At 45.0% G+C, this 1,068,300-nt stretch overlaps 20 protein-coding genes and 8 long non-coding RNA genes across 74 annotated transcripts; 11 read left to right on the forward strand and 17 right to left on the reverse strand.

Moving 5' to 3' along the window:
* The first annotated feature begins 27,239 nt into the window (after nt 1-27,239).
* NINJ2 (ninjurin 2) lies at nt 27,240-73,493 on the forward strand. Of its 2 annotated transcripts, none has more exons than XM_068661477.1 (4): nt 27,240-27,418; nt 70,391-70,619; nt 71,351-71,546; nt 72,426-73,493. In XM_068661477.1, exons 1-3 carry the CDS (start codon nt 27,386-27,388, stop codon nt 71,512-71,514), a joined length of 426 nt encoding a protein of 141 aa, XP_068517578.1. In that variant the 5' UTR covers nt 27,240-27,385; the 3' UTR covers nt 71,515-71,546; nt 72,426-73,493. The 2 variants fall into 2 exon arrangements, with proteins under 2 accessions (XP_068517578.1, XP_068517568.1); XM_068661467.1 differs by having other exon boundaries at nt 71,351-71,535.
* LOC137844864 (uncharacterized) lies at nt 65,479-69,650 on the reverse strand. The gene is made up of 3 exons (XR_011090034.1): nt 69,214-69,650; nt 67,505-67,658; nt 65,479-66,881 (listed from the first exon to the last, which is right to left on the reverse strand). It is a non-coding gene; the product is annotated as an uncharacterized lncRNA (long non-coding RNA).
* Nucleotides 73,494-75,041: 1,548 nt separating the features above from the next.
* Nucleotides 75,042-127,796, reverse strand: B4GALNT3 (beta-1,4-N-acetyl-galactosaminyltransferase 3). Of its 3 annotated transcripts, none has more exons than XM_068661335.1 (20): nt 127,520-127,796; nt 98,316-98,419; nt 97,572-97,649; nt 92,385-92,480; nt 91,777-91,867; nt 90,854-90,954; nt 90,436-90,503; nt 89,804-89,882; nt 89,278-89,344; nt 87,680-87,823; nt 87,153-87,262; nt 86,713-86,813; nt 85,315-85,391; nt 83,849-84,854; nt 82,023-82,321; nt 81,620-81,773; nt 80,835-80,907; nt 80,215-80,368; nt 79,572-79,698; nt 75,042-78,817 (listed from the first exon to the last, which is right to left on the reverse strand). In XM_068661335.1, exons 1-20 carry the CDS (start codon nt 127,659-127,661, stop codon nt 78,709-78,711), a joined length of 3,180 nt encoding a protein of 1,059 aa, XP_068517436.1. In that variant the 5' UTR covers nt 127,662-127,796; the 3' UTR covers nt 75,042-78,708. The 3 variants fall into 3 exon arrangements, with proteins under 3 accessions (XP_068517436.1, XP_068517444.1, XP_068517452.1); XM_068661343.1 differs by lacking the exon at nt 127,520-127,796 and adding an exon at nt 102,397-102,424; XM_068661351.1 differs by lacking the exons at nt 89,804-89,882; nt 90,436-90,503.
* A 172-nt stretch (nt 127,797-127,968) lies between these two features.
* Nucleotides 127,969-131,508, forward strand: LOC137844857 (uncharacterized). 2 transcript variants are annotated; one of them, XR_011090033.1, is made up of 3 exons: nt 127,969-128,093; nt 128,174-128,400; nt 129,549-131,508. It is a non-coding gene; the product is annotated as an uncharacterized lncRNA (long non-coding RNA). The 2 variants fall into 2 exon arrangements; XR_011090031.1 differs by having other exon boundaries at nt 127,969-128,400; nt 129,549-129,877.
* A 1,488-nt stretch (nt 131,509-132,996) lies between these two features.
* Nucleotides 132,997-146,055, reverse strand: CCDC77 (coiled-coil domain containing 77). The gene is made up of 11 exons (XM_068661423.1): nt 145,755-146,055; nt 144,186-144,402; nt 142,756-142,898; nt 141,686-141,782; nt 141,034-141,100; nt 140,201-140,295; nt 138,743-138,891; nt 138,157-138,397; nt 137,161-137,286; nt 136,924-137,076; nt 132,997-135,119 (listed from the first exon to the last, which is right to left on the reverse strand). Exons 1-11 carry the CDS (start codon nt 145,799-145,801, stop codon nt 134,973-134,975), a joined length of 1,482 nt encoding a protein of 493 aa, XP_068517524.1. The 5' UTR covers nt 145,802-146,055; the 3' UTR covers nt 132,997-134,972.
* Nucleotides 146,056-148,564: 2,509 nt separating this feature from the next.
* Nucleotides 148,565-196,286, forward strand: KDM5A (lysine demethylase 5A). 2 transcript variants are annotated; one of them, XM_068661230.1, is made up of 28 exons: nt 148,565-149,052; nt 150,819-150,896; nt 151,978-152,100; nt 152,880-153,050; nt 153,900-154,034; nt 159,206-159,311; nt 159,854-159,942; nt 162,964-163,122; nt 164,697-164,816; nt 165,947-166,105; nt 167,639-167,820; nt 169,423-169,585; nt 170,374-170,493; nt 171,686-171,880; nt 171,997-172,178; nt 172,446-172,570; nt 172,821-172,971; nt 176,389-176,503; nt 179,752-180,107; nt 180,620-180,758; nt 181,712-181,891; nt 182,176-182,337; nt 183,555-184,106; nt 184,877-185,020; nt 188,341-188,500; nt 188,801-189,021; nt 191,091-191,501; nt 193,606-196,286. In XM_068661230.1, exons 1-28 carry the CDS (start codon nt 148,885-148,887, stop codon nt 193,816-193,818), a joined length of 5,079 nt encoding a protein of 1,692 aa, XP_068517331.1. In that variant the 5' UTR covers nt 148,565-148,884; the 3' UTR covers nt 193,819-196,286. The 2 variants fall into 2 exon arrangements, with proteins under 2 accessions (XP_068517331.1, XP_068517330.1); XM_068661229.1 differs by having other exon boundaries at nt 148,566-149,052; nt 176,386-176,503.
* Nucleotides 196,287-205,591: 9,305 nt separating this feature from the next.
* Nucleotides 205,592-229,681, forward strand: SLC6A13 (solute carrier family 6 member 13). Of its 6 annotated transcripts, none has more exons than XM_068661366.1 (15): nt 205,592-205,727; nt 206,808-207,023; nt 208,902-209,036; nt 209,780-209,920; nt 210,361-210,445; nt 212,777-212,909; nt 216,195-216,329; nt 223,338-223,441; nt 225,589-225,713; nt 226,005-226,117; nt 226,239-226,376; nt 227,349-227,451; nt 227,995-228,095; nt 228,499-228,669; nt 229,170-229,681. In XM_068661366.1, exons 2-15 carry the CDS (start codon nt 206,813-206,815, stop codon nt 229,287-229,289), a joined length of 1,815 nt encoding a protein of 604 aa, XP_068517467.1. In that variant the 5' UTR covers nt 205,592-205,727; nt 206,808-206,812; the 3' UTR covers nt 229,290-229,681. The 6 variants fall into 6 exon arrangements, 5 of the variants coding, with proteins under 5 accessions (XP_068517467.1, XP_068517486.1, XP_068517496.1 ...); XM_068661385.1 differs by having other exon boundaries at nt 227,370-227,451; XM_068661376.1 differs by lacking the exon at nt 205,592-205,727 and adding an exon at nt 206,639-206,686.
* A 5,604-nt stretch (nt 229,682-235,285) lies between these two features.
* On the forward strand, nt 235,286-267,005 carry SLC6A12 (solute carrier family 6 member 12). Its single transcript, XM_068661535.1, has 15 exons — nt 235,286-235,804; nt 242,495-242,691; nt 246,289-246,423; nt 247,222-247,362; nt 249,035-249,122; nt 249,989-250,121; nt 252,745-252,879; nt 254,357-254,460; nt 255,315-255,439; nt 255,547-255,659; nt 256,332-256,469; nt 257,691-257,793; nt 262,656-262,756; nt 263,819-263,989; nt 265,766-267,005. Exons 2-15 carry the CDS (start codon nt 242,499-242,501, stop codon nt 265,907-265,909), a joined length of 1,824 nt encoding a protein of 607 aa, XP_068517636.1. The 5' UTR covers nt 235,286-235,804; nt 242,495-242,498; the 3' UTR covers nt 265,910-267,005.
* Nucleotides 267,006-270,003: 2,998 nt separating this feature from the next.
* On the reverse strand, nt 270,004-271,996 carry LOC137844885 (E3 ubiquitin-protein ligase SH3RF2-like). Its single transcript, XM_068661560.1, has 2 exons — nt 271,547-271,996; nt 270,004-271,327 (listed from the first exon to the last, which is right to left on the reverse strand). Exon 2 carries the CDS (start codon nt 271,146-271,148, stop codon nt 270,627-270,629), a length of 522 nt encoding a protein of 173 aa, XP_068517661.1. The 5' UTR covers nt 271,149-271,327; nt 271,547-271,996; the 3' UTR covers nt 270,004-270,626.
* A 13,572-nt stretch (nt 271,997-285,568) lies between these two features.
* On the forward strand, nt 285,569-309,005 carry LOC137844878 (sodium- and chloride-dependent GABA transporter 1-like). The gene is made up of 14 exons (XM_068661548.1): nt 285,569-285,821; nt 289,848-289,979; nt 290,637-290,737; nt 293,030-293,139; nt 293,490-293,622; nt 294,785-294,919; nt 295,549-295,652; nt 295,928-296,052; nt 297,103-297,215; nt 300,533-300,664; nt 301,115-301,217; nt 301,639-301,739; nt 302,527-302,694; nt 305,026-309,005. The coding sequence occupies exons 1-14, from the start codon at nt 285,584-285,586 to the stop codon at nt 305,128-305,130; spliced, it is 1,800 nt and encodes a 599-aa protein (XP_068517649.1). The 5' UTR covers nt 285,569-285,583; the 3' UTR covers nt 305,131-309,005.
* A 1,878-nt stretch (nt 309,006-310,883) lies between these two features.
* On the reverse strand, nt 310,884-410,766 carry IQSEC3 (IQ motif and Sec7 domain ArfGEF 3). Of its 5 annotated transcripts, none has more exons than XM_068661582.1 (15): nt 410,060-410,766; nt 368,297-368,377; nt 348,927-349,215; nt 341,631-342,724; nt 337,279-337,440; nt 326,809-326,931; nt 325,989-326,155; nt 323,864-324,003; nt 322,886-323,011; nt 321,711-321,810; nt 319,616-319,777; nt 318,923-319,015; nt 318,243-318,286; nt 318,080-318,159; nt 315,844-315,985 (listed from the first exon to the last, which is right to left on the reverse strand). In XM_068661582.1, exons 1-14 carry the CDS (start codon nt 410,545-410,547, stop codon nt 318,085-318,087), a joined length of 3,144 nt encoding a protein of 1,047 aa, XP_068517683.1. In that variant the 5' UTR covers nt 410,548-410,766; the 3' UTR covers nt 315,844-315,985; nt 318,080-318,084. The 5 variants fall into 5 exon arrangements, with proteins under 5 accessions (XP_068517674.1, XP_068517710.1, XP_068517702.1 ...); XM_068661592.1 differs by having other exon boundaries at nt 315,862-316,002; XM_068661573.1 differs by lacking the exon at nt 318,080-318,159 and having other exon boundaries at nt 310,884-316,002; nt 410,060-410,764.
* Nucleotides 410,341-423,322, forward strand: LOC137844972 (uncharacterized). The gene is made up of 4 exons (XR_011090052.1): nt 410,341-410,505; nt 414,272-414,358; nt 417,723-417,868; nt 420,468-423,322. It is a non-coding gene; the product is annotated as an uncharacterized lncRNA (long non-coding RNA).
* Nucleotides 423,323-429,601: 6,279 nt separating this feature from the next.
* Nucleotides 429,602-466,787, forward strand: WASHC1 (WASH complex subunit 1). Of its 2 annotated transcripts, none has more exons than XM_068661647.1 (11): nt 429,602-429,711; nt 440,685-440,838; nt 459,215-459,326; nt 459,868-460,014; nt 463,051-463,187; nt 463,601-463,736; nt 464,268-464,472; nt 464,777-464,941; nt 465,069-465,227; nt 465,492-465,560; nt 466,026-466,787. In XM_068661647.1, exons 2-11 carry the CDS (start codon nt 440,690-440,692, stop codon nt 466,175-466,177), a joined length of 1,431 nt encoding a protein of 476 aa, XP_068517748.1. In that variant the 5' UTR covers nt 429,602-429,711; nt 440,685-440,689; the 3' UTR covers nt 466,178-466,787. The 2 variants fall into 2 exon arrangements, with proteins under 2 accessions (XP_068517748.1, XP_068517759.1); XM_068661658.1 differs by lacking the exon at nt 429,602-429,711 and adding an exon at nt 429,820-429,843.
* An 857-nt stretch (nt 466,788-467,644) lies between these two features.
* DDX11 (DEAD/H-box helicase 11) lies at nt 467,645-484,534 on the reverse strand. Of its 3 annotated transcripts, XM_068661622.1 has the most exons (26): nt 484,204-484,530; nt 483,632-483,862; nt 483,174-483,260; nt 481,480-481,637; nt 480,166-480,214; nt 479,531-479,638; nt 478,892-478,979; nt 478,236-478,438; nt 477,887-478,039; nt 477,745-477,791; nt 476,717-476,796; nt 475,496-475,540; nt 475,319-475,386; nt 475,010-475,048; nt 474,742-474,865; nt 474,274-474,411; nt 473,845-473,957; nt 472,758-472,830; nt 472,340-472,443; nt 471,721-471,870; nt 469,809-469,877; nt 469,554-469,654; nt 469,048-469,132; nt 468,410-468,485; nt 468,084-468,238; nt 467,645-467,953 (listed from the first exon to the last, which is right to left on the reverse strand). In XM_068661622.1, the coding sequence occupies exons 1-26, from the start codon at nt 484,465-484,467 to the stop codon at nt 467,924-467,926; spliced, it is 2,838 nt and encodes a 945-aa protein (XP_068517723.1). In that variant the 5' UTR covers nt 484,468-484,530; the 3' UTR covers nt 467,645-467,923. The 3 variants fall into 3 exon arrangements, 2 of the variants coding, with proteins under 2 accessions (XP_068517723.1, XP_068517731.1); XM_068661630.1 differs by lacking the exon at nt 468,410-468,485 and having other exon boundaries at nt 484,204-484,534; XR_011090043.1 differs by lacking the exons at nt 467,645-467,953; nt 468,084-468,238; nt 468,410-468,485; nt 469,048-469,132; nt 469,554-469,654 and adding an exon at nt 470,600-470,728 and having other exon boundaries at nt 469,810-469,877; nt 484,204-484,534.
* Nucleotides 484,535-484,819: 285 nt separating this feature from the next.
* On the reverse strand, nt 484,820-494,867 carry LOC137844936 (zinc finger protein 502-like). Of its 8 annotated transcripts, none has more exons than XM_068661712.1 (4): nt 494,373-494,867; nt 493,904-493,986; nt 488,458-488,564; nt 484,820-487,201 (listed from the first exon to the last, which is right to left on the reverse strand). In XM_068661712.1, exon 4 carries the CDS (start codon nt 487,188-487,190, stop codon nt 485,775-485,777), a length of 1,416 nt encoding a protein of 471 aa, XP_068517813.1. In that variant the 5' UTR covers nt 487,191-487,201; nt 488,458-488,564; nt 493,904-493,986; nt 494,373-494,867; the 3' UTR covers nt 484,820-485,774. The 8 variants fall into 8 exon arrangements, with proteins under 8 accessions (XP_068517813.1, XP_068517778.1, XP_068517807.1 ...); XM_068661677.1 differs by having other exon boundaries at nt 484,820-487,204; nt 494,373-494,865; XM_068661706.1 differs by lacking the exon at nt 493,904-493,986.
* A 21,725-nt stretch (nt 494,868-516,592) lies between these two features.
* Nucleotides 516,593-554,476, reverse strand: OVCH1 (ovochymase 1). 7 transcript variants are annotated; one of them, XM_068661756.1, is made up of 35 exons: nt 554,351-554,476; nt 552,818-552,934; nt 551,774-551,892; nt 550,974-551,071; nt 548,233-548,405; nt 546,689-546,784; nt 545,502-545,656; nt 544,797-544,989; nt 543,765-543,885; nt 543,026-543,159; nt 542,040-542,180; nt 541,737-541,867; nt 540,635-540,728; nt 538,809-538,937; nt 538,269-538,337; nt 537,635-537,815; nt 537,168-537,240; nt 536,309-536,504; nt 536,046-536,200; nt 535,057-535,213; nt 533,191-533,298; nt 530,851-531,072; nt 527,843-527,968; nt 527,298-527,436; nt 526,541-526,680; nt 525,459-525,593; nt 524,332-524,367; nt 522,996-523,220; nt 522,022-522,186; nt 521,281-521,313; nt 520,495-520,702; nt 519,574-519,737; nt 518,205-518,306; nt 516,997-517,130; nt 516,593-516,829 (listed from the first exon to the last, which is right to left on the reverse strand). In XM_068661756.1, exons 1-35 carry the CDS (start codon nt 554,400-554,402, stop codon nt 516,659-516,661), a joined length of 4,692 nt encoding a protein of 1,563 aa, XP_068517857.1. In that variant the 5' UTR covers nt 554,403-554,476; the 3' UTR covers nt 516,593-516,658. The 7 variants fall into 7 exon arrangements, with proteins under 7 accessions (XP_068517857.1, XP_068517847.1, XP_068517872.1 ...); XM_068661746.1 differs by having other exon boundaries at nt 526,541-526,683; XM_068661771.1 differs by lacking the exon at nt 522,022-522,186 and having other exon boundaries at nt 526,541-526,683.
* Nucleotides 554,477-556,160: 1,684 nt separating this feature from the next.
* TMTC1 (transmembrane O-mannosyltransferase targeting cadherins 1) lies at nt 556,161-703,807 on the reverse strand. 2 transcript variants are annotated; one of them, XM_068661808.1, is made up of 20 exons: nt 703,321-703,807; nt 691,772-691,949; nt 689,983-690,056; nt 688,864-689,040; nt 686,885-687,091; nt 649,586-649,667; nt 648,172-648,275; nt 635,478-635,667; nt 621,314-621,435; nt 604,073-604,237; nt 595,843-595,956; nt 580,512-580,655; nt 572,576-572,684; nt 566,986-567,088; nt 563,784-563,919; nt 563,204-563,348; nt 562,775-562,912; nt 562,544-562,666; nt 561,516-561,593; nt 556,161-560,762 (listed from the first exon to the last, which is right to left on the reverse strand). In XM_068661808.1, exons 1-20 carry the CDS (start codon nt 703,641-703,643, stop codon nt 560,622-560,624), a joined length of 2,853 nt encoding a protein of 950 aa, XP_068517909.1. In that variant the 5' UTR covers nt 703,644-703,807; the 3' UTR covers nt 556,161-560,621. The 2 variants fall into 2 exon arrangements, with proteins under 2 accessions (XP_068517909.1, XP_068517917.1); XM_068661816.1 differs by lacking the exon at nt 703,321-703,807 and adding an exon at nt 702,475-702,533.
* Nucleotides 703,808-705,138: 1,331 nt separating this feature from the next.
* LOC137845023 (uncharacterized) lies at nt 705,139-715,746 on the reverse strand. Its single transcript, XR_011090070.1, has 3 exons — nt 714,871-715,746; nt 710,891-712,970; nt 705,139-705,662 (listed from the first exon to the last, which is right to left on the reverse strand). It is a non-coding gene; the product is annotated as an uncharacterized lncRNA (long non-coding RNA).
* Nucleotides 715,747-718,073: 2,327 nt separating this feature from the next.
* Nucleotides 718,074-725,693, reverse strand: LOC137845035 (uncharacterized). The gene is made up of 4 exons (XR_011090077.1): nt 725,412-725,693; nt 722,965-723,042; nt 721,443-722,849; nt 718,074-720,908 (listed from the first exon to the last, which is right to left on the reverse strand). It is a non-coding gene; the product is annotated as an uncharacterized lncRNA (long non-coding RNA).
* A 13,554-nt stretch (nt 725,694-739,247) lies between these two features.
* On the reverse strand, nt 739,248-790,652 carry IPO8 (importin 8). Of its 2 annotated transcripts, XR_011090076.1 has the most exons (26): nt 790,404-790,652; nt 782,544-782,625; nt 780,222-780,378; nt 777,852-778,010; nt 777,244-777,400; nt 776,517-776,606; nt 775,585-775,679; nt 774,865-774,949; nt 772,207-772,341; nt 770,445-770,544; nt 768,706-768,782; nt 767,731-767,847; nt 764,426-764,515; nt 763,654-763,819; nt 762,896-763,056; nt 762,355-762,480; nt 760,447-760,513; nt 759,708-759,833; nt 759,119-759,216; nt 757,949-758,044; nt 756,473-756,693; nt 748,726-748,931; nt 747,025-747,258; nt 746,272-746,388; nt 740,556-745,576; nt 739,248-740,513 (listed from the first exon to the last, which is right to left on the reverse strand). XR_011090076.1 is itself a non-coding variant. In XM_068661839.1 (25 exons), the coding sequence occupies exons 1-25, from the start codon at nt 790,485-790,487 to the stop codon at nt 745,479-745,481; spliced, it is 3,144 nt and encodes a 1,047-aa protein (XP_068517940.1). In that variant the 5' UTR covers nt 790,488-790,652; the 3' UTR covers nt 739,248-745,478. The 2 variants fall into 2 exon arrangements, 1 of the variants encoding a protein (XP_068517940.1); XM_068661839.1 differs by having other exon boundaries at nt 739,248-745,576.
* Nucleotides 790,653-798,288: 7,636 nt separating this feature from the next.
* CAPRIN2 (caprin family member 2) lies at nt 798,289-836,011 on the reverse strand. 6 transcript variants are annotated; one of them, XM_068661892.1, is made up of 22 exons: nt 835,874-836,007; nt 834,880-835,142; nt 832,989-833,051; nt 829,274-829,360; nt 827,166-827,404; nt 825,687-825,769; nt 824,467-824,628; nt 823,947-823,990; nt 822,134-822,605; nt 821,772-822,079; nt 820,873-820,914; nt 816,674-816,805; nt 816,411-816,498; nt 815,722-815,777; nt 814,984-815,085; nt 813,236-813,346; nt 812,418-812,570; nt 809,375-809,558; nt 806,945-807,130; nt 805,643-805,743; nt 800,700-800,766; nt 798,289-799,212 (listed from the first exon to the last, which is right to left on the reverse strand). In XM_068661892.1, exons 2-22 carry the CDS (start codon nt 835,126-835,128, stop codon nt 798,644-798,646), a joined length of 3,498 nt encoding a protein of 1,165 aa, XP_068517993.1. In that variant the 5' UTR covers nt 835,129-835,142; nt 835,874-836,007; the 3' UTR covers nt 798,289-798,643. The 6 variants fall into 6 exon arrangements, with proteins under 6 accessions (XP_068517993.1, XP_068517970.1, XP_068517979.1 ...); XM_068661869.1 differs by having other exon boundaries at nt 806,945-807,127; nt 821,772-822,605; XM_068661878.1 differs by having other exon boundaries at nt 806,957-807,130; nt 821,772-822,605.
* A 19,223-nt stretch (nt 836,012-855,234) lies between these two features.
* On the reverse strand, nt 855,235-878,399 carry SINHCAF (SIN3-HDAC complex associated factor). Of its 2 annotated transcripts, none has more exons than XM_068661922.1 (6): nt 878,207-878,399; nt 862,682-862,829; nt 860,812-860,911; nt 859,721-859,847; nt 858,435-858,585; nt 855,235-857,614 (listed from the first exon to the last, which is right to left on the reverse strand). In XM_068661922.1, the coding sequence occupies exons 2-6, from the start codon at nt 862,807-862,809 to the stop codon at nt 857,452-857,454; spliced, it is 669 nt and encodes a 222-aa protein (XP_068518023.1). In that variant the 5' UTR covers nt 862,810-862,829; nt 878,207-878,399; the 3' UTR covers nt 855,235-857,451. The 2 variants fall into 2 exon arrangements, with proteins under 2 accessions (XP_068518023.1, XP_068518016.1); XM_068661915.1 differs by lacking the exon at nt 878,207-878,399 and adding an exon at nt 870,915-871,072.
* Nucleotides 878,400-878,415: 16 nt separating this feature from the next.
* Nucleotides 878,416-880,192, forward strand: LOC137845084 (uncharacterized). Its single transcript, XR_011090090.1, has 2 exons — nt 878,416-879,844; nt 879,954-880,192. It is a non-coding gene; the product is annotated as an uncharacterized lncRNA (long non-coding RNA).
* An 8,146-nt stretch (nt 880,193-888,338) lies between these two features.
* On the reverse strand, nt 888,339-997,484 carry DENND5B (DENN domain containing 5B). Of its 6 annotated transcripts, XM_068661942.1 has the most exons (24): nt 997,229-997,484; nt 953,953-954,018; nt 947,243-947,352; nt 941,817-942,483; nt 930,076-930,263; nt 926,399-926,935; nt 924,798-925,029; nt 923,900-923,986; nt 922,788-922,938; nt 913,404-913,497; nt 912,316-912,426; nt 910,188-910,319; nt 909,222-909,374; nt 908,695-908,773; nt 907,393-907,474; nt 902,552-902,680; nt 901,100-901,221; nt 899,449-899,594; nt 897,597-897,715; nt 896,214-896,401; nt 894,487-894,569; nt 894,209-894,335; nt 893,263-893,437; nt 888,339-892,377 (listed from the first exon to the last, which is right to left on the reverse strand). In XM_068661942.1, the coding sequence occupies exons 1-24, from the start codon at nt 997,338-997,340 to the stop codon at nt 892,194-892,196; spliced, it is 4,074 nt and encodes a 1,357-aa protein (XP_068518043.1). In that variant the 5' UTR covers nt 997,341-997,484; the 3' UTR covers nt 888,339-892,193. The 6 variants fall into 6 exon arrangements, with proteins under 6 accessions (XP_068518043.1, XP_068518053.1, XP_068518062.1 ...); XM_068661952.1 differs by lacking the exon at nt 953,953-954,018 and having other exon boundaries at nt 997,229-997,483; XM_068661961.1 differs by lacking the exon at nt 923,900-923,986 and having other exon boundaries at nt 997,229-997,483.
* Nucleotides 997,485-999,411: 1,927 nt separating this feature from the next.
* On the reverse strand, nt 999,412-1,007,026 carry LOC137845110 (uncharacterized). The gene is made up of 3 exons (XR_011090099.1): nt 1,006,896-1,007,026; nt 1,005,319-1,005,414; nt 999,412-1,000,528 (listed from the first exon to the last, which is right to left on the reverse strand). It is a non-coding gene; the product is annotated as an uncharacterized lncRNA (long non-coding RNA).
* Nucleotides 1,007,024-1,008,409, forward strand: LOC137845112 (uncharacterized). The gene is made up of 2 exons (XR_011090100.1): nt 1,007,024-1,007,582; nt 1,008,085-1,008,409. It is a non-coding gene; the product is annotated as an uncharacterized lncRNA (long non-coding RNA).
* Nucleotides 1,008,410-1,009,721: 1,312 nt separating this feature from the next.
* Nucleotides 1,009,722-1,014,872, forward strand: ETFBKMT (electron transfer flavoprotein subunit beta lysine methyltransferase). Of its 3 annotated transcripts, none has more exons than XM_068662042.1 (4): nt 1,009,722-1,009,990; nt 1,010,913-1,011,333; nt 1,013,117-1,013,247; nt 1,013,948-1,014,872. In XM_068662042.1, the coding sequence occupies exons 2-4, from the start codon at nt 1,011,017-1,011,019 to the stop codon at nt 1,014,313-1,014,315; spliced, it is 816 nt and encodes a 271-aa protein (XP_068518143.1). In that variant the 5' UTR covers nt 1,009,722-1,009,990; nt 1,010,913-1,011,016; the 3' UTR covers nt 1,014,316-1,014,872. The 3 variants fall into 3 exon arrangements, with proteins under 3 accessions (XP_068518143.1, XP_068518151.1, XP_068518135.1); XM_068662050.1 differs by lacking the exon at nt 1,009,722-1,009,990 and adding an exon at nt 1,010,008-1,010,266; XM_068662034.1 differs by lacking the exon at nt 1,009,722-1,009,990 and adding an exon at nt 1,010,292-1,010,555.
* A 521-nt stretch (nt 1,014,873-1,015,393) lies between these two features.
* On the reverse strand, nt 1,015,394-1,037,630 carry AMN1 (antagonist of mitotic exit network 1 homolog). 2 transcript variants are annotated; one of them, XM_068662026.1, is made up of 8 exons: nt 1,037,462-1,037,601; nt 1,033,594-1,033,672; nt 1,032,505-1,032,637; nt 1,028,763-1,028,907; nt 1,025,464-1,025,681; nt 1,021,832-1,021,888; nt 1,019,294-1,019,405; nt 1,015,394-1,018,179 (listed from the first exon to the last, which is right to left on the reverse strand). In XM_068662026.1, exons 2-8 carry the CDS (start codon nt 1,033,629-1,033,631, stop codon nt 1,018,106-1,018,108), a joined length of 777 nt encoding a protein of 258 aa, XP_068518127.1. In that variant the 5' UTR covers nt 1,033,632-1,033,672; nt 1,037,462-1,037,601; the 3' UTR covers nt 1,015,394-1,018,105. The 2 variants fall into 2 exon arrangements, with proteins under 2 accessions (XP_068518127.1, XP_068518117.1); XM_068662016.1 differs by lacking the exon at nt 1,033,594-1,033,672 and having other exon boundaries at nt 1,037,462-1,037,630.
* Nucleotides 1,037,631-1,068,300: the final 30,670 nt, after the last annotated feature.

Below are 1,068,300 nucleotides of genomic sequence, written 5' to 3' on the forward strand. Positions count from 1 at the left end.
ACTGGGAATGTACTGGAGGAGGCGTGAATGATTTGGTACCATGCCTTTTAGGCAACCATAATTTAAAAATACGTCAAGAAATAAAATGTTAGGAAATCTCCCAATGAAAATAATATGTTCCCAGGAGACACTATGGCACTTCAAATACCTTAAAAAAAAAAAAAAAAAAAAAAAAGTTACTTCTAAAACAGCAGTTTAGAGGAAGTTGTGCATTGTGTGGCTGGTGTGAGGCCTGAACTCATCCTGCACAGCACAACACAAACAGCCCCTACAGAGCCCCGCAAGCCCCCAGTCACAAAATACCAACCGAAGCAATTCTCATATGCTTGTACTCCTCACCTAAAAAATGCAGTACTCCACACTAATTGGAAGATTGCTGTTTTCCCTGTATCAGCTACTCTTTGTAACAGGAAACAAAATAATGATACAGTCTTCACAAAGGGGACAAAACGTACTTTGTTGTACAACTCTTCAGCAAAGACTTCTGCACTGTGTAAGCATTCTAGAGCTTGCCTTCACTGCAAAAGCTGATCTGAGTTAGTATATTCTTTGTGCTCCAGTAGAACTGCGTTGGCACAAGTGAGTAGATACTCTCCAAAACAAAGCTGAACTAAACAGCATGATTTGATTAGCAGCAAAGAGTGACCGGATCAAAACTGATTAACTCATAACTCAATCTGCTGTATCTTCACTGCCCTGCCAGTTCCAACAATTGGCCATTAACATCTTTAATATCAAGCAGGGGTCAGGTTCACTCAACACTTGCCTACAGGTATTTGTGTATCTCTTCATCATGGAATGAAGATTTATTTGTAGTGTCAGCAGGCACATCCATGGAAGCTTTGCACTATTAAGGGCAGTGGGGCATAGCAGTGGGACTCCAGCAAGGGTTTGTAGCCAAGGCCCCATTATCCACCCTGGTCCATGCCACCCTATCCTCACTGCTGTTGTTGCCTTCTGGAGCTACATTCAAGCAGAGGTCTGCTTTCCTCCCCTGCCTGCTACGTTTTTGCAAACACTTTGGGTGGGATAAGTGGCAAATTCAGGAGTACACAGCAGACCTCACTCCAGCCTGATGCCTGTTGTAACTTAATGAGCATACACCTAAAATAACACAGTGATAAATCATGCCTTGTGGTGCAAGCCTACAGCTTTCTTAGGTGAATTCCACTTGCAGTATCAGTCATCTTCGGCAGGCAGCTCCCAGGCCTGTGCCCAGCCACATACCTACCGTATGATCCACTGCAAAAGGTGCTTGGGCTGCAGCGGGGGAACCACCTCCCTGCGGTCTACACGAGTGGTTTAAATGTGACCTTGCGTGCAGCCCCTCTCTTACCCAAGTGCTTTTCACCCATTGTTCTTAAATATATTTTCTCTTAGTTAATTAAGCGAAATCTTTGTAGACGAGACCTGAAGCCCTACAGTGCATAGCCACAGGAGGCCTGAGGCAGCCTCCTACCAGAAAATTGTGGTAATTATGCAAAAAAGCACCTCCCCAGTGTCTGATCCAGCACATTCCTTAGTGCTCTTGAAATTCGGTAAGGTTAGGCGTCTGGGCAAAACGTGTTCAGCGAGGTCCCTAACACCCAGCTCTTCTCACTGGCTCCTCTTCTGGGCAGAGATGGGTATAGCAGTCACCCTCGGGCAAAAATTAAAAAAATAAAAAATAAATGGTTGAGCAGCTGACCTGGAGGTGGGAATGATGTATTTTGCCTTCTTTGACTCACAGAACGAAGTGGAATGATTTTGGCAACCAAATTTTATGTGGGTGTTGCTTTAATTTTGTCAACCTAAAAAAAGATGAATATAATAAAGAGCGTGGGGTTCCTTGCCCTTCAATTTTATTTTGTCTTTTTTAGTCTGTAAAAATGTGTTTAGGCTAAATGGAAAATTTCAGTATTGCAGCAAGATTTAATAAAGCATTAAGTAAATTCTATTTGTATTCTATGTTTAGAAACAAGTAATTAAAATAGTTTTAATGCCAGAGGTCCTCAGCCAATTAAAAATGTCCTTTTCTCCTGTTGCTGTAAGAAAAATACACTGAAATAAGGAGTCTGACTGTACTTGAGAAATTACAGGCAAAGAGACTTAAAAGATCTTTTGATTAAATCCAAAGGGCTGACACTTGACATAGTAAAAATATCCTCCTCCTATCAAGCCTCTTTTAGTTACTGTCATCGTGCTTGGATCAGTAATAGTTTAAAATATTACTCCGAACAAAGCGTGATTTTGAAGTTGACTGAATCAGAAACTTTTTTTTTTTCTGTTTTACTTTCTACAGTGAAATTTCATTCACCGTTAGCATTCCCGACCTGCCCATGTGACAAAGTATTAATGTGAAACAGCTATTCTCTATTTTCTCTTATGCAATGCATTATGCAATACCGAAGGCTATGCCATAATTTTGATGCATGTGATTTTATTCCAGAACCTAAGTGCTTTGCAAAGAAAACTGTTCATGTCAGTTTTATTGCAGATTACAACGTTGCAGCTCCAGTGCCATATAACAATAGTGACAAGCCAAATTTTTTGAGCAGTTTCTTCTTTTTTCTTGATGCTTCTGGAATCTAGGCTTATGCCACAGTGTTCATTTGTGCTTCCTGATGCTGGAAGTTAGTGAAACCAAGTGTTTCAGGACTCCATGTTTGAGAAATTAGAGTATTTAACTTTCCAGATAATCTGGTTTGTTTTATTTTCCCCCAGAAAAAGCCAGCTTTAATTGGAAACATTCTAAAACCTTCCATTTCTTTTATTCTTTTATCTTTAATGAAATTTTGTACTTTCAAGTAGCTCTGGAAGTCAGGTCATTGATTATGAAATCATTCATTCTGAACTTTGGAAACATCTCCCTGATCCCTGGGTAGATTTAATTCTTCAGACTCTGTAATAGGTGATTCATCAGATGATGTTGGATGGTGAGTCCTGCCAAAACCTCTGAACGTGGGTAGTCTCTCAACAAGCAGAGAAGATGGGAACTGGAAAAAAGAGCAAGAATTACCAGTCTCATAGGGCTCAGAAATATACATCTCTCCTGAACTCTCCTGGCCTGCAGTCTGCTACTTCTGCAGCAAAGACAAGAACATGCCAGGACCAAGACACCTGGGCAGAGTGAGCTCTAACTAAAGGACCAGTGAAAGAGGCAGCCAGACCGCATAAGAAAGACTCAATTCAGAGATGTTGATTTTATGTGATGTTTCTTATGATTGAGAAAATGTTGACAGCCCTGCCATAAGCCTGGTGTGGAGCATGTTTTTATTCATCAAATGGAAACCTGCATTTCCCTTTCACACCCCTCATCCTAGCTACTAGAACAGAAAGCATATCTCTTTTTATATCCCTTCTTTCACCATTCTCTTGATCTACGTTAACAAATATATTCCAGCCACGTGAGAGTAAATCAGTCAGAGAAACAGTTGACAGATACATTGCTGGTTTGTTATCTGTGTTTTTTAGTGACCAAAGTACAGATTTCAGTTACGTTAGTAACCATTTTTAGTCTGGAGCTCATTGTAGCCTGTGCTGCAGGCTCCCTGTTGTTTATATCTTATCAACTATTGTATATTTTATTAACATATCTATTTGTCTGTGTATGCTCTCTAAACGTAATCCCTTCAGATAAAGTCAAACAACAGGAACATGGTAAAAAGACATTAAAAAAGCCTCAAACATTAAGTTTTACCAGAGGTGAGACTCAGTTATTATACATGCGCTATTTCAAACTGCATCAAGCTGTAATGAAAGGTGCTGTGGCCAAATTTAATGTCATCCATACTGGGGCCAGTGGAAAACGTCTGCACATTTTGTTCTTTATGTCATCTTTGTGGCTATTCTTGCAAAATTTCTTTACATAAAAAGTTTGTTGGGTAGCCTAATAGTGAGTAAGCGTGGAAATGTGGCCATTTGCTGAAATCAGCATTGTGTTCTCCTTTTTTTCTGTCTGTAGTGATGGCTCAGGATGTCTCATTTATCTTTTTCTCTCTGAAGCTTTAGGGAATTCTGTGCTTCACAGCAGTGTCATAACACATCTAAAGCAAGCACGGAAGCAGGGGTACTGCTTTAATGAAGAGGAGCTCTTTGATGAAGGTAAGTGGAGAAAAGTATGAAAAAGATGATGATGCTGTGTTTGCGACTGAATCTGCCCACGATGCTGTGGCGTGGCCAACCTGCCTTGCTTGCTGTTCACCAGCCACAAGCTGATGAAAATCAATCATTCACCCAGCAGGCCTGATCCTGTTCCTCTCTACAACAAAGTACAAAAATCAAACACTACTCATCTCAGTCAAGGGAAGAGCAGGCTAATAGTCTAGCATAAAGAATTTCTTCATGTCCTTCAAACGAATACTCTGGGCCAAATGCAAAGCGTGACCTCTTTCTGTCCTATTTAACCCAGCACTGTAAGGTGCTCAGCATTTCTGAAAGATGTCAAACATTCCTGAAGGATAATGACTGCCCTCCAGCACCACTGATGGCAGAGAACAAGAAGCACTTGGTGCCTCACAGCAGGGCTCAGCACCCTGCAGAATTGAGCCTTGGCTAAGGCAGAAGTCCTACAGAAAAAAAAAGGAACATGATGATTTGACTGAAGAGACCAATATACACCTGGAGTAAACTCCTCAGATGACTTCTCTCCTTGCAAAACAACAGTGTGAAAACACCAGTGTTTTGTGCACATGGCAGCACTCTTTGCACAGCCCTTACCACTCGCAGGCTCACTCAGCTTGCTCCTCTTGCATGCTCTTGGGATCAGGAGTGAAGGCACAGACCTGAAACGTAACGCTGGCAATCTTCAGCCGATGCATGGCCTACTGCAGCTTTTTGTCAGTAGCGAGGGTGGTTATTGGTGATACACCGTGCTGATATTAAATGTGACTTACAACAAAGCCCCTTACCTGTTTGAACTTTGTTACACGTGTAAAGTTTTCAAGCTCATGTAGTTTCAGTGGTGTAATTACATTCTAATGAAAAAATACCCAGTGTAAACAAGCTCTTGGGGACCACTGCCAGATGACACAGGTCAGAGAAGCTCTCATGTTGCTCAAATCTGTGTCCAAGGCTGGGCAGAGAATCAGGGAGCTGCAGCTGACTCGCACACGGTGATGGATTTTTTGCTGCACTTGGTCTTAGCGACATGCTCCAGGGAATCTACCTGGTGTTTATCAAAGATCTTGTGAGGCTGATGGGTGTCTTAAAGCTCCAGGTGAGAATTCTGCTGGAGAGGATATTTGGGTGGATTTGAAAACCAATATAAGCTAGAGAAGTTCTCAGTTTCCTTTGCATCCATGTGATACTACCTTAACACAGACAGCCCTGGCAGAACTGTCACAAATTGCTGATGGATGACTCCGTCACAAAACACCAGCCTCTCCAAGCTAACGATGTACACAAGAACTTAACAAGTAGCCTCAGATGAAGCAGAACTGAACTCCATGGTTTGACCATCTTTGAGATGTGACACGTTTTTAGAAGTGTTTAATGTACATATATATGACATCTATATTTCAATGTTTTTCTCTCCGAAACAACTCGTTCAATTCATCTGCCTCTGATATCAACACAGTGGTTCTGCTGTTTCAGTCCTGAAACCTCAGCCTTTAAAAATATTTTTATTTCATATTTTTTCTTTGAAAACAACTCCTCCTCTCATACACCCCTCCACAAACTATTTACTGCCACCAATAGGTGGAATGCAAAGGTTTTGCCTTGTGGGAATAAAAGCCAACATCACAGTGAAGACCAGACTATGCCTATAGTAAGGGTGATGTTTTTCTGCTCTGATAACTCCTCAACTGCCTTAGGTAGACAGGACAAAGACTCAGGAAACAGGTATCTTTAGACACAGCCTTCAAAACTTCAAAACTTTCAGCTACATAAACATTAAGGAGGCAGGTTGTCCAGAGAAAGGTCTGTATAAAGGGCAAATTATTAAAGCTTTCTGATGAGTCAGGCTCATTTCCTCTAGCTGGTGCCACCCTGCCTGGGATGCAGGGTTTAACTACTCCTGGTGCCTCCAAAGGAACCATGAGTTGTTTATTCCCAGCACCTTCTCCCCCCATCATTACCCCCTCCACTGTGTCTGGAGACAGGATACAAATCTGCAAACACTTCAGCTGGGAAACAGTACTTAGTCCTATGAACAGTCCCATTGACAGTTTACATTGCAAACAACAGTAAGTGTCTGAAGGATCAGGTTCCCAGTGATTATGTGATTACAGGGACAGCAATTAAGATTCAAAACAATGCAGGTCATGGAAATGCAAATCATTCTGATCTCTCCTAAAGTACAAAAAATCTCCAAATCAAACATCAGTACCTAAAATTAGATCCACAATCAAGTGACAGAGATTACACAACATTCATTACGAGGTTTGCCAGGATTTTCAAGCAAAAAGCAACCCAGAAGGAAATATAGATCCACACATTAGGACTCCTAATATCACAGTAAGTAAATTACTTTTTAAAAACATCTTGCATTACAAGGAATATGTAATCTCAGGGGAACCAAACAGTCTCTGAGCAGCTTACACTTTTGGCTGGGGCCCAAGACACCATGAGGCACAAATCACACAAATGTCTCAGTTTGTGTAAATTCTGCACTCAGCATCTGCAAGAGCTTTCTTTTTAACTGTAAAAAATTCCTAGTTGATGCTTTGTTTCTTTGCCCAAAATTCAAACGATATATGTTGTCAGACACAGAAGAATAAGAATTAAGAAGAATAATGGTTATTCCTCAAATATGATTTTTTGTGCCCTCACTGTACCATGTATGTAACATATCTCACACGAGGTATCACGTATTGCCAGTCAGTTCTAACACAAAGCCATCAAAAAGGAGGACAGCTACAGTGCTGTGAAGATTTCTTCTTAATGAAGCCATCATTTACCTCCTTCAAGGGCTTAAAGCTCTGTTAAAATGTAGGTAATTTTAACATACAATTATTCTTGAGGACTTGACATGTGATTATTTGGGCATTATAGCAGTCTATAAATATTTAAAGCATAAAACCACAGAGAGGGTTCATGTAATACAAGAAAGTAATATTAGAACTACCACAGTGAATTGTGGAATGGAAAAATGGAAAAGTTTGAATATGTTTGAATGCGAAATAATCTCGCAGTAAGACAGAGCTGATAGTGCTTTACTTGACATTATTTCGGTGGCAATCCCAAAACAGCATTCAAAATCTCCTGAATTAAAACACATAAAATGACAGACACATTGGAACGTGAAACTGATTATTTCTGCAAACTGAATCCATCATCCTGGTTGTAAGAGTAATAAGTTCATCACTGTCAGTAAGTGGTATAGTTACAAATATTTGCTTAAAACAGCAACAACGAAACATCAGTTTACACTCTGAATACGGACACTTGGTCATCCACCCCTCCTGTTTCAAAGCCAAGATGTACAACCTCTTTAGCACCTGTAAAACTGGTAGCACCTGTGCACTATGCCAACGTATTAAGCTGTTCATATCATTTTATCAATGCTGCTGAGGTCTTTGTGCAGGAGAGAGAAGTAACCACCACTATGGCATGGTTTCTGATCTGCTTGTTACCAGCTCAGCTCACTCAGCTGGATGGTTCAGAGTTTTTAAAAATGCCAGCTGATAACAATATGCTCTAAACTTTGGAGTAAGCAATTGCATAACATATATTTAGCTTAGTGTCTAGATTCCTTTTTCTTTCATGTTTGCTTGTTAAAAATAAAATATCTTGAGGAGAGGAGAGGAGAGGAGAGGAGAGGAGAGGAGAGGAGAGGAGAGGAGAGGAGAGGAGAGGAGAGGAGAGGAGAGGAGAGGAGAGGAGAGGAGAGGAGAGGAGAGGAGAGGAGAGGAGAGGAGAGGAGAGGAGAGGAGAGGAGAGGAGAGGAGAGGAGAGGAGAGGAGAGGAGAGGAGAGGAGAGGAGAGGAGAGGAGAGGAGCTGACCTTAGACAGATGAGCAGCATTTATCTAAATCTGTACTATACAACGCAGGCTCTGCTTGTGCAAAGGACACTCTTAGGCCAGACACATGATGTTGGGAATGCTAGAATCCCAACTACTTTTCATTTGATTCTCTATAAACCCTCCAGAAGTAAACCAGAAGTTATTATATATGGGAATTTTTCTTGTTAAATCCTCTTTTACCACTCAGAAATGTATTATGTGGATTTTGAGAACATTATACTTGCTTGAGGTTTGTCCCATATCCCTAGACAGTTTCCTCCCACCAAACTGGCTCTTGTAACTCCAGGATTTTGAGAAGACCAACATAAAGACCTCCAGAGAGAGGTTCGGTATTCCAGGCGCTATGAATTCAAGAGGAGGATGAAATAATGAGGCAGTAAGTGAAAAGCAAAAGGAAAAGGAAAAAGAAAAAGGAAAAGTGTTATTGAAACCCTCACTAAAGCCTCTGTATTTTTTTCTATTTAGAGAACGTGGTTTTCATAATATGAATAAACATCACCACCTTAATAATGGGTTTGACACTACATGGTAGATGAGATTTCTATCAGAACAGAAGATTGCTGAAGGCAGATCACTGAACACTTACGTGAGAAAGGAACATGAAGAGCTTAGCTGAGCACAAGTAACCCACATTTTCTCCAGCAGTGTCAGCTTAGTAACTTCCAGTCTAAAAACTATGCCTTGTTGTTCTTCACACTTGCCAGCATGAGGTTGCCCTACTAACACATTCAACCTTGTCCCTTCTCTCTGCTTTTCAAGTAGATCACATCTTTGGATGGTTGAGACACACGCTGCCTCTCTGTTAGCCATCTATGGATTGTTTTTCTACCTGGATTCCAGATTGCACAATGGGTACAGTTATTGCTTACCTAATGTTTGTTACAAAATCTGTGACAGCATTTTTTCCTCACTGCTCTGCAAGAGGAAATAGCATTTTGTTTGAAATGCTGTGCTGAGTGTCAACATGAGAGGTGTTTTAAAAGAGCTGGGAAGTATGCTGTCAGGAAAATGTTTTCAGGCCTACCTTCCTCCCACATCCAACTGTGATGAAGTAATCAAATGTTATACCATTCGTACTTGGGAAGAGGATGACTAACAGCAGCTAATTACGGCTCAATCTGTTGCCCTCAGCAGCTATTGGTCTGAATCACACCTGTTAGCATGGAGGGGCACAGTGTGCAGTGTGGTGCTCTGGAGGCAACTTCATTTTCAGGGGCAGTGACTGGGATGAGGACTCCACATGTTAAGAACCCTACAACAGAGGTGGCTAATACCATATCTGATGCAGCAGAAGACCCGATCGCCCTGCCTCTGAACCTCTGCAGGCCAACCATGTCCTGCTGGGGGCCCTGGGCCAGTCCATGTTGTGTTGTGTGGAAAGGAGAAGGTGGTTACTAATTTCTTCCTGCTTTAGCCCCCTCCAGCCCAGGCTGAACCTAGCTCAGTGGTACTGGATATGAGATCCTGCTTTCCTCCCCAGTTTGCTGCTGCAGTAGCAAAGAGTTGGCAGAGGGCCTTCTGTATCATATTTGATCTGTTGACACATGCAGCAGTGCTGGACTCTAACACTGTAGGAGTTTCCGTCTGGAGAAATATGGTAGCCCTTCCTGCCTCCTCATTCCACTCCCTACGGAAAACCTCCCTCTTGTTTTCCCAAATACTGGGCCAAATAAAATATACCAAAATAACACTGGAGACAGAGAAGGAATCTCTTGCCTCAAACTTGGCCTTGGAGCAACACATGCAACCGTGACTCGTCTCACAAGTGAAGTCAGGCGGGTGGAAGCCAGGCAGGGTTTCATCAGCGGGGACTGCAGGTTCACCCTGGCTGCTATGCAAACAGATACCCCCCTTGTTTGTGGTGGCCAGAATGACCACTTTTGTCTGTTTTAATGCTAGGTTGAGTTCATGAGAGTTCACCCATTATACACTTCAGCTGAATAACTTAAAACTTTCTAGGAAAGAAAGGGCCAGTAGGTCTTGAACTGTGGTGGCGTAGCTGCCTGCTGGCCAACATGTGGTGACACTTCACCATTGCACACAGAAGAGGCAGGAAAAGTGATACTTTTATCAGTGTTAGAGATTCTGCCTCACCCTCAAAGCTTTTTATTGCTTCAAGGGCGTTCTCCTGAGTAATCACATAATTCTGCTGCACTTGAATAATGTATTCAACATCTGACATGAGCCAGAGGCTGGATTTCTATAGCACTACCCACCCCTCACAAAGCAACCATTATTACCCTGTCTATGCAGAGCACAGCTCTCTTCTAGGAAGTCCCTTGCATGTGGGGCAGCAAGGCCCCACACAGAGTTACTACAGAGCATCCTTTTTAACGTAGAGCTTCCCAGTATCATTCCAGGCCCAAACCGTTACATCATCTCACCATCAGGGGCTGGGATTTGGCCCAGAGCTGGTGATGTAGTATAGCATTGTTCTTTACTTAGCAGTAAGATAAGCATTATTATCAAGCTTCTGTCATCACTGTCCAACCTGGGACACCTTTAATACATCATACTCCTGCACAGTTAGATCAATGGTGCAGTCCCTTTAAGAGAGCCAGAGGCAGGTTTCTCTAAAATGCAGCTTTTCTGTCAATTTCTGTTAGGATGTGTGAGATGTGTGTTTGAAAAGCATATTAGGAAGTAAAGCCATATTTAATTTACTTTGTCTTATGTGGATTTTCATTTCTGTGTGCAATAAGTGTCAAGACAATATGTCCAGTGATAATGAATGACCACGTACCGTGTGCTGTAACTTCAGCTCTTTTTAGAGAGTTTTAATCTCTTCCTGATTTCCATCTGCCTCCTGTTCTAATGAAGGCCATATGGCTCTTCAGAGCCACCTATGTGCTAGCTAGATTGGATGTGAGTGTTTGAAATATCACTCTTCTTCTGAGGAAATTTCCATTCCAGGTATGAGCTGGCAAGTATGGGCTTACTGACTAGTAGCAGACATTTCTTGGATTTGTGAAATTAAAAGTTGGTGAAAAGGGATCATCACCATAGTCTCACTGGACACCCTATTTAACTTGAGCTGTTCTGTGGGAGAACCTATTCTCCCACATAACATCCCTAACTGGTGAAACCACATTGGAACCGTAGAGGTGTTCAGTATCTAAACAAAGTCCTGAAGATACCATTCTGCAATTTATCTCCATCCCTCGGTGAGTGATATTGTGTTGGCTATGACAGGCAGCAAACTAATTTACACCAGGTGAAGTTCTCAGCCTCCATTTTCTCCTCCTTTCTCTTACTTTCCTGATCTGGTACTGGCCTTACTGTTTTCAGGAGATTCAAGTTGCTTGTAAAAATGTATATATGACATTTGTGTTCTGAGGAAGAAGTTTTTCCGGATGGTTTAACAGCCTTTCAGTGGTAGCATTGTTTGGCAGATGCCCAGGAAAGAACTTCGTGTCACTAGCTAGGTTTTCATACTTGACTCTGTTGTGCTCCCACCTTTATGTGGAAACACTCCAGTGCCAATCACGAGACCCTTCCTTGTGGATCTGGCCGTTACAGCAACCACCACGGCAATTCAGGAAGAGTGCTCTGTTCATCTACAGAGACATCGAGTTGACAATTGCATGAATATACATGTGATCACTGGTGAAGAAACAAGAAGAGTACTGTTAAAAATAAATAAAAAAATAATAATAAAATGTGCAGGGAATCCAGCACAAGTCGACATTTCCTGCTACACAAGCCCTTTTTCACTTACCTAACTTCCTCCCTTGTGAACTCCACGTTTCCTCACCTAATTCCTGACAAACAGCTTTGGCTTTCCTATTCTATGCCCCACATTCTTTGGATTTTTCTTATAGATGTTATGGCTGAGATTTTTCACTTTCTGCTCCTTTTTAATCACACTCTCTCGCTCTTGCACTCAGCTCCTCTGGTCAACTGGTTCGCCACCTCTGCCCACCTTTCCACCTCATGTATCATCATCACCACCTGCCCTCTCCTCTCAGCCTGCAGAGCCTCTGTCAGTGGAGGCCTTTAAGAACAGGTTCGACTCACACTTACCAGAAATAGCATAAGTACAGTTCATTCTGCCTTCAGGCAGGAAACCAATTAAAGGACTTACCGAGGCCCCTTCCAGACCTGCATCTTTCTCATTCTATTATCCTTCGCATTAGTGGGAGAGCAGTAATGGAGCCATACTTCTTGGCACAAGTGTTCCCAAGTGATTGTTATCTTGGACTCTTGGGCTTGCAGCTGGAGCTCCCCTTTCAGCTGCCTGCAGGCTGCAGCTAGTGCCAGCACTCACGCTTGCCATTTCAGCTTCTCTGATGACTTAAACACCCAACCTTCTTCTCTCCGCACAGTTATCGAATTACTTTCATTTTCAGTCATTCTGCATTTTCCAAGCACAACGTCCATAGGTACTTCTCTTATTCTACCAGGGGTCTTTCCCTGGAACTTCCCTGTTAGTCATCAGCGATTCCCTCCCACTCTTATTTCAGGCCTTTGAGGCAACCATCACTTGTGTGCACTAAAACCATGCAGCCCCCGCAGAGATCAGTTGGACTGCAGATATGTAATTGAGAATGGTTTCATTCTTTTTGTTGTGTGGTTTTCTTCTCATTTTCATGCCATTGTCTTTGCCTTTTCTGGTAATTCTGCAGGTAAGCTGGGCAGCACACAGCACTCCGCAACACATCCCGCAGCCGTTTTGATTGTAACTACTCTTCCCATCAGCAGCCAAATTTGCTGTCAGGTAGGCAAAGAGAACATCCCATTCAAGGAATCCAGCCCTTCCAAAATTATTAATTTTCTCTTGCATTAAGTTCCTTGGTAAATAGGCTTATAAAGAGGAAAAAATGGCTTTACTACATGTAAAAATATTTCAGAATAAATACTGCAGTATAGCCATCCAGCTGCAAATTGCTGGTATCTCTTCAGAACAATTAGCCTATTATACGTCCTCTTAAAACCTGATCCCATCCCATAACTTTGGAGCCCAAAGTATGAAGCCATCCACTAGCTTCCTTATACTTTGGATCAGCCCGCAAAAACAGCTTACTGTTCCAGGATCCTTCGCAATAGGGTTGCTCATTATCAGCCCTCAGCTATTGTGCTAACTGTTCCACACCGAGTACAAAAAGCAGCAAAAGGGTTTGCCTGTGGTTTTCTATTATTTTAAGCACTCTGGACTGAACTTACATCAATATTGTTATTGGTGTACTTAAAATAATAGCCAAAAGAATAGATGACTGGAAAAAGGTGAGGTGGTTTGGGGAGGAGGAGGAAATGCCAATGCTGCTGGAAAAACAATTTTTTTTTTAAAAAACAGCGTTTCACCAAGGCAGGTTTTATGACAAGCACCACTGACTTCCATGGAATTGCTCCTAATTTGTATTTTTGTATTAGAACTCAGAGGAGAGTAGAAATTTTAAGAAGGTAGAAAAAAGTTGAAGCATATAAAAAATTGGAAAAAAAAAAAAAAAAAAAAAAAATCTTTGAAACAATCAGTTTCCAGAACCCTCGTACAGAGTCCAAAGCTCATGAGGTTTTTGAGCTTGTGCAGCCCTCTGAAGTAAAGCCATGCAGCTCACTGGGGAGGGAGCTCACAAAAGGCATTTTCAAAATCAGAAGTCTGACTGCTGTATGGTTTCCTTAGAAAACCAAGGTTGTCCCTGTGCCGTTAGTTAGTGTTTATTCACAATACAGTAGAACATGATGGGTACTAGTGGGTCATAATAATTCATTCCTTTGATTTTTGTCTGTTCCATAGCACTACTTCTGGCTAATCTTCAGTCTAAGAGGGAATCCATGAGTGTAAAATATGATTTTTTTCTTCTTCTTTTAGTTGTGCTCTATTTTATTTTTTTTATACTCTTTTTCTGTAGTTCATTTTTCTAACTTTTTATTATTGATTTGATCTCTGTTATGCTGGAATACAGGAGCACCTCAGATGGTCAGGTACATTTAGTCAGGGGTAAAAAACAAAAACCAAAACTGAGACCAAAATTCTGTGATGTGAATGGAATTTCTCTTTTTCTCCCCATCACTTCCTAAGAAAAGCTAGTTGTTGTCACACCCTACTCCACACAGGAGACAGCTCACAGCAGGCTGCCCACACCACGAGGGTCCTCCTCCATGCTTCTGGTAGCACCACTGCTCTCTGGATTCCCTTCACGTCTGCTTTAGGGCAAATGGAAGGCAAAAGGCAACTTCCTCTTTGGGGTGGGGGCTGGCAGAAGGACACACCATCCTTCTCTCCCGGGTGTTGCTCCAAGCAAGGCTTGCTGGCCCTCTGTGAAGCTGGTGGAGCAGCTGGTCCAGCTCTGTAATGAAAAATGCACAGGTGCCAGGAATTTGCCCGAGGGTATGGGTCCCAGATGAGAGATGCAAATTAGGAGGAGTAGATGCCACTTCAGTCAGGGATGGATGGAGAGACCTGTCCAACACAAAGACAGGCCTTCCCCTAGGGTATCCAGCGCTTCTGCTGGGGCTGAAGGAAGACAGGGATTTTTCTTATTTGATGGAAAATCTACTTTCCTTTGATTTATTATGGAAAAAAAAAAAAAAAAAAGGGAAAAAAAACCGCTTAAAATGAGATGCTTTCAGGCAAGTACTTATGCTGTTCATTATCATAGGCTGGCAGGAGGTGAGATGGGCCTGTGACGGTAAAGAGCTGTGCCTTTCCTCTATCAGCTGCACTTCATTCAAACTGCTTGTAAAGCCACTCCACTTTCTTTCCTCCTATTTCTCCTTACCAACTGAGGGATGCATGCTGCCAGCAGCCCCTGGTGAGGAGGGAATGCATCTGGTTGTGGTGTTTGGAATAGGAGAACAGGTACTGAAGGCTCAGAGTCTGTCTGCACAGGTGACCAGGATAAAATACCAGTTTCTAAGTAGGGTGTTTTCATTCAGGGCTGATGCTGCCTGACAGGAAAAAAATCTAAACCTGTTCTCAAGTAAGCAGAATGGCACCTGAAACAGAAGTTTTACTGTTGTGTGTAAATCAGGATGAAGTTTGATACTTAGAAATAGCGGATCTTGGAAGTCCTGTTTCAGGTATTTGTAAGCAAGATGGTTACTTTACCATGCTAACTCATTATCTCCCAAACACTTTGTGTTTGCTATGGATCATATATTGGGTGAGGCTATGATTTTCCTTTGTCTGTAGAGGTCACGGTGCCCTTGTAACTCCTACATGATGGGCAGTCACAGATGCCTTACATAATCAGGTACCATGGCCAGTATTTCCACAAAACTGGTGATGTTTGTGAGAAATGCTTTTGTTATCATATTTCTTGGCTCCTACAGTCCGGTCTTTTTTTGGCAAAAGAAAACAAACAAAAAACAAACAAAGTACCCTTCAAGTTAGTTAATGGGCATGTAAAAAAAAAAATCCTTTGGGAGTAATTTTTTTTCTAGCATAGTGATAGATTTCACTAGGGAAAAAAAAAATGTTTATTCCAAAGTAAACTGTTAGCATTCTAGGCCATTTTTATAGGTTTCTATCTATTATAATCTAATCACAACTATTTTTAGCACACCAGTGAATAATAACATTAGACGGCGCTGATCTCCGTGAGACAATTTGAGGCTCCCAGTTGAGTTTCTGCTGGGGAAGCACATCATAAAAAGCACCATCACAAATTTGCACCTTTGTTACAGAGGCTGGCAGGCAGATCAAGGACTTAGAGGGCCTGCCATCTGAAGTTGCTTCAGCAGGAAGATGTACTGTCAGGGATCAGAACGGAGGGGGCTTTTGTTCTGCTGCTGGAGGAAGTGTTTGTAGATAAAAGGAGGATGCTGTGCCTGGGCCATCAACCTGACAGTTTTCAAGACATGAAATTCACTTAGAAGTAAGCACGGGATGGTGGGCTGGGAAATAAAACGCATGTATTTTTACATTGCTTCCTACCTTAAGTAGCATCCCAAACACCTTATAAATGAATACTGATGCTTAGTTACCTCCTGGACTGGAGGATTCACAGCATCGTGATTAAACAGCTGAAATTGCACAAGCATGGTAGCAGAAGTTTCAGGGCTACATGATAGTCGCTGGGGATGTTTCCATTACCTTCACTGTGTTTCAGTCAAGTTCTCAAGACTCCTAGAGTGCAAACATTTGGCCACCTGTCACAGATCCATATTTACAGACCCATAACACCTTTATAAACCTGAAAACAGGTACAATGTCATCTCTTATTCCTTGAGCAGCCCCTTCAGATCCCAGATGACATATACTGGGTAAGACATTGGAAAGGGGAAAATTTTTAAAGCCTCAGTTCATCTTGTGCTGTGGCTAGAGAGGTGATTTTAGCTTTTGAATATCTTTGATATCTTTTACACATGCAATAGAAAAAGCTTTTTAGATGCACTTTCTTTTGTATCTCTGAAAAACAAAGAGTATGAAAAGAAAGAGAAGAAAGGATGCCTTACAATAAGCCTTCAGCTTCCTTTGTTCAGTTCTCAACACTCCTGGAATTCTCACTTTACTCATCATCCGTAGCCCACCTATACTCCTGCCATATTATATTACACATATTATATCCTCCATCCAAAGATCTCCAAGCACCTAGTGAAATTCAGCAGCTGATTATTTACCATATAGACAAAGAACATTTTGCTCACTGCTGCAATTCAGACACATCTAGGACGGGACTGTTTTAGGCAGAAAGCAAGTATTATTTGAGGCATATAGTGGCAAATAGCATGTTCTCAGTGAAACGAGGGGAGATTTTAGACAGAAATGAATTAATTGCACATCAAGGATGTTACCAGGATAAGAGAGATTTACATTTTGATAAAGTCCAGAAAGCGATACAGGATTTTAACTGACACAATTAGTTAAGTCCATGGTTTTACTTCTGAGCTGCAAGCTGCCACTTTGCAAACCATTCTCCTTGCTAATCCAAATGCTGGAAATTGGCTGAGAGGAAAGCACTGCCAACACAGTTTTCTAATATTTTTTTCAGAGAAGGGTGACTAACTGCACCTATATTTTGAGTGTCTCACAAGAAGAGCCTGTGCCTGGAGAAGCAGACACAATAAATGACCACCCTGATACAATCCCACCCGTAGGTCTCTGCCACAAGGTCTCTGCTTTCTGCCAGAGGATCTGAGTCATTTGTGGATCCCTTGGAAGCAAGGCTGGTGTCAAGGATTTCACCTTTTCCTCCTCTCTTCTATCTTGGCAGGCCCCTGCCTTCACAGCTCAAGCAGGATGGACGTGCTGTCGCTTGGAAATACCAATGCTTTTGTTCATGCCCATGCAGGGAGGGGCTGGGTCTTGTTCCTCTGGCTTCATTTGAATGCAATTTAGTGGGTGCAGCAAAAAGTGGATACTCACTCAAGTAGAGATTCTGGCATCATCTGTACCAGTGCTAATTTAAGGTAAATTTCTGACATCAAGTGATCAACTCCAAATATACTGCAGTATACATGAGAGCAAAACATGCCCTTAAAATACTAAATTTACTGTTGCTGCCTGCGTGACTGTCAGTGCTATAACAAACATTTCAAAACATTTATCATCCCCAAAGGCTAATTAAAGGTAAGCAATGCTTTAGCAACAGCTCGCCCTTACAAACTGAACATTAATTTCTGACAGGATACATGGCAGAATATCACTGTTGATGCTCTCTGGTTGTTGTTTGGTTGGTTGTTTTTTCCATTCATTCTTTTCCCTTACCTGCAGCCTGGTCTTCAGTGACAACAGTGAACAACTTACCTCAAGACGGGAGAAAACAATTCCCTGCAACTTCCATAATCAGCAAAGGTGCCTCAGATCTTTTAAGGAGATAACTTTGTGAGTAGCTAGCTATAGCTTGGCTATCGTGATCAGATCCCACATTCAAGCACGAAATATTACAGGTGATCACACACAGCTGTGGCCTCCCTGCTCACACAGGGCTTGGCTGTGCAGGTTGAGGAGCAGATGGGTGTTCAGTCCCATTACTCATTCACCTAAAGCTCAGCATTTTGCTTAATGCTTTGCTGTTTGAGATTGGAGTGGTCAGCACTCTGCAGATTTGAACCTGCTCTTCCTACCACATCAAAGGGTACTGGGGCAGATCTGGATCTCCCACCAGTTTTAACTGGTATAAACTATGTGATAACAGATATGAACTGTGTTATTTAACAGGTAACTCACTAGTGAGTTATGCCCCACTTAGCCTGTAGTGAAAGAGCAACAAAACCCATAATGGTTTGGAACCAGTAAGTAATATGACTGAAACACTAGAAAAGTGATTGGAAAGCCAGAATTAGTACACACTCTGTGGCCAGCGTTGTATATTTAAGCATCAGTTATTACACAAGCTAATGCTGAGCTTAGCACAATGATCCTGATAAGGAGCTACTGTAACAAAACTCCTTACACTAGGAAGGATTATAACTTCACTTCCCAGCTGTAATCAGAAACAGCCCTGTAGAAATAAATGCATTTATGCTGGTGTAAAAGCTCAGTATTAAGACTACAGGGCAAAAGAAAATCATGCTTTGTTTAGTGAATCCCTGCATCTATTTTTTTTTCTGTATTCCCTCATCTCACAAGCACATCTGGTGTTTTAGGAACATTGTATTCAACAGTGGTAAAAGGACACTAGGGCCAAGAATAACAAATGAAAAATGAAAACACTGGGGCCTCATGCTGATCTCATATGGGTGTAAATCAGAGGGATTCCAGCAAAGCCTTTGGAACCACACCAATGAAATACTTGTGTCTGATTCAGAGTGAAAACTGTAGAGACTAGTGATTTTCATCACGACTCACACTCAGGCCTGAAATTCTCCCATTCCACCAGGAAATGTTACTGCAAAAAGACCTCTTAAAGGGCTGCTCACAAATATCACAAATGCTGTGGAAGTGATGAAGCTAAAGCAAAAACATTTCAGTAGCTCTTGTGTCTGCACCTCGTAACTTAAAATACCTGTCAAACCAGATTAAGCATAAGTTTTTGATTAGCAATTTGCAGCCCAAAAAGGGCGTTTGTCAGCAAATAAATACATATTTTGCACCTAATTACTGCATCAGTGTATGCTTGCTCTTAAGCCCTTTAAAGCCAGAGAAAAGTCTTTCCCCTGACTTCAGGGTGGGTTGGATGGCTCTCCAAACACAGCCTTCAGTAACATGACCTTCCGAATAATATACATTATCGAGCTTTGTATGTGGGGTCTTGACCTGAGGCATTGTCCTAATGGCAGCACTTGGAACACGTGGCAATTTAACTAAATAGACTGTCTTTAAAGTGTCAACAGGTCTCAGCTGTTGTTGATAAAACTGTTTGAAGACAGCAGACATTAAGACCTCTTCATCCCCCATTTGTTGTGGGGGAGATTTTAGGGCAGGGGAATAATGTAATCAAAAATGCCTGTACAGAAATAATCTGTGAGACTAAAAAATCTATTTTCCCCCAGAACCCAGCAGCAAGAAAGCAAAAGGACGTTCAAGACACAGATATGATAGCAGCATTAAGTTTCCTAATCCCACTTTGCACTGTGAAAATCGATTGTTTTATCTTGTTGCAATATACTTCCCGGAGATAAATCATGTCAAATCAGAACCCTTATAAAAACATGGGTCTTCCCAGACACAAGATGCCAAACACTCAGTACGTTTTGTGCAATTGCCAGGTGCTGCTGTTTTAATTCAGTCCCATTGTACCTGTATTTTTACCTCCCTAAATAGCTCCCTTCCTCCATCCTGTTGCAAAAGTAGGTGGAATCTCCCCCTCCCCTGCTCTGTCCCTTCAGGGCTGCTTTAAAACTCGCTGTAGACAAGAGGACTTTTTGTGGATTTAAGGGGGCTTTGTAGGAGGCCTTGGCTTTAGCTATCCTCCACATGTTTTGCTCTTAAAACAGTTCTTCACAAATTATGGCTTTCATTATCTTGCAGTCTTTGCTTTTGGAGTTGTCTGCAGTTCTTCAGTACCTGGAGGCAAAGCAGCCCAACGCTCCAGTTCCCACCGTACAAAATCTCTCCTTATTTTTCCCTGCTGTCCTCCAGGTGCTTTCCTACCTGAGGATGCCCTTTTGAGTCCCTTTTGCTGGGAGTCAGCATGCTGCTTGCTTTGTAAACAGAGGAATAACCTACTTAGGCTTGCCCCTTGTTTGACTTTGTATTCAATGAACATCAAGCCAAACAGCAGCTCAAATACCTGACCTTAGAGACTGAAGTTCAGTAAGAAACACTAAGATCTTGAGACAGAGGGTTTCATATTACTGACTCCTGTGTCTTTCATTGATTAGGGGTTTTACAACTGATAGTGGGTTTCAAGGTTTATTTGGAAACTCTGTCAGGAGGGCAGGGGTGGGGGAAGGGAGAGAGCAAGCAAGACTGAGGGTTGCTTTTATAGTTAGTGTGTGGTGTTAAAATGGGAATAAGCAAGGATGGCAGAAGGGAATGCCTTTAACAAGCCATTTCCTGACCTACCCCTCAGTTTGTCCTTAGGTCAGTTCTCTGTGGGGTCATGGGGTGGAGGGCTGGACACTGGAGGGAGGGAGGCTACAAGAGAGGGAATCTGAGAGGGGCTCGTTGTAGAGGATTGGTTCACTTTCTGCAGAGCGTATTTAGCTCCAGGTGAAGTAAATGGGAGTAATCTGAATATTCTGAACTAGTCGGTATGAGGAAGCCACTGCTGGGTTTGAGTTCCCAATTCTCAGCCCCTGGGAAAATGGCATACAGGTGAAATGCTGTTGCCACACAGGGAACTTTGCAGCATTTGCTCACAGAGTGCAAAATGTGCTGATGGCAAGCTCTGCTGCCAGGGACAGGTTTGGGAAAGACTCCTTTCAAGCAGAGAGGAACACCAGGAAAGGTACAAATATGGAAAGGGGCAAGGAGGGCAAGCATCCTTAGTTTGCCCATTTCCCAAGAGCCGTATTCAGAGAAGAATTCCAGAAGAAAAGCAAAGGAGCATGTACTAGGGAGTTTTAATTAGCTGAACTTTCCAAACTTTACCCTGGAAAATGGCTTCAAAGCTGCCAGGTCCAGCAAGGCTAGGAAACACTGCTGAGGCCCACACGGACAAGTCACATATGGACCAAGGCCATGAGCGCTGAAGTCAGTAGAAAGATCTACAGGGAAATTTAGATAGCAGCGAGTTTTAGGTTCAGAAGTGTCACAGAGGATGTTTAAGTAATTACTGGAGGACTCAGAAAACAAGAACTCATTATGACTCCAGAAGACCACGCAATGTTAGCAATGCTCATGTAACAGGGGTGTGTGCCTCGGTGTGCGCGCACACACACACGTACGTGCCTCCTGACCCGCTGCTGGTGAAGTTTCAGGTATCCATCTGTCCTGAACTAATGAGATGAAAAGAGAGCGTGAAGCAACCTGTAATTTCTGCAGGCTGCTGCTGAGGTGCAGCAGAGAAGGGGTGTAGACTGGAATGCACATAACCCCTTCCTAACCTTTCACGCCTTCCTCTGGAGGAGATAAGGACTGACATGGGATTTCTTTGTCCACCTGAGCTCCCAAAGAGCTCAAGGAAACAACAGTCAGGCTGGAGTTTGACTTGGCTCCCCCTTTTTGGAGTGGTATCTTCTCCTGCCAGGCCTGTGGTTAATTAATGTTCTTAACTCACCTCTGCAGTGGCAGGTGTTTGACTAAGGAAGATAAACGCCAACAGTTCGGCACCTAGGAAACTGTGCTTAGGCTTCAGGAACCTCTCCCTGCATGGGACGTGGTCTCATCACTCCAAAGCAAGTCTGGGCTCCTAGGGTTTCTGGGAATTATCAGTAGCTTCTTAGCTATACGACCTTCAGCTGTTGGACAGGAGGTGACCTTGGGCTCCCTACAGCCTGCTCTACCTTTAATCTATTCTCACTTTCTGATTGTGGCTCACCACAACATTTAAAAAATGTGAAGAGTGTGCTAGAAGAATCTTTCTGGTCTAGCATCTGTCCTGGCTGTCTAGCTGGAAGTGGTGATTTTCTTTCAAGGACAGACAGAAAATTTGCTCTTAGTCAAACCTCACAAAAATTACAGTCTGTGCCCCAGACTCCTATTATCAGTCCAAATCCACAGAAGGTTATTCTGCTATTATTTCTCTCACTTGCACCCCTATGACCATTTTCACCTGTGCTGAATGAATGCAGACTGCCAGCAGTTCAAACCTCTCCAATTATTCAATTGAAAAGAGTTCAGAGAGCAGCAAGAGGGCTCGGAGATCTATGAAATATAACTTATGAGGAAACTGCAAAGGAATTTTTGTTTTCTTAAATATAGAGAAGAGAAGACTGAACAGAGACATGATAACAGTCCTCAAAAATGTAAACGACTTCACTAAAGAGGAAGGAAATAATCTCTTCTCTCCCACGTGGAAAGGATAAGAGTAACAGTCTAAAAATTGCAGCAAGGGTTTGGATTATTTTTTTTGGGGGGGGGGGGGGGGGGAGAGTCAGTATTAACAAAACCATTTCTAGCTGTAAGGGAGGTGATATAGAAGCACTGGGACAGGACCCCTTGGAAATCTCCACAGCTGGAACGATTTTGGAGTAGGCTGGGGCAACATCTGTGCTAATGGGACAGGGACCACTGACCTACTGGTATAGAAAAAGCAATCTGTGACCACTTAAAATCCCTTCCAGCCTTGCTTTCATGTAATTTAGTGATTGATTGGATAAGTATACATCCATTTGTCACCCTTTGGGAGAATTTTAGAAATATGCTTGCACCTTTGGGTTCTTAGTTTCTGGAGCCTTAAAATTATTCCGCTTCCAACTACGCTCTGTGGTTCTCTCCTGCTAAAGGTGAAACTAGGCCTGCCAGCTGGGAGCTAGAACCCTACCACTCATTGATAGACAATGGGACTATTGCTCCTAAATAAGTTGCAAAAAAAAATGGTCCTTTTGGCCAAAGAGTTGCTTGCCTTCACTTTTGCGGTGGCATGCACAATAGCATTGCCGAGTTGTGATCTTCAGAGATGACCACCAGTGAAACACAGGAAATGGGATTTGGGCCCAGAATGGTTAACGGGTCCAGTCTCTGGCTGCCACTGGCAACCACATCGGGTAGTTCTCTTGGTAGGCTGAGCAAACCCCATCTCCAGATGGGTTTGGTTGCTTGTCCTTGCTGCTCGCACTGGCTGGCTTCTCCAACATCTGTACTTTGACAGCTGAGAACCTGCCTCTAATTTCTAACCTTGCGTGTTTTCTTGGCCAGTTTCTTAACTAGTTCCTGTGCTAATGCTGTGTTTCCGCTTCCTTGGTGTTTTCCAGCTTCATGGGTTTGTAAATGACGTCAGTATCCCTCTTGTTTTTCATTCTGTTAAGCTAAATAAACCAAGTTTTTTTTCATATCCTCTCAGAGGCGCAGGTGAATGCACCCATAACAGCAGCACACTCCTTTTCTGATATAATGAAGAGGTGGCCCAAAATTGTAGGGTGGAGAAAGGGTATCTCAAAAACAAAACACAACCACTTTTATAACATAAAATGAAGGCCTGGGAAGGGTTAAGAAGTGAAGTTGCGCTGTTATTTGCTCTGTTAGAAATGTAGTTGTCCTACAGAAACTCTTGTGGTCTTGGTTATGGTTCCCTCTTGAGCACCACAAGAAATCTGAGAGTTGTGGGGAGGAGTAATTCTTGCATCCATCTTTGCACAGCACGGCCCACTTTCTGCTGCTGGCAGTCTCCGCTGGCCAGAGCTGAGGCCTGAGAATTGCAGCTCTTCTTCCCACATCCCCCTTGCAGAGGCCAGCCCCACTGGTGGCACCAGCACTGCAGCGCTGTGGTTTACACATCCAGCAGCAATGCTGCTTGAACCGGCTCGTCCCCACCCTTCTCCACTCCCAGCTGCTTTTTCCATTTCCCGCTGGGCGCCCTTCTACTGCCAGCATAAGTGTTTGTGCAGTTATGTGCAGAACCAGGTCAGGGATCCGATCCCAGCCAAAAAAATAGCCTGGCAATTTTTATTTATTTATTCATTTATTTATTTATTTATTTTCCCCAGCTGGAATAAGTTCTTCTGTCTGGTTTCTTGGGTGGCTGCGCAAGAACTTTGGCTGGCATACGGGAGGGAAGAGGATGGGGGTGGAAATAAGCAACTTTGCCATGCGTGCTCCTCCCAAGTGAACGCGGCTCTTCCACTGAGCCTCCCCTCCACTCTCAGCTAGCGTGGGCTGATCTTGCAAGGGAAATCATGCACTCGCTCTTTGTCATGCCCCAAGAACTCCCCACCCTCCTTTCAAGGAACGCTGCTCTTTCCCCATCCATCTGTAGTACATATTGCCAAAAAAGACTCTCTAACCAAATCAACATCCATTAAAACAGCCGGGTTTTGGAGGTCTCCCGCTTATCTCATTTAATAAAAACAATCTGGAAGAGTCAGTGAGAGTAAATCTCGTGAGCGGTGCCACTCACATCACACAATCCCTTTTAGAAGTTGTGCTGCACTTTCTATGCCTTCATCCTTGGACCACTGTAATAGCGCATTATGGCATCATAACAATTACTAGAAGGACAGTTTGAAAAGTTTAGCTCTTTGCCATCAGATTCAGCACCAAGTAAATCTTAGTTATATCTGTGTTCATTAGGCACCCTTTCTTGGTAAGCTTTTACGATTCAAGTTAAAATAAACCCACTTCATTCTTTTCTTTCATTTTCCAGTTCTGAGCTTTGCTATTAGTGACATACACAAAAAATTTCCAAGAAAAATGTTATTGCTTGAAGTTTTCTCATTCTAATGTGTTTGGCTCCAGACAGTTCAAGGGAGGTTGATACAGCCATTATTGCTAACATGCTTTGCAGAAAAACTCTTTCATGCTGTCTTGGGAGAGCAAATTGGGAACCCAGTTTGACTGAAGTGATGGACACAAGGTTTACTGTAAAGTTTGACTGATTTCTATAGGTATTCTGAGGACATAGTGCAAGACTATTACTCTTTGCAATGCTTCTTTGGAGAGTGTAAGGAAAAAACACCCTATCATAGCATTTAGATATAGTGCTAAGAAAAACTAGTTATAAAAGGGCATATTGTTATAGATCACTCAGTCTTCTCTGAAGATAGTTCACTGGTGATATTTGTTTATCTACCAAATAAAGTGACAGATACTTCATTCCAGTCTGCCTACCAGAAGCTATTTTGGACTTGTTTTTATGCTCATGACATGTGGAGACTCTGAAACTTTGGCCAGACTTCATGGGTCATTCACTGGAGATTTGTCCACAAAGAACCTGCACAACATGAACTCCTTTTGATTCCCAGGAACAGCCTCAACAAACACAGTATATGCAGTATAAATTATCTATTAATAAACCAGACATATTTATTTATTATTTATAAATAGAACAACCATAGATTTATTATTTTTTTTGCATAGACTAATCTAAGAAAAGTATCTTAGAACAGGTAACTTTCTATATGAACGTCTGTGCAACAGTGTACTTTCAAGGAGTTGTTTTTTAACATACAGACTCCCATCAGCACAGCAAGTCAATGGCAGCAGATGCCTGCATTTTGGTTTAAGTGCTCCTTAAAAAAAAATAAAAAATAAAATTAAAAAGTCGTCAGTTGCTGAAAAGTAGCAATGAATAGCCTAACATAACATTCAATCAATCACTTAACTGACAGCAAGACACAGGGATCTTAATTCTCATTCAAGAGTAGAAGCCATGAAGGTGGCTTTCATTGTGATTGTAGAGTCAGCCTCACCTAAACTTGCGTAAGCAGGGCATATCTTTTAAATGAACCAAAATCTTTTTGTCTCATTCTCTTTCAGAAGATGACGATTAATCTGAAAACTGACTGTGTTATAGAAACAAAAGAAAGCAAGAATACAGAAGCCAGTTGCAGTAGCTGCTGCTATACATTTTAGAAGGGAAGTCGTTGGTTTATAGAGTGCATGCCTAGGTGTTGGACAGGGGCCCAGATTTGGCCCAAACGACAATTCTGCCTTATGTTTTCAGCAGAAGAGTTATTGCTTTATCCCTTACTGTAAGTCAGGATTGCCAGGGATGTGGAACATCCATGTGGCCTAAGGAGCTTGAGGGGAAAAGGACCTGAACTATGAACTGCTCCCCAGTGAAAGAAATCTTGACCCACTGCACGGAGACACGTCACGGAGCAAAAGATCTTCTGACAGTAGAAAAAACCTTTCTCCATGCAAACTGTGTGGGTACACCCCTTTCCCTGCCCCAGATAAGCCTGTGGCTGGGTCAGCTCCCAGCTGGTTGGTGTCAGCCCAAGGAGAGGCCAGAGGTGAGGGGTGAGCTGGGCAAGGCTGCAGCATCCCTAACCAAGGTGGGCTTAAGCTGCTGTGGAGCCACAGCCTGGGGGTCAAAAGATCTGTGTCCTAGTCCTGCTTTTCTGCACGGCGTTGGCCACTTACTGGACATATCTCACCTCTTCATCTCATACATCTGTAAGGAAGAAAAAAAAAAGCTGGTAGAGAGGAATTCAGGCAGAGTAAGTTCATCAGCACTTTGAAGCAAACTTGCAGTACTAAGCACTTGGTATTATCACTGCAAACCTAGGCCTTTGCTGGGAAGCATCAGTGTGACACGATCGTCTACTGACAGAGTTGTCAGCACTTTTTATAAAGCTGGACTACTAGGACATGCATTTGGTTAAGCTGTTTAAACAGAATATATTACTTAGCATACATTTTCCATGCTACTGTAACTGCAGAAATTGTCCTTCAAAAAGCCAAACAAGCCTACCTGATCTGCAGGCAGTGCAAAGTAGCAGAATTTATCTGAAATCTAGAGAATTGCACTGATTTTTCTGAGCATTTCACCTAATACTTACTTATTTTTCTACAGTATGACTTGATTCTGGCTGTATAAATTTCCATTCCAGTGTCATTCGTAGTTGTTTTTAACTTCAGCGAAAAGCAGGATTTCATTCCAGCTGAGACCAGCCATATCAAATTCAAGCTGGAAAAAGTGTTGGGGAAGGGAAAGGAAGGGCATTTTGGCTGGGGAGAAAAATGAGAAGAAGTGACTACAAACAGAGTGAAGTGGAAACTTCATCTCGGCTGTAACAATATCTTCCTTGCAGCAGCAGCAGCTAGCTGGCACAACTTTCTGGACCTAATCTCTTTACCCGTTAGTTTTTCATCCGTACTCTCTGCTGCGTGCTGGTGAGGGAGGGCGAGCTGGGTATCGCTGCCGTGGCCGCACAGCCCATGCCAGGAACCTCTTGGTACACCGTCCGCATCACCGCGTCCCAGCCCGAGTGAGCTCATGAGGCTCAGCTGGGCTCGGAGGTAGCGCCGACACGTAAGGAGCACAACTGTCATGGAAAGTCTAAGAGGGACGCTTGTTCCACACGCTGCCTGCACAATGAAGAATCAGCGTGCCACCCCCTCTCAGCCCCCAGCTGATGCCAAGGCGGGCGGCCGGCCGCCGGCAGATGAATAGCAGGTCTGTTCCAGCAGCTGCGCGTCCCGGTCCAGCGAGGAGAGAGGCTGCAGGAGCACGGAGTGCCCCGCTCCTTGCGTGGTCCGCCGAGGAAGGGACTTGGGGGCAGCAGGATGGCCTCAGAAGGGGAGAGCATCAACCTGCAAGTGAGTCCATCTCGGGGAAATACCCGGGGGAAGGGGAAGTGGGAGGGAAGATCCCCGCTTTGGGGGAAATATCCATCCCTCCTACCACTTGCTCCTCATTTTTCGCAGCTAATTTCACTTGAAAACGCAGTGCCGCTTTTTTCCTCTGCTGTCCTTTGAAGAAAAGCCAGTGGCAGGATCTCTTCCCCTTTTCTGGCAGGAGTTATTACGAACCTTTTTTCCAAAAGAGTCCAGGAAAGAAGGGGGATATTACTAAGAAGGGCGGCTTTTGGGGGGAATGAGAGGCAACACGGGCAGAAATTAAGAGTTCAGCTCTCAGAAGGAGGCAGCACATACTTTACAAGCTGCAAAAGTCTGTGCTGTTCCTCATCTTACAAAGCCTTTCTCTGTTTGGCAGAAAGTGCTCCTGATCTGGAGAGGAGGAGAAGAAATAAATACAGAAAATGCTGAGGGAGCGCAGAGGCCAGGGTTTCCTATGCAGGGTTTATAGAAAACAAAACTTCTTGATAAAGCTCTTTCAGTTCTCTGTGTTCCTCTTCTGAGTGTTTGTGTTTTTTAAGAAGGGTGTTTCTTGTGCTCAGCATGTGTTTTAGGAAAGGGCAACTGCCCAAGGCTTTGGAAAAAGAAACTGTTAGAGATGAAATGGAATCAAAAGCCCAGATCACAAACACCTGTCAAACATCAGAACTTCAAGCCCAGATTTGCACTTCAGCCAACTCCAGAGAAGGGGAGACCACGAAGCATTGCCTGGGTCACAGCTTCCAGCCCTGGGAAGGTCAGCAGCAGTGTCCAAATTCTGCAGCCGATTTTTGTCTGTAATGGTCTTAACAGCCTGCAGACTTGAAAGTGGGGAAGTCTGTCTCAGTTTTTAACTCTTTGGCCCACATCACAGAGGCCATAATGTAAGATTAGAAACCTTTGGGAATAACTACATTATCCCAGAGCTAGATAAGTGGTCTAGAAAGAAGGACCAAAGATCTCTGATCCTGCAGAAAATAAGGCTCCCATCCCCTAAGATATGAGGTGCAGAGCAGTTTTTTAAGACCTTCTAGCAGTTAAGTTCAGATAAGAGATACCATAGCTGAGGAAAATATACAGGTGGCTTTGACAATTGTTGGAAATGTATTCTGTGTAGCACTCAGAAAGAGAGAGGTTAGGCTTTCCTAGAACTAGGTGAAAAGGGAAAAAATATAGAAATCAGTAACACAGAAACTGGGAAGAGAGGGCACAGGAAAAAAAAAAAAAAAAGGCTAAATAAAAAGCCAAACTAACTCCTTGGATATTAAATATTTCCGCACAATGGAAAATTTCAGGTCTATATTGGATTTTTATCCCAGGTTTTATAGATGAAAAAATCAGCTTTGCAGATTAAAATGCTCATAAACTATGGAAAAATCTGGACTTGAGATTTTCCTGCCATCAGACTTTTCTCTTTCAACCCATTTTGACATTAAATGAGAGCCAAAAGTGATCTGTGGAACCTTCAGCCAAAAGCAGTCTTTACGATACTCAGAAAAGGTTGGTAAGCCCTAAAGGTCAATGTTCCCTTGAGTTATAATATTGAAAAGAGCATACAGATCTGCTTCTAGAGCAGAAAGATACAGAGTGTTTCTATCTACCTCTAAACAGGATGCCAGAAGAAAAATCACGCTACCGAGATTTTCTTAGTGACACCTTGCAGGGATTTCATGAAGCCACCAGAAAGAACAAAACACACACAAATGCACACAGATTCCTGCGTTCTTAGGACCAGAAAATATGCAGGGCTGGAAGGGGAGGGAAAGAGCATGGCACACAGCTGCACAGCTGGGACAGGCAGAGGGTCCTGGCATGACTTGGCTCAAGAAGTGTGGGATGAGGGGATTGATGGAGGGGGGTGGGGAAGAAGTCTTTCAGTAGAAAGTAAATTTAAAAGTCACTGCCTGCAGAGCAGGTGTTTTCCTGGAAGTTTCCAGCTGTGGGTTTACGAGGAGCCGGTGGCAACGTGTGCTGCACACTCTGGGGCGGTGACGTGTGACTCGCTTCTCCTCTGCTCCTGGCTGGAGTGGCAGGAACAGTTACGAATGTTAACTGTGATACGGTACAGAAATAGGGATTTTTATTTATAGGGTCCCAGAGCAGTTGCACCACAACTACAAGCATTTCTTACACAACATTCACATAGCCAGGCTGGAGAGGTAATGAGAGAATAAAAATCATACGAGCCTCTAGCCTAGCACAGCGGAGAGCTAGAAGAGATCAAGATTTAAGACATTTCTAAGGATGACTGATTGGTCACCCACTTTTTTGCTCATCCTAAAAGAGGAGAACAAGAGCTGATTTAGCAAAACTAGAAGTCTTCCTAACATGAGGCACTCCCTTGCCCAGCGTGTCATCAGCCTGTGGAATTTGCCATCTCCTGGAGCAGGTCAGAAAGACAAATATTGGAGCAACATTGAGAAGAGGTCAGGAAAATGTTATGACCAGTAACAATATTTACAGTTATGCAAGTTAAAAATGGTACCTTCAAATCCCATAATCCAATGGCAGGATAAAAATAAAAACCCTTTTCAGCTCCCTACAGGCAATAGCATGGTTGCTGACCAGACTGCAAGTGGTGTCTTGCATTAGAGCATTAGAGAAGATCTTTGCCAACTGACCAGAAGTGAGACCTGGAACAGGTCTTTACCAGCAAGAGGTATTTCCCATTAATCCACTTTCTCCCTCACAACATTTTTCTTGTCCATCGTGTTTCAAAGGAGTCTCTTTTCCAGTTTTGACTTCTAGGAAGACTAACAGAACCTCAAATTGCACAGAGGCTAAAAGGAAACAAGACTGAAAGGAAAAAAGAGCCACAAGGCTGTACAGCATCCTCGCCAGATCTACGCTAGCCAGACAAAGTGCTAAGACAAAGCTTAAATTAAAATCTTTCATTGGAAAGATTAGCTTACCTGTTAAAAGATAAAACTTTAACACAAATTAATTTCAATAATGGATTTTTCTTACCAGACGTTTTTTTTTGTGGCTTCCAAGCAAAAGTTTCACCTTCCCCTATTTAACATCTGCTATTGACAAGAAACTGAGCAGGCAGACCAATAATGTGATGAGATATAACAGAGTATATTCCAAGATAGCTGGGATCAGAAAAACATGTTTGGGAGAGAAACAAAAGAAAAAAACTTACAAAGTCCTATCACCAATTCTTTTTTGCTTCAGGAAACAAAGGCTTACAAATCAAGATAGTAGTACAGCTTTGACAGTCACACTCTGGCTGATTTATCTGCACCTCTTTATGCTATTATTCCCCCTGACTCTCATCCCCTCCCCTTGCACAGAGATTTGCAGGGGGAGTGAGAAAGAGAGAGCCATACAGGGCCATTCTTTTCAGCAGCAAAAGACCCATTAAATCTGTTTAGCTGTGTACCTCAGCTGCTGCAGCTCATGATTTGGCATCTTAACACAACCCTATTTCATTGGTGATTTAAAGCAATATACTAGGCTTTGAATGGGAGCAACTGCGATGACATCCGTTCGACCACTCCCTCCGCAGTGGCAGTAACCAGGGGAAAGTCTGTGGGCAGCTGAAGTCAGTAACACTCACACGTTATTGCTACAGCTTAGGTTTGTCAAAACCCAGGATGAACACTGCAAAATGAGGCAAAGATTAGTGTTGAATCTAAATGGCTCCGGCATTTTATGAGGTTTGCATTTTTATATTTTCTAATTCATGAATGAGTGTTATGTTCTGCATAAATGAGTGTTTAAAGGATGTGCATCGGATGAATGCCATCCACATTCATATTGCAAAAGAGACCGTGTAGTGTATGTTGCTTCTTTCTTTTTATAGTTTCTTACTCCTTGGTTTAAAAAAATTACAATCCTCTGGGATGAGAAACAGAAATAATACATCACCATTTAGGGAATCATTCATACATCAAAAGTAAAAAGAGTAAACAGATAAAATAATCACTCCGGAAAACAGACCCTATGCTAAAATTTTTGGCAGAAGCTCTGGTGAATGCTTTGAATGCTATGTACATCTGCAGAAATAAAGACAGGTTTATAAGCAACTTGCAAGGGAAGTTTTTTGGTTTTTGTTTTTTTTAAATCATTGGATAATTTATTTCCAGTGCTCAGGTTTTGACCAGGTCAGCAGCAGGAAAATTTTAGACATGCAGATAGATTGAGTTAGCTGTAGGCCTAACAGGAGGGACTTTTCTAAAACGCCCACAAAACAAATGGAAAGTCCCACTTACTGCTCTAAATCCCATCTCCCACATCCCACTTTTGGTCTAGGCCTGATGAGGGAATGCAGTGAGTGTGTTAGACTTTTGGTTTTGCATTTTTTTTTCATGGCTTTAGCTTGTGCCTCAAGGCTGTGACGTACTTACAAGTTCTTGGCTTGGGCACTTATTTGCCTGCTTCTGCAGCAACAGCCAGCTTGTGCTTTCTAGTGCTGTAGGACCTTTACCCTCATTTAGCAATTTCCTAGAATGATGGCAATATAACATCACCAGCCAAGCAGTGTCCCTGCCCCAGTGGACTTCAGTAGTGTTGTTTGGGTTCTGGGACAATCTGTGTGATTTGTGTTTGTATAACACCAGTCTGCAGTGAGAGAGAGAGAAACAAAAATCTTTCAGAAAGAAAATCTCAAGTGCTTCTAAAATAATTATTCCTGTAAAATATATCACTGTAGTGTGTGCAATTCAATCATCAAGAGTTTGTGGAACTTACTCACCATGTTTTTAACAAAACTAGTCCAGTTATTACAGCCCCTCTGGCATGATCCCACTCCCCACTGCCAGGGTGCACTCCTCCTCCTGTGCCATTCATTTGACCATGGTAAAGCTGATTCTCAGGGAGCTAAACTCAGAGAAAACTCATCACTCTTGGTCAGGGTTTCTGGTCTGCTGTGCTGAACTGGTTCCTGGCAGGATCAGACAAGGGCTGACACCCAGGAGAGGTAGGTCTGTGTGGCCAGGAGAGCATGGAGAGGTAGCAGGTTCTCTCCTTCCAGCAGAAGCTGCCTTTCACTTCAGATCAATCAGCTGAAGGTCCAAGTCTGGTTGTAGCCAGGAGTAGGAGCAGGGAAGGTCCAAATGGTAGCAGTGATTGTTTTCACTAGTGCACATCACTCAGAATGCAAGATTTCAGATTGCTGCTCAAGACTAAAGCCTTTATAGGGCATGCTGGAGGTTAAGGTGAAGAATCACCAAGCACTAGTCAGTCGACAGGCAGATATGAAATATGCTATCACACTTAGGAGTGAGAATGATCCTGTGCTCTTCTCCCTCAGTTGCAGTGACCTGCAAAGTCTGTGTAGCATTACCCATGCTGATTCCAGAGACTTGTAACTCCGACACTAGCAGACAGACAGCATGATGACAGGACACTGAGAAGAAGGAGACTTTTTCTTAAGCCTGTACTAATGGGTCCTTTGTTCTCCAGCCAGATGTGGCATTTCTCCTCTACCCTGTACATTCCTCCCACCAGCTCTAACTGGTCCAGACTTCCCACGTAGAGAGCACATTCATTTATGCCCTTCCCAAACAAGGGGATTTTCTCATCTTGAGCAGCTGAACCTCACATTGCAGGGTATATGGGGAAAATGAGGCAAGTGGAGTTGGTCAGATCCTTGAAGTTATCCCACAGAAACCAGTGGCTTTACGCACTGGAGGCTGATCCAGCCCTGGCACTCCACCTTGTTGTGGGGTGGCAAAAGGCAAGTACCAATGTCTTAGTGAGAAAGGGAGTCTGATCCCATGCTAGCAAACCATGTCCACAGTGAAATTCCGGGTGTGAAGGTAGAGAAGGGCAAGGGATGTTGATAGGAAGCATATCAAGTAGTGAATTAGCCCGACTGACCACTCAGTAAATCTGGTCTTACTGAAACAATAGGCATACAGAGGCTTCCTATACAAGAGTATGAGGGACTCTTGTTAGAGAGGGTTCTTACACTGGGTTTAGGGCTAGAATAGGAGTCTGATAGCACTGCAGCAGAAAGAAAAGGCAATGATGTGCCATGAGAATAGCAATTTCCTCTGATGTATCTAAAACATTGCCTGCCAGGACTTGGTGAGAACCTGCCAGCAGTTGAACATAGGCCCACAGCAATATTACATGCCAGAGCACCTCTTGGGAGACAGATTCATCTTTGACATGCCTTCTCTGAAGTCACGAGAGGCTCACAGGAAGATACCTAAGTTTTTTATGTCTGTTGTGGCAAGAATTTCAGAGTAACCCAGCTTAAGTGGGCAACCCAGCTTAATTCATATCATAATCCTTGCTAGGGTTGTTGAACACTCATACTGCCTCAGGCCCATACTGAGGTCCCACTGTGCTCTTTGGTGACAGTCCTTGCTCAGAAACGGTTCGGCAGTGGTCAGTGAATAAGAAAACAGGGCACAAAGTAAGGAGACAGAAGAAATATATTACCTGCCTGTACTGCCTGCTGTTGGACAGGGGTACTGCCACTTCCCTGAGGTAGGGGGGGAAAGGACCACGGAGGTCAGTGGTTACAAAAGCATAATACTTATAACAGATTTCTGTGCCTACTCTATAAATATAATACCACTGAAGCAGGGTAGTGGAGAGGGAGCAGGCCTGGGAAGCATGGGTCTTCCGGGGGGGGGCAGGAAGGACATGAAGCAGTTCAGGAAGTGACAAGATGGCGCCTGTGAGTGCCAAAGGCTGAGGGGATGCTCTGAGCTTTGCATGGTGGTGGCCCTGTGCCCTGCCAAGAGAGGCAGTGAGCCATTGCTGCTGCACCCCATTTAGAGGACAAGGTCAGCTGGCAGCTGTACTAAACCAGTCCAGGACAGCCCTTCTGCCACCTCCTGTGCATCAGGACCCCTTCCCCCTCGTCCTGCAACCTTCCCCTCAGCAGCAGTCTTTAACGGCCCCATCTCTTCCCCTTTACCAGTTTTACACACTGAGATACAGACAAGTGTCTCCCACACCTGCACATCACAGATTTGAGGGCACAGGGAGTGGGTTTTCTTTAGTGAGTATTCATGAGCCTGGTTATGGTCATGGTAACATACATTTCTCCTGGCTGGCCAATGTCAAACTCTTCCACTAAGCCATCTTTGAGTGTGGGAGTCCTTTACAATATGAAGCATCTGCTAAACCATGGATAAATTGCGTTTTGTGTCTTTTGTCAAAAAGTTGCCACCTTTGGCTTCATTCCATCCCATGCCTGAGAGCTGAGCCATGCCTCTGCTTCTCTGTTCACCTCCATCTGACAAACAGATACAGTTCCTCCACTCATTTAGCCAGTAAAAAATGAAGCCTTCAGCCCAAGCTACCATTTCTCAGCCCTTTCTGAAAAATACGTATTCATTTGTCATGTCTTTCCTTCTGAGAGCCAGCAACAGGTGATGCTCCATGCATACAATAACCCCCCCACACACACAAAAAAAAGTGCGAACTTCTCTAAGTATGAAAGGACATGTGGGTATTTTCACTGCCATTTCCCCATCCCTGGTTTGTGAGTCAAATGTTTATAAAACTCTCCGAGAGAAGGGAGTACAAGAAAGGAGCTCCAAGAAACTTAACACTACTGTAATCTGGATCGCCCCAGGTATGTAAACACGCAACAGAAACTTCTGAATTGTACACCAGAATGATGGAATAGCCTCAGTGCAGATGCTGCAAGATTCACATCACCAGTTACCATACACCTTGACACACACCTTTGAAGCAGGCAAGTTATAATTCCTTGTCAAATTACATGAATCAGCTGTGTGATTCTATAATTATAGCTGTGAAAACCTTTATACTCAGGATCTTAGAACTTTCTATCCAAAATAACCCTTAGGGAAGAAATTTCTCATGAAGCTTCTTGGGTCAAGGTTCAGCGAGTGCTGGAAATTCTGGGGGAATCCTATCAGCTACTTTAGAGAAATGAGAACAAGAAAATGAGATGTTGTGTTGTTTTGTGGATTGTTTGGGCTCTTTTCTTTTTCTTTAGGTTTTTAATTTTTGTGAATATTTATGCATATTTGCAGGACTCTTCTCTTTGTAGCCACACAAGTCAAAGTAGTATTTTTGGGGAAATGAAAAAATCCCCAAACTCACCACAAACCCCAGTTATGTGAGAAAAATAACTGCCCCAACCATTCTGAAAAGAGTCAAAGGGCAATCAACCATTATTTGTAACCTATGTTTTTCTGAAGGAATGTTTCTGCAGAAATTAAATACACTGAAATAATGCGTACACGAGTCTTTTGTGAGAACCAAGTTCTGTTGTCCTTCATTCTCCAAGCATTTTGTGAATATCAGTGGATTTAATTTCACAGTCCCTACCAGAAGAAAGAAGTGCTTTCCTGCTTATTTTGCAGATGGGTAAGTCAAGGCAGAGGCAGTTAAATGACCACTGATTTATCCAAGAACATACAAACAGAAAACGACAGAAGCAGGAAGGAAAACCAGATCATCTCTGACTGAATACATGAATTGCCATGCAGCAGCGTGGTCTGTGGTTCCATCTGTACTTTTCACTGACTAAAGTCTTAATCTCTACTTTTCCTTTTTTTTTTTTAAAGAAATTGTTAAAAGATTGTTGTATTTAGTCATCAGAGAGCACTCTGTTACTTCACACAATGTAAAGTAAAACATTAATTGAAGAACTGAAGCAAACACAATTCCTACCCTGCTGAATGTAACTTTAACATCAATTGGAAACAAATTTTGTTGACAAGCTTTCAAAAGTACAGGCACACAGCTGCGTTTGCACCTCTTTCTTGGTGGAGCTAGTCATGTTCAACCATGTTGGTGTAGGAAGCAAACCCCAAAGCCAAAGTGAAGCAAGCTAAATTAAATTAAACATAAATTCTGACTCAGAATGATCACACATGCTCTTGATGCCTCTATTCTACTTTAAGTTTGCACCCTTTTTTAGCTGATTCAAGATTAAATGTTCCTCCACATCCCTGTGTGACTTCAGGCTGTGTCTACATATTTTTGCTGACTGGAGCTGAAGCACTGACTGTGGGGAGGTTCATCCTCACCACCACCACCAAAGCAACTGCTCAAATTAATCACTCTATCAAGACTGTCTGGGCTAGGAAACTTCCATTACTGAGTTTCTAAGCTAACCCAGATCATTGTGAAAGAGCTTGTTTAGGGAATGCGCAATTATGTCTTCTTCCAAGGAAGAATTAAGTCCCCTGTCTTCATGAGTCTGGACAGAGACAGAAATGGCAGCTCCTTTAGACAGGCCCTCATCCATCTTATTGCAATGGAATAATTGTTCCCTTTCTTGGATTTTTCTTGGCTGGTCATCTTAGAAAAAGATCTAGTTCTTCTGGGATGATTTGGGAAGATCATAAGATTTACAGTCTGGGTTCTTTCTATCTTAGAAGTAAAGAATAAGGAAAATAGATACAGACAGAAATACAACCCAAACCATTCCTGCATAACACCAGTGCTTGTTTTTCCTTATCTTTAGCCCACGGCAATACCTCAACTGGCAATCCACACTGATCAGAGAGACATCCAGCAAAGAATTAATACACCACAAGAAAATATAATAAGCTGCTGTTTTCCTCTCTTTTAATAGAAACAGATTTGAACTCCATTTTCATCTTCATGTGCTAGATTCTTGGGAGTTGATTCTGGACCAAATCCTTAGCCAGTCCCCATTTCTGGCATGTGGCTGTGAAAAAGTTGCCCAAGGGAGTTGTGTCAAAGGGCTTTTACTTTGCTCTTAATGGCTCCACGTAGGGTCTGAAGGAATCTGAAGTGCTCACGAAATGTGGTTTCCCCTCTGGTGTTTGCTGTTCAGCTTGCTCAGCAGCTCAGTCCTTTAAAACCATTGTGAGTGGATTTAGCACTTGTGAAATAATGCTGGCCTATTCAGATCCAGAGAGGGATGGGCAAAATCCACCAGCACAATAGAAGCCCCTCTTCCCTCCTCCTCAGATGAGAAGTAAGGGTGCAACAGAGTTCAAGGGAGAAAACTACTCATACCCAGGTGCTACACAGATCCTGGGGGAAAGAGATATGGGCCTAACAAAATAAAAACGCTAACACGCGTTCAGAGGAGGTAAAAACCTCATCCTCATAGAAAAACAAACAAACAAACAAAATCCTTACGTATAGAAAGCAAATCATGAAGGAGAGGAAAAAAAAATAGGGATAAGGTGAGTCTTATCCCTGATTAAAGGCCTGTCCCTCCTCCTGCCCTGCAGCCAGGAGAGCAGACCCAGAAGAGGGCTCCAGTGGGGTGTGGTGCTTGGCAGCACAGCAGGAAAAGCTGCAGCTCATCTCGGTTTGAGTTGCATTGGTTGTGCAAGGATATTAATTTTCTTCTTTTGTGCCCGTGATTTAAGAAACGCCAGAATCCCACAAAGCTCACAACATGGCATGATCACGGGAAGAAAGAAGGAAAATCAGCACTCAGAGACCTATTACCTTCCTAGGGACACAGGTAAAAATTCAGCCAAGGCTCAGAGTCCACAAGTGACAGATTATGCCTGCTAGTAAGCAAAATGGGGTGAATAGATAGAGAGGACTGAGAGTCATGGAAGCCTGTCCCCAGAAATCAGAGAAGCTGGAGCCCTCCGCTTCCTCCTGGCCTGAGCTACTAAGTATAGCAAGAGGCATGTTTCAACTCTGAGCCATCTAACACAACTGTTCTGCTGAGAGCTTGGAAAAAAAAAAAAAAAAAGATAACTAATGTCATCTCTGATGTGGACGGCGTGGCAGGCATGCTATAGATCTGTATCTGTATGCAGAGATTTGAACTCAGGACCAGGCTCAGACAGGCAGCTCCAGAGCAGATGGCAACAGTGCTTGGTGGCTACTAATTAGGTTAGCTTTTGGTGAGTGATGTGGAGCTGAGCAGTCCTCTGATTCATTTCCAGCCCCCTCCGTGCTACCTCCAGCCACAAGCCTCCGAGCACAGCTCTGAGTTATTGAGCTGGGTCACTCTCAGGGCAGACACTTTTTGGGCCATGGCGAGATGGCAGTTCTCGAGGAACCCCAGGTGGGGAACAGGCTTGGGACTCGGACACGGGCCAGCGTGGTGGTGGTGGTGAACTCAGGTGTTTACAGCCAGGGTGGGGCAGGGGTTGAGCCCAGTGGGTCCTGTTAAAGCACTTCCTCTTGCCTCACTTGCACAATGTACAAACAGGGACATTATCTCTCCTGTGGGAGCAACTGACTCAGATGCTTGGCCAGCTGCAGGGAAAGGTGTCTCCATAGCTGCCAACAGCAAAGAGTAGTTTAAAAAAAATAAATAAATCCATCACTGTGGCTGCACACGATATCAAAACAGCCCTCTTTTTTTGTGTAATCCAAAAGCATTTTTTTTCTTCCTTTGCTCTCCCCCCTGTTTTTTTCCTATCTAAGAGCCCAATCTGTCTGTTTTTGGTGTGCCTAACATATGTTTTTGGGCACCCCCACATTTTTTTTTTATTTTACATATTATCAAATGACGTATGAAAAGTAAAGTTCAGCCAACTAAACCTCGAGAGAGTTATGCAAGAGCAAGTAGCACTGAGACGTATTTTCAGCTTTACCATGAGCCCTGTACAATTGGCCATGTACGTCCATGGACTTCATACATCTGTTATGAAGCACAGTGTGGGTGCATTGTGCTGCAGATCTGGCTGGAGCAGTTTGAGAGGATGCTGTTTCCCAACGGCATGCTGCTATCCTTCAATCAGAAGACAATGCCTCTAGCCCCATTCTCCTCACCCCCTCTGAGAAATAAGGGGACAGCAACTAGCTGAGTAACTGCTCTGGCTATCTCAGCCGTTTCTACACGCATTCTGTATCACTGCCCAGCACACGATGAGGCGCTTCTTCGTTTGTTATCATCTGCCCAGTGGGCGTAATTGTAAGGCAGATTCAGCAGAAACAAGAGCAACGCTTGTGGGAAGTTTGTCTTAGGACTAGCAAAATAGAGAGACTAAGAGAAGGCTGTGATTTACTGATCACAATCTCTGTATGGGAGGATCTGTGTCTTTTGAAGGGCTGCTTGTCCTCCTGGTGCGTTGTGAAGGGCAGGTAGGCCTCTGTGAATCCTCCTGGTTGCATTATAGATAATATCCCGTGGGCCCAAAACTGTGGGAATATTGTATCTGTTACCAAGCAGCTCTGGGTCTGCCTTTTGCCCAAGGCACCTGTATTACACACACAGTCAACGCTAACATGTTGATACCTGCGAGCAGAGGGAAATTCACATTCTGTGCTTAAATGCCGCAGGAGCTGAGGTGTTAGGATGTATGAAATTAAGGTAGGGAGGGCAGGGAAGGAGAGGAAAGGCTTCGCAACTACAGGCAATGTAATAGGCGTAGCTGAATGAAGGCCTTCAAGATAGAAGAAGTATCCTTTGAGGCAGCCTTTCTGCAGAAGGTAGGTTATGAGGTAAAGCCTTTTCAAAAGGCCCAATGAAAACAAGAATATTTGGTGCCAGGGTCAAGAACCGAGAAGAACAATTGTAATGATTTCCCTAAATATTTATCTTCCTGTCAGGTAAATATAAATTAAGAGTCCCTGGTCATGATAATCATATTAAAAGATGGAGAGGAGTTTCTTCTGCCCATCTTCTCTGGTCATCTCATCATCAGCATCAAACAGGGTATCAGGATGCTCAGACAAGACATAAACTGTGAATAAGCATAAAGGGGCAAACATGCATTTATTTTCAGTTTTGCAGAGAAACTGACCGTAAGAGTGCACAGAAAGGCACCACACAACATCTTCACATAAAGCTGATCTGCTGCAGTGACAGTGAGCTCTGCTGCAGGAGGCAGTAACCAGAAAAGGAGTGTGATCAAAAGAGTGCGATCAAAATTGAACAAACTTTGTGTTGGGTGTGTGTAAATGTCAAAGCACACAACTAAAACTGGGAGCCAGTATGAGCTGCTTCCCTGAGCCCATATCAATTAACAACAACTGCAACAACCATGGGACTCCAAAACACAAGCACCCAGTGCCTAGTCCATCTTATACGGTTCTTTCTTTTTTCCTACTTCTCCCTAATTCTCCTCAACTCTTTGATCCCTCCTCATTCAAGAGTCCATTTGGGCACAGCTTTATGGCTGTGCTCTCATGAGAACCCATCTGCAGTACAAAATGCAGACTGAGTGAACCCAAATGAAGTCCGGGGCATTTGTTCCATATCAGCGGTTCCCACTTATTTTGTCCCTCAGCCATCTTGAAGTGAGAAACGACAGGATAAACACCAGAAGCAGTAACAAAAGAATCATAAGAAACTTGCAGTTCATACAAAGTTTTGTTTCCCACTCTAGGGACCTTTGAGGGTGTTTTGTGGTCGAATGAGAGTGCTTTTCAGAATACAACTATATTTGCAGAATTTGGGCATTAAATTGTCAGAGAAAGGGTTATTCTGCTTTAATCTCCTCCCATTCCTATTCTGGCCCAGAGGCTTTTGCTTCCCCAACATAGTCTCCTAGGAAGCCCTCATTTGCTACACCCCTTCCCAAAGGTCTCTCAAAGCAACATCCACCCAGGAGATCTCTGAAAAACACAATTGTCACTAAGGGGATTTGGGCCTCTCTTTAATTTCTGCTATGCTGTACTTTAGCTCCTCATTATAAAGTTAGCTCTTTAAGGTTCTTTGTCTCTGCAGGGTTGAAAGTTGCTGACTGAATGTCTGGGTCCAATTTTCCACCATTTTTCCTTTAACTGGACATTCACAGCTAAGCAAAATATTTGTATAATGCTATAAGATCCTTCACACTAAACCATATTTTACATTTTGAACCTGTTTTGCAAGGAGTTCATTTAAAAAAAAAAAAAAAAAGCACAAATAAATAAGTCACCAGAAGAAAACGCTAGCCTAATCTTTTAGTATAGAGCCTGAACTGTGTTTTTTTTTTTGTTTTGTTTTTGTTTTGTTTTGTTTTTTTTTTTTTGCCTTTTTTTTCTCTCTTTTCATAGATAGAAGAGGACTGACATTTTTCTAATCTGAGAATTTAATTCCCAGGGACAGTGCATGAGAAAACAGCAGTAATATACAGAACACCCAGGAACAGTTGTTGAAAGATTCTCAGGGTGTTACTTCTGGCAGGACATCAGGTTCCAATAAAAAACACTGAAAACACTAGACTAACAACAGCAATAATAATAATAATATTCTACCACAGATGAAGTGTATTTTATCTGAGGGTCACAAAAGGCTTCTGGAAACAGCAAATGAGCTCCTTCAGGAGGGGTAAATGAAATTAATGCTCTGTGGATGTTTTCATAGGTTCACTTCTGCAGAAGACAGGCTATTTTGTGCAAAGTGTTAGAGGGTGCAGAAAGAAAAGAGTTAACATGTATAGGCAAGCGTGAAGCATTCTTTGTAGTGAACTTGCATAGACATAGTAACCTATTTTTTAATGTTTTCAGTAAATCAACTGCTGACATTCCACACACACAACCTGAGCACCTGTCCACAAACCAGGTAACCAAGGGTTACACTGTGCAAATACACAAAGTACTGGGTGAATTCATGCACATCTATTTGACTCTAATGTGAAACTCTATATGTTATGCTTGCAATTCCTGCTTGGCACCTTTTGTATGTTTTCTGGGACCAGTTTGAGACTTAAAAATATAAAAATATGCACACAAAAGTATGTGAAAAGTTAGGGACTAGAAGTAAAAGTTCAGCATAGATCACTTGCAAACTGCTAGAAGCTTTGGACCCAAACCCACACTTTGCAGCATTAGGCTACCTCTTCTAGGGAACCTTTCCATGGTGCAGCTACTTTTCGCAAAATAAAAGATGCTGCTTCACTCCGGGCTACTGGTGAATCTCAGCCTGCACTTCATATATGATACTGTGAAGATGCTGCTGGTGTTGTTATACTGGCAAAACTCCCAGTGGAAGAACAGCTTTTACCAACTAAAGGAGTTGTTCATCAGTTTCCACAAAGAGAAGACATCGTGACATAAGCAGTCCAGAAAATACATTGCATCAACAACAGCTTTTATAGCTTAACTTGATTGCTTATGACTTTTTAGCACAAACACACAATCAAATATTGCTGCACTGACCTTACCTAGGTGACCGTAAAAGAAAAGGGTATATTGAGATTATTGGCACCTTTCCTCAGGGTCTCTCAGTGCATATTTTCCATCAAGATTACTTCTCGCTCTTTGTAGTCATTTTCATGGTCACCATTGCCCTTATTTCCCAGCCCAGTAGTCTCACCAGACAGCAAAACCTGTTGAGAAGTCACTGGCTGTGCCCCTAACACACAGAAACACAAAAGTTGTAGTCACTGTTTACACGAAGGAAATTATGTGAAACAAGTCATGCTTCCTCTATGTCATCAGGTTAACAACAATAGCAATGAAGGTTTTGTTATGACACCCCCAGTCCAAGGTAATGACTAACAGACAGAAAGTTTGCATATCGGGATGATCTAACAGCCTGCTGCTCCCCAAAAGGGGAGGTCCTGCTCTTTTCTTCAGCCTAGGACCCCTTGCTCCCTCCTTACCTCCTGCTCCCAGACACATCTCTCCTTGCTTTTGTGTGGCATTTGATAGACCTTTCCATCAAACTATTCAGCTTATTAAAGTTGGAGGAAGTGGTATTTTTGTTTTGTTAAATTAGCTTGGCTTAATGAGCTAAGTTGTCTCAGAAGAGCGTCTTATGAAAGCCAGAGTGTAGGAGAGCAGAAGACCCATAGCAGAAGCATTTTCTTTGGACTCTTAGATCAGCACAGCTACAAGGTGCAACCCCCAGAGTTTGGCAAACAATGCTTTCTTGCTGGTAGAATCGTTGAATCACTCAGGTTGGAAAAGCCCTCTAAGATCATCTAGTCCAACCTTTAACCTAGTACTAAAGTCCACCGCATGCTACTAGGTTCTATAAAATCACCACCTTATCACAGTGGTAGCTTCACTTCTTCTACATAGATGACCAGAGCTGCTTTCTGAGAGAATTTGTTCAAGCCAGAAGGGGGATTAGCAGAATAATTGGTATAATTCAGAAGCCACAAATAGAGCTACAAATGGACGCCTCAAGCTGTACCGTGCAATCCCACAAAAGAATGAAGAAAGGCAATTAGAGCTGATGACACGTGACTGGAATAGCCTTCGTGGGTTGAACATACCGTGATGGCAAGACATCACGGCCACTAGGAGCTGTGTAATGCTTTACTCACTATCAGGTATACCCACGTCTTCTCTGTGGTTTGAAACAGTATCTGTGACTATATGACTAAGCTAAAGCGTACAGAAGCTCACCAGCCATCAAAGTGCACTGCAGAATTCAGCCCATTTCCTCTGTCCAGTTTTGCTTGCCCTAGACCTGGAGGGCACCTTGTCAGAATCCTTAAATAAGCTTCAGTGCTACCCCACTTGAGTGTTTTCACCTCCCGACAAATGCATGTGCGTTTGTTCCTTTCAGCACTCAGTTGCTGCACAGAGGTGACAGAAGATGTGGATGTGTAACTGCTATCACTGGACACGGGTTAAAAGTTTATGAATTTGTCACAGCAGCTGTATTTGGAAGCTAAGTTCTGAAAAAAATAAACTGTTGCATCTTTCCAGATTTTGGTTTTGAACAGCTCCATAGTTATGGTCAGAGATTAGAAAGATTTTTGTGGTGTGAGAAGAATGGTTTGGAATTTCTTGTCCAGCCCTCTGCCCTCAAAACTTTGGAGATGACTCACTAGCACTCACCTCCATTTGTTACTGAGCTAAAACTTATCTTCTCGGTTTCATTTAAAGTTCCACTCTGTGCCCTTTCAGAAGCAGAGCCTGTTCCAATATGAAAGAACAAACAGTGTTGGAAGTGAAACTCAGAATTCAAGTTTTCAGAAGCCCTCATGTTAAATTCCGGCTGAGCTAACATGCACGTACGCATAGAGGCATTTGCACACATAAATCATGGCTTGCTTACATCTGGCACACGCAAAGAGCACACTGCTTGGCACACTGTTTAAATGTACCTCAGCTACTGGACTGCATTCAGGTCCGCAGACAATTTTGAAAAAAAGTTCCTTTCTAGACAGGAGACACTACGCCTTACTGAGTATTTAGCTGATATTTGCATGGAACAAAGATGGTTGCTGTTGCTTGCCATTTCCTCATAAAGTCTTTGCAGCCTTGCATCCATGGGATTATTGAGATGGGTGCTTTTTGCTCCTGGGAAGTAGAAGAGCTGTCACCATATCCCAGGTGTTATTTACCCTGCACAATTTAGAAGCAGCATCTACAAGCAGTCATGCTTCTGAAGCTAACTGCAGAGCTTGACCAAGCCCCAATTCCAAGTAAAACTATCTAAAGGAGCAAGTAGCTACACCAACATACCCAGATTAAGTAGTTTATTGCAGTCTCACAGAAACTGCTCACCATTTTGCTTGCACATTGAGCCCCAACTATAGAAGATAAGGCCAGAAAAGTCCAAGCTAAAAATATCAAACTGGTGCCATACCTAGATTGCTTTTACCACCTTGTACCAGATTAAGTGCACGTCAAGTGAATTTTCCAGAGTGGTTTGTGAAAACCCATTAGCCAGTAAAGCATTGATCGCAACTCTTTAAACTACTTTTTTGCTTTTTCCCCTGCAAGTGGGTCAGGTTCCTGTTGTATCCTAAATCTTTGCTTCAGAGAAAGGAGTATTTCTGTTACTCTTAACCTGGAAATCTGCAATCTGCTCAGAACCGCTTTTGAGTTATGCAAGTCCAGATCTGTACTTCTTTCGTAATTGTCTGCCATGGTAACAAGCAGGGCAGTGCCACGGCTGGTCCCTCAAGCTCTGTACTCATGCCAAAGATAACCAGTTATACTAGCATAATTAATTTTGATGCATTAAAAACCCAACAGTTTTTGTCTTCACTGGCCAGTGCATTTGCCAGAAAGAATCAGCAAATGTAATTTTAAAAAGTTCTTTCCTCTGCTGAAAGGGAGAGCAGTCTCTGAGTTTAAAGAACAGGTGAGAGATCCTCATTTAAGGATTAATCATTACTTTATAACTCCTGTGAAACCTACACTCCAGGCTCTAATTTAGTTATACTTGATATCTGTGGCTTGCTAATTAAGAACAAAACAGGTATTAACCTTTTTTTTTAGGCCCTTAAATTGCTGATTTAAAACTCCACTCAGCGTGAGAAGCAGTTCTGAATATCTGAAGTGTGAAATAGCAAGGACAGTAGCATCTTCAGCCAAACCCACAGAGGCTGGAAAGAAAGATATGATTTACATTTAATACCTCAACCTGTAACCTGGAGGACATCTGGAACTCCTCAAAACCAGCCACTGCTCTATAAAGGGGGACTCCTCTCCTGTGGTGCAAAGCAGATTCACCACTTAATGCTATTCGTTGCTGGGGGCTTTAGCCTGAATTTCTCCTATACTTTAATAGTGCTTATGAGTGCTTGGGATCATGGAGTGGAAGCTCATTTAGAGCGACTAAGGCAACATTTCTTCTGATTACATGTTATTAAGAAAGATGTGATTAACTTCATCTTCAGTAATGTGTAGAAAAATGTTGACCTTTCCTATTTATTTGAGCCTGGATTTGATAGCAGTTTTGAATAACAAAAGTTGACGTCCACTCTGGTTCAGTTGCATAAATAGCTTTGACTCTTCTTGCAGAACTTTCAGTTTGTTCAATTCCTTTATGCTACCAGGACTTGGTAATCACTTTGTAGCTGCAGAACTGCTTTCTTAAAAATAAAAGGATTATAAACTCACGAGATCACATGCTGGACCAAATCAGAGTTCTCAACAATACACAGCACCATGGACGAGGATATGAGTAAGAGGAGATGAATGATCACCCTGGAGGTACTGGCAGAATGCAGTGTATGCACAGGAGCACAACAAGAGCAAGGGCAGGGCTGGAGACAAGTAAATTAGACACACGCAACCACGTCTCCATCATGCGGGGACACATGTGACCCTTTTCCTCTTGACTTTAACGAAGGGATGCCATAGGTAGATAGTGAAATCACTTTGGCTGCGACATCTGCAACACACAGTGGAGGTTCGCACTGGACTAGTCTACCCTTAGTTTCCTCAGTGTCAAGACACGATTGAAAGTAGACTGAAAACTCCTTCTAAAGAGGACTGTGGTATATAGGGGCTTGGGGGCAAAGGGTGGTGGGAGAGCATCTACTTTGCTTAGCCCCATGCTGCATTGACAGAGACAATCTGGGGGTCTTTGGAACAGAAGGGAGTGAATGGAACAAACACCATTTGTCCTGGACACCACTGCTAGTTGGCATCGTGACCTTACTGCTTTCCTTGTAAGGGATCCTGGATTCCCAAAGGAAAGTAATTGCCAGCAAGGCCCTTTCTGTGCATTTTCCAGGTAGCTGCAATCCTTTTTGTCATACAGAGTTGTCACTTCCACAGCACTGTGATTTCTCAGTCAGTTCAAGGATATATTCCAGAGGGTACAGACTTGCAAGCTTTCCAGAAACACCAGGTAGTCCAAATGGGCTGCTTGCTCATTTAACTGTCAAATATACAGCTGAGGCAAGCAGTGCTTTCTCTGCTTTCCTCTCCATTTCTAGATGCACTCTGAGGGACTAAATGCGGTTTTAAAGGTGCAAGAGCATTTATGATCTGCCTGTAGCAAGTAGTAGCCATCCCTTGCCCTAGCTGGAAAAGCTCAGACCCACGGCAGTGATTCAGCTAAGATTCCAGCGACCTGACTATTCACAGGCACAGTGTATTTTCGATAACAAGCCCTTAATTCTTCATCCTGCAGGCCCAGCTGGTCCACAGAGGCTGACATCATTTGACCACATACTGTAAGATACTAACCACTTGAGCTTTTGCCAGGGTAAAATTTGATAGCTGAGCACCAATCAAGATCTCTTTTGGAATCAGCATCAACTATATATGGTACTATTCATCAGTGGCATGCATTCAGTGTCTTTATGGAATTGGCCAGTAGTCTTTTTTCCCCCCCCCCCCACGGATACATTTGCCAAGATTAAAAAAAAAAAATGAAAAAACGTAAACAATTTCCAATGTGTTTCCAACTGCTGAATTATGTTTTCTGAACCACATTGTTGAGTAGTGATATAAACTTAATGAATACTCTCATGGGCTGCTATTCAAACAGTGATTCTCCATTTTCTTTTCCGATTATGATCTCTAAGTCACCGAACATTAACATTATCAAATGGGGCTATACACCATCTGGGTTCATTGCAAAGTAAGCACATTCCTCTCTCCAGGTTTAGAAATCTTGTCTGAAACAATTTTGACTGTTTTGGAATGAATAATATTCTAGAAACAAAAACTGTCCGTCTTTCCAAATATGTGCTGGTGTTGCTATTGCCAGTTTGACTCAACTGTGACATATGCATATTTCACAGGAAAGGTTTTCTTTTTTTTTTTTTTTTGTTTCCCTCCAAGCAACTCAGTGTTCTCTAAGTTCTGTAAGACCTGATGATGAAATACTGAACAAGCTTTGTTAACATTTACTTGGGGCATTATAGCAGCTTGCCCAGAAGTTTTAGTCAGAAAAAAAAAATCATGATACAGGATCACTTTCTATTGGAAAAATAGAGTTCTAATAAAACTCTCAAAAGTTATGTTGATTCAACCAAATTTGTGAAAGTTTTCCACCTGAATGTTTCACAATGAAGCATTACATCTTTTCTTCTTGAAATGACTGTCTATTTTGGATTTGATTGTCCTGGTATTTTATGTTACAAAGCATTTAAAATATTCTTGAGATTAATTAGAATGTTTTCTCTTAACATAATATATATATTTAATTTATAAAGTTCTTTTCTCCTCTTAGACTTTTCTTTCCCAGACAATTTTGAAATGCTTAGCCATCATTCTTGATCAGAACAAAATAAACTGAATGTAACCAAGTAATCAGTGCATATTACGCACTCTTTTCTGGGTCTGAGCCACGCAGGACCTGGATAAGTTACAGCTTTTTGCAGAAAAGCTTGGCTCTTTGGCTCAGGCTGCAGGGACCTCCATGCTCAGCTTTGGATGTTGTCTAGTTAAAGATTTCGGCATCAGTGCTGGCTATCGCAGCAGTTATCTGTACTCACTGGATTTGGTAATCCTAGTGCAGTAAAACCCACCGGTTGTGTGGTCTTAGTAAATACAGAGCAAATTCCAAACTGTAGTAAGATATCTTTGTAGCTTTGACAAACACTTTATACTAATAATACACTGATTAATAAAATAGGTGAGTTCAGGTTTTGAGTGTGGCATGGAGAACTGAGATTTTCTGCAAGATGTATGTTTCCTTTTCCTGATCTTGGAAATTTGATGAACAGAAAACTGACAGTTTTCTACTATGTAGTTATTGATTATGTATCTACTGGGTAAAATTCAAGCTTTCTCCAGCTGAATACAACAATCTTAACTAGACTGTGAGAAAGTCATTTACAGTTGTTAGGGCATGTAATTCAGGTTGTTGCAGGCAAACCCTGGAAAGAGTTGGAAACTTACCAGCCCAAACCAGCTAGTGCTCATGCTGTTCCAGCATATACCAAGAATCAACACCTCTTTCTAACCCATTCTCAAAAGGCTAACCTCTTCACACATTGTCTCAGACAGTCAGGATGTAGAAGAGTGAAGAAGAGGAATGTTTGATTCAGCATTTAACTCAGATATCAGCTATGTCTCTGACTGCTGTCTTCTTACATTACTTCCAAATATGCAGATATCTTCGTAGATGTTGGCAATCTATAGTTCAGAAAGCCAGGATTAGCTGCAGCCTAGCAGCCAGACAGATTTTATATGCTAAAGTCTGCCCTCGACAAAGATGTCCCATCACATGTAACAGTATGCTGTGGGCTCCTCAGTAACTATTCAGATCTTCATAATTCATCACTATCTTCAAGTGATCAAGAAATTATTACGTGCACGGAGCCACACACACAGCCCTCTGGTGCTCCCGGTTATTCATACACTTGAAAGATCCTGCACAGAAGGCCACACACTGCTGACACCAAGAGCTGGACAAAACACCTTCACATGCTGTTCTGTGTTGCATGGTGTCAACGTCATCATTACAGAAAAAGTCAAAACAGGAAGATCCTTCAGATGATTCAAGAGCCTGCCAGCTTGTCGTGCAATTGCAGTAGTGTTAGTACAGCTTCACAGCCTTTCTCAAGAGATTTTAGGCCTTGCATAACCCTACTGACCATCTATGGCTCTGGGATTTCATTAAAATCTTGGTGAATCTGTTACATAAAATAAACTTTTGATGTCAAGACATGACCAGATCTGAATGATACACCACCTTCACTGTATTGAACTCTGCAGTTTATTGCCTCTTCAGGTCATGCTAGATTGTTCATAGAGAGGAAGATATACAAATATACTGGAGAGATTTTAGAATGTGTGCTGTTCTCTGGCAGGAAGCTAGGCAAAAGCAGGCAGGAAGTCAGTACAGGGAAACTATAGCTTTTCTTTATTTTTTTTTAAATAATCCAGTACTAGCAGATGTACTTTACCATCATCATGTGGCAAGATCTTTATGAGCACCCCTGTTTTTAGAATCTCAAACTCCCAGTTTTTGGGGTCAATATCCAGATCCCACAGAGCTGCTTGAACAAAGCCCGTTACACACATAACTTGAATAAATACTTGACTAAGTCTTAACTATACCTCCATTGTAATAGATTGATAGAATAACCACAATATTAGCTAGCACCAAAGGTGACTGAAGTTTGCTGGTGTACAAAAATACATTTCAGAAGTTCAAGAAGAGCAACACATACTCATGAGTCTTTAGGGATCATTAAATAATGCAGGGTTGCCTCCTCCGTAAGGCTAATGCTATATTAATTTTCTTCTTCTGCACTGAATCCAGTAACTGGTATTTGGCTAGAGCATATAATATGCCACATCTTCATTTGAAGGTTTCAAGAGGTGGAGATTTTACCTTGTCTCTTGGCAAGTTATATTACTCTCTTCATTTCTAATTTAAACTTACCTAGATTCAGCTTTCTGCTATAGGTTTTTGATGTTTCCTCCAGAAATAACACACAGTTGCTTTAAAGATAGATTCTGCTTCTTAATAAGTCTGAATCAAGATTCTCTTAGTTTCCTAAGATAAAGTTGTTTTTTTTTTTTTGTAGTGTTTTCATAATTTTTATGGCTCTTTGCCTGTGCACGGTCCAGATTTTCTGGATTTCTCAGCTACAAAAAAGCTTATTTCCCAAGTTATTCTGGTATTGAACTAATGAATCTTACAAACGCAGCTCTGCTCCTGTCATGAATGTAGAGCTGCTATGCCCCACATCAAGCTCCTGTTCAGCTCTATTTTCATTAGGACCCTTAAATCCATTTCAGGATTATTGCCTTCCATTTGTGTAGTTCTTAATGCTCATAAACTGTACTTCATTTGTATTGTATCTAGACATTAAAAAAAGACCCAGTTATAGTTATGGATTATAACTGATTATAGTTACCTTTATCTATTATTTTATGACAAATCGATGCAAACTTGCCAGACAAAACTACCTGACATATGACCACATTGATTAGAATCGAGACTTAACCATATTGGATAAACTGAGGCTAGTTTCACCTTGTGGCACACAAAATTAAATGATCTGCTCTTACTTTTGCTACCTCTTCAAATAAAATCAACAGATTTTTGTTAAAAAATAATTTAGTCCTTACATACTCCCTTAGCCACATGCATAGCCTCATGGCCCACCTGCCTTTCATCACAGGCTACCTCTCATATATTCTGTTCTGCAGGCTTGCAATGGTCATTTGTACCTCTATTTTAAGCCAGCTTTGGTCTCAAGAAATGACACAGGCAAAGAACTCTTTCAGCAGCAGTCAACAGGTTGACCCTAACTTGGATAGTTCCAGCTCTAATGCTCAACATCTATGCCAGATCCAGCTATAGCACAAACTAATCCCAGGCAACAGACCATTCTACAGGAGCTAGTAAAGAGCTGTAGATGACAATAAATCTGCTCAAGCAGCATAGCATATAAAGCAATGGATGTTTCTGATTAATATTTTCTGAAATAAAAAAGTCTCACATTATACTAGGCACAATACAGTATATCCTTTTTCCTTCTGTACAAGTTGAACACAATATCAAACTTTCACATGATTTGCCTCTACTATCAAACAAGCTGGATCGCAATTACCCAGGTTATCTTGCCCTACAATTGAGTTAACTCTCCTGTAGACTCAAAGTTCCTTAGTGCACAAACATTTATGACAAGCTAGCAAGAGGAGGACACTCATCTCACAAAACTCTTCTGCATAACTGGTGCTATCTAGGCATGCCTTTTTTAAAAAAAAAAAAAATTCTTTGTGGTTGCTGTTTAACATCTTTCTTAGTTACTTGGGAGGGTTGGAAAGTACTTCTGCATTCCCAGGAGGCATGATTACATCATCTGGCTTGTTTCTAAATGCAATCGAGATCTACTGAATATTTCTGCCTTTCCTGTATCGTTAAGACTTTCACCATCTTCTGCTAGCAAGCAGGCTATGTATTGTTGGGAATTATTTTATTTCTGTTATCCTTTAAAATGCCTTACTGTCCTTAGGCTGAGATAGAGGTTTTATTTTATTTTTTGTTCTTGCTTAAGTCTCTTCTCTTTATGTTTCCCCAATCTCTAATTTACATAATTGTTGCCTCCTTCCTCTTTCTGCTCTTCCCCATCTATTTGATATATTTTTTAATAGCTGCCTTCACTTCCTCACTTAATAAGAAGGTGCCTTTAACCAAAGCAGTCCTTATTCATGATTATGAAATTGGTTTTAGTAAACTTTTCTAGAATAATTTCCACCTTCCATTCATATTTTCCTGTCCAAATCAGTCCAAGTTTCTCTTCCCAGTCACTTTCATTCATCATTTTCCTGGTTGCTTTGAGAAATAAGCCATTCAGAAACACTGAAAACTTGGCTATACAGAGAACTAGTAGAACAGAAATTAAATCTTGTGTCTTTGCTAGATTTTGGGCAGGTATGAATACCATGCATGATGAAAGACTCTTGGTTAAACATCTCAAAGGAAAAAAGATTTTCAATGTCCTTTCAGAATTTGCTGGGGTTCAGTTCTTGTTCTAATTTAGTCTAAGCATTTAGCCATTAGCAGGAGTTGCCAGGCTTGCCCTGGCAGTCTCTTTTCTGGGAATTAACCAACTCTACTCAGCTCAAAAATTATTGGAAATCTGTTAGGCATTATTTCTGGAGAAGTGAAAAGTTAAAGGAAAATTAGATTACAAAGACTAGAAGTTCAAAGATGCAATAAAATACTGAGTACTTAATGAAGAACAAGCTTCTGAAATATGGTTAACAGTAACGATGATTAGATCGTGCTCTTAGTGAACTGTGTTAGACTGACAAGTCCCAGGGGAAAACACTAAAGCATGACATCAGTTTACCAGATTTTTTTCTTTTAAGTACATTGGTGAAGAAAACAAAATGTGTAGCATATCCAGAAAACTAAGAACAGATGAACATAGTTGACTAGTTGATGCTTTTCCTTCCTGTTAAACACTGCTGTTTGAGAAGTATAGGGAAGCAAAGAGCAAGCATTCCTAATGATACTGTAGAAGTTCAACAGGACTGAAACAGCTAATGGTTATGAGATTAGGGTCTTATTCACTACTGAAAATTGATGTAGCATGAATATAAAGCCTATGAACTTTACCCAGCTAATACTTAGTATACTTTCTTTTATTTTATTTGAGGATAAGTGTGATAACACACAGGAGTATTTACCCATGTATATACAGAGCTCCCAAATAGCTTTTCTGTTCTTCGCTTAATTGAAACCTACTGCAATAGCTGGAAGAGAGACTATTGTTCCCAATTGTTCCCCCCTAAAAGACATTATACAAACTTTGCTACAACATCATAGCTACTTACTTGATTTTAGTACTGCTATTCACGAAGAAAACAGAATAAAACAGGAAACTGGTATGAATGGCTGTCAGCAGGAAATATTTAAGTACATGTTGAGGGGAAATCAGGGCTTTGGTGTATGCACAGATCAGGGATCTGTCGGAAGGAAAGTGACAATCCTCATTCTTAAGAAAAGACTGATTCATCCCAGGCACGTCTGCAGTTATAATGCTACTTCAGGCAATATAACTGCTGCGAGGGCTGAGTTTTGTATTTTATATGGAGTGTTACAGGGACAGTAATTCCATTGGAGGAATTAAAAAAAAAAGTGGATATTTCCCCACCACCACCAAGGTAGCCACCTTGTATTAGCTCATTTTTATGTTTATGATTTTGGATAAGAAAAAGATTCAGGAATTTCAGACTTCATTTTTTGCCAGCTAAGTAGACCAGTAACTTAGAGATTAGATTACACTTTTCAGATTCAACTAAAACCCATATTGTCCTATCTCCACTGAAGTCAACTTAGTCATCTTAAGAGCATGATGTTGAAATAACTGAGGAAAAAGTTGCACTGTTATGATGAAACTGAGAAAGTTTTTATCAAAAAATTTGTTTAACTGGGGCAGAGAATGAAGCTAGCTACTAAATATTTTACTACAGAAAGAGATCTGGAACATATACAATTTGGTGCAGCAACGTGTTCATCTTCTATGCTATTGGCAATTCTCTTTAAAAAAATAGGTCACTGTTTTAAGAAATATTTGTAAGGAGCATATGTAGAGATAATACATTGCAGCTTGAAAGCAGTGTGCTTTTTAATGGTATTATTATTTCACATACTATGTAGACTGTTTTTCAACTTAGAAGATTTGTCAAATTGAGTGACTGTACTTAGCCTTATGTTTATATTTCTCTATAGCTGAATGCTGAATTAGAGCCATCATTCTCTGTAACACATTGTTGCTTGACTTTTTTTTTTCCCATCGCTGCTTTACATGTTTCTTCAAGTCACGGGGAATTTTACATGGGATATAAATGGATATGAACTTTTTTTGGTGTGTTTCCCCACCCCACTTCTGGGAAAGGCTCTTCTGAAAAAAAAAAAAAAAAAAACAAGAACAGGTAATGCAGATAACTATATAAAACTTGTTCTCTACCTAGACTAATACAGATTTATCCTTACTTAACCTTTAGTATCCATCTTTAAAACATACCTTTAAAACCTCTAAGGAAAGAAACAGCACTGATGGTGCTCATACATTGCAACAGGTTGCTCAGAGGTTTTGGGCAGTCTGTCCATTTAATACTTTAGTGATATAACCTTCAGCAACCCAATGTAATTTCACAGTTGGCCTAGCTTTGAACAGAGGTTTGGACCAAATGGCCTCCAAAGGCCCTTTCTGTCTTAAGTTATTATCTCCTACTTATGAAAATAAGCAAAAATTTCTTAAAGTGGGGAAAAGAGAATACTTAAGAAGCAAAAGGAAACATTTTAAAGTGGTCTCCTGTTCAACATGTGCATCCTGACACAAGTGTTTCTGTCAGGACCACTTGCTTCTCCAACAGTGGTGAAAGATGACAACTGGCTTTAGTAACAGGAGCAAGAGCATATCATGCTTTGATTTGAGTCCTGTTGGCAAAGGTGAGATGGTGCACTCTCACACTGGTGGTGACTGGAGTGCATCTGGAGCTTGGCAAGGTCAAGACTAACAGCAGAAGTGCAATGAGAGCTCATGTGGAAGGCAATGCTGATGGGCGCTGATGCTGAAAGCGTCAAATATGCATGCTGTTGCGTTGAGTTCTTCCATAAGACTGGCCACAGAGGCGTCTTTCCCCTTGACAGAAATGTTGTTCTTCAGTATGTGAAATAATTATGAGATGAATATGAATTGAGTGCACTTCCTCTTGACCTACTTCCCAGGCAGGGAAGCAGAGCTCAATGCCCTCCTGCTTAGAAAGGTAAAGTTATCTCTCCACGTTCCCTAGGCTCCACATAAGCCTCTACTGCCTGGTACCAACCACATGGCTAATTATCATACCTACTATGCAGTTTCTTCTAATGGTTTCCTTCCATCTCATGTCAACACCCAGGCTGACTAACCAAACTGGTTTCTTCAGAGAGAAGGTGTTTACTCCATCAATAAATGCACTTTTTAACTGTGAAGGTAAACATCCAGAATGATAGCATGAGCTGGCTTTGAGAAAGTAGCAGATCATCCTGGAGTGCTCCAGGACTGTGTGCATGCAAGTCCTGCCTCATGAAGGGAATAGACCCTTCTCTACTCACAGGGTTTCAGGAGGCATCTTTTTTACTTCACCACAAAATCAACTACATGTTCCATTAGTGCTGGGAGTCTGGCTGGGGCCCCAGGCCTTCACGTATGAGTCCCACAACAGCTCTCCAACACCCACACCAGCCAAGGGCTTAGAACAGGGCAGTAATGCCTCTTCTCTGAAGATCTCCTTGCAACAAGGAACATAAGCTCCAGAACTGGTGCTTTTGATATACAGATCTTCCTATCCCTTCAGATGTCTGTGGCTCTCATTCTGGTGAATAAGAAAACAGAGGATGCCCCAGCACAGTTCCTTCTGGTGTTTCAAAGTCACTGACTGTGCTGGCAGACTTGGTTGGGTTTGGTCTTGGGAGCCTTTGGGCTGACAGGCAATTATTGCTGCCCATCTCCTCTTCCTGCAAAGTCAGTCAACAGTTCTTGCATCAAAAGTAACACTTAAAAGGGAGAAGTTACTGGGACTTCCTAATCTGGATAAGCTTCCCACAAAATAAAGGGTGTATTAAAATAAAATACCCATTTGCCAATAGCAGTTTGTGCTTTTCCAGGTAAATGTCATAGCTGACAGTTTGCTGTAGCTGGGCATTACTGCGTCCTGGTTGTGAGAGCAAAGACTGAGAGTATAAGAGAAAAGAAAGCCGAGAAACACAGCAGACAACGTGCTGTGGGGATTCCTAAATGAGCGCCTAGCCAAGTCTGCACAGCCCCACGTACCAATTTGGACCGGAAGCAGCAGAAAGCAGGGTTTGCTAAATGATTGCTTAGTTAATCCATAACCTGAATAACCACCCACAGATAAGTGAGAGCTTATGGCCTGTAAATTGCCAGAGTGTGACCTCGATTCCAACTTCACAGGCAGCAGAGCAAATCAGAGGTCTGCAAGTCACGGAGAAGAAAATTGTGCCAGGGAAGAGTCTGATCACAGGTCCCATCCCCCCTGCCCTGTATGTGACACTGGAGATCATACCTTTTGCTGCAAGCTTCACCCAGGATGAAATGTGAATCAGTGTACATGAATCACCTGCCAAACCCTCGAGTACGTCAGTGATAAGATAATGCAAGATTCAAAAGTGCAAGTACCGTATGAGCAGACAGCACAGCTAGAGACAGTGACCATTCCTGAAGTTCTTCCTGGACACGATTTGTGTTTTTCTTCTCACTCTCCACACTAAGTTACGAGTTCTCTCAGCTTGTCAGCAATGACAATTTCTTTCAGTTTTGAGCATCAGTAGTTGCTACTTTAATATTTGACATTACTAAACTTCCCATAACTACCAGGTTTGTCCAGAGACAAAGTTAAAGTTCTAGTTTTGTTCAACTGCAGTCTTGTTCCATCCAACCCCCATACTGAGACACTCATCCCCAAATGACAGTTCTGTTGTAAGCATGGATATTTAACAGGGAATCTCAGATTTATTCGCAATAAACTGTTTCAAATGCATTGTTTTGGCTGTGAAAGCAGGCACAACTTCAGCTGAATTGGGCTCTGAATTTCTTAATTTCTACAGCCTAATTAAATGCACCTTATCTAATTACTTATACAAGGGAAGATTGCCTCAAATACACATAAACCCCGCCTGACTTGCAGAAGTGCTCAGTATGTGCCAAATTCAAAGCCAATAGGAGCTATTAATCAGTGCCCTTGGACAGAAAACCATGCTCCAGCACTGCTCACTGAGTGCCTGCTCCTGTTTCCCCCAGGGAGGTCAGTGGAAGCTTTCTTCCCCACCACTTTCAATACAAGCACAGCTGGCCATCAAAGCAGGTACATGCCAGACAGGTCTTTCTCTGAAGCTGGCTGCAGCCAAAAGACCATTCCACAGCCATTTGCTTAAATGTTGCTTTGGCTTTCTTGACGCAAAACGCTTTATGCTGATATCTAGAGTGTCACAATGAATCTCAGAGTTTCTAGTAGTCACTTGAAAGAAGGTGGATGAAAATAAAGACCTCAGACGGTATAATTTTCAGATATCAGCATTTTGCTATCCTGTTGCCTGGAACAGCTACCTAAGCCATGTATTGTGGCTGAGCATTTCCCACTGGTTATACTAGAAGTTCCAGCCCTGTTAGGCTCATTAAAAGGTATAGCACTTAGCTGAATGGATAGGAGAGACCACTATTAATTTTGCAGTGGAAGAATCATAAGTCAGTTTTTGCTTTCATGAGCCTGAACCAGAATGCTGGACCAGATGGGCAACAGCAATAAGGTCTGATGTGCTGGGATTGACCCATACAGGACATGTTGGCAGGTACCTGTAAACTGATCTTCCTCCCCATGCATGCCTATCCATAGAGCACTCTCACAAGCACAACTTCAGCCACATGAGCTTTCTCAGCAGCCTGTGAAGGCCAGCACATTTCTATTCAGTCATCTAGAAAGCCCTCACTGCTTTTGGAAGCATAAAACCCCGTTCTCTGGGATGCTTGAACACTCTGTTTTGAGATACTGTTCCCTTAATTTTCCTGTCTCAAATTTTTGTTTACTATATGTTGGGGTAAAAACTAACAGGGTATGTTCCTGCTCTTGCTGGATTTGAGACAGGTAGGCATTCACTATTTAAAACCATGTGGGAACACTTGCTTCAGAGCAGGATTGTTCTGAATCGTAGCTTTGGAAACTAAAAACAGCTGGACGAAGTCTATCATTGCTTGCAGTCTGCACAAGAGTTGCATGGGATTTAGGTCAAGGACAGTTTTATTTCTAAAACATTAGATAATCTGACCTTTAGTGTTGCTTTTACCTAAAGCTGAACAGCAACAGCTGTATGAAGAACTGGGCCCAAAACATTATACTTGTCTCAGTCTACTGCAGCTTCCTTTCTGTGCTGCAGGGAAGAGAAACTGAAGACTCTGGCAGGTTGCTTTTTTCATAGCATTTAGTATTAAAGCAGGGCAGGCAGTTTTACCTGAAGAGAAATATTATTGGGAGAACATGTGCCAGTTAGGTGGTTAATATTAGATATCAAGAAAAAAAATCAGAGGCTACAGCAACCATTAAAAAAATAAATCAAATTTAATAAAATCTAGTTCTACATGCATGACCATCTTCTGAAGTAGCACTTTTTACAGAGCACCCCTTCTGAGCTTTGCTGTACACATTACTACAATCTTCCAGGCGCTTGTGTATTATTTTAATACAACAGAAAAAAAAACACAAAATGAATTCTAAAATAGATGATTGATAGAGGGGAGAAAGAGAGAAACTTTACAGTTGCTACATATTTATTTTTCTATGGATTCCATCTGGCACCATATCTTAAATGAGTTACATGAGGCATCTTTGAAGCCCAAATGATTAGGGCTTTCTTGAATTATTTGCCCTTACTTCAATACCTACATTGCAGCTGGTCAAAGAAGTTTCCAGATTATAAGGTGACATTTCGCAATACCTCCTCACTGAGAGCTCTATCTAGATAGCATATAACCCATTTTAGTCATCATTGTATCCAAGTTCATAATGCACTGGAAAAAAAAATGCGAGCATTGGGTAACTGATGGCACTGCAAAAATCCTTGCTACCATCTTAGCGATGGAGCAACCCTCACGTTTACAAAGGAGCACCACCTGCTGGTTATCTCGGTTCTCGTCTAATTCGTCTCTCTCCTGCCACCCTTTTCCCACTAAGTACTGAAGGCAGATCCCAGCTTTTAGGGAGACTTTGGGAAAAAGGGCTGGCTGCTGTGACACGGGACCTAGAGATTTCAAAGGTGAGCCTCTGAACTCCTCAAGTCCATGCCCAGGAGGAAGCAGCTGTGATGGCACAGCTGGAGCAGACGGGGACGAAAATCCCCCTCCTCACCACCTCACTCCCTGCTCAGTCTCAGTGGCCCGCACTGAACAGCTCCCACGTGAAAAGCAAAGACAGAGGTCACTTCCAGTTCCAGTGGGCCTTTATTCATTTTGAAAAGCTCTTTCCTTATTCCCCTCACTTTGACTTCCCTTTAAACACATGACTTTGCCTTGCTCACGGCAGCACCTGATGGTTGAAATCCAAGATGTTGGGTTTGTGTCAGTTGTGCTGGTGTCCTGGTGATCACCCAAGTAGTTTATTGTTATCTACCTAATGCAGTTTGCCAAGTAGAACAGCCATCGTACTACCTAATATTAAAAAACCTGATCCTGACACTCAGTTTTGCCACTTTGTCTGATCTTACTTCAAGGGGGATACTTTCAGAGCCAAATTGATGGAGAATTTAACTTGAAGTTGTGAAGTTCATCTGAAATGGCCGAAGATAAGCATTTTATTGTTTAACTTTTGATGAACTCAGTGGAAGTTGGATAGGAAAGTCCCAGTACCATTTTTCAGAAGGGGGAGAAGTTACTGGCTGCTGGCTGTTTCAGTTCTGATCTCTGCCCAGCTGCGATTCCCAATTTATGTGTAGTATTACCGATTTACCAATGGCCATTTTTACAGCACACTATATCACTGCCCTGACTTTAGCACAGCCAGCTTTTACAGCACCATCAAGCTGCACTGAAGGATGGAAAGAAAAAGAAAAACAACTCCATCCTATGAATCTTTCTGTCAACATAGCAAGCTATAAACCCAAACAACAGGGTGACCCCACCCTTGAAATTACTCCAGGAAGAGAAGGGTAAGCCAAACTTAATATTTCTAATTAAGGAAAGTCATCTACTCTATTACCTCCTTAAATCCCCTCCCTGGACTTTACTGTTTGTCCTACGCCATAGAGCTGGCCCAGCTCTCAATTAAATTATTAACAATACAGTCAAAGCTTCCCAACTCGGATGCCTCAGGTTGGTAAACCCATATAAAGCAAGATGATATCAGAAGCACTAATCTCAGATTGTCCTTACAAAGCCCTGGGTGCCCAGGAGGAAAATGTGTTGGGTCTTTCCTCTGTTCCTCACAAAGGAAGGGCTCCGGGGTGACCTGGTTAGCTGTGTCCCCACATCCTAGTTCCCAGTGCCCTCTAGTGATAACGCCTTGCCCAGGATGCCAGGTTCTCCATGAGAAGTGAGCCTTTAGAGAGGCTTAATTATAGGGCTTGAACCCTCTGCACAACATCGAGATCCTACTGGATGTATGTAGTTTGTGAAAATCCACTCTAAGAAAAGATCTTAAAACCACTCTTGCAATCTTCTGCCTGCCTCCTGCCCCATCACCCCCTCTCATTGCCAGGGTCAGCCTACTAAGGAGCTGCCTCCAGGGCCCTGCATGGGGCATGAGGATATCCCACAGGGCCCTGCACTGCTGCCTTTCCACAAGAGCACTCATCCTGTGGGTAGATGGGTCTGCACAGGGCCTTTTTTCTCCCCAGAATAAACTTCCAAACGTTAATTGTAGCAGATGGCACAATTGCATGGCTCGGTTTCTTCTGATTTACTGGAAAGAGACTAAGTTGCATACTTCAATAAAAAGGGCATGGCTGGGACACTTCTGCATTTGGGGAAGGTGTGGGAGAAGGGCTGCCGGTTCACCCTGTTCCTGTTCCCTCAGCCACTGGAAGGCTCTAGAAGAGGGAAGGACACCTAGAGCATGCTCCACAGGGCTATGAAGGGAGAAGAGGGTGAGCAACTCAGCAGGAATTGGGGAGAAGGCTCTCCCAGTGATTTCGTGAAGACTGTCAGGTTTATGTACACCAGGAAGTCTGTGGAAATTGCTGGGAGAGGAACCAAGACTGAAGGAGTGGACTCACCCTGCAAAGGCACTTTGCTTTAAACATTAATGTGTCTCACCCAGCAATTCCCCTAATTAAAGAATTACCTGTTTTTAGCTTAATAGACTGCTCTCATAATTCCAGCTTTACAGACTTGAGGCTTTTGATGCAAGGCCATTCCACTTCAGGGATCTGTCTGCTTCAGGTTTCCCTCACACATGGCCAGAGTACAGGTTCTAGCATAAAACTCACATTGAGCCCATCTGGATTTTCCTGGCGGTTCAGATTCACATAACTTTACCTGACATCTATGGATAATAATCACACATGTACAGTCTGCACAAGCTAACTGTCAAATCCATCATGAAGTTTAACTTCAGAACACTTAAAATCTGATAGAATTAGGATAACAGGCTCTGACTGAGAGCAGTCAGACTTGTGGAGTGCCCACAGGGAGACCAGAGCCCCATGGTGTTACTGTACATATGCAGAAGAGGAAGGATTTTCTTGTACCAAAAAGCTCTTAATGTGAGATGTGAAACTTATTTTTACTGAGAATCCAAGACAGATATTGTACAACAGCTCAGGGCCAGGCTGAGGCCTCACGAGCTCCTGGAACTGACTTGACTCACATGATCCCATTTCTCTCCATTTTAGCAACAGCAGCATTGAAACCCTCTAGAATGCAGCTAACTGACTTGCCACAATCAATCCAAGAAGGAGAGCAATAGCCTCAGCTGGACAGCAACCAAGCCACAAGCAGAAATGCTAACGCACTGGCCCCACACAAAGCAACACCAGGCACAAAGCAAACAAGCACGGCAGTTCCTCAGCCAGGCTTGGAGATACAAGCCATGGATGTGCTCCACAGTACGCAGAGGTGCTCCCCCTCACCCCTCAGAGCACCTTTCGAGCACAGCACACTGCGCCTGCCCCAGGTCACCCCAGCCCTGGCAAGGCAGCAGCAGCCTTTCCTGGCACAGCAGGCTCCCAAGCAAGGGGCAGCCCTGCCTGCCAGGGTTTAATGGAAGGGTGTTAACACTAATTGAAGCCGAACAGCCACAGCCATGCATCACTTGGCATTGTCTTACGTTAAAAAGCAACAGCCACTTGGTAGAACACCCCTAATGTGTTTAAAAGTCTTCTCGGAGACAGATGATGTTGTTTCTACGTGTGACATTCCCAAGCAGCCTAGCACAGACTTGAGATGCTGCTCTGCATACTTCACTGCCCATTGCTGACTACAAGCATCTTTCCCTGTAACCCAGCTACTGGCTCACGAGTTTCCACATTCACTACCTAGTTTGGCCAGCCCTGAAGGAAAACAAAACAAAACACATACAAGCAATTAGGATTAAGGGCTTATGGATGCTTAGATTGGCAGCAGCACCTTTATTTTTCCCCTTCCTCCTGGTGGCACGAGGCCTCAGCTGGCACACAACTGAGCGTGCCTGTTCTGAACAAAAATCCATAGATTTAACCCTTTTAGATCGAGAGATTGGTTCAATTTCCTGGCAGAGAAGGAAACTAAACCTGGCAGAATGTGAAGAAAGAACAGCACACACCCAGGTGAGACTAAATCAGCAGGGTATGTTTGGAGCTGCTGGTGCAATAGCAGACAGACACAGACCCACAGGACAAGGCTGTTGTGAGTGTTAGCACGTGAAGCTGGAAAAATGCACTGCAGATAAACTTATAAATAATGGAGGGACCAAAACCCCTGAGTTGCACTCTTTATGGATGATTTCATCAGCTCTGCCTCTCCTGAAACCCTCAGATTCTCCTCTCCTTCCAGCCAGACTGTCACAGCTCCCTTTCCCTGGGGAGCCCTGAGCTCTCAGAGGGTGACCGGGGGCATGTACCTATCAAAACCTGCAGATGAACCTGAACCCCAGAGTGGCTTAAAGGGAGGTTTGTCTGCAAAAAACTTCACTGGCTTACCTGATGAATCCAGCCCATGCGTATTACATACCCAAAGGCACACATCATGCTTCTACACTAATCTGTAGCCATGTCTCTCTCCAGACATGCCCTGTGTGAGCCATCTCATTATTTTATAGACAGGAAAATGAAGATCCAGGGAGAGCATGTAAAATGACTTAAGCCACACAGCAAAGGACAACGCACAAGTCAACCTTGGGCTTCCTCACATGGAAGCCAACATCAGCCCAGGGCTTGGGTAGCTCTGTATTGAGTTGCAGGTCACCAGACCACAAAGGATCCTTGCTATGTGCTTGCCCCATCCTAAGAGTTTTACCTGAGGCATCTGTTACCAGCCACAGTCAGAGGGGAGCTACCACTTTGGTCCGACCCTGCACAGCTCTCACCATCCTCCCACAGTTACAGAAATCAACCTGACCCTCAGCAGCGAATGCAGACACCCTTAGAGTTGAAAGATGTTCTGATTTAGGACCTTGCCCTAGGAGTGTTTTGAATTAAGATGATCAATATAAACTTATCTGCTCTTTGGATCTGGCTGCAGCCTGAGATCAGAACCAGCTTGTCTTAATATTTTGTGCCATAAGCCATCCAGCTTGGGGATTCATCTTAACATGTTTAGCTTTGTAAGCACAATGCAGTGGTTACTGTTGTGCCTCCCGGCTGCTCTTCCATTTTTTATAAACTCATTTTCTCTGCTAACCTACTTTTAATTTTTTCTCCCCCCATAAAGCTGTTTTTAGCCTCCACTTACTGTCTTCTCCCCACCCCCCAAGTCACCAGGATAAGTCTGCTCTGGGTGCTAAACACAAGTGACTTGAACAGGCTCCAGCATCTATATCCTGGCTTTGGAAATAATTGCTCCTGCTAATCCTTTCAAGTGCACTCCCAGCTCTGTGCATTCAAAGAGGTGTCCCCCCTCTGCCACACGCCCACACCCAGTTGCTCCCATTCAGCAGCCAAGGATCACACATAAGCACATCCCAGCTGTTGGTGCCAAGAAATGTGTGCCCCCAAGCTCACTACTTGCTCCTGAGCTGGTGAAGGAGCCTTCATCCACAGTGTCGTTTCCCTTCCTGCCTGTTCCTCAGTCCAGCTTACCTGGAAAAGAAACACTGCCCTCTATTCCAGCTCAGCTCTGCAGCCTGCCAGTCATTTCCTGGATCTCTTCAATTCAGTATCATAAATACACTTAACGAGGGGGTTTAATATAGATTTGGTAAGACAGTTATTTGTGCAATACATAATTTATGCTGCCCTGTAGCACGGGAAGCCGTGCGCAGCATCCGAGAGCGAACAGATTCAAGGAACTTGCCGTAGAGCAGCGCAGTGTGCCAAAGGGAGGGCAGGGCAGGGAGAAAAAGGAGAAGCAACCTGAGTGAAGGAAAAAGCTGAAAAAGCTGAAAAGTATGTGAGAGAAAGGCAAGGAGAGAGGCACAGGGTGAGAAAACCACGGAGAAGACAGGAGGAGGAGGAGAGGAGGAGGCAGATGGGGGCAGAGCAGGTCCTGCAGGATGAGCAGAGCTGGGGAGAGGGAGAAGGGGAGCGCGGCGCACGCATGCCTGATGCGACAAGCAGGTCTCTGCAGGCTGCGAGTGCCGCAGCCAGCCGGGAAGCAGAGCCTGCTGCCGTGTCAGCCGCAGGGCAAGAGCAAAGAGAGGCACTCATCTCATGGGGCTCTGCGGCCTCCTGACTCGCCCCGCTCCTCACCTCTGCTGCCAGCCATGGCCAGGGGACCTCACCACTCACTTCCAGCCCTTTAGCTCTATGTAGGTTTCGCTGTTAGCCTCCTGCATGGCCTCATTTCTGAGCCACAGCGAGAACACAAGGCCAGCCTTTCAGCTGGGTAGATCCAGGAGGTTCTGCTGACAGTCTCATAGCACTTCATGCTCGTCCCTTTACCCATATTAGTGTCCCACCTAGAGACCTGCTGGCTCAAGGGTGAGGTACCAGCACTGTAGGTGCTGCACTGCGGTGACATCTCTGCCCAAGAAAGCTCACTGGGTTTGCACGTGGGTGTGAGATGAGATACAGAAGGTGGATAAAGCGAGTGGAGAGTTCAGTGAGACTGAAGAACATGAACAGTGCTTAGCAAGCAAGCAGGATCTGTGCTGGCCATTTGCCTGGGTTTCCACTTCTGAAGAGGCACTGGCCCTCTGCACTGGTGGCTACTTTTTGGTTGAAGAAAGCTCATCTAAACCACTGGGGTCAGTTTTACACTGAGCAGTGCCCTGTCACAGAAATGTGGGGGCACCTCAGAGAAAGATCAGAAAGGTCTTGATCAGAACCACTCCTGCATAGGGGCAGAGCCTGAGATACAAGGAAAGCATCCCTGACTTATTTTCTGGGGTTCATCCAATGCGAATCGAAGGCAACACAACCATTTGGCTCTGGACAGGACCCCCAGCGAGCAGAACAGATGGCTATATTAACAACAAAAAAAACCCTAAGCACAACTGGACGAGCTGACAGACCCTGCAGAGGCCGAGGAGGGGGACTGGCCCTGAGCGCTCAGCTCTCATTTTGCCTGCAGCAGCCATGGCAGGGTTTGCTCTAACTTCTGCTTGCGGAACACAGCCAGGGTGCTTGCTGCCAGGCTAAATAGGAGATAACCAGTCCTCATCTCACAGGGTCTGCAAGACAGTTGGTATTGACCAGAGTGCTCTCTGCATGTCCCTCCTCTGCAGACAGACATACAAAGGTACAACCTGCTGGGGGGCAGGAGTCTGGCCATCTCTGCTGCTCCCCATGCTGCCACCAACACTGCCAAGTGCCCAGACGTGGCATATATGCCAAAAATATTGAAATTGGCTCCCTTCATCCCAAGCAAAGTGATTTGGAGCTGCAGGAACTGAGCTTGGAAAAGCAGAGCAGCTAATAACCGTGCACACAGAAGCATTGACTTAGAGCAGGGCTTTAGAGCAGGGCTTTCCATCTCTGCCTCCTGCGTGCAGAAGGGAAACAGTGCTCCTCTCCTGCCTCGCAAAATGATGAGTTTCTGTGTGCTTTAACCTTCAGCAGCTGATGTTTACAAAGTACTTCTGCGGCTGCCAACTGGCAAATACTGTGGAAAAACACCCCGGGTTTTCCCTGGTGCCTGATGCCCGGTGCGTGCCTGTGTGTGCTCGCCTGTGTGCGGCTGTTTATCAGCTGCCATCCCCGCAGTGCGAGCCTCCGCACCTACCCCTCTGCGTGCAGGGCCTGCCTTCACGCCTCTGTTTGCTTTGGCACCCTCCAGCATTTCCCTTGGAAAGGACGGCTGGTAATATAGCTGCTCCTCAGACAGCCCCTCTGCCAGAGCGCTCCCACGAAGAGGATTATCATCCACATACTTCTCAACTTCACCCCGTCCCACTGTCTCTTTCAGCCTCTCCTCCCCCAAGGAGAGGGTCACAAAACCCACAGGTTTTGCAATTAGATCTGCTCTGTGTTCCCCTCCTCCTTCCCCTCGAAAAATACAAGAGCAACCACAGGTTTTTGCAGAACTTTTCCAAGCAACTTAAAAAATGTTTCAGCCCCTCACCCCCTGCAGCAGACCTGCAAGCTTTGGGAAAAAAAAAAAAAGTGTAAGTGAACCTTCTCCAAAGGCTTTCATAATAAGGTAGCTATTTCTTAAAGGAAAATAAATAATAAAAAGCAAAGAATTTCCTTGAAAACTAATTTCAGTGGAAAGTTTTCAGGTAGATTTAGTTAGCAAAGCAGCGCCGGGCAGCTGTGTAGGCCAGCATGCCCTCTGGTGCCAGAGCCAGGCTTCACAGGCCCTGCTGCCTGACAGCTCCCCGTGCAAAAAGTGGTAGGCCCCACACACTTGTGGTGATATTCTGCTCCTCCTTTGTAAACCAATTCCTAAAAAAGATAAAAATAAAAGTAGAAGTTGGAAGCTAAGTATTAGCGCACGTGTCTGTAGGGGAGTGCTTGGAGTAAAAATAGAGCCAGTTATAAAACATCGCTGGGTGCCTCACTCAGCCCCTTCAGTGATCTGCGTGACTGTGCCACATTTACACAAGAGAAAGCAAAAATGATTTGCCTGAGGTCAGACTGACGCTTGCCCAGGCTCTGTAGGGGAATACGGCTGTCTCATACAGAAAGCCAAGACATCCAGAAGATACTGCAGTGATCCCCACTCTCAGGAGGGCACACTTTCAGCGTGACTAGAAAGACACCAGCTCTGCCCTGATGACCTAAGTCACATTAATAAGCCTTCAGGTACGTCCTGTGGCTTGCCTTAGGTCTCTGCTTGCCAAAAGGGAATCACAATCTCCCCAGCGATCCCACATAACCCCCTGCAGCTCCCTGGGCAATCCTGCTGCGGGAAACACAAGCTGCTCATGAATCAGCTCCTGGAGCACAGCCATCAGAGGACTGAACTTTGAGGCAAAGCAAGAGCAGCATCGGTCCCATTTCGAGAGCTTTGCACACACAGCAGCAGCCCAGGAATAAAACAGGAGAGGCAGTCACAGCTTTCTTACCCTTGCCCACAGATGCAGTGGTTAGCTGGTGCCAGCTACAGCACTGGCACCCCGTCAATGCCATCCTCCCACAGCGATCAAAACACCAGCTCTCTGAAGACTGCTGCTCTGCTTAAGCCTCATGCTATCAGACACTCCAGGTCTGCATTTGTGGCTGCTGGGCCAGACAGAGCACTCGGTAAGGGCGGAATCCATAAAGGAGCTGGATTGCTCTAACTTTAGCTGCAATCAATAGGACTTCTGCAGTGTAAGCACTTCTGCAGACTGGTTGATTGCTTAGCTGTCTTCACATAAGCCTGGCGCCCAGCTTTCACCATCTAGTAACCTTTTGGCCACCTTTGTTGATCTACCAAGTCAGGGCCAACAGAACCTCATAACAGGAATCACGTGTGTTTTTTTTTTTTTTTTTTTTTTGTTTGTTTGTTTGTTTTTATTTTGTTGTTGTTTTGTTTTGTTTTTTAACTGCTCAGTGCAAGGATTTCCCAGATCCAGCAGCTCCACGTAGGAGAGCAGCAGCTTTTCCTGCCTGCTATATCATCTCCTGAACAGAGGTGCATGCCATTATGCTCACTCATATGAGAAAAGACCACATGAAAACTACTTTCATAGCCTGTTCGTCTGTGACACAGCTCAGCACATTGCAACTCTGCCCCAATTCTCGCTACAGGTAAAGGAGCTGGCAGCTCAGGAGGAGGAAGAGATTTTATTCAAAAAGGACTGACTTGCCTTATTTGTCTCCACATAAGCTGCTGGGAACAGATGTCTCAGCCTCCTTGTGCCAGTCACTCGTTTGACAACAGCTTTGTCTGGTTTGTACAGAGTCCTTGTTCTGGCATCCTTAACTCATCATTACACAGAGATAAATTGTCAATGCCCAGCATTGTAGCGCTGCTGGGCAGAAGGCAGACCTCAGAGATGAGGATGAAAACATGCTAAAAGAGACCGAATCTCAAACCTGGCATTACTGGGTGTGGGCGTCACTCTGTTGTGACAGGCTCATGTACTTGTAAATCAGCTGAGAGCAGGTCATACCTAAATCTAGGATTTTAAGATATTCCCACAGTCAGACCTTTTGCTGGCCTCCTTTTCCCAGACATGATACCTCTTTTCTGTTGCCCTAGACATCAGACAGCAATGTTAAGAAGCCCTGAACCCCTGCTCCCCCACTGCCTTAAAGTTTTTACAGGCTCCCCACTCTTCTACTTTTATCTCCTTCCAGCATCCTTTACCTTCTGCTTTCTACAGCAAGAAATACAGGCTCTGCAAAAGAGCCTCTTAACCACAGCTGCTTCAGGATTAGAAACCACAAGAATTATGTGCTTGAAACTATCAAAAAAATAAATAAATATCCCCAAAAGCACATTCCTACCCCCAAAGCCAGCCCCTTCATAGGTGACCACACTTCATCACTCATTCCAACAGGACACAGCCCTTCCTGCACATCTTTCCTCACACAAGGGCAGTATCTGGCATAGCCACAACCCCCCTCTGAAACCTGGTCCCTATTGCAATGACAAACCCGCACAAGGCTCTCCCAGGTTCGCTGGCTCTGCTCGGCGCAGGAAAAGCCAGCATTGCCCAGGGACACACAAGGAGACCAGAGACAGCAGCATGGAGCACTAGCCATCATTTTTCTCTAGTGCTCTGCCTGGAGGAAAAGATTACATTTTGTGCTTTATCAGAGACAAATGGACCAAAGGAGCACTCACCACTCGACAAAAGCACAGCCCTACTTCCAGTACACGCCTGGAGACATCTCTTCTGCCACTCTGAACAAAAAAGGCCCTTCAGAACCACACCTGGCCCTTTTCTCCAGATTTATAGGGTCGTCCATCAGCACTGAGGGCAAGGCTGCCAACCCTCACTCACTAACAGCTGACAGGAGGCTGATTACCCAGAACTGAAGCCTGTCTGCTACATTGGCACATTGTTGTTATTGATTTTTTTTTAATTTCTTTTTGACAGTGATCATAGCTTGCTGCAGATATATTCAAACCTTTTGTTATTGTTGCCTTTGCTGTTTTTGTTTGTTTGTTTTTGTTTTTTGTTTTTTGTTTTTTTTTTTTTTTATCAGTTGATGGCACTCTGAGTGAGCTGAAAACACTTGTCTCCTCCATCTCGTTGTCCTTTCATCATTTGGGGCAAGGCAGCTGATGGAGGAGCTTACTTAAGGGTGATAGAGAAAAAGTGGATGGCTAAAAGCAGCCAAATGACCTACACCTTGTAATTAGGTTAAAAGCAACCAGATGACCTATCCCTTGTAAATACCTGTTTCTCTCTGCTGACAAGAACCATACCTGAATGGTTAGTTCAGGTTAGGTGTGATGAATCCCACCCCTTGTCTCCAAGCATTTTGGTGCCTGACGTTTTGAAGAAATGGGTTTCAGAAACAGACAAAAAAAAAAACATGGATCGTCACATCTGCTCTAGTATTTTGTCTAAGCTAGTAGCTAGGAACAAGCATTCAGAGAAGATCCAAAGCCCAGCCACTGACAGCCCTTTGAAAACCCGACTGAAAAAGAAGATCTCTCTTTAAGCCCCCTGAAGTTTGAGGCTTGTCTGTGCCCTGAAGGAAGAGAATTTAATATTGCTTGTAAAATCCCTGTCTCTGGGTAATCTATGCTATTTTATCTCTCGACAAGCTTGTTTTCCACACAAATTCCCAGTGTTTTTCTAGCCTTGCTGAGATCTTGATCACTGCTTGTGTTTTGTGCCTATTAACACCATGAGACGACTGTGAGAGAAATTTGGGTGCTCTCACCAGGTTTAAAACATGAAGCTGTAACTTTCCCAGGCTTTCTAGATAAACCCCATGACAAGGCAGAATAGAGGGTCCTGTTGGCTTAGGAATCGCACCAGTTCATGTGGTTTCTCTCTCCTCCCCAGGGCACGAATCCTCACCGGATGAGCGGCCCGATGAACATCAACCACTACGCGACGAAGAAGAGCGTGGCGGAGAGCATGCTGGACGTGGCGCTGTTCATGGCGAACGTCACCCAGCTCAAGGCAGTGCTGGAGCAGGGGGCTTCCTTCCAGTACTACATCACCCTCATCGTGCTCATCAGCATCTCCCTCTTCTTCCAGGTGGTGATCGGGATTCTCCTCATCATCAGCGGTAAGGTGGCTGTCGAGGTGTGCATGCCCTTGCACGGTGCTGCTGGCAAAGGGGTGGGAGGGAGAAGCCCCTTTCCCCAAGCCATTCATTCATTAACTCTTCACTATCCTCACATTTAACCAATCCCACAGTTCTACTGCCACACAGACAGTATGTTAACACCAGTGTTTCAGGTAGGCTTGCCCAGTGCTCCATCTGACATGGGAGTTCTTGCATTTGAGTCTCAAACATGTGCCCACTATTAAAAGTGAGCAGAATGCTACCTTTTCCTGTATATCCTATGTGCTTTCTTATAGGGGATATGGGATCTGAGGCCACAGAAAGTCCTGAGGCCCAACCACGGCAGGATGTTTCCAGCCTTGTCCCCTGTATCACCCAGCCTTACCTTGGCACATCCCATGGCCATGCAGTGGGTGTCTCGTGGCACGTGCCTGGCCAGCATGCAGCAGTGACTCGGCTGCTTTGGGTTGGCCATTGTAGGGCCATGGCATTTACATGGCAAAAAGAGACAGGTGACATAAAAGGAAGATGGTTTTCTCCTGCTGTGTCCTCCTACCTTGTTGTAGGGAAGGCTGTGGCCACTGTAAAGCTCCTAGGACTGTTCCCCCAGCTCTGTGGCTGCTGTGTCCAGGGCCATGACAGACATTTACCAAGCAGGGAAGGTGTGCAGGGGCTGGGGGACTTGAAGTCAAGACACAAATCACGTTTTGTTTTTGCACCAAATCACACAGCTCGCCTGAACCTGAATGACGTTGCAAAGCAACCCCGCCTGAATATACTCAACAATACTGCCACGGCTCTCATCTTCATCACAGTCATCATCAACATCTTCATCACAGCCTTTGGGGTGCAGAAGACAGGCCTCTACCCTACCAGGAATTTTCGACCTTATTAAGTCAAGGGGCAATGGAGCCAGGTAAGAAAGGGGTGAGTCCCCATCACTGCCAGCCCCCGGAGGGGCTCTCAGCCTCAGAAAGCATCATTGCAAGGTGGAGAAGCAGAAGGCAATGCTGCACGGACACACAAAGCCTTTCCAGGGGCATGCTGTTGTCCTGCGGGCACCCAGGGTCATTGAACAATTTCCTTGTTCAATAGAAGGAGAATTTCCTTGCTTGGTCTGTAAAGCGAGAACACCAAACACCCTGACTGATGGGGTTTCTGAAGACTGTGGATCTCATGCTACATACCGATAGCAGTTGTGATCTAGAGCTAAATTTGGGAAAGACAACCGGGCTCATTCTGGGAGGTATCCGAAGATGCAGCATTATCTGAGTAGAAAAAAGGGAAGGCGCCTGGGAGGCAGTGGGGAAACGGACTCTTAACCATGCTCAGTGTGGTTTGGCGGTGACCATTTTAAGAACCTAACTCTTTTTTTCAGGAGAGAGCCTTGTGAATGAGTCCAACCAAACACTTGGGTTCAGAAGTCAGGTCAGATGAAGGAATGGCATCTTCTTAGGTCAAAAGTCCTTTAGGTCAAGAAGCAAAGTTCGAATGTCTTGCTTACTTGTCCTGCCATGTGTAAACACAGCTTAGAAGGAATAAACTGGGGCAACAGCCAGCAAGAAAGCTTGATAGACGCATGACACGATGAGGGAGGAAGCGTTTGGGACTCACCGTGAAGGCCCAAATCCTGCATAAAACACCGCTGCCTTGGGGCCTAGCGGGGTGGGAGCGCTGAGGAGCTGCAGCCCCCACGCACAGCGGTGGCCGTGGTGCCGAGTGACCTGCTCCATCCTGTGTGCCCCCCTGCCTGTGTGGCATGGAGGGGCCTGCCCCGACCTTACGGTGTTTCTGTTTGTCCCGCAGGACCTGAGCCACGTGCCTGGAGGTGGCTGGAAGCTCCCCTCTGTGTTTGCACCACCTCGGCAGGACCCCGTCAATGAATGCAGAGAACCGGGTGAAACTTTCCGAACCTGTCCGCATTTCCTGGCATGGCAGCCCCTTGCTGTGACGTTCACACAGTTCTGCAAGGGTGACAGCTTCCACTGCTATCTGAAACTAGAGCAAACTTTGCAGCGATTTCTAGAGAAAGCTGCAGGAACAGCAGCAGGTACACGATTTCAAAGCGTACTTCTGTAAATCTCGTCTCTTATTTTAGCTGCCTGCTTCACATATCCAGCATTGGCTCATTTTGTAGAGAAGACCGGACAATTTACTTTGTAGGATAAATAAACAGAAAATGTCCAGCTTTTTGGCTCAGGCATAATTTGCTATATTTAAAGCAGTGCTGTCTAATAGTTTACCTCCCAAATGTAGGAACGGATTTCTCAAACTAAAAAAAAAAAAAGGTTCTCATGGGAGGATAGGGAAGTGTGTGTATGTCAGCATGGCTAAAAAGAGTTCAACTATTTTCCTAGTTGTTTAAAAATAAAATTAAATGAGAAACAGTTATGAAAACAATCATATATTTCCAGCATTGGGAAAGTAACAATGACAGAAAATATTATGATCTGATGTCATTGCCAGGGACCCATCAGGAATGCTGTCTGAGCAGCCTGACAATAGGTAGGAGAAAAACATTATACCTAATGAGGCATCCTAGGTTTAATTGCCACGATGGGAAATGACAAATGAATAGTGTATTACTTTATAAATAAATCACCATCATATAAGGTGTTATCGCTAACATATATGTTTTTAAATATCTAATCTTCACATTAACAATATTGGGAACTCTCTTGTACTGCAACATTTTTCCTTATAAAATGTCTTTGAATTACTGATTTTTCAGATTTTTTGTTGAAAGAGTAAAAATGTTGGATCCTAAATTTTGTAATTATGTAATCATGCTAAAATGGATATTTTAGTAGCCTGGCATAATCCTGTTTAAATAATGATATGCTTTTCTGATTATTAAATGATTTTTTTTCCTTCGTATGGCAGAATCAATCTGGCTGTTTCATTTTGCATGCTCTTACCACCACTGGGAAAGAACTGACATGGAAATTTCCACATACCAGTCTTCAGGAGCTACCAGGAGTGACTGACACTTCAAAAATATTATATGATAAGATATTTAAAGATATGGGAAGATTCCATTTATACTCCATATCTGAGTTCACAGAACAAGATTTCTGTTTAGGGGTGGCCCTTCTTTTGCAGGGAGATCATGAGCGACCTTGCCAACAACAGCACCTTGAGTAAGGCTACAGGCAACATCAGGTTGTGGCTGCAAATCACAGGGGCTTTTTTGCAGCTGCAGGGCAGTTGTGTAGAAAGTGCAGGTGGCAAAGAACAATTATGTTACTTTCCAGAATTTTAATTAGCGAAGTTGAGCACCGGCTTGGTCTGTTCTGTGCATCAGGCAAAGACTCGCCCGCCACTTTGTCCCGGGGGTGACAGGTCTGGGGTGGCAGGGAGTTTGCTGCCTGTCTTGGTCCTCAGTCCCTGCTGATACCGACAGCAAATGGGGGTGGGTGTACCTGAGATGCCTCTGTTATCCTGCTCTCCTCCAGAGAGACCCTTCACTCCAGAGACACCCTTCACTGGAGAGGCAGAAATGCTGGAAAACCATCAGCGAAGGGCCACTGCTGGCCAGCTGGGTTGATGAAAGGGCAAAAAATTGTGTACCCTGTCTGCAGATCCCAAATCCTGTGAGTCATTGCTCCAAGCAAAGCAGTTAGCATTGATGAGTGAATGCAACAAAAAGAAAGGCTCATCTGAGAAAGACGCAGCAAGGGGAAATTCATTACCAGACCTTTAACTTCAACATCACGGTCTCAGAGAGCTGCCAAGTCAGGTACGGCGGCGAGCAAGGCTGGCCCGCGTGGAGAGGGATTCCCGATAGCTGGCAGAGGGGAGCAGAGGACTGGCAGCGTGCTGGAACACTTCTCCCCTGTCACCTTGAATTACCATTTCCCATTTTAATGGGATCGGAGTCATTAGCAACCTTGGCTGCCTTTTTCCTTCTCTCTGTCTTACCCCCGTTTGTGCCAAGCTTTTTATACCCACAGGAGGCAGAGCTGAAGTAAAAAGGGGCTGAATTTTAATCCCAGTAAGCAGCTGCCATTAAAGAGCTGGCTGCCCATTGGCACAGGTGGTGCCAAGCACCCAGCTAGGGTCTAGGCTCTCACCTGCAGCCTTCTGCAGGAATTGTCCCCTGCTTGCAGGAGAGACAACTTCATTCTCTGCACAATTGTCCACAGCACTGCTGCTTTGCTGGGGCACTCATTTGTCCCATGTTTCTGCCCTGTTCCATGGGATAAGGAGACAAGACAGGAGAAAATCTGTTTTGTTACCACCCCCTTCTCTAGGGCACCCTGCCTCCAGGGGTCTACAAGAGGTCTTGCTCCTGGCCAGCCTCACTTGCAGCATCTCATTGCCTACAGCCTCAGTGACGTGAGGCCACAGGAGCAACATCTGGTTCCTAACCTCTGCTGTGGGTGATGTGGGTGTGCAAGAAACACGCAGACAGAACTGAGCTCTTGTAGGAAGACCATGTATTTATAAAACGTGGGGGAGAACCGGGACATCCCCCCAGTTCTGACAGACAGGTGGCCCAGGGGTCGTCTTGAAGGCACAGAGCCACTTTAAGGCAGATAATTCCTAGGTACAATCTCGATTTTTAACACAAGACATCGGTATCTAAAAAGTGAACAACATCAGACGTTTTTAGGCAATGAAAAGAGGCGAGATAGATGTTCATACCAGGCAAACATTAAAGACACAACAAGTCACATTACTGCTTTCACACAATGCAGCTCTCAGCCCTTCTTGGTTCCCGTTGCTGAGCCGCAAAACAAACCTCAGGCCCAAACACACCGGGGAACCAAAAAGCCCTGACGGTGGAGCTGGCTCCTGTGGGCACAGCCACCTTGCAGTGCCACCCGCCCTCGTGCCCCCAGCCTGGCCACATCCTGCTGCGGGGAAAGCCTGTTCCTGCAGCGTGCCCCACCATTTCCCCAGCTGCCTACCACAGCAGCTCCCTCCCTGCCTGTGCAGCTGGTACGAAGGACGTGGTGTGCAACCCATTTCCTCCTGCCTCCCAGACAGGACGTGGCCAGGATGCATGCGCCCCATGGAAGCCAGGCTCCCTGTAGCACTGTGGGGGCTGTGCCGATCCCCTCTCTGCAGCAACAGGGAGCCCAACTCTTCATCTCTCCGTTTGGAGGGGAGGAAAAAGCTGCAGGTTGTTTAGGAAGAGGGGCAGCAGCCTGGCACTTCTCCTGCAAGATCACTTGTAGCCCGTCCTCTGCTTGCAACCCGCAGCACTCTCTGAGCTCCTGGGCTGGAGGATGGCTTCTGGCCCCATGGGCTCTCTGCAAGCTCCTCCGCGGGGGCTGCCAAGTAGTGCCAATTAGTATTTATTAATCGTGTTCACCACTGCGATGCTCAAATACCAACAAAGAATGGCCATTGTGCTAAGAACAGAAGAGCAGTTGTGATGGCAGTTTTTACAGTGGGGACACCGACCCTTAGGAAATTGGACCAGACCCCAGTAACTCCTTCCATGTCCACCAAGGAGCCCCTACGAGGTAAGAAATTCTGCTTGCTCCTGGCCTGGGTTACAGGTGTGCAGAACGGAGCAATCACCTGGCCAGCTAAAGCACGGGGACAAAATCCTACAGCTCTGCTGGCTGTGCTGCAGTGAGGGTCGCACCCTGCTTTCTAGTCCCCTCTTTGCTGGTTATCCTCCCTGGTGAGGACGTGGACTTACTCATTATCATATATATTATATATATGACCTTCCCTGCACCTGACGTCAGGGTTGCCACCAAATCCACCATCTCCCCATCTGCAAAACAGGCACAACACCGTTCTCTGCTTCACGGGGCCAAGCTGCTAAGGCCTGGCTGCGTCCCCACTGCTTGCCCCCTCTGCCAGCCTCTCCCCGTGCCGCAGGAGCTGCCTGACAGAGCCAGCCCGGACAAGCTGCGAGCACAGCCTGGGTGTCTGGAGAATATCTCACTTGCGTGCTCACGAGGTTGTGCCTGTGTCTGCGAGTGGAGCGCAGGCTCCGACACGAAAGCGCGACCGACACGGCGTGTTCCAGGCAGAAACAGAGCTTATTGCAACACTACATCCCCGGGCTCTGGCCTCCTAAACTCACATAATGCATTAAAAAAAAAAAAAGTTGATGGCTGTCAGCCTCTTCCCCCTCCACCCAAGGGCAGCATTTTGTTCCTTAGTGTCTCCATAGGAAAAGTACCTTCCCTCATTAAAAAGACTGCTCTGGCTTGCTCAGAAGGCTGAGGCTGCCTCTTCTTAGATATTCAGTGTCTATGTTCTGGCAAAGGCTCCATGGACTGAGAGACAGAGCAGTCTCTCGCATACTTCTCACCATAGCTGCACACTGAAGCTTCCTTAAATCGGGTTGACTCCATCAGTCCCGCAGCCCAGGCTGAGGCAACCAGATGATTTGACAGGATTTACATCTCACGTGCCAGGACTTGCATGTTCAGCTTTCTGCTGCAATAGTGGGACCTGATGGGCTCGCCAAGCACCACGGAATTAATAACAAGTGAACACCGATTCCGAATTGGCATCCACTCCATCAGTCTGAACGCAAACAACTCCAGTGCCGTGTCAGCATCGCTCGTATGCTGCATGCCTCCACTGCTCGCTTTTCAACAGCTCCCTGCAGAGCTGGGAGCCGTCAGCAGCATCCTATGCCACGCTCCCTGCTGAAGGGTGAGATCAGCAGCAGCCTTTTCAGCATCGTGCAGGGACCCTGAAGCTCCGGTGCAGAGCGCTGACTGTGCTGCTGCGGATCTTTGGGTTTCTGCAGTCCTGTAAAATGGTTTTAGGGGTAAAAATCTTGCCTTGCATTAGTGGGAGTTTTAGGGGCTGAGAATTTGCTCTAGCATCAGGCTGGGTCTTCCCACAGCTCTTTTATTGTGCCAGCAAGGGTCTGCCCATCATTTTATTCACTCAGCCCTCTTCTGCCCACACTGTTCCTTGCACCCAGCACAAGTGCCAAGGCCTGAGGCCACCTCCCCTGTAGCAGGACAGGGGAGCAGCCCAGGGCTGCTCCAGAAGTGAAGCTGTGCCAGTTCTTCCACCAATGCAAGCAAGTCTGCTCTTTAGATAAAAGCCAAACTATGCTAAGACCTCACTCTGAGGCCATAACTTATTAAATTAACCTTTAGATGCTGCATAAATGTACAGGATTTAGAGAGCAGAATAATCTGTCTCCTCTTTTTTTTTTCTAACAAAATCACAATATCTCAATTAATAAAATATTGCCACTTCTCCCTGCTAGGGTTTCCCTGATATTGTAAGGACAAACACGCATGTCTGTCAGATAAGGTTGCAAAATTCCTCCTGAGATGCCCTCCTAGCGTCTCTGTATAACCCCTCCACTATCCTCAGGCAGTGGATCAATAATTCAGGGAGAGCTGAAACATCAACCCCTGCCACCTTGCTCAGCTGCAGGCAAATGTGGCTCTCCTGGGAACTGTACTTGCGTCTCAATCCACAGCCCATAATTTACTGAATGAGCACAGTTTCTCATAATGATTGAAGGGAAGAGCACAGAGAAATGTCTAAGCACCAGCAGCCTAAAGTGCCTATCAACTCCTCCTCATCCAGATCTTTTTGGGGTCAGCACACGGGCATGTGGACACAATACAGTTCAGAGAAACTATTTTGGTCCCCTGTCCAAACGTATGGATACCAGAGAGATGGGGCAGGGGTTGAGAGGGAAGGAGAGGGTTTTTTTTCCCATTTTATTTTTTTTTCCCCTTTTTTTTCTTCAAGTATTGAAAGAAAAGCTGCATTCCTGTAAATAAACCATTCCGGGCTTAGCCAAGAGCTTTGTTTGTTTGCTCTGCACCACGCCAGACTGGACAGGAAATATGGCACCTCTCCCGCTGTGCCATCCACCAGGCCGCACGGCAGGGAACACGACTACTTCACTGGGCGACAGCTTCCCCACACGGCTTCCCAGCGAGATGCAGACCCCGTGTTTTGGATGCAGTGGCTCCCAAGAGAAGCTCCTCATGCCTGATTGCCCCTTCTTCAGCTGGGCCGTCCGCCGGAGGGCTCTGGGGGCAGAGGGAGAGTTTGTGCGCTTGGCTGTGTGCCTCGATAAAGTGCACGCCGGGGCGAGATGGTGGACGGTGCTGCCGGGCAGCTTTGGTGTTGAAGGCTACAATGTCTTCAGCTGGCGCCGGTTCCACATGCCCCGCTTCGAGTGGAACCAGTGGAAAAAGTTTCTCAGGGAGAGGCGCTCCACTTCCAGCCCAGCCTGCAAGATCCTGGCGGAAAGGAGAAGGGTAAATGCAGGGAAATCTTGATGACAGTGATACCAGGGGGCTTAGGCATGGGAGATCTCCTTTAAGCAGTCCTGTTGTCAACACACCACAACCAGGGTCTAGAGTCCAGCATAGCTCAGGGTATCTCCTACCCACAATCAGGCATCTAGTGACACTTGATGAGTGTTTATAGACCCCTGAGAGCAGGACTGGTTGGGAACAGGCACAGGCCAGCTGCGTGTGCCAGGTGAGGAGGAAATCCCATCAATCCAACATGGGACTGCTCAGGACGTTAGACTTTTCCTCAGTGAGCTGACAGAAAAGACATGAGAGGTCCTGAAACCTACAAACCCAACCTACAAACCCTGAGGCCTACGATTTGTACAGCACAGGCCCCGCATCATAAACTTCTCAGAAATTGTAACCCTACTTCATGATCCTAAAATGTCTCTCTGACAATCAGTTCAAGAAGACAAAGTCTCCATGATCACCAGTGCCCAATCTGCCCATGGCCAACCAACAGCGTGACTGGAAGACATCAGGAAACAGCTCCTCTCTTATCACCGGCTGTATTTTGGGTACACTCACATGCTGGTTTTGAAGTCAGGACTAACTCAAAGACTCTCCCTCATTGCCCAAGCTGGTGGTGGCATTCTCCACCTCCATCTCCTCAGATCCCCACTCCCTGGTCACTGCTCTTCTGTAATCTAACACGTCTCCCCTCCTGAGCACAAGGCTGATGACAATGAATACTTACCTGTCCAGGAGTTCCCAGTCTTCTCCTCCCCAGCGGTCCCGAAACTCTTTCGTGTTCATCCCTCCGATCTTGTCCAGGTCAGACTTGTATATGCCCAGAAGACCGAACCCATTCACCTCCCAGTAGCCTGAGGACAGCACAAAAGAGGCACAGGCATGTTGGTGCTTTGAACCATCAATGACTCAAGGCTAATTTGCTTCTGTGGGGGCTCAGGATGACCACCTCTGTCTAAGGGAAATCCTATGCCCCGATGATCGATGTCACTTTGCTCCCCATGACTTGGGTTGCTTTCCTTCAACCCAGGGCTAGCAGCTGTCCTCAAGAGGGCAGGCTGCGCCCTCTAAGAGAGAAATTGATGGAAAGGAGTAAAAGAGGGGCTTTGAGGTACTCAAATCCACTGAGAGCTCTAAGAGATGACTAGGAGAAATATATAAAGGGCTCTTTTGGCTCTGGTCTCAAATGTCAAGTACCCAACACAGTTAAACACCATCCTCTGTCTGACGCACTCTCACCTGGTGGCCCTGGTAGGACATTAGGCTCCAGACCTTGACAGCACTGGAGAACCAAATCTAGAGTTTGCAGGCACCCTCCTCCTTCCCCCACTCCCTGAGGTCTGAGTACAAGGGGCTCTGCTCCCTCTTACCATCAGGCCACTGCGGGGAGGTGCCGCAGTGCAGCCTCATGACCATGGGCGCGAAGGCCATCTTGCCTTCCACGCAGTGCTTGCGGACAGAGTCGATAATGCCAGCAGGGAAGTGGATGTGGAGGTCGCAGAGGAAAATGATGCTGTGCGGATCCTGGAACCAACCATGTCAGTTAGGAAAAAGCAGGGTGACTTTAAGCGAGGCTTTCTTGGGGGACAGGAAGACAGAGATATGGGAGTCAACCGAAGAGTCACTCATTGGTAGATCAGAAACTGAAATCCTAGGGGCTGGCAGAACTGCCTCTGGCTGGCTGTTCAATAATAGTATGAGATTTTACAACTATGATCATGCAGAGCCAATATCATGAAGCTGCTACTGATGATTTCCCTCCTGTCTCACGGTCTAAGCAGGTGGGCCAAGTTCTGCATGGACCACAGGGACTGGTCTCCTCAGAGAAAGGAGCGAGGTCCTTACTCCAGAGGGACAGGAAACACACTATGTTTGATCTGTTCTATTGGGCTGTTCCCTAAAAACCAGCATGTTAAGTGTGAAAGGCAAGAGGTAGTGCTGGACACGTACCAGAAACCCACCTCTCCACCCGACAGCTCCCCAGGCTTACCGTCACAAGGTCTATCCCTGCCTGCAGCCCAGCAGAACGCTCGAAATTCCCCGTCAGCTTCAAGTACCGATAGCTGGGGGTCAGACAGGAAAGAGAGGATCAGTGTGTGCAGGTTGATAAGCACAGAAAGCACCGCTAGCAGCAGTACACCATGGGTGCCATGCTGAGGAGCTGTCCCTCACCCCTGTGCACCCTCACGAGGAGGACAGCCTTTGTGCAAGCATGCAAGCTCAGCACTACCCCAGCACCCAGTGTGCCCTGAGGGTCTTCTCACATATCCAGCAAGGATAGGGCAGTTCTTAGCAAAAGTCCTGCCAGCTCTATTTCTTGGGTATCTATGGGACCCCCTAGCACTGGAAAGGACCAACCAAGGCTACTTCAGATCAGAATACAATAAACCACAGAGCTATTCCAGCAAGAGGAGTCCCTGGAAGTCTCCACGCTCATTTCTTACAGCTTTCTTGTCTTCTCTGGCTTCCCTCTCCCCCATCACTGTACAACATGCTCTCTGTCCTCTCTTGCAAACTTGAACAAAACCCTGGAGAAAAGAGATGTACCTGGATGGATGACTGCAACAGGTATTGCCTTAGAGTTTTATAACAATATTATAGCAGCATACATGTAAGCACATTATACAATATAAGCATGTACACATGCAAGGGTATCATCTCCCAGTTTCCAGCTGCAGGAGGCTGTGGATGGCCAATGCACAGAGATTTGCAGATGTGCTGCATTTGCAGGAGTATACTTGTGAGTAGTTTTATGTGATCAGCCAGCACCCTCACCTGTGCAAGCTAGACCTTTTCAGAGCCTTCTCTACATCCATGTCATCGCTGCTGTAGTCCGTGATGATGACGTTGAAGTAAGGATCCTTAGTGACTCGGAACAGCTCTTCCATGTCAGAGATGAACTGCAGCACCCAACGTGCCTGGTTTTTCACTGGTTGTATCGCAAGAGGGGGAGAACCAAAGGGAAACTGATTTCAAAGATGGCATGGCTTTCAACAAGCAAGGCTTCTTGCCTCAAGCCCTGACAACATTGCAGGGATGCTGAAATAGGTCCAGGCTGAAAACTTAGACCAAAGAGCCCAGAAATTTGTATTTTTTTTTATTATTTTTTTTTTCCCCCAAGGTGTGACAGGGATTTTCTCTGAGCCTTTTACATCCCATGAGGGTAGGTTCCTCTTACCTGGCACCACGAAGTGAACCACGGCACGGTGGTTCCAGGAAAAGCCCTGGGGCCAGCACAGCTCTGGCTCTTTGGCCACGGCCATCAGGTGCCGCCGACGACCCCACGCCAGGTTCCTCATGTTCCTCTCCTCCTCCTCGTCACCGCCAACGCCCTGCCAGCCCCGTGCAAAGATGTACTCGGAGAAGCGGACCAGGCGCTCTCCCTGCTCCAGCAGCTCCAGCTCCAGCAGGTAGCGGCTTCCCCGCATGCGGTCCTGGCGTTTCTCCACGTTCACGATCCGCTGCAGCTGGAACCGCCTGCAGGAGACACAGCCAGGGTGAGCACGTCCCCTGTCCACCAGCCCCTCTCCCACCTCCTCCCTGCTCGGCTCATTTGGCTCTGCCAGGCTCTTTCCTCCTGGGTTACAAGTCCCATGGGAAGGCTTAGCACCTGTTTCCTAAATCCACAAGCACATGGGATTAGACCCAGGATCCCGGCCAAGAGAAAATAGTTGGCAAAGGAAATGAAATAAAAGGTGACACAGAAAATAATAAACATGTCTGAATGATTGTAGGGCTGGTAAATAGTGTATTCAACACCTCTTTCAAAGACCTTGGCACAGGAAGCATGGCTGGGTTGGTGAAATTGGCTGATGACAGCTTATCAGCCAATACCATGGACTAAGACTGAGCAATCCTACAGTAAAGACTGGGATGAGCTGCAGGTCCAGAATGGCTGAAATGGAATGAAATGCCAAATCGTGTCCTTTTAGATAATAACATGAATTTCTGCTATAAAATGGATGCTCGTCAGTTAAAAATGCTAAGAAAACCTTGGGAGTACCTATCATTTACACCATGACTGAGACTGATCTGACCCTGAAAAAACAAACACAATTGTAAGAGGTAGCATGAGAGCTATTTCCAGCAGGGATTAAGAACTAATAACTGCATTCTATAAAAAATCCAGAATATTGGCCATTTATGGCCAGGAAAGCTAACCCAGACTGAAACAAGCATGGAAAAGGATAGATAAGAAGATCATGGAAATAGAGGCCAACTCATCAGAAGGGGGAGGAAAGCTGGACGCTTATAGAGGATCACAGGAGGTATGTTTGTCTGCCAGAAAGGCAATCAAAATGATAAGTCTCAGCAAGAAGAAGAACCTTATCAGGGCAATGTAAATACAGAATAGCAGAGAAAGCTGATCTCCAGTGGGTCATCAGAGCAGTGAGAAGCTGGGACATCTTCCCAAATCACTGCTAGGATCTAGAAATCTAACTAGTTCTAAGATGGAGGTACATATGTTCAGATACAGGGTAAGATACTTGGTTGTTTCTGAGGTCAGCGTACTGATCCACAACATCTGACTGCTCCCTTCTGGTCCTATGCCCTAAATTGTGCTGGATTTGCAAACTGAGGGGTGACAGGCATTAAATTACGTGCATAAGAAGCTCCAGTCCTATTTCATATCAGCAGGGTTTCTTAATCCTCAGCTGGTAAAATGCCCCTATGCACTCTCAGTGCCTACACTGTGCAAGGAGGAAGCCAGCAAAGGGTCAGTGATTCCAGCTGGACTGCAATCTTTCACCTTGACAGCCACCAGCTTTTGGAGGGTGATATCCAGCCTCCAGACATGATCTGGTGTCCAACAACTCCAATTTCCCAGCTCAAAGAGGTGTTTAAAGCCCATTTTTTTTACATAGAATCCTTGCCTGAAATTTTAATTTCCAAATCTAGTTTATCTTCCGATTCATTCTAGTTGCTCACATCACAGGTGCTCCCTGTGCAGCATGGTACACAAGCCCCAGGACACTGTCCCTTGGCTTTCACACTGTGCCTTACCCTTTATTCTTTTGGTTGAGCTTCTTGAGGAAGACACGTGTGACTTCCAGAGCCTCCCTCTCTTTGAGCAGCAGGTTTCCTGACGTGTTGCACTTGAGGTCAATCCAGTCGGTGCGCAGCATGTGGAAGTCCAGGTTGCTTGTGCTGAAGGTCTGCTCCCAGTTCACCGCCTGGTCAAACACTGGTACATAATCAAAACCCTCCTCATCCTCCTCCTCTGGCTCCCCATCCACCTCTTCTTCTTCCTCTTCTGCTGCCCTCTCCACAGGCCCTGACTTGCCCTTTGCCAGAGGTGCCACCTGCGCCTCTCTCTCACCCATGTCCTTGCCACCAGCCACCTTCTGCTCAGCCACGTAGGCCTCCACTTGGTTCAGCCACTGTGCCAGCCGTGCCGGCTCCTTGCTGGGGCCAGCAGTGGCCACAGGATGCCTGCCAGCTTTGCCTGGGCCTCCTCGCCCCGTTTGCACGGTGCCTGCAGGCTGCAGCCTGTCCTCCGCAGCGCCGAGGTCTGCTCGAGGTCTCAGCCCTTTGGGAATCCTGAGCCCTGAGTCCCTGGTGTAGCTGAGAGGCTGCTCCCTTTGCGACCTGCTCCTAGGAGGTGGGTTAGGCTTTTTAGCAGGTGCTCTGCCCTGGACAACCCTGGCATGCTGTGGAGGGCTCTTGGAGTTGTCTTTGATGCCGGCTTTTAAGTGGGATCTCTTCATTGCTGGGTTGCTCTCTGTGCCAGCCCGGCTGAGGCTTTGGTTGGCAGCGGCCAGCGGGGCTGTCTTGACACCGGCCCTTTTCATCCCTCTCCTCTGAGGTGCCTCTCCTGTGTCACCCACTGAGAGGAGCCGCCGCCGCTCCCGGAGGGAATAGTCCTCGTAGACATGCTCGCTGCCCACCACGCCGCTGGGAGTGGTGCCTGTCGGCTCTGCCTGCCACGTGCCAGGGGGTGCCGGGGGGCCAGTGCTCTCCACGTCCTGCTCCCCGTACTGCAGGTCGTCCAGGTTCCCCTCCTGGAAGCCTGCAGGAGTAATCGCAGTTACACCTCTGGCATCCTCCTTCCACTTCCCAACCCCACACCCAGCGCTGTTGACCAAAGCTGGGGAGATGTCCGGCTTAGCCTTCAGCTAAAGGTCTGGCCACAGCTTTGTGGGGCAGGTGTGAGCACAGGCTGCCACACTGCACGTTTGGCTCTCTCGTTTCTGCCCACATTTTTGCTGTAATTGCTCCTCAGTTAAGTCACAGGCCTGAGAGCTAGTCACCACGTTGTCCACTAGAGCCCACTGCTTGTTGGCCTCGCAGTCTGCCCTTAAAAGTGAATGTGACAGCAAAAATCTCCTCCCAGCCACCGAGCTCTACCAGGGAAAGGGTGTGACTTGCTCGGCATGGAAAATCATCAGCGTCCTTCAACTGGTGCTGGAGGATCACACACACGCAGTGACAGATAAAAGGATCCTCCTGACGCTAGGGCCGGCCCCTACCTGGCTGGTCTGTCTTTTCTCCAGAGTCCAGGCTCTTCTCTGGACGGTCCATTTTCATGTACTTGTAGAATCCAAATCTGCAAAGGAAAGGACAAAACACCAGTCTGACCAAAGTTGCTTTGCCCTCTCCAAATGAATTCTTGCCACTGCTACACAGCAGATGGCCAATTACTCTGATCACATCCACCCATCCTCTCTAGACTCTCCTTTTGCAGCAAGTCATCGGCTATTATCATCAGCCTCTTTCAGATCTTGGGGCAATCAGATCTTACTCTGTCCTGTCAAAGAAATCAGCTTTTCTTGATTATCATCCCAGTTTTTCAGACGTTTTCTTGAGTGCTGCTCTATGTGCACAAGAGGAAATTCCAACGTAAGTACACTGAAACACTGCTTTAGCCTCCCTTAAACTGCTCCTTAAAGCTCACTTACAATGTAGTACCTAAGGCATTGTGCTGCCGGCCTGGCTCAGGCAGACAACTGCCATGATCTCCCTCTCTCTTTTCTCCCTTTCTCTTTTCACGCTGTCTGTGTGCTGTTCCATCACGTGCCTGTGTTTTGGGCTTTTGGGAGGGGTTTCCCTCCTTGGATTGTTTCCATACCTGCTTGATGCCAAGCAGAATGGGCCCACGCTTCCCAAATTCTGTTATAATACAAACTGTTGGTCAAAGCAAAAAACTTGTGTGGCACCTTCCAGCCCACAGCAGCCACCTTCTCCACCCTTCACAATGAACCCCAGTCCCAGCAGTTCCCTCCCAAGCCTACAATAAAATCTATCTTTCCAGTCCTCAAAACAGACCTGTGGGAAGGAAGATGATCCTGAGCACAAGGAGGCCTCCACCAGATATCTCACTGGAAAAGCAACTCTCTTTATTCTGCTGCCAATTCCTCCTGAAAGCAGGGGAATCCTCACACGAGGTATTTCCCTGTGGCTGGGGAACATGCAAGTGGTGGTTCCCTCGCAGAGCCATCACTGGAGCCAGACCTCGGTGAGGATGAGCTTCATGTTTTTATCCCTCCAGAGAGACAGCTGGTTGTGAGCATGGCTTGGCTTCAGCACAAACAGTGACAGCCATCAGGAGGCTCCAGCTGCTGGCATGCAAGGTTTGCTGGCAAATACGTTCCCTGATGCATTGGAACAAATATGCTCTGACCCAGCTTCCTGGTTAATGGAGCAAGAAAAGTGGCAGCCGTTTCCCTTTGAGACCTAAACATAATTTCATGTAAAGGAAGCACTGGCCATCCAAAGAAACTACAAGTGCTTTAATGTTTTGCAGGACTTCAGCGATCTTTAAGTTGAGTCCTAAAGAACTGAATATGAAATTCCACCTTACTTCCAGCCCTCAAACTGCCTCCTCCCTCCCTGCTAGGAAATGCTGCCTCCCATGTGCAGCATCCTACCTTTCCAAGTAATATGGGTTTTCCTGATAGAAGCATTTGTTGTCTTTCTCCATATGGCTCAGGCGGCTGTAATCATTTGGGTAAACAAAGGATAAATGAACCTGGGAAGAAAGATAAAGCAAAACCCCTGTCAGTGCCAGATACCATTCATAAGGTGACCCAGCCATGGTTGCAAGGTGCCCAGCCCTTTGTGCTTGAGGTCTGAAGGGCTCCGTAGGACACACACACTTGTACCCCAGTGGGACCAGTGAGCAGCACATAGCACCCATCTCCCTTCTCTTGCCATTGCCCTCTGGCACGTACTGGGATGCTGAAGACCTGAAGAGCAGATGGTCAAATCTGTCCAGGAGCTTCAGATGGGTGGCCCATGGTTAGTAGGGTCTCCCTCCTTCCTTATCTCATCCCCCTGGGCAAATACCAGCTCATGGAATAAGACTTACAAACTGGAGGCCCTGGTAGCGCTGCAGAGGAAACCCATTCACCAGGTAGCTGGGCTTGTAGGGGCAGTCTGGCAGGGCTCGGCGCAGGCGGGACTTGCTGAGCAGAGGCACTGAGAAGAAGAAACAGGTTGGCAAGCGTTGCTGGAAGGACCCTGCTGCAGCTGATGCATGAGCATAGATATTTCTGGGCCTGCTTTCTATTTATCCACATGAAATGCTATCAGATACATACAGCGAAGCAGCTAGTACAGTACATTTATTCACATTGCTCTACAGCACTTAGACTAAAATATGCTTGGGGACATTGCGTGAGCTGGACTCTTAAAAAAAAAAAAAAGAGGAGAAGGGTTTACTCTGTGCTTTGTCTCTTAGAGTGGAGGATGTTGCACGCTCCTCCTGACTTCTGTGCTGGGGAGGAAAAGGGGTGGCCTCTGAGAGCCACGGCGTAGGAGGACAGCCTCTGTCAGCTGTTCTGCACGTGCTGGGGCAGGCTGCAGCTCCCTCCTCAAGCCCTCTGCAAGCCTCACCTTTGTAAAGAGTGTCCCGGGGGTCAGGCTTCAACATGTCAGCGGGGTGCGCCTTGCCGCCCGCGCTGTCGGCAGGCCGGCTCGCGTGGCTGGCCAGCGTCTGCGGGATGTGCCCGACCTCGTCCATCTTTAACAGTGTCTCGTCTAGAAGCCAGAGAGAGAACGGAAGGGGGAGGAAGGGCTAACTCGGCCCCTGTCTCCAACAGAGCCCTTCCCCAGAAACCTGAGCAAGGGAGGTTTCTCCTGTGCTGGAAAAGGAGCAAGACCCTGGGGTAAGGCCAAGGAGGTTGATGCTCCAGCAGGGGAACGGATGCCCACAGTAAGCCAGGAGCGATGGGAAGCTTAAGCTCAGCACTGGGCATTGGTTATGTTTTTTTCTTGAGCGCTGCTGCCAAAGGATTACATATCTCTGCTGATCTGGCTCTGAAATGAGCAGAACTGAATAAATATCTTAGAAGGAAAGGCAACATGCTGCCAAGGGCATTGGGGTTACTGTCAGCAGCTTTTGGGTAGAGAGTAACACAGCAAACCCATATGATGTGTGGTACAGCCAAAGGCTGGGGTGGAAGAGGGAGACACTGTATGGGCAGAAGGCACCAAATAAAGATAAGACTGAGACTGGAGCACTGTGCCAGCCATGAGAGGATCTTATGGGCTGTAAGCCACCTCTTCTACAGGGAATTAATAAGTAGAAAAGAACAGAAGAAAAAAGAAAGGGGACAGAAGACATGACTGAAGACCTAGTCCTGGCCAAATGGTGGGTTACAAAAATGCAGCAGCAGGCTGTAATCTAAGACACTGCAAACAGATGTCTGGATTACATCAGGGAGTCTCCCATCGGCAAAAGTGTTAGCATAGGAAAAAAAACACCACCACAGAAATGTTGGAAGGCAACAGTGGTAGATAGGGAAAGGGGGAATGTTGGCAGGGGAAAGTGATGCTGACAAAGCTAGATAAGGGAAGGCAGGACTGAGGAGCTCCTTAACTGATAAAGGCATCACTTGATGTGCTAAAAAGGGTTTTTAAAACAGGAGGGACTGGCCTGATGTTCTTGCTGCAATCCTGCAGCAACTTGAAAAGACTTGAAGGGGGCACAGAAAAAAGCAGCAACGTCTGATACCACTAGATGTATCCCATTGTGTCCCATGTCCTGAGTGAAATTTGCTGGACGTCAGTGAAATCAGCAGCCCCTTTGCCCTAGTCACGTCCAGCTGCCAGAGCAACCCCATTGCTCCCATGCTGTGGGCTCCACATTCTCCTAGCTCTCTGCACAACAGGCAGGCAACCTCCACCCTGTGATCTCTCTCTCACATCTCAGACAGTTTCCTTCACCCTTGCAGACTCTCTTCTCTTTCCTTCCTTCCTGACTCTAGATTTCCCTAAAATAATGCTCCAATCCTTCTTCCAATTCTCCTGTATTTAATAACGAGTCACATATTTATGTCCAGAGGTCTCTCTCCTAACCTGCCTCCACTTCTTTGTAGTGATCTATATACATGGAATTTGGCTGGCAAGACTGTGATTCACGGTGAAACACTGATGATAAGTTTTGGAAGAATGGGGAGGTGCTCAAGGAGACCTGTGGTGAAGATACTTACTAGCAAAAAGGGAGAGGTATTGGGAGTCAATGACTTTGAACTTCACATCTGGGTCATTCAGTCTCCACTGGAACAGAGAAGCACATTGAAACAAGGAGTTTATACATTTAGCCAAGCCTAGACAAAAGGAATAAGCACACGTTTTTTGTTGCTGTTGATGTTTTTTTCACCAGGTGGGCTCACAGCTTTCTCCTTCTTACTATGACAATCTACCCAACAGCAAAAGACTCGCAATGAGCTGAGATCCCCCAGGACTTGTTCAAAGCAGGAAAGGACGAAGAGCTGCAATAGAGACCAGAGGGAGAGCAGAACTGCCCCAGACAAACAGAGAAAATGGTCCTGACACAGCCAGGATTATCCCACATAGAAGCAGGTAAGGACTCTGGAAGGGATTAGATATATATTCCGCAAAGAGGAGCTGGGGCCTAAGAAGGAAGGAAATCATTACAAACTTCATTCCCAAGCTCTGAGGGGATGAACACCCCAGTGCCATTTGCACACAGCGTGGCCATTTTCATAGACTCACTGCTACTTCCACATGGTCTGTTCCTTTGTCATCCTGCTTGTGCAGCACCTCAAAGTAGTACCTGCCTGCAGCTGACAACCTGTGAAGAACAACATGTCTGTCACCAACAGCATTAAGGAACATTTCTTAGCTTGTCAGCAGACAATGAGCGGAGAGCAACCGCGCCCACGAACCAAACTAATTCTCAGGGCGAGCAGGGATGGGGCTGCCAAGAAAATCCAGCTGCCGACAGCTAGATAGGTAACTTCCCTCATGCACCTGGAGCACTTCAGACCCTTCTCGGTAACTCTGAAAAACTCCCTTTCACTCTCATCTGCTGGGTTTTGGCCTCTGGGAAACCTGGCCAGTTCCAAGGCAGGAAGCTTAGGGTACAGATTGTAAAAAGAAGTCTGAATTTGCTGACGGCTGCTACCTCCAGGGAAGAAAAATTCCGTGTTGCCTTTCTGCAGTGAATCAGCAAAGCAACTGGCACAGGTATGGAAGCCTCACTTCAGCTTTGGTGACATCCCAGAGCATTGCCTTTCTCCACATTGCTAAATTCTTCAGAACAAGTCTGTGCTGTTCTCCCCTTTCCTTGTGATTTCCTGGCCATGTGCAAAGGTGGCTGGGAGTGAGGGACTCTGCTCACTCACCTCACCACCTTTGACTGCTGGCTCCGAAATTTTCCAAACTCCCCTGGTGCTGTCCACTCCTTCCCTGTCTGCGAAGAGACAGAAAATGCTGTAATTAAGATGAATTTCTTCCCTGGTTACTGTGATGGAGCAATAAATAGGGAAAATTGAGCTGCTTCTCCTGGTAAGTCGTCTGTGAGATTCACAACCTGTGAACAGATTTAAGGTCTGTAATCATGAACCTGGGGCTGCCAGCTGCAGTGCCAACTGCCTTAGGTTTTGTCACGTTGTATTTGTCTGGCAACTGTGGCAGGGGTGCCTGTAGCAGGGCAGGAAAAGAAAATCGACTAGTCCAAGGTGGCATGTTAGACAGGAAAGCATCCATCCCCACAGAAACATTCGAGCCTTTGTGGAAGCAGCCACGCAGTGTGCACTGTACCTTGCCTACGCTGGCCAGCAGCTGGAGGCCAGAGGTCTTTTCATCCGGACTCAGCCAGAACTCGGCGTTGTCATCCGCAGCAATGGCAAACTGAAACTCCCCTGTCAAGAGATGGAGGGAGTAAGTAGGGCTCTGGGGTAAGGGCTTGTACACAGAATGGAATATGCTCCTCTAAGATGCTGTCCTTACCCTTTTTTTTTCTGGTGATATCAGGCTTAGCCTTTGGACATTAACCTCGCCCCTTTTGACCTTTCTGAATTCTCTAGTTCTGTGATTAAAAACCAAACATCACTTACAGGTGCAGCTGGTCCCTCCTGCGCTGGCTTCACCTGACATCTAACCTGGAAAGCTAAGAAGTCTATGCAAGGTCACCCTTGTCTTTGTTCCCAGAGCAAATGTTTTGTGTGAAAAGCCACATCTGAATGGAGAAACGTGCATGTGGTGCCATGAAGGGAGACAGAGACGTTTGTGTCTGGCTGTCCTGGCCAGGCTACAGGGATGGCAGTCGAGGGCCCGAGGACCAGGAGAAAGGGGCGAGTGTTAGCACGCTGCCCTGGGCAGAAGCACGTAGCTGGGTGACACAGATGCTGTCATACAGCGTTCATGCACCCGGGGAGCAGTAGGAACATGATCAATGTCACGTACAGTCCTGTGCATGTGAGGGAGGGAAGAGAAGCTTACAGGCCACTTGCACCTACGTACACGTCATGGGGCTGTGCACTCACAACGACATCATTTTGTAGCTATCACTTCCAATTTGTTTTCTTATGTGCTACTCCTTTCCACCCTACAATGGAGGCAGACGTGCTTCATCCACTACTGGGCTGCCTGTGTGAGGGGCCTCACGCCCGGTGGGTGAGGGCAGCCCTGTGCAGAGCCAAGCAGGGACACAAGCAGCGGCACAGCAGCCTCAGGGCCCTCACCGTCAGTGAAAGGATGCAGATAGCCAAATATCCGGAGACCGTAGTTGGTCCATTTTGGGGACACTGCCAGTTTCTTCAGTGTAGTTCGTGTCTGAAATGGAAGGCGAAAAAAAAAAATAAATAGGTGCGACAGGAACAAGAGGGGAGAGAAGCGGTGGGGGACAAGAAAAAAGGTGCAATAAGTGGGTGGAGGGAAGTATGAGGTTTCTTTTGGGGGAGGATGGGGGATGGTGTGTGGTGGATGCAACGGGAAAGAGCAGGTGAGATGAGAGAGGAACTGGAGCTCCTCAGGAGAGGGAAGAGCCGCATGGGGGATGCCAGAGAGATGCTGGGAATGGGAGCTGGCATTCATCAGCCACTTGGAGGGAGAGCACCGAATGCAGGGCTCCTTCACACCATGTCCCAGCTCTGGCAGGCCAGCAGGGACAAAACGAGCCTCCCTCCCAAGGGCCACTGAACCTCTGTGAAAGCTTCTCGCTCCCCCAGGGGCAGGAAGAAAGAGGAGGTGATGGAGAAGGATGGGGACAAGATGTGAAGGGAGCGAGGGTGATCCAGATAGGAAGCAGAGCTAGAAACTGTGAGACAGAGGCTGCTGGGGTCTTACTCACGTGGGGGTAGAGGGGGAAGTGGAGGTTCTTCCTGAGCTGCTCGGTGGAGCTGCCACACCAGTCCTCGAACACGTGCAGGTTGGCCTGGCCCTGGAACTGGGGGGCAGAAGCAGGGCACCATGAATTGCCGCGTCCCCATCCCCCTGCATCCTTCCCACCTCCCTCCCCTGCCCTGCCAACCTCAGCCCCTGCCCCAGCACTGGAGGGCTTGTGAAAGAGAAGAAAGCTGCTGCGGGTCTGGGGCTGGGCCAGCTGACAGTCTGAACAGCTCCAGGGAGCTGTGATAATGCCAGGGAGAGCCCAGTTAAATGGCTGGGGCTCAATCTGGAGCCATCACGGAGGTGTTAAAGCAGAGACCAGTGCTGTGAGGTTTGGGATATGCTGTGGCGTGGCAGCAGCCATAATGATCCAAGCAGGGAGACTGTAGGGTCTGACGTTCTCCATGAAGGTATTCTGGGCTCCTGCACCATTTCAGGGCTGTTTTCCCGACCCATGGAAGAGGGGACACCCTCAGGAGGGGATTTAGCAGACCTCCTCGAAGCCTGTCTGCGAGGTGAAGCTCAGGGAGGACAGTGGGGAAAGGCAACTGCTCTGGGAGATGGATGTATGAGCAGGGTAAGGAGCAGCAGCACATGGACAGTGTGGCCTCTGCGTGCCCACAGGGACACAGAAATGCTGACAGGAGCTGGGATTCAGAGAGCAGAGGAGGGTGTGCAGGGGTGGCTGTCCCCGCTACCCCACCAGCCCCACGGGGAGAGGCTTTCTGTGCCTGACGGGGACCTGCACCACAGATCGGCTGGGAAAAGCCTGGTGGCGTGGCTGCTGTGGGATTGCAGCTGCGTGCTCCTCGAGGAACAGGCTTTATTTTGTCACAGCCAACCATAAGGGAAGGGCTGGCTGCCTCCCAGGGCAGCCTGGGCTCTCTGCGTGCAACCAGTGGAGCGGGATGCTGAAACCTTCCTTGCGGGGTTGGCATCCAAAAGCGGAGAATAAATAAGCTGGAGACTGTACAGGCAACCTTAGATGGGGAAATGCTAAAGAAAGGAATAGGTTGCCTTGGGACTGGGGAGGTTTTCAACAGCTGTCTTGCCTATATAAGGAGCTACAGAGCCAGCCAAGGCTGAGCGAGCAGGGCTTGGAAACATCTGAATAGCACCCAAATGTCTACAGATGGCAGCAAATTTCTAGTTTTGGTCAGGGAAGTCTCTCGAGCAGGGCTGCAACAGCGTGGTGGAGGAGGATCTAGCCCCTCCGTGCACTTCTGGCAGAGAAAACATTTCGCAGAGTTATTTCTCCCAGGACAGCAGGTTGGGGTTTGGTTCTGTAATAAACTGGGGCCTGAAGGAAGGACGTGGAGCAGACTTGGCCAGGCCCCAGCTTATGCAGTAATGCTCTTTGTGAGCTGTGGGCTTTAGTCATGCACGTGAAAATCATCTCCGCGTGCCAGGCAAAACACATTCATAACCACTGCTGCTCTCGAGTGGTCTCTTGTCAGCCTGCTCTCGCTGTCGGGGCTTGGCTGATGTCTGGATGTCCCTTTTGTTCCCCACCGCCTCTGCTGACATCCCTCAGCCCACACTCTGCCCATCGGGCAAGAGAAAAAGCAGAGGGACAAAAAGCAGATGTAATTTCCCCAAGTGATGCTGCACAGAATGAGAGAGGAACTGCGCAGAGGGCTCGGGGCAAGGGCTGTAGGCAAGAGAAACTTGGGGCTCTGCAGGGAGCTGCGATCCGAATCAATCACTGCCAGCGTGACACCGACTTGGAACCTAATTGCTGGTCAGTCCCATGCACCCTGGTGAAATCCAGGTTCATACCCAAGGGTCTTACACTGTTTTCTCCCCCAGATCAAATAACAATTGCTGTTTCTTGTGGAACATGAGCTGAGGTGGACAAGCTGGGCTCCCCCAGCTAGTCGCTGCCAGGAATCGAGTCTTGCAGCAGTGGCTCTGTTGCTATCCACAAGAGATGCTGTTTTTTCTTCTGAGAGCACTGTTTGCACACTGCAGATAGCAGCCTCAGATCTCTATCAAATGCAGCACAACACTCCCACACCGTGGACAGGCTGGTGCTGCACTGCCTTCCTGGCAAAGACACCCAGGAGATGCTCCCGAGACTCAGGGCTGTAAGGGAGCTAAGCTGGCTTTGGAAAGGGGTAGCCCAAACACCAAAGCAGGTCTGTACGAGGGAATTCCCAAAAGAGTGCCCGAATCTGCTCCTTTGCAGGGGAAAATTGGACTGGTCCCATCCTAATGCAAAACTTTACTGCAGAGCTTTGGCAGTGGGCAGCCTAGTAAAGGTAAGGCAGACAGACAGCCCTGCACCAAGGGCTCTGTCAGTGCTGTGAGAGATTTTGAGCCCAACATCTCCACCTCCAATATCTTTACAAAGGCACCTAAGAGGAGTTTCTAGCAGGAACTAACGTGATTGCTTCATTTTCCTGTACTCACAACATTTAGAAATAATTAACTGGTAAATAGTAAGCATTTCTTGCACGTATATAATTTTGGAATGGCTCAGGTTAGAAAGGACCTGAAAGATCACCCAGTTCCAACCCTTGCCAGGGGCAGGGATGTAGTTTCAGTCTTTTCTAAAGCGGTTCTTCTCCTATTCTGCAGCAGCCTACTTTACTGTTTCCTCTGAAGGGGAAAAGAAGAATGTTATTGACAGATACATGCTGGCTGCCCAAAATGCTGCTCTGGAAGTGAAAACTGAGCTACGCTTTAATTTTAGGCCCCCAGGAGTCATGAGTGCAGCAGCTGTTTTGAAACCCTATCACCTCTGTGCCTCCAGCTCGCCTCATGGCTGCCCAGTGCAGGCAGCTGAGAAATTCCTCTGTTTGCTATTTGGGTCCCCTCTGGAACAGGCAGAAAATAATCTACTTGGGGTGTTTGCTGCAGTTTGCAGCAATAAATGACACCGTCATTCACCATCCATGCACAAAGCTCCTGAGAAACATCGACGGACTTTTTCTGAGTTTGATTCCCCAGCTTGCATCTGATTTACAGAGGATTTGAAAGTTACAACCCAGTAAATAACAAGTTAAGTTGTCCTTCTCCCCATAACAGCATCTGCTTTGGAAATTTTGGACAGACTTGCTTGGCCAGCACCAAGAATAGAAGCCCAGGGGCTGGGCCATAAACGGGAGCTGGCATTATGTGGTCTGTGCCTTCCCATCCAGAGGCTCCTTCTGCTGCTCGGGTCCCTCCCTTCCAGCCCCACCTCCCCACTGCTTATCTCCACCCTGCTAACACAGCAGCGTTGCAAGAACCCAGCTGGGATCCAAAAGGGCCACGGGTCATGCACCAAGGGCACTGTTGGCACAGCCCATGTGCTCCACGAGCACGTCCCCGGGAGCTGTTCTTCCCCAGGAGGTCTGGGCAGGCCAACTCCCCCTGAGCACGGTGTCATGGGCACGCAGCGAGGAGTGCCAGGAGCCCCGGGGAAGGAGCAGAGGCTGGTGCCATGCTGGGGCAGGATGGGGAAGAGAGGTCTTTCCTAATTTAATCCTGGCCAGCCTTGGCATCTCAGAGGCAAATCAGCTGCGTGCAACCCCAGGAATGCGCAGCGCCGGGGACGATAAATGCGGCACAGAGAGGGCCTGAGCTGGGGAAGAAAGGCGACGTTGTGCTGCGAACCCAAACTCCCAAAGCTGAGTTCATAAGCCTCTTCTGTGTCCGCAGGGTGGCTGCTGCCCCTCCTCCTGCCCGGGTCGGCTCCCCCAGCTGGGGGACGTTCAGCAGCAAGCAGCTGGGCTCTGCTGCGAGCTCTGCAGCCACTTGTGGGAATCCATCAAGATGAGGCAGCGTGTAACACTTTTAGGGGTTCCCTACATGTGCACTTTCCCACCACATTATCCACATCTGAAGATTCAACCCACCCGTTTCATCTCCTGATACCGAAAGAGGAAAACTGAAACCTGCCCTCCTCTGGTCATGCTGGCTGTCAGTGCTCCCTGCGACCCTGTTAATTATTCACGTTTGTCAAGAACATACCTCTGTTCAAACGAAGCCCAGCTCCATGACCTGTGGGAGGCAAACTGCCTGCCCTCGCCCCAGGATCCAGGATGCAATTAAGTGCTTCGAGATGCTGCCAGGAGGGCACAATGGGATCATAGGCCCCAGGTAATTAATTTGGGCAGAGTTACAGGAAAACTTAATCCCTGGGCCAGGAGAAATGTGCGCTTTGCTCCCCAGCCTGCAGCAGCAGCCCTCTACCTGGCAGGGCTCTCCTCCCCAACAGGGAGCAGTGTGGGACCAGGCACGCAGCACCTTCACAGGCACATCCCACCCCAAGTCCTGCCCCTTCCCCTGCATTTCTAACCCACCACAGCTGGCAGATTTCAAGGCTAACAGGCTTTTGAGAAATCACCGGGAGGTGGAAATCAGAGCCAACAGGCTAAGCCTGTGCGAAGCAATGGGGATGCCACGCTGAGCCTGTAGTGCCCGGTGCTGTGGGATGAGGGAGCAGTAAATGCACCACATCAGCCCTGTGTGCTGCAGCAGCCTTGGCCCTAAGTGATTTGTGCAGGTCTCTAATCACCTCGAGGAATTTAGGCAGCTGACTCCATTAGCCAAAGGCCCCCTGGCTGGTGTCCCTCTCATTATCGTCAGGCTGCATTGCTCCCTTATCTGAAGAGGAATGGCGAGATAAGGGGACAGCAGAGGAAAGAATAAATGAGGCGTGAAAGAAACAAAGGGAACATTTGCCCCAATCTTCAAGGGTCACCAGTGAAGGTCTCGGTTCATCAGAAGTGTCAGTGAAGTGGAGAGACCTCTGTGTACAGCGAGCAGGAGTTGGGCAACACGCAAATGCCAGAATATGAGCGTAGCATAGCCTCTGCGTGCCACAGTCAGGTGTTTGCTTGTTGAATACTTGGCCCTGTGCACTCCCAGATCTGAATAAACCTCACCTTTTGGGGACAGCAGACTGCCTGCTCTCAGGGAATTATGGGCAGGTGCTTGATGCCTAGATGGCTGGGAAAGACGCCTAATTATCAGGAATCTGGACGCTCCTGTCTTTCCAGATGATTACTTGGGTCTGTAAGTGTCATTAAGTCAGGAGGGAGCGATAGGGAACGGACTGTTAGCGAAGCAAATGCATTTTCAGGCAGAGGTCCCTCCCTTCCAATCTCACAGGTCTCTAACTACAGCTCCCTTGTGCAAAAGGCTGGAGAAAGGCACAAACCTCTGGCATCCATGGGACGGGGTTGCCCACAGCTGCATAATTCGACTTATTCCTTCCACCTCTTTGGTGCTCCTGGTTCTGAAATACAAGGAGAGGACAATCAAAGTAACCTGACAAGTGACCAGGTACTGACAGCTACACAATAAAGCCTGAGTCTGTTTGCAAGAACATGTGAGACAAGAAGCAATTTCCCATAACTTTTCCAAGGAAGAGGCTGGCCACTGGAGACACGGGGGAATGCTCCTTGGCTTTCTTGACACCAACTTTCCAGAGTTCCCCATTAAAGGGAAGGGATATCAGCACTTCATAATGGCTGCTAGCACAGAGCTAAAACTTAGGTCATTATCCCTTATATTATTTTTTTTTGCCCACCCTCATTTCAAAGGGTCCAAGCAATAGTTCTTCCAAGCAATAGTTCTTCCAACACTTCCTTCAGACAACAGCAACAAGATGTACTTCACAGGAGCACTGCAACTTCTCTCCTGACCTTTTATTTCTGCTTCCATCTCTTCCTGTGCCACATACCCAGCCAGCTTCACATCACCACTGCAGCTGAGCACGTCTAAAATAACTCAATTGACTACAGTGGAGTCTTTGTACACTCGCACTGCTGTGAGCCAGCTCAGATTTTGCTCTCTGGCATGCTCTCTTTTCTTCACGTAGAGAGAGCTGTCTCGTGGGGCCACCATGAGAAAGGAAGGCTTGTCCTCCCAAATGTTCAGAAGATATCCCGAGTCTCCTCACCTGCTGTCCCATCTTCTGACGATAGTTAAACGGGAGGCTTGGGTCCCCACCCGGGACGTTTGTGTCTGCCAGAGCCTTAGCCAGTTCCCTCCAGTCTTCATATCCTGCACAGAGGAAACAAAGAGCTGTCAGAGTACAGGCTAAAAAAAGAAGCTGCAGCAGTAACCAGAATAAAGTGGTTGGTCCCTCTTTCGGCTGAGAGACCTCCAACACTCTTGCATCACCCAGAAGAGACCAGGAGTTTATGTGACATGGAGCTGGCAGGCTGACACAAAGAGAGAAAGAGAAATCACCTTTGTCTTCCTCAAAAGCTCTTCCCTTCTTCCCTTGTTCTTATTAATTTGTTGTATTCAAGATTTGTCATAGTTCTAAAATGTATTTCAGAAATTTCAATAATCATCACAGGACTGGGAACCTTCAAACAATCCCATTGGTCAAACTAAAGATGACCAATTTTTTAAACTAAGAATCCCAAAGAAAAAAAAAAAAAGACAATAACCAGATTCCAGATTCCTAATTAGTTCAACCATCAAAAAATATTATTCTGATTATGCACCTTTTCACATAATAAAAGTTTTCAATCTTCTTTTCTTGAAGGAAATACTGAATGACCACAAAGACCAAACCTGATAGGACATTCAGCTGTAACACCTAAAGTACTAGCACTGATGCTCACTACGTAAGTGAAACCAGCTTTCAGGTTCAACTCAGCTTTACTCCCCTCCCCGTCTGCTTGAGACAGGACGTGGTTTGGGATCCATCTGCAGCTCCATTGGCCTCCTTGCTCTCCCGAAGGACAAAGATGAGCAGATGCAGTGTGTATAACCTTGCAGCTCCCCATAACCACCGTCGGTACCACTAGCAGGAGGTGCTGGTGAGCACAGCTCGTGCCTCCCAGCAGCGTTATGGTGGCTCACGCCATGTGGTTTTTGGAGCTGCTAAACATTTTGGCATTGAGTCAGCAACTAACCAACCTGCCAGCAGCTCAGCGCTGTGCCCACAGCACATCAGAGCTTAACTGCAAAGAGCACAAGTGCCCAAGCTTCCACCAACACTTCTCCCAGGCTGGTAGCAGAGCAGCTCAAAATCCACACACCGCAGAGCAGAGCAGGGTGCATTTACAAGTGACATGATCTCCATCAGCTCAGTTGAGACCAAGGCAAACCCAAAACAACCCCAGGAACTAGAGGTCACAAATGATCCCTTGACAGCTTCCCTGCCCCATCTGTGTTAAGCAATTGGCCTGTTATTGCACCTACAGAGTTGCAAAACACTGGTAGCTTGTTCCTGAAGCTGGGTGCTGCAGTGTCTGACAAAGGTGAGTAGAAAGCAAAGGTGTTGATCCTGTCCCCCATGGTGTGTGGAAAACATGGGGCAATTAATGAAAAGAAAGTGCAAGAATTGTGGAAAATGTGAAAGTAAGTAGTCAGAGATGCCACTGGAGACAAGGCTCAGGGGAAACTCAAGTGCCCTGCTCTTCTGACACAAGTGTTGGTTTAAGTGTTTGGTTTTGATTCAGGCCCTGATAGATGCTGTTCAGCCACAAATTTCTGATCGAGGTCTTCCCACCAGCAGACTCTGAACTTACGGGGTTAGTCAAGGACTAAAAATGTGAATATCAATTTTGATCTTCTGCATATTGTTTTTTGGTCAAATAGTCTGGGAGTCTGGGTGAGTAATCTACTGATTAATGCAGCTAAGCATATCTCATGCTTCAGAGATTGCCTGTCATGGGAAAGGAGATTTCTATGTCTCCACATAAAATAGCATGTGAGAGCTTCCACCTTGTTCCGAGCAATGAGGCAGAAACCCCTGTTTCCAAATGTCCTGCAGTTGGACGTACAGTCCCACTCGCAATGGGGCTGGAACAGTCTTTGGAGCTGACATAAAGTTCAGTGCTCACTGCTTCAAAGGCTCATTTTGCTCTTGGGAGACAGGGGCACACGTTCCTCAGAGGAGAGAGCCAGAAGAGTGGGCCTGGCTGGATCAGACAGGAAATAAATAAAACTCGAAAGAAAAAAAAAAAGTGAATAAAACAGTGAGTTCACTGTTGGAGACTCATTGAGGGAAAAAGACACCAAGAGAAGCAGTTCTTTCTCTTTTGCAGAGGGGAGAGATTATTTAATTTTGTTTTTAAACGCAGAACTTCGCTGATCTATGGAATAAGCTCAACATGAGATGCCAGGAATCAGCCTCTGCTGGAAACAGGATGCTGGCCACCACCGCCTGCCTTTTGGGCTGGTCCTCCACGGTGACTCCTGGGCTCGTCTGCGCTCGAGCTCCTACGCACGACTGGCATGGAGCCCACCTCGGAGCAAACACAGAAGCTTGGCTGGATACGAGTGCCAACAGCTGACATTTCTCTGGCCCTTGGAAAAGAGAAGAAAGGGGGGCAAATCTCTGTGTTGTACAAATATTTACCTAACGCTTACATCAGCCAAACGCAGAAGAGACAAAACAGCTAGAAATTAATCTGGAGGTAGCGTTCTCCTTGCTGGGTAATTTGTACTTTGGCAGGCTAATGCCCCGATGTGGTAGGAAATGAATTTCAGAAAATAATAGCATAAACGCTCCCCTTAGAGAAAGTTCCTGGTGCTGCAGCTCTTCGCTGAAAGGTTGTCTTTTCCACCTGGGGATTTCCATGGAGTATCCCTGGAGGTGAACCTGGCTTTCCTTACTAGGAGGAGGGAGGGAATGATAGGAAGTAGGAGAAGAGACAAAGCTCCTTCAGCATCCTGCAACCAGAAGACCTGCTGAAGCCACCTGCTGCCTGAGGGAACAAAGATGGTCTGCTCGCCAGCTCCCTGAGGAGCAATGACATGTTCTCAGGGGCTCCATGAAAGAGTAGAAGGGTGGATAGGTTCATGGCAGTGATGGAGAGGAGGGAAGCCCTGTTGTAGCCAGGCTGAATGCTTTCGCTCGGCAGCCTCAGGTAGCAGCAGGTCCACGGGGTGGTTTGCTTGGGAGGCTTTTTCCTTCTGATCTGACACCATCCTGCTCCTCTGCTGCTATAGGGACAGGGCCAGAAGGAACCAGCAGGTGTAAGGCAGGGGCTTGTTCTTCATCACCCACACTGTCCAGCAACCCCCCAGCGTGGCATGACACTTTAACCCTCTGTTTGGTGATCCTATTTCTCCTCTCCCCTTCTGGCTGGATTTTTGCAACTTGCTCTCATCCCAAGGGATGTCATTGTGGTTAGAGGTCATTCCTGGTGTTATTCCTGGCTGAACAGGGAGGCAGGGGCAGTGCCCAATACCCCCAAATATTACCATTAGGTGCCTTGAACACTTAGTAGTCCAAACCATATTGGGGAAGTTGCCTGAATGTGACACAGGAGCCGAACTTGAAGCTATCTGCAGTCTCTCACATGCAAATACATCAAGCCTCCTGCCTTGAACACAAACCTCACCTCCACCTCAGTCACTCCCATTTAGCTCAGAGCCTGCTCACAAATGCAGTGCGCTGGGAGTGCTTTCACCCTGCTGCCTGAGGCTGCGGCTTACAGACTGGCAGATCCTGGGGACACGCTGCCACACCGTGCTGTGCATCGCATCCCTGGCAGCATGGTGTCACGGCTGCAGCCTGATAGCAGCCAGCTCCTGGTCACCTGGCCGAGGCAGCGCTGCATCACACTCTGGGGAAGCAACGCCAACCTCCTGGTCTACCGCACACGCGTCTGAGGTCCCCAGACATCAAGGGTATGAAGCACGAAGATGAGGTGTGAACTGACCTCTTGAAACTGAAATGCGGGGGAAGGATGAAGTGAAAAAGCACAGCTGATGGTTTCTGGCCACGGGGTTAAGGGAAGGTTAGGGCAGGTCATGAATCAAGGGCAGGGAGGCAAAGAAACTATTAAAAGAAAAAAAATCATTCAAGCGTACAGCTTGATCAAGAGAGATTCTCTCCGGTTACTTATTTAAGTCAATAAAAGCCATAGGCAGTGAACTCCCTGCCTTCAGATCAAGATCAGAACAGCTCTCCTGGAGTTAAAAGGAGTTAGGAAACCAGTTGTTGCAGAGGGAGCCCGGCAAACCTTCCCATTTCTGGTTATCACAGCACCCCACAAAATACAATTGCTGACCTTCTTCAGGCATAAATCACGAGTCGGAGACAGCTTGTGCAGACAGGAATTACTTCATCCTTCCTCCAGTTACATCTCTTACTCACTGCGTTGCGAAGGTGCATGGCTTTGCTGCCCATCAGTCTGCAAATTCTGAGATCACGCTGCGGAGCATCAGAAGTAGGTGGGGTATGACTAAGGAAAAGGCAGAGTGCTCTGCATGAGAACAAGAGGGAAAATGAGCAGCTGTAACAGCCCAGGGCACTCACGCAGTCTTACCTGCAGATTCACGTGTCACGTAACACCTTGCTGCTGATGCCTTCTAGTTATAGGAGGAGTATTTCATACAGGAAGGAGGGAACTGATAGGCAGTGGCTGGGGCACTAGCTTGTTTTGTGGAGGATAAAATTCACATCTTGCCTCTGCCCCTAAAATTTTCCATTGCTGGAGTTAAATCATGGGATATTCCTGTGCCACAAGATTATCTAGCAAATATTGCTTACCCCCCGTGAGTTCAACAGAAATACATGCATGGAGATGCAATGCTGGATGTGAGTCAGACAGTCCACGTCATCACCACTAGTTGCTCTACCCTTCAAAATTACAGGACCGAGCTCATAGATCGGCTCCAGAAATGCCACACGTTGCAACCTGGTGTATGCTAGAATAAACTGACTCCTACCACGCTGCTTATGAGGGAAGAGATGGAGCGGAGTACTTTGAATTTCAGGGAAAGAATGTGGACCCAGCTGAGAAGAAGAGCACCTACTGCCTTTTTTAGGAACATATGATGGAGACTGTGATTTTGGCACTGCTAACCTCCACAACAACGGGGCAAGAAATCCTTTTTACTCTGCTTCTCTTTGGCAGTAATCCACGGGTCATCTTAACCACTCAAAACACACGCAGACACTTTCAGATAATAAAGTATTTGTTATCAACATTATACCCGTAATAGCCATGCAATTAAAGTCGTAAACTGCTGGCAAGTTCAGAGCACGTGGCAGTTGTCTTGCTGCTACAGCGTGCTTGGCCCCGAGAGGTCATGCTGCTGAGGCTGGCTCTGTGTATGCCTCCTTGTAAGACCTGGCTGTCAAAAGCAAGCAGTCTCTCACTTTTTACATTGTTTGTGCGTCGTGCTCTGCAACAGATTTTTCAAAACAGCCGCAGCTCACGTTAAAAAGAGCAGCTTCCAGTCACATGGAGATTAAAGGCATTTGAGTAATTCACATTACGGTATTGCAATTAGGGAGCCAGGCTTTCACCAGTCATTGTCTTTAAAACGTGGGATTTGCATCAAAAACATCTACTGACAGAGATCAGGAGGCTTGGCTTGCTTGAACTACAATACTTGCAGTGCTTGTAAAAACTGGCAGGTTGACAGAAGGGCACAAAATCAGGTGTCTGCATATAAGTCTAAATTTTTATTTTTATTCCTGCTCTTAAGATCAAAATCATTTTCTACTTTGTGGACTCCATTTCTTGCCTTTTTTTTTTTTTAATGGTAACATCTGACTTTATTTTTGGAACAAAGATACCTTTAATCTTGGAACATCTACATGGGTTTCTACCAATTCACTGCCAGTGACCACATCCTCAGCTGCTGACTCACACTGCAGCTCTACATACAGTCTGGCTTCTTTTACAAACAAAAAATAATAATTAAAAAAAAATCCCTCTCTGGCCCTCGGGGTGACTGGCATGAAAAGCAGATGTTCCACCTGGTTACGATCAGTGCAAGTGGTGTTCTTGGCCCTCTCCCCTTCATCTGCAGGCATCGGTGAGGCCATGCCCTTAGAGACACCAGAGGCAACAAAGGCTGTTTCTGCTGTGGTAACAAGTTAATTAAAGCTAGCGTTTGCCTCCATATATCACCAGCTCAGTGGGGCAAATCATAGGCACTGCACCCAGAGACAGAACTGGGAGGCTTCCTACCCACTTTTATTGCCACGTACAGTGTTGTCATTAGCAGCAGTAAGAACTCCTTGCAAAAAGGAGCACGCTTCTGAATGCTTTCAGCCACCAGCTGATCTGCTCTTTTGATGCTCCTGGTATCTGAATAAACACAATGGAAGCAACATATGTGTGAGGCTTCTCTCCCCTGAGCACCGGGAGGTACCTGCAAAAATAAATAAAGAGACTGGCAATTCTATACTCTGCGATCTTTGCCATCTCGTTTTCTTTTTGCAACATAATTGTGCCCAAGGAAGTTCAGCAAGTCATTCACATAGCTTTCAGAAAGCTTTGAATACATTTTTCTCAACTGATCCAAACACCGCAGCATGCTAACACTGCTCAAAGAGCTTTCCAAGGGTTTTTTAATATAGGAGCTGTCTAGGATGTGAAGCTGAATGCCAACTGTGCCTTTGAATCAACCTTTCTTATTCCTTCACAGAATATAGCTAACCCATTATTTCTTCTATGTTGGGTGAAGATTTTCACAATGACTCAACAGCTTGCCACCGCTTCCATGTAGATGCAGCATTCCCAAAATATCTCCTTGCTGCTTGATTTTCAGTTAAGGTCTGTGGATCTTTGCACTGTAGAAAATGTCTACCACTACTGCCATGAAAATATATATTTATATATATTTCTCTACTGCCATTTATGTTTGCCATTTTACTCAAAATCACCGTTGCCATTTTCTTCCCCTGAATTCATCTCGAAGGCAGTAATTCACTCCAGCTCAAATGTGTTGCTTCTGTGCTCTCTGTGGCCAATGTTATTGTCCTGAACAGCGTGGTTCAGAGGTCACTGCCTCCAGTCACCTTTGGGACAAGACACAAGAGTGAAGGAAGAGAGGAATACAGACAAAGAACAAGCTGGACGAACATCCACCAGGAATGGTGCAGGTAGGGTTGACCTGACTTTAAGAAAAGGAAGCAAGCTCAAGAGGCACTCTTGAAGACAACTCCAGAAATATGATTTATTATCAAAAAATATATTAATATATATATATATATATATATATATATATATGTAAATGTATGATATCAAATGCAGAGATGTCCAAACCAGATACCACTTTGTGTTGGGGAAAGGGAGAGATCTTCACCTCCAGCCCAGGAGAGCAGGGCAACCTGCAACAATAAAGGGAACTAGGAACACAGCTGATGTGGAGCACAAAATGCTTCTCCCATGACTCAGAAAAGCCTGCTATGAACATCACAGCACAGAGACTGGGCCACTGGTGCTCAGGTACACTCCAGGCTCCTTGCAGCCACCCACAGTGGGAGAGCTCAGCTCCCAGTACCAAGCCATCAGACAAAATGGGAACAACTCTACAGAAAAGTTATGAGATGGGAAAAAACAAGAATAGAGTTAGAACATCTGGAAACAGTACAGAGTGAGACTTCTTTTCCTGCAATAAGGACTAGCTTCATCCTCATATTAACAGTAAGCAAATCATCTAAATAACAAAGAGGAATTGATGGTGCAGTGGTTGAGGTATGCTTCGGTACTCATTGGCAGGTACACCAGAATAGAGACTATCTGCAGCTGGAATTTTGAGTCAACTGAAGCCCTTCTTCTAATGTTAATGGGTTTTAAATGAGGCTCTAGGACTACTCCAAAAATTTCAGGAACTTGGATGCAATCCCTGTGGGCAAGCTTACTTCCTCGATTCCAGTGCAAACCTCAGAACTACAGCTTCTGTTCTAGCTTTGCACATGGTCAAGTGCTGTTTAAAGTGGCAGCAAAAAGCAACCAGAATTTCAGGATAATCTTCAGGAATGTCTGAAAATCCTCATCAAAAGGTGGAGAACACCAAAAGCTTCATTTGGCCTTAAACCCTAAATGCCAGCTTTCATCTCTCTTTGTGAAGGATGTGTGTCCTGAACCCACCACCAGCCCTGTTTAGCAAAGGAGCTAAATTTGTAAGACTGTCCTCTTCCCTCTGAGTCATCAAATTCTGCCTACTAGCCAGAGCAGACAGACATGCAAGACGGACTAATGATTTGATGTGTTACGGAAAATCCTAAATATCTATGTGCTATGCCTTAAAAAACCTATTAAGCCTCTGAGTGCTAAGGGGCATACTCAGGCTCCTCCAGGACACAGGCTCATAAATCCCATGGACGAAGCAAGCTGCCAGCCCTCCCTCCCTCTGGGCAAAGACTCAGCATGAAACGGGAAGGGCTGCAGGGCACAGACACTTATTTCTTGGCTGCCTTCATTTACCCAACAAGGGTTGCTATGGGGAAGAGCCGTGGCTGCGTACAGCCTCTTTACAGAGCTCCTACTCAGTGATGTAGCGAATCCAAACCACCAACTCCTGAAAATACCGCTCCTCCTCTTCCTAGGCCAAATCCCACACCGGTGTCAAACCAGCCTGCGCAACATGCCTGATGAAAATCACGAGGAATGCAGGAACCAGGAGGCGTTCAGAGAGATGCTCGGAGTCCCAGCAAGAACAAACCTGGAGCCATTCCCAAGCTGGGACGTGGCTGAAGCTTTTGGAGCACAGGCTGTGGGGCCCCTGCTTTCCACAACAGTTCCCTGCGGCCATCAGGTGGACCTGAGGGCTTCCAGGAGGTGATCCTTCACCTGGAGGGGATGGCTGGGTTAGGGACCTCGGAGCAGGGGCTGCCCACATTACAGAGCTATCCCATTTCAGCGGAATGTTTAACCAGGCGACAGCTTTCTACCAGAGTAATAAAATTGCCCTGCCGGCTGCTTAAGGTGGCTTGCAAGGACCGAGCGCAAAGTCGCGTCTTTCTTTCAAAGGGGTCGGAAATTTCCATAGGACAAGGAAGAGGGGTTCCTACTGCCCTGCCCTAGTCCAGCGAGTTCCTAATGAACTGAAGGACAACCGAAGCCGTAGCAGCTATCCAGTCTGCCTCTTGTGCAGCTCAGCACAGGAAATTCACACAGTAATTCCTGCGCTAGCTCCAGAATAAATATCCAATGAAAACACGGACTGACGTTGGTTATTTACACACTGACCTAAGATTTCATCCAAACTCTGTTCTCAGTCCCTTCACTAAGTTTTACTGACCTTTTCCACAGGCTCTTGGTACGATTCCTGCTGAGCTCCACCGACTCTGGTCGACTCCATTCCAGGACGGGATGAGTGTACCACCTTATACAACTTAACCACATACATGAAAATACCCATTTCTAATGTGTTCTGCCAAACCGAAGGGGAGTGAAAGCAGCTGGCCTCCTTACTGCATTTAGCCCAAGGACTAGTCATTAAATCATTTGTCCTTTGTGTGCCACTGACCCTAGTAACTCACAGAGCTCCAGGTTATGTGCTGGTGGAAGAGCATCGGGCCTCAGCTCCAGTGCCCTGAAAAACTTCAGTATGGTTTATATGCTATGTAATGTTTTATGTGAAAAGTTCCCAATGCTGTATCTCCTGGGATGGAGACGAGGACTGTGTGTGCATCTGGCTTTTTGGTCTTCACAAATAGCCCAGGGCAGTCCATTCTTGATTAGTCTTTTAATCCACTTTTTCCCCTTGCTAATACAGAAACGCAGGATTGCTGAGGTTGGAAGGCATCTCTGGAAGTCATCTAGAACAAACCCCTGCCCACAGCAGTCACCTATAGGGCCACTTCTAGTCAGGTGTTGAATACCTCCAAAGGCAGAGACTTCAAAACCTCCTGTCAGGTATTTGTACACACAGATAAGATCTCCCTGAGCCTTCTCTTCTCCACACTGAACAGCCCCAGCTCTCTCAGCCTCTGCTAGTGAGAGAGGCTCCATTTCTGTAATCATGTTGATGGTCCTTGGCAGGCCTCACTTCAGCATGTCTGTGTCTCTCATCTGGGGAGCCCAGAACTGGACAGAGGGCTAAAAAAGTGTCTCACCAGGACTGAGCAGAGGGGAAGGATCATCTACCTCAGCCAGGCCTAATGAAGCCCGGGAGGCTGTTGGTCTTTGCTGCAAGGGCACATCTCAGACTCACAATCAACTTGGTGTCCACCAGCACCCCATGGTCCTTTCCTGCTCCAGCTGGTCAGTCCCCAGTCTACTGGGGCATGGATTTATTATTCTCAGGGAAGAAGAACTTTGCATGTCCCTTTGTCGAACTGCAGAAGGTTCCTGCCAGCCCATTTCACCAACCTGTTGCAGTCCCTCTGGATGGCAGCACAAGCATCCAGTGTATCAACCACTTCTCCTGGTTTTATACCAACAAATTTGCTGAAGGTGCACTTTGCCCTATTGCCCAGGTCACTAATGAAGATGTTAAACAGTAGTTGCCCCACTGTCACTGCATGGTGTACACAAGAGATTGGCTTCCAGCTGCATTTTGTACCACTACACATTTGTTTTCTTCCAGTCCTCATGGAGCTCCGCCATTCACGACAAACTTTCAGCGATGATCTAGAGGGGCCTTGCAGTGACACAGGCCAGCTTTGTCAGCACTCGTGGGTGCAACACATCAGGTACCAGGGACTTGTGCCTGTCCAGTCAGCTTAAATGTTTCCTAACCTGATCCTCCTCCATCCAGGGTAGATCTTCCTTGTGGTCTTTCCCTCTGGCCTTAGGGGCTTGGCATTCCTGAAGACCAGTTTTTCCAGGCTCACATTTTCCTTTGTCTTCGTTTTTGATACTGATATACCCATAGAAGTCCTTTTTGTTGTCCTTCACACCTCCCTCCAGATTCAGATGTGCTTTGGCTTTCCTAACCCTACCCCTGCACATTCAGACAGCATCCTAGCTGAGCTGACCCTGCTGCCACCTCCTGCACACTTCCTTATTTTGTTTGAGCTTAGTCAGGCATATCCATCCATGAAGACCTTCTGCCACCACTGCTTCTCTTCCTCCATGCTGGGATGGAGGTTTCTTAAGTTTGGAGGAACTGATCCTTAAAAAAACACCCAGTTCTCCTGGATCCCCTGCTCTCCAGGCCTATCTCCCATGAAAATCTTTAAGACAGGTCCCGGGGCATGGCAGTCTGCTCTCCTGAAGTCCAAGGCTATGATCCTGCTTTTTGCCCTGTTCCAAGTTAACTCTGACCTGTTCGCCACATGAGGCAAAAAGCAGCCGTGAAAGCAATTTTAAACCAGTCATCGCAATACATTGATAACTCTGAACTCCAAAAGTTTACAGCTTAACTGCTTTTGCAAGTTCTGCCTGTAAATACCTGGAAAGTAGAAGTCCCAATGGAAAGTACTGGGATTTGAGCCAAGCCACACATGTGCCTTTTTAAAGCCTGTCCTAAAATGGCCATACAATTACCTACTTTAGAGTTTCCAACATCACTGTGAACCTTTCTTTCTCTGCCTTTCTGTGCTCTCAAATACTTCATTGCCCCATTATAAATCCACCTTATCCACAGCAAGTTTCAGATCTGTGATCAAGAGTCTTTGTGATAGGGAAAAATGAGAATAGGAGGACAAAAGAGAATAGATTAAATGATACAAGGAATAATGAAAGGTCTTGCAAGCTAAGTTTAGTACTTATGTTCTCTCAGTATTTATGAGATCCTGATTTTTCATTCAAATAAAGCAACCGCAGAATAATATCGAGGTTACCACATCGGCATTTCACAGGATTTAGAAAACTTGGAGCAGAATGTAAATCCTGTTTGCTGCAGGATATTAGGGCTTTGTCTATTTTATTTTGTAATACACACAACTGCCACTGTTAGACACACTGTTCTACTTGGATGATTAATGCCAAAATGAGGCAATTAGATTCTAAGCAGCCTATTGTCTGGGAGCTTATCCATCCACCCGAAACCTCCCTGTTGTGATGCAACACACTAAACAGGTAAACTGGAAAACCAAAACAAAATTGTTCACCTCTGTCAGGTTAATTTCTTTATTGCTGTGCCTGGATCTCAGTGATATTTGCACCAGGAGGACAATCTGGCTTATTACGTGAAATGAAGTTGGCACAAGTTCTGAACAGCCCAACAAGTCACTCTCAAGCCTTTGTTCTTTTGGCTGACACCATGAATGTATATCATACATATAATTTTTATTTGCTTTTAAGGACATGGTGTACCTCACTGACTGTCCCAGTGCCCGACCACCCTCTGGGTGCAGAACCTTTCCCTGACCCCCAGCCTGACCCTCCCCTGTCCCAGCTCCATGCCGTTCCCTCGGGTCCTGTCGCTGTCCCCAGAGAGCAGAGCTCAGCGCCTGCCCCTCCGCTCCCCTCGTGAGGGAGCTGCAGGTGCCATGAGGCCTCCCCTCAGCCTGCTCTGCTCTGGGCTGGGCAAACCAAGGGACCTCAGCCCCTCCTCATACTTCTTGCCCTCTAGACCTTTCACAATCTTCACAGCTTTCCTTTTCAAGACTTCATCACCTCGCTTTCTAAACCACCAAAAACAGCAAGGATGAAGAGGCTGATGCAGAGGGTCTGTGCACTCAGGTTCACATGGACTTGTTATTGAACTGCTAGTGGTCCTATCAGAAACATCAAGCCCCCTGGCACTCTGATCTTCATTAGAAATAAAAACCAAAAAGCTTTCTAGTGAAACAAAACGGTTTTCATCTAGGGATCTCTGAAGCTAGCAAAGTCTCCCTGGATTTAACTTCAAATGCTTATAACTTTGCATAATTGGGAAATGTCGGAGCAACGTTTTTACGCATCTTCATATACGATCAAAAGCACAGCTGACAGAAAACCAGATGAGACACACAGCATGCCCCAGGACCCTTAGAGAAATCTGGTTGCTAAAGCATTCTGCTGCTGTAGGTGACCCTTGTGTAGGGATGCCCTTGATGAACATCTCTAACTATTTTGCACCATCTCATATGAAAGAGTTTAATTAGTAACTTTATCCCTGTTGCAGATGTTAAGGAACAGTTACAAGAAACACGGAGAGCATGCATAATTTTCCACTGAACTTTACTGAAATTTTTAGGATGCTTCTAAATTTGAGTCCTGTACTTAACCCTAGAAACTCCTAAAGGTCTTCTCCACAAAGACAGAGCCTGCTTGTGCTAGCAATGTAGCAGGGACTCTGTAAAGCTAAGCCCTCATGCAGCAACACTTCAAATGACAGGAAAAACATCCCAGACAAAACACTATCCTAAAATTATTAGGACAGGACAGAGATCACAGAAGAGGAAAAAAATGTGTTTTTTTTTTCTTTCTTTCTACCAACTCTGCAATAAAAAGGTGACTATCCATCTTCTCCCATCCCTTCCTAGTTGGCTCCCCACACTTTCTATTTGATTTCTTCTCCCCTGTCATTCCCTTGCACTCTTAGATACTTCCAGCCTCTCATATTTTTGAGGTAGCACTCAAATGCTCCGATGATCCCCTTGAGACTCCTTCAAGTCCTCTCATGTTTCCCTGAGAGCTCTGTCTCCTCTTTCATCAACTGCTTGCAAGTCCTGTCCTGGTCTTACAGCACTGGAAAGAAATGCAACTCAATAGCATTAATAAAAGATAGCTAGTTCCCCCTCTCCCTTTCATCTCCTCTCCTCTGGCCGCAAGCAATTTGCCTGCCGCGGAGGCAATGAGTGAGTGCCTGCCTGGGCTGGCACTGCCACGTCGAGCTCTGGGACCCACTCCAGGCCAGGTTGCCACCTGAGCAGGATGGTGAGCAAGCCAAGATGTTGCCCCCCTCGGCTGCCCCAGCCTCTTGCCAGCACCTCAGGAGGAGAAGACCCGACAGGGAGGAGCCTCCCTGACACTCCTTGGGGATTGCCTGGGGATATTGCCACCATATTATGGTGGCATACCAAAGGCTCCCACCCAACCAAGCACCCGTATCTCCCCACCCAGCCCAGCATCCCCCTGGGGACACCTCCACTGAGTGGCCTTCCCCAGCAGCCTCCCACACAGTCACAGCTCAAGGCATCTCCAGTTTTCATCTAGAGGCCTCAGACAGCCCATGCCCCTTCAAGAGCCCCTGAGAAACCAAACACCACTCCCTGGTCCTTTCCTGCTCAGTGCCCAAGGCTCTTCTCAGAAAAAAACATCAGGTTTTGTGACTCATACCTCACACACAGGTAAAGCTAAGAAAACAGACAGTGACTAGATAGAGAAAAGAGTAATTAGCTGTCATCTGAGAAAAATTTGTAAGAGATTCTTCCCTCCCAGGACTTTCCCATCTAAGACGTGAGAAAAGCACCAATTACAACCTCCCAGCAGACTCCCAGAGCTGCAGCAAGGGTTGGGTGTGATGGACACTAAGCAGCCCTGCTGTCTATTGGCCTGCTGCAAGGGCAAGGGGGAACTGTTAGTGATAATGTCCTTATGGTGTAGGGTCACATTTGTTACAGCCAAGTCTTTTTCCCTTCCTGATCTGACAGGGATAGCACTGAACAGGAATGGACTGGTGGGAGCAGGACTCAGTACTTATGAACCTGAAACAGAAATTAAAATCCCTGATGGCTTCAACACCACGAGCACAAGAGGAGCTGCAGTGGAGCGCACTTGCTCAGCAACCTGAGGTGCCTGCTTTAATCAGATCCCTTGAGACACCAAAATACAATTACAGTTGAAGAGGTGACACAGGACAGCACCTCAATAGCCCACATTTTATCTCTTTTAGTAGCTTGCTCCAGTTTTTAAATCAAAAGGAAAGTTTCTAACTTACAGTGCAAGCTGAAAAAACAAGCCAGGTTATTTTTTGCTCTTTAAAAAAACAAAAACAAAAACAACTGGGATCTTGCCCAATGGTCAAAGCTGCCCAGCAGCTTGTGTATACAGCTGTATACAATTTGTATGGGGCTGTACAGCTACAGGAGCACAAGGAACAGAGTAAAACCAATTTGCCACAGACAGTTATATTATAAAGAATCTCTTCACCGCTCATCTTCCCAGCAATTAAAGTAGCTTTCTCCCAGTTTTCTCAGCAATTGAACCACCCTGGAAGAATCAACCCCAACATACTTTCAACCCATGCTTTTGTTTACTTAAAGAAGGCCAATTTTTAATTCACTTCTTAAGAGAACTCAGACCAGGGTTGGATCATCAAAGAGCTAGCCTTAGCCAAACCAGGAGGAAAAGAAAAAAAAGCTATGCCCATGTAATGAACTGTTGCTAAACAACATCAAATACATCTGAGGAGAGTTTGATCTGCTCCTGGAAGTTCCACGAACACACACAGAAAGTGAACTAAATATGTTAGGTTATTTGTTGCCGTTTCTTCACTCAGCTCAAAGAGCTTCTGCCAGAAATACAGTTACTGTGCATGGAAGAAAAACCACAGAGGCCCGCCTAGGGCTACTAAGCACGCAGATGTGGTCCAAATTTACTGAATTTTGCTGGTTTCAATTAGGGACTAGAGCTGGTGCTTTAACCCTGTGCTACAAAACTCCCCTCTGAAAACGCATAGCGTGTGCACAGTACCTCACTGTGCATGTAATAAAAGCCTTGCATAGGAATTTAGTAATTAGCAGATCAGATCAGACCATTGGTTCATCCCATCAGATAATCTCACTTTGACCAGTGGCCAACATCTAATGTTTAAAAGGCAGAAGGGAAACAACCTTCAGAAGTACCTTTAGCTGTATTACTTTACGGAAGAGAAAAAAAAAACGTCCTCATGACCTATGCAAACAGGCAGCTTATGCCCCGCAGCACAAATTCTGATTACTCTTCTCTTACCACGCGTAGTTGCAAATATTATTAGTCATAAAATTATCCAACCCTTTAAAAAAAATCCATCCACACCATTTACATCATTGGCTCCCGTAGCACTGAATTAACGATGCTGAAATTACCCTGCACGTACATGATAGATGTTATTTTATAAATAATGCTTTTTAATTTAAGGGAGTAACACCCTTACGCTATGGGGCAGGAGGCAACCAAGAGACCAATTTCATTTTTGGAGCTACTTTGAATTCTGGTGTAGGACTGCCTTTAACTCTTTTCTCCTCGTGGTAAAAGAATTGAAAAAAAAAAATCGTCTCCTGTCACAAGGAAGCCTCTCCTGCCTTGACCATCTTTGTTATTCCTCCCCCGTGGTCCTTTCCAGCCCTGGGCCCTCACCCAAATTTAGTTTCCATCAGCTGCAGGCAGATTTGTTGCTCAGCCAATTTTTACCATGCAGCATTAATGAATAACTCTGGGGTCACTCACCGTCCCCTAGTGCCCCCTACGTGACAACATTTGAGAGGTCTGTTTGGATTTTTCAGGTCCGAGTAAACACTACCTGGTGTCACAGCCTCCTCTCCAGAAAACTCTGGTAACTTGGAGGGATCCAGCCATTCAGATTGAGGAGGCAGTGGTTTGACCATAACACATCTCATACTGGCCTGACTTTAATTAGCTCATTGCGGCCTGGTTTTGACCTCAGCAACACCGTGGTCAATCTGGAACAACTTCCCTCAGGGGCACAGTTTTGAGAGCAGAGTTTGGACCTTGCCATGATATTCAGATCTCCTCTGCACTCCTGTGAGGATAGAGCATCAAGCAGCTGTGAGAACATCTCTGGTCAAAACCAGACCACCAGGGTCCAGCTTTCAAACCCCAGTGCCCAAAACCCAGCAGGTTCAGCCATGCCAAGTGGGGCACTCATTGCAGCCAGCACCTCCCTGCAGCATCCTATGCTCCCCTTCCATACAAACTCCTGGGGACATGACCGGCTTGTCTAATGCCCAGATCCGTGTCTATAACCAGAGAAAACCCAGGGGAAACCATGGCATTTCAGCCCAGCTTGACGACAGTATAGGTTGCTTGGCTGCTGCCATGTCCTTGTGCGCCATAAATAGCCTGGCTGAGGTAAGGCCCTGCTGAAGGCCTGGAAACTACACGAGGTTCTTGGAAGCAGCCGATGGCGTTTGGCCACTCATATAGGAAATACACTTGTACAAACACGCTTGCAGACAGTTCCTCATCAGCTCCCCATCCCAAAAGGGTGCCAGAGGTTAGTTCATCCACCTCAGGGACAGCATTGACCTGCTGTCTCTGACTATCCCCATGCAGCTGCCCCATCTTAGTCTTTTCCATTACCCACCCATCCCGACTGTTCTGGGGTTGTTTCCTTGGATGCTTATCTGTGTCCCTAATCCTAGCTCACGCTCTGGCTATCTGCCATTAAACCCAAGCCTCCCTGTGTCTTGCGGCGCAAGGAGACACAGTTCTTCCAGGAGATGCTGTCCAAGCATGGCAGCCTTCTTCTCAGAGCCTTCCCCATCAACACTGCAAGCAATTTCACTTGTTTGAGATCTCTATTACCTCTATCTTCTCCCATCCCAACTACACAGCTCCAACATCATCCAACATCAATCAACCATCATTGAATCAAGGGTCTCATTCAAAATTGCACTGCTCCCAAGGCAAAGCAGCCCATGCCACCTGATAGATCCAGCACCTGCCCTTGGAGTGAATAAGTGGATAAAAACAACCACGTGTAGGCAGCAGGAAGTGTAGCCAGGCTTCCCTCACACTTCTGGGTCATTCGGAGATAAATGCAGCTCCCAGAGACACAGCAGCCACTCACACTGTGCCTGCCTGGACTCTCCTACCTCCACACCCTGCTGCCATCTGTCCTCAGCCAGCATCGCCCACTTCACTGTTAGCTCCCTTGGCCATGACCCTTCAGCCTCATCTCTGCAGCACCAAACTGAGGTACCACTTTGAAAGGCAGAGAGTGTTTGACATTGTGCTTTTGATTCATGAGCACTCCTGCTTCTTTTTATCGTGGACTTCCAAAGCTAAATTTCTTAGTGTAGGGCCAAGAAGGCCTGTGGGCTAGACCTGGGAGACAGCAGAGAGATGCTCCACAGCACCCCAGGCTTGGAAGTCAGCTCAGCCTTTCCTGGTGAGCAGAGAGACAGCATGTGATGCCTGACACCAGCTCCCCGTACAGACCTCCACATCAAAGCCTTCCTGATGGAGAGCTATTGAGTCTGGCCCTAATGGGCTGTGCCTGGACAGGAAATCTGATAATTGCCGCAGAGCCAGTGGGCTTTCAAGGAGACCCTCTGACTCCTGGCATGAGTTCCCTTAGATGTGGAAAAGGCAGGCCTGGCCCTCTGACATGCATCAGCAAGGCAGAACACAATCCAGTTTTGAAGTTCCTGTTAGAAAAATGTGAGAATACATTACAAGGTTGAAATTTCCAGATCCTCACAGACTGCCTTGGTGCTGTTTGTGTGCTACCTTCACCTTCTAAGCTCAAGGAAGTGACCAGACATCTAGTAATACCTGTTATCTTGGCTACGAGAACACAAGATTCTCAGAGACTAAGAAGGATTTCTCAGAATTTTAGACTTAAAAACAAAAACAAAGCAACATCAACAACAAAAATTTATTTTCACCTTGGTGAGCTACAAGTGAAACCCTTTGGATCTCTGCTTCCTCAGATATAAGGGCTTCTTTGTGCTTCCCTTATGAAGGTGTCCAGCACCTCCAGGTACCTGCACACCTGCCAGCACTGGAAAACTACAGAAACATCCAGGGAGAGGAACAGGAAGGTCTTGTAAATTTGATTAAGTAAAAATGAGATTAAGAAAGTCTCTGTAAAAACTACTGAGGAACCGGATACTAAAATGAATACGGGTACACTCCCCTGATTCTCTCTCCTTTGGGAGAAGGATGCTCCCTCTCCCAGCTCCACTGCTCCAACCCACGTGGCTGATTGCAGCTGAAACACACCGCATGGTGCACAGGGGGAAAGCGAAGGCCAAGAGGGGGGCCTGTGCAGAGGAGGAGGATGAGGTAGGTGCAATAGCAGAGGGGACGGCTCGGCGTGGGGACAGGCTGACAGAGCACTGGGGAGGCTGCTGTTCTCTGCTGCGCGGCATGAAGCAAGCCAGCACGTCACTGGTGTGGGATGGGGTCAGAACTTGAAATGGAAACACACGGTCGCAACCCTAGAAAGGAAAATTACAAGAGCCATGGCCGCAGCATGCCTTATTTATTCCGGGATCTGACCTAGCACCTTCACGGCCATTTCTCTCCACCTTAAGGAAAGCAAGAAGGGAAAAACAATGTAAGAGAGCAAGCTGTGCAGGGGGGAGCTTGGCAGCAGACAGCAAGGCTTTCAAGGTCATGCAAACAGGCAGGGAAACACCAAAAGAGCAGGACATAGCTCTCATAAGGTGAGAGGATAAATGAGAGATTCCCCGTGCTGGATAGGGACAGACACCAGAGGGAAAGCTCACTTACAGTGACCAAAACCACTCGCTCCTTCTGTTGCCCACAGCCTGTGTCACTTGCGGTGTTTTAACACAGCACCCAAGTCTGTGATCCCATAAATCCCAAGCTGGTTTTAACATCAACCCTAGCATGAATACATTAGGGAAGAGCATAATAAAGAGTCTCACACCTTAGCTCTGCACAAAGGAGACTGCCACAGCCCATGAGCCCATTATGCAGGACAGACGCATTGTAAAGCTGGCCTGGAAGACATGCCTCAGGTCTATAAATCAACACACCAGGCACCAGCAGCAGGGAGTTTAAGAGCACACTGCGTGGCTGCTAAAACCCTCACCTTACGTCACCGTCAACCCACAGCCACCTCAGGCTTGGAGGGAGGAGGAAAGGGCTGCGAGCAGCTCATTACAGGGCAGCTCCACACAGGCCACCTTGGGTCAACCCAGCACATGTGAAGTTGTCCAAGCACTAGCCCAGCTCTCTGGCATCCAATTCCCTGGCTGCCCAAAACAAGACAAAGCAGAGTACACGTGCTGCAGCTCTTCTGTCCAGAAATACTACTTAACCTGGAGCAAAGAGGTTTGGTTAGGTGTGCTCAGCAAACAGGAGGAGCACAGCAGCATCGTGACAGAGCCTTGTAAATATCTCCATACGTGATGCAAAATTAGGTTAGGCAGCTGTTTTCTTGGGAGATTCAGCTGCTGCTTTCTGTGCTCTGGGCTGACTTGGTAGTACAAAGCCTGCTCGTAGTGTAAAATACTGTACTTGGAGATGGTTTGAGAACCTGAATGTGCGCACCTGCAGAGCAGTGATGCAAGCATTTCTTTACAAAGCTATGGATCCAGTCAGCGCTATCATATGTACTAAAAAAATACTATCTGGAAGCACCATTCTCCCCAGCCCTCCGTCAGCAAACAATGACTACGAGCAAGGAGGTCCCTTCGTTGTTGCCAGCAAGCACAGGAAAAAGCCACTTCTCCATCACAGAGCAGCCTTCAGCTGGGAGAAGACGAGAGCTGAAGTGATGTGACCGGCTCACAGCCTGGCTCCAGCAGTGCCCATGCCTGCTGGGTTACTCCAGCCTCAGTCCTTGTGTACTTCTGGGTCCAACACAGAGCTGTCCCCTTCCTCCTCCTCCTCCTCCTCAACCCCAGAGCAACAGAGGAGCCACCAGCAGTGAGGTGTCAGTGCGAGGAAGCAATCTTGTGCCAGAGGAGAAGGAAAAGAGGAGGGTGCAACCTCCTTCTCCCCCAGCCTCCCAGCCAAGTCTCCAGCTGGTGGTGCCTTCTTCACCATGCTGGGTTTGGGGCAAATCCTCACCAGCCAAAACAACTGACGGAGCTGGTCTTGACGCAGAGCAATTCATCTTGCAGCTGTCCCAGCCCCATATATTTCACCTTTCTTTACCCATGCTAAAAATACCTCGATGGCCTTCACACGGATGCTCCTCATTCCACCTCTGGCAGGGAATAAGGGAAGTCAGGGACGCACTGAACAGTTTCATTTCTCTTGCTTCACCAGAAGCAGACACAGAGTGGTGCTCACAGAAGGCAGGCACCTGTGCTAGGTTGGATATCAGGAAGAACTTCTTTACTGAGAGGGTTGTGAGGCATTGGAATGGGCTGCCCAGGGAAGTGGTGGAGTCACCATCCCTGGAGGACTTTAGAAGATGTTTTGATGTTGAACTTAGTGATATGGTTTAGTGGAAGACTTGTTAGTGTTAGGTCAGAGGTTGGACTCGATGATCTTGAGGTCTCTTCCAACCTATATAATTCTGTGATTCTGTGATCCTTGGTGCACGCCTGCAGACAGCTGGAGAGGCCACCTGACAAGTTATCTGGTTGAAGGCGTAAGGCACAGCCGTCCCTGCAGCACTCATTTCTCCACTGTTTGTAGGAAAAGGGGAATTTCACCTGCCTTTCAACAAAAAGGGTCAGCAGGCAGCCCATGAACATACCTCCCTAGGTTTTTCCTTCTTGCAGCAGCTGGCCTGGCTTTCCCCATGAGTATCCCTTTAGCTCCTTGCCACTGAGGTGCTGTGGAAAGGGAGTTCCCTGAGGACAGACCTTCCCAGGGCACATCGAGCAGTCCCCATATCTCTACCACGACACCTGGCTCTGCTATGCTCCACCACTTCCACCCTGGCACCCAACCCATCACTGAAAATAAAAACAACAACAAAAAAAAAATTTGATTTAAACCTAGATTATGTTTATTCTGAGCTTTATTTGGGTGTCAGGGGTGCCTGTTGTGTTCCACCACACACTTATGGATCAAGTCCCCATCTCTGCTGCACCCATCCACCTATTTCTTGCCCCAGGTTGTGCAGTTCAGGTGAGTGCAATGAACAGGAAATGTTAAAGGTGGGAAGCTGTGAGGTGAGACGTGCCTGGAGCAGCCAGGCCAGCTGGATCATACCAGCAGGGCTGGCTGGGTCCAGTGTAATGCTCCGCAGTGACACAGCGTGTTTTCCCCTTGCACTGAACTCCACGGGAGCCCAATTCACGCTTTTCCTTCGTGGAGATCAAGTAGATCAGAAGGGTAAGTGCCCACTGCCATCGCAGCTGATGTGCCCAGCAGCATCCCCGTTCCCCCACACCCCGATGCTGCCTGACGCTCCCCATCCCTTCAGCATCCCCCCGATGGGGCACCCCGTGCACCAAGGCACCCAAAAAGCCAGCAGCACGCCGTGTGCTCCACCACGGGGGATTCAGGGCCGCTTTCCTCTGCCCTTTGCCAGTCCCAGCTATGTCAGACGCTGTGTTTGGCAAGAGCAGCGCTCCCTGCTAATTTTAGCCCCCGGCTCTCCACCCAGGCAGCTCGAATGCTGCGGGAAGCCGGGCAGCACCGAGGTGAGGGCTGGGAGATGCCTTCAAACAGCCCGCACGCCACGGCTAAATATAAGCCTGTGGTGGGCGGGGGGCAGGAGCTGGGCCCTCCCCATCAGAGGCCACAGCACAGCTCCCCCGGGGACCTGCTGCCAGGGGCTGCTCCTGCCCAGGGAGATCGCCAGCGATTTGGGCTGCAAATCCCAAATCCCTGAGAGGATCCCATGTGCCACACATCCTTACAGAGTTTCTGGATTAAATGCTACCCGACTACAGACTACAGAAAAGGATAACCATCTTTTTCGTTGATTTTCAACAGAAAAAAAGGGATTTTATATCTCTAGTAAACAAAGAGGGACACGTGAAAGATTCCTGGCTGGGCTGGCAAATCCTTTTTCTGCAAATAAAAAGCTGGCAAAGTGCTGAGCGTTTGCAAGACCCAGGAAGAAACAGGTAACCACGCTCTGCAAGCCATGCAGAGCGGCTGCAGCGCCAAGCACCGTGCTCAGTACAAGGAAACCAGAGGTCTTGGCAGGCACCACCGCAGCAAAAAACCACGGTGGTACCAATTTTCAGGGCACCAAACACCCCTGTGACACCAAACATGTTCTTAACGATCTCAGCGGAGTTGCTTACAGTCCCCAACAGCTTCTGTAATAATCACCCCTGCATTTTCCTCCACCCTTTTTAAAACCCAGGGTCAGTGGTTTACTCGGTGCCTTCCAACTCCTTCCCACATCTCCTCTTTTCAGTCTCTACACCCAATACCTTCCAGACTCTGCTCCACTAAAATCCCAAACGTTTAGGTCTAGACTTTACTTCTGATTTCAGTTCCTTCTGCCTCACAGCTCTGGGGTGGCCAATGGCTTTTTCTGACCACCCTGCTCCAACGCTCATCTCACTGTGCCCCATTTCAGGCTTCTCCTTACTTCGCCACATTATCCCTGCTGCTTCTTTCCTTCTTTACTCTTCTTCCAGTTTCCTTTTCTTTCTTCATGTGCATGAGCTGCAAGAGAAACTGAAACTTTTTTTTCCTCCTCCCCAGCATGCCTATGCGAGATGTCTAATTAAAACAGAGTTACAAGAGCAAGGTGAAAACAGTTGACAAGGAACTGTGGCACATTCAGAGAAATTTTAGGTGCTGAGCACAGCAAAAGGCAGCAGCAGCAGCGCTAGCATCATTAGGGCTTCTTCAGAGTTGTGGTGGGGATGAGGACAAGGACTCAGTGGGAGGGGAAGGTGCACAGAAGGAGAAGGATTTATCAGGATTTATCAGAAGAATTATACACCTTTATAAAGGTGAGCGACTTCTTACCCAGGAGAACAGTGATAGGACAAAGGGGAACGGTTTTAAACTGAAGGAGGGGAGATTTTGATAAGACTTAAGGAAGAAATTATTTCCTAAGAGGGCGGTGAGGCCCTGGCACAGGCTGCCCAGAGAAGCTGTGGCTGCCCCATCCCTGGAGGTGCTCAAGGCCAGGCTGGATGGGGCTTTGGGCAGCCTGGGCTGGTGGGAGGTGTCCCTGCCCAGGGCAGGGGGGTTGCAACTAAATGGTCTTTAAGGTCCCTTCCAACCCAAACCCTTCTGTGATTCTGTGATGAAGAGGATTTTGTCTGCAAGGGCAGAACAATCATTACTCACGTTGGAAGGGAACAATGGCTAATACTAAAGAATTTCTGATGCTTAACATGCTCACAGAGTGGTCTGGCCAACAACTTTGTGCAAACCAAGCATGAACTTGGCAAAAACATTTTCCACAGACTGACGTTTGGGCTGTGTTTGGCCCTGAAACTCTTCCTAGGACCCAGGTGAACTTAGACCCACATGGGTATTTGCTTTGCGTGCAATCCTAGAGGGGCATGACCTGAGGCTCTGGTAGAGCTGGACCTGCTGGCTTGAAGCAAGAGAGTCTGAAAAACCTACATGGTAAATAGAAAAAAAAAACTGAAGGCGAATTGAAAGGAAAAAATATAAATGGTTGAAAAAACGGTCTGCTGAGCATCCTACAGGTAGAGGGCTGAAGTTTCAATCAAGAAACTGCAAACCTAATGAAGAGGACTTAATATTATGAGAACAAGCACCAATCCAGTGATCCAGTGATCCACATCGGTTGCTTTTTACAAGCCCACTGTGCAAACTGAGAGCCTGAGGGCAAGACAGCGACTGCAGACACTCACCAGAGCAGGCAACGGAGATAGAGCAGCGCATTATGCGATGGTCTGCCTCGACTGAAAACAAATTAAAACCTCTCAGCCGGCCTGCCTCCATCAAAACACAGCAGCCAGTGTTGGTGCTGGGGGCGAGCTGCTGCAGCAGGTGACGGAGCCCGCTGGTGCGTGGCAGGACAGGCAGGATGCTCGCGGGATAAACCCTGCGGCGTGGTCTAGATGGGGTTAAGAGCACCCAGCCACGACCGCTGCAGTTTCCCAGAAAACAACGTTATTTAATGTAAATAAAGCTAATTTAGGAAGCGAAGCGTTTGCGAGGAGGGCTGGAGATGGCTCGACCAGGCTCCAACAAACAGCGGGGCTGAGGAAGCCGCCGGAGCTGCCAGCACCACGCACACAGGCCAAGCCAAACAGCCCACACTCATGGCAGGGAAGTGAGCGGCTCCTTGAAGCAAGGCAGAAGCCGACTTATTTAAAATGAACAAATAAATAAAATACCATAGATCATGGATGCAGACAGCGAGAAAACGAGCCACGTGTGAGGCAAAGGCTGGGGACACCCGTTGCGTCTGCCATGGAAAATGGGGGCACGAGAAGCAGGAATAGCACAAGGTGCAGTACTGCAGCCATATAAACGCACCAGATGGGACTATGGCACAGAGGAACAGGACAGCTCCTGCAGATTGTAGAAAGAAAGGAGGTAAGAAGCCATGCTCACCCTTTTTCCCTCAGAATAAAGGAGGGAGTCTCAGACAGGACACAGCTGCAGCAGGCTGGAATACCAAAGCCTTAGGAGATGATAAAAGCAGAATTACCAAACTGGTGAGAGCGGCGCTGATGCTCCAGGGAGACTCACAGGTCTACCCAGCAGTTTTTGGATCGTCTGAAGCAATCCCACATTTTACAGACTGAATCACATTGCCCGGCGTAGGGAATTTAAATCCTTCGTTGTTCTGAGGCATCCTCGGAGAGAGCTGATTTACTTAGCAGCAACGCTCCCCCAGATATAACCCCAGTACCCCAAAGCACAGGGGACTCTCCCCAAACCATACCAAAGCCTGGTGCTGCCCTGGCACGGGGAGGTTTCTCAGGCACCCAGTGGTGCCAGGGAGCTCTGACCAAGACCAGTGGACAGACCTGGTTTTCTTCGCCCTTCTGCTGTGCATACCTGCGCTTTGGATGCTGCTTGTAGTTGTATTTTTTATTTTTTTAAGCTCCCAGAAATCATTCAGAAGTGAGCTTGGAAGCAGAACAAGAGATGAGTTCAGACTGCAAAGGCCCAAAGCTGGAGGTGTATTTTGGCTGGGCTGATTAAAGGCGCCGACTGCGAACGTCTCAGATCATAAAAAGCAGAAGTATGCGAGGACCAGGTTCGCACCTGTTTCAACCCAAGGCATTACGTGGGTCTTTCCTTAGATCTCACACCACATGAAATGAGGCAGCGCATTTCCTCTTCTGGAAAGCCCTCCTCAGCTCTTACTGCAAGCCTGAAAATAGCAACCGAATTGGGAAGTGGCTGGAAAAGGGAAAAACTCTTCCTCCACATCTGCCTCAACTTGCAGGTGAGCGACGTAAGGCAGAGCCTTTGTGCGGCTGTGCCAGATCGCCCGATGCTAACCACATGCAGAAATGCAAAATGCATCTCCAGAAGACAACGTGACTCCTCTGCCAAGCCCCCAGCACGGGGAGATGCTGAGCAGGGCACAGCTCGGTGGTATCCGAGCCATCCCCATGCAGCCTGGCTCACCGAGGGGGAAGGCGTGGTGCAGGAGCGCACGCTGCGCTGGCACACGTCCACGCCAACCTGTCACCGTGACATGTGTGCACACAGGGATGGCTCAAGGGTTTCTCTCTAGTGATGATATATCCTCTGCCTGGCCCCAGAATGTCCCGCACCGTCTGACCACCCTGCCAGGAGACCCGAACCGATCACCTGGAAGCGACGACTCAGCACCCCTCGGAGCTCTTTGCTGAACGAGCAGCTTCAGCTTCCCACCAGCTCCCCTCCTCACACAAAGGCAGCGTCTGCCCATCCAAACCAGGGCTCGGCCAGGTTTTAGGCAACTTGTGCTGCTTCATAACAACCTGCAGATCCGCGTGGCAGAAGCCCAGATAGGAAGATAACACGCTCCCAGTCCTACTTACACACAGCGCAGAAATGCGGAGGAACAGGGGTGGGTTGGAACAGCCAGCGGGAGCGGCTGGAAGCAGGGCCCCCTCGGGTCCCTCGTTCCCACAAGCTGCACCTCCAAGCAATTTCATCTAATCCTGCACACCCTGCTCTTGCCTGGCTCAGTGTCACTCACACCTGCAATAAAGGAAAGCAGTGCAAGCTCCCCAGATACCACGGGCTTTGCAGCAGGAAAAAAAAAAAACACCAACCCAGTCTGCAGAGCAATGGCTGGGAGTGACCTCCCCTCTAAGCCTGCTCAGCGCTTGAGATTCACTTTTATGATGTTGACACAAGGTTTTAAAGCATAGGGGGATTGCTACACATCCTCCCTGCTTGCCAGCAACGCTCCCTGGCACCAGCCTTGCTCCCTCGGAGCCAGCCTGGGGAAGGCGAGGAGCAGAAGGAGGTAGCAGAGGAGGTCCCCGATGCACCAGCTTCATCCAAGCATCGGCCTTATTGGTGCTTTCTTTCTCCCCAGCTCCTTGTTCAGCTACAAATAAACAAATAAATGAATAAACAAACTTTCCTGCTTCCAGCACTCGCTCGCAGGAGCAACGCTTGCTGTGTGGCACTTAGGAAAGAGGAGAAAACACACTCCTGCTGGAGAGCCCACTCCAAAAAGGGTTAGCGCCTGTCGGCAGCGTGCAGGCTGCCCGCAGCTCCCGGGTTTCTTGGCAGGGAGGCAGTGCCCTGTCTGTTACAACTTGTTTTGGATGACAACAAGCCACATTTCAGGGGAGGAGAGCTGTGCCCATCTTCGACTCACATCAGCCTGCTTGTTTTTCCTCCCTCGGCTGTAAACATGTTTGTTTAGGATTCCTATAAATACCTACTGGGCAGCAGACCAGCCACATAGGCTCAATTAAAAAAATAAAAATAATAAAGAAAGAAAGGAAAAGAAATATGCAAGCCTCACAACAATAGAAGCACCCTCCTGCCCATGAGGTATGAGTCCTGCCAGTCGGGTTTCCAGGGAAGAGCCTGTAGGAAAACCTTCACGCATTCACTTTGCAAGGAAAAATGATTTTTTTTTTCCTTTTTGTACCAGCCTGACTGCTCCTTTCAGCAGCACCTTCCTAGGAAAGGTGTGTCCCTCGTGTCACTCACTTTCACCCACCCCTGCCCAATCCATCCCAAGCCAGCAGCCAGGGAAGGGCCTGGATCAACCCAGGAGCTGCACGAGCACAAACCCTGCAGCTCGGCCAGTTCCTCAGCCCTTGAATTTGAGGTGACAGCACAAGGAACCTCCCGGCCACAGCCTCTTCCAGCAGGTGGTGATACTCTAATAAGTGGTACCCACTGGCTTCTGTGGCGCTACATGTTCTGCGAGGCCCTTTATTCTCCTGCAGCCAAGCTTATCTGCATGCTGAGCCTCGCTGCACAGCAGAGCTGCACATACATGAAGGGAGAGCAGCCAGGGACACAGTTTCTGAGCATGGCTTAGGGTAACGTCTATTTGGGATTTGCTTCCCCTGCCCCACAGCGACCCGGTGGGGGAGAGGAGCAAAATGCTGGGGAGGAACGGCCGTGCCTGAAGAAAGAAAAAACCCACTTGCTGCTCCTTTCACAGGCTATCCGGCGGTGCCTTTTTGGGAGGTGAGAAGAAAGCTCAGCTGCAGACACAGGAGATGGAAACAGATCTGCTTTAGCTCCCTTCCAAGCCCAACAGCTTTCTGTCCCCAGAGGAAGGAGCTTCTTAGTCTTATGCCTGGAAAAATTACCGAGCAAACAGCCTTTGTATTCTGCCAGCAGTAACTGGGGAGGCTGTTGCATCAGATGAGTGGGGACGGCAGCCCTTGCTTGGTCCCCAGCTGAGACTTACCGTAGGGTTCCCACCTGGGACACAAGAAGGAAAACAAAAACAAGAGGGAAAAAGGAATTAATTGCTCTGAGAATCACCCCTCAGCTCTGTGGGATCTCCAGAAAGAGCCCCCACGTGGAGCCCCAAATGCAGCCACCCCAGTCCCAGGAGAAGAAAGCGCTGCTTGGCTTAACAGCCAAAAGAAATCAAACGCTGTTTGTTTTTCATTCCAACTTCTGATTTCTCTTAAAACAGGCTTTTGGAGGTATGGGGTAAGAGCGAGGGTGGGGAGGGGCACGGCTTAACCCCCCTCCTGCTGGCACTTTCCAGGATGCTCCCCAGGAGCCCAGGATGCCAAATGCCCGGGGCAGAGCATCAGCTCTGGGTGTGCACAGGCTCTCCCGTGCCATGGAGCCTCCTGCTCAAGGGCTTCACCCCTCCAGCCTCGCCAGCAGCCCCTGCGTGCGGCCACCGGCAACGTCTCTGGTGGCTTTGGGAGCGTCTGGAGCTTTGATTCAACTTCAACGCCGTGCTCGGGCTGGTAGGGACCGCAGCCGTGTCACTGTTTCCAGCCTCAGCCTTGAAACCGGACGATTTCATTTTTTTTTATAACAAAGATGTAAAAATAACTCCTGCCTGGAAGCGGGGAGGAAGGCTCCAGCTCACAGCACCACCCGCGGGCATCCCCTCTGCCCGCTGCTCCCTGTCCCTCTCCCAGTGCAGCTGCACGCACCTGTCTCGGCCCCTCTCCCCCCCATAACCACCGCTTAGATATCCCAGATATTTAAAGCTTAAATACTTTTAAAGCCGTCCCTAGGGATCTCTGGGGTGCAGCAGGGGCCACAGAGGACGTCCCGCCGAGCGGGCTCTGCTCTCCCCTAGCAAAGCAGCCAGCCCCCCGGCGCTGCTGCCCCAATATTCCTGCCTTTAACCTCCAGATCTCGCCCCAGCTGCAGCTGCGGTCCCGCTGAGGACTTTGTGAGCGGGCAGAGGCTGCGGGAGCTCCTTGCCTTGAGCCGGAGCTTTGCAGCCCACGGCCCCGAGCCACCGCCACCGCCGCCGCTCCCCCCCCCCACACACCCCACAAAGCCCCCGGGGCCGCCCCGCTGCCGCTGCCCGGCACCCCCAACCCTCTCCCCGGGGGTCACTCACTGCGGTCCGGGGCCGCCCCCCCGCCGGGGGCTGCCAGCAGCTCCAGGTAGGCGGCCCACAGCCCCAGCGCCAGCGCGCCCAGGGCCAGCAGCAGCCGCAGCAGCCGCCGCCGCCTCAGCCGCGCCAGCAGCCGGCCCCGCATGGCGCCGCTCAGGGCGCCGGGCCCCCGCCGCCACCGGCCATGCTCCCCTCGGCTCCCCTCGCCTCGGCCCGGCCCCGTTCCCCGTCCTCGGGGCGGGCCCAGGTGCGGGGCGGCGCCGCGGCCCCGCTGGGGGCAGCTCCCGGGCTCTGGGCTCGGGCTCGGGCTCGGGCTCCGCCGCCGCCCCCCGCACCTGGGCCCGCCCGCACGGGGTCGGGCCGCGGGCGGAGAAAAGCCGGGCTCGGGGGGCAGCCCCCGGGGGGGGAGGCTGAGGGGCTCGTCCCCGGTGTCCGGGCAGCACCCTGAGAGCCTGCGGGCACCCGAACTGCCCGGGGAGGAGAGCTGTCCTCCTCCTGAGCATCCCACTGAGCTACCTCCCTCCAGCTCCCCGCTGGAAAGATTTCCCTTCATGCCAAAAAAGCCAATTCCAAAAAAGTTTGGTATCTCGTTGTGACCTTTCCTAAGCCAGAAACCAACCCTGTGGTGCCTTAGGCATGTTTCCTCTCTGCCCACAGGCTTCCTCAGCCTCCCCGAGGACCAGGTCCGGCCTGACACTTTCGAGGACACCACGCTGGCGTTCCTCGAGGCTGCACGTGGCCCTGCTCCAAGCCTGAATTTGCCAACACACAGCGAGACTTCCTCGGGGCTGCGAGCACACAGCCACCCCCAGCACCCAGACAACAAAAACACCTCGGAGCTGGGCACCGGGGCAGGCACCGCGAGGCAGAAATCTCCTCCGAAGGTAGGGCAGTCTCCGTTGGCTTTTTCTTTTTCCAGGCACGAGAGATGAAACAAGCTTTTCATATTCATTCAAGAAGAAAATAGTACAAAAATATGTAGTAAATACGCATCTAAGTTAAACTTTATTATTTGAAGATTGAGAATCGAGTGATGTGTGGATTGAATGATAGAGCCACGCTGTAATGAAGATGCTGAAGCTGTCTCTGGAGTAAAAGCTGAGGGAAACAAAGGTGGTGTTGGCGTCTGTCACAATACTGAGGAACTGAATGGACCTGGATGTAGTGTAATGAGGGATCTGTCTAGCCTTACACTGCACTTAAATTATTTCGGACTACTTATTCATCACAGAAAGCACTGATACCCGGGGGGTAAGATCATCACTTCCAGCACTGTCTTAAAAATATCTCTCTTAAAATGTTTTTATCCACAGTCTGCTGGAGTGTCCCAAGGCACACAGACCGTGTCCGCAGACCTCCCCGCCTCTCATCCCAGTGACCAGCCCTAAACATCAGACAGATTGCTGCCTGCTGCGGGATGTAGCTGCTCTACCCTACCCTGAGTGCCCTCTTCAAAGAGGGTATTCAAGCTGATGATTTGCCAAATGAGCCAACTGGAGCATTTTTTTTTTGCTTTGTTTGGGGTTTTGTTTGTTTTCTATTTTGGTTAAGTTTCCTCATGATAAAAGCAGCCTTTGATATGAGTGCTGCACTTAACGACGGCATCTTCTGTTCCTCTCTGGCTACATCCCTGTGCATCCCTGCCTCTTTCTGTTATGCTTGTGCTTCTAGTTATCTAACAACTGTTTCTCTGTTCTCTAAATTACTTTTAGCTCTGTGCCAACATCCTTCCTCTGCAGACTCCCCAAAGGTTCAATTATCTGCCTCTTGCTTCTTCCCTTTTCTTCTTCTTGTGTAATTTTCATCTTCACGCTAATTACGAGCTCCACACCAAATACACCCAACTGTCCCTAGCTGCTGCTAACCCTGGCGACTCCAGAGCCTTCTTCCTGACTTTAGCCATGCTCTCAAGCACAAACAGCGGCTTCATCTCGACATTAATTGCAATGGCTCAAAGGCAGAAGTGCGTCTAACAGGAAAAGGCAGTCTCCAAAAATACCATTGCCCGTTCTTTCCCTTTTTGGCTCCTCAGGACTGGATTCTGAAAAGCGTTACTGGTGGAGCTATCCCCGTACCCACCCACTGATGCTTCCAACACTCGTGTGACCGACCCGAGCCTGCCCTACAGGTTACTGCCCAGGTGATCGCTCCCTCAGCTCAGACTGACAGCAGCAGCATTGTCTTGCCACAACTCGGGTGGAAAATCTCATTCACGCTCCCATCTTTTCACAGCATCACTCCTTTTTCATAGGTCTCCAGCCCTAGCTGTCCAGACAAAATTACACAGAAGTGACCCGTCCTCCCTTTTCAGCTGTAAAGAGGACACGTTTTTCCATGAACTTCACCTGGTACCTCTAGGAGCGCCTCCTTACTGCAGGTCCTGCCCTGGGAATGGGCAGGAATTGCTTTCTGTGCTTCCAAACTCCCTCTCAATATCCACAGCACATTTACACTTCCAGGAAAAAAAAAAAAAAAAAAAAAAGTTTTTAACTAGTTCAAGATGAGATCTTTCAAAGCACCTTTCAGGACATAGTTGTTTGCCACAATGAAAGATATACCTAAATCTGTTATCTTTTTAGAAATCCATATCTTTTTGAATCTGACTAAAATCTTGCCCGAATTTCCCCCTTCTTCTTAAAAGCAGCAGTTCTTGCGTTATATTTCAAGTGATGGCGCTCATCATGCCTATGTTTCAAGTAATTTTATTAGGGATAATACTGAACACAAACTGGAACAGCTTTGCCCATGATGACACCGACCAGACTTTTATCCACCTAAGCTCGCATTGAAGGAAAAAATGTTTAACTGGGCAGTGCAGGAGTGACTCTCTACTGAGCTAAGTGTTTACAGTGAAAGTAAGTCAAGTTGAACCCTAAATCAATACAGGTGAATTCAGCACAACCTGGATATGTTTCACCAGGGTAGATCCAGGTTTTTTATTAATTCATAGTGAACCTATTTCAACAATGAAACCCTTCATGCCTGAGTAATTTAGCATTTTCTTGCTTTGACATTGAAACACTACCGTGTAGAAAGCCTCTCTGGACTTTCTGAATAGAAGCAGGTAACGCATTTTTACTCAGTTGTAATTTGTCCACAATCCAAAAGCACTGCGATTTGTAAAGCACACAGTTTGGTCAGTATAAGTGAATACTCGATCCCATTGAGGGCTCTGTTTATAAAGTTGCGTTTGGAGCTTACTTGAAAGGCAGCCACGCTGACTCATATTCGAAGACACCCATTCTCCAAACAGTTCACTTGGTGCTGCATGGGCAATAGCACAAGTCCACCCCACCATTCTCAAACACTACGGCATGCCAGAAGCATTTCCTTCCAGCAAGTTAAATTCCAGTTACTTCTGATGGCACATTTCAAGGAGAAAACCCTAAACAACTGATGCAACTTCAGAACTGAAACAAACTTCATTCTTTACACTGTGCCTAAATCCTATGAATACAGCAGTCCAAATGAATTGTTGCACTTTCACCTCTCACACCCTTTGAATCTGAATGTTTTGGTATGCAATTCCAGTCCACATGCTAAAAATTTACTGCTACAGCTAGACCCACAAGTATAAGAATACCTGTTTAGGGGGGTTAAAGGGGATATGTCTTACAATTCAAAGCAATTTAGGAATATAAAAGCAAAATGTTGCAAAAAAGTAAAGAAAACTTAAATTGTCCCTTGTATACAAACACGCTATTATAGCGCTTGGAATGGGGACAAAGTGACATCTTTATTAGGCTTCTGAGCAGGCATGAATACATGCCGGTGTAACAGAATTAGATGCATTTGTGAGCTGTAATTAGAAGTCTGAAAGACATAGATTGCCATGAATATGTATAGATCTAACAAAGTACACAGGGATGTTGCCTCTAGCTAGTCTTAAAAAAATGTGGCTCATTATTTATCAAAGAATTACTTCCTGGCCTACGTACACACACAGTTCCAGTTTACGTTGTCCAGAGAGTCCATCCACACTGGCAAAATGTGTGCATTTCTGAACAAACACTTATGCAAGCAATTTGAGCACAGCTCCTGCATACAAGCATCTGTTCCTATTAGTTAGAGCCATTCTAATAGCTGTCAGAACTGTTGTTACAGTTAATTTGCCTAAGCACAGTCACAGCTTCAATTAATTTTGGAATTATTGCAAGTTGTGGTATAGGAAAAACATGAGGTTTTGTGGCGTGTTTCCCCCCTTGTGTAACCTTGCTGTGTAGTTTGAGTCAACACAGTATATATTCCTTCTTCTATTAAGCAGCTGCATGAGTGCCAGAAAACTCTTACTGATATTGCCTATGAAAAAAATCATAGGTTTAAAGGTAAAAGGGACCATTAAATAACTTCCTGTCATTTCACATTGTACTTTATTAAGTTCCAATGCATCAAGCCTAGTAACTTATTAAAAGAAGCTATCTTTTCCAGAGGCGCAATCATTTTTTTTTATTTTAAGATAGAGAAGGAAAATGTTCTCTCTGCTAAGTTTGTTATAATGAGGGAAAAAAAAAAAAAAAAAAAATTCTGATTTAAAATGTATGCTTTTCTTGGTTGTATTTTTTTTCTTTTATTAGGCTCTAGATTTGGGCTACTGGTTTTTGCTCGGCCTCTTTTCGTTTGTGTTGTCGCAATACACGTATATTAATAATACATGTGTGTTAATCAGATCTAATGTAATACAACATGAGCTCTTGCACAACCTTTTCTCCTGCTGAATCATCTGTAGTTCTGTGCCTTGCCCAATATTTCAACATCCTTTCTGAAATGCATGCATTCCTTCCTTGCCTAAATAATGCTATACAATTAGTTTTCCCTTACTCCTCACGTTTCCCCTACACAAGAAACAATTTACCATCCTGTTGCACAATAAGAACGTTTGTCCAGTTCCAACCTTTAATCCTTGCCAGTCTCTGTATTCCAAGAATCAGCCATTTTAGAGAGATGTTACCAATTCCTCGTACCTACGTATATAACATGGCATTTAGTTGTGTTGAAATGACACAAGTCACACATTATTATCTTAAATTAGCTAAAAAGACTCATTCTTTAGACTGAATGACTTTTTTTGTTGTTGTTTTCTTGACAACAATTGTGGAAGAAAATTGACTAATATGGGGTCTTGGCACCTTTTTCAGGAAACCTTTAGAAAATGCCAATGGTGCTTTACTGTCATCTTAACGGCAGTTGTCAGTGGAAGAAAGCACTTGACTTTTTGAAGCAATTCTTGGCTGGAAGGTCCCCGTTTGTTTTGGCAACATGAAAGCAACATTTCACATGATCACGTGATGCCACAGAAAAAGCACGTACAATACCTTGCATTTCCTGCCCTTGGACATATATTCAACCTTCCAAATAAAATGGATTTACAGATCAGCACTACTGTAATTTTCTCCCCTCTTCTAATAGAAAGGGTTCATAACCTAATGACAAATGAAAAATAAAGTTCAAGATGCACTTTGATGTGGAAGCACCAGCAGAGATATTGGGAATGTCACCATTTTATTCTGTTCAGTCTTGCAAGTTATAATAAACATCAGTAAAGAAGACAGGAAATTAAACATTTACATCCTTCTTCCCCCAATACTTCCTCCCAGTCTTACAAATGTGAATGTCCAAGCCTACAGCCTTTGTCCAGACACACTTTGTGGCTTTCAGGTGAGGAAAGTCAAATTTCAACAGCAACTTCTAGCTTGGAAAAGTTGAAAATAAGCAGAAAACCATTTATTTCTACCAATTCAAGAGGCTTTTTTGCTAGCTACCCATCAGCTGAATTTAAGGAATGAGACTAAATGATGGATTGCACAGTTTAATAATTTTCCTCAGCTGTCCACATAGTGTCAGCACCTAAGCTGTTCATCAATCCATCTCTGCACCATTTAGCATTTTCAGCTAAACCTGTCAGCGACAACACTTTCAAACAGCCTCTTGTAGTAGCAGTTGAACATCGAGGTACAGATTGTCAGCCACCTACACCAAAGTCTGTCTGTGATGAATCTGACTTTAAGAATAGATGTGCCCAATGAGAGCCAAAGAACAGGACCATAAGAGACAGCAAGCTTTTCACAGAGAGGTTACACAATTGAAACAAGCCCTGACTTTTCAAAGGAATTTCCCCACTGCATTGTTTTAGCTGGTACTATAAAAACATTTTTTCCCCAAATCTTCACGGCACAGGAAAAGCAGTATATACACCTCTCCCAAATGCTGCGTCAGGATCTCCATAGCCACTACCACGTCCAAAAGAAACTGTCTGTTATTGCACACCAAGTAATTCTCAAATGGGAAGGAACTGCTGGTACCCTGTAAGTATAAACTTCAGAAAATTATTCTGCTTCCGTCACATTTAACAAGTTAGGGAATGTACATTAGGAAATGAAGGCACTGAAATCACTTTTCCAACACAGATATGCTCTCCAAGGTGGACAAGATTTGCTGACGCTACAGTAAAAATACAAATACCCCACATTTATAAAAGTGGACTGAAGCCTCACTGCAGCCCTTTTCACAATTTCATCTGTTTTCAAGAACAGCATTGTCCTGATGATATGAAGATAATCGCTACATAGCTAGAGTTATATTTATCATGTAGCAACTAGGCACTGGCTTTTCCACCCCAGTTTCAGTTACAGTTCAGTGACAGCTGTACCACAAGCTGACCATGACCTGTTGGTGCATGGCCATGGTATAGTTTAAAGCTACAAAGGTAGATAATAGGAGATGCCTTTTATTATGAGCTTCCTCTGTGTGTTAAGATAAACTGGGAGAAAGGGGACAGGAAGATGAAATTAGATAGTGCAGTATTTCCCTCCCCTCCACAAATTCAAAGCAAGAGTGGAGATTGCTTGTTCTTGCAGATGAGTTCTAAAAACAGTTACCTTTTCCCAACATATTAAAATCAGTCAGGTTTGTCCTGGCTGGGTTAGAAATGAACAAAGGGAAGACGTTTTAAAATAGTTGTGATGTCAAGGGTAGAGTCAAATGTAATGCACTTCAGTATGTACTTTCTACACAAGGTCTTTTTCGAGGAAAATTTGCAGTCCCATGTTGAATTGCCTAGGCACCATAACAGTAACCATTTAAAAGTTCCTTCTCACACAGGGTAAGGTGAACCAAGCAAACTGGATTTTGAACTAGATCCTTCAATGATCATTAATAATACATCTGGTTTGTCATCTGCTCCAAATAAAGTTTAAGACCAGTTTACATTGCCCCCTACACCACAGATACGAAGGCAGGAAGTCATAAACATATTCCTAATATAAGTCATCTGGTACTTTCTGTACCAGTCTTATCAGGTGCCATCTCAACTGAACAAGCAACCTAATTTGGCTTGTTAGAAATGGCTCATAGACCACTGATGGATGTTATGACGGTAACTGCAGATTTCCTCAAGCCTTCTGTCACTGGATGCCATTAAAGAGGCAATGTCCCCTTCCTCAAACTATGATCCTCAGCTTCAGCAGACCCGCAGTTCATTCTCTAAGCCATAGATTTTTGCTTTTAAGTTTTTTAGTTCTCCTTGAATTTTACGGGTTAGCCTGTTTCCTTGACGGACCTCACGTAGAACTTCAAGATCCTGGTCTGGCCCAAGAATCAGAGTCACCTAAAAAGGAACAGAGAAACAGATTAATACAAACAACATTGTACAGAACACAGTTTAGAGAGTACAGTGAGTCTGTCTGAAAGAGAACTCTAAAGGAGATGCTTTGTAGCTAGCAAAGAGGATGCTTAAGCTATCATCGCTGGGCTAATACATATCACCAACAGAAAAGTATTCCAGAACCAAAAAAAAACCAACTGATGAAACTTTCAAACATTAGGGTGTTATAGTATTGGTGAGAAAGAAATCTGAACAGAATATTATCAAGTTTACCTATAACCTTTTGGGTTATTTTTACTTCCTGTATTATCTGGAGAGCCACAAAAGAGGTGAGTTAAAATACTTATCAACTTTTATATGGCTCTAAGTTTCTCTTCTGATAGGAAGACAGTTTATCATCTTTTGCTGTTAGAACTAGAAGTGGTCTAACTTCTGTGGCCAACCCACCGCCTTCTGAACTGCATACAATTCAAGAGCACTTCAAGTACAATTCCTAACCTCAGGCCAGGTCATATAGTTGATACTGAGCTGAACAGAAGCTGCCAGGTAATCATAGTTCCTGATGGCAAACTAGGAAGGGCTGCCATTTCCTGTCACCCTGGAACTGGATAGCGTGCTAGCCCAGTCACATTCAACATCACAGCAGCACAGACTTGGAAGCTGCTCTCAAAGCTCTTTTCTCTCGACCCCTCAGGGTGTCTCATTGTCATTGTGTAGTTCTTGGTCAGAGAGTTTAATATACCATTCAGGAAATGTAGTCATCTATAGTTATTTTCACTTAAGAAGTATGGATTTAAGTATCACAAGGGAGACTTCTAACAAGCATTTTATTCTTCTGCCCTCTTGTGGCTGGAAGTGTAAAGAAGTTAAGAATACGATTAAGAACATACCCAGAGTAACACAATACACAGCTCTGAGTAAAGATAATCATAGGCAATTTTTACCCCATCCACATATGGTTGAAGTTTAGTCCTTAAAAAACAAAGTTAAACCCAGAGCCAAACAAAAAAAAATCCAAGCCTTTAGTGAAGACAAATGTATTAATCTAAATGAACTGAGCTGTGTGCCAAAAACACAGAAAACAAGCAAGTCTGTGGCGCTGCCAAATAGACAACTGAAAGAGTCAGTTGGACAAAAACAATGCCTAGTGATCCTCTCAAGCATATATTAGATAAATATCACATTGTAAACTCCAGAAAACATCAAGGCTGTGGCTTAAGGCCCGTCTAAGCTGTTCTGATATTCATCTGCACATCTAGAAGATGCATCTTATCTCAAAGTTACACAGCTTCAGCTTCAACTTCAAGCCATTGTTTCCGCTGTGATTTTTGCAGTTACAAATGAGACATTTAAAAAGGAATAACAGAATATTCACAATACTTAAGTCAGTATTCTACCTCTTACTGGAACAAAACCTAACGCAATGGCCCCCAGGAAAAAAAAAAAATCAACATATTCTTTGCAGAATATTCTTCTACAACAGACTATCGTCCTGTCTTGGAATTTTGAGACAGCTCAGACAGCTGGAGGTATCAGGTAACTTTCAGAGCTGTAGTAAAAAGATATCGCTAATGTATAAACAGGATAGTCCCTGGACAAACTTGATGCTTGACTGATTAACAATGATAAACCATTTTTGCTGAATAAAATACATAAGAGGGCAAACTTTATCAAGCATTAATATCTAAATGGCCATTTAGGAAAGTAATTATTTTCCTTAACTCTAGGGAAATACTGCATTTAAATACTGAGACTACACCTCTATTGGGTAAGGCCATAATGATCTGCTGCAGCAATGAGTTGTTACCTTAAACAGCTGCTTCTCTACATCTTTCAGCTTCTGTCGAAGCTGTTTAATGTCGTTATTAAAGCCTTCCACTTCCAAGTTACGACGTTTTTCCAAAGCCTCATATCGCTGAGTCATCAGCTTCAGGCGCTTCCCCATCTTTTCTGAGCGTTCCTATGGAGATGAAAACTCAGTGGGGTAGTAGAATAGAGGCTGAAAGATCATCACGTAGCTGGCTGATGATTACAGACTAATTACCTTAAAGAGTTCTCTGCCAACATCTCCCTCCTCACGAATCCTAGCCAGCTCACTTTCCAGGGTGATACACTGCTCTCTGTACATGTTTGAGAGCCGCTGCTCCTGCATCAGTTGCTCTTGCATTGACTAAGATGCAGAAGGAACAGAAAGAATTAACTGTAAAGCCAGTGCTCACGACATTTCCCCTGCTCTGGAAAATCAAGTGTGACAGATGGACAGTAAGGTTGGCAAATAATAACTGGAGCCAAAGTTAATGAAATAACTAGGTAAGGACCCCTCCCACAATATTCTAGAGCCCTTTCCATCACCAACACATCTTAATTAGGTGATCAGTTCTTCATGACAGTTCAGAGAACTCTCTCCACTTCCCCTTAAAAATAATAACCAACAATAGTGCTGTAGTTCCTGTTTTCTCAGCTGCTTGCCCAGTACTGCACTTCAGAACAATCTGCATTCAGTGGTAGATGAAAACAATTCCCTATTGTCTGTTTACTTTCTAAGTCCTTATTGCTTATTTACCCGCTTCAGATCTTCTCACTGGCAGCATATTAGAAGTAGAAGAAATCCTGACTGCTGCAGAAGAGCTACGGGACACCAATTGAAAGGAGTTTATTCTCCCCTAACAACAGGGAGGAACAGACACCACATTCTAAGTCCATTAACTGGAAGCATTTATACTTAAACAAGGGCACGTGCAACAAGCAGGTTAAGAACTGTTGGCCCATGTACCATGTGATTTGCACTGGGCATAAGAGAAACCAATAGTGAAACACTACCATCAATATTAGCTATACCTTTTACCTGAAATTTAAAAACACTGCAGCAGGAGAGTTGTGTTGTTTTTTTAAAAAAACACATCAGTGCCAGCAACAATGCAGCTTACAGCAAACGTGTATAGCTTGGCAACAACTAACTACTGCCTATCTCATCAAGATCCAGATGCTTGCAGTTTTCCAAAGACTGTTAGAAAGACCTCTCCCCGTGACAAAAATTTACCTTTATTTCTCTACTGTGGAGTTTCCAAGCTTCATGACCTGTTTGAGGCATCTTCTTGGTATCTCTCTGCTTCTTCTCTTTTTCTGACTCCCTGCTGATAAGTTGATCTGGATCTTTGTCAAGTTTCCTCAACAGACAGTCTTTCTCTGCCATCCATGCTTTCTCATTGGCTCGGGCATCAAACTTGAGCTGGAGAAAGTCACGGGTACTCTCATATAAGAGATTCTGAGTCTTATGGAGTCTGTAAAAAGGGATCCCAGTGGAGTTAATTCACTTTTTTCCTAGTTCCTGTCCTAATTTCCTCAGTCTTCATTGCAAGTTGGAAGAAACATAAAACTTAGGTAGAGGTATTTTCCTAATACATTTAGTTCTTCTAATGGAAGAAGTGATGTTCTTTCTATGTGAAAACATATTTTTGATATGTTGACTACTCTACCTCCTTCCACATACTGCCAAGCAGATGGCTGCATAATTTGCTTTTCTGCCTGCTGCAGCAAGCAACATACTGAAAGCCAACATATTTTTGTTGCTCCCCCTCTTCTCATCTCATGACTACATTACATCATGGTTATTCTCTCACACTCACTTATCTGTTAAAGTTTTAATCTTGTCCTGGTCCCTCTGATGCTGGACCTGGGCTTCCTCCATATGAATCCGCCTGTCCTCTAGTAATGCCTCAAGCTGTTCCTTGGATAATCGCGTCTGTTCTTCTAGCTGAGCTTGCAGGGCCTCCACCTGAATAGGCATGCAGAGACATTACTGAGGAAGTTCTCACAGCAGGCCTGCTCCTGTCCTTGCAAGTCCCTTTTAAATTACAGAATTCAAGTCAAAGACTCTACCCAACAATAATTTCTAGAGTTTGAAATTCTCATTTTTTGTTTTCATTTTAACATTGATTTTCTCAAATAACTAAAACATTTTAAGAAAAATATTCACGCCATAAGCAAGACAGGTATACTATACAGCAGGAAAAAAATAGAAACAACAGACAACAGAAGCAACAGATAGAAGATGATGGCAAGATTTAAACTGCACACAGGATGTAACAAATCCTGTGGAATATGCAAGCAGACTTTTCTCCCTCTGATATCAACTTCCAATGGAATGGTGATAATTAAACCCAAATTCCAGGAAGGCAGCAATTCCTTTCATCTTGAAGAAAAGAAATTGCTCAGCTAGAATGAAGCATTAAATGCACATGAGATGAGTGAAGGAGAGAGATGCAAAGAGTCTTGACCTGGGTCAGGGAGACAAATTGGAACAAGTATTTGAAAAATCTAAGTATGTCCTATTATAAGGCACTATTTGAAAAAAAAACAAAACAAAACAAAACAAACAACTTGACATGAATTTAGATTGCTTATTTTATGACAATTTTCTATGATGTTTTTACTCCAGAGTAAATGTTATTATGACAGGCAACTGCCCACTAGGTCAGTGACTACTGTTCTTGAATGAAAATCTTGATCTGCTGTACAAGTTTGCTATTTGCTTTTCTTGACTCATCCTTCCTCATGCTTTACCTCTATTTTCTGCTACCTTCCCCAGTTCATGATTCTGTACATTTCGTCCTTCACTCTGTCATGCTATCTATACTGTCTAGCACAGGGAACTTTTTTTGCTGTACTAGTGCATTTTATTGTGGAAGACTAATTCCATCTGAGACCCGTTCCTTTTGTCATACTTCCATGAACCACCCAAACCTGCAGATTTTCCATGGATTTAATGTAAATTGATAGCTGATCAAGGAAATTATGAGAGTTAACATCACTTCAAAATTCTGTATTTAAAAGCACCATATTCAAGTTGGCTTTACTGGAACATATGCTTATGTAAAGTTTCCAGAGTCAGACCCAAGCTCTTAAATCTAAACCATTCATCACAAAGAAACAGTCAAGTAAACTGACAGAAAGTGGGAATTGTTAGTAAGATGTGGGACTAATAAATTGGTAGAATCTGTATCTTATGTAGGCAGACAGCACATTTGTCTACCAATTTCCTGGATAGCGAGAAAATATATCCTTCAGTTAGTGAAAGATTTTACCTGAAGTAGGAGTGTTTGGTTGTCCTTCTGATACCTCTCAGGACTTTCTGGTTTCTCTCCTTTTGCTGCTCGTTTTGAAGAGCTCCTCTTGGTGCCTATTTGCAGAAATCAATGAGAAGTGGAAAAGTGTACTCCAGTCTAAGTGCAGTACCTTTCCAAACACGGCGTGCTGTATGCACTGGATGGCCTACAAGAACAGGAAAAAAATTGCAACTGCGACAGTCGCAAAGACTTCCAGAGGGCTATCTGGATGAAAAAAGCTTCAGAGCTTATGGCTCATAAACCTTTATCCCACACTATCACACCTCAATATTTAGGCAACCTACCTAGTGATTTTCTTGGCATATTCAGAAAGTGAACTTCACAGATTTTCTTCAGTAAAGGATGAATAGGCAGACAACACAGCTGCACAAGCATCAAACCTTGAGTGAGTTTTGAGCTCAAAAGAGAAACCCCCTAAGCAGACATACAGACCCAAACTACTGTCTACACTAAAGACAGGCAGAATAGCACATCTTGGAATGGCTTTGGCTAAGAGTGCCCATCCAGTTCGTACTTGCATGGGTCCAGAACAGCCATTCCACAATCATACAAGATGCTTCTTTAGCTGAGCAGATCAAGGACATGAGACTCAGCTCAGGTTATTTTAAAAGATTTTGAAGGGAAGCCTAGAGTACTGAATGCATAAGGATGCATTACTGAATGCACGGATACATTTAGGGAACTTAATGGAAGCATACCAAAGTACTCAAAGTACATAATTATTTTGATAGACTGGACAAACACACGAGTATCAAGAGCTGAGCTGCTGTTAGACCCTTGTGGTACAGTACCTGTTCTAGAAGCATCATATCCTTCATGTGGATCTCTGGATTTATCTGGCCTTTGCAGAACAGTAACCTATAGAAACAAGATCAGATATCTCAACATCTGACTTCTCTAAAGATGCAGTAATCAAGAACAAATCTTAAAGATGAAAACAGATAAAGAAATCCAAGAGAACAGCAGTACCGTACTTCTGTCACAAGAAAAAGAAGATACTCACAAGTTGAATGTACATGCTGAAAAAGTTGCCTTTGTAATGGCTAACTTGCCATTTCTGGCTCTTTTTTTTTCCCCGAAAAAAAAACAAGTGGAAAGTAATCCTGCCCTTGATGATGGCTTTGTTAGGATGAAAAACAGCACCCTTAACAGGAAATAGAGCATTTGGGGACAGACAAAAAGAGAGAAGGTGAAGACGAAAATCTGTGGGTGTTCAGAAGGGAGCTGATGCTAACAAGACCTACCTTCAGTATGCCTGTTCCCATTTAATATCTCAGCAGCTATACTAAATCCTGGTGTTGTTATAGAGCTACAGATCTCTCCCACTTTGGGTTTATTTAGCAACTTTTGACATGTGGGACAGATCTGGTCTCTGGTCAGCCTCTCATGTACAGATCTTCATGTTGCAATTAAAAGCACAGTTCTGTAGAAAAATGAACCTGCCTTATGTGGTGGCTCCTTGTGAAAATACGTTACTTCTCCTTTGTCTGTTCCCACTAAAGCCAGGAGGTGCTGAATTTTTTTCCTATCCTCCAGTTCCCTAGAATTCAAAGAAAGGTATCAGTGCATTACTATTTTTAAACACATCAAGATGTTGTGACACAGTCTTTCTAGTTTGCTCATTAATGTCTCCAAATAATGTTTTCCAAACTGTTCAGCTCTTGAGAACACTTCTTTAAAAAGGAACTCCCAAAGAAATTACTGACGTGGCATATTTACAAAGGAAAATACCAATTCTGTTGGCATTGGGAGGCATTCTTCTTTCCAAACATAACAATACTAGGTCGATAACACATGGTAGCAAAGAATTTGCATTCCAGAGTTATGAACTACCTAAAAACCTTGCAGATACTTCATTCAGTAGATTGTAAGCACGTCGTTTTTTAAAACAAACTAGATTAAGTGCTGTATCACACTTCTGTCACACTCCTGAAAAGTGCCACAACACATCAACACATTTTTTGACTTAAGATCTTAAAACTTTAACAGAAAACTTGGTATCACCCACACAAGTTCTTAAGAAGCTTGGAAACTCCTTTGCCACTGGCAGCCAGTCCCGTAGAGCAGCGTGTACTTCAATTCAACAGCTACATGGCAGTAGAATGGAGCGGCTGCCAGCATGATCCCAGCAAGTCAGGAAAACTATTTGTTTTCATCTGTGTTTTCTACTTGAGTTTAAGTGGAAGACTGAGGGAAGACATTGTGCTAGGCAGGTGCAAGGTCTACTTAAATCAAAACCTCCACTGGCCAGCTTGATTCAAACATGTTCATACGTCCAACTTCTACTCTTTTTTTTTTTTTTTTTCCTGCTACTGGAATAGGAGGTATAAGTGGAAACATATTTAGTAGCCCGACAGATTGTATTCCACCTTCAAGACTGGTATGATTTCATAGAAGCCCTCCTTGGGAAGTGTGGCCTAACTGCTTCTCTGAAAACTCTGTATCTGGGTGAGAACTAGAATGTAATGCACACGTGTGCTACCGCCAGTGACCCAGTCCACAATCAGACACACCTGATTTTCAGCCGGTCGTTCTCTGAGTAAAGGCGGAGGACATGTTCCCTCTCCTGGAAGAGGTAGACTTGCATGTCACTCAAAGCCTTTTGCAACTCCGCAATTTCCTCTTCTCGCTGACGGACTTCCCACTGCAGTTTGTGCTAGGTAAAGAGAATGAAGTATTTGAAATGATGCAGAGCACTGGGCAACCCTCAAAGTACAAACTGCTTGTGCCAGCCCCTGAGCCTGTAACTGGAATGTACCAACCGTCAGAGTAACTTATTGATCTCTTAAAAATTTGACCAGATGAGGGCAGTATTGGAAAAATTTTTAATGGGTTTCAATAGGGAGCTCACAGTCCCTATTGTCATCATGGTCAGTATCCAATACCAGTAAAAAGGCTCATGCTGAGGGCCTCCAATTTTCAATGGTTACACTTCCGCGCTGGCAGCCAGAGTTGCACAGTAAGAGGAGTCTGACTTCAACAAGAAACTAACAAAACCTGTGAAATAGCACCTATTCTTAAAAGAAGTTACTGAAGAATAAACACTGATCTGTATGGCTTAGCAGTAGGAAATTTGTCTAGTTACTATGTTTCATCAATGTTTGTCTACCTGGAGTGGAAAACTGACAAGCCCTACAGAAGACTGTTCCCATAGGACAGAAGGCACTATTTTGGAACTTCAGACCTCTTTTTCCTATATCTTGAATTAAAGAAGTTTGGATGTCTGAAGGCTTTAAGGCTGCTTCAAGCATGGCCAGTAGCCGAGGAAGCACCTCAGTGGCCATTCTGCTCCCAAAGGGTCATTCAGAATTACAAAGATGCCAGCTAGAGAGATGTATGCTCTTAAGGCGTATTAGAACACAAATTAAAGATAGCCTCTAAGATTTTTTTTTCCTCTTTAAATACAAAGATTTTTAAGTTTTGGAATTTATTTTAGGTTTCTACTTATTCGCTGTGTAGTACTCCTGCTACATATAGCCTATGGCCAAGCTTATGAATTCCACTGCAATAAATACTAATTGTATCTGTATATCAAAGCTCATTAAATTTGCACAAAAGCACGCTCGTTCCTCACATTAAGAGGCAAGGAAATTAAACTGGATGCCATCTGAACTGAATATCTAAACTCAGGCTTCAATTTAAAAGTAAAAAGAACAGGAACAACCAGTATGAAAAAAAAAGCAAGCTATAATAAATTAAGAACAGAAGAATATCGTACAAGCGTGTTTCCCTTTGCTGTGACAGAGGGCAGGCAGCTAGATTTCAAAATCAAAGCTTGAGATCCACTTATTTCTTCCTAGCTCAGTACTCCCCTACTACTGGTAACTCTTCAGACCAGGTGTGCTGAGCTCTGAAATGAAGAAAAACATCAACTCTTTGCTAGTCGAGGAGGTTTATGTAACGATACACAGCCTATCAAAAAAAACAAAGATCTTTTCCTAACCTGCTCATCGTACGTTTCTTTGTATCTCTCCAGCCTTTTTACCAAATCCTCATGCTCCTCGTCAAAGTCAGCAATCTTCTTGCGGTAGTATTCCAGCAGCTCCCGGGAAGGGCGGAGGAAGGCCAGGCGCTCGTTGATGGACGGGAGAGGAGTAGAGTCCTCCTGGTTCTGAGGCTGAGAACTAGCGTGTCTGGATGAGACATGGGGTGTTGCCAGCCTGGACAAAAACATTTTCTAATGACATGTGAACCTCAGACAATACAATAAAATGTTAAAAATATATATAAATTAAACCATGAGATTTTTGCTTTTAACACAGACTTGATTTTAAACATTGGCTTGTCTGTGCTCCGGGTATTCACAGGAAATCACAGCATTTAGGAAAACCAAAACGTTCAACAAAAAGAACAGCTGGCAGACTTACTATATTGCGGAGATGGAGCACCTTATGGAAAAGGGAGAAGGACAAAAATGTTAGGGGAGGAAAGTCTGATGGGTTATTTGGGGAGGGTAAACTTGAAAGGAAGAAGAGGCAAGAAAAAGAGGAGAGGAGAGAGCAAAGATCACAAAGTCTTTTGCTTTGGCATTAGCAACAGCAGGCACTATAGGATAAAGAGAAAGACAACCCGTAATAGTTTTTCTGATAACCAGAGAGAAAAACACTTTCTAAAGACTTCTGATTAAAGAGAACAATTTCAGGTTCGCTGATGCACAAGCCCTCATAACTTAACATGTAGGTCTAGGAGTCTATATGCTTTCCCTTACGGCGTTATCCAGAGTTTGTCAACCCTAGACAGTGAAATGGAAAATCCCAAATCACTGAATTTGGTGCTGAGGTAGTAGGAAGAGGCTGTGTTGCTATTACATAAACCACGTTAAGTATATGTATGTGCATTTTAAGCAACAGTGACTGCATACAGACATTTAACGTGCTCAAATGAGCATCACATTTTATTATCCATAGCTGCACACAATTCAAAATTCTCTTGAGAAGTGTTTTTTTTTTTAGTTATGTTGAACTGACACACCATCGTTTTACGATACCATCAGTAACAGAATTAAAGCTAAACAGCCTCTTTAGAAAAGATCTACTTAATACTGTAAGAGCTCTCTCCAGAACCTGGTTCTGGAGCCTGATCTTTGATCAGAGGCCTCTGGCGGGTGACACAGAAGCTGTGGTGACCCTTAGCAAATACCCATCAGGGCTTACAGCAGAACCCAAAAGTGGAACATCCACAGAAACCTTACGTGTGCCAAGCTCCTTAACTCCTGTCATTGTAAGGAAGCGATAATTAAAAGCACCCAGATTATTTTCTGTACGAACTTCCCCAAAAAAGCCGTGTGGAAAAAAAGCTGGACAACAGACACGCTTGAAAAACTACAGCAACAAGGGAAAACAGGTGAATACTTTATTACTGGAGCAAAGGACAGCAGAAGTAGGCAGGCACGAGAGTAGGAAAGCAGAGCAGCGCGGGAGCGGGCACAGCAGCGCCTCGCCTGAGGCAAAGCCCGGTACGGGACACGGAGGGGAAAGGCGGGCGGCAGGGCCCGGGGTAGCGGCCCCTCTACCTTGCGGAGCGCGGCGAGGTGCCGGCACAGCGATCCGCGGCGCTCATGGCGGCCACGCTGAGGGGACGCTGAGGGGACCGGCCGGGAGCCGCCACCGCCTCCCTCACGCGGCCCCAACGGTCGCCTAACGGCCGCCAGCCGCCCTCCGCCGCTTGAACGGCCGGCCACCCGCCGCCTCCTCCAATCACGGGCAGCCTTCCACGCGGCGCCGGTCGGCTCCACCAATCAGCGCTGGCGACACGGACGGCCCGCGCAGGATCCTCTGGGAGTTGTAGTGCGGCGAGGCGAGGGGGGGCAACCCGCGTCGTGGCGGGTGCCGGGCACGAAGGAGTCGCAGGGCACGGTGGTTCAGTTCGTACCTGTGTTTTTTAGATCATCGAGGTGCTTTTTAGCCCCATCCTTCCCCTGTGTGTCTCGCCATAGCCAGCAGCGCTTCTTACAGTTTATGCAAGGCAGCGTTTCCTAACCCAGGTACCATGTCTGCTAGGAAAAACCATGCACATTAACAAGATTTTTTTTTCCTAGGCTTACAAAGCTACAAAATTCTATTTCAAATTTCCCCAGTTATTTCCAGGAAGCTACATTTTGCAGGTGAGAAGAATTTCCTCACGTTTCAGTGAACGCGCAATGCACACAGGTGATGGTCGATAATTTTCTGGGCGAAGTCTCCAGAACGCGGTCTGTTATTAGCCTTGGTTAGCCGAGCTGCTTTCTCCCCTTCACATAAAGCAGTTGGAAATACAATATAAGAGGTTTAAGTCTCCTCTCAGCAGGGGAGTGCTAAATAGTTCCAGATGACCAAGAAGAACAAAGATTGATTTGGGGTCCGCAAGTCACAGCATGCTGCAACGTTTCAGAGGCTAACAGTACCCAAACTGGAGAAAGTAACTGAGAAAACATAATATTTGATCTCAAAAAGGAAATCTGCAGAACTAATAAAATGAAAAAAAAAAAAAAAAAAAAGTGCCCCTTACATGTAATTTAGGACTTTTAATCTTTTTACTCTTAGGGAAACCTGCGCTCTTCCCTGCAGTGCCTTCCAGTACTCTCTGCTAACCAAAACACACAAATGAAACAGCCTTGACTAGCTGAGAAGGAAACCAACAAGGGACTAGTTCTCAAAACAAAGTTTTGCACGGATTAGGTGCTTTCTAGCATGCAGTTTTTCCCCCCATACTATTCCTGGCTAAATCGTTGCTTATCTCAGAAATCAGGTATGTTGGTGATTCAGCTCTTGGGAATAGTGACTATACACATACATGCTCTCAGGAGAATCTGGTACAGCTCGTCAGAAAAAACAGGTACTACCAAAAAAAAAAAAAATGGCAGGAGTATGTAGAAATACAATTTCTAGATGCTGGTGAGGCAACATCTGCACTCCACATGCTTTTGGAGTCATAAAAATACCAGGCATCCATGTCAAGAACCCCTTGCAAAAATATGTAAGGCTTTGCAACAACACAATCTCCACTGGTAAACTCACTCAATGTTTTATAATATCAGTTTGCTGTTCCCTACAACTTTTGCCAAAACTAACCATTTGCATTCAAGCCATTTGTTTCCCATATGCAAAACGCAGGCAACAGGTCTTTAATCTAGCAGAGAAATGATGGAGATAAACGTATTTGTCTGCGTGGAGCACATATTGTGAGCCTCACGGTAACAGGGGGAGGAAATTGCATGTTCTGAGACTGAAACAGTACGCCAGGATCAAGGCTGTGACAAAGCAATAAACAATTGGTTGAGATGTGAGGTGTGGTGAATGCTGAGATCAGCCGTGGTTAAAAAACAAACAGTATGCACTTCTTTTTTTTGAAGAGTGTGTGATAATAGGTAAGTAAAAGCATGCAAGTCCTCAGGTGTGAGTGCTTGACTTGGGAAGGAAAACTCTGCATGGGGTGAGAGTGCAGAGCGCCTACGTGTAACAAGGAGGTTGGGGGTTGTTTGGGGAGTTCTTCACGTAGCCTTGTCGTTTAGAATTATGGAATAATTAAGGTTGGAAGAGACCTCCAGGACCATCTGGTCCAACCGTCCCCCTACCACCAGTGTCACCCACTGGCCATGTCCCCAAGCACCACGTCCAGCCTCTCCTTGCGCACCCCCAGGGACGGTGACTCCACCACCTCCCTGGGCAACCCGTCCCAGTGCCTGGCTGCTCTTCCTGAGGAGAAATCTCCTCATTGCCAGCCTGAACTTAGCACTGATGAGGCTTATGGGGTCTCAATTAAGAAGCACCAGGAGATGCTGCGGGCTGGTGGAGCTGCCAACGGGCACAGGTATGTGTTATGCATACGGACAAACACACAGATACGTGTTACAGATACGTGTTACAGATATGTGTTATGCATGTGGAGGTACGTATTTAAGAGATTTAAGCTCAGGGCTGCCCACACTGGAGCCCCCCTCAGGCCCCAACATGGCGGCCGCCCCCTGCCGCCTCAGGGCGCCCCCTCCCCCCTCACAGCCCCTCCCCCCCCGGCCGCCTGAGGGGGCGTGGCCTGGCGGGCGGGGGCGTGGCCTGCATGCGGGGGGCGTGGCCAGGCCGTTCCCTGCCGCCGTGCCCAGACAATGGGCCGAGCCGGCCCCTCGGCACCGGAAGCGGATGGCCCAGCTCCCCTCACGCATTCCTCCGCGCCGGAAGTCGGCGATAGCGGCCCCCTCCCTGCCTCCTCCCCGCTCCCCGCAGCCGGTTTCGGTTCGGGCTCTCCCCTCCCGCTCCCCCTCCCCGCCCCCTCGGGGAAGCGGCCGAGCCCCGGGAGCTGAGGGGCGGGCGCGGCGGAGGGACTACTTTTCCTCGCGGAAGCCTACTTTTTCCTCTTCCTCCTCCTTCCGGGTGGGAGTGCCGGCGCACTCCGCGTCACTTCCGGCGGGCTGGAAGGCGACCGAGAGGGGCTGCGGCGGGGGGAGGCGGCCCCGGGGGACGGGGCCACGACGCCGCCGCCGCCGCCTTCGCCCGGCAGGAGCCGCCCCCCCGCCCCGCCTCCGCTGCCCCGCCGCCCGGGGATGCGCCCCGGCCCCCCGCACAGCCCCTGAGGGCCGCCCCCGGCCCCAGCCCCAGGCAGCGGCGCTTCCCCTCCCTTCCCTTCCCTTCCCTTATCCCCCCCCCCCCCAGCCCCAGCCCTCAGCGGCCATGTCGGGGCCCGGCGGCGGGGCGCGCTACGCCGCCGAGTTCGTGCCCCCCCCCGAGTGCCCCGTGTTCGAGCCCAGCTGGGAGGAGTTCAGCGACCCCCTGGGCTTCATCGGCCGCATCCGCGGCCTGGCCGAGAAAACCGGCATCTGCAAGATCCGGCCCCCCAAGGTACCGCCCGCCGGGCAAGGGGCAGGGCGCGGGGAGCCCCTCGGGCAGCCCCCCCCCCTCGAGGGGCTTCGTGGCCCTGCCGGGGGGCCTGTGCGGGGCTCCGCTGCCCGGCTCTGTCTGTAGGATGCTTTGGAGGAGGTGGTGGGGGTGTAGGGCACGGGTGTAGGTGCCCTGCGGCTCGGTGCTCTGCTCCCTTTAAAAGGCAAAAAAAAAAAAAAAAAACTGCAGCGGTGCTGGGGGAGGAATGAGGCGTTTGCGCTGGGAGGAGGAGGAGGGTGTTTGGTGTAAATGGGTCATTGTTTATAAACACAGGCTTCGAGCTGTTAGTGGAGGTGCGGCCGGCCCGTGGATGCGCAGGATTTGCATGTTTATGCTTGGTAGCAGAGAAGGTAAAGCTTGGTATCGCCTCTGCCTCGGTGCACAAGCCATTATTTCATGGTGACTTGCCCTGCGAGCCGGTAAAGCGTTTAGGCAAGAACATCAGGCAACACGGGAGAAGGCAGCCAGAGCCCTTCGTAATTAAAGTACAAACAACCCTAAAATATAGCCATAAAACAGGAGATTGAAAACAGCAAAGGAGAGAGAAACAGAACGCTGGAAGAAAGAGCAAAGAACAGCTTGTTATGGGGGCTGCTGATTGGATTTCATGATCCTTCCTCTCCTGCCTTCTCCGTGTTGCTGGAACCCGTTTCGTTGCTTTGATGACACGGTAAAAACTTGACCTCCGAGTCAAGTTTAGAAAGGGGCTGCCCCTTCTAAAATAAGCAGAAAGGCTTAGGTTGGGAGGCCACAAGAAACCGAGCCAGATGCTGTTCATTGAGAATAACTGGAACTTTCCTCGCCGCTGAACGCAGCCGTGCTGCTTCCCCGGGGTTGCCCAGCCATTTGCGCTGCAGCGTCCTGCTGGAGGCGTGCGGCGGGTTGATTTGCGACCTGCAAGGAGGACTAAATCAGCCAGTGTTTACCATCCTGGCTGATTTGTTATTCTTTGCCGTTATTTGGAGCTGTAAATGTTTTACAGTTGTACTTGGGGCCTTTATTTTCTGCAGCAGCGCAGATAATACGTGCTTAGCGTGGCTTGGCCATCTGGATTGTTGTGTCCTTCCTCTTGTTGTATTTATTGCCCGGTGGGCTATCACCATAAATTAAGCTTTCTTAAAAGGGACTAAAGAGCTGAATTGTACTTGTTCTGATGTCAGAGCACAGTTTTGAGAGATGGGGCTGGGAGGCACATGCGATTGAACCAGCGACTGACTGTTCAGAATGGCGTTATTTAGGATTGTGTTTCTGTTAAAACCCTGGACTCCTGACTGGTAGCTATTATCTCTATTGAAATATGACTGGAGACAAAGAGGAAAAAAAGTTAGATGCCTAATAACATCCTTCATTTGGTGTTTGCCGCTGTTGACAGTGAGAATTTCGCGTTGTGTAGGAAATATAAAACTTCATTTCTTTTAAGTAAATAAATGCCAATGAGCAACAGGATCTCTCATACGTGAGCTCAGTATGAGGTAGGTCATACTGAAATGCTTTACGCCTTATTTTCTTTTTAACTTTGTGAGGATCTCTTCCTGCAGAATTTTCGTTAGATGAAAGAACAATATTTTAAAAACATGATAATGGCATAAAAGTAGAAGATGATATTACAAACTGTAGTGAAACTCGTTTACTAGTAGGAGCTTGTTTATTCAAGTGATTACTAGGGCTTTTGTGCGTTTTTTTGGCGAAGTTTCTTTACACATTGAAATGTCTTTCTCTCTTTTTAGGACTGGCAGCCTCCATTTGCCTGTGAAGTACAAAGTTTTCGTTTCACTCCACGAATTCAGCGCCTGAATGAGCTGGAGGTGAGCTTTTCCACTGTTGATACAATTTTGTGTTTGCGCTGAAAGCTGTAGGTCTCTTTGCTCGAGATTTGCATCTTGGCAGGTTTCTGGATGGAGAGACTTTAGAAACCCATAGACCACATCAATGTTTATACTTGGCAGTGGCAGACTTCATATAAAATAACTCTCCATGGCTTTGAGAAATGTCTGGTTTTTATTTTATTACCCAAAATAACCACAAGAGTCTTTCACATTCAACTGCAAATGTCTCAAATGAATGTCAATTACCATGTTGTGTAGTAAGAGCAGCCAGTGTCTAGCCTTCAGTGCTCCACAGGCGATGTTTTATTTATTTTTCTTAAAATGTTTACTGCTGTTGTGAAGCCCCTGGTGTATATTCAACCTTATATTCAACTATCGTGATAATGCCTCTTCAGCATTAAAATTAACTGCTTTGTTTTTATAGGGCTGGTTATGCTTGGTTAATTTTACGTTTCAGAAATGTACGGGAGCTTTTTTGAAAGCAGTGTGAGTCCCGTTCTGTCCTGGTTTTCCTTTTCCCTACAGCATTTCTCAAAGCCTTGCTCTGTTCATATACCAAAACGTCACGTATCATTTGGCTTGTAAATGGGTCTCCTTATGGAAAGTGATTTGAGTACTCCAAAAATACTCAAGGGAGGAGGTCCTTCTGCATGGTGAAGGCATACAGAAAAGCTGTTTCTAACCCCCCTTACCCTCATAGGCTTTATTAATTGCTCTTAGGTTTCTCCCTGGAATGCTGATTTATTTATTTATTTATTTATTTATTTTACAAGTAGGCATTTTGGTTTCAAAATGAGAAATTGTTAGGTAGGAATTTGGCTTATGGGATCTTAAATGCAGAGAACAAAAATGTGTAATTTTATGTTTATAAAGATCCTTCATCTTACTAATATTTTTATTTCTACTTTTTTTTTTTCTTACATATGAAATACTTGGCCTGCCAAGTTGCACTTTGAAAATGTAAACACTATAAAAACTTACGATGTGTTTTCCCAGGACTATAAGGTACTGTCATGCTTGTTTTGGGACACATGCATTTGTCTTCTGTTACTGATTGCAGGCAATGACAAGAGTGAAGCTGGACTTCTTGGATCAGTTAGCAAAATTTTGGGAACTTCAAGGGTCCAATTTAAAAATCCCTGTGGTGGAGAGAAAAATACTGGATCTCTATGGTCTGAGCAAGGTGAGCAAGCAGTTGCTGGATTTGGTCAGACAGACTTTGTTTTCCATTCTAGCTTGGGAAGCCAAGTAACAGGGAGGGCTTGTTTTATGGCATTAATCTCAACGTGAAGATTAAATCTCATTGGGGAAAAAAAAACATAGTGAAAGAAACTTTATAAATCACAAGGTTGTGACAGATGTGTCAAGTATATTTACATCAGCTGTCTTCAGTTGGATTGTATACAGCTCATATTTGCCTTGAACTGTAGTGCTTGAACATCCTGCTGTCGGTCTGCTGTTTGCCTTTGGCCTCTTTCATGTATGGCAGAGCTGCAGGAGCTTGAGGTGGTCTCTGAGAAGGTAGTAGAGATTTTCCACGTGATGTAAATGTGCATCTTTGAGAGTTTGTGTTGTAACTTCTGGAACAATTGTTTTAATCTGTTTCCAGTAAAGCCTATGCTAAAGGCTGGCTAAAAATTTTATGCTGCTATCGTTATGTCTGATATGTTGTTTCTCCAGATTTGCACAAAAATAAAAAGCCTTTGCTGGAGGTGGCCATTGCCCTGGCAAAATGTACGTACTGCTATAAACTTGCCTTCTAGGGAAGGATCATGAATATAAAGAGGTAGATTTCTTTAGCAAGGTGAGGAACTTAGATATGGAAGTTGTAGCATTTCTTTGCTAAAGCACCGGTTTCCATTCCCCTGTCAAGACTTCTTCCTCTTTGATATGCAGAAATGTAAAGATGTGGTTAGAGCAGCTCAAAGCCCTTAACTTTTTTTTTTTTTTTTTATGTTTCAGATTGTTGCCAGCAAAGGAGGCTTTGAAGTAGTCACTAAAGAGAAGAAATGGTCTAAAGTGGCAAGTCGGCTTGGCTACCTGCCAGGAAAAGGCACGGGGTCGTTACTCAAGTCTCATTATGAACGGATCCTGTACCCCTATGAGCTCTTCCAGTCTGGCGTCAGCCTTATGGTGAGGCACTTCTTTTCCAGGGTGTAAAGATGGGATCCAAACTGCCCCTAGAATGCTGTTTGTTACTGCACATGGCCTACATTTTTAGAAGCTGCAGCTCTGTAGACAGACACACAGCTGCCCTCATGCTTACTTGTGACAGAATAGTTCCAGAAATTGTAACGTGACCTTGTGTAGTTATTTTTCTGGTTGCAGTTTCTTTATAAGGCTGGAGCCAACCCCACTGATAAGGAAAATAGGGCAGAAGATGACAACTGATCAGAAAGATGTCTTTACCTCTCTTGATAAACTGGTGGCTGAGATTCAAAAAATCATGGAATGGTTTGCGTTGGAAGGGGCCTAAAGACCCTCCAGTCACACCCCCTCTGCCCTGGGACACCTCCCACCAGCCCAGGTTGCCCAAAGCTGTGTCCAGCCTGGCCTTGGACACTTCCAGGGATGAGGCAGCCACAGCTTCTGTGGGCAGCCTGTTCCAGTGCCTCACCACCTTTATTGGAAATAACTTCTTCTTTTTCTTCTAAATCTTCCCTGTTTTAGTTTAAAATTATTATACCTTGTCCTTAGTACTACACTCCCTGATAGCCTCCCCATCTTTCTTGTAGGTCCCTTTAAGTACTGGAAATCCAATTCCCTGCAGCCTAGTCTTCTGGGCTAAGCAAACCACAACCTTCTCAGCCTTTCTTCATAAGAGAAGGGTGCCTGGACTAATTGCCCCTTGTACAAATGGCACGTGGGATGTGATTTCACAGATTGGCCTGTTTCTAAACAAAGTGAATTGTCACAGCCAGTGGAACGATCAGCGCTGCCTGCTCAATCACCCTGGTGTCCTTTTGTGCTCTGATCCTCTAGGGCATCCAAAAGCCAAACTTGGACCTTAAGGAAAAAGTCGAGGCTGAGGACCTGAGCTCAGATGCCCAGGCTTCCCCAAAGCAAGGCTCAAGAATGAACGTCGTGCTGAAGAGAACCAGGCGTGTCAAGTCCCAGGTACCCCTCTTGCTTGGCTCTTCCAGACAGAATGCTTATTCCTTGCACCAGCAGAGCAGCACTGGAAGTGCATCAACAGGTTGCCTGTGGGAGCCTGCTCAAAAGTGCCATGAAGAAACAGTCTTTGCTTAATAAAAATGCAGTGGAAGATGTCTCTCTGAGGCTGGGTTTTCTTCTGGTAGATGTGCTTTTTACTGAAAAACATCTAAAAGATGCTTTCTGTTTAGTTACAAGTAGGCTATGTACCTTGGTAGTGTGCGTGCAAATGAAGCAGATAAAAAGCCATTTGTGAAATGATGTTGAAGCTTATGCTTGTGCAAAGTTTGACACTTCTTTATTGTTTTCTTAATATGTCCTTTAGCTATCTGACTGTAATTGTGTGTACGTAACTCTGTTAATTGTGGAAATTAACAGTGTGATGCTTGGGACTAACCATTTTTGTGAAGAAATGAACTGGGTGGGAGGGTGGGTGCTCAGTGATGGCATGCAAATTCCACAGGCTTTCTACTGAGAGTTGGTTCCTCTTCATCTGCATTACCAGTATTACAGGAGCATCTGTTAATCCTCTAGGTGATACTAAATCCTGGGAGCACCCCCCAATGTCTCAATTCCAATGAAATGACTGCCACTTTAAATGCTACATGTTTGGAAGCAGTCTTGGAGGCTTATGCTGACAGCTCCATTCCTTTTATTGCACTGTTTAAAGCAGGCCTTCACCTTTTCACAAAGACTGCTGTTGCAGGCAGCATCCGAAGCTTTTTCAGATCAGCTCTAGTGGCTCCCTGCTGGCCAGTTGGTGGAACATGGGTGAAAGGTGGATTTACATGTAACATTCTTACTCCTTGCTTCATGCTGTTCTAGACTTGGTTTAAACACCATGATGTCTTATCAAATGCTGTTTTTACAGATTTATTTTTTCTTGTCACTGAGATTTTTTGAGCGTCCTTTATAAACTTTCATGTTTTTCTCTGACATCATGGCTGACTCAGACAAAATTGTCCCTTTTAGCCTGTTCCATCTACTAACCGACACTGACTTGACCTTATTTATTGCAAACATAAAACAGTGCCTCATGCAAGCAGTCCCAGGCTGTGATCTTACCAGATCTCTCCACTCCTGTATTGTCAGCGAGCCGCCCAGGAAAACAGAATGGTGCAGGAGCTGCAGCAGCCATTCATTAGGTGGAATTTGGCTTTGGATTTGACCCAATCTTCTAGGATAATACCATGTAGGAGGAAAGAGGTCACACTAGCATAAAAGCATTATGAAGTTATTAATGTCCCGTGGGATCTTTTCTCCTGCTGATTTTAGTATAATGATGATACCTCTCATTTCTCATTGGAAAAATCCTTCTGGGGTGATCCTGGTACAGCACATTTCACTTAATGGTGTTGCATTTCAGAAGTGAGAGAGAGGATTTTTACTGGGATGATCTGCAAAAAGTCAGCATATATATATATATATATATATATATATATATATTTAAATGCCTTTTAAAAGGCCATCAGCCACATTATCATTTAAGCATTACAGTTACTAAAATAGGTAGAACGAGTTCTTAAATACAGGAAAAACTCAGCCTACTCATGTAGCTTCCACCACAATCAAGAAATACTTCTTTGGCTATGTATAAATATGTAAAATCAACTCTGGAACTGTATTTAGAAATAGAAATTTGTCCTCAGTTGCCCCAAACCGTAGAGGCGTAGATATCTGGGGAATGCTTAGAAACTGTTCAAGATTTCAGTGTAGCTCACTCTGGGCACTGCTCTTTATGTTGTTTGAAGTGCATACCTGGAATTTTACCAGAGGTTATTTCAATAGTCTTCAGAGCAAAGACTAAAAACAATGTAAAAAAACAACAACAAAAACCACCAACAACCTGGTAAATAAATGCCATTTTATTGCTAACTACACTGAACAGTGCATCTCAGAAGACTTTTTTTTCTCAGAAGACTGTCTTTTTGCATGTGAATTGGAAACGAGTAAGAAAGCATAATCATAGAATATCCCAAGTTGGAAGGGACCCATAAGGATCACCGAGTCCAACTCCCGGCACCACACAGGTCTACCCAAAATTTTAGACCATGTGACTAAGTGCACAGTCCAAACACTTAAACTCCGCCAGGCTTGGTGTAGTGACTACTTCCCTGGGAAGCCTGTTCCAGTGTGCGACCACCCTCTTGGTGAAGAACCTCTTCCTGATGTCCAGCCTAAGCCTCCCCTGCCTCAGCTTGACACCATTCTCATGTGTCCTATTACTATATAAATATCACTTTAATAATAATATTTTATATTACTATAAAGATAGTAACTGGAGATTACTGAAATAAACAGGGATCTTCAGTAGTAGGAGATGGCACATTTTAGAAAAGCAATTTTTTTATTTTTTTAAAGCAAAAAATGAAAATAGGGAATGACAATTCTCCTTTGTGGAAGGAGGCATTTTATTTCCAAAGAGAAAGAGGACAATTTAGGTATGAGGCATTCTGTTCAAAAATAAATGGAATGCTTCATTCTTTTTCTCCTGAAGAAAGCTATTAAATAAAATGTGGAGAAGGGCAACTGAAATACTTATGAAAGGCTTGTAAAGATACAAACAACAAAAATAAAAAGGCAAATTCAGATTGGGACAGGGGAGTATCCTTCAAGATAAGTTAAATTTAAGGGAATCTTACGGGGAAAAAATCTTCACAAGCTATCTTTTAGGATGTATTTTAACTGGCAAGGGATTTGTCTAATGAGGTTACATCATGATGAGTTCTGGTAAGGAAATGCAGTGCTGGAAGAAAAAGATAATTAAGTGCTGTCTGGTCAAATATGATCAATTTGGATAAATAATAAGGATATTAATATCCAAGCAAGTTTGGGAAAAACTAAAAACAATTGTGGATGGTTTTAGAATAACAATAAAGTGAAATTTCTTTTTTTTTTTTTTTAATTTGAGAGATCTATTCAATGGCAATAATTAAGTAAAGCAAAAGAACTCTGGGAGATGCTGACAAATGGGCAAAGCACACACATTTGAATACTTGTTTGCAACTGTTCTCATCATTTTATGTGATTTGCCCTTATACAAGAAAAGCCTTTGTATTGTGTTTTCTGTTGAGAAAGTAAAAGAAAGATATCTTCATCAAGCACCCTTCAGGAAAAAGAATTTCGATTTAATTGAGTTAATTTTGCTTTTCATTTTACAAAAAACACTAATGCAAGAACATGAAGTTTTGTACTATTAATAACGAAAAGATGGCAAGGAATGCAGAATATCTGTTTTTATGTACTCATGGTTTTGAATTGGGTGTTGTTATACTATTGTGAAGGATACCACGGAAAGACTCCTCAATAAGCCTTGTGAATGCTTTTGGTTTTCACAACTTACAATATCAACAGCCTTGCATTATTTGTAAGGTTATACAGGAATCTGTTTTTTAAAAAAATATGCTTATGTTCTAATATATAATCTTTTTTTTTTTTTTAATAGTATAATTTTTTTTGGCCTGAGCATGGATTATATCCACTTAGTTTTAGTGGAATCTACATAAATAATGTCAAAGGTGTTCTGAAAATATTATTTAGGCAATGCATTTTTAATCAAAGCTATAAAACTGAAGAGGATGGTAGAACATCGGTGATTTACTTTTAGTAAATATAATAGTCAAATTATTTTTTGGGTGTCATTGAGAAATTTAAGTCACAATAGCAGAAGGGATATTTTGGAGATTATTAATAAATGTTGCTCAAGTGATGGAAAATCATACTGTGATGAGATGTGTGATGTGGGTTGATTTGGTCAAGTTCTATTCATTGAGAAAACGGACAAAATACAAACAAATTTCAAATGGGAACAAGGAAGTCTCTAGGTTGTAGGCTTTTCCATACAGTAAAAATAAATCTGTGTTTCCTTATGACTTGTTAGCCAAATACTGAAGAGTTTAAGAGGAAAAATTTGCTAGCTGGGGTGCAATTTCAGAGTGGACTTAACAAACAAATAATAAATAAATAAATAAATAAATATATATATATAAAACCTGAAAATAATAGTAACGTTGAATTCATAAATATTCAAAATAAGAATATTAGCGATAATCACTTTGGCAAGATTGAATACACAGTTCAGTGGGAACAGGGCCTCTAAATATCGCTGAAATTTCCCTGGGTAATAATGACTAGGAAAAGAGATTTCTTTCAGTGTGTTCTGGCAACAGAAAACAACAACTGATTAAATGGAAATGGATCTACTTCCAGCTTTTCTAAAAGTACATTTGAATTTCTTATTTTAAGCACTTTCTGAGAGAGGACTTTTTGGTTGTTTTGATTGAAAACTGTGAATGTTTCTCTCCCCATTTGTCATATGGGACAAATAATGTCTCAATTCTGTGAAAAATAACACGAAATAACACGAAATAAAGTAGGTTATGTGAAGATAGCCACTTCAGAATTAGACACCGATCTTCTAAATTGATAGATTTGCTGAGATCTTTTAAGATCAGCTAATTTCAGGAGGAAGATTGTGAATGGTGACAATTTGGTGGCTTCACCAGTCTTAGAAAGGGTTTTCAACATGCAAGGCGACAACATAAATACAAATACCAAGGTGATTGTGTTGTAGATAAAACCAGCAAATTGAGGTTCTTTGTGCTGCTAGGTTAGCAGATGTGATGTGGGAGAATGAGATTGATTGTTAATGGGGGCAGGAAGAAGTTCACTTGAACGGAATGCTTCAGGAATGCTACAGGTCCCTGGAGGTGTGTCATCTAACTTAATAGGTCTTTTCATCTCTGATTTTGAGGTTGCAAAGGTACAGAGAGTAGCTGTGATCTCAGTTATAGCTTGCCATCATGAGTAAACCCAGGAAATAGATTGGAACTTAGTGCCATATGTCTATTCAAGGAAGCATATAAAAACTCTTGTTGAAACATGATTTGTGTTCCCTTCCAAGCACTTCGTGGTATTATGGCAGTCTTGGAGGGATAAAAATGCTGCCTTTTACTCCATCTGCATTCACTCGTTGGCTTTAGGAAAAGAAAATCATGTCTTTTCATGCCTCTGTTGCCTTTTGTTTGAAGAGCTGATGTTGGGTGTTACGAGATTGAAAAATAAGCAAATGACGGGGAGAGCTGGAGGAGAAGCATTGTTAGTTTGTGCTGATGTGGTCTTATTTTTATTTTTAGGCGGAGACAGGAGAGATGAGTAGAAATACTGAACTCAAGAAGCTGCAGATCTTTGGAGCTGGACCCAAGATGATGGGACTGGCGTTGGGAGCAAAGGATAAAGAGGGTAATTAAATATTGGGCTCATTGCTTTGTAAAGTAGTAAGGCTATTAAATCTTTCTGCATGTCTCCAGAGACAACATTAAGAAGTAAGCAAATCATTGTAACTGGAAAAAAAAAGCCACGTATTTTAGATTTTAATTCATGAGAAAGATTTACAGGGTGCTTCATGTAACTTGGCAAAGTTTCATCTCTTTATGTACTACAGAGTAACCATAACAATTAAGCAGCTGTTGCATGAACTGAATGACTGAAAGGGAAAACAGGATTTGATGATTCTGAAACTGATCCCACCAGCTAAGTGCACAAATTATGAGTGTAATTCACTCTGTTTTGTCAGGCAATTGGGATGAACAGGGAGGTTAAGCAAAATATATGTTCCTAATCCCTGTTTAGGTGGTGAGGTTACAGCAAGGCATTTTGTCTTTCTGTGGACCATCGGGTACTTTCTGATCTGAAAGGCAGGACACCCAACTGGACACCTGTGGGTTTTTTTTGCAAGTTGTGTCATGTGGTATTAATAACATTTAACTTTATTTTACTTAAAGATGAGGTGACACGAAGACGCAAGGGAACCAGATCAGAAGCATTTGGAATGCAGATGAGGCAACGCAAAGGAACTCTTTCTGTCAACTTTGTAAGTTTGATTCTATTACTGTGGTTTCAGATAATAAAAAAATCCTCGATTTACTGTTTTTTTCCCCCCTGAAAATGCCTCTCATATAAATAAGTGGATGGACACTGCCACATATGATACAGCTAGTGTGGAAAAAATGAACAGTATTTTGGAAGGTAATTTATGCATAGGTTTTAGTTTTAATCTTCCAGACAGGAAGGGTATTTCAACATGAAGGTACTTGCTGATTACAGGTTTGAAGACTTCCTTTGCTGTGCACTTCTTGCATGTCTTCAGCAGCTCGATTGCAAATTGAGCTCCCCTTTGTGGAGCAATAATACAGCTTCTCTTCCATCAAACATGTGTGATGCGCTCCAGTATTTTGATATTAGCACTTTTAGCTGTTTTTATCTTGTCTTTGCTGTTTTGAGTTTAAACTAGTCATTATATAAGTCGGTGCAGGAGGAAATGAGGAGAGAACCCAAGGGGAAAAATGAAATGTTAAGCTCTCTGATGTTTGACCATGGAAGAGTAGTGTATTGCTGTTCTTAATATTTTTAGTAGCACGATACTTTTCAGTTTTAGTGCAATAATTTAGCATGTCCACACAACAGTGAATGAAGACGTGCTTTTAATGTCTTAAGAAATAAACTCATTCACTAAGAATTTAGCTGTTTTTTTTCTCAGCCCAAAAACACTTACAAAAGTTTATTTTAAGTTAGACCATGGAAGGCCAAGGCAGCCAGAAGTCTCCAGTAATCATATTTTTATATGTGAAAATGCCTTCTGGGGAAGAAAATGTGGGAGAAGTTGGACACTTAAACAGATCATTGTGCCATTGTAACTAAGTTAAGAGACTTGAATTTTCTTTTAAACTGTGTTACTACTGAGTAGATGGTATTCCTAAGCAGTGTAAGTATTGCAACCATTTTGTTAAAGTATGCTTTCATTTAGAAATATTTTATCCAGCATCTGTTTCTGTATAGAAGACTATATTTGTATACGTTCTGTTTATTCCTGTCTAAAAGAGAAAATGGAAATACTGTAGCAACAGAACTGCTATTTTGGAACTGAATTCCTCTAACTAGAGTCTTCTGAAATACTGTGACTTAGTACCATTTGGTTCCATGCCTTTTTTTTTTTTTTTTTAATGTGATGAGAGACCTTCAAGGAAAGCAGTTTTGAAGTGCACAGGTGATACATTAGCCTTATATAACTTGTCTGAAAAATACTGTGCTGCAGTTTTGTTTATACTTCTCCCTCATCCATCTATGCTTTTGTGAGAGGCAATAAATAACATATACCTTTTTTCTTTTTATCCTCTCCTCCCCCCTTCTGAAATCTATAATCATATATCATTATAGTCTTACTGTGTTTTAATTCCATGGCTAGGAGGCTTACTTGTGGTTACTGTGTAACCACAGGTCTGCATTTTGTGAATACGTGTTTCAAGGCAGTCTTTGTGTTTGACAAATCATCACTAGGGTTAACAAAAAGTTACGTTAGTTCATATGAATTTTGAGGGAAGAAGGTGTTAGCAGCAGCAGGTAATGTTCAACTAGTGAATATCTTAGGATAGCCTCCTATTAAAACTGCCATTTTAATGCATTTTTAGTTTTGGGATGAGAACCTGGAAATGTTAGATAGGTTGCTAAGGTACCTTTCTCCCTTTTATATACCTGCAAGGCAAGTAACTAGTTATTTGTTAACTCGTTTAAGATAGATGTGATCTTCCATATTCAGGTGGTCTTTTTTGGTCTTAAAAAGGGGAAAATGCTGAGTTTCTTGATACAGCTGCATTATTTTCTAACATTGTTTCTTAAGATAGTTATTAAGCAATCTTCCCCTAGAGAAGTTTGTTATTGCATAGATAGGAAGTTGCATGCTTAACTAGGCTGGCATAACTCAGATGGGGTTGTTCTCATGTGTTTGACATAACTCTGTGAGTTTAATGACCTGAAAAGCATGTTTTTATGACAGCCTGACCAGAAAGAAAACATGACAAATCCCTCCTAGCCCCCCCCAAACTAAACCCACCCCTTCTGGAGGATTTTTAGCCGTGGGAGGAAAATACACAGAACCTGAGTTGCTCAGTGACTGTGAGAGTAGTAGTGGCAGAACTTGGAATTTAGAGAATTTAGCAGAATTTAGTGTTATTTGTAAAGTTCGTATTATTGTTAGATGCTTATATTGAAGATATTTTTTTAGTTGTGGTAAAGCAATACACAATTTCTACATTTAGATTCCATCACAGATCTTTGGTTCTGTATTAAATGTTTAAATTAAAAGTCATTTGGACAGTGCATGAAGCAATAGCAGAGAAAATTTGAAACTTGATGACGTCCCTGAAACACATCTCCCAGTCAGTGTTGTTCTTGTTGAGAGGTGATCTTGGGCAGACTCCTGCTATTTTTTTCTCTGTTGTGTTGGGTTTAATACTTCTGTCATTTGGAATTTGTATCCTCTATTTTGGAGAAAGCAAGAAAGTGTTTCCTACCTTTATATCAGTTTCCTCCCCTTCCCTTTGGAATTTGATTTAAATGTGTAGGTTAGTTCTTGTGTCCTCTTTTCTTGTCCATTGCAAACATAATCACCGCTCTGTTGCAATTGATGGCATGGATATTTCTGAAACAGCACATGATTAAAGAATATCTCCAAAAACTGTCTGTAGTGATTTCACTTTGAATTGTTCTCAGTGCTTGAAGCTCAAAGAGAGGGAGAGCATGAAGTGTTAAAAAATGTAACCTACTGTTTTGCTACTGTTGTTTTGGGATAACAAGTGAGATGCTACTTTGAATTATCTAAAAAACAATTACCCAACTGAACTGGATAGTTATTTCCAGCAGCTATTTCCAGTTATTCTCCTCCACCCCGACTGAAGCACGATCAATTGTTATCAGTGCTTCTCAACAAACAGAGAAGGTTGTGTTGATGTTTATATTGAACTTCAGTATTACATCTTTTCTTTGTTAGGAAAAGGAAGGCAGGTTCTGGGTGAAAAAACTTTTATAACAACTTTTTTTTTTCTTCTTCTTTACGCAGGTTGACTTGTATGTTTGCTTGTTCTGTGGCAGAGGAAATAATGAAGACAAATTGCTACTATGCGATGGATGTGATGACAGCTATCACACCTTTTGCTTGATTCCTCCTTTACCTGACGTACCTAAAGGTGATTGGAGGTGTCCAAAGTGTGTTGCAGAGGTATGGCTGAAGAACTACGTGAGCTTTTTATGTATGGTTGTGCTCCAGGAAACATCAGAAGAGCTGCAGTTCAGCTCTCATTGTTGTTCCATCTGAGTAGGAGCTGTAGTTTTGTTTGGAACTTTGTCAAGATACAAACTGTGAATCTCCAGCTGTTCTTGGCTGATGAGCTTTAAGGAGAGACAAATATTTCTTCCAGAGCCTGGGTATAACTTCTGTTTATGACATTGCCACATGAAAGCTAAAACTCTAGCCTTTATATTTTAAGAGTTGAAACTCAATTTGATGAGCTGGTAGCAGCGAATTAAGTGAAAATGAGGGTTGTGATAGGTGTTTCAGCACAGTGATGAGAGGTTTTCTAAGCAACAAAGTAATCAAAGCATGTGATTTGGGCATAGCAGGGAGCTTTGATTATTGAGAAGTCATTATGACATTGTTCAGAATAGCATGTTGCAGAAAGTGAAAGAACTAATTTAAAAACTAGCTATTTTAGGTCTTGTTTAGGCTCAGAAAGCAACTCAGAAAACTCCAAAAGTGGAAGCTAGTTTGAATTTCTTTGCTCAAAAAATACCATGTTCAAAGTGACGACTGATCAGCAGCCTAAAGGCAGCAAACATCAGTTTATTGGCTTGGTATTTGCCTTAAGAAAACAAATTTTTCAAGCTCAGAAGATAGATAGCTGTAGAATTCAGATGTAAAAAGCTTGCCATATCTAAAGCTGTAATTTTGTCACTGGCTTTAACTTTTTAAAAAAGACTATGTTTCTAGACCATGTTTTTTCCAGAAAGGGGCAGTAATACGTGCGCACTTATTTATATACTCATTTCCCTGAAGAAAAAGAAAGTGCTGATCTTGAATTCCTCTTTAGTCCGGTTTCATTATGACTAAACACTGACCATTAAGTCACTAACTTTTGTGCCATGTTAGTGCTCAAATACATCTTATATACATAAACACTGTGTGAAAAAAAGGCATTGTAGAAATGGATGGGAACAGGAGCAGAAACGTAAGTTGGTCTTTTTGGACTCTTGGTGTGACAGTGGCAGATTTGAAGATCTTGTCAGATGGACTCTGTGTTGTTAGATGTTACTAGTCAGCTGCTTTGGTACGTGTTGCATTGTTTTGATTTTCTTCTTCCTCCTTCTTACTTCCAATGTGCTAAATCAGCTGATGTTACGCTGTGTAAGACTGAAGCACTGGAAGGATTACTTCCTTTGCAGCTATTCTGCAGGTACTTGAATCCGGTGTGTCTAAGAAATGTCTTCAACACTAAATTCATCTTGTGCACAGTCACACTCTGCTGCTAGCAGAACCGATGATGACACTTAGCTTGGACAGGCAAGCAGGAGTGTATAGTGTTGGGGTTTACCACGTTACATTAGGTTCCGTACAATCAATTCTGCTCTGTTTCCATTGAGGTAGGACTTCCTCAGCTAAGAAGAACTCTCAGAACTGATAGCTTATTGTGTTTGCTAAGGACTCAGATGAACACTAGTGTGTTTTAGAGAAAAACAAGAAGTGTGACGGTCTACCATAATCTTCAGGGGACAATATTTTCATGTTCTGTCTCTTAGGAATGCAACAAACCCCGTGAGGCCTTTGGATTTGAACAAGCTGTCAGGGAATATACTCTCCAGAGCTTTGGTGAAATGGCTGATAACTTCAAGTCTGATTATTTCAACATGCCAGTCCACGTGAGTTTCAACTTTTGTTGTCATTCCTTGTAGGGGAAAAAGAAAAGATGTTTCAGCTGATCCTGAATTTCTGCTGAGGCATCTTAGGTTTGTATAAAGAGACACAGTAAGCTTCAAACATGTAAACAAATGATTTAGCTTTCTGGCATCTGGTCTTGCTTCAACTTCATTTCACCCTTTTCCTGTGATGGATAGATAGCTTTATTGCTTGAAGGGCTATACTCCATTTAATTTTTTTCCCTTTTTGATTATTTAAACCAAGTATAGGACTTTTATAGTTTGTCATAAGGGTCTTTCTCCCACCCTTTCTATGGCTTTTGTCTTGGTTTGGTTTATCAAAGGATTGCTTTTCTCCCTGTTACAGTCTTTCCTTGCAAGCAAGTCAATAAATAGACTGAGTCTGTCAATCCTTTGTGGGTTGTGGTTTGTGTGTTGTTCTGCACCTCAGCAGCATTTCCAAAACTGGCACATCTGTTTTGACACACCTTTGTTATTCCACTGTCACACATACTGCATGAAACACCAAGCTACTTCTTCTCAGCGTTCTTTGGTAATTTATGGGCAGCATTGTCAAAGCTTCCAGCTTTTAAGGACTTTGATTTATTGTATGGCTTTGGGACACTGAAAATAAGCTTTTTTTGTTATTTTGTTCTAACAAACTTCATAACTAAATGCTTACAAGTAGGGGGTTGTAATGAGATATATGAAGACTACACTCTTGAACACATTTATCTGAATTTTCTTGCTGTTATTCAGAGGTTTTGGTTATCCTCTGAAACAGTGTGGAATGCGCATGCTATTTATTCTGTTTGCTGCTTGGCTTCTGCTGGTTGTCTCTTCCCTTTTTGTCTGTCAAGAATTAACCTTTTTTTAGCTGCACCTCTGGTAACCTCATCTTTTTTGTTCATTCCACTCCTCATGGTGTGGCATTCTCTTTCTATTTCATTGCAGCTATTATTAGGGAATACAAACTAAACTGCTAAACTGTATGACACTGTAGAGATGGTGGCGTGAGGGGGAGTGGCCTTGGTATTTGGAGATACGTGGGGGATTCATAACAGTGTATTGCTTAAATAGTAGCTTTTAGGTTGGATCTTGTCTGCACATACCCTAACTTTTTTTGCTTTCAGATGGTTCCCACTGAGCTTGTGGAAAAGGAATTCTGGAGATTGGTGAGCAGCATAGAAGAAGATGTCATTGTAGAATATGGAGCTGATATATCATCCAAGGACTTTGGAAGTGGCTTTCCAGTGAAGGATGGCCGAAGAAAGTTGATGCCAGAGGAAGAGGTGAGGAACAGGAGATACAAACCGACCCCATTCTTTGCGCTACATAAAATTTCACAATAAGAATACAAGTCTGGAATCAATGTGGTTTTTATCATGAAAATTAATAAACTCTTGCTTACGCTTAACATTCTTTTTGAGCAGGGCATTTATCTGACAGTTTAGGTTCTTTTCCAGATGAGGTTGCTGATAGCTAGGCTGTTCGTCATGATTAAAGTCACACCTGTTTTACATCATTTAACAACTTGCGTATCTTTGCCTGTATTATGGGATATCCAAGTGTAAGGAAACTGATAAGATTTTCTTTTCTTGTTCTGAAGAGTTATCTACCGAAACATAATTCTAACCTCCTCAGGAGGTTCATAATAAATAAAACAGACTAATCAGATTTAGCTTGTTTTTCTGGCTGTGCATACTGTAAGAATGAAAAAAAAAAACGTAGCATCCTATTATGGAAAATAAGATAAAGAACATCTGGTAAGTATATTACCGACTTTTCCTGAGACCTTACTGTAGCATATCAATTTTATGGCTGCTTATATGTTTGAATTCTTATAAAATGAGATTAAGGGTGTGTTTTCATGATTACATAGCACCCAAATCAATTCATTGCAATCCCTGGAAAAGGTAATCCTGCTCACTGTTGTCTTCCACCCATGTCTGCACCTTCCTACCTGTGCCTATGGTGGTGCAGTGATTTTGTAACTGCTAGGTGAGTCAGAAGTGCTTGTTGATCTATTTGTATGAAAGTAGTAATTAAAAAAAATACTTTCTAGAGAGATCATTGTACTCACTGCTTTATCTTTAGTGTCAGTGCGAAGGAAACAACATTAACATGTGGCTGAAGTGAGGGTGGGACCATTCCTTTCAGCAATTGTAGGATATGCCTAAGCTGACTGAACATGTGCTAACAGCTTTTGTTAAGGTTAAGAGTAGAATGGTAGCAGCAGTCTGAATTTTCATTTTTTTTTGTACAGACTTGAGCACATTTTGAAGTAAATGTGGAATTGCTTAACTGGTGGTGCTGGTTTCTGTGAAATAAGTTTGGGAATTTCTTCTCTTGAAAACTTGCTGAAATAATTTATGAAGATCAAGATAAACTGCAGCATAGTAAAGCAGGTCTCTCAAAAGCTGAAATAATACCATGAGTTTCATTGTGGTATTAAAAATTATAAGTTACCCTGTTTTATTGAAGACTTCTATCATTTGCTTTTCTGGTAGTGTTGTTGGTATTTTTTTTCCTTCAGAAATGCATGAAACTTGGGGGGAGGATCAAAGTTTAAGTAGATGAGTGTTGATCCAAAAAATAAGGCCAGTCCTAGTATTTCAACATACATAGCCCATAGTCTGATTAAATGCCAACTAAAGAGTTTAAGGACGTATTTCCTAGTTCAGGTGCTTCATTGCTGGAGAATACTGTGCAATGTCTGCTGTAGAAATGGATAAGCTGATCTTTCTTCGTACTTCTCTTTTCTAGAGTTAATGTCCTTATGGTCATCATCTTTGTTGAGAATTTTCTCCTTTTCTTTCTTGCAGGATTATGCACTTTCTGGTTGGAATTTAAATAACATGCCTATTCTGGAACAATCAGTCCTTGCTCATATCAATGCTGACATCTCTGGCATGAAGGTACCTTGGCTGTATGTAGGGATGTGCTTCTCCTCGTTTTGCTGGCATATTGAAGACCACTGGAGCTATTCCATCAACTACCTGCATTGGTATGGGCCCTCCTTTGCACGTCTATCTTACACTTCCTTGTTTGCTTTTAGTGAATTTTTTTTTATAGTTGAAAATACCTATGCTTCCTGATGACTTTTAAACCAAAAGCTATACAGCTATAATGAGCAGTCCCTATTCTTAAATTGAAAGGAGAACACAAATACTGTTTTAAGCACTTTGATATTTGTCATGATCGAATTAAATATTCTTGTGTTGCCAGCAATCTAGTATCACTGCAAAATCATGGTTTAGAGGCTAACATCTTTTCTAAGAAAGTTTTTGGTTTTGAACTGACTTGGAGTTCACTGATGTGGAATATAGCGTGGAATATCGACAGATTAACTCCTTGCATTGCAGTCTTCCCAGTTTATCAGGGGAGTAGGATGAGGGGAGGCTGTAGGAAGCACCCCTTCAGAAAGGAAAGTTTGTCGTTCATCTGGTAAGGATAAGTTGATAGCCTTTAGACTGTGACTGCATGTTTCTGGAGAACTGTTTGCTAGTAAGATCTCATCCACAGGCTGAGGAGGAGGATTCAGTTTGTTTAGAGTTCAGTTACTGTCCTCAACATGCTATCAACTGGATCAGTATGTGAGGAGTTTGTGTCAGCTGGTGAGTTCCAGCAGCCCAGGCAGATATAGAGCAGTACATACTTAGTGGGGCTTGCTAGCTGTGTCCGACCAGCAGATGTCACTGAAGCCTGTAGGAACCAAAGCTAATGCTACACCATTCCTTGTCTAACTTTTGGGAGGATTGGTGATAATAAGGTTAATATTGTTAGATAGCAAGTACTATATAAATTGATTCAGATATTTCAGCAGATGTTGTACTTCTTAATAAAACAAAATTACTAAAACCCCAAAATTTCGATACTGTAGATTCTAGATCATTACAGCTTATTTTGCTTAACACAGGACTGGAAAGACTAGAATGATATGTTCTCAAGTAACTCTGTTTGGTTTTGGCCCCGTGTGTCCTTTCTTCTCTCATATTTAACTAACCCATTTTATTAAGTATCTTCTGTCTTAAGGGTCCAGTGAAACACTGGTTTTTAATAACTGGTTATGTATATTAGAGGGATTGATTATACTTCTTCACACTGATTCATTCCACTTTCTTTATGTGATATTCTTTGCCACTGGTTTCAGACATAAGACTTCTTCAAGACTAATTGAGAGAATGGAGGAATACTGTGATGTTTGTGTTTGTTTGTTTGTTTGTTTTTTTCTATTAAACAGTGGCTGTAATGGCCAAGATTTTGCTTGATGAATTTTCTTTTCTGCTTCCTAAAGGAAAAGGATTGCCCATTTTATACCTTTAGAGCATGGTAAATGGCAGTATCTTCCATCTTAGGTTTGTCATGGCAAATCTGCTCTCAGATGTGTTGATAGTTGTTTTGTAGAGTAATGGTTTTTTCAGATGAAAATTATACATGATGAAAAATGACACACAACATCAAATCGTTTTTGATTAAAGATGATTTTGTGCCTACGTGTAAAATATTTGGTTTGTGTGCACAGTGCTGTTAGAAGTACACTTTGCAGTTGGTTGGCATCATTGCTTCTCTGTAAATAACATGGTGATTATTGTGGTTATTTTATTAGGGGAGAGCCGAAGACGTGGTATGGCGTGCCCTCTCATGCAGCAGAGCAACTGGAGGATGTGATGAAGGAGTTAGCTCCTGAGCTATTTGAATCCCAGCCTGATCTCCTGCATCAGCTGGTCACTATCATGAACCCCAATGTACTGATGGAACATGGTGTACCAGTGAGTAGAACATGAGCGTTTTATCCGCTTACTTTGTCATTCTGTGCCAAATCTCTGTAACAATGGTTTGACATAACTCTGAAGGATTTTTGCAGTGGACATTTACATCCCCAATTCATTAGTTATGGAGTGGTTTTAAAATACATTTTTTAGAATCCTTCTGTATCATCACCATGAAATTTTAATCATCTCACGTCAGAAGAGAGTGCCAAACTTCTTACAAAAAATATCTTACAGAACAAGAGTACATTGTGTTACATTTCATTTTTATTGAAAATAACTCCTGCTATAGCAGCACATTTGTCTGTGAATTGGTTTTAATATTTTTTGACAGTGAAACATTTATGTTTTATAGAAATCTCAGCTTTACAAACTGTTTTGACCAAACACTATTGACAGCAGACCTTTAAGCAGCAGTCACTATCATTTGCTTTTTTGTTAAGATAAATTTCTTCTCTGGCAAATACTGTAGAAAAGCAAACCATAAACTGTTTCCAAACAAAGCTTTTGCACTTTGTGGTTTGATGGATTAAATAATGATAGAGAAACATCCCTTTTGGGATTCATAGAGTTTTTAAACTGTTGAGTTAGATATCTAGCTTTTTTTGAGTAAGGCTATGAACTGAGGATTCAGTTTAAGAAGACAGAAACAATCCTTAACACTTTTGAGGTAGCTATTTTGCTGGTTCATAGGTAGAGAAAGTGTTGTTCAAACACTGCATAATAATGTCTTAACCTCTGTTGCAAATTTCTTTTTATTTTTTCCCTTTTATCCTCACTTGTATTAGGTATACAGGACCAATCAGTGCGCTGGCGAGTTTGTTGTGACCTTTCCTCGTGCCTATCACTCTGGGTTTAACCAGGGATACAACTTTGCTGAAGCTGTGAACTTCTGCACTGCTGACTGGGTCTGTTCTTTTGTATTTGTTTCATATGACTCTGCTAGGTGACCTTTTGCAATGAGAGTGTTAATAGCTTTTATGCTACACAGTATGTTTTATGTTTCTGGTTCCTGGTACAACAGTGAGACTGATGTTAATTTACATTTCAGAAAATGATTTTGAGCACATAATTTTAAACAGCTTCAGACTGAAGCTTCTGCATTTGGTCTTCCTTTTCAACTGTTGGTTTCACAGTACCTTTAGTTAGTATTTCTGTAATGCATCTTGCTGGATTTCATATAGATTAATGTACTGTATTGAATATCTGTTGTCATTTGCATGTTGGAGGTGTAGCTATATAACTGTTTCTTGTTCTCCTTTTGAGCCATCTCATTGTATCTTTTAATTATATTAGTCCACATTATGATAGCCATGGCACAGCATAGTTTATGTGGATTCTCTTTCAATAAGATGTCAATAGTGTGTCCTATTACTATCCAGAGATTACAGGTGGAAGATAAAATCACACCTGTAGTTTATTTATCTCCAACTTCTGTTTTAATACATTTAAAGAGGATTCCTAGTCTTTAACCAGAAACATTTGTTCATTCATCAGAGAAATTGTCTGCAGGATTGTCAGTGGTCCCTTTTTCTGTGCTCATGATGTGGTCTGGGTATAGCCCCTGGGAAAACTTCTAAACTGACATGAGGCATGTGAAACTTACTTTGTTTATGCAAAATGTAACCCAGAAATCTGTAGCAAATTCATCTAGTATTTATTTGTTTATTTATTTATTTATTTTCTTTAAAGGCAACAAAATGAGCGATACCAGTTTTGGTTAACTTTTAGCCCAAGCGTAGTAATTTCCAGAGGGCAGTGTATTTCACCGTAACAGATTCCAGGTGACTTTATTATGGTTCCAGTTCCCTTCACTGAAACTAAAAAGAGCTTAGGAGAGCTCTTAAACTTGTGTCTGGAAGTTAGATTATGGCAGATGCCTGCCTGCCCCCTAACATGCCAATGGATATCTTCTTTATCATCATATGTGATACAATTTAACGCTTTTATATTTGTCATGAAAGATACAATGGTATCTCTGAGTGTCAGTCTTTCCCCAGGTTTTGTGAAAGGGAGGAAAGTTGGGGGTAAGAGATGGTCTTGAAATGTCTTTTCCCAAAATGACAGACATGGGTTTTGCTTCTGTTTTTTTTTTTGTAGCTTCCAATTGGACGTCAGTGTGTGAGTCATTACCGAAGGCTAGGACGTCATTGTGTTTTCTCCCACGAAGAGCTGATCTTCAAGATGGCTGCAGATCCAGAGTGCTTGGATGTTGGGCTGGCTGCCATGGTCTGCAAGGAGATGACATTAATGATAGAGGAAGAAACACGCTTAAGGGAATCTGTTGTACAGATGGTGAGTAAGAAAAGGCAACTCTTTTACTTTGCTTGCAAAAGGACTTTTGCTCCCCCCTTCCCTTCCTGTCTTGCCTGGATTAGAGTTTGTAGCAAGTGTCTTATTTTTTTTGTTAGGGAGTGTTGATGTCTGAAGAAGAGGTGTTTGAACTTGTTCCAGATGATGAGCGTCAGTGCACAGCTTGCAGAACCACGTGCTTCTTGTCAGCTCTTACGTGTTCTTGTAATCCTGAGCGTCTGGTGTGCCTATACCATCCATCTGATTTATGTCCATGTCCCATGCAGAAGAAGTGTTTAAGGTACACAAGCGTGTTTTTTTTAATCTTTTCTTCCAGATCCAATAGTGTAGTGTGCTGGAGGCAGTGGCCAAATATAACATTTGGAGATGCTTTTCTTCCTTTAATTGAAGAGGTTTTTATCCTCTTTGCGTGATTCTTGCATTCAAGGCAGAGGGTATTTTGCATTTGTTTTTCTGGCTTTGTAGCTTGGAGAGCTCAATATAAGCAATATCGTGGGTTTTGTGTGAGCATTAATACTCTAGCTTGATTTTCTTTCTGCATCTCCAGGTACCGGTACCCACTGGAAGACCTTCCTTCCTTGCTGTATGGAGTGAAAGTTAGAGCACAGTCTTATGACACTTGGGTCAGTAGAGTTACAGAAGCTCTGTCTGCCAACCTCAACCACAAGAAAGGTCAGACTTCTGTTGTTCATTGCAGGAGTTTCAGGACGTCCCACTTCCTTTTCCCCTGTGTTCTCATTTTAATGAGAGAAAACACTGTGTATTGTTTAGTGGAAAAAAGAAATGAGCTAAACTGAGAGTATAATACCACTCATCATTGTGTATTTCAAATTGAACTAGCGTGTTGGAATGTTGATTGAAGGCTTTGGAAGCGATCTAAAATGTCTTGTTTCTGCATACAAACTATATGTTATTATTACAGATGTAATTGAGTTGAGAGTGATGTTGGAAGATGCTGAAGACAGAAAATACCCAGAAAATGATCTCTTCCGCAAGCTGAGAGATGCAGTGAAAGAAGCAGAGACCTGTGCTTCAGTAGCACAGCTGCTTCTGAGCAAAAAGCAAAAACACAGGTAGGACAGACTTTTTCCTTAAAGTTTCTAAAGTTGTTATTTGGTTGGACTTGGAAATGTAAGAGCCCTGAGTTTCTCACTTCCTACCAACTTCTCTTGGTGTTTGCCTGTAGTGAGGGGTTGGGGAGACAGATACAGCGACACAAAGGGCCTAAAAGCTCTTGGAGTGTGTCAAACATACTGTTTTCCACTACGTACTGAAACATGAAATCCTTCAGAAAAATTGTTTGATCGCTGATCAGGTATTTTTCTGAATTTCTGGGGACAGAAATTAACCACAGAAAAGTAACTACCTTTCTTGCGCCAAAGTTTGTATGATAAACTTTTCTCAACTTGGATTTCCTATGTTGAATATAAGAGTTGACTCTGTATTTCTGCATGCATAGTTTTTGGTGTAAAATGTAAGGCTTATTTAAGGGAGAGAGGTGAAAAGTGAATATCTTGTGAATTATAATAGCCAGCTTTGCTACACAGGACCTAAAGCATCATCATTGCTTCAATTTGAAAACTGAAATCTTAGAGTTATACCACAGGCCCAATTACATCAGGTATTATACCTTGAAAACTCTTCTTTGGAATAGAGAAGCATTTTTGCTGAATCTGAGCAGGGAAAAGAAAGCCCCTGTGTTTGTTTTTTATTGCTTGTAGGATCCTGCTAGCACAAAGGTATGGTCACTTAGAACTCTGGTCTGGGTGAAGGAAGCAGAGCTACAGCTGTTGTATTGCCCTGTTCCTGGTAAACTTTAATCATTTTGGTAGTTCCCAGATGTTTCGGATCTGTTGCTGCTGCTTCCTCCTCCAGCTGTTGGAGTATGTCAGCCTTCTCTCCAAGGACGTGCCTCCAGTTAATTGGTGCATTTCCAGGCCTTTTGCAACAAGTAGATCCGTTAGAAAGAACCAACAATTTTCAGTGGTGTATCTGACCTAAGATGAATCCCGAGGGTCAAGAGAAGACTTTCATAGCCTAAGGGTGGTTGTATGCTAAATCGCAATGTGATACAAAACTGAGGTTTGAGAAGTTTTCCAAAGCAAATATTTTGAATCTTCCTTAAATGGTGTTAGGAAGTTTAAATACAGAGGTTGCCTTCAGCTTGTTCTTTACCATTTATGCTCATATTTAATACACTGAGGTGGGTCACATTTACACAAAGGATAAGGTTATAAATAAATCAAAAATGAGTGTTGAAACTGAACTACTTGGCAGGGAATAAAGCAGCAATAAAGCCATGATCCAGATGTAGGTAACGATGTAGCATCTGATGATATGTAAAACAGAAAAAAAGGTGACACAAAACAGTGGCGATGGGTTCTATACCCCAATGCTTTTTCTCTCCCCTAATGCTGAAAGTTGTGAGTTTTCATAGGCAGGGGTAGTTGTACCTTTTTGTGCAGCACGCAGTGCTGTGGCAGTCTGTGTCTGGACTAGGGACAGAGCACTAGGGTGCTGTGGAAGGAGAGGGAGCCCTCCTGCAGGGGTGTCTCTTGGAGCTCTGTGCTCCGTTCACTGTCACACACAAGAGTACTGGAGGCGCAGCAGGTCCAGTGCAGCTCCCTCTCCTTCTCACTGTCTGTCATAGCAAATCAAGCCTGCAGTATTTTTTTTTCTCTCTGAGACTTAGATAGCATAATTACATGTGATGATTCATCTAAATTTTATATTTAAGTCCATGGGTTGAAAGACTGAATGTTGTTTTTCTTTAATGTAATAAAATGTAGATTGCTTAGCAGGGAACAGCTCTTCAGTCTTTAAAATCTGTCCTGCTAGCGAGACTGTTGTGCCTGCCAGTGATAATTTATACCAAGTGTTTAATTTGTGCAGTGTCACAACTCTGCTGCATTCATCTGGTTTGTGATACTTGCTTCAAGTGATACTTGATGGAAGTGTCTTTGCAGGACATGTTCTACTCTGTAGCAGTCTTTTCCTGTTGCAAGGCCAGTTTCATCAGTTCTCTGGCAACAAGTGAGACAGCTTTAGAAAATAAGACTTCTTTCCAGAGCTTATTGCTGTTCCATATCCAAGAATTCTTGTCAGTGCCTGTCATGGCAGTCAACTGCTTGAGCAAGTACATACCCCACATGGATCTTGGAAATAGCTCTGTCCCTCAAGCTGACTACAAGAGAGGATCATTGCTGAAATTAGTTCCTTGGAAATGTCTTATGCTATCAACGTAGAGACAGGGAATCAGTGTTACTTCTTTTTCCCTTATTTTTTGGCCCATACGGTTTCCTGCATACCATTTTGCATTTCTCTTGCTCAAAATCTGAATTGATGAGAAAGATTCTGCAGAAGTTGTGGCATCATCACCACTGATGATCTTTAACTCCATGCCCTTCACTTCCAGAAATGTTTTTTACAGTTCCCACAGATTTGTTAACCATAACCTCAACCAGTATCGTTATGGGTAGATACATCCCTTGCTAGAGGTGCCCAGGAGTTGAATTCTGAAGGTGTTCATTTCAAGTATCAAGTGTTCTGAGACTTCTTCCATTTTTTTTTAATTTTTTTTTGAATAGGTTTCAATGCTTGAGTGCTGGGTTTCTTCAGGTTTTGTTTTTTACTATATTCTCTCCCATGTGACACAGAGACCTTTATTACAAAAAAAGCTTCTGCTTTCATCTGGAGGGGTTTTGAATGTGTCCTTGAAGATGTGTAGGTCTTGTGCTTCAGAGCAGTCTTGTTCTTCATTTCTGTTTTCATCAATTCCTGAATTTGTCCTTATCTGCATCTGATCAACCTGAGTAATTTTTGGAGGGGTTCCTCCTTTTCTTTCCCTTTTTGTTTCCTCACATTTGAGGCATCTTGAATTACTTTATATTTGAAGCACCTGGGACTTTATATAGTTCATGTAGCTGCATAATAGATTTGTGTAGTTCGTTCAGTGTTTTTTCCCTTACTTATTTCAACCAGTGGCATTTTGTGTCTAATCCATTGGCTTACAGGAGGAGAGAAAGCAATTCTACCTGCCATTTACTTGCCCTGGTTATCTTATGAAGCTGTGACCAGTATTCTACCAAAAACAGTTTGGGATTTTTGTTCTAATCAGAGTTAAGTAGTTTGGAGAAAAAAACAAAACAAAACAAAACAAAAAAAACAAAAACCACCCACCCAAATTCTATTCATGCTGCTTTTTGGGGCTATGTTCTTTTACTTATTTGGAATAAACACAATTGGAAAGTCATCTAGACACTCCTACTTCAAAGAATTTGGGTAAATTCTCTTGAAGATGGTTAGAGGAATTACATTAAATCTAGTTTTTAAGATACTGGAATTCTTGGGAGGGCTTTTTTTGAGTTTTGAAGTGAAGAATTTTTTTGTAATTTCTCAGTAATCTTGATAGATTTCTGTCAGTGAGAGTAAATCCAGGGATCATCATCCTGTCTCTCATATAATATTCATTTTGTCCATTCACACAGCAGACAGAGCCAAGACAGTGGAAGGACACGAACCAAGCTGACGATGGAGGAGTTGAAGGCATTTGTGCAGCAATTGTTTAGCTTACCCTGTGTTATCAGCCAGGCCCGACAAGTAAAGGTAAGTTTGCATCTCTTCCTTGGATATACTGTAAGTGTGATGTGCCTTTTGCTTTGTTCAGTGTTTTTTTTTAACAGATAACATTGCCTGGTGTAAAGGACGAAAGACTTTACTTTAAGGATTAGTCCTGCGCTGACAGAGATGAATTGAATGGGGTGTTTCATAGCAAGTAGTTGCTTTGTAGTGAAGTTCGTAAAAAAGTAAAAGACTCTGGATACATTTAGCCTGCCTTATTGGGTAATCTTAGTGTTGTTGAAGTTGTGCTGATGACATGTTGCCATCTGTCCATGCTGGAATGGTGATGTGTATTTCCTGCTCATCTGCAAGCATGTCTGCAAGTGGGCAGCCATGGTGTTTGTACTATGCTAGCGTGCTCGTGTAGTCCTAGCAGCTTGATGTGTAGGGTTCAGTTTGGTCACCTAAACCTGGATATCTAGTGGCTCTAAGCTGTTCTGTCTGGCCTCCATTGCCATTCTGGAAGAATACCAGAGATCTTGTGTGGCAGTCTCAGACAGGGGTATCAGGTCTGGTGGCCAGCACTTAGGCAACTGAAACAAAGCATTTTATGTGAACATAGACTTTCAAGGTGCCTGTTGCACCTTGACACAGTCAGATGTGATGGTCTTATAGCTACACCAAGATTAAAAGATCCCTTCTACCTGTAACTGTCCAAGCAGCCCGATTTTATCTCAGTCAGCCAGTTACTCTTATTCCAGCATCTTTAATGCTGCCTATAGTAATGGAATTTCCTATTAAATCATACCCTTCATATGTTCTGAAGGTTATCCTGGTGTGCTCCTTTATGGGAGCAGGGAGGCAGTAGTACATTGGGAATTCTTCACATCACATCCTTCTCAGCTTTTGCTTTTCAGGTTATAGCCCACTTAATCTGTATGCTTGGCCTGCATTTCTTGTCCTTCGTATATATCTGTGCACCTGTCGTTGAGTGAATCTAGACTAATAAGTGATCCAGATCATACTGATACCCCTGGCTGCCATTATCATTTATCACGCTGGCAGTTTTTATCACAGCAAGTGTTTTCAGCAGTAATCTTAATTTGTTTCTGTATCACTGATGAAATGTTAAATACTGTTTGGCCTGCTAACCAGCCTCTAGAAAAAAAACATTCAAGAAACATCCTTTTCTTTTTTTTCTTTCTGATAAACAGTTCTTGATGTATGTCAACCATTTATTAACTCATATGATCTCTGTTGATACAGTTTTAAGAAGAATGTTTTATAGTGCTAAACTGAGGCCCTAAAATTCTAAATATTACCATTTGTGCAGCTACTTCTACATAACCAAGTATCTAGTTTAGAACATAATCGAGTTAGTCTTGTTTGAAAAGATTTGTTTTTCTGTCAAAGTGTTTACTAGTGTTGGTTAAGACCTTCTTCATCCGTGATTCTTTGATGTTGATACGGCAGAGAGACTTAACATTGGACTTGTTTCCTGTCTTGATGATATTGGTGGTGTTGTTGCTGAAAACAGGTACCGTCAGTAAGCTCTGTAGGACTGCAGGATTCTGATTATCCAGGCCTGTTGACTCTAATCTTTATCCTTCAAAGATGTTTCTGAATGTGTTTCCCAGCAGTTAATTGAGTGGAAGGTGTATGATAGGAAGATCTTAGTGCATTTCTTTCCAAATACAAAACAAAATACAAAAAGTGCATTTTCTTGTCTGCCTTGTGAAATTTTATCACCTACTAATGGACCCGTAAGATTGTTAAGAGCCATTTGATTGTAATGTATTTAAAACCTGCTTCTACTTAAGGCATAATCCGTAGATGACAGAGTTGAGGACATCGTTATATTCGTTGCCAGTTTTCTGATTGTCACTTATTATATAGCAGTTCCATGCTGTTGCATCCTTTTTCTGGGTGGTTTATTAAGGCTTTTTATCCGTTTTGTAAACTCTTTTAACAGTTTCAAATTTATATTTTTGTCTAAATATTGTCTCCCAGCTGGTCTCTCTCTAAAGCTGTGGGGTTTTTTTGAGCGTTAGGGAACTAGTTTTGTTGAAGTACTTTGTGCATGTGTGTGTCCTTGAAGCGTCAACAGTCACTAGCTAGTAAAATAGATAAAGATTATCATTTTGTGGGTTAAAAATCATAGTCTTAGTTTTTGAATGAAGTCAGATAATGATCATTTATGCCTAAGCACTCACTAACTTTGAGCATGGCATTTGAATGCAATTATCCATCATAATGAATTGCAAAATAATTATCATGTTGGATGATGAGTATTTTCTAACACAAAAGCCATTATAATTATTAGACTGTAATAATTTACTGTTGTTGCTATGGAACGTTCAGCATATGTTCCCTACATCAAAATCCTTATAATGTGGGTCTTGTTCTTTTTTTCTAAATGTCTTCTGGTTTCCAGACAGTCGTGAAAAGCAGCATCAGACAAAAAGGGCAATAAGCTATGGGATAGGAAATGCAGGTTTTGCTCTTCATTCTGCTACTGAATTGCCATCAGTAATATCTTTCTGTAAGAGTCTCAGGAGTGAATCAATTGAGTGTACTGGTTGAATGTCCTTGAATAAATCTCCCACAGAGATACTTTCCTGTCAGTTTGTTTCTTTGATTTTTTCATTGAAGTTCCAAAACATGAGGATGTGGACAACTGCAGCAGTGCAGTTGGATTTCTGTGAAGTTCTCCTTTCATTAGAGGGTGCTTGTATTTTCATATTTTCCTTTATAAGCTAAAACCCTGACGTATTTAAGTGGTGGGCATACTTTTAAAACCTGACCATTGTTCTTTTAATGATATTTTGGTTTTCATGTCCTTGTACGACTCCAGCTTGTTCTTTTTCCTCAGCACGTTGTGTTTTGTTGTGTGTTACCATCATCAGTGTAATGCCTCCAACACTAAATTGGAAGGATGAGATGTTTGCAGAAGTCCCTCCTCAACCCACTATTTTGAAATTAACATTGACTGGGCAGTCCATAATATTCTGTTTTGTTGGGATCTGTAGTTAGTCGCAGCCATACTATTTTAGGTGCAGAGTTTGATGTAACTAATATGCATAGTGCATGAAATGTTAGGTCAAATGTGTTTAGCTGGTCCCTGACTTATGCCAGACTTGATGGCTGTTGACATTGTTTGTAGAAGCTTTGGCTGATTATATAATGATCCCATACAAATTCACAGCTGACTGATCCTGCAGTCAACTTTCTGTTCTGATTCTGTTTGTTTTTTTTTTTTTTTCCTGATCGCTCTTTACTGTATGTTACTCCAGAATCTGCTTGATGATGTGGAAGAATTTCATGAGCGTGCCCAAGAAGCTATGATGGATGAGATCCCAGACTCTTCCAAGCTGCAAGAGTTGATAGACATGGGCTCTGGCCTTTATGTAGAACTTCCTGAACTGCCAAGGCTGAAGCAGGAACTGCAGCAGGCACGGTGGCTGGATGAGGTGAGGTCCACCCTCTTGGATCCCCAGAGGGTCACCCTAGATGTGATGAAGAAGCTGATTGACTCAGGCGTGGGCTTGGCACCACACCATGCTGTAGAGAAAGCCATGGCTGAGCTGCAGGAGCTGCTGACAGTCTCAGAGAGGTGGGAGGAGAAGGCCAAGGTCTGCCTGCAGGCCAGGTGAGTGTTCCCTTGCAAACTCTTCTTACAGTTCACACACTGCAGGGATTCTCAGCCTCTTTCAAGGAGTGTGGTGAAAAGTAGGGGCTGTGAAGCCGCAGTATATTACTTTGATTGCTCAAAAGTTGGATTTCAGGTTGTTAATGAGTTGCAGAAGAGTTGACTCCCTGTTGAATTGTACGATGGCAGGAGGGTGTGAGTGTTGCTGCTGTTTTTGCTGTTTACCCCTCTGCCCCCCAAATGAAAAAAAAATACCACAGAGTATGCTACACGACAGTTTCCTCAATGTTAAGGAGTTCTGATGCTGTGCCCTTTTGAACTTGATTGTGCAAAGTCCAGCAGCTTTCTGACCTCTGCTGTTACTTGGCAGCCTGTAGCACCCTCCCAGAATAGAGCCATGGTATCCTACACTGCAGTGTAGTGATGAAATTGCATCACCAGCCTGTCAAATTTATGGCTTTAGTTGACTGGCATTTTGAGAGAAGGCTGGAATCGGGTTTTTCTTACTCTAGACCACGCCAAAGTATGATGGCTCTGGAGGGGATCGTGAATGAAGCAAAGAACATCCCTGCTTACCTGCCCAATGTGCTGGCACTGAAAGAAGCCCTGCAGCGGGCTAGAGACTGGACAGCCAAAGTGGAGGCCATTCAGGTAGGGGTGACAGCAGGGACTGGAATCTTCTGCTTGCATCCTTTTATTTAGACATGCTCTTTATTCCTAGCCCCCTTACCCACAAACGTGACCTGAAGGGAAACCTTGCCATAGCTGTTAAATATGCTTACCGTAGATGGTGTGCTTCAATTTCTTTTCTTCTTTTTGTGCTGCTGTTTCCCCGTTGGCTATCCAATTTCTATTTCCTTTTCTTTTGTGTGTTTCATGGGGGATGTAAAAGCTGACAGTTTTGTTATGATACAAATGTAACTCTAGTGGGGCCTTATTTATTATTGAAACTGTTCTACACACTGTCACTGGAAATACTCAGCTGCAGTGGAGGAGATTCTGCTTAAAGGTTTTCAGTTTTGGAGTTGGCTATTAAAACGTTTTTATTTTTCTCCCCTAAATGTGTTTAATACATTTTTGTGGTATAAGATTTAATGGCACTGATGGCTATTTTCTGTCTTGAAATAGATGAAGTTATGGTATCATTAGTTCAGTAGAACACTCCACTTTTCCGTTGTCCTACCCAGATAACTTGGTCCAAAAGAGACATGGTTTCTGTGATATTCCTGTATATTAATCTCTGGACTGCAACTGTTATTCTTGTATCAGGTATTTATTGGGAGCTGAAGCAAGAATCCCAACTGACTTCACGTCAGCCCCTCAGATATTTAATTTATCTTGCTGTGGAGCAGATAGGATTTAAGACTGCCATCTAGAAATGAAATGTCTTATTCCCTAAGCCAGCTGGCCACGTCAGAACAGATGTTAAAATAGAAACTGAGTGAGATGGAGTTTTTAAAGTAACAGTAAGATTGAAACCCCACTCTCCTTTCCATTCTGTTCTTATTTTCGTCAGTGACTAAAATAGTGTATAGCTTGAAATTAAACCGGCCAGTGATAAAATTGGTAGAATCTTTGGATTAGAGAATTTTCTTTTACCCCAGAATGGGAGCAACTATGCCTACCTGGAGCAGCTTGAGAACTTGTCTGCCAAAGGCCGCCCGATCCCGGTGCGTCTGGATGCCTTGCCACAGCTGGAGTCACAGGTAGCTGCTGCACGGGCTTGGAGGGAGCGCACGGGAAGGACGTTCCTGAAGAAGAACTCAAGCTACAGTCTGTTACAGGTAAGCCACAGACAGTTCAGTGTCGGACTTCAGAAATGGATCTTGGTAGTCCCCTGCAGTCTGAATGGGTTGGTTACAAAAGATTCCACCTCCTTTTGATAATACAGTGTAATAAGAAGCTTCAGCTGTACTCAGGTGAAAATGGAAAAGGCAGGAAGCCTGTGTTTCTGTGTTTGGTTGGTCTTGTTTTATGTGTAGACAACTTCAAATGTTCCTTTTGAAGGAACGCATTAAAACTATTAATTGGGACTAACTGACGGTGTAAGTTTTCTTGGTGGTTACAGGTTCTGAGCCCTCGGACTGATATTGGTGTTTATGGGAGCAGTAAGAATAGGAGGAAGAGGGCAAAGGAGCTGATGGAGAAGGAAAAGGAGAAAGATCTTGACTTGGAATCCCTAAGTGAACTGGAGGATGGGCTGGAAGAGGCCAGGGACACTGCAGCTGTGGTAAGGAGCAATGAAAGGTAGCGTCTCCTGATACCTGGGTTTAACTTATCTCTAATCGGTGTAGAAATCTAATGGAAAAACTGATTAATGCACCTTGCTGAAACAAACATCTCATAGTATGTATGGCACAACAATATAGTTCAACTTTAATTGCAGCGAAAGTAAAGGGAAGCACAGTTCGGGGTATAAGTGCAGGTGTGTAATATGAAGCTGGCTACATGGATGGCTTACATGCTCTTGGTTTAAAATGTGTGGCTGTTCATCAAATATTACTAATATTATTTTGACAGGATTTCAATGCATATGGAATGAGCTGTATCTCTCCCTTAAGCCATATCACCACTTATTTGGTTAGTTTTATGCAGTATGCCAAATCGAAGTAAATTCCTTTTCAAGTTGTTTTGGCAGTCATCCCTTTGATTATTACGATTGATATTAGTGGTTTACTGACATGAGTTAAAAAATTTAAAAAGTCAATTCTAAATTTGCTGACCATAGACGGTACCTGCCTTACTGTAGAAAGTCTTTTTACTTCAACATTGTCCTTCCCCATTCTTGTGTAAAAAATGTCAGACAGTTTGTAAGCACTTGGTTCTAGAAACTGCATGGAGAAGAATGTTACATTTAATTCTTCCTTGTTGGGAGGATATTGATGCAGCTTGTCACAATATTTTGTTGTCATTTGTCTGCCCTTCTTCCATGAACAAAGAAAACACATGCAAGCTCATTATTGTGGCTTATGCACAGTCAATTTTACTTTAGTATTCTTCATTATAGTTACTTAAATGGAGATGCTGAGGAAATGCAAGTTACTTCATGAAGATCTGTGGTCACTCAGAAGCTCCTGCTGCTGCCAGCATTAAAACTGTTCTCAGCTGCATAGTCTTCACAGGCAAATAAATGGAACAGATTTCCTGTAGTCAGAATCTGTTCTTCTGGTGTTCTTATGACAGATTTAATTATGAACTTCAGAAACTTTCTGGATATGGTGAATGTGAGCTAATGTTTATCTAGTATCTGTCAGAAGGATTCACGGGCGTAGCGGATAACGGAGGAGGTATTTTAACAAGAGTTTTAACTAGATCACAAAATTCCAAACTTTTGGGCTAGTTTAACTAAGAAGATCTCTTGGTATGGCTTTTTTCTTTTTTCTGTGCTGCTAATAAAACATGAGCTCCTAGCTGTGAAGGTCATGACCTGTTTTTGTCTTCGGACAGGTGGCTGTATTCAAGGAGCGGGAACAGAAGGAGATTGAAGCCATGCATGCTCTCAGGGCAGCTAACCTGGCCAAGATGACTATGGTGGATCGCATCGAAGAAGTCAAATTCTGTATCTGTCGCAAAACAGCTAGTGGATTCATGCTGCAGTGCGAGCTGTGCAAAGACTGGTTTCATAGTGGCTGTGTGCCCCTTCCCAAAACAAGTTCTCAGAAGAAGGGCTCTAGTTGGCAGGCCAAAGAAGTGAAGTTTTTGTGTCCACTTTGTATGCGTTCTCGAAGGCCGCGGCTTGAGACAATACTGTCTCTGCTGGTGTCCCTGCAGAAGCTGCCTGTACGGCTGCCAGAAGGGGAGGCACTGCAGTGCTTGACAGAACGTGCCATGAGTTGGCAGGACCGAGCACGACAGGCTTTGGCCACTGATGAGTTGTCATCTGCTTTGGCCAAGCTTTCTGTGCTCAGCCAGCGAATGGTGGAGCAGGCAGCACGGGAGAAAACAGAGAAAATAATCAGTGCAGAGCTACAGAAAGCAGCAGCCAACCCAGACCTGCAGGTAGGGATGTGAATATCTTGCTCTTTACCATGCTCGGCCTTCTTCAGTGTGTTAAAATCCTTTATCCTTCTTGGAGAACCTTGGAGGATTAGTCTGAGAATTAGAGGTATTCTAGTTCAGTGCTTGGGTTGTGGTTAGCTTGTTAGCAGTCTGTTACAGGCTTTGCCAGGAGCAGGTCTGTTACTCTGAACTCAATGTCAGTGGCAACTGTTGAAGGTGTTTGTAAGGAACAGTGGTTCAAATGTAGCACCCAGCTTGTGGCCTGAAGATCGGTAAAGTAGTGGCTACTTCGATGTCCAAAATTCCATTTTCTTCTGACAGAATCAAAGGTGTCCATATTTATAATTTCTAATGGATTCCATTCTTGGGATTTCGTTACCTTGTTTGGAAATTTCAATGAGTACTCTAGGGAATCACTGGCACATTTTACAGTTGGCTATTCATCTTTGAGACCAGTAATCAATTGTACAAAAGAAATTTGTACAACTGCAGGGTGATGTAATTTGGTAGCACTGAACAACAGTAGCTAGAGCCTTCTCTTCACTATTACTCTAAAACATGGAAATAAAGTGTGAAAGAATCTATTTCCTTGGATATTTCCCATTCTTTCTCCACATCTTTCTGTGAGTGGACTTTTCTTTCACTGTTCAGGCAGTTGTCCTCAGGCCAAAAGAATCACAGTTTTCTTAGTGACTATGATTTCAACTTCTTTTTTTTACAGGTTTTTCTGGAAGCTTTATTGTTTCATTCTCATTTCATTTTTCACCTAGGGACACTTAACTAGTTTCCAGCAGTCAGCCTTTAACAGAGTGATAGGGAGTGTGTCCTCATCCCCACGGCAGACTTTGGATTATGATGATGAAGAGACAGACTCCGATGAAGACATCAGGGAGACATATGGCTATGACATAAAGGTAAGTAATCCAGTGTGGCTTGTCTGCATGGAGTTAGCTCAGAACACCTGTTTTCTATTAATTCAATTTATACAAGAATATTTTAAGCTATTCTTAAGTACATTCTGCCATGGCTTCTGTTGCAGAAGAGGTACTTCTTGGTTTTATCTGGATGTCTTAGTTCTGGCGTATTGGAAAGTTTTGTAGTGTTTTCTTTCAGAATTCCCAAATGTCTTGTGATCAAGTTTCAAAAGGTTCTTTTTAATGCCAAGGAAAAAAACTATGCTTCTCAAGGGATTTGTTTTTATAATACCATTGAGGTTGAACATTGTCTTTATGCCTTTTTCAGAGATATTATGAATCATAAATATGAATAAGTGTCTATGGGGAGAGCTTCATCAGTTTTCACTATAGCAAAAAAAATTGTCTTTGAAAACTTCATGCTGTGTAGAAAGTTTCCTGATGTCAGAGCTTCTTTTCACATTTTCATACCATTCTTTTCTTTCAACTCCCATAGAAAAGGAGATATACCTATTCAACTTCGTGTGTGGGAATATTCAGGACTTGATCTGCATCGTATTGTAAAACTAGTTTAGTTCAGTAATGATAGCAGCAGTTAGATTTTTAAAATATTTTAGCTGGAGAGGAACAGTCATAAGAAAAGGCAGTTACGGAGATGGCCAAGTGTTTTCAGTGTGATGTATGTCATTTCAAAACTTCTGAAATGTCCTTTTGTTATGTGTAGAGGCAGAAGCAACACCACTGTTTCTTTCTGTGCAGTGATTTCTTTTTAGTGATAGTGTCATTTCTAGTTTAAAATATGCTAGTTTAATACTCAGCGTGGTCATGGAAATTCTTCTAAGGCAGATCTTTCAGCTTTCTGGAGTGACAGCAAATTTTTCAGCTATGATCTGCCTCAGTGTCCTGTTTTTAGTATTTTGTCTCCAAGTAGCTTTATGCAATTACATGCATTTGTCTTGGCATTTCACAATGGACAGCAAGAGTGCACTGTAACTGGGTGCTACAACTTTTAATTAAATTAGTTCTTTTTTAATAAAACTGCTAACGGTTCCTTGCGTTGGAAGTAATAATAAGGTATTTCTGATAGATGTGGCACATTCTGAGGCTGTGATAAAAGAAAGCGTATGTCAAGAAAGGTGGCATATGCTTGTTAGGATCTGAAGGTTTTGCAGGAGTGTAATTTAATTTCTGTTCAATGTATTCTGTGATGACTTCAAAATTCATTACTTATCCTTTGGGTTTGGATGTCCATCACTATATGTAAATGTAAAACCTGAAGTAAAAGTATAGCAAAACAAAGCAGGAAGGGACCAGAAATGTCCTTTGTTAGGCCAAGTAATGTGATTGGAAGAGAAGGCAACCACAGGCAACCACTCTCTTCAGCTCTAAACTAGAAGCAGCAGAGTTCAAAGAAAATAGGAAAGTTGCTCAGAATTTAATTGTCTTTATACTGTTGACTTTCAATTTTTTTTTCCAGTTTATGGTCTATAAATGTTTTCCACTAGATTGATGTGTTTACAAAATAACATTTATAGATTATGATGCATTGTGTGTCAATGTGTTGTTAATTTACTGTGGACCCCATAGAAGTAATCCTTGGTTTCCTAAGGGTCCATAGACTGTAGTTTTACGCCTCTGTCTCTGACATCTCAGGTACAACAGTGGTTACAAAAACAAACATGAAAAGGCCTAGTTGGTTATATTGTGCTTCTTCTAATTAAAACATGATTATAGCCAACGAGTACTTTGTTATGAGTGCAATAGCACTCATAAAAAAAAAATCTTCTTTTAAGATTTGTTCCAAATGGACTGATTCAGTCATCAAATTGACTGTAACTTTCCCTCACATTTCATTGCCTTCATTTTTGTGTTGTCTGTAGCCACCAAATATATTTTATTTATTTCCCTGTTGACTGCACTTTCTTTAATCTGTTATAATATAACCAGAAGATCCGGGCGGGGACATGACCTTTACTATGTAGGGAGAAGCATCTTTTATTCATTCTGAACATATATATTCTGCTTTTTCGTCTGGGCAATATAAATCTGAATGTCCCACTTCTAGTTATGAAATCAGTAGAGTGTACTTCACTTCCTTCTAAACATGTAACCGAAACCCAGAGAGAGATTTCCATTCTTAAACTCCCTTTTTATGTTGTGAAATGACAGGGTCTGTGTGGAGCGATGTCCTGAGTTGTCCAGTTTGGACTCACGTAGCTAATCTTCACGTAGATAGTGTCAATAACTCCTCTACAGCCTTTTGATTCTTTTAAATCACCTCCTTGGTTTTTGTTGTTTTCTGAAAGATTTGAGTACTACACAGCATGCTGAGTATGTTTAACCTGTTGGCCAGTTTTATCACAAATGTAGTAGGGTAGGTACATTCTGGAAAGTGCTGTGAAAGTAGATAGCTCGTTGAAGAGATTATCCTTATTAATCTCACCTCCAGGGGTGAGGAAGAATTGAATACTAGTAGACATCAGGGTATCTACTCAAATGGACTTTTCTTCTCTGGATTCTCTGTCTACTATAATACAAAGCCAAAACAAAGCATTTTCCATTTTTAAGGCTTTCCTAATCGCTCTTCTGTTCATGAGTCCACCTGCTGCATGTAAGGCATGTGTAATATTTGTCTCTGTAATTCAGTTAAGAAGTCAAGTAGCCATCCTATACAGTGCGTTGAGCACAAGCCAATGCCATCATTATTCTGTTCCTGAAAATGTTCACAACAATCTTAAGTATTACAGCCCTCTTCCTTTTGGCGTTTGTATCTAAAAATAGTTCAAAATTGCCTAAAAATCCTGATCCCAAGGCAACATTTTATTTTATTGCTATTTAGTGGCCACCTATCTGTTGATGCTTAGTTCCTCTGCTGGACCACACTGTTTTAAATTCACTTGTAGGATCTTCAGTCATTTCTTCTTACGGCAGCCATTATTTACTCTGCAAAACTGTGCCAGTCTTTACGGTCTGGCAGTCAAATTCTTCAAACAAAATTATCTAGGCAAAGTGTAAGACTGTTGTTGCGCTGACTTCTGAAGACCTTACATGAGGGACTGCTTAGTGAAGAAACTCAACCAGTGTTTCTCACACACTGGCTATAAATCTGACTTCACCTGTCTCCACAGTTGCTACATTCTTCTACTGTTTAAGTAGGGGTCTAACTTCTACCTTTTTTTAGTGGTCTTGGTGTCTGTGGTGGAGGTGCTTCCAAGAAGGTGTTTGGGAACAGCAGGACTGGTTGGTCTCTAGCAGAATTTAGTAGGAAATAGGTATTTGCTAGATCCAGATTTTTCATATTTTCTGTGGGTCTTTTTCAGGACAATGCCAGTGTAAAATCTTCTAGCAGCTTGGAGCCCAATTTATTTTGTGACGAGGAAATCCCTATTAAATCAGAGGAAGTGGTGACACACATGTGGACTGCACCCTCGTTCTGTGCCGAGCATGCATATTCATCTGCTTCTAAAAGCTGCTCTCAAGGTATTTGCTTTTCTATGCATTGATAGAAATTAGAAAAGACAGCTGGGATGAGCAGTCAGTAAAGAGGGGAACTGCTCTGTTACCTGTGCTAATTGAAGGAGATGCTGTCTGTAAGAACGATACAGTAACATTAAGTAACATTTAAGTTCTGTTTCCTGATGTCTGATATATAAAGCTATGTCAACATTTATTTTCCTCTGGAATTGTCTCCCTCCTTAATTACGTGCATGAAACGTGTTGTTTCTTTTTTGTTTTCACCCCTTCCTTTTATCCTCTTGCAACTTGCCTCCAATCTGAAAGGTTCTAGCACTCCAAGAAAGCAGCCTCGGAAGAGTCCTCTGGTACCTCGCAGTCTGGAGCCCCCTGTGTTGGAGCTGTCACCTGGAGCAAAGGCTCAGCTGGAAGATCTCATGATGGTAGGAGATCTGCTAGAGGTATCACTGGATGAGACTCAGCACATCTGGCGGATTTTACAGGCTACTCATCCACCCTCTGAGGACAGGTTCCTTCATGTAATGGAGGTATGAACTTGGAGAAATATCTTGGCATAGAAAAAAAAAAAAACAACACAACTTTTGGATATAATCTTGGATACTCGAGTGCTTAGATACTTGACATGGTTGGGTTATAGCCAGGGAATAGGAGATTCCAGAAAATAACAGAATAACAGACCTGGAAATTCAGTCCTTGATCACTCGTGCTGTGCAGCACTACAGTTAACAATATTTGGAACATTTTTTTCAGACAGGCAATTCCAAATGCAAACTTTATTCTAGAAAGGCTAATGAAATTCTGCTCTTGATTATGCTTGGAATCAGAACTGATCTGCCAAAGAGACACAAGTATTTCCTGCAAGATAGACAGCTTATACTTATATAATATTTGTGTATTGCCGAGCTTTTGTTGTTACTGAGCAAAGAACGTTGTTTTTAATAAAACATGATTTGGTAATATAAGTAAAAAGATTCTGGTTCTCCCCAGAATAGCACAGACACTGCATTTTTTTCTTAATATTCTGTGAAGATGTGCTGACCTCTTTGCTCTGCTGACAGCGAACGAGGCAGGTATATGTGCTGATTCTAAGGTCTCATCCAAATTACTTATGCCTCGTTCATGCGGTGGCTAAATGCTTGTGGAAATGAGGGATGTGTGTTAGATGAGAAAGTAAAATCTTGCGTTGAAGCTATATTGGAATCCATCCTTCATCATCTGTCAGTTGAAGACAGGGGTCAGTTTGACCGTGTGTAGTTATGAAGTGTGGGATTGCTTTTTGAGTTACTAAACAGCACAGGAAATACACTGCTTGACCTTCTGGTAGCATACAGTAACATCAGGTGGAAGGTTACATTCTGTGAACAGCGAGGTTACGCTGGCATTATGGTCAATTGTCTCGTTTTTTCTGTGCCCTCCAACACAATGGGTAAGTCGAGATGTTGCCAAGCTGGCACAAGACAGGCCAGAGGTACAAAGCAGAGCCTGCCTCCCAAGAAGTACCGCATTGCCCTGCTTTGACCTACGTACTTCACTTCATAAGCTTAATGCTCTTTTAATGTAATGGTTTGGGCATGGGATTTTTTTGAAGAACAATTTGAATGCCAGCAAGTAGCACTCTATGAATAGCATGCCGCAGTCTTGTATTAATAGTTAAGAACAGCTTTATGGCAGGGGATAGGGTTCAACATTTTCTGGTTAACCCCTGTGAAAGCTTGTGTGGCCAGAACTGCTCGTGTTGAATTGAATGCCTTTTACATCTATTCATATGCAAGATAGGTAGAGTTCTGTAAAATAACTGTCGGAGGATTTGTTTTAGGGTGGTATGTTTTAAGTCATGTACAGTAAACAGATTCTGTCTGTACTGGCTTACAGTATGTCCTTAATCTCTGAATATTGTTACAGTTAATGTATATAGCTGGGTTAACTAAATCGAGTGAGGCTTGTTTGTACAAAGGAGCTATACACGCAGATCTTGCTGATATAAATAGGACTTGTCGCTCTGGATGCGGTGACAGTTTGCCAATTTTAAATGCTATTTGTGATCAGAATCTGCTACTTACGAGCTGTTAATGGCACCAGGATTTTTATAGTGTGTGTCAGTTTGGGAGCTATTCAAATAATGGATCTGCAGCATTCTTCTCTTGCTTGAGCTGATAATACATTTTAAGAATTCAGCAAATGTTCCTTCTTAATCTCCAGGATAGCAATTGCTTTCTCTCAAAAATAATAAACAAGACAGACCTAGGATGAAAAATAAGCAAGAACATCTAACAAATGGTTAATCTTCTTAACTTTTATTGAAAATCAATATGAGAAGGGAGTTGTGGTTACTGCCTATTTTGCCTCCTTACTCTTGCTGATATTTTACTTTTTCCACTGGAGATTTTAAATTCATTAAACTTTGACCACTGAGGGTTTTCTAGTACAGTGAAAATAAAGTTGAGCCTTTTTTTGTTTAGAATTTGTTACAGTATGTTGTTGAGCAAGTTTCTTCCATCATACCAAGGTGTAATGGTGGAGTAAGCACATCTCGAACAAAGTATATGGAAACTTGTGTTTGGACAAAAGTAAATCTCTTCTCACCCTTTCTCTGAAGGATGACAGCATGGATGAGAAACCACTGAAGATGAGAGGGAGAGACTCTTCGGAGAGGAAGCGGAAACGAAAGCTGGAGAGAGCAGAACAGTTTTTTGGAGATATGAAGCAAAAATCTAAAGAGCTGAAAAAACTAGAAAAACCCAAGAAAAAGAAGCTAAAACTGACCATGGATAAGACAAAGGAGCTGAACAAGCTGGCAAAGAAACTGGCTAAGGAAGAAGAGCGAAAGAAGAAACGAGAGAAGGCAGTTGTGGCAAAGGTGGAACTAACAAAGGACAGCACAGAGAAGAAAAGAGAGAAGAAGGTTCTAGATATTCCTTCTAAGTATGACTGGTCAGGAGCTGAGGAGTCGGATGATGAGAATGCTGTGTGTGCTGCACAAAACTGCCAGAGGCCCTGCAAGGACAAGGTGAGTTTTTTGCTTAGTTCTGTCCCAGGCAATTTCATGCAAAGACAAAAACCCCAGTGCATTTTAATAATTAGGCTGAACAGCATGAGCAACAAGAAGAGTGTTACCTGAAATATGAGAGTATTGAGTCGTATTTGGGTAGGTCCATAAATGTAAATAAAACTTTGCAAACCTATCTCATTCTCTTTAGCTGGTTTAAAACATCTGATGATGAAAAAATAGAGTCTGGGAAGAAGCACTCTGCCTTGGTTTGGAAGTTTAACCTCTGCAAACTGGGCTCGGTATTGTTATTTGCTGGTAATGTGAAGCGTGCCTTGTCTGATTCAAAGAATTCATTCTGTGCCTCTGCAAGAAATGGGCAGTATGTAATTGAAGTACATTTCCTGTATTTCTTGCATACTGACTGTGAACAGTAGTGCTGCAAACTGAGGGATCTGCACACTGCAGTGCTTCGGCTTTCTTGGGAGATGAATTAGCAGTGATTTTAGACCCAATCGGATTACGATTTTAGAAAAACAACAACAAAAACACCTTGATCTGCCTCTCTGTGGCAGTGCCTGTCCTGATTGTCAGCTTTTAACACGGACTAATTGATGATCAAACTTCACAAAATATTTTTCAGAATGTTTTTTCTGCTTTAAAGAAAACAATCAAAAACCCTACTGCCAGTAACTGTGGGATTCACCCTAAACAGCACTGGCTTACACAGGAGAGTAGGATCAAATATAAATATCAAAAACTTGGTCTTTTTTGCAGAGTTGAAATGTGGAATTCAAGTGTTCAGATAAGTGTTAGAAGACCATTTCTGAAGTCTTTACCTAAAGCCAAAGTTAGAAATTAGACTGGAAGATAAATTGCTCATAAGATGATAAAATCTTGATACAACTGTTCTCTTTACAGATAATTTGGGTTATGGTAGCACATTTTAAAAAGAATCGAGATTACAAGAGGCAGGAGAGTGCCTTTCAGTTCACCTTATAAAGAGGGTCATACTAGACTCATCAAATTCCCATAAATGAAACCGGATAATATCCTTAGTTATATAACCAAAGCTTTTCTTTGAACACCCGTCTGTCCATAAAGTTGGACATGTTTTTGCACATTCAGTAAGTGAATGCAGTACAAGTGCAAAATGGTAGCTAGGGAAATGTAATGACTGAAGCTGCAGCTGCAGTTGTCTGTTCCTAGTCACTTCAAAAATACGTTCAGGAATAGTTTTCCTACAAACTAAATTTTAGCTATGTTGCCAGTACTGTTGTTTTGCTAATATATTTTCATTTTCACTTTGCCCTGTAAGGCAAAAGCAGAACTCTAGCAGTAACAATCTTGGTAGCTGTAACAGAATGTTAAAGAATCTGTGTTTATTATCCTGCAGGTCTCAGTTTCTGCTCCTTGACTCAAATTAACATGCACTTTTTTACTTGGACAATTACAGAAATCTAGTAATTCATCTTAATTTTTCTCCTTCTTAAAGTTTAATTTACTTTTTATGCCTTTTCCTGATTGCTCTACAGAAAATTCAACCCAGATTGAAATATTTTAGCTTACATTTTCTGTGGCTTTAGAGTTACAGTTATTATGTATCTTGGGTATTCAGAGGCTTGCTGTATGCCCATAGCGTGCAGCTAGTGGAATGACAATAAAGTTGCTAAAGTCAAGTGGCTTTTTTGTGGCCAGCAGCAGTAATCAAGTCCCTTTGTTTTCTGTAATTTTGAAGTTGCAAAAGCCACCACTTGACAATGCAGTCTGAGGGAATACATGCAAGTTAGCCTGCGTATTTGTAGGATTTCACTTACACTGAACTCCTTGAGATGCTCCTACCTAAATGTGTTATGGTGTACCTGTCTTTCATTTTAGGGCAGCTGAGCATCTTCTCCCTCATTAGTAGGAGTCTTGTAGCTGGGCTGGACTAAGGATGCAATAGGGACAAGGTTTGTTGGAAGGGTATTGCTTCCTAAACTGAAGGAGCTCGTTAAAAACAAACTCTGTAGGACATCACTTTGTGCCAAAACCTGTTTGTGTTCTGACTATATCAGGTGGGTTTAACAGAAGGTATTTTCTTCACAGAGCCTGTGCCTAATGCTGCCGATACAATCTCTTGCAGGTGGACTGGGTGCAGTGCGACGGTGGCTGCGATGAGTGGTTTCATCAAGTTTGTGTTGGTGTCTCTCCCGAAATGGCTGAGAACGAGGATTACATCTGTATAAACTGTGCAAAGAAACCCATGCAGGGACCAAGTAGCCCTGCTCACGCGCCACCTCCTCCTTTCTTATTGAGCTACAAACTACCGTTGGAAGATCTTAAGGAGACAAGTTAGCAACTACTCGGTGGCTGGAACTTGCTGGGCAATGGACCACTGAAACCCCTAGAGAAAGAGAGGGTTTGAAGCTGATGTAGCCACTGAGCTTCTCTTCCAAGGATGTACAGACCTGCAGCGGAGTTGGTCCCTTCCTTACAGGTGGCTTCCTTCATTCAGTGGGGACGTCAAGGCACAGTGGTACCGACTCATCTATGCAGACACCGCCTCATTAGGAGCTCCAGCCGGTGTTTTGACTCGAGTATTTCCATCTTTGAGAGCGGCTGCTGCTCTTAAAGACTGAGCAAACCCGAGGCTGTTAGATTAGACGCTTCAGGGTGTTAGAAGTACATGTTGGCAGCGGAGCTGGCCTGGAATTGGTGGGCTCAGGCTGGAGCTTTTAGCCCCACCAGGTTGCCCAGAGGAGGTGACTTTGGAAGTTATCTTTTGCCTCCCCATGCCACCCCAGTGAGAAGGGCAGTGTCTTAGGAGAGTTAAGTTGCCTCCGTATCCAGGCGGCTAACACTACACTATAAGGATGGGAGCAAGTGGATGAATTACTTTTAATTTCTGTTTAGTAGCTAAAGGGCAGAGGAGCTCATGATCTCAGAAATCAGCAAAGGTTCTGTTTACCAAAAAGAAACCCAACGCTACTCCACTAGCAAATGTTTTTCCTTAGTGGGGAACAGCTGATCTTCCTGTCCTGAGGAGGGCCAGAAAACAAATTGATGAAGATGCCTAGCTAGACCAGAGCTTGCGAAAAGCAGAGCGCTTCCCTTTCCCCAGGGGTGCCCTCTCCTGTTCTAGGCTTTGCTTAGAGTTGTGCACTCCTGCGCATTAACGTTGTCTCACGCAGGATGGAGCTGGCAAGGAGGTGCAGCGCCCAGGGCGCCAGCTTCTGTGATCTGTACCAGAGATGGGAAGGAAAGAAGACAGCCCACTTACCTCAGAGGTTACACTGACATGTGCTTCTGTGAAAAGTTTCACTCACAACTATTTCCAGTATCACCAGGCTACGGGCATGGCCTCAAGCGATACCAGCAAGCAGTCTGCAGATCCTGTTCGCAGTGCAAATCCCCCTCCCTGCTGGCTTTGCTGGATGTGTACCAGTGTACAATCAGCAGCAGTTCTTGGCTGAAGTTGCCCCTGGCTTTGCCAGAGGGCTTGGGGTCATCCTGGGTGACAGTTGTTTTAGTAAATCCATTTTTAAAGAAGGACTTGTTTTTACTTTTTTCTAAATGTCTCAGACTACTGACTTGTTCTATAAATAGATTATTTTTCTTTGATTTTTTTATACTTACCACTGTTAACCAGCAGCACAGACAGAGGTTCACAAAGCAAAAACCTGCCCGTGGGCTTGGGTTTTTTTACTCCATTCCTTCCTTGTAGTACAAGGAATTAGCAGTTACCTTCCCCATTCTAGCCTGACCAGCTGCCTGTGTTTAAATAGGTAAATACATTTCATGTGCTACCTTTGTGTTTGGGTTTGTTCCTATTAGTGGGGCATCTGGGCCTTAATGACTCCAGTCAGTGCTGGCTTTGTGTATGTGAATGTCTGAAGCCAGCCGCTGGGCTGTCTTGTCCCCCCCCTCCACTCGCTCCCTATTGTGTTTCCATTCTTCTGCAGTTCTAGGAGTGTTGTAAGTAGTGTCCAGTCTTACTAGGAGCTGGATTGGGATTTAAAAAGAAAAAAAAAAAAAAAACATTGACAAAAACAAAAGTGTTCTGTCTTGACTGTTCTGTGTCCCTTCTCTTGTTCTCTAATATTTGGGAGTTTATTTATCTGGCAGAATTGTCCACCCCTCCAGAAAAACTCAGCTCAGGTAGATGAACTTTATTGGTTTGTTTTATTTGTGCCTGCTACCTGGGAAGAGGAAGTCGTACAAGAGAAAAGAACTAGGACGAAGGGCAGAAGATGCAGGATCTTGGGAGTTATTTGAGTGCAAATTGGGCACAGACTTCTAATTCCTGTTCCGTAAAGACTAATACGGTATTAAAAGCAAGCTGTGGTTAAGCATGTGGCTGAACAGGCACCGTAGAAGACTTAAGAGTATTATTTGTTTACTTATTTATGAAGGAGTATATGCCATAGCTAGACATACCCTCTTTTTTTGCCTCCAGTTATGTTTTTTCTTCTCATTGTACGTTTAGTTTTGGTAAACTGGTTGAAACAGATGTTCTTTTCCTTCAGGCTTTAACTGATGGTACTACATAAATGTTTCCCTATATGGAGTGGATAGACTCTCTGTCACAGATGTTTAATCGTTCCAGAAGTAGACTAGCACAAGATTTCATGAAGAATCCCAGTGTTCTGTATTCTTTCATGACTCCTAGAATTCGTGACACAACAGGGAAAATATGGTCAGCGTATCCTGTTAACCGTTGAGCATATCCTCTTATTCCGTTCTCTGTCGTGATAAAAGTCCTTGTTATATGTAATTTGCCACCAACTGGAAAGAGACCTTTTAGTAAATACGCGTTGAATATTCCTGTTTCTCTGAGTAGAAGGTGTGGTCACAACCAGAAGGAAACAAACAGCTGTACGATGCAGTGGTCGATCGTTCTGCTTGTAGCGGGCATAGGAGAAATGTGCAAATAATGTGCAAATAGCCACATTCTTAGTAGCTGTTTTTCATGTAATCGTATTAGGAGGCTCTTTTTGTCTTTTTCCTACGTTTTCAAAAGGAGGTTGCCACACTTTCTCAGTTAGAGATCTCCCATCTGCTTTCGGGTAAGGTGTTCATAAACTGAAGAGCATTATTAGCTTTACATCTTACTGTTTAAACCTTTATTTTTAAAAGCATAATTCCGCTCAAAGGATTGCTGATAGTATAAACTTTTGAATAAATGTTGACTTTTGGAAAAATCTGTAGAAATGTAGTTAGTGGTTTAAAAAAACTTGAAGTTTCAGCTGTGATATTGTCTCTAGACCTTAGAGTTTTGAATTTTTATAAAAACATGCAAAGAAGCTAAACATCCAAAGTTAAGCTAAGGAAATTATTTTCTTAAATGTTTGCTACAGCTGTAGGAAAAAAATCTCTCATGCTTTGGAGATGAAATTTCAGTTTATATAAAATCTTAGCTCTCGTGTATGTAGAACAGTACATGACTTAATACTATATTCTACAAAGGATATTAACCACTGTTCATGTTGTTTCTCTTGTGTCTGACACAGAAGGTCAAAGAAATGACCGGAGCTGTTGTGAGGAAGAAAAAATGGACTTGAGTTGTGTATCTTATCCAAACCATGTGGTTTGTATCTTTTCAGGAAGAAGCGCCTGGACTGGGGTGGCTTTACTTGCATAGAGATAAAAGTCACTCCTGAGCTTCAGTACCATTGCTTTTAGGATTTATGTTTTCTACAGAGTTTCTGTACCTGAATATGTATGTAGCCTGGACTACTTGATAATGAGGGCTTAAGGTAAAATTGATGATGTTATGAAAACTAACTTGAGTTATTTAGAACACAGTGTCTCACACAGCACAAAGTAGCAGAAACAGATGTCTGTGTCTTCTGTTAGCCACACTGTGAAGCTTGCATTCATATTTTCTGTTCTTAGAATCACTGATTAGTTCAGGTTGGGGAGACTTCAGAAGGTCGTCTGGGTCAACCTCCTGATCAGAGCAAGGCTGATTTTCACAGCAGGTCACATTCTTCAAGGCTGTGCCCAATTAAGTTTTATGTATTTCAAGGGATGGACATTTGACAGTCTCTTACTTCCTGATCCAATTTTGCAGCATCTTTGATGTGATTTTTTTTTTTCTAATGTTCAATCAGACTCACTTGCTGTAGCTTTCCAGTTGCTTCTTCTAATTTTTCTTTTGAGAAAAGTGAGTCTCTTTTCAATAACTATCCAGTACATATTTGAAGACTAAAGGTCCTGCAGCCTTGATCTCCAGGACGAAGAAACGCAGCTCAGCCTCCCTTGAGCCATGTCACATGTTAGTTTTCTAACAGTTTTTTTGGCCCTGTGCCGCTCTCAGGTTTGCTATCATCTGTTTTTGTACAGAGGAGACCAAAACTGGCCATGGTACTTCAGGTCTGTTTTACAAGTGTTGAATACAGGAGGCAAAATCACTTCCTTTACCCTGCTGGCTGTGCCCTTCCTATGCAGCCTGGCATGGGATTGGGCTTCATGGCTGCAAGGGTGCAGGCTGCTGACTCCTGTTCAGTGTGCCCACTGTTACCCCCAGGTCCTTTAGTTTATTGTTTCTCAGGTACAGACCTGATGAACTTAATTTTTGCTGTCAGCCCATCACTCCAGCCAGTTGAGATCCAACTGAATGGAATTTCCTCCCATGTTTCAGATTGTTTTGCTCCCTTCCTCCCCTCGTCATTCAATTTTGTGTCCTCTGTACTCTATCCCATCACTCAGGTGAGTAAGACATTAAACAGTGTTGCTTCCACTACCAACCCCCAGGTATTCCACTCCAGTTCACCACCTTCTAGATATCAGACTGCTTGGTACAGCTCACAGCAGAGCACCCATTTTTTCACCCACCTTGCAGGCTGTCCATCCATAAGTGTTTGGTTTCATTGTAAGGGTGAACAACCACTGCTCCCTGATTATCCCCAGGGCCCTTCAGAGAAGGCAACCAGATAGGGCTAATAGTATAGTGGTGGCTATCACTGGTCACCTTATCCTTCATGGGCCTGGATGTGACTTTTAGGAGGATTTGCTCCATAATCTTCCCAGGAATTGGAGCAAAGCTAGCTGCCCTGCATCCTCCTCACGTTCCCTCTTCACTGAATACGGGCATGATGTGCAGAAGGGTTTGTCAAAACCCATCAGGAAAATGATCCTCTGTACAGACATTTCCTGAGCTCTTCATTCATCATCGTGGCATGTAAGATGAGAAGGAAATAAACGCACTGGAGTTGCAGTTTGTAAGATGCACGGAAACCTTTAAATGGCAGGGCTGAGTTCCTGCCTCAAGTGCTGCTCATACCCAAACTGTGTGGGCTGGTAAGCAGTTACATCAGCCCCACGTATCCAGACACACAGCTCCAAGCTGGTTTGGCTGAGGTCAATGTTACTGATGCATAGCCCTTCACTACACAGCCCTTTGCACTAAAAGAAAGGCATAACATGAGTGAGAATGAATGAGGACAACTAAGCTTTGCTCGAGGAGAAAAGATGAAGCCCACCTCTTCATTCAGCAGTAGGCTGTTTGCTGGGCAGCTGCCCAAGGATAGCTATCACCTTCACTTTGTGTTGTAACAGTTATTAGCAGATTTGTAGCAAGGTGAAGCCAAAACAAGGTGGGTATTCAGCAGTTGCTTACCAGACATGCCTTGCTGTCCTTCCAGAGCCATTGCATGCCTTTGGAAAAATGGTGACTGGCTGAGAACACCCCAGGCATCAGTGGGTGTTTCGTACCCTGGAAATGAAAGGTTTATAAAAGGTGGAAGAAGCTTCTTAAAAGCATTCCCTCTGAAATCAGCCCCTGCCTCTGTAAGAAGCTGAGAGCTATGGGCTTGCTAAAAGCAGGGTTTGAGGCTTTGTCCCATTAGGTGCAAACGGGCAGCAGGGAACTCCAGCTGCAAGCACTAAGAATGTGTTTGGTCAGCCTGCCTGGACCAAACAGGAACTCTGCTTGGAGCGCCAATAGTCATCGGGGAGATGCAATAAATTCAGCCCTTATCAAAATTCTAGCCACGCTGGCTTTGGAGGGGTGATAAATGCGTAGGACAGCTGGGAACTGCACAGCAAGAGATTTAGAGCACTGAGCCTTAGGTAATGAGATGTCTTGGTACAAATGAATGCTAAGTTGCAAGGTAAAGGCATTGAAAGTCGCGAGGCTTTGTATAAAAAAAAAAAAAAAAAGCAGAAATATGTGTAAGGAGACATGCTCTGAATGCATTCAAAACAAAAGCCTTGCTGCAGTGAATAGTTTTAATCCTAGAAGGGGCATAATGTCTAAATCGGAGCTTTTTCAGAAGCCGATTTTTGGCAGTTAGCATATCCCCCCTTACACCTCCGCAAATAAAAAAAAAAAAAAAAAAAAAAAGGAGAAATCCATTAAAGCCAAGTGCCCGAGTAACTGCTGTGGGTATGAGGATCTGAGGAGAGCAGCCGATCACCTTAGCCAGCCCAGCATCAGCTTTTAATGGGCTGGTGCCAGCAGATCAAGCGGTTCCCAAGTTGCTGCAGTCCCAGAGCAGCTCGGTTGCAGGCACCAGGGGCAGCGCTCTCCTCCCTGGGGTAGGAGGGCATTTGCTACTGCTGTTGCTCGATAATACCAATGGAGCCTCCGCAAATCCAAGTGATGAATTTGAGAAACAGCCCAGATTTTGGGGAGACGCGAGGCAAATAGCACAATATTTACTTCTGTCAACTGATAGTTCAACTTTTCCCTTTGTACAGCTGGAAATGTTGTTAGCTGGCTCTTAACACGTGTCCCTGCAATGGCATTATCAGAGCACAACACTGTAGAGATCGGTATCTAGGCGTTATCAGTGCATTGATAGCGTTGCATCCCATTATTTCCTTGCCAGCCTTCCTGATAGTCTCTTGTGCAGGAAAGAGGCAGGAGATGGATGCTGTAACCTTGCCTAGAAGCATTCTTGGGAGCCTGTAGGGAAGGAGACCATGGAGTAGCTTGCCAGAAGGAAATGAGTCTTTGCCACGAGGGGCAGATTCTGGTCTCGGGATAGAATTCCCCAGAAATGGGAATGACTGGGGACGGACTTCCCTGGTAGTGAACGCACACAGGGAGCCTGCTGATGGCAAAGGAGGGAAGAACCTAAACAAATCTGTCGCTGACACCCTGATCTCAGGGAACGTAGGTGCAGAAGAAAGGGGATTGTGGTTCTCAGAAGAAATGGAGGGATTCAGAAGAGTTCTCCCTGTTTATTGTGCTTTAAGTAAAGATGCAATTGAGTGTTTTAAAAGGATCCTGCACGGTTTCTGGACATGCATGTGTGCACAGGGAATCAGAGACGGGAGCACTGATTGCCCCTGGCTTCTGGTAGGGACACGCTTGGAATGGTTTGCTTGCACCCCAGGATCTAGGGGTGTCAGGGAACTAGAAAATACATAAATAAATAATGAAGAGACTACCTGGCAGCAGCAAAGTTCCTAACTTGGAGCATTTTTTTTTTCTCTTACTGAGTAAAAGGCAAATTTAGGAAGCCAGCAGATCAGATTCCGGTTTGGAAGCAATCCCTTCACATGCTTTCTTCCCTCAGGCCTTCCCATTACACCCCGAGAAATCCCAAGGGAGCTGAGGCCAAAGGAAATAGGGCTGCATTCCCTTTGCAGGCGAGCTGTGCTCCTCCCCGGCTGCTTTCCCTCCCTGGTGGGGACAAGCTAACCCCTAACCCCTGGTTAGGGTGTAAATCCACAGCTCCTGCTCTAGCAGTAGGGTGTGTGCTGACACTGCTACACAGTTTGAACTTACAGGGAAAATAGGATCAAAAACCAGCCTTCCTTTCCCTTGTGGATCCCAACTATAGTAAATACCAAGATTCCAGGTTTGGTTGGCTCCATATTTTTAATTATTTTCCACATCTGGGCATGTCATCATGGAGTCTTGCATCTTTTTCTCTGATGGCCCTCCGGCCCTTTGGGGCTGGCAGCATCTGCAGGAGCAGCCAAGAGGCTCAAGCCCCTTCTGAGGGGCAGCAGCACCCTGCAGGGACGCCCTGCACAGCCTCGCGGGGCTGCCTTGCCCAGGCAGTGCTGTCCTGGCTCCCCTCCTGCTGAGGCCGGGGCTGCTCAGGATGTTTTGAAGAGGTAATACCCCCTGGCAGCACGGGGGCCTTCGCAAAATTGGCTGTATTTGATTTTTGGGGCTATTTGACATTTGAGGCTGGGAAAGCTGGGTGAGAGCTTCATTTCCTACTGACCTCTTTGCAACGCCAAGTTTTCTGCTTTGTCATCTCTTGCTTAGAAAACTTATGTCTGAGAATCTTTTCAGAAATTAGTCACTTGTGGACAAAATGAGACAGGTCGCTGGATTTTCTCCCAGAATGGAAACTTTGCATTCTGAGTACTTACCGGTCCTGTACAGCTCTTGAATTAAAAAAATATATATTTTTAAAAAGTATATATATGTGTGGACAGATGATGTGTGAACATTGCTCAAGTGTTGCCTATTTAAAACCAGGTTGTAGGTTTTCTGTGAAAAAATCAGTTAAACAGGTAAGACCATGTCTCACCTCTGAGGAAAGCTTTCCCTTTTCCCCTCAGAGCATCCATCTTCCAGGCAGACAGAGAGCAGGGGCATCTAAACATCCCAGCCCTGTCAATGGCTTTGATTTTGTTCTTACTGCAGTCTGTCAGACTGAAAACCTTCACCTCAGAGGAGTAAGGTATGCAGAGCACAGGGAGAGTGCCTCATCCCCAGACCAACACCCAGCTTCTCTGCCCCCTGACCTACATTGTCAGGGGGCATCTGCTGGTCTTTCATCTCACTTCTGGGCCACTTGCACAACACTGCTATCGTTAGGCTGAAATTATGCTTTCCTTTGGCATATGGTTCGTGATGTGACAGTGCCCTCTAATTAGCTCTCTGGCTGCAGCAGCCAACTGCTGAGCTTTATTTTCCCACGCACAATACCCATTTCCACACCGGGAGGTAGATGGCCGGTCCTCAGGAGGGCCGTGGTTCCTATCCCCTCCCTAATCCCAGCTTGGGCTCTGCTCCTGCAGCCGCTCCGCGGGTGTCTGCTCAGGCTGCCCAGCCTCTGGCAAGCTCCAAGAGACGAGCCCCAAGGAGCTGCTGGAGGTGGCAGCAAGGAAGGAGATGCCAAAATGAATGAAGACTCCAGTCTCAGGAGTCTTTGCTTGCTACTCAGCTCTTGCTGATATTGCATGTTATATTATAAGGACATGCACGGTGCTGTCCTGCCTTCGGGCTGCTCCCTGGGCTCTGCCCCTTTATCTGCTGCCCGCAGAGCCACCTATCTCCGCCACCCCGCAGGTGCCCAGTGCAGACATGGGTTTTCTTGCCCTGAGGCCCTGATCGCTCAGGTTGCTTGTCAGAGCAAGTGTCCTCTGGGGAAGCCGCATTTCTCTGGGGCTGCTGTGGTGTTTTCCCTCACCGAAGGACCCACAGGCTCTTTGTGATGACTTCTGGCTTCTGCCATGGCTATTTCAATCTACACGAACCTTTCTTTGAAGCCGGCTGAAGCAGGAATCAATCCTTTGTGCTTATTTCGGCTTCTTTCTCTGCAGTATCAGCCTCTATTATCCCCATCCTGTGCATACTCGTGCGAGCTGGGCTTTCTATACAGCCCTTTCCACTTCAGCCTCATAACGTTTCCAGGCTGAAGAGGCCGGTGGCCCGGTGGTTATCAGATAGAGGAAAGGCATCGTATTTGCTCTGGCCTTTGGTTCCCAGATAACACAACGGCAAATCGTGTTCCTGGAAGCAGGGGGGTGGCTCTCGAGATTACGGGGTGCTGGGGCGCCGGGCAAAGTGGCCCCACGTGGAGGGGAAGCAGAGGGGGAGGTGGGGCTGGGGGCCCCCGCTTTGGGATCTCGGCTTGTCCATGGGGCCAGCAGCTCCTGCACCTTGGGGACAACTGGGCAGCAGTGGGGCTCCCCTGATGGGCCTTTGGTGGGCTGGGGGCTGGGAGCCGTCTCCCCTCCTCTTGTCCCCTCATCAGTGCTCTGCCGGCTGCAGAATGCATGCACCTCAGCTAGGCCGGTCCCCTCCTCAAAGGCTCACTTCATTCCCTATCTCTTATTCGTTTCTAGCAAATTTCCTAAGCTTTTAATGCTGCTTATCCTAGTTCTTCCACTTTTGGCTTAGATATCTGTATGGGTGCAGAATCTCAGACAGCTAGATGGATTTCATCCTTTGCGTTTTTCCCTTTGGATTTTCATCGCCTCCGACAGGCTGATTAAAGCCCCCCTCCCTCCTCCAGTTTCTCTGCCTTCTGCAATTTTAAAAATGTGTATTGAACTCATCTTTTTCTGTAGTCTTAAACGATCCTTTGTGATATGTGTTGGTCCTCTTCTCATCTTCGGTAAAAAGATACAATTATTTTGTAAGCTCTCAGCTCTCTCAAGTAACATCTCCCACAACCATACAGACTTTTTCCTGTTTCTCTGCAGAAGACTTGTAAAGGGAGATTTTACTTAAATTCACTTTATTCAGGATTTTCTGACTTTCTTTTACACTCGTAGATTTAGCACTTCTGGCTGCTTATGTTTCTGCTGAACACTCGTTTTCTTTTTAAACTTATTGTTGCTTTCAGCGCAGTCCTATCTGACCAGGCAGAAGTTAAATAGTTTCTTACTGATTACACCGTTTCCTATCATAGTCCATTAGTGCCTGCTAATTAGTTTGTTTTCTGTTTGAATTGTTGATAAGAACATTGTCAGTGGTGCACTGTAGTTATCACTGTTATCCAGGGATATTTGTGCAGTGATGCTGGTGCCTACTAGAGGTTTGAGACATGTTCCCTTACTCACTTTCCTCTCTTTTTTATGCAAATCTGTTGCACAAGGCAAGGCATTATTTGGCTTTGCTTTCATTTTTTAATCCACGTAGCCTTACCCTTGCTGTTTAACAGCTATGCTATTGACTGGCAGACGGCTTCCTTTCCATGGATGTTCTCCCATCCTCTCCCTCCAGCATTAACTCCCCTCTGCGGTGTTTTCCCCATTTTCCAGCAACTTCTGGCTTGAGGACTGGAGCTGTTTTTTTATTTGGCCCATCTGCTTAAATCGCTGCAGCAGCAGAGTCCTGTGTGAGTTTGCCTGGTCGCTTTCTGAGCGCTGTGCCTGTGGCAAGGGCCATGGGTACTGCATTTATCCATTATGCAGCGTACGTGTGTTTCTGTGTGGAGAAGTGTGTCCTTTTGTTTTAACTCTGAATTTCATCTGGTGCCGTAAGTTGCTGCGCTATGAGATGTAGTGAGTGATGCATCCACCTCCTCTGCCATGGCCTTGTTTCCTAGACCCCCGTTGCCTCCCTCCCTATCTCATCCTACTCTCCCCGTGATGAGGAGTTGTAGTGATGTGCTCACCCCTTGGCTGGATCCAGTCCTGTTCCTTGTTCCCTTTCCCTGTTTCTTCCCGTGGGAAGTCCAGCAACGTGTGGATGTGGGCCCACCATAGATTAATGTGGTGTGGCTGCACTATTCCTCTCCTTTCCCTAATAACTCTACACGCCTACAGCCCAGGCTCTGCTGCTGCTTTGCAGGCCTGACTGAACCCCAAAAGATGATACTTTTTCCTCTCTTGCCCCAGATATTCAGCAGCAGATGTAATAAAAATATTTTAAAGCCGTGTCTCACTTACATCCTTGGACCATCACAGCTGTAGCATGCCTTCTGTGAACAAAATCCAGCTCTGTTTGCCTTATTTATGGCCCCCAAGCACGGCCGTAATGCCTTCAGATAATGACTGGCAGCAGTACCAAGACCTCCTTCCTGCTGATGTTGCAGCCCTGTGCGCCACCAGGGCTGGTTTTTATCCTCGTGCGTGGTTTTCCAGCTGCTGCTTGGCTCTGGCTGCTGGGGCGATGTGTGGCTGGGCGCTGCCCCCTGCCCACGTCCCCTTCTCCCAGGAGAGACCCCGTTAAATGGGGTTTCGGCTCTTACCTCAGCCCCTGGTTTTGGCTCCCTTGGGTGCTCCCGTGCTTCCGTGGCCAGCGATGAGGAGCAGCACGGCCACGTGTGACCCTGCAGCAGCCAAAAAGCCACCGGCCGGCAGGGAGGACGAGGGACGGGCGGCCCCAGCAAGAGCTGCGGGCAGGCAGGGGGAAAGAGCCCCTTCGCCCTGGCCATGAAATCAGTCATGTGTAGGTTTTTGTCCGGCCCTGGGGGGTGGGGGAAGGAATGTGGGTTGGGCGAAGTCTAGGATTACACCAGGGCTGAATTTTTTCCCTTTCCACGCTTTAAATCGCCAGCACCTTTGGGTCCTGCCTTCGCCTCTCCCGCCAGCTCGCGCCCCGCCGGCCCCGTCCGCCAGGTAACCGCTGCGCGCCCACCCACCCCCCGCGCCCATCCCTGGGCCCGCGCTGGATGAGAGGTCACCGCGCGCTTTCTGCTCGTTTAATCATTTTCCAGCACCCACGGTTCCTCCCGATCCTCCCCAGCCGCTGCTGTCAAACTCCTGCCAGCGCTTCTTGCTCCTCTCCACCTCCCCGAGGGCTTTGCAGGGGGCTGCACAGGGGCAGGGAGGGAGGGGGTCAAAGTGCTGCTTTGCCTGTTTTTCTTTTTTTTCCCCTCCCCGGATGGGGAAGAGTGTCCTTTGCTGCCGGTGCCTTTTCCTGCTCTCCTGGCGAGAATGAATGGCCAAAGTTTCCCACCGTAGGTTGAGCTCGATGGGCTCAAGCTCAGAGGGCGAGGGTCACCACGCAGAGGAAGGCTCCCTCCGGGGCACGAGGGGCTTCGGCGCTCCCAGCTGTGGGATGGGGTTTGGTTGGGTCGCCCTTTGCCCCCAGGGCTCTGCAGGCAGGAGGGCATCCTGCCCGCAAGGAACAGGCCCAAACACCCCCAGCCTCCTAAATGGCAGCCGCAGAGCCGGGGAGATTGCTCCTAACAGCTGCCACCACTGACAGCAAAAGCTTCTTTCCCTCCTATTTCAGTTTGCCCCTTTCCCGTATCTAAGACTTTTGTGTCCTTTCCAGCTTTCACCATACGGTCTGTAACACCAGACCTTAGTAAACAGCAACAGGTGAGAGAAGTGCTTATAAAACATCTCTTTATGTATTTAATCCCTCCTCTCACCCCACTCCAGCCCCAACGCTGTTTCCCGGTGCATGCTGCAGTGGGAGCTTCTGTAGAAGGATGTGCTTCCACAAGTGTTTTGAGATGGGTCAATTAAAAATAATGAAGCTGGCAGTGGCTTTTTAAGGACTGGCACAGCCAAAGCTCACACGTGCCCTTGGTGCCCTCCTTCCAGCAGGAATCATTACAAACAGCCGAGTAAGGGTTCGGCACGTGGGTGCCTGCGTGTGTCCTCTCCCCTCTCTGGCCTTCCATAGCTTGGGTTTTGGCCTCGTTGCATGGCTTGTTGTGAGCGTAACAAAGGAAACTCCTCCTGAAGGTGGGATGGATTACAGAGTCCCTGGCGCCGTTAGCAATGGCGAAACGGTGCCCGCGCGGCCTGGCGTGGAAAAGGAGAAGGAAGAGGAGAAGGACCAGACCCTGGAGCGAGGGCAGTGGAACAACAAGCTGGAGTACGTCCTGTCGGTGGCTGGGGAGATCATCGGCCTGGGAAACGTCTGGCGCTTCCCCTACCTCTGCTACAAGAACGGCGGAGGTGAGTGCGGCCCTGGTGCCACCAGCATCTCCCCGGTGACATCCCTGCCCAGCCCCAGTGCACATTTTCCTTTAGCTTGAGGTAGCCTTTTAGAGGAGAAAAATGAAAGCCCAAAGTTTTTCTCAAGCTCGGTTCGGTGGCAGGTGGGGAGGGAGCTGCTCTCCCCATTTGGTGATTAATTGCTAATTGGGCTCTCCGGAAGGGCAGGGCTGGGGGAAGCAGCACTTGGCTGGGAGCTGGCGGGCACTGGGGACCAGGGCTGAAATCCCCTGGCGTTAGCTGGGGGCAGTCTCATGGGCCTCACTAAACTGCTTTCATCCCGGTGGCATAAAAGAGGATTAGCTGCTGTTTAGCTACTTTCACGCTGTGCTTTGCCTGGTGCGTGTTGCTTTTCACCAGGTGCTTGGGAATTTCATTCCCTTTCGAAAGGCAGCTCGGGACTGCTTGGACAGAAGAGAGGTTTCTCAGCCTTTTTTTTCCCCTCAAAATGGGCCTGAAGCAAAGCCCTGTGAAGTGGCAGAGGCACCGAGGAGTTTGAAGTCTCGGGCAAAGTTTTCATCCTGTGAGGCAGGGGAAGGATGCACGAGACTGGGGCACAGAGGGCAGCAGTTCTTGGGGCAGTGAGGTGAAGCGAGGCCAGGCAGCAGCAGGGGCTCTGCCCTGCCTCCAGAGCCCAGCCCCGTCCTGGCACCAGATCCCTCATAGTGCATCGAGATTGATTTTAAAGGCTGCCAGGTTTTTAAAACCTGGTTTGGTTCTGTGCTCCTTGGGGAAGGCTGGTCTAGCCACTTGCTTCTCTGGTGCTTAAATAAAAGTGAGGGGCCTTTATTTAATTTCCAGTTTCAGGGCAGCTGTGGCCAGCCTGTCACCAGTGTTACCATGCAGCTCCCAGTGACTTTTGCTGGAGTGTTTGCAGGCAGTGGTGATAACTCTCCTCAGCTTGTGCTTCGCTTGGCTCAATGCGCTGGGCTCTCCACAAAAGAGATCTGCAAAATCTGAGTTATGTAAATAGGGGCAGCCTGTCACCTTGTCTTTCTTGAGGGATATTTCCATATAGCAAAGAGTCTTACATATTTAGTACTCAGTGTGAGATACCAAGGTCCTGTATAGTGTTGGGAAAAAAAAAAAAAAAAAAAAAAAAAAACAGTAAAAAAAAAAGTTATTTTCACTCTCGTTCGTGCTTGCTTTCGCCTCCCATGACAGGGTCAGGCCTTCCCTGGGCAGGCTGGCCCGGCTGATTGGGAAATACTGGGGAAGCCTGTCTGGTGGTGCGGCTGCTGGCGCCGCAGGGGAAGGGGAAGGGGCTGGGGTGACACATAGCACACCTCCCACGGGCATTGGGGTCCCTGCCACAACGTCCCACCACGCCCCTCTGGGAAAAAGGCACCGCTTTCATGGCGCTGCCAGGAAGCTCTCTCTGTGCACTTTTTGGGTCACTTTTTTTGCAGAAGGGGAGGGCTGTGGCCCTGGTTGCTGATGGGGTGAGCACAGGGTGGGACTTCTGGCCCCAAAGAGCCTTCTCCATATTCATCCATACCAGCCAAGCTTCTTAATGAAAAATCTTGGATTTTGAGTTTACTTCTGCTCCAGAATTGTTATTTCTCCTGTACTCCCACCAGCCTGACCCAAGAGTCAGTTAATATCTCACTGTCTTGGAAAAGGACTAAGTGAGGGAAAGGCAAGGCTTGAGCAATTTCCATGGGGTATTAATGAACCTGGGATCATCAAGCAGCTCGTGGGGATGTCCCTCAGGCACTGCAGGGCGAAAGCTGTTACTGCACTGAACACTAACCCTGGAGTAACCAAACGCCTGACACATTTTGTCTTGGTGTTGACATCCAGGCCTTATTTCTCTTGTATGCTGCTTGAATCTGCCAGGTGCCTTCTTCATCCCCTACCTCATCTTCCTCTTCACCTGCGGGATCCCCGTCTTCTTCCTGGAGACGGCGCTGGGGCAGTACACCAGCCAGGGAGGGGTGACGGCCTGGCGCAGGATTTGTCCCCTCTTTGAAGGTGAGTGGGGTGAGACTGGGGGGACCCTGGGGACCCATGGGGGCTCTGTGCTCATCTTCTTCCCACCCTTGTGAATCCCAGCCCTTCCCAAAATTAATCCAGAAAAGTTGATCCCAGCTTCCTTCTTCATGTCAGGCTCTGGCCGGGAGCTTTGCACCCAATAAAAATTCCTCTAAGATGTAATGATGAAAATGCTCCTGGCAGTTATGCAGAACCTGAAATATACTGTTATCTTTCTAAGTCGATGCTATGTCATTTCCCTGAGTTTGTGGAGGGCTTAAAACGTTAGTGGTGAAAGGTGTTAGCTGTCATTAACTGTCAGATCCACTTCTACCACTATTTCAGCACAATCATTCACTCTCAAGTCACTTTCCATGATTTCTCAGGATTCTAAAGTCCCAGTTGCCTGAATTCCCTGTACCAAAACCTTGTAGATTAAGGCCCCAGGAGCTGCCCACCAGCCAGTGGTTTTGTGTATTCATCCCACCTCAGCTGCCCTCCAAGCCCATCTGCTGGTGCAGGTTGGGTTAAAGAGCCTGTATAGACAGTGGGATTTTGGGGGTGACTGACACCTCGGGGGGTTGATGTGCTGGTTTTCCTCCAGCAGCACTCACCATGCAGAGCAGAGACGAAGCTCTGAGTGAGCACAGTGGGGGACAGGCCAGGGGGCCAGGTGCTGACCCCTTGGTGAAACCTGGTCCTCAACAAGTGGTTCACCCCCTCTGGGGGCCTCCTCTCCGCAGGAATTGGCTACGCCTCACAGGTCATCGTAGTGCTTCTGAACTTCTACTACATCGTCGTGCTGGCCTGGGCCCTGTTCTATCTCTTCAGCTCCTTCACCATCGACCTCCCCTGGGGCAGCTGCAACCACGAGTGGAACACAGGTGGGTGCGGAGGCCCTGCTGCTCCCCTGGGTCCAAGCACTGCTGAGCCCATGAAACCCCAGCTCGGGTCACACCGCTGCCTGTAGGGGTGGGGAGCCCCCAGTGACCACAGTCCTGATGGTGTTTTTGGGGATGAGGCTGCAGCCACCAAGGGTGTCGTCCTCCTTCCTTCCATCCATCATCCTGTGCTGTGTGTGAGCTACAAACCCAGGGACGGCTTACCATGCCTGCTGGAAGGAAAAATTAAATGTCATCTTCTTAATTGTCCTAGGTTTCTTGCCCTGGAGGGGACTCCTTTGGTGCATCAGTGGGACTGTACAAAATTTGTCTCTGAGTCAATGTCACTGGGTGTTGACCCTGTGGATGGACAGGGAGCGGTTTCCTCCGGTTCTCCAGTCACTGCTACTCACGCCCCCTCTCTCCCCGGGCCTCTCCCGCAGGGAACTGCATGGAGCTCCAGAGGGCGAACTCGACCCTCAACGTGACCCGCGAAAACGCCACCTCGCCGGTCATCGAGTTCTGGGAGTAAGTAAAGCACGGCCTGTACTCCTCTTCCCTCCGAGACCTGCCTCCCCCGGGCAATGAACCACCCGTGCTGGTGGTTCCCATTAATCCGCGCAGGTCAGAAGAGGCCAGGAGAGAGCACGCTGGGCAGTCAGGGCAAAGGCTCTCAGGGGGGCTCATGGTGGTTGTCTGGGGCTGTGCTGGCATGCCTCAGCCAGCTGACTTGTCCTGCCCTTATGCCTTATTGCTATCCCCTGGACTTTTTGGGCTCCTCATTCTCACAGGCCTTGGTGATGGCCAGCTGACTTTGTACAAAACTTTGCCTCACTGTTGCTTTACTTCCTCTGGGCCTTGAAATTTCTTCTTCTCCCTTATTCCTCCTCTGTTTGTGCTGCTTCTCCCTCTGCTTCCTCCCATGTTCCTCAATTCCACCTGTGAACTCCCTTGTACAGATATTTCCTCCTGCAGTGTAGGTGAATTGCTTTGTCTTCCTCATCCCCAAACCACGGATCAGGCTTACCCAGGGTGCAGGCCTCATTAAAATTAGGGTCACTACCTCAGGATATGGTGACCATTGCCCTATGGCTTGGGTATGGTTTATGTGTCTGCTGGGTTATCCACTGCTCTCGTTCTGTCTAGAGCACTCTGTGTGTGCAGCCCTTGACCTGCCTGGTGGCTACATCCACTGTAACCATGCTCAGGACACAAGAACACATCTGTGAGCGTGGTGTGGTCTGTGGTGATCCACCATGAAGCAGCTCTCTGTTGGGTCTTTGTCTGTGTGCTTTGTAAGCTTTAGAGTATTCACCTGTTGAAAAGGAGACCTAAAAACCCTGTGAAGTATTGCAGGAGCCCATGCTGGTGATGCAGTGGGTGATCTCTTTCCTTTGGATCTGTGCTCCTGTGTGGTACCAGCATGTTCCCAGGAGGCTGTGTCATGGTGGATGGTGACTTTTGTATGCAGGCTAATCTTCATCTCAAAAATAGAAAAAGAGGTGATGCTTTTACTTCAGTGACTAATATGATAGCTATACTGAGGGGAGAAGCTCACCGAAATCAAACTTGAGTGCTGGGTTCAGCTCACATCATGGTGATATTTGCTCCCCCCCTTTTCATTGTCTTTTTCCTTTGTGCGTTGGTTAGCCCAAAGCACAGAGTAGCTTGATTTCTGGCACAAAGGCACAGGCTGCAGGCGTGCGATCTCTGATGATGCTCAGCATCTCCTGGGAGAATGGGCACTGCCCAGCTCCGAGTCCTGGCTGACAGACCAAGAAGGCAGCCTCTGCTGCCACCACGAATTTCCCTCGTGAGCTGAGGCTGGCAGAGGGCTCTGCACACCGCGGCATCCCTGGGGCAGCACAGGGCAAAGCTCTGTTCTTGCATCTGCCCGTGAGCAGTGATCATTACAGACTGCAAGGCGCTGGGTACATACACTGCTCCTAATGAGCTTATGGTAATTCCTTCCATAGATGGGATTTTTCTTTTCTCCTACAGTGCACTTGTATTTTTTCTTTCAACCTGCTCGCATGCAGTTAGATGCTGGCCTGCCTCAGACTGCTCCTCCTGAGACAGGCAGCTGGAAAAGTTGGTCTTCTGTGAGCATCCCTGTGTTTCTGGCGAACCAGCACACGGGACTGGAAATTTCCACTGTCTGTCCCTTTTGATGCAGCGTCCGTTCCTGCCCTCCTTGGGCAGGGGTGGAGGAGGCAAGGGTTTCCCTGAGATGCACTGACCTGCCACTGGGGTGATGGCATGCTTCTGGCTGCGGTACAGTGTCCAGTTAGTTATGGTCTGTTAGCATCCTTCCCCAAAGGTTACATAGTCCACATGCTTAGAAGCAGGGAAAGAGCAAGATAACAACAAAATATTCAGAGGAACAGCATGATTTCTTGCGATCCCTTTCTTACCCTCTCAATCCATCTTAGACTGTGGTTCTCCAGGAACGTAGCCTTTATTTTGGGATAGTTTCAGCCTTTTACAGCAGGGCAGGCTTGTGAGCATGCTCCACGTGCAGCTGCTGGGGCTCCAGCATGTCCCTCTCTGCCTGTCTCAGGTTCGGGACTGCACCATGGTATCACTCTCAGATAAAGGGAGTAGAAATGTCTAACCCAACAGGCCAGCGTGGGAGTAAGTGCAGAAGCGGGCTGGTGGTACTGCAGTAGCAGTCTGCGTGTGGGGTGCTGTTTGACTCCTCTGTGGCTTGCAGCTCAGAGCTGGGCCTTGTTTGTAAAACATCCTTCCTCCCCTGAGCTGTCAGGTGCTCTGGTGGTGGGGTGAGTGAGATATGGTGCTGGGAACACTGGTGGCCATCTCCGGTGACACTCAGGTGCTGTTTTCCTTCCCTCTGTGCAGGAGGAGAGTGCTGAAGATTTCCGATGGCATCCAGCATGTGGGCAGCCTGCGCTGGGAGCTGGCTCTGTGTCTGCTGCTGGCGTGGATCATCTGCTACTTCTGCATCTGGAAAGGGGTCAAGTCCACAGGCAAGGTGAGTGCTTGGCTCACATTGAGCTCCTCCTTTGATCACAGCTGGGGTGTTTGACCCACCTGCTTCTTGTGTGTTTAGGCAAGTCCTGGAAATGCTTTTCTGAGGCAGCAGGACCCTGCAGTGCTCACTGTGCAGCACCAGGCTCTGTGCTAGAAAGGATGGGAGTGCTAGACAGAGGCGGGAGGCTTCTCAGAGCATTAACTTCCAAGATTATCTTCCACCTGATCCCTCTCCATCTGAGGCCCAGGAGAACTTGCTGTCTTTCTGCATAGTGGATGGCTGCACTTTCCCTTCCCTTCTGCCACAGCATGAACAAGCCGTGTGGTTTTTGCCTCTGCTGGCAGGTGCAGATGGAAAATCTTCAAATTCATTAGATAGTTACGAAAGTAACAGAGGTGATCTCAAAGCCCTCTCTGCCTCAGCATCATGGGGATCTTCTTTTTGTCTTTTTGTTGGTCCCAACTCTTGCTATACTTGCTCATATTCCCCAGCAAGAGTCTCCTTTTTTCACTCACTCTGGTCACCACAGAGGTATTTCTCCAAATTCTCCTAGGAAGGGTTGGTGTGACGATACAGCTCCATCCCAAGCTTCCCCATCCCTGTCTCCTCTCTGTTGCAGCATGTGCCACGGTTATTTGCACTGACACCATTACTTAGTTCCTACTACTGCCTCCTGACCCATTCCCAGCCAGCAAGAGCAGATGGAAGTGAAAAGGTTTAGTCTGTTATCTACATGGTGTCTTCTCAGTGTGCTTCAAACAACATGGCATGTGTGGTGGGATATAAATCGTAGCCGCATCCATTTCCATCAAGTTGATGGCATGGATGTTAGCAGTTCCTCCTACTCCCAGAATGGTCTGGAACTATGAAACATGAAGGGGAAATCAAGCAGCTTGCAGAGATGATGTTTTCTGGTTTCCATGGAGTAAAATTAGAAGAAAAGAGCAACTGCTTGCTGTGGTGGCCTAGTAAAAGAAAGCAGAGGCAGTATAATAACAGCAAATATGATACTAAGATACAGCAAACATAATGTGGGAAGTGCTGAGAACAAATTCAATCTATTTTAGATACAAGTTCTATGTAAAATGCAGGCACTTCTTAGCTAAAAGGACAAATGATGATGAGATCTTACCACCTGGAAAGCAGAATCCTTCTTCTTATAGTGGAGAATCACTGCCCACTGGTCTATCAGCCCCTGAACTGACATTGCCCTGGACAGAGCAGTCCTGCAGCGGTTTGCATCCTCAGATGCAGGGACTGCCTGTCCCTGGGGAGCGCTCGCAGATGCAGGAGGTTGTCACAGATGGAATCACTTTGCCGAGGCATGTGGATCAGGTTCAAATAAAACCCTGGATGTTGCTGACCAGCATGTGACAGAATGATCACACTGATCCCGGCAAGGTTCCTGGTGATGTAGCTAGTGCTAACAATGCCCGAGAAATAAAAAGATTGGGTCTGAGCCAAGCATTGAGTAATATCTCATTGGATCCAGATGTTTGTGTTGTTAGAAGTTTGGCACTCTCCATCCAAGAAAACATTCTCCAAATTCGGGATGCTGGTCTCTGCAGATGTGAGTGACTGTTGGGTGAAGAGCTTAACACGCAAGTTCTTGCAGGCACACGGGGCATTACCAAGATCTGAACCGTGTACCAGAGAACAACCAGGTTGTGCACAGAGCCCCTGAAACTGTTTTGATGTAGAGATCCATCTGAGAACGTGCAACCTGCCATCCTGGAGGAATATGCACGAAGGTTCAAAGTCAATGGGTTGTCTTTAAGATTTTTGCTTTTAATCTTGCTTTCACAAGCTGAGAAAGATTAGACTTTCATCCTGCCATATCCCAAAGCAATAATTCGGTTGTGTGGCAAGTACAGGGATGACTGTTAAACTCTCAGGACCTGTAGATTTGATTAACTGTCACTGAGAAGCTCTAAATCAGAGTCTTCTTGAAACTTTGAGATTGAAATGAATAACGGCATTTGCTGGTGTTGAAGGATGATGTCCCTGGGCTCCTTCAATGTCCAGGATGCAGATTCAGAAGGACAGGGATGGAGCTGCTCACACAGATGTCTCAGGCAATCATGAGCCCCAGCAAGGAGGTGTTTTTCACCTCTCTCTGTGGCATTCCCCAAGACTGCTCTGATATATGCAGCAAGACACATGAAGTGCATGGAGATATTGGGGCTGTAGGCTGAGGTGATAACCTAGTAGTTTGTTTTTTCAAGGGTGGGATCTCTCAAATCCTTCTGTCCTTCCACATCACAAACCTGAGTCACCAGGTCTGTATCTCAGCTTAGACCCATTGCAGTGTCAGCTGCTTTGGATGCTTTACTCAGATGGAGTACATCAGGGTGGGTCCAGAAGAATCTCTTTTTGATTCACCACTTGGATCCATGAGGATTACCCAGGATAATCCTAATCGTGTTGTCCAGGCAAATCACCCTCCCATTGCTGGCAGTACCTCTGCTGCTGCAGAAACTGCTGTAAGCAGTGACAGACTGCCACCACCACTAAGGGGTGGTGGGCTTTAGGTGGATTTGGGAACGGCTCGCTCTGGATGGATGGGCAGGCATGAGGAACAGATCATTTCACAGCATCACACATTGCAGCTCCTCTAGAGATGTGCTTTAGCTCTTTGGTGCGTAACTGCCAAAGCTGAGAAAAGAGCTGTTGGGTAGCATTAAGGCGAAGGCAAAACCTTGCTCTGCACATCCACACAGGAAAAACCTGAAGGAGCAGCGTTTCTTTGCTGCCCCAGTGTGATACAACAAACTCAACTCGTGTTTGCACGGTGGTCAATCAGTCTTGAAGGTGTGGTGGCCAAGCAGAGGCATTAATGACACTACCCAAATTGCTGGTGAGGCCACACCACACTCAGCTTTGGTTTTAACTGCGTGGGAAGCAGGCCGCAGTGCGGTGTTGTAGCACACTACAGCAATTAGCCTGAATAGTCCTGAAAACACCTCATTTGTCCCCAAATGGGAGGTTATGTTTATGTTCTGTGTGTGTGACTCAGCCCTGTAATCAGGGTGGGGGCGTGCAGGTCCTTTGCAGATGCACACAGGGATTGCTGCTGCCTTCAGTGGAGCTGCTCTGGTGACAGGCTGCTGATAGCCTAGCTCACGTTCTGTGTCTCTCCTAGGACTAGAAAGGTCTTCTCTGGCTCCAGGAGCACCATGCCATGACCCAGGTTTCCTGGGCACATTCAAAAATGTATTTCTTCCCACCGCAGGCTAAAGCAAGGCGCTTGGTGCGCTCACACCTGTCCTCTCGTCCTCCTCCCAGGTGGTGTACTTCACGGCCACGTTCCCGTACCTCATGCTGGTGGTTCTGCTGATCCGGGGAGTTACCCTGCCCGGGGCATCCCAGGGAATCCTCTTTTACCTTTATCCAGACCTCAGTCGCCTCGGGGACCCCCAGGTAAGGACAGCGGGGAGCCAAACGGCTGAGCTGTGCTTGCATGGATGCCTGGGGCTGTCCTCTTCACCTCTTTTTCCTTTTCATGGAATCAATCATTAAGGTTGGAAAAGACCTCCAGGATCATCACAGCCAACCACCAGTGTCACCCACTGACCATGTCCCCAAGCACTATGTCCAACCTTTCTTTGAACACCGCCAGGGACGGTGACTCCACCACCTCCCTGGGCAACCCATTCCAATGCCTAACCAACGCCTTCTCGCTCTCTTTCTTCCAGTTATTCTGTCTGTCTCCTCTTTCACCCTGCTGGGCATAAGGCAGAGCTGAGATATGGGTAGATACTGGGGGGGTCCCCATGCTCCTTCACCCTCAGCCTTCACCTCTCCCCTTCCTGTATTTTCTAGCCTGAGCTGGGTCTGAACTACCCAGGGGCATGGGCAGAGGTGGCAGATTAACCCCTCCGTGAGAGCAATTCCAGCTGAAACCCCCATTTCTTGAGGAGCCCCTGTGCTGCTGCAGCACCGCGGCACGTGGGGAGGAGGAGGAGGAAGAGGAGGAGGATGGCTCTGTGCACCCCTGGGGCCTGGCTGCCCTCCTCGCCTCCCCGTCCCCATCGAGAAATTCCTGCCTGCAGAAACAGAGGGTCGGCACCCGACCGCTGCTGTTAATCTCTTTGGGACAAGTTCTTCCACGTTAAATCCTGGCTCCAGCTGAGCTGCTGTACCAGCCTTTGTGCGAAGGTGTTTCCAAAGGAGATTAAAGGGTGCCTGCCTGGAAAATAGGCCAGCAAAACCCCTCGTAACCCTGTTAACTCTTCCTGCTCTCACCCCGCTGCTGCCTTCGGTGTTAATTTTGCAAGCAGGGGCATCTCCAGCTGACCCTGCCCTGCCTGATGTGAGGAGCACAGGAGGGTCCCTGGGGTGGGGGTGTGCCAGGGCTGCTGGGGACCCCTGGCCTTGCTGGTGCCACTGGTGCGGTGCGGCTCCGGGTGATCCAGCTTGACGTAGGGCGTCCCATCTGGGGAGCTAAGCGCCAGTTTCCGCTTTGCAGCTGAAGGTGGTCTGCTTTGTGTCATTTGTGCAGTGCTCAGAGCTCCTGCTCAGCTTTCTGGCAGTCGCTCTCTGGCCAGCTGTGTGCCTGAGCAGTGGCTGGAAAGCTTAATTTTGCAGTGCTGGCTTCCCTCGTGCTGGCTCCCCTTGCCCGTGGGCAGGAGGTGGGTAGGAGAGCCCTTCCTTTCTGGGAAGGTGCAGCACGGTTGGAAGGGGCTTTTCCAAAACACCCAGGAGCATGAGGACAGGCCAGTGGTAGCACTGTGTGTGTGGCTGTGTGGTATTGATGTTGTATGAGGGCTTTCTGCACCGAGATGCCATTTTCGAGTGGTGCTCCCCAGATTACGCAAAGCCCCGTGGTCTTTGTGGCTGCATCCCCCAGGGGACAGCACTGAACCCCTCCGTGCACGGCACGGTCTGCTGCTGCTCTGTCCCAGTTACAGCCTGACCTTTGGAAGCACGGCTTCCTTCCAGCCTGGAAAACACCGCACGGGTGGATGTGGTTGTGCTGTGATCCCTCAGCACACGAGCTCTGCTCCCCCCTCCCCGACACACCACGGATGCCATCATTCCCTGACCAATGCTTTGCTTCTGGGGAAGAAAAGGTGGAATCAGTAGCAGTGGTTGCCTTCATATACTGTGGTTTATTTGTCTTACCAAGCCAGGTAGCACAGCTTGTGGTTTCTCCTTTGTTCCCCCATCGGGGAGGGAAGGTAAGGGTGAGTGCCCCGCGTGTGCAGCGTGCAAGGGCAGCACGAGCCTGGGCCAAGTCGATGATAATTGATTTGTGGCCACAAGGCAGCAGGCTGTGGTTGTTTACCCGCAGTCCTGGAAAAAGGCAAGGTTCTGCAGTTCCTGGGAAGGGGTGCTGGAGGTGGGAAATAAAAATAAAAATGAGCAAAATAAGCTCTTCGATCTGAGCCTTGTGATAAGGAGTCTTAAGGGGAGGCTTAAGCGAAGGGCAAACGATGCACAAGGGGACAAAAGGGTAACTGCTTAAAAGTATATGAAAGCATATGTCAAAAGAGGGGATGAATTATTTAGCAGGTTCTACTAGGGGAGAAGGAGCTGAGATGTGATGAAGTGTCAGTGTGTGGAAATCATTGCTTATCACCTGCCCAACGACCTTGGACAGAAGTGTGAAATCCTGCACAGGAGAGCTGATTGATAATGGTCTCTGCTGGCCATAAAGTCTGAAACTCCCTAAATCTTCCTGCACCTTCATCTTCTCATTTTATAAAACATTTGTAATTAAAACATCAAATGCAAAATATTTGATGTATAGGAAGAGCAGACTATGCAGAGAACCTGCTAACCAAAAGTTTTGCATATTGGAATCCAATTCTGCTGAAATACAAGCAGATAACAGCAAAACCACCGGAGAGAAAATTGATTTTGAACTGTATGTCCCAAAATTAAAATCTCCCCCTCCCCCCCCCCCAAAAAAAAAGAAAAAAAAAAAAAGCAACCTCATATATATTTGTTGCTAAATGTTGCATAACATTTAGTATTTTTGTGTTAGTACGCTAGCCAATTATTAAGCCCAAATCTTTTTCCCCCTCCTTGACTGCATTTTTGGAGCTCCAGAAACTTCCTACGTTTTTCATAGTTCAGGCTGTGGTTTAACAGAAAGGGGGGGCTTGGGGTTTTTCACCACTTCCACATTTGCTCGCTCTGCCCTTCACAAGGAGCCTTGTGGCAATTTTATCAATTGTTTATTTCAGTGAGATAACACCGGGGACTTCCTGATGTGATTATGGAGGGAGATGCACAGCGTGATCCACTAGCAGGAGGCTGAAATGAGAGGAATTCAGACTAAAAATAAGCGTTAAGTGTGAGAAACTTGTCATTGGAGCAGCTTTTCTCCAGCGCTGGCAGGCTGGCCATCGCTCGATGCTTTTGTACCGTGACCAGACACCGGTGTTATGGACAGGCCTGGGGAGAGAGCTGAAGGGCTTGGTGCAGAAAGTGCCGGCAGTGTGCCTGGGCTTGCTTGAAAGAGAAGAAATATAATGGTCTCGTTTTGCTCTGGTATCAGTCACAAGTGTTTTTGGCTAAATTTCATTGTGTTTGGTGAGTGAGAACGAAGGGGTAAAATTCCCCAGCCCCCGAGCATCTCCCTCCCTGCACAAACAGCGAGTGCTTCTCACAACATGCCCAGGACCTCCCACTCTTGTTTTCCCCCTGCAATTTCCAGAAAACACGCTGTCTTGCTGCGTGTGCTTGTGCTTTACCCCGAGAGCTCCAGAAGGCCTTTGTGTAATGTAATGACGGAGCAATCTTTACAGAGCCACTTCCCCTCTGGCCCCTGGGGCCGGGAGGCAGCGGCAGGGCCAAGGACTGCTTGATCGTGGGCCCCCCAGCCATGGGAAGGGGTCAGAGACCCCAAACCCCTTCCAGTTCAGCCCCCTCCTGCTGCTGCTCCTCTGCCAGCGAGAGCCGCTGCCTCCCAGCAAGAGGGGGGCCTGCTAAATATTATTTGTTCCCCTTATTTGTTTCTTTTCCCAGCAAGCCTTTAACTCAGCTCTGCACGCCCATGCCATGCTGCTGCCGGCCCCCCACGTCCCCTTTCTGAAGGCAGCGTGTTTGTCTTTGGGCAGAGCCACAAAGCGTGGGGGTCAGGAGCATCCCTCGCCCCGTTGCACTCCCCAGGGTGGGCAGCTGTGCTTTTTGGGATGAACCACAACCTGCTGTGTTTTCTTGCAGTGTTTAAAGGAAGCCCAGCACTGGGGAGCTCCCCTGGGTGCAAAAAGTCAGTCGGCAGGGTGGGTGCAGGAGGTCGGGGTGGGCTGGTGGGGTGTCGTGGGGACCCTGAGTGCCCACGTGTCAGTCCTGGAGGACGGAGGAAGGCAATAATCTGGGAAGAAGTGCTCAGTGTGCTGCAGGTGGAGGCTTGCCTGGCTTTGGCCCTGGGTGTGCCCTGTGCTGAGTCCCCGATGGGGGCAGCTTGGCACTGGGCTTCAGCAGGATTTTGCTCTGCAATGGTCTGTGTTATTATCTGTAAGTGTTCTGAGGTCTTCCTGAGGAAGGATCTGTCTCAGTACAGGGGGCTATTAAATTCTAGCACATATAATAAAGCGAATATTGCTGAGAAAATTAAGGGAGGAAGGAAAATGTCCTCTGATAGGCCATAACTACCTTGGATAACTGCAGCTCAGGTGTGAAGGCTTTGCTTAAAAACAGCGAGTAGGAGGTTATTACAGACTGGAGTAAACAACATGTTCAAGGAAATTGAATTATGAATTAAATAAACTGGATGGCTTAGAAAACTGCAGACAGCAACCAAATCAAAATACCCAGGCCGCCTATGTGCTGGTGAAATCTGAACCACGGGGCGAGCTTCTCCAGTTGCTTCAGGAGCAGCGGTCAGAGAACAGCGGCAAGATTTCCTGCAGGGGAAAGAAAGAGCCCCCTGCGACCCCATCAAACCCCTTCAGAGTGGGAATATTAAATTAATGAGAGGATGCTGATCAGCAATGTGGGATGGAGAGGGGGGGTCCTGGAAGGACTGAAATGAGCATTTCTCGGAGTCACAGCAGGGAGGGGACTGAGCACAGCCCGGGGAGGGCAGATTTGGGCTGTTGTTTCCAGGGGTGGCTGCTGTGTATGGCCCCTGTGAGACTGCAGGGCTGGGGGGAGAGATGAGCTTCTCATGGGGAGCTTGAGGAGGGGGCTGGACGAGAGGTGGGCTGGGGGCTCTTCCAACCCCAGGTCCTGGGTGGTGCTGCTCAGCTCCATCACAGGAGGGTCAGGAGCACCCATGGCATCAGTCCTGGTGGAGCCTCTCAGCCCTCAAGGAATTTAGGAACTGCCAAGGGGCTGGGAAGGAGGGAAAGGTGGCTGGTCTTTGGCCCAAGAGCCTCAGTGGCCTCTTAAAATAGGAAATAAAACTGCATGCAGCCTAGGCTGGTGTTCATGGTTATGCTGGTTACTCCACAAGCCACATTTAGCTTTATTTACACTGGTTCATGTGCTGCCTTGCCTCAGGTGGAACAAGTGCTGAGGCAGGCCCCGCACTCCCCACAGATATCCCCTGGGATAGGCACCCCGGGGGTGTTGTGTTGGAAGGAGCAGGCAGAGAGCAGGAGCCTGCAGACCCCAGGCTGGTCTCTGCCGCACGTCAGGGGCATTGCTGGGTGTAGAAAGCAGCCTTTCCGTGAGCCACAGAGCTAATGAAGCTCGCTGTCTTGGTATTTGACTTCTACCGTGTCTGGTAAAGCACCATTTCTTTTCCTGCCCTTGGGATGTTTCTCGTGTCTCTTGCTTGTGTGATTTGTCTGATATTTAACACTGGTTGACTGTTCCTCCCTGCAGATTCCCTCTCAGAGGGGACGCTGAGTTTTTCCCATTCCCTGGTTGCTGTGAAATTCATAGGTAGCTGGTTTCTTTGAGGCTTCTGCCCACTGTTAAATCTGTTTGAAACTGGGCAACTGGGTCCGATGTTGTGGCAAGGACAGGGGGCACTATTTGATGGCAAAAGTCTTGTTAACTCAACAAATGGAACTAAAAGGGCTTCAGAAAAACACAAGAGAGGGGGATTCAAGTTAGAATTTGATGAAAACAAAACAAAACAAAACAAAACACCCCATTTATTCCCAATGCTTTTGAAATGCATTAATGAGCTAGCATTTTGGTCTCTAAACCTGCCTCCCTATTCCACCCCTCTAAAACAAGTAAAATTCACTGAGATCAATGACTTTTTCCAAATCCTCGTGCCCAGAACTAACTGTTCCCGTCCAACCTCATCGTCTGCCTCTTCCCATTCTACAAACCAAAGGCACGATCTGACTCCCTGTGACTGACGAGAAGAAGGTAGGGCTGAACGTTTCCCAAGCTGCTTGCAGGACAGCCAAGGAAAGCGGCTTCCCCAGCCTGCCCTAGCTGCTGGCACTGCTGGCTCACGCACCCCATTGCCCCTCGGGACACGAGGCCGTGGATGGCAAGGTACAGGTGTTACTTGGAGCCACCGAAACCATTGCAGTGCTTTCTGTTGGCTTCTGCTCTCCTCAGGAGACATCTCAGGACCACTGCTGCTCCACCTGGAGACTCTTCGCATTAAGCTTGTCCCCGTAACAACTTCCTTCTGCTCTCCTTTCCTGACTGCCTTCCCTCTTGTCTCTAGAAGGTGGCTGCACTTCAGCATTGACTGAATGATTGCCTTATCTCTATTTTATAAACCCTCTAGGAAGAAAGATGTTAGACAGTGGAGGGGTTAATTAATAATTGTCACTGCTTCATTCCTCGCTGTTGGCTCCTGCTTTTGCTGCTCTCTGCAGAAGACGGTGGCTGTGGCTGCAGCAGTGACTGCACACAGCAGGGCTTTCGAATCAAATTTGGCACTGACAAATGTCAGCCTCCGAGCACCGGGACATGCTGTTGACAGAGAGATCGAAGTGGAGTTCAGAGGGGCTTCATGGCACTAACATCACTCTTGTATTTGCTTTTAGGAGCTGTCTTGGGCAAGCAACTCTGTCTGTTTCTTATACTCCCCTCCTGCCTGGTTAATTTGCTTTTACATTTTGGATCCTTTAAAGTTAGGTCTTGGAGCTACAGGCCACCATCAGCATGTACCTGTACCACCCAGTGGGAGACCAGGCCTACCCAAATCGTGTCCCCTTTCTCTGCTGGCAGTGAGGGCTCGTTCAGCTCAGATTTGTCTGAGGAAGACAGAGATGATGATGAAGAGCTGTATGTGCCGTGGGTTTGCAGGGCTCTGGCTGCATCCCTTCCCCTTGGCACTCTTATCACCCCCAGGGCGCTTCACAGAGCACGGGAACTCTTGGCACTGTGTAGCCTGTTCCTAGCAAAGGCTTGTCCAAAAACCGGGTATTGCTGACCACCCCAGCACTGATCTTCCTGCTGCTCATGGTGGCCCCGGGGGCTCTGCCTCCTCCCATGGGTGCAGTGTCTGCGCTCTGTGCTGGCCTTGTCTTCTCACCTGTGTTTGCATCTCCCTTGCAGGTCTGGATGGATGCAGGCACTCAAATCTTCTTTTCGTATGCAATTTGTCTGGGATGCCTGACAGCTCTGGGCAGCTATAACAAATACCATAACAACTGCTACAGGTAACTGGAGCACGGCTCTGCTGCCTTGAGCCTTCCCCTCCCTCAACATCAGCACAAACAGGCCGGTGAGCCGCTGGAGGCTCCTGGCCTTTTGAAGTATCATGCTTTCCATTTCTACCCAAGGCATAAGGACACTTTTCCCATGTGTTTTTTCCTCAAATCCAGTTCTTTGTGCTTTGTACCCAAGGGGAATGCCAGGAACTTTCTGTCTGTGTCACAGATGACAAATTCCCTCTTCCATACTGCATAAAACCCATCAGAGCCAGATCCTCTTCACTGGCTTTGTGACCCCACACCACCATGTCCCCTATTTACATAGGTGCTGAAGGGGAAGCAGAGCTGTCCGATCAAATGTCTCTAGACTGGAGTCCTTCCACCTTGCAATTTATCCTCCCAAGGTTCATTTGGACCTAGTGTCTTGCACAGTTATCAGTGCTGTGGGTGCCTACATGCTAGCTGTGGTCTGTATATAAACCTGCAGGTGTGACTCCTGTTTCTTGTGTGCTCTGCCCATGCTGAACAGCCCTCCAACAGAGATCAGCCGAGCTGCCAAACTGAATCAGACGTTCAAGTTGAAGTGTTCAGGTGAAAATAAGCTCATTTTGCTCAGATGTACCCAGCATCTGGAGCCATACCTCTAGAGTCAAAAAACTCGTGTGAGAGGAAGAACTCAGAAAACCTGCCTCCCTTCTCACCCTTTCTCATGCTGGCCATATTGCTCTTGGTACTGGGTTCTCCCCATGCCTTTTAAATTCAGATTTGTTGTCCTTGCTGTGGAAGGTCCTGGCAAACCACCATGTGGTCCTAGCTTGGCATCTTTCTCTTCGCCTTAGAAGTTAACACCTGCTGTAGGGAGGTGTTAACCCACACGCTCCAGCAGCAGGGCTGGGACCTCTCTTCCTTTTCATGTCCCTTCTATCAGGTGCAGATCTCAGAGAGAAAGCTGTGGGAAGAGAAAAGAGAACAGATTGACTCTGGCCTGCTGCATGGCCTTGGGCATTGTCCGTGTGCATCTCCAGTACGGATATGTCACATGGAGGGGCTGCTGAGCAGCAAAGTTGTAAAGAGGCTCACAAAGAGGCCATCTCCAAGATGGCATCAAAGAGCAGGGGCTGTTTCTCGTTCTCTGGGATAATAAGGGACATCATCAGATCTCCCCAGCTTCCTTTAGGGTAAAAATCTGGGGTCTTCTTTTTGCTCTGGCCATTTCCCACGTCTCACTCCCCAGCATGATGCCCCTTCCCACCTGCCAGGTGACTGGAGAGCACCTTCCAGCCCATGCTTTTCCAAGGAGGCAATGACCTCATACATACATCTGGGAGAAAGAGGGAAGGAACACTAGGAAGGAAGAAAAAATATGTGAAATAAATGCAAGTTAGTGTAAAATGGTGTTAGGCGATGGGCAGTCCTTGACCATGCAAAGTGCTGTGGTTTGGGAGGAATAATCTGAGCTACACGTGTGGTGTGGGGGTTCTGTGTGAACTCTGCTCTATCTCCAGAAATGTTTGCAGAGCGTGACTAGCTCTAGTTCCTGTGCAGGGAGGAGCGTGAAGCCCCCCAGATGCTAAAGATCTACAGAGTGGCAAAGAAAATCACACTGAATTTGCAGAGTAGCATTTAACAGAGTCAGAGCAGGCCATGAAATGCCGGAAGGGTGCGTTCAGTTTAGTGCAGACTATTTTGGAAAGACGCTGCAAATGTTAGTGTTGTCCCGAGGGCTGCCGCCACAGGAGGCCCGGGGAGACTGGAGCATAAAAAAGAATTGGATAGATAAGCAATGTTTAGTTTAACAAGTAGATGGATGGGAATGAGATGAAACAGAGACAAAAGGGAATAGATCAGAGGAAATAAATTGGATGGCTCTGTTCATCTTTTCCTCATAATGCGAGGACCAGGAGATATCTAGTAGCGCTGAGAGGCCAGAACATTGTAACTGGTCTGAGAAATCTATTAAGGAAAAATAAATGCCCCCCTCTCAGACAGAAATAATCTCTGGCACTCTCCCCCACAGGAGGGATCAGAAGAGAGAGAAGGAAAAAAAAAATTAGGCGTTCAGATGTGCAGCAAGTCTATCTCGTGGGTCAGTGCCCAGGGTGGGGTGTGGGTCACCCCTGGCCCCCCGGCTGATGCTGTGCCCCCTCCTCCAGGGACTGCGTGGCCCTCTGCTTCCTCAACAGCGGCACCAGCTTCGTGGCCGGCTTTGCCATCTTCTCCATCCTGGGCTTCATGGCGGGGGAGCAGGGGGTGCCCATCGCCGAGGTGGCCGAGTCAGGTGAGTGGGGCCGTGGTGGGGTGGTGGGGTCATGGGGGGGCTGCTGGTTGTCCCCGGGGCCAGGTAGTCGCCCCGGGCTGAGTGGTGTTGCGCTGCACGTCCCCATCTTGGTGGCCTCCCAGCCCTCGCAGCAGTGATGTGGCCGTGGCTTGCTGTGCCTCCGTTCCCTTCCTGCCCTCAGGACCTCCTCTGTTCCGTGAGGAGCCTGGGTTTCCCGCATGGCTCGTGGCCGTGTGGGCCTGCACCAGCCGTGCCGTGTCGCTGCCTGCTCTGAAGCCCTTCTCCCCGCAGGGCCTGGCCTGGCATTCATCGCCTACCCTCGGGCTGTGGTCATGCTGCCCTTCTCCCCGCTCTGGGCCTGCTTCTTCTTCCTGATGGTGGTGTTGCTGGGACTGGACAGCCAGGTAAAGGCGCGGGGCCACTGTCCCTTCAGGACGGGATTGAACTTGGCCAGTGGGAGTGCAGGGGGTGCCGGGGAGGAGGTGCGGGATGGGCTGACAGAGGTGGGGTCTCTGCTCTCTGCAGTTCGTCTGCGTGGAGAGCCTCGTCACAGCCCTCGTGGACATGTACCCCACCATCTTCCGCAAGAAGAACCGCCGGGAGACCCTCATCCTGCTGGTCTCCATCCTCTCCTACCTGGTTGGGCTGGTGATGCTCACCGAGGTATTTTGGGCTCAGACCACCCGCATGGTGCTCACTGGGGGCCTGGTGGGTGGTGGGGTCCATGCTGGGGCCAGATACTCATTGGTGAGCCCCATCCTGCTGCCTGGTGCCTGGGGGAGGCTGCCCTGCCCTGCCCTTCCCCACATTTTTGCTTCCAGCCCTCAGCCCTTGTGCCAGTTACAGCCCTGACAGCTCTCCTGCCAGGACTGGTGATTGGAGCTCTGGCCAGCCAATATTTTGGTTACAGATTTATCTCTATATGAGCCAAACCTTTACCACTTCGGCCTGTTGCATGGTTCGGGCAGAGCCTTTGTCCTTCTCTTCCCTCCTGTATAGACCTAGGTGGAAAATGGATGGAAAATCTGGTGTGCCTGAGCATGTCTCGTACCTATTACACTGTTTCCATGTATATTCCTCTTGTGATTATTTGCCTCAGAGTTAAAACTGTTCTGCTCTAAGACCTCTGACTCCTCCTGGCAGTCTGTGTGTCATGGGGTTGGTGCTGCCACGATGCCCTTTACAATTTGCATCTCCTGTGTTCAGAGGACAGCTTTTTCAAAATTTTGCTTGAATAATGTTTCACCTGCAGCTTTGTGCCTGGACAAACCTTCAGGCCCAGTTTGTAGACTGGTTTGTGGCACTGGGTGGTGAAACACCTGTCTTGTCCTAAAATACCCCCGCAGTCTCTGATGGCCACTTCCCCTCTCCTGTCCTGCCCTGGGCTGAAGGGCTGCAGAGGCTCCTGGCAGCAGGGAGCCTCCTAGGGCTGCCACGTCTCCATCAGGCCTTGGGTACAAGGGATGTGGCTTTGCTGTCAGCTCAAACCATGCCCCAGTTAGAGGGAGGTGCCCGCAGCTCTGGGGAAGATGCTGAGTTCGTTTCCTGCTCTGGCTGGAGCTCCTGGCCTGTGCCTGACTCCTTTCCCCTCTCTCCCTCCCCACCTCGCCTCGCTGCCCGCTTGGCCCTTCCCAGGGTGGGATGTATGTCTTCCAGCTCTTTGATTACTATGCTGCCAGTGGCATGTGCCTGCTCTTTGTGGCCATCTTCGAGACTCTCTGCATCGCCTGGGTCTATGGTGAGTATGGACCAGGAGGGCCCCCAGATCCGCTCTCTCAGTCTGCTTTCCCCATCCTCAATGTGCCAGTCCGTAACTCCTCTTGGCAAGTGCTTCGCAGTGCAAGGCAGCCCTCTAAACACGTGCTTTGGTGCCCATGGACTCAGCTGTGGGGGCTTCCTCACAGCAAAGCCCTGGGGGATCTGCTTGGCAGATATCCCCAGCGTGTTCCTACGTGCCCCTGCTTTTGAGGCCCTCCTTCCTTGGGGATGTGGAGCTGGTTGTGAAGTGATTTCCCACCCTGTGCGTACAGGCATCTGAGATCCCCCTGCATTTTTGAGACACCTCTCTCAGCCCTGATATTCACAAGAGATGGCCACACTCCTCCTCAGGGAGCTCCCCAGCAGGGTTTTTGGCTATGCTGAGGTTACTGCCTCATCTTCTGGGGAGCTCCCAAATGGTGGTGAAGCAGGGCCCCCACTCGCCATCCTCCCTGGGACACGCAGATCCTGCTGCCCTTGTTCCTGGTGGCAGTGAGGCATCCATCCTTCCCTTCTTCTACAGGTGCTGAGCGTTTCTACGATAACATTGAAGACATGATTGGCTACCGGCCGTGGCCCATCATCAAATACTGCTGGCTTTTCATCACTCCAGCAGTTTGCATGGTGAGAGCCCACGGGAAGAGGTGTGGGGAGGGAGATGGGCAGAGCCTGGTGCCTCTGAGATATATGTACATATATATGGGGGGGTGTGCAGATATGTAGACAGTTGTGTAGCCTGTTCTTCTGCACATGTGTGAGACATTTGGGGTCGGGTGTGAGGCTAAGCAATGGGCAGAAGGGCCCAGATGAACAGTGACAGATGTGTCTACTGCTGGGACGAGCTCCTTGGGGCTGTGCATGGGGACTGCCCTAGCAAAGGTGTTTTGGCTGGTGTCTCCTCTGTTGCTGTCCCAAGGAGCTCTTTGTTACCATAAAACTGTGCAGGTGTGGAGCCACCAGGAAGACATATTTTCACTAACAGTTAATTTTCTGGCACTTCTCCTCTTGGTTTCTTCCACCCTGCCAGGCAACCTTCTTGTTTTCTCTGATCAAATACACCCCACTGACCTACAACAAGAAGTACGTGTACCCGTGGTGGGGGGACACCCTGGGCTGGCTGCTGGCCCTCTCCTCCATGGTGTGCATCCCTCTCTGGATCGTCTACAAGCTCTCCACCATCAAAGGCTCCCTCAGAGAGGTGAGGCTGATGCTCTGGGATCAGGGCTGTGCTGCCGTGGTGAAGTCCAGCCTTGCAAGGGTTTTTTTTTTGTGTGTGTTGTGGGTTAATTAGTAAGGAGCCTGGAATAAATCAATTGAATGAGTTCATTGCTACAGTGAAACTGTTGGTTTTATTGAGTTCTGCCTGGCTGCAGGGCTGCTCCAAGCTGGCTGTTGCCTCTTGGTGTCCTTACTTTATTGCTTTTGTCTCTCTGCAAGCACCATTAGGAATAAACTCATTAGGTGGTGAGGACAAAGATGGTCTCCAGTGCCTCAACTCAATTTGGAGGCTGCCGTTGACTGCAGCCAGGAGTCTTGCTCCAAGGAAACCCACAACCCTGCCTGTTCTCTGCCTCCTGCATGTGCTCGGGAATGGGTTGTGATAGCTGGCTGAATGAATGATAACCATGACTGGAAGGGGAGGGCCCAGGTCACCTTTTGCCCTTGTGGCCATACTCAATGCTTGCCTTTGCCTTCCAGAGGCTCCGCCAGCTCACCTGCCCACTTGAGGACTTGTCTTCCAGGCCGAGCACGGGACTGCCCCTTCCCTCCACCAGATCAAGCCTCTTGATGCTGACAGAACTGGAATCTCACTGCTAGGACCTGTGCGGCTCTCCCTCCCTCCCCCCAGGACGGTTTCTGTGCAGCCTTTACTACCTGTCGGAAAACACAAGGATTCTTCACCCACCGAGGAGAGAGGGATTTCTGGGTTCTGCTCCCTTCCCTGGAAGATTTGAAGGGCTGAGGGAGAGGCTGCCATGGAGATGGTTTGTGTGGAGTTCGCAATGCACCTTAATCCTCTCCCTAGAGAGGGCTCTGAAGGGGCAGATCAAGCACCGGTGGTGTTCCTGAGCATCCCCAGCCTGCTGGTGGGCAGAAAGGAAGGACTGATCATGGAGTGGAGAGTGCCAGAGAGTCTCAAAGCTGTGGCTCTGGTCTGGACTTTGGGAGCTTCTCCGTTAATTCCATTAAATCCTTGTATTTCCCCTCTAGATACACTCTGTCTCAGTTTTGTCTGACCTGTATCCACTGCTAGGGCACGCCTGGTGGGGTGTTAGTGCAGCTGTGCTGGGCGTCCTGGTCTGCATCTCTGTTGCGCTGTCACGTTTGTACAGCAGCATGGCCAGAGAAGAAGAAGCTTGGTTAGGGTAGGAGGGGAAACGGGGAACATTGATTGGGAGGCCTCTGTAAGCAGCATGCTTGGGGTTCTTCGGTGGAGAGTGTGATGCCACCTTCTGCTGGAGCCACTGCCAGCTCCCAGCCAAAGGAGTCACCTGGCTGGGGAGTCACTGGGGCCTGAGGGAGGTGTGTGGGCTGGCGTTTCTTCACGCAAGTGAAGGACCATGGCAAACTGCCCCTGGCATCTGCAGGTCTAGGCAGTTTCTGTGCTGACTGGTGTCGAGATGCTCTGCAGCCAGTTATTTTGTTTTTGCTGCGTATGGAAAAAGGGCTGCATGGCTGAGACAGGACCTGTATGTTATGTCAACACTGCCGCTAACAGGGCCCCTCATTTCCACAAAAAAAAAAAAAAAAAAAAAAAAACAACAAACAAGCCCACCACGCATCAAAGAGCTGCTGTTTTAGATGGTGTAGCCTCAGCATCTGAGGAGGGCAGCCAGAGGACACGTAGCCCTGGGAAGCTGGATGACTCTCGGGTAACCCTGAGGAAGCCGGAGCCTAGGAAGAGCTGAGTGAGTGAGCAGAGCTCGTCTTTCCAGAGGATCCATGGACACTGGTGGGCACCACAGGTATGGCCCGGTCTTCTGGAGCTGCGTGGAGCACCCATCACGGGGAGAGGAATTAAAACAGTCCACGCAATTAGCCACCAGGTGGCCCCAGGACTTCACCTACTGCTGGCAGCGGAGCAGCGAGGTGCCAGGCTCGGTCCCTCCTCGGGCAGGCTGGTGGCACTAGGAGAGGTGGCCGGGTCTCCACATCACCCACTCTTTGCTGCAGGGAGCTGAGGAAGAGGAGCTGCTCCAGCTTCCTGCCTGATGGGGCTGGGGCCATGGGGCTCCTGGGCAAGCACGAGGTGTAGGTGGTGTATGGGTTTCTGCAGGAAAGGGAGCAGGAAGGGTTGGAGGAGACTCTTCCCTTTGGCACAGTGTCAGCTCTTGCCTTCCACACGCAGCCAACACATAGTTAGTTGTCTGTGGGAGGTAGTGCTGATTCCTGTGCTCCGGGGGATTTCTTCCCTGCCCTTCTGCAAAGATGACGATTGACCACAGCCAGCAATTGGCAAAACCCCCAAATCTGTCTCAGAGACCGGCCTCCAGAGCAGATCAGGAAATCCTCCGAGCTGGGTGGCTCTTGGGCTCCTCCTGCATGGCTGGTGGCAGGCAGTTCACCAGTGGTAGGACCAAGAGGGGATTTTCCCCTGGGCCATGATGATGGGGGCCCTTCAATCCCTGCTGCCTGTCGACATTTTCCAAGCTGATGCTCTGCAGTCAGCTCCCTCCCACAGGGACCACGCTCCTCCCAGCTGTGGCACAGACGGCTTTAGCCTCCTAAGGACCTACAGGTTGGTGCTCATCTGCGAGCTGAGGGTCAGGAATCATTTAGAAACCCAGGAAAAAGCCCTTTTGGAAGAGACCTGCAGTGTGATGGGGGATGGAGCTATTACACTTGCATACGCTGCTGGCTGGTAGAAATGACTGGTAGAAACAAATGAATGGAGTTTAATGCAGAAGATATTTTTTTCTGTTGGCTTTTCTGTGTGAATCATATTAGAAGCTTCAGCAACAGATATTTTTATACGTGTCATTCTAATTTCAAACGAAATTATGCTTTCATTTTCCAGTAACATCCATAAGAGTTTTGTCCCACTGGGAAAGTAAATTAAACCTAACATAAAATTGTCCACAGCTCTCTCCAGAATATAGCTGAGGTAGAAAGCCTGCTCGGCTGCTTTTAGGCAAAGTGGGAGCCTGCTGAAAGGCTTGTGACTTGCTTTGTTTCAAAATAGTTTGGTGTCCAATGAATTGGGCATGTGGTTTATTGATCTGGTTATGTATGAGCCAGGAAACCTCTGAAGCCTGTGTTCCTAAATGACCTAATTGCTGTAAAGCTTTGGATGAGCTAGGCAGGTCAGATAAGCAAGAAAACCAAAGGTTTTGTTGGATATTCTTATTTGTGATAGGAGTTCGGGATGAAATATTGGAACCTGTGATGCCTGGCTTGAAATACGACTCAGTATATTCTGCATTACTCGCTGAGCAGGCTGATGGATTAAATCTGAAATGAGTAGACTTGAAACTTCCAGATACGGTATTTTTCACAGCACTTTTTTAAAGACTCCGTGGTTAGATCACAGCAGCACAACCTACCACTCACCAATTTATGGTGCCTGGAATTTTGGTGAATATGGTGATTCTTGGTGATTTGGAATATAGTGAAAGGAGTTTATGTTGCATTCAGTACACACCCTCTTGCAGTCTGTGGCAAGAGGTTTTGGTTTCAAATGAGAAAGGACAAATGAGAAAGGAGTGCCTGAGATTCTGCCGGGGGTCATTAGTGCTTGGAAAGACTGCCAGGGTCCATCTGGCCATGAAAAGCAGGCTCTGCTTTTCCCACTGCGGTGCTTGTATCAGTGGTGCCTGGGGAAGCATCTCAGCCCCCTGGTCAGGTGGAGAGGTACTGGTGATGCTGCTGTCCTCCATGGACCAGGATGCATCTGATCCCGTGGGAAGCAGCCTGAACCTTAGATCTCCCCAAGGGTTCAAACGGATGCCCTGAGGGATCCTTATCCATTAGCCATGGGCTGTGTATAAGGCAGTTTTTCTGTGGCTACTGAAGAATCGTGCAGTGTGAGTTGTATTGGATACTCAGGTGACAGGTAAGGTGGATGTGTGGGGTGAAGACAGGGCATGGTGTGCACACGGAGAGAGCAGAGTAAGATTAACATCTTAATATGGGAAATACTTAATCCTGTGAAGCAGACATCCCCAGATAATCTGCTAAATGTGGCCTACAGGCCAGTGCAAATGAGCGTATCCCTCGGAGCAGGGTGCTTGGCTGAGCCCTTGTCTGTTAATGTGGTTAGCAGCCTGCTGTGAGGGGATCTGCACGGCGCTGATAAGGCAAGTGCACGGCAGGAGCACGAAGAAGCACAGGGGAAGCTGTTGCCTCTGAGATATTAGCAGCGACTCGGTTGCCCTCTTTCTCCACCTGACCTGTCCAGAGTTACATGCCCTCCTCTGTCCCCACAGCCCGACCGTGTCCTTCGCATCCTTGTGACAATCCGAGGTGTTTGCTGTCACAGTGTGCGCCCAGCACCGGCAGGTTTGGCTGCCTGGAGGAGGCAGGGAGGACAAGCAGGAGCAAGCGAGCCTGCACCTGGGTCCTCTGCCTGAGGTTTTCCGTTGTCCTCCTTGGCCTCTGATCACCAGCAAGCACTGGTGTTAGACTCAGAGAGGCTGCTAGACCATGGACATCACCCTCGCATCTCTAATCCTCCCCACTGCTGTTGCCAACTCTGAGCTCCTGAGCCATTTGCCCTTGCCTTGTCTTCTCCCTTGCCATGGGTGCTGTGGAATAAGGGGATGTCTCTCCCTTCACGTGCTTCCAAAGGCCTTCGAAAACCCTTCTCCTGAGCCCTTGGGAGAGTTCATAGATAGTAGGTGGCACTGAGGAAGGCACAGTGGGGCCCTGTGCTGGGGCGGTGCTGTGGCTGCGGAGCCCATTACGGTTCTGTAGGGCCTCATTAGCACTCGTTACTTTGGTTATGTTCACTTGCGATTAGTTACGCTGGAATTGTTGTAGGAAGTTGCAGGCTTACTTAAGCAGAAATTAACCATAAACATAAAAAATAAATTATAAGAATGCCTAGGGGAAACTCCTCTAAAAATATAGCATTCAGCCGGCAAGGCAAATTCCTGATTAAACAAGCAGCTGCTCTCTGTCCGCGGGGGAGGCGGCGTTTCTTCAGTTTCATTAGCAAAGGTGCCAAAAGGTTGGATCGTTGTGGATGAGCAAGGACAGTGGTGGCTTCTCTGGCTGGAGGCCCAGCGAGGTGGAAGCCAGGTATGCACCACACTTTGTCCTCAAAGGGCAAGAGAAGGGAGGCGAGGGTGCACTGCCAGACAGCCGGCAGTGAGCAGGGTGAGAAGGAGGAGACATTTACTGGGGTGTAGGATGTGTCCTCTGCCCTTGACCATGGTGGAGGAGGAAGATGTGACCTGAAGAGACCCATTTGCTGTGCCAGCTGCCTTTCTTGGGGATTCCAGGTGTGGAGACCCTTCACAGCAGTGCAGCCCAGAGGGCTGGGGCTGGGGCTGCCAGCAAACATGGCAACAGCTCACCAGGGAGCCTATCACCATTCCCTTGTCCTCTCCTGGGCTTGTACCCCCCCAGCCGAGCTGGTCAGAAGGTGATTTCTGCTCTTTGATCTGGGCTGTGACACCAGGGCAAGTCCTCAAGCGGAGGCTGCCATGGCGGGATGAGGTTGCCTCATGTCCATAGCAGGGTTTAAAACACGATGAATTATAGCCTAGGGAGAAACTCCAAGTGTTTGTAACTTCTGGTACTCTCTGGGCTGAGAATTGGAAATAGAAGCTTTTTTTTTTTCCTGATGAAGAATGATTTTCACCCATTGATGGATAATGTTTTCATTTAGGTTGGCTTTCTTCTTCTTTTGCCTGAATGCCGCAGGTCATTCCCATCTACAGCTTGCAAAAAGCTGCGATGTTCTTGTGAAATACTTCAGAGTCATAAATCAGGTTTTCAGGTCAGCTCTGCTTACCTAGGCTTATCTCAATCCCCTCTTCATATCAGGATAACCTCTCCTGCCCCTCTTCCCAGCTGCCCTGGCTGCCGCCAGTGCTCTGTGACAGGACGGGCAGTGGCACCGTCCTTCATCAACAGGGACCAGGGCAGTCCCAACCCACTCAAACAGCCCAAGTGGAAGGTGGAAACCAGGGCTTTGAAACATGACATGTTTGGAAAGTTTAGCCCCAGAGACGGGGGCCATCTTTCTGTGTCTTCATGCGGCTGTCCATGAAGAGGCTCCACATGCCCCAGCAGGACCGTGGCCTCAGGGCTGGGCCTAGGATGTCACCAAGCCCCCAGCCCTGGGGACATCCCGCAGAGCTCACCCTGAGCCCTCCTCGTGCTCCCCAGCAGCAGGGGCTCGGAGACCAGAGCAGAAGGGGAGGTTTTTGCCCCACAGCCCCATTGCAAGGCTGGGCCCTTTGTCCCAAGGATCCTGCCAGGCATGAGGGTGGCTCCCATAGCGCTCCCTGCATGTCTCAGGCACATTATGTCCCTGGGGCAATCCAGTATTGCTCCAATATGACGTGATTCACTGGCTTTTGGCACCTAGGAAGGGTTTTACCGAGAGACAAGATGACACACAACCTCCGTGGAAAAGGCAAGCATGTAACCCTCCTGCCCCCACCCCATGGTGGCGAGGGCTGCTGTCAGCTCTCAGGTGATCAGAGGATATTCATTTGGTGAGTGCTGACACGGGTGAGAAGACCGGATCATGTGGTGGACACGTCCTATCTTCGATCCCGCACGCTGCTCCCATTTGACTGTGTGGGTACACGAGCACGTCAATAGGAATTTGGCAGGCACGTTGGCAGGCAAACCAACAGACAAAACCGAGCTGAACTGTCCTGAGAAAAGCAGCAAACCCAGAGTGCCTGCTGCTGGCACTGCTCACGAGAAGCACTGAGATGGATGCCGAGCCTGGGTCCTGCTGTGGGGTCTGTTGGGGCACAGCGCCCTGCTGCCACCTCTCCAAGGCCCCAGAGCCACCCACGGGTGGCTGCGGCTGAGCTTTGCGAACCTGGGGCCTTTGCCCTGCCCGACTATGGCTGCTTTCTATTCTTGCTTCCCTGTTGGGGCCACAGTTCAAGGGCTGGGGAGGTATGTGGTAAGGGAGCCGGGGAGAAAGTTCTCCCTCCCCGCTGCACCTCCCTTGCTACCGCCCTGCCACCCACCTGCCAGCCGGGTGGCAGTGTGCTGGGGGAGCTGGTGGAAGGGGAGGGACGGGAGGAGGAGAGAGGGGAGTTTTGGCCTTAACTCTTGCTGTATCTCTTTGGCTCCCGCTGGATTCCCTGCCTGGACGCCGGTGGGACAGGACGGGCTTGCCCGGCAGAGCTCGCCGGGTGCAGGTGAGCTGGGTGCAGGTCTGGTGGCTGTGCCGGTGTCTCCTGTCCAACCCTGCCGGGGGAGAGCTTCCAGCACCATGCAGAGGGAGAGAGGGTGAGAAATAACCAGCTTGGAGCGGCACAGGGAAGAGGCACTGGAGGCTGCAGCAGAGCAAGAGGAGTCCTCAGGCTGAGAAGAGAGAGGGGTAGAGATGGGGATGGAGGGCAGCGATGGCTGGGTGCGGGTAAATATGGGAGGAAAGGTGCTAGGGCAAGCAGGAAACAGAGACGCCCTCTCCCCCCATGCTGCCCTGCAGAGGTGCTGGCCCTCTGCTGGCACATGGATTTGGGGCTGTGGTTCCTAGAGGTGTGTTCGGCAGTGAGCTGCTGGTTCTTCCTGCTCAGGGTGTCCCCACATCTGTTCCTGGTTCGGGGTGAAGAAAGGGAGGGCACGGAGAAGGCACAGTCTGTGCATGTGCTAAACTCTGGGCATCGGTGGGTGTGTTTGTGAACAAACCCAGGCAGAGCGCAAGGGGGTTTCGTAACGCCTGACCCACATCTCCTTAAATCAACAGTGCTTTTAAAGTAATCACTGCTAATCAGGGCTTTCATGCAATGTCATTGGAAATGTTATTGCCCCGCTTCTTCCTCTTTGACAGCCGCTGATAGGAGAGGCTGAACTTTGGACCTGACCTCTGCAGCTCTGCAAGAGCCCAGCATTGCTGGACTCACGGGCACAGACGCAGTCCTCGCCGAGGGCTGGCTGATGAATCCCGTGCCTTGTCCCTGCCTGCCAGTGCTCCCAGGCAGGGCACCAAGCCCACAGGAAAGGTGCGGTGCCCTGCGGTGAGGATCAGGCACATCTCCTCTTGCAGGCGCAGGATGCCGTGGCACTGGGTGGGTGGGATGCACATGCACATGCACTGCCGCAGGCACTGCTGGCAGCAGGGCACAGAGTCCTCACAGTCACAGCCAGCAACCTCCTCTCTGCCTGCTCTGATTTTGTGTGTTGTGCCTGTCCTGAGTCTACAAGGCTCAGATTTTAGGTGCTGCAGAGGTTAGGGTCTTCATGCACAACTGCATTTGGGCATGCTCCCCAAATTTTCAGCCCCAGTGAGGTGGCTGCAGGACTCCATTTCCATTGCCGAGGACTGTGTCCTATCCCTGTGGGGTCCCCCCCAGCCTGCACAACAGGTCACTGCCCCCTGTCCCTGATCCTGCTCTGGTTGCATACTATGGGGTCTTGTGCTACAGGGCAGTGGGTACGGTCAAGGTATAAGCTAAGCAAAGGTCTCAGGTGTATTTGATTCAGTGTGAAGGCAGAGAATGGTTTCTGAGCAGGTTTACATCCTATTTATGGACTTCACTGGTTAGTCTTGATTTTTTTCTAGGCTACGTACAAAACAACCTCTATATCTGTCCTCTACAGCAGGGACAGTGAACCATGGACACCAGGAGACTAAGCCAGCAGGGAGAACAACAGTCTATGCTGCAAGGGATGGGATGCAGGCAACAGGTCCAGCCTCTGCTGGGTGCTGGGCAGGCTCTCCTGCTCTGGTAACAGAGGGCCGGGCAGGAGCCATTTTGTGCTTCCCGATCTGGGGCTGTGCTCTGTGAAGGACGATGCTCATACTCCTCGCAGCTTGCATCACGGATGTACGTGTTGTTAGCATACCCGCAGTCGCTCCTCATCTCACTCTTGCCGGTGTCAGTAAGCAGCAAACTCGCCAACTGCAGGAGCGTGGCCCTGGTTTCACACTGGAGGGAATGGAAGCAGGGTCTGAGCCTTGTGGCAGCCTCCCGTGCCCTGTCAACCTTGCTGAACAGATGCTTTGAGAACACCCCATAGCCCACGCAACCTGCAAGTTGATTAAAAGGTGTAAAGAAGGCAGCTAGCTTTCAACAGCTCGAAAAGGAAGGCATTTTAATTCCGACTGCTGTCCTGGAGCTGATCGTTTTTTCTCCTGCTACACCTTTCCTTGCCCTTCTCCTTCTTGCAGCTGCAGTGAGCGGTGCCCCAGCAGTGTTTGGGTTTGGGAGCAGCTGTCCCTATTCATGTCGCTGCTCTCAGACTGTCTGGGAAGCACTTACTGCTAATATTTTCCTGTCCATCTTGCAGATATGACCTACTCCAGCAGCAGCCCTCATGCACTAATCCAGCTGGGTTTGTTCCCTCAGCTGTGCCCTGGCTCTGCTGCTCCTCACAGAGCCCTGACTTTCTGTCCCTGCTCCCTCCTCCTGCCATCAAAATGCGATGCAGGCTTTCAGCTGCTGACCAGCTGCCAGCTCATATCGTGCAACCAGTGAATTTTCTGCGTCCTCCTGCTCCTCCTTGTGTAACACAACCTAGCCTTCCTTCTTTCTGATTCCTCCCTCCCCACCTCAGACTGCAGTTTCTGCGCTTGGCTGCTGCTCGTTCCACAACAAACCCAAGAAGCACAAATGCAATGCAGCTGTCTGCAGCATCACCTGCAATTCCTCCTCCTGCAGCTCAGGCAACCCCTACGAGTGTCCAAAGGTGCTTTAAGTTGTGTGTCATCTGGTAAGCGTTATCTAGTGCTTTTTAGCAAGGTCTCAAATGCTGTTTCATTGTTTGCACATAAGATCTTCCTCCTCTCATTTGCCTTGAGATAAAAGAGCAGAAGAGGTCAAACAGATGGTGTTAGCTACCCAGCGGTAGGAGCTCCTGTGTGATGGCACTAGGCTTGGGGGAAGAAAAGCTTCAGGAGAATCTCTGATGGCTTCTTTCTCCTGCAACAGAAACCCAAGCAGCTTCTTTCTCTTGTTCCTCATCTCATATGAGCAGCCCTCAATAAGCCCTTCTTGCCCTAGGAGTGGTTGAGGTGCCACCACATTTTGCTTTCAAAGGACACTTTCATTCTTCTCTCTTTCCAATTCCTGCCTCCTCCCTTTAATGATAGCCTGCGCCCAAGGGAAGCCAATAAATGTTGATCTCCTGCATCATGCTTTTGGCATGTTGCACTGAACAGGTGAGCATCCACAGTGCTTCAGGTGTGTCTTTGGCCTTGCTTGCCTTGGGTGGCCATACCTGATGGATCCCGTGGTGGTAGGTGTGGGACAACATAGCCCAAAACTCATGACCATGAAGAGACAGGGCTACCTCTGTCAGCTACTGAGGAAGAGACTTGTTTATGACTGCCTGCATGCTGCCTGCCTTTTTTTTCTAGTGCCTGGGGGAATCCAGGTGGGTTCTTATTTTTGCAGCGTTAAGTCTTGTGGAGAAAAAAAATGGGCTGCCTGCATGCACCAAGCCTGTTGCTCTGAGTGGAAGGGAAGCCCTCTCTCCTCTGTGGGAAGAGGACAGGTCATGGCTTCCAGGGGTACTCCAGGCCTGGAAAAAGGCTCCTCAAAGCACTGAGGAATGAAAATAAAGCAAGGCACCTCTGAAAGAAATTGGTGAGGTCTGAGAGAGCTGAAGACAGAAGATGGAGGTGGTGGCTGAAAGGGTCCAGGAGAGGGGCAGGATGGCATTTTAGCCACGGGAAGAGCTTTATAGCAGAGGAAAAAATAGGCTGAGAATTAAGAGGATTTTTCTCCAAATTTTGGTAAAGGGAGAGCAGTAAAATCACAGGCAGGCAGTGAGAGGCAAAGTTTTTTCTCCAAACTTGTGTGTTAAGGACAAGAGAATCGAAAGGGAGATGAAAACGCCTGCGTGTTGGGGAGGATGTAACACGGCGGGTGGCTGGGCTGCTGTGGGAGATTCAGATTGTTCCTAGCTGGAAACAAGAAGTTATTTGAGTCCCCATCTGGCCTGAGAACGTATAGGGCAGGAGCACAGTAGGAGCAGACATTCAGGAAAAGAGGCAGGAGGTGTGTGAATAGGCTTTCTCAGAGAAACAGCGGGCAATGCAGAGGAGGGAGATAATGGAGAGGTGTAATGCTGTGTCCTGCTTTGCCTGGGAGGGGAGAAGCTGGAGCTCATGCCACAAAGAGCCCAGATTTTAGGCTCTGGTTTAATCTACCACCTGTACACGGTTTAAAATAGGAACATAAATCCACCAGCACAGGATCTCCCTCTCCGGTCTGTGTTTTCCCAGCCAATGCCCAAGCTTCTGGCTTTGTGTTGGCCTGGTGTGGAGCCCAGGCTGGGCACAGAGTCCCAGCCCTGCTCCAGACATCCTGAGGCACTCGCTGCCTGGGATGGGTGAGAGGAGGTCTGAGCGTGCTCTCCCGCTGCCCCGTGTGAGACAGGCCTAAGACAAAAACAGGAAAAACACAAATATTAGCAGAAATAGGCTGGCTCTTGGATCCTCCTTGCATTAAAAGAATAAAAGCAGAGAATTAGCTAAGTCCTCTCCTGTCAGCTTCTCATGACACCCTCAATAAGCCCAGACTTAAGCACCATTGTGCTTGATAATGTGCCCTGGACTGCAGCAAATTGGAACGTGCCAAGGACTGTGACAGATCAAACACGTTTCATTAAGTACGAGTTATTTTTTCTCTCCCATTTGACAGCGCGTGGAGCTCTGCTCCTCTCAGAGACGAGGAGGCTGTGCTGCAGCATCTGAATGAACTGATTAGCCAGCTGGCAGGCCGTGCAGCAGGCGGGCTCCTTGCAGGGGCTGAGAAAAGACTGGCAGCAGGACCTGGCCCTTCCACCTCCCCACCCAGCCCGGCAGGAAAGCCGACTGGAGGGGGCAAAGTTTGGGCTGAGAGCACCGCTGTGCTGGGGAGCTGTTGATGCCCCACGAGCTCTGCACCAGGCAGCACTTGGTGTTCATGCCCAGGCCTCTTTAAATGTGGGGCTGGAGGCCAGAGGGCTGACCCAGCATCCCACTCAAGTGCAGATCCACATGTGCTGTAGGACGTGGTGGGATTGGGGCAGTGCAGGCCATACCTGTAGATAGGTGCTTTCTGGTGTATGGACCATAAAGGGCTGGGGAAAGAAGGGAGGTTGCTCCCTTAGCGCCTCGGTGCATCTACGTTTGGCTCTTGAAGAGGTGGTGCCTGCAATAGTAGTGCCCTATATATAACATTTTATTGGAAATAAGTCTAAAAAAAGTCTTTTAGATTTAACAGAGGAACAGAACCTTTTTGTTTCTTTTTTCTTTTTTAGAACATGCACCTTTATAGCCAGGAAAATGGTTTTCATTGACCCCTGGCTGCCCTCCTCCATGCTTTATGCTCCCCTGCTCTTGCCGCAGCTCCTCTTACTGAAGGCAATGTTAATGCCTTGCGTGAAATTCAGCCACCTGTGCTCAGAGCCTATGGAAACGTGCTGCTGCTGTCAAAGGGAATAGGACGGGGTCATCAGCACTAAGGGAGAGGGGGAAACAAAGACCTGGGCACTTAGAGAGCAATTGGTGTATTGCAGTGTGAGGTCTGGTTTCTTTTCTGTGCTTGGATGACAGGCAGGAAGCACACCTTCTGCCAAAAGCTGCTTGCTTTGCTGTGAACATTTACTGAAAGTGGTCTTTTCATGTGCGAGTGTCTTTCTCTGCCCCAGGGCCTGATGTATCCAGCGGGTTAGCATTTAGAAAATCATTCCATTTGCACCCAGCACCTTCCAGACACAAATGAGATGCTGATAACGATGCTGTCTGGTGTGGAGCAAGTGCAAACGTGGCCACTCTGGAGGGAGAGAATGGTGTGCTAGTCCCACCTGAGAGTGCAAAAGGTTGTTGGATAGGTTCAGAGGTCCTATAACGTGGAGGAAGTCAAGCATGGTGAGGTATTGATCATTCAGTCCCTGGGCTGAGCTACCCCTAGACCCATGCCAGGACTTCTCCTGGGACAGAGCTCACTGCAGTGGTCCTGAGGAGACCCAGGGACAGAGGAAGGGTTAAGCAGTGTGAGTGACGCAGATTCTTGTCCCTGCTGCTCCCTGGTAATGGGGATGTCCCCTTAGGACGCACAGAGGAAGCAATAGATGTGCTATTAAAATACCTATCAGACCAACAGCAAGCTAATGTGAAGAGACAAAGCCCTGGTTTCCTTGCACTGGCAGCTGGTGGCAATGGAAGTCTTTAACAGGGATGTTGCTGCTTTGGAGAGATTTATTTCCAGTGTAGCTTCCTAATCCCAACATGGGAACATCTATCCCTTGCTGACAGCAGTCAGCCCTCCAAAGGCTAACTGCTGCTCGGCGATGCCACCAGCCAGAGGCAGCTGCAGTTCGGAGCTCCCTGGCACCGTTCATCATTTATCCTCTTTGGGCTAGGTCTGTGCTTTCCAGCTGGACTCTCGCGTGCATCCTTACATCACGTAGCTCATTAGAGCAAGCTTTTGAGGGGTATTCTTGTAGCTAAGTCAAAGGGAGCTTCCTGTCTTTACACTTCGGCTTCAGCAGATCAATGTAAAATGTTGTCAACAAGAAGTTTTGGTCTGGCCTGAGTGAGTTTTGGCTAGATTTAGATTGACTAGCCACTTTAAAGGACTCTTTATATGATACAAAATTATATCTTGCAACTGGCAACCACTAACTTGCTTAGTTAGGATGATGTGAAGCGTAATTCGTGGTTCAGTATAGGCTGGGGAATGTCTTCCTTGTGCACAGGAAGCACCTCGCAGGCCCAAACACATTCAGTGTGCTCCTCAGACAGAGGATTTGCTCCGTGCTTCCACATCGGGGCTTTTCCCAGTGATAATAGGAACAGATCCATCGTGGTTGCTGGTCCCCTCCCTCTTCCTCCCACCAGCAGGTCCCACAGCAGCTCCCCGCATCCCATGCACTATTTCTCTTTTGTCCCACAGAGCCATGACAAGAGCTGCAGCAAAGGAGGCAGGGCCCAATGGGGCCATTGCAGCTCCCGAAGAGATAAAAAAGGAGCAAATGGAAGAGCGAGGCCAGTGGAGCAGCAAAATGGAGTTTGTGCTGTCTGTGGCCGGGGAGATCATTGGTCTGGGCAACGTGTGGAGGTTCCCCTACCTCTGCTACAAGAACGGCGGTGGTAAGTTCACAGCATGCATCAGTTGTCCTTGGTCTGTGGGCACTGCAAGACACACTCGTGTCCGGATCTATTTCTCCTACACATTTTGTGCCCCCATATGCAATCCCTCAGTGGCTCCTCCAGCAAGTTGGCTCCTGCCAAAGCCAGGAGCTGAGCAGCACTGGGAGGTGAACCCAGCTCCCTGCTGGGTGCTGGCTCTCAAAGCAGCTCTCCCAGCTTTGGATGACAGATTGTTTTTTTAGGAGGGGAGCCCTCCCAGTAACTCTTCAAGGCTCTTGGGCATTTAGACACACAGACTGTCTCCTGAAATGACCAGAAATTTTTGAGGGTTCAGAAAGCCAGCAGCAACCTCCTTCCATATCAGTCCCTTTCCCACCCTGTCTGCCACCCCAACCTCTCTCAGGCCCTTTCTGTGGAGGAAGAAAGGCTCTGGTGGTGCTGGTATACTTGCCAAAGCCTGGTACTGCCTTCCTGGCACCTGGGAGCCTGCTTCCATCTCCAGGGTACTTATCTCCCACCGGCTCCTCTCACTGTGCTGGCTGCCCTGTGGTTATGAGGGAAACACAGCATTTTATTGTGTCAGTGCAACTCAGTTGGCTCCAGAAGCAACGAAGGGGACCAGGTAACCACAGCTGAAGGGAAGGATTTTCGCAGAGGATGGGAAGAAGGACACTAATGCCTCTTCCCAAGGAGCAGCTCTCCTGGTTGTCAAACCACAGAAGGGAAATTTATTCCCAGGAAGAATCTGTTCCTCTTCCCCATTTTTTTTTTCTTTCTTTCTTGTGTCACTACCCCTTTCATAATAACAATGCAATAAAATCATTGTGTGGTTAAACATTATTTTTTCTTGTAACAATAAAATGTAACTGGGAAGTAGGAAGGGAATAACAGACTGTCACCAATTTTTCTTAGCCTGTTCCCCCTCCTTTAAGCATCTTTTCCCTGCAGGCCATGTCACAAAGGCCCTTCTTTCCCAAGGTGCTGTGAACTGTCACCAGTGGATTACTGACTCAGCTGTTGTTCAGCCCAGGACTACCAAATTCCTGTCCCCTGCGCTGTTACTGGAGTTTTTCCAAATCAAGCTGGAGTCAGTACAATGTTTCCTCTGAGCCAAATGGGGGTTGGATAGGAAGATGGTTTAAGAAAATTAAAAAAGTGTTTGCATGAACCTGGGACGTTTTTTAGCAGATCTTCCAGTCTCCCTCTCTGAGGTTTTGATGACAGGCACTGTGGTCAACAAAAGCCAAGTCGGAATGGCACAGGAGAGTAAACACTGGTGTTGCACCTCATTGAACAGCCCATTCTGCAGTGATGCCTTGAGAGAAATGATTTTTGCATGGAAAAGGCTTCCTGGGCTCAGATATCTTTGCGTAGTGTGTGCCTATGGCATCTGGTTCAGTAGTCCTTGCAACTTCTGTTAATTAGTGTGTAAAGGCTACTTTGTTCATATTAGATGTCCATTCAATATATACATATGTATAAATTAAACTATTCTGGAATATTTAATGCTGAGATTCAGAGGTCATCAAGGCTAGGCTTTGGAAAGATTAGGATGGGAGAGTCTTTCCCTCCCAACTCACACACTGCCATTGCAGAAAACAGAAGGTGCATTTCTCTCTCTGGTGCTCCAGAGAACTAGTTGGCCAACAAACTAGTGTGGGATGATACACAGTCTTTCCTATGCCACTCAAAGATATTCTCACCATTGGTAAAGTCCTCCAAGTTGCAAAAAAGGGCATTTGCCATCTATAACTGCTCTACCGCTCCCAAACTGTAGAATGGCGTCCTGTCACCTTTCTCCACCTTCAGGTGCAGTGAAACAGTTATAAAGCTGTAAAGACAGATGCCATAAAAGCAGTTGTGCTACCTTTTTGTTAAGCAACCAAGTGTCTGGTTTCATTTTCAGGTTTGATCTAATTGCTCAGCATTATGGAGTCATAGACTAATAAGGAAAGAAGGCTCATTTCTGGGGGCTTCGGTCAGGGTTGAGCCTCCTCCAGTGGAGCAGAAAGCTGGGGAAGAGATTGCAACCAGAGTTTTAGCTGGTAACAACCCTGGCAAGGTTAAGGGAGACAAGACAGTAGAGGTGTGAGAAGACCCTCGTTGCTCAGAGACTAAAGTGGATCAGGCTCTGAGACACAGTGTGAGAGGAGAGGGTCCGGGACCTGCTGAAGGGCTCATCCATGTGCAGGATAATAAAGCTGTCTTGTAGATTTGGCATGCAGATGCCTTGTAACATCGCAGGAGCAGCTGCCCCTGGTTTATCAAAGGCGGTTCCCACTCCCTGCTCTGCAAACCTGGGTGGAAGCTGTGAGCTGGCCTCCCTGCCTCCAGCCCCAGGTCCCCTGCAGCTACAGCACAGCTGTGTTTAGGGGAAATCTGGATTTTGCTTGTTATTGTAACATTGCTGGCTTAAAAATAAGAGGAAACGTTCCTAATTGCTAATTATCCATCATGGGAAGGAATTTCAGCATGAATGGCTGTGCTGGCAGGGGAGGAGTGGGCCTGGGGACAAAGCCTGGTCCTGCTGAGGAAAGGGCCCTCCTCTCTGCTGCCCACACCAGCGCTGCTCCCCAGGCACTGGGGGTGGGAGAACGATGGGGAGAAAGTCTGAGAGATGACAGAAGGGAGGAAAGCAGAGAGACTGAGATCTCAGGAGCAGTTTTGAGCAGAACAACAAAAGTGCTGGTGGCAGCGTAACCAAAAAGAAGAGGAAAAAGGAAAAAAAAAGTTGAGCATGGCATAATAATAATAATAACAACAATAAATAACAATAATAATAATTATTATTAATTATTGTTATTAATTATCATTATTATTTTATTAATATTATTTTAGTTTGTCTTTTTTTGCTGCAGTGATTTTGTTGGCTTTTGTTTCTGGGAAAACAACTGCTCTCTCTCCCTCTCTGTTACATCAAGAGTTAATCCGAGGGTCATTTCAGGCCAATTTCTCCTGAGCTGTTTCTCTATATTGTAATGAAAAATTTAAGAGAGAAGTTAAACTTTTTCATTTTGAAAATGATGGCAAGATGCTCTTTAGCCATCCCCCTGCTTCCATCCTTTCAGTGCAAGCTACTTGTCAAATTTGATGTGAAATTTGTCTCAAGCAAATCTATACCCCAGCAAATTTATTATTTACCAGGAAATGTCACCATCCCCCAGGTTCGTATCCTCTGGGCAAGTGGGAGTTTTGCTGTGACTCCCGGGACAGGCATAACTAATGTGGTTATGTGAAACGAGGGCTCCTTCTGCTCTACCTGGCTCCTGCTGAAAGCCAGCAGGAGGTGGGCGAGTGACGCCAGGGACAACTCCTCCAGCGTGGTCTTTTCTCTTCCCCTCACCTGGCTACTCCCTACCTCTGGGTTCTGGCCAATACCAAACACCAAAGTACCGTGGTAGCACAAGACAGGTCATTTTTCCAAGAAATGAGGGAGTTAGAGACCTTGCTCTTTTGCACGGGCCACGCAGTTAATTCAGAGAAATATTTGTGTTTATCTAGATGATTCCAACTGTGGCCACAGGTACCTGGCAAGGGGTGTGTGTGGGGTAAGGTTTTACAGAGTTTCCTGAGGCAGCATCTCACCCATCTCTGCAGGAGCCTTCCTCATCCCCTACCTCATCTTCCTCTTCACCTGCGGGATCCCCCTGTTCCTCCTGGAGACGGCGCTGGGGCAGTACACCAGCCAGGGAGGGGTGACTGCCTGGAGGAAGATCTGTCCCATCTTCGAAGGTGAGTCAAGTTACGGGAATTGCTGGCAGCACTTTCTGGCAGGTAGTGACTCAGAGCCTCTTTTGGAAATCTTCTTATTCTGGTTCTTCTTCTCCTTCTTATTTTCCTTTTTTTTTTTTTTTCTCCTTATTTTATTTTTTTTTTCCTCTTTTAATTTATTTTCCCCTTGCATCCTCTCTCTACCAGCCTCATTTTCTCTCCTGGTGCCTGTGCAGGGCAGCAATACCACGACTCCTGTAGGTGACTGAGGGCAAGTGGTGCTGGCTCAGTGCTGACAACCAGTTTTAAACAGACGAATTTGGGCTTCCTGACCCGATGAATTTGGCCTTCCTGACCCAATGAATTTTCTGGTGTCCCAGTGAGTGATAGGCCTAAGTAGGACCCGAGGCCGGAGCTCAGCAGTATCTGCACTTTTGCCCCAACTCCACGCTTTATGCATGGTGCACATCAGCACTATGAACTCTTTTTCCCTGAGTCTTTCCAGAAGGAAGAAACTCACCTGCATTTCTTCACTTTGAAGGCTACAGCTGCTTTTCCTGCAGTAGGTTTTTCCTGTGAGGGTTTTCTCTCTCTGTTCCACCATAGAGCTGTTTTAGAGATACCACCACTGTTTCCTGCCTTCATGAATGGTCATAAAATCCTTTCCATTTCCCAGAGGTAGGTCTGATCCTGTTCTCTAGTGACCCATGTGGTTGGCATTGTGCCCCTCTTACCACAGCACAGACTGTCTTTTCTGGGGCTAAGCTCGACACGTAGCTGGTTGGCATCTGTCTCAAAAGCCTTTGCTTTCCTTCACAGGGCTTGGATATTCTGCACAAGTCATTGAGTCCTATCTGAACATCTACTACATCATCATCCTGTCCTGGGCACTCTTCTACCTCTTCAGCTCCTTCACCTCAGTGCTGCCATGGGCCAGCTGCAATAACCCCTGGAACTCAGGTACACTTCCCTATGGACGGCTTCTGGTGGGAGCAGGTGGAAACTTGCCTTTTGAGCTGACTCCCCTTCCCAATTCCCCCAGATTATCTGGATTTTGTAGAAAATGTTTTTTATTTGTCTAAAAAATGTTTTAGCTGTAGATGAATGTCATGGTTTCTGGCATTGTTTTGTAGTTGTAATATGGGTGTCACAGAGAGGTGCCCAGTGGTCTCATGAGGTGCTCTGTGGCCAGGGCCTCCAGTGAAGGCAGCTGTCGTCATTCACCATGGGCAGCTGCCAGGAGTGACAGGTCCGTCCCTGTGTTTAGCAGTAGGGGACAAAACTGTTTCTGCAGGGAGATATTTTGGTCATTGAGATTTCACTGAAAAACCCACATTTTCTTGAAAGTGAGAGAGGTGGGTCAGGAGGGTTTTTAAGCCAATCTAGTGTCCTCCTCACAATGCAGGAGCATTTCATTAGCTTTGGCACAGCAATTTATCTCACAATTGCCTTATGCTACCCTGCTACTTCAGAGCTACTGGAGCAGCTGCTGTCACATACCAAACTGTTTTCCTTCACACGCTCAGCTTTTGGTTGAGTTGGTCCAGGCCCTCGTGGAGGATTTGCCAGTACAAGTCTCCCAGTGCAGGAACCAGGAAAACAAAACTCCTAAGGCACTCTTCTTCTGGTCTAACCTCATTGTGCTGGCCACAGTTCACAAAACTGTGACCAGCAGTGAAAACCTGGCTTTGGTTTTGTTCAAGGCACTCGGGCTGTGAAGATGGGGTACATGTGAGTCAACCTTCATGGATCAGATGCCCTGATAGGCCTTTTTTTTTTTTTTTTTTTTTAACCAAGTTGAACAGGTTGTTTTGTTTTCAGTGCAAAGCCAAGCTGGAAAGGGCTTTGGCAGCAGTTTAGTTCCCTCCCTTTTTCTCTGGGCTGTGATGGTTCATTTCTGTGATGTGTTAAACTTCCCCGCCCTATGGGCCATTCACTCACAGCTTCCTCTGCCCCTGCATCCCAGCAGAGGTAAGCAGCCTTGTCAATAGAGGATCTGACTCCTTCAGCTCTCCCAGCATGGTTTGGGTGTGAGGAAACCACAGATGTTTGCTTCACGTGCAGAAGCTTCCCAGCCACAGCTGGGCTTCTCCTGTTTTCCTGTGGATTATCTTTTGCTTGCCAAATGCATGACGAGGTGCATTTCTTGGATGCATGGCATGTCCTCTGTTTTTAGCAGTTTTACACTAAGTGACAGAGTTGGAGGTGGGCTAGCAGGACACGAAGGCAGCTGTGGTGCATGTGTGAACATATACCTGTATGTGTGCATAGCAGGTGATGTGTAGTTCAGGAGGTGAATGGGATTTTGTATCCTGGCTACTTGTAGTGGTTATCCCACAATAATCTACATCTTGCAGCCATCTGTTTTCCCTTTGGCTAGGAATTGCTCTCCCCTTCCCTTCTCTCCTTCCTCTCTCTGGCTACTCCTGGACTGGAACTTGCAGCTGGGGAGAGCCAGTCCTTCATGAGATGCTTAATGAGATACAAGGGTTTAATGAGATGCTCAATAGCATGGAGTGAAGAGTCTGTGTGCAGTCAGCATGAGGGTTAGGGTACAGAGGGGAAGGAGCATCCCTCATGGAGGAGCCTTGGAGAATTTCTCTGGCTCATTGGCTTCCTTTTCTTTTGGTAGATCTCTGTGTGGACTTTCTGAATAAATCCAGCTTGGACAACAGGACCATGCCTGCGAACGCCACCTCCCCAGTGGTTGAGTTTTGGGAGTATGTGATCACTTTCCCTTAATTCAGGCTCCACTCTCATCCAAAGGCTGAAGCTGTAGGAATACCCCAGGGTGGGAGGTTTCCAGCAAGGCCAAGTGAGATGCCATGGGTCAGACCCAGGGGAGCACAATGCATGGAGCTGCCAAGGAGGTCATCACAGATCCCAGGGGCATGAGGACTAGACGCAACCCAGAGGCTGCTTGCACTGAGCAGCAACGTGCACACATTCTGGCACTGACGTGCCCAGGTGAAAAAGAAGCCCCAAAAGAGGATGAGGATTTGCTGTAAGGGTGTGCTTGCGTTGGGTGCTGCAGGCTGTCCTTGGCAGGCAAGCACGAGAGGCCAGAGCAGACTGAACAGTGAAACAGAAAGGGACAGAAGTGCCATTTCACTTCTTCTGTCCATGTATTTATTGGTGCCAAAGAGAAGAGGTCCATCAGGCTGCTCAGGGAGGTCTGACTATGTGCCTGGAAGCCATAAAACACCTCTGCATGCCATAATACACCTCTGAAAGAGGGGTCGTGCATCAGGGCAGATAGTGTCCCAGAGGGGCTCCTTGCTGCATCCCAGAGAGGCTGAAATGGCCACAGAACCATGCTGCTGCTTCTCACTGAGCTGAGGAAGGTCTCAGAAGGGAGGGGGTGCCAGAGGCTCAGCCTCAGCAGGGATTTTTTCATCTATGGCCCTTAAAGCACCTCTGAGAGGGGTGAGTGCCCTTAGTCCTTTGCAGCCAGCACAGGGCACAGAGGTGAGGTGTTGTGGACAATCTGCTAAGTCTCTTGATGGGGGTAATGTGGCAGAGGTCTGTATGTATTAATGGGATCTGGGGTGTTAATGTTTCTCTCCCTGTCCCCGGACACCGGCAGGAAGCGAGTCCTGGGGCTCACGGATGGTATTCACAAACTGGGCACTGTGCGCTGGGAGCTGGCTCTGTGTCTCCTGCTGGCGTGGATCATCTGCTACTTCTGCATCTGGAAAGGGGTCAAGTCCACAGGCAAAGTAGGAACAGAGACTGTCCTCCTGGTCCATAAGCCTCCTTGTATCCATCTTACATTTCTTTCCCAATCTCTTTCCCCTTTTCATGAAGTAGAGGCAGGTGACAGCACCGAGGTCAAACCTAAAACTTCATTTTTGACTAGGTCTTCTTCAGCGTTAAGCTTCCTATCCCCGGCAATAATTAAACACTTAAGCAAAATAGACAAGCTTCTGCCTGTAACCATCTCAATGAAGAGATTGTGAATCTCTCCTGCTCCTTCATCCTGCAAAATAATGGGGTGGGAGGGATGTCTTTGTGCTCTCCTTTTATTCTCTCCGGCCCTGTGGGTTTTGGCTCAGCAGGTCACTTTGTGCATACTGCTAGTGAGGCTGGAGCCCTGCTGGTGTTGATCTCATAGGTCAGGTGAACTGGTTGTCCTTTTGGGGTGGATGAGTGTGGTGTGCCTTGGGGTGGGCGTTAGGGATGCTGCTATGGCCTCAACTTGTTTGGGACCTCCTTGCTTCCTGGAGGTGTGGTGGGATGGGTAGGTTATTAACTAAGGGTTTAGTCCTGTGGGTGGCCAGGGGATGTCTCAGGAGCAAAGGGAGGGGAACCAATTTTTTCAGCAGCCTTCTTCCTCCAAATCACTACCCCTAATATTGGCAGATATGCCCTGTAGTACTGAACACCCACGTTTCAGTGTCAAATCCCCCTTCCCACCTTCAAACCACACAAGGCACCTATTTTAACAGGGCAAGAATAGAGCTTGCTCTGCTGGCTAGGTTTCTCCTAGACTGCCAGTGCCTCTTGCTGATGGTGACCTGCTCTCCACCACTTCCGAAGGAGGAGGAGCCAGGTTCCTCATCTGTGGGGCGAGGGGGTGCTCTGCATTAAATCTTAAATCTCTGATGCTCCTTGTAAGCTGGTCTGGAGATGACAGTGCCCTCTTCACAAGAGATACCATTCTGATACTGAGAGGATGGGTCTGAAAGGCTGTTTGATGTGCATGGAAGTGTCATCGAGTTGTCCCAGGTTCCCTTGAGCTCTCAGACCTCTTCCCCCCTAGTCTCTCCTCTGGAGATATGGCCTTGCCCTGTGGGAGAAGGCTGAAGAAGTTCATTTGGGCTGGCTGGGCCAATTGGTTTCAGCAGGCAGCCCAGAAGGTGAGAGGAAACAGTGAGCGCAGTGAGTAGCTGTAATGCTTTTCCTGGGACCACAGGGGACTTTTCCATCACAGGTTTTGGGATACAGGACCTACTTTTTAATAGCTAGATGTTATGGGCATGATGCAGTAACACAGGGTGGGTTTCTCTGTCCTAAGGCATGCCTCAGGCCAGACAGGGTAGTTGTCTCCTCTGCAGGTAGTCATATTGAGATTGCAGGGGCACTGTCAAAAAATTCAGCTCCTTTCTTCCTTTTCCTCACTGACAGCGTAGTAGGATAGGCAGTGGGGAGGTACCAGAAGCTCTATGTCCATAATTTTGTTCACCAGTTGCAGAGTAAACAGGATGCCGTGGTTGACTGCCAGGCTGCACGGATCTGATAACCCTTCCAGACCCTTGTGTCTGTGCTTCTGTGACTTAAGGAGTCTGAGCTTAAAGAAACAATGGTGACCTCTGGAAAATAATTGTGTTCAACTCCACGAAGACTCATTTTCATTAAAAGCCTGTTCCTTTCATGCATTTTGCCCAGCCTTGTACTTTTTCCATATTTCCTTTCCTTATGCATCCAGATGATGTGTATAAATGCCCCGCAGAATTGATTTCTGAAGGTAGATTTTCATACTTGTGCCAAAAGTGCTCATATTCTGCTTCAGTAAGGGAACAGTATGAGTGCCACACACTGTGACTTATTTGACCAACAATCATTAAGCAGCAGCAACTTTGTTTTAAACCCCTCACTACAAATCCATAGAGTAAACAAGCCTGCGTATTACTTGGATGAATTTTAGTAATGAATACCTGTTAGGAAGTTGCAGCTTGCTCGTGGATATTTTGCAAACAAACAAACAAACAAAAATGTCAAGCTAGTCAATGGATTAGAGATGATTAATTCTGATTTAATATTTGTTCACCTCACACGCAAGAAGACGTGAAAGAAAGCTTTACATGAGCAATGGTCCATGTCTCCTTGAAAGGCTTTGAGGTTCTTGGCGCTCCCATTTTTTACCTGTGAGCTCAGAAGTGGTGAGGGAAACACATAAGCATCCTCTGGAAATGAGGTGTCTCAAATTGGACACAAAAAGTTGCTATTTAATTTGGAAAGCCCTTGCTGGGAATGGGATCATTTTAATAACTCCTCATTAAAACTCCGTGACAGGAGGAGACCCAGGTTTCTTTTGCAGCTCTAGAAAGATGAAGAGAACAGCTTGAGAGCAGGGAAATGATGATGGCTGGAAGGAGAAAATAGCAAGAGCAACCAGTGGCACAGCCTTGGGTGAGGAACAAAATGCAGATTAACTAAGCCACTGCTGAGATCTAACCTTGATTAATCCCTTCCCTACCACACGACTACGTTAGCAGTAGCAGCTAAGGCCGATGGCAGAGCCAAGGCTGGTGTGTAGGGTGGGGGCTGCAGATGAGAGGAGCCGATACCTGCACCCCATCCCCGCTGACCATCTCCCCTGTGGTTTCCTCACGTCCACAGGTCGTGTACTTCACCGCCACCTTCCCCTACGTGATGCTGATCATCCTGCTGGTGCGGGGAGTCACGCTGCCGGGTGCTGCCGAGGGGATCATCTTCTACCTGAAGCCGGACATCTCCAGGCTGGCAGACCCGCAGGTGGGTGGGCGCGGGCCCTTGGGGCTGCTGCTGCGTGAGCATCTGGCTGTCTGCCCTGAAGGGAGACCTTCAGACCTCTGCAAGGAGCCGAGAAGGGTCTGCCCCCCATCCAGCACAGCCTTTCTGCTCGGGCGCACAGCACGTGGGTCGTTTCCACTCACGGGCTGGGCGAAAGCAGCACAGCGCATGAAATATTCAGCGCGGAGCAGATGGTCCTGCTGGTTCTTAAAGACAAATAATTAGGGAAAGGTGGGGTGAAAACAATTTACCACTTCTCATTTCTTCTGGTCCTCTTAGAGCGTTGTTTGGCAAGGACAGGGCCCTCCTGAGACCCGTTGCACGCTGACAGTGCATGCTGGAGCCGGGCAGTGGGTTCGCTTCCCCTGTCCCAGCTGGGCAGCACCCTTGGGGGCTGCAGACCCCTCTCCAAGGAGCCCCTGGTGTCTTCTCTCTGCCTCAGCAGGCTGCCTCCCGTTCCCAATGGGCTCAGCAATGCCCCACATGCCTGTGCCATCCCCGGGAGGTGTCAGTGCAGCCCCCCCGCCCTCGAGAAGAGCATTTAAACACCGCCGCTGCTAATTATTCCACCACCAAATTTTCTCATGGCGGCTGCCAAGCAATATGCTTAGCCCACAGTCCCAGCTTACCTCCCGCATCTTCCCAGATGGCCGAAGCCCCAACTGCTCCCAAACCAGCTGCCAAACACACTGTCTTCCCCCAAATGGCTTTCAGATGCAATTATGTGTTGTCAATACAAAATCTGCAGTGCGCCGAGCGCGAGAGCCAGCTGAACATAAATGGCATTTTAATATCAAAATAAATAACAGGGGGGCGACGGGGGCTGAATGTGTTTTATTCATGGCCAGAGCTTATTCAGAGAAAGCCTCCCTGTCTTTTAAAAGCTAACCAAAGCTGACATGGTCTTTCTAGGCTGCTGCAAGGCAGTGCGGCAGGGGTGAGGGATTCTGCTGCTGATTTTAGGCAGAGTGTGAAGTTTGGGTGTAAAGGAGGACGTGCGCGTGTGCCCATGCCTAAAGGGCTCCCATGTATGTGTGTATCTGCTAAAGATTCAAGCGGATTTAAGTGCAAGCGCCCAGGCTGGGATTTTCTGAAGGCTGCCAAATTGCAGCTGCCTGCCTGTTTGCAGCTGGAGGCTGCTTAGAGGGAAAAGAGAGCAAGGGGGAGCGCACAGACAAACAAAGAGGTGGGCTGTTTTCCTTCCTGCCTGCTACCTTGCAGCTCGGGCAGGGCCAGGTTCACCCTGCAATGCACCAGGGCAGCAAGGGACCCTCCACAGGGCAGAGGGCTGGAGCAGAGGTGGACGAGCCCACTCAGTTTTCCCATGCAATGCCAGGGCACCCCTCAAACCTGAAATCTGTTTGTTCTGCCCTGATGGAGGGGTTGTTGCCAGACAGGGCACAGCCACTTGTTTAATTTTGTTGCCAGGTCTGGAGATCACTGCCCTTCTCTGTTCCAGGTCTGGATGGATGCAGGCACTCAGATCCTCTTCTCCTATGCCATTTGCCAGGGGTGCCTCACAGCTCTGGGCAGCTACAACAAATATACCAACAACTGCTACAGGTAAGGGGAGCCTGGGCTTCTGGCAGCCTTCTGGAAATTTGCTGCACCTGAGGAAGGCTCCGTCCACAGGGGAGACCTTGGGTCGTTCTCTTTTGCATGAGGAGGTGCTCGGAGTTTGGAAGCTGCAGACAACACAGCACAGGGATGGAGAGGGGCTATGGGAACACAGAAAACCCAGAAAATTGTTTTAGAAGTGCTCCCTTGCATGAGTCAGCTTGGAAATGGGAGGGATTGGAGGAGGAAGAATGGAAGTGGAGAATGTGTCCAGCCAGCGTGGAGACACCACGGGCTGTTTTGACAGGGTGAGCGAATGGTAGGTTGCGTGGCCAGCTCTGCTGTCACTTGCTGGGCAGGGGAGATGGTACAAAGATGATGATTGCTGGGCCCTCTGTCTCCAGTGCTTTACTAGCAGCAGGGTAATGCACTACCAGTGGCATTTTGATCCTATCAAGGAGATTAATTGAGCCTGTCTGGCCTCCTCCTTGCCCTTGGATTGTTTTCTCCATGGCCTGACATGAAGCTCAGTGAAGCCATCAGGACCATTTCTGACACATCCCCAGAGCTCCAAGGAGCTGGAGCTCTGCTATTCCTTCAAGTATTGCTCCAGCATGGATGGAAAATTTAATAGTACTCTGGATGGAGACATCAATCACCTCTCCTCTTCATCCCTTCCCAAATAGGTGCTGCTGTGGCTGCTGGCAGGCAATTATTACTTCCCCACGGCTCCTCAAAATGTATCTGTCACCAGTGGAGCAGTGTGCTGACACCTTCCTCTAGTATCTTCCTCTAGTATCTCAGGTGCTTTGTGCTTAGGTGCAGAGGGGAACGATGCTCTCTCTGCTCTCCTCCCACAGGGACTGCTTCATGCTCTGCTTCCTGAACAGTGCCACCAGCTTCGTGGCTGGCTTTGCCATTTTCTCCGTGCTGGGCTTCATGGCTCGAGAGCAGGGTGTGCCCATCGCAGAAGTGGCTGAATCAGGTGGGTTTTCCCGGGAGGCTTCAGAGCCTGAGGAGGGCAGTGGGGGCCTTTCTGAAGAGAAAGCCAGCACGGAGGGAGCTCATGGTCATGCTATTGTCTGTTGCCAGGTCCTGGGCTGGCTTTCATAGCATACCCCACAGCAGTAACGATGATGCCCGTGTCTCAGCTCTGGTCCTGCTTGTTCTTCCTCATGTTGATCTTCTTGGGACTGGACAGCCAGGTACAGCAAACAGCTTCTCCATGTCTAACTCCCAAAATACTTGTAACCACACTGAGCACCTCCTGACAGCCATGGAAAAGGACGAGGTGGTGTGTGCTTTGCTAATACCTCACATACATCCCCACACTGGCCACAGCACTTCCACGCTGTGGGTGCTCAGAGCCACGGCCAGTGGCTACATGTGGTGGCATCGTTCTTCTCAAAGGAGAGGTTGTCCCAGCTGCATCCTGAGCTGCAAATGGGAATGGTGCTATTTTCCACTGCCTGCATCTCACTGGAGCAATCCCCTGTGTGCTCCCCTCAGCACTGGGCCCATCTCTTACTTTCCTGTACCCCTGGTACTGCAGGAAGAAACCCTGGTGGGGCCATGTGCAGTCTTTGTGTGCTGGTTGGAGGGGACAGGAGGGTGTCCCAGCATGGCTGCCAGGCAGGACGCTCTGCTCAGGCTCCACTTTGCAGCACCTCAACCCCTGAACATGAAGAATGAGGTCTCACACCTCCATTTCTCATGTGTCCTGGCTCCCTGTGCTTCACAGTGGCAAGGGGAGCTCCCTTCTGTCCCAGCACTTGCTGGTGCCATCTCAGATGCTTCCTCACCCTGCTCAAGGGCTGCATCTGCATGTGCCTGGGGAAGGAGAGACACTGGGCTTTCTGACCTGCCTTCTCCTGCAGTTCGTCTGTGTGGAAAGCATGGTGACAGCTCTCATTGACATGTTCCCGGCCGTGTTTCGGAAGAAGGGGCGTCGGGAGCTGCTGATCCTGACCATTGCGGTCATTTGCTACCTGCTGGGCCTGCTGCTGGTCACTGAGGTAAGAAAGGTGGAGCTGGGTTACAACAAAGCACCAGAAGCCCTGCTAGACTGCTCTGGAGGAGCACTTAGAGGCAGCAGGCTTGTCTTTGATGCTGTTATTTATCCTTAATTTCTGATGCATTAGCTGGTGTCTCTCCCAGCCAGTGTGATGCTCCTACACCGATACAGAGCCACAGAGCCCAGCCTGCCACAGCGACAGTCCTGCAGCCCCGCGAGGCTGCCTGACGCACAGCCCTGTGCAAATACCAGCTTGCTAAAACGAGCACTGTTCACGTGTAGAGGCTGATCAGCAGGCATTTGCTGGCTACTTTCCACAAGGAACAAGGCAGCAGGAGGGAAAGATGGGGTAATGGCTGCATCACCCCCTTCCCTGGGCCAGGAGAGAGCCTGTCATCCTTGGACCAGAGGCAGCAGTGTTGATGCAGTGTTGATACTACAGATGTGGTGTTTGTCCACAAAATGTGGTGCTGTGCTGCGCCTGCACACCACACGCGTGGGCAGGGGGCTCAGCCCTCCTCCGCGCTGCCCCCACCCGCTGCGTGGTGACAGCTAATTCCTGCTAAGCCTCTTAGCCATCGCTGAGCGATCCTCCAACGGGATCCTGGCTCAAGATTTGCTGAAGGCAGCTCCCACTGCGATCAAGAGAGCTTGGACTGTGAAGCTGGGTTCAGGGATCCCACGACTTTTGTGTGCCCCCTCGCACCGAAGTGCCTACGCCCATCGCTGCAGGACATTGGGATGAAGGGTTCGCTCTTCTGCTGCTCTGGCAGTGTCTGGAGTCCTCCAGCACTGTTGGAAACATCTGTTTGATTTCTAACAGAGCAGCTTTCTCTTTGAGAAAACACATGAAAATATGAGGGAGGAGTCCACTGAGCTGCCTCAGAGGTAGCCGACAGCAAGTGAGAAGGCTCAGCCCGTAGGCAGGGGCAGCAGGGGAGGGGTGTGCTTCTGTCATCGTGCTGCTTGGACCTTGAGCAATGCATAAAGATGAATAGAGATAAAATACGGTGTCTGAATATCCTAATCCTCCAGATCCCAATTTCTTAGGTGCAGAGATTTGCACTGTCACATCGTATTTTGGAATGATGCTGGTCGCTTGCTATGTGGTTAATAAACAAACAAACCAAACCAAAATGAAACAAAACCAACAACAAAACGGTTTCCACTCCTATGGGCATAGAAACCTGACACGACTCCCTCTTCTCTCCCTCTTTCGCAGGGCGGGATGTACATCTTCCAGCTCTTTGATTACTACGCTGCCAGTGGCACCTGCCTGCTCTTCGTGGCCATTTTTGAAGTCATCTGTATAGGATGGGTGTACGGTAAGTAGAAGACAAAAGCCTGTGTTGCTCCATCTCAAGGCAAGGACTGGGAGTGAAGAAGTGGAGGTGGATAGAAAAGATCCATCCACTCCCTTAGGGGGCAAAGAAATGCTGCAATGTTCCTCTTTTTTGTCTGTTTTCCAGTGTGTTTCCTTACAACATTTTTTTAGCTGCTCCACATTTGGAGTATGAATTTTCCATCCCTGAAGCTTCCTCATCTTGTGTATCTTTTCTTCTCTCCCCAGCTTTCCTTTGAGTTAGAAAATCAGTTGCAGAAGAGTGATTGCTGCTCTTCAGCCTGTCTCAGTCTCCCTATCCTGGGCCTTTGGTCTAGTCCTGCCGGTTCATTTCACACCAAGTGCTGGCATGCAGACTTGCTATGTGTCACATCTGTGACGATGCTTGTTTCTTGTTTGCATGGGCTGTGATGGCATTCATAGAAACAGGTGGGACTTGGCTCTCAGGGAGCTGTAACTAGACCATGCAGGAGCAGGATTAGTCTGAGCTCCACGAACTATCAGAAGGAAACCAAGGGCAGGCTTCTGCAGGCACAAGCACCATACCATACCTCTTTTGATGGTCAGAAACCTGTGCTTGGAAAAGAGTATAGCCGTGGAGTTTTCCAACAGGAAATGATTCTTTCTGGGAATATTCTTGCAGCTTCTAACAACTACTGCCTAAGGGATTTCTAGAGCCAGAAGTAAAATCTTTCTATTTATTTCACTTCTGTGATTTTTTCCAGTTGGGTCAGACAAGCATTTATCACCCACAAAACCCCATAGCAAGGAGCTCTATGGCTTGGTGTGGTGTTGCATGAGGAGTCACTAACTTTTGCTTGTTTTGAACCTGCCACCTGCTAGTTTTATTTGGTGCCACCTGGATCTTACTTTAGAAGAGACAGTGAACAGTCAGCCCCTCTTTGCACTCTTCACCACCTGCAGCTTTACCGAGGTTGCAGTGGCCATAGTTCAGTAGCTGATGAAGTGGTTCTCGGGTTCTCCAAACACTTTATATACAGCAATAGCCAATTTCTTGTCTGGATGGGCTCCCCTCTAACTGAAATGCGAGCAGGTCCAGCTGCTTGTGCTTGACCTCCCAGGGAAGCAAGAAAGGCAGGTCTGTAAGAAAGGCAGGTCTGTAGGAGAGATTTATTTCAGTGAGATGTCCTACAGGGGAAGCTCACCTGAGGGCTTGCAGTGCCAGATCCTGGCCAGGTTTAAATTTAAAGTCAGTGTCTATACATCCCCCATGGGATTTCCAGGGAGAAGGAGACATTCCTGTCCATGCATGACAGGGCTCCACTATCAGCACACTGAGTTACATGAAGCTTACAGTGCAGTTTGTGCATCCTGCTGCCCCGCTCCTCATGGAAAGTAGCCATTACACAGGCCTGGTTCTGGGCTGAGAAATAGTCGGCAGGCTGAGGTGGGCCATCTTAGTGGAAAAGATGTGCCTAGTGCCAGCCACTGCTTTTTTCCCTGCCTCAGATTTGGCAGGACCGAGCCTCTTGCTTACACTGTGAAGAATTACAGCGTTTCTGCTAACACAAATACGCGCTCTGAGTTTCCCCTCTCCCAGCACATACGCCAGCCACCCACCGCTTGGCAGCTTCCCCCTGCTGCCAGGCAGATGCTCTCACTGAGATCCGAGGCTTTCCTCACGTATCACCCTCTGCCCGGGCAAGGATCTCAGGCATCCCACCTGCAGGGAGGTGCTGGAGGTGGTTTGGTTTCCCCCACACACCTCTGTCCCTTCCGTTTTGGGAGAGACAGCCTTCATACAATCAAGCACACTTTTTGCTCGCTGGGGTTTGCAGCATGATACCATGGAAATGTGATGTGGGGAGGACGTTTTCCAGGCAGTCACAGTGTGCACATTAGGATCAGCAGGAGAAAGGGAGGGCCTCCATCGCTGCAAGAGAGATGGGGCTGAAACCATCAGGACTGTTTACAAAGCTAGAGCAAACTGAGGCTAGCAGGTACCTGTGGGTGGCCCCAGGGTGAATCTGTGCCCTGCTGGCATAAATCTTTCTCTGGCTCTCTTACACACATGCAGTGTGGCTACCAACAGCAGCAGGCTCCTCCTGGCTGGATCCTGCCCATCGGGCTTGCACTCGCAGGGCGTGCTTTATCCTCTCAGGTGCACCTGCTACAGGCAGCCTTACGTGCTTGTTTATGGACAAGGGCTCCTTAAAAGTATCTGTGCCCAAAGAGTGTGTTGTTCCTGCAGTGCCCCAACACCTCTGCTGCTGGCATTGCACACAGGTTTGGTGCAGGGGTGGGCGCTGCAGGTTTGGGACAGCGAGGGAGCAAATACAAGCTTAGCTTTATGGTACGGAGCCAAGGACATCACCTATTGACATCCTGTGCATGAAATTCAATACACATGAATGCAAATAAATGCAGCTTTGGATAAAAGATTTAAAAGGGGGGACTTTTTTTGTATGTTCCAAACTAAAAATTTGAACAGATTGTATTGAGAAATATTTCCCAGAACATATTATTGATCTATGAAACTCAACATTTCTGGATGTGGAAGAAAAAAAAAATCTTAGTCTCTTTCAGTTTGGGTATCAGTTGCAGTTGTTTTAAGCTACTTAAAACGAGAAGGGTTCCACAAGGACAAAATATAAGCATATAAGCAAATCTACAGTTGGGTTAATATGAAATTTATTCCAACAAATTTATGTAGCAAAATAAAATGAGTTGCCAGGAAGACTGCAGCATCTGTGAAAGCATGTAGGACTGGTCAGCACAAAAGAAGTGATACCGGTGTGCACGGACAGCTGCCCTGAGCCTGCACAGCAGCTCCCTTGTCTTGGGATAATGGGGATAACAGCAAACATCTTTGTTCAATCCAGCAGCAGTATCTTTGAGGAGGCTTAAGGATTCTCCTTCTGGAGCTTTATCTAATCCTTCTCATGCGCTGGGAAGGAAGAGGGACTGCACATGGCCTCCAGCTTCTAGTTTGCTCAAAAAGCCAATGCTGAGTAATTGAACTGATGACTTCTTAAGCTTGATTACCTCTTCATGTGCCTGTGAGATGCAGAACACGTAAAACCTCCTGTTCATATACTCTCTGAGGCCATTCTTGTCAGGGCCCTTTGTCTTTCACCACTTCACCTCCTGACTGCCACAGTGGCCGTGGAAACACAGGACCTGATGGCTATACTACAGGGAACAGGGATAAGGATGGGTGGAGGCACGCAGCAGCTAATGGTGTAAGGCTTGTGTTGTTTCCTTGGTGGGGGATGGATGTCTGTGTGTCTTTCTTTTGGTCCGATACCTTGGTGTTTCCTGGATCACTCTGTCTCTTTCACTAGCTCCAAATTTGCAGTGGAACTGACTTCAGCCACCAGTGTAAATGAATTTATCCATCGTGTCTCTGACATCACGGTGTGTTTCTGTGGAAACACTGTGGTATAAGAACTGCACTGTGCTCAGACTGTAAACTGCAAGTCGAATCATTTATCATGCGCTCCTTTTTTTCCACCCTGTGGAAGATTTCAGCTTTTTGGCAGAACACGTGTTTATACCATCTCCCTTTCATCCCCAATATATTTTCAGAAATGCTATCTGAAGCCTCATGGGATTTACCGCTTGGAAGTTTTAGGGTTCTGTTCTCTGATGTAGGCTCTGCTCCCACACGAGCCTGCGCGTCCCCTGATATGCCACAGCTTGTTTTTGCTCGAGGCTACTTGTTAACTTGCCAACTCAAGATGGGAGCCATGAGGTATTCGAAGAATCTGCTCCTCCCCATCCTAAGTACTTCAAAAGGCTGGTTTTAACAGGCCTTTCCTGCAAACATTAGTCATGGGATACAGAAAATTACACAAAGAATTACAGAAAAGAAAAGCATACATAATGTGCTTTTGTAGAACTCACATAAAGGAATCATAATACTGGGGCTTAATTCTAGGACAGAAAACCCCAAATAAAACCCAGCAAACCCTAAGCACCTGCAGGTGTGGCATGTCCTCTGGGCATATTTTTCCCAGTCTTCTGCTGTCAAGATGCAAAGAAGCATGGTCTCACCACACTTGTATGTGGGAAATGTGGCATGGCCTTGATTTCAAACAACCCTAAAGGCCTTTCTTTATCAGCTAAGCACTGTGATAAAACATCAGTAAGATAAATGTTATTTCATCCCAGAGATACTTAAGTGGTAACCCTTTCTCTGGAGAGGTTAGTTTGAGCATTTTGTCCCATATTGTTACCCTATTTAATCTAAGGCTGTCTCACATAGTACTTCTAGTAGTTAGGAAGATGATAGGGCATCTTATGAATGACTTTTTGATTCTTCTTCCTTTTGCTTCTCTTTTTGGCCAATGTAAGGATCTTATGCCTTGAAGATATCCTAGCCTACAAGCTCTGCTGAAACCCATTTGCATTGTGTTTTTTCCTCTGCATACTATTGCATACATATTCAATTTATGCTTTGCGTTGGGAAGAGTTAATGGACAGGGTCTCATCAGCTGAAGGACTTTTAGATGATCTTTAGAGGTACATCCCTCTTTGGTGTATCATAAAGTTCAGTTGGGTGCAGACTATTATGGACAACGTAATCTAGCGAGTGAAGCTAAGGAGAGAAAGAAGAGATCAGACACCACAGTGTAACTCAAAACTTTCCAAAAAGTTATGGCTGAAGTTAAAAACTTCCATCTGCATATAGCCACAGATGGGCTTTCTGAATGCCAGCAAAGCTTGTCAGCTGTTATTTCACTAGGATAGCTATGTGTTTTGCCAGGAAGAGATATTGAGGACAGAGAAGGTTGGGATCTGAAGTGAGTAGTGATCAAAGGGAAGAGCAATGATCTCACCTCCTCACCTCTGACTTTGTCTCCATGCTGGCCGGTGGTGAAGGAGCCAACCGCTTCTACGATAACATTGAGGACATGATTGGTTTCCGGCCATGGCCCTTGATCAAGATATGCTGGCTGGTCATCACCCCGGGCCTGTGCTTGGTGAGTATGTGCAAGTACCACAACACGACATGTTATTCTGGGTCCCTGCATTCTCTGATTTGTTTTCAAGGTGCTGTGTAATTTTATCAAACCACTATGGAGAAGCACAAGCTTATCCATAGCTGAGGTGGCAACTTGTTTCCTTTGTAAAGCTTTATCTTTTGCCTGGAAAATTAATTAAGCCTGAAGAGCCATTTGTTTACTGCGCAGGCAAAAGAAAATGCACACTCAAAGTTTGAAGAGGTTTGGTCAAATTTTGAATAAAAAGCTGGTGAGTATTACCCTATTCTGAAATACTCACTTCAGCCTGTGTTCCTGTGACCTCCAATGACTCAGAAATGTGTTTTTATGGCCATTTGCTTTCCATATTATTAAATATCTTTGAAAACTTCTGTGACAACTGTGTTTTAAAATCAAGGAGACCCTAAGTCAGACAAGTTCTTGCCTGTTTTGAGTATGTCCAGTTTTGCCCCACAGGTGTCTACATGTTTTCTGAGGCAAATTCTGCTCCTGTGCTTGATCTTGCGAGCTGCTTTCTTTGACCTCAGTGGGGACATAGACAAGACGTATACCCACAGTTTAGAAAATATTTCTGGTCCCCTGTCCTTGGACTCCACTAAGACTTGAATATTGGGGGAATCCTCAAAGCAAGTCTGATCCAGCCCAAATAATCTGAGAGCTCTGTGGCTAGAGACCCCCAAGAGGTATCAATCTGGGCTCGCACGGTACTTCTGGAGGGCTTCTGAGAGGGAAAACAACAATTCCTGACCTTGATATGTCTAAAATGCCATCTCAGTGCTCATGGACTCTCAGAGCTGCTGCCAGCCTCGCATAGGTTGCACACAGGGAGCCTGAAGGCTTTGCACTGCTGTGAAGCCTGGACCTGGCTGTGAGCTGACCCCACGTGCAGTCAGCAGGCACCAAGCCCTGCCTTGCTGCAGCAAGCATGTGCCAGGCCATGCAAGGCAGCACACTCATTGCCACCTGGCACTTGTAGGGTGACCAGACTGCCGTCTGGCTCTGTTCCCTGTCCTCTGGCTATGTCTGTTCTCTGCTCCTCAGGCTGTCTTCCTGTTCTCCCTGATCAAGTACACACCCCTGAAGTACAACAACACCTACGTGTACCCAACCTGGGGCTACGTGCTGGGCTGGATGATGGCACTCTCCTCCATGGTCTGCATTCCTTTCTATGCCATCTTCATCCTCCTGCGAACCAAGGGACCTCTGAAGCAGGTACTGAGATGGTGGTTGCTGGGTGAATTGCTGCTGCTTCCCCATGACGGCGCATGGCAAGGGCACCAGGGAAGATAAACTTAGCACATTTCTCCACTGAGAAGGTGGCTTTTCCCCAGAGTGTCCTATAGCTATTGCTGACAACTTGTGGGGCTTGGAGGGTCTCTCTTGGAGACTCACACTAGTGCACACCTGGTACAAAACCAGGATCTGTTTTGCCTTTACTTCTCATCCCTTCCCCTGCTCCCCTTTTAGTGCTGGGTGAGAGCTGTGTTATTTTCTCTGAAGAAATTGCACACGGGTTATTAAAGAGGAGATGCTCACAGGTCTGTAGAGGTCTGCCCTATGCCATGGCCAAGCCTGCTCTCTTTCACTGTAGACCCCTTGGCCTCATGCTAGGAAGACTGTCTAGGAAGTCGTGGCTAGCACCATGTCTGACTCCCCACAGCTCAGAACTTTTACATGTCTGTATAAGAACGTGGAGATGTCTGTGAAGTAATTGCCCAAATGTCCCGCTCGCTAAATAGGTAATATTTCTCACCTGTTGCAAAGTGCTTTGAGCCTTTGGGCTGAAATGCAGCTGTAAGTGGTGCTAATGCTTATGTTACAGCACATCCAAGGAATTGATTTGGCCAATTTCAGACTGAGGGTTTTTCTATTTGCCCTGGTTTGAATTATATTAGCTGTAATTTCCAGGGACTTCTCAGTTACATTATTATGAAGAAACTTTCGAGGATGTGCTTGAGGCATGCAGGAAGGAATCAGCTGCCAAGCTCGGGCTGATTCAGGGGAGAATCAAAGCCAACCGCATGACACCTCCCAGAATATTTGCTCCTGTTTTGTAAACAAGTTTTCTCAAAATATACCTGTTCCATTTTTCCAGTCATGCCCCACAAATGTATTGAATTAATTTCCCGATACAGCTGCTTCCAGGTACGGTGCCTTTTAACTGAATATTGCAAACCTTTCACTGAAAGCAAGCATTTAATTGGTAATTATGATCAGTTGCTGCAACAAACTGATTCCCCTTGTTACACTTGACTGATCAAGAAACACAAATGTTGTTTTTAAATGTGTCTGATTAAGACAGCTCAAGTCCCAAGCACTGAAAACTTGCAATGAGCTGCTGATAGAGTAGCTCCAGGCCAAGGCTGGTTTCATAAATCATGGGGCAAATACTTCTGAATAAATGACTGAAATCCTGAATCCTGGCAGGCACTTCACAGTGAGTGGAAGCACTGAAATTAATCAAATGGGTCATGGATGAGTTGCCTGCTCTGCTTTTGATGTGCTTTGCAAGGAAGGAGCGTACCGTGGCCTGAACAGCTCACGAAGGGACAAGTAGCTGTGGCTGTGGGTACTCAGCAGGGACATCATATCCCAGTCCCCACCAAACTCAAAGGGAAGCAGGGCTACTCGGCATAGGGAAACAGTATTGGGCTTTACTTTTTTTTTTTTTTTTTCCCTGTGGCCATAGAAGAATGTCTGTGGGGTAATAACTAGCGCCTTTCTGCCAACAAGTACATCTGTGAGGCCCTGTATGTCAGGTGTCAGTCCACAGGAAGGGTCTGAGCCCAGGGGTGGAATATTTTTTGCTGCAAGCAGCTAAAGAAAGCCTTCCCTCCTTCCTCTCCCATCCATGGCCATTCAGCAGGAGAGGAGTGGGAGCTGCATGCATTAGCTCTCTGGACGCCTTTGCCCCCAGCAGTGGTTGCAGATCACTGTTTGGTGTCACTTTGTTTATCAGCTCAATTAACAGAGATTTCCCCTCCACAGCGGCTCATGCAGCTGATTTCCCCAGCAGAGGACCTGCCGCAGGTGAAGAAGCACACGGCGTGTCTGCCTGAACCAGAGCGCAAGGAGCAGTCCCCTCCAGTCCAGGAGGTGCTCAGCATCACAGAGAGAGAAACGCACTTCTGAGGCACTGGGGATGTCGGCTTCGTGCTCCGGCTTGATTCGCTCTCTCTCCTTCCTGAAGTAGTTTCTTTTCTCTCCTGGGCTCTTCCCTTCTCTCCTTCACGTCTGAGACACCAGGGACATCTCTCCTTCCAGCTCCAGGACACCCTACGGACAACTCTCCCCGCTGGCAGCTGGACAGGGAGCAACACGCTTTTGTCAGAGGTGTCCTCCAGTACTGACACTGGCTGGGGGGAAAATAAATGTAAAAAAAAGTAATCTGTTAACAAAAAAAAAAAAAAGAAAAAAGGAAAGAAAAGAAAAAAAAAAAAGAAGCAGTGATGTTGGGAGGAGGAAAGGAAACCACAGTGGTGAGAGAGAGCAGAGAATAAAGGTGTGCGGGAGCAAAGTTAGGGATGCAAAGGCACAAAACGATGGGGCGTTAGCACAGGAAATAAGTGAGTGGGCTCAGAAGTACATAAGAAGCGTGAGGATGACAAAGGAAAGTATATTGCTAGGTCACCTACATAGGAGGGAGAGGGAGCCAGTAATGTATCACAGGCAATGATGAAAGGAGGCTGCAGTGTGAGCAGTTACAGCTTCGGCTCTTGCTGAAAGGGACGAGTGACAGGGCGCTGGATGCAACCACAGTTACTGATGATGGATCTTATGGCAGGTGCAGGGTGGGAAAGGGATGAGGGATAGCTATCCACGGGATGTGCTCTCAGTCAAACCCACACGGCCCAGTGAACATGCACCTGAGAGTGAAACAGCTGAGTCTTAGTTCTCTCAGAAAAATCATGGAGCGAAGGCAAAGTCCCAGAGCAGTTTGGTTAAAAATGAGCTGCAGCACAACAGAGAGAAATGAGACCCCAGGGACTGCACGCCCACAAATTTAACTGCACTGCTGGGGCATCTTATAGAGGAATTAATTGAAGGAGTCGATGGGCCTGATTCTGCGCTGCAGAGCAGCTTTGGGGTGAGGGGCAGAGAAGGATTGTGCTGCCTCGGCTCTACTGGTGACCACTCAGGGGAAAAGGCAGGCAAAATTGGGCACAACAGTCATAAACTCAGGCAAGATAAAGGGATAATTAATAAATAAATGGGTTCATTGGCAGCAGATTGCGTTGAATTAACGGTGTCTCATTGCACGGGTGGTCGTGAATGGGAGAGATTTCACAGGGATGCAGCATTCGGTGCGGTGCCATGCAGCCCTGTCCTGCAGAGGCTGGGACATCGCATGCGTGGCCCTAACGCTTAGTGCCAAAGCCCACCTGAATGCCTATCAGGATTTCGCGGTTAAAACCAGAGGAAAAGCCAGCAGCAGGATCTCCCTGGGAACCTTACTGTAACCCAGGGCACGCACGGTCGTGTGGAGCTGCCTTGCAATAGTGCCGTATCGCACCTTGCAGGAGAATTGCCATTAAAGAGAATCACGGGTGCCACAGGCTCCTTTCCCTTGTTCCACCTTCCAAGTAATTGCTTGTCCCCATGCTGTGTGGAGATAAACTGCCAGCACTAAAAGTAAGTGGGAAAATCAGGCCTCATCTGTGCCGCGCAGTACCTTTTCCAATTGCTATGGGAACCTTATCTTTTGCACTCTTCTGTGAGTTTAACTGGTGAATTAGCATAGGCCAATTTTTTCCCCATTTAATTTCCTTTCCTATAAAAAACTAAAAATCATCGGTGAAATGAACGCTGAAAGTCAAGTATCAAATTTTTTACCTCTCTAGGATGTTATCATTTGATTGGAGACGATTTGCTGTAGAAGGTAGAGATAGCTGGCAAACCTCTTTCTTGTTCGCTACAAAGGAGCGCAGTACCACATAAGGCACCATTTACTTTATTTTATTTTTTTAAGAGCTAAATGTCCTGGGAAGAGCTTAAAATCCACAGGCTTGCAGCCATGCCCTACAGTAAGCATTTTGACGTTTTCCCCCTCCCTTCCAGCAGTGCTGCTCACAGTTCGGTGGGGTGAGCCACCCTGCAGCAGGTCCCTACCTGCAGCCGGAGCAAAAACTGGTGGTCGCCACCACTGCAAGCCCAAGGCACATGGTGGTGCCATGGGGGCCCAGCCTGATTGTCTGGCAAAGCCACCAGCCCGATGGGTCTTGAGGGTGTTTGCCCTCCATCCACCACCCAACAGGAGTGTTCACAGGGGTCTGGTTTTGGTGGTAACCACCAGCAACATGTCAGTATTGGTCTTGAGGAAGATATCAGCCTTCTCTTCTTTAAGCAACATAAATTTAAATAGCAGGACTGGGTCTTGCCAACCAGGTTCAGTCTTAGGTATTAACATGGGCTTCTTGTACAACCCTTGGCTCCTCTTGCCATGCCTTTAAGGTGGAAGATAGTGTCTTGCTGCCAGAGAGGTGGTGATGTGTCCACTTTTCTTGAGGTAGCCTGATAATACTGCAATAATCCTAGACAGAAACTAATCACTGTGGTGGTTTTACTCGGGTGGGCAGCCGAGCTCCACCACAACCGCTCTCTCACTCTCCCTCCTCAAAGAGGAACGGGGAGAAAATATGATGGAAAGGGCTCAAGGGTTGAGATAAGGAAGAGGAGATCACACAGTAATTATTATGACGGGCAAAACAGACAGCACAGGGAGATAGTAAGTTTTATTACTTATTACTAACAAACTAGAGAAGCGAGAAGCAAAGGAAAGACACCAAAAGCACCTTCCCCCCCATCCACCTTCTTCCACCTCCTTCCCCCGAGCGGTGCAGGGGAACGGGGGAATGGGGGTCATGGTCAGTCCCATGCTGTGGGGTCCCTCCCATGGGATGCAGTCCTTGCTGAACAGATCCGGCATGTTGTGCCCACAGGCAGCAGCTCTTCCAGAACTGCTCCAGATATGGGTCCGTATCACGGGGTCCATCCCTCAGGAGAAAACTGCTCCAACCTGGGTCCCCTACGGGCAGCAGCTCCTGCCAGGCCCCCTGCTCCTGCGTGGTCTCCTCACCATGGGCTGCAGCTCTGGTCCAGGGGCTCTGGCTCCAGCAGGGGTCCTCCACAGGCCACAGCCTCTGTCAGTGCAGGTCCACCTGCTCCACCGTGGTCTCCTCCATGGGCTGCAGCGTGGAGATCTGCTCCATGTGGGACCCATGGGCTGCAGGGGGACAGCCTGCTTCACCATGGGCCTCTCCACAGGCCGCAGGGGATTGATTTCTGTTCTGGTGCCTGGAGCACCTCTCCCCTTCCTTCTCCACTGACCTTGGCACGTTCACGGCTGTTCCTCACTCCTCTCACTCTCCCAGCTGCTGTGTGGTACAGCGTTTTTTTTTCCCCTTTCTTAAATCTGCTCTCACAGAGGCTCAAACAACATCACTTATTGGCTCAGCTCTGGACAGCAGCGGGGCCCTTAACTAACATGAGGCAGCTTCTAGATCCTTCTCACAGAAACCACCCCTATGGCCCCCTGCTACCAAAACCTTGCCACGTAAACCCACTACACCAGTTCGGACCTGACACCGTGCAGTATACAACTGCTCACCTGAAGAGTTTATTCAGATTGGATACAGTTACATAGCACACTTGGAAGTATCATCGCATTATTGTCCTCTTTTGTAGTTTCAGGTAGGCAGTGATGAAATAGGAAGAACTCCTCTAAGGACTATGAGGAAGGACTATGGGGAGACTGGTCAAGGGTTCGGGAGCACAAGTTGTGTTCTCCTCTATCCCTCCAGTTATAGGAAATAATGAGGGACTGGACATGATGAGCCAGTGGGTTAATAATTGGCTCCGAGCCTGGTGTAACGGGCAGGTTTCTGTTTTTTTTTTTTTTTTTTTTTTTTGACCTTGAGTCAATTTACATGGGACCAAGCCTGCTGACAACAGACAGAAATAGGTCTTTTCACTGGCAGAAAAGGGTTTTAGGATGGCAGTTGGCACGGTTCATCAACAGAGCTTTTAACTAGGTATGGAGGGGGCAGGCGTGGAACTGAGGGCACCAGAAAGGAGCCTGGAGTAACATGCCAGTTCTCGTGGGTGAGGAATGTGCTAGCAAGACCTTGCAGTCTTGTGTCTCGGTGAAGGATGAGGATGACATACCATTGTGCAGGAAGGACACAAGGGTTGGTGGGAGGTTGGTTGCTGTGGAGACACCTGAGTATGGTCAAGAGGGAATTAGGGCTTCTCCCTCCCAAAAGGTGGCCCAGCTGAGGTGCATTTACACTAATGCATGCAGTCTGGGTAACAGGAGGAGCTGGAGGCCACCATGCTCATAGGAAACTGGGAGGTAGTTGTCATCACAGAAACCTGGTGGGATGATTCCCATGACTGGAGTGTGGCTTTTGATGGCTATAAACTGTTCAGAATGGGTAGGTGAGGAAGGAAGGTAGGAGTTACTCTCTGTGTTAGGAAGTAGAGAGACTGTCAAGAGCTGTGCCTGAGAAACAGCAATGAGCCGGTTGAGAGCTTGTGGGTGAAAATCAAGGATTGGTCCAGTAAAGGACATCTAGTGGTTGGGGTCTGCTACAGCGCTATCTGATCAGGGGAGTTTGTTGATGAGGCCTTCTTGCTTCAGCTGCAAGAACTGTCACACTCACAAGCTCTTGTGCTGATGGGGGATTTCAACCACCAGGATATCTGCTGAGGAAGCCGCAGTGTTCACCCCCCCTTCCCCTAACCAATGCAGGAATAAGTGCAGACAGAGGCTTTGTGGGGTGGAAAAGTCAATTTAATACTGCGGTAATTGTGGCTGCCACCCCCAGCCCGTCCCCAGGTGAGGCCCCTCTCAGTCCTCGGGCCTGGCCTGGCGGCCCGCGTGGTCGCCAGACCCCGGTTCCTCCAGCTGGGCCCTTCGAATCCAGCGCATGTCCCCGATGTTGTCGTCCTCCCGGGACCGTAGCATTCCGCGCCCATCGTCCCCCGAGTGCCAGGAAAAGCTTCGGCGAAGTTGTTGTCCCATGGCAGGGCTGCGCTCCCTGCGCCTGGGCGAGACGCTGCGGGACCGATATCTGGAGGGGTTCCTCTGCCGCTGCCGCCGCCTCAGCTCCGCATTGTGCTCCAATCTTCTGCGGAGCCAGCGGGATAATGCGTCACGCAGGGCGGGCGGCACCACGCGCACGATGGCCACGATGCGCCCGCGGCACATTGGGCATCTGAGTCTGTCGGCAGTCCAGACGCGGATGCACTCCCGGCAGAAGGTGTGCCTGCACGGTGCGACACGAGCCGGGTCGGTCATCTGGCCCAGGCAGATGGGGCACGTCTCGTCCCCGGGGGCCTCCTCTTGCTGCTCCTGCTGGGACCAGTTCATGCTGCTTGCAGCCGCCCTGGCGTGGAGACGGTCGTCCCCTGGGATCTCTCCTGGTGCCAGGCGCTTCTCAGCAGCCTGCGGTCCTCAGCACCTGCACTGATGGTCACTGACGGGACCTCAGTGCCTCCACTCGTGTCGCTGGCTGGACCTCGACGTGTCGCGTTCCACCAGCAGGACCACTACAGATAGAACCAGGCAGAAAATATTCTATCAGCAACTATACATTAGCTTGATAGGTTCAAACACGTTGTCTACAGTACTGTAGCAGCGAATATTCTTAGTATGGATTACAAACATTGCTATTGGAGTGGCAAATATGCTCATGATAGGTTATGCTTCACAAGACTACACTTAGGACAGATGAGGTACGTATCCGTATATATATTTGATAACCTTACCGAAGGAGTTCGATGGATCGTGTGCAACAAAAAGGGCTTCGTGTGTGCTTCCAGCAACACCTCCGCCTCTCACCTTCCAGCAATGGGACCTCGAAATCTCGAGTACCAGCAGCCGGACTGGACTCAGGCACCACGCTCGGGGCTCTTATAGCCTGCCACCTTTTGTGAGGTCACAGGGTGACGGTGACTCTGTGGTGGCATCACAAGGGTCTCGGGGTGCCCCTGATGGCAGCACTGACAGAGGGCACCTGCCTGTGGTGAGGAAGTGCTGAGGTGAGATGGCTGCTCCACGCTGACAGGAGCAATGTCTGCCAGGCTGGGGTCCAGGCCAGGAGGGCGGCCCGCGGCCTGGATCTGCCCCTGGGAGCCAGGGACGTCCTGGCATTATCCCCCACATCCCCGGCGCTGTTAATAAAGAATACCTGCTTTCTAATTTGCTACACAATGTTGTTGGTGTGGGGAATTTTTTCTCCTTTTGATGTCAGGCAAGTTTGTGAAGATTTTGATGGTTGTAAAGTGAGAGTATATTGTGATTATTCTCAAATATGCTTTTCACAGAGGTGAGGGGTGGGATTTAGTGGGTTTGAACTGGTTCCTCTGTTGGTTGTGTATAATCTGATAGCAGTGTCCCAGCCCTGTCAGGAGGCAGCGTGCTTTAACAGTCAGGGGAGGAGCTGCTGTTCCCACTGAAGAAATTTCAGAATTCCCAGGACTGGGGCTTCCATCCAGACCCTTTGGATGGGACAGACAGACTCTCAGAAAGTTTAAGGGAAAGCTCAGTGAGCCAAGCACACCCAGATGGGGAAAGGGGAAAATACCACCTGTGGCTATTGATTGCTATAAACCCCCCAGGATACAGACCAAGTAATGGTTTGCTGAACTTGCACAAATGTCTTAGGCATTGCTGCGTGCATGTGATGGAGGTCTTCACCAGCCTCTGGAAGATGCCCACCCTGTGGTCATGGCTGGACTGCTGGGTCTGTCTGAAGGGAAACCACCAGGCTGTATGTATGCCATCAGAAGGGGTGGTACGGGAAGGAGGGAGAGATTTTTTATTTTCCTTCTTGTTGATAGGAGGCCAAGACATAATGCATTTGAAGCTGAAATGCAAAGGAAGTTATAAGATGGCCGTTCTCTGCTGCTCCGCCATACCAGAGGAAAAATACTACATAAAAAAGACAGACAGCTTTCAAGCACCTAGTTCCCATTGTGTGTGTGTGTGTTTTGTTTTTCATTAGAAGGTTATTCCCCCTGCCAACTCCCCCTAGAAAGGAAAATCAGGCAAAATATTTGCTAAAGAGTAAAAGAAGGGCCAGGAGAGGACAGAGAGCAGTAGTGTTTGTGGTATGAGTTACAGGTGCTGTGCAGCAGCTGTGAGGTTCCCCGGGTGTGTGGCAGGAGGGGTTTGGCGACATGTTTTCCTGACCATGAAGGGTCCTGGCCCTTGCCTGGGTAGAAATCAGAGGCAGTAGCCATGTGCCTTGGGTGCACAGCAGCAAGGGCAGGGGAAGAGGAAGGTCTGCATTCACACACGGACAGGGAGCATCTGGCCACCTTGCTGTTCTTTGCTTGATAAGACTGCATGTGTTTACAAACACCTCACCTCTTACTAGTTAGCTAAGTAGGCCTTGAACAGGGCAAGGGGGAAGTAATGGTAATCAAAGGAGAAGAAAATAATATAAGATTTCAGAAAGCAAGGATTAAGACTTGAGACTTGAGAGGCTGGGGAGATGTGTATGCTGCTATCCAGTTGTGCCACGGTTTGCCACGGTGTGGGTAACAGTCTCTGGAGACGGGTGAGTGATGACAGGCAGTCTGGTGCCTCTCACAAGCTCATATTTCAGCAGTCGATGAAACGAGCTTCTTTTTCGCATGGAGCATAAACCCACTCCGAAACAAAAAGCAGCCTTTCACTTCCCCACGTCCTGGAGAAGGGCCATCACTACCTCGTCCAACATGAGCCTCCCTCCCACACACAGGCTTCTCTAGCTTTGTAGTGGGGATGCCCTGGGAGCTGGAGGCAGGTGTTTCTCAGCCAGCATCTCTGGGACCACAGGGCTCTGTGGTTGTCCTGCCCCTGAAACCTCATTGTCTGGGAGCAGCAGTGAAAGGACTCAGCATTTAGAAGTTATTTGGTACATGAATTTTTACATAACTTACCTGTATGAACCAAAGGACCCTCACCGCAGCCTCTTTTGGAGTTCAAGACGGGGAAGTTGGGGTGCGACATTTCCCTGGTATTTGGGGGTGGGATTGCTCATTCCCACTTTGCTGCTTACCTGGGCTCTGTGAAGTCAGAGCTGGGCTTTTTTTGTAATGGGCAGGGGGAGCCTGCTCCAAATGCCTCTCCTTTCCCGTTCATCTTATGGGCCCAGGCAGAGGTGTCAGCAGCGCCTTCAGCTTGTTCTGGCCAGAGTGCCTCGGACAGGCTGACGTACGTATGGCCCATCGAGTGACGGCAAAACAATTTCCCGACGTCCAATTCTATCGATAGTAGCAAGTCCCCCGAGGGGGTGAAATACAATTGCTGCGAACAAGGGCTCGCTTTGTGTGTGTGCATTACGTGGGCAAGCAAAGCCGGAGATGCTTTCCTGAACCCAGACCTGCTCTGCTCCATTTCTCCTGCTTGCGCTTATGCCAGCGTCACCCTGCATATGGGTGCACGTGCCGACCCTTCCCATGCTGCTGTAAACCAGATTTCAACTGTGTGGCACTTTTTGTTATTTTTATTTTTTAATTTGTATGAAGTCCATCATGATCAAGCTTAAGCTAAAATGACGACAGGTTACTTTTCACACTGCTTTTGGATGGATTTAGAAGCGCTGGAGCTAAACCATCACAATCCCTCGTGAGCACAGTTTCACTGATAGAAAGACTTATTTTAACTACATTTATCAAAGCAGCCTACAGACACAGGCATGCTTGCATCAACATGACTATGCCCACCTAAATTGTTTTCAAACTGCTTGCAAAGGGGGCTGCTCTGGATTGATTTAGCCTAGCTGGTTTTGATTTAGACAGGCAACTGTGGTTATTTATGCAAAGACAAGGCCTAAGAGAGCTCCCCGCTCTTTCTGCCCGTGGCTAGGTACCAGTCTTACCCAAAATCCCCTCCCAGCAGAAATCCGACAGCTGGTGTCTGTCCTACCTCTTGCTCCTGGTTCCTGGGGCCTGGTGCCCCTTGCCATTGCACTGGCCAAGAGGAGCACATCACAGAAACTGGAAACCTGGGTCTGGCACTGTGCTTTAGCAGTTAACGGAGCCATAGGCACGTTACCCCTCATGGAGCAGCGTGTTTCTCTTCTCTCCAAAGCTTCCTTATGTACAGACATTTATTTCCATCAAATGGAAAAATTGGTCACATACCTATGTCCCCTGCTGAAACAAACTGCATGTGAAAGCTCTTCATTCAAAGGAATAATAGGGAAAATGCCACTGTGACCTTTCTGAATAAATGGATTTCCTGCTAATGACCTCGTATCCCCCCTCCTCCCATAACACATCTCGGGACCTGTCAGGTTGATCTTCTTCATTTTGTGCTGGAGGATGCTTGGTCCTCCAGGTCCCACCTGCTATCTGAAATCTCAGTGGTTATAAATCTTTAGCAGAGGCAGTTTTTCTCCCAGGTGTTTCTTGACCAAATGAATTAAGGCGGTATGCACAGGAGAAACAAGAAAAAACACTGAGCTTAAAAGAACCTGGCTGTTTCACAGCTGATGAACTCTTACTTGCAGTATCTCCAGCTGACATTATCTTACTAGTTCCCTGTGTCTCCAGAGTATTTGAGGGGGAAAAACAATTTGGCGAGTCCAGAAAAAAAATGTCCTCCAACCTAATTTATTTTGCTTTTGCAGGTCACCCTTAATCTCCGCCAGGGTGGAAATTCCTTTTCCTTTCTTGTATTTTCTTTTTTTTCTTCTTACTGTATTTCTTTGTTGTTTTTGGTTCTTCCACCATGTTCTGCTTTGTTTCTGCTGCTGGCAATGGAAATGATTTAAAAATGCCTGTTTTGAAAGAGGTGATTTCCAAATGAAATCGCTCCCCAGGGCTCCTAGCAGCTGCAGGGGCAAGTGCCATAAATGCAGTTTTAAGACCAGTGGGTGAAGGCAGTTGTAAATAACAGTGCTAGCTGTGTCAAGTATCGAACAGGTTTCCGTGGGAAGGGTTTCCAAGAAGCTGTGCGTCCCGGGAGGCAGCCTGTAAAGAACTATCGATGTCTGAGGCAATCAGATACCCTGTGCCACGGGGCTGACTGGTCACAGCTTGACAGGGAGAGACCACACGAGGTGCCCGAGATCAGGGGGAGCCCAGGTCCTCGAAGCTTTCCTGGGGAGAAGAGGTGCCAGGAATCAGACCAGTGCTGAGCACTGAGCCTCCTCGGGGAGGAAGGAAGGAGTAGAAGCAAGTGTGGCCACAGCACAGGCTGGCAGGACCCCTAAGAGGGCCATGCTTCTGAGTGAGCCCCCAAAAGCAATGCCTGCCAGACCTGCCGTGCTGGCCAGCATCACTTCCCTTGGAGCTGGTGGGCTGCTGGCCTCAGCCAGAGCCAGGCAGCCTAACAGCTCGTAGCAGCTCTTTTCAGGGAGTGCAGCCCTCTTCCTCTTTGCAAATTATCCTCGAGTGATTATACCTCTGCTTATTTTACAATTATTGTGCTAATGATTTTTGCAAATGAATTTTAAACCAGGAGATGGCTAGCCTGATTATCTGGCTGCTTTTACTGCTGTCACTGCATCCAGTATCTGTTATTCAGAAAACACTCTTCGCACTTGTGTTTACTCACCCGGATTATACGGTGGGGTTGGGCTCTTTCTCTGGATAGCTCCCAAGCCACCAAAAGCTTTGGAGGTGGCAGCCCAAACGCTTCAGATGCAAATACTCAAGCCAGCGAATATTTGTCTGAGTATCTGCCAAGCTCCCATTTTCTGTGAACATGCTGGCGAATCAAAATTTAGTCTCATGAATGTTTATGGACAACAACCAAGAGAACAGCTCCAAATCCCATCGTTCCAAGCAAATCCTGCTTCTCCTCTACGGCACGTTCCCAAATTCATTTGGGCTCAACAGTCCGTGTCTCCTTCTAGCCAAGTATGAAATATCTCCAGCCTCTCTTCTTCTCTTGATCCCATTTCCCTTCCTTTTGGGAAAGAAAGGGGTTGCTTGTGTCAGGCTGAAATTCATGCTCCCTGGTGTCTTTGATACTGGCTGCCTGCTTCTGCCTCTAACTTGGACAACTAACCCTTTGCAGAAAATGTGTTGCTTTCAAACTCATTTTTTATCCCTTCGGTGGAAATGGCTGCTTTGCAGCCTGTTTGCTCTCCAGGCCAGTAGTGCATGAGGTGGGGAGATGGTTTATTGTGCTTCCAGGGAAAGGGCTGCATGGCTTTGCCTACGGCACCCGGTGGTTGCAGTTGAGCCACCGCTGCTCTCAGCTGGTCCTCAGCTGGGGCTGTGTGGGAAGCCCTAAAAGCACCTTTGGACTGCGAGGTGGGTAGTGCTATCTGTCTCTGTAGATGGGTTTTCATTCCTTTTTGCAAGTGAAGGCCGGGGCTTTGCTACGGGCTGCCCACTGAATGCCATTTGCAGGTAAGTGCTCTAATTTGGTTTGCTCAGCCAAAGTAAATCCAACCTGGTCACACCCCGTTAGGTTCAGAAAGCTCTTTCCCAGCCTGAGCCTCATGACTGGTACAAAGCAAGCTCAGGCCAGAGCTGAGCCTCCTGCCATGACCAGCACCCTCCCTGCTGTGCCCACACACTGCCCAGGAGATGGGATTCACCAGGGGCTGCCAAGAAGCCTTCTGAAAGACTGAGAGCCTGGGTCACAGGGGCCAAAACACCCCATCCTCCCTGATGGCTTTTGGCACCAGGCCCTTGGCCAGAGCTCCTACCCATGCCCTTGGAGCCTCGTCTTTCCCAGCACCCGGTGTTTTTCCAGTGGCTCCGGGTGCCCCCCCGGCCGCGACATGCTGGGTGTTGATTTGACTGGACGTGAGTGCAAAGCTCATTAAGGGCTCATCAATACGGGCGATGAGGAGCCGTGTGGGGCGAGGCTGATAGCTCCCCTCTGCGCACAGCAGCGGGTCACTACCTGCTTCCCCGGGCTGGTGGCTTCTGGAGAGGCTCTGCGAGGACCTGGTGGGCATCCGGAGGTAGGTGGGACAGCAGGACCTGGGTGTGGGAGTGTGGAGGTTGGGGAAGGGACCATGGCCATGCAGCAGCATCCCTGGGGAAGGGCGGCTGCGGGCACTGAGCTCTGCTCCATACACCTTGGGTCGGACGTGGGGCTGAGGGAGCACTGCCTGGAGGAAGAGAAAGCTGCAGCCTGTCCTCCAGGGGCTCTCCAGCTGGCTGGTGACCATGCTGCAACTCCACCAGCATCTGGTGGACATCTCCAACACGTTTAACTTGGGTTCTCCTCGCTGTATTTCCCTCCCTCCCATAGAAGCTCTACCATAGCTTGAGGAGAATGAGAATAAAGCTGAAGACAGGTAGCTGCACGTGTGTTTTCTTCTTGAAGAACTTAATGGCCACAGGGAACGAATGACCAATGTCCTTACATTGGGACAGAGCTCCCGGGCTGCTATGTCCTGGGGATACAGCAAGTGACCACCGTGCCCGGCCCCTGCAGTCCATGGCTGTGGGGGAACACAACCATATCTCCTGGTATCACAGGCCCTGGGGGAAGAGCTGGTCATTCTGCACCGCTGTATAGCACAAGATGTAGGGAGAGGAGGAGGAAGCTCTGAGTGTTAAAGCGGTAGGAATTATAATGCCCAGCCAGCTGCAGGCTGATCCTAGACAGCAGGGGATGATGGCCTTGCTGGGTTTGTGAGCACGTTTTCTGGGCAGCTTCCAGGAAAAACGCAGTCAAAGGGCTGCCAGCTAGCAGTCCTCATGTGTGGCTCCTGCAGAGAGGGCTGCCTCTGCCATTCTCTGTTTTCCAGCCCCAAAAAGCACATGAGCAAACTGAGCCTCACAGCAGCCTCGGGGCTCTGGGCCGCGATTATCTCTCTGTTTTCATGGGGAAGGAGAACAAAGAGTTTGGCATCTGAAAGTGGGACACAGATTTCCTCTCCAGCGTGGGTGCGCTGCAGCAGGAGAAGGCTGCTGTCCTCTTTGTGAGGGAGGCTCTGCTCTTTCTCAGAGCTGCGTGCTGGACAGTTTCACAGGGGCTACATTTTGAAAGATCCTGGCCTGGATGGGTCTCGTGGAAATGTGATGCAGTGCTTGGCAGCTGCCACGTCTCCTCCTCCCACCCTTGCCTATCTCCCCTCCATGCTCTCAGATGAGTGCTGTAGTGAAGGCTTTTGGGGCAGGGCAGGGTTTTACCTGCTCACCCCTCTCCACAAGCAGTGGGTGCTGTCCTCGTCCCTGCCTCTATGGACAGGCCATGCCCCACTTGGGAGCTTCCCAGCTGATGGGGACATGCAGTGCCAGACCTTTCCTCCTCAGCCACACAAGGAGAGGACAGATTGCTCCCCTGACAGGCTGGAAATGAGGAGGCAGGCTCTGGTCACCCTCACATGTTTCTGCTCTTTGTGTTTCCTTGTCATTTCTTTCTTCTTTATTCATCTTTTCGTTATTAAATTGTGACAATGAAGTCCAGGGTGACCTTTTCAAGTGAAGGTCAATGCTTCCAGTTGCAAGACCAATTTCACCCAGAGCTCTGCTCAGTGACTTCATTAAAAAAGAAAAAAAAAAAAAAAAAAAAAGAATGAAGGAAAGAAAACCAAAAAATAGCATCCCAGCAAATAACCACTGAAATTACCTGAAATGTCTCTGGGGATTTATGAAATCCAGTTCTACGCATATGAAGTTATTATTTCCCCCCCATGCACAGGGCAGCCGTGCCTGTCACAGCAGGTGTGACTCCTGGTGAGATGGGGAAACACCTCTCTGAAGGCTGCAGCTCAGGGTTGGAGCTAAAATCATTGCTCAGAGGCACGGTTTGGGCTGAGGGAGGGGACAGAAGGAGCTATGGATGCTGTGACACCACAGCCCCTCTCTGGGAGAGGGAGGGGGCAGCGGTGGTGGTGTTTGGGCATGGTGCTTGGCTGTCCGGAGACAGGAACAGGAATAGGGCTAAAACTGTCTGAATTGCTCCAAGCAGAGCAAAAAAAAAATAATGTATCAAAACTGTATAAACTTCCAGTTTTGTGAAATTGGCATCCCAGTGCGCCAGCTTGCACTGTGTAAGAAAAGGAAAATGCTTCTTAATTTAATCAGCACATTTTAAATGGGCAGAAATGGGCCTTTAATCTTTTTGATGCCGTAGCTTCGCTGAGGCGGGTGGAGGCAGGGATGCCTTTAAGCCCCTTGTCTCTCTTCCCCAATCTGGAAGCCAGCGGGGGCTGGAGGAGATGCTTGCTGCCTGCTTGGAGGCTGCCACCGTGGCTGTGAGACGTGGCCACCCAGGTTGGGTCCGGATGGCCTGCAGGAGTTGAGGGGTCCCCACAAGGTCCCGGTCCCCAGCAGATACATGCCACTCATCTCCTCTTCACAGCTGGGGCAGATCCTCAAGCAAGGTTGCTAAAACTGCTCGGTGCTGCTAGGGAAAAGTGTGTTGCTTGTGTCATTTGGTTGTCTTTTAAAAATAAGGCACAAAAAAACATCCTTTCCTTAGTGGCACCAGGTAGCCCAAGCCACCCAAGGCGACTGTAGATGGAAGCAAGGGCAGGGATGGGGGATAGGGTCTGACCCTAGAGGAGGTTTAAATTAGCATCCAGAGCTGGGCTGAAGGTTGCAAGAGCTGACCCAGCTCTCCCTGCTTATGTAATGTAAAAATAAAGGTGTCACTTGACAGAGTGACCAGGCAGCGGGCTGGAGCCAAAGCCAGCAGCTCCGTGGTTCTTCACTTGTATTTTCAGGACCATGAGGGACTCCCACTGCTCCCCCAGGCCTGCAGCACAGGGCAGTGAGACATTTTCTGTCTCCCATTGACATCCTGCTTGCTCAGTGGCTCCCAAAACTCAGCCCACGGCCCCATTGCCCCCTCTCCTCTGCTGGAGGGGGTCATGGCATGGTGCCATCCGGGGCTGTCGGGTGTCACTTGGGTCACACACAGCTGCTGGCAGAGCAGGGAGGGTGGGCCACAGCCATGGGGCAGACCTGGACGTCAACAGCCCAAATCTTGTGCAGGAGGGTGGGAAAGAGGCATGGAGGTGGCTTTTTCAGCCTTCTTCGGAAGCAGCAGGCATTGCCAAGTCAGGAGGCACGATATTGAGCAGGGGACATTTTGGAGAATGGTACCAGACACCTCCCCTGCACATCCTGCCTGCTCAAGGGCAGACCTGGGTCCCTGGGGGGCTTTTTTCCAGTCCTGCCAGAGTTTTTGAATATCTCCTAAACCATGCAGCACTCTCCCTTCTCCTTTCTGTCAGATCATTTTTGGGGGCGATGGGAGAGGAGAATTCCTACCCCAAATCCCCAAATTCCTGTGTGATTGCAGCTTTCAGATTTATGCTCCCCAAACCGGTGCTGTTTTTCTCCTCTATTCTCTCTAAAAATGCTTGCCATGCAAATGGTGTTTTTGCTCATAAACCTCAGCATCACCTAACATAAACAGCCTGGCAATCTTGCTGTGAGGATTTTGGCCAAACCCAGTTGCAAAACCTTCACTGCGCTAGCTGTTGGCACTCACCCAGACACAGACTGGTGTTTGACCCCAAAGCCCTGTAGATCCGATGTGCAGATCCGTCCCCGTGCCCCCGGAGCAGCTCAGTCACGCCAGGGCTTTCGGAGATGCAGGAAGCCCAAGCATATGCTGCTGCCGCAGCCAGCCGAAAATCAGCACAGAGCCTGCCGTGGCCTGATCAGCTGGTCACGGCTCCAAACAAGAAGCAAGAGCCTTGGGGCTACTTGGCTGTCATTAAAATGGTGTGGATGGAAGGAAAAGTCTAATTGACTGAACAACAGCCTGTGCCGTGTAATTAAACTAATTGTGGCTCTACCTGCATGGGTCAGAAGTGATTTGTGTGGCTGTTACGGCCCTGACAAATAAGAAGTGGGGCGGTGTGAAGGCATTTTTTTTTTAACACGCGTTTCCACAAGTGGTTATGCTGTCTCATTTCAGGCAATTTTACGCCCTTGAAATTTTGGTTTCTGTCAAATTTGAGGAGACTGTTAATATTTCACACCGAAGCAGGGGAAAGCAGAAAGGTCACCGTTGTTAGCGGTTTCAGGCTGCAGCATTCCGAGCAGAGGTAATATATTTTCAGGGCTATTTTCTTATTTTCTGTGAAACTCCTCAAAAATGAGGTAAAGGACTGTTTCCAGAAGGCGTTGCAGCCTGGCTCTGCATCCACGGAGATCATGCCGTTGTTCCTATTGACCTGACCAGCAGAACACCAGGCCTTCTGTAGGACTCTGAGACTCAGGTCACTGCTTTGCTTCCAGCGATTTATGACCCCAGCTTTTAATGATTATTTTGAAAGCCTTAGCTTCAGTTTATGATGTGTTTGGAAGAAGCTGAATGAGAAACCTGCTGCACAGTCATGTTTTGACCTCAGACTTTTCGACCTTGTTTTCAAGGCCTTGCCGAGCACTGACCACCTCCAGCTGGTAACTCTGCTCTTATTGATTATCATTCTCAGTCCTTCGGGCTTTTTGCTGTGCCCAAAGCACTGTGTGCTTTTCAGAACAAATAATGTGACATGACAGAGAGCCGTTGCACCCACTCTGTTTTCTTCAGGCTGTCAGCACAGGGCAGAGGCTCATACTTGTGCTGGAGGAGACCATGTAGACAAGTGGGCTGATGTATCTTGTCCTGGTAGAACCACTTCTCCAGTGTGTGAGCTCATGTCCCAACACAAGAGTCAAACACTGTGCCTGGGAGCAACCAATACCTGGATTTTTCCTGCTCAGAAGTGCGTGTATGCACAGGAAAGGCATTGCGGGGCCAGGCTGCAGGACACACGTGGACCCTGCCACCATGGCTGTTGGGCAGATCTCAGGGGACACCACAGCTCTGCGGGGCATCAGACTGCTCTTCTCAGCACCTCTCAGTGCTGAACAAGGTTGCTTTTTAAGACTTCTGTGCTTTACTTGAGTATTGATGGTTGGAGAGATTCTGAGACACCTGAGAGCAGACGTATGGGAACCGGAGAGATGGTCATCCACAGCCTGGAGGCTTTCTGGAGATTTCTCAAGAGAGGCAATATCCTATTGCTCACCCCCCTCAATGAGTATTACCTGTGTGCTGTGGAGAGGGATGGGTGGAAAAGGACACGTCCCAAGGCTAAACGTCTCTCTGATGGATGTCTCTGACAGATCTCTCTCTGACAGATGAAAAATCTATCAGACTCGATTAAATCTTAAAGTGCAGGTGCAAAACCTAGCTTGGGAAGCTGGATGCACTGTGAGAAACACCATCTCAAACTTCTCGTGCTCCTGTACACTTTGCCTAATTATCCATCACTATAAGAGGCAGGACAGTAGGTAAGATGGACTGTCAGTGGGTACATTTCACTGTTTTTCTGCTAGGTCTCTTGGCTATGGAGAAACATCTATAAATCTAGTTAGAGTCTGGCAGAATTTATTCTTTCTGAGCTTTTGATGAAGGAAATCACTTCTCAGGTTAGAGGAAACTGCCAGTATGGTCTGCTGCCCCTCTAACATCCTAGCCCCAAGCATATGAAGTATGGATCTAGTTACAATATTGCTCCAGCACTGTGGCAGCAAGAACAGAGTGAAAGAGCACAGGAAGAGCAAGATTTAAGAGATATATATTTATCTCATACATACATATATATATATATATATAAGATAACAACTTACCTACTGCTTTTGTTTTGTCTCAGGAAAAAAAAAAAAAAAAAAAAAGAGTCAAAATGGCTTCTGCTGAGCCTCATTTGTTATGTCTCCAGGCATAGCTAATTATCCTGACTTAGCCCAGCTCTGAATTCTTCCCAGGGGTTTTGGTGCTATTTCTTCTGTTTTGATTTATAAATTGTCTTTATTTTACCTTCCTCCTACATGCTCTGTATAATCTTTGTGCTCCCTGCCTCACTGAGGAGACGGGAGTTGGTGTGACAGTGCTATCACAAAGTGTAGGATGGGAAGAGGATCCATTAACTGAAGCCTTTGTGTCGGGTGTCCAGAAATGCTTTCTTCTGGTATCTGCGTCATGGGCTATTTGAAACTGTCTCTTCTCCCCAGGAGGCTTCTGTGTGCTGTCATTTACTGCTGGGCTTACCTGCAACCATCCTCGGGCTAAAGGAGTTGTGTGGCTCTGGGCTGGCTTTGAAGCTCTGAGGGCTTTGGCTTACAGCCTTTATTCTGCAGCAAGGAGTATTCTGGCTTCTCTGTTGACGTAGCAGAATAAATTATAGTTATTTTCTGGCTCAGCCATACTCTTTGCAATTGGCAGTTTTTCTAACCTCTGTGACAAATTCTGTGGAGGAAGGAAATCCATCTGCTGTAGTCGTGGGGCGTCACTTGTAGTAAGCAGGATCTGATGCTGTTGTTCAGCCTGGCTGGGAGGGTGTCTGTTCAGAAAGCTTTAGAAACACCTGGTAGTGAGTACTCACAAGTATCCTGTGGGGCAAGTGGGTACTCTTTGCTTACTAGATGAGACTGGCAAGTATAAGTAGCTCAAGTAAGGCCAGCTTTGACTACTAGACTATGCCACCGCTTCATAGTATGGTTTTGTTTCCTGATAGACCCACCTGACATTTATTTCTGATCTGTGTATCTGGCAAGGTTTTTGTCAACAGACTTTTTCTGGGAGACTGTAGCACTGGCTACCGTGAATATGTAATATTCACTTTTACGGAAAATGGCCTGGGTGAGAGCCAAGGCCATGCTGGCCCCAGGCCCCATCTTCTGCTCTGGCCAAGGGCAGATGCCGAGGGGAAAGGAAGCAACCAGTGAGAAGTAGGAAGCAACCAAGGAGAAGTACAGAGCAGTGCTTCCCTGGAAGAGCCCCTCAGCCTCCAGCAGCTCGTAGCTCAGGGATTTCTCCAACTGAGGTGGTAGCTCCTCAGTTCTGGTGAAAATCCTGGTGGATTCTACTCATGAGCATCGCCTGATCATCATCTGGTGAGTGCAACATCACACGCGTCAGGGTGTAGAAGAAGGCACTGAACAGACCAGGGATTTCCTTGCCAGGTATTGCATTGATCATGGCTGAGTCGCTGCCACTTTGTGCAGCCCAAAACAGATCCCTCTGCCATGCTCCAAGGAGCTGGGGAGTGTGTAGGTGCTGCAAAGGCTGCTCTCTCCCTCAGCTGGGCATCTCTGCCCTGTCTGGGCCTCAAAAACCTGCATGGCTTCTGATTCGGCATGTAGGCCCTGGGCCCTGCTTGGACACCCTGTTGGGGTGCACAGCACAGCTCCAAGGGCCTGCTTAGATGCCTTCGGGGTACTTCCACAAAGTACTCATGAAAATCCCTCTTTTAGGGCAATGAGTAGCAAAGCAGCACGTGTCCATAGTGGAGGTGTTGTTGCAAAGCTACGTGGTTACAGCTATGCATGGATGGCTGGGCCACACCATCTCAGGTGGCTCTGTGTACTCAGGTTTGGGTCCTGGACATGGGGGATGTGGTACTTCTGGTGTGCCCTTCTGTCCACTGTCTCCTGGACATGCCAGATATACTTCTCTGCCCAGACTGCTCACCCTGCTGGGGTGTCCCCACATGCACACTGGTCCCAGAGCTTTTCACAGAGCAAGTGTTGGGATGAGGAGGAGATGAGAGGCGAGGGGTGTGCTATATGCTGATAACAACCAGGTCTGAGCCCGTTGTTAGCAGTCTGTGTGACCATGGCTCCTCAGTAGAGCAAAATTTCCCTCCTGGTTGCCTCTGGTGAAAGCAGGGAGGCATGGCAAGGCTGTCCTGATGTGCATGAGCCTCACAGGTCCACCTCAGCCCAGTGAGGTTCTCCCTTGAGCCTGACACACTAACAGGGTAATTGTTGTTTTCCTTTCTCATCAGGAGATTTGCCCAGCACTTCCCATTTCATCCGAGCTTGGCCAGGATCAAGGCTGCCCTTTCTGCTCCTCCAGCCCCTGAGCAAGAGCAGCCATACATCTGAATCACCATGGGCAAGATGGACAACACCTCCGTGGAGCTGAGCTCTCCCTCCGAGGTGAAGCAGGCAGCCCTGGAAGAGTCAGAGCCCATCGCCCCCGAAGCTGTGAGCACCAAGAAGAAGAAGGAGATCCCAGACAGGGGTTCCTGGAAGGGGAGATTTGACTTCTTGCTGTCCTGCGTGGGCTATGCCATCGGGCTGGGCAATGTCTGGCGCTTCCCCTATCTCTGCGGCAAGAATGGAGGAGGTGAGAGAAACGCACAGCGCCTGCACTCACCTCTGAGCAGCCTTGTCTCCTGGATGGGCTCTGGCTTGGTGTGGGTCTGTATAAATGGCTGGTGGGCATGTGGAAACAGCAATGGGTTAGAAATCAAGAGAGATGGGAGGTCAGCTCCCTCCTCAGTTACAGACTTTCTCCATGACCTGGATCAAGTCATTAAACACTCGCTTGTGTCTCAGCTTGCCTCTGTAAAATGGTGCTGCTCCTTCAGCCTCAGCATGGAGATGCTTTGGGGGGTGGGAATATGTGCTGCTTTGACATCCATAGAGCAGACAGCCTTTTCTTCTCCTCCCCCATGCCCATCTCTCTCAGTGTTTTTGCCTATTGGTAAAATAACCTTCCCTCCCTCCTTAACATGCTGCTAACCTCCTTGGGCCATTCCTCAGACTTCTCCACAAATCTGAACTCCTCCGCCTCACCTTTCAGGCTGTATGTATAATTATATCATCATGTTAGCCTTCCCGTGTTGGTGTTGCTTCCTTCTTAGCTCTTGGTTGCCCGGAGTCCTCATCCCCAGGGTCATGTTTGTTTGTGCTGCTCTGAGGGTCTCCTCATTTATCTTCTCCTCACCTTTTTTCTTTTCATTTTGCCTCAAATTTTATTTTCAGAACCTGCTTTATCCCTGGTTCTCGTGAATTCTCATGTCTCCAGCCCACCCCTGCTGTTCCTGGCATAGGGGGTGTAGGTGGACCTTCTCCTTCCCTCCTGGGAACCTGCAGTGGTGTGCCTGTGTAACTCCATGGCTTTTAGGGGAATCACGGCCCTTTCTCTGAAGCCTGTGGAGTGAGTCCCAGTGGGAGACCAGGCAGTTTTCCATTTTGAAAAGGTGATCTTGGTTTTGGTGTGTCATTTCATAGGGAGGCACAAGTGAGCGGCTGAGCTGAATGAGGTTTGTGGGCATCAGCCAGATCTATGCAGGGGAGCCATGGTGCAGATTTCCTGTGTTTATCCATCCATGCTCTGGCACGAGGCTGTGGTGCCCACCCTCGTACAATGCTAACCCAGTCTTTGCCCTGTGATGTCTGCATGATCTCAAACACACCATATCTATGCTGCCCATCTCTCTGCATTTAAAGGTTGGGATGGCGATACCTATAATTAGGTGAGAGGTTTCTCTGAGCTAAAATCAATACAATTTATAAAGCCAGCTGAGATCCTACGAGGGATGGTGCAGCAGAGGTGCGGACTGCTGTAATTAGTGCCAGCAAAGTGGGGTAACCTCTGACCTGGCAGCTGCAGGCATGCTGAGGGACCAGCCAGCTGCCAGCAAAAATGCCGTGAAACAGGGGAATCGGTACCTCTGCTCTCATGCCTTGCCTCACCTGCTGGGTTGTGCGGCTGGTGGCAGCCTGTGCTGCCTGTTCCTCCAGCTCCATCCTGCTCTGGCTGTGCCCACAGCTGGCAACAAGGAGCAGCGAGCAGCTGATGCCTGGAAGAGGCAGAAGTGACGCATACAGGCGTCACTGGTCCCCGGTGGGGAGCAGTGAGGAAGGGTCACGCTGCATCTGATGGCAAGCCAGTGGGCAGCACCTGGGCACAGCTCCAGCAGAGCAGACAGAGGGTAGGATGCTAATTGTGGCGTCCTGCATGCGTGCTGTGCAGGGCACAGGCTGCTTCCATCGCACACAGGACAATAGGACTGGATGGAAATGTCATCTTACTGCCATCACGTTGTATCAGCTCGTGGCTGATTTGCTCTGCATTGTAAATGGGAATGTAATTATGGGATATTCACCCTGGGTATGGCAGCCCCATACAAGCCCCATCCTCTGCACGGAGCAGGCTTCATCCAGAGAGATGCCCGGGCTCCCTGCTGGCTCTGCGCGCAGGTGGATGAGCCCAGCGATGACTAATGCTCAGCTCCATGCAGTCCTTCTGATGTCAAAAGGATTTTACTGGACTCTAAATCGACTCTAAATGTGGCTCAGTAGGTACTAAAAATTGTCTATGAGATCCTGAGCTTGAATAACTTGAGAGAGGAACGTTTCTTTAAATAAGCATCATGCACTTCTCATTTACACTTTGAGATGCCAAGAAAAGGCACATAACAGCTTGTAATGCTCAACTTCTGATTCGTGGGCAGTGTTCACTGGCTTAGAGATTAATTGTTATTCCTTGCTGTATGGCATTAGGAGCTGGAGACTGCAGATAGATGTGGGGCTGCATAGTGAGGCACCGGCATGCAGATTTGAGGTAAAAATTTCCAGACTGATTTCCCCTCTGGCCGTACAGCCCCTTGTGGGTGTTATCAGTGCCTGCTGGGGAACCTGGCCCTGCAGAGTAGCACTGTTGCCAACAGCCCTCAGTTCAAGTCTGCAGTCTGGCTTGTAGATTTTCCCCAATTCTAGAGGATTTTTGGTCAAGCCAGGATAACTGACCTGGGTCCAAAAGTTTGTCTGTTTCTGTTTGCTTGGTTGGTTTGTTGGTTTGGTTTATTTTCTCTCTCAGTAGTCTAATAAAACCTTTTACAAATCTTCCTGGCCTGCTGCAGATGAAAAATGCAGGACCAGGCAGTGGCCAGATTTCATCAGCTGCTTGCACAGAAGTGAGCCAGGCACTGTGTCCACTGATAAGCTCAGTCCCCAAGCTCTACAACGGCACCAAGGCAGCATCCACAGACTGGCTTCTTGCAGAGCTCCTGGGGCTGGACCTGTCCCACGGGTAGGATGCTGTGTGGGCAGCGCTCCTCCTGCTGCCATGCTCAGAGCTGTTGGCTCCTCCTCGCCAGGCTGCTGCTGGAGCCGAGAGCCTGTGCTTGCACGCCAGCTTGCAGTTCAGGCTGAGGGACATCGAGCTGCTGGCCTGCAGCGTTTCCTCCCCACCACCCGCTGCCAGCTCTGCTTGCACAGTGGCCCCTGCCGAGTCCCACGCCGGGTGCTGGCACCCGGCTCTCCCAGCTGGGCTCGGCTCCTCGCTTGGCACGCAGGAGTCCTCAGCTGGGTGCCCCCGGGCCAGCGGCCACGAAATCCTCGCTGCTTTGCTGCCCTCGGAGAGCAGCTGAGGGAGCCTGGCTCTGCCAGGTGCAAGCTGGGCTGCAGCTCTGCAGGTGGCTGTGCTGGCTGGCTCCGTGTCTGCTCTCCTGATAACACCTGCAGAAGAAGACATGGGCTGACGGCTCAGCCCTCCAGCTGGTGCAGGCATCAGTGCCACCCTGGAGACAGCCAGCTGCTGCCGTGCTCTGTGTCCTACTGCTATCTTCTGCAAGACTTTGTCCTCCTCAGGGACAATGCACATGCACAAGGAAGCTGGAAAGTGAGTTTCGTGCCAGGTCCTAGAAGTCAGGATGACCTGCACATGTACACCCTTCAAATCACATGGCGAGGCTCACCTATTGTGTTTGCTCTTCTAATATCGGGGTGCAAGTAATATCTCTGTTGGACGGCTGCACTGCCTCCCTTCTAGTGACAAGATGATTTCCAAAAGGATTCGTAGAGAGGAATAATGTTTTCACCAGTGACTTCAAGGGTAAAACCTAGGAGAAGGGTGGTGAGGTATACAGGGCTGATAGAAGAGCAAATACAGGCTTAGCCATAGTTTTCTTAAGAGACTGAAACAGCTGCAAACAAAGAAAACGGTGGTCAATGCCAGATATTCCTGTGCCCTTTTCCTCAAGGCGTAAAATTGTGTGGCACTGCAAGACAGAAAACACCCACAAGAACAAGTCACCAATGTCAGTACCTGGGCATTTGGGTTCATTGTCACATTGGGCTTAGCAACACCCAAAAATCTATCATCTAGGTGAGACAGGCATCATCTAGCTATGATGTATGTATATATGTATACATGAAATACAAATACCCACAGTGGTATGAGTACACAAGCAGAAGGCAGTGGTGCTCTCAGTGGGAGACTTTCCAAACTCACCAACACCTGCTGTTGCCTCTGAGCAAGTTTGCTCATCATCGTGTAGGTGCTGCTGGAGAAACTGCAGCTGGAGGCATTTACTTCTTGGTAAAATGGGGAGCCACCTGATAACACTTCTCCTTCTTTCAGGGGCATTCCTGATTCCCTATTTCCTGACACTGGTGTTTGCTGGGATTCCCCTCTTCCTGCTGGAAACTGCTCTCGGCCAGTATACCTCTGTGGGCGGACTGGGGGTCTGGAAATTAGCACCCATGTTTAAAGGTACTGTACTGTAAGTTTGTGGAGGGGGTGGCACGTGGCTACAGACAAAAAGTCCTCTAATGGCATGGGAAATACATCCCTGGGGAGCTGGGGTGGGATGCCAGGTCAGAAGGGGTTTTTCCATCTGTATTTATCAGGCTGTCCTTGACCCTGAAGCCTGGAGACACTAACATCACCGTGCAGTCAAGCAGTCCTGTGTGGTGACAGAGCTCTTCAAGAGCAGCAAGGACTTGATGGAGGGGCTCTGGCTGCAGAAGACCTGCCCCTACCCTCCCCATGTGGGCTCACTTTAGTTTCCTGAAAAGGCTGTAGATAGAGTTTGTGGACCTGCTGCCATGTCTGGAGTCACAGCCTTCTGGAAGGGAATGACAATTTAGAAATGCCTTGGATGTGGGAAGGAGAGGTTCTGCTGGGGAAGTGGCCAGATCTTGTTTTTGTGGAGCTCTGTCCCTAAAGTATCTCTAGCATACTGAAATTTTCACCCAATGGAAATGAGTGGGTGAGAAATATAAGGGAATAAGCCTCCCTTGCTGACCAGTTCACTTGAAGGCACAGTGTATATTTTTCTGTCTCTGCCACAAAGCTTGTTGTGGTGCCCAGGAGCTCAGCTGGGCACCAGAAACCTGGACTGATGCTGTTCTCTGCCTTCTTTTCCAGGAGTGGGCCTGGCAGCTGTGGTTCTCTCCTTCTGGCTGAACATCTACTACATTGTCATCATCGCCTGGTCTCTCTACTATCTCTTCAACTCTTTCACTGCGGTGAGTCACGGGCATTTCTGTGGTGTGGTGTTGGATGTGCAGTCCTTACTCCCTGTTTTACCAGGAAGAGTTGCTCATGCCATGAAACACACGCTAGCTCCTTGTAGTGTGTGCAAAGAGACTTTCTCAGCATCCTGCTGGACCCTTCATGTAGAGGTTCCTCAGCCTAGAGGCAGCCCTGCAGTGCCTATCACTGATCACTGCCCACCAGAGAGGATGGTCCTCTGGAGGGGATGGTCTTATCCACTCTCTGCAAGCCATTCCCTACTCACATTGGTCTTTAAAACCCACCCTGTGTCTCTGTTGTGTGTCTAGAGCTATGTGAAACCAAGAGCTGCATGTTCCCCAGCTGGGTATTGTTACAACATGTTCTCATTATGTGGGATTTATCTAAGGTCCTGACCTTAATTAGTCCTCATTTACACTTGTCTTGATAAATTAAATCCCCAGAATTTCTTCTGCTTGGAACATGATTCAGAAAGCATTTAGACATGGGGTTGTGACTGTCCCTTAACAGGTACTAGAGCATTGTGGTATGTGGTAGGCTTCTCTCCTGCAGCAGGGTATTTTACTGTGTGAGGTTCCCATGTTAACACCCCATGTTAATTTCTTGGTTTCTGAGTGATTTTTTTCTGGCCTAGCAGCTGGGAAGAACTCCCTTAACTCTGAGCAACCCGCAACCTTAAAGACATCAACTCTATGGCTCAAATGGGATGATTTTCATTTAAACATAAGCCTGAACTGCTGTTATAAAGGTTGTGCAACCACTTGCACTTTTTGTTTGATCAAATGATTTCACATACCTCTTAACACTTTAGCTAAAATGTTCTGTCTGACATTCCCAGCTGTACTTATACCACCTTTACCCACTGTAGGCTGCTGGGTCCTGAACAAAATTGTCAGCAGTGGATGACTGGTACACCCTCATGGGATTCCCAAATGAACAAAATGCTGGGCAGGATGCATCTTAGAATGTGTCCTTGGCTTGTTGAGGTGTCACAGACCTGGCTGGTGACAGTGTCAGTGTCTCCACAGGCAGCTCCAGGTGTCTGCTTTCACCTGAGATGCTTCTCAATATGCCAATTGCAAAGCTAGGCTGATGCATGACCCCTGCCCCTCCTACATTTGACTAGGAGCATTTGGAAGCTGAACAAGGGGCCCAGCTTGCCTTGTGCAGCTTCTGTCCTCTGAGATCCAGAGGAAATAGAGCAGCAAACAAGTGCCCCTGCCCACCCCTCCTGGAAGAGCTGTGCAGCATCTCTGTCATGCAAACCACTTGGCTGAAGGGCTGCTGCGTGGCTCTGCTTACAGGCGCTGGTGCAAGAAAGCACTTGAAACACAGATCATATTTTTTAATGGGGTCTGCATTCATGGATGGATAGGAATGGACACAGACGTATTCCCAACGGCTTTGTTGAGCTAGAGCCTGAGGTCTAATCAACAAAGGGAAATCATCCAGAATAGCCCTTCTGCATCCGTCTACGTGCTGTGGACGTGCCTGCTCTGTGCTGGGGAAATGAGGCTGCTGCACGTGGGGATGTGTCTGAGCTGCTCAAGCCGGGCTCCCTTAGCCACGGCACTACGTGGCAAGGGCACGCTGCCCTGTGTGCTCATACAGCCCGTGCTGTTGCAGCCCCAGAGCTGATTGCATCCAACCTGCAGCGGTGTGCTGCCGTCACGCTGCTGCCCACGGTGTAAACACATCCCGAGAACCCCTCTGCACCACTTGAAATCAGGGGAGGGGACAGCACGAAATAACTACTGCGCTTCACGTTTACTCCCGAGCTTATGCTGCAACAGTTTATTCATACAGACAAGCCCTCAGCCCCCAGTTCTCAATGCCATGTTGCTTTTTACACATTGGAGCCTGGTATAAATAGGAGATAAGGAACAAAACAGAGTTTATCCTTTGTGCAGTAAATTCCAACCTCTTGTTGTGTGAAAATAGCCAAAAGCTGAAGTGATTATAAACACAATATCCACTGGTAGCTATTTTAATTAGTAGCTATTAATTACCAACAGTTAATTGGAAATTGCTTCCTATCCAGGGAATCGCTGCATTTTATTAGAGCTATGACATTGCCCTAATCATGTCTTGATATTATTTCCTGGAAAAGCCGGCGTCACACTTCATTGTTATTCTGGAAAACCATTTAGTGCCTTTGGCTGCACGGCTCCTGCCCATCTGGATGAACCACCCATCCTCTTTGAAATAAATAAATAAATCATTAATAATGGGCTTGCAGTTTGAAAGAAGGCAGATGTGGTGCTAACTGCAGCCGTGCTCCCCAGGACCTGCCGTGGCAGAGCTGCGGGAACGCCTGGAACACCGACCGCTGCTTCTCCAACTACTCCCTGGAGGACACCACCAACCTCACCAGCGCCGTCACCGAGTTCTGGGAGTACGTCCACAGCTGCCTACACCAGGTTTCTCCCCCGCCGTGGCCGTCCTGCCCGCTGGGGCTGCTGCCCTCCCTGTCAAGTCCTGACCCTGGAAAGCCAGCCCTCGGCTGGGGTGGGCATGGACATGGGGTGTGATGCGTAGTCAGATAAATAGGGAGGATAAATGGCCTGCCTGCATCTGTTCTCCTTCCCTTAGTCCCTCACAATGGGCTTCAGGTTCTCCTAGGGGTTTGCAGGCCTTTGAGCACACCTGCACCTGGCCCTTCTCTCTCTAGCCACCTCTGGGATCTCCCACCCCTCTTTCCCCGAGGGCTGAGCCTCCCCTTAATGCAACCTCTCCCGCCCCTAGGAGGAACATGCACCAGATGTCTGCGGGCCTGGGGGAGCCCGGCTCCATCCGCTGGCCCCTGGCCGGCACGCTGGCCCTGGCCTGGCTGCTGGTCTACTTCTCCATCTGGAAGGGCGTGGAGTGGACGGGCAAGGTACGTGTGGTTTGGCACCGTCACAATGTCCTCCAGCCTCAATTTACGCTGAGTGCCTATAACTACGGTTACGGTGTTTCACGGCAGAATCACAGTAGATGCTATTAAATTCTTGACATTTACCTTACACGGCTGTAAAAAATTGCTACCGTGTTCATGGGAACTTTCAGTCTAAGCATAGAGAATAACTGTTCCCTGCAAAGTCACGGGTCTGAGCGCTCAGTCTCTTTGAAGATTTTGGGAAAGAAATTTTCAGAGATGACTTATGCTACCCACCTCAGGACAGTTCAGGAAGGTGAGGTCAATTCTAGGCTCCCCCTTTTTGAAAATCAGGGTCTCTTAAAATGCTGAGGGCTGAAAAACACTCACTGCCTGGTTTGAAAATTTCTCTGCTGCCCTTTAGTTATTGGTGGGAGACTTACAGATGAGAAGCATATGGTTATTCACTGAGCAGCATTTCAGCCCAGCACAGCGGAGAGGTAATTGCTTAGTTTAGTGAAACGGCGATGATGAGATACTGAGGTGTGTTATTTAGAGCACAGCGTGTTGTAAAGGGACGGCATTATGGAAGGAATAATCTAGAGGGAAGATCAGAAAGAAGCACTTCAGGGGTAGGTCACCTCCACTGCTGGCTCCTGTGGGGGTTCTCGGATGGGGTTTTGCTACATGGCCGCAGCAGAGCCTCACTGACTGCTGTTATGTGTTGAGTGATGGCACACGTTTGATGCTCCAAAACACTGCTGAAAAGAAAGCCAAGATGGCTAATGTTTCTTGATGCATTGGACTGGAGGAACACCAGCTTTAGCTCTGCAAAACAAGGATGCAGTGACTTAAAGGGACTACTTCTATGAACTAAATTTATCCCTCTGCAATTCCCTCGACTTTGGGCAATCCATCCAGAATTTTGCCTGCCACTTTTGCAATTAATACATCCTTGTATGTCATTGGCAGAGAGGAACAGACAGAAATGATACTTGCATGGGAGTGGGAGATGGAAAACACAGGGAATCTCTTGGCCGATCTCTTCTCTGGGGGCTGTGCGGGCTGCTCTCCCGTGCACGGGGACCCTGTCCCCCCTCACAGTGGGACGCAGTGGCCGCAAAGCCACCATGGGTAGGAAGAGGAATGGCTGATGGCCTCTCTCCCACTGTGTCTCCCGCAGGTGGTGTATTTCTCAGCCACCTACCCCTACTTCATGCTGTTCATCCTCTTCTTCCGGGGAGTCACACTGCCAGGGGCCAAGGAGGGCATCCTCTTCTACCTCACACCTGACTTCAGAAAGCTCTCCGACTCCGAGGTTGGTAGCCTGGCTGTACGTTGGGAGCTCTGACATCCCAGCTATCTCCCTGTTAGTGTTTCCTGGGATCTTCCTTTGAATAATTTAAGAGAGAATTGAAAACTAAATGGAATTGAAAATGAAATGGAAGAGCTGCCCCATTGAAGTTGTCACAACCCTCACAGGTTGAGGCAAAACTCAGGTCCTTAATGGGTGGAAAATGAGTGCCGCAGATGTGTTGTAATTAAATGATATTTAAGTGAGAAATTACCACAACAAAGGGGCCTCCCCTCTGCACCAGGAGTGCCTCATTTCCCTGATCACCCTGGGATGGTGATTTGGCCCTGCTCTGGTGTTCCCAGGGAGAGGATGCCATGGTGGCACTTGTGTTGGGAGCTCAGAAGTAGCACAAACACAGCAGGGGCACACAACAGCACTTCTTGGAAGTGTTAGATGGCGAGTGATGGCGAGCTGGATGGCCAAGCCACCAACCCTGATGTCTGGAATTGGCCCCCTCGGTGGCCCTGCATGGAGCTGCTTGCAGCATGGAGGCTGGGCCATGCTACCTGGAGGTTGGGTGGTGGTGGGCCTCACACACCCAGCTGGCCACACGGGGCAGGACAGGCTCGAAGCTGGCTCTTCCTCCACAGGTCTGGATGGATGCGGCCACGCAGATCTTCTTCTCCTATGGCCTGGGGCTGGGGTCCCTGATCGCGCTGGGGAGCTACAACACTTTCCACAACAACGTCTACAGGTCTGTTGGGTTCTCCTGTGTCCCCGTGTGGTGGGCGCAGAGAAACATTGCAGCCACCACCACACAGCCACCAAAACCCCTCTGCCCCAAGTGTCTGTGGGGATGGAGGGGTCACAGTGAGTCTGGGAGCCCAACTCCTGTGTCACCACGCAGCTGAGGGGCACGCTGCCACCTCCCCAGGGGAAAGGCTTTGTCTTCTGCTTGCCCGCCCTTTGCTTCTTGCCTCTCTGGTAGGGTCTTGCAGCTGGTTTCTTCTCTTACCTTCTCTTTTGCAGAGACTCCATTATTGTCTGCTGTATAAACTCCACAACAAGCATATTCGCTGGATTTGTTATTTTCTCTATTGTTGGTTTCATGTCGCACATCACGAAGAAGTCGATCTCAGAGCTGGCCTCCTCAGGTAAGCAGACACAGCAGCACTGCCAATAAGGCTCAGGCTGTGTTTCCATCCCTGCTCCTCCAACATCCCCTCTGTGGGCTTGCATTTCTCTGCTTTGATACTCAGGGGGTGTCCTTGAGTGAAAATGGAGAAGAATCAGCTTTTAATGTTTTCCTGGGAAACCTTTATGCATTGTGTATGTACAGAGGGCCGGGTCTTTCTCTGTCATCGGTGTAATGACACCACTTTTATTGGTGCAACCAACACCACTTCACACATGGGATGCTCCTGTCTTGTCCACAAGCCAAGCGTGCAACCCTCTTTGCACGTCCTCCCACCAAGATGGGCCCAAGGCACCTGTGGCTGACATTTATTGCACACCAATTCCTGCTGCCAGGGGCATCCCTGTCGGCTTTTAATGTTCACCTCCTTTCAGTGGTGAAGTTTTATGTGCTTTTGCTACAGTGAAATATTTAGGCTGTTTGCTTTCTGAAACCTTCCTTGGAGAATAGATGGCTCCTCACACATTGCCTGTGTTCTCAGCAGATGTGGTCAAAACTTGGAGTCCCTTTTCCATGTGAAATTTAAAAATTGTAATCTCAGAATATTTTTTTAACCTAGATGGGACTCTGTCTTTTTGCCCAAAGACATATTTTGAAATTGCTGTCTTCTCAGAGAAAGCTTTAATCTCAAGCAACAGCATTTTGTGATGGGAGAGAGAAAAAAAAAATATATCAGGAAAGTTACATCCAGCTCTGAATTTCATTCTGTTTATTTTTTTCTAGCAAAGTACTCCAGCTCCATTTGGTAGCAGTAATTTGATGACTTTCTTTCTGGCAGGAGAAGAAAAGGCAAAGCATTTCTGCAGTCATTGCTGCTTCCCCTTCCCACCACTGTTCACCCCATGGGGTTGGTGTGTCACGGGTGAAGGTTCAGGTTGTTCTAGCTCCTGTCTCAAATTCCCGCACTCCTTGGCTGCCATCACTGACTCTCTCTCACTCTTGCTTGTCACACAGACTTTCTACGGAATGCTTTATAAACATGGGCTCATCTTTCTTTTCACTGCTGCAGGCCCTGGACTGGCTTTCCTCGCCTACCCACAAGTGGTCACACAGCTACCCCTGTCCCCGCTCTGGTCCATCCTCTTCTTCTCTATGTTGATGATGCTGGGCCTGGACAGTCAGGTGAGACAACCCAGGGCCAAAGTGGGGTGAGGTACGAAGATACTTTTGGATGTGGTGGTGGTTTTCTCTTCTGCACCTTGGATCAGTGATGAGTAGCTATTTGATGAATAGTGTCACTGACGCTATTTCATTTTGTGTCCACGCAATAACAGTTTGTGGTTGTTGCCATTCTTGGTATTTAGTGAGAAGCTAATTTTGTGTGCTTTGGATTTCCTTACTGTGTCATGGAGCACCATGACCAAACTGCATTTCTGGTGAGGTACTGCCAAGAAAATGCCACTACTTTGGCTTACTTTTGGTAGTTCAGCATATAAGTAGCTACCCATGCAAAGTAACCCCTTAGGGGTGGGATGTGCACTAAAACCAAAGGCTCCTTCAAAAGAGTGTGTTTGGTCTGCCACATCCTCTCCTGTGCCTGCATGGTCTTTCCTTTGCAGTGCAAACCACTGGCACAAAATGGATGCTGTCCCGGATTACATGTAGCCGTCATAAACCCAAGTCTAGTTCAGAATCAGACATATTCCTGAAATGTCACAACTGGTTTCCAAGAAAATCTGATCAGCCAGACCTAGTTTTCAATTATGGCACACTCCCATAAACACATCATGAAGCTCACAGCTGCATGACCACAGACATTATTTGGCAAATAATTTCAAATAATGACTAAATGTTCCAAAAGAAGCTCCATTTACAGAAAAAAAAAATAAAATTGCTCTCCATGGATTATTCACTCGGCTCTAGTAAATAGTTCGAGACATGACAATAAGCCCTCAAAGCACAGCGTGGAATTTATTTGCTGCATTTGCTTCTCAAATACCACTTGAAATTCTCCAAGTCCCCTCTGCCAGCTGGTCTCAGAGGGCAGGCAGTCTGTGGGGGGCTATCACTGCCTGGAGGAGGAGCAGGGGGGAAAGAAGCATCAAACAGAGAACAGGCTTTTAAAAAAGTACAGATAAATAGATGGGGAGAAGCTTTCCGTGTGCATGCTGGAGCTCTGAGTCGATCAAACGCGCGATTTAGAGAGTGGCAGCCTGTGCATCTAAACCAAATAACATGCACGGGCTTCAATAAGAGCTGCAATCACACATGTATTTTGAAGCATCTATTTAAAAAAAAAAAAAAAAAAAAAAGGTGGGTGGAGGTGTGCCTGTGCCCACGAGCTCAGCAGAGAGCCTTCTGCAGATGCTGCCCAGCTCCAGCTGCCTCCCTGCCGTCGTGCTGCTCTCCTCCGCGGCGCGATGAGCGGAGCCGTGACCTACATCGGGGCACATGCGCATCCCAGCCGTGCCCCCAGTTGCTGCTCGTGGTCCTTCGTGTTCGCTCTGCCTCTGATCTACCCTGGCTCAGCTCTCTTGCATCTTGCATAACATGTTAATGCTTTCTTTTAACCTACCAGTTTCCAGGTCAGGCGTTTTCTCCCCAAGGGAGCTAGCAAGCCTTGTGACTGCACGCCCGAGTCTGTCCCATGTGAGGCCGCCTCTCACAGGTTATCCGTGAGGATTTGCTGCTGAGAGCAGCCAGACCCACGCTCAGGGCTCCCCGCTGCACAGCTGGCAGCTGTGGTTATACCACCCCCAGGCCCTGGTCCTGCCTGGGTCGGGGGACTCCTTCTGGCTGGCGTGGCCGAGGGGGGCTAGCAAGTCTGGGGTTAAGTGTGTGGGCTGGGAGTTTTGGACAGGGAACCAAGGTCTGGTATTTGAGCCTCCTTCAACCCCTGTAGCTGCATCACCTCCCAAGCCTGAGTCAATCTTCAGTGAATGGTATGAAGGTCACTGCCTCTTTTATGCCCAGAAAAAAACAATGTACCACCATTTGGTTCCTCATTTTGTCTAGCTAGCTGGACACCCCTGACATCCACCCTCTCCCCCTGGTCCCAACCTCTCTGCCTTGCCTGGTGCCAGGCTGCCCAGCGCTGGCCATGCAGCAACGTGGAAGTAATAGCTTTCGACAGGGTTGTTTTTGTCACCCTGGCGCTTCACACCGTGGTACAGCTCAGTCCTGACTCTTCCAGACAGCGAGCCGGGTGGGATGGGGATGCAGAGCTGGCTGTCAATGAGTATAAAGGCAGCTAAACCCCTGCCCAAATGGCAAAGGATGCTTTAATAGCACTTGTGTCCAACACAAAAGGCTTAGTTCATTATATTTTTGAGTCAAAGCAATAGAGCTTAGGCTCTCTGGGGTGCAGCCTTCCACGCTACAGCGTGTAGAGATAAAACCCTGGGCAGAAACATTGCTCTTTGCCTCGCTCTGTGCCCCAGAACCAACAGGACGTGAGCTCTTCCACCGTCCATGCCCAGCAGCAGGCATGACTCAGACACTCGGCTTTTCTCCACGGATTTTTTCTAGTGCTATGCTGCTCTTTTTAGGCTGTGCATCTCTACCCCTACCTCCACTGATTATTTTTTTTCTTCTTGTCTCAAATATAAATCTAGATTCTTCCTGTTCAATCTTCCTGATTCAATCTCCCTGATCAAACCTAAATCTAGAAATGCCCCCTTCTTTCTAGAGCACTCTTCCAGAGACAGAGAAGTCCCTGATACCCAAGAGCAATGAAAGCTCTGTCATTGTCACTGGTTTATGCACTTACTGAGGGTTACCGGGGGAATGGTCTCGTAAGCTTCCCAGCATTTTTGCTACAGCTGTGATGTGCTCTCTGAGAGCTGTGCGTTACCAGCAGCTTATGGGGGTGAGATGTAAAAATGAACCTCACAATTTAACAAGGAATAGGAGGGAAGGATGCACGGCCCATATATACAAACTGCCCTCGTGCCATGGGACAGGAAGGTCGCACTCATGGGGCCTTCATCATATGTCACGGTGCAGGCAGCATTAGCACACTGTGCCTGGTACAGCACCACATGAGCCAGACAGGTGCCTTCAGATCTAGAAAGACCATGTGCTGTGAGGACGGTTTTTTAAGTACTGTGTGCTTGCAAAGTGAAATAAAGCCAGCAGCAGACAGACACGCTGCTGTGACAGACAGCCCGGCAGCTCGGGGAGCGGGGCAGTGGTGGGTAGACCTCAAGAGGTCGGGGAGGAAAGAGGAAGCTTTTCACGGGTGGCAGAAGGTGGAGATATATCCCAGCTAATTTTAGGCATTTAAGCTCAGTCCTTTTAATTCCCCTCTCTGTTCAGTGAAGGGGAGAGATGCTTTCAGAAGATGATGAAAATCAACGTTGTGCAGAGCCTTCTCTTCTAGTGTCTAGAGATGACACTCGAGGAAATGAGGCTCTCAGCACTGAGGCTAAATGGAGGTGGGGGTGTTGTCAGGCTCAGATACTCACAGACATGTCCTTGGTGTATATCTTTCACCACAGTTCTGCACCGTGGAGGGGTTCATTACAGCCCTGATGGATGAATATCCTCACGTCCTGAGAGCCAGGAAGAAGGTCTTCATTGCGATAGTCTGCTTCATCTCTTATCTCATTGGATTCTCCAACATCACCCAGGTACAGACAGCTTGTACCTCTGCACTTTTCCAGGCACCTTTGCATATCACGGTAGCATCAAAACCTTTGGGAGAATTGACAGCACTCATAGGAGCCATCCTAGTGCTGAACAAATGGGCTTACCATGACTGTCATGTCTCAGGTGACTAAGGATGCCTCTGTAATTGTCACCACCATCTAAACCAGAGAAAAATAAGAAATCCTAGTGAATCCCCGCTTTTCTCCTCACCACTGGCCATGGCAGAACAAGCTGGCTAATTGTCTGCAAGAGCACATCGGTTTTTCTTCTGGGAACCCGATTCCAGTGGAAACATTGCAGTGCTCACTCTGCTGTCCAAGGAAATTATCATTGAAGCCAGCAGTTGTAAACAGTAGCAATCCAAGCAGCTGGCTGATATTGTCAAGCATAATCTATAACTAAACTCCTTGACCATGGCTTTGTCTCCTCAGGGTGGCATTTATGTCTTCAAGCTCTTTGATTACTACTCAGCCAGCGGCATGTGTCTTCTCTTTCTTGTCTTCTTTGAGACCATCTCAATTTCTTGGTGTTACGGTAAGCACAAAAGAGCATGTTTCTTTCTTGTCTCCACGGGCACACACAGTGAGATTTTTTCAAAAGCGTCCCACGGTGAAGCCAATGAAATATTTGCAACTGAAAACAGCTCAGGCAGATAACTCCAGAAAATCAGGAGCAGGAGGCTGTCATCTCACTTCCCCAGGCCACCAAAAAGACCTCTGCACAAGCTGGCAGATGCCTAGGGTCCTGCCCTCTGGTCCCTCCCGAGGGCACCAGGACCATAAAAGCTGCTAGGATGAATCCGTGTTTGTGTCCTCATGTCCTGACTCCTCCAGATAATGATTCTCATGCATTGTCACCCTCTCCCTGTGGCTGGCCTTTGCTCTGTCATGAGAAGAGGTGATGACCATGACACTGAGGTGGGATGGTTTTCTCCAAGAGTCATTTCTTCTTGTAGGTGTGAACAGATTTTACAGGAACATTGAAGAAATGATTGGCTACAAACCTTGCATCTGGTGGAAAATCTGCTGGGCCTTCTTCACTCCTCTTGTCTGCCTGGTAAGAACAGAAGGAACCTATCTGCAGGACTGGGTCCAGATGGGCCTCTTAGTTTGGATGGGCCATAGGAGAGACACTGTGTTCTCAATCCACTATAGGTCTGTCCATAACTGCAAGGTGTTTGGTAGGCTTATCTGAGATGGGCGACGTAATACAAGACCCTCTTTCACCCTGTCTGCTGGAAATCATGAATAAGAAAAGATCCAGAGTGATTGTTTTAATCTGAATTATGCTATCAGTTCTTCTTTCTGAGATGCCAAGAGATAAGCAAATAATGTACTGTTTTTAGAAGCTGTTACTGGTACTGGAGAAGGTTCTCAGCTGCTGCAGCTTCTGCCTCAGTGCCTAATAGGCTTGTCAGAGCTCAAGACACCAGCAAATACAGTACAGCAGACTGTGGAGCAGTTTTGCCTTTGCTGGTTCCCACATTTCCAGCAGGAGTAGTACAAGGAATGGCATGAGAAGGTCAGTGACAGGGAGCTGAGGCCAGTTAGTAACCAAGTTCCTGACTCGGTTAGGAACTGCTTACGGGGGCACTGCTTATCCGAGCAGTCTGGTGGAGAAGAAAACCAGGGTTATTCCAGTTCCAGCATTTCCCATAGGATAATCAGGGGAGAAATGATATAAAATTAAGAGATGATGGGCTGAAAGCATCTGAAATAGTTTAAGGAGCTGCTGGATTTCTGTAATACCGCTGTGAGCTAAGAGGATGATGAAGGAAAAAGATGAACAGATGACCTCTGATTTTGCACACCCTCACCTGCGATGGCTGGTGCTCTTTTCCCAGGGCGTGTTCTTCTTCAGTGTGGTGGAAATGACCCCTCTGACACTGGGAAAATACGTCTATCCTGCGTGGGGGCAAGGCATTGGCTGGCTCATGGCTCTGTCCTCCATGGTGCTGATTCCAGGATACATGCTGTACTGCTTCTTCACCTCAACAGGGACTCTCCGGCAGGTATGAATGGCTTTGCCCCTCCTCTTCTGCTTTCTGCTTAGAGTTAAGTCTCCTGCTGAACCGACCCAAGGAGAGCCAAGCAGAGACTGCTCTGACAAAGGCTGTTGTGCCAGAGCTTTTTAGTTGGGTGCTGCAGGAGCCCTGAGCATCCCCTCCTCAAGGAGGGCTCGGATCAGCCCCAAGGCATGGACCAGCCTCTGGCTACGTGGGCTGGCTGGAGAGGAGTTCCCAGCACAGCTGGGCACTGGAGCCCTGGAGGAGATTGAAAAAAAAATAAAAACCCTTGAAATTTACTAACCCAGAAAAATCCCAGTTCCCTCCAGTCCCCGGACATGAGCATGGCTACCTGGCACTTCTCAGCAGAGAAATCAGCATCCTCCAAACACAGAGCTTGAAATAACTCAGGGCTAAGACCTGCTAGAACAGAGACATATGTGCTGTGCAAATGGCAGCCAGTGAATGAGGGGACAAGAAGCAAGGCAGACTTTTATACGGGAACTAAAATACCTGCAACTCTTTAATCTTGTTTAAAACTTCTTTGTGTGTGTGTGTGTGATTTGAGCAAGGTTTTTATATAGCGGTGAATCATGAGTCTCTGTATGTCCTACCTAGTGATTGCTGTTAAGATCTCAATTACAGTGTTGACGCTCAGTCTTGCGAGCACCGTGCACCACGTCCCCGGCTCGGTGCACAAGAAATCTCTGCAGGGGTGCTGCTGATTTATGACTTCCACAGCTCAGCGGCAGCAGCCAGCAGACGCCACCTAAACCCCTTGAGTTTACTTCGTGGATGACGTATCTTGAATAATGTTTAAAGTGGAAATGTTTGGGCTGGATTCACTGGGCTGAGGTCAGCCTCAGGCTCCCTACCTCTGAGGTCAGGTGGATTTGATTCTTCTTCCTCTCAGCTCTCTGTTTGGATGGGCTCTGGTGCAGGAACTGCATGGGTTTGATGTCTCAGATCTGCTTTCCATTTCTGGCCTCTCATCTGAGGTCATTTTTTGGTTCTTGCCATTGAGCTTGAACCAAATATAAATGCAGCCTTGAGGTTCCCACAGGACTCGAGCCACTCAGGTGATTTTGGGTCAGTGCAGATCCTTCCTCAGATGTTTAGAGGGCTCCTTACCACCTTGTAATAAGAGCTGAAAAGGGGGGAAAAAGGAAGGGTGCAGATACAGATATGGTTTTAATCCCATTCCCAGCAAGGATGGGGATAACACATCTTGGGGTCTGGGGGAGCCCATGCCAACCTGTGCCCCCCAGGAGTAGCTCCACTTCTGACCACGGGCTTGTGCTCCCCGGTGCCCATAGATCCAGCAATAAGCAGCAGATGGCAGCAGGAAGAAAGCAGGCTTTGGTGTGCGTGCGTGCGTGTGTGTCGGAGAGACAGGGAGAATTTTTGGCCTCTTATATGCGCAGATCCTGGATTAGTTTGTAATAGAGCTGAAGCTGGAGGGAAATTAGATGCCAATGCTGAATAAAGTGGTTATGACAGACAGGGAAGATTACAAGTCATTTTGATCCTACTGAGCATGAATGCGAGGGGGAAAAAAAAGACCATGAATGGCAGAAGCAGCTCAGTGAACATTTCAGGGACTTCACCCAGCAACAGCCTCTTCAGCTGTGTTGGAGAGTAGGAGCTTGTTTCCCTTTGCTGGAAAGAGCCTCTTCCTGACTTAGCAAAGCCTATTCAGGTCAGGCTCAATCCTCCTCTGCCTTCTCTTTGGCAATTTGAAGCATCAGTCCCTCCCTGACAGGCAAAAGTGATTCATTTGCTTTCATCACTCCTGATGCTCAGTCCACACGCCTCCAGTAATGACTTGCCCCTCCGTATCTTCCTGGGTTCTTGCTTCTTTTTACTTTGCTCTGCAGTTTCCATTTGATCAGTTTTAGGGTGACGGGAACCACTGCTGGCGCTGAGGTTTGTGCAGGGGGACGGGTCTGATCTGCATCAGAGGCACGGACCGTGACCTTGTCAGCATGCTGCAGCTACCTAATAATGTTCCATAATAAACCCTAGCTGCAAAAAATAGGGGAACTCGGAAAATGGGTCTGCTCTGAAGTCTGTGACATTACAGCTCTCTCCTGTTCCTGCTTGCAGCGGGTACTGCCTGCTAGCAGTGTGCCCGTGTTGTAAAGCTGCTCCCTGCATTTCAGGTAAAAGCAGGCACTGCTGTGCACTGCACAGCACCAAAGCTGCAGGAGCAACCCCTGCCACACGCACCGTCCCCTCGCGCTGTCACCGGGGCCACCACGAGGCTGGTGATGGGGGTCCCAGCCCTCAGCTGCTGCCGTCTCAGCATCTGATGAGCTCTCTCTGCTTGTTCTGCAGCGTTTGCAGCAGATGACACAGCCCCAGCCCGAGGTGCAGGTGCAGGAGAACGGCCTCCAGCCAAAGACGTCCTTGAACGGGAGGGTCTCGGATGCTGCCGTCTAGGAGGAGAGCTGGAGCTCCTTGCCCTGCCCCGTAGCTGCCCGCGCCACGCCGTCCCTCCAACTCCTCCAGCACAGCCCGCTGTCCCTGGCTTTCTGGTGGCTTCCCAGGAGGAGAAAGGACCTGGCGGAGGAGCCCCTTGCTTCTCTTCCCCCCCTCCTGGCTGCCCACGGCTCTGCGCGAGGTGCCACCAGGGCGCTGTGCGGTGACCGTCCCCATCGTGCAACGTCCTGACCCGCCTGGAGAGAGGCGATGTTCTAGAGAGCTTAGACTGATCGCCCGCCACTTCTCTCTTCTCCATCTTGCCTTTCTGCATGATCCCACACTGAGCATCCCGTAGCACACAGCCGTGCTGCCACCCCAGCAAGCCACCAGGTTCAAATCCCAGATGATCATCAAGTGATGTAGCATAAAGCAACTCTAGCAAACACATTGTTAGAGGGGACATTGCAGGACAAGCAATTCCAGTGAGGGGCCCAGCATGCTGATAGCTATAGGACACCACCCCAAAATTGGAGAAGGAATCAGGAGAGGCTGTGATGCCCACAGGTGCCATATCTCAGCCCTGCATGTCCCTAGGTGTTGCCACCCCATCCATCGGGCTGGCCCCATGAGCCAGAGCTGAGCACAGAGGCAGCCTTTCTCTCCTGGAGTGCCCTGCCCTTTGCAGCTGCATGCAGTGGCCACCTCCTGACCCTAAAATGCAGTTAGGAGGGCTCTTTGCTGGGTGTTTGCCCTGTTTCCTATGCTGACCATGTTCTGCTCTGTGTGGAGGCCAGTGGTCTGCTGGGCCATGGGGAGACCTTTTGGCATGGTGCAGATCTGCCCCCAGGCTGGGACAGGGCGATTCCTGCCAAGCACCCTCCTTGGCTACGTCCCCGGGTGGGAGGCAGAAGATGCAGGGTTGTGCCCATGGGTAGTGTAATCTTCTACCTGTTTGGGGAGGTGACAGCACCAAAACCCCAGGCTGTGGAAGATGGGAGCTCCTGGTAGGATGCAGCCAGCAGTAGGCTCCCCCATGGAGCGGTGCTGACTTCCCCTGGGGAGCGCCTGCACAGGCAGCACACCCAGCACCAGGCTGGGAATTGCTGGAGCTGCTGCAACACCTCGGAGCTCTGGCTCCCCAGGCGAGGCGGTGGGAGCAGCACGCTGAGTGCATGGCCCTCATCAGGCCTTGGGGGAGTTTTATGCAGCCTCCAGCAACACGAGCTGAGAGCAGGCCCCATCCCGCATCTCATCATTAGGGTATTTGTGTCCAAAAAATCACAGCTGAGAGAGAGACACCAGGGAGCTCTGGGTGTACACGCTGGGTCTCATAAAGCTGAAAGCCAAAAACTAGGATTTCATAGTTCAGCACAATTAATCTCAGGTAGTTACAGACATGTCATCTTTCCCTGCCCTGTGATTTCAGGCACTCATGTATCTGACATTTTCTATTCCACTTTCACCTGTCTTTATAAACTGGGTGATGAAGGAGCCCAGAGTCTTCTCAAATCCTTTGAGAGGGGCATCTGTGTTAAGACGTTACTCTCTGATCTTTGCAGCCACGACCTTTACTAGAAACCTGCTTTTCCTTGTGCATCCCCGTCACTCCCTCCCCTTAAACACAGCATGGGGGCTTCCAACTCGGGTAATGGGCAGGAGTCAATGCTTGGGTGAGATCCTAAAACCATGGAAGACCTCGGCTGTACAAGGGCTGTACATCCAGGCTGGTGTGGAAGGAAAGGCCCAGAGAAGAAGGCCAGTTCCCAGTAAGGGCTGCTCCATGCCATCCACCAGCAGCTACTGGTGGCCACCTCCCTGCTCCTTCTGCCCCCAGCAGGTCCTGGGGCAGATCCTGCTCCCCTGCTCCTGCTCCTGCCCGCAGCTCTCCTGCCTCTCCTCTGCCCTGCAGCTCCCCAGCACCTGCCGGCGCCTCCCGCCCGCCGCAGGCGGCCGCTTACCATAATCCGCCGTGAAACCTCTTAATTTTAAGGAGCTATTTAGGGAGCTGTGCTCAAATCCCTTCAAAATCCTCTTTTTCCCGAGGGCTGTGAGAAATAAAAATGAACGCCGTGCCCCCACCCTTTGCTGCAGCAGCGGGAGCTGAGGGGTGATGCAGAAGGCAGGATGGCTCCGATGCTGCCCAAGTGCCACGTCTCCCAGCGACACGGGCGCAATCCTCTCCCCATTAAATAACGAGTTGGGTGCAGTTGTGCTGTGCAGGGAAAAACGAGGCCATTCGGGACGAGCAACCTTCCTGCATCGTTGAAGTGGTGCTTGTGGGCAGCACCTGGGCTCTCCAGCTTGGTTCCCCCCATCCAGAGCAACCCCACAGCTGCTGGCTGTCCCCTCCATGCCCCTAGGGGAGCCCAGGGACAGAGGTAGGAAGGGGGCAGGGGGCAGCGGGTGGCATCGCAGCACCCCCATTGCAGCACTGCCGTGGCAGCACGCCAAGGGCAGTGCTGGCTCCTGCCCAGTCCCTGTCCATCTTCCCCACGATGCCATCAGCCAGGAAGTATCCATGTCTGGAGACGCTCAGGAGAGGTTAGTGCTCCCGCACCGATACCTGCCGGCCGTGACACTGATGGAGATGTCTCCTGACAGCCCGGCCTGCTGCCAAGAAAGCGGCACCGGCCTCACTGGGGCCTCGGGGACCAGCCCCAGACGCTGTGCTCGCTGCCGGCCAGCCACGGGGTGAAACCACAGCACCTCTCAGGTGGTATCTGTCCCCTCCGTGGCCCCTGGGGACCAGCAGCCCTCGTCCCCGCTGTCACAGCCTGGCGTGTGTCACCACCATGTCCCCGGCCCTGTTCCCGGGTCGCCACCTGCCCAGCCTGCAGCACCGACACTTGGATGTGTTCTTGAAGTGGTTTTGGTCCCGCAGGAGGGAGAGAAAGGGAGCTGGCATCTCCGTCCCCTGACTGCGCTTGCTGTCAATGAAGGGATTAGGAATTATAATCCACGATTTGCATTTTAAAGCGGCTTTTCAGCTCTGCATGGGGAACTTCAGCCTGGTGCTGCCGGGGAGCTCGGTGGCAGAGCCCCAGCCGCAGCAGCACAGACCCTGCGGCAGCGTCCCTGGGGCTCCCCATGGCAGGAGCTGCTCCCAGGATGCCAAGTCCCAAATTGCACCATCCCCAAGCATCCTGTGGGCCCTGGGCAGCTCCTACCCCACACCTCTAGCATCCCAAGCCCTTACGAGGCACTGTGTGCTTCCTTTCCTTGTGCTTTCCCCCCTGCTCATTCCTTGCACTGTGTTTGTGGCAGACCTACGTGAAATGTCTTTTTCCCTCGGCGTCTCTGCTGCCTTTCCCTCTGCTAATTACCACAGCAGTGCCTCTTCTAGGGCAAGCTGACAGATGGCCGGGGGTTTATCTTTGAACAAGCTATTTAATAAGAGCTCCTGCTTTTCCCTTGCACATTTCTTTCCTGGCCACATGTCCTGAGCTGCTGGACGGGGTGTGCTTTCCACTGGGGATGCCAGAAGATGTGATGGCCAAGGTCAGAGCCCAGGGGATGTTTTCTTTTTCTTTCCCCTTTAAAGGGAAGATAATCCTGCCTGGGCCTGTGTGGCCCTCCCCCTGCAAAAAGGCAGAGGTGAGAAGTGTCTGAAACACTGGGGCAGGTCCTAGCTGCACAGAAAGCTGATGTGAGTGCTGAAACCAGCACACACTGCCTGCTCATCCTGGCAGAAACTTGGCTGGCAGGGACCAACCCGTGCTCCTGCTTGTGCTGCCGCCACCTGCCCAGCCCCACCTGTGCCCCCCATGCCATCAGGTTCATTGCAAATTTCTGTTTTGCAATGAACTTGTTGCAGTTTGGGAGGATCTGCCCTTCATGAGCAGGAAGGCCCAGGGACACAGGACTCTTGTTTTCAAGAAGTCACCGATGTCTGTGCCATCCTGCCAGAAGGCAAGGCTGGAGCATGGGTGATGCACAAAACCAGACCCTGCTCTGCGTGTTTGAGAATAAGCCCAGCTCATGGATTGTAAGCTTTAAGGCAAAAAAAAAAAAAAACACACAACTCCTCAGCCAGTTTGTAACCTCAGTTGCTCTCATTAGCTGTAGGAAAGATGCTTCAAGACCACCAAATGTTTGGGCTCGTGGTAACCCTGCTGCCACCACACTGCTCCCTCAGGGCTCCACTGTTTGTGTGGGCTTGGGACGAGCACCTCACTCCAAGAACAACAAATTGCATCTCAGGCTTCTCTGCGGAAAAGATTGGCATGTTTTGATCAGCTCTGAATGTACAATCGGTGCATTGTGCATTATCTACACTATAGATATTATGTTGTACAGATGCAATGCGACAGTTGTGGTATATGCTTTCCGGGTTGTAAGCTCTGTATTGGCACTACCTATATGTGCCTACACTGTATCCATCATAAAGGCACCTGCCACCTTCTTAATAATAGTAATAGTGTATGCACATCAGAGCAAGGTAGGAGTATATCACATATAGACAATCTGTTTTTATTGCTTTCATCTTTACAGCCAGGTGTGTGATCTAAACATCAGGCAGAAACTTCTCCGGATAAACTCCTGCTACAAAACATCTTAGAAAATGGATGTGTTTGGGATGGACTGATATATAATATATCCGTGGCACACAAAAACATAAACGGAAGCCTCTGAATTCCTGGGAAATGTCCTGTCTGTGTCCCAGAGGGATTTCTGTCCTCCCAAGTGTCTCACCGTGGGCCTGGGGCTCTAAGGGATTCTTTGAAGCCAGCAAAGAATTTGCAACCTACAGACTGCTTCTTCAGCAGGTGCAGTCTGACCCCGCACGTGTTGGACTCCCAGCTGCAAGAATGTAGGTTGCCTTCCCCCGGCCTTTGCAGAGGAGAGCTTGCTTTGTGTGCACGTGTTTGTCTCGGATCACGCCTCTCATCTTTGCACACAACTTTGCAAAGGTCGGTTTCATTAACCTTGGGGTTATGCTTTGTGTAAATATGCACGTACATCTGATTTGCATGGGAAATGTCATTTTCCTTACGTGTCCCCCATCCAAATGTTAATCAAGCCTGAGCCTACGTAGCTTAGGAAATGTGCTGTGATGGTAAGTGCAGCCAGCACAGCTGTCCCGCTCAGACAGAGGATGGCTGCATATGCCTGACATTTTTGTACGGGCATGTTCGGCTGCGTGGATAGCAGTGGCGCCTACAGATTCTCTGCCATATAGCCTCATATGCTGGCAGATGGTGTGTGCATTAACACACGCTGTGTGCCGATGTCTCTGGGTGCATGAGTTTCTCTGCGGCCAGCTGGCGTACCACACATGCATTGGCACATGCGGCATGGGAAGTTGCTCTCCTCGCCGCAGCGTGCGCGCACGGCAGCACACGCCTCGCACGGGTGCAGAGCTGCACCGCTGTGGGCAAGAGAGGCTGGGGCAGGCTCTGCTGCCCGCCAGCAAGGTGTAAGGAAAGGAGCTGCAGCATGGAAGGGCCTTGCCTCCCCCCCTGCCCTGTTTTTTGTAGTCATAAGCATTATACCTACGGATAACAGGCTCGCTCTGGGGCTGAATTTCACATTGTGTTGCCTTCCCTTGGACAAGATTATTTCATCCCGATTTCCTCGCGATCCGGTCCTCAGAGAGCCTGAGAACTGAGCTAGCTCCTGCTGCAGTCGCTGGGCAGTCAGCAGTCTCGGCAGAGGGCTGCCCCCCAGGCCTTGGGAGCACAGCCTTGGTGTGTCGCCCCTGCGCTTGCGCACACCGACGGAGCCCAGGAACACAGGAGGGGGCTGAGGCAAAGAAGACATTAGCGCACAAGTGACATATCTCAATATAATTTCTAAAACTCTATTAATTGAACAGATAAAATACTTCTGATCTATTTTCGTTGTTTTGTTACAAAATATTCGCCATTTGGACTCTTAGCTAGGTGTGACCACACCACTTTTCCCCGAAGGAAGCTTTTCTTGGTGATATTTACAGCAGAAAACAGGTACAGACAGACAGGTGCTTTCAACAGCCTACACACAGGTAACACTTCTGTTGTTAACTTTGTTTGTTTTTTTTTAAAAAGACACATTCAGATGGGATTGTGACTAGTGCTGAAGAGCTGGGTGACTTCAAAGCTGCTGTCCCAGGCATGGCTGTGAAAGAGCAAGCAGGACAAGGACAGCTCTAGCTCACGAAACACTGCCGGCAGTCCCTGGAGCCTACACTAGCACAGTGAGGCGGCTGGTGGAGCGGGAGATGGGGGAGCTTGCTCAGCAACTCTCATTTCAAAGCAGAGACTCTCCCAAGCAGCAGATTTCTTGATTTAGGGCTCAGATTAGTTTCGGAAACCTCACAAATAGTTGCAAGTTAAGCCTTCTGAAAAACATACAGAAAAAAAAAAACTCAAACTCTTGCAGGTCAGGGGCCCTCAAATGCTTGCAAAACTGGTGGTGCTTTTTTTTTTTTTTTGTGGAGAAGACTGAGTATTGACAAAACTCTACTTGTGGACCACACCCACAACTTTTGTCTACAAGGAGGTGAGACACACAAACAGTGCTTTGAAGGCCTTGCAGAAAGCACTAACAGTTGCTACTAGAGTAGCCCAGTCTTCAGCATTAGAAGTACTACAGAAGTGGACAAACACTGCAGTAAGCCCAGCTTGTTTGCGCTAAGCTTGATCCCTCTGTCAACCTTTTTCACCCCTTTCTAAGTGGTATAAACTAATCAATTTCACTGGACCTGCACCAGCAACCCGGCAGAGCCTGAAGGTCTGTGTACCACAGCTCTGCAGACCGCAGTAACACCTCGCTTCCTCCACCTTCCAGCACAGACACCTTCCTCTTCGGCCACTGAGCACCAGAAACTTACTGCAGAACGCTCTTTATTGGGTTTCTCTTTCCTCCTCCCCTCTTTTTCTTAATACAGAAGGACAGGAATTCCGCAGCCAGCAGCCACAGGTTCCTTAGAGTTGATCTGATCTCTGCCACAGCTCTTCCTGCTCGATCCCACCTCCTGAAGGATTGTGCTGGGTTCACGATTGGAATCACTGCTGTCAAGAGCTGGTGATTTTTCTGTGGCCTGCTCCCTCCAGGAGAGCTGTGGTGTACATTTAGTCCTTCATCTGACCGTCACTGACACGATCTTTCTGGCCTGCTCCCTGCCAACGATTAGGTTGTGTGCACGGGTGTCTACTCACAGTACTACAGCTATACCGAGCCTGTGTCTTCGCTTGCATGTGGGAGGGTTGTGGGAGCAGACAACACAATAGATCAGATGAGATGTAGACGTGCTTTAAAGTGCTTGTCATCCTTCTAGACCAACTTTCAAAGGAAAAAAAAAAAATCTACATTTTGAAGTGAAGTCCGAAGGGCTCAGCTACACAGCAGAATTTAGAGCAACCTGTTCGATAGACCCTGGAACAAAGCGGTTTGGTATCTCTCCGGCCAACCCCAATGGAAGATGCTGCGTCCAGCAGGCTAGAAGATGGCAAGGGTTATCTATGTTTGCTTCTCTGTCCAAAGCTGGAGGCCAGCATTAGCCTTTGCAAGGTCAGGGGACGGGAGCCAACGTGCCCTGAGAGATTGTTGTGCCTCAGGTATTTTGGCACTTCAGGTAATTCGCTTCCATCCTTCACCCAGCGTTATGGAGTCTCACAGAAGGTTCCTTGCTTCTTTTTTTTACATTCTTCTTTGCTTTCCCCATCAATTATTAAAGCAGCAAACCTCTCTGGTAGGAACTTCACAGACATTGCTATAAATATTTCATCCCCCAAAATTATTTCATCAAGTACCTTAAAGTTTTTGTTGTTGTCACTTCGTGTTAAATGTCAAGTAAAGCCTAACTTATTTATTTTAACACACACACGCACACGGCCCCTCCGCGGCTCCCTGCACTCTGGGGGAAGATAAACGAGCAAGTGCTGCCACTGCTCTCAGGCAAGGCAGCGACTGCTGAGGAGGAAGGGGCTGGCGCCTCTCAGATACCTCCTCAGCAGGGAGCACAACGTGGAGCCACACACCACAGGGACCAGAGAGGGGCAGGTGGCACACGTAGGGTTTCCCAGTGAGCTGCAGGCAGGTGGGATGAGGCCGCAGCCTGCTGTGCCATGGTGTGGTGCCACCTCGGATGGACCCAGCAGCAGATCAGGCCAGCCACGTCTCAGGGCTCGCTGCAGGGTGAGGGGCTGAGCCCTAGCTGGGGCCACGGGCCTGTGGAGCGGGCGAGGACCTCTCCTGGGGCTGGCTCTGGAACAGGGGGCGTCCTCATCGCCACTGGGGAGTGGGGAGGAGAAAGCTTCTCTGGTCTGGAGGGAGACTGGGCTTCTACTCAGGGTTTTGATATGATTTTTTCTGTCTTCTGCTTCCACAGGCCTCCCTGAGGCTATGCCTTTGGGTTTGTGGTCAGTACCTCTGCTACTGCATGCAGCAGCAGCAGCCTGTTATCTGGCCCCAGACAGCAAAGCAAACAACTCAGACAGTCCTGTTGGCACAGCTGGGGGTGAGGGTCAGGCTCAGAAACCAGCAGACCCGGAGATCAGCAGGCTCCTGACCTGAAGGACTGGCCAAGCAAAGGGGAGCCTTCACCTCAGCCCCTGCCCACTTCCCTGACCCCATCTGGGCATACACCCGGGTCAAATAAATGAACTCCTTCATCTGAGTGCTTCAGCAGAGCCAGTGGACATCCAAAGAGCACTGAGGGGGGCCAGACCCTGATGCACTGTGTTTTTTGTCACTGGCAACAGCCCCGGAGGTGAGCATCCTGGAGCAATGCTGCTGTGTGGCTTTTTCCACACAAAGTAAAAAATATATATATTTCTTGCATCTGTCTTCGCTGACCCCCTTTCCCTCACATTTTTCACACCCACACCACTGCCAACAACCCTTACCTCTCCTCACCCGATGGCTGTGTCATCAGCACCCTGTGCTCATGCCTCAGCCTCACACAGGAAGGAAGAGCATTTCTTTCTTTCCCTCTTAAAATAAAAATGAAGGCCCTAAAAGGCGTTCTGTCCTATTTTAAAATCCTAAAGTTGATCTTCTTAAGCATCGAAGGGAGATACAGCGAGTGAGCGAGACCAAAGCCTTTAAGCTAATTAATACCTTCCCTTCCCTACTGCTCGAAAATACTTCTTTTCTTCTAAAAATACAGCCATAGCTCATTTTTAATGCTGTCTGCCTTCACATCAATGTCCCCAATAAAGAAGAGGAGCTGAGCTGTCATCTCTATCTCAAAATCTTACCCTCCCCTCACTTTGAAGCTGAGATAGGGAGGAAGAGAGGAGAAAAGGCCTTGGCGAGCAGCTTTCCTAGGGGAAGGGCTGATGGAGGAAAAAGCATAGCCAGGTGGGAGATACAGATGGGAGCTTATGTTGGTGGTCTCCAAAAGGCCCCTTCCCTCTAGCACGGAAGGAAGAGCCCAAGTGAAGGGCTCATCCACCCCAGAAGGTGAATGCAACACTCAGCTTTGCTTTCAGAATATAAAAAAGCAGGTGGGAAGGAAACACAAAGCCAGCTAGAAGGAGAAAAGCAGAGGTGCGTCTGTTTCATGCTAGAGAAGACAATCTTTGTGTGTGTGTACACTGAGGTGGGAGGGCACCTCTTGGTGCCATCTCTTTGGAAAAGTGCTCAACCATCCCAGGAAGATCCCCGGGCTCAATCTCTCATTTCTGCTCCCTCAGAACTGCTTGGTGTTTCCTTTAGTAAGCATGCGCCATACATACTCTACCATACAGGTGTATTTACACGTGATGAGGTCTGCTAGGTCTCAGCAGAGGTCTCTGGTACAATGCTCCAATATAACAGAAACAGTTTTCGTGTTCAGAGTGAGGCGATCTTTGTCTCGTACTGCAGCTTAGGACAGTCTCTCCTCCTCTCGAGCTCTCTGTCACTTGTGCGCTCCCTCGCGTGGAACCGGCTGCTGCAAGGAGATAATATCTGAAGAGCGATGGAGGGGATGCGTGGCAAGTGGTACAAGTTCTCAGCTCCAGCTTAGCAGGCAGCAGCAGTGGAGGCAGGGGGAACTCCACCCCCAGGAGTGCCCCAAGGTCGGTCCTTGGCACGGGTGAGTCCGTTTCTCTCCGAGGCTGGCGAAGTTTTGGAGGGGTACAAACCTATGGCCGGGCAAATGCAAGGCAAGGGAGGAGGTTGAGGAGTAGCAAACGGAAGACACAGTGCCTAGAAAGCAGCAGGTCATCAAGCCTCTCAGGAACAGGGCAACAAAGTGCTACATGGGGACGGTGTGAGCACGGGAGGCCAGCGGGGCTGGCAGGATGTGAGGATGTGTGAGCATGTGGGTTGGCAGTCCCTACAGATGGCTCCTCACAATTAGCATCACCTTGAGGGGAGATGGGATAAGAGTTAGGTCAGTCGGCTTTTTTTTTTTTTATCTTTTCTATTTCTTTTACTAAAAAATAAATCACAAACTAGATCTCTGTAGGCAGAAAGGGTCCCAGGGAGGCGGTGGGGCAGGGAAGCGGGGAAGTCTGTGCTGTTCTGGTGCTGGTGGTGTGGCTACACGAGGCTGCGCGAGCCACTGGAGTACCTGCGCCTCTGAAGCAGGGAGCTGGGGGGGCAATACTGGTGGGGGTGGTTGTAGGGAGGAGGTGGAGGTGGCAGGGGAGGCTGATGGACCAGCTTCATGGGGGTCCCGGGGAGCCCGCTGCCCACACCGCGCCAGGGGGTGGAGGTGCAGGAGTCGGAGGTGACGTAGCGTGTCAGAGTCTGGTTGAGGGCCGGCTCCATCCGAGCGAGGCACGGCTTGTCCAAGACAATGACTTTGACAATCTGCTGGCACTGTACAAGTGTCCCCGCCGAGGCGGGGTGCGAGGGCACCAGTGCTGTCTCCAGCCGCTCCCGTGGCATGTTAAGACGCATGCTGGGCTGCATTCCACTCTCGGGCCCCAGGGCGGAGTTGTGCTGGTACGTTTGAAGCCTGTTGTGAATTGACACCTAGTTTAGAAACAGCCAAAGAAGCATTAAATGTTACAAGACTCTTCCCATCTGCTGCTACTGGCTGCCCTGAACCCCCACCAGCAGCTGGCCTCACATGCATGAAACCCTCCCCTCTTTAACAAAGGGAACAGGCACAACCCCTGGCTGCACCCCTCTCTCCCAATTGCCCCGTCGTCCTATCTAGGCCTTAGTGCCCCTGTCCTTTCCGTCACAGCAAAGGCAGTAGGGCCAGCGTTCCCAAATGCAGAGCGACTTTGGTTGTCCAAACGGCACAGGGAACAAAAATCAACTCTATGAGTGGAGGCGTCCATGAATTCTCATGATGATGAACAAACCTCAGAGGTTATGCCCTTGCCCCCAGCTGCAAAAAGGAAGGGGAAACTAGGTAACAGAGGTTCAGATAATCGAGGCTGTATGTTTCTGCAAAAATGACGGTAGCTGAATCTGAGAGAGAGAGAGAGACAGAGAGACTCAAGCCTTTCGCAGCTCCCTGCCTTTCTGAGTAGGAAGGTACACCACATGACTGGCTAATCTGTTTACAAAGGAAAAAGCAGAAATCTGACACACTCTAGGAAAAGACAGCTCCCTCTGATCCAGTTGATGGTTTGTCAGTGAAAGGAAATGATTTTCAAAAAAAAAAAAAAGAGAGAAAAAAAAGAAAGAAAAAATGTCCGTCTAGCTCATACAATGATAAAAGAAATTTATGATGAAATGGCAGCAGATTAGATAACCTCAAAGAAATGGAAATGCTCCTCTGCTGGCAGAGTATTGCTTGGGCAGTTGGAAGGGGGAAGGGAAGGAGGAGGTCACCAGGGTCCCCACAGAGAGATGCTGATAATAGAGTCACTCAAATAAGAGAGCTCACTGTGTCCAGCTTGAAAAAGGGAGCTGGCTTGGGCTGGAAATCCTCAGTGGGGGAATGCAGCAGCAAAATGGGGCTACCCGGATGGTGAGTGAAGCCACAGTTCCTCCTGGCAAGGACGTGGGTTGATGGAATCCCCAGAGCACAGCTCAAAACTCAGTGTCAGTCAAATGACAAACCCTGGGTAGGAACCTACAGCTCGCAGGTTGTCACGGCACTTCCAGCTAGGCAGAGGTACAGATGGGCAGATGGGGTATTAGGGGTGTCCTGACAGGCTGTATGTTGGGCAGCAGAGCCAGCAATCATGAAGGAGAGGCTGTGGAGTGGCCCAGCTTTCCACCATGCGGGAAGAACGATGAGATGTTTGTCCCTGCCCAAGCATGGAGGTTGCTCGGGCTCACTGCACAGCAGGACATAACACCGTGTCAGTATTTATTCAGGCAGTGGAGCTGCCTCAGAAAAACTGGTTGCTGGCCCGTGAAGTGCTAATGACATTAAGATAAATGGAAGCTATTCTCCACAAAGAAACATTCCTCCCGACAGAAACTGGAAGTAGGCTGGGAGAGGCACCTTGCCCAGAAAAGGGGAGTCTGTAGGGAAATGGGGTGCCCTTCAGGGGAAAGCAGCAGCACCCACACCCCACAGAGAAGCTGAACTCTTCAAGTAAATACGCTATGACAAGAGGGGAAAGAACTACCCCGGAAAAGGGCAAATTCAGGGCAACGGAGATATTCCAGACAGGGAAAGAGTAGGAATTAGTAAATGAGGTTTTCAGCGTGAAGACTGCATTTTCCTGTTTCCTCACAGGCAGTGGGAGTAAGGGTGTCTGTGAAGAAACAGGCAACCCACTGGATGCTAGACATCCCTGCTAAGATAGAAGCACACAGGACAGCCAAGCTCCCTACCTAGGGAGGTGAAGCTCTAGGGAGAGTCTCTGATATGCAAAGGCCATGCTTAGTCCCCTTCAAGGGGGGATGGAGAGACAGAGCTGCAGAGATTGTGCAGGAAAGCTGGGCTGCAGGGGAATTCGCATGTGATGCTGCATGGAGTTAGCATGTCAGGGAAGTCTTTAGTGTGGTTCTCAGTCTCCCCGTAAGCAGTGGGGTGGGTTAGTCTACAGCGTTTGGGAGCTTGGTCCATGAGGGATGTTACAGTTATAAAAACGGATTGAAAATGCTTTGAAGTTTAGTTTGGATTTGAAAGTTGTATTACCCGTCCTAGCAGTAACTTTTAATTGTATCTCTGGAAATTGGTAAAATTGTCAGTCTGGCTGGGGAGGCATTGATTAAAACCTGAGAAAAGAAACAACAGAGAATGTGAGAAGAGCTGAAGTGAGAGAGAATTACTTACCTCAGCTGCTTCGCACTCTACTTACCTCCACTGTGCTGTCTGAGACCTTCTCCCCCAAATCCTTCTTGCCTTTGAAACAAAAGAAAAGATCTCACTCATGGGGTCTGGGCCTCAAGTCAAGAGCTGGCTCTTGACTGTGAACTGGAAAGCCCAAGGGAGAGGTAAAGGGGAGAGTAGGACTCTACTGCAAGATAAATGCAAGCCTTCCTGCAATCCGATAGCTGCTCAGTGGTTTGGGGGGAGGCCCCTGTGGGGTCCTATCTTTAGGTCCTGGTCTTCCGCAGTTCTAATGAGCTCATAGCCACCCACCACTGCACTTGATTTTTGCTGGCACAGAAGCCCAAGAGCCCAATGCAGACAAAGCCTCTGCTACAGAGAAGCTGGTCTTGCAAAAGTGATGGTGAAGCCTCTGGAGGAAGGTGACAGTGCAGTGACTGTGTTGTGTGAGTTCAGGGGAGAAAATGTGGCCATGTTCTCCAGCAGTTATCTTGTACCACTTACTAACCCCTCTTTGCTGGATGTTACAGCTACGGACTGGGTAATGAGCCATAAATGGCTCTTCTAGGTTATTTGAAAAATGCATATCCTATTCAGTGAAGGCTACAGGATACAAAACTGATCACTACTTTTCGCAGTTATTTTTACAGGAGAACACATTGGCAAAGGCAGCACTGCCTGGCCAAGAGAAGCTGGGTGGCCTCTTACCTGTAGGTGAGCTTTGCTTTGACTGTGGTTCCATCTGGGCTCCGTTGGTCCTTAACGAGAGAGTTTTTGCCCCTTGCTGTTTCTCCAGCTCCCCTACAACAGAGATGTGAGGAAGTGAATGAGGAACAGGATGGATGGAAGGGCCATAGCATACTGAAGGAGAAATGTGGGAAGTCAGCAAGGAGAATTAATGCAAGAAAATGACAAGAATGTCAAACAGGAAGGAGAGAAGAATAGCTAAGAGGGAAACTGGAAAGGATGTTACATGTGGAGGAACTTACGTATCTCCACAAGACCTCTGTGTATGACCTGCATTTATACAGAACCGGTTATTGCTGCACAGAAAGTGACCACTGATGCCGAGCTACTTGAGCTCATATGTTTATATAGAATTATTTGCATAGTCAGAGTATGGGATGGAGGAGTCTAAGCTTCACCATTTCAAACCACTATACCTTAAACTCTATTTCATAAGCACCATGAGCAGTTATTCCCTTTCTGCTACTGGTGGGTACTCACAGAACCTGACTGCTTTTTCACCCTGTTGCTGAACACAAGAACAATCCTGTGTAGATTCTGCTACTCATCCTCTTTGTCCTTTTTCCCAAAGAACCCACCGATTTTACCCTTTCTGCCTCGTAGACACATGCAGTATGATGGCATTGGAATCCGAATTGTATTAGAGGCCCTTACATTCAATTCGTATCTGCTCCAGCTCTGTCACTTCTGCTATTGACTCTTTCAGATCTTCCACAAATTTCTGCATTTCCTCAGCACCCAGAGCACAGAAGTGCAGTACCTGTTTCTTCTCTGAGCCCGAAACTGGAGTCACCAGTGTGATGCCATGGGGGTAATCTGTGAAGAAGACGTGTCAACACAATAAAGAGCATTAAACTTTCTTGCTGGAGAAGTTGGCTGCTTTGCTGCCTTTCCAGGACAGAGAATTTCTAACATAAGTCCAGAGGAATAGCACACTTAGAGTCTGTCACACTGCAAACAGCAGGAATTTGCAGCATTGCAGCACTCCAAGGGAACAGAATGGCCAAGCTGCAGTGGCAAGGCAAGTACTACCATAGTGCTGCCATAGCCAAAAAACTCTAGCTGTCAGTTACAGTCAGTGTAACCTTGACTCTGAGAACCTGAGCACAGAGGTGGGACTGTAAAGCCCTCCCGAGTCTGTAGAGGGGCTTATAGGATACACAAGACCAATGCTTTATCCTGTGGGAGTTGCAGCAGGACAGGTTGGCTCCTGGACTCAAAGCCAGAATAACTATTAGCACCCACAGTGGCAGGACCTTTCCCCAGCCTCTACTTCCATCAGCAGGCCCTTAGCAGGGGTGTTAGCACAGCATGGGTGTGGAGCTCATCGTGCTGTGCAGAGTGGGAAGGAGAAGGATGTGGTTTTGCAGGTCTCTGTTTTCAGTCCCCAACAGGCAAAACACACTGTCAGGAATGCAAATGAAAAGAAATGTCCATGAGGCGTGCAGGGAAGTTGCTAAGCTTGTGACTGGACTTTTCTGTCTTTTGGTCATTGGCCAGTGGTTTCAGCTCCTTTTCTCCTTCCCTCTCTCCTTTGTCTACATTTGATTTCTTTCTTCCCCTGTCCTTTTCTCCACTGCTCCTCCATCTGTCTGCCTTCCCCACCCTATGCCTTTAGCAATTTTTACTAAACAAGTTAAAAGATCAACCTGCTATTTTCTGCCAGCCCTCAGCTCCCTCTGCTTGTGTCCCAGGCCCCTTTTCCCACCCTGTGTCTTGTCTCATCTGTTCAGATCACGAGTTCTTTTGGACATCTGCTTTTCTGTCTCTGCAGAGGATACACAAAAGGATTCCTTTGCCAGAAGATCCTTGAGCACCCCCAGGACAGTCACCATACCCCTGAAAGCTGATCCCAGCTCTGATAGTGCCTCCTGGGGATGCTCAGTTATGAATGGCTCTTCTGTACGTACACGGATGTGAAAACCACTGCGTGCTGCAGAGGGTAGGGGGTTGAAATGATGGCTCCCTGTCAATAGGATAGAGCGAGGGTGTAAAGAACTCAGTGAAGACACAGTAGTGCTTCCTGGCAGCATATTCTGCTGGTGCTCACAAAAACCCCAGTGGGCATCAGCCGCGCTTGCCTGGGACCACTGTGCAGCCCCTCTGCCTGTGCCAGCAGGAAGCCTGCCTGTTTCTGGAATCCCTCTGCTACACAACCAGCCTCAATCATGACACATCGTGGCTCTCTTCCCAGACCATCAAGGTCAGGCTGACTAGGGCTGGCCTCCCGCCATGCTTTGGTGGGTGCTGTTCCAAGGGCTCTGCTTCTGTCTCAGGAAGCCTTCAGCACGGCACAGCATATCTCAGTGTGGGGAGGCTGCAGCAGCACCTGAGCTTTTATCAGTGCCAAAAGCAGAGGTGAAAATTGTGACTTTGGGCATGAGCGGAGAGGGGCTAAAGCTGGCAGCAGCAGTTTTGTCAGTGAGGTTCTTCACCCAACCGTTGGCTCCTGAGAGCGATGTGGGGTGTATCTTGGGACTGATTCCCTCATGAATCCGCACTAGTGCCTTCCCTGCCACCGTGACAAGTCAGCCCACTTCAATGAGCTGGAAAGAGGGACCAGAAGCCTCATCCCATGACACTGTACCTCTCCTCAGCACCAAGTCTCGGTTTTGCCTCCCTTCCCATTTTAACCCTCTGGTGGAAATCCCTCTTCTGATGTAAGATCTCACTGGGCAATGCAGTCCCCTCCTTCCTTCTCCTTTTCCATACCAAACCCTTCCAGGCACCCAAGGAGAATCAGACTTACATTCATTCTCAAAGAGATGGAACTGCATCCCCAGCAGGCCAACTGACTTGCAAAACGTGTAGGTTGAGGAGCTTTTCTTCTTGGGGCAAAGCTTGAGGATCTGTTGGAGGAACGGATGCATCATCGGGCAGGGTGTTCATGAACAGCGAGTCAAGAACGATACAAACTACTAAAAGCACATAGGAAAAAGCTTTTTGCAGGCTCTGCTAATTGCACATGGGAGTAACACTTGGTGACGGACAGGCTCTTTGCCCAGAGAGCTGCCTGGCACACTGCACTTGTAACAACACTTGAAATTCTGTATGCATAGCCCTGGGGCCCACTTGGGTTCTGTCCCCCAGATGCTGATTTTTTGATGCCCTTATTTTCGATGTTGCAAGGGTAGTTCTCTTCACTGAGTGCCAAACTGGAAGGCTAAGGGAAACCTGTCAGAAATACCTCAGGTTGGGAAACCAGAGCACACGTGCATGCAATGCTGCCCTTGATCCCTCAGCACTAGTTCTCATGGGTCTGATTTATCGCATGGGATGGAGGGGCAGCAAGGAACAAACCCATTTGTAACATCCACTGTTTTATTTTGCCATTAAACTCAGGCCTTTTCTTCAGGTGCCTAAAGAAAACTTCCTTCTTGTTCTGCGTCCTTCCAGTCTCAGTGAATCTGTGCTCTCCTCCCTTTTGTACCTGTCTGAACTCTGTTGCAAGGTCCCTTGGGCAGGACACTTTAAAAAGTACTATATGTGTTTCAGGCTCCAGTAAGTTGGATATGCCATTCTACAGCCTCTGCAATAGAAGGTAATGGTTTTAAAGTGTCCGGCAGGAGACTTTTAAAGTGCATGGGAGCGCTCTGCCTGCCATAGTACAAACAGACAAACCAATGAACTCCCCTTTCACAAAATGAGTTTCCCTAGTAGCAAAGGGATGAGAGAGAGCGATGACATTACTTGGATGTCTGTGGGATGCAACAGTTTGCTTTTCAAAGGTCAGAGGAGTTTTAGGTTTGGTACATTTTTAACAGGGAAGGATCCAGAGCTGTGTCTTGCAGTGTGGATGGACGAGGAGATGGTCTGTCCCTAGGACCAGGGGGAAATTGATGTTGTGGACTGCTTTTAGATTACTTTACAGACACTGGGGGCTAGTTTTATCACTGCAGTGCCCAAATGCCAAAGCACACTCACCACCAGCAGGTCATTGAAGAGAAAAACTTCCCTCTGGTGAGCTGCCTGCTTCTGCACTTTGTTCACGTCAGTAACTTCATACAAACGACTGCAGCAGACCAGCCGGCGATGGGGCACGGACAGGACCTGCAGAAGATCCACAAGAGCATGTGGGCGTTATGGGAGGTGCCAGGGAGGATCTCCACCACCCTTAGCCCACACAAACCTGTCCAGTCACAGAGGAACAAGCCAGTTCTGCCCAGTTTGCCCACTCAATCATCTCACGACCACTCCTCACCACCACTCATCCTGCCAGCCCAGTAGCAGGGAGCCTTTGTGACTTGGATTAAATCAGAGGAGTAGAACAGGCTATAGGCAAGCCACCTGCTTATACATCCTGTCTTCATGTTCCTCTGACTTCAAGCCCCTGAGCTCATCCTTCCTCAGCGCACTGGACATCTGCATGTTTCCTGGGCACTGAGAAATGATTCTGCTCATTCTGGGTAAACAGAATGTTTCAGATCAGTTTCTGCTAAAGAAGCAGTCTCTGCATTTGGAGGTCTCCTAACCCCGGCAATCCTTGGAGAATTCATTAGGCAGAGGTAGGTGAAATTGTTTCCTATCACTTTGGTTTTCCTATCACTTTGGCTTTCACATCCTACAGGCTCACGAGGCCTGAAAGTTCAGAGCACTGCAGGGCTATCACTGAAGTATTGGCAGTCAGGACCTGCACTGGCAAGCAGGAGCTGCAGTGAGATTTTTGGGCAAACACTTACTGCATTGGATAAAGCAAACTCTGGCCAAGAAGATCCCAAAGAAGTAGGAAAGAAAGAGAAAGCAAATTAAGGTGTTTGGAGAAAAAAAGAACTAATGCATGAAGGCAACCAAGGAAATTATTATGAAAGAAAAGAAACGGAGGAAAAAGGCAGAAAAGAGGGACAGTGAGGGAGGTGGGTGCGAGCAGGGTGAGCGGGTGCCTGCAGGGCTACGGGTGCTCACTGTTTTCATTCCAACTATGGATTTCTCCACTTTGGTAACGTAAGTCACGTGGTCTTCATTGGATTTTAGCTCTTTCTGCTGGATCCTCTCATAGATCCCCACCACCAGTTCCCGTGGGATGTCAGCACCATCGTCCACTCCTGCAAAACAGAGAAAATGTTGGGCAGAATTGGCGGGGAGAAAACAAAAGGGAAGAACTGGTGGTCCCAGATCTCTGCTGTGTGCAATGATGGGAAGGCAGAAAGAAAGAGAAATATTTTGCTTTAAGCTGTCTTCTTTCTTGGTCTAACACACCTAAAGCACCAGGAGCAGCTACTGACATACCTAAGGCCAATGCAGAAGATTTCATCATTCCATTGCTCTGCATGGTGGCTCCTTTCCATTTGTTCCCTAAGGTTTTATGGCTACAATTTCACATTCATATATCTTGGGCCACTCAGCAGCAACCCCTGCATTGATTTCATATAAAATTGCAAGTTCTAAATGTGGAGGAGATCTACAATAGGAACCAGCTGCTCCTCCTGCCAATGCAAGCCTCAGCTCTCCTAAATAGGAGAAACTAAATAGTAAATACTTGGTGGACTCCAACATTTGTTTTCTGTGAAGTCTCCTAGGGTTAATACCTTCCTGATAGTCTGCTTGTAATTTCCCTGTCTGGGGTCTGTCCCTTCCCTCTTTTATGTCTCCTTAAATAATTCTACAAATTTTGCTGTCTAGCCTTTGCAGAGCCTGGCAGAAAAGTTCTCCCTCATCCCTCCCTAAGCCACACACCACAAATTAAATTGCCAGTCTTTCCTCCTGCACTGAATTCCTTCAATCATTTTCCATTGATTTTCTCTGCTTTCTCTCCAGCTCCCTGGTCTGAGGCATACTACACTGATTGATGTCCTGCAAGTGAGGAGGTGTTGAGGAATGGAGAGACATTGTCATCTCCCGACTCCCTAATTCATGCCTTGGAAATATAGCCTGAATACTTTTTTTTTTTTTTAATTTTTGGTTGTGTTTTGGTTTTGGTTTTGTTGCTGTTGTTGCTGGCTTGGTTTGTTGGTTGGTTGGTTGTTTTTTTAAACACAGTGAAGCTCCTGGCCTATGTATAGAGCCAAAGGTGAGTCTGGAATGAACCGTCTCTCCTTGTCCACTACATGATCCTCATGCTGGCTGAATTCCTGTTGTGATGTGAGCTGACAGATTTTCAAGTAACTCTAAGTGAAAGTTAACATTAAAAAAAAAAGAAAAAAGAAAACCTTTTGAGTTAGTTGCTGTGATACTGAAGGGGATGAGGACAAAGAAATAAGTCAAAGGAACTCATAGTAGTCCAGGCTCTAAACTGAGATTTACACTGGGAAAACCTTGAAGAAACTTAAACTGAACTGTAGATGTGCAGTAAGAGACCCTTGGAAAACGGCTGACCTAGGAGCAAACACAGTTTGGAAATTAGAGTTTGTCTCGACATCTTGTCAAAAAGGCTAAACAATACCAAGCTGCATTAGCAGATCTGAAAAGAAGGAGGAGGCAGTGGTTCTAAATATGAGTATGTTGTGACCACATCTGAAGAAATGTTTTTAGCAACCTATTACTGAGATGGGAAGGACCTTGAAAAATAGAAGAAAATTGACTTGGGGAACTGAACTATCAGAAATTGCAAAGAGGTAATGTATGCATGAACCCTGTCAGGCCTGCAGTTACTGCAAGTAATTGCAAGCAATTAAGAAAGGGAAGTTTTAGCCTGAATAGAAGGAAAATGTGTTCATACTTTCAAAGCAACAAGGAGGGCATGGGCTTGTTTAGTGGAATCCAGCAGGGTCTAGGAAGGACGGAGCTGAACAATAGAAAAATGTAATACAGTGGACTCCTTCTAAACAGAGAAATCCATTAAAAAGATGAAACCATCTCTTAAGGAAAAATGGTTTATTTCTGAAAAGGCTGGACAGCTTTCTGTAGAGGACAAAGCAGAGATTTGCTCCTTCCCCGGCAACCTACAGGACGCTTCAAAGCACCCTCCTCCATGATCACAAAAACTAGCAGCAGCCCTGGCGAAAGGCAGCTCCACTAGGTTTTTGCTGCCTTCACCTCAGTAGGATTTAGAGCAGCAAAGAGGGCAAAAAAAGCAAAGTAGGACTCTCACCTCTCAGATTGCGAATGAAGTCCTCCAGCATCATCTTCCTGTCAGGCTTGATGTTGGGGCTGTACATGTCCGTATTGAGGAGGATGATTGCAAAGGCCAAGATGAAGATGGTATCTGGGTTGTGAAACTGCTGGACCACGTCCGGGTTACACATGCAGTACCTCTGGCTGCGGCAGGAGGGATAAACACACTTAACATGGAACATTACTGCAAAGTCTGCTGCTCCAGGGTGGACATGGCCTCAGCACATGTGGATAAAATTCCTCCTTTCACTCCAACTCTCACACGAATGAGAAGGAATTGCCTGCTCTCTGCAGGCCAAATTACCCACCAGTGGCTGAATTTGGCCACTAAAACTTCAGCCTTTTTGTTCTTAGAAGCCAACATAGCAAACGACAGTAGAGAGACCACCCAGTCTAAGAATGTAGTGGTAATGCAGCACAGGTCTACTCGAGCCTGACTTGCTAAATATAAAGGACTCCTCTGGATGCACCAAAGGAACAACCCAGCACCCCTGCAAGTCCCAGGACTGCTCTTCCTGTCAGTCACCAATGAACAGGGAATCCTTTGCTGGAAGACATGTCAGGGCTGGCTTACTCTGGCCCTTTGTGCCCTTCATGTCACTCAACACCCATTAAGGATATCAATATGCAGCAGTGGGACACAAGACTTTGCACTTCAGCAGCCCTTCCACGATCAGCTTCTTTAGGAAGAAGATCTCTGGCCGTTCTTTACATTGCTGCTGCATGTTTTCTGTGCTGGGTGTGCTCTCTGCTTCCAGATAGTTGCAATAGTGGGGCCACAGAGCTCATTTTCTTACCTGAAAGCTTCAATTAGCCGCTCAACCTTCTGCGCCTCCCCCTGCACGCGGATGTGGGCCTGGAATTTCCGCAGTGCCTCATCCAGCTCCATGCCTGAGAAGTCCATCTCATCCACCACGCAGCTGTGGAAAGGGGACACGGCCTTCGTCAGCACCTCCTCCTGGGAAGGATGCCAGGCAGGCTCCTTCATTGCAGTGCCCAGGCTGAGATCCCAAGGGAAATGACATGGGAAAGGCCCTGAGACATCACTACAGATGCCCAGATGGTTCTTAAAAATGGGAAAGGTTTCAGACAAGCCATTCCTGCATTTTACAGCAGGTAGGCAATTCTTGTGCCTAACCACGTACGTATGTGTGTGTGTATATCTATACATTATAGTTTATATATATTATACCATACTCAACATATATACATATGTATACAATATATATAATTCACATATCTGTATTGACATTTCCTGTATCTATATAGATATTTAGGTAGTATATTGATATAGATATTTAGAGACCTAGATATGAACACCAATATCGATACAGATACAGATCCATCTGTCTCTGCATCTCCTGTCATCTGGCAATCCTTCTCACATTGTCCATGCCTCCTTTCCTCCCAGCACAGGCACTTATTCACTGCCCGTTTATCCATTTTTCTCTTTTCTGCATTCACTGCACTCATCTTCTCCTCACCTTCTATTCAGTCAAGCATACATCCTCGTTTGCAATCTATACTTTCTTCTCCACTCTTCACTCCCACCCAAACGCTGCAGCAACAATATTCACTGTGTCTTTAAAGGCCAAAGCTCAGTCAAAGTAAATGTGAAACGGAAGCTCTTGTCTAAAAATAACATGACACCATTAGCTGGCTTGTAATATCAAGGCTGGGTAAAGCTCTGCTCATTTAGTCAGACACCAGGAGTCCCCATCAATTAAGTCTGTCCAAAGCACTATTCATTTTGTACATTTCTATCCGTTCCACACTATCTTTTCCATTTCCTCCATACTTCAGTGCCACAATTCCCTCTTATCACAGGAAATCCTTCACATCTCACACCTGGTATTGCTTTTCCTTCACAGCAGACTGGTAATTCATAGTCAACTTAAATCCTCAAAAAGAGGGATCCCTTCTCCCTTGCATCCCACTAAAGTATTCTCATTTTACAGAAGTCCTACTGCTAGTCTCCAAAATGTACTGCTACAGTTCTTCCTGTTTGTATTAGTTAAATCCTCTAGTTCTTATTCTTACTGCATGAAATTTTGGTCTTCATCTGTAATGGCAACACCTTCCCCATGTGGCTTCAGCACATTTTGTTAGCATGCTCCTGGACCAGTTCTGTCCAGGTCATTCCTGCAAACATTCATCAAAAGACTAGACTCAGAAAACTCTGCTCATAACCTCCCTTAAGCCCAACTTCCCATCTCAGCAGAGCATGTAGGCACTAATGTCTGCATCAGCCAATTCTCTGCCCTGTTTATGATTCCTCTGCTAATATCTTTCTCTTCCACGCTCAACTAAGAATTTCTCACACCACATGCTTTACTGAAGTCTAGAATCATCTTCTGTATGTTCTTTGTCTAGAAAAACATTTTTTTTTATCAACGAAAGACTGAATGAAGAATGAAATCAGAGGATGAATCTACTCTCCACAGGCTTTGGTATGTACCACTTACCTTCTTGTTTGCCATTATTTCTTTCCCATAAATTTAGTCTTAAATCTGACATTCTGATAGACCAAAAAATTAACAGATGCAAAAATCCCATTTCCTTTACACCTTCCTTAAGTATGAAGTTACTAGTATGCTAGCATTCAGTCAAATAGTACCACCTGGACATCACAAACATATTAAAAATTCAATGAATTCATATTTTCTGCCTCCATATCCTCTGGATGCTAATTCTACTTTTCATTCCATTGATCTTATCCTCTACATTGTGTTTGGTTTGCCTTTCTCATGTTGCAAATGATAAACTGACCCCAAATGTAGGGTTAGGAGGCAATTTTCCCGTAGACAGCTTGTCTGGGACTGCGTGAGGAATGTGGAAAATGAGGTAAGTGGAAAATAGAAGGGGAGGGGATTAGCTTTCTTCTGGATCCTTCCAATTCCTAGTGTTTCTGGAAATTTTAACACCTGAACCTTTGCTAATAAAGGTACGTGCTCTAATCAGTTTCTTCTGCTTCCTTGCTGTGATATCCTGGAAATTTTGCTGTTAGTGTTTGCAATCGTTCTGCAGTTTGCTGTAGGCAGTGTTTTGTGAGCTAGGCTGTTGAATACTATGTGCAGCCTTGCTAGAACAAAAAATTGTTGCATGATGTCTCTAATGGGTGAGGGATACGGTTCAAATGCTCCGAGACCTCCTTCTATTCCTGCATTCCCCCAGTGGTTCAAGAGCTGAGATATTGCTAAACCAGAGTAACACCCAGAGAATACCTTACCAAGAGCTCTGGATGAAAGGAGGGTGTTCGGTATCTTCTAAGGCTGGAGTAGTTATAATCTCAACCAAGAAACATGGTCTCTTTCCCCACACAAGTTCCATATAATCAAATGTAGGTGGTCAAGAGCAAGGGCAGAGAATCAACGGGTCTGCTCTCACAGGAAATCTTACACAAAATCTTTTTTTCCCTCTCCAGGAGGTGGGCTGCAGAAGCATTTACAAATCATTTCTGGCAGCAGTGAAAACTTCCTCTACTGTCCCTTTCCTTTGTTATTTTTGTTTTTTTCATACTTGCACTCACTTGTCCCTTGGGTTGCCATCAAGGCATTCCGCTTCTTGGAACTTAGCTTTGATACTAAGAAAAGTTTTTCTCTGGTTAGTTATTATCGTGTTCATAGCTGCAAACACCTCTGCAGTTGGACCTTTGTTATTATTTTGTAATCCTTTCTGATATATGATGTTTCTCAGCATTGACCCCAGTGATTTTGCTATTACTGTCTGCTTCCAGATGCATGAAAGCAAAGTCCTTGCACACACAGTGAGATCTGCTCAGGTCATCCTAGTAAGCCCAATTCACCACCATTAAATCATGTATCTTTTCCTCCTTCCCTCACTGATCAGTCCATCCCCCTCCACGCCGTCTAGTCTAACACACCCTCTGTTTTATGTCTGATCTCAAATAATAAAGTCAACGCTCTTGATACAGAAGGCATCAAACCTCGATGAGGACAAGTAGTGCAAGGCAGCTGCTTATAGCTCTTTTCAAACTCAAGCAGGTATTGCTACATGAGTTATGCACTGCTTCTCCTCTGAGAGTTTCGTGCACAGAGTGAGAGATGGGGGTTTATATTGTAAATTCTAAGCTGAAACTCCTGGGGGCCCCTTATGTTTGCCCCTCAGCCCAAAGAAGGGTGTCCCCTTGTCCTAGTTCCTGAGAGACATTGACCAACCTGAAAGGACAGGTTAGGAAGAAAGTTTGACTTTAGCAAATCTGAGCTTGCATTTGATTTACCTGTCAAAGCCTGTGCCAAAGGCCTGAGAAATAGCTCCTAGAGGAGCCACCTGATATGCTACTTCTTTCTGCTGCTAGACTGACAGTAAAATGAATGGTGGATCATAGTTTCAGATATTTTTTGTGACACAGCGACGTCCATTCAAAGGGCCAGAGAGCCTTGTGCCTTGGGGCTGCCTTGTTTTTGCCCCTGTTCTGGTGGCTACATGTTTTGCTGTCTTGCCTGACCTCAGGTTCCTGTGCCAGCTCCCATTAACTTTCTGAAGGCGCTGTCATGCCCACGCACGAACTCCCCTGAAATGTAATGCAGTTTCTCTATGGGAGGTCTTTTCTTCCCAAAACAGAGACCTTGGAAGCTGACACACAATATATTGGCAAACATACTGCAAAAAGCACATTCATCTCATCAGCCTCCAGGGCTGCGATGTCAAAGGCAGCAGAACCACATGCATGAGGAGGCTGTCTCTCCCCCAAACTGGATTTGCTGTTGTAAAAGACCCAGGATGAGCAGAGATCCCGTCTGCATCCAAGGAATAAACCAGCAGCTTATGTGTATGTGCCAAAACCAGTGCTGAGTTCATTTTTCCACAAACAGCAGCATGCCTGTGAGATGCCTATTCTAGGACCACCAGGAGGCCTGAAGGATAAAAAGCAGGGGTGGAGGAAATGCCTTATAAAATCTCCTCCTGTTTTAGTTCTTTCTCTCCCATGGACTTGCAACAAGCAATGTGAGTTTTGCTCCCAGGATACCCATAGATGTGTTTAGCCCACTACCTGCAGGACAGGACTTTGGACCTTTGATTCATGTTGCTGAAGTGAGGAAGAAAGGTGCTGGCACCTTGCCCCATAAACAACGCGGTGCCGGCTATCCAGGGGGAGCTTGGTCTGTCCCAAGGCACTCAGCAGGCTGGAACCTCGTAACTGCAGAGAATTGCACTCCCAGTGTCAGGTGATGGGACCAAACGGTGGGATCCAGTTGCACCATTTTGCCCTTTAATGTCCATGGTGGCTGTGCTGCCTCCGAGGCTGCAGGGCATGGGTCCCCCCAAAAGTGGGTGGACATGGTGGCATCGGGGCTGTGAGGATTTAGCACAGGGCTAAGCACGGCAAAAAAAAAGCCTTTCGGCAAAAGGATTTAGAGAAGGCAAGAAGCAGCTGTATCGTGTGGGGCTGGGATCTGCTTGCCCAAGCGTGATGACCTATTTTCCAGCTTTTCCACTCAGGTGACAATGCAGCAGGAGCTGGGCTGCAACTAAAAGCGTCCGTACTGAACCTGCAGCCCATGCTCAGGGAGGGGGCAAAGGGGGAGGCAGTCAGGTGGAAAGTTTAAAACCACGAGGCTCGAAGATACTAATAAAAGCCGTCCCTCTTCTCAGCATCCCCACCCCTCTGCTCTTTCTGAAGACAAACCCGGCTTAGGGTGAGCAGCAGAGGAAGAGGTCAGCTCCCTGGGAGAAGGCTGCCCTGCAGGGGTTAACTGGGGCTCACAGTAAGAAAAGTGAGTGGGGCTCACTGACTACACTGACTGGTGTCCCAGTCCTGCCCTCCACGCAGCACCTCTCCCTGCCCTCCTTGTGCTAGGGCAGCCTCTGCAATGGACCCCATGGCCCACACCCTCTGTAGGAGTTGCTGTGCTGCACATACTGCATGCTCCCCTCTGGGGCTGTCGTGCCTACTTGTCCTCCCAGGACTGCTGGTAGCCCACATGGCTACTTACTTGGGCATCCACACCTGCCGAAGTGAGAAATCGATGCCCTGACTTGGGCCAAAGCTGTCTTCCGAAGTGGAAAGCTGCTTCCAGAAATGTTGGCTGTGCAGAGGATTCTGCCCATCTTTCACCTCTCCCTCCAGGGGACATTACGAGCCTCTGTGCAAGGAAAAAAGCAGCATTTCCCTGGGCAGCCAAGCAGGTTCAAGCTGTACCTTCAGCCCTGGCAGCTTGGCATGGGAAAGCTTCTCTTGTTCACAAGCCTGATCTGTGCCTCGGCTCTGCTTGCAGCAGGAGGTCAGAACTGCCTAACATGTTCCTCCCTCTGTTCTCTGTTTCCATTGCATCGTTATCTACGGCTCCACAGCACAAGCGGCAGCCCTGTGCTGCTCAAACCCTCCTGTAACACAAGTCCCCTATTGATCCTCTGTAACATCCTTAGTGAGGAGGGGAAGGTAGGCTAGTTTGGGCCTACCTGTCAAGTTCACTCTGCCAGTCAGAGGAATCTAACGCTTCTTTGAAAAGACAGCCTCTTAGCTGGGTTTCCAGCTCTGAATTTACACTCCTAAGAGCAGTTTTTCTCTCCCTGACTTCCCAGGAGAGAAGGAGAAGACACTACCAGCTTGACAGACACGAGAGCTGCTCACCGGCAAGGAGAGTGTGTCTAACAGCAGCTCAGAGTCTAACAGCAACCAGCCCCGATTCAGCACAGTGCCTCCACTGCCTGAACCCCTGCCCCTTTCCACTCTGACAGCGGATGCACCAGGACAGACACTTCTGCACTTGCAAGTGCCACGACCTGCACACAGACCATCCAACATCACCAGCACAGCCAACTCCATTCATGGCATCACTCCCGTTATCTTGCTCATGAATGAACGATAAATGGAAAAAAATCCTGAGTCAGAAACGTGTAGGGGAGGAATGAACTACAGTGGAAGAAAGGATGAAGGTGAACAAAAGCAACAAACACAGAATGAAGAGTGTGCAAAAAGAAATAAACAAGACATCTGAGCAGCTAATCCAAAAGAAAGAAAGAAAAGATGTAAGGAAGATAGCGTGCCTCATTGAAAAAGCGTTAATGCATTGGCCCTGACTTTTTCAAAGTAACAAAATGATTTTCCCGCAACACGGGGCAGGCAGAGTGGATAAAAACTGCTCAGTACCACAACAGTGCCCTAACAGCCCAGGCTACCTCTCTGCAGCCGTATTCCCTGAGCTGACAGAATCACAGAAAGGCTGACAGATCCTGAAACCCTGGGGTAGGTCCCCAGCGACTCCTCACAGCTGGCTGCAGGGCAGGTTGTGAAAGCAGGTGCTCACAAGCAGAGGCTGGATCTTGCTGTGGGGTGCTTGACCACCGTAAGTGGATCTTTCTGCGGTTGGATGCTTAAAATTGGTTACAGATGGGATTTAGTCCTGTTACATAAAATATTTAAAGCTAGATGTCCAGCCTAAAGTAGCACAAAGAGAAAAACAGCACTCGAGAGGCCTGTGTCTCTCCATTGACTAAAGGAATTCATAAACTGAGAGATGACGCTGAACTTGGTGGTAGTTAACAATAGGTGGGATACATCCTGCTTGTAAAGATTGAAGCCTTGTCTGCAAGGGAAAATTACACACTGCATCTCCCTAAAAAAAAAAAAAAAAAAAAAAGAAAAAAGAAAAAAGAAAAACATACAGCTTAGGGAGATTGAGCAGTTTAGTGTTTTCAAAGGATGTGTGCCAGTTGTAGTTAGATACTCTTGAAAATCCCCTACGCTCTCCCTTGTTCTTCTGGTTAGTGTGTATAATTACCTGTGAGTTATCCAGACACCTTTTCTGGGTTCCAAGAAAATCAATTAAAGTTTGAAAGATAGAGTAGGAGGATGAAAGGGAGAACACAATTTAAGGATGTTTAGGGGTTGGACAGCAGGTGTGGGAAGCCAAAACAGCATACCAAAAGGCTTAAGCCTCTTACTATGTTTATCCCCACTCACCCCCCACCATGCCTATCAGAAGCTTTGCAACCAGCTTGATGCATCTCTGGAGTTTTGCATTTGCTAGGTAGGATCTTCACAGTGCCAAATGCCACTGTGCACTCCTGAGCTCGGTTGCCTGACTCCAGGAGCAGGCAGCAGTTGGCTTGTTTGTCATCCAGCACCGCTCCAATACCCATGGAAGCCAAAATAAGTTTGGAGAGCAGAGACTAATGGCTGGACTTACCGCTGAGTCTGGAGTTTGTAACCCGGGAAGCTCTACCCAGCCTCCAAATGCACAAGGGAGGCTGAGGCTTTTGTAGATGTTTTAAAAGCTGTCCTATTATTTATTCATGCACTTGAGTTAATTCAACCTGGCTGCAATAGAAACAATGCTTACAATACACATTTCTAACACAAGTTTTCGCATCAAGCGAAAGCTAAACTAACACGGCAAGTGGCATCAATAATTGAAATTGCTTTCAGGGGGGGGAGAGGATGGGTCAGAGAGGCTCCAGGGCCAGGCCTGGGATGTGAAGGAGCAGAGATGTGTCCCCCTACACACAGGTTTGCTCCCTGCAAGTGGTTAGTGTCTGTCCAAAGGCTACAGCCCGTCAATGGCCATTGTGCCTGCACATTTGAGCCTGCCCAGCAGTGCCTGTTCTCCTTCTGCCCAAGGGACAGAAGAAGGGTCACTTGCACCACAAAAATGAGAGTGGAATAGGGCAAGTTGTGCAGAAGCTACATTAGGAGCTATCCTGACTGCCAGATGCTCTCAGGGGAATACCACGCATCCTAATAAAGTGGGTAGATGTGGGGACTGCAAGACAAATATTGCAGAGTCCATTCTCCCGATCTGTGCCAGTGCTCCTGAGCTAGTCTGATATGGGAGTTGTTCTTTATTCACACCAGTGAAATGAGAACCAAACTAGGTCTTAGCCAGTTCTAAAATGCCAGAATGTCTTTGAGCTGCCTCGTGCACATGCACAAGCAGCTCAGAAATAGTGACTAGCCCTTGAGCTATAGTGCACTGGAAAATGCCAGCACACTGCACAGCATTCCCAGTCCTCTTCTTCCTCCTGCAAAGACAGCAAAAACATCCAGGGTGATAATCCTGGGTGAGGATTTCCACTGGCAATGCCTTGTTTCCATGAATGCTACACCACTGTGTGTGCAGTCATTGCCCAGACAGCTCTCACAAGCAGCTGATGAAAATTTGCTTGCAAAACCCACCAGCCATTTCTATCCGCAAGCTCAAAGCTAATACACGAGAGAATAAAAGTAACTGCAAACAGCACAGATGCAACTAGCAGAATGCGTTTGGCAATCTTTCTGTCTTTTTTCCCTTCCTGTTGTAGAACATTCTGTGTATATTCTATGTCTACTTTTACCTTTGCCTTTAAGGAAGACAAGTCAGCAATTTATTGTGAAGAGGTTATGGCAGCATGAATTGTTAGTGCAAGAACATTATCTGTTGCTTGGAGAGATCAGATACAGGTCTGAACCCGGAATTCAGACTATTCAAACTCAGTTACTTAAAAACACAACCTCAACAACTTCTTACCTCTAAGCTTTGCTTTCTCCATCTGTAAATAGGACAGCAAGCGCAGTCCTTTATAGTACATTTGGCATGCTACACTGAGAGACACAGTGGAAACTGAGAGTAATGAGGATAATGGAGAAGGGGCACAGTTTAAAATGGCTCTCCTGCAACATCCAGAGACAATACAGACAACTACACAGCAGCACCTGGGCATTGAGGCTGGGAGGCAGACAACAACCTTTGTGAACCTGTTCACAGGAGCTGCTGACACATCTGTAGTCATACGTGAAATAGAAGAACATGATCATTTGCAGGGATCAAATTTAGGACTACAAAGAAGTGCCAGGCCATTGCTATTGCAAGATCTCCCTGTCTGTGCAAAGGCAGGCTTTGGACTTCAGTAGAGTATCTGTCAGGGGAAGCAAGACCATGCATTGCTTGCTGGAAAAAAAAGAAGCAATGAATTTTAATTGTAGCACTCAGCACAATGAGACTGGAGAAAACATGTCTCATTGCTGGCCAAATCAGTACCCATACAGAATATTAAAAATAGTGCTGGACCAAAGGTGAGGTACCCACAGCAATAGGTAGCAGCAATTGCAGCAGGAATGGATTTTGAAATTTGGGCCCAAATTTGGCTGCTGTACTGGCATCCTCCCCACACAGAGCACTGCATTTAGCTCTTGGGCCCCCAACATAAGGACATAGACCTGTCGGAGCAAGTCCAGAGGAGGGCCACGTGTGCTGTGGCTCACAGGGTTAGGCAGAGGCAGTGTACCACAGAGGCAGTGCTTTTTGTCATATAGAGAGCTGTGCTTTCTCCTTCTCCCTCATCTGAATGGCAAGAAGGAGATCAGGACCAAGCAGGAAATGAAGGCTCATCTTGGTTCCCCAGGGCTGTCTGCAGAAAGCATGTCATCTTGGACAATGCTCAGAAAAATGGGTTAAGATACTTTTCTTCCCAACGCTCCTATGCTTCTCCTGTGATGCTCACAGCAGGGGGCTGACAAGTTAGCGATAGTTAGCAACATGGAAGGCAGAGCAATAGGCAGGCACTGAAGTAGCATGTATGGGTCTTAGGTGTTCCCAGGATTTTGCAGCCCAGACTGCAAGGCTTGAAAAAGAAGAGGTGTAGGCTGAGAGATGCAGGGCTTATGTGAGCAGGAGAGGGTCACAGTGAATGAACTGAAGGGAACAATCCAGAAAAGACAGCCACTGAACAGAAGCAGGGAGGAAACCTGACATCTTGTTTGGAATGGGAATGTTCCCCAATGCCCAGTGACTTACAGACTAAACCATTAGTAGCAGTTCTCTTCATTGCCACCAACAGGACCAGTTCCTTTCACATTGAGTGGCTGGAAAAATGGAAAATCCCACCCACTGCAGACCCAGACAGCAAGAGAGCCAGCATTTGCTGTTTATTGCTGGACTCACAGCAAGGAATAAATGTTCTTCATCCTCTGCCTCTCTCAGCACTTTCCAGAAAGCATCAGAGGTGCTTTATCTGGATGGGGTGAGACTCCCGTCACAGAGCTCCCCAGCCACAAAACCTCCCAGCATCACTAGTCTTACCCCTGACGGTGCTGAGCTCCTGCTAGCAGATGGCAGGCCCTCTGGGAAGGAGAAACTGAAATGAAAGACTTGCTGATACAAAGGGGCAAACTCATTGCTTGGAAATGCAATGAGGGGCACCAGACAGGGAGTGGGAATGGTGAAACTCCCACAGAGATGGAGGGGCTTGCTGGTGCAGCCAGGGACAAGGTGGGCTGGTGACTCCTTTATAGGGCAGGGAGGAGAGGAAGAGGCTTCCACACTTACTCCAGGACATCTCTGTTGAACTGTTTCTTGCTGTTGCCCAGGAACTCCCCAATCATCTGGCGGCTGAGGCCCTTCCTCTGGAGCAGGAAGTGTGCCACTCCTATGGGGGTATCCGGGATGAAGCCTCGGGAGATCAGGAACTGGATCCCTTTGTCTGGGTTTCTGAAAAGGAAGGACAGAGACATGGTGAGCTAGCAGGACCTCTTTGAGGCATCATCTCATGACTTACAGCATTGCAGCCCTCAGTGTGTGCAAGGACCAGGGAGGAGAGCTCGGGCACATGTCCCTTCGCTACTGTCTCAAGGAAGCTGGAGTTGCACCTTGTGTAGGGCAGATGAAGGTGAAGGAAAGCCTTAGAAGGCATTGCTGCCATGGGCAAATGAGGTTCAAGACAGAGAGGGTGATAAGCAAAGGGGAGCGTACATTTTCTGTAACAAAAATTCATTCTCTTTTTCATACATTTTTACTGCTCAGCGTTGAGTGACACTTTCTGCTTTCCTCACTTGAAATCCCATGCTCATATTTGCATTATTTCTTCCTCTAGTCTTCCCCACCCTTAGCTGTGTTTTTCTTCCCTTCTCTATTGATTTGCCCCCTCAGGCAGAAATCTGTGCTTGTGTGTAGGTGGATGAGAGCATGCACCTGGAGAACGCCTTGTCAGAGCTGGGAGAGAGCTGTGCACGGCTCTCAGACTGAGGGCTTTTCTCCCTCGCTGGCTGTGGGTGTCCCTCTCAGATCAGGCTGGGTGCTGAGTGGGCCCACCTGCCTGTCTGGGGGAGCTTTTCTGCTTGGTGGAGCGCCGGTGTCTGTGCCTGCCTCTCAGGGTGTAGCATGTCTCTACCAGTAAACACATCCATGTGTGTGCGTGTCCCCTGTACATGTAGATTTCTCTCGTACCATACATGTTCATAGGAGCCTGTTGTGTCCACACATTTTGTCTTTTTCCATGTGTCTCCTATAAGGACATGTGCTTCTGTGCATCCTGGGAGTGTCCGTGAGTCCATGGGGGTGCCTGTCCCACAGCACACACCAGAACGAGTGTAAGGGTGCATCATGCAGGGGGGTTTCTTCCTATACCTCAGTCTGTCCCGCTGAAGGGCCTCAGTCATGGTGCACTTTGGCTGAGGGGAATTAGTGCAATGCCTGGAGGATTTCCACATTCCTTTCATTCTCTGAGCTGGTGAGCAGGGAGAGGTAAGAGGGTAGCACCCTTATGAGATGGAAGAAAGGATGACATACTTCCACCATTAACCCAAATTCAAGGATCTTTGTCAAGGCTCAAGGACTGAGTTTGCTTAGGCAGTTTCCTGGGGTGAGGAAAGGATAGGATGAGATCTCCGAGCACGTGAATGCATGATATGTGCAGGCACAGACTGTGACACTGTCAGGTGGTGAAGGATGTGGGTGAACAACATATGTCTAGCTATAAGGGGATCTGCACTCAGGAGAATGGCCTGCTCCCTACAGGGGCTTCATGGTTATACAAAAAGTAGTTGGGCTTAAAATAGTACTGCTTACTCTGTAATGTCACAAAAAATAATATCCTGCACAGTGTGGCATCCTCAGGAGAAGTGTCTGGGAGAACAAGTCAGCCCATTAAATTTACAAACAGGAGAGCTGCAAGATCCAATGTTGAAAAACCCAGCCCTTCAAGGAAAAGCAGAAGGGTCCCTTCTGTATTGTCATACAGATCTCCTGGTTCACCTCTGAAGAGCACAGGCGAAGTTCTCTGCTAAGTGCAAGGGTTCGATGGACATGGTTGAAGTCAAGCTCAGCAACACAGGTTCATAAAATGGACCTTCAAGTGCATACTTGAGTTTGGCAAGGATCAGTATAGTGTTCAAGGCAAGAGGATGTTCTCAGCTTCACCGGTGTGACTGCAAAGCCACTGGACTGACTTTGGATTCATTCCAGAGGAACCAGGAGCTGACTGTGGCTAGGAAAATGCAGCTCATACGCTGGCATAGATATGAAGATTTCAGAAGGTATGGCATACACAAAGCAAGAGGATGTAAGATAAAACAGTCCAGCTCTGACAGCCCTCCTGCACTCCCCAGACTGTAACTCAAATATACATGAACACACGATTCTTTCACTAACAGCAGCCTTACATCAGCCTTTCTCCAAATTCAAGCTGTTCCCCACAAAATCCTGATAGTGATACAGCACCTCTGCAACTAAACACCTGCAGATGTATCTCACACACTGCAGCATGTGCCTTTTACCAGATGTGAAGCAAATAGCTTCATTTCCCCCCCTCCTGAGCTCCTTGCCATTTCCCTTCGTGTTGCAGGGGTGTTAAGCGCGGCCAGCCAATGCTGCGGGATTCCTCACGTCCTGCTGGCTTTCCCTCTGCCCACGCAGCCAGCTGCCCACACACGCTGAGTTACTGCAGCAGTGCTGCATAACGAGGCACTCTCCCTCCCAGGGAATCCACCCCCTCGCTGTGGAGGGGGCACGGGGAAAGTGCCACAGCAGTGCAGGCTCCCAGGGGCCTGCTCCGAGACAGAGCGCTGCTCACAGGAAACGCCACATGAGGACAGGAATGTGGCAGAGGGATTGGGGTTCACTATAGTGTCACAAAGGGAGCCATATGTCCCTCAGCTTTCCACCCTTTCTCCCTACCCTCCAACGTTTTGTCAGGATAACTGAGCCTCACAGGTTACTGGCACATTATTTCAGCAGCTGGTTTCAAGGCGGCAGGGGAGGCCTGGCCAGAAAGTTGTGTTTTGTAGCTCTGCAGTGTTATTCAGTCTTTCATCCCACAGGGGCCTGCAACATGCAGTGAACCCAGGTCGCTGAATGAAGGAGGACAGCAAAGCCGCTTCCCCAAATGACCTGGTGTTGCTAATCTGTCACATGAATGTGTGCCAGGCAGGCTTCGGGAGGAGGAGTGGCTGGGAAAAGACATTTTCACTCCTGTTTTATCATCACATCAGTGCTCGTGTCAGCTCTGCAGGAACCAAAGAAAAGCACATTGGGTGCAGGAACTCCTGCCAAGCATGGCTGAAAATACTGAAACACATAGTTTGCAGAGATGTGAGCCCCGTGTCCACCTCCAGAAGGACTCTATTCCAACACAAACACCACAACATCTGTGTGGGGCTGCAAATATCTCTATCATAATCAGCCCCCATCTGTCCCCACTGCCTACCTTCTCTCATTCCAGCCTGCCTGCATTGTTTAGGCAAATCTGTGCACGGCCAGAGCCTGACTTTGATATATACACGTGAACCCACCTGTTCACAACCTAATCTCAGAGCTAGTAAAATGTTCTCCTCAGTATTCTCCTGAGCTCTCTGTAAGACCCAAGTCTGTCCTTACACCATTTCAGCTCTGTATGTGCTCTGTGTCCAGCCCTCTCATCCAGATTCCTTCCTCCTGGAGTCCACAGCCTCCATCCTACACATATTTAATCCCTTTATTGCTTCTTGTCTGTACAAAAATTTTGTCTGTAAATGTGTAAACCTCTGTCCTTGCTCTGACAAAAAGGCCCATGGTACTGCGTGATAAAACATTTTGCTTGTATGTATGTGTTACATTCCCAGCACCTTCCTTGGGGGACTCAAATGGAAATGAAGACAGCATGAGATAAGGGTGTGACGATGGGGCAAAAAAAACACTATTTCTCATGGTTTGGTTTGATGAGAAATGTCTCACTGAAAGACAAAGTGCAAATCTAAAGCTCCTTATTGGAGCTCAGCTGCTTTCTGCCAATCTACAATAGGCTATGTGTAACCCTTCGAGTTCACCTCTTCTGAATATACTCTTTGAGCTGTTCTGCTTTTGCTTTCACACCTACAGCCTTTTCATAGGATATCAGACTCAGATGTGTGAGAGACTGAGATGACTAAACCTGGTCTGTCAGGTGAAAAAAATCCACCCAAATATCAGAAGGAAAACAACAGCCAGAGCATTCATGCTGGAATCATTAAGATCAGCTCTTTCTTTTTCCTTGGAAATGCCCCATTTTAAGAAACCGAGGCTGGTTTTACATCCCCAGTTATGCTTGTGGCTTTGCAACAGAATGGAGCAGGATGCCAAATGGACAGCAACTGAAGCAACTGAATGTAGGATGCCAATGGACAGCAACAGAAGGTTCTGAATTCAGGACAGCATGGAGCACTGGGCTTGTTCCCCTGTCGGGCAGAAGATCAGAACAGCACTGGGGAAAATTTAGGGAAAAAGCTACTGGGCAGCCACCATGTGGTCTGCATTGGATGCTGAGAGGGTCATGCCCTTGAATATGAAAGAACTTCCCCAGAGACAGACCTAGCCCAAGAGCCTGACATCATCTATTCTTGTGAAGCATGAAGTAGTCTGGGAAACACAAAAGATGAAGAGTCACTTACATATTGAAGAGATTCAGCCCAATGCGGTAGAGGCGCTTCCTCATGGTGTCTGTGGAAAGCGTGGGGGACTTGCAGCTAGCTGGGTTCTCACAATGGTACCGTGGGAGGCTGAGTATCATGGCTTGCAGTGCTTCTTTTGAGGACACCTCAGAAGCTGATTTTGCTGAAGTGGAGGTGCTACTGCTGCTCAGCTGCTCTGAGTTGTCTGCATTCTCAGACTCGGAGCCTTTGCTTTGCCCTGTCTCGTTGTTAGCATCGAGCTGGAGCTTCTGCACTGCCATCTGCCCAGGCTCTGCACTGCTGTCTCCCGTGCCATTAGTGTTGACATTCACCTCGGTGAAAGTGTGGCTGTTCTGGAGAGTTCTGGACTCAGGTAAGCTCTCTGGGGCAGCCTGTGGTTCACTGGTTTCTCCCTCCCCTTCTCCTGGGCTTTCTTCAGCCTTGGTGGCTTGGGAGAGCCCAGCCTGGGCATTGCTGCTGAGGCAGTTTGCCATGGACACCGAGGTAGACGATGAGACAGAGATATTCTTGTTGTCAATCTGGACCGTGACATCTCGAAAAGCCATCATGAGAGTGCTGCTGCTCTTAGGCAGGGTATCTGGCAGGAGCCCTTCCTCTTTCTCCTTGTCCTGCAGCTCAGCTTCTAAGTCTTGGTTTGGCTGCATTGAGCTGGCGCTGAAGGTCTCTCTTATCTGGTATGAGCCACCATCTTGTAGCGAGCACATGGTCTTCAAGCTCCAAGTGCTAAGGGCATCATCAATAGACTTGGCCAGGGACTGAACTTGTTCCGTGAAGGAGTCCTCCAGCTCAGTCAGCGCCCCGCTGATTGTGGCTGGCAAAGATGGGGACCTCACCAACGGGATGCCCACAAAGTTGTACCCTTCTACGAGGGCTTTCTCAGCAGAGAAGCTCTCGGAGTTCTGGACCCGGACTTTCCTCAGGGATATGCGGCGTGGCATGCGGCTCTCCAGCAGTGAGTTGCGGATCTTCTCAAAGTTCTTGCTGAGCTGGTATTGCCGGAAAGCAGTTTGGATGGTGCAGGCTGCCCTGCGAGACACCAGGTGACCTCCGTATTTGTGCTCTAGCATTTCGATCTGAAAGACACACAAAGGAGAGAGGTTTTTTGTTAGTTGACTTCTGATGGATTTCCATGACCCCACTTGCTACACTGATTTGTCTGTAATGACTGTCAGAGGAACTTCTAGTATTGAACTAGCCTTTTCCTACATTGCTCTGCCCTTGATATCAACAGAAGGCCTCTGTTTAGACATGGCTGTTTCAAGCATCAGCATTGTGAACTTCCTCACAGCTGTACCATGATCATGTCCCCTCCTAGAGCACTACCTATATGAGCTAGAGCCTGGAAGTGCCCTTCCTTTGCATTTCCACTTCTGATGGTCTTTAGGGCAGGCTCATCACTGCAAATACACTATTCCAGCAACGCGTCTTCCTGCTCAACAGTGCTCTGTCAATGTCAAGCATCCCTTGTCTCAGAGTGCTACTATGCTCCTCCCATCCTTAGTCACCTTTGAAAATACTCCCAAAAGAAAGGAGAACCCATTCAGAAAAAAAAAAGGAAAGAAAAGATGAATTCTAAAAGCAGAAAATGTTGGCTTGATCATAGCAGCTAGCAAGAACCTTCAACTTCCACAGAAGTCGGTGGAAGTTGGGTTTGTTCTGTTTCTTTTAGAAGGCCCTCTAAATCCCAGAGTGTCTTCCTTTCTGATCTCTGACTTTTTTAAGTGTTAACCAGAAGTGAAATGGAAACAACACAAGAACAGAAACACTCTCAGTTTTGAAAGGTAAGAAGTTCTGATTTTGAATGTTGAGACATGATACTAAGAACAACTGGTAGGAGGATTTACTCCTTCCAGAGCTGGTAATAACATATGCACATGTAAATACATACAGCTAAGTGGCATCTGAACAGGCTTCAAAAAGCAAGTATATATGGTCATTTTTCTTTCATAGTCTAGTATTTGTACTTCCTGGGAATGCCTTCACTCTTATTTTTCTGCTGGGCCTTCACTAACAACTATAGGAGAATGTTTGCTGTCTTGGTTCCAAAGGAGTGACTGACAGTGGACACGGGTGGCAGTATGAAGATGATGGTGGATGATGAGATTGGAGAAAAAAGAAGGACGAATTCAAATTAACTTCACTGAGGCTTTGTCTGAACTATTAGTTGAACTCTACATTGTCTACACTTCATAGGGCAGGGCACAGGTGCAGACTGTAGTGTATATATGGTTGTGCACGTGTAGAAAAGACTGTAAAAGGAGAAGAGCAGGACTGAGATACTGGCAAACTCTGTCCTGAATTAACAGAGAATTCACTACACAGTTCGTGTGAAGAGTATCCCTATACACAGATACACACTGCTGTCCCTCAAGCTACGCCTTGCTGGCCCAGTATTCACAGGGTGAAGAAGGATTGAGCTCACAGAAGATCTGAGGTAAAGTGCAAACTACTTTTGTAGTCACAGCCAGAGTGAGACATGAGCCCCAGCTCTCAGAGTCATGTCATGTCATCTGCTTCCTTTTTCTTTTTTTTTTTTTTTTTATAACACTATGTAAGTTGCAGATAAAATCACCAGTGAGTGGTCTGGATACAAGTGAGGGCCTGGAATGACAGCTGTGAGAAGTGCAAATCACCCCTGGCATCTTTCCAGTATTAATTCCCCTGCAAGTAGGGGAAGATGATAAGACTTCAGGAGATGACAGCAAGACAGGAATGACATGAGCCCAGCCATTCTGCCCCTGTTCTGGCACCCTGGCTGCTGGAATAAGAATCAAAGTCTTTGCCCATTGGCACCCCATCACCACAGGCAGCAATAGGTCTAGGGATCCTGTTACACTGGATGGGAGGCTGCCATTTCATGGGCAGAGCAAGGGGATAACATCCTTTCATATTTCCTTCTGCAGAAGTGAAGAAGGGCCCCTTTGTTTTGCGCTTCTGTTTTCTGTTTGCCTTCCTTCTGAATTCGTATCTGCCCAAAGGAAGGACCAAAGGCCAGCACTGACAAATACTAGCAATTTGCTTAGCAGTAGGGTCAGTCATGCAGTTGTAGAGGCATCTGGCTCAGATCTCTGCATACCCCTAAATAAAAAAGTATTGGCATAGTATTTGCCCTACTGCCCTCCCAAAACATATCTGCAGAACTGGCTCTAAAAAATCACCTATATGATGATCATGGATTCAGGTTCATTTACTGCAAGACCCATCAGTAAGTTTCTTTGGAAAACCAACATCTCCACTTATCCCCCGTCTGTTTGATGTAGCATGAAAGAGGAATGCAGGGACAAGAACTGATTCTCGGTAGTCAGCAGAAGCGTTTTGCTAAGTACCCTGTCCCTAGTTCCAAAATAACCATCTGAAATCCCACCATCAATCCAGCACTCCTGCCACGCCACTTCAAAGCTGGCCTCCCTGGAATGAAAGTGAGTTATCCCTTGGCCCTTTGTCTCCAGGAGGAAGCTTCATGTAAATAAATGCAAATTAAACCAGTAACCTGCACAGGCCCAACCCAGACAGTTATTGCTGACAACTGACCATGAGCACTTAATATAATGGTCTGGTTAATCAAAATGTAGAGCTAATTGTGTTGGGAGGGAAAGAGGAACAAATGGGAGGGACAGACACAGCTATTTGAGGAACAGAATAATAGTAAGAGACAAAATAAAGCAGAAGCAAGAGCCTTATAATTATCTGAGGTTTCCAAGGAGGTGACAGCCATTCTGAAAACGTGAAATTCATATGCTCTGATCTTATTAGAGGCCAAGACAAGAAGTCACTGCTGATCTGAAGTAAAAGGCCAGTTTCTCTCATGCAAGGACAGTTCCCAAAAAGGCAGATTTTAACAACTAAGAGGAGAGATCCTTCTAAAAATCTAAAGGAAAGGTGCAAGCTGTCAGTGCCTTGACAAAACTATCACAAGTTTTTTTGCAGTCCGTTATCTCAGTCTTCCCAAAGGACTAAGGCATTAAGGATCAGAACAACATGCAAAGTGAGAGGACTCCCAGCCCAGTCTGTTCTCCAGTTCATACCAGGAGTGCAAGGGCAGGTTCTGCATGTGGTGTGCTGCCATCCAGCCCTGGCCAAAGCAAGGGGCATCTTACAGTGTCTTGCAGCTGGCATAACTAAGTCCCAGGGACTGTTCTAAAGGATGCTTGAGATGACTGCCAAAGCCAGAAGCAGCACACCCATAAAGCAGTGCCCTCCTCACCTGTGCTCTGCAGGAATGGGTCTCTGTCTCGCTCCCCTTGATGCAGCCCAGCCATTTCTGGTTCACTGATGTCTGAGACATTCACATTTGCTACCAGGTCTAGCTAACTGACCCTCCAGAGGAATTAAGGATTTCACACAGCTGTTGGTCTGTTTTCCTTCTCTCAAGAGGAAGAAAGGGCATCCATTAGCACACCACAGCAGTCACAGGTAATGGAGATGTATGTCTGGCTTGCTGCAGGAAGCTTCCCTGCCCATTTGAGGGGCGAGAAAGGCCAGACATGATTGGCCTTCTCTCACTCCTAATAAACCCTATGAATCACAAGTAATTGCCTACTTAAAGCTACTCTTCTCTGGGGAATGATCCGACAGCCGGCGCCAAAGGAAGGGAAAAGCAAGAGGGGGGCAGGGGGATTTCAAAGAATAATTAGCTTAATACATTTCTGGGCCTCAACACGAACACTCAGTCTGAGCAATTCAAGCCTTGTGGCTGAATTATAAATGGCTGGGAAATATCCATTGCCACGAGAGATTGCACATGAAGGGAGTTTTAACAAGGTCAGCCTAAGGCAAGCTAAAGTGTCAGGCCTGGATGTGGCCAAACAGTTGAGGTACACACCCCATGGCTTTGCTGCCCATCGGCATAAATGCATAAGTTTGCCAGGAGAGAATGGGCCTGATCTTCCTCTTGGTTAGTATCAGTTTTCCACCCAGGTTGCCACTGAACATGCCTACATGCCTCCATGTTAGCAAGAAGAGAATCAGGCTTAGTGACAGAATCTGAGATGCTTGAGTAAATGCACATACTGTCAAAAAAATAAAAATATCTTGATGATATTTCTCTATCACCCTTTTTTAACACCCCTCCCCCCCCAAACACACACCAACACCAACCTCTCACAATGGAAGGACACTGCTATAAAGGTCATGTGCTAATGGGATGTTTTCCTTCATACATGAGACATCTGTCAGCCCTTCAGCACAGAAAGCTCATCTCTTCTGTGATTTCCATTTTACCAACAAAGCATAAACTTAGGAGAACTCTCAGCCCGCTGGTATAATCCTGGGGGACAATGACTGGTAGATGAACTGCACCTCCAAGCTGTGCAGAGGAGGCTTTATGCTGCCCTCCTTTCTTAGCAGCACTCAGTCCTCTCTCAAGAGCTAAATGTGACTTCAACTACACTGTGAGGCTAAAGATCTTCCACCTGTTTATAATATATTAGTAGTACTTATAGGAAGAAAATTCATGCTGTGACTAGGGAACTACTGTCACTGTGCTGTGAGGGTCTTGTCATCCTTGTTTCTGTTCAAGAGAACTCCTCAACAAGTCAATTGATAGGAATACCTGTGAAAACACATACTACAGACTGCAAGACTGGAGGAATTAATACTTTTCTCTCCTTGGAAATCTCCCCTTCCAGAGCAGGAGGTAATCCATAGAGGACATCCATCAGGCTGGGGAAGCACATGTACTATAATCCCCCTTTGCTATGAGAAAAATGGTTCCACCTATGAGACAGGCAAGGTCCCTGCAAGGTCAGTACTGCGAGGCAATGGAATTTAATGAACAAGCAGCTAACATGTCTCTCTGTCTCACATGCATCCAGGGCAGGTCTGGCCTCTGCGGCAACAACAGTGATGGGACAACGTGACCTTAAAGCTAAAATAACACAGGACACACACTCCCCAGGACAAATCGGAGCATCTCTAGGACATTGAGGAGGCTAAGCCCATATATAGCAGCCAAGATCTGGCCCACCCTGAGGATATGTCACATTAGTTTGTGAAGCCAGTTAATTAGTCTCCCTTGTTTCTTTTCCTGGTGTGAAGCAAAAATTCTGTTTGAGCTGGGTATGCAGTATCTGAGAAGGACAGAGCTAAAGAACCAAGGCCTCTTTTCTGCTCAGGAATTTAGTGAGCCAACGATCTGACATATCTGTTTTGGGACAGCAGCAATGCCTTGAGGGAAATGGCAGAGAGATGTCCCAGAAGCAGCAGTTTCTTCTGTGGGAACCTCATTAGCCAAGACCCTTCATCTGCAATAGAACAGCTCCCACTGAGTTCTCCCACTGAACATAATCTGGACAGTGTTGCTAGCACTTGCTTGTCCACTCCATCTCACATCCTGCAGGGTCTGCATATTAGACAGCCATTAGGCAGCTCTGGTTGAGCTGCCATTCCAGGGAAAAGTCGGAAACAATTCTTTAAGTCTTGTTTTGTACAACAGCTCTCCTGGGCTGTAATCTGCAGAGACAAGGGGTGGCGAGGGCACATTCCACCTCATTGCCTTTGAGTGAAGAGGCCAGCTGCTATTAGCCCCTGTCCCACTATCCCTGGCTGAGAGCCCCATTGGGAAAGGCAGCTAGAGATGGGTTGACTGTGCTCTGGAGCTAGGCTGTAGCCTCAGGCACAGGAGGAGAGGCTTGCAACTTCCAGGACTGAATGATTTTCTCTCAGCCTGGTAAACCTGCCTGTCTCTTCAGCACCCACCACTGGACTGAAGGATGTGAAGTAGCAATACATTAACACTATGGTAGATACTGTGCAGGACACTTAGGAATAAACCACACTCCCCCTAAGAGCTCATGCTTTGCAGAGGCTAACATGGAAGTGCACACGGGGCCTGCCCAGGGTGATCCAAGACAGCAAGATGGCTCTTGGAGACTTCTCCTATGAGGGAGGTTTTTTGAGACAATCATTTGCTGGGAACCCTCCAGGTACCATGCACTTCTGTGCAGGCAGCATCTCTGGATGCCACAAGCCTCGTCTGCCTACAAGTCAACTCTAAACCTACAGTCACACCTGAGTACAATTTCGGACCACAGAACTCCGGCAATGAGGAGCAGAGCCCAGCAGGCTTGGGTGAAAGAAGTGTTGCAGCCAGAGGTGGTGAAGTTACTTCCTCCGTCAGCCCCACGCAGCCAAAGGGCCAGGCCTGCTCAGGCAGGGCAAAAGATCCGAGCGAACAGGAGGCTAAGGAATTTGCAGAAATACGGCACACCACGGTGTGAATGCAGTCCCACCCGCCCCATCCCCTTCTCCCACAGCCTGAGGAGGAAGCCTCTGTACCTGTTTATTCTTTAGGTCAAGGGAGAGCTCATAATCGGAGGCAGCTGCATGGGAACACGAGGCCGTCCCTTTGCTGCGCTGCACTCTCACTGGGGAGCCCGTGTGGTGGAGGCTCGCCTTCTGCACCAGAGGGGAACACCCCGCTGCCTGCTCTTCTTGGAGCTCCGCATGCTGGGCTTTTAGCGTCAAGGTGTCGGACCTGCCTTCCTGGCCACTCTGTCTGCCGGCCTCCTTCGGATCCTCCGTTTCACACCCGGCTTTCTTGCTTGTGGAACCGCTGGGATCGTCACTGTGAACAAAAGGCAATGTATCTCTTTTTTATTTGTTTTTTGATTATTATTTGTATTATTATTACTTGTATTATTCGTGTTATTGTTCGCTATACTCTTTCACTGATCTGCATTTTCAGTGCTTAGGGAGCCTGGGCTGCAAGGGGCATCTTTCAGGGACGGAGCAGGACTGTGCAGCGATTCCTCACTCCCTGAGAGCAAGCACACCAGTTCTGCACACACTGCAGCTGCCTGGCTGCTCAAGGCGCTGCAGTTGAAGGTGAGGGGCCAAAGAGGGTGTCACAGATGAAGGACACCCCTCCTGCTCCCTGGAGCAGCTGACAGTCACCTCTGTGCCCTGCTGCCTACTGCTTGCTATCTCCCTGTGCACCCCAGAGGCTCGTCTGTTACAGAGCCTGGATCCCAAGGATCCAGCTTTCCCCTGGAGCTTCTGTGGGCATGTGAGAAACTGTGTGAGGAGGGCTGAATACTGCAGACTTTCCAGAGAAACTCTGGAGAGCTGAGAGTATAACACTGAAGCAGAGCCAGCCAGCCAGCCCTAAGGTCCTGACTCTTTAAAGCAACTCTGTGACACTGCCATAGCAGGCTGCAGAGCTTCCATAAAAGAAGCCGTTTCTTTCTGAGCCACAGGACAGATTGCTGTGCCACCGAGGTCTTGTGGAGAAAGCCAAACACCCTTTCCTCCTGTCAGCCACGGCAGTAATTGTATGGACCCAGGCTTGACAGCAGTGCACTTTAAGAGGGCTGACATGTTGCTCCGCACAGGACGGGATTAGCATGTACCCCATCCATTCAAGTACTGAGGAAGTCTGTTGTTAACCTCTCTTGCCAAATGTTTTCTGAAATCATCCAATTTCAAACAAGGCTTTGGGGGGCTGCTTGAACTATGGGAGTGTGTGTTTGTTGCTATGTCAGTCTCCTTCCAGTGGCTACAGATGAATAATTTACAATTTCCCAGAGTGGGCAGGCCAGCCCGCATGAACTCTGGACTTTGCTGCACAGTGTACACCAGATACAGCTCCGCTGTTTTCCAAGGGAGCACTTAGTCGATAGCAACATTGAGTTTGGAAATAATTGCTGCAGAGCCAATGCATTTAATTCCATTGAAACCAAAGATGTGTACTGCCTCCCATATTTAAACACAATTACGTTATTCAATTCACTTCTGAATCATATTTCTTTCTCTTGGATTTGCTCCATATACGATCAGTTCTGCTGTCACCTAGATATCAAATCGTTTTATGATTGGTGTTGATGTCAGAGCAAAATTAGATATGATTTTCTGTAGTTCCCAAATTACTTAGAAGCATTTAAGACTCATTTGCAAAAGTGCTGTGAGCTCTTAAGAGCACAAGTCTTCTAAGTAGATTTTACCTCGTAAGCCTAGGAGCACTTCTGAATACTTACTTTAAAATGAAGTTTGTTATCTTCAATGGCAATTTAACAGTCAAATTTAGAAATATTCTACAAGGGCTCTATAAAGTTTCTATAAGGACTCTAAATGTGATGAGTCAAACACAGTACCACAACTTCAGAACTAAGAAGGCAGGATTAAAAACTATAAAGCTTCTCCTTTCATATGCACGCATGTAGTCACCAGTCAGACTTAAAAAATAAATTCAAATAAACCAATCTCTTACATTAATTCTACATAACCAACTTGGTCAAAGAGCATTAAGATGACATAGCTGTGCATTCATCAATCAGGAAATGTCTCCATTAAAATGAAGCACAAAACTGTCCTGTAGGGTTGTATACCTTATATTTTCCTGTTGTACTCCTGATACCATATAATTCAACATGTTTTTTTCTAAACCTGAAGATGTACATGTAAATAACTCCCCATTTCTAACTCCTTCTGTTCTATGTCCAGCCACATTTTAAGAAACATTTATAAACTTTCGCCTTACAGTTCTCACTGTAATACCTTCCTTGGATGCCTCTGTTCTGTCTGCTCTCCTTTTAGCCAGCAGGGCAGAAATTTTTGCCCTCGGCTGGAGGGATGACCAGGTTAACATAGATTTGATCATGTTTTCTTTGAAAAGCATGCCAAAACCCACAGAACTACTCTGGTGGGAACTGGATTGTATCCTACAAAGCAAGTTCAACTAGATTCACAAGCTCTGATTCAGCAAGACACGTACCCCAAATTGCTTTGCTGAGTCAAGGCCACAGTGCAGTGTGCTGTCTTAAGGGCAGGTCAGAGCCTGAGGCAGTGGACTAAAGAGTTAGCTGACTTGTCTGGGAGCATGAATGGACTGTAAATGCCAGCAAATATTCCCTGACATGATAGTCCCTTAAACACTCACATATGTGCTTAACTATATTTTTCTGAGAGCTTCCACTAACTGCTGTAAGACTGCTCATGGTAGAACATGAAGTGTGTGCATAAGATTTTGCAGCATGCAGGCCCATTGCTCTGTGAAGCTGTACATCACCTCTGGTGTCATTGCTTTTGGGGCTGTGTGTCACCTCCAGTGTATGCTGCCTGCTTGGTTTTCTGTCACACACAATTTAGTCTGAGTAACATCCATAGAAACGGGATATCCTATATGCCCAGCTAATATAGAACAAACAGTGAGCTTTATAGAATCACAGAATAATCTGGGCTGGAAGAGACATGAGGTTTCTACTTCACTGTCTGCTCAAAATGGGTCCATTTTCAAAGACATGTGGTTGATCTGGGCCTTCTCCAGTCAACTCTTGAGCACCTCCGGAGAAGAACATTTCCCAGGCTCTTAGGAAAGCCTTGTCAGGGCTCTTAGTGCACTAGCAGACTTTAAAGGCCTGACCAGCCTCACCTGGTCCCCCACCAATATCCCCTGACCCAGGACCCCCTTTCAGCCAGCCCAGGGCCATCAGTCCCTGCACTAGCAGCACCATAAGGGTGCTGGTCTCCAGCCCCACCACAGCTTTCCCCTTTCCACAGCCATGGAACTGCTTGATCTGGACTCTGACCTGGAGGCTGACTCCCTAGCCTGACCTTGGACCTACCTCGTCACTGTGGACCTACCCAGAGATCGCTGACTCTTGATACTTTCACCGACCTGATCCTTACCTTGCCCAACCAGGCAGAGGATGTCAGCCCAATCCAAAATTCTCAGAACCTCTTTAACCCTCTTGGACCTCATTAGACCACCAAGGTATTCCTCAAGACAGAGGAAGGCCCTAAACTGCAACCACCAAGTGCCTGTATTCGGTTAGAAATGCGTGAGAAGCACCACCAACCTCAGTGCTCCCACGTACAATGCATAGCTGAAGCAACCCCCTGAAGACACTTGGCTAAGATAAGAATGTAAGCTAACCACACGTACACATATAACCTTGTCTTCCTCTTCCATGCATGCGCTGAGCCCAGTGAATACACCCATACAGAATGCACTGCACTTATGTGTGGAATTTTCTGAGGGTCAAAACTCGGTCAAATCAAAATCAGATTCCACTGAAGCACTCAAAGGCATTTTTCAGCTAGATATTTTTATGCTAACTATAAACTTTTTAACCCCCTGCTGGTTTGGCTGTTGTGCTGTTCAGAAAGAAATAGCAAATACTCATGCTGAAGTGGGAATACTGTCTACATGCTCTTTTGTGAAAAAAGTGGCTGAACCATTTTTATTTATTGGGGGAAAAAAAAGCTCCAAAGAAACAGACAATCCTACTTCACCTTCAGGTAAGAGACCAAACCTGGGAAATTTCAGCTTGATCTGGGAAACTTCAGTGACTTACAAGAAACGTATTTTGTTTAGCTGCCTGAATGTTAGCATGTTAACAGCAATGGATGAGGCCCCCATATGGGAGAGACAAAACACACTTCTAAAGATCCAAACAAATACTGCAGTGAAATCCAGGCTAAAACCTTAATGATCCTGATTTTTTGACATTGACCTGAGTGACACAGTTGAATTGCATTGGTAGATAAGTTTTTATTAACGAGTAAAGGCTTAGATGCTATTGTAATCATAATAACAACAACAACAAAAATAAGAGTAAGAAACATAAATAACGACAGACACTACAGTATGGAAAAAATGCTATTAAGCAAATTATGGGGATATGGCTGCTTTCCCTTGCCCAGTGAGTAATCAAATGTTCTAGCTGTGTGATGAAGGAGAGGAATGGTCCTATTGCACATTTGGTTTCTTGGATTAGAATTTTTTTCTAACCACTTGTAATAATTAAAAATCCCACACAGAGTCTAAGGTGTGAATCCCAATGTCCTGGCCAAACTCCAACTAGGTTAATTTAGTTCTGTATCCCAGCCTTACCCCTGCAGTTTCAGCTGTAATCAGTGTTTTTTACTTGCTGTCCTAAAGTATCATATACCACTGTCTTCCACATTTTTACAGCTACTCTTGCATGATAAATGAAGCAATTTTCTGTGCATCATGCAATCAGGTAGGGAAGATTTGTAATGTCTTTGAATTCTGTTTGATCAAAAGTGGTAATATTAATGTAAATCACTTGCAATCAGATAAAAAAGGAAGACTAAAATTCAGCTGTTCTCTTCTTCCTGAATGTTCCTCTATGACTTTTGTGACCCACAGCAACTAGCTTAGTCATTATTACAAATAGATTTCATCAGCTGCAGAAAATCTCTCTCATTTGTTTCAGGTATCCCCTCCTCCCTTTACACTGCTGACGTGTATACTCCTGATGCAGACGGAGACCAGTTTTGTTAACAAAGATGGTGACTACAGACAATATGATTCAGGTCTTAAATGAAATGGAACAGCTAGTCTAGCATAAACCACATTTCAAAACAGGGATATCAGAGTTTTGGAATGAATCTTCTTTCAAGAAAACAGGATTGTGAAAAAGCTCTCACCGAGACAATTCAGCTGAGCACCCATACATATTTTTGTCAGTGTCTAGAACAGGTAAATGAAACTACTGGAATTTGGCTTCTAAGTACAGATTTCTCAGAAAAGTTTCCTATAATGAATACACCAAGAGACGAATGTATCATCATAGAGGGATGATAGATGAAAAATCAGTGATACCAGCTCAAATCGGTAATAACAGACTACTAAGCCAGAGATGCCCACCAGCCCATTCCTAGTAGTATCAGCTCCCTGTGTCTGTACAGAGCTGTTGTATCATCCTGTGTCCTGGGAGACATCTGACTGCTTTTCAGTTCTCACAGATCAAGGAGCTGCACTTCCTTGCGTTCTCCTCACCAGCTCCTTGCTGTGGGAAACATATATTTCCAGCTTGGCAAGGATCTGTGTTTCAAACTGTCAGCTTTAGCTGAACCATGGTTATTCATTGGATCCTGACTGCCAGGTTTAAACATTCCCATACTTGAGAAAGAAAATGCAGCCCATTGTCCCCAAATGTTTCAGGACAATTTCAAACTAAATTTCCCGTAAGCAAGAACACAGAATTTGGGTACCCCAGACATTACATTCCTTTGCCCTTGCTGTCAAATATTAGAAAAATTTTTCAGTCTGAGATTAATTTTCAAATTTCTCAGAAATATATTTACAGGTAGCTGAGTGACTAAACAGAACTGTAGGGCAAGGAGAACAACTGTTCTCAAGGACAGTAATGTTAGACCTGTAAGAAATTAAAACTGAACTTTCTCACTGACCATTCACTCCATAGCTACACAGCTCCCATGTGGTCAAGACACAAAAGACATCTCTTTTCTCCTGCTCGCCTACAACAAGAAAAAATATTGCAGATAAATAAGAGCAATAACAGTAACAGAAATAGCAACGGCTCTCCTGGACTTGACTAGAGATGTAAGAAACCAGTCACCCAAGAAGAGGATGCTCAGATGCCCTTTTGACAGGTACAGTGGTGATGAAAGAAGGTCCAGCTAATTGGGTAGGAGGAAGCTGGAGCTGTGAGGTGCTACTAAAGTACTAGAGGGGCTGATCTCAACTCCTCTTTGAGTCTCTCTGGCACTCTGGGAAAAGACTACATTGCTGTTTCACATGTGTAACACCTCCCCCATGGTATTCAGGGTCAGTGTACATCACTGCCCCGTAACTGAGGCAAAGACTAGGGGGACCAGTTGCAAAGGGCCACAACAATTTATGAATCCATTTCACAGAGCCTTTTACAAGATCAGCTGGTTAATGCATATATGCTGCTCCGAGGTGCTGCAATTGATTAGTATTACCATGACACGAGAGCCATATGAGACTTAAGAGTTTCAGAGATACCAGAACAAAAACCTTTAGAAAATATCATATGGAGTATTAGAAAAAGAGGTCATTAACATATGCAGAGAGGAGTCCAGACCCCAAGTCTGCAAGAAATTATTCTCACTCTGTCTTAAGACATTTCAGCATTTCCCCTGTCCTCTCTCCTCTCCCTCCTCAGGAAAAAAAAAAAAAAAAAAAAAAGAAAAACAATTGCTGACTTAGCAGGGTCCAAAGTGCCTTTTCAGTTTATTTCATTCCAGTGTTCCCTGAGGACACCCATAACATATGGTGAATGGGTTGATCAGAATTCAATGAAAAATGGCTGAGACAGGCTTGGTAATATATTATGGGATCTTTTCAAGGTTCAGAGATTTCTGACATGCTGGGTGTCTGAGTGCAGAAGAATTGCTTTTGATTTGCTTTTAAGTTCAGGTTTTAGGGTGACTTGGAGGCAATGCTCTCTGGGAGGATGCTGAAAATGATGGAAGGCAGAAGTGTCTCCTGCCAGAGAGGCAGGGAACTTGGAACTTGATCTTGGCAAATCATCCCCTGCCAGCCGAGCTGCAGCTTTCTCAGACAGTCTCCCCCAACACAGCCCAAAATAGGAACAAGATTCTGATTTTGTCTACATTCACGTAACACCTTGCAAAGCAGTGGCACCAAGCCATCTTCTCACACTAGTTTTACCCAAGAGGAATTAATGATAATTAACCAAGCTCATTACCCATCCCAGAATACATTACTTGTTTCATAAAAAGGCTGGCACACACACCTGTAAAATAGACTTGACAGTACAGTATGCTTAATATATTGGAAATGAATTAAATTTAACATCCTTTAGCACAGACTGAAACTGGCAACATCTTTCCAACATTGCTTGAAGTGGTTTTGGCAAGATGTATATTAAGCAGGTAGAATATGTAATAATACTAACAAACGTATCGAACTTCCACAGGCTCCGATGTGCCAAAATTAAGACCTCCGCTTCAGATTTGGTATTTAAATGTGATACCCATGTACTGGGTAACTTCCATGTTGTTGTGTTGTTCTGTCTATTGCTGCAGGAGTGCAGGACTCAGCCTGGAAAGTTCAGCCCCTTTTCCCCAGCTGCTCACCACACCTTGGTGCTCGACACCCTAGGTGTTGGCTGCAGTGCTATCTCTGCAGGTTGGACTGGGAGAAGGTCCCACAGCCTGTCAGTGCAGAGGGGTTACTTGTGGCTGAGTCAAACAGGGCACCTGTACTTATTACTGAGGTGTGAAAAGCACCAAATGGACACTGAAGGCACAGGAGGCCCCAGCCCTATATGGTTTAATTACTTTTACTTTAACCCCAGACCTCTGTTGCCTCTGCAATGTTTGGTAAACACGACCTTTTAGAGGAGGAAAAAACAGATGGCATCCTGCATTAGTGTAACTGCCCGCTCAGCACCCCGGGAAAGAGAAACTTGGCTTCTCAGCAGCAGTCTTTCTGCCACTTCGACTCAGATCTCTTGGCTCCTCATCCCTGAGGCAGGTTTGAACATCACCAAATTCGCTGACAAAAGCCTGCCGGTGCAATCATGCAGAAGATAGAATTTCACTGCTAAAATGAGATGAATTCAGGGCTGGGAGGCAGCAGAGCCTCTACAAGGGAAGGAAACCTTGCATATCCCCTCAGCCCACTGCTCTCCTGTTCCAGCTACCTGTCAGGTCAGGCACACTGCTCTTGGGATTTATAGACCTAGGCAAGGGCTTCCGTGGTTTTCTTTTTCCACCTGTTGTGACAGACCCCAGGGCTGGACTGCACTTCTGGGTTCTTTCCTAAGGGACTGGGGTCACTGACTACCGAAGGCAGTGAGGGAGACGGTTCACAAGACCTTTGTGTAACCCAGATACATTTTGTGGCTGTTCTCAAATATCTCAGCTTTTTTGCTCTTGTGATCACCACAGCCCAGTAGAAGGCCACTGTTTGTGTTAGACCAACGTGAAGGAAGCCCAGTTGCCCTCCTCAGCCTGAAGACTGACACAGATGCAGACCACCATCCTCCATACAGACACTCAAAACAGTATTCATCAGCTTCAGGAAAGCAGATTTGATCCAGATTTTAACTTTTCCGGTGTGTTCAGATCTGGGATTTGGGGTTGGCTTATAGCTGAAGACCAAGATAAAAACAGCATGCTTAGCAATCCTTCCCCCTTTCCCCAGCCAATGGCTATCATCACAATCTTGTGCAGCAGGCACAAAGCTCCACTTTCCCATACTCCAACCTACCGTGTCACTGCTGCTTCATTCATACCCCGATCCTCTTTATGTGACTTCTCTCTCCTGAGGCCTTAATCCCTTTTCTATCTTTTCTCATTCCTATTTGGAACACAGAATGTCTTAGCAACTTACACATCTGGACATACAAACTCACATTCCTTCAGGGCCTCTTCAACTTTTCTTTCCTCTGAGGAATAAAATGTTTCCCATCTCTATACTTTATACTCCGACTTGAATTTTTTGGGTCAAGATAGTGAAGAAAAACAGGACTTTGTCTTGACAGTCAGTCCTATTGTGTTGAGCAGTACTATGGCTGGTGCTGAATGGTGTTACACCAGAGGACAGCACCCAAGTCAATGGAGGATCTAGCCCTGTATGCTGTATTTTTAAGACAACCTGTAATATGCTTATCAAATCCAGTTGTGCTGTAACAGCACAGCAATAATTTTCACAATGCATCTCTGCATCTTGACCTACCACTCTCGCATTAGTGTATCCTGGGAAATTACAAGCATCTATTATATCTTGCCACTCAACCATGAAGACATATGTGCAGAAGAGTAGCAGCAAAATGTACATACAGCAACCTATCCTCATTTTCCCTCTTTCCCCAACAGCTGGGATGAGAGAGATTGCAGTCAACCCAGATACACAGGCAATAATAACAGCAGCACAACCTATTTATGGGAAAGCAGCAACTTACCATTATGGGACATGAAAAAGGTGACACATAGTTCTTGTCACCAGGCAAATATAGCTCCCTGTGGGAGAGCGTTACAAACTGTATATGGAAAGAACCAAATTACCAACAAGAGACAGTTATAAGTTGTTAGAGTACATTTCCAAACTGAGTGGCCAGAGTCAGGTTCCTCAATCTAGAAAGAAAACAGCCTAATTTGCAGTCATGCAAGCTGGTCTTTAACTTACAACTCACCTCAACGACATTTGTGTGAACTTGACAGCCTTGAAAAGCAGGACCACTAGGTATGGACTAAGTAACCTACATACCCTCTTAGTGACTTCACTTTGGATACCCAGGAGAGTAAATTGAAGTCTCATGGGAAGTGAGACTTAAATCTCTAAAATTAACCCAGAATTGAACAGTACTTCTACTTGCTCTTATATAGCGTATTAGTAGTTCCTAAGGCAGGCTCGCTGCACAAGTAGTGCATGCTTATACAAACAGCTCTGGGAACTGAAAAAGGAAAGGTAAGTCTTGTCCTCCCTAATGTTGTCTCCTCGGTACCCTCATTAGACAGCTAACAAACTTCCCTCTAGCTATTAGTCCTGCCTCTCTCCTCAGCTTCCCCTCTGCACTAACTTCCCATCTAGCCAGTACAACGGCAATTTACCATGTACAGCAATGACAAAAAAGGTTTGAGTAGAAGGCTTTAGGAAATGGGCTAGGCATTTCCATTTTTAGGACATGGGAAGTACTGTTTAGTAGTAGAAGTTTAGTACTGGTGGCAACCAAGAAGCCCCTCTCTTCACACAGAGGCCTGCTTGCTGCTGTCTTTATCCCGTCCTCTGCTCCTTCCACCCTACTAGCAGTATCCTTGCACTACGCTTCACCTTCTAGGCCCCACCCAGATTCTGCACCCACAATCTCTGAATGGGGCACAAGGGGATTAAGCACCCAAATCTCACTCAGTCTCAGCTCCTGATTATGTCTTGATGCTTTTCTTCAGGATGGTCTTTCCTCACAGAAGATGGGGTGGACCCCAGCTCTTCTGCAGTTTTGAGGTGGGACAGTCCCAAAAATCTCCCACCATTTTTAACCCCTCTCCCTCAGCTATCCATTTGCAGAAACCATGAAGAACCCAAAGAACAGCTTGAAACTGCAACAGGGGAGGTTCTGACTAGATATTAGGAAAAGGTTCTTCACCCAGAGGATGGTCAGGCACCAGGATCAGCTCCCCAGGGCAGTGGTCATGGCACCAAGTTTGCTGGAGTTCAAGAAGTACTTGGGCAATGCTCTCAAAAATAGGGTCTGATTTTTGGGTGGTCCAGTGTGGACCCATGAGCTGAACTTGATGATCCTTGTGAGTCCCTTCCAACTCAGGATATTCTATGAAGTGATTGAGCAGTTGTACAGTGTGCTCCTCTTCAGCCTCTCAAACCCCTCCGTTCTTCCTGGAGGATCTGAAAGCCCGCCAGGCAGAAGAAGGACCTCTGGAGCATAGTCATGTGTTCCCAATAGGAGACCTTATTGTATTCAAACACATAACCTACCCCACAATGATGAACGTGCATAGGATCGAGTTAGTATTGTAGAGCACAGAAAAGACAACAGCCCCTTGGTTTGACATCACACTGCAAGAAAATGTGTGATAAAAAGAGCCTCATTCCTGTCACTGCCAAAGAAGGTTGGCATGAACAGAAATATTCTGGTCAAAGGACTTGCTCATTCTTGCTCATTATCTTCTGTTCTTATGTTCTGGTTCCCTCCAATTTCCTGCATTTATGTTGTTGTTTTTTTTTAACTTTCTGCTTTTTCTGCTGCCTTCTCTTCTGTCATTCTCCTCCTCTGTGTAGCATGGCTGCCATCCCTTTTCCTATCAGTCTCACTGCTTTCTTTCTTGAGCTGAGTATGTCTCCCTTTCTTTCTCAGAGGCTCTTTTCTCATCACTTTGCCAGTTTCTCAATGTGTACTTGCCTCACCTCTCTCTCTGCCTTGTAAGCCATGAAGAAGTGTGTAGACAGAGGGTCCACAGAAACAACCTCTTGAATTCAACAGAATGCACCTTAGTGCACGAAAGATCTGAAATGGACCATTTTTAGGGGTGGGGATAAGATCTTGACTGAAGCAGATCAGGTCAATTGATACCAGTAGGGGATTAGAATGAATGGTGTTAGCTCCACCACAGTCCATCTGCTATTACTTTATCAGCCGTCTGCCCATTTTTCAGTGCTAGATACAGGACTATTTCCAAAGCTGTCATTGCTTCTCAAGCAGCTCTGTGGCATGATCACACAGAAAGCACAGGATCCAGAAGGTGTTAATGTTGCATTCCACTGGTACTGAGAAGTTGCCGTGTTATGGACAGGGAATTCTTTGCAACACGGGGGAGAGAACATGAGGTTCATCTGCAAGTCATGAGTAAATCACCCAAAATTAAAGAAACAAACTGATAGCTTAATAGCTCAAACACCACTTAAATAGCTGCTGAAAGTGGCTCCCACAACTGCAGGGTTTGGCTATGCTCAGCTCTCACTGATATTACCACTCTTGTGGACCAAGAAATGGAAAGTGCTGTCACATGCAGGAGAAGAGTACTTAAATACACGTCTGAATTCCTCTAGAGCAGGATCCACACAGACAACAGAATCAACAAGGGCAAAGGAAGGAGTGGAAGGACATGAGGCCAGGAAATGGCTGGATACAGCCTCAGGCTCTCAGCAAACACAGGTGGCTGAATGGTATCTTTGCAGTTTCAAAACAGGATACTTCAGACTGGTTTCCTTTGACCTTTCTCCTGCCGTCTTCTTTCTTCCTTAAGAAAGGTGTCAACAGAGGTCAAATAAAGCAACCAATGTGACAGAAATGCTCCAGCTGCTGTCAGAGATTTTAGTTTTCCTGTTGAAGAGCCCATCTATTCCTCACTTTAACCCCCTCCCCCCCCCATCATGTTCTCCAAATTTGCCTGAAAGTGGTTGCACCAGCTGTTGGAGAGAAGAAGCAGAGAAACATCTGCATGGAAGACAGTGCAAAAATGCTCTGTCCTGGTGAATCTCCTTTGCAGGACTGAGCCACTGCATCTGAAACTCACCTCCTGTTTCTCTGAATGCTTCCAGAAAGAGCCATTCCTCAAAGGTCATGTACCAGAATTGCCAACTATTCTTTCCTGAAAGAGATTCCCAAGGTTGTTGGTAGCTATGATGTTAGGGATGTTCTCTAAAACATTTTTTGCTTATAATTGTGTTTCAACATTTCTCCTAAATCTACATGCACTAAATACCTTTGCAGTTCTGGACCTAGGTTCCTACAAAGCAATTGAAGCTGCTGGTTCTGACTGTACAAAATGCTCAAAAAAGCAAGAATCTATTCACTCTCACACTTAGGAAGAGTTCTGATCTGGGTCCAGACATTACTCCTGGCCCACATCTCTGTGTCAAACTGAAATCAAAACTCAGACAACTGTGAGCCTGGGGAATATTTATGTGAACTTTGCTGACCCATCCCTGCCTGTTCGCAGCATCTCCACAAACTCTAGTTGTAATATCTTGAACAGAGGATTATTAAGTCTACAGGGAGGAAAGAATAAGAAGTAGATGAGCTGTTAAGAAGCAGAAAAAATCCTCTCGTCATGCCTGTGACCTCAATAAGGCACAGAAATGAGAAAAGAAGCACAAACGGGATGTGCTAACAAAGCAGAAATGTTGCTCAAACTTCTCCTGTGCGTTTTCAAAAACGGTGCTGTGGATAGCTTCAGCAGGAATGAAAATCAGGCTGGAGAGTGTTGTATATAAAGTCTCTTGTCCTCGGAGCACACAAGACACAGAGCATGGTTGTGGAGGCTTGCTTTACACTGGCATGTCCAGGTGCTGTAAGCCTGACCTGGAGTGTCCTCCATTACGAATCAGAGGAGAATTCAGCCTCTGTGTTCCACTAATTCTGGGAGCTTGCACTTGGCACTGCAAGCTGGGGGCCAATTAGTCAGAGTTATTGTGCTGTTTTGTGTGGTAAGTTACAGATCTGATTTGATTCAGACTCGAATCATTATCATGCTTCACACCTGGGCCATAGCACTGAGTACCTCTGAGATGAGAGGAAGCACTGACCTCCAGGTTATAAATCCAATATCCTGCCACCAATATCCTGCCAGCAATCCTAAGCCAAAAAGGCCAATTTCCCATTTCATGAACTGGATTTGCTTTCTTTGTGTCAGGCAAGGTCAGTCTTTCACAGGGTCCGTCATAATGTGCAGCTCATCTGTTTTTCTGTAGTGGCTATAGAGTGACAGATACTGGTGGAAAATCATCATTCCCCACCAAACTCAAGTTGTGTTTTGTTTGGTTGGTTGGTTTTGGTTAGTTGGTTTTGTTTTCAAGATGCTTCTGTGGTATCTAAGACAGGTAATTGACTTGGAGAACAGGTCAGTTCCTATCAACTTCACGGGCCTCAGTCTTAGGGGTTACTGCATTCGCAAACCAAATACAATCTTGTGGCTTTCTTTGAGGATTTGACTGGTAGAGCATCTAGCATGACCCGAGGGCAAAGTTAGAGCTATTCTGAGAGGAAAAATGCTCCTGGGCTACAGCAGTGGGGAGTCAAAGAAAGACATGATGCTGTGACGGTGCAGTGGATGATATGCGTGGCTCTTTTGTGCCAATGTCTTGTAGCATGACTTCATAGGGCACAGAACGACTGCACGTTCCCTCTCTGAACAGAATTCAGATAAAGATATATGAAGAGTCAGAGACAGCAGACTTCCAGAAGTAAAGGAAATCAGATTTTGTTTTTAACTGTATGCTCTTTAAGAGGTAGCATACTGCCATGCATGTCAGAGAGCTGAAAAGAAAGGTGTTTGAAGGTTTGATTTCAAAGAACTGTCCAAAATCTGTCCATCCACTTTTCACCCTCCCACATGCAACAGTGGAGCAACAAACACAATTCCTCTTCCACCAAGGACAAGGTTATTCCATTTGAGTACTTTGGTAAGTCAGAAACAGGGCAAAAAGGAGTTTCACCAGAAATGCAGGGAAGGCTGGCTAGGGGACGTAGCCAAAGGCTTACATGTCTCCTTGCTGCTAATGGGTGCTGTGATGCCAGGCAGTAACCAATTTGTGACGGTGACTAATGCAGAAGGCACTTTAGAAATGAGTACACAGCTGTTTGAAGTTTAAACTATATTGAGTTACAACTTAATTGGTCCATAATCATGAAGCAAACACTTGCCAGTTGTACTGATCATATTTCAGCCCTGAACTAAGCAGACTCTCGATACTGGAAAGTTACGTCTCATGAGAAAATATTATGTGCAAATATGAGTAGATCCAGCCCAACTTTTCAATAGACATTTCAGACCCTAGCTCTCCTGCTCAGTCCACATCCAAGCCCTTCCACACGACAGTCCTTAGAACCCTGACCTTTCCCTGGGAGGACTCTTTGTCTTCTTTGCTTTAAAAGCAGGTCAGGTCTTACCTGCTCTTCTTCCAGATAGGAAGGAGCATCTCTCTCACAAATACAAAGGTGAAGCATCATCCCTTCCCAAAGAGTTATCTGAGGTCTGATCCTGCCCTTCACACAATTATACTTGGATCCCATCTATTCTCCTTTGTGACAAGATCATTCAGCACTCCAGTGTCATCCCCATGACCACTGCCAAAGTGGACCTGCCCCAGGTGCTTAATGTTTTATGTAGAACTTTTCTCACCGCAGGAGCAGAGGTGATTTTCTGCTGATTTCCTATTCAGCATCACAGGCGAGCCAGAGGCAGGCTCCGAAAAGCCTCTGAAAGGCAATTGAATGAATATACTGTTCCCTCCAATTGTGACTCCATCATTTCCTCTCATTACTCTAATAGAAACAAATCTTTCTCATCTCAGCCCTATTACCTCACACAAAGGCAAATGGTATGTAATCCTGTTAGAGCTGGGCTGCTGCTGGACACATTTTAAGGTCATTGTTCTGGGATGCCAGTCTCCACTGTGAGACTGGGAGAAGCGGGAAATGCAATTACGAGGCTATTCAAATCCCTAGAATGAAACCCTGCCGTTAGCAGGCAGAAGCCAGCAAGAAAAAGAGCAGTTGCTTTATGAAATTATAGGGTTTGGCTAAATCACGGTCTAATCAGCACCTCAGCAAAGGAGCAGGGTTAGCTCCTACTGCCTTCATGGAGTCTCCTCACTCCACTCAGCCTGATCTTTGGCATCCCCAGTGGAAGCCCAGCCTGAAAGATGGGCTGTGATCGTGAAGCCAGTAGTGTACAGATCCATGGTAGAAAGTGGTGGTTCTTGTCCAGGGCTTGCACTCTACTTGTAAATGGGGAAGCCCTATGCAGAGCTCAGCAGCAGGAACCTGCCTGCTGCTGCCAGCACCACATACTGTATTTTGGCTCTGGGCTTCCTGGGGGCAGAAGATGTTGCATCAAATCTGTCTCCTAAAGCTCCTGGCCAGCAGCACCAGTCTTGCTGACCAGCGGTGCAAGCCAGCACGGCAATCAGGTGGGAAATTCACATTGCTAAACTCATGGGACTGTGACACTCAGCTCCATCCCCATCCCTCAGTAATGAATTCACACACGGGATGGGAGAAGGGAGAAGAGGCAGAGCAATGCTAGTGGCAGTCAGTGAAGCAAAGCTGAACGGTATGGGAGGGAATGATCACAACTGCCTCATCAGGTTGGCTTCTGCTGAGCAGTTAGACACCAATCTGCTCCCAATTATTCCCACCTAGGTGAAGCCAAGGCCTTTTCAGCTGGATGGGTAGCAAAGAAAGATTTAGAAACCTGGCAGGACAAACCATAGGGAAGATTACACAGGAAAAGACAATGACCACCAGAAAACACAAGCTGAACCATTTTTTTTTTCCCCCAGGCTTTTCCCAACAACTGACCTCCTACTGTCTTCTTTCCCTTCTGCCCCACCAAAGCTGTGTGGCTGCTCTCTCTGTGCTGTCCTGCAGTCAGGCGATCGCTCTTCTTACTGCCTTGATTTGATACCCCTCCTTATATTCACCTTCCCTGCTGCCCATGTTCCCTCTGTCGCCCAAGATGAGGCTGGGTTCTCCCTGAAAGCAGGGCTGTTCTGGCAGGTCCCAGAAGGAAGCGATGAGGGCTGAGGCAAGGCTCCTGGCAGAGGAGGAGACAGCAGCCGATCACTGCTGGAGTCTCCAAGTCCCTTGAAGAGCCGAGAGTCACTTCCCTGTTTATGCTCTTTATTAGTCCCTATTCTCTTTAATCGGCTTAGACTGATGAGCCGAGGCAGTGGTAGGGATCAGCCGGGCTGTTTAATTAAAGGATTGCAGCTCAGCCCTGCAGTTTGGGGGTTTGTGTAAATGAGCTGCAAGTACATTATTTAATCTGCTGTGCAGAGAGGAGTTGGGGCATTAATGAAGCAAACTCTAATTAAAACTAGACGGTTGATGGTTATTAGTGGCATCAGTTCTGACAGGATTTATCTCATTTAGGGAAACGCTTGATCATGGAGGGAGAAAAGAAAGAATAAACCCAAGCTGGTTTATCGAATTCACCAAAGCACCACTTGTGACTGGTTGTCCCTTCAGCAGTGCTCAGGAGAGCTGCACAGGGAGCTCCTGCGTCCCAGGCTCTCCCATCGGGAGTCCTGATGAGCTTATTTAGGGATATTCCTGGCTCACCCAGGAACTGATTGCCTATTCAGGCTCTCTGACCCACATATTTCAGTCCTGATTGATTGACTTTTGTTCTGCCTTGGTTCAACAGGGAGCCTGCTCCTGATCTGAGCAGGGTGATGGGCTCTGTAAATGATCTGATGAGCTTCTCTCAGCGGTGCATTGAGTTATTCCAGAGCAGCACAGCTATCAGCTACAGACGTGAGCTCCATGGTGACCCTGTGGTTTTCCTGCTCTGCGTTTCTCTTGCCCTCCTCACTGCACTGTATATGTAACTTCAGAAATGAAAGGTGCCCATGGAAGACTGCAGGACCTAGTGGAGGCTAGGAGGTGGTCCGGCCAACATAAAGCTGACCACTGAGCTCAATAGTCCTGTGTGTTCTCTGCCTTTCCACTGGCACAGTGTGAGAAGCAGGAATATTCTTCTCACCTGACACTATCACATACAGAGATCGCATATAAATGCTGCTCTCTTTCAAAAAGCAAAAGACTTCTTGAATATTTCTTGTCTTCAGATAGCCACAGTGGCTTCAACCATCTCTGTCTCTACACAGAATAGTGTGTCACACACAGACAGGCTCAGACTGCTACAAGGGTCTAGCCTAGGGGCATTAGAAATGGCAAAGAGAAAGCTGTCTAAAGAAAGTAAGGAAAGCAGAGGGCCTGCAGAGTGGGACAAACCACAAAAGACAGTCTAGGTGACATGGAAAGGGCAGCACAGAGCAGTGTGAGAGGGCCCTCAACTGGAAGCCCAGATGCAACATGCTGGGTCAACAGGTCAGTGTCATTCATCTCCGCTTCTGACTTCCTGCATATTTGAATGCAATTTGCCAAGTTGTTAAATTAATGGAATAAATGATTGTTTTCTCTTTGATTTACATGCCGAATCCCAGGTGAGAAATTTGGTGGTTCCCAGTACACAGAGGGCAGGTGAACTGAGGCTCAAGGGATAGGTGGGGTCTTTGGGAGTCACTAGGCTGGAAAAAGAAAATCTGACGCATGAGCATGACAACAATTCACCTAGAGCTTAAGGCACTGTGGAAATGACAGCCTCATAGGATAAGAAAAAGCTACAAACTAAGGGATAGGAAATAAGATAGAGGCTGGGACAGGAATGTGGCAGGGGCAAGGATCAGGGTATGATGACAGATAGCTATGGCAAAATCGAGCCTTGGTTTACACAAAACAGAGAACGTGATCAAAACCCTCTCTCTTGAGAAATGCAAGGGAGAGGTGGCTGTCCCTACCACAGCAACCTCTGTTGTTTCCTTTTCCTTGCCAGCACCTCCCCATCTGCCACGGAGATGCAGCTGCAGACATCCCACAGGGCCGTCACACAAACTTTACCAATCCTTGAGAGCTCTCAGCACAGACATCACAGGGTGCTAACCCTTCCATCCTCATACACAAATGGGAATGAGGGGTCCTGCTCCTTTACCCTGTCTTCAAGTGTGGCCGAAGCCTGTTTTGAACGTACACATGTGCACGTATGGCTATTCTCTTTGTAGTTGTCTAGCACTTCCACTTTTCCTTGGAAGGAAATCAGAAATCACAGCCTGCTCCGGTGAGCAGAACAAGCAAGAGAAATATCATTTCAATAATGATGTAGCCTCACTACTGCAATTCAGCTGCCCCATTCTGCCCAGAGCCCTCCCCGGCAACTTGGGCTTCTTCTACTGATGCCAAATGCCAGATGTAAAAGTCCTGCAGTGTGATGAGGGAAATCTTTAAAGAGAAATCTGTTTACTGTTGACAGAAGGCTGATGAGGCATGGCAAAAAGGAGCAGGTCTGTGAAATGGTGGTATAAGAAGCTGTGAGGGGAGAAGGAGATGGCAAAAATGGAGGAACAAGGCAAGCATGGAAACTATATCCAGTATGTGCATCTCAAGTAATTTTAATGTACTCCTTGGACCCCTTGGTTTTGGCACTGATGTCCTCCACTGATGAAGGACAGCTGTGATAAGTGCTGGTGTGCCCAACCCTACCTGCACTGAATACAAGTTGGTAAAGGTTAATAGCACCAGCCTATAAGTGTAAAACCGTACCCCTCTGCTTCAGGCTGCCTCAGCCCCAGCAGTTGTTGTGAACAAGTGAGATCCCAGCGGGGCATTTCTGAGAGGTCAACTCTCACCCCAGGTGTGCATGGGAGAGACGAAACAGATACCATGTGTGCCACAGTGCTAGGCAGAACTCTGACTTTGTTGGTGACTTTTGCTGGAGGATAAAGGTCTATACCACTGTATGCCCGGGTACCTTATCATGTGGGGTAACTAATTTAATTTTTTTCTGGGGCAGGAAGATCAGTGATGGGTGATGAGAAAGCAGAAGAGGATGAACACGAAAAGACCTCGCTGGCAGCAGTTTCCCACCTTGGAGAGGAGTCTGGAGATGAAGGCTTCTGCTCTGCGTCAGCTGCTGGGCAACAGAACTGGTGTAAAACAGTTTCATTCCTGTAAGAAAAACAAAAACAAAAACAAACAGGTTAGTGTTCAGCTCACTCGGCAGAAAACTCAGGTCTGTTCCAAGAGGATGGTGACATCCAATGATGTTGAAAGAGAAAACTGATTATTAAATGAATATTTTACACTCTGAGATGTTGTTTAGCAGGAGATAAGGGGGCTAGCAATTTTATACCTCTCCTTTACTCTTCCCGCTGCTGATGTGAAACTGTAGAGAACAGTCAAAAGCACACAAACAGGAAGTTGTTTTTTCTGTCAGTATTTGTCTCATGATCCCATACATTTCATGAAAAATAGGTTCACCAGTCTCTAATGTTTATTTAATTTGGGACATGAACATCTCCTTAGATGTGTTTCCTTAGATATGTTTCCTATGCATTTTAATGCAAATAAGTTGATTTTTTTCATGGCAGTGGCTGAATTAACTCTGCAGACATTTCTCCCGAAGCCACTCTTAAGCACAAAAATGGCCCCAGCACATCAGTACTGGGGATTGCCAATAATAGTAGAGAAAAAACTGACATGACAAGCACAAGGGGGTGGGCTGTGATCGTGAGCAGAATAGAAAGTAGGAAGAGATCACAGCAAAGAAAAACAAAAACATAAGTAATGAACCTGAGGAAAATAGGAAAACAAAAAATATTAGATGAGAAAGGCAAAAGAACTCATCCAGAGTAAGAAATGCAAGACTGAGCTTTTCAAAACTGTTCACTAATCTTGGTGACGTGCTCTTGGGTCTCTTGCTGAAAACATTTGTAAGGAGCCTCATATTCAGGGATGCTGGGCACTTACCATAGCACTGGAGCACAGTAAGACCTGCTCAGCACTTCTGAAAATTAGATCCTTTAAAAATAGTTCTTTGTGGACCCTTGAGGAGTCAGAGGCAGCACAAATCAACAGCCAACTTTGAACACCCTGACCTTCATCAATGAAAAGGAGTCACTAAAAAGAGACACAGTGGCAGGCAAAAAAGTAGTAGATGAACGGTATTGAAAAGAAGAAGAGGAGAAGAAAAGCAGGTGACACAAAGCACGCTGACCCCTCAGATGGCACAAATCACCCTGTCTCCAAGTCTGTGGAACAGCACTTAGAGCTCTGTTCTCAGCATACTGCGGAGACCCAGGGCTCAGATGGGGTCATCTCATTTTAAAAATATTTTTGTAGCTTCTAGCCCAGACATAAGCAGTAAAGCTAGGTCTCCTGGCTTCTCATGGGGTCCCTTATTCTTCCAATGCTCGTGCCACACTTTCTGTCACTCTGAAATGTGAATTTTATTGTCTTCGTCTTTCTCCAAATATGACAGAGATTGGCCACTAAGACAGCTAAATTACAGACAACAACGATCCTCCTCACAACCACCACATTTCAACCTCTCAGCTAGTTCAATATAACAAACTGCTCAGTTCTTCTGCTTCCTTGACTCCCAATGCATTGTCAAAAGGCATCTTTCCCTAGAAGCAGCAGGATTAGTAGGAGGAATGCAGCAAGGTGAAGAAGAAAGTGTTAGCTTTACCTCTGTGATCTCTGTCCATGCCCTAGGTACCTGCCTGTGACATGCAGCCTGCTAGAAAAGAAGGGATATGTTTGTGTGACATACCACATTCATCTCCTGATCTTCCATTTCTGTAACTACCCAGCTCACATCCCTTCTCTCCTGCCAGCCTGGTTATTGCTGAGTCTCACTACGTTTTTTTTAAATTCAAACTTATCACGTGGCAAGTATCTGTCTGTCTAGTGTGTACATAAACTACCTGTGTTGTCTTCTTACTGAAGAAGGTGGTAAGGTCACTTTTGAGCCTTACACTCAAGCAGACTTACACGAATACTCAAGCTCCTACATCTTGTCGCTCTGCTTCCAGCTAGAAGTGTTTCAGAAAAAGGAATTTTCTGGTAAAATTTTGTTTTTGCAGAAAACACTGAACCATCACACTAAAACTATCTGGTGACATCTTAGGTTTGACAAAGATCCTTCAAATCAGAGTTTTACCTGGACTTCCCAGCAAGCTGCTGGAAGGTCCATGCCTCCATACCCCAAAGCTCTAGCACAGCCATGCCATACAAGTAGTCCCTTGGACAGGGGCCATCAGGTTTCCAGTCTTCCCATTCACCTGGCTCTTTGTTCTGCCCAGCTCCCAGAGCAGTCTGCACTGTCCTCTGCCTAACATCAGATGCACCACTCAGCTTGCTAATTACACGTAAAGAAAGCAAACAACAGGGAGGGAAAACATAGGGGAAAAGAGGACTGAAAAAGTACAGACAAAAACCTGAGAAACAGAAGCAATTCCTTGTTAGGTAATTATCAGGACAGAAACAAAAAGAAAAGTACTGGGGAAACAGGGACGGGAAGAGTGGCATTAAGTTACAGGACTTTAGGCTCAGTGTTCTGTGGGCATTTTAAGAAAAAACGTCTTACAGGTGCTCTTCAGAGAATCAGGATGCTCTGAGCAGTGCAGCTGCACAGTCAGTTATTGACTCTGGTTCTCATGGTTTCTCATGCGTGTTTCACACTAACCTTGGCAATTTTCTGACCAAACCACAGTCCTCTTGAGCCTCTGAGATCCCAACATCCCTGGAGTAGCCTCACAGCTTACATACCACTACCAGGTATTGATTATGCCCACAGGCAGAAATCCGCCTCCAGGCCATTTGGGATCCATGAGTCCAGGGCCGTGACACCCAAGAAGTGCCCAAGGAGGTGATGAGGAGCAGGCACTGCCCAATAGATACACAGGGTAAATGGATGCTCCAAGAGTGCTGAACTTTCTCTTCCCTGCAGGCAAGGAAGGATATCTTGTTTCTACACGAGTTCCCCAAATACCCAGGTGCAGTTGTGACTTTGGGTCTACTCATATTCTTCTTTTACAACTTGTATCTCTTCCTCTTTTGACCTACTCAGGCATACACCACAGGAAGTGGCTTCCATTTTGGAGCCTATCTCCATTCATTTTCCTCTTTCTTTCCACCTCTTGATCCTGCGTATATCTGATGCTTTGCAAATCTGTGTGAAAAGTGAGCCCCTTGCCTTTACAGCATGGCATGCATAGCCCAGGAAGGAGCTGGGAAAGGAAGAGCTGACAGGCTACAAAAGAAATGGACCTGTTCTCACCCTGAAGAGGCCGTATTAATTGCCATCTGGACAAAGGAGCACTTATCTGGGTGCAAAAGGCAAGTGTCTCAGGGCCCTGCTATCACTTCTGAGGCTCAAGTAAGTGTTCTAGCAAAGCAGCTCTCTTTTTAACTCTGTGAAGTCTTCAGGTAAGATGTTATTTTTGATGCTGTGATTGAAGAGGGCCTGGCAGGATTGTAATGGCTGGTGGCTACCAGGATTTCATTCCCCCGTGGCGTTGTCAACCTTTGCAGCTTTAAAATAAGTCTTGAGATATTTAGTACCTCTCTGAAGTCAGTGTAAGTCTTTTGATGTTTTGTTTTTTTCTTTCTTTCTTTCTTTCTCTGCTTTCTTTTTATTTAGCTTTTAAACAAATCTGACTTCAGAAGTCAGAAATGCTACATAAAATTTGAATGTGCAGCCTCTGAGGAGTTAAACACCAGAAAGCATACGGTTTGTTTTGCCTTTGGAAAACAGGGAGGAAGGCAAAGTGTCGTCAGTCTGGTGGCTGTTGATTCAGACTCATTACTTTGGGGTGCTATCTGTAGTTTCTTTCTTTTTAAATATTTCATAGCTGGTAATTGTTTTTCAGTTAAAAGGGTAGGCCTAGAGCTTGCTTTTTGACTTTCTGTCTTTTCCTCTGTGTCCTCTATATTGCATTCCTCAGGCTTGCAAACCATTGCAGAGACTGTTGCTAAAAAAACAATGTTTTAGGCAGAGCAGGCAGGATATCAGGAAGAGAGATGATTTCTCCTGTCCGTCAGGATACAGTTAAGTGTTGTGTTTGCAATGTATTGCTTTAAAACCAATCAAATGGTCATCGCTTGGCCTGCACCCCGAAGAAAAGCTGGAAGAGAAAAGCCAGCAAGAAGGGAAGGTGTTTTGGGAGAGAGAAGACGAGACGGATGGTACAAAAGAGAAAAAGGCAAATGGAGAGGGGGAGGCATGTTGAAGTGCCTATTGAGGCAAATGCTGCCAGCAGTATGTGAGCGGTGTGTGGAGGAGCAGCACAGTACAAAGGCAAGCAAAGATGCAAGAGGAGGACTGGGAACAGCCTGAGCCTGTCAGTGCCTTGCTCTGTCTAGCTGGGACGCGTGCTCCAGAGGCAAGGATTTGACAGTCCAGACCTATCTTAAATGCAGAGAAAGCTGTATTTGACCCAGTAGCAACCTGCGTTGTCAATTGAAACGTCAGCTTCCTCTCCTCTGAGAGAAAACAACTGACTGACTTTTATTCAGTTGTCTCTAACATTGCTCCTGACAAGAGGTATCCTCCAGCCAGCTGCCTCCAACTTCACTGGGGATATCTGTGGATGAACAGCTTGGCCGCAACAATTTCTGCTCTGTGACAAACTTTAGAGAGGCCTGTGCCAAACCTTCTGGCTAGCATGAGCTGTCTAGTTGGCGCAGGAGTTAGCTCTACCTTTCTGGCTTCTTAGAAAGCTGGATTGTGCTGCAAAGAGATCCTCTGACTCATGTTACCTTGGCCTTTACAGCTGTGGATCCCAAAAAGCCAAGCCTCTTTTCTCTTAAAAACTGGTGTTAGAGAGGGTACAAGTGTTGAGCTCTAACAACTGCAAGTCTCTGTAGCTATCTAGATTGCACACCACAGGTCCAAAGGTGTGCAAACTTTCCTAAAATTGCCATAACGCTGTATCTGCTCTTAAAACAAGCACCTGAGGCTTCACGTTCATTCAGTCTTGTTGACCATCCAAAGCAGCAGTGCTCGCTAGTTTGTCGCTGATGACAGCTGCCCCAAAATAGAGACGAATCTGCTGAGAGCTGTATTAAGGTAAAAAACACTAACCCCTCTTTCATCTTCTCCCACAATGCACAAAAGCAAACCCTCAGCCCAGACAGCATATAGAAATCCGTGGTGCTCCCTGTTCTCCATCAGTCAGCTTCAATTAAATACATATCCAATATGGCCCATTCCCATAGACAATCATCTATGAATTCACCTGAATGAATGATTTTAGACTACAAGAAATGCCAGAGCAAGGCAGAGTGAAAACTGCTCTCACTGTGAGCACACAGAGCATGCTTCTCTCAACATGCTGCATCACCCCGTGTTGATCGTGACTGCTGTCCTCGCCTGTTATGCTGCATAGCTGGCATGTCCCCTGCTGCAAAGACAGTGAAGATCACTGGGTCCCCCAGCTGCCAGTAGGTGCCTAACTTCTGTGGCTTGGTACTTGGGCCCTACAGGCCTGCATATTCAGTAGCCTTGACCTTGGCACAAATACATATCAGCCTAGAAATCTGACAATGTTGAAAGGCAAATAGTGCTCCCTCAAGCAATGTTACATCAGTAAATATGTTGTCCAACTCACATAGCCTTTCTGGTTTCTCTTTAAAACTTCACTTTCTGAAGAAAAGCTAAAGACTGGTAAAAGTAAGCTTTTGTAGTGCTGGATATCTCAACTTTCCTAGAGTCTTTTGCTACTTGTCTTTATCTTGCATTTTTTCGTATAGCTGGCATGAGAACAGATGGAGTCACAGAAAAGCATGGCCTAGAAGGGGAAGATTAAGGCAGAAGGAGTCAAAGGAGAACTCAATTCATCTCAGATGAGGTTTTACTGGCTGTTATCTTTCCTAAGACAAGGGCTGGAGAACAATAAATAGGAACTATTCAGCAGTGGCAAGTTTATGAAAGGTCAGTTGCACAATCTTACTTCTGACTCCCCCAAAACATATAGCTCATTGCTATCCCTACCAACAGAGCTGTGATACAACCCAGCTAAGATTAGCTGTAGGTCTTACTCCTTCTGTCACCTCCCTCCTGTGTTAGAGCTATTTCTGACTTCATTAAACCTGTAACTGCATAGGTGAGATCTGAAAGAGGCTGTGTTTCCAAAAGAAGAGTACCTTTCAGCAACTAGCTGTTTCTTCCCCATCCTACACTTTTCTCTCCAAAATACCCTCCACTAAAAGTTTTTAGCTATCTTATTTTCTGGTCTCATTTGTAGGTCATTAGACTGGTACTTTGGAGGAAGTTTAGTATGGGCAAAATTTACATCACAGAGGAACCATGCATGGTTAAAAAATAAATTGAAGGTAATTTCTGGACTTCAAGCTCTTTAACTCCTTCTAAGCCTGATGGACTCCACTCTACTGTTTTTATGGCTGTAGATTTACTTTGCTCTGCAAGTCATCACTACTTCCACACCTTCATCAGAAACATCTCGTCAAATAGCAGTGGCTACCTTTAGCTCCTTAGCTATCTGGAAGGTCAGTGCTATATTTGTAGAGGGTTTACATTTAACATTCTAGTCTCTGTGGAACCACTTTATACCTGTTCTACACACCTGGCATTGACTCCCTGATCATACTCTTCTAGCATTGCTGTAAATCTGTCTTTCTGGTGCTAGAGGACAGGGTGAAGAAGGGAGTCCCACTGACAGAGTACTTCCTCTTTCTCACCAGAATATGTTGATTTTAGAGACCCCATAAAATATTTTAAGACAAGTTCACCTCAGTAACATAGAATACCATACACATATGCTACATTTGAGAAGTGAAAATTCAATATGACACTCTGACGCAAATATGTTTTTGAGCTATTGTGGGTTCTTTGGAACAGCACAGCTTGTAAGGATAAGCACAAGGCACCGTGCTGAGGAAATGGAATTTCCTGTGTTGAAGGAAGAAGATCTGAGCCAATGCTGGTGTGATCTGATCTTTTTTTGGTTGGGTGGGTGACTATAACAGATATGTCAAATATGCCGTTCACTTATCACCATCTGCTTCTAGGGATGGAGATATTAATGCCATATCTTCCTGAACAGAAGCTTTCTATGGTTACTTTCATCCATATCTGTGGCAGGCATTTCTCCTGGATATAGTCATTCTTACCTTGAAGAAGCTCTTGGGAAAAATGAGGGCATGACTGGCAGATACGGGTAAGGATTTGGGAAAAAAACTGGGTCTTTTGCACCAATTTCAGTGCAAAGAACATGTCTGGCAATGTGTGTTGATATGTACTAAAGGGGTCTGAGCATGAAATGGGAGCGTGAGCTGGTATCTACAAGGCCAGCTGGGGTCAGAGTCAGTAATGTGCCTGGGAGATGGCAAATATGAGCTGTGGCCTCTCGTGTTCTAGCTCAGTGGGGTCTGCTCCTCTGCTGTAGACCGAGACGCTCTCCTTCTCTTTTCTCTGTTGGTGACAGCCTACTTGACAGAAATTTCCTTCCCCAAGGATCTGGGCTCCAGACATCACTAGCAAGAGAGGGGAAGATTGGAAAGATGTCACCTGCAGACTCACTTTATTCAGGGAAAATTGCTGCTGACAAGTCCATTTTGTTACCCTGAAACAGTTGAAGAAAATCTAATCCATTTGTTAAGCCCACAAGGAGTGGCTGGGCTGACTGCCAGGATTTCCCTTATGTGCTAGAAATGGGCAAGAGCAGCAAAAGGGATAAGGAACAGCTGGTATTCATGCAGGCCCCAGGAATCAGATGATGAGGGAGAGTCCAGCCTGGCTTCTGGGTCCAGTTTGTGAAATAGCCTCATTGTCACACCCAGAAGCAAAGCCTGGGGACGGCTTTTGGACCCACTTCCATTATTTCTCCTGGTAAGTGGCGCATTACTCTTTGTGCAGTTTTGTGGCTTTTGGTGCTTCTGCTACAGTCGTATGAAATAATCTACTTAAGGTGAGATAAGAATGATACACTTGCTCTCAATTATCTGTGGACTAACTTCATTATAACCAGAGTCAATCTCGGTGACAGGAATTGTCCAGAGGAAGAACCTTGCGATCAGGCATCTATTGAACAATGAAAGCCTGTTCCTTAAAGCGGCAAACATAATGTATTGCATACACACGCTGTGCTTTTAATAAAAGGCAGCAGTCTGAGGAGATTTGGAAAAAGTAGTCTACTTGAGCTGAACAAAACAGTCTGGTTTGGGACATTTGAATGGCCTGGGAGAAGGCAGGATGCTGGCACTACTGAAAGATCTCTGGACAGGGATACTTTTATCTCTGATGTAGCTATGTTGGTGTCTCTTGCAGAATTATTAACCAAGGAAATACTCTTAGGTTTATGGGGATGATTCTCATGCTCTCATATTTGCTCAGCTGAAGTGATTCACTCAGAAGCTTCCTTCTTGCCATTAATTTATTTCCTAAGGCATAGTAGGAACTAGGATGAGGGAAATGATCGTACTTGCTAAGCAGTACCCAGGAAGAAGTTTCCTGGGTAGAAGTGAGTTTGTCACCAGCTGCCAGAGGGCTTGGGGAGCTGCCTCTCCTGAAGTATCTTTGAAACACACGTCAATGGGGAGTCCATTCACTCCATTTAAATTAGATTTTACTCCTCAAAAGGAACACCAGTCACACAGAGCATGGTTGTCTGCTAATTAGACTGGTGCTCTGCAAGCATTAGGAGGAAGAATGCAAAGCAGCTTTGGTGGGAGGAAATGCTGTATATTGGACTGTGCCAAATGTGCGCTACCAGTCTTGTTTAGATCTCCCACCAGGAGTGGAAATAGTTGATGACTACTGTGATAGACAAGCCACGATACCATTTGCTCTGGCTAACAGGGTGAATAGTGGTATCCGGGAAGAACAGCTACTGTATAAAAGAGCAATCCGATATTCTAAATGTATGTGTGCAGCTAACCACATGGAGGGGATCCTCTAGTGACACATGTAACACTTCCTGGGAGTGAAGAGAGGTTTGATAAGTTGTAGCCAAAACTATACTTCCAATATTGCAAATAGGAAGCTGCTATATAAATCTGAAGCGTATGTGAGGGGGAGGTTATGTAAGTTCCAGAAATCGTTTCAATGAAATAATTACCATAAACAGAAGTTGTATGGATTAATTTCTTAATGGAAATATGGCGTATGCATACAACACTACATTCAAGATAGCATCTGATCTTTTCCAAGACAGTATTCCTCAGTTTCAACTGCCTTTAATACCATTATTTCTTTTAAAGGTTATACATGTGATGAAATAATTACATGCCTGCAAATGCATGCTGGTAGCATCCTTTTGTAGGTTTGAAACATTTTTTCATACCTCTTCTGTTTTGTGCTATACAAAGGCCGTCTCGTCTTTGTTCAAATAATAGACTTATAACCATATAAAATGGAAGTAGCTGGCAAAAGCTCACTTTTAATTACACTGATGAGCATTCTCCAAATCGCCTCCAGTTCTTCATATAGTAATTACAGTTTGTCAGCCTAACACCAATGAGTATGTGGTCCTCCTAAAGAGATCCAGAACTAGCACTCCGCCTGAATGCTCTGCTAGCAGACTAAACACCTTTGTCTCCTCTCCTATTCTGGGCTAATATGTAGGAACACTGCAAAAAAGCTGAGGTTTGTGTTAGTGGAATTGGCAACCCCTTTCATAATTACTGGGACTGCAAGATATAAATGGATTTTAGGTCTCTTCCTCAGTAGGAATAAATTATTTTTACTTTTTGAATAAGTGTCAGAATTGGACTCTGTAAAAGGATTTTTGTTACGACTTAGTATTAGATCTGTTTGTAATCAGGCTTAGACTTTTACTGGCTGCTCTCTCACGCGGCTCATTTTAACCCCTTAGTGCAGGAAGAAGGCCCTGGAATTTTCTAGAGGCTGAAACCAAGCTGCCCCTCAGCACTGGAGAATGACACAAATCTATATGAAAGACTCCTGTCCAATAAGTCAGAATCCCATAAACATGCAAATTGCACACACAGAAATGGCTCACCACTGAGCTCTTGATGCATCTTAGCAACACTGCCTTCTGTAGACTTGCACCAGCCTGGAAGTAAAAATGCATGGACAGATTTGCTTCTTGCAGCACTGCAGTCCTGTGCCCTTGCAGGCTACTCTGATTTCAGTGCTGGATACCAGACTAGGATGGCAATGAATTGCACCAGCAGCACAGTGACTAGGAGATTGTTACTACCACATGGGGCTGATACACTATATTTCCATACTGGTTTTATTCTGCATATTCACCAAAGATTATTAAGGCTGTTCTGTGGGGTACATCCTTCTGCCTACTTCTGAGCTGCTCAGACCCTCCTGTATGTTGAGGCTTGACACAAAACAGTATAACAAGAGGAGTGCAGTTGAATGCAGTGAGAAAGAAGCAAGGCAAGGCTTGGCTTGGCCTTGACTTACAGAAGACTTTTTTAGGCCCTTGTTTTGGGGTCCTGGCTTCGGAAACCCAGTGGCTATTATACCTACAGTTACCTGGGTCTTATCCAGGTTGCACCAATGGCACCTACAGTTTAAGGTGGGGTGGTTTCCTGGCTGAGAAGCACAACAAGGAGAATTAAGAATGCAGAACTGGACATAGGCTGCTTGGTGGCACATGCAAGACTGAATTTTTCTGTTCTACAGATATTGCTTCAAAGCTGAGATGCTTCTGGTGTGGTTAGGGGAAGAGCAGAGGACAGGGCAGAACCAGTTGCACAGCTGACTCTAATGTCTCAGATGCCAGGAATAATAACCATTGCTACAGGGGAAATCTAATTTTCCCATTTCCCTTCCACACAAACACATGAACTTCCATCAGGGTTTTGACATGGAAAACAGGTAGTGCTCAAGACTGTTTGTGGAAACAGCAGCTGGTTGACACCAAGAGCAGCTGAATTTGCCTATGTAGTTGCACTGGAAGGAATGCATCATTTGACACCAATGCAGGTGGGAAGGGGACAGAACTTGTACGCTCAGCACTTGAACATCATGGATCCTTACTTTTGGGTTAACAGGAGAATTCCCAGTTTCTTGAGGCTTTATAAACTACTGACCTTGCCAGGAGAGCAGAAGAGCATGTGGGATTAATGAAGTGTCTTAAGACTTGGAAAAGTTATGAAATAACCTTTCCCCATCTTAACTGCTCAGTAATTCCTAGGCTTTAACACTATTAGGACATGCTGTCGAGTCAATTTATCATGATGATGACAGCTTAGATTGCTCTTAGTTCCAGGAGTTGGATTATTTTATACTCCCCATGTGGTGGGGCAGCATTTGGAAAAATTCACCACAAAAATGGAGAAAACATCACTGTTTCACCTGATGCCTAACATACACTAATTATTCATCCATGCCCTATCTCAGAACGGAGACGCAAATGTCAGCTTACACTCATACACCTGACCAAAAGAACAGTGCTTCAGTCAGTGACGACTGTGGAAACCTATGTAGCCTGCATCTGCAGCCACATGTAGAGCTCATTTTCATGAGCTGATCATGTCTGTCTATACCACTGGATCTCTCTGCAGTGCCTTACTGCAGCTGGCTTGTGCCTTGTGGGGAGTCTTCACTTACAAAAACATCTGACTTACAAATCCATTGCAATTCTCTACATAATACAGCTTTGAGATTCCCACTATGTGCTGGAGTCCTTTTATCTTTCCCTTTATTTGGAAAAAAAATATATATAAGAGTGGTTCTGGAAACATGAAAATAAAAGATTCTCCTGAACTATAGGAGCCTGACTTCCACCAAGATATTCCAGGAAAGCTGCAAAAACAATTACTGGAAATCAGAGCGAGAAGCTGTGGGACTGATTGTTCTCCTGCTCCTAAAACAAGATGTCCGATGCCGACCCTGTTGTGGTACTTACAGCTGTGCAATCTCCTCTAGCAACTGAGATTTAACAAGTTTGCTTCAGTACCCTGGTGCCAACAGGGCGGTAGCATAAGCTGACACCATGTGGCTCAGCATAAGCTGGCAGTGCTATTTGTGCTTTCACACTTCAGCTGTGAAGCTACATCAGTGATGGCTCCAGACCCTATAAGCTAGGAATGTGACAATACTTCCCATCTTGGGGAGAAGCAACAGAAGTGGCAGCATCTGCATCTGTGGTTACTTTAGCATGAGGAGTCGTTGAAATCTTGATTCTGGTGATGAACAGATTCTGCTTAGACTCTGGTTTAGCCTTGGAAGCTGTGTGGTGGGGGAAATTCCACTTTTGGCAGCAACTGTTCTGTATAAAAAACGTGGAGTGCATGAAGAGCTCCCAAAGCTGCAGAAAAGGTGGTGGGAAGAGACAATGCAGTCACTCACAGCAAAAAACAGCCTAGTACACAACAGGTTTTAATCAAATAGTGAGAAGCCCAGAGGTAAGGACAGGTATGAAGGGGGAGAGCAATTATCACACTTTTAGGCTAGGAGGATCAGCCTTGCTTGCAGCTGAAACAAAGCTCCTTGTGTCCAGGGCATAGCTACACACAATAGTTGTTCTCAGGGTGACTTCAGATCAAACAAATTGTGACAGAGATTCATTAGTCACTGCATTATTTCATGGAGATGAAATAGAGTTTGTACAATGTGCCACAGAGACTAAATACCCTCCCTACTGTGCTAGGAAGGGTACTCGGTCCCCACAGTCATTCACTTCTATGCTGTTTGCATGCACCTCTGCTGCTCGACCCCAGTCCAACCCTGCAGGGAGATACGATTCTTCATACTGTGCATCTTTACTCTGGATTGCCACAATTCCTGTCTTCTCATGGCTGCTGCATCCTCTACTAAAGGATTAGTACCTGATTCCCTACACACTTAGCAGAGGCCAGCATGCTCACACAGCAGACGTACTCTTGAAATGTATGAAGAGGCAGGGAAGCAGTCCTGGGCTACTGCCTGTGTGCCTTTGAGAAAGGCAGAATTTGACCACTATGTAGTCTCTACAGGATGTGGCACGTAAGGTCATTTGGACAGTGATCTTGGGACCATCTGTAAAGTGAGAATCTTGCTGGACAGTCAGCAGTCACCTGATAATAAGAATCAAAAGCAATTTATAGTGGAAGGCAAGTAACACTGAATAGCATCCATCCTCACAGCAAGCAAAAGAATTCCTGAATAGAGTGAAGAAGAGGCAATCTCTATTTTTGAGACAAAAGTTGCTCTGCCTCACTTGCAAACCCAACAGGTAAATAGCACTGAGAAGCAAATCTACCTTTTATATATTCACCTTCTATTTTAACTAGAAAACCAACTCCCTAAGACTTTCATTACCTCTGCCTCCTTCCTGGTCGTGGTTACTTTGATACACTGGACAACAGCATGTGCAGATTAGGTGAGAATAGCTCTGTTGATAGTTCCTCAGCTGACCTCTCCATCATATAACAGATCTCCAGCTCAGTAAAAACTTACCTCTCACTCCATTTTACTCCTCTTCTCATTGTACCTCTCCTACCAGTTTTCTCTCTGCTAAAAGTCAGTGCTTACTCATGCCATATAAACTCTGACTGAAGAAATGTCATTGAAAGTATTGGTGTGAGTCCATATGTGGCACAAAGAAATGCATTACAGCCCTGAGATAGAGGCATTTCATATAAAGCTGTATAAAAAAAAATAATAATAATAATCTTGCGAGTCAGATGTTTCTCTCAGTGATGGCATTCTTAAATTCTGCTGCTGCGGAATTCCCTCTCCTGGTGCCAGGCTCCCTTGTTCAAGGGAGCATGGTGGAGTGGGAGGGCTGGGGATAAAGTGGATAAAAAGCTTTAGGCTTGTCTCTTCAAAGAAAGGGCAGATCCTAAAGCCTGTTCTCTTCCCCTTGTAAAATTATCCTCTAGTTAGCTGTGGTATTGACTGCTTTGCTATTTCACTCCATGACTGTCTGTAAAGGGCAACGAGATACTTGGCTTTGTCTCATTTATTGTTTCTGCTTTTCTCCTTTATTTGAAGCATATCTTCCAAATTCCCGAGCTCAGAGTAATTGATGCCACTGTGAATTTGAGGATGTTTTCTTGTGTTTTGCACCCCTGTGCAGAACGATTGAATTCTTCCACCCTTTTAGGCATGTTGAAAACCCCGTGAAGCTCACCACCATCTCTTTTTTTTTTCACAAAGTAAATTAAAGCAATAACTGGAGTTCATTAGACATTTCAAAGACTGCTTCCATGTCCTCAGTTACTGGGTGCTCTAATTCCTTTATGTCTAGGAGCAATGACAGCCTTAGCAATTCTCTTCTAGTGTACTACTTGTCACTGCACTATGCAGTAATCAGACAGTGAAGATCATACTGCCAAAGTTTTCTTCCAGCACAGACAAGGCTCACTGGAAGAGTATGCTGGGGTGTTCCAGGGGGATGCTATTTTGGAACCTGCAGGGTTTTAGCATAGCAAAAAAAAATCATATCTTGCCAAAGGAATGCTCTTCAAATAACTTAACTGGAAGAGGCTGTATTTCTCTCCAGGTCTTATCATGGCAGGACTTGGATTCTATTCCCAATTTTACATCCAAACTGTGACCCATTCTTAGTTGGATAGAGAGAGAATTTTCTATCTAGAAAAACATGTTGCATTATAGATTGAAGGCTCATGGTTAGGTTGCACTTGGAATGGATCACCCTTTTCCAGTACTTATGGAGATTTCACAGTGATTACTGCCATAGGACAGCTTAAGCTTCTTTGCAAAAAGGTGATGAATTGTGTAAGAGGCATCAATGGAGAAAAAACAGTGGGCTTATTTTTCTGCTTCAGCCACTGCGTGTAACTGTATGCCATGATAAAACTGCATGGTTCAGGTACCATTGTTGAGATGCTGTCTGGAGTAGTCAGCTTTCACTATTTACAGAGCTGACAACACTGAGCTGATCTGTGTGATGCTGGATATGAGGCTATTTTAAAAAATCAGTAGTCAAAACCAGTGTAAATTTGTGTTAGTGAAAAATTTCAGGTATCAATGGGAGACTATATTTTGTGGAGAAGAGTCATCTAAAAGGATGCTTTAGGCAAAACAGAACATTACTGCAAATTTATTGGCATCAATAGCATGTACAAATAGCCCACGCACAGATATATCTGGTTTGGAGACTCGTAGTTCCTACCTGATCAACAACTTTAACAGGAATATCAGCTCTTGGTATCAGGAGAAGCAACTCTTGATATCAGAAGCTACTGCTCTTATATATCAGAAGCTACTGTTCTTATACAGTAGCTAGGTAAATGACAATAATTGAGTCATTTTATAATTTGGTTTTTATTCATTCTGTAGCTGAGTGAATGAAGTGAAAATGGATGAATGATGTATTCAATGAGCTTTGTGCTATTCCTCATTCTAGAATCAGTTTGTCCAGCTGTAATTATTAGAAAACCTGATAGGTTTTGTGGCAATGTTCCTACGCAACCTGCTTACCAAGTTCTGAGACAGAATCAGAGATTCCAGCAAAAGGTAACCATATTCCAAGATTCCCCATTAAAAAGAAAAAAAAGAACCAAAACAAACAAACAAACAAGATTCCCTATATAGAAAAATGCTGAAAGGATTCCAGAAGTTCTATAGCTTTCCAGTGATGCACAGGGATACCCCTGTATAGAGTCCAAGGTATGGAAAGGTATGGAACATAATGGGCGAGTTTGGATGCCTGTGTGCAATTTTTACCCTTTTCAGAGGAAACGTCGTAACCGTTATCAGTATACCAGCCAGAAAAGGGTAAACAAAGCTTATTATATCTTTGGCCACTTAGTTGCTTGAGTAAGCTTCAGTTCTGCATCTAATCATCCTTTGTCCCTGAAGTTTTCTCAAGACAGAATGGGTCTGACTGAAATAGACTGCACCCTGGCTATATTCAGCTCTTCAGCATCACACTCTCAGATGCTGAACCTTAGTCTTATTAAAGTGTTAGCACTGCTGGTACAGGGAAGAGAGTCAGAGAATGCCCCAGCACTGGGGTAAGGTGCCACATGAATACTGTTTCCAAACTTTTTAATCTTTCACAGCACATACAAAAGAAGCAGCTGGCCAAGAGTAAGGGTTGAAATGGAATCTAATTGTTATTCATCTGGGATCTCCTCCAACTCTCACTAAAACACTATTTCCACTGAGTTTGTATATGATCTGATTTCAAGTCCCATGCAGTGAATCCTAGCCAATTCAGCTCTTAAGGGTTGTCCTGACTGAAATGCTAACTATCTGCATTCAAATTAAGGCTCTTCCTACTTGTGAACAGATCTTATTCTTGTGTCTGTTGCATGAGAAATGTCATTTATTGCCATTTCAGGCAGGAGAACCGGTGAACAATATGGCTTCTCATGCAGCAGCCTCCCCTAGCTATGTCTGTATTGTCTTCTCTGTCTTCACATCTAATTACATTCAATCCTAAACACTTTCAAATGGGATTATTTTTCTATGGCTAGCAGAATCAGCAGCCTGATCCTAAGAGCCCCTAATGATTCTACGCTGAATGCTTCTTGAGCATGGGTTTAGAGTGAGGATGCGGTTCTGAGGAATCTGTGGCTCACGTATAATCCACAACATATGATCCAGCAAGAGCCACAAAAAGACTGAAGCAACAGCAAGAGAAGTGTGAATTATCCCACTTATCTGTACAGACTGTGTGCCAGCATCACGAAGTTCTACACGACTTACTGTGTCCCCTTAAGTTGATGCTGAGAGCAGGCACAGCCTGCAGTGGAATGAGGTGTGTGCTTCACTTTCAGGGAAAGCAAACAAACAAACAAACAAAAACACCAGCACTTGGCTGCCCTGCCTCCTGAGACCAGTGAACCTCTTTCAGGTGCTAGGCACATCATTTAGAGTGATGTGAAAAAAATGAAAAGCCCTTTGACATCCTTGGGCTGAAGATGCTTTGAAAGAGCAAAGTGGTGGCATGCTGCAAGTATACTACCCTCCTGAGGCACATCCCTTTGGGTGAAGGATGAAGATGATTTGTTGAGGCATTCCATGGAAGCCTGAGCTGCCACAGCCTGTGCTCTGCTCGTTTTCTGAGGTAAACAGGGAACCTCAGACCTCAGTAACGTCAATTCTGAACTTCTCACAAGGGCTAAATCCTGTCTGAAGGGAAAAGAGCAGTAGGAATGATCTCTGTGTTTAGTTATCTCATCTCTTGTCTTACATCCTCCTCTCATGAGTGTGCCAGAAGGCCAAAAGGAGACCTCTGATTGTCTTGTATGACCTGCATAACGGGCTCTCCTGGTTGTTGATACCGTGTGTGGGAGACTGAGTGCACTGCATTCCTGTTCTACCTAATTCACCGTGACTGGAGAGGAAAACCTTTGCTCTGAATCTGCAGGGACTTGAACCTATGTCTCTCTCCCTTCCCAAATGAGCTCTGAATCCAAAAAAACTTACCTGCAAAAATGCTAGGCTGGATCTGAGTTTCAGTCTTCAAATCTTTTTCTTAGTCTTCTCACTGGAAAACTGTACTATTGCATTTGGAATGCCATATCCATCATCAAAATGTATTTAATATAAAACATATTATTAACCTCTGTAAGAGACTAGCAGAACACTCTCACTGCTTTTGTGTTCTTTGAGCTTTCCCAAGTAACTCCTGCCACTTTTCAGGGTCCTTCGCTGCTTAACCTACCCCAGAACACTTGTTGGGATAGGAAACCGCAGCTGAGTGCTGGCCCTGGGGCAGTGCCTGTTGCCCAGGAATGTTCCAGCACGGCTGCCTGACTCAGCCTCTGCTCTAATTTTTGAAGTTGTCGTGTCTTATACATGTCTAAATTAAAATATACTCTTGCATTAAAATGATATATAGAATTCAGCTTCAAAAGCTGTCTCAGAAACTGTCTCCCCTTTGTGACAACAATGCACAGTCCCACTCATTTCTTTGCTCCACAAAGTGCTGTCAAACATGTCCAGTCATCGAGCACTCACTGCAGCAAAACTGTTCATCTTTCAAAGGCAGCAGTCTCAAAGCTCTTTACAAACCCCACTGGCAGACACCTCGTGCTACCCCCTGCAAGGGAAGTGAGTAACACTCCTCTAGTCACACAGGGGGAAGCTGAGGTAAAGTGAGACAATACAATCTCCCCGCTGTCACACAGCAAGCCTGGCTGTAGCACGAAGCTCCTGCCTTGCTAATGCCTCGGTCCTGGTTTCTAAGCAATAGCCCAAGCTTCCTCTCTATTCAGCTGCTCAAATCGCTGCAAGGAATTAAGAAGGTACCAGGAACCAGAAAAATTAATTTCAGAGGGGAGGAAGAAACCGGCACAAAGAATTCAACAGGTTACGGGGCGGTGGGGCGGGGAGTGGGGGGAAACGTGTATACTGATTAAGAGACAGAAACAACCTACGCTTAGCCGCTGAAGCTTGCAGCTGTCAAATCTATCCCTCCCATACTGCTTTCCCCTGCCCGGATTTGTGACAATCTGCAAAGCAAAAAGCCTTTTTAGATGAAGGAGAAACTTTCCAGTGAACAGGGTGCAAGTCACTTCTGCCGTAGCTCGCCCAGCCAGGTGCTCCCCTAAAGGCCACGGTAAGTTCCTTGACTGGGAGGAAGCCCCAAGGAACAGAACTGAGCACTTCTTGAAATGAATGGCATGTTAATTGTTAATCCTGGTGCTCCTCTTATATCCCAAACTGTGGTCCCAAAGCAGTATGTTTGTCCTAGAAGTAGTATGCTGTGCCGATTTGAATTGAGCATCATCCTTGCTCCGGCAGGGCTAAAAAGAAAAAGACAGACAGAAAGACAGAAAGACAGACAGAAAGACAGACAGACAGGAAGAAAGACAGAAAGACAAACAGAAAGAAAGACAGAAAGACAGAAAGAAAGACAGAAAGAAAGGAAAATGGAACTTGAACCTGAGGAACATACATGTAAGCCTGGTTGTTACAGACTAGGCAAACCAAACCTTTACAGAAAATGAAGGCAACAGAAAATGGGAATGGGCTCACATCACTAATAAACAACAGGAACAGGAATGAACCTAACCTGTACTGCCTGGTTGTTACTAGCACGCTAGCTTTACAGGTATTCTAACCACTCTCCTCCCCAAAAGACAACATATATCCTCACTAACACAGCCAGAACCTCCAGTTGTTTGTCAGCACACCACATAAGCACCACCTTTCTGTTGACATCACCTCTAAGGCTCATAAAAGTCTTGCAGCAGCATGCAAATGAGCACAGCAGCACCTGGCTAAACATCTGCTTGTATGTTGAGAGTAGAGAAATGGAGCCCCTGATGTTTTCTTACGGAGAAAGAACCCTCTCTGCTTGAGCTAAAAGAGGATTTCACGAGAATGCATAGGTGTCACTGGAATTATTTCCTCCAGTTTCCAGGACTACTTAAACAAAACATTCTACATCTTCCTACTATAAAGCAAAAAAGCAGATGGCATGTATGCATGAAGAAACTACAGATAAAGGATATGTCTGGAACTTGTATCTATTTCATGGGATCATTAAAAATGGTAACTTTCCCCAAGGCACACATTAACAGTCTACTTGAGTTCTCACACCTCGCCTGCTTCCATTCAGGCAGAAGGTTTATCAGGAGGTGGGAAGTGTGCAGCATAAGCAAGATATTTAATTTGGGTTGATTTAATAAAATAACCAGACTGAAAAGTTGCAACATGCCCTAACGGGCGACAATATATCTCTTTTACTAACCGATTGTCACTAATAGGCACTGCTCTCAAAGGAAAAAGTAAGAAGGAGAGCCAGCAAAATGAGAGTCTTGGCCAGGCAATGGGAACAATTACCAAAAAACTTTCATAAAAGCATTTGAGACACTCTCTCTTTATCAAACCACATAGACAAATAAAATGTAGACCCCACAAAATTGTATTTATCCTCTTCTGTGGCTGATCCTAACACATAGTATGTTGAATTTCCAGTATGATGAAAGAACGCGAGAGCAAACAGCCATAGTACGCATGCAGAGTGGAAAGCAGCCTTTTTCTCCTTCCATGTTGATCTAGCATTACGCCTCAGCTTTGGTTTTAGGTTTGAGAAGGCTGTCAACCTTTACAGATTCCCAGAGGCAGGAGTTCTGCTGAGCCTGCCAGTAGGAAGGCCACCTCGCTATGCTTGTATGGAATAGTTAGGAGTCCTCAGCACCCTGCAACTTGTGTCACCAATCCTCAACACCAATTCACATCACTGCTGTGCAGGCTCCCTCCTTCTGCCGACTAATCTTGCTGCTTGGGAGAGCTTTCAGAGTTGAGAAGTATTGGCACACTTGAAATTTCAGCTAATCCCCTCTCAAAAGGCATTGTTGCTATTCTCGGAATAATGAGTAGGAAGTTTCCTTGCTCTGTTAATGGGTACAATTAGAGGCAAAATTGTTGCGTCATTTTCTGACAGCTAGCTCCAAAGATGCCATGACCAATATCACTTCCGCCTGAAGCCAAAAGAAGTCAAAGCAGTCACAATTTTATCTGAATGACAAGGCATCAAATGACAACTGGTCAGAAATTGCTAGAGTCCAAACATTCTCCTGAAAACAAATGCTTTTTTTTGCCCAGAAGAAATACTTTCAGATTTTTCATGTTGGTCTACTTTTTTAAAGACCTTCCACATGAAATGGAAAATCCTTCCTTTTCCAGTGGAAAATCCAGTAACAAAACCTAGTCTGCTGACTCTTACGCATCAAATTCTGCTGAAAGACATAGGTTCTCGTGAGACCTTATCATATATTGAAAATGTGTGGGTGGTTTCTTTGCCAGTTTTAGTGTTCATATATATTCTCAAATGGTGCCAGAGAAAAATTACAAGAAATCCTTATGCTCGTGCTCAGTGGAAAGGGCTTCTGAATTCTAACTAAGCTGTCTTACTTCTTACAACGGAGGAGCTATTCTCTTGGAGAGTAGCCAACAGGTGCTGTTATTCTGGTAGCACACTTCCATCCTCATGAGCTAAGTGCAGTGTTTTCTCCCTCATTTGGTAGCATCGTCTCTCTCTTTAGGGTGACTGAACTTTATCTGAGAAAACAACCTCCCTGTAAAATGGTGTTGGCACTGCTAAGAACAGCCTGTGAAGACGTGCCCCTGCGCAGACACATGCACACACACCCTTGCACCCCATCCCCTGGCATTATGATGTCTGCTTTCTTGCTGGAGCTGTGATAAAGACATTGCAATGTTTTTATCATTGCAATGAGGGACCCCATGGGAAGCAGGGGCAGGGAGGGACCATGAAGGAGCGGCAGATACAAAGCTTTAAGGACTGACTGCAGTCCCCATTCCCTGCTCCCCTGCACCACTCAGGGGGAGGAGGGAGAAGAGGGTGAGTAGAGTAAGACGTTTTTAGTTTTCTTCTAGTTTCTCACTGCTCTAGTCCGCTAGTGGTAGGCAATAAATATATTAATCTCCCTATGCTGAGTCTGCTTTGCTTGTGATGGTAATTGGTGAGTGATCCCCCTGTCCTTATCTTAACCCGAGCTCTTTTTTTTCATTGTATTTTCTGCCCCCAGCCTTTTGATGATGGGGAGTATGAAAGCAGCATAGTGGAGCTGAGCTATCTACCATTGTGAAACCACCACAAATGTACAGCAGCTGTTCAGAAGAAGAACAATACACAACTTTTTTAACACTTCTATTAATCTTCTAAGTGTTTTATAAGGGGGGTAGGTAAGAGATACAGAGCGAATGCCATTAATTTGTAGCTCTCTCTTAGGTGGGATTTGGCAGTCAGTACACTGCACAGCTGTGTAAGGAGGAGCTCTGAGCCAGGGATATCTAAACAAACCCCCTCTCTAGAAAAATATATTGGAAAATCATATAAGGTTTCAAGTCTGCCTGTGTGATTACAAACAGGGAAGTTACCCCTTCACTTGTGTTTGATAATTTAGCTTTCTCACATCAGTAGAAACTACAGAATGAGAATCCTTTATAGAAGAAAAAAAAATGTGAAAATACTGAGAACAGGTGCACATTGAGGCTCATCTTGTTCAAGACTGGCAGATGGAAATGTTTTAGGAGCAAAACTGGGCATTGCTTGTGCTGCATTCTTGCCACCTGCGAGGGTATGTTTCCCTCCTTTAAAAAGAATCAGAGTGAGATCTTTGTGTTTAGGACAACAAAATTCATAGCAAAATCAGAATCAGGGAGACTCCAAAGGAAACAGACTGTGACAAGTTTTCGTTGCAGTTGCTAGACTTCCTTCACTGAGCTCAAAAAGATTCTGGTTAGCAATGCTCAACGGCCTACAGCTCTGCTTCTTCAGGCTGCACGCATGTCACCTATTATAAGCTAAGTGCGTCAGTCTAGGCACAGAGTTGAAGACTTCCAAGACAAATGGAGGGGTGTGCTGCGGTGGGTGCCACTCCTCCATCTGAGCCTTCACTGAGTCAGTGCCACGGCACAGCGCTCTGAGGTCTAGTGTGCCTAGCAAGATGTACTGCCAAAGTCACTCGAACTCCTCGTACGGCTAAATGGATGCTTTTTCAGCTCCATGCTCGCACGCCTAAACCCGGAGTCTTCTGTCAAATTCCATTTGTTTACCAGAAATCACCGGGGCCATGCTCCTCTGCACCACCTAATGGCCTGGTCTCAGCTGGTTAGCCTGACACCTGCACAGCAGCTTTTGTGCAAGAAATGGCAGTTCTGATCACGGGGGACTGCTGCCTTCTGTCCCACAGGCAGCCGTGTCTCGGTGGCAGGTAATGGTCCGTCTGAGTACTCCGAATGTAGCAGGGTTCTGTAAATGGAAATTAATATTCCTCTGGCTTGGAAACAAAGTACATTGTCCCTCAGGGCAAGAAGGGAATTCCAGTCTGCAGCCATGATTTGATGGAACTGTTTCCAATTACATATCCTCTGAACTCTTTAATTCACAAACTCCTTTTTTCTAAGTGGGGGAAGGCTTCTGAAAAGCCCCATTAAGGTTGTGTATGGAGGGAGACACATTTTTAACTGCTTAAGCTAGTGCTTCAGTGTAAGGTACGAATGCCAAAGATCTCTCTGATAAAGTTCACTGTATGCAACTGCCACAAACTAATGGAAATTTAATTGCACTGCACTGTAAGAGCCCCTGTGAAAAGCACGCCAAAGCCTCTAACAGACCGTGGAACTGGGATTTTAGAGGAGAAGTAGACCCCTCTGGAATGAGCACCTTGAGGGCATGGCTGGACGAGGAGGCCTATGATAGTTGCATCAAACGGATGCTCTGCAGACGATCTGTGGGACTGGTCACTGCGAGGGGCCATGCACAGAAGGGAACTGCATGCCAGACATTCCTCAGGAAAATTAAATAGCAAAGTGACTACAGGATGAGCTAAGGTTTCATATGTGTGTACAGTTCTGCATTACACTGATTCTGGAAATCTGCCCAGAAATCCAACGGTGGCTGGCTGGAATGGGTAAGATAATAGAGCTTGGCAGGATATTCCTCAATATTCTTTACTCAGCAGTTCAGTGTCATAGCCTTGTTTTCCTTCACGAGCCTTAAAATGGGAAAGACAATTATTTGCGTCCTTCCTTATCACCTTCTACTCCATAACCAAAAGCTGAACTCTTTAAGGTCTGAAAGTATGTCTGTAATCAGACTGACTCCTCAACATCTAGAAGCTAAAACACAGCTGAGGGCAGGAGGTGCTAATGAGACACTAGTAAGCAGAGAAGGGGTGATGGTGATTTGAAATACTCTGGGGTTTTTTCTCTTTTACATAGTACCCAAACTTTGGTAGTCTCTATGCAGACATGAAAGATACAGACCATTTTAAACCAACAAAACAGCTTGGTCTTCTCATGTGCCAAGTGCTCTGAACAAAATCATGGAAATGCCTAGAAAAAGACTTATATTCCTTAATCACGGTCCCTGAGGTGTTATGGCTGGGGAGGGAGGAGTTTGATTATGTTCATTTAAGTCTTTGCCGCTGATCTTTTTTTTTTTTTTTTTTTTTTTTTCCTGGAATATTCTAAGCCCAAAGAATTTGTCATATTCTTTCATGCCATCCCTCAGTCTCATTATCTTCCGATCATCCCTCTTTCTAGATGACACCATGGCTTGCTTTCTATGGTCATTGAGTTTTATTTATGACATCTTACTTCTGCAGTAATTAAACTTTGTGTAATATTCTTCATTTCCTCTGCTCTCTTTCTGTGTCATTTTCAAGTTGTGCTTCTTTTGTTCTTTTGCTCTTTTGCTAGAGGCTTCAAGTTTGTTGGAAAGTGTTTTGCTGCCTGCGGTGCAAATAGAATAAAGGTTCTGTGGATTTTTGTGGCTAGATATTGACTGCACAGATGCTTCTGTCTGGAAAAAAAAAAATAGAATCAGTGACTTTGTAGAGGCTGGTACTGAGAGCTCCAAGTATCACGATGAAATCAGGAGGTTCCTGCACTTTGCTCCCTTTCCTCAGCCCTCTTTTGCTTGTAAAGGCACAGGAAGACTGTGGCAGCCTCAGCATCTCACAAAGATCAAGAGGATGGCACTTAAATTTATTGTTTGACCTCAGACAAAATAAAAATTCTCTCTTTCTCACTATGGGATGCTTTTGACCAATGGGAGACTCATAAGAAGAAAAACCTACAAAGAGAAAGACAAAAAAGGAGATGGATGTGGAGCGGCATCATGGGTTTTAGGCATCCCAATTCTGCCTTGGCAGCTCATTAAGTCAGGGCTTTTAAATCAATCCAGGGAGTGCTCCAATGAAAGTAAAGATGAGAAACTGTTAATAATAGAAAGAGATGGAGGATACAGTCTGGAAGAAAGAAAAAAGAGAATTGTACAGACTAATCAAATTGAAATTCAAATGCATCCGGAGGCTGCTCCCAGACGAATCTGCAGACGTCTCCACTGCTGGGCTCCATTACGAAGTACAAGAGGCTGTGAGGTAATTGCAAACCTCCAGGATCAAGCCATGCTAACACATTTGAGAACGGGAAACTTGCCACATCACCCTTAGCTCTCCATGAAGCAGCAACGCTGGCATCTAAGAATAGATTGCTCAACACGCTCCAGCAGTAAGGCCATCTGGCCCAGAAGCAGCAACTTTTGATGTCCAAATGCCATCCTGCAGAAGGCGCCCAGGCTTTGTGACTCCTGGGTGGCACGCACCTCTGAATTGTAGTAAGTCTGATCGGTTGATTAGCTGCTACCTCATGTTCTCTTTCCAGGTGTTTATTATTTTGCTTTATTTGTTTAATTAACCCAGCCTTCTGCAAGAAAGGCCTAGGCAGCAGTCAGGCTTCTGTTTAACTTCCTTCATAAAAACAACTGCTGTCAGGCAGTGTTGGGGCTGGAATGACTGCAAGATCCTTTACAAATTCACCAACATAAATCACCCTCCTGAAACTCATTTGTCTTAACGAGTTCTTCTATCAATGTTCTCCTTATTAGCTCTCCTTGGGAAAGCTTTCAGTCTGTCTCAAGACCCTCAGCCTGTTAAAGAAGGAGGCAAAACGATGGCAAGTGAGTAAGTAGATGAAAAACTATGCACATGTTATAAAAGGCTGACTGTTGCACTCGTGTACCTGTAAATGCTTTCTGGGGAAATGCAAGGCAAAATAACATGTTTTGCTCCTTTAGCATTTATAAATGCTGCCTTCATATGGCACTGAGTTTTAAATTTCAGACCTCCTTCCATCTCACAGTTTTTATTCAGCCTTACCACCCCTCTCTTTTGTGTCAGATCCTTACTGAAAGGAACCTGGTAGGGCTTTTGGTCTTGACAGTGGGTATTAGGGAAGAAGATGTGGATGGGGGATAAAAGTAGGGTAACTTCTGTTCTGTTTTGGAAGGGTTTTGGTGATGATGATTTTTTTTATTTATTCTTATTATTCTTTAAAAAAAAAATAAACCATGGGAGTATGGAACAAAAGCAGCTCTGTCAGTGTTGTCTTCCTGTAATGTTCCAGTTTGTGGGTCTCCAATATCCTGACTGTATTCTCCATCAAAAATGAGTTAATAGGGGAATGAAGACTTCATGCTTTGAGTGTTTGGAAAACAAATATCTGTTGGGCCTAAAAAAGATAAATTAAAAGAAAAAAAAATGTTTCTTGGTATTCCGTTGTCTCACTGGTGATAAACCAGAATGGGTTTGGGAATGAACTTTGAGATATGCAGTAGTGCACAGAACAGCTGCTGTGGCACTGGGACCCATGCCACATCCATTACCACAGTGAATCGTTCTCTTACTGACTACAGGCATTGTTGACTAGACTGCAACCCTTCTTTCTTGTTTGCTTATTCAAGATATTTTTTAGTTAGAATGCAGCCTGTATTTCTACCAGGGCTGAGACAGTCTTCCCTCTTGACTGCTCAATCCAGCTACTAAAAGTTTAATTAAATCTGCATCTGTTGCCTGTGGGCCCTATCGAACTCCAAGGGCCTCTGCTCCCTCCTCACTTACATGTACATCTGCTCATGGCATGGGCTTCCACTGGGCTGCTTTTGTTGCGTTGAAGGGTTACTCTCCATTTACGTCAAAGTAAACAGAACCAGTATTATGCACTGTGTAGGAGACACTGGGAACAAAGTATGTGAGTAATTTTCTTTTTTAGATCTATAGTTAATTCTGTAGAAAATCTGTTTTGAATGCTGCTTGGGAGATGGCTTGATCTGTCTTTTTCTTGAAAACCTATTCTTATGTAATCAATAATTAAAACAACATCAGAAGCCTGATTGGGAAAATTGGTTTGGATTCTTCATAGTCAAATCCCCAAACAGCCAATGAATGCATACGCAGAAAACCTGTGTCAAGGAAATTCAGCATGTATTTCTGCACAGTAGATTTTCAGCTGACTGTGGAATTGCTACCTCTTTCTACCATCATAGTTACGATTTGGTGAGCAACATGGGGCAGCAGAAGCTCTCTGGTGAATAGATTGTGTCAACATGAGTTACACAAAAAGGTGCAAGCATTCCCACTTGTGCACCAGCATTGTGCCACTGGAACAGCATTTCCATCCTGCAAAGCTGGCCAGAAATATCCTCAGTGGAAGGACCTGCTTTTATTAACTAGAATATCTATTAGCAAATGAGGCAATTTCTGTCTTGGTGCTAGTGGAAATCACAATGCTGAAAAGACAAAGACCAGCCCAAACCATTCAGTGAAAAGGAGCTCCCTGAGAGGGAGAACCTTACAAAGCAAGAGAGAACGGGAGGGGTCAGTGGCAAGTAATCAACCTACGCTGGCACTCATCATCATGATGAGCATGATAAAATTGAGATGCTACTTGTCCAGATTCATATCAAGTTCTCTTTTATCTAAGTTCATAAATATGAAGCTAAAGAACCTCTCCTGCTGCATTTGAGGAACCTTTTTTTCATAATTTATACAAGTATCGGTGCTTGGGAAAGTGAAAGATTAATAACAACTGCTTGGTGCCGAGCACAGTGCAGGTGAGGCTTCCCTTGTGCAGCTCTGCAGTTTCTCCTCACTTGCAGGATCTACACCAGCCCAGTCCTGAGCACCTGTGCGACTGCCAGCACAACTGAATCCTGCTAGTCACCAGGACCATTCATCTCAATTCTGACCAGCAACTCCTACCTTGTAAATGAAGTCCTGGTCTTGCGCAGCGACACTGTTGACCAAACTGGAGTTTGCCAGTTGGGGAAATACCTATCCTACAAGGGTTGACATAAGTCATTAAGCTCACTTCAATGAGCAAAGTCAATGTAGCCTCCGGGCATGACACCTACTTCATGAACTTCTTGCCTTCAAAGCTTTCCCCGCCCAGCAGAGGGTAGTGGCAGCAGCCAAAATATTTCAGTTTAAATAAGAGCATCCCCTGCTATGGTGTTGGTATCAACAAAGACACCCATAAAGTTTGTGATGGAACAAAGCTGCAGTTGCTGAGCATCTCACAGCACCTGCCAGACTGCCTACTAAAATGCCTTAGAAATGGGGTGCCGAGGAACATTGAACCATCTTTTAGCTCTATGGCCTGTGGGCTGGCAGTTGATACTGAGAAATGCTACATTTACTTTTAGTAGTATCAGTTCTGATATGCAGCTATGGCTCTTTGTTTCAGCTGATAGGAGGAACTGGGTGATGGGTCAGCATTTCCTTTGCCTCTAGAGCCCACCTGTTTTCTAGTGCACTGCCTGAAGTTCCCAAAGCTCAACTTCCTCTTGCTTAGAAGCCTCCACTTAGTTCTTTCCTTCTTGTAGCATGAATCCCTTTTTGCTTATTCTAAAGCTGTCTCTGAAGCCTTCTCAGTCTCAGGTTCAGAATGTGGTCACTTACTCTTTGAAGCACAAAACACAGGTCGAGAGAGAATTTTTTTCCTGTAGTCATCACCATACCATTAAACAAAACAGTCAAATATAAGCCATTTTTTAAATGATTGGGTAAATCCTTCTTTCAATCTTTCCTTACTGTCGATTTTGTTAATTCACTGGATTCCTGAAACCCACGTAAGTTTTCAGATGTAAAAACAGGACATGAAGTACTTAAGTCTCACCCTCATTCCTTCAGACTTCCCCTCTCTGCACAGAGATGTATGTCTAGAGGGAAGCACAGAAGGAAGATGTATTCTCTTGGGGATTCAGGTGCATCAGCCACGTGCCCCTTCACCCTACTGATTCACTATTCGGGCCCTGCAGACGTGCCATGCTCCCCATCCTCCCACCAACAGCTATCTTGGAAGCCAGCACCAGAAGCCTTCATCACAGCCGTGCTCTCAGCAGTGCTATATTCCTGTGCTGCCTTCATGGTGTAGCTGCTATCTGCACTACTGGCCTCTCGCAGCTGCAGAATGGAGATTCTGTGGGGAAAAAAAAAAGAGGAATTAACTGCCAGGAGAAAGAGGAGCAGGGGCCAGGCAAGTAAGGATGAAAAGGAGGCACTGTCTGGAAGGAGAGTGAAGTTGTGAGAGGGGGGCCATATTCTCTTCCTGAGGGGAAGTTTTATTCTTTCTGGTATCATTTCAAATGCTGCTGTTGCTATCAGAAGCCAAACAGGTCCTAACTTTTCTTCCTAATGTTAATAAAAGGAGTAATAATTGAGAAATGTCATGAGTTGGTCATAGTTTAGCGTTTATTTTTTATTTTTTTGGAGATATCTCCAATTATCCTGCATCCCAAGGGACGGTTACTAATTGTGCCTCCTGCTAGTGTTCACCCCAAGGAATTCAAAACAGCAGCAAATGAAATCAGAATGGAGAAATAACAAATAGAGCTGGAAGATAAAGGAAAGAGAGTGACGTCCTGATTCTCAGGTGCAGAGTCCTTTCAAGTTGAGGAAATTGTTATTCTCCTACAATGCAAGCTGAGAGGAAAAAGCAACCAACATAAATAACTCCTTGCTGGTAAGAGAAAGGAACTCCAGAAAAATCCAAAGCACATTTACATCCTGAAGGTATTCCTGCCCTTGTTCCAGATCTCTCTTGTCATCTCTTTTCATTCCCAAATGAGGCTAGGTCTATACCGAATACATCCCCCGACTGTGGGAAATGGATTCAAGCCGCAGAAAAATTCCCCAAATGTGTACATGCATGACAGCGTGCCAAAGAGCTTCGCCCTTCAGATTTGTGAAGTGGTGGAGTCTGCCCCAATACGTACTGAAAACAAAGGCAGGACGGAGGATTCCTGCCAAAACACCATGTTATAAGACAAGTCCCTGTATAAAGGGACGGTAAGAGAAAACCAGACTGCGCTAATGGAACTTTGTTACCATCAAGCACTGTACCACAAAGCAGAGGGATGGGAGAAGGTGAGTGCTCCTCTTATTACTGGAAACGAGAAGAACCCTCAGCCCAGCATCCATTAAGCTACACATCTCAGTCATGCAAGAGTTCTCCTTGGATGAGGCAGGAAGAATCTGACCAAGCAAGGCTTTGAATCTGTCTGCAGGACTAGCTGTTTGCACGGACTGCTGATTGCATCAGGGGAGGAGGGGACGAAGGCAGCAGACCCCAGGATGGCTCTGTATTTAACAGAAGAGGGGAAGGGAAAATATAGCTGTGGGAAGAAGGAACTGCATCTTGCTAGGCAGTGGTTTCTGGAGAAGGCACTCTGTCAACTTATTCATATGCACAGCTGTGATAATTACTTTCCGCTTCCCTAGCTCACATGCAGTGCCTACCTCTGTGGGAGGCTTTTCCTTTTGCTCCCACGAGAGGAATGATTTTTGGTGTCTTCCACGTGCTTACTGAGCTGTCTCCCATTAACCAGACTGAAACAGCAGAGACTGTACGCTCTCAGACTACCCTTGTAGCACTACCCCCTCCCCGCATCATTCTCTGCAATCTGCAATTGATTGCTGCAAGAAGCAAAACACTCCAGCAAGTTAGACATCACCTTTTGACTCAGCCACACTTTTTTTCTGGACTAGCTGCCTTTGTAAACCTTGCTGGGCTTTCAGGTAATGCACATTCACAGCCCTGTCAACCTGAAACCATGTGTCTTATTTGCTCACGTTCAAGACTCAACCTTACCTCCAGCCTCCACTGCTCACTCTTTCTAATACATATATATTATTAGACTATATATTATATATATTATATTATTTATATTTATTGTTGTCATATATATATATGTCATATATATATATATATGACAACAATCATGAGTGGCTGTTAGGGATTTTTGGCCAAGCTCTAGACTGTTATTTGGGCAAAACTCTTCCTGATATCAAGCTGTCCAGAGAGTGAATCAGATTTCAGCATTTAGGGCAGTGTTATTTATGCCACAGAAGTGACCTCATAACATTTAACACTTCTTGTCCTGTTTGTCTCCTTCTTTCAAGGCACTACAGCCTACTTGACAGATCAGAGCCCTGGGACACAGGTTTTACTCTCAGCTTTGGATAGCTGGGTGAACTCAAGCAAAACATCTTCCATCTCTTCATCCCCTTTTGTAAAATGAGGGCTGCCTTTGTAAGCACTGAAGGGTCTACTGATAAAGAGTGATGCAGAAGAGTCAGTGGTATTATTATTACTTATTCTTGCATGGTCTTTCTATTATTATTCCTGCAGCAAGATCTTGTCATGGGGAGAGATGTACTAGAGGAAAAGCTTAAATACTTTCTACTTGCTGCACCTTTAGATATTGGTAGGGACATACACTGGCAATATCCCACCTGCCAATAAGTGCATTACTTCCCTGAGCAATTTAGAAATTGTAACATTACTGTGTAAATGTGCTCATCTCTGAAATGCAGCTGTTTCTGGTGTTAGATATGAGAGCTGGCCATAGCAGCTTGCAATGAAGCCCTGTTTAAAAAAAAAAAAAAAAAAAGGCAGAAGAATGGCCCTGATTCCTTAGTGTTTTCTAAGTCATATTATCATTTGTGCTTGAGGTACTGGAATGTGAACTGCTCAGTGAGGATTTGCTAGCATTTCAAGCCCCTGTCACAAAAGAAAAAACAACTTCACAGGAGGAAGACAATGAAGAATGGGCCCTGCTGTCAATTAGACAAAATAGTGAGAGGAACACGCTGACAGATTTACACCAGCATGTGGACAGGGATAATGCCCTTGCTCTCTGTGTGCATATCCTATGAAAGGATACGGGCGGCTGTGGTCCCCAACATCTAGTCTGAAAAGCAGGTGCTAATGTCAGGCGGGGGCATCCTGAAAGGGATGCTCCCTCCAGCCACTGTCTCCTCCTAGCACTCCAGATACCTCTTGGAGATCTCCCAGGCAGTGACCAGGCTAAACTGCTTGGTCAAAATGCTTGGTAAATTTCTGCATGAGGTCCAAAAAACTCACATCCCACAGTGATGGGAGCTAGCCACATATACTCTGGGCATACAGTGGCGTGCTCCTTGAGCACAGGAGCTGCAAACTGGGAAGGTAGCTTCAAGCAGTCAGTATCTGTTAAGGGTAATGTTCAGTGTGTGCTGTTTATTAATAATTTCTCCTGTGTAGGAAGCCTCATAAAAATAGAACATAAACCCCTGTCATTCCTTCCCTCCCCCCAGCTACATTAAAGTATCATTACAGTCACACACATAAAAGAACCAGGCATCCAAGCACTTCACAGCCTCTGCAGGGTAAGGTTACTGAGGCTCCTGGTACCCCTGCAGTCTAGTTGCCAGTCTCTCCTTACCCTTTGAACTCCTCTGCATTGTGGTCCACTCCTCTGCTGGCCTGTATCCCCGTGCACAGACAACCTCTGCAGAACCCAGAGGCAGGGTATACCTATTCTGTGACTGCTGAGCAGGCTTTGGAGAGCATGCAGATGCTCACACCCCTGGGATGCAGTCCTGAGGCAATGCCACAGCCATGCTTCCAGGCTTGGGATATGAAGAGCAGATTAATACAGACTTAAAACCCGCCTGAAGGTTGCCCTTAGCAGAGAACAGAGACACACAGTAGATGCCTCTCATCCTCTTCTTCCACTCTTCCCACTACTAATATTTCCTTTCTTCTGCTGACCAGTAAAATGACTTGCTGAAAGCAACTAGAGTTCAGCAGAAGTCTGATCCCTTCCTTATAAAAGGAGTAGATTCTTTCCTCCATATTTGGGAGGGTAAAAACCTCCAGATGTCTGATAATGTGGTGTGGGTCTTTTTTGTTTGTTTGTTTTTGTTTTGTTTTTGGGGGGTGAGGGTTGCCAATGCTTTTCATCCATCAAGGACGCAATCTGGTATTCCCTGTCTTCTTGTCAGCATAAGAGCCATGGTAAATGAGGTGACAGAGGTGATATAATAGTTCCAACCAGAGCATGTCGACTAAGTCAAATATTTATGTATTCAGCTTGACAAACTCTCCTTTCCTGGCAGAAACAAGGGACCAGCAGTGGATATTGCTGCAGCTAACATGGAGATCGGTATTTTCCCAAATGAGTAATAAAGAATTCTTGGGGGAAACATTACAGCAGTTGGCTGTGCCATCCCAAATGAATGGCATGGCAAGCATGCACAGAAGCTGACAGGCTAACAGCTAACTCAAATGAACTAGCTCCAGTGGTGGCACAGAAGTCAGTTCAAGTAGAACTGTTAACGTAGATGATGAGTGTTATCTCACATCCCTTCAAATATGTTAAGTGAGTTCACCCACTTAGTTGCATTTAATTGATAACCGAATCTGGTTCTTAGACTTACCTGGATTTTAAAACAGTGCAAATTACTGATCAGAGCCATGCAGTCTATCTATATTAGGAGTTTGACTTGATATAGATTTATTGGCTCAAAATATTATTGAAGAAAACTGCTTGTAGAGGGGTCTTTGGCATGAAAACCAAGGAATTCTCAGAGAAAAGAGCGATTCCTCAGATTCTTTGCAAGTTCAGATGAAGGTTAGTGGTCCAGTGTGCATGGATATCAGCATGGGGCCTCAGGACAAATCCAGATACTCAGTTACTATGGTGAAGGGGGCCATGTGAGCACCTAGGCAGACACAGGCAATTTACTGGTGTCCTACTGGGAATGGATTTGCAAATTAAAACCCAGCAAATGAAAGACAAGGGCATTTGTGAGGATGCTGAACTGACTGAAGAGATGAAACTTTTCCTGGAGCAGCCCAACGGAGTATTTCTCAAACAGTATTTCTCATGGAGGGGTGAAAGAAAGGAAAGAAAGGTCTGAGCTTGGTTCCATCACTGAAGTAGAAAGAAAGGTAATAACCTCTACAGATCTGGAGAAGTACCTCTCTTTTGCAAAATGTCATCACGTATAGAGTCCACTAAGGACCTCAGTGCCAAAACCACACCTCTCCAGGAGGCAGATCCAAGAATGCTGCACAGAGGCGGTGCCCACGCAGGCACAGCAGCAAGAAGATGCTGGATGCTGAGGCTGAAAGAGGTGCCGTCAGAGCGACTCTCTCACTGGAGCAGAATAGTGTGAACCGCTTTGGAGGACTGCCTGGAAATCGACATGAGAGAGACAAACAGATCGACAGCAAGGTCCTGAATTTTAATAGAATGGTCAGAATTTGAGAAAAACATCCAAAGCACAGAAAATCCCAAGCCTCCTTAAGATCCATAACATTCGAAGTGTCAATTTTCTACTGGTCTTGAGAATGACAGAGATGCTTTAGTGCAAATGTAAATCAACCTCTTTAGTACTAATTGTCTCAGCAGCAGCCCATGACCATGCAAATCCTGGCAGGTGCATTAAGATGATCCACCAACTTCATGTGTGAAGCCAGGAGGAGTAACAGGGAGGATTAATTTGCCAATGGTAAACCTCCACCTAGTGCCCACTGAATTCCTACAGTAATTTCCCAGTTCATTGCAATTTTAATATTCCAAGACTTTTAAAAGGCACACAGAACACTAGCTTCAGGAAAATGTCACAAATTTGGAGTGGACTGCTCAGCCACTTCAAGGTACTGGAGAGATAATTTAAAAAAAAATAATACCTAGGGTCTTTACTGCCTGAATTCCTAAGCAAAATAGGTTTTCTGTGACCATATATTCTTTTCTTTTTTCCTTCTGAGCATGTGTCTCTGTCTTTCTGTGTGTGCATGTGTGCGTATGTGCCTCTGTGTTGGTTCCTACTTTGTAACTAAGCCAAGTTTGAGTGAGTAATCGTGATCTCTGAGAGACTAACCTCTTACAAGTTCCATGAAAATAGCTGGTGGTGTGGAACAGAGAGAACTTTGTAGGTTCTCCACTGAGGGAAAGACTTCAGAGTGAGCTGAACTCATTTCACACAGAAGTCTCCATGTTGGGGAGAGATGTTATAAAAGCCTCAGCACCGGGAGAAGAGTAGATCAGAACTCACATCTTGTCAGGCATTAGAAAATGTCACCATGACACAAATCTTTTGGAAGCCAAGTTTCATTAGCTCTGCAGCTCACAGACCCCCTTGTTTTCACCTAGAAGAGGGCAGGAAGGATAAGGTTTGTCTCTTTTTCTTTCTTATTCAAAATCAGTTCAATTTCCCCAAAATACCCTTTCTCAGATGTGACTAATCATGGAAAATATTGATTCCCTTCTATCCCTGTCAGAAAGTTATAACTTCAGAGCACATGAAAATAACAGCTGATCAATGGACATCATCTCAGCAAAGGCAATAAAAATAATACCTGTGTGAGAAGCAGACTGTGAGTGTACACAAAAAGTAGAGCGCAGAAAAAGAACATTATAAAACAGAACAAATATATATTTATAAGCCTACAGCGGCAAAACGCCTAACTTAAATTAAAATACCGTATGAAAATATTACAAACCTACTAGATGAAGGATCAGAACGCTGTTTAATGGCTTTCTCATTGTTCGGTGTTATCTCTGTGATCAGTCGCTATCTATTGCTATTGTCAACGCTCATTTACACTAGTGGATGCATGTGTATTTGTGTGTGAGGACAGATGCACAAAATCTGGTGCAGATCCTCAGGTGATGTAAATTGCCATGGCTGTATTGACGTCAGTAAAGATACACTGATTTCCTCCAGCTGACAATTTGCTTTTCTGTATGTAAAAGGCACAGAAGCTAGGTGCTGTTGCAACTTTGCTCTTAGACACATACAGTAGGCAAATGCTCATGCAAATACATTCCCTCTCATATGTGCAAATACACATATTGCTTTGCAGCACACATTGCAAGTAACGACAGGAGATTTATACTCCTTCCTATGCTGAAATTTATAAACAGGATTGTTCCTGATCTGTCTGCCCACTCTTATCTGTAACAATATATCCCCACTTGCTTTGCTACAGATCTTAAAAAATACAGAGATGAAAGGGACTGTCCAGCATCAGAAGGCTGTTAAAAATACATTTAGGAAGGATTGAACTTTGATCTTAAGATTGTTAGTCCACTACTCTAACTAAGACCTTTCTGCCTCTTAAACAGAGCCATTGCGCAAAACAAATCCAACTCTCATTTTCTCACCTAGGGCTTAGCTAAATGAAATGACAAATTCCAGAATAGATAAGAATATTATTACTTTGTTTCAGGATACTACTCTTTGGGGGGAAAAAATTATATATACGTATATCTTAAAGGTATGAAAGGAAAGGAAAAAAAGGTCACATTTCAAGCTTTGTCTCCATAAATGACTATTTTCTCGTTTGCTCATTTGTTCCTACATGGTTCCATGGAATGTGGACCAAGCCATGATTACAGGCTACAGGTAATTTATGTCAAATGAAATATTTTCCATCTGTTACACAGAGGAATATTTCTGCCTTTCTATAATGTTTTCCTAAGGGAGAAACAACAAAAGGTTTCATACCAGAGAATGAGGGTGGAAAAAAAGGGAAAAAATAATGGAAAAAAAAATATCATTGAACTAAAAGAAAGGGGGAAAAAGCACCTAGGCGATTATAGGGAAACCAACAGCAAAAGCAGAGGGTCTATAAACCCTAATACAATACGATTGAGGCCATAGCTCTTTTTTACTCTTTCTACTTGCTTTACAACACAGAAGGAAAAAAAATAGAAGTGTAAGATAGGCATATCGCTACAATCTAACACATCCATTTATCTATAGGTACTTATAGATAAGTATACTGCATAACTATTTTTTGTTTTATCAGGCAAACACTTCCTTTGAATGAGTAGAGAGATGCCGAAATTAATCAAAGACCAAACTGCCCGCTAGCAAGCTCTGGTCTGGTATCACCCAAGGACTAGAAAAGCATCCCAAGGCTAGATTTCGCTGGCTTGCCCTGAATAAAAGTGCAAATAATTTTATGTAGGGTGCAGGTGGTACAGTCTGTGCCTCATGTAAGTAGCCACTTGCTGCATGCATAAACTGTATGTACCATGCCCAAACTGTATATTCCCACGTGCACATCTTTTTATGAAGGACCGGGAAGTATCAGTCACTTGTTGCAATCTCAAAGAGATGGGTGTCCTTCCGTGCTCTGTGTGTTGCAAAGAAAGGGACAACCAGCCCAAGAGTCACCTGGCAGAAATTCTCAAAGGTGTCTTTAATACCTTTTCATTTGGGGCATTTTTCCATGTACACAATTTCCAAACAGCTATGCATGAATTCTTCTGATTGCTAACAGTGTTGCCATGCAAGCCCATGGCTCCTGAAGTCCCCTGGTGATCCTTAACCTCGGATCTGCCTCGGAAGTGACACCAAGCGGGCCGATACAAAGCATGTGCAAGAAAGGTACCCTTGCCACCAGAGAAGAGCATCCTGGCTGCAGCAGAGCATACAGCTGAGTGACACAAAAATATCTCCAAGCACAACAGTCAGTACTGCCCATAGACTCCTTCCCGAAGCTCCCAGCCAGCCAGTAAGACTTTCCATAGCAGCATTTTTAGGCTTTGATAGTGTGTTTCTCTGGCCAGGACATTATATAGCACCATATTGCAGTCCTGTCCCCGTGGGGGGAATTCCTCATGCCATCTTCACTATGCAATTTTGTGCCTAGAATTTCATCCTGAACTCCTCCTAAGCTGAGACTTTTTCCTTCTCTTGCCTCATCTGTGATCTCTTATAATATTGTTATGAATCATTAATTCCATATTCCTTTGCCTGGGACTTTATAGGCCCTGATGCAGATATGACGCAGGTGTGTTCGTACCGTAAAGAATGTCTTAGGCTGATTACCATGTGAATGGAACCAGTACAGATGTATCTTAAAATGGGACACAGTTGCAGAGACTCTACTTTTTCTCCTCCCATTGTAATCTTTATTTCATTCTCGTCTGAGCAGGGCTTTGGCATCCATGCAGCTACGCCAATGCAACCCCCTGTCGTTTGAAACCGGCTTACAGCGCTCTACTCCAAGTAACTTTTGATGCTGAAACTGTGCCTTGCTAGCAGGGATTTTCAGAACCAAGGGCAGCCCCAATGCAACTATTTCTGGTGTGTGAAAGCTCAAGGGAGTCAGACTCTGAAATAGGCTGGGGGAAATCTGAATCCAAAAGAGCGAAAGCAGAGGGCATATGTAGCACTGCTTGTGCACCCAAAGTGAACGGGATGGGTATCTGGGGTACATGGGCAATTCAGAGTTGCTCTGGCCTTTTATTTTTTTCCCTTTTTTCTTTTTTTTTTCCTTTTTTTTTTCTTTGTGTGTGCTGGTGCAATGCGCAAATATAGCAAAATATGTTAATAGTAAGCCATAATATTTACAGTTATTGTTAGTACCCATTGAAATCTGTGGGATTTTGTCTAATGCCTTTACCCTGGAGATAATCCATAGAATAGAACATTAATGCATAGTTAAAAAGAGAAATTATGGAAAACAGCACCTCTGCATATGCAATATCTTCATTTCAAAGTTACATAATTGAGCTTTTGAAATTAAACAAAAATACAGCAAACAGCCTCAGACCACAGCACCGACTAGGTGCCTCTACCAATATCTTTTAAAACACGCCTCTTTAATAAGATAAAAAATACTGTCCTAAATTAGTACAAAATAAAATAGAATAGGTTTCAGCCTAATGCAAATCCAAATGAGCTCTAAGACCTCTGGGAAAACGTGATTTTAGCAAATTTCTTCCAAGAGTCCTAAGAGTTTGTTTTGCATGATGAGACGATCTTGCAGAGCAAACAGAGACTAATAATTTAAAGGATCTACTTAGCTTCTGTAAGTCGTGCCAGACAAATACTGCTTCTACACCTGCTTCCAGTGTTGGTGACGTGGTTAAAAGAAGACTTGAATGCTACGCTGAATGTTCGTAAATTGCACCTACGCCTTTCGAAGGAAGAAACAGCAACTGAATGTTAACTATTATTTAATCGTATTAACCAAAGTCAGTTTTCCAGATAATGCACGGGCTCAAGATCTGAAGTCCTTCCATAGGCAGAGCTTCGCTGAGAGACTTTCACTGAAAAAAAAGACGGCAAGATTCAGGCCATTTAGACTTAATGTGCTAAATTCAACCCCGTGGCGTTTCTCTGATACTCAATGAAGGGTACTGAGGACTGGAAGAGAAGGCAGTTTTCTGATAAAGACGGGGAGGAAAATTTATACTCACGGCGTTTGACGATACTTTCGGGTGGTCCCTTAAGACAAGAGGCTGCCTCCTAAGGGTGATCTAAGCCATGCTAATTTAGCAACCTGTATTTTTGAAGCAAAACATTCCATGACGAATGACCTTATTTTTTTGTTTTTAAAGCTGTGAGGCGCTTATGCAATAGATTCCTAAGGTAGAAAGAGACAGATGCCACAGAATAATAATCAGCCTAATTCTTGCTCAGAGTCTCTGCAAAGATCTTTCTCCCTGTCTCTCCTTTCATAGGTAAGCTCAGGGCTACCTTTTCTCAGGCAACAAGAGGCAACAATTACTGTGCCTCTGCAAAACTCAGTAATTCTTCCCTTCTAGAGGAGGCATTGCATTTTTCTTCTCTTTAAAAATGTAATTTTCTTATTAAAAAAAACACGCACACAACAGCAACAAAAATTCTATTAGAGAGCTAACAATGAAAGTAAGACTGAACTTCTCTTAAAAAGATGATTCTGTTGTTTTTTCTTCCCAGCCCCTTGCAGAAGACTGCCCTACTTGACATGAATAGTCACATGTGTCCAAAAGCTCGGCTCTTCACTTCTATCCAGGGCTTGAGGTGAGCTGGGCTGCAAAAAAAACCTCAATCCTAAATCAAATGGAGCAAAATCCCTGGGCTGTCTGAGGTGAGACGGGGCACCCCCAGTACATTTAAACATGCTGCACAGAACCTCCTGTTTTGTGAGAGGCAGAGGAAATCCCATCACCAGGCTGTGATTGCCGGGCACTGCCTGGGTGCTGCTTTAGCCCTTCATTTCAGCCACTGCGTCTTGTCATGCTAAAACATCATTTCTGTTCTGTTTAGAGTGGCCATTTTCTGTAGTGAGCAGCCAGTTCTTACGCTCTTGGCTAAGGGGGAAAAAACAGAGGACACTGAATTTCAGGGTTCATACTACAGGGAAAAACACGTTCAGATTTGCGTAGGAAGGAAGGAAGCGCAGACACCTAATCTGAGTAGGTATTAAAGTACATGTCCCCTGCTGTCACGCAAAAGCCAAAATACAACTCTCAGGTTGGCCAGCTGGATCACAAGGGATACTGGGCATGCTGTCAAAAAGGCGGTGAAAGATCCTCCACATTCGAGTTGCCTTTAAGTTAGGTTTTGCAGTCCCTTTGATTTCCTTCTGACAGTCAGAGATGAGAGAGGATGAAACCCGGTGTACACAATCAGTGGGAAAAAAGGGAACCGGCAGGAGTGGGAACTGTAGACTATTTTGCATCTTTCCTATTTCCCTTTCTATACAAAGACTTCGGTTTGCCTATGCTATAGAAGGAAACAGAAGCAGTCTATTTCAATCTTCGTGAGTGAAGAGCGCTGCAGGGATTGCTCTGTTATCCCCAGCAGCAGCCCTGACTTTCCACAAAAAGGCTACCTCTATGTATCCAGCTCTCTGTTATTTATAGATTGTGGTACGATCTGTCAGCGATCACCTGTGTTCTTAACGCGCTTCTCTTTGTGCCTTTTGATACGAAGAACAGATCCACGATTCTCGTCCCAACCAAACCCCACTAGAAAAAAGCTCGGATAAGGAGGAGGCATTTAGACTTCTGCACCGAAATTGATTCTTCAGTCTGGGCAATGACATATGTTAGAAACTCTGCTCGGAAGGAAGGAAAGCCCTTGCTAATACGACATTTCTAACAGAGCCTTCACTGCAGGGGTTCACTATTTCAAAAACAATGAGGTTGATTATGCATTTTTATACGCATTTCTCACTGTTTTCAACCGAGTGACTCCAACCAAGCCATTCCGGATTTAGAGCAGCATGAGCTCAGGATCTGGCCCCACGTCTTTTTAAAACTTCATCCACTGCATGATGAATAAGGGCCAGATCCTGCAAATGCTTACTACCTGTACCAACACTCTGTGTATTTTAATACACACGCTTCCTTTAAGGTGTGATCGCAAAATTGAATCATTACAGTGCAGTATTTTAGGAGTACGGACCCATCTTTTGGGATTCAAGCATGCCTTGACCGTACGTAGTCCTTTAATAGTATTTCTTTTAATAGTAATTTCTCTACTGGTTTTCACAGAATCGTGTGGTAGATGCCTTGCTGTTGTGAAGTGCTGTAACTCTACTTACACCGGCTGAAAATCCAGCTCCATATCATCGCCACGCTTCTGTGCTCAAAGCCAACACGACTGAGAAGGGGCCCTTTGTTTCAAAAGTGCCAAAAGAGATAAGGAAGACGTCTGGGGCCATCCACTGTCCTGCGTACTTTATTTTGGCATCGCTATCAGCAAAACAATAGGGCCCATTCCGGAAAGGAAGAGCAGCTCTAGTTAGTTGTACTACTTACACTAGCAAATTCCTCACGTTAGAGAAGCCACACCAGAAGCCGAGCACCTTCCCTTCCCAAGTTCTCTAACTGGCTTTGAGCAGACAACATCCCCCTGCTTCCCAAACACCTAAACCAAGGCCAGCACCATGCCCTGTGCAGTTGTCATGACCAGCTGGCGAACTGACGGCATACACGGGGCACAAAACCCAAGCGAATGAGACTCCAGGAGTCGCCTCTTCCACCAGCTCCAGTGCAGGAATGCTCACCCTTGTTTACTACACACGCACGCACACAGACCGCTATCAGCATCCAGCACTAGCAGTCACGCTTTCTGCGCTGCTAAAAAACACTTGGTCCTTTTCAAGAGCTGGTTCAGCATCGGGTACCACTCACCAAAAACAAAAAAAAAACAACAACAAAAAAAAGGCAAGCCACAGCGATACGCATCCTAAATGTCACACAAACGCAGGGCAGCTGTACCCCCGCCAACCCCCCGGCACCATGCGCACCCCCACGCGTCCCCTGGCAGCGGGGAGAGGAGGATCCCAGCTCCCGGGGAGGAGCGGGGATGTTCCCCGGCGGCTCGGGGGCTTTTTGGAGGATGCCGGTGACTTGGGGCGAGCAGGAGGAAAGGCTCCCCGCTGCCACGCCGGGCTGGCGTTTGCTCCACGACTCGGGGATCGGTGCCAGGCGAGGAGGGCGCGATGCTGGGCTCGGGCTGGCCACGGACACCTGCCCCTGGAAGAAAAGCGGTCAGGGGGGAGGCAGCACGGAGCAGGGGGAAGGAGCACGGACCCCCACCCGCCCCTCAGCCCTCACTCACTCCGGTCTCCGGCCGAGGATGCCCTTGCCGATGGGCGGCGGGGTCTTGTGGTGGAGCAGGGCGCTGCAGCACCCCTTCTCCCTGCCCTCCTTCTCGGCGGGGGGCTGCTGCCCGCCCGCCCGGCCGCCCCCGGGGCCGCCCCCCGCCGCCTGCTGCTGGGGCTGGGGGTGCTGGGGGTGCTGGGGGGGCTCGGGCTGGCCCGGCGGAGGCGGCGGAGGGGAAGGCGGCGAAGGCGGCGGCGGCCCCGGGGGGTGCTCGGGCGGCGGTCCCGGGGGGAGCCCAGCCCCGGTGGCGGCAGGGGGCTCGCTGTGGGGCGGCCGCTGGCCGCGCAGGCTGCGGTTCTCGGTGCTGAGCTCGTCCAGCCGCCGCTCCAGCTCGTCGATGCGCTGCCGCTGGGTGTGGATGAGGCTCTGCTGGTTCTGCACGATGGCGGTCAGCTCCTTCAGGTACAGCACGGCGCGCACCGGGTTCTCCAGCAGGCTCTCCATGCCCACCCCCCCCACACCACGCACCCCCCCACCCCCCTCTCCCCTCTCCTTCTCCTTCTCTCTCTCTTCTCCCTGCGCGGACCCCGCGGGCCCCTCTCCGCCCGCCGGCCCGAGCGGCGCCTGGCTGCGGGGAGGGCGGGCGGCGGGCGCGCTCCCGCGGCCGGGCAGGCGGGCGCGCACCCGCCGGAGCGAGCGCGCGCGCGCCTGGGCACGCGCCCGGCCAGCGGCCGCCCGCTGGTGCCGCGGGGGGGGGGGGGGGGGGGGGGCGAAGCCGTTCCTATGGGGGGGGGGCGCCGAGAGCCCGCCCATGGCCCCGCCGCGCAGGCGCCGGGGGATGGAGGGGGGCGGGCGGGAGCTGAGGGGGCGGCTGAGGGAGGGGAGCCTGAGGGAAGGGAGCCTGAGGGGAGCCCCTTCCCCTGTCCCCGTCCCGGTCTGCCTCCCTCCCTCAGTGGCGTTCCTGCGCGGTGCCTTTCTATGTTATGTGTATAAATTCCTGTCATGACTTAGTGGTTTCTTTTATTTTTATTTTTAATTTTTATTGTTTTTTTTTCTGTTGGTTGCGCTTAAGCAAAGCGGTGTAATTCGAGGTGGTGGTGGCTGCCCTGCTGGTAGCGGTGCTGCTTGGTGGTGGCAGCACGCAGCGGGCAAGGAGCTCCCCGGGAAAATGGGGGAACCGGTGGCACCCCCATTAGCTTGCCGCTCCTCCAAATCCTTGGTTCCCCAAAGCCTTGGTCCCCTGAAGCCCTGGTTTCCTTCAGCTTCTTGGGAAGCAAACTGGACAAAGTGCGGAGCTCTGCCTGGGTGTGCAGGTTGCATTTCTGAGCAGGTGATGTCCATGTCTCGCGAAATGCCTTCCCTTGCCCATCCTCGTGCACGTCTCTGAGTTCACAAACTTACAGACCTGGGTCTGAGGAAACAACCCTCGTGCTTTCTGTCATGCTAAGTAGCCCAGGTAAAGGCAGCGCACTTATTGACAGGGACTCTGGTGCAGATCTGTGAAGAGTTTTGGTCACAGAGCAGCAACCTCGGCAATCCGCGTTGGCTCTGAAGGTCCAGGAGGGGCAGCAAGCAGTCACACCTGATTTTAGGCAAGCCCATCACTAGATCTGACTGAGCATCCAAAATGTGCGGGTCCACAGAGTGAAAAGCAACTGTCCTTAAGCAGATCATTTTGGGGGAAGGACTATTTTCATTTAGCCTTTTCAGATCAGCAAAAACCGCACCGCAGCGAGGAGCTCCTGAAGTGAGGGACCGAGAAATGTGAAGGAGAATCTCAGCCTCAGCCGAGCGGAAAGGTGTATTTCCAGTCCTTTCTGTTCACAGATAGCCTTGGGAATGTAAACTGATGCAAACAGGATCACCAGGATTAGAAACCGTTCGCAGATTCCTTCTAAAAAGGAGCTGCTATTCACAGCTCTCTTGCAAGCACTTAGAGGTGGCTTTGGGGGATCGTGAAGCATTGCCGTATGTCCCCTGTGTCAGGGGAAGACCCTGGAGTGAACTCCAAGAGCACTCAAATCCCACACACTTATGATTTTAATGGAAAAAATTTAAGAGAGACCTTTCTCCACCTCACTGCCTGCTGTGCCATTAATGTCTTGTGAGGGGGGGCCGGCTGAACAGGAACCGGTGTTGTGCAGCAAGGTGAGAGATGGTTGTAGGGGAACGTGAAAAGGCATACGCAGAAACACAGGGGAGATGAAAGCACCTAAGATATTTTGGGGTAAGCGTAGAAATGATCATTTAGGAGACTGTGCTGCTATGCTGCCTCCTTTCAAGAGACACTGCTGAGCAGCATCAGCTCAGTCCTATCTCACAGGAATGCAGTCCAGGGAAACCAGAGGAAATAATGTACTTTTGGCATGGGTACACTCTGGGAAGGAACATGGGATGGCTGTGGGTACATTGGTGTACGTACACACACACACACACAAAGATAAGAGAGCTTCCTTGTCCTCATTAGGAGAGACTTTAGGCAGGGATTGTTTCTCTTGCAGGATGGAACAGGCTGTTTCAGCATCAGGGGCTAGCTCTGTGCGCATTTCTATCTTCGTGTTGGACATAAGGTTCCTTTTCTGCCCACCTGGGTAAAAGCAATGACGAAATAAGGGCCATAAACATTGTGCTGGCCTATCCATATACAGTACAACAGGCTGTGGTAGGTATTCCTAAGGTAATAGTAACTAACGAGAAAATGTGTCCTGGTGTGGAAGACCAGGGATGAGGCCATACAGCTTGGAAGTCCTGTGTCATGGTGCTTGAATGCTCATCAGGCAACGTGAATTTTACTGTGTGGAATGGGCTTGACATATTTATTCGCTTTTTTTGCAGCCTTTATTTGCTTGACCAGCCTCATTAGCCCAGTTTCTACTCTTAATTTTTTGTCATAAATAAAACAGACAAGGACCTACAGCCATAGATTGGTAAGTTTAAAATGAATGACTTAAGAGAGTCAGAAAGAAACCAGTTTTCTGTGTGGGTCTAGGGACTGGCAGACAAAAATGGTAAGACCAGCCCTGACCTTCCAGGTTTCTACAGAGAGCATGTGCCAAAGGGAAATGCAGCACAATGCTTTTGTGATGAAAGTCTATGCAGGGATCTACTTACAAAATTTCAAGAGGTAATAGGGTTGCATAATCCTTCGTAATAAGAAAATTCAATGAAGAGAGGGTATTCATTCAAGAGGAATCTGCAAGGATATCAGAAGAAATTGAATGTCTTCTTTTGCTCGGTAAGCAAGAATCCCGCATAGCTAGGAAACGCCTCCTCTTTTATCCAGCCATCATTGTGTCCCTTTGATTACGCTGCCACAGTACCTCGTATATATCATTTGCAAAGCTCTGCACATTAGTGAAGTAAACCTTACTGTTCCGTTGAAGGTGAATGCTAGGATGGCAGCCACCAGAAACAGGGAAATGGTGTCACAGAGTGATTAAATGACTTGGCCAAGGCCACGCGGGAAGCGGGGCAGGGGACAGGGAGGTGGGGGTGATCTCTGATTTTGAGCATCCTTGGCATTTAGCCCAATCTTCAGGTCATTAAATGCTGCTGCTTCTCTGTTTAGGAGAGATGATATCAAGAGGAAAACAATGGTGAAGATGATGAAAAGTATGAATTCTGTTAAAATTATTTTCGCTGTAGATAATTTGTTGGTATTGTGTTTTTCAAAGTCCTGATTCTTTTCAGCCCATTCCAGAAAAAAATAATAATGAATAATAATGGATTAATTATGTTATTATGGAATAAAGTGCTTCCCTTATCCACTTAGCAAGGTGCTCGGGCATTGCACAGAGAATTACAATTAAAGTGCAGCAATAGTAATTAAAATAAGCATGCATTATATAAACAAAGCAAAATGCAAATGAGTCAAGCCCTTGGATTTCATGGAAAGGTCTAATATTACAGGATTGAATTTTATATTTATTTAGATATTTACTTCACTCAGAGTAGAGTGAAGCAATAAATTAGTATATTAATAGGCATACATGACACAGAAGGTAGTAACATCTTCAGGTGTTTCATCTGCAGAAAAAAAATACTGCAGTGTGTTCTTGTAACTTTTTTCTGAGAGGTTCTAATCCCTCTTCAATTTGCAACAGCTCACCGAAACTTGATGCAAGCAAATTGCTCCAGCCTTCTGACCGGTAGGGACTTCACGTGTTTTTCCATTTGAGATTCTGTTCAAGGCATTTCCTTCCTCACAATTACATCTTCTCCTGGACAGGAGCTTCTCACAAGAAACCCAGGCAGTTCTCTCCATTTCTCACATTGATCTCGTTCCCCAGCACGTACCTGGTCCAGGGCTTGCAAGGTAATGACTTTCTACTGGTATTCAATATCCAAAGTATTATCAGTCAGAGAAGCAGGGAACACAGCTTAGGTTCCCAGCTATGATTTTGTGGTCTTATTATCACAAGTTTATGATAGTTTAATGCTTTTTGTTGTTGTTTTTTTTTTTTTTTCATTGGTTGGTTGATTTTTATACATACTTTTATAAGGCATTTATTACTATTGTCTCCGTTTTAGGAGGAGAATTTTGTACAAGGATACCTGAATACAACATAGATTGTTGGTGTTCAAGGTCAAGTCCATGGAGCTCAAGGAATGGCAGATTTAATGTTGGCCAACCCACCTTAGTTAACCTAACGTGTTCTCCCCTTCTTTCTGTTGACCTTAACCTGTGGCAGAATTTTGAGGGAAAGCACTACACCCAGTGGTGTTTCCCACTGTGTCCATCCTCATCCAGTTCTTAAGATAGATAAGAAGAACATCCAGAAGGATGACATACTCTTAAAAAAAAAATGAATTAAAGAGGGAAGGGAAGGGAAGGGAAGGGAAGGGAAGGGAAGGGAAGGGAAGGGAAGGGAAGGGAAGGGAAGGGAAGGGAAGGGAAGGGAAGGGAAGGGAAGGGAAGGGAAGGGAAGGGAAGGGAAGGGAAGGGAAGGGAAGGGAAGGGAAGGGAAGGGAAGGGAAGGGAAGGGAAGGGAAGGGAAGGGAAGGGAAGGGGAATGATCACAGTCTTATGTTGACACCTGTCCATTCTGCTTTCTGGGGGGAAGATGGGTCTTTTCCACCCCCACCTGGAAGTTAGCAGCTGCTTAAGTAGAAAATCTCAAAACTACTTGCAAACAGCCTACAGACCAAAAATTTTCTGAAGGAATTAGATGAATAATTTCAAAATAGAGGATAGAATCAAGACAATCACAATGTACTCATGCATAATTCATGGCTGGGAAAAAAAAAATCTGCATCTCCTAAATGCTTCTTTCACTCAGGCTTCTTTCACTTCAGGCCTCATCCAAAACTATTCAGATCAATGAGAGATGTTTCACCATCCTGAGTCTAAGCCAAGTCTGTATCTGCTTACACCTGTTAAACAGATGGATAAACTGAAGCTAAGACCAAGTCAAGTGTGTTGCCCACGATCACATAGGACACTGCTGTGGGGCTGTAAGCAGAAAGCACAGAGTCGAGAGCAGTGCTCCCTCTACTTCAGATGAGGATTGCCTGAAGGCAGGAGGAGCCCTCTGGCAGCCTGGGTTTGCTTCTGCACCTAAAGGCCAGGCGGTATAGTCGGCACTTTTACCCACGCTCTGTAACCTGAAATCTGTACCAAACGAACCACCTCTCTCATGCTATGGCTGTCAAATTGTTAATTCACACAGGTATCAAAAAATCAGAAGCAAAGGGAAAATATCTTGTTCTATAAATCAAACATAAAGAGCCGAGATGTGATAAGTTCAGTTTCTTTCATTGCTTCTTTTTTTTTTTTCTCTTCAGTGGAGTACAGCTAAGCTGACATATAAATATTTTAAAACAGCTGCTCATCAAGAAAAAGGTACAAATTCGGTATTGTAGCCTTAGCTGAGCATGTGTAGTTTTGACACATTTTAAAATCTTGAGTATATCTGAAATGTGCTATTGCAACCTTGCATTATTTACTGCAACTTAAAAGGAATCAAAGTCCCTCTTAGGAATGCATTTGCCTTTTTAATGTTGCTGAATGTTACATTATCTCCTGTCTTTTTCATGAAGTGAAGCTTTGCCCACTTAATTGATTAATTTTAGAGAGCAAAAGCTATGCAGAGACATTTATTCAGTGTCAGTCAGGTTTTTGTTTGAACTGACAGTTTTTGAGTCTTTTGTAAATACTGCAGTAAAGTGAAAAAGCTGGAATATGAGCATGATTCTCCAAATCCTATCTGACCAGTCCCACTGAATTAAACAGGGATTTTCAGATGAGACAAGTTTGTGTGATCTGACCTTGCATAATATACACGGGGGGGAAAAAATAAAAAAGAATGGAAAAATGTTAAGTCTAAACTCATAGTCCAAGGAGAAGATTTTTCTGCAGGAGCTGAGATCAAATATAGTCAAGAAAATAAAAATTAAAAAATCCATGAACAGAATAAATTTCAGTTAAGGCTACAATATAGCATTTTTCTGATGAGCAGCTGTTTAATATATTTATATGTCAGCTTAGCTGTACTCCACTGAAGAGAAAAAAAAAATGTAATGAAAGAAACCGAAGTATTCATCCTTACCACATCTCAGCATTTTATGTTCGGTTTCTAGAACAAGATATTTTCCCTTTGCTTCTGATTCTGTGATACCCGTGTGAATTAACAATTTGACAGCCATAACATGAGAGAGAAAGTTCACCTTGTTGCAGATTTCAGGTTACAGAGCGTGGTAAGAGTGCCAACTATACCGCCTGGCCTTTAGGTGCAGAAGCAAACCCAGGCTGCCAGAGGGCTCCTCCTGCCTTCAGGCAATCCTCATCTGAAGTAGAGGGAGCACTGCTCTCGACTCTGTGCTTTCTGCTTGCAGCCCCACAGCGGCGTCCTGTTTCACCTTGAAAGAGTGGCTTGTTTGGTCTGTGCTCCTGTTATGTAACAGGGGTAAGCAGATGCTGACTTTTCAGGGAAATTAAGGCCAGGACAAATCAATAAAGCATCTGGCCTGACGCGCTACATGCCATGTAATCCCATGCAGCCATTGAAACTGGAACTTGAGTGTATGAACAATCTATCTCCAGAAATGCCCCTGGTGCAACTATGAGGGTAGTAAAAGGTAAAGAACCTGTCTCATTCCTTGATATTGTGTCCCAGTAGGTAATCCCTGTCAGTATTCACAAGTTGGAATATTTTTATCATTTGAATCTATGCTTTTTACTTTCCTGCCATGAGTATTTACACAATTCTCCTCTAGGATAAAGAGCTCTCTAGTCCTAAAGCTTTTCTCTCCTTGAAGGTGACTGATCAGATCACCTGATGATATTATTTTTAGCAAGCTAAACAGACTGAACTCTTTAAATGATACCATTTTTTAAAAAGTTAAGTCATTCTTTGGGATTTTGAGGTAATTCTTCATATTTGCTGATGCACAGTGTGGTCCACCTAGAGGCAGGTCAAATGTTTGCTGAAGAGGTCTCTGCTCAGATGTGTTCCTGACTTGCTGCTCATTATTTATGGGGTCAGGCTTCTGCTCAGGTTAACCTTGGCCTTCAAATTTGCTTATCAATAGGATCGCTTGTGCTCAGACATGCTGACTTGTGATAAATATTTCTGTGGTGTATTTTAGCGTCCAAAAGAATTTTAAGGAGCAAATGAAGAGCCAAAAGGGAGAACCTGTGACTCAAAACTGAAAGAACTTGTTTCTGACTCTTCTTTTAGGAACATGATGGAATTGCTTCAGACAGCTGCCACCATCCACACTCCTGCAACTGACTCCGTACAGCCCAGCCTCTGACGGCATGGCCTCTGGCAAAGGACACAAGGGACCAATCTGCTTTGGGGGGCCCAGCTGCAGAAGGCAGGAGGTGGGTCCGATAATGGTAGAACACAGCTCTAGCTTTTGTGTAGTGCGCATTAGCTTAACACAAGGAAGGTGTGGTGATTACACACAGGTTCTGGGTGCATGCTACCTGGTCTTGTGAATTTCTTCACAAGTGGTGGGATTCTGGCAGTGGTTGAAGTGAATCTAGTAACAAAGCAAGCTGCTATAACCTTACAATATTTTAATTTGGCCAGAGATAAATTCCCCGCTGATTTGCTGGTTACTATATTTGCCTGTTTCCCCATGTAAAAGCATCCTATCAGACCTTTTCTGAGAGTGGGTGTAACTATTTTCTCAAACAACGCTACACTCATTTTTTAAGGATGGAAGAAAAGAAAAAAAAAAAAAAAAGGAAAAACAAAAGCTCACAGCAGCTCTGCTCCTTATTTCTGTCCCATGCAGAGATGACAGTTGAGTTACTTCTTTGCCCTGCGGCACTCTCTGCAGCACTAATCTTGGGAAGGTGCAGAAAGAAATGGCAAAGGAAGAGGAGTTCTCATCAAAGGACAAGGGAATGAAAATTGATGGGGATTGGGAAACATGATACATAGGGAAACATGCAGAATTGATAGGGTGAGGGATGAATAGCCTGTTAGTCATCGGGGTGAGCAGAACTGAGGCGGGGGGCAGGCTGATGTTTGGTCTGCAGGGCAAGACTGCTGTAGAAGCTGTGAAAGAGAAGTGAATGTTCAGAAGCAGGCAGGGAGGCGTGAGGACAGGAGGTTTCTGAAGTATTTCTCAGTAAACTGGAGAGATTGGCTGAATGTTTGTCATAAAGACGTGCAGTGTGGTTGAAAGGAAGACTCAAAAGAGTTAATAGTTAGGTTGAAATCCACTGTGTAAGACCTTAAGAACATATAAATGACCAGCCAAAAGCAGATACCTAGGAAAGAGACCTACAGTGGGAGCAGCACAAAGTGATACTTTCCCCAGATATGCCTCCAAACAGAATTCCTGAGCCGGAGGTGATACCCATGCACTAGAAAGCCCCTCAGTACATTTCTACCAGCTTGACTGGTCTCCCCTTGAGCCTGTCTGGATTTTTAGCACCCACATCACCCTGTAGCAGGGAGTCTCAGAGTTTTGTTGTACTTACCTGGCATGCTTTCCGTACAGAACTGAGGAGTGATGGCAGCATCACATACCTGAATGAGGGATCGAGGCCACATGTGCAAACAGGACCCTCCCTCCACAAATCTCACAACACAGGAGCCTGTAGGTACCTGGCCCTGGGTCAAAAGACAAAACTAGTCCTTCCACTGACTCTGTCTTAGTTTCAGGTCCGTATCCCAAAATAGCCAGTGTCATTTGCTGATGTCTTAAGTTATGTTTTGTTTAAAAGCTTCCCATCTGCCTAGGTTTGTACTCTGTTTCATACACATTTAAATTACTGCTGGATGGATGTGATACAGCGATGATTTTGGAAACATTCTCATTGTTTTTTAATTTCCTATGTGCTGTGCTTTTTTTTACAGAGATCAGCACAAAAAGGCAAAACACAACCAACTGTGACAGAATATATAAAACAGCATGAGCTGCCTACAGATAAATGAAAACAGTCCAAAATAATAGAGACCGATGTGAATCATGACCAATAAGCCTATTTGTAATAATAAACATGTCATCTATGTCAGATAAACACATCACAAATATTTATTAAGATAACAAACTGATTATTAATAGACAGACATCCCAAATTCAGATCGTGTCTCTCAGTCCTAGTACATATGAATTAGCAGCCGAATCTCCTCAAATAAATCCAGCACTCTCATGCAGGTCATCATACCTAACAGGTTTTTAAGAGAGAGAGAGAGAGAGAGTAGGAAGAAGGAGAGAAGAGACAAACATATTTTCCTTTTCTACCAGTATGACAGTTTAGAGGGATCAGGCTGCATTAGTGCTACTAAAGATGATAGAAATATGATGATCATAAGAAAAAAATGGAGGCAGGGCTGAGGGAGAGGCTTCCCCTGGTATCTGAAACTCTGACCCCAATCCTATAAGCTGCTCCAGGCAAGCAGGCACGTGAGACATCATTTTGAAGTCAGTGGGTTCAGGCCATGCACAAAAGTCTGTCTAACTGGAGCAGCTGCCTGCAGTTGCGTACTTTTATCAGTCTTTCAGATGCAGATACACTCTGTTGATACTCCATGAGCTTTACTCTCTTCAAAAAAAAAAAAAAGGGGGGGGGGAACATAGTAATCTTTCAGCCTGGTGATTGTAGAATGAAGCCAGTGAGGTTAAAAAGTGACATCGAGTATGTTTTCAGGAGGAGCTAAATAAAAAGTTGTTTCTCGTTGCAAACCTGGAACTAATGCATCAGGCAGGTGACGGATATACAGTCCCAAGCTTCTGGAAATGGAGAGGCTGGGCTGTAGCAGCAGCAGGAATTCTTCCATAATGTACACCCTGTGTTTCACAGCATAGATTTCAGGACATAAGCAGTATTATACCAAACTGAACAGAACAGGTGTAGAAAACAAACAAACAAAACAAAACAAAACAAAACAAAAAACCTGCATGTGACTGAACCAATGTTGTTTGGGGCATTAATTTGTTGTATTTCCATCCCTTCCATGCAGGCAATGGTGCACGCTCAAGGCCAAGCAGCCTGGTTGTATTCAGAGAGACCGTAACGCTCTCAGCGTGACAGTCTGCCTGTCCTGGCTGGGGCTCCAAAGAGGAGTAGGAGCAAAAACTACCTCCTCATTGCTCCTGCAGGCTCAGCTAAACTCAAGGAGTTACTGTGATGGGAGCCCACGTGGAGATGAGATTCTGGCAACTGCTGGCATTTTTACCGCCGTGCTAATTAACCCTCTTCCTCCTTGCTGGCACTTCCAGTGGCGTTACTGCTGCTTCAGCCGAACTGGTAGCTAGCTCTGACTGGGACGTGTCCCTGCTTGAACAGCGATGCTGCAGCCATCAGACCGTTCATTCAGCGGGCTCCTGGAAAGTGCAAATGCTCTTTTATGGGAAATGCAGAGCTAAAGGCGACGGTTCGCTACATGACAGTAAAGCCAGAGAGTGAGGCTCTCGTTGACTTTAGCGGGAGCCAAGCTCTCGCCCTGAGTGATGTCTGCGTTGCTTTTCTAGTGGTTCTGAAGTAGCAGTGAGTCAATGTGGAACAATGTGCCACAGTTTGCATGGCTATCGGCGATAATGTCCTAAATAAAATCAGGAGCCGTCAGCTGTAAATACTACTCAGCACAATAAAGAGAAGGGGCTGCCCCTCATCCCTGCTGGAGCCAATGCTCCATAACTGCCAGGTCAGTCTGAATTTTAAGGGATATTCTTGTAGCTGTTTTATATTCTTATTTGCTTTCTGGCAAGTCCTTCTCACTCATTTCAAGCCCAAACAAATTCCTCCTCTTCCTTTGTGATCATCCATTCTCATCCTTTCAGATATTCTTTCCTACTCGCAGCTGTTTTTTTGTTTGTTTGTTTCGAAGGTCCTGAGTCCTTTGCTTCTTTTCCTTACAGGCCAGCTTCTTGCTCCTAATGCTGTTTGACTTGACCTGTCCTGGCCCTCTCTGTGCTTAGCCTACTTCCCTGCCTGCTGGAAAGGTCACGGCTGGAAGGCCCCCTCCCCGTACACCACCACATCCATCACCGCCTGCTTTTAAAGGCAGGACTGCCCCAAGGCTTTTGCAGGCAGAGGAGACCTGTGCGGTCTCGGCAGTCAGAGCAGGATGCAGCTTGTCACTGCAATTCCAGCACAGCATCCCTGCCTGGCAGCAAAATGCTCTGACAAAAACGGATAGTGAGGGCTGCCTGAACAACCTGATTGGATTTTGGGGCTCAGCCTTGATTCTTGGCATCCAGCGGGACATATTCATGATCAGTATGGATTTGAGATCATGTCTTTGGTTTTGATTGAAACTCAGCCTAAACTGAGAGATTCGGAGCTTGGCTGGCATCCTATCTTCCTTCCTGCTGAAAATTCTTTGTTCCTGGCTCATTTTAGTGGATGTGCTCACCCACTACAGAAGGTCACGGTGAAACTGATGTAGTTAATTGTTTGTCATAAATTGTTAATTTGCCAAAATAAGCACTCAGTCAATGCAAAATTATTTGTGAATTTTAAATGCTCTCACTGAACATTATGGACATTTAAAACAATGAGGACAAGATAGGAATGCCAAAATACTTTTTTTTTTTTCTTTTTCCAACAAATTGTTTGGATATCCCAGTTTCACAGATGAAGTCCTAAGGCTGGTAGGAAGAGAGGGGAGAGTCCTGTGCCATCACCCAGGTACAGCCCTTCTGTTTCAGCAGTTCCTGATCAGGATGCTGAGTTGGACCACAACAGAACCATGTCACATACCACAGAGGTGGCACAGATGTAGTGTAATCCACAATGTAGGACACAAATGTAGCCCATTTCTCAGGGAAGAAGCATTAGCACTGGAGCATAAACCCCTTTCCCCCTTTCACAGGCTCCAGTCTGTATGAAACTCTCCAGACTTGTGAGTTTGGAGGGTGTGTTTTTTGCTAAGCCTTCTGTCTTCTCCCAAGAGCAGGGAATAAATAAATACAAGGGGTAGTTATTTATTGATGCTTAACCTTTTTTTTTTTAAATAAAAAAAAAAAAAGAATAAGAAGAATGAGCTACACAGTTTAGCTAGCACATAAAAGCACTGTTAGAAATATTTATTAAATAAATGCACTGATTCTTTTATGGAACAATGACAAGATTCTCACTGTTAAAATGAATGTTGTGTAGCATACAATATTATTTTGGCTTGTTGACATATACCTAAAAGGGAGGAGTGAGGGAGAATTAAAGGCTGAGGTGAGAAATGCATATCCTACTGCTTTGTGAATAAGCAGGAAGGTTATACCTGTAGCTCTTCAAAACAGAGCTAAGAAGGACCTGATGTTATAATGCAGATACAAAATAAATTCGCGTTTCTAGAGAAGAATCTTGTGAGATTAACATGGCACCTTGGCATACAGTTATTGCAGTGCAGTTAATACAGGACCACCAGGATATCTAGCCTGCAGCATAAAGGAATTGTAATAGCCTAATATGGTAGGCTTTGAAATTAAATAACTTCATGTGAATACTTAAGAGCAATGGAAAGGATCTGAAAGGTTGAAATGCAAGAGTAATAACACCACTGGAAATGTTTAATATGTATTTCACTTCTCATTCAGAACTAACGTATTTCACATAAGAATTCCAAGTTGTCACTAGGTCTCCTGTTGGGTAGAAATTGGAAAATCTTCTCTGAAGAAGGTGATGCCTAAGTTCTCCTGTGATTATAGTCCTTTGCTTTGATTACACGCATCTGCAAGACAGTGGGAGAATTATAGTTGGTCCCAAACAAACAGACAACTAACAATTTACCCTAAAGCTGTGTTTGTTTGTTTTTGGTTTACCGAATGCATTGATAAGTTTGTTTGGGGGTTGACTTTGGGTAAAACCAGACTTTAATTTTTAGGTGCAACAACTGCATCAAATAAACAACTATTCACCCAACCCAGCCATTTGAACACCCACTTAAATTCTTAACTAGGAGCTTGCCGCTGAGAGCAAAGAGTTTGGATGAACTTCTTCTCACAGAGGTGAGTCTTATTCCCACAGATTATTGATTTCTTTTATTTAGTTTTTATATTTGAAAAGATGAAAAATTGTTTCCAGCTTGAAACTAACTCTGCAGGAACAAGCTTTTATTAAAGGAATTTTTTAGTGCTTTTTTTTTGCCACATATTACTTTATTTTCTGAAATATGCTTCTGGGAGGCAATGTCAAAAGTACAATTAAATGATGCAGGACTGAGCTCTAAATGGTGGTGACAATAATTAAAATGAATTATTTCATCAAAGCTTACTTTTTTTTTTTTGCTTTTTCTCCCTCCCTTTCTCCCCCTATTCTGTTTGGAACAAAAACAGACTGTCCTATAATGTCCTGCTGTCACTATTTCAACAAACATTTATCAGTAGACTCTTAATATATACTAATATTTTGAGTAGGCTTTTAATGTAACATCTTTCTCTCTCTCCAGTTATATTTAACTATAATCTTTAATGTAGGGTCTTGCATCTCTTTTCATGCTTCTCGTTTTTATTAACTTTCCAGATATATTCAGAAATCCCCTAATTTGCATCCAACAATGACTTATGTCTCGAAGCATTAAAATGTACATTTAAAAACATTGGAGCTAATGCAGGAAGCTGATAAAATGCTATTAAAAGTTCCTGGTTTAAATATACGTGATTTGAAAAATATGAATTTTTAAGAGAGCTATTTAAAAAGAGGAAGAAATGTTCTTGAAAATTCCATTCCTTTTTTTTTTTTTCCTTTAGGAATTGAAAGTCCAGCAGATTAAAAAAAAAAAAAAAAAAAGAGAGAGAGAGAGAAAGAAAAGAAAGGAAAAAAGAGTCAGGTACAAAGCTGTGTGGGGAGAGTGCAGTGAATTTTCCTCAGAATGCTGATGTTTATTTCAGTCTTTCAGAATAGCCAAAAAAAGAAGTTTTTTGGAGTAAGGTCTAATGTTTAGCACCCACATAGCTCTAAAAGACCTTGGTAGAGATGGTCAGAATCCAGAGAAGAATGATGTTAGTGATGGCTTGCTAACACGGTGAATCAGTAGATGTAGCTGGCTCCTTAGTTCTTGGGTTAACCTCTTCTTCAGGTGGCAGGAGGGGATTAGTCAGGTCATGGCAAGTCCTAACTCCGTTATAGCAATGAAGGAGTGGCCCAGCAGTGGGCTTGGGAGCCTGAGCCAATGTTCAGTAAGGTTGGATTGGAAAGAGTTTGTATGGGTGATAAGGTGGAGAAGGGTTGGTGCTTCAGAGCATGTGTAGCTGCTGTCAGTCTCGTGTGTGTTGACTTTAAACACCAAGTCCTTTGCCCCTTTGTGCCTTCTAGGAGCATGGTTATGGGGATGCCTTAGAATACTTGTTGCTTTTCTCTTATGGATGACTGTTCTTAGTATTTCTTGCCCTTTTTTTTTTTTTTTTTTTAAGGCCTGGTATGGGATGTTTGATCTCTTGCCAGGTGGCCTAGCGGGAATACTCTGTTCAGTTATGCAAGAAGCATGGATTTGATCCCTAACTCCTGTTACCACGCTCTTAGGAATACATGGTTACAAAAATAAAAGCATTAGCCTGCAGCCATCCTGCTGTGTGCTGTGCTCTCGTCAGATCTCACATGTTCAGCAAGGTCAGCCCTGCTCAGGACTCACGTGGTTGGGGGGTGCCGTGGGGATGTGGAAAGGAACCACAAAATAAAAGACTGTGCATGAAATGCCCTCCTCTTCTGTGCTCTACCCCAAGGATTTTCTTGTATATTTTTGTTTACCTTCTTCCTCAGATGTACCATTATTTCATAAATGTGTGTTGTTGTTTTTTTTTTCCTATTCTTTTTAAGTGAGCTAAGGCAATTACGGTGAATATGCAAACTGCCACAGCCTGAGCACTGCACACAACACTGCAGCACTTTGTGCCCTGGAGAACCTGCAGTCCAATGGACAGCGCGGGCATGGGGTGCCAGAGGGGCTTTGGCACTTAGGAAGAGTAAGTAGTGTGATGCTGGCAAGTGGTGCTTCAAGCTGTGAGATTGGGGTGAGGAGGAGGAAAGTGAAGTAGAAGCAGAAGTGGATGAGAAGGGGACTATGACAGGCGCGACATCTTATCCCAAATCCACCGCAGTAGGGTAAGGCCACGTGGTTGGGGGGAAATGTGTGGGAGAAGTGTCTCCACAAATCTGAGTCAGAAGAAAGCTTGTGCAGAAGGGTAAGTGGTTGCTCCCTATGTCAGCCCCCTGCAACAAGAACACCTCAGAGGTAACAGAACTGCTGAATGTTATTCCTAGAACCACAGAATCATAGAATCTTTCAGGTTGGAAAAGACCTCCAGGACCATCTGGCCCAACTGTCCCCTACCACCAGTGTCACCCACTGACCATGTCCCCAGGCACCACATCCAGCCTCTCCTTGACCACCCCCAGGGACGGTAACTCCACCACCTCCCTGGGCAACCCGTCCCAGTGCCTGGCTGCTCTTCCTGAGGAGAAATCTCCTCATTGCCAACCTGAACCTCCCTTGACACAACTTGAGGCCATCCCCTCTAGTCCTATCACTAGTTACCTGTGAGCAGAGGCCAACCCCCAGCTCCCAACACCTTCCTTTCAGGTAGTTGCAGAGAGCAATGAGGTCTGCCCTGAGCCTCCTCCTCTCGAGGCTGAACACCCCCAGCTCCCTCAGCCTGTCTGTGGAGAAGAGGTGCTCCAGCCCTCTGATCATCTTTGTGGCCTCCCTTGGACCCACTCCCACAGGTCCCTGTCCTTCTGGTGCTGGGGGCCCCAGAGCTGGACGCAGGGCTCCAGGTGGGGCCTCGCAGAGCAGAGCAGAGGGGCAGAATCACCTCTTTCTCCCTGCTGGCCTCGCTGCTTTTGATGCAGCTCAACAGACAGTTCTCTTTCAGGGCTGCACACATCGCTGGTTCATGTTGAGCTTCTTGTCAACCAACAACTCTAAGTCCTTCCCCTCAGGACTGCTCTCAACCCATTCTCTGCCCAGCCTGTATTTGTGCCTGGGATCCCAGCCCAGAAGCAGGACCTTCATGTATCCTGCCTGCTCTCTAAGGCAATATCACAAAGAAACATTAAGAGTTGAGCCTGAAGCAACACCTGAGCCATAAACACTTCTAAATATTAGGTGAGCTCAATCAGGTGCCCAACTGCATTAGCAAAATCTTTCTCAGATCCAAAAAACTGCAAAACTCCAGGGCAACCTAGAAGACGATCTGATCTGTTTTCTGGCCCTCCACTGACCTTGTGCAGAAGCGACTTAGCCAGCTTTGCTCGAATGTTTGACAAGTGCTATTCAACAGACTACAAGAAATTTCCGGCATCTTCAAAATACAGAGTCACAGCAGCACTCTGTATTCTGCTCACCTTCCCTTTCTACATTTTCCCTTCAGGTTCTGAGTTTTATGTTATTAAGTTCGGGTGTAAAACATTATAATAAATAATAAGTAGCAATATTTTCCATCCTAAAGATATCAAAGGTGGAAAAATATTATTGTTTCCATTTTTCTAGTGAGGAAAGTGAGGCACTAATTGCTTGCCCAAGGTGACTTTGCTCAGTAAAAGATACTGCAGCAAGAGAAAGAGCAAATTAATTTAATGTTTTGAAGGTTGGGTGTTATTTTTTTCTTGAGAAAAAGCACTCTGGTGGAAAAAGGCAGTTTCAGAAAAGTGAAAATGAGTTCAAATATAATGTGAAACTAAAAGAGCTGGCTCTTGCACATAAATTTGTGGCTGTGCTACAACAATAGATGAGTGATCAGTGTCTATTGCAATGAGGCTAGCCTACAGGAAATATGTGCCTTTACTCAAGGGTTCTGGATGTAGTGGAAGAGCTTGAATGTTACTGTGATGGAAAAACTAACAGATAGAATAAGCACCCTAGAGGGAGAAAACAAGTGCCCAGAGCTGCTCTGGATCAGCCCCACTGCTCACAGCGAAGACAGCTAGCACGGACAGCAAAGCTAAGCACGCAAAGCATCTCTGCAGCCTGCAAGAAGAGTGGTAGAAACATCTGCTTTCACTTATTCCAAGGCCGAGGGAAAAAGCAGGTCTGCACTGAGGTTGAGGGAGGGTATGAGCTGCTGCCCTGCCATGGCAGAACAAAGTGCCTGAAAGGATCTCTTTGCAGGAAGCCTGACCAGTATCTCCTGCTGGTATCAGCTTGGGCAGTGACACTGGGAAAGACAAGAGGCATTTTCCAAACCAGCAGTGATTGCATTTCCTAATTGCAAAGCCCATGGGATGCTGTCATGCATGACTTGACACACCACTAGGTGCTTCTTTTTGCACGCTGTGACTGTATCTTACTGACTCGATGAGAAGAAGGACCTCTGTCTAAATCTTCCCTTCCCTGGGCAGCAATGCCTGTGAGCGTTCCTTTTGTTAGTGGAGAAAAACACTGCCCAGTTTTATTGTCATTTGCTGCAACTTGCTGATGCAAAGCAGAGAAAGGGAGAGCGCAGCGGCCGTAGGTGTCAGTCAGCTCCCCGAGGGCAGCACTTGCTTCAGTGCAGGAGCCTGTCCTCGGGAACACTGAAGATCACGCAGCGAAATGTTATGAAATGCAAACATTATTAAGGAGAGAAAAGCAACTGCGCCCATTGTTCCTCTGGCCGGGGATGGCGTCGCTCAGCCTCCAGCAGCCAATTGTGTGGGCTGAGGCGAGCAGTCAGCCGGAGACGTGTCCCCAGCCTGCCTGCGCGGCTGCACGGAGCGTGGCGCAAAGCCGCCGCTCTCCTGATGTGCCTCCAGATTATTTCGGTGCCGTTAACACCTACTCATTCCCAGTCAGTTAGGTCTCGTCTGCACAGCAAAGATGTTTGATATGTGACAGGGTTACGCGGGAGTTCACGACGATTTACAGCACCTCGCCCACTACCAGGGTCTCCCTGGTGGTTTGTCCAGTCCACCACTACCCTGCTGTCACTTCTCGTGTTGTACCCTGCTGCTCTGCTGCTCATCCATCTCTCTGTCTTCCCTTTGTCCACTTCTTTTAGCTCTCTTTCTGCCTTGCACTGAGGGATTTTGCAAACTTGCTGTTTCTTCATCCTCAGCACGGCTGGGAGGGAGGACATGGGAAGGGGCCGCGTCAGCCTGCCATCCCCTCGTGCTTCCTCTCGAATTTTATAAATGCACTGAACAGGATTTTTATCTGAGCAGCAGAAAGCATTTCGAGGGCTTTCCGTCAGCAGCATATAAATAAAAATGGTTCAGAATAGATTGGATTGTTCCTTCTTACATCCGCTTCCCTATTTTGTTTCTGACAGGTCCCGACACCCACACACATGCTCCTTGCTCAGACTCCACCACATCTCCTTTTTTGTCTGCTTTGAGTTTTTGGCAGGATTTCACATTCCCAAGAACCTCCTTCCCTTACGGAGAGTTTTCAAAGCTTTTCACCAGGTTCTTAGCTCCGAGGCCCTGTGCCCTCACGCTTTCCGTGATGATGGGCTTTGCCAGGCTGCTGATCGCCTTCGGAGGTCCGTGTGTCTGACAGCCCCTCCGCCTCAGCCTGCAGCACGCATTGCTGGCTGTGCTTACCCTGCAAAGGAGCGGGACCAAGCCAGCAACCTGCACCAGGTAATTTAAGCAACGGGTTTACCCTTTTTCAAGTTGATTATGCACGAGCGGGTCCTGCTTTCTTCAAACATACCCACTGTTTGAAGAGGCTTACCCATTCTTTTTTCTTTGTGCATTGTTTTTAATGCTATAAATGTTCCCTGGGTGCATTCAGAGTCTGGTATTTGCTATTCAAATGGCGCTAAGTTTCAACTGTTTGAGTAAGTCTCCAAGAAGCGTGGCTGAGCAGGCAAACACCTCCACCACGTGCAGCACACACCCCTTCACACCGTGGTTGGGATATTTACTGCTGCAGGGCTGAAATCCACTTGCCATGAGTTGCCATTCATGCTGCTTGCTTGAATGTTTGCATACAGGGGAGTGAGTATAAAAGGGACACCGGAACAGACTAGGAGAACGTACTTTAAAAAAAGATCTTTATTTTATACAAATCTTTATTTTATACAGTCAAAATGTGAATTGCCCAACGCTAAACGTGAGCGCTGGAGAGACAGCGGGCACAGGGAGGGCGCAGGGGGCCCCCAACATGGCGGCCGCCCCCTCAGGGGTGCCTCGCGCCTCGCGCCCCTCGCCCCACCCGCCCCGCGCGCGCGTGCGCATGCGCACAACCCCTCAGCGACTGAAGGAAATGTCCGGAGCCGGGCGGAAGTGACGCGGGAGTAAGGGCGGAAGCGGGGCAGTGTCGCCGGGGTGTGGCCGGCTGGCGGCAGGTGAGGGGCGCGCCGGGCCCTCCCCCTCCCCCCTTCCCCTCCCTTCAGCGGCGGTGACCGTTAACGGCCGCCCGGTGACCGTTGACGGCCGCCCGGTGACGGCGGGGCTGCTGCTGACAGGAATCGGGCTCGGTCCGTCAGCGCTGGGCTGTGGGGCGGGCTGGGAGCCCTCAGGGGGGGCAGGGCGGGGGGGAGCGGCGCGGTGGCAGCTCTGTGAGGGGCTCCCGGGGTCAGCGCGGAGCTGAGGGGGAAAAAAGCCAAAAAAAAATCGTCCCAGATGCAGGGCTGGAGGGCTCCGGGGTGTGGGTTGAGCGATTCTTGCTCAGAAAGTTAGCTCACGGCTTGGGGATGAGTGGTGGGGGGCTCTGCCTCCTTCCCAGCACCAAATATTTAGGTTTATTAGCTGATTGAACAAAATCCACGGGCTGTATAGAAAAGGCTTCTGGTCCAACAGGGCATCAGCGCGGCTCGCTGCCTGGAGTGCTGCCAAATCTGTTTAACTATGCGTGGCCTTCAAATTGCACGAGGGCAGCCCGCCCCGCTCTCAGCCCGGTAACTGTGGTGATGTAATTATTTGTTAAATAAAGCCGTGTCGTTGCTGCTTGCAAGCGAACCCAAACGCTGCTGTGATAAATGCGCTTACTGTATTAATTTTTCTGTGTTCAAAATAAAGAATGAGTCAGGCAGCGGTAAAAAGACCACGGGGCTGTTAGATGGAGCTGCGCGTACGAAGGAAGGCTGCTGGTGGACGCAAGGAGCATTGTGAATCCACATCCAGCACTGATGAGCGTTGGTATTTATTTTAGTACTGAACAGAAACCCCGTCGTGATGGGGTTTTCCCCGTTTTTTTATGGCCTGGTTTAAACGTGGAGTGGTCGGGCAGCACCTGGATTTTCCTGGAGGCTTCTCACCCCTTCAGGAGAGGAAGCTAATACTTGACCCTGCTCGCTTCCAGTCTGGCTTCCAACGAAGAGTGTGGGATGGTGCCAGCTGTGGCAGTGGCGCTTCACATGGTTCAGGCAAATGTCAGCGAGGAGTTGGCCAGAGTTGACCTATTTCTTTCAGCTGGGTTGCGCAGTGGGTGTTGCTGGCGGTGCTTTGCAGACCTTATTCCTGGAACAGATGAGGCAGAAGCTAAAACTAACCCTATTTCGTGCCAGTTCTCTGAAGAAGAGAGGCTTCCTTGAGCAGTGAAAAGAAACAGAGTGGATGCTGCTGCTCTTGCCAGGGGCAAGGGCTGGAGGCAAGCTGACTTTGGCATGTCCTTGTAGAGGCTTTCTGCGTTTTTGCCTGTCCTGGGAGTCAGAGGTGCTCCAGTCAAGTGTCCACTAGGCTTTCTGCTAGGAAGGTTGGCAGGGGGCTGACAAGCTCTCCTGGTATTTAATTAAGTCTGTCTTGTCTGAGCAGCAAAGCTGGGATGTAAAAGCTGCCCAATACTCTTCTTTATTCCTGAAACGCTTTGGTTGGGGGAAATCACCGTGCCTCCAGAGCCCTCAGGCGGAAAAATGCCTGAAGCATTCCCAGAGCAGCACAGCCTGTTCTACTCTTGTGTCCTTCTTCTATCACTCTGGATATCTAAACTGAGTTTTTAATCTTCATTCCTTCAGATAAAAAGTGCTGTTCTTTTCTCTCAATTCTGGAGTCGGTTGGCAGGAAAACCGACAGCAGATAATCTCTGGGAATTACTCTGCAGCCTGGCTTCTGGGTTTGGTAATACCAGGTAACTGTAATCAACGCGTGCCCAGCCTGAGTGGTGAAAGAGAAGGGCAGAAATTGAGGGCTGGGGTGAAACAGTACCGAGATAAGCCTGGAAGCAAAGCAGATTATTATTATTGTTATTTTTAAGATTAAAGATAGTGTGTAGAGGAAGAGGAAGATTATGTCCGAAATTGTGATATTTCCCATGGCCGTGGTGTACGAGCTTGGAGAGAATCATTTTTATCACTCAAAAAGCAATTTCTGCAACTAATCAGCTCTGCTCAGCCCCCTTCACAAGATAACCTTTGCCAGAAAATAGTCCATCCAGCACTTTGTTTAGCGGGCTATTGATTTTCCAGGTGGTTCTTTTGACCCAGCTTTTTGTCAGCTCTGGTCATCCAGGCCATCCTGTAGGGATATTCCGTCTAGTAAACGAAACCAGGCTTGATTCCTTACTGTGAGTGAGTTCCCCTCCTGCCATCTTGCAATTCCCTTTGCTTCTGAATGTATAAGCCAGGCCGGAACTGGTGTACTGAATTTGCTTTGATTTGGCAGTTGCTTTCAGTAAAAATCTCAGGATCTGTGCTAACACAGTGCGTATGGGTCCTGAGTGCTGTAAAACTCCAGAACTTTTGAGTACTGAAAGTGAAGGAGGGGAAAAAAAAATAATCATAACATCGCTGGTTAGGGTTTGAGGGAGCAAGATATGGTGGTAGTGGTTAGGGCTGCAGCAAAGGTCTCTCTGCAGGTGACTTAAGTTGAGTTTTGTAACAGAATTAGAGGGAAAATTAACAGGAAAGTGCAGTGCTTTTGGAGTTATGTACTTGTTTCCGTGGTCTGATAGTAAAATGGAGTAGCTCTTCATTTTTCTGAACCTGAAGTTTTCTGCAGGAAGCTCTCCAGCAGTGCTTGAGCTAGCCTGCTTGTGGAACACTCCGATATTTTAGAGATCTTACTGCAGGGAAATGGCCCTCAAAGGGACTTTTGGCACAGCCAGCAGTTTAGGAATAACGAAAACGAAGTGCTCCCTTTTAGGAAACTGAATGGAGAGATGCATCAGGATGCCTGGGCTGGGACTCGCAGCCTTTGTTTCAATGTCTGCGCTGTTGGTGTAGCTAAGCTAGCTGCTTAGCCTCCTCTTAGAAAAGGGGAGAAAGAGAAGGCAGGCAATTAGCGAGCGTGGTCCTTCTGGACAATTTTAGGTGGCTGCCTTAGAATAAGAGCAATTATTCATTAGAGCACCTGGTTATCTCCATTAAGGATGAGAGGCAAGGATGACAAGAGCAGAGCAGGTTATCTGACGAGCTATAGCTATCAACGTCTGTCCATCAAAGTGAGCTGTATGAATCTAGCTGAAGGAAGCTGTTTTCAGCCTCAGCGTAGAGGACAGGGCTTCCTCAGCGAGATGACGCAGCCGCCAGCTCGGTGCCTCGTGGCAGTGAGGACCGCTGCCTGCTCCTCTCAGAGCAGAGCCCTGCGCTGCGGGGAGAGGTTGTTGTGAAGGCACCGGTGGCTCAGAGGCCGTCCTCGCTTGTGGAGCTTAGAGGATTGAAGCGCCCCTCTGAATTCTTTAAGTCCTTACTGCTCAGGTTCTATTTACAAAATATTCCTGTATAATAGCGTTTCTGTCTTCTGGAGAGTTAATATCATTTGATTTTATTTTATCCAACTTTAAATGTCAAGTATTTTGCCATTTGCCCAGGAGTTGCCATACGCTATTATAAAGCTGGACTCCGAGATCTCAAATCTCGACTCTTTCTCATTATGCTAAGTGGGATAGGGCAGAGCAGCATGTAGGAAAACAGCAACTATAAGTGTCTCTGAGTAGTTTTTAGGGGAGGAGGGTGTCTGCATTTGAGAATGGTCACCAGGCCTGCTAACGGATAGCTTCAGGCCTGTGGTTGTCCCATCCAAGAGACGATGCTGCTGGTGGGAAACCAAATCCTCCAGTTTATGTGTGTTTAGTTACTCAGCAGTAATGTCTTTACCGTAACGTCACATTGCTCCAAGACTTCATCTGCCTTTTGTAGCTGCAATAGCTCCTGTTGCTTTCAAATCAAAGTTTCTGAACCGAAAGTATTAATGAACTTTGGTTTTTTGAGAAGGAAGCCTTAAGTACTGGGCTCATGCTTTCTGAGTAGGTTTTTGATGGGCTGGTGCTTTTGCTTTGATAGCTGTGAGTGCTCAGGAAGGGCCATGTGCAGATAGCCGTGTATTCCAGGAAGAGCAGAGTGGGACAAACACAGAAGTAGCCACTGGTGTTTGTTGGGCTTTGACATTGCCCGTGGTCCAGGGAGACATTTTCCCGTCACAGAAACCTTGTCAGCAAGCTGCTGTTTTGTTCCAAAGCAGCCTACTTGTTGTGTTCTGCCTCCGGAAAGTGTACAGCTTTGATTTTGGGATGCAAACTTCATACCAGAGGCTCCCTCTCTGCTTGCAGAAGTGCGTATCTTCACAGCATTACCTTAATACCTTTTTCTAGTAACGTGTCAGTGGGCTGAGCAAAGCATGCGCTGCACACTGAATGGATTCAGCTCACAAAAAGGCACCAAGGGCTGTAGTTAAGGCTCAACGTGTTCTTCTGGTGGTGCCTGGATGTGCCAGGTACCACGTGTGTGCTGACTGCCACGTGGATGTGTGGAGCCGTGTGGCTTTTATCACTGGGCCTGGTGGTTAGCAGGGGCCTTGTACCAGTGTGGCAGAAAAAGCTTTTCCTTTTACCACAGCTGCTGCTAGGACAGAATCCCAGAATCATCTAGGTTGGGAGAGACCTCCAAGATCACCTGGGTGAGATTGCTTCAGTGATGGAACCCACTGCTGCCAGTTCCTAGCAGAATAGTGGCCACAAGGCCAGGCTGGAAGTGAGAGGCTGATGATCCTGAGTAAGTGTCTTGCCCTCTAAACCTGGAGCACAGGATTAGATGTGGCTTTCACAGCTGAGTTAGCTTTGTCACACAGATTTGGCCATGATGTCCAGCTCCTCTCAGTGGGAGGGAGACTGAGAACTTCTAAAGCTTCTCAGTTTCTAGCACCACTTGCCAGTCTTTGTGGCTGGGGATCTCTGGCTGGCCACTTGAATTCACTGATGGAGAGCGAGCAGGGTGGGTACAGCTGGAACTGAGAGCTCTCTTGCTCCAGAAATGGCACTGGGAAGTAAAATCCTAATGGGAACCAAGCCCTGCAAAGATGGAGAAACCCCACTCTTCATAGCTTTGTCTAAAATAGCTACTGGAGGTCCTGAGAGCCAAAACAGTCATGTCTGCAGTGGAGTTTGAGGATGCTACTATGAGAGATGTCTAGTAACATGAGCGCCCTGGTGGAGTACAGCCTGCTACGGGGCCTAATTACGGGCTTATTAATGCTTTCTTTCATCACAGCCTTCCAGCCTTCAGCTGGTGATTAGACCTATTTTTAGGGGCAGAGTTCCTTAATATTCAGCACAGTGCACCTCTCACCAATCAAATCAGTACCATCTGCATCTTTGATTGCTGCTTAATAACACTGTAGAACATGTTTAATTAAAAAATATAAATAGACTTTTCATCCTTTTAACTTAACAAAGTGCTTCTCTCCTCCTCCCTTCCCTGCTGTTCCAAACCTTCCCCCCCACAAAAAAAAATAAAAAATAAGTAATGTTGACTTACCACGGGGACTGTGGTGAAACTCTCACCTCACTCCTGGAAGCACCTCCTGCTCTCCTAGCCAGGAGCACTCAGTCATCTGCCCTCCGCTGTGCTGGAGGACCAGATCTCAAGTCCTGCAGTGAATGCCACCACAGGGCAGAACGCTCACTTGCTGCTCAGTAAAAGAGGGCTTGCACCTAGGCTTTTGTGCTACACTTACACCAGAGTGGAGGCAACTTGCAGCTTTTATTTCAGTTGTGTGTTTGTGTCTGTGAGTGCAGTGTACACATCTCCTCATTCTGTCCGTATGCTCTGGAGGAGCAGATGCAATGACACGTTTTTTGTCATATAACAATGACATGTTTTGTTTTTTTTAGGGCGTACTCTAGGCAAGCTTCTGTTACAGCCAAGGTATAGCTTGAATATATCAGCAGCCTTGTTCATGATTTGAAATTCTCTGGGAAGCCTGTAGAGCAAGTAGAAAATGAGGGTGATGTAGTGTTGGAAGTACGCTGCAGTACTACAGTCTGCCACAAAGGAAGAGATCAGTGGTAGAAGTTCGTGATGAGCCATGCAGCAGACACTGTAGCTGCTGAGAGCTTTGTGAGCACTGAAATCTGCGTGGGGTATTGAGAGCCATGAGCTGATGTGTGCAGCGTTAGAGCAGGTGAAGGTAAGAATCACCCTGAACCAAGTCACAGGCATGGCTTTCCTCTGCCAAAGGAGACAGTGATTGTGCTAAGCTCTGCCCAACGCCCGTCTCTGTTCCATCTTTTGGGTGTTTATTAGACAAGTCACAAATAAACTCTGGGTTATTCCCAGCGTGGAGCCATCCCGGTGGTGGTGCAGCAGCACATGGTGGAGGTGTGCCGATGTGTTTCACTGCGTGCTGCTGGTCGCCGGGTCCTTGCAGGCAGTCATTGATCTTTTATTAGCGCCCAACAAAGGAGAGGCATAGGGCTGGAGAGAGCCTCTCAGTTCCTTTCGGAGCTGCTACTGCACGCGGGAATTAAAGGCCGTCGGTTCGTGCCGCCGTTGCAGTGCAGTGACAGAAGCAGCAGCACAGTAATTGCCAAAACTGCTCTCGCATCTTTGAAGAACACACGCTGATTTTTTAGTTTCTTTTTCCAGAGTATTTAAGCGCTATTCTTCCCCTGACCCCTCGGAGCACGTTAAGGAAGCAAGTATTGTTGGTGGCTTGCTTTTATTCTCCCTTTATTTTCACTGTTAAGTATGCATCTGGGGAGTGCTTGTATGTAGCCTTACAGTCTCTGCCAGTGTTGAGGAGAGCCGAATTACTAATACCTGCCTCTGTTTATATTCCCTTGAAAAATTAAGGTTTTATAAGGTTGTGAGGCTTTTTTGTTTGCAGATAATCATCTCAGAGAGCGGTCCTCCACAGAGCATTACTTTCTGAAGAACTTGGAGGAGTTTTCTTTCTTTTACAGGCTCTGTTTGCTCTGTAACAAGTTACCTTGGGCTTAGCCACAGCATACGGAGTTTTCTTCTTGGGTCCAGGGGGAAGTAATGCAAGGGGTTAGCAAAGCAGGGGGGGTGTTTCTCTGCTTAAATTGGATGCTTCCTTCCCTGGCTTCAGAGCAGCAAATCTGTGTGCCACTGGAGTGTTAGATGTGGCTGTGGTGCTTGAACAGAATGACTGGTTGCTGATAGCTGGAAAACCTGGAGTGCTCAGCCCTTCCCTGTCCTGGTGTCAGTTTTCTTGGGGAGGTGAGGCGGTCTGTGGGAGGATGATGTTGTGTTTCCCTTTGCTGGTATGAACACTGGAAGCAGGAAGGAGAGACCAGCTTTGAGCACAGAGGACGGAGCAGCCCTGACAAGCTTTATCCCAGCTTCGTTGAGGTTAAAGGCACGGACAGCTTCAGGCAGAAGTGCAAATGTGAGCAATCCTGAGCTCTAGTTAGAACTTCCAAATCGGGAGCACGTAAGCAGATGGTGCAGTGAGAAAACAACCTCTTTCTCTTCCTTTGCAACTTAATAAGGCAAATGAGGTTATTATATAACACCAGAACACATTTGTCTTGATCATGAAACTTGACATCGGAAAAATAATTGAATAAGAAGTGGCTGGTGCCCCAAGATACTGCAGCTCTTCTCCAGAGCCTCTTTGATCACAGAAAAAAAAGTGCCTTCTTGCTGTTTGTTGTGCTTCGTGTGACCCACAGGTGGTCGTAGCACTAACGATTAAATCTCCTGGGTGATCTGACATCTGCTTTTCTGAACCATGCTCACTTTGGGGTTTTATGTGCCCGTTTCTGACTACAGCATCAGCGTTTCATGTTGTTCTGCCTTCCTAAACCCAGGATGCAGGGCTTTCTGCTAACACACGCTAGCTCCCTCTTTAAGATTCTGGAGTGATACCGAAACCAGCTTTAGGAGATGCTTCCAGGTGTAAGATATGGTGTGTATGTTAAGCAAAGGCTTGGCTTACCTGTTGGGGAGGGTGGAAGTTGAGCTATTTCTAACCTGCAGCACTTTGTTTTTATGTAACCCCTAATTCTGATAACGGAGCGAGGAAATTGGCTGCTTCCTTCTCCCTGCGCTGAAGGCTGAGATAAAGGAAGAGTCAGTCTTGCTGAGTGACACCTGGCCTTTGCTTTCCTTCCTGTCTTCAGCTGGTAATGCTTTGAATCTTTCCCCTTAAATTCTTCCTTGTTCCTGCAAGTTCCTTCTGTTGGAGGAAGCGATCCCACTTTCATTCAGAGCACACGGTCAGTCCTGTACTCCCCGTGCTTGTAAAACTGGCTTGCCTCCCTGCTTGGTTTGATTGTAAACAGCAATAAATAACATCTGTACCACAGGATTTTGCCCTCATTTAGTAGGCTGTTGCTGGTTTTGCTTTTTCTTGCTTTAAATCTCTTAATTTGTTACCCCGCACAGAAAGAATAGTCTCTTGGATCTGACAGCAGTTCCCACAGAGTCTGCCACATCTCTCCAGCGTGTTGGGTTTTTTTAGGAAAGGTGAGAATCTGGAGCTCATGTGAGAGGCTGTGCTGAGAGCCTGTGAAGCTGAAGTTTACTGACAGCCAAAGTGTGACAGGAACACCCTGGGTTTTTCCTGCTTTGCCCCACTCGAGCGTGTTTGTTTCTCTGCAAGGGAGCGCTGGGGCCTGAAGAACAGCCTGTGGCTTCTGAGTGCCCGGAGAGAAACGGCTCGGTAGGGGCCAGGGCACTGCTGCTTCTGAGGAGCTTGGCTTCAGAGCAGTCACTGGAAGACCAAAGATTGGTGAGAATCTGGGCAATGATACTGGGCTGGGTAACCTCATCTGGCCCCAGGGGTGAAAAGCTTGCCCTTGGCATCCTGTGCGGCAGGATGCCACGCTTCTGCTAGTCGAGGAAGTTCAAGAAGTCCCCTTCTTACCCCTGCTTCCCACCCAGCCCGGGGACAGGGCAGTCAGAGCAGTTTATCCAGCTGCAGGAAGCTGGGGCACGGATCCGATCTGCGTTTAAAACAGGCATCCCCAAAATCAGCAGTGTCGGTGCAACGAATGCGTTGTGACCAGTGACAGAATGGATCACAGCCTTGTTTTGCTGCCCAAGCCAAAGTACCTTGTAACTGCACGCTCGCTGATTTAGCCTGCCTCTTTGTTCCACTTGGGCAGTCCCAGAACGGATTTGAAAGCAAAAGGATTCGGGCTTGGTTCTGGTCAGCAGATCAAAAAATGCCATCGCGGAATTAGCTGTCCCCCTTCTCAGATTAACTTGTATGCTTTGCAAATCAAAATAATAATTTCCCGTCTGCTGAATAGGCGCAGTCAGAAGTCTAATCAGCGTGCAAACATTGCTGCTAAAGAGTATGGATTCAGAGCCTGCGATGCGTGAAGGGAAGCAGAATGGGTTTGGGCTTCCTGCAGCAGCACCGGGGCTTTGGCTGGCTGGGCTTCATTCTGCAAATGTTATCTGTGGGAAGGCTCCTAGCCTGCCTCGTCCTTTTCCCCTTCGGATGATTCTTTTGTAATGAAAAACAAACAGAAGTGACCCACACCGCATTTACAGGTGGTCTTTCCTCATCTGCTGTGGTAGGATCAGAAAGGACAAAGCCAGAGGGTGAACGGTGCCGCATAACTGTGCGGGGATGGCTGTGGGCAAGTCTAACCTGATGGCTGTTCCTTTTGTGACAGGGAAATGAAGGAATGTGTGAAGACCCCTGTAATTCTCACCTGTTAAACTGCTGGGTTGTGCTCTAACTCTCTTCAGCCTCTTGTTTTGTGAATTCCTCCAGCATAGCTCATGTTGTGTGTTTCCTAGCCTGCTCTCCATGCCCTCCCTTGGGAAGGGGGAAAGGCTTCCTCTGTCATTATGGGTCTGTTTGCACGCCGCACTGTGCCCTGGACTGGTGCCTTTGAACCTCCAGTGCCACAAGGGGGAATATTTTGCACCATGAGATAGATCTGCCCATTTCTCCTACCTTACTTCTTGCTCTTGCTTTGCTTTGTTTGTATTCAGCTTAACGAGTATTTTCCCGTGCTGATGTACAGCGCCCTGCATGATGAAACCCCATAATGAGCAGCTGTAGACGGTGGCTTTTTTAAGTCTGAGTGAGCAAGACACGCAAAGAAAACAACTTTGAAAGGGTTTGTGCCAGTCTGATGGCAAAGCTTCAGTCAGAAGAACGTATGGGCGCTCTACCCTTTAGATCAGGCTGTCCAAATGTGCGTTTTTGTGAGCGTGTGCTTCCTAATGTGCTCAGAGAAACACGTTTCTTTCCTATGCCCTCCTCTGTGTCCCAGGAACTTGTTATTTTTGTGAAAGAGCATGGGAGGCAGGCTCGGGGGCCACAACTGAGGGAGGTACAAGCAAAGTTTTCATCTTCCGTGAAGATGGAAACATGAGGATGACACGCAGCCTGTTCCTGATGCCTCGTGGAGCAGTGCTCTCGGCCCAGCCACATCAGGGAGCACACATACTGCTCTGGTGTGTGTGTTGAAGGCGACGGAAAGATTTCAGTGCCTCCTTCAGTTTTCTGTGTGAAAGGCTCCAGAAATGAGGAGGCTTCTTTGAAGGTGGTTACAAAAGAACAAGGCGGTCACCAGGAGCAATGAGCTGCTCCTGGGAGCCTCGGCGTGGAAGAAGTCTCATTAACCTACTTGGAGCAAGGGCGTGTGTGCACATGCATGCCCTGTAATTCTTTTAGCTGCTGTTCTTGGAAGGGAGCAGCGGTTGTGTTTCTTGGAGCAGAAGTGTAAAATGAAATACTGCATTTTGCTAATGGGGTTGAATGACCTGAAACATATCCATCGCGAGGGCGAGGAGGGGAGGAGCGGACAGGGCTATTTGTGATGAATCCCATCACCGGCCTGAATTAACTTTGCTCCGCAGCATGGCCTTTGTTTTCAGCATAATACCGAGCAGAGATTTGTTAATTATCACACTAAAAATAAAGCTGTGGCTCCCAAGATCCATTCAGGCAAGCAAAAGACTCCCACTTCTACTGTAGCTGCGTTAGATGTCTAAAAAAAAAAAAATCTAGTATGTCAACCTTACTGTGGGCTTTCCTCTTCAGCTCACCAATCCGCTTGTAAGCACTTTCCTAAAAGAGTTTGGGGAGCAGAGGATGAAGTCCCTGAGTACAGGCTGTGATAAAAAAAATGGCAGTGTGTGTGCTGCAGTGACCCTTCTGCTCTTTCCTGTAGGCACGATGACTGCGGTAGCCCAGAAGCACTACCTGGAAGGACAGACCTACTCCGTGCCCCTGATCCAGCCGGACCTGCGCAGGGAGGAGGCTGTTCAGCAGGTGGCTGATGCGCTTCAGTACCTGCAGAAGGTGTCGGGAGATATTTTCAACAGGTACAGTTCTTTCACACCGGGGTTTGGGGCCCAGCATTCAGTGGTTGAAAGTGGATTCCCATGACAAGGCTGATGCAGTAAAAGGGCATCGCACTGGCATGCAGAGGAATTTCAGAAAAGGGATAAAGAAGAACCAGATGCACTTCAATAAAAGTTTCCATGATTCAGGTGCCTTCAAAGTTGAGCACAATCAAATGGCTGCTGTTTAGAAGTTGTTTGTTGGTAGCTTTTAGTTCAGTTGCAGATTCCCATAAATTACATTGCTGCTTCTGGGGTTATCTTTGATTCCGTCTTGCTCGTGTTTTAAATGGCAGACTTTTATTTAGAGGAGCTTGAATATCTGTCTTTTCAAGTCCTAGTACTTGGAGCAGTGGAGTACAAAATATCCCTGGTCTGATCTCTGGACTTGTAAACTGCTCTCTTTGGGCTCTCCTGGTCTGTGCTTCTGTTTTTGTATTTGGGGAGGGGAGAGTGCATGAGAGTGCCTGTTCTCAACATGGTCTCATAATTACCTAAACTGATCTCTTGAGGGATTCAACCCAGGCTTGCCACTTCCTGCATGCAGTTGTTAGGATTAGATGTATAGGACTACCTATACAGCAGGTCAGAGAGACTTGTGTTTTCTTGCAAATGGTAGTTAAGGCAGTACTTTTTTCATCTGAAACCATTCCTGATGTCTCAGTGCCCTGAGACAGCATGTCAGATCATTGGTATAGAAAAGGAGCTCACCATTTATCTTCTCGTAGACTGATAAGTGAAAGTGCTTGCTTTGGTTTCAGTAGGGATCTCGACTGCCTAGTATGATTTATTGTGGCATGAGCAGGGCCACAATGTTCTTTCTTCTTTTGAGTGTTTTTTTTAAGGGCAGATTGAAGTTCTTCAATTTTTGATAGCAATCGTTTGAAAGACAGCCTCGGGGGAAAGAGTAATCGTGAAAGCAGAGACCAGGTCATCGAGGTAAATAAAGGCTTTTCATCCGAGTGATCTTTGTTTGTACAAGGGCTGAATGGCTCCCGGACAAGGGCCACGTGCAGACTGGACTGAGTTGAACACAAGGCCTCATTCTTTTGTGTGCTTCTCAGTATGGGAGCTCCTCGTGGTGTAAGGATGGGAAAAGGCTTTTCAGAGCTTCCAGAAACACGGGGAAGGCCCCTCTCGAACTTGGGACGGCCTGGCAGTGCTGTCGCTCTCTGTGGGGCACAGCAAGCTCCTGATAAAGCTGGAGTGGTTCTTTCTCCATCCCACCCCCTTTTCTTGTACTCTCTGCTTTGCAATGCAGTCCTCTGTAATTTCCCCAGGGAGGCAAGCCTGCTGTTCTGTATGCAAGTCACTTCTGAGTCCTGAACAGTGACTGTGATGCTGTTCCCTCGCTCTTCGGTGCACTCATGACTTTTAATTACCAATTTTTTCCAACAACAGAGGAGGCTTCATTGGGCTCTTTGTTTGCTTTGCCTTTCCTCCGAGGTCTTGCCTCTCTGATATAATTAATAACGATTTAGTAATTATGCAGGCGTCTGATTAAAAGTTCCGTGACCTCAGTTGTTCTGTGCCAATCAAGGTGCGGAGCTTTCAAGGTGAGAACTTTGCCACTTAGTGAAGAGTGACCTTTTTTCTTCCCTTTCCTGAGATAAGGCAGCTCTGCCTTCCATTTCCAGGAAGGAGCTGCCTTATCTGGGGAAGCCAACCGTTCCGACCTGCCGAGCAGTTCTTGCAGTGTTGACAGAGAGGAAACTTGTTCCTGATGGCAGACTCAGCCGAGTGTGTCAGGCTCATTACCTCAGTACTACAAAGATGCGGGTGTTCTGCGGTTGTTTTGTAGGAACTATCGGGTCGGTGCTGTGCTTTTGAGAGTGGCAAGCCAGTTTGTAATTTGGGGAAGGTGGCGTGAAAGAGTCTCCCTTAGCTCTGAGGAAAGAGGAATGTTTCCACAAACAATTCTTTTTTCTATGATAGGTGATGAAGGCTTCTGCTGTGAGTTGTTGCTGATATGACAATTGAGTGTGAGTTCTTAAAAATGAAACTGTCCATGCATTGTGCAAGGGAGGGGAGCTTTTATTCCGTGTATTTGGAAACCAATTGAGGGCAACTGTGGCATTTTTACGGTTATAGAAATAATATTACCTGGGCTTAGCTGTGGCAAGTTATATGTATGGTGAACGGGGCACTTGGGAGAGTTCATTATTTTGTAGAGACTGAGGGGATGTGCAGAAGCAAAAAAACAAACAAAAAAAAAAAAGCACAGGTAAACTGTGGCTGAGACCCAGAGGAGACCCACTGAAAGAGCCTCGGAGAACAGATCTAGACCCCATAGCAGTTAAACCTCCTCTGTACCTTGCTAGAGGTGCACCTAGGTTGTGGTCTGGAATTGCTAAGAGCGAGCTCTGCATCCCACTGTCGTATCCCTAACCCATGGGAGCAGGGACCCATGCAGCAGGGCACCCCGTGTGCAGAGGGAAAGCCCTGACCTAAGCAGGCTCTTAGTTTCTGGGTGGTACAGGCAGTGACAGAAGACATCAACTGCTAACAGTCTGCTCCTCGTAGGGGCCCTCTTGGTGCTGGTAGCAGTACATGAGGAAATCAGGAGGCTGTGTGTGCTTCCTGGGGCTGCGATTTGGAGGGATGGGAGCTCCAACCTCGTGTATGTTCACTGAATTCGTGTAGGGAAGCTGTGGTGGAAGCTGCACTAAAGACCAGATTCATCACCTGCAGCTATTGAGATTTTAATACATGTCGTTACTGCTTAAAACACAAATATTCGAACAGAGCCAATCTGACATATCTGCATGAGTTTAACTCTTGGACATCCAAGGAGGGCTTTTGACACAGGTTGCGGTAGGCAGGATGACCAATTTAAACGCTCAATTAGCCAGCGCTGTCTCATCCATTTGTTTCTTCATTACCAGCATTTTCTGGGTGAGAGCATGTGTCAAAACCGTGTGCTCTGGGTTTTTTTTTTCCAGAGATGTTGTTGCGATAAGTACCTTACAATATGTGATAGGTTTAGGTTTTCTGAGGTGGCCCCTTGGTTAGCTAGGCCTGCCCTTTAGCATTTCTCAATTTCTGAAGAGTTTTTGTTGCCAGGAGCTGGTGGTAACTGGTAATATGTCGGCTCATTATTGGGACTGTATACTTTTGTATAACAGATCTGTGGAAAATTGCCTGTCCGAGTTATCTCATTTGGTGTGCTAGCAGCAGCAAGAAGATAAATACTTGGGGTTGAATGTTGTTATCAAGGTCATGGTCTCCTTTGCCTATAACCAAACCATAAATTGTCCAGTAGATGGAATTTCTCATGGGCAACAGAGCCTTAGCAGATGTCTGGGACAGGAACAGGGCTGAGATGCAAACAGGGAGTGCTCCGTGAGATCTGTGCCCTGCACAGAGCTTTGACAGTGGTTGCACGTTAGCATGGCCTGAAATTGAAAATGCAGACAAAGCGTCAATCATGAGGTACGTTTGGGTGTCCCCCCACTTCTTTTAAACTTGTTGTGATTAATTCAGGGCATCAGCAGTGGAAATTGATGACTGAATATCTTTGTAAGAATGTATTTGGTGTAAGAGTATTTGAAATGTATTAGTAAAGCAATTGTATAAACTTGCAAAGAAGAGGTTCACTATGAACTGTATTGTCCTTTGCAGCACACCGTGGCTCTGGGATGCATCTTAGCATGGACAGTGCATTGAATTTGTTGCTCTGCTGGCTGTAAGGGTTTGATCTTACAAGCAGAAGACATGCCAAGCAGGCTCCGTTGCAATAGGCCTCCATTCAGATCAGTTTCCACCAGGAGACTGGCTGTAAGGCAAAGAATCATTTTTTCTCCAGTTACTTTGAGTGACAGGACTCTTGTTGAGCAATGTGTCACCTCGTGGTACTTTGGCTTTGTCCAAGAGGCCGTTTGGGAGAGTATGCTAGGTCTTGCTTAGTTTCAGATAACTCTCTTGAGGGGGGCTGTAGGAGCAGGCATTCATTGCTAGGAAGGTTAAGCAGGAGTGGTAATGTAAAGAAGTGGGTGGACGGCCTGCAGATATGGAGATAAAAAGTGTGAGGGAGACAGAGGGAGGAATTTTTTGCCTGCAGGTGTTGATTATTATTGTAGAGGTGTGTCCAAGTAATGTGGATTTTTGTAAAGGTAGCATACTCTTCATAAGAAACTCCGCTCTTGTTTTAGCTCTTGTGGTCCTCTGGAAGCTGAATTTGAAAGCTTGTAAAGGTGGAGCTTGAGAGAGCTGCCAAAACTACTGGGAAAACTTCGAGTTGGTGCACGGGGGTCGGGTCAGCATGCCTGGTGGCAGCTGGCAGTAGCAATCCTCTCACACACTCGAGGAGTGGAGGCATAGAGAATGTTCTGCAGGAGCCCACGTTACAGCTCTTTCCAGATGCTGCTAAAATCCCTAAGTTTAAAATCTTGTGGGGTCTGAGACCCAGCCTTGACAACTCCATGGAGAGCGGGGTGGGGAGCACAGTTACAGCTGTCAAGTCAAAACGAAACTGGACTAGGAGGAAAGAGGAGACTGACTGGTGGGAAGTCATTAGCAGATTATGCCATAACAATGAAACAAACGTGATGGAGAATTAGCAAAACAGGATTTTTGCTCATTTCAGAAAGTGCTGAAAATCTGTGTCTTTGGGACTCTCGGAGATTAAAGGCGTCTCTTTGAAGAACAGAATGCCGAATTTGACTCTGCAAGATGCTTTTTAGGGCATTGTCATTGAAATGTAGTGCTGGTTACTTAAGCCCCTGCTCTAAGTCTACTAACATCAGCCCTTCCACAACAGTTCCTATCGCTAGCAGGCTGTTTATCTTTGAATCCCATTCCCCCAAAGGAGGAAGATCAATCTGTTCTGCCTTAAGAGATTGAAAGGCAGGCTTGAACTTGATAAGAGAGCCGTAGCCTTCTTTATGCTAACGAGGCCTTCAGCATAGTTTAAAATGAGTAATTTAAAGGAATGATTGAAGTGCTTCACCCGCAGTATCTTCCTCTAAGCAGACTTAAGCTTGTCGCACTTAATAGCAAGTCTGCAAATAGAGGTACATTTTAATGAATAACTGAGAGACTTAGCGTTGGCATTAATGCAAAATGTTTCTCAAAGCACGAGATGACTTTGCATTAGCTACAGAAAACATTCTTTGGGGGAAGAGGGGCGCTTAATGCTTGATTCTCCAACTGAAAATAAAATGATGGAATGGTGCATCCAGGCTGCTGAAGTGGCTATCCAGGAGCACAAAAAGAAACGTGCCTTAGCTGTATCCTCAGTCACAGGAAAGAAAATGAGTGGGTTAGGTGCAGTCATGCTAAACTGCCAATATATCAATTGCCTCTAAGTAGTTTGTTGTTTTTTTTGTTTATTTCTTTGTTTTAAAGTAAACTAAAGCAAAATGCAAAAGTTGGAGGAGAAATGTTCGCCCGTTTCTGGAGTTTGCGTCAAGACTGCTTAGAATAAGGAGGCAGGCAGTAATTTCAGCCTCAGTGGAGCTCCTGAGAGGATTCTGTCTGTGCTTACACGGCCCTTCATGGTAGTAGAATGTCTAATGGAAACGTAAAATAATTTGATCAAAACAGATGGCATGTGCAGTACAAAAGGCAAACAGTAAAGAGAAGCTTAAGTAACTTTGGTACATATGGTTTGTTATTTTGCCTTTTTTTTTTTTTTTTTTTTAACCCTGACAGGATGGTCTCTTGTTTGTACTGTGTGCCTCGTTGCAGAAAACTCAATTATGAGCAGCAGTTTTCAAGTTCAGATGAGCTAATTCACTTTCTGATCCTTAAAGACAGGACAAGACAGGCTCCCTGAGAAAGCATGTAGGAGATTCAAAAGCAGAAAGAAGTGTGAGGTACAGCTAACTACAGAAGTGTAACTCGGTAGCTGTAAAAATACCAGGCAGGATATGTATGATTGTGGCTTGCCCATCCTGAGGCCGGAATCTGTTCCTTCCTCTCTTGACAACTCACGTTTTTTCTGACTGTGAGCAGGTCAGATCTTTCCCACTCAGAACTAGGATTTCTTCTCCTGAAAGGGTGAAGGAGCAACACAGAAGGAAAATGGGGGGCAGGCAAGGTTCCTGTTTTAGTAGTCTAAAGCAGAGCTCTGATTTGGTGTTGTTTGGTTTATTTTCTTTGTTCAGGCATGAGCATGGAGAGATACCACCTGAGCTTCTCTAGGGTTAATTAGGACGATGCTAATCATTTGTAAAAGGGATGTTGCTGCCTACAACTGTAGGAGACAGATTTCCTGAAAAGAGGTGTCGCAGAAGTTTGTGATAATCTTCACATGCGCTAAAATTAAAATAAAAAAAGTACTTGATAGCATGGGAACTTCTTGCTCTGAGGGTTCTGTTCATGCAGCAAAACTACATCTTGAAGAAAATGATTAATTGGAAAAATATTCACTCTAATCCCATGCAGATCATACTGGCTTTCTGACTTAATTTCATTTGCTTTTTTATTTTAACAAATTTTTAGGTATCTGTAGGCTAAAATGGATTTACCACCATCTGTAGATTGCTTATGACTCAGCACAATCTTTCTAAATTTTCTTAGGAGATGCGATTTTAACACGGGAGATACCACATGTGGTAGCTACCATTGTTTATTATTCAAAGGGCATCTTACAAAACAGATAAAGCCGATTTCAAAACCATCTATGGAAATGAAGTCTGTGGCAGGAAGAGCAAAGGAAGCAAACATTAAACCCATTTGTGAAGGTGAGAAGTAATTATCTTGATGAGCAATGCTTTCTCGCACCCAATATTATTTAAAGCTCAGCCAGTGTAAGGACAGAGCTGTGGCTAAGTTGAGGGATGGATCACTTCATATACCTCAACTGCTGTAAATAGGATTAAACTTTTATGGACTATCCTGTAACAAAAAGTGCAGAGGTATAATTCCCCTTGTCCTAGCTGCTTTAAGAAATGGAAGCCGAAGAGAAGCTCTCTGCTACTGACAGGATGTAACTTTTTGCTTACTGAACTGTTTCTGGATTAAGCAGGTGGTATGAGAGTAGCCTGGAGTCTAAGCACTAGGAATTCACAGTGGTGCTTGCAGGAGATTTATGGATTTCAGAAATACTGTCAGATTCATTAATGCAACGAGGTTTTAAATGCCTGGAAATTTGAATCTCCTTGAGCATGAGAGTAACGTACCTAGAAATAATAATGGGGATGTTGTATCCATGATGCTCTGAAGTATGTGAGGGAAAAAATCCCCCACAGAACCCTAAAGCAGAAGGCTTTTCTGTGTAGCAGGAGCACTGAGAGCCTTTTGAGAAAGAAGTCAAGAAGTTTATCGGCTCAAGACTTGTTCCAGTAAGTAATGCAAGCCTTTACATTGGGACCAGATTTTCATGTTTGCCTTCTGTTAATTCTGAAGCCAGAGCTGTGTGGCCTTGTTGATGCCTTTTCTGGGCTCATCTCCTCAGAGTTGCTTCAGGGTTTCCATCCAGTTGAGACATGCAAATATATGAGTTACTTGTATGTCTTGTTCCTAAGTGTGAGGAGGTGCCATAAAAGTAGAGCTGGGTTGGAGGGAAATTGCAGGTCAGTGGGAATGAGGGGATGGTGTGGCAGGAGAATGAGTTTTAGAGGGGAAGGAGTGGACGAGTTGTGCTACAGCGTGTCTCTGACTGTGTTTTTGTTAAGATCCATGGTGCTGAAACCTCAGTAGGCCAATGGGATGTGAGAGGGACTGATAAATCTTTTGGGTCTGGACTGTATCTGGGCCTTGAGGGCTGCCCAGAGAGCAGAATTGGGGCTGACATCCCAGCCATGCCTGTGAGAGACAGAGAGAGCTCATGGCTGAGTAGTGTAGGAGTGCTACGTGTGCTTCCTGGTACCTTCCCACAGTTCTTGTGCACTGAGAATTTTTTCCAGGAGTGGCACCAGCAAAGCTTGTGGCTGTGATTTTTCCAGCAGTAGGTCTATGAACTACCAGGGCAAGAAGTTGCTGTTAATTAACAGAGATTTGGGAAAGATCTGATGAACCTCCCCAAGCAGAGAGGCATTCCTTCCCCCCTTCACACCCCAAGAGGCTGTAACTATTACTCTCCTTTGGAAACAACCAAGGAGAAGCAGATCTTAACAACAAACCAGTGCGTGCCTTACAGCAAACCAAATGTTCCCTTGTTTCTTAGCGGGCGGGTGCGGCAATATTGCTGAATTTGCCCCCTCCTGCTCTTCCACAACTGTCATGTTTTGCTTTTCTTACACAAAGCGATAGCTCTACCTTCCGAACCACCTTCAGATGCTGGACTCTCGCTCTGTGTTGGAGTCATTTTCTCCTCCTATGGGTGAGTTTTGTCTACTCAGCCAGCCCTGGAGGAAGAGATGCAAGCAAGTCACTTTGTTTTACAGGCATGACTTCCGTCAGGGATCCAGCGTGGAGGAAACTGTCTGGAAAATAACACTGAGTGCATTGAAATGCGTATTACAGAACCCCTCCTCTGCGTGTGCACTGGGGAGGGAGTTGGGGGAGGAAGCAGGAGTGCCAAAGGTCTGTTCTTCACACTTGGCTGGCGGATTAAATTCGCTCTCCATGGTCCTTCTTTTTGACTAGCTGTGGTGCTGTCACTGGGCTTTATCAGAGTGGGTAGGTTGGAGTTTGGGTGTAAATGCAACTGACAGTTAAGACAGACCAGCACTTTTGCAGACAGGAGATGCTAATGAAGGGTTTCCTATTTTTCCTCCACCTAAATCCTCCAGGTAATCACTTTATTGAGGGGATCTACCATGCTGTGCCATCAGGGAGAGGAGGGGATGAGGAATTTAGACATCAAGTGTGTTAAAGAGAAACCCCGTGTGGGTAATATAGCGTCTTCTGAGCTCAGTGAGCTTAATTTATCCAAGAATACGATACTTACTCTGAATTAATACACACTTTAAAATGGAAATACCTGCTTTTATTTTACTTGTAGGAATTTTAGGTGTACCATCAAAGCTGCATAAGATGATGTGCTTGATGGGCCTAAGAGGCGTGACAGGACATTCCTTGTAGAAGAGAAGGTAAAGCTGTTACACTTGTGCTCTGTGCTAGTGCAGCAATAATTGCCTCTCTGATTATCAGTGACGTGTGTATAATATGGCAGTCACTCAGCACCAAACCCAGCTAGAACATGCTTGTTCTCCCCACCTCAGTTCTTGCTATCACTTCAGCCCAGTTTCTTTGGTTTTGCTTCAACAGCAGCACTTTTGGAAGTGGCATCTTGGATGTTGTTGGTTCTGAATTGGTCCTAGACCAAATCCAGACTTTTCTTTGTGACTTTGAGAGAGGGAAGGTGAAAAGCTCCCAACTCCTGCTGGGCTGCTGGGCACCAGGCAGGGTTTTCTTTGTTCTTTCTAGCATATGGACAATTCAGGAAAAGAAATAAATAACAAGCCACAGCCAAAATCATGCCCTTCATTATGCTTCATGCTTACTTTGTTATCTGGGATGAGAGGATTAACTGCTGCTAAAGGCACTGGGCTGTGCGAATATTTACTGTGTTAGGATTTCACAAATACACATAGGCTATCAGAATGTCTGAATTTCTGGTCCTGGCAGTTTTGTGGTGGGGAGGGAGGTTTGAAAAGGATACAGTACAAATTTGTTCAGGTGTTGCTGTGAAGCCAGTATCTCCCTGCATGCTGACTATTTGCAAGTCAGCACTTAGGGAAATGAGTTTAAAAGGACACTGAGGCAAATGAAGTCACGTATCTGGAACTGTTCTCAAGGTGCTGTCTGATCACTGCTGTGTCACAGGCTGTTGCCTTGAAATGCCAGAGCAGCTGTCAGTCTGAGCAGAGAGGTATCTGCTCTTTGATTCTGTTTGGAGAAGAAAAAAAAATTCTGCCTGGGGCCCAAATTTTTTTTTTTGGAAAAGTAACTCGAATTTTTTTAAGAAGTAAAAGTGCTGTAATCACTCAGGAAGGGTGTCAGATGGATAACGTCAGGAAGAGTTACTCTCATTTGGTGAAGAAGCACTTGCACTCAAATTAGCTTGTTAATGGGCATATCAGAGAAGGTACCTTTTGAGCTTCGAGTGTGAATGCGATTGATTGTAGGAAAATGAAGAAGTAACACTAAACAGCTCCTATTTCTCAAGTGCAAATACCGTGAAATGAAAAGCTCCATTGACAGAAAATGAGGAAAGAAATCTTTCCTTTAGGAGAAGGAGGCCCTTTTTTGAACGAGAGGGGTCTGTTGTGAGAGGAACTTCAAATTGGAAGCATGGGTGAGAAAGGGAAAAGATGCAATTAGCAATGAGGTTTCTTAACTAGCAAAGGGCTAGTAAGTGTTGCTGAGAAAGCCCAACAGCATAAGAAATGCTTGCTTTCTTGGTAGGAAAATTTGGGAAGGATCTTGGGAATCAGTACTGGTCCTCACAGGATGGTGAGGAGGATTATTAATTAGTCACTTGATCATGCTCTTGGGCAAGTACGAGCTCGAAAGCTTTAAGTATCTGTTCTTGAAAGGAAGACCCAAGTGTTCGGCTTGTGGCATGGAGGCAGAAATTTGTGTGATTGCTGTCAGCTCCTGCTAAGTGGGGAGAAGCTTAAGAAGCAAGCTTGAAGGTAAAGGTTTCTGCATTGTCTTTAATGTGGGAACAGGGTTTGGTTTTGATCCAGAAAAGAAATGTTGATGAAGAAAATGGCCAGTCTCTTGCATCAGTGCTTACTGGCTATAGCAAAATGGAAAATTCAGCAGCAACTGAAATACATGTGTGTTAATTCCTGTGAGCTAAAGCAAATATTGTTCAAATTAACGAACGACAAACTGAAATCTGGTCTGCAGGGACTGTACTGTGAATTTCCCCACATTTCCTTTGTCACTGGGAACAAACGATTCCACTCTCGGAGTCACAAGCCACCGAGACTTAATTAACGGATAGAAATTGCTTTGAGATCTTTGGCTGAAAAGCTGTGGAGTTCTAATGATGTTAGATTAAATGCAAAGGGAAGCAGTGCTTGTCTCAGAGAACGGGGAGGGTTTGAATTGCTATCACCAGGAATCGTTTCTCCTCTGGAGGTGGCTGTGTTTCCATCAGCATCCTTGTTCTTGGGGATGAGGGCTTCTGTTGGTAATGGAGGTAACCAGGCTAGGAGCAGTGCGTGTGCTGTCTTGGTGTAAAAAGCCTCCGTCACAATGACCAGGTGGATGCTCAGCTTATCTGGTAGGTTCTGCTGTGGTGGTTTAACACCGATAGGGAGCTGCTACTTCTTGCTACCCCAAGCAGCACAAGGGATCGGGGCCTGGGGGTTGGGGTCGGTTCATAACCGTTCAATACACGTTTTCTGCTCTGGGGGCAGAAAGGAAGATCTCTGTCTGCTCTAAGAAAGGTGCTGTAGTGAGAGAAAGGAGCAAGAGAAACGTAATGTTTGTGTACACAGCTGATTAATTCAAGATTACAAGGTGCCAGAACACCTTCTCAAGCTATTTGCCCAAGATGATGCATAACTTCAAGCTGTGTGGAAACAAAATTTGGTCTTTTACTTTTGACAGTCTCATAAAATTCTGTCCAAACAGGAAGCAACTTTCCTGTCGATAGCAATTCACACAAAGAAACAAAACACTGGAGGCTGTTACTACAAAAGATTGAGCTATGGTGAGTGACCACTCATGAGGAATGTGCAAGGAGGAGTGCAGGCTGTACAGGTAATAAAACAGTTACTGCAGCATAAGGCATCTCCTGCCTGGCATCTCAGAACTCGCCATGGCTGCTGTTCTGGGAAACAGCCCCATAACCTTGTTCAGTATTTGCTTCCACAGTGCCCGTGGGAGAACTCAACAAGTCACCTCTAAAACTCCATCAGTACTGGCAGAAGTATCTTTCTTCTCCCCGTTCCTTCTTTTAGACCATCCTTCCCAAATGTTGGAGAAGAAGTTTGACCGAAAAGTAGCCTGTGTGGTTAAACTAAAAGAACTAATTTTGTGATTTATTTGCAAACACAGTCTTGCAGGTTAGCATACAATTCTTTGAAAGAAAGGACAGGCTGTTTACTTTCACATCAGTCTGTGCTGAGAGGCAAGTATAAAGGCTGGAAGGTTAAAGAAGAACTTGTTTGTAACCTTTTTATTTTTTTTTAAAAAAAAAAGCTTTTCTAGGAGGGAGAACAATGCTGCAGAGGAAGAGGGTAGAGTGGTGATAGGTCAAAATTCAAATCGTTTCCATTTTTATACAAACCTAATTCACGGTAGTGGGAGCACCTTGTGAAGCAAGGGATTAAAACTCAAAATGAAATTATTTTTGTGGGAGAACATGACCTCTGAGGAGCGGTGCATAGCAGATCACGTTGAGGATAACCTGACAACCTTGATCAGCCTCTAATCTGAAAAGCTGTTAGGCATTGCAGGAGTGGGGCAATGCGCGGTGCTGAAACACCTGCAAATCATGCTTAAGGAGCAATCAAAGTGTGATAAACATTAATTAGTATAATACCCAAGCCCATAATGGAGGAAGGAACATTGATTGCGCTGTCTCACTTGGGATTTCTTTCTGTCAGAGATGGTGTGTGATGACAGCTTCTGATTGCACTTACTCAGACATGAAATAAGACTATAAAAAATGCTTAAAGATGAAGGAGAGAGAAGAGCAGAAAGCAAACAAGTTGATCTTTCTTTGAGTGGTTGAATGTATTTGGCTTTTTGTAAAAAGCACGCCTTTTTCCTTTTTGCCTTTCAGACTTCGGAGGTGAACTGGTTTTGAATGCTCCCCTAGCTTGCTGTAAACCGTAAATGGCTCAGCAGCTTTCCTCTGGCGCTCTCCATCTCGATTCTGCGATGTCGCTAGCAGCTGGGTAGAGTCATTGTGTGGGGGCGGTGGGAGGGGAACTCGGACTTCTCACAGCCCATTTGTGACCGCTGGTCACTGCGGTGAGGCAGTTTGGGAAGCACACGCTGGTGCACTCAGAAATTCTAGCCTAGTCTCTGGGCCTGTTTCGGTCTAGTGGCAGAGCATCGAAGCCCTGAGTTATGGGCCCTGGGGGTGATAACATTGATGTTTCCCCACCACTTCAGCAGCCTGAGGAGCCATAAAAGCCCACGGCCTTGTTTCAGCAAGATTCTTACGCAGATTAGAAGTTGAAAAAGTTTGAGATTTTATTATTCTCTGCAGCATACAAATGGAGTAGAACAATGACATGTCTCTGCGTCCCACGAAAGAAGTGGGCCCTGTAGCCTGAGACTGCTTCCATCGCAGCAGTAGTCTCTCCTCGCCTCCCCGCTTCTCCTCTCACTTCTGAAAACCTGCTGGACCTTGTCCTATGGGTCTGATGCTACCTCAAACATCTCTGGTGCTATTGTGCTGGTTTTGCAGTGGTGTGGAAGGAGGAGCAGCAGCCAGCACTGATATCCTTCATCATTGCCCTGCCTCATCACCAGGCTGCTTGTAGAGTCTGGGGATGTAACAAAATGCAAGAACCATAAACACCATCCCTTCTAATTAACACCTCCTGCAGTAAGGGAGGGATTTAATGAAATCACTCTTTGTTAGGAAAAAAAATGTCTTGACTTTTAGGCAAAAAGCCAGGGGTTTATAGAAAAATTTACCCTATGTACCTAGAAGTTTAGAATAACACCAAGCATTTCCCTGCTATCGCTCGGGGCTGGGAGGAGACCAGAAGTCTGGCTGGCTGTGATGTGTACAGTCCTCATTTAAGGGAAAAGTCATTTAATACTTGGGCTGCTTATCCTCCTGTGCAACTTAGTTTCTCATTCTGCTCCGTAATGTTCTTTCTCCTTGGTTGATCACTTACTTTTGTACTTCAGACATGAAATTGAAGTTCTTTGGTATTCCAGAGAGGTTTGCTCCCAGACTCCGCTGCCTTGTCTTTCTCGTTCACCTTGATGTGGAACTCACCTCTTCTCTCTTCCAATTCCCAAGTTTTGTCAGCCCTGTCACTGCGGGGTGATACGTGCGCTCAACGTGGACAGCACAGGCCCCGCTTCTGCTGTGATGCTTCCCTCCAGCTGAATTCTGTCTTTTCCTCAAGCTGCTTTGCTCAGTCACCTTTCTGATAACCTGTCAGCCTACCTTCAAACCTGCTCGGATTTTAAACATTTTTCTGATGCTGTCTGATCCTGAGAAAGTATAGGTGATAAAAATCACATTTTTTTTTTGGCTTTGTGAAGTGCTTGGAGACACTAATAGGAAGATGGGATTATTACCAGTGCTGGCAATTGACAGGCAGAGTCTAGTGTCCTGCATGCCAAATTCCTAATGCTTCATGTCCTTTTCCTGAGAGAGTAAGAGAAAAATTGTTTCTCCCCTCCGAGCTTACACAGATGCAGCTGGGGAGGTCTTTCAGTAGCTGCTGGATGTGAGGATTATCAGAGAAGTTATAAGGAGATAATCGGAAATGATCAGCTCTGCGGCTGCAGATGAGACAGAAGATATGGGGCCAGGAAGGGCAGTGGTGAGGTGGGATAAGTCTTCCTGAGAACCACTGGGGGGGCTTTCAGGGAGTCACCTCTAAAGTGGAGTCGAACACAAGGCAGCAGGGGGAGGACTTGAGGAGAAAGAAGCAACAAGATCGACATCAAGGGCAAGAAGGGGAGCTCAAGTGTAAAAAGACTTGAGAGGGACAGAGAATGTGAAAGCATGAATCTAAGCAGATGAAAGATTGGCTTTAATATCTGCATAGACAAAAATAAAAGTCTGTATGGATTATGAGATAATCTACTAGATAGATTTAATCTGCCGCATGCATTACTTCCCCAAAGAACAGCACTGGGCTGGGAAGGCTGCTTTGGCTCCACGCCCGGGTCCTGAAGGCAGGTGATGCATTCTCCGTGCTTCTGCAGGCTCCCCTTTCGCTCGTCCCAGAGCACGCGTGCTGCCCAAGGCAGGGGGCTGCTGCTGTACGCCTCCTGCTTCTTTGCTGCTCCAGTCGCGTTGAATCTAACCACAGGAGCTTGTGAAGCAGAAAAGAGCACCGAGAGCAAAATCACACAGCAGTGACTAATAGGGTGGGCCCAGGGCAGGTCCAGGTGCTGGTGGGATTCTCTTCCTGAGTGCAGGATTCCGAGGGGCAGCAAATGGAGCATTTTGTTAACACTCCTGCCCATCTTGCCACTACCTTTCAAATAAACACCACTCAGCCACTCGCTCCTTCCTAAAGAGAGGCTGAAGTCCAGCTGCAGCCCTGCCTCAAGCACTTTGCTCTGGAAGCCCTTGGGTTTAGGCTCCTCCAACCCTTCAGGTTTCCTTTCTTTATAAAGACCAATTCAGCACCTGCAAGTAAGCTCAGTTTCCACAGCAGGAGAAATACTGAAGTTGCTGGAGGATGCTTGAGCAGGATTTTTCCAGATCTTTTTTCAGTGCCTGTATGATATATCGTCCCTTATACCCAATGTATGCAACTGGAACTGTACATACATAAGCTATGCGTTTTTAGGAGTCTGTACATTTGATGGATTTGTTGGATTGAGGGGGTTGAGTCGTTGTTTTGATTTGATTTTTGAGTTTCTGTGCTCGGCAACGAATAAATCCCTTCTGCAGAGCGGTGGGTGTTGCTTCTGTGTTGTACGCCTGCATCTGCACCGCCTCAGGTGAAGGTTTCTGGCAGATCTCCTGATGTCAGCGGGTTCAGACTGGCAAATCTTAGCATGGAGATCCCAGGACAAAGCACAAGGAGTAGCCGTAATGGTTTGAAACGCCTGAGCTGGCACTGGACAACTTCCCCAGCTCGTGCTGGGAGCAATCAGTCTGTCTTCTGCTGCCTTTCAGTGGGTGAGGGTAATTCCTGGATTATTTGGGGTTAGGAGGGAAAGGTGAAGCTGTAGATAGAGAAGCTTCTTCCGTTCCCTTCTGGATGCATCATTTGTGTTGCAGCTAGGGCAGTGTTTGCCAGTCATGCCCTGGTTTTAGAGATGCCTTCTTTTTAGGAGAGGTCCCAGCAGACCTGCCATGAGGAGGTGTGCAGCACTGTGGGCTGAGAGGTGCTTGTCTTCCTGGTGCCCTCCTGCACTGCGGGAGGGACGCCGGTACCCAGAAGTGCTTTGGAGCAGGTGATGTGTCTGCTGTGGATGTAAAGGGGGGGGTGGCACCGTTCCTCTGCCACAGCAGGGATCCAACAGGATGAATGGGAAACGTGGACGTGGTTAAGCATGAAAGCTAAGGGTACCTGGGACTCTTCAGCTTGGTTGAATCCTGGAAGAGGACAACAGTAAGCCTCAATAAAACACAAACTAAACAAGCTATTTCCTCATTTCTCTGCATTAAAATGCACAGAAAGTTCTGGGAGTGACTTTCCTAGAAAATGTCATTATGGGCTCTGAGGATTGAGCCCAAGCTAGCAAAATCCTCCTTCAGTTCTCACTTCCCAGGTTGCTGTCCTGAGAATCAGCAGAGTGCTGGCTAAGGCAGTAGAAACCTTGCTTTTATTTAGAGCTTCAGGAAGGCTGTGTTGCTTTCTTCTAGGACAGATGTCTGCTCGCAGGTGAGAGGCAAAATGACATCATTGATTTAAGGGAGAAAGGCAAAGCAGAAATAAATGACCTGTTATTTTTTTCAGTTTTGAAGGAAGTAAAAATAGGCAGGTGGCCCCAGGAGCAGCGTGGGGAATAGAGGCGGTCAATACAATTATGAAACAGCTACAAAAGAGCTGAACTGTGAGGTAGGAAAATTTGCTGGGAAGGCCAGTTAGGGAAGGCTTAGGGCCTTCAGAGGCACTTCACGCTTGAACAAAACGAGGCAATGGGACAACCCCTGTGACATGGGAAATTTGCTGCAGCCAGGTGCTAGGAAATGCGTGCTAAAAGGAGCAACAGAAACTGCTCTGAGAAGCATCCAGGTTATAAACGATGTGGACATCCTCCTCTGAGACTGGGAGGGTGTGGGAAGGAAACCATGAACAGATTTGCTCTGGGTGTTGGTACAAAATACAAGCTGTTAGGCTCTATTTAAAATAAAAGAATGGAGAAGTGGGGAATAATACGGAGAGGCAGAGCCTCGTGAGGTTTGGGTTCGCTCATCTCCCTCTTGAAAAAGAATAAAGTAGGAACTGGCTGTGTGCTCTCCTGGCATATGCACGAGGAAGCATTTTCGTGCCCCCAAAAAGAGGGGTGCATGGTTATAAACGAACAGAAACACTCAGCTGGTTAGAGATGGAAGTAGGGGTCTTTTAGAACAGTACAGGAACAGGCTGCTCGTACTTAGAGGGTTTTTTTCACTTGCTGCAACCAGCAAGGGGCCTTTAGCGGAGTCTGTTTCTGTACTGGAGTGGAAAAGGCGTTGTACCGAGTGAAAGCACTTGAAAAGACAGGTTTGGGACAGTTGGAAAAGGGGAATCATGGATCACTGCTGATGTCAACTTTGTTGCTAAAAGGAATTACACAGACAGGGTGAAAAAAGCATGGAGTTCTCTACATAATTGCAAAGGGGGACTTCGGATGAAATTTAAGGACAATACTGGAGATTGAGCCGATGGAACTCACTGCTGCAAAGCAGCGCCAAAGCGGAGTGCTGTGTCTCCTGCCAGGTTGTACAGCCATAAAAACATTCCCTGCTGGTTTTGTTCAGGGGATGAAGTTTCAGAACAACTGTCAGCTTTTGAGCTTGAAGCTGGGGCACACGTACGAGTTACGCACAGGGAAGGAGAGTCTCTGCTGAGCAGGTGACTCCATAGTTACCTGTTGCTGCTGCCCGGTCCCAGTTCCTCTCCTCTGGCTGAATTGGTGTAGCAGTTCCTCCAGCATGGTAGTGGCAGTGTTGGAGGTTTGTCACACTCCTGGCTACAAGGTGCCCGCTGTAAGCTTTGTGGGAACAGGGATATGTCCACGTGGTGAACGCAGAGGTACCTAACCAGCAGTGCTGTCCCCTGCTGTCACAGAGCGCTTTTCTCCCCGCTCCCAAAACATTGTGATGCTGATCTAGTCATGCAGACATTACACGAGTTAGCAGACATCATTGCTCCAAATGAGGACCTAATGTTGCTTAACTGATGCAGGCACTGAGTCGCAAAGCAGCAAGGAGGAAGTCACGCACCACACTGCTGGTGGAGAGGACAGGATAAGCCTTGCGAGTTCTCAGCTCTGCGCGGCGGCATGTGATGCCTCTTCGTTTTTAAGAAACTATTTTTATTTAAAATATGTTGGCAGGCGATAACTGGCTGTGGCTTTATTAGCAGGCTCTGCAATGAGGTGTTTCTGCAGGCTGCCGTCCTGCAATTCCCCAATTTTCTGCGCTGTGCCTCAACCAGCCAGAGGAATGTTGTGCTGCGAGCTGCAGACCTGACTCTAGTTTCACATTGGACCGAGAGAAGCACTTCTCTCCCAGTACTATTTTGTCCTAGGAAACAACCCAGACACTGCGATTCACATCCTCCCCCTCGGCCTGGGCACTGGCTGTTGCCACAAAATCCCTGCCTTTGGATTCTTACCCTTAAGCACTGTGCTTGCTCCTCAGGATCTCCCAGCGGGTGGAGGCCAGCCGGGCACAACTTCAGGCCATCAGTGAGAGAGTCACCCTCGCACAGGCAAAGATTGAGAAGATAAAGGGCAGCAAGAAGGCTATTAAGGTAGTGAGGCTGCGTGGCCGCCCTTCTTCCTTCTGTTTCTCTTTACCCCAAAGCAAGCCCTGCAGAAGAACAGACGCTTAGCTTCTGCTGCTGCCCATCCACCTCTCTACGCCTTGCTTCTGAGCAGGAGCTGCGCTAAGAATCCTCTTCCTGACGAGGCCAGTTAGTGATTTGTAAGCCCAGAGACCACCCAGTTCCTGGCCTCGTGATGCCTGGATATGTTGTCACCCCAAATACTTCCTGAGAAATCAAAAGGCACATGCCCTCCATTTAATGCAGTTAAATTTTACAGTTCAATTCCCCTTCCTTCCTGCAAGTGGAAGCCTTTCCACCCGTGGCCTCCTGCTGCTAAGTTCCACTTTCAGAATTGATGGTTCATGCATGGTGGGGTCTGCACAGATAGCCCCTAGGAGCCCGTTCACCCCAAGGCTGTCCATTCCCACTGGACACAGATGAAGTGCTTTAATCCACCCCCTGTGTTTCTGTAGTGCAGGACTGCTTCATCGATGGGATTTTTAATTTCCTCCTTGTCTCCCCCCAGGTATTTTCCAGTGCCAAGTACCCTGCCCCTGAGCGGCTGCAGGAGTACAGCTCAATTTTTGCTGGTGCAGAAGACCCAGCTAAACAGAAATGGCCAAGACACAAGATTCAGAGCAAGCACCGAATGCTGGATGAGAAATCTCTGCAGGTAAGGAACAGGAGAAAAGGCCTTGAGAGGAAAACGTAAAGCAAGTGGGAGGCTGTTGGTCTCTTTGATGAAGCAGGGCAGGACTTTAGGGTGTAGGAGAGGAGCAGAATCTCTGTTTGCAGCTGGGGAGAGAGCTCCTGGTTAGCCTGCGGGCCGAGTGGCAGGGAGAGGCTACCTGGGGAGGTCTGAGGAGCGGTGGGTTTGGTGTGAAATGCTGCCGAGGAACTCTCCAGAAATCTGGGTCAACACAGAGCGGGGCTCAGCGTGGCCCCAGCAGCAGCCAGGAGGACAGGGGGGAGAGCCCCTTCTTAGCCACAGCCGAGCAAGGAGCCTGACACGCCTCGCAGTAATGAAATGTGACAGAGGGAAGTCTAATGTTTGCATTTATAGCCTCCTCAATTATTCAGGGCTTTCAGCAGAGGCTCACCGCCTGTTTTCACTTCTAATGAGGGCCTCTTTGCTGGGAGCAGTCACGGTGGCCTTTGCTAACTTCACTCACACACACACACACGCACAAGCCCCACCAGGAAGGCAAGCTCTCCTCGTGTCAGCTTGAGAGTAAGTGGTGGCAGCCTGTGCTGAGCACTTAGGGTTTGTGCTCTGGGGCGAAAGCAGTTCGGTTAGAATTATGTGTGGTTCTGCAGTTTTATTTAAAAAAATGTTTTCCTTCTGGGAAGCTCTCCTTGCCTCTCCACACCCCAAGCAGATGAAAACTCGGCTGTTGAGAGGATGCTTTAGGCTGGTAGAACAGGCAACGGCAGCTACCAGCAGAGGTGGTGTCCTCGTGGTAAGCCTCATGCCCTTGCCTTGCACATGGCCGTGATAGCAGCTAGCGTGGTCAGAGGTGAGCTGGCTCAGCCCCTCGGGCTTCTGAGGTGCTGGGCTCTGCCTTCGAGGTGGGAGCTGTGTCCCAGTGCTGCAGGTGTCCCTCAAGAGGCCAGAAAATGGGGTTTTCCAGTGGAGCATGGGAAATGCAGTCCGTCTGGGGTTGGGAAGCGGTCCCAGTGAAAGTTAGGGGTTACTGGAGTAACCTTGCTGGGCTTTAGCAGTGCCAGTAACTTGGGATGTCCTCGTGAGGTCTGCAGAGTCCATGATGGGCGAGGGGAGGCTGAACCGGCTTTTTGGCACCTCCTAACCTTCAGGTGCCAGCTCGCCTCAGCGTTGGCTATGTCAGGCTGCCGACCCTTTGGCTTGCAGCCTCAGTGTTGCTTTGAGAAAACTCATTTTTAAATGATATCTGAGCTCGCGGAGTTCTCAGCTGCAAGATGTTATTGATGGCTGGTGCCTATTCTAAATTACAAAACAGATCCAGGTATTTTGAGTAAGGCTGGGACTTCGGCAGCATTCAAATTAAAAGGATTTACATCTCAGAGTAATATGCTCAGTGCTTTTATAGCTGCCTTAGCTTAGCCTTAGGAGTAGAAGTAAGGAATGGCTGGCTTCTCGCTCCACCCTTACGGTGATGCACGGTCTTCCAGTGCTAATTGAAATCTACAAAGAGAGACTTAAAAAAGTATATTTGACTTGAGGGCTAAGCGTGTGAACAGTTCTAGCAAAAACATCAGTACTCCCTCATGCTTAAAAAATTAAACATTGGGCAATGAATATTAATAATCAAAAGAACTTACTTTTATTTCTGAATCTCTGCTTCCGTAGTCTCTAAGTAACAAGTTATATGGTTTTGCTTACTTGCTGGTGTAAAAATGCAGGATGTTTATTGCAGGGTCCTTTTCACAAGTTGGAATGCAATATCTGGGGGGAAAATAAAAAATGAAAACCTCCCTGTCTTGTCTTAGAGCATTTTAAAGTCTCAAAGCACCATACAGACTTCCAGTGGATTTGCTGAGCTGTGAGTAAGCCATTCCCAGGTATTTCTGGCTACTGAGCCCAATACCTGAAGTTTCGAGGAGCAGGAACTGCTTGTGTTGCTGAGATGTGCTCTTAGAGTCGAACCAAGAGTGCTCTCCCGTTCCCCCATGCAACTACAACCGGGGAAGAAGGGCTCAGAGCGGGGCAGAGCAGAGCCGCTGGGAGTAGCGAGGCGGCAGGAGGCTGCAGGCAGCGTTTGAAGTGGCGCATTTGGTCATCGGCTGGTGGCAGAAGCAAACCACAAGAGTGGGGCCAACTGTTTAATCTGACAGGCTGTCCTGGTTAGCTCCCTGGTGTCCTCTCGTCTGCAGCTCTATCAGCTCGGATCTGCGAGGCTGCTGCTTGTCCTAGTTTGACTGAGAAGAAGAGGGATTGTGAAGGGGCTGAGGGAAGGTGCGGGGAGGGGACTGGGATGAAGGTTTGTGGTTTCAGAGGCTTTCTGTGGGTTCAGGGACTCGGTGCTTTCATCCCCCTGGTGCAGTGCGTGCAGCAAAGCGCGCTGTGGGCGCTGAACATCATCCCCCAGCGTACCTGGCAGTGGGCGCTGTCATGCTAGCTGAAACGCTGGTCTGATCCGGGGTGGCAATTCCTGTGCTCTATAAAAGTCGAGCAGCTCAGATGTAGTAAGTCCTTTTCTAAAGGGAGCTCTATATATTATGCATGAAGTTTCAGAACCAGGAGAGAGGATATTTCAGTTCATTAGAGTTGAAAACTCCTGCAAATCCCCCAGGCTTTGCAAAACCATCTGGCACGTTCCACCCTGCACACTCCCTTCTGCCTGATCAGCCTAGCGAAGGCACGCGGTTCTTTCCCTAACCTCTTTTTCCTTTGTTTCCCCTGCGTACCCCCCCAGTGGGGTCACACCTCCTAAAACATCAGCTGAAGGCAGCAGAGGGGAGGTAACAGACGTGTTGCGGGGGCTTTGCCTGCATGGAAATGTCTGCTATATCCCGGATGGAGGCACAACAGCAAATGCCTTTTGGATGGAGGTGCTCGATCCCTGCCTCTGGCTACAGCACCCCAGTGGTGGTTTTAGGGGGAGGAGAGGAAGCAGCAGGGTCCCCAGCCCCCGCAGTGGATCCAGCAGCGTGGATGGGGTGGCTGGGCAGAGCTGTTGCAGTGGCTGTGCCTTTAGTGTCTTGCCAACCGGTGTCTGTCCCCTTGCAGGAGAAGCTCAAGTACTTCCCTCTGTGCGTGAGCACCAAAATCCACCAGGAGGACGATGCAGAAGAAGGTCTGGGCAGCCTCCCCAGGAACATCAGCTCCCTCAGCTCCCTGCTGCTCTTCAACACTACAGAGAACCTGTGAGCTGCCTTGCTTTCCTTGCACACCTTCTTTAAGCCTTTCTCGAGCTTTCCACTGCTGGATCTCCTCTTCTTTTTGTTCCCAAGCTGATCACTTTCCTTCTTTGTCATTCCTTCCTGCCCCCCGAGTGACAAGCCACCAGGAGAGGCTGGTGTCCTGCTGGGCGCTGTAGGGCGTTCTCAGGCCAGGAGGTGTGAGGGGAGAGTTGGGGAGTGGCAGCAGTGGGGGGGGGCTGTGCTGGAGGGACGGGGAGCTCATCAGCTCCTGGCTGTGGAGGAGCGAGGCAGGAAAAAGGGGCTGGAAGGAAACTGGGAGCGTGAAGGCTGTTGGGAACTTTTCCTCCCCCTCTTGGTTATGCTGCTTCTCCTGGCTGTGACTCGGCCTCACTGAAAGATTCATCCTCCACCCGCAGGTACAAGAAGTACGTTTTCCTGGATCCTCTGGCTGGAGCGGTGACCAAGACCCATGTGGCTCTGGAAACGGAGACGGAAGAGAAGCTGTTTGATGCTCCTCTCTCCATCACCGAAAGGGGACAGCTGGACCGGCAGGTGAGATGTAGCTGTAGGACTGCAGCCACTTCCCCTGCAAGGGGTTGTACTGAGTTCCCTGAGAGGAAAGGGCTTCTGTAGGGCGGAGAGCAGGTAGGGGAATGCCCCCCACACGGGGCTGCGGGGTATCCTGCTTGTCAGAAGGACCTTGCCTGGTTTTGTGCCTGAAGTCTTGGTGTAGACTTGATGGGTGACACAAAACCCTCAAGCTTGGTAGCCTCTGCTTAAGCATCTGCAGGATGGTGTAACAAGGGTCATCTGATACTGACCGGCCTCGCTGCTACACCTCAGAGCTCTAGAGGAGTTCGGAGGCTCCATCACTCGATCATTCCTCTTGTGCTAACTCCTTGTGCTAACAGAAGGGACTGCCCTGTGTAGGCTTCTTCCCAAGGAAAAGAGCAGAAGGTAGCAGGGCCAGCAGAGGAGCACCTCTGACTGCTGCCCGGGCTATTCCCTGCGGTGCCCCTGCTTGCTGCCAGGGAAAGCGAGTGCCTACTGCTGCCTTACCTTTTTACTCTGGGTTTCTTTTAGGTAGCTGAAAACTATTTCTACGTGCCGGACCTGGGCCAGGTCCCTGAGATCGACGTGCCGTCCTACCTGCCCGACCTGCCCGGCATCGCTGCTGACCTCATGTACAGCGCCGACCTGGGCCCCGGCATCGCGCCCTCCGCGCCCAGCAGTGCCATTCCTGAGCTGCCCACGTTCAACACCGAGTCGGTGGAGCCTTTGCAACCAGGTACATCCAGCCCCTGTTCCCAACCCGGGGAAGGGTGGAGCAGAGCGGGGTGCGCGAGGAGAAAGCGGAGACGAGGAGGAGGTCCCTCGATGGGGATGGAAGGGTGGCCGCAGTGCCCAGGGGGATGGAGCTGGGGAATCTCAGCCCTCGCCTCCCCCATGTGCTGCACAGGCTGCGAGCTCTGCTGCATGCTGCATGCGGCAGGGCTCGAATCTGTTGCCGCTGAGACACGCAGAGCTCTCAGCTGAAGCTCTGAGCCTGGCTCCTCTGGGACTCTCCACACACGGCATCTTTCATCTTCCAGGCCTTCAAGATCCTGGGCTGCTGCCGCCCCCTCCGCCGCCGCCTCCCCCCCCACCTCCCGTAACGCCAACAACCGTGCCTCCCCCCCCACCCCTGCCCCAGCCTGCAGCGCCCTCTGAACCCCCCGGGGCAGCGAGCGAGGAGAGCAGCACGGCCGTGCCCGCAGGTAAGGCTGGGAGGCACCAGCAGAGGCTGACCCCGCTCCAGCAGTTCCCTCCCTGGCTTCCCAGCGGGAAGGGGGAGCTGCTCCCGCCTGCAGGGGCACTGACCCGGAGCCCTTCCCATCCCTGCAGCTGTGGTGCAGGGAGCCCCCAAGGAGGTGGTGAACCCCTCGACCGGGCGCGCCAGCCTCCTCGAGTCCATCCGCCAGGCTGGGGGCATCGGGAAGGCCAACCTGCGCAGCGTCAAGGAGAGGAAGCTGGAGAAGAAGAAGCAGAAGGAACAGGAACAAGGTGCCGGGGCGCTTCTTGCAGGGGGCTCGGGGGTGGAGGGCTGGGGGGAGACCGGCAAGCCAAGAGCACGAGGAGTGCACAGGGGTGGCAGAAGGGGCTGGCATAGCCAGGCTGTGGTGGGAGAGGAGGTTAGGAGCATGACACAAGACTGCAGGGTGTATTTTTTCCCCTCACTCTATAAAGACGATGTTGCAGAACGCATCACCCCTGTACTAGGTTCACACTGACTCCTCTCATCTGACCCCCGGGGTTTTGCTGTTTCAGTGAGAGCTACGGGACAAGGCGGCGATCTGATGTCAGACCTCTTCAACAAACTGGTGCTGAGGCGCAAAGGTACGTCCTGCAGGGTGGCTGCTTCTCCCTCCAAGGAACAGCTCCAGCCGTTTCTGGCTCCTCACTTGTGCCACAGCCCCAGGAACAGGCCTGTGTGCTGCGGCACAGCTGGGGGCAGTTAGAGGGCTGTCAGGGGAACACCCTCACATCCAGCTGGAATTGTGTGATGGGCTGATGGTAGGCTCTGAAAGCTGCCAAGGGGGAGCACTGCAGGGCAAGGGAGGCACAGGGGTACCTTTTGGACTCATCAGTGCCAGGGAGCTGGTCCATTCGCCCACACAGGGCAGAGCTTCAGCTAAATGAGCCCTTGTGGGGAGCTCTTGTGGCATTTAAACATTTGCAGTTGTGCTTGCCTGAGTCACCTGGTGCTACGAGGCACGTTTTTCCCCTCAGCTTCACTAAGCCTGTGTGTTCTCCTTGCCCCCGTGTGCACCCCACTCACCGGTGCTTCTGCTTCCCTCACAGGTATTTCAGGGAAAGGCCCAGGAGCTGCAGGAAATGCCGATGCTCCTGGAAGCCCCGCTGGTGCCTTTGCTCGGATGTCAGACTCCATCCCGCCCCTGCCACCCCCACAGCAGCCCCCGGGCGAGGAGGATGAGGATGACTGGGAGTCGTAGGTGGCAGCAGCTGTGCTTCGGTATGGATCCCAGGACTCCAGAGCTAAGCACCTTTGAGAGACACCAGGAAGTATCTCCCAGAGGGTGGGCTCTTGAAGAGGAGCAGGAGCAGCAGGAGCTAACACTGCTGAATCGTTACCAGTGAGGGTTTTTCTTCTGTTGTCTGCTGTTCTCCACCCCCAGTACTACATTCCATCTCAAACGCCCTGCTGCTCACAGCAGCTCAATAAATCCTGCTGTAGCCGGAGGGCAGTAGGGCAGCTTGTGCTCAGAGGATCAGGACAAGCCCTGCTCCTGATTTAAAGGGCCCCTGCTCTTGCCCAACGTGACTGGTGATGACTGCGAGAGCCTCTCTGGCAGGCACGCAGCCCCTGCTGCATTTGTCTCCGTGCTGCTTGCTTGCTGCAGCTCCTCTTTGTTTGGGTGGTGCTAGCTCTGAGCTCCTGCAGCTGGGTGGTGAAGAGCGGATGAGAGGCTCTCAGCCCCTTCGTGCTGCGCGGGGTCTGGTTACTGGTGCCTCTGTACCTGATTGTTTCTTTCTCTGCCTGGCCTACGGCAATTGTTTGCCTGTTGCTTTCTGAAAAATGGCAATAAAGTTCAAGAAAGCGGGTCCTTGCAGCCAGTGCTCTGTTAAGAGGGAAATGTGCTCAATTAGGGTAGCTGAAAGGAGCCCCCCCACCCCCTCTCAGCTCAGGCCAGGCCAAGCCTTACAGCTCAGTGCCCACACGGGGCAGGAGCCTCAGTCAGGAGGTTCTCAGCAGCAGCTCTGTTGTCCCCGGTGGGGCCAATTAACATAGAGGGAGCAGGGACCAGCTCTGCGTCTAGTTCTAAGTGCTTTCTTCTCTGTGAAGAGCCTTGAGAGGTAGCAGCCAATTGCTGAAAGTGGCAAGGAGGCAAAACAGCTCCTTGAACAGAGTTGGTGACAGAAAGAGCTGAGACTGGCTGTGGGATTACACAGCTGTAGGGTTACACAGCCATCCCTGTTGTTATCGGTGCCCTCCAGCACGGACCCATGATATAGGAAAGAGCCCCAGGAAAGTTGCACCAAAAAGAAAATTCACCATTTTCCACAGAAAGTTGTTTTGAGTTTAAAAAAAAATGCAGTAAAAAGAGCAGAGTAAGCCTATGTCCAAGCATGATGAGAGAAGTACTGTGCTGCATCATGGTCATACCTTCATTCCTCTCAAAAGAATGAACCAGTCCTTGAATCTGTTGCCAACCTGAAGCAAGGTAGAAACTAGAGGATTAAAAAAAAGAAAAATGGCACCCTTACAGACCCTGTGTCTTACCTGTCTCTCTGTGTTGTTCCAACATGACACAAACTAAGAGCCTGTTAGCATAAAGCTAACAGCTACACAATTCCCCAAGAATTGTAAACTTTCTTTGGTCTTCAGGTCTCCTAAGCCTGGTGGTTGATGTGACAAGGCCCATGTGTTTGATCAAAATAACCATAATCCCCATACTTAATTGGGTTAAAAATATTTAATCAATTTAAATAAATCCTAAACATCTGTAAACAACTAGGAGCCTCCTGCTACCTTCCCCAGCCTCAGTCCTACCACCAGTTTCCCTCCTGGTTGTGGCGGTAAAGACCAGGCGCTCATACAGAACAACAAAGAACAACAAACATCCACAGAGGAGACTCCCGAACTACTTCAAACAGAAAGGCAGGAACCTGTGTTGCTTCGGGCGTTCTTCAAAAGGCGCGCATCACAGAGTTGACCTGCAGCCCCTTCTCTGTCTGCATCACAAAGCATCCGATTTCCCTCGATGGAACTAGGAACACATGAAGCCAGAGAGTTTATCCCTGACCTTAGCTCTGAAGGGCCAAACTAAAGGTTTGCAAGAAGTACAAATGAGAACAGCGGGGCAGTTTCCACAACCATGCATAGGAAAATGTGCTGACCTTTCTCAACTCCGCAAAAGCTGCTCCAAAGGCAGGTTTGACCTGGGTTCTCTCCCTGATCCACTGCGGCAGCTTGTTGAAGATGGCAGGGCGGGCGTACCGGTGGTCCAGCAGCAGGATGCTCGCAAAGTCCTTCTGATGGCGAATGGCTCTTCCTGCACAGAACGTGCAACAGCATTAAAGTGGTGCACTTGGCTGTCTGCTCTCAGGCAAGTATGCTCCTGTTTGCATCAGCTGTGATCAGTACTGCTTCCCTTTTCCTGCCCTGCTATTTCAGTGCAGTCACATTTTGTATCCCCCAGCCTGTCCGAGGCAGAACAAATTACCTATTGACTGGTTTACGGCCTTCATGCACAGGTTTTCAATCAGCACTCTGCTAGGTGCGGGGCCAGCAGCTCTTGGCTGGAAAGGAGAAACAGGTTAACACAAGGCAGCTGTTAATCAAACTAGGGAGTCTCAGTGAAAAAGCAAGGTAAGTAAATACTTTTATCCCTGCAGAGTGAGTGGGTGGGTATCCGAGCAGACCCCAAGCTGAGAGTAAGGAGGGACAGAAGAAAGGCTGCAGTTCGAGAAGTATTTTGAGCAGTCACTGAGAGCCGGCCTAAAGCTGCCTTGCAAGCAGAGCACTTGTCCCCAAGCTGCCCAGGAGCAGCACCTCCAGTGGGCAGCGAGCAAGAACAAGTAAGCCAAGAGGAGAAGGGACCCTGGCACGCACCTCCTACACCCCGCCACCTCCTCTGGAACTCACTTCCCACCACCGACCTCTTCACCTGTGCATAAGGCTTTCTGTACATGAGCAGCACACAGAAAGCTGTGCTCTCAGTGCCATGGTCTGGGCAACAAGGGCAAGCTCAAAGAAAAGAAAGTTTTTGAAGGCAGCCCTGGGACTTGCGTGCCAGGAAGGACATATGTACTAGAAGAAATCAGAAGTGAAAGAAGCAGAGGCCTTAAGTGTCTCTGTTACCATTGTTTTGTCAAGCCAAGTCATTTTCTCTTGAAGCTCTGGAGATTTAATGTTGGGGTAAGGCATTCCCACCATAATCACACACCTGCAAGGGGCAAGGGAGGGCTGCATTACTCTTAGCGTCTCATCCTGGAGCACTTTGCCAATAGACTGATAAATTAGAGGTCACTGCACCCCTGAGAGACAGCCAGCCCTGCAAACTGAGGGCGGCAGTAAAGCACAGCAGCCTGACAAGCACATTCTGAACCGAAAGCTGCAGCGGGAATCAGGGAGCCAGAACAAGGAATTACCCAGCACAGCAAGCCTCGCTGCGTTACTCGCCTGAGAAGCGTGCCCCAGAGGTGAGTTTTATACCACCCAGCAGACTTCCCCTCTCACTGGCTTAAGCATCAGCCCAAGCCATGTGATCTCCCCAATTTTCTAGCTACAAGTACTGATGTGTCCATCCTGCTGGAGGCACCGCGCTACAAACCAGGCGCTCACCTGCAAAGCAGCAGCCACCTTACCTTCCCAGGTCATCAGAGAAGTTGATCCCTTCGCTCATTTTGCCTCCCACTACGGAAAGCAGCAGGGCCCCTGTCATCTGGCCTGCGGACTGGCTGCAGCGCTGCAGGAAAGGGACCGGCACCTCAGACCAGGAGGTTTCAGAAACACACCTGGGCTGGCATCCTTTGGCCGTGTTAGAAGCTGCGGCGTCCCCTCTAGCAACACTCCCATACGCAGATGGGTGTCAAATTCCCCCCACCGTCAGCTCTGCTCACCTTTATGCACTTGGCGTACTCCGCCAGCACCTGCTCCACCTGGTTGGCCTTCTTGGGCTCCTGGAAGATCTGTCACAGGCACAGTGCATCAGTGGCAGCAGCAGGAAGCAGACAGTTCAAATCAAACAAATCATTTCACTCTCGTGCTATTACAGAGCGCATGGAACTAAGATCAGGGAAGGGCAAATTTCCCAGGAGGAAAAAAAACTACCAGCTCCTTTCCCCTCCACCCTGGAAGAGCGCTGCATGCCTACTCCAGCACATGTCAGCTGGGTGCTGAAGGGAGCAGCAGCTGCTCCTTTCTAACGTTCCCCTCCAGCTTAGGCAGCTTTGCCTAATGCTGCAGGAAGCTGGAAGTCGTCTGCGAGCTGAAAGGCAGGAAAACGTGTGCCCCTCTTCCACCTGCACATAAAGGCACAGCAGGATGAGCACAACCTCCAGGTGCAAACTCTTAGAGTTTTAAAGTAACAAGTTACTGAAAACCCCTGCAGTGAATTCAGCTGCGTCTTGATAGGTGCTGCACCTTGGCCCAAGTTGTAAGCTGCTTTTCTAGTAAACCAGAAGTGCAATATCTGTTTTTTCTGTGACAATAGAGATCCTAAAGGACGTGTTTCCTCTTGGTTAGCAAGAGCTACTATCAGAATTTACCAGCCAGTATCAGTCTTTCAGTGGACAAGTAACTGGCAATTACAAATATATTCCAAAACTATTTATCGAACAGTAGCTATTCAATCCTCTGATTTAAATTAATTTTCCTGTGTAATTTATATAAAATCTCAGTGTGATCTCACCACAGCCACCTCAGGAAAGACTTTAACCTTCCTCTTCTATGATATGATCTCGCGTGTTGGCAGCTGAGAGTCACACTCGGTGCACTGCTACCGAATTGCTTTGCTAACGCATATCCAATTTGCTGGAAACTGCAAAGGCCAAACAAGAAGAAATCAGAGCTGAAAGGCAGAGCAGGCTGCGTGGTCATGGCAGAAGCCTTGGAGGTGCCGGGCAGAGCACGAGGACCCTGACAGAGCACCCCAGAAAGGCACGCTGAACAACAGCTCCACAAGCACGGGGAGGCTAAAGCATGGGGCTTCCACCCCAAAAACCTCCAGGCAGAGAGCCACAGGCCAGAGCACACCACAGCTGTGAAATACCTGGGACTGTGCTCTGCTGGTCCATGCTTTGGCTTCTGGTAAAAGAGAAATCACAGCCGAGATAGCTGTGGGTCTCTTTTTTTTTCCTTGGTACATAATCCAAGACCCCCACCTCACCCCCCGAGAGGGTCAGACTGCCTGAACTTCACTACCCAACCTTCAAGTACCCATGGCAGTCACTGCAAAAATTTCCTATTTGCAGTGATCTCCCCATTTAATGTTATTGTTCCCTGTTTAATGTTGCTCATTGCTCTTTCAACAGGAGTCACCACGGCTAGCCTTTCAGTTTCCAACTCTGCACTTCTACCAGAAAAATACTGACATCTGTCTTACGAATTTCAGGCTAGTACGATGCTGTCCACCCCTTAGCAGTGCTGGTCCACATTCAAGGGACACACAGCTCAGCCTGGGAAAGGCAAATTCCCCCGAAGAGCTCAACCTGAACAGCCCCTCGGCTACAAGGGGACTGGCTTGCTGGCTGCAGAAAGCGCTGACCGTCTCCCTCCATGGCGCCCGCACAGACGGTGCACTTAAAGAACCTATAGCTGCATTTAATCTAATTCAGATCCCGGCTCAGCGATCGGCCGCCCAGGAAGAATCATTTATTCATTACTAGAGGGATTGGCTAGATAAACATCCGCTCTGCTCCGCTGTGCAGAGTATGAGAGCAACTCAGTGCGAGAGGCCGGTAATGCACGGATAATTGTTTGACTTTGGAAGCTGCCATTTAGAGCAGCGAGTGCCCCTGGCTGCACAATTACCTTCTTCTTCGCTGCCAGGCGGGTGAGCAGCCCCGTCTTCTCCCAGTGCGCGTGCACCTGCTTCTCGTAGTCGTAGGAGGGGAAGAAGCACACCACGCCCCCTGGGACCACGTTGCACAGGTTGCAAAGGATTCGGCCCGTCTCATCCATCTGCGAGAGAGAGGAGAGCAGCTTGCTGCTGACAGGAGCTCAGCGAATGCCGCTCCAGTTCTGTGCCGCTCCCAGATCACACCTCTCCTGTGATATACCCCAGGGGAGGAATAATGGGGGGAATGTGGGAGCTCCAAGCTTTCTGGGGGAGCGGGGAATCACCAAAAAGCTGTTCACTAACCCCAAGTTTCCATTACCACTGTGAAGCAGGGTAAGAAAAGGGAGGGTCTGTCCCAGTGGGTGGGAACTGCCACACTAGCACAGCTGGTGGGGGCTGAGCAGCAGTTACCTGGTGCTGGCTGACCAAAGGAAGGGAAGAAACCACATTCCTCTCTCCCAACTGCTTCGCAACAGACCTGCCCCAAGCCCCCTGCATTTCCCCTCCCACCTGTCAGAGCACAGCGTCCTGTGAAACGCAGGCGAGCGAAGCAACAAAGAGAGGGAGGAAGGGAAGCAAGGCAGCACTGACCATCTGGGGCAGGTCTCTGGTCTGGTAGGTGAACTCCAGCTGCTGGTTGGAGGGCCCGCTGCAGAGGATTATAGGCAAGATGTTTTCGGGAGGGATCACGTGTCCTGGAGACCAGACCAAGCAGAGTGTCAGTGCGCCTGCTGTGCGCAGACACTGCTGGCTGGGCAGCAGCACCTGCACGCACTGCTGCAGGCACACATTTGCCTCGACAAGCCGAGGTGTACGAGTCACCCCACTGCTCTGGCCTCCGGTCCCTGGCCCCTGAGAAGACAGCGAGGCACGCGGCCTGCTGCCACTGCCCAGGGCACTGGGGGAGTCCCGCGGGGGAAGGCCCAAGCACCCTTTTGTGGCCGTGAGTTCCTAGAAGGATGCCAGGCGGCCGGATCATCGCCCCACCCTGCTCCCGCAGCACGCTCACCGCAGGAGAACTCCACGACTCGCGCAGGCTCCACGCCGGCACAGGACAGCAGCTGCTCTCGGAAATCAGCCACCTGCAGAGGGCAAGGCCAAGGGAGGTCAGGCCCCAGGAGGTGCTGCAGCAGCACCGCTCCTTCAGCACCAGCACGGAGGGAGAGCTGAGCTCAGTGCAGAGACAGGCGGAGGAGGTGGGCTTCCTCCAGGATGAGGACATCAGGCCACGGGAGTGCTGAGCATGCAAGGGGTGGGAGGGGTGCAGAGCTCCAACTGCAGACTTCCCCAGGTGCAAAAAATATCACCAGGACTCCCAAACACAGCACAGACCACACCTTGCACTGCAGCAACATCCTCTCTCCGAGGTGCAGTCTGAAGGGTTCAAAGTTGGTATGGGGGCCTTCCGAAAAAGGAGGCCGCTGCCTCACCAAGGCCCTGTGCTTTGCACCCTTCTTCCCTCCCTTTGGGAGAAAAATCTCAATAATTTTCTCAGACAGGGTCTCCTGAACAGCAAAGAGGAGATGCCAGGACATTCCTGCCCAGAAACAGGAATAGAGGAACTGCGTAAGTACAGCTGAGATGTCTGACACACCCCTGTGCCTGCACAGTACAGTCTCTCTGGAACTGTATTCAAAAGCAATGGGCTAAGGATGTTAAGCTGAAGAGATGGATCCTGCCACCATAAAAATACTTAAGTCTTGATTCTTCTGAAAAATCCCCTATGGGCTTTTTTTTTTTAGGGATCCCCATCCCCTTAGAAGGTCAGCTGGTTTTACAACGCCCTCTGACCGCTACCCATGCTAGCTCCAGCCTACCACGAGCTCAGCCTGTTGTTGTCTCGAGGACACGAAAGATTAACAAGGGCAATCCTGCCCCTGCACTTTCAGCATTTTGCATAACCAAAGCGTGACACCTCGTACAGGGAGACTGCATCAAGGAGATAAAAGCGTAGGTGGGAGAGGTCTTTCCCACACACACCGCAGGAGGTGAGAAGAGCATGTCCCAGTGGAGCCAAGCTCTTATTTTTCCATGCCTGCTTGTAGATAGTGCCAGAGATGTCCCAAGAGCCCAGCCCAGCATCCCAATTCCCTCACCGGCTGCATGGTGCCCCCAGCTATGATTACAGCTCGGCATTCTTTCACCACCTTGGCAAAGTGGACAGCTGGATTCAGCAAGAGGAATTTGAGGCTGCTCTGACCAACAGTGCCTGGGGAAAGGAAAAAAAAAAAAAAAAAGAGAGAAATGGGATTGGAAATTATCTGTGACAAACATGGATGTGAGAGATTCTCCCTCCTCCTGCCCTGGGCAGTCTGGCAGATCCCCAGCTCTCAAAACAAGTTGCTGCTACCCTAGCCCCAGTGCCCTTGTTAGGAATTCTGTTGGGTTCACAAGTCCTCTCGCAGACTGAGCCTGCCAGCCTGAATCATGGACTGCACAGATACCCTCTGGTAGGACACCCCAGCCTCCCTCGCTGCCCGTGAAGCATCCTGCTCGTGAGCCATGTCACTGCCCCCGTGCCCTACCTTGCCTGTTGAGAATGACTCGGCCGTCTTCATTTGCGTTCGTGAGGGCCAAGAGAAATCCTTCGATCTGCATCAGCGGGGAGGCTGCTCGGAGCTGCTCATTCTCAGGCTCCACAGGAGGGCTCTGGAGAGTCCGGGCTGGCCAGGAGGGAGAAGGAGAGGCAGGCAGCTTATGCTGTGTTTCTGAAGATAGGACCTGAGCGCTAAATACAGATGGGTCCTTTCTCCAGGAACACAATACCCATGTTGCATCTCATTGCTAAGGAAAAAAATGCAACAAACACCTGGCTTTCCTAGCTGGCACCATTTGCCTAAGCCATCTACTCAGATCCATTAAAAAACACCTGTGCAGTACGGCTTGGGCAGCGTCTCACCCTTCAGTTCTGCCTCTCCCCTTCCCCACGCAGATGTAGGTCCCACATCCTCACTTTGTCCACAATCGCACAAGCAGAGGATGTCTGAACTCACCCTCTTTTTCGGATCCCTGCTGGAGGGTCAGCAGGAAGTTCTGCAAGCCAGCCACCCTCTGGTTCTCCTTGTTCGTCCTCACAGCTGTGGCAGGATTGCCGTATCGCTCCACAAACCCGAAAAGCTGCCAAGCAGAAGCCAGAAAGACTAAGACCACCACCAGCAGCAATCAGATAAGACAAAAAACAGGCTGCTGCGTCTTCTCCTTCAAACACAGCATGTGGAACAGCATTTGAAGGCCGTGGGCCATGAAGCCAGAGGGCAGTACCTTCCTGCTGATGAGGCTCCTCTCACAGTAACGCTGAACCTGTTGGAGGAAGACAGGAAAATGAACTTGCGTCGTTCATTTTCCAACCCTCTCCCATCCCGCTGTCCTCGAGCCTTGTCCAGCAGCTGGTTTTGCTGTGCTCCTGGGGAAGGGCACACAGTTCTTTGTGAGAGCTCCCCCCTAAACACCATTTCAGAGAGCAGGTCCTGCCATGTGGCACCTGACTCTACTTCCAGCTCTCACACAGGCCTCCCGATAACCTTGACCAAGTCACCAGCTATGCCCTACAGGAAACAACGCTTACCCTACCTTGAAGAGGTTGATATTATCAATCTGGCTCTGAAATAGGAAGTCATTGATGGATTTTAGCACTGTCCCTAAAAGAAAAGGGTGAAAGGGAAAAAATATATATATTAGCTGCTGAGCCTGCAGCCCCTCACTGCCCACATCTAAGTCCCTGACTGATGGCGTTCGCTCCAGTCTTACCTGTTTGGGAAACTGCCTGGCAGCTGGGATTTTGGTTCACATTTCCTGTAAAACACAAAACCATTACAGTGGGTCTGTCTTACAATTAAGCAAGAGACTAACAACTGAGCTGAAAGGGGCACAGCACTAGGAAAAAAAAAGAAAAAAGACAAAACAAGAATCAACTTGACATCTGGAAAAGGTACACAGAGAAAACAACAGCTCTCGCTTGCTTTGTCTTTTCCCTGTAGGATAGCCCTACAGTGTAGGACAAGAGTGCTGCTGCATCCTGAGGAACACCACCTACATTCCTTCTGTAGCAAGAGGCAGCAGGTAGGGTGGGTGCATACAAATGCTTGCACACCACGCAGTCCTCGTGCTGCAACGCTGAGGGGACAAGGACTGCAGAGCATCCCTCAGCCCTCCTCCCTGCAGCGCTGGGGAGCTGGCAGGTGATCGGGAAGAGGGGAACACCTGAGGACAGCTCCACACAGACCCTGAGAGCCGTATTAATTACTGCTGCTCGCTGCGCTGCCTGGCCTAGTGTTTAACACCCACCTCACATCTCACTTGGCAGCCTCAATCGGGAAGCTGTGCACAGGCTGCAGTCTCTAATGAAAGCGCTTGGCTACACACAGGGAAGAGGAGACCCTCAGGAGGAGGGGGGAAGAGAAGCACGCAGCTGAGAGAAGGGCAGGGAGCACCTACGGGGCCCTGCACCATAGACCTGCTTTTTCCCTGAGCAAGGAGAAAGTTCTTTGGGAACTTAATGACAGGTTCTCCTCACGGCACACTGATATCTAACAAAAAAAAAGTCATTGAAGGAAAGGATAAAAAAAAAAAAGAACTCATTGTGCAGAGGTACGCCTGCCACAGACAGAGGTCTTGCCACCAGATGACACAGAATTATTCTGAGCCGTTTTTGTCCTGTGCTGATCACTGTCACACATCTGCCATACTCCTCACTTCAGATCTTATCACCTTCCTACTCAAATCAGATATGAGAATCACACAGAAAGAGAGGGGAACTGCTGCTACCCACTTCTGGCATCACCTGCTGCTCCTCAGCTGATCAGAAAGGAGAGGGGTTCGGGCAGACACCGGTCCCCATCCCCATCTTACAAATCTGACAGAAATAACCTAACTGATGCCCAAACCTAACCTGAGCAAGCCTGTGAGGAGGGCAAGGGGGCAGTGCTCTCAGTCCACAAGTACCCACAGGGGCAGGAACGGCTTGCTTACCTCCCAGCATGGCTACAAACCGCTCCAGCAAATACAGGATCTGCTTAATGTACATCAGGTTCTTTGCCTTCAAACGTTTCCTAGGAAAAAAAAAACAGGCAGGCATTAAGCCCCAAAACATCTTCAGGAACTAACTCACACAGCTTCCCAAGCTGCAGAGACAAGCACCTGAACTCCCCTTAATTTGGGGGAGGCAAAAACCAGACAGCAGCAGCAGAGATCTATACGTTGGGGAAGTGTGGAGAAGCTGCTGGAAAGCAGAGCTGGCTGTGAGGTGCTTTCATCTACTTCCAGCTCTCACACAGGCTTCCCGATAACCTTGAACAAGTCACCGGCTACTCCCTAGCAGAAGACAACATTTTGCTCACGTTCCCTGTTTGCAACAGGGCATACACCCCTGAATAACCTATCCCAGATCACCCCAGAGCACTCAGCCCAGGCACTTCACTGTTCCTACAGCCACCTTTCTGCTCACACACTAATTACAGCTTGTTTATTACGATGGCAGTGATGCCCCAAGTCCCTGTTGCGATAATGCTGCGCCAATTCAGTTATTAGCACTGAGCACAATAATCGAGCACTGCAGGGATGACAAGATCCAAGATCTGGGCCAGCGTCAAAAAAACAATCCAGCTTCCTCCTCCTCAGAGCTCACTGCCTCGGCCACAATGCCAGTCAGCACATGAGAGGTTAAGGTACAGGAGAGAGATAAAAGGCTGGAGCTTTTGAAACTCTGCCTCACAAAGCAGGAACGATTAGAGAGAGAGATTGGGAAAGAAACTGAGAGTATAAGGAAAAGGCAGAATCCTCAGGGTACCCCCTTCTCACTGCTTAATACCAGCCCCAGGAGTCTGACTTAGACGGGTTCCAGACAGAGATAATGAAGCAAGTGGCTTTTCATCTGCAGAAGGATTAATGCAAATAGCCTTCCGCTGGGAAAAAAGCAAGAAAGGCCCTGCAGACATGAGACAAGCCACGGCATCCACGCTGCCTGCCACCGCTCGGCCGTTCTCCTCCGAGATCCTCACCTGTATCGCTCCATGTACTGCTGCAGCTGGGAGTGGGCACAGCACAGCTACAAGAACAAAAAGTGGAGCTGGTGTTAGAGGAGAAAGGGTGCTCTGCTGGATGGAGAGCTCATTCGTGGTTAAAGGGCAATCCGTGACTCACCTGAGAGCCACTGACCTCCGCGCTGTGGATACAGGTGATGGTATCTATGAGGTTGTGGGCCTCGTCAATGATCACAACCTGGTCCTTCAGTTTGATCCCAGCAGCGCTCCTGGTTGCCTCGTGCAAGAGCATCTGGTAGGGCAGCACCACCAGCTGCAGGAGAAGCACACATCACCCTGGTTCCAGCTCTCAGCCTTACAAACGCAGAGCACTCACCAACTGCTCAGCAAAGGCTGATTACAAACTGCCTGTTTACAAACTGCTGAAACATTGTGCAGCACACTACCGGCAGGAGCAAGTAATGGGTTTATTTATTGTTAGAGGCCCCTAAGCAGCATGCAGACCTTACCTGAGCAGCAGGAATGGCGTATCGACTCCCATAATACGGGCAGGCTTTGGTCTCCCTTCCCAAAGCCACCAGCTGCTCGATATCCTTCACTTCCACCAGAACTTCATCACGGAGAAACTGCATTTGTTCATAGGAATAAAAAGGGCACGTAGCACGACTCACACGTCTCTTCTTCCCTTCCGTCTCTTCACCAGACTTCTTTTCTGACAGCAGAAATCAAAAGAAAGACATGAGCAACACACTCATATAGTCTTAAACCACTCCTCTGCACCCTTATAGCACTTCCTCCTGGACTTTAAAGCAGGGATAACTTTAATACTCCTGAGTATTTTTGACCCATCATCTATTTAAAGACTATTCAGCAGAGACATTTCCATCCCCTAGTGGATGCTGCTCTTGCTGCTTACTTAGTCACGTGCCATCTCCCCACACCACCAGCAGCAAGTTAGAACAAGCGTGCTCCCATGCACGAGTCCTGACCAATGTTAAGACACTCAGAAAATACAGACCTCAGCATCCTAACCCAGAGGACAAGAGAAGGAAAAGCAGTAAGGAGAGAAAACTCTCTTGCTAGAATTGATTGGCAGAGAGCCTCTCTGCAGACTCTCACAGCAGCTTTATCAGCCGTTGCCTCCCCAGGCTGGAAGTGTTCTTACCATGTTTGTTCTTTTGCATCTCCGTGCAGCGGTCATTGATGAGCTGGAGAGCCCCCAAGCGGCGCACCTCCTCATTCACACACAGGTTCTTAGGCATGCAAAGAGAAGCAGGAGATGGCCATTAAGAACAGTGTGCACCCTTCGCTGTAAAACAGCTGTAAAAGAAGCTTCTGTAAAAGCTTCTTCAAAGCAATCATAGGTCAGATTCCAAAATAGAAAAGTCAGACATTGTGTGTGCTAGCTGCTACAAATATGCTCAAAACCCCTAACTTAGTAAGGAGAAAAAAATGAGAAAAGGTGCCCTCAGATGGCTCACTGCTACACAACAGTTTCTAAAAAGATGCTAGCAGAATTAATAGCAAGAAGGGTGCCTTCTCAGTGACTCAGGCATCTGCAATCTCCCGCATCAGAAGAGGGAAGACAGACTTTTGCATTTGCATCAAAGGGTAAATGGCCAAACAGCTCACAAAAAAAACGTACACCACGCAGATCTGACCCATAACTACTTTATTTTTTCCAGTGGAAGATCCTGTCAGTCCCCAAGGTACCTTCTGAGGTGTCACATCCACACAGCTCTTAGCAAAGCCCTTTATACTAAATTAACACACACCCGGATCCTTTTGTGGACATACCACATACCTGCCTGGATCCCAAAGAGACCAGACGCGTGTCTTTGCCAAAAGGACTTTTTTGCACTTCATGCACAAACTGTGACAGCTGGGAGTGCGTGCGGCTGCAGTAGTAAATCTACAGTGAGGAAGAACACAGTGAAGATGAGAACATGGAAACCAACCTCCTATCTACAACCAATCCTGCAAGGAAGCAGCCAAGCACGTCAACGATGTTAATACTGCTCAAGGCTTCAAAACACAAGGGAAGGCACATGCTTGTGTGTCCGTCACCTTACAACTGTCAAGGCCAAAGCCCTACCTTCGTGCTTTTGTCCTTAATTTCTACTGAATTTTCCAAGGCCCTTATAATAACAGGGACTCACCATTGAAGAGTAATAAAAGAGTAATGAAGAGTAATGAACAAACGTTTCTTGCAGTGCATCTTTAGAGCAAGCCACAACAAAATTTCAGCAACGTTAGCAGAGCAAACTGCTTAGGCAGCCGGCACAGTCCAGAAGGAGATGAGAGCAGCAGAACTGGTTGCTATTATCGACAAACTCGGCAGTTACTGGTTGCCACTTCCCAAATCCCTCTGTACTGCATTGCTGGGTGCAAGGAAGCCGTAACTCTGCTACACTGTTCTGTGAGGTGTCCTCATCTCACCTTCGTCACGTGTTCTTCTTCCAAATCATCATCATCATCTTCCTCCAGCCTAAGAACAGAACAAGTTACAATCAATCAGTGATGCTTTACCACAAGACAGCAGTCTCAAGAGAGGTGCTTGTATCATCAGGAAATAAAAGAAAAATTGACTTAGTTTTTTTCTCAGTAAAAGAAAAATTGACTTAGACACATCGAATAGTTTAAGTGTGAGTGTGCACAATTGAGTCAAGCCTTGCTCTTTAAAAGAAATACGTCTGTAGGGCTGTGACTTTAGCAGCTTCAAGAAGCTTTTTTTTTTCTTTTAAATCTGGTGCTTCTAAGCCCCAGGCATAAGCTAATCAGTGCTATACTATTCTTTGGTGTGCTTATTTATTTATTTTTGTAAAACATTCCCCTTAGAGACAATTTACCACCCTCAAGCTGTTGCATAAAGAAAAGTTTCAGGAAGAAACTGCTATACAATTCCTCAAAGGCAAGAGCAGTTTAATGCTTAATAACTACTTCATTTATATGTAGCTTAAATGCTTTGCAATTTTAAGGCAGGAGGATCTGTCTACATACTAATTAGTAAATTTGTATTTTAGATGTATTTGACTTTTATTACCAAAGTATGGCTTCTGGCTTTCTGCATAAAGCAAAAGAAACAAATGTGTGATAGAGAAAGGAGTGCACATGGTTTCCATGTTGTAGCTTCAACCTTTAGGAATGTGACAGTCTCTCCCTGTAGAGTATCAAAAGATGCTACTGCTAACCAGCAGGACTGGTAGCTTCCTCTGCTGCCCTGAGGGGCATTTTGCTTTTCTAATGCAAGGAACTCGAGTCATTTACCCAGCATCCAGAGGCATTCTCTGGGAACCAGGCATGGATAAAGACAGGAAATTGCCCCACATTTTGAGAAAGATGAACTTTCTTGGAAGACACTCTTAAGTTCCTGTGATCAGCCTCAAACAAGCAAACAAAAAAAATCCCCAACCACCTAAAAACCAAACCCTCCAGAACAACTGCTACCCCAGCTTGAATGGGGGAGAAACTCCAGATCATAACAGAGAGCTACCTTTACACCCAGCATGATAAATACTCCAAGAATCCCAGAGAAATCCCAAGAAAGCAATCACAGTCAAAATCCCTTTAACTAAGGCAATCCTAAAATGATAGAGAAGACATTTCCTTGACAGAATCACCCAATATCCCAAGTTGGAAGGGACCCACAAGGATTGAGTCCAACTCCTGGCTCTGCACAGGTCTACCAAAATATCATAATTCAGACCATATGACTGAGAGCATGACTGGAACCCCCTCAGTCCTTGTCCTTACCCAGATGCCACCTTCTTTTCCTCGTCACTCTCATACTCAGCAAGGATCAGCTCCTCCTCGTTGTTATCCAGCTGCTCCAGAACCTCTGCTCCCGCTCCTTCAGAAAGAGCCTCCTTGCTGAGCTGAAGAAGGCGCTTCGTCTCATCCTCCTCAGATCTCTGAAGCGAGCACATGAGCACGTTATTTCTCACACAGCGAAATGGCACTCGCACCACTTTACGCCATGTAGCACAGAGAACGGCTTGCTGGGTACATCCTCAGCAGGACAAGCAAATGCACCACTGGTGTCTAAAATGATTCAGCCCTGCACAATGCAGATGGCAGCAACAGCCAAAGATTTGACCACACAGACACACATGAAAAGGAAACATAAAAACCTTCTAGGCAAAAGGCCTTCTAAACACCACCTAAAACTTGAAGTGACAACATCCGTGTAATCCCGCATCAGTCACTTCAATTGGCCCATAAAAATGACTGCCTTGGAAAAAATAGTGTGCAAAACAGCAACCCAGCAAACATATAAGGATATAATCAAATAATACATCCACAGTTAACTCAAGACTAAGGTGAACTCAGTAACTGTTTTGAATACAAAGCCCAAGATTTTTCTCTGCTTTTTTTTTCTTCCCCTGTTATGTGGTTCTTATTCTATAACAGGCCTATCCCTCCAAAGAAATTCTATTACAATGTTGAAGAACAGTTTTCTTATTGGTTTTCTGTTCTGATAAAGAAAAGTTCCTTCCAACTTTAATGAGCATTTACTCTGGCATTATGAAGAAAGGCAGTTTACAAGTACTATAGAGTAGATGAATCAGTTGCTCTTCCAGATCTCTATACCTTTTCTCCAATTTGCTTTCTTCCTTTTGCCATGCTCATTATTTCCCATGCTTTTCATTCTCTTGTAAGGAAACAAGTTCTTTGTTCCACTTGTTTTTGATTTGCCGTTCACCTCGGAACCTTTGCTATTTCTGCTGGACCCTTTTGACAGGAGTTGAATAAAACATAACACAGCACTTGAGATGGAGCACGCTAAAAACTAATAGCCTGGCTGCCTTATAAGTCTGTCTCTTTGGGGACGCAAAGTGGGGATTTCTGGGAAGTTTAACCCACACTATCAAAAAGCTTCGGGTCAAGGGTTCTGGGGCCAGTTCACCCATCTAAATGGCAGGCAAATAGATCTGTCAACTTCCTACATGTAGAAAAGGAACACTTTGTAGAAAATACGGCTGTATAGTCCAGAAGGTAAGCAAGTACAATTGTTCCCTAGTGGTGAGCAAAGTATAACCAAGGTCTGATCTGGCTTTTTTTTGGTCTTCTGTTCCCATGCTCTTAAATTGAATCCAAGATCTACGGGTTTTATTCCATACGCACAGTGCTTACAGATGCTCATAAAACAAAGAGCTTCCAAAAAAAAAAAACAAAACCTTTTTTTTTAAAAAAAAAAAAAAAAAAAAACTTTTTTTAAAAAAAAAAAACACCCTTTTTTACCTACACACAAATGCTTTCAGGAAATTCTCTACACACAAAGTGTTTTTCACATCTGTACTTAAAAAAAAATAATCTAACCAAAAATTTCAGAGGGACAATTCCAAAACAGATGGGTCAGAAAATTTAGAGTCATATGACAGGCGTAAGCAAGTACAAACAATATTTGAGATTATGCAGAAACTTCTAATCTCTGCAGGACAACTCACCTTCCTCTTCGCTGCATATTTCAGCTGCACATTATGGCGAATTTTCTCAAGACGTTCTTCTCGCTTTTTCCTCCTGATCTGCTCTTCCTGAAACAAAGGGAGAGCGAGGGAAGGATGAATTGTGTTTAGTCCTAAAAGCCAGGTATAATTACTTTCCTATTCCCTGGGAGTAGTCAAAAACAAAAACAAAAAACTCTGAAATATAATTGCCAGTAGGTTCTTTTCTCCTTGCATGCCTATTATACGTTATTATGTTGACAGTAACATAGTTTCCTGTCCTATGCAACCTGTACAGGAATGCCTCATCCCTCTTAACTGAAAAAGTTAAGAAGTGTTGTGAATGACAACAACTGCCAGGTTTGCATCATCTGCTTTTCCATCCATCACCCATGATATCTCCTATTCTGATCCTCACACCTTGCTGTTTTCCCCTTCCTCTACACATAACATTTCTTAACCTTTAGCTTGTTCACCATGTCCTGTTCTTCTTTCTTCTGCACAAACGCCGTAATCCAGTCTGGCTCCCCAGATGAGCCTTTGCTATCGGGCTGTCCTGGCTCATCAGAAGCCAGTGGCTGCTTCTCCTCCTTGTCCTCGAGTGCCAGAAGCCGTGCCTCCTCCTGCTTCTTCTTCTCCTCAAAGTCTCTGAGCCAGGAGAGGGCCCCGCAGATGAGACTCAGCGACTTTCCCTGGTGAAAACAAACGGGACAGGGCCACACACCTGATACATCGCCGTCCCTGACAGACCACAGAGAGGAGACCCACTTCAGAGTGGGATCAGGCCAAGCTCATGTGTGTGCAGACACAGATGTGGCACTCTGTTATCCCACAGTGCCACTTTATGTGGTGCCTGCTTCTCCCCTGCACCTGCGCAGGGTGCACCAGCACCACAGATGGGGCTGGCACATCTCTGAAACGGGACAGCGGGCTTCACACTTGTGCGGGGACAGCGCCCAGCCTCCCCAAGCACCACCCAGATGGGAACGGCTCCCAGCACCCCCACCCCCCCATTCCCCGTCCCGCTTCTCACCGTGCCCGTGGGGCTCTCGAAGATGCCAACCTGCCCGGCCTGCAGCGCGGCGTACAGCGCGGCCATGAACCGCTCCTGGATGGGGTACGGCCTGTAGGGGAACGGGAACGGTGACGGGGACCGGGGCTCCCCGCCGCCCGCCGCCTCAGGCGAACACCGGCCCCCAGGCTTCGCCCACCGCCCGCCCGCCTCAGCACCAACGGCCGCTGCCTCAGCGCCAACGGTCAGCGCCTCAGCGCCAACGGCCGCCCGCGCGCCCTCCATGGCGCCGCCTTCCCGCCTCCCCGCGCCGCCTCCTGCCCATGGCCGCGGCCGGGCGGGGCCGGGTCCTGAGCCCTCCCCCTGCCCTCAGCGCCTCGCTTCGCCTCAGGGCCGGCCCCCGGAGCCCGGCTGTGGTGCTGGGAATCCGCTGGTGCCGGGGGTCCCGGTTCCTCAGCCCGCTGGCAGGGGTCTCCCCTCAGGATGGGTGTGGGGGCTCGGTGCCGCTCGCTGACAGAAAAAGCAGGGTTGTACGCACGGAGAGCACCAGGGGGGTTATTTGAGGGGGGAAACGCGCACCCCGTGATAAAACACGGCGATATGAAGCGGGTTTGTGGAAAGCACAATCATTAACGTACTGATAAATGTAAATCTGGTGGTTCCTCGCTGTTAACGCTGAGTTGTATGTGTCAATACTTGACAAACAGGGAGGTAAAAGAGTTCTCCAGCATAAAAAAAATAACTTTAAAAATTGCAAACAGTCTCTGGACTGCCCATAGGAACCCATCATGTCTGCTGGATACAGCTCAGACATCTAGAGGAATACTTATTTTTTGGTTAAATGAGGTAAGGCCACGTTTTTGCCCAGGTTTTGTTGCTGTCCCCAGTCGGAAGATGTACCAAACCAGAGGACACATTTTGGGGAAGCTGCCAGAGACAGCAACAGGCGGTGTTACAACAAGAAATGTTTGCACAGCCGCGTTTTCTGGGAGCAGCCGCATTGCTTTTGCTTTGCTCAGGTGTTGTACAAACCAGACTTTGCACATGGAGGTAGCAATTCGTTGTAAGATTGGGAAGAGAAAGCAAAGACAAACAGGCTGAGGTTCAGGTCCCAAGTCTCAGACTGCAAGAATGCAAAGTGCCTTGTCAAACACTGAGTAAACTTACCACAGCCATGGAAAATAAGAAAGTTTCTAAGACTACTGCAGCATCTAACAAGCCAAAGTTTTCAATCAGAGCCAGCATGGAACTTTTAATTTTCATCTTTTATTTAGCAGAAAAGTTCTTTTAAAAGCCTGATTCTTCCATTTGTATTCTACCACGTATTCATAGTCAGCAAATTACCCAGAACTTGATCCCCCTTCCTCGGGCTCTCAGCACTCTTCCTAAATCACCAATATGCAGCTCTTACGACTAGCTCCACGACCTCCTAATCTCCTAATGGTTTTGGTACCACAGGGATTAGGCACCCAGCCCAGATACTAGAGCTGCAGGTAGTCCCCAGTCAGTCTTTTCCCACTGTTTCTCAGCACCCACGCTGTCCATGTGCCCGCAGACACAACCAAATACTGATTTTAGTTCCCGCTCCAGCCCTATGGGAGAAGAGAGCGGGCAGAAAGAGTTCTCCGACCCAGCGTGCATTTATAAGGCTTCTTGGCCACGTGGATTTTCAGATGCACTTTCAGCGTCGAGCTTTTCCGGAAGCGTTTCCCACACTCACCACACTCATAGGGCTTGGCTCCTGCATGGATCCTCAGGTGCGCACCGAGGGCCGAGCTATGCCGGAAGGTTTTCCCGCATTCCTCGCACTTGTAGGGTCTCTCCCCACGGTGGATCCTCAGGTGGACGTTGAGCGCTGAGCTCCGTCGGAAGCTGTCCCCACACTCCACACAGATGTAGGGCCGCTCCTCCGCGTGCGTGGTCTGGTGCTTGACGAGAGCGGGGTGGTCGCTGCACCTCCTGCCGCACTCGGCGCACTGGTAGGGGCTGGGCAAGAGGCCGCCGTGGTACACGGGCACGGCCTTTCCCCCGTGGATGCGGCGATGCGTGGTGAGCGCCGAGCTCTGGCTGAAGCTCTTCCCGCACACGGGGCATTTGTAGGGTTTCTCGCCCGTGTGCGTTCGCATGTGGGTCACCAGCGAGGAGCTCTGGCGGAAGGTTTTGCCACACTCGGTGCACTCGTAGGGTTTCTCTCCAGTGTGGATCCTCTGATGCCGAATGATGGCCGAGCTGTCCCGGAAACGCTTCCCGCACTCCTGGCACTTGTGGGGCTTCTCTCCGGTGTGGACCCTGCGGTGTATGATCAGGGAGGAGCGGTCGCTGAAGCTTTTCTCACAGCGGGGGCAGTGAAACGGTTTCTCGCCCTTGTGGCTCCTCTGGTGGACGATGAGATGGGAGTTCTGGCTGAAGCTCTTCCCGCATTCGTTGCACTGGTAGTGCCTCTCTCCCGTGTGGGTGCGCTGGTGCCTGATCACGTTGGACCTCTGGCTGAAGCTCTTCTCACACTCGTTGCACTGGTAGGGCTTCTCGCCGGTGTGGATCCGCTGGTGTTTGACCAGGTCCGAGTTGCGGTTGAAGCTCTTCCCACATTCGGAGCAGCTGAAGGGTTTCTCTGTCAGGTGGATCCTCTGGTGCTGGCTGAGGTACGAGCTCCGGCTGAAGCTCTTCCCACACTCGGGACACTCGTAGGTTTTCTCCCCCCCCTGCTGAATCCAAACGTTCCCACACACGGCAGGGTCTGGCTTGTCCCCAGCAAGGATAACCTTGCTGATGGGGCTGCCGCCACCGTCCTCGCACTCCCACACTGCCATCACACAGGGAGTTACCGTTCGCTGCCTCTTTCCAAAAGAGGGCTCCACCTTGTTTTCTGTCTCCAGCTCCTGCTTGCAGCCTTGTCTTTCATCAGCGTCCTGCAGGGTATCTCCTGTGAGCCTTCTGGAGGGGAACGGGTGCAGTTCAGCTCTCGCAGGACTTCCCTGACGAAGCTGGCCCTTCTGTGCATCACCCATGGTCCTGCCACCTGCTGGAGTGAACAGAGGAACTAGCAGTGAATAATCCCTGCAGCTTCTCTGAAGGAGAGGACCAAAAGGGGCAACCTGCTGCAGGTCAGCCACCGCTAGCCAACAGCTCAGGAGCCAGCCCCTCGGTTTCTTCTCTGGGCAGAGGGAAGGCACCAAGAGGGAGAAGCACGGGAAGGGAGCGTGACCTGGGAACAGGCGGCCACTGTGGCACAGGTTGCAAAGAGGGTCCTCTGCCATAAAGTCACAGCCCTAACAGATGAGCCCTATCACTTGCTTGTCCTCAAACTTCCCACATCTAGCGACGCTAGGGAAACATCATCACTGCTCTACTCAGCAGCCCCCAAGCACATAATTCTCTTCCCACTTCTCTTCCTGTTGCCTATGAATCATTGCTCTTCTCCAGCATTCCCATGCTTAATCAAGGAAGGAAGCAGACACCACCACAGGAACACCCTCCCCTGCTAAGCAGACTGTTTTTCTTTCCTCTTTCCAGCTGTAGACCTTTTCCTTAAAGAGAAAACCCTACATATTCTGCAGCAAACTACATCTAGGTTTTGTCTACAGAACAGACAGGCAATTGAATGGAACAATCAACTGTTTTGTTAATCAAGCATGGAAACGAGACTGAAACATTTTGAGGCTCCTGGCTTTTTATTAGTTGCACTGGTATGGAGAACACAACTGGGAAATGAATCCTAGCAGATTAGCTGGAAGGCACTGCTTGCAAAGTTAACATCCTCATCTTACGTGTGGGAGGTCAGAATCTGGGAAGAATGCAGCAGGATGAACCCCTCCAGTTTTGATTCAGCTGATCTGCTGATTTTGGAAGACAACACACTGGTTATACCAATTTCCAAAGTTCTTACAACACGCAGGGCTGAGAAGCATTTGCAGTACAAATAAAACAATAGCACTGGCCCAAGGCATGGACCTCAAGACAGCTAATTGACCAACAAAGCATTAAAAATATTGTCAGAGTGAAAGGAATAGAAAGCCACACTGGTTATTTTTGCCTTTTACAATTCTGAGTATAGTCTTTGCTGAAAAATGCACAAGATTTGATTTCATTAAGATTCCCTAGGACTGTGTTTCATCTTTAGCATACCCTGCCTATGAATCTTCCTGAAAGCAGAGTCTATATAATACAGGAGCAAAAGAAACTGGATGAGTGCGAAGTATGCAGCAAAGCACACGCCAAATTTCCAGCATTCGCTTTTTTCTTTCTTTTCCAGACATGCACTATTCAATTTCTCACCTTGTGAGCAATATCTCTGCTGCCTCAGTGTGTAGTTGCTCCTGGCCACAAAGCTGTTTCTCTTCACTCCATCCAGGAGGTCAAAGCAAAGTCAGGGCTGGCAGCTCCTGATCAGAGAAAGAAAACAGATGTAACAAATAACAGACCTAACAGCAGTGTTGTAGGCTGAGATTACAAGCGAGTAAGTATTTAGGAAACAAAAGCAACCTAGGCCGGAGGAAAATGATGCTCAGAAGCATGAGGCAGGGGCCCTGCCTGTTCTGCCACAAACGCCGTGAGGCCGGCGCTCAGGTCTGCTGGCCAGGGAAGCTCACACAACAAAGACAGGGTTAACTGCACGTGCCACAGAGGGCTGCCCGGCAGCTTGATGAGCTTTATAATAAAACAGAGTTGCCTCAAGCCGTTTTCTCTCTGTCACCTTTCCTTCCTGTGAGCTAAATGAGAACACGATGCAGTCCCATCCTGCAGGCAGAGAGAAAACAGCCACGCTGCTTTCTGCATCTGCCCGGAGTCCCCTGCCTTGCTTCACTGGAGGAGGATTTTGCTCGCTCACCCTCGGAGGCTCAGCCAGGCACAAACAGGGCTAGGAAAGAGAAGAGATTTCAGTCTGCTCACACATGATGTGAATTTCCCGTCCTGTGCTCCAGCCAAACGGCAGTTTGCTTGCTTCATTCCTGGCTGAGCTGACAGGGCTGGCGGCAAGCACTGACAACCCGCCACACACACCTGCTCACGCATGAGCAGTGACACAGGCTCGTTTGGACAGCTCTGAGCACCAGCATGCTCTCCCCCTCCTCAAGGACCTCTTTTCGGAGCAGAAGTGTGCTGTGCAGGAGTGGGTGCTGTGGGGTGGCAAACTAGGTCACCTAGATAGCTTTGCACCATGTGCAGCAGCAGAAGACAAAGGCATTTTAAGATGCTGACTTCTGGACGCCTAGAAAGGTACGGGTTAGAGAAAGAAGACGCTTAAAAACTGCAAAGGTGAATACCAGCTCTGTAAAGGCATCGCGCCTCTTTAGCCACGAGGAATCCCACTGATTTTAGGAGGGGAGAGATGTCCTTCTGCTTCAGTCCCTTTCTGCTACCATCCCAGAGCAGCTCCAAGCCGGTGACAGCAAAGGAACTGCCCCGTGAAGGACACGGGCAGCCGAGGACAGTTGAGTCCCCAAGACCACAACCCGTGGTGAGGCAGAAGCGTGGAGAGAGTATTCTGACAGGAACCCAACACGGGGTGGGGGACAACAGAACAAGGAACAGAGGTGTCTGTGACACGGGGAAACCAGAATGTGCTCCCCCAGCTCCGCTGGGACAGGAGGAGGAGGAGGAGGAGTAGGCAACGCCTCTGTCTGCTCGGGGCCGCCTCAGGTAGCGCGCACGGTGCCATGTCAGCCACGTGGGCTTTCCTACTCCTGTCCGGTGAGTAGGAAACATCTCCCCTGCAGGTCAGGGCCTAAGTGAGGATTTCCTTTGGAGATGCTACTTTGTTCATCGAGGAGAGCTGAGGATTGACTGAGGAGCCAAGGGAGGGGGACTCGGAGCTCGACACAGCTGGGCAGAGGCTGGAGATGTGAGACAGGCTGGCACGTAGAGCAGAAACGGGAGCAATGGCAGGGATTTGGGTTTGAACCACCAGCCAGGAAGGGAAGAACCGGCCAGATGAGCAGGTAGAGGAGGCAGGAGAGCTGAGAGAGGGCCTTGGTTAAGGACAAACATGAGCGGGACGAAACGGACTGAAAGGCCTGGCCCATCAGGCCACATCCTAGCAGGAGGCTGTGGCGTGGTCCTGTATTTCCTGGTCTCCTCAGCCCCCACTTTCTGCAGATTTCCACAAAGCCATTTGGCAAAGCGTCTCATTCTCACCTAATGCTGTCTCACAGAGGGCTCGATAACCTCTGTGATCATTTCAAGGCGGAAGACTGCACACTTTGGTGTGATCCTGCTGCATCTACAGGCACACAGATATTAAGAAGATTGCACAGATGTTAACAAGATAGAGGCCATGAGGAAATTTTTAAGTTTGCTTTTACCAAAAAAAAAAAGAAGAAAAAAATAAAAGGGACATGATAGGTTAACAGACTACTCCAGAGAATGCTTAGAGCATGCCTAAATCACATTCAGTTTGCAACTTTAGATGTGTTCCCCCTGTGCATTGACATAGTAATAGCTCTTTAATCCAGCTTCTCTTTTTTCACACGGGTTTTGGCTTCTTTAGACCCAAGATGGCCAACGCCTTTGTAATGAGCAGCTCTTCGTTAAGCTATTCAGTGAAGTTAAGGGTTATGTCACCCTCACTGTTCAGTGTTTGACTGATTTATTTGCTGATCCCATTTGAATGACTCATTTCCTCGTGAACTTTTCATATACTCTATGTTTCAGTGCTTCACAGCTATTAATTGGTTTATAGTGATTTTGTGAATGGCAAAATGAGGGCAGAGAAGGATTAAAGTTAAAAATATCCACTACTTCTAGAATCTCGGTTTGAGATGCCTCAGCCCTGTCTTCTCCGAGCGCACATGCTAATGTAGCACTAACACTCAAAATACAGCACATGCAGATTCCAAAACTGCAAAAGACTTCAGCCTTCCTATAAATGGCAGCCCACAAGGTAATGAAAATGCCATTAATAATGTGCTGAGAAACCTGGTACTTGCCTCGCATCACACGCAAGCCTCTGTGGTGTAGCCAGGAATAAAAACTCCTTCTTGGGAGAGCCTCCACAAAACCACCCCTCCTCTTCCAGCCTTCTTCTTTTTTATACACCTTCCCAACTGGGGGAAGTGAGGCAGGTGTCTCGAATGCAGCATGAGCCTAACCTGGAAAACTCTGATTCCCTGGGCGGGTCCAATCTCTGCAGTGAAGGAACTGGCAGTCCTAAGGAGAGGAGAATAGCTTGCTGCGTACTTAAAAAATGTATAAAAAACATATGCACAAGGAGATGAAACTAAGATTGCACACGGCAGTTTCACTTGGGCACATCTAACTTCCAAATGTTTGATTTCGACAGCTCTCATAATGTTCTGTACAGGGAAGAACTGGCTTTAAGTTTTGCGTATGGGTTCAGTGAATGCTTGGACCATTTCAAGGGCATACACATATCTGTTGGGGCATGCCCCATTAACACCAGGGGTCAGGATACACTGACCCAGAGGAGGAGAACTTGCAGACACAAAAATCTTGAAAGGAAACCATCTCCTTTCTCCAGCCCTGACAGCAGAGCTAAATTTCCAGTTCCAGCCATGACTTCCAAGACCTTTCTCCCAGCTCAGGACCTCAGCCTCCAGAGGTTTTGGTCAAAGCCCTTCAGCCACGTACTCTCTCTTAAGTACTACCCCCGTGTTAGCAGGGGGCTGACAATGTCTAAACCCCAGATCTTGACCCTGTTCCGCCATTTACGATGTTGTTTACCTCCCACCAGCGCTCTCAGGCTGGGGCTGCGCTGCCGGCCCCCAGGGTGTGCAGGCACAGCAGCCAGGAGCGCCGCTCTCCAGCCACGAGTACCGCCGCTTCTTCAGGGCCCTGCGGGTCGCCCACCACGCCACCACCGCCTGCCACCTGCGCGCACTGTACGGCTGCCAGAACCCCCTGGTCCGGAGGCTGGATGAGTATGAAAACCACGGAGTGATCCCCAAAGGTAAAGCCAGCTGTAACTGCCAGGGGCTGTCCTTTGACAGCGAGGTTGCTGCTGGTGGGACCTCAGCACCGGAGTTTATCACCAAGGCTGTGTCTTCGTTTGCCTCTTCGTAGGGCCCGTATGCTCTGAGCTGCCAGGAACTCCTTTCTTCCCCAACTTCTGCGCCTTTGCTTCTTATCGCTGTACTATGAAATGGTACTTCATTAAGGTGAGTTTTTTAGCTATTTCCTGAAGATCCTGGTGTGCTCTGGGCAGTGACAGGTTGAACGGGAGTGTCCTGAAAATGAGGACATGGGAAAGCAGGAGGCCAAAAGACAGGGAAGACAGAAGGGGGCTGTGGGCAGCCCACCTTCCAGGGGCACCCACAGCAGGCTGACCAGCTTGCGCAGATGGCATCTTACACAGATGCAGACAATTGCCAAGGTGGAAGCATTGGGGAAGGTATTCTTGGAGAAAATGAACCTCTGAGGACCATCTCAGCCCTTATGTCCAGCTCTCACCCCCCAACAAGGTGAGATAACCAGGCTACTGCAGGGGAAAGGCTGACTCGTGTTGGCTATAACAGGCAAGGAAAGAGGAAAACTGGGAGTGATAAAAGAGACTTATGGCAAGGGAAGGTGATGGAGGTTTCTCCCCTCCTCGGGCCTGTAAAGAAGCTCACCTTTACAACTCATCTTTGCATGTTCACCTCACAGAACAGGGGTACAGCTGGGGGGCTGCTCCCCAGGTGCACTGCCTCTACAGAGGTACATTTCTCCCCCACAGAGGACTGCATGCCCAGGAGAAGGCAATGCTGAGCTGGGCAGCACAGGAACCTTCAACACGACCATGAGCAGCGATGCAGTGTTGTCTAGTATCTTCCGTTCCCAGCCCATTTTTCCCACCTCTCCTACAAGCGCCCAGCCAGCCGGCTCCAAACGCTACATGGAAGTAGCTGTGGTCTCCAGCTCCTTACCCGAGGGCTCACCAGAGCTGACGAGCATCCAACAGAGCCCTTCTGACCCCCATGCCTCAGAGGTGACAGTCAGTGGCCAGCAGCAGGGGCAGCTGCCCATCAGTGACATCCAGGATCTCCTCCTGAGGCTGCAGGATACCAACGTGCAGAGTTTGATGCAGAAACTGCAGCAGATGATGGCCATGGGGAAGGCGGTGGGGGAGGAGGAGTTGCAGGCTGTCGCCCTAAAGCTGCTGATGGCCCTGAACAACGCAAACGTGTCCTAGGAAGGAGTCCTGAGGCAGCAGCAAAGTTGATGGTGCTTCCCCAGGCCAACAGTATGGGAAGCAAGGAGAAAAGGCGCAAGGGAAAATCCAGGCACCCAAAATGGTATCGCTCAGGATTCAGAGAAAGACATTATCCTCTTGAAAGTAACTGTACTGAATGTATATTGTCCTCTCCCACACAAACTGCTCACCCACCACTGCTCAGTCTAGGAGATCGCTATTCTTGGACAAGGCAAGATGGAAAAAAATTGCTCTTTTCGTACATGTGGCTGTACCACCACCGTCGCTGGGGTTTTTATATCCTTCAATGAATGCCACGGGAGAACACTGGCCTTCCTTCCTCAAGGACAGGTGTTTCTGCTGGGCAGCATTACGGGAAGAGCCTTCTTTGGAAATGTGTGTGAATACCCACACACATACACACGAGGGGTGCTCTACATGCAGAAGGCCTTACCCTGCAGGGGAACTGCTTGTTCTGGTTGTCTATTTCTGCAATAGATTCTGTTAAATGCACAGTAGCCATAGCGAGAAACTCCTGTCTCTCAGAAAATAAGTAACGGAGCCACATTATTAAGCAAAACCCTGTGAAGTTACCTGCTAACAGCAGAGTGGAAACTGAGGGAACCACCTCCGGCTGTCTGCACCTCCACTCGCTCGCAGTTCAGAGCCACCATCCTCTGAGGGCAGTCCTTAGATCTCCTTCCTTTTTTATTTTTTTTTATTTTTTCCCCAATTACCCACCAAAGCAGCCTTAACACCGCAGCCCCGCTTCCCCCTGCCCCCCCATGCGACCCCCGCGAGCATCTCCCCCCACCCCCAGCCGTGACAAAGCCCTCCCCGCTCCCCCGACCCCACAGCCCTCTACCCCCGACCCCCAACCCCACACCCTCGATGGGGTCCCGGGGCCGAGAGCAGGCACCCCCACAGAACTGGGCACCCCCACAGGGCTGAGGCTCCCCCCCAGCAGCGGGAGGGCTCCACGGCGGCTCCCTCAGCCCCGGGGGGAACCGCGCTGCCTCCCGCTCCCTCAGCGCGGCCCCGCGCCCGCTGTGGCGCCACTTACCGCGGGCGGGCGGCGGCCATGGGGCCGGGGCCGTGTGAGGGGCGCCTCAGCCCAGCTCAGCTCAGCTCGGCTCGGCTTGGCTGGGCTCGGCTGGGCTCGGAGCGGTGTGGCCGGGCCCGCTCGCCGCCCTTAGCCCTTGGCTGCGCCGCCGCAGCGGGGACGGGAGGGGGCGTGCGGCCCGCGGGCTGCTAGGGGTTGGTTGTGGGGCTGAGGGGACCCCGGGTCCTGGGGAGGGGTCTGAGCCTCGGGGGTGGGGAGGCGGTTGGGAAATGAGCTGCGTAATTCGGGGGGCTTAATATAAAATAAATACTGGGTAAAGAGCGGGCTGTGTCCTTGTGTCTTACTGCACCACCGAGTGGGCTCATCGGTCTCAGCACCTTTTCCAGAGGGGTTCCTGAGTGCACAGCCCGGGCTCCTGAGGTGCCCGATACACGCAGCTTGAGCAAACCCAGACTTTGCAGCCTCCCTGCTGCTCAGAAAAGGACTTTGCACAGGCAGCACGTTGCCTCTCCTCAGCCCTGCCCCAGCTGCTTTCATCTGGAGATGCTTCTCCCTCCTGGGGCGGGCAGGTGATGTTAATATCGCTGGTAGGGGAAACCTCCCCAGCTGTGCTCAAAGCCCAGCTACCAGAGCACAGCTTCACACAGAGAGGGGCAAAGCCCTCCTCTGCCTTGTACTGTAAAAGATTCCCCTCCAGCATAGCTCTGGTAACAGACCTGAAGGGGCTGGGGAAAAAATCTTGCTTTAACAACATTTTCTATTAAAAGCATATTATGGAAAACTTAAATTATCACTTGCTAATTTGTGCTGATCGGTATTTCACAGTAAGAGCATTGGTGTTATCAGAGCTTGCCATGTGATTTACAAGCCCAAGCCTGGTTATCGCCCATGGCCTCTGCTGAAATCTTCCGCCGTCTGCTTTTCCCCGGTGTGTTGTTTTCTGCCTCCTGAGAGCGTGCCTCAGTGAGCATACCCTGTTTGGCTGCCTTGCATCTTAAGCAGAACTGCCAGCTGAATTTTTTGAAGTAATACCAGGGCATTAGCTAAATGTCCTCGATCAGTTTAAACACTACCCAGAAAACCTCCTATTTCAAACTCAAAATAAGGACCTTATGGTCCTGCATCTTACTGTTCGCCAGAATATTGTCCCGGTGTGCCCTGTGAGCCTGCTATCAATCTAAATAGGCTGCACCCTTCCTTTGGCAGCTGTTAGCTTCAGCAGCCCAGACATTGTCCATACAAATGAAACAACGCAGCAGGCTTACATAAAAGCAGAAATTGTGAAAATGCAACAAGTCATCCCTTCACTAGCCCCACAAAGTTCCACCTCTTTCCCCATAGCTGTTGTCAGCTACAAATGAATGTTAAGATGTGCTGAACTCACTCCATAACCAAGAGATTTCATAGCACGTTTGGGAAGAGGGCATCTCCACACCTTTTCAACACGGTTTCTGACAGCAATCCCACAGAGAGACGTAACCTCAGGACCCACCGGTGTGCAGCCCAACCAAGCAGCTTTCATATCTTCAGCACGCTGCTGCCGGTCCATTCCCTGCACTGGTAACAGCTGGTTACAGCGGGTGGAGATTTTCTTCACCAGGGCATTCAACAGCAGCTACAAAGCAGCCTTCCCGAAGTGCCATGTATGGCACATTAAGCCTTTGCAAAGCTTTATGCATCTCTGCTTTCTGTAACTCCTTCCTCTGCACCGTGAGACACCTGTGGACAAAAAAAAAAAAAAAAAAAAAAAAAAAAAAAGTAGAGTTCGTCATCAGACAACAGAAAATGGCTTTTCTGAGCCATATTACCTCTCATTCCTCCTACCTTTACCACAAATCAAGTCTTACAATATTTTATTCTGAAACTGAGGGCAAGGGCTATTAATTCCAGAGAACAGCGTGTCACACATCACCTTTCACTGATTTTCTCTCTGCCTGAAGGTTAATAGCAACAGTAACTGTATTTCACTGTATAGTAATGGGTGAAAAAGACACTTTAAACATTACAATTTAAATATAAAAGAAACTGAAATTGAGGAAAAAGGCTAACAAGCTTTACTATGCTTCTTCATGACTAGACAGAAATGTCCAGATCAGCCTCCTCAGCCTGTACTTCACAAAGGATCCCCATCACAAGTTCTCACCCCTTATTTGCTTTTTTTTTTTTTTTTTTTTTTTAATATTTCAGCAGTAATAGGGTCACTATTTTCGAGCTTCCTTGATGGATAAGGTCTTTGGCAGTCTCACAGATCTTAAAAACACCTCCCTTCATTTAAGGACTCCAGTCTTTAAAAAAATCTTCTTTTTTAATTATGAGGTAAAAAATGTCCAACAACCCACCATGCATTAGAAGGGAATACCTTACATCGTCTCAGACATGAAAACAGAATCAACAATTCCCAATGCAGTGAACCTGATTTCATTAGCATTTTTTTGCCAATATTCTGAAACTGCTGTTCTTTTTCAAATCAGACTAAAGCTGGGTCAATTATTCCAGCTCCCTGTGAAATGAACAGTTCTGTGTCTGAAGCTGGCTACCTTAAGGCTGAAAGCCTTAATTATTTGTTTGCCCAGTAGGCAGTCTTTCAAAGCAGGCAAGATCTGATTTAGTATTTTATAGGTGTGTTACTTTAGAGATTTTCAGAAAACCAAGAGATATGTAGATGTGTCAACAAGGAACTCTGGTGTCTTTGCAGATAACTTTCAAAGAAAACAGAGCACTAAAACATTCCGAAATACACGGTAAGAAGTCTCTCAGAGCCCTTGCTCTGCTCCTAGAGCAATGCTTTGAGGACTGTGAGAAACAGTCAGGTTTATTTTTCCACAAGCTTAAAAAAACAAAAAACAAAAATCAAACAAACAAACAAAAAACTTGTTTTTCCTAACTTCCACATGCGTAGCTGAGGAGTCCCATTACTTTCACAAGCAATAGAAAAGTAAATCTCTGACTTGTCGATGAGGCATTCAGATTCTGCCTCTCGGTGACCACAAATCTGATTATTCAGGTCTCAGCAGCCAAGTGGCAGCAGTTGCTTATAACAAACACCCAAATGCATGGCATTGAAGGGCTGCAATTGGGAGAAAATGGTGCTGAAGGGCAACCTGTCAGCATGCAAGCAGTAAACCCAATTACTGTGATTTATACTCATAACCTGCAAAACTAATGATAACATCTTCAGTTTTAAGTGAAGGATGAAAATTCATGAGTCCAGGTCTCAAAACCCTCTAGCATGTTGTCTCTAGCAATAGTAGGTAAGGAATATGAGGCAGTTACATGCTGTAAATCTCCTATAGGCATTGCAAAAAACATGAAGTGGAAGATTAGGGCAGGGTAGAGGGAAAAGAGATCATTTCTTTTAGTGTTCACCCCTGTGAGGTGCATCTGCCCTAAGAAAAGCTTACAACCAACCTTCAGCTGGCAGGGAGGGGTTTCTGAGGCCCCAAATGGTTGTGATACACCATACAACATAACCACTCCAAAGAAAGGCAAGAGGAGCCACAAGACAGGACAGGGAGGTTTACACTCCACTGGAGGTCACAAATAACACATCAGAAACCCTATTAATCCCCATATGCTCTGGTACAACACAGTGGCCATGGAGTTCATCTCTCATCAGTATGAAACAAAGGTATTATCCAAGTGTGTTTCCTGGAAATACAGCCTGGTACACATGGACATCACTGCTTTTCTCCCAGATAAATGCCCAAGGCAGTGGGTTGTGAGCATGGTGAAACTCCAGCCAGAGGAATGGGACCTTGCAGTCAGTCAGTCCCACGTCTGCTGGGACGGACACCTGGGAGCTGTTGTCCTCCACTCAGAAGGGCAGGAGCTCTGCCGAGGTGTTGCTTGTGCCAGAGAGCACCACTGGGGATAGAGATGAGTTAGTGAGAATGACACAGGTGGGAAGATACAGGCTTGCAAATGCTTGAAAAGTTACTTTCAGCTGTTCTTTAAATGCTTGAACCACAGTTTAAAAATAAAAATCCCAGACTAAGAGCATCCAACCATCAAAGTTCAAAATGCAATTTCAGTAGGGTTTGCAGCAGGAAAAGTTCATGCAAGTGTATCATACAGCAGGCAAGCAAAGTATAGGTACCAGAACAGGCTTCTTTGCCCCAGGTCCTCTTAAATCCAATCCTCTCACCTTAATCCTCTTAATAATACCTCCATCTTCCTTATTTTGTTGCTGTTGTGTTTGTTTATTTGTCTTCCTGTTATGGTTCTTACGAAAACTAAAAATAAAATGGCATTACCTGCCTTAACAGCATACAAAATGCCTTTCAGGAGCTCCTACTTTTTCTGCCTTTTTTTTTTTTTTTTTTCTTTCTTTCAGACACTACATCTGCAGGTTTCATCTCCATCTTCTTTTTGGCTCCCAAAAGCCCATCCTTCAGGAGCTTGTACTCTGAAGGTGTAAGAAGCAATCTCCTTGGCAGGCAGAGCTCTGTGAGTCCACAAAGCCTCGTTCTGTATGCAGACTGTGTCTCTTTGCATTTAATACCTTTGTTCCCCATGAACTAGTGTGACTCTTGCACAGCTTCATCTGTATTTACAGGCACCCAGATGAGCTATATCTATACTATACCTATACTATTAAGCCTGCTTCTCAACCGCCTCTTCAAATAAAGGGAGATTGACCGTGTTTTAAAGGCATTTTCTTTTAGATCTGGTAGCTTTTTAAAGAAATCTCAAGTATCTTAATTCCATTTTTCCAGTAGACCTTTCCATACACGATATGTGGGACTAGATGTTACAGGGTTGAATCCCCCCTGTCATCCCTTGCAAATGGTTGAAAATCCCGTCCTTTGAGCCATGGCCAGTCATTCAGCCCCTTCCACCACTCCCCATGTGGCAAATGCAGATGCACTGGGCATTACAACATATACTAATGCTAAATTCCCTACAGAACAGCCGCGGGGAAAGGCGAATGGTGATCTGACTCTGCAGTGTAGTCTCTGCCAGCAAAGCAGAGCGTAAATGTATCTACACTTGCTTCAGACCGTGGTTGTTATTTGCCCCGATCTATCAGCACGAGTTCTATTCTTTTCCAGGTCGATATTTTGAACAAACAGCTCATTCTTACAGCTTCCTTTATCTCTGAGTTTTTATGAAGCTGCTACTTGTACATACCTTATGCTTTCCATTTGCATTTTCCATACCCACATGAGCCCGCTGAATTCTCCAAAGAATATCAGATTTCACTGCACTTTGCACTGCTATTGTTACCTCCAAAGACCAGGCCATTCTTCACAGCAAACCCCGGTTTGAATTGGTAATGTGAGCTTGCTGTGTAATTCCCCAACTCCTTTGCAGTGACAACCTTAATGCCTTTTTACAATCTCTCATCTTTTACTTGTGCCTCTGCAAATTTATTCCACATTTTCGAGAGCGAGCAATTCCCTTTTCTCATATTTATATGCATTGTATTTCTGGTTTCCTTTATCTTATATGTCATGTTTTCAAACCTAATATTGGCTCTTTGTTTCCAGCAGCTATAACAAACTAAATATACAACATGGAATATTTGAGCAGGGCAAGTATATATCTGGGCTGGCTTGCTCAGACCTGTTCTCACTGCTCCTCCAAAGGAGGCAATGTCATCTTCTTCACGGCCCACTTATTCTTTTCATCCCTGGCACCAGCAAGAAATTAAAGTGCGGGGATCAGACCTAAGCACTGCAGTGAGAAAGTGAGAACGGAGCGGAGGAGAAGCACTGCCAGAGGACAGGCAAAAATGGAATATTAGAGGGGAAAAAGAAGCCCTGCAGAGGCAGGAAAGGGCAGACCAGGGCTCTGCTGCTGCCCCAGAGAGGTCCCAGCTTGCAGAAGCCCCTTGCAACCGACTTAAGTTCTTGTATAAAATCACAAGATTTTCAGACAGACAACTGAAGGAAAACCTCAGGTCTCACAAGAAAAAAGAATCCCAGAAGACAGAAAGCATTGCCTCTCCACCCCACGCTGCCAGCTGCTTGTAGTAACATCCAGTCCTGCAGCCATTGGCTTTATATAGGGACAAGGTAGGTCACTCTCTAACCCTCTTGGGTCACTCTCTAACCAGTCAGGTCCACACTAACACTGCACTGTACCCACCCTTTGGGGAAGGGAGGTGCTATCTCAAGCTTTGCTTTTCCCAGACCGTTATCCCAAAAACCAGTCATTCTATGTGGTGTTACAGGTCTGCTGTATAATTGACACATGGAGCAGTTGATATCAATACAATTATTTGATGCGTAGGTATTATCACAGCTGGATGCAAGAATAAACTCAGTCTCCTGCTCGTCAGGAAGACCAGCCTAGAAGCACTTACCATCAAGACTTCTGTGAATTCTGTGAACAATTTTCCAAGATCCTCCATGGTATTCTAAATCTGAATTTTATCAAGGTGAATGGTTAAACTAGCAGTTAGGATCTTGCTCCTAAACTACTTAATTAAGTCTCACACATAGCTTAATGACGTTACTTACTTCACTGTCTCGGAACTAATCCATAAGCCTAAGGAGTTTACGGGTATATTTTGTACTACAGCCCCTGTGAATTCTCAAGGACAAAGTGGAATGAACTGCTTAATTTTCTCGTTAACATGTTGGATGTGCTTTTTGTACAGCACCAGGGTTGAACTTGGAACTAGAACTGCCCTGAACACACGGGTAAAGGTTCAAAGGCCACCGTACAGGTCTAAAAATGCAGTCAAAATGTGTAGAGTAACTTGATGTCTGTGATACCAGGAGCCTTGCTGTAGTCTTCAAACTGATATATTCAGTAAGTCCCAGCTTTATAATTAAAAATACTGGTACAGTTTCGTGTTCCTGATATTGCAAGTACACAGACAGATTTTCCTTTTCCATGCCAGCATCAAGTGTGAAATCCAGCTTCTTTCCTTCAGTCTGGTATCTGCGAGGCAGCTTCATGCACGTCCTGCTTGCACGCAGCTCTCAGAGTGCACCACCTCTGCTGCATTTCTAAGGTGAGCTTTGGCATGACTCCTTCTGATTGCTACCAGTCCTGGTCCATTTGTTTTTTGCTTTTGCAAAGCAGAAGACACAGCTGGATGCCAGACTTGCCACAGACCAGATGTATCCCACATTCTGACTGTACTATTCTGAGATCATCTAAAGCAAGACCAATTGCTTACTGAGGGAGTTCCCTTCAACTTTTTCTCTGAGCTGGGACATGAGCTTACTCTGCACTGTCCAAAGGCAGCTTTGGTAGGATTCATGACAAGAACCAAGTCTTTCCCTACATCTGTGAGCTTCTTTGCAATTGATTTTCTGTTTAGAGAAAATTTAAGGTTCATTAGTCTATACCTTCTAAAATTTCCCCAAATCCCCCCCCCCCTTTTTTTTTCATAGAGTAGTCTCCAGTTCAGCGCACTCCAAGGGTGAAATTTCATTTCTATTCACAACATGACCTGTACCCAATGAATGCCTTGTTAGGAGTTTGGGTGTGGTTTACTCCCATTTCATTTAGCTTGATTCAACCCTACTGTTAGTACAGTGATTTGCTCTGCTTTTATTATAGATCTTTTCAAACGTAATAGAGGAATTAAGGTTCCTGTCGGGACCATGCAGTCAGAGGTGCCTTACGTTACTATTAATTCAATTATTGCAATTATTTTAGTACCAGGTTTTATAAGAGCTTTAATAAAGTCCTCCATGTTGCCCCTACAACCAGTGCTGGGAACATTAGGGATTTTATTTCATATGCATAATATGAAATGTTTTTTCTCCACACCTGAAAAGTTTTCTTAGCACATAGCACTGCCATTTTTTTACCATGGTATATTTTCTTTATTATTTGAAGCACAGAAATGACAGGAATGTAAAATTACAGAATTTTCTCAAAGTTATAGGGTGCATCTATAGCCTTTCATGGCAGTATATAATCTTAGACCACAAAAGAGCGACACAGGGACTGAAGCAAAAAATACCATGGCAGGAGTGCAATGTTCTGATTCTTATTTATACATACCAGAGCAATCTCATTTTCTTTTTAGTTATTCAATGGACTATCTACAACGGCTTACTGCCTGCTGGGTAATGGTTCCTTTCTAATCAATTTTAGATTATTTTTCTCCATATTTACTCATATCTTCCTTCACAGCCCTTTTAAACCAAAATCAATTTCATTTTGCCTCAAACTGCCATCCTGGCTGTGCAAGGATAGACTCTTCAAATGCGTTCCTGGAATCCCAATTAGAGCCTGTTCATCCTGGTCTTAGGCAGGGGCGCACACAACACATTCAGCTCCTCTGGGAGCCTGCCCAAGGCACTTCATCACCACCCATGATTAAGTTCACAACTGCGACATCTGCATGGGGATCCCAAACAACTCTGGGGGCTGAGCTTTATGTTTCAGGCATCCCAAGTGTGCTCTCACACCCAGCAGGACGAGCCCATCCCCAGGTGCTCTTCCAGCAGTTCTGTGCCCAGCTACCACATGCACTGCTATGCCAAGCCCAGCTGTATAGCAGTGTCCTGCTGTGGCCAAAATGCACTTATTCCTACCCTGCCTTTGCATTGCACTGAACAAAAACAACATGTAGGTCTGGGAATGGGTTAACATAAGGTGAATGCAGGTCCTCCTCTTGCAGCAGGGACACCCCACGCCTTCTGAAGGTGTCCACGTGTCCATCACTGAAGCCCAGTGAAGAGTGGACTGTCTGAGGTGATAGATCTACACTCATGTAGTCTCTAACTTATTTATGGACTCTCAGTGCTGTGGGATGGAGACGTACATTTGCATGAGTTTCATCCATGCAAGAGCAGTGCTTTTTTTAAGGTGCAATTTTTAAGATGAAACTGGAGAAAAACCCCCAAAAAACTAGGTTCTCCTAAAGATTAGGATCTCCTGGATGTCTCAGTGCTGGACTTCTGTACAAATGAAAGCCACTTTCTTCTCTGTAGTAGAGAAGTTAAAAGAAATAACTGCAGTGTGAGGGAAAACAATGCTGTTGTAAAGAAATATGAAAGAGTCTAGACACCAGCACCAATGCTGAAAGAGATGAGGCAGATTTCACATAATGGATGGGGAGAGATATAGAAAGGGGAAAAAAGCCAAACCTTCAGAGGTCTGAAAAAGGTAGTAGCACAAATATTATTTATGTGTATGCAGGTAAATCCTGTTCTTTTCCTCCATCAGTAATTTATTGTAATAAATTAGGGGAAACTGCTGATAAGGTTTGAAAGTACAGATATCCTCAGTTGTTTTTCCTGGCCAGGCATAAAGCTGACTGCATCCTGAGATAATGGAGGTGAACTGGCTTACAGGTGAGAAAAAATTTAATGTTGACTTTTCATCTGAGCACCTTACCCACCACTGGGCTGGCCTGACAGCCCATGAAGCCTGAGAGCCCCTTTTAGGACTCTGATTTCTGCCATTTGGGCAAGAGAATGGAAGAAGCTCAAAGGCAACCTTAGAGGTCCTTAGATAGCCTCAGAGGTCATGCTGCTTTTGTATGGGTATACCACAAGTAAACTGTGGTTGTGTGTGGATCCCCAAAACCTACCCTGACAGCAGCCAGCCTTAAGAAAATCCCTGTCATCCTTTCAGTCTGGCAGCACTGTGAATGAGCCGATGCCCCCCTGGGATGGTGTTCCCCAAACCATCTAAACACACACCCTCTCTCACCTTCCTTGGTTAATCTGTCTTCAAGTGATATCCTTAAATGTTCACACTGTGATTAGACTTTCAAGATCAGATTCCATGTAATTTGAATATGTCCCTCAACATTACCAAATCAAGCTAATTTCATTTTATTCCTTAGGTTTCAGAGATACTATATTTTTTTTTTTTTTTTTTTTGCCATTGAAGTTTAAAAATTATCTATGTGAAGAGTGCTTTGCAGACAAGAAAGGCATAAGAAAAACTCTTTTCTTAGAAGTATGATGCAGTAATGAATTTGTATGTAAAAAAAAATGGAGAAAGCACCTCTCTAAAGGGCTGTTCTATGCTTGTTTGGACAGTAACTCCTGGGGAAGCCAGCAGGTTTCCATTAAAAAAGAAATATGATGAGAAAAGATAAGCCCAGGTTAGTGGTACTCAGGTAGATGCCTATTTGCTTAAGCATCTTTTCATCTTAGAGATCCTCAGAGAAGAGGAGGAATCATGTTTAAGAATAAGAGCAAGTATCTGAATGTAGTGCCTAGTGTGAGAAAAAAATCTGTATGAAAGCTTAAAATCTGACTTCTCTGCAGGAGTTCTTTTTTGAATGGTTGGATGTCATCTTCCACCTAAGGGAAGGACAATGAAAATAGAAACAAAAGAGAGAGAGAGAATAACAGAAATTAGAGAGGAAAATTGTGAGGATGCAGGAGGCAAAAAAAAAAAATGGGAAAAAAAGACAAAAGTAGTTTAAATAGAAAGCAACTAAAAATGGAGGCAGCAAATAGGCAAAAGAGGAGAAAAGAAGGATCAGCTTCCCGGGACAAGAATGAAGGTGGCCGATATTTTTATGAGGCCACTCTAACAAAAACGTCTATGAGGCCACAACATCAAGTGTCTTGGAGCTCAAGGAGGTTCCTGGTGACTGGAAAAAGACCTGTGTCACACATCTCCAAGAAGGGCAGAATCTCCTGGATCTCGGCAGTGAGATGTCAATGGTGCCTTTCATAACGTATGTTAGTAAACATAGGTCCCTAAATTTGATTTACGCAACGCAGTGCAATTCTTGCCCTGATGAGAATAGTTCTGGATAACTAGAGAGTAAAAAAAGTCTGTTGTAAACTATTGGGCTTCTACACGTGGTTAATAAATCATGTTTTATTGGGTGATTTTTACTGTATATTTGAAAAGCGCCATGCATTTATTATAGCAATGGTTCTCAGAAAGGTTAAATGTGTTGCTGTGAAGAAAATGTATTACAAACCTGATATTGCTGGAGGGGCAAGTGCTCTTTTCCAAGAAACAAAAACAAGCTAAGGTCTTGAAAAATGCCAGGCAGGAGCAGGGCACTCACAGTGAGATGCACATGCTTCGTCCCTTGACAGCAGAAATAAATTTGAGGAGAAACAGAATTACTGCTTCAGATGAGGCTGGGCAGTTCTCAGAACATCACGGCAGTGCTAGCAGCTCAGTGTAAGTATGCCTGAAATTAGGTCTTCAGCTAAATGAAAAGCTGGAAAACTAAGTTGCTACTACTTAGGCAGGCCTCGTTCTTGCATGTCTGTAAATTACGGTTCCATTAGGATAAAAAAAAAAAAAAAAAAAGAAATTTAAACAAGTCCTCAGACACCTTCTTCACTACTTTGCTGCCAGTAATGAAGTTAAAGCTGATGTTGTAAAGCAATTTAACAGCACTTTACAATCTGAGATGCGAGGTATTTTACAACCCACCACACTTTCTGCTGCTTTGACGTGCTAACTGCAGCTCTCACAGAAATGCATACTACAGCCCTGAGGTTGTGACTATGGTGTACTCCCAGAAGGTTTAGGAAACTATTTATAGGAAGTTTTCTAAAGAAAGAGACACTCTGTCTTTTTAAGAAAAGGAACCATCTGAAAGTATCTAAATCCAAGGAACTATCAAGCAAGTTTATGGATGGCTGTTCACTGATGACATTTTCACGGTGACTGAAAGCATTAACCTGTCATGGGGAATCACTTATCAAACAAAAGACTACAAGGGTGGGGTCATTCTTTGTTATTTTTACTGTGAAGAATCACGAAGCACTCGTGCCAAACTGATTGATGTTTGCTGGACTGGAAGAGTTGCACCTCTAAAAACAGAGAAGGGAGAAGAAAGTGTTTGTTGTTCAATTGATGGGAATGGCTTCCTAAGTCCCACACGTGGGAGGCTATTTCCCATGTCTGCACGCATACTTTCTGGAAAAAATATGTAACAAGGAGGTTTCCATCACTCTTCCCAGCAAAGCACCTGGGGATTCCCACAAAACACCAGTCTACAGTTAGTTACACCTTTGGGTCCCTTGGGAAAACAGTGTAATGGAAACACACCGGCTCTATGACTGGAAAGCACTATTTTTCCAGATCTCTTATTTGGGTAAGAAGTAGATAGACTGTGTGGTCATGGCTTTCGTTTAGTCCTCCAGGTATTGCTGTTCCGAATGTTATCATGGTGGCCCATAACTTCCAAGCTAGCCCTGATGGATGAGGTGCTTGGATATAAACTAACCCAAAAGCTTTGTGTAGCATTCAGGCATTTTTCACCACATTATCCAATGGACACCAATACATTGCAACATCCTTTTTACTTCTCTTCCTGCAGACATGTCCAAGCCATTCAACTTCTTGTAGCCATAAGCAGGCCATGAAGAATGGCAGTGCTTTAGAGGTCATTTGCATTGCATACTTACCCAGGACATAAAAAGCCAACAGGTTTGTGACTGCTGCTTACAACCATTCACATTTTATTCCTGTGAGTGAACATCCTACTGGCACCAAGTCACCGCAGTAATTCCAGGCTAGAACTATTTCATTGTTATTTTGGCAAGGTGATGATTGAACTGTATCTCCCAAAACCTCTGAAGAAATTTTAAAAAATACTTAGACTAGTAAGTATTGTGATGGTGAAAATTATGGAGATCCCAAACAATTGTGTTGCCTGGAGGGAGTATTTCTCCTTAGAACACGGGATTCTTTGTGATCTATGAAGGAAGGGTTATTCTTTGACAAACTGCCCCTAGGGGAGAGAAAGATGTGGAGACTTCTAACTGCTCTGTTAAAACAACCATATAAAACACTGCCAAAGATGTTGCAGGGTGTGTTTTCAAAACCATTTTCAGTAAGGGAGTGAATCTGCTGTACAGAAGATTTTAAGAAGTCTCATAGAAAAACACATATTAACCCAACACAGAGGATATTTGTAAGCCTCACAGAAACAACGCTGTGAAAACATCCAGTCTGCCACAAATTAAAAACTTAGAATAAGCTGGGAAGAAAGACGAAGAGCTCTCCTGAGGGCGAAAGGGATGGTTAAAGATGGCTTCTCTCACCACAGGTCTAAAGAGTGCACTAAATCTAAAACACACCTGTTCCAAATAACTCCCATAAAGACCAGGAAAGAGAAAGAAAAACCTATGCATAGAGGCTCCAGTAATCAAAACGACAGCAAAATTTAGCTTTAGTCCAGTATATCTCCCATTATTCCATCGGTAGTTTTTTAGACAATATCTTCTATTACACGTGCTTTTTTACAAGGGTCCTATATTTTTTTAGGGGCTTTGTCAAAAGCATGCTTCCTTTTAAGACAGCGAAAGCTGCTTCTGAGATGGCTGCTCCTAAATTGTCTAAGGCAGAACAGAATATAGCTTTCTTCCATCGGGGGAGGGAGGGGATGAGCAGGTTTAAGAGGATCATATTTCTTTTAATGTAGCTGGACAGGTTTTCTTTCAGCAGAAGTAGATTTAAAAAGTGTTTGTTGCTATATCATCTCATTTCATACTCAGAAATTGCTTTTTAGAAAATATAAACCAGTAGGCAATATAGAAGGGAAAGGCAACACTTAATCTCAGACTCTGGGGCGTAAAAGCATTTAACTCCGGTGCTGCATATTTGCAGCGTTTGCTGTTCGCATCCTCAAAAGCTTCTAGAAGGAACAGAATGACGCAGGTTGTATTCCCATGAACAGTGACTTCTCTAGTCCAAAATAAGTTTTATCAAGGGAACAGATATAATACAGGTTGCAGAGATGGACACATCTAGCACTGGCTGCGGCTTGTTTCCAAGAGAACCAAGCACTGTTATCATGAATGCATTGCATAATGAAATCTCAAGATCTGAGGAAAACAGCCAGTGAAAGAGCTCATCAATATCTCCCACACTAGCTGGGTTGGAAGATTTATCCCTCAGCCAGCTTCCTCTCAGATGGGAAGCCACGGAGCTGTTTGTCGCTCAGCAGGCTCCATCCCTATCACACGGTTCTGTTAAAGCGCCTCATCTCACATACAGAAACCAACAGCAAGCTCATTTTCTTTTTCCTCAATCTGAGCACTACCTGGGACAACACACAGCTTCTAAAATAGATGCAGGATTATTTGTTTGTTTTCCCCTCCAGCTGGAGGCCAATCCATAGCAGTGTCCCCAGGGGCTGACAGTGGGGCTGGTACTGTTTAACATCATCACTAATGACCTGTGTGAGGAGGCATTCAAACCTGGGAGGAGTGGTTGATACACCAGAGGGTTGTGCTGCCATCCAGAAGGACCTCGTCAGGCTGGAGACATGGGCTGACAGGAACCTCAGCAAGGCAAAGTCCTGCACTTGAGGAGGAACAACCCCATGTACCAGTACATACTGGGAGAAAGAAGGATCAACAGGCTCTTATCCATGCATATGAATATCTCATAAGAGGTAGTAAAGAAGGCAGAGCAAGGCACTTCTTGCATTGGAATGATAAAAAAAAATGGGCTGAAAAACAGGAAATTCTGCTTAGAAGAAAGAAAAACTTACTTATTTATTATGAGGGTGGTTGGATACTGGCACAGGCTGACCAGAGGAGTCATGGAGTCTCCATCCTTGGAGATACTCAAACCCAACTAGACACTCCCCTTGGCAACCTGTTCCAGGTGACCCAACTCCGAGCAAGAGCTTGTTCTGGAAACCTCCAGAGATGCTTTCACACCTCAGTGATTCTGCAGCGATCACGGTCAGCCTGACCCCAGGCAGCCCGACCAACCAGGCTCGCTCTCAGGGAGACCTCTGCCTGAGGCAGCAGTCAGCATCGACCTTTTTAGAGCACTTCTGTGCCAGATGCTAGTCCAGAGCTACAATAAAGGTTAGCCCTAGAACAGCAAGTAAACCTCTAGTAGGCTTTCAATGCACCAGTTTTTGATGATCCTAATTCTCAAGATGAGTCAGAGTTGGAAGTTTTGCTGAACTCTAGATTAGGGTGTCTCAGGAGACCAAGAGAAACTTTATGATTTTATTCTGTTGGCCAGTAGAGGGAGGAAAGAGAGAGAAAATGGAAAGAAAGTCATTCGTGATTTTCTGAAGGCTGAATATCAATTCTCTTTCATACTGGCACCAGGACTTGGCAGCCTCAGGGCCAAACCCTTGCTCATCAGAGCTATGATAATAGATAAAACCACAGGAGCTGTAGTCATTCTTCAGGCACTCTCGGCACGTGGAACAACCTGCTATGTGGCTAATATCAAGGAGTGAATCCAGCTGTAATCCTTGCTGACAGCTGACTTATCATTGTCGTAAGTGGACTCAGCACAGGTTTCCCTACACCCAGAATTGCATTTGATGCATTAAAGCCTGCCTCATTAGTTTTTTTCCCCCCTAGCAAGGTTGTGAAGTGATCAAATACAACCCCTCTGTCCATTTACAAGGATGTTCTCTGATAGAAAGTGAGGAGAAAGTTTCCTCCCAGCAACTACCCCTGAACTGTGTCCTGGACCGAATGGGGAGGGCAGCAAGATCCTCCTTGTGCCCTAAAATGCCTGTTGCTTTCAACATCTCTCCACTGTTCTCTTCTCTAGCCTTCTGCTACCCTACTGCAAGGCAAAGTAAGGACTTGCTAAGTGTTTCGTTCACGTTATATATAATACTAAAACAAGTAATTTTAGCCTGGGTCTGCCCACCAATTCTAGCAGCTACATTTATATGCTGTGGTTTGGGATGTTATTTTTCACCCTGGCTACATAGCAACAGCTTATAAGTGATAAATTTAATGATGAGTGTTATTGATGGAAAAAAAAATAGGAAAATTATAATTTGATCTAAAATTAGACCATCCATGTCTGCGTCTGAGTCCAAATACTGTTATTCACTTGGTTCTGGCCCCAGCACAAGTAGGACACAGGCTGCACTGCTGCACCAACACTATTCTAAAGTAAAGCTGTATGAGCTGCACCAGACATGTTCATTAGTCCCTCTTCTCCTCCAGAAGTCCACGCTGGCACTTTTAATAGAGTTCTGGTCACAAGATAACATTTCCAGGAGCACATAAATGGTGTAGAGTCCCAAGTGCAATTTTCAGAACCGAAAGTATGGTGTGTAAAAGCCAGTCAGTCAATCAACCCTCAGCGACAGTTTCTCCTGCATGTAATTGCCTCGTAACTGGCCCTTCGGAAAAATCTTGCTCAGGCTTGAGCCTGGATCCTGATTGAGATGTCTGTGAAACTGCTGCCTGAGATTTGCAACTTGCTCTGCACACTCAGTTACTCAGATAAAAACCTTTTCTAGAGTGTGAAAAGCACATACCCTTTAGAAATCTTCCAATAGAAAAATGATGAAGAGTCTCTCTCGGTCCTTGCTTTGTTGTTTTAACGGGTCAAAAGTTCCTCCCAGCTGCATTTCACAGCAAGTGAAGAAACGTGTGTTGTGTGGCACAGTTCAGAGGTGTGACACAACCAAGGACGGAGCACATCCTTCTCAGAGTTTGATGTGATCTTCAGATGAACACAGAGCCATGTCCACGTGGTGGCAGCAGAGGAGGCAAGTGAGAAAGCAGCCTGGTGAAGGCTAAAGATAAACGCTAGTGGCCTGAGCATTTCTTAGTTAAACACACAGTGGTGTAGGCATCTTCAAAATGAGGTGTGATGTTCCTGGAAATAATACAGTGGGCACCCACCTGCACCTACCCAAATTCACACAGCAGCCTAAGCATCAGCTCATTGACAAGCACCTGTCACTGTCAGCAGGTCAAGCTGTATTGCTATGTATACAGTACCCCATGCAGCCCTAAAAACCCCTTTTCCCTCTCAGCCTCCAGCAGCATCTAGAAATGAGGAGCAGGTTTCACCAGCTGGAAGAGGGCAGCGAGAAGGGGCAGAGTTTCCCTCTGTTCTCTGGAGGCACAGCCACGTAGCTGCATAGAGCCTGCACCCTGTGTGTTATCAATGTGACACCCACCCATAAGGGAAAGTTTGCTGTTGCCCATACCTCTGGGAAATTGAACTAAAAATCTAAGCTTTACAGAAGCCTGCAGCTCACTTGCCTTCACTCAAGCAGCATGGAATAGCTGAGAAAAATAAAAAATTAAGAAATAAAATATGGGTGCTGTTTGGACCCACAGCCTTGTACAGGAACTGCAGGACAAGGGGTAAGCTGTGTTGAACCCACACTGTACAGCGTCCTTCGCTCAACAAGCTGGCCCTACAGTTATTCCCCAGCCCCATGCCATGTGTACGCACACACTCCTCATCTCTCTCCCAGGAAGGCTGTTTCAGCTGTCACAGATCAAGGATAAAGAAAAATGAGCTTAATAAAAACAGAGGCAGACACGAAAAACCCTCAAGCAACTAAATCATGGTTTTCTAGTAGCAGAAATAGATGGTATAATTGAGTCTGTTGCATCCTTTAACAAGTCAGCTCTGCTTCACCTCTTGCAAGCCAGCGGGGTGCATCCTTTCTTCTGCCCCACCACTATGAAAGGCTCCAGTAGCTAAACAAAACACCCAGCACTCCCTAGGCTCCTCTCCAGCAGGACTGTGTGGGTATTTCAATTCAGGTCACCCCTGTTCAGATCTCCAGGGAGCTACAACGTATGCTTTTGCTGATATTAGGGTTTGGGGTAGCTCTTTGTCATGGAGATCTGAAGCCTGGTTTCAACATGATCTGTGCTTGCCATTACCTAGGATTCCTCCTCATAATCAGTGCAAGAAAGGGAGGACTTGGCAGTGGTTAGGGACCCTGGGGCACCTGTAATTGACTGTCTTCACTGATGAACTGCAAGTCTTCACTCAGGATCCATTTCTACTCTCTGATCTAAGTGCTAGGGATTTGCCACCCCAAAATGAGACTTCCACTTCCTCCTCTTCTGCTCCTCTTTGCAAACATAAGCGTGGACACTCATGATTTTAAAGCAGGGCTTGCTCCTGGCATCACACGTTCATGGCTCAGTTCCTGTTCTCTGCTTATAGCACACGCTCCTCAGTTCTAACCTCCAAGATCATCCACCATACCCTGTGATGACCTATCTGTCCCATCCCCCTTTGAGTACTAAATCTCATACACAAAGAGAAGTTATATACAGCTTAGGGGCCACACTAGAAACATTTATCTGAATGCAGTGGGAAGCAGCACATCACTCGCCAGGAGCTGTCCACTACAATTTGTCGTAGCGAGCAGACACCTACCCACAACACACTGATTTCCAAGAGGAAATGTGAAGCACTTAAATCTAGCACAACTCAACCTTGTTAGTCAGAGCTGGCAGCCTAAATATCTCATAAATTACCACAGACTCCCTTATACATCAGTGGGGATGATACAGGGTGACAATGTTTCTACCAGGTACCCGAGACAAGGAAGAGACAAGATCTGGAGCCTTACACCAAGCTTTAAAACCACACAGGAGTACAACAAGGATCAGCATAGCTAAACACAGGATAAGTCGATTAGCCATATCAATACTCACAGCCAATTTCAAAAGGCATTTTGAATACAAGAGAAGCCAGATCCCACACGCTTTGCTGAAGTCCCAGCAGATTTCCCCCTTTTACCATCATCCTTTTCAATAGACTGGTTAGAAGTTAGTATTTATTAAGCCAGAGACCACTATTCTCTCTCAAAGAAATCAAACTATTTATGCTCCCCTTGATACACATGAATTTCAGGATCTGCTAGTCAGCAATAGATTTTTGCTGCTTTTCACAGAAATAGGGCATTTAATGGGTCCATTCAGGAGTAGCAGCCAAGCAACTGTAAGTTCCTCTTGAGCAGGCAGGCCCAGCTAATTTCAAAATGGATTGCTCTGCAAAGGAAGGATAGCACTTCCCAGATCACAGAAATGGTTTACAGGGCCAAGCCTCCCATAAAATAGTCTCTTGGTGAGCGCTAAAGAGTTTTAAAGTGTGTCAGAGAAACCATTAGGCGATAAAAATTCACAGAGCAATTTTGCCAAAGAAAAAGCATAAATAAGAAGTGCATCATTTTTCTCCCAGACTTTCTCACCAGTCAGCTGCGTTCAAAGAGCTATGCCACAGCTAGTCAAACCAAAGGCAATTAAAAGTGGTGGCTGTCTTATGTCAAACTTTCAGCTTGTGCACTTTAATGAGAAAGGCAGCAATTATATAAATGGCTCTACTAAACACAGGGAGAGCAAGGAGTACAGCAAGCATGGATTCAATCCTCTGTGTGTCTTGAGAGGAAAAATAGCAGCTCATCCTTATTTGTGTGTGGGTGCACTCGCTGTGTATCCAAAGAAAACACACACACAGACAGAACTGGCTCTTGCAAGGAAACATACATGCTAAAACAGCTTCCAGACAGTTCAGAGGAAGGAAAAGCAGCATCTCATCTACTTTTCTTCAAGGACACACTGATCTGCTTTTGAGTTTGTAAGTTTTAGCTATGTCAAATGTTACAGATTCTTCCCAGAGGGCTTTCGGCCTGTATACAAATAAGGCATGCTACTTCGAGCATTAAAAGGAAGAAATCTGAGCCCCAACATTAAGCACAAGCTATTCTGAGAGAAAAGTAATCAAAACACTTTTTTCTTTTGAAAAAAACTTCATGCCCCTCATCTTAAACCAGCACTTGCTGAAATGAAAAGAAAATGTTTATTCAATCAGCAGCTTGCAGTTTCATGATGCACTACTTTTAAGGGAAGAGAAAAAACACAAAGCAAGACCGGGAAGCAGCATAATATCTCTGTTGCAATTAAGCAGAGTATGCCTTTTTGATAAGAGAATCAACTTCATTCAGTAACTGCTAATGGTCGAGCAATTCTAGAAACATCAGGCCATGTTGTGTTCATGGCCACTAAAAAAAATTAAGACAACTATTTGAGATTTCACAGTTCTGTTTCTTGTGCCATGAAAAATAGCTAGACATGCTTGAGTGCAATGCCAAGCAGGAGCCTTCCTTCCTTCTTCCTCTAAACCTTGAAATACAAGCCCCAGAGTCCAGAGGAAGCCAGGTTGGCATGAATTGCACTGATGGGCTGTTGGAGGAGAACTTGCCTTCTGATTTTGAACACCTGTGCTGGCAGCATAGTCAAAGCACACAAGTTACAGCTGGTGAGTACACTTATTTTGCCCTGTTTAAATGCAAAAAAAAGTCAGTGTAGAACTAGAGAAAAGAGCTTGCTAGGATCTATGCTTTCAGGAAATTATGCTGTCAGGAAATACTTGTCACTAATTATGCAATTCCACTTTCCCCACCCATGCATCCCTTTCTCTTCAGTATCTCTCTCCTTTCAAAAGGTGCAAGCACAAGTAATTCTTGGTTCTGCAGCTCTCTTTTCCCCCATGAGTAAATTTACAAAATGAGAGTCAGACTTGCTTGTTGAAAGCTGGAGGGAAAACTTCGCTGTAGGCAGTGCTGTACCTCAGTGGACTGGAGACTCCCTCTTCTCTTACCAGATGCCTCTGCATCAAACAGATGGTCCATAAGGAAAGCAAGCAGCAGATCTTGAGGGACAGTGTAAACAGCAGATGCCCTACATGCTCATTTTAATTCTAGCTCCACACTAGAAGCCCACATTTTATATAACAACACTTCCCTTACCAGGTCAGTAATTACCCCTCTTAGTAGTTGGCTGCCCACTTGTAGATCAATAAATAAAAAAATAAATAAAATGAACATTAATTGCCTTTTTTTTTTTCTCCAGCATTACCACAAGTTTTCCTAACACCTTCCTCCCAGGGAAATTTAAGCTACAGATTTCCCCCAAGGCAGACTGGGGGGGATGGTTCCTGCTGCCTCCACGAGTGCACCCCAAAGGCTGGTTTCCTGCTGCGGCTCTGCCCAGCTCCCAGAGGCTGAGCAGCACCATGCCTGGGATGAGGCAGCACATCCTCAGTTTGGATGAGGAACAGTTACTGGCAGGTCAGGAGTCCTGGGAACAGTTTCCCTTCTCTCTACCTGCCTGCCACCAAGAACAGCAGACGACTGACCCATCCTACCCTTGCATCTCTAAAGGTTTCAGTGGGCAGGTTATTCACCCACTGCTGCACGCAGGTTCTCAATACAAAGTCTCTGCAATCGGTGACACAGCACTGAATTACAAGCCCTAAACTGCTCTATTTGCACAGCTGAAAATGCACTGGGGAAATCACATCTTTGAGCCAAAACCCACACCATAGTTACTATCATGGTGGCAGAGCAATTTCTTTTTATATTTTTTTTTAAGTTAGTTATAACACAAGCCAGTCATCAGCAACGACAACCTGACAAATACTGCAATTTACAGCTCCACTAGTTCAGGGGAACTATTATTTCTATAAAAATTGACTGATGTTTTCTGACTTCTGCTAGCGTATCTGAGGTTTCCTTCCAAAAGTATCATGGGACAGGGACTGAAGAGAGAAGGGTTTCTTTAAAGCAACACAGATAGTATTTAAGTCAAAAGGTCATGTGCAACTTTAAATTTATTAAACTATTGTACTTGAATAACACGCGGTATAAGAGTAGGCTGTAGTTCTTTAGCCATTTTGGCAGTAGGTGGTGGCCAAGGTCCCAGCCATGAGGTTGCTTTATCACCAACACCTGCATTCATATTTTCATATTTAAGGAGACTAACATACAGCAGACTGGAACAGAGCATCCTATCCTGTTTAAAGGATAGATTTGGATGTCATGCACAATAGTGCTGAAACCAGAAGAGATTGATGGAGGCAATAGAAGTTTCCTGGCTTGTAATTCAGTGATATATGCTTGTAGGCTTTATTCACAAATACACTTCACTTCCAAGTCTAGTTTTTAAGCTACCAGCTAAAGAATTAGATAAGTCAGCCACCCCTCTTCCTTCCTCAAGAATTTAGTGTTTATCCAAAAGTATAGTTAAAGCCTTCCATTAAAAAAGAAAAAAAGCACCCCAACTCCCCACAAATTGAATTGTGTCAGCATGGCCTTTCCAATATTAGACAAAGCTAAGAGCTTGTCACAGATGAAGCTCTCCAAAGCTTGAAGGTATATTTACAATGGATGAGCCATCATACCAAATTCCAGATTGCTAAAAAGGAAGTGAAGTACCACTGTTGCTAAAGCAGTTCATCTTAGCTATCCACGCTATGGCAATGGCATTTTAGAAATGACTTACCTCTGGTAAATCAGGTTATCTGAGATGATCTGAGATGAGCAGGGGTTACCAATTTTGTTTTGACAGATGAGTACCAGCTGTGTAGAGGACTTGACATTAAGCATGCATCTAACCACTGAAGAAGCATACATTTCCTACGCACCTCTCTGTAACTGAATTCTCAGAGCTATGGCATCACAAGTTGTGCTGCAGTAGAAAGACTTCTAAAACTGAGCACTCAAGGCGGAGCTGTCAAACCAGAAGTTCACAGGAAGGTGACCTGAATCACAAATATTTACCTAATGTACTCTGCAAGCTCTTTATTGAGGAATAACAAATGAACACCTGAAAGCCTCCTGTTCAAGTCAAATTTTTTTGGTTTGTGACTGATGAAATCCAGTCTCTGTAGGCAGAAACCTTGGTGTAGACTGTTGGTGACTCTGGATGGCAATTGTCACTGGCCCAGCTTGCAATACCGACCAGCTTATAATGCCCATGGGTCCCACAGATAAGTGGCCATCCAGAGTCCCCCTGAGAGAAGGAAAAGTAAGGAGAGAATGAAAGCACGGAGTTACCACCCATCAGCAGCATCATAAGCATTCAAAGCCAGTAAGTTCAGGGAGGGCATGGTGTTGAGCCCTGGCCTGGACATGTACATTTGAGTACAGCATAGCACTCCCACCCCTTCAGTTACGTACCATGCAAAAAGCTGCCCCAGCAGATCTTGCACAGATGTTGGTCTCTTCAATATTTTGTCCCCAGTAGCTCACACAGGCCTCATAGGAGAGGAGGGAAACCTCCACTTGTTGTAGCCTGGAACCCTGTTCCTCCTCTGGAAAATGCAATGGTGTCAGGTTGACTACCTAGGTAGGAGTCATGCTGCACCAACTGCCCCAATACCACTCCTGGTATCCATTCAGAGCACTTTTGGGGACAGATCCCAACTTGCAAGTAACATCACCCGATATCACACAGATTTTCATATGTTTCAGAAGAGCATCTCTCTCCCCCCAGTCATCCAGACCCAGCTTGGCTTTTGCCATCAGTGCAGCTCAGAGCCTGGCCTCCTGAAGCTGGTTGACATGCAGCTGCCATGGGGATCAAGCTCATCAGCAAGGAGCTGTAATAGGATGGCAGTCACTGGTGGGAAGCATGCATGGTACAGAAAACCTTACAGGCCCTATACCTCTCCCTTGTCTTCCACAGGGGCCACCAGCAGACCAGAAAGGTTGGCCCAAGCCCCTAAGAGAGAGCAAAGCCAGCACACCACCAGGAACAAAATACTCTTGCAGGGTATGGATGAGCACACCTTCTGGCAGCACCTCCAAGTCCATCATCACCCTGCCAGCTTTCCCAGACTAACCTCCAGCCAGCTGGTAGCTTGCTTCCTTGCTGCTATCTGTGCTAGACTGTGGCTCAGGGCCAGTGGGACAGGATGCAGACAGGCTGCTTCGGCTGTGTTCACTCACATGTTCTCTGCATCTCCTGGTAGATAGGTCAATTGCTATTTGGAACTGGGGGGTGGCACAGCCCTTGTTCAGTCTGAAGATGGAGGAAGCAGTTTTTCCTCCCCTGCCACCAAGCTATCCCCAAGGAGAAAGGAGATGCTGTCACTGGGAGACATCACAGGCCAGAAGCCCCAGGCATCAAGACACCATGGGAGTGATCTCATCTCCCATGAGTTCATTCCCCTTTGCTGAGCCTCCACCTTGGCTTTGCCTTTCCAGAAGTGGCTGCTTTCTGACAGAGAAGGCAGTCCAGCTCCTATCTGGAAACCATTTCACACACTGCAGGCAACATTTGAGGAAGGGATGGTGCAGATCTTGCCTGGCACTGCCCCCAGTCAGCTGTCACTGCCCTCAGCAGGCCATAGGTGCTCTCTCACACCAGACCAAGGCACACTTACCACCACCAGCTCCTCTCTCTCCCCATCCTGCTGTTAAGCATCTTGCATCAGGGCTTACTTCTTCCCCACTGCCTGCTAAGCAAGCCACCGCTGTAGAATCACCTGTGTTGGAAGACAAAGTCTCTGTCAGTGCCAGGAACAGCTCTCTTGCTCTTACCCCTGTCAGTCCCCTGCTTTTCTTGCCTCTTAACTCACTGCTTCGCTCCCCCTCCCCTCCTGTGATACACCACGACGAGACTGCAAAACAGACGAGGCAGGGCTTTAATAATGTATATGTTCCCTCGCTGTACGTGCTGAATGCCTAAGAGCGCTGTTTTAATGAGTCAGATCTGGCCTTCTCCGAGCACCACTGTCTGAGGTCACAGCACAGTCAAACTGAGCATCTTTTGAAGGCAGCTTCTGGAAGGTGAGAGAGGAGACCCTCCAAAACAGCACAGAACCAGGACCTGGGAAGAGGCTTTCCTCAAGCCAGTTTGTCCCAGGATCTCTCTCCCTGAGGGACAAAGCCCCATCATCAGTGCCCACAGGCAGTGTTTGGGGACTGTAGCACTTTGTGTGGATACAGTCACCATGACATACAAAGATCCACACACTTATTTAGCCTCATTCACTGCCCTGGTTTTGTGCACCAGCTCTGTCTAGATCACATTCCCCCACTACTTAACGCTCTCCCCTTTTTCTTTCCCCAGGTCCTGCCCCAAGCTACACATAATATTAACCAGAAAAATAACTTCTCTCAGCTCTACCCAACTATTGCACTTGGTCATATAAAACCTAACAAAATATTCCTCTAACAAGGATCTTCCAGGCATTTTAGGCAAAAGGCATAGGCAAAATATAAGCTTATTCTCCAAATTTCAGCCCCTACCTCAGGTACATTACTTTGCTACTGGCAGAAAGGTGAGTACCATTAGTGCTGTGCATATAAATAGGGGGGAGGAAGGGGAGGGAGTGTGGCACAGCTCCCCTGGGACATGCATGCTTCTTTTTGATTCATTAATTTTAATGGTCACAGTACAGCTGTGATGGGTTGGGAGACAGCTAGAACAGGAGACTAGCAAAGATCACCTAATCACACCTAGCCTACACTCACACCTTAAAGTCACAGGCAACTTTGCTTGGAGGAGCCTGCTTCAAAGCCTGCTGAAGACAGCAGAAGCATTCTTAATTCTCATGCTGTATTTCAGCCAGATAGGAAGCAATTCTCCCCAAAGGCTTGCTGCTCATTTTGCTCTTCGCATCCCTTACTGAACAAGACAAATGCCCTCCCACCCCCCTCCTCACACACACAAAACACTGTGTCCCACGTCAGAGTCTTACTGTAACTATTAACCCCATCACAGTTGGGTGTACTGTGCCCAAGCAGTACCTGGCTTGATGGGTTCCTGCAGCTCCAGGAGTGCCAGGTCATTTGTGGAAGGGAAGCCACTGAAGTTATGGTGTGTGTGCACAGCTTTCACAAGCACAGGGCTGTTACTCTTCACATTTGGCAACACGTGTATTTTTCCCAGGACTACTTCATCCATTTGAACACTGAACAATGAAAAAGAAAAATCAAATATTTTCAGTCTAAGCAACTCCATAGCTCAACTGGAGGAGTCCAAAGTTCATGTGTAACACTTGCTGCCAGCTACACTCATGCTCCAAGACTTACAACTTTACATCACAGGGATTCTTTTGGAAGTCCCAGCTGAGGTACTGCTACTTTCTCTGCTGTACTGACAGAAGTTTGACTTCCATCTACAAAGCCTTGCCCCAGTTACGATTAACAGAGTCCAGAGGTGAGTCAGTCGCTCACCTTCTCAGGAATCAGATCCCAACAGGGACAGAGCCTATACTGAAGCTACAGATCTGGGTTGTATAAATGCTTTGATGAAACATTCGAGACCAACACCACAGGCTTCTACATATAACAAAGATGAAGGTTCATCAGTATCACGTGGCACCTCAGCCTAACCGGGGCTAGTAAATACATAGTGGGGACCACAGGCATAATACAGGTGTCAGCAGTTTTGAGGGCAGATGTCAAGTTCTCCAAGGACTGCACATACAATTAAAGTACGAGGTGCACAAAGCCCAATACTCTGTCTCTACTGCCACCACTGTCTGTGCTAGCAACATGAAGAACAGGGAGATATAAGCTACTGGAGGCCAGCTCAGGTTGTCTGTAAACATGTGGAAAACAATAAGACCATATGTATTTGCCATGAGTGATGAGATAGGTTAGAAATTGACCAGCTCTTCATGCTAATGAGCCTTCAGCATTCTTGGCTGAGAGGATGTTGCCCACCTGAAGTTGCAGCGTGCGGCTGTCAGGACCCATTTTTCATCTATTAGAACTCCTCCACAGAACTGGTGACCTTCATACTGCAGACTGGCCAGCCAGGGCCAGGACAGCAGGGCTACCTCGCGGCTTTCACACACCTTAGGCGTCTCATGGGGCTCCCCCAGTTCTTCTGTACTTGTTGCAGGCCCCAGCACAGTGAATGGATCCATCTCTGGAAAAAAAAAAAAAATTCTCTGGAATTATTTCCTTGTTGGTGAACTGATGAGCTCCAACACCAAGCACACAGACTGGTTCTGGACAGCCATGCCCAAAGGTTCCACAACAGCCCCGTGGTAGGATTGAAGTGTCCATATTGGAGAGTTAGGAACACTTTGCTTCTCAAAAGAGAAGGTATCCACATATGCTATATCAAAATCTATAGACCCTAACTAATACCAGTTGAGCAGGGACTTGGCACCTTGATACCTTAATACCTTGTGTGTGTACAGGCTGGCCAACATGCTGTGGGTAAGTAGTTCTTCACAGGTTTTTCGGGAAGTCACATTTTGCAGGTGAGAAGTACTTCCTGACTTTTTTTTTTTAAAGTCAAAACTGGTATTTATGAAGTGTTTCCTGTACAATAAATCTCCATTTCCCAAAATTAGTTCACTGAAGTGTTCCCAACTGACTCCAGTAACAGCAAATTAAACAGTGCATAAATAAGCTGAATCCCACCACCGCCAGCTTTCACTGATCACGAGAGGTGTTAGCATGAGAAAGGAAAGAAAACCAGAAACGAGTAGTATTTACTTTCTTCGGAAGTTGGTAGCACAGAGGATGAGTCTGGGAGAAAAAAATAACAGAACATGACCATTAAATACTTGCCATTGGCAGAGCTGATTTGGAGAAGCCTATACAGAGCTTTAAGGACTGAGGCACAACATTCCCCTTGTTTCACAGTGGGGCTCTGGATCATGCCATGGAAGCCAAACTTTTTTTAATACATGTAAAAGGCTCCCTTTATCCCTTTTCTTTGCCCCAGGAAAAGGCATAACCCTCTAGTAAGACCAGTGAAGCTCTCAAGCAAACGTTAGCACAGATGGATTAAACTGTTTGGCTTTCTGTTTCTTGTTTACAGTGTCAGGTTCCAGATAGAGGTTATTAATTAATCAGGGATCAGTTACATGGTGAGACTAGTTGTTCTTTCCAATATACATCTAGTTTAAACTAGTTGTTTTTTTTCTTTTTAAGGAAACAGCCATTCCTTGGGAACATTTCTATATTCGTCTCAGTGACAGTGAGAACTGTGGAGATACAAGGACTACCACCTAACACAAAGCACTTGGAGTGAGCACTGAATTAACTTACTGCAGTTTTGGATACATGAGAACACAGAAGAATATCTTGACGCCACCAGGGCAATAGTTTTAGGCAAAGTACCTTTAGCAAAAAATCATTACAAATTTGCCTGTCTGTAACCCTCAGTACTACTTTAGCAACAGGACATTTTTTTTGTGAAGCAGACATGGAAAGACCCAGAACATTACTTACATTGGCTACCATCTTCCAGGTCGCTTTGTGTTGGCTGCAGATACAGCTCTTCAAAAAGGATTTTGAAGCCTCTGTATCCCACAGATTCATCAGTTTTGAAGTGAAGGGTCAGGAAGCTGCTACTAGAAAACACACTAAAAGATTTTCTCTGGCCACATAAGCTAGCTGGGGGAAAGAAAAAAAAATACCATAGTAAAGTGTCAAATTGTACTTGGCAACAACTACAGCACCTACACTTATTCCCGGAGACATATCTTTAATCCAAAACCGTTTGGTACTGGAATAGGTTAGTGATGTCAAGACAGCTCTGAGGGCCTGGGGTCTTTCAAGAGGTACGCCTCCAGTGGTCTATGCAACATCACTCCCTGCTCAAGCAGAACTGAAGCCTAGTGCAACAGCCAAATTGCTCCCATACTCTACATGAATGTGTATCTCATACTTCAGTGAGATTACTTCAGCAACCTGTTCCCTAAATATCTATGTATGTGGGAAGAGAAGGGGAGGAGACAGTGGGAGAACAAGAAAGGCACGAAGCCGTTTCAGTGAGCACTTCTGTATCCAAAAAATCTTGATGCCCATATGGCACAAGGCAGCTTTGGTACTCACAGCAGTACCTGCTCCAGCTTTGTTTGAGAGTAAGATAATTACCAAGATACAAAGAATTAAAGAAAAAGGCTTTATACAAGGAACCGATGTAGTACCATCCCACATATCCATGACACTGGAAGTGGAAGTCAATAAGTAATGAAACCAGGCCACTTATACCTAAAAGGCCCTGGATGACAGAACTGCTCTCAATGGCTCTTGGTAAGCCTGATACCAACTTGACTCAGCTATATAGGCTTCTACTTCAGATACCTAATCAGACAGTGCTGGCCCCTCTCTCTCTCACCTTACAAACGGATGGAACATAGTCACATTAAATAAAAGGGATCAGAAAAGTAAAGCAACAAATAAGGATGAGTTCAACCTACCCAGGAGTCTTGAAGAGAGATGAGGTCCATCATAAATACTCAGACAATCCCAAATGCAGTCCCTTGTATCCTCAGTTACAAAGTCTTTAATTACAGCCTTCAGTTTATTTCCTGAACTGGAATAAACTGTCCAAGTGCAATTCAGCATGTCAGGGTAAACACCAGGGTAACTGGGAGATGTTATTTCAGTGGCTCCAACAGGAATTAGATCAAAGACTGGGCACTCTCCAAAAGAAAACAAAATAAAGAAAAGAATCATATCACTTACCCAAACCTGTTTCTGCATGGTATTTTTTTTTAAGCAGGCCTGTTGATATTGGAGAAAGCCAAGATTGTAATGCCAGGATGCAAGTTCTGTTGGCTGAAATTAGTTTGCATAGCTCCCAAGCACAAGTTCCACATGCAGTTTAAGCATAACTATTCAACCAGGAAAAGGGCGACAGACTTGAGTAAACAGACTTGAATTCTGAAGTGATCTAGAGGCCAGACATCAAGACCCTACATACAAGATCACTCGAAGGAAGCTTTCCAAATGGGCCAAATTCAAACTTAAACACTCACTAGCCACTCTAAGTCGCATGTTTCTCTTTCCTTGCATTTATAGTTGCCACTAAGCCAATCAAAATGAAGTATTCTATGCTGTGGTTGTGTTAACATTTTAATTACATGTTTTTGTGGACAAGTCTGCATTGTTTTCAGGAGTTTCATAAATAAAACACTTCATATCCAATGTCTACCTACTGGCTAACATCGCACCACATTTTATTGTGGTGAAAGGGCAGAAGTCCACCAGGCTTCCTGGGCTGAGAGAAAATATGCTGAACCTGGTAGAAACATAGAAAATATAGAAGCTTGATGAGGCTTTTAAGCTTTCACCTTGAGGGTCTCTATTAGCTCAACATCTAGGGATATGCTTCAGGCAGGCTGGCCAACTGAGCAGAAGTTAAGTGCTCATGCAGAGCAGGGAGATAAGTTCAAGCATCCCAGATCCAATATATTTGAGTTCATTGGAATTAGTGGAGGGTTTTTATTTTGTTATAATACTCTCCAGGTATCTGTTTCACCAAGCATGCATAGCAGCTCTGATAGCAGGAACTGAATATAAATACAGTAAAAGAGGGATACACTGAAAGAACAGAAGACATTTAGTATTAACACAGCTAATGTTGCTTGTGACAGTCTCGTACTCATGTGTTCACACTTACTTGTGACAGAGATTATTGCCTAAGCCAGAAATTCAGAACATACATTAAGAGGCGGGGGCACTTTTTCTTTTAAATAGGCTTTTTCTTTCTTCCCTCTCACCAGCTTTGTAGAAAGTTAAAACCTGTCTTACCTTTGTCAGCATCTGTCATGTTTCCAGGTTCCAGACCTAAAAGGAAAGCACTGCCTTACCAGAGGCACATGAATGCAGAGGATGTAGGAGCATGCTGGGGACTGGAGCCTGAGCCAAGAGCAGCTCATAGCCAGGCTGCAGGGGAGTGGAAAAGGCACCTCCTGGTGTTTGGAGCTGGGGCCTGGACTGCATATTCAAAGCGTGTGCACACGTGAAAGAAGGCAGCCAAGTCTCTGTTGATGGTGCTGTTAAGTCTGACAAACTTAATCTGAGAAATTTAGCAGCAATTTAGTTCTGAAGCCTGACGCACTTACACAATACACAAAGATGTGCTTGTCTGCACAGCAATGAAGGCACAGGTAAGACAGAAGAAAGAGAAGGGGAAATGAGAACAGAAGTGGCGCAGGACACTAGGAATGCAGAACTGTTTGCTTCTGTGAAGGCAAAAGATTTGAACTGGTATCTTTGATCTGAGATATCAAAGTAACTAATATGCTTAATGGTGCCAGGGCAGTGCTATTCACAGAGAAAAATGTCTGCCCGTATCACCGGCTGTTCTCTGGTTTAAGAAGAGAAAGGTGAAAGTGTGACACAGGTTTCCTTCAGCCTTTAAGCTCAGAGCCCAATTAACTGGCTAACTTCCTGGGCATGCAGGAGAGGTGAGGCTTGGAGGGTACAGGGGCATCAGCAGTGCTTGACAGTGGTATTGCCTACAGAAGAGAGGTTATAGAAGTAGCAACAGAGAGTGAGGGAGTTAGGTAGGAGCAGAACGAAAAGGGTGAATGTCTAAGCTAGTAGCTCCTTTCTACAAGTTTATCGTGGGGAATGAGCACAGGAATTAGATTACTACTTATGTCTTTTATCATCAGCACTCAAAGATACTACTCAATCTTATTCTTCATGGTAATTTCTCTCCAGAATAAGTAGATCTGACATACTAAATACTTAAGATATTACTTAACATCCTCAAAAAAAAAAGACACCACGCACCTAAATAGCGGTGAATATTTTTGTTCTAACACTGTGTTTCTACCTTTCTCCACCACATTCTCCTCCCTGCCTTCTTTTTAGTAGGAACCTTACTTTCAGCTTTAGTTCATCCTACCCCAAAACTGCAATAGACTTACTCTGCTCAGGAAATATCATCTGGTAAGCCAAGAGAAAGCCTTTCATAGCTGCCTCAGCCCTGGAAGTGAAGGTCACTGTCATCACCGGGCCTCGGGATTTTACAGGGTAGATTGAAGCATCACCACAGAAGTTTCCTGCAAAATAGGCCAGATTGAGATGAAAGCCTTTTTTCTTGACTTCTGTAAGGCAAAATCTCCCAGAAACATGCTGTTGGAAAAGATTTCCTTTTCTAAGAGGGGAAACAAACAGTAATAAACTCCTGATGCTATTCAGGTTTGAATTCACACACTGGACTATAGCATAAGCCCAGAATATAGCTCACTATACTTGAAACCAGAATGGAGACATTTACAAGGAAATGGTTGAAGATGCCCAGTTATAACTACTACAGACCACTAGGAGCAAGTACCAACTACCAAGACTACTCTGGTCAGGAGAAATCCCTCTCTGACAGGCAGACCAGGCTCTTGTGCCAGACACTATGTCACATCCACAAGACCTCACGGCATCCACAGTCCCTGGAGAATAAGTCACTTTGTGTTTCACATAATCAAGGCACTGAAAAGCCTTGTATCCCTAAATATTTGAGCAGTTTGTTTCCAGCCTATGCTTTCTCCTCCAGATGCTGACTCCACTTCCCCAGCAATACCCTAACAAAGCTGATAGTCCCTCAGTCAGGGCAGGCAGGTACCTCCCCTCATTCAGCACGGCAGTAGGAAAAGTTTCCCTTTTCCTGGCCCCATCACTTTGACCTGCTGCCTCATTGGCACACAGCTGCAGACATACACAGCAAGTTGCCACGCCACACATTCAAGCCTGGGAAAAGCAACCCAGACAGACCCGCATTGTTCTGAGGCACAGCAATGCCACGATTAAGACCTCACATCCAATACATTTGATTGCAACAGCATTCCTAAGAAGGGAAAGATACTGAGCTAGCTGAAGTAGCTCCAAGTATTATCAGAAATCCCTCCTGGAGCATGGAAGTACGCCATGTAAAAAATCCCCATCTGTCTGCTACGAAACTTAGAACAGCTCCTCTGTTTCTCCCACCCCAGCATTAAGGTAAGCGCTTTCTCACCTAGTAACTCTTTGGTTAGTCCAAATCCTTCATACACCATCAGTTGGCCATGACAATTAGACAGATTTCTTTCAGTCCAGAAGTCCAGGACTTCAAGCCTAATAATGGATTTTAATGGGGCTGTAATTCTCCAGTGGCAGCTGCTGCACAAAGCAAAAGAACAAAGTCACAATGCTGGCATATCTTACAATTGGCTCTTTTTTCCTAGGGATAGCTATCAAAATGTGAGCCAAGGCAAAAAGGGATTGTAATGCCCATGTAAAGGAAGAAGTCAAAGATGAGATACTGGTCCAAATCTATTTCAGGCATATTATTCATTACTTCTGAAGTTAAATTTTTTTGAACAGTTCAGAAGTCTGTGCTATTGCCTTGTGAATGGAAAGTTCTCTCTTATCCTACCCAAGCACAATAAGGGAGAAAGAAAAGGAAAACAGATGAACAGATGAAAGTTCCAAAAGGCTTTTAGCAACACAGTTAAGCATTGCCATTTTTAAGCCCTCAGTTGTGCCACGTTCAGGAGCCTGACGTACTTTATGATGAGAGCTTTGTCCACATGCATCAGATTTTGTCTGATGTTTGCTGGAGTGAAGGTACTGGTGTGCCCTCTCCCCCTCCAATTTTCCTGACTACTTTTGAGGTACTTGCCCAGTTATTTTTCTAACAGGAGCTGTAATATCTATAGATTCATTAAAAGCCATCTCATATTTGCAGGCTTTAACGTGGGAGTTCCGAGAGCCAGAAGAACTCAGGTGCTCACCTGGTGGCATTTGTGTATCTCATGGTGTATCCTGGTGATTGGATCTTCCCTTCCCTATCTGTAAGGATGGCATCCTTGCATCGTGACAGCTCTGAGCTCATCTTCTTGGGACTTTCCTGGATATTTCCAGGTTTTTGTCCTAGATGGAGTAAGAATGCAAAGCATGAAATTCAGGTTTATTATTAAATAGACTTCCACCATGGACTAGGACAATTCCTGTATGACATGACACGTCCAATTAGAGGATGAACCAGTTTTGAGAACTACTACATTCCTATACCACTAGGCCAGACCTTGTTCATCATAATACTGTAAAAGTTAAATTAATTTTAGCCATGTTTCAAGCTTCAGCATTTCGCAGTCAGTTTTACCCAGGCTAGAGCTTAGGAGGGCTCTCTTTTATGCATGCTTGGAGAACATCTATATGGAAAGTCTCCATAAACTCCATAAGGGCATCTTGTAAACAAGCTCATTCTTGAAGATTCAGTCAAACAGCTCAGTTCATCATCTTTAGAGGGAAAAGCAGCTGTACTTCTTGACTGTACCTTGGACCGTGAGCATCAGGTACTCGATGCTGAAAGCAGCGGGGCTGACGGAGCGGAACACCACCTTCACCGTGGGCCCAGGGCTCCAGAGGATCACAGGAGAAATCAGGGTACCACACAACAAAGCTAGAAGCAAATCCAAGCACAACACCTTTGTAAGAAGGGACATTTTAGAAGCATCTCTCATATAAGTAAAACTCATACTCTGTGGAAAGGCAGAAAAGCGGGGAACTACTCATGTTTCAGAGATACTCGATGCAAGCAAAGGCAGACTCCAGCTCCTGCCCTTCAAAAAATGCCCCACAGCTGGCCAACAGGGATTTGTGCAGTTCATTGCTCAGTATCAGCTGCCAGAAGTCTACCTACAAGGCTAGACATTTTGTTTGCTGTAACCATCCTGAAAGATTGCTAAACTACTTAATGGTTCATTCTTATATTTAAACTGAGAATGAGATGGGACAGGAAACTGGCATTATTCCACCTCCACTGATAGACACTTTCAGTTGTTAAGCACGCTAAGCTATTCTGGGGTTGTTTTTGGCTCTCTGAATTTCCCAGCCTCTATCTTCCCCATCATACCAGAATTCTAACTCACATCAACATTAAAGCCCAAGTCTATGTTTTAGGTTCCTCAGAAAAAGAGATTTGGTTTAGAGACAGGCACCCACTGACTTCTGTTGCTCACTAGCTCTAGAGAAGGAGTGAAGAAAAAAAGATGCTGTTTCAATATGTTGGCATATAAATAGACATAGAAATCTAGTTTAATATACCCAACCTTGAAAAACTGCCAGCCATAACAAAATACTATTACATAGCAGTGAGTCTGTATGCTGGAGGATGCTCTAGGGAACTATCTATTAGACTCCTATTAAGAGAAAAGTTTGACTGATGGCCCCATTTCTGATAGTATTTTCCTCTGTCCTGCATATAAATAGTTATGATAGTTAAACTGTTATTCAGCTGTAACAGACATACTTGATTTTTTTTGTGTACTTTTATAAATAAGTTCTTGGAGGAAAACAGCTGTGGAACGCTCCAAGAGCTGCTTAGCACATCTTTCCTGTTCTTTCCCTTCCACCTCAGAGTTAGATGACATGCTACATTTCAGCCTTGTTTTTAATCACTGCTGTGACATAAGAGGACAAGAGACTACACAGAATAGCTATTATCTAAAGACTTTCTCCAGAGGCATTACTTAATTTTGGAAATATTTGGAGAACATAAGTTCCATGCCCTGGAAGTCACACAAAGGGCTCCCTAAGGTTGATGGTGGATTTCTCCACCACTCTTCAACTGAATGCTAGCGTGGATGCCTGCCCAGGAGAAATCCTTCTGTATAATTACTTTATAATGTCTACAATATATAAACTTAATTTATAATGAAAGCCAGAATAAAGCAAGGGGAGGAGTGGAGATGGAGGGGAAGAAAAACTCATTGAAGAGCTAGGAGAAGGAACATCTTCTCAGGTCAGCACACCCAATATAAACTCTGCAAGATCTAACCTTCGTGAATTTCCCCCCACCATTTGCTTCTAATTATTTCCCCCTTCACATTTAGTTTTTGGTCTAACGACTTCCAACTAATACTCTGTATGTTGCAATAATTACTAACCTTTCTAAGTCGTTTACAGCAGCCTATGAAGCCAGCACCTTTCTTCTGCATCCCCTTTTTCAGCTTGAGTCTGCTGAGTCTCTCCCAGTGCACAGCCAGACCAACCCCTGGGACCTGTCATGCTCCTCTGTGCTTATACATCCTTTTTGGAATGACTCTGCGATGGTGGGGGAGGAGGAGTAAACCAACTCCCCATATTAAGAAAAATGAAATTGGATTCTCAGGTTTATATAGCAGCAGCATTTTTACTTTTATATCCTTTCAGACATGGGTATCTTGGTTGGCATTTCTCACGGCTAAGAATGTAGAACAGCGACGATTTTTGAATGATAATAGCTAAATAAAGCCCATAATTTGTGTACATGAGTGCAGAGGCATGGATCTCCTCCCTTCTCTCCTAAGACTTCACCACAGTGAAGGCAGGGATTGAATTTCTTTATGTGTATACACAACTGTTTATATATTACACAGCTTGTACTGCAGACAGAGCTAGTATTAGACGTATTATTTCAAACAGATGTAAGAGCAAGCCCTATGTTTCATCTCTTCCACTTTTCCCCCCTCCTCCTCCTATTCCCCTACTCTGCACACAGAGCCTTTGAAACAGGAAACAAAAAGCATTCCCTCCACACATTTTGAAAAGGCCCAGCTCACTGGAGTTACACTGATGTGCTCCTGCTCCCTGCCACACTGCACAGCATACGGTACAAACGCAAACCACACATGCAGACACGCTGGCCTCCAGAAGTGTAAATTTCCTGGTAAGCAGCATTAAAGCTCTCACTTTCATCTTTATTTTCTTATTTTCATTCCGTGGTTTGTCTTTATGTAGACTAGCATCCCAGTGAACAGACTGTACCTCAGCAGGGTCAAAGCAAGAAGACCACAACCCTCCGCATGAAAAATAGCATGTTTTCTGGTGCAACGAAGAGCCACACCCCTGTTCCCCAGACCCTAAAGCTTCAGAGTGATTCATTCCCTCTCCAAGATGCATACAGCACATACTGTCATCACATTCCATTATGTCAGAGATTTTGGGGAGTATGGAGAAAAGGGGATTGACTTTGAGTAAGAAGCTGCCACTATCGCAGGAGTCATAAGTCACTTACGTGGAAAAGAGTTTTCTATACCAATTTACTGAAATATCACTGATTATTGCTATCTAGTCTGTTTTATCACTCTCTAGTGGACTCATAGGGCCGCTCTTCTACTGGGTCAATGCAGCACACATACGGGGATTAAGGGCTTCAGCCAAGTTTACAACCCAGGGTCTTAAATTTAATTAAGTCTACCACACAGAGCCACTCAGTTGGATATGGAAACCCTTTCTGAAAGTGTCCCAAGTGAAAGTGAGAAATTTCTAGTACCAAGCATCCTCAGTTGTATCACTTGTTACCTAGCTCTTTTCTTCCTCCTAGACTCTCTTCGTAAATCCCAAGAAACTCCTCTCGGCAGTTCGGTGATGTTCTTATTGACAGATGCTTTACCGTAATCTTTGCCATGCCCTTCGGAGACACACGGAGTATCCAAGAGCACTCTGGGCTTCCCACATACCCTGACGAGGACGGAGCAGAGATAAACCCCCAGGGCTCTTCTAGCTCTACTTCTGACACACATTCTGTAGATAAATACACACTTCAGTGATAAAAGCATCAAGAAGAGACAGTAAAAGCTTTATATAAAACCTGCCAGTTCTGCCCATGATCGAAAATAACCTAGCAGGTCAATAAAAGTAGTGGAAAATGGTTTTCTAGTGTGTGTACATGCATACACACATTTTGAAACCCGTTCTTTCCCTCTCTACCTCCACAGCTATTACTAGATTTGTTGGAAATCTGAATATTCTGATATCTCTGGCAAAAGCACAGCTACTGCAGTCACTGGAAGGACACAAATATATATACACATAGGGTTAAGGTGTTGTTTTTTTTAACCTGATCCCTTCATTTTGTCCAAATAAATAGTGTTCCTATCAGTAAGAAATATATATTTCTTTAAACTCCAGCATGCAGACCAGTTCAATCCTGCAGGATCTTTGAAAGTGCATAGGATTAAAGTAGGCCTCTTAGGCTAAGGCAACAGGACAAGTCATCAGATGAGGTAGGCAAAGGGGCAAGATACCAGGTTGTAGAGGAAAGAAGACCAGCTCGAAGATTACTTTAGAGCTGAGCTATAAATCAATGCCTGAAAACAAACACATACCAGGTTGGCCAGGTCCCCATGCTAAGAAGCCTACCAAGCTCAAATGTTCACTCAGTGTTAAGGAAGAAAAGAAATTACATAATTATTTATTCTTCCTTGACCTTGCAACCAGCCTTTGACGAGAGTTACAAAATATTACGCTTTTGTCTGTTCATTTTCTAGTTCTCCAGAAACAGTAGGAGAGTGCTTAGCCTGCAGCTACAAGCATGCACAGTGCAGTCAGACTCAACACTTGTTAAATAAGAGACCAATCCAACAGGGAAATATTTGGAAGCATCTGAGTAGTTATAAGAGCAGGAGGAGAGAAAACAAGATCACTAATGAGAACTGTACGTCCCTTTAGTACAAGTATAATAGGGTTGTTTGCCTCCCAAGGCGGCAATTTTTCAAGTCAGACCCTCTGTAGAACAGCTTTAATTCTGTTTAAGCACGATTCCTCCTACACCGACATTTATGAGCTCTCTGCTAAGATGGGATGCTGACACCACACCGTGTCTCTGCGTACCTGCATGGGGTGCTGAGAGCACCGAGGGGGAGGAGGAAGAGCTGAGCCCCTCGGGTTGCAAAGCAACGAGTTAATCACACAGCTTTGTGCAAGGGTAAGGCAAGGGCTCCTGTCTGCATGCAGCACTGCTGGAGGACGTGGGCCCTGTGCTGGCAGCGGGGACTGCAGGGAACAGCAGCCATCTGGAAGGAGGGTAAAGCCCATGGGGCTGAGACACGGGAGCTTGTCTCTAGGCACATTTTAAAAATCATTTTTGCAATTGTGGTGAGCCCCAGATTCAGGTCATTGTTGCACAATGCACCTGCCACTGCTTGGGCTCAGCCAGTAATGAGCAGCTCAGCTGAGATAAGCCTCCTCCAGTGCAGAGGAGAGCCTCGTGTGCATTTCCAGCTCCATCTAGCCAGTGCTGGAGCTGCAAGGCTAGTGCAAGGAAAGCTTTCCCACCTCCTGCAGCTTATCACTGCGGGGACCTATTTTTATCTCAGTGGTGTGAGGTTTTGCAGCGCCACCAAGGGTGCCAATGAGAAGAGGAAAGCACACAATGCATGCCAACACCCTGGCTACATCACAAGTCCTCAAGTAGAGGTGCTGGTTGCACATCCCCTCCTCAACACTTATTTGTTGCCAGAGCCAGTGCCACCCAGAAACCTGAGAATGCCAAGGCTGAGGCATCATTCCACCTCCAACACTATCACAGTATAAGATGTAGAGAAACTTTTAAATGCTTTATCAGTGGGGGAAGGCATATCAGTAGGACAAGGCTGTTTGCTGTGCTTCAAAAGCAACAAGCTGACAGCTCCTCACCCAGGATCAGGGCTCTGGTGATGGTAGGTACATGCACAAGAGATCAAATAATTGTCCCTACCATGAGAAACTCAGTCTAGAATATAGAAGATGTGTTTTAGGAGACTCACTTGTTACCCAGCTCCACCCAGAGCTGCTCCCCAAACTGAACCAGCTCCACTAATGTCTGCAGACCACATGCTGCAGCCTCCTGCACACAGCAGCTCCACACAGCTGTGCAGTTACCCTGTGCTGATGCCTCTTCCCGTAGCTCTGCAGGCAATTTCACCGGCTGCTCCTGCACCAAGGTTCCAGGTACGGCATCAGTTCCCCACGGCGTGCTCTGTGCAGCATCTGAGGAGAAGCACAGTGCACTTCTTTTAATACAAAACTCAGTAACAGTTATCATGGCCAAGCACTTCACACAATATGCAATCATGCCTGTATGAAAGTCAAGTAAAGGAGCCAGTGGTCAGCATCTGGCTCAAAAAGCCCTCAGGCTTTTGAACCTTTCATATGAAACCATGTGAAAAAGCTGAATGCAATACTAGAGCCTCCACCTCTAGGAAAAATTTACAGCAATGGAGCTGAGCAATTCCTCTGCATAAACTACCTGACCTCCAGTAAATCCACAGAAACCATTACAGCCTATGGAGTGCCAGGGTCAGCAGCCAGTTGCATCAGATCCAGGGGTATGGAAGATCTCCAGCCAGCTCCAAGCTTACCTGTGGGGATGCTCTGGCTACCATACAAGTGATAACTTGCTTCATTAACTGGTTTTAGCTAGGAAGAAAGTTCTCCCTTAATCAGCACCTGTACTAACATTTCTCCTAGGTCTACAGGGGACTATGAATGGCACCATGAGGGAGAAAGACAGACAGCTGCAGCACAAAGCAGAGTCCAAATGCTCATCTGACCCCAGAATGGAGCATTATCCACACTGTGCTCTTTTCTCTAACATACTTTAATTTCCTGCTCATAACTACAGCACACTATTTATACTACAAGAAAAAAAAAAGTATTGTTAGCAGAAGTCTTCCATTTTCTCCTGGCTACAATATAATAAAATATAGGCTGGGTAGAAACAAAAACTCTGTCCAGGACTAGCTCTTTCCCAAGAAAGGTTGTGGGACAATCCCAAATATTCACTAAACGGAGAATTACATTCTTGGCTGTACATGTGTGCAGGCAGGGAAGGAGGAGGGATAAAGCCTTGGAAGACAAATGTTTTACATCAGCAGTTCCCCAGTGCAGCTACTTTGAGCCAAAGGCCAAAGTGAAACATTTCTCTAGAATGACAAATCAGTTTATTTAACATGGAAAAAGAGAGACTTGAAGCTATCTGGTGGCTCTTTGAAGTCTCTTGAATCATATCAGATTAAACATCTTGAAGGAGGGGATTTCTCCGTTCACCAATGAAACCATGAAGCCATGTTCACCTTGGCCTAAGGAACCTCAGCAGGAAAGAAACTTCTGGGAACGAGGAGCAGAGAGTGCTGGTGCAGGGAAGCAGTATGAGATTGATGGGTTCACATAAAGTACTTCATATGGTTTTGCTCCCTCGTTTCTATGATGAGCGCCCCCAGTTTAATAACAGGGACCTCTGTCCGTGTAAGAGACCCATTGCTTTTGTTATATCAGTCCTTACTCACTAGTACATAAGATAAATTTCTCCAAAAAAAGTACAAGGGAAAATAACTTATCTTGCACAAATGTGCATGCACACACAAGTTCAGTTTAGTGTTGTCCCAGACTATCCATCTATCAAAGCATGGGCCTGGTAGGAATTTTCAGCAGCAGCTGCTTTATACTGAGAAAGGTATTTGTCCAGAGATTACATTCCATTTAAGAGCCAGAAGTGTTAAATACAAGTCTTATGCTTCTGAAAGTCCCATTCCAATTTCCAGTAAGCTTTTTCCCCCCCCCCCTTACAAGGAAGGTGCAAGGAAGAGGAGGAAGAAGGGACTGTCTGCAGGAAGTCAGTGAAGCCATCTGGATTTCTTTCCTTCTTTCTTGTAAAAATCTACCAGACAAAAATCTCAATGTACTTGGAATATTTTCCACAACGGAGTTATATTCAGGACTCAGATTGTTTAGACAAGGAAAACTCACCTTTCATTGTCAGTCTTATCCAGTCCAGGAAAATCCTCACCCTTGAGTAGACTCCTGGTTTCTTTGGACTTACACAGCCAACACCCCAGCTGGCAACACCATGAAGAATAAATGGTCCGTTTTCCTTCCTGCAAACCAAGGGGCCACCAGAACCACCCTAGGAACCAAGACACAAAAGGGATCTTGCAGTTCTTATCTGGCCTCTGCACTGCTACAGCCGAGAGGAGAGCTGTCAAAGATCAGATTTGCCCAAGAAAAAAAAGTCTGTGCAAGAACAGGGCACACAGCTGCTGGCAGCTCAACCCCAGATCTGGAACAAAGACTAATTTAACAGCTTGCTTATTGGTGTGGAATGAAGACTGAGCACAGGCTGAAAACCAAAGAGCACTAGTCAATCATATTTTATGGTACGCATCATTTATCAGTCCACCATAAGACAGTGGTATTGAGCAGAACCTGCATTTTAGCTTGACCGTACCTCAGTAAATTACTTTGCCTTTTATTTACTCAGCTGTTCTTACCAGCTTGCCTCATGACTTCAGGGAGATTAGTTAGTTCTCAAGCACTGCTCTGAACAAGAGTTTTTATAAAAACAATAGAAATGACCACAGATCACCTTGAAAAGCATGCCTTGAAAGGGGTTCCAAGTCAGCTAAAATTAGCAAGTAATTAGAAGGTATTTCAGTAGGAAGAAATGGGACTTGGGAAGTGCAGGGAAGATCGTCCTCTCCTCCACCAGCATCTTGAACATTATTGTCCAGACAAATACTAAAGTCTACGGTCCCACTTCCAAGCAACACAGCACACTGCATCTGCAGACTGACTGACTCTTGTTCATGTAAGCAGTGCCCACTTCAGGAACAGCAGGTTGTTGGAGTTTTTAACTGTCTTTGCTGTTCTCCTGTCCTCACCAGCCTCTTTCCCCAGCTGGTCTATCAACACCCATACAGAGATGCCTTCAAGAATGCTCACCTCTAGTTTTAACTCACCTGACAGGGGTCCTGGCCTCCCACTGAAACAAAGCCAGCACAAAGCATCCCAGCTGCGATCCCTCCAGGGTGACCAGAGTAGTAATTCCTCTCGCAGATTTCATTCTCAAGCACAGGCACTTGCATCTGCTGCAGTCGCTTAGCTTGGCCCCCATCTGCTTGGGAAATAAGTTCTAGGTAAGATCTGGGCAGAAGAATAAAACAAAAGATGGAAGAGTATGTTCTGTTTATAATGGGTAACATGCAAAAATCAGAAGTCCCACCTTCTTCAGTGATGCCCCATCCAGATGCAGTGCAGAGGTAAGAGGAAGATAACGTCTCTGTGCTGTTGGGCAGACACGCTGGCCTCACAGCAGCATTGTACTCCAGAGGGATGTCCAGCTGCACCAGGGCAATGTCAGAGTCGTAGCTCACCACATCAAAGTGAGGATGCACCACAATGGTTTTAACCTGTCTCACCTGTACCACATCAGAGGGATCAGGGCAAAGAAGGGACAAGCTGCCTTCTAACTGCATCCTGAAAGCATACTTGTAAAAGAAGATAGCAAACATCCCCTAAGCAATGACCAAGCTAATGAAAAAGAAAGAAGGTGCAAGGATTTTAAAGATAAAGACAAAATCCCTCGCTTCTCAGTTTTTCAGCTGAGAAGATTTCTGGGATGTATTATTTAGACCTCCTGAGCCTACAGCAATGGCTGTTCCATCGTGCAGATATAAGTCAGGAAGGTTATTGCAGAAGACTGGTGTGAGTCACTTTTTTTTCCACATCTATTTCTTCCTCCTCCCCATCAGGAAGAAAGAGTCAGCAACCATTTTATTGACAGATGTATTGCTCAGCACCGAGAGAGTAAGATATTGAGGACACTCAGTCATCTGCTAGATTTAAGTCTTTACTGCTAGTAATAAGAGGCATATATATAAAACATACTTCTATAAGCTGCAAGTTAGGTGAAAAAGACCAAGTTACTGGATTTCCTTTCTCATCTCTGAACGTGGGCTATGTACTGGTCATTTTGTCTTGCAGCCAAGACAGTTTTATTTGTGGACTTAGATCTGTTTTGAGAATATGATAAGGGCAAATATATCAAAGTCAACATTTCTAATGGTATTGCTTGTTTTTACCTGTTCTGTTGACTCTCTCAGGGCTCTGTCATGGTCTCCTGCTGTCACAGTCCAGTGCAAGGGTTTATTGGATCTGTATAATGAAAGCAAACATTGGAGCTACTTACAGTCAGCCATACAGCTTCCTTATTCAGCAGTCATACATCCCTTCTGGCTCTTCTCTAATTAGTCACTTATTCCCAGGACTGCTGAGCAAGAACTTCTCACCCTGACAAACGCACTGCATCAGTTCTGGCTTTGCCACAGCTCTGACTGCAGCCGGCCCAATTACCTTTAACGAATCTCACAGGCAAGACCAACTCATCGCCATCTCCCAAATCACCCATCACAGAGGAAGGGCAGAAGGGAAGCCTCACAGTGGACAGAGGTGTGAGTATGACCTGCAGCTCTCCAGCCTGGAGGAGCACGGGGAGCACAGAGGACAGGGACAGCAGCAGAGTGGCCGGGGACACACTGGACACACTCACAGCTGCACGCAGTGGGCGGCTGTCAGGATCCACGTGGGGCTGATGACAACCCCGCTGCACTGGTAGTCTCCAAGGAAGTTCAGGGCAGCGTGCCATGGCCAGCAGTGAGGACAGGCCTCCTCAGCCCCGCTAACGCGCTTGAACAGCTGCCAGGGAGTCACAGGGGGAAGGCCACAGCTGTCTGCAAGAGCCAAAGAAGTGGTTATAAATTGTCAAGGAAATTCTCTGTTTTCCTAGATAACCTCATGGAGGGGATACAGCTAGGTCAAAGAAGCAGGAGAGACCAAGTTTGTCTGTCCTGTCTGCAGTGGGTGGGGGAAGGAAAAACAGACAGATGAAAGCTGGAATCCTAAGGAGTTTAGCACTTCAGAAACCAAACAAGACTCAGGCACTGAAAGGAGGTCTCTCCCACCCTCTACACGTCCCCTCTCCCTGCAGGAATTGCACGTGGCCAAACAGAACACACCACACGTATGGGGAATGAGAGATGGTGCACCTCCCTTTCACTTTTTGTCCATGGAAGTGGTACACAGAAGGGGACCTGAGGTCAGCAAGCAACTGCCTCGCTGCAGAATCCTTATACATTAGAGGAAAGCTCAGACTGGATCGACTGAGCAGAACTTAGTTGCTTTACCTAAGGGGACATCCCTCAGAGGCAACACTGGTGCAGTAGCTAATCCTGAGTCTTCTCTTCCTGTCTCCTCTACAAGAGAGGAAAAAAGAGTTAGCTCTTACTCAGATTAACAACTCTTACCTGTCCCCTCAAAAAAGGGCCCACTTGAAGGTGGATCTTATTCACCATTGCCCCCGTCACCCCCAAGCAGCAGCTGGCACAGTCACGAAAGCAGGGAGCAGTAATAGCAGACTAGCCCCCAAGTTCAAGACTCTTCTATAATGAAATTTTCAAGGGGAATATTAGAATGACAAAATTAGCAAGGCTGTTTGTTTCAGGTATCAGAAGTTAGTCATCTCATTTCTCAGTGAGAAGTGAGAAGAAAACCCTGCTTCATCTGCCTTTTTCAGGAAAGGGAAATCTGCCACCAGCATCTATTCTGTTTCAAAATTATTTTGACACAATGCAGCAGAATTGGGCTAAAGAAATAGGCTTGGCTATCTAAGAATAGATGCAGATGATGCAGACATTGTTAGACACAGCAGGCATCTCTCTACTAACCTGAAAGAACGAAGGTGAGCTGGGCTCTGAACCCTCTGAAGTTGTTCTCCCCATCACTTTCAAAATGTACCAGCATAGTATTTCCTGGACTCAGCACTGGTTTGGGAGTTGAGAATCCACAGAGATTAGCTATGGGAAGGAACAAGCATGTATAATCTTAAGATTTTTAAATGTCATTCCTCAAGCACTTGTTGCTTTAGCTAATCTAGGTTTCTAGAAAACAAAATCCCTAAATATTCAGAGACTTCCTGAAGAAGTTTTTGTTTTGATCAGAAGAGACACTTGCATGACAATGGTAGTCAGTAACATGCATAAGCAGTAGCAGGCAGAATTTCCTACAATCATGTTACAGATATGCAAAAACAATCCTAGCTTTCTCATGATAGAACTACAAGTAATTTTGAACAGACAGTGTGAATGCCCCCCACTGCAAAGAAAACCCACTTGAGGACTATTTGCCACTGTGGGGCACCAGCAGAACCTCTCCCAAATGGTCTATGTGTATAGCTGGAGGACCTAGGGAACAGCTACTAGAGTTTTCCTCCTCCTTTTGAGAGCACTCAGTTCGCATAGCATCTGGAAGTCCCATAGCTGCAGCTGGACAGGGAACTTGCACTCTATTCCAAAGGAGCATTGCCTGTAAGAATCCAAGTTTCCTATGGCAAAGCCATGCTGGAAGGCTTAGCTCAACCGAAATGAGTCAGGATGATGCTGAAAGCTCTCCCCTGCAAGATTCCAGGTTCGAGTTTGCCAGCCTTCTTCCTCCCATTTAAATACACGTATTTCCAATGGAAACCAGATTTCTTTTCAATGGAACTATAACATTAATACTTATTCACCACTTGGTAAACACATGCAAATTACTAAGTTACTGCTACAAAATGGATGGGGACAAAACAGAAGCAGTTTGCCAAAGATTAATTTTCATTGGCAGACACAGGACAGCTTGAGTCTCTTACCCAGCTTATTTTTTATTTTTATTTATTTTTAAAAAAAGCACCATCTCCTCATCCTTTTTTTTTTTTTTTTTTTAAAAAAAAAGCACCATCTCCTCATCACCTGTCTTTTGGCTCACATACAGGTCTATAAAGAGTTAGCCAGAATCCAGTTCAAATATCTTCACTTCTGAGCACCACGTTGCTTTTCACCTTAATAGATACACTCTGCTAAACTAAGTGTGGTGCCTGGATTTTTTTTTTTTTAAAAAAAAAAAAAGCTGGAGTGTTACAACATGCTTTCATTTAGTCCAAGCAGGAAGAACATCTGGAAATACAGATGTTCATGAAAAGAAAATTAAGAACATGTATTTCACTAAAGATTTTTATATTGATAAAACTGAAGCAGATTTAAAGTGAAGAATTAGAAAAAATATTTCCTTCTGAAAGCACTGGAAAGTTATGCCTCAGGTTAGCAATTTTTCATTAATGAAATCTCAACAAAATTAGCTGAATTCATAAAGAATTCATGTCCATTTCAGTGGAATTAGACATCAATAGACAGCCATGCTTTCGCTCTGCCTTACTTTAAACATTTATCTTCTTAATGAATCTTATAGCAAAATTGCTCTTGCTCTCTTTGGATAGAAATGTAGAGCAGAGATCTGATCCAGCAGCACGCTTGTGTGTTCTGCTGGTTCTGCAGCAGGACATGAACCACAGCCCTGCACCCAGCTCCACAACACCAGCCTTGGTGTCCTTGGAAATGTGTAGCCTCAACCAGAACATGGGATCTCCTGTGCCAACGGTACACTTGGCCACGGTGGGCAAGACAGAAGCAAAAAAAAAAAAAAGCTTTTTTCTAATTTGAAACAGAGTATTCATGCTCACCTAGCTGGTTTTCCTCTTCCGCATCACTGTAAACAGTAACTGCATCATAAATACAGCCTGGGCTAAATTCAAGGGCAAAGTCTTCAAACTCCAGCTGGAAAGAGGACAAGCAAGTGGGAAACATCAGGAGTGGAGTAATAGCTGAAGCACTTAGCCTTCTTAACCTGGAGCTGCAGAAAGGTCACGTTTAGGAATTTGAGCATGGCTTTCCTTGTCAAAGGTGTCACGCTTTGCATCAAAATGGCCTGTGGGCCATCTTGGCATGATGATGCTGACTGCCCCCCCCCTTGTGCAGGGCTACAGACAGGACTGCAGAGGATGCATCTGGCCTAAGTTTTGCCTTCAGGGATTTCTGCTGCTTTATACTTTTGAAGGGTCAGTGTTCCACATGGAATGCCCTTTCAAGAGCTTCTCTTTCAAGTAAGGAGAGTGGGTGCTTTGTTTGGTTTGTTTTTAATCCATACCACACATTCTCACAGTAACAGAGCAGTAGCAACCCAAAAAATAGGTTTTCATACCCTTGAGCATCACTAGGTTTAATATAGCTTTCCACCCCTTAGCCAAGGCAGCAGGGGAGGAAAGTTGCTTCTCTGAACAATGTAAGGTGGCACTGTGGGACGTGCTCAGCTGGATGCTTGCTGCACGCTAACAGTGGCATGCAGTGAAACTACAGAGATGCTGCTACTATGAGTGGGAGCTATTACACACAGCCTATGCACAACAAGAAGCAAACATCTTGGTATAAGGCTAAGGAGTAGCTTGGGGGTATTGACACTACCGTGAGGAAAAAGCTGGCTGTTTGCAACATAAGCTCTACCTCCCTTTCACCCCCAGAACTCCGTGCTGTGCTTCAAGGTACAGCTATGCAGAGATAATATTGGTGCCTGCAGACCTGAAGCACTTACAACAGTCACCGCAGCTCTGCACACAAGTTCAGAGGTGATGCCTAATTGACAAAATATGCCCTGCAAAGAGTCAGTGACCTGGAAACCTTACAATTTACAGTCTTGCGTGTCACAGATGTTCTGGCAGGATTTTATTGAATCACTCCTCTGAACTGTTCTCAGTGCAGAGGTTTAAGTGCAGTTTCTCCTTTTATTACCTTTACAGCATACTCTACCGGAGCCTCAATGAGCCAGTGGCACTTGGTGTTCCTGGGATACAAGCCAGGGTAGTTTGCAGAATCAATCTTCCCCTCTTCCTCCAGCATTGCAACGCTCCCACAGCCTGAACCTGCAACACAGTGAGAAGGAGACAGCTTAGCAGCTGGGATTACACAGTGCTTTTAATAAACCCACACCAACAACTAGATTTTTAAGGTTGCCAGGCACGCAAAGGATAGCTTTTCATTTTAAATGGCTCAGAAAGGAGAGCAGAGGAGTTTCTATAGCGTAGGCAAGGTCACCTGCTTCAGACTCCTTATGGACAGCTGTGAAGGTGAGTTCAAACCCACGGCCAGCATTGCTCCCATCAGAAACAAACATAATGGTGGCCTGGTCCGACTCTATCAGCAGAGGGGCTGGGAACACGTTCCCGCAGACTTTGCCTGAGGGAGACAAGGATTTGGTGGTAAGCGTGAACAGAGCACACATTTATTCAGGCAAATCTTGCAGTGATTCATTAAGCTGGATCCCATTATGAAGGTCTCGTCTCACACTGAACAGAGAGACTGTTCAGCCTTCATTACCTATAAATTATTTAGAGGCTGTAGAGAAACACTGGAGAGATGGGACTTCATCCAAAACAACTGCATGAACAACCGAGTATTTCCAGAGGATGAATTGCATGGACTAGGGATGTTAGGCTATTATTAGCACACGGTCATTAGTACTAAGAGGGGACAAGTAGTCAGTATTTACTTGAAATATTTATCAGTTCAGTACTAAGAGCACTTTACAAAGGGACAAGGGGTCCCTTCTGTTTTGGTCTCACCTCTACAATTACTTGGTAATCTGTATGCTTGCTGTGCCATATAACCAGTTTTGAAACAAGTAGCCTTTCTGAGAGGCATCTCTAACACCCTTGCTGGCAGTGCTAGCACATCAGAAAGTCACCTGGATATACACCAGCCAAACAAGGCTAAACGCTCAGTTTTCTCTGCTACCCGTGGTCCATAGGATCAAAACAGGTATATAGGAGACAAGGCAGGCAGGGCACAAAGAATTACGTGCAGCTAAAAGACACTGTTGAGATATGTCAGCCCACCGCAGTACACTAGAAGCAAACACAAATATGAACACGTCCCTCAGTCCCACTTCATTTGGCCCCTCTGCCTTGTTAGATTCATAGCACAAAAAAAGCTTCTCAAAGCTATATTTGCTGTTCTTCATGACAATGAATGAAAGAAATCATACCCAGTTCCCCTCACATCTCTAAGGCACCCAGACTTACTGATCAGCTCTCTTCTGCTTGAGTAGAGGGACACGTAGTCACAGTCACATCCAACTCGGTACTCTACATCTAATTTAGTGAAGTATATCAGGATGATTTTCTCCTCCGGCACTGTTATGTTCCAGGTGCACAGGCTAGAAGCAAGCAATAGTAAAGGCACATATCTGCTTGGCTGAGCCTAGCCCTGGTCAGTCCCCCTTTGGGCTGGGAACCTCCAGCAACTATTTTCCTGCAAGCATGCACCAGAAGCTGACAACCGAAGTCACCAACTCCACTTGGTAATGTTATTTAAAAAAAATAAAACTTATCATATTATCATCATCATCTAAGAAGAGTTATCAATAGCAGAAGAGTGCTGTGAATTTGTTTGGCACTAGGTGGAGAGTGGTCAGTAGCGACAACTTTGTGTTGTGCTAATGGCACCAGCAGCCCAGCTGATCTCACTTCTGTGCCTCTTGCAAGAGCTGAAAGCTTCTTTGTGTGAGCTGACATGGATACGGCTGCACCACAAAGGGCACGACAGATCTCTGGCCAGCCACAACCGTTCTGTGAGCACGGCTCAGACAGAATCTGTGTTACAAACAGATTTTGTCTTCTCCTCGCAACACTACCCTGCCCAGTGAGCATAGCCAGGGATTTGCATTGCAGGGAACACCGAGCTGCTGTGAGCTGGGCACTGCCAGCAGCAGGCAGTGCCTCTGAGCCCTGGGCCATGCTGCAGCGGGTGCCCGGCAGGTACCTGTTATTGGGGTAGTCATCCTCCGGGGACTGTGGGTACCAAACACGGCCGCTTTCTCCAAAAACCAGTGTGCCTTGGGGACTGCACTGGTCTGGCACAGGAAGGGGGCTTGGCATGGCAGCTAGGGAGAGAAAAGCATCGTGGCACTATCAGCCCAGGCACAGGCTATGGCACTGCAGTTCTTTCAAACCAGAAGCGCTTGACAGAGTTGAAAGAAGCCTCAAAAGTTAAATTTCTTCTGCAAAATCCTACTGACAAACCTCCAGCACTTCAGGATTCGTGCTGCCAACACACTGGGCCTGCATTCATTCACCCTGCTAAGAGCTGACGTGCCTGCTCCAAGCTTATTTTTAATTAAGCAGCGTTTTGTTCCGTCCTTCATTTTCTATGGGCATTTGATCCATGTGGATCCCGATAGCCCTGCTTTGCAGAGCCCTGTGCAGCTGCTTTGTAGCCACGTGGCTTCTACTCCTTGCAGTTATTGTTCCCAATTAAAAGGCACATCCTCAGCTGCAGACAGCCCCCCTTTGAACACACAACCATTAAGGATCCCTAGCAAAGCCATAATGGGCTGGGTATTAGTTAACACCAACACCTCGGCTCTGATGGCTGTGACAGAAATAACAGCATCTCCTTAATAACTTGCATGAGCACTGTAATCATCCGTACAGGAAAATACAAGTGGCCTGCAGGGAGCGTGTGCCCAGACCTGTGCCTGGCTCTAAAAGGCAGCTGTGATAAGCTGCTACAATCGCTGCACTCGATATAGCACACCTCTTCCCACATGCATTCAAAGCTGTGTGATTAGGGGACAACACCCCCATCACTCCCGTGTGACATTTCAGGAGCACAAGAGCAGCTCGGGTCTGGAGCTGGCTAGTGCTCAAAGGGAGTTTACAAACTTTGCTGCTGCTGCATCAGCTGGAAAATAAAGAGAAGTGCTGTGGGTGGAGCAGCAGGACAGCATGAATCCCTGTGGTGCTGAGCAGATAGAAGAGGAAAGAGCCTTCTGGTACTCGTACCCATACCTACCTGCTGCCATGTGCTGGGCAATGAAGTCCATGAGTGCAGCCACCCTGGAGAAGACACCTGGGGAGCCTCGGGCTGTGGTGCTTCTCCTGCTGGCATCCCATCCTCTGGCACAACCGACTCCCCAGGACACCACGCCAGCCAGTGTCCAGGTGCCACCGGTCCTCAGACATGCAAGGGGCCCTCCAGAGTCACCCTGGTGGGGTGGAAAGGAGCCATGTTCCCCTGTGCCAGCAGCAGCAAGCTGAAGGTGCTGCATGACAGGTCAGCTCCACCACAGCAGCCAGCACAGCCCTGTTGGCTTCTCCCCATCACAGGGAAACCTCAAGGAAGAAGGGAGATCTGCCTTCTTTGCAGGTTCCTGGCAGCACTGCCCACACCAGGCTCCCTTGCTCAATTCATAGAGGTCCCCCCTGGTTTCAGCAGGACAGGGGCATTTGGATGCCAAGGTGGAGCTCCTGCCTTTAGCAATGCACAGGGCAGGACCAGGCGAGACAGCAAACACTCGTCAGCCTCCTGCCCGCTCCCCAAATCCCACCATCAGGAGATCCTTCCTGCCTTTGTCATCCTGAAGCTCCTTGGAAAGCCCTTGCTCAGCAGAGAGCTGACAGCACCATCACTGCTGCTGCCTCCCTCTCTCCCCAGAGGCTTGCAGATGGGCAGGCCGGGCCTGCTGCCCAGCAGGAGCCTGTATGGAGGAGCTCTTACCTTGCAGGCATCCCTCCCGCCATCAGGAAATCCTGCGCACAGCATGGAGCCCTGCACGGGCGGCAGGTCCATGGCCCTCAGCAGGGCGCTGCAGGTCGGGCTGTCGATGAGGGGCAGCTCCACCTCCTGCAGGACGGGAGCCAGCGCCCCAGCCCCTGTGGGAGCAACCAGGCCATGTCCAGCACCCACAGGACAGCTCGTCCCTCTGGGCTGCACCCTCATCCCCCGGGAGATGTACCCACCCCATCCCAACACCCCACACAAGCAGCCAGCACTGGTCACCTGCCTGGGTCAGTGATGTCCTGAAGCAGTTTGGGATCACCTAGCAGAGACACGGAGCTAGGCAAGTAACGCATTGGTGTGCCACCTACCAATGCAGAGAAGAGTGCCCCAAAACAGGGCTGGAAAAGGCCACTCCTCAGGTGGTCAGGCAAACAGACACTGCTTGCTTCTCCCAGGTGCCCTACTACAAGGCTGGAGGCTTTCAAGGGCCAGAGCAAAGCCCTCAGCTAGCTGCTAGCATGGGCAGCCAGCCCTGGCAGTGAGAGGGTGTGCTTGGGCATGGGGGAAACGTCCGTGTCCTCTACTGTGAATGAGCCCCGGACCACAGGGGACGTAGAAACGCAGCTGAGCTGGGGAGGGAAAGCAGCAGCCACTTGCTGCAACTGTTTCACTGCACCCTGGGCTCCTGAGAAGGGTTTCAGAGAAAGCGTCACCAAGAGCAACTCCTGTACCTATCTATTCAGGCATTTTCATCTCCATCAAAATGTACCAAAACTCAAGCAACTGCAATTCTTTTGAGAGAACAGTTTTCTGATATCTGGAGGAGATATGTATTAAGTACAAAGGAGCTACTCCCACTCTTGTAGCTCCTTGTAAGGACAGTTCTGCTTGCAGGAGGCTCTGATATACGTGCATGAATATGCACAGCAGCACCGCAGAGTGCAGCCTTTGCTAATGAGCTCCAAGGTCCCATGCTGCAGGAAAATGCTGATTTGCACATCTCTACCAGGTGATGGTAGTGACAAGCAGAGGAGCCCTGATGAGCAACAGAGTGCTTTAATTCTCCGCCTGACAGGAGTCACCTTTTCTTGCCTTGCTATTTCTGGAACAAAACATCTCCTTTCCCCTATTCACCACCCTTCCTTCCTGCAGCTGTGACCAGGGGGCCCTGCCAGTTCACTCACCCTCAGACACCTTGCCCCAGCCACTTGTCACACACAGCATCCCCACCTCAAAGTCTTCATCCCTGTGGGGGAGGCAAATTGGCTGGACCTCATCCCCTGTGGAGGAGAGGGTGCACAGATGAGCACACGAACTCAGCGCTTCCAGGATCACATCTGGTTTACAGGTACAAACAGCACCCTTCCTGTGGCACTGTTTCATATTTTCCCCTTCCCAAAACGCTGCAGTCACACGTGGGTGGTTATAAACTAGACATACAAACTGAAGTTAATCACGTGTGAATGGCTTCGTACTGAGACAGGGCACATTCAGAAAGTTTGGGGAGGTAGCTAGCTGCCACTAGGTGTTAACTTAAGCAGAAGCATATTTGGGAAAGGGACAAAAGAGGAAGAGGGTGAACAGCATGATAGGGAAGAACAGGGAAGAGGAAAGCACATTACTTCTGCAGTCTCGCACAGCATGAGAACAGGGCTGTGCTTGGGGAATTCTTTATATCATTCTCTTCTGTGAGGACCAGTGCTGATCAGTATCAGAAAAGGAGGTATGAAGGCCATTAGAAACTTGAAGGGCTTATCTCATTACAGTCCAGGCATGTATTGGTTAGATTTTCCTTGTCATTAGCAGAGAAATGGATCACAATTCTCCTTGGCTGCCTTGAAGGGACACTGGCAGCGTTCAGCCTTCAGAAGGGCTTGGCAGGGAGCCCTGTCATTTCTTCAAGGGTTGTCCATAGGGCTTGGATGATGTTGAGCCCAGCTCATGCCTACAGACACCAATTTAGCTGCAGTACAGGCACACAGGCAGCCCTCAAGCAACCTTCCTCAGACTGACTGAGTGTCAGGATGCCTGAGCCCTGAAACAGACGTTTCTTGGGTCTTATTTCCTATATTCCTGCCATTACAGGCAAAATGTGAGACTACCAGCATCTGAGCCAGTGATCTGAGAAGTGACAGAAAGTTATTTTATGTTGGCTGATCTGCCATCTGATGGTCACAGTCAGGCATGGCCAGTTGGCTGTAACTCAGCAGAGCTCTATATAATCGCTCAGGGAACTGCTTTTGAAGAGCGTAGGAAGGGAGATTTACACTACTTTCCTAGTGCTGAGGCCCTAACATTATCTCCAGAGGCTTTGCCTTTGCCTGCAGAAGTGTTTACAGCAAGCAGGTTTTAATCCAGCCTGCACCTCAGCGGGCAGGCCCCTCGCAGCCCGCTGCCAATAAACAGCCGGGGGTCACGGCCAAGAGGAAGCTGACGGCTTTCCAGCAGCTCACCAAGATCCAGCATCAGCACAGCAGGGCTGGAGGAAGCATCACTGATACCACTTGTATGAAGGGAGCACAAAGACACAGGGAAATCTGGTGCACAAGGAAGACACGGGCATATTCAGAGCACAGACCCTGATTCAAGGGACAAACTTCGTGACAATTAATTAAAGTCCCTTCAGATTAGACTAGAGTTAATCTGATTGTGTTACTTTGATGAGAATTAAAGGCAAAACCAGGGGGACTTTCACCACATTGCCTCTACCCCCGGGGCTCCCACTTACCAAGGCGGGCGGGGTGCTGCAGGCGCAGCACAGCCACGTCGCAGTCCATGTAGTGCAGCCGGTTGAACCCAGGGTGGATGAACACATGCAAGACAGGGATGCTCTGCTCCTGCCTGTCCACCCGCTGGAGGTGATGCTCCCCCACTGTCACCACCAGGCTCTTCAGGAGTTTCCTGATAGGAAAAACAGTGCCAACATGATGTGGGAGAGGGCTGCAAGGTCCCAGTCAGGCATGGGTGCTGCAACCCTACAGCATGCTCCTGCACTGGGAACTGGGCTTCCAGCTGGGCTGACTTCACTTCAGCAGCCACGCAGAGGATTCACTGATCTCCAGTTGGAAAAGCTGGACTTTTAAATGGATGAACAGGCTTGTTTCATCTGTTCTCCATCAAGCCACTGTTTGTACCCAGCCAGCACAGAGCTGCCAGAAGTTGTCCCAGCAGATTCCTCTGCAGCCAGCCTGGACAGGAAAAAGGACAGTATCTGTTGCCTTGGGCCTCACCCAACCTCCCCACTGGTTTCAGCCCTGAAACACAAAGCACAGCCCTTGTTACCTGCAGCCCAGCATCCTAAAGGCACATGAGGAGCCTCAAAAGCAATGGGAACCAAATGCCAGAGTAGTTTTGGCCCCATAAATCCTCCATCCTAGATTTGTTATCTGTGCATTCAGGAGATGAGCAGAGGCAGGCATTTAAGAGCTGTACGATGTTTTCAGGCAGCTACACATGGATTAAATTAATGCTAGACAAGTGTATGCCCATTACAGTTTTCTGCATATTTTATAAGCAATATATTGTCACAGTTAAACTTAGAGCAATCAGCTCCAGCATAGTCAAAGCCATTTAGTATGTCTTTTAGCAATTAGGTAGTTATGCTATCAGAGCTGTCATACCCAATAACTAGAGGGACAGCAGAGAAACTGCACCTCTGGTACTACAGCAAGTGCACTGAAAGCTGCGGGGTGGGACAGTATTACCCTTGATGGGACATGTGAACTGGGCTCAAAGATCTAGCAGTGGGCACCACCAGGAATACCCATAGGAGCCACACACCTCATCTTTGTTTCAGCTGCCAGCATCTCATTACAAACCCACAGTGCAGGGTACAACACCACAGCAAGCTTGTCTTGAGATCTTCACAATTAGGGCTGATTAAAAGGTCTGCCTGCACTATGAAACAGGACAAAACTCAGACCTGGACTGACCACCTCTTTTCCCCAGCCTATGTTCACCTGGGAGTCCAAAAAACCTCAGTGCTCAGACAAGAGCTTTGAAGCCTATTTATTCCTGATTTATAGTAGTTTTGTGGGTTTTTTGAACCACCTGCCCTCAATCTCCTCTACAATCTCCATGGCATTACAGCCCTTCATGAAAGTCTGACTGCTGTGAATTACACTGTGCTATTTCAGCCACGCAGCCCTCAGAGGTGGCAAATCCAGGCAGCCTGGCAGGTACACACATTAAAGCTGCCCGCCTTCAAGTGGAGCACCAAGCCTTCAGAATCAAAGCATTGGGGGAATTAAGGGGTGGAGGTGTTCAGTGCAAGCCTTTGCTTCAGTGTTCTCCAGTAAATTAAGATATACCTATATTTTCACCTAGGAAAGCCCTTCCTCTCATTTTCTAATTACTTCTAGACATAAGTAAGCTGAGCTGTGTCAGTAGGTTCGTTAATTTCCAGGGACTGTTTGCTGAAACTGGAAAGTTGCTGCATTTCCCAGCAATTTCTGGCACCCAGAACTGCCTGGCAGTGCAAATCCCACAGTAGATGGGAACACAGGAACAGCATTAGCAGCATAACTGTTGAGAGTAGAAGCACCAGCTAGTTTCTCACCGCATAAAGGAGCAAGCCGGTATCTTGTTATCAAGGTTAATCTTGCCCATTAAAATTTTTATACCACAGCAACTTTGTCATCATTCAACATCAGTCCTCAGAAGTGATGCTAAAGTTCAGTAAAAAACAGATGTGAAACTGACTGGCCTGCCACTGCAGTATAATGGATTGTAAAAGGGCTGGCAAAGGTGTCACCTATCATTGTCCCTGCCCATTAAGAGGTCTTTAGCATGACCTGTAAAGTTGGTCTTGCATTAGAAGTACAGAAGCCAGTGACTGCTATGAGAAGCAGGACAGATGCCGGAGCTGCTTTTACCAGGAAGCTTTACACTGCTTCTCCTTCTATCTCAGAAATGCTTCTCTGGGTGCCTGCTCAGGCCAGCAGAGTCTTTTAGAGACAGAGCTCTTAAAATCATCAATACAGGCATTTAAAAGGAATCGTGGTGGCACAGATCTCCCATGCCCTGGTAGCAGTGGGTATTACTCTGGCCCAGTAAGGTCACTCTGACACTGTGCTGTGGTGACACACATGGGACTCACATCACTAAAGCCTTTTGGCTACTCTGTTTTTTCCCACCCAAATATATAGTATTTGCACTTCAACAGGACACCTGAATTTGGGTTGCAGACTCCCTGTGCTGGAGAGCCCTCTCCTCATGCTCTGGGGACAAGCATGCCCCAACAGGGGCAAGCAGAGTGCTGGGGGTTTGCACAACTCACTCACAGGCCCATGGCCCCATAGTGACACCTCCCACGGAGCTGTGGCAGAGCACTGGTCCCTCTCAGCCCCACAGGTGTCTCTTCTGCCCTCCCTGAACAGCAGGCCCCACCCCTGGGCCCAGGATCCCCCTCACTGTCACAACAGGAGCCCAAGTTGTGAGGCATTTCAGGAGTGAGTACAGGGGACTTACTGCTCCAGGTTGACCACGCAGTGAGCAGCGGTAATAACCACGTCTTCTCGGACCAGACTGCCACCACAGATATGGAAACGGCCCAGTTTCAGGGACACCTTCAAAGAAAGGGTCAGATATGTTTCAGATGAGGTGACTCCTGTTTCTTACCAAAATGAGACCAAAGATCATACCAGAGAAGTCACTTCCAAGTGGCTGCTGACCCTAGGCCTTCAGCCCCAGCAGTATTTGAGAGGAACAAAACCCTGGAACACCCCAAGAGAGAAGATGGGCCAGAGGTCCTACTCTTTATTACTGCTGCAAGAGCATCCCCAGAGCTTGACACTAGCCAGGGATCCAGAGGCATCCACCTGATTGCAGCACACTGCTCTATGCTCCTAAAGGACCTTACTACCCTTCACACTACCACCCAAAACTCAAAGCTGCTGTATGTGTAGGGACTGGTTTTTGGGAAGAGGGAGGTGATAAACACTGACTTTCCTGTGTAACAGGGCACCAGAAAAGTATCTGTTCATCCTGCCTGCCTCTGCAAAGCCTGTACCACACAACCCATCAGACCCACAAAAGCTCTGCAGATGCATCAGCTCACACCAGCCAGAGATCTTTTCTTAACCATTAGATCAGCTCATTCTTCCCCACTTCTAGAGGCAAACAGCCTGAAAAAGCAGGCAAGAGGGATTTTTTTTTAGTGCAGCTTCCACTCCTGAGCAAAGTGTTCAATGACTTGAGGAGGAAAGAAAGCTTACTCCAGCTTCTCCTCCCCCTTCCCCATGAAGGAGGGAACACATTGCCACTCAGACCTGCCAGGGCTGTCCCCCAGGCACTGACTCTCTTCCTCCAACAATCCGAGAGAAGAACCCCAGTGGCAGAACATCCTCCGGGCTCTCCAGATCAATGGGACGAAGTCCACATTTCAGACCTGCAGTGAGGACAGAAACAAGAGTGCTTTGCAGTGAGGCAGCCCCCACAAGCTCAATTGCATCACCTCAAATGCTTCTGGCAGGTGGGGAATTAATGGGACAAATGCCAGGTGTCACGGTTTTTCTGACTCCAGCCTGTGCTTCAAGCTGAAGGCAATTTTATGGAGGTAAATGAAAAGACACAACCTGCATTTCTTGATGAGAAGCTGATGTGTGCAAAGCTCAGGTATCCTGTGAGGTGCTTTCACAATGTGTGTGCACAGTCATAAAAGAGCAAATTTAGATTTCATCCAGTAGTCTAGTTATGCTTAACAAAATGCAATTGGGACTTAAAAAAAAAAAAAAGCAACAAGTGCAACAGATTATAATGATGCTGCCTGAGTTTATTCAAAGCTGATTATTTCAAAGCTTCCATATCTAAGCAGTGCCCTGCAGCGCTTAACCAGAGCAACTAAAGTCATCGTGAAAGATCTCATCTCTGAATCGAGCTGGCCCAGCGCTCAGTCTTGGCTTCTGCCCGAAACACATTGCAAGGAGACAAAGCTTTCTCACGTTGCTTTTGGCACCAATTGCGCCTTAGAAATGTGGACAAGGAGCCTAGGGAAAGTTTGACTTAGAGCTGAGGCCAGCCAAGGGGTGGCTGGGTCTGATTAAGTTTTAGATGCTTCATTGAGCTGTGCAGTTGGAGATAGATGTGTGGCAATCCCTTATGGTTCCTGGGAAGGAAGCATAAAGGGAAAAAAAAAAACAGCACTCCTCACCCAGCTGGGTGTAATGTGCATGCTGCCCAGCCCACCGGCTGGGTGGAGGAGGTTGGGGAGCACTCCTCCCATGCAGAACATGGTCATCACAGCACAGGTCACACCTGAGGGGCCACTACAGAGCACTTAGGGCACAAAGAGAAGGAACTGACTGTGTTTGTACCTGAGGTCTGCTGCTGCAGGCCGAGTGGTTTTGGAAGAGGGATAGCTTCAGGCTTCTGGCTCCTTTGCTGAGGAGGGGATGGCAGCTCTTCCTCCACACCCTTCACCTGGCCTGTGTCTGCACCACCCAAAAATCATGCTATTGACCTCTCCTGTCCCATGTGTTTCTTGTGGTAACAAGCCAATAGGAGGGGTCCCCTGCCCCTCCCAGGCCAGGATACAAGTTCCTTTCTCAGCCATTCAAACATAAACAACACAGTGCTCATAGTTTGGGAGGTATTTGCATCATGTTTGCCCTGGCAAGAGCCTGGAGTAACTCCCTGGAGTCACCAGCAGACTGGGCCTAGATCCAGAATGCTACTACCCACCACAGCACCACCCCTCCAGCCCTCCCTTTTGCTTTGACCATGTGTAATCTTGAAGGCTCCTTGCTTTACCTTCTCACCACAGGCACTAGAGAGCCCCCCAGGCTCTCACACCACCCTGTAAGAGTGACAGTGAACCAAGGGGCCCATGTCTTTTTCCTCTGCCCACACGACCACCTCAGCAGCACCGTGAGGCTGTGGAGATCCTCACACAACTCCTGCTGTATCACGGCTCTGCAGGGGCTTGGAGCTCCTTGCTGCTGCATGCCACCCAGCCTCTCTCCCCCTGCCTTTTTATACAACATTTTACCGTATTCCCATGTCACTTCCCAGCCTCCACAGTTGGCCTCAGAGCATTTATTACCAGAGAAAGCTCAGTCACAAAATCAGATACAATTTTCTAAGCCATTGACCTGGACCAAGCTCTCCCTAGCCCCTGCTGCTGACTGGCTTTCCCAACAAGAGACTGTGGTGATTATTGCTATAGCAGCAAGACTACTGCTGAAGTAGAAAATAATAGACTTTATCAGGGAGGTAAATGATGGAGAAAACACTGTTCTCTTGGATCGGGGTGGGGGGGAAATAAACAACATTAGCAACAGAAGGACCAGCATCATACTGGACCAGGATGGGAGGAACAGCAGTTAGCTCATTTTCCTATTCCTGCTCCAGCTGGGCAGACCTTTTCAGCACTAGCTTCATTACCAGGAGCAAATTACTTGAAGATCACCATTTTTCTGCCCAACACGACCCCCTTCGCAGCCTGCCCTGTGCTTATTTTCCCCCTCTTACCTAAAAGCATTCCTGAAATAGTTTTTATAAGTGGGAGGAGACAAGGAGATATAGATATCCATGAGGACACCTAAGAAGGGTTTGAGAACATGCTGCTGTTTAGTGCTCTCCCAGACACTTCTCCAACCAGACTGCCCCAGGGCCACCAGTTAGCCATGGCAGTTAGCCACCCCCTAGATGTAGAGGGTAAGAAAGCCTTCCAGTCCCAGCAGTCCAGAGGTGAGCACACCAAGCCCCAGGGATGGCTTATGAAAACTAACTGGGTACATTCACTTTTTTTGGTACAGAAGCACGTCACACCAGGGCTCACTGCTCTAGCCCCACACTGTGGCAGACCCCCAGAAACCCCTGTCCCCCAGCCCACTCATGGGACTCACCACACTGAACAAGAGACACCACCAGCAGCAAAAGGAGCCCTGTTGCCACCATGGCCCAGGGAAGTGTCTGATGCCAGGGCCTTGAGCCCAGGCTTTGCTCTACCACACACACCACACAACCAGCTCTTCCCCTCCCCAAATTAACAAGCCCCTTTAATAGCTGAGGGGGCCAATCAGTTTTGCCAGGTGAGGCTGCAATCCAGGTGGGTTTGGAGGCTCTCCAGCTATGTCTCACTGGAGGTCACCAGCTCTCTGGGCTCTCCTGTTTGTGGTGGGCCACCAGGGACAGTGTCAGGGCCCAACATCTCCCTCACCATCATCACGGGCCCTGGAGTTGCCTCAGCCCTTGCAGTTTGAAGCAAGTCTCTCTTGGTTTTGCAGGGGATGGTTGGTGCAGGCAAGAGTGATGCAGCCAGGATCCTCACCCCATGGGCTCCTTGCCCAGGCTGGACAGGAGCTGTGGGACTGAGAAGAGCAGTGTGGGGTGTCAGGAGATGTGGGGCTGATGGCTGTGTTTGTAAGCCATGGAGGTATGTTTGCATCTCCTAACCCAGAGGGCATCAAGAGAGCTGTCTGAAACATCCAGCAGCTTCTAGTCATTGGGGCTTACAGAGAGGCTTCAGGCAGCTGCCCTGAGTATGAAACCTGATCTTTTTTACAGGGAGGACCGCTATCGACATGCTGTGAGAGCAAACAGGGCACAGAGCTGCCTTTTATTCTTGGGCCAGGAACTGCAGAGCCCCAGGGTGCTGCAGTGCCTCCAGGCATGCAGGGCCCCAGGGTCACCCACAGCAGTATTTTTGGCAGTATCTTAGGTGTCTCCAGCCCATCACAGGAGCTGCTGAACAGTCTGGGGGCTGCACGGCCCTGCCTGCCCCCCTGCAGGCCAGCGGGCAGCTGGAGCCTCCCTTCCTCGGGTGATAAAAGTGATGGCCAACTATTTCTGCAAGCAGCAGAGGGAGATGTTACCACCGTGCTGTATTCCTTGTTCTTTTGGAGAGAGACAATCCACACGCTGCTCCACAGGGGAGGATCAGGGCTATGAGCTGGTACATCTCATTTCTGCAGCGTAACAAGCATCCACCTGAACAAAGGAGAACCTGGGCAGCGGGGCACTGGGTAGCAAGCTCCGTTATAAAATCCTGCACTGCCTGGATGTGGGAGAACCCCGGGGCGTACAGGCTGTCTTCAAAGTGAGCGAGCAATTCCCCTTCATGCTACAGAGGGCTTTGCACACACCAGGATGTCAGGAAACACTATGCCTTGTGGTCAGGGCTTTCAATTTTCTTCCTGGTCCATTTCCGACAGATGTGTTCATCAACATCATGTATCCCCTGAGAGAACCCAAGCCCTGGGGAAGCATGCAGGAGCACCTGGGGACATCTGCCAGGAAAAGGGGAATTAGAACAAAATGAGTTTCTTCATCCTTTCTGTTCTTTTTTTCCTCTTTACAGTCTACAGGCTTAACTTTGTTTGATACACTTCCAACAGATGTATAAAGCCCAACACGGGCAGCATAACAAGTCCAAATCATCAAGACAATGTGCAAGCATCAGCCCTCATCTTTTCCCATGTTCAGGCTCCAAAAAATGCTTACTCTAATAATTTTATATGGCCAGACTCAAGTACATGTGCTGTATAGTTGGTCCTATGTGAGCAATCAGCTGGACTCCTTGAGGAGTAAAATGTAAGGCAACAGGAATAAGAGTAAGAAACTTGGGCCTTTCCGCCTCCAGAGGAACTTATTCATGGCTGGTCCTAAGGAACAGACTGACCTCACAGCCAACAGAATAAAACCAGACACGCCACATACTTTTCTTACTTTTTATATAAAATAGACATTTACATACATTTTCTTTCGCAAAGACTTCAAGCATAACTCCTTTATGTGAAATCTAGCCATAAATCCCACAGTGAAAAAAGCAAAGACTTTGCAAATTCCTGTACCACTGACACACATCCAGCTGCTGCTAAGTGTGAATTTATTTTTAAAAGATTTGTAATCCATGGGCTGTTTTCTTAATTTTTAAAAAGATATGCACAACTGATTTAAAAAATTAGATACAGAAATAAGAACCATATGAACAACAGCCAATGCAAACAACTCCCACATGATAGGAACACGCGGCGTGACATCCACTTCAGGCAGAGATTTCTACAGTAATACAGTTGTGGAAGCCGTAACTTTTACAGAGGATACCACAGGGGGTATTTTCCAGAAGAAAAATTTCAGCAAGTCAGTACAAACATGGCAATGAGCTTTTGCACAAAGTTATTGAGATTATCTGAAGCAACTTTGCCACACTGAAACACTAGTGAATGCCAAGCACATTTGCCTTTTTTTCTTTTTTTTTTCCCTTTTTTGTTTTTTTATTTTTATTTTTTTTATACGTATATATATAGTTTTGCTGCTGCTGGGTTTAAATGTACATGAAAACAAAAATGGTGCATTTTGAAATTGCTGCATGAGACTGAAAGTTGGTGGGGAAAAAAAAACTTGTAAGAGCTATTTTTTTCCCAAAGATTGTACATAATTTCAATACATGAAAAATTGAAATTGAGCACTTGGTCAATTTAATGCACATACAGTTTTAGGAGACTTAAGCGCATACGAATTGTTTCGCTGGTCTGGAGGACAGATGGGGCAAAAAATCATATATTCTAAATGGCCTAATCATTAAAATTGGAATGACAATTACCTTCCTTAACCAGATATTGTATACCATCTTTGCCCTGATTTCCATAACTTTTGAGAGCTTGAGATGTGTTTTTAAACAGTTTAAATGGTGTCCAGTCTCCCCTGCAAGTTAGGCTCTTTATTTTGCATTTTTTGTCTTAAGATTTCTTACACCCACGTGCATGCTCACACACCCCGTCCTCGCTGAGACCTCTGGAGTGAAGGTCATTTCCAGTGCTGCATTCACTTACTGTTTGGCCAAGACAAGTTGCCTGTACATTTTTAGGAAAATCTAGTCCAAGCAGTCTATGACAGATAGAAAATACACCCAACCCCACCCCGCATCATTTATCCTGAGGGATGGAAAAGGAATGGAAGAAAAGAATGCTGGACCTTCAATAAGCAATAAAATCAAACAAAATCCATCAGCTGAAAATGTTATTCATGGGGAAAGGAAAAAGCAACACAATTACTATGTTTTTCATTTAGGATTAAAATGCACAGTGAGTACACAGGAGCCCTGTCTAACCAATTCTGAGTTAATTCTCCACTTTAATATTGGTGAGCATTGAAGTTTAGCCAATGCAACTTACGCAAAGAATGAACTCTCCTCCACTATGTAGAGCTTCAGCCATTTATTAATTTGTAATCTTTGCTAACCATGCAGTGCAGTTGGCAGAAAACAATGTATTTATAATTGATTATTTTATGAGCCACGCAATGCTAGAGGAAGAGGATATTCCCTATGATTAATTTGGATAATATCCAGTTTATCACAAGGTAAGTTGCTCTATTTATCTTTCACAATAGCATTCCCTTTTGGTGGAGGTAACCCATTTCATGTTACATTCCATTGCTCTGCTTTACCTACAATAAATCTTTCACAAGATTAATGTCCTGAACAAACACAGCATTTTAGCACAGAAACCAATGAGACAGGGAGTCAGATCAAAACTTCACAAAGGTTTAACTGCTTTGGTAGCTCATGGCCTGCATCATTCTCCAAATATTCTGCCAACTTACAGACCATCATCCTGCATAGATGGGGTATAAAGTGCCGGTTCAGGAACACAGGGTTCATTAATGAGTGCTCCTCTCTGCATAACTACCATAAACCCAGCTCAGAAATGTGGAGAGTCAGCCTTTCATCATATAAACATAACCCAGTTCAGCTGGGATTATCCTACGTGGATACGATACCAGCCTATTTCAGGAGCGTGGATGAATATATGACGTCTTCCAACCAAACTACGTCCCTCACTGGAAGGTTGGTATCATCTTTCTACATTCTGCAAGTAAGACAGCATTACAAAAATGGTAATCCTTTCCCAGGATCTGGGAGGGGGCACCCAAAGCTTGACCATACACACGTGCCAGGTTTCGGAGGCCAAGACGGTTTTGATCAGATTCTAGGACAAGAATGAGACCGTCATTTGTACCAGGTCTCTCGGGAAAGACAAACGAAGCTTTAAGCCAAAGTTAAAAACACAAAACCAAGTCACCCCCCTCACAAAGCATTGCTATAAAAAATACAACTTCTTTTATAGTTGAAAAAATATGTGTCATCGGCCACAATTTCAAGCCACACTGCCGTGTGGCTTGTAGAATATATAGTATTTATTTAATATATCTTTATGAGACGAACTTTATAGCTGATATACTTTTTAAATGAGACGTTATCTCCCCTAACCACACAGCATCCCACAGGGACCCCGTCTCCTCCTGGCCAGTCCGGCAGTGTCTGGGCTGTGCAAAGCTACTCCGTGCAAGGTGCCCCGTGGAGCACGTGCACTGGGAACCTGCAGAAATGTTGGGTCAGTAAGCCTATGGCTTTAAAAGTTGTGCAACAGGACAAGAGCTGCTGATCCAGCCCCAAGCCCTCAAACCTACCCTCAGCCTCCAAAAGGAAAGTAGGCAGCTGAACAGAGAAGGGAAAATCCACCAGGAAAAGAACTGCCTGGGACCCAGCTGCTCCCTTGGCATTAACGAAGCTGGTTTGAAGGGAAGAGCCCAGAAATTTGTCAGCACCTTCCCCCACCGAAGGTCTCTCCCTCCCACAAACCTGAGAAGCCAGCCTCTGCCCAGCTGCAGACACTGGCTGATCTCTTGAGCCTTGGCCTTACGTGGATGGAGGGACTGGTACCTCATAAGTCCAGCCTCCCCATGGCTCCAGCTGGCACTCAGACTCTGGCTGAGCAGATGCCTTTGCCAGTCTGGCCTCCCTCTCAGCACCAAACACAGCTGCTGTGTGTCAAAAATTTGACCACCAGCAGCAGCAAGACACCAGGCTTTTTAAATGAAGCAGCCATTTGCTTTAGAAATAGCATCGGGGGAACCTTCGTGCTGCTGCACTCTTCTTACTTCAAAAATGCAAGTCCCAGTGGCCAGCCATGTGGCCAGCTGCGAATGACACTGCCCAATTTGTATAAACCAGAGACAATATATTAATTATTTGACTATAAGTTAAATAAATAAAGCTCAAAAATAAAAGCCCCACTTCTGCAGAGAACTTGTTTTCCCACTTTGGTTTTTAAAAAAATACAGATTTATGACTGATCAGCTAGAGCTCATTTTCTGTATCTTTTGTGGGAGGGGGTGAGAACACTTTGACAAAGTGTTTTGTCAGTGTTATCACCATAATGAGTGGGCTTGGTCCCTGCACACCCATAAAAAAACCTCCTTAGTACCTTCCCAGCCTACCAAATCATCCCTAATCTCTCTGTAGCTTTAAATTACCTCCTACACCAATCAGATTAGATGGTTTTTGTCTTGTTTTGTTTTTACTGGAGACTGGACAGGAAGACAAGTAATCCTAGAGTTTCCCACTGCCTTTAGATACTTTCATTTTTTTCAGAGTAATAATTATTTGGCCTGCAGGGAGAGAGAAAAGGGTAAAGCTATATGATTTTTGACAATATTCATATCATGAACCGGAATTATTACAAAATGACTATCTTATGAGTAAAACATTCAGCTGAGGTTTTCGCTCAAAGGATCTTTTGTCCTACTTGTACAATTATCCTGTTAGGGTGATATTCAGATACTATTTTCCCTTTCTTTAGAATCATTTTCAAATCACATTTAGAGCCGTATGAATGGCCACCTTTTCCTCACCATCAACCCCTTAAAACCTTTTTATGTGACCATTAGGACAATCTTTCCTGGCTCAGATGGATCTGGCAACACTTGCAATGAAGCCCATCAGTGGTACTTTCTGTGGACAAGGTGAGACTGTTTGAGTAACAGGAGACGCTACTTCACCCCGCTGCAATGAATGAGTGCTTTGTCTCCATGGCTTCCCCAGTGATAACCGTGATATTGGAGTTTTATGTCCCACCCACACTCCTGGTGTGATTAAAATGGGTTCAGCCTAAACATAAATCTTGAATAACGGAAGGTTTTCATTTGTTCTCCAGCACGTCCCGCAGGAACTGAGTGCCTCCTGTAACTTTGGTCAAACAAGCATGCATTCACAATTTGCCTTCCATAATTCTGAGTCCTGTCAAAGTTCCTTCAGCATCACTTCAAGCAATAGGCTTCCACCGCATTCTTCTCCAAGGAGCACGAGTTTCCTTCCACTGGTGTGACTGAATGCTATGTCTGATCTTTCTCCTGGACTTCCTGAAACCGTTTCTCTAAGCGATCCAATTTGGCCAGATTCTCCTTCAGCAACTTGCTGTTTGGAACCAGCTGCAAAGCTGTCTCATAGTAGGCACGGGCAGTGATGTAGTTTCCCTACAAAGAAAATGAGTGATAGATCTCATTTTACATTCCCTGACATCAAAAGTTCATTGCTTGGCAGTGGTGAAGACCATACTATGAAGGGAAAAAACGTCTGTAAAACCTGACATTATTAAATAATGAGAATACTTCTTTATTATGAAATGGGTCACCAAGTACTGCTAGTGTAAACTCGAACCAACACATATGGCACAAAGTAGATTTACATTTTTCTATTATGTTGTATCAGAAGAGTTAATTTTACTCAGAAACAGGAAACCTTGAGGAAGTCACACAATGTGACTCCTTAGAACCCAAATCATAATGATATCCTAAAGTATTCAAAGAGGTAAGAAGCCACAGGGCTACCCATCTATTTCCATAATTTTATGCCAGCATTCTGCATTAGACATCTTTATTAAATTTATTAGGTAGAAAGGAATTTTAAAGGTTGACTCACAGTGACATTTTTCTAAGGCAGGTCGACAATTCATGTAGGAAAACTTTAGAGATGGGCAGGTTGTTCCTTGTAGCCTGCCCTCTTAAAAATATGGGATTTACATTACATATTCCCAAGCAACCTGGATGGAAAAATTTATCTGGAGTGGAATAGACTTTCCTCCTTTTTGAATAAAATATGCTGGGGACTCTTACTGGTCATAAACCTGACCAGAGCTGCCCTCTTGGCAGTCTGAAGCAAGTTTAGCTTGCTGTCCAAAGTAGCAGTCTCGGTAGCTGACAGCTTAAGGAAACACAATGTTGTCATACCTTGATGTGCTCAATGCCTCCCATATTCATCCAGGCCTGCGCTTGGTCTGGGTTGAGCTCCACCGCCCGTTTATAGCTCTACATAAATACGAAACGTTTTTAGGTTAAGAGTCTCGGTCTACAAACAAAACCAGTTTCTAAAACCAGAAACTAAGTTTCCTCTCCCTCTAAATCCCTTTAAAATATCATCAAATTCTTCTCATACACAGCACACACGCTAAATTGCAGCGTCTTTGCAGTAGAGGTGACAGAACTTACTGCTCCACTGTGGAGCTCATCTCATGGGTTCTCCCTGCCCACACAGCTGCATGAGGAGCCACACCAACCACTGTGACCCTATCCTTGCTGCCCTGCACCACTGGGGTCTGCTGCTCATCCAGGTCATTTCCCTGGGCAGGTGTCTGCCACCACAAGCCATGTCTGGGCTGTGGTGCTCCTTATCCTCGAGGCTTTAATTTGGAGTAATAGAGATCTCTAGGGATATTGAGAATAGTCAGGTCTGTCCCAATAACATAATTTTCTGTGCTATTATTAAGTGCTAACATAATTTCTGAGCTGTCAAGCCTCTTGCTCCACAGGATAAGCCCATGTGCCAGCACTTAGTTAATAAGGTGAGATATAATGACATGGTGTGTGCTTTCAGCTGAGCCGTCCTGGAGTTGGCCATTGCCAGTGAGAGGGGCTGAGGCAGGATGGACCAAGGGTCTGGTCAGTGCAACAAGACCTAGGCTCTTCCATAGTCCAACCATGACCCCATAGTTAACCTCTCAGAGCAGGGAGCTCTATTTCCACACTTGAGTAAAAAAAGGTCTATTTGTGAAAGGTAGAAAGCAGTCCTCTACTGAGGAAAAAAAATGCAGCTAACTCTGGCAAAGTTGGTTGCTCCATAGCTTTAGCTGTATTATTGATGAACAGATGAGCTCCCAAAGCCAACAGGCAGGGTGTGCACACCATGGACTATTAGATGCATTGAGTTCATTTTATCTTTTAACCTCTAAAACTATCCATAGGGCTCAACGCAGTCATACCTCAAAAGCCTCGTCAAGGCGATTCTGTTCTCTTAGCTGGTTTCCTTTAGTGAAGAAGAGTTCTGATAAGATTTTTGGATCCTTTGGTTTTAGCTGAAGAGCTTTATCTATAGCTTCAAGTGCCTGTGAAAAAGCAAGAGGTCATTGTATCGCTGTATTCTGCACCTTCGCCGTCTCTCCACCCCTCTGCATGTGAGCCCTCTGGACGAGGACGCCCCGCGACCACAGTACCTTAGCATAGTGCTCCTGCTTGCTGAAGATGGCTGACAGAAGGCGGTAGCACTCCAGACACTGCACATCTTCGCTGAGTATATGGTTTGTCATCTTTTCAGCCTCCTTCGTGCGCCCCATCATTGCTAAAACCTGGGCCTATGGGGTCGTATTATAAAGGTTATGATTTTAAAAAGCTCAGCCCTCTGGTATATTGGTGACAGGCTCCTGCTCTCTGACAAGGCAGGGGCTGCTGGTAAGAGCCAGCTGCTCAGACACAGGGTGTGAGGTTGGAGGGAGTGAAGGGGAAACAAGAAGGGTGGGAAAGACAGTCACTGGGTGGCTGGGGTGGAGGGAGAGCCAAGCTCTGAGCCTTGGAAGTGTTCACACTCACGTGGCCACCCTGCTCCACGGGTGGCCCTGGCTTGGATGCGCTCGTCCCACACTCACCAGAGCCAGTCGGATCTCTTTGTTTGAAGGCTGCAGTGATGCTGCTTCTCTGTAAACCTGCAAAGCTTCTTCATATCGCCCCGTGTTATAGTACAGAGCTCCCAGCGGGGACAGGATTTCAGCTTTCCGGGATACCTTCAGTGCCCTGAAATTGGGGAAGAAGAGAGATTTCCAGGTGATGTGGGAATCAGAGCATATGAGCAAGGTGTGGCTTGCACTGGGATGGAGTGTTACCGGTGCAGCACTCACAGAGCAGCTTTCAGCACAGTGGGAGTAGCACTACAAAGCTGAAAACCTTTTGATGTTGTTGTCAGAGCATCCCACATCCAAAAGCAGCAGCGTGCCCTGCCTGGGGGCTTGGGAATGGTCCAGAGAAGTCAACACTGCCTGAGTCAGTGCTTTCTTTCTAAGCATTCCCCAAAAAATAGCCAAGCAGAAGTAAATCTGATTTCAAGTGGATGGAGAAGGTGGGTGGGAAAACCCAAGCATGAAGCGGCGATAGATTTGGGTATCGCAGGCACTTTAGCACAGATGTGTGCAGGGACAAGGGAAATCTCTGCCTCCCACCTCAAATTCTTACCTCTTGTACCACGCTTCAGCCTCTTTGTTCTGCCCCAAGGAGCGGTGAAGCCTGCCCAGGTTTACCATGGCGACGTGGTGAGCTGGGCTCAGACGGATGGCCTGCCTGTAGTGGGACACAGCTCTCTCTGGAGCCCCTGGAGGACAAAAAGGCTGTTAAACCGGTGCCTCAGAAAAATCCTGTGGCAAATTCAGCATGAAGCAATGCTCTGGGTTTTCTATTAGCTGTTATCGGGAACCATTTTGAGAAAGAAATTTGGGAAGAAGAGGTGTTTCCAGGTGATGTCTGAGTCACAGCAGAAGAGCAAGGTGTGGCATGGAGCAGAGAAGCTCTGCACTGTGCATGGCACACTCACCCCACCGCAGTTTTATGGTGCTGGGGAAGGATGAGTGTGCCCCCAACAGCAACCCCTCTGTCCACCTGGGAGGGAGAGGACCACCCCAAAGTGCATGTCAGCACACAGCAGGGCTTGGGATGGCTGATAGGCAGAGGCACGGGAGTGTGAGCACAGATCGGGATGCCAAAAAGGAGGCTGGGGTGTGCAGGAATTATAGCTCTCACTGGTACAGCACTCACACAGCAGCTTTGAGCACAGCAGGAATAGCACTAAAAACCTGCTCAAGCCACTGAAGAACCTCTGATGCTGTTGTCAGAGCTCAGCCTTTCTAGAGATTAAGTGTAAGGAAAACTGCTGACGGGCTCCAATATTTGGAGAGAATCCTGAGAAACAGACTTTGCAGGGGTAGGTTTTAGCAAGTTGAGTACATTCAGCAGAAAAAGGCTCCTGACTGAACGCACCCCTCTATCGTGGTGCAGAGGGGATGTAACAATCCCTCTGCAGGCTGGGGTCATGTCCCACCTCCCAGGAGAGCATCCTTCTACCCTGGCCCACAACCCCATGAGAGCTGCAAATAGCTTCAGCCACTTCAAAGCAGAGAACATTCCCTGTACCTCTGCTGCTGGCCCTGCTCAGTCTGCGTGCACTGCACCAGTATCAGTTAATTCCCACCTTGGCGCGGTAAATCCAGCACCACAGTGCCTGGATGCCCATCCTGGAGCACGTAGGCACCGTCTCCGTGTTTCAGAGGAGCCATTGGGTGGCACTGCTTCCCTGTGAGAAACCCTCTGCCTGGGTAAGGTCCTGCGGACCATGACATCACCAAACACCACAACACGAGACTGTGCAAATGCCTGGGAAAGCCCATCAGAACTCGCCAGCGCCTCATATTTTTAGGAAATGCCAATGTTCAATCCGAATGGAAGAAAGGTGCCAGACCATTCATCCACCACCTTAAGTTCTAGTTCTAGCAGTATATTTTTCTTTACCTAAATAATGCCTTTCCTCAAGAGGGATCTTGCAGTGCTTTCCTCAGGCAGAGCCTGCTTACTACTAAATAAATTAATGGGGCACGGTTAAAAATCTCAACATTTCTGTAATGCAAATATTGTAATTTTAGCTACAGTGCTGGTTTAATTAGTTTGCACACTCTGTTTGCTGTTACTGCTGAGCAGATGGAAGTTTGGGAAAATCACAAGCACAAAACATGCCGAAACAAGCAGCTGGGCAAGCACCTAAGTCCTTAAGGTCAGCCAGTGCCACCCCTGTTCAACACGTAGGGGTAATACACGTCACTAAGGGAGGCACACTGAGTGTCTGTATTCACTGCCGAGTTACCTAGAGATCCAGCTCTCCAGAGCTGACACTTACTGGAGGCTCTTGCACAAAATCCTGCGAGTTATTTGGAGTGGTGCTTCACGGTGATCCCCCTGTGACCACCGGGGAAGAAGGCAGCCTGTGACAGACTCACTGCAAGCCAGTTCCTTTGTGCTGTGTCGTGTCTCCAAGAAGGTTAGTTATACATCAGGCCTTTAGTTTTGAAATTCAGTGTGGTGAGCTTTTTTTTTATTATTATTATTATTATTATTATTATTATTATTATTATTATTATTATTATTATTATTATTATTATTATTATTGTTTGCATGCAGGAGAGTGTAGTAACAAACAGGAAAAGTTAGGTTGGACTTTGGCAGGACACACAAGTGCAAAAAAGAAAGCACAATGCACTGCATTTGAACCAAAAATTTTGGTAGGAATAGAGTAGTTTATCTGGGTCAGGAAGCAGAGAGAAGTACAACACCAGAGTGAAATTACCGAGGAGTTTTTATTATTTGCACGTTTGAATTTTGCCAGGGCACAAACTCAGAATCTCAATTTCTGCTGTTAATACCACAACTTTTTTGAGTACAAATATTCATTTTGGCTTTCTGGTTATTTCACATTGGTAGTGCAGAGGAGTGGTGTCTGAGTGGCAGCTCAGAGTGAGGACAGCCAGCTGCACACCGCCAGACACCGCCTTTTGCCATCATCCTTGCTTCCCAAGCACCACTGGCGCCGGCCACAGTGTGAAAGGGGCAGAAAGGGCAGCAGCTACACACTTTAAGCCTATGATACTTCATCATTGAGTCACAGCTCTGTTCTGGAGAGACTTCAGAGAGCAGCTTGCTTTCCACTAGCTGTTTGTCAGTTCAGACTGGGACTTGCTTATAAAGCTGTCAGTAAAAGGTGGCAACTGCAGAGGCACTTTTTTTTCTGTTATATGGATGCCAGGAAGTGCCTGAGTCCACGGAAGTTGGATGGGAACCAGGAGCCCAGAAAAGAAAGGCTTTGTTTGTCATTATGGAGCTCCTGAGAAATCAATTCACCCCATAGTATCTTAGGTTTTGTTTTCACAGATGATTGCAATTTAAAAGCCATGTTTATTTTTATAGTAGTGGCACTCAACCTTTAGTCAAAGAGCTGCTTTGTCACCAAAGAGCTGCAAATGCTCCAAAGACCATAACGATCCATTTGTGTGCCTGGGGTTGTACTTGATGCTGCCGTGCCTTCCCGGAGAAACAGTAGGATTGTCAGGGTGCTGCCCAGCTCAAATTGAAGAGGACAACTGCCTGTGTGAATATGGTGAGAAACGCTGTAGGAAACATCCAGGCTGAATGCCACTGCTGCACACTAACCGCAGTGACTACAAATTTCAGCACACTGCTATCCCAGCAGAGCAGGGATATTTATTTCCCAGCTACAGGGGAGGCACTTCTACTGCTCTGGAAGCTTTTGACACTCTTTTAGACGTGTACTGCTGAATAAAACAAGCCAAAGCAAATAAGGCGGAGAGAGAAAATCCCCTGTCCCACAGTCACTTACCGGTATCAACCAAGAAAACCCCGTAGTTGTTATGCAGATCGGAGCTCTCGGGACAATTCTCTATGCCAGCCTTGTAGACCTCCTCTGCTTCCTTCAGCCGTTCCTTAAAACAGAAGGAGATGTCTTAGCCATGGCAGAAACGGTATCAGCACTGTTTGCTGGGTGCCTGCATTTTGTGGCAAGGCTCACTTTGGCACTGCTGGTGCCCTTCCTCCCTCGCCACATGGGGAGCTCAGGCCCCAGCTCGCCCCACCAAGCCTGGCCGTGGCCACTGGCTTCTTGGAAGCCAAAATTTTACCCCGTGGCATGGATGCGGTATATCTTGCTGCCTGGTACTCTGCAGCAATGCAGACAGCTCTCCCCCCCTACACTCGCAATTGGAAGTACCTGTGAAATACAAATATCAGCTGGGAAAGGTTGGGCGGTTTGTGTGCAGTGTCAGTGAGCTTCAGCTAGCACGCACCCAGCTGGGAAATGCACAGCGACAGGGGTCATGTTGGTTCTGCTAAGAATCTGTCATTTGGGAGCTGATATATTTTAATTTATTTGTTTAATGAGCATCTCGCTGGCTAACTTTCCCCCTCAGGAGCTCCGCTCTCCGTTCCCTGAGCAGCACGGAAAACACAAGGAATGAAAGCTCGGTGTGTGTGACAGCTGAGGGATGAGGAGCTTGCACAGGGCAATGAGGGAAACAGGAGGAGGACTGAGGGTGATGAAAGAGTGGGGAAAACCTGACAGTTTCAGATGAAAAACAGGTGTTGTCAATGTGTGAGATGGAGCTCACTGGGACTGATAGGACATGCCACTGCTCTGATTCTCAGATGCACCGAGCCCTTACATTTTGCAGAGATTTCAGTGAGGTTTGTAGGTGCTGCAAATTACAAAAAAATGCAGATTTTTTCTTTGGGAACATCCTGCCTATGGAAGTGTCCCACTGGCTGTGATCTGTCTAGCCTAAGCTATGGGCAGACAGGTCCTGAAACAAAAATAAGGTGTATTGTTTGGATCAAGTAGCCACTGAATAAGGTTTCCATTTCCCTCCAGCCAAACGGTAAATGCCAGCTGCCCATGTGCTCACTAGCATCAGTTACTGAGATTTTCCTCCCCCCTAAACTCAGAGCTTTGCTGTTGGGGTGTACAGGTGGAAGGAAGGTTGTTCACAATGGAAAGTAGCACAGTGCATGGGGGGTGCCAGTTAAGCTTCCAGAGGCAAAGGCGTTTTTTTTTTTCAGTTCTTCCCCTTGTGTGGAGCAGAGCAGCCCTATGGTAACAAACCCCACAGCCTCCTCCCAAAGCTCCCAGGCCAGATCAGCCATTTGGGTGCCTGCTGAGGAAAGCCTGGCACCCCCGAGGCAGAATTCACCGTGCTCAAGAGCTGAATCCATGCTGAAACAAGGTGGGGGTCCATTCACTCCCTGCCCCACCAACACTCCCTGTGACCGGCTCTGCCTGGCCATACGAAGCCGCCAAGGACAGCGTGTCCTCAGCTGCACGATCACATCTGGCTGTCAAGGCAGGCCCTGAGAAAACACTTTTTGGGGGGAGCCTGGGCCACGTCTTTGCGCAAAACAGAGCTGGTTCTGCTCTTCAGCCCAGCTGTGAACTCTCCTTTCCTCCCGTCATGCAAATCCCAGCGCGTGCTGGGCTTTCTCTGGATTTAAAGCGTGTACCTGACAGCAGCATGTGGTCTGTAGTTGTTTAAAAGCACGGGCTCCTTTCTCACCTCCTCTATCAGAACTGGAAAGCTGGAATTAATAGCTCTGGAAGACTATGGTTGATGAAAGCAAACGGTTTGTCATGGTTAAGTGCTTTCACATTTACATGAGAAAGGTCAGCCAGCAGAAAAGATAGGGTGTGATAAAACACAGAAACACATTTTTTAGAAGTGATTAAGTTTGGACATTTTGGATATATTTATGTGAATTTGACATCGTTATCCTGCAGGGTCAGGAAAAGTGGAGCGATTGTCAGAATTGACTAAAATGAAGAGCAACCTCTTAAGAAAGTACGTGCGTCAGACAGACATTAACAAGTATATTTGCAAGAATCTCTCTATTGATTTCTTTTCCACTCATTTTCTTTTTCAGCAGAGGAACACGGCTTTGTATGCATACACGTCAGTTGTCTTCATTTTGTTTAGCAATCATAAACCCGATCTTTAAGCAAGAAAGGGCTAGGTTCAACTGGATCAGCAGCAGTGCCCCATGTCAGAATATTCCCACTCACTGATACCAGCACTTTCAGCACTTTTGTCACGGTTGCATTGCACACGCGTTCGTAAAACTCTTTTTTGGCATCTAACACCCTGACCCTGCATGCCTCGGGCTCAGTGCAAAGTCTGGGATGACTCCTCCAACAAAGTGCTTGCATTAAGTGCAGTCAGAAATTGAGCAGGGTGGGCCCGTCTTCTGCTGCCAGAGCTTTCTCCCTCGCAGCCTCTCTTCTTAGGAGAAATGCTGTAAGTTCATCAAGGCTTGATTCTCATTAACACTTAATAACGCTGCTTCCAGACCTTCATGAAACATTCATCAAGCTCACAGAATTCAGAAGACTGGCTTAAAAAATGTATGAGATTTTTATGATATTAAGAAAATTATGCATGTGAGGATCTCTCAGTTAAACTCCAGGGTTTTTAAGTCTGTTTTTTTCTTTTTTTTCATGGCTTGGATTTTCAGTCTGGGTATGCCTGAGCAGGCTCGCTGCTGTAGCTAAGTGGGTTAAAAAGTTTCTTTTTCTCAGTGATATTCTTACCAAACAAAAAGAAAAAAAGAAAAAGAAAGAAAAAAAAGAAAAAAAAATGAAGAAAAAAAATAATTAAAAATATTGAATCCAGAAACCAGGGCCTGAAAAAAGCCACCAGGTAGCATGAGACAAGTGATAAAGCTGCAAGAGCTAGGAAGGTGCTGCTGCAGTGCCTCAGAGTAAACCCAGGGGAACCGCAGTTACAACAAGGGGCACAGCACTGGCAAGCAAAAACATTAAGCATTTGATTTCTGATGTTACCACCACTGAAACAATCACGGAAAACAACGATACCTTGAGACTGAGCTACGCTATCAAGCAGACCACAGTACGATGGAAAAGCATTTACAAAAGGCATAAAGAAGCCAAACTTTTATACACCGTGGAGGTGTTTTCTTTTTTTCCAGATGGGACGCTGACTTTAGAATCGTCTCGCAAGGAGATAAAAGGGCAATCACACTGAGTAGCAACCTAATCCCCTGGTGCACGAGAGTTGCCTCTTACAGTGTGCTTTATAGCTATGGCCAGAAGGGCACCATGAGCTGTATTTTAGACTCATAGCCCGTAAAGTTACTGGGGATCGTACTGAACAGGACTGGCCAAGGCAATCCTGATGCCCTGTCCCTGGAGGTGCTCAAGGCCAGGCTGGATGGGGCTTTGGGCAACCTGGTGTGGTGGGAGGTGTCCCTGCCCATGGCAGGGGGCTGGGACTGGATGGTCCATGCAGCCCGCTGTGGTAACTTCTTGCATATTGCCCGGCATCACAGATACCCAAACGGTTGTAAGACGAACTCTGAGCCACAATCAGAAGGAAAACCAGGTCTATAACTTTTACCCTACTTGGAAGCTATTGCTTGGACAAACAGGAAAACCCCAAACTGAAAAACAGAATCCTGTTTCTCCCTCCTGGCACATCTATCATCCTCTGAGCTCGAGATGCCAAGAATTTCTGCCGGTACCCCTCCAGAAAGCACACAGCATTAGGGTGGAATTCTGCAGCCCGCAGCCTCAGGCAGCAGCATTTGTAGGACACCTACCGAGGTCACAAGGATGGGTGTGTGAGGAGGAGGTGCACAATCAGGTAGGCATCTGCTGTGGCTGAACATGAGAAGGTGTTAAAAGCCTGCAGGAAATGGTTATTTTCTGAAGAAACTGTACAAACTATCTTTTCTTCCCTACCACTTACTCAAGTCACAGGAGGATGAACGATCTATACATAAAAGCAGATGAATTATTGCTGGACTTACTAACGGCATTGGCTTTGGGCAGAAGGCCTTGAGACTCTATAGTGGGTTTATTGCTCTGTTGATCTTACAACTGATGGTTCTAAATAATAATTTCAATTAATATTAAAACCAGGTATTACTGCAGACAACTAATTTCTTATAACTGCAGACAACTCTTCACTGATGGGCTTACTCAAAATACAATTTCCATTCAACAAAGTTCTCTCAATTCATATACTATATTTCTAGGTCCCTGCAGCCGATATTGGTAATATTCAAACATATAAAAGTTATATAAAGGGGAAAATAAATGTCACATCTTTCAGTAACCCATATATACCACGGGTGAATTTTGCAGTGTCTACATCATTGAAGAAGCCTAAACCAGAACAAGACCTTTGCTTATAGTTTTGCTGAAATATATCTACTTGTAGAGACAAGATTTAATTAACCAGACTAGTGGAAAATAGTGAAAGACGATATTCCTTTGCTATGTCTGTATTTGCATTTTGGCAGGCTTTTATTTAAGAAAGTTTTAGCACCCCATGCTATGGAACAGTTAAAATCTGAAATTCTGGGGACAGAAAAAAACGGTTTTCAAAAGCTTAGCAGACGCTTGCTGGGGTCGTGCAGGGGACCTCATCAAGCATCCATATAGGGCCAGAATGGGGCCGGTGGTTGTGGCTGCAGTCCACAGGAACAATGCCTGAAGCACAGCATCCCTCGTCTCTGGCATGCTTGGAGAAAAGCAGGGCATGGTGGTCTTGACGTGGCCACTCACGCTTCATGTCTTCTCCTGAACTCAAGAATTTTGTGCCTCAATTTCCCTTTTCTTCTGCGGAGACACTATTTCACCTCACAGGGACCTTCTAGAAATAAATTACCTCACTGCAGTGAGTGGCAAGCGCCCCAAGTAATGAGCATGTTAAAAAAAAAGCCCAAGAGGAAATGAGTAATCCCACCTCCAGAGCACATTCTGGGCCCAGTGCAGTAAATAAGGCCTGGGGGCACATATCCAACAATGAGGTTAAGTAAAATATCCAACAGCTGCTCATTAAGAGCAACATAAAGCAAGGGAGCCTCTCCACCCCCAGTACATGATCATCTACCATGGTGATTAGGGGCTTTATCCTTATGGATACACGCACGGGGCAGAATTCAGAGGCAGAAATTCAAAGTAGAAACCTTGTTTCTGCCATTTTCTAGCTTTGGGGGGCTTTCTTATAAATCTCAAGGTTATCTATGTAGGTTTGTGTGGCTGGGGGGGAAGTACTCACCTATTCTGCTGTCATAGCATTCAAGGGGCAATGGATAAAGACTTTGATATAGATGTGGGGAGCTCCAGAATGGATATGTACTCAACTTTAACAGTGAAGTAACTCAGAGCCACACCACACGGGTGTAATGACTCACTGAGAATGAGTTGCCTCCTTCCTATACTGAACAAGTCATCTCTAAAGCAGCCCAGCACAACTCTCCAGATAACCACAGACAGGACTGTGCACTTCACTGCCGTGTGTGTGAGGTGTGAGCAATTCCAAGGCTGTGAAGGAGGCATTGCAATTACAACATCAGTGTATCACCCTGCAGGAGAAACAGGAACCTTGAATGGTACCCGTTACCTGTTCAGCCAACAGTGAGGCCAGGCTTGAGTAAGCATCTGCGAATTCTGGGCCGTATTTGATGGAGTCCTTCAGTAACATTACAGCCTCCTCCTTCTTCCCTTGGGACCTGCAAACCGGAGAGGAAGGGGAAAAAAGAAATTAAAGTTCTTTAGCAGCATGTTTAGGTCACACACTAATCAGGTACTTTAAAGAGATGTAAAAAACTCTATCTTGTTCTTTTCAACTAAACTAAATAATTCACTCGTGCCTCCTCTCCCCAGTGCACGTACCCAGCACCTCTCCATTGCACGTACCCAGATCCATACTGAACCTCTTTGCCTCTCCCTCTGAAAGGGAGTCAGCACTCTGATCACCAAGTACATGCTAAATTTTGCTTGCTTGCTCTTTCCCCACAGAGGATGTTGATGCCTCTGGTGCACAGGGTCACTGCACTGATTACCTGTTTTTTTATTTGAATGGCAGGCATGCAAAGGATGTGTACAGGCACTGCCTCTCTCCAGCTCTGGTGCTCACAAGCAGAGCACGCTGTTTTAAACTAATCTGGGCTCTTTGTCCCATCCCTGCTGTAAAAACACCTCTCCCTTCCCAAAGGAGAGACTGAAATTGGCTACATCTGTAAGGAGCCAGGGAGAAGCAAGCGGGTCACTCACTGGGGAACGAAGACATGCAAGTGTTGAAGTCACGTCGGTAGAAATGAAGGAACTCATCCTACCTCATGCCAGGGTGAGAAATGTGCTCACCAGGGCAACTCATTTCTTTGCATATTCTGAGACTTTTTGCTCTTCGCATCACGATTTCATTATGCTCCTCTCAGGAGCTGGGAGCAGATAGGTTTTAATGAACCTGCTGTTTGGTCTGCTGTTCTGATGAGTGCTCACACTGAGCATTACGCAATGAACCCAGCAAAGACAAAACACCCCCAAAATACTGAATTCCTCAATCGTACACACTGAAGAGCAAAACATATTTTGCTCTATCAGGCAATCAGCGCGGGCCACAAGCTCTGTCTGTTAAGTGATAACTGTTAGATTTTGTAAACTTTTCCAGTCCTACTGTAAATCTACTCTCAGTATGTCTCTTCATTGAAAATAAATCAATAAATCAAGTTGAGAGATGGCTAGGCTAATGAGATAGACTTTTTTCCAGCATTGCTCTGCACTTACTGCCTTGGAAAAAGGAAAAGTTTTCCTGAACAAAATTCTGTGTTTATTTATTTGAGCTACAATTTCACCAGCATTGCTCTGTATTCCTTTCCTTGGAAAAATTAGAAGGTTTCCTGAGCAAACATCTAACGATGCTTAGTTGGACTGGAACAACATTTTCTTTGTGCTGGGTGTACAACGAGTATGAATAGCGGGGCTTACAAAAAGAAACAAAGGGCTGTGGAACACAGAAAGTATGTGAACACCTTGCTGCTTTGGCCTTAGATTTCATCTGAGTGACAGGGTCAAGTAACCAGATCTTGTTTATAAGGTGCAAATTTCAGCTGATAATATATGTGGCTTTGCAGATTTTTTCCCTTTCTAGTTATATAACTCAAAGAATATTTTGCCTGTCCATTACGCTAAGTAAAAACAGTTGTGCTAGTCTTTTTCTTCTTCCAGTGGTGCTCCATATAAATTACACGAATGAAGCAAAAACAAATAAAGAACCACTTTTCCCCTACACTAATTAATGACTAGCTGGCTTGTCAATTTATAAAACTTTTGGATTCCTTGGCTGGAGTTTCATGACACATTTTTATAAATCAAAAACAGATGACTGCTTTATAAAGGTATTGATGTTGGGCAAAAAAATGTAGGAAATGCCAGCTACAGAAATAAAAGGATTAAGTGATCCGCTCAGCAGTAGTAAAAGTTCCCATTAACCACAAACATGCGCTAGGAACATGGGGCAGTCCTCTTAATTGCTCTTTTTTTTTTTTTTTTTCTAAATGGCCTTTTTTTCGTTTGATCCAAGAACAATGTTTGTCTCCTGAAAGTGGGGGTAGAGAGAGAAAGATTATGGCATCTTTTTATGTGACAGACTGAATTATATTATAAAAAGCAGATCCAATGGTTTCTCAGAGGGCTCAGTCCTGCAAGATACTGACTGCTCTGGCCAAGCACTTAAACACGTACTTAACTTTTATGTATGCAAGTTGAAAATTAATTACTGGCTGAAGTGCTTTTCTGGACCAAGGCCAACATATTCAGCACTTTGCAGGATCGAGGCCGTAGCTTATATAAATCTCATGCAATTTGGGAGAACACCGAGAGTTGGGAGAGCAGTCTGATACACTAATTTACCACAAACCGGGGATCTGCAGCAGGAAAAACTAGGTAATATATACCTTCAACATGACAGAGAGAGGAACAAATTCAACTGACACAAGGAGTCTATGATCACTTAATCCAATTTTTCCCCAAATTACCTTGCCTTACAATGCCCTCTTCTGATTCCCTCTTCCACTCGAGCCTCCAGCCTGCCCTCCACAATCAGCATGGTTGAGCCAAATGCTTTCCACCTGGAGCATCCCTTGCATATTGCTGCAAGTGCCCTGCAGTTTAAGAAGCATCAGCCTAAACTATCCTATACTATCCTGCAGAAGCCTGCTCATCCACGGGGCTGCGAGTGGGCTATTGGCACTGGAGCAAATTTCATTCACAAGAGAAGCAGTAACCCAGGAATTACTACTCTACAGGACTTTTTCACTTTCAAGATTTGTTTTGTAATGCAAAGTTAGTTTGACTGCATTAGAGTCAGAAACACAGAACTCAGTAAGGGCTCCACAACTGTTCTGAACAACTCGTCTTGGTTTTACACGATAATCCATGGGGAGCTTGCAGCGTGTAACCACCTGAATGAAAGGAAATCTCTAAGCACATTCCACTCCCTGGGTTTAAACAAATTCAGGCAATTTAGATGCTCTCCTTTGGTTTTTATCTGTACTATGTGGATGACACCAAAGTGGAGTGTCCTCCACACCCCAGCAATGCACTATAATGTAGGGTTGCTTTTCAGATGGGAAGGTTTGACAGGAAGATCATGAAGTTCAGCGAAAACAAATTCATGTCCTAAACCCAGAGTGGGATAACCCCGTGGACCAGCACAGGCTGGGGGACAACAGGCTGGACAGCAGCTCTGAGGGAAGGCCCTGGGGGTCCTGGTAGACAACACATTGAGCACAGTGTAGAAGGCCAACAGCGTCCTGAGTCACTGGGTCCAGGTCAGTGATCCTTCCCTTTTATACGATATTTGTGAGACTACACCTGGAGCAATGTCCAGCGTTGGGATCCTCAGTGCAAGAAAGGCATGGACATACTGGACAAAGCCAACGGGGAGCTGCTAAGGAGGTCTGGGCTGGAGCACATGTTGCATGAGGAGGGGCTGAATGAGCCACAGTGTGCGGCCTAGAGAAGAGAAGGCTCGGGGTGACTTCACTGCTGCCTGAAACTACCTGGGGCCAGAGGATACAGAGAAACCAGAGCCAGACTCTTCTCATAGGTGCACAGCAACAGGATGAGAGACAATGGACACAAGCAGGAACGTGGAAACTCTGACTACATACAAGGAGAAATGGTTTCACCGTGAGAGTGATAAAACATTGGAGCAGGTCACCCAGAGAGATTGTGGCATCCCTGACCTTGGAGGTGTTCAAGATGCAGCTGGACACAGCCCTGAGCAAGGGGATTCAATTTGACCTGCTTTGAGCTGCGAGCTTGACTAAGTGATCTCCAGAGGTTCATTCCAACCTAAGCTACTCTTTGAATCTATTGTAAACTTGACACTGCCAGAGCTTTTTGGTTCTGTTTGCTTATTTTTAAATGGGCTAGAATGTGCATGTGATGCTGATGTACAGCTTCAGCACTTCATACAACACCAAGAATTTGGACCCAGAGACAATCCAGAAAGCCAGACGCAGCTTCACTGAATGTTATTGCTCAGTCTGCTGCTTGGAATGGAAGGGAGGAATGTTTCACTTTCTGAAAGATCTTAAATCTCAATACACATAGTATCTATCTGATGTTTTCCAGTGTCTTCAGACAATTATATAAGCCCATGTTAGCACGTTATATATCCAAAAACCTGTATGAGAGAGGGTAGACAATCCTCCTTTCTCTGACTAGATGGGTTTGTAAAACTTGGACTAAACCAGGGCAACAAATGCACAGGACACCTTGGGTTACTCTACATTCTGAAGAGAAGCAGTCCTTTGAATAAATTCAAGATCTCAGGGGACATTGTTTCTAGGCACTTCACTTTCTCCTTGAAAATGCAGCCATAACCCTCTCAAAACACGTAAGAGTTATGAGGCTTTTCCTCATAAGAAATGCTGCACTGAATATTAGAGCATAGAGAGAGAGAATACAGTAAAGAGTAAGCTCTCTCCTATTCTGCAAAAGAAACCTGAGATCCTAAATATTTACTTCAAATGTTCATAATATTTTATTTCTTGTCTCTTTACAGAATAGCCCAGGGGCTATAAATTTATGTGAGGTATTCTCAATGATACATATTTATCTCAGTTCTTCAAGCTGTAACTCAACAAAACTGAATCTATATAGAGGAGTTAAATATTTATATAACAGGAAATACCAAAACAAAATGAAAGAAAGAAGTATCAGGCTAGGCTACTTGGGACCATGAAAGCAGAGAATGAGATTTCTAGGCAGGTCATCTTCTGGGGCTATTTTAACTAATAAATTCATCTGCACTGTTTAATTATCTACTGCCCAATATTTATAGTAGGCAAGAAAATGATGACATACAACTTTATTTTAGGATAAGTAAACAAAACCAGAGGCTTATTCAGACTTTATCCTGCAATGGTTCCTGAGAACATTCATCTTCTGGCACATAGCTGTCTTCATCATGTGCAAACAGAAAATGGAATCTCTCTTTTTCATCTAGGGGATCCACAGAAAAAAAAAAAAAAAAACAACACATAATAACAACCCAAAATTTCCACTCTGTTGTCCAAAACAATTTTCTAGTCAAGCTTAAATCACAACATGTTTGAATAGCCAGCTTATAGCCAGGGAGTAATGAGCAGCAGATACCCACATGGGAACAGCAATCCCACCCTTCCAAAACCCCGGAGTTTCCCTTTCAGCACTCCAGAGGTAAAATCTAGTATCTGCAATCGGATTTCCACACTACGAGCAGGGGTGGGTGTACAGAACTTGGCAGAATCTGACACAAAATTCTGTGCCAGGCCATTTTGTTCTGTGTTCCAGTACAAGTAATGCTGTTACTGGACATGCCTTGGGTGCTGCAGATGCGGCTCTTCCTGATCTGTATACTCTTGAAGCCTCTGTAAAGAGGACAGAAAATCCTTGCATCTCTTGACCTTTTATCCTTTCTCTGCCCTAAGCTTAAAAATCAAAACACCCTTCATAATGTCTCATAGCACAGCCGGAAATTAGTATCTGCCTGCAATATTCTGCAGATTTTCATTCATTACCTAGATTACCTAGCATTTAGCATCTGCAGAATACTGCTTGCCCTATATACACAGCACAGAACTGGTCTCTCTTTCCAATAAATCACAGTCTCCTATATGGCTGAATAAAAGGATAATTTGGTAGAAAATGCACACAAAATCAAAATTATAGGAATAAGGACGTTGAAATCTCTGCCTCTTTCTCATGTGGTCATCTTACATGTCACCTCATGCTCTCTGCAAATTTGATGCATGATCCAGGAAGGTGCTAGCAAGGGGGTTTGAGCTACCGCTTTAGGGGAGACATTTATGCAAGACCTGCTCACACAGCATCTGCTTTACACACGTGCTATTCCCTCCACCACGAACTCTACCTGGTTTTGAGCAGCTTTTTTTAAAGCTGAACAGGGAGATAAGACGTTTAGATGTAGAACTTAGGGATATGGTTTAGTGGGGACTGTTAGTGTTAGGTTAGAGGTTGGACTCGATGATCTTGGGGTCTCTTCCAACCTAGAGATTCTGTGATTCTGTGATAAGAATACCATTTCTATTATAATTAATACTCTGTGTGTGCCCAGGTGCAATAGATTGCTTAGGAAACCTAAAATAAGTTCACAAAATAGGAGGAAATGGGGAAAAGGGGAAGAATGGGAAAATGGGGAAAGGGGAGAATGGAACCTGAGCACTTTCTTTTAAAGAGTTTAGCAGAAGTATCATACACCTTTAACTTATCACAATATGTGGCACCACAGGAGGATGAAGAACACACAGAATTTGATGGGACACACAACAACTTAAATATCGCTTTAGGAAAAACATGACATATTGCACACAAAACAAAACAAACAGCAGTTCTAATAGAATTTCCCACATGCCTCCTTTGTGCTTTGCCAATGCAACAAGTCCAGTTTCTACCCATATGCTGGGTCATACGAGCCCATCAACTTGCCAGATTAAAGCATTATTGACACGGAATGTCCTGATGCTGTTTCAGGCTTATGTCCTTTTGTATTAACATTTCATATTAAAAAAAAAAAATCAAAGAATAGTAATTAAGACAAATGTGATGGATTAAAAGGATTATAAATATATATATTTAAACAGCATTGCCACCAAAGATTAATTTCAATCAACCAAATCTCATGAATAATACAAAGACTTTCGATTTCTTTTGTAATAAGGCTGTCTTTACCTTTCTTGTATTTCCAGTAAAGCACTAACTTACCTTTCTACACATCTGCCATATTCTAACCCCAAACCATCAGGTTTACTTGTAATATTACTCTGGCAACTTCTCTGTTACTGAATGGACCAGGCAGAACTTCAGCAACCCGCTTAATTTCTTTCACATAAACTCACACTTGAAGTGACATTTAAGAACCAGACAGATCAAGTGTGTTTTGATGAGACAGTGCCACTTTATAACCAGCCCAACACTAAAGCCCAATCTGCTCTGAAGGATTTACCAGAGACCTGTTACCAGCAATATCCCACTACAAAATAGGTGCAGTTTATATCAGCAGAAGTGGCTTTTTACTGTTGTTGTTTATTCAGTTCTGCTAAAAAAAAAGAAGAAAAAAAATGGAAAGGGAAAGGAAAAGAAGAGAGGAAAAAGAGAAAAGAAGTGAGGAAAGAAAGAAAAAAAGGAAAGAGGAAGGGAAGGAAGGAACCCAACTAATGTTATCTTGACAAAAACATGGGTATTTTTTGCTGGTGAAAAAAAGCAAGGGTATGAATAGAGACTTTTGTTTGTTTGCTTTAATTGCACCTCTGACAGATCTTAACATAGCGGCAAAGCTTCTCTTGTAGATTGAAGTTCAGCCTTTAGATATGGTTAGTCAAATTAATTTGCATGATTATGATTGCTATTCTCCTTGCTAAAAGCTAATGCTCTAAATAACAATGAATCAAATTAGGAACTGATCAACTTGTCTTCTAGCTCAGTAAAGTAACCACGTAGGGATGTAAACCAGCTTTCCCCTCAAATCCAGGCCCACTCCACCCCCTGGAATGGGATGAACCTTCTGCCCTTTTGAGCATCTCGAGAGTTATGTATTTATGCCTAAACTACACATCTGACCTTCCAGATACAGCTAATGAGGAGAAGTGGGAACTTGCAGGGAGGGATTTGCTGGATATGTGTTATTCATTAGATCTGTATCAAATGCCTGTCTTTGAGCAACATGGCTTGCTCCACTGGAAAGGTTCACATCTCTCCATTGAGATGGAAATCCCAGGTGACTGGTTTGGATTTAGATACCTCATTTTTTGATGCCTAATTTGGAACAAGTGGATGCCCTCCAGCTGAAGCATTGTTGTAAACAGCACCTGAACTGACCTGGCAGACAGCATAAGGATATCCAGACTAAGCTTTGTCTCTGTGCCAGCAGCCTTGGCTGCCGGTAAGAAATAGCACCATTCCTTCACCAGTTGGCAGAAAACCTACTTCGGTGACGTGCATATGGAGATACCTGGATTTCCTTGGCCCCAGTTCTGCATTCAACTTACTTGAGCAGGTTGCCCAGATTGAAGAGAGCTCGATTGTGCTGAGGGTTTAACTGAAGGGCCCGTCTGTAGTAGTCCTTTGCCTCCAAAACATCTTTGGTCAACGTCCCCAAGTTGTTGAGAGCACTTGCATGACGAGGGTACAGTCTGGGAAAAAGGAAATAATTAATTATGCACACTCATTAACTGACACACATAAAGCTCAGGTCACTAGCTCCACCATCACTGCTCTGAGACACTCCGTACTGGGAAGGATGTCAGCTGGAAAATGCCATCTTCCCTTAATTTGCTGCAGGTCCTGATGGGATCATGAGGAACCTTCTCAACTCCCAAAGAGACTGTAAATCAGATCTTCTCCTACAGTTCCTTTATGCTTCCAGGGCAGAAGAGAATACTCAACAGCTTTGAAAACTTATTTTACTCTCCAATTAAGAGGCAGAATGAGTAGAGCAGCCTGAACATTTTTATTCAAAATGCTTATTGAATAAGTAAGAACTACTTAGTCAAAAATATGTTTCCAATATAAATTTGTTTTGACATATACAGAAACCAACACCACACTGCTTAATTGTGTGTTTTTAATCTGTTTCCCACAACAGAAGTGATAATAAAAAAGGGCAAAGTGAAACTTGTATTCAGCTGTTGAATAATGTTTTCAGGACCAAGAAAAATGATCAAAAAATTTGGAAACAGACTGCTTAACAATATGAATTTCCTGAGTTTCTGTATTTTTTTAACACCCAGTTCTCCTTTCAACTCATCAAAACAGAAATTTAAATCTACCCATTTCAATTTAACATTACACATTGGGCCCAGCGTATCTCTGCTAAAATCCTCCATGAATTAAGAAGCACTTTATGGTCCACTCAGCTGCTTCTATGCTCAGGCAAAGTCATGCTCCTGCATTAATGGTTTGGTTTGTAGGTTTTTCACCAGAAAACTCCAGTGGTGAAAATGATCCAGGGAGAGATTTAGCACCCGGGACCCTCTGCATAACAGATGGGTGAAAACTGAGGTTCATTCTGATAATGAAACAAATACAAAAAGGTAGCCCACAGAGGGAGGGAGACCAGCTGTGCGAGAAGTGTCCAGAGTCCCCTCCGATGCTCTGGTATGAAATGCTGTACAGGTGCCTGCCCACTCAATTCCTCCAATGGACATTTTATTTGTGATAGGGAAGAAGTGAGTTAAGAGGGTCAAGGCTTCTGCTTGAGAAGACCCGGTCCCAAATCCTTCTGCCACTGCATGTTTTCTATTTCAGACCAGGACAAGTCATTTGGCAATTCTTTGTCTTGGGTCCGTGTTTGTAAAGTGTGGATAATAGCTTTGTAATTCATGGGAGAGAGATGTGGATAATGACATTAAAAGTGGTTGGCTATGATAGCCCAGGGTATGGCATGAGGAGGGGCATTTAAAGGAATAAGAGACTAAGACTATAATGCAGTCTAACTCTGAACTTCGAGGCTGTTTCTAATCTAAGAATTTCCATGTTTTTTGTTTTTTATGTGTTATTTTTTTTCCTGGAGTTTTTCATTATGTCAGTTCAGCCGTGGGATTTTCTGTACTTAAGCACCGTGAATAATTTAGCATTTTATACACTGCTGCAACACTTGTATCAGTCACATTTTCATTCCACGGCACATAAGTGATCCTGGCAGGGTCTTATTTGGGGGCGCAGCCAGGAACACACGAGGGAACTCCAGGAGAAGAGGACGTGCGCCAGTAACAAACGCGGGCTATTTCCTACAACTAAGCAAGAAGAAAGTTTTCCACCCAACACTAAATCTAGCAGGCAAGGATTGCAAAACCACATAGCGGAGGAGAGAAAGCATTCAAAGATGCCATCATATATATATATTTTTAGAACGTAGCCTATTATACTGACGACGGATAAATGTAATGAGCACCACTCACCATACCTAACTGCTACAGGCTCTGCCAACATCCCTCACATCCAGATAAGCACCCTGTCTCTCAGAGGTAACCACTTCTGCTGCTGCTAACCCCTAGATGCATCTTACACGTACTAGCCACTGCCTTGAGTGTCTGCATTGTCCAGCGACACCACCATTCACTACACTACCTGCATTCACTGCTCAAGTGATTTCTGAAGAGATCCTTCATTGATCTTGTTCCAGAGGAGTAAGAAATCCAAGGCTAGACTACAGTTGCCACAGAAATAGCATCGCTTTCTACCAGTGAAGCTACACAGAGCGTCTGAAGCACTTCTGGATGTGAAAAGCTTCCTGCACTTGGAGAAGGGTCAGTGAAAGACAAGGTGACGAGGGTAGGGTTTGAGTCTTACCCTGGCCCTAAAATCCACTGGCCAGCTAGGCTAAGCCTCCCCAGCTGAAGCAAGCTGGGGAAACCTTCCTCAGGAACAGCAGGGAAGCAATGGAAAGGCCCAAGCTTGCTTGCTCCTCACTACGTGGGACACAGCTCTGTGTGATACCTTGACCAGGATCTTAAGTGAAGCATGTCCTATCTACCTTCAGGCAAGTAACCAAGGGCTCAGACTTGTTTCCCATTTCTTCCACAGGCTTTTGACATTATTTTCAAATAGAAAGATCTGGGAGTCATAATTTTTGAGCCTTTTTCTCCATTTGGCTATGATAAAAGCTGAGCATCACTTCTGTCGGTACTCGTGTATAAAAAAAGCTCTAATATCTGACATGAAGTCGCTTGATGTATGAGTGGGCAGAAGTATTTCAGACAATTCTTGGGAAAGTCAGAAACAGATTAATATTTTACAGCCCTAAACCTGATGCGTTTGCTCGCAAACTTTCAGAAATTTATTCTGCTCTTGGCCTCTAGTGCTCCCATGACATTTTAGGCCCAGGAGATTTGCTTGCACCGATTTGGAGAGGAATGAAAATTCAAAATTAAAAAAAAAAAAAAAAAAAAAGCACTGATTTCACCTTTAAACTGCACAGTTCTGACCAGCAGCTCCATAAATACACTTCTGAGCTCAGCGCTAAAACCTCTCGACAGCACATCACAGCATGCAAACCCATCTCCCCTGGATCCTGGGCTCTATTTCTTGTGTTTTACATTTATTCCTTACATCTCATTGCCCTTTCCAAGGAATATAAGTGAAAAAAAACAGAACCTCAACTGGCATAAATTGTCAGCTTAAACCAGCTTAGCATCTGGCCTGCAGAAGTTACAACATTGACAATTTTACATATCCGAACAAATGTGAAGAGAAAAATAGCATCGCGCAGAGAGATAAGGCAGTGGTGCTGGGCTTTTCCACCGGGGTTCAGTTTTTAAAGTTTTTATTGGAAAATTACTTCATTATGGCAATAGAGCAAGATGCCACTCAAGTGAGCTCAGCAGAGAGCACAACCATGCCCTAGGACAGCATCGCCCCCAGTAAATTAAGCAGAGCCAGCGCCTGGGCCCATCACCATGCACGCTGTTTATTGCTGCCACGATCCCTACCAGGTTGACACCACCCTCAAACTGTTCCCAGGAGTGGCCAGGGCTGAGCCCAGGCCAGGGTCTGGTCCCAAAAGCCAGCTTGGCCTCAGCCCCCATCTCTCAGATGCTTGCAGGCCGATTTATGCCAGTTGGCCCCAAGGCTGGAGACTGGGGCCCAGACCCTTTTTATTTATTAATATGGACATCGACTACAGGACTAATGGCCTTACTCAGGCTGCCCTCCGTTCACGCACACCCACCGCTGCTATCAGTAGCTTCCTGGGGATAAAAAGAGAGTAGAACAAAGTCTTGTGGCTGGATTTACAGAACATCATAAAACTTGACCACAGGTGACTAATTAAAGCAACGCGTACTAAAGAAAATGTTTCTGCAGAATTTGCAGATATACCGTTTGCAAAGCGTTTTGCTTTTTGCTCTATCTGAGCTATTTTTTTAATGAATGGAAGCACGTGTACTTTTTTTTTTTTGCTGTTCACTTTTATGCTTTTGGGAGGGTTGTGCTGTTTTCTGAGACTTCCAAAATTGGCCCCAATGCTTCCTGATGTCTACCCTGACTGCAAGTTCTCGGATGCACAGACTGTCTGTTCCCCATGCATATTTATTTCTCAGAAGACTCAGAAACACCTTACCATGACAAGGAGGTCTCAAGTTAACCTGGAGTCTCTTTCATGCCACAACGACAACAATACGCAGAGCCCAGACTTTGTTTTACAAATAGCTGGGACACTCGGAGTTGCAAAGAATCAGTTATTATAATGTATATGTTGTTTTATGACTTCTCTTAAGAAACAAAGCTTTTTGTCTGGACACACACAGAGCTGTGTTTTCCTTGCCACCACCATTGATAATGGTAACAGTCTGCAGGCAATATCCTTCTTGCTATGCATCTGATTAAGAAGAAATTCCTTTAGGCTTCACCTAATCAAATGCAAGTGCTGCATTATTTATGAAAGAAAGCTGAATTTCATTAAACTTATTCCACAAGAAGCAGTTCATGTAAAAAAAAAATCAATTTCTCATTTCTTTCAGAAATCAGAATAATTTTCCTCCAAAACCTACATTCACAGGTAATTATTATAGAAGTCTCGAAACAGCAGAATTACATAAAAATGAAAAAAAATAGAAAAAAAATAAACCAAGGCTATATATTTTAAAGTGTATTTTAAATCAGACTGGGATTTCATTTCTAAAGAGAAGACAAGTGGGATGTTTCCTTGTTGCAGAATGAATAATTCAAATGATTCCTCCAGTGCTGTATCTGCAATTGTCAGAATAAATTTAAACAGCTTTCCCTTTAACTATTACAGGTATACACTGCACAAGAACTCCTGTTAATAATTATCCCCACTTCTTTCAGGCTAGTAAAATTCCCTCTAATACCATCGAACAAAAGCCTTATTGACTTGCACAGTCAAGAGATTTTTAGTTTTATAAGACGATACCAGGCGTAAAACATCTACAGTCATCATCATGCTGAAGACCACTTATTTTGCTTTTTAATTTAATGCTGTTATTACCTGAAACATTAGTTTATAAAAAAAAAATGCATGGTTTTGTTTGGCAACATATTTATACTACAAGCTGATTCCAGAAAAAAAAAAAAGAGAAAGGGAGGGAATTTGTTGTCATGGATACAACCTATAATCCGCCAAGAATTTTAATTCTTTTAATTCAGATGTAGAGAGACCACTTAAACACTTGGCAAGCTCTGCTTGCAGTCCTGCCTTTAAACGGCCCTTGGTTTGGTGCCAGAGGTATTAAGGGGGCAAAAGGCATCAGAATGACAACTCCCCGCTTGCTCTTTGAGTGTTACATGGGTTTTACACAACCATCGCTGTGCAGGGGCAGAAAGCAAAAGGGATGTGGCCAGGCTAGAGCAGTTATCCATGGAAATGCCCACAAACAGCACAGAAAGGGCTGCACCAACAGCTTTTGGGATCCGTGCAGCTCTGCCCAACCTCGTGCTACCCTCAGAGCACCTGTGACAAGCCTGTCCAAAGCGTGCTCCCTCCCAGTGACTTGAAACACAAGTCCTTAAGGCCATGAGAAAAGCCACAAACAGCACGGGACATAATTAACCTAATGGCCATGCCACGGCAGCAGAGGGAAGGAAAAACCTGCCTGCATCACCTTGCAAACATTCGAAGAGCCTCCAAAAGCATGTTCTTGTCTGCCCAAGAGAAAAATCAGCAAGTGGGAAGACGCAGCAGCGTGCCTGGCTTTTGTTACAGCACCTTTGGCTGAAAGCATGCGTCCGTCCAAACCTGGCGTTCACGGCGAGCGCTCCACCTCTGCAGCAGCTGCGAGTCATTACCTCTGCTGTGAGCCACCCGCTGGAGTTACCTCTGCCTTGGCCAAAGGAGAAGAGGGGCTGAGGGCCCTGGGACAGACCTCGTTTTCTCACCAGCCCTTCATGCTGCTGGACACCTTCCAGCTGCTGCTCTCCATCCGTCCAGTGCCGGTGCGACCCTACCGCAGCGCTCAGCAGCCGGAGACTGACTCTGGACAAATTAAGTGTGCAAAGTCAAACCTTCATTAGCCAAGCCCTGTTGCTTGCCGGCAGTGTGGCAACTTGTTTTTCAGACACGTTTTGCCCCATTCCAACACATGCTGAGATACTTTATTGGCACCGTTTTGCCAACAAAAGTCAGAATGTTACGTCAATAATGTTCCACCTGTGCCAAATCTTTATACTACCCACTTTATATTTACTCCGGTATAGGGTTTCAAGCCAATTTTCCAATCTGAATATTACATCACTCTCATTTTCATGTATTTACATAAGTTCTCAATAAAGCTCTACATCAGGTTGATTTAAAACCTGACTTGATGCAGCTGTGAGAGCAGTCACCCTACGGGGAACAATCCTGCAGTGGCAACAACGCGGGCCGTGGCCTCACGATAGTGTGGCACCTTGTTCTGAAAGCTCCTCTATGCGACGTAGGTCACCGAGCCAGATCCTATGTTTTTCTCCAAAAGACCTTCAATTTGCAGCATTTGAATTCCTTTTATAAAGGGAAAGACAATCCTGCAATATTAAGCAGCAGCTTGTTTCTCTTGAAGAGTTCTAGTAGTTGCATCAATATTTCCTCAAAGTTAACACCCTTCAGCTTGGCAGAAGATTTGTGGCAGGCTGGGATTTTATTTTATTTTTTTAACCTGGAAATCCTGTTGAAAGCCAGGCAAGTGAGAGATCTAAGGCTTTTCGGTTCCTTTGAAAGCCTCAGGCATAATCTCCTTCAGCGAAAGCATGACAAAGCAGTGAGGTTCCTGGCTGTATGCAGCACAGCCCCGAGTGCTGCTGTGGCATCTCACCAGCAACAAGCTGAATTAGTGCTTGACACAATGCTAGAAATGAGGCAGGGAGCGAGCAATCCTGCCCTGGCATGGTTCCCGCAGCTCTCAGAGCATTTTTTGGCCCCCTCCCTGCAGCAGCTGCCCTGCGGGTGGCCCTGTGCATCCCACCAGGGTCTTCGCTGGCACTACATGGACCGGATCAGGTCCTGATGGAGACACCAAGATCACAACCAGTTCACAAAGTGACGCTGCATACGGTCAGAGAGCGGGGTGCCTGATCTATTTCAGACCCTCCTGCCGCTGACTGAAGGGCTAGGGTCCCCCACAGGTGCCTTGGGTACCCCAGCTCACCTCTGATGTCTTTTGCTGCCTAAGAGGCAAAAGTCACCTGAGTTTGAGCACTGAGCACCCACAACACAGACACTGAGAGACGGTGCTCACCTCTCCCATGGTTTCCCACGTGGCGTGGCACAAGTCTGCCTTGCAGAGTCCCTGTGACCTGCAACTAAAGTGCCAGCACTGAAATGTCCTTTTCCTGTACCACTGCCTCCCTGCTCACAGCACAAGCCCTCTGCGGTGAAGACACTCTGCAGTTCTGTTCAGAAGCTGGTAAAAGGGGACCTTGATCTCATCTGGGACTTCCAGAGGCCAAGTCAGTATAAACAGCAAGTGCTGAATGGCAGCCAGGGCTCACGGGAAGGAAGAGGTGTCCTGGCTGCCCTACTGGCAGCTCGCAGGCAGCAGGAGCATCGGGGCGAGCCTGCTGCTGCGCGCAGAGCACGGGGCACGGCAGCCCCGCTGTGCCCCAGCATCGAGGGAAAACTCAGCAGGATGGAGACGTGAAAAAAAAAAAAAGCAGCTGAATAGATTTAACCTGTAAATTGGCAAAAGCCATGTGAACTTTTTGACCCCAGCATGCGTTTTAAGAAAATCATATCCAGAAGCATGACATTAAAAAAACAAGCCTGTGGCACATTAAACAGTATTTCATTACATCTTCAAGCTTGGGTGGGGGCAGAAGCTAAAGATTTGGAGCTCAGAAGGACAAAAAGGATTTTATGTCAAACAATGTCACAGCTAAACATAAGCAAGTAAATAGATAAAACCCCTCCTGCTAAACTCACATGTTCCTTGTGATGCTGAGGCAACACGAGGTTATCAAACGGGGCTGCCTGCTTCTGCTCTCACATAAAGAATTTATGCAGGATCTGTGTAAGTCCTTAAAATCCCAGAAACTACTCAAGCCCAACAAAGGACTAATAATTCACAACATGCCTGCCTTACACAGAGAGCAAACAGTGCAGGCTTCTTCAGAGTGCTGACAGAAACCAGAGGAACATCGCAGCGAACAGGAGGCTGCGAGTTTGGGTGAGTTCTGCAACGAAACAGTTACATGAGGGAGCAGAAAAACAACACATATCTCTTCTAGGCAGATGGGATGCCTGTCACCTCCTAGGGCTCCCAGGTGCCGAAGGAAGCTGTAAGTACAGCCCCATAGTGCCATCCGTGATCATGGGATGGCCGGGGGTTGCCTCACTCAGCAGTGTAAATCAGAGCAGCCCCACTCCATCACTGCCCAAATTGCTCAGAAGGGCCATTCAGATGCCTGGGGATAAAGGATAGCACCTCACCTGCTCTTGCCAAAGCTTCACAGAAAGGCTCAAGGCTATCCTCAACAGACACTGACTAGGAGCCAATTTTTCTGCTGCCCTTTATTAAGGATTGGAGAAGGCAAATCTTTGATTTAGTACAGCTATAACCAGTGCTACCTGATTGTTCTTCAAGAAAAAATGGTCACTCAAAAGTTTCCATGATGGCAAGGGCAGCTGGCTAGGGGAAAAGAAATGGCTGTGGGAAGAATAAACAGCCTTTGGATCTGAGGTTCTTGTTTTCCAGAAGTGAAAAAGTAGACACAAACATCTGCAAAACACAGCCAAAAGTAGGAACTCTGCATAGCCCACGTGAAAATTGAAATAGATCTCGTCTCAACAAGACAAAAGCTTTGCACCTTCACTGGGGAAGCAGTTTTCTGTTCCCCAGACTTTTAGCATGAGACTTCAATACATATGCACTTTTGCTTCTCTACAAAACAGTCAGAGCAATGAGGCAGTTACTGTGGAAGGTTACAGAGCAGTCCTTAGTGCTGATGGGGGCTCTTCTCCAAGAAGATGCTTTTGACAAGTTAGCAAGCCCCTGAATTATAGCATAGAAGGACCTACACCCATGAAAATAGCCACAGCCTAGGAAGGGACCCAGCCTACAGATACTTAAACCCCAGAGGGAGTTACACATCCCAGCCCAGCCCAGCAGAAACAGCCAGCTTTCATTGCTGCCAACGCAGTCACACTGCACACAACCTGCCTGTGCTTCAGGGCTCATGGGTGCACTCACACCAGCGTGCTTTGGAGTAAATAAAAGCCTGCATCTTGATTTGTATTTGATTAAAAAAAAAAAAAAAAAGAATAATTGAGCAAAGGGGGTGGATATCCTAAAAGAGGCAGAGATCAGTGTTTGTAGAGTACAGGTTCAAAAATAAATTACGCTGGCTGAAGTAATTTGGCCATCATCCCATGCACCGTGTTGTAAAGTCTATTGAGTCTCTGTTTCAAATTACCAGGCAGGCTTTTCAACCATCAGTTACTATTAAAATCACTCGCCAGGTTTGTCTCGCCTCAGGACAGCCACCAGGTACGTATGTGAGAGCATCAATACCCCAGCAGCTTGTTGGCAAGGCGCGGTTTAGAAGAGCACCTCACAAAGATGTTCCCGACGGCCTGGACCTGTCTCAGGCCTGTAACACACTCACACAGGGAGTTCTGCTACGTCTCTGGGAAGATGTTTCACCAAATGCCTGACCAGAGGGTTTGCTCCAAGAGCCTGACCCCAGAAGGGCTCGCAGGGCTTCGGGAGCAAACGCGGCCCTGGCAGCGGCAGCGAAGCAGCGCTGCACATTTTTGACTCCCTGTAAAAACAGGCTAACAAATGGTGCTGGTATTTTAATTCTTTCCAGAAATAAATCGCAGATGGTATCCAAGGCCACCTGCAGTCCACGCTGAGAGGCATTTTCAAGGCGCGCACGCACACATAAAGGGCCGTACGAACACTATTTTTTTACTTCATGGAGAGTGTAATTTAACTGAATTTAACCAACCCCAGATACTGTTGATTTAAGATATATAAAAACCCAGTGGGTAGGTGTGTGGGAAAGCTTAGCAAGAAACCTGAGTCTCCCTTGCAGCATTAGGGCTTTATTTCTAAAGTGGAGGGGGGAGAAAGAGCCGCCGAGCTTGCTCCCATTCCTGCAATGTTATGCACCAACTTCTTTCCTCGGTGAGGGATGTGGGTACAGTACTCACACAGCCTCCTCCTCTTGCTAGCCTACGTTCAAGTACCAAGTATACACATGGATGATCTCGTGATGCTTCCTTGTGCCACAAGCCAGCGTTCCCAGTTTCCACGCTTCAAGCAATGCCCTTAGCCATATTATTTGCAAGGTCTTCAAAAGCCAGCCTGCCCATGGTGCGGCACCAACCGTTTTCATATTGCCTGGTATGCCTCTTGGCCCAGCCTCTCCTCTCTCTCAAGGCCGAGCATCTGAGCAGCTCCCTGAGCCACACAGCAAGCCAGCCTCAGGGTTGCTGCTTGCTGCCCCGAGGCTCCCTTCTCTGGAGGCTAACACAAGGGAGAAGGGAGGCTTGGAGGGCCAGACAATGCTCTCTGTCTCTCTCTCTCTTCCTCCATCTCTTGGGCTTGCTCACTGTTTAACCTTCTTTCCAGCACTTTTCCTTTCTTAGCTGCCCCACTCTCAATTATTTTCTCCAATTCATTTCATCCAGCAAAAGTAAGTTATACAGAAATAACTCATTTATGACTCATCAATTTTGTGTCATTTGATGGTCACAGTATCTGGCTTCAATCAGAGATAACTCATTCTCACCCACTATTAAACATAATTACTCCAGTGACATTTTTTAATTAAGGGTGAATCTATATGTTTTTTATGTCCAAAAGTGCCAACACGGAATTTTAGATGTCAGCTTTTCACTTGTCACAACAATTTAGCTTGGACAGCACTGGATTATTATTAGCATGTTTATGCACCCAAGAAACCCAGCAACCTCCTTCAGCCCCACCTGCTGTTGCTCATATTAAAGAGAGATCTGTGGGAAGCAGAACCCTGGCAGCAAACATGGCATGCCAATGAGCAGTACTCTGCAGTGCTGGTCACAGAAATACAGAGGATAAGATGGAGCTGCTTTGGGAATACAATTTTAAATAAGTTCTTTTGTAGCAGGGAAGGGAATATTCTTCCCCCCCTTCTTTGTTAAAAGACGTAAGGAATGGTGGTCAAATCAGTTTTAAGGCTCTTCTGTTTTTTTTTCATGTCATCTTACATGTGTTCCTAAGGAGTGATAAAATAGTCTCAACAGCAACATCAAGTAAATGAGGCTGGGGAAGAAGCAGGACAAGAGCTTGGTAACCATCAACAACAGCAAAAATATCTTCATTAGCACATCACAGATATTCTTCATACTTGTGTGAGGCTGCACGACCTTGCATTCTCACTCGCAAACATGAGAGTGGCAAGACAAGTTTTATTTCAGATAAAACTAGCTCTATTTGATCACCAGCAACAGGAGGTCTCTGAAATTCCTAGCAACAGCAGCAAATGTGCAGCAGAAGCAGCAGCAAGAATTTTCAGGCTAGCTTTCAGAGTAGCCATGGTCAACTCCGTCTCAGACAGAGTATTTCTGGCCTTTGCTTTTTGCAGAAAAATATCAAGCATCTCCTGGGGTCACCACCATATGTCAGGCAAACCACCAAAGCAGTCTAACCCAGCAGTGTGTTTTTATTGGTTTGCTGAAGGTAAGCTAAAAGCCTTATAAAACATTGCTCCAATTGCAGAATGCCAGCTGTTGGTAAAATCTGCTTTATGGATAACTCATTTTGCAGTTCCGAAGGCTGTGCTTCCATTTGCCTTTCATGAACCTGACGCACATGAGGAACTTTTCCTGCATACGCAAAACTGTTTTGTTTGTTTGTTTTTCTTTGCATTCTCAAATGATAATGCTGTTCTCTGTTTTGGTGTATCATTTCAGTTTTCATTGCCCCCACTCTTGGGCAGCATAATTGCATTGCACTAATTACCTAGACCAGGCTACGTCAAGATGCTGCATCACTGGCTGCTCCGCTGCCTTTTGAGTGTCCATCTGCAATGAGTCTCAAACACCAACAGTGTATCAAGAGGGGGCTGAAGGGATCAATTGCAGAGTTTGCCTTGGAAATACGCCCTGCAGTTTGACTGTCAGAGGAAGCACGTTCTTCTGCTCCATCATTTATCTGAAGTTAACAGAGAAACACCAACACATGACAGCAGAGGATCCTGCTTGCAAAATGCCTTTGAAGGCAGAAATGGGAGCAAATGACTAAAGCACTGGGGATCAAGTTTCCCGGGATTTAGTCCCAAATGCTGATATTTCCCTACATAACTTATGTGTGCTTCAATGTCTTTTCACACAGCTACAGCTACAACATCACCTGCCCACATGACGGGAGCATTAGGCCACTTCACTGCACAGCGACATGGCAATTGACACTTCTGGCAGAGAAGCAGCAAGTGGAAACGCATTATTACGTTGGTGGAATGGTAATTGCAAGCGGTTAAAACAGCCAAGCGCATACTGACAGGATCACTTTTGTTTAGCAAACAGTTAAACTCACTCACCAGAGATCAAGCAAACCTACACTGCAATTTGGCACGGGCTTTAGGAGCGAGCTGGAATGATTAATGAGCCACGTGCCTCAGACAGAGCTGCTATGGGCGATGCTGCTCTCCCTCCCCTACCTCCCAGAAGCTGCCGGGTGGCAGTGGCAGCAGCCTGCTTCCCTATTGATTCCATCTCCTTATTAATTTCCCTATCGATCTGCCCACTGCTTCTCACCACGCTAGGCGGACATGATGTTTTGATCTCCTGTCCTTCTGAGGGTGCTGCTGCCACACTGCTAAGCCTCCTGACTGGGCTCTGTTTTCCATCACCTGGGAGCGTGGATCTGTTTGTATTCACCCAGAGAGCAGACACCTGGTGAGGGGTACCTGGGGGGATGTCCGAGAAGCTGGTGGTGTTAGTGCCGAGCTGCTGGTCTGCCCGCTCAATGATGAAGAAATTCAAGACCTGAGTGCTGCTTCAGCTTCCCAGCTACTCTTCCATTTTCAGGTCAGACCCGTGGCCAAAAATATTCAGAATCATCAAAATCTGTTAAGGATAGTACAGCTACGAAGTCCCTTCTTTTTAATTGTAGAGTAATTGGTCTACATTCAGGGCAGGGAGTGCAAAGCTGGAGTCTGTGAGGATGCATAAAATAGCTGGGACGCTAAATCTGTCCTTATCTGTGAAAGCCCTGTCAGGTACCCACCATCACGTTGCCTGTCCCACATCCATCCCCTTCTCCACTGCTTCAGCACAGCCATCATGCACGACTCGGTAAGGCCTACACACAACTCCCAAACATTTCAGAAGGGGTATGTCTGAAGGGAAAACATGGAATGTAATGCTCCAGAGGAAGACGTACTACACTCTTTAATGACACTATTTTATTGCATATTACACAGCCTCCAACACCCAGTGGTGGGGCTGGGGAGAGGGAGTAAGGAAAGCATAAGCACGGAAGGATGAGGTGGTGGGACCAAGGAGCTGGCAGGAAAGGCTTCTGGCTTGCACTGCAGGCCTTGCTAGGTCTGATAGCAAACATGCAAGGTAGGGGGGACAGGAGATGTCTTTTTGGAAGTGCCAGCAAACCCTGAAGTTACCAAAGCAAGCAGAACACCAGCAAGGCCCACTAAGATATGGAGTACCTGGGCCAGTGCTTCTGTGTGGCTTCAAGCCCTGACAGGGCTTTGCGTGCTGCGTAAACAACACCATCAGCACAAACTGTGCTATCTAATGAAGTTGAGGACATGTTTGCAGGCAGTTCTCAAAACAGACTCTTTCATAATTGAAATACTGCAGAGCAGAGGACAGCACTGTAATTATAATAAATGGGTGCTGCTGAGTTAGAGAAGAACAAAGTATTTTGTCAGCAACTCCCATTTCCACAAGCAGAGGCGATACTGGGAGGAACAAAAAGATGTGAAGTTACTCTCCATACTAGCAAGTACGCTGCAGGGTCTGGAAAATATTTGTTAGTCTCTCTTCTTTTTAACTTCCAATGGCCCTTTCTGGCAATTTGGAGAAAGCTTGGAGAAGAGCTACTTGATGACTGCAAAAACTTGCATAACACAAAGTGCCAGCAGCTACATCCATTTATTGTATCAAACAGCAGATTAAGGGAGGAGCTGATCAGTGTGGCATTTAAAAGTGTAAACAAATCTAATGACTGGAAACAACATTAAACAAATCAGACTAAAAATAAAGGAGGACATTTTCAACAGACAGGGTAATTAACCTTCAGTACAATTTATTGATGGTTGTGCTGAATTTTCCATTCCTGGAAACATTAAAAAATAGAATGGAGGTTTTTCTAAATGACTTCCTAAATCCCCAGCATGGTAAAAGAGAACAGGATGCTACTCAAAAAGCTAAAAATCACCTTCACCCAGTTTCACACAGACCTCAGTGGCAATGACATCCTGTCCTCCCAGCTCACCTGGGTGGGTTAGGAGCCCTTGGGGAGCCTTTGGTATAACTCTGCCGTCAACTGGCAAAACGACAAAACATAGATGTAATTTCTAGAGTTTCCTCCCACACATCAGGAAAGAATATTTCTTGCACCTCTTGACATGCCCTTTTGTGCTGTGCTCTGTTCTTGCTGCCAGAGCCACTCCTGACTTTGTCTGCCCTTTCCACACGTGCCTTTTTTTCCTGATGGTCTTATCTGCACCCTCCATAGTTGCTTTCCCTTACCACCCCCCTCCATCCCAGGACCTACCACGTGCATGGCCTGGGCCAGGAGAAGTTACGTATTACAGCCCTGCCCTTGGTCCAGATTTACCCTGTGTCTATGGGCCAGGCAGCTCACCTTCCTGCTTCAGCTTCCCCCTTTGCAGAACTATGGTAATGGTATTTACCCTGTTACTGCACAGGAGCATTGTCAGCATCAATTAGTTTAGTGTTGTTGCAAAGCTTTGCGGACAGGAGCCTCAATACAAGTAGTAAGTACTATTATTATTGCTCTACTTCAGATGGCTACAGAGCAGGCATTTTCCAGGCATGCACCATTAACAATTTACCAAGATAAATGGCCCAGGAATCTGAAAATGCATTTATGACAACTACCTCCCGCTTACCAGCATACATTCAGCCAAGTAAATGACACCTCATTGCTCAATGTGTAGCTATGGTAACATTTATATCTCATATATTGAAGTGTACACACAAACACACACGGGCGCACGCGGAGCTGGAGGGAAGCCAGGCTCCTTCCTTTAACGAGACACAAACACCGAGCCAAGGAACCTTCCCAACCTCCGAAAGCTGAGCTGCCTCCAGGGAGGGAAATGGGGGGTAAGGAGCAGGCAGCCCTCGCTGGGAAGGGATGAGCTGCCAGCAGGCTGCACAGCCCAGCCTGAGCACAGCCGGGGCTTCAGGGAACTTACTTGAGAGCTGTTTTGTAGTGGTAGATCGCTTCAACGTTACGGCCCTGGTCTTTCAGAAAGTTGGCATAGTTGTAGTGCACCTTGGCGTTGTGGGGCAGAGTCTTCACTCCTGAGCTGTGGGGAGGAACAGAACAGGATGGTGTTAGCTGGCCAGGTTACACCACCTCCCCCGAGGTCAAGCTTTTTCTCATTGCTCCTTCTTTAAGGAAAGTCTGGTCATATTTCAAATGCCTTGTTACTTCCATGAGCACAACTCACGTTACAACCACAAGCTTGGCCCACACATGCAAACTGTGCAGTGCACTGGCACACCACACGCCCCCGCTGGACATAAACACGTGGCAGCAATTCACCCAACCTGGCCTTGGCACCACGGGCATCTCTAGCACCAACATGACAACGCACCCCGTGGCCAGGTACTGTAGTGTTTCAAAATATAATTTGTTACATTGAAAGACTCTAAAAAGCCTAACAGTTGGAGGGAAAGTATGCAATGCTTTTGATAATATAGCTGTAACAGGCTCTCTCATCTCCAGCCCTGCTTAAACTTGGCTGTCACGAAGCGCCGTATGAAATCCTTGATCTCAGCCTGTCAGCTGGAGGTACCAGACAGAAGGTACCTTTTCTACACGCAGCAGCCACTAGAGGGGATGCACAGCATGCTCTGAGCACCCAGCTCGCACAGACACGCAGCACAGCACTGAGCAGAGTAGCACCAGGAGCTGAGGGCTAAGGGGGCTCTTGCCCTTAGCTGGCAAGTCACACGCTCTCGTGTTATGTGACTGTGGACATGTGGGCGCACAGCCGACGCATCCCTCCCCTTCGTCTTCCTTGCCAGGCAGCTTGGACTGAACGTTTGGAATTAATAATGAGGGCACAAAGACAAAAGGAGAAGAGCAAGCATATGCTTATTTACTTAATTGAGAGCACAGTAAACAAGGTACACCTTGCACAGCCGGAGGAAATGCTCTTTCAAGGTTATAGATAGAAAGAAATCACAGGAGCACGTACACCATGGAAATATTCCCCCTGCAAGAACCCAGAGAAGTCAGAACTCTGTTTAACAGGGGAATCCTTTCCAGCACATAAATAGGAACTCTCTGAGGTAATGGGAAATAAAGATGGATTAATCTGTTCGCGTAAAAGCAGAAATAGCACTGCTCCTCGCTCACAAGCAGATTCCTGCCAGCTGCTGTCTTTTTCCTTCCCATCAGGTCGGAGCCTCCTGCCGCAAGTAGGAAGCGCAGGGATTAGGACATCCCCAAACCTTTTTGCTCTGCCTTGTGTGTCTCTGCCATTTAACTGTGATGGGCAATGAAGTTAACCACAAAAAGATGAGGTCGCACACAGCCTCTACGATGACAAGAATGTACCCACAGATGCCCAAAACCCCTTTGTGAGGGATTTCACTTTAAAATGGCGCTGGAGACTCAGTCTTAGTGGCAAATACGCCGTCTTTTTGGTTATCTGCAGCCAGTGGTATCAAGCGTCGCTAATGCCTACTTGTGAGAGCTTCCAAAGCTTCGCCCACGGCTGCCTTGCAGAGTTCAGTACAACACAGCCACGGTCTGCCTGCAGAAATCAAAAATACACCTTGCAGTTGGCTTCCTAATCATCAGGTACTTCCAAATTACTTACTGGGAGCACTACAGGAATAAGACATTTTGTGACTAATCGCTGAATTAAATCAGTTAATTGATGCTATTCTTAAGAGAATGATTTTCTATATTAGTTTTCACAAAGATATACTGCACTAGCAGCAAGTAATGTGTGACTGCTATGGCTGTGTTAATTTCCATTGGCCTTGGGAGCTATTAACTACACACTTACAACCTCTGGGCATTACTGGAATATTAATTCTTATACAGAAAGGTTCACGTTACATCAGTGACAGCGTTCGAGGCAGAGGCGCAGACAGGGACTCAGAACTGTTACCATCTCAGAGCTGTGTGCCATGAGTTGTTAGCTCTGACAGAGCCCCTGCTGCACCAGAGCACAGCGAGTTAATGGTGAGAAGTATATTACATATGCACAAGCACTGCAGTCCTAACGAGATCCTCTTCTAACGGGAAGATGCATATGTTTAAATATTTTAATTCTGGGCTGTTTCCCTTTAAATAGAATTTATTATTAATCCTGCCGGTCCCATCTATTAAAACGTCACTAATAAAGCTCTTTCATCTGCCTGCTTCTGCTGGGGGTGGGGGTGACATAGGAAAGTCAGAAACGGGTTTGGGCTCGAGGTTTTACGATGCTCTCTTCTGCACCACACCACTCACACTCCCTGACCTATTTATTCTCCTTGCATGGGTGAGAAGGGGGGTGTTTGGGTTTGCAAATACACACAGCACTGACTGAGGCTAACCGCTTGGCATCCCTGAACTGTCAGCGGCAGTAGCAAACACGGCGCTGGACGTGGAGTGGATTTTTTTGGAGAGTTTAGGCAAACACTTCTGCTAATTGATTGTCAACCAGCTGAGAACACTGTTTGCTCATTGACGGAGGAAACAATAATGTCCATAAAGAAAGCCAAGAGGGAAAGGGTGGAGTATAAATAACAAAGCAGAATACAATGGCTTTCCATTTCTGCTTTCCGCAAGCCTCCAGCCTCTCACAATTTCAATCTATTTTTCCAGCTCGGTTTTCCAAATGCTCCTATTTCCCTCCTCCCTAGCCCAGCACAAACGTGCCCTTCTGAAAACCCATGGCACCACTCTCCAGACAGCCCGAAAGAAGTCCACTGAGATCCAACGTCACTTCTCAGGAGGACTTCCTTCCCTCCTGACTTCTACGACAGCAGTAAGTGATATAAATGGAAAATAAACAGCGGGCAAACTGCTTTACGTAACACTTCCTCCCCATGGAAAGGAGAAAGCCTGTTAGTCCTAACGCAGAGCAACCACATACCATTGGCATTTCTAACCCCAAATGCTGTCCTCACCCAAATCCCACTTGAGCTGGAGAAAGTCTCCTGTGATCCTCTCTATGGTTTTCCTCAGTGCCTGTCCTGCTCTGCAAAGTGGCTCTGTGCAGGGCAGTGAGTTCATTGATTTGCTGATTTCCACATGAAGAGTGCTCCCTCCACAAGGAAATTTGGCCTCTCCTGCACCAGCAGGAGCCCTGGGAGACCGATGGGATCTCCTCTGCTTCAGGAGTCATTATCACCAATAAAAAGTCTCTCCAGCAAGCTGTTCTCTGGATGACAAAGACAACTGCCTTCCCTGGCCTCCTACCCTTGCATTGATTTTCACGGATGCCAGCGTTGGACTCTTCAAACAGCTCCACAGAAGATGCACAAAATGCGATGGGAGTTGCCCTTCTCAGCTGAGCTGGCTTTCAGAATTAAGGAAAGCACACAGCAGGAAATGTCGCCTTTGGAGTTGTTTGTCTGTTTGTTGTTGTTTTTTTCCTGTTTCTTTTTGGTTTTGGCTGTTTGTTTCTTATTATTTGTTTGTTGGTTTTTGTTTTTGTTTTCACATTACTGAAGGCAGCAGACCTGTCTTGGGGAAGGAGAACTGCTGACTAAGAGCCACTTTTCTACAACTCCTTTGCTGGCTACAACTGCACTTCCAGACGTTGTCACAAATGCGGGCTGTGCACGCAAACGCTTTCCAGGAGCAATAGGAAACGTGGCAGCTTCACGAGCCCTGAAAAGGTCGGTACAGCGGATGCAGAGGTTAGCCTGCAGCCCTCACCTCCCTTGCCCTGACTTGAGGCATTCATGCTGACTGCAGTTGGAGCCTGACCTCCTGGCTGGTGCATTCACTCCACAGGGCAATTCCCTAAATATTTAACAAACAAGTTCTCCTTGCCCACCTGCTAATTCAGTCAGACAAACTGCTTGGGGCTTCTCGATATCTTCTCGAATAATTTGCCTCAAATGGCTGTATCTATACATTTGGCCACTTTTTATACTTGTGGCTCAGTTGCTTCTCATTTAGTCCTTACACACGTGCTTGTGCATAGATGTGTAGATGCATCATTTCCTCACCCTCTCCCATACCTGAGGGAGCCAAGACCCCGAGGGATTTCTGCATTTAGCAAACTTGGACCCCACACTGGAGACAGAGAGTTGTGGCAGCCCACTGGCTGAGAGGTGATTGTGCTGACACTGGCAGCATCATGGCAAAGCACGGTAAGCCTTGAGAATGAGACAAGAAGGGGTTCAAAGCACAAAACTGGTAACATGTTGAATATATCTACATCTCCCAGGGACAAAAAAAAAGTGTAGAAAAAGCAGGTGTAACAGAACCGAGGAAACTGAAACAGATCGACACTGAACAAACACATTTAAGTAAATGGAAGAATTGAAAGTAGAAGTGAAGAGGAAAAACTAGGGGGGAAAAATCAGTAATTAATGAAAGCAGTAAGTGAAAGAAGAAGAATGGAAAACTAAAAATGTGAATAAGGATCCTCTCAGCACATACTTCTTAAACACACACAGAGAAACGACCAAGCAGGTTGATTTATGTCTCCTTTCCCCCATCTATAGATTTGCTGTTTCCTTATTATTTTCTCTCATACTGCTTCATTGTTCCTTATCTCCTCTTCCTTCTCTGTTATTTCTAATTTATTGCTGTTGCACATACCTCCATCCACTTCTCCCTCCTTTCCTGCTCTCCACCTCATCCTACATACAGCCTCCTCCTGCCCCAAAGACAAGATCTCCCACTCTTGGGATGAAATTATCTTCTTGCTTTACTGTTCTTCTTTTGTATTTCCTTCCCATCCTACCATATTATAGCCTCTCAATAGATGTATAACACATATCAGGCCAGCATGGTTAAATAACATAATAAAGAAGGCTACAAGAAATGAGGAAAAAAAAAGAAGTGGAAGTAAGACTAGAATAAATTTAAGAAAAAAAATGCTAAAAACATCAAAGCTAATAATGAGATACATCAGATAAAGGAAACCTGCCAAAGATCCCCTGAGGCCAATATACAATGGAGGTCTAAAAGTAATGGTTGAAGACAAAAAGGCCACAGCAGAAAAGCTCACCACAGGAGAAGTGAACTTCCTCACAGGGGCAAGTCCAAAGCACTGTCTCAAACTAAAGCGGCACTAAAAGAAGCTTTCAAACAAATCAACCCCAAGAACACTTACAAATCCATAGGGCCTGCCAGTATTCATCCAAAGGAAATCAAATGTGAAGCTGCAATTAGCTGCAGTGTGCAACCTATCATTTAAATGAGCCTCAGCACTGGAGAAGTGGGGGGTGATGAACGTGATGTTATCTGCCTCCAGCCAAAGGATATGGGGAGCGACAGACCACCAAGTCTGATTTCCACTCCAGTTAATTTGGGATAAATTGTAATACAACTAGACCTAGCACACTTCTGGAGAGCACTAATCCATCAGGGAAGAATTAACCTTGCATTTTGCAGAAAGAAGTTAGAGGGATGGATCTGTTGTTCTTTGATGGGCTCAAAAGGGACGTGGTACTAAAGCCATTGAAAGCTTTTGTGAAAATCTAAATATAGCCTAGTCGGTTGCAAACACATATCCCAGAGCTGCACACCTAAATGTTCAAAAAGGCTTTTGATAAAGTCCCTCACCAAAGACTTGCAATTTCTTAAAGGCTTCATGGAATAAGAGGAAAGGTCCTCTTGTGAATGAATCAATGCCTCCTTGAAAGACAGCACGTAAAGAGTGAACAGTTTTCATAATTGGAGAAGACTACAACCAGGGTTTCCAGGAGACGTGCACTGCCACTTGAGCTGCTTCATGTGTTCACAAAGGATCTGGAAAAGGGAGCAAACAGGGAGGCAACACATTTGCTGATGACAACGACATGAATCACACTGCAGGAACTAAAGGGAACTACAAAATCTTGCAGAAGGATCTCACAGCACTGAAGGCTGGAAAAAAAAGGTGGCAGATGCAATGCACTTCTGGTACAGGCACAAGTTCAGACTGATGTCTGTAGATGAGACATTTCCACTCACAACAGGTATCTTGGAGTTCACGTGGGCAGTGCTGTGAAAATATCAGCCAGTGCTTAGGAGTGGTCAGAAAAGGAAAGTGGAAGATTAGGAATTAATAGGAAAGGGGTAGAGAGCAACAACCAGAAAACAGCCCTATGCTACTGTGCTGCAGATGTCTCCTGCAAGGTGTACGTGGTTCTGGTCTCCTTCTCAAAAGGACAGGTTAGTTTAAAAGCATCCAGCAAAAAGTGACAAGATGGATCAGAAGTCACTGATTTGGAAGCAGAGCAGCTTCCACATATGGAGAATTCAAAACCAGCAGACTCCAGCACAAAAGAGAGGCAGCCCTGTGTGAGGCTGTAGGGGAGAGGCTGGGCTGTAAAGGCATGAAAGGCGCAGGAAAAGTGCCAAGCTGCTGGGTTACTCCCTGCTCACTCGAAACACCAGGACTAGGTGATGCCAAACAAGGTGATCAGAATGTTCACAGCACAGAGAAGTCCTCTTGCACTCACTGTGTAATTTAAGGATGGAGCCCGGTGCACAGGATGCTATGGAAGCCAAAACTATAAATAGATTTGAAAAAGCAGTCAAAGACATTAATGGAAGAAAAGTCTATCGGTGGCTGTTACATGCAAAAAAAGCATCTGACTCCTGACTCAGGAAGTCTATAACTGGAGATTACTGCAAGCTGGGAAAGGACTGAAGGAAGCATCGCTGCTGCTGCTCCTGTTCTCACACTGCTTTTCCAGGCTTCTGCAGCTAGCTGCTCTCAGAGGCAGGACACGGCACCGGGTGACCCAGCAGGAGCACACCTACGTTTTTGCCTTCTCCTCAAAAGTCCGGGGCAGATCTCCCTGCTAGAACTGTCCCCAAAATATCTGAGCTGAAGAGCAAGCTGGCTCAACCCCAGCCACCAAATCCCCAGCTCAGGGCAAGGTGCAAGCTCTGGCTCAGTACTGCACTGAGGCAGCGGCACAGTCTCTGAATTTGATCTGTCTTGCAGAAGGCCACCTTGCTTTGAATGGAGGCAGGATGGACACAAGCCTATTTGCATCCAGTCAGGCAGACAAAACCTTTGCTTTCTCTTCTGTGACAGACCCCTGGACACACCGTACCATCCCCAGTGCGAGATGCCTCCTCTCCTCCTCCAGCTTGACTTCATCTCTCTTAAACCCAGGTGACCACAACTGCGTGCTACGTGACACCAGACGGTGCCTGAAACACAACGCATGGAATTGCCACCTGCCCACCCCCCTTTCTACAAGAGAGCGATCCAATTTGGAAAGCTGTCTGCCTTTCCTGCAAGCGGCCACCGCTCACGTGGCGGACTGGAACCAAGGCCTAATGGCTTGGACTGGGACCACGTTCAGCACGGAGCTGCGAGAGCCCAGAGCAGTCACCATGGCTTCGAGTGTTTGAACAGCAAACAGCGCTTCGGGGAGAGGGGCAATGAATCACGCTGGAGTGAAGAAAACCCTGCTCCAGCTTTTATTTTTTGTTTAATTCCCACTAACAGAGCTCCAACCGCTTCAACAGTGTGTCCTGAAGACTGAAGAGCACACATAAAAAGTAATTTCATACTCCTCAGCACCGAGTAAATTAAACTTTGCTCTGGCCAATAAGTTAGAAAATAAAGCTAAGCAACCGGGGTGCAAATCACCTGTGTTTCTACAATTACCTCACAATTAGACAACTGCTGAAAGCAGCTGGAGGCAAATGCAATACATTTCCTAGCAAAACACAAAATGAAACAGTCTGTTTCGATGCAAAAAATATATATAAATGAGGTTGTAAAGAGAGCTGTTTGGCAAAGAGTAATCAAATAAAATGAAACATGGTACATTAAGCTTGGCACTTTGTTGCATTTCATTTTTGTCGTTAAGAACATTGCTAAGGAAAATTCGATATATTCAATAGTGTTACTACGGTGTTTTGTAGGGTTGCAGCAAAATTCTGCTACGTCTTTAAAAAGAAAGCGTTACATTATTGGTAAATCTACAGAACTGAAGTTATTTAAAAACAGAGTGTCTTAAAAGTGCTGTTGCTAGAACCAAAGTTTGTGCGTACACATCTAAAGTGCTGACACCAGTTTCTGCACAGTTGCCAGAAAACAGAAAGTAGATGATGGTGTTCTTCTCCTTTTTTTTTTCCAATATATAAAAATCAAAATATTAATCACACCAATGCATTAATAGCAGGACCAGTCCCTGAGCTAAAGCAAACTATTTACTCCACGCAACAAACATGCACGACTTATTTGAAACAATACAAAAATGCAAGTATTTTCACATGGCTGCTCATACCTGAAAAGGGACTCTCTTGAGAGCCAGATTTCATTCTGTTTCACGGTCTTCCAAGAGAATAGCAGCAGCAGTAAAGCGAAGAGGGTCAAAACAGTAATTCTCCACTTATTTAACCATGTAGACAGCTTCTTTAGACCATGGACAAAAAGGATGCAGTACCCCATACTGGAAAAAAGAAAAAAAGAAGAAATGGAAAAGGTATTCCGGTACTCTGGTTTGGACACAAGACCATTCAGTATTGCATTTATTACATGATTGAAGTTCGGGTTGTGTTGTTTTTTTTTTTTTGACTAATTATGTTTTCCAGGATAACAAAGTCAAATTCAGCAGCGTTTTTCCTCAAGTCACTACACAATTTCCCAATTAATCTAAATGACAGCCCCAGATGCCAGAAGTGTAGCAGTGTACACAATACCACGCGGCATAATGGTAGCTTACCCCACTCTGCGGAAGGCAGCTGCTTTTCCGAGCAGAGAGCTAGGGAAGCCTAATGTAATAACAGTCACACTGAGTGCTACCAACGCGGTTTGCCAGTGAAAAGCATTACAGCACAATGAATTCTCTGAACAACCCCACTGGTGGTTGCTATTAACGCTGGTCTGCAAATAGTGAAACCAAGGAAGGGGAGCGAGGGTTTTGCCCAAAGCTGCGGCAGGAGGGGCTGTCAGGGGCCACCCCAACAGGTAGGAGCCCACGCTGGGGTCTTGCATGTGGCTCGCTGCTCCCCCTCCCCATGCCAGGACTTTATGGGAACTGATCTGGGGTCGTTCATACTTTGTGGTCCCCCCCAAGCTGCATGTGGTCCCAGTCTGGTAAAGGACAAGGGAGGACGCTGCTGGGTGACCCCGCTGCCTCTGCAAGGGCTGGGCTGTCCCACACAGGTAATGACACCAGCCATGCCCATCGTGTCCGTGTGCTCCAAAAGGCTTGCTGATGGCAAATAATGAGGGCAGGGATTCACCTGACAGCAGCATAACCGCAGTTCAGCTCTCGGCTGATACCGCCGTGACCATAAATTCACGCACTGCACTCGGGCAGTGAATTACTGCACCTCAACCTCGTACTGCAGCTGTGCAATTTTTTAATTTATTAAAATCCTGGAAAAAAATGGTATTAACAACAATGAGGGGAGCAGTAGCCAACGATGAAGTTTTTCATTTGATACGTGTGATTACTACAAGATAACCTGAGCAGAAACTGGTTATATCCAGTAATACTGTAGTATAACTTTAGACCCATAATTATTTATTACTCAACTGAAATAGTTTATTCTTCCAGCGAACCCCAATGAATTGGAAGTGGAGTGGCTTTCGGTTGCTTTTACTTCGTATACTGCTTAGCATTTTTTACAAACTTCCATTTCTATTGCCTGACAGATTTCATTAGCTTATCTGCAAGTATTTAATGCAAAGTACCACATATTGGACTACAGCTTGATATACCCTCGCCAGATAAAGATTTAGCTTCAGGCTGAAAAGCTATCTTTGTCCCAGCAGCCCCCTCTGAAGAAAAGAGGGAGCAGAAGGATTTGGAAAAATACTTAGGGATGATGGATTCACTGGGTCAGAAGAGCAGCCTTCCCAGGCTCTGCCACTCCTTGAATCCCAGCTGAATCCCACACCTGGGCCCAGGGAGGCTGGCAGCAGAGCTCGCACCCGCTCTAACCGGAGCTCTGCACGCTTTTTGTGGACTGTACATAGAGGCCTGAGCAGCTTCCAGGTGGGACTGCTACAAGGGTAGAAAAACTAAGAGCACAGTCCCCCAGTCAGAGGTAACATCGCAAGCAAGCAGGTGACGTGGCAAAAGTCTATCTGGAAATCAGAAAAGGAAAAATGTCTCGTCTTCAAGCTGTGAACGTGCTTCCCTGCACAGTTTCTCTGCCTCCACGAAGAGCCAGGAACGATGTTCCACACAGCTAAAATGCTAAATGCAGAGGGACGATAATCCTTGCTCTTACTGAGCACACTTTCACACGCTGATCAGTTTGTACAGCCTCTGTTGTATGAGCTGATCAGCACCAGGCAGTGGTGCCATCCCTGGCAAGGCACAAGTGTCCTATAGGACCCTGGGTGAAGTACAGACATCAGGGACAAATCTACAAACCATCCATTCTAGTGCTCAATCAAACTTTTTCATCAGTTTACAGTTTCCCCATTTTTCAGAAGCGGTTATCGATCCTTATTTTCACGTAGCTATGCTTGCATTTTGCTGCAACCCATTTCTTATGGCACTTGCAGTGTTTTTTTTCCATGAATTCTTCTGCACACATATGTTTATTGCACCTACATTAATTGCAAGCAGACATTTAGAGCTACAAACTGAGATGCTGGTGCCAAACAACCCAGCCTTTATAGCTGTTGAACCCTACTTTAAAACCTCTGAAAAGCTAATCTCGGTAATAAGCCCTCCCTTTCCAATAAGAAATGCCTCAAAAACCTGCAGACTGTTTTCACTCTGTTATTTAGCCTTTCAGCAATTTAATCCTTCCCTTGGAATTAATTATCTGACATAAACATTATTTAATTGCTTTAGCACAAAGCTGTTTTCAAAGGACATTCCCTACACCTTCACATATTGAAGAACAGGCCTTTTCAAACAGAATGGTGAATGCGTCCAGAAAACAAAATATGCAAACGTCAGTGTCTTGGTATTTATATCAAACCCTGCCCCAGCTGCTGGGAGTTTCAGCCTCAGCAGCACAGCCAGAGGAAAGGTGCTGCTTCCAGGGGCTGTTTTCTAACATCTGTGACATTTCCACAGTAGTTGCACATTGATGCTGGATCCTACAGGGAAATAAGGCTCCATCTCAGACTGCATTTACCCTCTGAGCTGCACAGACAGTGCTGTAGTGCAGGTACACAGCGGTGCCCAGCTCCTAAATGGCACTTTGCAAGGGAGACCCTCTGCAATGTTCCTCATTTTACAAAGCAAGGGCCCGAAACATGTGGCAATGAAGCAGTTTGCTCTGCTGACAGACAGGAAGGAAGCTGGAAAAGGATGAGAGAGTGTGAAGTAGGTAAATACCTTTATTTTCGGAATCTGCTAAGTTTTATTAAAACTTCAGACCATTCCCTGTCTCAGATCATCAAGGAAAGGCTGGGGAGGATGTGGCTGCATTGCCCGGTCAGGCAGGGGCCCTTCAGAGCAGATGTCAGGTAGAGCTGCATCTCCTCATGGCTTTTTCTCTGACGTGGCCATTTCAGCCCCATCCTCTGGCTGAGGGTGGATGTCACCTTCCTGACTTCAGGTCTCTCGCAGACTCTGAAGTTACAGAAAGCACTCACACATCCTTTGCTGCCAGGGAAGCATGTGCATTTCCAAGTTCTGTGCCACAAACTGTTTGCGAAACAACACCTGTATGCAACTTGCCCAAATCGATTAACCTTAGTACTTTTTGCACTTCTCTTTACTTTTCTTCCCTGACACCAAAAATTACGGTGAAACTGGGGCAAATCCAGACCACTGCCCCAAATCCACTGATCTGGGCTGAACAAAACACAAAGGTGTCCACATCAATGTACTACACATCCCTCAAAGGAACCATAATTATATTACTACTGTTTCATTTCCCCACTTATTACTATTACTCTACAACCCACTTGTTTCACACCAGACTAAACAATCCCAGTACAGCAATGAGCTTCTGCACACAGCCCAGGATCACTCATCCTCCGAGTTTTAAGCAAGTTGGTAGCGGTCCAGGCAGAGGTGTGGTGGTAGGAAGAGCACATACAGGTGAGACTGCTCTTACCTGATTGAAGTAACTTGCCAAGTGACTCTAAGACAATTCCTATGTGGTTAACTCTGCCATGACCCTGCCAACACCTACAAACATATCCATTGCTTCAAATACATTAGCTTTTCTCCTCAGAGTGCTAGGGGACTCAACTCCATACCAAAAATTATGCTAGCTCTCCAGGAAATCAGATTTTACTCACATGCATTTAAGAATAAAAATAAAAAATAAAAAGTCTCAAAAGCACCTTTCATCAGAGACCCATTTACCACCTAAAAAAAGTATTGCAATACTACATTCTAGACATCTTCACGGCTATCTGCATATGCAGCAGTAGAATTTGTTTGAGGTGAGGATTTTTTGTTAACTGTAGTATTTCCTAGGGAGCTAAGGGAGCCATTTCTCTTTGAAAAGTTTTTGTTCTGGCATTGTCATCCCCTGTCATACCAGCACCTTTCTAATCTAATACGTAGTCAAAACAAAGCAGTGGAAAACAAGCAAAATCCCCAACCCGTTATTATTTTTAAGTATATTTTCCACTGGATTATTGTTAAACTGCTTATGTTTTTTTGTTCTTCCGTAGAATAGGGAACAACTTGCTACAGCAGCTGTCCCCCACTGTGCAAAGTCTGTGACAGATCAGCCCTGGGGTCAGATTCAAGGCAGGACCCGAGGAACAGGTAACACAGGAAGCTTTAGCACAGGCTCACAATGAGAATACTTATTACAGAAGAACCTGTGGCTTCAGAAATTCAATGATGCTGCAGGAGAGCTCCCACAAGAGGTTCCTGCTTGGCACACAAACCCCCGGGTTTCATAATTCCTCAGGTTTTGGACTCTTACTGTACAGAAGCGGTACCTTGGTAAGGCCCTGAATTACAATGAGGGCAGAGCTGCACTTGGTAGGCAAACTCTGCGCACCACTTACAAGTGTTTCTGGCAGATGGCACACAGGGAGCTGTGCAATGGCAGGTTTTTGTCCATAATTTCTGCAGCTTGTTAATATTGTTCCACCTGCAAGGAAGTGAGAGGAGGCACAAACAGATGGGAATGAGGTGGCACGCAGACCCCATCTCCCACGGTGCGCTACACATAATGCCCAATTAAAACAAGCCAAAACAGCAGATAATTAATATTTGCAAACACTTCTTCAGCAATTAGATCACAAATTCAACCTTTTCTTGGGCCATTATGGCTCCTTTCCCCAGCCGAAGCTGTTACTGCTGACGCTTACGCTGTTGTTCCTCTCTCCCGATTTGGACGTGGCACCTCATTTTTCATTAAGAAGTCAAGAGCGGCTTCGCTGCACTTGGCTGTTGGCGACGGTGTCTCACCGGAGACACGCTGTGGTTAGCGCTGCAGCCCAGGCTTGCTGGCGTGCTCTGCTGCAGCAATCTGCCCGCGCTGGAAACCATCTTACCTCCTCCTCTGGGAAGCGCGGGGAGCCCTCCTGCTGCAAAACGCTCCCGAAAGCCGAGGCGTGTTTTAGTCACACATTTGACTGTATTTTCCGAACTGTGAGCTCGCACAGCACAGTTTTGCACTCCAGCGAGGAGCGCGTGGGCAGCGCAGGCTGAGCTGCAGGAAGGAGGCACGGTGAGGGATGCGATGCCAGCGCTCGGCTGCCTCCTGGGAGCCAGGGCAGCGGCACTAACCTCCTCTGGCCAACCAAGGCATACCCAGGTGGGAGAAAGACATGGAAAAGATACCTTCCTCTCATTTTTAACGCCTATTTTGAGGATGTCAGATCTCGTGGGGTCGTTGTTTGCTTTTTTTAAAAAACTGATTTAATCTCAGTCACGTGCACGCAAGCTTGGAGTAAACGCACTGATCTGAGAGCAGTTACTCCAGAACTCAGCTCAGATAAGAATCCAGATGCATGCATATATAGCAGAGCAGCTAGGAAAAGGGCTGCCTGAAAGCTGCCTGTCAAAGCACGGAAGAAATACTGCTCCATTCAGGGGCTGTTAATGCAACGAAAGGGATTATCTCAAAACTATACTGAGACCAGAAAATGCACTTGGCTTTGACATTTCACCCCGGAGGCTCTTTCTGGGCTGCAAACCTCCTTCTTGATTTCCAGCACTTATTTCAGATTACTCCCTTTTCCTCCATAAAAACTAACCCTCACGTTCAAGCTGCTCAGAAGCAAGTTTAACCCTTGCATGCATCGCTTAATTTAAGCACATACATGTACTTTGCTGTTCCTGCCCCTTCAGGATTGCAGAGCACAGCTCAGAGAAAGATGCTGGCTGCTGTCAGATCCAAACGCTGAAAGCAAACATTTGAATATCTTGGTTTTAAACTCCCCCACAAGCTTTCTAGCCCCAGCCCCAAACACAAGTTCCCAGGCCCAACATGCTTTCCTCGCTCCCAGCCAAAACTGCTCCAGCCCTGTAGCCTGAGCTGAGGAAACACGCTGAGAGGAAGAGCCAAAGTCATTTGAAATGCAGCTTGCAGGCCGGGCTGTTGCTGCAGGGGAAAAAGCTTGAAAGGCAGTTCATCCCTGTTAAACTAAATGACTGTGCTCACACTTCTCTAATGGGGAATAATTGATGGCAAAAAGCACCCTTGGCATGACGTTTGGGCTGTTCCTGCCTCATGCAGTCAGATGCGGCAGGGAGCGCTGGCAAAAACAAGCAGAGAGTTGCTCTTTCTGCCCCAAAACAGTGCTTGCAGCCACAGAGCTCCAGCGTGAGCAGCACTGGTTGGACAGCAAAGATGCTGCTTAATGAAAAATGTCAAGTTTTCCAAGGCTGGAGCTGTTTAGGGCCAGAATAAAATTTAGACTTAAAAAAAATGTTTTTGTCTGCAAGAACAGTGCGTGTTAGCTTGCACCTGGTTCACCCAAAATAGCTGCAAAATCAAAAAGGGGGGGGGGGGGGGGGGGCACTCCTTGCGACCTGCATCACCCGAACTCATATCTCTGTGCCAGGTCAGGCTGAAAGCTGGGGATGCAGCAAATGAGTCCACTTGTAGGGCTTCAAGTCTGGAGTCCCCCAAATTCTCCAGCTACCACAGCCCATGTGCTGACCAGGAATGGCCACACTGCTGGGGCAAGCATATTCTAGCATTTTGGAGAAGTTAACTTGGTACTCGCACCAAGCTTACTGCTCAGTCAAAATTTTCTCTTGCAGCTGGTACAAGGCTAGCTTGAATTCAGTGACCTATCTATAGGCTGGCTAATTTGATAGAATACAAACATGAGCCTGGATCAGGTCTGGATCAAACAGCTCTTCACTCACTGACCTGGCAAGAGTGTAGGTCCAGTGCTAACAATCCTGGAAAAATGCTGGCACGTAGCAGTAGGGCTATGATCTCCCAGCTCTCAGACAAGTACCTCTGCTGCCCTGAAAGAAGCAATTCTGGGCCACATCCATCCAAGTGTCCATTCCTGTCACTCATCCTTTTACCTGTCAAGTCCACCTTGGGTAGTCAAGTGTGCATTGGCAAAAAGTTTTACATTAACCAAAATGTCCTACTTTCCGTGGGAGAATATTGTGTCAAAACTTTCTCAGCCAGTCAGGACTGAGGAGGAAAAACCTCTTGCAACTGATAACAGTAGCTAGTTAACCCCGTTTTAAGTGAAAGAGATAAAATAAGTACTTTGAGGAAAGGGCAAGATGACCCAGGCCTTGGAGATGTCTAATGGATGATTAACTGAGGAACTGCTAATTAGGAAGAACATTATGTTGACATTCTTGAGGGAAACATCCTGGCTATGCCCTTGAATACATCACCAATCAACATAATATGAATAGTTGGCTGAAACACAAAGATGAGGAGTATTCTAATGTGAACTGTCTGTGAACTGTCCTCATCATAACAGTAAAAATCACACCCCTAACCCGGGAGACCCTGGCCCAACAGGGGATCCTTCCTCCCCGAGGATGCGCAGAATGATCCTGGTATGTCAGCAGGGTGGTGATTAGATAACCAGTGGGAGCCTAGGGCAGCATACAAACATGTAAATGTATTGATAAGGGATTATATAAAGAGTGGCTTGGAAAGCCATAATGGGTGCCAGTTTGGTGGGAAACTACTTGGTACCCACAAAACTGTTCTGCTTTGGGAAGCAGAAGGACCTGCAGTATTGCCATTTTTTGTAAAGGTACCATTTTTTGTCTTCTGACTTGATAAATTGGAAAGAATCAGCCAGTTCCTACTGAGAAAATCCTGAGAAGGTATACAGAATATTTCAAATGATTGTGCTTAAACACAATCCTGACTGGAAAGATATGCAGGTTTTGTTAAATGCCCTCCTTCTCCAGAAGAGTGACTGCTGGTGGTGGAGAAAGCTAACAAGGAAAATAGGAGGATTAATGCAAGGGAAAGGCCGGAGCTGTAATGCCAGAACAAGAACCTCCCTGGGATCTGAATACAGATGGAGGTAAAATGCTTGTAAAACAGTATCAGCAGGTAATTTTGTATGGAATTAAACACAGAATAAGAAAGCCTAGGAACATTTCTAAATTATACCAAGTAACTCAGGGTCCTCCTAATGAGGAAACATCAGTATTTTATGAAAGATGATGTGAAGTAGCTAGGAAACAGGCAGATTTAAATCCTGATGCTAAGGCAAAGTAACATTTAATATGCTGTTTATAGTGCAATCAACCCCTGATATCTTGAAGTAGTTGCAGAGAGTAGATGGAGTTTCATGAATGCCTATTTCTCAATTAACTGAGAAAGCTTATAAGGTATGGAATAATCGAGATTAAGTAGAAAGGGAGAGAAGACAAAAAGAGAAACAAGAAAGAAAAAATGCAAACAAGTGTGCTTGCAACAGCTGTGGTTCAAGCCCAAATGTTGTCATGTGGTAAGGGATTTCAAAAAGAAGGAAGAGGCAGGATGGTGGGAAATCGAGGCATAGGAAGAGGGCGAGGGAGATATATAACATTTCTCCCTCATCCATCTGACTCGCTGGGATTAAATCAGCGTGTATATTGTCAGGAGGAGGGGCATTGGGAGAACTGAACTAACCCAGAGAGCCAAAATTAACAAGTGTTCCCAAAGAGGGCTTATTAATGATTGGCATGGAAGAATCAGATTGAAGGGGACTGGGGGCAGAACTATCTGGTACCCCAGCAGAGCCCCCATTTCCAGTAAAGTTGGGGAATTAAATTGTAAATTTTGAACTGTAATTTTTTTAGTAGATACAGGAGGCACTTACTCAGCAGTAAAGCTGCAAAGGACCACTGAGTAAATTCTCCGTGCCAGTGATTGGGGCCATGGGAAAGTAAGAGGTTAAATCCTTTTTGCAACCAATTACATGTGAAATTGAGCAATGAGTTTTGACTCGCGAATCTTTATACTTGTCGGAATGTCCCTTGCTTCTGTTAGGACAAGACATATTAAATAAACTGCGTGCTGAGATAAATTTTGAGAAAGGAAAAAATCCAAGTACATATTGCTGAAAATAATGCCTGGCAGGCACAAGTATATTTGTTACAGGGAAACTGAAAAATCACCTACCAACTCCAATCAAGGATGCAGTAGTACCATTTGTGTGGGCAACCAGGAAACCTGGGAGAGCAAAGTCAGTGGGATCAGAAAAAGCAGAACTCAAGCCAAGAGCAAAACTGGTAAGGAAAAACAATACAAATAAAACTAGATTAAAAATAATAACAATAAAAAAAAATGGAGCACTGACGGAGGCGGTTACATGGTGCACAGAGAGAGAAAAAAAGGATATGCAGTGGTGACATTAACCGAAGAAAGTAGGAATATTTCCATATAATACCTCTGCACAAAAAAGTGAATTAATAGCACTCACAAGAGCTCTGGAGTTGGCCAAAGAGGAATGAGTGAATACCCAAACAGGTTCACACTATGCTTTTGGAGTGACACATGCACTTGCTATGTGGAAGGAGACTGCACTGTTGTCTCACAAGGCATCCTGGTTAAATATGGGAATGAGATTTTGAAACTACTTGAGGGTGTACAGAAGCCCAGAGAAGTAGCAGCGATACGCTGCAAAGTGCATTGAAGTGGCAGTTCAGACACCGTAAGAGGAAATCGAAAAGCAGACGAGGCAGCTAAGCAAGCAGCTTCAGTTAGCACTATAAATCTTTTATTACCTACCAGAAAGACATCGATAATGACACCAGAAAATACAAAAAAGGAAATTAAACTGACCGAATTATTAAAGTGTTAAAGATTCAAATGGATGGTGGGTTACTGCTCATGGACAAGTATTGTTACGAGACAATTGATGACACAAGTTCATTGGAAAATACATGGGAGCTGACGCTGTAGTAGAAAACGTCACAAAGTGTGCCATTGGAGCAAAAATGTTCCTAATTCTTGAGAGCATAACTCAAAAAAATGAACTCTGACTTAAAAATAATCCTAAAATACAAATAAAACCTCCTCCTGGAGACGTGAAGAAGGGAATTACTCCTGGTGAGTACTGGCAAATTGATTTTTATGAGTTACTGGGTGCAATCAATATAGATACTTATTTGTGTGTGGGGACACTTTTTTTTTGTTTGTTTTGCCTGAGGCTTTCCTGTGTTAGTAAAGTGCCTACCTATAGAAATAATCCCAAGATTTGGAGTAACTGAAGGGATGTCATCAGGTAGGGGGCCTCCCCCTGTGGCAATACTCATTAAAGAAATAGCTAGGATATTGAACATAAAATGGGATTTACATAACCCATGGAGGCCACAACGTAGTGGCAAGGCAGAAAGGATGAATTAAACATTGGAAGGACAAATACGAAAATTGTGCCAGGTAACCCAGTTGAAGTGGATGGAGGTTTTACCAATAGTATTACTTGGGGTCCAGGATAACTCCCAGAGCTCAAGAAAATAAAATGTAAACCCATTTGAAATACTGCATGGGAAACCTTATACTGTAAATTTAACTGGAAAACCTGATCAGATGCATATGACTAGGAATCAAGAACCTACAGATTGTCTTTTGTCCCTTTTTTTTTTTTTTCCCCAGTTCTTGGATGCTAAAGGTTTTAAAAGACACCAGTGCCACCACCTCTGCTGAAAAAACACACAAGCCTCACAGCTCAGAACTATCACTGTGATAAAGTAACAGGGAGCGTGTTTATCTTACGACTGAGTCTGCTGAATAAAATGTCAAAATTTCAGCAGAATTAAGAGGCCTTTTCCTGGATTAAGGTCTGCAAATCATAATAGAAAGACACGGAACCATAAACATGCAGAATATATCTAATTTGGAAACATGTAATCTTATGAGTTAGTATTAGATTTTGGTTTTGGCTCTAAATTAAAATCTGTAGGCCTATATTAAAGATATTTAGACACAACCAGTTAAGTTATCAAAATGATTGACCTCCATGAGCAACGTGGTCCTCTATGCAGAACATGATGTAATTAGAGAAAATCCAGGAACTCTTATTTTCCTTATTAGAGAGAAAATACGAACTAGAAATGAATGATTTAGGTAACCTTTGAATGGCTATTTAACATTTGGACACATTTCCCTTTCCTCCTTTCCAATGTAAGTCATGTGATAAACAAATTCACTTCATTAGAGTGCTCGAGTCCAAGATTTCACTTCCAACAGATTCCTGTCTGAAATATTTCCAGGTAATAAAGAACCTTTTCATGCTTTTGATTACTGTCTGCATTACAGAAAGAAAACAGTTTATAAATGAAAATTCCTATATAATTCCATAGGTTTTCCACAGACGCTTCCCTAAAATCTTATATTCTTTACTTGGGGTCTATATGCCTCAGTTTTAATTAAAATACTGTAACAGCTTCAAGAATTCTGTAGCAGGGATATAATTTTCCATTTAGTTCCATCTCTAGGCTCCAAAAACCTCACATAAGAAACTATTTTCTATTAAATGTCATAACACATCTTCTGAAGGGGACCGTATTCCATTGTAAGAATTCCTCTTTTAATCAACATGACTAAATAGATTATTTCCACAAGATGGCATTAACTTAATTTATTGCTATTTCTCAGAAGCAATACCCTTACATACCTGTATTATCTTCAAAAGAAGAATAAATGTGTTTGAAGGTTTTTCTTTAACCTAATACATTACGATAAAACCAAAAATCTTTCCAGAAGAGCCATTAATGCTTATGCTCAACACAAATCTTGCATTTTCCTGAATCAATTGTACATGGCCAAAACAAAGCGTGCTTCTCAAAAGCATGTTTTAAATTTAGTTAAAATAAGGCAAGACTGCAGTCTAGACCAAACGCGCCATGAGCTAATCTTTTTCAGCTTTGCAGAATCACTTGGGCTTTCATTCCTACATCTTTATTGCCTTTCGCCAAAATATCTGGCACTAGCATCTCAGCACTTCTTGCCTGCATTAACAGAGGATGGCTGCTTTGATTTCCCCTTGAAGTGTTTAATAGGGGTGGGCAAGCCTTCAAAAGCGAGGGGCTTAGCTTTGGATACGCATCAGAAAGGTAGACGCTTACAGGGTTTAGCCTTCCTACAAGCAGTTAATCCCCGTAGCCCCCTTCCGAAGGACAGAGCGGAGTTGTTATCCCTGGTTAACAGAGGGGGAAGCAGAAGTGGGGTCGCCTGCCTCAGCTGAGGTCCCGTTGTGCTGGCAGAGGGCTCAACACAGCACCAACTCCAGCTGCCATCTATTTCATGGGCTGCTGCTATCTTCCAAAACCCCCAGCAGGCACACTCTACAACCATGGTAAAGAGGGCTGGGGCTGGGGTCTGGTCTGCTGAAGCCACATAAAGTGCTCTTCGTGCCCCGCCAGCACCCCCATGTCCACAGTGCATTACAGGGAATATAACCCAGCTCCTGCCTCCTGCACTGTGGCAGCTCCAAGGTCCTCACAGGAACAGCAGCAACAGTGAGACATTACAATCATGGGGTTTTAAGTACATGGAGCAGGTGTGACGTGGACTCCAGATCCCAAAGGAATTGTGGATTCTGCTCTAAAGCATCAAACAGCTTAATTATGTTGGTGAATTGAGATCAGGGAGCAAATAAACTGGCTGTGTGGAGTCAGTGGGGTTTCTGCTGCTGACTTTGTTTTGGGTCAGGACTTGGCTCCAATTGAAAATAGAAGCTTCTGTAAATTAGGTTATCGCTTACTGGATCTGATCTGAACAGCAGAGGAATGCTGAACAGGAAAACAGGAATTTGGCTCTCCAGGCTTGGGGAACTTGCAGCTTCCAATAAGTTTATAGAAAGCGCTGGCAATGGAAACTGAAAAGGCATCACCACCACCATGTTACATAGCTGGTCCTGAAGAAAATGAAGATGATGTAGAGAGTGTGACATGCTCCAAAAAAGAGAAGCATCATCCTCAAGTAGCTGCCTTGTAAGCAATGAGGACTTCTGCTCAGGGATATTCAGGTCCATGAAAACTGCAAAGCATCCCATTTCCCATCAGGTTCTTTTTTTTTTCTTTTTCCTAATTACAGAAGATAATAATATACAGAATTACACTAATTGGAACGAATGCATTAGCGCACAGAATCAAAAACATGCTCTACACAAAGGCAAAATTCCATATAGTCCCTGCATTGCTATCAAGATAGGAAAGGGAAAGGGGATGGGAATATAAAAAGGGAAAGCTTTCAGGTGATACGCTAAGTTCCTGAAAAATATAGGCGCACTTTTTTTCTGGTTGCTGGCTTTCCTGCAGATTATTAGACAGACACTGAACCAAATGCCACACTGTATTAATAGAGCAGTGGTCTCATCTTCTACTATTATTAGGGTTTGCAACATCAACTTTTAACAAACTGAGGAGCTGGTAAAAAAAAAAAAAATGACAGTAAGCTGTAACTCTCTCAGTTGGGAAAGAGTAACAGTGACACTCTGCAACCCACTCCTTGCAATAAGCGAGGCAAGTGAGCTGCCAGAAAAGTCATGTGGGTACTGCTGGGTTGCCTATTGCTTTCATCTGGGTGGCTCTCCAAGTCAGAAATTTGGTTGATTTGTTGGTTGATATGAGCTTGTCAAAACCAGCTTCAGACATCTAGCTACAACACAGCAGCCCAGCCCGGGCCACTGCTAGCAGAGCAGCGTAAAAGATGAGCAGAATAGAAATTGCTCCCCTAGGACAGGTCTGATCCTATGAGGCAGAGAGCAACCCCGGCTCTGCTACTAAGTCAGTAGGGCTGGCAGCTCCTGGATGGATGGCCCCAGAGGCTGCAGTGCCCCTCGCGTTTCTCCATGTGAAACGGCAGGAGCTAGTGCTCCGGGGTTCAAGTTCAGTGAGACAAATGGCTCACGGCTCAGAATAACTGGATGCACAAAGTTGTTCCTGATTTTAAAACCATTAGGTTGTATGTGGCCACTGCAGATATGCCGCATGCATAATTGCATCTATACTTTAAAGAGAGGAAAACCTGCTGTGCTTTGAGTCTTTCACTGATCCAGCTATTTATTTTGATGTTTTCTTGAAAACTGTGGCCTTTGGAGCTGGATCCTGCCCACCTCTCCCAAGGTACACACTTCACATCTTTAGCCCTCTTGAAAACAAGCTTTCTTACCCTTTAAGATAAGAAAACAACAACCAAAAACACAGTTTGAAGTTTAAAGACAATAAATTGATCTCCTATGAAATTTTTCAGGCTTAAGCAATATTACTTTTTTAAGTTCTGATTTAAACAACTAAGCACTTGTAACCCTCAAATGAAAACTAAATACAAGCAATATTTCCTCCAAATACTGCTGTTTTGCTGAAGCCAATTACAGAAAACATTCAGCCAGGTTGACTTATCTTATATCCCTCTCCCCTGAGGCATGGCTGCAGACAGAAGGGGAATTGTTCAAAATAACCCATCAGCCTCCAGAAGGCAAGGCCCAGCTGTATAATTAGCCATTGAGCAAAAGGCTTGTTCCTTGTTCCTTTCCATTTACAACATCTTTTACATAAATCTTTGGGTCCTTACTCGATTTTTATTGAAAACAAAACGCTTGACATTTTGCTCAGGTAACTACCGAGCAACACTGAATTAGGACTTCAGGCTGTGACATATATACGCAAGCGTGTACAACCTTAATAGCCACAACTACTAATAAAAGGCTGCTACTTGAAACAGAGGTAGAAAAGCACCTTCTACTATAAGCCCAGAAACACAGGTCACCAGGTTCTTGCCATCTGACTCCGTACTTCTGTCTAAATGAAGCTGAATGACCACCTCCGAGCTGTAAACTGAACTATATAGAAGAAATGGCAAGGCATAGGAAAAGCACTTTTCAAGACATAGCATAAGAAAACTGCCAAAGGCTGTTCTAAATAAAGAACACGACTCCTTACGAGAGCCATCACTATTAAACTGCCACGTTCCCGAGGAAGGGAATAAAACATCATCATTTTATTTCTGCCATAGTCAGGAATGCTCACAGAAGCCCTCCTCACTGCTCATGTTGTTTTGAACCCAGAGGATTCAAAGAGAGCTCATTTCTTAGTAACTGAGCCAAGAAAGCAGCTCTCAAGATCCTTTGGCTGGAAGGTGCCCCTTCAGCACCGTTTGTGGTACCTGCCCTCTCCTGTTAGCTGTGGGGTTTTTGCCTGCCAGCCTGGGCAAAGAGCAAAAAACACACATTGCAAAGCAGGGCATGAGTGATCTGAGCAAAGCAGGAGACCCAAGGACTCCAACACAGGTTAAGTCTAGAGAAATTATTTTATCCCCCCCACCTCTGTTTTCCTGCCTGAAAAAAAAGGGGGGGCAACTATCAATTACCTATTTTGTAGGTCATATATTTGCAATGCCAATAGGGAGATGAAAAGCATTATACAAACTATATGCGCACATGTTAACGCTGATTAATTTTCTCTGTGCAAACATCTCCCTTTTTCTTCTTCATTGCCCCTCCTCTCATTATATCAGCAGTCTCATCTGGAGGAGGACAAGGAACTGCTGACAGCTGAAGTATTTTCCGCAGTTGTTCTTTTGAGATTCAGAAATGCAACCACTCAACACAGCCTTGTGTTCAGCTGACTGTTCCTTAATAGCTTTGCGCTTTCATGTGTCTCCTCATTTTCTGTTACATGAATTTAAAGCAATCTGATTTTCAAGTTAATTTGAAATGATGCAAGATCCATTAGCTGAGGGTATCATTTGCAAAATAACTCAGAGGGACAACTTTCACTCTATATTTCCAGGTATACTCCCACCAGACAAAAGCAGGGCTACTGATGTGAATAAAAGCAGTAGGATTTGACCCAAAAAATCAAGTCAGGATACAGCAGAGAACAGAGACATAGCCTATGGAAAAGGCTTGTAGTAAATGCAACAACCCCAGTTTTACACCAACAAGCAGTCCTTTTGTGATAATACTTACACAAATGATTGTCAGAATAGGCAAAGGCTTTGCAAAAGAAAACCTATAAGTGCATTTTTCTAGGATTTTTGGAATTACACGAACTACAGTGTAAAGAGTAGAATAAAATTATTGTTTTAGTTATCACAAAGCAATCTGAAGTGAAACTTGGGGCTATACTTTGTTGACAGCTCCACAAGGACAGCTCCCATTAGAGGTAACAGGAGCTGACCCTCTGCACCTGCAGGTAGAATTGGGCCTACTGACTGGTGACATTCAAGAACGACTGTTTATGCTCATGGCTGGAAAAAGCTTCAAGGGCACAGGCAGCCCAGAGAGGCTGTGTAGTCCCTATCCTTGAAAATACTCAAAAACTGTCCGGACAAAGTCATGAGCAACCCGCTCTAGGAGGCCCTGCTTGAGCAAGGGGTTGGACCAGACGACCTCCAGAGGTCCCTTCCAACCTCAGCTGTTCTTTGATTCTGCAAAATGGGCACCTGCCTGGTGCGTTTTGGATAAACGTCCTCTAACTGCCGCTGTAGCCACCGGTCTGGATACTGTGGAGGTGTCAAAGTAATGCCTCAAAGCTGTCCTTGAGTAAAACAAATGGGAAGACTAAATCAACACTTGTTAAGAGGCTGGAAACTGGAGGAAACCCTGGGGCAGATACTGAGGGATGGAGGAGGGGCTGGATTTTCCTCATCCTCTTCCACAACTGCAAATCCTCCACTCATAGATGTGTCTGCATACAGGCAGAAGGTCAGGTACATATTCCACAACTCAAGTCAGCAGCCTTTTAAGACGGCAATACTGTCGTCTCTGTTTTCACCAACCACCTAACGTAGAGGGGAAGCTGAGCAATACCACAATAAAAAAGACAGGTTAACTCTTCAGACGCTGTCCTTAAGGTAGAGACATTGACAATTGATAACGCGAGTTGATAATGCTTTCAGAAAGACTGGTGGGGAACAATCCTCAAGAAACAACACCTCATCACTGTATTCAGCTGTTTCAAACCCATCAAAATCTGTGTTGAAAAAAAAAATAAATGAATTTGGCTAGCTTTACTCTGGACAAGCAAGCTGCTGTCAAATGAATATAAAATCCCTCACACTGTCATGCCAAACCTCAAAGGCAGAGAGCATACTGACTACCAAAATAATGTTTGAAGTATTGCAAAAGGGAAGAAATAATCTTGTCTGCTTTTAGAAAATGGGATGGTGGTCTCATTAGAAAGGAATTCAATTGCAATAGTTACCTCGGCATGTAAAGGACTCGCTCTGCCACCACAAATCCCACCCTGAAGAAGAGGTTGCTGGCTGGGATGAATGGGAAAACCAGGAACAACAAGCCAACCAAAACTTCTTTATGTTCCAGTTTCTGCAATAACACAAAATTAAACAAATATCAACTAAAAAAAAAAAATCCAATTTCATTCACCACTAAATTTCCCCTTTCCTTCTGAGATTCTTATTCACAAAAAGAAGCAACTCAGGTTAATGTTTGGTATGTTTTGCATTTAAAGAAATTATTTCAGGATACTGTTTTTCTGTATTTGCATACCGTCTGTGCATCTGCTATGTCCAGAAAGTGCAAAAACACTGATGACAGGATGTATTATTGTCAGTATCTCTTCCAATGTCAGTGCTATTGTATGCAGCTCTCCTGGGACGCCACAGATAGCACCTCAGAGGCACTCCATATTGGTGATAGTGTGGATGTATATATTAACATGTCCATCACAATATGGCCATATGAAAATATGCAAGTGCATATTGCACACAGACTGTGGTGTGCAATCCTAAGTGTTTATAAATGAGGAAAAGCTGTTCAATCAGTCACATTTTATGTACAGAAAACTAGCCCCAAATGGCACATTAATGCAGTCATTTCATCCCTTTCGAGACAATACGTAAACTTGAAATGGTACTTCCTCACACGAGGTCTCTGTACTCATACAGAGCTGGAAATTTGAGGCTTGCTATATATTAAAGCTAATGTCTTTCACTTAAGCTCAGTTAATGCCCTTCACTTGAGCTCACTTCAGCATTGCTCTTTGAGGAGAAATCTCATTGCCACATGCAGTTTAAAACAACTGATCTGCATGGCTGCCACGAAGATCTCAGGATGCAGTTAACCACCAGCAGCCTCTGTTCCCACCACAGAAAGAGCAAAGCCTCCATAGGCAAGTTGAGCTTCACTATTAGCTCCACCCCAAGATGTTGAATCACTTTGTGCTTTCTGTTGATCTCAAAGGATAAATTCAGGCTATCCGAAGGGTAGTACTAGGTCTGTAAAATCATCCAGCCAGGCATTTGTGCTTTCCTGCCCTGCCTGTGATGCTGCTGTCTCATCAGTCACCACAGCACCGTTCTGCATCCATTTACAGAAGTCTCGCTTTGTCACATTTAGAAACAGATGCAAGCAGAGTTGCTTAATGGTTGTAGGACTGTCTAATTGTTTCGGGCAATTTCTCAACTTGAGAGAGCAAATTGACTTACAAACCTTTAGCTGGGGGGGGGGCTAAATTTAGAAACATTAAATGAGATTTTTGAGTAGAGGAGCAGAGTCCAGTCAGTGATGTGGGGCCAGGCAGTACAACCTGCCTTGCTTTTGCACACCTAGAGACTGCAACACCAGCTACCACTGGCCTAATCCATGGCTGAAATTCAGAAGTCCCAGCGTTATAATCCTGTTCTGTGGAAAAGACCATGAACATTTTCTGTGGGCACAAAACACAAGGGTACATTTTAGAAGGCTAATCTGGCACATAGCCACGTATCAACCCACTACAACTACAGGACTGTATCATTTATGCATACTAAGCACATTTACTGAGGACAGGATCTCTCTTTTCTACCTTTAGCCATCTGAAAGCTGGCCATTTAGGCTGGACTTAGTATCTAATCTACTGCTTTAGCCAATGAAAAGCACACGTGGCAGGTGACTAAGCATCCTAAGGGACTCCAGTGCTGCTACATCACGCACCCGCTGCAGGGTCTTTGTTCCCTCAGGCCTAGAGGAATGTGTTTAGGTGGTTCAAATTACGTCTGCTCAGAGAGTGTGATGCTATCAAGGTTGCCCAGAGGTGGACCATGGTGCTGCCTCAGCTGTCACACAAGCAAGAATGACAAGCAGTACCCTTGTATCTTCTCAAACACACCAGCAGCACGTTACTTCTCACAACCACTCAGCAGTACCCTTTTCGCAGACTTTACTTACCAGTTTGCAGTACCAGGTTTAGCCTGTTTGGTGAATGCTCTTTGAGAAAGAGATACCAGTGTACAAGCGTGGATGGTACCAGAAACCGTTTAAATGAAGAGGAATAAAAGGTAGATTGACTTTCACCTAGATAAAAGTCAAGACTGAGTCTGAATACTGTAGATATACTTGCTACAGAAAGAAAACTAAGTTGGAAGATTGTTTTAGGAAAATAATCACTTTTTGAAGGCAACTTTCCAACCAGTACCAACTTCTTAAAAAGGCATCAGCAGTCCTGCACTGCAAAGAGGTTACACATTGAGCATCTGTCCCCAGGAATGAAAGGGGGTCCCACCAAGTAGAGTGTTTGGAAACCCCTGAGTAAAAAAGGACCTGATGTTGCTTTAAAAAAGAGTCTTTCTACACCTAGTGAACTGCAGGTTCACCAAAAAAAGTGCACTGACTTCCCCTGGACTGAAGAAGAAACGAGAGGCAGGGAGATAAAGAATTCATTTCTCCAGGCACCTTTATTAATACCCACTTTAAGCAGCACCACAATTACCTGCCTGTCGTCTACTTTTTCAGTGCATTTAAAACACAGTTACTACTGCCTTCCTGCAGTCACAGCAAAAGCTAAAATACATTACTCCCACAGCTCAAACTGATACCAATCCAGAAAGCTGATGAGCAGAGGTACCCAGCGATGCTCATTTGGGCTTGTAATTACAATGGAATTGGACAGAAAAAAAGAATGGATTAAAAATTATTTCTCAACTCTGAATGCAGCAAATTATCAGTCCTAGCTCAAAAAAACTCTGGACATGTATTCCATTCCTCTCCTGCCTCTTGACACTACTTTCCCTTCCCACCTTGTCTGGCCTAATTTTGGTGCCCATGTGCTGCCATCACTCTGCCCCACGAGTCTGCCAACAAAGACCCAGAGGCACAAGAATGTATGTTGGGCCAGAGGGTGTGCACGGCTAATGCAGAAAACGTTCCCCACGACACACTCGTGCTTTAAAATGAGCCAGCTATCAAATAGTTCCCCAGTTGTTGTTTGTTAAATCAATAGCTGGGGAGGCAACCTCTAGTTAACCTCTCTGGGAAGGACACGGTGTTACTCAGGGCTGCAGCGCTGCAGATAAGCGAAAGAAACTGAAAGCTGGGGAAAGACAAATAAAACCTGCACATCCGACGCAAAAAGGGAAAATGTGGGAATTGGCCAGGCTGAAGGAGAAAACAGTACTGTGGGCCTTTTCTCCCCGCACAACAAGTCACAGCTCTGGACTAATGTCATTGAAGGCTGCCAGCTCGGTCCCTCCGGCAGGGCTCCCGGACTGGAAGCAGCACTCACGGAGAAGCAGAATCCTCTGTGGCGCCACTGCCTTCTGAAACGAGACGTATCTGGCAGCTGGCAGCGCCCTTTTTAAAGCATTCAGTTCAGGCAGAGGCTTTTGTTAAGACCAGGTCCTTGAAGGCCTTGAAGTTTAAGGGCACTGGACTGAGCATTGTTTGGTTGCGTTTAAACTTTCCCATTTTTAGGAACGCGAGGTCAGGGTTTATAAACCCTTTATTTGGAGCTGCTCTAGCCCTGTGTGTCAACGTGGTACCCTAGCCAAAATAACAAAGAGCTTATTACTTGTTTTAGGGGGACATGATAAGAGTTGTCTTTGTTATTCTAAAACAAATGCACAAAACAAAAGAAACGAAACCCAATGGATCTGTGACTTCTGTTCCCTCAATGGGCCCAGCCAGGCTTCAGCTGGTTTTGTGCTGTGCATGGTCTTGCTGGTGAGCCACTGGGTCAAACTGATGAGCTCGTCCCACAGTCACTCCAGAGCTGGGTTTGGGTTTCTCTCCTCCACCCAGCCATTACCTTCTCCAAAACTTGTAAGCACGCTTCGTGTACCTGACACCTTGACGCCCCGCTGCTGTGCCCTGCCTCGAGGCCTGGCAGTAGGGTCTGCCATCGAACACAAGCTGTAGGAGATTGCCCTCCATGTTTTGGTGAAACAACAAAAACAACATGTAGCTTGTTACATTTTTCAAAATGATTTGGTTGGTGACTTACTGTTTAATTACTCTGGTCATCTGAGCCACTTATGAGACAGCTGAGCTAAAGGTGGCAGAGCCAACATATTGCGAGTGCCCAGAGCAATAGTAAAAAGCTTTTAAAGGGGTAAGCAGTGCTGCTTGTCTTTTTTTTCCCTTAAAATAAAAAATCAGGGACTGAAATTACAGATCACTCCACTCATTTTACAGAAAGGCAACTCCTTCCATCTCAAAAATAGTGCTTTCTCTGGGAAATATTGCTTTCCTTGCTACCTGTCACACAGATCTCTGGACCAAAAAAAAAAAAAAAAAAAAGTGTATTCAAATTAATCTTAGAATGATTTTAAAAATATTAAAAGCCAACCAACTTTAAAAACAGATTAGCATTCCTTACATCAGATAGTTTGGTGGGAGTTTTCAAATTCACATCTAACTGGAGTTACAATTAGGCATTCATTATACTGTAACCAAAATCAATAAAGAAGAATTTTTAACCCTGCTACTTTTACCCTGCTACTTTTCATGCATTTATCAAAGAACTAAAGAATTCGTGCCTTCCCCCAGATGGAAGACGAAATGCCGTCACACTGTCTCAGACAAAACAGAAAAGAATCATTTCCAGGTCAAAAACCATCAACACAGCAATAAATCTCAAAAATTGCTTCCTTGGCAATTTGGAAGAAAAGGACGAAAGTCTAAAGTTTACAACTGAAAGAGCTTCCACGGTATTACTCATAAGACATATTCCTGAGCTACAAATAAATATCTTTTTCCTACTGTTACACTGCAAGTCTTCTGCAAGCCATAGCCCACTAAGTACAAGTACAGGACATACACAGACTGCTTTGAAATATCTGTCATAAACTATGGACTTGCATAAGCAATTCTCTACCTTTCCCATTAAGAAGGCACGGTCTGAGGTGCCAGACCCATCAAACCTTACAGCGTGATGGTGGGACTCAGGTTTACACTCCCTGGCACCTCGGAGAGCCGAGGCATCCAGGAGCAGAGCTGCAAGGACAGCCCTCCTCCTGGCTCAGGGAAGACAGCAGCTGGGCAAACAAGTGCAAGCAAATTCAGTGCTGTTACAACCTGAAGAGGTTCTGAAAGTGCTTATACATGCTCGCCTGTTCAATGAGAAGGTGGAAATCGAATGGGTTTAATTTCTTCCTCTCACAGCTTATTTTGAGAATGAGGCAAGCGTCACCTCTCCACCATTTAGACCCAACAGCTCCACGGAATAAAGACTTCCTTCCTACCAGAGGCATAAATCACCCTCTGCCAAGGAGCTCCGGATGGTCCATCACAGCCAGCGAGATGTTATGCTTGGAACATCTGGCTGCAAGTGCAGAGAAGCTGGCATCCAGGAAAGCTGGCAGTGCACGGCTGCGTGACAGCAAGAAACGCTACTGCACATTTTCAGGCGCTTGCAGGCCTGGGAGGTAAGCACATTACCCATGAAACGAGACAAAGATTCAAAGGAGCTCCGAGCCTATCTGCAGATCACAGACAGGATTATAATTCTTCAGAAGAATTCTTCTTGTTCCTAAGAGCCATTTGTGCAGGCGCTTAGTGCAGACCGCACGCCAACTTAATTCACCTACTCCTGTTGTGTCGGTCGCTCACGAAGCCACGAGCAGCTTGGCAATGTGAGGCCTCACCAGCTTGTGCAGGCCACTGGTAGCATCTCACACGGCATGAGGTCAGCATCTACAGCATCTACTCTTGCACAGCGTTAAAGATAAAGGGATTATTATTAAAGGGATTCTGTAGAAGCATGTCAAATTCACCGTGCATTCATGCATAAGTGATAAAAAGCAAACTTTAGCTCATCAGGAAGCAGCCCTAGGGACTCACTCTGCCACAGGAAGAAGTGGCTGTTGATGGAAAGCCAGCAGGAGCAAGCACTGGGCGCTCCCAGTCCCACCTCTCTGATGCAGGCACAGACCGAGAGGTGATGACAGAGCTGTACAGTGCCCCAGGTGCCATCAGCATGGTTTTCTAAAGGTCACCAGCAGAAATCAGGACGGGACACGTACATCTATCTTCTGTGGCCAAACAGGAGGGCACTGGGGAGCTGTGACTGTTTCGCTCTGCTGCCTGAGCAACCGGTGCCAAAAGTCAGGTGTCAACAGATGGTCTGAAAAATGCAAACGTTTGGTAAGGCAAAGGTAACTGTCCAGCTTCAGAATTGGCTCTGACTCCGGGCTTAATCAGCTTGCTCCCACAAAAACGAGACACAAATTCTGTAATCACCACAATTTATCAGGAGTTTCATCCTTTCGCCTCATCCAAAAAATTAAAATTAAAAAAAAAAAAAAAAACACAAAAAAACCAGTAAATTGGTATCTTCAGTAGTGCCAGCTGCATGAATGCCAGGCTTAGCAAGTCACTGTCTTTCCTGAAAATAACTCTGTTTTCCTTGGTGACCATCTAGTTCTGATAAAATCACCCTTGGCTACTGCTGACTAGAACTGAACAAATTTTATACTGCACTGATAGTCCAAAGCCGTGGAGATTTCCAGTGCTGTTTTGATCACCAGTGCTGACTATTAACCATCTGACATACGGATCCCTTTTCTAATATTTGGCGGCAGCAGCAAAAACTACTTTCCAGTTCAGCAGCAGAAGGATCTGTTCAGGAACTGGTACGCAGGCAAACAGAAACCAGTCAGAAACAGATTCAAAACCTCTGGAAGCATCACTGGCTCCCTGATCAGGGATTATCTGAAAAGAAATCCTTGGCACATATATCTCTGCCTGTCCTGGTGAGATCAGTCACTTCCTGTTTTCAGAAAGAAGCAAGTTCTGGTCCCTACCACTAGGTAAAACCGAGCTTGTTTTTTCAATGTTGAAAGTACCAAAAAAATCCATCCGTGGAAACAGTAGATGTTCAGCAGCTCTGAAAATCAGGCTCTCAATTATGGATTAAAAGCAGAAAGTAGTCCTTTTCCAATTCCATTACCCACAGCAGGGCACAGAATTATATTCCATTAATATTTCATCTTTCATTTCTCTATCCTAACATAAAATTTTGATATTAACTATTTTCTTTTCCCCTGTACACCTCAGCTACCCATGCATTCAGCTGTGTGTTTACGGTATTTCTTACCCAGCCTTCTGAAATTCCCTGAAGAAATATGCTCTTCTTCCCAGCCCCTAATCTCTGCGGCTCCTAATACCACATCAGGAGCCGATCTGAACAGGATACAGGAGCACGCGCATCCTTAAAACAGAAGTGGAACATTCCAAAAGGAAACACGGAACTCAATCAATTGCTCCAGAAATTAGAAAAACTGCTTTTGATCTTGTGGTTGTTTTTTTCCTCTCCCTTTTTATTCTGTGACTGCAGATTGCTTTACTATATGGGAAAAAAAATACAATTTAAACACATGCACACTGCTTGCAGTGTGTACAAGCACAATCTTTGGAAAAGAAACTGTTCGTGGTGGGTTTGTCCTTAAAGAGGTAACACCAAACAAGAGGATCCTATTAAAATCACACAAGAGTTTGGCTCCTTAATGCTTAGCTCAGACAGCTAAGAGCAGTGAGCATCGTTATCACCCCCAGCTATGAATTTCTTGGTCCTCATTCTACCTACCTTTTCCTTCTCACCCCTGCTATTGTGCCTCTCCAAAACCATCCAGCTCTAAGTGGGCCTTGAAAGACTAACTCAAACCAGAAGGAGAACACAGTGGCAAACAAAAAGACTGTCTCTGAAAATACAGCAATTCAGTGCTGATAAGCTGAGCACGGCAGAAGTAACTACCCCTATGAAAGGCACCTGCCTAGTGCGGCAGACTCCTGCAGGAGTTAAGAGCCCATTTGGTGAGATGCTGAATGTCGTCATGGGGAGAAAAATCAGAGCTGCTTCAGCCATGGCTGTATTTACTCAGAGTACCCCACTCCAAACCCTTTATTCCAACCATCGACCGAGAAGAAAAATCTGACAAAAGGTATTTTGGCAGTTCCCGTGTTTGCTTTTTTCATGCAGGGCAGCAATCGCATACAAACAGGCTAAGGAAGGCTGCTTCTTTGGCTTGAGCTCGATGGCTGGCACCGCGAGCACGCCGGGAAGGCTTTCGTGTGCCTGCAGCCCCAGCGGGGATCCCCAGCTGATCCGCTCGCAGCATCCGACGGAGCAGGAGGGCAGCCAGCGAGGCGAGCAGAGCTCCTTCAAGGGGCTCCCCCCTTCCTGCAGCTCTCACCAAACAGAGTCTTTCTGGCTTATTACTCTCTCCCCGAAGCAAACATTAACAACAGAAGCAGCACCGAAAAACCTCACTGCTACGGATTAAGAACATCAGTCCTGACCTTCTGTATGTGGAAGGAATTCAAGTGGGCCCTCAGGAAAATGAAAGCAGGATTTATTTTAAATGGACCTTTTATGGAAATGACTGTGGTTTCCAGCTCGTCAGATACACTCAGTCGATAAATAGCCTTATTCACCTTGCCGTGTCTTTGAAGCAGGTATTGTTCTGCGAGTGTTGTGGCATATGAATTTTGCAAGGCACAGTTTCTAACTGCGCCGGTACTACTGCAGAGCATTATGAAAGGCTACTGTTCCCCAGAAAGGTCCGTAAGCTGGGATTTATTAATGAAATGCCAAACCTGGGAAACCAGGCAAAGGTCTCAGGAGGGCAGGGTAAAGTAAATAGCATGAGAGAATACACATAATGAGTGCCAGCAAAAACAACAGAAACATGCACACAAAGAGAAGACACAAATGTGTTCCTCTCCTTGACGTTATTAAACATTGACAGCCAAGAAATACACTCTGTAAGAGACTCAGGAATACGCTGAGATGATATTCATACATATAAAGCACCGGATAAATGACAATATTATGCCAATTACGGCAAGAATTAAAGTCATAATAATTTGGTATAAAATGCCTTGTCTTGGCTAAGAAGCACTATGCAGAGAAACGTAAAGAGGCAGCATTACCTTAAAATTAAAATTAGCTCTGAAGTAAAAAATAACCAACTGTAGCATATAAAAGAACAGAAAAATAATATATATTTCTATCAGTTGCATGCAATGACTATAAACTGAAACTCCTAACTTCCTGTGCCATATGTAGCACTGTCATATACAGCAGCAAAGCGCATTCTTTAGAAAGATATGTCCTAGGGGATGCTAGAGATTATTTTTTATTATTGATTTGGAACATAAGCGGCACTCCCTCCTCAGACGTGAGCAAACTGTTGCACAGCACTGTGTGCTCCCGCTGAGCTTGGGGAAGGTGCTGTGAGCCACCACAAGCTACCTCAGGAGCACCAGTCAAGTGCAAGACAAGCCCCAAACTGTACGAGGCATGATAAATTCCCCCAGACTGGTCACGTACATTAGCCACAATTTTGAGTTGCATTTCCAGATGGCCTTGCTGTGAATTAACCCATCATAAACACCTGAGTGTTCCCACTGTCAGCCCTCCCGTGGCTGCCCCTACCTGAGGCTGTTCCCCCAGGAGGCTGGTACCGTACCTAAATGCAATCAGATCCATCAGGTGCTCTGCAGATACACGCACGGCCACAGCGACAGGACAAGCTGCATTTTAATCATGCTACTAATTAAGCAGTGACCTAAAAATGCCACGTGGAGTGGCATTTCAAACATCTGAAGGGTTTCCCTTTCACACTCACTGAATTATGACATGGCAAAGAAATAATTGTTATCCTGACAATATGCCAGGAAGTTCCTCTCCAGTTCACCAAGTGCTCACTGCTTCTTCCAGCACACAAAGGCCCTTGGGGATGTGAGTGGCCATAGGCACAGCCATGACTATTTTGTGTTACTGCTGGGACTTGGTGATAAATGTTTTCTAATTTAAGGAGCTGCAGTTGTTTCCTCATTCAGATCCAGGTCTAGAAAACACCACTACAAAAGTACTTTTTAACATTTGAGGTTTCACCTTTTCTCTTTGCTACTAGATATTTGAAGTACATGGCAATGTATGATGCGTAATTTTTATAAATATCTCATATGTAAACAAAATTGCTTGGCTTAAACCATACAAAGGAAGGTTTTCAGGAAATGGAAAGGAACCTGGAAAATTTAGTTAAGATTCCAAAAAAGACCATGACCCTGGCTTCCACCCCACTCCAAGAAAAAAGACTGGTAGTTACTTGCTTAGCCCTATCAACTTCAGGATACTTTTTGGGTACTGCGCTGTCCTGTACCTGACAGCTGAAATACTAGTTCACAGAACTTAGTTGCCCCGTAAGATTAGGTGTGTGTCTGCACAGCACTTTCAGAAACATGAACTGATTTTGGGGCAGTCATGTTTGGGGCCAGGAGGTGATGATCCTTGTGAGTCCCCTGGATATATCCTGTGATTCTCAGAATATTCTGTGATTCTGTGGCAGATTATTTCTTTGGCCTCGTAACTGGCTTGCTGGGAAACTAGAACAAGTTGGTGGCTCAGCCATTTCACTGACACCTTTGTAATCAACCTAGTCACAAAGGTGAAAAACACACTGAGGCCATTCCTTGTGTCTGAGGCTGGCTTTGAAAATGAACAATAACCAAAACTCATCTTTGTTTTCCAACTATTATTATTCCTCTGGGATGCAAGCCCTTGCTACACTGTCCCATGCCCTCATCATATCCTCACTATGCTACTCGAAGCCCAGCCAGACTGGTGAGGAAGTTCACAGCAAAGAACTGAGGATGCACCTGAGGATGTCAAAATCCACTGATAACTCTTGGTGCCTTGGCTAAAATAAGAAGACCAATTTGCAGAGAATACTGGGCATCTGCATGGCAAAAAATCAAGTCTCAAAAGGTTTCAGAGAGGCTTAACAATGGCCTGCAACTTTTCCACATTAGTCACTATGAAAAAATCTTGGCCAGAGATGACAGCGAGGTCCTTTACTCCCACAGCGGACATTGTGGGAAGTGTGACAAGGAGCAGGCCTTTTCTTTACTCCTGTCGGGTCTCCTGAAGACAGTCATTAATTGTTGCCTGTGATAGGAATGAGAGGATGGTTGTGCATTTAAACTTGCTGCAGAGCAACAAGCCTTCCCTGGGAGCTGCTCACAGGGAAGCTCTTTCCACCCTCTTTGGCCAACAAGCAAGAGGGATTAGCACTATGCACATGAAACAACCCAGTGAATAAAAATTACATGCAAGGAATTGATAAAGCAATTTTTACAGCAACTTCCTCATTACGTAAGGAGATCAACAGTGAAAACACAGGAGGAGGAGGAGCGAGGTTTCTCACTCCAAACAATAACGAACTGGATAGCTCCCTTCCGTTTCTGCATATTTTTCAACACAAAAACTCTGTCCAATCTAGTCACAGACAAGCTTCAAGCAAAGCACTTATGGGTAGAAATCTTGCGCTGTTTCTTCCCCTTCTGAGGTAGAACAACATTCACAAAATGAAACGGAACAAGAAAGCTTCATGCCTTAGATGTCCTTTATCAGCATCACACATACATGCCAAAAGGGTTATTACCCTAATCACGAAAGTCGACAACAAATTAGCCCTGTTTAAAATTCAATGGCAATGCAGGCAGAAATCCAATACATGCATTCTCTAATTACATTCCATGTAATATATTCTGCGAGTCTCCTGTGAGCTTGTTTTGTGCATACACGAACCACCTCTTGCCACTGGAAATCAATTCAGTGTTCGTAGCACAAGTGTCTTCAGTTCTGCCAAAACAACTTCTAGCGTTTCCATCCTCCATGCCACAGAAAGGAAGTACTAGTGCCAACGAGAAAGAAAGAGGTTTTGTCCTTTCTTATCCATGCACACCTACACACTCACAGAAAAGGCACACAAACTATTTGCCTATTCAGTGTAAAGCCATTCCTTAGAGAATTGCAAGCTATTACTTCCAGGTTAGGCTTTTCAATGAAAAAGGAGAGAAAATGACTGCTAAGACAGCTCAATGTGTTTGCTTCAAACAGAAACCAGAACTTCTTACAGTTTATGAAATGTGAAAAATCAGTGATGCTACATACCGACTACAGCACAGTGAGAAGTAGCATCAGAGGCTTGACAGAATTCTTTCTTGGGGGTATCAATGTCGTATTAAAAGCCACTGCTGTTGCATTTTGAAAGCAGCTTTCTTAAGAGCCTAATATAATGAACTGTGCCTGCAGTTCAAGTGTCCTAACTTCCCTCTTGTCTCTGTGGAAGACATCCCTGCGAGTATCCAAAGCCAACAGGTTTTTGTTTTTTTTCCAGGAGAAGTGTCTCTTCCTACTCAGTACATCATAATCAACTTCATACCACCTAATGGCAATATCCTAATTGGATTGTTTTGCATGTTGCTAAAAATAAAACAGAAAACAGCTTCAGAGAATTAGATTTTCTGAAAATCTGAATATTTCAGCTACTTCTAATTACACCTAAGGCTGGGAGAAGCATGTCCAAATTGACCTTCAATATCCATTCCCAGGGTCCATGTTCAGTGGGTTTGCTGGGGAGTTGAGACTGATTAGAGCATTTTTTGAGAATATGTGATTGTTCTGGTTTTACTTGTGTTAGACATGAAAGAGGATCACTTTGGATTTAATTCATTCGGTGTTTGGGGTTTTCAGAAGAAAACATAAGGGATTCTACACAATGAATTTCAAGGCATTCAACAAGCAAATGTCTGGAAAGTGAAATTCACTTTGCTTGAAGCAACATTAGTGGTGGTTAAGAGTAAAACAGTGAACTTATCTTCACAAAAAAAAAATAAATAGAAGCTTCAAATCAAACAGTGGCATTCTTAAATCCAGACTGAATTGTTTTGCCTTAAAAAAAAAAAAAAAAAAAAAGGCACAGGAGTAAAAAAAAAAAAGTGATGAAATCTAGATACTTAATGCACAAAGTGTTTTTGAAATACTTTGTTTTCCATTTTCACAGAAGACACACAATTTAGTTAGCCAAAGGAATTCTTCTGGATTACCATTTTACCCACATTAATGTAACACAAAATCTCTAAGGATAATCCTGAAAGATTTTTTCTCAGCAAACCAATGACACTAATTTTGTACACAGTACCAATTCTGACAACAGGAGATGAAATAAAAAGCAACTGAAACTTCAAAGAATGTGGAATAAGGTTTTTCAGAAGTGTTCAGTACTGGTAATGAGAATTTTATCATTAACTTCCCCGGGAACAGGATTAGGTCTAATACAAACATTTCTGGGTATCTCTAACAGTGAGTAATGAAAGCAGGAGGAATATAAGGTGATATAAAACCTGCAGGTAGAACTAGTGAATACCTAACGTGGTATTTTCCCATATTTCCCATACAGCACCTGTCAATGTATAATCTAAATTAATGACGCTGCAGTCTCAAACTGTTTGGTTCATTTTCTTTTGGGAGCACAGAGACGACTAGCAGGGTAAACCGAAACATATATATGACCTGCATGGCTTAGCATAACATAGGTATTAAAAACCTGTCACTCCTCTACTACATCTTTGAGTGAGTTGTACATTTACATTTAAGGAGGAGAAATTTTGTACTATTCCAAAAATTATGACATACACCCTTCCTAAATAAACTTCCACAACACAACTGCACAAGGAATAGTTTGTTACCCACTGTAACCTACAAAGACACCCTTCCATGTCAGTCCACATCTGTTCTCTTGCCCCTCACAAGCCTGGTATACCCTCACTTTCATTTCTGCAATAACAGTGGATCTGAAATGCTGAAATGTGAAGCTTGGATTACTATCAACTAGATCATTTAACCTAAATAACATTTTCCACATCATTTCAAACTTCCTGCATCCCCTTACTTCTCATCATGATGTATCCAACATTTAGGTTTTAAAAGCGTAGTAAAGGTACAGCTACAATAATTGATTTCATTTTCAAAGGGCTCTGCAGATGACAGTCCCCAGTCCTGTTTGAGTCAAGTGTCTATGGGGAAGGCTGAGACTACTCTCACCCACTTCAGCAGGTTTGGATCATTAACACTAATCAAAGGCAGGGCTCTGGGCCAACTTTTGCCCTCAAATCAAACCAATTAGAGACTGAGATATTCAGCTAAAGGGGCGTTTTCATCTGTTAAACTTGCCTGCCTTAGTTATGTAGTGGTGTGTTTTTTCATCTCAGTCCAATTTATTTGGGAGGAAAATTTGCACTTATCTAAAGATTAGGAAATAACAGATTTTAAACAAAATGCTGTATTGCATTTTTTTCCATCTTACCTTGAATGCAGCAATGCAGTGTAGGCTGAGTAACACCAGGACCACGACCAGCAAGACTGTGGCCAAGTTCCTCACGTCCCAGACAGACTCGACCAGAGGGATACTGCCGACCTGCCAGTCATAGCACAGGGTAATCGGTGCCAGCAGAAGCCACGCATTGAAGGCCAGAAGGTAGGAGTAAGTTAGAAACCTACAAAAGAAAACAGGTAATGTAATACAGGGCACGGCTGCCAACACCACGAAACATTTTCCTTATACCAAAACAGAGCTGAGTTCACACAGATTGAGATTTTGGCATTTACCACTTACTAGAGAGAAGGAGGAACAAAACAGCCATGCATTCACAGGTAACCCTATCCCTCTCTGTCAATAAAGACATGCTAATGTGGAGAGGGGCTGGGGGAGGTTAGAGGGTAGGCACAACTTCACCAGGCCATTTAAAGAGATAGCATAAAATCAGTAATATTTGTGTGTTTTCCATGCACCAGCCTTCAGAAAACTTTACATATCTTAATATTGCACTCAGATGTTTTACTTTGAATTGACTTGCTATCAGTTTCAACTACAAAATATTACTTAATAACTAAGCAGGTACAGAAGGTGGCTGTAGCGAGGTGGGGGTTGGCCTGTTCTCCCATGTGCCTGGTGACAGGACGAGGGGGAATGGGCTAAAGTTACGCCAGGGGAGTTTTAGGTTAGATGTTAGGAAGAACTTCTTTACTGAAAGGGTTGTTAGGCACTGGAACGGGCTGCCCAGGGAGGTGGTGGAGTCACCATCCCTGGAAGTCTTCAAAAGACGTTTAGATGTAGAGCTTAGGGATATGGTTTAGTGGGGACTGTTAGTGTTAGGTCAGAGGTTGGACTCGATGATCTTGAGGTCTCTTCCAACCTAGAGATTCTGTGATTCTGTGATTCTGTGAAGCGTATCCACCTGTTGCACAGCACATTGCATCAGTCTTGCAATTCCAAATACCCTTTTACCTGAGTTTAACTTCCAGTTTAGGATTCTACCCATGTGCACAATATTGAGCATTTAAAGTCAGACCTCTCCTTCTCTCTTTGCATCCCAGCACAGAGAGAAAAGAGAGAGCAAAGGAGGCAGAGGGTGATTCTCCACCGATCCCATTACAGCTTATTAGGACTGGGGACAGCCATAAAAGTGAGGGGGAAGTAGGGAGCCTTTTAAATTGTTGTAATCTTCATTAATTGGCATTCTCTGTAGGGAGGAAAATAACAGAGAATGGAAATGGGAAACCACACTGCCCTATGGGAAGTATGCAGGGATTGCAGAGGTCTGAACAAGAACAGCATGGGTGCGACCCGGTTAAAGACAAATAGAAAACAACAAGAAATAAAACATCCCCTCTCTCCCCAGCCTTTTTCTGCTTGGCACCTACTTGCCGAAAAAAAAGCTTCTCCTTGAAACCACATTTACAGAAGTTCAAATACATTTGAGGCTGGAGATTATTCCAGCAATCATGAAGTCTACCAAGCAGAACTGCAAGAGCCTTTGAATAGACAAACCCTTCCTTCGTCTGAAAAGGGAAAAGTCCACATTGTACGCAGCACAAAAAAAGGGCACATACGAAATAAAAGAAAAAACAAAAGGAAGATAGAATATGTTATCCTGCATAGGATTTCTTCCATCGGAGCCGCCTGCTTAGCTGTTGTTATCACACCCAGTTGCCATGGTACCTTAGCAAGTTTATTAAAATGATAACAAAGGATCCCCAAGAGATGTAGAGCCAGAGAACTGCTTCACTTGCCACTTCGAAACCTACCCCTTTGGGGTCAAAACGCAGCCTTTACAACAACAGTTACAGCATTATAATATATTTGTGGCAGGAGAGGGAAGATATTGAGGCTAAATGTGACTCCAGGCTGGCAGGATGGAATTTCCCAGCTGGGTGCTGGGCCAAGACCTGGGGATGAACCAGGCCTACATTTTTGTAAAAACATTTTGAAATAACCACAAACAGTTAGGATATCAGTTTTCTTCTCTTTCAAAAAACCAAACATCTCCAGCGGCACAGCAACTCAAAAGCAGGGAAGGTTAAATAGCTGGAATAATGTTTCATTGTAAACAGTGGAAAAGGCACATTCCCATTTCCCCCCAAATCAATCTCATTTCACAATTCTGATGGAAAATGATGTATTCTCATATCTTGAAGGGTTTAAAACCATTTGGCACGTTTCTCTTCCATTCTGCCATTTTTCTCCCTGAGGTAGTAAACAGGGAAAAAAGTGAGAGAAAATGCATTTTCTCACTTAACAGCAACAGCGATTAAAAGGACAGTTTCTATTTAAGAAAGCATCCCTCAAAAAAAAGCAATGTAATTCTCCCCAAATTCTTTGAATTTCGATTGTTCATGATAATTGAAGAAACAACTATGTCTTTTTTTAATTAACAAGCCAATCTCTTCTGGCCAGCATTACCGAGAAACCCAGCAACACAAGACCTGGTGCAGCTTGCTCACGCCGGGGTGCTCGCAGCGAAGTTACACGCGGCGCTCCCACACCTCTGCTCAGCTGGAGAACAGCAGAGCTGTGCATCGCTCTTAATACAGCCACAGCTCGGAAAAGGTTGCCAGGATCTATTTACAGCTACTTAAAAGCCAAAGCGAGATCCATTCCTAGCTTTACACTGAAATGCATATCCATTTATACCAATCTGAATAATGTCATGGCATATAACATTGTTACCAGTGTGTATTTTAGCATTTTCAGAAGCCTTGAGTTAGGTTTGTACTCGAACCAAGTTTTCAGAATAATTGTCCTTCTAAGCCCTGCATGTTACCATTCTCAATAAGCACCAAAACATCCATGGAAGTTGTTTAATGAACCACGACACACTGCAAACCTTCTCCTGCTTACCCAGAGCAGGCTTTCAGACAGTGAGATGGATTGACAACTGGCTGAACAGCCAGGCCCGCAGGGTAGCGGGCAGCGGTGGGAAGTCTCCTTGGAGGCCAGTAATGAGCCAAGTACCCCAGGGGTCGGTACTGGCTCCAGTCTTCACATCTTCATTAACGATCTGGACAATGCAGTAGAGTATGCCCTCATTAAATTTGCTGCTGATACAAAACTGAGGGGAGCAGCTGACTCACCAGAGAGCCGTGCGGACATCCAGAGGGACCCTGACAGGCTGGAGAGGTGGGCGGGCCAGAACCTCCTGAGGACGAACAGCCCCAGGCACCGGGACGTGCTGGAGAGCAGCTTGGCAGAAAAGGGCCAGGGGGTCCTGGTGAACACCAGCTGAACATGGGCTGGCAACGTGCTGTTGCTGCTAAGAAAGCTAATGGCATTCTTGGCTGCACTAGGTGAAGTACTGGCAGTAGGTGAAGAGGCGACCCTTCCTCTCTGCTCAGCATTGGTGAAGCTGCACCTGGAGTGCCACGTCCAGTTCTGGGCCCCCCAGTACAAGAGAGACATGGACATACTGGGAAGAGTACAGTGAAGGGCCACCAAGATGATCAAGGGACAGGAGCACCCCTCCTATGAGATGCTCTGCCTGTTTGGCATGGAGAAGAGCAGGCTTGGGGTAATCTCACCAATGTCTACAAATATCTGAAGAGAAAGTGTACAGAAGATGGAGCCAGGCTCTTTTCAGTGGTCCCCAGTGCCAGGACAAGAGGCAATGGGCACAAACTGGAACATAGGAGGCTCACTCTGAACACCAGGCAGCCCTTCTGTGCTGTGTGGGTTGCCCAGAGAGGCTGTAGAGTCTCTCTCGGTGGAGACCTTCATAACCCACCTGGACCTGCTCTGGGTTGAGCAGGGGCTTGGACCAGATGGACCCTGAGGTCCCTTCCAACTTCAACCATTCTGTGATTCTAGGCAGGAAGAAACCAGAAGATATTTTGGATCTGTGCAAGCTGCAGCATTTCAGCTAAAGACAGACTAGACACTTTTCTGCATCTTCCCTGATAAGACAGGAGCTGATAAATCATTGTGCAGCACAGAAGAAATAAGCAGTTTGCTGCCATAACAATTTGAGTCAGTTTAACAAATTTTAAAAGGAATTCAGGGTAGCCAGATTAGAGCATGTTAAAGCATTTCTGATGGAAGGTTAGGTCACACTGCTGTGGGAGATGAGAAGACAGACTCCGGGACGTGCGCTGCCCAGGAGAGGTTTATAAACAAGTCTCCTTTCCTCTGTGCTTACAGGGTTTTCATCTTCTTCAAAAGCCATGTGCACAGCTCACTGCCAGAGGCAGCTCCCAAAGGAGATGGACAACTGCTCTGTTCCATTACTGCAATAATTAGCATCCTAAATACACTCTGCCAAGAGCGGTGAACTATTTCAAAACCTGCGACAGTCACTACTGCCTTTGCCCAGTCAACTGGTTCACATCTCCAGACGTTGTATTAGAGATTCCTTGGCCGGGTCTCATTGTCAAGCCTGAACACTCTCCCTGAACTTGCACGTGCCAAAAGCAGACACAGAAAGCAAGTCCCAGGAGGCTGCTGCCTGACTTTAGCAGGACTTTTTAAGCCGCAAGAAAGCCTCAAGTGAGCTCTGATCCAAGGAAAAGTTTGGATATGCTTTCAGCTTTGGCAAACTGTCCTACAATGAGATTGATGGCTGTACAAAATAAGGCAGTAGAAACTATCGCTATTCTAGGTCCTAGAAACAGAAAAATAACAAGATGCTAATAATAGATAGTGACAACCGTGCTGCTTTTACTTGTGGATCTCAACAGCACGACAGTTTTCCATATCCATGTGGCTCTCATATCACGACACTAACTAGGGAGAAAGCTAGATGCCCGAGAAACGTTTGAAGAACATTCTCTCCAAAGTTGACATGGCAAGGAGATAATTTGCAAATTCTGAATACTTGAAGATTTGGGAACGATTCCAGGAGCTAATTACGTTTCAGAGGCCTACCTGCAAATGGCAACAAAAGTATTTTCTTTTAATTAGTTGACTAAGTGAATTACATTTTAAATTAATGATCTTCTCTATATTGCTGTTCGTGTCTCTTGGAATTCCAGGGGAGAAAAATCCCTGCCTATAACATCTCCCTCTCATCAGCTAATCTCAGACAAGGCAGAGTATTACTGGTGATGTGATTGGAAGAATCTGCCTCTTAATTGGCAACCAGTTTTCCCCCAGGCTGGTTAACAACATTTGCATTACAGCAGAGTCATTTTTTATTTGCAAATTGAACGTGGAAATCCAAGTTTCAGCAGGTGTCAAGTGTTGCTTTTCCCTTCTCAGAATCTCTGGCACACTCAGAAAAACAAAACTTCTGTAGGTAGCAGGTGTTGTCATGGCAATCCAGTTTGTTTAGTTTTAAATTTTTAAGTATAAGTGTACTGTTGCATGCCTTATTTAAGATAAATACAGGATGACTCACATCTAGAACCCATAGCAGAAAACAACTATCTCAACTGATTGCTTCTACTGCAAAAAAATGAAAATAAAGGGTGCTACTTAAAGCCATAAACAATACAACATAAAAATACTTGAGGGATTGTCTGTTACCCTTTGCTGTAATAGAGACTAACGAGCTTGGAAAAGCTCTAGTCTCAGCTCTGCCAAACCCGGACGATCTGAGCACACGAAGATCGTGAGACTAGCTTAAAATATACATATAGTTACAGAAATTTATGAGGAGTTTCATTTGCTATCTGATTTGGGAGCATTTTAAGTTTTTTTCCCCAGTTCCCAGGGAACAATTATAGGTTTCTTTTCAAAACTGAGTGATCACAAGATTCAGACCATGCCCTACCAAGGCTGCGTGGAAAAGTGAGGGCCAGTGAAACTATTTGTTCTAGCTGCACACAGTGGTGCAACCTACAGCCTGTCCACTTCTGGGACAATGCATCACATCCCCGACAAATAACAGGGGACCACCTTTCCCCCACAAAACCAGTGGGGTATACATCCACAAATGTAAGGCTTTACTGCACTAAGGATTTCAGCAAGGCAAGAGCAAAAAACATTCTCCTTCTTGGGAAGAAGATGGACCTATCTAGGAGATGGGTACTTGAAGTGCACTAAACTGGTGCTTTGGAAAAGGAGGAGTTGCGTGTAAAAGGGTGGGGGGTCTCAGAAGCAGGAAGAAGATTGTTGTCCTTTCAGAAAACCCTGATGATGTTAATGGTCTTCTCTGAAGGCAGCCTGCCTGTTGCCAGGTACTCAGGGAGCTTTCACTTCAGGTAACGGTGAGAAGCATGCCTTTATTAGGGAAAAGAGCTTCTCACTTGCATTAACAGCTGAAGTAACTTTAGCTCCAGGCTCTCTTCATCCACTACAAAGCCCTAAAGCCAAATGTGCTTGATGAGCCACTTCACAACACTGTCCTCCCAGGACACATGTGGCTGCAATTATAACCAGGTGGTGTTATTTAAAGGTATTGTCTTAAAATTGTATGTATTTGCGCTTCCCCTGGGGAGCTGCCAGTCCAATCATACCTTCCCACACGAGTTTATTTTACGGATCTATTTTACATTGTCAGCCTAAACATTTTCTTTTCATAGCCTTAGAAGAAAAATATCGTGCTGTGTCTATCCAGCACATCCTGTGACAGTGGAGTGAGAATACACAAACAAGAGAGAGACTAATTCCAATTTAACATCCAAATCCAAGCATCAGCTAGGCAGAAAATACTCGTAATGGGAAAGTGCTTGTGCAGTCCCTTTCATCAAAACTTTCACATCTAGGGGAAAAGAGCTGTCAGTAGTAGAGGATAGGAGCAGAGGAGTACCAAAAGACTGCTGCAACCTGATGAAGAGCAAGGCAACTCCCTGGAAGGTGGGTTGGCATGCAGCAGGGGCACAGGGGAGCACTGGCGGAAGGGCTCTGATCTGGTGAAGGGCTCTAGCAGTTGTGTCAGCTCTGCTAAGAATCTGAAAAATGTCAAATTCTTCAAGAGGAAAGACTTTCAAAGAGCCTGTGCATATCCTGTGAAACCCAAGCCTGCTGTCAGACTTGCAATACTGGAAAGCCTGGGACTGATCTCATATCTTTTTTCTTCCTCTCCACAGGCCTGTGTGCTGTGAGAGAAGCGTGCCCGGTGATCAAACACTGTGCTCAGCTCACCTCAGCCCCAGCCATCCCTCACCTGGAGCTTCCCGGCCTGCTCCCGAAAAGGCCCACTGAGGCAGCAGGGATGGAAAGTCCTCAGACAGCAGCTGAGATGCCAGTTGCTGATCCTCAGGAAATTAAAAACCCAGAGGTTATAAAGTCACTGTGATAACACTTCTGGAAATGGTCGTTGTACCTCAGAGCATCACCTACCCCTACCCTGTGCAGGCAGGAGTGAAAGGGCCGCCCAGAGCACAGTGCTTTGCCTCAGAGGCTGGTGTGGTGTAGCCTTCTGGCATGTGCTTTGAAGAACAAAATGCATTGTCTACAGGGGTTGACAGCCTCTGCTTCAGCTGCACTCGTCCACTTCAAACACCAGCTTTCAGCAGGGAAAGCTCGTGGTGGAAACAGCACCTCAGCAAGCGCCATGGCTTACCAAAAATGCCTCTCCAGCTGACTTCCAGAAAAGCACTACCTACACCTGCATTTGTTCATTAAACCAAGAAAACTTGGATATACTCAGATTTGAGGATATACTCAAATCTTTCATGTGGCTCTGGGAGGGCAGGTTCCTCGGGGAACATAATGCTACTGTAGGTTGGCCTTTGCTCTGTAGTGTCATCTTCCACACATGCTTCCCCTCCCCTTCCCCCCATCATTACAATAACAACATTTTACATTTAACGTATGACCTGTCTAGCCCTGGGTAGACCTGATAGCAATTCTGACAGACATTGCTGTTTTACTTTTCGTACAGATGTGGGCCCAAATTCTGGGTGCCCAGAGAGATTGTGCATAGGGCTGAAGAAGGTGCACCTTTGGGCACACAGAAGAAAGCCCTGACTAAGCATGCAGACCTTTTCTACTCAGGAAGCACATCCAAACCCGGCTAATTAAAAGGCTGATGTATTGCAGGGGTCCATTTTAATGCCAACTCCCAGCTTAAGGTCAGTGCAAATCGCATACCAGAGGCGTCACTACTCTTTACTGCCTTGGTAGAAGTGGCTGGCACAGAGACCCACATCTCCAGCACAGGACTGCCATGTGCCTCTCTGCAGTTCATCCCCTTGGATGCTGCAACCACAACGATTAAATGCTCCAAAATTAGTCACAAATCCATATGAAAACGCCTATATGCCATTTCTTATCTATAGATAAAAATTCTTATAAGCATTTCTTCAGCTTTCTGCAGGACTGAATTCTCATTTACCTGCTTGAAACACCAAAGAAAAGCAGAAAGCCAGCTTACAGAGAGAACAGTTCAACCAGAGGACAATGTCATCAAGGCAGAAATGTGTTAACTATTTAATGCAACAACACAAGCCAGACTGCTTCATGACCAGAGTGATCAGCCAAGGGACAACACGAGGCTAATGCCGGAAGAAGTTAATAAAACTTGACTTCCAAAGATACAGTTAGGAAGAAATACATTTTCTTAGTTTGCAATTACTGGCAGGATTTAATGTTTCACACACCTTAAGACATGCTGTACAGTGGGCTTTTTTCCTTGTCTTACCACAGTGCTAGTAACACAATCTGTTTGTTCGGAGGCCTCCTACTTCTTTCCCCTCAAGAATGGGGGAATAAAGAAACGTTGTGCAAAACGTCTGAAGCGTGACAGCTCACCAGTCAACACCCTGCTAATACTCTAGCTGCACTTCAGCACAGTTTGCACAAAGCTCTCCAAACCTTTCTAATTGCTTTCTTCCCCAACTTTCATCTAATTCAAGCAAGAATTTTGTAACAGAGGTTTGGGATTGGTTTTTGTATCACAACTGCTTTCCCATTGCAGATGTTGGGATGCCACAAGTCACAGTGACTGGAAATCTGTGTTCTCTAGGGTAGGTCACTGGAGAAGCTACTTATTTTCTATAGCATACAAGATTATAATGGCAGTGCTTAGGAACAGTGGGATTCCCAACACTTTCATTTCTGCCTCAGCTGGGAGAGGGAACTATGGACAGATTTCTTCTTATATCACCCTTGCCAAAGCAACACAGTGGAGCGAATGTGGTTTTCATTTATCTCACTGGGAGTTTTAAGGTATTTGGGAATATTAGAAAATCCATCACCTTTCAGGGATGGAAAGTCATTTTCTGACTCGTAAAGAGTTTATTTGAATCCCCACTCACATGTACTTGTAAAGATTGTAACTCAGTGAACATACTGAACAGTGTTTTTTTTGTTTTGTTTTGTTTTGGTTTGGTTTTTTGTGTTTTTTTTTTTTTAAGATTGAAAAACTCACTATTTCACGTTTCTTCTTCCAAATAGTTAATCAATTCTCTGTCTACATTAATATAGTCTCTCTCAACACCATCCAAGATTGCATACAGGTTAAACACTACATATGGTCATGTTCTAGGGCCAAACTGCACCACACAAACAGAATGCCCAGACTAAGACCCTCTATCCAGCAGTGACCAAAAATTAATGACAATCAGAGCATAGAAGAAAAGGATAAGATGGTACTTTTTTTCCTAGTTTCTAGCTACCAGGTTGGATGTGGTTTCTGCATATTTAGTAGCCTGTATATCTTTTTTGTTTGTTTTCTTGTTTTGTTTTTTATTTTTTTAAATAGACCAGAAAACCCTCTTCGAGCCTGCATAAACTTTAAGCACAGACACAACATTCTACAGAACAAGCTCCCCAGATCAGTTATCTGTTGCAAGCCACATCCTTGGCTTGTTTTGAACCTGTTATCCTCTTAGATTTTTCTCATATTCTTTAATTTCTATATGCTCCCCTCCTCTACACAATTATAGATACAGAGACCTCCTTCCTAGCCTCGGTCACCTAATTTACATTACAAGCATTGTATGGCCTGAAAAAATCTGACCTCTTTAGCCAATACTTTTTCAAACCCAACCATAACTCACTTCTACCCCTACTCTTTGCCACTCTCTAATAATCCTTGACAGCTTTGGGACACACCATACCCGTACAGCCCAACACCTGATGCAGAAACCTTGCAAGAGTTAACAACGCTCCTTGGGGTTCATCCTATGCCAGGCAAGACCCCAACTCCAGATCTAACCTCATATATTTCACAACGACTGCCACACATTTCCAAACTATTTTTTTTTATTCCATTTGTTGTCATCAGCCTTCCTCCTAGCCCTATAGACTTGGCAAAGTCTTAACATAACTTTCAGTCCTGCTGAAAACCATAACATTTACCCTGGCAAGGCATGCACAGTAACCACATTTCCAGCTCAGTGCAAACGAAGACTTGTGCTTGCAAGCAGAAACCTCTATTTGTGCTGTCTGATTTTCAGAGTTACAACTCCTCTGCTGCCTGAGCCACTAACCCTTATTTCAGCCGTACTTCAGGCATTAGCAGCCACCTCAACACTGGCCTTGCTTTTGGCTTCATGGGCTTTGTCTTTTTTATCACGTAACATTCTCAGTCTTCAGTCCCAGGTGAACTTGAAGCCACTTGGCCTCATACTGTAACCCCATTACCATACTCCATCCAGCCTCAGAGCTGCTGCAAATCTTGATACCAAACCTAACTTACCTACTTTTACAACTCACCCAAACTGCAAATAACATCCTGGCTTTACCCTCAATGCTATGAGCTGCCTTCAAAACCTCAACTAAAGCTTCTCACACCAACTTCCCATATCCTGCTGCTGCAGGTGTCCACAACTGAGGATCACACACTGCTCGGCAGCTTCCCCAAGGCTAGACCATAAAAAAAACTCTCCTATGTGACAGGACACCCACCAGCCAGGCAAGTGACCACGCATACCAACACCTACCTGAATCTTGAATATCCTAAAGCATCTTCAAGGATCTTGAATATCCTAGACCCTAAGTTAATGCCACCCCTAACACCAGGGCCAGCAAGTTTTATCACCTCCAAATCCACCCTCAAGCATTTTACTGTTCTAACACCTCTTATTTCTACCCTGTTGAAATACAAGGCATTAAAAGCAATCTCTTTTCTTCTGCCTCCTCCTTTCCTGCACCTAAGCTGAATGCCAGGGATGGGTTTTCCGGATGGAAGATACAGGTTTCTAGGGAAGTTGGCTGAAGTGAGGGTTAGGATCAAGCTCAGAAGACATGGAAGAGCCAGGCTAACTGCAAGGCTTTAGAATCCCTCCAGAGAAACAATAACAGTTTTCACTTGGAAGGGTTTCTGTAGTGACTTTTCATGATGTTTGGAGCAGACAAGTTGCTGGACTGCAGGTGAGGCCAGGGCTGCTGCTGGGGCCAGTGCAGAGGTCAGCCAGCAGTACTCTCACTTGTCCTTCACAGGGCTGTTAATAAAAACAGTCGCTGTTTCATACCCCAAGAAGCTTAGCTTTGGGGTTTAAAAACCTTCCCCAGTCACTGGATGATATAAAGAGACAAACACCCGAAAGACATTTGCAGCACAAAATAAGTAATTGGAATCAGCCCAGGATCACTTAGGACTTGATGACCCCCGTCTTAGCATAAACATATCAAAAAGGGACAGCAGCAAAACCTTCACGCTGTGCAGCACAGAGTCTGGTATTAACGACTCTGCCAGAAATGCTGTGAACAGATCAGAGCTTTCTAAATCAGACAACTTGCTTCCTGGAAGCACTTTTAGCCTTGATGGTAATAGGAGCTGTTGTCACATTATCATAAAGGTCTCCCAAATGAGATCCAGCCCGACTCTGCAGCAGATGTTGAATAAGAATTTCTTGATCTTAACCTGTGTCTCAGCTGCAATTCTACTGCTAGAATTAGGAGCCAATGAAGCCAGAAAATGACAGAAAAGGACCATTCTTGTTTCACTTACGACACCAGGAATTTCCTCCAGAAGCCTCCAAAGAGTCTTTCCCCAGTTTAGTAGCAAACCACAACAATCAGTTATGCACGTGGCCCTGTCTTAAGAGGAAGCCAACTTCCCAACACTTTCTTGGAGCACTGGTCTGGCTAGGTCTGGAGGGAAGAGCTAAATAGCAGAAACTAATACCCTGCAGGTCAGGTCCAGCAGAGACAGAGGGATGTGGCATCAGCCCACCTAACCATACAGCAGGTCGCTGGCAAGGAAAAAAAATCATTTTGTGTCAAGTTTAAGTATTTATGTATCTTTAGAAAAAAAAGAAAAGTGGTGATAAAATAACAGAATAAAAATCTGTTAACACAAATTTCAAGTTCATTGTTTTTATTACACGTGGCAGCCCATCCTATGCTCAGCCAGAACTGTGCACCAGCAGGGCAGTACCACACGCCACCAGGATCCCACCTTCCACCTTCACAGTCCTGATCAGTCACCTGTATTTCACCACCATGCAGTCATCCCCTCTTACACAAACTTCAGCTGAAGCTAAAACTCTAAATACTTGCATCCAGGAACAGCCAGTTTTAACATTTAGGCCTCAGTCACTGGGCTTTCCAGTCCCATGCTCAGACAACTAAACTATACACTTGGGGCTTTGCATAAAAATAAATCCAGAATTTTCAGTAAGAAAGGATGTAACAGAACTCTCCAGGAACTGGAGCACGCTTTGGGGTTCAAATAACGCTGATTGTTTTCTATTCTAAACAGAGCAATAAGGAGAAGTAATTAAGTTAAGACAACAAAACAAGCCTTCTCATTTACCATCTGTAAAACACTTTAGTGCAAGGAAAAAATAATGCCATGACAACAGTTTTGAAAACTTTTGTTTGATTAGTGGTGTACCTCGTCAGCAGATAGGGTGAGAATGAAGCTGGATTGTCCTGTTCTGAAAACATTGGCATGGATCCTCCCATTATCCAGAGGCGGAAATACAAAACGAGAATCACCTTCAAAGAAGAACATCCAGGTTAGTAATGTGCTGCTAAGAGGAACTAAGGCCTCTGCCAAATATTTTTTTTGATAGCTCTCTTGGCGCTGTGCTATGCTCAGAAGAGAGTCAGCTCAGCTGTTTAGGCAAAAATCAATTCTGACAGCCCGTGCAGGTGGCAAAATTCAACTCTGAGGCCCTTGTGTTTACCTTCCCAAGCATCTGAAGCCCACAGGCAGGGGAAGAGTCCATTTCAAGGGCTTACACAGGCAGGGTGCAAGTCTTTTCTGCTCAGGGCAGCCAAGCCTACCCTGGCTTCCCAGGCTCAAGCAACCCCGAGCCCCACTGCCCCCCTTTCCATCCCACCAGCCACCACCTCCATGCAGACCTCAGGATTGCTGCAGTGCAAAGCCCTGGGAGCAAGAACTTGTGTCGTAAGGCAAGAGCACTGATCTTGTGGACACCAGCTTGAGGACTATGAATATACAAGTGACAAACGTGTCAGCTCTCAGCACAGACAGCACGCTGCGTTGTCCTCCCCGCTTCACATGTAGCATTACTCAGAGGAACCAGCATATCGCAGCTACCCACAACAAAAGCAGGATTTCGAAGGGCAAATCCATCACCCTGCTGTGGCTCAGACTGTGGAGTTTAGCCACTGACCTCTAACTAAATGCAGAGGGAAATACAGGGCTCGTGTCTTAAAAGCTATTACTATTCACTCATGCTGGCACAGGTCTAAGGACAAGCTCCATCAATGTTTCTCATGCTGTGTAATCCTAATTTCTGGAAGGACTTCTGTGAGCTGGCAGCTCACCACCTTTCTGGGAACCACTTGTCACTGCAGGACAAACGAGGGGATTTGGCACCTTGAGGAGCACGGGGATGGGGAGTTGCACACCCAGCAGACCCAGCATTGTGGTGGTGCTTTTCTCCCCAACAACATGTCAAGTGCTGCTTGCACACCAGGAATTTGCAGGCAGAGCTGTTCTTGCAACTCTGCACAAGCCCTGCTATGAAACTAACAGCATGCCACTGAGAAGTCAGGATTTGCCAGTCAGCCCAGTGCCACAGGCTCCCCCTGTACTTAGGGCAGGAAATGCCTGCTGATGATTACACCGTTGTAATGGCAACCACTATAAATTAAAAGAAAGTTTGAACCAAAACCATAGAGGCTTGTTTCTGCCCAGCTGAAATTTTCTAGAGTGTTTCCCAAGACTAACTTTGCATTAGCATCCATCATCTCAGCTTTACGGCTCTTTTGGGGTACTCCCATTAACACTCATTCTCGTCACATGGAAATACATAGCCAAGCCCATTCATACTTACATAGCTTATTACCAGGGCAGCTCTCTTCAAAAACGGCCTTGCAGTGTACAAGAAATTCTGGTTGTTATTTGCAGTCAGGTAGCTGAAACATAAGGAAATGTAGTTTTGAAATACTTTCAAACAATAGCTCATTTTTCAAACTAGAAAAAAGCTGTGCATTCATTTAACCACCCGCAACTACCTTGCTATAATAATCACACCCCTTCTAGTCTTCAAAGCCTTTTCCAGGTGAAATAGGTGATTTTATTTCACCTATAAAATAGAGACCACTTGACATAATAATAATATATAAGACACTGCAGTCTCCCCCACAAAATCTGATTTTTATTTTTTAATTACCAGTTAACTCCTTAATCCTCAGGAAAACCCATTCGTCTCACTGAGCTTGCTGTGCTCAGTCTCCCAGAAGAATACACGGAGGCACATTTCTAAAAGGTCAACCAAACACATTCAATTTCAGGCCATGATTAAAATGCAAAAACTCCTTATTCCCAGCTTGCTATTCAGTCTCTAGAGATGGGAAGAACTGTCTAGTACAACTCAACTTACTTTAAGCATTTTTTTAAAAAGTGTATTCTGCACACTTTTTCCATTACAAGCCTACTGACAAGGTGTTATAATAATTAACTGCACAGAGACAAACACACAGGTGGCTTATTGTTATGGGAGTGCTCATGAAAACCTTCCTCCTTCTCAATGAATAAAATTAAACCGTATCTGGAGCCAAAGCTACAAGTTTCTTTTAACACAGGGTAGAAGCACTCGCCCAATTCCAAGGAGTGTTCTTAATATAACGAACGGTGGCATCCCTATGCCATTAATTCAATGTTTATTCCATTTCTATGGAACTTGATAGAGTTTTTGTCACTGTAATAAAGTGCTGAGAAACAAAAAGAAATACAGAAGAGATGATAAGAATATTTTAAGCAGAGAGGAACTAGAAAACCATTGGAAACTTGACAGATAATTTTAAGAAGTTACAAATAAGAAGTAAACAAAATAAATTCAGAGCCCAAACATTTGCAGGGTCTTCTGTGTAACAAATACTCAGTACCGGGACACTCTATTTAAATGATTTACAAAAATTACAGAATGAATCACACCACCTGCACACATGTTAGGTTTCCAAGTATGACAGCATCATACATTTCCCCCATGAACATCTAGCATATAAACGTATTTCCTTCCCACATTCCTCAGCATAGTTTATCATCTGATTGCTTCCACCCTTCGAGTCTCAGAAGAAAACAGGACCGTAACACTTCCTAATGCCGCCCAGGGTATTTAATATCTGGCTTTTTGTTCACATTTTCTATACTAGGAAGTTTGCAGTCCTGGTCACCATGGAAAGATCGATAAAAAATTGCACTGCAAACTAAGGCAACAGGGGCAAAGCCAGCAAGGAGCAGTCAGCACTTCACATCAAGAAAGCAGGGCATTTGGGTGCCTTCTACAAAATAGCCCTTCTTTAGAAAACTTTTCACGTCATGCCTAACACTCAGTAACCAGGCCATACATCGTAAGCAAAGCCAAATGACTTCGCATCTTTGGTGTCTACTTATTTCCAAATGTTGACATTTAAGCGCAGGCTCTGACTTAAATGTCAGCTGAGTCTTCAAGGGCTGAACTCTGCAAAGTTTTTTGAGCTCCCACTGACTTCAGTCAGGCAGAAGCAAGTACAAGTGAGATGAAACCAAGTCTTCAGCTTTCCCTCTCCATGAAAGGTCAGGTTGGCCTTCAAGTGTTCACCGTGGCCCTGCTCCAAAACCCACCGCAGCCAAAGGGAAAGGCTCTCGGTGACTTTAATAGCCTTTGGATCAAACCCTGCTCTTTTGTTCCCATTGGAACCCTTCATGAAACTCAATTCCCTTATGGTTTCCGGCAAGAACAGAAGTGTTAGGTTGCATTTTGTTTATATTTTTGTTGGGTGGAGGGAGGAGAGCCCTCTATTAATCACACTGCCTGGCTCTTTTCATGACAAAGAACCTGTTTTCACTCGCTTGAAGTTTTAACTAGCTGTAACACTTTGGGGAGAAATTTTCCATTACAAATATTTGGTTTAGGTGGAATTATTCTGGAAAAAAAAAAAAAAAGAGCAGCCCGAACAGTTCAGCTCGCCCCCTCCTAAGACTTCAACTAGAGACAGAGGAGTACTTTTGCCAGTGTTATGAAGTTTGCCAACTTCGTCCCCAAGAAACCGTATCACCTCGCACCAGTGACCTGAAACTGGTGAGGCTGCCATCACCTCCAGGCCACGTGGCCACCACCTCCAGACCAGCCACAGGCCCAAGGGAAGCACCCACGGGGAGGTGGAGGACACAGACTTTGCACATGCTGGGCAAGGATCTCACAAGCAAGAAATCATTCTCAGTTGGCTCTTTCATCCTTGATGGCACAGCATAGGAACTCCTAACAACATCGTGGTTTTGATTTTTTTTTGTCTGCCTCTATCTCGCACCTTCCTTGCAGCAAGCATAACACTATACAGAAGCTACCAAACACAGTTTCAAGGCACAAGTTTATCTACAAGTCAAAGTTAATCTGAAGTGCTCTGCAGAATTATAGGTAGATCCTTGGGTAGCTCTGGCCACTGCAGAGCAGGACTTTTGAAAGCATTTCAGAGAACCCTCACTGGGCTCTCTCAGTTTGTGTTTGTGGAACAGTAATATCTCCATGAGGAAAAACAAAAAAAAAGAAACCTTTAGGTAGACTGCAAATCACCCCTCTGTGCTGAAGAGCAGATGAGCTGCAAGCAAGCAGGCACCAGAATGCAACCAACGCGTAGGTGGGAACAGGTGAAGCAAGAGAGCTCAGAGAGCCCTTAACTTTCTGATCCATCCTCCAAATGCTTTTGCTACTTTGCAGCTTTGGTTAAGAAACGTTTCTTCCCGTGACAGTTCAACTGAGAAGCCGATTATTCCATTTTCAGGAAGCTCTGAGGTCTGCCTGGGAGCAGGTGGCATTGCTCAGTGCTTGGTGTTCGGCTGTCTGCCCATTAACTCAGCCTGCACGAGTGGCACAAACGTACGGGTTCCCTCAATGCATCCCAAGCTTTACAAGAACTGTGTGGTTTTCAGAGCACCTTACAGGGCCTACTACTTGGTTGAGGAAAGGTAAGCAGGAAAACAGCTGATGTCTGGCGTGGGCAAGGAACAATACTCAGTTTGTGTATTGAAGTCAAATGAACTGCAAAAGGCACCTGGATGTGGACATTTGCTAAATGTCAGGGGCACAGAGCATGTGCAACAGACCCATGGTAAATTTAGATGCATTGCAAGCTGCAAATTATGCAGAACTTCCCCCAGACAGCCTTAGGATCAGCTCAAGCTCTTGGTTTTGCCTTCCACTAGGACAAGCAAAGAAATTGCTGTTACAAAAGGCCAACTGTTTCATACCTGTTTAAAACAGCTGCATTGCAGAAAGCCCTTTACAGGTCAGATTTCTGTGCATTTGCTGCCAAATACCCCACTGCTAATGGGAACCGCTCCCTATCACCTGCTCCACCCCGACCCTTGTAACGTGGCTTGCGGTGCCAAAACACACACACACGTATTCCCACGTGGGAGTGGGCACGGGACACATGGAGGAAAACTTCACTGACGGTAGCTCCATGCAGCAAAACACTACCTCCAGAGCATAAAAGGAGGTGAACATTTCAAGACGTGGCTCTTGCAGATTTTCACGATGAAAAGATAAAGTTAGGGCAAGAAATCCAGATCACCGGGTTCGCTGCCTGGGTGTGAAAAGAGCACGTTTGGACTCAGAGGTTCCGCCTCTGCTTCGCGCCAGCTTCCCCACAGAGCGAACCAGCATGTAGCTGGCTACTAGCTATCATTTAAAAGCCTTTCAGGAATACTCCCTGAAGCAACCAGGATCACAACAAACAATAAATCCAGGGAGCGCTTAATAAAGCGGGGACCTCTCTCACACAGCTCGAACGCGGGCCAAGACAGATCTTTGGCAGCTCCGGCTTCCTGCGAAGCACGGCTCATCCTGACATCAATTCCATCATCGGAGCGCTCGTGGATCTGGTAATTGAAGCCAGCAGGGTAGGTGGCCTAGTAAAACTCAACACCGCACAGTTTACAGCAGTGTAAACTTCGCTGGTACCAGATGGACTCGGTGTTAATCAAAACAAACTTTGCGGAGAAGCAGACAGCTTTTTAATTTGTCTTCGCTGTTGAAGGCACCTAGAGTTTACAGACAAGAGTGGGACAGCTTCTCAGCTGCAGCTAATTGCCATGACACTGCGAGCGATCACAAACCGCTATCAGCAACACATTTATCCCACGCTGGAGCTGACTCAGTTTCGGTGTAAAATGTGAGCTCACTCCTGTGTTCCCTTTGAAAGCTTTCTCGAGGGAGAGAAACAAGCGATTCAGATGTATGGTGGATGCTACCCATTGGGGACATCTAAAAGACCAACCTACACAGGGCTGAACAAGCTTTGGCATTTGGAGATCTTGTTTTGGCCAGGTCCCTCTGCTGCGAGAGGATCGTCACTCCCATTTATATTCTCCTCGGGAGGCAGATCCCACTCCCAGCAACCACAATCCGGTGTTTTGAACTAACCCTTTGGAAACCCCTAATATTAGGGAAGACATTAGAGGAGGAATATAAAGGCAAGGTTTTATACCATGTTTATCTATTCCTAATTCCTGATAAGAGTTAGACACCTCTAATCGAGGCATTTTTCAACTTCCAAGGGAGCTTTTTTAAGCGAATGTCGAAGTTTTAGATAATTGGTGGATGGACACCTCAGCAGTTGGTCAGACTCCCCTTCTGAGAAGGCAGGATTTTTACAGGAGCCACATTTTGTCTATAGAGACCATCCTTACCTTTTCTACATACAGATGACTTCCTTACAATCTGTCTAGCCAACTACATCTTAAATTGGGAAAGGAACTTCTCAGCTTAATTTGGCCTATATTCCTCCTTGAGGAGGACCATAAAGGGTATGTGATAGCCCAGGGAGAAAACAGGAGTGAAAATCTGTTATGGAATTAAAAATACAAACGAAAAATAAATATACATATATTCTAAACATGTCTGTATTTTTCAATTGTTTAAAAATACCTGTCAACACAGGGAAATGAATTATCAGTCATAGCTACAACTTTTTCAAGTGAGAAGAAAGAAAAGCCCTCCTGCTTCCCAATTTATGAGCAGTCCTGACATCCCCTGCAGCATACATGCAGTATCCTTGCTCCTTCTCTCCCTGGAGAGCCTTAAACCCCCAGCCACCGCTACCCACGCAGACCCAGATGCATAAACACACACAAACAGAAGCAGTTTTACTGACTCCTTAAAAGCCATGGAGAGATTTTATGAAAGTCACAAGTGTTTTAACTCATTTGCACTGATACTGGCACACACGCTCCATGGGCTTTTTCAGTCGTGACTGAAAATTTAGCGTTCTTGCCCTTTATTGGATTTCTAGGCAAAACAGAGCAGGGTATAACTGTGCTGGCACATATAGCCAGGGTGACCCACCTTGTGGCCTTCCTCTACACTGTTAGGCATCACGTACCTTGTTCTGCATTGGGTAAAAGTAGAGGGAGAAAACTGGGAGGAAGAGAGAAAGGCACGGTAAGGGTACAGGAAGAAAAAGAAAAAAAAAGGAAAGAAAGAAAATAGCAAAACACCCTTAACCGATCAAAGATGTGACCAAGAAGATGAAAGAGGGCTTCCCTTCATACCAGACATTCCACCGACACGACGAGGAGACAAGGTGGAGCAGGGCTAACAGGAAAAATAAGACCTCATCAAAGCACAGCCACCTTCCACCACATCTCAGGAAACCAAAGCACCGTGCCTGCAATTTGAAAACTCTCATTGATTTCAGCCATTTTATTTCCTCTGCATCACACACACCTGAGGCCTTGAAACCCACCATTAGGCTCGTTATTTCCCATCCCAGGTCTGCTAAGGACTGGCATCGTGTATTTCATGTAACCACATTACAAGGGGCACTGACAGCAGTGCCTAGGCTTCAGCTGCTCCACACTTTCAACTACAACCCCCTGTTTTCTGTTGCTTGTTCTTTTTTCTAAGCTTTATTCATTCAGGCTGAAGGTCTTCCATTCCAGGAGTTTGTGTCAAGCTGAATTTACTTACTTCCTCGAAGCTCTCAGGTAAAACAGTTAGAGCATTTCTGGAAAAGTGATCAGAGAAAATCATTGCTTTGTCCCTGTCAGTGAGTCACGCAACCATTTTGTTTAGAAAGCTTCCATGGTTGCGTACTTTGGAGCAAGGGCTTGAAATCTGGCAGAGGAACTACAGAGATGTGCCTGCTGTTGCTTCCACCGACATCTCACTCCACTTCTGGGCACATGACAAGCCACTGAGGGGAAAAAATCTCTATCTGCACTCCTGACTCGAGAGTTGTATCAATTCCCCAGGGTCTCTGACACCATCGGGAGCAGCAGCAGACTCTCCTTCCAATTGCTCCTGCAAAGCAACTGAGATCTGAGCCTCTCTCCAGCTGTGCTTGTACCCAGCCTGGAGGAGAGCATCTGCTTGGACAGCAGAGGACTGAATGTTTGTGGCTAAGAGGCTACCTGAGTATTACAAGGAAGAGAGGGGATAAAGGAGAAAGAAGGGACGGTAGGCATGAGGAGGAAAGGTACAGGAGGAAAGAGGAGACAGGACTGGAGAGAAAAAGAAGAAAAGGACGGAGATATAGCAGGACACTCAGAGCTCTGCTGCTACCAAAGATCCAGCAGCAGTATCCAAGAAACCTGCTGTCACTGGAGCTCACTTTGTCACATCCCCAGCGAGCACTTAGGAGCCGAGCTGTGGCACAGGAGGCTGCTTCAGAAAGCAGCTGTGCTTTTGCCTAACCACTCCAGCATGAGCAGATGGACCTGAAAACACAGAGGACAGCCAGGACTCCTCCAGACTGACTACTGCCTCTGTGTCTCTGCACAGAGAAGAGCTGGCAGCTCTCGAACACAGGCTCCCCCAAAACGCAGCACAGCACCCAGCTCACTCCACCAGAGCCAGGCTTGGTAAAGGGGCTGCCTGCAGACCCACTGCATGCTGATAGGAGTGTGGGGACTGTGAGGTACGTAAAACAGGCTCCCTAGTCACAAAAAAAAAAAACTACTTTAATGAGAAAAGGGAGGTGGTTATCTTCCAGTCATGCATGAGGCTCCATTACTGCGAGTGGAAATTATTGAGGTGTCCCTGGGAAGCAAGTGTCTTAGTAAACATTTACAAACAAACCATAAAAGATGAGGAGGCCTGCTGCACTGCTTTGATGGTCTCCATAAAACATGTCGTGTCAGTAAACACAAACTTTGGTCGGAGGGTTCTGCTGAGTTGCAGAAGGAACCGTGGTGGCTTAAAATTATGTACGTGCAGTTAGGGAACTAAGGCTCCAGCTTCTTGCTGCTGTGTTTGCCTGGAAACCCACTAAGCAAACTGAAAAATAAAATAAAATAAAATAAAAATTAGAGCAAAAGACTGCAGTAGGACAGAAGAGGAGGAATAAATCCCTTCTGTCAGTAAAATTTACAGCAGAGAAAGGGCACAGAAATCAATGTCTGTGAGACTGTCAGTCTGTTCCTGGTGAGCCTCTGGACTCAGCACCGGAAAGGAAAGATGCACACCTCAGAGCAGGAAATTGTATATCCCACTGCCAACTACAGCAAACCATTGTGGCATCAAATAAAATGCCTGATGAGATCAAGTGAGGAAGGAAAAAAGAAGAAAAAAAATAATAAAATATAAAAGAAGCCAACACATTTATGCAGACTACTTACTCCCCATGGACAGATGCAGCACCACACAAGCAAGCACCCCCAAAATATGCGGTGAGGGCTCAGTGAGCAGGAGCATATCGCAGCTGTAAGCCTGCCCCGTGAAGGCAGGCACCCAGCCCACGGCAGGGATGGATGCGTTCACCTGGAGCTGCAAAAGCTCCCCCTGAGCAAACGCCCAGCACCTCCTCAGGAAAAGCAGCCCCAAACAAAGGGACAGGCACTGATAATAAGCACAGCGGTAGGCGAGGTTCAGCTGGTCCCAAGCCTCAGAAGTCCTGAAACAGCTCTTTGAGGAACTTAAATAACTTGGTGGTACAGCTGAAGAGTTTGATATGAGAAAGGAGGGAAAGAAAACAAACTTTTACAGCTGATTCTTCTCTCAATCATGGTGAACACTTTATTAAATGTTTTCTGAATTATATTTTTTAAATCGTCACTTGGAGTCGACACAAAAAAGCGTTTTGTGATGATTTGAGAGACAAATAATGTCATTGTGAGCATTTCTGGTAAATCAAGCGAGTCTGGTAAGGAAAAGCTCTTGTTCTGGAACGAGATTTAGGCACAATTTGCAAAGAAATAAAGGGAGAAAATAATCTGAATCTCCCTGTAAATTTAGCCTGAAAAGTGCTGTTTAATTTCAGAATCAATTTGTTTAGAGATTTCTTTAATACTTCCATAACTTACTTGTAATCCAAAACTACTTGTCAAATTCAATTTAAATGCACATTTTTCATTTAGAGAAGGGTGAAAAACACACACGTCTACAGTTTGAGCCCTTAACAGAGATCAGAAGATGGAAAGAAGAGCGGTTATCACACGCTGTGGTGGTGTAGAGGGACCATGCATCTTCACGACAGGAAAACTGAGAGCGTTTAGGGGAGTTTGTCAGCCTTAATGTCCAAAAATTAATTAATGAAAATTTAGAAACAAACAGCAAGTGACAGTGAGAGAATAATTACAAAAAAAAAAAAAATAATGGACAAAAATCCACCATCAGCAAAAGCTCTCAATTCAGCTGTGTTGTCTGCAAACTGAAGCTTGGACCACTTTCCACAAACTTCTCCTTCCCAGTGAAACCCATGCACCAGCTACTTAAAAACCAGTTCACTGGCTGTCCGTGCTGCATACTTCAGGAAGAAGGTATTTCCTTTCCGGAAAACTCCTAATCTCACATTTTGATCTAGCATGTCCCTTTGCCTCTGTCAGATTAAATAACGCAATCTGTAAATATGCCACAGCCATCTCTAAATACAAAATAAATGGCAAAAAAGCCCTTCCTCACTCTTCTCTTGTTAGGAAACCGTCTGTTATTTTTAACAGCCTCAAAAATAGCTTGTTCTTTTTAAATATGAATGACACAAGTCTGTTAGCAATATAGCGAAGAAGAAAAATAACATTCTTCAGAGATGCTATCCTTTCAGTGAAACTTTTTGATGTTTGCAATCAAATGCAACTCAATGCCAAAGTTATACAGCAACACAGAAAGAATCCGAAAGAAAACAATTCCGAAATTGGCAGCAAATGACTGCTTTTGTCAGAAGCTCTGTAAGTAAATTGTGCCTGTGCTATTACTGCTGGCATGAAATACCAAACAATATACTTCCAGCAACTTTCATCTCTGTCACTTTTCCACTCAATCATCTGCACACAAATCCTTAAGTTCTTCAAATTAAAAATGGACCGGCTCTTTCATCACAGACACTCAGGGCTCTGTCATGCTAGGGTTCATTTGTAAAAAATAAAAATTAAAATCTGCAATAGGCTGTAAAGATTAGTGGCTTGCTTTAAATGGATTTCCTTTGCAAAGCTATTATTTCTATCTGATCTAAACAGATAATAAATGGTAAAAGCCAAAAGCACATCAATAAAAGAATAATTCTGAAACTTGGCAGAATTAGAAAAAATAATTATATTTTATCCTATTTTGACCACAATTCAGTCTCATCTATTGCCAGAAAAATAAGACCACAAATAACCCAGCCTTCTTTAAGTCACTAAAATATTCTCTTTGAACTGCATTGGCAACTTCCAAAAAGTAAGTAACAGCAAGAAAACGACATCATTTTCTAGTCTCCTACCGCCACAGAAGTGGGTTTAAATTCTGATATTTAAAAACTTGGCAAACGTGTGAGATCCTGCACGGTTTGCTCACAAGAAAGTTTACGGGATGTTGTGCTCACTAACCAGAAATATGAGCAACTTCTGCCTTGGGGAGTTTGCAGCAGCCTGTAACGCATCCCCCAGCCACATCAAACTTTGATGGGATGGGACCGGAGCTGACACTCAGTAACGCTCAGCTCAGATGTGTGTTTATACAGACGACCAAACATCCCCAAGTAATTGATAGCTTCTCCTCCCTGAAACCCAACACTAGAAGGCGTGTCCCCCTTTCAGCTCAAGGCAAGCAGATGAAAATGCATCGTGAAGTTTGCTCAAGGCTTCTCCTTACCCTCCAAAGTTGGCAGTCATCACCCTGGCAGGCCATAGCTAGATCACTTCATCAGGGACATCTCATAATTAATGTCCCTTACACAAGGACTGCCTGTTTTGGCTGCTATTTGGGGCATCTTCCAGCAACACACCCATCCCAAAAGCCAGAAAAAGGAGACAGCGATGCTGGCCTTGATGAGCCCTGAGCTTAGCGACCTTCTCAAGGGCCAGGACCTGGCCAAGGAGCACCTCAACCAGGCAAAGGGGACTGAGCTGTGCCCGCTGATGTGGAGAGGGTGTGGGCAGACAGGCCTCTTGTAGGAGAAAGCAGGCTGGCACAGGCAAGGAGAAGGAGCCACACACTGCAGGAGAAGTTTTAGGTCCCTCAGAGGATCGCCCCATGTCTGTGCTTGCTCAGCCAGTCTCCAGACAGTGATGGGATTTAGTCAAAAATGGTGCAGGTGTCCAGGCAAGATGACACAGGTGATGGAGGAGGGGAAAGAAGTGCTACGTGATGTACCACAAACGCATCTACTCATGTTAAGGCCTGCTGCTCCTCACACACACAGACACAGCAAGGAGCTCGTCCTCAAAGGCTGTGAGAAGAGCCACCACAGAAAAGCAAAGCCACAGCCTCTGATCCTCAGCTTGGAGGCAGCCCCACTCCAGCTAAGACAGGCAAACTTGTTCTCCCAAATTTCACTTGTGAAGAACCCCGGGGACAAGCAACGCCATAACTAGGCTGATACCAAGACTCTCGCATAGATTTGCTTGCAGGAAACAGGCATTTTCATTAAATTAACCGACTCTTTTCTCTTCTGGTTCCCCAGAATATTTGCACTGCATATGTTTGATCCTATTATTAAACACAATAAATAGGCCCTTGCTGAATAATTAAGAAAGAAGTATCAGCCAGCGTGGGTAATATCGCCAGCCAAGACTGAAGACAGAGCGCTGCCATTATTTCTGTGTTTGAGTTATTGATTAAACGTACCATCCATAAGCAGCAACCAGAATTGCTATTCCACAACCATTCCCAGAGAAACAAAGACTTGCTCCAAATGCCAATCACATACACTCTCGTGGTTAAATGCAATTAAACAAGTAAAGCATCCGATATACCCACAAGCCAAACAAAAACACAGCACAGAAACCTGAACTGTAGAGCAAGAAACAAAGGCAATATTTTAAAACCAAATTCGAGAATGAAAAGTATCAATACAGGCTGTTATTCATAAGCCACTGTAAAAACTTTCACATTACTTGTATTAATACAGAGGAAAAAGTTTCTTTTTCCAAAATATGCATCAGTAGGAAAAATCTTGTGAAGCAGTAATGCTTTGACTTGCTCCAGAATATTGTCTTTCCCCCACGATCTTTTTTATGCTTTCTGGTTTACTTTTGAAGGCTTTTTAACTGATAAAACATATGGGAAGAAAAACATTCTTGAATTAACTACGCGTAACTCTTGCCCTCAGACCCTGAAGAAGTCTATTCTGAGAAAAATAAAGAGTAAGAATAATACAAACAAATCTAGTTACTTGGCAGACTCAGCTTGATCACCAGAAACACATCCAGAGAGCAACACCCTCACTGAAGGCTGTTGGGCTCTCAGAGAGGGAACAGGCAGAGGCAAAGCCAGGCCAGCAGGGACATCCATCCCCACTGCTCCTGAGAGACACAAATGATGAGTCCAGCGCACTGACATCTCCCATAGAGGAAAGAGGCCGAGCATCTTCACTGAGAGCATGAGCTTTCACCTCAAACTTAATTCGTCAATCTTAATTTGTGTTAAGCAAGAAACAATTCTCAAAACAGCAGTTTCCTCCTGCAGCAGCTGGCGTACGAGGCAAACACCCTACAAGCACTGGCCGTGCTTCAAAACGTCTCCCGTTTGGCGATGAGGCTCTTAGCCAGTATGCTCAGGGCACGGGGGCTTGCAGCAGGATTTTCTGAGGAGCAGAGAGGCAGCAGAGTGGAGTTCACTCACATGGCTGCTGCCTGTCAAAAGCCTCCTCAGAAGAGCCCAAACTCATCCAAGTGCGAGCACTTGAGCAAAGCTATTTTGTCTGCTTCAGTTTTGTTTCCTTGAACTGATAGCTCAGGGCTAGGAGGCAGAGGAGAAGAAAGAGCACTTTTCACAAGGGCCAGAAAGGAAAGACTTTTACAAGATGGATGGAGTGAACCAAGGCAAAGTGTTGATGAACACAGTGTGCTTCAGGCAACCTAATAAAACTCGTGTTATGAAGTTGCTACAAATCATCTGCATGAGTTTAAAGTCATGACCAAACAATACATGCTGCATTACTCCATAGGTTGCTTGCCTCAGGTAAAAAGAAAAACTCTGACAGAATCACTGGTACCCGTTCCAGAGCAATTACCCACTGCTCCGTTATTTTTTGTCGCTTTTAACCTCTGATGAGCTTGTTTTAATGCCTCGATCAGATCCAGGAACCTGTCCCTTTGCAAAGAGCCACCTGACAGCGTGCCACAGCGACCGTCCCCAGAACTAGGACAGAGACGTCGAAACGCACAGAAGGAAAATTGATCCAATCGATCTCTAGGAGAGCTGAGAAGCCCAAGTCCTTGGAGACCTTTATTTTTCCAATCTGCTATGAAAGGGCCTGGCAGTAAACTGGAGAAAGCCAGTTTTATAAGCTGGGAGGGAAATGATTATAAAACTGTAGCATTTAGGGGATCTTCCAGCTGGTTTAAATGATTTAGCTTCCTTATGAATTTGCTGAAGAAAAAAAGCCTCCTGAAGGTCAGCCATGAGTGCTAACGGTATCGCATGAAGCAAACGTCCCAATTTATTCTCAAGCATTTAATTAAAAGACAGGGGCTGGAGGAAGAAGGAGGCATAGAGAGGGGAAACGGAGGTTATCGCATCCATATGTAAATACAGATTAAGGAAGCAGACCGTCTCCTGCAATATTTTACACAAATGAGCAATACCTAGAGAGGAACCGGAGAGCAACACCACTGCCTCGCAGCTCCTCTGACTGCGGCAGGTGCTCAGGTGAGAGGGGAATTCAGATCCCCTCGAAAGCCGCTCTGCCATGGCTCAGAGGGGGCTTTTACCATCGGGTGAAACACCACTTCTCGGAGGGAGCAGGATCCAATTCGTTTGGTTTTCTCTTTTTATCGCCCAGGCTTTGCTATTGTGTGTGCTATACTGATAGTTTCTCAAGGAAGCAATAAAATTTCTAAAATGCTTGGAGAAAAAAAAAAGGAGTGTTTGTTTCAGCTAAAATGTCTTGGCTATTTCACTCCAGATTCGCAAATAACTTTGCTGGCCCCGCACTACACGTCTGAGAGCTCCACAAGAAAAAGAAGTGGAACTGCAATGGGCAGCCTTCAGCAATCCAGGCCAGTGGGGATAAGGAGCAGCATCTTAATAGCCTCCTCTTTCTCTCCCACTCCTGTGAAAAGTGTGGCTGTTGCTGAATCTAACTCTTCTTCGACATTTCTTATTTAGAAAATGTCTGAAATAGAAACAAAGCATACTGTTCACTGAGAAATGCTTTTTCTTTCTTTTGTTTTGAGTTGTGTTTTTGCAGATGGTTAGGATTAAGAAAAAAACAGTTTGGGTTAAACTAAGCTTTTCAAGATTCTTTTTCTTTTTTTCCATTAGGACAAAATCTAATCATTTAATTTCCACCCTGCTGGAAAATCAGCCGGGGCTCCTGCCTGGTCCCTCCTCCCTGCAAGGTCAGCAGGCTGGTCCCAGCTTTGGTTCCTTGCTGGCACAGGCTGCACGCTGGCAGCTCCTGTGCTGGCAGGAGGGTTGCAAGCCCAGGGCTGCCCCGCTGCCTGCTCGTCTCCTTAGGAAGAAGCAGCAGCCGTACCCAGCACATGCAGTGGCACCACTGGCTGCATCGAGGCTCTCCCTGCTCACCGCTCGCTTCCTGGGCACAGGAACTCAGTGCCTTTGACCAGCTGCAAGACACAGGTGTTTGTGGAAGTCTTTCAGATCCGTACCCAGGATCCTGTGGATGTCTCTGCAGTGACATCTCCAGAATAAAGGCTGTATTAGACAGGATCCCAACCCATCCATCCACCCCCCAACTGCACACAAGCTAACTTAAAAACTCAAACGTGCCAGATACCTCATTTGTTGCAATTTCTTTTTCTCTCTCACTGACCTCTCTTACTGGCTCCGCAAGGCCACATCTGATATAAATAATATCAGCAGCCACCAAGGCTACGGAAGCCGAAACCCTGCGGACTCCATCCCACTTTCATTTCTGTCACCGGCCACCTCTTGCTGATTTCACAACAGGAATCATGATTTCTTTCCACTTCTTTATTATTATTTTTTAAAACAACTTCTGGTACCGGGCCAGCACTTGGTGGAGAATGAGACAATCCCACCGGGTGCTGTTCATCCGTGTCCTGCCAGCATTCCTGGCGCTGACCGCCCCACCGTGCAGGATTTACAACGCCTGTGCGAGCACAACACCGCCTTCCCTCCCTCCCCTGCCCCCTGCTCTTCCCCTGCAACTACCACATGCACCGTGGGGCTGACGGATCAATCTGCTCTCCTGCAACAACACGCACCGAGCCACGTGCCAAAATCCCGGTGAAAGCAGCTGGAAGCCTCTGCAAGGAAAGGAGCAGCAGTGGGGATATTGAGGGAGGCAGGGGGGCTAGCTTTTGCCAAGGGAAATGAGCTTCCCCAGCCACCCCCTCTAGTCAGGGATGAAAGGGAAAGGGAGATGCAGAAGGACCCTTCCCTCTGAGTCCTCCTCTTGGGACCTTCTCTCTTCATGGGCTGCAGACAGAGCTAACCTCCCTTGGACACAGCTCCCTCTAAGCCCACGCTGTCCAGATACAGAGCAGGCTCTAATGCAAGGCCCTAACAAAAATAATTAGTTACTGATGGAGAAAAAACACCTTTCGGGTCTGGTATTTATCTGACAAAAGAGTGCAGGATACCTTCACCCTCTTGGCAGCCCTGCCTTTAAGCTCCAAACAACTGACACCAGCTTTGATGGAAAAATAGGTTGCAGAGCCTCAGAAGGCACGGGGCTGGCTTTCCATTTGCTGCTCCGCAGGTCAGTCAAAGAGCCAGACTCACAAATGGAAAAGCTGCTGTCATTTCGCAATAGCAGCACACAGACAGGCTGTCTCTTGATAGGGAAAAAATAAGTCTACAAAAAATGTTGATATGGTAACACATGTTTAAAATCAGTAACGAGAAGGCCAGAGAAGAGCTTATCCAGAGCCCCAAGTGCCAGCCGGTCTTAGACTACTTTGGCAGAGGCAACTCTGGAAAAACAAGGTGGGGATAGCTGCTTTATGGCTTGCAGATTGTCTGTGTTAAGGCAACCATACCTCAGTCATCTGCTTTAGCCTAAACCCTGAGACCAAACAGCTCCTGAGACGCTGAGGTCAGACAGGCTCTCTGGGGCCGCACGCTCGGCTTACGAGAGGGGAGCACCCGGCTGCCCCACGGCTGCGGGATCCCACCAGAAAATCCATCTCGAGATGATCACGGCTGAACTGAGCATCAGCACCCAGAGATGCAAAGAGCCACGATCTGTGTCTCTTTGTGTGTAAGCAAGCCGTCCAGTCCACCATCTACTATGGCACCGTCTGTTGGCTCTCCACAAACAAGTAGCCCATAGCTGCACTTTGCATCAGAAGTTTCAAGGATTTCAGCTCCACAGAGTGAATTAGACCAAACAATTCATTGTAACGCCTTGCATGGAGAAATTTAGAACATCACTGCCACTGGAAATGAAGTGAGAGAAGACAGAATGCAAATTTCTTCATCCTCTCAAAAAAGGAGTGGTTGTACTTGGTGCAATGCATCTTCGCGAGCAAGTAAACATTTTTGTCAAACTGCAGCATGCAGCTTTCCACCCCAAATGACTTCCCTGCTTTTTCAGAAGTACCAGTTATTTAACCTTCCAGATGCCCCAGGCTGCTCCACAGCCAGGTTTTGGAGCAAGCATGTGAAAAATGAAGAACTGTCCCCAAAATGAAGCTGTTTTTTAGTTTTTTAGTTGTTTTTTTTTTTTTTTTTTTTTTTTTAGAGGACCTGCAGATGTGACTCCAAACACAAAATATGAGCTTCCCTTTGCATATTTTGTAAGCAGCTTCTTCTTTCAAGTCAATTATGGAGAAAGAAGAAAACAACAAAACCACCCTAATGACAATATTAGCTTTAGAAATATCCCCTGCCCAACAGCTGTTTCTTCAGGACCTCTGTATACAAGCTGTTCCACAGAATTTGCAAGACTGATTCACAGCTCTGTGATATCTGCATGCACCTGCCCCCACGGCAGCTCCGTGCTGCTGGGGCAAGGCAGGATCCCAGCCCCTCCGAAGCCCCCTGGCAATGCTCTTTTCCATCATTTCCATTAAGGAATAAGTGGTTACTGCATCCATTTTGTCCCACTGCTGATTTTACGGCTTGGTGCTGCAGTACAGTCTGTTTCAAAGCATTAATAGAGGTGATCGAGAAAGGGCTGGTACCGACAGACAGCCCTGGCAGAGAGGATGCAGGCTACCTCCTGGATCTTTACCCCTCTGCAGACTGACAGCAATCCAGAGGTTTTCTGGTTTCCATTCCTTTGACTGGTTTAAAAAGGGTACACTCCCTCTTTTTCAAGATGACAGCTGACAAATTTCAAAGTTTCCCTTTCATTTCTAACATGAGAACAGAGGAGGAAAGGATAAGGCTACATAAGGAAATACTGTTTCAGGGACAATGCAAAATGAACATTCTTCCAAAGACTTCAAGAGGGCTGACTCCCAACTCCAGGAGGAAAGACACCTCATTTAATAACAAGCTGTAATGAGACAAGAACTTCAGATTATAGGAGTTGAAGAAAAGCAATTTTTTTCAACACCACTATTTTTTTTTTTTTTTTTTTTTAACACCTCACTGTCTATTTTTAACCCTAAAAACCTGTTAAGATTTTTTTTTGTTTGTTTCTAGACTCTAAGGCATACGGTTTTCTCCAGGAGACTGAACTACTGCCAAAATTATGCTGCTAGCCAAGGATCTTAACATACTTTGCAACAACATTAATTAAAACTCACACAGCAAGATGACAGGAGTAAGGACAGATCTTTTGTTTCTCAGCAAGGAAAACAGGGGGAAAAAAAAGGTAGAAAAAGATTTTACAACATACCAACCACAAAGAAAACCAACTGGGAGGGCAGAGAGGTGGGCTAGGAAGAGTAAAGCCCACTATTTTATCTCCCGTGCTTTTACTAGGCTGTGTTTCTACTGTGCAATACTAGGTTGGCTGAGATGGAAAACTGAGATTTAAGAGCCAATTCTCTTCATTCGGGCCCTCCCCTGCTTTCTCACCACACCTACACAAATGCTGCATCAAAATACACCATCCGTGCCACAGGAAACAAAGCAGTTGATAATTATCCTATCTTGTTATAAAGATGCCTCATCTGTACTTCTCTGAAGATTTATCACGGAACCATTATTTCTCTCTGCAGCATGATTTCCCACTCAAGTGTGGGGAAAATGAAGGCAATAGCTATTTAAAAGCTATTTGCAACATAGTCTATATGTATTAATTTCTTATGATCTTCCATGAATATTTTCTTACACTGGGTACCTAATCCACGAATATATACCCATTTGTTTAACAAATTTATTAACAATATCATAGTAGAACTGAAGTGACAATATAATTCCTACCGAGCAGCATATATTCATTACTTTATAATATACAAACACCACTCCATCAAAATGGAGTAAGGTTAGCAAAGCCATTAATACAGCATGGCAGGGCTTGAAAAATAATAAAGGGGACCAGAAGTCACATCAGACATTATTTGCTGGTTTTGGAATGGTTATTTCCCTTACAAGTAACAACAACTGAAACCAGCACCTCTACAAGTGCAAGGAGAAAGAACAACCTGAAAAGCTGCAAGTTCAGCAGCAAAATTACAACAATTTCAAGAAGGCAGCAGGTCAGGGTGCAGGATGCCTTCGATGGGATGTCACAATTCACCACACAATGCGTGAGGGTTTTATCTGAAAGGCCAGCACACGTTCAGAGCAGAGATCATTTTGGTTTGAACAACCCGGAGCTACAACAGCATGAGGAAAGGAGGGAGGTGAAAAGCTGAGGAAATGGAGGAGCAAAGCTACCCAGCTTCCCAGCCATTTGGGCTCTACTTCTTAACACAGACAGCTCCACTAAAAATATTTTGCTGAACCAGGCAAACAGAAAGCTAAAAAGGAAATCTGACCCCCCCCAAACGTACATTTTCAGCTCTTTGGACCCCAGTACTGAGTTGATACCATGGCTGCTTCTCAGAGCAGAATTCAGCGGCATCCATGCCTGATGCCAAGGGCAGCTCCTCACCACAAAAATGTTCAACCTTCACATCAGGTCTAGAGGCTGTACTCCACAGTCTATTTTTGTCACAGAAATAAACATCTTCAAAATCAAATTTGGTTCCCAAACAAAGGAATTCACCTCCCAGAGTCTGCCAAGGAGAGGGGAGGGGGAAAATTCAACATCTCCTCCTCTGCTTTCAGGAAATTAAAGTTACCTGAGTACAGGGAGGTGTTAAGAAGCCTCAGCTTCTTCTTGATGCCAATATTGAAAGGTGTCAGATGCCTTTACCTCACACGGCTGCCAGAGGATGGTGAGGGAGCACAGCACTGCACATCCAAGCTCATGCAGAAAGTTTATTTTGTCTCCTCTGAACCAGAAACACTTCAGACCATTAATTTCTGTAGCTCCAAGTTATTTCCTCTTTATTTTTTTTTCCCCTTTAGCTAGCCAGGAGTTGGTACTATTACTAAGTGATAGCTGCAGAGCTGAAGAGCCGTGCTCTGTGGCCACTCCTCCAAAGTCATCGCTCCACAGCTGACAGGCAGAACAACCCAGCCCACAGAGGACTTCCTTCACCTGGCAGTGACCTAAATGATAACCCACTGACCAGCAGCTACAATATTGTCTCACGTGTCCACAGAGGATAGCTGTAGCCAAGAAAAACCCACAACTTCACCTAGCAGCTGAAGAAAGGTCAGTCAGCCCTGGGGCTGCGCCAGGAGTGGAGATGCCTACTCACCTTCCAAGGGAAACAGAGGTTATAGAAGTGTCTGCACTTCCCCTAGGGATCCCAGCAGACTTTTTAAACTGTCTAGCCAAAACTGAGCAAGTCACTCCTCCTCAGTAAAGACACTCTTTCTGTGGAACTTCATGGATGGAAATCCATGGCAAAGGGAGCAGAACTCCCTCCAGCAAGTACACGGCCAGGAAAGGAAACATGCTCATCATTTTCTTAAACTCACATGAAATAACATGAAATACAAAAAAAATAATAATAATAAAAAATCTTTGCTTACCAGCTGTATCATTTTCACAGTCATTCAGACTTTCACACAATGGGCAAGATGCACCCTATAAGCATGGCAAAGGAAGCAAAAGTCTCCAAAGGGCCTGACAAAATGGCAACTAATGCCTCTAGGAATCCAGAAGACCACAAGAAGCAGCAAGGTTCATGACTGCCATGAAGAGAAAGTGTTGATATTTAAGTTTTAAACAAGTTTAACACAAGTTAAGTTTAAAACAGGTGTGATTTTCAGCCCTCACCTCACTTGTGTCCAATACTAGTTGGACTGTTAAACTAGTGTCCAACCAGGCATAAGCAGGAGCCCCTACCCAAAATAATAACACTTCATTTTCCTTGTTCTCCAGTTGCCAAGATAACACAGGATGTTCTTTACTGCTTCACTCTCCCATGAAAGGAACTTGAATTTGATGGGGATATTGGTGGTATGTTTTTTATCCCATACATTTCAGTTGCTGATAGTTTTTGTCCTGTGTTGTTTCAAAATGGCTGTGAGTCAGAATGAAAAGCATAAGTTGCTGAGATTCTCATGGCACTTGACCAAAAGAAATAAATAAAAATAAAAACAAGCACTCCAAATATACCCTCCTCACTGGCAAAAGTGAAGGCAGCTTCTCTGGAGAGTCTCAGCCGTCGTCGCTATGCAAAGCTTGCCTAGACAACACCATTAAAGAGGATTTTAATTTATAATTAATAATTTAATTATTTGGTAACAGCCCATGGCAATCTACTGTTTCCCCCCTCCAGAGGAACACTTAGGAAATGGAAGAGTTGCTGCTAGATTCTCACACTTTAACATCTTTTTGTACCTTGCTTGACATTCCCCTTTGTTTTGTGTCTGTGTTCACGTATATTAAAACGTACAGGCACACAAAGGGAAAAAGAAAAGACAAAAGGAGACGTGCATATGTTAAAAGATAACACCAGCATAAGGGTAAATTGGCACAAATCGGCCATCAAAGCATTTAGGCTGGGAAAAGGAAGCCTTCCAGGCAAACTTGTCAGACTGTGGAGCAGCCTTCCAAGAGGAGCCATGGAGATGGTCCAAGAGGACGGCAAAAGGCAGCGCTGAGCCAGTTCACGAACGGGATTAGATCGCTGCCTGCACGTGCTAACACAGGACTACGTCTAACCAGCCAAGCGGTCCCTCGCCATCTGAGGTGCCTTTGACAGAAGGAAGGACTCTACTTTGTGAAGATACCATCTGCAGACCATCTTCTGCGTCGTGTTGGTTTGTTTAGGTTTTTTCCTTCTCTTTTACTAAGGCAGAGGAAGCAGACATCTCTTCTCGCCAAAGGCACAGCAACTCCCATCAGACAAGTTACTGAAGGAAATAAGCGTTTAACAGATTGGAAAAGACTTTCAACATTAAGTGGTCAGAAATACTCCAAGGCTTCTTATTTAAGGAGGAAAGAAGCATCCCACAGACATCAGCCTGTATATATTGCTTGACCGCAGGCAGGTGTGTGGAGCCAGTCAGAGCTGTGCCGCCAGCCAGCCCATTCACTAGATTTGTAGTGGCCTGACTCTTGTCACAGCGATCCCAGAGACGCGGAAATCTCAGCTGTACCAAATACAAACAGAGCTACAGCAATCAGCACCAGCTGTTCAGCTGCAATGACCCAGTAATCTTCATGATTATGTGTCCCCGTTACATGGGGACTCTGCTAGAGGGATTAGCTGGCCGTGAGCATCACGCTAAGCTCCACTCAACAAAGCATTAAACACAAGGACTAAACATTCAAAACAATTTCCTGCTGAAGTACCTCAGTGTTTGGGAGCCGGAGAAAAGTCAAGGCCTAACCGGCAGCGAGCATTACCGCTTTAAGTGACTGTGCCAGGAATCAAACATCTCGGAAGCAGGCCCCAGGAGCACCATCTGGACTCGCTCAAGAGCCCTGCAACTTCATCCAGCTGAAAACTAAAGTCTTCTTCAAATGTAACTTGGGCAATGACCACACCGTACTGAGGTCCCAGGGCTCCTGCCTCTCCTGGAGCCTCCTCCATGTCCTGGCAGAATTACCAGGGGACCAACATCACACCACAGCGTGCTCCAAAACACCACACCAAACCAACGCCAACCTCAAACTCGGGGCCATGGCAGATCCATCTTTCACGATGATGTAAAACATCTTCCCTGACTTTGATGGGGAAATTTTTCAAACTCACTCTCACAGGTGTTTTCTTTCTTATTTTTTTTTTAAATAGCATGTAAGATCTACCACCTATTCAAATATAAACTTACAGACTACAGACAAAAAATACTTTTATCTTGGGATTCTTGCTGAACTTTATCATATTTGGAGACATCATTCTTTCTCTACAAGTGTGCACTTCATTACTTGGTAATGGAACAATAATTGCTCTTCAGTTATGCAAGCTGCACCTCTAATTTGTAAGGGATTTCTGAAGAGGTAATGACAGATGCTTAAATAAATGAAATGTGAGAGTATGAAACTTGTTATGGAAAAGATAATGGCACCCACAGAGTAGTCTGCCAGCTGGGCCACAGCCTCAGCTGGTATAAAGGAAGTATGCTGATGTTCTGCCTTGTGTATTCTTAAACACTGAGCCTGCAGCCAAATTCATCATATTACTCTCTGCTTTAATCTGACTAAATCTTACAAATGAAGCATCGTCAACATAGGTCAACACCTGATGTCCCCACCTTCCTGAGAGCTTCCCGCATGCTCCAGGTTCGGCTGCCAGCAATTCAGCAGAAGACATTTTTCCCCTCTGAAATTATACTTCCCGAGTATAAAACATACTGAGTGTGAAATAAAGATACCAATCTACATCTTTTCTTGCTTCTAAAACTACACTGAATAAAAACCCACCAGAAAATACATCACAGAGGACAATGTTGTTTTAAAAAGGGTGATCTATCTCAATTTTCTCCAACCCCTTTTCTCCAACTTTACTAATGGGAAAAAGGGTTCAAGACAGTATTTCAAAGATAGCATTTTCACTCACAGTCCTTCCAGACAAAATGTCAAATCCAGACTCTGAACACTTGCATTCGTTAAGGATTCCATGGCAATGCTCACAAGATCAGGAGCAGTGCACCATCCAAATGTCATCTGTGTGTGCAGATGCAGTATCAAGTGCACCTCCTCATATGACTAATTTTCCAATTAAGATTGAAATACTGTTGTGCTGGAAACACAACAAACACATGGGAAGATTTCATTCTTACCCCATAGGGATTCATCAAAGATACACTGATTTTTCTCTAATCTAGTTGTTTTTCCTTAGCAAAGTACTTCCTTTTGAAACATGTAAATTTTGCGCTGCAAAAATTAACTCTATTTTACTGTTTTGAAACAGTTTATCACGACTATCACATGATTTAAAAAAAAAAAAACAAAAAAAACCCACGTGATTAAAAAGCTTGCTTCACCTACTCTGATCTCCATGCCATTGCAGATACATTACCAGCAAAACCCAAGCTATTTAATCTGAGACTTACTTGTATCTGAGCATATAAGCTGCGCCAAAGCAGCGGCTGCTGGGTAGGCACATCCTTAGCAAGCTCAGCCTTTCAGTCCACCTTGAAGAACAATAAAGCAGCTACCACAGACTGCAAAACTTTCAGCTAGGAGAGCCCTGCTCAATCTTGTGTGAAAAGACATAATGAGATGCAGTGCTTGGAAGCTGAAATTAGATAAATCAGACTAGAAATAGGAGCACATTTTTAACAGCAAGGAGAACATACCACTGCAACCATCCACCTAAGGACACCTCAAATACTCCATCACATCAAGGCTTTAACACTGACGTGCAACACAGCTCCAGGAGAAATTCAGGCTTGACACGGTAATTCCTAGATGAGGCTCTGTCTCCTGCACCATGCTCCAACTCAGATTAGATGATCACAAATGGGTCCCTCCTGACTTCAAAGAGCGACGGTGACACTTCCAGCAACAGTAAAAATGTCTTCAAGGAGTTGTAGCTCTGCACAACCCCAAGAGACTGCAAACTGTGACGCTTTCATGCCAACAGCCAGTGTCACTCTCGTCCCCTGCAAACTGTCTGAGGGCCATTGGCGGAGCCATGCTGGACTGCTGGCATTTCAGAACTGAATTTATTCTCTCTCCCTTGGGCTGGCAGCAGCTGAAAGAACTGTAAAAACCCTCATGAACCTCGATGAGGCAGCTTTCCCTCAGAACATCAGCTGTCTCATAGTGTCAAGGACTTTGAAAAGAAGGACAAAAGAAAAAAAGTTTAATCCTCATCTCTTTGTGGGGAGTTGCTACTGTATGGACTTTATACAAATGGCAGAGCAAGAACAGCATACTATTTCTCCCCAGATAACTACGCAATTTAAAAATAGTTAATCCTGGAAACACTCTCAAAAGATTAGCCGTGGCTCAACAAACTTTAAAGATGATCATTTTTAATTTAATTTAAAGTTGAACATCCTTGTGTAATAATGGCAGAGATGAAGGACTATTAGGGAATAATCTTGTTTATGGATCAGTGAACTTAGAAAATTGCCAAGGCACTGTGAAACATATTCCTTGTTCACACCTCATAATTAACTCACTGCTCTGTGGAGACAGGATGCTGCAATATTAAAGTCATCATCGTTATTAGAAAGCTGCTCATTTGGACTGGGATACCTCCGAGGGTTCTCACTTGGTGCTGGCATTTGCAGGCACCCAGGAAACTGCACCTTAAATGTGCCAGCACAGCAGACTCCTAGAGCATGATGAACAACAGAGAAAGCCTACAACCAAAAGCATGGCTTTTGCACAGAGGAAAAACATCTCCCTCCTCTTCTACCGCCATCTGAGAATGTGTCTCTTTTAAAAGCAATTGAAAGACGAAAACACAATTCTCTTAATTAATTCACACTGAAAGGTGCTTTTGGTGGAGTCCAGAGGCCAAATCCGATCAAAGTAAATAACCACAACAAATTGTGACGTGCAAGCCCTAGGACAGCAGCTATCATGGCTTGGGCTGTCCAAATCTTCTTACTTGAAGACAGCAAATGCTGAAGCTTTCAGCTTGCTGGAGAGGGAGGTGCAGTGGGCTCTGGCTCTATCTTTCAAGAAATCAAGAGAGAAATTGTCAGTTTACTGGTAAAGTAAGAAGGCTTGCTGAGGTAGATTTGCTTGAGGCTTAGGCAGTCCTGGATTCAGCCTCTGCTTTACGTCAGATTTTCTTCATGAATTTGAGCAAATACTGGGAACTGCTGCCCTGGAGTTTTTGGAGGTGCCACTGCTCCCTAGCTGAGGGAGCACAAACACATTGAGAGTGGAGGGGACACGTGCTGGGGGTCCTTGTTAGCTGACATACTGGTAGTGGCCCCTTTGCACTACATCACAGAGGAGAAGAGAAAACTGCCGACGTTGAAAAAAGCAGCGAGAAACAGTCTCGTGAGTCCACGTCTGTGGAAGTCCACAAGCTTTACCCAAGCCAGGTTACTCTGAGTTATTACTTACCCCCAAGTAGCAGTTGAGAAAAAAAGGAAACATCTTAAACTCATACTGACGTAGCTGAGGCCCAGATGCTGCAGCTACAGAGTTTGATGGTCTTCCCTCTGGCCCTGAAATCAGCCAGGCACATCTCAGCTGAGTTCAGTGCCTTGCTCCACCCTCTCCCCTCTAATGGGGAACAGGCTGGGTGATCAGCAGGATGCTTTTCAGCCACAGAATTCAAAACACACTAATAAAAGATACTCACATTTTCCATTCAGGTTTTTTACTGTACATCTCATTTATCTACGCAGACTGCAATGCTTGCAGTCAGAACAAAAGAATAAATAATAATAAAAAAAAGGCGGTGGCATAAATCAGCACTGAAAATGCAGCTTGTGAACAGCATAAGGATCCAGCACATTTATAAAGAAACAGAACAGAAACAACAAGCAATAATAGACTCAATAAAACCCCAGCGTGCCCCTGCATCTGGAGTACTGCATGTTATTCCGAGATTTCCCCTTCTTCTGTACAATTTTCAAAGGATCTAATAGAGTTAGAAAAGGTACAGAGAAAGGTAATAAGGCTCATCAGATATGTGGAATGGCTTTTGCATGAGGAGATAATACAACAGGAAAAGGACTGTCCAGCCTGGAAAAGGAGTACATGTAAAGATGCTGAGAGTTTGGCATAGTGAACCAGAAAAAATACATCCTACTTCTTATCACAATTAAATTATCAGTTTTCAAGCAAAGGGAAAGACTTTCTCGGACTGTGTGCCATCAAATCACAGAACTCATTGTGATGAGATGTCAAAGTCAGGGGAGAAAACGGGTCTAAAAAATGAATTAAGCAGCTCCACAGAGGACAGGCCCATGGAGAATCTGAAACACAGTGCTCCAGATAAAGCCTCCAGGTCCACAGTCTCTAAATCACTGCTGACTGGCACATTTTCAGAGCTTATGGTGAGTAAATCTGACCCTGTTCTGGCCTCTTTCCCATTTTTTTTTGTTTTTATTTTTTCTGTGAGCATCTAGTAATGACCACAGTCAGAAAACAGGTACTAGAGGCTGATGGACCACTGTTTTGATACAGTGTTCCTATAACGTTCTTCTACTATGTTGAATATACTGATGTGAGTTTCATAGACAAATCTGAATGTGAAGATGTCTATTTTTTTTCTGAAGAAATACCATCCAAAAATTCCTGTATTCACCACAATCATGCATAGCACTGGACCAGATGCATGAACAAATGCCCTCTGGACAGAAAGTTATCCATCATCTCCAAAGCATATTTGGGCAATGAGTGAAAGAATTCACTCATTGAGTAATTCCATGATGGAGTTACCACTCAGGATCAGGGTAATGTGTGAATCCACAGCATGTCAGCCAAGCTTAGCAAAGGAACACTGATCTGTAGTGGAGAGACTAGAAGGACTGGCATCAGCAGCCATTCAGATCACAAACCAGGTAACAGTTTTCTAAAGGTGAAAATTGCTGCTGCTTGTATCCTGATGCTTGTACTTTAAGCGATTCATCTTCTGAAATAAATACGTGACATAATTAACACTGGAGAGAAGGGGGGAGAAACGGCAGAACAACAATAATCAATCAAGTGAGCTTATTATCAAAATACAAAAGAAACATCTCTGCTTCAGACATTCACAGATAACTCCCAGGCACAACAGTGATATAAACTGCTGTCATGAGATTAGGCAGAGATTATTGTTAAATGCAATTAAAATCAAACAAAGTCAAAATACTGCAAGAGAACCAAAGTGCATAATTTTACAGCAGCTTTTTCTCTGCAGAAATTCCTCGCATAGTTTGCAAGAACAATACATGTAATAATGTTGTATGATCAGACAAAACTGCATTTTATGGGAGGGAAATAAAAGTATTGTTTTCTCTCCCTTCCATCCTTGACTGACAATTACTCTTTCCCTGAACTTTACTTTGAACAGTAAATACAGCCTTTGCCTCCATGGAAAACAGAGATAAGACATTTATTCCTTCTAATTTTCTTCTTCTTAGCTGAAAGCCCAACAGGTTTGTTGTCGTCTTTCACAGATTAGAAGGAATTGTATTTTATTCCATAGTTCCTGTATTAGTAAAACCAAAGTGCAACCATAGTTAGCCTCAACGTACACATTTTATGCCTTATTTTCTCTGACTCTGCCCTGATTTGCAAAGAACAAGGGATTCATAGGTCATAAAAGAAGAGATTTTAGCAGCAGGTAATGAGAATCCACAAGGCAAAGCAGAGCGCAGTCAGGTACCGTGGGACCTGTCGGGCTTTGGGGCAAGCAATCGATAGCACTGCTCCAGCAGCACTGGTGCAAGTGGTGTCTTTCAAGGCTTGCTTCGGCCATTATCTGAATTTCAGCACAGATGTTTGAGAATGTGGAATGCATTTACAAGAATCCCTTCTGTGCTACAGCTTCCTGGACATTCCCATTCTTCAAACTGCTTAGCAGACAGCTAAAAAAAAATCTGCATCAAAGACCTGCAGTCAGGAGAGAAATGTGCATTGCAGCGTTTCAAAGACGAGTACAGGATTAAGGTTTCTAATGAACTAGTTGGACAAGCATATTGGGATAACTTAATGAAAATGTGGAAGTGGTTTACTACCACCAGAAAGTTTAGATTGAGTTGAAGATTTAGTTTTTAGTCAGGGAAGGATCTATCCATCTTGGAAAGCATACAGGAAGGAGGAGAAAAGCATTACACATACTAACAGATTTTGTTCTTTTAAATGAAATACTAAATCTCAACAGCTACTTCACTTTGAAAATCAAAGTAACCCTTGCCACACAACTGTAGCCATCCATCTGAAGTCAAATTTGATGGTCTCAAAGTCCTTGTGATTTGAGATGATAGTTTGTATCAGCCTGTGAAACCTAAAGCCATGTAACTTAGCCCTGCTGTCCTTCAGGTAATGCATGCTGTGATTATCAGGTTCTTGAAGGAGACATGGACCAGCTCAGAAAGCACTGGTCATAAATGATGCAAAAAGTTACAGCTGAACACTCCGGTCCTGAGAACAGCCTAGAAGCTTCCCTAGATGTCCAAAAGTACCTGGAAGTCAAAGGTAGAAGAGAGAAACTGTACAATTAGATTAGGTCTGGGGAAATGTCTGTAAATAACCTGGATTTCATCCATCTTCAGGTGTGTTGTTTCTTTTTTGTTTATTTGTTATTGTTGTTTTCTGGGTGACTGGAATATCATTCTGTGTCAATCTACCCCAGAAAATAACCTGGCAAGCCATTAAGGTTTTTCTGCTTCTCAGCCACTGTTAATTCCTTGACACCGGTTTACCGGGCTTTCAGAGGAAGCCAATGAACACAGACACGCTGCTGTTTCAAACGGCAATTTAATGAGACCGCCATGAACTGTGAATAGAAAGGCAGGCCTGTGAAGTAAGGGGATTGAACACTCTCCTGTGAGTCAGCTCCGGGACACACAGACTGCACCTACAAATTAGGGATTTCCAATTAGCAACACGGGGAATGGAGCAGGCCGACGTCCAATAAAGTGACTGCAGCTGCAGAGTTTAAACGCAAGTCTCGCTAACAAGATTAAAAGCCCTGCTCCCTCTGCACATGGATGAACCAGTGATCAGCACCTTTCAGAAGATGGAGAGAAAAACAAAACTGGTGGTCAGCTTTTCCTCCTTATTCCATCTTCCTACGTATGGTTCTCTGTCCCAGGCATCTTTCCCACTTATCAATTCACAAAAATGAATTCCCATGGGCTAAATGAAAGTCTAACAGATCTTTAAAGGACTAAAAAGTCATCCTTAAGAAATAGCTAGCAGATGTTAAGTCATCGTTGTCTAAGAAAACTACCATCGGTCTCAGTCTCGTGCCTTTATTCTGGCACTTAATGCACATGAAGCTGAACTACTTGCATTTATTTGCTGCTCACTAAAATAAACAGAGCCTCTTGTAGACTGTCACACACTAATAATCCCCAGGATATTATTTACTTTCCACTTCCTTCTTGGAAGGGTTTAAAAGAGGAAGAGAGATTTCATTCCGTACCGTGGCACCAAAAAACACCACCCAGAAGAGCAGCTAACATGATCCAACAAAGGAAGTCAACCTTAAAACCCAGCCTCTTCTATGTCAGTGACTGCGTGCACCAGCGTGGGCTTTTCCACGTACAAGTAGGGCAGCCACACAGCCAGCCGTGGCTCCATGCCACAGCAAAGCAGCTCCCCAGCTTTGCCTGGCTCTCCATGCTCCCTCCTCCTCAAACCCAGGGAAATCTCCTCAGTTTGGTGCAGAGCAGAGGAGAACTGAACCCACACAGATGGAGGAAAGAGACTGCAAGGCAAGCAGAGCTTGTGGGCCATGGATCAGAAGCCCATGTAGAGGGGAGAAGGAGATAAGTAGGGAGACAGCTGGTGGGACCTTGCTGGTGGTCCCAGAGAGACCTTGTCCCCTGGCTGAGCAAAGCTCCCACAGCAGGAGTTTGCAAGCTGGAGGAGTCAGGAGCACGTGTAGGATGCAATACACAGGACAAGGGCACAGGTGGGGCCCTTGAATCACCTGGGCAAAAGTCTCCAATCTCCTCTAACACTCACTCCTCCAGAGCACAACCTGCTGCTGCCACCAGCTACTCTGCTCGTTCACGTGGCAGATGTCGATGGGGTGGATCCAGAGGTTTCAGTCCACCTGCTCGCACCCAGGCGGCAACCCTCTGTGAAGTTTCTGTTTATTCACTTTCCTTGTTTCTTCAAAATTACACATCCAGAAACTACGCCAAGAGTAATTCGAAAGCTTATAGACTGAAGCAACAAACTGCAAGAAAATACCAGCACTTGCTAGATTCTACTCTGAGAAATTATTGAGAGGTTAATCTGTCTTGGAGCAGGACTCCAACAATGTGAAGTAAGCAGGGCATAAGGTTGTGCCCTGGACAAGGAAGAAACAAAATATTGAGTAGATGCTCATTAAGTGAGCACCATTCATTCTGGGCATTGAACAGAGCATGGATCATGCAGAAAAAAATGGTACATGATCGTGTAATTAAAGACTGCCATAAAATAAACACATAATGGGGCCAAGAGAGCCAGGTCGCTCCTACCTGGTGGCCGCAGAGTTTTGCAGCCCTCATGATGTCTTAATATGCCTTCTCGTGTGCGCATACATCATGAGTCACCATCATACCAAAGCGGTGCTGTTTTTAAGTAAACTTTAGCTAGCAAGCAATGACTTCAATTGCTTGTGTTGAAGGAGCACTAGCACGTTTCAAATATTCAGACACGTAAGGCCACAAGCATGCACAAGAGAGACAGTCCTTGAGCTTAGAAATTTACAGTCTTCAAACAACAACCATACCACACAAGTGGAGGTAGAAAGGAAGCGTGCATTACTGTGCGTCAGCTTCCCGCAGAGATGTAAGCGTTTTCCCAAGATTTCACAAGGCTTCCGTGGAAGATGGTCACAGAGCAGAGCACTGAAATCCCAGGCTGAATCCTTGAAGCACGGGACACCCACTTTCCCTGTGCTTCTAGACTCTAACAAAGCCTTCTGGCGGCCTCAGGTACCATCTGAGCATGACAATAAATATCATCACTGACTGTAGGCAAAGGGGTGGAAGAAGATTCACACGTTATTGCTAGGGAACATTTCCTGAAAGGACAGGACACGGACACAGCAGTAGCTAGTGCTAGAGCTCAGACTCACAATGGAAAAATGATCTGAAGAAATTAGTTCAGAGAAAAGTAAACCGCTGGCCAAATCCACCTCTGCAATACAGCTCCCCAAAGGGGGCTGAACTTCATTCATAACTTAAGCTTACTAAAAAGAGAGAATGGCAGAGCCTTAGCAAACCTGCTACAACTAAAAAAAGCCTGCAACACATACAAGAAGCATCCCACAGCTACCAAGATAACGATGACGCTTATCTAATCTGTTCTCTTTCAGTACATGCTGTGCCTTCTCAGGTCTTGGGACTCAGGGTCCTACTTGTCTTTTAGGGCAAAACTGGATCATCATATTCTGTTCAATTTTAAACTGCAGTTCCCCCCAAAAAAATCAATGTACAGCCAGCAACCATTCAGTACTTAGTTTTCTCTCCTTTCACGCAGAGACAGTCTAACACCAAACTTTGCCCAGAACGTCACAGACTATGAGATTGCTCCTTTCTTATCAAAGGCTCACAGCCCTCAGGAGATCATCAATGAGAGAGGAAGGAAGAGAAAAGTCTAGGTGTAATGCTCCAGGTTACTAGAGGTCTAGGTCTAGGAAAGCAGAATGAGCTTTCTTAAAGAATAAAATCATTCTGACTGCTAGACTCCCAGACCTTTTTCACCACAGACTGAATCCTAAACCAGGCCACCGTCCTTGAATTCCTCTACCAACTATTGCTTTGATATTTGCAAAGTCAGGCCGTGTCAAGTATCTAGGCTTTTCTTTTGCTGTATGTTCACCTGATGAAAATAAATAATTGTCAGACCTTAGTGTTTTGTCAGAGGTATTATTTTTTTGTCAGAGGTATTATTTTCTGTCGGGCTTTAGATATGAACGCAACCACCTTCAGGATACATGAATGCAACAAAGAATGGCTTCCTGAAGTTTAAGAAAGTTCTAAGAAATCTTCGTAGCACTTCTATTACCCAGACAATTTCATATTCTGAGCAATGCCTTGCTATAAATCTCCCTCTGACAAATTCAAGAAAATCTTAGTTTACATGAATGAAATCCTGTATCTAAGAAACCCACGACACTATTCTGCCTATAACAGTTATGGATCCAGGAAGCATTACACTGTGTTGCAAGGGAAAGCATTAGAAACACAGCTGACACTTCTGGTTTTTGAACAGAAATTTCATGTTAAAGCAGAAAATGTGCTACACTGCCAAATTAGTTTGTTTAAAAATATATATATAAAAAAACACTGCTACACAAGAATTAGAAAAAGAAGTCCCTTTAGCACTTAGGGAGGAAAAGCTGAATCAAAATCATTCAATTTCTACCCAGTTGCAGGTCACATGTATCAGCACTTCTTCCCCCACCTCTCCCTCCATTCCTTCGTGTTGGTGAACAGCATCTGGTTCAGCTCAAACACGGGCCGTGCACGCTGCGCTGGGACACGGGGAAGATACGTTATGACCTCAACATACTTTTCCTCGTAGTATATCAATCGTTGGGCCAGCGCAGACATCTCTGGAATGCACCACGTTCTGCAGAGCGTTTCCATTTCCCTTCCCCTGCTACTGCAAAAGGAAACAACGTTGCTGCCGGTTTAGTCATCAGATCACATTTATCCCTGCTACAACCTCATGAATTTAACCGAATTTTGGATCAATGGGTTTTCTGCGTGGATCCCACAGTGCTAACATGTAGTGAGCTCCCTCGATCTCTTTTGCACGTCTGCAGAGATTTAAATTGACAATGCTGGGCACAGCTCCAAGTACACCTGCTTCTTCTCTCAGTCTGTCACTTGGCAAGCAAGTAAGAAGAAACACGCACAAAGAATAAACTACTGCAATGGCTAGGGTACACAGAAAACAGACACATTCAAACTGGTCTATTGTCAATTCCAAGGGAAGAGCCTCCCCAGCTAAATCACTAAAGATCAGTTTCTAGATGAGCAAAGATAAACAGAGGTTCCTGTTTCAAAAGCATGCAACTTACTGAGCAGTTTTGTTTTCCAAGAACGCCTGAAGCTTCGACTGTGGTCCCACTACAGACTCATTTAGAAAGCTCAAAACCATCAGGGTTACTAAGTGTTATGAGGGGGAGGTCATGGGTTACACAGCACTTAGCAATGATGAGTGTGAGGCATGTATGACGTGACATGATTGTAACGATATACGGCTTTGTAAGGAAAAATAATCAAAAATTATGAAAAATCACAATTTTCATTTAACAGTGGGTTCAGCAAATCAAGAAAAAGTGAATGATCAACTATGCACACAACCTGCACAAGGAATTACGACAACTTGTTGCTTTACACTTACTGTTCTTGTTAAATATCTTCAGGGATCAAACAGCGTATCACTATGGTGTGCAATGAGGTATTGGCACTGATAGAGAGGGTGGTTGCACACTGGAACAGGCTCCCCAGGGAAGTGGTCACTGCACCGAGCCTGTCTGAATTTAAGAAGAGATTGGACTGTGCACTTAGTCACATGGTCTGAACTTTTGGGTAGACCTGTGCGGTGTCAAGAGTTGGACTTGATGATCCTTAAGGGTCCCTTCCAACTCAGGATATTCTATGATTCTATGATTCTATATCTCTCAATAATAAGACTCCGCTCTCGGTTTTAAACTAAAAGATGGTAGATTTATATCAGACATGAGGAAGAAACTCTTCTCAATGAGGGCAGCGAGGCACTGGCACAGGCTGCCCAGAGACGCTGTGTCTGCCCCATCCCTGGAGGTGCTCAAGGCCAGGCAGGATGGGGCTTTGGGCAGCCTGGGCTGGTGGGAGGTGTCCCTGCCCATGGCAGGGGGTGGAACTGGGTGGGCTTTATGGTCTCTTCCAATCCAAACTACCCTGTGATCCTATACTGCACTACCATAGTAAAAGCACTGAAGCTCTGGCTTCATCCCAAACAGAAGTGAAGGTTGATGTGAAAGTTCCTCTCTTCCATTCTCCATTTGCATCATACTGGAGGGCGTATACGGTCACTAACCTCTTTCGGGTCTTAAAACTCAGGGATGCTGATCAAACTTGTAAGAGATCCTAGCTACCTCACTTCAGCAGTACATGCCAGCATCCCCAAGAACTGTAATAAATCGTGGTGATAAATCCTGCAGCTTCATCCAGGCTAACTCATTCCTTACTTGTGAATGCACTCAGGACTGCAACCCGCACACTCACTGGGTAGCCAAAGATAAGAGCACGTGGTAACGAAGAACAGAAACCTCTCTGCACCAGGAATTTCCATAACTAGCTCCAGTTCCTACTAATCAGAATGATTCCCTTAACTCCTCCATTATGTTTTCCTGTATTTTTCAGTTCGCTTTAGTAGAATGGTACATAGTAAATTATTATTAACTAGAAACCTAATTGATCACACTACAAGTATCTAGAGGTACAGATCAAGCAGCGCACAACTATTTTATTTGAATGAAGAGTTTCCAACTAGCAGCCTGGTGCACTTGGGAAGGTACCTGAAGCTACCTGAATGTGCCCAATCAGCCTCCAACTTCAGCGTTTTTAAATCTTTTCCCTTCCCTTTTGCTGACCTACACAAGTCAGAGAAACATCAATTACAGAGGAGAAACTGTGTAATTAATTTTATATATTTGACAGCAATTTCTATTTTTTTCCTCTTACCTTTTTTTTGTCAATATTAAGGATTTATTTTTCTAAGGAGATGGATTGTATTTTGATAGAGCAATTGCTTTGCCTGCTTCCTACTTCACATCATATCATATGCCAATAGCACTAGGGAAAGACGGCACACAGAAAGTATTTAAGCTATTTTAATCTGTCCTGTGACAGAAGCAGTAAATGGAATGAAGGGGAGGACCACAGTCATGATTTGGTGGTGGTCCCCAGCCTCCCAGGTGACGTGGATGTCATTTTGAGTCACTGTGCTGCAACACATTTAAACTTACAGTTCCACACATCTGCAAGCACGCTCCCTGTGGTTAATACTTGAGAAGATCTCTTGAAAATGCTGTATCTGTTTGAGCTATTTAAGGGACAAATCCTGCAGCGTCTAGTAAACTTTGACGTTAGACAAGCTGGCACTGGTCAGATTGCCCAGGCTCTGTGAGGCTGTCATTCCGTGAATACAACCCCTCTCCACCAGGAGGATATTATCTGACCTAATAGTGCCTTCAGAGGTATCAAAACCATGATTACTTTGGGAAGAGGAATGCCAAGAGCAAAGCAACCCTCATTGCTGTAAGGTATGAGAGCCAGGAAGATCTTGCCTGGATGCTGTGTGTATACAAACATTAGGGGAAAATCCTGACAGAGCAGTGGGATCCCTTAACCCATCCCAGGCTTTCCCCCAGAGCTGACAGGCCCAGTCACCACACGAGTGTGTCACAGCAAGCTTTCCTTTCAGCTACAGGGTTCAAGCCAGCTCCACTCTGGGCACCCCCAGCGAGCTGTCACACAACGGGTCGTCACAAGCACGTTGCACGCTGTCACTTGAAAAGAGGAGCTGAGAGGCTTATGCCACGTGAGCCCCTTTTGAAAAAGAAAGCAGCTATGTACATGCAGAGCTCTATTTGCCATGAAATCCTTTACAACATTTGAAGAGGCAGCTGCCGAAAAGCAAATGCCAGCTGGCAGCATCAAAAAGTTCCCTCTGAAGCCACCCCACGTGCACCGTCTCTGCAACACAGCCTCTGACACCCCCCTGAAAAGGCCAGAAGACCTGAGGCCTTTCCCTGGTGTAAGAAAGGGACGGTCCTAAAAAGAAGGACAGGAGGAAAGTGTCTGGAAAAAGTATAAAGCAAAGCTCAGGGGAAGGAGCAACAGGAGGGAAGAAAGAAAGAGGGGCACAAGAAACAAAGCACAAGATGATGGAGGAAGACAGGAGGTATTTCTTACATGGGTACCCTCCAATGTAGTATCTGTCTGTGAAAATGAGGAGCAAATACAAAGAGAACGAAAGCATTTAAAGAAATAGGGAAAGAAGAAAGGTCAGGAAGAGCAGCTGCACCACTGCCTGTGCTCAGATTACTCTTCCCCGCCAGGTACTAAACTTTAGGGGCAAGATGGTACAAGAGGCACTTGGACAGCCCATTCTGGCCTGGCATATCAGAATGAACAGGGGTCATCTGTGCTTATCTAACTCTTCTACTCATTTGGGGATATAGAAGAAACAAATTCAAAAAAATAAAAAAGAAAGAAAATTTTAAAAAAAATAACACTTTAGAAGCAGTTCCCGACTGGCAGCAGAGTCCGGGTAGGGGAGCAGCTGGCACTAAGCCACTCGGAAAAGTCTCAACTTCCTCGTCATTCTTCTGTCACGGGTTCCCACACACGGAGGCACCGCAGCCAAACCCACTCTTCTCTTTGTTAAAAACAAGGCCAAAAAAAACAGCCGCGCACAAGTCAGACCCATCAGACTAAACACCAGGCCCATCAGTCTGCACCGTAGAAGCTCTCGAGTGGGCTGAGCCATTGCGACTAAATATAGAGCAAACAGATTCTGTGATGTGAGAAGGTATGGATTTCATGTACCAGCCTGTATATCATACATACTGATGCAGCAGGAAGATGAAACGAACAAGGAACTGCAGCAGATATTTCTGATCTAATCAAGGAACACAGCACTTTCCGCAAGAAATAGGTGGTGTGGGGCGATTCATTATTATAGGTCTCCAAAGAAAATGATGCTGTGGCTATTTGGTAGCTAAAAACAAAAATCAGCAGTAATGCAGCGTGCTGATGCTAAAACCTGCTGTTTGCTCACCGGGATGGCTGCAGCTGAGATAACCAGCAGAAACCAGCACCCCTCAGCATGACAGCAAGAGGTTAGTCCTCCTTCCAGAAAACACAAGTGCCACACCTCTCTACAGCTCAGGGTTTCTTCTGAATTTCAATAATGCAGAATACTTGAAGGCAACTTGGACAAGACAGTGGGAGCATCTCGGTGACAGAAGAGCTGACTGCCCTTCCCTTCTTTCCCTCTCCCACCCCCACCATGAGCCTCAAAGTCGTGAACTTAACTGAAGAGGAACAGTCCAGTAAAACAAACAGAGAAAAGGCAGCTTCCTCCAGAGAGAGGGAGAGACGTGGGAAAAATCCTCACTGGATTTCAGAAACACTTCCAAAGTGCTTCTCTGTTTCTCCCTGCAGAGCCCAAGGAGACAAGGAAGCCCATCACCAGGCCGAGCACAAGCTGGCAGGCAAGGGCTGGGAGACTATTCAAAGGTCAAGGTTAAAAGCAAGAAAACCCAACATCCTGGCGCAGATCCATGACCCAGAGCTGACTATTTCCCTCTTAAACACTCCTCGCAACTCAGTGCTGTTCGAAATGAACAAGGCCACAGAGCCCTGGCACCACATCAGGCCTTCAGTTACGGGAGAGTCCTTCCTTCCCAAACGAGATGCACAATGAGCAGGTTGAGAACTGCTGGAACGCCAGCAGGAAAAATCACTCTGCTGCTGCCTGAGCCCAGCTCTCACCATCACGTGCAAACTCTCAGGCATAAAGCAGGAGCGGGCATCACCTCTCCTTTCATATGCACACATAAATATGCACACCCACCGTATCGATGTGCCTGCATACACGCATGTAGAAATTATACCCGCAGATGTGTGCTTAGAGATACTCAGCACTAAAACAGGGCTGACAGGGTAAGACAGGACGAGCTGTGCAGCAGAGGGCCGGGTGGCCGTCAGTACCTCCGAATGGCCCAGATGGCTTTGCTGGGCACAGGAAGGCCACCGCTGCGCTGCTCCTCGGGCGAGGTGGGGTGGCACGAGCTCCAGGCGCCCCTGTGAGCGAAGCGATGCTTCCCGTTCTCCCGGCTGGCCGCAGGGACCGGCGGCGAGGCAGGGGTCGAAGCCACGCACGGCCGGCCAGGTCTCTGGTGGATCCCCCCATTTCTCCTGATCAGGCGACAAACACGAAAGCAGGGGGGCGTGGAGAAGAAGGGGGAATGGGAAAGATAAGAAAAGGCTTTTAAGGGATTTTTTCCTCCCATGTTTACTTACCAAAAGGTTGAACGTTATGTTAACAGCACAACATGCAACAGATGACATTTTATTTAATCTAAAATACAAAGTCTATATGATCTGGGAGGACAGGACTTATTGGTTCCTAACTAGAACTAGGGGACAACACCAAGAGCAACAGCAGCCAAGCACACCCATGTGAAACTCTTCTCTGGTGTGGTGGGAAGCCCTGTGAGAAAAATATGCTACAATCCTCATTGTTTTGTTGCAGGAAATGACTGGTGCTCTGCCTCTTTTTAAACAGAAATCAGATCTGTACAGGTTGGAGGAAGGAGCAGGAGGAGATGAGTTTCAGCAGCACATAGGAGGCTGCTGGTTTTCTGCTTCCCCTTAAAAAAATTCATATGCAGTCATAAAACCCTGAGTGCCACAAACAGATAGAAAAGTGCACAATGCATACAACTAGAACAAATATTAAAATGCAGCACGCCTGGGCTACAGAGCTGCAAGCTGCCAGATCTGGGCAACTGGGTGCCACTGAAGCACAGGAAAAACATAGAGAGGCCACTGGGAAGTAAAACTAAGGGAAGGGGCAGATTGCGGGGAGTGGGGGAAGAGGGGACCCAGATTTTCCCAAGGTTAATGAACATTTGTGTCATCTACAGCCAGGCAGCTCCTGGAACGCCGACCAGCAGCCTGCAAATGCAAGCGTTATGAGCAGTGTGCAGGCTGTCAGCCCCCAGAAAGCTCCTTGCTGGCTACCTGCCCACCAGTGGCACCACTATGACTTACTCATTGGCTGAAAACAGGAGAAATTCCCAGCCAACTCCCCAAACCCTGCTGGGAGCTGATTTAATTCACTGCTGCAAGAACACGAACTCAGTGTCCTTTCCTACAGCCTAGGCAGACTAGCTCCTGCAGGGGTGGGACAGGCTCCAGAGCCCAGGGGACAACGCAGGTAGGAACATGGGAAATGATGGCAGGAGCAAGATCTGCCATCATCAGTGGCAGCAAGCCATTACATTCGCTCACTTATTGACAAATCTGTCCCAGGGGTGGTATGGGACAGAAATGCATATAAAACAGCTTCTATCAACTGAAAGACTTCTGCCTTTTAATGAAAGTGCAGAACTGCATAGTTATTGTGAAGCTAAGAGGGTGAGGGATACCATCTTCAAAGGATTTGACTCTTCTCCAGTATCTGCTCAGAGCTGCTAATTATTCCAAACATTTCAGAACTGGCTGGATATTTTCCTTCTTTTTTCGTTTTGTAAGGACAGGAAGGATCAAACCTGATTTTACTATTAAGTGTCATAACATATTTCTACAAGCATGACATTATGACTGAATAATCATGCAGATGCTGCTAGTGGAAGGAGTTAAGGTAGAGAAATTTTAAGATGTTGATGCTTCAATCTGAGCTCCCATGCAAAAAAAATAAAATAGTCTTGACAGACTGAACTGAACATTTTAGAGATCAGATCTTCACATCCAGTCCATATACCCAGCAAAAGTTTAACAGGCAGCTAGAGAGTAACAAAGAACAAAACCAGAATGTAATCTTGCTGCCTTCCTAATCAGTCAGATGTGTGCCTCCTAACTCAGCAGGGCAAGACCATCTCCCACCGTGCTATGTACAGTGTTATATATTCTGTACATACAGGCAGCAACACTTGGAAAGCACAGCAAGCATAGCAATTACTTACAGTTTGAGGGCATTGCAGGAGAGGGAAAAGAAGTCATAAACCAAGCACACACCAAACACGGTGACTCCAGTTTCTTTCACCAGCATTGCACACGTCCCAAGGAATAAACTAAGCAGCAAAAAGAATGGGGAGGCAGTGGGAGGGAAATGTTCCCCAACATAAAGCTGATCCACACTCCTGAAAAAGAGATTTGACAAACATATTTTTAACTTTTATTTTCAAATGTAGTACATTCACACAAATATTGAGGTACTTCTTGATTTAAGATCTTGGTAGTAAGTCGAGTGAACTGTCTACACTGTTTGCTGATAAATGAAGAAAGGTTTAGACACTAAGACAGAAAGGAAAACACAACTAGTGAGAGGTACACCAGGAACTTGAGCCGCAGAAGAAAAAGAGACAAGCAGAAAGACAAAGTAGACTTAAAACAGTCAGAGGAAGTAAAAGGTAGGGCAAAGAAGTAAAAGAGGGCAAAAGGTAAGAAACAAAAATCAAACAAACTTCCTATAGGATCACTTCCAGTTTTACACCTTTGAAACCTTCAGATGAAAACAGTGCTATAGATTTGTAGCAAACATCCCAAGAGGGACACAAGCAGCTTTTCCACAGGATCACGATGGCACAGTGCTGTTCATAAATGAAACAGCAATGTGAAAGGGCAGAAACACTATCCAAGTAAAGCTGTTTCTTATCTGTGCTTGTTCGGTTACAGTTTTAGGATACAGACCCTCAAAGAGTGCTAAGTTTTCATCTGAAAAGCACAACTAATGGTCAGGACATGACCCGGAACTCTCACAGACTGGATTTTTCTCCCCAAAGAGACAATTTGCCTTCAGCTGAAAGCAATTCTTTGTCATTTCAGGTCTAGCTCTACAAACACCCCTCTGGTGTATGGTCAGTTGGTAATGTCAATGGAAGAGGGCATCTTAAATGCCAAGTTCTCTGTTTAAGCTTACAGATTTTAATAAGCCTCACTTATTTGGCACTGCAGCTGCAGCAGGGACCAGAGCACTGTGCTGGAGGAAGCACCTTTACCAGTAATAGCCAGAACCCAATGGATTTTCTCCCCAAACCAGAGTATCCCCTCATATCATAACAACAGACACCAAGGATCCATACCTATTATAGGAGAGAAAAGCCAACAGAAAGAGTAGACAGGCTAGGACATCCGCTCTGCCTACTATACCTGTTACCTAAAAAAGAAAAGAGATGTACAGATGTAAAAGCAGATACATAAAAAGGCACGCACATTCACTGACCGCTTCAACGATCCAGGCTAACTGCTACTATTTTAAGCTTTTATATCGTTGTTATCCTTCCTCATCACACCAAAATGCTCCTTGGTTAGTGTAGGATATACTCAGTTTTGTCTGCTGCATTTCCCACTTGCCAAAACAAGTGAGTAATCCAACAGACAAATCATCCTTTAAGTTCTTTTTAAAATATTGTTAAAGTTGCATAGAAAAACACTGGTTTTAGTAATCTGTTTTGATTTTGGGTAATAAGACTTGAACGAGAAACACATCAAAGTCCCAGAATTGAGGTTCGTAAAGAAAAGGACTAATCAAAGAACAACTCTGTGGAGGAGACTTTTTATATAGGAGTCAGTTAAAAATTAACATTTGAATAAACTTTATCAAGAAAAAGTAATACAGTGGTATGTAATTTATCCTCTTTGAATAATCTGAATTTATACAAGTTTTTCCACATATCTATTAACAAAATCTTTCTGTAAGAACTTACTGAAGAACTTATAAACATTCTTTTTATAAAATATTTCAACATTCCATTTCATAAAGATCTAAAATTGAACATAAAGCAAATTAAAGGCCCTTTGAAATTTTGCCTCTTTTGCAATTACACAATTAAGCTATATTCAGTGCTCTGGCATTTATTTTAACCTTTTTAAGTTCTGACCCCCACGAAAAAAAATTCAAAGAGGGCCTCTTCTAAAACCTCCCCTGCACTACAAAGCTGTATTATCAAAAGGTGCCTAGCTGATTAGTTCACACGACACAGCACAGGGAGTAACTGTAAAGCTCGTGGCTTTTTGTTATTAAGGTAATCTCTCCTCAAAAGTTCTCAGCCATGGCAGCTGTTTCACTCACTAATTTACAAAGGCTCGTTACAAGTCCGTGATGTCAATGGTATCTCAGCTAACAAGTGCACTTCTCTTTTTAAGCACGGGCAGCTACACATTGCATCTCCTTTTCAAAGACAGCAAGACTTGTTTTATCCACAGGAGAAGTAACTCCCCACGCTAACAGACTGCAGTTGTAGAATGACTAAGTCTTTAAACGCTTTCGTAGAACAAACAGGAAAAAGTGCAGGATGAGCTGTTGCTCTGTAAACTTACCATGGCATTTATTAAGCTAAGACGTTTTTCTGAGGATGATATTCTTAGGTTTAACTGCAAGCAGTAAAAATTAATCTGTAGGTCACATTGCCTCTATCCGAATGAGTGATCTTGTCCAGAATACACGCTAATGCTCCCTTCACTTCTTCTCCCTTAAATTGATGGCTACAGGAGACGAGTGAAGGCATGGAACAATGTCCCAGCAGGAGACGGCGGCCTCACTGATTTCTTGGGTTTCAGAAGACCCGACATTTTCATCGAGTGAATGACTGTCCATTTGCTGCTGGCACCGCTGCCTACGACCGTCACTTAGAATTTAGCACAGGAGCAGGAAGATGGCAAGTCTGAATACATGGCTTTCTTAAGGACTCCTGCACCTCTTTTTTTATTATTATTATTTTTTAACTATAGCATATTCTTACCTTTGATCTTCCAAAGCAAATATCACAACCACCACACTCTGTGTGACTCAAAGGTTTCTTTAAAGGAAAAGAAAGAAAGAAAGCGTGCATTTATTTTTAGCTTCTGTGTCATTTTGTGTCACATACTTACAGCCTCGGTGTGAATGGGATGCACAGCAAAGAACAGCGCTGTGACAAAAGCAAGTCGACAGTCCTTGAACACAGCTTTGTCGCAAGTATACATCAGCACAAGAGTCACTAGACAGTGTAAAATTACATTCACCGCGTGGAAATAGAAGGGGTTCATACCAGCCAGTAATATGTTTAACCTGTAAAGAAAAGAAAGAAAAAAAAAGAGCCATAACTTGACTGGAGTGGCCTTGTAGTAGCAGGACATCCTTCAAATGCTCTAAAAAATTGTTCTTTTTGCCTGATTTGCAGTCTTCTAATGCAAGTGCTATTAAGCTAATTAGTGAAAATTGCTCTGAACCTCTAGTTTATTTGATTAAAGAGAAACCACTTCCTTAGTTTTCCTTCTAAAATATGTGGTTGAATTTTGCAAGCCTAACGACACGGAGATGGGAGAGGCTTGTTCCCTAGCATTAGGTCAGGTCTGCCTCAGTGAAACAATAGATGTGCTTCCCTAGCAGCAACTAAGACGGTCCAACATCAGAAGTGCAGCACTTGTCCTATTCCCCTGTCGGCTCTTCACGTGCTTCTCAGCCACGTGGCAGCTTTACAATAAAGGTGGTGATTTTCTGCTATGGGACAGAAGCTTTTGCTTGGGAACACCCAGGGCAAGGAGTCGGCAGGAGCTGGAGCATCAGCCTGGTGCTAGAGGAACATTCATTGCCACCTCACTTTCAAAATGCTTTTGCGTACTGGAGGCATAGCATTTATTTAAATGCTTTACTGACATTGGGACTGGGCTAAGAGGCTGCTCTACTAGTCAGCATCACTTCTACAAAGACATTGAAGTTAAAGATAAGTTAACTCATCTAATGACAACGAGGGTTCGTTATTTTTGTCTCATAAACAAAATATATAACAAGCTGTTATGACATTTGTTTGACATCATGTATTGATGTATTTTTCTTGTCACTTTTTTTTTTTACAGCCGTCTTGCTTAACAGCTGCTGACAGGCTTCACTTTACGTGCAGTTGAAGATAACTTGATTCTCTTTAGAACTAACTGTATCTGTACATTTGGACTTATTTATATACACACTCGTATACATGCACATACACATCTGGCGTCTGTATGTGGTGAGGGTTGTATAAATGAACATGGAATTTGGAAGTATTAACGTTAAGGATATTAAAAAAAAAAAAAAAAAAAGGCAGAGAAGGCACCCAGTGAAACCATGAATCAACCTAAATATTTAGCATGTAGCTGTAAACAGGCTAAGGGGAAAACAATCCTTCCTGTTGCTAACAGCCACCAGGCTTCCCGTGACATACATGATTCAACAGCAATGCCACCGAGTTGTTGCTATCGTGCAAACACCTTCGTTTTTTTGTAAGACAGAGGAGGTGGGGTACGTCTGCGAGGGCCAGGCAACATATGCTTTTTATAAATACTCTCTACATTCCTTACTCATAAGTAACAGCGTGCTATCTGTCCTGGGCCACGTCTGCCAGGTCAAGCCTACTTTAACAGACCTGGAGTCTTCTTTGTGCATTACTCCTCTGTTTCCAGTGCAACATTTATCGAGGCAATAGCTGAAACCCCCAGAGTCTGGGAAAAGTGGGATTTTGTCATGACTTGACCTGTCCCTTTGAGTACAGGTTGATACAACTACTTTGTGACACAACATCAGTCTGCATAATTCAAGTGTACGTGAAGAGCTGAGCTGCTGGGGCATTTTTTCCCCATCTCTCCTGCAAGCCACTGCAGAGCTGCAGCACACATCACTTTCCCTCGTTTCCACTTGCACAAAACAAAAAAGCACCACAAATGGCAGTAACACACACCCAGACAGAGATTCAGCTGTAAATATGCTGCAGCCGCAGGAACCCCCGAGCCTGAATCTTGTTTCCAGCACTCAGCATGGAACAAGGGGCAGCAGAGGCCGCCCTGCCCAGAAGAAGTCGAAGCAGCAGCCCAAACAGCATTCCCTCTCAGAGGCACCTGCAGATGTGCACGATGGCAGGGACCACCTGCAGGACCAGTTCTTCAGACAAATGAATCACTTCTGGCTGTAAATCAGCCTGATGGAGCACGGCGCCACCCGAAAAAATGTCAAATTGTACTTTCTCCAGAAATCAGGTTGCCAGAGCAGATGAGGGCAGGTGAGGAGAGTGGAGACAAGCACTCAGGTTCAGATTATCAGGCAACACAGACAAGCCATATACCAAATGTGAGATTCCCGTTTATTTATTTGTCTGAGATGTGAGGACCAATCACTAAAAACACAACATCTGACAGCACTCTTGAAAAATCTTTCACGGTCTACATGAATCATGTCTGATGACTTCTCATCCTGCAAAGCAAGGCAAGGGAGGCGAACCTCACAGGGACAGATCCTGCCTCCCCATCAGGTCACCTCTCCTAAAGGCAGGGCATGCTCTTCACACCCCTTCTTGGGGTGAACATCAAGTCAAAAAGGCTTGTAAGTGAGTATTACTTGGTCTAAGTTACTGAAAACAGCTATGTATAAGCATCAGCCTCACTGCTTGGGTATTTCCCTGTGTATTCTTTAAATAGTGTTAAGAAAAAAAAAAGGCAGAACAAAACACAAGCATAACAGCACCATGCTATTAAGATAAGCCTTCCATTAAACAGCAGAATCTGAGTGCAAGCATGCCTCTGTGTATGTTTTGAATACCATCTTTGGTGGTCCATAAACATTAAACACAGTTGCATGCAGGTGCTATATTCGCACCCGTGTTTTTGCTGCAAAGCTCTTTGTCATAAAAAATTAGGCCACATGACAATAAAGGAAACAGTCTTTTGTCCTGAAACAATCCCAGTAGAACGATTTTGAAGCGTTAGCAGTGGCTAAATTTATTGCACGTCAAATAAATGAGTAAATCTGGGGCTCCACATAGCTCTAATCACAAGTCACAAGAACTCTGCAAAGCTCCCCAGCACAGGATTCCTTCCACCCATGGGGAAAAAAGGCAGCCAACTACAGAAAGGCAAATTTGCTCTACTGCAGAGCAATTCCTGGGCGGGTGAATGGGTTAGGAAGGAATGGGTTAACGGGAAGAAGAAAAAAAAGCCTTAGCACTTTTTAAACTTTAATACCTTTGCAGAGATTCATTCTTCTCTTTGTTTACTGGCATCAGCATTATCACAGAGTCTTGCAGTAACCATACACAGTACGTAGCCCAGCAAACAAAGAAACTAAAACACAAGTAAGAATCTCAAAATTAAGTAATAAATACTGTTTCTCCAATACAACATTTATGAACAGAAGCTCTGGCAGGCAATAACTATACTCTAGTATAGGATGAGGGAAGTCCTTATGTTTCCATATCTAAACTGCCCCACAAATGGGGAATTTCATGTTTTTAAGCTGCCAGCCCCAAACTCACCAGTATTACAATCATTCCTAACTTTCAGCCTCTTCTTGCAGGTAACTAGTGACAGGACTAGAGGGAATGGCCTCAAGTTGCACCACGGGAGGTTCAGGCTGGAAATGAGGAGACATTTCTCCTCAGGAAAAGCAGTCAGGCACTGGGATGGGTTGCCCAGGGAGGTGGTGGAGTCACCATCCCTGGGAGTGTTCAATGAAAGGTTGGACGTGGTGCCTGGGGACATGGGTTAGTGGGTGATGTTGGTGGTAGGGGGATGGTTGGGCCAGATGATCCTGGAGGTCTTTTCCAACCTTAATGATTCTATGGGCTGGAAGATGACAGACTTGGTAGAACACATAGCTAGGAGTCCAGATGGGCTGGCCAAACTTTTTGAACTGACTGCTTCTGTCTGACCAGAAAGATATTTGCAAATCATATTGCAAGGATATAGGGCCTAATAAAGCAAGTGAACTCACTCCAAGGAATGGAGACGCTAGGAAGGGGAGACACCATGTCAGACAAGATCTTTCCTCAGGGGAGCTCCTCATGAACCACTCATGGAAGAAGAGTTTGGCACTGTCTCAACATCTCTGCTGGAAGAGTCCCTGAAGGCGAAGAGTGCACTAAACCTCCTGAGAAGTGGTGAATGGCAGTTCAAATGCAAAGACCTTCAAAAGGCACAGAGGAAAGGAGAAAAACATGTACGCCAAAGATACCAGATGACATCATCAAGTATTTAAGCCACCACCAAGCAAAAAAATCAGTACAGAAGCCCCAGCATTGCTCACACCCCCCTGAAGGGGAGCAGACCATACTAACATGTCTTCAAGCACAGACCCTGGTCCCAACACCAGCCCTTGTGGCCGAGTGTGGCAGCACATGTGGTTTAGTGTCACACCCAAGGCAGAGTACTGCCAAACTGCATGCTGGAGCAGGAGGTATACCAGAAGAAGAGGTATGTGCCCTAACAAGGAAATCCCTTAATTTTTGTTTTGCAGGAAGAGTGTAGTGCACACGGTCCTTGGTCTTGGCGTAGTTTGCTTCACTATCTATGGCAGCTTCTCCCTTCCTCCACTCTAGGACAAGGTGCCGCATGGACTTCCCCAGCCACAGGTTGGTGCAGGCCCATGGAGCAGTCTGCACACCGTGCTACTTTCCAGACAAGGACACCCACCCGGGAGATGTCAGGCAATGACACCTCCCCCTGGGTAGGCAATTCACCGCACAAAGGGCCTGGAAATCGACTGGGGTTCAGCAACTCCAACCTCACAGACCTGGAACCAGAGGGGCCCAAGCCAGAAGAGCAAGAGTTCACCACACATCCCAATTCAAAGCCAGTTAAACATAACCACCAGCACCCTTGGGCTCTAATGTAGTGCTTGTTATCCACTTGTACACACAAAGACTCATTCAACCTTTTTTTTAAGGTCTCTCATGATTTAATAATACTGTAAACCCTAATTGGAGAGTTTCTTTTTTTTATAGACTTGATCATTATCCCTGGGCAGCTCTAGTTTAGTTTAATCTGTTTTATTATTTTGAACAGACTAACAAAAAACACAACACGTTATGAAATAGAAATGCACAGAATAATAATGGTAATTTGTTATAGCAAGTAACACAATGGAAACTCTCAGAGCATCCCACACCTCATAAAACCCCCACAGTTTTTACAGAGGAAGGCTCACATGCAGATTTATATGATTTTATCTAACATACAAGAATAGATTAAGTTTCCTATGATCTTCCTTTCCTTTTAGATTCGTGTGACACATATGACAAACTTTATGTAAACTAATGCATGATTTCAGTGCACAGTGAGATCTCATAATTGCCACAGATGCGTCTATTGTGTGCCAGGAAAATGAGCATCTGTACTCCAAAAACGGTGCAGCTGCATCAGTGGCAACAGCGGCTGAAGTTCTACGTGGAAACAGCTCAAAGATTAAAGAAAAACCTGCAACAGTAAAAAGAAAATCAGCCCCGTTTGCGGCAGTGTTCACACGATGGCCACTGCAAGCACAGCAGAGTCCCCTGGTGCAGCAGTACTTTGCACTGGTGATCTTTTCATCATACTGTACAGTGCCTCAGAATTAAATGGACAATAAGGCTTAAATGGTTTGTTACCCAATTTTCTATAATGGGGATGGGTGAGAAGACAGAGGCCGTATCAGTTCCCGTGCTATTGCAATTCCCTTAGAGCACAGCCATCACTTACAAGAGCTCACAAGAGTTAAGTGTTGGCATTCAAAGCAGGTTATTGCTTTCCAGCAGGGCTAGAGAAAGAAAACAGAAATCACAATTAGACTGAGAAGCAACAGCACCTTGGAAGTGGCAAATATGTTAGAGAAGAAATTTCTAGTGAAACACTAGGACGTGGGGGTTGACACTCACCCCTGCATTAAGAATACTGCATGTACCATTCACCTGGCTTTCAAGCCATCTCCACAAACAGTCTGGGACAACTAAAAAAAAAAAAAAAAAAAGACCAAAAAAAGACCGGCAATTTACAAACCAACAAAGTGTCATTTTACCCAGATTAAGAACAAAATAGAGTTTGCCTTCAACACTGTGCTTAACTATCATCTCTGCAACAGCAACATAGAGAAAGAAATGAACATCTCCCAAAACTCTTCATCACCCCACTATCAACCAGACCACTACGATATATAAGAGAGACTGTGATGCTGTGTAGTCCGTGCTGTTTTCCAAAAGTACAGCAAGAGAATAAAATATGTCCCAGGGTTTGATAGCACTACGGGTAAATGACTCAGATGTTTTAACCTCAGCAGTCCTCTTCCAAGTGCAGCAGGGGTAAGGGATGAGATGTATTCCAGAACCAAGCTGGGACAGTCATTCATCAAGAAGAGAAAATGGTACTAACAGATCTAGTATGAAGTTTTTAGGCCTAATTAAGAGCACATTTCAAACTGGATACAAGAGTTTTTCACCAATTTTGAAATAACTTTGGTAATCTTTCAGCTCAAGCTACCCAAGAAATGCCATTTTAATTGATATTGAAGCAAGGAGAAAGCCAAGTGTAGCGCATGAAAACAGAGCAACGCTTCTTTCTTTTAACTCTGAGAGACAATAAATGAGAAAGCCCAGGAAAACAGTCAGAAACACAGTGAGTAAATGCAGAGAAATGCCTTTAGCTAACCAGCAGCAGCCAGAGCACTTTATTTTCGTGGACTCTAAAGAGCATTGACAGGGATACTCCTGTGGGGAAGGAGGCTGCTCCAAAGCTGAGCCTTTTAGGTAAGAGAAAACAGAAGAAAATTAAGGGTGACATTGGTGCAAGAGGAATTGGATGCCGGATGAGAGAAAATCCCCAGGAATCAGTAGGTGTTTAACAGGCAAAGCACCAATGACAAAAGCAGCAAACACAGATGTGTCTGGATTCACCTCAGACAGATCTTTCAGGAGAACCTGCCTGGGCCTTTTTGTGAACGCTTCCCCTCAAAATAAAAGGCTTTTCAATTCAAGAGAGACAAATTTTGTTGCGAGTTTTAGCCACAGAGAAGATTTTGTGACTAGACAAAGGCCACACACATTTTGTATGCATCTCCCCCCCCATCCCACAGTGTGCTGAGGGCACATCCCCACTTGTGGGCTTGGCAGCAGGGCCTGCAGCCTCCACGCAGCCAGGAGGCCTGCTGGGCTGCTCCCTGCTCCCTCCCCAGGCAGCAGCTTGCAGTGCCATCCCACAGATCCTGGCCTTCCCCTTGTCCTCAGGTCTCCAAAGCCTTCCCAAGAACGCTGGGCTTCATGAGCAGTCTCCTTCCGTGGAGCCCAAGAGACCCTGCTGGCCCCCCTGGAGGGGCACAGCCCATTACCTACAGCCAAAAGAAAGAAAACTGGACACACAGTACTTCATTTGCCATTCAGTTCTAGCTTACCCCTTCTATTTCAAAACAATAATTATATTCAATGTGGTGGAGAGAAAGAAAGATCTTCTGTACATCATATGAGCAATTCCACAGCTGGAAAAAGCCAAGCTTTGAGGCACACACACCCTTTCCCAGATCTAAAACGGCAGCAACACCGCCCGCTCTCAGTCAGAATAAAGGCTTATGTGTTTAGAAATGTGTCCATATATTCCAATTACAACACCAAACTGGCCTCATACAAGCAGCTGCCTCTCTTCACAAACTTCAGCTCACTTGTAACTTCAGCCCATTGTGGCTACACCAACACTGCATCGATTTCATGGCACGTATCACAGCCTCAGTATGGAGAGTGATTGCTGTAGCTAGGGCAGCAATATTAGACTAAGCTGTACGGAAGAAATACTGATATAATCTTAAGCATTGTGATATTGCCCTAATATAGATGTACAGAGTGAAGAAAACACTTGCGCAATGTATATTTAACCTGACACATTATAGCTCTCTATATTACCCTATTATGTCAAAATGTAATATACCATTAAATCAAGAACAAATAAAATCTAAGATCTTTTTTCTTCCCCTGGTTGTTTTTCTTAAGCTGCCTGTCCTTGAAAGTCATGCCATTGATACAGCTGAAAAAACAGAAGGATCAGCTGTAGGCAACTAGATAGATCAGAAGGCTGGCAGTGAGTTATTGAAATAATTCTCTCTTTGGCTGTATATTTACATCTAACCCAAGCTCACAGTTACTTCAGGCTTTGATCTGAAGCCATTGGTAGTCTTACATTAGGCTTGCAGTGCCCACACAGTGTACTGAACTGTTGCTGAAGGATCCCATTTATTCCCTAGACATGCGTGCTACTCAAGCCATCACCAACTAGCAGCCTCTGCAGGCAGAGCTGGTGGGTCATCCATTCTGCAGTCAGCAGTAAGCCGAGGATTATTTTTTTTTAATTTGATTTTTTTTTATTTCCCCCAGTCTTTTGCCTCTGGTGAGCTGTCATTTGGGGTCTTGTGGCACTTCCTTCACTAGCATCTGCCTTCTGCTGTGTCCAGGCAGTGCCCTCCGCCCCACTGCCAAAGAGGCCAGGTGGACAGAGCTTTCACTTCTCCCAGACCTCTGCCCAACCACATGGAAAAACAGCAGGCTGGTCTGATTAAGAGTCTTTAAACCCTGGCATTTGCCTTTTTAAGAAAAGATTTGTTCTCACAATCTCCTACCATTGGACACCTTCAGGCTAAGTCTGCTGTCTTGATGACTACATCAAATGTTGATCACCTGCTTGTTTCTGTGATGAAAACCTATTCCAATGGGGATTTGAAAGACAAGAGAGAGAGGGAGAAGGAAGTAGTACTGAGGAATTCACCTTCTGCTTCAACAGTATAAGTATTTTTGCAAAACGACTGGAACCCAGGAGTAACTTAAGTGCTATTAAGGCAATAAATGATTCACCAAACTTGTTAGTGGAGACAAGGTGCAAGACAGAATTATATAGCTGGCAGTTCTTCCCCCCCGCCATCTTAACATTTTCTCTGGAAGGTACCAAAAAATACTATATCTTGAGTCCAAAAAGCTGCCTTCTTTAAAAAGAAGTGTATTGAATCACTTCTTGGAGGAGAACATAGCTGGAGATAAACATCTCTGAGTGACAGCACTGGAAAGGAGAGCACAAAGTAAGTTTTTCCTAAGGACTAAGCAAAGCCATTGCCTATCGTATCGGTTCCTTTGGTCTGCTGGACCTGTCACCTAGCAGTTACCCAAGTACAACAGGAATGTCTCTGAACCAACTAGCTTCAACACTTCTTTACATATTAAAGTCAGGAGAAAAGGTGAGAGAAGTTCAAAGGCACAAAGTAAACAATATTTAATTCAACGGGTCATGTGCAGGCTTTTCCCCCTTCTGATGTTAGCCCACACACACACAAAATGTAGCGGTTCTGTGAATATTTTAAGTTTTGCTTAACAGTTCCAGTAACACAGGCCACTCATATTTTCCTCTAATCATTCATTCTGACAGATCCGTTGTGAATAATGTCAAATACTTCAGCTCTTTTCACTATTTGGCTCCAGAGCATTAGTCTACTGGAATTAGGACTGTCATTTAAGACTTCCAATAAGGACAGGATCCTGAACTACAGTTGCAAAATTTCATCAATGTCTAGTCAATATTTTTTTTTGACAGAGAAGTGATAAATTCTTTTAATTGAGATCATTTCAAGAATATGTAGTATATATGAAAGATATGCCTAGCCCACTGAAAAGTCCACAGGGAATCCTGAGTCTTTCCTCTTTTACAGCTAGGAAGGACAAAAAAAGAGATTGAGACAAAGTTTCTGTAGACTCATGGATCTGTAGACATACATTTCAGCCCACCCTTCACATCTGTTCTGTGCATGCAGTTTGGAGATCTCCCAGATTTTTTATTTTTTAAAATCTTTATTACAGCAAGATTCAAAACAAGTCTTTCAGGCAAAAATGTCAGGCCACAAAAGGAAAACAACCAAGAAGGTGTAAAGAATCACACTACTATTAAAATGTCTTGGATTTGACCAAACTGGCACAGCAAAAAGAAATATATATTAGTCCCCAATTCCCATCTTCAGCAAGATCCTGTAATGCACGTCACAAAACTTGCTCAAGTACCCTACACAGATGCACTAAATCCTAACAAGATATTAATAAAGTACATTAATTTCAACTTTGTTAAAAGACCTTTTTCTGCTGAGCCTTTTACAGCCAGCAGGGTAAATCCTTTTTCCTCCTGCAGGAGGACAGAGCACAGCCGGTAACATCGTGCTCAGGCAGGCAGCGCGCAGCTCAGCCACAGGCTCAGCATCGCTAGGCAAGAACTCGCTGCACCCTGCTCTAAGTGCTGGGTTTCAAGGATCCACTCCACTCGGATCTTAACATCTTCCTCTGACACCCGGCTGGTAGATACGAAGTGGGAAGAATGTGGAAACCAGAGGGCTGGAAGGATATTTGGGACACAGTGGAAATAACCTTCCTCTGCAGCCAAGGAAGATAAACGTTATTCCTTCGTTATTCCAAACGCAATGCCAACCAGTGAACAAATGACTTTGCCTTTCACCCTAGGTTTTAGCTGTATGGTGCTGTATGCTTATTATATTAATAAGCACTGGAGGATGAAGTCTTGCTCAGAAAATTGAGTCTCACTGATTTCCTAAAAGGACTAGACAGGGACAGCACTTCATCTTTTTCTTCCTCCCCCTCCTTCCTTTAGTTAATAAAGGGTAAACCAGTTCAGAGTCAAGACACATAAACGGGAGCTAAAGCACTGAGTTTCCATTCCGTTATTAAAGTTTAAGACTCCTTGCTAGTTAGCATAACTTAACTCCATCCTGCAACCCGATCCCCGTGGCCGAGCCCAGCAGCACTACAGCGCGCAGTGCAGCCAGCGGCGACCCGTCCAGGTTTGCTCACCTCTCAGATTGCTCAGGGATGTGCTGCGGGAGGGAGGGATGCATTAATCACACTGCTGCCCACACTGCAACGCTCCGGCTGAGCACCTGATGGAGAAGGCATTCGGCAGGCACAGAGCCAGCTCTGCCCGGGGCTGCCTGTGTCCCATTGCTCTCTGCAGAAACCTGCTTAGCGCTGCCCAAGGAGAACTTGCAAAGTCTGTCCTGGGCTACCCAGCTCACGAGTGTCTGCGCTGCTCGGTTTTGCTTTACCAGGGCTATTCCAGCCGGATTACATGCAACATGCCCTTCCGACACACGGAGCACCGAAGGGATGCCCGAGTCCCCTCGGCTGCCCCTGCCCTCCAGACGCACGCTACTTTCAGAGCGTGCATGGAAACGCTGTTTATAAGCGTCAGGTATTTGCAGGGATAGTTCATCGGCTGAGCCTGCCACTAACAGCTCCTCCTGGCGTACTTCTCGCCGCCTGCACAGTTTGTCCCTTACTCCTGCCACGGCTCTGCAAGGAGCAGCGGCCGATGGCTGAGGAGTGGGACCCCAGCGCCGAGCATCCCCAAACTGCACCACTTCTTCAGCACAATCATTTTTAAACATTACAGCATGGCAAGCAGTCACCAGCACTTGTGTCAGCCCAGAATAAAGCAAGAAGAGCACAAGCCAGCGCACCACAGCCCAGCCGACCAGTAACCGCGATGGGCTGCTACAGATTCCCTTCGTTTAAGGGGATGAGGGCAGCTCTTGGTTTCCCTCCTGGGACCAGCGCAGCCGCCCTCAGCCACCGCGCCGCCGCCCAAACTTCTTCATCCCCCTCACACCCAAACTCCTCGCCAACTCCCCGCGCCCTTACTTGAAGCTGAGGACGCAGAGGGGCCGGTAGGACTTGTGGCTGGTGTTCTCCGCCATCCGCTTGCCCCAGAAGTCGTTGGCGAAGGCGGCGGCCACGGGGGCGGCCGCCCTCACGTCGGGGTTGTTGACGATGGCCCAGACGTCGTCGTGCACGAACTCCCCCGGCAGCGCGTTGCCGTAGCACAGGGCGCACAGCCCCGCCACCGCCGCCGCCGCCGCCGCCGCCTTCCTGCCCGCTGCGGGCACCGGGGCCGGGGTTGGGGCTGGGGCTCGCTCCCGGTCCCGCTCCCGGTAGCGGAGCCCCGGCGCCGCTCCCGTCACCATGGTGCGGGTGCGGGGCGCCGAGCCGCCACCCCCGGGCCCTCCGCAGCCGCGGTGCGGGCGGGCAGCGGCGGCCGCATGCTGCGGGGCGGCACCGCCACCGCCACCGCCACCGCCACCGGCACCGCCGGCGGCCACTCGCGCTCTGCCGGGGCGCAGCCGGCCCGCCCGCAGATAAACAGCGGCCGCCTCCCCGCGCCATCCCTCCTCCTCCTCCTCCTCCTCCTCCTCCTCCTCCTCCTCCTCCTCCTCCTCCTCCTGCTGCTGCTGCTGCCGCCGCTGCTGCCCCCCCCGCACGCATGCTCCTTGCCGTGCTGTCACCCCCGCCCGCCGCCGGCGGGGGGCTCTGTGCGCCCCGCTTGGCCGGCACCCCCCCGGCTGCCTTCGTCCCAGCCCCTCTGGGGGCACAGAAATCCCCCACAGCCCGGCTGTGGGTGCTGGTTTTGGTGGTAGGGAAGTTGGCCGCTCCGCTCGGTCCCGGATGAGGGGCGCCGGGTGGGACCCCTGCCGCCCGCACAGCCCCGCCGGTGGCAGCTCCCAGCCGCTGTGCCTCAGGGAAAGGACGCGGGCACAGCACCTGCTCAGCCCCTAAATGAAGGGTGCGTGGCCACGGACCCAAAAAACAAGGGCTCTGGTAATGACTTTACCCTTTAAATAAAGCCACCTTTACATAACCAAGAGAGCACCAGCGCTCCTCGGCCAAGCCGCTCCCATTAACTTCTGTGAATGGGCATACTCGGAATTGCCTCCTGAAAATAAAGATGTGCTCAGGGGGTGCAGCTCGCCACCAGCTCGAGTGGCAGCAGGCTGCCGTGTGTGTGTGTGTGTGTGTGCCCCAGCGTGGGATCACGCCGAGCAGGAGCCAGGCGAAGTTTTGACAAGCAAGCCTGCCCCAGGAATGCTTTTCCCCCCTGCCTGTTGGCACTGGGAGGGATCTGGTATTTTCCAAGCGCAACAGAGAGCAAGCAGGCTTTTAGCTGGACTTTTGTCATGGCTAAGAATAGCAGTGAACTCCGAGCAGGACAGCGTGTTTATATCCGGGATGGGAGGAGACCCCACCAGAAGCAGGGCCATCAGTCAAACTTTCTCTTTAAGTGGCTGATGAAATTTTAGCAGACGGCTCCCCAGAGCTTTCCCCAGCGTGGGACGCCGTTCATTGCGGTGGGGCGGCGTTCATTTCCACCAGGGTTTTGAAGCCTGGGTCACAGAGCCAGACTGCAGCGTCTCTGCCCGGGCACAGACACAAGCAGCAGCTCCAGAGGCATTGGGGTACTGAAGCCCACCGGCGCCCAGCAGCTCTCAGGGAACAAAGTCACTGCTGCAGACATGCTAAAAGGCAGAACTGGGACTTTCTGTGGCATAAATTAAAATGCTGGCAGTTACTGGGAGGAGGAACAGAGAGAAGGACAGACAGCAACACAGACAAAAGGAAAAGAACTTTTAAAAGATTTAAAGGCTGAGATTGCTATAGAGTGTAGGTAATTACTCTACCTAACCAAGGCTACAGCCCTCTGCGGTTCTGAATCGAGCACCTGAGGGTCTAACTGCTCTAAGTTGGTAACTTATGAAGAGCTTATAAAATCTCACTTCTAATCAAGGGATTTAATGCCAGTATCTCATAACAGTAACATGCACACCACACAGTACAAGAGATGTGCTCCATGGAATACATAACATAGCTTCGTACACAGAGCTGTGATTTCCCATTTGCTTTCATAACCTGCCATGCTTGATGACACCAGAAAGCACAGAGAGAGCCTCATTCTGCCCTCGCTGTCTTTAGGAGAGCGCTAACACTGACAATCAGCTCTCATCTAGCATGGAAACCTAGAGCGTGAGTGGGATAAAACCCCTACATCCTTTCTTACCTATTTTCTTTCACACTTATCAAACCATTTTCCAGGAAGTGTAGTTAACACAGATTTGTCAAGTTTCCTTTACGAGGAGGTGATGCTGCTCCCACTTCTCCATGCTGGATGAAAAGATGTATCAGATATTTACTTTCTTCTCTCATTCAAAAGTCTGAAAGAGACAAATAATGCTCACGTCAGACACGGAGGAAGACCGCCTGTTCTTAACACGAAGACCTGCTGAAATACAGTCTTTTCCTTTCAATCCACAGGGTGAAACCTTACCTTGTAACTCAGCAGTCATTGTCACAGACTGAAATAAGAATATTATCTATTTCTAGAATCTCTGACCACCTATAAAGAAACTAACAGCAAATAGTAATAATTCAGAAGGTAGGAAAACACACATTCACCACTTGTATTTTGGTCTTAAGTCAATACACGCACGCGTGTGCAGGGAGGGGAAGAGAATGAGGGAGAGAAGGGAATCCAGGGGTGGGAAGGTTTGTTCCAAAGCTGCTTTGACTCTTCCAAAAATATCTGGTCTAATGAGGAGCATTTCTCCCTCCTGCAAGCCCTGATTCTTTACCTAAAGTAGCCATGTCACAACTTCGGAAACGTAAAGCCAAATTGCTTCTCAGAAAAGCAAATCTGAATGATGGGATCATAGCTGAAGCACTCCAGCTATTTGGCTGTTTCCCTGTATTCGAATCACAAGTTTTGTGCCAGCTATGGAAAAAGATTGTTAAAAAAAGGCTGGTAAAGCTAGAGACCTCGCAACTAATTACACGCAGTGCTTAAAAAACCTTGCTCCGCTAATTGAGCAGAGCTCACTACTTCTGAAGTAGGAAGGTTTAGTCTCCGCTCAGAGTAAAACATAAGGCAGGGTGTACACAGCAGCAGACACATCTGAACCGCTGCACTTCAAAGGGCTGAGCACCAATTGATCTGTTATTATCTGAAGATGGCAACAGCTCAAAGGCAGAGAGAAGCTGGGGAAGTTTTAAGTGTAAAGCTTAAACGTGGACTTCTGACGCGTTTGGCTTTGCGCTGACTGATTAGAGTAGAAGAATGCGGTAAATACAATTTAAAAGTTAAATTACCATATGGCCATAGCTAGAGGTAAATTTCAAAAGTAGAATATGTAAATAGTTTCTCGCTGTCTGAACAAATAATTTTACTTTTAAACTAAGCCACTTGGTAACTGGTACAATTGATTTTTGCTTGTAGTCAGTTACCGAATGGTTTTGCATTTCGTTTCAATAGCCCCAGGCTGCAACTGTATCTGCTATGCATATAATCTTTGGTATCTACTATGCATATAGTCTTTGGTTGGTACAGATTGTGTTCATTCTGTTAAAAGCAAAAAAAAAAAAAAAAAACAACCAACCAACAAAACCACAAAAACTAAACAAAAAAATGAGGCAGCCACCATGCTCTGCCAGCTATTAAAGGACATTGCCATCTTAAATGAAATGAAGGAGTGCTGCAAAACCTGGCTCTGAGTTTGGCATTTAGTCCCCGCGTGCCATCTGTGCTGGAAGAGCCATGGCGAGACAGCAGCCCACGTGGGCCAGAGCCCCTCCGAGCAGTTCAGCGCAGGCATCGCTCTCTTTGGCCAAATAGGATTTGGACTTTGGAGTTCCCAGGAGCACTGCAACAGAGGCTGAAATCAAACACTGCGCTGGACTGAGCTAGAGCAATCCTAATTATGATCCTCTTTGCATGTTGCCATATTGATTTACTTCTGCGTCTATGCAGGCTACAGAAAGTTCGTCTTTGGCAGAGTCTTCCTAAAACCCAGTGAAAGCTCTTACGGCTTTGTTTTCCCTTTCAACTGCGGGCAAGAGCCAGAGGTATTGCAAGAAGTAGAGGAAAACTTCTTGCCCTTTGTACCCTGCAACTTTTGTTCTGGTCCTGTGATCCTTGAGAGACAAAGAGATCTAATATCCTCAGGATGACCTTTCATTTTCACAGGCATGCAGCATTGCAGCTCAGCCCACAAGCCCCTAATAAACCTGCTCTCCGTGGCAGTCATGGAGCGTGCTAAATATTAGTACCAAAAATACAAAGCCCTGAGTTTTCACAAAGCGGTATCAACGAGAAGATAACACATGACACAAACCACTTGGTGGAGCCCCGTGGATGCACATTTCCCCTCGCTGACACAGATGGCGAGTAACAGAATCCTCCCTGACCCACTTTTGGATGCGTTTGTCACCTGCTTCGTATGCTCGTGTAAAACGGGAGATTTCAAGCCGGAGAAAAGCTTGCCATAGTTGTTACCGGATTAGCAGGAATCTCTTTTTCAGCTCATACAACAAATGCATTTTCTGCCTTTGAAGAGACCCAGTTTAAGCTTTAGTCTATGGGCAAGGCTGTATGGGGTCTTTAAACCCCCCAGCAGAAGCAACATCCATCATTTGACAGAGGGAAGAGGTGTGGGACAATCTGTACAAAGTGACCTGGGCTTGTTATTTGCTATTTAGGGTTTGGGGACAATACAAAGGCAGCACAAGTCCCACTAATGAGAATAGTGGGGCTCTTCATGAGCAGAGCACGAGCAGAATATGGCACAGGCTGCTGCAGTAGTCTACTCCAGTGGGTTCACTCATCGTCTAAGGATATTACTGCTTCCCCTAAGCATTTCTGTGTGCTGGATTTGGGGGTGTGGAGCCTTGTGGTGGAATGGGGAGCGGAGGAGAGAAAGTATTTTTCTTTTCTGCTTCCTCTCGAAGCACTGCAGACATCTCCCAGAGCCAAAGACAGCTCTCAGTCTTGCCCTTGCCTGAAAGAGCAATTTTATAGCATAAGAGCAAGGAAAAAGTGCAGCCTATAGGGCCTGAGTCATGAGAGTTATCGCCTGTAACGTGCATCTATTTAATGCTGATTAAGTACAAGATGGCATAAGTTGAATTTTTATGTGCTTCACGGAAATCAGCTAATGACTCAGAACCACAAAAATGAAAAACAGAAAGCTCAGGACGGTCTCATTTTTGGCTGAGGGGATGAGGGAGTCAGATGACCCAACATTTCCTTCACTTACAGTGCACAGCCCCGGACTGCAATCTTGAGAATCAGCGAGAAGGCTGTTTCTCATCGCAAGCAGGTCAGGATGAGTGTGAGGCTGTTTAGTGGCAATCTTGATGGAGAGAAGTTGTTTTAAAAGGCCGGCTTTCCTGAGAAATGGGCATGAGTAACTCAGGTACCACGCGCTTCCCACTGTGCAAAGAGATGATTTACTGTGTAAATGGCCATGTGGCTGTAAGGTTGGGTGCTGAACTGCTGAGAGCATCACAGTCAAAAGCAGCATAAGAAAAAGCTTTGGGCACAGCACCCAGAGCCATACTGCTACTGCACTGAGGCACTGCATTCCAAAGAAGGATCTGATTTTGGTGAGATGAAGGAGGCTTTTTTGGCTGTGGACTGAACTGACTCAGTTTAACTTGACTCCGTGCTCAGCCTTCAGAGCTGGCTGTACATTTCACAATGTAATTGCCTCCTAGAAGTTTGTATGTTGAAATAATTACGGAGTTTGAAGCCCCCAAGTCTGTCCCCTGTTCAGATTCAGCTGGTGTGTGTTTTCTGGGCATCTCTGAGCTGGAACTCAGTAGCAGTCCTCTCCTAAAACTAACTGATTTATACAAAAGATCTGGCATCCCTAGTTTCTATTGAATTGCAGTCACTGCATATGGCCTGATAAAATCAGATAGTCAGATAAAATCAGGAAATCTCGACATTTATTCTCTGATTACCAAGCAAGCTCAATTTCATCATGATGAAGTAGAAGCCAGTGGTTATAATTATCTCCCTATTCTTTCATCTAGTTTTTAATATTTGGGTTTAAGATGGAAAAATTACAAATGAATAAATCTGCACCACGTCCAGTCAAGATTTTCCTCTGTATAATAATAATATTCATATCTCTACAATAATGAACAGCTGGAATAAATTTTTAGTAAAAATATTAAAAAGTATATTGTAGAATAAGCCACATGGAGTCCCTGTAATTTGAGCAAGGTAAAAATTTTCATAAAAGCTATTGAGAAAGGAATATGATTTATTTTTTTTTTCAGGTGACTTTTTTGGATTTTAGTTTTACAAGCAGACACACTTTTGCTTTACAGTGCTCAACTTTCTAGTGTTTACATTGAACAAACACTTGGGGTAAAAACGATTCATCCATCAGCCACTCTGGACGCTGCTTCTTCTCACTAGACCTCTACACTGAGGTGTACCGAGCTGCTCAAACTGTGTTAAAGCAAAGTTTTCGGCTGCAGTTACAATGACCTAACCCAGTGCTGGTGCTAGGCTGGCTGGAAAGCTGTTTCGCAGCCCTGCCTTTCACCTGCAGACATCACCACGCACCAGCTGCTGTTCTTACAAAGTCTCTGAGAAGTTCACAGGCAGCCAATAGATCAGCTAAAATCGAAGCAGTAAAACTCCACACAGCTTCTCAAGGGAAACAATTTGGATCCCCAGTTCAGCGGCCAGTTGTAAAGGGCAGCACCAGGGGAAAGTGGAATGAGGAAAGAGGCAGATGGGAATTACGGGAGTAGCTTTTCAGTGCTCCCTTTTCTCTCCGCATTGTTTCCACAGACCATACATCTAAATGACCCTCAAACTGGAGGCAGGATAAATTGGACCCTCCCTAGAGATCCTTGCTTCTTCAGCACTCATCTGCACTCCTGGGAGCCTGCTGTGGACAGATAAAATATGTTGCAATGCCTGAGGAATTTTTAATAAAAATATTAAGGCCATTCTGAATGAAAGCGATTATCTACTTGTGAGAGCACCAGAGGGAATGGTAGAATGGTAGGTGCAGATGGCATCTAGGTCAGTAGGTCATCAAGATGCCAGCACATCTGCGCGTTTTACCAGAACCTCCTTAAACTAAAGGCAGACTAAGCACAGAGCAAGACAGAGGACAGGCTATAAACCAGAGCCCTCAAGAAGTGATGAAAGGAAGAAAAGAACAGGCTTAGAGCCATAAACCACCCAGATAAGGAGGGAAAAGTAAATCCTAATCCAGGGGTGGAAGAGGATGAAGAAACAAAAGATCACTGCCAGCTCCTAAGAGCACAACAGCAGCACTTGGCTTCCAGTCCAAGAAGAACCCAGGAGACACAATGAGATGTCCACAGCTGCTGCCCCTTTCCCTCTGCACCACTGCAAGTAATCAGGGCCAGACCACCTGAATTCATACCTCTTGGTGCTTGGGAGCATGAAATTCTGTTTTGCATCAAGTAAAATCACTATTCTCCCCTGTATTGTCTCACATAGAGCTTTGTTCCATCGTTATGGCTGTGTTATGGCAAAATGGGTTTGGAGAACACAAACCTGGCAAGGTTAGCCATGCCAACCACATCTACTAGCACTACTTACACTCCTTTTACCCACCTGAGTGCAAACTTCTAGCTTGCCTGAAATGCTCTGGAGAGACAAACGTGTGTCTGTTCTCAGTGTGCCCCATGATGAGTAGAAAAGTACAAGCTCAGGATTTCCAGCTCCTCCTGCTAGTAGGTACCACCGGGCTCCTTCCTCTCACATGCTGGGAACAAGGCTCTCTCCAAAGAGATGAGTCTCTTATGCTTTCTTTTGCCCATCCTATGCTCTGTTCTCCTGCATCATTCCACTCCAGCTTTCTTCTCAGTTGGTAGGAACTTGTAACCTTTGAATGGATATCGTTAAACAAATTTTAAAAAATTCTGAGTTTTGCCTCATTTTGGAACTTACAAAGTTTCCCGTGGCTCCAGCCCACAGCCAAAAAAAAAAAAAAAGTCATCTGCAGGTCAGCTGAAACACTCCAGGGTCCCTGCAACGGGGTTGGGAAGCTTTCTGGGCAGTATTCGCAGCCTGGAAGATGCAGAAATCAAAACCAGACACAGTCTGAGAGCATGCCCACTGTGCTCACTGCCACTAAACTTGCTCAGCAACACCTCTCAGTGGTGTTTTCTGTCACCTCTGGTAGACTAAAAATTTCATTCCAGCCTGCTTAATGAAGACTCATTTGTGCTTTGCTAATTTTTGGTTTGTCCATAGCAATGTAAAATGTCAATTAATGAAGCCCTCCGAGTGAGGGAAACATAACCCCTGCTCTTTTCTTCCATCCCTGGGCCATGGCATCCAAGGAGCCTCAAGAAAAACCCCAGCACAGCCCAACTCTGAAGAAATGCCGCAGAGATCACCGCACACCTTGTGATTTGGGCCTGCTTTCTAGCTATTTCTGTACTCCGTAGAGCAACAAGGGTGAGGAACGTGAAAATCCTAAAGACGGGGTTAGTCTTTGGCACGAGGCAGGCGTCTGCCACGGGAAATTAATCCACTCTGAGCTGCAGCGAGCTGAGCTGCTGAGTTTGTATTCATGTCACCGAGACCGCTTACACTCACTGCTGCTCTGTGAACTCTTCTTAGTCAGCCCCGACAGTGGCTTACATCTTGATTAAAACAATAGCCTACGGATCATGACCCATTAAATAAGGAAAAACGACCCACCTAATATCATTTTTATAAATCAGAAGTTCACCTTCCAAAATATTTTGGGGAGATGAATAAAGCGATAGTGGGGATTTTATTTCTTTCTTATTTTATTTTTTTTTTTGGAGAAGGGGGATTAGAGGGTCCCAGGGCACTTTGTCACTGAAATAACCACATCTGTCAGATAAATTGGCAGAGCCATTACATGTAGTTTCTAGAAAGAGTTCCTCATATGCTGAGGTCTTGGATACCTCACAAAAGATTTGCTCTCCGGTCAGTTGAAGCAAAATTATATTAGAGAGGAAAAGTAGTTCAGAGCCAGTTAACGTTTTTGATTTTCTGAATGTCACATTGTCCAAAATGTTAATGGGAAAATGAGGGCTCATAAGAGGCGACTTGACAGGAATCACATTTTAATTTCCTTTGCAAAATTTTGGAAGCTGCTCTCTCTGTCTGTCTGTCTCTCTCTCTCTCTCTCTCTCTCCAGTGGCTACCTTGCTGTTGCTGCCTTTTGGGGGCCCCCGTACCCACCCTATGAAGAACAGACATCCCAAGGCCCTTCCTTTCTTCTTTTGCAAGATGCAGTCAGAATCCCATTACATTTTTTAATTTGTTTAACTGGCTTCTAACTTCTCAGGCTCCTGTCATGCCATAAAACTGACTGATGAATGACAGGGCCCTGCTAGGTCTGCCTAGTGTGTAATACGAGCTCCCGGGGCTGGAAACAATAAAACACAATTTTCTGAGAAAGGGGGTTTTGTGAGAGACATGCTAGCCCTGACTTCACCACACCCTTTGATTTTGTCAGCAAGTTACGGCTGGGTTTCGTTGCAGTTTCTATTATTACGAGTCCTCGGTTCTCAAAGGTAGGGAGGATATTCTGGGCAGCTCAAGGTCATTTAGGAAGAGAGCTGATGAGTGCCGTGCCGGAGCCTCGCTCTGCACGTCCAGGAGCTGGTGGAAGAGTTGCATAATGACACGGCCACGGCTCACACTGAGCAGCCTGCAAGAGACAAGAATTTCAGATGAATCGGAAGGCAGTCCCTCCCCTCCCACAATGACCTCCTTGGCCAACCTGCTCGGAGCTGCCCTGAGCTGAAATTCCTCTCTATCTTTTCCCATTACACTTTCAAAGGACTGTGGCTTGAAAAGAACAAAGAAAGGGCTGCCATTAGAGTCCGGCATTCAGCTATTATTGTCGCATGCTGGTTTGGAAACAAAGTAAAGAAATGTTAATGTAAGGTTTCAGCTGGCTGTGTTAATACAGTCAGGCTGTCCTGGAAGAAAGGCTTCCTCAAAACTCTGAACACTCTTTCTCTGGCTTTCTAGGCAGAACTGATCAGATCCCAATCCAGGCAGGGGGACAAAGCAAAGAAACGGGGGAAGAAAGGAAGCCTTTTTGCTCCATCATTCAACAAATCTGAAGCAGCAGAGGTGCAGGAGAGCTGGGAGCTCTGCCCAAGGCTACAGAGGGGCTTGAGCAGGGACAGAATCAGGAGCTGCAAACAGCCCCCCCCCCCGACTGTGGGGACATCTCCTACCTCTGGACTGGGAAGGGACACAGATTTCACTGGCTCTGTTCTGGTTCATGCTGGGACAAGCAGGCAGGAGTGAGAGATGTGGGCATCATACTGGTGCTGCTGGAACAAGCTTCAGTAAAAGCTGTTGTAGCTCTTCACAGAGGCAGCTGTTCATCTGCCCTATCCAAACAGCTCTAGAGAGCACGGGGAGGCTGAAACAAGGCTTTCCCCAACCTTCCTGAAGTTTTCCTGGGGACTTTTTCAGTCTTCGTACTCCTGAGATTTGGAGATAAGTGTGGGACAGGGCTTTGCTTGGGAGACACAATCCTGTGCCCTCAGGCCACGGCTATCTGTAAATCAACCCTAGAGCAAAATCCCAAACGGGCAATAAGGTAGGATGCCACATCATTACAGCATCTTGCAGCAGGCTGTGCTGGTGTCAGAGCCAGAGAAGCAGCAACGCATATGCCCTTACCATGACAGCATAGGAGATTTTGTTTTGCTTTTGAATAAATGATTGATAGGGTAAAGGCAACTGGGGGAACAGGTCAAACAAAGCTAATGAAAAAAGTAAATCCAGTCGTCATCCTGTTATATCACTTGCTAATAGAGTGGTGTTTAGCAATAGCTTGTGTGTTGTAAGGCTTAAGGTTATCAGCAGAGTGACTGCAGAGAGCTGCTTAGAATTCATCCCACATCTGCAACCATAACCCAGCAATTTAGACAAAAACATGTACTCTCCATAGGTGCGTGGCATAGGCTATTACAATTATTAATACAGTAATAGTCATAATAAATTATGTATTGAGTGTATTTGTTATTCAGTGGAAAACTTAATTATAATATCCAAGCTGGCAGCAATTGATTTACTTTTTGTTATCTCTGAAATTGTATAATTAGTTCCCAAGTTACAACTCCTGTGAAATCTCTGCCTTGTAGGGGGTAGGAGATCCGGAGTTACAGCTGCAACCATTGCTCTTTCTGGCAAAGAGCGCTTTCCCTGGAGAATATTAATTTTTAACATAAAAATGAAAAATGAGTAAAATTGTGTTGTATAAAAAAGGGAATGCTCTGTATGAGCCTCTCATGGAGTCTGCCCTCGTATTGGAGGGATGTCCTTGGTAAAAGGAGCTCTCTAGTGTCCAGTTGCAATACTGCAGTTCGGAAAGACGATGCTGTGAGCACACAATCTAATAAAATAAATGTGCAAAGCAAATGGAAGGCCTACGCCTCTTGCTCGAGGTACTTAGTGCTAATGCATAACGTGTAAAGTGCTACTTAAACATCACTATAACCCAGAACAACACTGTACTCAAAGGCTTTAAGGCACGAGGCAGAAATCTCATTCGTTCCCACCTATCCTTCTCAATCTGTTTTTTTTACCTTTTTACTTCTGCTGCACTTCTGAAGTAGCTCCTGCTCGGTTTGTGGGGTGTGCACATCTGCCAACATCCAGGCCATGGCAAAAAGATTTACAAGTTTACTCTCTTCCTTTCCAAAGACAGCAGAAGTGCCTGCCATCTGGGGAGCCAAGGTCAGGTGCGAATAACAGCTTGAGGTAGAATATTTGGTACAAATGAATGCCTAATTGCAGCTGCTGACATTTAACGCATGCACCTGATAAGGCAAAATTGTCTCATGCCAGACAAAGCAAGCCCTTGATCACTAATCATAAAAAGCACAGAAAGTATAAAAAAAGATGAGTGGATAGTAGTTTACAAAGGTGGCTACTCACTCTGTTTTTCTAAAATGAAGATCTTAATGCTTTAACTAGCAGTTATGCAGCAGGTTTGGCTGCATGCTACGATAATCAACACATTGCCTTTACACTGCTTTCAATGCTTGCGTTCTGCTTTTTCAACAGGTTAGTGATAAGCTCACTAACGTTGATAAAAATGAATTTAAAAGTATATCTGGTCATCACTGGATATCACAGATGGGGAATAATGGCACGACAAATTGGCAAACTGAGATTATCTGCAAATATTATGAGAGACACTGGAAACTCTTATAAAATACACCATCATTTTAATAGCATTTTGCTATTATGGCACCTCCCTTGTGGATACTCTGGTTTAATATTGCAAATATGAAAAACGATGACACAGTTGAAGCTTTGCCACCAAAAAGCACCATCTTGTGCTTCCTAAACCCTGCTTCCACAGCAGGGCTTATTTTAGAGTAGAAAATAATTTAAATTAAGATATAATAATTAACTAAATGTGTTTCTAAGGCAAAAAGACCCGCACAGGGCTAAGTTGCTCACCTTTAATCACTACGAACAAAATGATGGTGGATTCCCTGCAAGCTACTGCGAGCCAGGAGTTGAAACCCTTCACCTTTAGATGTGTTCTCAGCAGTTTCTTCTTCTCCCTTTATTGGCCTCCATTATTGGTGTTCAGCGTACAGAGAAGCCATAGTTTTAGTAGCTGAAAAATACTTTCAAGAATAAAAGCCACAAACAACAAAGCATCCTGCCAGACTCCGTTCAATCATGACGATATTCATTTTTCTTTTCCTCCACCCAGCATTTCAGCTGAGATTTAAAGTGATTACTCTTGCTAAATGCAAAGCCCATCATATGAAAAATCTGCAGCCTTTTTTCCATTTTTTTTTTTTTTATTTATTTCAAACCTGCAGTCATGGTGGCAATAGTCTGACCATTCTTGTGGCTTTTTTTTCAAAAAACAACAAAGTGCCAACATATTCTGAACAGAAAGCTAAAGTGTTTCTTGCTTTGTAATAAAGTTCTCTTAAATATATATATATATATATATATATATATATATATATATAGAAAGTCCTCTGATGCTTAATCTCAAAAACACTCGTTCCTTTTTCATTGAGATTAGGATTAGATCTTCTTTTTAGATCTCCTGCATAATCTAGCACAGAGAACTTCACAAAGTCCACAGCTAGGTTCAGTTTTATTTGCAGTATTGGCTCCTAGTACTCCACAGAGTCCTTACTCACCCCTGAATGAAAGGTTATTGTTGAATTCAAATGGACTGGAGCAGAGCCTTATGGAAGACAGCAGGTCCTGGGGTACCACAACCAGTTGTCAGGGACAACCTGGTATTTTGCACTGTATACTTCAAAAATGATAAACCAGAGGATGTGTAAACTGTGTTCTAACAAGAAGAAAATCCATAATTCAGGCCAGCACAGAAAGCACCTGGTTTCATGCTTCATTTCCATTTCTAAACATAGAAGAGGCTCACAGAAGCATCTGCTGAGCTTCTGAATGAGTTTGGATCAGCTGCGAGTTCCTGCATGCCAAAAGAAAGCCGAAGTCACACATGAAATCAGGCCAATCTCAGGGACACCAGGTCAGCCTACATCCCAAACTGAGAGCAGAAGCACATACCTTTTGGTTTTTCATTTCTGCTATTCTTTCTCTCCCCTTATCGACAAGGATGGTCAGATTAGATGGAGCTTTGCAAGTGGAAAAAGATGTTGCTGTTCCATGAAGAGGTTCAGTTTAGTAAGGTAAAGAGTTAAAGCAAAACCTAAGACTCCAGGGTATCTCCAGCGAGTGCCTCAGATCACTGGATCTGGATTACAGCCTGAGGGCTACAACAACATCAGTGGAAACTCCAGAGAGCAGAGCAGATCTTCTGGAGTGCCACTGGCTGTACAGAAGAAAGGTCTTCATTTGCTTGGTTTGAAGGGCTCTCGAAAAGGAAAATTACTTGGAGCACAGAAATAATGAAAAGTGTCACTCTTGCTCTCAGCTGCAGGATTTTATTCTCCCCAGTGGGGTGCAACATTTACCTCTGTCTTGGCTATCCGATGAAGGAAAAAGTGCAGTGAGTCTGCAGTCACATCTGATCTGCCACAGCCAGCACAAACCTGGCAAAGGTGATGGAATTTGTCATCCCCCTGGGACTACGAAGGGCACATGAACTTGTAACCCCTGCCACCACCCGCACAGACACCCGCAGAGGCCACGCAGGGTCACAGCCCTCGAGTCTGAAGGGAACTGCTGCACGTACCAGCACGAGGCATGCTAACGAAACAGCGGCCAGTGCTGCTGCTGCTTTCTGCCATCGCTACCACTGTGAGAAGCAGAAGGCTTGTGGACATGGGGTGACACTGCCAACGCTGAAAGTATCCACATCCCCTTTTCAGAAACGCCCTGCAGATCTGTGCTGCCACAGAGGTGGGGAGACACCTCCAAGGAGGCTGGCACAGCCCAGGGACCAGCTCTAAAAAATCAGCAGTCACATCCCTGTGATGCTGCCCCTGACCTCACCATCCCATCTCACCAGGGCGACTCGGTGGAGGTACATAGTGCAGGGGGGATCCACAGCTTCAGAGCTGGTTTGGTGTCCGATCTCAGCCCTGCTGCTGAGGCACAGCTGTCTTGCATGGCCTCACAAGATTTCTCTGCCCAGAACTTCCCAAAGGTTCAGCTTCCAGAGCAGTAAATGTTTGCCGATCTGTAATATCTGCCTTTGCCCTACGTGGTGGCAGTACTTTGGAAATAGGATTTAAACTCCTTTGAGGATATAATCCCAACAGGCAGTTATGCTAAGACAACTAGCACATACCAGGCAAATAACATTAGCAAATTCTAAAACAAGTGCATATGTAACGTAATTTATACTTATCAGGAGGGCACTTCATAGAGCAGGAAAAATATGAATTGGTCTGCTAAGACCAGCATTTGGGGAAAACAAAAAGCTCTTGGAAGAACTGTAGATGCTTTCCCTTACCAGCAAGTTAGACATGCCAGCACACCCTTTAAAGCTTCTGGTCGTCACCCTGCAAGCTTGTTTGATTTTCCTGTGCTCTCATCTGGAGTTGCTAGGATGAGCATGGGAGTCATGCCTGAATCTCTGTAGTGCAGTGGCAGTGCAGGATTCCTGCTGGAGGATGGTGGAGATGCCAAAAGGCAAAGAATCCGGCCTTGCTGCTGGTGTCGGTGCTGACAGCGAGCCACCCAGCTGCCTCAGCTGAAAATTAGTCTCTCTGTCTCTCCCATCCTGATGAATATTGATGAACTTCACAGCATCAAACGAAGCAAAGGCAGGACAGCTGTTTGAAGGGACAAACACTTCAGCTCTGGATTGGAAAGAAAGGAACAGACGCAGACAGGGGAGTGGCTGCGATGAGCCAAGGCAGCCTTCTCCCTCATTTGTCAAACTGTGATTTACAGACACACTTCCATTCACCCTGTGGCTGCCATTTTCCACATCCTATGTCCACAAATCTCTCGTGCTAATTAGATAGGTAATATGTGGGCTGCCTCCTCTATAAAAAGCTGCTCTGAACTGGGATGCTTCCCAGCTCATTTTAATAAATCATGGCTGTAATTAAATTCTTTTGCTGTATATTTCTGCAGTAAAACCTGTATCATTCACTTTTTAGCCCTTTTTTTTTTTTTTTTTTTTTTGCTGGCCAGCCACCTATCATTTTGTCTTGCTTCTGAAGCTGCTTTTCCTGCCTGGTCATTTGAAGAGTACCATCTGCTTGGAACCACCAGTCTAATTCTGCTTCTTCCTCCTTGTCCACACTTTCAGAGCCTTTCCTCATTCTGTCCATCCCCAAAGCCCCACTCATGCTTCCAGCCACTGCCCCTACCATCAGTGACTACTTCAACTCACCCAATTTTCAGCTCAACAAGACCATCCCACTGCCTCAAGGGCCACTTTTACCAGCGTGCTAACAAGTGAACCTAACACAACCCCTTCCCAACCCCTTCTGTGCGGGCAGGAGATGGGGAGGAAGCCCTGAGCTGGGTGCTCACACTCCTTTGGGTTTGGGGAAGCAACAATTGGCTTGAAATGATCACAGCCAGCATGCCAGCCAGCTGGCTGCAGCCACCTCAAAGCAAACACAGCTGCCCGAAGCAAGGGTTGGTAATGTCAGTCATGATGGACAGGCACTGTGCTGGCTAAGCAGCGCGTTTCATTATTCACTTTGCAAACTTACCTGAAAGAAATTGGCCAGAAGCAACAAAAAAAAGAACCTGCGATTAGAAATAATTCTCCATCTTTTCATGGGAGCAGCAGTTCTGAAGCCTCTGATGGCCAAGGCTCACACCACGTTGGCTGTAGCCCATGGCAGCTCAGCAGGGCAGGATTCAGGTGGACAAGGGAAGCTCACTGGGCCCAAGGCACCATCCTTCACTGGAGACTGTGCCACGAGGTATGGAAACTACAGCTCTCAGAGCCATTCCTGTGGTGGTGCCTCGCCAGGACTCTCGGCCTCCTGCAGGCTGCACCTTTTAGCTACAGACTTGAGGGCCTGGAAAGAAGGTAATTAGTAGTAGTATTATTTTTTAGCCATCAAATAAAGAATTTTGCACAGAGAGGAAAATATTTTCTAACAGGTTCTGTCAACAGAGACCTTGAGGCAAACAGAAGCACAGACACTTACACACGGGGCCACTGACCAGAGCGAAGGCTGTGGGTACAGCTGGGAGGGGAACCCAAGAGCCCCCATCCTCAGCTTTAAATCTCACTTCATCACCAGCATTCGCTTAATTTTAATAAGGGTCCTGTCAATCCTAGTGCTTAGAGATAACAAGACTGACCTCAGGAGCCACATTTTGGCAAAATGGCAAAAACCTAAAAGACAAAGGAGACGTAAGTGAACTGAGAAGCTGGACAGGATCTGGGTCTGCTAAAACAGTGTGAACATCGAGTCTTTTCCTTGGTTTAAAAAAGCATTTCCAAGACAGGGATGCGTGAAGCAGAATCTTGTTTTGTGCTCCTTCAGGAAATTTCTTAATAACTTTTTTTTTAACAGGGTCATGTTTAAAAGGGAGAGCCCCTTGTCTTTCATCTACTCAAAAGCATGCTGTAAAAAGCAATAATGTATGAAGTTATAATATAGTGTGGGTATAAAATGTTCGTTCGTATATATTTGTTCATTTCAGATTCAGAATAGACTGAGATATGCCTCTTTTTGCATAACTCCAAGCTCAGCTTTGAACATGTAAGTGGGGAAAATTAACATTAAAATGAAGCCTTAAACTGCGGTTCCTTGAAAGATGCAGAGCATGAGGAATTCAAATGGCTCTCACTCAGTGACCCAGTTAAAATATACAGCTCAGGACTGCAAGTTGGTGGCAGGCATTTCGGGGACATCAGGAGGTGGAGGCTGCCTCCGCCCTTCTTCCAGCTTAGCTGCAAGCTGCTCTTCTAAGGCAGGCCCCAGAAACATGCAGGTGGCCAGAGCAGGTTTCCCTAGAAGGTGTTCCCATGAGGTGGGATTATCCTCAGGCCTTACCAGGTAACAGGAAAACACTTAAGATTGGGGATGGGCTCCACAGAGAGGTGGCGAGGTATCATACGATCATGGGTAATATCACATAGGTACCACTTGTATTGAAAATGCAGCTGCTGCTCCACATTAATACAAAGTCAAAATGTGTTCTATCAGATGAAGGAGAAATAACATCTCGGCATTTCCTATTATGTAAAAATGGCTTTGTTGAAAGAGGCAATATCTGAGTTCGGGGAACAGAGAAAATGAACTCCTTTTTTTCTTTTCTATTTATTAGAAAAAGCATATTCTGACTACAGCAAGCAATCAAGTGAGCTAATATACAGCATTGTAGTGCTGTGTTGGTACAAAACCAGTGTCCTTGCCCTGCAGAAGGGTAGCAGAGCACACCATCAGCGTGGGGGGCCTCGTGAAGCTTTGCCCTCAGGACCCCCGAGTTGCCTGCCTTCCTCCAAGAAAACTCACAGACCATTACAAGGGAAGCTAAAGTGACAAAAGTTGTCATCTTTTCCACTATGTCTTTTGTCTCCTAGTGACAAGCTGCCTTATTCTTAAGGCAAAGTGCAGGAACAAGGGAAGCTTACAGCCACTGCAGCACCACAAAGACGGATGCCAGGAGCGCCAGCCCCTGCCCCGTCAGTGAGAGCCACAGCAAAGCCTCGGTTTCCCTGTGGATTATCTGCTAGGGGAAAAGGGCAGCATGGATCTGGCAAACTTACATGTTCTCAGTGGAAAAAGACGTCACGTCTGCGTTCCTCTTCTTTGCATTAGCTTCGGGTTTCGTTTCTTTTTTCTTTCACATCCATTCGCAGCTGCCGGGCAGGGTCTGAAGGAGGCCCCCGTGCAGTAGGCGTGAGCGTGACCTTTCCATGTTACACAAAGGATGAGCCGTGGATGAGATAAGCAGCTCTACAGCCCCCTGCTTTTTCTCCTGTATCTGATCCTCTCAGCCATACCCCAGCCAGGCCTGCTTTTCCAGGGACGGGAAGCAAAGTCAACGTAGTGATGGAGTTTGGGGAATCAAGTGGCAATTTATGGTTAGAAGGCAACATGAAAGCAACTTGCTGGTTGTACCGTTACTAATACAGCCGGGTGTCAGCTCTCGTTGTAATGGGACATTCTTGACTCGTGTTCAGCTTGACGTCCACCAGGACCTCCAGGTCCTTTTATATAAAGCTGACTTCTAGCCAGCCAGTCCCCAGTTTGTACTGTTGTGTGGGGTCACTATTTCACAGGTGCAGGACTTTGCTTTTGCCTTCTTGAACTTCATGATGCTTCTGTCATCTGATTTCTCCAGCTTGTTCGCAGCCCCCTGAATGATGGCAGCCTGGCCCACTAGCATATCAACTACACCCAATGTATAAAATAACTGCAAGCAGCATCATGAACGATATGATAGTCAGCTTAATGGCACTGTATAAACTGAGAATGCAGCAGGACTGACAGCTATGCTGTGTTCATCCTTTTACGAGATGTAAAAACACCCCGTGTTGCTGTCCTTCACGGGGTGGTTGATGCCCTTACTTTTGAAGATGAAACCAAAGGATGATGCAGTTTACAGAAGGAGCTTACAGAATTCCTCTGAGAAGATTTAGCAAGGGCTAGTAGAATTAAGGTGCCTTTTTATCTCTATCTCCATTCCCAGAAATCAAAATTGTTAGCATCAACCCAAAGCATGAAGCACATCATCTAATCTGGGGAAAAAAGATGCACTTTCCTGTGACCTTAGCTCAGTCATATAGGTCAGGCAGCAAAAATGAGCTGCTTAAAATAACATCTAAGCTGAGCTTCACTGCTCCTCTACATAGGCATTTGTCCACAGGAGGGAGAAAAAAAAAAAAAAAAAGCTCTATTTCCTTTTTGAGAGCTGCTAATAAATGCCACATTTTGTCTCCAGAGCTGCTTAGTCATTCAAATAAAGACAACAGCTAAGTAACAACAAGCAAGAATTAAATGGAAGATAATGCTGTGGTCTCAGCCATGCAAAGCCTAAATGTTTATTACTCAGAGTGAAGGGGGAAATGGTTCCTCTCCAAGAACTGTGTTGACAGCAATATCTGCACCTTCCTCTTCCTGTTTTCGCTCTTCCCACACAGCAGTGGTTTCATCTGGCCTGTTTGGATCATCTATCACGGCACGTTGAAACACCACGCAGTAAATCAATGGAATCAATTCTTGAATCCATTAGAAAGAGTCAAGTGCATGCTTAGAAAAATCCAAAGAAAATTTGGAGAAACTTACCAGCTCAAAGGGAGACATGGGGCAGTTTCCAATGGTCAGACCCAGATGGCAGAATAGCAACTGTGAGGACTTGTCTACCTGAAAGAGAGGGTTGGCAGCCGGTCCTAGGGATGGAGACTCCTGCTATCACTGTTTCATGTTTCATGAAACATGCTGAACATGTTTCCTACTTACCTACAGCCTCCCCAGAGAGGTGCTAAAAAGTGAATTTGGGGAGTATAAACAAACAAGAAAACAATAAATCAGACAAAAGGGACCTCAGAGGTACCTCCCAAACCTAAAGGGCTCAGAAATCTATCATGTGCTTAAAGCCCAGCACAGAAAATCAACCCCTTCCTGGGCAGCTCTGAGCACCTCAGTGCTGAGTGGTGGGGATGGTGGGATTTTGACTTCCTCATGAAGGCCACTGCTCTGCAGGAAGAGGTTGTTCAGTTCACTGACAGCGTGGAGTAAGCAACAGATAGGAAATGGAGTAAGCCAAGGACAGTAACTATGCAATTAGGAGAGGGAGGAAGAGAGAGAAAGGAGGCAAGGCATGGAAAGGAGTGCTTGGTAGTATGAAAAGCAGCTATTTCAAAAAGCAAAGGACACAGAGAAATTATACAAACTAGTTAGAGGAACAGCTCTACTCTTAGCCTGGTAAATGCACGCCCAGCCAGTCCTTAAACTTGGACTTGTGCACCACAACTCCACACTAGCCTTTCTGTTTTTTTCCTCTCTCTCTCTGAGGTTGCAGAGCTGGGGGAGACTCCCCACCTGGGAAGAACTGCAGGAACTCAGCCATGGCTCCTGCCCAGAGCCTGCAGGCTGAGGAGTAGCAGAGGCTGGTTCAGGAACCACCACCTCTCGCTGTGGTGTGTTGCTGAGGCACCTAGCTCAGCGCCAAGATGGGCAACAGCTCTGGGCCACCTGCCTTTCTTCCCCTTCTCTCTCCCATGAATGCTGAGCTGCCAGATTCAAAATCCAGATTTCCCAAGTTCAAAGCAGAGCAGGCATTTGGGATCCACCACCTTGCAGCTATGAGGAGTGGCAGAACTGTGTCAGCTCCACTGGGTAACCTTGCCTCCAGACTTGGCAGGGAGGACCCGCTAGGGTGCTCAGGCATCCAGGAAAACCCACGAGCTCGAGGTCAGAAGACCTTTTCACTCAACCAAGGCAGATTGTGGCTCTGCAAGAAGCAGATTCCCGACCTCTGTCTCCCACCGACTTCAGGATTCAGCAGATTCCTGCCTCCTATGGCACCTCACCACTGGGAGAAGCTGCTGCTCTTGGCTGCCTGCTCCTGAAACCGTTTCCTGCTGAGCCTCAGGCCACATCCCTTTTCCAAGGTTCCTTATGCCAACAGCTCTGCACAATGCAGAGTGAGGGAATAGCTTTGACACTGAAAAGGAATTTCATTATCCTTGCAACCCCGGGATGTCTGCAAGCAGTTTCCGCCAAGAAAAAACATAAACATACATTTCAGCCTCATCAAAACAAACTCTCTTAGAGGAACTCCGCTTGGAACGGCTCTTGCCAGCAGTGGGGAAAGGAGATGCTGCCACAAACCACTTCAGTGACCGAGTGCTCAGCAGGGTCAGCTGTGATATGGGAAAACCCTTTCCCTGAACTAGGGCTGGACCCATGGATTCCAGCATCCTTGCTATGTCCTTGCTAGGTAACGTGGGTCCTTTTGCAACCTCCCTGTTTTGTGGCGCAGGAGGAAGCTGCCATTACAACACCCAGAGAGCTCCCAGCTCTGAGATCTAATAAGCAGGAGCTGGAAGCTCCGTGCTGTTCTTTAAAAGTCTGCTGCTTTAAATTCAGCTGCAGGGACTCATTCCTACGGTAGAAAACAGTCCTTCTGCTGGAGTCAGATCTAAGCTCAAATAGCTTTGCTCTGCTGCTTACCCCAGGACATTGCCTGATAATAATCCTTTTGCACATGGCCACTTCCTTGGGGTTCCTGCTTCCATGGCTCCGCTCACAAATAATCTGAATGCCTCCTTTGCTTTTCAAAGAGCCTCTCTCCTTCTCTCCAGAGGGGAAGCTAATCTGCTCATTTCTTCATTTCCATTCGGTGAGCCATTAAACCCAGGGAACAGAGTCTGTGTCGTAGAAATTCACTGAAGTACCCACTGCGAGACCTGCCTGAAGGGTATCTTTTGTCCTTGTTCAGCTCCTATGCTCGCTTTATCCCTTGGATGCAACATACACCATGCAAGTCCTGTTGGCTTGTTATCCCCAGGACAAAGAAAAAATAAATAAAAATTAGCCTAACCACAGAGAAATGACGTATATTGGCTCATCAGCCATTTCCCCTCCTCCACAATATCTTTTGTTGCAAAAAGGGTGCCAAAATGCAGAAGAAAGCCTTTGTTTGTCTTTCAGACATGGAGAACCTGAACTCACTCCCCCACCAAATCTGCAAGGCTACCTGCTCCCTCCCCAAACAGAAAGCCACCAACCTTGCTCGGTCTCTGCCTGACAGCCACCCAGAAGGATCCAAGCAAGAGTCGGAGGCCCAATAAAATAGATGTTGTGCCTCGCTCTGAAATAGATACGGCAAGATGAGCTGGCGAGGAAGAAAGAGTCAATTTGTCTCGAGCCCCTGTAAAATCCCAGACTGTGTTCTCAGTAATATGATCAGATTTGGGGCTAGATGATCAGCTTTGGCAGTTCTAATAGAGTCTGTCTGCCAGTACTGTAATTGTAAACACAACCAACATCTGAATATAATAATAATAATGATAAAAAGTAATGTTACCATGGCCCACACCCACTGGGATGTCTCATTTTTGCTTTGGCTTTAGGATAAAGGGCAATGAGGATGTTTGGATCAGCAGCTTCATTTCAGCCAGTGTTTCTGATAAGTCTGTCACCACATTTGTCTCTGGAAAATATTAAGCACAACATAGAGCTCATTCCTCGATGATGTACAAGCAGCTTGTTTTTCTCATTTCACCACAAATCTTATTTATATATACACTGCAAATAGATTGATACCACACACAGAGCACATCTATAGGGCCTGATTTGCCAGTGTTATATTAGATTTACGGCCTTGTAATTCCATAGACTTTAATGAGTTTTACCAGACTAAAGCTGGTTCCTAAAGAGAAAGGATATATCATGAACATGCACACATTACTTGTATACCCACCCAGAAATGTTAGTACAGGCAGACACCTGGCACAGATGACAGCAGTTAAATTTGCTTCGCATTTCCTTTTATAAGGCCCTGATTTCAGTTGCTCCTAACTGCCAAACATTTGATGTTTGGGCAGAAATTTTCCTTCTAATGTGCTTGCCTCAGGCTAAGTGTTTTCAGACAATTCCAGCAGAAGCGGTGCCGGCGTGTAGCCCCAGAGCAACAGGCAACGTCTGTCCCAGCGGACAACAGGCGCTTTTAGGATAAATTTGGGGGAAACCACAGTGTTTCACCAATATTAAGAAAGGCTCCGACTGCCTTATTTAGAAGGTCCCGAAGCTTTGAAGCAAGGATTTGAAACGCTGAAAGGAAATCGGATGTTGTAACCCAGAAATGGTTACAACAAGCCTAACCCAGCCGTTCATACTCCACTTTGCTTTGCGCTGAGCTCTGAGTTACCCACACGTGCTAACACCAGCATGTCCTTTTGCAGTGGGAGACCTCTGTGCTTAAACAAGGCACGTAGCAAACCCGCAGCGGGTTCTTATAAAGCCATTTGCAAGGAGCTGATCGATGCTTAAGTCTTCTGCCACACAACCACATTGTGCTTGCAACACCTGCTGCTTCACTGGCTTCAGCTTACTGAGGCTGGCTGACTTTGGAGGGTCACCGAGATAGCACCATGGGTCAGCAGCAAGCTTTAGGAGAGGACAGAAAGAGGGAACAAGGCAGCTGCCTTAGCTTAGAGTGAGTTTTTGTTTTAATTTTTAATTTTGCTTTTTATAAACAGCTGCTGACAATGCACTGGTTAACACTGCCAAAAAAAAAAAAATCCTTACCGTTGTCTTTGCTTTGCTGTATTCGTTTCAGATGCTTACCCCTAAGGAAATACAGAAGATATTGCAGAATGATGTGCTTTTCTTCATGCGTCAATGGTCTTTAGGTAACAAAGAAAAAGAGAAATGTAGGGTGGGCTAAAAGCTCCAACAACCAACATTACTCTAGAACAGGGTCAAGGATGAAGCAAGGTTTTCTATAATTGCTCATCTTCGGTGCTGAGGATCGCTGTGGCACAAGCCAGAAGAGCACCATGCCACCACGTGCAGATGGCACCTCTCCTAAGAGCATAGGGTGTGCCACAGAACAGAGCATTCCACCTTTAACTTGCACTTACTTTGCCATTTCGTGCAACTCTGCAGACTCTCTGGTGACCAGGCACAGCGGCCACTGCCAGCTGCGGGCTGCAGACCACCCTGCCGTTGCGAAGAGCTCCTCTGCGCTTTCGCCGCACGCTCTGAGCTCAAGTGGAGGTCTCTGCTAAATCTCAATCTAAATAGCTCAATCTAAATAGCTCAGCCATTTTGCTGACCCCTGTGAGGGTACATATGGTTCCATATGGTGGGAAATCTGCCCTTTTTTTTTGTTTTTTAAATTTGCTCCTAAGATCAAGTGTAGGAAAATATAAACAAAACTATGGTAGGAGAATATTAAGGTTGCAGAATCAAGCGCTTATAAGTCAGGAACTGGCTGACAAGGTTTCTGTCACATAAAAGAAAGATCGAAATAAATATGTTTTGATAGCAAAAGAAAAAAAAAAAAAAAAAGCTCTCTGCACGACAGGCTAGATAAATAGAAATAAAAGAATGAGGCTGCTTTGTTTGAGAACAGCTTCTTAAATCATGATCATCTTTCCAGACCATTTCCTTCTCTCCTCCCTAAACTCCTGCCAAATTGCAGCTAGGTTTAACACGAACATTTCACAAAGAGTTGATCTTTGTACTTGAGAGATAGGCAAAGTCTGGGCTTCAGAGGTGATTCTTTTAGATCATTTTTGAAGAGTTATACTGGTGTAAATTGAGTACCTTAAAAATTCACCACACTGGAAACCTGCAGTACTACATAATTCCTCCCATAATTTTTCTTCCTCTTTAAAGAGAACATTCATCCCCGCAGTGGGTCTGCTATAGTTAAGGGAAAGACTTATCAAGATGAAATTTGCTCTCCGCAAAAGGAGAAAATAAGATTTCAGAACGAGTCCACTCAGGGTTATGCGAACAACCCCGCATTTCCCCACATCCCAAACAAGCATTGCATGCGTTGTGCTTCATCAAGAAGAAAAGCGTCTCCCAAAAACCCAAGGAAAGGTGCTGGCTTGCTGCGAGGGAAGCTTCCCTGGCCAGGCTGCCCCTGGCTCAGAGCAGCAGCCAGCAGTGGGTGATGGCTCAGGGAGGCTTAACAGCCACCCACACCACATGTTGCCCAAATGCCAGCTTGGCACACACACTGCTGGCAGCAGAGCCCACAAGGGCAGCAAATGTTCGCTGACTGGCACTCACAGCCCAGCCCAAGGTGCCTGAGGAACGGCTGGGTGCTCTGTTCCTGCTCCTTGGGTGCAGGAAGTGAATCCTGGACCGAATCCTGCGGTGAGAACAGCGATAAGGTGCTGGAGGAAGGCAGAAGTCACGCTGCAGCAGTCATCTTTTGAGCCAATGCTGAGGATCTACTGGGTTCCAACCTACAGGAGACACTGAGCGAAAGGCTTTGGCCGCTGAACAATACCAGGGAGGCTAAAAGAAAAGAAATCAAAGCAAGAAGGGTGGCAAAACAAACAAGCAAGTCATTTGAAATCAAAACACATTCTAACCCACCTCCCTTGAAAGAGGTCCTGCCCGCTGCATGCCCTGCAGCACTCTGTCTCCAGCAGTTACAGTGGCAAGCTTTGCAGAGCCTTATCTGCATGTCGGGAAGGGCACCTGAAGCAAACAGGCTTGAAATCTGGCACCACTGTTCACGCAGATCCTGCTGCAAAAGGGCTCTTCCTAGAGCAAGCAGGATCTTCAGATGCCAGTCAGGCAGGGAACTTGCAGAGGAAACAAGCAGGGGAGCAGCACAGGCTGCAAAAAGCTGAGCCTGCTGGGCTGAACTGTAGGACAGCCACAGCTTATGGAAAGGATCGAGCACAAAGGAGAGGGTGATTAGCAAAAAAAGTCCCAGCTAAAAGGGCAACAAGGCCTATTCCTACCTGTCAGGTTCTGCCTTTCACTGACAGAAGCTATGTTTTCTGTAAGGAGCATTTTCCTAGACTCCCAGAACCGCAGACATCAGTGCAGGCAAGATCATAGCTCTGGAGGAGGGCCAGCAGAGTTCAAAGCCCTCTGCTGAAAACCAAAGCAACTCTGACAAGCATTGAGGTAAAATTTATGAGGTCCTGATTGCTAAAAACCTATGTTTGGGATATAAAAAACAAAAAGTAACAATTATGCCACCCACACTGTTTATTCTTTTCTTATGTGTGGCGCTTTGGGCTAGCATGCTGACATATAAAACAATCTGAGCACTTTTTAGATTGGATTTATAGCATTCCTAGACTGACATTTAGTATCATGGTTTGCAGTTAAGCATAATATTCAACAAGCCACCTGCCTCTATAAATGTCACGATTTGGGCTCAAACTTGGTTTACACACAGCTCAAAGGAACCCGTTCTTTCAGTGAGCGCCTGTTTACAAGGAGCTTTCACGGCACACAGCACTGAAAAAAAATCAATTTGTAGAAAATAAAGATAAAGGTGAAAGTCTTGCGTGATTTATCTTGTTTGGAAGCGGTAGAGAGGGGCATGAGAAATCTGCATTCCAGAAAAGATCAGCACTGCCCACAGAATAAATTGGTGCTGGCTGGTGCAAGCAGCTACCCTGCGAGAAACACAGCGAATAGCTCACAGGGAAGAGCAGAGGATTGCCAGGTGGGGTGGCTGAAAGCCTCAAGTTTTCACATCTGGAGGTTCCTGAGCCGTTTACAAAGCACCGGAGCTGCCCAAAGGGACACTCTGTCTGGCTCTGGATTCTTTGGTGCAAGTGTTGCTAAAAGGTAGACATCCTGCTACATCCATGGTGACAGGAGGAGAATCAAGTGTGGGATGCACAAAGGCAGAAGCACATCGGGACTGTAGATGGAAAGAGACCTCTGCAGGTCACCTCGTCCAACTTCCTGCTCAAAGCAGGGCCAGCGAGAGTAGACTGCCTGGGGCCTTGTCCTCGTTCATTAGGCTGAAATGCAAGCAGTGCCACAGCTGCTCTGTTGCCTCTCTGATCACAGAGATGCATTACCTAGATGCATGCTCCAAAAACAGAATTGTTGCCCCACGGTCTTAGGGAGGGATTCTGTTGGGCAGCAGAAGCCATTGATAAATTTACCAGTGCTCTTCACTACTCTGTATGACACAGAGGGCTCCATCAAGCTCCCATTGCTAATACAAGATCTGGCAATTTGCTGTTTTACGAGGAAGAAGAGCCCATTCAGTGATTCCCTGGGGTCTAGTCACACCACAGACCAGGGAGACTAGGAGCTGAACATTTCTGGAAAAGGAGCATTACGTTGAGGTACTCTGCAGAGCAATTGGGTGTGCTCCAAGTCCAGATTCTCCAAATAGATAATCAGGTCAGAAAACAAGCCATTTATAGCAGGGACATAACAGACATTGCTCTGCTATAATGAAGCTCTCTTCTGCTTGGAAGAAATATTCTGGTGTGACAAGATAATTTCTCACCTGGATTTAAATGCTATGGTGTCTGAAGGTATCATCTTTCTCCAACTATCATCAATTAAGCTTTGAATACTGCAAAGATGAGGAAAGGTAAGCCTATGTGTCATCCATTGGTTCATGCAAAGTGACCTAACCAAAAATCTATCCTTCTGGGAATGACAAATCAAAAAACTGGTGACATACAGAATGAAAATCATGGAATCGTCTAGCTTGGAAAAGACCTTCAAGATCATTAAGTCCAACCATCAACCTGACCTACTGAGTCTCATCAACAAACCATGTCCCCCAGTGCCACATCTCTTAAGTACCTCCACAGATGGGGACTTGATAGCTAGCTGAGCTCTGCCTGACCTGATCTTCCTAAAAACGCTCACTATAAAAGCAAATTAAAAGTTACATGTACGTCACTCCTGAAGACCATGGAATGAGAAATCATACATGATAGAAATCCCAAGGCATGACCTCCGGCATGTAACTGGGAGCATTTTTGGTGTTTTGCTGCAGGTTTATAAATGGTTGCACTCCACTTTTGGAGCATTTTCTCCACGGGTGACACTTCTTATGCACTGAATGTAGTCCTGCGGCAATGACCGGATGATGATACATCAGTTGCAGAAATTAGTTCTGTCTGGCACGGGCAAGATGAGTTGGCCCCTTCTACAGCCATTACTTGAATCATATGAATTCTAATATATAACATGGAAATGTCCCATGCTGGTAATTCTAAGGACAAGCCCTTTTACTAAAAGCAAGCTTGCTGTGGATGAATTTAGTACCTTTCCCACAAGTGAAGGCAATGACATAGACAGAAGTAAAACTCTTGAGCATCGATAGCACCAAGGCATTAAATAAAGATATTCCATCATTCCCTGAGTTAAATAGGAACAAGACCAAGTGCAAAATAAAGGTAGGAGCAAGGCAGAGGGTGCTAGACTGCTAATAAGGGCTTTCAGAAAACTGCCAAACTGCCAAGAAGAGTGCTTGATGGAGGTTACAGCATCAGAAATCGTGTGTAGAGACCTAGGATTTTCTCCTCTGAAATACTGCTTCCTTAGATGCTTGTTTGGCCTACAGAACCAAGTTGATGGTGAGTATTGAGATTTCTGCTTTAAATCAGACTGGCATACATACTCTGTCGAAAGTAACCCATGAATACTTAAACAACTGGAAAATCTATTTTCATTCTAAAATTGTTAGATATTTGAACGTCAGTCATTCATATAATGGTACAGCTCAGCTCAGTAAAATTGTCTCATGAATCCAAACATTGCTGTTGACCAAAACACAATGTCACAAGTATGCAATAAAACCTACAGAAATGCCTTTTGCTATCAGTTTCACTAAGAAGTGCTGGACTTGAAGCAGCTCTCTAACACCCTGAGAGAGATTGCAACAATTTAAATAATGACACTCTGCAAACAGCTTTTAGTATTACAAACCTCTGAACCACAAACTGCTCCCGCAAGTTAGATAAGCAGTAAGGGAGACTTTCTTTCAATGTCACCCCTGACTGTCTCTCTCCCTGCCTTCTGGCTGCTCTAACAAGTCAGGCACGTGGTGAAAAAATATTTCAAGCCAGTGGGTGGCATCCAGTATTATATTCTGGATGTGTCGTTGATAGCTTGAATATATCAGATATTTTTAGCTACTGTAAGCAGTTCTAAGCAATCAAGTATTGTAATCAAAAGCATGCAGAAGCTGAGCTGTATCAGTTCAGTCAGGATTTTAAGGATTCAGGTTTTACAACTCCGTTTGTTAATGTGCTGGGATGGTACGGACACAGTTGCTCCTTCTTTCAGCGTAACACAGTCATTTTCAGAAGTATGACCTTCCTGAGAACTCCCTACCGTGCTCAGCTTAGTGTGTAGTCATTTCAGTAATAGCAGCTTTCTGCAGGGAAATAGGAAAGGCAGCCTCGGGCCTGGCTGGAGATACCCAAAGTTATGTGATTGTGGAAATCTCTGGGTTCCAGCAGGCCACGAAGCCATGCTATTTGGGAAATGACAGCGATTGCAGACAAAGAAAGATCACAGAACAGTCAACCCTTTCGAGACCAAGCAGGAAGCCTGCAGAGAAGCCGTGATTCCCGCCCAGCTGCAGGAGCTGAGGGGAGGCCAGAACCCCGCCATGTTTTCACCATGGGGTTGCCGAGTGCCAGGCCGGGCCTGGTCCCACCCTGCTCCCTGCCCTCATCCCAGCCAGCAGGGGGGTAGCATGGTGCTAAGAGCACGGGTGTCACAGCAGTGCCCCAACATGTGTCCCTCTGAGAAAGATCTGCAGACAAAAGCCTCATGTGAAGAGGAGCCACTGAACTCGTGTGGGTTTTGGCAGAGCTGTACCTCAACTTGGAGGGCTTTGGCTCTCTGGTAGCCACCTGGGTTTAGTACCAGAGGAAAAATGTTTCCCTCACAAATTAGAGTAGGAATCTAGGAAAGAGTTACAGAAGGAAAAAAAAACACGGAGTCTGTATTAACAGCTCTGTATCTTCTCCCTAAACTTGTGTGTGCCTGTGTGCCCCTTCTGCCTCACTTCTGTTTTAATCTCAGCCCTTCCCACAGACTCATCTCTCCTGCCTGTTTTTACAATACACCCATAAGACATTTGCACCTACCATTGTTGTATCATTGCAAAGAACTCAAAGCTTGATGGCAGAGCTTCAGACTTGAAGACACCATTGTCTTGGCTACATCTCTCTACCCTAGGCTTGAGCAAGCACTTTCCAGGTCACAAGCGTGCCTCTACTTTCCCCCGCAGTAACACGAAGTAAATGACTGCAAGTGCTTTTCTGAACCTTTGAAAGCCATTTGTCCCTATCTAGCCTTTTCTCCTTCACCAGTACACTTTGCCACCCTGGAAAAGGTTAAGAAGATGGGAGTCACAACCCACCTCCTTGAAACCTCCATTCCTCTAAGCCCCTTGCACTTAGATCCCATTCCTTGTCATTGAGCTGCTCCTCCTCGCTTTATTCTTTTGTGAATACTGAGCAACTTACTTCTTTCAGCAAGCAGAACCCACCTGGCACCTGCTGAAACTTTGCAATCCAAAGGGACACTGCTGATTTCTCACATAGTTTCTCCTTTTATACCTCCTCCCCACCAGGAGTAACTCATCAGAAGTCAGTAATACATGTATATACTAGTATGGACCCGAAGTCTGCAGAGAAGCAACCCTTAGCAATCTGCTCAGATGAACGAAAACACAGTCATGGAGACCTAAGAACAATCACTGGTGTGACATTCTGCTATCTGATTCTCCCATTCACAATCTCTCTGGCTGTTACCTCCCAGACATCAGCATTCCTAACAGGCCACTTCTGGACATAACACAGGCCTCTTCAGTTCGTGCTTCAGCTTTTGGACTGCTCTGAGGAAGTGACATACACTCGCAATTGAAGTGAATGGTACTTCAAACAAGCTGTAGTTTCCAGAGTTCAAAATTGCACGGTAGTGGGACTCATGCCTAATGCTTATTGCTTTTTCTGCTCATTTCCTTTCAAATGCAATGCCTAATTATCCTCTGACTGCCTGAAGCAGAGCCACCTCAATCAGGATTATTGCTATTAAGACATTTTGAACAAGACAGAGAGCTCCCCTCTTAATATCTCTGCACACACAGCCCACCCAAGCTACTCTGCTGCTGCTAGCCCTGCTCAGCCTACAGAAGGAGCAGCAAGACTGACTGAATAAAATCCTGAGCAATCAGAGCTGACCCTGCTTTGGGCTGAAGGTTGACTAGAGACCTCCTGAGCTCCCTTCCAACCCTGTATGTTCTGTGGTTCTAAGTTTTCAAGCAGGAATATTAAGAGAAATTTACAGAAACTCCAGCTCTGTAACATACTCCCCTCATGGGTTACATTTCCCTTCTTTCAGATTTTCCCCTAATACTAAATGATTGGCAAACGGTCAATGGAAAGATCAGGATCTGGGCAACACATGTCCAGGGGCTTGTCACGTTCCGTCATCCCTAATCAGAACCTTACCTACCTTTGGGTGCTTCTGCTCAGCAGATTTCCAAGCTGTTCCTCCTGGCTGCCTTTTTTTCAAGGTCCTAAAACTTCGATGTTCATAGATTATTTTTCACTGCACTCACTGATGCACTGCTGACCTGAATGCAGCTTGACAAGTTTCCTGAATGCTGTAGTATCTTTTAGTTGTGTTGGAGCATCCACAATGAAAAGACAAAAATAAAATGCAACAAAAATGCTACAAAAGACGGTGCAATTAAGGCAATGTATCACACTGTAAAACATAAGAAAAACTACAGCTCAGCTCCTGGGCAAGGAAAGGCTGTAATTTACTGTAGCAAGACAAAGCATATGCATCAAATTACTCCCATGTTTCACAGTCTCTCTCATATACAAGCATCAGCAAAATTGACTGTACACTTGCACACAATCAGCAAACAGAAAGTAGAAGCTTTATTTTTTGCATAGTTGGTTATAACCCTCCTGTTTCTTTTTCCCCTCCAAATATGCCTCTGGTGGTTACCAGAGGTATATTCATATTAGCACACTCACCCACCTGACCTGAATGGTTCATTTCCCATTCATTTTCCTTACAAAAAGAGAAGAAAGTAGGTTTTCCCCAAGGGTGATTCAGAGCAGCTGATGCCTTAGAAGCACACCTCTGTTCCCTCCTGTCTTACAAAAGCTTAACAAGATAAGCTTTCTAACCTAAATTCAGTGCCTGAAAAAGGTGGTGTGCTTTTTTTTCCCCCTTATCTCTTCTTTAGGGCTACACATACTAGTGGACACCTCTTTGTATCTTTAAAGATCATATCCACAGGGGTTTGTTTTGTTTCTTCCCCTATTTGTCTTTAACCAAAAATGGAACAGTATAAAAAAAAAGAGTAATTTTGCACAATACTATTTTCTTACATTGTGAAAAAGGAACCATTCAGGAAAGGATGAAATGCTTTCCAGTGCTTTCACAGGCTTTGGAAATTCATTAAATTACAAACTGTTAGTGTCCTGTTAGGCAATCTCCTGCAGCAGAATAAATCTTGGACTCAGGCCTCCATAATACAAGTGACCTTGGATGAAAGCCACAAAAATGGCAGCAAAATAAACTAGCCTATGTCCTTTGACATTATGTTTAAGTAGCTGGTGCTTTTTTTTTTTTTTTTTTCCTGCAGCAGTACTGGCAAAAAGTAAAATATGGAGGTAAAAGTCAACTGCAACTCCCTTCCCGTATGCAAAATGAAATAATTATTTTTTTCTTTCTCCAAAATCAGGAGCAGAGCAAGAATATCGAGCTATAAACTACTTGGAGTTTATAAACAAAACAATTCTATTTTTCCTGCCATTGTTAAGCTAGGATCTGTTTGCCTCATGGTTTTTCTATCTTCCCCAACCTGCGATAGTTACAGAATTTCATTCAATCAGGCCTCAATTCAGTAATCAGGCACTGAAACACTTGCTCAAGATCTGCATAAAAACACTTGACACAATAGTGTATAGAAGCACATTAGTAAGAGAATCGAGTGATTAATAATCTATGCTCTGTGGCAATAACTATTGGCAACAAATCTGCCTTCATTTCCGCAGTTCTTCCTAATTCAGTACCTCCCATTCACACAACACAGGCACCCCTAAGAGCAGCACATGTGAGAGGGGGAAGAGGTGTGCACGTCAGAGGAGGTTGTGCATGTGAATGCATGTGAGAAGAGGGAGCCAGAATCACAGCTGAGTGAGAATATTTCTTTGTTTACAAGAAGCAGAAGCTGAAGATCCAAGGCAAGATCCTCATGTCCTGGAAAACCACTGTATCCTAAAGCTACACGACGGATAGAAAAGCGAGGGGGTAACAAAGTCTAGCCAGAGCAGACAGGAGATAAATACAAGCACTCTCCCCCATCCTTCTGTAAGGAGGAGCAAGGCATGATTTGCAACCACAAGCAGACGCTGCTTCAGTTGTGCAGTGGCAGTGGTTTTTCAGTATGCATGTTTTATTTGAAGAATATCAATCATTCAGTAATAGAAAATCCCATTAAACAATCAGATATGCCCTTGCAACAGTCAGGAGGAAGAAACCACAAAAACTGAGGCAGCCTGAGACTGCAGAACTCTTTCTTCTGGAGAGAACAGCCTTTGGCAACCAGAAACATCCTTTGGTTCCTCCAGCCAGGTGGCTCAAACACCCCCGGGTTCTGAAACCAGCCGTACTTACAGAGGAGCAGTGACAATCTCCTTACCTTCGTCTTCCTGGACACCTACCTGTATGAAATCAGCAATCCTTTTGATCAATGAAGCAATGGATAAATATTCTGTAATTGAATGTCACAAGTAGCAACTCTTCCTTGGGGCAATTTCCATGCTTGTTTTTCCAGTGAAATCAGTGTCTGGGGGGCTTCTTGGGTATGGACTCTCTCTTGGCTAGCCTGTTTGTTTTTTTCCCCTCACAATGATGAAGGCAGATCCCATCAGTCTTTCTTCAAAACAATCATACAGATTAACCTAATCATGCTGCTTACCCTAACTGAATTGATTCTTGTTTGGCAAAATTCAGCAATCACGGTCCATGCTGTACTGAGGAACCAGACTCCACGTAGCTGTTTAATCTCAGATTTGAGTGGTCTGCACATAGAAACGATAGCTGCTTCTAATCAGTGCACAGTCAGACACATTATGGCGTGGTTTCGTTCAACCCCTTGCGCCCTCCAGAAAGACACTTATGGCAGGAGGAAAACATAAGACAGGGTTTGCCTTCTCCACACCCACAAAGCCCTTCCAGAACACAACCACAGCTGCTACTGAGGTGCAGATGTCAGCCCCACAGCTGTGGTCAGATGCCTACGTTTACACAGCCATTTAGCCCCACTCCTGCACTCTGCACAACCTCTCGAGGCAGAGTCAGGTGCGAGGCATGTTGTACTAAAAAGGGCTGTATGGATTATTTATAATTAACTGAGCAGGGAGACTTGGAAGCTGCAGGAACCCTTATAGTTGTTGCTGCTGCATGCTCTGTTCTACAAGGTGCTGAGAGATAAAAGGCCAGGAACTTCAATAATAAAGAAAACAACCATTATTCATATACTGATATGACCTTCCCAGACTGCACTTTTTTATTCTGAATTTCATTTGTATGACTATTATAGAGGCTTTTTCTGATGTGCACACAAATCCACGTAGCTTGAACTCTTCCAGAAAAGGAAAAAATTCAGTCAGAAACTGCATGGGAATGGTTAAAGTCCCATCAATTTAATCAAAAAGGTAATTAAATTGTTTTAATTATGCATTTAACATACCTGATACCAAGAGAAAGCAAACATTGATCAACTTTCATCCTTACTGGGGACTAACTAAAAGAAATTTCCATTTTAAAGGATTTGGAATTAGTATTCAGCTTAAGAATTCATCTTCGTCTAAAAGATCGACGCGGTCAGAGGGCAGGAGGAGGCAGGAGAGCCATGTATTTACTTCAGTGAAAAATACACTCTTTCAGAGTCTGCTAGAAGTAGCAATCACAGCCTACACCTTCACAGCTAATGCCGCGTGTTTGTTAATACCTGCAGAGAGGCCACAAGCTTCCCAACAGCCTGAGAAGTGGTATAGATGATACCACAGGTCACCTGAAGTTCTACTCCCACGTGATTAGGTTCCCCTCAAAGCCTCAAGAGGAACTGGCAATCAGCATGTCACTCATCACCCAGCTGAGAACCGTTTTTTCTGCAGGAGAGCTCATGACACCAAGCAACCCACACAAGATATGATGAAACAATGCCACTGCTAGACAGGTTAAAACTGCAGTTCACTCGAGCTCACTGGTACTAAGCAATTTCATAAATGAAGTATGTTCTGGCAGAGCTTCTCCGGAAGGTATTAACCATGGTACAAACACTAGGACCTAGCAAATGCCTTGGGTGAAATCCTGCTCCATAAGAGCCAATGGTAAAACTCCCAGGCACTTTTACAGAACCAGAATGTTTCTCTCTCTTGCCAGCTGCAACATGCTGCTATGACTTTGGGCAAACTACACTAACCCAGCCTCTCCATGACGATTATGTGCCACCAACCACTGCTCTCAGAGATACTGTGGAGGAATTGCAAAAGTGCCCTGTACAGAGAAGGGCAAGCATTACCAAACAGCGCAATCTAACAAACAGGCTACTGTAGGAACTCACCGTGATGGAAGTATTCCGCTGATAAAAATATCAGGCTCACAGTTTCACGCAGGATTAATCTCTTGTTCTGTGAAGTTTTGGTACAAACTGTCTGCTTTGTGAATTCCACACACAGAAGACTGGTCCAAACTCTGGTGCAGAAACACAAGATCACTATCTTCACTGTTCTGACAGTTTTGGAAATTGTATTGGGACGATCCATAATGATCTCATCTACACCAAACATCAGTTACGTTCGTTTGCACGCAAACCATTCACATGAAGAGTGGACTTTGCAAGTCTGAGATTAACAAACACAAACTGCTACACAAATGCACATTAACTCTGGATAACAAGCACATTTGTTTAAAATTAATTCTGGGGTGTTCTTGTAAATAAGTTTTATGGCTGTATGAAGAGAGGCTATAAACTGAGATTGGGCTCCTTGGTAGGTGGCATGTTACATTTTTTTAAGAAATATTATTCCTCCCATATAAATGCACAACAGATGTAACATTTGACCTAAGCAATAAGATTTATTACTATTTTTAAAGCAAATTCAGCACAGCTTACGAGAACACTGTACAGAATTCTTCAAGTTAGAAAGAGATTCTTCTCGTCATCAATGCGTGTTTTGCATTTGTCAATTCTTGCCCTCAAAGCCAACCCACAGCGCAGTATTTTAGGTTTCTTACAAAGGTGATGATCCTGCAATCCAACCTGAAAACGTTACACAGAGTGGTCTCCCTCTAGTCATTGCAGTCATGGGCTCATATCTTTGCATTTAATTATCAAAAGAAATCTGCATGGCCTCTTTGGTCTCCTTTTGATCCAAAAAAATATTTCAGGTGATTTATGTTAAGCATATTACCAGCAGCACATGCAATTCAAAGCTGTTTTCACACAAAGTTTGGCTATGACAAAAAGCATTACAGCCATGATCAAAGAACAGAATCTCACTTATATTGTTTAATATTAATTTCTTTACCTCATGCACTTTTGTATAAATATTTATTGTTTCACATTTTCTCCAGAGGCCATAGTTCTTCCATTTTCTAAAAATAACCTGCTTATGTACAGTCTTGTCCTTTCAAAGAACTGTTCTTCTTCCTCTGAGGTCCATTGCCAAGATCTCTGTTTGCAGAAAATAGTGAGAGAGGGATACGTGCAGCTTTACTTACACAAACATGTTGAAAAAAATGAGGAAAACTTCTTGGAGAATCACCTTGAATAGTAAACAGTCCCGTGAAATACTGATAGGCCTCCACATCAAGCAGCAATTCTGCATTTTGAGTGAGGGCAAAAAAACTGAAACGTAACAGAACATATTGAAATCTCATTTCAAGAAAACACTCGTTTTTGTTGCTCAGCAGCTTCAAGTGGTAAATCATTTGCCAGATTTTGCACTTCATTTTATATACCATAATCCAGGATGGGCCAGTAGGCAACTTCTGACCAACTCTCTCCATTCACCTCAGGTGAACCCCAGAGCTGATAAAGTTCTGTTCACATTGGAGAAATCAGTCCATCTGAAAGTACACCTCCCACCCCACCATGCACACAGCCAAGCAGTTAAAGCTGTGAGCCTCTGTACAGCCTGTGAAGAGAATCCTAGCATTAACTTACCACTTTCACCTCATTTTTTTTCTGATATGAACAACTACCCATTTGTAATCAAGATTGCTTTCAGATCCTGAGTTCACAGCACTGCACCAAACCTGGGGCTGCCCAAGAAGCCAAGCACATTCTTATCTCTAGAGAAAGGCATAGAACAAAGCTGTTGAACGCTCCTCTAGAAGATCCAGATAAAATCAGGAACAGTGCAGGATCATATCAAACGCATCAACTCCATTTAAATGGATGCTTTCCTGATTCCTACATCATCACAATTGCATATGCCTGCAGATTCTCTTTGAACTGCTGTTCCCCAAAATTCATTAGTCAGGGAATAGTTGGTCGGTTAGCTCCCTTGACATAGCGATTTGGTAGGAGGTATGTTGACAATTTTTAAGAAAAGTTGTAATCCCACTGAGTGTCTCCCACTGGTGATTGCACATCAGCCAAGACAAGATGTTCCCAGACTTTTCAAAGGGATGCATCTTTTCTCTGCTAAAGAAAATCCCACAAAATCTTTATGTCATATTAACAGTTGTCAGATTCAGGTTACTGACGTCTGGACAGATGTTGCATATTTTAAAGTATCTCAGCGCATTCGAATTGAGTAATGTGATTAGATCTGCAGAGCAGAGAAGTTTCTATCTGTCTAGTGCACAAACACTGCTTTAGTTCTCATTCATTTTACACTGTTGTTTTACTTTTTGTTTTATGGGATGGGGCTTTTTTTGTTTATTTGTTTACAGAAGTACCAGCAGTGGAAGAGATGTCAAAATAAAGCAGCTTGGCCTGTTCATACATCCCCTTTATGATATGGTTTTATGCTAAGACTTTCTGCTACCTGGCACAGTGTCTGGCTTCCTCTAGCAAACTCAGAATATCCATCTTTACTGTATCCCATCCGTTTGGGTTAAGATACAACAACTGAGAGAAGAAGAGTGCTATTTTCACTCACACTGTCAAGACACTGGTAGCCATACCTGCTGTATGCTTTGCTGCGGTGAGGGAAATGTGATTCTCTGTCCAGCTGCAAAGATGCAAAGATGCAGACTTGAGTAACACCCTCATTCAGAGATGGAGATCCTTGAGGAGCTCACATATCAAAAGATTGACTATGGCACGTTTAAGAACTAGGACTGAGCACCCCAGTTATACAGTGTATTTTTGCTTACCCTTTGAGCAAATTTAAGTACAAGGTGCAGGGATTTCAAGTGCCATTTTTGGATCTACCCATTTGAAATAATAAATCACAGAAAGGTTCTTCTCAAACTGCAGACACAAGCGAAGGGGTTTTGTAGTTCTGCATCACCTGCACATGTTAAATGAGACTTTCTTCTATAGAAGAAAATGCTATGGATAGGCTCCACTGCTTCATGAACAATGGGATTTAACAAATTCTGTTTAAGCTTTATTTTTTCAGATATTCTGAATACCCCTGAAATACCTAGTAACAGTCACTGGCAAAGGTAAGGAAAGGAGGGAAGAAAAAAGACTAAGAAATATTCTAGAAGCAAAGGGCAGTTAATCATTCATGTTGTCTACGATTCCTTTGGCTTACAAGTCTCAAGATAGACTCTTGCTTTACAGAAAAAAAAAAGGTCACCTACTGTCCTACCTTCTTTCCTCAGTGTATGAATCCAAAGTCACATACTGCCTGGACTTCATAGCCAAATGGCATATCCTAAAGCATTTCATTTCACATCTCCTTGACACCCTGCAGGCACCCTTTCCCCTTAAAAGGATGAATCTCACAATATCATTTTGTGTAACATTCTTTACATATTTTGAATTCAATCCCAAAGCACATCTACTTGAAACTGTGTGCGTAAAGGGTTTTATTTTTCTGCTTGTTTTTTAAGATTTTTTTCTTAGCTTAATATTCTGTTCTATTCTAAAAGCTGGCCATTTTGTTGAAATATTTTGCTTTGTTACAAAAGCAAAACAAATACTTCAATTTTGAAAGAAAGAGAGTAAAAAGAAGCAGCCAAAACATGTGCTCATCCTTATTTTCCTCTTATGAGTGACCAAACAGTATATGCGATTCAATACCCAGCATGGGTTAATTTAATCTAGAAAATAAACTTATCATTTAAGCTAACATTTGATACGATTTTAACCAACACCATGCTAATTTCATACGTAAAGCCCTCATGGTTCCCATGAGTCACCTTCACACTTTAGGAACATGGGCATGGGGTACCACAGGTCACCGGTTACCAGTCTTTGTTTTATTTTACAATACATTCACGATTCTCTGTACTTCCAGTGGCAAATACATCGTGCTTGGACAGCCAGTGCTGGTATGTGATATCCCATGATTACCTCAGCCTCAAAGTCAGACAGTAATCCATGTTTGTGTTACTCTCCTTTTAATGCAGTACAAAGCTGGACACAACTCAGAAAGAAATCCCTAAAATCCATTACCTATTTATGATCATGTACAAACGGATATTTATCATGTTAAAAGAGAACCATATGTTAAAGTAGAGGCTAGAGCCCAATAAATCTTTTTGGATGGAATCCCTTTTCAAAAAAAAAAGAAATGAAATAATTAACATTTGCTTTTGCCAGTAGAAACATTTGCTCATGAATCTCCTGGGAAGGGAAGGGCATTTAACCTTTTTACATGCCATCCCCTCAGATATCGCTGACTCCCACTGCAAAGCAGACAACAAAGATTCCCGACTACATGCTGCTGATTAAACCCCTTGTAAGAAACATCTGGATGAAATTTTCTTGGCAGTTGACTTGAAAAGTATAGAAGCAGCAGAACTAGGGAGCAGCCACAGTTCAGCTGAGCGACACAGAAATGATGCTATGCAAAAGCAGATTTTTCCTTGAACACATTACCTCTTAAATATTAACTTGTGATTGTGCAAGCAACCCTATTAGCAGAAGTAAAATAAATCCCCCTTCTACTCTGCATGCCAGTGTACAGGAGGAAAATGAGTTTTGAGAGAAATCCCACTCAATCTTTTTTTTTTCTTAATAAAATAATAGAAATCTTAAACAGTTTACCTGACTAATACTTAACCTCAATTATCAGAGAAGTCATTCACATCCTTAAACTTCAAAAAAAAATTATTAAATTTGTAATTACTTCAAAACTTCTACAGCTTCCCAGAAACTCACCAACTAACTGGATGTAATACCTTCCTGCCATTTCAGTGAACACATCCCCAGGCCTAAATGAGCAAAAGTGACCTATGATTTTCATGGCCTCTCTGCCCTCTGCTACTCAGTCTGTGAGAAAATGTCCAATGTGGTATTTTTCATTCTTGAAAATACAATCCGTGGAATTCTCCCAGTTTCCTGTATGGACAACCAGAGTTAAAATTGGGAAATTTTCACCATTGCTACTATGTGAATCAGAGCAGTGAAAAATCTGCATGAATCAATTTGACTCTGCATCTGCTGTGGGGAAAAAAAAAGAAAAAAAAAAGCAGCAGCAGTGCTGGAGTGAGTCCCACACAAAGGTGAAGGAACAAGAAAAATGGTGGGGAACCTTCTGCCCCATGACTGCAAGACTGAGAAAGGTCCAGGGTATGGGGCAAGGAATAGGCAGCAACACTATGGCCTCTTCCAGATGCCAAGGCACAGAGAGCTTCGGATTTATCAGACTGAATTATAATTACTCTAACACTTTAAAAAAAAGAAGTGTTTTAGGACACTGAAGGGGCCAGTAATTTGTAGTTATCTACAATCCTTGAAAATCTGATAGGGCATAGGAAGGGCTTTGATTTTCCAGCTGTGGCACTGCTCTGAAGAAATATATAAGCCGTATGTGCTTAAAACTGCTTGGTAAATATTTTTACGTCTTAAAGAAATTAACACAGAGACAAAATCTGGACTAAATGTTTTATGTCCAATTCAAACTTCACATTCTAAAGCACCCCAACTTATTTTGGCTACATCACTGAGATCCCAAGAGATCTAGAGAAGGGGCACCTATTCAAATTAGTATTGCTATCAGTTTCTCATAATGGTAAGTCTCTCACTAAACGAGCATATGCACAAAAAACTGTTATATATATATGTTCCAATTTATGAGAAACAAGTCTTTGAAATTCAGGAAAAAAAAATCTGTCGGATAACAAAATTTCAGTATGGAACAAGAACAGCCAAATGGAATGCAGACCAGAAATTCAGTCACCAAAGTGTAACAGTAAGAAGAAAAAAGTTCAGAGCTGTTTTTCTTCTATCAAGATAAATAAAATATTGTGAATATTTTGTACCACTTTATTCAGTACTACCACTGGAATGGTAATGAATGAATAAAAACAGAAAAGTGGGTTATAGGAACCCAAGTAAAATCCAATATTCATCAAAAATAGTGGAAATAAAAAGCTGTCATGTAGAACATCTACATCTGAAGGCCATGCCACTTGTGCAGGCAGGAGGTAACGTCAATACAGATCTAGGATATATTCACCTGCCACATGTGCCATCGTAACTCAAGTGAGTTGATTTCATGGCTAAGAGAAATAATTTAAGACTACTACATCAAGGGAAAATCTGCAATTTTGTTAAGACACTCTGACAGAACCAGTGTATGCTTTGCAACTCCAGCAGACACTTCCCTGTACACATTTGGTCTGCACCAAATAGGGAAGATGAGATAATATTCTGGATCCAGCAATATGTATGCAGCCAACAAACAATTAAACCATGTAGTAAAAAGCAGATGACAGGAAAACATGGAACCAAGGCTTACAGTGTATCAAGAAATGTCCTTACACTTAAAAAAATTATAATGCACTCCAAAATCCATTTGTTCAGGCAATCCATGTACAACAGAAGGCACTGTTATCCATATGAATCTATCAATTCTGCACAGCAAAAACCTGAGAAGTGCAACTCAATTAGATGCAGCCTGGCCCCTCCCAGTCATTCAGGTTCCTTGAGGACAAACGTTTCCTTTTCAGTCCATCAAATTATAAAAACACCACAAGAATTTGTACATTACAGTAGCTGGTTAGAAAAAGCATTCTGGTGGGGGAAGCACACTGCTACATTTCAGAAAACCTTCAGCAGCATTGAATTACCCTCCCCTATCACTCAGAAGTCATGATGGTTTTAAGAAAAAGTAATGATGAAACCCTTCCCATTGACCTTTGTAGCTGATCCTTCAGTTTCCACCAGGAGTACTTCCAGCAAAGTTAAATGCTGTGATCAGTCCTTTGTTGTCAAATGTGTAGCCACTTTGTTGTTCTATTGTCTTAGTCTCTAGAATTCAAAGAAGGGAAAAGATATGAAAAATAGCTTGCAGAAAACACTTTTGCCAGAGATAATACCATAACACCATTCAGCTAAGAAAGCAAAGTTGTAGAAAAAACTCTCGTTCCCTATGTGCAGCAACAGTAATAAATCACACCAGTATTTTCTTTAAACGAATAAGCACAACACACCTCTACAACAGAATGGAGAAATTAATCCTCTACAGAACAATTGTATGCTACACTATTCCGCTCGCCTCTTGATTAAATCTGAATTTATTTTCCATGATGCCAGTGTCCTAAATGCCCAAAACCTCACACCATCTGTGAAGGCAATGTTAGCAGTCCAACACATAATGCTGTTAGACACATAATGATCTATAGTAATTTCCATCAGATGACTGGCTGACAGCTAGATATTGCCTTAATTTGCTCTTCATTTCAAATGTCAGGTTGTGCAAAACCAGTTCATAGCTTGCTCAAACAGAAGCATATGTCAATGAGAGGGCAATTAATTATAATAACAGTAATCTGAATAACACACTTCTAGGCAAGCAATAATACAGCACAATACCCTGCTCACGCTTCTCAGGCCTCTTGGAAGACTTATGTTAATTAGCACAGAGATTTATTCCCTGTTGTTACAGATTAGATGTGGTTCCAACATCCCTGAATAAATAAAGTGGCCCTGGAGAAGTGACTTACCTGCAGCATTTCGCCGGTGTTCTGCTAATGTATAAATTTCCTGCAGCTGTTTCTTCTGATCCTCACTCAGCGGAGCTGTCAGTGAATGGTACCAGGCAGCATCTCGGCTCTGCACCGCTATCAGAACAGGAATGCATGGAAAGTGATTATCAGCTTACATTCCAAGTTAATTTTAGATAAACAAAATTAAATCCCTGATTTGGATAAAACAAACAAACAAACACTGCAAAACAGATTCAGAATTCCTGTCAGTTTCTTGGTGCAGAATCCCCCCTGTAAACAATCCTTTGGGAGAACTTCCTTACATCCTCCGCTTTCTGAAACAGGAAGTTAACAGCGTGGCCAATTATTCATGGACAACAATGAAGTGAATCTTTTAACAGAATATTCAGATCAAAACTAAAAGCAACAGGATTAGTCAAACAGGAAAGGGAGAAAACATTTTTTCCACTATGATTTTAACATCTAGAAAGTGACAAACATTTTTATATATAGGAGTCCCTCTAGTGACCAACTCTCACTTAATTGGGCTGTGGTTGAAAAGCTCTGAAAGAAAACATGAAGACTACTAGTCTCTGGCTGTATTTGGTGCCATCTGTTTTTTGTGGTACTTGTAAGCCAAAAATCTTAGGACTAACATTAGAAAATATTTCCAGTTTAAATAAATTATTACTCATAACAAAGAAAAAGGCTTTTCCTAATGATGACCATAACCATCTCCAAACTACTTCATAGCGTTCTGTCCACGCATACCTAAAAGTGCTTGTGTAAAGAACTGGTATTCATCAACACCGTTTTCAAGGTCAAGAGGTGTGCTGAATCCTTCAAGAGCAGTCTCTTCCAATGCATCTTCATCCCAGTCATCATCGTCATCATCATCCTCCTCTTCTTCTCCACCTCCATTGCCACCACCACCACCTCCACCATGGTTCTCTTGCATTGCCTGGCTCACTTCATTTGTCTCCTCCTCATCACTTGGTATCTCTTCTGCAAAAGCATTATTGTGTTTTGTAAAACAAACATTTAAAAGTATTTGGAAAAAGTGGCTTTCAAATTAAGAATAATGAATCAATCTAATTTCTGGTTGAAAATATGATCCTCTGTTAACATCCTTCCCTCAAGAACTCTGAAGAAATGGGAAAATGAAGCTAATAAAATGTTTTCTACCCTCAAGATCAGTTAAGTTTTTGTTTCTAGGAACACCTGGGGAATGTGAAGCTTTTTTCTTCTTTCATATACGCTATCATTGCATAATTATAGGATCCAAAAATTTTGAGCAAATTTGTCTTGCACAAAGTGTCCCATCACTATGCTTTTTAAATTATGAACAAAGACTGGCACAGGCTTCTCAAATTGACACAAAACAAAGAGAAAAACAGGTGTATGCCTAACATCTGCCTGCTGTTCTTCAGAGTGTTCCTTTATTTGAAGGAAGTTAAAATATCATCTTTTGCTTAGTTTTACCTTCCACTCTGTTTATGAAACAATGATTATAACCTGAATTAAATGCAATTCCAACAGGCAATTCTGAACGTTGCTATTTCTCACTTAAGGAAAAATATTTTTGACTCTTAACTGAGATTTTTTTTTTTCAAATCCCCTCCAGTTCCAAACCTTCAGCTCTTTCTGTGTTAGCAGGATAAAAAGAATGGAGTGACTGTATCTGTAACAAGCAGGACTGCCTCACAGGACAGATATTTTAAAGTTACTGTGCTGATTCCATAGCATACTCCTATGCATTGAAGAAAATTCTCTAAATACATTACAGAACAACTGTGTGAAATTTTAATGGATTACATACTCTGCTTAGACCCATTCTAATTTTCAGGCCTCAAACCATCTATTTCGTCTTCCCAGTCAAGTAACAACCACACGTATCTGCCTACAACACTGTACAAAATTCACTCCCTACAGTTCCCACTGCAACGTATTCTTCAGATTTTTCTCTCTTCTGCCAGCCACAGCAATAAGAAGTCTTTCTACTCCAGGATCCTTATCTGCCTCGAATTCCACTTTGAAAATCACTGCATGCCATTTTCTATTTGGACAAAGATGACTTGCAAGGATTTCCTTTAAATTTCACTAGAATAGGTCTTTAAAATAGCTGGGTACTAGGAACAGCTTCTTTCCAGGAATCAAGAATAAAGGCAGTGGAGTCATGGAAAACACCTGCTGCTTATGGAGAAGACGGAGTACATTCACAAGGGTGGACTTGCAAGTTTTATTGTTACTTCCTAACAAAAATTACCCTTTCACAAAGTATTACCTATTATACATTGAAACACTTTGATTACATTTTGGGAGTAAAAATCAATTCCTAAGGTGATCTTTCAAGCACCCAATAAGCCTAGCTATTTTCAGCGGACTAATGAGTCTTAGAAATGAACTGCAATTTCTTACCCCCTTTAAATTAAATCCAGACAAAATCCACAATGTGAAAAGGGGAGATTTTACCATTATCTTCTGCAACGTGTTTGTCATCTTTAGCATGGTCCTCGTGTTCTGTGAGTTCTCGCGAGGCGCAAACTTGTTTTAAGCCCAGGAAGAGGAGGAGGATCGAAGGGACGATCTGAGCAGCCACAGCATCCACTGCGGGCGGACGGTTCTGCAATTCCATTAAGATGCTCAGTCCTATTATACACATCTTTCTGTCATGGAGTCTAAAACAACACACAATTATTAGACAGAAAAACATATTTTCACTGCAGTAATATATAGAGAGCATCAAAGTCCTGGTGCTTGACATGGCAGAACACGATATTTAAAGTCTATGTTCTACGATCCTAAACACGCATTTCTTTTGTTCTGAATGTGAGTTTCCTATTGGAAAGTACTTGTCCAAAACCAACTAAGTATATTTCAAGCAATGGCCAGATTCCTGGAACAACTGTTTCTGATTACCAAATTCAAAGTTTGTAATGCTAAAAAAAATAGTTTAATAATTATGTAGAATGTCTTGTCTTTAATAAACCATTTGATAAACATTATCGTCATTAAGTAGAGTGGAAAATTAATTTCCCTTGGCTCTAGATAGGAGTACTGTAGCAGGCACTGAAATTAGAGAAAATACTATTAGTAAAGAATAATGACAATCAGAAACACACTGAATTGCAGGGTGCTTTTATGGAGTGCCACAGGGCTAGCTGTATTTAAGCATGTTTTTTAAGAGTTCATGTTTTTTAAGAGTCCATGAGAATGGCTGTAATACACATTCCATTTCCAACACTAACTTGAGGCACATTGCTAACTCCAGTGAAAGCAGGGAAATAACTGTACATCAAGAACAGCAAGCAGTACACTTAAACAGGAAATGAGTAGACTTCCAGGAAAACCAACAAATTATACGTAATTAAGGGAAATAAAAACATGGAATTAACATCAGAAAGATTTTTGTGTGCTCCCAGCCTAGGAAACTAGGTAAGAACCTATGCTCTTAAAAGAAATAATTTACACTTCCAGAAATTGAAATCATCGGCAAATAATACAGGGAAAAATCTTGAACTGCTTCTACAGAAAGTCTTTTGTCCTTCTATATTGGAAACACTAGTAGTATTCAGCTTTTCTCTAACGTTATTTTTCAATCTAGGGCTGGAGAAGAGCTCATTTTGTATGAATTTGATGCTGGCATTTTCTGTCCAAACTTTCTTCAGGGCAAGTAGCTCCAGCAAGAAGTTTCAGCAAGACCTACAGAAACAAAGCAAATCTCTAGAGCTGGCTACTGTGCAGGCTCTTCTCTCCCTGCGGCTGTGCATCAGGTGATCCCACACAGTCTTTTATCTATGCGGTAGCGTGGCATTACTAGCACTGCTGCAGCAGGGATAAACACCAAAGCTATTCTCTTTCAGCATTTTTTAATATTTCCAACTGGGAGAAAATGTCCATCCCCCAGATTCTCAGTAGATAATTCTCTTACAGAACTGTTTTTACTTTAGAATGAAGAGGATGCAAGTTGAGAGAGAAGAAACTAACAAGATGTGCACCAGTGATTACAATAAAACATACAGGAGGACAGCCAGTTTAATCCATCACTTCAAAAATTAATATGGTAATATAATTCTAAAAATCATTACAATTTTGTTACCAAAGATCCTATATACTATACTACTAAACCATAATATTCTTCAAGTAATACAAGCGATCACGTCTTACAGCTTCCTGAACTCTATATGTTTAAATGAGGCCGTGGATCTGGAGGGATTTTGTTATAGCTCCTACTTCGTTAGTTGTGTTAGGACTTAGCCAAGTGATTCCATTCTCAGAGTAGTTGACAAGAACAATAAATTCAAGACAGCCATGCCTAATATTATGATCACAGAAGACCGTCCAAGAAAAATGAAGTCAGCTAGCACAACAAATGACGCGCTGGCACGTTGGGTTTGGCTGCTCGATTACACGTGTTGAAAAATGTACCAAAATGCAAGTGGGCAGAGTGTCCTTCCATCACTGCAAACTGCCACGCTTCCTTTCCAGAAAGAACTGGACACAAAAGAGGGCATACAAATTAACCAAGAGTCAGTAGAACAGAGTCTGCTTTTGCCTTCATTACGTGAAAAAAAATTAACCCCCCTTAATCCTACCAGTTTGTCTGTCCTGAAAACAAACCCATCACCATTTGCTCACATGCCAACACTGTGAAGCATAAAGTCTACCTACAGATGATGCCACCTATGAATTGCGCACTGCTTTTGGAGGAAGAGTTGTTCCTGCATGAACAAAAGGAAACAACCTTACCCCATCTATCTGCCAGCACCTTCACGTAGGCTTGACCAAAGCTCTATAATCCATGCCCAAGACTTCCAACCTGCATCTTGACATGGAAAAGCCATGAAATTTCTATAGGCCCATGATGTATAACGCAACAATTTCAGTGTAGGTGCAATGGGGTCATTAATGACACTTGGTACTACCTTTTATTATAGAGTTGAAAAAGCTGCTGTTATATAACACCAACTGCAAAATGGAACACAAAAATAATGAAAAAGTACAGCAATTAGTGGCTTAGCTTCATATTGAATTATCTTTTATGGACAGCAAACGAAAATAGAAGACTCAGATATTGTTATACAGAAGGGAATCATCATTAGGAAGTAGCCCAAATAGCCAAAAAGTACAGTATATTTGTCATGCTTCATTTTCAAGCATCTGTGAGAGAAGCCGTAAGAATGAGCACAAGCCCTTGGAATACACGTGTTATCAGAAGGCCCAGCAGGACAATAGAAATCCAGCATCAAGCTATCTTTAGCGAAGCTGGGCCAGAAGGAAGCTTGTTTCTTCCACCTGTCAGCACAAACAGCAGGACAAGCCTGAAGTTCAGCACTCAGTGCCAGAGCTGTACCAAACACCAACAGGACTGAACAAAGAAAACAAGAATTTTACCTCATTTACATATTTTTGTAATGGCAACAACTGGTTTCAGGACTATTCCCTTGCTATCAAAAGGCTCGTTATTCCAGCACTCTCCTGTCTGCACAAAGCTGCCTGGACACAATTCTCCTTCCTGCTTTGTCCTTCGAGATCTTTACTTATCTGCTCAGCAGCACACAATAGTCCTCCCCAGCAATCACGCACTCTGCTTGCTTCCTCAAAGGCATACAAAGTCAGGCTCACATGGCAGTGCAATGCACAACTTCTAGGCAAGGCTGTTTCTAACACGATCTGCGTTCTTCACAATCTGCAGGACTTTTCGTAGCTAATACACTCCTTCCAACACAAGATAAAAAGACTTAAGGATCTTTTGTATCTTAAACCAGGTTGAAAGCATTTCAAAGGAAAATGGCTAAGCCTTTCCTTTATTGGTGTGCTGTGCTCCTTTTAGGTTAAGATCAAGTTGCTTTCTATTACACTAATCCACTTCCTGGACAAACTGCAAATAATTAGCCATTTCCTTCTAGTTGCAAAGTTGAAACCAACCTAGTTTTCCCGTATAAGATTAGGATTTTATATACTAGGATTTCTAACTATTTACTCTCCTATCAAATAAATCTCCTCCTAGTCTAAAAAACTCTCCCCCCACCCCCTTTTTTTTTTTTAAGCAAGATAGGTTTTCCTTCCACCCCAATTGCCACAGAAGAATTTTTAGCGGCAGAGTAAGAATAAGTCACACAAAGCCTCACCCAAATTTCAGGCTGTCAGAGAGAAGGTATAACGCAGCAAGGAACAAATGTCTCTACAAATACTTTTTTTTTTCAGTCCCTTACCGTTATTCAGTTTCAAGTAATTGCAGAAAACATGTTTAGAAATAAATAAATACAGCATTCCGTGCTGTATGGGCACACACCCACAGCTGTGTAATCCACCACGACATACTGGATTTACGCAGCCTTGCAGTGAGTTTTGAGCTCTCCTTGCCTTGATTATTTTTAACATTCCAAATTTCTAAACAGTTTTAAATAGTTTCCATATTTTTAATAACAGGGAAGAACAGCTACTTACTGTACCCCAGCCACTTCCCCCCTCCTCCTCTCTCCTCGCAAGATGTATTATTCCCCTGGATTTCATTCCAGGAGTTCACAAGTACTGCTGAAGAAATACTGCATTCTTTTGGCAAACACTGTTGGCTCCAGAATAAGAACATACCAGCACACCACCCCCTGCCTCTCAGCCCTTCTGGCAGAGCAGGATCTCTGGGCACTAGGACTTCAGAGGAGCAGAAGGGCAGAGGGACATGAGATTCATGTGGTGGAAGTAGTTTGAACAGCCACTGTCACTAGCACAGCACAGACCATCTGCAGGGCTAACGAAGAAACGGCAGGAGATTCACACCTGGAGGTGGATCTCCTCCGTTCTTCTCCAGTTTCTCCAGGATCTGCAAGCACACCGACTGACTCCAATTTAGACCTAAAACTGCCTCTTGCTGGAAAGCCATCTAACTCTGAACTGAAGCAGCACTGAGCGACAGCAGGTGAGAAGAACGGCACAAATCGGGGCACCCACTGGTGTCTTTGCTGACGAAAAGAAGTCTGCAGAAGTGGGCCCAAGGAAGGGTAGCAAAGAAGCCAGATTTTGTTTCCAACTGTCTTTTCCTGTTCATTTAAGGCCTCTTCAGATGATGACCCTTACTAAAATGAAATAGTCTTCTTGAAGCAGTCCTGTCCTTCTGAGGAAGGGAGGAAAGGGAGGAAGTCATTTAAAACATATCACAGTGCCTGACAAGCAGTACTACAGCAAAAGCCCTGTGCCTGGAAGCCACATACTGAGGAGACAACAGTGGAAAAAGAAGCAATTTTTAGATTTAAGCAACATTACAGTTATTTATTTCACTGCTCACAGCAGCACATCAAAGAGAGACGTTTTAATCTTCAGCTGCTGTTCAAGTGCATAGCCTGAGCAGAATCTAGCCTGATGATCTCTGTTTCATTTTCATAGGCTTTGTCAACTTTTGTCTCAGCTCTGAAAAAGAACTTAGTCGAGCAGTAGTTGCAGAAGCTGATGCTTTTTGAAAAGCAACACAAAAGAACTGAAAGTTAAGCTGTAGCTTACAGAAGTACTCGAGGTTGGATCCTATTCAGGTCGGCAGCATTTTTCTCCTTTGGATCTGACTAGTTTCTCACTGAATGCTCCAGGATGAACTGTTTAAGGCTATAAATCTCTTTCATTTTTTTATTTCTTCTAAAAAGAACGACAAGTTTACCACCTATAGGGAATATGTTCTTTTATACTGCCTCTGCATGCTTTCAGCATTTGATATGCAATAGAAAAAAATGACAGCACAAAGAGCTGAATATCAAGAACTTTTCTTCAGCCATAAAAAATTAGTACATGGATATCCTGATACTAAAACTCTCATTCTTTTCTAAACTCTGTAGAAACTAAAATAATTTAAAAATTAACAGTAGTATTACCACAAGATGTGGGAGAGGCAAACTTCAAGGTGCCATTTTTCAGCCACTGGGACTCCAAAAGAAATGAGGGACACCGAGTAATTTATGCCTACTTTGTCACTAACTCAAGTAACCCCTCTAAATGGTAACATGTGTATATTTTTGTTAATATGTAATATAGGATGTGCTGTAGACATTTCTTATACATATCAGGTAGAAAAGGTCAGAATGCTTGTGATTATAAACTGGATTTTGTTATAATAAAGAAGAGATTTTCCCCACACACACACAATTATCTGTTTAATGTATTAGAACAGAACAGTTGGAAGTCCATTCAGTTGGAACATCCCTACAAAGGTCATCCAGTTTACCTCCCTGACCACTTCAGGGCTAACCAAAAGTTACAGCATATTAATGAGGGCATTGTCCAAATGCCTCTTGAAGGCTCCCAGGTATTTTTATTTTTAAATCTTTAAAGAGAGACTGCTATGGTAATATCATCAAATAGAGGCAGGAATGGGAATCTGTACAGAGCCTACACATATGAAAGAAGGAAATTTCTCTTGCACCTCCACGTGGTTTTTATTTTAGTAAAACAGATAGAATTAACATGCAGACCAGAAATAAGGTAGTTTGTGCTGCAAGTCTGCAAACTTGAGGGTCTTTTCCAACTTGAATGATTCTATGATTTTAAACTGTTGCCCTTTCATCCTAATCCTGCTAAACTGTGTAATTAGGACAGAAGAAGAAGAACAGTTTTTATCATGTACATTTGGTATGGGTTTTAAAAATACTACAAAGGACATGCTGAGAGCAAACCCTACGTATACTAGGTGGTCACTGATTGACTAGTTATTAAAAAATTTATGCAGTGCTACAATGCACCACACAATATAAATACAGGATGAACAATAAAGCAATAATGCAGCTATACCAAGATGGCATATAATTCTGCTCAAAAAAGGCAAACTCAAACAAGAACTGCCATGAAGAAAAGCTACATGGATGATTGGGGAGTGCAGAAAACACCTTATAAGACTAACTTTAACGACTAACTTCTTTAGAATTAGAAAAACAAGACTGTACCAAAAAGCAGGTAGAAAAAGAATGACAACCTGAAGATAAGGTATGCATCTACGGGTCAGGAGCTGCCTGCCTTGGTCCTGTGCTCATTTTTTGCATGACTCCTAGCACATTGATACTTCACTTCATCTGTTGGCACATACAATGCACAGAGAAGACATGTTCTAATCCTATCTGTACATCTGGAGTCAGAAGTCATGCCTTCAGTGACAAAATGTAACTCACAGCAAGAAGGTGAGCAGCAGTTGTTAACTACATCTGACAGTCTGCTTTGCCCTTAAGTGGATTTGAATCTCACAGCCAAACACCACATCTCAGTTGAGAGGCAAGCACTGGCTGTTTTGCACTGAATTCCACATCCCCACAGCATCAAGTGCATACTTTGTTATGAGATGACAGGCTTTGTCCACTTTCATTTACCTTCATTTATAAATGCTCAGCTTCTGCCTTAGAGCACACTAGTGTAGAGTACATGCATGTTACAGGCAGGTCTGAATGAAGTTTAAGTTAAGGAGTACATCAGTAGCATAATGGTAAATAAGCAACACTGATCATGAACCACTGGCAGAGATTAAGATCAAAGTATGTGATTCATTGGACTGAACAATGTTTTTTTAACATTAAACAGAGCAGTTAAACACTTTATAAAATACAGAACAGAAAATATGTACACGTATCTGAGGAAAAAAGTTAACACCTCCCTGAAATCCCGCTGGTCAGCTCCAAATATTACCCTCACTGCAAACTGTTCCATCTCTTGGATAAGAAAAGAGTTTGAAATGGAAAGGAATAATTCAATTGGAAGGGACTTTCAAAGATCATCTTGTCCAACTAGCCAGTCACTTCAGGGCTAACCAAAAGTTAACGCATATTAGCAAGAGAATTATCCAAACATCCTGAACAGACATGCACAGAGCATCAACCACCTCGTTAGGAAGCCTGTTCTGGTGTTTGACCTCCAACTGGGTAAAGATATTTTTCCTAATATCTAGTCTGAATTTCTGCTAATATCTACTCTGATAGTCTCTGATTAAAAAAAAACTAAAGCATTCTAAAATATGATATGTATCCTACTCTTGTACTGTTGCAACACAGAAGACTCAGCATATAGCTCAACAGACCGAGAAAAATTAAATATACATAGGACTCCCTTATTAGTATCACTGCAATTAGACGTGGTGTGGATTACGGTCGTATGGAATAATTAAGGAATAAAATGCTTCAACATGACTAGGGATACAATTGAAGTGAAAAAGCCAAAAGCAGGGACTTTTGAAAGACAAAAAGACAATACTTGCCCAAGAAAACAGTCTGTGTCATTCATCCACTGGTTTATGAACTGTGCAGTGATGGGCTCAGGATTGTGCGGAAACCTGATGTTCTCTAAGGTGTGCAGAAGTAGGTCAGGATTGTAGTAGAGTGCAGCTATGGCAACCTGCAGACACATGGTGCGAAGTTCACTTGTTTTAACTCCTCTTGTTAACCTCTCCAGAACAGCCTCCACAAAGAGTGGAATACACTGGGCATAGAATGAAGAAAAAAAGCAAGTATTACACATATTGCCACATTATACACAGGTTTAAAACATGTTTATCAGACCTGATCTCCGGAGCTAACTGAAGTCCAGGTATATCCTAAGAATACATTAGATTAATATAAAAGCATTTTAAACCTCTGCCTACATGCTTACAAATCTTCCCCAAAACAACTATTCTATGAGCTAAAATTTGCCAATGTTATTCTCAGCACAGAGGAGAATATTTGGAGCTATCTGAGCAGAATTTGTTTTGGCGTGAATAAAAGGTTTTGAAAAGAACTCAGGGACTTTCTCATCTTTGAATAAAGATACCCAACAACTTAACTAACAGGGATTAAAAACTGAGAGGACCTAAATCTGCAAGAAAAAAAGGTTTTGCTAATAAATGTAAAGTGATAAATTTATTTAAGAAGTTTGCAATGAGTGAGTTTATTCAGCTAAAAGTATGCATGTATTTCTACACAATGAAATAAACATCTACATATATTTCAATACCCGGGTTTATGCTTTATATTAATTTGGAAAGCATTACGAATGTTTCAGTTTATGAGTTTCAGTTCAACTATTTTAATTCCCAGAGTTGTGGTGCTCATTTCAGCCTTCCACCACACCCTTATTTCAATGTAAATGCATATAATTCACTTTAATCCCTTCCAGATTACTTTTCAAAATAAAATCTGGAAGGGAATACTTTTATCTTCAATTACTTCAGATTTACAATGGTAAAGTTATATTGTTTTTTGTGAAATTAACTGAAAATTAATCATTGAAGTCCATGAATTGCACTGCACAACACTTCAAACATGCTATGGCAAAGTAATGTAGAGGCTGGAGTATTATGTAAAATGTGAGACCAGAATTTAGCTTTTAATATGGGGGGAAAAAGAAAAAAAGAGAAAAAAAAATCACAATCTGCAAATGTATTGTATACAATTACAGAAAATTGCAATTATGGTTTTCCTGCCAATCACAATCTAGCTACACTTAAGTTTTTCATTCACAAGCATACTGTGTAGTTCAAAAAGGACCAAGTTCATAAACAGGACATGGCTTCAAGAAAAAAATATGTCAATAGCTGCATTCATGTAATTAATCTCTCAACCACAATTCTGTATTTCTCCCCATTCCTACATTTTGCATCTCCCCCCAGTTTCTCCAATTCCGATTGCTTTTCTCATGAATCACACACATAGCATTGGAAACCTGTACAAGAGAAAACCTGTTAGGTGTGTATCACCTGGTCAATACCCCGTCCTTTGCACTGAAGAACAATTACTTCTAGGAGTTTGGCTGCGTGGCACTCTGCATCTTCTCCTGCATCTCCTGTTAATACCTAACAATCAAAAAGGCAATTTAATTTATCAGTATTAATCGTTGTCAACAATGAAAGCAAGTGCTCTTGTACCTGCATACATCAAAACTCTACATGGCATATATATATGTATATATAAATAAAACATATACACATTTTCATATATATATGTAAATACATTCATGCTGTATTTTCTGATGAATTAAGAAAGATAAAAAACTTATCTCTACAGGATATAAATCAGGATAGGTGACTAACAATGAATCTAAAATTTCAGGAGAAATTGCTATTGTTCTTTATTAATGTTAGTATCCTCTATACGTCCTTTATCACGTTCCCTTTTTCAAAGGTAATGTTACTTGCAAGAATCATTGATGTTTTCCGCATCCTGTTTCCATTTTCTGACTTCAATTCTAATAAACACTGGCAGATTAACAGCCTGGCAAAGTGAGGTCCTATCTCTAGGCTAGTTTCAGATTAAAAACGAGATGTATGTAATCACTCTATGTACATGCACATATGCACGAAACTGACTGTTTCTTCTCAGTATGTTTCAACCCTACAGCTAGTGTCAATCAAACCTGACAAAGAAGTAGAATTCACAAGCACATTAAATCCCCGTAAGTCTTTTAAAAATAAGCAAGTAGATAGATTCCTAATACTTAATAATGCCCCAAATCAGACAAATGCTTTATTATATGTGGGAGAACCTGTATAAAAGGGAAACAGGAAAATGTGGGAAGAACTTCAAATGAGTTTGCACCTTAGCTGAGAACTAAAGAACCCAATCACAAGATATACAACCCAAGGAAATAAGGCTTCATTAATTCCTCTGCTTACCAAAATAGCTGTTCATAGAAGAGAGTCAAGGCAAACAACAGCACAGCAACTTTTTCCCACACATTTGTGCACAGTTTTTTTTAAAAAAGTATGTCACTTGAAAGTGTGAAGGTGCTATGACTACTTGAAACTGAGATGATACCAAACTTCATTTCATTATGAAATGATTGGCTACCACCTGGCATGTTCAGGTCACTTTTAATCTGATTATTAGGTACCCGTGATAAGCGTAACAGTAAGAATCAGAATACTTACCTTTTTACACATAGCATAAATGATTTCTAAATGCTTTGGATTAGACAGTAAAGTATCAGTGTCAATGGTCACATAATTATGCAAGAGAGGCATCATGTCTGCAGAAGAGAAAGAAAAAGAGAAAAAAATGCGAACTAATCCTTAGAAGTGCTAGCCAGTCAGGCTGTAGCCCTGTAATGGGATTCATTAGCACAGATTCTTGGACATGGTTAGAAATTGAAACTTTGCAAGGTCTACTTTAGCAGAATTCTTCATAAAGTGCACCATGCACAATGCATTCTCAGGAGAAGAAACAGAACAGAACAACGGTTTAATTTAGGAATTTGTAGTTTCCCATTAACTTTGTATATTTCAGCTTTCTTGCAGTTCAGGACCTCCAACGGTAACTGATCATACTGACAGATTTGAACATGCCTCTCTAGCTAAATACGCTCCTGTTATACTCCCACACTAAACAGATGGTCAGGGCATGACTAAAGTACACAATCATTTTATACCAAAACACTAAATGGAAGTGACCTTTGTAAGGTGGGCTCTGGAGATGAATTCCCAAACAGTTGAAACATCAAGAGAATAGAAGTTGCAATACCTGCAAAGTATTCAAAGCAATCCTGCTGGAAAACCTCATACAGAACACCTAAAAGCTGCCACATTTGAGGTGAAATCATCTGGCATGTCAAGCTGTATGCCAAGGAAAGAATTTCTTCATAAAATTCTGGAAAGGAGAAACAAATTTGTAAAAAAAAATCTTTAAAAAAGATTGCTTGCAAATATATTGAAACCTGCATCTCAAGCCCTGAGTCATATAACACCTAGAAGACAGTAATTACTAATTATATAAAGATGAATAAAAATAATACAAGACTCTTTTAAGTCTTAGTTTAAACCTACAGTTGCAACAATATACATTGCTTTTTATTATATGCTTTTTATTATAAACACACACTAGAAAAATGCATTATCTGTGCATCAAAGGCATTGCTTCTAATGACTTACTACAAAATATTTTTACTTTCTCAGACTTTTTTTTTTCTTAAAAGGCCTTAGCACAAAGCTGTGTAGCTGTTTAATGCAGGAAACGGATAAAGAAATAATTTAATTGCACACCAAGTCCATAAAATAGTAATTGCAGATTTTGTCCTTTAACACAGAGCTATAACTATAAGGAGAACTGAATCCTCTGATTTTAATTTTTAAACAAGCAAAAAAAAAAAAACAACAACAAAAGATGAATTTCTGTCCAGGAAGACAGTATTGTTTGTAATAATTAAAGAATTTTTCATGCAAAAACCTGTAATGTTTTTCTGAAAATTAGCTCCAAGAGATACCTATAACATGTTTCTGCAAAACAAGGCCAATGATCTGTAAACAGATGCTCTCCAGCTGTTGAGTTATCTGAAATAAAAAAAAAAAGTTTATTTTAAAATTTAGTTAAGACAGTAATTTGATCAATGTACTTGATTAATTCAGTTTAAGTTCTTTAAAACAAAAAGGCTTTTTATCACTTTTTAAATTCTGATTTAATGATCACAAGATTGTGAAATAAAGTCTCATTGATTTAAGTACCCAAATTTTCAATAAACAGTACTGCTTTTTAAAACACGCCACTTGCAGCATTTTTGTTTATTTTAAAAATTCTTATTCGAGACTTAATCTGCAGATCCTATAAAAAACTTTTTCTGCCGTCCTTTCTGGATATAAAATAAAAGGTGATGCTAACACCGTACTCCAAGACTTTGAGGTATGGCCTCAGTCCAAAATCTCTGAAGTAAAATGGGAAGAAGGGAGGGAGGGAGGGAGGGATGATTTTGCTTAAGATCGATGAAGAGCTTCCCAAAACTGGCCCAGCAAGAGGACCACGTGTAGAATTTAGGAGGATACAACTGTGCTAAAGTCAGACAAAACCTACTGTGTGGCTGGCTATTTATTGGGGTGGGCAAGTGAGAGGATAATTTATTCAGCCTTGTGATGTGGGACAGAGAGATTACATTTATTAAGGAAACCAAGCTACAAGGAGACTTATATGGCCACATTGCAAGTCTAAGTGAAACCAACAAATAAAGGCATTTCATGTTATTGCCACTGGTCATTCATTAAACTCAAAATCCTGCAGGATGTCAGGTTTCCTGGGTTTCTTCCAGCAAAGGGCTTAAGTATGTGATCACAGATTCATCCATGTACCTTCAGGCAGAACATTCAGACGCATGGCTTAACAATGATCATCCCCTAAGCTCTACATAGTTAATGGTGAAAAGGAAAGGAATTTCTAAGGAATTTCAGCCTTGCATATCATTTGTATATCATTTATATCACTTCTAAAATCACGTAAGATTCAGAGATGAAGAGCATTCTGCACAGTATTTTAGTTTGTGCTTCACATAACTGAAAAACAAGCTGCTAAATTTATATCCAAAATACCCCAAGCCCCAAGGGTAAAACCTGAAGATCTACTTCAGATTAGTTAAACTGAGCATGAAGAGTGATAACAGATTTCATGTTAGTCTTCAAAAGATGTAAGGGGTTCTTGTAAAGGAATGAAAGATGTTTTCAAATTCAAACGAACACAATGGTCATATAGGAAAATATTATGAAGCTTATAATTTTAGAATACATTAATTAGAATATTAAGATTTCACTTTTGCAATGAAACCTTATCATTGTAAATCAGAAGGAAGCTATCTAGGACAAAGCATTTTTGTGCTTTATGTCAGCTGAGCTCAAAGTTACTGACAGACTTTGTCCCTTTTGTCAGTCACTGAAATCCTTCCTACCTCAGCCAGCTCAGGTGCTATGAGCGGAAAGAATTATGTTGCAGGGAAAATATTATGCATTACAACAGAAAGACCAGTTCCTAGGAATTCTATCCAAGAAACTGCTAGGTAAACAACAAAATGAGTCACCATTACAAAAAGTCACACTTATGTAATATATTACTCCTCAAAACCTATTTTAATAGCCTGTAGTAATTGTCCAATGAAGTGATCACCAGAGTAAGGGCTAAAGATTTTACCCTCGTGATATAAATACCCTACAAATTTAAGAGCTAAATTAAGAAAACACAAAAGTAAACTGGGCTTTAAATTCAGATTTGTCAGAGGTCACTTGGTACTAATTCATCATCCTGCTATAGTAAATGCACATTCACATCCACCAAGTGATGCAACACATGCATAGAACTGCTTGTCATCATGAAGGGAAGGTGTGAGGGAAAGCAGATGTACGTAAGAAAATCTCACCTCCTTGTGATCTTCCACAACTGTCAGGATAGTGTCAATTGTGTGCAAGATGCCCATGGCCATAACTGTTTTGTCCTCCACTTCCTCATATTCCTCACTCTGAAGTACTTTACCAAATATTTCAGCCTATTAAAAAAAAAAAAAAATTCCATGCAAAACCAAGATAGCTAGTGCAAAACCAGCAATGACCTATCTGTGAGAGCCATCTTTGATGAAAAATATGCTAGTTAGTTTTGAAAGTTTGGAGGTCTTTCTAGGCTTTTTTTTTTTTTTTTTGTGAAGTCTGGTTATGTTAAGACATTTGAAATGTTAAATAGTCAGAGCTTGACTCATTAACATCATGGACAAAATTCAGTATCTCAGAAAAGCTTAAAGGTTTTAAAGATACTTCAGACGGAAAAAAATACAGTATTATGAATACCATAGATGAATTCTGTAGGGACTATTTTAAACAGTGTGCACTTCAAATAAAGTTCCTAAAATATTTAACAAACCACATATGTGCTTGTGACTGGACTGTGATTTTAATACTGTCTCTTACCAGGTGTTGTGTCATGTCAACAGCAATGGTAGCTACTTCCTGGCTGTATTCACAGATCATCTTCTGGATTACATTAGTAAGATCATCATTTTCTGTCTCTCTAACAATGTGCAAGAGCTCTTGCATAACTGGCCTTACATATGGCTTCACATATTCCTTGGCTGAAAAAAAATAATATTGAAATTAGGTGGAATTAACTATCCTTGAACATAAAGACATAATAGCTGAAAACTACTAGTTAAATGGCTACTCTTACATGAAATATTTTTTAAAAGTTTAATTCACATACACATGCACAAAAAACCCTACCCACGGCACTCTTACAGCCTGTAAGTAGTAGACTAAGTAAATAAAATGTACGTTCACCACCATGTTATTCATCTCAGTAAAGAAAAGCCATTTACAAAAAATATCCACTGTTTTAGGGGAATACATGCCCTCATACATGGGTGGAATTAATCCTTAAGCATACACACTATTTCACTTCATTAAACAAAAACAAAGACAGATTATTTACTTTATTAAATGAAATATGTTGATACTGACTCTTGTGCGAGAAACCTTCCATAAAACTTGAAGTCAGAATCTGCAATATATACAGTATCTAATGAGTGAGTGAAGCTGTCAAAAGGTGATAAAGTATTCTGAAATCTGTCATTAAATGGCAGAAAAGTTCAGATAAATCTGTGCAAACCTCCTCATCTCTACCAATAAATAAATAAATCAGTATATACAACTGATGAATCACTGTAGCATACCTTGCTCCTGATTGCTTATTAACATCTGAAGAGCTATAGCAGCTTCTACTTTAACAGGCATTTCCTTATCATCAATCAGGCTCTTCTTTGCCAACTCTACTGCATTCCTCAAGTTCAGCTCATTGTGAAACTTCAAAGCACTGAATGAATGAAGTACCCAACAGGACTGCGTGAAAAAAAGAAAAAAAGCAACTTAGGGCTATTTTTTTTCTTGATTACAGTGTGTTCATACAATAACATGTGACACAGTTTTTGCACTCAAGAGTTTTGTATTTTCCTTTCTCAAATTCCAATAAATTCAGTATGCACATAATCAGTATTCACAGTTTTGGTCCTCCTGAGGACAAAAAAAAAAATCAGAAAAGAATTTGAAGAAAATTAACTGTTTGTTTATGATTCATAAGGACAACTGAATTTTGTTCACACTACATTCAAAGTCTCATTATCTACTCTGTGGAAATCCTACCTATTCTTCACAGCTGTCCAACACCTCTAGTTATTGAGATCTGCTAATGAAAAATGGTCACAACCACTGTTCAGATTCTCCTGTCTGACTGAGGTAGTAAAGAATAATGTAACAGATTTTTCATCAATTCATTTAAGTGACAAACCATTTTTAAAATAAAAATGCTGAAAAGTTACTGTACAAGATAGTTATTACAAATTCTACTATGTATTTGCTTTATTTCTTTCACTGACATTCAGAAGGAAGTTAAACTGCAAAGGAAAGAATCATGCCAAATACTGAAATTGATATAATTGGTGAACTTACTCTAGCTCTGAGGTACCCCAGGTTTGACATGAACAAAGGAAATACATGGTTCTGTAACATCAGCTCCATCTGATCCTTGAATACACTCTTCTGTTGGTGAAAATAAAAATTAATTTTTGAGACCATTCATTTTATTTATTCCATTTTAGCTAGCAATCCATTTTAACTATCTTGAAGTCCATGGAAAAACGCAATTATTTGTCCACGTAATACAGATATACTCTGTCTCATGAAGAGATCCGAATCTTGTGTCTGGAACTGAGCAAACCCAATGAGCCATTTTATTAAAAAAAAAAAAAAATCATACATATAATATTCAACTCTACACTATTGTTTACAATATACCTGTTTTTTTTTTATTTTTATTTTTTTTTTTTTTTTACCTATACCTGGTATATACCTGTATAGGTATATTTACTTATACCTGGAATTTTCTTTGTTTCTAAAACACTAGTTCCAGCTGACTTGTATTCCTAAATATTAGTTAGGATGAAGAACGGTGTACCCCCTCCACCCCCTCCTGAGTCTTCCTGCAAAGAAGCACACACATAGCCTAAGATAAATGAAAGCTTAGCATGAAATAGATTTGAGTATCAAATGACCTGTCATTACTATAAACATTAAAGCTGATTCTTTTACATGCTACAACTCACGTCATTTTATATGTTTACTAATGTTGCTAATAATGTTGTTATCAATGGAAAAAAATAAGTATTTTGTGAAAGAAATCTCTTTGGCAGGAGAGGGATATTCAATTATTCTTCAATATTCCAAATTTGGTGAATCAAAAGACATTTACAGAAAGCCAGAACCACCAGCACAGACACTGGGGTCTTTCCTATGACCTATAATCTCAGCAGATGAGAAAAGATCTATGCTGGGGACTGTGTTACAACCTAAAGGAATGGTTGAGTGGCTAAGGTGAGAAGTGAGGAAAGGGAACATACAATACAAAATATATCTTAACTGATCAGACTCCTACTTCACTAATCCATTCATCATTTTTCCCCACATAGTTTCCCAAACCTTCAGAGAGGCAGATGAAGAACTAAGGAGAGGAAAAAAACACAGAGAAGGGAAAACACAGGTGTACACATGTCAGAGGTTTGCATGCACTGAACTGGAGTGCCTGTGGAGAGATCCATGTGGGTAAGTCAGGGTCATCGTGTCTATGAGCTACTTACAATCTATATCTCAGTCAACTCATCAGCCAGAAGACACTTACAAATCAAGTGCTTTATGCAGAAACAGTTTGTGGAATTTTTCCATCTGCTAAATGCCAAACACAAGAAATTCAGAGTAGAGAGGAGACTGCAGTGTTTGGGGATTACTACTCTTTTATAAAATATGTTGTAACTTTAAGTTTCATGACTGAAAATTTCAAATACCAGCAGCATAGTGGAATAAATCCTTTATTTTCCTCAGAACAGAGATAAATGAAACCCCCTTCAATATGAAAGGTTTTCCACAGCACAGAGAATATCCTCCTCTTTCACTGTGATATTCCAACATGAGGACGAGTGTTTATAACCCACTGTATCTACAAAAATGTTGCAAAAGTTATTGATGTTTCAGGATTTTGGATCAGATCGGTATATGTTGGTAAAATATACCGATAAATATTCCTTGCAACATGAGTCATAGAACCACAGATTCATTTAGGTTAGAAAATACTCTTAAAGATTGTCAGGTCCAACCGTCACCTAACGCTATCAAGTCCACCACCTAACCAGGTACCCAAGCACCACAGTCACACATTTCTTTAATATCTGCAGGGATGGGGATTCTACCACTTCCCTGGGCAACCTGTTCCAATGCCTAACAACCCTTTCTCTGAAGAAATTCTTCATGATATCCAACCTAAACCTCCCAAAGAGCAACTTGAGGCCATTTCCTCATATCCTATTGCTTGACACCTGAGAAAAGAGATCGACTTCCACATCCCCACAGCCTCCTTTCAGGTAGTTGTAGAGAGCAACAAGGTCTCCCTTCAGCCTCCTGTTCTCCAGACTGAACAGCCCCAATTCCCTCAGCCGCTCCTTGAAGCTCTTATTTTCTAGGCCCTTCATCAGCTTTGTTGCTCTCTTCTCTGAAAACGTTCCAGCAACTCAATAACCTTCTTGCAGTGAGGGGCCCAAAACTGAAGACAGTATTTGAGGTGCGGTCTCACTAGTGGTGAGTACAGAGGGACAGTAACTTCCCTACCCCTGCTGGCCACACTGTATCAGATGCAGGCCAGGATGCCGTTGGCCTTATCAAGCACACTGCTGACTCTTGTTCAGCCAGCTGCTGACCAGCACCTCCAGATCCTTTTTTTTGCTGGGTAACTTTCGAGCCAGCACCTCCAGATCCTTTTTTTTGCTGGGTAACTTTCGAGCCACTCATCTGCAAGCATCTACTGTTGCATGTGGTTGTTATGACCCAAGTGCAGCACCCAGCATTCAGCCTCGTTGAATGCAAGGCTATGAATGAAGAAACATCCTGCACAGAGAGACAACTCACATAAAATAAATTTTTGCATACTTGAAAAGGAAGCCTCCAGCACAAAACCCCCATTTTCATTCTAAAAATTGTAACTTTTTGGCAGTTAGTCTTGACATGGAGAGAGGGCAAGGAGTACTTGGACTCCAAGGTCTACCAAAATGTAAGGGAAACTGTAACTACTAAATTAGCAACATTGTGGGTTAAATGTGCATTCAAATTCAGGAGAAAAACCTCAAATTGTAAAGATACTGTGTATAAAACATGGAGGAAGGATAGAAACCCTGTACTCTTTGCACTTATTTGCAAAACTCCCAAGGGGCTGATGAAATGAGACTTAGAGTAATGTATTTTAGGGTCTAAAGGCTATAAAGCTAGACGAAACAGTCTTACATGTTAAGTAAACATTTTTCTGGAACCAGCAGAAGCCCACAATAGTGCAAGCTGTTGGGGATTTTGATGAAGAATCATAAGCAACGTTACTGGTGGTACGTATACTTTTTTTTTTTTTTAAAGCCCTTCCATTTTACTAGTAAAGCATGAGAGGAACAAGGGATGGTGCAGTAGCAAACAAGCAGAGCTTTGGAGAAACTTGAGAACAAAAATCAGTATACAAAATGGGAATATAAAAAAAAGGAAAGAATGTTAATATTTTTAAAGAAACAAACCCTAAGATTCTTATTGCACAGTGCAATCTCTCCACTGACTTCATTAATATGGTTATGAACTAACCATACTTTAATAAGCTACCATATTCCATTGGAAAAGGGAGTTCATAATAAGAATTATAAATATAAACCTATTTGACTTCCTTACCCACTTACCTTCAGTAAAATATCTGCTAGGGATCCTATAACATGCAAAGCTCCATCTTTTTTCCTTGGATCAATGTTTGGCTCTGTCAGAATCTGGTAGCAATATGCCATCATTTTTGGTAATACCTACACAAGACAAAAAACAATCTCCTTTTGTCAGTGAGGTATCTAAATCAAATTATTTCAATAGCATTGTTGAAGTTTAAAGAAGTTATGACTTTTACAAGAAGAAATCTTATCCAGACCAAAGTAACTGGAAGGTACTGTAGTACTATATGTAGCATCTTTCCATATTTAAAATTTAGAAGCTTCATGTTCCAGCTTTTCACCCAAACTTGGCAAAATAGTTTATTTGAAATGTCATATTAGTAATTGCAAATAAGGTATTTTTGTTGTTTTGACGCAAATCAAAAAAGGCAGAGAAAAGAGACTCAAACAGTATTTCATAGTTGTTTTAGCAAACATGCATGCTTTCCAGGGCTAGGTTGAATCCCTTTTTTTTTTTTTTTTTTTGCATGTATCAGTGTTAAGTATAGAAAGAAAAGCGTCCACAGAAAAGTTATGCACTTATTTAAAGAGCAGCTGTATGAAATTAATTTCATTCTTCCTGATTTCATCGTTGTCAACAGGATTTTAAGTTGCATCAGTGAAAATTAACGAGGATCAGGTTCACTTTTCCTCCTGCTACAATTTGAGAAGCTCTGAACAGCCATGACAGAGGCTTGAGAAAAATATCATTACATCTATTCTCTGACTCAGTTTTTATCTAGCAGGCTAATTTTACATCTACAAGAGGAAATAATTTTTTTATTAATACATATTTTAATTCTCCCCAAATTCATAGCACTCAGCCAGGAAAGAGTTTGATTATGTATCAGCAAGTAGATTTTTCAAGATTAGCTTCTTGTACCATCTTCAATTTTAAGTGAAAATAACATTTTAAAGAAAACTTCAAATAAAAATTAAAAAACACTAGTGCCATACCTCTTTTCTCTTCTTTGCTGCTGTATAAAGCAGATTCTGTGCTGCTGTTGTAGTGGATGCATAATCTTCAAATACATCTAACATTAAAAAGAAATAAACTCACTTTCTGAATACAACATAATTAAATTTTGATAAAGTGGCTTGAGTTTGCGGGACACAAAACTACTCATGGCTGTCTTCACTTCATGGTTGAAGAGCCAGACCCAAGCTCATGTCACCTATAAAAGCATTTACTTCTTGCCTTCCTAGTCTACTAAGCACTCATCACTCTCTTTATTAAGAATGCATTATTTATTCATTAATTCTTTTGAGACCATGTATTTAAGAGATGAAAAATTCTGTGCTTTTTTTTTTTTTTAATTAAAACCACTATAGGAAGAACAACAATGCATTCCAGTGCCATCTGCATACCATATGTACACAATTTTGACTTGATTTTATTAAAACCTCATGGGAACTCTGAATGTAAAAAATACTTGGATCTGGGAGTAGTTTTAAATCTGCTGAAAGTTGAAGCTTTTTAACTTCTTCCATTACAAGTAAACCTCTTTTAATCATATTGAAAATATAATTTATGTATTGAAAAAAAATAATCTGTGCTGCCAAGCATGTTCTAATCCAAACATCCCTACACAGATTTAATTAAATAAAAGGTCTAGAAAAGTAATCTTAAAATGTGGTTAAAATTACACATTAACTTTCCTGAGATTTTAAAGATAAATCATGATTAAGAAATACTACCAGACTACTGGAATTCTTGTTCCAAATCCAAATGCTTCTCACAAAATTTAAAGTAAATGTACTTTTATGCTTTTATTTTCCTACCTTCCACAATACAATTCAAATCTGTATTTAACTCTCAGTCACAGATTTAAAAAGGCTTCACTGCTTACAAAGAAAGAACTTAGATACCAAAAATCAGCTACATATCCGTACCCCAGTGATCAGCGCTATATCATGATCCATTTCCTATATAATAACTCTCCAAGTGTTTTTTTTTTTGTGTATTTTATTTTTTAAAGTATTCTAGGATCTTTTATATTCTGTTCTTACATATGCTAGCCAGAAGGCAACTAATTAAAAATCTCCAAATGCTAAATGTCTCTGTGGTGCCTGGCTTACTGGAATTTTCCAGCTAAAATTGCTATATTTTTTAATTACCCTTCCCTTTTTCAATGAGGTAACTCTTTTAATACGAATTATTTGGTCCAAGATTTTTCACTAAGCATTTTGAAAGAACACTTGTATCTTTGTTTTACAATTCAGTGATAACAATTGGCAAGAGATAGGGAAAACATGAACAATTTTCAGTAAAGAAAGAGCAAGTCAGGCCTCTTCTGGTCAAAGTGTGAGCTGCAAGAACTTGCAGACAGCTGTTAACATCTCCAATTCAGGATTCTGAAACTGGCATTAAAAGGTGAGCAAGCCAATCTGTTGGGCTGCACTGAGCAAAACTGAAGTAGAAAAAGATGTGTTATGAATGTCAAGTGAATGTGTCAAATGAGTGTCAAGAACGTCAAGTGAACTGGTTTAAGAGCACCAACCAAATGGCCAGAACTCATTTGATCTGCCTTCCTCTTAGTTACAGATTCATGAGATTTAAGAAAAAAAAAATCTCTTCTTCCTACTGTTCAGAACACTGGTGAAGACAGAGACATTACAGTGGCCGTGGTATATTTGGGACTATGGTGTACAATTGTGATGAAAGCAGAAAATAAATTCTAACTAAAAACAGTTACCAAATTTCATGCGGATATATTCATATGGATCCTCTTGCCAGAGCTCTTCATCCTCGTCTTTGTAGCACATTAGGGAGAATATCACCTCTTCTGTTATACTCTAATATTAGAGGAGTAAAATACACATAAGTACATAGAAAATCAAATTGTAGTATAGCTTCCCTCCATTGTGCACTAGCTTAATAGAACTATTTTTCTGAAGAGTAAAATTCTTTTACTCTTTTATTTTGGTTAACAGAACTAACTTACAATAATCATAGAATCATAGAATCATAGAATATCCTGAGTTGGAAGGGACCCTTAAGGATCATCAAGTCCAACTCTTGACACCGCACAGGTCTACCCAAGTTCAGACCATGTGACTAAGTGCACAGTCCAATCTCTTCTTAAATTCAGTCAGGCTCGGTGCAGTGACCACTTCCCTGGGGAGCCTGTTCCAGTGTGCAACCACTCTCTCTGTGAAGAACCCCTTCCTGATGTCCAGCCTAAACTTCCCCTGTCTCAGCTTAACTCCATTCCCGCGGGTCCTGTCGCTGGTGTTAATGGAGAAAAGGTCTCCTGCCTCTCGACACCCCCTTACGAGGAAGTTGTAGACTGCGATGAGGTCTCCCCTCAGCCTCCTCTTCTCCAGGCTGAACAGGCCCAGTGCCCTCAGCCGTTCCTCGTACGTCTTCCCCTCCAGGCCTTTCACCATCTTCGTAGCCCTCCTCTGGACACTCTCCAACAGTTTCATGTCCTTTTTATACTGTGGTGCCCAGAACTGCACACAGTACTCGAGGTGAGGCCGCACCAGCGCAGAGTAGAGCGGGACAATCACCTCCCTCGACCTACTAGCGATGCCGTGCTTGATGCACCCCAGGACACGGTTGGCCCTCCTGGCTGCCAGGGCACACTGCTGGCTCATATTCAACTTGCTGTCTACCACGACCCCCAGATCCCTCTCTTCTAGGCTGCTCTCCAGCGTCTCATCGCCCAGTCTGTACGTGCAGCCAGGGTTTCCCCGTCCCAGGTGCAGGACCCGGCACTTGCTCTTATTGATCTTCATGCGGTTGGTGATGGCCCAGCTCTCCAACCTATCCAGATCCCTGTACATAATACATGTACTTCTCTTTTGCAACAGACATAAGACAGAAGTAATTATATAATCCAGCTTTATGATAATCCAGCACCACACAAAATGTACTTCAGGACATAGCCTGTGAATAGCAGAGCACTGCATTCTACAGAAGGCTCTCACCAGTGCAACATCTAATATGAGACTGGGTTTCAGCATCCTTCCCATAATGTTCATGTGATTAACTGACCACAACAGTGGAGCTTACAACGTGAAAAAAAAAGTATGAAAATCACTTTTCACTTGTTTTTACATATATTTATAAAACACGCTCTTAAAACAGAGTTCAGTTCCTCATAGTTGATGTTCTCTTTGGTGACTGTCTTTGCACTGTGATCAATTATTAATTTCCAAACTTATAGTAATTTCTGAAAATTAATAACAAATAAAAGCCAGAACATTAAGACTACCTGGCAGAATTCAGCAAAATAAAGAACTTATGGAACAGCATCTTTAATTGAGTTCACAATATCTGCAATAAAAGTTAGTCATAATACTGTAAGAAACAACCACATTAGTGTAGGAATGCTGTTTTTCATCGAGGTTGATCACTGCATGAAAGATTTATGAAACATTTAAAACTGAAAAAAATATACACTTATCAGCCTGACAACATGCAGTGTTTATGACTGGATTTTATGCACTGACCTGTATGTGTGGCTTCATTTGCTTCCATGTTACAGAGTGTATCACCCCTTGGTTCAGGTAGTTTAATGTCTGCTGAAGAACACGTGGTGCAACATAGTCTTTTTGTCTATATTGGTCTAAGATTCTTAAGAGAACCTAAAGAAATAACAAATTGAAATTTTTTAACGAAGATAGAAAATTAGCCCTCACGCACGGATATGCAGAGCACCTTTTCAGTGAATTCCAGCATGGACAGAATAGTTTTACAGCAGAAGTTCTAGTGTTAGTAATTGCTGTAAGGCCTTTTACTCAAGAGTCAGAAATCATTTAAACATTAAGGACCTGATCATGCAAGCATTTATGTACATTTTACCACTAGACTAGATCACTATATGTCATCACCTGTGCTTGTAAACCAAAGACATAGTTCAGTATTCACAGACTCACAGTTTACACAGGCCTCAGCAAAATTCGGAATAGATACAGTAAAGGAACAGCGAGATTTTCTAACTGTTTGGCTTCGAATAGTGTCTGTGTTCATTTGTAACAGACAGGCCCCTGAGGAAAACATATGACTTTAGAAGAGTGGTAAGAACAGAAATACTAAACCAAAGAAAAGAAAATTAGGTTAACACCTAAATCAGTTAATCGGAAGAGATGCAAAAACCTTAACTTCAATTGCCTGTTGTAACTCTCAGATAGTAATAGTACGCTACATGATACAAACTCTATTACAAAATGCTTCTTTGTTATAAAGACTTGATCTACTAAGAAAAACAGTACAAAGCCACTAATCTGCACTAATAGCAAATGAACAACTAAATGTTAGTAAGCGTAAAGACTTGGCACATACATGAATAACAATAAAAATCAAGCAAAATGCACTACAAAATATTTGAATCATGTTTTCAGAAGGACAACTCTACTTCAGAATTCTTTACAACAGCAACATTACAATAAATCTTATTTTGAACGTAATTCCTTCCCTTAAGGGTACTAAGTCTGACCTAGTCTTTTTTACAATAATCTCCTTGGGCAAAGATTGTCCACATTTCATATGAACTCTAGCAACAAGAACAACTAGAACAACTGATAAATAAGTAACAAAAGCTTAGTCATGTAATATTCGCCATAGCATTCATACTAACTATGCAGTGAAATGTGGCAAATCAGCATTTATGGGAGAGAAATGAAAGAAATGTGCAGATCTTCTAGACCATTTATCTTTCAAGCTAAACGGCTCTCTGCTACATTTCCTAGTCTTTCATCAGACATAAGCTTTAACTATCGCAAATGACAGCTGCCCATGGAAGGCTATTTCTCCACTCAGAAATTAATCATCGCAAAGAGCTTAGAATTTATGTTAGATTGCTTCCCCCTCCTTTTTATTTAATATTTACAGTCTCACCAAAGCCATCCTTTAGTTCTTATCACTCACATATTTACACAGCATTGATACACTGATGGATAAACTGTTCGTTTATTTCGCTGGTTTTGTTTGTTCTTTTGTCAAACTGGATTGAGAAAAGTAATTTTGTTTTACAGACAATCCTTTTATTTTGAAAGCTAGTTTAAATCTGACTTGATTATCAAGCATAGTCAACATGGGTTCATAAGGGGAAAACCTTGCCTTGGTAATCTGATCTCCCTCTATGATGAAGTCAACCTTTTGGTGGATAAAAAGGTGGTGGTGGACGTAGTCTTTCTGGATTTTTGTAAGGTTTTCGATACCTCCTCTTTTGGAGGTTTCTTCCAACCTTAAAGATTCTATTGTTCTATGAGCAGGAGAGTGTATTGAGTGTCCAAAAGCCTGGACACTCAAGAGATTTAGTTGAAAAGTTGAAAGCCTGGGAAATAGCACCCCCAGTCATCCAGTACATAGCAGGCTGGATGAGAAACAGCAAGAGCTGTACCAGAAACATCTGATCTTGTGAACCGCTATGCTCGGGCTTCCAAGCACCCAATTGCTATAGCCATTCCACCAAACCAGGGAGAAGTCTGGAAGCCCACGTTCCCAGATGCCCACAATTAAGCTGGCAAAAAATTGCAAAACCTCTGACAGGAACTGCCTCTCTGCTGTGCAACTTTACTGAACTGTCTCCAGAAAGCTGCATTAAATATAAATACTAAGCATTCCCCAACAAAACAGTTTTCCTGTGAACTGTGAATTTATGCCCTGTTTTCATAAAATATGCTTACCGTGTATAAAGTAACTTCTATAGCTATTCTCCAGACACCTTCTAATCTGATTACATCTTCCTAAAATAAAATAGGACAGGCTCTAGTGTTCCTAAGATGTCTGCTGCAAAATCACTTTCTAAAGAGTGATCTGAAAATACATCCCTTTGTGATGTGAAACCCATGCATCATTTTTTTTCTCTCAGTTACACAGAGAATACTTATACATGATGATAACACTGTTTTATAAGCACTCACCTTTTATGAAAGTTTTCCTCCAGGTTTTTTTTTGAATTGCTGAAAATTTGTGTTATTATACCTCAGTTAAGTATGGGACTAAGACGAGTTCTAAAGAATTTCACAATCACTACAATGAAAAATTGGCCTGATTCTGTTCAGTTTTGTTTCCCAAACTTCGCTGTGAGCACACTGTTTATTTAAAGTAATACCTTCGCATTCAGCCAAAATGATCTAATTCAGAAACAAATGAATTGTGCTTACCTGTTGTATGCCCACAGCATACGTTTTTAAAAAAAACTCTGAGAATTCAAAGTATTCTTTCGTTACATTTCCTGGACTTCCATACCTTTAAAACAAAGAGAAGACAGATATTTACATCGTGAAGAGTATTCTTTGTCAAGGAAACACAGTACTTTCTACAACACCAAGGACTCTGAGTAGCCTCCCATCCCCAACAAATCCTTTTCCACAGATACCCTACTAAGTCATTATTTCCTCACTTAATGTTTCCTCATATAATGCCTCACTTCCCTTTTCTTTTCTTAGATTCTCAGATGGTACAATATTATAGTCAAGTAAATATAAAAGCATTTTTGTCATAAGCTCTACAACTTCCATGTTTTTGGACTTCTTTTGAAATCTTTCTCTGTCTTCTTATTCAAGAATACATGCAGTTGTAGCTGAACACAGTAAAAAACCAATATCTATCTATCTATATTTATATATTATACACACACATATATATATGTATGTATATACTTTTTCTGGCTAGGTTCCTGCTGGCTTAGAAAGCCGAATTATCTCACTAAAACCTCAAACCATTGGATGTGTCAGTGCAAGGTGAAGAACAGTAGCAGAAACATCTCTTTGGTGAACACATTAAATCAATTGCTAAATCAACTCCACTGTCTTGTCTAACAGTACCATAAGCAATGCTAACAAGATTTGTAAACCCAACTCAGTTTTTAATTAGTTTGTTACCGTTCAAAAAGACGAGCTACAATATGTAATGCCCACTTCTTGCATTTCCACCACACCAACTCTGGTCTGTCATCTTCATCAATTTGCAAAGTCTCCTATAAATAAATGCATATAAATAAATGAATTAGCTCTGTGTTGTGTTGAGAGAAAAATCATGTTTTACACATTCCTCACCCAGTAAGCTAATACAAATTCACAGCATTGACTAAAGCTTTGGTTCTGTTAAAAGTTATATAACATTCAGAAACTTAAAAATACCTTAATTGGTCAATATAAACTGTGTATGTGCAATAGCTGTATTGTGCTTGTACTTTAATTTTCAAAATTACGCATGCTTAAAAAATGAAACTCTCATATATGCTTGGATAACACAGTAGCATGCACTTTTGCTTAAAAATTAAGCAAAATTAACACTGCTCCTCCAGATTTATATAACCTAACCATATTTTTTAATAGCTTTTGCATTGTAATGTTACACTTGTGAAATAAATATAAAAAAAATTTAGAAATGCCAGTTGTTGTTGTACAGACACACACACACACACACACACATATTTAGTTACTTTTTTTCATCTTTTCTTCATAAGATGTGGAAGACGGAAGAAAGAAAAAGAGAAACGGAAACAAATGATAGATTCATGATGAGCTTTTGCTTCTTGAGAGAAAATGGCTAAAATATTTGGAAGCTTCCAAAATATCCCAGACTGGAGTTCACATATTAATTCTACCTTAGACAGCAAAACTCTGATAGCTTACACGACTCTCCTGCATTTCTGTCAGAATAACACCTATTTTAAGGATAAGAATCTCAAATAGATGAGATGACATATTAAAAAAAAAAAAAAAAAAGACCACTGAGAAAATCTTTATGCTGACTGTTCCTCAAATGCCACCACACAAATACCAGAGGTCTTTACACTACTAAACCTTACAGGAGGCACGTTTCTATCAATGATGGTACGGAAGACCTCCATCCACTGGGTCATAGTCTGGTTATTCACCAACTGGAGTGGCAATGCGTACTGAAATAAGGAAAAAAAAAAAACAAAACAACATCATGGTCATTAAATACTGTTTGTTTTTTTTTCTTGAAGAAGGCAGAAGATATTTCTACAGTTGTTATACTCCCAGGAAGATGAGGTTCTAAGTAAAATTTAAATTAGGTTAGATATCATTATTACTAAAACCTTCTTGGTATCATTGACAGAGAAACTTCTGATTGGACACTATTTGAGGAAAGTTCCTTGGCTTGAGAACTTGCTAATTCTTTTTGTTTCCTCCTGTTCTTCAAAATAGTCCAACTGAGTTTTACAGACCACAACAGAAGCTAAACAGCACAGTTGAGATACTCAAATAGTTTATATCAGATTATGCACAAATTTACATAGAAATATTTCTCCAACAAGCTTATATACAGGATGCACAAAAGTACCTAGGTTCATAAAAAAATGTAATCCTGGGGATCACGTGACTAGTTTTTAAGTAGACAAATCTACCTAATGTGATTATAAAAATCACATTTTTATAAGAGCTATTTATTGAACATGACTTTTCACATACTAATTGATATTTTTACTCAATGATACCCATGAGTGCACCGAAGGGGATTGCTTTGCCCATCAATGTAAAAATTGTAGTGTCCTGTACACAGATGCCAACCTGAACAAGAGCATAGAAGATTTTTAAGATTTGTTTCTGAAGAAGTACAGAGTAATGGGAGTTATCAGGCAGAAGCTGGATCATTTGCTGCTGAATCCGGGGCAAAAATATTTGCATTGCTGCTATGAGGGGATCTCGCTCCTCTGCTTTTTTGTATCTGCAAAGGAAACAAAAATGTGGGTCAAGGATCTACATACGATCTAATGCCTTCTCCTCACCAGCGATTTAAGTACTGTGACAGAGGGTACTGTACTATGACATCAAAGTATAAAATAATTTATATTCATATTTCCAGCATTTGGGGAATCTTCAAACAAAAGAAGCTATAAGCATCCAAGTTTTTCCACAGATGGGTTAAATCAGATCAAAAGTACAAAGCCTCACAAATACAAATTATTGCTGAAATCTCTGCTTTCAATTCACTGATGATATAAAGATGATGAATAGTTTTCAATTATTTACAGCAAAGGAAGCATACGACAATTATTAGTTCTCATCCTCTAGCTGAATTCCTTGTAGAACTGCCAGTGCTCTTAAGAAGGTCATTCTCAGTAGTCAACTGAGAACAAAAGTACTGAGACCTTGTTTACTTCTGGATTTCAACTTACTCATAAGTCTTCACCAGCTGATAGAGGCACAGGAGGCTCCCGAGCCAACTCCCACTGTTCTGAGACTGCAAGTAGTAGCCTATCTTGTCCACTACAGCTGTCCAATGGCCAGGAAAGTCATGTTTAATGATAGTGCGGAGGCACATTGTCAGCTGGGCTCTGTAGCAGAAGAGAAAAAGAAACACCTTAGAAAGTAAATAAGGTCATGGCACAGTCTTTAATATTACAGGACAGATCCCAAATCTTGGTTTAATGGCTACAATATGCATATTGCATCATAACTTTCATATATATTTTGGTAACACTGAAATAGTTCTGGAAGATGATAGAAGAAAAGCAAGAAAAAAAAACTCATGGTATTTAAGGAAAAAGCTAATTTCAGAATATTTTAACTACTTTTCTCTGCTCCTCCTCACTCTCCACAGCTATCAGACAATATTTGAAAGCAATTAACTGTTCATGAAACCAGCTAGCTTTGTGTTTTGAAAACAAGTGGTTATACTTCTAAATACTTACAAGGTTGAAAGCAACCACAAAAGAACAAATTTGTACATTTTTATTAAACAAAACTAGTTTGTGTTCTGATCCAAGCCAGAGGGTCCTCATCAAATAATAATTTTCCTGGTATCTTCCCAAACAGCACTTCACAACCTCTGAAGCATACTGCAGAGCAAATGAGGTAAAACGTTGTATCATTCCTCTCCCTCCACACAGCCTTTGAAGCCACTCACAATGGTGTGGCAAGACAGGATTGTTAGCTGACTGATGCCAGGTGTGTCTAAAAAAGTTGAGCAGCACTAAACCAGAAACTGTAATTGCTCTTAGCTCTGCTAAAGAACGAAAGAAAAAGCCTGCAGTAAATATTGTTTCTTTTATATTTGGTGCTCCTTGCAGTCCAATACATAAGGAGCCACTATCACCAAGTAGTTCAATAAGGGGCTCTCAACTCTTTGATGTGTTGACCTTTGTACAAACTTACCTTCCCCCTCAAGCCCTTGGAGCTTGTCCTTGCTGCTGATTTGGTTCCTTCTCCTCCCTTACTCTCACAAGCAAACAGTGAAAAACACCAGTATCACAGCATCAGACTAGTTCCAGTTTTCTCTGACATTTTTAACCTTTGACAAATTTACAAGTTCTTAGTCAGTATTTAGAAACCCTCTATGTTATTCGAGGTGTTTTTCTGAGGAGTTTCAACAGTCCTTTTAAATGTACATGGCTATTGTAATGACAAGATATTTTGAATATCATGTTATGAAAAGATGCCTGAACTAGTTTGCAAAAAAAAACAAAACTCCTCAAAGCTCCATTATTTTGTGCTCTTTTGTATAAACCTAGCCTTGGAAATTACAACATGATGAGGTGGGAAACTACATGCCCTTTTTACACTATCACAGAAACAACATAAGCTTCCTTACGCTGTGGCACAACTCCAGAGAGGAGCTCTCTGAGGGGGGATTCTAATCACCTAACTCAGAGACTTCGAAAAACTGAACTGGAAACAGTGCTTGAGTTCATTCTCTTGTATTGGTGCAGCATACAAGATACTAGGATACCTGTCAAGTGTTTGTCTAATCCGTTCATCAAGATACCCACTGAGAGCAATGCTAGAGCAACCTAATGCATTCCAGTGTTTGTTTGTTTGTTTGTTTTAATCAAACGTTTTCCCTAACCATAATTTCACTCTATAGTCAATCACTCCTCTTCTTGGTAGGATGACTGGCCAAAAAGACATCCTCGGGCACCTAGCCAGTTGAAAGAAGGAGGAGAGGAAGAATTTCAACTGTTTTTCAAAGATGCACATCTCTATATGCTATAGCCTAACCTACTCTTACCAGATTCATTTTAATTAAAGCCAGGAATAATCACAGATTGTAACAAATCCATGAAACTTACTTGCTCTTCCAGAAAAAATAGAACATTTTTTTTCATTCTTTTAACATCTTACAACCAAGAATAACAACATGCATTTAAATGCTGTAACGATGCATAAAAATTGAAAAAGTAACTGTGAAAAGAGGTATTAGAAAAAATGGATTTTGAGCAGTATTTCCCTCAAGAGGTAATTCAGTATTATAGACAGCCCCCTGTAATATCTGCCCTGAATCGGCCACATAGACAGGCTGTCACTACAGAAAGTTTTAGAAGATGCTTTAAACTACACTGTAAGAGAATAAATCACATCACAGTGCTCTTAGCCAGGTAAATACATTTCTGAGAAACAAGTGCACACACATATGGTAAAACTATTATTATCACATTTTCAAAAGAAGTACTCACTTCATTTCCCAAGAAATTGAGATTCTCACACATCTGGACTGGTAGATCTGAAAACCTGAGCTATAGATATATCTCTACATAGCAGAAAAATACCTCACTAAGTCAGGAGAGCGAATTATTCCTTCTACAATGTTATCACGAATCTGCTGACGATCATTTTCATGAATGTTGAATGGAAATACTGCTTCTCCAGGAGGTGGTTCACGGTCTGGCCAGTACTGTGTCACCATGTTCTTCAGGTAAATGGCAGCTACGAATAAGCCATGTGAAAAGAATAATTTAAATTTAATTCTGAAGTATCCCCACGTTACTCTGTGCTCAATATGTAGTACAGTTGAAAGTACAACAAAGAGCAGAAAGGACAACTGAAAACCCCCTGCATGGGTTTGTAACAATTTTAAGCACTAAGCACAGGTGAAACAGAAAACCATTTTTATATATACATATATTTTATCATAACAGACAAGACTGGGCTCAAGTGTCTGGTCCTAAGCTGAGCAGGACAGCACGTCAGGCAACTCCTGTTGGAGTACGTTCTTTACTACAACAGTCTTGCGTATGGGCATAACACGCTATCACTCTAAACAAGCAAACATCATCTTATCTTCATTTTTACTCATCTCTAAAATAACAATTCCAGCTCAGTAAGGGAAGTTTTGGAAGGCTCGTGTAAACAAATCATTGTGCATGCAGAGAGGATCCTCTGCTTGGGGAAATGCCCAGTATGAAACTGGCATATGGCCTACCTTCTATTCAGACAGAAATGTGTGTTGTGAATTCCCTAAGCTTTATCTCACTACTAGGATTTCCAATAATCCCTTAGAATTGTTCCCTTCTGTCTCACATGGAAAAACATGAAAAATAAAAGCTAATCTTCCACTGAAAATAAGCAGCATTTATGCCTCGGTATTGAAATGCCTGTAGGCATTCTTTAGAAAACATAGGAAATATGGTGTAAGACATTAAAGTAATGTTCTTAATAGACTTTTATCCCTTTATTATTTAGGTTGATTACTGACTAGGGTTTTAAAGTATAAATAAGATATTCTTGGGTACAATTTTTTTGTCATAACAAGTTACGAAGTAGGAAAGCATGCAGTTTGTAAAATATTTTATAGGAACAAGAGGAAAAACAATTATTTGACTGTGAAACCCCAGGATGTTCAAATATAAAACAGGTCCAGAAAGACTAAAGACTTTAATTTACTTTATCCATAGATCTTAAGAGTGTACAAATTCTTGTCTTTTTACAAGATTTCAGGGAAATCTGTTGATTTAAAAACTAAATTCAAATGTTTTCTATTCTATTTCTCCATTCTGGAACAAAAAAAAAAAAAAAAACAACAAAAAAACCACAACTCTACATACTTGTGTTTTTTGTTGTTTTGGTTTTTGTTTTTTTCCCTGAATGATAATAAAATGAGAGATTAATTTATGAAAATGACCTTATGGTGCCTAAATTAAGCATCAAACTTCACCATAGAATGGTTTAACAATGCCATTCAAAGTTGGATTATCTTTGAAAATATACACGCCAGCATGACAAACAGCATATGTCAGCATGCCTCAACACACTCAGGGGATTAATAGGATCTGTACAAAAAAACAAAACACCACTGTGCTTCAATGGGAAATGCTGTTCCATAGGATAGAAAGAGAGCAGTGAATGAAACAGTATTCATCAATTTATTGAAAAAGCTGAATAATTTACAACTCAAAAAAAAAAACAAAAAAACAACCAACATTGTATAGGAGTAGTTAAAATAGATTATGAGAATTTAGAAACGGATCTTATATAAATGTATACCCTGAAGTTAACTGCATCACCGCACCCAAAATTACATATATAGTTAAGCAATCCCTGTAGACATGCTCAGACTACAAATTTGTAATTTACCAGTAACATGACCTCCCTTCACATTTATTTTTGTGAGTGGACACCATAGATACCAAATAAGCATATGTGGCTACCTTTGACCTACAAACTGTTTTCATTTTCAGAAACTTTGACTTTTCAAGGAAAAGGGATTCAAATAGAGAAACACTACTCTTTTCTGTTTGAATACCTTCATGTCTTAGCTTCAATCTCTCTTCGCCACCAGAAGAAAGAATATCTAAGGCTCCCTGGGTACTCAGTTTTGAGCAAAAGTCATTCTCTTTCAGTATCAATATTCCAGCATTCCAGTAGGGATCACTATAAACACAGGGAAGCCAAAGTAGGACTCAACTCTATACCCATGCTTTTATCTGATCTTCATACAGGAAAAAGGTGGCAAAGACTGAAAGGTTTCCCTACTGAACCTTTCCATGTTCAGAACAAACGTGAACTTTCTTACTTTCCAGCAGCTCAATACTCTGTTGAAATAACAGACTGACTTTCTATTGGAAGAAAACGAAACAAGGATTTTATCTCACCTGCTTGACGCACTGGAAATTCAACTTGATCTGATACTATGATTTGCAGTAGACTTGGAGCAAAATTGATGATCTTATAGGACTGAAATAAATAAATAAATAAAACACAGTTAGCAAGTTGCTATGTTTAAAGAAGAATGTATTACCAAAAGCTGAATGAGAATCGAAACCAAGGTTTTTGTAGAAATCTTTGACTCTCCTCACGAAGTAGGAAAGGTTTTAGCACATGGATTTACCCAAATCAGTGGTGTTCTACAGAATTACTTGAAAAAGCTGAGCAAATAATGGTACATGGGAGGAATAAGTAATGTGACAAGGCTTTCTAACAGAGATTAGTGATAATGAATATTTAAATCATTCTGAGAATCACTATACATCTAGTGGATTATTTAACTTAGCCTCATAAGTCAAACAAGCCATGTATTATACAGCTACATTTTAACAGACTAGAGGCATAGTGCATCATAACAGAAAAATACCAACTGGGGATAAACGGTGGAACAACCATTTTTAATTAAAATCAAGCGTAGACAGATAACATTCCAAAACCCACAGCTTTCCTGGGAACTTTTCAAACACTCCATCAGCCACGCAGCTGAAAAAAAATTCAAAGAGAAAACAATGCTCACTGAACTTCTGAGCAAAGCACGTCAGATTTAAAAGATGGGAAAATCTGATAGCATTATACTGCTGTCATTCAACAGGGGTCCTCCAACGTGAAGAATCGTTGACTCAGCGTGCCGCAGTTACCGCTAAGCCTTGGCAACATCAGTAGTTACTCGTGGGTCAGATCTTTCGTCACTCAGATCCACGTTTGATGTTCAAAGAGAGATGTTTCTTGGGGGCTAGATGACAGACAATTTCTTATTTTACCTTTTATAGTATTTCTTTCCCACCAGATTATGTCTGGCAGTCCTGTGGTTATTTCCAGAGCAGTGCTTTCAGTGCAAGTATACTACGTCCTCCCAGAAACTTTGCCTCATTTGAAAGCTGTTAAGTAAGTGGTATGTTCTGCAGTGCATGGACCCAACTCCTTGATCTAACATTTCCATAATGAGGTAAAACTCCAGTGCTTTCACAATGCTTAAGTGTGACAGTGGCAGCACAACTCAACGGTTTTGCCAAATCACTTAACTTTGTGGCCCTCGTTTAACTCATTGTAATTGTAGCGTAATTCTAACCCACTCTGTGTTCACAGCCTCACTGGATGTTTACAGAGCAATCTGAGCTCTCAGATAAAAGCAGTAATGGCAAATCAGAAGCATACTCTCCTGCAGTTGCCTTCTCTGTAGACTTTAATTACCCACAAGCAATGCTCGAAGCAAAGCAAAAGCTGTTAGCAGGCAGCACCGGAGCTGCATTTACCTACAGGCACACTGAAACGCCAGCTTTGGAAGCCAACTGGTTGAAGCACACCAGATTCCCAAAATCACCTTTCGTATCAAGTGCACCGGAGGCCAAAGGCTGGCCTCCAGCTGCCTGCAGACAGCCCCTCACAGCTCTGGGGCGTGGGGCCAAGGGAGGCTGCAGGGATGTGAGGAGGGCACGAGGCCTCACACAGGCACCGAAAACCAAGAACGTGTGCGAGCCCTGAGAGGCTTTTTTCCTCTAAATAGTGCCGATATGTGGTCCTCAGAGGGAGTCTACGTGCAGCTTGTACCACTAAAAATACACTGGCTAGGAATGCAGCCTTCTGGGGGGTTGTTTTGTCGTTGCTGCATTTTCTGGCAGTCGTCCCACCGGTATCACGTTTGGGATGGACGCGGCGATAGCAGCACGAATTATTTCTCTTTCCCTGCGCAAACAGCTTGTGCTGAATTTACACTGAAGTCGCAGCGAGTCCGGGAAGCTTTATTGGTACCACTTGTGCTGGCACACCAGCGCTAGCCTTGAAACGCTGCCAGGATATCCACAAATAGGGGCATTTGGCCCGCGCGGCGAGCGGCCTGCAGTGCCGGGCGTGCCACGAGGCGCGTTGGGTCTCTGAGGAGGCCCCGCTCCCGCCCGCACACCGCTGGGGGCTTCCTGCCACCCAAAATACTGACACCCCCCAGAGAGCACAGCATCCAGTCCCCACCAAATCCTCCTGCTCCATACCGTTACCTTCATATCACCACTATTAAAAGCACTCTGGTTTCCTCACAGCACCCCACAATTCACATTTTTACACAGCTTCATTTTCACCATCAGAGACACGAACATGTTAGAGACGAACAGAGACTATGTGTGGCCCTTTTAGGAACAAGGCACCTGCTTGTGTTACGTCTGTGAGGCTCAAATACCATGCTGCTCACTTGGGCAGCAGCAAAGCGGTCAGGGAAACAACACTCTGCTTGCAGTTTGGGGAACAGAGGCCTTTTGAAAAAGCCACACGCAGCAACATTTTTCCTATACCAGCACATTCCCATTGGTTTCGTTGTCGTGCTGCTAATTGTGATCTTGGGATTGATCCTTTCACTCCCTCGCTCTGGAAAACCATCCAGCGGGCCCCTGGAAGCAGCAGGTGAAGCTGCAGGAGCTCTGTGCAGAGCCGCTGCCAGCGGGTGCTGTGCAGATGGAAGGAGGCGATGAGGAGTCCGCAGGGCTGGACAGGTTCAGCAAGACACTTGTGAAAGCAGCACATGAACTTTTACAAACTGAGTAAAGCAAAAGGAAGGTTTTCAAAAGTAAACTTTCACCAAATACAAAGAACAATGATTATTTTAAAGCTGTGTAAAACATACCGACAGCCCTTGCATTAATCACAGGTCAGGGCATCTATACTAAGAAAAAACAAACCCACCCCCATTCAATTTCCATTGGGATTAATTTCCACTGGGACACAACCGTGCAAAGCTAGCAGCTTAACCAGAAGAGGCATACAGCTAAGCACTGGTTAAGACAGAGCTGGGTAAATTTCCAACAGTGACCAACTCCTCGCTCCACCTGTGCCCACTGTCTGGGGACCTGCACCTACAGCTGCACATCTGCCTGCCCCGTTTGTCCCTTCTCCTTTAGCCTAACATGCATTTCTTCCCCAGCTCAGCTTCAAACCATCACAGAAAGCATCCTTTCTTGCCTATTTCCTTGTCCCTTTGGTTAGCTGTAGAAGACACCCAAGAGAGCCTCAGAGAAGCCACTGAAAAACAGCAAGATGAACACCGTTACATTCACAGAACCAGAATACAAGGAGAGACTAGCAGGAAAAATGCATTAAAATTTCCCCAAATGGACCCTACTGAAGCAAGTACTCTTCACACCTAGCTTTCACGTGGGATCCCAGGCTACCATGCATTACATGTTACTGAACTTACTACAATAAGCATCACCCGTATCTCGCTTGCTGTCACATTTAAAGCCCACAGCAAGCAATTACTCCTTAGCCACATTTTTCAGCAATCTTCCTGCTGCAGTGAGAGCAGCCGGAGTGGCTGAGTGCAGAGTGGCATGGGAAGGTATTTCTTCCTCTGCAGAACAACACGGGGATGCTCTGAAACAACAGACATGGAAAAAACAAGCCTTCCCTTGGGTTCTGCACAGCAAGCCATCCTTCTCCACCAGCGTCAAACAGCACATCCTTCTCGGCACCTCTAAATGCAAGTACGGCACAAAATAATTGCTTTTCATCCCTTCAGCTGAGAAATCACGGCACTACATCTTTGTTTGCAAAGATGAACACACAGAAAAAAAATGTATCTTGAATACATATGCAATTAACTGTTTGCAAAGATTATTTTAAGGCCTCCACACATTTGATTTGAATGCTCAGTTATCTAAGCTTTATTTTTTGTCTGCTCTGTACTTAAAACGCGTTACTTAGAAACTCCATCAGTATTTGTCACACTTGGGCATATTTTTGCTGTTGCTAATAGTACTTTCTCCCTCTCTCTCTTTTTTTTTTTTTTTTTATGCTGGCAGTCACAGGTTGTTAAAACAAACTAGAACTTCAAAAGCCACTTTCTTCTTTCCTTGCCTACATGCAAAGCCCTCGTTTAGGGAGGGGAAAACACAGCGTTCTCCACATGAAGTGAAAATAAACGTGTACAAGAACACCTACCCGAGCTGCTTTCCTCTGCTGGTCCCGCTGCCAAATTCATCCAGGGTCAACCACACGCCACCTTCCACAGAAAGGCTCATGCCTTCATGCAAGTCAGCTTCCTCATCAAATTGCTCCTCAATAAAAATACCTGAGATTCCTCCCTCGATAACACGGTGCTCAATGCCAACTGCCTTAAGATCCCTGCATACTTTGACAGCCAACTCACCAAAGATAGGGAAGAAATGAAAGGAAGCCTGACATTACTCTTCTGCTTTTGGGCAATCTTCTCACACTTCTCTCTCTTCTCCCTGCGCTGCTTCTCAGTTCCTGTCAAAGCCAAATACTGCAACTCCTTCTCAGTGTTTAAACATGCACTTGTATGCCTGCAGTTTTATTCATGTTGTCCACTTTGTCACAGGCTAAAGAAATGCATTATAGCAAGTTGAGCCAATTAAGATTAACATATAAGAATTTTCCTGGTGATCCTATATGAACAGGAATCAGTTGGAGATGATACTGCATGCTCATATAATCAGACAATAACATCCCACAACATAGAATCAGAGTCACAGAAGGGTTTGGGTTGGAAGGGACCTTAAAGACCATTTAGCTGCAACCCCCCTGCCATGGGCAGGGACACCTCCCACCAGCCCAGGCTGCCCAAAGCCCCATCCAGCCTGGCCTTGAGCACCTCCAGGGATGGGGCAGCCACAGCTTCTCTGAGCAGCCTGTGCCAGTGCCTCACCACCCTCAATAGGGAAGAATTTCTTCCTAATATCTAATCTAAATGTACCCTCTTTGAGTTTAAAGCCAATCCCCCTTGTCCTATCACCCTGACCAAGAGTCCCTCCTCAGCTTTCCTGCAGGCCCCCTTTAGGTACCAGAAGGCCGTTGTACCAAGAACTGGCACATGAAAGCAGTCTTTAGTCATTTAAAAAATGTCACTGAAGTCCGTTAGACAGGCCTAAAAAGAACAAGAGCAAAAACAGATATAAAAAAAATCTCATTACAAACAAGAGGGTGTGTAGAAATTGAGTATCTTCCTTTGGTGTGAAAATTGACTGTTCTAATAAATACACTGAGATTGAACAGCATGATCCTAAAGTGCAGGCCAATTATGCCATGACAGAGCTGAAGGAAAAAAAATGGGGGAAAAAAAAAAAAAGAGGGAGCTGGAGAGATGTGTACACTAAGAGAAATAACAGGTTAACAGGGAAGCGACAGTAGGTACGTGATAGACATGACTGACCTGGCAGGAAATTACTGCTCCAGTTTATCCAGAATCACATTTGAGACCAATCTCACACTTAGATTTGCGCTCAGAGCACCGAGACAAATGAAGTTTGTTGATGACTCAGAAGTAGCATACATCAATAGAGGAGAAAGATCAGAAAAATCCTACAAAGAACTGAATTATCTTTACAACTGCTGCAACAAAAACGCAATGGAGCAATAGGACAAAGTACACAGACATGCACTAAAGCATAATAGGAATTTCTCCTAAAAGCTTGAGGCTTGTTAGTGAGGAATAACCATGGGATAAAAGGGCCTTAGTATATGACATGATAAGAGAGATGTTAAGTGTTGAACATGAAGATAATTGTAGCTTTAGGATGTATAAAATGAGGTATTAATGGCATCGAGTGTGAGACTTTCTGGCACGCTGCAAACACAGATGACCAGATTACACAAGAAAGATTACTTCAAAGAGAAGTACAGAGAGGAACTGTGCTCTCCTGTTATTAGATTTCAAAAATCCAGTTTTATGATAAGACAATGGGAATATAGCTTGTTGAGGCAAAGGAAAACAAGCTGGTAGGGATCAGCCTCTGACAGATATGTCAGAGTAGGTACCAAGAAACCTGCTCTAGTTAAGAACCAACATTGGCACAAATTGATCTTAAATGGGCCATGAATTAGTTTAGGCTGGAAACCAACATTTGTTTCCAGCTGCTGGAGGAAGAAAGCTCAAAAACAGCCTTCCAGTAAAAATAATAAAGGCAAAACAAAAAAAAAGGAACTTTTAAATGTAGCCTTGATTTCATTTCTAAATGCAATTAGATGATAATCCAGAAGGCAGAGAGCAATCTCATTGATTTAGCTCTGTCTTTATACAGGTGCATGAACATACAGAAGAGAAAGCATTTTCAGGCATCCCAGGACTTTTGACAGGTACTCAAGTTTTCATTCATTTTAACCCCATTCTGCACGTAAGTGAATTACAGAGCCAGGACCATTAGGAGATTGCTGCTAAAGGACTCTGTATCAGTACAAGCAATGAAGCATCTCCACTGAGACACTATTTTGGTGGAACAGTAACAAAAGGGTTTCAACTCAGGGGAAACTCCAGTCACTACCTTGATTCAAGCTCAAAAGCAAATGCACGCTGTAGACAGGGCAGCACAGATGTTTTACTTCAATCCCCTTTAGCATTTATCAGGAGCAGCATCACCTTACTGCACAGAATGAAGGTGACCTCTGTTCTGTTTGGACAAGCATTGTATTACTACTTCAACTGTTTTTTGTTGGATGGGGAGCTTTTTGGTTGGCTGGTTGGGCAGTTTCTTTGCTAGAACAAGAGAAAAGCTCAGCCAGTATCTGGATTCCCATACACACAGGAACACAGCTACGTGTCGGCACTGTCATTATGTACATGGAAGCCTGACACGTCGCTTTGAACTCTTGCTTCAAAAGCACTGAAAGGTTTCAAGATGCCAAAGTTAGCAGCATTCCTCAGGTGGTATCAACCCCAGCACCGCATCGGTGCTTTATCGGTCGCATACATCACGCTTCGCTTGGCGACAGGAAGCCTGTGCAGCAGCAGGCACATCTTAATTTTAGGACTTATAGTAACAGAAGAGAGGAAACGTGTCAGCTATTTTAAATAAAAATCTGTACTTTGACCCATTCTTGATAAATCCTGAAAGTAAAGCCTGGGTGTTGCATGAGAACTGCGTTATTTGTCACTTGTAATTGAAAGGTTTTATGGATCAAAACCTCCAAACACTTTCTAACTTTTGATGAGCTTCATGATGTGCAATATCAACGGCAAAGGGGCAGCAGTGGGAGCAGGACCCCAGCACGCAGAGAGCTGTTCCTTTGTCCTCCCTCTGCCAGCCACGCAGAGCTTTATTCCCCTGCTTTTGATCCCTGCGCAACAGGCTGCTGCCAGACATTAACTCCCCTGTCAATCCTTCACCCTAGGGATAAAAGTAAGCGCCGAGGGATTTTTACAGCAACTCCGTCAGGCGAGTAGCAGAGAAGTTTTCACAATTTTACCTAGCTGCGGGCACGAGCGCTCCCAGCACCCACTGACCAGCTAACCGAGCTGCCCGAGGGCTGCGGGGAGGGCTCGGAGCTGCCCAAACCCTCACCTCAGTTACCCAAACCCTCACCTCAGCCGCCCAAACCCTCACCTCAGTTACCCAAACCCTCACCTCAGCCGCCCAAACCCTCACCTCAGCTGCCCAAACCCCGGACCCAGCCGCCCCCCGTTGTCCTTCTGAGGCACCTCGCGGGGGGCACCCGTCACCCAAACCCACCCCCACCGCCTCCGGGGGGCTCCCCCTTTCCCCCCTAAACCGGGCCAGCCCCCGGGGGGCAGCGGCTGGGAGGTGGGGAGCCGCGAAGAGCCCCCGGGGCTGGCCCCGGCCGCCGAGGAGGGGGCGCCCCTCACCCCCCCCCATCCCCTCAGCCCCCTCAGCCCCTGCCCCTGGCGGCGGGGCCGGGCGGCCCCGTGCGGAGCGGCGGCCGGGGGGCGGCGGCGGGGGCGGGCCGGGGCCGGGGCCGGGGCCGGGGCCGTGCTGCTCGGTACCGGGCCGAGCCGCCCGCCCCTCCCTCACCTGGTTGAGCTCGTTCTCGGCCGCGATGCGCAGCTTGGGGTCAATGGTGCCCTTGAGCGCCTGGATGATCCTGTTGGGGTCCATGTCGGCCCGCTGCTCGCTCGCTCGCTCGCGTCTCCCACCCCCCCCGCGGCCCCTTTCTCCGCGGGCGGGAGGAGGGAGCGGGGCCGCCGCCGCCGCCGCCCCCCCCGCACCGCGACCGCGACCGCGACCGAGCTGGCGTCCCCCGCCCCCCGCCGCCGCTCACAGCCATTCACCGGTTTGCGACAGCTGGGCATCGGGAAGCGGGCGCTGCTTTACGGCCGCCGCGCCGCCTTCTGGCTTCGCGCAGGGAGGGCGCCGCCATGTTGTTGTACGGACGGAAGCCAGATGGGGCAGCCCGCAGCGCGGCCCGCAGGGGGCCGCCATGTTGCGGTACGGTCCCCACAGGGGCCGCACAACAAAGCGGTGGTTGAAAAGAGCCAGATGCTAGGACGACTACAGGATCCTGCCATAGCAGCACGTAGTAGACAGCCTTAAGAGCACAATTTGACAGCATGGCATTTGTTCGCTGCATTTACAGCATGAAATGCCGTTTCTCACGACTGCTTCTCGATAAAGAAGAAGTACATCCCTCGACTGGGGAAGCACTGCCTGACCCACACTAAAAAACATTATAAACACTGGTGAACACACAGGAGAACTGGTTAAAGTAGGGATACCAATAACTAACAATGTTTATTTTATGGTTGCCAAAGCACTTTTATTGCCCCTAAATAACTTAAGTTCTGAACTAGTTACAAGGAAAATGCTGAAACATCTGATACTACAAGGATTTCAAAGGAAAAAAAAAAAGTTTCTTAATATATCTGCCTAGAATCAAAGAAGAAGCTACCTGTAAGAATGAGTTACACCAAGGAAGCATTCATACAGTCAGACGCTGCTCTTGTGATACTCTTCACGCGAAGTGGTGTAGAACACCTGATCGGTGTTGCTCAAGAACTTTCTGTTCTCCAGTAATGCATCTAACTACAGCATCTAACACGAAATTGTAGGTACTTTCAACCTTCTCATTTCTTCTTCGAAGCAGGGGAGAGTGTGATCAGTAATTATAGAATATATCACACAAAACCAATGTGATTGTAAAAAGCATGTATTATTCACTATGGGAATTATTCATCATTTTGGCATTTTGTTTAAGATAGTAAATAAGACTACTACAATGAAAACTGCCCCTTTTAAAATTTTTGAATTATTTATCACACTAAAAAAAAAAAACAAAAACAAAAAAAAAAACCAACTAACTAGAATGTTACAGCTCTACTTCCTTTTCCAAAATAGGCATGTTATGAATAGTTTAAAAGTAGTTCTGATTTATTCTGTTTCTGTGTATTCATCCATGGTACAAGAACTTAAATGTGTAAAGGACTTCAGTCTTGTGGAGCTGGTAATGTAAAACATACCAATGAACAAAATATACTCAAATGTTATTATAACATTCTCTGAAAATATTTTTCAGATTTTTTTACGCTTACTGCTCATAAGCTATTTAAAACTGAACACTTTACCACGCAACATTCACTAGGAAAAAAAAAAAAAAGGAAAGACTTTAGGAAAGACTTTACACCTAAGATTTCACCTTTTATACACAGTTTTTGTGCCCACAGCCATCAATGAGGCAATGCCCCAAGCCTCTAAATCAAGTGACATCCAGTTCAATATTGCTTGGTTCCTTTGTAATATGTCAGCAGTGATTTAGTTGCAGATACTATTGTTGCAAACACTGTCATCTACCTGTGCACTGAATTTGATGTATGCCTGATACTTCTTTCTGCAAAACATGAACCATAAAGCAAGTGGCAGTTATTCTAAAAATGATGTTATTAGTTGAAATGTTCTTAGATAACATTAAGAACTTCAGAGAGCAAGTACCATCTTATATAAATCAAGAACTTAATTTCCTTTTACAATAATGTAGCCCATCAAGTTGATCAATGGAAGCCAGTAGATGTCTTTTTTATTATTATTTTAGTAAAGCTTTCAATACTGTCTCTCACAGCATCCTTCTGGACAAAATGGCCAGCATACAGCTAACAAGTAGATAATACAATGAGTGAACAATTGACTGATGGATCGGGATCAAAGGGTTCTAGTAAATTGGGTTACATCAGGCTGGTGTCCAGTTGCTAGTGGGATTCCCCCAGGCTCCATTTTAGGACCAGTTCTCTTTAATGCTTTTATAAATGATCTGGATGCAGGACTCATATGCATACTAAGTTTACAGATGACACTAAATTGAGAGGAACTGTTGACTCCCTTCCTTGAGCATGGAGAGGCCTTGCAGAGAGATCTTGGCAGACTGGAGGGCCAGGCAGTCACCAAGTGCATGAAATTTAAACATAAGCAAGTGCCAGGTTCTGCGCTTGGGAAGGGGCAACACTGGCTGTATGTCTGCACTGGGGGCTGAGAGGCTGGAGAGCAGCCCTGCAGTAAGGAACCTGCCAGCAGTGTGCCCTGGCAGCCAGGAGGGCCAAACATTCCCTGGGTGCATCAGGCACAGCACTGGTTGAGGGAAGGGATTGTCCCGCTCTGCTCTGCGCTGGTGCAGCCTCACCTCGAGTACAGCTTATAGTCTGGGGCACCACGATATAAGGGCATTAAACTATTAGAGAGTGTCCAAAGGAGGGCAACAAAGGTGGTGAAGGGTCTAGAGGGCAAGACGTATGAGGAGCAGCTGAGGTCCCTTGGTTTGCTCAGCCCCGAGCAGAGCAGGCTGAGGGGAGGCCTCATGGCGGCCTGCAGCTCCCTCACGAGGGGAGCGGAGGGGCAGGCGCTGAGCTCTGCTCTCTGGGGACAGCGACAGGACCTGAGGGAACGGCATGGAGCTGGGACAGGGGAGGGTCAGGCTGGGGGTTAGGGAAAGGTTCTGCACCCAGAGGGTGGTCGGGAACTGGGTCAGGCTGCCCAGTGCAATGGTCACGGCACCGAGCTGCCAGAGTTCAAGAAGCATTTGGACAACGCTCTCAGACACAGTCTGGTTTTTGGGTGGTCCTGTAGCCAGGAATTGGATACAATTATTCTTGTGGTTCCCATCCAACACCAGATAGTCTGTGATTCTATGAACTCATGTGCCTTTTTACTATCGCAAAGAATCTGTTAATATTTTGTGTTTCATCTACTTCAAAATAATGGATCTGGAACTGGGTTACAATGATTAAAAGACATTCTAGTTTTGCTACTCTGAAAAATTTAGGAACCCGAGTTCAGATTCTGAGGCTTTCTTGGCAACTACTTAACACTTGCTGAGAGAAGACCCAATGCAAAAGAGGCAAGGAATATACAAAGAAATTAAAACCAAATAAATGAAATTCATGTTGCACCCACGGGGGGGGGGGGGGGGGGAGGGATGTGAATAAAAGGCTGGTGAAGAGATAAGATAAAGCAAATATCTTTAAAGCTCCAAAACTTTTTAGGTGCACTGCAACAGCAGTTCCATGAAGAATTTTATATCAAGCAATCGTATTTTGAAACTCATTTGATGAAACCAAAGATTTTTAAAATAACACGAGTTTGATCACAGGGGAAATCAGAGTACGTTCCAGACAGAGTAGCTAAAAAGATAAGTGAAGTTCAAGAGTGTTGGGAGATGGAAAGGTAGAAAAGCCTTACATATTATCAGTTACCTAGAATTAACCCTTTGACATCTGGTTCTTATGAAATGCAGGTAGCATTTTAGGTGAATGGTATGTGTAATGGACTTTCCACTGGCATACAGGAACTGACACCTTATCAGGCTGAGCACATTCTTTAGGAAAACATCTGGTTGTAAATTGTAGTTAATAAGAGATACTCACGGAAAAGTATGAGAAAGGAGACAACAGTCCTTCATCTGATGTGCTGCAAGCGAAAAGCAATCCATTGTTCAATGCTCAATCCATTGTTCATTGTTCATTTACCTCATTGTAGTGAACTAATGACAAAGCAATTAGACCTGTACCTGGCATAAAGCTTTCATTCCAAATCAGCTACAGTCCTTATGCACATAAGACTAAAACAGTACAAAAAACTGTCTGAACTAGTACTCTCCAGCCAAATTAGTACTTCACAACCTATTTTTTTTTTCCAAATACAACAACACATGGAGATGTTCAGTCAGCAGATACAAATTTATGAACTTTTTCATTAATAGAATTGTTTATAGTCGGGAGGCAATACATCCAAGTTGACCAGAGACCTGTGAACAAGCACGTAGTAGAGTTAATGGTCTGGTTATATACGGTACAAGACCATTTCTCCAGTTAGAATAGACTTCATACCTCACACATATTTATTCTCTCAAAAGACATGTATAGATTAGATAAAGGATGATCTGCAGCAGATAAATGTATGCCAGGCCTCCAGATATAAAGCTTCGATCAGAAGTCACGTCCCAAATCAGTCTCCCCCACTGCTCTGTCAGAGCACCTATAGGTAATTTACATCAGTCAAGGAGGAAAGGTAAGTAAACTGAACCAGTACAGCAAAAACGGTGAAATTATCTGTACCACCACTGTAGCATACAGTATAGAGGGTTCCTTAGCTGCAGGGAGTTAGTCATGAAAATTCTGGGAGATCATTCATATTTCTCTCACTTCCATAACCTGGAAAAAACACACAGTCACAAGTCTGTTAGTACTTTGAAAACATTAAACAATTCTCCTATTTCACAGTAGTTTCAGTATTTTACTGAAATACCCAAAAGGAAACAGGGAAATCCACTCAGTCCAAATTAAAGCCTAATGTTAATTCCTCATCTTGAATAGTACAGCTTATCTGCAGGAGACTACAGAAAATAACTTAACTGGATAGAATTTAGGTGGTATGAGATTTGCATAGGAAAAACAAGAATGGAAAATTGAAGAACCATGATCTCCCTTTTAATTAGACCTCATTATCATCTTTATATAGTTAAGGCATGTTACTTTCTGTAACAATTCAAGCAACTTAACAACTAAAGGAAAAATGTATTGGTATACATAGTTTTTACATAAAGTCTGTATCACACCCATATTGTGTTATCTCAAATATTTTCAAGTTACAAAGCTCACCTCTTAAACTCTTCATCCAGAAGTACAATTTTGGATCTAGGTCTTTAGTCTGGACATACTCAAACTAAAACTGTGTCAGTTGGTAAATAATGCACTGAAACACTCTGAAGTATTTCGAGAAGTTTCAAAACAGATACATAACCTAGAAACATGAAGAACGATGACTGTCTACCAATGTTAATATAACATTAGGTGAAATCAGATGAAGTCACATTACTAGGTATTTTGAAGATTGGAATAGCAATTTTCTGTCAGTGACTTTTGGCTGAGACAGCTATTGGCTTGAAAAACAAGATTGCTTTGCTTGATCTTTTGCAGCTTTTTATACGTGTACAGCCTTAGTACTTCACAGCTTGTTTAAACACCACTTTGTGACAGTACCATTCAGTTGTAGCTCTTTGGAACAGAAATTAGCTGGAGTTGTGTTCACTGCTGACTGGAAACAGTGAAAAGCAGTACTCAGAGAGGTATGTACTGCACAGGAATCCTATAAGATGAAAGTAAGATGAACTTCAGGTTAATGTATGGCAAGATAATTTTGTCCAAGTAGTGTTTTGTGTGATTTTTTTTTTAGGACCGATAAAGACATTATAAAGTAACTGGCATTGTGGAGATTGTGATTCAAGCTGGTACAGCTTACAAAGTTATGAAGTCTTGTAAAGCCACCCCTTGTGACTTATGGTCCCATTTACTACCAGGAATGGTATAATGATTATACTCCGTGTTTCATATCTTTACACTTTTTGCTGTGACTGTGTACTCCTTTAGTTAGGAATTGTAAGATGCCATATATACACAAGTGGATAACCTGCTTTGAAGTTGAGATGTTTACTTCAGATCTTAAACATGCAAGCTAGAGATAGACAAAAGCTTTGCTAGATCTATTGGTAAGAAATAAGGTTAGAGTTGAACAAATGATCACAACATGGGCCAAAAAAGCAGTTGTCAAGACTGATTAAACCAGAGCATTAGAAAGCAGTACGTGCTCCATGTAGTCACAGTAACCATGTCTGAGGTTGGTAAAGGTTATTAGCAAAGCTTATAAGCACTGATAGCTTATTCTTAAAGGTAAGAAATCCATAGTATAAGCGCGTAAAGCCAACTGTGATAAACTACATGCCAAATGAAGAGCTAGTGCTAAGGCACTAGTGCAGTTGTAGTGCAAGGGATATCCTGCTATAAGCACAATAGGGCTCTTTTTTTCATTAGTCCCTAAAACAACATGGGAAGAGGACTGGGACAGTGCATAAGCTATCTAAAAATTCAGAGCTGCAACTCTGTTAAACAAGCAATGAAGTCTGACTGCAGATGCATAGCTATTGCAAGCTGAAATTTATCCTAGCACTTCAGTTTTATCTATCATGCCCTCTCAGTAAGCTCAGTAAGAGAGAAGGAGAATTGCCAAACTTGGAAGGGAATAAGCACTAAATATCTTCTGTACTCTTGCCACTGATCCTCCACTGAGAAAGTCCATTAATAAAGTTCTGTAAAATCAAAATACAAACTTATTATTCAACAGTTAAGGCTTTACATTTCTGTCATCAGTTTTTAAAAAAGCTGGGTTCCTTACAGCTTTATCTCAAACCTCCCAGAACCTGCCATGGAGAAAGAAAACAAGACTCAGTAGAATCAGTAAAATCATCCCCTAAATAAGTCTATATAAAAAAAAATAAACTTGGAATAAAATCAAGATCCCCCTGCCAGTAACTTCATGAAGTCATGCCAAACAACTTGTTTTGGCATTGTGGTAGTAGGGAAGAATGGTTTAAAGTTGGAAGTTTTGAAATCAGTCACTGAGAATCAGTGTTATACCAGGGTCTGGAGTATTTAAAAGTTGGAGTATGTAAAAGTAACTGACAGAATATAAAGCAGTTAGCTGAACTGCTGAGTACTTCTAGTTCACCCTTACATGTAGGAGTCTTTTCCACTAGCTCCCTTACTAGTAAACCTTGATAAAATACTTCCTACTGCTTTAACTGAAGCTATTGAAGCTTTCAGAAGTATAAAGAGGCAGTGATCTACAGTTTTCGTACAGGTTCCAACTTCCACTTGAAGCATGAGAAACGCTTTATATTTGATATGCAGTTTAGATGAGAGTTAGATGAGAGCTTGTCATAGTACTTCAGTTTTTAGACTATAAGACTGGTCATATGCCCCCCTTCAGCTCCAAGAAGGGTTTCATAAATTATTCCTAGCATTTATATTCAGGTTTGATTTAAGATAAATTCAAGATGCAGAGAGCAGGCTTCAAGTACAAATAACAACTTTCTCAGCAGTTGTCTGAAAGCAAAGAATCAGCTTGAAACCTAAGTTAAATTCTCTTGTGAGAGAGAAGCTCCACAGTTGGGCTTCAGAAGAATCAGTTCTAGCTCTAAGATATTACATCTGAATAAGCAAGCTCATCAGTGAGTGTTTTGAGGTTTAAGAACTTCAGCCACCTATTTCAGTACTGAGAATTGTAGTGCCAAATCAAGCTGTTTACAGAATATGCCTTTAAAGCAATCCAGTAGAGCATGCAGTGTTTCATTTCTGATTTCTTGATCTTTCAGTTAAGAAAGCAGGTATGTAACTAAATATGTAACCAAATCTGGAATTAATTTTCAACAGGGAAACACTTAAACTGCAAATAAGAACCAAACAGGTATTCCCATTTAAATTCCAGTTTACCTTGAATTATGAAAACTGAAATACCTATGTAGTATAACTGAAGCCTGAAGACCCGTATAGTATACTTGAAGACTATACAGTGTAAGAACATGCAAGTAATTAGGAATTAGTTTGATAGTTGGACATTATTAAAATAAAGACCACTAGCAAGATTAATACTAAAATGCATATTAACTTGTTTTATTGAGGCACAACAAGGCATTGTGAATAGCCCATACTTGAGGCAATCAATAGTGTAGTAAGCTGGACATTAATACAGTTTAGGGTAAGTGCAAACAATATACATTCACAGCTTTACTAGCAAGGCTACATCACAACTGATAAAGTGCCAAATTAGTGCTGATTCAGTACCCCAAATCCACGATTTCACCTTGCACAACATGACCATCATTCCCCCAATAATGGAACCACATATCTTCTATAAAGTCAATAGTAAGTGCAAAGCTAGTCCCACCCCCCCCTCCACCAAGGTGTTTGGAGCAGCTTTTGTAAACATTGCACTGGATTTTAGTCCTGATAAAGGAGGTATCCCGAAAAGGTAGAGTATTTCCAGCTACTTCCATAGATGGCTCCCCGATGCAGACGTAACCAGATCTGATCCCCCTGGAACAGCTGCAGGACTGCATGATTACTAGCAGTCTCATGATCAGGAGCCCCATCATTTGCATATGCTGACACCAGGACCTCTTCATTCTTCATGAGATTCACGTATAGGGGAACATTTACAGCCAGCTTCAGCATGTGGAAGATGAAGACGTAAGTACCATTCACTGGACAATTAAATCTACCAAGCTGGATGTCAAAAGTTTCTCCAAGGTTATTCAGCAGCAGGTCAAACACAATTGGCTGGTCTAGAGTTCCAGGGGCCAAGTTGGATGTTCTGGCTGCAGAGAAGGCAACTCTCATCTGCTGCGGGAGGGGGTAGACGTGCACTGGTAGTATGGTGGCAGCTTGGCTTGTCACTGGCATATCGACAGGGGTGATGCTGCGGGAGTCTCCCTGCCCGGAGTCTCCACTGTTAAAGGTTTCGTTGTCTCGTTCTGGACTGCTCACCTGAGAAGAATCACTCCACCCTGCTGTTAAAGATCATTAGCAAAAATAAATAAGTATTATAACAGAGTACCCTAAAACCTGCAGGCCTATTTCTCAGCAGCAAGTGTAAGGGTTTTGCAACACTTGCCTTTTAGCAGATTGACAAATAACCCCAACAAGAACATAATTTGGAAGTTGTTTCACATTGAACACACTTGTGCTCAGCAGGATGGACCATAAGTCAACATGAACAATGACTGTTCATACATTACGTAGGAGAGAGCAGTAGTTTGCAATAATTACCTGTAGTATTTGCCACACATTACCTATATACTAGCTAGTATATGTATATACTAGCTTCTGAGCTGATAAAAAGCAAGTTCTGGAAGAACCCAGCAGGATTAGCAAGAGCCCAACAGTCATTTAGTCACCTTCAAGACCTTAACTTACACCTCAAGTTACCTCAGTACTTTTTGAGTTGTATTCTTAATAGGTCTTATCAACTTGTGATGCTAAGATATTGCAAGTCTGAAAGCCTACATTTGCTTTTAAGATTTCTGCATCCTGCTCCCCAGAGTAGAGACATTTGTTCAGATACGCAAGTTAGGACCTAGTTTCAGTCCAGAATGAAAAATATTGATCTGAGAAATTTAAAGCAGTTACCATCAAGCTAAGCCTCTGCTGCTTCTACAGGAAATGAACACCTTAAGATATCTGATAAGACCAAGTAAAAGTTGTTAGTGATACCTTAACACTAACAGGTACATATGTCAACTGTTAACTCAACACACACTTAGTTCTCTTCTGAAATATTCTGAGTTCTCCCCTCAGAGAAGAGCCACTTTATCCTAAACAGTTGTTACGATATGCAAAATTTCCCTTAGTTCTTCAGAGTAGGGAATCTACAGTCACTGTTCTCACTTTTCACTTACAGTACCAAGTCCAACTTCTCCCAGCACAAACAGTAAGATTAAATCTAGTTTATAGTTTTCTCAAAATGCATACTATGCACTACCTGTTTAAATGCAAGCATGGATTTCTTTACACCATACTTCAGTGGTAGAATATAAATTCAAGCTGTATTCCCCCCAAAAAAACTTCTCCATATTAAGTTGTTGTTTTTTTTTTTTATATTGTACCTGGGACCTGGTAACTTACTCAGAATCAAGAAAGTTTCTTGATTTGAGAAAGACTCCTACAACCAAAGGAAGATACCAAATAGAACAGTGGTACCATTTTGCCTGTATTTCCAAGTCAACTTATAATGATACCTTACTGAACTTTCTTCATATCAGAGAATTTTGACATTTGGCATAGAAAGCACCAAATTGAAAATGGTGAAGTCAACTCTGCTGCTATGCAATGCTGACCATTCAAGAGCAGTACTTAAGCTTCCATCTAGCTTGGTGAATTTATACCAAGCTTGCTCTTCCATGACAGCGATAGTACACTTTCCTCACTCTTCACAGTAACACTCCACTTTAGCAACACATACACTCACACCCCACTGGGAACCTGATGTTAGCCTTACCTCTTGAATTTGCTCGAGGACCACTAGTTATCCCACCTCGTTTATAACACTGCTGGTAGTTAACATCCTAAAAAAATACAGAAGTATTAGTAAAATGGCTATGAGTAAGTCTGAAAACAGAGAGGGCTACCAATAAACATGCAAGTATTTTACTTGCATTTTATGTAAGCTCTAGACTAGACAATGACAGGGTTCAGAATTGAGGTGTACGTTAACAGCCTTATCTACAGAAAATTTACTTTTATAATAGCTTATATGAAGTTAAAAAGCTACTTAGATGCTAGTTGTAGCAAATTAGCTTCTGTACTGTACACAGTTCACTTCATTGTGCATAACCTTAAATCTCAGGGCTGTTATAAGTACAAGTCTATACAGAAGAACATATTTCAAAGCTGAACAGGTACACCCTGCCCCATGATTGACCAGGGAAGTTTTAAAAACAATGCAGTCCTGACTCAAAAACTGACAGTTTAACAGCTTAAACACAAACTTCAGGTTCAGATTAAGTCACTTGTCCTAATCATATTTTGAACTACAAAATACTAAATGTATATTGCAATACTACACAGGAATTTTACTGGAAGAGCACATTAAAATTGCACAGGCTTGAAGATATCTATTAGAAAAATGAGCTCTCATACAGATAGTACATTGTTGTATATAATTTATCCAATACTATTCCTCTAGGACTGTCTTTAGACTGTGCTTCAGATACCACCACCCCAAATAAGCAACTTAACCCCAGCCAGACATTAGTGCAGATGGGTCATACTATGTTTCAGGTTTTTCTTGAGATAGTATAGCTAGTTCCAAGCTGTTCTACTGCCCAGTACAAGTTGGGTTATTCTAGCCAATATATGCCTCTTAAAACTGAAGTCTTGTTCTTAACATACATGTGGGAAGCAAGACAGATCTTGCAACTGTTTAAGAAATCTACTCATCTGGCTGCATGAGGTAGAAGACCAAGATGCCTGAAGTCAATGAAAGCTTGGATATCTTAGATACCAGGATGGCACAAAGGCAGCAACATTCTAGTACTTGAGGTAGCAGAGCTTTTATTTCGCTAAGGTGATCTTGTTTGCACCAATGGACTTCTCTGAAATACTAGTTCACATTTGACACATATGGATGTAAGCTCTTCAATGTAATAGCAGAACATTGTATTTTTCAGGTAAGAACTGTGATTTTACTATGTAAAGGGAAATAATAAAAATACAGTCCTTTCAGGCATTAAGGTCTAGTAAATATTCCATTGCTTACAAGCTGTCTTTAAGCAAAGAATGATCCAGTTATCACGCCAAAGATTAGTAGGACTGTAACAGCAGTATTCACTGCTTGTTACTAGTCCCTTATAAGAAGCAGGGGAATACTAGTAAGCATTGGAAGAGTCATTACACTTATACACAGTTTCTACCCATACAAAAGGATCAGTTCCTGTTCAAAACAGTACAGTACAAAAAAAATCTAGTCAGCTCTGATGAAAAGTGGAAACGACCACACTGTTTACAAAACCAAGGGTTTGGGAAGTCTATGGTTAAGCTTCAAAATACCCTACAGCCAATCAGGGCTTCTAGAAGTCCACTAGAAATCCACTGGTGTTACAACCCAAAGACTTTGGGGCCTAAAGTTAAGGAAGCATCATTATAGTAGCAGTTGCTGTACCAGATGTTCCAGGTTGCCCAAAGAATTATCTCCACTGAAAGCTTGTGTAATGTATATATTACATCAAAAGGATATCCTTAAAAAAAAAAAGCAGTTTAGATAACCAAGTTAAAGCTTGAAAGCAGTAGTCAGGAGAGTTGCACACATTTGTGATCAAGTCTAGTACACTAAAAATTACAGTCAACTGGAGCAGTCTAAGCTAATAGGCACTTCAAAGGTTAAGATGTAGTTCACAGATATCCTCATCTACAAGAGCATTACAAGTAGAACTTATCCAACAACTTCACAAAATTATCATTAGAAATAGTTCCATTATGCTACAAATCTCATCTTAGAATAAATTAAGTCACATGAAAGTGTGCTTGTATTTTAGAGGATTTTCATTGCTGATACCAATCCTTTTGTCAAGTAGCTTGTTCATTATTAGTTATGAAAGTACTGGTTTGATAGTCCTGGTAGACCAGGACTACAAGCTCTTAATTTTTCTTTTAATGGGAAGTCTCAGAAACCCAGGCCAGTACATGCATGTTATCAGTTTTATGTAAAAAAAACCCACACATTACTATTTGACACAAAGTGCTGATTATGTTTGTCTGAAGCACTAATAGATATCACTTGCAACAGGAATCAATAACTTGCCACTCATGTGTGGTGTGATAGCAACAGTAGGACTCTGTGGGAATCTGGAAACCCAACTAGCATCTAAAACCACTAAGATGCAGAAAAAAGATCAAGCAACTTGAAACATTTTAAAGAATGCTAATCTAAGACATGTTGGTATAACCAAAAAGACAAGGCTGTATCTGTAGAACAGATGTCTTTGCAGGAATACACTTTGAGTATTTTCCAAAATTAGATCTAACAGGGAAGGGGCTAATCACTCAAATTAGTAAGCAGTGGTTGGAGTGCTGAATTCTACCACCTCAGAACAGCAAAATCCTATCCCTTCGAGCACTAAGACTTGCATGAACTTGTAGGTGCTTTAAGATGATAGAGAAAGTAGAGCTTTCATCAAGGTAACTGGCTATTTTTGCCACTTAGCTCCCTTGGGGTACTACGGAGCCAGCTAAGTCAATCAGAGCATCCCCACAGGGCTAGTAAGCCATATTTATTTCTCAAGAATCAACATTACTATCCTGATTAAGTGCATCAACTCAAGTCAGTAAGTAGCAGGAAGTTTGAAATATATTTATTTTAATATTTTAGATAGTATAGAGGGCACAGATTTCAGCTTTAATATAGCTGCTATACTTTCTCAGTACAAACTACTGAAGAAATTTCAGTCACATCTGCTCCTTCGATTTCCCCTTACATCCAAGTGCTCCATACCACCCCCAAAGGGAGACATACAGAAGACATACCTCCACATTACTTCCAAAACAAACATTAAGGATTTGGTGGTTTAGCCTAAACCTACAGATAGCTCATGCTAAGTTTTGATATGATTGCTTTTAATTCTCAGTACTGACATGTTACAATTTAACCCATACAAGACAGCTGTAATCTAAACTCCATAGTTTTGGCTACTTTCACAGAAAGGTAAAAATTAGGCAGGCATAGCAAAACTCATTTGAATGAGACACCTGAGACTTACTGAAGACCTTATGCAGAGATATAAGTCAATGAATTTCGCCTTCAAAACTAATCACGTATCATCAAATGACAACCTAGTGACTCCTAGAGAACAGTTGTTCACACACCACCAGCATCAGTAATACAGTTGTTTCATTATTTAAATCAAGTTTGTCCTATTACTTCCCTATTAAAAAAGCAACTCAATTACCTATTCCAACCAGCCCTTCCCTCAGTTAAAACAGCAAGAGAAGGCTTTCTTCTGCAGTAAGATGCAGAAACTAAGATGAGTCAAATTAAGACCTTGCTTATCTTATCTCTTCCCAGTTTTGAAAGGCAGTAGTACAGCAAGCTGACAGGTTAGATATATTTGCCTCCTGATTATCTCCCCCTTACTCTTTGATTTGGTAGCTGCAAATTCTAAGGTAGTAAGCAGGAAACAGCACAGTGAGAAACTGAAGATTCTGCAGAACTCCAAGCACTGACAATGTACCTTTTCTTCACGAGGGAAATTCCTCCTCACCTCTCACAACCCCAGAGAAAGGACAAAAAATAATGGCTTTAAAAAGAGTGGAGATTTAGATATTCAGCAGAAGTTCTTCCTTATCAGGGTGGTGAGGCCCTAGCACGGGCTGCCCAGAGAAGCTGTGGCTGCCCCATCCCTGGAGGTGCTCAAGGCCAGGCTGGATGGGGCTTTGGGCAGCCTGGGCTGGTGGGAGGTGTCCCTGCCCACCACAGAGGGGTTGGAACTGGATGGTCTTTAAGGTCCCTTCCAACCAAAGCCATTCCATGATTCTATAAAGTTTAAGGAACACTTGTCCCCCAAATGTGCTAGTTTGATACCTGAAACATGCTTCACATGGCATGTTCCAAGACCTCCCAAAGCTATCTTAGCAAGAGTTTAGTTTGTATTTGGACCATCCACTCATTTTCAGGAGTCAGACACTGGAAGTTAACCTGCTTAACCATTAACTGGAAATGCTTAACTGGACTCTTCATGAAATGGTGTAAAGGGTGAATTTTGAAAATTTTGAAAAGCTTCCATTTTGCATCAGCTGGTGTTTTACAGAGCATATTTAAAGTAACTAATTTCACCCTTTCCAGCTATACTTTACTACCATTACAGACAGAGGCTGCAGAACATAGGTCTAGTTATTCTTTGTTGTGATCTGCTGCAAGTCTTCAAGATAAGGCAACCTCTAAGAAACCTGCACTCATTCAAATGAAGTTCTCTAAAGCAGGTTCCTATCAGGTTTTCTGATATGCCACAACTTCAAGAATAAGGATATCTGCACTTCTAGTTGCAATCCTAAGGTGTGGATGGCTAGAGCGATTCACTAAAAACAAGTGTGAAACTGGCATGAAATTTGCCTAACCCACCTTCTATCAGTCCATACAGGAGTTTATATACTTTACACTAAAGGCACTTAGTACCAACTTCAAAACCCATTATAAAATGGACTCAATTGTCATTTAATTTGACATCTGGCTGCATTGCAGAGACACAATTCAGAGTAAAATCAACTTGTCCCACGTGTTACCTGAGCTGTCTTCCTATTTTAACTGCTTTCTACCATTCCAAACAAGTTTGTCTAAGAAACAAATCTGACCTGCGAGTAGTTTACCTGTTAGGACAGTGAAAAGGTACAATATTAGAAGGCTTCTCTACAGTTCTCAGGAAGGCTACTGGAAACAAAGTCTATACTTACCCTCTGAGAATATTGCATTCCAGCATAATCTCTACCAGGGAACTGCAGCTGGCCATAGTTGCCATTAGTTATTGAGGGTGAGCCTCTGTAAGCATCAAAACCTGTTCAAATAGAAGTTAGTACTGAATATTCACTCATTTACACAAGTACAAAATACAACTAGAATCTTAGCAAGCCTTTTAGCAATTGGCACATGTATTAAGTTGCATGGTTATACTTCCATGCTTTGATTCAGAATTCGAAGCATGTATCACAACTCTTACATCAGCTACCTAGAATTATCTACTCTGCATAGATTCATGCTTATGAGTATTAACAGACCCTAGCAATTGCCTGTTTGTTACTAATGGGATTTCACAGAACAGCTGAAAAGCTTGCTCCATCCAGAGTTTAACATAAGACTTTGTTTTGCTATTACCAACATTCCGCTATTCTGTTTTACTACTATAATATTTAACCTCTTCAGCTATTAGACTAAATACCAGAGAAGACCCAGTAAGCAATTCAGTACCAGGCACTACCAAATCCTTAACTGCTTATAAGTTAGAACTACATAACTCATTTTTGGTACATGCTCCTAAAATCTAGGAATCAGTCTGAGCCCAGTAACTGAAACAATTTGTTTCAGACTAAGCATGCTTTGACTTCAAAGCAAACAAGCTGTAGCTACCAGGAACTTTGATAAGAAGCTACTATCTGCTAAAAAGTCAGCTCAAACTTTCCAGGACACTCCAGCTAGCAGCAGAACAACTGATTTGCTGAGACCAAACAATCCTCTTCAAATCCTTCAGCTTATTAAGCCACGAGGGTTCTCCATTACTGCAGACTTCCCTGCGAACTTCCTTCCCTTATCCTGGTTTCTGCTGGTAATACTGAAAGCCTGTAGTGTTGAACAAATGCAGCATTTGCGGGAAACAAGACAGTAATTGACTAAGGGACATCTGAAGAGAACAGTTGCCCAGAACATTAGCAAGTGACAGAGGCCAAAGGAAAGAACAAAAGAGGTAAGAAGTTCAGAAGGGTAAATGAACTAATGAAAATTACTAAGCTGTCATTGAACATCTCCATTTACATAATTGAGGCTATGAAATCACTCTGCCAGTTCACCTGACACCTAAAGCACAGGGACTATAAGTAGAAGTAAGTAGAACTTGCTCAAGTTCCATCCAGACAGTATTCTCCACACCTTATTCTTAAAAAAAGCTATCTTACAAATTTTCACATGTAGAACCTAAATTTATACTAAAAGTGGTTTAAAATAGTTATACTAACTAGGTTCTTAAGGTAGCAGTAAAGACATACCTTTATACCCACCAGGTGAACGATATGAATTGGCCAGTGACCTTCCACCTCTAGCAGATCCTCTGACAGACCCACGACTATTAAGGTAAGGCTGAGGGGGTCTTGGTATAACATTAGTCTGTGCTGGATAAAAGGCGAGACTACCATTGCTAACAGGAACAGCTCCATCAGGTTGATAATTCACTGCTTAAAACAAAAGGCACAGTTGAATTCAGAGCTTTTATAACTGCAATAAATTACAACACCTAGAAACAAGGGCAGCATTAAGTTCAGTCAGATTAAGCTGCTCAGTATGTGCTGCTCTTGTCCTTTCATTGCTTCAAATAAGAGGGATCTTTCTTTTTTGTTCTATGGAGTGTAACACTTTAAGTTAAAGTACATCATAGACACAGCGCAGGCTGTCAGTGTAAGCCTCTTACATATTCAAGAAGATGCAGTTGAGTATGGCATAACAAGCTTGCCAGCACCAGGAAGATAACCAAGCTAGAAGAAAAAACTGTCAATGTTTGACTAAGAATTTTCACTTAGATTCTGTACAGTTCTACTAGCAGCAAGGCTTCAGTGGTCTATGATAAGCTAGATCACACCTCAGTATCGACATCCTTCTGTGCAATGAAGCAACTTCCATCTTATCTAGATTGCAATAAGACCACTGTAGAAAGCTAGTTCAACAGCTGGGTTCGGTCTCTTGAGTTGACACTCAATCCTAAGCAACAGGTACAGATAATACTCAAGAATGCTTTTCACTCACACTACAGTTAAGTGGTCAGCCTTAAATATAGACCTTGCAACCATGTTTCCAAATCCATGTGTTATATCAACCCAAAACATCTTCAGTTGGATCCAAGTAGAGTGTCAGTCTAAACTGCCTTTCTGAAGTCTGTGTAGAGCTGTCACAGTACAGACTTAATTGAACATCATGGTGTTTCATTAAAAAGCTGTACAGAAGGCTGTTGATCACCTCCTACAGTCTGATGAGGAGCACTCAAGCTAAACAAGCTTTAACTACAGCACTTACTGTTCCTTGGAGCTCTTAACCTTGGAACACCTCACTGACTACATATAGTAGCGAGGCTGATAGTGTAATTCCTACCAAGATTTCTCTGGCAGAAAAACAGTAACACTAGGTGACCTTGAGTCAGTGATTGTGTCTTTTTAAACCCAGATTCCTGAATTGTCATCCTTCTCAGCCTGGAACCTGTTTCAGGCAAGTTTTGTGGGCTCAATTCATTTAGAGTTTAGTGTCAACTCCATATATTATCCTGGTATCAGTATCTGAATGTAAAATAGGTCAGTTATGTTGAATAAGGCAGATCAGAACCCTACTCATCAGAAGTTGAGTATTCTTCAGGTCAGACACTGACTCACACCAATAAAGACAGCCTTGGTAAGGAGTTACATCTACATAAACATCAGTAAAAGGAAGATCTTTTGCTTCATTGTAGGCTGTCATCTTGCATCCTGCTTGAAGTTAAGAACACATGCACAAAAAGCTCAGCCAATTCTCAGTTCCTCACTGAATTACAGTAACTTGTGACTGAGGCCTCCTAGTTAGGAAACTCTCCTAGATAACTGACATGAACTTTGGGCAAAACTAGAAACATTGATGTCTGCTACAGAAAGCTAGAACTTCAACATGGAGGGATGAAGCTTGAATTATAACTATGCCCTTATGCAGTGTAGTGGCATGACACATCATGAAATCTAGAACACTTTATCACTACTATAGTAAGGTGCATGATATCCTCAAGAAAATTTTAAAAAGCACTATTATACATAAAAATCATTGTGTCTGGAGATAATTATACTTTAAGTTCAAATAAGAGATAATACGAAGCCCATTCTTAAGACAAAACTAAATCCTAAGTTGTTCTCCAATGACACATTTTAGTCTTGTACCCATAGCACAAAATGGTTATCACTGAGTAATTCATCTAAGCACTGAAAGCTTATCCATGCCTTCTAATATTAACCATCTTCCAGCGCTAGATATTATACTAGACATCATCTATTACAAGAGACCAAAATAAGGGTTCCAAGCATTTCATCACTCCTTCAATTCCAAGCATACACTTGTTTTACTGACAAGTATCACTGCATACTTGAATCTCTCACCTATTGGGAAGTTTCATGCATCAGGCACATAGGTGATTCTGTCCATGTAATAGTACAGTAGCTAGTTTAATTTGAAGCTGCCTTTCATCCTGCTAGCAGTTTTAAGACTAAGTATACATACCATATTGCCAACTGGATTAGAGCTGATGTAACCCTAATTTTAAGAAGTGCTACGTAACAGCTTCAGTGGTTAAGAATTTGTGAGGTAGTAGAACCTGAGTATACTCACAGCACATTTATATGAAAGTTCTTCAGATAGTATTAATTTATTACTTTTCCAAGACTTCTTGAAATGCAGACATGTACAATTCTTACCTGAAGACAGAGATTCTTGTGAAAGAGAGGTTTGTTCTGCAACATGAGAAGACTGCAGCTGGCATTGAGGAGGAGTCTGTGTACTTGCTGTAGAGAAACTCTGGTTATATCCTGTTGAATATGAAGACTCCTCTTTTATTTCCTGGTCTTTACGTGGAGGCAGCGGTGCATTCACCTTAAACACCTACAATATAGTTGAAGACAAATGTTTTGCACTATCAGTTAAAGTCTCTGCCTAATGCCATCACCCTGCTACAAAACCATGGTTTAAATCCAAATACCTCTGTCAGTTCCTAGAACAGAAATTATCACTTGGAATTGAGTACATGGTGTTTGAACCTATCCTTTTCCCTCACAGTAAGCTTAATAAACTTCTTCTGTCCTTGGCTACTGGCCAAGAGATGTAGCTTGACAGAACATAGCTACTATATTCAATAAACACACCAGCTGTCCTGACTTCTAGTAAGCTAGTTTGCTTCCAGGTGAAACCTGCCATTAAACTCCTTGATTTAAGCTTTTGAGCTGAAGCTCTAACAGCCTAGATTGAGATAAGATATTCATGTTTGAACACACATCTTGGAAACTCATGCAATTCTACAGTCTACTCAGATAAATACTGTACTAGCTTTCAGCCCTTTTGTAAACTGAACCTCCACTTTCCTACTCTTATTTCCTCTGTTAGGTTATGTTAAACTTCACAGCTTGACAACTAATCATTCTAAGAAGCCTCCATAATAAGAACTGGGAATAAACACTTTTTCCCTGGTCAAGGAACCAAGTACTAGCCCTGGTAGTGAACCAGCAGAGAAAACACATAATACTAAAATGCTGAGTATAGCTTTAGCCATTACAAATTCTGGGTTTTTACATCGGATGAAGTGATTCGAAGCCTAATGGATATTACAATTATTTTTGAACCTATCCAAGTAGAGTATCCAATATTCTGTCAAGAAACTGAATTTCAGCTATGTAAGTTTCAGCTATGCAAGTTTCAGCTATGCATTGTTAAATATATTTAGAAGAAAAAAAGGAATATCCATGAGACAAGCAGGTAGATACCCTTTATCTTAAAGTCTCCTTAGATGCTTTGGGTAATTAGGGCAGAGATTTCAAGCTTTGCAAGACCGTTTAAAATGAAATACATAATCAGAAATTGTTCTAGGTTCTTCCTGATACTTCCCTGGGCCTTGAGCAGACACTTGATATTTAAGAAGGGAAATCCTGCATGTTGGCAATCCTACTGAAAAAAGTATAGCTTAGCAGGATGAAGTTTTAGTGGTGATCAAGAGATCTATGTAAGAACGCAAGAAGGTATTATATCTTACTGAAAGAAATGGATTGATGACAAGGAAGCCTGTAATATGGCCTTACAATTAAACGTTACCATAATAGAATCTTCAGATGTGCATTGCACTCTGTTACACAAGCAGAAAAGCAGTGTAGACAACATTTGTGATCTATTTTCCTTTCCAGTTGAACTCCAAGTCATTTTTCTAGCCATGCTAAAAGGCTAACCGATGAAGTACTATTAAATCCAATCAATAATTTCAATTGCCTTAGAGCATATCCACTTATTACCAGCACTTCTGCTGCTGCAGCAGTCTTTTTAAAAGAAAATTGAGGATGCTGTCAACACCCACATCCTAGTCTTTTTCCTAGGAGTCATAGGTGGAATACTAATAAAGCTGGGCTATAGGTACTGTCTGCCTTTAGGCTTGCACAAGCAACAGCAGCAATAGGGTGAGGACACCTAAGGACATCTCTCACTACTGCAGTATCACTGTTTGGCAGGGAAGCATCTGACTCTTGGCTACCCAATGAAATGCAAATCCTGTTGTCTTCTGGGCTATGAATCTAAGCAACAGCAAGAAGAAAACCCTGCGTTGCCAAGTTCAAGATTACCACCACTGTAAGACAAACAGAGGTCACAGCAACTGAGTGACAGGTTTCTGCCAGTTTGACTCAAACAGAAGTTTTGCATATTTAATATATCTTTAATGTATCTAGAAGCACCACAGAATTCATTCAAGTGATCTTTCAGTGGTACCATTTTGATAATAAGTACTCTGAAGTCAGATAGATACTAGGCTCAGATAGAATTAAAATAACAGACCATGATTCTTCATTAATGTCATGATAGATGTTTACCTTACATACCAGGTCCCTAACAGTCTCTGGTTCCTTGATCACAGCATGCTACTATTTTCACTTTCATGAAAGTCACCACCTAGCAACTTGGCATAATTTCAATAGAACCAGGTTATAAGAATCCCCCACTTGCACTTGCCTTACTTATGATTACATCAAAATTCTGTACCTCAGGAAAGTTCTACTGCAATCACTTCCACAAATTCATACAGCTAAGAAAGAAATATCACAGTAGTGATTTACTGAAGAGCATACCAAAGTGTCAGATGTTTAACTACACCTAGAATTCCTGTGTTTTGAAATACTATTAGCTATTTTATTCTCCCCACCAGCCCTACTATATCAGTCCAAGTTACAGAACCACACCAGTACTTTTTTTGAAATGGAGAACATGCCTTTGGAGAATCTCAGGTAACTTCTTCCACAGCTTACTTTTAAGTAAGAATGTTTAAACCCAAATACAGAGAAGGGGACATTACCAGCTACATGGAGACCCTGCCTCTAGACTCTTCTAGGAAGGGCTTGCACCCCAAATTGACAAATAGTAGCAGCATTAGTAATATTTGTGAACATTAGTAATGATGTACAACCTGAAAAAAACAGACACTATACTCTTTATCAGTGCACAAGAACAATTTAAGCAGTCTGTCAACTCTACCTTGGGGAATAGGTAGAAGTCAATTGACTTAATGCCTAACTTCTCCCTGTTAGCTCCTTGAGGCTACCAAAATATCCCAGACATTGGAGAAGCAGAGCTCTAACCTACTTTATCAACACCAAAGCCTCAAAATGACCTATCAAGTTCTGTATCATATCAGGGAGCCAGCTTCCCCAGCACTAGGACTAAGCTACAAGCATGCTGCTCAGTAATTACGTGGCCTCAAGTGGCACTTACAGTCTGCATAGCCTGAAAGGGAGCTGCTGTTATTGTGACAGAACTGCTACTTGCTGGAGGAGACTGAAAGCTTTGCGCTTGTGGCACTGGTGTCACAGAGGTGCTCGAAGTTGGCAACGGTGACTGTGGCTCACTTGGGAGGGGAACAGTTGCCTGAGGGAAGAATGAAAACATGAGAGGTCACTCGATAGTTATCAGGCAGTAACAGAAGCAGTTAAATTGTTCTAAAGCCCAGACTGACAGAAGTCAGCAGTTTCTACAGGATGACATTTGGACATAGTAGTGCTACAAAATAGCTTTTGCTTACAATTTCAAATCTTGCTGTGCATCCTCAGCAATCAGTACTTCTATTGCAGTCTCTGCTGATTAAGTGAAATGTGCCTATGAGCTACTATACATACCACTCATTGTATGAATTTCACAACAAACTGGCATTAAGTGTTTTGGTCCACCACTAAGGAAGCATGGGATGCTTCCTGTTCAGATTATTCAAAGATTTGAATTAATAACTTCTTTCCAAACAAACTTGGTAGTTTTTTTTTTGGAGGAAGTACATAGCTTACTTTGAATCATAATTGATTAAGTTGGGGGTAGATTAGAAACAATGCTGAGTTGTCCAGACAAAGCATTAACCAGCATTGACTCATCTGTGCAGAGTGGCAAAATGAAGTGTTTTATTTAGGATACCAATACAGTACATGAATTGGAAGTCAAAAGGAACAGTGAGGATCATGTAACACTATATTTTCCTGATCCCACAGTTTCCTGATGTCTATCCCATGTAATTATTAATACCTGAACTATTTGTGATAGCTTACCTGGGCAATTTCAATCTTTTTAGGTATCAGTGGCTCAGAAACACGTGAACTTGTCTGATACAATGGCTGGGAAGCATATTTCTCAGTCTCTTGAGGAAGTGATGCTGATGCCTGGAAGAAGCCATACACGTACCCAGTATTACAAGAAGCATAGCAAAACCTTGTGTTTTCTGCAAAAGCTATGCACTGGTTGAAACAGTTAAATTTTGAGAGACCAAGAAAAAATACTTTAAGTCCAAAGCAAGCATACTATAAATACCTACTTGAAGCTTTTGCCTAAGGTAATTAGGTTTAGGGATTCAAACAATATTTTTTAAAAAGTTGTACATCTAGCCCTGCAAAGTCAGGTAATCCCAAGAACCTTTAGATTGCTTCAAGCAGTTATTTACAAAGTGACACACATCTGTCTCATTGAATTAGGTGCAAACATCTCACAGTAAGCTTCCAGTAATTTTTGCCTAACAAGGCTTCAAACTTTCATAAGCAGCCTTTGCAAAACCTACGAGTTTATGGTTAACTCAGACCTCTAATGCCAGGTTGAAGAGTTGCTTATCCTTTTGCTGTATATTTAAGTATAAACACTACCAAGTCTCATGTATGTCACAGGTGACAACAGAACTGCATTTCCATTTCAGAAGAATTCACTGCCACTGTGGAGCGTGTTCCCTGGTTGTGCTGAAGCCAAATGCATCTTGCCTACTGCTTTCTAGTACTCCTGCTTCTCATTTAGATGAAGGCCATCACACTTCAGAGCTCAGGGACAAAAGACATGCTGGGTGCAAGCAAACCTAATGGCAAACACCATGTCCGCAAAAACTTAGAACCTTCACTTAATTCTATGTTCAGCACAGCACAAATCTTCAGCATTCAAATTAAGCAAAATTAATGTCTGTCAGCACAAGAAGTTTAATTGCATTGTAAAAGATAACATTAAAAACTAGGCTAAAACCACTGATTCAAGAGGTAGAAGACAGTAATAAAACAGTCTTCATTGGGATGTTTAGCTATGCAGTATATCAAGGAATAGAGTAAAGGCTACGTATTCAGTATCCTGACAGCATGTACATTAGCATAAAGATGAACATTCCTCCATTATGATTTACATACACAGTATTAAGTATCCAGTGGAAAGACCAACTGCATTTCCAAGCACAGCAACACTTACAGATCTAAGACATAAGCCACCATAAATTGCAACTGTTTTTTAGCTCCTAATATTTAGTAAATGCTAGTTTAAGATTTAACTGCATATAACATACATGTAAGAAAGCAAAGCTTAAGCTCCTGGCTCAGCATCAGGAAGTCAGATGCCTAGCATTTTTCATTTACTGCATGAGAACACATTTCAGTTTTCAGCTTAGTCTGCTATTTCACCACAATATCCACTCCAATTTATGTATTGTCTATGTTGCCAATAAAAGAACTTATTTTGCACTAACCGAAGCAAGCTTATGTTGCTCATGTTTCCACAAGAATATGCACCACACTTTTTAGCTTTGTTTTCTACCCTGCATTTTTTATCCCCACAACCTTCCCATTTCAAGGGACAGACTGCTCACTTTGCATTTATGTAATATTAGGAAGACTTCCAACGAAGTATTCCAGGATGTAGTATTCACAATTGCTGCCACCTGCACTCCATTCCCATACATTGTTCAAGTATGGTTATTCAGGAGAGGTCCTACCACAGCTTTCTGCTAAGGCTGGTTCTCAGACCTCTGAATGCAAGTGAGCCCCACGAATATTACCTGTGGTGTCACCAAGTCTTCGGTTTCAGAGCCAGAAAGGGTCTGATCAGCAGATGCTAGGGAAGTATTAGAACCATGCAGGGTCATGGATGAAGCAGTAGCCTTGCAAGAAGAGAAAACAATGATAAGATTTTTGGAAAGTTGTCTTGAATATTTGGTTGTCACCAAAACTCACACTTAACAAGTAAATCTTAGAATTAGGCAGGACCTGAAGTACTTTGACCTGCAAGCTTAAGTTTACATTCATTTAAAATTATGAGTTCTTCTTAGTTGCAAGGAAACCTATTTAAAAGTCAAATTAAAGGCATGAAAGCATAGTAAGTGAACTTAAGGTTCAAACCATGGCTATGAAATCAGAGACCTTGCACCTTCAAGATAAGTAAGGATCTTAAGAGATGAATACATGCTCTGTCTAGGAAAGAGGCATGTCCTCCTGTGTACCATTACCTTTGAGTTAGACACAAATTACTTGAACACATCTTCAAGATACTATTTTACTTCCAAAAGTTTCTAGCTTCTAACATTTGTTTCTGGATTTGCTTTGTAATAAGCACAACAGCAATCAACATTGCCAGATTATACTTTCAAGTTACTAAACTGAAGTTATATGATGTTGGTTACTGTTAACATTGTTAACAAAGCCACTGTTAATATTGAAATAAAGCCTGTTCTAGTGAATAACTACTTTCTCAGGTACTCCTTTGCCTCTTCAAGGGGGTCCTAGCATCACCAACTTACCTGAAGGGGTTGTTGAAGAAAATCACTTTGACTTGGCAGTTTCTGCTCTTTTGAAACTGTAAAAGAACATGAGTTATGTAACAGTTTTTAAATTCAGAATATTTTCTATATGAAGATACATGGCATTTTTAGAGCATGCACCACAAATGTTTAGACTTGCATCGCTAAATTACACCCACATGAAAAGTTTGCCCTTTTTTTTTTTGGAATAAAAAAGGCAGTTATCCAGTGAGAATATTTCTACTAAGGTAGGGATGACCACTTTCCAGATAAAAACAGAACAATTAAATACTTAAACTGGGTAATTATTGTATAGCTTAAGAGCCTCCCAAATGATTTACCATGGCCCATTACATAAAATATAGCTAACTAACTGCTCTTCATCCTGAGCTCATTCATGGCTTGTATCTATAGGCCACAAATTCAGAACAGACACAGCATGCCTGTTCTGCAGCTGGGTTCAGGTGCACCTGCCAGTCTGATTATACAAGCACTCCATTTCTAGGCAAGCACACCAGCTTAAGGCACCTCCAACAACACTTAAAAGTAACTGGCTCAAGCTGCTCTGACAGATACTTTTTAATTAGACAAGCTGTCTTCCCCACTACACCTCTTGATCCACAGCCAAGCAAGCCCTGCTGGTGTTTGCAAAATCTCACATACAGGTAGTGTTTACTGTTATCACCTACCTACAGGACTACTTGCTGGAGTAACTGAAGGTGGTTGAGATGAACCAATGGCACTTGGTGAAGCTTTATCAAAATCCAGAATGGACTCCTTTTTAAAAAAGAAAAAAACTTGAATTCTACATACCAGCAAAATATTTATTTGGACAAGCTGCTGATAACTAAATAGAGCTAGATCCATTCAGTGCAAACGTGCACCATCAGCACTGCATTTTTCCTAACCTAGTAGGAATTAGATCTGCTACAACAGCAGAGGAAAAACATACTTGCATGAAGTTATAAGTCCCTTGTATCTGAGTCATCAGATCTTGAAGTTTTTCCCTTCTCAGTACTGGGTCTTTTGGAAGAGTTGAAGTAGAGCAAAATTCTGCAGCTGGCTGATGTACAGGTTTAGGCACCTACAAAGGAAAAGGTTAAATCTAACACTGGAAACAAGACAAGCTACCTTATCCAATATAATTCCAGAGCAAACTACAGGTATTGAACTCCATAGGTCAATAAACTGTTATTCAGTTTTCCTGAATCAAGTTCTCACTTCAGTAAAAATCAGCTTATAGTTGCCACAACTAGTTAAACCATGGAATTGATTTGGTTTCTTACAGCCAAATACATAAGATAGCAGTTTACCAGCGCATAGTGCAATGTTAGATACACCTCCATCTATGGAAAACCACATATTTAAGTTCAAGTCCAGAACAAACTTAAAAACCAAAACTGCACTTACTACTCAAGCTTTAACACATACTTCCTCCTCCCAGTAAGTACAGATCTTTTACTGGGATGGCATTTTCAGACATTCTGAAGAAATTGCACCTAAAACATGCACCGCAAGCAGGTTACTCAGAATTAGTGTTTGCACTTTAGAGTCAGATACTCTCAATGCACCAACTCCTGCAGGAAGTATTACATTATGCTTCACAGCTTGGCATGAAAGATACACTAGATACACTAGTGATCCCATGCAGTAGCCTTACTTTTTGTAGCTAAACAGTGACTTCTGTAGGGCCTTCTATTCCTTAATTGTTTCAGATAGTTCCCTCAACAGTTCATCCCAATTGTTTTTCACTTGCTTTAAAAAAAGATGGGAATGTTTAATCAGAAAACTAGGGAGTCTAACTTACCAGAAAAATCTGGAATGTTAGTAAACTCCTTAAGCTGCATAAATCCTGTTATTGACAGTGACACATGACTGTCTAGATAGTCTGAACATTTTGGAAGCAGCTTGGGGAAAGTAGTAAGCTTGCTGTAAGTATTTTTACAACCACAACTGTAAGTGATGCTTTGCAGCTTATGTTTGCCTGTGCAAATCTAAATAGAATAAATGCATTATTTCAACTAAACAAAATGCTTAAACATGGGAAGATGTGTGAAAGCCTTTACTTTCCTGTAGTGCCAACATTGATCTTTCTGGTAGGTTATTATTTCAGCGTACTGTATAGTGGCATAACTGAGTATTTGCATTAAGTCACTAGAAAAATATATAGCAGAAAATACATGTCAGAACATTTACTTGTTACACTGGGTTCAAAACGTATTCATTAAGTGTCCTTGTCCAGTTTTAGAACAATCCCAGAAACATTCCTGTACTTCTTTCAACCATTACCTGCAACTAGTCATTGCATGTGCAGAAGTTCCAGTAACATGCACAGAAGCCTGCAGGGTTTAACAAGCTTCACGAAACACAATCCATGGACATGCAGCAGTGCACTAAAGCCAGAAGAATGCATTTCCAGTATCTATGCGGACCACATAATGCTACTTGTTCAGCTGTGGGAAGTTCTACTTTTAGCTAAGAGAACTACTTTCACACTACCCCAAAGTAAGTTCTGAAGCATAAGCAAGAGCTTTCATTATTACCTGTATTCAAGTTATTGCTGTAGTTTCCAATAGTAAAGAACTAAAAAGTATTAAGGATCTGAGCACTGGACAAAAGCTACAGATAAAATTAAATATTGGCAAGTTACCAGTTAAGTTACTAAGAAGTCTGAATCTCCTTGTCCATCACCATCAGTCATTCCTTTATAAGGGAGTTCATCTTAAAACATCTGCTGTCATGTCAAACTTTCTGATTAATGCTTCCCTACACTCTCTCCTCTTTAAAATTTACTAAGACAACTGCACTACCAAACTTTTCCTATACATCTGCAAACAGGCACCAGGTTTTTCACTTTCAGCCACCTAAACAGGTGAAGTCTGACAGCATTTGTAGGTAACGATCAATTGTTAGACTTGCACAATAAGCAAGTAGAAAGCAACTCAAGAGCATGGAAGCAAAGAGACTGCAGTGCTTCAGTTGTGGTTGTCAAAGACGGTACAATCTTCTGCATGCTTTTGCAATTTGTTAGTCTTATCTCCTTCACCTGATCGTGTGAGGCCACATTCTGGGCAGTATGCTGGCAGCATCACGTGCTTCAACTAGAAGAGCATCTATACAGGGCTAGACTATGATACCAGGGCTTTAACCCTGAAATGAAAACAGACATTTTGCTAGTGCCTGCAAATATTCAAATCCACCAGCCAGAAGTAACTGTAGGTCAAGTTACCTTATGTGAATTTGCTGTTCTGCTGGTACTTTAATGTAGATGCTCAAAACTAGAATGTTTTCTTTGCATGTGCATGCATGAAAACGCATCAGAAGTTGATTTCCAGTTCTGTGCCTTTATGAAAGATGCTTTGAAAAGCAGGTACTTGACATTCTTGACGTTTTATACTGATTTTATTATCCTACAATTTGGTGGTGTCTTTACAAGCTGATAGCAGCTTCTCAGTTCAGTAGCCTGTTAGTCCAGCTCATAAATTTATGCTTACCAAGATCAATTTAACACCAGCACAGCAAGAAACATTCAGCTGGAATTTTAGACAGCACTGGTAACTTTAGGTTTCAGAAGCATTGTAATAAATTAGACCCAAGTTTTGACACTGCTCACATTCAAACTCAACACCTATGTCTCCAGAGGGCTGATTGGAAATAAAGGTGAAATGCCTAGAATTTGGTTTAGGACCCGTGCAATTATTGCAAATTGAATGTAAAACACTGACTGCTTTGGAATTTTACTAACAGGAATGCCAATATATTGGGTATTTCTGCTTAAGTTTGATTTTTAGACACTGAAGATCTTTTTGTACTTATTACTATAACATACTATCTCACACTAGTAAAACTCCATTATATGATAGATGTGTGACCTCAGTGCCTCATTACATTTGTGATCTGTGGAATACAGAAACAGCTAGAATGGTAATAGCTAAGTCATAATCACTAGTGATCACCAACTGTGCCATGTAAATAGAGTCAGTATTCACTTTCTACTCCAACCAGCAGTCTCAGTATCAAGTTGTACTGGATGATGCGCAAGCCAAACCATTCTGCTTTCAAATAGGAGGCAACAAATTCAGCTTACAAAGCTTCCTTGTCCACACATTGCACAAGCATTTATGTAGAAATCACAATTGACAGACCTCCACATCAACTCACTGTTTTAGGCTCAGCTTCGTAAGTGTTACAACTTGCAGTACATTAAGTTAAATCGGCACATTTTAAAATCCTCAAACCTAGCAATTTATTAAAATTGTCTCATACATTTCAGGGAGTAAGAAAAAATTAGATGTCAGCTCCAGAGAACAGCATAAGTAACACAAACCTTTTATCTACCATGTGTTGGTCCCTGCACATGACTATTTTATAGGTTCTCTCAGGGAAAGAAGTGGATCCAGCACTGCATTGCCACCTCTTGCTCATAAGAGTTTAATGTTTTAAGCTTTTCAGATAGTAATTATATTTTTCCATATGCAGCTTAAGTCTAACTAAGATTTTTTTTTTAAAAGATCATAAAAGCTAGCTAGGATGATGGTAAGCTATTGCTTGATCATTCAATATACTTAAAATAAAAAACAACTTATTAATAGCAACTAAGCAAAAAAAGCCAACTGGTGTGATCTGCTATATAAACCAAAGGTTTTGGAGTACTTAAATGGGCTTCATTAACTAATTCAGCAAGCCAATGTAAGCAATCTTACCAGTCAAACAACTGATTTAATTTGGCCAAGTTGCATATCTGCACGTTACTATTAAGACTCCTAGGCAGTTTGCATTTCCCTAACTGACCAGAGCTCCTTTTTCTTCACTGCACCAGAGTTCTGGCTACCTTTTAAGCCATCTATCTTCCCACCCTACCCTAAGTCAGATGCCCAGATCTCATTACAAATCACCTTGCTTTTTGCAAACACCAGAAATTCCAAAGCATTTTAGAGTGCTTAAAACTACTCCAATAGTTCAGATAATCTCAATTACATTAAGTCTACACATAGTTGTGTGCACACCTGTTTGTGCTCAGAGTTAGTGAGAAAGCATCAAGTTTTGCACATATTCCACCACCACCAGACATTACGCTACTCAGCTTGAGGGTAAAGATCCAGCTGAAACACCTCACACCCATTCGGTTCCCCAGTGCTTCATGTTACCTACTCTTTTAATTTCATGTTCAACCTTCTGCTTGCGCTCCCGCCTCTAGGAACAAGAATACCCATTTTTCAGTTTTGTCAGGTTTACTGACAGGTCTTAAATTTAATCATTTGCTATGAGTAATACGTATAATTAATACTTTTTTTTCTTGCAGAAAGAAGGTAAAAGTGCTAATAGCATTTTGTATGAGAATTACTAAATTCTTCATATTTTCTTCCTGAAGTCTAACTCAATGACATAACTGCACTCCTTGCTTTGGCTACCATCTTACCTATCTTCAAGGTAAGAGGATTGTTGCTACCTGAGCACAGGTGAGACAAGATAGTTTAACATGCAGCTGGTAGCCTGATCAGCTGCAAGCCCTGCAGTAGTTTTCGTTTCACATTTCTAAAACAGACTGCAGTTAGAATTTCCAGGATGGCAGTATAGCTTATGCATTCATCTGGAAATATGTATTTAAGCCCCTGTACAGTTAGTATTGCTTGATCTAGAGGTTACGTATCTCCTGAATCAGCAGCTATTTTAATCAAAAGTTACTGAAGTGCTATTTGTATGCAGTCAGACAAAGTATTTGATCCCTGCATGAGTCATACCTGCTTTGTACTGATAAGAGTAGACAGAGCCAATAGCTGGGGATGAGCTAAGTTAATTCTTCTTATACATAAGGCAGTTATTCAAGGCTCAAACACAGCAACACTGTGTTGATATAAAAAGCCCAGCAGACCATTTGCTATTCAAATGCAAGCCTTAGCAGAATTGAGTTTACTTCCCCCAAGAAAGAATGAAATGGGAGTCTACACATAGGCCTACAAAACACACCTTGTAAAGCCTCTCTATGTGGCTTTAGTCCAACACATGAGTGTCAAAAGCTTAGACAGGTAATACTACATATGCCAACTCACTTCTTTGGGTTCCATATCAAACTTCTTTGGCCCCATCTGCTCCTTTGGCCCAACACTTGCAGCTCCCCAGGACTTCGGAGGATTCTGTAACTGCTGTGATGACACTTGTTGCTGTCTCTCAGCTGTTTCCCAAGCCTCTCGAGTTTCCTGCTTCTTTTGCTCTGGTTCCTCCCTAACATGTGCAGCAGCCCAAGCCTTCACAGGCTCCTGCTTCTTTTGCTCAGGCTCTTCCCTAACATGCATCTCCCATGACTTCACAGGCTCTGTCTTCTTTTGTTCTGGTTCCTCCCTAGTTTGGGTCACCCAAGGTTTTGGAGGTTCCTGCTTTTGTTCTGGTTCTTCTTTAGCTTTGGTCACCCAAGCTTTTGGTGACTCTTTTTTCTGTTCCTGGTCTTCCCTAACTTTTGCTACCCATGGCTTAGGTGACTCCTGTTTCTTCTGTTCCTGCTCTTCCCTAACCTTTGCTACCCAAGGTTTTGGGGACTCCTGTTCCTCTCGAACACGTGCTACCCAGGCCTTTGGAGCTTCTTGCTTCTTTTGTTCTTCTTCAACACGGGTCTCCCAGGGCTTTGTAGGCTCACGCTTCTGTTCTTCTTTAACACGAGCTTCCCAAGGCTTTGGTGAATCTGGTCTTTTTGTTTCCTGCTGCCTAACACGAGACTCCCAAGGCTTTAAGGTCTCTTGTTTCTGTTTCTGCTCTTCAATATCAACAAGCATTTCCCAGGACTTCGGTGGTTCTTGTTTTCTAGCACTCTCAGCTTCCCAAGACTTGGGCTCTTCTGGCTTCTTCTTGACAGAGTATTCTGCTTCAGGCAAATAACGCCTGTTGAGAAACTATATAGACCAAAGAAACTTAATGGCTCCAAGAAAACATTTTGCTACTACAGTTCAGGTCAGTTAAGTTAGGTCACCCAGCTACTGGAAGTTTGACTAAAAGCATAGCCTAGACAGTTTAAACACTAGCTATAGAAGTCACGTGGCCAGCCATGGATTTATCCTACAACACTGCAGACTAGTTTTTGTTGGCATGCCACAGAAGCACGAAAACAGTCCTGAAGAGCTTAAGTGCCACAAAGTTGAGTGAATCTATGAACCTCATCCTCAATGCTAACTGATGTTCCTAGACAGTGATAATATCAAGTTCAGTGTGACTTTTGTAAAGGTAGCTCTCAACCTTCTCTAATCTTTGATATCTATCAGTCATTCTTTTGATAAGAGCAGGAGCACCATCACCCACAAAATGGGCAACTCTGGTAGTCCAGTAACATGTGTAACTGATTCTTAACTGAGTTTAAATACTAAAATCACCAGTTTTTTGAATTCAGTACAATTGGACTTCAACTTCATGTTGTGTTTTATTAAACAGTCTGGGAGTTCAACTAAGATATACCTAAAGTTTTCCAGAGTTAGGAACAGGAAGCCAATATCTGAAGGACTAAGTTGTATTGGCTATAGTTTTTCTGACAATTCTGGCAAATCACCAGAAAAAAAGGTTTAGAGACCGGTAATAACATTACCAGTATATTACAAAAAATTGTTCTAGACTACTCCCTCTAGTGAGGTATCAGGGAAACAGGGTTTCAGTATTTTAAGAACCAGTATTTCCACAAGGACAATCCTCCCCTCCTTTTGAACTAAGTCTAATAGCTTTTATGCTACTGCCAGCTGAAGCTTGAGTACCTAGAACTTCAGAGTCTGAAAGGATGTTGATGTAAGCCCACACATGCTCTTGTATGCAACAAGCCTGTCTTGGGATCCTTACTTTCCTGACACGGAGCAAGATCTATATCATTCTCAATCCAACAATGTAAGTCCTCTGCAATAAGCTCAGCTTTTAAAGACAGCTTTAGTAGATAAGTATTTTCTATATATTGTAGTACAAAAAAAAAGTTTCACTCTAAAGGCTGATGCTTTCGTTTATTCAGAAAAGTGCCAGAGCATTAAAGTGCTATATTGCTTCACAATCTCTCCCCATTTACCCCAAATACCTCGGAAAAGCCACAGATGTAAGGTTAGAAAGGGAAATGCAACAAGGTCCATAATGCTTCTTATGTAAGGCAACATCTAAGCTATTGTTCAGACTCCCTTTTGAAGTTTAAAGGGCTGCAGAAGTGCAGTTATATTTCTGATAAGTCACGATGCTAAAGGAAAGCAATTAGCAGTGGAGTATCTTACCTCCTGTGGCTGTATTTCAGACTTCATAAGCTCCATAAGGGATTCTAGAGAAAGGATGTTAATTTGTTTCAACTGATCAAATGCAGAGAGGCAAGCTAAACAATAGCAAGTCTTTAACTATTTAAATAGTAATACCAATCACTAAGCTTGCTACTCTGAAAGCTCAGCTTGTCATCCAGCATGAGTCATACAGACAATCTGTCACTTTTCAATTAAATTATATATTTGCATAGGTTTACCAAATCCACAATTTGTTTTTTGTCTGGTGTAAGGAATGTTACATTACATTTTCCACATGGAGGTTCGCTCAAAAGGTAAAAACATCCTATTATTAATTAGATTTTCTTCTACAACACTGGTTAGAATAGGGCTGCAAGCCCTTCCAGTTCAGTTTTAGTTACTGTATTGAAAGCAAGCTATAGCAGAGGATTAGGTTTAGCATCAAGCTATGCAAAGTCGGTGCTCAGTTCAAGCTTATCCCAACATTATGACACAGAAATTGAACCCTGAAATATTCCACCTGTTTCCTTGACAGACTCTCCTTTTGAGATTTGTCTTGTCCTCTCAGGTTTTCTATTTACTTCTTCCAATTCTTTTACTGGCACAGTGGTGCGAGGAGCAGGAATACTTTCAAAGTAACCAGAGTCTAGAAGCTTGGATAACAGGTCCTTCATATGTTTATCTGAAGATTAAAAAATGAAAATCCATGAAAATATTGAAATTCAAAACTGAGTATTCAGATGATAGATGAGTCTACTTCCTCTTTATATAAAATTGCAGCTTCTCCAAGTTCTTGCACATCTCACCAAGTTAGACAAATATTTTAAAGCAAAGGTATTTGTTGTTGATCTGCATATTGTAGCTGAAAACATCTTTGCATTCTAGAGGTAAGAGTGAAGCTTATATTTAAATGCATATAAAATATTAGCAGCAGTTGGTTGCATTATCTCCCACGTGCTTAGGAAAGGATTTAGTCTCTATAAACTGAAGTGATGATACTAACAGCACATTGTGCAGACTTCAGCATAGATTAGACCTATACAAAGTCACTATGAAACTGCCCTGCAGGCCCTCCTCCCAGTGTTAATGTTTTGGGAGGAAAAACTGAACTGCAAACAGGAGCAGGGGAAAAGCAAGCAATTGCTTCAGAGCTTTTGAAACTGTATGTTCTTCCATCTGTCCATTTAGAGTCCCCCAGACTCTGGTGTGCTTGGTAAGAGGACATTTTCAATAGGTCATAATGGAAACTGCACTGTGGATTATCAGAGATCCCAGCAAGTTTCACTAATGACTACCCTTCCTCAGTGTGGTATGTCACACTATATTCAGACAGCATAGCAGTATATTCAACTAAGCATTGCATGGCTGAGAAACATTCCAGTCTTAACCCACTTACACATAACTACTCAAAAAGCTCCTCATCACTGGTTCTATAAGGTATTCATGCATGAGCTTTTGAATTACTACCATAGTAATTCCCCAGAAGAATCTAGACACGTGCTGTATATTCTAGGACACCTATAGTAGACATGAGTTTTATTTCTTCAGGGAAAGATTACTACTTCATTGTTACTGACCTGTACTCACAAGCAAAATCTAAACATTAATTCTTCCTTGGAAAGAAGAATTACACACACTTGAACGTATATGGAAGGCTACTAAATTAAGTACTTTGTTTTAAGATATTAATATAGAACACAAACTTCAGATGCAAGTTATTTCTCTAGATCACATACTCACATGTTGTTCCAACAACAGGCTTCTCACTGCCTTCTAGAAGGTCCCAGAAGTAAAGAGATGATTGTTCCATCTGATCTTCAACACTAGAAGAATCAACAATTTTACCAGGTGGAGTTGTACCCCAAAATCAAGTCTTATAGTATCCCCATTATCCTTAGTTTTAAGGATAGTGAAGGATGTTTAGCCTTCTGAAATACGGCATTAAACAGTGAATCCTAAAAGCCCATTATCCACTATGGAAAACATTTGATCTATTTTTTTTTTTTAATCTGTGCATGATTTAGCCTAGCAAATTTAAGTTCTGCTGTTTGCAATTGCAACAAATTAGCCTAGCACTATTCCACAGTGTTAGGCTACTAGCCTAGCACTCACAGGGATGAGTGGCTGGACATCATTAACACAGGGATGTATGGCTGGACTTCCTTCCAAGGCAATCCCAAACTCCCAGACAGGGAAACAATTGCTGTTTAATCAGCTGATCACCTTGTTTGTTTATTGGACACACATGCAGGGGCAGCCATCAACAGCTCTAGCCCTTCTGCATAGGCCCACAAGCCACCCCCACACACACACTATTGATTTTAAAGTACATCAATACAAAACTTAGCATCAAAGTGTTATGCCTTTTGTGGAAATGTAGCATACAACGAGAATTAAGCTAGAAGTTAGCTCTCCACCAACATGAGACATTCCTATTATGCATTCTAAGTAACTGTCCTTTAAAAGTTCACTTCTTAGAGCAAGGATAAGGCTAGTTTAGCACATTACGAGTAGTTAAGAATTTCAAACTTATGTTTGAATAGGGAAATAATTACTCTTTTCCATAAAATATTTCAATTTCCCACCTAATAAGAGCTTTTTCTATGTTTGCATAGAATTCACTGTACTATCCTGACACAGTCAAGCTAAATATTTTAAGTACTCATGGCACAAGCATGATGCCAAATTAGTACTCCACACCACAGCCAGTTACCTTGCAGTGAATGACATACAGTGCTAGGATGTGACAAGTTTTAAAAGCTTGACCAAAGCCTAAGATAATAGGAAGAGAGCCTCAGGACTACCTTAGATTCCTTTATTCCAAAGCAGCATCTCAGTCACCACATGAATGCAACAGGGAACACAGATGTCCTGTATTTACTACACTTCTTCATTACACAAACAGCAAGACCTGAGGGAAGCACCACACCACCAGCCTTCCTGCTTATGGTATTACTGGAATGCCTCCCCAGGGCCCCACAGCAAGACAAAACATAGCAGGGTTTATATGTAGTTTGTACAACTGGGAAAGTATGCAGCAGCTTTCTTTTAAGGCTGAGTAAAATATTTTTGCCATATTCCTAGTCTCAGACTAGAGCAAATATACTGAATAGAACTCTAATTAGCGTCCAAAAACATATTTCAAGACATGGCAGTGTCAAACAGAGGACATTTACTGCAGTAAATGAAGCATGATAATTAGACAAATCTTCAGCTTACCTCAAGTTCTCATTTCTTTCTGGACATGTCAGTTTTGCAAATCTTATGAGGTAGTCTAGTTCTTTAGAAGGCAAGTATATTGCACCATTCACACCACCTTTGAAATCTTTCTGAACATGCTCTTGAGTGAAATTCTGCAGCACATACTGGACTTGAAGTATTGTACGCAGTTTTTTCTTCTCTGCTTCAAGCTTCAATAGACTCTCTCTTCTTTGAGCCTTTCTCTGTGCTTTCAGCAGCTATTTCAACACAGGAATTCAACAGTTAAACACAATGGTTGAATAACAGTTCTATAATATAACGCATCAAGTTCTAGTATTGGTCATCCTACATTGACAAAAACTAACCTTGGATAGATGGCAAGCTCCTAATTCTTTCTTCAAATACCCAACCAAGACCTTCCAAGTCCCTCCTCTGGCAAAGCTCCCTATTTCTCCATTAATTCTCTATAGATTTTCATTACTAAAATCTATAGCTATTGCTATAGATTTAAAATCCATTGCTATAGATTTTGTTACGAAAAATCAAATTTAGTAGAGTATCTGAAGTTTCTTTGCAAGATGTGAAAGCATGCAGCTTTTTTAGAACACACTAAGAGACATAAGGACACCGTTGCCAGAATACCCCCTAGCATTCCAGTAATGGGTATTTGCTGCAGAATCCACATTGGCCACGGAAAAAAAAAAAGTTAGCCTTTGAATATAGGATAAGCTCAATAAGTTTAAGCTAGCAGAAGCTAATGGTAGATTTTTGATTACTAAAAACACCTGCAGGTCACACCATGTCACAAACCTTCTTTACTGATATTTTATGGACACCTACAAGCAATATGAGACAGTCTGTATTTTGATGTTCAGCACAGTGGTTTGTGTTCAACGTACAGTAATTGAGTGAATCCCAAAGCAACACTGTCACTGAAAAGGCTTAAACCTCTCCTCACACAATGCAGTTAACCTCTCAAAACACTACCTGGAATTTGGAATTACTACATATACAAGAAAAGAGAAGCCTCTAGGAGGAACTGCATGGGTCTCAGTCACAGAAGCCATTTTACTAGTCTTTCAGCATTATAGAAGAGGCAAAGAAATAAAGCCAGAACAGTGACTAATTACATTTAGCAACCCTTAGATCATCTTTTTCATAAGGATAGCATTTGCCTGAGAGCCAAGAGACCAGTTTCTCTAGTAGCCAAAGAAAGCACTTGGTTACGTAAAAAATACTGTGTTAACCCCTGAATGAAGTCCTAAATAAAACACTAGATCTGACTTGCCATAGTTAGAGATGACTACAGCAGAATAAGCTGCTAAGTTTTACAAAGAGCTGTACTCACTAAAGCTAAAGCAATTTAACCCCATCACTTCCCCCCACACTGGGAACTCTCCATCTAGCCCAGCCTCCAGAACACTGAAGGATGACAATCTGAATCAGATCACTTAGATGCTTGGTGCAGTCAGGTCTTGAAAATATCTGATACCTATCAGCTTCTCTAGACCTATTCTAGTGCTCAATGACAAGTTCTAGTTCTCAGAGTGACAGTTCCCTTCCACCTAGTTAGAATCTACTATTTTATCCCGTTTTCCTCTTACCACATACCTCAGTACAAATCCTAGCTCCATCCTTTCATTTATCTTTTTTGGGTTTTGATGGCTAATGTTACATCTCCTACTAAGTGTTCACTTCACCATGCTTAGTAAGTCCAGCTCTTCCAGGTTCTCATCACAGGGCTCATGCTTCAGCCCCCAGTAGTTCACCCCTATGCAGGGGATGAACACAGCCCAGGCACAAGCTATCAGCAAAATGGCTCATGGTTTCAAATCCAAATGAACTGCAGTCACCTCAAACACAGCCAAGCAACAACACTTCAATTTCCCTAAGTCTTTATAGTGGTACCCAGTGAATAACTACGTTGTTGAGGTCAATGGTGTCCAAAGTTGTCAACATTTACTGATTTGCTCAGCTACTCCAGACAGTATGAGCAGATTGCTCCCCTGAGTTCTGAAACAGATGCTTCCTATAGTCAGTGTAGGGGCATATAAATGTAGCCATTAGAAGAGCAGCACGAAGTGTGCAGTCACCTCCTGATATCATGACCAACATTTCATACTTACGTCTTGGCTAAGACCTGAAAAAGTCTTCTGAAGCTCCTTGGCAAATTCTAAGTTGTGTACTACTTCATCATATTTCTCTACTGCCTCCTAAAAAGGAAGAGACAATACATGTTTAATGCTTAAGACCACTCATTGCACATCAAATACATTCTATTTAAAATCTCATTGAGAACTACTCACTTAGTGGTACTTCTCTGAATTGTAGCTTTAAAGATACTGTCTGTAATTGGTGCTTAAATTTAGTTGTATCATTCATCCATAACAACCTGAGATTCAGTACAAGGCCAGCTCCCACCACACCATTTCATCTGTATGACTTTTCAGGCAAAATCCTGTTCAATGCTTGGTATACCAATACCAAAACAGAAAAGCCTTAACACCACTGTTACTTCATTTTTCATTTTCTTTTTTGCTCCTTTAGGTCTCAATCAAAAACATCTGCTTAACATCAGATACTAGCATGAAAGCTTGAAAGGAACACAAATGACAGACAAGTTCAGTGTAGAACCTCTACTCTGATGCTTAGCTGAATGCCTCTGCAGATAACTCAAAAGCTTGAGAAAGCTAATGATACAGAAGGCAAGTCATACTTTCAGAAAGTCCTGCAAATTTGATTTCTACAAATCAAGCAGTGTTCTTGTCTTCATTAATGGCTTTAATGCACTTTTTACTCTCTAGTCTTCAAAAAGAAGATTCTTAATTGCATTTTGATATACCCTAGGTTTATGAGTTTCCCCTTCCCCACTGTCAGTTAATTTTACAGGCCCACTTAACAGCTTTGAAGATAACAAAATGCTGTAGCTCAGACATGCTGTACATTGCTCCACTTAGCATAAGGCATGCCTGGGAAATAACCCAGTAAATTTAAATGTTGGTTCGCATGTGCTTTACACTCAGATTGGTTTATGCTTATAACAAGACATCAGAAGTTGTACTAGCACTGGTTTCAGTCTATCAAAGTTCTTTCAGTTGGTATTAACATTGACACAAATGTTTCATCATTGCAGTGAAAAATGTTTTGTCTGTCGAAGTAATATTTGGGATATGCAAATCAGTGTGTCTAAGCAACTAGAAAGCAAATTACAGGTCAATTTGTTCCATCAGGCTGGTTGTTTAGTCACTTGTATTCACTCGTAATATGCAGGATTACTATAAGTGATTCTTAACACAAGGAAGCTCATGAGTTACTGTTATGTACTCAACTAGTATTTTAAGACTGTCATCAATTTATCAAGCACCTTCTGAGAACTAATTAGCAGGTTCACAAGTGCTCAGAAGAATTTGACCTTTAAGATCCCAGTGCCCACAGATTTGATGCATAAGAAAGACTCACAGACTACCAACTTACTAGGCAGACTGCAGTGACTGCTTTTAACCTTGTAAACTCTGAAGTAATACTCCTTACCCTGAAATATCAAGAACTGGTTGCCACTGCTAAGACAAACCATAACACTGTGGAAAAGAAAATGCTTTCTTTTGTCACATTCCTGTTATTAACATTCATTACGAGAAACAATGTTGGAGTGACAGTAAGGAAGAAAATCTGCTGAGCATGCAAAATAGTACAACATTGCCAGTGAGAGCATTAAACTTGCTGGAAGCTCCTCATTTTTGAAACCTAAAAGTTCTTCTTGTGTGCTAGCTGTACTTTAGGAAAGTACAGCTAGCACACAAACTCTGGCAGGCATGCACCATGAGCAATTAGTTTAATTCAAGTTGTCTGCAAAAACTAGCTCATCACTACATGTACCCTGCTCCCTGTGTAGAAAAAACAATGAAAAATATAAACAACACCAAGTTGCATTAGAGCTCCACTATACTATGGGCAGAAAAGCTTTATTTAGGCAAATGTCTGAACTATTAACCTGTGCTCTAGTTTCAAACTACCAGGTCTCAGTATTTGTATATGCATTGGAAATTTGCCTATGAAAGGTATGCATAAAAGTAGCACTCCTGTATCTGAACCACTGAAATGAGGGCCTTGACTAGATTAGTTAAATACTGAGTTGATACATCCTTTCACAACAGTTATCTGAACAGTTTGGATAACAAGTCACTTCACTAGCAAGGTTGACCCTCATTTTCCATTTCAGAAGCCTGAGATGTCCTAGAAACTTCAATGAAAATACTTGATACTTAAAAGTTAAGCTCAGTTGGGAATAGTGAAAGCCAGTAACCACGTTCACATTCTAAAGTCAATGCTGCTGAATGCATCTGCAGACAAAAACATTTACAGAATCCTTTGCCTCATTAGTCCCCTACATCTTAATTTCACTTTCATCTGTTGACTTATGATAGCCCAGAGTATAGACTAAACAAAGTCACATTTCGGAGTAGCTTTAAAACACAACTTGGATTAGCCTTGAACAAGAGAATACTATTCAGTAGTCTTATCAACAGAAGAAAACTGACTAACATTTGGATCTGAACACAACAGCAGGCTCTTCTAAAACTAAACCTGGAGTCAGGTTGAGCTTAGAACTAAGAGATAATTGTCTCACTCCAAATGATCAGATTTAATTTAGCACTCTTGCACTTAAAGGGCAAGAGAACACATCAGATCCCATAATTTAACACTTAACTATCATGTACTCTAACAGGCCTATTCTACCTTTAAGCAGCAAGTTATTTCTGCTTTTATCCCCACTATTGCAAGTTATTACTTACAAATGACTCCAAGTAAGGATATTTATGCTCTGAGACTGCTGTATTACAATAAAGTTAAGCCACTGAATTATTTTTCCAGCTGGCCAGTTTGCAGGATCCAGTACCGGAACTCCAGTGACAATGCCCTTTGTCACAGGACTCTTCTTAAACATGTCTGTGAAGTACTTTTGAAGTGACCAGGGCAATAAATCTTGTGGATTGTGTAGCACCCTGGTACCAGACACTTAAACAGCAATAACTTCCATGTTGCAGAAAGTTGCTTTCTGCTCTAGCATCCATTCAAGTCCAAGAGAAATAGCCAGAACCACTATTTTAACACCAGGCAAGTTTAAACTCACTTTGTGAATGCACCACATTTATTGATTAGTGATCTTACATCTTGGCATTCCAAACTCTAGCAGTCTTGGGTACAAAACAGACATTATTCTAACAGCATTTGAGTGCAGCAGTGAGTCCCAGCCCTCTAATGGCAGCACCAGGACAAGGTAGTTTTCCCAATTAGGTCACAGAATCATCTAGGTTGGAAGAGACCTCCAAGATCACCTAGTCCAACCTCTGACCTAACACTAACAAGTCCTCCACTAAACCAGTAGTTCATAGCTAGATTATGGCATTTTTAAGCCTTTCAGTCCCATGCAGATTACACTAACATCTTCCTTTTACCAACAAGGAATCAATTATACTTCAACTACTGATAGCCAACAGCTGTGTAACCATCATGCAATTTCAAGAAGCACCTATTAATGAGGCCTTGAGGTCTGTTCTAACACAGCAATGCCATGTAGGTAAGCTGCATATGAACATCTCAAAGAGGTATAGGAGCATGAAGCTGAAAAATGAAGCTGAAAGCCTACACAGCAAAGATAACTCACCACTCAACTAGTTATCAATAGCTGACCCCATTTAGTTTAGTGACAAATACCATTTAAAAAGTCTGCATGCACTGCTTCTGTAAAACTGTACTACCACCTTTTTTGGCAAGCTAATTGTTCTAGGATGTTTGTTTGAAGGTTTTAAGTCCATCCACTCCCACATAAAGCAAGCTTACCAACTGGTCTTGATTGAGAGCTTCTCCCTTCTTCAGTCGATCTTTGTAGTCTTCTAGCTTAAGCTGTAAAAAAAGAAAATCAAAGTCCATTTTTATATTGATTTCTAATGTCAAGAATTGGTTATGAGTAAAGTTAAATATTTTATTTCAAGAAATCTGCATACTGCAGCAAAGTAGGAACTTTCCTACTGCTCATTTTCAGGAGGAAGGAATACAGATTTTGCAGTCTCAGTCTCCAGAGCTACCTACTTTCCCCCCTTCAGTCTTGCATTTTTACTTTTGTTTCATTTAAGAAATAACACATTGACTCTAGACCTTTAAGAGGCTCCAAGTACATCCCGTGTCCTCATTTGAAAGTATTGGGCATTTAGTTTTTTGCTGCAATTTAGTTATCTTACACTGGATAGAATAGTTTTACTTCATTTCCTGCTGTGTCTCTTCCAAAATCTGAGGTCATTTGTGTCAAAAAAAATTATTGCACTGTTTCCTAAGAAAATGGACAACTCAACTAGAAAACAAGTTTTATTTCTAATATACTGAAGCAGTCTATAACAGCCAAAATAAAGCATGCAATACTAATCTTCATTAAACACAAGAAAAACAGGGAGTTGATTACCACAAAGTTGAACACTTAATTTGTATATCTGCCTAGACAGGCTTTACTGACACAGTATCTAGGGTTAGGAATACTTTCTATCATTCTAGCAAGTCACACTTACTTGCTGGTGAGGCCATATTGTCTGCACTCACATGAGCCAATCAAAAATACTGGAGAAATTCACAGCAGTATGCTTCCTTGGACAAGTTAGAATACAGCAAAGTTGCTTAATCACAAAGGAAACATGCTTATCTGAGATTATTCAGAATTGCAGCATGATGCATGACAAAAGACAGCAGTAATACTGCATGCCCTGCAGGAGGATCAAGTCCCATAACCATATAGCCTGAAGTCTGATCTAGATCCCTCTTCATCTACCCAAAAATGTAACATATAATCCTTTTCAAGCATTTATAGAATCTCAACATCCATACAATTGCATTACTTATAATCCTGACCCAATATTGAAAGCAACAGCACCATCATTCTTCCAATCTTATAGAAAAGTTCATCTTCCCAATTAAAAACCTGGCACATGCATAGCTTTCAGTCACCTACCAGTCAACTGAAAAGTCCTAGAATACAAAAGCCTGAGCAGCTACAGCAACAATATTTTAGATGTATAATTACCTCAGTACTTACTAATACCATTCCCTTAAAGAAGGAACAGTTCAAAGTCAGGAGAGCAGGTTTGGGGGCTTTCTGTATATAAGTCCTATAGCTACTAACATTTGTCTATAGATATAAGATAGAGAAGTCAAAGAAGTCGATCTATGCAAAGTATATGGCAATACATATTTAATAAAATTTGACATTGCCGTTAGCCAGAGGAAACACTGCTGCTCATTTGCAATTTTACATATATCTCTACATCCTAATATTAGATGCATGTAATCAATAGAAATATTAAGACTTTAAGACTGTAAGCTAACTCACATTGGTTCTAAGTTATTTCTGAACTCAAGCCTGCCAGAGAAGCATCCCCAATGTCAACCAATATTCAATTATCTTTGAATTACCAGAGAGAAGGTTTATAGTTAACAGCTACTTTGCTGCTTCACTGAAACAATGCTGTGCTCACACAATGTCAAATAGCCCATTTCAGAACAAGGAGAATAAAGAACACCATTTTCTGCTACATAGAGGTTCAAAGTGATAAGAAATAAATCTATGTTCAGGTCATTTCATGGGTTATTTAAAAAATCCTTTATTCCTATGCATGCCTTGGTCTGGCTTCTGTACACGTGAAATTTTAACTGTTTAAAAGCATGCCATAGCAAAGGAAAGAGTTACCTTCTTTTTCTCAATGTTCCTGATCTTGTGTTTGAGGCAGATAAGCCCATTATCAATGTAAGTCTCGTACGCCTGGGAAGGAGAGGCCGCCGAGTTGAGCGCAGTCTGCAGGGGGCTGGGGGAAGGCTGGCTCTCCCCCGACGCGTTCACCTGCTGCTTGGCCGCCTTCATGCCCTTCTCCTCCCCGTCCTCTGACCGGCCTGAAGGTGACGATGGGCGGCGGAAAGGGGCTTGGGAAAGCTGCACCATTGAAATGGATGGAGCTGCAAAGAAACTCCGTTGGCAGGGCGCTCCCTTCCCCAGTCCCATCCTTTCGCAGCAGGACCCCCACCTTTCCCTCCCCCCTTCCCCTATACCCACCTTTAGGCTCCCCTACCCTATATAGCGGGGATTTTGGCAGCCGCAGACCCCCAGCAGGGATTTTAAAGCAGGGCAAAGCGGGTGCCTTGCCCGAGCCTCCCCACCCAGCCCTCCCCCCGAGGGGATGCTTCCAGAAGCCCGGCCGCTCCCCGCACGGCTACCCCCATCCCCTACCCCCCCCCACCCCCTTAAACCAGCTTCGTGACCTTCGCAGCCACCACGTAGAGCGGCGAGAATTCAGATTAAAAAGGGAAAATGTTTTAAAAAAATGGGGAAAAAGCGGTGCTGAGGGAGAGAGGGAGGCTGCCCCCCCCACCCCCGCATCGCCCCGCTGCCCCCTCAGGGAGGAGCCGGCTTTCACCTTGAGCCGCGGGGCGATGACACCACACTTCCCTTGCCCGCCGCACCGGGGAGCAGAGAAAAAAAATATAAAATAAAATAAAAAAATAAAATTAAATTAAACAAAATGAATAAAACACAACCCGCAGCCCGCGGGAGGAGCCGCTGCAAGGCCTGGCCCTGAGGATGGGGGGGGAGGCACCGGCTCCCTCCTCACGCCTGGGTGCCGCTGAGGCGCCGGTACCGGTCCCCGGGTATCCCCCCCCAACCCCACCACCACCCCGCCGCCGCTCACCTCGGTGCCGCACACGCTCAGGCCCGCCCCGCCGCCCGCCCCCCGCTTTATATTGCGGCCGCGAGCCGCCGGCCACGGGGCAAGGCGGGACCGAGCCGCCGGGGCGGGCGGGGCCGGGCCCTGCGCTGCGCTCACCCCCCCCCCGGGTCGTGTGGTGGGGCCGGGGCCGGCAGGGGGCGCGGGGCGGGGAGGGGCCGGGAGGGGAAGGGGGTGTGCCAGGATGGACGGCTTTGTAGGATCATAAAGATGGAAAACACCTCCAGCATCATCTATCTGGCCCAACTGTCCCCTACCACCAGTGTCACCCACTGACCATGTCCCCAAGCACCACGTCCAGCCTCTCCTTGAACGCCCCCAGGGACGGTGACTCCACCACCTCTTTGGGCAACCCGTCCCAGTGCCTGGCTGCTCTTCCTGAGGAGAAATCTCCTCATTGCCAGCCTGAACCTCCCCTGGAGCAACTTGAGGCCATTCCCTCCAGGCCCATCACTAGTTATCTGCAAGAAGAGGCTGACCCCCAGCTCCCCACACCTTCCTTTCAGGCAGCTGTAGCAAGCAATAAGGTCTCCCCTGAGCCTCCTCTTCCCCCAGACCAAACACCCCCAGCTCCCTCAGCCGCTCCTCACAGGACTTGTGCTCCAGGCCCTTCACCAGCTCCGTGGCCCTTCTCTGGACATGCTCCAGGGCCTCGATGTCCTTGTATTGAGGGGCCCAAAGCTGAACATAGCACTCGAGGTGCTGCCTCACCAGAGCAGAACACAGGGGTCCTGCTGGCCACACTATTCCCGATCCAAGCCAGGATGCCATTGCCCTTCTTGGCCACCTGGGCACACTGCCAGCTCATGTTCAGTTCCTTGGTGCCCTGAGGAGCAGTTTCTGGGCGAGTGCAGCCTGCCACTGATTTCATGGAAAAGGGGAAAGAGGTGTGACGCTGTCATGCCCACCGTTGTTCATGAGGGTGCGGTGCCCACAGGCACCCTGTCTCTGAGCATGTGTCACAGCAGTTTCCCTGAACAGTGGCCCCAGGACAGGCTGACTTGTCTCTCCAGCAGAGGACTGTCACTTTAGTGCAGAGCCCGGGCTCCACCTGCTCACCACACGAAGCCCAGCTGCACCCTTTTGATGGCAAATTTTGGGTGGCCACAGGAAAATACAAAATATTGATCTGTGCCTGTTTAAACTGGGAGGTGTCTTTCAGGCCACTGCAGGGCTCTTTGAGGAGACTTACAGGTCTGGTCGTTTTATGTAAATAAAGATGTGTGTCCTCTGTAAATGAAAACCAATCACTGAAACACTTAATAGCTAGCAAAGCCCTTAAATCCAATGAATATAGACACTGAAGCAAAGCAAACTTTTGTTAATCTCTAACGATGACATCAGTGCCACACAAGGTATAAAAGGAGCAAACACACCTTTCAGAAAAACCCAGCAGATTAAGCTGGAATTGTTTTCTGTGTTTCTCTTTTTGTGTCCCTTAGCACAAAAGCAATAAATAATAAAGCAAATTCAGAGGGAAAGTGATGAAAATAGAGATATACATCAGTAAGGAAGGATTGTAAAGAGAGGCTTTACAGAAAGGTGCTCACATAGTACACCGGATAGATGACAGAAATGGAGAAGAAGGGATCATATAAAAGAAAGATTGCATTTAAAAGAAAAAAAAAAGTAAATGATAAATGGTTCAGATGTTGAAGGAGACTTCACAGAATAACCCAGAATCTGATTCAGTAACACCCAGAATGGGTTGTAGCATCCACAGTCTTGCCACTTCTGCTTTAATCGCCAGTGCAAAACAAAACAAAACTAAACAAACAAACAAACAAAACCTTTATTTTTCTTCAGGTCCTAACTTCTAGAATAAGGTCGTTGTAAGTCTAGTTTGCGTGACTGTGAAGAAATGCCAGTGACTAAGACAGCTTGTAAAAAGATCTCAACATGTACATAACTTCACTATTCAGGAGGATGCTAACTCAAGCATTTTGAAAGTCAACCTTCTTCTGGTGCAATGCCAGCAGCAGATGTTACCAAATATTTTTGTTTTTACAGAAGTTTGCACGCCTGCTTGACTTCGTGCCATTGACTTGAACGGGAGCAGTCATAGTACCTGACAAGGCGAGGCTCGCTTGCTTTCCCAGGATCAACAACGTCCAGTGAAAGTCCTTCAGATATATTTCTGTTCTTTGTGTGGTTCTGTTCAAAGCTAGCACTGATGGGCTAGATCCTTGCAAAGTAATTATAAAATGAATGACCAATTAATGCATGTATTAATAACAAGTCATAATTAATGTGCAGGCACCTGGGACTATTCTATAAATCATAATTACAGCTGGCAAACTGCTGTATAGTGCATTTTTACAATTTGGAAATTCTATAAAATAGGGAAAAAATGAAAGAAGGATTCATACACTCAAATCCATATTTAAAAGCAAAGGATATTTGAACTTCATTTTAAAACAAATACAAAACAACTACTTGAGGCTGATGCTATTTGTACATGTACAGTATATATATGTGCAATCTCCAGAATGCCCTAAAGAGAGTTATTAATGGTCCAAGGTCAAGAACATCAAAGCTAGGAAATGCCAGGATTAAGAGCAGCCTACATTAATGAAACTCCGTTTTGCAGAGCCATTCTGAGATCATGTCTAAGTAGACGATCATACAGTATCAGTCTAGCCACATACAGATCAAATAGATCACACTGTCCGAGGCTTCCAGTATTCCCAACTCTGGGATTTGTGTGTTTTGCTCCAGCATCTGAAGGGGATTGCTATTTAGTGGCTGAAAAAAAACACACACATTTTGATCTTTTTTTATGTTCAACTGATTCTGCTCATCCCTTCCAACCAGGGCTGCCCTATTGTTTTCCCAGTCGCAGTGGTTTATCCCACTCACATTTTTCTTGCCTTCCTATTTCCACTCGTGTACCCCAGGCTCAGTCTTTCTGCCCAGGTCTGCACGTTGCCTGCATAAAAGGCTCCTGTGTGAAGCAGTATGTCCTTCGCACACAGAATCAGAAAATACAGAGTTGAAAGGGACCCACAAGGATCATTGAATCCAACTTCTGGCTCCACACAGCACTACCTAAAAATTAAACAATATGATTCCAACCATTTGCACAACCACCTCCAGTTTTCCTTAGCTGCCACAACCCTTCCTGCTCCCCATGTGTCCTGGCTTCCAGACCCAACCTGCCTCTCTCCAGAGCCAGTGAGCCAGCACCCCTATGGCCATGGTGGAGACTGAGACGAGGGTCCCAATTTCATTCACTACCATCCTTTTTATTAGTGTATTGTGAGGCCCCAGAAAGTAAACGGGTATGTAGAATAGGATCAGCTGCTGGCTAACTTTAGGAAAGCCATACAGTAAATATGTTGCAAAGATTACACAGTGATGGACTAGAGAAACCTGTTTCAGTCTCAAAATATCCCTCAGAAAGGTAGACCAAAGGATTTTTGAACCAACAACGGATAAATCAGTAGGATCTGACAAAGAGGAATATGAGTCAGAATTACACCCCGTTTATTGGAAGAACCTGGAGGATCTTAGGAAATGTGTTGCTGCAAGTCTATGCCATGCTGCAAGCGGTTTTTCCATGCACACCTTGTGGCTACCTGTCTGCTTTTCAGAAGTCAAAGCCAAGGAGCATGGTGAAAGGATGCTTCACTTGGTGTCCAGTGTTGCATCACATGAGCTGCTGCACTCCCCAGTGATTTCAAACTAACTTTTGCAAATGTTTCCTAAAGACACAGTTCTGTCTTTTCTCAGCCTGATCCTCCCTTTACACTCCAGCTCCTCGTCTCCTTGTCTTTTCTTCACAGGATCCTAGTTTCAGGTTCCTTGGGTAAAGCCTTTTTCTCCTTCCTTTTTTACCTCTGTGTTCAGTCCTGCCTAGGAAACCGATTCACATCCCTGCTGTTCTTGTGCAGCCGGTGCCAGGGCACCCTTTCCAATTCCCAGCCAGTTTTAACCTCACTCAGTCCTAACCTCACCAGAATTCTTGTTTTTGTTGACTCTTTTGCATTCCCTTCATTTTTTTTTTCTTCCACTTTCTGCATTTTCATCAGACATTTCATTCTTCCGTAATGTTTAAAGGAAAGAGGAAAAGGAGCTCTGAAAGTAAGCAGAAATCGTTCTCCTGCCTGGGAGCAGCCATTACAAGCTTAGTCAAATTCTCCCTCCATAGCTCCAGGACAAACAGGGTATGGTTAATTAAAACCCATGTTAACATGTATAAGATCTGTGAGGCGGTGGAGGTATGCTCACTGGCAGAAGCATCTTTGGAGAATTTACAAGCTCAGCTGAATAAACTCTCTGTGGAATATGTGCCTGCGTGTAAGCATATTGCACAAAAGCCACTCCTTGAAAACCAAGCTGAAATTCCTGTTCCCAGGCCGCAGGTTTCTGGAATTTCAGTGAAAGTGCAGAAAGGCCCCTGTGAACTCTGCTGTTTCTGTCTCCTTCCTGAGAACAGCCAACCCCAGGGGTCTCAGCTCAGTTTGAGGCAAACACCTAGACTGGAACATTTCGTTTTGAACTGAAAAAAAAAAGCTGCTAAAGTTAAAAAAATTTCAAATAATAATAATAATAAAATGGGAAGTTCTGGACAACCTTGGTAACAGGAGGGGCTAGCTGAGGAGAAGGAGGTTGTGGTTCACGTGGTGAACCTGTTCCTGATAGTTTGGCAGTCTCAACTCAAATTTGAAGTCTTAACTCAAGACTTCATCAAGTCTCAGCTGCAAAAGAGCAGGCACTCGTACTGCATTTCTTTGTGGGTGTATACATAAAAATTTCAAAGAAAAAATGTTATTTCCAAGGATGAGATTAAAGGAAACATCTGCCCATAAATGCTTAGCAATAGGGACTGGCAAATGGAAGTGGACTCGCCACTTGTGTCAGCAGCATTGCTTTCGTTGACCTGATGAAAAACTTTTGCCTACTCATAAGCCTTGCAGGCTGCAGCTCACACCTGTGCTTGTTAGTTTTCCACCTAAACCCTCTCCAGAGGTCATGTGCAGGAACCATGCAGACTGTAAAGCTTTGAAAGGCTGCTGCACTCTGTGGTGAGGACCACCTTCATTTTCAGGACAGGAACCTTACGCCTGTGTTTTCTGTGTTTCTGCCAATGGGCACATGGGCAAGAAGATGCTTAACCCAGGTGCACAGGAGATAAAAGGGAGGAAGATAATATATGGGACAGAAAAGTAGTTTGAACTCTAGACTGTTGGGGGAACCTTGTAAATTTGAAATTAAAATATCAGCAAGGATGTAAAATTAGGGGCTTAAAGGCTAGAAAATTGTAGACTCCTTAAGATTTATCAAAAAATAAAATAAATAAATAATAATAATAATAATAAACACAAACATTTATCGTGTTATTTTGTGCATGAAACCCATTCCTTCCTTCTGTTTTGTTTTGCACCTGGCATGGATGTGGCCTTACAACAAAACCGATTGTTCATTAAAATGGTTGCCGAGTGCAGGACTCGGTGCTGCATTTTTTTGTGCTAATTTTTTGCCGAATTTAGAAGACTTACAGTGAATAAACATGATAATTGCAAGAAAAGATGGCTTTATGGATAATGCAACTGAATTTGGGCTACATTTATTCCCATTTCTACTACAGACCTTTGGAGAACTTTACATAGACGTGATCCCCATTTTGTAGATGGCTTAGGGTCTGGCTGCAAGATGAGCATCCGGCTGCAACTAAGATAAGCAGGGGAGATGCTTTGGGCAGAATATGGACCTTGGTGTTCTGGAGAATGAGACGTTAAGTGTTTCCAACTACACAGTCCAAGCTTTGACGATTTTTGCCTGTAGAAAAGGGGAATTACCCCACCTCCACCTTTCACAGGTATGCTGATAAAAACAAAGATAACTTCGGTGAAGTAAACGTGGGATGTTGTGGAGCAAACAGCGTGTGGAAGAATGACTGCCTTTGGGATTTAGAGCAGAGCTGGAACTGTATGCTCTAAATAACGAAGAGGGTCATGTGGTGGAGAGTAAATATTAAAATATTTAATAGCCCCTCAGTGAGCGCTGCCCAGCCCATGTCTTGCAGAAGTCCTGTGGAAATGCAGCATGGTAGTAACATCAGCATTGGACTTTATCATTTCTACACACTGACACATTTAGGAATTGGATTTAAAAAGCAGACATATTCCTGGCATTGCCTAATTTCAGAGTGCCTCCTTTGGCAGTCACACCATTCCAGTAAAATAGGCACGAGATATTGAAAGGAGGGGTGAACTGCTAAGTTTATTTTCTCATGGAAACAAACCAAACCAACCAACCAACCAAACAAACAAACAAACTCAATTTGTTTCCAAAACAGACCTTTATTATCTAGTTTTGGTAGCCTGTGGAAAATGTTTTCTTGTTCCTAATGGTAAAGGAGAGCTCTGTGACTGGAAGAGATTGTTTTGAACAGGAACTCTAACACTGCTCATGCTCAGACAAAACTGAGGAACCTGAGAATAAGAGGTGAAAAGCATGCTCTGTGCTGCTTTCCTATCTTTTAGTCCTTTGTAACAACGTCAGACCTATGCTGCCAGTGCTCTGCTATTCCATTGCTCCTCCGCTGACTGAGGGAAGCCCCTTGGGGCAGTCACCTTTTTCTCTGGAATTTCTCCCTTGCCATCCTCCTCTTTGATGACAAGGTAATGCAACCATTACTTCTGAATTCTCCTTATGCTTCTCTGTTCTTCCCTGTGGCACACCAAAGTTATTATTGTTTCTTTAATTTTCCACTGATTTTCTTGATTTTGTTAACCTCTACAGTCTCCGTGTTCTCCGTGCTCCTCCAACTTCCCTGCCCAGGTCCCTCTCTTGTATGCTGTTTTCCTGCTACGATGTCCTTTCTGGTTTTCTCTCACTTGTGGAAATCTACAGTACAAATCCCTTGTAAGTTAATTCCGTATTTCAGTAAAACTTCCTCCTCTCCATATTCCTCTGTGTTTGTCTTCCATAAAAAGGGCTCCTCACCAAAGAGCTCTTCTTTCCTGCAGGTGGAATTGGTCTCCCACATTGTATTTCTTTGTTAGAGCACTTGTTTCTTATGGACTTTATCTCCATTAAAGTGACCTCCCAATAATTTCTTAATACTTTTTTTTTTTTTTTTTTTTTTTTTTCCTCAAACATCTGTGGTCCTTCTTCACATTTCTGAGTTCTTATTTGAGCATCTTTTCTTCTTATAGAATTTGATTTGCTGGCTTGTTCCACCACCTCAGCTGCAGGACCCTTAATGTCTCCAGTCGCTGCGTTGTAGAAGAGCTCGTGGCATCTCACATCTTGGGCTGTCTGTACCCAAGGGACCGTGGTGCATAGCTCAAAAATGTTCAAGACAAATAGGTCTTAAAACAGCTGGGCTTCCTAGTTTTCTTTTTCCCATGAGTATGGAAATGATTCCAGCTATGATATGGGCATGATTAATGATATGGACAGATTAGAAGCTTTCATGCCTTTCATCCTATAACAATAACCATAACTCTTCCAGAGAAACTAATGGATTTTTATTACTCCTAGGGAAATACTAATGACACATTTATTCATTTCTTATTGCCACCTAAATGCCTTTGATCTCAGGCTTTTCAGGTGGACCTGTAGAGAATATCTTCACTCATGTTTCCCTTTGAATCCAACTGATGTCACAGCTCCCTTCTGGGACTCAGTTAAGCTCCACTTTAAAGTCTGATTTCAGACCACTGTGGACCATATCTATCATATGGTACCTTTCTCTGTATCATTGCTATGGATTGTGAGAGAAGAAAGAAAAACCTGGCCCTGCTCGCTGACCTATCTCATTAAAAAGAAAGGATGAGTGGTAGACAACTCGACATTCCTGAAATCTGTCTGTGACCTGAGCTCAGGGCTCTGTTCCTCTAGCTTAATTGCTTTTTCTTCTCCAAGTTCTGAGTAATTTCATAAGCAAGATTTTATGTGTGATAAGTAAGAAATGACTGGGGGGGAGGGGGTGGTGGTGGAAATAGAATCAAGCCGCCCTCTAGTAGCTTTAATAAAGTGGATAGGTTATTTCTAAAAATGTCCATCTATGTACTTAATTTTATGCTGCTTATTGTCCCAGGAAATAAATAAAGAAAAATAATGATGACATAAATGCAAATAAACACAAGTATAAATATTTATTGGATAGGACCTCTGTTTCTTGAAGACCTCCAAGGACTCCTTGTAGTATTAAAAGCATGAAAAACAATTTTGATCATAATCCTTGATTTTACCACCTTTTAATAAAATTCAGGCTGATTACTAACTTGTATTCTAAGAATATGAGCATCAGATCAATCAGATCTTCTACATCAATATGTACAAGAAGATTGTACATTTTTATTGCAATCATGAATTTCTTAAGCTAGCAAACAAGTTGCTCATAAATTTATCAATAACTGTACAAACATAGAAATTTACTATATCGGAAATAAGAGAAATTTGACAATTACCCATGCTTAACTTTAAGCATTTGAGTAGTCCCACAGGCTTCATTAAGATAACGTACTCTACTAATTTCATTTTTATTATAAATTCATATTGAAAAGGAATTTTCGTTTGTTTTGCATTTGATGTTTTTCCTGCTCACAAGAGCTGTGATCTTAATGGGACAGTTCTTTCTCAGAAAGGAGCAGTCAGTATTTTGTCGAGATAAAATCCTGACAGCTTTCCAGCACAGTATTTGTATGCTAATGGGAAAGTGACATGAAAGAAATTTACTTAAGGTGTTTATGCATAAGTGTTCACTCTCTGGTTTATTCATAGAGTTAAGGTACATGTGTATTATTATGTTTTAAAAATATAATGAGCAGTGTTCACTCCAAAGAAGCTGATTAAAAAAAAAAAAGGAAAACAAAAGAATTAGTGTTTCTGCAGCACTTTGAATAGGCAGAAATGTACAGTTTTTAAAAAAAAATATGATTAATGTCAAGAGTATACACTGTTGTTATACCTCCTAAAGCTGATGGAATATGAAGAACAATTTCTAGTTACAAACAACAACAACAACAAAAAGAAACAACAAAACAAAACAAAACAAAAAAAACAGCTCTGAAGCCTGCCAAAATATAGGACAACAGTTTCTCTAAATTGTTCACAATTTACACGTTTTCCAACCAGCTGTACACCAGCACAATCAAAGACTCAAAGCTGTGAAATAATGAGAATCTTCAGTCCCTGGTCAAGTTACCAGCGGCGGTGTTTGCAGCTCCTCCCAAGAGCATACCAGTACCACGCTCCTGCACCACTGCCACTGCTGCTGGTACGTAGGTATTTCTGCTCTCTGCAGAGAAACATGGTGGGAAAAACATACAGTGAAATCTCACAGGTTCTTAAAAAGTCCATTACAAACTGCAGCACCTTGATTTTATAAAGAAATTACTCAGACATGATGGGCATATGAGTCTGGGAGAGAGATTTAGTGACCTTCCTACAGCTTTGAAGGAAACCTATACAAGACAAACCAAAACACAGCCTTGAAATCTTCTCTTGCAGTAAGGCTGAAATTCAGCATGGACAGACGTGGTTATCTTCACATTTCAATGATAAATATGCACTCATTTCACTAAGTGATCCAGACTGACTCAGCAGTCAACAGCGTGCTATACAAGGATCAGTACTACAGGCTGAAACTAATAAATAAATTTTAAAAAATCTTTTGAACACTGCCCTGTCTTGCAGGTCTAGGTTATGGCTCCATAGCCCTTGCTAGCAGCACATCAAGAGCACAAAATCCTGAGCCGAGCTGATGCCTGGATGGCAGCCCCTCTTCACATGCCTCAGAATTCCTTGGAAGCATGTGAGTTGCTCCGTATTTCAGGTAGAGGCATGAGCTGGTGGGCACTAGCCTCCCCCTGATGTCAGGGAAATGCTCAGCTGCTCTGAAAATAAAGCCACAAGCCTCTGGGGCTGCAAATATTTATTCGCAGGTTTATCTCTAGGTACATGAGTTATCCTGCAAGGCAGAACCCTGCCTTCACTGAAAGCATTGCCAATACTGCCACGGGCTTCCCAGGGGTCAGTGTTGTGCCCCTCACTCCCACTTGAATAATGAGACAAAATTTATGAGAGAGTTTTTAAATTGAAAACATCCACATTGCCTATTACACTGCGGTAACACCCACTCATGGTACTGCTGTTAGGTTCACACTGCCAAAGGTTTACTAGTTTCAGCTGTACACCTTAGCTTGTTCCAGCCAAAAGCTGTTTCCTGCATAGTTCTGGTGCATTTTACCGCTGCAGAAAGCTCCCTGAAGCTGGCTAGCTGAAGTTACGTAGGTATTTCTGCTCTCTGCAGAGAAACATGGTGGGAAAAACATACAGTGAAATCTCACAGGTTCTTAAAAAATCCATTACAAACTGCAGCACCTTGATTTTATAAAGAAATTACTCAGACACGATGGGCATATGAAATGCCAACATGATTTATAACTGATTTTTATTTTTTTTAAAGTCTTATTTCAGTGGCACACAGGCTGACTATCAGACTCCCTTACTTAATAGCTGTGTTGTTTTTTTTGTTTTTTTTTTTTCCAGTGACATAGAGGCTCCACAGACCTGGCACATCCCCAAGTATAAAAGGGCTCCACACAGGGCAATACAATGCTGCTCAGCTCCTCTTCTGCTCTTTGCCTCACAGGGTGAGCAGAGAACAACACCCAAACCCCAACGAATACAAATGACTCTCAAAGCGGAGCCTAAATTAGCGGATTCATTTTTCATCATAACTTAAAGAAAATATATTCTCATGAAGCTTCCCCCCCACTAGCAAATGATCCTTCTCACAGCTAACCAAGATATAATGATGTACTCTGAGCTTCTGTGTACTGGCTTGATCTTCACTTAGAAAAATTATAGCAGTTTAATGGGCTACAAAATGTTTCAGACCTTTTATATATATATATATATATATTTAGCTGAAGTTACTGTTGTAATTAGGAACACCACTCAGCCCTACAGCCACAGCTAAACAACATTTTAAACAGGAACTTCCCTTGAAAATTGGTGTCAAGGATGAAAAAAATTGCGTAAAGCAGCACGTTGAAGTGTAGCACGTTGGCCAGATGCCTTCTCAGCCTCCCAGGCAGCCTGCCCCAGAAAATGAACACACGCCTCACTGCGTGTGGGGTGTGTGGGCTGCAGGGGGGCAGTCAGGTTTGCTTGACTGGTAGGTTGAGAAGAAACAGGGGGGCATTCCTGAGCAGATGCATTTTATGGGATCGCTCTGTTGCCAGTCACCGAAGTACATGCTTAAGTGCACAAGAAATCCAATCGACTCCAATTTAATTTTAAACACATGCTTAGTACCTTTGTAGTGAATTTTTAGATTTCTTTAGCCTTTCAAAAAGTATTTTGGTTAGCTAAGAAGCAGTTTGTTGGACCTGGGTTAATCTCTTTTCCAGCAAATCCTGTAAGTGCAGGATTCCACGGGCACGAGTTTCACTAGCTTTATCCGGCACCTTTCATGGGAACCTTGTGGTTGTCAGCAAGTTTCCCACACTAGGAGAGAGTGCTTGTGGTGATGCTTAGCATCCTGACAAGGGAAGGAAGTTAAACTAGTTTTGTTGTTTGTTTTTTTAAATCATCACTTGATTAGTTTCATCTCGCTTCCTCTTCTGTTTGTCCTCCAGATATTCCATTTTCCTTAGGGGGTAACACCTGTGTCAAACATTTTTTCATTGACGCTTCTTGTTTTTAATAGCCCCGGGCTACCTGCTTCCCTTCTTCATCAGACAATTACACAATATGAAGTGCGTAACATGCAGATGAAGCACTGCTGAGGAAAGGATGTCTTGAACTCGTTATTTGGCAAGATCTGTAGCAATGAACTATTTGTGATGCTGATGGAATAGCATATGAAATAAATTAAGTGGAACTGACTTTGACATTTTGCATATGATAATAAAGAGCATAAAAGCAATGTCTTAAAAATTATTAAGTTGATTGAAATTATTACACTCTTATTTTCTACCGCATGTTAATAGGAGAGTTGTGACAGTGATTTCTAAATAGATAATAGAGAGCAGTGAGCTAACACACATGCTTTAGAACTGTGATGTGAAAATTTCTTACTTTGTTGCATAGTCATGAGGCTTATTACTTGCACATTTAATTTCCTTTAAATGCTTTTAGCCCAGTGAATGATTATAATTGTTAAATGAATGTGCTGAAGACTGAGTCATTTTTCTACTTTTACTGCTATCTGGGTTCTAAGGAAGGTAGAAGTGATGATAAATGTGTTTTTGAAAAAGCCAAACAATTTATTTGTTCTGTTGGGCAGGAGTTTTCAAGTAATTTGAAAACTTAAATTAATTTACAGCTTATAACAGATAGCAGGAAGACAGTCCACAAAACCAGAAATCTATTTTTTCCTTTTGGTGGTTTGGAAGGGCTATAGTTGAAGTTACAAGTATTTGTAAGGACTATAGTTGAAGGTATACTGTAGTGATCAGCTAATATAATTTAACCCTCACTTAATTTATATATTTTTAAAAATTAAAACCAAAACAAACTTTTAGAAAAACCGAAATTAAAATAATAATAATAATAATAAATGAAGCTAGGGTTTCCATAGGATCTCTCTATTATTGGATAATGCTTTACTATTTTATTATATTTACTACTTCACACTACTGCCGCTAGCCCTTATTAAGGCATTTTACTTAGTTGATTTTACTTATGTTGATTTTAAGACATCTCCATACATATTTTAAAGTTCTGTGTAGGTGTGTAGCCTGATCCATCCCACTAAGTACCTGCTTTCTATGTTTTTGTGGACTTTGTGTGGATGCTGCTTATGGAAGTAAAGACAAAGTGAAATAATTCTTGTAACCCAGTAAGAATGTCCTTTCAGTGGGAAATGTGGTGTTCTTATAACTCTATCGTATTTTTAGATGTATTATCCTAACCCTGGAATAACTCATGCTTTCAGGCATAGATGCAATCAAAGGCAAAGGAGAAAAGAGAAGAAAAAATCTTGAGTCTGAGTGGGGGACAGAGCTTTTGAGTTATCAGGGGCTCTGGGTGAACTCCCCTTCATGCATATATATGTGCATAAATTACACTATTGCTGCATTACAACAGTGTATAATCATGTAAGTAAATACTGATTTACTTTCTCTAAATTTTATATGCACATTTACTGCCACTATAAAGCCCATTTGAGCTGTCAGTACAGGGTGTTGTAACCTGAGTGTAAACAGAAATCAGATTTTGGGTCTTTCTTAACTTTTCAAACAGCTACTCATCTTCAAAGACTGTAACATGAAGATAAAATTTGAAACAGAAAGAAGCAATCTGCATTTTGTTCCAGCTTAGACAAAAGCAGAGGCGACCACCTAAATTTTGAGCTCTCTTCTCACAAAATTAGTTAGTAACTTGGCAGGAGATGGCTGAACCACCCTAAACAGGGAGGCAGGCTGCAGTTTGTACAGCTTGAAGTCCCATCTCCATTCCCATGACAGAACACAGAGCTGGGAGGGGATTCCTGGGTCACCCAGCCGGGCCCCCGCAGCCACAGGCAACCAGAAAGCATAATCCCTCATACAAACACAGCCCGCTTATTTTGGCCAACACAAAGGCACATAATCTGCAAGCTGTAAAATTAAGAGAAATCTACCCTGTGGCTCACAGCTTGCAGACTTCGCTGCTTTTAACCTAATTCAAGTGTTGTAGGAAGCAACAAAGAGCTAAGGTGAAAGGGACAGAGTTGACTGTCATGTCCCTGCTGCACCGCTCATGTAGGCACGGACAATAGCTGTGGGTTAGCTTGTATAAACCATCGGAGGCGACGCAGAGGGGATGGGCTCTTTACTAGCTGGTTTGCAAAGGGGAAAAAGTGCCTGCCCAGCAAATGGCCTGTCTCGCATGGAGAGCTCGTAACACAGATGAGGCGAAACTCCTGGCTCCTGTCTGCTGACGGATGAATCTTTTGCCTCCCAGAAGCAAAAGAGCTCCGCCTTTAGACAAACTGATTTAATTCTTAGTTCATTTGCAGTGCAATGAAACATGTTGAACATGACCCCTGTTGATCTGGGATACTGCAGATACCTCACTGTGTGAGCTTCTGAGGGATGCAAGTAGAAATACTTGCTGCCAGTAAAGGTTTATCTCCAGCAATGAACATGCATGCGAGCCCGGCCTTGGGAATGGATTTTCACCTGGCTGCAAACATTATCCCATTCTTCTTGTTAGAGAAATTTTTGTTTCATGGCAGCTCAATGGCTTTTTGGTGCTTGCCCTTACTGTTCTGTCCCATATTCAGCCTCTTCCCCTACTAAAGAGGCTTTCTGACCATCTTCAAAGAAAGAAGCTGTGTGTCCTCATCAACTTCCAGGATCAGATTTGCCTTAAGGCAAAAAGAAAAATTTAAGGTACCAAATCAAATATACAGGCTATTTCATTTGCATTTAATTTGCAAACCTGTAGAGTGTGCACATTACAAATAATTTCACTCAACCACTCTGCGTACTTTAAAGCACAGGGACTTAAAATAAATAAATAAATAAAAATAAATTCAAATTTAGGAGATTTTTTTTAGGATTCTGATTTAACCAGAGATTTGATTGACTGGAGTGCTGGATCTGAGACCTTAAGTGCATGGGATCAGCAAGGAGGCGAACTACATGGCTGAGTTTTATAGTCTGAAAATGAGAGTATACAGAAAAACATTTGCAAAGTCCTTAATGAAAGCGTTGTTACCAGGCACTGCTATAATAATGCTAGTGCTTCTTACTTTTTACCTCCCTTCTAATTAGACGTAAAGGCACCAAGGGAGAAGACTTGCTACAGTTCAGGCATTTTAGATAATGATCCTTAAAAATATGGGAGTTTTAATTATTTTTAATAGTTCCTCTGGTCCCTCAAATTTCAGGGGGAAAAAAAATTCTTTTTTTATCTGTTGTCACATAAACATTAGAAACTAGATCGTAGCTATAGGACAGAGTGCTACACTGAGCACCAGCCTCTTGTTCAGTTTACAGGGAATTGTGCTTAGGCGAAGGAGGAGGCTACCCAGAAAAGGGTAACAGACTGGCAGAGATACCCCCCAAATGACAGGGGGATCAAAAATGGAAGCAGACTTTGGATCCAAAGGAGAAGGAGTGCTTGTGCCTAGCAGGGAGGGGAGGGCATAGGGAACGTTACTTGGAGATTTTCAGCTGTTTTGCCTATCTTGCTTCCTAAATCATTATTTAAAGGACAACAAACAACACCTGAGCAAAGGGTCAGGGAAGGTGTGAAGTTTGGAATTTTACTCTCCATATGGGAGAAACAACCTGCCACTGAACACAAATTCCTGAAGGCAGGCATCTAATGACAGACATCTCCATTTCCCTATAAAACAGTAATATAGAACATGCTTGAGGTGGCACAGTGCCCTCCTACTCCATGCACCTGCATGCAGATTAGTCAGAGGATACTGACTCACTGGTCAGCACCTTGTGGTGTCCAAAGTCCTGCTGACAGTCCTTCATCTGTGCTGAGCACTAGCTAAACTCATCATGCTTTCTGCTCCCTCCTCACCTCTTGTCAAGGTGCTTGGAGCCACGATGATGCTCACAATAAAAGCCACATAAAGAGCAACACACCATTTAGAAGAACACAAACATTGAACGTGAACTGCCACTCTATTCTGCCAATATCACGTAAAATTTCTAAGGCGACAAAGAAGCATTTCCCCATAGCTTTGAAGCTGTTGTCAGAGCTGCTTAATAGCAGTCACAGGTGTACATATGACAGCACCTAATGCCACAGTGGAGCCTTTGAGAGCCAGGCTGGTACTCTTGGATGCACAGGTGCTCCAAGAGTCCACCTGGTCAGACTCAGATGCCGCCTCTTGCTTTGCCTCTGTCTGGCCTCCCCACCTCAGAAACAGCCTCACCTTCCATATGCCCCAAATCCCATGTTCCCCCCAAACTCCCCTGGGTTTAAGCACACCAAGTGGCTATTCTCGACAGGCAAGAGGTTACTGCAACAGATAAAATGCTTTGCTGAGGCACTCTGGTCCAAGCAAAATAGGAGCTGCTGGTACCTACAAGATGTTCTGCCTTTGTTTCCCCACCTCTCTTCTTCAGAGTTTGGCATGTGGTCTTTCTTTTTATTTTTGCACTTTCCTTAACCTGGTCAGTAAGAAAGAGCTACCAGCAATAAAGCTCTTCTTTCTGTAACTTCCAGCCCCACCAGGCAGGTGATTTTGGCTGGCTTCAAACTACCATCAGGTGCTCAATGACCCACAACAGGTGTGATTTGTTACATGATTACAAGCCTACCCAGGAAATCAGGTTTTCCCAGTAAAATATACATCATTTTCTTATTTTGTTCTTCAGTGACACATCATTGGGTTGGAAAGCACCAGCACCTGCTTGCCCACGACCCAGATGCTTGGTGGAGGGGCTCCCTGCAGGGCTGCCCGCCTGCACCCTCCACCCGGTTCATGCTCAGGGTGCTGGGGCTGAGGTGCCCCACACACTGTGCGGCTCAGGAGCAGAGCTGGATGGACACGGGGCATGAAGAGTCACCAGCAGGTGACTTGGCTGTTGCCAGAGCCCCAAGGGCAAATGAGGCGAGACCTAGAAGGCACAACTAAAAGCTTGCCCCTGGCAGGAACACTTCCAAATGATGCCGGGGGAAGGAGTGTTATGCATTAAGCACCGTGTGGTGCCTGCCTGCCGAAGCGGGAAGCCACACATTTCTGCTTTCCACAGAAAACCCCACGTCCCGTGAGCAAGCAGCCAGGGCTGTGCCAGGGCCGTGCCGCCATCTCACGGCGCCAGCTTCGGGTGGGGCCGGGCCGGGCGGTGAGGGCGCGGCCTCGCCCCGCCGCGCTGCGGCCCCTGGCGGCGGGAGGCGCCCCCTTCACCGCCCCCTCATGGCCCCTACACCGCCCCTACACTCCTTCACCGCCCCTTCTCTCACCGCCCCTCGGCCCGGGGGCGATATCCATCGCGGTGGTGCTCCCGGTGCGATCCAAGCGGCCTTCGGGCACTTACCCGGTGTGGGAGGGATGGGTGATGCCCAGGGTGGTGCCCGCTGGCGTCTCGGCCAGGAGGAAATTGTTCGTGGCATGAAAGGACGTGATTTCGAGGCATATCGTGGCCAAGACCCCTTGAAATAGCGTCAGCAGACCATAAAAGCTTACAAACAATTGTGGGTGCAAGGTGTGAGCATGATCAAAGCACGGGGGCCTGCCTGAAAGCTCAGCGCACCCACACCTGTAGCAATAACATCACCCCAGAAAATATCATCCAAACAATTCTAATAAGAGAAAAACAAACCCAAAATTCCTTGTCACAGACAGTGTGAAGTCTTAGTGTCACAGTCCCTTCGGATACATTCAGAATTTAGAAGTTCTGAAGTTCTACGTGCCACTTTTTCCCCACAATGTCACTTCTCCCCAGGCCTCTATCAGTACAACTTGCCTTTCCTGCCCCCACAGAACACAAAGCCACCATGAGGAAATAGATTCCTCAACAACTTTGCTAATCCTATATATAGTTATCCTGCAAGGGAATATATGGTTTGGAAGGAAGCCAGGAGGTTTTTCCAGGTGTCACTTCCAGTGGCCCAGCTAAGCCTGAAAGAGGAGACCTGGACACATGCTCCCTCACCCCCTGTGGCCAGATTTCCATGGGAAAGAATTGGAAAACAAGAGCCAAAAGTGACCCATCTCCATGGTAGTGGCAATCATGGGCCAAGTCTGCAGAATACACAGTGGTTCTGCTCTTAGACCTCACCTACGCAGCCTAAATAATGCCATTATGCACTGTTTAGTGCTATTTAGTAGGGCCTTACCTTTTTCTTATATTACATTGAAACTAATTTTTTGTACAGCTTCAGGTTAGAAGAGTTGCAACTGTTTATTGACTGGGGTGGATGCCACCCAATCTACTCAGAAAGGAGGTTATAGACTCAGTGTTGCAGAAGTAAACAGGAAAAGAAATGGTCACATTGTACACATCAAAATAAAATTAGTCTCTATATAGTACCATGCAAAAACAATCTGCCACGGTGCTTTACCAGCAGTACAGAGCACTGAACTGAGGCTTTGGAAATCTGGGGTCTGCTGCTGGTTCACTGGTGACTTCCAGCAAGATACTTTCTGGTCACACATGCCTCCTTTTCCTTGTCTTTCAAGTAGACATGATACAATCCTCTGTAAAGCATCTTTGCAGTAGGCCAGTATTTCAGCAGATGCTTGGCAGATGCCACAGTTGTCACTGAGACAGCTGATCCAGGTGAAGCACAGGAGGACTTGAGCCAGGATTTTGCCTTCTGTTCTCACTCCACATTGCTCTCAAGGAATCTTTTCTCCCCATTGTTCCCACTGAAACAGCTTTCCCATCCACAGGTGTAGTCTTCCATGAGGTTATCTGCTTCACACAGAATACCCCCTGCATTGAAATTGGTGTTTTCTACTAACTAGGGTTAGCCAAGATACCTCATCAGCCCCAAGAGTGGAGTGGTAATGGAAAAGAGAGAAAAAATAATTTGAAAAATGATGAGCATTGCAAGTAGTGGGATACACGCTCCTTTCACATGCGTCTGCAGAAGATAATATATGAGCAAAGTAGATCCTATCACACTAAAATCATATTACTGTTGTGCAGTCTACGCAGAACTTTCACTCAATTTGTTTGTTTCTACATGAAGCTCCAGATATTGTTTTGCTCAGTTTAAAGTAAAAGGCCAGTATTTCAGCAGGAATAAATCAAGTTCTCCACTCAAGTCTGAAATAGTCTCTTGCAGTATTGCAGTATACCACTATGCTTAAGGTTTTCCCCCAGTGTCAGGGAATAGCCTCATCTTCCAAACACAGCTACTGCCATCTCCTGCCAGAGACCTCATTCCCACCAGCCTGCTGGAGCAGATCCCAGCTGACTACGCCTGTCGTGGGAAGAAACTCTCCAAGCTGCAGCTCAGTACAGGAGCACTTGTCTCATCCACTGCCTCAGCTGGATCTGGAAAGAGATGTTTCCACATGCTGTCAGCACCAAATTTTTAATGCTGTTTCTTCATTTGGCCTTTGCTGGATGCTGGTGAGCTATCAGACATCAAACGCCCCAGGAATACCAAATTTCAGCACCACCCATTCCAGTAAAGGAATGGCCATTACACACACGCCGCGCCAAGGGAAAGCTGGAGAATTCTGCCCTGAGACTGTTGTCTGCCACAATAAGCACTGTATCCTCCCCTTGCTCTGCTCCTCTTCCCAAATTAAATAGCAAAGAACTTGAGAATTATTTTGCTTCCATCCTCCTCCAAAAAATAAAGTCTTGAAGTCTTGTTCAACTAGGAACACAGATTGCATGAGCTGGTTCAAACACTAAGCCTTATTAAATGGACAGCTGAAACAGATGTTTATTTTCTAAATAATTCTAAATTTATTTATTACCCTAGTAAAAAAAGTCTGGATTACAAGTGTCTGAACAGTATAAAAGTACAAAACAGGTTCCATAGATTTCTAATACATTAATACAAAGTGCATGACTACATACAGTTCGTTTTGCATTACTACTGGGAATGGAAGAGGTGGGAGGGAGTAGGGGAAGCAGTCGGCGGTTGAAATCTAGCAATAAATAAATAAATACAGAAGAGATGATCCATTTCAGAGCACATCCTACCACCAATACTGCAGCCTTAGGTGTACAGAATTACTGATGCTGAAAACACAAACTCCAATAGAAGCAGGTGTCTGCAAAAATAGCTAGGACTCTTGCTCAAGCCCTTATGAGACATGACCAACCTAGTTAAGCGGTTATACAAGCAAGAATCCATTTATTTGGTTGCAGATGAAAGCAAGGTACTTAGCTTTGTCCTCCCTGCAGAATCTCAGAGTTTAGGAAAAACAAAAGTAAAATCAATGAAAGCTGAAAGCTGTAAGGCTGTGATAAGTTAAAGCCTTCCTCTGATGTTCTCCCCAGAGGTTGGCCTATCCAAGAGAATGCAGAAAAAGAAAAAAAAAATAAAGCAGTTTTGAGGGTGGAGGCTCCTCTTAAAACCTGCATATCTTTCCCTAACTATATTTTCACTTGCTAACCATTCCCATTTCAGGAAGTGAGATTACATGGAAATCCAGTCCTAAGCCCTACCCACCAAAGTATTATGCTGATGACTCACAGAAAAAGGAAAGCTTGTAGCAGTCCATTGCAGAATATCCCAAGAGAGTAATAACAAGAAAATCCCATCCCTCCCTCCCCCCCAACAAACAAACAAACAAAAAAAAGCATAATTCCCAAGTTAAACAACTTAAACCTTCATAAAAGGAACATGAATCAACTGGGAGCTACAACTGCAGCACACTCTTCCAAGGAAGCTGCTTTCACCCTAAAGGCAAAGTGGAGTTTGAAGGAGCGTTGCAACGGTTTGCACACAACTTTAACTGGGAATCTGGGTAGAAAATATTAGAAAATATTATCTTTTGATCACGTATGCAAACAGCTGCCTCTATTCAGCACAGCACCATTCCTAACAGAAGTCTTCATATTTGCATAAGTCCAGTATTCATAAAAGCCTCGATCTGCTGGTCACTTAACAACAACAAAGTGCTGCAGGGGAAGAGCTCTGAAACAGGCATTGTGAATCCAAGCCCCAGGCTGGAATCCAATTGTGTCCCTGAACCAGAGCCTGACTTTAGCTTAGCAAGGGGCTTGGTTCTGTGTCAGGTCTGAAACCAGCAAGAAGTCTGGTTTGTGGTCACATTTCAGCTGCGCTGAGCCTACAGAAAGCAGTTTTTCGGTCTTGGCCATCACCTATACCTAACTTGGGCATTGGGTTGTTTTCTTGGTCCACCTCTAATTACCAGTCAGTTATTGCATGAAGTCGACTGTCTGCTGCTAGGTTAAAACAAAAACAGCCTCCCATTTCACCGTGTTCGATTCTTAGGCAAATCTTCCTCCTGAGCTACGGAAGGGAGCACTCCTACCCCTTCCTAAAAGGATCTTGCGCTGGGAGGCTTTCTCAGATAACTGTCACTTACAGCAGAGATGTCTGCAGCTAGCAGTCTGTGTCATGTAGGAGGGAGGAAATATTTGTCTCTGTTACAATGTCAGTAGTACAGGGTGAGATCTCCACACCTTTAAAAATATATATTTATATAACTAGAGAGGTGACTTATAACATCTCTATGCATTAGTTTATCCTATTGACTCATACATGTCTAAGAATGAAATATTTTCTTCGGAATTCAAGGGAGGTTACCAACCAACCTTAAACAAATGCCTTACAACCACTGCTTCTTTCAGTACAGAAAGATGAACTACATATACTTTAATATACAAAACCCCATCCTCAGGTTCATTTGTCAAGTGGGGGGGGGGAAGGATTAGAGGGACAACCTTGCAGCAGCATTCAGCTTTGCTAAGTGTTCCATAGCATCTTAAATATTATGTACAGTCTTTCTGAAAGGATACAAACTGGCTTCAGAGTTTGCGGAATTGTAGCAGTAAAACCCAAAACAGTTCTAGGGAATAGTCTTTTGGCAGCATAGCAGGTGTCCAATGTGAACAATCACTTTTCTAGTATTTTTTCCAGAGAATAAGAGGGTCTGTATAACCTTCCCCAGCTCTCCGAAGAAGTCACCACTCCTCTTGGGTGGAGATTGCTGGTGATTGTGGTCCTTCTTGTTCTGGCTTCTCAGTGACAGACTTTTTATTGCTACAGCAAGGTTTGAAGAGATGAGTGTCTATGAGGACTTCCCCAAAACGCCCTTTGTAAATAATTCCACAGCAGACCTTTTGCCTGGAAGAAACAGAAAGGAGAGATGCAGATCATTTATATGTTTAGAACATAGAGAAGTTACAGAAATGCAAGAAAAAAAAAAATCAGTTTGGCTCAAGAAACTACTTAGAGCCTCCAGCATTGTTTGGCTACGATAGAAGGGACAAGGCTGCTCAGAAAGGAAAAAACAAGTCTGTGTCTAAATCCACAACACCACTTTGGGGAAGAAAACAAAAACAATAAACCACGCCTGGAACAAAACTAAGTCTCCCGCTTCACTTCCCAGAGAAATTTCAGACACACAGCTATCTGAACTAACCTTGACGAGAATGCACTTACAAACACTATTTGAGAGGAGGCAGCAAAGTCACAACAATTTCAATACAGCAATTAGCTAAACAAGGGATTAGCGTGTCACAACAAGCAATAAAAGATAAACCTGTCAGCTCCCAGAAACCCTTGTGGTTTTCCTCCCAATTTTCTAACTACCATCACAGGTCAGGATTTGCTAAGAGCACCTATGTATGTGATAACATCACATCTACAGAGTTTCAAGACAAGATAACTAAAATCAGCAATTTTATCTGTTACTCCCAGAAACGGAAAAACATTTCTCCAGCAAGTTTATTAGTATTTAGGGAACTGGGGGGGAGATAGAAAAAAATGCCATGAACACACAGCATTCATTTCCAATGAAAGACACACATTCTGTAACACTCAGTGACTTCAACGATACCACTGAAACAAGGTCAGCAGCAGTACCCTGCAAGGAAGCAGACTCGAGCACTGAATGTGAAACAAATTGCTGTCTGCACAAAGTACACATTCTGTTGCATTTTACCTTTTCCAGTACGTGAGATCTAGAAAGGAGAAAACTGGTGTTCTGCTGGACCCAGCACTCATCTCCATGTCAGAGCCCTCATCAGACTGGTTACTGTAGCAGGGTGACTGAGCTGGGGAGGCACTTGAAGTGGTGCTGTGGGCATCAGAGTCTGTAACAAGGAGGAATAAACGCAATAATCAGAACATGCATCCAGAAATTGATCCCTTCCCTCACTTTTGAAAGTTAACATACAGATTGGGACCAGAGAGAAAGGCTTTTGTCATTGACACTTCTCCCACTTGCCCCTGCCCATTTCAAGAAGATCCTTTCTTCCCCTTTCTGTTAAAGTTCTGCAAAGCTCTTCCCATCAGTGCAATGGATTAGGTAGTGTTAAGTTCTAGCTGGATCAAGACTATGAGCTATGGAGTTTTGGTATACAGATGCACACCTAAATAAAGGGCTACTAGCTTCACTCCCCCCAGACACTCCCCTTGCACCTAGAATGATGTAGTTAATTCTCATTGCATTGCATTGGATAAGGAGATACAAGATCTTTGGGCCTGGGCCTCTACTAAAGAGAACTTCTTCCTTCAGGTCAGGTAGGATAATCAAAACAGAGAAGACCAATGCAGCAACAGTTAAGAAGGTGGAATGCTTGCTTTAGAGGAAAAAAGCTAAGTTACAGACATATTTAGAGCATTACTGGCAGATGGCTTTGTTAGGAAGCTAGGAATTCAAATCTATTTGAAGAGCCTAAGTGCTAGTGGAAAGAAATCACCAAGACTGGCAGAGGAAGGTGTGAGGAAACTGTACAGAGGAAACATGGCAAGAATTTATAGGTGGGAGGAAATGTAGGCTAAATAGAAAGCCTAGGTTTAAAGCCTACATGGAAGAAAAAGACTGATAGTGGGTGGTATCAGCAGATCAGCCTCTCTTGGGGAGAGCTGAAGACAGCCAAAGTTTAATAGTGAGAGCAAAGTTTTTCCTGGAAATGCGGTGTATAGGCATGGAATGTAGAGCTACACCTCCCAGCCAAGCTCCCTGCTCCCCACTGCCTCTAAGCTCCCCTTGCCACCCACCACAACCCAGCTCTGTCAGGCACCCACCCCACACACAAGCTCTCCCCCACTTCACTTCCCCCTCTCTCCAGGCACACAGAGATTGAGAGTTCATGGAAACAGAGAGCACCTAAACGTGTGAGAGCATAACTGAATCTAGAAAGCGACTCAGCTTGGCCAGTTCACAGGAAGCTATTTTAGGGGAGGCCTCAGCTTTATTATCCAAATCTGTTTGGATTTACTTACTGTGCCGCTTGAATTCCTTTTGCAGCTTGCTGATTTGATTGCTCTTTATCCTGCTTCCAGAGAGAGTTTTCATTTTCTTTGGTTTCAGCGTTGTTTTCAAACTGGGTCCAGCCCTGGCATCTACGACCTACAAGACAGAAAAGGCACACATAATACTTCTGCATCAGGCCCAGACGCCGCCTCAGTCAGGGTACCTGCACTGATTTAGCTGAAGGTGATCAGAAACAGTTTAGTTAAACTAGAACAATTTTGTGCACTGACACTCCCGTGTTTCACTTATATCTGGTTTCTGAGACATGTGTCTATAGGATAAGAAAGCAAAAACAGTTTAAAAAGCATATGCAGTTCAACTTATTCCTTCTTCCTATTTTGACAGGTTCAGTTTAGTAGGCAATGGTTGTTTAAGCCAACAGAGATTCAGTTAAAAGAGTGACTGCCCTGGATTTTTTTGTTTTTAAATCATAAATTTAACTTCTGAATAAAAAGTTAATGCTAGTAATAACCATAGCTCTGGCTGCCATTATCACCAAGGTTTCCTGAATAAATATTATAACATACACAAAGAATTCCGATCATCTTCCCAGCCCTAGGCCCAAACCAAATTAGATGTATCAAAACAGAATATATGAGTAGGAATAGCTGCGAGATATTAGTCTTTAATTATCTGACTAAACCACATTGCTATATGTGTTGCTTGAGCAAGTCACCTTGCTTGTTCAAACTATTAAAAGAAAAAAGAGAGACCAATTTTAGACAGAGGCCAATTCTGAAACATTTTGAGCGTCATAAGAGACTTCTGGACAAAGTTATGAGCTTGTGAAAACAAGGAATTACAAGGTAGGTTAGTCTGTGGCTCCATCCAGGGCTTACACAATTGCAATTTGCACATATGCTAACCAAATACATACAAAAATCACGTAACAGGAAATATCCCAGTCAGGTTTTAGAGATGCTGAGGTTGGGCAGAGAGTGTGGGTTAAACAGCAACCCCCCAAACCTTGCCCCACTCCCCCACCTTCCCACCCCCAGGAAGGACTAAGGCAGAAGACAAGTTAGCTTTGGAGTAGGGCAGAAATAGATAGTCAACTAACATGATTCCAGTTTTTTTTGGATCCTGCTGGCAGTTTTTTCCACCTTTTCACCAAAAGCACACATGCATTGCAAATATCTCCTGAGCGGGCCTCGTGGAGACTGGCAAAAAAAAAAGAAAAAAAAAACACACACACAAAAGTTACTTGGTAACAGTTAATAATAAAAATAATCGTTTGATAACAGAGCAAAAAGCATAAGAAAGAGTTCTCAAGTTCTGTTTTTCAGACATGACAGTTAATCTGGGGGCTCAACCTTTCCACCTGAAGACCAGGTCTCCCTTTCAGAAAACATACTTCCACGTAGAAAGAAAATGCATTGTAATCTGCTTCCAGAGGGGTGCTAAAACCCAGCCCCATTACCTTCTTTTTTTTTGTTTTGTTTTAAACAACAGCTTCAGTAGTTGGATTGATTTGATTGGAGAAGGAGGGAGAATAATTATATTCCTTGAATGTACATTGGGGAACAGAACTCAGGTCTGACAAAAGCTTATTCAGCTCTTAGCTTTCTCACAGAGCTTTCAAGGATGAGTAACAAATACATCTAACACACTGCTGCATACGTGTAGGATAATGTTTCAGAAACACTAGTCTCTGGAACAACAGCAATACTTGCTCTCTTCTAACAAGCTTTCTTCAGAAATAATCTCTACAGCTAACCTGCAGAAGAAATATAAAGGGGATACATGGCAGAGTTTTCCAGCCATTTAAATTAGAGGACTTTGAAGCATTTGTAGATGAACGGGGCAGGCTCAGATAAGCCCTTATTTGCTCAGTGTTAAGACTGCATTTTTACCTTGGCAAACATATTTCAGATAGCACAAGACCAAAAGTCCCGGTATATTGTAAGCTTCTTTATTGTGGTTTATAAAAAAATGCAATGGACCTTCACACAGTCTTTCCACTGCCAAGGACAGCAGCTAAGAAATATGACAATGAAAACTGTCAGCATCAGATTTATGAACAAAAACCCATGGTCAATACAAAGCACTATAAAACTGTGTGAAAGGAGTGTTTCTAGAAAGAGGTTGTAGGGAAAAGAGAAAACAAGAAAGGAGCTGAAGACTCAAAGATGCAAAGGTTTACACACGTAAAGCTAAACACTGAAGACAGGAGCAGCAATCGTGATACACTTTTTTCTTTTTTTAAAATATGATGTACTTAAGTTCCACTTTGGCCTAAGATTTTGATGAGTTAATCCAACAAGACCGGAAGGAGAAAAGTAGAAAATGTCAACAACAGACATTCTTCCTGGGAGAAAAACTTCATGGAAAACTACTGCATAAACAGCAGAAATTTTTCTTATTGCCCCACAAAAATTTCAAAATAAACAAAGTAAAAAAATAATTACAAGCTATCACAGAAGAATTTGCCTTGTTGACAATTCAGTGACACAGATTTAGACAAAACACCAACGTTTGAAAAAGTTAGAGAGATCACAGCAGCTCATATAAGAAATCACTGATATTTGCAGTTTTGCTTATCAGTGCTTTCAAGCATCATTATGTGCAACTTCACCTAGCTGGAAAGTTAGTTAGTTGATGCTTACTTCTCATCAGAAGGGGTTTCCAATTAGGACTTTTAATAACATATCGATAGGCACTATTTGAACAGCAGCACCAATCCCTGAAACAAGGTACAAGTTTTGTCTAACATGCTCACGTCTCCAGAATGAGCGAAAACCTCCACAGATCTGTGCTGCCTTCCTTCTGCCTTGTGCAGGGACTTAAGGAAGATGACTAGATCACTGCACATGCTGCAAGGGAGGAGGCATCAGCCAGACCTGTCACTGCTGTCATCTACTGCACGTTAGAGACTGCTTGGGGACCAACACCCTGACTGGCTGCAGCAGTGACTAGAGGAAGAGTCTTACCCAAAACAGTTCTGAAAATCCTTTTCGTAGCGTTTACTGTCAGTGAAACGGGAACTGGAAGATTTAGCTCTGCAAATACAGCAGCCCTCTATACTCCGATACATCTTCGGTTTATGAAAGCCAAACATCTTTTCCTCCCAGCTGTAGCCTGCGGAAACAAACAGGAACCTGCTGTTACTTATCAATTCTAGATACTGAGAGAAAAACCTGCACAATTAACTGGGCAAACCAACATCAGACTGCAATTCGGGATGGGAAACCAACAGAGTAGGTGACTGCTCTCACGTATTGTCTCAGAACAGCAGATGGACCCAAACACACTTTCTTATTTCCTGAATGTGAACAACAGCTGGAATATCAAGCACTACCCAGCCAGGACTCACGACAAGGGCACCGGCTACGCAATTCTCCTCCAAGGGCACCTCTACAACAGCACAACCCAGAGGCATGAACGCAGCCGGCGTGGCTCAGGGAAGCCGTACCTGTACCTGCGGCACAGCGGGCAGCAGGCTGAGCCGTGCCAACCTGCCCAGGCCCCTGGGTACACAGCAGCGGCTGAACCCCGGGTGTCACAGCAATGGGACTGTCATCACCTCCACTGGAGCCCCCGCCTGCCTGCCAAGCCTTGCTGAAAGTGAGGAGGAGTTGCTTCAAACGAGCTGCAGCCATACCTCTAGGCTGTGGGGCAGACATACCTGAAAAGCCGCTCTGGAAGCGGCAGGGTGGAGTCCCACCTCGCCCGCAGCGGCTGTGTCTGGAGCATGGCACCCCGCAGTGCTTCTCCACAGCCAGGCACAGGCGAGCGGCCTGGCTGCCTCCCGGCTCCACACGCCCTCCATGAAGGGCACCCTGCTGCCAGGGTGAGGAGAGGCCTCCCTGCCACCATTGCTCCTCAGGCCCAGTTGCCCCTGGTGCAGACTCCCTTCAGGCCCAGTTTGAAGGCAGCACAGAGCTCCTAAAGTGTTTCAGGAAACAGAACTGAGCGGCACAGAGCTCCCAAAGCACTCTGACAAGCGTAACTGAGTGAAGCGAGTGCTTCAGACAGCCCACTGGTGACAGGAAGCTGAGAACTTCTGCTTTTAAACACTGGAAGATGGAGCCATGCAAATAGCACACAGCTTTCCCCCTTCCCCTAACAAAACAGTCAAGTCTTGTAGAAGTTAACAAAAATCCCAACCTCTCCCTATCACAGACATCAACTGAGCCACCTCTGCCATGCCCCAGTAAAAAGCAACTTGTCTTACTGGTGAATGCACGTGCACAAGGGTCCACACCCACATCTTCACCTGCAGAAAGGCAAGGGAGGGACAGAGATGGAGAAAATTAACCCAAAAACTCCAGTCTGCAGCACCCAGACTCGCCTCATTGTTACAGCAATACAAATCTGAAAAGCAGGGCCGGCTGACGTTGAAAACTCACTTTCACAGAACAACCATGCCTAGTGTCACGCTTACATTGCTGACAGAGGTTACACATGGGGAAAGAGTTCCTCTGCATTTCCACAGGATCACAGCACCAGTTAATAAACCACCCAGGCCTGGACACAGTCCTTCACATGGAGGTGGAATTACTCCCAGCAACACCCCTGCCCCGCAGGAGAAAATCAGAACACGGTGGCACTGCAAGACAAACACCTGAGGTTCCCAGGCTCCAAAGAAAAACAAAATTCAATGTTTTATCTAGTACCACTGGTCAATAGTCTCACACAAAATCCACTACAAGGAACCCCGACTTAGCTGAAAGAGTACATGTTTACATCTCATAACACAATACCGCTGGGTGCCCACTGAGGTTGTCTCCTTGCAATTACTGCTGCACAAACACATACAAAGACACGGGTCGCCCCCAGACAACTTGTGCAAAGCGCGTTCAAGGCAAGGGTCTTGTATAAGCTGAACGCTTAAGAGATCCTCCAGGCTTAAGAGACAGGTGGAAGAGGGGACAAGTCTTCCCTTCCCTTTTTGCCACAGCTTTGAAGCACTTGCACTCTTTTCTCCTTTGTGCCCGTTCGCAGCACAAGCTCACTGAGAGCCAGGTTCTCCCAAGGCTCACTTGCACCCATCTCCAGCAGCATCACCCCAAATGCTGCCAGGCTTCCTACTTGCTGCTGCCTCTATTAGCACAGCAGTGGCCTGGAGGCCAGGAACAGCTGCAGTAAGCCAAAGAAGGTGTCAGGCTAGAGGCAGGCTGAATGAGTTTGCTGAGGGAAGGTTAGACACTACTCTGCTTGGATGTTTTCAGAAGCACTTATTATGAACGCTCTGCTGAATCAGGTTCATATCCCCGGACTGTCAAGACAAATAAACAAAGGAGTGTCTAGGCGTACACCTAGAATATGTATTTTGTTTCTTAGCATCCAGAGTACCCCTTCAAAGGGGAGTGTATCTTGCGGATACTGTGTTTAACAAGCCTCTCGAGATCCAACAGTGTGCTCATCTGGGAGTTTCCAGCTACCAGCGATTTTAGATTGCTTGACTACCTTAGTCTGTGGTCTGCTGCTCTTCTTTAGAAACCCAAGGACTGACTGCGGGCACGATGTTCAGAGCTACAAAACTTAAGCAGCAAGAACATCTTGACTGCTACAGGGCAAGACGTAAAATTGAGCTCAACAATTTGATTCAATTTTTAACCCAGTTTCTCCCAGAAATGTGGACACCAATGAGAGGATCTCTGTCACCAGCTGCTATTTATACCACAGCAGAGTAAGACGCATGTTTTACAATTAATGCTCTGGCAAAGGCTGGCATCAGACACGCACACTCTGAAAATATTTTGTTTTGCATCGTTGCTGCCATTCTCACAGGAGCAGCCTTTCAACACGATCTTTCAATAGAAGGGAAACTAGTGCCATCTGTTTCCCACTTGATGAATGGTCAGCAACGGTATTACCATATATCATGCCTGAATGGGGAAAAGTTAGTAGCAAAACCACAAGTAAAACAGATTTCTCTGACAACTGCATCGAAGTGCAGTTATAAATGGAGGGCGTCCGTCCAGTTACACATTTAACCCTGAACAGTTGCCATTTGACCATTATACACTAAATAATCTGGAAAGTTTAATGTGGACTACATTTGAGTCTAGAGGTGCTGCTGAACTTAAAGCACTGCCTCAGCTTCCATTCTAAACCATAATTGTGTCTAGTGCTCAAGCTGGCACTACTTTTCTATAGACTTCAGCGTAGCTAGAAGTACATGTGACTGGGCCCATTTCAAAGGTTTCACCTGAAAGATTTGCAATTTAGATCTCAAATTAAAACTAGGGAGTTAGATCTGCCAGCTGCTGTAACACAGCATAGCTTGCCTACCACTGCAACGCCTGAATCTGAGCTGTGGAAGCTTAACCATGGAAAATTTGGGGCAGATAAAAAGCTGGTGGGTAGGAATGCAGCTCCACATAAGTTAAAAGCATTGCACAAGATAGTCTTGCCAAATTTAAACAAGTTATTTTAAATATATGAAGCCTTTTAAATCAACAGCTGCACAGAAGTTAAAGGGACCAATTACAAGCAAAAAAAAAAAAAAGAAAAACAAACCAAGTCCTAGCAAAGCATGTTTGTCATTCTGCAGAAATGGAGATTTATGTATGTGTAGGGAGCATTATCCCCTTAAGTCAGGGAGAAAGGGCTCCTCTTCCCTGGTCTACCTGTAAAAGGAGAAGCTACTGATTCCCCAAGTCCTGCTTTAAAAAACTGCTTTAGCAACTTGAATGGAAACAAGTTCTCTCCATACCTCTGCCCTCTCGCTTTTGGAAAAGTGGAGAACTCTGAGTCAAGCAGAGAACAGCAGAGTAGGTGAGGAAGAAAAAACACACCCTGCTTAATGCATTTGTGAAAAGCTGCTACAAGGCAGCACGTATCATATGCGTGTGAGAATTGTTTCATGCTTTTCGTTGCCTGTCAGGACTAGAAATCAGGACTCAAGTTTTCTTTGCAAAATTTAATTTGATGATCTAAATTAAAAGGTATTGCTTCAGATGCTTATTAAGTTTTCAAGTTAGGGAAGAACTTCTGAACTTTTCCAAGCCACTTTCGTTTGCCTTTCCAGATTCCTTCTCTATTCTTTATGATTCCCCCAAGAAGAATGATAAATCTTGTAATAGAAAAGGAAGGAGTTCCTGGAGGGCAGGCACATCTCCCTTTGTAACACAATTATCAGGCCGGTCAGAAGGCACATGTTCACCTGCTTCTTGCGAAGCTGAAAGAGAAACATTCCCCCAGGTTACAGGAGAGCAAAGGGATGCCAATCCTGCTACTCAATGCCTCGCTCTCTTCCCATCTCCTTACTCTGGCCTGGATCTTTCTCTTTTTCCTGCAGCCTTGCAGTGTACTGTCAGAAAAAAAAACACCTGCAATTAATTTCATTTCCCTCTTCCGTGTACATAACAGCCTTGGCACAGCCTCCCTGAAGTTGAACTACAGAAAACTAGGATCTAGTCTACATACAGCAACGCAGACAGTTCTGGTCAGGACAATTTCACAATGCTCATCTCTACAGCATTTAATTAGAAACAAGAAACACGGCCAAAGTTTTTTATTATTATTTTAAAGGGGAAGAAATAAATAGCTTGAAATACAGAAAGACTCTAAGTGTTCTGGCTTTTACACTTGCAAGTTCCCATACCCAGACACACACACACAGTGCTTCTAGAGCTGTCTAGAGAGCCAGAAGTAGAGCTGCCTGTCTAGCTCACGAACTCCCAGCCCTGTCCCTCTGCTGAAAGAAACTGCAATCCCTCCACCAGAAATCACCTGCAGGACAGAGCACTGTACATCAGCAGAGGAGCTGTATCAGGGACTCAGTATAAACATACCTCCCCCTCAGTTTACATGGTCCAAAAAGAAACTTTGGAATAGAGTTAAAATTGGACCACAGAAACATATTTTAACACGCATAAAGAAAGACTGTTCCAAGGAAGGGGTCCAGCTGATCAGAATTTGAAAGTGGAACTTCAATGATCAGACTTCTTTCAGTTGACACCTGTCCTTACAGCTCAGTGACTACCTTCCAGCAACCACAACTGTACAATTTCATGTACTGCACATTCCTCATGATCCCGTTCTCTTCACCCGAAACAACTTTATTTGGAGGAACGTTGTGTTTGGCCACTGCTACAGTCCAAGCACATCAGAATGAAATAGCATCCCAGGGAGTTTTTCGCTCGATGAGCTGAGTGAGAACAGTAAAAGGTCAAACTACATCTTCAGGAATCTTTCCTCTGCCAAAATAAGTAAGCTAACTGTTTTGCTAGTTGTCTGCAGCTACTGTTGTGCACTCAGTGCTGCAGTGAAATCTTCACATACCAGATGCAGCCAGCAGCAGCTACCAGACCATGCAGCAAAGCCAGAAGGGAAAGTTTCCTTCCCTTAAGACCAGACCACTTTCTGTCTGGGCCACGAGCTGTCCTGAGTGAAACCTGCAGTTGTCAAGCTGCATGGGAGCCTCCAGCCCTACTCATCTTCAGTGAGAAATAAGAACCTAACCCCTTCAGACAAAGGAGAAAAGCTAAAGGCTAAGCCACTTGGGCGTTCCTGCAAACTTCTATGCGGTTAGTGCTCCAGAAGGGATAGGCCAAAGCATGAAAACAGTAATCAGTAAGATTTGCATAGGGAAGAAAAGAAATCCCAAACCTGTCCCACCTGCAGACATTCCACCTTGAAAGAGGACTTCCCCTCTGAAACTCCTGTTGCATAACTAAAACCTCGCTCGGCCCAATCAGGAGCCCTGCAAGGAAAACCTGAGATGTTCTCAAGCAAGCTGCCGGGAGTTCAGTCTGTGATGCTTATCTGAGCACAGTCACTGCAGCTGCTATGATGCTGTCTGCAACCACCTGCTGCTGAAAAAGCATCATGGACACGTGAGATCACGAGACACAGAACAGATATTTTATTATTTCATGTAGAGAGAGATAGTAATGTACCTGATGGAGCTGCAATGGAAGCGGTAGTTATTTGGCAAAATAGCTGAAGTGACTTCACTAAGAAGGACTCGTTTTCGTGTCTTTAAGTAACAAAGTGGTCATTTCACTTGGACTTTGGACCGAGCACATGCTACAGAAATTCACGAGCCTGACTCACGAAATGGAGTCCCGCCCCTGCATTCTGCCTAACCACTCAGTCTCCAGGCCCAGCTCCCTGGCTTCTTCTTTCTGCTAAGAAGCAAGTGCCACAAGAGCTGCAAGTCTGAAGCAGAAGCTGGCTGTGAAGTGGGACTGTGCACGTCCCTCATCCCACTGTGAAAGCGCTGGTACAAGCCACCAAGTGTTGAGAGCGAATGCAAAGCAGCCAGTTGGGTGACACAGAAATAGGTGGGTGACTTCAGCAGGGGCAAGGCAACAAACCAGCGCAGTTCTAATGCTGTTTGGTCATCTTTAAGCTGGCTGAATTTATCAGCTCTCAGCATTCCTTTCTCCCAAGCAGCCGGGGTGTTTCCTTTCGAAAGGGAGGACTGAATGCAGGCAGTTAGCTCCTCTCTGAGGATCCTCTGGCTGGGAGAGAGGCGAGGAGGAATTTCTCCCAGAGGCTCTGAGCTCAATCCCACCTACCTCCGGTGTGTCTGCACGCCCCAGGACTTGCTCCTCGCTGATTCACTGCCATGGGCTGCACATCTCTGCAAAGCTGCACCTCACTCGGGTGCCAAAGCAGCCGCGTCCGCTGGTGTCAGCGGGAAGACAGCCAGCCCAGTGCCTGCCCCTGCGCTATGGGGTTCTTGTAATCTTATTTTCTTTCCCCTCTACGAAAACCAAACTGCACAGCGAGCCCGGCCACGTGCAGGCGGGGGAGCCGGGGGTTTCCACAGCACGTGCCCTGCTGCTGGAGCAGTCCCACCTCGGGAAGGAAGCACATGGCAGCGGAGGGGTTTTGCCGGGGAAGCACCACGCTGCTACTTCGCCTGCTCAAGCGTGCACGGAGCCGTCTGGGTGGCTGTCAGCAGACAGAAAGCTCCTCGGGGCCGGCTGCGGCCACTTCTCCCCCGCAGCAAGCACATGGGGACGGCGACAGGAGCCCGGTGGCAGCATCCTGAGCTGGAGCCGCGCTCCAAGCGGCGGCGGGGCGCAGCTCCAAAAACTTGGTGGCAATTATAATAATTAGCGAAGCGATTCGGGTCCCGAGGACTGGCGGCGAGCGGGGAGGAGCTGCAAGCCCCAGCGGGGCCCGGCTGCCTGCGGGGCGGCCGCTGCGGGCGGTGGGAGCCGCCTGGGGGGGTCGGGGGCTGCAGGATCGGCCCTCTCTCGCCGGGACCGAGCCGCCGGCAGGTCCGGCAGGTCCCTTGCAGCCCTTTGGGTGCAGGGGGAAGGGAGCCGAGGCCGGCCCCGAGGAGCCGCGTCCCGGCAGCTTCCCGCCCGGCACCGCGTGGCGCGGGGGCAGCGCCGCGCCCCGGCCCGTTAGGGCCGGGAACAAAGAGCCCCCACCCCGCCACCCCCACAACCACCCCCCGGCGGGGTGTCGGGCCGCACGGAGTTAGCCAAAATTCTTTAAAAACCCAACTAAACAACCCGCCCCGCCGCTCGCCGCTCGGCACCGCGTGGCGCAAAGTTTGGGCTCCCCCCGCGCATCGCCCCGGGGCGGTGCGGGGCCGCGGCACACGCCAGCCCTTTGTTCCCCCCCCCCCAAAGCCAGGCTCGCCGCCGTGCCCTACAGGGGCTCCCTGCCGAGCCCCGGCTCCCCGCTGCCGGCCACCCCGGGGCCGGCCGCCGCTTCCCCCCGCCGCCGCCGCCATGGCCGGGCAGGCCCCGGCCCCACGTGTAGCAGCGGCTGCCCGGACCCCTGCGGCTTCGCATCGCCCCCCAGGATCCCGGCCCGGGCGCTACAGGTGTGCGCTGCGGGGCCGCACCTGCCCCAGCCGCCGCGCTCCGGGCTGGGGAAAGGGGCACGGCTCGGGCAGGGCGCCCGCAGCCCCTCCACGCGGTCCCGCCGCGGGGCTGAGCGGGGGGGAAGGAGCCGCGGGTCCCCCCGGCCGGGGCTGCGGAGGGGCGGCCCCGGAGCGGCTCCTCCGCAACTGGGGGAGCGGGGGGAGGCAGCGCAGGGCAGGGCGCACCGCAGCCACGCGTGTCACGCCGCCCCGGGGAGACCGGGCAGCGGCAGCACCAAGCAGCGGTGGGAACGCGCACAGGGGAAGGGGCGAGCCCCCAGCCGCAGCCCCAGCGCTCCGCTGCACTTTCTGCTCCGTAGTAAGCAGAGAGAGAGCAAAGAAGGGGAGAAGAAGGGAAAAGAAGGGGAGGAGAAGGCACTCACCGCTCCAAGCGTGCTGGCGGAGGGGCAGCGTGCTGTGCTGCGCTGTGTTGTGCCTTGCCGTGCCGTGCGGTGCTGCCTGCCCTGCCCTGCCCTGCCTCCCGCCCCGCCTGCCAGCCCGGGCGGCCGCGCTCGCCCCCGCGCCCCCTCCCCTCCTTTCCCGCGCCCGCCCCTCCCCTCCCGTCCCCGTCCCGCCCTTCCCTCCCCGCCCCGCCCCTGCCGCCGCTCTGCGCACGCGCCGTTCCCACGGCCCCATTCTCCTCAATCGAGCCCTGCACGCGCCGCGCGCCCCATTGTCCTTTTAAGGCAGAAAGGCCGCGCGGGAAGCCTACGGAGGAGGGGGGGGGGGAGGCGGCGCCCATTGTGACGTCGGCGGTGACCTCACGCGCGAGGGGCCGGCCCGCACCTGCCTCCCGCCAAGGGGGCGGGGCCTCCCCGGCCGCTTTCCCGCCGGCGCGCCGGGAGCCGGGGCAGGGGCGCGGGGGCTGGAGCCGGGGTCCCTTTAGGGCAGGGCAGGGCAGGGCAGGGCAGCAGCGGGGTCCCTGGGCCCAGCACGGAGCAGGGCGCCCCGCCTGGCGCTGGGTCGCCCCGAGCCCCTCGCACGGGCTCTGCTGGCTCTGCAGCTCCGCGGCAATCCCGCGCCCTCCTCTCCCTCCCTCCCTCGGCACTGCCCAGCGGGTCCCTTCGGGCACGGGGCGCACGCAGCGGGAAGTGTCCGGTGCTGCCCGTGAGTTGGTTGGCATGCTGTGCTTCTGTGTGCTTTCAAACCATCCCCCTCCGCCTGCTTCGTTGCCTCTGCTCCCCTCCAGACGCAGCCAAACCCGAGCTTTCGTTCAGCCTGCGGGGCACAAGCGTGGCTGGTGCTGAATGGGCTCCCAGAGTACACAGATATCGTTCCTACTGGTTTTAACCAGCCTAGGGAACTCTACCAGCTCTTTCCGCAACTTCCCTTTGCGTGTAAGGTGTCCGCTTTTATCTGCCTTTCTTTTCTGAGTTGAGGGAGTGATTCTCTCAGACTTTTACAGCCTTTTCCCGTTTTGTTTCCCTTCTCTACGCTTCCAGAGACCCCCCTGTGACATTCCTTCCAGCCCAGTGCCGCCTAGTACAGCATTTAAATCTCCACATGGGAACGAGATGGCGTTTTCAAGGAGCAACATTCTGCATCTGAACCAAACCGATCCCGTGCTCCCCACGGATGGCTACGTGCCCTTACCCTGCTGGCCCCCAGGAGGCTTTAATTGCCTCCAAGCCAGGGTCAGGGAGCCTGGTCGGGTATTTATTTCCCAGCTTTATGTCCCACACAGACCCCACAGCACAGTGCAACTCACAGGCTTGTAACTCGCAATAACAAGAACAGCTGATGCTGTAACCCGTGGAGGATTTCACTTTCCGAACAGCTTGGCCATCCCTGCCCTCTCAAAGGAAAACCATTTCTAGCCGCTGAAGTCCAAAGAGCGATGCATAAAGAAGAGCATGGTCCAAAACTTTCATTTCTGGAACGTCTCCGGTTTCCTTGAAGCCTTCACTGATGACATTGCGGGGGCTACCCTATAACTTGGCAGTGATTTGAGATCTCAATTTTGGCTGGCAGCCATCTACCAGTAAATAAAAGGCACTTCTATAGCTAATGAGCTTTCTCCAGGGTTCCTCTAGCCCCTGCCCCTCCAGCCAGCCACTTGTGCTCCCCACAGCATCAGCGGGACGCTTTGTCTGACTGCACCACATAGAGAGCTGGGGATCAAAAATAGCCCCAAACTGGAGCCAGCCTTAGGAGTTTAATTTAAGGGAAGTGCAGCCACCTGAAACAGTGCATGCTTCTGTTTCTTAAGGGTGCCAGCACTACAGGTAAAGCCTCATTTGGCAAGGCTCTTAGCGGTGCTGCTGTTGTAAAAAATAAAGCACCTTGGTAAAAGAGGAATATGGGATCATAGAGATCACGGGTGACCTGGAATACAAGCTTTAGAACAGAGGAGTTGCTCTCATCCAGGAAAGCTCTTAGAAATATTTACCTTTAAGGAGCACGTGGTCTCTGGAAAACTAATGGGACTGTGGCCGTACTCCAGCTAAGCTTGTACCTTTCCTGGACGGGGTCTTAATTATTTCAGCTGGGAAGGTGAAATATGTCAGTGATGTAATAAAAAAGCTAACCACAAGGGCTTTTTATATAGAAAACATATATATATTATGAGTGCTGAGACACAGGCACTAATGCAGAGGAAAAGTAGGACATTAGTCAGCTGAGACATCTGATCCTATTGTGTTATTTTTCAATATTAATGAATAAACAAACACAAATAGGCTGCTTGTTGGTAGGTGAAGAACAGCTGTCAAAACCAAACCCAGGCAGCTGCTCCTGCTTTGAGATTTCACTACAAAACACTTTTTACAACTTAAGTCATTTGAAAACTTGCTTCATTGGCTAAATGCCTGGCCAAGGGATTTTAAAAAAAATACCAGAAGTTCTTTCAGGGGGGAAAAAAAAGTGTTGATTGACATACAATTCTAATTAAGGTTTTGCCACAGAGTAAAATTTAAGAGGGAGCTATCATCCACAGATCAGCACCCACTTGCACTGGTTGTCCATGTGAGTAACAGCAAATGAATTTTCTGAAGGCATAAATGCACACAGAACCGATAGTTTAAAGCAAATGCATTAATAAAGAAATATGGTCCCTCTCTATGCCCTGGTTGAGGCCAAAGGACAGATGGCTCCAAATGAACAGTGACAGCAAAGTTTGATGATGGCAAAAATAGGTGACACGATGTTCCCAGCACCAGGGTGAAGTGCCCAGTGGATCACCAGTGCTGCGTGGATTGGGAAGACCAGCACCCCGAACTGGTTCTCGTCTAGGAACGAGGCAGAGCACTTATATCCCAGCCTAAGGAAGGAAGCTATCAGGGTTTAACAGAGAATAATAACCTCTCCGATGAGTTTTTAATTATCATTTCAAATTCCTTCAGAGGAACATAATTCTCTTAAATTCTTAAGGATTGCTCAAATACTATAGGAAAATAAAAAAGATCTTTTTCTATTACTGTTTAAAAACCTTTCGTGCAGCTTCACAAGCACCCCTCGTTTCTTTGCTGTGCTGTTTCTTTCATCCCTGCTAAAGCCAATAAGACCATTCTGTGAGGATTTATCATAAGGCGATTTGAAGATGCCATTAAGCAGATCAGCCCTGTCCGCCTGCCAGGCTGTTTCCTGTCAAGAAAGTTGCGCCCCCTTGTTCTGTCGTTTGAGGCACTTCTGAAAATGGAGACTAAACATTTGGAAACCCAACAGAGCTCTTTGCTCTGAATCAAGAGGCTTGTCTTTCCCAACTGCATGGGGAGAAGTTCCAGATTTCATGTGGACAACTTTGGAGTAAGCTTTAGGGGCAAGAAAGCTGTGAACTGCTTTGGAGAGTATTGTGTAGGCCTGGTCTCAAGTGGGATCACTTAGGGGACAGAATTTGAGATTTTCTTACAGGTGTAGATGCTCCAAAATCTTACCCTGAACTCTGCTAAATAACCACAAGCAACCTGAGGCTGTATCTTTCCAGGTTAAAGTCTTCACCCATCACCATCCTCTCTGTGGAGCCTTCCTAGCCTACAGGTCTGTTCCCAGTGACCCTGCTTTTGGACTACAGTACCAGCAGACAGAATAAAGGTCCATAAAATTATTTTTCAAGAGAAGAAAGAAGAACCACCACTATCACCACCACCACCAACAAAAAAAACTGTTTCCGGATCAAGGAGGAGCTAGCAGAAGAATGAGATCAACATAGCACAGAGATAGTCATAGGGAAGCAAAAAGGCATGTCGAGGATGTGGCAGAGTTTGGCTGCAGGGAGCCACAGAACTGTAGGGAAAACATTTCTCTGTGGGCAGAGATTTTAACCAGTCAAAGCAAGGCAGAGGATAGTGATACAAACCTCACCAAGCTCAGCTACTGTTGACTAGTCTCATGAGGAGCTAGCACCTCGCTGGCCTTATTGCCAAGCTGCCAAAGACAACAGAGTGCTTAGAAGTCACCTGGCGAGGAGGAAGAGCTGTGGGCAGCCTGGGCTAAACAGGGAAAGGAGGAGGGCGGGAGGAGATGGTCCCTGAAGGAAATCTGCAGAAGCCGAAGCCCTGATCATGAGCTTTGAACAAGCAGCCAAGAACCAAGTGGAAATCTACCACTGAAATCTGGAAGGAGGAGCTGGAGGCAAAAATTTTCGTAAGGGTAAAAGGGAATGGAGCTGGCTAACAAAGCCACCACATTACACAGATAACTTCAGATAGCTTAATTGGATTGAATCAGCTAATTGGTCTGCAACAAATCAACCAAATTTGACATTTAACATCCTCTAAAAGCCAAGCCAAGGGCAGACAGAGAAAAAGGACAGGCAGGGAGAAAGCAGCATCAAAGGAGGAGGCAGTGAGAAGAATGTAAGAGCCACCCCCCTCTGCAGGACAGAGGCGTGCCACTCAGAAAATTAAAAGATAAGGAAAGGTGAAAGACTTTCCAAGAGAAAGCCTTAGCTCACAAACCCATGTAGAGAAGGGAAGGGCAGAAGAAGGATGGGCAAATTTGATATTGTTCACAGAAATGTCCAAAAGTTGGGTGCCATAATGGGTGTTCATGGTCAGGGATTAGAGAGATGAAAGACTTAAATAAACAAACCCGGACACACATCTAACCTTAGTGACTTCCCGCAAGGCTGACTCTCTGCTCATATTGCAAATTACAGCATGCCAAGAAGCCCAGGGACCCAGATGTTGCCTCCAGGGCACATCAGAGCTTGTACGCAGCATCAAGTGTGTGCTCTGTAGGCACGGGGTGATCTGACAGACATCTCAGGGCCAGTGGGAAAATTCCTCTGTCTTCACTGATCCTGCGGTGCAGAGACCAGCGAGGAAGCTAGCACCAGTACCACATGGGCACAGGAGAGAAGGGATGCAATGGGGTACTGACCCTGTGAAGGCAGAGGTGGTGGTCTGCAGCTTATCTACCTCTCTATGGAAGATGTATGAGGCCTCCCATCTGAGCTGTGCTCTTTCTCACATGGACTGGGTGACTGGGGTTGTTTGGGAATGGCTAAGGCTGATGATGTGCCATGGGAAGGGACAATCCCATGGGACTGAGCTCATCTGGTCAGGTTGGGGTCCCAGCCAAGCTGCAGTGCCCTGAAGTGTGCGGGATGTGGGGGGCACCTGGGCTCACAGGGAAGGCTGGTGAGCGCCCATACAGTTACTGGAGTGGTGACACCCCAACTACATCCCTGTCCCTCTCAGAAGCCCCGGGGGCTCCTGGTGAAGCTGAACGAGAGCAACCTGCATGAGGTTCCCCAAGATGGCATCGCCCTTCAGGCACGGACACATTTCAAAAAACAGCTAAACAAAGTGATGGCTGTTTACAGCATGGCTGGTCAGAGACACTCCAAAAACTGGCCTTTCTGAAGCCAGCTAGCAGTGTGGTTTGTGAGGTGTTATTTTCAGCGTGCTGTCAAAACAAATCTCTGTCCATGGCTGACCTGAGTGACTCTTCTTGTCAGGACAACTGCCCTTAGCAGTGACTGAACCAGTCCTAATGCAAGGCTTCAAAACCAAGAGCAATGGTTACTGGTTGGTTTGCACTGCCTGTAGGATGGAGGTGGGTTGGCTGGCTATGAGTGACATCTTAAACTGGTCCTTATTTGCTCTGGGAATGCCAAAGCCACGTATTTAGAGTCAGAGTTGAGCAGTTATTGGGAAACCATGGACATCTGATTCAATCCATGTAATCAAAACAGAAGTTTGAGAAAGGCTTAAGACCCTCCTGTGTAGGCCAATTACTAGGCTTCAGGCCCCTTCCTCCATGGCATCCAGCACCAGCCATGGTCCCAGACAGCCCCAGGATTTCAGCTCTGACCAGCCTGGTGCTTCCTCTACTCCTGGATCCTCAAGTTGTTTCCAAACAGAGAGGCCCAAGACACTTGGGCACGGAGCCCTCAGGTGCAGGGCTGTGTGGGTGCCCGGCATGTAGAGGCGTGCGGCGAGGCTCAGGCCTTTCCCCCTTGTGTGTGTGGAGAAGTGTGCACATGCTTCTTGCTTGAATGTTTGGGCCAAGTTTAACCCCCTATAAAACACATCCTGCTGTAAATCAGAATAAGTAGCCATTCATAGGAGGCCTGCAAAACAGGAGGGGGTTTGTGTGTGCCATTCTTGAAGGCAGCAGCAGCCCTTTAAAGCCTCTTTTATAAGCTGTGGCAAAGGGGCTCCCAGCGTGCTCCTTACCCTGAGTCAGCACGTAGATGCCGGCTGGGGCACTGGAAACAACATTTGGAGGGTGTGCTGGCAGGCTTGGGGGGGACAAACACCAACTGCTAAACTCTAGAGGCCAGATGAAATCAGTGGCACCTTTCCATCTGTCCCCAAACAGACCAGGATGTTGGGTGTGACCTGGCACAGCATGACAGACTCAGCATCTTGGGGACAGACTCTGAAATAGCTCGGTGCCACAGTCCGCTTTCCTTCAAGGCCTCTGCATAGGTTCCTCTGTCCTTAACAGGGGCCTGTACAGCTCTGGTAAATGCCATGCTGCTTTGTGACCTCTGTGCCATGACAGTCCCCTCCCAATCCCATATCCCCAGGCTCTCTCTGCCCTTTCCCTTACAGCTGTGGCACTCCCGTGATGGTTTTACACCCACTCCACCTCGGGGCTCAGCGATGCCTCCACAGCCTTTTGCCTGAAATGTTCTGACGTGTCCTCGTGCTGGCTGGCCTCTGCTCTGCAGCAGCACACCTCCCCGCGAGGCTTATATAATCCACCACTGTCACCACTTCCCACTGCAAATATTCATAATGCTTTAAACACACAGAGAAAAGCACAGGCTCCCCTCCAACAGGTACGTGCACTCAGGCAAGCCCCACTGTAAGTGATCCCTTTACAGAGCAGCCATTATGATAGTAGGAGTTATTCATTTTCCATTTAATAGGTGCTTGGCCTGAAGTGGTGGGGTAAAAGCTGTTTTGGGTTGCAAACATTTATAAACCTCTTGAAGAAACATGACACGTTCCCTTCACTGGCAGTTCTGTTGGCCTTAGGGTCACCTAAAACTCACCTATATGCTGTGTGTGGTCCTAAGAAAGCAGGTGGTTCACTCTACATGAAAGAAATAGAAGTACCCAGCTTCTCTGAGATCCGTCAATAACCTCCTGCAAAACTGCTCCTACTCTCTCAGTGATAATGCCCCTGTAAATACTAATCAAAGAAAACTAGAAATAGTACTCAAAGCTAACCAATTGCACAGTATATACACTACAAAACGATCTTACAAAAAAATGGTTACCTTCCAAAGCAATCTTCAAGCAAATTACAGCATCCACTCCACACAGTGGTTGAAAGAGCTATAGGAACGTAGCATCTAAAGCAGAATAGAGAATCTGCTGTCCCAGGGAAGTGAACTGTATCATTGTGTCCAGCAACAACACCTGGTCTCCTATCAGTGAGCTGCAGCTGGCACAGAGACCACCTCTTGCTCTAAGGCTGTGAGGTGTCTCAGCATGACCATACGTTAGCTAAAGCCAACAGGGTTTGAAGCCTTTGAAGATGGAAGAAAGCTGTACCCATACCTGTGCAGGTGGGTTCTGCTGCAGAGCAAGCTCAGCATGCTTGTTATTCTCTGCTAAGGAGCTGGGGATTACTCTGACTTGCTGAAAAACACCTGGTCTAGATTGTATCAGGTGTAGCTTAGTAAGAAGGGCATAAAACTTGCCAGCTCTAACACCTCATGTTCATCAACACAGGATGCTCAGGTTGTAACAGAAAGCTAGAGTGATAGGAAAGAGCATAACCAGCTGACAACTATTACGTGGTATTGCTTCTGGTCTCCACGGCTTGTAGCTCCATGAGCAGCTTGCTCTGCAGGAATTCATGTCTGCAGCACAAATTCTGAGCACTGGATGTGGCTGGATTCAGTTCAAAAAACATCTGGGACCAAAGTTTTTCATTAAACACAGTGTTGTCTTCCAACATTAAAACAAGACAGAAGCTGTGATTCTTGATTTGTTGAAGGAGTACAATAATATCTTTGGCCCCAGTCTGCTTGTAAGATGGCAAAGGTTACAAGCCGTTATATTTGTGCCTGTGTTTCTGATACTTTGGAATAAGTAACTTAAACAGGGGGCATGCGATGTGATGAACTCCTAGATGACTCAATGAAAATAAATTTTAAAGCATGGTTTCTCACCTTTAACTTTCCCAAACCCTTTATGAATGATCTGCTTCCAAAAGCTTGCCAACCATGGCAGTACATAGGCTCAATACTTATCTGCCCACACAAATTCTGCAAGACTGTTCGAAAAAGAGAGCAGAAATTGCATCTTAAATAAGCAGGTAGGCTTAATGCTCGTCAACACCAGAGAGGCTGGTGCTAGCTGTCTGTTGGAGAATTCAGGGCTTTGGGCGGATAAAAGCTTCCTATTCAAAATGAATGACACGAAGTCGAGTTCACCCCCGAGAACAACAACGGAAGCCTGAACGGAAAAGCCCACACCTGGAGGGCTGCCAGTCCTCTCTCGCCTCCCACCTGGTAGCAGGTGTTAGAGCAGCACCTCCCTCCCTGGCAGCAGACGCGATGACTATTTAAAAGAGAAAGTCTTTGCGGGAGCTTTCTGTACTGAGGAGTTTTGGCACTGGGCTTCCAGCAGAGAACAAATCTGGGCTATGCTATCCATTGCCTCACGACAGACCTTGTGCTGTGGCGGGCAGAATGAAAACAAGGAGCTAAATGGCCCAGGAGATGCCCTGCACTGGGGACTCCTCATCTTCCTATGCCCTTGGGTCAGCTCAGCTGTGAAATTACGCAGGTTCTGGTGCAGGCTTAGTTATTTCAAATATAGAGTGGCATCTGTGGGGGGCAGAATAACCTTTCTGGCTCAGCCTGCACATCTCTTTGCTGTGGGCTGAGCTTATGGCTGGTCTCACGGTGAGCTACACACCTGGACTCCCCAACAGCCAAAGCACACAAGATTCCTGCTTAGTCACCCAGCACCTAGGCAAGCTTTCAAATCCACTTTTATCTTTGCATTTCAAAGGCTTCGCTCGCTGCAGCACCGCAGATCCATCAGGAAAGAAACATAAAGGCAGTCGTCCCCACCGACTCCACAGCCACCTCCATCGGCCTGCTCAAGCACCCCACCTCGAAGCGAGATGGCGGGCCCTGCTATGGGATGGGAAGGGTTTTACTTCAGCTCGACAGGGCACTTGGCTGGCAGCCTCCTCAGCGCTGCATGCCTGAGCAGGTCGGCGCAGGTCCCGGCGGCCTCCCGCTCCTCCTCCCCGCAGGCAGGGGCAATGCTCGCAGTTTGGAGCCTGTGACCCCCTGAAGGGGTTACGGCTCTGCTTTCCCCCGTTATTCACAAATCCCCGTGTCAGCAGCCCGCTAAAATCTCCACAGGTCCGTCGGCTGCCTCAGGGCACTAGCTGGGGTGGGTCGGTGGAGCACGCCGGGCCTGCGACGTGGCAGGCGAGGAAGAGGAGGGGAATTCTTCATGCTCCAGTTGCCGTTTTGTTCGCAGCCCCGCAGCTGCTGCCCGCTGAGTCTGCCTCTTCTCTGCAGGCAGCAGGGCCCTCCCTCACCCTGCCTTCCTCAGCTCTCCTTCTCTTACTCTTTATTTTGTGCCTGCACTGGCTTCCCACCTCCTTTTCATTATTTTTGAAAAATGTATTTGACATCTTCAATAATCACTCAGTACTCCCGCTTATCTTGCCCCCCTTCCTCATCTCTGCCTGGATTCCTGCTTAGGGGAGCTGCTGGGCTCGGCCAGGGCTGCTGCAGGTGCAGAACGCTGCAGCTCCGGGAGGCACAGGACAGCCAGCCCTTACTTTATGCACAGGGCTGCGTCTTGGCAGAGGATGAAGAGCAGAAAAGTTAATCTTCCCTAGCACTGCTGGATTGCTTGCGAATGTTAAAATATAAATCTGGGCTCTTCCCAGGTCTGAGAGTTTGGCATTGCCCATGCTGAGTCAAAGTTAGAAGCTGCAAACCTAAGATCCCAACAAAGAACAAGGCAGCGTAGTTAATACCTAGCCCTGTTGGTGAGCTGCACTTACCTGTATGGATCTGCTTAAAAGCAGAACAACCTCTACAAATTTCCCCAGCCTTTCCAGTGCAGGCATGGAGGAGTTTAGGACTGCCATAATACGCCGTTCAGCTCAGCAAGGCTAAAGCATGCACTTGGCTTTACACACTCATGTAATTCCACATCATTTAGTCATCGTTAAGTCACTTCTGAAGGTTTTATTGACTCAGATTGGTATGCTCAGAAGTTGGATAGAGTCCTTTCAAGCCAGTCTTACGTTGCCACAGCTTGAGGAAAGCTACGTCAGGCCCGTTCTGTAATGCCTTTATCAGGTGCAGGAAACAACCGAGATACTTCATTTTCTTGGTTTTGCCCCAGGGGTTCATTTTGTACTTCTACAAAACAAGCTTAGTTTTTGTTATAAATACGAACACACTGGAGCTCTCTGTCCTTACGTTGGGCTCGACCTTGTTCTTGGCATCCCTTTCGCATTTTGTCTCTTTATTTTATTTTATGACAATCTGCTATTGAACACATGTTGTGAATTTACTTAGAGATTTGAGAGAGAACAAACACTCTTCTGTCTTATCAATATATTTTTTTTCTCTTGTTTTAATGTGTTTTGCATTTCTATTTCTTTGCTGCTTGTGCTAGGAACACCCTTGGAAAACTCTCCTTTTGCTGTACATACCTCACCCTTGTATCAGTGCTAACCCCAGAGCCAGGCAAAGCACGGTAGGTAGGTGTTCAGACAGCTTTGGTCCCTGCCAGCTGTTTGTCTTTGTGCATTTCATGCATTTTTAATTGTGCACACTTCTGTTTGTCCCCAGCCCAGTGCTTTCATGAAGAAAGCGTGGCATTTGCTTGGTTTACAGCTATCCACTTCTTCACAAGCAAAATCCTGTTTCATAACAGTCCTTCTGTAAGTTGGGTGCTGGTTATCCCACAGAACCATGTTTTAATAAATGTTATTTACATTTTTCAGGGTAGCTAGAGGGGTTTGGTTTTAATTAGCTGAGTAAGAGAGCCATGAGTGATTATACAGCCACAAACAGAGCTGCTGCCATCATCTCCCAGCTTCTTACCCATGGCTCCTGTGCCAACAGAGCTAAAACAAGGAAAAAATAGCTCAGGCTCTTGGAGACAAGCATTTTTTGAAAGACGGGAAGGAGGGAAATTGATGAAGATGTTGCCATGTGTGTTGAGCCTGCAGTACTCAATAGTTTTTCTGTACCTGATTAATTGCCTAAGCCGGAGGCAGAGAGGCTCTTCCAGATTTGGGAAGTGTGAAGGGAGTGCGAGCCCTCCTGCCATCCTCCCCTGGGCAATGCTCTGGAATCAGGGAGGTTCTTGTATGGAGACGCTGCCTGCTGGGAGCTGTTTCAGTGAACTACAGGCTCCTTCCTTCTCCATCCTCCTGCTGCAAAGCACAGCTTCCTTCTCCTTTTCTTCCCAACCCTCTTGCTCTGCACAGCAGTCAGCATCACTCAGAGTGCCCCTGCTAATGAAACCTGACAGAAACGAGGTCCAAGGGGAAGAGGGCATCTCAGGGTGACTGGAGGAGGAACCTCAGCCCAGGGCATTGCCAGCAACGTGGCCAGCTTCAACGGTGGTCGAGTGGGGCAAGGCATTAGGCTTGCAGCGCTTGGGAAAACTTGCTAGCAGCCTGGCATCATTTTGGGATCACAACTTCCCTGCACTCTGAATGTGTGCAGGAGCTGGTCCTGTTGCAAGCAGGTTGAACCTCCAATGCCTTCCAGTGCCCTGGGATACTGGGCTGGGTGGGATCTACCCAGGGCATCCTGCAGCTAGCGGTAATACCATGCACACTGCTCGCTGCCCAGAGCCAAGACTGCAGAAGTCCATCACTGCCCATCTCCTGCCTGCCAGACACTGGGTACTGCCTCTACTCTCTTACAGGCTATTGCAACCAAAGAGGTGAACATGAGGCTTTTAAATACCTTCATTACCACGAGCCTGGCCCTTGACACAGAGATCACAGAATCACAGAATCACAGAATTTTCTAGGTTGGAAGAGACCTCAAGATCATCGAGTCCAACCTCTGACCTAAAACTAACAGTCCCCACTAAACCATATCCCTAAGCTCTACATCTAAACGTCTTTTAAAGACTTCCAGGGATGGTGACTCCACCACCTCCCTGGGCAGCCCGTTCCAATGCCTCACAACCCTTTCAGTAAAGAAATTCTTCCTAACATCTAACCTAAAACTCCCCTGGCGTAACTTTAGCCCATTCCCCCTCGTCCTGTCACCAGGCACATGGGAGAACAGGCCAACCCCCACCTCGCTACAGCCTCCTTTAATGTACTTATACAGAGCAATAAGGTCACCCCTGAGCCTCCTCTTCTCTAGGCTGAACAAGCCCAGCTCCTTCAGCCGCTCCTCGTAGGACTTGCTCTCCAGGCCCCTCACCAGCTTTGTCGCCCTTCTTTGGACCCGCTCAAGCACCTCGATGTCCTTCTTGTAGCGAGGGGCCCAAAACTGAACACAGTACTCGAGGTGCGGCCTCACCAGAGCCGAGTACAGGGGGACGATCACCTCCCTAGCCCTGCTGGTCACAGTGTTTCTGATACAAGCCAGGATGCCGTTGGCCTTCTTGGCCACCTGAGCACACTGCTGGCTCATATTCAGCCGACTGTCCACCATCACTCCCAGGTCCTTCTCTGCCTGGCAGCTCTCCAACCATTCCTCTCCCAGCCTGTAGTTCTGCTTGGGGTTATTGCGCCCCAGGTGCAGGACCCGGCACTTGGCCTTGTTGAACTTCATACAGTTGACCTCAGCCCATCGGTGCAGCCTATCCAGATCCTCCTGCAGAGCCTTCCTACCCTCGAGCAGATCGACACACGCACCTAGCTTGGTGTCATCTGCAAACTTACTGAGGGTGCACTCAATGCCGTCATCCAGATCATTGATGAAGATGTTAAAGAGGACCGGCCCCAGCACCGAGCCCTGGGGGACGCCACTAGTGACTGGCCTCCAACTGGACTTGGCTCCATTCACCACAACTCTTTGGGCCCGGCTATCCAGCCAGTTTCTAACCCAACGAAGCGTGCGCCAGTCCAAGCCAAGAGCAGCCAGTTTCTTGAGGAGAATGCTGTGGGAGACGGTGTCAAAAGCCTTGCTGAAGTCAAGGTAGACCACATCCACAGCCTTTCCCTCGTCCACCCAGCGCGTCACTTTGTCGTAGAAGGAGATCAGGTTCGTCAAGCAGGACCTGCCTTCCATAAACCCATGCTGGCTGGGCCTGATCGCCTGCTTGCCCTTCAAGTGCCGCATGATGACTCCCAAGAGGATCTGCTCCATGAGCTTCCCTGGTACTGAGGTCAAACTGACCGGCCTGTAGTTCCCCGGGTCTGCCCTCCGGCCCTTCTTGTAGATGGGTGTCACATTTGCTAGCCGCCAGTCAGCTGGGACCTCCCCCGATAGCCAGGACTGCTGATAAATGATGGATAGGGGCTTGGCCAGCTCCTCTGCCAGTTCTCTCAGTACCCTTGGGTGGATCCCATCCGGCCCCATCGATTTGTGGACATCCAAGTGCCGTAGCAGGTCACCAACCAGTTCTTCGTGGATGGTGAGGGCCACATCCTGCTCCCCGTCCCCTTCCACCAGTTCTGGGTACTGGGTATCCAGAGAGCAACTGGTTTTGCCGCTAAAGACTGAGGCAAAGAAGGCATTGAGCACCTCCGCCTTTTCCTCATCTCTTGTAACTAAGTTTCCCCCTGCATCCAGTAAAGGATGGAGATTCTCCCTAGTCCTCCTTTTTGTGTTGATGTATTTATAAAAGCGTTTTTTATTATCTTTAACGGCAGTAGCCAGATTGAGCTCCAGACGAGCTTTGGCCTTCCTAATCTTGTCCCTGCACAGCCTCGCTACATCCTTATAGTCCTCCTTAGTGGCCTGCCCAATTTTCCAAAGATTATAAACCCTCTTTTTTCTCCTAAGCTCAAGCCACAATTCTCTGTTGAGCTAGGCTGGTCTTCTTCCCCGCTGGCTCATCTTTGGGCGCATGGGAATAGACCGCTCCTGCACCATTAAACCGCTCCTGCACCATTATGAGCTCATCTAGAAGCAAACTTACGCATGAGTGGGACTGGCTTCATAAACATCACGTCTTGAAAGCAGCAACAAGAGTCCCTTTACTATTTTCCCGAGAGTTGCTTCTCTTCTGGGCACAAAGTAATAAACAGGTCAGCAGACTGCAGTGCTCGTGAATGCCTTTCTAAACTCGTCGGCTTTCGGAACTCCCACTGCCTTCAGCAAGGCCAAGATTAAACAGCCGTGGTGGATCACCTCGTATTTGCACCTCCTAGGACACACATTTGAGTTACAGACCAACAAGTTCATGCTTCTTCTGTTCTTTTTCATTCCTCCCATCTCAGCACTGCGTCAGTTAAATGCATGTGACTAAGCCTGGAGCAGCTATCCCTCACCCATCACAGCTACACACAGTACCCCCGTCTAGCACAAATTCATGCTGACAGCTGAAATTCTAACAGCTCCTATTCAGGGGATGAATCCATCAGCTTCTCTGGTTTGCAGGTTTTTTCCTAGTTCTCTCGTGTTCCTGTTACCATGAATGGAAATCTTCTTCCACAGCTTTAAGAACACGAAAGCTGGTAGAGCCAGTGGGTGGTGTTTCCACTTAAGTTCCCAGTTTTGTTAAAAGTCCTTTTTACATAGGCAGGGGGGGAATGTCCTGCGCACCACACCCACTTTCAGCCAGCTTCATGCTATTTATACAGGCAGGAACCACAGGCCATCTGCAAGAGGTTTAGGGCTCAGACAAGCCAATGGCCTCACTAATTCCAGGCTGGTGGGTTCATGCTACGTGGTCTCATTTAGAGCATGTCCTGTTTCTCCCACTGGGTAATGACAGTTAAAAGATTGCAAGGGTGCAAGCAGGTGAAGTTAATTCAGGTGAGACCCCTGGTCAGGAGAAAGGGACTAAAGAGGTTATCCAGGAGTTCTCAGCTACTTTAAGTACGGGAACACCACCTCTGAGCTGGCATCCCTGTTTATTTGGAATTAATTCCATGTCTTTTAAAAAATAAAATAAAAACAAATTGACCACGTTAAATCTCAGTTTCACTGACCATTTCTGACTGCTGCTGGACATCTCTTGCTAGCACTGGGGATGTCTTCCACCACACTTTGTCTGGTGTTGTTGATGAGCTATTTGGTCTTGCAACGAGCAGGGACAAGCTGTGGGGCAGAGAGGGGACAGGATGAACTCCACATAGCTACACAAGGAGGTCTCCTGTATCATTCTCCTACTTTGAGCTAGACCAAAGAAGCTTAAGCTTGCAGGCATCCCCATCACCTCCACACAAGCATAACTACTTCTTGGTCTGGACAGTTCAGCCTGTCCCAGCAGCCACAGTTTCTGGGGTAGAATGAGCCATGGCTGTGCCTCCGAGAAGAGCTTCGGGCTCGCGATGAAAAGCTCTTGCAAAGCATCTGTTCCTCCCAGCCTTTTGGTAGGGAATCTGTTGACATCTTCAGAAAACAGTCAGGCGAGTATTTATATCCACTTCTGTAGCACTTAATCACATTAAGGTAGGTTTTCCCACCTAAGGCCAACAGAAGGAGCCCTTCTCTTCCCTCTGGCTGCAGAGGCAGCGTAAGGAAAACTCCTTCCCTCGGCTTGAAGCAGCCTTTGAGGAAACCTCTTGTTGAAAGCAGGAGGATGCCAGGGTTGCACAGCACCAAATCCTGCATCTGGCTGCTACTGAGGAAGCAGTTTAATTTTAGGTTAGGCTTGTATCAGCTGGCCATGGGTGCAGGGGAGAACCTAGGGCTGGAACAGGAGGAACATTATCTTACAGATGGCTTGATTACTTATATGAGAGTAAATGGTGTGAATACTTGAGCTTCTCTGACATAAACTGCAATTATTTTACATGTGTGGATCCCATTGAATCAATTATTGAATGATACCAAGGTCGCCATTTGATTACTCAGCAATGAGGGGCTTTACAGCAATGATATTTGGAAAAATATACTGTGGGTATTTGGGGGGGGGGGGGGTATTAACTGCTTTTTTTTTTTCCTTTTTCTTTTCACCCTCCTGTTGATACAAACGTGTTCTTGGTTAAATAATAAAATCGTTTGATTGGTCACATCACCTTCTGACAGAAGATTTTCCAAGGAGCTGAGATGCCCTGCAAGGTTTGTGGTGAATACAGATGGGCCCATTAAAGCGTCAACCCTCCCTGCAGAGCCTCTTGCCAGTGACAAATCAGCTCCACGGTGGCTGAGGCACAGAAATTCTTCCCAGTCTCTTCACATCCTGCGCTGAGCTCAAACCACCTTATAATGATGCATCTGACGGAGGAGCTGAAGGGAAAACACAAAAGCCAACGATGCCATGCTCCCTGACCGCAGTGACAGGAGTTCGGTCTCTGAGCTGCTGGGGTGGCAGACAGGGAAGTGGCTTTGCTCCAAACTTGAGCACAGTTTGTCCCTACGAGCTTACCTGAAGTGCTGGAAAGGAGCAGACAAGATCAGTGAGCTGCTTTGACTCCTACCCACGCGAGTTTTCTCTTACAGTTTTGTTCCCCTTACCCTTTGCAGAAAACACTGCGGTGCTCCCAGACGCCCCACGGGCAGTGAGCAGGAAGGAAGCTGTTTGCACTTCCTCCTCCTCCTCACAAGCTCACTCGTGCTGCACTTCAAATATTTACTTTTACCTTTAAGAAGTCAGACCCCACTACCTCCGATTTTCACACGCAAGCCTAACACACGTAGCAAGGAAGTGTATTAGGTCCTTCTACTGAATCTTGACAAGCAGCTCTATGGATTGTCTTCACGTTGATGGGATCCTGTAATTTTGGTGTGCTGCTATTGATAAACAGTGGAATCGCTGAATGATGCATTTGAGTTTTTTTTTACATATACAGTCTCAGGCTCTGAGATTTTCAGTCCTGAGATTGCTTACTTTTTCAAAACCAAGAGTTAAAATGAGTCAGCCAACATTCCCCACCTGACGCACGCACAGTGCACACACACCTGCAGGTAACTACGTTGCAGCTGAGCAGTTTTCAAAAAATTCTATTATTTTTGCCAAATCCAGCAGTCAGGGCTGGGAGGCACCGGGCAGGGGAAATTTCTGAATACCCAGCCTAACTTCAGAAAGCCTTTCATTATGGAGCAGGGCATCTCACCAGCAGCACCTACCCCATCAATCTCTTCTCTCTCAGCATCTCTCACCACGGTATATGCTAACCCAAGGACTGGGGGCAGGAGTTTCACTCCAGCTTCTTGACCCTGCCTGCAAGTACCAGAGCAACCCAGGCGCAGAGAGGAAAGGTTCAGACCAGCCCTCAGCTTGTAACTCAGCTCTTTCAGTTCCCCTGCAAGGAGAAAGCGACACCAACTGTTATTCTCACAGTTTTATTTGTAAAGGACATAGCATGAAAAGCTGTATTTCAATGTACTTCAAAACCTGAAAAACCCATGTCAGTTCGTGATATGTATGTTAAAGTGCTTGATAGAACAATACTTTTACTAATGTCGTCTTGAAAATAATCCAGTTCTTATTCAGTTAGTAATAATGTAAAGACAAAATATACTTAATGGAGACATTTAAGGGTCATTTGAAGCTATACAGGGCACATTTGTACATTTCAAGTGAAACACAAAATACTTCCCCAGAAGATGCGCACCTTCATTTGATTGAAAGAAGGAATTTTCTCAGCTACACCTTCACACGACTATTCTATAAAGACAATTATGAACAATGATATCTAATTACACATGCCAACCCAGAATAAACGTGAGTAGATTTTGCACTAAACAGAATCGCATTTGCTTCCGAGAATTGTAAATACAGGTTTTGTACACAGCGAGGCGTTGGGTTCTCTGACTCCTTCCAGTCACCGTGCTGGATGTTCGTGGAACAGAACGAGGCAAACTCTGACATTTGCAAACAGGTACTGAGTAGGATTGTAGGCTATAGTTTTTTTTTTAAGAGCAGATGCCAGGGAGCTTTGGTCTTTCCCCAGATTCCCTTTCTCAACCAATGAAGGTGCTTTAACACTGAAGTATAAACTGTGTTAGCTTAGATGGGTTTCTCACCATTCGAGTGGGCAGAATGACTTCTGTAAACCTTACAGAAAAAGCCTCACAGTTTCCAATAAACAAAAGTAGTCTACAGAAAAAAAAAAATCTTACATGAAAGAATAAAAATTCACTATAAAGATCCGTACTCCCAAGGTTGTCAAATAACTAGTCTTCTAGGAACCAGAGGCACTCGGCTGTGCCCCTTTAGATGTATCTTGGGGTGCTTTATTGCCTACACAGAAATATTAGACATACATCATTTTTATCGTGTTATTATTAATCTGATGCGAAACCTGACAAAAAACAAACAAGTCAACACTTGCTAAAAAAGCTGACGTGAAATCGTGTCCAAGGTAAGTGCTAAATGCTCCTTAATGTAGTTTGAAATAGGGGAAGTCCCTGTTTTGAATTTTCAATTTTCTCAGGTTTTGACTCATTTTAACTTAAGAAAGACTTCGTGTACTTATTGCCCTCATCAGCGTGCATGGTTTATTCATCCACGGATGACCTTTAGAGGTGCCCATGTTTCTACTTTACCCTGCTCGCACTTAACCCGTGCCGTGTTGGGTGAATGCTGTGACTGCTGAAGTCATGAATACTGCTTTGCGAACCGTGCAGCAGTAAACTTGGAGAAGTACCCAGCTAAAGAACGCAGATGCTGCTGCAACGAAATCCAGGGACTAAAGAGGCTGTTATTTCAGCAAAATGAAAGCCACTTAGGCTGGGCGTGAAAAAATTATGTACAGCAATTATTAGACATAAAATGCCTGAGTTGTAATAGAAATCAAAACATCGCCCAAGCAGTCATTACCAAACAATGCTGCCACATGGCTTCTGGTGCTAAATGTATAATTTGTTGATAGAGTTAAGTAGCAGGGAAACATTTTCAATTGCTGCTTAAGGGTTATCGTGCATCTTCTGCAGACTTCAAGCAGGCTCGTCTGGCCACTCAGAAAACCTCAACACCCCAAATTTCACCATTCTGGAAACGTAAGAGAGATGTCACACAGCCGTGGGCTCTGGGTACTAACTCATGACACCATTCACAGCCCTAATGTTAGTTACTCACCACCCACAGAAGTGTCACAGCAACGCTGCCTACAGTATTTGGGATGAGTTTAGTCAGTTTAAGGAAGTACAAGCACAGGGGGGAGGAACAGTTATTAAAAGCTGAAACTCCCATTAAAGTCAACAACTCCCTGACTTCTTTAACGTCTTAAAGATAAAATAAAATAAAATAAAATAAAATAAAATAAAATAAAATAAAATAAAATAAAATAAAATACCCACAAAACAAACAAACAAAAAGCTACCCTCACCCTTCTATAACGTAACACTCTCCCTTCCATTGAAATGGAGTCACACGGAGAGTTTTCTTCTGGCCAGGAATATGATGTGAAACTTCAACATCAAAATGAGCGCTGCTCCAAGAACTGGACAGCAGAAGGACCACAGGAAAGCAGAGAAGTTTGACAGGGGTCAGGCGAGACAGCAAACCTGATTTTCATTCTCTTTCCTTTTCCTTTTCCCTCTCTCCACCCTCACTCCTCCACCACGTGCACACCATGCCGAGACCTGGCACGCCACAGCCCGTCATTCCGCAGCCTCTCCTGACACACGGGGTGCTGTGCACTCGCAGTGCCAGGCGGGGCCCTTCCCAAGCCACAGCTGAGGGCTCTCGCTGTGAGACAGCCACAGAAATCCACTGACGAAACGGCCGAGATCAAAGGGAACGAACATGTTAGAGCAGACACCTGTATTTAAAGTAGCCTGCAAGAACTAAAAACAGATGAAGTTTACTATGCCCTCAGAAACTTACAACTCCCATCTACGAGAAAGGAAAATGCCCTCTGTATTAGCTGCATGGTAGCCACATGACAGTTTTAATGTGATCTTGTTAAATTTTGAGCACAGAGGATTTCAGTTGCTCCCAGTTCCTCAAGACCCATAGCTATATACGCAGACGGTATTACTAACGCGTTAACTGGAAAGAATGTAGGAGGATCCTCAAAATACCAGCTTTTTTTCTCCTTTTGCTTCATTCCCTTTTTTGTACCTGGATAGTTAAAAAGAAAAGTAAAACTCAGAGATCCTGTACTTCTCGGAATGCTCATTCTGCGGGATAAAGGAAGACTAGTGACCTGACAGCACTTCAAGACCAGCTGAGATAGTTCAGTAGCACAGCAACGTCGGTGTTTGTGGCTCTACAGCAATGATTCTTCTCAAGTACAGCAAGAATTTGGTACAAGCCAAATTCCTCAAAACGATGGGGGGCAGGAGGGAAGTAATAAGCAATCCACAACACAAACAGGCAGGGGGTGAGGGGAACCACCAAACTACTATAGACAGGCGAGGGACACAGTGAGCAAACCAAGCAAGCCATCGTTCCCCATCTCCGGCCACAGCAGCAGCACTCAAACAGGTCCCAGGCTCCCGGGCTCAGCAGCCCGCCTCTCCAGTGTTTAAGCATTTCAGCTCCTGTCTCCCCTTCTGGAGGTCAACAGAAGTGACACAAAAGACCTCATGGAAAAAAAAAAAAAAAAAATAGACGACACAACTTCTGTGCATGGAAAGGGCTGGGGCTCTGAACAAACAAAAAACAAAGGGAGACCACGTACAGGAGGGTAAACAGCGTACACGTACAACATTTCCAAGAGTGAGACGATCACAATGGCTACATAAGGATATTTGCTGTATTCGTTTGCAATACCTGAAAAAAGCCCTGCTGAGTTTGCGCTGTATTTACACATTGATTGGCTTCTTCCTTGCAAGCAAGTAGCGGCGTCCCTTCCCACCTCGGTCCTTCCCTCCCCCAGCCCTTCCCCTGGGTTTCAGCTACTCACAGTCAGAACAAGAACATTCAGTCTAAGAAAATTTTCTTAGAGTAATATAATTTCTTAAAGAAGATAGCATATTTACACACATCTAGACACATGAAAATACTCTATTTTATACTAAATTTCTGTTTCAAATAAACTACAATACTGCATCTGAGCTCTCTGCAGCTTTAGAAGACAGTCCCAGTGGGGCACAAACCGGGCTTCCCACTCCCGCTTCTCCCGGCAGCTCTTCCTCGTAGTGGTGCGCTGCCGCCGCGTTCAAGTCCTGACAGGTCTCCAATTGTGGTTTGCTTGCTCGGGAAAGGAATAATGAAGTTCTCAGCAAAGCCATGCTAAACATCCACTCCTTTAATGAGAGATCCTTCTAGGACGATGTTGAAATCTTGCAATGTCTGTAGGACTCGGATAAGGGAGTTGACAGTCATGCGGTCCCGTAGGAGAGCGTTCTCCTCGTACATCCTCGTGATGGGCGGGCACTCTGCCAGTAAGGGGATCCACTGAGGCAGCAAGTGGTCCCTGCAAAGGGGGTGAAAGGAGTTAGTGTAGCACGAAGTACAACAGATCTCAGGCTGAAATTCTTATCCAAGAACAGAACCCAGAATATGCTGTCTCTTTTTGGGGTGACGCATGTTGTTGGCACATAAAAGCTTCCTGTGTAACAATAGCCCTCAACTTTATTAGTAAAAGCTTCCTGTGTAATAACCCTCCACTTCATTAGTAAAATATAAGTACCTGTCTGTACTGTAGGAATGCAAATAGAAAGATACATGGAAAACTGGACAATTGGCTTTGAAAGAATTCAGTAACATTTTCAGATCAGGAAAAGGAAAAATAAAACTCGGAAAGAAAAAAAAAAAAAAAAAAACAAAACACAACAGCAAATGCTTTTCCAGTTGGTTTTCAGTCTATCCAGGTATTTATTTCCAACTCCCCCCTAAAATGAACCGAGTCCCACTCCTCTCCACAAGTGCAAGACAGGAGGCAGCCTGTGTGGAAAGAAAGATTCATCTAGAACAGCCTTGCTAAAATTATAATAGACACCCCCTTTTCATAGGCAAAGTGATTCAATGAGGATTTAGAAATGTGCCAACTCTTGTAAAGAAACTCTGCGTTCCCAAAGCCTGCACTTCATCAAAGATACAGCTTCAAGACAGATTTCATACATATGACTGTCAAGCTAACAGCTATTAAAAAAGCTAAAAACATTCTTAGAGGTTTAGACACTAGCCACGTATTATTAGTGCTTCTTTGCTGCAATTTTTTGTCTACTATTAAGGCCGCCTAACAGAGGTGCTGGATATAGAAGGTATGAGATGTCTTAAAATGGAAAAATAAGGGTGGTAGTAACAGCATGAAATGTCTAGCACAAGAGAAGGCATGTAATGAGAAGCAGGTAGGTACCTTGTCCCCAGGCAAACCAGAATTTGGAATTTGCCATCCTTTCCAATGTTCCTTGGAGCTGTATTGATGGCATTCACATAATGGCAGAAGGTTTTGCATGAAGATCTCTGAAGCAAAAGGGCCTCCTCGTTGTCTCCAATCTGGTCACTGGTTTCAAAATAGGCAACGGCTTTCTCTGTAGTGGGGAGAAAAGTCGGAACCTGGTGAGCAGAAGTGCTTCAACACAACTCAGAATTACAAAAGGGAGTCCTTAAACAACCTGGCAGGAGATATCGCACAGTTTGTATGTAGATTCCTCACTCTGGAGACAATAGGTAGGTGATGATCTCCCCCTCTGCTGCAGGGCCTGGTCAGCAGACAGGCACACAGCTGAATCAAGGAGCCCCCCCCGGAGTGTCTGTCAATGGCTTCATTGTAGTGATACCATCAGCTTTCATTTTTCACATTTTCTGAGTAAGTACTTAGACTTAAGGCTAAGAATCTCAACTTGTGAACATGTTTTAAGGGAAGAAGTAAGCCTTAAATTACTGCAACAACTGCCTACAAATATGCATCACCAGAAGACCAACCAGTGCAGTGATTAGGATAGTCCTCAAACAACTAGAAACCTAACCCTTTCACTCCCTGCCCTTTACTTACTTTCCTCCCAGCATCAGCTGCCACTCTACATCTTTCCGGGCAGGAAAACAGTTGTTTGAACATTCATCTATAAATACATTACTAGAATTTGAAATGCTCTTATATTTCTGCACAGATTCTACTTTATGTGGAGTTCCATATTTCTCATTTTCCATCCTGTTTCTCATTCACTTCAAGCAACCTGCAGCAGGTGCAAGGGAGGAAAAAAATGACACCCTAGCTGAAAAGAATCCCAGACCTGTGCATAAGTAGCCATTTTACCCTCATCTTTCTTCTCCTTTGGCCTCCAGTTCACACACCAGCTTACCTATGAAATCCCAGATGAAGACATTCTTATGAAAAATGCGAGCGGATTTGAACCCGTGGTGGAAGACCTGCTCCAGAGCCGCAACCAGACCGTTCTCCCCACACAACAGAATGGTAAGGCTCCCTCTCTGTGGGAAAGAGGGAGTCTGTAAGAACACCTTGTCTTGCTCATATGCCACCAGGCTTCAAATCTAAAGGTTAACGGTCTCCACTGATCAATTTCTGTTTATAAACATATTGACACGCATTGCAGACACCAGGCAGGTAAGTAAGAAGTACCTCTTTCTCTGGCTTGTGAAAATGTTTCACGATATTGTTCACGGCTTCTCCAATTCCCTCTTGGATCTGCCCTGCATTAGGCTCTGTGAAATGGTAGAAAGCACACAGCTGAAGATACCAATTTTAAAACATTCATAAAATTCTTACAATGACAGAGCTTGAACTACAGGAATTATTCGGTATCTTTAATAGGGAAGAGTTCAGGGAGTCATTTCTCTTGAGTAAACGTGAGCCTTAATTATAAGCAACTGACGAGCAATCCTGGAATAGTCAAATAAATTGCCCTACTTAAAAATGCACAACCCAAGGAGCTGGCTTGATAAATATTTTATTTGAGTTAATCACATCTTGCCCATCACAGAGTACAGCAACCCTCTGGTGAAGAGACAATGAAGGATTGTAGACAAGTCGTTTGACTCGCTTCTGTGCAACTCAGGCCAGAAAACCCCGCACCCATGAATTCCTTACTTGCACCCACAAGGTATTTTTGAGCCACAGGTATCTGTTCTAGGCCCACGTCTAGTCATTGTAACACTGTGAGGAAACAGATGCTTCTGAAAGTCAGTCGCTTCGGTGTTAAAAATGTATGCCCTGTTCCTGCTGAATCTGAATCTGTTTAGCTGTATGCTTCTGCTGCTGAAGCATGCCATGCTTCCACCTGCTACCATTTCATCTTCCTATGCAGGTACCTACAAGAAAGTTATCCAGTCCCTCACTCATTTTCTGATTAAAACAGATTGAACTTTTAAAAGCTCATTGTAAGCAGATATTTTCCAGACTTTAATCCCTTTTATTATTCTTCTATTAGTCCTTTCTAGTTTTTCATACATATATATATATATAGCCATGAACTTGTCCTACGATTGCTATTTTGGAAGCATAGAGTAACTCAGAATTATTTTAACACGTGATGACCTCCAGTCTTTGGCAGGTCTAAACCAGAGCCTTCTGTAGCTCAAAACATAAAGAGATTTTTGGGCCCTAGCATTCTCAGACCCAAGGAAATACTCTGCAAGTAGCTCTGGTGGCCACTCCTTCAGCTAATATGGACTCATATACGTGAAGAGCTGCAGGGGTCCCATGACAATTTTGAATTGCTGCCTTACTCTTGGAGGCTAATGTTTCCTTGCTTGACATTTCAGCAGTCATGTCCTCTAATTTTACCGGAGTTAGACAGATTTATGAACGTGATCCACTCTGTGCTCACCTGTATGCAGTGGAGGAGAATGCCTCACACGGCCCTTACAGCCCTGTAGTAGCCAGGTGCCTTTATTCACAACAGCTAATGTGAGGGACGTGAAGCTGCTGTCCCCGTGGCTCCCTCTGGAGACAGACTCCTCCAGAAAGCAGGTCTCAGCACCCACATCAGGCTCTGAACTGCCCTCCTGAGAAGCCTGTCTACTCCCTGACTGCAGAGAGGGCCAGGAAGCTGAGCAGCATCAGCTCCTATAAATTCTGCTGCTGTCTCCTCCCCCATCCTGTATTTCCACGCTCCAAGGACAGAGGTTATCCTCTCTCAACTGGCAAAAGGGGGACATTGAAAGAGGCAACATTCACCACCACAGAGTGAGCTGCAGACACAGGAACAGGGGCAGGAAAAACTCGTAAGCTTGGGGCTGTTCCTCTGCACCAAGCCTTGCTTCAGAAGGAGCTCTCCTGTTCACAGAAGCTTTATTTCTGCCTCTGCCCCCTTCTCTAGAGCCCCAGGGATGAAGGAAAGGACTTACTGGTGTTCTTTCCTGTGAGAGAAGTGATGCTCAGCCGCCGAGCTGTGGTAGGAGACTTCTGCTGGGGCGGGGTACGGCACTGCTTTCCCAGCTCTTCGTCGGATGTGGAGGACACCAGCTCTCCAATAAGTATTCGCTCCAAGCTGCCGTCGTCAACGCCCTTTCCCAGCCATCGCCCGCAGGGAAACCTGCCAGGCACCCAGCACAAGCACAGGTCAGTCACACAGCTGGCTTCATCTCAAAGCCACAGTCAGCACCCATACACACTGCCAACAGACAGGAAGTAGCAGCCAAAAACTCTTCCCAAAGTAGAGTTCAGCAGGCAGTCTCCACCGCACCACAACTCAAAAGACCAAAGCATTCACCTACATTCACCTTCATCCTTAGGGAAAAGGAAATACGCAAAGCTAGCATGAAAGCACAGGACAACAGAAAGTGCTATACACTTATTTAACTGGCCACATGAAGATTTCTGTGGGGTTATTTTGCACCCACAACTAATACCCAGTTTTTAAAAATATTATGATGATCAACAATTACATCCTCATGCAGAGTTTCCACCCAACTGAAGCTGTGACTTTTCCTCATACCCAAACCCCAGCTGCTGTTCCTATACTTTTGATCCCATCCTCAGTCCTAATAAACTTCATGAATGTGTCCATACTACCAGTTTTTGTACACGTCTGCCCACTTCTCTCCATACTCTGTACCCAACCCTGAGCTGTGGAGCCCACCTCTCTGAGTTATAATTTTCAAAGTCCACAGTCAGGAAAATAATTAAGTTTGTATAGCCAGATGTTTTGTAAAAACAAGGATGAGTTAGGAGATTTTTTCTATACAGGAGGTATGTACTCAACGGATTAAGTAATCATTGTAACCTTTCATTTAATTGTAATTGAAGTTTCTGTACATTTGTTATATGAATTATGACATTCAAATGCTTTATAAACAAAACAAAACAAAACAAAAACAAGAAAAGCAAAAAACTAAAGATCTGCCCTAATCTGTCATTCCAGCTCATGGGGTTTAAAGACTTCACTCGTGCACAATTTTACCACGCTGCTTTGAATGAAGAGATTTAATTATTAGACATAAACATTTGAATCACTTCAAAAGCATCCATACTGTCTGTCCTGTCTTAGAGAGATGTAAAGAAAATCCTACATTCAAGCCTCATTTAATATTTATCAGATTTTTTGGCTTAATGTAGAGCTTCTGAAATGAGAGATCCGGGGGTGGGGAGACCTACCCAACCCTATCTGGTACCCAAATCTACCCGCACTGCTCCATCGTAGTTTTGCCCAGTTGAGGAGATAATACCTTGCTTTTTCTAGATTAATCAGTAGACATTTCAGATGACGACAATTAAAACTTGTTGCTTACTTGTATGTGTGTCCTGTTATTTCATTTCTGACCATGACACAATCAACCAGCCACTTGGCTAGCAGCCCTGAGTTGTCATGACCAATCTGAACAGTTGTCAGCTTTCCTAAATTCTGGCACTGAAACAAATAACAGTTTTAAATTAATTTTAAACAAAACAAACAAACAAAAAAAGGCAACCCTCCCCCCAACACATGTGGTCTCAAATACATGTTTTTATTCAATTTCCTTTGACTTATGTAGCAAGTATTTTCAACCAAACATGAGAAATGTTTTGAAAAGCAGAATAATTATTGTTTCAGAGTAAAATAGGAGAAAAGAAATATCTTGAAATAAAAATCATTAAAAGCTTATGAAGAGACTACGTTCTTTCTTGTGAGAACTCGCTCTGAATAATTCTGAGAAGTGTTAATTAGAAATTTCTGAGCTATGGTGATAAAAAGGTGTACCTCTGTAGAAGAACTAGACCTTCAGAGCAAACAGCCTCCCAAAATTGCATTTTGAGCACACTGACCTTTGCTTTAGTGGAACCGCTCCACACTATGAAGCAGCCCCTAGATCTTCTGTTATTTTCGAAAATCAACTTGCTCATTGTTGAGCAAGACAAAAATCACTTGCATGAGATGCTTAAGATCACAAAGAAACAGAACAAGGAAAACAAGGGACTGTGAATTCCAGTGCAATATGTAATTGTAGGTGGGGCTGGCAGCAACATCTATTAATGTCACCTAAGCACTTCCCTTACAAGACTTTGGTTTTCATTGCTTCTGCCAAACAAGCAGCTTGGGCTGACATTTTCCATAGTGGGTGGCTACCCAAGCTGATATTTTAGGAAAACTTCAGTCAGAAGAGTATTCCAGAACTGTATTACTATAGTCCTGAGAAATGTCCGCTGTTTTGCTTGTTAGAAGCCTGGAGAGCTTTTCTACAAAATACTGATGTCTGAATGAGAGGCGTGCACCATATTAGGAAAATAGCTTGTCTGACAAAATTCACTTATATTTGGGCAAAGGACTATTTATTTTTATTTTAAAACGCACAGTTGGTGCTTAAGGTGAGTCTGCATATGCACAATGGGCGCAACTTCGATTTTAGTGTTATTCCTATGTAATCACTCCTTAATGGATATGGTAAAGCCTGGAACTACAGGAGCCCAACGGGGCTTTCCCTGCAGCCACCAGCTGCTTTGGGGTGGCACCAAGCCAACTTGTAATTGATGGGCAGGAAGGCAGAGGGAAGCACTGGTAAGTCAAATGCCAAGAGAAAACCACAGTAAGCAGAGAGAAATGTACCCAACGGGGATGGGAACTCTACAGTTTGCTGGTGGTAGCACCTGTGGCTGGGAAGTTGAAAAGCACAGGGCTTAGACTGGCTGGTTGGAAGGAATGCAGCAATGTCAGACAAGGAGTGGGAGGAGAGGAAATTTGGGACTGGCCAGAGCCGGAACTGTCTGAAAAGACCTGGGTGGTGTTAAGTGGGAAGACAGTTTGAAAGAAGGTAAAAAAAAAAAAAAAAAAAAAAAAAAAAGTAAGTGAGGAGTCAGAAGCGAGCCCAGAAAAGGAAAATTAGGATTGATGGCAAGGAGATTTGGAAGGGAATGAGATGTAGCGATAGATTAATGGTGAGAAGAGGAGCCCTGGGCTGGGACAGGGACAGCAGTGAAGCCTATGATTAAAAGTGGTACGTGGTTCTTTGAGTACAGGGTGGGCAGGCAGCACTGTTTTCCCGATTTTGAGTTTATAACTACCTTGAAAACCTGAAATACGGTGTTCTCAAGACAATAAAACCTCACCAAGTTTTTTGGGGAGTATGTTTCAAATTGGCAGGTAAAATGGCATGGGTGTGCACTCACCTCAAATGTCATTTCTAGGAGGTTTTTAGGAATCTGCATTACGCCTGTGTCTCCCAGCTCTCCCGAAACACAGATCCACGGGTTTGATGTGGTTATTGCATTGCTCAGTTTTTTGATGGGGATTATCACTGACCTATACGGGATCACTGAGAACGGGGAGGGAGGAAAAAATAAGTTAGTCGTGACCTCTTTTTCCCCTCAAAGCATGCAATTTCTGGGGTAAACCACGGTGCTCCCTCGAAGGCATGACCTTGCTGCAGGTGCCAGCAGCACGGCCAGGGGCAGGCACCCCCTCCCTGCTCCCCACAGAAGGCGAGCCAGGAGGGGCACGGCAGCCCCCAGGCTGGGAAAGCTGCCTCGCAGCGCCTCTCTGGGGCGGTTTCCCCCGGTATTAATTCCTTGCCGGAGCCGATCTGAGAGGGCAGCCCTCGGCTGCGGCTCCTGAAAGCTCCCGAGGGCAGAGCGCGGCCTGGCGGCATGGCGGGACATGGCGGGACACGGCGCGACATGGCGGGGCCGCGCGGGGGTGCTGCAGGCCCGCTCAGCCAGCAGCCCGCCGGGCCCGGGGGCGATGAGGGGATTTTTAGGGGGAGCCCCAAGTGCTGACGGCATGGCCGTGTTCTCAGATCTCTGTGAACATCCCCCCCATCGTTATATCGTTATTCCTACTCCTGCTATGATGTTCTTAACCCTGCGCCACCCATACGTACTTCAGACACCGACCCCATTTCGATACGGCTCGGTTATTCCACACTAACACTACAAGGCTCTCTTTCCTTGTTTCCCAAGCTGCCTTTTTGTCTCTAGGAGCCAAGCCAGCCTTTTCACTTTTAGTGTGGAAAACAATGATATCACGCTCAAAAACCCAAAGCAAAACACCACCCCGCATTCCTAGCGCATGCCCCAGCTGCCAGGCTGAATGCCCTGGGGAAGCAAGGTAATCAAGGATGAGTAAATCCCTTCGTGTGGGGATTTATTTTTTTTAACAGGAGAAAAAGTAGAACGAGTGAATGAGAAAGGCATGTAAAACTCGGTTCACTTCACGCTAAACGAAAGCTAAAGGCTGCTAAGGTGAATCCAAATAATCAGGTCATCCCATGGGGGGCGGCTTTTCTTGGCGTTGCTCAGTGCTAGAGAGAAAGATTCGTTTTTGGGTTTTGATCCAATCTCTGCTCTCATTCTTACAGGAAGGGAAAGGAGGGGGAATCTTTGGGCATTTAAGGAAAGAAAGGGAGAAATATAAAATATACAGCAGAGCACAAAGTGCTTTGTATTTCATCCTCCGAGACCTCCATCATTTTCACAGTCCGCAGAGAGGAGGTTGGGGGTGTACATTTAGTGAATGCCAGAAAGAAGCATTAGGATGGAGAGGACTTGCCTGGGAGGGAAGATGAAAGAGACTATACAACTCAGAGAGGAAAACCAAGTGCAGCAGCTCTCTGCTGATTACTCTCCTTTGTGCAGTGCTCTTATCCTGAACACTCCCCCACAACCTTGCTCTCCAGCTGGTTTCCCACAGCAACATCCAGCACTAAGGTTTCCAGATAAGGACTCAGCTACTCAGACTCTGGCAACAGCAGCAGCCCCTCTTGCAAATACTGACAGCAACAATTTTTTATTCAGAGGGAAAAAAAATGATTCTCCAACTCACCGATTGTGGTGAAGACACTTGTGAAGCAGAAGTAATCCACAGCATTCAGTGAGAGAAGGTGGTACAGAAACTGCTCCCGTTCTTCCTCACAGCGCAGGAAAGCATAACGCTTGTAAAGTTTCCTAGTAGAAACAAATACATTGCTATCTTGTCGAAAAAGCACCAAGTTAAGTGATCTTCACAGGATGTGTGAAAAGTGAGATTCCCCAGCTGATACAAGCTGTTAGAAAACCATCGAGGGCATTTACTTCTGGTGCTACATGTATTTTAGAGACCTCTCTGAGCTCCATGGTGCCATAGCAAGGCTACTGAGCTCATCTCATTAAAGGATCAGTTTTCGTTTTGCTGCAAAGCACAGATGTAAACTAGAGCCACTCATAACAGCAGATCTGTGCCAACACACAGCAACCCCATTTAAGTCTGCTCAGGCTTTCCCACCATTATCTTCCATGGGACGTATCTTCCCACCATTGAATAGCCTTGCCTAATGAAGGCTAATCAATGATCCATAATCCAGCAGAGAAAACTAAACAGGAGGCATCAGACTATTCTGATAGCAGAACCAAGCAGCAACAGCAACTTTGCTGCCACTCTTTGAGTTCTGCAAACCCAACATACATCACCAGTTGCCCAGAGCAGTGCAAAGGCACACCAGGAATTAACCTGGCACCGCTCAGAGAAAGCACGTAGCTCATGGCACTGCCTGCAGGCAGCAGTCTCCCAGTAAACTGCTAACACAGATAGAGGTAAATGAAACTTCTGGGAAAGGCAGGTCTGCCACCATATCTTTGGCTGATCACCCAAGAGGCTACTGTCTCCTCTTTCTTCTCATTAGCGTATTTGGGTATTTATTAGTTTCCAGCATAATCATGTGCATAGCTCATCACAGAGCCAGTTCTGCCAAAAACTCCATGCAATAGCTTGGATGTTTTCATAAGTTTTTTTTTTCTCCTAAACATCTCTTTGAGAGAACAGTCAGGAAACATCTACAGAGGCCGATCCCTAAGTGCCTGTGCTTGCAAAAGGAGGCAGCGCTGGGGGGAGCTGCTAAGTGGCTGGGAGGGCTGGCCTCAAGCCCAGCTCAGCTGCAGTCAGGACGTGCGCCTGCATTCAGCTGAAGTCAATGTTAACACAGGACCGCTGTAAAAAAAAATAACACTGCTGCTTCATTTGCACAAGTTATAAGGACTGTGGGGCTGTGAAGTGGCTTGGATCAATGCACTGATCCAAAACCTAACATTTCCTTCCTGAAAATTAGTTTTCCAGGCGGATGAGCAGACTCCTGCCCTGCTGGGTGGGCAGTAGCTCCTCCACCAGCCCTTCAGTCCCCTCTGGCTGGAAGCCACTGAACCCAGACGAGGCACCTGGCTGTGCCCTGAGCCTGCAGAGCCCCTTTGGCACACCAATGAGGCAGATGTGAAAGCGAAGCTTTGAGAACAAGAGCCAACTTACTTGGCAAGTGGCTGGTTAGAAAGCAGCTGCTTCAGGTGCTGAGACAAAAGCTTCTTCTCCAGAGAAAGCCTTATCCAGGCTCGGGCTCGCCCCACATCTGTCTTTATCTCACTCATGTTCTGAACATGCCTGAAATGGATGGGAAAAAATAATAATAAAAATAAGTGAATCATAAAAATCCTACAAGCTTCAAATAGCAGCATCCAGTGTGAGGCAGCAGCTGGACTGGAAACTGTCTCTTGATATTAGATGCTGCAGGGTAAACAGAGCCAAATCCCATCCGCTCCCCTGCATGTGACAAGTGCAACAGAAGTTCATGTGATTACTTACACATAAGCACAAAAACCTGTCTGAAAACCAAGAGAAAGAGCCTCCTGTCAGCCCCAGGCTGGCCTGGGGATAGGGGCAGCCCCTCCTAGGCACAGCAGGTTGTGTTGCAAACACTCTACAGCGCACATCAGCTGCTCTGCATCCCACTTGCTTAGCCAAGGTGAGCAGGGGTAGACCTGCACATCCCCACACTGCCTGGGGTAGATGTCCCTACAGACATTGCTTATGATGTAGAAAGAAAACCAAACCAAACCAGCCACCTATGAGACCCATTTATACTGCAGTAGCTCCCCTAAAGCTGCTGACACAAACAGGTATGGCTGGGAGGGCAGCGGACAGTACACCTCTTAAGAGTCTCTCCAAACCACAGTCTAGTCTGAAGGCAGCACTAACAAACCCATTAATGGCAGCAGCAATAGGAAATCTGAGGAAAAAAAAGGATTATTAGAGAAAATAGTGACAGGCAGAATCACGTTTTCAGGGATGTAAGAGGTCCTCATGTAAGTGGCAATCTGAATGCCATGCGCAAAGTCTGTAGGAAAGCAAAACTGTAATATTGGGGCTTTTTTTCTGTGGTTTTGCCTTTTTTAAAAAAAAAAAAAAACAAAAAAAAAAAAACAAAAAAAAAACTTCCTATATTTCAGTTTGTAGAATGCCAGAAGCTCCAGTTTGAGAGCACCAGGAGCTTTAGAAGAGGAAGAGAACTGCCATGGCAGATTGAAGCCGCTTCCCCAAACCCCCCACTTAGTTAAATAAAACGCAAGAAAAATGACTAACAGTTCCCAGCAGGGGAAAGAAAGGGCTGCAATTTCTTAATTTTCACGCAGTTTGCATATTAAGTGCACAGGCAATTCAGCCCTCCAAACCTTTGTGGCAGGCTCCACGTAGCATTGGCTGAGTTTGAGCTGATCTTTGTTGCCATCATCTTTTACAGCCCCCTGTGCATCGCTGTGTGTTAGGGAATGTGGCAATGTTTACTCCAAAGAAAATCCAGCAAAGTCATGCTGTGACTGATGCTTTCTGTGTTGACTAGTATGGTCTCACTGTCTCGTGTTTTTCCCCATCTGCTATACCCAAACACGTGCTTTGCGTTATATTTAGACTCTGCATTATTTGAGAAAAACACTCTCTTGTTTATAGAGCTTCAAGCATAATAGGACTAGGGCCTTAGGAGCAAATTTGCAAAGCACAACCTAGTGCTGTCCAGAAATACTTGTTTGCTCTGAACAAGTGAGGAGGATGCCAGACATAGCTCATCAGCCCTCGGCACTGCTGTCTGCTAGGCTAACCTGCCCCACGCCTCAAAACACAGATGAACCTTTGCAATCCAAGTGGAGCATCACATAAAACCTAGGTTAGTGCAAATTCCTTTAAAAAACAGATTTATTATTATTCTTATTTTCCAATAAAAGAAGCTTCCTCCTGTTTCCTAACATGACACATGGATGGATGCGTCAGAGGCCTGCTCTTTGATGGACAGGTGAGGAGCACAAACTCTCAGTGCCCTGTAAAACAAAACCAGAAGGGCACAATACGCTCACATACAAGTCCTTGCCCTTTGTAAGCAAGCTCACGAGCCTCCCTCTTTTAGCAGAGATGCCTACCAGCTGAATCACCACAGAGATCCTCGCTCCTGGCACTGGCAAGCCCTTTGTGAAACATCCCCCTTCTTGGCTCTGAGCGTGGCAGCCAGCACTAGACCTTGCAGCGCAGACAGCTGGGCACGTGGTCAGGAGTCCTTGAGAAGCAGGACGTGCACTTCACTCGACTACACAGTGCTGAGATGCTCTCTTCAGACATTTCTTGCCTTTTGGGATGGGAAGATCAAAGCACAGAACATCTCTCTCCCTCTCCACTCTCCCTGACTTGGCTTAAATTACACCTAAGACGAAACACTAAGTAGAATATGTTATTTCACTGTGAGTGGATTCACACACAGATGGACTCCACTGTATTCCATGCATGCTCTATCCCCCTTTATTACCTGTTTCTGCTTGAGACCAGATTGGCATAAATCACGCATTTGGGACAGATCAGGATCTGCAACCATGCAGCTTGGCAGAAGCATTAAGAAGATTCAGTGATCCATCTTGGTGTCAGCAGAAGCAGAGTGTGGCAGAACAGAACATTCAGGAACGCAGATTTATTTCGTTCTCACTGGTGACAGAACAGCTCTATTTTTATCAGTGACCTCAGTGTAAGCCCTGTGTGCTCACCGCTGCACAGCAAACTCTTTTTGTCAGAGTCCTGAACGGCAATTTCAGTGCAATTCCCCGGGTTGGGACTTGCTTTTTAATCCCATTAGCAATAAAGAAAAATCTACTTTCCCTGCTGGATGTGAGCCTGGGGTACGGCGAGACATTGCCTCTGCAAATAGCTGTGCTGCCAGGAGAGGTTACAGCTGCTCAGCATCACCACGCCACCGAGGACAGTGCGAATGCTCCCGATCCCCATGCAGCCAGAAGAGAGCTGTATTTAGCTGGTACCATTCAGGACTTTGATAACCCAGCCTGTTTTGACTGCAGCAGGTTACGAAGCACTTCTGTGGGTGCAGCGCCCAGGGGTCACACCCCAGCCTGGACCCTGCTTGTGGAAGGGTGGCACGGCCAGACCCAAAAGCTGGTCACAAGGAAGGGCTTGCCTGAAGGGAAGGACTCAAAACCAGAGCCCAGCTGGACCAAAAATGTTGGGTCCATGCAAGAAGCAAAATAAACATCTTGAGCATTTTCTGTACCATGTCTAAGATGCATGGTTTTGTGAGGGAGGCAGAGGACACACAGCATTACCTACAGCACAGGCTTATCACAGATCCAAGAGCGTGACTGTGATTCAGCCCTGCTGTTTAAGTTGTTTACACAACCTTGCATGAGCCATCAAAAACAAGCTGTGCTTAAGGCAACGTTTAATCCTCTCACCATTCATTCAGTTAGCAACACAACCCCGGCAATTTAACAATTACCCATCCTTCCAGCTTCAGCATAAATGTGTGTGTGCAAACAAATATTAGCCAGCATTCCTTCCAAGCAGGAGAAAGGATGCCACGAGAATATGCATGACAAATTCAACTCACCATCTGCCTGGTGTTTTGTGTGACCAGACATGTTTGTGTACAACCGTGAATACCCAAGATACCACAAAAAGTAGTATTCTGCCTCTGTACTTTGAAAAGCAGTGGAAGCAATCCTGTGACTCAAGCTGCAGAGCTCAGGTTCGTGCTGGACTTCCATTAGGGAGCTTAGCAAGTGCATGGAAGATGAAATGCACGCACTGGTGAGCGCCACTGGGAATCTCCCAGTGTGCAAGTTTCCGCTCCAGCTCCTCCTTCACCCTTTCCTGCCACTGACCTGCTACAAGCCATCAGCCCCACAGGACATGGTTAAGTAAATAGCTGCCATGTCCCATGAGAAGGATGCTAAAATGGCAGACACATGTACAAAAAGCCCCCCTGACATTATACTCCTAATTACACTGCATGCGTTCTCCCTCCTGTTCCCTTGTAATGGCGCATCATTTCAGCCCTACATGGCATGTTGTATTCTTCAAATACAGAGTGCAAGATCCTTAAACCAGATAATGTAAAACAAGATAGTTGTACCCCGCAGGTGGGAAGAACAGTCATTCTCTTTCAGAAAAACCTGACTAATGCATGTGATCCCACATCAGAACAAAACGATCGGTAATAACACACATGGTAAAATCATATCACTGTAATCATAGATAGCTCACAAAAACATTGATTAATCTTAATTGTGCCTTCTTTTTACGTGGAAGAAGGATGTGGCATTACAAGAAACAATTCTCACATTCCCTCCCACTTTAAATTGCTTGCAGCTCTTTACAGAGGAGCGTTATTGCATTATTCCTGCCCCCTTTTCTATGGCACTTCTACCCCACTGAAGTGCTTGGTTGTGGCAAGTGAAGTGTCAAAGCAGTGACGTGACCTGGCTTGATCATGGAGATGCCCTCAGGAACAACTGTCTGGTGCTGTCACGTCAGCTTCCACCCCTTCTTATTCCGTAATCCTTCAGGACTCACCTAAATACTAGGCTCATGTACATTTGTACATTTATTACTATTGGTCATAAATTGAAAAAGGGAACATTGCTCAGACACTGCAAGCAGATTTTTATGTCCCTTTGTTTCACGTATCAACCATATTTACTTGGTCAATAATTTAAAGCAAACAAAAAGAAACAAACTCAATGTACCAAGGGATTCAATATTCAACATATCGTTTGTAGAAACTGGCTTTACTGCTAGAAGAGACACCCTGGAGAAGAAAAAAACAAAGCCCAAGTAGAACTTGGTGCATTTTTCATTGTTTTTTACCTAAAATAAGTAAACATGCAAAAAGTTTTGTAACAGAAAAAGGTAATGGTCTAGATTTCAATGCAGGCTGAGGAGAAGCTTTAATTCTACTTAACCTTTGTAAACCCAAAGCTAGTGAAGATCTTTACATTATGCTACCCAATTAAAACCACAATGAATGCTTTAGGAAGCAAATTATATACCTCATATCTTGTATCAGGGAAACCCTCAAAGTAGGCAAAGTAATTCCTGTATCAGACTTCCGTCTTTCTGGTCCAACAGCAACTACAGTGGAGAAAATACATGAAGTTAATACAAAATTATAGTAGTGGTCTGCAATGTGTTTGTTTTACGTAATGCTGAAAACAATCTTAAGTCACTGGTAACTGCAACATCTCTGTTCATTAGCATTATCACTATCCTGGAAATGTGGAAGCAGACAAAAGAAAAAAGTACTTATTACGTTACCCGTTTCTTCCTTAATTCAGCAATTAACTTGGGGATTTAAAAAGCTTCCTTTTCCATATGTGAAATAGATTAATATAAATCTATACAGTGGTGAGTTGAGTTTTATTAGTAGTACGTTATATGGGAAACTCACAACTGAGAAGGATGTGATAAAATTAAGCTACAGTAGCTCATAAGATGCAAAGAATGCCATGCATTTCTGTACTCCTCTGATCAAACTGCTTTGAGGTGACACATTTTGTCCTCAGGAATTTGTGCCTGTCAGCCAGATTGCTTAGCACATTACTCAGTGAAGTTTACTAAAAACTCTTTTGATGAGTGGGACTAATTCATCCATCGATGCACCCTTGAGGACCAATCATGAAGTTGCCCTCTGCAGGACGCGAAGATTTCCAGAGTCCTTGAAAGATGACCCACAGAGACCTTTGCTAAAGCTGCCATGGCATGGGGAGATCTCAAGGTCATCAGAAAACCAACCTCTCTTACAACACAGAAGTAATTTAGTGATTGTAAAAGGCCAAACCAAAGCATAACCTGGGTGCCTAGACTGATGGATGGAGATTAATTACACAATGTCTGAACTGTACCATCCACCAGTATAAAGATTTATTGAACATGGAGATATTCACATTGTGATTTGGGAGACAGATTATGATCAGTGGAAGAAAAACGTCAGCTGTCTTAGCCACGGCTCCAAGCCTTCAACTGCTTCACAAATAGTCTCCTACAGAATCACAGCTTCTCACACCTTAGTCAGTGATGACTAAAAGGGAATGAAGGTAGCGAACAGACATTGAGTGATTTCCAGACAGGGATAGTAAGCAGCCTCATTTCTCTCCAATAACATCAAGCTATTTTGTCCAGACATCAAGGCAGCTCCATAATGATTATGAAAGGCCTCAGAATGTAGACGTGATATTAGCAAGCAAATACTCTGAAATTCCTATATGGATTTCACGTGGCTGCACTGTTCCTCGCAGGCCTGAGCTCACCTGCTGTGATGGACCCCCCCAGGGAGTTAACTGCTGAGTACTCACCTGGGGACTCTGCACTATGCTCTTGCTTCTCTTCTCTCTCCTGGTACTGAAGTAGATGGGACCACAAAGCAGATTTCCCCTGAAAAATTGTATATGAAGTAGCTTTAAATAAATCAGTCAATGGAAAAGATGCAGCAAAATAATGGGATGGCATTTCAGTGGGACAGAATTTCAGTAGTGAGTATGATTTCACTTCTCTTGGGCCACAAGACCTCAGAAAAGGACAGCATGGTCCCAGTGATCTAGCAGTGGGACCACTTGCTTTCTTTGTTCTCTCCCTGGTTTTGCTTCTGAAGGTTGAAAGAGGAGAATCCAAACATCAGTTTGACAACATCACTTCAATTTCCAGAGCTGCCTTGCAAAAAAAGAAACCTTCACAAGATATGAACCAGTGAATCTGAGCCCAAAGATACCTCCCCTGCTTTATGTTGGAATGACACTACTGAGCAGCAGCTTGGAAGGTATGGGGACATTCAGTATTTGACAGAGCACTGTACATACAAAGTCCCAAGTTTCCAGTTACCAACCTGCTTGACCTGCAGACCATGACTCCAGATTCTTTCCAGCAGATCACAGAGACTAGCAATCAACGTATTTTCCTCCAGACCTGTTATGTTGGCTTCTCCATGTCCCAACTCGACTGCTTCATGGCCCATCTTCTCTACCAACATACGTTTAGTCTAATAATAATAATAATAATAAAAAAATAGAAAAAAAAAACAAAAGGTTTCTAAAAAAGGTTCTCTCAAAAGGGACAGAATTTATAGATGAATTTACTAAGACATGGTTGGGGATGATAATCTAGAGACCATTGCTAGTATCTTGGCCTGAGAAACATTAAAAAATGCAAATCTGTATTATTAAACCACACTGTCCTGTTTCTACACCCTTCTACTATTGTCCTGTTCCTACACTGCTGATTTATTATTGACCAGTATCAGACAGAATACAGAGCTAGATAGATTTTTGTTACAAAATTATCATTATATAAAGAAACTATTCTTCAATGGAAATAAAAGCTTCTTAGCTTTTTTATTTATTTATTTTGTTATTTTGTTATTTTATTATTTTTATTTATAGAAACTGCTATACTTCATTAGCTCTGCATAAACAGCACGCACAAGTTGCACATGCTAAACGCTTCCTTTTCTGACTGAGGGTCTCGATCCCATTATGTTTAGGTTACCTTTAAATCTGAACAACTAAAGGAAATCCTCCTTAAAATATCTGAGATCATCCTGATTCTCCTTCCTGCCCTTTTACTCTTCCCGCCAACTTTGACTGCATAAACAGAAGAGTGACAATATGCTTTCTTCTTTTCTTAGTAGTTGAAAAATACAACACAGAGGGATATCCATCCTGTAAATAGCCCAGTACACCAACAGACCAACATTGTTCCTGCCGTGAAGGACTTTCAGGATACAAGATGCAGATGCTATTTATGTTCAGCATAAACAATAGGAGAGCATGCAGAGGGATGAGGGAGGACTTACCTTCATGCGACATTCCTTCAGCAATCCTTCCACAAATTTACTGTTGGTCTGTGCAATCACAGCTGGAGAGAGGTCCGAGAGTTTGGGCTGCCTTAAATTTTTTCCTAGACTCCTTGCCTCCTGCATATATTTCTAAAAATAAACAGAATAATTTTAGATACTGCAAATCAGAGGGGTTCTCCTCATCCTAATCCTAGGCAAGCAGATGCTGGTGAAAAGGAATGAGCTATTGTTAAGCTAGTAACAACATGATTTGTCTGATGCTTAAGTGTCAGGCTGAAGAAGTGGAAAGCTCCCTTATGACAACACAAAAAGCCAGATATTTTCCTGTGTGGTATCAGAGCAGTCAACACTAGCTAGTGAACTGTGCTGTTAGCCACTAGCACAAAGTTAGCCACACCAAGTGCATAAAAGCGTGAAACCTTCATTCAGCAACAAAGTCAAAATACCAAGGAAAGTTTCTTTCCATTGTTATTTGACTTTCACTAATAAGTAAAAAGCCATTTGTCTAGTTTCTTGACCAGACCATTCATGAGTGGAAAAAAAAAAATCTTTGAAAAGAAATTGCAAGAAGCAGAAATACATCTAGTGAAGGAGAAAGATTTCACCCATTACTTTGCGTCTGAATAGTTCATGTGGGAAAAAAAACAGACTTGATTTTATTCTCAATTAACTTCTTAATTACAAGTGAAGTTCATTTCAAATGAAACTGACATTTAGGATCATTCTTGTTTGTCCTGTAGGGGTGCTAATTGAGAAGAATGTACAATAACTGGCATGCTTTTTAAAAAGAGATCCAAGCTATGAGAAAAGACTTTTAAAACTCCTCGCTTCACTGTGGGTTGGGTTTTGGTTTTTTGTTTGTTTTTAAGCAAAAAACTCAAGCCCATCAAGAAGTGTCACCTGCCCTAACACCTGTGAGAGGGCTACATGCTCAGCAAAGCTAAGAAGTTGGCCACATTTTGGTGTACAAATGGGAAGCCTATCAAAAAGTTGCCCAGATACTATTCATGAAGTTTGTGTTAATAACAGTTAAATAACAGGACGTGGCCAAATAAAACAGTCTTGAGACAGCGTGCTCAGAGCCTGATGTTGGAATGCTCCATTTTTGTGCAAGACCTGTGAATTTCTAAACGTATGTTTTTATGTTTTAATGCTGCCTCTCAGGGGGAGATGGATGGCACATGACAATGACTGCTTGTCCTCCAAGAGGACCAGACCATGCTCCTCCAGCGACTTAGCACTGCTACTGGCTGGGCTTTGGGGGTGCTGAGCAGCACACAGTGACAGGGCACCCTACAACCACTTCACATTAGTCCAATGGGTCAGACAAGAAAGTAGGGTTCTGCCACAGAAAGCTGTGTGCATCTAGTTAGTAAGTACTCAGCTAGGTAAATACAGTTTCAGTGGTGCTGTAAGACCTTAGAAATAGTCGAAAAACTACTGTATATGGGAATAAAAGTCACAGCTGATGAAAACACATTGTTCAGCAAGCAATAGCAAAAGTGACTTCCATCTAATTTGGTGCAAAAATTAGCAGTGAGAACAGTGAAAAAGTAACACAGAGAATATGTAAATAGGAAATCTAATACTTCTTTTTGAAGGCAAAAGTATAAATAAAATGTGGTTATAGTCTGAAGAGTGCAAAAAAAAATCTTATTTTATTTATTGCATGTCTTGCTATTAATTTTATTTTTTTTTTAACTTTTAGAGTTCAAGAGGAGAATGAGTGTGGGATGATAGGACCAACTGAATGCTCTCTGCCTGTACGTCAGTGTCCACACACCACCACCCTCCTCTATGCTGGGATGTGAAGATCCAGCAGTCAAAGCAATGCTTTTTTGGATTTGACACCCTAAGCTGAATTGCCAGCCAACCAACATGGGAAAAAGGAAGCAAAACAAAATTCTTGTCTTTCAGTCTCACAACTGTCATGTTTGCCAGGGAGCTGGCGTGGAAGCCGGGAGCTGGTTTCCAGCTACTTTTCTGATTATAACCACACTTCCAAGCACTACAGGGACGTGCTCGTACTCTACAAGAAAGGGAGAGGTTTGGGAGGCAGCGAAGACAGTGGTTCCTTACACTAAGACCTCAAAAGCAGCTTTCAACAAGAAAAACTAAAACATACCAGGCAGCATTCAGAGAAGGATTTTTTAGGAGGCCGTGCAGGAGGGGGTGGCCCCTGGTCCCACTCCCAGAAGGCCATTGAGTTCTGGCGAAGCAAAAGCTCCTCCGAGGGCTAAGAGGAGGCAGATGCCCCGATGGCAGAACAGCCAGAAAGAGAAACAAAGCAAGAGAAGCATGCATATGATCCACAGCCAAAAAGAAGAAAGTAAATACATGACAAAGTATTGAAACGGCTCTGCTGAGATAAACGCACAAGGCACGGTTTAAAATATACTTGCAAAGTCATCCTAGCAGAAACAACAACAAACATTCACAAGAGCTGTTTTGCTGTGTTTCCACAAAACACCATTGGAAGCTGAGGTTCAGGAGTCCACTGATTCCTCTGAGCTTTTTAATTGCAAATGTCAACACTGGTCAACGTTATCCAGCAAGATGTACTGCAAAACAGCACGAATGTTTTAGTTTTGCTAGTGACATACAAAAGAAGCACATGGAGATCGATGGAAAAATATGGCAGAAAATACTTAATGAAAGAAAATTAAAAGATGGGAAAGAAATGCATGCACGTGACTGACATTTACAAGATGTGTGGGAGTTCTCAAGCTTCAGGCACAAAAAAGACCTCGATGTCTTAACCTTTCAAATGGGCTTACTCATGTCAGTAACCATGTGAGGCAAAAAAAAGTCCTTTTAAAAAAGAAAAAGTCCTGCCTCATTTGCCTCTACAGAGCTGACATTTATTCAAGGAGTTGGCTTTTCCAGAGACCTTCACACTGGGCAGAGCTCCACTGCTGCACCCAGGCAGGCACCAGAGCTCTGCTCTCCACGTGCCATTACAAGACAGGGGGCTGTCGGCAAATAAGCTGTTTCCCTGATGACAAAGGGACTGTCTTATTCCAAAATAACAGAATTATTTTCATTGTGTGCGTTAAGGCATGTACAAACATCTGTGAAGGGCAGCGTTTAAATGGCTGGAGAACCTACATAAACCTTAGGGTAGCAAGAGGACCGCCCGAAGCAGCAATGTGGTGTTTGTCCAAGCCTCACCTCGGGGACAGACAGGTCGCACTGCCCACAGATGCCACCTACCTCCCTCAGGTCATTGTCCAGCCCGATGTGCTCCGAGTGCTGCCGGAGGCGATCTTTCCTCCGCTGCGTGGTGGCACTGCGACTGGCCCAACGGCTGCAAAGTCAGAGGGAGAGAGAAAACACACATGAGTGGTAAAGGTTGGAAGGAAGAGCCTGTATGCAGAGCTGGAGGACACCCAACAGACCTGCAGGGCAGGTGACAGGCTACCGGGCACCCAGGGGACCTGGTGGAGACCTGCCTGCTGCCTGCCTGAGCGAGGAGTCACAGCACTGGTGCCACCACGAGGGACATCGCTGTGTGTAGGCACGCAGCAATGCCCCTGCTTGACGATTTCCTGACATTTGATAGAAATGGTGGCTGTGTAAACAAACAAACAAAAAAAGGGTATGTTTTGAGTAACAACTTCAAAAAAATTTCCTCTTTTGTGAGGTTTCTGAAATAATTCCTGCAGTGGAAGTACCACAGGGAACGTCGTCACCGTGACAGAACTACTGTGATACTGGGAGCACCTATGTCCAAAGGAGATTGACAGTACTGACATTCCTGGGATTAATCGTGTTGCTGTCTTCACCACGTGTTTTTTGTTTTATTATTATTATTTTTCCCCATCATATTTCTAAATAGCAAAAATTCTGAATAATTCTGAATTCTAAATAACAAAAATTCTATTTTTACTACATCTTAGTTGATGTCCAACTCAATGTTTTTCTCCTCTGAAGCTGCCGCCCAAAAGCAGGAGCTAGGTAGCCAGGTTTGAAAGTGAGCAACCCCCCGACTCCCAAATGTCCCAGCTTCTTTGTGCCAAATACTGTAACAGAACATGAGATAACTCGGTGCCAGCGAATTCAGAGTCTCAAGTGATTGCAGGGTTTCTAATAATAACATAGCATTCTGTCAAATCCCTGAAAACAAAAATGTTCAACTGGTGCAGGGAATAAATAAGTTAATACATTATTTATAGCAGAAAGCTAAAATAACCATGCAGAAAACAATCTATCAAGCATTAGAAAGAAGTATCTTAACGCACATGAAGGCTACGTCTTCAGAATGATATAAATTACTGTGGTTGTGCGTATTAAAATAAAAAAATCAAACACAGTGAAAATAATAATAAAAAAGCCTGTAAGTCCTTAAGTGTCTTCATGAAGTCCCCTCTGCCTCTCACTTGGGCACAGAAGTTAAAGAGCCAAATGCAGCAGGGTGTGCTCGGTGAGCCTCTCCATACCGACAGGTATCTGCAGGAACAGGAGTCACCAGACCCACACCCATCCATTTCCACATGCGTCCCAAACAGGATCGTATACAAACAGGATCCGGGATCTGAACTACTTGGGCAAGGATTTGGGGCTGGCAGCGGGTAGGTGGATGCAAGTCTCGAGGAGGAGCCTGCATGGAGCTGGACTTGGGTCGTGAAATGGCTGATGAGCCACTGGGGAGGTGCAGGGGGCTCATGAGAAGTGCAGGGATGTGACCCTGGTCGTCTGAGCCCTCCAGTTTCCAGAAAGCAAGATGTGCACTTAACTGTCTCCACCAGTTCCTCCAGTGAGACAATCACAGACCAAATTTTGTCTGTCTGGGTCCAGAAGGTTAAAAAAAAAGTCACGGGAACTGAAGTTTTTATGGTCAGAACTGATGTCTCTTCCCACCTTCCAAACAACATCAAGAAAACAAGTGCGAAGTAAGAACCAAACACCTGGGTCTGCACCTAATTATGGTTCAGCACTTCACCATCCGATATGACACAAAGTTTATTTATAAAACCCCGTAGCCTCAAGCCTGTTGTAAGTAAATGAAACAGCCCAATAGGTGTCTGAGCAGGAAGCATTTGTTCCTTCTCAGAGGGACGCATTACTGACATAAGTGTCTCTGCACCTCCTCAGAAACCTTAAAAATATACAACCTGTGACTTTAATAAATCATCACATTCCTTGCAAAAGCAACACCCAACGCCTCATCAGATGACTGAGAGGGGAAGAAAACGGCATTTTGATAATCTCAGAAAGTTGAAATAGAGCAAAAACCCAACCCCTTGAAATAGAGGATAGCAGAATTAGAATTGACTTTAGGAATTGACTTTTGGCTCTAGAGACCCCGCATTTATTCCAGGTTAATACCAAGCTTACTTTTCACACAACAGAATGCCAATAATACACCTAAATTTAAATTATAAATCATGCATTGTCTTTATCATATTTTTCTGCTGTAATTCATATTATATATTCTAAATTCGAGACAAAGGTTTGATCCCTTTCCACTTGCATTTGTGCAGTTACTGGAAGGTTTAAGAATGACTCCAGGCGTCCTTTGAGAGAACACGTCTCACTGAAGGTGAAAGTGGAACAAAACCCACAGAATAATTACAGGTAATACACCGTCATTAGAGCATTCTCACTCAATTCCAGCCAACTGGGAGGCAGCACAGACCATTCTCCAGGTTATTAATCAGAACTATTTGAACACTTTCAGCATACAACCATAAAGATCATTAGCCACTTCTGAAGGAAGAAATTGCTGTTCATTAGCTGGAGCAATTACACGTGCAGCAAGCCACGCGGCCCCTCTTCCCCAGCTGCCAGGCTAGGGAGGAGAAGCTACCGAGTGCTGGGTGAGGTCTGTGCATTCGGATGCTGCTCTGAATCTCTCTGGGAGATTTGGTGAAGATCTAACAGCAGATAGGCAGCATTAAGCAGTTAAATCTTTTAAAGCCTTTTCTTTACTGGGCTGCATAGGATAATGCTTAAATATCACGATAACCATTCCCTCAGCCCCTCATCAGCAGAGATCACATTTTCAATTATTCCTCCTTACCCTTCAGCCACTCCAAATGATTCTGGAAGGGGGTAAAGGTCCTCCCCACCTCCTCTGGGGTTGCTGAAATCCCATTTGGGTGTCTGGAGCTGGTCTCCTGGCCCTGCCACAGGCCAGCTGCCTCATTCACACCTTGGCTGCTGCTGCTGACCAAGAGAGGAAAGCTGTGCTTACACAGGCAAATGTGTGCTTGTTTTGAGCCCTGACCCTTGGGCTTTTCCACTGAACCTCCTGGTCATGCTATGAATGCTCCCATCCCTGCAGAGTGGCAGCCAGAGGAGACGAAGCCCTGACCCCAAGAAATCCCTTTCCCTATTTTTTTTTTAAATATTGTTCTTATTTCACCTGCAGAGCCCTGAGCACAGACTACGGGCTTGTTTCATGTACTCCCCACAGCAGAGGCGTTGCTCCAAGCACCAACTCTCTGGGGGCAAAGCAGCCGCAGCTCAGGTGCTGTGGTGCAGAGAGCCTAGGGACATGCTGCCTATGTGGAGCAGCACAGAAAAACTCTTTTTGGTAGTCTGTCCTCATCTCCTGATGCCCGTGCCCAAAGACAAATGCTCTTCCCCTTCAGGGACTGTGAAAAAGCAATGATATTTCAGAGCAGGGACCAGGGAAGACCGTGTGCTGCTCAATATACAGAAAATAAACAAAAGGCTCTTCACTGGAAGTGTCTTCAAGACTGTAAGGTCAACAACAAAATCAGTATCGTTTGATACCACATTAGACCCAGCAAGCACAGGAGTAGGTTTGCAGGGGGTGGAGGAACTATCAAGGTGGCACTTCTAAAACACAACACTTAACCTGTGATGCTTGATTTCTGTAATAAAAATGGAAATACAGTCAACATCAAAACTGAACTGTCAGAAACCAGTCTAGCAGAACAGCAGCCTGGACGTGCCGTACTGTAACCATGTGTTCATCTCTCTCTCCCCCTGCCTCTCCTTCCTCCCCCTCGTTTCAAAGCTCCACGAAGGCATGAAGAAATGAAGCCCACCCAAACCAGACACGGGTGCAAAGGGCAGGATATACATTGCAGGAGGTGTAACACGCTGCCAGAGAACAAGAACGTGAGAGGCATCTGAAAGACAGCTTCAGTCACACAGTGATTTAACTAATATAGCCATTGCCATGAAAATCACTACTGTAATTTAGAATCAATTCACGCTGATAACAAAGAGAGAGGTGGAAGGAAATGAATGCACTCATCTACAGGACAGAAGCTAAATCTCCTCATAGAGACCATCTCCTGAGGCAGACTGCTATTTAGGTCTGCAAATCATGGCAATACACCTTTTACATACATACCTCCACCGCAGGAATTGTCTGACTATGTTTCTGTATTTGCAGCTCAGCACGCAGATGTACCATGCCTCCAACAACCCTAAAAGCAGGCACGCAGTCTGCAGGCATTAAACACAAGCTGCACGTGTAATCTGCTCAGGCTAAGGAGCAGTTCATGTGGGACTATGCAGAGATTGCACGTCAAACCCATGTTGGACCAAACAAGTTTAAAAAAATTAAAATTTTCCTGTGAACTTCAATTCTGCATAGTTATTATAAAATGATAAATTAACTGATATAAGTTAATTACCCTTTTACTGCCTTGCACTGATTGAGCCAAGGATCAGCACACAGAGGGCTCACCCATCCAGTTTCAAATCCCCATAACACGTAATTCCTAGTTCAGAAAATGCTTTAAAGCACTTATTGTTGAAGCCAGTCACATTATATTCTCAAAAATGAATGTATTTGAACACAAAGAGTTAACATTTCCACTGCACCTGTCAGTGGCTTGCTCCGTCAGGTTACCTACTGTGCAGTAACCACTTATTTCAGATTTTCATACTTAAAAGGTGAGCTTTCACTACTCACGACGTTTAAATAACATCAGTGTTGTGTGTGGATGGCTCAGTGCTGACTCATGTCTTGTTCAGATGCACTGCAGAGATGTTACTCTCTACCACTTCAAAGTGCAATTATCTGGCTTGATTTAAGAAACAAAAAAACTTCACTGAAGCCTGCCAGCCTTAAAACAGCACCCAACATGTCAGGAGGTAGAAAGAGCACATGTTGTATGAAGTACCCATTAGAGGATCATTTGTCACACAAAAAATAACTTAGTTAAAGCCAGAATGAACTCTACCATCATATAGAGATTCCACAAAAGAATACCAGTTTGCATAATATAAATCATATTTTCTTTAAAAACGTTAACTTTACAGAATAAGCAAGCAGGAGTGCTATTTAAAAATTAGGAGAACCAATGGGCAGATAAAACCTGGGTAGCTCCCAGCATGAAGGGGGTGGTGGAGGCCACAAGGCTGTGCCCACACAAGTTGCGCCACCACGAAGATGAACCAATTTTCTACATTCCTAATGCATAATTTTTGCAAATAGATACTGACATAGTGATGAGATCAGCAAAATGCAGCACAGGGACAAAAACCTGCAGAAACCAAGCAAATATTTTTGAAACCTGCTTTACAGGTAAGAAGAAAGCTTCACTTAGCTAAACCCTGAGTTTAAGAGGCCGACTACAGTGGGATCTGTGCTGGAAGACTTGCACTGTGTCCTCTTCTGAGGGTGACTGCAGGTAATGCAGCACACAGAGGACAGACAAAAACACCAAGTTCACAGGATGCCAGAATACAAAAGGACTCAGAAGAGAGAAGTGGCCAGAAAAGGGGAAATGCACAGGCCAGGAAAGAAAGAAAGGGGGAAAGCAGGGCACAGATAAAGAATGTGGAAAAAAACAGAGGTTAAAAAAAAAAAGAATAATATAAGCCTTTTTGTAACTGTGTAACAAAGCAAAACCTTCCCTCAAAAGATAAAATAAAATAAAAAATCAGTTGCTCTTTGTGGGCAGCACTACAAATTGCCAGAGTGCTAATATATTCCCATGCTTGATGTGCAATCAGTGTTTTCCTTTGCAATATTTAATCTCATTTATCAAGCTTCTTAGTACAAATTAAGTTACAAGGTAATCAATTAGATTGAAAACACAGCTTGCTTCATTGTTCTAATTCTGCACTGTAAGCATATTCACCATCATTTAACAATTAGCTAATCACAAACCATGAAGTGTTTATGTAGCTTGCCTTTTTGTCATTCAAATTCCTTTCCTCAATTGTTGCAAAACGTATCAGCCAGTGGAATCCCAGATAAAATTTTAAGAGCCTGGCAAAAAAAAAAAAACAAAACATGGGAAAGAAAAGGAAAATATGTAGAAACCACAACGTGGTGCTGGTGTTTGAAAAAGGAAAGGACAACTCTGGAAACCAATGCTCTTTTCCAGGTTGATAGACACACTGCCTAAGTGACTGCAGCCCGCTTCCTCCTGGGATAATTTCTAGGAGGACTTTTGCAGAAACCATTGTCTTAGGAGGTTACAGCAGTGTGGACAGGACATTTTTGAACTCAGAGGAAGCTGCAGCTGCTGCCTGCAGATTCAGAAACTTTTCCTATGAAGTGGGGGATGTATCAAAGGGGGTGCGTGCAGACTGAGTATCCCAAGCAGGACACTGCTGCCTGATTTTTTTTTTTTAACCTTACTGAAAAGAAATAAAAAATTAAAATTAGAGTTACTGTCAGGGAGGTTTTTGCTTAGCTGAGCAAGTCAATATTCCCTGACCACCCCAGGGGAGAAGGTACAGATCATCCCCAACGACACTAAGCAGGCACCTGCAGCTTGAATGAGCTGGCCAGAAGAGGAGCTCATGTAAAAGGGGCTGTCTTCCCGACTTACACTGAGCAAGCAGATGAGTGAAAGCAGCAAGAAGTGTAATGCTGGCTAGGGCTAGAGGAGCACAGGTCCACCGCCCTGTCCAGCCTCCTAAAGGACACCTTGGGGGCACAGGGAGGAGGCAGCAGTGACAGAAGTAGGGCAGAGCAGGCTGCCGAGCACGGCTGCGGGCTGACAGATGAAACATTATTAGGCTTCGCTTTATGACAGACCTCGGTGTTTTAACACTTATACATGGTAACGTGACCACCGTTTGTTCCCAGCTGCGGTTAGGTGGAAGTGATCCAACGTGACCGTCAGCCCTTCCTCCGTCCCCAAGACCTGCTTGCTGTGGCTAGCAAGCAAGAGCCAGACACCTCCTCTTCCAAACACAATTTCCGCCTGTCCAAGCAACGTGGTTGTCTGGAATCACACAAAGGACCTAGGACTGAACAAACTGAAAATATTCGTTCTTTGCATTATATTCCTGACCTAGATATAATATGATACTTATAACGGCCCACTGACTGTGACAGAGGTACCTTCACCACTCTGTCTCATTGCAGGAAAGGAATAGCTAGCTAACATTATGAGCTCTGGTTATATGTTTGTTAGCTTATTTGTTCAGAAAGGGAAACAATAAAAAACTGATTGCTAGCCAGGAAGGACAGGTTTCCATTAAAATAGCTTTAAAGTGGTCTATTTGCTACGGTCCAAAAACAACTGAGTGGAGCATGGGAATGATTTTTCTCTCCTGAAAATACACTTTCTTACAACATTCAGGATACAAAATTCACTATATAAAACTGAAGTCTGCAAAATTAAATCTGATCTACATATTAATTAATATCTTTTGCATTAGTTTCATCAACACATGAGCATATGTACACACACACGCTACATCCAAAGTGCCTGAGAATGAAGATGAAATGTTCTCTTCCCACATGCCCATACTCAAAGGCTAGGGCCTGTGTGCAAATATAACATATCCCCAAGAAGCATATACTGGGAAATTCAAATTAATTTTGGAAGGCTACAGTTCAATCGATTTTGTGGTCAAAAGAATTATACTGTTCTTGCAGAGAGCATGAAAAGGCTATCTATTGTATCTGTGGGTGTAAATTCAGCAGAATCACATATCTTAAATGGGAGAGAAAGAGAGTCCTCTCAGCTGCTCGCATAAAATGCCAGGAACCAGAAAGATATAAACAGATGGTCTTGAGATTTTCCAATTACAAACCTTTTTGGCAATACACAACTGGAGGAATTCCAAACATTTGTCACTTTGACATCACTTCGCAGTAAGTAATGGGATTTTTGTATTTACAAATTCTGAAACATGCTGCAGTTTGAGGACCAGAACCAGCTACATCAAAAATTACCACTCCAGGAGTTAAAGTCACATTTAAATGGGCACAAATCTAACAGAAGTATCTTTGAAGGCACAAAGAAAACTGTTTTTGGTTTAATGCTTATTCATAGACTTGGTAAGATCCTGTGACAGAGCCTGAACGTGTAAGTAACTTGGAGCAGGCTGAGCCTGCTCGCGCTGTTGCTGACACTATAAAACTGAAACTTGGTGTAAGGATAAAAGACAGACTGCTAAACACATCTCCCAGAAGTTGAAGAAATCCTCTGTTTCTCAAGGAAACATTACCTTTAAGCTTCTGTCTTCTCTTGCAAGATGACTACAAAGAACTTTGAAATAAGCATTCCTCCTTTTATTTTTGTGGGTGTTAACTCAAAAACTAATTGCAATTCTTTAAACATTCAACACTTACAGATATCTTATTTTAACAGTTGCAAGTCTTTTGCATAGTAGGTTATTAAAATAGGATTAGCTAGCACTGGGGGGCACAAAAGGTGTATAAATAGAATTGTGTGGGCACCTCACAGAGGAGCCTAGAGCAGCATGTGTGCATGCCATTTTCTGAAGGAAAAGCTAGCTTTCAAAATGTGGACTCTCACATTTATCTGTGCTCTACCTTGACCTATCACTGAAATTGGAAGTTAGGGTATGAGCTAATCATTTTGTAAGCCGTCATCATTGATGCTCAAATCATTCCATTTTTTAAGGAAAGAGGGGAAATAATCTATTTTTTGGGTTTTGGGGGAAGGAAAAATGTAACCTACAGCTCTTACTTCCCATTATATTGATATAGAAATCATGTTAATTAGTTGCTACAGGATCTTATTTTACATTAGGCAAATTAACTACATAATGATATGCTCAATTCCACAGCTATAGGTACCCCTACCTTCACATCAAAGCACAGCACAGAGCCTAACTGGAATCAGAAGAGTTTCCAAAAAAAGAACCACATACTCTCCAACCTCACTGAGTTGTTATTCCAGGTTACTCCAATCTGGAAACTGAAAAAGCTACAAAAATCTTTGGGGCACATAATAATAGCTAAAGGAAAGAGAGGAACAGAGAGGGCACTAATTCCCTTCTGCATGGTGATATAGAGGCTTTAATACCAGAATTTATTTCAGAATCTGAATTTTGGCTTGGGCTTCCAAATTATCCTATTTAGTGCAAAACAGGAAACTAATTTTAAATTTATTATGACAATGATAAAACTAAAAATATGTATGAGGAAACATGGTACTCATCACTAGAATAGAAAATTCTGAGGAACCTTCACAAAACCAGAACTAACACTTTCTAGTGTAACCCGAACTATGGCTACCTTCAGAATCAGCTGGTAGAAACCAGAAAAGGAAGGAGTTGCTTTGGTTTATTTACTCTGGCTAGAAACCATCCAAAACTGAGACCACTGTTCATTGATGTTGATATTTCATTAGAGAAACCTCCTTTCAATTCCAGAAAATAAAAAAATATGCTTACTTGTTGTTGGTAGGTCCTGTTGCTAAGACGTCTGATTGCAACTTTGGGAAAAATCCTTGTTCGTATTTCCCTTGACCAATCTTCATATCAAGTAAATGCGGGTGGATGGCTGTGTGATCGATCTTCATCAGCCGCTGCTCGATGGACTGGGCTGCAAGTTATACCCACACGTCAGCAACCCTGTCAGCGAGCTACATGTGCTACAACAAGCAGTCATGCTCTGATCCCGAGTAAGTCTCTAAGAAGTTAAAAATGCACCTTACTCCCTGAAATCCAACACTTAAGGGAGAAAACACCTGTGCTGTTATTTTGTTATTTGGCATTATCTGGACACAATAGTGTTGGGACAAACATGTTAGCTGTTAGACACGCGGGTACTTGAGGGACAGGATGGGTTACAAGTTGATAAGGGCAGTGCAAGCTTCCCCTGCAGCTCGGTGTTTGGCCTCAGCGCTCCTTCTGGTAAAACACCTGGGGCCTGCTGGGCCTGGAGCAGCTCCCTGTGAGGGCTGGACACTTTGCTTTGCCCCAGAGACATTTCCTTGGGCAGATGCAGCAGGGCGATATCCAAGTTTTGCAAATGTCTGCCACCTGTGTGATGCTCCTCCTGAGGGTGGACATGCTAGTGCTGGCTGACAGGCCGTCAAAAAGCACAGGTAGCCAGCAAGGCCTCGAGGGCAACAAGCAGACATTTAGACGTGGCAGAGGCTACAACAAGAGTGGAGAGGGCTCCCTAAAAACCCTGGTGCCACTAATACCAGTGTAGTTTGGTCATGATGTGGTATGGGGGTTTCACCTTGGCTCTCCAGAAGAACACAAATGAAACCTATCAGCCTCTCACCACGGAGTCATATGTGCTGTGAACCAGAGGGGAGAGGGGGCGGTGGGACAAGAGCAGCATTGAATTAACAAATTCAGTATGCAACTTCAGTATTTTTCCCCCCTAAAAAAAAATAAATCCCTTTGGAGGTTTTATTTTGGAGCTAATGGCTGGGTAGTATAGGGACAGAAGGTTTGAAGGGTTTTGAAAACAGTGGGTTAAACAAACAAGTGTTGGAGTGGTGCTGGGCCCATGTGTGTGAGTGGCAAATATGAAATAAAGTTGGCATTACTATCAGTTTGCTGCTTTTCAAGACACAGAAAATGAGGTTCCGGTGCCACAATATCTACCAAAACTAGACGTTGAATAGACAGGCGACCTGTAAATTAGAATTGTTTTTAAACAGAAAGAGTTAAGCAGATATAGGATTTCTTTCTATTTCTGTCACACTTGTAACAAGCAAAATGCTCTTAAGCAATTAGAAAACTAAAAACAACAACAACAAAACACAAGAAATGTGCTTGCCTCAGTTCATTAATTTGTATCCCAACGAATTGAAGAGTATAATTTCCCTATATTACTTAGAAATTAAATAAATACTTGCACAGTAAGAAACTCAAGTGTAATTTGAAAATATGTCCCGTGACTATAGTGATAAAACCATCCAGATCCGCAGCACACAGAGTGTTGTTCGCTAACACTGCACATCTCCTGCTGGAGCTACCAAATGTGCCACATAGGATTATGTCCCCACAGCTCTAGCCAAACGGTGTGAGCCCAAACCCCTTCCTTTTTATGGGAAGGGGTAGACGAGGTGAGTGTCCCAGGTACTGGGGCTCAGCTCCTTGGTGTGGCTGGCGCTGGTCCCACCGGCACAGTGAGGGGAAGCTCTGCTGGTGGTGGGACAAGAGCTGCCTGGAAGGGGATGCAGTGAGCCCCTGCCTGAGCCCAGGTTTCAGCTTAGGCTTGTTGAACAAGCTGGTGGACTTGAAGAAAAATAGAGGCTCCTGATATTTAGAGCTTGTAAAAGACTGCTGAAGTTTTTGCCTAAGGAACCACAGACACTGCAGAGTGCTGCACAGGTAGCTCAGGCTTCCTCACTGGTCGCAGCACTCCCATGACTGAGGACCTGTACCTCCTTGTGGCTGACATTGTACTTCTGAATATTTTATTAGCCCACCCGAACGTACCTGCTTCCTTCAGAGTGCTGCATTTCTGATAGTTGGATGTCCGCAGTGCAGGGGCCCTTACGTTATACAGCCTTATTTTCTCGATTCGGGAGTCAAAAACTCGCAGGAAAGGGTCCTTCTCTTCCCACTGGGAGATTATCTTGTTGTCTATGAAGGTTGCAAACATCTGTGTTTCGATGAAGTGCGACAGGAATGGGAGGTAAGGCTCAGGTTGGTCCGAGAGGAAGGAAGCCTGAAATACAGAGCAGGGCATTAGCGCCACGCTCCTGCTGTGCTCCAACGTGACGAGCTGTCCTACAGCAGAGAACTGAACCAGGAAGGCTTGGACAAGGCTTCGCCACCACAAAAACACCCCTCAGAGAGGATGGAATCCAGTTACTGAGGGGTCTGGCTCATGAGTCAAGCACTCTCTGGTCACAACCATGAGAAATAAGGAGCTTGGGAGGCTTTGTGACAACTCGAGTAAAGGGAAAATGGAGCTCCTGAAGCTCCATCTGCACTGCCATGTCTTTCAAAGCAGTCTAGTGGCTACTGCCTGCAGGCACCAGCTGTGTGTAACCTGTGTGTACCCATGTGGGACCTCTGGTCCACACACCCCTGCTTAGGACTGGGTCGCTTACTGAGGTGTTGTATTTAGTTAGGGGTGCACAATGCTCTTCAGCTAATATTCCTCAGTGAAGTTAAGCAGGGCAACTGATCTTGAGATTCCAATTAAATTGAGCATGTGCTTAAATCTCTAACTGAGCTCTGAAAACCCCCACCTTAAAAGCCCATTTTATTGTGTAAGTACTAGCAGAGACTGCATAAACAAACCCTGACTTCTGAAAGCTGCTACTGTTCAACACCTAAGTACAAACAAAAACAATAAAAGGCATGGTAGTGATTTTTTGTTTGTTTTTGTGTGTGTGATAAAAAACTGACTGAAATCAATATTTAGTCTGTTCTTTACTATTTATCCCTCTGACATTCTCCTCAGAGTAGGACTTGTGTCTATAAAAGCTGATGGCTAAGAGCGTTATCTACTTTGAGAAGTCATTCAGAAATAATAATTGTGCAAGCTTCCAGACATTTCTCATTCCTCTTGCTAACCTCCACTCTACTTATTTCCCCATTTCTAATCTCAGCTTCCTATTCACTCTTGTGTACACACTACAATGGAGCCATAACAGTACTCTTCTGACATAATGACGTGATAACCTTCTACAGAACAAGACTACATGTTAACAAAAAGCCCTACTGTGAGATTAGGAAAAAAAACATGAAAAAGTGGATCCGCTTTTTGTCTTGTGTGCGCACCTCTCCTTTCAGCAAAGGAAAAGAAAAGAAAAAAAGTCAATTTCTATTGCTGCCCTTCCAGAAAACCCACAGGAAAGCCCCCCATCAGTCTGTCTGCAGGGCTGGTACATGCCAGGACAGCTCTGAGTGGCTCAGCAGATCCACACCGATTTACCTTGCCAGATGACCTGGCCCCGTGTAATCAAAATGGCAGATGAAGAAGGGAGGATTGAAGAGTACCTAGGCTACATATACATGACACAGATAGTCACCCCCACCTCCTAGAGCACTTTTAGGTGGAAAAATAAATACACAGCTATCTTTACTTTGTCGAAGTTCTGCATTTGTTCCCTGTTGGTCAGCCACGATTCCAAATCGGGGGCAGCCTGAATGACGAATGCCTCATAGTCTGCAAACATTTGCGTGAAGCGGTTGGCAAACACCTCCCGGAGCTGCACGTTCAGTTTGTAGTCCCTCAGCTCCACCTCTTCACACTGCAATTTCACATCCTTCTCTTTTTCCACCAGGGGAGCTGTGATGGTCATCTTCTCCATCGTCACACCTGTTCTCTTGGCGAGAGCTTGCAGGCGGGCAATGGTTTCATTGCCTTTCAGTAGCTCGTACATATTGAGGGCGTTGCCAGGGATGTTCCCATTCTTTTTGTCATTCACCAAGTCACTAAGCACCAGGTTCTTGAGTTTGGTGGCGCTGTCGCTGCAGTGCAGATTACCCTCCGGTGGGATCCCAAACTGCAGGAGGACCTCAGAGATCTCCTGGATGAACTCCAGTTTGTTGGGGAACTGGGGAAATTCCTCTGGCAGTTCAATGAAATGGTTGTCGATGTCCACAAAGCACAAGTTTGCCTGAAAGATGAAGAAAAGTTTCAAAATGGACACTCAGCATTGAGGGGACTACTGTGCTAAGGAGCCCGATTTTCCCAGAACGTTTCCAGACAAAAGGATAAGAGCACACATTTGCAACAGAATTACTTTTAAGCATGACTTCAGTAATGCTGAGGGCCAGGTGGACCTCACTGGTTTAATAAATTAATAATGACTCCCCAGTTTGTTCTCCTGGGACTTGCAGATCCTAAACTTGTTGATCCTATTGCAAAGCCTTGATATTCCCTCCCAGCACAGCTGGGGAGGCAGCAGCAAGTGGGATGTGCAGCACCACTTCTCAGCCCCTGTAAACACTAGCAGCATAAATCACCACATCTCCAGGCTGTGTTTTATTTTCCTAGGGGCATCTGTAGTTGTGCTACCAACAAACAAGGATGTCACTTAGAAAGATGATGCAGGGGCAAAGCTACAAAAGAGGGTCCCATGCAAATCCTTTGTGATCATGCCTGAGTATATCCTATCCACAAGATATACTGTTTCCCCACTTTCCCCATTCCCCTGCTTCTGTCTTTTCATCTTGGAAACTGCTTTGCCTGAGATACAGATTGCTCTCAGACAGCTTTTCTGTGCATGGAGATGGATCTCAGCCCAGAAGATTAACACTAAGTGGAGACATGAATCTAGCAGACCAGACACTAGCAGTCAATGGGGGCAGGGAAGCACCCTACATAAAAATTAATTACATTGCAAGTGCGCCCTCGGGAATAATAGTAGAGTGAAAAACAGTAACTGGTGTTCTGAACTGTGGCTTACAGCTGAAATTCAGTGAGTGCACCATGCTGAATAAAATCTTAAAAGAGGACAGATTCTCCAGGTGCTGAGCTCTGAAGGGTTTCACCCTGGCATTAAAAGCTGAATACACCACAAGACAGCAGGAGCAGGTCTGTGTTAGTCTGACTCAACCACTGCCACAGCTCCTCCAGCTTCTCTAAGGCACGTTGACTGCTCTTTGCTTCTCACAAAATGCTGCAGACTAAGGCTATTAGTAGCCATTTGGTAGAAATACCCCTTCAGCTTACTTTTTCATAGTAAATTGGACTGTACAACACATTTCTTTATACAAAACAACTTGCTTTAGCTAACTATGTAGCTACTAAAGAGTTATGGATGCGTTAGTATGGTTTCTTAGCTCAGGGACTGTCTTCTTATCTATCAATATTTCATTTCAAAGGCTTTTTAATTTCAGCTCTGCATATCATTTGCAAAATTTGAAAAATGAGATTTGGATTCAGAACACCCTTGGGGAATTGGTCTCACTTCTCTCTTCAAAAACATCCGATGATTAAAGTTAATGCAGAGGGATTAGTAACCTTAAGACAGCATGATGGCCAGTTGTTAGAATTTTTATCTCTAACGTACAAATGGTTTATATTTAGACTAAAAGCCTGACAAGCCAGCCCCTGGCCTGAACAAGAAAGGAATGCTAAAGTGAACAGTGCTTCCTCACTGCTTGCATGTTGAAGGACATTATTTTATTTTTTTGGTTGTCTAGAGGAATTTGAGATTCAAGATCTTCCCAGGTCAATGCCCCTCCTTTCCCTCTCCCACAGTTATGGGATCTGTGGTGCTCCTAAATGCTGGGCTGTTATTTTTTACCCAATTGCTAAACATTTTAACAGGGTGTTTTTTCACTCCCACAATTACTGTTCCCTCATTGGAAATATTCAATTTGTTATCCCAGTGATACTGCAAACCCATCACATTAAAATTTTAATTTAATGAAAATGACAGCTTAATCTGCTAACTAAAAGCATATGACTAATAACTTCAAAAAAACCCACCACAGTAATTATGTAACATTAATATGGTTTTACTGAAAAGCATTATTAGATAACAGCTTCATTTCCACACCAGTGCAAATTTCATGTGATTGGACCATTGTATCCAGGAGGTAAGATTTGATTTGCAATGCTACCTGCTACCCAAGCTCAGAACCAGTCACCTCCACCTAGCACCTGAAATAAATCTTTATTAAAAACCACATTATCCTTGCCCTGTGTTTATCCCTCCACTTCCACATATAAACTCTCCTTATTGCATGTTCTTCTCCACTGCTGCTCCCACTGCCTGCTCAGTAAGAGGGCATGTTTGCAAGCCTCCATCCCCAGGAGAGGTCCCTGAAGGGACAGCAGGTGTTGTAGTGCCACAGCTATTCTTATGAAAACACCCATTTTAAGGAGAAACCCAAGTTAATATACCCAGATTGCTCAAGAAATGGGCCCTAAAGCAGTCAACATCAGGAAGCAGAGCAGACTAGCAATATCCCGAAGACTTGGCAGTGTGGAAAGTGATCAATGGCTAGATGAAAACAAGAAGCGGTTTTAAACACTGTGGTCAAATTCCACATAGGAAAAAATCTCTATTTCACTCTCTACCACTGGTGACTTCAACACCAAGAATCAGTGGATGACCTTTCCTTCCTTATTTTCTCAGGGGAAAGAATGATAGACAGGGCAAAGTCCTCGTGTCCCATTGCACATGGGACAGGCAATCTTCAGTGGGAAAGATCACCACTGGAGTGAGTTTCTAAGTGGATCACAGGCCATATATTAATGCAGCTCTGGCTGATTTGAGGCCAGGATGCTGGTCTAGTGGTAGACCTCGACCTAGACAGGAATGCAGGTCTTTACTTGTGGGTATGATGAGGCTGGCAGGATGAAGCACACTTCTCATCAGGCAACAGGGTGACAGGGGCAATTTTAAACCATCTAGCTACTGTACCTGACATCCAGTTTCACAAAGACCATCCCCAAATTAAATGCTCCTTAGCCCTTTGCAATAGGACCGTGACACTGGCAAAGAGTGAAACATGGTGACGCACGTGACATAGGAAAAGCAGAGAAACTTTAAGCATCACAGCAGGTAGTAGTAGAACTTAGAAGTGAGTACAACTAGCTACACTTGCTAAATTCAGAAGTACACCGAAAAGGACTGCAGAGATTTCTCCTGCTACCTCTCCCCTGCTGGAAAACAGAGTATCTGTGAAAACGGTTTTCATGGTGCCAAAGACACCTCCTAGCACGGCATGTTGTTTTCCAGCAGGGATTCACGCCAATGCCAGTAAAGTGCTTCAGAGAACAGCACCAAGGGCAGACGCTTACCTCCTGAGGCAGCTCCAGCTTGGAGCGGTCGGTTCCCTCCTTGGACTGCAGCCCCATCAGGTAGGGAACAGGAGCATCCAGAAAATGCAGGAGGGAGGCGGGAAGGATGGGGACATACACGTGCTGCCACTGAAATGGGAACAGCAGTGTCGTGATCCCCTCTGCCACCGTCATCAGGCGCTGGTAATCTACATGGGGAGAGAACAGGAGAGACATTGAATTATCTTCCTGTGCTTCACTTCTGGAATCTGGTTCACCGGGACAGCAGTGACAACATAATTCAGAGACAGTGTTACACAGTAAGATGCTTTTTGGAAAATAAGACAATATTTAAAAGCCAAAAGCATTACTTAATTCATTAAAACTCATTACCCCCAGGAATAAACTGCTGAGCATAAATATTCATATCTTATCTAGATCTATTCCATCATTAAATTCATTTATTAAAAAGATACCAAAAATTATCTCTAAAGTACAGGATAATAATACTCTGATTCTATAAAAAGCATACATTTTTTTAGGAGGAAAAAGGAGAATAAAGGAAGTGAACTTCAAAGAAACATTGTGGTGAGGCTTTCTCACTTGCTTCCTGTCTATGTTTAAGTCACTACTACTTCTAAGGCCGAGTGTATTTTCCAAGAGACTCACCTTGCTTACACACTAGCAGAAGTTCATCGTCCCCAAGTATAAAAAAGGATTGTTTTAAAATAAAATCCAAACAGAAGCCTAATGGAGATTCAGTTCTTAAAATAGTCTGTATAGCTAGCATTTTTATATTGCATTGTTTTCCTAAATTTCTATTTAATTCACTAGTTTATTGCTTTGTAATATTGTGGTTCAGGTAAACATATTGTGCATTACCTTCTAAACTGAAATTTAATTTGATCCAGCTGGGCCACAAAAATATTTCCTATTTCGGATTTTGGATAAAAGCAACTTATTTTTCAAATATACAGCTTGCAAGCTGTTAAAGACTGTAAAACCAGGTGATTTCTTCTGTATTATAGCTGCTGCTGCATTTACGGCAGCTCCCCCTAAATTTTAAAGAGCAAAAAAGTACTTAACACCTAGCTCCTTAGGAGCCTTAACTTATTGTGAAGAAGCAGGGTATCTCATTTAACATCAGTGGCTAACGACAAGAATACCAAAGTGAATGTTTTAAGCTGACTTCAGTTTTGCACGAGGTGCACAGCACAGCCAGGAAGGGAGTTATTTGGCCCCCCAAGAAAAGACCATTCTGGGGGTCTGTGACTTCTGCTGCTCTTTGCTATTCCCAGAGAGCTGTTCCTCTCAGCCCCAGTGCACAGGCACCTCACCAGCAGCTGGCAAGCGTGACTGAAGGGATATCTTCACTAGGGCTGCCTACAGCAGCAGGGCTCAGTGACAGCCATCATGTTCCCACCAGCTTTGGCTTCGGCAAGCAAAAGGTTTCCACCCTCTCCAAGGCCAGACGAAGATCCTAGCTAAGACTCGGGTTGTTTCCCACCTCTCCTAGTCCCTGTGCCCCGCTCTGTGAAGTGACAGAGATATGTAGCAACACTCTGGCTTTGCATCAGGCAAGAAGCCTGTTCTCCTGTAGGCCCACAACTGCTTTCAAGTGGATAGCATCCCAGCCGGGCTCCTCCTGCTCCTGAACAAGCCAGCCTGACATCCTGGCAGACATCAGTGACAGCCAAAGTGCCGTCATCTGACACTGCTCAGCTTTTAAGAGGTCACTGGGAAGATGCAATTGAATAAATATGTAAATTAAAACAACAAATTGCATAACCCTTTCTCATTCTTGTGAGCAGCTCTCTGTGGAAAACCCGCCTCAATCTACAGGAGGTCAGCTGGCAGGGCAAAAACATTTTTCATCTTGTCCTGCTAATACCTAGTCACTCAGTCTTCAAACTGATTTTCCTACACACAAGTCAGTCTCAAGGTTACACCTCAAAACCACTCCTAACTACACATCAGCCATTTATGAATCTCTCCCTTTGAAATGGTCTGCAATTATACATGTCTATTGGCTGTCTTGTTGAGGAACATTTACACAAAATCAACAGAATCTACTGGTGAAGCTTGGGCATCAAAGGAATGAAGATATTATGTAAACATCAAGCTTTTTTTATGTAAACATCAAACTCCACAAGCTTTAAAAGTTAAAAAAAAAATCAAATACAGAAAATAGCATATCTTAGTATGCACAAGATGACTTCAAAGGCTGTTCTGATCTACATGGTCATGTGAAAGGACAGATCTTCATGGCAGGGTTGCAAGCATTTTTTTTTTTTTGAATAAGGGCGTTCAACTCTGGAAACGCATGCTCACTCTTTTTTTTTTTTTTAAATAGTACTGACAATATTTAACATGTTCACTAGCGTGTTTTGTAACCAATTTACTACGAGGAAAGTTGTTTTCAGAAAACCGAGATGACAGAATTATTAGGCTATTTGTTACCATTAGCAATGCTTGTTAGTGATTAGCAGAGATAAAAACAATTATGTACCCAGCAATTTTCACTGAAGAGAAGGAAATTCCCAGAAAAATAATGATTTAAGAAAAAAAAAAAAAAAGGAAATGGTTCTGCTGATATTTTTTAAATGAAGTAAGAACTTCGTGCTTATTTTCAAGCCTGAACAAGATTAGGCACCTACTCTTAAGTTTCCCTGTAAAGCACAAGGTGTTTTTTGACCGAAATTCTTGCACCTGTCAGCATTTGAGAGAAGCTTGTGTGTTCACCGAGGGCAACCTGGAAACAAAGGATTCACGCATTTCCCCAAACCAGAGACAGAAAAAGGGAGGCAGAATAGAAGAAAAGGAAGGAGGGAAAGAATGAAAGTGGGAGGAAAAATCAGGGTATGTATAAATGGTGTGTGTTTGTGTCAAGAGAAGAACTTCCTGACCCTGTCCTACCACCACTGTCAGACTTCAATAGCAATCTCCAACTGCAAGCCAGGGTTTGCTTGTGATTGATGAACGACAGCCCAGGTAAGAAAGATATCCTCGGATCCTGCTCCAGTTTTTGGAGCTGCAACAGGGGATTAGATAACATTTGCCAGCATAGGAAAGTGTGTTTGGAGAAGCCCGTTTGCTGAGCAGAGTGTGCACACTACAGCCCCATTCCCCATCCATCTGTTTGACATCAGGAAACATCCACAAAAGATACAAAAAGTGAAAACACTGTCTGGGTGTTACCCACTAAAGGTCACAAACTCAGCGATGAAAGGCTCAAATCAAGGCAACTTCCTGAGATGTGAGAATAAATTTCCTTCCTCTTCTTTTCCTACTTCCATTGCTATTTCTCTCTTCCTTGGAGCTTTCATTTCTCCCTGCCCTCAGAGTGACAACAGCTTATACCACGGGACTGATTTTGCTTGGTGGCTATACCTGCTTCCCTCACCCTGCCTTCTTGGGATACTTTCTCCAGCACAGGGAACACTGGCAAGCACAGTGCCTACAGCAAGTTCTTCATGTTCAGAGTTAAATCTCTCATTTATAAACAGGATGTCTTCCAACAGAAACTGCTCAAGGAGGATAATCCCAGGGCAAAGCAGCCCCCGTGGCATCTATTGCAAGAGCTGCCTCTGAACCGCCACTCAGCTGGATTTGGCACGGGTCTGTCTCTCACACTTAACCTTCCCCCCTAAGTGAAGAAGAGGGCAGCAGAGCTGAGTTCAAAGAGCCTGGATTCAACCCCTTCCCCTGGCAGCATCTGCCAGGGGCCCTCGGCCAAGTCTCTACATCTCACTTCCCTGCGCAGGAAAAGTAACTGCGATGCGGGCCTGCTCCACCATGGGCCGGCAGCTCTGCCGTACGAGTGCCATGCTACAGCCACACTTTATGAAGTTGTGGAAATACTCACAGGGATGACAGGATACAGTTCGATGCTTAAAATGCAAGCCTTGAAAGATTCCTGTGCCATTACGAATCGCTGTTTGGTGCTAGGGATGGAAATGGTTTCAGCTTTTGAATATCGACTCACACTAAATGTTTTTGTGACAGAGGGCAAAATTTGGTAAATATTTTGGTGTTGTTGCTAATTCTTCATAATATAATAACAGGACAGCAACCAAGCAGAATGATATTATAACAGATACCGTGCACATCGAAATATCTGTCCCAGAGAGCTCACAGTCCAAACACAAGCAGCAACTGAGAAAACAAAACAAAAGTAATCCCGCTCCTTTCGTTTTATAGATTGGGTATAGAAACTTTGAGATGCTAAGCAATTCACAAAGCTCAACATAACAATTGCTTTTCCCACTGTACAAAGCAGTCTGATATCTCAAAATCCTTCCCATGCTGCAGCAAAGCAAAACAAATATTTGAGAAGGGAAAGAGACATCGATGTCTCTGTTCAGAACAGCAGAGACCTCCCTTGCTCAGGCGCTTCCCCAAAACAGGTTCAAATCTTTAATCATAAACAGAAGAGATTTCCACCTGGGGGGGCCTTCTCGGCAAATGCCCAACCACAGGATTTTTGATTATAAAGCATATGCAAGAGCACTCACACTCATGCAAACCAGAACCTGTATTCTTGCTGTCATCAGTACACCGTTATTTCAGTTTCATTTCATCTGCCTGCCTAATGAAAAAACAATTTGGTAGCTTTCCACCCATCTCTTGCAGTAACCATCCAGAGGTAACACAGAAAGCCTACAGCATAGCTGGAGCTTCAGCATGGATCTTCTAAATCCAGTGCAATGCTTTAAATAAATAAAATAAAAAGGGTGGAGGGGAAGGCCATGCTTTCTCCTTCTTTTCCTTTTTACATCCTTTTTTGTATAAAATTTGCAAGTACTTGGAAATATTTGAAAGGATGGGTTATCTGGACACCACTTCCTTTTCTCTACAGCTTTTTGAACATACAACAAGCATAACTGTGACTCTGCAAATCTGTGTCATCATACGTATCCTGGAAGATGACAGTCCAATCATCCACGAAGAGTGCTTTTCCGAAAGGAAAAAAACAAAGCTGGTGGGACGTGTCTCTGCCCATGGCAGAGGGGTGGGGCTTGATGGTTTTTTGGGTCCCTTCCAACCGAAAACATTCTGTGACTATGATTAATAGCTTTTCCACACTCTACCTCTTCAGTCAGAAGTATTATAAGTAATTGCAATTCAACATTTACTTTTTGTAATGAAATGTGGATTAGCTGAGTCAGGTACACTGGAGAAACCGGGAAATAAAAAAGAATATTTTGGTTTGAGCTCTGAGCATAAGGCAGGACTGACACACAACATCCCAGCCAACAATCATGAGACCTGCTTGGTGGCTTGCTGCCCTCAGATCTGTGAGGCTTATATATAGCACACCGCAGATGAAAAGGAAATCTGAAATTCACATCTGAGATAAAAATTGTTTATGAAAGCAAAGTTTTTCAAACCTGAGCTCAACAGATCCTCGGGAGCAATGCATACGAGACTTCAAAGCGCCCTGGAAGCTTCCATCTCAGACCTGACTTGTGCACTGGCAGCGGGAATGAGTGACAAGTCAGGCTGGGTGACTTTCAGGAGATGTCACATTTGCCTCAGGAAGTGTTTATTCACCATAGGGAGCACCGTGCAGCAGTGCTGCCTTCAGGGAACTTCAGCAGGCCGCAGACGCGGGGCTGTAGGCAGCAGAGTCTCGGGTAAAGGACCAGGGCCTATGGGTGCCTCTCGCCCCAGGCAGGCAGGGGTGACACGGTACACGAGTTACCAGATAAAAGCAGAGTAGCAATTTATGCAAATCTGAAAACACGTTATTTTCTTAAACAGGATGATCCAGACAAGTCTGCATCTAATTGCCTAAACCACGAATTAGCTTCTCAGACTGTGGGTCAGCATTGCCCTGAGGGGGAACAACCTAAGGCCAACATTTGCCGAGGCCAACTCTTCCCATTTTTCCCTCACTGGCAAGAACTTAATGGGAAAACAATCACCTCCACTTCAATAAATTTCCCTTTATACCGCTGATCTGTGTCAGAGCCAGCCATTAGTGGTTCAGCATAAATGTGTTTATGATCAAGAGTCAGCTTAAGAATTATTTCACAGAAAAAACTTGAATTCGCTCTGGTTACTGGCACAGTCAAGCCTCCAAAATCGAGGCAAAAATCTGTGTGGAAATATAATGGGAAATATAAAGATCAAATTTAATAAGTGGCCAGGTGATGGAGTGTGTGTGTGTGCAGTGATAAAGGCAGCCACCTATCTTCCTCTGCACTTTGTTATTAACACGAACAAGAGTGGGGCTGCAGTACAGACCTGTACTAGCTGGCTCACCTTGCTTCCAGCTGCTTTAAAAATTTTGACTTTTCAGGCAGCATCGACTTCACTAACAAACCTGAGTTAACCTGAAATTGAAAAATGTTTTTGCCTTTTCACCAAAGGTAAAAGCCAAGAGGGTATTTAGTTCTTTGGATGCAATTACTCATCTCCTTTCTGGGGCAGCAAGCACTTCAGTTTCCCATGACTGTGGTGCTGTTGAGGTCCTAAATGTGGATTATAACCGATCCACATAAATTTCCCCATGTAAATTGTTTAGCATTAGATCTGCAGTGGGTTTCAATATGTTTTGAAGAATGTCAGTGTGGAGTGCAACTGCTTAAATTAGGAACAGTGGAGAACAAAGATTTTCTGCATAATTATTTGGTGTAACAATGCTTTAACAGGCAAACGCATCATGCATGTATTCATTTCAAAAAGTCTCTCCCAAAACAGACTTCATTAGAATGATCTTTCAGACACAATCTTTTTCTAGGGCACGACTACACAGAAGCATATATATAAGCCATTTGTATTATAATTCCTAAGATTAAAAAAAGTAATGCAAAGAATGCTTCAATCTTTGAGGAGCAATTACTCAAACCCTTTGAAAAACAACTTGGGAAATACTCAAAATTATAATGCCTAGAAACAGCCTAAGCTGTAAGAAGTTTATCTTTGCCTCATCCGTGTTCCCTCTCGTGTTTAAATCCCTAGAAAGGCAGGCATAAAGAACAGATTGCCGAGGTTGTTGCAGAGCCTGCGATTTAATTCATCTCTCTCCAGCAGACATCTCACGCCAGTAGCATTTTGTTACCGATCCTTGGGAAATTGGAGCAGCTATCACCAAGTGTTATTAACTTGGACACTGCTGGAAGCCTGGACATTCACAATACCATTACATCGCCACAGTCGCATGGGAAAGCTGTGCTCTGAATGAAATAAAGGGCACTTGCAAGAGTATTAATTTCTAAGATTGAATAAACTACAATAAAACTACAACAGCAATTCTGTTCCATAAACGTCTGTAAGCCCCAAGCTTATACAATATTAACTGTGTGCTACACCATGTGCCTTGTTTAGTAATAAGTATGACTCTTTGTATCAGCTTTCCCCATTTTATTGAGAGTCTTGAGGTCTCTTGAAAGTCATAGGAATGCATCATAATCCAGGCTTTACGTTTTAGAGGATGAGGTTTATAGGACTGCAATACAAAGACTGCACCCTGAAGAACTGTGGAGAAAAATACCTAATCCCTCCCCTTGGTTTTTAAAGACCTGATGTTAAAATCTGGCACTATTTAAACTTAAAACTATTTTCCACATCCAAGCAGCTGTAGCCTGAGGCCACAGGAGTTCTCCTCCCAGTGCAATCAGGTACAGCTCCCTGCATCACCTGTGCAGGCCAAATCTGGCACTTGCAGACATTTGTTACATCTACCTACCAAAAATAACTTTGATTAAGCCCCTGGAACCCCACGCTGTCTCCAGGAGAAGTAAGGACCCATTTCTTCAGTCCTGCCATTGAGGGGACAAGCACAAGTCTCTGCTAATTACCAGCTGGCCTCTCTTTGTTCGAGTTTTGCCCTAACACTGCCACAGCCCAGCACCCTGTTTGCAAGCTGCACAGACATTTCACATCTTCAGACTGAAGTACTTGGGCCGTAGTGGCTTTTGCTCTAGAAGGCACAATCATCCATGCCAGTAGTTCCAAAACCGTGGTTTGTAAATCCACGGCAAGAGCTCTGCAGCACCAGACTGCTTCCAAGTTTAAACCGCAAGCCCAAAACAAATTGAGGATTTAGGTAGCTGCCTGCAGTCCAGAAAGTTTGGGAACCAAGGAGCTTAAGAGAATGAGCCCATCATTCCCTAATGGTAATCTCTCCACCCTTCTGCTCCGCTGCCACAGCTGCAAAGGGAAATTACAGCTCGCTGCAATCCCTTCTTTTGCGCAAGGGATGGGATCCAGGTCATATACCCATAAAATACCACAAACAGAGCAAATAGATACCAAAAGCTGACTGCAGCAGCCACAGTACAAATAGCTACCAATTGGTCCCGTCCCCACTGCAGAGCTAGGCTGCACGCTGTCACATCGTGCTGGGAATGTGTCCTGGGCAAGCTGGGGAAAGTCATCCAACACCCTCACCTCCTCGTTTAGTTGGATGCCTTTGTTCAGGCTGCTGGAAATAGTATTCCTCAGCTACATGGTTCAAAATAAACTTTTTCATCATTAACTCCTAATTCACTAAGAACAAAACAAACAAACAAACAAACAAACAACAAAAATAAAAAAACTCCAGAGCAGCCAGTACCATTTCCACACAACCTTCCTGCTAGCCCTTTGCTATTGTTACCACCATCTCTGTCAGCAAACAGGAGCACCTTTGCTTTGCTTCCACCCTTTCCACGGGGAGACCACTGCCCACGCCTGCTTATAAAGCCTGGAGTTAAAGCCACCAGAGCTCGGAGCTTTGGCCATTTTGCTCCCAGTGTTTGCAGTTTTCATAGCTCTCTCTTTCCTGGCCTTGAAATGTAATCAGCCATTAGGAGGCAGATGTTTAGTGAGGAGTTTAAGGGTCTCAGCAGACAGCCAGCAGGCTTATTCTACAGTCAGGGCTGCGTATCAAGTTGCATTTGCACTCAACTTTCTAAAAAAAAGTCTTTATTCTTTGAAAAAAGACCACTTTTCTTGGCAAGCTTGAATGAAAAGCTTCCTTCCAACAAGGCTAGGGGAACTACAAAAAAGTAATTTTACTTTTTCTACATATGTTGTTAGCAGCTCCCTCACTGAAATAGCTTGCTGAGCTGCAGCAGGCTTTGGGCCACTGCTCTGATGCCTTGAGCGTTGTACTGCAGCACTTCAGCGCACTCTGACTTTGGGTTAATAATGCTATCTTGCTTGAAATTGCACCCCATGGACACACAACTATCTTCTACTAATCTCTTGTTGAATTTGGGAAGGCTGCAGCAAAGCCCAGACCACTGGCAACACAGCCCAGCGAGTCCATCCTCTTTAAAGCAGAAAGGGTAAAGAGGACAAATTTACAATTCTATCTCATTCATTATTTTGGAAAGAGAGATGCAGAAGCCAAAAACTTCTTTTCATCTTCTGCCTTGAAAGAACTTGGGGTTAAGAAAGCGTTTCTCCCTGATGCACCTGAAAGCTTAGAGAATAGATTTCAGTAATATCTAGGCTAGTCATATCACAAAAAGGAAGAGCTGTTTTGCTTTCTCTTTCAGGAATCGCAAGAATGACATTTGAAAGAAGTTGCAGTGCACGAGCCAAGCACTCAGCTATCAGGCTATGCCAAAACTGCAGCTTTGCACTTGACCTCCACTCCGCATGCCTCACCTCTGGGAACCAGTGTTACAATGCTATTTACATAATCACAGTGTTTCCCTAACACAACTCCCTGGCTGCTTTTCCCTGTGCTCCATCAAGATGTGTCGGTATTGGATAGGGAGGTAAAGGTCGTGTCAAGGATAGCTCTTGGCTTGCCAGTAGAGGGAGAGGATAAAAGATCCAGATTTTGGAGGGTGGAGAGGATTAATGCTCACTATCTCGTTTACCCTTTAAAAAAAATACACAGCAAAACAATCCCCAGTGAAAACAAAAACAAGTAAACCCTTACATTATACCAAATGATTGGAAGACAACAATACTCATTTATCTAACTTCAGGGGGCACTCTGAAAACTGAGTCAAAAACATGTTTTTGACTCAAATCAGTGGATATTCTGTATCTGTCTCAAGGACTATTACAAACGTACTGCACACTCAGCTGCTATCCACCTGCACAGAATATTATTTAAACACAATCTGATAAACTATATATTTTATTTTTTTGGCTCATACTACTAGCTGACAATAAAAACTTCCAGTTTTCAGTGAGTCCACAACCAAGGACCTGGGTGGGAATGATGAGCAGGGATGGGGAGGCATTTCAGAAGTGCAGCTGTTTCATATTGAACCCCGTCGTCAGGTAGCAGAGGCAGCACAAATCAAACGGAGGAAGAAAGGGGTAAGCATCCACGCACAGAAGCAGAAGGGAGGGGAGAAGCAGCCTAATCAAAACTAACAGCAGGATTTCTGCTCACACTTCAAACCGAGAGCAGCTAAAGCCCTTCATTTCTGGTTCTTGAAAGCAAACCCCTGGAGTCTGTGTGGAGAAGTGCTCCACAAAGAACTGACAGCCCTTTGAATTCAGCCACTTGCAGCAGAACTAGCCTCCTTCCGCCTCCCCCAACATTTTTCCATTCTCAGTCCTTTATTCACTGGTATTACTATTACACGCTTACTGACCTTTTCATTTATACGACAAACCCGAGCATTCACTTCTGGAGCCTGAGGTTCATTATCCATACTTATTTTAGGCAACTACCCATCCTACATTCTTTTCAATTTCAAGCTCTCTGGTTCTTGAGATGTTGCTTGAACCATATCTCTCGAGAAGTCTAGGTATTCAGCATCTTTTCTCCTTTTTGTTTGAAATTATGCATACCTCTTGGCTTCATATGGCTCATCTTAGTTGGACCAAACACTTCTCCTCTCCCCAGCCAAACATTTTTCCCTGAAGCACGTTTTACTATTTTAGCATCACAGAAACAACTTGGGAACCCAAATAATTTGGGCAAGCATCCAGTAAAACTTAGAGGAACCTCTAAAAAGCCTGGACAACCCCTTGAAAGTCATCAGGAAACTGGAAGTTGCTTTGTTATGCACTCTGGTGCATTGCAACAGTCCCACCATACAGGAAACAGTAGTAGGGGGGTAAAACCTCAGAGCATGCCCAGCACTAACTAAAGCTTCCCAAAATTTGTAGCAGAATATCACAGAAAGAAAAGCCAGATTTTCCAAAGTGTGCTGGCATACTTCAGTGTGGACAGGCTTTGTGCAAGCAACTTCTGCCAGCACAGCTACCCTTTGCCAACTGCAGTCTTAAGTGTCTTGAAAAGAAGCACCAGCACCCTTGTCAGAAAATATTTCCAGCAGGACTGTGAAGGGATGCCTCTATCTCCACTCAGTTCCAAGCCAGCATTAAAACTTGAGCCTTTAAGTGCTAAAAAGCTATCAGTGCTTAAACCAGAACATACCTCATCACACAGGGGAAAAAGAAAAGCTCACTAAATTTCCATATGCTGCTAAAAGTTCAAAACGAAAGCAGCACGAGTGTTTTCTGCAAGATGTATTGCTTTCTGATGGTATTTTTTCAGAAGATAGGATTAGTTTCATGCTGTCTTGCAGCGTGATCAAGGGCTATGTAAGGATGATAATTAAGTGAATTCTATTGCTAGCTGTCGCCAGTGATAAATACAATGCATAATTAAACAAGCGGCACCTAGACTGCCTGGAGGAAACAATTATTTAGTGCTTTCATTAGGACAGACTCATTTCTCTCACATTTTTTTTTCATTATGTACTTGTGTTTAACAAATCTGCTGAAAACGAGCAGCTTCATATTAACTCTCGTGGTGGGGGCAGACCCCTGTGTGTCACCGGACGAGTGCCCACCTTGCGAGTACAGGAGGATCTGCATCTCCAGCAGCACACAGGTGAAAACCTGGACCAGGTTCTCCAGACCCAGCAGCTCGAAGACCTCCCGCAGCGGGTAGTCAGAGAGCGGCAGCTCGTTGGGCCCAGGTCGCTGGCAAATGATGGGCTCGTAAACCCCATAAAACTTCAGTGACCTGCCTGGGGGAGGCAGGGGCACCTCGTACAGGATGTTGTGGATGTAGCTCTCCAGGGGCAGCGGCGGTGGCTGCTGGGAGGTGACCGCCTTGTAGAGCTGGACCAGGAACTTCTTGCAGGCTTGCATGAAGGGCAGAGGGGTGATGAGGCATATGCATTTGGAGACGTACAGCGTGTCCCTGCTGATGTCGTAGGAGTTGTACCGCTGGAGCTTGGCGAGGGAAGTGGCGTCACCCTCGTCGATGCTGCTGGCCAGGGAGTCCATGCTGCAGGAGGACGAGGCGCAGACGCTGCTGTATTGCTCCGCGTTGTGCATCTGGTACAGCGTCTGCATGGCTGTGCAGATCTGCTTGCTTGTGACCTCCTCGTAGAACGTGAGCACAAACCCGTACGTACGAGAGCCATCTTCTCTGGTGATTATGAACGAATGCAGCTGCGGATCTCTGTTATCGGCCTGCGTCCTGAAAGACAGCCCTTTGGGCATACACAGCTGAGGAAAAGAGAAAAGAAACAGATAAGGTTATCTTAGCTATGATTTTATTTTGTTACTTTTGCTTTAACGGGTACATTCTTGTTTTCCATTGCATCATAACAAGCTGTTTGCCATTACACACAATCCTGAAAAAAACATCCATGAAAAAAAAATAAATTTTGATTTATCACTCAGCAAAATATTTTGCAGTGATTGTAACACTTGTGGGTGTTTCTTTGGGACATAGCCTTGGTGATAACTTGAGGCATTTTTCCAGGCATTCCTCAGGAATTCTATCAGCCATCTAATACAAAATAACATGTATCCAGCAAAACATGTTTGTACATCAGCATGAAACTCCTCATGTTCTGACCAAACCAGTGTGATTACAAACAAAGAATAAAAGCTTTCTTTGTGTCTTCTATCTGAAGGAAAGCAAAAGAAAAAAAAGAAAAAAAAAGGAGAGGCAATAGGGAGACCCGTCAAAGCGCTCCTGCTGTTCCAACTTGCTCTTCCACTCAACTGAGTGCCTCCCCTAATGTCTTATCCTGACCAGGAGTAATTTCTTCTGATGGCAGAAAAGGTCAAGAGAAGTAATAACGTGTGTTCTACCACATCCCACCCTAAACTTCATCTGTGCACCTTGCACAGACCACTCAACAGCCTGATAAAGCTGCTACCAGCCCAGCTGGCATTCAGACAGGTGGTCCAGACCCACCTCACAGCATGCTAGCAAACCCTTAAGTCATCTAGGACAGCTCCCATGTATTGTCCTAAAAGTTAATGTAAAGGGTAATAAGTGGCCCGGGGTTGGTAGGATTTAATTCTATTGATGGCTTTGCTGACATAAGCCATGTAATTGCAGCTTGAACCACTTTTAACAACATCCACATTTTCATACAAAAAGCTTATAGTTTTTACTGAGGCGTTAACAGCAGTACTAAAATCCTCCAATAAAGAAGTAAAAACCCTTTGTTTTACACTTTATTTATTCTGCACAATAAATACCTCAACTCCATTTTTCGGCAGACTTGCTTAATAAAATTCTATTTCTAGAACGTGGACTTCCAGCAGTGTCTATAGCCTTATCAAATCCGATCAGTCTGAAATCACAGGTTTGGATCTCAGCTCTATCGGGCAAATTTTCTTCGCTTTACAAAAAAAAAGTAAAATACTTGGGTAAGAAAATTATATGTACGGGTGCGTTGCAGAATTGATAAGCACCAGGAAAGTTCACACTAACTGAAACAATTTCGGATGGCTGGGTTAAATAAATTTTCTTTGAGTCTTAAATATGATTCCCTCCTCCCTTATATGCCCACTGCATAGTCACAAATGGACCCATCTATTAAGTTTCCACTGTAGCCCAGCATGTGCAGAATATCAGTATTTTAAGTCCCTGGCTGCAAACCCTGGCAAAGAGACTGCTGGGTTCGACCTCCAACAAGGCATAGGAAAAGGCAGAGGAAAAAACAAGATGTGAGAGCACTGCGGCAGGGAAATGACCAAGAGCCTCTGAAGCTGCTAAGATCAATGGGAAGGGCCAATGATCATTTTCAAGTGATGCAGTGAGCTCCATGTTTGCAGTTCATGCATGAAAACGTTTATCTTAGTGCCTTGGACATCAGTGACTCCATCACGTCTATATTTGCCACATGGACCACAGGAGACCATTGGGGAAAAGCTAACTTTGGAGGTGCTGGGGGTTTGAAAGCTCTGTGTCCTGGTAAAGCTGGCTGATGGGTACTAAAAAGGCAGTCAGTCATCTTTACTGCATCTGTGTACAGCCACAGAAAACTATCCAAGATTACTGATCAAAGGATAAGACCTTGGTTTTCAGAGCACTTTACTATTTACAAGAATATTTAAACATATCTACCAGTGGGAAAATGTGGAATTAAATCATAAGTGCAATAAGGCTTATAATCAACACAGTTTGTAAAAACAAAAGGAAGCTGCACAAAGCAGGACAAAAAGACGTCAATTAATCAATACCCCCATCTCTAGAAGTGGTGAGGAGATGCCTTTTTTTTTTTCTTTTCTTTTTTCCCCAAACACAGGTGCAGGACACACACACTGTAATCCCTCCCTCCAGCTGGCCTTCACCAGATTCAGATGTTTCTAAACCAAAGGCTCCCCCTGGTCCACTGCCATCAGCGTGGGTTCACATATTCTTCCTTAGATTCTCTATTTCATGTTTTGAGCCCCTCTATATTTTTCACTCTCACAGCGTGCTGTGGCAGTAAGTATTGCATCTATGCTTATTGCTGTGTGGGTGAGGGTTGCTTTTCTTTTTAAAACCCACTCCTTCAAATTATGCTGAGTAGCCTTTATTTTATTTCAGTACGTGAAATCCTAAATGGACGATGCTTCCTTGGACTCTAGGAATATATGCAATTATTTACATACCTTGATGAACCAGAGGACTAAAATTGGGAGTATTATTTCCTAAAAAAAAGATCACTTTCCTCTACAGAGACATTCAGCTTGGGATGACAGATGACTTGCAGAATGGCTACAGAAGATAGTATGTGACATTAGGCAGGGACAATCACTGAAAGCAGTGGGGGGAAGAAATATTTCCCTATTAAACAGAACTCTGCATACTTTGAAAGGGAGAGAAAACATGACTTGTAGGCAGAGTGATTTCTCAGGACTTCAGGGGGTTACTTTTAAAGCGACACGATGGTTTCAGAAGGCAATTGAAATTCCCTAGGCATCCAACAGTGCTGAGTTCTCACAAGTTAACCTTCAAGGATTTATGCATTTTCTTCTCTGAGGAAAATTGCTTCTGGAAACTCACATAAAGCAAACACATAGGCAGAACTAATACGGCAAGGCAAGATCAGAAAGGCCAATAATTGCCTCAAGGGACTCTGTGGAGGTGGATATTACTTTAAATGATGTTTCAGATCAAAACAATAAAGAAGTTTTCCAAAAGATGATTTAAAAGACCATTAAATACTGCTGCTGTTAGTAAATGCTTTTTTTTTTTTTCTTTCCTCCAAAGACATTACAAATGAAAGATGTGTTCTTCAGCTATTTGATTTCAGCTGAATGCAGCTCGTTCAATTATTTTATTTTAATAGGTCTCTTGCTGGTTTGGGTATTCCATTTTTGTCTGATAATATGATCACAATTCATGAATACTAGACGTTTTCAAACGTAATGTGGGGGACAGATAATGCAGCAATTCCAGTTATTGCCTCTTTCTGCCATATTCCTGCTGCACACCCCCATCACTCCGCCTCTTCTGAACACCCCTAATTCAGAGGCAGAACTAAAAAGCAGAAGTAGCCTCTGCAGTTGAGTTATTATCATCTTAACAGTGCTTGTCAAGCATCGTTCTGATTCCTTTGTGCCTATTATATACACAAAGTAATGTGGAGACCAACCCAAATATTGCACCATCTCCATCAGTGCACATTTGGAAGCAGAGAACAGAAATTCCCAGCTGTCAGCGGGCAGAGTGACTGATACTGGCATCAGGCTCATCTCTGCCTTTCTGTGCGTGACTGCAGTGCCACACTGTCAGCTCTCAGTGTCATTGCTACCTCCAGCTCCTGTGTTTTCATGTTGAATATTTGGCACAATGCTAAAAAATAAGATAAATCCAGCAGTAAGGGAGATGATCTTTGGAGATTTCCAGACCTTCACGATTGCAGGAAGATTTCAAACTGTGAACTAAATGTAATTCAGGCTGTATTTTCAAAAGCCATTTATTTATTTATTTATTTATTTATTTTTAATGTGTTCCCCATGTCTCCATCAGCCTGAGGGCCATGAGATTCTCCTGATCTCATCTCTGCATCATAAGCAGAGGTTAGTTCTGATTTACTCGTATGCAGTCCTACCTTCCTCAAGTGTGAGGCACATCTGAACTAGATTAGGGGGAAGGGGCTCCTTAATTTTCTAATTTTGAGTTAGACCCAATAGGCAGTTTTGAAGATAGCTAGAATCGGTAATACTGCTTTAATGATATTATTACAATTGTTTACTTTTAAATCACAAAACAAATGGCATTTTCTATGCTAGAAAGCTTATCTTAAACAACAATAGTCTGTTGTCTCTGTCAGGAATCATTCATAATAAACACTCTGGTGATTTTGGCAACATCCTGTGAATATCAACTTTTTGGGAAAGTTTCCAGTGGTCTTTTAATTCTCAATGCCCCTGTATAAATTTCCAGAAGCTGAAATTTTCCTTGCCCAGTCATGAGACTTAGCCACACCGTCAGACTTGCAAATTCAGCTGAGAAGAAAGAGAGATACAGAGGACGCGCTGTTGTAGAGGTACCATTAAAAGTGATCACCTAGCAAAAGCTGTGGTTTAGGCAAGTTCAACCTTCTGAGTAAAGAGACCTTGTGACACGCAGCATCAAGATTTTTGTTGTACTCAAAAATTTCACATAAATATTAGTCTCTCAGGAATTCCTGGATTTGCCTCCTTCCCACCTGATGTGTATCCTGGGTGACTGCAACCGCCTCAGTCAGCCACTGAGACAGTGGTTAGACTCGTTTCATCACATAGTATATTTAATTAGAAGCAGCCAGGTAAATACAGCATCTTATTTTTGTTTTGCTTGAAAGCACTGTGTATTTTCACAATATCTCCTCCTCTGCAGCAGTTCAACCAGCATGCATATTTGGTGCATTTAGTCCCAGCAAAAGCTCCCTGTGCACCATATCACGAGCACTGGTTGTAAACAACCCAGGAATCATTTTAGACTAGAAGTTGGTAGGAAACAACAGCTCTAGAAGGGAATTTCTTTACCTACCATGTTGACTGCATCCTGGTCAAAGGGGTTCCACTCAATGTTCTGAGGATAATGGGCCAAAACCTTGGACTTGAAGGTTCTTCTTAAGGGACTCTGGTCAAAATTCTCTCCTGCAACAAGTGAAAAAATAACGTCATAACAGTGAGCCTTCTGAGAGAGCTGTCCTGGGCAGCCTTCATTCACTTCATTATTTATTTATTTATTTAGGTGAAATCTGACATGCATTTTCCCAACAGATGTACCACTTCTGAAAGAGAATCAAAGATGCATACTCAGCCTAACCTTAACCTTCTTCCCTTAAAATCTTAGCACAGTTGCAATGCAGCTTCCAGCTGAGTATTTTCTGCATGAAAATTTATCATTAAGAGAAAAAATACTGACGGAGTTTTATGGAAAAAGACCCTGTAATCAACTGGATCTCCATAATCCCCATATTTCTCTGTAGTTTCAATAGTGAGATAGGGCTTTACTTAGATGCTGAAAGAGCTCTATCTCAAGTTTGTAAGAAATGGTCAATAAAAAGTACAAGCACCTCTCAGTTATTACAAATTATTTAAGGATTCGTTACAGATTATGTTTTATATCCCAAGTTCTGCACAAAGATTAAACTTTTATTTATTCTATGTCAGATTTCAAGGACAGATGTTTTCCATGCAGAGAAGAATGAAATTAGACTTCAAGCAGAAACACATCCAGTTATCAGCATACAACGAGTGTATTTCAAAGGGATATTGCCAGTGGAGTTTCTGTCATTGGAAATTCTACAGTATGCAACACAGTGATCAAAAGAGGAAGTACTTAAAAATTGGTGAATTTTACTAAAATATACTGCCTTGTAGTAGGTTACTAATTTAAGGCTTCTTGCTTTAAAGACTAACAGGTGGGACTTTCCTCTTCAGTTCCTTTTTCATATGAGAGGAGAAAGGGATGAAGGCCCTAAATTCAAAATGTTAAAGGTGTCCAAAGCTTACTCTGCACTCAGAGGCTGACTTTGAGACTTCTTAGTGTTACTTAGATACTTTAAAAATATATTGTTACTGAAATAGAATTTAATTTATTTAAAAATATAAATGTTTTAATCTCTTCTTTTTTAAAGTATAAAGAGAAATATATTTTTTCTTAGAGGAGAAATTATTTTGGATGAAAAACCATTTGATTACTTGGCAAGCTGTAAAAGCAAGCCCCTGTTCCTGCAGAAACGAGTCCCTAACCTCACTAACCCTTCTCTCAAGGCAAAGTGGACTGTGGGAGTGTAATTTGTGCCTGTTGAGCTCCATATGACAACACAACATTTACACAGCTAACAGCCTCTAAATGATGTTGCAAAATTCATAGCTGAGCAGTTACCCTAAGGTTACTGAGGCCCCAGGCATTTAACACATGCCCTTTGCTCCTTGCAAATCACAGGCTACACAATCATTTGGCTCACAGTGGACTATTTTATTACTTTTTATACAGGAAACCTATGAATCAGTATTAGTACATGGAAATTTCTGTACAAACTGATACTTGCAAACAGAGCTTCTCAGGCTTTCCCTTGCAGAGCTTAGGATCTGCAATAATTGAAGGGAACGTGTAAGAGAAATACACAGTTGCAATTCACAAGGCAATATTTAGCCTGGCAAAGTTTTAGGAGGGTTGTAAACCAGTTGCTGCATAAAATACTGCCTTTAAAAACCCCACTACATGGATTTTTTTTTTTTTTTTCCAGAGTGGGGAAATAAAAACAGTTAATGAGATTAATGAGTGCATAGAAACCCTTAACACATCCCGAATGCAGAAGGCAGAGCCCCCACTGCAGCGGCACATTCTCTTTGCTGCCCCGCCACAGCAGCATTATTTGCATGCAGACAGGTGGAGGAAGAGGAGGCAAAGGTCGGGGATTTCTTACAACAAAACCAGCCTTCTGCTGGGTCACATGTGGTCGGGCAGAAACTCCTCGAGATGTGTGACTCAGCTGTGCCGGGGCTACACCTTGCCCTGCTGTAAAAGCTGCCTTGCCAGGTGAGCTCCAGAGCTAGCTCTGTCTCCAGCTCGGCTTCACTGCATGCAAAGAATGGGTTTTGAATCTTTCCCTTTCAAAGACAAAGATTTTAAGGACATGGGTATTATTACACATTGCTCATTTTTAATGTGACTTAGGGCATGTTTCTGCATTTTTTTTTTTCTCTAGTGCTGTTTCACTTTATTTTGGTGGATAAATGTAGGGGAAAAAATAAGCTTCTACAAGGATATTTAGTGCCTGGGAGGAGAAAAGTTCCAAAATGATGCGGTGCTGTGTGTTTCCTGGGGCAGGAGAAACTGCAAATGGAAAGATGTGAGGAGCTCTGGCGGGGGATCCAGCCTGCTTCTCAAATTGCTCAAGGCAACCCCAAAAATCCAGCAAAAGTGCATGCATCATAGAAATGAAGAAAAACAGAGGTTTCAGCTAAATTGGGTCATCTCAAAAAAACACATCAGTGTTTAGCTCACTAGTTCATCATATTTTTCAAGCAGGACAAGGCTTGCTGCTACCTTCTGTGGCATTCTAGAGCATAAACTTTGCAAAGATCCTGCTGTTACAAGGCCATATGAATCAACTAGACAAAAAACAGGGTATTTCTCAATTATATGTCAGTAGAATAACCTCTTATTTTGGTCCAGAAGTTCTTTGCTGAGGCACTAAAGTAAAAGATACAATGCTATCTACCGATTTCTGAAGTTGCATAGATAAAAACCCCAACAAGGAAAGCCAGCAAAAATTCTGTGTCCAGTTATGCACCTAAACATATTTGGCAACATTTTTCTTCATAGTATCAAAGAGTAATGAAAGTGCTTGCTTATCCAAATAAATATGCATGAGGTTATTTCCTAATTAGATCTTCAATCTTCCTCGCATCTGACACTGTTTATCTTACAGCTGTGAATTAGCAGCAAGGCAGGCATTTGATGCTAAATTCATTTGGGTGCTTCTGCTGAAACTTTGAAGAGCACATAGACAACTTGGTCAAGATCTCCGCTGTTAACAGAGAGTGACCGCTGCAGCCCATGTTTCTTTAAAGGTTCCCTTTCTGATGATTAAAAATGTTAGTGAAGTAACCTGACTGTTTGGACAACCTGTGAGGTTCAGAGACAGTTCACAGGCTGAACCCATTGCAGGTTCTAGGTGGATACACAATTGTACAGGTGTTACGGAAACACCTTTTGCTTGAATAACAAGCCACAGTCAAGAACCAGCTGGATAATTAATCAATTATTAGCACCTGACTGCAAATGGAAGTCCAGTAGCATTGCCCAGTAAGGACATCACTTACTGTTCCTAATACTTGTGCTCCTACAGAGATAACAGAGAAACTGGGGCAGGCTCTGCCCAGGCTCCCTGCTTGTGGGGCACGCCCAGGAGGCCCCGCTTCCAGCACACCAATGTCTTGTGGCATCTTGGGGACACAGCTCTGTGCCCTGAGACCCAGTGTAACACCAAACCACCTGGCTGTCACCTAAATGGGTTCCATATGTGCACAGGAACAGAGCACTGGGGTCTTGGTTTGGTGGGTCTCTACAAGTTGGGCGATGAGGCCTGTGTTGGAGGAGAGGGCAGCTGCTGCATGGTGCCTGATGCCACCTCACATTTAAGTGTCCTCTGACAGGAGACCAGCACTGGTGGGCTGTGGAAGCACATCAGATCGCTCAGAGAGCTTTGCAGGGTAAACCTGGAAGGCTCCTGCACTAGAAAACACTCTCTTCTCCCAGTCCGGTGACTCATCGACCAATCCCAACAGATAAAGCTGTACTTATTTCCACATTACACCAAAAATTACATCACCAGGGAACTGAGAGTGGGGAAGCCCTTGACCTTTTTCTGTTCTTGTTATTGAACATCCTTTGTCTCATTTTCCCTATAAACCTCTCTGCCTATCTGACAGGCAGTACTCTAGTATCATCTGGAGCAATTGGAAAAGAACAAGTTGCATTTGCCAGTAAGCCACGGTAAATGTGATAAACTGAGGGTTTCAGTCAGGTTTTGGAGATAACCAATAATTTATATGCTGCTGCAAATACTTGTACCATTGTTTAGATGTCAGACATGTCTAAAATATTCTGTTTGCGAAGCATAAACGTTATTTTAAAAAATCTGGCTTTCCAAAACCAGCAGTAACAGTCTTCTAGTAGGCTGACAACGTGGATTCATTTTACCCAACAAAGTAAATGGCACAAATAACTTACCTTTGTAGAGTCTCGGGGTTTGCATTTTGCTACTACAGATTATTTTTTTAAATTTAAATAAATGATCAAATACACACAAAGAACGATTTTCTCAATCATTGAACACAAGACAGAAAAGAAGACCCAACAGAGCACACCAGAGGGAATCAATCGGTTATTAGTTCCAAGGGACACGACACTGCACCCTCCATACAAAGCTGCCCCCGGGAAGCCAGACAGGGTAAACTTTCAAAGGAGACAGATAATTTTGGACAGAAACAGTAGAAGGGTTTGACAGAAAGCGGCCCGCATGTCAGAGTGAAGTGCCGTCGTGTGGCCAGACCACCAGACAGCACCCGGCTCTCACCCACATGAGATGAGAGGCGTGGACCACACTGACAAGGGGCTGGAGGAGACCCACAGGGAGGAAAACCTTCTTGGCAAACATGAAAGGGACCTGGACTGAAGGGTACATTATAGGATCTACTGTCACCTTGCTCAGTTCTGAACCGAGGAGGCACATGTAGCAAATAACTTTTTTTTTTTTAGCTGCTACTGTAGGCAAACAGTGAATTTTCATTAAATCTACTACACTCTTAAATGCTTGCTTGCTAGCTTCCAAAAGAGGATTAGCAAGGTACATTAAAAATGAAGCAAGTATCAAATGTAAATTGAATCCATATTCTAAAATATTAATGGCCAGATAACAGTACTGTTAGTACTGACAGTAACACCGTATTTGATGTGTGGGACACATTCATGTGAACAGCACATCTCATAGGGTAAGCTCCCTTCCAGAGGCAAGTTAGAAAATTGGCTTTGAGTCGAATTCTTTCAATTTCTGTGTATTTTCAAAAAAACCCCATTCAAGTATTTTTCAAAATTGTGTGAAATGTGTCAGGCTTAAGTTCAGCTTCAAGTGGATACCACATCTTATGCAATGGTACTTTAAGAAAGCTTGTGCTTTCCCTTAAAGGCAGTAATTTCTATAGGGCATTTAGTTTCAAAATAAAAGTAAATGCTGAAGCAATGGATGCTAATGTCATTTCAAAGTGAGAAGATTTCTCAAAATTAGAAAATAAGCATCTTTATGTTTCGGGTGAAGGATGAAATTACTAGGGAAATGCAGCTGCAGTTGTGAGGTTGTCAGTCATGATAGCTTTCATATGAGTGATCATATTTAAAAATTTAGTGATGTTAAGGTTTCAAATAGATCTGCATTAATTATCACAGCTACAGAGGCATACAAAAATACATACTAAATAGGCAAAGGCATCCTCTACCCACACCCTCTGGTCCAGGGAATGCCAACTATCTGCTGGTCCTTACAGGCTCTGGAACGTAGACAGGAATGTTTGTGACTACCAAAATAAAAATATCTTTTATTCCTTTAGAGGAACATACTGGGAACATGAATGTGCACAGTTCTGTGGATCATGGCCACAACCTCTTTGATAGCTATTTCTAATTAAAAGTGTTCAGCACATCCAGCTATGTTATTTCCCTGCAGGCTGAACTTTGTTAAGCTTATTGGATAACTGTGTGAGCCTGCATGAGAAGCTAGAAATATACAGCATGCAAGTGGGGACAACACAGAGACAGGAATAATGCCTGGCTGTTGATTGTTGGGTTCAGGAACTGGTTACTTTGAGCAGCACACAAATTGAGCTCTGCTGCACCTTTACGCCAAAGCAGCAGTAGTTAGCTACTCAGTATTCAAGGACATGAACTCAAAGAGGCATCATCTCCTACCACATGTTCTCATAATCTTATGGTGGAAGAGGGAAATGATATGAAGGGGGGGACTGGGACAGGGCAGAATAAACAGTTTTTGTTCCAAAATTTTGAAGTCTGAGTTTGTTCAGCAGTAAAATGTTGTCTGTAAGATGGTGGTGGCTTTACCTATCTATTTGGGAGTTATGGTGTGAGCAGGGACTAACCTACCTAGTAAAACTCCTGCATGTCAGTATTTAGAGGAATTGACTGATATTTAAGCTTGAAGGCATAGCAGGTTGTGTCCTCTATCTGCAAAGCTGTGTGTATGTGTACAGACCTCTCTAACACTGGTATTTATCTCAAGAATCCAAAAGATGCTTCCTTCAGGATTCAGGAACCTCTGAGTCCCTGTAGCAGAAATTGGTGGATCTGGACCTTCCAGTGTCCTTTGTCTACAAATGTAGACAACTAAGTCTAGCTGGATTTCTTGCTAGGTATCCTCTAATACAGTCTCACACAAGATTTTTTGGTCTTTATGAAGCACCCACAAGATCTAGCCTATTGTATATCCACTAATATACCTGACACCACCAGTGGCGTTTCCTTGGAGAAGGGAAGTACATCTGCCAAGAGAGCTTCAAGGAAAAGAATAAAATTTACCAGATATTGATTTAAGTGAGGTAGAAGAGTGAAAAAATCCAAGGCTTTGGTTTCTAAACTCTGACACTTAATTTGATTCAAGGGGAACTGGAAGATGGAAATAAAGAGACACAGAGGGCCTAATTATTGATTTGTCCTTAACCTCTGTTTACCTGAGGCTTTGTTTGCAGTATCTGAGCTCTTGCCATGGAGATCTGCTTCTAGCCATTTGTACAAGACTACACAACATAACAAACAGAAATAAAAAAAGCATGTATGAACAACATGAAAAGATATACAAATGTACTGGGGAAAGGGAGGGGGGGAAAAAAAGGTGAAAGGAACTGTTGAACACATTGACAGACACTGTAGAAATGCTTGTCAAAATTAGTAACAAGATTAAATTCTAAGTACTTCAAACAGCATGCTGCCATATAGTTTCCCTATTACAAAATCTGCTTTGTTCATATATTAAGCCATTCCAAAGCCTGGGAAAAAATGTTATTTAACCATCGCTGAACTAAAACCAAGAAGCTTTTGTTAGTATAATACTGTTAGCTATGTTGTACTGGATGTTATTTTCAGGACTTTTTAAAGTTACTTATTACAAGACAGAAATGATGAATAGAACTATTAGGGTGGTTTGTAGGTGAAGTTTTGAAGAAGTGAGCTCTACGTTTATAACTTGGATGAACAATTTTAATCTCTTCCAGTAACAGATCCACCAAAAAGTGCTCATAATGACAAATGGAAAACTGCCCTTCTACCACATCTAACGGAGGTTTCTCACAACCGTTTTGCTCATCTCCTGCAGAAAAACAAGAATCTTTTCACAGACACCATAGCGTTCCTTCGTCAAGCTAAGTCCCATTCCTAGACTGCACAGAGGCAATATGCAATCCTCCTCAACTTAAATTTATTTTTTTTATAATCCTGGAGCATATATTAAAGCTGCAATACCATTGACCTCTCTGCTCATTCCATTTCTAGGTGTAAATTCAGAGTGATTTCCGCTGCTGCCTCACACTTGAGCTGTTAATCCAGGCACAAGTTCAAAGGACCCAGATAACTCTGTCAAGCCTGTATTTTCTGGAAAGACAGCCCTCTGCAGAGGGCATGGGAAAAAAATAAATTAAAAAATCAATAAATAGATTTGTATTTCAGGACTTTTTTTTGTTTCTTTAGGAGACACCTGAAGATAACCCACATTCACATCTGCAGGATGATGTTTTTCCACTCCAAGTGTCTTAAGCCATTCTGTTCCACTTTTGAGCTGTTTGGACCAAAAAGTTACATAAATATTTAAATTAAAGGAAATAAAACCAGCAATTGCCTACTGATTTTCTGGAAACACACTGTCAGAGCATGTTTTTAGGATCTTGGCACAAGAAAGCACAAGAAGCACATCTAGATTTTGACACAGGGTCACAAATCAGTTTCTGCCACAAGCAAGACTCCAAGCTCTCCTGGTTAACAGCCCAAAGCCAAAGCACAGAGCTACAGACACCACTGCACAGTCTCACTATTTATACAACCAGAAGCAAAACGGACCATGACTATTGCCACAAAACAGTTACACTTCGAATAGGCTTAATATTTCAGTGACTTTTTTGAAAAGGAGATCTCTTCATCTGAGAGTCATTGCACAAATCTAAATAAAGAGAAAAAAGGGTAATACCCAGCAGCAGTATCCCACCATCCCTTCGGTCTGGCCTTGATTAAGATCCTTACTATCTGCCTACAGAGTAACATTAGACAGCACCAGGCTGTCGGCTTCTTAAAATAGCCCCGGCCCCAGCTGCCAGCAGAGCAGAGACATCCTGCACCACCAGAGAACTGGGAGAATTACACATTTTGCATGAATTACAGTTTGCAGAAAATTGCATCATAATCTGTCAAATCCAAAACGTCACGGTTTATATTATGTCAGCTGAGGGGATTTTGGGGTGCAGTTAAATAAACACATGTGGGGGCACAGCACTCCTACAAAACTACCTCGGTGTCTGCTCCCAATAGCTGGAGCTGATTAGCAGAAAACAGCAGACCCAGGTATAACATTGGACCTATACTCCTAAATACAGTTAGCTAAGTCTCAGGCCTTTATTTTAGATCCTCTTTGTCTGTCCTGTTTATATAACAGCTAGAGGCAGATTTACTTTTTTTTTTTTTTTTTTTCATTTTTATGCTCAAATTGGCTGTTCATTTTAAATACTTGATATGGAGCGAACAGCCATTTGTACTGATCAAGAAAGCAATCTGAGCAATAATTTAAAGTTCATTTAAGTTTCACACATCATCATTCTTAAAATGCCTGCGAGCTTTTTGGTTAGTTACAGAGCAAGTAAGTAATGCACGCAACCATAGGAAACCAAAGGGTTTCACAGAACAGCCTGCATTGGAAGGGACCCACAAGGATCGTCGAGTCCAGCTCCTGCAATGCATCCCTCACTTCCAGGAGAATGCTCATGATGGGCAAAAGATGCTCAAGCAAGAGCAAGAGACCAGCTCGGGTCTCTAAACACAAGAGGATGTCAAAGCCAGGCCTGTGAGGGGATTCCTGGCTTTGCAGGCACAGAAACATCTGCTCACTGGCTTGGGCCAAGGAAAAGGCATTTCAGATGCCATCACATCCTCTGAGAAGTTTGGATAGCCCCCTGCTCAGCACGACCCTCATTTCCCACTCCTCATTTCACATGTTTGTGAACATGTCCTCCATGGACTGAATGCAGGGTGAGGAAACCAGTCACGCCTTTTACACAGGCCTCCCTTCGTGCTTGCACCTTCCTCTCATTTACAAGGGCAGGATCAAGTTCGAACATAACCAATTTCTGTGTAAAACACGACAACGCATTCTCAGATTGGTTTAGGAAGCACAAATGCACAAAACCCACTTTCAGTTCAAAAGAATCTAAAAGCAGATTTTGTCCTCTGCTCCGCCGGGACAGAGGCAGCACAGGGCCTTGGCTCAAGGTCTGCTTTGTTTCACCTGGTATTTCTGGAGACAAGAAAAGGGAAAAACACAACCCAAATTTGTCATCTTAAAAATCCCTCTACCATTACTGTTGAGGTTTGTGTGCAAGAATGTGGGAAAAGAAGGGGAATTTTCCAGTAAATTTTGCTTTGGGGATTTTTTAGTACAAGTCATGTTTGTTTTATCTTATTTTTAATTACAGCACACTGGATTAACTTCTAAATCAGGCTGTATTAAGAGAGGTTTAAGATTTTCTTTTAAAATTACATGATCACCCACCAGTATTTGTCCCCCAATTACCCAGCAGGGTACAAATTTCAGGTGATTTCTCACCTGAAGTCAGCAGCAGTTTCACAAAAGCTGTATTTACACAGCAGCAGAGGGTGAATACCTGCACAATAACACCTTCTGCCACAGTAATTAAGCTCGGCTTGCAAATCAGTACAAGAAAAGAAAGAAGCTTAATTTGTCGTGCACCGCTTTCAGCACTAATCGACATTGACAGAAGCGGAGCACCACGATGCCCGTCCTGCAGCTCCTACAGTCAGCTCTAGCTCTGCACTAGTTGGGTTTTTGCTTTTCAGCACCTTTCTTCTTTCCATCTTTCTTTTTTTTCCATCTCACCTTCTTTCTTTCTCACCTCCATCTCATCTTCTTTCCATCTTTCTTTTTTTCCATCTCACACAGCACAAGGCCATAGCACCATTACACTGGGATACATGCATTGCTGTTTTAAAGGAACTCTTAACTTCTGACGTCACCCAAAGCCATCCCTTGACGTGCTAAGCCACAAAAAAAAGACCCAAAGCACATGGTTCCTTATCTTATTTTTTCCAGTTGGCCACGCAGAACCCAGCCCATGAAACCCGGGCTTTCACATCCATCCCTGCAGTGCAGCCTGTGCTGGTCAGAAGGAAGTTACCCCTGGCTTCTGGACAGGATTTGTCTGCTTCAGTTTGTTCCTTTCTCCCATACTTCTGAGACACCTGGAGGTGTCTCTGAAAGTCCATCCCTGCTTTCTTGGTATGCTGAGTGACTTTTCCTCAAGACCTTTACAAGCAACAGGTTGCAGCAAGGCAATGCTTGTCTGTCAAAGGCCACAGCTACCAAGCTTTAGGAAAGCTTAGTTATCTGTGTTTTTGATGGGAAAGGGGTCCAGCAGAGAAATATCTTTGCTTCTTGTAATCAGGACAGCTCTTTCACTGGCACGAAGTAGAAACACTCCCTTGTGTAGCACAAACTGGCCTTGTTTAGGGGTTTTGAGAAACTGCTGTTTAAGCTGCTGCCAATAGATAATTGTCCTTACACCAGTTTCCTAGAGCCTGTCCTCCATCAGTTCTCAACAACTGAATCTTTTTAGAAAGAGACAAAGACTTTCCACATCCTGAAAAGTCACAAGCACCCGCAGGCAAGGCATGAAGTTATCAGAGCTCTTGGATGGAGGAGTGGTGAGCAGGAATGAAGATGTGGGCAGACGAGGATCTGCTGCCCATGCAGCCATACGGGTCTTTTGCAGCTGATACTTCTATTTAAGAGCTGCCCCAAAAGCTATCACAATTTGGAGAATGCTCTCAGCTGTATTACAGTAATTGGAGATGAGCGTATTGCTGCAGATGCTTCCACTGTGAGCAAAACTGCCAGCGAAGGCACAAAATATTTATAACAAGATGCTGCGTGACACAGTTCTTATCATCTCCTAGAAAAAGCAACAGTGGAGTTCCGTCAACTAAAAATGTTAAAACACTGTTAAGAGGAACAAATAAATCAGTCTGAAGGAAAGATAAGTCCTTGCAACTATTAAAGATAAAGCCTTGCAACTATGTAGTTTAAATGCCTCTTCTGCCACAGACATCTTTGCAAAACCTTACATGTCTTGGTCAAAACCACCTGCACTTGGAAACTGTTTGAAGATCAGGCTGCTGCCAGGGAGTTTACACAAAAGGGATCATTAAAAAGCTATCGGTGCACAGGAATCCCACATCTAAGCCACATGAAAAATATTCTGTGCCTTAAGTAAACCATGTCTAGTTAGGTGGAGATTCCCCCACCCCACCCTGAACTCTCTGTTTCAGACAAAGCACAAACAATCGGCTTCATGCCTTATAACTGCTGACCACTTCGTGGCCAGGTTTCAACCTCACTGAAAACACAGAAAGCTGAAAGCAGGACTCAGTCACCAAACCACAATACAGTGTCAGGATTCACATCCACAGGTATGGACAAATATTGTTAGTTTCTGGATCCAAACTCGATGCCAGACAGGAAACTCAAAGCACTGCCACTTTTCTACCATGCCTCTAGATTTAGTTCATGCCCCGACAAAGAGGTGCTCAGAAACCAAATCCTTTGGCCTCTCTTAATGCCTTGGGAGGCACAGATGCCAAATAGATGCCAAAGCATCCTTGTAAAGCTGGATCTCCTCTGAGAAGGACAAAAGAAAAACTGTGTATGGGTTCACCTCACAAAAGCCCCTGCACCTCAGACCCTTCCTTACCTTGTCCCACCCCTTCTCCCAGACACCTGGAATACCTGGAGGTGACTGTAGGTTCGTTCCTAACCTTCATGCCCCAAAATACTGCTTCAAGGCTTCTAGCCAATTTGATCTCCAGTATGTTTTGGGGTAGCTTGCTTTCCCCAAAACACAGCTTTAAACTTTAAACCTTCCATTATCATCAGGAAAGCCTCTTAAGGCATGAAGGTAGAGTAGAGAGGCAAAGGAGTCCATGCAAATGCCACTATATTATAACAATATCTCTCCTTTGCTGAAGCCCAATGATGAAAAATAGTGTCCCCCTCTCCCCTCAGATATCCACTGCTACTTCAGTGTAAATGCCTCTGTAGAACAGTAGACACCAATGTAAAACCAGCCCACATTTCCGAGATTTTTCTACTTTTTACCTTTATGAAGGTAAAACAACCATGGAGAGCCACAAAAGGGAACAGAGAACATTTCCCGGCCTAAAAAAGGGTTGAAAAGCACCAGTGGGGCTCTGAAAGAGGAGCCGGAGAGATGCACAAAAAGGAGAGTAAGAAAGAGAGGTCCAGTTTCAACCATGAGCATGTTGTGCCTGCTATTTTAGTGCTTTCCCAGATTGAAGCAGCAGAGAACAGAGATCTAAGTAATCCTAAATTTACCTGGCATTAAGCAAGGATTTCCTCTTTACCACTGACCTTTTAGTACCTGGGTCCCAGGCTGATCGGCACACTAAAAGCACACAGGCAGAAGGCATGTAACTGCTGCCCTCTCATTTTTTAAAGAGTGTGAGCCATCAGCAACTTGAGAGAGGCTGATTCAAAACCAAAGCATGCAGAGCCACTGCAGGCAGACACCAGAGCCCTCCTGGCCACTGCACACATCTCAGGCAGAAACAATAGGAGTCATGCTCCAATATTTTACACTTTCCTCTCGCATAAAGGGGAATTTTGTGGCATTAAATAGAATGCTTTGTGTAATGCAGCGAGCCATGCTGTGCTGTGTTGGAGGGCTCAGTAACTGTTTCAGCACACATTAGAGATGGAGTATTTCATACGAGCAGATCAGGACTGGATTAGGCATGGACTGCATCAGGGCTGAGAACATCTCAGTGACCATGGTCTCTGTGAGGGTACTGATGTCTGGGAGGTGTTCCACAAACACAGGGAAGTGCATACAGAAGAAAACCAAATTAACCAAACGTACGGGTACAGCAACGTGACTCTGAAAACAAAGGTGGCACTCCCTGGTGTGACAACGTGGGACAGATAAACCTGAGCGTCCAGTTACAGAAAACAGGAGCATAATCATTTCACAGAGAGGAAGATGCTGTTATTCCTTTGATCAAAGCAGGAGAGAGCTGTTTACGGTGCATAAGGACGGGTTGCAAGAGTCCCCCCACTCACTCTCCCTGTAACACGTACGCCTGCCAACTGAAGAGCATCACTCTACCTATAATGTATTCACAGCCACAGGCTTGGGCACGCTCCCTCCCTCCCTGAGAGAGGGCTGGCAGGAATGCTCTGTTACAGGTTCAAAGGCTGACCCTGTGCTCTTCCCATCTCCACAGAACAGCCTGAGCAACGGCAGAGAAGGTCCTAAAGCCTGGACCCAGCTGCCTTGCAATTCTTCAGAGCATCATGAGCTCCTGCATTGCTCCCACGGGGCTGGAGCTCCCATTTCAAATACGCACACAACAGATTAAAGAGACGCAGGCATTTGCATATCTCTCCAGGGTCTGACAGGTTTCTGGTGATTAATTCTGCAACACACAAATATACCAAAACCATCCCTGACGGGTACCTCCTCCATGCAAAGGTTATCAGGCATGTGTGTACTGGATTACATATTTACATTAAGGAAATAACTCTCTTTTTTGAGGGGGGGGGGGGGGAGAATACTTACATACGAAGCACACACAAGGGGAAAGGCCCAACCTATAAATATTTGTGACAGCGAGTGATGCAGATCTCAGCAGTGACACAGCTGTGAGGGTAGCTGAGCCACAAGTATTCCTGCATATCTGTTTATAGAGGGCTTGCGCTGTTACTATCAGCCTGAAGAAACACCTTCTTGAAAAGGGATGTAAGATGATTCACTAATATTGGATTACCACGGGCTGCAATGAATATTTTAAGGACTTCACACGCATACAGAGAATCAGTCCAGCGGGGCGGTTCTCCAAGTCGTCACAAAAAGAGGTGGTGCAGGTGGGGAACATAATCCCCCTCCCAAACCAAAAGCAGTAGCCATGTACACAAGATTAAAAGAATCTGAGCACTTACATACCTCTTATAGAGACAAATTCAAAGGTCATGAAAGAATTACAGAACATTCACCTTTCTAGCTAAGATTATTCATAAGCCAAAACAACAAAGCATCAGAAATACACTCTTGCCTCTGAAAAAGGCTGCTTTGTTAAAGTAGGACTCCATCCTGGGTTTTGCAAGGTTTAGTCTGTATTTATACTGATATGACAGCCTGAATATGCATTTTATACTGGTATGACAGCCAGAAATACGTAACTTCAACCTGAATCTGTAGTTTGTGGCATCAGAGAATCCATCTATAAACAGCCTGAGGAATCAGATATTTTAAGTCAGCTATAAAATCAGCACAGTAGCAGTTCTGGTGGGGCTTCTGGTTAACCCCTTCCCAAACTAAACCTTTTCCAAAGGCAAGAAAACGTCCTTCTGCTGCCTGCCCCAGAGCCCTGGGCTGTCTGGTGCCTGTGTCCAGGCACTGCCATAGCCCTCTCCTTTCCCACTCCCTCTGCCAGAGCATAGGCTAGTGCTCGGCCCAGCTCTTTCTGGGTCACTAATGCTTCCCCTGGCACAGCAAGGGCAGAGGGGCCCTTGTGAGAACCCTACAGTGGCACCATCCCACAGCGCCTGCCCACCCGTCTCATTGATTTCTCTACAGAGGTGACAGCTTCTGGCACAGCCCGCAGGGCAGCTGACTCGATGGCAGCAGAACCAAGCCCCGCACAGGCCCAGCTCCTCCTCTGGTCTGAAGTGCAGCTCCCCTACCCAAATATATACCCAACTGATAAAGCACAGACTGATATGGCTCTGTAGCAGTCACCCCGCTGACACCGTGACAGAGGTTTGCACTTAGGCAAATGACAAGTGCTTCATCTCCCTGAACTGTCAGGGCATGCCGAGGACGCCATGCAACCAACATTGCCTACAACAACTGATGTTTCCTACCACCTTGGGGATTTTGCTTTGACACAAGGTTGTGATTAAATGCATGTTCAATCTGTAGAAGTAAAAGTACTTACTGCAACACATGTAGGCTGTGTACGTACAAAGCCTGAAATCCAAGCATGGTCCTTAAGATGGAGAAGGGAGTGGAACTGGGTTAAAGTTTCCAAAAAAACCCTTCTTCTCAAAGATAAATTGGCACTTCCCTGACAGCTGGAGCAGCCCTGCACTTTGTGCAGGATGCCCTGATGCAGACCAGGCAGTGTGCTGGCTCAGCTCCTGCAGGACCAGCCTGGGAGTGCCTGCAGGGTGACCCGTGCTAGTGGAAGAAGGGCTTTCCAGCTGGGATGTCATGCACATGGGCTCAACAGCATTTCAGCCTTCTTTTACCTAGTGCATCCTACACAGCCTCAGCTCTAGGACATCAGTGTACCTTTCTAGTTTATATGGCAGACATTTTCCTGTATTCAAAACACCATTTGTTGCTTCCTCTCCCATCCTCTCACAGTCTCAAAAAGGTCACCAAATGCAAAAATCCCACTTCAGTAGACAATTGTGACATTGAGGGGTTTTTACAAGGGGAGGAAAAAATAAAAGGATATATAGAGAAAAACAACCACTCACCAAACCAAGAAGGAATTTGTCTAACATTACATGTGCAAGGTCCAAAAGAGCATCAGAAATTGTGAATCCCTTCCATGCTCATCAGCAACACAGGACCTGTTCGAACAGATCTGCAGAGAGCCTCACTGCTCCCTCCTGAAACCCAGCCTGTACCACCGAGGCAGGAGTGAATTTGTTCCAGCATCCCTTCAGCTGCCATCTGTGCTCCCACAGGAAGGGGGCTCAAACTTGTCAAATGGCTTGAATTAAAAAGCAAAAGGGCAGGCCTGCATCAGAAGTGGCAAGGGGTGGCGATTTCAGGGTAGTAGCCTGAAGTTAGTGGCCGCCAGCAGAGCAGATGGCGTATGATTAAAAATGAGAAACAGGCTCCCAGAGTCCAATGGTAACAGCAAATTTGGGAAAGTCATTTTTGAAGGTCCAGAGACTACTATAGTGACTGTGGGAAAAGTGGTGATTCGTTTAGAAAAAACACCAGTCTTAAAGAACGGATAGAAGGAAAAAACTGAATTTCTGTTACTGGCCTTCCCTCTTAAGCAGCTAGTTTCCATCATTTTTGTCTGGAGGAAAAAATTAAATACGATTAGTATGAACACCACAGGTGAAACGTTGTTAGAAGATGTCAAGGAAAGAGGAAAACAAAGGACTAAGAGAGAGGAGGCATGTTCTGCTCAGCACAGCCAGGTTTGCTCTGCAGCGTGGGAGATGGGAGCGGGGAGGGACCAGATCCTTCCCGGTCCTGGTGTCTGCCCACTGGTCTGCAGAGCTCCTGCACCAGGCCAGGCTTCCTCTCACCTGGGATTGGCAAAATACCACAAGAGCAAAAATCAGAGATACCAGAATTTGAGAGGCTCATTTATATTTTCCTTACACACATGTGAAGACCATCAATTACTCATTAATTACTCAAAGGTGCACACCGTGTGCTCCTTTGGAAGTCCAGCCATCTCTTCGTGCCTAGCTTTGTGCCTAGGATGCCTAGGTGGATGCTGGAGTTCAGGCTTTAGGTGAGCATCGGTACCACAGCATTGCATGCCCTCACACCCACAGCAGACACGGCCTTGCTATGACACCATCACTTCCATCTCGTGTACCGCTATGCACAAGACTGGGGACTTTGGGCTCTTCTTCACTAAGGCCTGAAAGATTCCTCCAGTGATGACAGTGCTCAGAAAACTGCTGTCTACCTTGGTCTTTTTCTGTCCATCTGAGGCAGGTTTGTTGATAATTTTTCCCTAAGAAGCAGGGTTTCTTATGCTGAGTAGCTTATAATTAATTGGGGCTTCTTAGGCCAGGAGGTCTCCTTGCTCCATCCAAGTGAGCTTCAGCGACCACGTGCTTAATGTGTCAGTGACAAGGTTCAAAAGTTCATTCGGGCTTACCTTTGTGCTAGAAAACATCTCTGACATGTAAATTTAGCCAGATGCAGATTTACCTAGCAGTGTAGGAGGACTCAAAGGCATTTACAGCATGCCTGCACCCGCTCCGGACAACACAAGAGCGCATCAGGTTTATGTGGTTCTACAATGAACAGCCAGAGAAGGGATGGCAAATGCTGAGCTGACAGACAGACCCCTAACAGACAGCAAGAGGAAGCTGGAGAATTTTAGCCATAGCATTATCCAACACATGTATGTGAAATAGCAGGGGACCAGGCCTGAGGTCACCAGAAGAACCAGGCCAGAAAGGACCTCCAGAGGTCACCCGGTCCAAGCTCCTGTTCAAAGCAGTGTTGACTTCAGAGCCAAATTCTGTTGCTTAGGATTGAGACCGAAATCAATTTTGAGATGAAAAACTGCCAAGACAATTCAATAGCTGTAGGGAGGGGAGAGCAAAGCAAGGCTTCAACATTTCAGCACAGTTAGAGCAAAAGCACAACCTGGGATTTCTGATTTAATGCTTTCAGCGCAAGCCAGGAGGCACTCATGTACCTACAGTGCAAATAGCAGGCAGGAGCGCAAAGACTGAGGCATCAGAGCTATGAATCAGCCCTTGCCAAGCCTCAGGTCTTCTGTCAGAAATATTCACATCTCCCAGTCTTTGTGCTGTTTAGCACTAACTCATCTGTTACTGGATGACAAAGCCAGCAGCGACATCACCTTTTGGCTGGAAAGCACACACTGAACTTAGTCATTCTGCCTGCCTTGCCTCTCCAGGGGAAGAAATCCCAGCACGCCCAGAGGTACCACGGGTATTCCTACAGCTCGAGGGACACCACGCCAATCCCTCACCTTCCTGTTTGTGGTCGCGTGCAGCACATCAGGGCGATTCCTCAGAACAGCACTTGCTGTGAAGCTGCCTTTTTGGCAGCTGTCTAGGGACTCCTACAACCACAAGGCCCCCCCCAAAATACTGTGTCCAGTCTCTGTGCCTTTCCTCGCACAGCTGCATCCCAGGCAGGACTTAGACTAATCCTCCTGAACAGCCTTGCCGCTCTCGCCTTGCTACAGGGCAGCCCTCCTGACATCGGTTTAATGCTGATTAGTCCCGACACAATTCTGGTGCAGGCTTCCTGCCAGGCAAGGGAATGAACAAAATTGGTTTGTGCACAGGCCAGACGACAGCTGCAGTCACTCCAGCTCAAATCTGTTGAATAAGAACCGTTTTCTTGTTTACCAAGATGAGGCTAAATTAGCCCAGCGTGAGACAGAAGGACAGAGCAAATCCTAGAAGCCAGCAATGCCAACCTGCTCCGAAGGTGTGAGATGGGACTGTCAGGCCACAGCGCCCAGGCTCAAACAAGCCACGAGGGAAGTATAAGCTTTGTGTAAAGCACACTCCCAGCCTAGGTAAAGCCAGAGTTTTAAAAAAAAGATGACTGGGAGGCCAGGGAACAGCAAGCAGAATGCCCTAATTTTTCAGAGCCTGAGTGACAGGGAGCTTACTTTGTTTGGAGCATATTTCCCCCTACCTCCTCTTCCCTCCCTATCCCTCCAGCTCTAGGAAGAGAGGAGCCTCCAGCCTACAAGCCCTGCCAAAGACTTTAAGGCAGAGGCAGGCCACGCTGTCACTACTGCTTCTTCCTCCTACTCTGATTTTCTCCTGTGATGAAAGAGGGGGATCAATCTGCATTTATCCAGCTAACTTAAGGTGCTTACATTATGATGTTGCGGAGCAACGTACAGCTTATCAAGCACTCAGACATCTCCAGACTGTTTCCAATGAAAAGCTCAATATAATGTCATTACTCAAAGTCATTTTGGTACATACTTGAGGATGGACCATCTTGAGGTGCAAAACCCTTCGGTTTGACAACATACTGTTCAGTTCACAGAACTTCACTAAAATTAGGATACATCGAGACTGAGAGAAGAAGCGTAAGTAAAGACTTAAATGATTGCTGCTTTAGGTTTGGAAATGAAAGGAAGAATAGCTGAGAGAGATTTCTGAAGAGAAGCAACCAAGTCATTTTTTGACAAGGTGCTTGTATTTTTATCTACCTATTCTCTCATTTGTCTAAATCTGCATTATTCTTAGCTGTGAAAGCTGCCTGGGTATCAAGAGGTTAAGGCCATGCCTGGTGTTTGATGATGTTCAACAGCAGTCTGAAAGGAAGTTTCTGTCATCACTTAAGCATTAATGTTCCACTTTCCCCTCTTTGGAGAGAGCCTTGGGCTACTATGGCCTTACTCTTCTCATGTAGAAGACACTCACCAACCTCGGAGATACTCTTACAAAGCTGCCAAAGTTTCTAAAATAAGATGCCCTTTTCAGGATGCTGTCAGTAAGTACCTGTATACCAGCTTTAGCTGTAATGTTTGCTTTTAAAATGCAGAGGGTATCCTGTTTGGAAGATTTACCACTCAGGAGTGATCTATTGATTTGATCTGAAGCATCACCTCCGTTTGCAGAATGATGCACAAACCTCTTGACATGAATTACAGAATCCATCATCCGCCGAGAGGCAGCGCACATACAGAGTCAATGCTTGCACGTGCACTGCGTTCACAAGCTTATCTTCAGCAGGGCCGGTATTGCTCAGACTCCTTTAAAATGCACTTAATGGAAAAGTCACACTGCTGAGCTCCCTGGCCTTTGAAAAAACTTTAAACACATATCCCAAAGTGGATTCAGCACCATGAAGTTTTTCTTCTATATCTATATGAGAAGCCTGGCTTTTGGCACTTGCTGAGTTGGCTGGGCACTGATTGGGGTTTACGGATTCATTAAGAAATTCATCCTTTGGCCCTTCAGGCTTAAGTAACAGCTTGACAGGAGGGACTGACTCCCAGACAGCTGTGGAACAGGCTCGGGTGGTTATCTCCCAAGTCGTGTGTCTAGCCAACATGGAGCAAGGACACCCCAGGAACTAGAGAAAGATATTCCCTCTTTCAGGCTTACTTCACATCACCTACAACACTCCAACAGAGCAATAGGCCATCATAATTACAAAGTCCATTGTAAAAAATATTTTTTTCCCTGTTAACAGAATTTGGGTTCCGTAAATTCTTAAACAGCAGAATGAGCAAGGAAATAAAAGATTCATCTCTTCAGCTCATTTTGTTCAAGATCACTAGAAGAAGGGTGAAGGCTGGGGAATGGAAATTGTGTCTTTGAAAGAATGAAAAGGAAAATGCCTCTATTAACCTTTCTTATTAGTTTTAATCTCTCTTATTAATGGCTACAGATCTTCTGCTTCACATAACCTAAACATAAATGAGTCAAACACAAAGATCAACCAATCTATTTTCTTGTATCCTTACATCTGTTTATTTTAAAAAGACATCCCTTCCTTCCACTTTGGCATGGCACCCAAGTTTTAGGACAACTGTAGCACCTTGACTAAAAAAGTGGTGCCTTCTTCCACTTTGCTACGAATAAAACACATGCCTGAAGGACTTTGGCAGCTGTCTTAAGGCATCTTCCCATCATCTGGGTACCTACAAAGCAAGAAGTCATCTCACCCCTTGCAGGACAAAGCAGGTTCTCAGTGCCACGAAAAGGTTCCCAGAGCTACTAGCTGCTAGTTCATCATCCCAGCAAGCAACTCTCAGTGAAATCCTGCCAAAAGAAGGAATTTAACTCAACTCTTGGCTGGCTCACTTACAACTTGCTCAGTACAAAGCCAGGAAGAATTGATATTTCTTACTACTTCGGTGTGTACACATAAATGCAAAGTCCTTTTGCTCCAAAGTTGTTGGGGCAACTTGGTACAGAACGACCTGGCCTAGCAGAAATTGGCTTCGAGTCACAACTTGAAAAAGCCACAACAAAGTCACAACGAAGTCACACCTTTCTCTCATCGGCTATTCAACAAACAGCTTTTACACACAGCGAAAAGAGAAAAAAAAAAAAAAACAAAACAGTCTTACTGATGATGCTGAGAAGAGAAATGGTACTGTGTTAAGAGACAAATACAGACACAGCACATGGGAGGTGGGAGCACAAAGTCAACTAACTATTACATCTATGACAATACAGAAATGTAACTAATTTAAATTCCGAATTTATTCATGCAGTTAATAGCTTTTCTGAAATTCCCCAATTTATTTCGAAGACTTACTGTGTTTATCTAAACGTAACCACACCAAAGACTGAAGGAGATTTTAGGCTTCTCGAAATGAACACCGATAAACCACTAGCTTCTGGAACAAAATTTTATTTCCCTGGAAGTAGCAGAGTGGGCAGAAAGGCCAGACTCTCAGGAGTCAGGAACCCTCACTAATTGGTTCTGTAAATTTACCATGGCAGAGTTATTTACTGCACTATGGCTGGAAACTCACCTCTTCTAAAACATGACTGCAGATGAGGTTTCACAGACATCTCAGGACAAGCAGCGTGTCTGTCACCCCAAGTGACTGAGCACCCTCACTGCTGGTCTCAAGCAAAACTTCACAGCATGCAAGGTGCGTCACTGTCCACCATACAAATTTATAAGGTTCATATGGAAAAAACTCTAGTGATTTGACATTGGCCCATTGGCACTCAGGGCCTAGGCAAGCACCAGACCAGCCTGCAGCTGACTAGCTAAGGGGGAAATCAGGGGTGCTCAAGGATCTCCAAAGCAGGGGGGACAGCCAGAGGGTATTCCAGGGAACCATAAGCCCTGTTTTCTGCTCATCCCTGGTCACCGATCCTGACGGAAATGCTGTGGTGCTGAGGTGCAGCTCCCAGGCTGTGTGTGACAGGCCACAGCCAGGCCGCTGGCTCTCTGGGAAGGGTCTTCCATCAAAAGCACTTCGTTCATCACAAGCCATGACTGAAAAATATTGCTGTGGTCTGTTGCTTTGCTGCTTTCCCTCCCTGTGCCCCAACAGCTTATTGCTCTTTCTAACCCTACTGACACCAGGGATTCTTGACACTTTACCACTGAGATGCAAGCAGGGATTGCTCCATACTGTGTAATACAGCTTCAAGTAATTCACAGTGGGAAGCAGACCCCTAATTCACAGTTTGTAGTCCCATCCCTTTCCCTTCTGTCCCTCCCAAACCATCTCTGTTACAATGCCATATTTCATTACTCTATTTTTTTGTTTCTTTTCTTTGTCACTTGAGTTGCAAACACTATTATTAATAAATAGAAGGAAAGCTTGCATGATGTGGTTGTGATCTGATTTTCTTTGCTCCTCTTCTGTGATGATTTTCTATCTATCCCTTACAAGAATTTAAAAAGCAGGGCAATTTCAAGTATCCAGACAGCAGCTGAAATAAATATTCTTCCATTTTAATGTGTCCTGAAGTGTTATTTATATAGATGACTAATTACCCTGGGCTTTTTGCAGTAAAAAAGCTGGCTTCGTCTGCTCTTATGCCACAAGGTTTGACAATGTTTTAGCAGAGATAATGCTTTTATACAGGAACCAGAATGGGCAACAGGAGGTCATTTCCCAAAGCCGATGACATGCCTTTGTGCAGTCACTATTTGGCTTGCTTAAAATGTGCAACACCTCAATCTGCTGCCCAACAAAAGCTGGGCAGAGGAATGGGGCTCTTGGGGACAGGCAGCTCAATGCAGACCCAGCGCGAGCAGATGCCACCAGAGCAGCCAAGCTGGGCAGATGGGAAAACCTCTGTCCATCGCAGAGGTGAGCATAGGGCAGGGATGAAAGACAGAGAAGGACACCAGCACTTCTACCAGCACTGCTGCGAGAGCTTACCCCAGAGACACGACGCAAGGGGAACACCATAAATGCTGCCTGCAGCTGCGGGGAAAGTCTTGCACTCATTCTCCAACGGTAAAAATCAATCATGCACAAGGCAAATCCACAGGAGACCCAGGCTCCATTAGTTCCAGTGCTCAAGCAACTGCTGGTTGTTTGCTTTAAATATGTATTATTTCCCCACAATAGCAGTTAACACACCGCTTATTACTCCTACCATCTGATAGGAATGTGTACGTTGAAGCTGGTTCATAGTTTGCATGCAAGTCACCTACAGCCAACCCCTTACAGCCCTCATGAACCACGTCTTAACAATTGCACATAAAGAGCGCTTTGCAATTTAAGTTAACTCTAATAAAAGGAAAAGAAAAAAAACACATTTGCAAGCAGAACAAAAACCTATTTTAAAGGAGGTGTCTGTCTTTGCCATCTTTTCTAACTGCTGTTTTCTATAGCAGCCGCTAACCCTCAGAAATACACGCTTCCACTTGGAGAGAAAATATTGCAAAGGAAATGGAAGAATAAATTGGAAATTGTAAAGTTGCAATAATGACGGCGGCTGTTACTAGAGGATCTTCCGTGCCCTTCTGGCTCGTATTTAGCAGGTTTCTTTTCCAGTGTAACCATGGAAACCGCAGTGAAGAGTCTCATTGAAAAGCGTGCGCTTCAGCTGGTAGGTTAAGTTATGAGACTGCAGTGGGCTTGAATATTAAAAACATTCAAACCGCTCTAAAAAAAGCTCCATCTGAATGGGAACTGTACGACTGCATTGTAGGAGACAGACATCTGTGGAGTAAACAGACACGGTGCCCGGCAAATGAATTGGCAAGGGGAAGCCTGACACGAGGCACCCAAGAACAAACAAGGCCTATTGATGGAGCTTGCTAAATCCGGGCTCAATAAACAGGTTAAGAACACAAATCATGAATTGCCTAGCATACTGTGCCACTAAAACATGAGACCATATGTTTCCGCTAGCTGACATTTTGTTTAACAGCGCACAACGGAGACTGAATGAACAGCAAAGGTCCTCCGCAACATGACAACTTCACTGCAACATCCACCCAAGTGGCAAATTTAATAACCCGTGTTTTACTTAATCCATCAAAGTGTAAAATCATTCCATTCTGGATCATCATGCTTCCTCAAAGAAATAGGAAGGAACACAAGTCATCGATCTTAAAAGGAATGTAGTCACAGCAATAGAATTGGCCAACCAATGCATGGCTCAAGCAGACTACCAATGTTAAAGGGAGCACTTAAAATGAAAAATTATGGATCAAAAAATGCTACCTAGGCACACTGTACTGGTGGAATTACACATTTCTTCTAAATAACTTCAAGGGAACAGCTCCCCTAAAGCATCTGTTACTTCTCACACATTACCAGTAAGACTCATCTGAAAGCCTATTTGGAGATGCATTCAATTATTCAGTAACAGCGTTTAGAAATGCTGTTCTACAATAAACAACTGGACGCAAAAGATGGGAACATGTTCATGTTGCATTAGTTACAAGGGATAGGCATGCTTGTAACAGGAAATCATAGTGCTCCCCCTTTCCCCTCTTTTAAATAAATGAGGGAATATGATAAATTTTAAGCAATTATTTCTGATTTTACATGTACACAATCTAAAGAAAAAGTACATAATCTTTTGGTAGTTATCTGTACAATTTACTATCCCTTCAGGAGAGATGAAATATTTCAAGCCCTTACAAAAATTACACCATCTCTGCGAGGCAATCATCGGAGATCAAGCAGGATATAAAATGAAGCTCCGGGAACCGTTTAAATACATTTGTTTCAGGGAACAGGATTTGCTGCCCTTAAAGTGGCTGCAATCCTCTGCTTAATTTCTCATCCCTGTCGCTTCTCCACAGGCTCTGGCTGGGGCGGAGGAAGGAAGAGATGAATTTTCTGTTCTCCCGGCTGCCTCAGGACCACTTGTCACGGACTCAGCAAGGATCAGACACATCCATGCTCTTTTTCCTACAACTTTAATCATTGTTTCTCTGGGCTATTTATAATTTTCTGCCTGTTCCTCCTGCTTGAACACCGTCTTGTCTGTTTTACTCATATTCACTTTTAACTAATGCTGAGGCTTTATCATCACAGACCAGTATCTGCTTTGCCTGTAGTGATCAGTTTTTCGGGGGTGCTCAGGACCCCAGAGTTGCCCCACAAAAGGACAGCTGATGTGGCAAAGAATGCAGACAAACTCAAGTTCTTTTATGTTTTGTATAACGTCACCTTTAATTGTCTTGGAGTTGCCATCAGAGCTTCAGGATTACACTCTTTGTAATTGAGAAACTGAAGACAACGCAGGCTCGTATTACTTTGAGCGCTGCACATCCCACCTGAGGCAGTGGGATTTACAGCAACTGCACCGTTACTGGGAGGAGTCTGCAGGTGCTCTGCCAGCAAGGTTTGTAGTGGCCAGAAACAGGCATCCTCCAGCTGTGCTTGGAAGCTATTTTGGCTTTATTTTAAAGAGAAACTTCAGTTTTCTATTTCTTCTGTCTTGTTTTCAGCATCTGTACAGCTGAGCTGATTTATTTTGCTAATAGTCCCACAAAGGGATCTCTGACTCCTCTGCTTGAGACGTTCACATTTATTTTGACTGATAAGCCTCATTATCATTGCAAAGCCGTGTCCTTGTTTTATTTACAGATGGTAAATGATGTTTCATTCAGACCCACATATAAAATTTTCATGTTAAACATCTGCAAGTTAATTACAATATTAAAGTCACAAGCTCCACTGCATTGCATGGTAGGCTAGCGATGCTTCAAAAAGGGTTTCAGTCTTTTCTGTTAAAATAACACCTGGATGATGTGGAGGATACAGAGGAAAAGAAGCAAACAGCACTAGTTTGAAACAGTACAGAGAAACTGATTCTGGTGTCAAAGGCAAAAGAGTTTTAAAATTTCCTTTAAATAAAAAATTCCACTATTCAGAAGACTTTAAGGTCTGATTCAGTAAAAAAAAGTCTCTCTAGCATTTAAGAACCAAAACTTCCAAAAGCAAAATGTTAGCACTCAGAAGAAAGGAGAATGAAACACATGGAAACTACCCGGTGCCCACTGATGTAGGATGATGTAAAATACTTAACTACCTCATTTTGAAAAGAAGGTTCCCATAGCTACCTTATCAAAAAGTGGCTTACAAAGGGGTAATCACGGATTTTTCCAAACATTTAGCCAGCAACTTCCTCTTAGGATAGTGCTAATTCGTGCCCACCCTCCCACTCTCTCCCCACGAGGTACTGCAAGGCAGCCCAATAACACGCTGCTATTTGACATCACCACATTTATAATTTACACCAAGGCAACTACTGCACCGAGGAGCCTGCACCTGAACAGCCCGAGGCTCTTCGCTGCTTTGGAATATTCATCCCTGCAATAAGCTGTTCTTTTTTTTTTTTTTAGTTTTATTTTTAAATTATTATTATTATTTCTAATTAGTAGCTTGTAGGGTTGAACGTAGAGGACTACTGGCGCTGTAGAGCCACTGACCTGTAACTGCTGCTGCCTGCATTGTTGAGGAATTACCCAACTAACCAAGAGCAAACCCAGGCAGCCTTGTAGACGCACACAACAGCGTGCGAGTGAAATCTGTGTCAGAGGCACGGACCACCTGGTTGCAAATGGGGTGCTCCAAAGTGTTGTGCAGTCTCCCCACACAGTCCTTCAGAGCCTACACTAAGGATTATGCATTACTTCAGGGTTGCCATGCCATTGATAGGACTTGGGTAAAGGAAAACCATTGTGCCTGGCTAAGTCAGAAGTATGAGTAACAGCCACAGTCAGGACTTGTAAGGGGAACATAACTCTGTATTTCCCTGGTGAGACCTCTGCTCTGACATGGATGAGCTCAGTGCTGTATGGTGAGACGTCTGACCTGCCTTTGGTGGGATAAAGCCCAGGGACAAATCCTGGGAGCAGGGACAAGGATCTCCTCACTCACGCTGAGTCTCCTAACTGCATTGCTGAATCAGAGCTTCCCTTGTGCTCTGCAGTTTTCACCAGGTCAGTGAGGTTTATGGCCCCATTAAGCAGGTGATGAGCAGTTGCTTTTTACTTCTCAGGACAAGCTGCTTTATGGATGTGAACCTAGTGACTTAAATCTATGCAGATCCCTGTAACTGGCGCTGTTAATGCTGTTTCTTTCTGATGCCTCCTCCCTACTCTTCTGAAGGAGGAGAAGAGCAGGGGAAGCCCTATTCGCATGAATGTTTCAGAATAATCTGCTTGAACTCACACATAGAACATCAAGCTCTAATATTTTAATGAGGTGTCTAAACCATGCTTGTTTTAATTAAAATTTAAGAAGCATTTTTTACAGCAAGATTTTAAGTCCTACATCAATATTTCACAATGCGCTGCCTTAACTAGTGTCGTGCTGCACCAAATAGTTTATGCAACATGCCAAAGCTTTTTATTCAGCCAGGCTCTCCAGGACACAGCAAACCAGTGACCTGTATTCTGTCCTAGGAAAACGCACTCCTCCAGATGGTCTGGTAGAGCTGCTACTAGCCTTACAATACAACCAAAAGGTCTTGAAAACTGTGGTAGGACCTTGGAATATCACATTTTATAAAACCATTGACATAAGTTTTATACCACAAGGATATTTCATCTTCTCACCAATGACTAATTGAGGAGCAGCTACTCAGAAGCCACACAGCATGCAGTCCTACCCATGCCATGCGTTCCCACAAGTTTCAGAAGTCTTTTTTTTTTTTTCCCCTTTCTTTTCTTACAAAAAAGGTTCATTGGAGGCTACCATGATAAACAGTGTGACTTTAGGCTCTCCTTGAACAGACAAGCACTTACCCCTTTGTCAAGAGTGTTTTAGCAAGATAACCTTTTTCTGTCTCAACCCCACAGGTGCTGTACATCCATTCTCACCAGAAGACAAGGTTTTAATATCACCACTCCTCTTGAGGGACAGCTCAGAGATACTGTCTAAAAGGAGGGGAAGAAGGGAGCAGCAGGGAAGGAGGGGAGCACCCCTCATGTCACTTCTTTCCTCCTGGGCCACTGGTTCCCAGGTGTGTCAGATGTTCATGTCCGCTGAATCCTAAGCCAGACAGAACATAAAAACCCATATTAAAAAGGGACACAGAAAACTCACTTTCGCTCTTCCTAGAGGGATTCTGAGGCTTTCCTGGGAATTTTCTACAGGCAAGCTCAAACGTAAGGCCCATGAACAACTACCCACACATCAACCATACTGAAAAAGCATGCTGATATATTAAATATTGTCACAGTGAGCTGTGGAGGGTTGAAGCTGGTGAGTAGTGTCAGCTACAGAACAAATGAACTGGACAAAATGAACACATAGCAAAGTATTGATGGAATCATTTGCAAATGAATGAAATCCATATTGATGAGTCCATTACTGTGTCAACTGGTTTTGTTCTAAATAGTAAGGCAGTTTTGATTAACGCAGTGATTACATTGAACTTCAATCTGCTTAATATTTTATTTCTTCATATTTTTGGCTCTGATTGAAGGACTACGGCTTGCTGAGCATGAGCATCCGTGCCCTGAGAGGCTACTTTACCATTTGAGACAGGGTTCCAAAACAGTAGGATGCACTGGCTCCCATTCAGAAAAAATACACACTGCTGATGCAGTTTCTTAGACAAACGGAGGGGCCCAGCACATTTCTGAGCTGGAAGAGTTTCCTAGTATTGTGTAAAAGAGCATATTCTTCAAAAAGGGCAATTGTGCCTTTATTAGTACAGCCTTATGAAAGTCAACCTGACAGCCTTAATGAACCAATCCAAACTGCTACATCCTCCTCTCCCTCACTTCCAGAAATAACCATCATGTCTTAACAAGCTTTTAGACCCACCACTCAAATTAAATTTAGACCACCCTCAAATTAAAATGCTTCCAAAACCAGGTTAAATTTGCAATAGAAATGCAGTACAGTAACGGGGATAAATTCCATCCAATGAGTGCTGAACAAAGTTATACCAGCAGCACCCAAATTATCTCACTGGCTGGGGATGCTCATGAATAAATGAGTTCTGGGTACATAGGAGACAGCAAGACAAAATCCCATTGCTTTAAGAGTCAACCCCCTTTACCAGTTAATGGGAAGGACTTTGAATCCTCTTTGGTGTTAGGATGGCCGTTCAGTGATCAATGCAGATGCTGATACACAGCATGCAGCAGCATACGCAGCCCAAGGTATTTAGTAACACATGGGATTGCCTAAATGAGACAACCTAATTTCTAATTCAGCCTTCCAACTAAATATAGCCTACTGATATGGCAACTACTACTGGCCATCTCACATTACACAGCTATGTTTCAAAAAGGAAGCTATTCTTTAGACACAGTGAGGTAAGACAAGGCACTCTGAAGACAAGAGTCTTCAGAGACCTTTTGCCTTCTAAATAGACTAAATATTGTCAAGAAAGATGAAGCTTGTAAAGCAGAGAATCCTTTTTAATTAATCTGTTACAACAGATTAGCTTTATCCATTACAATTGTCAAAGATTAAAGAATAAGAAAACTTCTGAACATTGTTTTTTTGAAAGGTCAGGTATCAGTAAATTGACTTAATTCTTTGAAAACTGTCAAAATTAATTCAATGTTCCAATCTAGGAGATTTTTATTTTGATAGTTCAGCTAATTCTTTTTGTGTAGCTACATACCACCAAACTGACTGGTCTGGATCAAGTCACACCTCTCTCTCCCTAAAATTCATCATGAATGGTTGCAATTTTCCTCTTCATCTGATCACTGCTTTGCCAGGGTGGCAGTAACCACCCCATCACAATCCTGAAGCAGCTGGCTCGTTCCTCAGCGACTGCTATAACAGCAAGACAATTTCTGCAGCCACCCAACGCTTTGCAGAGCGATGTGGTACCTGCACTGCACAGACAAAGACCATGCAGCCTTGAAAACACAACTGTCAGTGATGCTACGTTGCCTGATAACTTCAAAAAGAAAGGGAAAAAATAGTTGTCAGGAATTAATTGCTTTTAAGACCGCTGAACATTTTGGTGAACATGGATGTAATTTAGCTTGTCTAATCCCAGCAAAAAACAAACTTTCTGGATTAGCTGGTGTTAAATGAGTCTGCATCAGAAACATTTCTTTATCTATTCAAGACATACTGTGATTTGGTCTGATAGGGTTTATCTTCTAGCATACATACCTATCTCAAAAAATCCTCTTAGATACATTTATCAAAAGCACTCCCACACACATATTTTTACTTCTTATCCCATGGATTTCAAAATATGGATTTTACATTCAGAGTCCTAAGGAAGCTACAAACATTATCTTGGCTTACCATCAACATGCACACACACACCACCACCACCTGATTTCTTATTCCATGTTCCTACAACGTTCTGATAGTGAACTGAGGGACAGAATGAGTGAACTAGTCAAAACTTTTACCCTTAACGTAAATTTAAAACATTTGTAGACATTTAGAGGATCGCTCCCGGTGAATTATGTTTAAGAGGCTCTTGAACAAGCATTAGGATCACTTGCCACGTACCATAAAAAGCTACTGCACTGTTTTCTTTCACAAGAGCCCTGTAACCAAGTGCAGGAGGTTTCTTTGCTCTCAGTAATTACTGATGGATCACCCATGCAGAGATTATTCCAGTTATTTAATTTGCAGATCAACTGCAGGAAAAACACACATAAGCAGCCATTAAGTTCCCATAATTCTTCCTGAAGCAGTGTCTGTTGTCCATCAAGGTCACCTGTCTCTGATTTAGGACCATCAGAAAACTCCTCTGAATTCCCAGCTAGAGGGGGAACAGGAACACAATTTGCACACGTACACACAAACACCCAACTTCCCTGCTGACCTGGGCAAAGAACTGCTATCATCACCCCTCAGCCCCCCAGACTTTAGGTATCTTCTTTAAGAGCCTTGTAATACTATTTGACTCTCAGCATCACCAAGTGTATTTTATCACTTCTGTTTGATCAGCTTTTCCCTTATAACCCGACAACATTATCTGGTCTCTCATTTGTTTAGCCTATTCCTTAGGGTACAGACACCCCTATCCACGAATTTCCTTTGGCAAGCAGCAGTCTGTATTCCAGCTTTAGGGCGCTTTCTAACCTCGAGCTGTACATCTGGGCTATTTTAATGCGATGCATCAAACAAAAGCCAAAACCCAAAGATAACCTTAAGTTAGAAGTAGACCTGTGTACAATGCCTTATTCTTCATCCCCCAAATACCACTGCCTGCACTTAAAGTCATTTCCTTTGTGTCCCAGAGAAGCACACACAATCTACTTTAATCCAGGGCAGGAATCTCACACCCACGCAGGCACACCTATGCCTGCAGATACACTAGATGCCATCACTCTTCTCATGCCTATATTAAATTCCTCCTTTGTGTCAGCACATCTGACTAATCAGTATTTTGGACACCAAAAAGAGAAAGCTCTAATTGTAGGGCTGAGAACACATGCACTATTTCAGTGGGGAGCTTGCCTCTTTCCACAAGGAAGTTACTTTTGTCTCGGTCTGTTGGTTGAAATTTGGCTTCTCAGAGGCATCTCAAACATATTCCAATACTATATTAAGGTAGACCTAAACAACTTGAGATCTCTGCCTTTTTATTTACTTTGAAAACTTTGCAGAGCTGGCATTCACCCCAAACAAAAGCTACATGCATTTTACATGGCTATTAAAACAGCCTTCCTGCTCAGACTTGAGTCGGTGCCCTCAAATTTCCTTCTCCACCTCAATTTATCTTCCTTCAATTGAAATCGCTGTTACAGCAGATTAGCTTTATCAAGTTTATCAAGCAAAAACAGCATCCACTGCTCCAAATGAGCTCAGATGGAAGGCATTCATTTAGGCACCGCTCCTCCCCTTCCCAATTAAAACAATAACCAAGTTGGTAGGATGTTAGTCCCCCGCCACCCCGCTAGGGCAGCTGAAATTTCAGCACTGAAATAACTCAGAACCATCCCACCGTACGTGCACATAACTACGGCTTTCACAGCAAACGCCTTCAATGCCCTGTACAAAAATAACACAGTTTTTCTAGTAGGCTGCACTGCAGGAGAGACCGAACACAAAGCTCCCCGAGACCTACAGTCAACGGCACCTCAGGATTAAAATCCCGCATTTAGACTCCCCTACTGTATGCTTATTCCTCCTGACACAAGTAACTCTCCTATGAAACTGGCTGGGAACACTCTTGGCTTCCCCTGATGGATCTTGGTTTTCCTTCTCCATGAAGGCTTGCATCAGATCAGATGCACTCTGAAGAGCAGCTGGCGCAGGCACCCGGCGGGGTGGCACTGAGCACAAGCACAGCCCTCCACGAGGGAGAAAATCCCTGAGGCTCTCTTTTGTGCATTGGACAACTGCCCAAACATCCCAAACTGACTCAGAAGAAGGAAATGACCCACCGGCACCACCAGGTCAAGGAGGCAGCCCAGTGCTGACTCCCCAGTTCACACAGCATTTGCTCAGCGTTTTCCTTCACCTCTCTGCAGCTTTGAATGCTGCTGGCTAGTGGAGCAGGGCTTCAAAGTGCTATGCCAGGGCTCATTCCAGTTTGGCAAATTCAATTAAGCAAAGCAGAGAAGTTTTCCTCTGACAGTAGAAAAGCTTTTTTTTTTTTTCCCTAAACCAACTAAATCAAGTTTTGTTTCTAAGAATGACGTTTCCACCCTAAACCAACTAAATCAAGTTTTGTTGCTAAGAATGACGTTTCCAGCATTTTTGTCCTTTTTTTTTTTTTTTTTTTTACTTTTTATTTTTACGTACATGTTGTAGAAGGTAAAATGACCACACAGAAAGAAAACACGCGGAGGATCATACAGCTACCACTGCAGCAAGTTCGATGGCTCTCAAGGAGCAGCATACAAACACTTTGACAGAAGCCTGGAGACCACAAATAGATGATAAATAGCACGTTGGCTCTTAAACTAAACACTCATTTTAAATCCGGTGATAAAACAACCACCAGGAAGTACTTGATGCACCACCACTGACTACTGTATCCCATTCTGATTTTTTTTTCCTTAAAGGAAGCCCTTTCAATTTTCTTCTGCTCCTGTTATGCTAACAAAGACACTTCTGTGGAGCTTGTGTCACCATGTATTTTAGTAGAAAAGAACAAAGACTCTCAGCTTTGGTACTTTAAAGTTAACTGCATGAATATGGGGGGCTTCCTCAAGCATATTTCCAGGGGTGCCATGTAGGTGTTAGGACTTCACACCAGGGCACTCTCACACCTGAAAGGAGACAGGAGGTTTTCCTGCTGCTTGAAAGGAGTTGGGGGGAGCCGAGTGGGCTGATTTCTGAGACACACACCTGGCTCGTATTAGTAGAAGTAGCCTGCAGACTGCTTACTACATACGAGCTCTGGTCTTTACGTAAGAGCTGGGTACTCTCTCATTTAAGCTGACCCCACTGACCAGGAATGCTGTTTCTCCAGGCCTTGGGTATCTACCTGGAATGTCTCCAGGCTTGTCGTGCTCCTTGGGTTTGGAAGATCTCAGATGTGAGATACGGACTGCTACTGAAGGTGGCCTTCCCTCAGCGCAGGCGCCACAAACTGGCTCAAGAATCACCCTGACAAAAAAGATTTCCTAATACTTTTGAGGATGGGACCTCCAAGGGCTGTGGATGCACTCTTCATCTCTCAAGATGAAGCCACTTTTGGAGAATAAATGTGGAGGGGAATGAGCATGGAGGCTAGGAAGAGACACAAGAACTGGCCTGACTTCCCCGAGCTGCCAGGGGCTACTTCTCAGAAGCCTGAAGGCAACGTTTGGCAGAGAGAACCAGGCCACGACATCAGAGGCAGTCATTTTATTCATTTAGTTCCCTCAAAGAGGAAAAAAAAAAATAATCTTCCTCTATTCATCAGCTGCCTACACAAAAGAAAAGCCCTCCTCGCACAAGCATCACTGGAGGCTCAGCGCAGAGCTCTGAGGAGAGCCAGGGCAAGAAATTGGAGCTTGTCGTGCTGCTCGCCAGCCAACAGCAGGCCGGAGGCAGGGCAGGCAATCCTGCACCCTACTTGTGGGACAAAGAAAAGGTGACTGAAGGAAGGGCCCGACATACAGCACTTTGGCAACGAGGACAAGAGCCCCCGCATGGCTTGCTAGCCTCTTGCTAGCGGCTGGCAGCCGGCAGGAACAAAGAAGCGTGCTCGGTGGCAAGCAGCGTTGTGCAGGCAGGTGCCCAAGTGCCCGGGATGGCCATAGAGGGGGTGTAACTGGCACAGCATGTGGGATTTTGTGTCTGGGGAGAGCGGAAGGTGCTGGCTTCTTTTGGCTGTCACCAGTCTTAGTGTGATGTTCATCAACAGCGTATAAATTGCCACAAGGAGAGGAGCGCTGCACTGCTTGCCCTGTTTTCAGCAATGCGTGTGTATAACACACATGTACATTGAGTGCACTCCTCCAAAAAATAGAAAAGCGCACCCAAACAGCGTTAAGGACTGGAACAACCCCCCATTCTCACTGCCCCTTTGCTCCTGCAGTGTTTTCCTCCACAAGCTGCCTCCTACCCCAGGGCACGCTCCCATCTCGCAGCAGAGCAAGGGGCAGCCCCCGTGTGGCTCAGCAGTGTTTCACCCCGTGCAGAGGGGCAGTAAGAGCGTCAGCCAAGAAACAGAAGGGGAAAGCACTACTATCTAATTCGAAGGAAGGAATAGGAGAGCTTTTTCCAGCTGTTAGCCCAGGGGCAGGAAAAGCTGCCCTGCTCTCCCTCTCCCACGTAGCTGGACTCCCAATAAGCTGCAGTTACACCGTGCACTGCTGCAGCTGAGCTTCTCCCTGTCCCAAAGTGACCTGGCAGCACTGCAGAGGAACAGGCATGGAAGCCAGCCCTTGGCCGTGCCATTGCATCAGGAGAGCAAGCAGCTCAAAGAATGAGCCGAGCAGGTTGGGAGCCAGGGCCACTTCATCAACGCTCATGGCCCCGTTTGTCTGCAGCTGGAAAGAGGAAAACCGCAGAGGCTCTGCTCATTATTTTCGCTAAGTCCTGCAGCAGGTTTCCTGCCCTCCAGACCTGGATTGTACAGCTCGGTGCCCCCCCCTGTTGCTATACATAGAAACAATCAGCTAACAGGCAGGGTAAGGCACGGTACATAAATAGATTGTATTTAGCAGCACGCTTAAGCCCTACAGGTAGGCCTGCCCTTTATTTAAGAGAGACTGCAGTGGAATCATTGCAGGAAAATAAAACTTTCTAGTTTGGGTTAAAGGGCAGAGGGTGACCAACAGTTTTCTGTACTGAGAGCACAAGGTGCAACTTCATCCTGAGTGAAAAGACTGATGACTGCCGAGCGTTATTTCTTCTCCCATCTGTCCCTTACACGCTTACACGATAAAATAAATGCAAACCACTTGACTGCAGTCAGACTTGGCATTTCAGATAGCTTGGGTGGGGGGTGGACAGAAGAAGAGAACAATTGGGGGATGAATACATGCACTCTAAAACACAAGTAGTTCAGAAGACATCAGCCAGTCACTAATGAGATTTGGATGTCCAGCTTGCCCAGGGGAGGGGGGAAGGGGAGTCCTGCTATTAATAAACTGCTTCTGTTTGAAATTACAAGCTCAAACACAAAGGGTCAGCAGTTCTCTAGAAATAAAAAATAATTAAAAAAAAAAAAAACACACACAACTTTTTCAGCATGCAAGCTGCATCACTTCTTTACAAAAAACCTTGCTTTTAGAAACAGATGGCAGCCTGCAAGACCTACAAATCCTTTGTCTGGAGTGGCAAACTAGGCCCTATTGCCCATCAAAGTCAACCATCGCATTGTGAAGCACTGACCCTAACAAATCCATTATGTTTCTTTCTACCACAATGCTAAACCAGACAAAAATGAGTCAGACTTAATAGGAAGGGGTGAAGGATTTTAAATCCCTTTCCCCCTCCTCCCCACAGAAGTAATGCCACTGGGGAGAGCCTCTGCCGCCCCTTCACTGAGGGGCAGTGCCCCCGTTTGGGCCAGGCAGCTCTGAGGAGGACGGGTTTGGGTTTGAAGCATTTATGCAGCTCATTGCAATGGCTTTGAAGTCAGCAGCCTCCGCCAGCCAAACTACCCACACAGTCAAGAGTGAATATCCAGAGCAGGAAAGCAAGGCCCTTACAGTAGGTGAATAATTAGGGCTGAGGTGCTTTGTAGTTTCCCAGCCCTCCCTTTCCAGTGCTGCCAAAGCACACGGACAGGAAGAGCCCTTTACAGGTAGCTTCAGGGAAGAGAACACAACTGTTTCTCTCCCGTTTCTCCTGCGTCAGCTGAGCCCAGGCAATGGAAAGGAAAATGTGAAGTGACAGGAGCGCATATCAAAGGAGACGCTGCCTTCAGTTGAGGGAGGAAACGAGGCAGAAGCCTGCTGAGGAGGTGACGGACGGGGCGATGGTTGGTAAAGGAGAGAAAAGCCTTTGCCTCGCTGTGGGTTTTTGGTACAGCTTGATGCACAAAGGGAAATACCCATCGCTGGCACCATGGGCAGACACCTCCCAGCAAGAAATACTTCTGTCAAAGAGAAAATCTTGCTGAAAAACAGTGGGTGCGGATTACAAATGATCCAGCTGCTTTCATCCTGCATATTTAAAAACAAGATACAACAAAAAAGGCAGTGTCCTTGAGGCAACTCATCGGTTGGATTTTTCACACACTCATAGAAATTGCCCCCCACCCCCCTTTACCAGTTTTCTTGGGCATAAAACAATCTCTCAAGGACATGGCAACAATGACGCCGAAATTCAAAGTGCTGAGATCAAACACATGAAGCTGATGCTCATTACAGCTAAATTATGTCATCTATCTGCAGGCTCAAGCTTATTCTTTAAGACAATACAACAGTCATATTAATCACAGCCATTGTGCATTGCTTGGAAGACGCCTAGAAAGCTAAAGAATGCAGCTGAGATTTATTATCCTACAGTGCCAGAGCTAATGACACGGTTTTCTCCTCAGTATCTTTCTGCTTGTGGTTTGCCACCTGTTTGCACCAGAGGACCTGAACCGAAGATGTGCTGGCCCTGGAGGCTGGTGCTTGTGCTGTGACTGCTCCAGCAGAACACCACTGAGCCGTGAGGAGGGGCTGCTTCGGGGGCAGCTGGCAGTCAGATTATTCATGTAAAGCTGCTATTTTTCTTAAGTTTTAAACTTCCAGTTCCTTTTTGTGCTTTATGTGGAGAAAAGGTACGCCACCGAGCCTCTGCTTGAGCATAAATGACTCGCTGCACCCTTCCTAAAGTTCGTGTGAAGATGCGTGCCATGACCAACACAGCGATGCATTTGAGCAGTCTGTCTGCTGGCAGCATTCTTCTGAGTTTGCATTTTCTTCTATAAATATTTAACATACAAGAACTGTTCATGTTACCCACTTTGCCCGAAGTGTTTTGACAGCCATGCTCACCCCATGACAATGATGCTCTATTTAACACTGCAGCTGCAGACAGGAGGATTTGGTTTCGGTTTTATGCAATATTGTGAAACCCATGACCTCATCCAAAATAAACCAGATAATACATTTTTAAGGAGTAGAATTTAAATGTGTAGGAAGGACAATTATCAGTAAGCCACTACAAAAAAAAAAAAAATTAAGTCGTGACTGCAGGAGCTTACTTAAATTCAGCTAGAATCCCCTTCTTATTAAACATATTTAGGAAATGACAGTAAGCTTTTCCAGGGCTGATTGTCTCTAAGTAGCCTTCTGATAAGGTTTCTCTGAAGGCTGGGATAATTTTCAAACTTTCTGGACCACAAATTATTGTTGACTCTCAGAGACTTCTGCGTGCTTTTACCAAGCGCTTAACTGAACCCACGAAAAAAGAGCCAAATACTCGGCAAACCACTCATCTCCCTGAGGGAGGTTTGGCCACACCAGCCTTCAGAGAAACTAAGACTCAACACAGTCTAGCAGCGAGTAACCAAAAGTCAGCCCCTCACAGCTGATGAAGTTCACAAAGTTTTTCAGATGGAGAGAGTTCAGGGCAACAAAACCTAAAGACTTAAATAGCCCACACAGAACAGTTCTGCTGCTATGAGTGATGTGGAGATGTGTTTTAAAGTGCTCCCTTTAGCAGGGAATCACTTAAGTGATTACTTAGAAAAAAATATATGAAGGTAATATAAGAAAGAAACCGAGTCAGCCACGTTTATCCTTTCCACATGGACACTACCAGTGCGACCCTGGCCTGCTCTGCCAGAGCCCCCACAGCTATTTCCTCACTCTGCTACCAGGAGGCTCAGCGATAAGGTATTTTCAGGAGACACCTAACAGGCCCAAGCTATGGTTTTCAAACCAAGTCCCTATGTTAGCCCTGGCTCTGCAGCAACCCAGAGGCACCCTCAGCGGCCGGCACTCGCCTATTAAAAGCCTGCTGAGAGCGTGGAGCGGTGCCACTTTGGGATGAGCAGGTTAATCAGGCGCGGCCTGCCAGCCGCCCGCCGCACTGCGGAGCAGCGCTACGTCCTTTCAGGCCGCTTCAGTGGCCGGCCTCAGCTGAACACGGACATTTAGTTCAAAGACAACTCATAAACGTGGAGCAATTAGCCGTACGTCTTGCACTGCCTTTTACTGGAGGTACGCACTCAAAACTCAATGTACTCAACACGGTTTTATGACCCCTTACGCATCACTGAGAATTCAGATCTTGGTTGTTAACAATTTTATCAGAGGGGTCACAATAGCTTTTTTAAACAACAGCAAAGCATAAGGAAGAGCTGGTTTGTTTTTAAATGTAGGAAGAAGGAAGATTGGGAAGTTAAAAAAGTACAGAGCCCTCTTCCCCAGCACTTTCTGCTTCTGTATCTCCCTTTCACTGCATTTTGAGGAAAAAAAAAAAGTTTTCCATAGACACATTTCTTGGATGCAATAGCACCAACAGAGCCAAGTACCTACAACTTTTCACTGAATTTGGGGAAGGCCTCAGACCCAGCAGACAACCACCTTCACACTGCCATTAGTTGGCAAACTTGGCTTTGCTCCCACAGCCCATTATCACGCTGTAGGTGCTGTGTTGCTCCCCTAACGAACACCCCTCGTGTGGGACTGAGAGGGAAAGACCAAGGAAGATCGCATTAAACACAGCAGCATGGTTTCACAGATCTGGGTGAAGGCACTAGGTGTATGCCAGGGCAGAAATTTGGGTCCTCTTGAAGCTAGCTCCTTTTGTCCACACCAGCCCATTAGCTCTTCTTGCTCCTACTTCCCTCTCCATACCTTGAGTGGTCCTGGACCCCAGGCCAGCAGACGGGCAGGGGACAACACACGTACCCTGTGCTCGGGGCCCGGCTATGTGGCTGCCATTAGCCCAAAAATAAATCAAAAATCTCCCTATCATTTCAATTTTACCTCTGATGAAGTTAAAATGTGGGTTCAGTAACTGGTCGATAAGGATACAGAGTTCTTTGGGGCTTTGTGGTTTCTCTATTAAAGAAGAAAACAAAACAAAACAAAAAACAGGCTAGTGTGATCACATTATCAATCACACAAGCATTAGTTTTGAGTGTGAGACTACCACAACATCACCAACACAGATGGTCTGCTGCCGAGTGTAAACTTCCCTTTTTAGCTATTCAGTACACTGCAAGCAAGTGCTAGGACAGAAGTCATTGTCATGAAGTGCTGACAAAATATTAGCCGATGACTGAAACCCAAGACGAGTTTTGAATTGCAAATAGATTTCAGATCTAAAACACTATCAAATACAATAGATCTTGGGCACTCCACTGCAGCAGTTGCTGCGAGAAATTCATTCTTAGCTCTAGACAAGACCTGAATTTGTGCATTTTCTCCCCAGCACCTGGACAGATGCCTTACAACACTAGCACAGACCTGCAGGCAAGGAGCATGAATGCATCCCGGCCACAAGACAAGACGTTTGCTCATTCTTATTCCTGCCGAAAGCACAGGAGCTGAACTAACAGGGGCCCTGAGCCCCGGGTCACAGCCAGGGCAGGCGCGCCAGGGACCTCGGCTCTTCCTCACCTGCTGACCGGGACAAAGCACGGCCGAGGGGTCTGTGCTCATTAAGGCAGGGTTTTCATGGGAAGTTCAGCAAGCATTAAGCTAGAGGGTTTTTTTGTTGGTGGTGATTTTTTTTTTTTTAAAGCAGTGTGTTAGACTGAGCTCTTTCTTTCCTCTCCCAACTCCCAACCCTGCAGGCAGCTCCAAGAAGAAAGGAAACATCTCCCAACTCCCAACCCTGCAGGCAGCTCCAAGAAGAAAGGAAACAAAGACACAGGCATAGGAACTATAGACGTTATTAACCAGAACGGCTATTGTTAAAGTTAACATCTTGCACCACCGTTCATTCCCCTTTCTCTAAGGATGACATAAAACGACAGCTACAGCTGCCTCACCCTATGCAGATGTTCATATTCATACAGGAAAATATGCTTGCTTAATTCCTTACACTGGGATTCTTTAGTTCTTAGTCAGTCCTCAATTTAAGATAGCAACATTAGACCACATATCCCTGCTTGAATTATGACAGTCAAACAACATCTGTTATCACACTTGCTAAAGCCAGAAAGAGTCAACATATTTGCAAATGCTAGTAAGACAAGCCTATCCAGAGTAGCATCATCTTGGGAAAAGGCTAGACACGTGATCCATCTGTGCTGAAGAGCTGCTATGTTGATTTCCAGAGAAAATATTCTCCCTTGGCAGATTCATAGCAGTAGTCATTAGAGACAAAGGTTGACAACCTGCAAAGGGGTGCACTGAAGATGCTTTAATACCATTCTTCCGAGCTTTGACATTCTTGAAGTGTTTACAAGGCAAAATGTACAGGAGAATGCACCATTCAAAGCTCTGCAACGAGGCATACATCCGTGATCAGTAGTTTTACAAAGAACCTGACAGCTCTTAAGCATTGTAAGTCATGACCTGGCATCTCATATTCATTTATTACACAAAGGTGGTGGTTTTCTTTTCTCTCTCTCTCTTCTTTTTTTTTTTTTTTTTTTGTTAATGGAATGTGAGGATTCTGCCCCAAATACTCCGTGCAGTGTACCTACAAATTATTACACTGGAAGAATAAACCACATGAGAATGCGCAACATCCACATGACAAGAGGTCCCATCCAAGAACCTGTGACACGGCCCTCTCGCTCTCCTACACCAGACAGAATCACAGAGGTGTCAAGGTCTACGTTAACAGAGCTGTTGCTTTGTTTTTCAGCATAAAATTATACTTAATTTCAAATTCATGTCAGAGTATTGCTTAGCATAAAGCAAACAAGAATATCAAGTGGGAATACTGATGGAAAAACAGTACTGTGTGAATAACTAACTAATCAACAAAGCATCCCCTCCCTCAATGAAAAGCCAAATATTTACCCAATTGTATATTGCATTCTTTACTCAAATACTTCACAGTTTGAATTAAATAAATAAATAAATAAACAAAAGCTTTCTCTTTTCTCTTTCCAGAATGTCTCATGGGAGCACAGAGGGCACAGAAGGTATTCACACCATTGGAACAGATTCCTCTCAGCAGCAACCTGGACACAAAGCCAGGGAGGTGGGATCCTGCACCAGGGCTGGGGCATCAGCCTCCAGGGCAGCAAGAACCTGGCCTCTGGATCCTGCCAGGCATCTCCCACCAGTATAAGCAATACATATTTGGACCGTGGCAGCGTCTTCCTCTCCCAGCAGGCTCCAGCCACATCCAGGACACCAGTCAGTCAAAAGCGGGCTGCTCAGCCCATTTGATGACCGTTTCACTGAAAAATTACAAGTTCAGTGAGCGCTTGGTTTCATCGTGTCACTACAAACAGCTCTGCCCTCTCGTCTTTCAGTCACAAGGCATCAGAAGCGCATTTTGCACCTGGGCAGCCCAATGTAAGAAGCATCCAGTGACACTTGCTTGTACCTTGTAACTATAGTTACTGCTAACACCGGTAACATTGCACTGCATGCCTATCACTTTGCACATGAAGATAGCTGTGCATAGAAATGAGCATATATATAGAAGCTAAAGAAAAAAAATGCAAATTTATACAAATAATTTCAACCATCCATGAAAAGCTGCAGCCACTACACACCCACAACAGTTGAGCTTTTTATTTCATTTTTTTAAAATCCTGTCATTGTTTACAGAGAATGGTATTTCGGATTAGGCCCCCTCACCCTTCCACATGTTAGTCTTTAACATGACAAGAGAATACCAAGGAGGGGGTGGAAAGAGGATTCTGGCCTTCATGCTGTGCAACCTACCGCTCACACAGCTTCAAAGCCCCATTTGACATACAGCTTGTTTAAACAACAACAAAAAATCGCTACCAGCTCCAAGAACTATTGCAATTTGATGAATAATATTACTGTAAAGCAAAGCCAAGTTCATGCTCTGAGAAGGGAGAACAAGCTCATTCTCCAAGAGTGATGTTGCCCCGAACACAAAACAAGAATTGATGATGGTTTTGTATGTAATTTACATTTATTCTTCACTCAGAAAAAGGTTTTGATGCAGATCCACGAAACCCAAACTTACCTCCCCCCCTGCCCCGTATTCTATTTTGCCAACAGTTAATTCTTGCACTGTCGCTCGAAGCAGTCCACGGATGTCTAGCAAAACCCTTCAGCCTACTCTACAGAACATATATATTACCAAGGCAATTTCCATTTCACTCTTTAAGCATCTGTTTTGATGTTTTGAGTTATTTTTAATGGATTTGGTTGCTATGTAGAGAAATGAGGAAGAAGCAAAACCCCACACCCTGAAGGAACATGGCTTGACACTTCCAGCAAGACATGTTCATCAAGCCTAGGATACCCCAACAAAAAACTCTCCGTTTAGGTACAATTATCAGACAGCTGAGCGAAACTGTTTGACTCCAAACACAGAGCACCAATTAAGCTGTTTATGTTTTCATACTGGTAATGTAACAGAAGCTTCTTCCAGGCATCCCAGTATCTGACACCTCAGCAGTCTGAGGCACATTAGTCATCTCCCAAGTATGTCTTATTGTGATGACCCATCGCCATTTCTTCCCTAATTATTTCTGAGATTATCTATACAGCTAATGTGACTAAGACCCACTCTTTCCTGACCAAAATTGTTTTTCCTCCACGTAGCTTTTCCTACCATAAGATTTTTTTTGCTGTTCTCTGGTCAAGAGGTAGATAATAAAGGGGGGAAAGGGGGAGGGAGTAGGAATTGAATGCTATTAACACCCACGAGCTTTATTTATTTTAACTGCTACTGTTCTTCTCCATACACAGGAGATCTGGCTGAACAAGCTGCTTAAAATCACCTTTCCACATATCTAAGTGGTCATACATGACCACAAATAGCAAGAAGCGCCATAGCATTAACTGGATCAAAGTGCAGACGGTGTTTATTTGTTCTTCCGTTCACATTTCTCCTTCACTCCAGTGCTCGTTGCACCAGACCAGCAGCTGCAGCAGGGAGCAGCATGCCAGCTGTGCATCCAGCATCACCTGCAAGAGCCACACGTTTGCCAGCAAGCTCCAGGGACTAGCTGGCATTCAGGACAGCTTGATTAGTCCATGACAAACAGGTGAAAAACGGCAGGCAAGAGAGCTGCAACATCCTCACGTTACTGGCTTGCGTGCACCACCACATTTCCTGGTGCCAGTTGTTTCGGAGGCATTTCTGCGGCGAGCTCTGCGCCTGCACAGCAGAGGCCTGGGCATGATGTCAAGGCACTGGCACGGCTCCTGCAGCACTGGCGCATCTCTGGCGAGTACAGAAAGGCTTCTCGGGCAAACAGCTGAGCAAAGAAATCAATACTACAGTCACGCACCGCCCTTAGCAGTTCTGGTGTATGCCCTGTCTCTGCTCCAGCAGGCCTCGCCGTCAGAGAGGCGTATGTCTCCTTCCTCAGGTGCCACCACCCTCGGGCACTGTGAGGAGCACCATGGAGGTGGACGTTGACCCAGGAACCTTCTCTACTACCAAAGGCACCTTTACCTCCTGCACAGGCTCAAAAACACCATCTTTCCCCACATCCCACCAACATCCAACTGCAACGAGGCCCTGCTAGGCCCAGCTGGGTGCCAGCACCGTCGCCTTTCCACACTCATCTCCCGGGGCAGGTCCTGGGCTCTGCCAGCCCCAGGGACACCAGCCCTCACCAAGTGACACCCTGCAGAGCTGCCAGGGTGGGGATGGGTGACCCCAAACACAACATGACATGATACAGACTGGATTCAGGCCATTCCTGTATGGGACAGCAGCTCAAATGCTGCGCCTGCAAGCACTTTGGTGGCACTGCGGTTTACACTATGTGAAGGGAAAAGGCTCCATGCCGCAATATTAACAGACCTGTTACTACAGTTTTCACTTTGCACAAAAAAAAACCACCCTCACTTACAGTGGCATACCTTCTACTGTGCTACTGCGGCAGCCCCTGGCAGTGAAAAAGCCTTCTGAGAGTACAAGAGGGCTTAGCTGAAGTGGAAATTAAAACAGCAGCTTATCGGGCAAGGGAAGAACACGAAACTCTTTTTGGTTTAGCATTAGTGTGTCGGTGCTATCGATACAGATACTTTTCCAACCCAATCAATTGGTTGGCTCCTTATTTTCAAAGGAATAAAAGATAAAAACTCAAAGAAAGCAAACGTATAATAGAAGGGTTACACCATGGGAAAAGAAGCATTTAAATCCAGTGTCTGTCTGGCATATATGAAGATAGAGAATGAAGGCTTTATTACTAAAGCATATTAACACATCACAGCCGTTAGCAATTCTACAAATAGTCTGTTATCCGACGAAACAGGAGAGTCGCTCCTTGTTGAAGGTTATTGTAACTGGCAGTGATGCTTGTCAATAATATTGGCAACTCTTTATAAGGACACTGTTTCCTTTGGCTGCAGAAATTATCCTACAGAAGCTAAGTCTGCATTGTATAATTCAGAAATCTATAGAAATCAATAGGTGGTGTTACAACGGAATTCTGTTTTTCCCCAGTAGCAAAAAATCCGATCCAAACCCAACCCAAATCCAAAAAATCCTCTGAAGATGCAGAAGAGAGCAGAAACATTAATTTCTGAGCTGAGCCAAGGCTGCGTGGCAGCAGAGCTATCTCCACACTCCCTTTAACTAGAACAACAACAGTTTTCTTATGCAGATCAAAATCAAAATATTTGATTTTATGTTAACAAAATACTAACACAACTTAGTTTTCTATCAAACAGGTTTCCTAAATGTATAGCCTGTGTTTCCTCATTTATTCCAACAAATTACCAAAAAAGTTAGTTTGATAAGCCAGCTACTCCATCCAATCCCTCATCCACTAAAGTTTCATGTTCCAGCCACAAAACCAGAAGATGTAGTGCTGCATCTGAGCATCTCCTCTTAATGAAGTGGGGTGGGAGGAACACTAGATTTCCATCGCATCTACCAGCACTGTAATGATCAGAAATCCTGAGCAACCTACTACAACTGCTTCTGAGGTGCATGTTAAGGTATGTTTAGTTGTACATGAGACATCTTCTCCTCAACCAGTACTAGTTTCATCCTTATCCAGGTTACTTAACCAGGACAATGCATGTTTTGCATCACTCTGGACTGTACTTAAAAAATGAAAAGCAAAACTCCCGTAGCCTGCTTTTCATTTGTCACAACCAAGTCATGAACAGGAACTGCAACTGTTTAGACATTCCTTGGTCAAGGGAAATTTATCTGTATTTCCAGTAAACTAGGAAAAAACCCAATCACTTATTTTGAGAAAGGTCACGTACACGAGAAGTTGCATCACTGTAGCAACGCCACTACGTTTTCCCCTTCGAAGCCTGGCACTCTGTTGTGACCTGGCACGAAGGAAGTCAGATGGAGGGAGAGCCGCGCGAGCTGCGTCAGGCTGTGCACCGCAGGAGCATGCAGGTGCCAAGTGCACACAAAAAATAAAAAGGCTTTTGCCTTTCTAAAAATAAGAGCCTGCTAGACGAGAAGCACAGTTAGCCAGACTGCAAGGCACACTGTTTGTTTTTCATCATTATGGGCGCAGATAATGTTTCACTGATGGAGGAAATTAATTATCAACGTCTGGATATTTATAGCAAGAGGCAGAAGTATTGTTTATTTTCCCCAAGACACTCGATTTGCCCCGTTAGCAGGGCCAGTGAGCCCTCCCAGCAACTGCTTGGCTGGTCACAGCAAGAAAATAAATAGCTGGTCTTAAAAGCAGTGAAGCTCCCTACAGCTTTAAAGTATAAACTGACCCAGGATGCTACGACACTGAATCCAAAACTAGACAATGCAAAATATTGCCAGACAAGATACAATAACTTGAAATTCTCCTAATTGCAAAGTATTATCTCGATACCATGCTCCATGCTTGAGGTTTTCACATGGAAAAAGCTATAAAACATCACATTTTACACAGCTACTACAACTTCAGCAATATTCACATTCCTAAACACAGAAGACATCATCCAACACAGCCCTTCAGGCCTCACTTCCTACACTGGCTTACTACACCCTCACCTTTAACCACATCTTCTCTCCCTCCAAACTGCTCCATTAGCATCCACTCCGCAGCATCCTCTGCAGAGCTCAGACCTCTTCCTCTAATTGGGAACAAAATACCCACCTGTAATTCCCTCTCTACTTTCTTCCAGAACCCGAAATTATTTCCCTCACTAAGAGACTTTGTCTTAACTGACTCTCAAGTACTTGGGATTTTTTCCCTACGTTACAGTATTTAGAATTTGTATGCGACTCTTTAACAAGGTACTACAAAGTTTAATATGTTATCAAAACAAAACATAATGGTGGCTACAGGCAGAAAAATCTTATGCCTTGCACACGTGCTTAAATTTTATATAATATGGCAAACTATTAATAGAAGCAGTTTAATAAACTGTTTTTCTTTTAATAAACTGCTTTTCTTTGAGGCAACAAAATATTTACTACAATGCGTTTCTTTAAGCACATGCAATTCCAGCGCTGATGGTCTCAAGATGACTTTACCTGGAGAAGGAGGTATGAAGATGAAAGCAAACTGAAACGTATCTTCCATCAGCCCTGAACACAAGAGAAAAACTTCCTTCATCCTATTTTAGTGGAGCTCAACAAGAAGCAGAAACTAATACTGAAATTTTCATGCTTTTCAAGATATTTCATGTCAAATAAACTGCTTTTCTTCCCCGACCTCTCCAAATATTAAGTGCCAAGAAATCCTTAGACAGTTTCCTTTCTTCCCTCAAGTCCCTAGATTTTTTTCTTTCATCCTTGACCGAGAGCTCTGTGCTAGTGCCACAAGTGTTTGCCAGCATTATAAACCATACGCTACGGTGCTGCATGCCTGGATATACCCCCAAGTCAAGCAATAGGTGGACAGCTTTCAAACAAACTGACCTGAAAACCAAAATGACGTCACTTGAAAAGTCAGCTGTGGAGTAGTTTCCTATATTAAAAAAGAAAACAAACTACACCGCAAAATAATACACATGCAAAAGTGAGAAAAAAATCTAAGCAAAATGAATCATTTGCATGGTGGAAAATTCTCATCTACCAAATGTATATTAAGCACTTAGCATCTGCAGGATCACCTACAGAGCAAGTCACTCTTCCCTAAAAGCATGTAGAGACCTTGTCAACCTTTAAAAACTTGATTGTACTTCATTTTGTGATTAAACATAACAACCCTACAAAAAGAATTTGAAAGCCTCACAAGGGCAGTTATTTGTGCTGCCTCCAAGAGAGCCGTCGAACATTTTGCTTCACGCCTGACGCATAAATTCACAGATGTGTTTCTATTATTTTTTAACTGCAAAATCTTTGTGCGGAGGGAGAATTTGGGTTTAAGTCGTCGGGCAAGGAAAGCCTTCCTGTGCACCTCGAGCTGCCCACAGCACAGGCCAGGCAGCTCCAGCTGACACCAGGGCTGCCTCACCCGCAGCTCCTCCGTGCCTTTGCTGATCACCAGCCAGTCCACCTGGAAACCAAAAACCCCACGAGGATTTTGTAACTTCTGCTTTTCCGCTCACAGAACAGGCCCCAGGGCCTCCGTCTCGTCTCGCTCCTCTGCTCAGTGCTCAGGTCTGGTGCGGTTCGATGTGCTCGAGCCTTATTCCAGCAAGGTGCTTTGTGTACTGCGGCTGCTAAGGGACTCGCACGGTTTGAGATAAGCAGGTTCTTAATTACTTTTTTGCTAAATTAGGGATGATCTGCGTGACGGCTTAAGCGATGGCAGCTCTTCACCAAAGGCATGACTTCCCTCAACAGCCTCTTTAAGCACAAGGCTAGCAAGATGGAAAGCTATCACAGCTACATAATTCAACACCAAGATAACAGGCTCGTTTCTTTCCAGAAAGCATTGTAAAAGCATTTTTAGAAAGCAACAGCCCCATTTGTGGGTGTCCTGTGACACAACAGCCTTTCTATTCCTCAAGCATCTCTCTCCCTGCGTATTCCAATTATGATTTCAATCCTGGTAGCTCAGTTTTTGAAACCTGTAACAGACAGATGAGATCTCGCTGGTGCCTGCCTATGGTGGCATTAATACTCCCCAAGGTTTAACAGAAATGTCTTCTCAGCTGCATCTAAAACCAGAGTTAATTTCTCCATGGCTGCATTATATTTGTGGCTCCCAGCACTGCCTGTTCTTCTCCAACGTTTCCAAGTGCTGAGCTCCCAGCTGATAGCAGAGAGCTCTTGTCACAAGTCCCTAAAAATATAACACTGCTCAGTGGTAATATGAAGTCCCACCATTGTTCCTGTTACTCCAGTTCTTCCTCTACCATATCCCAACCTCCTTAAGCATTGAAGATGCCTCCAAAATTGGATTTACCCAAAAGTTTTTACATGCTTAAACCATATCTTTAGCTTTAAAATCAGATACGCGTTGCTGGAAGTTTGGCTAAACCCCCTAAATTGCCGTGGAAGACACAGAGCCACGACACTGTATGGACCAAAAGCGTTCATCTGCCCTTGAACAGTGCTCCCCAAGAGCACGTTGGTTTACCCTATTGTGAAACGGAGCAGAAAGCAGCAAAAGACAGGTTTTTAAAAGTACAGGTAGTCACCAGGGAAGGTACAGCCTGCTAGCCACCACTGCTTTAAAAATAGCCTCTTTTCAGAACAACGAGTTAGAGATGACTCAAAATTCAAGTTCCTGAAACCCCAATAGGTCGTGTTATGCAAATCCAACCCTGCGTGCCATCAGCTGGGAGAAGGCTCATGAGCCAGGAGATCTCTATTAAGAGCACTAAAGCCAAACCATGATCGCAGTCACGGGCACATGTTAAAAACCACACAGCTCAAAGAGCACTTGGCTGAGGCATCAAGTCTGAGACCCTGACTCCCTCGAACGCATGCTCCATGCAAAGACCGTGGGGAAGGCTACGGGTCCGGGGAAGTCGGGTGCCCTGATCTGCCCCCCGTTTGCAGCCCACAGACAGATGAACTTCAACCGGGGCGCGCTGATGGGCGACGCAGATGGCGACTCCTGCTCTTACACAACCGGGAGGCGCCGCGCTCCTGCCGCAGCCCAGCGCACGCCTCGCCGGGACCCTTGGGTGGGCACGGCTGTGGGGTGCCCCCCATACCCACAGCATGGGTACAAACGGGCAGCAAAGCGCAAATCCCGACTCCAGGAGGAAGCGTTTAGCATCCAAGCACTGAAGTCCCGTTACCGAGCTTCTCATCAATCTGATTTTACCTGTGAAAAAAAAAAAACGGCTTAAACGCTTCCTTCTGAGCACAGCGCCGTCTGGGGGGGGGATGCCGCCTTCTCCCCGCACAAGCCTGCCCAAACCCGGCGGTGGGCAATGACCATCCGAGCGGATGAGTTAGCACCGCCACGACCCCATCGCCACAATTTCCCTTGGCTCCGTGACACCTCCGGGGGCGGAGGCCGGTTATTTTGGAACAGATAACCACCAAACGCAATAAATAATAAAAAAAAAAAAAGGGCAAAAAGACGCGATCCCATTCATTTCCTCAGCTCCCCCCATACCCGAACCAGGGCCGAAGACGCCGTCTCCCGGCCGCGCTGCGGCGCGGAGCCCCCCCGGCTGCCTCCCCCCGGGGCGGTGCCGGTTTTGGGGGGGGGAGTGCGGGGACATTTTGCAGCAGCCCCCCGACCCCAAGGAGCCCCGCAGCCCCCCTCACCTGCCAGCTCGTCGGGCTCCAGCCCGCTCTCCGCGTCGATGCCGCAGAGCACGAAGTAGTGGGCGAAGCGGCAGGGAGCCGCGCCGGGCCCGGGGGCGCCGCTCCCGCTCATCCCAGCGGGGGTGGCGGCTCCGTGTGGGTGCCGCAGCGCTCACGGAGCCCCCCCGTCCCTGTCCCCGTCCCCAAATCCCCGTCCCCGGCGGCTCGCAGGCCGCGGCGGGCGGGCACCGAGCGGCCCCGGCCCCGCCGTCAGCTGAGGGGGGCGGGAGGAGCGGGCGCACCGCCCCCGCGGGGCTTTTAAAGCCTGCCCGGCCCCCCCCGCTGCTGCTGCCCGGCCCCGAGGGGAGCTGAGGGGCTCCGGGGGTGGGAGGGGGTCCTAAAGCATCTCTTCATGGCCTGATGGACCGGGGTTTGACAGCCCTTCTGGCATATCCAGGAAGGAATCGGCGTGATTTTAGCCCCGTTCCTGGGAGCCCTCTGGTTATCGTCACCCCACACCGAAGCACTGGCTGATCTGCTTTTAAAAGGGTAGGGTTTGGAATCACAGAATCACTCAATGTGCGATTTAATTCTTCCCTCAATTCGCATACTACCCTTGGTATATTCAGTGTGCAACATTCAGCCCCATCCCTTGCTCACCATGGACTCTTAGGATCTGCCTCAGTTACCTCTCAGCACCATGAGCCACACGCTCTGATCTGTATTTGTCCTTGTTCAACAAACCCCTTTGATGATGCTGTTGGTGTAGGAAATGCCCACACAGAACTCATTATTTCACCTTTAACACAGGCCATAACGCAGAGGCAGGGGGAAGAACTGCTCCCTCCCACCCGCTGGCAACCCTCAGCAGCGTCTCTCACGGTCTCCTTCCCCTTGAACCACCACGTTAGATGCCCTTTCACATCTCACCTTCCTGCCAGACAAGGACTCAACCAATTTCCCCACTAAAATATCCAAGGAAAAAGAAGATCAGAGCCCTCTGTCACATCACAGCCTCTGGTGGCTGCAGTGCTCAGTGAAACAAGCTAGACGCTGCTGGATCCATGCAGGAGTTTTCCATGAGTCCAGTCATTTTCTCGACTTTGCACTGAGAGCCGGGTTATTTTATTTAGTTTGGTTTGTTTATTAACTTGTATCTGCCTGCTCAGTTGGCTGTAGGTCAGAGGATAAGAGCTTAATCAGTCTCTGACTCTCATTCAAGCCTAATTGCTCTTGTTCCTGCTGTAGGTGTCTCTTTGGAGGCCTGATCGCATGGGTGTCTCTGGGAAGTCCAAGAAAAGTGGCTTCACCAGCCTCTGTAAAAGATGGTATGAGTTAGGACACCCTCTAAGAGTAACCCAACATTTAACACAACAATCCTGACCTGTTCTTGGGCAGCAGGCAGTTCTAGATAGCGTTGTTTAGCTGTCTTCTGCACGGGACAACATTTTTTGGTTCAAATAGTTTAGTAGATGTTTTAATCTCAAACATCAATGACACATACAGCATTAAACATGGGCATGAACTACAGCATGTGAGATTACAGGTTTAAAATCCAACAAACGGGGTCCAAAAATCCACTCCTCTCCTGGAGCAGCTGTAAGGTTAAGCTCCTGCTCCTGTATACACAGCTCCCACAGACGCTCTTGCAGGAGTTTCACATGGGCAGTGATGATTTCTTCTTATAAGATGGATCTTCTGGGCACGTCATCCCAATGAGGCCACCCAGCTCCTTCTCAGTGCCAGCACCAAATATTCCTACCTGTGGTGCGCCACTTTATGTCCCTGGGCCTGGATTTTTGTCACCTCAACCCTTCCATCTGAGCTGTTCAGTCTTACCCTCCAAGCCAGCCTAGCTTCAGATGCCATGTGCAACTTTTGGGTAGCTCCCCTTCTTCACTTTCATCTTATTTTTTTTTCCTTTTACCCTGGCTCTCATCTCAAAGAATTGGTAACTTTTAAGAGATTTTAACAATTAAAGTAAGCTTGACAGTAGTTTCTTTGGACAATATTAAAATTTCAGAACTCACCCACACAACCTTAGTTACATGAGGGCCCTCTGTCCTCCTGCCCAGTAGCACTGCTCTCCTCCACTGCAGGAGGCAGACTGGACATTTTCCCAGCATCTAGGCTTTTTCTATTTATTTTTAATCTTAATCTTCTTTTCACTATCCAACCCATCCTGCGCAGGTCACCAAGGCCTCTCTAGAGGGGCTGCCCTGCTTCAGAGACCAGCCAAACACCTCCTCTGTATTTGCCACACTGACTACCTACATTTCACAGCAGCCACAGGCAGGTTCACAAAAGGGCTGTGGAACTTCTTGTAGAGGGAGTGGATAATGGGAACGAGCCCCCAAAGCAACAAAATCTGTGGTGTACGCTCACCAGTCAGGCACATGCCGTGGAGAAGCTTTTCTGCAGCCAGGGAAGAGGCGGTGACTGTTAGGGCTGTGCTGCGAGGCACATCTGGGATGATCGGAGCTAACAGTGGGATTATGAGGATTTTTTTCCTTTCACCAGCAAAGGGAGTTGGCTCTCTGCAAGGGACAATGGGGGGGCTGGATGTCCCCTTTTCAAAGCACTCTGACAATAATACTGGGGAGATGGGGCTTGTCCCTGGGACTGCAGAATACTGAGCAGTGCCAGAGCAGAAGGAGCAGGGATACAGTAGGACTGAAGCACAGGTTGGGGTGAACACAAAAAACTTCATAGCATAGACCAGACCTGCCCAGGACCTTTTTACTTTAATCTGCTCTCCCGTGGCAACAGCTTTGTTCCATCACCAGCAGCGTGTCAGCAGGGGGAGATTTTTGTCTTGGGTTTGTTCTTCCTCCTTAGGTACTCGTGTCTTCAGCTGGAGGGAAGGTTTCTCCCAGTATCAAGTTGTTTCAGCCTTCCCGCTCCTTAATCTCTCAGCACGTCTTTGTTTTTCAGGATCTGTTAGTTTAAACTGGGTCAAATGCTGACAAGCGTGTCAGCCCCCCCTGCCCTTAGGATCTGCCAGAAAAGATCAGACTGCAGGTCTGTCAAGCTCCTTGTCCTACTTCTGCAAGGAGGCAATGCCCAACGTTTCGGAGAGGTGGCAAACCCTGCTATTTGAAGGCTGTATCACTTCTCCTTGCTGGGACTCTTGCTTCACATTTTATTTTCTTCAGCATTCTTCAATGAAATGAAAATCGCGCTTGCTGCTGATGGATTGCTCAACTACTTAAGGCAGCTCTACAGCTTCCTGCATACGATCCCTCACCAGCTGCCAAGCCACATTGATTTTCCATTGAAAGCCTTTCTTATTTTCCTCTAATAGCTATGCAGTCACGAGATCTGGTAGGGTGGAAGAGAGGGAAAACAAATTAGATGAAAACGAATGTTTGCGATGCTCAGAAGAACAGTTCTCTACTTTTGGCTTACTTTGATTTGAGCTGTTTGCAGCACTGTGAGCTACCTCACGAGAAGCAGAGTGCAAATAATTAGCTGAAAGGCAGCTTATAAGAATGGACTTTAAGACTGACACTAAAACCATCCTAGGCTCAAAGCAGAGAAGAGCACACAGCAGAAACAGGGAGAAAAACAACAGCAGCAGCAGCAGATCTTACAGCGAGGTTCATAAAGCAGTTTTTATTCTTTTAGCTTATGCAAGAAGACTGCTTAAAACCTTGGAAAGGTATTTGCTGCCTGAGGCTTTAAAACCAAACACACCAGATCACTAGCCAGAAGACATAGAGCAAAGAACATTTCCTCCAGCACAATTTGTTGTTGCTCAGACAGCAGATACTGCAGGCACATATTCTAATATTAAATCAAATTATAATACCATTAAAGCAAGTAGCTCGTCTTCTATACTGGCCTCATATCTGTAAAGATTAAGCCGGAATAAAAGCACACGGCTTTCCTCTGTCACACTGCGTAATTATTATTCATATAGCAGAATTATAGATAACGAAGGAAAAGATGACTGCTTCCCTGCATCTCTGCCGCAGGAACTCCGAAGCTCCTGTGATTTACAATTTAAAGATCTTAAATCTTTAATTCTCTGTTGTGGCCGATTCCATTTTGTTCATTTTATGTACATCCATCAAATGTGCCCTTCCACTGCAAACACATCTAGACACATTCCACTCTTATTTGCTTTTGGAGAGGATCCCCGAGGGAGAGGTTTCACAAGACAACCAAAATGATTTAATAGCTGATTGCACCTTCTCTCTCCCTCCATCCCACTACTGGCCCTACATGCTTTCTTCTCAAAAAACCTGCAGTATTTTCCAACTCCTTGGCAAGTGCACCTAGCCCAGTTTCAGAAAGCTGATCCTACAGCACAGGCAAGGATGGGGATACGCAGCCTGCCTTCATTCTGCAAGCCTGGCTCCACAACTCAGCCCTCTGCCAAAGGGGCACCTCCTTTCTGGGCTGGGCAGGGCTCCCCGGTTTGGGACCTCCTTTTCCTCCACACATGTTTTGTGCCAGAATGGTGAAAATCCATGATTCCTGCCTGCCGTTTTGCTCCACTTCTTTGCCTTTGATTTTTGCACTGAGATTGCAAGAGGCACCTCCTCCTGCCAAGCGCCCGATTAGGTGGCCTTCCCTTATCCCCCTCACCAAGTCAGGAGCAGGCTCACGTGCAGCCGCTGCAATTCGGATGATTCAGTGCCAAGACCCAGAGGTCAAAGACCGTGCTTTGCCCTGCTCGGTACGCCTGCTGCTCTTTGCTCACTCCAGACGCACACGCCGAGATCAAACCCAATCAGCAAAGGACGCTGCTTGCATCAATCACTGGCACGTCACGTGCTAATGGAGGCGTTGTGCTGTAAGCGTCCAGCTAAAGCCCCCACGCAGCTTTCCATCCCAGCATCACTCCCTCGCCGCTTGACCTTGGCCAAATCCCTGTAACTGCTGAGAAGCACCAGCTCCCAGTAATCGGGTCAGTGAGCTCCCCAGCTTCAACAGCCCCCAGGAGCATGGAGCAAACGCCGCTTCTCCCCTGCCCTAACATCTGCCAGGACAAAGCCCCGTTGTTCCCCAGGGCGGCCCCGCTGGGGGATGCACCTGTGGGCAGCCCCAGCGTCCCAGCGCCGCGCTGTGCTGGCAGATGCCTTTCCTACAGCCCTGAGCCGGGCGTGCGGAACAAAGCTCTGCTCTTTGTTTGGGAAGGGGCCGCGTGTTTTGGGCTCAGGGTTGCTTTCTGCTGGGGAGTTGTTTCCCCGGCTCTAAACTCATATTCCCCTGATATCAGCGCCCCAGGACCTCAGCACGCGTTTGCTCGGGCAAGGAGTCTTGCCACTAAATGTACCCACGTGAGTTTCTGCCCACGGGAAGCGCTAGGAAAGCTTGCAGAGCAGAGACACCCAGGCTGTCACATACACCTGGCCAACATCGTGGCTTTTCCTTTATCTTTGCTTCCAGTCCCACGTCTGCTGCTATCAGGGGGAGCGTGAACCAACCGTGTATTTTCATGCGCTCCTGACAAAAATCTGTTCACAGAGAGCACGTAAGCTCTTTGTCAAATTGCCTTTGGCCCCGGTACAAATGTAATTAGAGTCTGATTTCAACTTCCCCGATTTCAATTTCCCAACTTCCCTTTGAAGCCCTATTCAGCAAGAAGTGCCAGACACCCCACATCTACATTACAATGCATCCTAGCACACTTGAAAGCCCAAGGGCGTGCTAAAGAAATCCAAATCCACTGAATCCATAGCCAATATACAACACGAGATCAAGGGCAGATGAAAAGTATTTCCTGAAATGAATATGCATTTTGAATTGTTTCACCGTTTAGCAAGGACTGCTGCTTTGCTGCGTGCAGTTATAAGCATTTATGTCGTTGGAGTGATGTTACGTTATCAATCTAAAAGCAGTTCTTGCAAATCCAAGCATGGAAGGGGCTGTTTCAATCTTCCTATTACAGCTTGTGTTTTTATAAATGTTTAGACTTCTGCTACCCATAGGTTCAGCCATCTCTCCACCGCTCGTTCTTCATGGCAGATAACAATATTTTGCCTGGAAGTACTTTGCTGCTTAGGAGTCTTTCTACCAATGACAGCTCTGCCGTTCTGCCTTACGACACCTGTGCTTTTGCTTAGAAATACTGGAGTGCAGCTCGGAGCTCACATCTAACAGCAGGAGAGAGATCAAAGCAGTTTGCTTCTCCTTGAGGATCATGTTTCTGGGTGACTTCCTTGCAAGCCAATAGCCACAACATACTGAAAACCGGATCCATGCTGAGCAATTCCAGCAGTTCCTGTCAGGCACAACCTTTGCGGGTGGGAGCATTTAACACCCTCTGATGCGGCAGTAGGCTCAGTGCCTCTCCACAGGCCAAAATGCAAGAGTTAGGGGGCAATCCCAGGAGTTTTTCCCAAGCTAAACCAGAAGCATTGGCTTCCCAGTGCTCAGCATTGCCTGGCAGGGGTGAGAGCAAGACAGCAGCAGCAGTCTTTGGTGCCAGGCAGTCACAGCAACACTGCTGCTTCCATCAGAGCTGGGTGCAGCTGCTTGCACGAGACCTGACTCTCACCTGTTAGAAACAGAGCTGAGGTGAGGCAGAGCAAGACGGGGGGCTCCCAGGCTGGGTGTGCTGTGACAGGAGGCAGTTGAGCAGTTCTGTGTGTAGCTGGAGAGTCCAGCCCTGCTGGGAGCCAGCCCCCGAGCCCACCCAGGCATCTCTGCACCGTGTCCTCTGCTGCCGCAAAGGTATCTCATGAGATCCCCCCACCTGGAGCCCTGCATTCAGCTCTGGCCCCCCAGCACAAGGACATCAACCTGTTGGTGGGTCCAGAGGAGGCCACAAGGCTGATCAAGGGCTGGAGCACCTGGAGACAGGCTGGGGGAGCTGGGGTTGTTCAGCCTGGAGAAGGGAAGGCTCTGGGGAAACCTTACAGCAGCCTGCCAGTGCCTAAAGGGGCCTGCAGGAGAGCTGGGGAGGGACTCTTGGTCAGGGAGTGGAGTGATAGGACAAAGGGGAATGGCTTTAAACTAAAAGAGAGGAGATTTAGATTAGATATTCAGAAGAAATTCTTCCCTCAGAGGGCAGTGAGGCCCTGACACAGGTTGCCCAGAGAAGCTGTGGCTGCCCCATCCCTGGAGGTGCTCAAGGCCAGGCTGGACGGGGCTTTGGGCAGCCTGGGCTGGTGGGAGGTGTCCCTGCCCATGGCAAGGGATGGGACTGGGTGGGCTTTAATGTCCCTTCCAAACAAAACCATTCTATTACTCTATGAAGGAAGCTGCAGCATGTTGCCTGAGTCAGCCCGGAGAGGTCTGAAGCACAATGCCATTTTATAGAGGCTAATGTCAGTTTAAACTATTCTGTAAAAAAACAAAAACAAACCTCCATGGATCTGGCCTGGTGTGCATTTCAAACCTGCTGATACAAAAATGACAGCTGCCTTTATTCTAAGGAGAAGGGCGTAAAACACATTTTGGAGGTTAACCTGCATGACTAAGTATGGAGGGGAAAGCCAGGGGAAGTAACTCTTTGAAGGGTATCACTGAAAACTGATAACAGGTCCAAATGCTGAGACCTTTTCCAATCCCCTGAGACCTTCCAATACCTCCATGTGCACAAGTAGTAGCTCTTCTCTGCTTGGTCACGTTGAACTTAAGCTCCAACATATTCATCATGAGAGTGATCTGTTTGGGGCTGCAGGGCAGCTGTATTTCCATTCCTCTGGGCATCCCGCAGTGGGGTCATTTGTTTAGACACTTTAGACACCAGTGCAAAACACCGAAGAGCAGAGGTCCTGACACAGCTTGACCCTGACTCACAGCTAAGTTGCTTCAGGAACCTGAAACTCCCCCAAAACATCATAGCAAGCATCAACCAGAAAAGGAGGCATATCGAATGTGAACAGTTTCCCTTAGGGACTCTCTAGTGAATAAATGCTGCCTGTCTTCCATTTGCTTCAGACCTCCATCACTTCCTCTGTCCCCAGATCCCTGCGAGAATCCAAATGTTTGGCAGACTACCGTGTGGAAGGTGAAAGGAAGAGTTCAGCTGATGCCAGGCTCTAGCACCAGCGGGAAACTAAAATATTCTGTGAAGTTCTCCGGCACTGGGGAAATACTGAATCAACCAGCTCCAGGGAACTGATGCAGCTCCTTGAAATCTTTGCTTACCTTACCTTATCCCTGGCATCAGTTAGCATGGTCCTTAGAAATCAGACAATCAAATGTACTTCTACACCAGGGTTCATTTCTGGAGCATGCTGGAGCACTGCCTGGAGAAGAGAGAAGGAATTAGTTGTGGGTTTGAACACACTACTGAACAGAGCCCACCTGGCAAGAAAGAGAGCTAAGCTTGGGAAACATTGGCTGCATTACGATCCAGGCTGCAGTTGTGTTCTCTTGCTCCAGATGAGACGTTGGCTTAGCACTGTCGTTTGGCATCTCTGGGGAAAGCTAAGGTCTGAAACCATGAGACCTACAGATCACCCGTGGAACATTAAATATTGAGGGGATGCGAGGCAGAGCCCTGAGGAAGAGGCAGGCAGGATGGATTTTCCTGTTGCAGGAAGTCAGGAAGGATGAGGACATGGAAAACATCTTCATTTCACCCAGGCAGGCTTAGACAAATACAGATTGCCTTGAGACCAGCTGGAGAGGCTCCCTAGCGCACAAGCAGCCCCTTCTCAGCTGTCATCTCCTTCCTCTCTCAGGGCTTTGTAGGGAAGTGCAGACTGATGTGATGGTACAGAAAAAAAAAAAAAGAAAAAACAAATAAACAAACAAACAGATAAATGATGTGACAGCAGTCAGCCATTCATCAGCTCTATTTGCAGCCCTTCCTTCTTCCTCCAGGAGCTCTGTCCCACCATAGGCTAGCACCAGAGATGAGATACCCAGCTCCCAAGTTGAGATACCCAACAGCTTCCAGTAGATTGCTGTAACACTAAAGCTCTAGCCACCCAAGAGAGAGCACAGGCATCCAAAAAGCTTTTACAGATTTTACGTAGTAGCATCACAGCGGTGCAAGAAGTACAACGGGGACCATTCAGTGAGTGGATGACAAAAGGGAGTTGTGAAGAAACCCACTGCTAACTATCCCCCACCAGCCATTCTTTGGGAGTACTAACACAGTCACCCCCAAATGGCTGTGCCAACATCACGGTAGCTCCTCCTTAGATGCTGCCTGTGTGGAAACCTTCTTGCTGTGCAACCAGAACCACCAGCACACCTGTGTGTACACAACACAGCTCTGGACACATTCATTAACTGCAGATATGCTCATCAGGTTCATCTGGTTTCTGCCCAAGTTTCCCACACAGTGAGGTTTCACTCGGGCTAGCTGATTGTCACAATATACCCCACCTGAGTCAAGATCTCAGTATTTCAAGGAGATTTCAGCTATTAAAAAACAGAGCTTAAGCACCCTTAAAAATATGCATCCTCTAGTTTTAATATCGAAATAAGTAGCCCCACAACACTCTTGCATGAGCAGTTAGCCAAATCTGGACCAGCACACAGCTGCAGCAGCAAGGTACAGCACTCTCTGAGGAGCAGTGAACACAAACAAAAGCAGAAACCCTCTGACTCCATGTGTCTTTTGAGGCTTTGCCTATGCTACATAAACGCTCCCATGCTTGGCTGTGCATGAACATGAGCAAACAACTGAGACCAATTGCATTTTAACTGTGTATACAGGCAAAGACAAAACTAGGGATGATGTTAGAAATGAGAGTTTTCATCTTCTTGGTCTTACCTCTGTGACTCTTGCAAGAACCCTTCATCTCAGAAAGACTAAGCCTACATAAGCATGAGGGACAGATTTTAACTTAGCTTTTGCTTATTTCACCCCATAGAAAACCATACCTTGCATGCTCCCCTGCTTCCAACCTATGCCAGGCTGCACCTGATACCTTTATCTTTGCCAGCTGTTGCTCGTTCCTTCTCCTAACCCAATGCAGCTGGAAGGTATAGGGACAAGTAAACCTATGAAAAACACACACAATGCTTTCAGGACATACTGCATATAATGTATGATTTGTTTTGTCAGGCTAGCTATTCTTCAAATGCAAAAGATGCAGTGATTCTGAAATGAGTAGGTGTGGATTGTACCTGGAGGCACAACAGAATAATTGAATTGCCTCTCCCTTACCTAGCTAGTGCTCTCAACTTCAATTTTCCCTTAGCCACTAGCTAATGTGCCAGCTGTATTTTGATAATGACTTGTTTCTGCAGCCTCTAGCCAACCACAAATTGATCCTGATGTGCAAAACCCCTGACTGCTGATATTGAGTTGTTGGGAGGCTTTTTATAAATCAACAGCACTCCAAATGAATCCATATTCTGTGAATTTCCACTGAGGTCCTTCTGTTGAAGTGAACGATAGCAGTTGGCCTTGCAGGAAGAGCTCTGGGAAATGGAGCTGTAGATTCAGTTTTAAAAGGTAGGAGAGAAGGAATAAGGTGAGGTTATCAACTGGCTGCTGCCCTGCAGGTCTTTCTTCCCTTGGGTTTAACCTTTGTATCTACAACGTCTCATGAGTCATGGGTTCCTTAACATGAAGGCAGCTCTTCTCTGTCTTCCCTTTTTCCCCATTCTCAGACAGTTCCACTTGTTTTTGTTGTTAATTGGTTCAGACAAGATTTCCCCAGGGTCCTAGGCAGTTTTATCATCAGCCCGTAATCCACTAATTCCCTTGGACGCACAGGAGTCCCTTTTGTGTTATGCTACAACCGCCTCTTTGAACGAGTTGCGCTCCTCCACCATCTATCAGATCAATGTTTTGTTGTGATTAAAGTTGTCCTTGTCCTCAGAGCAAATTCCAGCACAGTTACGTTAGCTGGCTGCAAACTGCATCATGCGTTTGATCAGCAGAAATTCTCAAGATGCTACTATCTAAACTAAAGCAAAAAGCCTTAGGAAATGAAACGCTTTTTTTCTCACAGGGATGGGTGGTGATCCTTTCCTGACATAATCAACATGAGCACGTCCTGAAAGTCTAAGTGGTTTACCCAGACTTTTGCAAGAGGGCTGGCAGCTATCATCGGTATCAGAGCCTTTTAATGTCACACTTGGAGTCTGGAAGGGTTTTTTTTTAACTGCCTCAGTGGGGTGCTGCTCTGTATTAGAGAGCAGTGACCTCACTGAGGTTCAAATAGCTACTGAGCAATACCATGTACTGAGAGTTCAGAAGAACTAGGCCTGAGAAGTTACTTCTTAAAATGCCTGGAGACTGACGATCAAAGTGAACAGGCTTTCCTGTGAGGTTTCTCTGAGAACCTTCTGAGAGCATCAGCAGTATTTTGCAAGTCTCTTCTCAGCCATAAAATAAAATGTACAAGGCAGAGGTGTATTATGTGATAAAGTCATTATCACACCTTAATAAGGCACCCTGAGCTGATGTTGGTAGTCACTCTTCTATTACAGTACTGAGCTCTTTATTTCAGCAAGAACTGCTGAAAGATTCAAGACCTTTGAAACCTCACAGTTCACCCTAAGGCCTCCAAGAAATAATGTCCTTCCTGCACCTAGGCCATGCTTTGATATCAAAGCCTATAAAAGATGAGGGGTGACTCCTGCTTTACAGCCACATGCGGACAAGTAAAAGACACACAAACATCCCTACAGCTCAACACGCTGGTGGACTTCAGCCCCCTTCATGTGGTGAGCAGACACCAGCCTCTGGCTGGGCCCTGGCCTTCTCCTGCTGCATCCTGGCCTCTTGGCAGCCCAGCACGGTGGGGCCACCTTCCTTGGGCACTCATGGAAGACTAAATAATTTTAAGGCCTTGCTTTGCACCCTGGAGAGCACATTTCATGTGTATGGAGCCAGCAGGTCACTAGATGGCCTCATAACCCAGGCGATCAGGGCAGATCCAGGTTTCGCCTGTGTGATCTGCTCTTAAGCTGGCACCTGCAGAGCTGCAGGGCTGGCGGCATCACCTCAGGCACGGCTCAGGAGCCATTTACAGAACGCAGCATGTGAAATTTGGGACACTTTGTGCCACGGGGAAGCTAGGGAAAGCCTTGTTTGCTGTTCTTCTTGTCAGAAGCTGCTTCTATTCCCCACTGGGGCCTCTTGTGTCCTTAGCTGGATCCAGCCAAGACATCAACGAACCATAGGCAGCCCCTGTGGGAAGGCTTTTGTGGTGTTGTGGCACCCAACCACCCCGTGGGGAACCCAGAAATTCTCCTGGTGTGTAGGGGAATGTGGCTGGGGAAGGAGGAGAAAGATGAGATGTGAGGGTTTGATTGCATGCTGTAGTCACTGCCTGGTGAAAACATGCTTTATTGCTTAAATATATATATATTTAAAGGGAATGAAGGAAACAGAACCATTCATAAGTTGTCAGGTGCTTGTCCAGAGCAGAGCAGGCTGAGGGGAGGTCTCATGGCACCTGCAGCTCCCTCACGAGGGGAGCGGAGGGGCAGGCGCTGAGCTCTGCTCTCTGGGGACAGCGACAGGACCCGAGGAAACGGCATGGAGCTGGGACAGGGGAGGGTCAGGCTGGGGGTTAGGAAAAGGTTCTGCACCCAGAGGGTGCTCGGGCACTGGGACAGGAGCGATTTAAGCCGCCCTCCCTCATGCCCCTGCTGTGGCGTTTGGGGTGGGAGAGAAGCGAGTGCGCCCTCAGCGCAGCAGCCATGTTGCCGACTTGAGGGACAGCGGCTGCTCGTGTCGGCACGTATCGCGACACAGGACACCAGAATCCCTAGAGCCGAGCCCCCCAGCGCCGAGCTCTCTCCCCGTGCTGCCGCTTTAAGGGCGGGCGGCACAGCACAGCACAGCCCAGCACGGCCCGGCCCGGCCCCGGCGCGGCGCAGCGGGGCGGAGCGGCGCGGCGGCAGCAGGTAGGTGGCGGCCGGCAGCGCCCCGCGACAGGCCGCGGCCCCGGCCCCGCCTCGCCCCGCCGCGGAGGGGCGGCCCTGTCGCGGCCCTGTCGCGACTGAACCTCGGCCTGTCGGGCGCGGCAGCGTGTCGTACATCAAATTAACGTGCAGCAATTAGCGGGGGGTTACGCGGCTCGGCCTGGCCGGGGAATGTCGCGTGGGTTAATTACCCGAGGTAATCGCCTGGGATCTGCCCAGTGGCGTTCTCAGGCGTGGAGAAGCAAAGCGTTGTCACAGGTGTTTGTAATGAAAATACAGAGCCTGCAGCCAGCGATTAAAGCCAGGGTTTGGCAAGCTGAATAGCAGGTGTTGGGTGTCAGGAAGCAGTCAGACTAAAACTAAAGCAAAGGCTGTGCTCACACAGCAGAAAACACAGGAGCTTCTGCTGAAGATGTGGACAAGGAAAGGACAAGTGAAGCCCCGAGACACAAAGTGCTCTTCACCCACTGCTCAGCCTCTGCCTATGGCCCTGTTTGCTAGCAGAGGCCGCGAAAACCAGCCTTGAGCAGTCAGCAGGCCCCCAAGTGTGAGCTTGCCCAGTCTGAACGCTTCATCTTCTAAAGACAGTTTTGGGGAATGTGCTGGTTCTGTTTTTCTTGCGTTAGCTCGGGTTAATTTTTTCGTTTAATTTTTTGGCTGTCAGCTTTCCCGCTAACTGGTTGATTCTCATTGAATGTGTTGATAGCCTTCTTCCCAGTGGGTCCTGTGACAGCTCCTTCCTTACATACCACTCCCTGCAGGCTTCAAAGGCTGTCTGGGACAGGGGCAAGACACATGTTCATGACAGTACAACAGCACGGGAACCTCTGCTCCCTAAAGCCCTGGTGGTGCTTAGCCCTGCAGTCACAGAAAAATCGCTTACATAGCGTTATTTCCCTTTCAGGAATCATCATCTGTCAATATGAAAAACAGCGTCCTGTGAGTTTGCTTCCAGCCGCCTCGTCGCCCGTCTCAGATAAGCTGTGCTCCAAGCTGTCCTAGGGAGAGATGGCCTTCCGTGGCTGGAGGCGGCTCCTGCTGGGCAGGCAGAACACCCTGGCCAGGGCTTGGAGGAGCAGGAGAGGAGCCCCTTCTCTGCGCTGGAAGCGCTGCCGCCACTGGAGTGCTGGCAGGACTTTGGACCCTGAGGTGAGGGCGTTTTTGGAGGAGAACACGGAGGTCACCAGCAGCGGGCACCTCACGCCAGAGATACGACTGCGCCTCCTCACCCCTCGCTGCAGGTTCTGGAGGGAAAAGCCTGACCTGTGGCCTTACGGGGACCCATTCTGGGCAATTTACTGGCCAGGAGGCCAAGCCCTGTCCAGGTATGCAGCACACATCGCTGAAAACACTCAGTCCAGTCTGCAGCTGGCCAGGAGGTCAGGTCTGGCTCTGGCTGTAGTGATTTATGGTGACATGTAGTTGCCTTGTATGAGAGCACATCATCCATGCTCCTCTCTGCTTATACAGGATAGAAGCAGTCTCTTCTGGTTGGCTGTGAAGTTTCAGCACCTGCTATATGTAGAGTAGCTTATAGCTCTTACGTTGAAATCTGTTGTCGAGTAGCTTATAGCTCTTACGTTGAAATCTGTTGTCTTCCATGGAGCTGCATGCGTTGACCACAGGGTTGAATTTGGATCTGTGGAAGAGCTGTGCGTTTGCCATCAAAACCTTGCAGAGTGTTTAGTGCCATCACCCATTGTCACTCCTAACAGAAGGATGGCTGTTTTGTGGTGACACGTTGCTCTTGCTGCTGTTGTTGGAGACAGACAGGCAGTGGATGTATGTCTGGTCAGCTGAGAAAAGTAGGTTTGTGCTGATGCTCTTGGAGTGCTGGCTAGCCTGAGTCGGTCTCTTCCTTTAGGATTTCAGCAGCCTTATTATCAAGCCTTACTGACTGCCTTCTGGTCACATCAGAAGCCACACTTTTATTTTTGCCACCTAGTGTAGAAATGTGTTTGAATGTTGTTGCTATTCCTGATTCCCAGGAACTAGTTAGAGTTCTGTTCTTCTGTAAAATGAAATACCTTACTTTGAATAGCAGGAAAAAAAAAAAAAGTAATTATAACAAATTAACTGTCAGACATTCTTATGTAGATGAAACGGGAGGATCTGAATTGGGGCTTTGCTGTTTTTCTGGTGGGAAGTGTAAATAGGAAGGCACTTTCAGCCAGGAAAAAGATGGGTTGTGCAGTTAAATTGTTGATTAGCCTGCCATTTAGACAAATTAGGATGCTTCTAAACAGTGCAAGATTGAATAAGATAAGGTAATCTTTTATGTAGTTATTATATGATTTATGGGCCCTGATATTTGGGTAGCAATACTAATTGTCTGGCATTTCACCACTTGATTGTCGTACTGTTTATGCCCTTGTCTTGATGCATTGGGCATGTCAGAAATCAGCCGTGTAATCTGAAAAAGTAAAACAAAACCAGGAACCTGAAAACATGCTTTTTCTTTAACCATGCTTGTTTCACAGTTGGCGTTTCCACACAAGAAGTCTCCTGTTCCGAGCTACTCCTCTCTGTACCGTAAGGTGCCTCATTATTCCATCATGGCCATGGCATGTCCCTGCCAGGGGACGCATGCCCTGTCACTGTGGTCATTAGGGGAAACCTGAGAAGCCCTCAGCTGGAAACACAGCACTTGCTGTGCTTGGGCCAGCCTGTGCTCTGCACGTTACTGCAGGAACATCACTGCAAATCCAAGCACAGCCCCTAGACAGAGGAAACAGGGCTTCCATGGAGGTCCCACCCTGTCCTTTGCCCTGTTTGCAAACTATCGTGTGGTAACAGCATGACAAAGCTGTATGTCAAACCTCACAGGAGAAGGTTATTTTCATTAAAAAAACAAAACAGTTTCACTCACTGGTCTGATATCCCCAGCTCAAGCACCAAGCTGTGGTGGGGAGAGGGCGGTGGTACTTGATTTTTCCATCAGCAGAGGCAAATAAGGAGCTCTGTACCACAAGGCATATGTGGGACAAGCATCCTTTAAGATACCACACTTCATTACCTGTATGAAGTAAACTCTTGTGCAGCATAATGCAAACCCAAGTAACCTGCATAACTTGTGTATTGCACTAACAACCTTCCTTTTAAATCCAGGTACATTCTAGATAATCCACGCGTTGTTAAAGGGCGATCAGTTTTGGATCTTGGAAGTGGATGTGGAGCGACAGCGATAGCTGCTGTGATGAGTGGTGCATCCCAAGTCCTTGCTAATGACATTGACCCTAGTAAGGCTTTCTTTTCCCATCTCTCTGTAAAGACCTTTATTGTTTTTATTAAAGCATGTTTAACACTGACTTTTCTTTGATTCACTTGGCAGAAATTCAGTTTCCAAACAGAGTTCTGTGAGCGCTAGAAAGATGAATGGATTTTGCCAGTGTTAGAAGCTGGGTTGCACCAAGTGTCTGCATAGCAGTGAACAAAGTCTCTGTCAAACATGTGCTATACACCATCACAGCTGTTTTGGAAGAGAATCCCAAGTGTAGGTGGCAAGCTGGTTTCTCTGTAGGACCATAGCATTTTTCCTGTAGTTTCATATGTTAGGGCCTGAATTTTGCCTTTCTTTCCCTCTAGGTTTTGTTTTCCCTTAACTTACTTGTGAATTCAGTTTGTTCATAGCTTGATTACTCATTGATTAGGGAGGAAGTATATTCATAGGTTGAGACAAGAGGGCTATTCTACATGTAGTTTGATCCCTGGATTGCCCTTGGTTTCCAATATGGATAGTACTTCCCTAGGTTGTAGTGTGGTGATAAAATTCCATCACTTCCTGCTAGATTTTGACCCATAATGAAAGCTGTTGAAGTCCTTCAGTTGGATAAACAAAAATATTTAAGAGATTAAATTGAAAAATGCATCAACGAAATTTGCAAGGGGGCTGAATGGCAGAATCCTAAAACTTTTTTTTACTCTGTGACTTTTCTTCAGTTGCAGGCATGGCAATGAGGTTGAACTGTGAACTGAACCACCTGGATCCCTTCCCCATCGCCATTAAGAATATCATTAACTCGGATGCTGGCAAGTGGGACCTCATTGTTCTGGGAGATATGTTTTATGATGAACAACTTGCTGATGGTCTCCATCGCTGGCTGAGGAAGTGCATCAGGATGCATCAAACTGAAGTGCTGATTGGTGACCCTGGCAGGTATCAGTTTTTAAGCCACAGCATTCACAACCAGCTCCACAAAGTGATAGAATATTCCCTTCCTGAGTATACCAGACAGGAAAACCATGGATTAACATCAAGTATCGTCTGGAGTTATCAGCCCTCATCAAATAGCTTAGAAAGCTGTTAAAGCTGGCTTCCTAATCAACGTTGTCTCACTTGGGTGGCTTTTTTTTTTTTGTAAGTATATAAAACAGAAATGGAAATTAAACATGGAACATACCTGTTAATACTAAGTAGGTTACTGTTCCTTCACTGTAGTGATTTCAGTCATGTTCACTGAGACTTTGGATCTATATGAGGTAACAGCTACATGCAAACTTTTTTCAGTGAGACCTGCTGAAGTGCAAATCCAAAGAGATTGCACTTCAGAGTTTGCATACTTGATGTTTTTTGTCTAATTCATGTGGTAATTTCACTCCTTGACACTACTGTGAAATGTTTTAGGTGTTCAGTATACCACTGTGGGGAGAGAGGAAGATGGCAGCTGAAAGATTACTGCACTGCTTTAACACACTTTACAGAAAAATTGATTGTTGTCCTTTGTATAACTCTCTGCTAGACTATTAGCTTACAGTATACTCAATTCTAAGTGCCTTGCTCTGTTTCTGGATATCTCTTCTGAATGTCCCAGTAACTAATTTGTGTCTCCCCCTTCCTTCTAAAATAAATCTATTCTTCCTTGAAGCTGTTGGAGTGGTTATTTAGGAGCCTAAAACATGTTTCTTGACTTGTAACCACAGTAAAAGTTCTAAATACCTGACATGATTATATAGCCATAGGATACATGTTCTCCTTTACAGAGAACATTCAAATGGCTACATTCCCTAACTTTGCAAGGGTAAAAAAAAAAGACAACTTATCATGAGGGGAAAAGGATGGGGGTTGAAGTTGTCTTTCCTTCTGCCATTTTTCTGAACAGAACCACAGAATGCTGGAGGTTGGAAGAGACCTCTGGAGGCTGTCTGGTCCAACCCCCTTCTCAAGCAGGGACACCTAGAGGCTGTGAGAGACTCTAAGTTTAGCAACGTGAAGCAAAAACCAGTGTTTTCAGAGCAGCCTTGCAGGAACTATAATTTTTAGCAGTTTACTACTTAATAAGCAGTGATGGGGAACTAAAAACTAAAGAATGGAACACAAAGCCCCTACAACTATCCAAATACCAGATGACAAGGGTTAAAGCTTTTAACTAAAGAAGTAAGTGGCACTCACTCATAAAGCCAATGTTTATAAAATAGGAAGTTAATGAACAATTATCTGTGCATAACATTCAGCTGTTATAAAATATAATTTAACAAGTTTTCAGAAATATCCAAACAGAAGACTTACAAACGTTAATATTCAAAACAATACATAAATATTCTGCATGTTCACCGAAGAATTTACAACACCCGAGTACAATATAGAATATGAAGTGGTAAGTGCATACATGACGTTCGTCTCCCACTTCACCCCAGCACTCTTAAACATTTATTAAAAACGACTGACTTAATCTGAATCGAAACCAATTCCAGTAGAATTATGCTAGTAACAAACCCGTAAGACAGCAGTCTTAAGCTCTGGAAGTGAAAGATTTAGCAAGACTTACACATTAAACTTTCAAATCTAAGAATGTAGTGTTACATATTGCAGTGTTGGAAGTTTGTTTGTTTTTTTTAAAGCACAAGCTAAGGATACAGCACTAAGTTACACATCTAGAGGAGATTAACAGGAGAAGACAGTAAATCTGCACGCATGTTTGGGGACAATGTAAGCTGCATTTGCCACTGACATGACAAATTCAGGGTTACATTAACAAGGCAACAGCTTTGCCAGTGGGGTTAGCACTGTTTAAGTACCCTTGACTGTTACAGGCTTCAGTGGTCTTCCCCATTTAGCTGCTTTACATGTCCCCATGTACAATTTTCTTTTTGATGCAGCACTTGAAATGAGTCTGGCAACCATCTCTGCACACTGTTACATGTCCCGCAGTAAGAGACAGGGGGAACAGGCTTGTTCAGCTTGGGGAAGTGAAGGCTTCAGGGGATCTAGCAGCAGCCTGACCATACCTATTAGGGGGCTACCAGGAACACAGCCAAGAGAGAAAGGGCACAGGATGAAACAGAATAGGGCCAAACAGGATAGAAGGATTATTTTTTTTTCCCATCACAAGAGCAGTTAAACAGTGGAACAAGTTATCTGAGCTTGTGAAGGCTTTCTCCGCTTCAGCTTTTCAAGTCTTGGCCAGGTAAAGCCCTGATTAAGCTGGTCTGAACCAACCCTGCTTTGGGCAGGAGGCTAGGCTAGAAAGTTCCTGGGGTCCCTTCCCACTTGAGCTAGCTTATGATTCTACTTCATCTTTTTGTGGCAGATAAATTACTGCATACAAGCATTGGGGATTTAGGCACCTGAGTTTGAGAATTGCTCTTTCAGCTACACATGAACAAGATTTCTAAATGCATCTGCTCTTCCACAAGCCATATAATGAGAGAAGAACAGAGATCATTGTCAGATATCATAATATCCTTTAACATTACTGGATGCAACATATATTATCTTTCATGCAATTTGACCAGAACTTGAAATAGACTAGAAGACTGTTTTATTTCTATAACATTTTAAGTAAGTGTTGGCTATGACAAGTGTTAAGTTATAAACATAGTCCTTCTGCTTGCCTAAACTCATGGGTTTGACAGCGTCATCAGATCCCTAGCTAAACCCTGCTATGTCCAAATACAGAATAGCAACACAGCGTGCTGTCTGCTCTCTGCATGGCTAGAATTACTAGTGTTTTAGAAAGTTTAATGTTGAAATCATACAGGTCTCACTACAAATTCTACTGCTTCAACAAAGCCAGTGAGCGTAACTTACAATTGTGATAAGAACACTGCTCCCTCATGTAATAATAAACTCATTCTACATTTCTAAAATTGAATTCTAAAAATGACTACAATTGCACAACACATAAATAAATATATTTTCATCTTCTGGAGGCTGCTGGAAGTGTAATGAACTGCATAAACCAGAACATAAACTTCGTTGAACTCTGCCATCCTGAGATTCATGTACTCAGACACTGTCTGATCCCACTTCAGTCACAGATAGGCTTATGAGGACCACCGTTTTGATCCTTGTAGTGATTTTCACATAGAGCTAGAGCAAATGAGTATTTGCCCATGTACAAGATTATTTTATTGGTCATAAGCACTGTTCTGAAATGTGTTAAATCACCACAATAATTTCAAAGCTACTTTATGTTTACATGTTCACAGACGGTATTTTTGGATATATAAAACTTCTGTAAACATTTGATAGTAAATAAAGACAGAAAGCTTTAGCATGAGTAACATCAAAAGAAAAGCACCTACAGTTTTCCCTCCAGGCTGAGAAAAAGTACTACACAGTAAAAGGAGATTGTTATTACATAACATATATTTGCACTGCTATTAATGACACTTCCATTTACCAGTTCTCTCTGCTGACTTTTGTCAAAGGGAAGTCCCAACTTTGCAGACACTTCCGTGTAAGTATTAGTATTATGTGTGGGCTTGGTATTTTTAATTGCAACTACCCTCTCAGATTACAAACTCGGAACAGATACTTATTAATACTGGATTCATGTAGGTAGCTAAGATGCTGAAAGATGCTAAACAGTGGCCAAATCTGATCGTTCAAAGAGGCTGAAAGATGACAGTGTAATTGATTATCATTTTAACTTTCCTCTTAATGGTGTATGACCAGTGATGCAAAGGCAGGACTCTTAGCAGAGTCCAGGCTCACATGCAAGAACAGGACTGGCGACGGAGACCTCTGGTGGGAAGAAGGAGAGAAGCAATCTGGAAGTACAAAAGTCACCAGCTATTTCTCTGGAGGTGCTTGTTTTCTGAAGCAGCTCTTCCATCTGTAAACTTTACACTCATACATACACAGACAAAAAATAATCAGTAAATGGTCCACGTCACTTGCTTGATTTTGTTTGATATGACTAGCTGTTCTAAAACATCTCGGGAGCGATCTACAAAAGAAAAAAAGGAATTTCTTGTTATTCCTTCTGAAAATATACTGATGGTTCGATCACAATTACACTTGATGTATAGCAGTAGTAATTTCAAACCATTCTGCTCTTTCTCCACTCAAATAACTGTAAAGCATCACCAAACAGCCAAACATAAAAAATGTAGATAGGTATTGGGAGAGTAAAGTCTCTTTTTTTTCCTTTTAGAATTTAATGAATACACTCAAGTGTGATTAACTTCCGTGTCCTGCTTTTCTGCTGTGCTACATTTAGTAGGTTTCAAAGAAGCAATACATCTTTCAGAGGGTTAAAGTAGAGGAAACTTCAGTTAGCTAGACAGCAAAACCACACAAGACAGCAAAGAAAGCATTTCTTATTCATATCTGCTTAAGTGGCTTACTCTTTGTACAAGTTGCAATAAATACAAAACTGTTGCAGTAATGTAAATTAAAATTTAAAACCAACCATTTCAATCACATAAGACTCAGGAAAAGAAAAACCATGGTTTTATTTCAACTTTCTTGAGCATATTTAACAGTGTGTAATGCCAATAGCTTAATCTTTTTATGACTTCATAGGACTTTGTTCTAGATTGTTTTGATACGAAATGTTTGATACAAAAGTCAAAAATTTAGTTTCATATAGAGTATTTATCAATCTATGACGTCTGTTGTCAGACAAGAAAGAATGGGAAAGTATGTAACATATTTGGAAAACCAAAGATGGAAGAGAGAGCAGCCAGAAACCTTCAGAAAACGCCGTTCTGAACCTGGATCTGCAATTGATCAGTCTTTCCTAATTGCACTATAATGACACTATGTTAGTGACAAAAATGTGAGCACAGTTTAAGATAGTCTTCTCATCCACTTTGGGACTGCATCACCATGCTGAGAGGAAAAGAACAGCAACGGGAAAACTCCCTCTCTAGAGGCTGCCAGGTTTCAAAGCAAAACTCTCATCTTTCTTTGAAAACCTCAGTGTGCATTTACTATGTTATCTAGCAAGTTATTACATGTATTGCTTAATTTGCAAAGCATAGTATGATTTCCCAGAGAGCAAGAATATTCTGTCAGGAAGTCATTACTCTTCCCACTCCCTGCATGATTTGACCCACCTGTTATTAGTGGACATCCATGGAAGAGAAAAATGTGTATCTTTGGACAACAAGTCAGGACTGCTTCCACAGCAACATCAGTCAGATTTACACAGCGCTCCATGTGGATCTCCTATTATGAAGACAGTTAAAAAAAAAAAAAAAAACAACCAAAAAAAAACCACTATCAGAGAACCCTTAGTTTTGGATGTAGAGCTTTCATCTGCCCAAACATCTTCTGAGATCCCCACCCAGAAGAAATTATGACCTCCTGTTCCTCAGTGCATTGACCCCTTATATGGTCCTGTAGAGACCAGGAAATGCTCAGGAAAATTACGACAGCTTTTCTATCAAGTATCAAAACTAAAAACATAAAGCTGATTTTTCTCCACATATATATCTCAGTATTTGTCAAATGTATATATCATTCAAGACAACTGAAAAAAACTCTTCAATGAGATTCTACAGAGTTAGAGATCCATTAGTTTTCCTATGACACACATTCTCCTGCCAATTTGCTGCCCAGGAGAACAGATTCCAGACTGATTTCTGAGTTTTCCCAGAATAGGCACGATTCAGTCTCCACTGGAAAAAGTTCTATACAGTAAAAAGTCCCTAAAAGTTCTTCTTCTAAGGCTAGACACTCATTCCCTTTGTTATTATTCTCTCTCCTTTGAGAGAAAGTTTTCTTCCAGCATCACATTTGCAGCAATCACTCTTTGGCAGTCTCCGTATCTGAAGTCATCCTCCTTTGTGGTAGTGTTTACCCGTATGGCTTTAACAGGTTATTATCATTTTCTTGGTCTTGTTAAAATGGTTGTTCTTTAGACTACTTTATGGATTCATAAAGATGACATTCAAGAAGAAATGCAAAAAAGGGAATATCAGAGATAATATTCTTTGTTAAGTCTATCTCCCTCTGTATCATGTCTATCCTAAAGGACTTTTAAAAATTGAGCAGGTACATCCCAGTCTTACATACAGGGAAGTTTTGTCAAAAGACAAAATGGCATGACTGATTTCAGAAGAACTAATGGAAAATTTCAAAGCCAGCATTATGGAATTGTATCATTATATAATAAGGGACAAGAAAGTGTATTTTTTGTACAAACACACTTGTAAGGGCTGTACAATTAGCCACTTTTTAAACAAAGCCTCATTTAAGTTAGAAATCAAAGGTAGAACAATTGATGCAAGAATCCTTAGGCTCTAGCAGATGTAAACAATTTTATTAGACAAACTGAGGATGTTCACATTATTAGTTCTATTTATGATCTCACTTTATGTCTCAATAGTAAGCATGATAATCAGACACTTTGCATTTTAAAATACTTTCTTTTCCGAAGTTCTGCTATGGTTTTAACCTAAAATAGGGGAGATTTAGACTAGATGTTAGGAGGAAATTCTTTCCTGTGAGGGTGGTGAAGCACTGGCACAGGCTGCCCAGAGAAGCTGTGGCTGCCCCATCCCTGGAGGTGCTCAAGGCCAGGTTGAATGAGGCCCTGGGCAACCTGGGCTGGTGGGAGGTGTCCCTGCCCATGGCAGAGGAGTTGCAACTAGATGATATTTAAGGTCCCTTCCAATCCAAGCCATTCAATGATTGATTGTATAAAATCTTTTACCTTCTTTACCTCAGCATTGCTTCTCTTTGCCAATCTGCCAAGTTACAGATTCGTGGCAGTCCAGGGAATACTTCAGAATTTCTAGGAAAGGTGACTAAGATATGCAAACTTAATACCAAAGTTTGCCATGCAGCTGTCTTCTCCACTGGGAAGGTTTAAAGACCTTAATAGTCTGAGGGATTGTCTCATACTCTTTAGCTCTATCATGTCTTCTCTCTCACCTCCCTTCTGCATGCATTAGAAGTATTTTCCCCATCCCTGGAGTTCCTAGAAGCTTCTGGACTTACTTGTGCCCACCACCTCAACCTTTTTTTAATACTTATAGATGAAGCAGGTGTTACATAAGCTAAGTTATTCTCTTTGATCTAGTACTGCTTCCACAGGCATCCATGCACAGCATATCTGAAAGAAAACCTGTATGCTTTCAAAGAAATAGTAGCAACAGCAACATGAGCAGGAAATACCAGAGGCCACATTTCATAACTTGGCAATTTTAATGAAAAGTACAATGTGAACTGATTTTCTGTTGTTTGAAGAAAAAGGGCTTATACATAAGAATATAATTCTCTGTAAATTTTGGACAGTAGTAATACAGAAGCGTTAAGGGAATACTGACAGAGCAATTACACTAATGTTGTTAGAAAATAATTCAAAACTCTAAAAACACCACCAGTTAAAATAAGCAAACTACATTCCATAGAAGATAATTCATCTTGAAAAGAAACTGTGGTTATCAAAAAACTGATCTGAGGCAGTGGTATTAAAGAGGCAGAAAATGAGTATTTAATTCATAATCAAAACCAGGGCAAGTGTGTACACAAAGGTAAAATTGAATAACAAACTTCCTTCAGAAGAAATAATAATAATAATAATGCTACTAATAGTAGAAATGCAAGTATTTGCTTTTTTAATTTCCTTGTTTGGTTAAATAGCTTACCTTTAAATTCTTTGAACACACTCCACTCACTAGTGCTATAACACCATCATCTGTTACCTAGAAAAAAGTTATTAACACAATGGATTAAAGCTCAATTTTTCAAACATGGCTATTTGGGAAACGTTTGGATATTAATTTATTCACTTCCTGCAGTCACTGGATACATCTAACATTACTATTTTCTTCCCAACTAAGTTTGTGGAGAAAATTATCCAAGTATGCTTTTTCTTGTCTATTAAGTACTTGCATTATACTGCCATGTGATCCACCCCAGCTTTTCTATTGGGATGTTTCCAACTGTGTAATTATTTTTTAGCTTCACTGGCTCGTTTAACAGTGGGTGTAAGTAGTGTACTACTATGGTCTGGCCATGACATTTTTATTTATAAGGCACTTCTGCTCTTCTGCTAGACCAATTTCCCTGCGGTTTTCATGACTGTTAGGAATGTTCTTGAAAGAAGTTCCTCCTTTAGGAAAACAAAAGTAATCACAGCAGCCTTTTATCTGCAGTCTTACTTTTACTCAACCTGAATCAAACCAGCTATTTAAGACAAAATTCCCCTCAAACAAGCAGTCTTAAAGCACTCATCATACGCTTGCACTGAAAGGTTTATTGAAATGATTGGCTACTGAAAGTCACAAAACGGTGATTACCTGCAAGAGAGAAGAGAAACACAACGGACTTTCTTTTCCTCAGAAAGAACAGTTTACATGTTCTCTTCCAAATTCATTAAACTTGCTCCCCATTTCCCACAAACCTTGTATTAGATGACTGGAATAACAGTCATCAAGTATACATAGTGAGGCTCGGCCAATTTTGACAGCTAGAATCCAGAGAGCACGAGCTCCATTTCTGTTTAAGACTTCAGTACTTCCATTGCACAAATTGTCTCTCTGCCTACTGGCCATCTATTGCAAGTCTGCTGTACAGAACTGTAATAGCAGGGGTCAAACCAGTGCAAGTGGAGAATGAACAGGAACATCCTAGTGTGAAGGTACACAAAGGGCTGTAAGAATAGCAGGTATTGTCATTAGCTTAGCAGGTCATCAAGGTGACAGCACATTTAGCTTCTCAAGACACCCACACCAGGACACAACGCACAGTAAATGAGTAAATTCTACTAAATCCCACATGTGGGACAGAATGGAGAGACTAATCCCTGTCATTTCTTAAAGGCTATAAAATGGCACATCCAAAACCAGCACATCCTCACCAGCTTAAGAGCAACTTGAGTTAAGCGATGAAACTTCGATAGCCTGTATCCCTTCTCCTCCATGACATCAAAACAAACCTTGACTACACTTAGTGGTTGGTGCCTGAACACTGGACAGACCATCCGAATTCTCTCTTGATGACTTTGAGTATATGGTTATGACAGCACGAGGGCATCAAACCACTTCTCATTAAAACAAAGTCCCCTTACTTGCCTGCAAGGGGAATTAAGCAGTGCTCTACTGCTCCTGCGGTGTTGCAGTACTGTTTCCTACACTATGACAGCATCCAGCTGAATTGTCTGTAATCCTATAACTGCCCGTCCTCATCCCACACTGTGGATAAACCATTTACAGTTAGCATCAAGCCACAAATAAATCAGCTTCTTGGTATAGACCAGTTGTCACCAAAACTCCTGCACAACTAACAATGGCTTACATATTCAGGTAAAAGCAGTTAAGCATATAAGCAACCCAGTTGTATTCTATATGGGAAGTGTCTGGACAGATAAAATAGCTAGCCAGCAACATTCCTACTTTTGCCAACACATTTTGCAGAGAATTAAACAACCCTGCACAGAACTGTAGTTTGCACAGCCCCTTCAGGTTCTTTCTGCAATTGTTTGCCATATACTGAATCAATGAACATTACAAAGGAGATGTACTGCTTAATTAGTGCAGGGACTGGGACTTTTGACCCTGTATTCCTACCTGTTAACGCTTCTGGGATTTAGAGCAGACTAGGAGTACAGTGGAAGACACAAGGCTTGTGTAAAAACCCTAACTCCTCAGAATGGTAACAAGCACACTTACACACAAGCACAAACAGATTCTTTATGCAGTCCCAGGCTAGAGTAGCAGAATTCTTCAGGGCAAGCTTCCATTTATACCTTGTTCATATGCAGGGGATACAGAGCTATACCTCCTCCTAAATTCAATCTTTCCCTTGCCTTTCCCACCCTATGTCTTGTTATTTTTGTACCAGTCCTTGTAACTTCTGCTTATTGTGTTTCATCTCTCTGCAATCACCAGATGAAACTACTTTTAGGAATGGTTACACCACTCTGGCATTTGGCCCCTTTGTAGTCTAGCTTACATCTGTTTCCTTGATCTTGCAGTGAGTTGTGCCCTTCTTTGACTGCTCATTTACTTCCAACTTCCTCACTGCTTTACTTTTTCATGCAGGTTTGCCAGTTCCACTTATTTTTACTGTTCATTCTGGCACTCAAACACAAGAATATGGTGAGGTCTTGGAATCTCTACAGGCGTGAGTCACCCAGGTTCCCCCCCTCAGGCTGCTTATCTGTAACAAGCAATATCACAGGGAAGTATTTTAAGCTTACTTCATTGATATTTGTTTCACATATTTCAGTAAAATGAAATTCAGAATTGTAGTGTTTTATCATCAGATCACCGATGATCAGGAAGGAACAAAAGATGCTGAAACATCTAGTTATCCAAGAACCTTTCATCTCAAGTAAAACATATACTGGGAAACCTCTATTTCATGTAAAGGAACTGAGGAGGTAGGAAAGGGAACAAAAGCCATCAAATAAGTTTGAAGAAAGAGTTAAATGATACAAATAAATATTACCAATGAATAGGAAAAAAAAGACTTTTGATGCCCTACCTCTGGAAAAACTTAAAGGAGAAGAATAGCGTCTAAAATATGAACCTGTTCCATATTTTCCAAATCTGACACTTCATTATGAATGCTCCATGTATGACTCACGTTCAAGTAATCACTCACTACCACAGCCAACTGCACGCTACACTCCATTATCTCAACAATTCCTTTCATCCACTTCATTATCTGACGATAATTATAAAGCCCGTATTAGTATTGCTGTTGCAGCTAAATACTAACTGCTGTTAAATCCTCTTATCTGTCCTTTGCAACATTTTTAATGTCATTCTTTCCCTGTTGACTCCATAACATAACTCTGACAAGCCACTCAGAAAGCAGAGTTGCTCCTGAGCCAGAACTAGTTATGGAGTCTTTACTCCTACTCTGGGGTTATATTGCTCAATATTCTACATTATTATTCAGGTCAGTTTGTCTTACCTAAAAGATGATGATAATTTTTCCAAGGTTTTACTTTCTTTTTAAGAAGTATTTTATAATTTGAAGACAATGATTGTAATAAATAAAGACACTGAAAAAAAGTCTCCAATATGCAGTGGATTCTAATAAAACATACGTATGGTTAGCTCACATTATATACTGTAATACTGAAAGGTGGTATTTTTCTGGTTACTGACATGCAAAATGCATCTATCTTTTTCTTTAAGAGGTGGAAAGTGGAAACGAACTGTGGTCTTAAACCTTCTTAGGAACAGATCTAAAAAGATCCTGTTTCAAGTTTACCATAAATAAATAAAAAAAGAAGAGTTAACCAGCCAACCGTCCCCATAGTTACCTGAGTAGATGAGAAGTCCACACTGTGAAGAAACTTGCAGTTTTCTCCTAGTGCCTGCAGAGAAGCATCCATGATGCCTGAGCAGCTGCCCAAATTCACTATTTGTAAGAATTGGCAGTTGAGTGCAAGAGCGAGAACTCCACTGTCAGTTATGTCGCAGCACCTTTTGAAAGACGCTTCACGCAAATAGGGACAGGATAAGGCCAGGGCTATGATACCTATCAAAGGAACAGCAATTTAAAGAATTAGTCTTTTTAATTTTTTTTTTTTTTTAGCATAATCACCTTGCTGCAATCAATGTACTGTCCTCTGGTCACTGACTGCTCAACTTTCATCTCATGCCATGCCAGCAAAATTCCGTACAAGGAGAAAGAAAATACCAAACACAAGTGGAGACCTGCTAAGTGGCACTGCAGAAGAATGCCAAAGCTGATGAAGATTTCTAGATGCTGAATTCCCTTGCATAGTGCAGAGGGATGCCTAAGGGACGTTATATACAGGCAGAATCATCGCAGTGAGCGCATGAAAAAAACAGCCAAAGGTTTGAGATGCCTCTGGAAATGATGTTGCAGTTGCATCATAGTTTTGATGATACGGCAGGTCTTCTGAAGAACAACATCCCTGCATACAGCTGAAGTATTTCAGTCACCTGGTCAGTATGGTTCCACAGGCAGTAGGTCCAACATGATGAATGGAAGCATGTGATCATAAAGGCAAGTCACAGAAAAGCTAGAAGATGGGGAAAAAATCAAGTTAAAGAACATTATGCTGTGCTGGAAAATGAGCACATGAAGCTTGCAGAAACAGGAGATGGAGTAGCATGTTGGGACAGCTAGGATGGTGGTGGAGTAAACTGCTTCAGAAGAGAAAGGAGACAATAGGATGAGTTGAGATTAGGGAAACTGAGGAAGAACAAGAAAGGAGAATAAACTGTAAAAAAAAAAAAAAAAAAAGGATAATTTTATAGATGAAGCAGGAAGAAAGGATAGATATTTTTGGACTTTTTCTGAAATATTTTGGCAGGTCTATATGCATGGAAAGTCCTTGCTAAGAGGTACTAAAAATATGTCATATGGCCACGAGAGCAAATCCAGAACACGATATGATATACAGTCTGTAACGAGGTAAGAAACTAAGATGCAGAGAAGAAAACAACTAAGATGCTAAGAAGAAAACAACTCTTACAAGTAGGAGGGAAAAACTCACTGGTCAAGCTGGGATGGACATAACTACTAAATCCTTACTGGGAAAAATCACAGACAACTATGCCAGACTGGTGGCAGACACAGAAAGGTGCACAGACTCAGGGGAATTGAGGTGATACTCTGCTGGCTCCTGAAGGACTCTACTTGCTGGAAGGTCTGGATGCTGGGACACGTTCTTCAGTGAAGTGTTTTAACTTAAACGGAATCTGCTTGAATAACTGGGGGCGCTGCATCAGCCAAAAAAAAAACAAACAGAACTGTGCACTGTAGAGTGATTGCCCCACAGGACACAGCCTCACAGCACCTGAGCTGAGTGAGCAGAGCAGACCGATGGTAGTACTTCGTCCCACTGACAGTCCAGCAAGCATTAGGCAGAAAAAGCAAGGTAACAGGTCATGTCCAAGGCGATTTTAAGAAATCCAAACAATAGTTCAGAAGCAGGACAGGAACCATGTACACCTATGGCAGAACTCTGGCCAGGACTGAGGGCCCATGGGCAGCTGGTTGTTGCAGCTGAGACTAGTCATTGCCAATAAGGTCTGTTGGTGCCCTCAGGAGCCTGAGGGCTGGAAACAAACAGAACATTTACACAGAAGTGTCAGGAGATAGCCAACAAAATAAAAATACATGAACTACAGATGCAATTCATGAAAGGAATTTATTTCAGAGATCACGGAAACATGATGATTCCAGCTCTACAAAAAAATTACCTAATTTCTGGACAGAAATTAAAGTTGAACACGATTAAGATATTTTACTGCATAAGAACTTCAAAAAAAAGGCGGATGAAATAGTATTTGAGTCAGAATTACTTTGCAGAGAATGGTAGAAAAGATAGTAAGGGGAGATGAATTTAGATAGAGAAACAAGAACTACTGGATACTGTATTAAAAGACACATGCTCCACATGCAGCCTACAGAGCAAGTGTTTCCTAGCAACAATAGTGCTCAGATATTCATGGATGTGGTAGACAGGTTTCTTAAGAAAAAAAAAGTTACCAAATTATTAAGAGGTAACACTTATTTAAACTGTTTGCCTGCATATTTGAATAAGAATTGTTTCAGCTTAAATTAAAAGCTTTGTAACTCTAATTTGCAGTTTAAAAAGAGCTCAGTTTGTAAGCAGGAAAGTTGGTAAAGTTGAATGGACTAGAAACTTGTGAATGAAGAACTAGTCTTCCCAGTTTTATTTACAAAGTAATCAGGAATCTCCAAATAGAGGAAAAACACACACAAAAAGCTCTATGTTTAGCTGGTATGTTAAGAAATTTACTAGGTAGCAGTGGACAAATGAAAGCATGGTTGAAAGACCATCACAAACTGTATCTTTGTGGTCAAAAAGCATAACAATGAGGTGACATTAAATTCAGTCAACAAAATTACCTAAAAAAAGTTTAACCTAATATTTAAGTAGAAGATAAGCATATCAGTACGCAGTGCTAAGAAAATACAGACAAGGCTGATCTAAAGCAAGGAAAATATTAACTTAAAAATAAATTAATACTTTGTTTCTACTTTCAATAAGGTTGTGTTAATGATGGAACGAAGGAATTAGTATAACGAAAAGATAGAACTAAACTTGTGGGAAATAAAACTCAAACTGTATTCTTTCAAGCCAATAGCTCCTGACACAACTTCAGACTGAAATCCCAAATCTTAAAGCAAGTTAAGTCTTTCAAGTCAGGGGAGACGCTGTAAGCTTGCTTACTAAAGAACAAATATATTTAATTAACATAGGGGAAAAAAGTAATCTAGGAATTCACAAGTCTGAAACTTCAATCCCAGTGGTACTGGAAGGGCTCTGAACAAATTTTGAGGAAGGAATAATTAAGATGAAGCAGCAAATATGATCCAAAGCACCATAGTTTTTATCAGAAAACTAGAGTTGCAGTAACCTGATAGCTCTCTTTTGTAAAATAATCTGTGCTCGAGGCCTATAATTTACACAGTTGAAGGTACTTTTAATTAGTATTGGTGTGACATTGGGGAGTTCTTAATGCAATATTTACCCTAGATGTTTCTGCAATTTTCTCCAATCTAACAAGAAAAATAAAACAGGAACAGGATCCCACTTATCTGGCAGAGATAACATACCTTCTGAAGTGATTCCCAATCTGTTTTCTTTGCAAGAATTTAAGTTGATTTTTTTCAATTGCTTGCAGTTATAAAGCTGCAACAATGCGTTATCTGAAATATCACAGTCTCGGAGGTCTAGGGACTCCACAGCAGGATGCAGTACCTGGAACAGAAACCTACCATTTCAGTCAAATTCTGCTGTGTCATACACCTTGCATATTTTAAAGCTGAAATAGCTGTACTGTTAGACATCACACAACTCTTAAAATACTCACTACAGCATGAGGTTACCAGTCCTGACAACTAAACCTCTAGAGAAAATATGCTACATTTGCCACAACAGTATGAATGTTCAGCTTGTGATCACATCTAGAGTAGGAACCCATTAACACAACTATTTAAGCAGTGTAAGTACTATTCTGATGGTACAGTTGTTAACACTGGTACTTCAGCCAGCACAGATATGTTTACTAAGGATAATATCCTCAGACTTACTAGCACAACTCTGATGGCAGAAAACTGAAGTGTAAACACTGATTGCAATCAAATCTTAAATCTGCTTAAGAGATAAGTTTATTTTACCCCAGAGTATTTTTCCAAAGCTATTTTACCCCAGAGTATTTTTCTCAACTACACACAAACTCTTATATACAAGAAAACTCATTATGATACCATGAGGATGTTTCAAATACCCATAAAATAGGCTCTTTAAATCCCACAAGACCACAAGTCTTCTTCTCTTCCCCAAGAGTGCATTTATAGAGCCTACACCTGAAGTGATGGAAGCCTTCAGATTTTAGTAATAGCCACATATCTTACCTTTATTTTCAGTTTTGAGGATTCCCACTATTTTTTATTACATAATATTAATAGCCCCCCTTTCCATGCCATGTGTCACTGTGCAAACAGTCTGTATCTTTTCTGACCAAAAGGTAAATGTTAGGTCAAGTTTTGACATCACCTTGTGTTACTCCCTTCAGCTTGTCATTCCCTTCGTTATCTCACAAAGATAAAAGCATATGGTAAATCTCCATACACAAGGAAAGGTAAGAGCACAGCTGACTAGCTTGCTAAAGGCCTACTCCTTCCTCAGCTTCACCATTCTAAACAGATATTACCAAGATATTATAAGGAATACTGCTGCTCTTCTGTTGTACAAATATACAAGATGCTAAAGTCAAGCAAGCCTGCTGAAAAAAGCAAAAAACTTTCAGTACACTGTAATTGCAAAATGAAAGGCAGACATAAGGGAGGGTTGACAACTTTTTTCCTCAAATGCCAGAAGCCCCAAACATTCTTTATGCCATAAAACCTCCCACATATCCCATAATAAGCTTCTGAGTAGTTTTCACAAGAGTAACAATTCCTATCTCATTCATTTTTCTGGATTTGTATTTAATGAACAAATACAGCCAAAGCCAGAAAAGACATGCTTGAATCCTAAGTGATCACAAAAATTTACTCAAGGTACTTTCCCTGACTGTTGGCTTTCTTTCACAGTTCCAAATTGCCTAAGACACAGTAAAAGTGAGAAAACCACTGGTTCTCATGTGAGAAATCTTGTAAGAGATTAAGACTGCAAAAGGGCAAAAAGAACCATTAGATCAATTCTAAATTCTAAATGAAAAGCAACATTACTCTAACACTGTCTTTTTAGAGTAGCTAGAGTATGAGTTTCCCTATCCAATGATTTTTCACATGTTCAGTTATTACCTAAAGGTTTGCTTACTTTTGTTATTCACAGATTCATATTCATTGAACACATATACTAAAATCTAATTTGTCCCAGGGAGGTGGAATTAAGATAGAGTTAAGGATTGCTTTGATGCACAGAAGATTGAAGTACAGATATTTCTCGTGGACAAATGCTGAAGTGCTTTATGTATCTTTACGGTAAAACTGAGCTGTAATAAGGAGTTTAAGCATACATGCCATGGAGAGCTGCTTCAAGCAAAAAGTGGAGTGAAGAAAAAAAAGATGATAGAACCAAACTACACAAGAGCAGCAAGGTAAGAGATGAACAGAACCTTATAAATAAGTGCAGGCGAACAGAATTTCAACTGCAAGAAGTTTAAACCTTAAATAAAATGCTGGACAACAAAAAAGAAAAGATGCATGTAAAGGAAATGAGACAAGATAGCTTGGAAAAATCCAAGAGAACAGATCTATCCATAATACTGTGGAAATTATAAAACAAAAGTGCAGGAGAGAAGCAGTAGCAGAAACAGAACATTCCTTATCCATATGGAGGCCAAATTGTGATGTTGCAAATGTACAGAACATGAAATGCCTAGGTTATGTATGATGCAAGCAAGGAACAGTAAGAGCTAAACATAGGGTGGTTTTGCTACACTGAACAAGAACAATATCTGCAAGATGAAAGAACAGGAAAGCTGAAGAACAAAACGGTGTGGAGAAACAGTAGGAATTCAGAATCATAAAGGTGGCTAGCATTTAAAGAAGAGTCCAAATGAGAAAAATAAAGCTGGAAACTGTTAGGAAAGAAGGCTAGTATATACCGTGTTCAAGAAAAGTTATTACAGGTAAGGAGAGGAGAGAATTGCAGGAAACTGCAGGAACAGAGAAAGGAAAAACATATGAGAAAAAGAACCAAAATAGAATATCCAAGTAGCAGATGGAAAATAGGGTTCCTAGAGAAGGCAGTGATCAAAAGCTAAACGAAGACAAAGACAGATGAGATTTTGCAAAGAGCCAGACAAAAAAAAAAAAAAAGTAACTTAAGATATCCTCAGTCCGGGAAATAACTGCTTTTTTGTGCATGTATACACAGTCATATGGTTATAATTATACGCATATCTTAGGATGCTTAGAAAGGAAAACTTGCTAAAAACGTAGCCAAAATCAAATTTTGTCAACATAAACTTGACAAAATATGATAAAGAATGCAATGACTCTGTTGAAGAACTTGCTTTTTTTTTTTCCCCCCCAATTAAAAATGGTGCATCCTAAAGATACAATGTTTTGTTGCAAGTTTTCCCACGCTACTTGAGATTCTGTGTCCAATCTCGGTTTCACTATTGTGACTCTGAGAAACTGATACTGTTTGCTGCTTACAGGTTATGGGTAAATGCAGGAATGAACGGGGAGTTGTTCATTTCCTTTTTCACCAAGGTCAACCTTCAGCTCGCCTCATTTCTCACAACTCCCTACGAAACTAAACAAGATAACAAGACATACCACAACAGATGTGTCCCTCAATTTACAGCTGAAGAAAAGTCATTAACTAGTTTCATTTTGAAACACTGACAGACATCAGTGAGCAAAAGGAATGAGAGAATGTGAACCATTTATTTCTAGCCCTAGCATAATTTTATTTCACAGAATCAAGATTTAAATAAATTATATTGAGATCATGTGCTTAATGTCAAGAACATAACAGAACCCTAACAACTTCCTGAAATCCTTTAATTATAAAATTATGCACTGGCTTTTTGAAACATACTATTCTCAATAACAGACTGGTTTACAGCAGTCTAGTTTCTAGTACTGAATAGGGGTGATGTAAGTTAGCTGGTTATCTCTGACTGGAGGGTGGGAGAACGTTTCGCGTTGACTTGTCACTAAAATCATTATTTCTAATACAGAACTATGAGCATTACAGGGTGTAGGAAAAAGAAACAGAAAAGGTGAAGATACGGACAGCGTAAGCAGCGCTGGATTTATCCACTGTCTCACATAAAGACTTGTATTTCGTTCATGTATGTACTACCACAGACTATAGTTCTGAATGGATTCTTACCTCGCTGATATTTGAATCCGTTATTTGCCCTTGCATGCTCATTAATTTAATTAGTTTATCTTTTATGTTGGGTGGCAACGGCTTGATATCTGCAATGTATCTGGAAACGTTCTTTGTCAAACACTGAATGCATCTGAAATAAAGGAAAGGCACAGTACAGTCAGACAAGGTAATACATATTATAGCAATCAAGCCTTAAGATGTCGAATTTTGCATCCAACTGCGCTGCTTCCAAACCTTATCAGGTCGAGCTGTTCCCTGCTACCACCAACTCAGTTATTGCCCTTTTGGGTCAAGCAGCTCATCCTTCCACCCAAGTGCTCCGCTCCCAGACAACTGCAGGCAAAATTCAGCCTCATTCGCTTCCCTCACCAACACAGCTCACCAAAACGAGTTTGCTGGTAGCACATTTGTGAGCCCTAAGAAAAGCCCTTTCACCAGGTGAACCTCCAGAGAGGGGGCAATAAAAGCTTTAGTTCATAGAGCTGTTTCCAGGGAAGGGACATCTTTCACTTCAGTTACAAAAGCAAACCTTAAGGAGATTACATTCTCAACTGTAATATTTTGTTCACCCTAGCTCACAGTAATCTCTTAACATGAATGGTGCTGTGTAGCCCAATGGTTAACCCTTCTAACCTTCTGCTTAAAACTAAATCTGACAGCAGAGGACTGGAAACTGTCACCTGAGGCATGCGTTTTTGAGTCTTGGTAGGGGCCAGAAAGTTACAAATCAATGAGCCTGTGGTCTACAAAGTGGATTAATCAGATAAAAACCTAGGAACAGCTGGCTGAAATCCTATTGCAATCAGAGACACTGGTTGGTTTGACTCAGTACGGCCTCTTTGTTTTAGGCCTCCTTCCCCCTCCTCCAATCTGCTTATTCTTCAGAATGATTTATCAACATGAAGAAAACAGCCTATCGTGCTCACCAGGCTAGAGATTTTGAACAAAGAGTAACAATGCACACTCCTCCACCTGCACTTTCTGTACCCATGACATCCTGCTCTGCCTGCACTTCTTGTATTCAAGGGCCCAAACTGTTCCTCTGTTCCCAGCAATCTGGTCCCCTGGCCAGATACTGAAACTTACACAAAGTTTCCACCATGAGATACTGCTCCATCAGACATTGCAAACTAATCTCAAAGACACACAGGGCTGAAGCATTAACCTGAAACAGAAAGACTGAATAGAAATATGTTTTAACTGGCCTAGTAGCACTGCAGAATGCTGGATAATGCTTTAAGATCCTGTTTGAAATCCCCTACTGCCCCTAGAACTTTATCCATGTGAATGCAAAAGGGATCATCGTTTCAGTCACTATACAATATTAAGAGACTCCATCTGGAACAGAGCTTTTTGGAGAAAACATGGAGAACTTCACTTAGGCGTAATAAAACAGAGCCCAGTATTATCCAGATATGCATGGAACAGCACCTATGTGGCACATCTGAAATAATGACTTTCAAGGTCCAATACACAGAGATGTAATCTCTTACACAACACTGAGTACTATAGAGGCACTCCAATCACACAATCCTGTCTTTTTAAGACTCCTAAGGCACTGTAATGTATCATAGGATACATAAAATGGTAGTGTCCCAAGTTCTGGGACTGTCAAATGACAATCACAGACTCACTGAAACACCAGACACAATCCAGGGAAGAGCTTATGAATGCTTCTAAGCACTGACAACCATCACCACTTGCTTGTATGCTCCAAAACAACTGCTAGTCCTTAGAGAAGGAATCACAGCTCTCTGAAGGAAGAGTTTATTTTCAAAACCAAAGTCCCTAGGTAAGTGAGGAACATAAACTAGCATGAATCTAACCAACATCCAGAGAGAAAGGGAAAGGTAACATTTTGACTTGGTAGTGCCAAGACTTTAAAAAGCGTTACAGGAGAGCAAAACGAAAATTGAGGAAGGCCAGCACCCCACCATGCCCTGTTGCTTCAAAACATTAGTCCACATAAGCAACGGTGTGCTTTGAATTGACAGTTCTGTTATCTACTGACAATAGATACCTGAATTAAATTCCCTACCCTGACTTTTATTTTTAAATCCTCTGCACAGGTTTTGAAAGGAAACATTACTGCCCTACAAACTGTTCTGCAATTGTAGAATGAGCACTTTCCTATTAACCCCCCCCTTACTTGGAGCAACGTGGAGCAGCTCCTGTACTGGCACAGAAACTCTCTCAGCCCAAGCTGGCATCTTTGTTGTTCTGTCACCTGGGCACATGCAACAACAACAAAGATTGGTAAGTAAATAGTACAACGTGTTCACCTGGCAGACAGACTTTTCCCAGTCTGAATTAAAAGAAAAAACAAAAACCATTGATCCTGTTTTCCATGAACAAGGAGAACTGAGCAGTGCATTACTCCTGCAATGACCCGATAAAAGGCGACTTGTGTACAAAGTGTCAAAAACGTATTTTTCCAAAAATGTCAAGGAGTGCAAAACAGAAAAGGTCCATGAACTTTAAACTTAACAGGGTAAATGTGTATTTCCAATATATAAAACAGAAATTCAATCTTTACAGCTAATTATTCTACAAACAGTTTAGCTTACATCAAGGTACACTTCATACTAAGTTGTCATACGGAAAAGAATAGCAGAATTGATGACAGAAGTGGGATGCATCCGAAGAAACAAACCAGGAGAATGGACACTAAAATAGATGACAAAATAGATGCATCTGTCCTGCACTGTTTTGGATCAGGTAATTTATATTCATAGCAAGACCGTAAAGCGAGCTTTGTTCTGAAACTGAAGCTGCTTCTTCACTCAGTTTTCATTCACGCAGCTCTACCCATCTGCAACTGTTCTGACCCCTTCCTTCAGGCCTTACCCTACAAAACCTCTGCCAGGTTGGGCAGAGCACTAACCTGCAACAGGCTGGCCACCTGCTACTGACATCTGTTACACAGGAGCTATCTACAAACAACACAGGGAAACAGTCACATCTGAGCAGTATTTAACTTCATGTGCAGAGCACTTCTTTATCATGCAGTGACAATCTTAATTAAAACACCTTTAAATCTGTTGTTTGATCTGCATTGCTCTGAGGCTCGTTTTTGATTGTAGAAACTCTCCTGGTTCTGAGTTCATGTCTGGGCATTAACAAGTCATCTCTTAACACCTGCCAGGGCTCTGAGAGCCTTGTAACATCCTCCTAGAAGCATGAGAACCAGAGCTGTTATCTGCCCCAGCTGCCTTCACTTCTCCCATAAGCAGTGTTGCTGCCAGGCATCCTCCCTCATTGCCAGGCCCTGAAACTCCTACGCTGTCAGTTTTCAGCCAAGCGTAACCACGTACACCAACCACAATTTTGGTTCACATCAATGTGCTGGCCTTTAGACTGCATCAGCTGGGAGCGCACGTGTTAGCCGGTCATTTCTCACCTTGGGAACAATAACTTCAAAAAACAGAAGCTACCCTAACTTGAGGGGCAAGAAAAAAGTTTCCAAGTATTTCCCCTATGATGCTGTTGTGCAAGTGAGCTCTGGAGTGCTAAATGCTCTTTTGGGGCGGGGGGAATAGGGCAGCAAGCAGCAGGTACCAAGAATCAAAAGAAACACCTGTATGAATGCACTTTCATGTTTGGAGATGTAAAAAATAATGCCCTTATTGAAGGGACCACCACACACAGGTCTGTTTCAATTCTTTGTTTCTGCTAGTTAAAACAACAAGCTTAAGGGTTAGCCTAAGCAAGAAGCTTAAAGTGAAGATGGCCATCACCTCATTAGTGTAAGACACAAAACAATACACTAAAACACTTGTCTTCTACTACTTTAAACAATAAGCCAGTTAACTAGCCTTGAGTGTCCACACCTACTGAGATCTCAAAGGAACCGGCACCTCCTTGGTGCAAAACAGCACCCTACCTTTGGCTAGGGTGAGTCAAGTAGCCTTTCTGAGCCTTTCTGCTGAGCTGTGTGTGCACCTACCATGTGAACAGCCCTTCTCTCGTGACGGCTGTCGACTGAGTTGCATGAAACAATGGACAAGCAGTCCTTTGTCACAAAGTGCACATCTGGTGTGTGCTAAACACATACTTATCATACAACATGTACATTTTAGCCATAGAGTAAATGAACAATTTCTGGGAAGCTAGATTCATCCAGATGGAAGCACATTGTGACCGTATATTGTAGCACATAGAAATAATTGCATCTAAAAACAAAATGCAGGCTTAATTTTTGTGTCCCTTGTGCATATTAAGGGACTAACCCAGCTGCATTTGAATAGGGACCTGCAATTTTAGACTGACTACTTAGTTCAAATTTGCAGAAAATACTCCAAAAACAATGCAGATATATGGAAATCGAGCTATGTCAAACCTCCAATTACTTTTAACTGTCTCTTGCCAGAGTTTGAAGTTCAACTTGAGTGAAAAGCATATTAATTGCATTCTTATTTAAAAAAAAATGGCAGATATTTTCAGAGTGCATTACTGATTTGAAACATAAAGAATGAACCATTTACATTATGTTTTCACTATTATTGCACCCTGTATGATACCATAAAACATCTACTGGCTATACCAGGGCAATTATAATCTTATCTCCAGTGCCCTTAAAGAAGAATAAGTCTAACTATCATTTACTATTTGTTTCCTCTGTCAAACCAAGCATTTTAGCCCCATCCTTTCTCTAACTTCCTCCTAAACACCAAGGAGCCTGATGGAACAAAAACCCCAAGCAAACCACCGTGCGGGGGGTTCAGCAGAGCGCAGGGGTGCTCTGCCAGCCCTCCACACACAGACTTGTGGAGGACCATCCTGCCTGTCACCTCTTCCTCACCTCCTGCCAGCCGTCTGTCACCCTCCCTGCCCACCTCCCAGCCCCCAGAGCCTTGCCAAGAGCCCTGTCACCCCTTTATCTCCACGCCCGCCCCGAGGGAGGGCAGCGGCCAGAGGACCGGCCCTAGTCCCGCCGGCCTCCCCCGGCACTCACAGGTCCAGGAGGAGCTGGACGTCCCCGCCGGCACCGTCCCAGCCGCCGCTGAGGCGGCTCATGGCGGCGGCGGGGCACAGGGAGCCGCGGCGGCCCAGCGGCTCCAAGGAACGGTGCCGAAATGGCGGCGGCTGCCTGGGGGAGGCGGGCATGATGGGAGATGTAGTCCCGCTGCGGGCGGCTCCGCTTCGCCACACGGAGCCGGCTGAGAGACTGTGAAAGCCCCCAAACAGCGAGGGGCTTGTTTAATTTTTAAGCACGCAGTGTTTTCCCCAGCCTACATGAAGTATGGGGGACCTTGGGTAGGTTAGAAGGCTTTGGGCGAGGTGCCACAGCTTTTGTAACCGCATTCTTTACAAACACTTTTCCCTCATTTTTACGCTTGGTGAAGTCATGCCACTGAAACACAGCAACAGCATTCCTAATCCCCACTGACCTGCAGAATCCTTGTAGCTGCAGGTGATTCGCGGAAGAACTCTACAACTCAAAGCAAATGAGTTATAAAGTAGGTATGCGGTTTATTTCGGCGCTAGGCACATGTGGGATAGCTCCCAAAAGCACACACAATTCACTCAATTGCATTCTTTTATCCCCTAAATATTACATATGCATTAAGTTTCACAGCACATCTATGCATATTCATTTCCTTGCTCTGCCTAGCCCCACTTCATACACTTACCACTCCTTCTGCACTTGCATAGTACTTTCTGGTGGTCATCGGGATGAAGTAAGACATCTTCATCAGAGCTGAATTTTTCACCTCATCTCCTTGTGCATGCTCTCTGAGCCCTAGGTCACAGTCCAGAACATAAGGTTGGTTTGATCTGGTTCTCGGGGCCCCAGGGGCTCCTGTTATCTTGAGGTCTTGCAACTTTGGCATCCCTCATCCTGTCCTTTTACAAACAGTCCCCCTTATCTCTGAGCCCTTGGTCACAGTGTGAACCATAAGGTTAGTTTGATCTGGTTCTCGGGGTCTGAGGGGCTCCTGTTCCTTTGAGGCCTTGCAAGTTTGGCATTATTTCATGCTGTCTTCACACATACATCATGTCTTCCGCAAGCACAGCACAAGCAGAGTACATCACAAACATAACACACATCAAGCAATGAGTGTTGTCTACATATCCATTCTTAATCAATCACCCTCTAATTTCTAATCCCATGTCTCACAGGTTTTTTTTCCCCTGCCTTATTACATTTCTGCCTGCATAGACAGGAAGCACATGAAACCATCAGAGCAAGCTCAAAGGGGCTGTTCTTGGTCCCCCCGTAATACACAATAAATGTTTGTTCATTGTCTTTTGTACTAAAAACAAGGAGTTCCGTTTGAGGAGCAGGAGTTGCAAAAGCTCCCTGCTGAAGTAAGGAGCTGTATAATACTTGGCTGGACACTATGAAAATTCTTTTGCTTAATGTAACAAAAAAGAGAACCCCCTCCCCTTCTGCATCTCAGTTGCCTCTTTTGTTCAAACTTATAACACCCCCCGTAACAGTATGAGACACCTCCAAGGAGCAGAGAGGCCCTAGCTCCAGGGAGGCCACAAGAGTCATTTAGCTTCAGCTGCTGTGAAGGAAGGGGTGTTCATGTCAGGGAGCACAGGAGAGAGCTGCGCCTCCTCCTGTGCCTGGCAGCTTGGAGGGCCAGCAAGGCACAACATGGCTGCAGGTAAAAGCAGAATGTGATGTTTCTGAAGAGGACAAGTGGAAAAACATTTCATGAAGTGCACGTAGACTATGGCTTTTTATTCAGTTACCTCAAAACCTTTTATGGACTTAAGTTTTGTTGTTGTTGTTTTTAGGACAGTTGAGTAAATACATTTTAGAATTTATTTCAGCCTTGAGGGCAGAAACTCCCAGGCCACAGGTACCAGCAGGCCTCCCATGTCATACCTTTTACACGGGAAATACAGCATAACCACAGTAGGCTGCTGCTCAGGGAGCAAGGCTAAGAAGTCCAGCAGACTCATGGGCAGCAAGAGCTTTCAAGCACCATCTCTGACAATGCTAATTTAAATCAGATTAAAAGCACCCCTGCCACTAGCTACTTGTTCCCAAACCAGTGCTCTCACTGTGTTACAACAAACTGTGTGCCTGTGATACCTAGTGAGCAAATACCCTTGGTTTACAAACAGCTATTTTTCTTGGTCTTTTTCAAGAGATTCAGGTCACAGTTTGCTTCAATGAGGCTAACATCCTCAGGAGCTACTTCTGAAGCAGCTCATGGTCTACCAAGCTTCACAGAGCAGCACTGTATGTCAAACCGAAACTGGCACCAGGGTACCTCAGCAGTTACACATGCTGATCTTAACCAGATTCAACCACAGGCAGCTGCAGAAAGAGCTTCAGTCACATAAGACTAAACATGGTATTTTACCAGCACAATTTCCCACCAGGCTGTAATGTGATTCAAGAAGTGCTCAAGAAAAAATTCTGCAAAGATGCTATTATTAAGTTGGGCCCCAGCCTGTATCAGTGCCTTTTTTTTTTTTTTACACTTCTCGGGTGCAGCAGGCAGCACTTCCCTTTGCTGAACTTCATGAACTTCCACTTTGCCCATTCCTCCAGACTGTCAGCTGTCTTTACTCAGAGAGGTTAATCACTGTTCCCAGCTGCAGATCTGGAAGAAAGTGAGTATGCACTTTGACACATTGCCAGTCACTGTTGAAGATTTAAATGGTATGACCCTGGTATTAACCTCAAGGGACTGGCCTGCATCTTTTATTTGTGTTGCTGATTGCAACCTTTATAACCTGACAGTTGGCTGTTTCTAGTGTACCTCACCACCTAATTATCCCAACATTCCCCCTTCATCTCAGGGACCTGGGAATCCTGAATGCAGGTCTTACCACTAAAGACCAAGGTGAAAAAAGCACTGAGGACCTCAGCCTTCATATCTGTCTTGCAGTGTGAAGTGCTGGTTCTTTTGAATCTCAGGGCAAAAAGCACAGGATGTTTAAGAGAAAAAGTCTGTTAGGAGTTCTCAAGAGCTCTTACATATCCCTTCTACTGCTGGAAGTCATGCAAAGATACTGCATTAGATGGTCCTCTCTGGTAGACCCACAGCATTCAGTGCAGAACCGCATTTTGCGATAAGGTTCAATGACTTCACTGCTCTTCACATCTTACTAGCATTCTTTTGGATAAAGAGAGTTATCAGTCTTTTACTTACACAATACTCAGTGTTCTAGATGGTACACTGAAGTTTGCCAAGAGTGTTACGCTTTCACACATTCCATGGGATCAAGCTCTTACAAACAGTGCATACAGGTTGTGTTAAGAAACAGCACACACTGTCATCACACTATGTGCTGAGGTTATTTAGCAGTCACTCATGCTAAAATACAAGCGTCTACACACAAAACCTACAGTTGAACTCCACCTAGGTTTTGCCTGAAGTCATTCTTCATAATGCCTTGTGTTAACTCACTGAATACTTTTTCCTTCTGGTTTCCAGTCCCATTCAGGCTTGAGTCCACATTCTTTAGCTTTCCTTCTGTTGCCGATGTACTTGCAGAAGCCCTTCTCATTGCCCTCCACATCCTTCACAAGATCCAACTAAGCCCAATCCCTAGCCTAACCCTTCACACTCAACAGCACCTCTGTGATTTCTGGGCTACTTGTTCATGCTTCCTCCTCTTGTATGCTTCCTTTCATGTTTGACTATAGCCAGAAGCTCCTAGGTCATCCATACAAGCCCCTCTGCCACCTTTGTGAAATTCCCTGCATGTTCAGATAGACACTATCACAGAGGAGGTCGTCCTTGGGAAAAAAAAGGAAAAAGTTAACCAGCTTTCCTGTATCTCTTCTCTTTGGAATATCACATGGGATTCATCCAAGTAGACACATGAACAGGACAAAGACTGACCTCCTGAAGTCCAGAGCTAAGACCCTGCTTTTCACCTTATTTCCTCCTTTCATGATCCTGAACTCTATCTCATTACAACCGCTGCCAAGGCTGCCCTGACCTATGCCTCCCAGTTCTATCTTGGAGGCAAGGATCAATTCCTCAGACTTATGTGACAAAAACTTGTCAGGGCACTACAGAACTATCCTGGATTGCTTGTGCCCTGCACCATTGACCTTGCAGGGGACACTGTGGGAGCTGAAGACTTCTGAGACTAGAGCGTGCAAACACGGGGCTTCTAGGTGCCTGAAAACCTCATCTAGAACTCCATCCTAATAACAAGCTGTAGCAGACATACACCAAACCATTACCAGTGTTGGTCTACCCACTAATCCTGAGCCATAAGCTCTTATCAAACTGTCTGCCCCTATTCCATGCAGTCCCCACTACCCTCTCACATGAGAGAACTTGCCCTGCTTACCTTCCTAACCTGTCCTTAAAAAGCCTGTATCCATTCACTGTAATACTCCAATTTGATGAAATATCCCACCTTGTCTCCATTACTGGAGTGATACCGTAGCCCCAAAGCGGTGCACAGGACTCTCATTGCTTCTGTTTGTTCCCCATGATGCATGCATTAAGTGTACAGATGCTTCAGAGAGGCACCCAATCATTCTGATTTCCTACAAAGAGGTTAAGGCCTTCCCCTACAAAGGAGGGTCAACAGGACAGCATTACATGCATGTATTTGGGCTAACACCACTTGAGCCCTGTTTTATTGATTAGACTCCCCTTGGTTCACATCAAACATCATTTGCTTGCTAATCTGATTTAGAATTTCTCACCTGATTGTCTTTTTTTCCACTATCATTCTTAGTTAAAAGCTCTTATGAGGTTGGCCATCTTGTTGGCTTCTTCCCCCCCAGCCTAAACTTGGCACAGTTGATCCCACGTCTGTCAAGCAGTATTCAGTCCTTAAAGAATATGCCACAATCACACAAACCAAAACCTTGTTAATGACTAACAGAACTGAGTAAACATTACATGGACCCTTATGTCCTTAACCATCAGCTTAGAACCAAGTGTGTGACACTTCATACTTTCCAGGTTTCCTCTGGCAATACCACTGATGCCCCATTAAAAAAAAATCAGCATAGTGACAATAACCTGAGAGCCGTGAAAACTTACAGGCTCTCCATAATGTCTGAAGAGCAAGTTCTTTGCAAACAATAAAGGCAACAGGCCAGCAGATAAGCCTGTTCCCTATAGCAGAAGGGTCACCCTCCACTAACTTCCAATGTTTTGCTCTGGTGCTCCTGTGCAGCTCCATCAAAACCATCTCAAAGGTTTCATTTGACAGAGCATCCAGCCTCTTCTCTTTAAGGCACTGAAGCTATTCTGTAGTTTTAAGACTTCAGTCAGAGCATAAACTCTTAGTGCCAGAAGTCTGCAGCTTCTAACCTTTGCCATCCTTTTCCCACCTAAATAGGCAAATTCAGCCTGTTTTTCCCTTAGCACATACCTCTAGGGGCTCTCAAAGCTATAGTATCACAGAATCCAGTCCGCATAACTCCTTAAAAAAAATGCATACCTCCTTCAACTGAAAGGATTTCCTACTGGCCTTTAAGAGAAGACAAGTATCACTGCCCCCAACCAAGATCCTCCTTCTGAAGCTCCATCTGCGTTGAGGCTTCTAACATTACAGTAGAAATTTTTCCAATGTCTGCTAAGATCAGTGCCCTACAGCACATCCCCACCATTAACGAAGTATGCACTACTACTAGAAAAGGCACTAGCATCTCCTACATCAACCTTTCTACCAGCTCACTGCACCCTAAAACCTCCCTTTTAGGCCCAGCTCTTATATATAGACCTTTCCCAAGGAGTGGCTGAAAGGGTGTCAGACCCTCCCTGATCATCATCAGCTGGAACAAAGGGTCCAAGAACCCTATGATCAAAGACAGCTGACAGAGCTCTTTAGTCTTGCTACATCTTGATAGAAATCAAGGCCTCCTCTACCTATCTGTTCCCAACAGTAGCAGGCACCATCAAGCATCTAAAACACTTCCCAAAAATGTTCCCAGAGGACATTTGGCAATAATTCCAGAAGATCCCAGAACATCTAGAAGCAAGAGCTCAGAAACTGCTGCACCAACTATTGACTGCCACTTCTAGCTGTACTTTCCAATGAAGATGTTGTGGCTATTGAATTTTATTAGCAATGGTCTTAAATCTTGTTATTGCTCAGTGACATGACAGAGAGTTAAGTTGGCAAGGAACAAGTTTCCAGAATTCATGCTGGAACATATATGCATAAATATTTTTTTTAAAAACAGTCTGTTGAAGAGCAAGACCACATCTAGCAATCCATTTCAGCAGTTCCAGTTTTTATTTTGAACTCTGTGTACGGGTCCCACCTAGCCCATCTTGCCAGCTGACACCATAGTAGTGGGAAGGCCTGGAGCTTTTAAGGTAATAAAAGGAGTATTATAGCCTAATCTTGACCAAGAGTTGAGTACAATATAAAATCGGGCTGAGAGAGGCAAGTCATGACAAACAGGACCATGCAACAAGAACTGAGTGGCCCTGGGATGACAACTGACAGGAGAATGTTAGCAGGAACAAAATGTATGAGTGTGTAGTGGGAACCACATCAGAAGATGTTGGAGTGAGGAGTTAGAGATCCTGAGGTACATGCAGCTACAAGTGTGCCTTCCTACCTGTTGTTCATGCTTAGTATCTGCTGAGTATCCCACTCTGCCTAAGTGCGTGCTGAATGCCCCAAGCTGCTTTGGGCCATGCCCCAATTTATGTTCTGTTAAACAAGCTTGAAGATGTTACAAGAGGTTGTACATATGGTCCTGTCTGAAGTTTTGACACATGCACCTGTCCTTCATGGACATTTTGCATTTTTTGGACAAGTCAATGGTTGTTTTTTTGAGGAAAAAGCTTTTAAAAGCAGTGCAAGTGGTGAGGCACACTGAACTGTGCAATTTGCACAGTGTGCAATGGTCACCTTGAAGAGGTCTGTCCAGAGCTGACACACATTTGGTGTCCCAGTATCAGAAGAGACATAACATTGACCCATTATTCTTGTTCCCTAAATATTCAATACACGGCATTTAATTATCTATACCCATGAGCTGACTTTTATTGAGATCTGAAAAGTACCTTACACCTCCTCCAATGTAAAACAGTATTACCCACAGAAGAATAATGGCTGTGAATATGCAGACATGTATGGCATGATCCTTTAATAGCAACAGCTTTAGAAAATTTAATTACTATAAAATATTCAAAGTGTAGCAACATATAATTATGACAAATTCTCAGGTTCTCCTAAGCTATTAAGGTATGCAGGACCCCCAGTGTTGCCCATGGGGTCCATGTTTATTGCAGAGCAGATCCCAGGTTTGCTATATGACATGTTGAGGTGCTCTGGAGAAAAATATCTGCTTCCATTGCAGTTGGTCCTAACATACTGAAGTCTTCAGTGCTATTTGTCTTCTGCAGCTGCCACCCCATAGTTTGTGAATTTACTTTTTATCCCCTTGAGTCTCTGACCTGTCATCGTCTGTACTTTTTTTTTTTTTTTTCCCTCAGAATGATGTTCTATGGTGAGTCTGTAAAACTAATCTGGAGATAGCCAATCCCTTTGTATCCAATACTGTCTCCCTTACCATGCAGCTGACTTAACCAATACATTATTTACCATATAGCTTGCCAAATATTGGATTTATTTTTGCTAAATCACCAATCCGTTTATGCTAAGTCTGTGACTCAGTTATTGTATCATCACAAAAATTCTCTATATTTGTTCTGGGTTGAGAGTCTGGTTAGTGTACAATCTCAGTGCATTAGTTTCCATACCACGAGTCTGTGACCTCCTGCTGCCTTTAAATTTCCTCTTACAGAGCAGCACCTGAAACTGCTGGAGAAGTCTATCACAGTATACTGGCTGGCAGCCTGTGCTGATATCAGGGTACAAAACCCCTTAGCAGTAGAGATCCTTAGCGGGATGTCTGATGCTGTTAGGAGGCAGAAGGTGCAAGGTAATGTCTGTGTACATGCCAGACAAAGCTGCTGCCCAAGAGCCTGACACCGAGCCAGGTTGGACAGAACAAGTGTCAGGTCCCCAGAACTCGACTGCACCATCTGGTTAAAGTGGTGGATGGGGCAGGTAAATGGGGATGTGTTTGTGCGTGTGTGTGAGTGAGAAGCTTTCCTCAGCACAGCCTACACATCACTTGGTCTGCTGAATAAATTGAACTTGGCAGTCACGTTTTTTGGTTTTCCTTTCTTCCCTGTGACAATGAGGACCTCCTAGTTGTTTGTTTTTGTCAATTATCAACAGTTACCAAGCTTCCCTCCTCCTCTCAGAGATGTGTGTGAGATCAACTGTATTTAATTAAAACCTGGTTTCCAAAATAATAGCTGCATTTCGTTCAGAAGACAAGTCATGATTCTGACGGATTTTTAGTCAAAACAGAAGAGATCAGAACTGGTGCTGTAAGAGAATATTTTGATTCATTGTGCAGCTAGACAACAATCCCAATGTATCATAACCCAGTGTTGTATCCACATTGCAGCAGGGCCTCAAGAGCAGGATACTAGATCCTACACGAACTTTTGTGGTTTGTTTTTGTTAATTACAGCAAGGCGTTACTTGCAAATGAAGCATTAATGAATGCCAGAGTGATTCATGCTGCATAACTGGTTCCAAAACAATGGCACCCACATACAGCTAATTTTGTTGTAGCCCTGCACATAATCGAAAGAGCATTCTGTTTCAGTAGGTTTTTATACAATTATTCATGTTCAAAAGTTATGCAACTTTTGTACAGTGGTTGGCTGATTTCCAACAGGTAGCTCCTTTTTTTCTGCAACATCCTTCAAAATACACTTTTCTGATAACATACATGGTGTTTTCTATATGTGGCAGATAGTACTCATGCATGGCATGTATTCTTGTTCTGGGGTCAGTGAATAGGTTGTGAATTTATTCCTGTCCAAAGTTCATTAAAAACTTAATCTTTAAAACAATGGTTCATTAAGAGAATATATATATACCTTTTGCACTATGCTTACTGTGTGCCTTAGTAAGCAATCAAAAACACCTTTTGTTTTTCCTTTCTCAGAACAAATTGTGCTGTACAAAGCTGTTACGTTATCTCTCTTGTCTACTTCACAAATTTCCAAAGCCCTAAGAAGAAGAAAAGAGGGGAGAGGGGTGACTCTGCCTTAACCATAAATAATGCCTGTCTGAGTTTAGGAATGTTTGGAGGTAGTTACGGTTGAGCAGTATCTTTCAGAGTTGTAATTTTAACATAATAAACAAAAGTCTGACAGCCTCCCACAGCTAACCGTAGCTGTCCTCAACAAATCATTGTTTTACATGGTGGAAGGATTTACCACACAGGCTATGTGCTTATGTTGTTGTGCACATATCCATGAGCACTGGTCTGATAAGTAAGACAAGGAGGGGGGGTTAAGAGGTGAGTAGTAGCTACATCAGCACAGCTGCAGAGATTTGGAGTGATAGACGTTGTGACAGACCCATACAGACATCTCTGTGTGGGAGACTAGTTTTCAGGCATAGTGAATACACCACATAGACAGGATGCCTTGAATTTGCCATCGTTGTAAATGATGAAATCTTTTCCTGGTTCAGAATAAGATACACAGATAAACACATCTGGCTAAACAGACTTGAGGGAATGTAGGTGCATTGAGACATCCTAAAGTAATTTTCAACTGCTTATTTATTTACAACTGGTAGACTTCTGCTATGCTGCAGATTACATCTTACTCATCTATCATACTCTGCTTGAGACCTTCAGAATAGCTTCCATTTTTTCATTCTACGGATTTTGTGACTGTTCACTATCTACATATTACAGTAATTTTCCTACATGGGGTCTTCTAACCCATAGAAAGTATTAAAGAACTTCTACTTTCCCATGGAAGTTCAGATTTTTCTTTGATTGTCCCACAAAGAACAACCCTGAGTTCTTCAGAGCGGTGCAGTCAGTTTAACATGTTCAGTTATGTGCTTTGAGCTTAAGCAGAGTGGTCTCGCTGCATAATTCTATTTTGAAAATAACAATGATAATGCTTCTCACGTTTATTTCAACACTGGTCTCGTTAATGGAAATCTCATGGTTGTGGTGGCCTGGAGAGTCAGTAAGGCACAGTTCTCACTGCCCTTGGAAGCGTTGCTGTAACAGTGCTTGAGGAACTTGCTGGAATAGGCAGCTCAGTTTTACTTTCGCAAGAGGAAATACAAACAGGTCACTTTATACCTAATTACTTTCTATGAATCTACAGTTGCTATAATGAACTGCTAGTATATTCTTTGCTCTACCAGCTTTCCTGATTACATGGCATCTACACTAATGACCTGAGCTTTGATAAAGGTGTCACTCAGCTAGGAAGTGATTTCAATGAGAAAGAACCACAGTAAGGCTTTTTCCTTGAAAGAAGGAAAGACAGAAAAAGACAGAAGGAAAAACAGAAAGATAGAGAAAAACGCTGATTACAGTACCTTGTTACTTCCATGAAATGTCACCAGCTACAAAGAGTGAAAGAAGGCAATCTAAAAGTGCCAAATCCTTTCCAAAAGTGCCTGCTTCTTTATGGAAATATAGATGATTATAGACATAGCATTAGTCCACTACAGTGATAGATACTTACCACTGAGACAATGACAGGGCACATGGATGTTGGCAGAGATCCCATTTTATGTTTACTTGGAGAAGCAAAACATATATACAGGTTTATATCTTAGGATTACTAATGTAAAGTTTTGTAAAAGCAGTCTTAAGATGATTAACATGAGTGAATTATGAATAGTAAGTTTGCAGGTGAAAGCAGAGGGAAAAACAATAGATGAAGGATTAAAAGAATACCTAGTGTTGATCCCTGACCAGGGAGATAGCTAACAGCAATAAAAGTGGAAAGCACTAAGGAATATACTGTGTTTTTTTTTTTGTTTGTTTGTTTGTTTTGTGTTTTGTTTTGTTTGTTTGTTTGTTTTTTGTTTTTGTTTTTTCATTGTGTCCAGAGACCTGCACTCCAACATGGCTGCAGCGCAGCTGAGTTATCAGCAGACCTGCAGTGTTAGGGCCCTGAGGACACCAATAAGTCCTAAGGGACAAGACCACAACAGCGGGCTTAGGAACTCTATTTAAGCTGAGTCCTGGGCATTCGTTCTCTGTTAATACTGTGGTGGTGGAGTGTGGGTTTTCATCTTGGCTATACATGTAGCTATGCTAATACTTGTCTACAGAGCACCTTGGTCCTCCATTCAACATATGACCTCGCTCAACCCTGGACCTGCAGCACTGCTATGATACTGTTTTATGCTCTGAGTCCTTGGTTGGATTTAATTGCAGTCTCCAGGTTTTATCTACTTAACTTGCTCAGGTATCGCTGGTCTGCTCCCTACTTGCTGCCTGGGTGCCTTTCCCTTAGGGAGCAGCATTTTTCTGCTATGTGGCATGCTCCTCACAGCAGGAGGTGGGTAATGAGATTCTAGCACACTCCATATGCCTTTTCTCTTCTCCTCAGAGCAGCAAGAAGACAGATTATATTCCTAGAAATACCTGAAGTAGGAAAACAAAAATGAGTAGTAACAAGTCTGAGGACTTAAGGGTGCTGAAAGGAGCAAGGTTCACTCTAGAATTAATATGACTTCTACAACACCTGTCCAAAAACCAACCAAAACTTCTGTCATAGCCAATAAAGAGATGTGAAGAAGACTTTGTAGCTGTTCTGCATCCTCTGTGTGACCTTCAGATGACTCTGGTCAGTCTGCTCTGATGCACCCACCTTTGATGCTTAGAACATAAGAGAATGAGTGAAATAACTTTATAGATATATAAGCACCTTTCCCTGCTGTAACTGTTAGGGTGAGTTTATTATTTATTTCCTGCATTAATAACTTGTAGCAATTAGACAATGTATTTGATAAATAACTAAATCATCTCAGTTCCTGAGCAATTCCATAAATTAAGAATAAGGCAAACATGTATACTGTAATTAAGCAATTAGCTATTAAGCTTCTGCTGTTGAGTGAGCTCTGTTAGATTGGCTTGCCCTTATTCCATTTACAGATAGTTTAGGGATATGACATGTGCCTTATCTCTAACACTGGAAGGTTTCTTTGCCTGACAGTTATGAACTGTTCCTGCTGTCTGGCTCATTAACCTGTATGAATAAGCTCCTTTTTGCATGCTAACAAGTATAGTTTTTCCTCAGGCCACAGTATCTCACATTGCTAGCCAGTGTAGGTCATGTCTTGGTGGACTCTGCTGACACTACAAACTGGACTTGATGCGTGTCATTCTGAAACCAGACCTGGTGTCCTGCTTTCATTCCTTTAAAGAGTGACTGTAGAATATTAACCTGCTAATCTCACAGGTCTGAGTGATGGTAGGGGTACATCATAGATAACAGGCAGGTACTGATAATATAGCCTCTATAGTTCCCCTTTTGGAGCTGGAACTGAGGTTGTATTTGTGCAGGATGCCACAAGCAATGCTGGGCTATAGTGGCTTCTGTAGTGGGTTGTGGGATCTATGATCATATAGACAAAGTGGGTTTAATTAGCAATGTACATATATAAAGGACTTGTGACCACATAAGTCAAAGAAGGTAGAACTGGAAGACAAGAGAGATGTGGAGGATGAGTCATCATGGAGCCTGAGGCATAGATAATAACAAGAGGAGATAAGAGCAAAGACTGCTATGAGGCCCTGGGGAAAAGAAAAGGAACAGAGCATGACCAGAACCAGCCACAGGATCATGAGGTTGTGATAAGGTACCCACAAGCCCAAGAGATGCATTGAGACAAGGATCAGCAAATGACAAGGCAAAGGGACCAAAGAACTGCAAAGGTGCGGTTGGAGGGTTTTTGAAAGAAGACATCTGGGAGGAAAGTGTAGAAAAAGAGCATAGCTAGCTTGCAATAAAGACTCTTAATTGATCATAATAAGAGTCTGTGCAATCAGTCGCTACAATGGATATAGAAAAAAGAGCACCAATGTTTCCTCTTATCTCTTTCTAGCAGTTTCAGAAATCATCTCATGTAAAGACAAAGCAGAGCCTTGTAATGAACATATGCAAGCCTTTAAGAGGCTCAGAGGTGTTGATAGATGGTGGATTTCTGGAAGACAACAGGCAGTGAAACAAGACTTTCTAGTAAACTTGATTCTGCACAAGACTGGCAAGATCCAGGTTAGAAGCAGCTTTTGGTATCTGGATGCAGAATCTCAGAGTCCAGATGGATGGGTCTGGGCAGTTTGATGCTAACTGGAGAGTATCTGAGACACTTTACCAGAGCCTTTTAGGTATGGGCTTGAAGTTTGACAAGCTGCTGCGTAGGGCTAGCTAGATTTCACTTGAGGCTCAATGCTGGGAAGAACTTGCAGTCAGATTGAGTAAATAACATTTTGCCATACCAGCTTGAAGCCACTGAGACTTAAGGTTCTGCAGGATTTTAAACCTTGTGAATGAGAGACTGCAGTCTGAAAGTTCTGGTTTAGTATTATGAATACTAAGCAGTGTGTGCCTGTTAGCATCCCTTAGGCTAAGGGTGCACTCTGTGCTTACTTTACAAGCTTACTGAATTAAAGTAGCTTTAAGCAGAAGGATTTAGGCTATTCTTGACTAGAATCTAGTAGACAATAGAGGCCCAAGCAAATACTTGCTTAACCCTGGACTGCGTACAGTGTTAGAGTTCAGGTATGAAGCTGTGGCAAGAACAGCTTAGCCCCTGCACTTTGGCTCCCCAGCCTTGAGAAGACTCTGGGAGAAGACAGCAGCACAGCAGAGATTTGGGGAACTGAGATAGATCTTCAGCAGGGCTCAGAGTAAGCGAGGGCTTTGCTGGGGCAGAAGCTGATCAGCCATCCTGAAGCAGTGTGTGGTATCACCGTGATAAAGCATTTTCAGAGGAAGTGGAGCTGAGGCTCCTGTAGTAGCTCTTCTCGTTTCATTTTCACTAATTTTTCCACTGCTACTTGTCAGGGAGTTAGACTCCTTTCTGCAGTTTTGTGCTTGTCCTAATGTTCCTGCACATGTGCTGCATTTTGTGCTATCGCCTTATAGCAAATGGTTCAAGCACTATTCATCACCCTTTTGCCTCTTCAGAAGACCTTTTCCTGTTACTTTACAGATGATTGATCTCTCAGACTCCCGCACTTTAATGTTATGCCTCCTTTGAATTTCTATGTTGGATTATTTCACAAAAAAGATAGAAATGCTCAGTGTCTTTGTCTACCTAGGACAATTAATGTGACTTAGATTTCCAAAGCAACCACTCACATGCCCATTGATTGTTTTGTATCTAGCTGTGTGAGACAGCACAGACAGGATGCAGGAACAACCACAGAACCAAGGGTGAAATGCAGAGTATTTATTTTCATCACCTTTTCCACTGGGGGATCCCTGAATGTGGGCAGAGGCACGCAAGTGGGGACACAGGCACCATGGAACTCTGTCCAGGAGAATCTCCTCCTCTGCTGTTTATGCCTGTTAATTGAGGACTTGCACAGCTGCAGTTTGCTGTTGTGCTTTGATCTGCTCTGTATCAGGATAGGGATCTCAAGCGTGTCCCATAGGGCACCTCTAAGTCTGTCCTATACCTGTTATCTATGCACAGTTGTCCTGCTTGTCAAGCACACAAAGGGTAAATAAAAAAAATGTATGATATATGTATTTTCCTGCATCACTGCTTTCCAGGCTCCAGGTCACTCCAGCTGCAGGTCACTTGTGTTCAAAACCTCCCACTCTTAATCCACATTAGCAAATAACAGTGTATGCTGAAATGATATGTGAGATGACAACTATCATCTCAGGAGTCATCTGCATGGCAGATTTTTAGACTTTATTTGAACCTTTATGGTGGTTGATCTGTAAAAACTACTAATAAATCTGTTTATTTTTAACTTGTGGGGGGAATGAGGCTTTACCACAGAGCAGAGATGTAATTGTCCATAATGTAAATGGAGAACAGATTTGAAACAAAAGGTTGTAAGTGGGATGGAGGTGAGAAGCGGTGACATGGGAAGATGAATTTCTCTGAATTTTAGAAGACTTACAGTGCCCAGCGAAGGTTTTGAGCTGGCTGGCATGTGTTTCCTTCCCTCTGTGTTGTGATGGGGATGCTGAGGCTGCAGTGCAGTATGCCAGTACAGCAGGAGGGCAGCTCTGCAGCATGCTGCAGGAGGTGGCTTGGACTTTGTGTCTAGCAGAGGAACATATGCTCTTAAAATCTTCTGTGCTAAACTGTGGCCTAGACATGCCTAGAAGCTTCCTAATTTTGCTAGTGTAGGCACAACATGTACATGTAAGTACTAGAGGTTGTTTTATGAAAATCAGCTGTGTGGTTTTCAAGTCCTTTAAGACACAAGTGAGGGAATACAATTGGAGCATATATAAAATAAGCATTTCTGGGGAAAGGACACAGTATGTTACAGCTAGGAACCGTGTAAGTGAAAAATAAAGGTGATTGAAGAATTAAAAGTGTTTTTGGTTTTTCACATTGGCAGTGATAGGATAGCAAGGAGAAGTCCAAGAGTGATCAAAAGGGACCTCAGGGCTTTGGGGGCAATTTGTTGAAGGATTAGATGCACAGGTAGTGTTTTCCTCCATCCTTCTAGTAGCAAGGATCAATACTGAAAGGAACAGGCAGACCCAGCAGATCAATACATGGCTCCAAGGCTGGTGCCACAGATGCAGTCTTGGTTTCCTTGATCATGGGAAGGTCTACATGAGACACCAGGCCTACTGGCTCCTGGTGAGGAACACCTTTCTCAGAGCAGGGGAAAAGATTTTTGCCCAGGAGTTAGCAGGGCTGATTGATAGGGCTTTAAACTAAATTTGAAGGGGGGAAGGGACAAAACCAGGCCTGCCAGTGATAAGCTATGGACTGCACACCAATAATTGAGGGACTGTATGCTAGTGAGACTGTTTAGTCTGCCCCATGAAGGGCTGGGTTCAATGAAACACATCTGGGATGTTTCTATACAAACACCATGAGAAACAAGAGGAGCTAGAAGCCTTGGCCCAGTACCAGACCTACAACATCACTGGTGTAAGTGAAATCTGGTGGGAAGAGGCCTGTGACGGGTGTGTTGCAATGGACATCTACAGGCAGGCTCTTCAGAAAGGGTAGGTGAGGCGGGGGTGGCACTGTACGTAACAGAGGCACTGGGCTATATAGAGCTCGCAGTCAGCAGCAGTGTGGTTGCGAGTCTCTGAGTAAAGATCAAGGGATAAGCAAATAAAGGAGATGTTGTTGTGGAAGTCTACTATAGATCACCCAGCCATGATGATGACACCAATGAGCTATTCTTTTAAAAAAATGAGGTACTTCTAGATCTAGATGCCTTTGTCCTTATGGTGGACTTCAACCTGACAGATATCAAATGGGAATATCACACAGCTGAGACAAGTCCAGGAGATTCCTGGAGCATGTTGATGATGGCTTCTTGGTACAGGTACTAAGAGAGCTGACTAGGAAAGGTGCCCTCCTATGCCTCTTGCTTGTAAACAGGGAGGGTCTGGTGGGTGAAGTGGTGATAGATGGCTGCCTTTCTCATAGTGACCATGAGGTAGTTGAATTAAAACTCTCTGGTGATAGGAAAACTGCCACCAAAATTTCAACCCTGGATTTGGGGAGAGTAGACTTCAGACTGCTCAGGGAACTAGTTAGTAAGGTCCCCTGGGATACTGCTCTTAAAGACATCGGAGTCCATCAGTGCTGGTCAGCTATTAAGCACCACCTCCTATAAGCACAGGACCAGGCAATTCCAAAATGACAGAAGTTAAGAAGGAAGGGCAGAAAACTGGCTTGGATCTTCAGGATCTTCAAGAGCTTAGGTGGAAAAAGAAAGTACATGGCTGCTGGAAGCAAGGTTGGGCAATGTGGTAGGACTACAAGGATGTTGCTTACCTTTGCAGAGAGAATCTGAGCAGCCAAAGCTCAATTAGAGTTGAAGCTGACCAGCAGTGTGTGGGACAATAAAAAAGGCTTTAAGTAAGTTAATGGAAAAAGGAGGACTAGAGCAAACATTGGTCCAATACTTGATGAAGATGGTCACCTAACAAGCAGGGATATAGACAAAGGAGAAAATGTTTAATGCATTTTTCACCTCTGTCTTCAACACCAGTGATGGGCTCTGGGACTGCAGCTGCCCTAAGTTGGAGGACTGTAACTGCAGGAGTGATAAACTTCCAGATAACCCCAAACTTGTGTGGGATTTGCTACCCCACCTGGATGCATGTAAGTCTATGGGGCCTGATGCAATTCATCCCAGAGTACTCAAAGCTGGCTGATGTCATCACAGGACCTCTCTATTATTTTTCAATGGTCTTGGGAATCTGGAGATGTCCCAGTTGAGTGGAAGCTGGCAAATGTCCCAGTTTTCAAGAAGGGCAAAAAAGAAGATTCTGGCAATTACAGGCCTGTCAGTCTCATTTCAGTACCTGGTAAAATTATGGAGAAGATTATTCTGGGAGTTATTGAAAAACACCTGAAGGACAATGAGGTCACTGGTCAGAGCCGACATGGATTCACTAAGGGAAAGTCATATTTAGCAAATTTAATTTCCTTTTATGACAAGGTCACACAGCTAGTTGACCAAAGGAAACCAGTTGATGTATTCTTTCTGGATTTCAGTAAAGTTTTCGATACTGTCTCTCACAGTATCCTTCTAGACAGAATGACCAGAATACAGTTAGATAAAAGCATAATAAAACAGGTGAACAACTGGCTGACGGGTCAGGCCCAAAGGGTTCTTGTAAATGGGGTTATATCAGGCTGGCAGCCTGTCACTAGTGGGGTTCCCCAGGGCTCCATTTTAGGCTCAGTCCTCTTCATTGTTTTCATAAACAATTTGGATGTAGGACTTGAAAGCTTTTTGAGTAAGTTCATGAATGATACCAAATTGGATGGAGCTGTTGACTCCTTTGAGGGTGGGGAGGCCTTGCAGAGAGATCTAGACAAATCAGAGAGCTGGGCAATCAACAACAATATGAAGCTTAACAAGAGCAGATGCCAGATTCTGCACCTGGGAAGGGACAACCCTGGCTATACATAAAGGCTGGGGGGTGAGAGGCTGGAGATCAGCCCCACAGAAAGGGATCTAGGGGTTTTGGTCAACAGCAAAATGACCACGGGCCTGATGAACCACTGCCAGCCAGTCAAGGGAAGGGATTGTGCTGCTGTGCTCTGTGTGTGTGTGGCCTCACCTGGAGTACTGTGGGCAGTTCGGGGCACCATAGTATTGATACGCAGAAACACTCCACAACTCACAATGAAGTAAGTTATAAAGAGGGTATGCCTTTATTTCGGCATACCTATGCCCATCTTGTGTTATAATTAGTTCCGAGAACTAATCTACATATGGTCCTCTCATCCATGCCTGCGTACTGCTCTCTGGTGGTCGTCTCAGGTGGTCTCTTGAGATGACGTAAGACTCTTCCTTCCTCTTCCTCATACCTGAACTTTTCACCTTTTTCTCTAGTGATTGCGCTTTGGGTCCTTGGCTTTTGTCCGAACCACAGGAGCAGTTTCAGCTGGTTCTTAAGACAGGTTCTCCATCTTCATTAGGAGTTACCCTTTGTGAGGGGCCCCAAAACTTCTTGCTTCAGTTAGTTTGTACAATAGTTAGCAGCAACATCTGCTAGTTCAATACAGCAATCTAGGTATTTATTAATCAGCATCCCATCTGCTAAGTCTCTTAACTCACTTTCATTAATCAGCATCCTACCTACTAAGATTCTCTTATCTCCCTTTCAGTATACAAAAGATATAAAGCTGTCAGTGTCCAAAGGAGGGCAACAAAGATGGTAAAGCATCTAGATGGCAAGATGTATGAGGAGCAGCCGAGGTCACTTGGATTGTTCAGCCTGGAGAAGAGGAGGCCGAGGAGAGGCCTCATGGTGGCCTGCAGCTCCCTCACGAGGGGAGCGGAGGGGCAGGCGCTGAGCTCTGGGGACAGAGACAGGTCCCAAGGGAATGGCATGGAACTGGGACAGGGGAGGGTCAGGCTGGGGGTTAGGGAAAGGTTCTGCACCCAGAGGGTGGTCGGGCACTGGTACAGGCTGCCCAGGGCAGTGGTGACAGCACTGACCCTGCCAGAGTTCAAGAAGCATTTGGACAGAGCTCTCAAACATGTGATCTGATTATTTTTTGGGTGGTCCTTTGGGGACCCAGGAGTTGTACTTGAAGATCCTTGTGAGCCCCTTCCAACTTGAATATTCAATGATTCTATGAGTAGTTTGCCTAGTGCCAAAGCTATCACATGAATTAAAGCTTGAAGAGCATACAATACAGATATGAGAACGAAGGGAGGGGTAATTGGATCAATGAAGGTCTCTGAAGAGAACTGTAGAGCAACAGGAAAGAAAATGTCTGTATAAGGACCTGATAATGATCAAGATAACTTGCCTGCAACCAAAGTCTTCCCAACAAACCACTTTATTCTGCTTTTGTGCTTAAATTGGGAACTGTTAAAGGTGACAAAGCTTAAATTCTTGCAAATACTGTTTTTAATTTATGCTAATTTTAAATTTAATTAAAAATTTCACCAAATACCTTCGAGTCCACAAGAGACTGCAAGGCTATCACTTCCGAGGTTTTGGTTGGCTGACCAAACCAGCAATACTTGATGAGCATGCAAAAGAGAAACAGGCCCTTCAACACTGCCTCTCTGAGGACAGTGTCCATCAGGAGTTGCTGCACTTACCTCCACTCCCCTGTTCTCTGATTTACCATGAGCATTTCTTCAGTTTAGCTTAAGCTTAACATCTGTAAGAACTAGTCAGATTTATTTTAGCTTAAATCAGGAGTAACTCCATGTGCACTATATAGAGTTACATAATAATGAAACCATCATGAGAAAAATCTATTTAAATTATCTTCCTCTTAGCTGTGAACAAGAGAAAAATATAACTAAATGTAGCATTAAGAAAAAAAAAAAAAAAAAGCAACAAAAGAGAAAAGCCAATTCTACTTTAATATAGATTCTGCCAAAATCCCTTAGAAGAGTCTAGAATGTCTGGTCTTCTGACTTGGAACCATCCACACACTTCCTCGCACTGCTTTATCTGCTGCGTAGTTTTCTCCTGTGCAAGCCTACCTACTACTGCTTTGTACCTAAAAATAATAGGAAATATTCACTTTGCTCATATTCTTAAATTATCAGAGGCAAAAATGCATATTTATGTTCTCCAGTTTATCCTGCAGCAGTAGGAGAATCTTACAATATCTAACATAATTTTGGAAAGTGAACCTGATTTGCTACCTAGTCTTTACCTAAATGGAATTAGGTGACTTCTGTTTTAACCCAATGAAAGTAATAGGTGAAGTTTGAAACATTTTATTCACCCATTATAATAAAATTCTCATTTGCTGAAAATGGTTTGGCAAGATTAATCAACAGAACTGTAAGCATTAAATTGCAGGGCAATGTTCACTGGCTGTTTTAATCAGTCCTTTCTAGTCTCTTAGTTGCTTTTTAACAGTTTTTAGATATAGTAATGAGTTAAAAAAGGGGAATAATTTTTCAATAATGTTCTGTAGTGCTTGTGTCACCTTGAATCAAACTGACACCTGATAGTGTAGGGAAGAAATACTATTTTTATTGATCATGTCTAAACTTTATTGTATGAGAACACTGAAGTGACTTAGTGCCAGGAGTTCATCTCCTGATGTGTTGTGTCCACTGTAAGATTGGGGTGGATTCTTCTTGGCTCAGTCTTTCTCTGTCTCAGATGGACTTTATTGGGTCACACTTATGTGATACAAAGAAAGGTTGTGCAATAAGCATCCTGCTTAATCACTTTTCACTAAGTTTTATTAATAGCTACTTTAAGCTATATGACTTCAAAAATGACATTCCTTTAACAATCTATCCCCAATTTTTCAGGCAAAGTCCCTAAGTGTATGCTGCTTTTGTCTTTTCATTTAATGTTGCTGGTCAGCATCATGTGTAGCTCCGAGATCTTTGCACTTTTACTTGACTGTAGAAACATTGTGGAATGCAAACACAGATGAGATCTATACACTTCTCAGTGTCTGTTCTCCCTGTATTGCTGCTTGTTTGCTAACATGCAGAATTAAGTCTTATGAAGGGAGTGAAAATGTGCAGCAAAGCACAAAGCACAGGAATCTGCAATTTTCCAGTTGCTATAAACATGGGGTATATACATGTGAACAGATCAGACCACCAGCCGGAACAGAATGAATGTTACCATTGCAAAATCATTTGGTAGCTTTATAATGGAAAGACTCTCTTTACGCTGAATTTCAGGAAGTGGTTGACTATGGTTATCTGATGCCTTCTGCTTACACCAAGTAAACTGTTATAACTGACAAGACACAGCATCAGGAATCAACACTACTAACAGATGCCACCTGCTTTACAAAACAAATAGAAGTAAAGGGTAAATGAAAATACATTTCTTGTATCAGTAGACCTGAATGAATACAGATGGATGTGATATACAGGATGGTTCTTCACATAATTCAAAAACAAGAAGTCACTGTTGCATATAAACTTACAAAATAGCTTTTACTAACCTACTAAGAGGAGCCGTACTGCCTGCACCCATAGAGAGGCCCCCAGTGCCAAGGGTGCTGTCCTGATGGGTGCAGACAGAAACTTTGATCAGTGAGGACATATTAAATCTCAAGCTTTAAAGAGTAAATGAAAGGTCTTGGACAACATTCTCCTGCCTAACTGTCTTTGCCTCTTTTCTTTGCAGTATTTTTTTAGTCAGTGTTAACCAACTGGATTTCTGTGGTGGTAGTAACAGGGCTATTTATGCTTACAGTAATTACTTCTGCATTTATAAATGAAAGAGGAAGAAAGAAGCATATACTTCTATTATAAGCACTGTTAAAATCTTGCTTAATGTTTCAGAAGGTTGAGCTGGCATGTAAACTTACTGCTTAAACTTCTGTAGTGAAATTCTAAACTTTTGCTTTGATGCTAACCTTTGTTTTCACTGTGTGTGTAGTGCTCTTGGTATAGTTTACTAAGCTTCACAAATGAAAGTTTTCTTACTATGACCTCATCAAGCAGTTAAATGCAGGAATTTGGCACTGATCATGTAATAACCATATAAATACAATAATTTGAACATGGAAGTTGGCAGAGCACCAACAATTAAGAAGGGGATCTCCCTAATGATGACTGAAATGGCCATCAAAATGCCTCTTCTCCCACTGTAAGAGGATAATTTGGCCAATATCTTGCTCAATCTGGGGGAAATCAGTAAATGTGTATTAAGTACCAATGTAATGCAGAGTTTGCTGCTGTTTCCATTTGTGTAGACTATATATATGCATATGGATTTATTGAAGTCTTAGCATCCTTATCTGTTTTTCAGTCATCATTTGGTTCCATGATGCAATACAGCTCCTCCTTGCGTAACACAGCAATGAACTAATTTGAGGCACCTACCAGGCACATTTCTTCTATCTTCCAACTTCAGTTCTTTGGTTAGAGCAGACCTTTTGAAGCCTAAACTGGTAGGTGCATACATTCATTGTCCATATGGAGGCATCACCAGCTGATAAGACAGGGGAAAGGGCCTCAGGTTGCACCAGGGGAGCTTTATGTTGGATATTAGGAGAAATTTGTCTACTAAAAGGGTTGTAAAGCATTGGAACAGGCTGCCCAGGGAAGTGGTTCAGTCTCCATCCCTGGAGGTCTTCAAGAAACATACAGATTTAGACCTTAGTTATCATGGTTTAGTGGTGGACTTTAGCACTAAGGTTAAAGGTTGGACTAGATGATCTTAGAGGTCTTTTCCAACTTGAATGATTCTATGATTAGATCATCTTTCTTTGAGAAAATCTTCTAAATAAAAAAGAAATGTAGATTTCAGGTGGCTTTGTGAGAAACACTCTGTAGCCAATAACATAGGCTCAGGCAAGGATGTCCGTGAAGTAGAAATTTTATTCGCGATTGCAATGGTGGGCGCCCCACAAGCAGAAGCACACCTACTAGTCACATAGTACAGTTTATCCTCTCCTGTTTCCCCATTGACAAGGTTCCCCATTCCCCAGGTTCACAACCGATCCTTCACAGACAATGCATGGCCTGTGGTTGCCGGCCTGTTAAATTTCAAATTCCTTTTGACTTTTTTACTGTTTGAAATGGTAATGTTTCTTCACTTATCTGACTTGAGTTGACACCGTGATTTTCGCCTAATTGCTCTAAGGAGTCTCGCTGTCTGCATTTTACAAGGTCGTCTACTAAGCTTTCTTATCACTGCAAGCGTATCTCAATACCACATTCCTTACCTTTAAACAATGTAACTGTGCAAAAAAAAAAAAAAAAAATTATTCCCACAGCTTCACGTCACCTGATGCTGTGGAGGACAGGTAGATTCTTTTAGGGTCTTTGACAGAATGAGGACTGGCCACCAGGTTTGCAGTTATAATTAGAAATTTATTACCTAAAAATTCCAGCAGTCACCAGTTTATTTACAATTCCTAGGGTTTAGCATAGGTTACATTTACACAGAATTTCTAGAATTCTCAGTTACTTAGCCTTTTCAGGCACTTGAACCTTCTGCAGCGTGGATCAAATTCACATTAATCAGCATGCAATACAATAACCATACCCTAGACTCATACTTTACCTTAAAGAACATGAGCCACTCGATTCTCTGGGGAAGATGACAAGAGTGGAAGTGTGCCTGGCCACCAGGAGATAACAGGCTTTGCTGTTCAGAAGCCACTGTTCAAGTCCCACTCAAGGCTTGCTGCTGCTTGATTGTGTATATATAGGCCATCTAATGTGCTGCTAACTTCCCTGTTCTGTGATGGGTGCCACCACCCCCTGGCAAAACAGCAGGGAGGTCCTGGTAATGCTAATTGGCTTAATCACACTGATAATGTCTGTCCCAATAGCTTGGGGATGGAAAAGGGGAGGGTGGTACCTTCACATTTTATGGATGTTTGCCTTATTGTTGGTTATGCTACCCATGTTACCAGGTGTTAGGAGCAGGGGGTACTTGTCACAGTCCCCCTCTCAAAAGAAGTTTTTCTCAAAAGAATGGAAACAATTACTTGTGGACAATGAAAAACATACCCCAAACTGTATCTTGAGGCTGGAAAAACTTACCCCAAACTGTCATGCTGTTAGGAGATCGCACTGTTTCCCCTATTGATATGGGTCTCTCCAGGCATCCGGAATTCACCTAATCAACTCGTATTTAAAGAAGTGAGAATTTAGCAGTACTCATATCAGCCCAAGCAGGGTGCCTCCGAGGAGGGAGACTGCTCAAGCCTTTCCCTGGGTTCTTATACCCCTATGGTCCTTGTTTTGCCAGCTACAATCTAATCAGTTCTTGACAAATATATGTTCCTTCAGACTGGTGGTTCCTTCTTGTGGGGCAGGATGTCTTTTTATCTCCTGAGTATGTCTCTCATCTGGTGCTGGCCTTGGTCAGCATGTTTTTCTTCCTCTTATCAGTATCATTCAGACCTTAACACAATGTTGCTCAATGCTGGTTAATCACTCCTACATACCGTGTTTGGGTTATGCAGAGTTCATGTTGTGGCCTAAGGCCTCACCAAATCTACTCTACTAAAGTCAAGCAACAGCTACCCGAGTTCCTCACATACCAGCAGCTTGTTTCCCTTTTAGTGTCCTTCCTTTTCTTTTATGTACATCCCTACTTTCTATATGTAAAAAGCCCAATTTGCCTCTGGGTATTCAGGTATAATCTTGACAGGCATACATATAGAATTAGAGTAAACAGGCACGAATACCAACATTATAATCCATACAATGACTGGATGTAACATAAGATTTAGAACCCCTGTAGCAGGGGGAAACAATCCCAATAGTACTTCCCACCAGTGGTATCCACCATCCTTAATCCTCTCCAGAACACGGTGTATTTCCTTTGGATTATGGTGGATGGTGTCTAAGGCTTTCTCTCTGCGATTTTGTATATGCTTTAATAATTTGTGCACACAGTTTGTGCATGCTACAGTGCTACAGTACTCGACTTTTATTTAACTCAATAAGAATTTAATGGTGCCCATATATCAGCTCAAGCTGGGTACCTCCAAGGAGGGAAACTGCTCAAGACTTTCCCTGGGTTCTTATACCCCTACAGTCCTGGTTTGCCAGCTGCAGTCCAATCAGTTCTTGACATACAGGTTACATTCCTTCACATTGGCGATTCTTTGTTGTGGGGCGGGATATCTTCTGTTATCTCACAGGTATGGCTCTCATCCGGCTGCCCGGGGTCAGCCCTTGGGTCAGACCCCAACACAGTGCCACTCGGTGTTGCTTAATCACCACTACAAATCAGGTTTGAGATCTGTGGAGTTTGTACTGTGGCCTAAGGCTTTACCAGATTTCCTCTACTATTGTTAAGCAATAGCTCCTGAGTTCCTCCCATACCAGCAACTTTTTTTTCCATTTCAGTGTTCCTGTCTTATGCTAAAATGACACATCAGTGCTTTTCATAGCCCTTCTGTTTGCTGGGTAGCTGCACCATTTACCAGTGAGTAGCCAAGATTTCTCTTAATTCATTCAGACTTCAATGTTTGAGTCTTCTCTTTCACATGGATGTCAGATAGCTTTCCAGTTACTACAAAGAAGTGGACAGGGTGGATGTAAGAGCATTGCCAGCTAATATGTTTTTAATAGACTAATGTAGATCAGGCTAATGTGCTATCTGTCCATACTTCTGCTGCTATAAAATGTGCTTTTAATTCCTCTCCTAAATAGCCTTCTGCCAAGATCTCAGACACACATTTGATAGTTTATTTTACTGCCCTAAGACAGGATCCAAGAATGGTGCTCAAATGTAGCCTTTTAATGGCAGCAACAGATTTAATATGTGTCATAAAAGACTACTTGGTTAACATTTTTAGCTGCTTTTTAACTGAATGTTATACACAACCTTTTTCTGACTGCTCTGGGGCTACGAAGTAAGTTCTTTAGTGTGAGTGAGATCTTGCATATAAAGTGATCTCCATGAAAGCATCGTCTTGTCTAAAATGCTCTTGTTCAATTACTTTATCAAATTAAGATTACAATGTATAGTGAAAGAGTCATGTATCATCTCTTAAAGAGAATGACAAAAACTATTAGATGGACCATGAATAACCATGGTGAGACCAAAGGCCATTAACGTACCTTGTCCCCTTAACAGCATTCAGCACAAGGGTTCTTCTATATAGCTGGCTTTAGTGACACATCTTTACTAGCAGAAACTGGTAAGCCTCAGCTGTGAGGCTTCCTTATGAGGAAACTGATGTGAACTATATATAATTGTATTCAACTTGTCTTCAAGTCTTTCTCTTATTTTTGTTATAGCCATCTGCTGCCTTTATCATAGATATAATTTGTTAGTTATTTGTTGTCATAGTTATCTTGTGGGTATCCCATAATTATCTCATTTTTGCTGCAAGATATGGGATAACCATATCATAATAATGCCAAGCTATTACTGTATCTGGTCCTGTTCTTGAGTTATTGCATTTGCATGTTATAGTCTACCTAAGCTATTCAAAAAATCATGGTCAATTCCTACTGCAATAGCACTGTTGCATGATCTTGTTCTTCCCTGACCGCAACTTGGTGGAGAACCTGAACGTGGTTATAACTTTGCTCAAGTGAGAAGACAGGATGAAGGGCTGTAAGCTGCCATGTGACTGGTCAGAAAGGAGTGTTGTGTGAATGCTGTCACCCTCGGGACTGGGATGTACTAGTGGATTCTTGTTCCACTGCTAGGCTGAGATATGCATAGGCAACCTCTGAAGCCCTAAAGGAGAGGAATGAAATGTTGCACTGAAGCACTCCTTGTGGGAAAGCTGTCAGCAGTTGTTCAGAGAGCTAGAACAAGTCCTGGAGACATTGCAGCCTGTCCACAGCAAGAAAAAGAAATGAAAGGTGACACTGAGGGAGAGGATACTTATGGATTTGGAGCACCGCCAGCTTGAGTGAAGATAAGGAAGATAAGGAAGATAAGGAAGTATGATAAGGAAGATAAGGAAGATAAGAAAGTATGGCCAGGTTATGGCTTATGCAACTGCAGAGCAAATGGGAATTTCAAGGAAGAAGAGGAAAATATTTGCCGGAGTGTGTTAAGACCTAGCCAGAAAAATGCAGTCTAGAGAAAGAACAAACAATCTTGATGTGGGGAGTTTGAATGGAAATGAAATAATCTCCTGAGGTGACATGCAGACTCCAAGATGCTGTAAAACTGCTTTGGATGGAAGAGACTGCTGTGTGCATGCTCTCCATCTTGCTCTCACCCCCTCCATTCCTCCCTCCCTCTCTCTCCCACACTCTCTCACATCCTTCAGGTAGTGAATCAGGCAGGAAGACATGGGGAGAAGGCACAGGTGTTACTATAGGAATAGTGCTAGTTCAAGTTGCTTAAGGATGGGAGCTGCTGTTGGCCTACTTAAGGATTGTTGGTGTGAGGACAAAGATATAGGAAGGCTACTAAAAGTTGCTGCAGCTTTTAATTGGATTTGATAGTTCCCTACATGTGACTAATGGTTGGTAACATCTTAGTGGAGTGTCTAGAAGACAATACAAAAACTGATAGTGGTGAACAACTAAAAATTGAGGTGACAACCCAAAATGTTGGCCTGAAAGCATTCTTGCTGGCTCCAGTTTTCTCAAAATCAGAGTTATGTGGAGATGGAGTGGGGTCCCACTCAAAATGTATGGGTAAAATGGAGAACAAAGGAATCCAAGTCAGATATAAGCCTGAACCTGTAAACATGGTACAGTGGTCCACTCATCTCCAAAAGATGGAAATCCAATGGTGGTACCGGCTCTGGACACTGTAACATTACTAGCCAACTCCTTGGATGAAGAGTGATGGGTAGACAGGTGAGATGTTCCATAGGCTCAAGATTTATTATTATTATTTATTAAAGGGTAATCATAAACATGGATGTATGCAGCTTGTCTGTGTGGATTTTGTGCATGTAAATACAGAACATTAAGACAAATAAAAGCTAATGTCACTGTTTCTCAAAGGTGGTGGTGTGATGAAGGGATACATGTCACACCCTCCAAAAAAAAAAATAATATATATATATTTAAATTTCAGTCACTATCCCAAGAAAATAGATGCAGGTTGAAAACTGAAATCAAAAGGGGATGGTCACCCCAAATATGAACATAATCTAGAACACGAATGCATTTTCCTTCCAACAACAACAAAACAGCACTTACATATGCAGCAATGCTGTTCAGTATCTGCATGCCCAGTTCTGAAGACAGAAAACCACATGGTGTTTTTCAGAGTTTCATGCTGATAGTGTGGAGGCAATTCCACCTCTGCAATGAGAATGAATGATTTTTTTCATGGGGAGCTTGGTGTTTTCTTTAACTTGGTATCCTCTTTATCTGTATACCACCCATGAAGTAGATAAGAGCCTTCATGCATACTTATTAATCAAGATAAGTTAGTTTACTTCATATGTAGAATAAGAGTCTTTTGGAGTGTGGTATCTGTTTTTTTCAAGCATGGTTCAAGACAGCTGCATTACATTCTTTGTCTTGTATACATTTAGTTTAAAGTTCCCATATTTCTCAGGGTTGCTAGGTATATTACACAGCAATGCAAAAACCTCTCTATATACATGTGCATGAGTTTAAAATACATTTTAAAATATTATTAACATCTATGTGTGGCAATGTAATCAATACACATTCATGCTTGATTCTTTTGGGGTTTCCTTTTCAAATGTTTTGAACCTCGTCCAATGAGGATGTTCAGCACTATAGTAAATCAGGCACAGCATGAAGCAAAACATCTGAACTGAAAGGAATGAGGAGCTGAAGAGCCTTGAGACCACCATATTTTTGTGTTCTTGTTGCATTGGCTTGCTAATGTAGCCAAAACCTGAATCAATGCCACTTAATCTGTTTTAGATCTCTTCAACCTACTTGTAAAGGTCTCCAAAAGAAGACAAGCATATTTTGAATGCAGTTGAAAAGAGCTGTTAGAGATCTGTTGGTACAAGTTGGTTGCTTTAAGTGCAGAGATTTCAGAGTCAGGCAAGGCTCTCAGTTCACGTGATTTATCAGAACAGGAGATTTAATTAGCATTTTTAAATGTTTTGTAAAGAGTATCAGCCTCACTAGCGTACTGCCCAGCACATCGAATGCAGACAGTACAGCACCACCAGGAAACAGGCCTTGCAGGAGCTGTGTGGATGCATTTGTACATTGTGATCCTCTCAGGAAGAATACAGGCAGCTGTTTAAGAAGGATCATGCTCTGTCTGCTTAAGGCTATGATGCCAGTACATAAATCAGTATATATGTCTTGTACAAAGTGCCAGACTCTTCAGAATGTACTGGAAGATAATGCCCAACATCTCTGGTCGATTCCAGCAGAAAAGCAAGCAAAGCACCTGGTTTGGGGTATTCTTGCTAGAGACACGTTCTTGCTAGTAAAGGCAAGAGGCATTCTAGAGACAGATGCTAGTGCCTTGAAGCTGGCCAAGTGCTTGCCAATAGAAAAATCATCCATTGTCCCCTCTGAAGATAAGCACTGGTGTTTCCTGGTGCTGAGATCCCTGACAGCAGTGTTACATTCTTGCTTCTGGTGCAAGATACCCACCATTGTTAGAAAGAGGAGAAAAAAAGAATGACTGTTGCCTTTTCTCATGCTTGATTTCATTTCTAGTATTTGAGAGTCCTTAGCAATATTCTTCATTCAATGCAGTTGCTGCTACTAGCTTCCAGTTTCTTCAGTTGTTTCTGTAGAGATGTCTCAATTGCATATATATGGTGAACTAATTTTGGCAGCTAGTGTTGCTTTTTAAGCTGTAGTACTTTTGATGTTCTGGATTGTTTAGGATGCAGAGGTCAAGAAGAGCCATTGGAGCTGGCAACACTGGTCACTGGAATAGGACAAAGACGTGACACAAGATGGAAGTAGTGCTTGGCAGAATTTTAATTAAATATTCCTTCATTGAGGTAACTTGATCAGTTTCTGTTTCTGTCATTCTGATTTGGTATCAGCAGAAGTCATTGCAGTTTGTGATGTGTGAATGCATATCTTTAGTCCAATAAATATGGTGATGCCTTCACAAATTACAGGTCACACACTTTAAGTTAACAGTACAGGTCTCAGGACTTCTCAGGACTTGTAAAACTTTACCCTGCACTGGTTGTGGCTTTCCCAGAGCACTCTTAGCTTTTCAGATGTAACTGCATTTTTTTCTGACACTTTTCCATTCCTTTTTTTTTTTTTTTTTTCTTAGCTTTGTACATGTATGATTGTGCACTCTAACTACAGCTTTTAAACAGATGGTTTTAATGAGCGTTTATGCTGAGTAGAACGAACTATTTATGACTTCTGCCCAAAGATGTAGTGCAGGGGAGTATGTGCATGGGATAACACAGGCCTTGAAAGTGGACGCACAGGATGGTGCTAAAGCTGGTTACCAGTGGCCAGTTGCTGATAGCTAAAAGGAATGCAAACTGGGGAGCTGGGCAAAATTGGCCTTAGGGGTGAGAAAGAAAAAACAAAGTATCCATCAGTCTTAAAACATAACATACTGATTGAGGTTAATAGGGAGGAAGATAGAGAGTTTGACCTTGCTATGACTGTTAGGTGCCTGAAGAAAAAGTCCTGAATAGTGGTGAATTTTCTGATAATGGTTTACTTTAAAATGCAATCTGACATTCAAACAAAAAAAGATCTGAGGTTGATAGGTTTTAACCTGATCTATTTTGTCAGGGAATTTTTATTATTTCAGTGGTACTACTTGAAATCGCCTTTTGACAGCAAAGTACAGAATATGAAGTAATTTTTCTCAAATGGCCACATCTGATCACTTTATTCAGCATGCCATCACAGAGAAACTTAAGCTTTTTTGTTCCTATTCAAGTGTTTAACATTCTGTTCCTTTTTGTTAAGCCTCCCATTCTAGGATAATCTAAATATTTGTACAGCCACTTTGTGAGAACAGTAAAAAG

Source organism: Anas acuta, chromosome 1 (assembly GCF_963932015.1).
Source record: "Anas acuta chromosome 1, bAnaAcu1.1, whole genome shotgun sequence".
Classification (NCBI taxonomy): domain Eukaryota; kingdom Metazoa; phylum Chordata; class Aves; order Anseriformes; family Anatidae; genus Anas; species Anas acuta.

What these genes read in the sequence shown, in the direction of transcription:
- NINJ2 (XM_068661477.1), top strand. Translation starts at nt 27,386, where the DNA reads ATGGCCTCAGAAGGGGAGAGCATCAACCTGCAA. An exon ending in GGGAGAGCATCAACCTGCAA is followed by an intron (nt 27,419 to 70,390) that starts GTGAGTCCATCT and finishes TCTCCTCCCCAG; the next exon opens with GGCACGAATCCTCACCGGAT. An exon ending in GATTCTCCTCATCATCAGCG is followed by an intron (nt 70,620 to 71,350) that starts GTAAGGTGGCTG and finishes CAAATCACACAG; the next exon opens with CTCGCCTGAACCTGAATGAC.
- B4GALNT3 (XM_068661335.1), bottom strand. Translation starts at nt 127,661, where the DNA reads ATGCGGGGCCGGCTGCTGGCGCGGCTGAGGCGGCGGCGGCTGCTGCGG. An exon ending in GGTTCACTTCGTGGTGCCAG is followed by an intron (nt 81,774 to 82,022) that starts GTAAGAGGAACC and finishes CGATACAACCAG; the next exon opens with TGAAAAACCAGGCACGTTGG. An exon ending in CAGGGATAGACCTTGTGACG is followed by an intron (nt 80,369 to 80,834) that starts GTAAGCCTGGGG and finishes GGTTGGTTCCAG; the next exon opens with GATCCGCACAGCATCATTTT.
- CCDC77 (XM_068661423.1), bottom strand. Translation starts at nt 145,801, where the DNA reads ATGAGCGCCGCGGATCGCTGTGCCGGCACCTCGCCGCGCTCCGCAAG. An exon ending in ACCAAACACTCCTACTTCAG is followed by an intron (nt 138,892 to 140,200) that starts GTAAAATCTTTC and finishes ATGCCTATTCAG; the next exon opens with GTGGAGGCCCTGCAAGCTCA. An exon ending in ATTAAAACTTTAACAGATAA is followed by an intron (nt 138,398 to 138,742) that starts GTGAGTGTGAGA and finishes CCCTTTTTACAG; the next exon opens with ACTCCATAAGACTCAGAATC.
- KDM5A (XM_068661229.1), top strand. Translation starts at nt 148,885, where the DNA reads ATGTCGGGGCCCGGCGGCGGGGCGCGCTACGCCGCCGAGTTCGTGCCC. An exon ending in AGCGCCTGAATGAGCTGGAG is followed by an intron (nt 150,897 to 151,977) that starts GTGAGCTTTTCC and finishes TACTGATTGCAG; the next exon opens with GCAATGACAAGAGTGAAGCT. An exon ending in TCCATCAACTACCTGCATTG is followed by an intron (nt 167,821 to 169,422) that starts GTATGGGCCCTC and finishes TTATTTTATTAG; the next exon opens with GGGAGAGCCGAAGACGTGGT.
- SLC6A13 (XM_068661366.1), top strand. Translation starts at nt 206,813, where the DNA reads ATGGATTACAGAGTCCCTGGCGCCGTTAGCAATGGCGAAACGGTGCCC. An exon ending in GGCTGGTGATGCTCACCGAG is followed by an intron (nt 226,377 to 227,348) that starts GTATTTTGGGCT and finishes GGCCCTTCCCAG; the next exon opens with GGTGGGATGTATGTCTTCCA. An exon ending in TCAAAGGCTCCCTCAGAGAG is followed by an intron (nt 228,670 to 229,169) that starts GTGAGGCTGATG and finishes TTTGCCTTCCAG; the next exon opens with AGGCTCCGCCAGCTCACCTG.
- SLC6A12 (XM_068661535.1), top strand. Translation starts at nt 242,499, where the DNA reads ATGACAAGAGCTGCAGCAAAGGAGGCAGGGCCCAATGGGGCCATTGCA. An exon ending in CAATAACCCCTGGAACTCAG is followed by an intron (nt 247,363 to 249,034) that starts GTACACTTCCCT and finishes TTCTTTTGGTAG; the next exon opens with ATCTCTGTGTGGACTTTCTG. An exon ending in CCAGTGGTTGAGTTTTGGGA is followed by an intron (nt 249,123 to 249,988) that starts GTATGTGATCAC and finishes GGACACCGGCAG; the next exon opens with GAAGCGAGTCCTGGGGCTCA.
- LOC137844885 (XM_068661560.1), bottom strand. Translation starts at nt 271,148, where the DNA reads ATGAACTGGTCCCAGCAGGAGCAGCAAGAGGAGGCCCCCGGGGACGAG.
- LOC137844878 (XM_068661548.1), top strand. Translation starts at nt 285,584, where the DNA reads ATGGGCAAGATGGACAACACCTCCGTGGAGCTGAGCTCTCCCTCCGAG. An exon ending in GAAAGCTCTCCGACTCCGAG is followed by an intron (nt 294,920 to 295,548) that starts GTTGGTAGCCTG and finishes CTTCCTCCACAG; the next exon opens with GTCTGGATGGATGCGGCCAC. An exon ending in TCACTCCTCTTGTCTGCCTG is followed by an intron (nt 301,740 to 302,526) that starts GTAAGAACAGAA and finishes CTCTTTTCCCAG; the next exon opens with GGCGTGTTCTTCTTCAGTGT.
- IQSEC3 (XM_068661573.1), bottom strand. Translation starts at nt 410,547, where the DNA reads ATGGAGAGCCTGCTGGAGAACCCGGTGCGCGCCGTGCTGTACCTGAAG. An exon ending in TCTCCAGACTCCTCTCCAAG is followed by an intron (nt 349,216 to 368,296) that starts GTGGGAAACTGC and finishes TTTTGTTCACAG; the next exon opens with TGACGATCCCAGCGGTTCCA. An exon ending in CGGCTAATTGAAGCTTTCAG is followed by an intron (nt 326,156 to 326,808) that starts GTAAGAAAATGA and finishes CTCCTGCCGCAG; the next exon opens with CCAGAGGTACTGCATGTGTA.
- WASHC1 (XM_068661647.1), top strand. Translation starts at nt 440,690, where the DNA reads ATGACTGCGGTAGCCCAGAAGCACTACCTGGAAGGACAGACCTACTCC. An exon ending in CAGCACGGCCGTGCCCGCAG is followed by an intron (nt 464,942 to 465,068) that starts GTAAGGCTGGGA and finishes CCATCCCTGCAG; the next exon opens with CTGTGGTGCAGGGAGCCCCC. An exon ending in ACTGGTGCTGAGGCGCAAAG is followed by an intron (nt 465,561 to 466,025) that starts GTACGTCCTGCA and finishes CTTCCCTCACAG; the next exon opens with GTATTTCAGGGAAAGGCCCA.
- DDX11 (XM_068661622.1), bottom strand. Translation starts at nt 484,467, where the DNA reads ATGGAGGGCGCGCGGGCGGCCGTTGGCGCTGAGGCGCTGACCGTTGGC. An exon ending in TCTCTTTGGGATCCAGGCAG is followed by an intron (nt 478,980 to 479,530) that starts GTATGTGGTATG and finishes TGCATGCCTAAG; the next exon opens with AACCTGTGTGTGAATGAGGA. An exon ending in GCCTGGCAGCGAAGAAGAAG is followed by an intron (nt 469,878 to 471,720) that starts GTAATTGTGCAG and finishes TGCCTGTGACAG; the next exon opens with ATCTTCCAGGAGCCCAAGAA.
- LOC137844936 (XM_068661706.1), bottom strand. Translation starts at nt 487,190, where the DNA reads ATGGGTGATGCACAGAAGGGCCAGCTTCGTCAGGGAAGTCCTGCGAGA.
- OVCH1 (XM_068661746.1), bottom strand. Translation starts at nt 554,402, where the DNA reads ATGGTGGCAACAGGGCTCCTTTTGCTGCTGGTGGTGTCTCTTGTTCAG. An exon ending in TGAGAGAGTCAACAGAACAG is followed by an intron (nt 536,505 to 537,167) that starts GTAAAAACAAGC and finishes GATGTGGTACAG; the next exon opens with GTGAGACAGGTTAAAACCAT. An exon ending in AGATACACAAATGCCACCAG is followed by an intron (nt 526,684 to 527,297) that starts GTGAGCACCTGA and finishes TGCTTTGTGCAG; the next exon opens with CAGCTGCCACTGGAGAATTA.
- TMTC1 (XM_068661808.1), bottom strand. Translation starts at nt 703,643, where the DNA reads ATGGTGACGGGAGCGGCGCCGGGGCTCCGCTACCGGGAGCGGGACCGG. An exon ending in AAGAGATCCGACTGGCTCTG is followed by an intron (nt 562,913 to 563,203) that starts GTGAGTGTGGGA and finishes ACGACCCCATAG; the next exon opens with GCCCAGGTTTTAGCAATGAT. An exon ending in GCCTTGACGAGGCTTTTGAG is followed by an intron (nt 561,594 to 562,543) that starts GTATGACTGCGT and finishes GTATTTATGTAG; the next exon opens with AGCTATAAACGGGCGGTGGA.
- IPO8 (XM_068661839.1), bottom strand. Translation starts at nt 790,487, where the DNA reads ATGGACCCCAACAGGATCATCCAGGCGCTCAAGGGCACCATTGACCCC. An exon ending in AAATGAAGCCACACATACAG is followed by an intron (nt 770,545 to 772,206) that starts GTCAGTGCATAA and finishes CTCTAATATTAG; the next exon opens with AGTATAACAGAAGAGGTGAT. An exon ending in ACACCGGCGAAATGCTGCAG is followed by an intron (nt 745,577 to 746,271) that starts GTAAGTCACTTC and finishes TTTGAATTCTAG; the next exon opens with AGACTAAGACAATAGAACAA.
- CAPRIN2 (XM_068661860.1), bottom strand. Translation starts at nt 835,128, where the DNA reads ATGGTGCAGCTTTCCCAAGCCCCTTTCCGCCGCCCATCGTCACCTTCA. An exon ending in GGAACATTGAGAAAAAGAAG is followed by an intron (nt 833,052 to 834,879) that starts GTAACTCTTTCC and finishes CTTTTTTTACAG; the next exon opens with CTTAAGCTAGAAGACTACAA. An exon ending in CTGAAATACAGCCACAGGAG is followed by an intron (nt 822,606 to 823,946) that starts GTAAGATACTCC and finishes TGGTCTATATAG; the next exon opens with TTTCTCAACAGGCGTTATTT.
- SINHCAF (XM_068661922.1), bottom strand. Translation starts at nt 862,809, where the DNA reads ATGTTTGGCTTTCATAAACCGAAGATGTATCGGAGTATAGAGGGCTGC. An exon ending in CCAAAAAAAACTGGAATCAT is followed by an intron (nt 859,848 to 860,811) that starts GTTAGTTGACTA and finishes TCTGTCTTGTAG; the next exon opens with GTCGTAGATGCCAGGGCTGG. An exon ending in GATCTCACGTACTGGAAAAG is followed by an intron (nt 857,615 to 858,434) that starts GTAAAATGCAAC and finishes TGTTTCTTCCAG; the next exon opens with GCAAAAGGTCTGCTGTGGAA.
- DENND5B (XM_068661942.1), bottom strand. Translation starts at nt 997,340, where the DNA reads ATGAGCGGGAGCGGCGCCCCCGGGCCCGGCGCGGCTCCCTGCCGCTTC. An exon ending in TGAAAAGCAGCAAACTGATA is followed by an intron (nt 922,939 to 923,899) that starts GTAATGCCAACT and finishes TATAACTTGCAG; the next exon opens with CCCAGTCCATCGAGCAGCGG. An exon ending in CTTCATCTGGGATTTCATAG is followed by an intron (nt 893,438 to 894,208) that starts GTAAGCTGGTGT and finishes TCCCCACTACAG; the next exon opens with AGAAAGCCGTTGCCTATTTT.
- ETFBKMT (XM_068662042.1), top strand. Translation starts at nt 1,011,017, where the DNA reads ATGGCCTTCCGTGGCTGGAGGCGGCTCCTGCTGGGCAGGCAGAACACC. An exon ending in GGAGGCCAAGCCCTGTCCAG is followed by an intron (nt 1,011,334 to 1,013,116) that starts GTATGCAGCACA and finishes TTTTAAATCCAG; the next exon opens with GTACATTCTAGATAATCCAC. An exon ending in TGCTAATGACATTGACCCTA is followed by an intron (nt 1,013,248 to 1,013,947) that starts GTAAGGCTTTCT and finishes ACTTTTCTTCAG; the next exon opens with TTGCAGGCATGGCAATGAGG.
- AMN1 (XM_068662016.1), bottom strand. Translation starts at nt 1,037,613, where the DNA reads ATGCCCGCCTCCCCCAGGCAGCCGCCGCCATTTCGGCACCGTTCCTTG. An exon ending in CGGATTCAAATATCAGCGAG is followed by an intron (nt 1,028,908 to 1,032,504) that starts GTAAGAATCCAT and finishes TTTCTGTTCCAG; the next exon opens with GTACTGCATCCTGCTGTGGA. An exon ending in TGTGTTCAAAGAATTTAAAG is followed by an intron (nt 1,019,406 to 1,021,831) that starts GTAAGCTATTTA and finishes TCTTCATAATAG; the next exon opens with GAGATCCACATGGAGCGCTG.